General features: G+C 42.1%; 7 protein-coding genes across 13 annotated transcripts in view; 3 read left to right on the forward strand and 4 right to left on the reverse strand.

Annotated features, from left to right (window-relative positions):
- Window positions 1–3,402: 3,402 nt before the first annotated feature.
- On the reverse strand, window positions 3,403–50,258 carry foxk1 (forkhead box K1). The gene is made up of 9 exons (XM_060943062.1): window positions 49,364–50,258; window positions 31,356–31,553; window positions 13,838–13,994; window positions 13,477–13,623; window positions 13,185–13,378; window positions 9,373–9,539; window positions 9,029–9,286; window positions 8,710–8,931; window positions 3,403–5,699 (listed from the first exon to the last, which is right to left on the reverse strand). Exons 1-9 carry the CDS (start codon window positions 49,759–49,761, stop codon window positions 5,500–5,502), a joined length of 1,941 nt encoding a protein of 646 aa, XP_060799045.1. The 5' UTR covers window positions 49,762–50,258; the 3' UTR covers window positions 3,403–5,499.
- A 24,470-nt stretch (window positions 50,259–74,728) lies between these two features.
- On the reverse strand, window positions 74,729–103,262 carry LOC132900778 (cytochrome P450 3A30-like). 2 transcript variants are annotated; one of them, XM_060943064.1, is made up of 14 exons: window positions 103,184–103,262; window positions 99,055–99,206; window positions 95,402–95,495; window positions 91,016–91,068; window positions 90,343–90,442; window positions 90,093–90,212; window positions 88,190–88,272; window positions 81,530–81,678; window positions 80,586–80,710; window positions 80,373–80,457; window positions 80,100–80,260; window positions 79,339–79,565; window positions 75,605–75,761; window positions 74,729–75,503 (listed from the first exon to the last, which is right to left on the reverse strand). In XM_060943064.1, the coding sequence occupies exons 2-14, from the start codon at window positions 99,126–99,128 to the stop codon at window positions 75,420–75,422; spliced, it is 1,512 nt and encodes a 503-aa protein (XP_060799047.1). In that variant the 5' UTR covers window positions 99,129–99,206; window positions 103,184–103,262; the 3' UTR covers window positions 74,729–75,419. The 2 variants fall into 2 exon arrangements, with proteins under 2 accessions (XP_060799047.1, XP_060799046.1); XM_060943063.1 differs by lacking the exon at window positions 103,184–103,262 and adding an exon at window positions 101,429–101,528.
- A 35,334-nt stretch (window positions 103,263–138,596) lies between these two features.
- On the reverse strand, window positions 138,597–677,766 carry sdk1a (sidekick cell adhesion molecule 1a). 4 transcript variants are annotated; one of them, XM_060943066.1, is made up of 46 exons: window positions 676,640–677,766; window positions 479,825–479,984; window positions 467,506–467,612; window positions 453,028–453,175; window positions 356,313–356,446; window positions 317,990–318,016; window positions 304,904–305,015; window positions 304,362–304,552; window positions 298,256–298,339; window positions 286,381–286,575; window positions 282,770–282,886; window positions 279,284–279,451; window positions 271,081–271,183; window positions 269,697–269,870; window positions 260,458–260,594; window positions 254,639–254,786; window positions 247,002–247,142; window positions 242,768–242,949; window positions 240,682–240,797; window positions 237,013–237,208; window positions 236,415–236,513; window positions 234,409–234,600; window positions 233,383–233,504; window positions 227,877–227,986; window positions 224,734–224,884; window positions 220,983–221,220; window positions 220,189–220,304; window positions 217,752–217,941; window positions 207,707–207,805; window positions 203,202–203,396; window positions 202,316–202,517; window positions 201,208–201,311; window positions 190,313–190,383; window positions 189,509–189,641; window positions 185,260–185,316; window positions 184,493–184,594; window positions 170,129–170,244; window positions 169,463–169,649; window positions 168,736–168,873; window positions 168,173–168,334; window positions 167,567–167,692; window positions 167,128–167,292; window positions 144,853–144,990; window positions 144,600–144,711; window positions 141,683–141,812; window positions 138,597–141,371 (listed from the first exon to the last, which is right to left on the reverse strand). In XM_060943066.1, the coding sequence occupies exons 1-46, from the start codon at window positions 676,905–676,907 to the stop codon at window positions 141,099–141,101; spliced, it is 6,636 nt and encodes a 2,211-aa protein (XP_060799049.1). In that variant the 5' UTR covers window positions 676,908–677,766; the 3' UTR covers window positions 138,597–141,098. The 4 variants fall into 4 exon arrangements, with proteins under 4 accessions (XP_060799049.1, XP_060799048.1, XP_060799051.1 ...); XM_060943065.1 differs by having other exon boundaries at window positions 144,600–144,717; XM_060943068.1 differs by lacking the exon at window positions 317,990–318,016.
- A 77,063-nt stretch (window positions 677,767–754,829) lies between these two features.
- On the forward strand, window positions 754,830–830,153 carry card11 (caspase recruitment domain family, member 11). The gene is made up of 24 exons (XM_060943069.1): window positions 754,830–754,929; window positions 785,875–786,082; window positions 791,646–791,783; window positions 791,913–792,238; window positions 792,407–792,586; window positions 792,718–792,864; window positions 797,124–797,249; window positions 797,414–797,614; window positions 798,628–798,804; window positions 798,906–798,954; window positions 799,061–799,131; window positions 800,429–800,535; window positions 800,628–800,668; window positions 800,773–800,896; window positions 801,770–801,968; window positions 802,082–802,208; window positions 804,927–805,167; window positions 811,235–811,319; window positions 811,431–811,523; window positions 811,627–811,747; window positions 817,040–817,225; window positions 822,860–822,984; window positions 824,396–824,511; window positions 828,501–830,153. The coding sequence occupies exons 2-24, from the start codon at window positions 785,881–785,883 to the stop codon at window positions 828,703–828,705; spliced, it is 3,387 nt and encodes a 1,128-aa protein (XP_060799052.1). The 5' UTR covers window positions 754,830–754,929; window positions 785,875–785,880; the 3' UTR covers window positions 828,706–830,153.
- A 10,649-nt stretch (window positions 830,154–840,802) lies between these two features.
- gna12a (guanine nucleotide binding protein (G protein) alpha 12a) lies at window positions 840,803–967,550 on the forward strand. 2 transcript variants are annotated; one of them, XM_060943071.1, is made up of 4 exons: window positions 840,803–841,009; window positions 888,002–888,217; window positions 950,413–950,463; window positions 965,937–967,550. In XM_060943071.1, exons 2-4 carry the CDS (start codon window positions 888,005–888,007, stop codon window positions 966,504–966,506), a joined length of 834 nt encoding a protein of 277 aa, XP_060799054.1. In that variant the 5' UTR covers window positions 840,803–841,009; window positions 888,002–888,004; the 3' UTR covers window positions 966,507–967,550. The 2 variants fall into 2 exon arrangements, with proteins under 2 accessions (XP_060799054.1, XP_060799053.1); XM_060943070.1 differs by lacking the exon at window positions 840,803–841,009 and adding an exon at window positions 861,457–862,123.
- LOC132900783 (uncharacterized) lies at window positions 843,249–861,339 on the reverse strand. Of its 2 annotated transcripts, XM_060943073.1 has the most exons (5): window positions 854,098–854,150; window positions 851,688–851,749; window positions 849,916–851,387; window positions 845,360–845,824; window positions 843,249–843,859 (listed from the first exon to the last, which is right to left on the reverse strand). In XM_060943073.1, exons 3-5 carry the CDS (start codon window positions 849,991–849,993, stop codon window positions 843,674–843,676), a joined length of 729 nt encoding a protein of 242 aa, XP_060799056.1. In that variant the 5' UTR covers window positions 849,994–851,387; window positions 851,688–851,749; window positions 854,098–854,150; the 3' UTR covers window positions 843,249–843,673. The 2 variants fall into 2 exon arrangements, with proteins under 2 accessions (XP_060799056.1, XP_060799055.1); XM_060943072.1 differs by lacking the exons at window positions 851,688–851,749; window positions 854,098–854,150 and adding an exon at window positions 860,931–861,339.
- Window positions 967,551–997,248: 29,698 nt separating the features above from the next.
- eif3ba (eukaryotic translation initiation factor 3, subunit Ba) overlaps window positions 997,249–1,025,000 on the forward strand; it is a 28,061-nt gene continuing 309 nt past the window's right edge. The window contains exons 1-19 of the mRNA XM_060943074.1: window positions 997,249–997,451; window positions 998,375–998,567; window positions 1,001,053–1,001,172; window positions 1,005,753–1,005,810; window positions 1,015,888–1,016,016; window positions 1,016,134–1,016,291; window positions 1,019,444–1,019,575; window positions 1,019,675–1,019,741; window positions 1,019,908–1,019,954; window positions 1,020,104–1,020,314; window positions 1,020,489–1,020,561; window positions 1,021,102–1,021,224; window positions 1,021,343–1,021,421; window positions 1,021,618–1,021,756; window positions 1,021,856–1,021,981; window positions 1,022,081–1,022,158; window positions 1,022,252–1,022,360; window positions 1,024,670–1,024,782; window positions 1,024,869–1,025,000. The exon at window positions 1,024,869–1,025,000 is cut by the window's right edge and continues 309 nt beyond it. Of these exons, the coding sequence (XP_060799057.1) occupies window positions 997,349–997,451; window positions 998,375–998,567; window positions 1,001,053–1,001,172; window positions 1,005,753–1,005,810; window positions 1,015,888–1,016,016; window positions 1,016,134–1,016,291; window positions 1,019,444–1,019,575; window positions 1,019,675–1,019,741; window positions 1,019,908–1,019,954; window positions 1,020,104–1,020,314; window positions 1,020,489–1,020,561; window positions 1,021,102–1,021,224; window positions 1,021,343–1,021,421; window positions 1,021,618–1,021,756; window positions 1,021,856–1,021,981; window positions 1,022,081–1,022,158; window positions 1,022,252–1,022,360; window positions 1,024,670–1,024,770 (2,046 nt within the window). The 5' untranslated portion in view covers window positions 997,249–997,348 and the 3' untranslated portion in view covers window positions 1,024,771–1,024,782; window positions 1,024,869–1,025,000. The remainder of the gene's footprint in view (window positions 997,452–998,374; window positions 998,568–1,001,052; window positions 1,001,173–1,005,752; window positions 1,005,811–1,015,887; window positions 1,016,017–1,016,133; window positions 1,016,292–1,019,443; window positions 1,019,576–1,019,674; window positions 1,019,742–1,019,907; window positions 1,019,955–1,020,103; window positions 1,020,315–1,020,488; window positions 1,020,562–1,021,101; window positions 1,021,225–1,021,342; window positions 1,021,422–1,021,617; window positions 1,021,757–1,021,855; window positions 1,021,982–1,022,080; window positions 1,022,159–1,022,251; window positions 1,022,361–1,024,669; window positions 1,024,783–1,024,868) is intronic.

Consider the following 1,025,000-nt stretch of genomic DNA (forward strand, 5'->3'; position numbering starts at 1 on the left):
TAGGGGTGTAAACCTCAGGCGTCCACACAATACAGTTTGTTAACCTGCTATGATATGGTTTGCTTTGCTCAGAATCTGGTGCAGGCCGACAGTTAATTCATAAATGATGGTGATGTAGAGAATGAAGAGAAGGACGAGTTTAAGTATCAGAATTATGGGTAAAACACAGAGTGAGTCAATATGCACAGTTCAAAAATGTGGGTTTTTTTTAACATACCAGTTATCAGTCCTTTTTTTTTGATAATAAGCAATTTATAATCAGTTATAATCAAAAATAACAGGGAAGTTAATTTAATGTTGTCAATCAGTGTAGAATTAGCCGTTGGATCAACTTTGAATTCTGCCCCATGTTGGCTCGCCCATGGAGACAGGTTATGTACAGCGTCACCACTGTATCAGCTGTTCAAAAATGTTAATGTTGGTTTGTCTTTATTCACAGCTCTATACATTATAAATTATGAAGAAATACTTATGACCTCTCTGAACCGACCAGCGATTTTAAAAAAAAAGTGTTGCTATTTTACAGATATATAACACAATCTTTCATTGATTTGCTTGTCTTTCTAGATGTTGTGCAATTGTGGAGCAGCATTCTGACTGCCCCACTTAACTTCCACAGACTTATTATTGTACCTACAGTAGTTGTTAGAGTCAAAGATGCGAACTGAAACAAGCGCTAATAACAGCCCATAGGGGTACAAATCCTGCTGCTCCATGCTGGTTCCGTGAAAGACAAGCAAATTCTTCACGCACAATTTTACAACAGACTCCAAAAACGTTAACTGTACGACTGTATATTTATTTAAAAAAAAAAAAAGCAAGGGAATAAAATTAAGGGTCACAGGATGCCTTGGATATCTCAAACCTTTTAATAGGCTGTGGTCACATTTCAGCATTTCCTAGAGCTTTCCACAAGGCAGTAAAGAAGACAGAGTTGCACATGTGCATAGAGAAATGCATTATTACGTTAAAACTGCGTTCAGTAATGTAATCAGGATGAATCGGAAAAGAAAACGAAATAAAAGGATACAGAACGAGATACCAGGTATACAACATTTTCATATTTTTGCATGTATGAAACGTTCCGAAAGAAATGACAGGTATGGATATAAAAAATAGTTCCTTTCAGAAAATCAGCCATTATCTATAGGTGTTTTTTTTTTTTTTGCTTTTTTTTTTTCAGTTTGACATTTTTGCAGTCCAAATGAGGATTCTCTGTGAGTTTATAAGAATACAATATACAGAGCAGAGTTTGGTGCTGCTGAGAAAAAAAGGTTTGAACAAAACAGCCCTACAGTGCCTTGAAAAAGTATTCATACCCCTTGAACTTTTTCACATTTTTCCACCTTACAACCATGAACTTAAGTTTTTTATTGAGATTTTATGTGATAGACCGACACAGAGTAGCACATAATTGTGAAGTGAAACGAAAATGATAAATGGTCTTCAAAATTTTAAACAAATAAAAATCCGAAAAATGTGGTGTGCATTAGTATTCAGCCCCCTGTACTTTTCTACCTCTAAATACAACCCAGTGCAATCAATTGCCTTCAGAAGTCATCGAATTAGTTAATTAGAGTCCTACTGTGTGTAATTTACTCTCAGCATAAATACACTTGTTCTGTGAAGGCCTCAGTGGTTTGTTAGAGAACACTGAAGAACAAACAGCATCATGAAGACCAAAGAACTCACCAGACAGGTCAGGGATAAAGTTCTGGAGAAGTTTAAAGCAGGGTTAGGTTATAAAAAAAATATCCCAAGCTCTGAACATCTCAAGAAGCACTGTTCAATCCATCATTCAAAAATGGAAAAAGTATGGCACAACTGCAAACCTACCAAGACATGGCAGTCCACCTGAACTGACAGAGCGAGCAAGGAGAGCACTGGTCAGAGAAGCAGCCAAGAGGCCCATGATCACTCTGGAGGAGCTGCAGAAATCCACAGCTCAGGTGGGAGAATCTGTGCACAGGACAACTAAAAGTCGTACACTCCACAAATCTGGCCTTTTTGGAAGAGTGGCAAGAAGAAAGCCATTGTTGAAAGACAGGCATAAGAAGTCCCGTTTGCAGTTTGCCAGAAGCCATGTAGGGGACACAGCAAACATGTGGAAGAAGGTGCTTTGGTCAGATGAGACCAAAGTTGAACTTTTTGGCCTAAATGCAAAGCGCTATGTGTGGCGGAAAACTAACACTGCTCATCGCCCTACACACACCATCCCCATTGTGAAACATGGTGGTGGCAGCATCATGCTATGGGGATGCTTTTCTTCAGCAGGGACAGGGAAGCTGGTCAGAGTTGATGGGAAGATGGATGGAGCTAAATACAGGGCAATCCTGGAAGAAAACCTGTTGGAGGCTGCAAAAGACTTGAGACTGGGAAGGAGATTCACCTTCCAGCAAGACAATGACCCTAAACATACAGCCAGAGCTACAATGGAATGGTTTAGATCAAATAATATTCATGTGTTAGAATGGCCCAGTCAAAGTCCAGACCTAAATCCCATTGAGCATCTGTGGCAAGACTTGAAAATTGCTGTTCACAGACGCTCTCCATCCAATCTGGCTGAGCTTGAGCTATTTTGCAAAGAAGAATGGGCAAAAATTTCAGCGTCTAGATGTGCAAAGCTGGTAGAGACATACCACAAAAGACTTGCAGCTGTAATTGCAGCAAAAGGTGGCTCTACAAAGTATTGACGCAGGGGGGCTGAATACTAATGCACATCACATTTTTCAGATTTTTATTTGTTTAAAATTTTGAAGGCCATTTATCATTTTCGTTTCACTTCACGATTATGTGCTACTCTGTGTTGGTCTATCACATAAAATCTCAATAAAAAACTTAAGTTCATGGTTGTAAGGTGGAAAAATGTGAAAAAGTTCAAGGGGTATGAATACTTTTTCAAGGCACGGTATATGAACACAGTGACAAACATATACAGTTCATAATGCGCTCCGTTAGTAAACTGGGTCGTAAAGCTAATCATGACTCTGTAGCCCTGTTTCAGCTGCTGTTTTTCTTTGCAGAAATAGCAAAGAAAGCAACATCTACTCTTTTTTTTTTTTTTGTCAGGATTTGTGAAAATATCAGATAAATACGACTGAATGAACGGTGCAGGGTTGTTATAATAATGGCTTGTACAGACAATGCAATGCTTTTGAACAAGGACTAACATGGTTTGTATACAATTAGTAAAAGGTCCTACCAACTAAGAAGTGAAAAGAAAACGTGCATCGGTTTAACAGACTTAAATTTTTAAATTATAAATGTTTAGTGTATAAACACTTGCATAAGCTAATATGCATAAAACACCAGAAGCACACAAATCAACTACATCGAGATCAACGGACGAAAATACTTTATCATTACTGATGGAGACGTTTTGTTAAAAAGGTACGCAAAATATTTCGTAGGCAGTGAAAAGTTTATTCAGTGGGTTTAAGGAGAATAGAAACTCAACTCTACAACCAAGTGCTTACTTTATTTTAGTAATTACTGAGAGGTTTAAAAGCCTGAATGACTTACTGCTCTTAATGCTTGTTTGAACTAAACTGAAAACAGAGTTTCAGTGAGTCAATGGCGTGATTTGTTTTTTATTGGTGTAGATTTACTGATCTGAGAGGAGCATTAAAGACGACACTTAACTAAAAGAGGGGGGGAAATGCATTTATTACTTGCATACAAAAAAGAAAAAAAAAAAATCCTGATTATTTCCCTCCACTCCCCCACCCCATACCTCCTATCTCACGTTGAAGTCAAACTTATTTTGATTTAGCGATAAAACTGATTATTTCAGTATTATATGCTTTATAAGAAATAAGTTTTCGGATCTTTTGATCACAAAGCATTAAACTAAACTAAACTTCTGACCATATTTCGAGTTCATTCTACAGATCAGACAGTGTTATTGAGTCATTCTAACCCTGAAGAGTGAAAAAGCTTCAGTGTTTTAACTTCCAAGCAGCAGGTGGTAGAGTTTGAAGCAGAATCTTTGCTACAGAGCTCAAGGCACTAATCGAGTGGATATATATTTTGGTCTTTTAGAGTGTTTTCTCAGGTTCATTATTGCGAGATGTTTCCAATACTTCTTTATATCGTTTATAAAGTGGGAACTGACACCATCATGTTAGTGATTGTCAAACACCCGTGTTTGTATTTTTATTTGTAAAAATATCACGTTTAGGAAAAAAAAAAAAAGTTTAACATTCATTACGTACCTCCCGGCATCGTTCGAAGATCACGGGAAGGCGGACAGTGGAAAAGTAGCCTCTCTGATAATTAATTAACTAACATGAATCGTTACATTCTTACATTCCTGGGTCTTTAAAACTAGAAATGAACATATTTGGTTATCAGTAGCCCCTCGTAATAATGAAACATACCAGTATTTCTAATTTGTGTATGGTTTAAATATTATTATTCATTCAATAATACATACCTAACCAGGTAATGTAATTCTTAGCCATTATAAAGCACACAGAGGATGGCCAGGTGTACATCTAACCCTAGGGTTATCTATCTCCTATTTATCATTTTAAACGAGAACGTAAAACCTTAAGGACGCCACATTCTAATTTCTTCACGCGCATTTAGTCGAGAGGGAGCCGTGAACAATGAAAAAAAGAAAACACAAGCTACATACATTCATTGAGTTTGTTTTAGGTTTGCAGACTAAATTCCCAGACAGACATGTGCTAGACATTTCTCTTTACAACATCTACATGCGCAAGGTCACAGCCCGCCATAGAAAAATACTTGAGAGCATGTTAAAGAGCTCAAGGCTTGAAGAAGGCCTTGAAATGTAGGATTTTTTTTTTTCGAAATCGTTGTTTTCGAAGAAGTTTTAGTTATTAGTTTACAATCCAATTTTATCAGATGGTGATGGTGTTTCTAACCCATGCTTAATTAAAGCACAGAATCATAAATAAATCCAAGGTTCCCCTGGAGATGACAGAAACCCGTGACAAGAGTCTCCAATGAGCTTAATACATAATGCTTCAATTCTGAGAGGTCAGTGCTCCCATACAGAAGTAGCTGCTTAGTTATCATTTTATTGGTCCCGCCCCAACCTGGAGTAAGTACTGCTTTTGACTGTACCTTGTGAGGAACTACACGGCAGCACGTTGCCTTGTGTGTGCATTTCACCTCTCGAATAGCTTTAAGAGACCAATTCCCATCCTCTTTAAAGAAACCCACAAAATTAAAACCGTCTCAGCACTGACTTTTTTTTTTTTTAAGGCTTAAAGGATAATGCGTTTATCTCCTACCTGTCCTTAATATGCACACTCCGTCAGGGCTTGTTCTCTCACAAAAAACTGAAGTTCTTAGTAAAAGAAAAGAAAATGACGACCCAAAAAAAAAAAAAAAAAACCCCACAAAACAAACAAAAACAAACACCAAACCTCAAATTCCCCTCTATAACAATGGCACGTTGTGCTAACACTATTTTTGGGGGCTTGCTTTAACCATCTTCTCCACTCACTCACTCCCTCCCTCCCTCACTCAGTCACTGGCCTCTGGGGTCATCGCTACGATGACAGGTTTGGGGACAGACACCACGCCGTCATCCTCCATCTTGGGTCGTTTGGTGTCAGGCTCCTGCACACCCGCTTCCTCCCTCTCCACACTGGAAGGCCTGTTCACTAGCACCGGGGGCGAGGTGGAAGCCTGCGCTGCCAGGATCTGAAGAGGGCTGGTGAGAGCTGAACACAAAAACAAGGAGAAACAAGGAAAAGAATAACAGTCAGTAGCGTGACATCATATCCATTAGTGTACCAGGTTACAGCTGTCCTCTTTTTAGCTTTCTAGGATGCAATCGTATTCAGGGTTAAAACAAACACAGCACTCAGGTGCAGGTAGCCTCTGTCTTTAAAGTGCATATCCTGGACCAATTTTGTTTTGTTTTTTATATGAAAGTATGTCCCTTTACACACTCATCCAGAAGGGTAGTTTTGCACAAGGCCATCTGTCTACAGCAGAAAAAAATTAAACAACAAAACGTGTCTGGAAAAATCCCAAGGGAGTCTGGAGCCAGATTCGTGACGTTACCTGCGGAAGCGCCAGCAGGCTGCGCGAGCTTGCATGGTTTCAGTGCACAGCCTGTGTAGACCAAGCGCTCCCATTTCTCTCTCATTGTCCGGTCTTTTGGGAAACGATGAGTACTAATCCCATCAAGATTGGTGTTGCTACACCCTCCTACGATACATCTGTTAACCATTTTAATAATTACACGATAACGTTGAAGAAATTTGCAGAAAGCCACCAGGTCGTTTTCTCATAAACAAACCAGCGCTGACGTAGGATTCAGAGGGAGGCGTCCCGCACGCGACGTCACGGAAATCAATCTTTGCCGGGAAATCCAAATGCCGAGTTTTTTCACAGGCGGACCAATTCGCCTCAAATGGCTTGATTTCAGCTGAATTTTTCTGGTATTGCGCAAGGTACAAAAATTGCAGAGAATGCAGAATGTTACAGATATTTGACCAAAGTTTAATATAAAATAGGAGAATTACATTGATCTTGCTCCTGAATTTACCCGTGATATGCACTTTAAAGCGAACCCAAGTGAAAATGATGTGTCTTTTCAGTTTCTGGTAGCGTTTTCTGTGAAAAATCACCAACAAGGTGCAAACTGAGCCAAAGGACAGAACCGTACAACTGCAGAAACGCAAAGGGGTCCTGATCCAATGTTCAGTGTTCGAGAAAAAGAAAACAACGCTGGCTGCGATACACAAAATGTTTTAAACTAGTTACATATAATTTTCAGTTGATTTATTTAGGCCCGGGCCCATGTTTGGATGATTAATCTCATTTCTACGTGCACTTAAAGGTTTCTTATGGCCCTTTTCCACTACCCTTTTTCAGCTCACTTCAGCTCGCTTCAGCCCGACACAGCTCGCGTTTCGACTACCTCAGAGCAGCACGACTCAGCTCACTTCAGCCCTGCTCAGCACCCAAAACTCACACGGTTTTGGAGTGGGGCTGAAGCGAGCCAAACCGAGCCGAGTGGGGCTAGGGGCGTGAGGAGACACTCCCCTGTGCACGGATTGGTGAGGAGGAGTCTCCTCACATGCCCACACACGCCCCGCGAGCACGCTGGGATCTGTAAACACCGTAAACCCGGAAGAAGAAGAATTACGAATTACGAGAATTTCTGAAGCCTTATGCGCCTCGCCTCATCTATACGCTCTTGCCAGTATCTGTCCGCGTTGTCGGTGACAACAAGCCACAGCACCAAGACCAGCAACACTAACGACTCCATGTCCTCCATGTTTATTGTTTACTATCCGGGTCGTGAGACTACCGCTTAAAAGATCACTGATGTCACTGTTTGCGCCGCCTATCGACATCACGTGACGTCCACCCACTTTCGCTAACTCCACCCAATGTGTCCACCCACTTCCAGCCAGCACGGTTCAGCGCGGTTGTAGTCGAAATGCAACTCCAACAGCCCCACTCAGCTCGACTCAGCCCAACTCGGCACGGCACGGCTCAGCCCGACTCAGCCGCGTTTGTAGTGGAAAAGCAGCATTAACCTTTTTCTATTACTCTATGATCGAAATGGTTTTGTTTTCAGCCTTATAATCACTCCAGCCAAAAGTGGTGGGGTTTTTTGTGCCTTTTTTGGTTTGTTTCATTATTTGCAATAGAGGTTCTAGCACACAGACTAGTACACTATATAGTCAAAGGTTTGTGGACACCTGACCCTCATATCCATGTGTGCTTGTTGAACGTCCCGTTCTAAACCTGGTCCCTAATAACCTACACTCTTCTGGGAACGGATGAGATGATCACTGATATAACTGTAATAGGTAACCAGCTCGCTGTCAATCTTAACCCTATCAAATAAGTCAACTCCAATCAATCCAGACACGGACTGCACTTCGCTGCTTAATTTACTATTGGTCAAACTGACAAAAAAAAAAATAGCGACACTATTTTATTCTAAGATATTTTGACTTTAGTCTTAGTCAGTTTCCCTCTGATGAGAGACGAGTCTTTTTGTCAGATTGTTAAAGCAGAACATAAGAATACACACTGCACATTGTGTGCTAATCTTGGAATGTAGTAAAAAAAAATAAAGTTTAAGGAATGACCATGGGTTTATAAAGGGGGGGGGAGGGAAAAAACAAAAACAAAAAACACAACACACACCGGGCGGCACGGTGGTGTAGTGGTTAGCGCTGTCGCCTCACAGCAAGAAGGTTCGGGTTCGAGCCCTGTGGCCGGCGAGGGCCTTTCTGTGTGGAGTTTGCATGTTCTCCCCGTGTCCGCGTGGGTTTCCTCCGGGTGCTCCGGTTTCCCCCACAGTCCAAAGACATGCAGGTTAGGTTAACTGGTGACTCTAAATTGAGCGTAGGTGTGAATGTGAGTGTGAATGGTTGTCTGTGTCTATGTGTCAGCCCTGTGATGACCTGGCGACTTGTCCAGGGTGTACCCCGCCTTTCGCCCGTAGTCAGCTGGGATAGGCTCCAGCTTGCCTGCGACCCTGTAGAACAGGATAAAGCGGCTAGAGATAATGAGATGAGGCAACACACCCCCACAAAAGCAATGACTTCATGGTGTTCAGTGAATTCTACAAATGTTTTCTGTAATAGAAAGTAAGCAGTTACACGAATTAAAAAAAATGACATTTTATTATTGTCAATCATCAGTTTTAGTTTTAATAAAGTAAAACAGATATAATTCTACTTTTCCAAAAAATATATCTACCATAAGTGTTGGGGGAGATGGTGGTAGTGGGCAGAGCGTGTTTGCCGTTCTGGGTGATGGTCTGGACTGGGAGCTGGTGCTGACCCAAAGGCACGGAAGTGGCCTGCAGAACAGTGTAACTCTGCTGCCCTCTAGAGGCTGAACTCAAGTGGCTCCCTACAGACTGAATCACTCGGCTGCCCGCAGGGATGGATGTGGGGGCTGCCATCTCCTCCAGAACACCTTCACAAAGAGACAAAAAGCAGAAAAAGCTTTCAGCGACTAGAAAGGATGCTAATATTCTTCAGCAGTCAACACAAGGGCAGGGTGGAGGCGGTACCTCGGAGTTCTCCAGAACTCTCCCCGGCTGGCGCGGTGCCAATGTTCGCCAGGACGTATCCGTTGGCGGAGCTGGAGGCGGTGTTGAGAACCCGCACCATGGTGACAGCTGGAGCTTGTTGGAGCACATGCACAGCCTGACCAGAGGCTTGCTGCGAGGTGAGGATGGAAGCGGGCATGTAGGCCACGGGCTTTGCTACCGCTGCCGAGGGCTGAGGAGGCACGGCCACGATCACGGGCTGTGCACTCACCGGAGAGCCTGGTGTTCACGCAGATTTAGAGAAATTATCCATACAGAGAGCCAAGAAACGTCCAGACTGAATACACAGGACGTCTGAGACTCACCTGGGGCGCTCTGAGAGTATCTGAACTCGGGCACCGACGCCAGCTTGGTGCTAAACTCATTCTCATGGGAAATGGGTGAACCCTCTCGAGACAGACACTCAGGGGTCTGCAGGCCGCTCGAGTGAGGAGACAGCAGGCCAGAGTGGGTGGGTGAAGCTGGAGCGCTCCTGAAAGCAGCACAACACATCCATTACACACACACAGGCGTGCAAACAAAGCCACAGACATGACCTACAGTTCTCTATGTACTAAACAGAGGTTTCACTGCGACTGCAAGCAACCAGTCTGACATCACACACACACACACACACACACACACACACACTTCAGCAGGTGACTAATACAGTGTAGATTAGAAGCTGCTGCACAACATGACACCCAAAAAGCTGAAAACGGCTCAACTGGAATAACGAGCTTACACAGACATGACTTACTTCGTTCTGCCGAGCAAATAAGAGCAGCAGGAAGAGAGGGGGAAAAGGAAATGAGAATAAACTGAAGGAGTTACTCTCGGATACTGAGACACACTCTGTGTGTGTGTGTGTGTGTGTGTGTGTGTGTGTGTGTGTGTGTGTGTGTGTGGTGAGAGAGAGAGAAAGATGCCTGTTAAAAGGGCATTCAGGTTTCAAACATCCAGTATGCCTTGAGCACACAAACATTGTATCGTGATAATCATGATGCAAGTTTAAGATGGCTTGAATCAATGAAATAAAAATATGAATCATGATTTTCAGACTGCATAATCATTATATATTATATAAAAATAAAACATGCAATAGCAGGAATACACGTGACTTCACTCTAGGTGGAAGCAACACCGCTATAATGCCACGAGAACAAAAAACAGATCTAGAACGCGACAGAGCTGTTGTGTGACTGTACAAATAGATTTAACAAAAAAAAAAATCGGAGCTCTCTTTTGTACAGACTGCTGAAAGCTAAAGAAAAGAGAAAAAAATTGAGGTAGTACAAATGTTCATAAAAGTTTATTACGAAAATAAACTTAAGAAAATAAACCCTGTTGTTCACATTTTTCGTTTTTAATAAAATGAATGTTTTAGTTAATAGACTATTATATTTTACTCCAGCCTCTACAAATGTGGGTAAATTATTATTGGGTATTTAGAAAATGAAACGGAAGGGTTTTTTTCCCCTAATTTAACAAAAGGAATATTTAAGTTGATAAAGAAAATATCAGGAAAAATAAAATGTTACTTTTTTTCACAATAAAGTTTTCTTGATTTTTTAGATATTTTTGGGGGGCTTTTTCCACCTTTATTGGATAGGACAGTGTAGAGACAGGAAATGAGCCGGAGAGAGAGAGATGGGGAGGGATCGGGAAATGACCTCGGGCCGGAATCGAACCCGGGTCCCGGATTTATGGTATGGCGCCTTATCCACCTTAGCCACGACGCCCCCAGTTTTCTTGATTTCATGGGGGTTTTTTTTCCAAAAAATATTGTAGAAAAATTGAATTGTGAATCGAATCGTGAATTGGGTGAATCATCACATGCTTATTAACTTGCTTATTAAAATATTTTTGAGATTTACTTAAGCACAGGCAATAATTAGGGTGGCTAGTTTTAATCTTAAGATTATATTTTTCATGCGTCCCTTGTTTTATGATCGACATAAAAATGTACCAGCTTTAAAACACTGGGTTTTACTTAAAACAAAACAAAACAACAAGTGAGTACTCGGAGAGCACAATATCCCCCGCTGGTACAAGTTTGGTAATCAAGGGCTGTAACTCTGGTAAAATGTGACTGAACAGATGACTTTAAATTTCATGACAACACCACATCTCAAAAAAGTTGGGACAAGGCCATGTTTACCACTGTGAGACATCCCCTTTTCTCTTTACAACAGTCTGTAAACGTCTGGGGACTGAGGAGACAAGTTGCTCAAGTTTAGGGATAGGAATGTTAACCCATTCTTGTCTAATGTAGGATTCTAGTTGCTCAACTGTCTTAGGTCTTTTTTGTCGTATCTTCCGTTTTATGATGCGCCAAATGTTTTCTGTGGGTGAAAGATCTGGACTGCAGGCTGGCCAGTTCAGTACCCGGACCCTTCTTCTACGCAGCCATGATGCTGTAATTGATGCAGTATGTGGTTTGGCATTGTCATGTTGGAAAATGCAAGGTCTTCCCTGAAAGAGGCGTTGTCTGAATGGGAGCATATGTTGCTCTAGAACCTGGATATACCTTTCAGCATTGATGGTGTCTTTCCAGATGTGTAAGCTGCCCATGCCACACGCACTAATGCAACCCCATACCATCAGAGATGCAGGCTTCTGAACTGAGCGCTGATAACAACTTGGGTCGTCCTTCTCCTCTTTAGTCCGAATGACACGGCGTCCCTGATTTCCATAAAGAACTTCAAATTTTGATTCGTCTGACCACAGAACAGTTTTCCACTTTGTCACAGTCCATTTTAAATGAGCCTTGGCCCAGAGAAGACGTCTGCGCTTCTGGATCATGTTTAGATACGGCTTCTTCTTTGAACTATAGAGTTTTAGCTGGCAATGGCGGATGGCACGGTGAATTATGTTCACAGATAATGTTCTCTGGAAATATTCCTGAGCCCATTTTGTGATTTCCAATACAGAAGCATTCCTGTATGTGATGCAGTGCCGTCTACGGGCCCGAAGATCACGGGCACCCAGTATGGTTTTCCGGCCTTGACCCTTACACACAGAGATTCTTCCAGATTCTCTGAATCTTTTGATGATATTATGCACTGTAGACGATGATATGTTCAAACTCTTTGCAATTTTACACTGTCGAACTCCTTTCTGATATTGCTCCACTAGGGGGATTGGTGATCCTCTTCCCATCTTTACTTCTGAGAGCCGCTGCCACTCCAAGATGCTCTTTTTATACCCAGTCATGTTAATGACCTATTGCCAATTGACCTAATGAGTTGCAATTTGGTCCTCCAGCTGTTCCTTTTTTGTACCTTTAACTTTTCCAGCCTCTTATTGCCCCTGTCCCAACTTTTTTGAGATGTGTTGCTGTCATGAAATTTCAAATGAGCCAATATTTGGCATGAAATTTCAAAATGTCTCACTTTCGACATTTGATATGTTGTCTATGTTCTATTGTGAATACAATATCAGTTTTTGAGATTTGTAAATTGTTGCATTCCGTTTTTATTTACAATTTGTACTTTGTCCCAACTTTTTTGGAATTGGGGTTGTATTACCGACATATAACAAAGAATCCTGTCAAGTTTCATGAAATGCCTCCAAAAATCGAGAGTTGATTTCAGAAGGTGAGTACCCTTCCCGGGACGGACAGACAGACGGACATCGCCACGACATAATCGACCTTCGGGCATTTCAGCCAGCAGGGGATAAAAAATTGAAAAGAACGCAGTATGCCATGACTGACATGAATTTTATTTCCTAAATCAAAAGACAAGGGTTACCTAGTGAAAAAGTTTAAGAACTGTTTTGGGCAACTTATGGTTTGTGTGCGTCTTAGATATTAATTTTGTGAAAATTTGAGCAGTATTGAAAAAGAATTTCATTGTGAACAGCCTGAATAAGTGTGTGTGTGTGTGTGTGTGTGTGTGTGTGTGTGAGAGAGAGAGAGGAATATCTGATAGTGTTTTGATCCTGCATTTGGCAAAGAGATGAGGCTTCCTTGTGGTTACAGAGGTTAAGATTCAGGTTAGATTTAGATTGAGGCACAACAATAATAATTATCTGCATTAATGATTACATCAGTGGAAGTTCCTCACAAGAATACTAAAGCCGTGTGTGTGTGTGCGTGTGTTGGAAGATTAAACAGCGGTATGAGGCTTTTCACCTTGAGGAAAGTGGACCAAATGGTGTCCGGAAGCAGGAGACGCCTCTCTGACGGCGTTTGCGGAAGGACTGCTCCACCAGCTTGGCCTCTGACGAGGGATCGACGCGCCAGAATGAGCCCTTCCCTGGCTCCTCTTGAGAGCGTGGCACTTTGATGAAGTAGCGGTTCAGCGACAGGTTGTGCCTGATGGAGTTCTGCACACAATCGAGCAAGTAAAAGACAGCGCTAGATAGAGAGAATGAACGATGGCTAGAAAGTGAGACAGGCATGTTGATGTTTACGTCAAACTGACCTGCCAGCCCTTATCCGCAGTCCTGTAGTAGGGGTAATGCTTGGTGATGTGGGCGTAGATGCCACTTAGCGTCAGCTGTCGGTCCGGAGCCGAAGATATGGCCTGTACAATCAGCTGTGCATACGAGTACGGGGGCTTGGACTCATCCTATGAGGGAACACATACAGGGCAGGCCTTCAAAATAAATCTAAATGAAACAGCTGTTCAGTGGTTTTATCACAGGGACCAGTAGTGTTTAATTCGGAAATATTCCTAATACGCGCTCTTCGAGAATCAACAACATGAAGTACTGAAGATGCTCACTTTCTTCATTATAATCATGTCAGAGAACAAGTAAGAGTTTGGGGTTTGGGTTTCTGACCTTGGGGCTGTCTCTATCTGACGCCTCTGTGCGATGCTCTGATACAGCTTTGGCTGCGTACTCAGCCGCCAACTGCAGGTCCGAGGTTATGTTGCGTCCGTAGCGGTAGCCAGAGGAGCCTGCACCCCGAGGACTCGCTGGACAAGAGTTAGGTACACTGAGAAACAAACAAACAAAAGTTACATGCCAGTGTGTGACTGGACCAAATTAACCAAGACTCCATGTTTACTTGTACTGGACATATAATACAAGCATTTGTGGTTAAGTCCAAGTTCCAAAACAGCTAGCTTCAGCCAATTTCCACCAAAATAAGAGGAAAATAGTCATACAACAACAACTCCTCAAGCACATGTTGGAGAATGAGACTGTGACCAGAAGAGAAAAGCCAGACTGGTCTGAGCTGACAGGACGGTTACGGTAACTCAAATAACCACTCTTTACAACCACGCTGAGCAGAAAAGCATCTCAGAGCACACAATATGCCAAACCTTAAAGTGCATATCACGGGTAAATTCAGGAGCAAGATCAATGTAATTCTCCTATTTTACATTAAACTTTGGTCAAATATCTGTCACATTCTGCATTCTCTGCAATTTTTTTACCTTGCGCAATACCAGAAAAATTCAGTTGAAATCAAGCCATTTTGGTCCGCCTCTGAAAAACTTGGCATTTGGATTTCCCGGCAAACATTGATTTTCGTGACGTCGCGTGCGGGACGCCTCCCTCTGAATCCTACGTCAGCACTGGTTTGTTTATGAGAAAACAACCTGGTGGTTTTCTGCAAATTTCTTCAATGTTATCGCGTAATTATTAAAATGGTTAACAGATGTATCGTAGGAGGGTGTAGCAGCACCAATCTTGATGGGATTAGTACTCATCGTTTTCCAAAAGACCGGACAATGAGAAAGAAATGGGAGCGCTTGGTCCACACAGGCTGTGCACTGAAACCGTGCAAAGCTCGCGCAGCCTGCTGGCGCTTCCGCAGGTGACGTCACGAATCTGGCTCCAGACTCGCTTGGGATTTTTCCAGACATGTTTTGTTATTTTATTTTTTTCTGCTGTAGACAGATGGCCTTGTGCAAAATTACCCTTCTGGATGAGTGTGTAAAGGGACATACTTTCATATAAGAAAAAACAAACAAACAAAAAAAAAAAAACACAAAATTGGTCCAGGATATGCACTTAAAGGCAGGTAAAAATCAAACAGCAGTCCAGTTTCTTTGAGCCTCTGTCTGAACCCAGTGTGGTCTTCTGCTGTAGGAGTGCACTGTTGCTCTTACATACTTCTAGTGCACATATCCACTGCACATTTACACACAATGCAGGATCATAATTATAAATATGGACAAAAAAGTAAGTATTCATAAACACAAGAATCAAATTGACTGGGGGATGGTGGGGGTTTACACTGGCACTTTGTTGCAAAGATGTTGCTGCTAGTAGCTTTGCAACGTCTCAGGCTGGCCCAACAAAAGAGGATAACCGAGATGATTTTGGGTCCAATTTGCCCCTTCTGGGCAAAATCCTGGGGGCATTCCTGATTTGATCCTGGTCTAACTGATTATCTGCCCAAATAACCCTTTTGTGATTTAGTTAACCCTATATATCCCAACATTTCACTCCGATGACGTCACTCCCAGTGGTTTCCCGCTGACTAGACGCACGTTGCGAAAATGGCGAACTGGTGGAAAATAAAAATGATTTTTGATCAACTTGCGTATATTTTTTGTAGATGTGTCCATATAATACAAGCAGCATTACAGGGTGGTGTGAAGATATGAAGTTTATCGTCTCATGTTGAAAATATCACTTGTTTAAGTCACTCACTTGTGAAATATCTTCACCACTTGAAAATGTACTTCATATCTTCGTACGACCGCATAATATCATATGATATTCATCGGTTGCGCAAAGATATGAAGTATGAAATATATAGACACATAGTTGCAACCAGAAGTTTACATACAGTTTAGAAAAAAAACAAACTTTTTTCTCCATGTCTGACAGTAAAATTGAAGAAACTTTTCCTGTTTTAGGTCAGTTAGGATCCCTAAAGTAATTAAAAATTCTCTAAAAAAATCTCTCTCTCTCTGATTATTGACATTTTACATATTAAAATTGGGATCCTAACTGACCTAAAACAGGAAAAGTTTCCTCAATTTTACTGTCAGACATGGAGAAAAAAAAGTTTGTCTTTTTCTAAACTGTATGTAAACACACACACACACACATATATATATACACACACACACACACACACACACACACGGCGGCACGGTGGTGTAGTGGTTAGCACTGTCGCCTCACAGCAAGAAGGTCCGGGTTCGAGCCCCGTGGCCGGCGAGGGCCTTTCTGTGTGGAGTTTGCATGTTCTCCCCGTGTCCGCGTGGGTTTCCTCCGGGTGCTCCGGTTTCCCCCACAGTCCAAAGACATGCAGGTTAGGTTAACTGGTGACTCTAAATTGACCGTAGGTGTGAATGTGAGTGTGAATGGTTGTCTGTGTCTGTGTCAGCCCTGTGATGACCTGGCGACTTGTCCAGGGTGTACCCCGCCTTTCGCCCGTAGTCAGCTGGGATAGGCTCCAGCTTGCCTGCGACCCTGTAGAACAGGATAAAGCAGCTAGAGATAATGAGATGTGATGAGATATATATACACACACACACACACACACACACACACACGTGTGTGTATATACAGTGGGGCAAAAAAGTATTTAGTCAGTCACCAATTGTGCAAGTTCTCCCACTTAAGATGAGAGAGGCCTGTAATTTTCATCATAGGTATACCTCAACTATGAGAGACAAAATGGGGGGAAAGAATCCAGGAAATCACATTGTAGGATTTTTAAAGAATTTATTTGCAAATTATGGTGGAAAATAAGTATTTGGTCAATAACAAAAGTTCATCTCAATACTTTGTTATATACCCTTTGTTGGCAATGACAGAGGTCAAACGTTTTCTGTAAGTCTTCACAAGGTTTTCACACACTGTTGCTGGTATTTTGGCCCATTCCTCCATGCAGATCTCCTCTAGAGCAGTGATGTTTTGGGGCTGTCGCTGGGCAACACGGACTTTCAACTCCCTCCAAAGATTTTCTATGGGGTTGAGATCTGGAGACTGGCTAGGCCACTCCAGGACCTTGAAATGCTTCTTACGAAGCCACTCCTTCGTTGCCCGGGCAGTGTGTTTGGGATCATTGTCATGCTGAAAGACCCAGCCATGTTTCATCTTCAATGCCCTTGCTGACGGAAGGAGGTTTTCACTCAAAATCTCACGATACATGGCCCCATTCATTCTTTCCTTTACACGGATCAGTCGTCCTGGTCCCTTTGCAGAAAAACAGCTCCAAAGCATGATGTTTCCACCCCCATGCTTCACAGTAGGTATGGTGTTCTTTGGATGCAACTCAGCATTCTTTCTCCTCCAAACACGACAAGTTGAGTTTTTACCAAAAAGTTCTATTTTGGTTTCATCTGACATTCTCCCAATCCTCTTCTGGATCATCCAAATGCTCTCTAGCAAACTTCAGACAGGCCTGGACATGTACTGGCTTAAGCAGGGGGACACGTCTGGCACTGCAGGATTTGAGTCCCTGGCGGCGTAGTGTGTTACTGATGGTAGCCTTTGTTACTTTGGTCCCAGCTCTCTGCAGGTCATTCACTAGGTCCCCCTGTGTGGTTCTGGGATTTTTGCTCACTGTTCTTGTGATCATTTTGACCCCACAGGGTGAGATCTTGCATGGAGCCCCAGACCGAGGGAGATTATCAGTGGTCTTGTATGTCTTCCATTTTCTAATAATTGCTTCCACAGTTGATTTCTTCACACCAAGCTGCTTACCTATTGCAGATTCAGTCTTCCCAGCCTGGTGCAGGTCTACAATTTTGTTTCTGGTGTCCTTTGACAGCTCTTTGGTCTTGGCCATAGTGGAGTTTGGAGTGTGACTGTTTGAGGTTGTGGACAGGTGTCTTTTACACTGATAACGAGTTCAAACAGGTGCCATTAATACAGGTAACGAGTGGAGGACAGAGGAGCCTCTTAAAGAAGAAGTTACAGGTCTGTGAGAGCCAGAAATCTTGCTTGTTTGTAGGTGAACAAATACTTATTTTACCGAGGAATTTACCAATTAATTCATTAAAAATCCTAAAATGTGATTTCCTGGATTCTTTCCCCCCATTCTGTCTCTCATAGTTGAGGTATACCTATGATGAAAATTACAGGCCTCTCTCATCTTTTTAAGTGGGAGAACTTGCACAATTGGTGGCTGACTAAATACTTTTTTGCCCCACTGTGTGTGTGTATTTATATATATATATATATATATATATATATATATATATATATATATATATATATATACACACACACACACACACACATATATACACACATATACATACATACACACATTATATATATATATATATATATATATATATATATATATATACACATACACACACACACACACACACACTGTGTGCACAATTATTTGGCAAGTTGTATTCCTGATTATTAATTTTATCGTTGAACAAATACAGTGCTCTCAGTCAATCCAAATTGTTAATAAACCTAAAACCAGAATGATTAACAAAGGAAAGGGGAGTTTAGGCCTTCTCAGGGGAATATATAAGTGTGCAGAATTATTAGGCAGCATTTAGTGTGCAGAATTATTATGCAACTAAATGAAAAGCTTAAAGTTTCCCATCTCACTTGTTTATTTTAATTTTCAGTGTAACAAATAAACAACTCAGAATTAACAAATAAACACTTCTAGCATTTCAAAAATATTCAGTGACCAATATAGCCACCCTTCTTTTCAATAACTGCCATGAGCCTTCCATCCAGTCTGTTAGTTTTTTGATTTGTTGACGATCAACTTTTTGTGCAGGAGCAACCATGGCCTCCCAAATGCTATTCAGAGTGGTGTATTGTCTTCCCTTGCTGTAAATCTCATGCTTAAGAAGGGGCCACAAGTACTCAATAGGGTTTAAGTCAGGTGAGGAAGGGGGCCATGTCATTACTTTGTCATCTTTAAGGCCTTTGTGGGCTCGCCAAGCAGTGGAGTACTTGGGTGCATGTGATGGTGCATTGTTCTGCATAACAATCATGGCCTTCTTGAATGATGCAGACTTCTTCCCATACCACTGCTTGAAGAATGTATCTTTTAGAAACTGGCAGTAGGTTTGGGAGTTGATGTTAAGTCCATCTTCAACCTGAAATGGTCAAACTAGCTCATCCTTAATAATAGCAGCCCATGCCATTACCCCTCCACCACCTTGCTGGTGTCTGAGTCAAAGTGCCCTGTGTCCATTAGTTATCCAGCTATGGGCCCATCCATCTGGTCTATCCAGAGTCACTCTCATTTCATCCGTCCATAAAACCTTTGGAAAATCTGTCTTCAGATATTTCTTGGCCCAATCTTGACATTTCAACTTGTGAGTCTTGTTTAGTGGTGGTCGTGTTTCAGCCTTCCTTACCTTGGCCATGTCTCTGAGCACCGAACACCTTGTCCTTCTGGACACTCCCGGTCAGTTGCAGTTCTAGAATATTGTGGCACTGGAGGATAATGGGTTCCTGGTAGCTTCATGTTTAATCCTTCTCAAGTCTTTTGCGGTTAATTTGTGTCTTTTCTTCTCCACACATTTTTTGCGACCCTGTTGACTATTTGTAACAAAACGTTTGATTGTTTTGTGCTCACATTTCTATAGCTTAGCTATTTCAAGAGTGCTGCATCCCTCTGATAGGCATTTTACAATTTTTGTCTTTTCAGTGTCTGTTAAATCTCTTTTTTGGCCCATTTTGCCTGAGATAAAGAAGCTGCCTAATAATTATGCACACCTTAATACAGGGTATTAATGACTTTAGGTCACACCCTCCCTCATTACACAAATAAATACCACCTGAGAATGCTTAAATCCAATTAGCATTCAAGTGTATCTAGCTTGCGGTTGGAAAACATGCATAGAAATAATGGTAGGGTCAGAGTACTCACTTGCCTAATAATTGTGCACACAGTGTGTGTGTGTATATATATATATATATATATATATATATATATATATATATATATATATATATATATATATATATATATAAACACACACACACACACACTTCAAGAATATGTTGAAGATGCATTTACTTAAGTTAGCTTTTAAAAAGATTTAATAAAAGACTTATTTTAGCTGACTATGGGCGAGCCAGCTAAAATAAGTCTTTTATTAAATCTTTTTAAAAGCTAACTTAAATAAATGCATCTTCAACATCTCATCTCATTATCTGTAGCCGCTTTATCCTGTTCTACAGGGTCACAGGCAAGCTGGAGCCTATCCCAGCTGACTACGGGCGAAAGGCGGGGTACACCCTGGACAAGTCGCCAGGTCATCACAGGGCTGACACATAGACACAGACAACCATTCACACTCACATTCACACCTACGCTCAATTTAGAGTCACCAGTTAACCTAACCTGCATGTCTTTGGACTGTGGGGGAAACCGGAGCACCTGGAGGAAACCCACACGGACACGGGGAGAACATGCAAACTCCACACAGAAAGGCCCTCGCCGGCCACGGGGCTCGAACCCGGACCTTCTTGCTGTGAGGCGACAGCGCTAACCACTACACCACCGTGCCACCCGCATCTTCAACATATTCTTGAAATATATAATATATACACAAATTTAATATTTTTGTGCATGTGTAGCTGGGATAGGCTCCAGCTTGCCTGCGACCCTGTAGAACAGGATAAAGCGGCTACAGATAATGAGATATTATATTTTTATCATAGTTTTAGCTTATTTTATATTATTGTATATTTTTAATAAGTAGATATTGTTTTATAGTTAATCTTTGTGATGCGCAGGCAATCATGTATTTATGTAGCCTACGCACTATAAATGTAAAGTGTGTATAATATACGTTAATTATACACGCACAAAAGAAAAAAAAACTGTATATTTACTACACACACACACCATTCTAATGATTACAGGTTTCAAACTCTCCTCCACCTGTGTACAAATAACAAAGACTGTAGCAGTAGCGTGCACTAACTCACCTGCAGCTGCAAAATGATTCCTCTCTACGGAGCCCCAGAAGGGACATACTTGTAGAGATGTATATTTTGTGGGACTGGAAAACTACAAAATCACTCCCCCCCCCACCCAAAAAAAAATTCCCTTCCGGGTCTCCAAACTTCTCAGCCATTAGTTCATGCACGTTTTTTTTTTTTTTTTCCCTCTTAGTTTGTTTTTCGGTGCAAAACTGCAGAAAACATAGCTCACACACACCCAGCTAATGACGCAGGTCCGTCGGTTTGTACTGCACGTTTGATTACGTTAGTTTCTGTGAGATCCCAAGTCCCTGGAATCTCCACTCTGAATTCGTCTTGTATAAATCACCAAGTGTGAGGTCCTGCATCTTGACTGAATCATCTGGTGTGCGCATTCTCATGATTAAAATATTAAAAATAGGTTAAATTTGTCATTATGTCTGGTCTTTTTGAAATACAAAGTCAAAAGACATTATGTGCAGAAATCTGAAGTGGCTACACCATGACATTCATTTCCCTGTATGTCAACTGTACACACTGGATTTATATTAAATAAAAAATAAATAAATAAAAAGTGTTCTTTTGTATTATACTTGCACTCATACTTTCCATCAACACACACACCAAACATGCCAGAGCTAATCATTTATCTCATCTTTTCTCTGTTGTCACTCGAATTAAAAAAATAAAAATCAAAAAAGCACCCAAACGGCCAGCAGATGGCTCTGGGACGTTCAAAAATGACATTGTAAACAAACGTGGTTTCCTGGAACAACATTCTCCAAGTGGTTGTGATTTTCATCTAGGCTCTGGAGTACAGAGGAGTTTGCACACACCCTACCAGATTCTACCTCCAGGCTGTTTACTGTCAACATTTTAGCAATTCAGTGATCGTACAGGCGTGCTCTTTGTGTTATAGGATATGTACATATCCCATTTAGGTAGCAGTGCCTCAGAGGAATAATCCACCTCAACCCCTTATACGATATTCCCAGGGACATTGGTTACAGCCTGTCTCTGTGCTAGTTAACAGATCACATCATCTCCTCGATGTTTGACAGATTCTGTTGCATTGCTGTTATATTAGACACGAAGGCATGCACCCCCACCTCCCGACGCCACACACAGGCACACACATGCGTTATTTTTACTGCTGCCGTATGTCCTGAGTGTAGCACGCTGCCAGAAGAAGCAGAGCAGGGTCAGAGTTGTTGTTCTGCTGCCGTGATGTGGGTGGAGAGTAAAGCGCTCGGTAGGGAAGAAAGCCTTTGTCTAACAGAAGAGGGCCCAGCCAGCCTGTGGGGTTGAAGTCCAGGTTTGAAGCAGTCCTTTCATAAACAACTGGACCCAATAACAACCCTCAAAAGCATTCTGGGCAAAAAAAAAAAAAAACCCACCCCTTTACAGCTGATTAACACTCATCCTTGAGCATGCGTACCACTAGCAGATATCCGGTCCAAAAAAAAAAACCTGTATACATACAATAAAACAGCACCACACCAAACCAGAGATCATGCTGACAACTCTGAACAGCACCTCCACCATTCGGTCCGATTCACATACGGGACATTCACAGGAGAGGTTGCAATATGTAGCCACTTCATAATTAAAAGTGATTTAGCCATCTTTAGGCACCTTTTCATCAGCCGGGGCGGCTGGTAGAACTGTCCTAGCGGGGCTAGCCTGAACTTCTGTTGGATCATGCACAACAGCGCCACCAACGGTTGTAAGAAAAATAAACGGAGAAGCAAGGTCGGGGCTGATTTCTTCTTTACTCAGACTGCAGAATCATACAGCCCATCAGTTACACTCATGTCCGAGGCGTACTAGACTAGATTTGATTTTGATGAACGTCGAGGAGATGGACTGGTTACTCTCATCATTATTTTTGTCTGTCTTTGGAGGACAAACTAAAAGTAGACAGACTAGGCACATATTGCCAAATCAAATGTACAGATTACACAAACACCCCACACATGACAGAAGTTTAGTACTTTTTGGTTTGGAGGAAAGGGCTACAACTTTTCTGTTTAGAACATTTGGTATGAAACACCGCATGAACCCAGTCGGGCCTTAAGGCCAATTTATGCTGACAACCCAGTCCTCGCAGATGGCGTCGCAGATGGCGTCTGCGAAGCCCCCCCCCTTCGCAGACGCTCTGCGCGCACCTCCCAAAAATTGTGACCACCGCAGAAGCCTCGCAGACAGCGTCGCAGACAAGAGGGCTCCGATTGGTCCACTCTACATCCGCTGTACATGCACTTCTGCTTCCCTACTTTCCCGGTTTGGTTTGTTTTCACGACCGCCATTTTTAAAAACACGAGCGAAGATGGAGCAGCACGAAGAGCAGTTGATCGAGGAAGTACGTACATCTATACGACTCCAGTTCTAGTCATTATAAGTAACCGGAGGATAAACACTCCACTAACCACACCCACCAACTACTCCTAGCAATTTCGCGACTTCGCGCCCCCTTGCGTTGTGGCGGTGAATAACATCGCGCACGCCTATTACTCCCCGCTCAACGATAAATTACAACTGTCTGCGAAAAGATATCTGCGAAAGCCTTGTCGCAAAAGCATGCAGAGGCCTTTACAGAGCCGAAACACCTGAAATAAAAATGATAAAAACAGTTAGTTCTGGTCCACTAATTTGATTGATCAAGCCACATTCTAAGAGTGCTTATATTTCTGATAACCCCACAGGGACCTTTCACGGTGTCCATCAGTCCAATCATCTGTATTCGCGACATAAAATAAAGGTTTTCACTTTAAAACATGAAAAGATGAAAAGAAAGAAGGGATACTAATTTTACCGGCTTCAGCTTTAACAGGAATGTACAAAAATCAGTGTTATCTAGCAAGCCAGCTAGCTGTGAGTGTAGCTTCTGTGGTATGCATTTCCCCTAGCGGGTCAAAAATGAACAGAGCCTTTGGCCACATTAATTAATTACTTAATTGATTGATTGATTTTCTTGTTTATAGGTCGGAGTGCGGTTCTATTGAACATCGGCACGGCTGTGAATAGCTACAGCATTCGCCCAAGTCGAAATCGGAAGCGTGACTACATCTGTGCGATCTCATCTCATTATCTGTAGCCGCTTTATCCTGTTCTACAGGGTCGCAGGCAAGCTGGAGCCTATCCCAGCTGACTACGGGCGAAAGGCGGGGTACACCCTGGACAAGTCGCCAGATCATCACAGGGCTGACACATAGACACAGACAACCATTCACACTCACATTCACACCTACGGTCAATTTAGAGTCACCAGTTAACCTAACCTGCATGTCTTTGGACTATGGGGGAAACCAGAGCACCCGGAGGAAACCCACGCGGACACGGGGAGAACATGCAAACTAGAGCCCTGCACTCCCGTGGGAGTCCCGCGGGACCCGACGCAAAGCAGTGCGGCGCGGGACAAATTTTGAAAGCTCATTGCGGCCGCGGACGGGAGGGGGAGTGCACAATGCGGGAGCGGGCGGGAGAGGTGATAAGCTGCCGTCCCGCTAACTAAAAACGTTTTAAAATAAAATTTATAAATTATTAAATTTATGTCTATTATATATAATTTGTGCTGGATATTTTATTTGGCATTAATAAAAACATTTTAAGATGCCTAAATTTGCGGATGTGGTCTAATCTTGCGTACGTTTCCGATTCCTTTCCGCTCTTCCGTGTTTGAGATCTCCGATCATGGCAGAACAGCAGAGCTCCTCTAGTGAAGCTCACAATGGGTATCTCTGTAAAGCCTCAGTTGCGCATGCCACCTGGCAACGCGCACCCTCGCTACGTGCGCTACGTGAAGGATCGGTCAGTGGAGAGCTCAGCTAAGCTCAGCATGTTTAATTCCCCAAGACAATGACAAGAACTTTCCTGAGAAATAACGCGAACGTCTGCATCATACGGGATTTGCGGGCGGGAGCGGGACAAAATATGGCAGGCGCGGGCGGAAGCGGGACTGAAAATCATAATTCTTTGCGGGAGCGGGACTGCACAATGCGGGAGCGGGCCTGAAAATTCTGTCCCGCGCGGACCTCTAATGCAAACTCCACACAGAAAGGCCCTCGCCGGCCACGGGGCTCGAACCCAGACCTTCTTGCTGTGAGGCGACAGCGCTAACCACTACACCACCGTGCCGCCCACCATCCGTGCGATATTCCTTAAATATAAGCTTTTAGTCTTTCCATCTAACATCACCTAATATCACTAATCTAATATCACATCACGGTCGGCTCGCTACATAATAACGATTTTCATCCTTAATGAAAACACGCATGAATGTATTCATTAGAGCAGTCAGAAGGAATGTCGCTGTTCAAAGACTATTCATGTTTTCATCATATCTCCATGCTATGCAAGGGAAAAAAAATAATCTATATCAATGTTTAACATCCTGTCCTGTGTTATCTAGGAATAGGGGTCTGAAACAAATCTAGGATGCGTGTTATGATTCAATTTTGGTACTCTAGGTTACATAAGGAATAACAACAGAGACTGTGCAGTTACATGAAAATGATCCACACCAGGGTGGTGTGATGGAGCACAACGCGAAGCAGAAATGAATTATTTCTGTATAGTTGCACAGTCTGGAGCATATTAAGCCTGGTGCACAAGGGTGACTTTTTTTTTTTGTTGCTTGCAAGAGATCGCAGGTATCAAACATGCTGGATATTCTGCGACAATTTTTTTTTAAAATCGCCAGTCACTGACTTGTTGCAGAGATATCGCCATGTGTGCGTGTCTGCGATAAATGACACAACCACCTCCAAAGGCTAAGCCAATCCACGCCCGCGAAGTAGTCACGTGATTTCCATGTGACTTGCATCCCCCTCCCAAAATCACCCACTGGTCGCAGATAACGCGCACACGCAGCTACCCGAGAGGGGAAACTTGCGTCCAAAAATCACAATACGCTTGCGACAAGAAATCAACAGTGTGCACTGGGCTTTATTTCACTTATACCACAGAGGCTTGGCAACAATTATAATATTTAATTTATTAATCAATCAATCAATGAGGGCGGCACGGTGGTGTAGTGGTTAGCGCTGTTGCCTCACAGCAAGAAGGTCCGGGTTCGAGCCCTGTGGCCGGCGAGGGCCTTTCTGTGTGGAGTTTGCATGTTCTCCCCGTGTCTGCGTGGGTTTCCTCCGGGTGCTCCGGTTTCCCCCACAGTCCAAAGACATGCAGGTTAGGTTAACTGGTGACTCTAAATTGACCGTAGGTGTGAATGTGAGTGTGAATGGTTGTCTGTGTCTATGTGTCAGCCCTGTGATGACCTGGCGACTTGTCCAGGGTGTACCCCGCCTTTCGCCCGTAGTCAGCTGGGATAGGCTCCAGCTTGCCTGCGACCCTGTAGAACAGGATAAAGCGGCTACAGATAATGAGATGAGAATCAATCAATGACACGTTGCACATTTTAATGGTTTCCCGTTAAGATTTAATGTTGTGGAACGTCCAAGAGACAAGTTAGTTTCTATTCTCACTTATATTACAGCAACGATAAACAATCGTTCGCTTAATGGCATCTCGTCCTCCATCTCCCTCTCTCGCTCTAAAAACAAACAAACAAAATGCAGCTTGTCATTTGACCAAGAAACTATAATGTACAAACTCAAGTGCAAACACACGACTCCTTTCATAAACGGTAAATAAATGTCTCCTGACAAAACCGTCACCACATTAATGATTACATCATTTTTTTCCACCTCTGCTAAAGTCTTTTTAGCCTATTTATTATTAGCCTAAGATTATATGGCACGTCTGCCGTAAAGAGCCATTACTGTAGAAACAATAACATATTACACGGAGAGCATTAATATTAACCATGGGCCACGTTACAGCTGGAACTACTTTCTAAGCTGTGACGTGAAACAAAAGTAACGCACACCTTCTGACCAATCAGATGTGAGAATTCAGCCTATTCAACTGTATGGATAAGCCTTGTGGAAAAGTGCAAAAGAGAGATATTTAAGAGAAACGTACCTAAGGCCAAGTTTACATTAGACCGTATCTGTCTCGTTTTCTTCGCGGATGCACTGTCCATTCACATTAAAACGCCGGGAAACGCGAATCCGCCAGGGCCGACGTATTCAACCCAGTTCGTATTTGAACCGTTGCTGTGTAAACATTGAGGATACGCGGATACGCTGTGCTGAGCTCTAGCTGACGTCGTCATTGGACAACGTCACTGTGACATCCACCTTCCTGATTCGCTGGCGTTGGGATCTCACACACAGCGGCTCAGTCCCGAATCACTGCTCGTGCGCTTCACTCGCGCGCTCTGTGAGCTGCGCAGGGCCGGAGTGCGCACCCTCCAGAGGGCACTCGCTGTTCAGGGCGGAGTGATTTGGAGCGCAGGAGGAAGCGCTGAGCCGCACTGAGGTTTATTTACACATTTCAACCTCCTTCAGGCGCTTAAACTCAGTGAGAACATGAACATCACAGCCAGGTGTGTTTATCTGCTGGAGAAGGTGTTCGCTTGCCATCCTTCCACTTGCAAGTGGTGAGTGACTTGCGCATGCCCGATATGCACTGGGATCATGTGACGTGCCGTCTAATTAGTCATGTGATTAGCGTATCCGTGTATTGGCGTTGCTGTGTGCACGCGAATCGTTTTAAAAACGTTAATCTGATGATCCGCTGATTCGAAATAATGTAAACAGGGCCTAAGAATCATATATCTCTCCCCCCCCCAACCAGTTTATTGCATCTCCACCTTAACAACTGGAACAGCTGGCTCTCAATAATGGCGTCGAGCTTCTAACAAAATTCCTGATGCTGCACGGAGGTGATTTTAATGGGTAGGAGGAGGTAAGGTTCAACACCTCGGTCAGAATTCTAAAATGTTATCTTGAGTAATGATTTACCTCTTTAATGGCTTAATTATTAACTCATTGAACAGAACAAAATCACTCTTCTAAACAAAACAGCACTCCATTCCAGAAACGATCATCCACAACTTGCACTTAAGCTCATATTTGATGGAAATGTCCAAAAAAAAAAACCACCCACTTAAATAAAGAGCCCAGAATTCAGTGACTCTATTTAAACCAGCTCATGCTGTTCAGGAAAAACTTCCAAAATGCGCAGGATTCAAAACTCCATTTACTGTTTTGTCCAGCAGAGAGTGGGTTTATGATGTATCCCATCTATCCTTGCAAAACTTGAAATCCCTACTGGCTCAACTGTTGCAGAAAAACAGCACACTAACAAAAACCCACATGCTCAGCAGTGGAAAACTTGTCAGACTGGCTGAAAAAAAAACAACAAAAAAAAAAACTTTGCTCTAGCTAGAGGAGGGTGGATGAGAAATCAGGAAGCATAGTGAGCACGCATGCTGTTTGTTTTGGGTGTAGGGGCCGACTAAGAAAGGGGGGATGGGGTAGGCTAGTAGGAGCCCTCGGAAAAAGGAAACTATCCGTCGCTGAAGGAAAAAAAAAAGAAACCACCACAACATTTGGTGTTCCACCAATCACAGCGCTCAGAGCTCTGTACACGCCATATATGGCATGTGCGTGCACACACACACACACATACACACATACACACAGAGTCATGGTCACACGTGGTGCAGAGATGTAGAGGGGCCGCCAGGGGCCGACTTCCCTTCTGCATGAGCAGGCTGAATGAAACACTGGGAATGTGTTTGGAGAAACCAAAATACATTCCCTGCTGAGCAAGTGAAGCCTAACAGCAGACTCTCAGATTGTTTTGGATTCAAGGAACAAATCCAAAACTGATTCTTGAACATTCTAAACGCTAATAAAAAATAAAATAAAAACCGTTTCATCAGCATTAAATCAAATACACTTTGCTGCGTCATCATTTAATAATTTATTACTGTAGTGCTGAACCCTGGCCTTTGTACAGTATATCAGTTTGATACGACGCACACCTTCACTGAACTTTCCGACGGGATTCTTTCTTTCTCTCTTTGACAAATCATTTCCATTTCATGTTTTCCTCATTTGCGGATTAATGGCAAATACAATACTGTGTAAAAGTCTTATGCACATGCAAAGACGCCTTCAGAAATAAGGAAATGTTTCTACAACATTAACAAATATGAATAAATGAAGCCAAGTCAATATTTGACTTTGATCTGAACAATTAACCCGGCAGGCAACCAGATGCCCCGCCTACCTCACGTTTCTAACCAAATCTACTTACAGAAAACATTCCATCCATCCCATTATCCATAACTGCTTATCCTGTACAGGGTCGCGGGTGGGCTGAAGCCTATCCCAGCTGACTATGGGTGAGAGGCGGGGTACGCCCTGGACAAGTTGCTAGGTTATCGCAGGGCTGGCACATAGAGACAAACAACCATTCACACTCACATTCACACCTACGGTCAATTTAGAGCCTCCAATTAGCCTAACCTGCATGTCTTTGGACTGTGGGGGAAACCGGAGCACCCGGAGAGAACATGCAAACTCCACACAGAAAGGCCGCCATCAGCCACTGGGCTCGAACCCAGAACCTTCTTGCTGTGAGGCGACAGTGCTAACCACTACACCACTGTGCTGCCCACAGAAACCATTATTACCTCTAAATATTAAAAAGAGTGATAAGTGCTTTTCTCCTCAGCGTCATTCTAATCTCACTTGTAGCGTTCTGTTGGATATATTTCACATATTTTAATTAAGCAAGCTAATTTAAACTCTGTCCAGTCATGTACAGTAGCAGTCAAAAGTTTGTACACCCCTACTCGATTCCTTCATAGGTTCTTCTGTATTTTATATATTATAAAACAATACTGAAGACATCAAAACTATGGAATAACATACAGAACATATATGGGATTATGTGGCAAACAAAAAAGTGTGAAACAAAAAGTTTCCTATTTTAGATTCTTCAAAGTATCCAGCGTTTACCTTGACGACGCTTTGCACACTATTAGCATTATTTTAACCAGCTTCACGAGGTCATCACCTGGAACGCTTTTCAATTAACAGCTGTGCCTCGTCAAAAGTTAATTAGTGGACGAGTTTCTTGCCTTCTTAATGCGTTTGAGATCAAACAGTAAATAATAACAAGACGACAGAGTCATCTATATCCCCCGCCCTATATACAGTACCAACTATATACCAAGTTTCGAGATATTATTTGTCACATTTTTCAAGTTCTGCTGCAGGAAACCAACCCTACCTCTTTACACTGACCTCAGCAGCCCATGGCATAAACCCACCGGACCTTTGGTCCAGGTGAGCTAAAAATTAAAATCTCTCACATTTCTTAGTACCAAAAGGCACATATACATTACTTAATCAACACATATATACCAACTTTCAAGACCATACCACTCATAGTTTTCAAGTTCTGCTCCGGAAACAAAACCTACCCCTAAGACTAACCTGAGAGACTAAGTCTGAAATTGTTTCCATGGAAACATGAAAAATTTGAATTTCTTAGTATGAAATGGCACATCTACATCACCTTGTTAACATGTATACCAAGTTTCAAATTCGTATCATGAATAGTTTTGGATATATGCTCCGGAAACAAACACTGGTCTTAGAAACCAAGTCAAAATCAATTCATGTAAAAATCTGAAAAATACTTTTTTCTTTTTTCCAAAAATCCAAAATAGCAAAAGGCACCAGTTCACATGTTGTTGGATATGTATACAAAGTTTCATTTATATAGCTTCAGTAGTTTTAAAGATATGGCCTGGAAACCAAAATGTGACCGGACGGACAGAACCCGTTTCTATATCCAAACTTCGTTTGGGCGGGGGATAAAAATAAGCGCTAGATAAAATCCCATCTATCCTATGTAAACAAAGATACGCATTTCTTTGTCTGGTAGTCAAGTGTTTATGATATACAGTACTATGCAAAAGTCTTCCACACCTTTTTTTTCCATACAAACTTTATCAATTTCTATTTTATGACTTCTACATTATCGAGTCAGTACAAAAACATTTTAGCGACCCAAACTTTCACTTGGGCAGGGGATAATAAACAATAAATAGCCCTATTCCACAACTGTAGTAATCCATATTATGTCAATAACCGCTCAACTAAGTAAAGAGAAACAACAGCCATCATTACTTTAAGACATGAAATAACTTTTAATGAATATAAATTTAAAAATCCTGGAATAAGGAGGTGTCCCCAAATGCTTGACTAGAACTGTATTAATGCAGGCTGGCTGTATTCATCACCGTGCTGGTTCAACTGGCTCCTAACACAACACGACAGTGAAGGCAAGATTATAAAGTCACCGAAACAAAAATATTTCCATGCTGCTTTACTAAAATGGACTTTCTGCTAAGACTTGGTGATTTTGGACTGTTTTCCAAATCTGTATTATGTTCATACAGCACTGTTTACATGCAGTCTAAGGTTTCCTCAGCCTTTGCTTTAGGAAAACATTAAGAGATCACAGGTTTATTGCGAACACTAAGTTAACCAGTACACATGGAGCCTCGTGCTGCTTAAATGTTCCAGTTCAGCTGTACCTGATGGTTCCTGTGGGTGAAGGCAGGGGGGGACTCATGCTTTTGAAGTCGTTTTCAGGAATGGTGATTTTCAGTGGCGAGATCTGCGGGTACAGGGGTCTCACCGGGGACACAGGCGACTCTTCCTTCAGTGCCCCTTTGTGGTACAGTGCAGTAAACTGGATCTTTATCACCGTGCTGGGAAAACGAAACGTGCACCTGGTGGGACAGAAAACACACCTTTTGTTTCATTTTCTTAATAACCAACTCTTATTATTTACCCATATTTGTAAAGGTCGGAGTAAAACATTATCGCCTATTAACTAAAACATTCCTTTTATTTATTAAAAGTGGAAAAAAAAGTAAGAACAAAAATAGACCATTTTTAATCATTTTTTGAACATTTATACTTCCTCCATTTGCTTCTCTTTTCAGCAGTCTGTAAAAAGAGAGCTCTGATTTCTGTACAGCTAATCACACAACTTTCCCATTTTAGACCTGTTTATTTGTTTGCTTTGACAGCGGTAGAGCTGTGTTACTTCCACCTCAGGTGAAGTCGTATGTATTCCCGATACTGTACATTATTGTGCCCTTTGCTGTCGAAACAACGCAATTACAGCTAGAAAAACTAAGATCCTAGTACTAGGTGGCACGGTGGTGTAGTGGTTAGCACTGTTGCCTCACAGCAAGAAAGTTCTGGGTTCAAGCCCAGCAGTCGGCGAGGGCCTTTCTGTGTGGAGTTTGCATGTTCTCCCCGTGTCCGCGTGGGTTTCCTCCGGGTGCTCCGGTTTCCCCCACAGTCCAAAGACATGCAGGTTAGGTTAATTGGTGGCTCTAAATTGACCGTAGGTGTGAATGTGATCCTTGTTTGTCTCTATGTATCAGCCCTGCGATGATCTGGAGACTTGTCCAGGGTGTACCCCGCCTCTCACCTATAGTCAGCTGGGATAGGCTCCAGCTTGCCCGCGACCCTGTACAGGATAAGTGGTTATAGATAATGGATGGATTGATCCTGGTAATAATTGTGATTAATTTTTGATTTCATCAATTCAAATCCATTATTATGGATTAGCACTAAAAGACAGGGAATGTTTTCAGCTAAACTAACACTTTCAATTGCTATAACTGTAGAAGTTCCTAATGGCTTGGTGTCCTGTCCATGGGTAAATGATGCTAAGCAGTGGCCAAGTCTGTAATGACCAGAAATATATACATCTCTCATAGAATATCTGAGAAATATATACTTGATGTACACTCCCTGGCCACTTTATTAGGAACACCCATCCACCTGCTGTTTGATGCGGTTCTCTAATCAGCCGATCCCTTGACAGCAGCACAATGCGTAAAATCATGCAGATACAAATCAAGAGCTTCAGTTAATGTTCACTTCAAACATCAGAACGGGACAAATTGTGATCTCAAAGTGTGACTTTCACTGTAGCATGGGTGTTGGTTTGAGCCAGATGGACTGGTTTGAGTATCTCAGAAACTGCTGATCTCCTGGGCTTTTCACACACAACAGTCTCTAGAGTTTACACAGAATGGTGCGAAAAACAAAAAACACTGAATGAGCAACAATTCTGTGGGTGGAAACAAACGCCTTGTTGATAAGAGAGGTCAGAGGAAAACGGCCAGATTGGTTTGAGCTGCCAGGAAGGATATACAGTAGCAACTCATATAATCACTCTTTACCACCGTGGTGAGCAGAAAAGCATCTCAGCATGCAAAAGCAGAAGACCACATTGGGTTCCACTCCTGCAGCCAAGAACAAGTTCCTTTTAAAGTGACCAGTGATTGTAAACCTCTTCTAACATCCAATACGTCTTTCAAACTTTGGGCCACTCCTATAAGACTGATGCTTGTGTGGAACGATATCAAAACTACGTGCTTAAGAAGAAAATAACTCCAGCGTCAAAATGGTTGTTGTTTCAGCTGTGCGATCCATTTTTCTGCATTTTCATAGACAGTTGTGTTAAGTACAATGTGATGTGTTTTAAGGTCTGATTATTCAGACACCTTGGCAGTATGAGAACATAACAGCAATATTGTGATAAATGTCGCAATACAATTTTACACAGATGCCATGATGTCTTTTTATGATGTTTTATGCGCGTTTTTAATTGGGGGGGAAAGTTAGAAAATGATTGGAAGCAGCCGATTAAATAAAGTTTCAAAGTTTTGTGCTGTTTGGGTTCTTGAAAAAGATTTTCTAAAATTTTGAATCATTAACATTTTTACAGAATGTATTTTTCCTCCTTTTCAGTGTTCAATAATTAGTTTAGCAGACATTAACTAAAAAAGTGTCAACTCTTAAAAAAAAAAAAGAAAGAAAAAATATTGCAACACCACTGTTTTGCTGGCAAACCTGCATATTGTGTCGTGATGCGTATCATGCATTGTAGAAATGTCTTTAAGTAGCATAATACAGTATACCGGAGACATTTCAGACACCCTTATTAGGGTGTGTCTCCACATAGCGATTTTTTTCCCTGAGCTCTTGTTCCCAATGAGGAGAGAGCACAGCACTTGGCCATTTTTGTGCAGCTGCTCCGAGTTGAAAATCTCTGAACTTTTCAGAAAGGTGCCAATGTCGTTACTGACTTGTTAAGACCAACAACAATAACAAGACTGCGAAAGATCGCCTTAAGCGACGAGAAGCAGCAGCTGTACAAACGCGAAGTCATCCATTATTATTATTATTATTATTATTATTGTTGTTGTTGCTGCTGCTTCCGTGTTGTTTTTGCTTCAATATTCGTGCCAAGGTTTATGCAAACATAGCGACGTAACTGACGCATACAACGACGTAATGACGTATACAACGACGTAATGACGTGGCTTCCCTTAGCACCGCGAGCTATGGAAAAGCAAACTGGTTCTCAGCTGGCTCACAAGTTGAACGAGTTGTGAACCAGCACCAGCCCCGAACCAGCCCTGGAACTGATTTGGTGGAAAAGGGGTAACTGAGGCGGGACCGGTCACCTTGGTAACCAAGAAAATGGAGAAGAAGCTTGCTCTGGCTGTGTCCATCAAAATAACGTCTAACAAATAGTAGCCCAACAAATATATAATAACAAATGGGCAATGTTCATCTAGCATACAGTGGTAGTTAGAACGGTGATACGTTGTAAAGATATTGCTGTATAGGAACAAAACCCATGTGCCGTATTGATTTTTTTTTTAATGAAGCCAGTGCGTTTCTGCTAGCGAGGAACATTATGTGGACAGACACCCTTATACATGCAAAGTGTACCAAATCAACATGGTAGCTATAACCTTCCCTTACATTTATCTTGAAATAAATAAACAAACTCAAATTAGATCAAACAGTTACCAAACTATTTAAGAGGTCAAATCAAATCAATCAAAGTCCTTCCCACGCCATGTGGTGCATAGGGCGGCGCCAATCTCCGTTTCTGTAGCCCTCGGCCTCTTGTCTATTACATAGCTATGATTACAGTGGGGGGCTAGTCCTCTAGTAACCATGAGAGTTTGACTCCCCACTCGCATCTGTATTGCAGCGTGCCTTGCCAGACGGCAGTAGGTACCATTTTTATGATGGTCTTTGGTAGGACCCGGCCATGAGTAGAACTCGCGATCTCCCAATCGAGAGGTGGACACACTAACCACTAGGCCAACTCGCAGTTCACATTTAAGAGGTAAATTATGTCAATTTTATTTTTGCTGAAATCAGTTTGCAGAAAATGAAGCGAGATTGATGCCATTCGATAGTAGTGGACTGTCAAATAAAGCATCTCTAGTTACACAGCAGAAGCCAGTGTGTTCCAGAGAACATTTCCCTGACCGTCTTTAGTCACACACATGCACGTGATACAAAGAAAGTGTTTGTGTTTGTACTCTGTAGCCCTGTCATTATGCCTTACACACGTAACAATATAATTACAATACTCAGTTTGACGTTATACACAAGTTCTACTGCTCAGAAACCAGAGAGGAACCACTGAACTAGCGCTGCCTCGAGTTTCATTTATGGCCAGTGCAGCAGCTTTGGAACGTAGAAATCAAGACATTTAATTCTACACAGGCTAAAGACAGCCAAACTTGGATATAGTCGTACAGATCACACACTTCTGAGTCAAAATCTGAAGCTTTGTGCAGTTCCATTTTATATCCATGAATGGATTTCAATTAACTAAATAAAACCACATATAAAAGCACGATCATGTGCCAGCATGCTTCTGGTGTCCTGAATCTTTCCTAAATGACTCCAGGTACATGGACGTTACTGAGAGTAATTCAGAAAGTGATTGAAGTCTCTTAAAGTGTGAAATCTGATCATAAAGGTGTAAACAGTCCAGGAAATTGCACTTATTAGCAATCTCTGATTTGTTGGATGAAATACATGCCCAGGGTTTTTTGTTTTGTGGTCCAGCTGCTTTGAAATGATGAGGCATCCCTCCAACATAGTTCAAGTCCAAAAGACGCCTCATTTGTTTTAACGTGGTGAGGCTAACAGGTAGTGTTGTCGTACTCGAGACCAGTCTCAAGACCACTTTTTGAAGAAGATCTCTGTCTCGTCTCGGAATCGACCGCATTTTTACTCAGTCTTGTCTCAGTCTCGGACAAAGACTCAGGATTTTATTTCAAGGCCACATCTGTGAGGATTTCACTAAATTGCTGATGCACCATCTGATTTATTTGTTAACATCGTTTCTGTGATTGGATGTAAAGCTTCCTGCTTCAAATGCAAACAATAACGTGATTCACTGCTAATTCGAAATTTTTCTTCCTGTTAACAGCCGCCACTCCTCCCCACCCTCCCTTACACACCCTGGTCTGGTTCTGGTCTTGACTCGGTCTCGCCCTGCCTTAGTTTTGGGTCTTGGCTTGATCTGAACCCGTCTTGGTCTCGGTCATGACTTGGTCTCAGTTTAGATGGTCTTGACTACAACACTACTAACACGTAATGGAAGCTTATAGTTACCAGTTGTGCACTGTGCAAATCACACTTAATACTGTACTATTTCTACAGAAACTGCTTACTGAAAGAGTGCACTATTAAAGTACACACAAAATCAGACAAAAACTAATAATCCAATTCTGCCTTGAACTTTGAGCACCTCCTACTTTTCCGACCTCCTGTAGGTGTGATGCTTGTACAGAGCGATAAAGTATTTTATCAGAATGTGATTATTCAAGACGGCTGCTATTGAGCTTTTGCTACAATGAATAAAGCAATGCTTCTGAGCCTCATCTCCATTGTAATCTAGTCTCCGATCATTTGATTTTTCTCAGCTGAAAAATGTCGTTTTTGCACACAACAGAACTGTGTGTTGTGTAACTCTCTTACATGGACACTAATCACCCATTTTATTTAAAAAAAAAAGAAAAAAAAAAAGTGTGCATCTGTTCACTCAGGCAATTATTTACGCAGCCAATCATGTGCCAGAGGTGCAATGTACAAAATCATACAGATACAGGTCAAGTGCTTCAGTTATTGTTCACATCAAAATGCGGAAATAATCTCAGCTGATTTTGACCGTAGCATGGTTTTTAGTGCAAGAGAGGCTGGTTTGAGAATTTCAGAAATTGTTCATCACCTGTACTGAAAAGAAAAGAAAAAAAAAGACCTGACTGAATTTAATTTAAATGTGTACACTGATTCTATGTAACAATATAGCATGCTAATATAGAGATTTAGGCACTGCCTAAAAGCGGAGCTCCCATCTGTTTCTGGGTTGTAGAATTTTCTTATCCTAGCCAGTCTCTTTTGTTTTATTTCTTTACTGACTAGCACTGGCCACTAGGCGGTGTGTATGACTGGCAATTACTAACACTGGCCACTAGGCGGTGTGTATGACTGGCAATTACTAACACTGGCCACGAGGCGGTGTGTATGACTGGCAATTACTAACACTGGCCACTAGGCGGTGTGTATGACTGGCAATTACTAACACTGGCCACGAGGCGGTGTGTATGACTGGTAATTACTAACACCGGCCACTAGGCGGTGTGTATGACTGGTAATTACTAACACTGGCCACGAGGCGGTGTGTATGACTGCAATTACTAACACTGGCCACTAGGCGGTGTGTATGACTGGTAATTACTAACACTGGCCACGAGGCGGTGTGTATGACTGCAATTACTAACACTGGCCACTAGGCGGTGTGTATGACTGGTAATTACTAACACCGGCCACGAGGCGGTGTGTATGACTGGTAATTACTAACACTGGCCACGAGGCGGTGTGTATGACTGCAATTACTAACACTGGCCACTAGGCGCTGTGTATGACTGGTAATTACTAACACTGGCCACTAGGCGGTGTGTATGACTGGCAATTACTAACACTGGCCACTAGGCGGTGTGTATGACTGGCAATTACTAACACTGGCCACTAGGTGGTGTGTATGACTGGCAATTACTAACACTGGCCACTAGGCGGTGTGTATGACTAGCAATTACTAACACTGAGCACTAGGCGGTGTGTATGACTGGCAATTACTAACACTGGCCACTAGGCGCTGTGTATGACTGGCAATTACTAACACTGGCCACTAGGCGGTGTGTATGACTGGCAATTATTAACACCGGCCACTAGGCGGTGTGTATGACTGGCAATTACTAACACCGGCCACTAGGCGGTGTGTATGACGCAATTACTAACACCGGCCACTAGGCGGTGTGTATGACGCAATTACTAACACCGGCCACTAGGCGGTGTGTATGACGCAATTACTAACACCGGCCACTAGGCGGTGTGTATGACGCAATTACTAACACCGGCCACTAGGCGGTGTGTATGACTGGTAATTATTAACACCGGCCACTAGGCGGTGTGTATGACTGCAATTACTAACACTGGCCACTAGGCGGTGTGTATGACTGGCAATTACTAACACTGGCAACTAGGCGGTGTGTATGACTGGCAATTACTAACACTGGCCACTAGGCGGTGTGTATGACTGGCAATTACTAACACTGGCCACTAGGCGGTGTGTATGACTGGCAATTACTAACACTGACCACGATGCGGTGTGTATGACTGGCAATTACTAACACTGGCCACTAGGCGGTGTGTATGACTGGTAATTACTAACACTGGCCACTAGGCGGTGTGTATGACTGGTGGTACACGTACAAACCACAAAAAAAAAAAAAAATCGACTGGATGGGTTTACCATTTTTTCTTAGGTATGGTGCTCCGCTGGAGCTCCGCTATGATAGCCTGCGGTACAAATTTATGACAATTCAAAATCAATTAAATTTAAAAAGAAAAAAAAAAAGAATCGTGATCATCAGGCTCAGACAAAGGTCGCAATAACGTATAATACACAAAATGAATGTGGAAGTAACAGCTCTAATGCCATGAAAACAGTAACAGGAAAAAAAACAGGTCTAAAATGGGAAACAGTTGTGCAATTGACTGTACAAATAGATACAATCAAAGCTCTCCTTTTACAGACTGCTGAAAGAAAGAAACGAGAAGCTGATGGAGGTAGTACAAATGTTAGAACAAAGAAAAGGCTTATTTCACATCACACACACATCACATTATCTCTAGCCGCTTTATCCTTCTACAGGGTCGCAGGCAAGCTGAAGCCTATCCCAGCTGACTACGGGTGAAAGGCGGGGTACACCCTGGACAAGTCGCCAGGTCATCACAGGGCTGACACATAGACACAGACAACCATTCACACTCACATTCACACCTACGGTCAATTTAGAGCCACCAGTTAACCTAACCTGCATGTCTTTGGACTGTGGGGGAAACCGGAGCACCCGGAGGAAACCCACGTGGACACGGGGAGAACATGCAAACTCCACACAGAAAGGCCCTCGCCGGCCCCGGGGCTCGAACCCAGGACCTTCTTGCTGTGAGGCGACAGCGCTAACCACTACACCACCGTGCCGCCAAAAGGCTTATTTGTTATTCAGTTTTTCATTTTTAATAAAAGGAATATTTTGGTTGATTGGTTATTATATTTTACTCCAGCCTTTACAAACGTGGGTAAATATTTATTGCTGGTGATTTAACCTTTTCATCACTGCAGACTGCTTCTGGCTTCTGGTGCATTCTCAGCTAATAAATTACTAACCATTTCCCTGTAAAATACTTGCAATACATGTATGAAATTTCCCTCCAGACGTATGTGTGCTTGGCTTTCTCATTTACCCAATGTAGTACGCTGCCTGACTCTCTAACATAACTACATACGCTACGGTGTGGTCACGTGGTCTGGCTCAGCCAATCAGAGCACGAGAATCGATCAACAAATACAGTGCCATTTCCGGTCATGTTAGACCTGAATCGAAGACAATTTTATGGTGAAATAATTAGAGTTGCAGCAAATTATGGGCAGCAGAGATGATGTACGTAAAATCACTTGAACATTGAATGGCAAGGGTCCCCCCCGGGATTGAGTAGCCGGCACCAACCGTCTGTGGAGGCGGAGAAAAACGCCAGTCGCCGGCGCTTCTGAACATCTCAGTTTTGATAAATATTAATAGATAAAATGCAAATTTAACTGTGTTCAGTTAATTGTCATAAGTGTGACATATTCTCAAAGCAGAATTCCTCTAGTTTCCAATGGTACCAAATATGTCACTATGGCACGCACACACAAGTTCACTATATTTTCTTTTAAAATTGTGTTCTGGTTTATGTTTATCACAAATTACTTAGTTATATAGTGTACTTATAGTATATACAGCAGTCTGTATATGAAGTTACGCAGTGGTGAAAGGGTTAATTTAACAAAAGGAATATTTAAGTTAACAAAGAAAAGGAAAATAAAAATGTTGCATTTTTTGGTAATAAAATTTTCATTCCATTTTTTTCCCAAAAAAAGTCACGAGAAAATTGAATCGTGAACCCAATATCATGAAACAAATCAAATCGTGAGTTGGGTGAATCATTACGTGCATAACGTGAATGAATTGAGTTCCATGAGCGCAATTTGTTTTCGTACAGCCAACATGATTTGACCATGTATTTTCAAAGACCTGGAATGAAATCCAACTCTGCGCAGTCACCCAAGCTTCGGCTCAAACCCAAGCCCGTGACCCTGTGAGGTGGCAGCGTTTCCCACAGTGCCAACTTACTACAGGGCACAAGTTACTAAAGGAGTCATTTCTTCCCGTCAATGGCAACAACTGTGTGAGAGTTTTAAAATGTAATTGGATCACGTTAATACTACATGAACTGATCATACTCACAGTTCAAACTAGTAGAGTAGATATTGCTTAAATTGGCAATGCAATTACAATTTGATGAGAAGCTTAATATTTTTACGTAAACTATACATAACATTTTCTCTTAAATCTCAAACTGAAAAAGAGAAAAATGTGGCCAATCAGGAAAATATATTCCCCTCCCCCTTTTTTTTTGAGCATGGCATTTTCACACTGCACAACAATCTTCAGAGTTTACACAGAATGGTGCAAAACAACAAAAAACATCCGGTGAATAGTAGCTTTGCAGAAGAAAACGCCTTGCTGATCTGAGCTGACAGGAATGGCACAGTAACTCAAATAATCACTCTTTACAACCATGGTGAGCAGAAAAGCATCTCAGAATGCAAAAAAATTTAAATTGCGAAATTTTGCTTGCTTTTCACAGCCCATCTGACACCAACGACGACACCATGGCCAAAGTCACGGAGATCTTTTCCCCCATTCTGATGTTTGATGTGAACATTAACTGAAGCTTCTGACCTGTATCTGGCAGGAGTACATAACTGACCTACTGCATGAATGTGCAGATGTAGAGGCATTCGTAATAAACTGGACAGGAAGTGTGTATGACTTAATACAAAATATAAAACAATACCTGCCTGGTCTGGATTTGTAAGTAATAATTGATGGCGCCATTCTCGAGCAGCCTTTGATGGTTACTTTGAAGAAAATGGCAAATACCAGTACTGAACTTCTGAGAAATCACTTCAAAACTCCGCAAGGTTTCTGCATCCAAGACAGCAAGCTATCTGGAATTGGAACTGCTTTTGCAATTTTGATCAGTGTACTCAAAAAGCAATGGTTTGGTGCAGTTCTTTAGGGAGAAATCAGGCTCCAAGAACTCCGTTGGCTGCCGCAGTGTACACACTACAGTTGTTTTGAAGGGCAAGTCTGGCACGCACCCAGCTCTGGTTCTGTTTGTTGGTCTGTGTTTTCATAGGTGTCTGCTGGAATAGCCTTTGTGGGCTCCATGACAACAAGCTCCATGTGTCTGTTGTATGCACTGATAAGGGCCAAAGAAAATGCAGAGAGCTGCCGAAAGCTTCTGTAAAACATCTGATAGAGGCTACATGTTCATTTTCATTCCTTGTGATTACTGAAGGAATACCTGAGAAATATATACTTGTTGGTGTACACTCACTGGCCACTTTATTAGGAACACCCATCCACCTGTTGTGTTATGCGGTTCTCGAATCAGCCGATCCCTTGACAGCAGCACAATGCGTAAAATCTTGCAGATACAAATCAAGAGCTTCAGTTAATGTTTACTTCAAACGCCCGAACCGGGAAAAACTGCGATCTCAGAGTGTGACTTTCACTGTGGCATGGGTGTCGGTTTGAGTATTTCAGAAACTGCTGATCTCCTGGGGTTTTCACACACAACAGTCTCGAGAGTTTACACAGAATGGTGCGGGAAAAAAAAAAAAAACACTGAGTGAGCACTCAATGTGAGTGGAAACAAACGCCTTGTTGATAAGAGAGGTCAGAGGAAAATGGCCAGTTTGGTTCGAGCTATCAGAAAGGTTGTAATAACTCATATAAATCACTCTTTACAACCGTGATGAGCAGAAAAGCATCTCAGCATGCAACAGCAGAAGAGCACACTGGGTTCCACTCCTGCAGCCAAGAACAGGAATCTCAGAATCAAGAACAAGTTCCTATTAAAGTGGCCAGGAGTGTATGTTGTATTTCTATGTTTTTGTTATTTGGTCCCAAGAGTAATTCTGGCACTTTACTGTAGGACTGAAATTAACTGATCATGTTCTGTTACTAGAAAAACATCCCAAGATGGGTGGTTGAGAAGATTTCAAACAATCATGGTGAAAGTGAAGGAACTTCCTCAAGTTCTCAAGGACATTTTTTCCAGTCGAATGTTGTTTAACATGCTACAGAACCATAGCAAAGATCTTGGTCAGTGCAACTGGTTCCATAATATGCAAGTGGAAAGCTCGTGAAACCACAACTCCGGATAGGTGCTCCATGCAAGATTTTACAACGTGCTCTCAGAGTAATGATCAGGAAGGTAAGAGAGAAGCTAGCAGTCACTCCAAAAGAGTTGCAGGATGACCTGAAAGCAGCAGCAAAGATTACACAGAGAACAATAAGCAACGACATGCACTGCAATCATTTGCATTTTTTACCCTCAAACAAATCTTGTCTGCTCAAAAAACAAGCATGTCAGATAAATCAGAACTCTTTTGGAACAATATATTCTGGTCAGATGAAACTATTTGGCAATAAAGCCCCTTGTTATGGTTGGAGAAAGATGATCCCCAGAACATCATACCCGCTGTGAAGTACAGATATGGGAGCATCATGATACAGGACTGCATCTCTGCAAACAGTACTGGGGTATTACATGGCAAAGGAAACATGAATGAAAGGATGTACCATGAGGTACGAGAGAGGAATTTAATTTCACCGGCCAAGAAACTGAACCTGCAGAGAAGATGGTCGTATCAACAAGACAATGACCCCAAACTCAACATGGCCTAGCCAAGCCGAGTCTCCTGACTTGTATCCCATTGAAAACATCTGGAGGATTTTGAAATCGCAAGTCCATCAGAAGCACCTTCATAAGCTTGGGGAATTGAAGACAGTTTGCCAAAAGAATTGGGCTGAAATTAAACCACAGTGCTGCAAAAAGCTAATTACATCTTACTGTCGATTTCTCAAAGCTCAAGTGCCAACAAGAGCTTTGCAGCAAATTTATATATATATATATATATATATATATATATATATATATATATATTTTTTTTTTTTTTTTTTCCAAACATTATTTGTTTATGCTTATAAATACATACTTTTTGAACATATTTCCAATAATAAAATCAAAAGAACATATAAGAGCAAAGTTTTTTTTATTTCCATTTTTGTAAGCATGAATCTTCTGATTTTTAGACCTTTGTGTAGTGAAACAATTACAAACAACCAAGTCAGTATTTTATTGCCAATAAACCAAGTTTTTGTTTTCTCATTTTCATTTAGTGGCACAACGTACATCGCCATAGCTAGCTATCAGAAAGCTTTTTTTCACTCAAGCTGTCAAATTTAATAAGGAGATGGCTCTGTCCTGATAATGTGATGGCTGAAAGTTGCATACTTGCATTCCAAGACCAAGCCACAGTGCAGATTTAACCTCAGAGCAACCGAAGAGGATGCTGTAGGTTCGTCAACAATTTAGTCTGCCTTTATATTTAGGACATATGAAACAATGTTTTTCCATGCAACAAACCAACACTATATGCCTGAAAGTATGTGCACACCTAGCCATCACACCCATATGTGCCCATTCCAAAACCATAGACAGAGTTGGTACCCCATTTCTTCTTATAATAACCTCTACTCTTCTGGGAAAGCTTTCCACTAGATTTTGGGGTGTGGCTGTAGGGATGCGTGTTCATTCAGCTACAAGAGCATTAGTGAGGTCAGGCACGTCTAGTGAGGAGGCCTGGTGTGCATTCAGCGTTCCAGTTCATCCCAAAGGTGTTCAGTAGGGATGATGAGGTCAGAGATCTGTACAAAACACTCGAGTTCTTCCACCCAAACCTTGGCAGACCATGTCTTCACGGAGTGCTTTGTGCACAGGGGCATTGTCATGGCTGGAACAGTTTTGGGTGTCTTAGTTCCAGTGAAGGGGAACTGTAATGCTACAGCAAAGAGACATTCTAGAGAATTGTGTGCTTCTAAATTTGTGGTAACAGTTTGGTGAAAACCCACATATACCCCTTTTCCACCAAATCAGTTCCAGGGCTGGTTCGGGGCCAGTGCTGGTGCTGGTTCACAACTTGTTCAACTTGCGAGCCAGCTGAGAACCAGTTTGCTTTTCCATAGCTCGCGGTGCTAAGGGAAGCCACGTCATTACGTCGCTGTATACGTCAGTTACGTCGCTGTATACGTCATTACGTCGCTGTATACGTCAGTTACGTCGCTACGTTTGCATAAACCTTGGCGCGAATATCGAAGCAAAAACAACGCGGAAGAAGAAGCAGCAGCAACAACAACGATAATAATAATGGATGACTTCACGTTTGTACAGCTGCTGCTTCTTGTCGCTTAAAAATGGCGATCTTTCACGGTCTTGTTATTGTTGTTGGTCTTAACAACTCCGCCCCCCCCGCTGATGTAAGCGGTTCTTTCCTCTGGCCCAGCAGAGAGTTGGTGCTAGCCTGGAACCGGTTTTTCTGGCCCCAGAGCCAGTTCTTTGTCAGTAGAAACAGAAAACCCGGTTCCAAACTAAGCACTGGCCCCGAACCAGCCCTGGAACTGCTTTGGTGGAAAAGGGGCCTCAGGAGCATGATGATGGTCAGGTGTCCACAAACTTTTGGCCATACAGTCCATCCATCCATTATCTGTAACCGCTTATCCTGTGCAGGGTCACAGGCAAGCTGGAGCCTATCCCAGCTGATTACGGGCGAAAGGCGGGGTACACCCTGGACAAGTCGCCAGGTCAACGCAGGGCTCACACACAGAGACAAACAACCATTCACACTCACATTCACACCTACGGTCAGTTTAGAGTCACCAGTTAACCTAACCTGCATGTCTTTGGACTGTGGGGGAAACCAGAGCACCCGGAGGAAACCCACGCGGACACGGGGAGAACATGCAAACTCCACACAGAAAGGCCCTCGCTGGCCACGGGGCTCGAACCCAGGACCTTCTTGCTGTGAGGTGACAGTGTGAACCACTACCCCACTGTGCCGCCCTGGCCATATAGTGTATCTATAATATCAAAACACTTGCAATTTTGCTAGCCGATTCAGCTTGCTCGTTGCAGGCATGTTAGATGCAATCCATGAGATGTATTTATATATTTAACACAAAATTAAATAATCCAATACCAGGATCAGACTACACAATATTTTTGTCTTTCACGATGATCACCATGTCAGATTAGACAATCAAAGTGCCAGAACTTTTTGTCGCATCACAGTCAGGGAGACTGACAACACTACAGATTTGACCCTGACCAATCATCATTCACGTCCTGTCAGGGAGGAGGGTCAAGAAATTGTCAATCATGACTACAGAAAGAATATCAAGGACCATGTTGTAAAGAGATGTCAAACTAGGCAAGAAAATACAAAAAACTCTGACATTTTCTTGACTTTTCGTCAGGGACGTCCCAGACGCATCATCACTCTTCTTCGATTAGGTCACACAATAAGGCCCATCCGATGTTCCCAACGTTCATATTCGGGCCAGATGCTATAAATTTGCAAGTCACAACAAAGTTAATCATGTTAAAATCGAGCTGAATTTGTGTAGTCTTATACAGACTTTTTCATTGATGATGAAAAACTGGTCAACGTCAATCACTTCAAATACCTGGGCAGTTATGTTTCGAAAGACTGCACTCTGAAGCAGGAGCTGATCACATGTATACAGAACACATCAAGTGCTTATGGGCGACTGAAACAACGAGTTTTTGACAAACACAATCTAACCATAAAAACAAAAGTAAATGTTTACATTCAGTGTCTATTACCGATCCTTCTATATGGAAGTGAATCTTGGTCGTTGTACGCCCATGAAATAAAACAGCTACGCACTATCCAACGACGACACCTCTGATCAATCATGAATATCAAGTGGGATGACTTCGTTAGCAACGAAGAAGTTTTGAAAAGAGCCGGAGCAGAGGATATCGAAGTCCTCCTCGCCAAAAATCGTCTACGTTGGCTTGGACATGTTGCTCGGATGGAGGACACTCGAATGGTCAAAATGTTAATGTTCGGTGAATTAGCAGAAGGTGCAAGAACGGTCGGGCGTCCAAGATTACGTTTTAAAGACAATTGTAAAAGTTTATTAAAAAGTTGGTGGTTTGCTCAATACATGGTCTGACTTTGTTGCTGATCGTGTTAAGTGGCGACAGAGCATCAAAACGACATGCAACAAATTGAACGAACATCATATAAACAAATACGAAAAACGAAAAAAGGAGATAATCATTAATTTATTTTATACGTTTAGCATTCTCTAATTGTTTAGCTGTTTCTGTATTTTGCTCGCTTGCGTGACTAGGCTAATATATATTGTGTAGTCTAATCTTCACCGAGGGCACTTTAATACAAGCATGTAAAAACAAAACACAGATTAGAAATTAAGCATATATCAGGCCCTGAATGGACCCGGAAACCACTCGGACACTTCATGGAGATTTGAAGATCAACTTGCGTTATATAAAAGGATCACAACTGCTTGCAAAAACTGCTTTTATGCCGAGAAATCAAGCGCTGTCTGAGCACAACTCCTGACGGTCTGAGCTGAAACACCACACGCATGACGTGTGTAAGCCGTTGTTGGCATGGAGCTCATGTTTCTTTTTTTTTTTGCTAAAATAAATGTGGTGGTTGGGCTGTGTGTGTGTGTGTGTGTGTGTGTGTGTGTATATACAGTATGTATGTGTGGCTTGTCTAACCACCCCATGCTGAGGTGGAGCTCTACTCCCAGCCAATCAAAGCAACACACACACCCCTCACACTGCTGTTGTCAAAGTACAACCACTTACACACATCTCATCTCTGGTTTAACCATGTCGACCTTTATAGGACGCATGTTTACAAATCATACAGCTTCTGTAATATAATGCACCACTGCCCAACACTGCCCTAGTTAAGGATCGGAGTTATTAATCCGATTCATTGCAGGCTTAAGTAGCTTTTAAGCTATCTTTACTTGTAAAGAGGCAGTGGAGCAACTGTTAGGCCTCAACTGTAAATAACATGACACTACATTTAGGTTACAGAAGGATATCTAGATAGGTTTGTACAAGACTGGTAATAATACCTGTGCAATACTTACACGTGCAATTCCACCTTCGTAATATCTGCAAACCTGTTCATTTTTATCTCTAAATTTTGTAGTTATTTCTTTAATCCATCCAATCATTATCTGGAGCCGCTTATCCTGTTCTACAGGGTCGCAGGCAAGCTGGAGCTTATCCCAACTGACTGTGGGTGAGAGCCGGGGTACACCCTGGACAAGTCGCCAGGTCATCGCGGGACTGACACATAGACACACATTCACACCTACGGTCAATTTAAAGCCACCTGCATGTCTTTGGGGAAACCGGAGCACCCTGAGGAAACCCTGGGTGGCACGGTGGTGTAGTGGTTAGCACGGTTGCCTCACAGCAACCCAGCGGCCGGCAAGGGCCTTTCTGTGTGGAGTTTGCGTGTTCTCCCCATGTCTGCGGGTGCTCCGTTTTCCCCCCACAGTCCAAAGACATGCAGTAAGGTTAATATGGGACGGCCTTGAGCGAGGCACCTAACTCTTGACTGCTCCCCGGGCGCCGTTAGCATGGCTGCGTACTGCTCTGGGTATGTGTGCGCGCGCATGTGTGGGTTAAATGCAGAGAGGAAATTTCACAAGTGTGTGATGAATAAAGTTGTGCTTTCTTTCTTTCATGCGGACACGGACAGAACATGCAAACTCCATACAGAAAGGCTCTCGCCGGCTGCTGGGCTCGAACCCAGGACCTTCTTAGTTCTGAGGCGACAGTGGCAACCATGCGGACACGGACAGAACATGCAAACTCCATACAGAAAGGCTCTCGCCGGCTGCTGGGCTCGAACCCAGGACCTTCTTAGTTCTGAGGCGACAGTGGCAACCATGCGGACACGGGAAGAACATGCAAACTCCATACAGAAAGGCCCTCGACGGCTGCTGGGCTCAAACCCAGGACCTTCTTAGTTCTGAGGTCGTGAGGCGACAGTGGCAACCATGCGGACATGGACAGAACATGCAAACTCCATACAGAAAGGCCCTCGCTGGCTGCTGGGCTTGAACCCAGGACCTTCTTAGTTCTGAGGTCGTGAGGCGACAGTGGCAACCATGCGGACACGGACAGAACATGCAAACTCCATACAGAAAGGCCCTCGACGGCTGCTGGGCTCAAACCCAGGACCTTCTTAGTTCTGAGGTCGTGAGGTGACAGTGGCAACCATACGGACAGAACATGCAAACTCCATACAGAAAGGCTCTCGCCAGCTGCTGGGCTCGAACCCAGGACCTTCTTAGTTCTGAGGCGACAGTGGCAACCATGCGGACATGGACAGAACATGCAAACTCCATACAGAAAGGCTCTCGATGGCTGCTGGGCTCAAACCCAGGACCTTCTTAGTTCTGAGGTTGTGAGGTGACAGTGGCAACCATACGGACAGAACATGCAAACTCCATACAGAAAGGCTCTCGCCAGCTGCTGGGCTCGAACCCAGGACCTTCTTAGTTCTGAGGCGACAGTGGCAACCATGCGGACACGGACAGAACATGCAAACTCCATACAGAAAGGCCCTCGACGGCTGCTGGGCTCAAACCCAGGACCTTCTTAGTTCTGAGGAGACAGTGGCAACCATGTGGACACGGACAGAACATGCAAACTCCATACAGAAAGGCCCTCGATGGCTGCTGGGCTCAAACCCAGAACCTTCTTGGTTCTGATGCGACAGTGGTAATCACTGTCCTATATATGCTTTTTATGTATACTTAGAGGACTTTTACACTAATCTTTTTGTCTTTGCTGCTGTAACAATGTAAATTTCCTCTTGTGGGATAATAAAAGGCTGTCTTAGATATATAGATCTGAGGACAGATGAACAGACAGACACAGTATATTGATTTTTAAGGTTTGTTTACTGTACCACAAGCACTAGGTGTGGGTGGGGAGAGTAAAACGCCTTAGGTTTGACAGTGCAGTAAAAACAATGAAACATGGCTTGTGTTGTCAGGATGAACTGTTTGTAGTTCAGCTGCACAAATCCCAGTTACTGCAGGGGCTCATGGAGGAGGATGAGGAGGATGAGGATGAGGTTGAGACTTACTCTGTGGGTAAGCGGATCGGCGGCGCGCCTCTCCTCTGGAACACACCGTCCACGAACACGCCGTTCTTGCCCAGGCAGCGCAGGTAGAAGTCGGGCTCCTCGAAGGTGATCTGCAGGTGGCGCCGCGAGATGAAGCTCGAGTGGCCCATGTTGACATCCACGGATCCGTGTGACGAGTTGCGTCCCACAGTGACGGCGCGCTGCCGCATCACGAACTCAAAGTCGCGGCCGTGGAGGCGCGCGAGCGCGGCCTGCGCCGGAAGAGGCGCGGGCGCAGGGGAAATGGAGAGCGAGAGCGCGTGCGCCGCTGGTGGACTCGCTCCTCTTACCGGACTGCACGGCGCGGACTTCAGGGCCAGCAGAGCGCGCGCTCCGGTGTCGTCCGCATAATCAGCCATCTTTTTTTTGTTTGTTTCCTCCTGTGTGTTTTTAAAAGAAGGGGGAAAGAAGTTGAAGAGGAACTTGTAGAAATGGCTGAGAGTCGGGCAGCGCCTCCGCCTCGCTCTGCTGCGGGGAGTCACAACACCGGAGATGCGCGCGAGACACAACACCCGACCTGGATTACCTTCCGGGAGTCTCGTGCACAGCAAAATCCCACCCGTTTCACATCTCTTTCTTTCTCCGCCTGTTTTCACTGCCACTCAGATCGCATTGCTCGAAAGTTGAGTTTCGCGTCTTATTGACGTGTAAATAGTTTGATCACGGTCTCGAGAGCCAGGCTCGGATCCGGCGCACAAACAGTTAACCCTTGTGCATTTCCTGGAACCGGACGACACGTGCGTTACATGTGGCAGTGAAGAATATGAGAACACGGCGGCGGATTGTCAGACTGTGAGCGCCATTGCGGCTCGAACACCGCCGTGTTTCTCATCTCACGCTTTCCGTGCGGAATTAAGAAGCGCTTCGGTGCTCACGCAGGTTTGGGGTGTGGTGACGTCATTACCGACTGACCATTGGCCCCTTGGTCTGTTTATAAACATAGAAAGAACAAGAAAGAGTGAAAACACGGATGCCAGAGTCTGGTCAGGGATCAGTGAGCTGCTGGAAATGTCGACGCTGCACATGCAGTAGTTCTGGTGAATAATAATAATAATAATAGGAAGTGTGCAGAAGAAATGCATACATGTCAACCTATACGGAATGTCCGTATTTTATACGGATTTGATTCAATAAACGTAGTATACGGGCGTACAAATAAAGTTATACGGATTCTTTAAAAAAACTTCAATATTTATTTAGAGCTATAATCAATTCCCACGATGATAAAAGAGCGCATCACATTTACAAACGTACTAGTAAAGAGTTTTATGAAATCGCGCGTTATCTTGTGGTAGCGAGACTTCGTTCCACTTCTGATCATGCGCACACCGCATTGCGAGAATCCCGCCAACCGGGAAGTAACATTTTGTTTGAAACGCGTATTTCCACCTGAGCGACTTTCACTAGCGACTGAAAAGATTCTGAATGGGCACTCCGGCAAGATCAACACAGACACTTGCTGTGACATGCAGCCTAGTGAGGTATTGGTGCAGACTGCTAAAAAAAGCTGTCATGGAGTACAATTCAGAACGTTAGCATGACACTTTGTGTTTTTGTCGAACATTGGAGCTTTGTATTCATTCTGAAGGTTTATTGTTATTAATATTGAATAAAAAGTAACTTGGATATATCATTGTTAATTATCATTCAAATTTTAGGTAAATTATTTTAATTCGCATCTTATACGGATTTTATAAGGGAAATACGGATTTTGGAGGTTGGTTATACAGGTTTGATTGACCAAAGGTTGACATGTATGATAATGACTATAAACAAAGTCAGTGTTTGGTGTGAATCGACCCTTTGCTTAAAAAAAAAAAAAATTTAGTTTTAAAAGGAAACATTATCAGTTCTAAGTTTTACCAAGTATCATACAGAACCAGCCATGGTTCTTCTGGACACTTGCTTAATTTTGCACCAAAACCCAGTGTTATTCTTCTTCTGTCTGAAAGTGTTTCTTATGTACAGTAATATGCTGCTTTTTTTTTATTTTATTTTATTTTATTTTAACCAGGTTTGTCCCATTGAGATCACAATCTCTTTTACAAGGGAGACCTGGCCAAGAATGGCAGTACATGAAGTTCCATCACATCGTCACAACAAGCACAACAAAACATCGCCACATCAACACAAACAAAAACATAATTACATCGTCACATCAAAACAGACAAAACCTGAAGTTCAAAATCAAAACTAGTAAATTTACAAGGTTTAGTCAGATATTTGCTCTCCAATAAAACATTTGCACTCCTGAAGCCTGGATGTAATGGAATTTATCATGGATTTGAATGCATTCAGAGATACCAGACTTTGAAGTTTGAGCTCTGCCTGCAGACTATTCCATGTACTTGGAGCAGAAAATCTAAAAGCTTTCTTTACTGACATACAGTGCTCAGCGTAAATGAGTACACCCCCTTTGAAAAGAAAGTTTATTCATCACACACTTGTGAAATTTCCTCTGCGTTTAACCTATCTGAAGCAGTGAACACACAGCCATGCTAACAGCGCACAGTTAGGTGCCTCAGCCCAAGGCCGTCCTATATTAACCTAACAGCATGTCTTTGGATTGTGGGGGAAACCACCCCATGATGCAGAGAACATACAAACTCCACACAGCCGCTGGGTTCGAACCCAGAACCTTCTTGCTGTGAGGCGACTGTGCTAACCACTACACCACCGTGCCACCCGTGAAACCTAGCATTTTAAACAATATCTCAATGAACACAAACAATTTCCAAAATGTTGACAAGACAAAGTTTAATAGACCATCTGTTTAACTTATAACATGAAAGTAAGGTTAATAATATAAACTTAGATTACACATTTTTTCAGTTTTACTCAAATTAGCGTGGTGCAAAAATGAGTACACCCCACAACAAAAACTACTACATCTAGTACTTTGTATGGGCTCCATGATTTTTAATGACGGCACCAAGTCTTCTAGGCATGGAATGAACAAGTTGGCGACATTTTGCAACATCAATCTTTTTCCATTCTTCAACAATGACCTCTTTTAGTGACTGGATGCTGGATGGAGAGTGATGCTCAACTTGTCTCTTCAGAATTCCCCAAAGAAAATAATTTCTTTACACCACAAAGGTGAAGGCTACAAAAAGATCAGCAAAGCTTTACTTATCAGTCAGAATACTGTAGCAAAAGTGGTACAAAAATTTAAGAAAGATGGAACTGTAACCATCTCACAGAGACGTCCAGGTCGTCCACGGAAGTTAACACCTCGACAGGAGCGTCTTCTGATGAGAAGGGTTGAAGAAAATCGGCATGCAAGTTCACTGCAGTTATCTAAAGAAGTAGAAAGACAAACTGGGGTGACTATAAATGTTTTTGGATATAATAAATATCAATACATGTACAGACACACACCTGCAGGTAAACATAAAAACATATACAGCACATGCAGCCATGCACACAGAACCATGAGTATAAATACACAACCAAAACCACCATGATGAACCATCCTTGGTGGCTCTAAATTGACCGCAGGTGTGAATGTGAGTGTGAATGGTTGTTTGTGTCTATGTGTTAACCCTGCGATGATCTGGCGACTTGTCTAGGGTGCCTGTCGCCCATAGTCAGCTGGGATAGGCTCCAGCTTGCCTGCAACCCTGTAGAACAGGATAAGCGGCTGCAGATAATGGATGGATGGATGTTTCTGATGTACAGTAATATGCTGCTTTCTTTATTGACATCCAAACATATTTCTCTAACATTTAATTTATTGCTGGAAAACTAATATTTGGAAATCTATTTTTTTCTTTGCACTGACTCAATAATTCTTCTTAAAAAAATTAAATAAAAAAAGGGCAGCATGGTGGTGTAGTGGTTAGCATTGTCGCCTCACAGCAAGAAGGTTCTGGGTTCGAGCCCAGCAGCTGGCGAGGGCCTTTCTGTGTGGAGTTTGCATGTTCTCCCCGTGTCTGTGTGGGTTTCCTCCGGGTGCTCCAGTTTCCCCCACAGTCCAAAGACATGCAAGTTAGGTTAACATGGGGCGGTCTTGGGCTGAAGTGCCCTTGAGCACTGCTTCCTGGGTACTGTAGTGTGGCTGCCCACTGCTCTGGGTGTGTGTGCATGTGTTCACTGCTTCAGATGGGTTAAATGCAGAGGATGAATCTCACTGTGCTTGAAGTGTGCATGTGACAAATAAAGGTTTCTTCTTCGTCAAAGTCCCTCCTGTGCCAGGACCTGGTCTTCCCAGACAGTCTGCCATCCCAGGCCCTTAAGGCACATTGGGCAGTGCCAATCTCCGCTTCTATAGCCCTCAGCCTGTCACCTAGGGTTACAGTGGGGAGCTGGTCCTCTGGTAACTGTGAGAGTTTGACTTGCATCTGTATTGCAGCATGCCTTGCCAGACAGCAATAGGTACCATTTTTATGATGGTCTTTGATATTACCTGACCGCAACTAGAACTCCCAAACTCCCAGTTGAGAGGCGGACATGCTAACCACTAGGTCAGCTCGCAGTGACTCGATAATGTACAGTAGAAGTCATCAAATTAAAATCTATAAAAAAGTTTGCATTAAAAAAATTTAGGGTGCCTAAAACTTTTGCAAAGTCATCCTCATCACTGCCAAACCCAATCTGGGCTTGAGGCAACCATGTTTGGTTGACTTGGCCAAAACTGCAGCAGTAGGGTGGCTGATTCCTTTCTGCACATTCATACACACACCTACGGGCAAGTTAAAGTAGCCAGTTAACCTAACTGCATGTCTTTGGACTGTGAGGGAAACCAGAGAAAACCCACACAGACACAGGGAGAACATGCAAGTTCTACACAGAAAGGCCCTTGTGAGCCACAGGGCTCAAACCCAGAACCTTCTTGCTGTGAGGCAACAATGTTAAAGGGTGTGGCAGCGGGGGTGTGGTCAAGCGTCGGTCTGTGAATGGAGGGCGGAGTCAGGGAAGGTAAGTGGCAGAATCACTGCACCTGATGTGAATTAACCTGTGTTTGTGTGTCTTCCCCAGTGACCCCGCCCTATAAAAGGAGAGAGAGAGCAGAGAAAGGGAGCTCTTTCCCGACCAGAATGCATGTGTGTGCGTGTGTGAGAGAGTGAATGAGCTGAAAAGCCACATACACAACAGAAAATAAAAGTTTCTGAGAACTCAGTTCTGGCCTGCCATGCTTCTGTGCTCCACCCACCTGCTCTGGTTCTACAATGGTGCCGAAACCCGGGACGGAGCACAGAAGGAGACAGCTCCATGGAGTCCTCCCCCTTCAAGGACCTGGTCCATGCCCTCGCCTCGGCCCAACAGAGCCAGCACCAGGCGCTGGTCGCCCTCCGGAAGGAGCAGGAACAACAGTTCGAAGCCCTGGTGCTGGCACAGCAGGAAGATTGCCAGGCGTTCCGGCACCTGCTCGTGTTGGCGGGGTCCACCATCACCACCGCCGCGGACCCTCCCCACCTCACCCTAATGAAGATGAGTCCACACGACGACCCCGAAGCCTTCCTCGCTCTTTTTGAGCAGGCAGCAGAGGCATGGGGTTGGCCGGTGGAACAGCGTGCGGCGCACCTCCCCCCCCCCGCTAATGGGCGAGGCGCAGCTGGCCGCGCTACAGCTCCCCGCCGACAGCCGGCTGGTCTACGCCGACCTCCATAGGGCCGTCCTCCAATGTGTGGAGCGCACCCCGGAACAGCAACAGCAGCGTTTCCACGTGCTGCACCTGGAGGAGGTCAGCCGGCCGTTCGCATTTGGCCAGCAACTCCGAGACGCCTGCCGGCGGTGGCTAAGGGCCAACAACCGCAGCGCCGAGGCAATCATCGACCTGGTGGCGCTGGAACAATTAATCACCCAACTTCCGGAAGGAACAGCGGAGTGGGTCCAGTGCCATCACCCAGCATCGCTGGATCAGGCCATTGAGCTGGCAGAGGACCATATGGCGGCTGTTCCGATGGCAGGACAGCATGTCTCCTCTTCTCCCCTCTCTTCTCTCTCTCTCTCCCCTTCTGTTTCTCGTCCTCACCCCATTCCTCCACTGCGGAGGTGGGGGCCGGCTCCACCCCAGCCGGCCCGCCGCACCCGCGGTGCCCTACCGTTTCCTACTTCCATGTCTGTGTCTTCCCCCCCTCAGGTCAGTGAGCTCCGAAACACCGGTGCAGAGGGAGAGCCTGGGCCGGTATGCTGGTGCTGCGGGGAGCCGGGGCACCTCCAGCATCAGTGCTTGGCAATGGAGGTGGGCGCAATGGTCCGGATCCCCGACGTGCCAGGGACCGCCCTCGATTGGGCTGGAGCGTATCGCATAACGGTGAGTATCCAAGGGGATACATATCAGGCTTTGGTGGACTCCGGCTGTAATCAGACCTCAATCCACCAAAGCCTGGTGCAAGATGAAGCACTGGGGAGAGCACAATTGGTGAAGGTGTTGTGTGTGCACGGGGATGTTCACAACTACCCTTTAGTGTCGGTCCACATTCTATTTCAAGGGGAGAAATTTAGAGTAAAGGTGGCGGTTAATCCTCACCTTACCCACTCAATAATTTTGGGGACTGATTGGCTGGGATTTAGGGAATTAATGTCACATTTAGTGAAGAGTGGGGCCTGCCATAATTTAGCGGGGGGTGGTCCCGGTGCGGCATTGGCGGGAGCAGCTGTCACAGAGCCGTCTACGTCATCACCGCGTCAGAGTGAGGAGCAGCATGCTCCTCCTCCCTTTCTCGGGGAATCCCTCGCGGATTTCCTGTTAGAGCAGTCACGAGACGAGACTCTGCGGCATGCGTTTGACCAAGTAAGAGTAATCGATGGTCAAATGCTCCAGCCAAATGCCACCCCGTCCTTCCCCTATTTTTCCATTATTAAGGATAGATTATACCGAGTGACGCAGGACACTCAGACTAAGGAACCTATAACGCAGCTTTTAATCTCAAAGAGCCACCGGGAATTTATATTCCAGACAGCTCACTTTAATCCCATGGCCGGACACTGAGGGCAGGATAAGACACTAGCCCGAATAATGGCCCGGTTCTATTGGCCAGGGATTCGCGGCGATGTCCGTAGGTGGTGTACGGTGTGCTGCGAATGCCAGTTAGTAAATCCCGCGGCCATTCCAAAAGCGCCTTTGCGCCCTCTGCCATTAATCGAGACCCCGTTCGAAAGAATTGGGATGGATCTCGTCGGGCCATTAGATCGGTCAACACGAGGATATCGCTTTATTTTAGTCCTGGTGGTCTATGCAACGCGATATCCGGAAGCAGTGCCTCTTCGCAATATCTCAGCACGTAGTATTGCAGAAGCGCTCTTCCGCATCATCTCCCAGGTCGGAATCCCCAAAGAGATTCTGACTGATCAAGGCACTACGTTTATGTCACGCACACTGCATGAACTGTATGGGTTACTGGGAATTAAGTCTATCCGCACCAGCGTGTATCACCCACAAATGGATGGCTTAGTTGAACGGTTCAATCGCACCCTCAAGAACATAATTCGGAAATTTGTAAGTGAGGACGCATGCAACTGGGATAAATGGCTCGAGCCCCTGTTATTCGCAGTGCAAGAGGTCCCACAAGCCTCCATGGGTTCTCCCCATTCGAATTATTATACGGGTGTAAGCTGCGTGGCATTCTAGATGTGCTGCATGAAAATTGGGAGGAGGAACCTTCAACAAGTAAAAATGAAATTCAATACGTTATCGACCTGCGCGCCAAACTCCACACACTCACACACCTAACCCAGGAGAATTTGCGGCAGGCCCAAGAACATCAAGTCTGTCTGTACGACAGGGGCACGCACCTTAGGGAATTCACACCGGGAGATAAAGTACTTGTGTTGTTGTCCACATCGAGCTCCAAATTGATCGCCAGGTGGCAAGGACCCTTTGAGGTCACACGGTGAGTTGGGGACATCGACTATGAGGTGCGGCGAACGGACAGGGGTGGGGCGTTACAGATTTGCCACGTCAATCTGTTAAAACTTTGGAACGAGGAGGTCCCCGTGGAGTTGGTGTCGGTGGTTCCAGATAAGGCGGAGCTGGGGCCGGAGGTTCAAAAAGGAAAATTGACATCACCCATCGCTCCGGTCCCCTGTGGAGACCACCTCTCCCCGACCCAACTCACAGAGGTCGCCCAGTTGCAGACAGAATTTTCTGACGTATTCTCGCCCCTGCCCGGCCGAACCCACCTCATAGAACACCACATTGAGACACCCTCGGGGGTGGTAGTGCGCACCCACCCTTACAGATTGCTCGAACACAAAAAAAAGGTGGTTCGGAAAGAACTCGAGGCCATGCTCGAAATGGGCATCGTCGAGGAGTCCCACAGTGACTGGAGCAGCCCGGTGGTCTTGGTTCCCAAGGCCGACGGGTCAGTCCGGTTCTGTGTGGACTATAGAAAAGTCAACGCGGTGTCTAAATTTGATGCGTACCCAATGCCTCGTATTGACGAGTTGCTTGATCGACTAGGCACGGCTCGTTTTTATTTGACACTGGATTTGACAAAGGGATATTGGCAGATCCCCTTGACTCTATCCCAAGAGAAAACGGCCTTTTCCACACCGTTTGGCTTACACCAGTTCGTCACACTTCCTTTTGGGCTGTTTGGGGCGCCCGCTACGTTCCAGCGGCTTATGGACAGGGTCCTCCGCCCCCACGCGGCCGCATACTTGGACGACATCATTATTTATAGTAATGACTGGTTGCAACACCTAAAACACCTAAGGGCCGTCCTTAGGTCGCTGAGGCGAGCAGGTCTCACAGCCAACCCGAAGAAGTGTGCGATTGGGTGGGTGGAAGTACAGTATCTGGGCTTCCACTTGGGCAATGGGCAGGTGCGTCCCCAAATCAATAAGACAGCAGCGATTGCAGCCTGCCCGAGGCCCAAGACCAAAAAGGGGGTGAGACAGTTCCTGGGGCTGGCTGGCTACTATCGTAGGTTTATACCTAATTATTCGGACGTCACCAGCCCGCTGACTGATCTCACTAAAAAGGGGGCACCAGATCCGGTCCAGTGGACGGAGCAATGCCAGCGGGCTTTCTCTGAGGTAAAGACTGCACTGTGTGGGGGGCCACTATTACACTCTCCTGACTTTTCTCTCCCCTTTGTTTTGCAGACAGACGTGTTGGACAGAGGGCTGGGGGCTGTTCTGTCCCAGGAGGTGGAGGGGGAGGACTGTCCAGTGCTGTACATCAGCCGGAAGCTGTCAGTGCGTGAGGGCCGGTACAGCACCATAGAAAAGGAGTGCCTTGCCATCAAGTGGGTGGTCCTCGCCCTCCGTTACTACCTACTGGGACGCTCTTTCACCCTCTGTTCGAACCACACGCCCCTCCAGTGGCTCCACCGCATGAAGGATGCCAACGCGCGGATCACCCGTTGGTATCTGGCACTACAGCCGTTTAAGTTCGAGGTGGTCCACAGGCCAGGGGCGCAGATGGTCGTGGCGGATTTCATCTCCCGTCCGGGGGGGGAGTCAGCTGCAGGCCGGACGGCTCCCCGGCCTGAGTCGGGCAGTGGGGGTATGTGGCAGCAGGGGCATGGTCAAGCGTCAGTCTGTGAATGGAGGGCAGAGTCAGGGAAGGTAAGTGGCAGAATCACTGCACCTAACATGAATTAACCTGTGTTTGTGTGTCTTCCCCAGTGACCGCGCCATATAAAAGGAGACAGCAGAGAAAGGGAGCTCTCTCCCGACCAGAATGCATGTGTGTGCATGTGTGAGAGAGTGAATCAGCTGAAAAGCTACATATACAACAGAAAATAAGTTTCTGAGAACTCATTTCTGGCCTGCCGTGCTTCTGTGCTCCACCCACCTGCTCTGGTTCTACAAAGGGCATATCACGGGTAAATTCAGGAGCAAGATCAATGTAATTCTCCTATTTTATATTAAACTTTGGTCAAATATCTGTAACATTCTGCATTCTCTGCAATTTTTTTTACCTTGCGCAATACCAGAAAAATTCAGTTGAAATCAAGCCATTTGAGGCGAATTGGTCCACCTCTGAAAAAACTTGGCATTTGAATTTCCCGGGAAACATTGATTTTCGTGACGTCATCTGCGGGATGCCTCCCTCTGATCCTACGTCAGCACTGGTTTGTTTATGAGAAAACGACCTGGTGGTTTTCTGCAAATTTCTTCAATGTTATCACGTAATTATTAAAATGTTTAACAGATGTATCGTAGGAGGGTGTAGCAACACCAATCTTGATGGGATTAATACTCAACGTTTCCCAAAAGACCGGACAATGAGAGAGAAATGGGAGCGCTTGGTCTACACAGGCTGTGCACTGAAACCATGCAAGCTCGCGCAGCCTGCTGGCGCTTCCGCAGGTAACGTCACGAATCTGGCTCCAGACTCCCTTGGGATTTTTCCAGACACGTTTTGTTATTTTATTTTTTTCTGCTGTAGACAGATGGCCTTGTGCAAAATTACCTTTCTGGATGAGTGTGTAAAGGGACATGCTTTCATATAAAAAAAACCCAAAATTGGTCCAGAATATGCACTTTAACCACTACATCACCATGCTGCCCCTTTTGCAAATTACTTATTCATTAAACATCCACTTTCACCTGAGCACCTGATCATACATGCAATTATTTAATCAGCTGACCAGATAGCAGCAGTTCAAAGCATTAAAATCCTACAGATACATGTCAAGGGCTTCAGTTAATATTCAAAGAATCATTATAATGGGGGAAATTTTGGTCTCAGTGTCTTTGATAATGACATGGTTGTTGGTGCCAGACAAGGGGTTTGAGTATTTCAGAAAGTGTTAATCTCAAGTAAAACAGTCTCAAGAGTTTGTATAGAATGGTGCGAAAAACAAAAAACAGCAGGCAGGTTTTTTTTCTTTTGCAGCCAGAAATAATCTGTAATGAAAGACGTCAGCAGAGAATGGGCAACTCAACTTAATTCAACCACTCTTTACAGTAAAGCATCTCAGAACCTACAAAACACCAAAGTTTGAGGAGGATGTTCATTCCCTGAATGAGCATGGTAACAGGTGTTCATATTAAAGTGGCTGGTAACTTCCTAACCAGTTATCAGGACAACGGTAGGGACCCCTGATAAGGAGTGCATTGAAACCTCCTTTATAACATTAACAACCAAATCCTCAGAATTCAAAAGTAAATAATTTTCCTCAAATACTGATCTACAACGTATATCCAGCGTGCTTTTGTTCTATATCTGAATTCATGATTACTGATGCGTACCAGGCAGCACGGTGGTGCAGTGGTTAGTGCTGTTGCCACATAACAAGAATACTCTGGGTTTGAGCCTCGTGGCTGACCAGGGCCTTTCTGTGCGGAGTTTGCATGTTCTTCTTGTGTCTGCATGGGTTTCCTCTGGGTGCTCCAGTTTCCTCCCACAGTCCAAAGACATGCAGATTAGGTTAACTGGTTACTCTAACTTGCACATAAGTGTGAATGTGCAATTCACACCCGAATTCAGCTTGAATTAGTTCATGTGATGCTGAAGGATGTGTGATATGGATATTGCCTCCCAATTAGTTTTTTTTTCCCTTTTGAACAACAATAAATCTTTACTATCTGGGGAAAACATGAATTGATTCGTATACAGAATCAGTCGAGGGTATATAAAACACTCAGATAACAGCTATACCCATGTGTTGTAAGAGTACAAACCACACTGACCTGAGCAACTATTACTATTATAGTAATAATTCACTTGAGTCAAAATAAAACTAGCAGTCAAAAAGATTACTCAAGGAAGAGTAAATAAGACATTTTTACAAATTGTGTTTTTAATAATTATGTCTACGGTGGTGTAGAGGTTAGCACTGTTGCCTCACAGCAAGAAGGTTCTGGGTTCGAGCCCAGCGGCCAACAGGGGCCTTTCTGTGTGGAGTTTGTATGTTCTCCCCGTGTCTGTGTGGGTTTCCTCCGGGTGCTCCGGTTTCCCCCACAGTCCAAAGACATGCAGGTTAGGCTAATTGGTGGCTCTAAATTGACTGTAGGTGTGAATGTGAGTGGTTGTTTGTCTCAATATATGTCAGCCCTGTGATGATCTGGCAACTTGTCCAGGGTGTACCTCACCTCTTGCCCATATCCCATAGGGATAGGCTCCCGCGACCCTGCACAGGATAAGCGGCTACAGATAATGGATGGATATATCTACATTTGCCACAACTAAATAGAAAATATTTTATATCCAGGTAATGTATTTTTGAACAATTATGTTAACTAAGTGAGCTATGCTGAAATGAACACCATCTCCATTATCAACAGTATGTAAAGAATGGTAACTTTACTTTGCTAGCTAACTTGTGTTAGTTCACACACGTTTCCAACTAATGTACATTTAACAGTTATTCCACGAAATTGAGTTGTACATGAGCCGATAGCCGATGAAGCACATAGTGCTGAGTTAGCTATAAGCCATGTATAATGTGATTGATTGAAACAACTCTTTTATTCTATCCACATTCACTGGATTTTGCGGAACAGACCATTTTTTATTTTTTGCAAATTAGATAAATAAAAACTTTATACAAAACGTCAGACAAAATCATTTTCGCTTAGAATGTAAACAAACCGGTGAAATGACAGTAGCAATTTGTGAAAAAATGCGATAATAATTGTTGAAAAGTTAAAAAAAACATATGTTCTTACCATCAAATACTTTTATTCCATATTTTGTTGCATTTTTTTGTATTTTTTGGGATTTTGTTTTCAAGTAGTTTTGATTTCGTCCTCGGTTCAGCAACATGCTCTGCCATTTTGTTTTTCTCTTCTCACGGTATATTAGCTGATAGCCTAGTAGTAGTAGCCAATCACAGCGCACAACTGCTCATATCCAGTCAATGTTAATAGAATACTGTTAATTATCTAGCAAATGATGTCCATTTCACATTATCATGTGTGTGCAGTCTATAGACTGTAAGAACACTTTCATACTGTAAAACATCAAAAGATGTGTGTGTTGGTTTGAGAACTGCCCACCAACCTAAAATCTCCTGCCAACAGCAGTGCTATGCTTAGAAACTGGCACCAAGGAGGGAGTACTGGACGATTAACACCAACTGTGTTAAGATGACCTATATTCTCCAACTGTACATTTACATGACAGACCATTATGGCAGTTGTGTCTAATAACATAGACTGTGCCCAAGTTTGCACAGAGTTTAAAAAAAAAAAGTACGACCATGTTACTATCGTGTCAGTGCCACTGTTTTGCTGACAATGACCCACCACCCAATTAATATCTGAGCAGTGGTGGTCCCATGTTGGCCCCTTGTAACAGATAAGCAAGACAGAGGGTGTCTTACAAGTTGTGCATTGCATCAGTTGTGCAAGTGGGATAGTAAAATGGTTCACTTCCATAATTCTAGGGACTCAAACGTGGGCCCAGAGCAATGTAGATTCACTAGAATTGTTACCACCTTTCGATCCATCAACAACAATGACCCTGTGTATAAATAACCACAAAATCATGTGAATTGCTAATGTAGACTTCCAGTGCGGGCGGCACGGTGGTGTAGTGGTTAGCGCTGTCGCCTCACAGCAAGAAGGTCCTGGGTTCGAGCCCTGGGGCTGGCGAGGGCCTTTCTGTGTGGAGTTTGCATGTTCTCCCTGTGTCCGCGTGGGTTTCCTCCGGGTGCTCCGGTTTCCCCCACAGTCCAAAGAATGTGAGTGTGAATGGTTGTCTGTGTCTATGTGTCAGCCCTGTGATGACCTGGCGACTTGTCCAGGGTGTACCCCGCCTTTCGCCCGTAGTCAGCTGGGATAGGCTCCAGCTTGCCTGCGACCCTGTAGAAGGTTAAAGCGGCTAGAGATAATGAGATGAGATGAGATGAGATGAGACTTCCAGTGCAATTTGCCAGAGAGCTTTCCTTTTGTACATTAGAGTATCTGGTTGCAGTTCATCTTGCCGATTGGTCCATGAATGTGCATAAGGAGAGGATATCCTCATGCACTTTTTTTTTTTTTGCTGGGTTTGATTTTACTTTTCCATACTGATATTTAAATTGCTTTGCTACTAATACCCTGTCTCCCCAAGAGCAGTAATAAATCAACAAGTGTGCCCTTGTGAGACAAGATAGTACTAGCAGAAGAATCCAAACATGCAAAAAAACAAGAGATAAAACTCTCAGACTTTCTGGAATTTGTCAATGGTTGGGGGGAAAAAAAACCCCACCCCAATCCAGTCTGCAAGTTCCCATGTAAGGTATTATCCATATGAGGGATTAGCTAAAGAAATCATAAAATTTGGCTACACACATGAGACCTTGCATTTTTTTAGGACATAAAGCAACAGTTTCTGTCTCAGATCCATTTCCAGTCTTTGTTCCTGCTCTGACTCTTCTCCTGCCACTTGCCTACACACCAGTTAATGCTTTAGTGCCATCTAGTGCTCTGGAGGGTGCAGTACAACTTCCTGTGCAAAGTCCTCCATGGTCCAAGTCTTACACTCCCATCTGTCATTGTTTGCACATACAACACAGCCAACAGGGACTCTGTTACAAAACCTTTTTGGGAGGCTTGTTTTCTTCAACTCCTGCTCCACGTCTCCAGGTCCTGCTCCATGTGCTTCACTCACTGTTTGCATCTATGTGTCTTGCTGTTTTTATCCCCGTCAAGCATTTGTCCTTTGTCTTGGCAAAGTCTCACATTGTGATTTGATGGCAACAGCACCAGAAGAGAGAGGGGGAGAGTCTAATCCAGTCAGTACAGAAGCAGATTCAACATCATTGGTAGAGGGAGCCTCAACTTTCAAATACTAAATTCATGCTAATCCCTGTAGTTGGGAGGATAATACAAGGTGTTATAAGGAAAATTGGTACCATGGTAAACTCAGTTTGTGCTATAATCCTGTTTCCTATCACAAATATTTAAAAAAAAAAAAAAAAAAAAATATATATATATATATATATATATATATATATATATATATATATATATGACTGTATATGGCGGCATGGTGGTGTAGTGGTTAGCGCTGTCGCCTCACAGCAAGGTCTGGGTTCGAGCCCCATGGCCGGTGAGGGCCTTTCTGTGTGGAGTTTGCATGTTCTCCCCGTGTCCGTGTGGGTTTCCTCCGGGTGCTCCGGTTTTCCCCACAGTCCAAAGACATGCAGGTTAGGTTAACTGGTGACTCTAAATTGACCGTAGGTGTGAATGTGAGTGTGAATGGTTGTCTGTGTCTATGTGTCAGCCCTGCGATGACCTGGCGACTTGTCCAGTGTGTACCCCGCCTTTCGCCCGTAGTCAGCTGGGATAGGCTCCAGCTTGCCTGCACCCTGTAGAACAGGATAAAGCGGCTAGAGATAATGAGATGAGATGACTGTATATTTCTCTATCATGTATTTTGATCTCTAAAATACTGCATTGATTTCTCAGGCACATTACGGTTTAAATGTAAAATAAAAAGGTAGGCATATTTATTCAAGTAATGTGTTATGCCCATTGTCATCTAAGTGATTTAAAAGCTTCATAGTGACATAGATCGCACTGATGATCTGGACTGAAAAAACACACAGTGGAAATGACCCAGCAGTATGTGATGTCCAGGGGGTGGAGTCAGACCGAGTTAATTCCTCCAACTCTTCATTGGTCTGAAACTCGCAGGAGTGTTTTCTATCACTGATTAGCCTTCTCTGTAATGTAGTCTATTACTGCTCAGAATCACACCATTAAATATCATCACACAGTTGTCAAGCACAAATTTACAGTGTTTATATGATCTGACCACTAGTGAAAGCATTAGTGGAACCCAAAGGTGTCTCTAGCTATTGAAAAGACCAGGGGCTAAGTCAAGTTTTCAAGGGGCTTGTTATTAACCCCACCGACAGTAGTCGGAGGGGTTATTATTTTCACCTGCGTCAGTCTGTGTGTGTGTGTATATCTGTCTGTCTGTCTGTCTGTCTGTCTGTCTGTGTGTCTGCAAGATATCTCAAGAACCAATGGATCGATTTGGACCAAATTTTGTACGTGTTGCCAATCACCCAGGAAGGAAACCATTAAATTTTGGAGGTCAAAGGTCAAGGTCATGGCAGAACTTCGAAATTTTCGCCCAATGTATTTTAATAGGGAAAAGGCGGGGTTTGCACTCGTTAGAGTGTCCCTGTCTAGTATTTTTTTTTAAGGGAGATTGGCATATTGTAGATAGGTTGGGGAGGTTATATCTAACTTTACAAGACATATCACCCACACACATTCAAAGGTTATGATATCTTTATTACTGATTTTTACACTGCTCTTTTATGTACTTCACTTCAGTTTCTGTCTCATTATTATTATTATTATTATCATCATCATCATCATCATCAACACCCATAATGTCTCAGGAAACTGAGGCATGTGTCAATTTTCTATTAAATATCACTAGTAAAATTTATCACCAGTTTAATAAAAATATATTAACCTGTTAAATATTGATCTGTTAAATAAACTTAGTCGGGGCAAATCAACCACCACTGTAGATGTTCATTAAATCACTCAAACTTTTGAGCTCGCCTGGCACACTAATCATACAGACCCTCTGCTGTAAATTCAACATAACCAGGTGACGCGTAGCAGTTTTTGTGCATCAACATAATTCGATAGGTTACATTGTTGATACAGTCTATACACCCAGGGTCCATCACTTACCCTCTGTTTTTATCTTGAAAAATCCAACAATAGTGGATTCCAAGTTTGAAGTCATCTTCCAATCAGTTCTGAATCTTCTTCTGTTGGTGGTTACCAAAAGCTTGAATGCACTGTGCAGTGCTCAATTATGTCCTCCTTCCCCCCCTTCGTCTTCGGACGCTGCAAGTCTGCAAATCTGATCTGTTTCAGTCAGTTGTTTTCGATTAATCTTTTACTTTTATGAGGATGAAAATACCCAGGGCTAGGCTCAAAATATCCGGGGCTATAGCCCTGAGTGATGGGGCCTAATAATGCCACTGATGGAACCCAAGATATTGCTGGCCATTCTGGGGCATTAGCAAGACTGTGCCTAGTTGCTGAATTCTTTGCAACATGGGAAGTCTCAGCAGTACAGGAGGGTAAGTGTATAATATAATCGGTGGTGGACCATTGTGAAGAAGTCCATCTCCACATTACCAAACCTTTCCAAGATTTGTGTTACCACATTTAGGTGCAGACACCGTTCCTCTGGACATACGTACTGTTATGCTGACCAGCAGATGAATTGCTGTCTATAAGGCTAACCATGGAGGGGCCCACCTTAGGCCATCCTGGGCAAGGCAGACAGAGTTCACCAACCTTAGAATGACCACAAAATCTCTCTTCTCTTTCTCTTTTTTAAAAATACCTGCCCTTTTACATGGTGAAACTGTGGTCACTGAGCCTGTCTATGATCGGGATCTAGTTTTGTTTTGGATCTTTGACGGTGGGGTGATTCTCTGCCAATTCATGTTCTCTGTTCAGGGCCCACTAGCACTGCTGGTCTGAGGTTGCTGTCTCAGAGGTTTGTGGGTTATTGATTCTCAAGACCAGCTTCCAAATTGGACTGGATTTAGGGCTGAACTCTTGGGTTTTCAATGTTTCATATGGTAACACATTTTGATTCCTGGATTTTAGCTGTATTCAGAATGTTAAGGGTCTTTTGCATAGGTACACTATGTGGCCAAAAGTATGTGGAAATCTAATCATATGTGTTTGTTAAATATTCAGTTCCAGAGTTTGTCCCCCCTTTTGCTGCCCCTTTTAAGGCGAAATATATACAGTATGCTACATAGCCTTTACCTAATGGTAAAGCTTGAAGCTATATTTTGAAATGTTGCTGTGGGCATTTGTTTCAGTTACTGATATCAGGTGAGGAGGTCTAATGCTCAGTTTGCATTCCAGTTCATCCCAATGGTGTTCAGTGGGACTGAAGTCAGATCTCTGTATGGGCAACTCGAATTCTTCCACACCATGTCTTCATGGACTTCACTTTGTGTGAAAGGGCATTGTCATTCTGGAACTGGTTTAGGCTTCTTAATTCCTGTGGAAGAACATTTTAATGCTACAGCATACAAAGACATTTTTTGACAACTGTGTACTCCCAACTTTATGACAACAGTTGGGTGTGATGATCAGGTGTCCACATACTTTTGGCCCTATAGTATGTAATCAGTGGAAATTGGCCTAGTTCTGAGTGACAGACATTTGTTGGCATTTGCCTTTGAACGTTTAGTATATTTCTAACAATTTTCCATGCACATACTCTGTGTAATGCTTGTCCAATTTAGTATAGTCCTGCATGTGATTTTTTTTTCTTGATTGCATAAAATCTTAGATCCCAGATCATTGAGGTACTGATTTTCAGTCCTTGGTAATCATAGTGTAATTAATGTTCTAGGGCACGGTTTCTTACAGTAAACAGGTATCTGCTTTTCTGGAGATCTGGCTTTCTTTTGGAAGATAGAAATATTGGTCTTGTCTCGATTTTCCATCAAGCCCACAGTATTGCTCCAGCAGATTCAGGTGCAGATCCATCAGACCATGGTTGTCCAGGAACTGCAGATTGTTGAAGTAACGCCACTAGGCATGGTATGCTTGTTGGTGACAAATGGGCTGGTTTGAGTATTTCAGAAATGACTGATCTCCTAGGATTTTTACACACACGTTGTCACGATCCAGCCCGGAACTTCCAAATCCTGACCTGCACCTTTGTGCTCCACTCCACATTTTCCCCCATTCTCTCCGCGCTGTGTCAGCAAACCTGTTACACATTTGCTGTTATCCACCCTATATAAAACACACTGAGGAGAATTATACAACGCAGATAAATACTTGCCGCTAAGTTTTGTCAAGTTCATGTTCAGTTTCCTGACTTGGATTACGTTTTTTGGATTAAGATTTTTGCCTGCTGTTTTTGGGATTTCTGACTGGGACTTTGACTTAGACTCTTTTGTCTGGCTCTGTTTTTGACCTGAGATTACTGTCACCTGTGACTCTGCTCTGCTCTTTCTTCCTTGGATTTTACTAAGAGATTTTTGGACTGTGCTGCTGTGCCTGCTTCCTGCCTGTTCTCCTCACGAGCGTGCACATCAAGTACACCTCAGTTCATTTCTAGTAGTTGCTCATTGGGTCCAATCTGCTCCCGTGGCCTCCGGGTCGTGACAGAATTTATCCACCACAACATGGACCCAGCAGACTATGATGCTCTCAGATCTGCATTGGCTAAGCAGAGCTCTGCTCTTGCATCTCAACAGCAAGAGATCATAGCTGTTTGCCAGAGCATGTCCTCCATCACTGATACCCTACAAAGACTCTCCTCACAGATGGAGGGCCTTCAGGCTTTGATCATGGGCTGACCGGCACCAGCTCCAACTAGTCAACCGGCCTCCGGCCTGACCCCCCACAAGCCTCGACTACTTGCTCCACAGCCATATGATGGTGCACCCGGGACCTACCATTCATTCCTCTCACAGTGCTTCTTAGCCATGGAATCTTCAGGCATCTGTCTTCCCATCCAAGAGCTCCTGTGTAGCTTATGTCATCACGCTCTTAATAAGAAAGGCACGGGAGTGGGGAACAGCTGTTTGGGATGCCAGGGTGCCCTGCTGTTCGAGGTTCAGGGAGTTCACTGAAGAGATGCAAAAAAAAAGTTTTTGACTGTTCCCCCAAGGGCAGGGAGGCAACGAGACAGTTGATGGGGCTGAAGCAAGGTGCCCATTTAGTTCATGATTACACCATTGAGCACTCTTGCTGTAGCAGTTGACTGGAACGCAAGCGCCTTGTGTGATGCCTTCTTTCATGGGCTAAATCATGCCATATTGGATGAGATTGCACCTCATGACCTCCTTGACATTCTGGATGGCTTGGCAGACCTGGGCGGTCGAGTGGATGCACGCCTTCTGCTGTGCAATCAGAGAAGGGATCGGAGGTGGAGCCAAAGGGTCGAACCCAGGACCGTCACCTCTCCATTGGAGGGTACCGCCCCTGGTGAGTCAGAGCCCATGCAATTAGGCAGGACCCAGGTAACCCCAAAGGAAAGAAGATGCCATCAAGAAACTAGTTCCTGTTTTTACTGTGGATGGTCTGAACATTTCATCTCCCGCTGCCCAGTAAAAAGGGTCTGCCCACCAGTAGATGCGGGGATACAGGTGGATGTCTCTACACACACTTGCCTTGCTGCTAGGTCAACGATGACGGTTGAGATTTCATTCCAAAACAAGGTCCAGTCAGTTCAAGCCCTCATGGATTCTGGTACAGACCAGAGCTTTATCAGGACTTCTTGGGCAGAAGAATTGGGCATTGCCTTGCGTCAGCTAGATTGCCCCCTTGTGTCCAGAGCTCTGAATGGGGCCAAATTCAGTCCCATTTTCCTGGTCTCTGAACCAGTTACTTTGAAGGTTTCAGGTAATCATGTCAAATCAATTTCATTCTATGCCATGAACGACTCCCTTGAGTTTACTGTCCTTGGCCTTCCCTGGTTACACCTCCACAACCCCCATATTAACTGGAGCAATGGGACCATTCTCTCTTGGAGTACTCATTGCTTGACCTCCTGTCTATCTTCTGCTCAGAGTCCTCTGGCTCCTCTTGTCACCAGTCCTGATGAGACAATAGATCTGTCCAAATGTGCTCTCTGAATTTCTATACCTTCGTTTGGTGTTTAGTAAGGCTCGTGCCACCTCTCTTCCTCTACACCGGCCCTACGATTGTGCCATAGAGCTGTTACCTGGAACCACACCTCCCCGGGGTCATATCTATTCTCTTTCCCCCCCGGAATGGGAGGCCATGGACAAATACATCTCAGAGTCTCTAGCGGCTGGCATTATTCATCCATCATCCTCTCCAGCTGGAACAGGGTTCTTCTTTGTGGAGAAGAAAGACAAGTCCCGCAGGCCCTGCATTGACTATGCCAGTCAAGTGATAGCATTAAGGCTATCACGGTCAAGAACCGCTATCCCCTACCACTCATGTCCACTGCTTTCGAGTTACTTCAGGGGGCTCAGTTTTTTACCAAGCTGGACTTCAGCAATGCCTATCACCTGGTGCGAATAAGAAAAAGAGACAAGCGGAAGACGGCATTGAACACTTCTACGGGCCACTACGAATATCTAGTTCTTCCATTTGGGCTCACTAAAGCCCCCTGTCTTTCAAGCCCTGATCAATGATGTCTGATGAGATTTCATTAACCAGGTTGTCTTGTTTATCTTGACAATATCCTAAGCTTCTCCCCCACATTGAGAGATTGGCTGATTGGTTAATTACATAAATAATTAGTTGTGCAGGTGTTCATGTTAAAGTGGATGGTGAGTGTATATGGACTTGATGTCATTTAGAACCCCGATTCCAAAAAAGTTGGGACAAAGTACAAATTGTAAATAAAAACGGAATGCAATGATGTGGAAGTTTCAAAATTCCATATTTTATTCAGAATAGAACATAGATGACATATCAAATGTTTAAACTGAGAAAATATATCATTTAAAGAGAAAAAATAAGTGATTTTAAATTTCATGACAACAACGCATCTCAAAAAAGTTGGGACAAGGTCATGTTTACCACTGTGAGACATCCCCTTTTCTCTTTACAACAGTCTGTAAATGTCTGGGGACTGAGGAGACAAGTTGCTCAAGTTTAGGGATAGGAATGTTAACCCATTCTTGTCTAATGTAGGATTCTAGTTGCTCAACTGTCTTAAGTCTTTTTTGTCGTATCTTCCGTTTTATGATGCGCCAAATGTTTTCTGTGGGTAAAAGATCTGGACTGCAGGCTGGCCAGTTCAGTACCCGGACCCTTCTTCTACGCAACCATGATGCTGTAATTGATGCAGTATGTGGTTTGGCATTGTCATGCTGGAAAATGCAAGGTCTTCCCTGAAAGAGACGTTGTCTGGATGGGAGCATATGTTGCTCTAGAACCTGGATATACCTTTCAGCATTGATGGTGTCTTTCCAGATGTGTAAGCTGCCCATGCCACACGCACTAATGCAACCCCATACCATCAGAGATGCAGGCTTCTGAACTGAGCGCTGATAACTTGGGTCGTCCTTCTCCTCTTTAGTCCGAATGGCACGGCGTCCCTGATTTCCATAAAGAACTTCAAATTTTGATTCGTCTGACCACAGAACAGTTTTCCACTTTGCCACAGTCCATTTTAAATGAGCCTTGGCCCAGAGAAGACGTTTGCGCTTCTGGATCATGTTTAGATATGGCTTCTTCTTTGAACTATAGAGTTTTAGCTGGCAACGGCGGATGGCACGGTGAATTGTGTTCACAGATAATGTTCTCTGGAAATATTCCTGAGCCCATTTTGTGACTTTCAATACAGAAGCATGCCTGTATGTGATGCAGTGCCATCTAAGGGCCTGAAGATCACGGGCACCCAGTATGGTTTTTCGGCCTTGACCCTTACGCACAGAGATTCTTCCAGATTCTCTGAATCTTTTGATGATATTATGCACTGTAGATGATGATATGTTCAAACTCTTTGCAATTTTACACTGTCAAACTCCTTTCTGATATTGCTCCACTATTTGTCGGCGCAGAATTAGGGGGATTGGTGATCCTCTTCCCATCTTTACTTCTGAGAGCCGCTGCCACTCCAAGATGCTCTTTTTATACCCAGTCATGTTAATGACCTATTGCCAATTGATCTGATGAGTTGCAATTTGGTCCTCCAGCTGTTCCTTTTTTGTACCTTTAACTTTTCCAGCCTCTTATTGCCCCTGTCCCAACTTTTTTGAGATGTATTGCTGTCATGAAATTTAAAATGAGCCAATATTTGGCATGAAATTTCAAAATGTCTCACTTTCGACATTTGATATGTTGTCTATGTTCTATTGTGAATACAATACCAGCTTTTGAGATTTGTAAATTATTGCATTCTGTTTTTATTTACAATTTGTAATTTATCCCAACTTTTTTTGGAATCGGGGTTGTACTTTGCCACATACACCACATTTTAGAGTATGATAAAACAGTCCAGTGTGCCAAACAGAATCAAAAGCTCTTTTGAAGTGGCTATTCAAACAAGGAGAGACTGTAAACTACAAGGCTCTTCCATAAATTAATGTGTCCTTCCTACTGCTTTTTATTAAAAGATGCAACATTGTTTCAGGCCCCTTGAGGATGTATGGTTTATTCCATATATTGCTTGTTTATGTATCCCAGTGGTGAAATCAGAGTCACAACCACACTACCTTACACAGCCAGGCACAAAAAAACAAGCAATAGTTTCTAATTCTGCTCATGAATCAGCAGGACAGCTGCAACACCCTACTAGTGCTGCAAGTATATACCATCTTTCATATTTCCTAGAAATATTTTAAGGAATAATTTGTAGATGCTAGGTTGGCTGGTATGGCTCATAAAACAAGTGTAAAAAAAAGCTATTTAAAAGAATTAATAGAAGTGTTACTTTTAACAACCTTAGTTTATACAGAATAAAACTGATGTAAACACAAAATGCTAGTTTGCTAGAGATACAAATCACAGGCAGTGGGAAATGCAGTGTCCTGGCTCTTGGCAGCCTTGCTTAAATACTATAAAGTCTTTATTTTTCTGTAAAGCTGCTTTGCGACAACGTCTTCTTGTTAAAAGCACTACATAAATATATATTTTTTTATTTTGGGAAATTATCTGGAGGTTCTTGAGTACGTTTAAACAACTGCTGCAACTTCATTACAGCTCATCAGTGGCGGCTGGTAGTCTTTCAAACAGGGGAGGCTGGTCGGTTACGATATTTCCAGATTTTAAAAGAAAACACATAAATTTTGCCCATACTGTTGCCTCTGATCTGGCTGATTGTTGGCAGGGTCACAAACTGTGAAATAACAGGTTCTTTTGGCCCATTAGCCTACTGTCCAATATACATGATGGTGGTGTTGGTGGGGGGTTATATTTTAACATTTTATATTTTAAAATTGTGGCATGTTGTTTAAAAATTGATCATTATTGAAAGCAGCTCTTTGTCAGGAACCTCAGCAGTAGACCTGGGTGCCACACATTTCATTCAATGACACTTTCCCTATATTTTACTTATTTTGACTGAGAAATGTTTTATTGACAATTTTGATAACCCTTCACTTTTAATCCAGGTCTGTAGTGTGAAATATTCTCGGCTGTGTTTTTGTTTAAAAATGTTTTCCAAATTGTAGCTGTGTTTAATTCATATCCAGAAAAATATATATTCCAATATAATATACTCAGCATAAACATTTTAAATAGATTCTATATTTTTGGTCCACCCATGACATATTACTCAAGTAGCCTATTTACTGTTGTTGATGTGGGTCACTTGCTGTTAGCCAATTCACTTTCTCGTACCAGGAGAGCTGAAAGGAACGAGTATTATTCCCTACCTTTTTCACCAAGTCAATTTGAGGCGTTGGTCTACCCTGCTCTTTAATTTTAATTTTCTCCTCGAAAGGAAGACTGGCAAATGGCTTCGCCAAAATTAAATCAGCAATGCTTGGCATCCGTGCGCAGCTTTCTTGCTAGCTGACTAGCCCCCTCAAGTTCAAGTTCAGTCACTCAAATAAACAAAATTTCTGGAACTAAGATAGCAAACTTGACAACACTATATTTACAATGAAAATATATACAAACTAAAAAAGCTGGTAGAAACCGTATGTAATGAATGAAATCGAAATGTAAGCTGATCTCTTACAATACACCACAGCACTTGTGAATCCGCATGGGACTGAACTGAAATTCACCGCTGCCCGTCTATAGTTGAAACGAGCTGTCAATCAAAGAAAATATCCGGCCGCTTTCACCAATCGCCAGTCTCCTCGCCGAAACTGCCATGTCCCTCCCATGTGAGGCTGGGAGTCCGTAGGCGGGCATTTTCGCAGTATTTGTCCAATAACCGTCTTGCATTTTGAGATTGAAAAGCGCAGAGCTCCCAAATGCCATTGAAGTTCACTGAGGCTGGGAGTCCGTGAGACTCCGTGGGCGGGCGTTTTCGCAGTATTTGTCCAATAATCGTCTTGCATTTTGATATTGAAAAGCGCAGAGCTCCCAAATGCCATTGAAGTGCACTGAGGCTGGGCTGCATCGCGCTGTCACGAGGGGGAAAAACTCACGCACACATTAGGTGAACTGGGGAAAAAGTTATAAGGGAATGATTTCGCACTGTAGTTAGGTTGAGCACATATATTTCTATGATTCTGGATCTGAAATAGCAATGTTATAAGGTCGGCTATAACATAAGCCTAGTGCAATTCATCCTACACGATGTTCGTCATTTTTAGAGGAGGCTGAGCCTCCCTCGTTGTCTTAGAGCAATCGCCCGTGCAGCTCATCATGTTACAAGCATTATTCAAATAAGCAAAATAAGCTTTACTTCGCTTAACCTAGAGGTCTTCAGCCTATTCAATAATATAAGTAGTAGGAGCTTTCTTTTTTAACTGGCATGAATAAAAATCACAAATTTAACACTATGTTGCATGACTCACACTAGCAGAAGCAATTCAAAAATACCATAACATTTCAGTTTATTGTTTAATCGGGGGGACGGGACCAAAACAATACATGTCCATGTTATCTCAAGTCACCTGTACTCCCCCAAAGATGCATTATAACATTTATAAAATTTCTTCTGGAACTTTAATTACTGTAGCCAAGGTAAGAAATATTCAACCATTGCAAATGAATGGGGTCACAACAAATTACAGTACTCCTACTGATTTACAGAATAGGAGACATAGCCTGTGTAAACTATTTGGAAGCCATGGTAAGATTATTACAGGCCAGACATACAGTAGGCACTTTAAAATACCTGGCCATTGCTGGACTGATTTTAAGTCTTATAAAAGTCAAATCAAATAAAGACATGTTAATGCAAGTTTTTCCTCCATGCTTATTAAATTATTTCCTCAGTATAAAAGAGGGGTATAAAACAGACAAAGCATCATAAATGGAGCACTGTCATGTACTGCTCAAAAGTGTTCTCCTTGTGGATTAATATTTATCCCAGTGATTAATTGTATATATGTATTGTACCAAGTGGATTAATACGTGTACCAAACAGTAAATGTACAATTAAGCAAGTGTTGTTAATTTGCTGTACTTGACACTCACAATATAGCCTATAGATCAGAGACGAAATCTTAATGTGGCACTAAATAGAAAAGATGATTATTAGTACAAAAGCATAATGCACACTGAACTATTCCTTGTTGTGAGTTCTTGGAATGAACTTGAGAGTCACAGGAACCTTTGGTTGAAAGAGAGAATTGAGCTGAATGGGAATCTGGAAGGAAAGAGAAGAAGACAATGATTAAGCTTGTACATGGCCTACATGACTTAAGAAGCAGGACCTCATTTAATGATAAGAGAGCATTAATGAGAGACCTGTGTCTCTTTGCATGTCTCCACACTGAAGTTCTGCAGCAGCTTCACTATCCCCACTTTCATGATCATCAGTGCAAACCTCATTCCGACACAGTTACGAGGGCCGAGACCAAATGGCATAAACATGTAGGGGCTGATGTCATTCCCATGACCGAACCTTTCAAGAAATCAGACACATCACATTATTAGGAATAAATTTTTACTTTATTCCTGTGAGATGTTAGCATTTGTCGTCACAGAGAGACATTATATTTATATATTATATATGGCCAAAGTCCTTACCACGCCAAGTGGCGCATAGGGCGACGCCGATCTCCGTTTCCGTAGCTCTCGGCATCTCTATTACATAGCTAGGGTTACAGTGGGGGGCTAGTCCTCTGGTAACCGCGAGAGTTTGACTCCCTACTCACATCTGTATTGCAGCGTGCCTTGCCAGACGGCAGTAGGTACCATTTTTATGATGGTCTTTGGTAGGACCAGGCCATGAGTTGAACTCGCGATCTCCCGATTGAGAGGCAGGTACGCTAACCACTAGGCCACTCGCCGGTTATGTATTTTCCCCCCCCATCTTATATTATATACAAGATGGGGGAAAATTATGTACAAATACAATACATACACACAAAATACACAGAATGTACTGTATTAGGCAAACTTGTATGTAAGACTAAGTAGTAAAATAAAATGGGCAAGCAGAGTTTATACCGTATAACCTCTAATGAACGCCCCCTCCCTAATTAATGCCTCCCCCCATATTTCTAAAAAAAATAATTCAAAATTAAAAAAAACTAACAGTCTGAACAGTTTTACATACCCTAGGTTTTCTATCCAAGTCCAGTATCCAAATCGAATATGAATTCAATGTCCTGGGCTATCACAATCCATCGATGCCTGGTCTGAATCACTGCTATCAACCTCCTGCTCCGACTCTGATAAAACAACCTGTTTTTTTTTTTTTCAATGGCCACATACCGCAGAGGCCGACCTGCACCACTAGCCTTTTTCTGCTCGGCTGCCAAAGTTTCAATTTTGTGTTTTTGTTGGCACCATTCACAGACTCGTTTACGATCGATCTTGTAGAGTTTAGAAGCACAGTGCTTTCCTTTCTCCTCCGCCGTTTTTACGACTTTTAGCTTAAAACTTGCAGTGTAGGATTTGTGTTTTTCAACACGTGTGTCCATCTTTATGATTAGAAACAGAATGATCAGATCAAATTATCTGGGAGGCGCGTGACTTCTGCAAAAAGGGAGCTTTATGCAAAGTGAGTGACGTAACAGTGGTCGGCGAAAAGATCAAAGGTGTCAAGCCAGCTGACACGCTAGCTATATCTGGGCTGTTTCCTCGCTGAAGGAACACCTGCATTACCGTATACCAGGGCTTTGAACCGGTTCAAGGAACGAAAACGAAAACCGGGAACTTTTTCTATTTCACATGGAACAGAAACGAAACCAGAAACTTTATTATTTTTTATGTTCTGGAACAGAAACGCTTATTAAAAATAATGGTAACCGGTTAATACCGGTTTTTATTTCGTTCCTCAAAGTTTCCGTAGCCTACAAATAAAAAAGCCATTCTCCTCCTGTGCAAGTTTCTATGACCCGCTGGGGTTCACTTCCTGTGTGACGTTCGCTGACTGAATGGAGAGAGCGGGAAGGTGGACTGCTATCACGTCTCCATGTGATAATAAGTGAATTACTGAGTGTCTGAGCAAAGAAGAGCCTGAACGATGCAACCTCCCTATTGGCTGTTTGTAAAAATGTATCAGTTGTTGCCCCTCCCACGGGAATCATCGCGGGCTCGAGAGACGAGACCTGACGAGTTAGTTCGTTGGTAGCAGAACAAAATGTCTGGACACAAATCGGGTTTTCAGAAAAGGAAAGAAAATAAACGGAGGGTTGAAAATACAAAAAAGGAGGCAGAAAATGCAAAACGAGTTTTAAGGTAGGACAAATGGTTAGTTTTCTGAGGCAGCCCGCCGTGGCTGCAGGCTTTCAGTTGTCATTGAATGGTTACTTTTCTGAGGCAGCCCGCCATGGCTGCCTGCAGGCTTATTTATTATAGCCCATTTAGTTAAAATAGTTGATATAAAATGTTTATAGTTATAGTTATGTGATGGTTGTCCTGATTTAGACTGGTGTTTTTTTTGGGGGGGGGTTTGCGCGATGTTGCACCCGGGTCCAGATTAGGGCAGAACCGGCCCTGGCTACATTTCAGGTGTAGTGTGTTTTATGTATGTATGTACTTGCATAGATGTGTACTTGGTCTTCCAATATGGCGCCTAACAAAATCTCGCGGCGCGGTGACGTCATGCGGTAGCCCTCTATAGGGCCTGACTCGCCTTTGGTAACACACTAAACGAATTACCTTTCATTTTTGGCACTTTTTCTGTTTGTGTAGATGGGAAGACATACTAAGAATCCAAATCACCAACATTTGAAATAATAATTGTTTTGAATTATTTCTTGTCTTATTTAATGAAGGTTGTAATAGAATTAGCCTACATTTGGCTTAAGCTGGATGAGACAGAGACATAACTTTATAGCCATTTGTTAAACAGCTGACAGGGAACGTAATTAACCGTTCCGGGAACGAAATTTTTTTGTTCTAACCGGTTCGGGAACGTCTATTTAATGGTGGAACCCAAAACCGGAAACGTTAAAATTCCGTTTCTGTTCGGAACGAACCAATAGGAAAAAAATTCTGGTTCAAAGCCCTGCCGTATACACTCCAGTAAGCGCCCCAAATAATAAAAAAATCCATTTTTAAAAACACTTAATTTGACGACTTTTCACCTAGAAAACGTATGAAAGTTAGGGAAAATTAGTAGGGCAGTTATGTTAGGGTTTGAAAAGTTCGATCAACTGTGATTTTTTACCCCTAATAAAACGCCCCCCTTTTGAAAAATGTAATGCCCCCGGGGCGTTCATTCGAGGTTATACGGTATATAGGCAAGATGAAGGCTTAGGCTAAAGTGACTAAAAGCTTAAAGTGCTGCTGCATCAGTCCATTCACGTAGAGAAGAAGCGACAGCTAAATATCACTAGTGCTGCTATCAGGTGGTAGTCGAACCGACTTATGAGTAACATAGAAAATCATTACACCAACAGGTCTATGAAAAGTTTAAACTAAAAAAATGCCAACTTGGGTGGCATGGTGGTGTAGTGAATAGCACTGTCGCCTCACAGCAAGAAGGTCCGGGTTCGAGCCTGGTGGCCCACGGGGGCCTTTGTGTGTGGAGTTTGCATGTTCTCCCCGTGTCTGCGTGGGTTTCCTCCGGGTGCTCCGGTTTCCCCCACAGTCCAAAGACATGCAGTTTAGGTTAACAGGTGGCTCTAAATTGACCGTAGGTGTGAATGTGAGTGTGAATGGTTGTTTGTCTCTATGTGTCAGCCCTGTGATGACCTGGTGACTTGTCCAGGGTGTACCCCGCCTCTCGCCCATAGTCAGCTGGGATAGGCTCCAGCTTGCCCGCGACCCTGCACAGGATAAGTGGCTACAGATAATGGATGGAAAATGCCAACTCCAAGTTTCATTAGAAAAATAAATCTTGGACTCCACTAAAAATTAACAGGCAAGTCACTTAGAATAGATCGTTCCTTTAAAAGAATAAGCAAACCATTGCAGTTATTTTACCACATCTGACAACATGCTAAAGCTACACAAATGCCACTATTTAAACAACAACAACAGCTTCCATCTTGTAGAACTTTAGTATAACAGAGGAATCATGTTACCTCTCAGGTTTGAACTCTTCCGGAGATTCCCAGAGCTGTGGATCCCTGTGCAGAACATATGCAGGAATTACGATCACAGTTTCTTTAGGAATGGTGACTCCATTAAGCTCTGTCGTCTTCTTGCACACCCTTTCCAGACGAGGAGCAGTAGGAAGGAGACGCATCGACTCGTTAATGGCCATTTCCAGGTACTCTAACTTCATCAGTGCATCATATGTCACTGGAGCCTAGAAACCAAATACATTTCCGAGTCATTATTTGAGGTCTTATTATTATTTAGTCATTATTATTAGGGGTTTTCATCATTTGTGCTTCTACTCTGAAGATTTTTTTTTTTTTATTGTTTTTCCTCTCTGATAGAAATCATGACTTGCTATGTCCAAGTGATTTGGTTTCATCATTCATTCATTCTTCAGTTACCTCTTTATTTTGGTCAGGATGTAGACCCTGTCTCAGGAACAATGGGCATGAAGCAGGTGAACACACTGATTCTAACACCAGTCACCATCCACACACATTCACACACTCATTCACACATAGGGGCAATTTAGTCAAGTCAATCCACATACTAACATGTTATTGGATGATGAGAGAAAACCCTAAAATCCAAAGGAAACCCACACGAACAAGCGAAACTCCACACAGATAGTATCCCGAGCTCTTATGTTTGAACCGTGGACCCTGGAGCTATGAGCTGCTGTGACACCATGCTGCCTGTTATAGTTGTCATAAAATAATAAAAACTGTATATTTATGCTTACACCATGAGGAAAGGTTGTGTCAATCTCATCCACCAGTTTGCTCATGCAGTCAGGGTTAATTGTGAGGTTATACAGTAGATTAGTGAGGGTGGTGCTGGTGGTCTCAAAGCCTCCCAGGATGAAAATAAAGGACTGGGAAATAATCTCTTCATCGGTCAAGCCTGAAAAAAGACCATGAAGTCTAAATATTTATTTGAAACGAGAACATTAAAGCTTTTAGCTGAAGCAATACTTTCTTGGATTCCCTGTACATTTCATTGTTGCTCCGCTTACCTTTGCTTAGGTGCTTGTCGGCTTTCTTGGCTTGCTCATCAGATATTTGGTTTTGGACCATGAGCTGCAGGAAGTCCACTCGCCTCTAAAAGGAAAGAAAGGAATACAACTTTTTAAATGCCACTTCTGTTTATGTATCTTTGCAACATACTGTATTACAGGTCAGTGAGAATATTAATAGACATTACAGAGTGGAAATTTGTTCACACATACATTTTCATTTTTCCTATGCTGTTCTTTGATCTTTTTCAGCGCACTGTCGAAAAAGTCCAAAGTTGATTTTGGAAAAAAGCTCAGACCCAGTTTGGATAACAGCAGACCAGCATAGGGAAAGATGACTGCAAAACAAAATGGTCATTCAGGCATTACTGTTAAAATTACAGTAGAAAGATTACATTGATTTGGACCAAATCCAATTTTGTCCTTAAATGTAAGAAGTTGTGATTAATTGGAATCTGTTTGAACACACAACCCCTAAGATTTCAAATTAGTTTTGAGGCACTTAAGGCTATAGATAAGCAGCTCAAATCCATTTTTTTTTTTTTTTTTTTATATTTTTGACTTCCTATTTGAGCAACGCTGAGGGTCCCCCCGCAGTCTAAACAGCAATTAAGCACATCAGGGGAAAAAAAAAAAAATCAAACCTTGCCCAAATTGGAGGCGTCATATCCAATTAGTCAAGTAGGATTTCGTAGCAAGAAAACAACCAGCAAGAACACTCTGCATTCAGCATTTTTTAGGTTTCCTATTCTATTAATGAATGGAAGACAACCGCCTTAACAAATCTTTGTGATGTACTGTACTGGTGCAATTAGTTCTTGCAAATACAGTATGCAGATATGTGCTGGTGTTCACGATGCATATAACGTTACTGACTTAGAAACTGTACATATGTGGGTCATGTGCAGATCTGTTTACACTAGTGACAGATCACTATGGGTCACTTACAAATGTGAACTCCAAGCAGAAAGATTGGATCTGTGTCAAAATTTGTATGATGCTATAACATCTTTACTGTTTCACACTATCAAATGAATTGCATTATTAAGACTACAAATCATAGCGTGACTGCTGGGTTTTACTGTTACTATATTCATTACACACTTTACAGTATCTTCTGCAAATATCATAATCTGATAACATCAGATAGGACATACTAAGTATCAGCAATAAGGGACTGAAGAAGTTGAAGTTCAAAAGTTTCTTGACATTGGCACCAAACTGATCATCAGGGTTGTTAATGGAATCAATTTCAACACTGAAGGAAACACTGGTGACGACGTCCATGGAATAGGGACCAAAGACCCTGGGGGAGGGAAAAAAAAGAGAGAGAATTCACAAAAATTTAGATCATTAATACACTGTCAGAGCTGCCAACTCTGAAGAGGAATAATGTGTAGTTTTGTGGGGTGGAGTAACAGTCCATTTTTGTGGCTACTGCCTCATAGAGGCGAAGCGAGGCAGTAGTTACTATGTTAATGTTGTAAGAATGAGTGTAACAATAGCACACTGCGCATGCACCTATGCATAAGCATTACAAATCACCAGAATGGCGAATCGTGATCTCGCGATACGAACAGCTGATCTCATGTTACCAAAGGTACACAAGAACGAGTGGCAAAGCCACTATGTCATCGTGTTGTAAGAATGTAAGAACGAGTGTAACAATAGCAAAACTTCGTAACCAATCAGCACTTATCTTGATCAAGTTCGATTACCTGTTCTACTTCTTAAACCTCGGAACCAATCAGAACCAGAAACAATATAAGAGAAACCTCAATATAACTTCGTAGTATCGGAAGATAATCGACAGATAAAAAGATCAACGAAATTCACCTCGTGGTTCGCCAAAGCTACTGATTCGATATCAAGTAAGTGGTGTTTATTTTAAGAAAATTTACCTTTTGATTATCACAGCTTTTGTTTGGTCCTTCTGAAAGGTCAAATGAAAGGTTTAAGTTTTTTTGAACTTTTTGGCAGATATTTACGCCAAGAATTCCAGCCATTCAACAAAAACAACATTGGAATCTTTTGAGTGATCTGCTTGGTTTGCAATTACAAAAGTCCCATGTGGGAATAAATCAGCTCCTTCATAAAAACTAAAAAGTTAAAAGTATAATTGGTCAAACTTCTGCTATTCGCTTTAATTTTTAAATTTTATTTTAGTCTTTACACTTGTGAAACAAAATGTGCTCAAACGTGTTAAATAATGCTTCTAAGACAATTAATGAACAAGTGCTTTCTTACCATTTTGAAAACAGATATAGTTCACAGCACTGTATTTTGAACAAAACACAGTCAACAAAGTTGATAACCAAAATACTACAAGCCCTGATGCTGCTCACAGCTTGGTGAAGCTTGCAAGAGATGAGGCGAGTTTAATTGATAACATGTATATATGCTATATTTACTGTATGGACATGGTATCAGAAAATTTTATTTATAAGCAGTAGCCACATTCACCCATAGGGTACCTATTTTTAACTGATATAGTCCTTTCACAAAATCACTTGTGAAAGATAGTTTCTATCTTGCTTGTATATACAGGGTTCTATGGTAACAATGATGTGCTGGGGGGGGGGGGGGGGGGGGGAGTCTCATCCATTTTAGTTAAGATTGCAGACATGAGAGGAACATGAAGGAAAGCAGAACCACAAAAAACAGATTAAGACAGCTTTGAGATAGTCCTTGCTGTAGAATGCAAAAGTTCTGCATGGAGCTGATGAAGCATGGGGGTGGTGGAGCTGGTGAACCATAACTCTTAACTCCCGAAATGGTGTACAAAAGCACACTTAACAGCATCCGGACTGAAACAACCCCCGGATTTTTGGCTTGACTCCACCCAGGTAAGAGAACCTGGATCAAATCCGACTCCACCCTAGGTCTCAAGGAGTACTTGACAGTTGACAGCTACCAACCAGAGAGGGTGAAATCTAACTGTGGCAACGGGGTGTGTGTGAGAGATCAAGTATCACCACTGACAGCCGAGAAGTTGGGTAGAACCAGCAGGTAACATGTGAGGAGTTCCACCTGTGTCCGATTACTGGCAGTTTATGTGTGTGTCTCTTGCATTCTTGCAGGAGAAGCTGGTAACGACAGAGAGAGCGCGGAGCATCCCAGTGCCGCATACGTGTGCGCACATGCACGTGTGTGTATGTGCCTAAAGTGCATAAAGAAAAATTAAGTTGCTGAAAAGTAGAGTTTAAACTGAAAATAAAATGCACCTTCAGTTGTCAAACCTGTCTCCCATTTCCCATCAACGTCCACCAAATAGATATCAGGCCTTGTGGCCTCAGGTTGTAATCAGACTATAATTTATCAAAGCCTGATTCAATGCAGGGCATTGGGAAATGCACAATTGGTGAAGGTGAGGTGTGTACATTGGAAGATGCATAAATATTTGCTTTTGCCCATGACCATCAAATTTAGGGATGAAAAGCATAGTCTGGAGGTGGCGGTTAGTCCTCGTTTCATCCATCCACTAATTCTGGGGACAAATTTGCCAGGGTTTAAAGCATTAGTAAAGCATTGATTGGTGGGTGGGTTCTGCTGCAGTGAAACTCGGGGGCGGGGGTGTCCTGTGCTGCACTATCTATCTGGGGAGAACTGCGTCAGCTCCATGTTGGAGAGATGTGGAAGGTGGGGAGGGCTCCACTCCTCCACACTCTGCAGGGACTTCCCTTTGGGATTTCCCGTTGGAGAAGTCACAAGAAAAAAAAAAAAAAAAACTCTGAGGCATACTTTTGATCAAGCGAGACTAATCGATGGTCAAAACCTACAGCCTAACACTGCAATCTCCTACCCATATTTTTCAATTATTCAAGAAAGTTTATACTGAGTGATGTAGGACACTCAAACAAGAGAGGAAATGACCCAGTTGTTGGTCCCGAAGAGCTGTAGGGAACTTTTATTCCATGTGGTTTAACATAATCCCATGGCAGGGCATTAGGAAATGCACAGGACAAAATACTGAACCAACTCATGGACCATATCTACTGGCCGGCCATTCATGCCGATGTTCGCAGGTGGTGAATGATGAGGAATGAATGTCAGCTGGTGAATCCTCCGGCCACATTAAAAGCGCCATTGCACCCTTTACAATTGATTGAGATTCCATTCAAAAGAATTGGTATGGATCTCACTGGGCCATTAGATCGAATTGCACTACAAGAGGTCTTCCAAGCCTCCACAGGGTTCTGCCCATTTGAATTACTGTATGGTTGCAAGCCTCATGGAGTCTTGGACATCATTAGGGAAAACTGAGAAGAGGGACCTTCTGTGAATAAAAATGAAATTCAGTATGTTCTTGACCTGAAAACAAAACTCCCCATGCTGAGTCACCTAACCCAGGAGAATTTGCTATAGATGCAAGAACAGCAATCCTGACTGTACAATAGGGGAGATAGGCTACAGGAATTTGCACTGGGAGATAAAAAGTGTTTAGTCTACTTCCCATATTGAGCTCCAAATTACTCTCAATGTAGCAAGGACCCTTCGTGATCACACAGTGAGTCAGAGAAGTCAACTATGAGGTCAGGCAAATGGATAGAGGGAATGAACTTCAGATTTAGCACCTCAATCTCCAGAAACCATTGAGAGAGGAAGGTCCTGTGGATCTGGTGATGGTGGTTCCCAAGAGGGAGGAGCTGGGACCAGAGGCAAGTCTAAAAAGTGCAGCCCAATTCACCCTGGTCCCCTGTGGAAACTACGTCTCCCCTTTCCAGAGAGCACAGGTTGTCAGGTTGCAGGAAGAATTCTCTGATGCATTTTTGCTTCTACCTGGTCATATTGATCTCAGAGCATCACGCTGAGATTCCTCCAGGGGTGGTGGTAGGCAGCTGCCCATATCAGCAACTGGAGAAAACACACAAAAAAAATCGTGGTTCGGAATGAACTCATCCTTGACTATGCTTGAAATGGGGATAATCAAAGAGTCAGACAGTGACTGGAGCAACCCAGTGATTTTTGGTTCCCAAAACCGACAGGTTGGTCCGGTTCTGTCTAGACCAGGGGTGTCCAAACTGATCCATAAAGGGCCGTGTGGCTGCAGGTTTTCATTCCAGCCATGCAGCAGCACACCTGACTTGGCTCATTCAATCAACTGAACTGTCTTCACACAGTCAAATACTTGCAGCCACACCCACCCTTGATTAAAGGGTGGGTGTGTCAGTTGATTGAATAAGCCAAATCAGGTGTGCTGCTGCATGGCTGGAATGAAAACCTGCAGCCACACGGCCCTTTATGGATCAGTTTGGACACCCCTGGTCTAGACTTTAGAAAAGTCAAATTTGATGCATATCCGATGCCTTGTACTGATGAACTGCTCAGATAAGGGATATTGACAAATACCCTTGACTCGAATATCCTGGGGGGGGGGGGAACAAACACCTTTTCCACTCCATTTAGGTTACACCAGTTTGTCATACTTCCATTTGGGTTGTTTGGAGCCTCAGATACATTTCAACAACTCATGGACAATTCTCCACCCACACAGTGCATCTGCTGCTGCCTATTTAGATAACATCGTTACTTACAATAATGATAGGCAGCAGCATTTACAACATCTGAGGGCTGTCCTGACATTGCTGAGACATGCAGGACTCTCAGCAAATGCAAGGATGTGTGCAACTGGATGGTTGGAAGTACAGTATCTGAGCTTCCACTTGGGTCATGGGCAGGTGCCTCGCCAAATTGATAAGACTGCAGCAAATGTGGCCTGCTCGAGACCAAAAGGTGGTGAGGCAGTTTCTGGGGCTGGTTGGCTGGCTATTACAGAAGGTTTGTATGTAATTTTTTGGACATCACCAGCCACTGATTGACCTCACTAAAAAGGGGTCACCAGATCCAGTCCAGTGACCAGAGCTATGCGAACTAGTTTTTGCTCAGGTAAAGGCGGTTTTGTGTGGGGGCCCACTGTTGCATTCACCTGACTTTTCTCTCCCTTTTGTCTTGCAGACTGACATGTTGTATAGAGGGCTGGGAGCAGTTTTGTACTGGGGGTGGAGGGGGAGAAGTGCCCCATGCGGCATCAGCCACAAGCGAGCAGTGCAGGAGACCAAGTACAGCATGATTGTGAAGGAGCGCATGGCCTTCAAATGAGCAGTCCTCACTCTCCGGTACTACCTGATGAGACATCCTTTCATTCTGTTCAGGCTACGCCCCACTCCAGCGTAGCCCATCACTGTTATACCCAATCACCATGTCTCATTCACAATGTTGGGTGTTTTTTTTTACATATCATAATGATTGGAAACAACGAATGTGGCTATTGTTTTTACATATCATAATGATTGGAAACAACGAATGTGGCTATTGTTAGTACTCTAAGCTGTTGACTAGTTCACCAGCTTTAGGCATATGTCTGGAGTCTTCCACAAAACTAGGCAGTCACACACAATAAGTGCATGGGCAGAGTGCAGGTAGGCCAACCAATCATTTCATTCAGACTGAATGAAATGATCAGATTTTTTTTTTTTAAATGACATTTGTCCCCCTTTTTTTTTTAAATGAGTATTTGATTTATTCATTGCTGTAGGGATGTAAAGATAACTTCAAGAAATAACAAAAAATTACCCATCCTAGCTTTAAAGGTAGACTGAGTTTCAGATTTAAGTGCAAGTCATAAAAAGAATTTTGCCTGACACCCAATTATTTTTGTTTTGCGGACCGAAAGCTACTAAATTTGAATCACAGACTTCCAATTTTATTATTTTTTATAAATAGAACAATTAATGAATTTAGGGCCATGTGGCCCTAAACTCTCCACTATTTTTTTCTTGCTTCACCGTGAGGTAATACAAGATACTACATCATGCATCACGTGGTGGGCTTTCCCCATTCACACAAGGCATTGTGGGATACACATTTTGAAACAGGAGAGAAAAATGGAGGACGCGAGTGTGCGAATGAAACGTGAAAGACCGACTACAGTAACGGAAAGCGAGAAGAAAAGACGATATATTGAAGGAAAGGAAGCGCAGGACCAAACTAATAAATATTGGCCATCAGCGAGAACCTGTGTGATCAGCTGTTCGTTTAGCAACAGAATGATGTAACTGTCAGAGCAAGCTCAAAGGTAAACCCGCGCTTGCGCACACGGACTTCCTGTGTCTGCTTGACTGCGCAAAGTGAGCGATTTCATGCACATTATTTGCTAGGGAATCTCCTCAAATTAAATAACTTCCCAGCTACAGAATGGCCTGGTTTTTTTTAAAAAGATATTACAAAAATGAACATGCATCACAATGACCAAATTTCAGAGGGAACTAAATTTCACCAATTTTATGAAATCGAAAGGCTGTCTACTTTTAAATTGCAGAGTTTGTACATAGTGTGCACAGTCTGACAAGTCTTCATTGTTATGTGTATGAATCTTTGTCAGTCATAAATAATTTTGTACATGTCAACCTTTAAAGAGTTACCTTTGTGGATTTTATTACAAAGGTTAGTTTAAACTAACGTACTAAAATAAGATTACACTACACTACAGGGTGCTTCAAGGATTCTTAACTTCCTGAATGGATTCTACTTGGAACCCTTGTTTGAAAGAGAAATCCTCTATTACAGGTAAAAAGAAAAGCCTTAAAGTTTCTTCCTCAAAGATTCTTTAGGGGACTCAAACCAAAACACCCTTCAGGGTTGTATTTACTAAATGTACAGTCATTGCACCTTAGATATGACACTATTTTTTCGATTAAATTATAAAATCAAACTTCAGATGATTATTCAGCTTCTTAATTATTTTGTAAGCTACTGAATGGTCATCTTCACAATTCTGAGAAAAAGTGCTTTTTGCATGATCAGTGACAAACACATACTCTTTAACTTTGATTGTTTCTCTTGGGTTTCTCTTCAAATTGTCAATAAAGCGATCCGCATATTTTTCAGCAATAGGAAAAATCTGGAAGAGATCAGATGGAAAAAAAAATGTTATTCATAATTATCCACAATAGCCATATCAGAAAGTGAAAAATCACCTTGAGTTAACCAAATGTTACATGAAGACAATCAGCATATTATATAATTGGATATTTAATTTACTAGCCCCTTTTCCAGAAAAGTTGGGATATTTTCCCAAAAGGCAATTTAAAAAACAAAAAACAAAAAACCCCCACACATGACATTTCATGTGAACTTTTATTTAACTGACAGAAGTACAAAGAAAAGATTTATTAGTTTTACTAACTGTATTTTGTAAATATAAACAAAGTTAGAATTTGATGCCTGCAACACTCAAAAAAAAAAAAAAAAAGTTGGGATGTAAGCAAAATAAGGCTACGTTCACACTGCAGGCTGAAGTGACTCAAATCCGATCTTTTCGCCCATATGTGACCTGTATCCGATCTTTTATTGACAATATGAACGACACAGATCCGATTTTTTCAAATCCGACCCAGGCCGTTTGGATATGTGGTCTTAATTCCGATTCCTATCCGCTCTTTTCATATGCGACTTCAGTCTGAACCGCCAGGTCGCATTCATCCGACTTACACGTCATCAACAAGCCACAAACGTCACTATTCTGCGCTGAAGTAGGCGGCGGGTCTCAAAAAAAGTTACAACAACATGGCGCATAATCACGGGCGCAGATAGAGGGGGGGACTCGTCCCACACAGATTTAAATTCACCTCGCTCGGTCCCCCCCACTTATAGGGAGGAAAAAACGTCTATGCTGTCTTTCTTTGCATAAGGCAAACCTCACGGAAAAATCAAAAGACTAATTACCATTCGGTTTATTGAGGTGCACAGCAGTATATACATAGTTGCAACAACTCACATAAAACAAAACAAAGACTGATATTCGGTTGGTTGAGCTGCGCAGACTGCACAGGTTGCGAGCTCGAGCTTGGTTGCTATGGTAACCCACAACAAGTTTGACAGGCATATCGGGGTTGGGGTTGGTTTGCTGGCAGCTTTGTCCCCCCCCCCCAGTTTTTTGTCCCCCCCAGTTCAAAAAACGTATCTGCGCCCCTGCGCATGACATCAATGCGAGGGACGCTTCGGGCTGTGAAGGTTCTGAATCTTCTCAATGGAAGGACGCAGAGGTTAGGGAGCTGATTTCCATTTGGGGGGATACAGCTATTCAAGCTAGATTGGATGAGTCATACCGCAACCGGGCGGTTTTACTTCCGTAAACACTGGCCATGCTCACTGCGTGTGACGTCGTCGTATCCTGCAATGCGCATGCGGAACACTTTTAGGTCGCTTTTCGTTCATACTGAGGATCACATACAAGTCGCATATATTTGTTAATGTGAACGACCTCACAAAAAAAATCGGATTTCACAAAAAAATCAGAATTGAGCATTAAGCCTTGCAGTGTGAACGTAGCGCAAGAGTGAAAAGTTTGTAGGATATTCAAGTAACACCATTTTGGAAGATTCCACAATAAGCAGGTTAGTTGGTAACATGATTGGGTATAAAAGGAGCAGCACCAAAGGCTCAGTCTTTGCAAGCAAGTATGGGATGTGGCTACTGAAAATTTTTTCTTTGTACTTTTGTCAGTTAAATAAAGGTTCATGTGAATTAACAAATCAGATTTTGGTTTTTTTATTGCATTTTAGAGAATAGCCCAACTTTTCTGGACATGGGGTTAGTAATTAGACATGTGGTCAGGCACGAAGGAGCTTATTATACCTGGTTGCTCCTATAAGCTGCCTGTTTATTTGGCTCTAATTATTACATATGATGCATTCGAAATGAAGTAACTTAATAACGCACCTCCTTAAGTCGTCCACTTGTAAATAATGGAGAGAGCGAAGCACGGATTCGTTTCCACTTTTCATCTTTTGCTAGAGTTATCGCATCAGCGAAGGGACCCTCATAAGTCGTTAGCATGTTCTACATACATAGAAGAGACAAAGGTAAACAATACTCGGTGCCCTTCATAAGAACAAAACCTGATGTAATCATGTAAAACGGAGTTCATGTTCATATTTGATTGTTCCTGTGAACGACAATACAGACTTACCCTTCTATTAGTGAAGGTAGAGAAACAATCCTTTACCATAACAGCCTTGATCATTTCAAGATCTAAGATCATCAGAAGTGGTTGTCTTCCATCATATAGCCTAAAAATAAATACATGTATTCTATGGACACGAGTGTTTTACTGGGAAATACACCACTCTTATTTTTCATACGGGCTCCATCCAGGACATGGAGAACCAAAACTGTGACATAAGTCTCTATGTCACTTGTGAGGAAATCAATGAATTTTGATAAATTCAGGTACTTTGTTTGTGAATGTGTCAATATAATAAAAAGAAAAATCGCGTGACGTCGAAAACCAATCAAAATCACCCCTTTCACTTTCAATAAAGACTTGTGGAAGAAACATGCCTGCGGAGGGGAGTCCTGCAAAGCCTGTGTTTGTGATTGTTAGGATATTCAGCGAACAGAATCGTAAAATCTTTGACAGGTATGTTGAAATTCTATTTACTGGTTTGCCTGTATTGTTTGGTCTATTTCCACTGCTAATTTTACCATCAGAGCATTTTTTACATTTTATTTCGCCCGCTCGCTTCATATTTTTCCTGAAAAAAATCCAAGAACCAACTAATTAAATTGGTGTGGCCTTAGGTATTTTAAATCCAACACAAATTCTTTAACGACTGAAATCAACCTTTGTAATTTGTACTTACCCCCAAACTTTTCCATATTTCTTGAAGCACTCCATATCGAAATTGTGAAAACCCTGAAATGGAATCAAACATTACAAAAGGGAGCAATACACCACTTCGGCATGGTTCAACACCGATATGTATACACAATGTTACCACTGTACTAGTGCATCTCAAAAAATTAGAATATTGTGAAAAAGTTCAATATTTTCCATCAGTTATTTAAGAAAGTGAAAATGTTATATATTATAGACTCATTACACAAACTAAAATGTTTCAAGCATTTTTCTATTTTAATCAGTATGGCATACAGTAGAGGTCTGCGCGGGTCGGATTTTTCAGTCCCGCTCCCGCCCGCATTGTGCAGTCCTGCTCCCGCCTGCGCCCGCAAAAAATTATGATTTTCAGTCCCGCTCCCGCCCGCCATATTTTGTCCCACTCCTGCCCGCAAATCCCGCATGATGCAGACGTTCGCGTTATTTCTCAGGAAAGTTCTTGTCTTGACACAGCGTGATGGTGCCCCGCCCCCTACTTTGAGTGGATTTGAGCATAAATATCTACAGCTCACGTTCACGTTTGTTATTATTTACCTTGTTTCTGAATTCAGCATGTAGTGTGTCTAATAATAATAATAATAATAAAGTGCTGTCAAGCGATTAAAATATTTAATCGCGAATCGCACATTATCACATGAGAAACCATTGTAATTCTCTGATCAGCATAAAAAAGTGAATGGGCTTGCTTTGTACCAATTTTTTTTTTTTTTATTGCAAAGCAGAACTAGTAAGAGAAGTGAATTGATTTACTGCTTGAGTTAGTCTACAACTCTAATCAGAGAGACAGGTTACACAGTGACGGTAGGCTTGACTCAATGCTATCCCAGAAATCCTTCCTGTAATATGCAAATTTGGCCACCTCTGATTGGACAGCCAAATTTGCATATTACAGGAAGGATTTCTGGGATAGCATTGAGTCAAGCCTACCGTCACTGTGTAACCTGTCTCTCTGATTAGAGTTGTAGACTAACGCAAGCAGTAAATCACTTCACTCATGGTTCTCTTGCTAGCTGGGTGTGAACTGCGAGTCATTAGAGTGATCAAAGGATTTCCCGTTAGGGTGATCAATGGCAAATTTAAGATGCCATTCCTCACTCAATCTGGCAATCTGACTCTCTCTGCAAATTTAGGCATCTTAAAATGTTTTTATTAATGCCAAATAAAATATCCAGCACAAATTATATATGATAGACAAATTAATAATTTATAAATTTTATTTCAAACACGTTTTTAGTTAGCGGGACTGCAGCTCATCACCGCTCCCACCCACGCCGCATGTGCGCACTCCCGCCCGCGCGCGCATATGTGCACTTCCGGTACCGCCCGCAATGAGCTTTCAAAATTTGGCCCGCGCCGCACTGCTTTGCGGCGGGTCCCGCGGGAGTGCAGGGCTCTAGCATACAGTACAAAAACAAAAAAAAAAAACCATCTCAAAATATTAGACTTGCATTTCGAGTTTGAGTAACAGTATGAGCACAGTGCATCTCTTGATCTAGTTCAGTACACACAACCACAATCATGGGGAAGACTGCTGACTTGACTGTTGTCCAGAAGATGATCACTGATGCCCTCCACAAGGAGGGTAAGCCACAAAAGGTCATTGCTGAAAAGGGTGGCTGGAAAAGGTGTACAAGCAACAGGGATGGTCGCAGTCTTGAGAGGATTGTCAAGAAAAGTTGATTCAAGAACTTGGGAGAGCTTTACAAGGAGTGGACTGAGACTGGGGTCAGTGTATCAAGACCCATCACGAAGAGACATCTTCAAGAAAGGGGATACAACTGTCGCATTCCTAATATCAAGCTACTCCTGAGCCAGAGACAATGTCAGAAGTGTCTTATCTGGGCTAAGGAGAGAAAGAAATGGACTGTTGCTCAGTGGTCCAAAGTCCTCTTTTCAGATGAAAGTACATTTTGCATTTAATTTGGAAATCACGGTTCTAGAGTCTGGAGGAAGAGTGGAGAGGCACAGAATCCAAGATGTTTGAAGCCCAGTGTGAAGTTTCCACAGTCTGTGATGATTTGGGGTGCCATGTCATCTGCTGGTGTTGGTCCACTGTATTTCATCAAGTCCAAAGTCAACACAGCCATCTACCAGGAGATTTTAGAGCACTTCATGCTTCCATCTGCTGATGAGCTTTTTGAAGATACTGATTTCCTTTTCCAGCAGGACTTGGCACCTACCCACAGTGCCAAAACTACTACCAAATGGTTTGCTGACCATGATATTACTGTGTTTGATTGGCCAGCCAACTTGCCTGACCCGAACCCCATAGAGAATCTATGGGGTATTGTCAAGAGGAAGATGAGAAACACCCGACCCAAAAATACAGATATGCTGAAGGCCACTATCAAAGCAACCTGGGCTTCAATAACACCTCAGCAGTGCCACAGACTGATCACCTCCATGCCACACCGCATTGATACAGTAATTCATGGTAAAGGAGCCCCAACCAAGTATTGAGTGTATAAATTAATATACTTTTCAGAAGTTGGACATTTCTGTATTGTAAATCCTTTTTTTGATTGATCTTAGGGAATATTCTAATACAACCCCAATTCCCAAAAAGCTGGGACAAAGTACAAATTGTAAATAAAAATGGAATGCAATAATTTACAAATCTCAAAAACTGATAGTGTATTCACAATAGAACATAGACAACATATCAAATGTCGAAAGTGAGACATTTTGAAATTTCATGCCAAATATTGGCTCATTTGAAATTTCATGACAGCAACACATCTCAAAAAAGCTGGGAAAGGGGCAATAAGAGGCTGGAAAAGTTAAAGGTATGAAAAAGGAACAGCTGGAGGACCAAATTGCAACTCATTCGGTCAATTGGCAATAGGTCATTAACATGACTGGGTATAAAAAGAGCATCTTGGAGTGGCAGCGGCTCTCAGAAGTAAAGATGGGAAGAGGATCACCAATCCCCCCAATTCTGCGCCAACAAATAGTGGAGCAATATCAGAAAGGAGTTCGACAGTGTAAAATTGCAAAGAGTTTGAACATATCATCATCTACAGTGCATATCATCAAAAGATTCAGAGAATCTGGAAGAATCTCTGTGCGTAAGGGTCAAGGCCGGAAAACCATACTGGGTGCCCGTGATCTTTGGGCCCTTAGACGGCACTGCATCACATACAGGCATGCTTCTGTATTGGAAATCACAAAATGGGCTCAGGAATATTTCCAGAGAACATTATCTGTGAACACAATTCACCGTGCCATCCGCCGTTGCCAGATAAAACTCTATAGTTCAAAGAAGCCGTATCTAAACATGATCCAGAAGCGCAGACATCTTCTCTGGGCCAAGGCTCATTTAAAATGGACTGTGGCAAAGTGGAAAACTGTTTTGTGGTCAGATGAATCAAAATTTGAAATTCTTGAGGGAAATCAGGGACGCCGTGTCATTCGGACTAAAGAGGAGAAGGACGACCCAAGTTGTTATCAGCGCTCAGTTCAGAAGCCTGCATCTCTGATAGTATGGGGTTGCATTAGTGCGTGTGGCATGGGCAGCTTACACATCTGGAAAGACACCATCAATGCTGAAAGGTATATCCAGGTTCTAGAGCAACATATGCTCCCATCCAGACGACGTCTCTTTCAGGGAAGACCTTGCATTTTCCAACATGACAATGCCAAACCACATACTGCATCAATTACAGCATCATGGCTGCGTAGAAGAAGGGTCCGGGTACTGAACTGGCCAGCCTGCAGTCCAGATCTTTCACCCATAGAAAACATTTGGCGCATCATAAAACGGAAGATACGACAAAAAAAGACCTAAGACAGTTGAACAACTAGAATCCTACATTAGACAAGAATGGGTTAACATTCCTATCCCTAAACTTGAGCAACTTGTCTCCTCAGTCCCCAGACGTTTACAGACTGTTGTAAAGAGAAAAGGGGATGTCTCACAGTGGTAAACATGGCCTTGTCCCAACTTTTTTGAGATGTGTTGTCATGAAATTTAAAATCACCTAATTTTTCTCTTTAAATGATACATTTTCTCAGTTTAAAAATTTGATATGTCATCTATGTTCTATTCTGAATAAAATATGGAATTTTGAAACTTCCACATCATTGCACTCCATTTTTATTTACAATTTGTACTTTGTCCCAACTTTTTTGGAATCGGGGTTGTAATTTGAGATACTGGATTTCTGATTTTCATGAGCTATAAGCCATAATCATCAAAATTAAAACAAAAAAGGCTTTAAATATTTCAGTTTACATGTAATGAATATAAAATATATGAAAGTTTACCTTTTTGAATTAAATTATGAAAAAAAGGAACTTTTTCATGGCATTCTAATTTTTTGAGATGCACTAGTAGTGTCAAGTTACTCACCTTTCTGTAGGACAGGAAGGTTCCCAAAAAGGGCCAAGGCCTTGGTCCTGGGATCCCCAGGTTTTTAAAAAATCTTAACGGCCAAACACCGTAACTACAGGCAAATAACATAACACATATTTCATTCAGTGTTTTCACTAGACAGCTCTACCTTATCACACAACAGCTATCAACCAGGGAGGGCAAAGGTTATCACATTCTTTCTCCAAGGCATGTGATACCAGCCAACCGCATCTTTTTTGAACTGCCTGCTCAGGCAGTATCGGGGCAGAGTAACACACTCGGAGGAACCCACCCATGATTGACTAGTATTGCGGTTACTGACAGGAGAGAGAGAGAGAGCATGCCATCCCTCCCTCCCTGAGAGCATGGCCAATTTTACTCTCTTGGACTCCCGGACATGGACAGCTGTGGCATCATCGGGATTTGAATTCGAACTCTCTGGATAGGGTGAACACTTTTCTGTTGCGCCATTCAAGTGCCCCAATAAATATTAAATGTTCACTCTCCCATTTCTACATCGCTAGCATTCATCCCCACCGCCTGTTGAGGTTTGGACTGAATAAGTGGAGCAAGACTGATTTCTACAAGAGTTCATTTTTCCTGTACTTTTGCAACATGGGGAAGTCATTTTAGATTTGACTGCTGTTTCAAACTGTAGTCAGGCCTTTCAATTACATAATTTGGGCTACACCCTGTATTTCTGAATTTGGGCTTTTTCTGTCATGATACAGGGTAATTTGGGCTTTTCTGCACGAGCACAGTGCTGTTTTCCCAGCGCTCTGTGTTTAAACCTGCTGCCACTTTTTTAGCTACAAAGTTACGAATAAATAAAATCTATGAATGTTATTTTTACCTTTATTGCAAAATGTCTACAGCATTAATCCCTCTTGATGTACATGACAAAAATAATTAGAATACAGTTAGTATTTAAAAGATGTGTTGGGGCCTGAGGAGCCTGGAGGAAAGGAGCCTGTGAATGAAAAAGCAAGTTACGCACTGTTGCCATCAAAGAGCAGACCTGTGACACAAAAGGTTTTTCAGTCACATCATAAGAATCGGCAGTGCAATTCACAGTATGTAGTCAGGTAAAAGATCCTAGTTTAAATGAAAGGCCAGTGTCTAAGACTATCATCAACAAGAGGACCAAGCTCCAAGTCACTGATTCCACCCACACTTACGGCCCTTTTCCACTACTCTTTTTCAGCTCACTTCAGCCCGACACGGCTCGCGTTTCGACTACCTCAGAGCAGCACGACTCAGCTCGCTTCAGCCCTACCCAGCACCCAAAACTCGCACGGTTTTGGAGTGAGGCTGAAGCGAGCCAAACCGAGCCGAGTGGGGCTAGGGGTGTGAGGAGACACTCCCCTGTGCACTGATTGGTGAGGAGGAGTGTCCTCACATGCCCACACACGCCCCGCGAGCACGCTGGGATCTGTAAACACCGTAAACCCGGAAGAAGAAGAATTACAAATTACGAGAATTTCTGAAGCCTTATGCGCCTCGCCTCATCTATACGCTCTTGCCGGTATCTGTTGGCGTTGTCGGTGACAACAAGCCACAGCACCAAGACCAGCAACACTAACGACTCCATGTCCTCCATGTTTATTGTTTACTATCCGGGTCGTGAGACTACCGCTTAAAAGCTCACTGATGTCACTGTTTGCGCCGCCTAACGACATCACGTGACGTCCACCCACTTTCGCTAACTCCACCCAATATGTCCACCCACTTCCAGCCAGCACGGTTCAGCGCGGTTGTAGTCGAAATGCAACTCCAACAGCCCCACTCAGCCCGACTCAGCACGGCACGGCTCAGCCCGACTCAGCCGCGTTTGTAGTGGAAAAGCGGCATTACACAACTGTGTGGATTTAAGATGCAAGCTGTATCTTAAATACACACAGTTGTGTCCTGAATAGCTCTTTTATTCAGTCTTTTACCTGATTTAAATCATATGACACTGGGTATCAGAGAGATATTGCAGTTGAGGTCAGATAATGTGGGATATAGGGCTATTTTTAGGTTTTTAAATGATACAGGAATTATTAGGAGAATTTAGCACAATAGGGTAGTAAACAGTCTGGTTCACATTCCAGTCCAGAAGGTGGTGGTAATGCACCTAAAAGCTGTTATGGCGGTTGGCAAAAAGATGATTTACCTAATGTGGAAATCCCGCTCTGGTCATTGGTACACGAGTCTCGCTCCTCCGCGAAATCATAGCGTGCTGATCGCCGTTGATGGAGAATTCGTGCTCTGCACGAGGCTTACAGCTAGTTCCGGGTTCGGGAACGGTGCAGATTTCGCGTCAATTACGAGAAATACATGCTAATTCCTGTGTTTTTAAAGAAGAAAGTCAAGACATTGGGTTTTATGCAGCCAAGTTTATTTAATCAGCATTTCGGGTTTTTTTGCTTTTGGTAGCATATTTTGGGCGCCTGACCTTTAATTTAGGCGTCTACGAAGTTATCCGTCGCAGGTTTCATGTAATTGAAAGGCCTGGTAGTGGTTACTTACTATCTGACAGAGCCCTGAACAAACTTTATTTTGCCTCTTCTGGTGATTAATAAACAAGAAAGTGGAAAAAAAAAAAAACCTAATAGCCACTTAACCAGGTCAAAGTGCAGTTATAATCAATTGTACAAAGTTGAACAGATGAACTAATCATTTGTTCATCATCTTAGAGCAAGATCCAGATAATCAAGTAAAGGAAGATCTCTCTCTCTCTCTCTCTCTCACACACACACACACACACACACACACACACACACACACACACACACACACAGAGTAAGACTACAAAAACCTTAAAGGAACAGTCCACCGTATTTCCATAATGAAATATGCTCTTATCTGAATTGAGACGAGCTGCTCCGTACCTATCCGAGCTTTGCGCGACCTCCCAGTCAGTCAGACGCGCTGTCACTCCTGTTAGCAATGTAGCTAGGCTCAGTATGGCCAACGGTATTTTTTGGGGCTGTAGTTAGATGCGACCAAACTCTTCCGCGTTTTTCCTGTTTACATAGGTTTATATGACCAGTGATATGAAACAAGTTCAGTTACACAAATTGAAACGTAGCGATTTTCTATGCTATGAAAAGTCCGCACTATAATGACAGGCGTACTAACACCTTCTGCGCGCTTCGACAGCGCATTGATACGGAGCTCAGATATCAATGCGCTGCCGAAGCGCGCAGAAGGTGTTAGTACGCCTGTCATTATAGTGCGGACTTTCCATAGCATAGAAAATCGCTACGTTTCAATTTGTGTAACTGAACTTGTTTCATATCACTGGTCATATAAACCTATGTAAACAGGAAAAACGCAGAAGAGTTTGGTCGCATCTAACTACAGCCCCAAAAAATACCGTTGGCCATACTGAGCCTAGCTACATTGCTAACAGGAGTGACAGCGCGTCTGACTGACTGGGAGGTCGCGCAAAGCTCGGATAGGTACGGAGCAGCTCGTCTCAATTCAGATAAGACCATATTTCATTATGGAAATACGGTGGACTGTTCCTTTAACTATGAGAATTATGCTAATTAAGACAAGTGTTTAAAGTCTAACCATGTAGTGAGTCACAAGGAACATTCAGTTACAAGCAGACTTGAACATACATACCACTAATTAGACTAAAATGTTCAGGATATACTTACAGAAACAAAAGAGTGACAGCCAATATGATGAGACTCCATGTCACAGACAGAGATGGAAGGAAGCTCATTTCCATCACAGCACAAAAACTAAGCTCTTAGAAATGGTCCGAATTGTCCAGTTGACAGTCGAGCTTCACTACTGCAGCTCTGAGCTTTAGAGAACACCGAAACAGAAGTGTTTTATAGAGAGCCAAAGAAGGTGCAAGTTCAAATGTGTAGGCAGAGACAGATACAGGTACACAATAAAGGTGTTAGCATTGCCTAATAAGGTAGAAAGTAAGGCTCTGGAGCACAAAGGCGTGTGCTCGAACAAAGTGCCTGGATGACAAGATATCCTGCATGACTTTTTGTTTACTTAATATTCTCAAAACTGTTTTATCAATTAGTCCTCATAATTCTCAAATCTATTCTCAGATCACACCACCATCCGATATACAAGTCTAAATGAGATCAATGTGAACAGTTTCTGATTTTTCTGATTGTGACCTAAATATATCACAATAACGCACAAGTGTATCCTCTAAGCAGCATTAAGATCCTGTCAGTTGTAATATTTTAATTTTTCCTGAATGGATTAGGTCAGCAGCAGTAGTGGTACCGTTGGTGTACTGGTATGTGGTGGGGAAGCAGGATGAAGTTCTCTGTTTACTGGTCAGTTCACATCCCTGCTCTCATGTATGGTCACTTATGGGATTTCTAGGACCTGTTGAAGGAATTACACACTAGTACATCTGTGAATCCTTTACTGAGGAGTTGGAATCTGTGCCTGAAGACCAAAAAAAAAAATCTGGACAGACCCTCTCAGCCTGTTGCTATTGCAACTCTCACCAGGAAAAGTGAAGGAAAATTATTAAACTAGAAGAGTACACGGTAGAGTGCATACCCCCGCCAAGCCACATATTATCAACATCAAAATCAAATCCCTTGAACCTTGGATAATACTAAAGTTGTCCACCAAATTTCATCCAAATCCGTTCACTACTTTGAGTTGCATTGGGAAAAGAAACAAAAACAAAGAGGCAAAAACATAACCTCTGTCAAAAAAAGTTGACAGAGGTAATCATGAATCTCTGTTCCAATTTTTCCATCTTTGGCTGATATTCCTGATATACACTCGCCGGCAGGGCGGCATGGTGGTGTAGTGGTTAGCGCTGTTGCCTCACAGCAAGAAGGTCCTGGGTTTGAGCCCCAGGGCCGGCGAGGGCCTTTCTGTGCGGAGTTTGCATGTTCTCCCCGTGTCCGCGTGGGTTTCCTCCGGGTGCTCCGGTTTCCCCCACAGTCCAAAGACATGCAGGTTAGGTTAACTGGTGACTCTAAATTGACCGTAGGTGTGAATGTGAGTGTGAATGGTTGCCTGTGTCTATGTGTCAGCCCTGTGATGACCTGGCGACTTGTCCAGGGTGTACCCCGCCTTTCAGCCGTAGTCAGCTGGGATAGGCTCCAGCTTGCCTGCGACCCTGTAGAAGGATAAAGCGGCTAGAGATAATGAGATGAGACACTCGCCGGCCACTTTAATAGGAACTTGTTCTTGATTGCAAGATCTCTTTTCTTAGCTGGCAGGAGTGGAACCCAGTGTGGTCACTCGCTGTTGCATGCCAAGATGCTTTTCTGTTCACCATGGTTGTAAAGAGTTGCTATAACCTTCCTGGCAGCTCGAACCAATGTGGCCATTTTCCTCTGACCTGACAAGGGGTTTCCACCCACAGAACTACCACCCTGTGGCCTTGACCCCGATAGCCATGAAGTGCTTTGAGCGGCTCATCATAAATCACAAAGTCATGCCTCCCAACCAGTCTGGACCCATTACAGCTCGCTTACAGACCAAACCAGTCTACAGAGGATGCCATCTCCACCCAGACTCATCTGGAAAATAAGAACACCTATGCCAGGATCCTGCTGATTAACTTCAGCTCGGCTTTTAACACAATATTGCCACAACAGCTCATTGAAAAACTGCTGTTGCTTGGTGTGGATCCTGGTTTGTGCAATTGGATCAGGGACTTTGATGGAGAGACAGCAGTCAGCATGGATAGCGTTACATCTAAAAACAACCACAGGATCACCACAAGGGTGTGTACTGAGCCCGTTACTGTTCACACGACTGATGCATGACTGTACTGCTAGTTTCAACACCAACCACATCATGAAGTTCACCGATGGAGGCCAACAACTGTGGTGCATCACCAATGACAATGAGTCAGCCTATAGAAATGAAGCGGAGCAGCTGACAGCCTGGTGCACGAAACACAATCATGCCCTCAACACCAATAAGATCAAGGAGATTGTAACTGACTCCAGGAGGACTGGTCATCGGTACCATCTCCCACTGACCATCAGAAGTTCAGAGGTGGAGAGGGTTCACAGCACCAAGTACCTGAGGATCCAGCTGACTGACGAGCTGACCTCAAAGGACAACACCACAGCTGTCATCAAGAGGGCCCAACAGCACCTTCACCCCCTCTGCAGGCTGAAGAGGGTCGACCTATCCATCCCAGCCATGATCATGTTTTACAGATGCACCATTGAGAGCACTCCCCTACTGCATCTCTTCCTGGTTTGGCAATCACACAGCAGAGCAGAGACACAAGCTGAACAGAATAGTGAGAACTGCTGAAAAAAATCATGTGCCTCACTGTTCTACACGGAGCGCTGTGTACGAAGGGCAAACCGCATCATAAAGGATCCTACTCATCCCTCTCATGGCATGTTCATATTCATGCAATCCAGGACAAGATACAGAAGCATCAGATTGAGGACTACTCAACTGTTAAACAACTTCTTTCCCACAGCAATCAGACTACTGAACCAGAGAACGTGAACTGCATACAAGAGGCTTTTCCTCTAAAAACATGTTTTATTAAACCACTTTTTAAATTGTATTTTAGAATAATCTAGTTTATTTATTAGTGCTCTTATTTATTAACTTGAAATTTTTTACAGACTTTTCGCACTGGATTACTGACTGGTGGATGTGTGAAACAATTTCGTTTTTATGTGCAGCATAAAAATGACAGGAAATCTGAATCTGTCGCTCACTCAGCATTTTTTGTTTTTCGCACCATTCCATGTACAGTAAACTCTAGAGACTGTTCTGTGTGAAAACCCCAGCAGATCAGCAGTTTCTGAAAGACTCAAAACCAGTCCATCTGGCTCAAACCAACACCCATGCCACAGTAAAAGTCACACTTTGAGATCACAATTTTTCCCCATTCTGATGTTTGACATGAACATGAACTAAAGCTCTTGATTTGTATCTGTATGATTTGATGCATTGTGCTGCTATCAAGGGATCGGCTGATTAGAGAACTGCCATCAAGGGGCAGTTGGTGTAGTGGTTAGCACTGTCGCCTCACGGCAAGAAGGTCCTGGGTTCGAGCCCAGCAGCCGGCAAAGGCCTTTCTGTGTGGAGTTTGTATGTTCTCCCCGTGTCTGTGTGGGTTTCCTCCGAAAGGAAGGAAAGACATGCGGGTTAGGTTAACTGGTGGCTCTAAATTGACCGTAGGTGTGAATGGTTGTTTGTCCCTGCGATAACCCAGCGACCCTGTAGAACAGTACAAGTGGCTACAGATAATGGATGGATGGATGGATGACTGCATCAAACAGCAGGTGGATGGGTGTTCCTAATAAAGTGGCTGGGGAGTGTCTAGTTAAACTCAAAACACGGAAATCAAGAGTGTCAAAACTCCAGCTCTGAGTTTTAGAAGGAAATGAGCTGCAAGTTTCACTGAGCATCTTGCATAAAATCACACACAGGTCTTTGTCACAGTTACTTCATTGCCTGAAAAGTGATTCATGTGAGTCGACTCAGACTTGTTTGTAAATGACTCGTGACTACTTCAACTTCTGCTACTTACATAATAAACAATTAAGGACACTTTCTTACTGTTGTATCATTAGAAACCCCTAAAACCCCCAACTTTAGTAAACCAGCTCCATCCTGAACTACAACACACAACAACCTGTAATGTCATATTTTTTTTTCTTTTCTCAAAGGAAGTGACATAAGCCTAATAAAACAGATCATAAACTACCTTTATTGCATGGCTTAAAACCTACATCCATCATGTCAGAGATTAATTATTATAAACAACATGAGATATACCCCCCAAAAAACCAATAAATTCCTTACCCTCCTTTTTTTTCCTCCCACTTCACTCGTGCTGTGAACTCACTTCCTGAAATGTCAGAGAACGCTCAGTGGATTAACATGTGAAACGCCTCTAATGCTTTCCTTGTTTTTCCAGCTTTGCTCTTTGTGCTTTTTTTGGTTTAAACAGCGCCCAACAGTGGACACTCAGGCCTGACTGAGGCAGTGTGATCAGATTTCTAACTGCACATTAGAGTAGAGTGGGGGAAAAGCCCCCCTTAAGGAAAATTCATTTTTTTATCCAAGTTGAAATGAACCATGTGTTTAGTTTTAATCATAGTTTTTGACAACAGTGACATGAACAATAATGCCACCTAAAGTTTGCCTTTTTTAACAAAAACAAACATTGTGCCAAGGGGGCCTTTTACCCCCCCGCCCCCCCAGGCCCCCTCACTCAAAAAAAGCTGTTTGGATAGCAAAAGTGTTTACTTAAGCCTATAATTTGAAAGAAACAAGAAAATATCCCTGAATTAATGAATAGATGCATTATTTTATTATATTTCGCATTTTAATTTAATTTTTTTAAATTTCAATTATTTTTAATATTAAGTTCAAATTACTTGCTTTACTCAACCAGGTAAGCGAGATGTTATTAAAAACTATGTATCTGCTATTCAGAAATGTATGAAATACAGTAATTATGATAAAAGGAAATGATGCCCCCTGGGGGCCATTTACCCCGCCATTAAGGGGGCGTTTTACCCCACAGACTACACTTTTACCAAAAAGGGTCTTACTTTCAAAATGTGATTCAACTTCATCTCATTATCTCTAGCCGCTTTATCCTTCTACAGGGTCGCAGGCAAGCTGGAGCCTATCCCAGCTGACTACGGGCGAAAGGCGGGGTACACCCTGGACAAGTCGCCAGGTCATCACAGGGCTGACACATAGACACAGACAACCATTCACACTCACATTCACACCTACGCTCAATTTAGAGTCACCAGTTAACCTAACCTGCATGTCTTTGGACTGTGGGGGAAACCGGAGCACCCGGAGGAAACCCACGCGGACACGGGGAGAACATGCAAACTCCGCACAGAAAGGCCCTCGCCGGCCACGGGGCTCGAACCCGGACCTTCTTGCTGTGAGGCGACAGCGCTAACCACTACACCACCGTGCCGCCCATGATTCAACTTTTTATACCTAATGTATTTTTTTTTAACGTACTGACTTGTCTACTCATACCACATACGCAGCTGTGATATCTGACAAAATAGCAGCTATCTAAATACAGTTTTACTGATATCTGAAAATTATATCACTTACCATGAAATTTGATTTCTCTCCGCTGCGTTGCTGATATGCGATCCACAGTGGATATTTGTATATCCCCGTTGTCAAGCCAGTCCATAGCAACAATAGAAATGTAACTTTGCGCCATCTGGTGGTTATTTTGGGTAAAACAGGCCGGGGGCGTATTACCCCACGGGGGCGTATTACCCCACTCTACTCTATACAGACCAGGGGTATTCAATTAAAAGTCACTGAGCTCCAGTTATTAAATTTTGTCCAAGTAGAAGGTCTGAACCGAAGTCCAGCTTGTGTCTTATAGCCTTCCCCTATGTCCACATTTTCATATGGTTTCAACAATATTTATTGTTCATTTCCAATGCAGGAAATGAACTGAGTGCACAACTATCTCTTTTACCATAAATAAAAGTAGTCCCAGGAAAATAAATTCAAGGCCTTTATTTCAGATTAAAGAAAACAGAAACCTCAGAATAAAATAAATAAAAAAGTGCAAACAGAGTGGAATAATTCCTTTTTCTCTTAAATTAAAGAGGTCCCAACCTGAAGAATTGAAGGCCTACACTTCAAGTAAAAAAGTCAACTCAGAAAACATTAACTAAAAAGTGCAAGAGCATTGACTTCACATTTTCTCTTCTTTGTTCTTAAAATAAGGAGGTCCCAGCCTAAAAAAATGAGGGCCTACTTTTCAAGAAAAAAAAATCCACATCTTCAGAAAACAAATGGCTTTTTGGGGGGGAAATGCAAACAGAACATTTTTCTTTGAACTTTTCTCTTTTAATTCTTCTTTTACTCTTCTTAATGAGAAAAATGGGCATGTGACTGACCTGCCAGTAATTTAAATCTTGGTTGGAGTGCCATTCTCATGCAGATATGTAGGTGTTCATTGTTGAGCCTAGAACGGTACTTGGTTTTGACAATGTTCATAGTGGAAAAAGCTGACTCACAGCTGTAAGTTGATCCAAACATAGTGAAGGTGTGCAGTGCTCCTTTGATTAGACCAGGGAACACACTTCAATGTGTTTATGTTGCCCCAAAATCCACGCTACTTTTAAGGAACATTCGTTTGCACGTTGCTGGGCTGTAAATGTATGTGTGATGAGTCGGGTAGACCTGTCATACTGTGCTTGCAGTTGGGTTATTTTGCGTGCCCTCAGCTCGGACTTCAGGGGATAACTTTGCTCAAAAGAGCTGTGCTTGGTTTTGTAGTGGCGCTTCATGTTGCCGCTTTTAATTAATGCCACGTTTTCGGAGCATATGAGGCACACTGGTTTTGAACTGCTCGCCGGAAGAATGAACATATATTTCTCCATCCATTCATCTTTAAAACAATGATTTTCCTTGTCTACTTTCCGCCGCCTTTTGGAGCAAGCCATGTTGTCTCGGTCGGTTGTCTCTTAACTTAACTCTCTTCCTCTCTGCTTGTTGCTCTGCTGTGGTGCGCTGGGTAAACTAACGATTTTATTGGCTCAACTGAGTGAAGCTATTGTCGTATTAACTGGAGTAGCAGCGCCCGCTGTCAATAGCCACGACCGTCCAAAATAATGCTTCATGAAAATTACTTAATCTCGTGAATTTACCATTCGTCACGGGTCCGGATCCGGACCGAGGGCCGCCATTTGGTGATGCCCTCCAGGATTTCGCGATTTGCAAATTCAACCAATCCCCGCGAATTCAGAGCGGTGTTGCAATTATATCCAATCACCGCAACTTTCCCGCAAATTTGACCAATCGTTGGCGTCGTCTTGAGGTGACGTCGCCAAAATAAATAAATAAATAATAAAATTAATTTATTATTAAATTTGTATTAATTAACAATTATAATTATTATTACAACAATTGTTAAGCAATTTATTGTTATATAAAAGTACTTTACACATCTTTCAATGAATACATGTATTTATCAGGGGCGGCACGGTGGTGTAGTGGTTAGCGCTGTCGCCTCACAGCAAGAAGGTCCGGGTTCGAGCCCCGTGGCCGGCAAGGGCCTTTCTGTGCGGAGTTTGCATGTTCTCCCCGTGTCCGCGTGGGTTTCCTCTGGGTGCTCCGGTTTCCCCCACAGTCCAAAGACATGCAGGTTAGGTTAACTGGTGACTCTAAATTGACCGTAGGTGTGAATGTGAGTGTGAATGGTTGTCTGTGTGTCAGCCCTGTGATGACCTGGCGACTTGTCCAGGGTGTACCCCGCCTTTCGCCCGTAGTCAGCTGGGATAGGCTCCAGCTTGCCTGCGACCCTGTAGAACAGGATAAAGCAGCTACAGATAATGAGAGGAGATGTATTTATCAAAAGTGAGGTGATGTTGGGTGCGGGAGGTTTTTGCATGACCCAATAAAAATAACTTCAAAAAAGTGAGTAAAAGTTCACCAAATGCAACATCAGGAAAGTAGAAATTTTGAAAACACTTTCACAGTCATAACCCTAGTGCACATGTAAGAAGGACGCCGGTATACATGAAGACAGACACTCAGGCAGGAATCAGGATCAGCACTTTTAATTTTCTGCAATGCATACAGTATTTGCCAACTTTTCAAAATTCTCATGGGGGAGAAAAGTGCGTGAAAGACATTTTCAATTGGATGAGGGTCTGATGCGTGGTTGAAATGATAAAAACAGTGGATCCCAATTAATTGCAAACCATTTGAAATTTATACGATTAATGAGTTTTTGAATTGTTGATATTGTTCTATCAATTACTATAGGTTATGGGATTCATGCATCATTATGGGATTATGCACAGTTGACCCCAGGTACTTGAATTCACCAACTTTCTTTACATCATAAAACTGAGGTCTTAGTCTTTCGGCCCAGTGCTGCTTGTGATACACATGGAGACTTAGGCCCCCTTGAACCATGTGTCAAAGACACTGCAAAAAACCTTGGTGTAACTTTAGACTGTAATTTTAAATTGGAGAAACAAATAAATACAGTTGTAAAATCTAGTTTTTCCAGTTAAGGCTTTTATCCAAGGTTAAGCCCTTCTTATCCCTCAAAAACTTTGAGATGGCTATTCATGCCTTTGTCTCTTCCTGCCTAGACTACTGCAATGCCCTATATGTGGGCATTAGCTGTTCCTCCTTATCTTGTCTTCAACTAGTTCAGAATGCTGCAGCCCGCCTTCTAACCAGAACACGAAGGTGGGAGCATATTACACCTGTGCTTGCAGCCCTTCACTGGCTCCCTGTTCGTTATAGAATAAATTTTAAAATTCTTTTATTTGTTTTCAAATCTTTACATGGTCTGGCTCCACTTTATATATCGGATCTTCTAAAGGTTCAGCCAACATCTAGGGCATGTAAGTCAGCCGACCAACTCCGTCTTGTTGTTCCTCGCTCTAGGCTAAAAAGCAGAGGTGACCGGGCCTTTGCAGTGATTGCACCTAAGCTCTGGAACGAGCTGCCACTGCACGTACGCCTGGCTCCTTCCTTGGCTGTTTTTAAATCTCATCTAAAAACCCATTTTTATGCCCTGGCGTTCAATACAGCATGATTGTCTTATTTATTTATCTGTATGTATGTGTATATTGTTGTGCTCACTTTTTGTTGTCTTTTCTGTTGTCTATCAAGTCGTACTACTTCGCCTGTCCAGCACTTTGGTCAGCTGTTGTTGTTTTTAAAGTGCTTTATAAATAAAGGTGACTTGACTTGACATCTACTCCTTGCATCTTTTCCTGCACAGTTGATCCCAGGTACTTGAATTCACCAACTTTCTTTACATCTACTCCTTGCATCTTCACTACACTCTCATCCCCATTCTCACTAATGCACATGTATTCTGTTTTGCTACTGCTCACCTTCATTCCTCTTCGTTCCAATGCATCCTTCATCTCCCGTCCTTAACGAAGAGACAGGAGGCAAAGTTGGAGGTGGCGTAGTTGAGGATGTTAAGGTTTGCGATGGGAGGTTGGACAGGATAAGGAACAAGCACATCAGAGGGACAGCACATGTGGAGAGTTTGGGAATGAAGCTAAGAGAGATGAGACTGAGATGGTACGGGCACATCCTGAGAAGAGATGCAGAGCATGTGGGAAGGAGAATGTTGAGGATGGAGCTGCCAGGCAAACGAAAACGAGGAAGGCCAAAGAGGAGATACATGGATGTGGTGAGAGAGGACATGAAAGTGGCAGGTGTGGTAGAGAAGGATGCGGAGGACAGGGAGCAATGGAGACGAAAGATCCGCTGTGGCGACCCCTAATCGAGAGCAGCCAAAAGAAGAAGATGGGATTCATGTATCAGGCATGAGAGAGCTCAGAGTGAAAAATCTGAAATAATACTCGTCTTGAATTTTAATATAATGACACTGAAAGGGAAGTCTTAAATCAGACTTTTAGCTGAAAAATCTCATGCCTGAATATTGTCTACATACAGAGACCCACAGAAAATAACACAAGTGATGCTTTAGAAGACTGTTTATCATTTCTTAAAATAGTCACAGTGAATGAAAGTATTATTGGATTGCATCAAATGTGTTTTCCTTCTGTAAGCTCATGTAAAAATACAGAGAACTATCATATATAAATTAAATTTTAATAAGATTTGACCAAAATAGTAACAACTCAAATAAATACTGCACTGCCTTAGTACTACTAAAATGCATCTCTCTGACTAAACACTTTCCAACAGAATTTTTAAAAAGCACTAGAAATACTATCCAAATCCTATCGGAATGCATCAAAGGAACTTGCTCATTTGCAAACTTTGACTGAAAGTTTTCAAACAAAATTTAAAATTGGCACTATAAATACTACCATACTATCAAAATATACTCCACAAAGGAATTCACTCGAATGCAAAATTTTAGTCCTACCAAAATACACTCACTAGTAACTTAAAACCTCAAAACTCGATCAAAATCAATCACTTTCCAGATAATTCACTTGTAAACTTTCACTTAAAACTTTCAAACATAAATTCAAAATAGCACTAAGACACTCCCACACTATTCAAATACACTCACCAAACACATTCTCTGTCATGCAAAATTTCACTAAACACTTTAGAAGTTGTACAGTTTGTTTCTGAAATGGTATGGAAGACTAGTTTAATTTCACACTCAAGTGTCCATTATATTCTGATTTAAGGTGTCTTTACTTTAAAATGTGTAACTGGCTGGTCAAACATTTGCTTATCCATGGAAATTCATTCTCCCATGCAGCCTGGTATTTGCATTCATATTTTTGCTGTTTGGTATTGGGTTAATGGCCATGATGAATGACTGCTTGTAAAAAAAAAATGTCGGACAGCCTGGGTGAATCCTACATTACAGAAGTGACTGTCGTTCTGTTCGTTGATTGGTTAAAAATCAGTTGACGTCAGCAGTGTTTCTCATACGATTCTGATTGGACGTAATCGGGAGTATTTTTACTTTGGCGGTAGGGATTTCCCCAAACCGGGAGATTATCCAGTTTTAAACAAATACGATCGGGAGGCGGGAGACGGAGGCTAAAATCGGGAGCCTCCCGCTGAAGTCGGGAGGGTTGGCAAGTATGCAATGTAGCAAGAGAGGGCACATAAGTCACACACAGGCACCGGCACGGTCTCTCCCCTGCAGCAAGAGAAACAATGTTAGTGGTTAGCGCTGTCGCCTCACAGCAAGAAGGTCCGGGTTCGAGCCCCGTGGCCGGCGAGGGCCTTTCTGTGTGGAGTTTGCATGTTCTCCCCGTGTCCGTGTGGGTTTCCTCCAGGTGCTCCGGTTTCCCCCACAGTCCAAAAACATGCAGGTTAGGTTAACTGGTGACTCTAAATTGACCGCAGGTGTGAATGTGAGTGTGAATGGTTGTCTGTGTCTATGTGTCAGCCCTGCAATGATCTGGCGACTTGTCCAGGGTGTACCCCGCCTTTCGCCCGTAGTCAGCTGGGATAGGTTCTAGCTTGCCTGCGACCCTGTAGAGCAGGATAAAGCAGCTAATGAGATGTTTTGAATTGCACATAAAACAGCCCTAAACTTTGGCGAACCTGGTCAACTATTTAGTACAAATAATGCCTAAACCCCCAGCAGCAAAGGAGTGTGTTATCTTCTCGAACGCTCGCAAAACAAGCTCACGTAGCATGAAGACAGCGTCTTCGGACGAGAGCATCAAAGCTAGCAACATGGCTAATGTAGCCGAAGTGCTGACTGAGCTGAAGTCACTCCGCTCGGAGTTCAGCACGAAGCTGGACGGAATCAACAACCAGTTGGGGGAGCTGACAAACTCTATTTAGGTGAAATCAAATGAGATGTGAAAGCCAATGAACTACGTGTTGAGGAGGCCGAAGCCCACATAGCCGCTACAGAGGATGCATTGGATAAGACAGAGAGGGCTCTGGCTAAAGCGACAAAGTGGCTCACATACCTGGAGGAAAAGACAGAGGACCTGGAAAACCATGGGAGGAGGAAAAACATCCGACTGTTTGGACTTAAGGAGGGAGCTGAGGGTGAGCGTCCTCTCTTGGACTTAATAAACAACATGCTGCCCAAATGGCTGGGCACTGAACCCGAGAGAACATTCACACTGGAAAGAGCCCATCGCACCCTGGCCCCAACAATTCCAAACCAGAACCTAGCCGTCCTCCTCCACTTTCTCAACTACCAAGATAAAGAATTCATCCTGTGCTCCACAAGACAGCGGGACATTACGCATGACGGATCCAAACTCGCGTTCATCCAGGACTTCTCAGCGGAAACAATCCGACGAAGACGGGAGTTCAACGCTGTAAAAAAGCTGTTTGTTGACATGGGAACCTTCTGGGGATTTCATCTCCAACCATGCAAGCTGAGAGTGCTACACAACAGGAAGATCCAGATGTTTTCCTCCTCACAAGAGGCTGAGGAATTCTACCGCAACATCTCCGCTAAATAACCTATACATGACCAGGTTTGAACCGTTTCTCATACATGGAGAGGGGTGAGTGTATTAACTTATGTGCAGGGAAATAATCTCAACACCGGGCTTAGTGCTGGTTACTTACCGGTAAGCCAATTTGCTCTACAACAGTAAGAAACATGAACAATTAACAGCAGACTAATACTGGCTACTGTAAAACATGTCAAAACTGCAGTTTTATTTTATTCTATTTTCTTTATCTATTTTCTTTGAATACTACCAGTCTTTGTAAGTGACTGTCATTTTATTTTGGATATGTGATAAGTGGGCGGCACGGTGGTGTAGTGGTTAGCGCTGTTGCCTCACAGCAAGAAGGTCCTTGGTTCGAGCCCCGGGGCCGGCGAGGGCCTTTCTGTGTGGAGTTTGCATGTTCTCCCCGTGTCCGCGTGGGTTTCCTCCGGGTGCTCCGGTTTCCCCGGTGATAAGTGCCTTCTTAACATGGCAAAAAGAAAAGAGTATCGGTATTGAGATGGGGTGCAGGCAACAAGTGTGTGGATTCTACAAACCCTGTCATTAATCAAAATTGGTTTCGAATTGTTTTACATAATACTTATGGCTGGACACTTTGGTTTTTATATACTTGGAAATAGTATGTTTATGTTTAACAGAGGACAAATTATTATAATTCCTTTTCTTTCTCTTTTCCCCTCAGTCAATGGTATCTGAATTAAACCAGCCCTTATGATCATGATGATTGAAGAGTCAACCAACAGATATAAATATTTCATTTTCTACCTGCATGCCTGATGTTTTGTATAACGAGTTACCACCCAAGAAAGCTAAGCTTGAATTCTTTTTTTTTAACCTGCTTTCCTGCACAGAGATATTGTTATTTTTAAACAAGATGTGCGTTGTTGACGGATGATTGTTACCTGACGGTCAACTTGAGGGTGTTACTTGTTACTCTTGTCGTTTATGGACTAGGCTAGGGTTTTGGGGAGGCGGGGAGGGGGGTGGTAGAGGGGGGCCCTCATGCTCTACCCATGTTACATTCTCTTTTACTATTCTGTTAGTCTGTTTTTATCATTTCCTTTACCTTTATTTTGCCATGGTCGCACAAAATCGCTATAGCATGCAGAACCCAGCATGTCTAGGACACTTAATGTGATAACTTCTAATGTCAGAGGCCTTGGCCACCCAATTAAGAGGAAGAGAGTTCTTACATTCCTAAAAAAGAAAAAAGTGGACATTGCTTTCCTTCAAGAAACTCATCTGTCTAATGAAGAGCACAAAAAACTCAAGAGGGACTGGGTTGGGCAGGTCTATTTCTCCAGCTTTACTAGTAACAAAAGGGGAACAGCAATACTGATTCATAAAAAATTGCCTTTCATATTCAAGGAGCAATATAACGACTGTGTGGGCAGACACATACTAACTCGGGGGATGCTATATGGACAAGAACTGACATTGCTGAATGTATATGCACCAAACGAGGATAGCCTGAAATTCATGTTGGATATGATCACCCTATTTAATCAATACAATACAGACCTTGGAATACTTGCTGGAGATTTCAATTGTTGTATGGATAGTAACTTAGACAAATCCTCAACCACACTGTCTAACCCCAATGCCTCGAAGACCCTGAGGTTAGCCTCGACTGATGTAGGTCTGGTTGATGTCTGGAGAGAGCTTAATCCTACAAGGAAAGACTATACTGTACCTTCTATTCGACTAGACACAAATCATACTCCCAACTAGACTTATTTTTCTTACCTCAGGATCATCTCTCATCCATAGTTTCATGTGATATTGGGCCTATTCTTATATCCGACCACTCACCAGTCCATTTGAGGTTATCCCTCCCTCAGCAGCATGGGCGTAGCGGACGCGGGGTATGCGGGGGACATCCCGTATTTGTGCCCTCTGTCCCCCGCACTTTTTACAGCCATTACAACCACTCAATTCATTTTTAACATGTGGAAACACGTTTTTCCGAGCCGCCTCTAAACGCATCATGAGCAGGCAGAGCTAAGGCGGCAAACAAACACCGCTGTCGTGTGTGATCAGAGATGCTTTAGAAAATATTGTATGAGTATCTTTGGTGTGATTCAGATCTGGGCAGTGCTTCTGTATGTTCAGCAAACCAGCCAAGAGGCTAAAGACTTTAGACAGTTTTTTTTTCCAAACAAACCGTGTAAGTTGAGTAATGCTGTTGAATGTAGATAATGTTTAGCTAAAAGATGACAAATAGATGTCAATTTAGTTAGTTAAGCTAGCTAGCTAACTTAGAGGCGGTAGTAACTAGTTACATTTACTTGAGTAACTTTTTGGATAAATTGTACTCTTGAGTTGTTTTGTTGCAAAATACGTTTTTCTTTTACTTGAGTAATATTCTAAAGTAACAATACTCTTACTTGAGTAACGTTACTATTTTGGCTACTCTAAGATTACTCACTTCTGGGTAGAAAATCTCATCTCATTCCCATCTCATTATCTCTAGCCGCTTTATCCTGTTCTACAGGGTTGCAGGCAAGCTGGAGCCTATCCCAGCTGACTACGGGCGAAAGGCGGGGTACACCCTGGACAAGTCGCCAGGTCATCACAGGGCTGACACATAGACACAGACAACCATTCACACTCACATTCACACCTACGCTCAATTTAGAGTCACCAGTTAACCTAACCTGCATGTCTTTGGACTGTGGGGGAAACCGGAGCACCCGGAGGAAACCCACGCGGACACGGGGAGAACATGCAAACTCCACACAGAAAGGCCCTCGCCGGCCACGGGGCTCGAACCCGGACCTTCTTGCTGTGAGGCGACAGCGCTAACCACTACACCACCGTGCCGCCCTGGGTAGAAAATAAGAATATAAATGTATTTGTGTTCCTTTGACTGTTATTTTTGTAAAGATTTAATTTATTTATGTGGTAGTTAAAGTTTAAAGTACATGAATTTGCTGATTATTATTACTGTATTCCTAATTCTATTTCAAAATGTTGCTTTCTACATATTTTTTAATCTTTATTGCCACAATAGAAGTAGCAGGGTGAGAGAGGAGACAGTGGGCCAGAGGCCAACAGGGATGATTATGCAGGGTCACAGGTGAGAGGAGAATATAACTAGCTATGTCACTACTACTATTCTTAATTCTATTTATAAATTTTACTTTATAGATTTATAGATTTTGACTTTAGATTTTGATAGTATATCATTTTTAAAGAACTAAAGTCGGTTCCCTGGTGCTGTGCTGTTTGTGGTTATGTGGTTCTTTAGCTGCTAAGGAGAGGTGCAATTGAATGCGAGAGGATGATAAATCACTCAATAGACCTCTGAACAATTTGTCCCCCTCACTTCTAAAATGATGGCTACGCCCCTGCTCAGCAGACAAACCAAACTAAGCAATGGAGGTTCAATGCCTCACTTCTCGCAGACTTTGAAGCGTGTAACAATATTAGAACATGGTTAAAGCAGTACAGACAAGATACTGCGTCCTCCCCTGTTACTCCTGCAGTGATGTGGGATGCAGCTAAAGCAGTAATTAGGGGCCAGCTGATCTCTTATACATCTGCAAAGAAAAAATCTATTATTAAACAAACAGTACAACTTAAGAAAGAGTTAATTAGTTTGGAACAATCCCACAAACAATCTCCCACAGAGGAAAACCTGAGAAAATTAAATACAGACAGAACTAATCTCAATCTCATCCAAACGGAGCATATCAAAAAACTTCTGTTCTTTACCAGACAGCAGTATCACGAATATGGTAATAAGCCCAGTAGGCTTCTAGCCTATCAACTCAAAAAAGAATGTGCAGAAAACACAATAAAGTGTACACGTAATGCGGCAGGCCAGTTGAAATATGATACACAATCAATTCAGTCCTCATTTCTTGATTTTTATACACAGCTTTACACATCAGAAAACCCCACCAAAACGGATATTGATAGATTTTTGGAAAAAGTACCCTTACCATCTATCTGAAAGGATGAAAAGGAGCAATTGAGTGCTCCATTCACCCCAGATGAGGTGCTGCAAGCAATCAAGTCAGTGCCCTCCAGAAAAACTCCAGGTTTAGATGGATACTCTGTAGAATTTTATAAGACTTTCTGGGAGCAAATTGAACCAATTTTTATGTCTATGGTTACAGATTTTTTTGAAAATGGAGTTCTTCCCAACACTATGAAGACAGCAATAATATCATTAATACACAAGAAGGACAAAGATGCTGCTGAGTGCACATCATTTCGCCCAATTTCACTACTCCCAGTTGATTTTAAGATATTATCAAAATTAACTGCACGCAGGCTGGAAGACCTGCTGCCCCAGATTATTAATCCCGACCAATCCGGCTTTGTGAAGGCATGGTATGCATCTGATAATATTCGGAGGCTATTAAATATAATCGACCACTCGACCATACATAACAGAACAGCTCTACTACTTTTGCTTGACGCAGAAAAAGCGTTCGATAGGGTCGAACGGCAAACAAATATGACCATTCTGAAGAAATTTAATTTTGGTGAAAAATGTATTGGGTGGGTCAGAACTATGTATAGCAATCCAAAAGCTCAAATATGTATAAATGGTACCCTCACTGAAACAGTTATGTTCAGAGGCTGCCGGCAGGGGTGTCCACTATCTCCATTTTTATTTAACCTGGCAATTGAACCACTTGCAGAAGCCATACGGGCTAATGAAGAGATTGCTGGTATCAATATTGGGAAAACAAAGAATAAAATTTCACTCTGTGCTGATGACATAATCCTATATTTAACCAGCCCTGAGTGGTCAATCCCATTAGTATTAGACCTCATCAATAAATTTGGAACAATATCAGGTTATAAAGTCAACCTTACAAAATCCAATACATTATTAATCAATTCATCAGTCTCTAATAGACTCAGGGCCATCTCACCATTTACCTGGGCTCAGAACAGCTTTAAATATCTTGGGGTGAATGTGGCTCCAAAACTTAAAGATCTTTACCTCATAAACTACATTCCACTGTTTAAAAAGGTTAAGGAAGAATTAGAGCACTGGAAAATGCTCCCCATCTCATTTCTCGGACGAATTAATGTAATCAAAATGAATGTTTTGCCTCATTTTAGTTACTTATTTCAGTCACTGCCCTGTCACTTGGATAAAACATTCTTTAAATCTATAAACAAAATGTTAACCTCTTTTATCTGGAAAAATTCCTTACCAAGAATAGATAGTTTTCACATGACGTCACAGAGTCGGGGATTCCCTGGTGGCGGCCATCTTGGAGGGCTAGCTTATCGTACGGGTCACTGAGCACACATTGTAGCGTGCGAGTTACATTCATTTATATATTATTTACATTTATAGTTACATTACTACTATTTAAAGCTAGCAATGGTGCACACCTGTTGTATTCACGGCTGTCGTAATAGGTCAGATGATGACGTCAAGCGGAGCTTTTATGGAATTCCCACTGTACGGGAGCACGAAGGCAGCAAACAAACTCAGCTATACAAAGGAGAAATCTATGGCTTGCGAGAATCAACCGCAAGGATTATCAGCCTTCCAAACACAGTAAAGTCTGCTCCGATCATTTTATAAGTGGTAAGTTGTTTAAATAAACAATCAATTGTGTTTAAGTTTGTTTTTGGAAACCAAAACATCATGTAAACAATCTCTGGAGAATGCCTAACTGGAACCGCTGAGTGTACGTTTACATTGTAATGTACACTTAATACCGCTCGTTTGTCACGTTTCTATTTGAAACTTGTCACTTTACTCACGCAAGGGTCATTTTTGAAAAACATTTTAGGTCTATTCTGTATGATTTAATTTGTGTTTGGGATGCAAACAGCGCGCCTTTTGGCGGATGCCGCCTGAATCTCGCAGATCCGGGGGTTTTTTTTAGGGGGGGCGTTGGCGTGTTTAAGTAAATTCTGTATTAAAATTACTAAATAAGCAAATCCGTTACAGTCCATGAAACAGGAAGTATAAGGATAAGAAAAAAACAGTTTAAATCGGGAAGCTGCGCACATTTGTGCAGCCCGAGTGGTGTGCAGGACTGCGCAAATGTGCGCAGCTTCCCGATTTAAACTCTTTTTTTTCTTATCCTTATACTTCCTGTTTCATGGACTGTAACGGATTTGCTTATTTAGTAATTTTAATACAGAATTTACTTTGAAATTATAATCAGACACTCCCAACGCCCCCCCTAAAAAAAAAAAAACGGATCTGCGCGATTCAGGCGGCATCCGCCAAAAGGCGCGCTGTGAATATATAAAGTTGTATATATCAGACAGCCTTTAAAGTTTGATGAAGTCAGTTTCAGGCTTTGGAGCAGGCTTTGGCAGTTTCAGGCTTTGGCAGCCCTGCATAGTCACTTGAAAATGCATCTTTGTCCACTTCGTAGGGGTCAGTTCCCCCAATCAAGGCCAGTTTGGCTGCATACCGTTGTCATGAGATGTCGTCCAATGTATCTATATACTTCTGTTTGCTTGATTTTGCCGACATTGATCTTTATTTTAGAAAACTGACTATACAACTTCATAAATTCGTCCGAGATAACGTAGCCGGTAGTGGCGATGGTCCGTTTTGCTTGCCCTCCAAGAAGGCAGCTGGGGGGCGTTCCCCGGAATGCCATGACGTCAGTGAAAACTATCTATACTGTGGGTGGTAAAAGAGAGCAACTGGACTTGTTTGAAGATTCTTGAAGACGTTTCACCTCTCATCCGAAAGGCTTCTTCAGTTCTGTCTGACTGGTAGGGAGCATCAGGTATTTATCCTCTCATGGATGAAAAGCTCATCTAAGGTGTCTATCCTGTTGGTGTGGGTCAACTGGGGGCTGGTTGTGAATGGCCTCGAGAGTCGTTAGGATGATCAATAGATTGCCCGTTAGGGTGATCAATGGAATGCTGATTCTCTCTGTCCTCCTGTGAGTCACTGAAAACAGCTGGGTTTTGGTGTGTATTCAGTTGTCTGGGAAGTGTGGCTGATAAATGATGTCTTAGGTTACATCCACACGACAATGGCAACGAGATTTTTTTTTAAATATCGCATCCAGCCCTGTGATGACCTGGCGACTTGTCCAGGGTGTACCCCGCCTTTCGTCCGTAGTCAGCTGGGATAGGCTCCAGCTTGCCTGCGACCCTGTAGAAGGATAAAGCGGCTAGAGATAATGAGATGAGATGAGAATATCGCGTCCAGATGGGCAATGGATCAGTAAAATATCAGGTTCATATGGCAACGCAACGCTTGCTGAAAACAATGCAATACACATGCCACACTACTACGTGCGCTGTAAGACGGTCCCATCAGAGACACCAGAATAATAGAAGTAGACGCATGCGCATAACTGCGCATGCGCACAGTGACTATCCCTGTCACTGTCACACGCACACACTTTCTCACTCCCTATCCTATGGATATAGTCCCTTTAAATCACATGCTCGGTTTTTGAATGGAGACGCGGAAAGAGGAATGAACGGGGGTAGATGGAAACTGGTACGCCAACATTCTGATATCCTCCAGAATTCTTTAATGGTCCGGAATAAACATCTGAAGAGGTGAGATCGCTCCTTTTTTTCCCTATTTTTGCTGGCGCGATTGACTCTGCCCTAAGGGCTATTTTCTCTCTCTCTCTCTCTCTCTCTCTCTCTCTCACTTTGCACCATTACACAATAAATATTCACAGTGAAAATATTTTGTAAGCGCGTTTCATGAACCAAGTTATAGGATTTGTTGACAACTCGCATCGAGTTCGTTCCACTTCTACCCGGCGTGAAGCACATGTGGTTGTGACATCATCATAAACAAATCCGTTCTACTCATCCAGACGACTTCGCAACGGTGCCGTTGCCAGATTTTTTCACTCTGGAACCCATTCTCAAAAGATTTCGTTTTGGGGCACCCAAAACGCCGGTGCCGTGTGGACGCCAGGCCGAAATGATAAACAATTTTATCAGATTCACCTGAATCTGTTGTCGTGTGGACAGGGCCTTAGCCTACATCCACACGACAATGGCAACAAGATTTTATTTAAAAAAATATCGCGTCCACATGGGCAACAGATCAGTAAAATATCAGGTACATATGGCAACACAACGCTTGCTGAAAATGATGCAATACACATGCCACACCTCTACGTGCGCTGTAAGACGGTCCCATCGGAGACACCAGAACAATAGAAGAAGTTAGGACGCATGCGCATAAACCCCTTCTTCTACCCGGCGTGAAGCACTCACAGGAACAAACACACAACAACAAGAAGAAGATGGCTGCGACTACGCAAGGAAATCGTGCCTTCTGTGTGTACAAATTAGTTTTATTAGTGTGCATAGTTTTATATAACTTAATTTTCTTATTGTGTGTGAACATTTTGAAAAGCATTTTTATATAATTTATATAACTTTTTATATTGTGTGTGAACATTTTGAAAAGCAGTCTTATCCAATAAAAAAAAGAAATTCAAGAAATGGTTCAGTTACTTGTTTATTTAAAAGAAAAGCTGTATACAAAAGTGAATGCAATGCAGTGGTTCATACAAAACAGCGAGAGTGCTGCTTGTTCTAGTCATGTGGTTGTGATGTCATCGTAAACAAATCCGTTCTACTCATCCAGACGACTTCGTAACGGCGCCGTTGCCAGATTTTTCCACTCTGGAACCCGTTCTCAAAAAATATCGTTTTGGGGCACCCAAAACGCCGGTGCCGTGTGGACGCCAGGCCGAAATGATAAACAATTTTATCAGATTCACCTGAATCCGTTGCCGTGTGGACAGCCTCTTAGACCCCCACCTCTGTTCGGTGATGGCCGTTCCAGGTTGACAAAAATGGCTTCTTTAACTCCTCGCTCATACCAACGATCCTCTCTGGCTAAAATGCGTATGTTGCAATCCTGAAATGAGTGTCCTTTGTTGTTAAGATGAAGGTAGACAGCAGAGTCCTGGCCTGAGGAACTGGCTCTCCTGTGTTGAGCCATGCGCCTGTGAAGTGGTTGCTTTGTCTCCCCAATATACGAGTACGTGCATTCCTCACTGCACTGAATGGCATACACTACGTTGTCCTGTTTGTGTCTGGGTATTCTGTCCTTAAGGCCAATTTATGCTGACAACGCAGTCCTCGCAGATGACATCACAGATGGCGTCTGCGTAGCCCCCCCCCGCAGACACTCTGCGCGCACCTCCCAAAAATTGTGACCACCGCAGAAGCCTCGCAGACAGTGTTGCAGACAAGAAGGCTCTGATTGGTCCACTCTACAGCCGCTGTACACGCACTTCCGCTTCCCTACTTTCCCGGTTTGGTTTGTTTTCACTACCGCCATTTTTAAAAACATGAGCGAAGATGGAGCAGCATGAAGAGTGGTTGATCGAGGAAGTGAGGAAGTACGTACATCTATACGACTCCAGTTCTAGTCATTATAAGTAACCGGAGGATAAACACTCCACTAACCACACCCACCAATTACTTCTAGCGATTTCGCGACTTTGCACCCCCTTGCGTTGTGGCGGTGAATAACATCACGCACGCCTATTACTCCCCGCTCAATGATAAATTACAACTGTCTGCGAAAAGCTATCTGCGAAAGCCTTGTCGCAAGAGCATGCAGAGGCCCTTAGGGTGGACCAGTTTCTGCTTCAGAGTGTTACTGGGTCTGAAATGTACTGGAATGTTGTGTTTGTAGAAGATCCTCCTGAGTTTCTCAGATAGACCAGAAATGTAGGGAATGACAATGTTCTTGCATTTGTTCCTGTTATCCTCCTTGTCCATTCTGTTCCTTTTTCTGCTCTTGAGGAAAGACCAGTTGGGATACCCGCAGTTCTGAAGTGCTTTCTTGATGTGATTCTGCGCCTTCTCTTTTCCCTCTATCATTGTAGGGATATTCTGAGCCCTGTGTTGCAAGGTCCTAATGACCCCCAATTTGTGTTCCAGTGGGTGGTGAGAGTCAAAGAGTAGGTACTGGTCTGTGTGTGTGGGTTTCCGGTAGACCTTGATGCTCAGGCTTCTGTCTTGTCTAATGTGTACATCATAATCCAAGAAGGCTAGATTATTCCCACTGACGTCCTCCCGAGTGAAGTTGATGTTAATATCCACTACACTAATGTGCTTAGAGAAGGCTTCCACCTCATGGGTTTTGATTTTAACCCAGGTGTCATCCACATATCTGAACCAGTGGCTGGGAGCAACTCCTGAAAAAGTGGTCAAAGCTTTATGTTCCACTTCCTCCATGTAAAGATTGGCCACAATAGGGGATACCGGTGAGCCCATGGTGCATCCATGCTTCTGTCTGTAGAAGCTTTCATTAAACTGGAAATAAGTGGTAGTCAGGCAGAGGTCAAGCAGGGTGCAAATCTGGTCCATGGTGAGGTTTGTTCTATCCAATAAGGTGCTGTCTCGAAGGAGTTGTTTTCTAACAGATTCAACTGCTTCTGTGGTGGGAATGCAGGTGAACAGAGAAGTGACATCGTAGGAAACCATGGTTTCATCTGCGTCTAGTTTGAGGTCTGCAGCTTTAGCAGCAAAATCTTGGGAGTTTTTGACGTGATGTGGCATATTCCCAACGAGAGGAGCCAGGATGGTGGCCAGGTGTTTGGCAATGTTGTAAGTAACAGAGTTTATACTGCTGATGATAGGTCTGAGTGGCGCTCCTTCCTTGTGAATCTTGGGAAGTCCATATATGAGAGGAACGGCTTCCCCAGGGTACTCTGTAGTACAGAGTTGATGGCTTGGTCCTTTTCTAGTTGTTGCAGGCAGCTAACAACTTTCTTTTTGTAACAACTTGTGGGGTCCCGCCTCAAGGTTTCATAGGTGGTAGTGTCGCCGAGGAGACTGGTCATCCTGAAGTGGTAGTCCTCTGTGTTTAGCAACACTGTGCATCTCCTTTTGTCTCCTCTGTCTTTTCTCTCCTCTGTCTTCCCTTGTCTCTTTTGTCCTCTGTCTCCTCATTGCTCCAGAAGTGCACGTTTCTGCTCACCATTTTCTCTTCTTCGTTTGTTCCTCCTGACCTCTTCTGCTGCTCGCTACTACTGTTGTCATGCCGACCGAGGCTGTTGTGTTTCCCACTTGTGGTCTGGTCACTCGTCACTTCCGGAAGGGGCAGTGCTGAAGTAAGTAGCTCGACTACGTAGCTCGATAGGGTATACATGCACTAAGTAGCTCGGCAAAAATCGCATAATCTAGGTCGTGTAGCTCGATTACGAGAAATCAAGTTCGGTTCAATTTCAGCCTAGCTAAGGTGTTTCCATGGCATTTAGAACTTCGATTTCAGTCGAGCAACGGCAGAAATTCGATTTTCTCTATGTGCATGTAAACGCACTGAGGCCCTGTCCACACGGCAACGGATTCAGGTGACTCCGATACAATTGCTTATCGTTTAGGCCTGGCGTCCACACGGCACCGGCGTTTTGGGTGCCCAAAACGCAATCTTTTTGAGAACGGGTTCCAGAGTGGAAAGATCTGGCAACGTTGCCGTTGTGAAGTCGTCTGGATGAGTAAAACGGATTTGTTTACGATGACGTCACAACCACATGACTGTGAATGCTTCACGCCGGGTAGAAGTGTAACGAATATCACCAGGAAAAAGCCTTACAGAGCACTAGTGAGAGTGAAACACGAGCTTGGATATTATTATTATTATGTTCAGTGTTAGTTCACAGTAGTAATGCAAGAAGCAGAATAGTGACAGTAATAGTGAAGCAAAAACATGCAATTGTACAAACACTGCAGCTCTACAGCAAAATATTCATTTATAAAATGGTCTGATTCTTAACACCAGTAGTGCCAATGATCTTCTCACTGCGATGCGATGCGAGTTGTCAAGAAATCCTATAACTTGGTTCATGAAACGCGCTTACAAAATATTTTCACTGTGAATATTTATTGTGTAATGCCTGGTGCAAAGTGAGAGAGAATAGCCCTTAGGGCAGAGTCAATCCCGCCAGCAAAAATAAGGGGGAAAAAGGAGCGATCTCACCTCTTCAGATGATGGTTTAAGTCCTACAATACATTCCTCAAAAAAGGGCGTAGAAAAGCAAATTAATCCATCAACGTGTATCATTCAATTTATTCCAGACAATTAAAGACGCCGCCTTCCGCGTACGTCATCCTCGTCGCCATTTTGGAAAGGTCAAAGCGGAGAATAAAGATTAGCTGCGTTTAACTGTACCAACAGGTTTACCGTCCAAAGGAGATCACATGGGATTACCTTTCACAGGTGAGAAGCAGCAAATTAATCCATCAACGTGTAGTATTCAATTTATTCCGGACCATTAAAGACGCCGCCTTCCGCGTAGAATCATACGTCATCCTCGCCGCCATATTGGAAAGGTCAAAGCGGAGAATAAAGATTAGCTGCGTTTAACTGTACCAACAGGTTTACCGTCCAAATGAGATCACATGGGATTACCTTTCACAGGTGAGACTGGAAAAATACTTTTCATTGTATTTGGTCATTATAATGTAATTTTACGAACAGATTTTCCTGACTTTGTGGCTAATATGAAGTCTCGCGCATAATAGTTTATGCGCATGCGTCCTTACTTCTATTCCCATACGAAAAAGAACAGTAAAGAACTTATAAGAGTTTACCACTGTCTTAGTAGTAAATCCTTATAAATATAAGGATAAATCCTTATAAGGATTTATAAATAAATATATATGCCATGTATGATTTACTCCTGAAAGTGGCCCATTTTGCATTTTCCTCATACAAATTTTTTATGAAAATCTAGTATGTATGAAGTGAACATTGTGCATGGTTTTTACAGATAATGTGTATGATGAATTACACCGTCTTTGTATGCTTCATGTAATGTTTGTAGTTTTAAATTATATTTTACAGTTTAAAATGTATATGCCTTTTATATGTAAATCCACATATGTTTGTGTTGGATTTACATATAAAAGGCATGTACATTTTAAACTGTAAAATATAATTTAAAACTACAAACATTACATGAAGCATACAAAGACAGTGTAATTCATCATACACATTATCTGTAAAAACCATGCACAATGTTCACTTCATACATACTAGATTTTCATAAAAAATTTGCATGAGGAAAATGCAAAATGGGCCACTTTCAGGAGTAAATCATACATGGCATATATATTTATTTATAAATCCTTATAAGGATTTATCCTTATATTTATAAGGATTTACTACTAAGACAGTGGTAAACTCTTATAAGTTCTTTACTGTTCTTTTTCGTATGGGAATAGAAGTAAGGACGCATGCGCATAAACTATTATGCGCGAGACTTCATATTAGCCACAAAGTCAGGAAAATCTGTTCGTAAAATTACATTATAATGACCAAATACAATGAAAAGTATTTTTCCAGTCTCACCTGTGAAAGGTAATCCCATGTGATCTCATTTGGACGGTAAACCTGTTGGTACAGTTAAACGCAGCTAATCTTTATTCTCCGCTTTGACCTTTCCAATATGGCGGCGAGGATGACGTATGATTCTACGCGGAAGGCGGCGTCTTTAATGGTCCGGAATAAATTGAATACTACACGTTGATGGATTAATTTGCTGCTTCTCACCTGTGAAAGGTAATCCCATGTGATCTCCTTTGGACGGTAAACCTGTTGGTACAGTTAAACGCAGCTAATCTTTATTCTCCGCTTTGACCTTTCCAAAATGGCGACGAGGATGACGTACGCGGAAGGCGGCGTCTTTAATTGTCTGGAATAAATTGAATGATACACGTTGATGGATTAATTTGCTTTTCTACGCCCTTTTTTGAGGAATGTATTGTAGGACTTAAACCATCATCTGAAGAGGTGAGATCGCTCCTTTTTCCCCCTTATTTTTGCTGGCGGGATTGACTCTGCCCTAAGGGCTATTCTCTCTCACTTTGCACCAGGCATTACACAATAAATATTCACAGTGAAAATATTTTGTAAGCGCGTTTCATGAACCAAGTTATAGGATTTCTTGACAACTCGCATCGCATCGCAGTGAGAAGATCATTGGCACTACTGGTGTTAAGAATCAGACCATTTTATAAATGAATATTTTGCTGTAGAGCTGCAGTGTTTGTACAATTGCATGTTTTTGCTTCACTGTCACTATTCTGCTTCTTGCATTACTACTGTGAACTAACACTGAACATAATAATAATAATAATAATATCCAAGCTCGTGTTTCACTCTCACTAGTGCTCTGTAAGGCTTTTTCCTGGTGATATTCGTTACACTTCTACCCGGCGTGAAGCATTCACAGTCATGTGGTTGTGACGTCATCGTAAACAAATCCGTTTTACTCATCCAGACGACTTCACAACGGCAACGTTGCCAGATCTTTCCACTCTGGAACCCGTTCTCAAAAAGATTGCGTTTTGGGCACCCAAAACGCCGGTGCCGTGTGGACGCCAGGCCTAAACGATAAGCAATTGTATCGGAGTCACCCGAATCCGCTGCCGTGTGGACAGGGCCTTAGATGAACTTTTCATCCATGAGAGGATAAATACCTGATGCTCCCTACCAGTCAGACAGAACTGAAGAAGCCTTTCGGATGAGAGGTGAAACGTCTTCAAGAATCTTCAAGAAAGTCCAGTTGCTCTCTTTTACCACCCACAGTTTACCATGACCTGGATGACTGAGAATCTTCACAGACATCTTACCAAGAATAGCTTTTAAAACTTTAACAAAATCTAGAAAGATGGGGGGACTGGCATTACCAGATTTACAGATGTACTCTTGGGCCGCCCAGACAAAGGGCCTGACTGGCTGGGCGCAAAGACGCAACAATGCACATTGGATAGACATAGAAGAACTTTGTACTCCTATTTCTACAACTTTACTACCATTCATTAACAATATAAATGCTCTACATCAAATAACAAAAACATACGTAGTTTATAACACTCTTCGGGCTTGGGAGGATATAAATAGGTTTTGTGGGAACTTTGGTAAGATCTCCAGGCTTTCCCCTCTATCCTTAAACCCTGATCTGCCACCATCAATCGGTAGCTCCTTGTTTGCAAAGTGGAGAGAGAATGGGATACATCAGTTCCAACATCTGTTTATCAAGGATACACTTAAATCCTTTGCAGAATTAATGTCAGAATATAAAATTCCAAAACAGGACTTTTATAAATATTTACAAATTCGCCATCTAATAGACACGCTGAAAAGGGAAAAACGCTTGGCTATGGGACTGACAGATCTCGAGGAAATTTTGGTGAAATCTACAACATTAAAAGGAAAAATCTCTGTAATCTATAATGCTTTGTTGGACCACTGTAGCTCTTCCTCAACCCCTCTTAGGAACATATGGCAGAAAGATTTGGGATGTGCCTTTGACGATGATCAGTGGGATACTATATGTCAGAATGTTTTTTCCTCACTGTCCTGTAATAAAATAATTGAACAAAATTATAAATTTATGCATAGGACGTATCTTACTCCACTCTGCTGAAGTAAAATGTTCCCTAAATCATCCTCCAGATGTCATCGTTGGAAAACATGTAAAGCGTCAATTATGCATGTTTTTTGGGAGTGCAGGAAACTAAAATATTTCTGGAAGGCAGTACATGACCTAACTGTTAAGGTGGTGGAAACTCCGCTGGGCATTACACCAACACGGTACCTTTTTGGTACGGAATTGGACAAGACACTGGACACCACGCGCAAGAGGAGGATTACCATAATATCCTATTGAGGTATTTCACCTGACGTCACAGGGTCACGTGACGCCCCGGTGTCCGCCATTTTGAAGGTCAAGCTAGCTAATGTCAACAACATAGTAGCTAGTATGTTACTGTAGCAATGTTTACGTTCAGTCATTTGGATGACTGTTAAAACCTTTCAGTCTCAAGTTTTTCCTTTACTGTATTTACTAGTTTACTGTAATTATGATCCGGCAGCTATTTACAACGGATCCAGTGTAAATAGCTGCCGGAGCGCGCTCCGGCTTGCTCCGCCTCAAATTAAGCAGCGCACTCCGGCTTGCTCCCGAAGTGCTCCGGCCGAGGTTCCGGAGCGCACTCCGGCTTGCTCCCCCTCAAATTAAGCAGCGCGCTCCGGCTTGCTCCCGGAGTGCTCCGGCCGAGGTTCCGGAGCGCGCTCCGGCTTGCTCCCCCTCAAATTAAGCAGCGCGCTCCGGCTTGCTCCCGGAGTGCTCCGGCCGAGGTTCCGGAGCGCGCTCCGGCTTGCTCCCCCTCAAATTAAGCAGCGCGCTCCGGGAGCAAGCCGGAGCGCGCTGCTTAATTTGAGGGGGAGCAAGCCGGAGCGCGCTCCGGCAGCTATTTACACTGGATCCGGTGTAAATAGCTGCCGGATCATAATTACAGTAAACTAGTAAATACAGTAAAGGAAAAACTTGAGACTGAAAGGTTTTAACAGTCATCCAAATGACTGAATGTAAACATTGCTACAGTAACATACTAGCTACTATGTTGTTGACATTAGCTAGTGCTAACAGCTAGCTGCTAGTACACTGCTACAACACAGACACCGACCCTAATAATACAGTTCTTGGTCATTGCCTGGTAACAGCAAATTTATAACGGGCCATGTCTCAACAGACTAAGAAGTTATTTCAGTGACATTTAATAACATTTTGTTTATCCTGAGGACCGAAAGTAAATGAAAATGTGAACAAACCTTATCTGTAATAAGATGGCGACCACCGGCTCCAGGGACGACCCACTGATGTAGGCATGTTACCCAGCCTGACACAAAATATTTGTAGGCATCCAAACTCTTATACGCTTTCAGATCAATACCTATGTATGGCGATGGGTTTTTAACGACATAGGTATACAGATCATGTGGGCCGAAGTCAGGTAAAGACGAAGGCTTCGTGTACTTCCGTATGTCAGTCAACAATCCTGGTGGAAGCAGGTAAACGTCGTTCTCTAAGCCTGCTAACCTCAATTTTTGCAAATACCTCTCCCTCTGCTCGCCCTGTACTGTAAATGCCCTACGTCGCTGGATAGTGAAGGTGTTTTCTGCATCTCGCTCCTTTTTCTTTTATGTTTTTCGTTTGTCGCCTTCCTCGCATTCAAACTGATTCGAGCTGTGACGTCCAAAATGGCAGCCTAACGATGCGTCACATGACTTGGTCACGTGGGTGAAAAACCTCAATATAGCAAAGAAATGCATCTTGCTCAACTGGAATCAACAGAGACCGCCATCATTTAATTTGTTTAAACAAATCTTAAATGAAACGTTAAGACTGGAACAACGCACATATGCCCTAAAGAATATGGGGGATGCCTTCCAGAGGATTTGGGAACCGCTTATGGACCTCTGACACTACCATACATGTAATGGGTTTGACATGTTTACATAACATATACAGACGATGAACTGTGAACTGTGACCATGGACTGATTCCATTTAATTTGCTGTATTTTGATGTTTGTTTGTTCTGTACTGTTTTATTTCTCCTTTGCTCATTTTCTATGTATGTTTTAAAATATTAAAATAAATAAAAAGATAATTGAAAAAAAAAAAGAATGGCACTGCCTTCTGAAAGAGGTGATGTTGCAGGTAACTTAGCCCAAACCAGGTGCTCTTGCCTTGAGAGAAGAGTAACTGCTTGTGCGAGCTTGGCAGTCCCAATGAAATCTGGCAACATATCACCTTTCCACCTGTGGACACCAGCCAACATATTAAGAAACTGCATTATCTCAGGTTCACCTGTGGACTCAGGTTCACCTGTGGACTCAGGTTTGGCAAGGGCCTGCCAGAAGCTAGGCTGTTGTCTGAACTGCTTTAGAATGTGCTTAATAACATTTGTGCCAAGGATCACATGATCTTTCTGCCCAGGGACAACCAGAGCAGGCACGTTAAACACACATCCATACACTTCCATCTTCAGGTTGTAAATGCATTTGGGTTTGACTTGAACTCCTCCACATCCAACCAACACAAGGTCATTATTGACAGAGACAGGCTCCGATGCTAATCCAGCACTCTTAAGCATCTGTTCCGCCTCTTCACCTCTAGTACAGGACATGGAGCCAGTGCCTAATAGCGCTCATAGTAAAACTTTATCGTCAACTAGTGCATCGGTGTAAAACAGACTGTCTGCTTTTTCAAAGTGAGTTACATTTTGAAACAGTACAACAGCACCAGATGGGGAAGTTCTCAGGCTTTCTGCATACACAGACTGTGTGTCTTCATCAGAGTTGAGGGTCACACTACTTTCACTCACACTGTCCCCTCCCGAGTGCGAGTACATCAGTTTCCCTGCAAAGGTGAGTGGTCACAACGCTGCATAGCAGTGGCTTTTGGACAGTCTTTTCGCTGATGTCCCTTCTCTAGGCATCCTAGACATCTCCTTTCCTTCATACAATGTGTGCGTGTAGAGTGAGCGTTGTCACCACATACCTTGCAGGGGGTGAAACGAGCTGTGGGGGAAAACTGAGGTTGAGTGGTGGAAAAGGGTTGACTTGTCTGCTCTAAGTCTCTCTCCAACATACTAAGCACACGTTCTAGAGCACTTGGGTCTGAGGTAGGGGTGTCATCTGGCTTAACTGGGTGAGAGGGTGTGTGTTTTGTTGTGTTCACCTGGACATGATCAGCTTCTCGTTCCGGTAGGTCAACAGCTGTAACAGCCGTGGCTACTTGGAGGACATGTTTTCTGGCCATGGTGGAATTTTTCACTTGGTGCTCTCCTTTGGTGTTCATCAATAGCTTCCTGCACCTCTGTGAGTGACCATTTATTGATGGGCTTACATTTAAAAACACAGGCAAGACTGGGATCAAGGCAGTTTTGGATGAACATCATAGCTATTTCAGCATCAATATTGTCCATTTTGCCTCCCTGGAGCTTAAGATACCTGTCTGCTGTTTCTGCAGCTGTGTTTAACCTCACCCAGTAATCTACAGGAGTTTCATTTGCTGCTGGCTGAGTAGCATAAAAGTCTGCAAGTGGTAAGCAGGACCCAGGAAACTTGCTGAAATAACGTCTCAGTATGCCATAGATTATTTCAGGAGTGCTGACAGTACCTGATGCTGAGCTGCTTTTCAATCTTGCCTTGACGATACTCTTTGCTTTGCCCAGAAGTTGGCTCAGGATCTCATCATTCTGCTCATTTGTTGAGAGGTTTCTCTTGTGCAGGTATGGACCCTTTTCACGTGACGTCACGACAAACACGGCCGCCATTTTGGACATGTACTACCAGTAGTTTACCACAGCCAACATTGAGGAACGGCAGCAAAGAAAGTGTTTATTTTCAGCAAGACTTCCATCATGCCACTATATTGTTGTGCACCTGGATGTAGTAACCATCAACAAACAAGGCAAGGGTTATCATTTTATCCGATCCCGGTAGATGCTGACCGATGGAGAAGATGGATAGCGGCATACCAACGCTTGTGTAGTGACCACTTTGTTGGAGGTAAGACGAATAAAATTAGCCAGAAAAGGCATTACATTGCTGTTAACATTCCATTCAAGTTTACTGTAATTATGATCTGGCAGCTATTTACACCGGATCCAGTGTAAATAGCTGCCGGAGCCAACGTCCGAGGTTCCGGAGCGCGCTCGCTCGCGGCCGGCCAGAGCCTGCGCGCTCGCTCGCGGCCGGCCGGAGCCTGCGCGCTCGCTCGCGGCCGGCCGGAGCCAGCGCGCTCCGGAACCTCGGACGTTGGCTCCGGCAGCTATTTACACTGGATCCGGTGTAAATAGCTGCCAGATCATAATTACAGTAAACTAGTAAATACAGTTTTCTGCATCTCGCTCCTTTTTCTTTTATGTTTGTCGCCTTCCTCGCATTCAAACCGATTTGAGCCGAAGTCCACTACATGTCCAAAATGACGGTCGCGTTTACGAAGGTCACGTGACTGAAAAGGGTCTATACCTCCATCATGTCGATCCACTCTTGGATGGAGAATTTGTCATCTCCATCACCATGATACATGGGAGGCTCTTTAACATCAGGCCTGACGATCAGGCTCACTTTGGACAGGTCAATGGTTGTCTCTGGTGCTTCAGCTTTCACTGACTGGACAGGAGGAGACTGCACTGGGGTGAGTGGAGACTGGCTAGCTAGCAGATGGCTGGCTATTGACTTGCCTATTTGACTCCCTAACTCACCTATCAAGTCACATAACTGTTGGGTGGTGCTATCATTTGCAACAGGTGTGGAAAACTGTGGCCCAGGAGGAAGGGTGTCATTAATATCACCTGACTCTGATGGCTCCTCAGTAGTCAATGATCTTGTCCCACTCCTGACTACTTGATCTGTGTTAAACACTCCTCTGCCCCTACCAATAACTGGTGTGAAAATATTAAAAGTACTCTGACCTCTGCCTGCCATATTTCACATTACACAGACTTAAAATAGTGTAACAATGAAACAAACGTGAAAAAATGGTGTCTGCGTGTCACAAAACTCACACGAAAATATCACTTAAAACTGTGGTCTTTTTACAAAACTAAATGGTTACTTTAAAGCCCATTTTTCTTAGTACCAGCGTTCACTTAAGCAGCTATGAGGATCCACAGGTCGACCAACTTGGCATCCCAGAAGTCACGTTGCACACAGCTGAACCTCAGTGATCGGCAGCAGCTGACCAATAGATCCGGGTCATGGCACCAGTTTTATGTAGCAGACTTAAGAAGGACGCTGGTATAGAGTGCTTCGAGGTCAGCGCGAACCCAGCGGCGGCCATATTGGAAGTCAAAGGTCACTGTGTCAGTGCATTGTTGTTGTTCAGCGAAGCAAAAAGGGGTGACAATGCCGAATACGTGTGTCATTGTTGGCTGTAGTAGCCAGGGGGAAAAGGGTGGCAAAAGCTTCCACAGACTCCCTAAAGTCGTGACTAACCAGGGAATTGCAGCACAGGAGAAAAGCGAGCGGAGGAGACGACAGTGGCTGGCTGCCATTAACCGATCAAATTTAGGACAACTTGACTGTATCCGGATTTGTTCTGATCACTTTGTGACAGGTAGGTTAATATTGTCTTGAATTTCATAGTTACTAAAATAAATGTGATACAAACTATTATCTTTTCTATGTACTTTCAGCAATGATTAATGGATATATTTGTCACATTAGGTAACTTGTGTCTACTGCAGTGCATTGTTGCATCAAATGGCATTTAAGATCGAGGCCTAGTAATGTTTATGTACACATGCTTTAGTTCACAAAATGGACTTGGGTGAAACACTAGATAGTTCACAAGATCGATGTATGTCACATGCGGCAACAAGCTGGGGTCAGCTTTCCATTCCTTCTCACTGTGTATGGATCTACATTCCCAATGAAGCGTACCTTCTCAGCATAACGCTCCCGTGCCTGCTTATCCAAACTTTCACAGTAGTGCTCCATCACTTCAGATGTCTAAATTCTTAAAAAATCCAAGCTTCTAAGCCCTCTAACGTGGAAACGAATCGGTGAATGTGTACTCTATGATGTGTACTCTATGAGCGCTCTGGAGCGAGTGACTTCCAAGATGGCCGCGCAGACTGCAGTGTTACTATTTTTAGCATCATCTCGGAGCACTCTATACATGAAGACAGACACTCAGGCAGGAATCAGGATCAGCACTTTTAATTTTCTGCAATGTAGCAAGAGAGGGCACATAAGTCATACACAGGCACCGGCGCGGTCTCTCCCCTGCAGCGAGAGAAACATTATGCAAATGAGCCAAAATCTCCGACGATTTTAACATAGTTTAGCGTCTCTTTTAACAACCAAAAACAACTATAAAAGTCATATACATGCTCACAATAAATTCACGCTAGTTTTTTTTTTTTTTGCGGTTTAAACCAGTTTTAGCAACTTTTACTCTCGCCAGCTTAAAACAATGGGAGAGAGCATCACAACGTGTCTTACCAGCACAGAAGCTGTTCCCTTTTTTTTCCCCGGGAATGCGCAGCTTCCTTATACATGTGCCTCTGTGCATCTCATCAATTAAAGCCCCCCACACACAACAGTTAATGCGGAACTAAATAACTTATTTACAAAATGGCTCTCAGTATAGGTCAAAGATGCACAAAAACAGCCCCCATGACTGTTTTAGACAGAGAATAGAATTAGCAAGTTTTGAGAATGTTCACCAAAATCTCATCTCATCTCTCATCTCATTATCTCGAGCCGCTTTATCCTGTTCTACAGGGTCGCAGGCAAGCTGGAGCCTATCCCAGCTGACTATGGGTGAATGGCGGGGTACACCCTGGACAAGTCGCCAGGTCATCACAGGGCTGACACATAGACACAGACAACCATTCACACTCACATTCACACCTACGGTCAATTTAGAGTCACCAGTTAACCTAACCTGCATGTGTTTGGACTGTGGGGGAAACCGGAGCACCCGGAGGAAACCCACGCGGACACGGGGAGAACATGCAAACTCCACACAGAAAGGCCCTCGCCGGCCGCTGGGCTCGAACCTGGACCTTCTTGCTGTGAGGCGACTGTGCTAACCACTACACCACCGTGCCGCCCTAAATACAAACATTGTTATAGATTTTTATTTGATGACCCTGTAGAACAGGATAAAGCAGCTAGAGATAATGAGATGAAATGAGATGAGATGAGAGACTTTTACATTATCAAGTCACAGTACAAAAACGTCAGATTTCAAACACTAGTTTTCCAGCACAAAATTAAATGTTACAGAAAAAAAGTTTGTATATCAGGAAAGAAAGCAGTAAGAGACACTTTTCAGACTAAAAAAACACATCATGAAGGTTGATGGATTTTGTTGCAAAAATATAAGAACCAAGTGTGACCAAGTGTCCAGAAGAACCGAGTCTGGTTCTGTAAAGATTCTCAGTGAAACTTACAAATGAAAATAAATAATTGTATTTATTTATTAAAAAAAATTTTTTTATTCTTACCTTCATGGAAATAAAGTGAGCATGCCATAGGGGTTTTGACCTCTCTGTTCAACACCAAGTCCCACTGAATGTTTTCCCCCCCATTTTTCCCTTCTACCTGAATAAATCCCTCTAGTTTTTTTTTTCATTCAATAATGAATTACTTTTCGTAAATAAAATAAAAATAAAATCTGATGCCTTTGTTTCATTCAAAACGATTTTCATATTCAAAAACGCAGCAAAACCTTCCTATACTGATCAATGACATCCATCCATCCATCCATCCATCCATCCATCCATCCATTATCCATTCAATAACAACTAACTTGTCTGAATGAAGTACTATAAGCATGCCCCCTGTCATGGCGCCCTAGTTACCATTGCTATGGGGTCACGTGACAGTGCAAAGTATCTGTTGAGTTTTTATAGTTGGTGTAGTGGTTAGCACTGTCGCCTCACAGCAAGAAGGTCCGGGTTCAAGCCCAGAGGCCGACAAGGGCCTTTCTGTGTGGAGTTTGCATGTTCTCCCCGTGTCCGCGTGGGTTTCCTCCGGGTGCTCTGGTTTCCCCCACAGTCCAAAGACATGCAGGTTAGGTTAACTGGTGACTCTAAATTGACTGTAGGTGTGAATGTGAGTATGAATGGTTGTCTGTGTCTATGTGTCAGCCCTGTGATGATCTGGCGACTTGTCCAGGGTGTACCCCACCTCTCGCCCATAGTCAGCTGGGATAGGCTCCAGCTTGCCTGCGACCCTGTAGACCAGGTTAAGTGGCTACAAATAATGGATGGATGGATAGTTGGTCATGTGTTTCCTCACTTTTTATACTTAAAAGCATCCCTGGCTATGAAAAGTTTGAGAATGAAATAATAGCTTGCTGACTAATCACATGCCAGTGGATATTACCATGAGGGGGTATGTTGTATATGCAGATACAGTGGTGCTTGAAAGTTTGTGAACCCTTTAGAATTTTCTATATTTCTGCATAAATATGACCTAAAACATCATCAGATTTTCACACAAGTCCTAAAAGTAGATAAAGAGAACCCAGTTAAACAAATGAGACAAAAATATTATACTTGGTCATTTATTTATTGAGGAAAATGATCCAATATTACATATCTGTGAGTGGCAAAAGTATGTGAACCTTTGCTTTCAGTATCTGGTGTGACCCCCTTGTGCAGCAATAACTGCAACTAAACGTTTCCGGTAACTGTTGCTCAGTCCTGCACACCATCTTGGAGGAATTTTAGCCCATTCCTCCGTACAGAACAGCTTCAACTCTGGGATGTTGGTGGGTTTCCTCACATGAACTACTAGCTTCAGGTCCTTCCACAACATTTCGATTGGATTAAGGTCGGGACTTTGACTTGGCCATTCCAAAACATTAACTTTATTCTTCTTTAACCATTCTTTGTTAAAACAACTTGTGTGCTTGGGGTCGTTGTCTGGCTGCATGACCTGCCTTCTCTTGAGATTCAGTTCATGGACAGATGTCCTGACATTTTCCTTTAGAACTCACTGATATCATTCAGAATTCATTGTTCCATCAATGATGGCAAGCCGTCCTGGCCCAGATGCAGCAAAACAGGCCCAAACCATGATACTACCACCACCATGTTTCACAGATGGGATAAGGTTCTTATGCTGGAATGCAGTGTTTTCCTTTCTCCAAACATATCACTTCTCATTTAAACCCAAAAACTCTATTTTGGTCTCATCCGTCCACAAAACATTTTTCCAATAGCCTTCTGACTTGTCCACATGATCTTTAGCAAACTGTAGATGAGCAGCAATGTTCTTTTTGGAGAGCAGTGGCTTTCTCCTTGGAACCCTGCCATGCACACCATTGTTGTTCAGTGTTCTCCTGATGGTAGACTCATGAACATTAACATTAGCCAATGTGAGAGAGGCCTTCAGTTGCTTAGAAGTTACCCTGGGGTCCTTTGTGACCTCGCAGACATGCTTTGCTTTTGGAGTGATCTTTGTTGGTCGACCACTCCTGGGGAGGGTAACAATGGTCTTGAATTTCCTCCATTTGTACACAATCTGTCTGACTGTGGATTGGTGGAGTCCAAACTCTTTAGAGATGGTTTTGTAACCTTTTCCAGCCTGATGAGCATCAGCAATGCTTTTTCTGAGGTCCTCAGAAATCTCCTTTGTCTGTGCCATGATACACTTCCACAAATATGTGTTGTGAAGATCAGACTTTGATCAATCCCTGTTCTTTAAATAAAACAGGGTGCCCACTCACACCTGATTGTCATCCCATTGATTGAAAATACCTGACTCTAATTTCACCTTCAAATTAACTGCTAATCCTAGAGGTTCACATACTTTTGCCACTCACAGATATGTAATATTGGATCATTTTCCTCAATAAATAAATGACCAAGTATAATATTTTTGTCTCGTTTGTTTAACTGGGTTCTCTTTATCTACTTTTAGGACTTGTGTGAAAATCTGATGATGTTTTAGGTCATATTTATGCAGAAATATAGAAAATTCTAAAGGGTTCACAAACTTTCAAGCACCACTGTACACTATATGGCTAAAACAATTGTGGACACCTGACCATCACACCCATATGTGCTTTCTTATTCCAGATTGATCCCCCCCCCCTTACTGTTATAATAATCTTCACTAGATTTTCATCCACAAGAGTATTAGTGAGATCAGGTGCTGATGTTTGGTGAGGAGGTCTGGGGTGCAGTCGATGTTTCAGTTCATCCCAAAGGTCTTCAGTAGGGTTGAGGTCAGGGACCTGTACAGGACACATGAGTTCTTCCACTCCAACCTTCTAAAACCACGTCTTCACGGAGCTTCCAGTATGTACAGGGGCACTGTCATGCTGGAACAGGTTTGAGCCTCTTGGTTTCAGTGAAAGGAATTTGTAATGTTACAGCATACATATGGTAAACAACCTGAAACTTGAACATACAGGGTAGTGTCTGGTGTTGACGCTCACTAATACACCATGTTGCTATTGATTGATTGATTGATTATTAATATTCCAGTTTACCAATGGAAAGAGGTGGGTAAGTGTAGTGCTAGGGACATATATTCATCGACTCTGGAATGCTTAATGAGCAGTGTCAGCTTGTCTATAGAGGAACCATATACGGTATATCATCTTCATAAGGTCAGAGCTCTGTTTATCTTAAATTTCATCTAAATTACTATTTAACTACATAATTAACACTTTTCTGTCATCAGCTATTTTAAAAATGTTGCTATTTGACAGATATAAGCCGTGAAGATATTTTCCAGTGCTTGGTTTTCCTTTCAAGATGTTGCACAATCTAAAACATGCTCACAAATAAAAGCAAACTGTACGTGCAGACAGTGTGTCTATGGTGTACAGGTCTTTTTTTTCCCCCGGACATTTCTTTTGTAAGATATATCGCAATGATTGGGAGAGGGAAAGAGGGATTATGGAGTGTTTCCCCACACAAATGCTATGAAATAAAAAGAAAGAAAGAAAATGTGTCTCTCTTTTCCAAAGCCTGTTTCTGGGCTAGTTTCAGGTCTTTTGTGTGGTTTCTGAACTGTAGTTAGGCTGGGAAGTTTCCTGAAAACTGGCAACCATGGTTAACCAAATTTCTCATCTGTGTGGTGGGAAACACACTTTGCTGTATGGAACACAGTTGACCAAAGAGACATTGAAAACTTGATCAAAAAGAAGATGCTAGACTGTATGTTGTAGACTTTCAACTGCTTATTAAGGAGTTACTCTAAAGATTTACTAATTAGTAGCCTGTGTGAAAGTCTCTTAGCTTAAAGGAACAGTCCACCGTACTTCCATAATGAAATATGTTCTTCTCTGAATTGAGACGAGCTGATCCGTACCTCTCCGAGCTTTGCGCGACCTCCCAGTCAGTCAGACGCGCTGTCACTCCTGTTAGCAATGTAGCTAGGCTCAGTATGGCCAATGGTATTTTTTGGGGCTGTAGTTAGATGCGACCAAACTCTTCCACATTTTTCCTGTTTACATAGGTTTATATGACCAGTGACATGAAACAAAGTTCAGTTACACAAATTGAAACGTGGCGATTTTCTATGCCATGGAAAGTCCGCACTATAATGACAGGCGTACTAACACCTTCTGCGCGCTTCGACAGCGCATTGATACCTTCACTCCTGAGAAACCTATGTAAACCTATGTAAACAGGAAAAACGTGGAAGAGTTTGGTCGCATCTAACTACAGCCCCAAAAAATACCATTGGCCATACTGAGCCTAGCTACATTGCTAACAGGAGTAACAGCGCGTCTGACTGACTGGGAGGTCGCACAAATCTCGGAGAGGTACGGATCAGCTCGTCTCAATTCAGAGAAGAGCATATTTCATTATGGAAGTACGGTGGACTATTCCTTTAAGTTTGTTTGAGGTTATTAATGTCATCCTGCTTCACCAAACTCTATGGCCATGACATGCTGGTGTTGGTAAGGGTAAAAGTGTAGGGCTGTTTCTGTGCCATATAACGCTATTTAATGTAGAAAGACTTGTGTTCAAAATAATTTGTGGCTGTCTTTAATAGTGTGTAAGTGGTCTCAAAAAGTTAATGATTCATTTTAAGTCAGTAGTAAACGTTTACTTTCACTGAAAAACTGGGAAACTGCCTTTACTTCACGGATGTTGAAGACATACACTCGTGCTGGGGTGAAATGACAGGTATAAACGTGAACATGTTACTTTGCTTTGTCCACCACTTCAAAAGCTGCAAAAAAATAAAATAAAATAACATTTAAAAAATCCTCATACATAGTAAGAAAATTACAAATGGTGCTGCATCACTCTATAACAGCACTATAGTAAGAAAGAAAGAAAGAAAGAAAGAAAGAAAAAGAAAGAAAAAGAATAACCTTTGTACATCTCTAGCACATAAAATTAAAAAGGCAAATATTTAAAACTAGGAAAGAAAAGTGAATCTGAATAGAAAGCAACTGAAAGAATAAAAAAAAAGAAAGCTATGTCCTTATGGCTTATGAGCGCTGGAAATACAAGTTCACACTCCATCCATCACAATCATTACATCCAAAGATGTTCCACACATCCCCTTGTGAGGATATGACATTTACGGACATGACACTTCTTCAAACCAGCGACTGAAATGTTTTCATTTGTGCTCAAATTTCATATAGTTTCAGAAAAATGTGATCCTGGGCTTTTTCTGATCCCCAAACTCACAATGTCTCTCATCCAGAACACTGTAAATAATGTAAATAATGTGCAAAAGCTCATTGTAATGAACCAGTTTTGTACTGCACAGCGTTTAAACACACGTGAGTCATATCAGTGGCTAATCAAACCTGGTATGAGTTAAATCAGGTGTGTTTGAAAAGAGAAAACAGAAAGAAATGCACCTGTGTCTCAAATGGCATACAATCGTACTGTATACTCAAGTAGTGCCTGTAGTACCTGAAGGTTTGTCCTGTAGTAGCATCAACGACAGCTGGTTGTGATAGCCAATAGGAGCTATTAAACCTAATATCTATTAGTAGCTGAATCTGTTAGGGCTGAGTGATGTATTATGTCTCAAGGCTCTATAATTCTGTCATCTGTCCTTTTTGTGTAATTTGTACTTTGGACAATGTGTGCTTGATCTATCTATTTGTAGTTTCTCCTTGAAAAGCTATTAAGAGTAAATAATTCACCTCATTCGCCTTCTAAATATCTGCTGATGAAGTATACGGGTGTGTCAGTGAAGCGGGGTACACTAAATCGAAGAATCTTCCATGTATTATTCTTCCAATCATTGTTGTGCTTGGTTCCACCAAAATCCAAAACAATCCCTAGGAAATAATCTGAGGTACATGGCAGAAATGAAACATTATCCTGCAGGCTTTTTCTTTAATCTTTGAAAGACAGGTGGTCTAAGCTCATTTACGTCAGCCGACCCTGAATAACCTCTCAAATCAGACACTGATATTTTGCACTAAATGTGGTACCGGTACCTCACATCATTGTGTCAGAAAAGCCTCCACAGGAACAGCTTTCTGCTTATAATTAGCGCCCATTATGCTGCATAGAACAGGTTGGCGGCACTTTTTCAGTACATCGTCGCTGTGTTAATAGTACACTAACATCTTCCATTACTTAAAGTACACCATTTGAACCACAGTTTGTGTATTAGGTGTTGCCTCCATGACTGGAATGAAAACAATCCAGTTTCACCCAAAGTTTAACCCAGGCTTTGAGGATTTCTCTGAAGCTGGTTTGGTCTAGCGTTACGCTTAATCTGTGAACATACGAAAAACAACAACAAGAAAAAAAAAACCCACAAGTATTTGAAGTGACTGCAGTTGTTCAGCCCGATAAAAAGGTAACAATACGAATTTTTAATTGTAATGTTGTGTGTGAGGATGACATGCAACACAAAGAATCACTGCACGACTGATTGTGAGGCTGGCTCTTTGATTAATGGGCTCCAGTTGAGTAGACAGTGTAGTAAACTCTGGAGCTATGGTCATGGCTGAGTCCCACTGCACTGTGCTTCCTCATCACACTTGTCACAGTTTCATGATCTTTTCGATCACAAGTAGAACACGTGTATATATATAGAGACACTGAAGGCGAGTGAGATTATTCAGACTTGACAGTATATACAGTTTAAAGTATATAGTAATTACAGAGTGCTTGCCCTAGGTTAAAATCCTCCATAAAGGGAGTAGCGGCAGGAATGCTTGTGTCGAGTGTGAGTGTGTGTCACCATAAACAGTCACTGTAGGAATGTAGTGTCAGTTATCAAGCCTGTAGATAAACAGGAGTTCCCTGCAACATCCTGTTTTATCCCCAGCTGATGAAAAGTCTTTACTCATCTTCTCCACTCAAGTCTGGGCCTTCGAGGAACATATACAGTAATACACTCTGCTTTATTTTTCTCTCAGCCTGTGGTTCCAGTGCTTATCCATGAGTTCTTGTCACTCTTCTGAGAGGACATTCAAATTGTCCCTTTGTAGTGCTCATACTGAATGTACAGCAAAAACGTCTTCCCACGTGTTGTGCCTTTTCCCAAATCCCTCAGTTACCAGAACGAGAGACCTGCAGAGGGTTCCTGCTCCTCGGGGAGCATCACACGAAGGATGAGAAGCCTGTGAGAGGAGTACGTGAGCCTGGTGCAGGCTGGCCAGCAGGTGTGTACACTCCTCCAACACTGTGTTGGGTCACAACAGTCTGATAGTAGCCCTCTCTGTCTCCAGTGTCGCACTCCTCGTACGCGCAGGCAAGCGTCTCCTTCAGGCCTTTTTGCTGCCGCTTCCATGAGTTGAAGTAAGTCGGATCACTCATGTAGTGGTTCACGAATGAATGCTTGATCGGTTCCTCCTCACACTCACTGTCTGTGGCCTGTTGTATCAAATCACATGGGCAGAAGCATAAAGTCACAGTATTAAAAGCTCTTCTTATGACAGCAGTTTGTAGTCTACTAGAGAAATGTGTATCTGAGTTTTTGACATACCGGTACATATATCACAATTCCTTCTATCCTTCATTGTACTATAATCATACATATAAATATATAAATGTAATAAACCGCTACACACACACAAAATCAAACTGTTTATGAATTTTTAGGTAATCGGCGACAATAAGAATGTCTCATACAGAGAATGATTATATATCATATATATCGATCTGAGTCTAATCCGAGACATCACCTCCGATTCAGACAGCTCTGCAGCTCTTTCTGTAAGGGCTGTGCAGTCTGTGGACACGGCACCATTGTAGTTGTTGCAGATATCTTCGTCTGAATAGCGCAAGCCTGCAGGGTTGGGCCGAGGTGGGGATCTGTCACAACAGAGGAGACAGTAGAATATACGTATCCTGTAAAATTAACATATAATCGTGTATATACCATTTAGCCTTAAATGGTAGTGTTCAAATATTTAAAGAAGCCCAGAATTCCCCACAAATACCTATTATAGAAGTGAACAATTTAGAGACTAGAAAAGCACTCGGAGAGCGCAGACCTCCGCCAAGAATCCTTTAAAAAATTCCGGGATCCAGACGGTGATCCGGATCACCGCCAAAATTTAATGGATTGTTACTTGTACCCAGTCACACCTCTGGGAAAAATTTCAGAGCAATCCGTTCATAACTTTTTCCGTAATGTTGCTAACGGACAAACCAACAAACAAACAAAACAAACAAACCAACGCTACCGAAAACATAACCTCCTTGGCGGAGGTAACAATGTATGAGGTCAATCCTGAGCTTGGGTTACTATCTGTGTGATCTGCGTATCACAAATTCTCTGTGTTCATGTGGGTTTCCATGGGGTTGTCTCCAATTTCCTCCTACATCCAAAAACATGCCATTACGTGGATTATGTAAGTTTCCTGGACTGTTTGTGTGAATGTGTGGATGCATAGTGCCCTGTAGTGGACTGGCATCCCATGCTGGGTGTTTTCCTGCCTTGCATCCAGGGTTCCTGGGATAGGATCTACAGCCACTATGAACAGGTAATGTGGAAGATGAATGAATGAATTAAAAATTTATTGGGATACAGTGACTAGTAAATTCAATTAGTTTAGGGCTTTGTGCAAGACACTCATTTTCTTACACACCAACCTTGGCAAGCCATATTGTTATGCAGCTCACTTTGTGCACAGGAGCACTGTCATGCTGGAACAGGTTTGGGCCCCTTAGTTCCAGTGAAGGGAGACTAAGGCCCTGTCCACACAGCAACGGATTCAGGTGAATCTGATAAAATTGTTTATCGTTTCGGCCTGGCGTCCACACGGCACCGGCGTTTTGGGTGCCCCAAAACGAAATCTTTTGAGAACGGGTTCCAGAGTGGAAAAATCTGGCAACTGCCCCGTTGCGAAGTTGCCTGGATGAGTAGAACGGATTTGTTTACGATGACGTCACAACCACATGTGCTTCACGCCGGGTAGAAGTGTAACGAACTCGATGGGAGTTGTCAACAAATCCTATAACTTGGTTCATGAAACGCGCTTACAAAATATTTTCACTGTGAATATTTGTGTAATGGTGCAGTGAGAGAGAGAGAGAGAGAGAGAGAGAGAGAGAGAATAGCCCTTAGGGCAGAGTCTTTAGTCCAAACACTGCGGAAGCAGTACCAAACCGTGCACCACCCGTGCACTTTCCAAAAACAAAAACAATCCTGCCAGCAAAAATAGGAAAAAAAAAAGGAGCGATCTCACCTCTTCAGATGTTGGTTTAAGTCCGACAATACATTCCTCAAAAAGGGCGTAGAACAACAAAGTAATCCATCAACGTGTAGCATTCAATTTATTCCGGACCATTAAAGAATTCTGGAGGATATCAGAATGCTGGTGTACCGGCTTCTATCTACCCCCATTCATTCCTCTTTCCGTGTCTTTCGTTTTACGCTACTGATTAATAATCAAAACTTTATGTGGCTCATGCTACAGAAGAAGGGGTTTATGCGCATGCGTCTACTTCTTCTATTGTTCTGGTGTCCCCGATGGGACCGTCTTACAGCGCACGTAGAGGTGTGGCATGTGTATTGCATCGTTTTCAGCAAGCGTTGCGTTGCCATATGTACCTGAAATTTTACTGATCCGTTGCCCATGTGGACGTGATATTTAAAAAAAAAAATCTCGTTGCCGTTGTCGTGTGGATGTAGCCTAATTCTATAGCATACAAAGACATTCTATACAATTGTGTTGGCAGCTCTGGAGCGAAATTGTCGACATATGGGTGTGATTGTCAGCTGTCCACAAACTTTTGCCCATTTAGTGTACATAACATAATAGCAATTTCAGCATTCAGACATGCACACCTGGAAAAATTAAAGACATTGTGTTCTCCTGAATACCGTATTTTCTGGACTATAGAGCGCACCTGTATATAAGCCGCATCCGCTCTATTTTTAAAAAAAAATAAAAAAAAAGATATACAAGCCGCACCGGGCTATAAGCCGCAGATATCTATGTTGAAAAATTAGATATTTACTGCATGTACAGAACGATTTTGTACTGTAAATGTACATGTATGTACCTGAACAGATTCTTTCCGAACAGTGCCTTTTAACATGGCAGCAACTTTGCTGATTAAAACGGAACAGAACCAAGAGAAAATAACCGGTATTTATTTACCTTCATTTCTCCTGTGTTTGAAACCACAAGTCACTTTAATCATCTTCGCTGGATTTGAAAATAATTACCAGTTAGTAATTTGTCGTGCGTGTTCTATCTGCTAAAGATCTGCTAATTCTTCTTTGCATTGATTTTTCGTCTATCTTATTTTTGATTCTACTTCCGGTTAGAGCGCTCCTAGCGGTGGAACAAAAATCCACAGAATAGCCGCACCTTTGTATAAGCCGCATGGTTCAAAACCTAGGAAAAAAGTAGTGGCTTATAGTCCAGAAAATACGGTAATTTGACACAATTGTACAAGGTGTGTGGTGGTTTTTTTTTCAAGTGAATATGCTGTAGCAGCCTATATGGCTAAACTGGAATCTACACCGAATTAATTGCACAAAAGAGGTTGCAGAATAAACATCATAATACACCAGAGGTGACCATGTATTTAGTGATGTGTTCTGTTGAGACGACTCTAACCAAGAGGTAGGGAGTGTGTTCTCACCGGGTGCCGTTCTTCCTCAGGAAGCTCTTGACATGGATAGGTCTGCTGTTCAGCTCCAGAGCTGTGAAGCCCCCATTGTCCAGTGTGACCCTCTCCTCTACCGTGGACACAGCTTTACCTGTGGTGATTAGCATATCATCATCGTGGCAACACTACTAGGATCAACATCTAATACAGCTCAACATTCAGCAGCTCAGTGTATGGCAATTGAGTATGAGGTGGATGGATCTGTATGACATGGTCTTGGTCACACCTGTTCCACAGCTTTTGTACTTCTTGTTTTGTCCATGCAAGACGAGCCCAAAAACAATCATCAGCAGCAGAATCAGACCACTCAGAGCGAGGATTATCAGAAACCACCACTCCTCATAAAACGGGGTGTCCATCTGGGCTGTGGGAGCGAAGGTGTACAAATAAAGAAAGACAGAAGGCAATTGAGTGAGTTAGTTGAGGTGCAAGTATTGGAGGGAGACTGATTTCTTGTTTAACTAGAAAATGCTTTTCATTCTTCTTTAAAAAAAACAGTAGCCATATAGATTGGCATAATAAACAGTGGTGGCTTGTCTGTTGGTGCAGGTTGGCCAGACCGTCACCATTCACTATTACAGTTCTACTGCAAAAATAATTACCTCTTTTCAGTGACTAACAATTTAAAAAACTTTCCTATTTGACAGGTATGTTAGCTGATCTATTGGTTTGGTTGCCTTTCTAGAGGTTACGCAGTCTTGGGGCAGGATACTCACTGCCCCATTTAGCTCCATAGACTTATTACTGGGGGCAGCACGGTGGTGTAGTGGTTAGCACTGTCGCCTCACAGCAAGAAGGTTCTGGATTCGAGCCCAGCGGCCGACGAGAGCCTTTCTGTGTGGAGTTTGCATGTTCTCCCCGTGTCTGTGTGGGTTTTCTCCGGGTGCTCCAGTTTCCCCCACAGTCCAAAGACATGCAGGTTAGGCTAATTGGTGGCTCTAAATTGACTGTAGGTGTGAGTGTGTCAGCTGGGATAGGCTCCAGCTTGCCTGCGACCCTGTACAGGAGAAAGCGGCTATGCATAATGGATGGATGGACTTATTACTGCACCGTTTTAAAAACGGGAACTGCAACAATTGCGAATAGAGGCTCATTGGGGCAGGAATCACACTATCCCATGCTCAAAGCATGAGCAATGGACAGGACAGTTAAGAACAGGCTATTTTAAAATTGGGCTACTTTAAAATTACTGTGCAACTACCAAGAGCTTGTTTTATAGCAAATAAGTCCAGACAGTGTGTGTCAACGATGTACTGTACAGGACCATTTCTGTTGTAAGATACTGTATATTGCTAAGGGTGAAAGAAGGAAAGGGAGATTATGGAGTGGATAATGTCTCCCACACAAAACAAGAAATATGTGTCTCCCTTTCCCAATGCCTGAATGTTTTGAGCAAGTTTCAAACCTTTTGTGTGATTTATGGAATTTGGCTAGAACCTGACAAACCTGGTTAATAATATACAGCTGGTGTTCCTAAAACCCTTTAAAATGAGCCAGAAGACTGTATGCTGGGTGATGGATGCTGTCAAATCTCAACTGTTTATTACAGGGTTACTCTAAAAATTAATTAGATAGTAGCCTATAGTTTAAGTGTGAGAGCTTCTTTACTTCATTTTGTTTGAGGTTATGTTGTTATTAATGCTGTCCTGCCACACTAACATCTATGATCTTGAGCAACTGCTGATAGGAAAACATCTGTCTGTATTTCTTCTCTGTAAGTAAGCTAATTATCGTTTGTAGACAACTGTAACCATGCTCTTTCATGGATTTTTCACAGAGCTATTATTTTCTCATTTTTCTAGTGCTACAGGCAGGACGTGAACGTAGAACTGGTATCTCTAGTACACATTCAGACAAAAAGTTGTTAGGTAACAACCCTGACATCAGCTTCAATATCTAACCTGAAACTACTCATAACAGGGCGCTCCCAAAGCACATTTCCTAGCACCGTCTGTTCCTCTATTGTTTAAATGGAAGTCACCTTCAGCAGATGGTTTCACATTTCATTTCCTGGTGAAATTAGTCATGGGAATTGGTGGCGGTATGTGGAGAAACAGTACAGAAAATTGGGTGGTGTGTGAATCTCCTCTTGCTCAAGTTTTCGCTTGAGAGAGCTGGAGAGAAAGTGGCCCAGATACGCCAAGGATCCAAAGACACATCGCCTGACAAGACTTGACTGACTAGTTGACAACACCGTTGATACAGACTGACAAGGCCTCAGAGGTAGATGACAATGCCTGAGGTATGAAAGGTTCAGTCTGGAGATTCATGACCCTTTCAGATACCTTTCTGCCTTTGATGTATACACAAAAGGTGAGGTACTCTGCTGGTGCACAAAGAACATGTGACAGTATTCACCCTTCTGACTCAAATTTGAAAGGATTGAATCCAAAAAAGCTGTTTTTATAAAGTTTAGAAGGACTTTAAAATATTTCTTCGTCCTAAGTGCACAATGAAAAGCATTAGCTGAAAATGTGAATTTAATTGCATTTAATCTAAACCTTAAAGGAGCTTTATATTTAGTAGTGCATTTAAATTACCTTTAAGACCAGCCCTTAAATTTAGTAGTAAATTTAAGTACCTTTACAGAACTTTTTAAATCCATTAAATATACACTACCGTTCAAAAGTTTGGGGTCACCCAGACAATTTTGTGTTTTCCATGAAAAGTCACACTTTTATTTACCACCATAAGTTGTAAAATGAATTGAAAATATAGTCAAGACATTTTTCTGGCCATTTTGAGCATTTAATCGACCCCACAAACGTGATGCTCCAGAAACTCAATCTGCTCAAAGGAAGGTCAGTTTTATAGCTTCTCTAAAGAGCTCAACTGTTTTCAGCTGTGCTAACATGATTGTACAAGGGTTTTCTAATCATCCATTAGCCTTCTGAGGCAACGAGCAAACACATTGTACCATTAGAACACTGGAGTGATAGTTGCTGGAAATGGGCCTCTATACACCTATGGAGATATTGCACCAAAAACCAGACATTTGCAGCTAGAATAGTCATTTACCACATTAGCAATGTATAGAGTGGATTTCTGATTAGTTTAAAGTGATCTTCATTGAAAAGAACAGTGCTTTTCTTTCAAAAATAAGGACATTTCAAAGTGACCCCAAACTTTTGAACGGTAGTGTATTAACAACTTTAAGACCCTTTATTGGTATTTTTAAAAGTAGTAGTGACTAAGTACATTTAAATGTTAAATTTAATAACTTTAAGTGACATCTTAAATGTTCTTTTTTTAACATTTTTTAACTTCCTATCTTTAAGACGTCATGGAAAGTCACTTAAAGTTCTTCTTCAGTGTTCTGCTTGATGGCAGGCCCGGTTCTGACGTCCCTCAGAGCTTCGAGGGAAGAATTACAGTAGAGGTTTCCCGTTACCTTCTACTGGATCATTATACAGGTTTTTGCCTCTCAACCATTCACAAACACATTCACACTTCTGGACAATTTAGAGTAGACAGTTAACCTAACTGCACCCGGAGGAAACCCACACATGCCCCTTTTCCACCAAATCAGTTCCAGGGCTGGTTCAGGGCCAGTGCTTAGTTTGGAACCGGGTTTTCTGTTTCCACTGACAAAGAATTGGCTCTGGGGCCAGAAAAACCAGTTCCAGGCTAGCACCAACTCTCTGCTGGGCCAGAGGAAAGAACCGCTTACGTCAGCGGGGGGGCGGAGTTGTTAAGACTGACAACAATAACAAGACTGCGAAAGATCGCCATTTTTAAGTGACAAGAAGCAGCAGCTGTACAAACGCGAAGTCATCCATTATTATTGTTGTTGTTGCTGCTGCTGCTTCTTCCGCGTTGTTTTTGCTTCGATATTCCCGCCAAGGTTTATGCAAACGTAGCAACGTAACTGACGTATACAGCGACGTAATGACGTATACAACGACGTAACTGACGTATACAGCGACATAATGACGTGTCTTCTCTTAGCACCGCGAGCGATGGAAAAGCAAACTGGTTCTCAGCTGGCTCGCAAGTTGAACGAGTTGTGAACCAGCACCAGCACTGGCCCCGAACCAGTCCTGGAACTGATTTGGTGGAAAAGGGGTAACAGACGGGGGAAGAACATGCAAACTCCATACAGAAAGGCCCCCATCGGCCACTGGGCATGAACCCAGAACCTTCTTGCTGTGAGGCAACAATGCTAACCACTACACCACCGTGCCACCCCTCACTTAAAGTTAGACTATAAGAATTCCTAAAGTTATACGTAAATGCACTGAAATTTAGCATTTCGGAAACTTTTAGAATACTTTAAGAATATCTTTAAGCTGTTAATTTGTCCAGTGAAATGCTTTGCTTTTTAAGTTAATTAAAAAAAAGTGTGCTACCCTTCTACTGACAGACATTCATTGGCCCTTTTATCAGGTAAACCTGCCATACAATTACGAACTGCAGCAGTACTGCTATACAGCCCCCATCTACCACATCCATCAGTGAAAAAGAGATCATCACAGGACAACTGATGGCCAAATATTTTTCTGGTGATGGACCATTCTCCCATAGCAATGAAACTGACACAACTGCAGGATGGAAGTGTGAGACACAATACAAACACCACACACACATATATATATATATATATATACACACACACACACACACACACACATTTTATATATATATATATATATATATATATATATATATATATATATATATATATATATATATATGTGTGTGTGTGTGTGTGTATGTATATACACACACACACACACACACACACACACATTTTATATATACAGTGGTACTTGAAAGTTTGTGAACCCTTTAGAATTTTCTATATTTCTGCATAAATATGATCAAAAACATCATCAGATTTTCACACAAGTCCTAAAAGTAGATAAAGAGAACCCAGTTAAACAAATGAGACAAAAATATTATACTTGGTCATTTATTTATTGAGGAAAATGATCCAATATTGCATATCTGTGAGTGGCAAAAATATGTGAACCTTTGCTTTCAGTATCTGGTGTGACCCCTTTGTGCAGCAATAACTGCAACTAAACATTTGCGGTAACTGTTGATCAGTCCTGCACACCGGCTTGGAGGAATTTTAGCCCATTCCTCCGTACAGAACAGCTTCAACTCTGGGATGTTGGTGGGTTTCCTCACATGAACTGCTCGCTTCAGGTCCTTCCACAACATTTCCATTGGATTAAGGTCAGGACTTTGACTTGGCCATTCCAAAACATTAACTTTATTCTTCTTTAACCATTCTTTGGTAGAACAACTTGTGTGCTTAGGGTCGTTGTCTTGCTGCATGACCCACCTTCTCTTGACATTCAGTTCATGGATAGATGTCCTGACATTTTCCTTTAGAATTCGCTGGTATAAATCGGAATTCATTGCTCCATCAATGACGGCAAAACGTCCTGGCCCAGATGCAGCAAAACAGGCCCAAACCATGATACTACCACCACCATGTTTCACAGATGGGATAAGGTTCTTATGCTGGAGTGCAGTGTTTTCCTTTCACCAAACATAACGCTTCTTATTTAAACCAAAAAGTTCTATTTTGGTCTCATCCATCCACAAAAGATTTTTCCAGTAACCTTCTGGCTTGTCCACATGATCTTTTAGCAAACTGTAGATGAGCAGCAATGTTCTTTTTGGAGAGCAGTGGCTTTCTCCTTGGAACCCTGCCATGCACACCATTGTTGTTCAGTGTTCTCCTGATGGTGGACTCATGAACATTAACATTAGTCAATGTGAGAGAGGCCTTCAGTTGCTTAGAAGTTACCCTGGGGTCCTTTGTGACCTCGCAGACTATTACATGCCTTGCTTTTGGAGTGATCTTTGTTGGTCGACCACTCCTGGGGAGGGTAACAATGGTCTTGAATTTCCTCCATTTGTACACAATCTGTCTGACTGTGGATTGGCGGAGTCCAAACTCTTTAGAGATGGTTTTGTAACCTTTTCCAGCCTGATGAGCATCAACAACGCTTTTTCTGAGGTCCTCAGAAATCTCCTTTGTTCGTGCCATGATACACTTCCACAAACATGTGTTGTGAAGATCAGACTTTGGCTAGGTTTACATTAGACCGTATCTGTCTCATTTTCTTCGCGGATGCACTGTCCGTTTACATCAAACCACCTGGAAAAGCCGGGAAACGGGAATCCGCCAGCGTCCACGTATTCAATCTAGATCGTATCTGGTCCGGTGCTGTGTAAACATTGAGATACGCGAATACGCTGTGCTGAGCTCTAGCTGGCGTCCTCATTGGACAACGTCACTGTGACATCCACCTTCCTGATTCGCTGGCGTTGGTCATGTGACGCGACTGCTGAAAAACGGTGCGGACTTCCGCCTTGTATCACCTTTCATTAAAGAGTATAAAAGTATGAAAATACTGCAAATACTGATGCAAATACTGCCCATTGTGTAGTTATGATTATCTTTATGCTTGCCATCCTTCCACTTGCAAGTAGTAAGTGATATGCGCTGGGATCACACACAGCGGCTCAGTCCCGAATCGTGGCTTGTGCACTTCACTCGCGCGCTGTGTGAGCTGCGCAGGGCCGGAGTGCGCACCCTCCAGAGGGCACTTGCTGTTCAGGGCGGAGTGATTTGGAGCGCAGGATGCCTGCGGAGCCGAGCGTATCCGTGTATTGGTGTTGCTGTGTGCACGGCTAACGGTTTTAGTGTAAACGCGAATCGTTTTAAGAACGTTAATCTGATGATCCGCTGATTCGACGTAATGTAAACGTAGCCTTTGATAGATCCCTGTTCTTTAAATAAAACAGGGTGCCCACTCACACCTGATTGTCATCCCATTGATTGAAAACACCTGACTCTAATTTCACCTTCAAATTAACTGCTAATCCTAGAGGTTCACATACTTTTGCCACTCACAGATATGTAATATTGGATCATTCTCCTCAATAAATAAATTACCAAGTACAATATTTTTGTCTCATTTGTTTAACTGGGTTCTCTTTATCTACTTTTAGGACTTGTGTGAAAATCTGATGATGTTTTAGGTCATATTTATGCAGAAATATAGAAAATTCTAAAGGGTTCACAAACTTTCAAGCACCACTGTATGTGTGTGTGTGTGTGTGTGTGTGTGTGTATACACACACACACACACTGGTGACAGTGGTGGCTCAACAGGTTAAAGTGCATATCTCGGACCAATTTAGTGTTTTTGAAAGTACAGTATGTCCCTTTACACACTCATCCAGAAGGGTAATTTTGCACAAGGCCATCTGTCTACAGCAGAAAAAAATTAAATAAAACGCGTCTGGAAAAATCCCAAGGGAGTCTGGAGCCAGCTTTGTGACGTCACGTGCGGATCCGCCAGCAGGCTGAGAGAGCTTGCATGGATTCAGTGCACAGCGTGTGTCGACCAAGTTTAGCAGCGAGCGATTTTGCATTGAAATACGGAATTGTCGCCTGAGCTTCTAAACCCATGGATTCATGTATCAATGCTCATCTATCTATTGTTACATAAATCATATTTTTTCTAATTACTATTATGCATTTATATATTTCTTCATTTAGAAGAGTACTGGCTACTGTAGGAGAAAGATTTCATAAGCTACACACATGGAATCAGCTAAGCAGGGTTGTGTATAATGTGTTTGACAGGTCCCAAGATCTCAAGCCCTGACACGCATATCCCTTGATACATGTGAAGCAAGTGTATTATCGCCCAGCGCTTTCGTGGTGTTTACTTTTGTGTGTGTCAATAAATAACATTATCCGTGTACCACACAAACACAAACAACTAATTTAGAGTATAGTCTCTCTTATTTCTTACCCTGGCAACAGTCAACTTGTGAATTGCCGATTTTCTTGGTCTTTTTCTCGGCTCTGCTTGGTCCTCAGCTTTTTCCGGGTGCCTCGCACGAAGCGCTCCCATTTCTCTCTCATTGTCCGGTCTTTTGGAAAACGATGAGTACTAATCCCATCATGATTGGTGTTGCTACACCCTCCTACAATACATCTGTTAACCATTTTAATACAACCCCGATTCCAAAAAAGTTGGGACAAAGTACAAATTGTAAATAAAAACGGAATGCAATGATGTGGAAGTTTCAAAATTCCATATTTTATTCAGAATAGAACATAGATGACATATCAAATGTTTAAACTGAGAAAATGTATCATTTAAAGAGAAAAATTAGGTGATTTTAAATTTCATGACAACACCACATCTCAAAAAAGTTGGGACAAGGCCATGTTTACCACTGTGAGACATCCCCTTTTCTCTTTACAACAGTCTGTAAACGTCTGGGGACTGAGGAGACAAGTTGCTCAAGTTTAGGGATAGGAATGTTAACCCATTCTTGTCTAATGTAGGATTCTAGTTGCTCAACTGTCTTAGGTCTTTTTTGTCGTATCTTCCGTTTTATGATGCGCCAAATGTTTTCTATGGGTGAAAGATCTGGACTGCAGGCTGGCCAGTTCAGTACCCGGACCCTTCTTCTACGCAGCCATGATGCTGTAATTGATGCAGTATGTGGTTTGGCATTGTCATGTTGGAAAATGCAAGGTCTTCCCTGAAAGAGACGTCGTCTGGATGGGAGCATATGTTGCTCTAGAACCTGTATATACCTTTCAGCATTGATGGTGTCTTTCCAGATGTGTAAGCTGCCCATGCCACACGCACTAATGCAACCCCATACCATCAGAGATGCAGGCTTCTGAACTGAGCGCTGATAACAACTTGGGTCGTCCTTCTCCTCTTTAGTCCGAATGACACGGCGTCCCTGATTTCCATAAAGAACTTCAAATTTTGATTCGTCTGACCACAGAACAGTTTTCCACTTTGCCACAGTCCATTTTAAATGAGCCTTGGCCCAGAGAAGACGTCTGTGCTTCTGGATCATGTTTAGATACGGCTTCTTCTTTGAACTATAGAGTTTTAGCTGGCAACGGCGGATGGCACGGTGAATTGTGTTCACAGATAATGTTCTCTGGAAATATTCCTGAGCCCATTTTGTGATTTCCAATACAGAAGCATGCCTGTATGCGATGCAGTGCCGTCTAAGGGCCCAAAGATCATGGGCACCCAGTATGGTTTTCCGGCCTTGACCCTTACGCACAGAGATTCTTCCAGATTCTCTGAATCTTTTGATGATATTATGCACTGTAGATGATGATATGTTCAAACTCTTTGCAATTTTACATGTTCGAACTCCTTTCTGATATTGCTCCACTATTTGTCAGTGCAGAATTAGGGGGATTGGTGATCCTCTTCCCATCTTTACTTCTGAGAGCCGCTGCCACTCCAAGATGCTCTTTTTATACCCAGTCATGTTAATGACCTATTGCCAATTGACCTAATGAGTTGCAATTTGGTCCTCCAGCTGTTCCTTTTTTGTACCTTTAACTTTTCCAGCCTCTTATTGCCCCTGTCCCAACTTTTTTGAGATGTGTTGCTGTCATGAAATTTCAAATGAGCCAATATTTGGCATGAAATTTCAAAATGTCTCACTTTCGACATTTGATATGTTGTCTATGTTCTATTGTGAATACAATATCAGTTTTTGAGATTTGTAAATTATTGCATTCCGTTTTTTTTTTACAATTTGTACTTTGTCCTAACTTTTTTGGAATCGGGGTTGTAATTATGTGATAATGTTGAAGAAATTTGCAGAAAACCACTAGGTCGTTTTCTCATAAACAAACCAGCGCTGACATGGGATTCAGAAGGAGGTGTCCTGCGTGTGAAGTCACGAAAATCAGTGTTTGCCGGGAAATCCACATGCCAAGTTTTTTCAGAGGCGGACCAATTCGCCTCAAATGGCTTGATTTCAACTGAATTTTTCTGGTATTGTGCAAGGTAAAAAAATTGCACAAAATGCAAAATGTGACAGATATTTGACCAAAGTTTAATATAAAATAGGAGAATTACATTGATCTTGCTCCTGAATATACCCAAGATGTGCACTTTAAGGTTCTGGGTTACTGATTGGAGGGGTGGGGGTTCAAATCCCAGCAGAGCCAAGCTTCTGCTGTTGAGACCCCAAAGGGTTAAGAGCCCTGGCAAAACTTAGCAGGTTTAGATTGAGTAGGTCATGTATGGTATTGAGATAAATATCTTTGAGTTTTTTATCATACAAGCATGATAAACATATTGACAGAAACTTTATACTTTCCTATGTGCCCACTGCCAAATAATATTATAGTTTTTAAATTACCTAAATTAGATGAAACATAAAACTTGTCACCTTACTCAGTCACACCAGAGTCGGAGAACTGGGCGCCCACTTACACATTCATAAAAGACTATTCACATGGTAACGGCATGATAATCACTTTCACTCTTTTGGTTTCAATTGATTTCTCTTTCATGGTGGAAATGCCCATCGTAAACAGGATAAAATCTGTCAGACATAGTTTAGGTTATTTGGAGGTAAAACTTGTTGCGAAATGGCATGTGGATTTTATGCGCTTTGGATGATTCAGGACAGCAATTCAATTCATGATTCATTTTATGATTCAGGACAGCGATTTAATTTAATCTTGAGAACTGATGATGAACGGTGCCTTTTTTTCCCACTTCGACTCGATCCAGCCAAAGATCAACACAAGTAAGTGTAGATATTTCTTCTATTTCTGATGAGCAGATTGGTTGATGTGCGCGCTGTAGTGCATACACAGGAAAAATGACTGAGCAATTTTTCCAGAGTTAAAAGTATTTTCCCTAAAAATAGTTAAAGGTCCCATGGCATCGTTTTTTCATTAATTGTGCGGTGGTCTCTAGTATGAATGAATGCCCTGTGAGCCGGTTTTAGTGAAAAAAATGCTGTGGTTCTCCTGTTTCAGGCTGTTCTAGTTTGGTGGAGGAGCGGGTGGCGGGAGAGCGACAGGATTTCAGCTCTTATCATTAATATTCATGACATGTAAACGTGTTACCTCTGATTGGCTAACAGCACTGTGACGCTACCTCCAGTGGGTCAGAACAAGCGGATGTGGGTGTCTTACTATGGCGAGAGAGAAGGAACAAACCGTGAAGGGAAAAATACCGCGCGCTGACGTCATTAAGGTGCGACGCGAGGAAATAAAATAAATTCAACAAATGTTTGGGTTTTTACTGAACAAACAAACAAATAAAATGAATGAGTGACTTAAAAAAAAGAATGTGGGTGTCTTTGTAAAAACTGTTTTGATTGGCTATTATAACAGAGCATGCTGCATGCTTTTTGGTTTTGTAGCGCAGAGTACCTGGCTAACTGCAGGGAGCGGTTAGCTGCACAGCTAATGTAGCCATTGCAAGGCTAACGCACCGATTTTAAAACACGGCAAAACATAAGCTCATAAGTTACAGTCAATTTCCAGACTAAACTCAGTTTAACAGAGCATGCTGCATGCTTTTTGGTTTTGTAGCGCAGAGTACCTGGCTAACTGCAGGGAGCGGTTAGCTGCACAGCTAATGTAGCCATTGCAAGGCTAACGCACCGATTTTAAAACACGGCAAAACATAAGCTCATAAGTTACAGTCAATTTCCAGACTAAACTCAGTTTAACAGAGCATGCTGCATGCTTTTTGGTTTTGTAGCGCAGAGTACCTGGCTAACTGCAGGGAGCGGTTAGCTGCACAGCTAATGTAGCCATTGCAAGGCTAACGCACCGATTTTAAAACACGGCAAAACGACTTAACAGTTATACACTTACTTGTTTGCTGTTTGTGGCTGATGCGGCAGGGATGCTTGGTACGGACCCAGGCTTCAGTGACAGTTGATGTGCAAAACCTGCCCTGTACTGTCCCAAGTTGTGGAAACATTCATCAGGAAAATGCTTCTGACAAACATACACCGTCTTAGGTAGACTCGACGGCGTATTATTGGAGTAAATAAAATTAAGCCACTGCGTCTTCAGGAGCTCTCCCGTCGGCAGTAAAAACAGACTCCTTTCTGTATTGTCACATCCATGTACAGCGCAACTTCCATGTTTGGTGGCAACTTTTGAGCTGGGCGGGCAATCCATACAGTGGGTGGGAATCCAGAGGGGGGGCTTGGGGATCATCTCCCTTGCTGACGTAGGCAAGGGAAGAGTTTATCAACGCGCCGTTTTGACGCGCCATTCTCAAATGTTGGGCATAGTTTGGTTTACACATTATGAAATTTCTAGCCACTGGGGTGACTTAAGAAGGTCAGAGGAACTCATTTTAACGTTAAAAAACCTCAGAAAGTGAAAATTTCATGCCATGGGACCTTTAATTTTGCTCTATTTTGAGTTTAGAGAGTAAAATTTGGAGTGGGAGCAAAATTACAGAGTAATTGTATAACAGTGTAACAGAGCTGGTTGTGGCTCTGAACAGAGTAAAATAGTACAAGAGTAAATTTCAAGACACACCAAATAGTGTCAAATACCAGATAAATGAAGATGATGTAAAAAGCAGTTTTAGAACTGTGTTGGAATGTGTGAAAAAACAACAACAATATTACCTTACCTATTGTGACTTGACCTGATGGGATTAAGAGATGGCAGTAGGAGAGGCTTTCATTCTTCTCATTGAATGAATGGAAATTTTTTACCCTTCTTATTGAATACCGTTCCCACTGCCAACACTTTATCCCAAAACAATAAGACACAAATTTTTTTGATGGCCAGTTAATTGTCCAAATCAATGGAGCAGATTTAAGGTTTTGTGCTTGATATATTCCTAAGACTGAACAGAATCACCTCAAGTGATCAAAACGGTTCGACACAATGGTTAAGGTCAGTTTTTTTTTCACACATTCCAACACCGTTCTAAAACTGGTTTTTACAACATCTTCATTTATCTGTTATTTAAAAAAAAATACAATCATGACATACATAGTACATGGATCTTATTGTAGTAGAACTTCTGCTGAATACAAAAAAAGTCATATGACTTTGCAAATACTGCTTAAAGTGCCATTCCACTATTGGATGTATTTTTTTGGCATAAAATACAATATATTTTATGACAACATGACTAGACAGAGAAATCTTTTAGCTTCAAAATGATATATCAAACATAATTTTTTGACAACGACAAGTATATTAATTTTGCGACCAAAGTCACCTACCCTTTTAATTTCCACGCGGTAGTGAAACGTGATGTCATCGGCAGGTTCCCCTTCTTGTGTACCACGTCACGTGTGACGTGGCACAGATTATCAGCAATGGCGGATAGAACGCGATTGTCAGCTTCGGAAAAGAAGCGAAGGAAAATAGCAAGTGATGCCCAAAGGAGACGGTCGATGGTGAATATCGGCACAGCAATCGACAAGTGGAAATCGCGTTCTATCCGCCATTGCTGATAATCTGTGCCACGTCACACGTGACGTGGTACACAAGAAGGGGAACCTGCCGATGACATCACGTTTCACTACCACACGGAAATTAAAAGGGGTAGGTGACTTTGGTCGCAAAATTAATATACTTGTCGTTGTCAAAAAATTATGCTTGATATATCATTTTGAAGCTAAAAGATTTCTCTGTCTAGTCATGTTGTCATAAAATATATTGTATTTTATACCAAAGAATACATCCAATGGTGGAATGGCACTTTAAGCCTAGGTCACAACCGGACGTACGATTTTTTTGGCCGTGCGATTTTTGGCGTTTCCCAAATCGCTGCATTTTTTTTGTTCATGGAGAAAGACGCACGTTGGCCGTAAGTTTGTCTTGCAACCTGAAAAAACCGTAAGCGCCCGTAGAGTTTGTTTGACATGACAAAGAAACCTCTGCGGCCGGTCTGCGGCCAGTCTATGGCTCGGAAATCAGCACGTCTCACGCGCGCCCTCCGTGCGTTTCACACGCACCCTCCGTGCGTTTCTTGCGTTTTTTGCACGTAGACCGGCCGTAGGAGCACATACGGCCGGTTGTGACCGAGGCTTTAGATTTGTTGAAATTGACAACAAAATCAGACCATGCCAAAATCATTAGAGTGCCAGAAAATACCCTCAGACCCCAGAGGGTTAATCCTAGTGGCTCAACCTATATACATCAACCCCACATAGAAGTGAGAAAAAGATGTAAAAACAAGAAGATACTGTACATCCTTTGTCCATTTTATAATGTTGCTCCACCTTGCAATTGTACAGTTAGAAACTATAGCTCACATTTTCCATGCCATTTAAGCCATCCTCTACCCTTCGTCAGTGTCAGTGTGGGTGCATTGTTCTCAATCCAGCTGTCACATTAACACTGCTTCACCTGACACACTTATATCAGCACCACCTACTCTACCTTGCCACTACCATTAGAGCCACTAATATTTAGTGCTCCTCTGATGGTCCCTTTCCCTCGATGGATGGGGTAGAAGACAGCCGAATAACCGCATACCAACAGAAGGCCTACAATGAGTAACTATTTATCTACAAAGTGCAGCAATAAGAAAATTGCATCTGATAAACTGACCAATATACATGGAGTGTATAATGGATTCCTGACAAAATAACCATGTTGTTTTATTTGCTTGACAAGCAATAAATATGATAAGTCACGCCTGTTGTTAAATGGTTGTACTGCATTTCCCTAGGTGATTTTGCAACAACAGTCAAAGAAAATAAATGGTTATCTCAAAATAGAGACCTGAAAAGACTCTCTTTATGAAACAAATGTCCACCAATATGCTGACAAGTGTCCTTGAAGATCATCATATTGCATGAGTCACATACTGAATTGTGCATGCAAGTGAAACCTCATCGCTGCTGTTGCATTAAATGACTCTGTGCAAAATTTTTTTGTTTTTTTTGTTTTTTTGCTATTTTCTATGGATGATTAAAATAAGGATCTAGTGCAGTTCAGAACAGGTCCCAGTACTGTAATTCCATTGACCTTTGTGGTCAGAAGTGCACGAAACTACAACTAATCATGCTGTCATTGGGTGGGAAGTGTATAATTCTTGAAACTAACCACGTGAGGTATTCCACAGATATAATGGACAGAATTCATTAGTTAGAATTCTCCATGCATAGCTAACATATGACAGTGTATGACTAGCGGCAAGGAAAACGTTTTGAGGCAGCAGATTACCTTTAGAAACCATCGTTTGCCATCACTAAAGTTAAAATTTTGTAGTTAATTAAGTTTGTTCAGTTAAGTGACACATACAGTTACACAGTTTGCCCAAATGGCAGCCTGGCAAGTCTCTACCACAGAAACAGTCAATAAAGGAAATACACAGGCCATAGTGTTTGGGCAGGTTCTTTAAAGGAGAACTGAAGGCAAATTTATTATCAAAATTCTATTTCTCATTTTATTAAATATAGGAATGCATTTTGATAGCTATTTTGTCACTGCTATAGCAAGTTATGAGTGTTTGAAATATGATATGTAATATATATCAGTCCATATGTCAAAGCAATGGCCATAAACGAGATTCACCAAGACCTCTGTGAGACATCATAGGACGGAAGTAAAACATACAGCGGAAATCAAAGTGACCAACATCTGCCAACGCTGTCAAAAGACGTGCACGCCCTCTTTTGAATGCTGATGTAATCAAGCAGGAAGTTTTGTTTGTTTTGATAGCAATCGGGAAAGTTTGAAAAAAGTAGGCAGTAATCGTCATTTAAACTCGTTTTTGTGCAATATTTCGTTTGGAAAACAGTTTTCAAAATGGCGGCACTGGCACCTGCCTGACACTTCACATTTCGAAGTCTCGCACAAGTCTTGTGAAGATCGCGTGGATAAGCGACGCCTGCTGTGGACCAAATGAACTAAATTCAACGTGGCTAAAAACCGAATAGGCCGATAAGTATCATATTTAATTGCAATTAGTTGCCAATACAAGTCACGATATAAGGTTACTAAAACTGAAAACGTAAATGAATAACACGTTAATTAAGAAATAAAGCAAGCTTAAAAATGACTTCAGTTCTCCTTTAAGTATTGTAGCTTAAAGAAGAAGAACAACATTTAATCATCATTTTGTGTCATCACACTACTGCTTGCCAATAGTGAGCAAATTTGAGTGCCACACCGTTGGCCTGTGCCAGGTCCTTTATAGTGCATGTGTCATGCAGCATGCCATAGCTCAGGAGATGTTCCATAGTCTGGGGGCCCGGTCTGCACTTGCAATCTGCTGCATCTTTGATGTATCCCCACTTCGCCATATTAGATTTACATCTCCCCATGCGTACCCACAGTCTGTTCAGACTGCGCCATGTTATCCGTGGTTGGTCGAAACCAGGAGGGAGTTTCTCTGAGGGATCGATGGGCATACAGTATGACTATCCTCTGGAGATTTGTCGAGTCTCTCTTCCCAGAATTTAACCCTTTTGGATGATGCATTGCAGTTCAGGAGTTGGACAAAAGATAGAAAGCTTCTGCACGATTTCAAATGCTGGGGTGACAAAGGATGGTCATAAAGGGGGTGTCTTTCATCCTCCGATTGCCCAAGTCATTCTTTTTGGCTGGCTGCAGCTCTTCTGATATCAGGAGGTGTGATACCAGACAATAGATAGATGTTGTCAGTCTTGGTAGGTTTCATGCACCTGCTAATGCAGCGACAACGCATGTTCAATACAGAATTGAACTTCTTTGCCTGAGTTGAGAATTCCCATACTGGGCAGGCATATTCAGCAGCACAGAAACAGAGAGCCAGAGCTGCTGATTGGATGGTTGTTGGATTTGCTCCCCATTTTGAGGTACTCAGCTTTTGAAGAGCATTCCTGGAACTGACTTTCCCCTTAAGCTTGGTGATATATGCTTTGAACGTCAAGGAACAATCAAGAGTAATACCAAGGTAGATTGGATTGTCACAGTCTAACATTTAATTAAATGTTTAATTTTATAGTGCCTTTCACCAACTCAAGGATGCTTTACAAAATACACTACAAACACTTTCTCTGCTTTCACGTGAATGGAGTCACATACTTACTCATACTTGGTAAGGTCATCTATAGTCTGCCTGCTCGTGCTCGGTTAGAAGGTTCCTCCATTGGATCCTGTTGGAGGCGACTCCCAGAGTGGAACCGATGTCCCAATGTTCACCCAGTAGATGCTTTATGTCGGAAGCAATAGATCGTAAAATGCTCTGATGAGGTCGTCCAACACTTCGGGCACCGTGTGAGGGAGTCCAGTTAAGAAGGTACTTTGGTAGTTGAGATGGTTCCATTCTTGCGACGTGGCCAAAGTATCGTAGCCTATTTAACTGAGCATGGGTACCAAGATGATACCAAGGGTACCTTACCGTGGCAGACACCTTAACGTGATGGTAAGGTTTGTGTGTCTCAGTGACCCCTAGAGCAATGCCGGCTGGGACTCTTGTCCCTGGTAGGCTCAACCATGCCGGACTGGTCAAAGGGTAGAGGCCAGATGAAGTTCAGTCAACCCCTCCCCCATACTAGGGGGTTGTGCACCGGGCTAGCTCCCCTGTCACAGAAAACCCGCCATAGCTACCGAAACTCGTGGAGTCACATACCCTTCCTTTTGGGTTAGCTTTTTGATCCAGGATGTTTAGTAAGTGTGTGCAAATCAACTTAAGAGTCCCTGTAATGTCATGGCATGTTTATCTGCTGGACAGACAGTTCGAACAGCAGGGAATGAGTCAGACAAATGTTACTGTTCTCACACTAGGATTAAAGTCAATTGCAAAAAGTGTCATTTGACTTCTTTGCAGACTGCTCAGTGGCATAAGAGTTGACTTGTGTACCTTCTTGACAGAAGACAGAGCAGTCTCAATTATGAATGCAGTCATGAAATTGCAAGTGGCTAGACACTCCCTGTATGAACATGTATACTTCTGTGTCTGGCTAGGGGACTATCATTTGCAACTCTAGTAATGAAACTGGGTATATTGTCCTGCACATCATTTCAATGATGGCTGTAAGCTCAGTGCCTGTCAGCCATATCACAAAAGGTATGGTAGTAATGTGATGTACGTAGTAATGTGAACACACTCTGCATAGCTGTCCGAGTACATGCTTTCTTTCTGCAAAAAGTCTAGGGGGAGTAAAACTAAAGTGGAAAACAAGTCTCAATGTTAGCATATTAACATCCTTAAGCTGTGTGGTTAGTGTTGCAATGTTTTCAGGAACCCTTAAGGAGGTCACACCTACTTGCATGGATCAACAACACTGTGGTGGTGGTTTACACCCATTACCATGGAGGCACAAAATCACGTCAGTGACCTTGAGATTGGCCAAACAAAATCTGGATGTGGACAGATGTACATGGTTTGTCTCATCTTCTGTCTAGAGAGCTGCATCCACTATTAGTCTGATAGTGGCTGTCCTGTCACACAGTAATCCCATGTCTAACGATTGGCAAATTTACAAAGCAGTAGTTTAACTACCAAGGAACACCTACAGGAGAGCGGAAGATGATCTATTTGGGTACAGATGGTTAAGTCACTGTCCAATGTGGTTCATGTTGAGGAAGGACATTTTTGAGCATGATTGTCTGTATGATATTCTGCTGCTACCATACTTGTAATGACACTGCAGTGCATCCAACAGACTATGCAACCAATGTGTTAAGAGCCATATTCAGGCTGAACAGACCACGAGTTCACCTGTTACAGGTGTTATGGATGAGCCCTCAATGCCAGCTACCTATTGGACCAGACCTGCAGTTCAAAATGAACATGTCACTGGGACTCAGCAGACCAGACTCCTTGAGATTATGGTTCTCAACCCTGGGAGTGACCCCAGCATATTGGCATGTTTGTAAGGAAACACATGTACTCTTATGAGTGTGCATGCTCCACCTGTGCACTGCCTGTATACAAAAAGTGGAAGGTTATCTCACGATGGTGTGAAACACTTATTCTGCACCATGAACAATGTTCTTTGCAGAATCAGTTGGAAGCATCCTTTTGGGGGTCTACCCTAAGTGTATGTGGCAGAATTGTGTGTGTACTTGTGACTGTTTGATGGTTTGACACTGGGAACCCATAAAGTAGTCAAAACTTTGAGAGTATGGAATATCTCCAATCATTATACAAACCAATGGTTCAGCAGTGGGATGGATCACACTGCAGCAGTTTGTGCAATGGCGCAACCGAACCAACAGAACATGCAGATATAAAGTCTCTTTGATGAAAGATAGTCTTAAGTTGGCCATCATTATGGCCAAGCAAGTTGGTGAATTGCACAAGTTATCAGTCAGCACACAGTGTCTGCACTGGGATCAGGAATTCAATAGTATGTGGACACCTGACCATCACACCCATATGTGCCAATTCCAAAACCATTGAAACTGACAGAGAGTTGGTCAACCCTTTGCTATTATAATAACCTCCACTCTTCTGGGAAAGCTTTCTACTGTGGGAATTTGCCCTTTTAGCCACAAGAGCATTAGTCAGGTCAAGCACTGATGCCGAGCGAGGAGGTCTGGGATGCAGTTGGTGTTCCAGTTCATCCCGAAGATGTTCTGTAGGGTTGAAGTCAGGGCTCTGTGCAGGACACTCAAGTTTTTCCAATTGAACCTTGGCAAACCATGTTTTCATGGAGTGCTTTGTGCACAGGAGCATTGTCATGCTGGAACATGTTTGGGCCTCTTAGTTCCAGTGAAGGGAAACTTCAATGCTATAGCATACAAAGATATTCTTTACAACTGTGTGCTTCAAACTTTGTGGCAACAGTTTAGTGAAGAGCCACATATGGGTATGATGGTCAGGTGTCTACATACCAGACAGTGTATCAACCAGTTAGCCCACTGGGTAAAGGAAGAGATTATGAAAACATACTTGAAAATAGATTAAGAGATGTCTTCTCATCTCATCTCATTATCTCTAGCCGCTTTATCCTTCTACAGGGTCGCAGGCAAGCTGGAGCCTATCCCAGCTGACTACGGGCGAAAGGCGGGGTACACCCTGGACAAGTCGCCAGGTCATCACAGGGCTGACACATAGACACAGACAACCATTCACACTCACATTCACACCTACGGTCAATTTAGAGTCACCAGTTAACCTAACCTGCATGTCTTTGGACTGTGGGGGAAACCGGAGCATCCGGAGGAAACCCACGCGGACACGGGGAGAACATGCAAACTCCGCACAGAAAGGCCCTCGCCGGCCACGGGGCTCGAATCCGGACCTTCTTGCTGTGAGGCGACAGCGCTAACCACTACACCACCGTGCCGCCCTAAGAGATGTCTTCTTCCATTAAATGCCATTTCACATGCACTATAGCTACTTCCTGGACAAGTAAAGGACTACGAGGAGTATCAATAGCAGGCATTTGTGAAGAGGTGACATGAAGCTCATTGTGTCACCTTCACCAGATCTGACAGACTGAATGTTGCCCATGTCCCCTTTGATTACTTTGAGTAATTCTCATTCTCACTAGTGAGAACCTCAGCACTTAAGTGATTTTCATACTCAGCAGGGAGCAGTATCAACACCTTGATTGATTGTAACTATGAATAAAATAGAATTTAAAAAGCGTGCTGTCTGAGGACAAACTCTCATCACGGCTTTGACAAGGCCTCCACTAGTGCCAAATCAAACCGGTGGTCCTCCACTCAGGTGTAGAACCACAGTTACATATGTAATAGTCTGTTTTCTCAAATAGTCATAAGGTCACTTACGTATATGTGAGTAAACCCTGAGGGCATGTCACTGTGGTAGAAGTTTGACATTTTAAATAAAATTTTTTTTGCTTATGTTGCCAAATCTGACAAAGTGTATTTGATATTAGTACTGTATAGTTCTACAATTTATCAGTGGTTAAAAAAAAAAAAAGATAAAGAATAAATATTTCAGAATATCCCTGGACTTGCTTCGTTAATACATACAGTATATCTTAGCCATCTGATAAGGCATGTAATAACTCAGAGGAAAAAAAAACAAAAACCCCACCCCAAAAAACATTAATTATTTATTTTCACATGTGCAAACCTGTGCTTTATTGAGGTATTTCACCTGATGTCACGGGGTCACGTGACGCCCCGGTGTCCGCCATTTTGAAGGTCAAGCTAGCTAATGTCAACAACATAGTAGCTAGTACGTTACTGTAGCAATGTTGATGTTCAGTCATTTGGATGACTGTTAAAACCTTTCAGTCTCAAGTTTTTCCTTTACTGTATTTACTAGTTTACTGTAATTATGATCCGGCAGCTATTTACGGTGTAAATAGCTGCCGGATCATAATTACAGTAAACTAGTAAATACAGTAAAGGAAAAACTTGAGACTGAAAGGTTTTAACAGTCATCCAAATGACTGAACGTAAACATTGCTACAGTAACGTACTAGCTGTGTTGTTGACATTAGCTAGTGCTAACAGCTAGCTGCTAGTACACTGCTACAACACAGACACCGACCCTAATAATACAGTTCTTGGTCATTGCCTGGTAACAGCAAATTTATAACGGGCCATGTCTCAACAGACTAAGAAGTTATTTCAATGACATTTAATAACATTTTGTTTATCCTGAGGACTGAAAGTAAATGAAAATGTGAACAAACCTTAGCTGTAATAAGATGGCGACCACCGGCTCCAGGGACGACCCGCTGATGTAGGCATGTTACCCAGCCTGACACAAAATATTTGTAGGCATCCAAACTCTTATACGCTTTCAGATCAATACCTGTGTATGGCGATGGGTTTTTAACGACATAGGCATACAGATCATGTGGGCCGAAGTCAGGTAAAGACGAGGGCTTCATGTACTTCCGTACGTCAGTCAACAATCCTGGTGGAAGCAGGTAAACGTCGTTCTCTAAGCCTGCTAACCTCAATTTTTGCAAATACCTCTCCCTCTGCTCGCCCTGTACTGTAAATGCCCTACGTCGCTGGATAGTGAAGGTGTTTTCTGCATCTCGCTCCTTTTTCTTTTAAGTTTTTCGTTTGCTGCCTTCCTCGCATTCAAACTGATTCGAGCCGTGACGTCCAAAATGGCAGCCTAACGATGCATCACATGACTTGGTCACGTGGGTGAAAAACCTCAATATAGAGTATAAACACTAGTCACTGTGGCTTTATCACTGCTGATAAGGAGTTAGTCCAAAGTACAGTTCATGTGAATGCACAACAACAGCAGGATGCAGTCAGAATGAAAACAAACATGTAAATTATTAAATAAGTCCCAAGATTAACCCTGAACCTGAACTAGTTGCAGGGTGCCACTGACTTTAGATTTCAAATGACACACTGTTCCAACCCTCTGCACTTCACACATACATGACTTCTTTAACAGTATTAAATTTCAGGCTGAGTTTAAGTTTATAAATGAAGAAACTGTCAACAGTATGATCAGACTTTGGCAAATCCAAAATGTTAACATGCAAATGTGAATAATGAGAAAACTCCAGGTCTACATGACTTTCTAAATAGATAAATCTAATTTGAATAAACCCGCCATCATAAGAATCTAAGCTTTTTTGGCTGCACTTCGTAAATGCGGTTATTGGCAAATTTTAATTTGGTCATTTTTGCTGCAAATTACACATAATTTCGCATGTAAGCCTAAATGAAGTCTGCATCAGATGCAGATGTTTTCTATGTAGGCTACAGTACATTAGCACACATACATAAAAATGAAAAGCCTGTTGCTAGAGCCTCACTCACTGAGCAGCCACCGAGTGAGAAAGGAGTATTTACCCGACATGGCAGCAGAGGGCGCACTTGGCTCGCCGTAGCCGTGCTCGTTGACAGCCAGCACTCTGAACTGGTAGCTGACTCCGTGGCGCAAACGATCCAGACTCACAGTGTGGGAGGTGCTGGAGGAGGGCAGGTGCCTAACAAAGGTATCCCACAATCCCTCATCTGCAGTACAAAGTCACAGTCACAGACAAAGGAAAATCACGCAGTCTCTCAATTTCTGACATGCTCATTCCTGGGTGCTATGCTATAATGCTTAGTGTAATTGTAATACAGGATGAGAACAAATACGAATACATGTTTTGCAATGAAAACCTATATGTTCCTGAGTTCCTATTCATTTACATCACTGTATTCATTTACATCGGATATGTAAAAGAGTTTATAGAGATCAAGCCTATAATCTGCTGTATGCTGTATTTGCCTGATGGTTACACACCTGAAGGGCGTGCCTCGATGACATAGCCTGTCACATGGCCAGCTCCTGTATCTCCTGGTATCCAACGGATGGTCAGGCCAGAGCCAGACTTCGTGACTGATGTTTTGACGGGGGATCCTGGAGAACCTGCATAAAAAAAAGTGTACTCTGAATGGTGCAAAAAAAAAAAAAAGTATCTCTGAATGCCTACGAATTATGTGCTAATGTTTCAGCAGCACCATATAGGTTTAATGAAAATGCTAACACAGAGTATTACTATACACACCTCTGTTGTGACCATGCAACTCTTTTTTTTTTTACTTTAACATATCAGTACAGTGTTAAACGTAAATTGTGGTACCTTTCAAATGTATTTCAGACTGTCACAGAAGATAAGAGTTAAGGACTACATGTCATTGTCGTATGGATAAAGACAACCTGAGCATGAAATGAAGCCTTACCCTGTCTGATCCATGAACACACACTTCTGTGACCTACTGATTCATGCTCTATTAAGCATTTCTTTCAGCTCTGCTGTAGCTATGTTACTGTATGCATTGTGTGCCGTGTTAAGCATCATGAGTGGCCTGACACCAGGTGATTTGTTGTCTGATGTGGCTCACACACCTTGCACGGGTCCTGCTGTGATGTTGGCCTCGGCCTCGGGGCCGTAGCTGACGGTTTTGGCCTGCACACGAAAGCAGTAGGTCTCCCCCTTCGTCAGGTCTCGCACCTTTAACCAGCGTTGCCAGCTGCCCCGAATGTCCACTGTCACCACTTTGCTTATGCCTACACACACACACACATGTTATTATTATCTATTGATTAAAAGTAAATAACTCTGTGCTTGTTGACACTAAAGACAATTAACATAATTTTCAGCTCCAGGATAAAATGAAGGAAAATATCAGATGACAGAACTGGAAGAATGGCTTTGCAAAAAGTTTCAGCAACAAGATGCTGCTTATGAGCCAGTGATAATTTATGTGGGAAAACTTAAAGAACTGCTGAGTCCCCTGAGGCCTTCTTGGCACTTGATCAGTAATTCAGAGGTGTACACAACTGCTGGCATCTGTGCTGTTTATTGGCATAAACTTAGTGTACTGTGAATAATAATACTAAAAGCAGTAAAAACATATTGCAAAAAATGAGTGCATATTGCTTCTTGTAGAACAGCATATAAGGCGTACCGTGAATAGGGGCAGTGGGCTCATATACCACCCTGTAGCCCTCGACAACTCCGTTCGGAGACACAGGAAATCCCCACGACACGTTCAGAGTAGTGCCGGTGATTTCAGAGAAAGTAATAAAGCTAGGAGCACTTGGGGCTAAGAGATGAGGAGAGAGAGAGAGAGAGAAAAGTTTGGAGCATGCTGAATAATAATGAAAATGAGCCCAAACAGAAACACCATGTTAAGAAAAGCAATAAAAGGTGACCACAGGTTTTCTTACTCTCTGTACAATTAATTCACAACATTCATCAGCTCTGTGTTCTCTGTTCAACATGTGCTTCCTGTTGCTTTGGGAAATGTCAACAAGAGTACGAGAGCCTGTGTTTCCATGGCTTGTGCTAATGAGGTCACAGCCAGACCAGTTGAATAAATTCTGAACTGTTTTTTTTTTTTGTAGATGACTCATGGATAGAGTGTAGCTTGCTGCCATTGCAATGAGTGAGACCCTCAGGTCAAACAATGCCCTGCTGGTGCACAGTTCCAAGTGACAACTGTCACAGAGGAATACATAATTTAATGTGCAACATGCTACTCAGGATGAATAAAACGGACTTGATTTTTGTGGTTTGGCTGCTGAACATAGCATACGTTTTATGATTTAACCCATTAAGGGAATGGTGCTTGATCGATGGCAGAGCAGGTACAGTAAGAGTGTAAAGTGAAGTGAAATGAGACAGAGCCTGACCTGACTGAAGAGTGCGCCCCCTCCTGGGCTCACTGAGTGGACCATCTCCTGCCGCGTTAAATGCAGACAGTTTGACCATGTAGTACGTATAGCTGGTCAGGTTTTTCAGTCGCACACTTGTCTCGGGCAGAAAGAGGATCTTCATCTTTTCCGTTTCGTTCTGGTTGTCCATCTCCCAGTAGTGAATCTGGAGGCAATGTAATGGGAGATGGGGAAAAAAAAAAATCACAAAATGCAAGGGATGCAATTGAAAAGCTGTCTTTGCTGCATTCTAAACATTCAATTCAAAGCCCTGGCTTACTGCTGCTTCCTAAAAGATGCCAGATATTGCAGAATGCACATTTTCAATAAAAGCTTCAGGAAACTGGAAAAAATAATTCTGCTGTATTCATGCATGGTTTCCCTGACAGCCTCCGTCTGAGTGTCATGCATTTTTCAGCAAGGATCTGCTTAACCTCTGACTGGTCATAATTATTTCATGGCCCAAATGACTCAATCTTTTAAACACACTGTCGAACATGATTATCTATTACAATCATTATAAAAGACTGAAAGGATTTATTCTAGTTATTTCACATCCCCAGGGAGATGGAGAAGGGAATGAAATGATCAGAAAAAAAGATGAAGTTTAAAAAAAAGAAGAGAACGAGAAGGAGAAGTTATGACCTTATAGCCCTGGATGATGCCATTCTGCGTCTCGACTGGGGGCGGCTCCCATTGCACCTCAAGCTGGGTGGATGACACGGTGTTGACCTGGATATTCTGAGGGGCCACGGAGGGAGCTGCGAGAGCATGAGAGATAGTATAAATAGTATAGTATAGTATAAACGCTCTTTCCACAGTCACCACCCACAGCAACACTGGTTCAATACAAAGTCCCAGCATCACACATCTCATCTCATCTCATTATCTGTAGCCGCTTTATCCTTCTACAGCAGGGGTCTTCAATCCTATCCACAAAGGGCCAGTGTGGCTGCAGGCTTTCATTCCAACCAAGCAGGAGCTACACCTGATTTCACTTGTTTAATCATTTCACCCTCGTCTCCAATCAACAATCAAGTGAGCCTCCAATTTGGCTGTAATGAAAGCCCGCAGCTACACCGGCCCTTTGCGGATAGGATTGAAGACCCCTGTTCTACAGGGTCGCAGGCAAGCTGGAGCCTATCCCAGCTGACTATGGGCGAAAGGCGGGGTACACCCTGGACAAGTCGCCAGGTCATCACAGAGCTGACACATACAACCATTCACACTCACATTCACACCTCACAGTCACCAGTTAACCTAACCTGCATGTCTTTGGACTGTGGGGGAAACCAGAGCACCCAGAGGAAACCCACGCGGACACCGGGAGAACATGCAAACTCCGCACAGAAAGGCCCTCGCCGGCCATAGGGTTCGAACCCAGGACCTTCTTGCTGTGAGGCGACAGCACTAACCACTACACCACCGTGCCGCCCCAGCATCGCACATATTAACACATATTTAGTTAAAAAAATACACTTACACAAGCCGAATGCTAATATGAACTGAGCAGCACCCTAACATGACTCATTTCACATTCTTCTCCAGATGGGCTGAGGGGTGTGAGAACTAAGAAGCACTCCAACAACACAGATCACACTGACAGAACAAGCCATATTTCACACTGATCGCTGAGCACATCACACTAGAGAAATATTGAATCAGTCAAGCCTTTAATACAAGAGAAAACGGAAGCACGCCAACACATTTGGTTCAATTTCTTATACAAGAGCCCTGATTATGTATGAACATGATGGCAACATAATCTGAGCTCTGTATTTGATATACTGTACAGACTGCACTCTAAAGGGTGTTACAGCTATTGTTTCGTGTCAGACGGAATGTACTTTATAGGGAGCACCAATCCATTTCAGATTCAGCTTTATGATTGTGTACGAAGTTGAAAACAAAAATGGATGCCTTCATGTTCATCTTTTTTAACAACAAGCTAGCTAGATAACTGTGATGAGTGATGTATATTTACCTCCTCAAAACAGCAAACTGATATAACAAGGAATATCTGTGTTGATTGATATACTGTAAAACAAATACAAAACTCGTAGAACTGAAAATTAAGAAGCGCTACTTTGTTTACTGCTGATGCTGTGAGCAGCCATGTTCATTTGACATCAGTTGGTGAAATCGGAGGAACTTGGAGATGATGAGAGCATCCTGAGGTCCAGAGTAGATCAATTCTGAGTTGAGGAGACATTTTCATTGGTTTTTCATGGTCAGAGGTCAGACTTACAACCTCTGGACGAATGCAACTATACTCAGCAAAAATAAAAACTTGACACTCATTATTTTTCAAATAGTATTTAGAAACTTTTCTTGAAAGAGTTCTTGTTGTGATTATGGTTAAATGCATTGTCAAGGGCATTACGTCACACATTCATTCTACTGGTCGGGCCTACGTAGCACGTGCGAGAGCACTGCACGCTAAAATCACGTTTCCACGTGACACAAGTGACGTGACCTATTGATACACGTGCAATTGATCTCACGGTAGCAGAGTAGAGTGTCATCTCAGAAAAACAAGGTTTTATGGTTAATTATTTGTTAATTTGCAATGCCACGACTGTCAAACATTCAGTGTGAACATGCCATTGCCATGCTGAATACGGGAACATCCGTCACTGACGTTGCCAGGGTTATGGGATGCAGTCGACAGACCATCCATAATCTCCAGACACGTCTCCATCAAACTGGCACCACAGCCGACCGTAAGGAACCCTCCACAGAACTTGCAGGAGCTTGGTGCCATGTTGGTACAAATATGGCGGCGCATTCCCCAAGCTGTGTTCAGACGCATCATCCAATCCATGAGGAGACGTTGTATCGCAGTTGTGAACCCCCATGGAGGACACACCCGATATTGACATGATTTCATTAAGTTGTGACTCACAGTTTTTGATCATGGACATTGTCGTCGCATTTCCGGTGGAACCGATTCCATGACAAACATGATCTGTATGCTATAGCATCTTTAATGACAAGATAATTGAATACAATCGTTATTTCAAACCTATTTTCCAAAATGTTCAAATTATTGACTTTGAAACGAGTGTAAAGTTTTTATTTTTGTTGAGTATATATTCTCAGATTAGTGCAGTTTAGAAATCTGGTTACATTTATCATTGAAGGTTTGCATCTATGATATGACTTAAAAAATCCTTTCTGTCTAATTTAAGCAGGGGAAATTATGAACAGCTATGTTTGACTCAGAGACATTCATGTAAGCACTTCAAGTGACACCTAGTCAAAACTGGTCTTGTTTCATTATGCACAATACCAGTTAAAAGTCTGGACACACCTTCTAATTCAATGTTTTTTTAATTTATTTTTATTAATTAAAAGTCATTTCATGTCTTAAAGGTCTCATTGCATCGTTTTTTCATTAATTGTGCGGTGGTCTCTAGTATGAATGAATGCCCTGTGAGCCGGTTTTGGTGAAAAAAATGCTGTGGTTCTCCTGTTTCAGGCTGTTCTAGTTTGCTGGAGGAGTGGGTGGTGGGAGAACGACAGGATTTCAGCTCTTACTCATTAATATTCATGACATGTAAAACGTTACCTCTGATTGGCTAACAGCACTGTGACGCTACCTCCAGTGGGTCAGAACAAGCAGATGTGGGTGTCTTTGTAAAAACTGTTTTGATTGGCTATTATGGTCTTGACATCGATGTTTTGACCAATAACAATGTACATAACACAAATTTTACATCACATTCAACGAGATTTAAACGAGACTGTGGCAGCGGGGGCATGGTCAAGCGCCGGTCTGTGACAGGAGGGCGGAGTCAGGGAAGGTAAGTGGCAGAATCACTACACCTGATGTCAATTAACCTGTGTTTGTGTGTCTTCCCAGTGACCACGCCCTACTTAAGGAGGGAGAGCGAGAGCAGAGCAGCTCTTCCCCGAACCAGACACCGATTGCGTGTGTGTCTGCAATTATTTGCTAGTTGTTCACTGAAAAGTGTGGCAATAAAACCATTTTACCAACCTGAACTCTGTCCTGCCGTCTTCTGTGCTCCGCCCTTCTGTGAGAACCGCTACAGTGGTGCCGAAACCCGGGAACTATCTGCAGCGCAGAAGCCAAACAGCCCCATGGAGTCCTCCCCGTTCGCCGACCTGGTCCACGCCCTCGCCACGGCCCAGCAAAGCCAGCACCAGGCGCTAGTCACCCTCCGAAAGGAGCAGGAACAGCGGTTCGAGGCCCTGGTGTTGGCCCAGCAAGAAGATCGTCAGGTGTTCCGGCACCTCCTCGCGTCGGCGGGGTCTACCAACGCTCCCACTGCGGGCCCGTCTCCCCTAACAAAGATGGGCCCGCAGGACGACCCCGAGGCATTCCTCACGCTCTCTGAGCAAGTCGCGGAGACCTCGGGGTGGCCGATGGATCAGCGCGCGGCACACCTCCTCCCCCTGCTAACGGGAGAGACGCAGCTGGCCGTGCTACAGCTCCCCGCCGACCGCCGGCTGGCCTATGCGGACCTTCGCCGGGCCGTTCTCCAGCATGTGGGGCGCACCCCCGAGCAGCAGCGTTAGCGCTTCCGCGCTTTGCGCTTGGAGGAAGTCGGCCAGCCGTTCGCGTTCGGCCAGCAACTCCGGGACGCCTGCTGGCGGTGGTTGAGGGCCAACAACCGCGACGCCAAGGGGATCGTCGACCAGGTGGTACTGGAACAATTCATCACACGCTTGCCAGCAGGAACCGCGGAGTGGGTCCAGTGCCACCGCCCGGCGTCGCTGGATCAGGCCATCGAGCTGGCGGAGGACCATTTGGCAGCTGTCCTGGCAGCAGGACAGCAGGCAGCCTCTTCTCTCCTCTCCTCTCTCTCCTCCTGTGTCCCCTCCTCGCCCCATTCCCCCACCGCGGGGGCCGGTGCCACCCCAGCCGGCCTGCCGCACCCACGGTGCCCTCCCGTTTCTCCCTTCTGTGTCTGTCTCTCCCCCCCTCAGGTGAGTGAGCCCCAGAACACCGGTGTGGAGAGGAAGCCCGGGCCGGTTTGCTGGCGCTGCGGGGAGCCGGGCCACCTCCAACAGCAGTGCACAGTAATGGAGGTGGGCGCGGTGGTTCGGATCCCCGACGCGCCAGGAGCCGCCCTCGATCGGGCCGGAGCGTATCGCATACCGGTGAGTATTCAAGGGGATACATATCAGGCGTTGGTGGATTCCGGTTGTAATCAGACCTCAATTCACCAAAGCCTGGTGCAAGACGAGGCATTGGGGGGAGCACGGGGGTGAAGGTGTTGTGTGTGCACGGGGATGTTCACAGCTACCCTTTGGTGTCGGCCCACATTTTTTTCCAAGGGGAAAGGCGGCGGTTAATCCTTAGTAAAGGCGGCGGTTAATCCTTGCCTCACCCACTCGATAATTTTGGGGACTGATTGGCCGGGATTCGGGGAGTTGATGAGTCATTTAGTAAAGAGTGGGTCCTGCCATAGGTCAGCAGGGGGAGGTCCTGGTGTCGCCTTGGCGGGAGCAGCTGTCACAGAGCCGTCTACGTCATCTCCGCGTCAGAGTGAGGAGCCACAGGCTCCTCCTCCCTCTCTCGGGGAATCCCTGGCAGATTTCCCGTTAGAGTAGTCGCGAGACGAGACTCTGCGGCATGCGTTTGACCAAGTGAGAGTAATCGATGGTCAAACGCTTCCGCCGAACGCCACCCCGTCCTTCCCCTATTTTTCTATTATGAAAGATAGATTATACCGAGTGACGCAGGACACTCAGACGAAAGAGCAAATCACACAGCTTTTGATTCCAAAGAGCTGCCGGGAATTGGTATTCCAGGCGGCTCACTTTAATCCCATGGCTGGACACTTAGGGCAGGATAAGACACTAGCCCGAATAATGGCCCGATTCTATTGGTCGGGGATTCGCGGCGATGTCCGTAGGTGGCGTACGGCGTGCCGCGAACGCCAGTTAGTAAATCCAGCGGCCATTCCAAAAGCGCCTTTGCGCCCTCTACCGTTAATCGAGACCCCGTTCGAAAGAATTGGGATGGATCTTGTCGGGCCATTAGATCGGTCAACACGGGGGTACCACTTTATATTAGTTCTGGTGGACTATGCAACGTGATACCCGGAAGCAGTGCCTCTCCGCAATATCTCAGCACGCAGTATTGCGGAAGCGGTCTTCCGCGTCATCTCCCGAGTTGGAATCCTGAAAGAGATTCTGACTGATCAAGGCACCACGTTTATGTCACGAACACTGAACGAACTGTATGGGTTATTAGGTATTAAGCCGATCCGCACCAGCGTGTATCACCCACAAACGGACGGTTTAGTTGAACGGTTCAATCGCACCCTCAAGAATATAATTAAAAAAATTCATAAGTGAGGACGCACGTAACTGGGATAAATGGCTCGAACCCTTGTTATTTGCAGTGCGAGAGGTCCCCCAAGCCTCCACAGGGTTCTCCCCGTTTGAATTATTATATGGGCGTAAGCCGCGCAGCATTTTAGATGTGTTGCGAGAAAATTGGGAGGAGGGACCTTCACCAAGTAAAAATGAAATTCAATACGTTATTGACCTGCACACAAAACTCCACACACTCACACGCCTAACCCAAGATAATTTGCGGCAGGCCCAAGAACGGCAAACCCGCCTGTACGACAGGGGTACGTGCCTTAGGGAGTTCGCACCGGGAGATAAAGTACTCGTACTGTTGCCCACATCGAGCTCCAAATTGATCGCCAAGTGGCAAGGACCCTTTGAGGTCACACGGCGAGTCGGGGACGTCGACTATGAGGTGAGGCGAACAGACAGGGGTGGGGCGCTACAGATTTACCACCTCAACCTACTCAAACTCTGGAACGAGGAGGTCCCCTTAGCATTGGTGTCAGTGGTTCCGGAGAAGGCGGAGCTGGGGCCGGAGGTTCAAAAGGGGGCATTGGCATCGCATACCTCTCCGGTCCCCTGTGGAGACCACCTCTCCCCGACCCAACTCGCGGAGGTTGCCCAGTTGCAGACCGAGTTTTTGGACGTGTTCTCACCCCTGCCCGGCCGCACCAACCTCATAGAGCACCACATTGAGACGCCCCCGGGGGTGGTAGTGCGTAGCCGCCCTTACAGGCTACCCGAACACAAAAAAAAAGTGGTTCGGGAAGAACTCGAGGCCATGCTCGAAATGGGCATTGTCGAGGAGTCCCACAGTGACTGGAGCAGCCCGGTGGTCTTGGTACCCAAGGCCGACGGGTCGGTCCGGTTCTGTGTGGACTATAGAAAAGTCAACGCGGTGTCTAAATTCAACGCGTACCCAATGCCTCGTATTGATGAGTTGCTCGATCGACTAGGCACGGCTCGTTTTTATTCGACACTGGATTTAACGAAGGGATATTGGCAGATCCCCTTGACTCCACTATCCCGAGAAAAAACGGCCTTTTCCACACCGTTCGGCTTACATCAATTCGTCACACTTCCTTTTGGGCTGTTTGGGGCGCCCGCTACGTTTCAGCGGCTGATGGACAGGGTCCTCCACCCCCACGCCACCTATGCGGCCGCCGACCTCGACGACATTATTGTCTATAGTAATGACTGGCCGAGGCACCTCGAACATCTGAGGGCCGTCCTTAGGTCGCTGAGGCGAGCGGGTCTCACAGCCAACCCAAAGAAGTGTGCGATTGGGCGGGTGGAAGTACGGTATCTGGGCTTCCACTTGGGCAACAGGCAGGTGCGTCCCCAAATTAACAAGACAGCAGCAATTGCGGCCTGCCCGAGGCCCAAGACCAAAAAGGGGGTGAGACAGTTCCTGGGGCTGGCTGGCTATTATCGTAGGTTCATACCTAATTATTCGGACGTCACCAGCCCGCTGACTGATCTGACTAAAAAAGGGGCACCAGATCCGGTCCAGTGGACGGAGCAATGCCAGCAGGCTTTTTCCGAGGTAAAGGCCGCACTGTGTGGGGGGCCACTTTTACACTCCCCTGACTTTTCTCTCCCCTTTATGTTACAGACGGATGCGTCGGACAGAGGGCTGGGGGCTGTTTGGTCCCAGGAGGTGGAGGGGGAGGACCGCCCAGTCTTGTACATCAGTAGGAAGCTGTCAGTGCGTGAGGGGTGCTACAGCACCATTGAAAAAGAGTGCTTAGCAATCAAGTGGGCGGTCCTCGTCCTCCGTTACTACCTGCTGGGACGCCCTTTCACCCTCTGTTCAGACCACGCGCCCCTCCAGTGGATCCACCGCATGAAGGATGCCAATGCGCGGATCACCCGTTGGTATCTGGCACTCCAACCCTTTAATTTCAAGGTGATCCACAGGCCGGGGGCGCAGATGGTCGTGGCGGACTTCCTCTCCCGTCAAGGGGAGTCGGCTGCAGGCCGGACGGCCGCCCGACCTGAGTCGGGCAGTGGGGGTATGTGGCAGCGGGGGCGTGGTCAAGCGCCGGTCTGTGACAGGAGGGCGGAGTCAGGGAAGGTAAGTGGCAGAATCACTACACCTGATGTCAATTAACCTGTGTTTGTGTGTCTTCCCAGTGACCGAGCCCTACTTAAGGAGGGAGAGCGAGAGCAGAGCAGCTCTTCCCCGAACCAGACGCCGATTGCGTGTGTGTCTGCAATTATTTGCTAGTTGTTCACTGAAAAGTGTGGCAATAAAACCGTTTTACCAACCTGAACTCTGTCCTGCCGTCTTCTGTGCTCCACCCTTCTGTGAGAACTGCTACAGAGACTAAAGATGGCGACTTACAAATAATGTGTAAACATCGTTGGAGTTAATAAAGTTTGAACAGCATGAAGGAACATACCCCAACCCCCTGAAATTAATTTAAAAAAAATTCTCAAAGGATTTGGCATAATATAAAAAGGTCATTTTTTACTCAGAAAAAGCGGAAATCCGCCGAAAAGCGGAAAACTCTCATCCCTGCCTAGCTTGTGACCATGTCATGCATGCTAACGTGGAGAATATGAACATGCTATTTTGTAACAAAAACCTTCAAACAAAAAGTTCATATTTTACTTACAGCTTGTGAGCTGGTGGTTGATCGTCTTGACGGTACAGATCCAAGTATTAAAAACAACCTCGAAGCAAAACCACTACTGAAGGCACCGAAGTTTGAAAAGTCATTGTGGTTGAAATGATCAGAACACAGTACTAACGCTGCATTATACTTCACTGGTGGTGTTCCAAAGATAAATTCCAGCCATTTCTTCTTCAGCTCTTCTATCTTGAGTAAGAAATGCAACGTTGATGTGTTACTGCCACAAATAACACAGGCACAAACTTGTTCAGACATGTCTTCAACTTCCTGTTAGGTCCTCTTCGTTAGCTACTGATGAGATGGGCTCTGCTATCTCTCCTCTCGCTTAAATCCGAACTTTCTTCCCGTGGGCGGTCGCAAGCCAAGGTGGGCGAGGCCATGACTACTAATTTTCGAAGTGACGCAAGTTCATAGGGCTTTTTCAGATTCGCTCGTTTTTCTGATTATTTTCTTTCATAAGCTAATACAGGGAATGGGAGTAGAATTACATTTTCACATGCAGCATGCATATGCAACTCGGAGTGAACTATGGTATTTCAAAAAGAGCCAGTATTAAACGTTTTTGGTGGGATGGCATCTTTAAAGTAATGATGGATGTCGTTTCTCTTTACTTAATTGAGCGGTTCTTGACATAATATGGATTACTACAGTTGTGTAATAGGGCTATTTACTGTATGTTTATTCCATAAAAGGGTTTTAAAACATTTTACTGCACAAAATTCTTGGACTACCCAAGCTTTCAACTCCTTCAGGAGCCTTCTTCAGGGACGTGAAGTGATGTCATTCCTTTGAGCATGCAGTGCGCATGCCCAATAAAATATTGTCCCAAACTGCTGGTAGTTGATACCTACCCCCATCCTTGTTTAGGGAGGGTCTGTGGGTCCTAATCTGAATGGCCTCCTTCATGCCCTGTCTAAACCAATCTAAATCTTGATCCAATATCTTGACATTATCCAAATCAAATTTGTGTCCCTTATAATGTTTGTGAATGTGTTGAGAGACTTCAGAAGACGTAGAGCTCGGTCTGCATTGCTTCATACTTCTTGTTTTGAGTGTCCTTTCAGTCTCACCAACATAAGATGCACTACACTACTCCACAGCACTTCCTTCACATTTATGTAATTAAATACACCAGGCCACAGCGTTCACTCGTAGGGGTAGGGTCTTTAGGTCTCACCAACACCTGCTGTAAGGTGTTAGTTGGTTTAAAGTGGACCTGAACCCCATATTCCTTAAACACGTCACAAGTTTTCCGAGAGGTAAAACGTTCACATAGGGCAAAGTTTTCATGGAATTGATCGCTGTATAGATGAAAATCTTCAAGTATTTTTATTATTTACTGTTTGATCTCAAACGCATTAAGAAGGCAAGAAATTGCACTAATTGACTTTTGATGAGACACACCTGTTAATTGAAGAGCATTGCAGGTGACTACCTCATGAAGCTGGTTAAGATAGTATGCAAATCATCATCAAGGTAAATGCTGGCTACTTTGAAGAATCTAAAACGTGAAACATATTTTGTTTTTTAACATTTTTGTTTACCGCATAGCTCCATATGTTATTTCATAGTTTCGATGTCTTCAGTAGTGTTCTACAATGTAGAAAATAGTCACAATCCAGAAAAACCTACAGATGAGTAGAGTAGGAGTGTCCAAACTTTTGACTGGCACTGTAGCTTCAATGACATGCCAACATTTCTGTATGACCCATATGAAAAAGACAACCTGTGGTTAAAACAGTGTGTGTAATGTACTGATCACAAGAAGAATGCAGCTAATTAATGTCATGCTTACAGCTAAAACTAACCCTAATCTTAATCTCAGCTCCAAGAAATACATGCTTTGGCTGTTAATTTTCTCGATAAAATGTACAAGTATAGATACAAATAGGAGGCACACTATATTTTCCCCCCCTCATTTTGTCTGCTGGTTCACCTGTGACTGAGCTCCAGAGCCGAGCTCCAAGCTTGAGCCTCAGAGTTCTTCTGGCTTTGATCTTCCATACTCTATGCATGTTTGCAACAGGTGCATAAGCAACAGGGATGATCACAGCCTCGAGAGGATTGTCAAGAAAAGTAAATTCAAGAACTTGGGAGAGCTTCACAAGGAGTGGACTGAGGCTGGTGTCAGTACATCAAAAGCCACCACGTACAGAAGTCTTCAGGAAAGGGGCTACAACTGTCTCATTCCTAGTATCAAGCCACTCCTGAACCAGAGACAAGGTCAGAAGCATCTTACCTGGGCTAAGGAGAGAAAGAACTGGACTATTGCTCAGTGCGCCAAAGTCCTCTTTTCAGATGAAAATAAATTTTGCATTTCATTTGGAAATCAAGGTCCTACAGTCTGGAGGAAGAGTGGAGAGGCACAGAATCCAAGGCATTTGAAGTCCAGTGTGAAGTTTCGGTAGTCTGTGATGATTTGGGGTGCCATGTCATCTGCTGGTGTTGGTCCACTGTGTTTTATCAAGTCTGAAGTCAACACAGCCATCTACCAGAAGATTTTAGGGCACTTCATGCTTCTATCTGCTGACAAGCTTTATGGAGATACCGATTTCCTTTTCCAGCAGGACTCAGCACCTGCCCACAATGCCAAAACTACCACCAATTGGTTTGCTGACCATGATATTAGTGTGCTTGATTGGCCAGCCAATTCGCCTGACCTGAACCCCAGAGAGAATCTATGGGGTATTGTCAAGAGGAAGATGAGAAACACCCGACCCAAAAATACAAGCGAGCTGAAGGCCGCTATCAAAGCAACCAAGGCTTCAATAACACCTCAGCGGTGCCACTGGCTGATTGCCTCCATGCCATGCCGCATTGATGCAGTAATTCATGGTAAAGGAGCCCCAACCAAGTTCTGAGTGTATGAATGAACATAATTTTCAGAAGTTGGACATTTCTGGATTGTAAATCCTTTTTGAGATACTGGATTTCTGATTTTCATGAGCTATAAGCCATAATTGTCAAAATTAAAACAAAAAAAAGGCTTGAAATATTTCACTTTACATGTAATGAATATAGAATATATGAAAGTAAAAAAAACCTTTTTGATATTATAATTGTTTGAGATGCACTAGTATACACACATATACACATACATATACATACATATACACACACACACACACACACACACAGCGCCACCACCTTTAAATTCCTCACCCTCCCTGTTCCCCCCTCGAGTGGTGGCAAAAGTTAATCAATAGGAAATTTGTCCGTTTGTTTGGCCATCCCCCTTCCTGCTGTTGGGAGTAATCTGCCTGCCTGACCCCCTCTAATGATGCTGTTAATAACCTGATGCAGATAACCCTGTGCAGCTCCGCCAGATGCTTGAGTTTCTTATGACAGATTCATATTTACTGCTTCATTAAGCCTCTCACGAAAGGCGGTCATAAGCAGCCGGAAGGCGTGCAGGAAAAGAACCGCCAAAACTGTTGTCGCTGCTCTCAATAACATCTTACTATGGCCATAATTTTACACACTATGATCAGGCGTAAGGACTCTAATAATAATAATGCCAAGTAACAATGCTGTGAATGTGGCATGCCCAAAAATGACCTCATCTCCACCAAGTGTAAAAAAGCATGTTTTTTATTACTATGATATTCAAGATTACCTTAAAATCCAAGCTGACACTGTATTTGTAGAAATGTAGTAGCGTTCATTATTCTTGAGCGAGCTAATGCATCTTACTATCAGACAGACAGTAATTTTTATTTTCCAACTAAAGGCTTTTATCAGAGACACTGAACTGATCATACAGCAGATGATCTGCCCAACTCAACACCGAATAGTGCCATTTTTGTAAATCCTAACCCATAATGCAGTGCAGCAATTAGAGTCTGGTTTCTCATGGTGGGGTTCTGACGTCGTCATGTCCTGTCCTGCTGTTTGGCAGCTCATTAGATACGGAAAGCTGCTCGGGTTCAGCTGTTTGCCAGGCAAATGGAATATTGCTCCGTGAATAATTGCACTGAACTTTGGCTGTTTTTAGCAACGTGGCGACTTGTGTTGTATTTGAAGAGCACTCAAATCCACCACTTCATTTCTTTTGGTTGAAATGCCAGAGCAATGGAAAAGGATAATGTTTTACGCTTAGATATAGAACTGCTGAGTAGTGAGATCATTCGCATGAAAGTCTCTTTTAAAAGGTAGAGGTGGTCTACGGTATGTCTATGGTCTATGAGTGTCTATGTGTGTACATGTCCAAGTTACTGAAGAAGCCGTCAACCAGACAGTCTTGTTCTGCTTGGCAAAATATCTATTTGAGCAAGGTTAAGCCTGCAGGTATGCAATGTAATGTCAAAGAAAAGTAGATACTGAACAAGCAGCCTCTAGCCAGCAGCTTTTTATTTTTTAACTCGCTGCATGAACCCATCTGCAAGCCATTCCACAAGCTGTGAACTTCAGCATCCCACAACATATTTCTCTGAACCTAAATGATAGCCTCCTAAATCCCCTTAATTTTTTTCACTGAAGGGACTGACCAGCAGGAGAGCTTATAAATGTGCCATTCGTAAACAGTGTACTATTTTTGAAAGGCAAAATTTATGAAAATTGACTTGCAACCATGAAAAACATAAATGAATGATTTTTTTAAACTTTTATCTACACAAAACAACCACATTGTTGATAAGTGGACCTGTTCTCCAGAAAGCTTCTTTGCTCTTAGGTGAAAAACACGTCATGTCCTGTATGTATTAGTTCCTCTTGAATGTGTTATAGTCATCAGTCTTCTTTAGAGGGAGGTATGAAGCGCAGTTGCAAGTACTCACTGACTGACTGGCTCATTGTTCTTAGTTTATTTATAATTCTTACCTTCATTATTCGATAGGTTGACTCATACCCATGATTTCAGGGTGCTTTATCAGTAGAAATGTTGGCCCCCAAAACATTTTGTTGCCAGCCATTTGCTTTTTGACAAGACCACAACAACATATCCATTTATCACAAACTAAGCCTTGTTTTGTCTTATTTGAAGGTTGTTTGGTCTTTTTTCACTGTATCGTCATGCTTTTATGTGTACAGCACTTACTGCTAAAGACAACAAGGTTTGTATTAAAGTGTATCTTCACCTCCGGCTTTGAGCCTAACTCCACCCGCTGCATAATTTTGAAAACACTAAAAAGTGGTGTGTGTGTAAATGTGTGAAGCAGGAGCTGCTCAGTGAGTTTTGATCAGCTTCTTCTTCTTTTTGGCTGCTCCCGATTAGGGGTCGCCACAGCAGATCTTTCGTCTCCATTGCTCCCTGTCTTCAGCATCCTTCTCTACCACACCTGCCACTTTCATGTCCTCTCTCACCACATCCATGTATCTCCTCTTTGGCCTTCCTTGTTTTCGTTTGCCTGGCAGCTCCATCCTCAACATTCTCCTTCCAACATGCTCTGCATCTCTTCTCAGGATGTGCCCGTACCATCTCAGTCTCATCTCTCTTAGCTTAATTCCCAAGCTCTCCACATGCGCTGTCCCTCTGATGTGCTCGTTCCTTATCCTGTCCAACCTCCCATCGCAAACCTTAACATCCTCAACTCCGCCACCTCCAACTTTGCCTCCTGTCTCTTCGTTAAGGATACGGTGAGGGTTAATCTATGCTGATTAAAACTCACTGAGTTTTGATCAGCATAGATTGGAAAATGAAAGCAGTTTTACAGACTCCCACTCAAAGGCAGGGGCTATGGGAAACGGTCCACCCACCTCAGATTAGAGGGTGTTAACATTCTTTTTTAAAATAAATTTAATGACAGAGAAGTACTAAACACCTGACTCTACGTCATCGGCCTTACATGGTTCAGGATTACTTATACCATTAGATGGCATTTTGAGTTATTTTCAACCCATAAAATGGCAATTTTTTTATACAAATTGGGGGAAAAACAGACAAAACTCACCAGCACTGACGCGTTTCATCACACTATAGTCATATCATTTAGTTTACAGCTCAAAAAACACACTTAAGTGTGCAGTACCTCTTTAATTAAATGTTAAGAAGTGGGATTTGTCTTCAAATGTTATACACAGAACAGTCAAAACTGATGATTACCTGCTTCTCCTACAAACACCTCCACTGGAGCGCTAACAGGACTCTCGCCAATGATGTTGTAGGCCGTCATCATGATTTCGTAGCGCTGGTATTTCTCCAGCTCTGTGAAACAAGGCATGGGGATAAAAGACAAAATCAGAATGGAACAAGACAGAATGGTCCTCAGATACGTTTCAAGTTTCACATTTTTTCTCGGGAAAGACTGTGTTCTAGGAAACTTCAATAGTTTTCAAAACTACAGTATGGCAATATGCTACTCTTCTAATTGTTTCACATTATTATTTAAATAGGCTAAAATTATGCAAACAGTTTGATGATGCGCTAAGGTGACTTAAGGCAACCTAGTGTGATTTTTTTTTTTTTCATTCCCAAACAAATTCTATTTTCAGGATCTTCAGCAAACAGCTAAAGAGTTTATTCAGTAACATATGAGAGCTTATGCTCCTAGAAACAATTGACAGTGTAATTAATGACGTATAATAACAGGAGTTCATATTTATTTGCCATAATATCATTTTGGCATCTTAACAAAACTACTCAGAATGCAACAGGAAGAATGTCAGTCTATGGTTAGTTCATGGAAAAGGATGCTGTCTCTCTCATCTATATATGTAAACTAGACAGTTCCTTGCAAGTAAAGATTACAAGGTATGCTTTGTCCTCTGGATGCAGAGAGTATCATCGACTTGTGTGGGTTTTTTTTAAGTCAGAACGAGTAGGAAAACATCATTTGGACCAATTTAGCCAGAATAGTGAATAAAACTTACGGGTGAGTTCGAATTCCGTCAGGGAAGGATTACTCACAGTCTTCACAGTACTTTTGGCTTGACAGGTAGAAAGAACGAAAGAAAAATAAATGAGGAATATATAAATCAAAGAGTATAAATCAAAGAGTTATTTCATCATGGCTGTAATTTTTGCTTTTTATCCTGAGTTTCTCCATTAGATTTCTTCACAGGATCGATGAAATCCCACAATACTTACATCTACAATGACATGAAGCAAAGCCCAAGAGCAAAACCAAAGAGACTGAGTGATTAATGATTCAGCAGTCAATATACTGTAGAGCGGTGTATCAACTTGGTTGAACTACACCACTAATAAGATGTCGAGAATGTAGTGCTTCTATGGCGTGGATTTCAATTTTTAAAGAAGATGGTTAAATGAAAGGCTGTGCTTATGTAAGGGCGGCATGTTGGTGCAGTGGGTAGTGTTGCTGCCTTACAGCTCCAGGGTCTTTGGTCTGATCATGAGTTCAGTTACAATGTGTGTGAAGTTTTGCATGTTCTCCCGGTGTCTGTGTGGATTTCCTCCAGGTTCTCTGGCTTCCTTCAAGAACATCTTCTTCAAATTGCACCTTCTCCAAATTGCCCATTGCTTATTTAGGATGTATTCCCACCTCATGCCCCGTGTTCCTGGTATCGACTCACAGTCTACTGGGATGCTGACCAGGATAAAGCAATTACTGAAGATCAATGAATGAATGAATGAATGAATGAGCATGACGTCTCTTCACAAATTTGTGTTTCATCCCCATATCATGAGTCTGACACAGCTCTTCAAAACCTCTTTATGTAGAATGCTTCTCAAAGTCACAAAGGGTTTTATCTGGGGTTTTTTTTTTTCAGTACGTGCTGACTTTTGAACAGGAGCTGTTAAGATTGATCAAACAGGGCAGAGTTGTGGAAATTTGCTCCTGGATCACTGCAAGAGAGCTTAAACGATGAATAGAGTTAGCAGTGAGACAGAAAAAGAGCAGGAAGATGACAAGATGAGAGAGAAATGAAAAAAGTAAAGAAAGATGAGAGTAGATAGTAGACAAGCTGGTCAAGGAAGAAGAAAAGAAGGGAAAAAGTCTGAAGGAAAAAACCCAGAATACACTTCACTTTTCATCTAACTGGTGAAAAGAAGAGAAGAGTGTTAAATGTGCATTCATGCTTGGCTGCTCCAGACTTGCACATTTAAATGCTGTCAACACTGCAGAGTCCAATTTGGCAATAGAGATTTAAAGGCTGTATTGGACATACAGTGAGGAGTGCGATGGCATGCTCAGTGCCAATAGCTTTGAGCTTGTACTCATGATTCTGTCTCTCACATTGCCCAGGGACCTAATGAGTTCATTTTTGCTGAGAAAATATCTGTCCAGCCTCCAGGAACACAGGTAAGGAAAACGTTCAGTTAATTTGTCTACCTTCTGACCACATGCTTCAATGTATTAACACATTTAATGCAATCCCTGTGCAGCTTACATGATGCTATTTAAAATATAATGCTTTGGTTTTATCATTTAAAAAATACAGCAGAAAATTCCCTCCTTTTATCTTTTATTCACCACCTGAAATTAGAAGGTTCATTCTGTTATGTTTTTTCTAAAATATAAGTTAGTGTCATGAATATTCATTAACTACACTACCATTCAAAAGTTTGGGGTCACTTTGAAATGTCCTTATGTTTGAAAGAAAAGCACTGTTCTTTTCAATGAAGATCACTTTAAACTAATCAGAAATCCACTCTATACATTGCTAATGTGGTAAATGACTATTCTAGCTGCAAATGTCTGGTTTTTGGTGCAATATCTCCATAGGTGTATAGAGGCCCATTTCCAGCAACTCTCACTCCAGTGTTCTAATGGTACAATGTGTTTGCTCATTGCCTCAGAAGGCTAATGGATGATTAGAAAACCCTTGTACAATCATGTTAGCACAGCTGAAAACAGTTGAGCTCTTTAGAGAAGCTATAAAACTGACCTTCCTTGGAGCAGATTGAGTTTCTGGAGCATCACATTTGTGGGGTCGATTAAATGCTCAAAATGGCCAGAAAAATGTCTCGACTATATTTTCTATTCATTTTACAACTTATGGTGGTAAATAAAAGTGTGACTTTTCATGGAAAACACAAAATTGTCTGGGTGACCCCAAACTTTTGAACGGTAGTGTATGTAATTCATTCATTCAACTTAACAAGCAGTAACCAGTTTATCCGGGGTGTGGTGGATCAGGAACTTGTTCTGGGAGCACTGGGTGTGAAGTGGGAACACACCCCAGATCACAGGGCACTGTACTGTACACACACACACACACAACTAGAGGCAATGTAGTGTAGCCAATCCACTGATCAGTATGTTTTTAGGAGGTGGGAAGAAACCAAACAACCCCGAGGAAACCAATGTGGACATTAGGGGAAGAACTTTAATGTCCTGCACCACTCTGCACCATAGCGCCACCATGTTATAAATCAAGCATTATCAAATATGTGAAAGGTTTTACACTTAAAGTTGACATAATGTAACTTGAGGGTTTAATATCTTACATTATTATCCATACAGGACACTTTCTCGATGGAATAAAAACATTTATTTTTTTCGCGGTCCAAATCCTGCGCTCTGATTGGCTGGCAAGCGGGCCCGTATCCTATGGTACAGACCCCAGTTACGGACCTCGGTTACGGACCTCTGGCGACTCGCTCATTCACAACAACAAACACAGTAGCATTTTTTTTGTCAACATTTATCTTTTTTTTTATAAGATTTATTTATAAGATTATCAAAAATCTTATACATTTTTGCCAGCATTTCTCAAGAGAATAGCATTAATTTTACATCATGGATAGTGATAATGGCAGTCTTTACAGTGAAACCGAGTTTTATTACCCTGAGGAAGAAGAAATAAAAGAAAACATTTCAGGAGAAAGCTAAAAACCTGTAATTTGCTAACACCGAGCAAAAACATGGCTGAATCCTGAATGACTCAATTTTGTATAAATAGGGAACTACATAGGCGGCAAAATGTAGTTTTTGTCCTGCCATGGAAGTGCACTTGTATACCGAGGAGGAAGCAATTTGCATTACAGCCGTGAATGAGGATTCAAAATGGCAGCTCGGCTCGGTTTTCCCTTTCGGGCGCTCTCGTTTTCTGTTAGAATTTGGTAAAGAAAAAAATAAATATATTATTTACCAGCTTAAGGTCGGTCCGTATGGTGAAATACCGTGACCTTGGCCTTGAATACTGACCTCGGCCCAGAGGGCCTCGCTCAGTACTTTCAAGACCTCGGTCACGGTATTTCATGATACGGACCTCCCAACTGGTAAATAACATATATGTATTCTATTCCCTTCTAGCAGGTTCCATTCATTTGGTTTGACAGCATGCAATATTGTTAGCATATCGCTTATCCTACGTGTATTGCGTCACTCTACCCAATGGAGAATGAGCGCTGAATATGGTTTATGATATTGCACAGTTGTCAAGATAACATGATGTCACACGTCGGAGACATAAAACTTCCGCGCAAGTGAGCGACTGTGATAATTTGCAAACAAACATGGCCGCCAGGTTTGCTTTGTTAAATATGGAAGATTTTGAGAGAATTTTGAAAGAGGACGCGTTGAACACCCGAAAGGAATGTCTTATCTCATCTCATTATCTCTAGTCGCTTTATCCTGTTCTACAGGGTCGCAGGCAAGCTGGAGCCTATCCCAGCTGACTACGGGCGAAAGGCGGGGTACACCCTGGGCAAGTCGCCAGGTCATCACAGGGCTGACACATAGACACAGACAACCATTCACACTCACATTCACACCTACAGTCAATTTAGAGTCACCAGTTAACCTAACCTGCATGTCTTTGGTCTGTGGGGGAAACTGGAGCACCCGGAGGAAACACACGTGGACACGAGGAGAACATGCAAACTCCACACAGAAAGGCCCTCGCCGGCCACGGGGCTCGAACCTGGACCTTCTTGCTGTGAGGCGACAGCGCTAACCACTACACCACCGTGCGGCCCCCTCTTTGACTCGTCTTTGACTTGTTCAATATTATGCGAGCTGAATGGAATATATCTGATATACCACTCAACGCTAGCCAATATTATTTAAATAATCTTAAAATCACAGAACTTTCAGATAGACTCTTATAATGTCAGTGTTTCATGATACAGTATTAAGAACTTGTTTTTGAAACTTGTTTCAGTCTCTGCGGTCAGCCTGCGTATGTAGCACATTAGGAGTCTGGCCCCTACCTGTCAGGTCTGCCCGTGCTGAAGTGCTGTTGATGGTCTTCTTGGCCTCCTGTGGTGTACTGTCATACTGAAGTTCACGGTAATACAGCCGGTAGCCCACCAGCACTCCGTTCACGGTCTCCTCCTTCAGTGGCTGCAACAGTGCAGAATAAATTAAAGGTCACATTCTCCTTGCTGACCTTGTGCTCCCTATTAAGGACCTGGTCCTTGGGAGGGGGAAAAAGAAGACAGACAAGCAGTAGGCCTGGTTTCTGCTCCATGCTGTCTGTGCTGCAGCCACTCTGTGAAGCAGATGGCAGAAGTTTTATTTCTGGGCTGGTGGCTAATTAACAAAAGCTCTCCGCTGAAAGTAATCAAGCAGGCAACACCCCCGATAAAGCAGCCAGTCAGACTAGCCTGCCCTCATAAGTCAGCAGAGAAAGGTTTCAGCTGCTAATTAATATCCCTTTGGAGTATGCGTGGGTATTAATTATCCCGGTCCTGCCTGAGTCCTCGTGAAAATGTGTTATCAATACTTCATGTGGCTGAGATATGCAAAGCTGCAGGACGAATATCAAGCGAGCCATGACAAGCCCCTTGGCACGTCCTGCCGAAGAGGGCTGTTCGTCAATGGAAACCAGATAATTAAACAGATAATGGCTGTAATGCATGGATTTAACGGACCATTATCTCCACCAAGTCAGCCCATCTCCTCAGACTGGAATGGTCTCCTTGAAATGCTGCAAGTAAACATGCATCTGTGCACACATGATAGTCCCTGAATATCATTAGAAGGGATGAAGAAGGAAAAAAGTGCAATCATACCTGCCACTGCACCAGAACTGAGGTAGTAGTGGAGGGCTTCACTGTCTGAATAACAGGAGCCTCATCTGGAACTGCCAGGAAATAAAAAGAAACAGGATCTATGAATATAAATATAAATATTTGATATGGCAGATGTTTTTTTTTCTCAAATGTTGATCTCAAATAGCCTAACGCAGGGGCCTCTAATTTTACACAAACACTTTATAATCTCTGAAGACCAAGAACAGTTGACTAAACGTAGAAATTCTGTGAAGGGCTGGTGTGACTGCAAGGGTGGCCCTTATTTAGCTGGAATGAAAATGGTCAGCCACACTGGTCCTTTATAGATAAGACTGAAGTTCCCTGGCCTGATATCACAAATGTTAGCAAACATTATCTAGCCTTATAGCTAACTCAAGCTAAATAAGCAAGCCCATCACAGGTAGACACAGGCCGGATTTCACTTTCAGACTACTGATTTGCATCGTCATATTCAGAAAAGTTAATTTCATCAGGACTCAAACCTTCGATAATATCCCATAATAAGCAATATTACATTTATGGCATTTGGCAGATGCCCTTATCCAGAGCAAATTCCATTTATCTCATTTTTACAACTGAGCAGTTGAGGGTTAGTGGTCTCGCTCAAGGGCTCAGCAGTTGCTGCGATTTAAACCCATGACCTTCTGATCAGACAGACAATCTCTTAAACTCTGAGTTATTTTTATCACTAACACTGCATTTACATTTATGGCATTTGGCAGACACCCTTATCCAGAGTGACTTATCTCACTTCGATACTCTGCTACATTTGATAATTTAACTAACTGGTTAGTTACAGTGGTATGCAAAAGTTTGGGCACCCTTGGTCAAAATTGCTGTTACTGTGAACAGTTAAGCAAGTTGAAGATGAAATGATCTCCAAAAGGCATAAAGTTAAAGATGACTCATTCCCTTTATATTTTAAGCAAAAACAATTTTTTTATTTTCATCTTTTACATTTTCAAAATGACAAAAAAGGAAAAGGGCCCGAAGCAAAAGTTTGGGCACCCTGCATGGTTAGTACCTAGTAACACCCCCTTTGGCAAGTATCACAGCTTGTAAACACTTTTTGTAGCCAGCTAATGATCGTTCAGTTCTTACCTGGGGGATTTTCACACATTCGTCCTTGCAAAAGGCTTCCAGTTCTACAAGTTTCTTGGGCTGTCTTGCATGCGCTGCTCTTTTGAGATCTATCCACAGATTTTCAATGATGTTTAGATCAGGGGACTGTGAGGGCCAGGGCAAAACCTTCAGCTTGGGCCTCTTGAGGTATTCCACTGTAGATTCTGAGGTGTGTTTTGGATCATCGTCTTATTGTAGGACCCATCCTCTTTTTAACTTCAACTTTTTTACAGATGGTGTGATGTTTGCTTCCAGAGTTTGCTGGTACTTATTCGAATCCATGCTTCCCTCGACCAATGAAATGTGCCCTATGCCACTGGCTGCAACACAACCCCAAGGCATGATCGATCCACACCCATGCTTCAGAGTTGGAGAGGTGTTCTTTTCCTGGAATTTGGCACCCTTTTTTCTCCAAACATACCTTTGCACATTGTGGCCAAAAAGTTCTATTTTGATTTCATCAGTCCACAGAACTCGTTTCCAAAATGCATCAGGCTTATTTAGATGTTCATTTGCAAACTTCAGATGCTGAATTTTGTGGCTAGGACGCAGGAACGGTTTTCTTCTGATGACTCTCTCATGAAGGTCATATTTGTTCAAGTGTTGCTGCATAGTAGAACAGTGCACCACCACTCCAGGGTCTGCTAAATCTTTCTGAAGGTCTTTTGCAGTCAAACAGGGGTTTTTATTTGCCTTTCTAGCAATCCAACGAGCAGTTCTTTCAGAAAGTTTTCTTCATCTTCCAGACCTCACCTTGATCGCCACTGTTTCTGTTAACTGCCATTTCTTAATAACATTACAATCTGAGGAAACAGCTACCTGAAAACACTTTGCTACGTTCTTGTAGCCTTCTCCTGCTTCGTGAGCATCAATTATTTTATTATTCAGAATGCGAGGGAGTTGCTTAGAGGAGCCCATGGCGGTTGATTTTAAGGACAAGTTTGAGGAGTCAGAGAATTTATACAGCTTTGAAATCTGCATCATCTGACCTTTCCTAACGAAGAATTTGAACAAGCCACAGCTCAATAAGCTAATTAAAGTCTGGGACCTTGGTAAGTTACCTGAGAACTCAAATGTATTGGGGTGCCCAAACTTTCACATGGTGTTCCTTTTCTTTTTCACTCTCCAATTGTACAAAACAAAAATAATACACAAATCTTGCAGAAAACGCTGAAAAGAAATGTGTCGTCTTTACCTTTATGCCCTTTGGTGATCAGTTCATCTTCTGCTCACTTAACTATTCACAGTAACGGACATTTTCAGTAAGGGTGCCCAAACTTTTTCATGCCACTGTAACTACGATTAAGCTAATTTGTTTCACATGGGTGGGATTTCAGTCCAGGGAGCCTTGTCTATAAAACATACTTGAAATTCATTCTAAATTTGTTCTTAAGAAAAGCTCTCAGCATTTGCTTCAGAATGATACATCCATCCATCCATTATCCGTAACCACTTATCCTGTGCAGGGTCGCGGGCAAGCTGGAGCCTATCCCAGCTGACTATGGGAGAGAGGCGGGGTACACCCTGGACAAGTCGCCAGGTCATCGCAGGGCTGACGCATAGAGACACACAACCATTCACACTCACATTCACACCTACGGTCAATTTAGAGCCACCAATTAGCCTAACCTGCATGTCTTTGGACTGTGGGGGAAACTGGAGCACCCGGAGGAAACCCACACAGACACGGGGAGAACATGCAAACTCTGCACAGAAAGGCCCTCGCCGGCCGCTGGGCTCGAACCCAGAACCTTCTTGCTGTGAGGTGACAGTGCTAACCACTACACCACCGTGCCGCCCCCAGAACAATACAGTACCAGTTAAAAGTTTGGACACACATTCTAATTCAATGTTTTTCTTTATTTATATTAATTAAAATGCACTTCATGTCTTAAAGCAGATACACAGAGCCATGGCCTCACTTTTTGTTTATAAATGCCTTGAGACCTCAAGAATGGCATAGGAATAGTTTTAAGCGTTAACAATAAATCTAATATAGTAATTTTTACGATTAAAGTGATTTATATAGGTAGCAGTCTGAGTGAATGACCTTGACATCTGTGACATAACCGCAGGAAGTCTATCGGTCTCATCGCCATTTCCGCTATACTAAAACACAGAGCTGACTGCAACTCTGATCCCCCATTTTGAGCTAATTTATTGCCATGTCACGTAGATGTGATGCTGGTGGGTGCAGCAACATGACAGAAGGTGGATTTATGTTGCATTCATGGCCCAAGAATGTTCAAGCTGCAAAGATTTGGATGCGTTTTCTGAGAAATTCATAGATTGGGCACCTACAAAGTGGTCTCTCCTCTGCTCTGCACATTTTACTGAGGACTCGTACGAGACCTCTGATCTGTTGAGGTGCGTTGGCTATAAGTCCGTATTGAAAGAGGGTGCAGTACCAACAATTAAAGGAAAAGAAAACTACAAGAAAAGGAAAGTGATTTCAGTTGCACTAGTTCTCCTGGAGTGTGAGCTGAGCAGTAATGGCGGAGTACTCAGTATGGAGAAAATGGAGAATGAGTGGACCAGTTGTCAGATTTCTCTGCTGGATATGCTTGCCTCAGCAGCAATATCTTGCCCTTACGTGGAAGAAGCGAATGAATGAAGAACTGAATGAAGAACTGAAAGTCAAATTGTTTCAAAACAATTGGCCACAAGCTCGGCTTTCAAGAAGCGAGAACACTAGGGTGACCAGATGTCCCGGTTTTACCGGGACAGTCCCGATTTGGGGTTGTGTGTCCCGAGTCCCGACAAAAGTCTGTCGGGACACGGATATGTCCCGGTTTTCGCCACTTGCGACATTTGTGACTGAGCAGCGTGGGAATCATTAGCAGAGAAATGTCTGCATTTACTATTTTGATGAATTGACAGGAATCGCAAACTTTCCTGGTTACTGCCCCCTGGCCCTGTGGCATGGGTGTTTATTTAGCCACATTATTCCAGACAACAGAATGTGTTGCCATGCAACAATAAAATAAACATTAACTGGCGCGAATGTTCTTTGTCCAGCAGCTAGCAGCAGTAATGCCGCAGCAATTATGCCGAAAAGAAAATGTACCTTTTCCAAAGGTTTACAGGGCACCTACCCCTTCCTCTGAGAGGTGCAGAACAATGCGCACGAAGCCTACTGCACACACTGTAAGTGCTTTGTTCTTGTACTGAGTTGGGCAGCCTATGTTGCAAATGCTGTGCACTCCTGTGGGGGCTCTCCTCGGGCTGTCGCCCCTCTCCTCCTTTACTGCTGTTTTGTTTGAGTGTATATTTACGGAAGCCGAGAGAGGCCCTTCATATAATCATTTTTTATTCACCTTGTTATCCCGAGATAATGACATAATTAATTCAGGATCTCGAGAAAACAACACAACTAATTCGAGATCTCGAGAAAACAAAACCGTTATTTCATGATCTCAGCTGGATCACTATATCTCCGTCGGTAGAGATGAAGCCGGGCCAGTCTTCTGCTGAGGTGCAGCGGACTAATTTTGAAATTATCCCTTATTAAAAGACTTAATGCAATCTCTCCCTGTGTCAACCCCTGATCAAAATATTGCCTTATTAGGTGATCGATTATTCCAGACATTCTAATGACCAAAGTTGCGTCTATACAGAATGAGAAATAGCCCCAAAGTCAGCATATCACAAGTCTCTTGGCGCACTTGAATGAACCATTTCTCAGCTGTTTACTCGAGATCATGAAATAATTGTTTTGTTTTCTCGAGATCTCGGAATAACGGTTTTGTTTTCTCGAGATCTCGAATTAGTTGTGTTGTTTTCTCGAGATCCTGAATTAATTATGTCGTTATCTCGGGATAACAAGGTGAATAAAAAAAAAGGATTATATGAAGGGCCTCTCTCGGCTTCCGTAGTATATATTCTCAAATCACTTGTCTCTTTTTTGTTTCTGTTTAACATACCATTCTGACAGTTTGGCCATATTGCTGTGTTGAACAGCTTGTTCATTTCCATTAAAGTGTTCACTTTTGTACACATCTTGCTTTATTCATTCAGTTGTGGGGAATGGTTAGTAAGGTTGATTCTGACCTAGGCTATGTTGAGGTCATATATCTACTTTTTAAGTTCATGCTATAGTGCATACAATTTTAGAGATATAGCCTACATGTGCATATGCATGCTTCTTGGTGTTCTCACAAACAGGGGAAATAAATCAATTTAAATTTGGTCTATGGACATAGCCTGGCCTATTCTCAGCCATTACAAAATCTGTTGTCTGACCATAATTTAACTGATCTGTATACCACTATGCTACTAGATAACAAAATGCCTGTTTGTTTTATTTCATGTGAGATGTTGATAAATGTGAGCTTCAACAAAATGATAAGAGCACCTCTCTGAGTGTCACGTTTACGTAAAAAAAAAGGTGTGCGTACGCGAACATGGTCGCGCGCAAAAGTGTCTCGGTTTCAGACTAGGGAAATCTGGTCACCCTAGAGAACACAGATGGGTAAGAAACGACTCTCATTTGGTTGCATAACAAAAACAGCAACACTTGTTTACCTGCATTTAGATTAATACATGTAACTTGTATTGTGTGTTTAAGTTCCTGGTATAAAATTATTTAATTTGCTTCAGAATGTGATTGTCTCAGTTAATCTGATTATTTAATTAGCCTTTTACATTTTATCAGTGAAAATGCATGCATGTACATGTATGCTGCATAAGTTATAAAACCTATCCTGTTTTAATGAGGGTCACATGAGACTGTCAGTTCAGTTCCATCCAATTCTCTAGACAGCTTTGTTCTCTGGCTTTATTTCGTAAGGTGGGGGCCTCCGTGGCCGACGTGTTACTAACGGATTCCAATGGTTCAAACTGATATGGTTCTACATGTATGGAGCACTTGCATGTGACGTCACAGCCGGTCCAGATTGTGACAGATGCCATCTTGTCGGTCAAACGCCATATTCCGCCTTCTACTTCTACTTCTGGGTCTACTTCTGCTTTTACTTCTACCTTTTCTTCTGGAAAACCCTACTATATACAATTCTACTACAACAGCTGCGGCTACAAGCTCTCCCTACCTGTGCACGTTTTTTATGTTTTTTGTGTGTATTTTTGCGTGTTGTTCGTCTGTATTGGACTTCAATATCCACTACAACCGTATGGACTTACTGGACATTGGTTTCCAGCAGAAAATGACGGTTTGTAGCGATTTCCATCGCATGCACAACATTCCGGACGAGAAAAAAAAATAAAATAAAATAACATTCCGGACGAGATAGCGAGATGAGCGGGGTCTCCGTGGATTGTTATTGGAAGCAAAGCGAAGGAGGCGGCGCCGGGAGCGGAAGCAAAAGCAAGGCTGCAGAGCCGGCCTGTTGACTAAGCTCAGAAAACAGCTACTCAAATCTCCACTGCGAAGCCTCTACCTCTCCAACGCCAGATCCATGTAAACAACACGGACGATTTGGAATTACCTTATTCTATTCTATAATCGGCTGGTCAGTGCTATACTCAATACTTAAGTGACTTACCCATCCAATGAGGATTCTTGTTTACAAGATGCCACATCTGAGTCGCTGACAAATCCTGAATTTCTGTAAAGATTACTGTCCAGAGATTTATAAGCACGCAGTGCTTCACCACTGAACAGCGAGGGAAAGTTAATGAGGTAATTATACACGTCCGGGTATTCCGCTGGCAGTTCAAAATCCGGTCGTGAAAACTCCGTCCGGAAAGCCATAAGGGTCACAAATCTGTAGATCGTTTATTTTAGACATGTATCTAGTTATCTGTTCATTAGAAAAATGAGCCGTGTAGTCCGTCGGTTGAAATTGATCCATTCTGTACATGAGTACAGCAGTATTCAGCGGTGTTTTTGACCGACAAGATGGCGGTTGTGTACTTTCCGGTCACGTGACTGCAAGATCTCTATAGCAGCAGCATGTACACACACTCCAATTTCAGGACCATCACAGTCAGATGTATTACTATCTGAGAAATCCGAAGAATCTCCAATAAATTCGAATGAAGAGGCCATTGCAACCACTCTCGCCTGCTGAGTCTGGCTTTGGTCTATAGCACCGGTTCCCACTGTGACGTCATGCACTCAGGGCTGGCTGGCTCAGCGGGGCAGCTTGAATGCCAACTTTGCGGTCAATTTTAACTCTCAAAAACATATTTTTTATTCCCAATTTTGCAGCATACAAGAGTCAGGGAAGGAGATACCATCCACTCAGAAATGTATTTAAAAATAAAGGTTCTGCATATCTCCTTTAAGTAATGATGGATGTCGTTTCTCTTTACTTAGTTGAGCGGTTCTGGACATAATATGGATGACTACAGTTGTGGAATCGGGCTGTTTACTGTATTTTTATTATTTACTATTTGATCTCAAACACATTAAGGTGACAAGAAATTGCACTAATTAACTTTTGACGAGGCACACCTGTTAACTGAAAAGCATTCCAGGTGACTACCTTATGAAGCTGGTTAAGATAATGCCAAATGTGTGTAAAGCATCATCAAGGTAAACGCTGGCTACTTTACATATATGTTCCATACGTTAGTTCATAGTTCTGATGTCTTCAGTATTGTTCTACAGTGTAGAAAATAGTCAAAATACAGAAATAACCTATGAAGAGTAGGTGTGTCCAAAATGTTGACTGGTACTGTATATAAATACAGGGGTACAATTGAATATACTCATGCGCGACAGAGTTATTTATAAATCAAAACATTTTCGTCAAACTGATCACATGTGAACCAGTTTCTCATCTCCAGCCATTAGTTCATTAATTTGCATAAACAGTATTTCCAGCAACAGATGCTCACACAGATAAAAATGCCTCAAAAGTCACAGAAACCACAAGGTCCAGGTACAGCACAATTACAGAAAATCAGCATTGCCAAAAGTATGTGGACACCCGACCATTGCACCTATATGTCCTTGTTGAACATCGCATTCCAGATTTAATCCTGCTTTCCACTCTTCTACGAAGGCTTTCCACTAGATTTTAGAGCATGGCTGTTGGGATTTGTGCTCATTCAACTACAAGATTATGAGTGGCTTGAGGTGCAGTCGGTGTTCCACTTCATTCCAAAGGTGTTCAATGGGGTTGAAGTCAGGGCTCTGTGCAGGACACTCAAGTTCTTGCATTCCAACCTTAACACAACATGTCTTCACGGAGCTTACTTTGTGCACATGTGCATTACCATGCTGGAACAGGTTTAGGCCTCTTAGTTCCAGCGAAGGGAAATTGTCATGCTACAGCACACACAGACATTCTATACAATTGTGTGCTTCAAAATATGTGGCAATACTTTGGCGAAGGCCCTCATATGGGTGTAATGGTCAGATGTCCACATACTTTTGGCTCTATAGTGTACATTTTCTGTATAGTGTATAGTATAGCATATAGTGTCTCTCCTCATTGCTTATTATCAGGTCCTCAAGAAAGGCTAACGCAGGTGTAATTTACCTTTAGTACAGTGTCTGAGTCTTTTACAATCTACCATCTTTAATAAACAACAAATTATGTGCACGGAACCAATTAGTAGAAAGTTGGCCTCGATAATTGGCATGTCTATGCTTTCAAAATAAATAAATAAATAAAATAAATAAAGCAGCCTTTATTTAAATTATTTACATGTTTTGCATAACCTATCATTTGTTGCCATGGCAACGGAAGCATTAAACCTACTACTTAAAAAAAGGTAATTTTTGCAGCCGACTGCTACACGGCCACATGGAAAAGTTTTCCTGTCAGACTGAAACCTGCATTATTTTGTACACATTTTCATGTCAAACTCTCATTTTATAAATCTTACAGGAGGATTTTTACATACACTACCGTTCAAAAGTTTGGGGTCACTTTGAAATGTCCTTATTTTTGAAAGAAAAGCACTGTTCTTTTCAATGAAGATCACTTTAAACTAATCAGAAATCCACTCTATACATTGCTAATGTGGTAAATGACTATTCTAGCTGCAAATGTCTGGTTTTTGGTGCAATATCTCCATAGGTGTATAGAGGCCCATTTCCAGCAACTCTCACTCCAGTGTTCTAATGGTACAATGTGTTTGCTCATTGCCTCAGAAGGCTAATGGATGATTAGAAAACCCTTGTACAATCATGTTAGCACAGCTGAAAACAGTTGAGCTCTTTAGAGAAGCTATAAAACTGACCTTCCTTTGAGCAGATTGAGTTTCTGGAGCATCACATTTGTGGGGTCGATTAAATGCTCAAAATGGCCAGAAAAATGTCTTGACTATATTTTCTATTCATTTTACAACTTATGGTGGGAAATAAAAGTGTGACTTTTCATGGAAAACACAAAATTGTCTGGGTGACCCCAAACTTTTGAACGGTAGTGTATGCTCATTTTTAGATCAAATTTGTCTGAACAAATATTTTATACATGGGGCTCCAGGAGTGTAGCAGGAGTCTACAGTGCCAGTATATTAATGAGCTGTTTGTTTCTCTATTTAACAATGAGCTGAAGATATGCAGAGTCGAGTGAAGAGCGCTGACCGAGTCTTAAAGCTGCTGAATTTTCTGTTCAGTTTAGATACATTTTTGTAAATCCATCAACTGTGCTGGAGGAGGTTATGTTTTCATGTGTTTGTTTGTTTATTTGTGTATCTGTTACCAACGTAACTCAAAAAGTAGTAAACAGATTTTGATGAAATTTTGAGAAAAGGTGGGCCAAGGAACAGTTGATTAGATTTTGATGCAAATCCAGATGTGTATATGGATCCAGGATTTTTTTTTTAATATTTCCAACGTAACGCAAAAAGTAGTGAACGGATTTGGATGAAATTTGGTGTGCACCTTTAGTATTATCCTCGGTTCAAGTGACTTGATTTTGATGTTGATAATATGTGGCTTGGTGGAACTATGCACTCTACTGAGTGCCCTTCTAGTTTTTCCTTTTTCCCAAATCCTACTTTGTTTAGAACAAACTGAATAAGCTGATTTCTCAGTGGCATTGCTATAAGGAGTCTAGATTTGCTCGTAATCAGAAGGACATTAAGAATCACATTAAATAATCACATTATTGAGGTCAGGAATACTGTAAATGTGTGTTCCAAATGACATTGGACTGAAAATGACTGTAGTTTGGGTCAGGTGAAAGGAAGTTAGTCACTGACATAGAAATTCTGCATTGAATTTTGTTTTTTATATAAGTGGGACATCTATTCACTATTTTGAAAGTATTCAGCACAGACAACTGTGACAAAAACAGAAGAGATTTTATACGAAGAAAGAAGACAGGCCACATTTATTGTTCCATGCCCAGGTCCTCACCTACCCTGAACTGGTTTCATGCTGATGATGCTCTTTTGACAAATTTCAGGCATCAAATAAGGGGGAAAAATGCACATAATATATTTTGACTGGTCAGCTCAAACTGAGTCACAAGCCCAGATCTGAGCATACAAATTTGGATTGGGTCGGAGTGAATTTTTTTTTTTTTTGGCAGTTCAGATTACAAATGTGCCATTAATTGGAACCGAGCCGCCTGTCCAGACAAACCCAAGATAGTTGTATTTACGATATAGCACCTTTTTTGTACATTTACAACACAACTCAAAGTGCTTTACAGAAAGCCGTCACAAAGGAACAATAGACTTCAGTCGATCTCCATGCTTCACGGCATGCTTTTAGACTATGAGAAAGATAAAAGAGGCTTGCCCTGCTCTTCTCCAATTCTTTTATTGGAATCAATACTGTATCAGGTAGCGCCAAAGGGCACACGAGCAACATCTCCATCTATACTCACCATCTTGTAAAGTCGTAATTGCATCGGTCTCTCGGCTGTACTTGCTGTCACCGATGTCATTAGTCGCCATCATTCTCAGCTTGTATGAAGTGTAGGGCTTCAGCCTAGGGGTGTGCAACTCTTGAGTTATCTCACATTGGACACAGATCTTTACTATCGTCAGTGCAACGGGATGTTGCTCACACAATACACTGAAATCTAAGGGCGTTGGAGGGAACTACTTTATAACTAACGTGCCTGTTATAAACAAGTGACAATCCTCTGTGACAATTATCTGTGTAATTATATCCAGGCACAATTAAATTCACATCAAAGGAAATTCTGCAATTCAATATCTGTTCATTTGTCTTAGCTACGGTATAACAGTCCACTTTTCTTATCTTTTCTAAATGAGTTCAAATTAAAGCTATAAATCACTGTGTTGTATAAACTCATATTTAATTAAACAAGTACAAAAAAAAAATAATCCACATGCGGAAGTGTTCTCAGGAAGTGCCTATGTATTACATTTCTGCTGAGCTGAACAGGAAATGTAACTCAAAAAGCCTCACAGTATGCACCTCCTCCAGGCCTCCAAACGAGCCGGGCCACAAATCAGGCCTAAATAATCTATTCAACTCTTTAGAAGGCGATAAAGAGATGATGGGTTAGAAAGTCCTAAACAGAGGGAGGGGAGTCATCATAATCAAGATGAGATGGGCCTCTGAATGCATATAAAATGCCACTTGACTGGCCATATAATCACAGCAGCGGCTCAAGCGTAATTCAAATACAGGGCTGGTGTACCAGCCGTCCAACAATGCAGAGTGGTCTCTGCTTTCCAAACGGGGCTGAGCATCATAAATCGCTACAGGAGATAAAAGAAAAGGGCTGCTAAGCTTTTAATAACACTCCAGGCAAATAATTCTTACTGCATGCTGTCAGATTGTGCAAGGCCAAGCAATGAGACAGAAACATGAAGGAAATGTTTATGAAGTTTAGAGAAATACAATTACCTCAGATGGAATTCAAGCTGGCTTGTATGGGTATACACAAAACTGTGTGTGTGTGAGAGAGAGAGAGAGAGAGAGAGAGAGAGAGAGAGAGAGAGCGGGAAAGAAAATCTCACCGGTCCACCACATAGGAGGTGCTGTTGTGGCTAATGGAGGATGAGTGTGTGATCCAGTCATCACTGGGCAGTTGGCGTAGCTGTAATGTGAAATAGCGAACTGGTGAAGATCCATCTCCTCCTGGCACCCACTCCAACTTGAGCTGGCGTGACTGAACCTGGTCCTGGGGTGCACTGAGCTGCAGTGGAGGCTGGGGCCGCTCTGAGAGTGAGAGAGAGAGAGAGAGAGAGAGAGAGAGAGAGAGAGATGAGCAGGAGTGCAGAGGTCAGACCAGTCTCGCTGACTAGTCTTAATCACACTGCATCAGTAAGTGGCCTGCCTCTGGAGCAGTACAATACACCGGCCCCATCAATTTTAATGCTCCGAATCGATGCACACAGGCATAATTGTTTATTTAAAGGTGGGCAATATTGATCACTATTAAAGATGCAGATCATGCAAAAGAAAAAAAAAGCATCATCCAGTTCCTGCATCACTGATCACATCGCCTTCCCCTGATATTTCTTTAAACAGGCCAGATCTATAAAAGCCTGAAAGGACCTTCCACATTTCTTTAAAAAGCTTTTTCCAAAATGAAGAAAGAAACCATTACGCTATGGCAGAACCAAGATTTCCTCCATCTAGATTACATTTAGTCATTAATCTGATTAAAAAAACTTAACTGCAAGGTCTTTCAAAAGATGAACTCAAACAGTGTCCTATTTGGCAAAAGAGAACAAATTAACTTGGCTCAATGGCTAGTATTTCTAAGGGTGATACGGTATGAGCACTGTGACCCTGTCAAGGGCAGAAAATAAAGCAGCCTCTAAAGATTGATGGCTACTGTATAGTGTGTGTGTGAGAGAGAGAGAGAGAGAGAGAGAGGTCATAGAGAAGGAGAATCACCTCTGATCTCTGTAGTGATGACCACAGCTTGTGCGGCTGTACCCCAGCCCTGCTGGGTCTTGGCTGAAATGCGGAAGATGTAAGCAGACTCAGGGAGCAAACCGCTAGCCGTGAACTGTGTGGTGTCTGCGCCCACTTCCACCGTGGTGAACTTATTTGGATCTCCAGAATCCAGCCGGTATGCTACCTGATACCCTAAAAAAGCAGGCAGCATGAGGATATAAACGCTCGGTCTGAAATACTTGGAATAAATGTTGCTGGGTCTACATTGAACAACTGAAAAAAAAAAAAAAAACACACCAAACAATTAAAACAGATGCTCAAAACATCTCAGTCAAAAACTCAGAGAAGATAAAGAACAAAAGCAGAGGAAAAAAAATATATAATAATTTCCTCATCAAACACACAACTGTTTGAAAGTAAAACCTGCTTTCAGAAACACCCACAATGGTACTGTATGACACTTTGGATGATGAATGACTTTCAAAAGGCTCTCGCTGTACTGGAGAATCTGCTCTGCTATCACTAACTTCAAATGAAACACACTTTCCTTTTGTCAGCCTTTCCTAATCGGTATAAAAATAAATAAATAAATAAATAAATAAATAAAAACCACAAAACCCATACACACAGTTCACAGTCAGCACAAATGCTGTACTGTTGTACAAAATGTTTGCTTATTACTTTGTTCATACTGTGCTTTAATGTTTAATGCAATCTAATAATATTTAAATGGGGGCTTTGTGATTGCTAAATGGAGGGTTTGAACAGTCTTTGTTTTCCAGCTGAGAGCTACAGAAGGAAGGCATGGCTAGTCGCATTATTCTTCAATCTCCCATCTGTGCAGCGTCAGGAGGAGCGACAAGTGTAACAAACAAATGCTAACATTACTGGGAAACTCTGCGGATCCGAACGCGTGGGCCGACTCTGACTGAGTCAAAGATGAAACATTATTACATCGATCATGCCGTGTGTTTGTTCTGTGCTTTGCCCCTTTGGCTGCACACTAATAAGGTAGACCATCTCACACTGTACAGCATGCAGTACTCTTGGACTGGTATTTCATCCTACAGTCCACTCCAGGCATGAAGGGCTCTGAAAAATAGCATCCATAGCATCTCCCCGCTATACGCATGCACACTGATGCATACAGTGCTGCTTGAAAGTTTGTGAACCCCTTAGAATTTTCTATATTTCTGCATAAATATGACCTAAAGCATCATCAGAGTTTCACACAAGTCCTAAAAGTAGATAAAGAGAACCCAGTTAAACAAATGAGACAAAAATATTATACTTGGTCATTTATTTATTGAGGAAAATGATCCAATATTGGGGCGGCACGGTGGTGTAGTGGTTAGCGCTGTCGCCTCACAGCAAGAAGGTCCTGGGTTCGAGCCCCGGGGCCGGCGAGGGCCTTTCTGTGTGGAGTTTGCATGTTCTCCCTGTGTCCGCGTGGGTTTCCTCCGGGTGCTCCGGTTTCCCCCACAGTCCAAAGACATGCAGGTTAGGTTAACTGGTGACTCTAAATTGACCGTAGGTGTGAATGTGAGTGTGAATGGTTGTCTGTGTCTATGTGTCAGCCCTGTGATGACCTGGCGACTTGTCCAGGGTGTACCCCGCCTTTCGCCCGTAGTCAGCTGGGATAGGCTCCAGCTTGCCTGCGACCCTGTAGAAGGATAAAGCGGCTAGAGATAATGAGATGAGATGAGATGAGATGATCCAATATTACATATCTGTGAGTGGCAAAAGTATGTGAACCTCTAGGATTAGCAGTTAATTTGAAGGTGAAATTAGAGTCAGGTGTTTTCAATCAACGGGATGACAATCAGGTGTGAGTGGGCACCCTGTTTTATTTAAAGAACAGGGATCTATCAAAGTCTGATCTTCACAACACATGTTTGTGGAAATGTATCATGGCACGAAAAAAGGAGATTTCTGAGGACCTCAGAAAAAGCGTTGTTGATGCTCATCAGGCGGGAAAAGGTTACGAAACCATCTCTAAAGAGTTTGGACTCCACCAATCCACAGTCAGACAGATTGTGTACAAATGGAGGAAATTCAAGACCATTGTTACCCTCCCCAGGAGTGGTCAACCAACAAAGATCACTCCAAGAACAAGGCATGTAATAGTCGGCGAGGTCACAAAGGACCACAGGGTAACTTCTAAGCAACTGAAGGCCTCTCTCACATTGGCTAATGTTAATGTTCATGAGTCCACCATCAGGAGAACACTGAACAACAACGGTGTGCATGGCAGGGTTGCAAGGAGAAAGCCACTGCTCTCCAAAAATAACATTGCTGCTCGTCTGTAGTTTGCTAAAGATCACGTGGACAAGCCAGAAGGCTATTGGAAAAATGTTTTGTGGACGGATGAGACCAAAATAGAACTTTTTGGTTTAAATGAGAAGTGTTATGTTTGGAGAAAGGAAAACACTGCATTCCAGCACAAGAACCTTATCCCATCTGTGAAACATGGTAGTGGTAGTATCATGGTTTGGGCCTGTTTTGCTGCATCTGGGCCAGGACGGCTTGCCATCATTGATGGAACAATGAATTCTAAATTATACCAGCGAATTCTAAAGGAAAATTTCAGGACCTCTGTCCACAAACTGAATCTCAAGAGAAGGTGGGTCATGCAGCAAGACAACGACCCTAAGCACACAAGTCATTCTACCAAAGAATGGTTACAGAAGAATAAAGTTAATGTTTTGGAATGGCCAAGTCAAAGTCCTGACCTTAATCCAATCGAAATGTTGTGGAAGGACCTGAAGCGAGCAGTTCATGTGAGGAAACCCACCAACATCCCAGAGTTGAAGCTGTTCTGTACAGAGGAACGGGCTAAAATTCCTCCAAGCCGGTGTGCAGGACTGATCAACAGTTACCGGAAACGTTTATTTGCAGTTATTGCTGCACAAGGGGGTCACACCAGATACTGAAAGCAAAGGTTCACATACTTTTGCCATTCACTGATATGTAATATTGGATCATTTCCCTCAATAAATAAATGACCAAGTATAATATTTTTTGTCTCATTTGTTTAACTGGGTTCTCTTTATCTACTTTTAGGACTTGTGTGAAAATCTGATGTTTTAGGTCATATTTATGCAGAAATATAGAAAATTATAAAGGGTTCACAGACTTTCAAGCACCACTGTAAATGCCTTCAATATGTTTGTGCCAAGTTCTGTTTTCCACAACATGATGATGCATTGAAACAGACCGAGCTGAGTTTTGCTTTGCCTCAGGATAAAATCAGTACTGCCAAAGGTCTGTGTGGTAGTTTCAGTCGAGCAGAAATCTTTGGACAGTCATTTCTGAGCCTAACATGTTTTGTTCCAATAGCAGTGCCTCTGCAAAGGTCACAGCATCTCTGCGCTAGTCCACTACTCCACTCTGATCCCAAGCACTTCCATAAAAACCATGTCACAACCTCAACACCACCATGGAAGTTCAATTCATGTGTACTGTAACACTGGTGGCAAATTACAGGCTGAGCGTTAAATGAGGTCTCGCCAAAGTTTCCTCGACTGACTGTACATCATCTGAAGTACGATTCTGTGAGAGCACAAAGAATTCAAACAGGTTCCTTGTGCAGCACTGCTTTTTTTAAGAACGGTAGACAGGTAATTAACAAGGGTTCACAGCGAAGGAATTTGTTCCGCTTCTACATCGAGGCTTAATGCGAGCCTGCGTGAAACCTACAGTTAAGGTTTCTCAGGTCAGGGAGTGCTCAGATGAGAGTAGGGTTGTGGAGAGAGCAAGCAAAGGACAGATTTAAGCAGGATTATTCTCACTGCTGCAAATTCAAAAGGCAAACTCCCAGCAATGCCTGTTTGCTCGGGTTTTTTAGCCTGGTGGATTTTTCACAGAGCACGTTTTTTGATGCCTGTCTGAAATTGGATTACATATAAGACTGGCTATGAATAAAACAAACCCATATGACTTAAAGCAATGTCAGCGGTTTGAAGAAAAACAAAACAAGACTCATATACGGGCCAATCACTATTTTTTATTTTTTTTTGCCACCGTGCTTGTGCATACCAATAAAGTTTTGCGATTTTGTTTGATGATTTTGAGCAGCATGAGAGACTTAAGTCAGCCTTGTTTTTGTAGCAGTGGTGCAATCAGCCAGCTGACGATCCTGAGCTTCATTCACTATGACGTGTTAATCAGTATAATCTTATTAAAGCAGTGTTTGCCTTCCTCTCAGTCTCCTACTCCTTAACCATACAGATGTGGTTTTTATCTCAGGTGCACTGAGTTTGCAACATTTCAAGCCAGATGAGACTCAGCTGGAGACCAAAATCCTAGTAGGCTCTCACTCAGGTAAGGTGAGGAACAACAAGCTCAGGCTTCACATTAGAAAACATGGAGCAGATGGCTCATGAAGATTACGGCTTCCCCAGGTGCAGTTGTGATTTTCCTCAACAAAAAAAAAGCGATCCTCAGGTTTAGAAGAAAACACTACGATTTCTACTATTATCTCAGGATCAGTGTTCTCTTACCCATAATGATGCCGTTTGGGTCTACTGGAGGCTGCCAGACCACCCTGAGCTCCGTCAGACGCACCTCGGGGAACACCAGTTTCATGGGTGGGCCTGGAACTAAAAGCAACATACAGAGATGAAGAAATTAAATGTCAGTACAATATAACTGGAACTAGTCTGTCTTATTGACGTGAGAAACTATAATTCATGTGTAAACCCAATGCTTGCTTCAGTCTCTCTGATCCTTCCTTAACAAAGGTATGAAAAATAAATGTGTATAAATATAGATTACAAAGTGTCACAAATGAAAAAGGAAAAAAAAATTTTCAAAGCTGCCCAGACCACTTTTAAGTGACTGTTGTACAATAAATCCACCAGTGACTTCAATGAGAGATGAATGAATCTTCTGCTCTACGTCTCGGAGAGCTTATTATCTCCGCGTGTGTTTATATGCAGATAGAGTTACAGTACGCTCGCCTGAGGATGCCAGGCAAACTGCAGTGGTTCAACGAGATCAGTGACAGGATGGTTTCTCATCACAGGATGGTTTTCTATGAAAGCTCATGAGAAAAGAAAAGAGAAGAGAAGAAAAGAAAACCCAGACAAACAAACAGAGATGGATGCGTCTTCATTTTCAAACTCTGCTTGAGATTCAGTGGGCTTTGCTAGTAGAATCCAGGCCCTAAATAATTTTGTGCAGGTTTAGCGAAGCGGGTTGCCTAGGGGTGGGAAGTGATGAGGCTGAAGGACCTCGGGCTAAGACCTGATGTGCTCTTGTCTGATGTACACAAGCTGCCATTTGAGCAAAACAGGGCCTGTTAGAAAGAGATCCTTGAATGTGTTCTGCTCGATTTCAAAGGTACCCCCTATAAAGCCACAAACTGAACACCACTAACCAGATAATACTCCAGTAACATAGCAGTACAGTGCCAAAAACAGAACACACTGGCCAAATACACACAGCAAGGCCTAATGGGATCTTGTTGCTCTTCTCGAGTACACATCCAACACTACAGTACCAGTCAAAAGTTTGGACATCTTTCTAATTCAATGGTTTTTATTTATTTTTATTAATTAAAAGTCACTTCATGTCTTAAAGTAATGATGGATGTCATTTCTCTTTACTTAGTTGAACGGTTCTTGATATAATATGCATCACGACAGCTATGGAATAGGGCTATTTACTGTACGTTTATTATTTACTATTTACTGTTTGATCTCAAACACATTAAGAAAGCAAGAAACTTGTCCACTAATTAACTTTTGACGAGACACACTTGTTAATTGAAAAGCGTTCCAGGTGACGACCTCATGAAGCTGGTTAAGACGATGCTAATAGTGTGTAAAGCGTCATCAAGGTAAACGCTGGATACTTTGAAGGATTTAAAATACGAAACATATTTTAACACTTTTTTGTTTCCCACATAATCGCATACATGTTCCGTATGTTATTTCATAGTTTTGATGTCTTCAGTATTGTTCTACAATGTAGAAAATAGTTAAAATACAGAAAAACCTGATATAGACATTTAGGCACTGCCAGAACGCAGAGCTCCTGATCTTAGCCTGAGCTCCTGAAGGACCTCAGGCTAAGACCTGATGTGCAAAATATGAGCAAAATATTTACAAGGGCACAAAATCAACCTGACTAGAATAATATTATAGCATACGGACCACTGAATTTTGTAGTGTTGTGTATTTCACGTCAATAAATTGCTGCATTGTCTTGTGACAGTGAGACCAATAACGAGATACACATCACAGTTATGAATACATATCTATTCCTTTCTTTGACACCGCATGCCATGCACCAGAAACACCACCATGACATTTATTATGGTGTGACTCTACTGGGTGCCTGGTGGACAGCAGAAACCAGCACTTTCACTTTACGGTACATCATTACTATAGAGTTACCATCCAGTATCAAACTTGACATGTCAAACACCTTTCTGGTTACATCTTTCATGCGTTGGAGCTCAGAGCGCGCAGCTGCTGATTGCAAAGCATGCACAGTGCCATTAGGACTAATTACCATGCACCTGTTCCTGATTAGAGCTCAATCACAGCACATATGTACATATAAGGACTCTGAGTAACACAGACTTTGCGAAAGCCTTGTATTTTGTATCACTTTTCTGGTTTTGACCCTGTTTGTGTTTTTGGACTGTGAATATTGTATTACCTCTGATATCCTGTCTGTGCCTCACCGGATGTTTTTTGACTCTGCCTTTGTCTACATTTTGAATCTCTTTGCTAGCACGTTTTCAGTAAAACTCTTCCTGCACTTACATCTGTCTATCGCCCTTACATAACAGAAACTGTCAACTGTCCAACAAGCTAGTGGACTAATAAAACAGTTTGAACTAGTTTTATATGAAACTGTCGTGAATATTTTCTGTAAAATGTGTTTGTAAATAATCCCACGTTATTTTTTAAAAACCAAATTAAAAATAAGTTCTGAATAAAAATCCACCTATTTTATATAAATAAAGATACAAATTTCGCTATCTGGTGGTCAAGTGATCATGAGAAATGTTGCTTTGCACTTACGATCGGGTTCCCTGTGGTGGTACACATTCATACGTATGGACGTCGGATGGTCAAGCCATCAAAAATCAGGTCGATGCATAAGTATGGGGCTCCACTCTGTGCGTGTACTTTGTGGAGGAGCTCTGCTATGAATGAGTAGGTGTGTCCAAACTTTTGACTGGTACTATATATCAAAATCTCTCAAAACTGTGCCTTCTTCTGGACCATTTGTTTACTTCTCTATGGATTTGTTGAGCTGTAATGGTTGGTTAGGCAGGCTCTGTATTTCACTTCCTGGCAGTCATCACACTTATAAATCTAACACATCCAACACAAATTTGATTTGTATTGCTTTTTTTGCCATCATGATACGAGAAGCCATATGGACGTGCATTCACACACACTCACACACACAGGCGAGAAGCTGTATTTGTATAGTGAGCTCTCTTGATGCTTCTCTTCTTGCCACTATGTGTTGCTTGCATTCATCATCCTGCTATCAGCTGCTCTGTGCTGCTGGTGGGTGTTCCAGACATTAGACTAAACTGAGTCTGAGTGTTGTTTATGCACAAGTCATAAAAAATACATTACTCTATAATTAGAAAATCGTCCATGTAGCCGTTTCAAAATGAAGTGCTGCTAATAAAAGCCCTTTTGACCCATCTTTACTTCCCATGAACTCACTAATGACTCTGCTCCTAATCTGATTAACAGATTTGAGAATGGATGGATGTCCAGTTTGCCATCACTTTTTGCTGATATGGCCTGATAAAACTTAATTACAGGGTGTTTGACCTAGCAAGTGAACAGGGGCCCAGCAACTGCATTCCAGCAGTGATAAAATATGGACTTTCTGCAATGTCTCTAAATACTGCAAAGGCAGGACTGCATTTGCATGTATGCTATATTTTACATCATAGTTTAATGAGACTTGTTCTGGGGAGGATTAACAGGCAAAGAAAGATAATTGTCAGCAACATTGAGTGAGGACAGACATTGGCTTGTTACTTAGGCCTTGCTCTTTCTTTCATAAAACAGAAGTGTTGGGACGGCATGTCCGGGTCACTTCTTGCCCTGAAGTGTGAAGAGAGACATTTATTTTATATTCATATTTAATTAATTTTTTGTCTCCGGTAAGTGCTGGTCAATCCAGCGGCACGGTGGTGCTCCGGTTTCCCCCACAGTCCAAAGACATGCAGTTAGGTTAACTGGCCACTCTAAATTGCCCATAGATATGAACATGTGTGTGAATGCTTGTTTGGCTGGGAAGGTATGATAGGCCTAGCAAGCAGGGGGTAGATGAAATGTGCTCTAGTTAAGAATGCCAACATACCTACTGCCAAAAAGTTTAAACCAACCAACTATTTATGACTAAAGGCAATTAATGTGATTAAAGATTAAAGTTTATCAGGATTAAATAATGAGGCAGGGTTACACCCTGGATGGGATGTCAGGATTACAACCTATCAAACCTGCATACTGTCAATCCTGCTCTATGGCTCAGAAACCTGGACCACACTATCCTGAGAATTACAGAGGCTCGAGCCACTCCACCTATGGTGCCAGCAACAATACTCCGGACCTGCTGGTTTCATCATGTGCAGAATTTGGAGGTGGTTTCCTGCACTGGTCTGGAACCGATTAAGGATTCCATCCATTGTTGTCGCCTCTCTCTCTTTCTCTCTCTCTCTGGCCACATAGCATGCATAGGTACCACCATTTCAGCTCATGGTGCCGCAGTAGCTGCATGCAAAACCGAAAGATATCCCCTGCCAGGCTGGAAGAAGCCACTTGGACATCCAAGACAGACATGGGTACAACAGCCGGGAGACGGAACACCATCTGGCTTACTTCAACAATGGAACCTTGCCACCACGTATGGCCATACATGACTGGCGCTACACAGACCTCATCCGTGACAATGGATGGGATGGATAGATGGATGGATGGAATGCCAGTCCACCACAGGACACCATTTACACACTCATTCATGTCCAGGGGCAATTTAAAGGAGCTAACCCAACTACTAGAATGTTTTTGGGAAGTATTGTCGAAGGAAACTGGAGAACCTGGAGGAAACACATCCAAACACGAGAAAAAAAAAATTCCATAAAGATAGTAACCCAAGCTCAGGATCAAAGCTTGGAGCTGTGAGGTGGCAAAGCTACATGCTGTACCACTGTGCTGCCACCATTTTCAGATTTATTTCATTTATTTACTTCACATTTAGAGAGCTACTCTATTAACGTGACCCAGCTGCATTTAAAACTGCTCCACTAAATATTATAGCGCTGGCTTGGTAAAATGCTACACCACCCCATTACCTCTTATTCCGAAAAGGAATATTTAAATTCTAATATACAAAGTGGTTTATTTACATGCAGTGCCCTACATTTTAGAGTATAAGTGTTTGATTAAATTAAGTGTAGCTATATACACCAATCAGCCATAACATTATGACTGCTGACAGGTGAAGTGAATAACATTGATTATTCTATCCACATTCACTGGATATGAGCAACTGCGTCCTCTGATTGGCTAATCTACTACTAGGCTATCAGCTCATATACCGTGAGTAGAGAAAAACAAAATGGTGGAGCATACTGAACCAACCAAGGACGAAATAAAAACTCTACTTGAGAACAAAACCCCCCAAAATACAAAAAAAAAAAGCGCAACAAAACATGGAATGAAAGTATTTGGTGGTAAGAATGTATCTTTTTTATTTTTCAAGAATTATTATTATTATAGCATTTTTCACAAATTGCTCCTGTTATTTCACCGGTTTGTTTACATTCTAAGCATAAATTATTTTGTTGGAGGTTTTGTATAAAGTTTTGATTTATCGAATTTGCAAAAAATAAAAACGCTCTGTTTCTTAAAAGCTAGTGAATGTGGATAGAATAAAACAGTTATTCCACTCAATTGTGTCATACATGATTCTCATGTACGACTTGATTTCGTGGAATAACTTAATTATTTCAGTCAAAGGGGTGGGACATATGAGTATTAGGCAGCAAGAGAACAGTCAGTTCTTGAAGTTGATGTGTTGGATGCAGGAAAAATGGGCAAATGTCAGGATCTGAGTGACTTTGACAAGGGCCAGATTGTGATGGCTAAATGACTGGGTCTGAGCATCTCCAAAACGGCACATCTTGTGGGGTGTTCCCGGTATGCAGTGATTAGTACCTAACAAAAGTGGTCCAAGGAAGGACAACTGGTGAACCAGCAACAAGGTCATGGGTGTCGAAGACTCACTGATTTGCATGGGGCATAAAGGGTAGCCCATATGGTCCAATCCCACAGAAGAGCTACTGTAGCACAAACTGCTGAAAAAGTTAATGCTGAGCAGTTTGTGCTACAAAAGTTCTTCTGTGGGATTGGCTGATCAGTGTGTGCATGTATGTGTGTATGTATGTGTGTATATACAACCCCGATTCCAAAAAAGTTGGGACAAAGTACAAATTGTAAATAAAAACGGAATGCAATGATGTGGAAGTTTCAAAATTCCATATTTTATTCAGAATAGAACATAGATGACATATCAAATGTTTAAACTGAGAAAATGTATCATTTAAAGAGAAAAATTAGGTGATTTTAAATTTCGTGACAACAACACATCTCAAAAAAGTTGGGACAAGGCCATGTTTACCACTGTGAGACATCCCCTTTTCTCTTTACAACGGTCTGTAAACGTCTGGGGACTGAGGAGACAAGTTGCTCAAGTTTAGGGAGAGGAATGTTAACCCATTCTTGTCTAATGTAGGATTCTAGTTGCTCAACTGTCTTAGGTCTTTTTTGTCGTATCTTCCGTTTTATGACGCGCCAAATGTTTTCTATGGGTGAAAGATCTGGACTGCAGGCTGGCCAGTTCAGTACCCGGACCCTTCTTCTACGCAGCCATGATGCTGTAATTGATGCAGTATGTGGTTTGGCATTGTCATGTTGGAAAATGCAAGGTCTTCCCTGAAAGAGACGTCGTCTGGATGGGAGCATATGTTGCTCTAGAACCGGGATATACCTTTCAGCATTGATGGTGTCTTTCCAGATGTGTAAGCTGCCCATGCCACACGCACTAATGCAACCCCATACCATCAGAGATGCAGGCTTCTGAACTGAGCGCTGATAACAACTTGGGTCGTCCTTCTCCTCTTTAGTCCGAATGACACGGCGTCCCTGATTTCCATAAAGAACTTCAAATTTTGATTCGTCTGACCACAGAACAGTTTTCCACTTTGCCACAGTCCATTTTAAATGAGCCTTGGCCCAGAGAAGACGTCTGCGCTTCTGGATCATGTTTAGATACGGCTTCTTCTTTGAACTATAGAGTTTTAGCTGGCAACAGCGGATGGCACGGTGAATTGTGCTCACAGATAATGTTCTCTGGAAATATTCCTGAGCCCATTTTGCGATTTCCAATACAGAAGCATGCCTGTATGTGATGCAGTGCCGTCTAAGGGCCTGAAGATCACGGGCACCCAGTATGGTTTTCCGGCCTTGACCCTTACGCACAGAGATTCTTCCAGATTCTCTGAATCTTTTGATGATCTTATGCACTGTAGATGATGATATGTTCAAACTCTTTGCAATTTTACACTGTCGAACTCCTTTCTGATATTGCTCCACTATTTGTCGGTGCAGAATTAGGGGGATTGGTGATCCTCTTCCCATCTTTACTTCTGAGAGCCACTGCCACTCCAAGATGCTCTTTTTATACCCAGTCATGTTAATGACCTATTGCCAATTGACCTAATGAGTTGCAATTTGGTCCTCCAGCTGTTCCTTTTTTGTACCTTTAACTTTTCCAGCCTCTTATTGCCCCTGTCCCAACTTTTTTGAGATGTGTTGCTGTCATGAAATTTCAAATGAGCCAATATTTGGCATGAAATTTCAAAATGTCTCACTTTCGACATTTGATATGTTGTCTATGTTCTATTGTGAATACAATATCAGTTTTTGAGATTTGTAAATTATTGCATTCCGTTTTTATTTACAATTTGTACTTTGTCCCAACTTTTTTGGAATCGGGGTTGTACACTACCGTTCAAAAGTTTGTGGTCACTTTGAAATTTCCTTATTTTTGAAAGAAAAGCACTGTTCTTTTCAATGAAGATCACTTTAAACTAATCAGAAATCCACTCTATACATTGCTAATGTGGTAAATGACTATTCTAGCTGCAAACGTCTGGTTTTTGGTGCAATATCTCCATAGGTGTATAGAGGCCCATTTCCAGCAATTCTCACTCCAGTGTTCTAATGGTACAATGTGTTTGCTCATTGCCTCAGAAGGCTAATGGATGATTAGAAAACCCTTGTACAATCATGTTAGCACAGCTGAAAACAGTTGAGCTCTTTAGAGAAGCTATAAAACTGACCTTCCTTTGAGCAGATTGAGTTTCTGGAGCATCACATTTGTGGGGTCGATTAAATGCTCAAAATGGCCAGAAAAATGTCTTGACTATATTTTCTATTCATTTTACAACTTATGGTGGTAAATAAAAGTGTGACTTTTCATGGAAAACACAAAATTGTCTGGGTGACCACAAACTTTTGAACGGTAGTGTGTGTGTGTATATATATTAGTGCTGTCAAAGTTAACGCGATAACGCGTTAACGTGATCTCAATTTAACGCGATTAAAAAAAATAGTGCCGTTAACGCAAATTCTAATTTGGCCCTGCGAGTCACCCGTAGTTCCTGTTGAGGCTTGTCACGCGCTGCTTCAATAAGAGTACGTGTGAGTGATGGAGAAAGGCATAGACATATAAACATCCTCGCCGCCATATTGGATGGGGCAAAGTGGAGATTCTTCAACCATCTCTGGTATAGCATCTAGACAGTAGCCGAGAATAAAGATGCCTCATTCATGTGCTGCGTTTAACTGTACCAACAGGTTTACCGTCCAAACGAGATCACATGGGATTACCTTTCACAGGTGAGACTGGAAAAATACTTTTCAATACTGTTCCTTCAGTCTTCAGTTTCCCAGCTCATCTCCACCGGGTAGGTGTAGAGTTATAAGCAGTGAGAATTAGATAATACAGTGCCACACTATGATGAACGTTTTTGAACGTATGATGAATGTTTTTATTTTTGTTATGTTTTTTTCTTCTTTTATGGCAAATACTTCTCTTCAAAAGAAACTAATGAAGAGTAAAATAAAACATTTTTTTATTTTCACAGTGATATGCACTTTACTTTTCATCCCTTGGTTTTCTCATCTAATATGGAAGTTATGGATGTCAGTGGCTGTGACAAGACGTGTTATGCTCTGCAATAAAAAAAAAAAAAACATTGGTACAAAGCAAGCCCATTCACTTTTTTATGCTGATAAGAGAATTACAATGGTTTTTCATGTGACAAAAATGTGAGATTAAATTGCGATTAATCGCGAGTTAACTATGACAGTCGTGACATTAATCGCGATTAAATATTTTAATCGCTTGACAGCACTAATATATATACACACACACACACACACACAGATTAAGATAGGCAAACTCACAGATAGCTTCTTCACCACACCACGCCTGAAATAAAATGCCTCTCACAACCACTCTACAGCTCCCCAGTGTGTGTATACGTAAGCCTGGATGTGCTGTGGATTAGTTTCTGCGGTGATGTTGTTTGGGAAATCCTGACTGACTCAATGACCATTATTTGTAATAGATGGCAAACCAGCACACCTCCCATTTGGAAGCTTTCACTGTGCAGATTTACACTACTGGTTCACAGTTAGTTTCATATTTCAGTCCATACCATAAACCTTCCCAAACCACCTTGGCTAAAATCAGCAGTGATTGTTGAAACATTGATGTTTTTATTTAACAGATGTATAACAGCATAACTGAGTCTAGCCCTAAAAGGCAATTTCAGAGCAGTGAGAAACAGTGAACGAATGTATATATAAATCCAGAGAATGCGCCCCATGAAGCAGCACAGTGAAAGAAACAACTTGCTGTCACGGCACATGCTTACGCTACATATGAAAAACACAGATTCTGTCAGTACACTGCAGAACTATTAGTGACAGGGATTTATTTAATATCTCTCCCCCCCCCCCAAGTCTTCCACTTTATTAAAGCTAAAGCTGTTTCAGTCTGACCACTTCTGGTACAACGAGTACGAGATGCCTCATAAAACGCAAGACATCTGACATCTCATAAAACGTGAGAGCGGTTGGTCAAGGAGTGCGCACATAAAAGTCTTAGGCCGATGAGTCATAACGCTCAGCTCCTGCTCTAGTAATCAAGAACATGTCAAAGCCGCTTTTAATCTCCACAGTGACACTGAAACCTTCCTCCTAAAACAGGCTCTAACAGATGAATCTATTCCTCTGAAGTTAACTTTATTCTGTGTGAATACACACTCACATACTCACACAGTGGGCTTTTTTTTTTTTAAGATACATTCATTGCCAAGTTAATCATGTTCACCTAAAATGTAGGTCTTGCTATGTGTAATTGGTAATAATAATTGGTTCCTTTATTAATGCTTATGGGAATAATTCATTTTTGGGAAATATTGCGTACCATCATCTTTAGTCCTTTCCAGGACAGGAGGGATGCTGAGCTGGCCATCTCCAATGCGTGTGAAGGCCAGGACCTGGATTTCGTACTGCACATACTTGCACAGGTTCCGCAGTAACACTGACTGTGTTAGATTCCCCTTCACCAGCTGCACCTGTGGCTCCGTACCCGAGTCTTTTTCTCGGTACAGCACCTGGACAAACACAAACACCAAAATCATTCAGGTCACTTCAGTGACTGGAATCTCAGTTGGATACTGAGATCAGCAGGCCCCATATTTTCCCAGGTGAAGCCTTCATTTTCCATTTGTCTGAATTAATATTGGCTTTAGACAGATGTTCTGAGCATCAGGGTTCATGTAGTAGCTGCTCCATCCACACATATTTGTCCTTCCATACATAACTGGAGGGCATTTATTGCCCAGTTCATGCCCAAGAGACAGCAGAAAAAGCTACACCGCACATTTACTTTGAAAAAGTCGATAATAAATAATGTATAATAATTCATAATTAAAGGTCCCATGGCATGGTGGTTTGTTGATGCTTTAACCGGGCTCGTGGAGGCTTCCGGATGTTATATCCGCAGCCTTTCTCGAAATGAACCCTCGGCACGTAAATATAGCCTCCTGGGAGAAAGCCCCATTTCAGCGCTTTTCCCAGTGCGTCGTTTTGCTAATGAGAAGCAGGAGGCGGGGAAGGGTAGAGGGTGGGGGCGGGCCATGGGGGGAGGGGGAGGGGTTTGACCAAGCTGCGCACACACATACTCGCTGCTATCAGCGCCTGTAGCCACGCTGCTAAGACAAAACCCCGTTCTCCCTCGGACTCCTTTCGTAAACTCAACGTGACACAGAGAACAGAGAGTGAGTGTTCGGAGTGGTAGTTTACGAACGTATAATACCCTAGGCTTGAACACGCACTCCATAACCAAAGAGGATAGAAGCAGCAACTACAGCAACATATCGCTTATCCAACAGAAGACATGCATTGCGGAGCAATAGTCAAACATAAGCTCATAAGTTACAGTCAATTTCCAGACTAAACTCAGTTTAACAGAGCATGCTGCATGCTCTTTAGTTTTGTAGCGCAGATTACCTGGCCAACTGCAGGAAGCGGTTAGCTGCACAGCTAATGTAGCCATTGCTAGGCTAACACACTGATTTTAAAACACGGCAAAACGACCAGTTATACACCTACTTGTTCGGTGTTTGTGGCTGATGCGGCAGGGATGCTTGGTACGGACCCAGGCTTCAGTGACAGCTGATGTGCAAAACCTGCCCTGTACTGTCCCAAGTTGTGGAAACATTCCTCAGGAAAATGCTTCCGACAAACATACACAGTCTTAGGTAGACTCGACGGTGTATTATTCAAGTAAATAAAATTAAGCCACTGCGTCTTCAGGGGCTCTCCCGTCGGCAGTAAAAACAGACTCCTTTCTGTGTTGTCACATCCATGTACAGCGCAATTTCCATGTTTCGCTCGCTTAGGTGATGCCATGTTGTTGTGTCCTCCCTCTATGGTCTCCTCACTACAACTGGGCGGGGCAATCCATACAGTGGGTGGGAATCCAGAGGGGGGGCGTGGGGATCATCTCCCTTGCTGACGTAGTAAAGGAAGAGCTTATCAACGCGCCGTTTTGACGCGCCATTCTCAAATGTTGGGCATAGTTTGGTTTACACATTATGAAATTTCTAGCCACTGGGGTGACTTAAGAAGGTCAGAGGAACTCATTTTAACGTTAAAAAAACTCAGAAAGTGAAAATTTCATGCCATGGGACCTTTAAAGACAAGATAGTTAAAATTGGGTTAAATGTAGTTCTTGACAATGCTACAAAAAAAATTCAGAAGTATTTTTCTTTTTTGCCATCGAGCCCCAACTCCCCAACTCCAACTTTGTGTTTGTAATAAAGTTTTGAAGGCAAATGGAACATTCAAAATACCCAGGGAGGTCAGAAACCTGCACCGTGCACAGACAAATCAAACATACATTCTTATTCTAATGTCCACTGTGGATTACTTGTTGTGTATTTGTTTTTATTCCATTTTAAAATCACTCAGATACGAGGAAATGTTTGAACATGGCAAGCAAAATGAGTTGACCTCTCTCAGCTCAAATTGAAAAAATATATATTACGACGGTCCAGCTGGAGTTACAAAACAGCAGCGACTTGCTGAATTGCTCGAAATACGAAAGCACAAGGACTTCTCAAAGGGAGAAACGATTCGGCTCTTACATGCAATTTCATCATATGGAGTATGATCTAAGGACCAAGGAGGGCGTGATCATGCGTAAAAGTCAAGCTTTTACCAAGTGAAAAACATTTATGCAGTAGACCTGCAGACTTCCAAATATATTCAGGATTTTTTTCCCCTTGACCTTCCAGTATCCCTTCCAGGTAAAGGACTTGATCACGGATTAACGGTTTGACGTTTTCAATCACTACCTTATATCCAAGGATGTTGCCGTTCTGCTGCGGCTCTGGAACAGGTCCCCATGTCACCAGCATGCGTGTAGAGCTCATGGCCTCGGCTGTCACGTTCTCCGGTGCTCCAGATGGCACTGCGCAATCAAACAAAACAAACATCCTCTACGTCTGCTTGCTGTGTGGCAAATAGACCAGATTAGATGCTACACTATCAGCAATAATAGGGGAAAGGGTAGCTGGAAATCTCATTAGTATGTGCATGTGTGTGTTGTGAGCAGACAAAGTTATGTGGGATGCTGTGTGAATGAGAGCAAACACCACCAACAGATTGACAAACACTTAGTGGTAGCCAGAATTCATCAAGCAGCCAGGCACCCATTAGAGATTGGCTACTTCAAACGCATGTGATTTTGCAATTACTGTTAACCAAGCATTATTCTCTGCTGTTTTATTAAAGCGTTTTGCTTTTTTTTTTGCCACCAGAGGCATGCTGTACCCATGCTGCTGGAACAACAACAACCAAGAAAAAAAAAAAAAATCCTGTTATGCCGAGACAAGGCAGAAGACCATGTCAATGATAGCATCAGCAGAATGAAATTGAACCGGCACCTGTTCATATGCAGAAGAGTGATTAACAAGAGAATGAACATTTCCAGATGCTCCTTATGTGAAGCACTGGGAAAGCTGTATTCAGTCAAAAAGACATCTCTGCTGAAGATGTGCCAGATGAAAACAAAAACGTGTGTGTTTTGTTTGGCAGATGATGATGCCATCGTGTGTGTGTGTTCAGGTTTGTGATTGAGTTTCATTACCTGACTCACGTGTACGTCCCTTTACGGGCTCACTCCAGGGTCCAGGGCCGATGGAGTTGAAAGCCTGGATCTGGAACAGGTACTCGGTCCACTCTTCTAAGCCCTCCAATGTGATCTCTCTCTCCAACCTGTCATTCACCATCTTAGTGCTGGCGTCACCTCGCTGATCAGCACGCCACACCCGTATCCTGTAGCCCATGCTCTCTGGGTTCCCGTTATACTCGGTCTCCGGCAGAGGCTGCCAGAGAGAAACGAGAGAGAGTGAGAAAGATACAGCGAGAGGGCCATCAATTGCTTGCTCACACTTGCTGGCGTCGGCACGCAGTGTCTGCAACGGGTTGCCTATTAAACTGGCATACTCTCATAAAAGCATAACTCATGCTAGATTATCCTTCATCATCTTTATGCATCTTAAAAATCGACTTCTTGGCAGCGCTCCAGAAAAATTAAGCCAATAGCAGTGACTGGCAAAAAACATCAGCGCTTGTCCACTTTTAATTTGAGCTGTATTTTGAAAAGCTCAATTTGGGCATATGCTCTCACATATTGCCGTTCTTTATTTCATCTGGAAATCAATAGATGTCAAGCAGAAGAAGGCATTCAGTGGAGCATGCTTAATACTGCGTAATGACCTGCTCTATGAAAAGAGAGGGAAGCATGGCTTGTCCTTTTGTTCGTTCAGTATAATTTTCTTACATAAATCACTTCTCCAAAAGACACAGTAAAGAATGGATAGTTCTGAATAATGCAGTCTAATTCATCTGCACAGCACTCAGGAGCACGATTCTCTTTCAACACACAGGACCTCCGAGTAATACATCACTCTGAAGCCTCCCATGGCAACAGGCAGCACTATAAACGTCAGGTGAGTATGAAGTACACATGGTAACGTTTTTCAATAAGAGTAGGATTTAGTACTAGAATGAGAATCTCTCGAAGGTTTTACCTTTTATTTTTAAAGTACTGAATGATAAAACTGCACCAGCGAGAGACTGCCATTTTATAATGTCGTAGAAGAATACCAAGCCAAGCTCCAACAGCATCATTTGTTGTAGTGCAAAAAAAGAAAAACCCTAAGACATGCTCTACTTCAAGTCTTGTAGATGTAAAAGTACAGCATGGTCAGTGATTCGTAACAGTATCTTCTCCCATTCGGACAGCTTCAATAAAACCAATTCATCTCATCTCATCATCTCTAGCCGCTTTATCCTGTTCTACAAGGTCGCAGGCAAGCTGGAGCCTATCCCAGCTGACTACAGCCGAAAGGCGGGGTACACCCTGGACAAGTCGCCAGGTCATCACAGGGCTGATACATAGACACAGACAACCATTCACACTCACATTCACACCTACGGTCAATTTAGAGTCACCAGTTAACCTAACCTGCATGTCTTTGGACTGTGGGGGAAACCGGAGCACCCGGAGGAAACCCACGCGGACACGGGGAGAACATGCAAACTCCACACAGAAAGGCCCTCGCCGGCCACGGGGCTCGAACCCGGACCTTCTTGCTGTGAGGCGACAGCGCTAACCACTACACCATCGTGCCGCCCCATAAAACCAATTATCAGCTAAAATAAAAACAGGTTCTGTGGAGTCCAAGGCTCTGTGGACCACCAATATCCAACCAATGAGGACAAGTTGGCTGCTCTATTTGCCTGTCAATTCAGAAAGCTCCATGTTTTACAATACTATTCAGGTGTTTTGGCCTCTCGGCTGCACGAGATGTGGATTGTATAGCTTTGAAGCAAACCCACTACAACAGATACACTTCTGTTTACCTCCACCAAGGAGGTTCTGGTTTTTTTGGTGCAGTTTATTTGTCTGTCTTTAACCCTTTGGTGACTGACCCCTTGAAAATGGTTCCTCCAGGAACGATGACATTTCAGTTGTCAAGACAACGGAAAAACTAAAATACAAAAACAGAAAGATACGTCACAATGCTCTTGTGCACAAAACAAAATGCTCTTGTATTTGTATTTTAGTTTTTCCGTTGTCTTGACAACTGAAATGTCATGGTTCCTGGAGGAACCATTTTCAAGGGGTCAGTCACCAAAGGGTTAAGCAGGATTGTGCAAAACCTAACAACCCGATTTCCATGAAACTTGGTGGAAGGGTGTAGCATGGGCCAAGGAAGAACCTGTTACATTTTGGAATGGATCCGAGTCACAGGGCAGATCCACAAGTTTATTTTCCCTTTCGCTAAGATTGTGAGATACCAAACCACATCTTACAAAAAGTTAAATAATGACAAAACATAACCAATGTAGAAATATGATGACTCCATATTACAATCCCCATTCACTGGTATCACTAATCCTCTGGGATACACATGCAGGCACATAATTCTAATAATTTGGGAAATATATTCAGATATACAGTATAAAGGGGTTGCGGTTGCAAATTTGCATATCAGAGAAGAGTTGATTATTGTCCTTGGCGGAGAGCTGTGCTCCACTGCTTAAAGCTATACAGCCTTTCAATTTCATAAACTCGGTGAAATTTAGTTCCCTCTGAAATTTGGTCATTGTGATATACGTTTATTTTTGTAATATCTCACAAAATATCAGGCTATCCTATGGCTGGGAAGTTATTTAATTTGAAAGGATTCCCGAGCAAATAATGTGCATGAAATCGCTCGCTTCGCGAAGTCAAGCAGACAGAGGAAGTCCGTGTGCTCATGCGCAGGTTTACCTTCTTCTTTTCCTCCTCTTTTGGGTTTTACGGCAGCTGGCATCCAGTGTTGCATTACCTTGACCGTGCACTAACAGTTACATCATTCTGTCGCTAAACGAACAGCTGATCACACCGAGGCGCTCGCTGACTGCCGATATTTATTAGCTTGGTCCTGCGTTTCCTTTCCTTCACAATATAACGTCTTTTCTTCTCACTTTACGTTACTGTAGTCAGTCGTTCATGTTTCATTTGCTTCCTCCATTTTTCTCTCCTGTTTCAAATTTGTATCCCACAATGCCTTGTGTGAACAGGGAAAGTCCACCATGTGATGCATGGCGTAGTATCTTCAATTGGGTCATACTGAAGCAGGAAAAAATATCGGAGAATTTAGAGCCACCTGGCCCTAAATTCATTAATTGTTCTATTTAAAAAAAAACCTATTAAAATTGGAAGTCTGTGATTCAAATTCAGTAGCTTTCGGTCCACTAAACAAAAATAATTGGGTGTCAGGGGAAATTCTTTTTATGACCTACACTTGAAAAATCTGAAAGGCAGTCTAGCTTTAAGATTAGAAAAAGGTAATTTTGGCACAAATCATCAAACACAAGTACAATTCTGGTTCAAAGAATGTTTAAAAAAATACCACTGAGCTGATGGGTTTTTTAATGCCACATCCCCAGTGCCAGCACATTTGTTTCTGACCATGAAAGTAGCAAACTGGCAAAAACCCATTTACACCCAACCAAATTTTTGGCAGCCTGCTGGCTTCATACCAGAAAATTATACTTCTGCCAAACTAAAGTGCTAATGCTTTTTTTCAATATATCCTGACATTCCCTTGCCATTTCCCCTTTGTGAGGATCCCCATCACTTCATTTCAAGGCCCCACACACACACACACACACACACACACACACACACACACACACACACACACACACACACACTTCTCCTCACCCTTGTAGCTTCTTGGTGAAACAGACCTTCTGAGTTATGAGAGACAGTAAATGAGGATGTGTTTAAAAAACACAGCATGTGAAATTGGCAGAACACAAAGTGAGGAGCTTGTACGTACCACCCAGCGGAACCACACACTGGTCTCACTGGCCGTACGGACGCTCACGCTGCTGGGAGCGACATCAGGAGGAGCCTGAAGAGTCTGGATCACCCGAGATGGCTCACTCGCCTCGCTTGAGCCCACGATGTTCACCTGACGCATGCGGAACCTGCAGCAACACACAGAAAAAGTCCTGATAAACCAGTGCTTAAAAAAAAAAGAAACAGGGTATGAGACAGGGCCCTCATTCTTTTTCATGAGAAATAAATAACTAAAAGATTCAATGTGCTATTAACAAATGGCTTGAAGTACAGTGGTGCTTGAAAGTTTGTGAACCCTTTAGAATTTTCTATATTTCTGCATAAACATGACCTAAAACAACATCAGATTTTCACACAAGTCCTAAAAGTAGATAAAGAGAACCCAGTTAAACAAATGAGACAAAAATATTATACTTGGTCATTTATTTATTAAGGAAAATGATCTAATATTACATATCTGTGAGTGGCAAAAGTATGTGAACCTCTAGGATTAGCAGTTAATTTGAAGGTGAAATTAGAGTCAGGTGTTTTCAATCAATGGGATGACAATCAGGTGTGAGTGGGCACCCTGTTTTATTTAAAGAACAGGGATCTATCAAAGTCTGATCTTCACAACACATGTTTGTGGAAGTGTATCATGGCACGAACAAAGGAGATTTCTGAGGACCTCAGAAAAAGCGTTGTTGATGCTCATCAGGCTGGAAAAGGTTACAAAACCATCTCTAAAGAGTTTGGACTCCACCAATCCACAGTCAGACAGATTGTGTACAAATGGAGGAAATTCAGGACCATTGTTACCCTCCCCAGGAGTGGTCAACCAACAAAGATCACTTCAGAAGCAAGGCGTGTAATAGTAGACGAGGTCACAAAGGACCCCAGGGTAACTTCTAAGTAACTGAAGGCCTCTCTCACATTGGCTAATGTTAATGTTCATGAGTCCACCATCAGGAGAACACTGAACAACAATGGTGTGCATGGCAGGGTTGCAAGGAGAAAGCCACTGCTCTCCAGAAAGAACATTACTGCTCATCTTCAGTTTGCTAAAGATCATGTGGACAAGCCAGAAGGCTATTGGAAAAATGTTTTGTGGACAGATAAGAGCAAAATAGAACTTTTTGGTTTAAATGAGAAGCATTATGTTTGGAGAAAGGAAAACACTGCATTCCAACATAAGAACCTTATCCCATCTGTGAAATATGGTAGTGGTAGTATCATGGTTTGGGCCTGTTTTGCTGCATCTGGGCCAGGACGGCTTGCCATCATTGATGGAACAATGAATTCTGAATTATACCAGCAAATTCTCTAAAGGAAAATGTCAGGACATCTGTACATTGCATCTCAAGAGAAGGTGGGTCATGCAGCTAGACAACAACCCTCAGCACACAAGTCGTTCTACCAAAGAATGGTTAAAGAAGAATAAAGTTCATGTTTTGGAATGTCCAAGTCAAAGTCCTGACCTTAATCCAATTGAAATGTTGTGGAAGGACCTGAAGCGAACAGTTCATGTGAGGAAACCCACCAACATCCCGGAGTTGAAGCTGTTCTGTACAGAGGAATGGGCTAAAATTCCTCCAAGCCGGTGTGCAGGACTGATCAACAGTTACCGCAAACGTTTAGTTGCAGTTATTGCTGCACAAGGGGGTCACACCAGATACTGAAAGCAAAGGTTCACATACTTTTGCCACTCACAGATATGTAATATTGGATCATTTTCCTCAATAAATAAATGACCAAGTATAATATTTTTTGTCTCATTTGTTTAACTGGGTTCTCTTTATCTACTTTTAGGACTTGTGTGAAAATCTGATGATGTTTTCGGTCATATTTATGCAGAAATATAGAAAATTCTAAAGGGTTCACAAATTTTCAAGCACCACTGTAGATTTTTTTTTAACTTTAGGGGAACCACAAATGCGATCACAAGAAGAAAAAAAAACAGGTGAATAAAGTCTGGAGCTAATTTTTAAAATTTCTAGAAATAGGTTTAATAATATGGCGGCACTGTGGTGTAGTGGTTAGCGCTGTCGCCTCACAGCAAGAAGGTCCGGGTTCGAGCCCTGTGGCCGGTGAGGGACTTTCTGTGTGGAGTTTGCATGTTCTCCCCGTGTCCGCATGGGTTTCCTCCGGGTGCTCCGGTTTCCCCCACAGTCCAAAGACATGCAGGTTAGGTTAACTGGTGACTCTAAATTGACCGTAGGTGTGAATGTGAGTGTGAATGGTTGTCTGTGTCTATGTGTCAGCCCTGTGATGACCTGGCGACTTGTCCAGGGTGTACCCCGCCTTTCGCCCGTAGTCAGCTGGGATAGGCTCCAGCTTGCCTGCGACCCTGTAGAACAGGATAAAGTGGCTAGAGATAATGAGATGAGATGAGGTTTAATAATCATCAGCAGTGTTTGAGAAGGCACATGTGACATCTAAGGGTGGGTATAATAAAAATGAATGAGGTGGATTATTTTCTCAATAATTTATTATTTTCAATGTTTTTCCCCCCCAAAATGAGACTAGACGTAAATAAACACATCCTCCAACAAACAACAGAGCAATAAGTTTTTTCCCTTTTCCTTATCGTGTGTGTGTGTGTGCATATTATTGCTGCATGCCTCCACAATGAGACTCCATGCTATAAGGGTCAATAACAGTACCGGTATTTCATAACAGTACTGGCGAGTTACTGGTGGGTAGTTAAATGACTCTGAACCTTCCCATTCAATATCTGTACCAGCAGTCATGGTTACAGGGTAAAAAGCACTGATTACGGTAGAAATGAAACAGCTGTTTAGGCAGCAGAAGCGCTCAGGCACTAGGAGCCTCATTTTAATTGCTTATTTGTGCACTTAGCATAAACTGTGAATGTATTTATTTATTTATTTATTTATGAGGTCCTTTTTGAAAATCATGTATCATGAAAAAGTTCTCTATTATTTATTATTATTATTTTATCAAGCAGTCAAACAAATGACTCCAACATGCATAAGTTCTGACACAAATTGCAGAGATGAGGAAAGGCATAAAGATGCTATAGTTTATCACACGCTGATGGTGAGGAAAACAAACACCACAACTGTAGTAGCATGGTAAATCAGGAAGGGTTCTTGGATTGTGGTGGGTGTTGTTACTGACCTGTAGTGTGTAAATGGAGTCAGGTTAGGCACCTCCAGGACCTGAGCTTCTGGATCATTCTCCTTCTCATACAGCACCTTCCATTCTTCTTCTTCGCCAGTGCTGCCCACCTGCACACCATATGTTCATATTAAATAAAAAAATGATCAATATAGTCATGGTTGGTTGGTTATCTACATGTTTTTCCCACCTCTATGTGGGGTCGATATGGACAGGGTTGATTGGGTAGGGTTAAGGACCTTGCCCAAGGGTCCAACAGTGACAGCCCAGTGGTGCCAGGGCTTGAATCCCTGAACTTCTGATGTTACCATCCATCCATCCATTATCTGTAACTGCTTATCCTTTGCAGGGTCGCGGGCAAGCTGGAGCCTATCCCAGCTGACTATGGGTGAGAGGCAGGGTACACCCTGGACAAGTCTCCAGGTCATCGCAGGGCTGACACATAGAGACACACAACCATTCACACTCACATTCATACCTACAGTCAATTTAGAGCCACCAATTAACCTAACCTGCATGTCTTTGGACTGTGGAGGAAACCGGAGCACCCGGAGGAAACCCACACAGACACGGGGAGAACATGCAAACTCCACACAGAAAGGCTCCCATCGGCCACTGGGCTTGAACCCAGGACCTTCTTGCTGTGAGGCAACAGTGCTGACCACTACACCACCGTGCTGCCATAATAATAATCAATTATTATTATTATTATTATTATTATTATACCAACTGAATGCTTGCTTGGAGGTAGGGGAGGTACCTAAATGGATGACGAAAGGAAGGACACTGCTCTTTGTCAAAAAGATCCCAGCTTAGGAAGTGACGCCAGCAATTATAAGCCGATAACGTGCCTATCACTAATGTGGAAACTCCTCACCGGGATGATTGCGGAAGATGTGTACTGCTTTATGGATGACATGGATCTCCTTCCAGAGGAGTAAAAAGGCACACGAAAAAGTTTGAGAGGAGAACACGACCTCCTGTTCATTGACAAAATGATCATGAAGAGTGTGAGGGCTGGCAAGAAGAACCTACTCATGGCCTGGACTGACTACCGAAAGGCATATGACATGCTCCCCCACTCCTGGATAAAGGAGTGCTTAGATATGTTTGGGATAGTACCGAACATAAAGAGCCTGCTGTTTAAGAGCATGGAGGATTGGAGAACTGAGCTCCACTCAATGTCCACGCCAATTGGAGAAGTCAAGATCAACAGAGGCATTTTTCAAGGGGATGCCTAACTGCCTTTGCTGTTTGTGGTCTCACTCATCCCACTAAGCCTACTCCTAAGGAAGACTAGTGATGGATATGACCTCAGTGGAGAAAAGGTTAACCATTTACTCTATATGGATGACCTTAAACTCTATGCAAAGTCAGAAAAAAGGCCTGGAATCTCTTGTGAACACTGTCCGGATATTTAGTACAGATGTGGGCATGGACTTTGGAGTCACGAAATGCGCCAAGCTTGTTATAAAGAGAGGGAGGATATCCGATGCAGAAGGAATCCAGCTCCCAGATGGGACAGAGATCAAGAACCTGGAAAGGGGAGCAAGCTACAAACACCTCGGAGTGCTTGAGGCAGATGAATTCCAACGAGATGAAATGAAGAGGATCCTGACGAAAGAATACCTCAGGAGAGTCCGTAAGCTGCTACAGTCCAAAATAGACGGGGCAAATGTCATTAGTGGTGTCAACACCTGGGCAGTTTCCTTGATGAGATATTCAGCCATCTTTATTGACTGGACGGAGGCGAAGTGGCCAAGTGGTTAGAGCGCTTGACCACTAAGCGAACGGTCCCCGGTTCGAGCCTCGGCTCGACGGGGATCTGGGGCTCGCTCCCTGTCCACCCAGCAGTGAATGGGGACCTGGTGGAAACACTGGGGGAAGTAAGGCAGCGAGGAAAGGAACTGGCCACCCTACCTCACTATGCCGATGGCCCAGGACAAGTGCGCTCTCTAACAGGCACTCCCCCAATGTACAAATCGTATATGGGACCCTCTCTTCTTCTTCATTGACTGGACCCGAGAAGAGCTTAGGGTACTAGATCGGAAGACTAGGAAATACCTCACCATGTACAGTGCTTTCCATCCAAGGGATAGTGTTGCGCGGATCTATCTGCCAAGAAAAAGCAGTGGCAGGGGCCTGATTGTCATTGAGGACTGCATAGACCAGGCAGAAATTGGACTTATGACCTATGTAGTGGGGAGCAGTGAGAGACTGCCGACAGCAGCACGGGAAGGTATGCCTGGCTGTTGAAAGAACTGCAAGGAGTATAAGAAGAGAAAGTGCGAGGAACGGCTGAAGGAAGTCAGAGAGAACCAACTTCATGGCCAGTTTATGAGGGAGATGGATGGGATCACAAGCGAGAAAAGTTGGGTGTGGTTAGACAAAGATCATCTGAAAAAACACACCAAAGGACTGATCATGGCCGCACAGAGTCAGTCACTCAGAACTAATGCGATCAAGACCAAAATTGACAAGTCTCAGAAAGAATCCCTATGTAGACTGTGCAGGGGTAAGGATGAAACAGTGAACCACCTTCTAAGTGAATGCTCCAAGCTAGCACAGTCGGAGTACAAACGTAGACATGATAATGTAGCCAAGGCCATCCACTGGGATCTGTGTAAGCAATATGACATGAAATGCGAGGAGAAATGGTACGAACACAATCCCGAGCCAGTTATAGAGAACAGCCATGCGAAGGTATTGTGTGATTTTACAATCCAGACGGATAAGAGGCACCTGCACAACAGACCCGATATTGTGGTGATAGATAAGGACGAGAAAGTGTGTCACATCATTGATGTTGCTTGCCCAGGTGATAGTAGGATCGCGCTGAAGGAGGACGAGAAGATCGAGAAGTATTGTGATCTGGCTATAGAGATCAAGACCCTGTGGAAGATGAAGTTGTTATCAGCCCAATTGTTATAGGAGTGCTGGGTAGCTTCACCGACAGACTAGAAGGATATTTGAGCAAGATCCATGTAGGGTTGAAACCCTTTACTATGCAGAAGACTGTTCTGCTTGGATCAGCGAGGATCCTCCATAGGACCCTGGACTGCTGAGACTACTTGTTGTGGCCAGCACAGGACTCACCAGTACATATGTACAGTACTGTGAAGGAAATAATAATAATAATAATAATAATAATAAAGTCTACTGTTAAATAAACCAGAGTGTAGGTGAAGGTACAGCGCAGATTTAGGATACTGATTACAATTAGTCAGGTATGTGAGGCTAAAAAGACAATCTTGCAGTTTAAAGTGTTCACCATGCAGCACAGTACCAGATGTTTCTGGTACAATTCGGAAGTGCGAGCCAGGCCTGAACCAATCAAAGCTTGCAGCACTCAGAGAGATTTACGATGACCAATGGGGTGTACTGGATATGGTAAGCATTTATGCCAATGTGATCGATGTTTGACGCGTTCCACCTTATGCTAGTCACTGCTGCTGTATTTCATAGAGGGTGTGTACTCAGCAGCTCACACCCCTCCCTCTTTCTCCCTCTCACTCCCCTCTCTCCCTCTCTCCATCACTGACAGATTTCTGCAGCTGTAGATAACCCTGCCTCAATCAACTTAGCAATTCAAGTGGCGCTAGATGAAAGGCTGAGCATCCCTCTGCAAGTCAGGGGCCAGCGCCTGTCTTGAAGGTTAAGTCAATTACAAATTACAAGCCACTACTATAATTCAATCTATCATTACTTTTCCAGAAGTTGCCAGCAGCGTAAGTGGGGCGGACAGCAGCTCAAGTTTTTTCAGCATGCGTACCAAAACACAACTTGCCAAATGATGCACAGGATATTCACAAAGTCCTGTGATAACAGAGTAAGAATTCAAAATTGAGTCAAGTGCACATGCTGAGGAGTAGTATTCAGACCTCATATATAATTATGCACTTAAGCACTGCTGGAAAAAAAGAGGTGTGTCACAGTTACCTGCAATTCTGACCTTGGACACTATAGCCTATCCGTCTTGTAAAATATTGGCTTGAGAACGGAGCAGTGTCTAACAGTTTGATAGCACCACAATATGGTACACTGAAATGCATGTTTTGGGCTGTAAATACTTGCCATTCAAAGGCTATATAAAATGCACAAATACACTCACTGGCCACTTTAATAGGAACTTGTTCTTGATTCTAAGATCCCTGTTCTTGGCTGCAGGAGTGGAACCCAATGTGGTCTTCTGCTGTTGCCTGCTGAGATGCTTTTCTGCTCACCACGGTTGTAAAGAGTGATTATATGAGTTATTATATCCTTCCTGGCAGCTCAAACCAATCTGGCCATTTTCCTCTGACCTCTCTTATCAACAAGCATTTGGTTCCACCTACAGAACTGTTGCTCACTCAATGTTTTTTTTGTTTTTTTGCACCATTCTGTGTAAACTCTAGAGACTGTTGTGTGTGAAAACCCCAGGAGATCAGCAGTTTCTGAAATACTCAAACCAGTCCATCTGGCTCAAACCAACACCCATGCCACAGTGAAAATCACACTTCGAGATCACAATTTTTCCCGTTCTGATGTTTGAAGTGAACATTAACTGAAGCTCTTGATTTGTATCTGCAGGATTTGATGCATTGTGCTGCTGTCAAGGGATCGGCTGATTAGAGAACCGCATCAAACAGCAGGTGGATGGGTGCACGTGTAATAAACCAAAACGTTATGTTAATAATTTGACAAAATAAAAATTGTGAATTAAAAGAGCAATAAAATCGCATCATATCTTGTGACCGCATTTAATCATGCGCACACTTAACTGTAAATAAAATGAACATTTTTGGTGTCTTGTCCTGTCAGTGGCTGCAACACATCCACTGTACCTCGAGGCAATTATGCAAAATATTATGATGTGCTGGATCAAATGCTGTTTTATAAAAGCTGTCGAATGAGGGTGGAGTCCATATTGTTAAACTAAACAAGATCTGCACTGACTAATGTGATAAATGCACCTAAGACTATTCATGCTGCAATATATTGATGGCAATATAATAGACTCCTGCTTGCCTTGCTTGTCTTTTCTTTCATAAGACATCATCTTCACTGCGTCTTGCTTTTAGTATTACATTTGACAGCAAAGAAAAAAAAAAGAGCAAAGAAGTTCCTTCTTCAGTCTGCATTTTCTATGCCAGATTTCAACAGGGAATTTTAACTCTGTTATCCTAGGCAGGAGCTTGTGTTTAAAGAAGGCAATCTACTACTGAAAAACTCCTTCTCAGGCACCACCACCCAAGAAAAATCAGGCAACCTTGGAGGCATGAACCACATGTAGGTAATTTTAATAATCTCAATACCTGCGGACAGCATCTTAAATACCTGTGGAAGCCAAACTTTCCCCACGTAAATACTGATGCATCGTCTGAACTCAAATCGCCAACTCGGAGCATATTTTTCCATTTGTTATTATAACAGTTACAGATGACTAGATGCATCTTTCGACATACTTGACACACCTTGTAGTATTATACCCGAGATTGGAAAATGAAAAATGTCCTGAACCACTTACCTGTCCCTCCACAATCCATTTAGAGATGGATGTTTTCCCATCATCCCCTGCCCGGAATTTCAAAGTGGCAGATCGTGGGCTGATTTTGGAGATTTGGAGGTTTGTAGGGGGTCCAGGAAGTTCTGTAATTACAAAGAGCCATTATAAACCTTTTACTTCAAAGAAAATGACAGGAACCATTTAATAGAAGGAGTCAATCACTTCTGAACTATTTAGTTCATTGCATTATTTAATCGCTTCTGTGAACATCTTCAAATAAAATCAAGGCGATATATCACGAAGCCCTTCAAAACTCTTTTTCCTTCAAGTGCTGTGATAAAAAGGCTCGCGTTTAATTTTAAGAAACTTTGATGGAATTACTTCGGAATTCAATCAAATAACAGACAACAGCCGTGCATCTGTCTGAAATCCCCACTGAGCTTCATAGCTGTCTGTTCCTTTAATGTCTCACAATATGCCATTTATCAGAAGGCATTATGGCTCCAGCTTGGCATTTAGCCACTTAAACACGTGTCTCTTTTCTCTGAGAGAAAATCGGCTTCTGGAGTGGTTTAAGTGAATATTTCTCCTTTGCACCAGGGTTTGATTTATAAATGAGCATGTACAGGAACTTGCCAGCTTCTTAGTGGAAAAGCCAACATAAAAAATAATCATAACCACAAGCTGAGGATGACGAGCTCCAGATGAGTAACGCAAGTCCTGTTGTACAGTCTCATGAGGAAATGGCAGTTTAGTGTGGAGTAATTCTTTGTAATCAATGAGTGATTTTATACCCAAACTAAGGTGCTGTATAATGGGTAGGAAATCAGGTAAATGAGGCTGATTTGATACAGTACACTCATGTAGCACACATAATTAGGCAACTGTACAGTATGTTTATGCAAACACCTAATTTAATTTCAGAAATGCTCTGGTTATTATTACATCGGAATTGCGAATGTGTGTAAATGATCGCAGAGCCTGGAGAAAATCATCTGTGTTGAAACAAAGGTGCTGTTGGAGCTTTCTTTGTTGAAAGCATCTCACCTGGGGGCACACCAGAGGAAATAGTGGAAGACGAGAGTGTGCCCATGCCTGCACCAGTCATGGCTGCAACCTCTAAGGTGTAGGTGGTGAGAGAGGTGAGGCCGGTCACCTTGTACTCCAGTGTGCTATTGGACATGGTGCGCTCGACACGTGATTCCTTCTGCCCCTGTGCCTCCCAGGACAACAGGTAACCTGGAAAAAATAAAAACAAAACATGGTACAGGACAGCACTTTGACCCTGTTTATACTTGGTTTTAAAATGCGTTTTGGGTGGTCGGATCATAAGTAGACAGTGCTAGATCCAAGTGTAAACGACCACCAAGATGCATTCAAGACGCATTCACTAAAACCACTTGCCAAAATGGTCTGGGATGCATTTCACCACACATCATTTGTACCGTAAATGCTAATGCGTCCCTGAAAAGGAACGCATCAGTGCATCAATGCAGGAACTGGTGGTTGTTTTGATGACAGCGCGCCAACGCCCAAAACATGGAGAGGACCGAGCATAAACAAAGTGTAAACAAGGCCTTTGAGTCGTTGAGTCATAATCACTAACCAGCTAACAGCTTCTGGGAATAAGATCACTTCGAAATCCTCATTTCATGAACTCCAAAGTATGACAAATGCTTGCTTGGGTCCAGAGCAGAAAGGGAATTTTTCAGAGGCTCCGGTTAGAACTAAACAATTTTATAGTCTCTGCTGGTTGAGACGGGGGACTGACGGGTTCAGACCTTGGACCCTGTTACCTAACCTGGATCTAACGGAGACTAATAGCTAGCAGAGGTCCTGTGTAATTTGCTGTTTATTGGGAGTATTTTCCACCACAGTCAGCACTGTTTCCAATCACTGAATGTCCTGTTTCATTGAGGCACTCATAAATCAAGCTTTGCACCGAGACACCCGGCTTGAAAACAAGCATAAAGCATTCAAAGGGTACCCATGCTGTGTATACTGATATAGACAAGAGCCGTTCCTTCAAATGCGCTTCTAATCTCATCCGTCTCCGTGCCCTTAATCTACATTCAATGCCTTTCCTTCACAGGGGCTGTTTAATCTATGTCCAGTATCATCGTATTGCTCAAACATTCGTCTTCATCTCTTTTTCTCTCTATTGAGTGTGTGTGGGAGGAACTCTTTCATCTCACTGGATCCACAACATCTTTTGCCGAATAATGCAGAACACTGATTTTTTTTTTTTATGCATTTGAAATTTGTTCATTCCTGGTGGTAACTAGTAATCGTAAGATGAGATGCGCATACACACACACACACACACACACACACACACACACACACACACACACACACACACAGTTCTTTTCAGTGCAGAGTTTTTGGAACTGAATTGTTTCTGGTAACTGTCCTGAAAATTATAATACCATAAATGTAAATGTAATAACCACTTGGGTGGCATGGTGGTGCAGTGGTTAGCACTGTTGCCTCGCAGTAAGAAGGTTCTGGGTTCAAGCCCAGTAGCTGACTCGGACTTTTTTTGCGTGTGGAGTTTTTCTCCGTGGAGTCTGGCAAAGCTGCCACAGGCCTAGCAATCTGGCAGTAAATGAAGTGTGCTCACGATAGATGCAGACAACCTTGTAAGAGGCTAGCAACTGACAGGCCAGTTGGCCTACAGGGTGTTGCAATATAAATAAATAAATATCCTTTGTGTGAAAAACCAGTGAAGTGTTAAGCAGATGTATATGCATCTCACCTGTGCTTTGAAATGAACTGTTCGACTAGAGAGATGGAGAAAACTGATTTCATTTACACACAAAGAAATATCAATTAAAGAAATGAACGTTAAGCAGTGGTTTGGCTTTTCAAACGCAGCTTTAGTAATGTGAAAATATGCCAAGGGATTTTGGCTAGAAGGGGTGATGCTTAACTCATCCTGATGACTAAAATAAGGCTGGGCTTTTTCAAAGCATAAGCTTCCCAGGGGTACTGTACTGCAAGCAAGGAGCTGCTGTTTGACGTGGAAGCACAATATGTAGGACAAAACCTACCTGTAATGATTCCATTTTTCTCCACAGGCTCCTCCCAGCTGACACGCAGAGACGTGTCTAGGATTTCAGTAAAGCTCAGACGTCCTACAGGGCCTGGAACTGAGGTGTACACACACACACACACACACACACACACACACACACACACACGCACAATGAAAAAAACAAAACAAAAAATGTTAGAGTTTATCCTGCCTAATACTGCATTCTGACACATTGCACTGCACTGCCGGCTCTCTATAGCAACAACTACTGATGAGCTAATCAAATTACCCTCACTTGTACAATTACGGATGCATTTATGCGCACTCTGAAATGTCGAAGCATGTTGACATTATATTTCTGGAACAATGCATTTAATTAATGTCACTTTTTAAGCTTTTGACAATTAGTATTCTGCACCTTGCTCTTTGCAGCCACAAAACAGCAGCAGCAGACCCAGTGTAAAGTCACACACATCACAGTGGCATGGCATAATAATTAAACACAAAACAGGGGTATTTTGGTCTTTAGGCAATTAACGAGCACAAGAAGTCTTAAGATCTCTGCCATGGCTTAGATCTGACATGGGAGGAGTGGGAGGATGGTCAATACTCACTGTCCTCATGCGTTTGGACGAGTTTTGGAGAGCTGCGAGGGCCATTTCCTGGCGTGGTGAAGCACAGCACTGAGGTGAGGTACCAAGTAAACTTTTTCAGGCCACTGATGTAGCCCTGATGACGGGTACCATGGTAATCGGGGGTGATGGTCATAACTGTGGTGGCTTCAGGAGAGTGTTCAGGCCAAGCCATTAGCTGACAGTTAGCGAGATAGAATGAGATCGAGATTGAGAGAGTGAGATAGAGAGAAGTGTCATTCAGACAGGACTCTAAACAACCCCCAACCTTCCTGCCTATTTTTGTCTCTTGTCGCACCAATCGAAGCACGAAATTCTGAAGTGTCCAACCTGCAGGTGTATTTCAAGAAGTAACACACAGAATCAGACTGTTTTCTAAATGACAGTATCTGAATAAGCTACACACTCTGTTGGTGGAATACACTTAAAAAAGGACTGAATGGCTAACCTGACCAAGCTACTTCATGTGTTAGATCATACATATAGGTCATACAATTTAAATAATTATGGAATCTAGCAAGTGCTATCTGCCGTGGTTCATGCCATCACTTTGGTCACTTGTACCAGTTTGCTAGTTATAATGTCAGTAAAATGAGCTAGCGTAGACATCAAAATGATCAACATACCAGAACAACCACAAAGAATGAGGTTAGACTATCTTGTCCAAAACTGTCACTCACCGTAGCAAATTTATTGTTTGGCAAAATATGTGTATGATCTCAAGGTGAACTGACTGAAAAATGACTGAACACTATTCCCAAAAATAATTTGTGGACATCTACAATCCCAATTCCAAAAAAGTTGGGACACTGTGTAAAACATAAATAAAAAACAGAATGTGAAGATTTACAAATCATGGAAATCCTATATTTCATTGAAAATAGTACAAAGACAACATATCAAATGTTGAAACTGAGAAATTATTGTTTTTTGAAAAATATATGCTCATTTTTGAATTTGATGTCAGCAACATGTTTCAGAAAAGTTGGGACGGGGCAACAAAAGACTGAAAAAGTTGTGCAGTGTTTTTAAAAAAAAAACTGATTTGGTTAATTGGCAACAGGTTAATAACATGATTGGGTATAAAAAGAGCATCCCAGAGAGGCTGAGCATCTCAGAAGTAAAGATGGGGAGGGGTTCACCGCTCTGTGAAAGACTGCGTGGGCAAACAGTGCAACAATCTAAGAATAATGCTCCTCAATGTAAAATTGTAAAGAATTTGTGGATCACATCATCTATGGTACATAATATCATTAAAAGATTCAGAGAATCTGGAGAAATCTCTGTATGCAAGAGACAAGGCTGAAAACTGACATTGGATGCCTGTGATCTTCAGGCCCTCAGGAGACACGGCATTAAAAGCAGACATGTGCCTGTAGTGGAAATCACTGTATGGGCTCAGGAACACTTCAGAAAACCATCATCTGTGAAAACAGTTCGTTACTGCATCCACAAATGCAAGTTAAAACCAGATATAAATAATATCCAGAAACACCACCACCTTCTCTGGGCCCGAGCTCTTTTATGATGGACTGAGGCGAAGCGGAAAACTGTCCCGAGCTCTGATGAATCAAAAGTAGAAATTTTTTGTAGAAATCATGGACACCACATCCTCCAGGCTAAAGAGGAGAGGGACCATTCGGCTTGTTATCAGTGCACAGTTCAAAACCCGGCATCTGTGATGGTATGAGGGTGCATTAGTGCACATGGCATGAGCAGCTTGTACATCTGAGAAGGCATCATTAATACTAAATGATATATAGTACATGTTTCAGAGCAATATGCTACCATCCAGACAAAATCTTTTTCAGGGAAGGCCTTCCTTCTTTCACCAAGACAATGCAAACTGCTTTCTGCACATATTAAAACTGCGTGGCTCCGTAGTAAGAGAGTCCGGGTGCTAAACTGGCCTGCCTGCAGTCCAGACCTGTCTCCCATTTAAAACATTTGGCACATTATGAAGCGCAAAATACGACAAAGGAGACCCCAAACTGTTGAGCAACTGAAATTGTATATCAGGCAAGAATGGGACAACATTTTTCTTTCAAAACTACAGCAACGGGTCTCCTCAGTTCCCAAACATTTGCAGAGTGTTGTTAAACGTAGAGGTGAAGCAACACAGTGGTAAACATGCCCCTGTCCCAACTTTTTTGAAACGTGTTGCTGACATCAAAATGAGCAAAAAAAAAATTTCTCAGTATCAACATTTGATATGTTGTCTTTGTACTATTTTCAATGAAATATAGGGTTTCTAAGATTGGCAAATTATTGCAACCTGTTTTTATTTACAGTTTATACAACGTCCCGACTTTTTTGGAATTGAGGTTGTAACTTAAAAAAATACATTTGGCTAATTCTTCAGCCACTAACAGGAAAATGGGTAGGGTTAAAAACTGTTCTGCAGCCAGCCATTAGAAAGCCTCAGAGATATTTTGGCTCAATTTCAGTCATCGATGCCTCCATACTTGATACATCTGAAGCATTAGAATGTTACTAGGGGACAAGTCAAAGCCAAAATATACCTCATCAGACCCAGAATAGCTTCTTTGGTCACTTCCTCTGATTTCTACACCAAAGTGAAAAATGCTGAAGAGTTGCAGAGGATATAATACTGGGTGCATCCTTGAAGTTCAAATGCAGGTAGCCAACAATCATTACCACAATTCGCAGTGTTTGATCCTGAGCTTATGTCACTGTCTGTGTGGATTTTCACTTGTTTTCCACATGTCCATGTGAGCTTCCTCTGGGTTCTCCAGTTTCCGCCTACCTCCCAAAAACATGCTGGGGGGTAGACTGGCTATGCTAAATTGCCCCTAGGTATGAACAATTATGTGAATGTGTGAGTATAATGCCCTACAATGGACTGGCATCCCATCCAGGGTGTATTCTTGCATTTTGCCCAGTGTACCTAAGCTAGGCTCCATGTCATAAATGAATTGACGAATGTGGCTAGAATTGAGTGTACATTTCTCTTATCCTACTGATGAGAAAAACTGACAAAGAGAAGAACCATAACATCGCATCTCATCTCATTATCTCTAGCCGCTTTATCCTGTTCTACAGGGTCGCAGGCAAGCTGGAGCCTATCCCAGCTGACTACGGGCGAAAGGCGGGGTACACCCTGGACAAGTCGCCAGGTCATCACAGGGCTGACACATAGACACAGACAACCATTCACACTCACATTCACACCTACGGTCAATTTAGAGTCACCAGTTAACCTAACCTGCATGTCTTTGGACTGTGGGGGAAACCGGAGCACCCAGAGGAAACCCACACGGACACGGGGAGAACATGCAAACTCCGCACAGAAAGGCCCTCACCGGCCACGGGGCTTGAACCTGGACCTTCTTGCTGTGAGGCGACAGTGCTAACCACTACACCACTGTGCCGCCCAGAACCATAACATTGATTTACAAATTATCTCCACTGTTTATGTTATTACTGCACCACACATTTATATATTTAACATGTCTGGTAGGTTCTGTGATAATGTGGCCTGTCTACAACTAGCACACAACTGTCAGGGCCATAATGTGAAGCTCAAAGACTTAACCTTTTACATCTAATTAAAACCGGGCCATTCCTCAAGATGTGGTCTGATTATATCCTCCACACAAAACTGTGTTAAGTAATAAACAAATGGATTACCTTGTAACCTTGATTAATGCCGTTTATGAACTGCTGAGGTGGTGGATTCCAAGTAAATCTGATGGTGGTTGAGTTGACAGCAATAACCTCTACGTCCTGAGGGGGTGCTGTAGGAACTAGTCAAAAACAAACAAAAGGAGCAGTTCTTTATTTCTCTCCTAACTTAGTGAGTTCCAGTGTAGTTTCTGAAGGCAATATGTTTTCCTGGGATTACTTGGGGAAACTCTAACAAATCATTAATGATGGTGAGTGGCTTCATCCAATCACACACAAATATCCAAGCATGAATAAATGCTAAGAACAATAATCATGACCTCTTGTATTTCCCTCATTCCACTATAAGTACTGAGAATTTTCAGATTTCAGAATAATTGTGCATTAATTCACATTTATGCTTCAGAAGTCAAGAGAAGGCAATCACAATGTCCCAAAATGTCAGTCCTTTCTGCTTGCCACTGGACCCAGCTATGGAACAAACTCTTATGAAACACTGATACACAGTACCTTAATAATGATTTCACTGTAGTCTGCAACATTATTTATTCCTCATTCAATCTACCACCTTTGCTTGCTGAGACATTTCTGCTGTGAAATGATAATGGATCAGGATGATTTGTTTTCTTTTCATGTTCCTGAAGGAGGTTAATAATTGGTTTGGAGAAAATATGGTTACAAAAAGCACTTCAAAAAGATCTCTAAGTCTACTTTTACCATCAGGAAAAAGGCCCACAGAGAATGAAAGCTAATGTCCTGGATGCAGTAGCCTTTGTCTAATGACCACTTATTTCTGATGTCACTGGATGCTCTCAATGCCAAGTGTAGACTTCAGGTCTGTTGTTTTTTGATATATGTAAGTGAATGTACATGCCCTGTAAATAGAAATTAAGGAAATACGGTAGTAATAATAATAATAACAACAGTTTTGTATTTGTTTGTTGTATTGCCTTTTTAGCTTTCAGATATCGTAAGCTTTTAAACTTGTAAATTGAAGAGAAAGACACAATCAGGTATAGTTGAGAAAAAAAAAACTTAATATGCTGTGTGTATTTGTATTTGATGTCAGCTGGAAGAAGTGCCTCATAAAAACAAAAGGAATGCTTTTTTTTAAGCCAGACTTCTTGTGTTTTTTTTTTGAAGTGCTGTGAAGTGTAATTCTTAAATCTGAGAATTTGCTGTGTTCCTAGCATACATTATAACGTATAGCACTACCTACAGAATTTCAGACTGTGTTTGTGAAAATTTCTACATTTACTGCATCTAATATGTAATAATAATTATTATTATTAGCAAATTAATAAATACTCTGAGAGGATTGCTATATTTCTGAAAATATCATTTCATACTGCTAGTCAAGCTTGTAATAACTTATGATGAAAAGACCCTCATTCAAATGTTAACCAATTAAAAGCCCACTCTTAAAAGATGCTTACATATTCAAAATGCATGACTTTGCATGCACTTTGACTTCAAAATTGCCTTAAATCTTACAAAATTAACATGAGAACTGAGAAACTGATCCAACTATGCATTTATTTAACCGAATCATTAACAGTGGAAAGCCAAGTCTGTGCTACAGATTTTAACTTTCATCTTGATACTGAAGCAAGCCACCAAGAAATGAAGTCAGCCTGCCTAACATTTAGCTGCACAAAGGAAGCCTTTTCAAGCATGATAAATTCAGCAAATGAAGTATCTCCGTGTGGTTTCGGTACATTTGCTCTCAATCATCAAAATGACCAATCAGATGCGTCTGCAACAGATTTTGCCCAGTCTCGTCGTTGAATTGAAATTTATAGCAATGGATCAAAAAAGTGCCCAAGGAATAATTGATGAAATAGTTTTGAACAGGATTAACATCAGCAGGAGTTTGCAGCTTTTGAAATGAATGCCATGTCTGCTTAAGGCCAGCCTGCTCTAAATCATGGTCTCTAGCCAGCTCTTGTCTTGCTGCCCCACTTTCCATCTCGTCATCTGCAAGTTCACCTTAAAGGAGAAACACTAGCGAAAGAGAGAAGGAGAAAGAAAGAAAGAAAGAAAGAAAGAAAGAAAGAAAGAAAGAAAGAAAGGAAGGAGATTGAAGTCTCACCTCCCTGGAGTGTGTACTCAGCGACAGGCTGGCTGAAGACACCGAGGCCTGCTCCTGTGTACGCCGCCACCTGGATCTCATACTGTGTCCAGATGATGAGTTCAGTGATGAGGCAGTAGTTGATATCAGGGCTGGTGATATTTTGCTGTTGGTACTCACCAGGGAGCCCCGCCAGCCGATACCTGTGGTGGAGGGAAGAATCAATGAATCCGTGAATGAGCAGTTAGTCTCAATGACTTCTTCGCAGGACTCCTCTTCATTAGAAGTCATTGCAAGAGGATGCAATAAGCAGCTGTAGCTCCTTTTTTTTTTTCCTCCTCACTTGAGGAATCCTATTCATCACCATACTGCACTAGACACCATTATTTACAAGCAATCAGACTTATACTGCAGGCTGGTGGAGATAAAGAACAGTTGGTCAAACTGAGGGCAGAAAGTATTAAGGGACTTCTATTTCATTTTGTAGGTCATTACGTTTCTTAACTACAAATTTCAGTTTATCATGCTTTTCTAGTATTATTCTGTGGTGAAACGTGTAGGTGAGGTGAGCGTGTTGGCCGCCTGAGCAGATGGGGTCCATGTCAGATGCTCTGTGTCTTTCCTCAGCTATAGGAGGCCTGTAGGGGATGACTGTTTGGATCTCCTCATGCTGTACAACCTTTCACTGCTGTGTCGGGTATCTCAGCCCCCACAGTGAGGGCAGCTGTGAGTATGAGCCATGGTCCCCCAGACACACTGCAGGCCTGGGCAAACACAACTTAGCTATTAGTATGCTCAGTCTCCTATCAGAAAGCGAGAAACATACACCCTACCTCCAGGAGCCGTAACTTAAACTAAGTGTGCATTAAATCCAAAAACTGCTGCTCCACTTACTGTACACAATTTTTTTTAATAAACCTGTTGTCTTTGTGCTCATGTTACACAATTCAACTGAGACGAGCTTCCGAAATGAGTACATTTTTCACCAGGAGGGATCCACGACAAAAAGTGCAGCCTGAGCTCAGTTCTCATATATAAAAACGCTTGGAAGATTATGTTTTCTAGGCATGTGAATGGATCTGGCAGTTTGAACAGATTGCCATTAATGTTGTTTGTACTTCTTAGAATAGAATAGAATATCTTTATTGTCATTTGTAAATAAATATAACAAAATTACTTCCTGTCAGATTAGCGCTTATTAACGGCTACGTTACTAATTCTTACTTATTAATAAGTAAAATAGAAAGAAAGAAAGAAACTAAACTGCAATGATGGAAAATAAACCTGTTAGAGAAACAGTAAGGTCTTGAGTAGACTTTTTTGTACTCCTGTCATTTTAGCTTATTAGCCTTGGCAGTAAAGTTGATATACAGTTATGAATATGACTTAAAGTCCTTTCAAAAATCCTGTCAGATTAGCGCTTATTAGCTGCTACATTGCAGTGAAGATAAACATTGATAGATATGACTACAGATTTCTGTCAGAAATTGTGTCAAGCTAACTCACGTTAGCTAGCTGGCTAGAGATACGTAGTAGGAAAGATTATGTACATTTATAAATGTCAGTTATCTCAAACTTATCTCAATAATTGTGTCAAGCTAGCGCATATTAGCCATCTAGCTAGCATTAGCAGTGGAGATTGTAAACATTTAATAAGAAGACAAAAAAATCTTTACAGGAATTGCGTCAGGTTAGCTCATACTAGCTATCTAACTAGCATTAGCAGTGAAAATTTTGAATATTTAATAATAAGACAAAAAAATCTTTCCAGAAACTGTCAGGTTAGCTCATAGTAGCCATTTAGCTATCATTAACAGTCACTTTTGAACACTTATGAATAGGACAAAAAAAAAAAAATTCTCTCAGAAATGGTGTCAGGCTAGCTCTTATTTTCAAACTAGCTAGTATTAGCAGTGAATTTATACATATATGAGTAGGATAAAATATTCTCTCGGACATTAATTAGCTCCAATGAGCAATCTAGCTAGCATTAGCAGAGAAGATTGCCCTCTATAAAATTGACGGAAAGGCCAAAGTATGTAGAAAGAAAAGATCTGCTCATGATCCAAAACATACCAACTCATTGGTCAAGCACGGTGGTGGTAGTGTCATGGCCTCTTCTGGAAAGGACTCACTAATCTTTATTGATGATGTAACTCATGATTGTAGCAGTAGAACAAATTCAGAAGTCTAGAAACATTCTCTCTGCCAATTTACAGAGAAATGGATCCAATCTAATTGGGAGGAACTTCATCATCAGCAACACAATGACCCAAAACACACTGCCAACACAGCAAAGGACTTCATCGGGGAAAAAGTGGAAAGTTTTAGGCTACATCCACACGACAATGGCAATGAGATTTTTTTTTTTTAAAATATCACGTCCACATGGGCAACGGATCAGTAAAATATCAGGTACATATGGCAACGCAACGCTTGCTGAAAACGATGCGATACATCATCAATAAAGATGATGTACACCTCTACGTGCGCTGTAAGACGGTCCCATCGGAGACACCAGAACAATAGAAGAAGTAGACGCATGCGCATAAACCCCTTCTTCTGTAGCATTAGCCACATAAAGTTTTGATTATTAATCAGTAGCGTAAAACGAAAGACGCGGAAAGAGGAATGAACGGGGGTAGATGGAAGCCGGTATGCCAACATTCTGATATCCTCCAGAATTCTTTAATGGTCCGGAATAAATTGAATGCTACACGTTGATGGATTACTTTCTTCTTCTACGCCCTTTTTGAGGAATGTATTGTCGGACTTAAACCAACATCTGAAGAGGTGAGATCGCTCCTTTTTTTTCCCTATTTTTGCTGGCGGGATTGTTTTTGTTTTTGGAAAGCAGTGAAAATATTTTGTAAGCGCATTTCATGAACCAAGTTATAGGATTTGTTGACAACTCACATCGAGTTCGTTACACTTCTACCCGGCGTGCAGCACTGACAGTCATGTGGTTGTGACGTCATCGTAAACAAAACCATTCTACTCATCCAGACGACTTCGCAACGGTGCCGTTGCCAGATTTTTCCCACTCTGGAACCCGTTCTCAAAAGATTTCGTTTTGGGGCACCCAAAACGCCGGTGCCGTGTGGACGCCAGGCCGAAACGATAAACAATTTTATCAGATTCACCTGAATCCGTTGCCGTGTGGACAGGGCCTTAGACTGGCCACATCAATCACCAGACCTCAAACTTAACCCAATGGAGCAGCATTTCACCTCCTGAAGAGGAGACTGAATGGAGAAACCACCAAAAAAAACAACCAACAACTGAAAGAAGCTGCAGTAGAAGCCGAGAAAAGCATCACAAAAGAAAAATGCAACAGTTTGTTGCCAGCTTGAAGTTATTGGGGGGAAAAAGGATATACAACCAAATATTAAGTGTTATTTATCCATCCATCCATTATCTGTAGCCACTTATCCTGTTCTACAGGGTTGTGGGTGGGCTGCAGCCTATCCCAGCTGACTATGGGCGAGAGTCGGGGTACACCCTGGACAAGTCGCCAGGTTATCACAGGACTGACACACAGAGACAAACAACCACTCACACTCTCATTCACACCTACGGTCAATTTAGAGCCACCAATTAACCTAACCTGCATGTCTTTGGACTGTGGGGGAAACCGGAGCACCCGGAGGAAACCCACGCGGACACGGGGAGAACATGCAAACTTCACACAGAAAGGCCCTCGCCAGCCGCTGGGCTCGAACCCAAGACCTTCTTGCTGTGAGGTGACAGTGCTAACCGGTACACCACCGTGCCACCCTAAGTGTTATTTAATTTGATTTAATTCATTTTCTTTAAGACTATCTGTTCCAATACATTTGCTACCTAAAAGTTGGATCATCCGCCACCAAATGTGCCATGTTCCAAGTTGTTTAACACAGATGCAAACATCAGGAAATGAAGCTGAATTTCTGTCCATCTATTGTCTCATATTCATCTTTTGATGTCAAACCTAAAATTCTTTGGTGTATAGGAGAACCAAAATAATTGACCTTGTCATTCCAAAACATTCAAAAGGGACTGTAGTTAGACTTAAATTAAACTAGTCGAAACAATTGCAAGAAGATGCAAGTACTAAAACTGTGTAGAGTGCATTCAGCTATAATAAGTCATTCAGAGTTACAGCAGGGTTTTCAATGGTGTTTTATCTTACCGAAGTGCCTATATTCACGGTCAAGTGCAGTGAACCGAAGTGGCACTCATTTATTGCGAGACAGCAATGTGGTGAAGGTCCTACCTGAGGACGTAACCTCTGAGCACACCATTGAGCTGCGGCTCTGGAGGCGGCTGCCACTGCACCATAATGGACTGATTTGTGCGGCCACTGGCTACTATGTTTTTAGGTGGAGCACTGGGCGGCTCTTCCCGCAGCATCAATCTACAGGGGAAGAAGGGGAAAAATAGGACACACTGTAAGTATGAGCACCAACTACTTAGACATTACTTTTTCACATCCACATACAAGTGGTTTTATGTAACCAATTCACTGCTCTTTTTTTTTTTTGAATTTGAGTTTACTTACTCGCTCTAGGGCATAACAAAAAAATAGTGAGCTGATAAAGTATAACCCTCTGGTCAAAAGTCCATTTCCCAATCTGGCTCGCTACGATGCATCCACCCACTTCATCAAAAGCACTCAAAGCCCTTGCCGTTTTCCTGGAAGAGCCTCCCTCTGTTCAGAGCACCCTGGGGTCCTCTGACCTGTAAGGTCACTTCGTTTTCAGCTGTTTTTATTTCTGAGAGCGTGGCCTGGACTCAGTGACTAGTTTAGGGAATAATCAGTGCTGATCTGCTTTCAGATCATCCGTTCTCCTTTGTTTCAGCTCCATCCAGCATTAGTATTTACATATAGAAACGTATAATCTATCTATCCAGCAGGCTATTTATGCTGGAAGACAGGCCACTTTATCGTGTTCAGGGGCCTGTGGTGCTCACGTCTTCTTACAATATGGACTCTGCTGGAGCCCAAGGAAGGTTAAAAACTTAAAAGATGTAGCCTTTTTTGGTGTGCATACATGCTCTATAATGACATTTATCCCATCCTATGCCAAAAGTAAAAAAGAAATTTAAGCATCAAAGATTTTGCAGCTGTGTGCAATGTGTCTGAAAAAAGAGCAAATAGCAATGATGCAAGAAAATACACCAAATACCGTATATAGCAAGATAAGTAAGTTACAAGCATTAGGGATATTCTTCGACATCCACACTGTCCATACCACCCAAATGTATACTCTTTTTTTTTTTTTTTAATTAATGGAACATAAAAAAATCTATCAGAGCTGGACGCTTCATAAAGTCCACGGGTTCATTCCGCCCTATGTATTTCATGCTAATGGACAGTTAAATCTGCATTAAATTTTAATGGGTTCATTGGATTATTCAGATTTATAGTCACTGCCTTCTTAAAACTCCTTTCACTTGTTATTTCTCCCCAGAAGTCCATTTCATAATTAATGCCCCCAATAACCGATACTGTGGTGCCTCTTGCTCTGTAAATCTGCCTAATCATGGCCATAAGGAAGAGTCACTCTGCTGGCTCTCAGCTGCTCTGTCCTGTCCTTCAAGTAGTATTTACACATTTGCTTCACATAGTCACAATGAATCACTGGACATTAAACATCTGCCTTGACGCATAAACAATGCAAAGAAGTCATTAATTTGTGGACGGCATGCTCCACATATAGCCACTAGGGACGGTGGGGGCTAATGGAACAGCCTAAAAGAGTCTGGCAGCAAATGAAACACAGTCAGTTAATCATGCCTGGCGTTTAAAGTCAGCTGGTTATTAATGGACCCCTCCGTCAACAGTAGAGCTTGAGTGATCGCTAGGGTTTTGCATTTGGAGCCCAATATTCATGGTACCCGTAGGTTTTGGCAAGCAACCCTTGTTGAGCACAAAAACCCAGCGGCATATAAACACGTGTGTCTGTGTGTGTGTGTGTGTGTGTGTGTGTGTGTGTGTGTGTGCGCGCAAAAGCTCATTATCTGCTGTTCTGGTATGTTTTTATGGCCTCGTCAGGCGTTTACGCTTGCCTCTGCTTAATAAGGCCAAAAAGGACAGATGTGACAGAATGCAGGAAGACATATGCCTGCAGGGAGAAGAGTGATTGGCTCCTTCAAGGCACCAGTCTCAGCCAACTGCGTCCTCAAGCTGACTGTTTTCAGCAAAGTGCCTGACACGGTCTAGTTTGCTGTATTAGACACCTCTGCTTGCTGTATTAGACACTTCTGTAGAAAAAAAAATATTTTCATGAGAATATATTTGGTGCAGCACTTCATATGTGAGCAAAAGTGCCTCTGGATTAGACACCTCTGCCTGTTGTATTACACACTTCCAGTGGAAAAAAATATTTTCATAAGCAATATCCATTGCTTTTGGCTGAACACCATACAGTATATTTGCTTTTGGGGGGAGTACTGTGTATATTAGGCAATTGTTTTTTTTTCTGCTCTGTTTTTTTCTCCTCTCCTGAATCCCAACCTCTTTCTCAAATAACAAGTAAAACACATTGTTATATTCCCACAGCTAAAAGTACATTAACTGTACTCGATGAACAAATAAGAGCCAAGGGGGAAATTGTCACGTATTAATTACGCACCTGTTTTCTAATGAAACAAGACCTAACAGTGATCAGCTCCAGTGAAAAACCCAGTCATGGCAATAATTGCTAAAGGAAAGCAAAAGAAAAATGAAGTGGATTGGATAGACTTTGCTTGAACCTTCCGGGACTCGTTTCTCTGAAATGAACTGAGGTCATGCACAAATTAAACTGCTCTTTAAAATACTTTCATTTGATCCTGCACAAGCATTAACCTGGATGACATTAACAATTTCAGAAAGATAAACTAGCTAAAATATGTATTCATAGAGTGTGAGCACAAGAAGTCTAATAACTAAAGTTTAGCCATTGCTTTGCATGGAGTGGCTGAGCTTTTATCACCATTTTGGGAACAAGGTGTTCAGATTAGGCAGAAATAATCACCAGGACAGAACAGATGGAAGAGGCTACTGGTTATGTCATATGATAAGTATTGTGCTTGGCTGAGAATTGCGATAATGTCAGCAAACTTAATCCTCTCCTTGTTTGCTTTTACTGGAATTGTTTTCTCACGATCACACACATTAAATAGAATAACTGATCTGCCCCATGACATGTGCTGCACCAGTTACATCTAAGATTCCACATCCTGTTTGGCTTACAGCTAAAATCTGAATGTGTTAAACCCACTATTTATATCCAGGCTTCAGAACAGAAGTGACTAATTTCCAAATGAAAAAGAAAAAAAAAAAGCTATCAAGGGCTTGTGATAGCAGTTTCGTTCTTTCTCCCTGAGCAGAGGTGCCATGTTTTAGCATGTCTGGAGCTGATAAGGGCTTCTGGTGCGAGCGGGACTGAGGTGTCTGCCACCCACAGCTCCAAGCTGTGTGGATGTGAGCTGCTCAAGGCACTGATTACAGCACAATGTGCGAGCACAAGCCTGCCACTTGGTACACGAGTGTGTTCATCGCACGCTGAGAATGCTGCAGGGCTATGACAGGAGAAATCACATTTAAAATCACAGTACAGTGGAGCTGTATAAGTGGGATATATTTATCCTTCCTCTATCAGAACAAGATAGTAAAGATTAGTTCAATACCGCTTCATGCTGGTGCTTCCGAATAAATGGATTGCAACTGTCAGCTAATTCATGCAGTGCTAAATGACACATTTAAAAAAAAAAAAAGTAATACATCATACTGGCATTATGAGAAATCTGCATGTCCAATCTGAACTTCTTTTTTTTTGAAAGTCTTTTTCACTATTCAGAAAAAGACTGACTGCTGCTCTTCTTAAATGTTATTCAAGGGATTGTGTCTTTATCACGATTCAGATCACAGGTGACTGAACTGAAGTGTGAAGTCAATATATAAACTCACCGGCCACTTTAATAGGAACTTGTTCTTGATTCTAAGATCCCTGTTCTTGGCTGCAGGAGTGGAACCCAGTGTGGTTTTCTGCTGTTGCATGCTGAGATGCTTTTCTGCTCACCACGGTTGTAAAGAGTGATTGTATGAGTTGCTGTATCCTTCTTGGCAGCTCAAACCAATCTGGCCATTTTCCTCCGACCTCTCTTATCAACAAGGTGTTTGTTTCCACTCACAGAACTGTCGCTCACTCAATGTTTTTTGTTTTTCGCACCATTCTGTGTAAACTCTAGAGACTGTTGTGTGTGAAAACCCCAGGAGATCAGCAGTTTCTGAAATACTCAAACCAGTCCATCTGGCACCAACACCAGGGCCAGATTAACACGCTGCGGTGCCCTAGGGTGACGACACTTCAAGTGCCCCCCCAACAACAAACACACACACCTCCAGCACGGTGAAATGTAAAAGGTGAAATTCCACTGAAATTTGAACGCAGGCAACACATCGATGCAACGCATACTAAACATCATTTAAATCATAAATTGTCTATATGATGACTACAAAACCATGAAGGTGTCTGAAAATCATTGGCCTGCACACCCAATAACTACTACTGCAGGACCTTCAGAAATGGTCACTTCCCTGACCTGTTCTGTGATGGTTCCCCATAGTTCAGGGTCAGCTGAGATAATAAAAGTCTCCAGCAGCTCTCGTTGATCCTCGTTGTGGCTGTCCAGTACCTGACGTCGGCTGTCATTAGTTGTTGCCTCTGCCTGAGCCGTAACGTTAGATCCACTGTTAGTGCTAGCTGTTGCCTCTGCCGGAGTTTCACTGCTGGTGCTAGCTTCGCTACCTGTAATGTTAGCTTCACAGCTTGATCCTCCTGCTTCGGTCTCTGATAAGTTTTCTTTGTGAACAAAAAAAACCCTTTGATTGCTGGCACATTTTTCACCGTAGCTATGTGCCGCAATTCTTTTTCTTTATTTATTTTCCTTTATGCGAATCTGCTTAACTGATGTCTCTCCATTTTGAAGCTGTTCAAATTATACATTTCACACCCGCAGCACCGCGTCATTGAGGGCTCATGGTCTCTGATTGGGGGGGACACATCACAATTTTTATACATTTTATGTATTTATATTCTATATAACAGTTAATTTTGTACCTTTTTGTGTGTCTTATAGTGAATGATGTCAAAAATATTAAAATATTTTAAACTTTGTTTTCATCATTTGGTGCTCCCCATTGGTTGGTGCCCCAGGGCACTCGCCCGAGCCCATATACAGTTAGGTCCATAAATATTTGGACAGAGACAACATTTTTCTAATTTTGGTTCTGTACATTACCACAGTGAATTCTGAACAAAACAATTCAGATGCAGTTAAAGCTCAGACTTTCAGCTTTAATTCAGTGGGTTGAACAAAATGATTGCATAAAAAGGTGAGGAACTAAAGCATTTTTTAAACACAATCCCTTCATTTCAGGGGCTCAAAAGTAATTGGACAAATTAAATAATTGTAAATAAAATGTTCATTTCATATGCCGCTTTTCCACTACAAACGCGGCTGAGTTGGGCTGAGCCGTGCCGTGCTGAGTTGGGCTGAGCAGGGCTGTTGGAGTTGCATTTCGACTACAACCGCGCTGAACCGTGCTGGCTGGAAGTGGGTGGACACATTGGGTGGAGTTAGCGAAAGTGGGTGGACGTCACGTGATGTCGTTAAGCAGCGCAAACAGTGACATCAGTGATCTTTTAAGCGGTAGTCTCACGACCCGAATAGTAAACAATAAACATGGAGGACATGGAGTCGTTAGTGTTGCTGGTCTTGGTGCTGTGGCTTGTTGTCACCGACAACGTGGACAGATACTGGCAAGAGCGTATAGATGAGGCGAGGCGCATAAGGCTTCAGAAATTCTCGTAATTTGTAATTCTTCTTCTTCCGGGTTTGCGGTGTTTACAGATCCCAGCGCGCTCGCGGGGCGTGTGTGGGCATGTGAGGACACTCCTCCTCACCAATCAGTGCACAGGGGAGTGTCTGCTCACGCCCCCAGCCTCACTCGGCTTGCTTTGGCTCGCTTCAGCCCCACTCCAAAACGGTGCGAGTTTTAGGGGCTAAGCAGGGCTGAAGCGAGCTGAGTCGTGCTGGTTTTTGGTAGTCGAAACGCGAGCCGTGTCGGGCTGAAGTGAGCTGAAGTGAGCTGAAAAAGGGTAGTGGAAAAGGGCCATAATACTCAGTTGAAAACCCTTTGTTAGCAATGACTGCCTGAAGTCTTGAATTCATGGACATCACCAGACGCTGTGTTTCCTCCTTTTTAATGCTCTGCCAGGCCTTTACTGCAGCGGTTTTCAGTTGCTGTTTGTTTGTGGGCCTTTCTGTCTGAAGTTTAGTCTTTAACAAGTGAAATGCATGCTCAATTGGGTTGAGATCAGGTGACTGACTTGGCCATTCAAGAATATTCCACTTCTTTGCTTTAATAAACTCCCGGGTTGCTTTGGCTTTATGTTTTGGGTCATTGTCCATCTGTATTATGAAACGCCGACCAATCAGTTTGGCTGCATTTGGCTGGATTTGAACACACAGTATGTCTCTGAATACCTCAGAATTCATCCGGCTGCTTCTGTCCTGTGTCACATCATCAATAAACACTAGTGACCCAGTGCCATTGGCAGCCATGCATGCCCAAGCCATCACACTGCCTCCGCCGTGTTTTACAGATGATGTGGTATGCTTTGGATCATGAGCTGTACCACGCCTTCGCCATACTTTTTTCTTTCCATCATTCTGGTAGAGGTTGATCTTGGTTTCATCTGTCCAAAGAATGTTCTTGCAGAACTGTGCTGGCTTTTTTTTAGATATTTTTTAGCAAAGTCCAATCTAGCCTTTTTATTCTTAAGGCTTATGAGTGGCTTGCACCGTGCAGTGAACCCTCTGTATTTACTTTCATGCAGTCTTCTCTTTATGGTAGATTTGGATATTGATATGCCTACCTCCTGGAGAGTGTTGTTCACTTGGTGGGCTGTTGTGAAGGGGTTTCTCTTCACCATGGAAATTATTCTGCAATCATCCACCACTGTTGTCTGTGGGCGTCCAGGTCTTTTTGCATTGATGAGTTCACCAGTGCTTTCTTTCTTTCTCAGGATGTACCAAACTGTAGATTTTGCCACTCCTAATATTGTAGCAATTTCTCGGATGGGTTTTTTCTGTTTTCGCAGCTTAAGGATGGCTTGTTTCACCTGCATGGAGAGCTCCTTTGACCGCATGTTTTCTTCACAGCAAAATCTTCCAAATGCAAGCACCACACCTCAAATCAACTCCAGGCCTTTTATCTGCTTAATTGAGAATGACATAACGAAGGAATTGCCCACACCTGCCCATGAAATAGCCTTTGAGTCAGTTGTCCAATTACTTTTGGTCCCTTTAAAAACAGGGTGGCACATGTTAAGGAGCTGAAACTCCTAAACCCTTCATCCAATTTTAATGTGGATACTCTCAAATGAAAGCTGAAAGTCTGGACTTTATGTCCATGTCCATTATATAACTATAACTTGAATATGTTTCAGTAAACAGGTAAAAAAACCAAAATTCGTGTCAGTGTCCAAATATATATGGACCTAACTGTATGGTTAATCCGGCCGTGACCAACACCCATGCCACAGTGAAAATCACACTTCGAGATCACAATTTTTCCCATTCTGATGTTTGAAGTGAACATTAACCGAAGCTTTTGATTTGTATCTGCATGATTTGATGCATTGTGCTGCTGTCAAGGGATCGGCTGATTAGAGAACCGCATCAAACAGCAGGTGGATGTGCGGGTATTCCTAATAAAATGGCCAGTGTGTGTATATCTGAACCCATTTGTTTACTCACTTTGGCATCTTATGAATAAAAACTTGTGGAGGGAAAAAACCCCACCTCCATTCACAACCAAATAGAACAAAATGGGTCTGTTAAAAATGTGACGCTTACCGGTTTGTCTCACTGCTGTACTGTCCTTTCCCTACTTGATTGACAGCACACACTCTGAACTGGTAGGTTCGTGCAGGCGTGAGACCAGTCACCTCGGCTGTCGTCAGCATCGGATCCACGTTTGGCAAGTATACCCTCCACGGAGAATCTGGAATCATGTAAGGGATGTTTGTTCAGAGATATACCGACATACAACGATATTCACTCATGTGGCAGAACAAATTCTTACTGAGTGTAGTTAGAGTAGCTGTCGTGTTTGCTCAGTATAGGGCTCTAACCGAGGCTCCTAATCACATATTGTTTTTAAGTCTGGATTCCCCAGCAGAACACAAGCAATTATTAATACTTAATGATCAGATCAAACATCAGGCTCTTTAGAGAAATTAGACTGAATATTATGCAAAGGATCGTGCTGTGGATTTGTCATCATGTTCAGCATATTATAGCAGGGGTACACTTTATTACAGGATGCAGTCCTGATGCTGAACTGCTAATAGAATTATGGCTATTATAGATAATTTGTGTGTGGCAGTACAGATGTATAGACTGGAGGAATATGCTCGTGGAGATGAGTCAGAAAAGCAGGTATGGTGAAAAGAACAGAAAGAGAGACAAAGTGGGCTCTCGGTTGCTCACACTTAGCTTGGCTTTGTCTGATACTGCAGCAACTATACAGTACAGTTCAAACAGCTATTCGTGATTCATTTATGATTATGCTTCGACGTGTTCAAAAACAAAATCGACTTTTCTGCAGCATGCCAAAAAAAAAAAATTAGGGTGATGGAAATGACTGGTGAAAACATAAGCACTTTTATTCCAACAATAAACGTCTTCATTTTGAAAAGCACAATGTGGGAAAAGCGCACACTCAAACACTGGAATTATGGGGAATGACATATGGGGCGAAATGAACAGATGCTTCGAAGCAGGCTTTTCTCTCTCAGTGGTACAGGTGTTTCTGACATCCTAGGGGCATGCAGCAGTGTCACACCTCCACCTCCACCTCCACCAGAGCCCATTCCTCACTGTCCACTCACACCCCGAGCAGATTAATCTGCTCCATTCTGGCATGATGGTGGTGATTGAGTGTCTCCACGCTCCTATACATCTCTGTTCTTTCACATGACAGCACTATTTAAGTAAGATCAACCTTCTTTATCTTGTATAATTTATCTTTATCTGAGCACACTTAGGAATGAGCATTACTCTGACCATCTCGTGATACCACACACTCATTGTGTGTGTGTGTGTGTGTGTGTGTGTGTGTGTGTGTGTGTGTGTGTGTGTTATAGGAGTTGGATAGAATACCACTGTGGTGATGTTGACTCATCAGGGTGATGGGAGGAAAAAAAAAAACAGGCTACATGTACTTTGTAAACATACTGCTTTAATTGAACGTTATTGTTTTGATAAATTTCATCACTTTTTGTTATAAATATAGAGATGAATGCAGGACTGTTTATTTAACCCTGCTCCTTCAGGAACTCTGAATAATCCTGCACACCCCAGCTATTTTTCGTTATCCTTTAAAGTGCATATCACCGGTAAATTCAGGAGCAAGATCAATGTAATTCTCCTATTTTATATTAAACTTTGGTCAAATATCTGCCACATTTTGCGCAATTTTTTTTACCTTGCGCAATACCAGAAAAATTCAGTTGAAATCAAGCCATTTGAGGCGAATTGGTCCGCCTCTGAAAAAACTTGGCATTTGGATTTCCTGGCAAACATTGATTTTCGTGACATCTGCGGGACGCCTCCCTCTGAATCCTATGTCAGCGCTGGTTTGTTTATGAGAAAACGACCTGGTAGTTTTCTGCAAATTTCTTCAATGTTATCACGTAATTATTAAAATGGTTAACAGATGTATCGTAGGAGGGTGTAGCAACACCAATCTTGATGGGATTAGCACTCATTGTTTTCCAAAAGACCGGACAACGAGAGAGAAATGGGAGCACTTGGTCTACACAGGCTGTGCACTGAAACCGTGCAAGCTCGCGCAGCCTGCTGGCGCTTCCGCAGGTAACGTCACGATTCTGGCTCCAGACTCCCTTGGGATTTTTCCAGACATGTGTTGTTATTTTATTTTTTTCTGCTGTAGACAGATGGCCTTGTGCAAAATTACCCTTCTGGATGAGTGTGTAAAGGGACATACTTTCATATAAAAAAAAACAAAATTGGTCCAGGATATGCACTTTAAAGCTAAATGTAATCCATTCACCATGGCACAGTAAATTCGATGACCAGTGCTGTATGATTAGCACACATGGACATGAGCTTCAGTGCTGTGCGTTCTCAGTTACAGGACCAGCCATTTAAGATGCTGTAAAGTTTTCCACTTGAGTTCCAATTGGTATTGCCTTAAATACTATAATATGACACACTAGGTTGATTGATTTTGCACAGTTATTGTACTAATTTGTTTATTTTGGAGGCATGCAGCAAACCTTCCCATGGTGCCCTTGTTAATTCTTCTCAGAGACCAGCTGCTACAACACTCACCACACCGTATTGTACATCCAGAGGTGGTAAAAGGATAAACCCTCGGCCTCTGGACAAGGAGATATCAAAGCTAAACAAACAAGCAGACAGAGTCATCTATATCCCCCGCCCTATATATCAACTATATACCAAGCTTCAAGATATTATTTGTCACATTTTTCAAGTTCTGCTGCAGGAAACCAACCCTACCTCTTTACACTGACCTCAGCAGCCCATGGCATAAACCCACCGGACCTTTGGTCCAGGTGAGCTAAAAATTAAAATCTCTCACATTTCTTAGTACCAAAAGGCACATATACATTACTTAATCAACACATATACCAACTTTCAAGACCATACCACTCATAGTTTTCAAGTTCTGCTCCGGAAACAAAACCTACCCCTAAGACTAACCTGAGAGACTAAGTCTGAAATTGTTTCCATGGAAACATCTCATCTCATCATCTCTAGCCGCTTTATCCTGTTCTACAGGGTCGCAGGCAAGCTGGAGCCTATCCCAGCTGACTACGGGCGAAAGGCGGGGTACACCCTGGACAAGCTGCCAGGTCATCACAGGGCTGACACATAGACAACCATTCACACTCACATTCACACCTACGGTCAATTAATGCCGCTTTTCCACTACAAACGCGGCTGAGCCGTGCCGTGCCGAGTCGAGCCGAGTCGAGCTGAGTGGGGCTGTTGGAGTTGCATTTCGACTACAACCGCGCTGAACCGTGCTGGCTGGAAGTGGGTGGACACATTGGGTGGAGTTAGCGAAAGTGGGTGGACGTCACGTGATGTCGTTAAGCAGCGCAAACAGTGACATCAGTGACAGTGGCGGAACAAGTCAGAGCCGGGCCGGGGGCGGGGCAAATGACCGGGTCCTTTATTAAAGCTTATCATAACATCATTTTAGGCTACAAAATGTCCGCAACTGCGGTGTTTACCAATTTCAACACTACCGGGTGCAACTATGTTATTTAGTACATCAAGTCCTTCAAACGAACATGTAACTCAGAAACAAAAAACATTAGGATACTGTACATGGCTCATAATAAAACATCAATAGCCTATACTGCGCACATTATTTGAAGGGCATACGAGTGAGCGCTCAGAGGTTGCAACGGTGACAGGAAGAGTCAGAAATAAAAGGAGGGCGGTGCAAACCTCACTGAATGCACTGTGTTTACCAATTTCAACACTACGGGGTGCAACTGTTATTTTGTACATTAAGTCCTTCAAACGAACATGTAACTCAGAAACAAAAAAACATTAGGCGACATACTGTACATGGCTCATAATAAAACATCAATAGCCTACTGCGCGCATTATTTGAAGGGCATACGACGAGCCTTGCGCTCCGCGAACTCGTGCACGATGCTCTGTATGTCACTGATTCAGTGAGCTTTTAAGCGGTAGTCTCACGACCCGGATAGTAAACAATAAACATGGAGGACATGGAGTCGTTAGTGTTGCTGGTCTTGGTGCTGTGGCTTGTTGTCACCGACAACGCGGACAGATACTGGCAAGAGCGTATAGATGAGGCGAGGCGCATAAGGCTTCAGAAATTCTCGTAATTCATAATTCTTCTCCTTCCGGGTTTGCGGTGTTTACAGATCCCAGCGCGCTCGCGGGGCGTGTGTGGGCATGTGAGGACACTCCCCTCACCAATCAGTGCACAGGGGAGTGTCTGCTCACGCCCCCAACCTCACTCGGCACGGTTTGGCTCGCTTCAGCCCCACTCCAAAACGGTGCGAGTTTTAGGGGCTAAGCAGGGCTGAAACGAGCTGAGTCGTGCCGGTTTTTGGTAGTCGAAACGCGAGCCGTGTCGGGCTGAAGTGAGCTGAAGCGAGCTGAAGTGAGCTGAAAAAGGGTAGTGGAAAAGGGCCATTAGAGTCACCAGTTAACCTAATCTGCATGTCTTTGGACTGTGGGGAAAACCGGAGCACCCGGAGGAAACCCACGCGGACACGGGGAGAACATGCAAACTCCACACAGAAAGGCCCTCGCCGGCCACGGGGCTCGAACCCAGGACCTTCTTGCTGTGAGGTGACAGCGCTAACCACTACACCACCGTGCCACCTCCATGGAAACATGAAAAATTTGGCACATCTACATCACCTTGTTAACATGTATACCAAGTTTCAAATCTGTATCATGAATAGTTTTGGATATATGCTCTGGAAACAAGCATTGCTCTTAGAAACTAAGTCAATTGATTTTTTATGTAAAAATTTGATTTTTTTTTTCCAAAAATCCAAAATAGCAACAGGCACCAGTTCGCATGGTTCATAAAGTTTTATGGAGATATCTTCTGTAGTTTTAAAGATATGGCCCGGAAACAAAAACGTGACTTCATTTGGACGGGGGATAATTATGCTGGATATTCACTGGCATATTAAAAGCAACACCACTACCAGTTTTATATAGATTGGCTGGCATAAGCATCGCCTCACCTCCGACAAGAAACTAGAAAGATGTAAACAGCAAAATGACCCCAGGCACCCACTTTACAGTCACCAGGAAATAAGACGATGATTAAAATCTACTAAAAGTTTCATATGGTAGGAGTGGACGGCCTAGAGCGAATACAGTCCACAGCCTATAAATTGGAAAAGTGGAGGAGAGTGACTGCTGCCCACCCAATGAGGCCCTGGCAAGCCCAAGTGAAAAGCTGCCCAGTGGAACAACGTCATTAGAAAACACTGGGTAACCCGAGATAGAACAAGAGCAAAAGCGGGCAAAACTGAAAACAATCTCCATAAGTGGGGATTCATCACCAGTCCTAAGTGTCCCTGTGGTGAGACACTATAGACCCTTGACCACATCCTCCGTACATGGCCACAAAGACTCCCATGCTCCAAACAAGACCTGATGGAAGCAAACTACACCGCTCTCCTATGGATACAGTAGTGGTGTGACAAGATACGATGATGATTTTATTTATTTTCATTTTGGATAGTGTAGCCGAAAATCATTGAAGCTGGGAATGTGATTTGTAGCTGTGGATAGCTGTTAATGATTAATGTGTGGGTTTTTTTTTGCTGGTGTTTAGCAGCATTTTTGCTTTAACTATTACATTACAGGCATTTAACAGACATTCTCATCCAGAGTGATGTACAACAGGACCCTGACATACCCACATTGGCCAGTGGGCAGCCTGGGGATCAGTTGCCTTGCTCAAAGGCACTTCAGTCATTCCTGCTGGGCCAGGGAGTCGAACCCTTTTGTTCCCAAAACTGCTTCTCTAGCCATTAGGCCATGGCTTCTCCATGAAAGCTAGTACAAATTGAGAGTCATGCAACACCTTGTCATGGCACAAAGTAAACACGTACTGTTCTCTGAGAGCTCTACAATGTAGTGCAGCAGGGGGCTGTTGCCATCAAAGGGCCTCATCCAGGAGAGGTGCACGCTGCGGCTGTCTGTAGCGTTCAGGCTGGCCTGCAGGTTCCGCGGTGAGTGAGGCAACTCGCTGAGAAGACAGAAATGAGTCTCGAGTTAGCAGCACACATATACACACACATGCAAAACAGATGTAAAATCATCTTTAGAGATTTAGGAAACATTTCCAACATGAAGCTGCACTTTCTCAACATGTCTGCTTGAGGCTTTCCCATGCATCCCTCTAGACCTTTCACTATCACATCCCCTCTGTCACTGATCTGCTCCACTTTCTCTTCTCTCTGCCAATATGGTTAGTTATGTTAGATTTTATTTATATCTATTCATCATTTTTTAAAATTAATCGGTTTATAATTATAGTCAGCAAGTTTTGGCTTCATGCTGCAGTCACGGTATCAAAGTATCACCAGTAGGTTCCGTCTCAGGAAAGTTTATTTTCTTCTCTAAATTAAACCCAGAGAAAGACTCATCAAACCTCCAGGGTCCATCAGTTCTTTTTGCTCTTTCTCACTAGGCATCTCACAGAAAAGCACCGATACGTGCCTTTCATCTTGTGGATGTCTGGTGATGGGGAGAAAAGAAACAGAGAGACCTTGAAGAAATGATACATTCTTCTCCAACTATACACATTACCCTCCACTTAAAGAATGTTAACGCTCACTGTAGAACTTGATTTTCCATAAAATTCTGTACTGGAAACAAAAGCCCATAAGTAATGACTCCAGACTGTAGTTAAAGCAGTAATGCCTCAATCCTCAATCCCAAGCAATATCTCTGCTGCCATGGTTAAGTAATCTATTGCCAGTGGAAAGTACATCTGACTAAAAAGCCATTTCTCTCTAATGACATGGGCAGCTGTGCTTGAGGGAAGACAGGATGAGTTGAGCCACATGGGAGAGAACCGCTCGAATGCCTTTTTTCCACAGAACCTGTCTTCCAGGACAAATGGCTTCAACTGTTAATAAGGACGGAACAAGGCCACAGAAAAGTAAACAGTCTTAATCATACATCATATTTATTGGTTTTAGCAACGTTATTATTATTTTTTTAAATTGGATATAGCTGTGAATTTTTAACTTCATGTCTTGAACCTGAGACAGGCTTTAAGCAATAACTATTTTTATTATGAGTTAAGAGGTCAAAAGGAAGATATTCATCAGACTCTGGGCTTCACATTTCTGAAAATATCACTCAGAGCCCAAAGGTCAGCAGCCTTTTAAAAGATCAATGCTTAGATTGCGAACAATTCGTAAAAAAAAAGAAAAGAAAAAAAAAGCAAACCTGAAACCTCATATAACACATATACAACATCCGAAGGCTCAAAAAAAGAAAAGAGAAAATCTGAATGCACAGAAATACGATTAGCAGCCTGCCGCTTTCCAAATACAGTACAGTGTAAAAGTTTCCACCAAAAAGGTCAGTCTAGAAGTTCCTGCTGGGAGAACTGGCGCACATCTGCAAATGAACACACAGACCTGGCTTTACACACAGCTTCTTGAACAAAGGGATTGTTGTTAAATGTACTTTGTTTTTTAGTTTCTTCAGCAGAGTAAATATGTGCATGTCGAGCACACAGACTGCCAAGGCCCTGGGGAGAGAGAGAGAGAGAGAGAGCGACAAAGAGAGAGAGAAAGAGACCAAGACCAAGAGAGAGAAAGGGGGAGAGAGAGAGAGAGAGAGAGAGAGAGAGACCAAGAGAGAGAAATAGAGAGAGGGTGAGAGAGAGAGAGAGAGAGAGAGAGAGACCAAGAGAGAGAAATAGAGAGGCCGAGAAAGAGAGCGAGAGAGAGAGAGAAAGAGACCGAGAGAGAGACAGACAGCGACCGAGACCAAGAGAGAGAGAGACCAAGAGAGACAAATAGAGAGAGGCTGAGAGAGACCAAGAGAGAGAGACAAACAGTGACCAAGACCAAGAGAGAGAAATAGAGAGGCCAAGAAAGAAAGCGAGAGAGAAAGAGACCGACAGCGACCAAGACCAAGAAAGAGAGACAGCGACCGAGACCAAGAGACAGAGACCAAGAGAGAGAAATAGAGAGAGGCTGAGAGAGAGAGACCAAGAGAGAGAAATAGAGAGGCCAAGAAAGAGAGTGAGAGAGAGAAAGAGACCAAGAGAGAGAGACAGACAGTGACCGAGACCAAGAGAGAGAAATAGAGAGGCCAAGAAAGAGAGCGTGAGAGAAAGAGACCGAGAGAGAGAGACAGACAGCGACCGAGACCAAGAGAGAGAGACCAAGAGAGAGAAATAGAGAGAGGCTGAGAGAGAGAGAGAGAGAGAGAGACCAAGAGAGAGAAATAGAGAGGCCAAGAAAGAGAGCGAGAGAGAGAGAGAGAGAGAAAGAGACCAAGAGAGAGAGACAGACAGCGACCGAGACCAAGAGAGAGAAATAGAGAGAGGCCGAGAGAGAGAGAGACCCTGCGTTGAGACTTGGCTGGAGCTCCGAGGCCACTGTGTCACAGTCAAGCCTTTCCTGGCAGACAAGCCATGGATGCAGTTTTGTTGCTGAGATAACAGATTACTGGAACTTTGTTGAGATAGCAGATTACTGGATATTTGATTAAGATTAAAGATTACTGGCATTTACCAATGTGTCACAAAGTACCAACACTGTTAATATCACACAAGAAATGTTCCACTGGGTCATTTCACTGGCATCCCCCGTTACACACTTTCCTTGCTTCAGCATACACCCATCTCCCAAAACAGCTTTCTGCACCATGTGTTTTGTGTCATCCAATGAATAAAATGATGATTGAAACATTTGAAAATGCACAAAATAATCGGCTCATTGTTAGGCTACAAAACCATAATGTTCTGATAATTACACTGCGCTTTTCACTAGAAAGGAAAATGCCTGGAAAGTGCAAGAGTGGGTGTCAAAGAAGCAAATGAATAGCAAGAATCTTAATTGTTTGTTTAAAAAAAACCTCAATTTGAGTACTTTTTACATTTTCTTTAAAAAAAAAAACCCACAAAATTCATAAGAGGAAGGCAGTTAGCGGATTTTACTGGATTTAATGCATATGCATCTTTGTAAGTTGCAATCAACAAACCTGCTAAATGAAATGAAAACAACTGAAAAGCAGACGGAAAAGGTTTTGTAACAACAGTACGCTCAAGCAGGAGAATATTTTTGTGCTGAAAATCCTGCATTAATTATACACTATACTAGCCATTATTATTATTATTCTAGTTGCTGTTCAGCTAATTGCACAAACATATGTTGAGTGTTTCTAACTATGAAAAATGCTTCTGTACATGACTATATTGGGCCAAATTGGCTTTCTGTAACTGGAAAAATAAATTATACTGTAATTTTGACAGACCATTTGCAAACACTTCATTCGTACAGTGCCTACATTGGGCCCTCAAAACGCATTCATAAGAATTACATACATATTATATAACGCAATAGTGAAAGTCCAAAATTCATGAGGTTTGAATGTAAGGAGAGAGGAAAGAAAGAGCTCTCTTTACAGCTACTGTTCTGTAGATACTGTTGTATTTATAATCTGTAATCTTTAATCCTTTTCTTCAAAGGTATTAGTTTGTCTATAATAACATCAATGTTATAAAGTTTCTAGACATTTTCTGAAAAATTTCCATCTCATCACTTTACCTTCTTGGAAGTCCATCCATCCATTATCTGTAGCCGCTTATCCTGTTCTACAGGGTCGCAGGCAAGCTGGAGCCTATCCCAGCTGACTATGGGCAAGAGGCAAGGTACACCCTGGACAAGTTGCCAGGTCATCACAGGGCTGACATAGAGAGACAAACAACCATTCACACCTAGGGTCAATTTAGAGCCACCAATTAGCCTAACCTGCATGTCTTTGGACTGTGGGGGAAACTGGAGCACCTGGAGGAAACCCATACAGACATGGGGAGAACATGCAAACTCCACACAGAAAGGACCTTGCCGGCCACTGGGCTTGAACCCAGGACCTTCTTGCTGTGAGGCGACAGTGCTAATCACTACACCACCGTGCCATCCTTTCTCAGAAGTCCATTTACAGAAATTACGATGGCGTTTCAGTGAAACTGGAAATGAATTTCCTCAGCTGAAGATATTTTGGCCCATTTGGATTCATCTTGATTATGAAGCATTTGTCCACTGAGAAGAAGCCTGAATGTCACTCAGTGCCATGTCAGGTTTTCAAACTACAATGGTAATCAACTTTGTATTTTTTCATAGCCAGCACGGGCTGTAAGGGCACCACTGATGACATTTTAACAGTCCATTGTTGGAGTGTCTAAGGCATTTAAACTTGGCGGAGCCTGTCCCTCTCCAAGCTCGATCAATGGATAATTTAGAGCCACCAATTAGCCTAACCTGCATGTCTTTGGACTGTGGGGCAAACCGGAGCACCCGGAGGAAACCCACACAGACACGGGGAGAACATGCAAACTCCACAGAGAAAGGCCCCTCGTCGACCACAAGGTTCGAACCCAGAACCTTCTTGCTGTGAGGTGACAGAGCTAACCACTACACCACTCTGCTGCCCAACTTTACATCTGCAACACTGAATATCATGAGCACTATGTATAGGATATCCCCAACACTTTTTAGGAGGCCCATATGTTGGCTAAATGAAGAATTTTCAGGTCTTGCATTATTTCATTTATAACACTATTATGAAGTATTCTATAACTGTTTTTAGTTAAGAAGGTCATATGGTAGGCTCAATGGTTAATGCGCTGGGTTACTGATCCGAAGGCAGAGGTGGGAACTGACAAAGTATTTCGTTACTGTACTTAAGTAGAGTTTTCAAGTCTCTGTACTTTCTGTATGAATAATAATAAAAAGGTCTGGGAGATTGTGAGTTCTATTCATGGCCGGGTAATACAAAATACAAAATGTATTTTGCATATGACCCATTGAAATACCATCATAGAAACGGTACCTACTGGCAAGGCACGCTGTAATACAGACGTAAGTAGGGAGTCAAACTCTTGCGGTTACTAGAGGACCAGCCACCCACTGTAACCCTAGCTATGTAATAGGTGAGAGGCCAAGGGCTATAGGAATGGAGATAGGCACTGAAGACCTGATGTGCCTTAAGGGCCTGGTTAGTACTGGGACAGGAGACATCTTGGGAGGACCAGGTCCTGGCATGGGAGGGACTTTGACTTTGAATAAAAAGGTGGTGCAGTGATGCAGCAGTTAGCATTGCCATCGAACAGCTCCAGGGTCACTGTACATGTATTTATTCGTGATGCAGTGCCTAGTTTACTTTTACTCCCTACATTTTAACACAAATATCTATACTTTCTACTCCTTACATTTTCTAATCAGACTTGCTTAATTTTTAATGCATTTTGGATCATTGCACATCGAAATGGATGGAACAATAACACATTGAAAAGATAACATTGATTAAACCAACACAATCTGGCAACCTTGACTCTGAATGAAAGCACGAGCTATATTCAAATTCAGCAAACAGTGCTGAAAGGGTTTTCTTTTAACTTTTAAAAGTGAAGGTTTTTGTGTAAATATTCCATACAGTTCGATTAAAATACTTAACGCTTTCACTGTATGTGATGTTTGCTCTTCAAACTCTTCAAATAAAGTTATTAGCAAGCAGGAAAGGAGCAGCTAGTAAGGAAACGATAGCTATAAGTGACTGTTATATACAGATGGGTTGTCAAGGTTAGCATGCTGTACATACTTTAGCTAATAAATATTGACTGCACATGCGCATGGATTATTTATATGTCACAAAGTACTTGGCAATTAAAATATTTGCAGTGGAACACCTTATATATGGTATTATTCAATAATTAAGTTAAGAAAGTGTTTGCCTCCTTCCGCATACACACACTGACCCCTGAATATATTGAATTATATTAATATAACATGAGGTTCAGTTAGCTTTGCACAGAAACAGCTAGGAGAAATATCCTTCTGCTTTTTACTTTTTTCCTTTGAGGACATTTCAGAGCCTGTACTTTTATACTTTTACTTGAGTAAAGTACTTGAATCAGTACTTCTACTTTTACCAGAGTCTTTTTTTACACAAGTATCCGTACTTCTACTTAAGTAAAGAATGTGTGTACTTTTGCGACCTCTGTCAGAAGCTCAGGGGTTCAAATCCCAGCACTGCCACCTTGAACAAGGCCCCTAACCCTCTCTGCCTCACGGACGCTGTATCATGGCTGAATTCTGTGCTCTGATATGCAAACAAAAGTATTTCACTCTGCTGTAATGTGTGTGTGTGTGTGTGACAAATAAAGCCTTCTTCTCCTTCTTCTGTTAGTATAAATAAACAAATCAAAGGACCCATTTTTGTTCTTTTCTCTTTTTCACAATACACAGTATTGTGCAAAAGTCTTAGGCACATGTAAAGCAATGCTGGAGACCAAAAGTGGCTTAAATAATGAAATGAAATGTTTCGACATCTCATCTCCTCTCCTCTAGCCGCTTTATCCTGTTCTACAGGGTCGCAGGCAAGCTGGAGCCTATCCCAGCTGACTACGGGCGAAAGGCGGGGTACACCCTGGACAAGTCGCCAGGTCATCACAGGGCTGACACATAGACACAGACAACCATTCACACTCACATTCACACCTACGCTCAATTTAGAGTCACCAGTTAACCTAACCTGCATGTCTTTGGACTGTGGGGGAAACCGGAGCACCCGGAGGAAACCCATGCGGACACGGGGAGAACATGCAAACTCCGCACAGAAAGGCCCTCGCCGGCCACGGGGCTCGAACCCAGACCTTCTTGCTGTGAGGCGACAGCGCTAACCACTACACCACCGTGCCGCCCCTGTTTCGACATTAAAAAAAATGACTATAAACAGCAGTAAGACATAATAAATGAAACAAAGTCAGTATTTGGTGTGAGACGACCCTTTGCTTTAAAAACAAAAACAAATAGTAGTCTCAGGTACAGTGAGTGCAGTTTGATAAGGAAATGAGCTGTAGGTTTTACTGAGCATCTTACAGAACCAGCCACAGTTCTTCTGGACACTTTGACTGTCACACTCGCTTCTTCATTTTGCACCAAAACCCAGCAGCCTTCATTATGTTTTCTTTTTTCATCTGAAAAGTGCTCTCTTATGGAATATGCTGCTCAGATACAAACATATTTTTTTTTCCTGTAACATTTAATTTTGTGCTGGAAAACGAATGTTTGGACTCTAAAATGTTTTTGTACCGACTCGATAATGTCGAAGTCATAAAATAGAAATCTATAACAAAGTTTGTATGAAAAAATAGGGTGCCTAAGACTTTTGCACAGTACTGTATATATAAAAGACATATACATAATGACATCTTACATAAGCTAATATAAGATTTTCATAAACGCTTTATGAAAAGCTTTGGAAGGTACCCTTTTAATAAAGTTTTTATTTTACTAACATACTCTGTATGACATTAGACGGTAGGGAGCCCTGTTCAGTCACACTTGGAAGATGCTCTGGACACTTATGGCCCTTTTCCACTACCCTTTTTCAGCTCACTTCAGCTCGCTTCAGCTCACTTCAGCCCGACACGGCTCGCGTTTCGACTACCTTAGAGCAGCACGACTCAGCTCGCTTCAGCCCTGCTTAGCACCCAAAACTCGCACGGTTTTGGAGTGGGGCTGAAGCGAGCCAAACCGAGCTGAGTGAGGCTGGGGGCGTGAGCAGACACTCCCCCGTGCACTGATTGGTGAGGAGTGTCCTGACATGCCCACACACGCCCCGCGAGCACGCTGGGATCTGTAAACACCACAAACCCGGAAGAAGAAGAATTACGAATTACGAGAATTTCTGAAGCCTTATGCGCCTCGCCTCATCTATACGCTCTTGCCAGTATCTGTTGGCGTTGTCGGTGACAACAAGCCACAGAACCAAGACCAGCAACACTAATGACTCCATGTCCTCCATGTTTATTGTTTACTATCCGGGTCGTGAGACTACCGCTTAAAAGATCACTGATGTCACTGTTTGCGCCGCTTAACGACATCACGTGACGTCCACCCACTTTCGCTAACTCCACCCAATGTGTCCACCCACTTCCAGCCAGCACGGTTCAGCGCGGTTGTAGTCGAAATGCAACTCCAACAGCCCCACTCAGCTCGACTCAGCCCAACTCAGCACGGCACGGCTCAGCCCGACTCAGCCGCGTTTGTAGTGGAAAAGCGGCATCACAGTAATACATTTATGTCTGAGGACTTCAGTTGATTTGCTGACTTTAGGACTGCAGTTGTTATGGGCAGTTTTGCACTCAGGTTTCCATCAGTGACCGGTTTATGGCTTCAATGGGGTGGACTTCATGTTAAGACTATAGTGATTTTCCTGGTCTCACGGTTGTACTTTGTGACTATATGGGACACAGTTGTAGAGGTGAGTTGTTTATAGTCGCGTTGTCTGTTGTCGCCCAGGTGGGAATGGGTTCCCTTTTGGGTCTGGTTCCTCTCGAGGTTTCTTCCTCATGTCGTCTGAGGGAGTTTTTCCTTGCCACCGTCGCCACAGGCTTGCTCATTGGGGATAAATTAGGGATAAAATTAACTCTTGTTTAAAGTTTTTAATTTTCTGTAAAGCTGCTTTGCGACAATGCCTGTTGTTAAACGCACTATGGAAATAAACTTGACTTGACTTCATCATGAGTTTCACAAAGCCCAGATGTTCCTGTAGTCAAGTAATTTTATTTGTATAGCGCTTTTAATAACAGACATTATTGCAAAGCAGCTTTACAGAAAAATAAAGACTTTAAACATGAGCTAATTTTATCCCTAATAAATGTATTTATCCCTAATGAGCAAGCCTGTGGCGACGGTGGGAAGAAAAAACTCCCTGAGACATCATGAGGAAGAAACCTTGAGAGGAGCCAGACTCAAAAGGGAACCCATCCTCATTTGGGTGATAACAGATAGTGCGATTATAAATAACTAGCTTCTATAATAGTGTCCTATAGAGTCGCAAAGTACAACTGTGTAACCAGGAAATTCATTACAGTTTTAACATGAAGTCTGTTTTGTTGAAGTTATCAACTGGTCATTGATGGAAACTTGAGTGCAAAACTGTTCATGACAACTGCAGTCTGAAGAAAAGAAACCTTCTGAAAGCTAAGGGCTGAGACTAAAAATACGCATTTGTAATACATCATACAGCATATAAGTGGAAAAAGGATGCGCATTAAGCAGGAAGGAATTAATAGGAAGCTATGTTTGGAGCTTACATCACTTCTAGGCGTGCGGTCTTGGAGTCATTGCCAGCGAGCGAAATCACATCACAAGTGTAATCGCCTATATCCCCCGACCATGTCTGAGAGATGTGCAGAGAGCCTTGTTGCACGCTAATCCGTCCTCCTCTGGATTGACTGACCACCTCGCTGCCTTTCATCCACACAAACCTGCACAGGAACAGGAGAGAGATACAGGGTAAGACAGAAAAGAAGAAAGAAGTACAAGTGAGACAGTGAGAGAAAAGGAGAGCAGAGAAGAGGAGAGTAAGAAAGGGAGAGAAGGAAAAAATGGAGAAAAGATAAAAAAAACAAGAAGACAGAGTCATCGATATCCCCCGCCCTATATACCAACTATATACCAAGCTTCAAGATATTATTTGTCACATTTTTCAAGTTCTGCTGCAGGAAACCAACCCTACCTCTTTACACTGACCTCAGCAGCCCATGGCATAAACCCACCGGACCTTTGGTCCAGGTGAGCTAAAAATTAAAATCTCTCACATTTCTTAGTATCGAAAGGCACATATACATTACTTAATCAACACATATACCAACTTTCAAGACCATACCACTCATAGTTTTCAAGTTCTGCTCCGGAAACAGAACCTACCCCTAAGACTAACCTGAGAGACTAAGTCTGAAATTGTTTCCATGGAAACATGAAAAATTAAAATTTCTTAAATTTCTTAGTATAAAAAGACATCTACATCACCTTGTTAACATGTACACCAAGTTTCAAATCCCTATCGTGAATAGTTTTGGATATATGCTCCGGAAACGAACATTGGTCTTTAGAAACTAAGTCAAAATCTATTTTGTATGTAAAAATTTGAAAAATACTTTTTTTTTTCAAAAATCCAAAATAGCAAAAGGCACCAGTTCACATGTTGCTTGATAGGTATACAAAGTTTCATAAAGATATCTTCAGTAGTTTTAAAGATATGGCCCGGAAACGAAAACATGACCAGACGGACAGCTGGATGTACGGATGGACGGAACCTGTTTCTATATCCATAAAAAACCCCTAAGAAACAGACAGGGACAAAGAGATACAACCAGTCAGGGGTTCAAGAAGGTCAAGAGTGTGGAGAAAGACAGTGTCAGGAGAGAGAGGGCAGGGAACAGGAAGATGGAGAGAATGAGACCGAGGGATAAAGAGAGGACAGAAACAGGGAACGCATGAGTGCTTCATTACACTGATTTCCTGCTTATTAGCGCTGAATTAGGTTTACAGCATAACGGATTGCATTTTGAATCTACTTAATGTTGCATGGGCTGGAACGTCTAATTAACATTATACTCAGTATGGATTATAAACCTGGCCTCAGGGAGCGGAGTCTGAGCACACAAGGGTTCAGACCTCTACATCACCACCCACCTTACGTGCACGCGAGCATCATGTATGGCATTACACTCCAAAATAGCCGTCGTTCCCTTGATGACACGCCGGTCCGTAGGAGGCTGGGAGATGTAGGTGCGACCTTTGGGAAGACACAGAACCAGACACTTCACTCAAACACAGCAACCCACACAGTGGTACACACACTGACATGAACCTAAAATATAAATGCAAAACAAAAAGTGTTATGGCTGTGAGCGTCATAGTCACAAAGAGTTGAACTCGACTATTTACTTTTCTCTGGCCATGTTTGGGTTACATTTCCATTTCAATGTGTCTGTGTGTATGTTAGCGCAACAGCAGGTGGCTAATTTTAGCCTCAGTTTAGTCTCGCAGACTGTCACTAGAAAGTTCAGTACTTGAAGTAGTAAAATGTTTCTCAGAACACTGTAAAGAAGCAGCCACACTCTTTTTATACCATGTTTACTCACCACTAACTCCTTTAAATAAAAATCTGTATAACTTTTAAGGTCCTTAGAACTGTTGGAGGAAATTCCTCCTTTTTTGTGTGTCTGCACCGCGGGAACTGAGAACGATTGTAGTTCTTCGAACAACATTTTGAGGGACTTTTTGAGCTCCTGCTTCAGGGTAGGTACTCTCCCAGCACACTGGTCCAGACGTAGTAAGTGTACACTGATTGGTCGAACCTGAACCACTGTAGCACGGGCAACCACCATTTAAAAAATCCATGTAAAACGTTAGCCATGTAAAAAATAGCTCTTAACATTAGTGCTAAAAAATGAAAAACAAACAAATAAACTGTGAAGTCCAGGTTTTTTTGACCGTACATGCGATGGAGGAGATACAGTGTGATTTTGACACATCTAAGAGAAATATATACAGGATATTACATGGTTGTGCGAAGATATGAAGTTTATCTTTGAGTGGTGAACATATATCACGAGTGAGTGAAGCGACCAAGTGAAATATTTTTCAACACGAGAAGATAAACTTCATATCTTTGTGCCACCGTGTAATGTTCTTTATATTATATGGACACACAAAAAAACAAACAAACAAACAAACAAACAAAAACCGCAAGTTAATCAGTAGAATTTTAATTTTGAACCGATTCGGCATTTTGACAATGCGCATCTAGTCAGCAGGAAAACACTGGGAGTGACGTCATTGGAGTAATATATGGGGAAATATGTCACTCAGACCCGTGATTTATTTTATATGAAAAAGACAAGTTTTTCAACATGAGAAGATAAGCTTCATATCTTCAAGCCAACATGTGATTTTTCTCTTTATTATATCGACACATTCACAAACAAAAAGTACCCAAATTTATCAAAACAATTCATCCATGGGCGGCACGGTGGTGTAGTGGTTAGCGCTGTCGCCTCACAGCAAGAAGGTCTGGGTTCGAGCCCCATGGCCGGCGAGGGCCTTTCTGTGTGGAGTTTGCATGTTCTCCCCGTGTCCGCGTGGGTTTCCTCCGGGTGCTCCGGTTTCCCCCACAGTCCAAAGACATGCAGGTTAGGTTAACTGGTGACTCTAAATTGACCGTGAGTGTGAATGTGAGTGTGAATGGTTGTCTGTGTCTATGTGTCAGCCCTGTGATGACCTGGCGACTTGTCCAGGGTGTACCCCGCCTTTCGCCCGTAGTCAGCTGGGATAGGCTCCAGCTTGCCTGCGACCCTGTAGAAGGATAAAGCGGCTACAGATAATGAGATGAGAATTCATCCATTTCCTCACGAGTGACCTATAGAGATTTATGTCACGGTTTTGGTTCTCCATGTCCCAGATGGAGCTCGTATGAAAAATATGAGTGCCGTATTTCTCAGTAAAACATTCGTTTCCATCTCATCTCATCTCATCTCATCATCTCTAGCCGCTTTATCCTTCTACAGGGTCGCAGGCAAGCTGGAGCCTATCCCAGCTGACTACGGGCGAAAGGCGGGGTACACCCTGGACAAGTCGCCAGGTCATCACAGGGCTGACACATAGACACAGACAACCATTCACACTCACATTCACACCTACGGTCAATTTAGAGTCACCAGTTAACCTAACCTGCATGTCTTTGGACTGTGGGGGAAACCGGAGCACCCGGAGGAAACCCACGCGGACACGGGGAGAACATGCAAACTCCACACAGAAAGGCCCTCGCCGGCCCCGGGGCTCGAACCCAGGACCTTCTTGCTGTGAGGCGACAGCGCTAACCACTACACCACCGTGCCGCCCCATTCGTTTCCATATAATAGAAAAATCTTTGCTAGCATTTCCTGTTAACGTCACGCTAGCAAGCTAGTTTGTCACTTCAGAGCTCCTACCTGCAGTGCGGATGCAAACAGAAAAAAACCCTTGAAGGTATGTAGTTCTTGGTGAGCTCCCCAGTGGTTAGTTTCTCTCAATAAGTCTCTAGTTTGATTGTTTGATCCGAAAAGGCTTATTGAGTGTTTAAAAGTGTTTCTCTCTCAGAAACTGGAGTATGAAAATTGATTATACACTTACAGTGGGGTCCAAACATCTGAAACTACTCATGCTTTTGTTTTGCATTTGTAATTTAATAATGGAATTTTCCTTTAAATATTGCATGAACTCAAGCTTGGCATGGACACCACAGGTTTCTATAAAATCTGACAACTCAGATTCGATCAAATATTGAATATGTGCTTCAATAGAAGGGTTAGGCTTCAAGGAAAACTGTCTTTCATACACAAATTATCAGGGTCACAAATTTGTTTCAATTTAAATCAAAGTCCCTCCTGTTCCAAGACTTGGTCTTCCCAGGCAGTCTCCTGTCCCAGTATTAACCAGGCCCTTAAAGGAACAGTCCAACGTATTTCCATAATGAAATACTGTATGCTCTTATCTGAATTGAGACGAGCTGCTCCGTACCTATCCGAGCTTTGCGCGACCTCCCAGTCAGTCAGACGCGCTGTCACTCCTGTTAGCAATGTAGCTAGGCTCAGTATGGCCAACGGTATTTTTGGGGCTGTAGTTAGATGCGACCAAACTCTTCCGCGTTTTTCCTGTTTACATAGGTTTATATGACCAGTGATATGAAACAAGTTCAGTTACACAAATTGAAACGTGGCGATTTTCTATGCTTTGGAAAGTGCGCACTATAATGACAGGCATACTAACACCTTCTGCGCGCTTCGGCAGCGCATTGATATGGAGCTCAGATATCAATGTGCTGCCGAAGCACGCAGAAGGTGTTAGTACGCCTGTCATTATAGTGCGCACTTTCCAAAGCATAGAAAATCGCTATGTTTCAATTTGTGTAACTGAACTTGTTTCATATCACTGGTCATATAAACCTGTGTAAACAGGAAAAATGCAGAAGAGTTTGGTCGCATCTAACTACAGCCCCAAAAAATACCATTGGCCATACTGAGCCTAGCTACATTGCTAACAGGAGTGACAGCGCGTCTGACTGCGTCTGACTGACTGGGAGGTCGCGCAAAGCTCGGATAGGTACGGAGCAGCTCGTCTCAATTCAGATAAGAGCATATTTCATTATGGAAATACGGTGGACTGTTCCTTTAAGGCACATCAGGTGGCACCGATCTTCATTCCTATAGCCCTCGGCCTCTCACCTATTACATAGCTAGGGTTACAGTGGGGGGCTGGTCCTCTGGTAACTGTAAGAGTTTGATTCCCTACTTACATCTGTATTGTGGCATGCCTCATCAGTAGGTACCATTTTTATGATGGTCTTTGGTATGACCTGACCATGAGTAGAACTCACGATCTCCTGTTCGAGAGGCAGACATGCTAACCACTAGGCCAATTCATGGTTTCAATTTAAACAGTGACCTAGAAATAAATAGAGGAGATTACACAGTGGTGCGAAGATATGAAGTTTATCTTTGAGTGGTGAATATATTCATGAGTGAGTGAAGACAGTGAGTAAAAATATTTCCAACACGAGAAGATAAACTTCATATCTTTGCGCCACATTGTAATGTTCTTTATATTATATGGACACATCCACAAAAAATATGCAAGTTAATCAAAAGAATTTTACAACCCCGATTCCAAAAAAGTTGGGACAAAGTACAAATTGTAAATAAAAACGGAATGCAATGATGTGGAAGTTTCAAAATTCCATATTTTATTCAGAACAGAACATCGATGACATATCAAATGTTTAAACTGAGAAAATGCATCATTTAAAGAGAAAAACTAGGTGATTTTAAATTTCATGACAACAACACATCTCAAAAAAGTTGGGACAAGGCCATGTTTACCACTGTGAGACATCCCCTTTTCTCTTTACAACAGTCTGTAAACGTCTGGGGACTGAGGAGACAAGTTGCTCAAGTTTAGGGATAGGAATGTTAACCCATTCTTGTCTAATGTAGGATTCTAGTTGCTCAACTGTCTTAGGTCTTTTTTGTCGTATCTTCCGTTTTATGATGCACCAAATGTTTTCTATGGGTGAAAGATCTGGACTGCAGGCTGGCCAGTTCAGTACCCGGACCCTTCTTCTACGCAGCCATGATGCTGTAATTGATGCAGTATGTGGTTTGGCATTGTCATGTTGGAAAATGCAAGGTCTTCCCTGAAAGAGACGTCGTCTGGATGGGAGCATATGCTGCTCTAGAACCTGGATATACCTTTCAGCATTGATGGTGTCTTTCCAGATGTGTAAGCTGCCCATGCCACACGCACTAATGCAACCCCATACCATCAGAGATGCAGGCTTCTGAACTGAGCGCTGATAACAACTTGAGTCGTCCTTCTCCTCTTTAGTCCGAATGACACGGCGTCCCTGATTTCCATAAAGAACTTCAAATTTTGATTCGTCTGACCACAGAACAGTTTTCCACTTTGCCACAGTCCATTTTAAATGAGCCTTGGCCCAGAGAAGACGTCTGCGCTTTTGGATCGTGTTTAGATACGGCTTCTTCTTTGAACTATAGAGTTTTAGCTGGCAACGGCAGATGGCACGGTGAATTGTGTTCACAGATATTGTTCTCTGGAAATATTCCTGAGCCCATTTTGTGATTTCCAATACAGAAGCATGCCTGTATGTGATGCAGTGCTGTCTAAGGGCCCGAAGATCACGGGCACCCAGTATGGTTTTCCGGCCTTGACCCTTACGCACAGAGATTCTTCCAGATTCTCTGAATCTTTTGATGATATTATGCACTGTAGATGATGATATGTTCAAACTCTTTGCAATTTTACACTGTTGAACTCCTTTCTGATATTGCTACACTATTTGTCGGAGCAGAATTAGGGGGATTGGTGATCCTCTTCCCATCTTTACTTCTGAGAGCCGCTGCCACTCCAAGATGCTCTTTTTATACCCAGTCATGTTAATGACCTATTGCCAATTGACCTAATGAGTTGCAGTTTGGTCCTCCAGCTGTTCCTTTTTGTCCCTTTAACTTTTCCAGCCTCTTATTGCCCCTGTCCCAACTTTTTTGAGATGTGTTGCTGTCATGAAATTTCAAATGAGCCAATATTTGGCATGAAATTTCAAAATGTCTCACTTTCGACATTTGATATGTTGTCTATGTTCTATTGTGAATACAATATCAGTTTTTGAGATTTGTAAATTATTGCATTCCGCTTTTATTTACAATTTGTACTTTGTCCCAACTTTTTTGGAATCGGGGTTGTAATTTTAAATTGGTTCTCCATTTTGACAAAACACTGGGAGGGACATCACTGGAGTGAAATATCAAGAAATATGTCACTCAGATCCGTGATGTATTTCGTATGAAGAATGAAAGTTTTTCAAAACAAGAAGATAAACTTTATATCTTTAAGCCAATGTATGATTTTCTTTGGGCGGCATGGTGGTGTAGTGGTTGGTGGTGTAGTGGTTAGCGCTGTCGCCTCACAGCAAGAAGGTCCTGGGTTCGAGCCCCGTGGCCAGCGAGGGCCTTTCTGTGCGGAGTTTGCATGTTCTCCCCGTGTCCGCGTGGGTTTCCTCCGGGTGCTCCGGTTTCCCCCACAGTCCAAAGACATGCAGGTTAGGTTAACTGGTGACTCTAAATTGACTGTAGGTGTGAGTGTGAATGGTTGTCTGTGTCTATGTGTCAGCCCTGCGATGACCTGGCGACTTGTCCAGGGTGTACCCCGCCTTTCGCCCGTAGTCAGCTGGGATAGGCTCCAGCTTGCCTGCGACCCTGTAGAACAGGATAAAGCGGCTAGAGATAATGAGATGAGATGATTCATCAATTTCCTCACGAGTGACATATAGAGATTTATGTCACGGTTTTGGTTCTCCATGTCCCGGATGGAGCTCGTATGAAAAATACGAGTGGTGTCTTTACCAGTAAAACACACATGTCCATATAATATTTAAATAATACTGGCTGGTGTTGAGTGGTCTATCAGATATATTCCATTCAGATAGCATGAAATTGAACAAGTCGAAGACGAGTGCTAGCTGAATGGAATATATCTGTTAGACCATGAAAAAAGTCAGCCATTATTATTATTATTATTATTATTATTATTATTATCCATCCATCCATTATCTGTAACCGCTTATCTTGTACAGGGTCGCAGAAAAGCTGGAGCCTATCCCAGCTGACTACGGGCGAAAGGTGGGGTACACCCTGGACAAGTCGCCAGGTCATCACAGGGCTGACACATAGAGACAAACAACCATTCACACTCACATTCACACCTACGGTCAGTTTAGAGCCACCAATTAGCTATTATTATTATTATCTCATCTCATCTCATTATCTCTAGCCGCTTTATCCTTCTACAGGGTCGCAGGCAAGCTGGAGCCTATCCCAGCTGACTATGGGCGAAAGGCGGGGTACACCCTGGACAAGTCGCCAGGTCATCACAGGGCTGACACATAGACACAGACAACCATTCACACTCACATTCACACCTACGGTCAATTTAGAGTCACCAGTTAACCTAACCTGCATGTCTTTGGACTGTGGGGGAAACCGGAGCACCCGGAGGAAACCCACGCGGACACGGGGAGAACATGCAAACTCCACACAGAAAGGCCCTCGTATTATTATTATTATTATTATAATTATTATTATTATTATACATGCACACTTCATATCAGCATTCTCAAAGGCCAATGCTAGCTCACCCCTGACTCGGTGCTGTTAGCGCGGCAGTCTAATGACCTTCCAGCTGGTGAAGTGTTAGCGAAGGCCAACGCTAGCGCAGTCAAGCCAATTATTATTATTATTATTATTATTATTATCATCCCTGTGTAATTTACTTAGTTACTTTTAAAGTCAACAACGGAGTGACCTGGCAGTCAAAATTCTCTCAAAATCTTCCGTTTTAAACAAAGCACCCTGGTGGCCATGTTTGTTTACAAATTGTCACTGTCGCTCACTAATGCGGAAGTTTTACGTCTCTGATGTGTGACGTCGTGTTGTCTTGACAACGTGAAATATTGTAACAATATTGCACGCTCATTCTCCATTGGGGAGAGTGGCGTAATACATGGAGGATAAGCGATATGATAACAATATTGCATGACATCAATAAACCCACTAGAAGGGAATAGAATACATACATGTTTTTATTCCATGGAATAAGTGGCCCGTATGTATAATAACACAGAATATTGAATATTTATGTCCTGTCTTTGCTTTAAATTTACTGGAAAGAAACAAATCCCAGATTTTCACTGTGGTCTCAGTCATGTGGACGCTATTCTCGGAGAACTCTAAAGCTTGTGACCAACTAAATGTATGGATACGTATCAGATGTTTCGTGGCCTGCTCGCTTTAACTTGCCTCTGCTTCATGTGAGTGACCCTGTATCATAGTGTGATTTCAGGTGATTTGATTCCTCATAAAAAAAGAATACAAACAGACCAAATGCCTTTAAGACTAATGTAAGACAATCAAACCCTTATTAATGCCTTTAGCTCCACGCATTCATCAAACTCTCATAACTACACATGTTTTTCTTATTAGTTTCACTATAGTTAATGAATAATTCATAATAACTAAAGAATAATATGATTTAAGATAAATAATTGGATAGTATGCTACGACTTTAAGGTGTTCATTTGTGAAATGTAATCTTAGGCAAATTACTCTTAAGACTTAAGATTCATAACCCTCTGGTTATTACTCCTTCTACGCTCAGGATTTTGTTCTTTAGTAAAAGATATGCTGGAGAGAGAAGTAGATTTTTGTGTGAAAATGCATTGCAGCTCTTTGTCCTGAGGATGTGTAGGTGTGTGTGTGTTTGCATGAGGAAACAAAGACCTTACTCCAAACAGTAAGATCAGCGCTGGCATTGATCGCCCCCTCACTGTTCGCGGCGTAGCAGGTGTATGTCCCCGCATCCTGCAGCACCACCGGCTGCACCTGCAGTCCTCCAGACTCCAGTAGTGTAAAGCGTGGAATCTGTACTGAGCCACTGGCTAGTATCTGTGAACCTGTAAACACACACACACACACACACATGCTCAGTGTCTTGTTTCTGTGACAATGCAAAGGATTAGCAAAGTATCATGAGCGGCTATTTAGCTGTGCCTGATGTTTTATTACATGCTTAAAGTTTTCCCAGGGGCAAATTCTTCAGTTCAGCCTGTCTCATTAGGAGAGCTCCATGTACATAATTGGGAAGGCTATGGAAATGACTTCATGAATAAAAGCCAGAAACAGTTCTGGGATTTGTCGTTCACATTTGCTCAAAATGATCTTTGTTATATTACCAATCAGCCACAACAAAGAGGTTTTAATAGTGTTCTTCAACACACAAAAACTCACAGCATTGTGTCTGTCAATTTGTCATCCTCTGCTAAACAGCAAAAACAAGCCCCTGCAAGTGATAAATAACTTTTACAAAATAGGTGACAAGCTGTGCAATATTGAGCTTCATTCAGTCATTACAACCGCATTCACACACTCATTCACAACTAGGGGCAATTTAGCACAGGCCACCATGCTTTTGAAAGGTGGGAGGGAACCAGAAAACCTGGAGGAAACCTGCACGGACATGAGGGAGAACATGTACAATGACCCTGAAGCTGGCAGATGGCAATGCTACCTGCTGCACCACTGTGCCAAATTTTTATTATTCATACATTCCATCCATTATCCATAATTGCTTATCCTGTACAGGGTCGCAGGCAAGCTGGAGCCTATCCCAGCTGACTATGGGCCAGAGGCGGGGTACACCCTGGACAAGTCGCCAGATCATTGCAGGGCTGACACACAGAGACAAACAACCATTCACACTCACATTCACACCTATGGTCAATTTAGAGTCACCAGTTAACCTAACCTGCATGTCTTTGGACCAGGGCTTTGAACCAGAATTTTTTTCCTATTGGTTCGTTCCGAACAGAAACGGAATTTTAACGTTTCCGGTTTTGGGTTCCACCATTAAATAGACGTTCCTGAACCGGTTAGAACAAAAAAATTTCGTTCCCGGAACGGTTAATTACGTTCCCTGTCAGCTGTTTAACAAATGGCTATAAAATTATGTCTCTGTCTCATCCAGCTTAAGCCAAATGTAGGCTAATTCTATTACAACCTTCATTAAATAAGACAAGAAATAATTCAAAACAATTATTATTTCAAATGTTGGCGATTTGGATTCTCAGTATGTCTTCCCATCTACACAAACAGAAAAAGTGCCAAAAATGAAAGAGAATTCGTTTAGTGTGTTACCAAAGGCTAGTCAGGCCCTATAGAGGGCTACCGCATGACGTCACCGCGCCGCGAGATTTTGTTAGGCGCCATATTGGAAGACCAAGTGCACATCTATGCAAGTACATACATACATAAAACAAACTACACCTGAAATGTAGCCAGGGCCGGTTCTGCCCTAATCTGGACCCGGGTGCAACATCGCGCAACCCCCCCCCCCCCCCCCCAAAAAAAAAAAAAAAACACCAGTCTAAATCAGGACAACCATCACATAACTATAACTATAAACATTTTATATCAACTATTTTAACTAAATGGGCTATAATAGAATAAGCCTGCAGGCAGCCACGGCGGGCTGCCTCAGAAAAGTAATCATTCAATGACACAACTGAAAGCCTGCAGCCACGGCGGGCTGCCTTAAAAAGTAACCATTTGTCCTACCTTAAAACTCGTTTTGCATTTTCTGCCTCCTTTTTTGTATTTTCGACCCTCCGTTTATTTTCTTTCCTTTTCTGAAAACCCGATTTGTGTCCAGACATTTTGTTCTGCTACCAGCGAACTAACTCGTCAGGTCTCGTCTCTCGAGCCCGCGATGATTCCCGTGGGAAGGGCAACAATTGATACATTTTTACAAACAGCCAATAGGGAGGTTGCAACGTTCAGGCTCTTCTTTGCTCAGACACTCAGTAATGCACTTACTCACTTATTATCACATGGAGACGTGATAGTAGTCCACCTTCCCGCTCTCTCCATTCAGTCAGCGAACGTCACACAGGAAGTGAACCCCAGCGGGTCATAGAAACTTGCGCAGGAGAAGAATGACTTTTTTATTTGTAGGCTACGGAAACTTTGAGGAACGAAATAAAAACCGGTATTAACCGGTTACCATTATTTTTAATAAGCGTTTCTGTTCCGGAACATAAAAAATAATAAAGTTTCTGGTTTCGTTTCTGTTCCATGTGAAATAGAAAAAGTTCCCGGTTTTCGTTCCTTGAACCGGTTCAAGGCCCTGCTTTGGACTGTGGGGGAAACCGGAGCACCCGGAGGAAAACCACGCGGACACGGGGAGACCATGCAAACTCCGCACAGAAGGCTCTCGTCGGCCACTGGGCTCGAACCCAGAACCTTCTTGCTGTGAGGTGACAGTGCTAATCACTACACCGCCCTATTCATACTTTTTTTTTTGTTAAAAAAAAATGCAGTACATAGCGTGTTTCTCTATCAAAGAGTGTTCCCAGTAGAACCCCTAGAAAGCCAACAACTATTCAAAGAACCCAAAAGGAACTCAGAGTGCACTGGGAAGTCAAATCCTTATGTCCTGTTCGGGATTAAGTCTAAAGTTTGACTAAAAATAAACTAAAAACAGTTTTAATCTCACATTGGATAAAACTTTAAATTCTCTCGTGAAACATGAACAATCATGTCGAAAAATCTTTTATATGACAGAACTGATCATTATGCTGAGCCTTGGTATGAATGATTTCCATCACCACTCTTTTTTGTTAATTTGAAAATCCCAGGGTTAACTGGAACGCCTCTCTCTCTCTCTCTCTCTCTCCATTGTACTGAATAGAATATTAGGGTTAAGTGAGCCTTATTAGCAAGCAAGACTTGCTATTAATCTAATCTCTTTCTGAGGTACAGGACAAACATAGGGCTCACCCAGACACTCCACAAAGCTGGTGCCGATCCCTATGACTTCCTGTCTGAAGTGTATCAAAAGACATGCTGGAGACTCAGCATACATGTAGAAACAGGTTCAGGTCTGATTAAACCAAAACAAAGCTGGTACAAAGCTCTACATTAGGTGGAAACCCCAAACTGCACATCATCCTGATTACAGTGAAGCATGGTGGTGGTAGCATCTTGCCAAACGTTGCCCTCTGACTTTTTTTTTTTTTTTTAAACTCCTTGGTCTTCATGATGCTGTCTGTTTAGGTTTGTTCTCTACCAATTTCTGGTGCATTTGTATTTTGATCACATGACACACAGGTGAACTTCAGAAGTGCTTTGGAGGTCTCACAGCAACAGGGTTAACACTTATACAAGGTACTGTAAGCTGAATAAGCCATGCAGTCACAAGGCATGTAAATGACTACCTTTCATCCAGGTGATGGCTGGTTTTGGAGCACCAGAGACCTGACAGGTGAAGGAGGCCACAGCGCCGTCGGTCACATTGATGTTAACCGGTGAAGTGCTGAATGCTGGAGCCATACCTGCAAAATCCATGAACACAGATGTAGCCAAGCAGGTAGCAACACTTTTCAAGCCATTCTGCTTAATGCAGCTCACATACACAAACCGACATGTGTGAATGTAAAAATCATTACAAGAGGACTAACAACGGGAAATTGAATTAAAGCCCAATTCTATTCCTACTTCCATCCCAGTGCTATTGTTTGTTGTTCTGATTAGTGCTTTTCTCCATTCGTTCAGCAAATCTGTGTTTCAAATCAGAAACCGTAAACAAACAGCATAAATCCAATTAAGCTCTTCTGACTGGGCAGTCTTAATGGAAGCATTTTGGAGTCGGTAGGTTATTTTATTATATGCAGGGATGTTTAAACATCCACCAATAGTTATATCCACTGGGGCTGGTTGTGCCTGTCATTGATTAAAAGGAAAACAAGATTATTTGGATTCTGAATTGAATATTTTTGCCATATCAATTTGCAACCAAGATGCGAAAATAAACCCCATTACAGTTCAATTTGCACAGTGCCTAAAAGGCTAGTTTCCTCTCAACCCCTTATATGTAACTTCATAAAGATTGATAAGGTAAAAGCCCAAGAAAGAACATTTCTAAATGACCCTGAAGTCATGTTTGCATGTTTTAAAACCATACACCGCTCCTGGATATATACTGGGCATGTTTTTGTGCACGTGCACAAAAATTACGTAGCCCAGTACTAGCTTTTTCCACCTCATATGCTCATTGAATTTCTGGTACAATATTACACACCGCTTCAAGCCTTCCAGGCAGCGGTATATAGAGAATGGTCATGTTCTTTTTCTTAATGGCTTTGCCGGCACACAAGAACAGCAGTTTGCAGTCTCTCTTTAGACTGCATGCTGAATATTTACAGTGCATGCTGGTATTCATTCACTCTTCTTGCCCTTGATCACTTTGGCATGAATCAGATCTATACAGGAACAATACACCTAGGAGGAGGCTTTAAATGGCTTTTATTGAACCACCAGTCAATACGAGGGTCAAGATATATATGCTCACTACAGCAAGACAGAAGCAGCATCCAGACGTCAATACCTGATCTTCCGCCCCCTTAAGATAAATTACTCGGGAGTTTTTTTTCTTTCTATATTGTCTCACATTATGGAATGACATTCTAGAAATCTCATTCAAATGAGACAAGAGACTCCTTGGATCACATGTAGAAAGTTCATTCAAAAGGTCTGCTACTTCACTGAAGTCGGAGTTAACCTTCAGCAAAGACACATCAGACATATCATATAATAATAGCATATATATATATATATATATATATATATATATATATATATATATATATATATATATACACAGTGATGCTTGAAAGTTTGTGAACCCTTTAGAATTTTCTATATTTCTGCATAAATATGACCTAAAACATCATCAGATTTTCACACAAGTCCTAAAAGTAGATAAAGAGAACCCAGTTAAGCAAATGAGACAAAAATATTATACTTGGTCATTTATTTATTGAGGAAAATGATCCAATATTACATATCTGTGAGTGGCAAAAGTATGTGAACCTTTGCTTTCAGTCTCTGGTGTGACCCCCTTGTGCAGCAATAACTGCAACTAAACGTTTCCGGTAACTGTTGATCAGTCCTGCACACCGGCTTGGGGGAATTTTAGCCCATTCCTCCGTACAGAACAGCTTCAACTCTGGGATGTTGGTGGGTTTCCTCACATGAACTGCTCGCTTCAAGTCCTTCCACAACATTTCGATTGGATTAAGGTCAGGACTTTGACTTGGCCATTCCAAAACATTAACTTTATTCTTCTTTAACTATTCTTTGGTAGAACGACTTGTGTGCTTAGGGTCGTTGTCTTGCTGCATGACCCACCTTCTCTTGAGATTCAGTTCATGGACAGATGTCCTGACATTTTCCTTTAGAATTCACTGGTATAATTCAGAATTCATTGTTCCATCAATGATGGCAAGCTGTCCTGGCTTAGATGCAGCAAAACAGGCCCAAACCATGATACTACCACCACCATGTTTCACAGATGGGATAAGGTTCTTATGCTGGAATGCAGTGTTTTTCTTTCTCCAAACATAACGCTTCTCATTTAAACCAAAAAGTTCTATTTTGGTCTCATCCGTCCACAAAACATTATTCCAATAGCCTTCTGGCTTGTCCACGTGATCTTTAGAAAACTGCAAATGAGCAGCAGTGTTCTTTTTGGAGAGCAGTGGCTTTCTCCTTGCAACCCTGCCATGCACACCATTGTTGTTCAGTGTTCTCCTGATGGTGGACTCATGAACATTAACATTAGCCAATGTGAGATAGACCTTCAGTTGCTTAGAAATTACCCCGGGGTCCTTTGTGACCTTGCCGACTATTACACACCTTGCTTTTGGAGTGATCTTTGTTGGTTGACCACTCCTGGGGAGGGTAACAATGGTCTTGAATTTCCTCCATTTGTACACAATCTGTCTGACTGTGGATTGGTGGAGTCCAATCTATGACTCTATGACTTTAGAGATGGTTTTGTAACCTTTTCCAGCCTGATGAGTATCAGCAACGCTTTTTCTGAGGTCCTCAGAAATCTCCTTTGTTTGTGCCATGATACACTTCTACAAACATGTGTTGTGAAGATCAGACTTTGATAGATCCCTGTTCTTTAAATAAAACAGGGTGCCCACTCACACCTGATTGTCATCCCATTGATTGAAAACACCTGACTCTAATTTCACCTTCAAATTAACTGCTAATCCTAGAGGTTCACATACTTTTGCCACTCACAGATATGTACTATTGGATCATTTTCCTCAATAAATACATGACCAAGTATAATATTTTTGTCTCATTTGTGTAACTGGGTTCTCTTCATCTACTTTTAGGACTTGTGTGAAAATCTGATGATGTTTTAGGTCATATTTATGCAGAAATATAGAAAATTCTAAAGGGTTCACAAACTTTCAAGCACCACTGTATATATATATATATAAAAAATAAATAAAACAGGTCTTGTGGTCCGTCTGATGCCACTCAGAGGAAACAATCAGTAATTCCGTAATCAGAGAAAATAGGATCGTCTAAAGGTCAAGGTGTAAATTTAAAAATCATTATCACAATACAGCCAGTGCGATCACACAGTGGCAGTGTAATTATCAGCATGATGGGAGTGTTTCTCCTCGACACCTTTATAGCCTCATATGGCACAGGCACGGGCACGAGGAGCCTCAAAACAGCAAACATTATGAAGTAATCAGCACCAGACAGGCTTTTCTACAGGGAAATGCTTCAATTTCCTAACTGATGAATGAGAAGCATTTGGTTTTACATTAGCAGAAACGTATTTGTGACTGCAGGACGTTAAAGCATAGAGAGTGAGTTCTATTCAGTCCGTCACACATAATGCCTTTTATTATGCTTCCTCTGTCTCCGCGAGCCAGTAATTACGGCCAGACAGAACGCGCTTTCCTAACAATCGGCGAAGCCGGAATACAAATTTATCTCTGCATTGCTTCTGACTCACTTGTCACATCTAGATAGGTGTGGACCTGCATCTCTCCAGCCGCATTCCTAGCAAAGCACTGGAAGATGCCGGCATCGTTAGGCTGCAGTCTCCTGATCTGCAGTCCCATGCTGGAGATGACTTTATAGCGTGGATTATTCAGCTTGCTGAGTGGCACTGCATCCTTATACCACTCCAGCTTGGGCATAGGCACACCTGAGGGTTAAAAGCCAACAGGGATAAGGGGTCAACAGTATGGACTGCTTCATATTCTAGTAGCAGGTCTGATATACACATAGACATAAAACATTTATACACATTGTGATATATTCAGCTTTAACTCAGGGGAATTGAACTGAAATTGGTTCCTTTAAAAAATCCTAGCTTACAAAGACCCAGATTAGGAACTAACATGACTGGCTGGTGACAACAGTTACTTATTAATGCTTAATCATTAATAATGAGTTATAGATAAGATATCAATTTTTTTTAAAGATCTTGTTTTGGGTGGCACGGTGGTGTAGTGGAACCTGTCACCTCACAGCAAGGTTCTGGGTTCGAGCCCAGCGGCCAATGAGGTGTGGAGTTTGCATGTTCTCCCCGTGTCTGCGTGGGTTTCCTCTGGGTGCTCTGGTTTCCCCCACAGTCCAAAGACATGCAGGTTAGGTTAATAGGTGGCTCTAAATTGACCGTAGGTGTGAATGTGAGTGTGAATGGTTGTTGGTCTCGGTGTCAGCCCTGTGATGATCTGGCGACTTGTCCAGGGTGTACCCCGCCTCTCACCCATAGTCAGCTGGGAGAGGCTCCAGCTTGCACAGGATAAGCGGCTACAGACGATGGATGGATGATCTTGTTTTGTTTCGCACCAGTGCGTCACAGTACCACTTTTGATAAACACCTTTTTAACTCTGAACAGATGAGACACGTTTGAACTTCAGAAATAAGCATATACTTCTTCATTCGTCTTTAAACACTGCTTGTTTTTTTTTTAATCATCTCAGAGTGGGTAAATGAAATACAAAATCAATACACGCCTCTGAAAATGCTTTCCGTTTTTAATGAGCTGCTTTCAGGTAAATAATTGACATAAAAGCATATCCAGGTGATAGAAGCTGCTTTGGTTCACAAATAAAAACTAGAAAGGCACTCGGTAGAGTGTAGACCTCTGCCAAGCCACATATTCAGATTTATGTTAAACTCTAATCAACTGGGGCGTTGTGGCGCCATACCATAAATCTAGGGACCCGGGTTTGATTCCGACCCGAGGTCATTTCCCGATCCCTCCCCGTCTCTCTCTCTCTCTCTCCTGCTCATTTCCTGTCCTGTCTCTACACTGTCCTATCCAATAAAGGTGAAAAAAGCCCAAAAAAAATCTTTAAAAAAAATCTAATCAACTGTCCCTTGGACCATGGCTCACCTTTCCTCAAAATTTTATCAAAATCCATTCACTACTTTTTGAGTTACATTTGGAAAAGAAAGAAAGAAAGAAAGAAAGAAAGAAAGAAAGAAAGAAAGAGGTGAGGTAAAAAAAAATAGGTGTTGCGAAACTATAGCTATTTTTTTCATACCTTAATCAGTTTAGCTGCAGTATTTTTGAGTACTCGGATTTGATTCTCTGATATATTGATAAATAACAGGCCTGTATTTTGACCACAGTTCATTAGCTAAAGACCTCTGCTGTAGCTAGTGGCTTTGCCATGAATTAACTAATGGTTACATATTTACACACACACACACACACACACACACACACACACACACACACACATTGTCCAACTATCAGAGGATTACACTACTTGTGCGTCGAGTAAAATATTTTATTTGGCATTACAACAAAATTCCACATAAAAAAAGCTTCCAGTTCAGGTCTTGTGGACTGAGGTGCATGCCAGTCATCTCCTAATGAATGAGTGCAGAATGCTGATACCTTTGGCGCATGTATTTTGGAAGCTGGCACAAAAATGTGGACTGGCTGGTTAAGGGTCCTTGAAGATCCTGCAATGTGAACTTCTGCTACGTACAATGTAGAAAAGAATATCAAGTGGAAATGAGATGATCAGACACAAGCATGAGATTGATTCAACTTCAACGCTTCTAAGAATTATTTTGGCAGCTTGAGAAGCACTCTCAAGGGACGCTTTAAGTACCCTGAAAGAGCTGTCAGGAAAATTCAGCACTCATATCAGCTCCAGTGTGCTTTAAAAGAAAGTCACTGGACTGTGTAACTTATTTAGCTTTACAATGCCAATCGTTAACTAACGAAGTGTCTGGTTCCAAGATGTGTTAAATTGTCACTTTTGTGAGTTTATTAGTGGAACTGAATGTTTATGGGTCACTACATACAGTGGGGTCCAGAAGTCTGAGTCCATGAGTGGAAATGCTTCTATTTGACATGTTTTTGAATTGAATACAATAATTTTCTTTACAAATTATATTACGGACAACAACTTGAGTGAAAAGTAGAATCTTTAAAATATTTACATGAATTTAAGAGTTTCTTAGTATTTGGCATCCCCTTTTTGCTTTAATGACAGTGTGCACTCGAGCTGGCATATGATGTGTCCGAATATACATACTTCCATACTATTAGTACGCAAAAACTAGTATGTAGTGTGTCCAAATACTCAGCAGGCATTTAACAGTGGTCAAATAGTCTTATTGTAACAGTGGTCAAATAGTCTTATCAAATCTTAATTTCCCTGAGGGAACCCGCCCAAAGGGATCAATAAAGTTTTATCTAATCTAATCTAATCTAATCTAATCTAATCTAATCTAATCTAATCTAATCTAATCTAATATCTGGATGATCTACTACATCCATAGTATGCAAATACTACACTACACTATCCCATAATTCAGCTGAGAGCCTCTGAATAACCAAAGAAGAATAAGAATTCCCCCTGGAAAAAATGGAAAGAAGCAAAGCTGGTTGTTGCAGTGGTGTACAAATGTATCCATCTGTCTGCTGCCAATCGTTAACGGATGAAGTGTCTGGTTCCAAGATGTGTTAAACTGTCACTTTTGTGAGTTTATTAGTGGAAATGAATGTTTATGGGTCACTACATGGGACATTCCACCGAATGGGTGCCATGTGCTTGTTGTACCACTCCCAAATTAAACTTAATTTGTTATATCTTTTCAACACTGATTATAATAACACACATATTTAACTATTCAAAATGTGTATTGGTCAACCTCAGGTTACGTTACAAGGTTTGGAAGTCAAAGATGGCTGCATTTTTTTCAGTCCTGTTACCAAAACTCTGAAAGTAACAGGACTGAGTTTTTAGCCTAGGATTAGCTAATACATGGAATTAAGCCACATAACATCATCGCTAATAGCATGACCACACTTAGCACATTCTAGTGATTTACCAAAAATCTGTATTTTTAAAATAAACAAATATCATCTAAGAAATAATTTAAGTAACAGGACAGTATGTTGACATTGACCTTATCAGTCAAAGTTAAAAAAAATCATCAAATATACAGAAAAGTAAATGAGAGAACTAACTTTTGGTCTTCCCATGGTCTTCAGAAGACACAGCTGATGTAACTTCCTGTTGAGCATGTGATTTATGGAATGTTCCAAATTTGTCAGATGGGGTAATATGTTTGAGTAACAGGACTGAGTGAAAACCCAGGGACACGACTAAAATGTGTATTTTAACTCCGATATTGTGGATTTCTTATGAAAAAAATATATTTAAACCATGGGTAGGATATGGAGTCACACAACAGTGCAAAAGAAATACCGTTTCTGAAGGATTTTAATCATAATATTTCATAGTTAAGTATAAAGTTAGAGTGCGGGGACAGGTAACACATGCTATTTTTCAGTGTTTTAGGTAATTTTTATTAATCCTTACAATTATATATCTTAAATTTGAAATCAGATCAATGTGCAGGACATTCTGCGTAATAAGGAAATGTATTTTAAAGTACATTTTTATGTGTATTTATACATATAATTTTCTAGGGATGGAAATGGCACTGATTCTGTGGAATGGCTCACATACAGTGGCATAATTGAGGGTTGGCGATCCAAAAAGCCATCAACTAGCTTCCATGAATTCTCTTGGGTTATATTAAGACATTATCTTTTGAAAAAAAAGTTTGAAATATTTCTAAATTCTAAAACCACCTGTTTATTTTCAATGTTAAATCAATCAATCCCAGATTTACACACCAGATGGACCCAATCAGTCAATCCCAGATAGCACACCAGATGGACCTAAACCCTCATCAAGTGGCAGGTACACATACACACCTATGGGTAATTTAGAGTAGCCAATTGAACTAATGTGCATGTCTTTGGACAGTGGGAAGAAACCGGAGCACCCGGAGGAAACCCACGCAGACATGGGGAGAACATGCAAACTCCACACAGAAAGGACCTCACAGGCCGCTGGGCTTGAACCCAGGACCTTCTTGCTGTGAGGCGACAGTGCTAATCACTACACCACCGTGCCATCCTTTCTCAGAAGAACATGCAATCTCCACACAAAGGCCCCAGTTGGCCACTGGGCTCAAACCCAGAACCTTCTTGCTGTGAGGTGACAGTGCTAACCACTGCACCACCGTGCCGCCCATAAATGTATCAAGAATAGTTTACACGTTTCTGCCATTGTATATACCGGTAGACTGACCGGTCGTAAACCGATCTGGTCGTAAGTCGGCCTATGTTAAATGAACGCAAGTTGTGATGTGTAATGATATTGTAATCATCTTAAAGTCTTATTTTATCAACATTTTCTTATTTCATTACTTTGGCTCATTATTTGGTTTAAGTCAAACACTGCATACTACACTGCGTACAGTACAATTCGTTTAATATGTGCAAAACAAAAAATACGAAATACAGGTGTGAAAAATAGAAAACATTTTAGTTTGAAACATACCAAAATACAAATGTAAAACATAGCAAAATACAAAACTTAGTGACCGCTGGCATCACTGGTGCTTGGCTGTGGGTTGTCTATGTCATCATCAGCTGTTGCAGCGCTCGGGCTGGCGGGAGGATTTGCTCGTTTCATAAACCAGGAGCTGGGGCGGAAACTGTATGACGGAGTGCACGAGGGAGCGCGAGAGAGACTGCGCATGTGCCTGGAGCTGGGGCGGAAACTGTAGGACAGAGTGCGCGTGGGAGCACGAGAGAGACTGCGCATGTGCCTGGAGCGTAAACTGTTGTACGCGGCAAGAGGCGCTGCCGGGAGCTGGGGCGGAAACTGTCGTACGCTCAGCTAGCTCAGCTGGGAAACACTTGCCAGTCATAACCAGACGGTGGTAAAGTCGATCGGTCGTAAGTCGCATAGGTCGTAAGTCGACGACTAATATATATATATATATATATATATATATATATATATATATATATATAGGTATACATCATCTGTGACCATCCAGGTCAGAGGACAGGTAAGATGGTGACAGAGTATATCCGAATCGTGTCTTTACTACTCGCTCACATACCGTACTCATAGAATGTACTACAGTTACGGCTGGGTAGTAGGCATGCAGCCATAGACTCCTCAAATTTGTACAAAATCTTATACATTTTAGATCAAATCCACTGGTGCGTCGTCTGAGCACGAACTTCAATAGAAAAGATTAGGGATAAGGAAAACCTGACCTTTTGTACAGAGCATTTAACATGGTCAGCATCACACATTTGCTTCCACTAAAAGCAGGGACCTAGAAATAGTGCAGAATCTTGAATATTATATATTGTATTAAATATTCAGAGATTTAACATTATCTTTTGAAAAAAAGTTGGAAATAAATTCTAAAACCACCTGTTTATTTTCAATGTTAAATCAAATCAATCAATCTCAGATTTTGATTGTGGTCTCAGACTTTTGGAACCCACTGTACATGTACTAATTGCAGAGAATCCAATAAGATTGCAAACCTACATGCTTGCTTACAGGATCATTTCCTGAAATCGTTTTAACATTCTCAAAACTCTAGGTGCATTTGTCAAAAGAGCTTGTATGGGCCATCACAGCACCATAGTTCACCAGCAAAAGTTTATAACTCACCCAAAACCTTCAACCCACGCTTCAAAATGTAGTCATTGTGTCAGTAAATTAACCAGTGCCGCCAAAATAAAACTGAATAACTGAATGCTATTGTGTGTCAAATTGAATACTATTCAGATGCAGATTTATTTTTTGTACAATATGGTTCACAGAAAAATTACATAGCACAATAGAGTGCAAAAATACCGCATCCATCAGAAACCATAGAAACCACAAAAAATGCCCTGTACTATGACACAATAACACTAAAGTGCTACACTCAAGACTACATCCACCTCATTGAACATTCTGTTGTTGCTGTATCTCTGGCCACAGATTTTCATTGACTTCACTCCTGACATTTTCCACTGCAATGCAACGGGGCTGAAATCTTCTTGCATGCTGCATCCATCCCCTGCAATGTTCTGCTATGATGTCATCACACGTTTAGTTTAGTTATTAACTAAACGTGTGATGACATCATAGCAGAACATTGCAGGGGATGGATGCAGCATGCAAGAAGATTTCAGCCCTGTCATCACAAGTAGCATCCACTGCACCAGTCAGACACACTTGGTCTTGAAGTCACCGATCATAGACCTTCCACCTCCATGTCGAAAAGAATCCTTTAGCTGGATTCAGGAATGGAGAATATGGTGGAAAGGACTCCATCAGCATCCTTTAGTAGCATTAACAGTACACCATTCATGATGACATTTGTGGGGTGGAAGCTTATATTATCCTAGACTTTTTTGGCAAAATTTGGCAAGTCTTACCAAACCTCTCTCATTCTCTCAGACAAAATCTTTGTAGAGGGTGTCTAAGAATGTCAGGAGATGCTGGGTGTTGTATGGGCCAATATTGGAAATACACTCATACCCCTTTTCCACCAAATCAGTTCCAGGGCTGGTTCGGGGCCAGTGCTGGTGCTGGTTCACAACTCGTTCAACTTGCGAACCAGCTGAGAACCAGTTTGCTTTTCCATAGCTCGGGGTGCTAAGGGGAGCCACGTCATTACGTCACTGTATACGTCAGTTACGTCGCTGCGTTTGCATAAACCTTGGCACGAACATCGAAGCAACAACAACACGGAGAAGAAGAAGAAGCAGCAGCAACAACAATAATGAATGACTGCTGCTTTACTGCATCCATGATATCTCGTCGCTTATTTAAAAATGGCACCCTCTATTGCTATTGTTGTTGGGCTTAACAACTCCACCCCCCCGCTGACGTAAGCAGTTCTTTCCTCTAGCCCAGCAAAGAGCTGGTGCTACCCTGGAACCGGTTTTTCTGGCCCAGAGCCAGTTCTTTGTCAGTGGAAAGAGAAAACCTGGTTCCAAACTAAGCACTGGCCCCGAACCAGCCCTGGAACTGATTTGGTGAAAAAGGGGTATCACTGGCCACTTTAATAGGAACTTGTTCTTGATTCTATGATTCCTGTTCTTGGCTACAGTAGTGGAACCCAATGTGTTCTTCTGCTGTTGCATGCTGAGATGCTTTTCTGCTCACCATGGTTGTTAAGAGTTGGTATGAGTTACTATATCCTTCCTGACAGCTCAAACCAATCTGGCCATTTTCCTCTGACCTCTCTTATCAACAAGGTGTTTTCACCCACAGAACTGTCGCTCACTCAATGTTTTTTGTTTTTCGCACCATTCTGTGTAAACTCTAGAGACTGTTGTGTGTGAAAACCCCAGGAGATCAGCAGTTTCTGAAATACTCAAACCAGTCCATCTGGCTCAAACCAACACCCATGCCACAGTGAAAGTCACACTTTGAGATCACAATTTGTCCCATTCTGATGTTTGAAGTGAACATTAACTGAAGCTCTTGATTTGTATCTGCATGATTGTATGCATTGTGCTGCTGTCAAGGGATCGGCTGATTAGAGAACTGCATCAAACAGCAGGTGTATGTGCGAGTGTTCCTAATAAAGTCACCGGTGAGTACATATGTCCTCACACCATTCTCAGATATTTTTATATTTACATCACATATTATTATACTGCCCCTGAATTGGCTTTGTACATCTACTGTGGCTTGGTGGTTTCTGACATTTTTGCTATGTCTCCTGCCTTTGACCAGATTGAAACCAGCCTCGTCCATGAACACAAGGGTGTAACAACTGTTCACACTCACACCTATGGGTGCTTTAGAGTAGCCAGTTGAGCTAATTTAGATGTCTGTGGATGGTGGGAAGAAACCTGAACACCCAGTGGAAACCCAGGCAGGCACAAGGAGAACATGCCGAGAAAGTCAGTCCCAGTTCAGACACGAGGTTCAAACCCAGAACCTTCTTGCTGTGATACAACAGTGCTAACCACTGCACCACTGGACCTTTCCCTGAACTGCCAATAAATCTTTTTAATCTAATCTATTATGAACTGATCGAAGTTTGCATACATATGCATGTATATGTAGTGAACTTGTGAGTTGAAATAGATGTGCGCACGTGTGTGATTAGAAGTTTGGAGAATGAGAGCAAAGTAACCGGTCATATGCTAAATCTTGTCACAAAGGATTCTGGGAAATGTGTTTACAGATGGGGTTGAGGTGACAAACATTTTCCAGTACATTATTATTCAGTATATATTTTCATGTTTACATTTATTGTTCAAAAGTTAAATACGTAATCAAATACCAATGGAATTCTGTTATTTCTGATTGATATATTCTTTTGTTTGTATATAAGAATGTAAAAGCATGAAGTCAGGTAAACTGGGACAGTTTAACTTAGCAGCATTTATTTTCCTGCCTGAGAAGCGAAAAAAAAAAAATCTAAATTTTGATTAAAAAAACAGAAGAGTGCTTAATACTGAAGATTTTCTAAATCCTGTTTATTTATTTATTCATTTATTCAGTTACTCCTGTAAGAAATTAATTAATCGATTTAGAGTAGATTTGAGAAGTCCTGTTGCTGATTTGATTTATTGATGCCATAGATAAGGGTTCAACAAATAAATAACATTTCATAAATAATGTGTCACTCAGGATGAAAGTGAAGGCATAAACCAATGAATATGTGTCCTGAATCTGTTCTAAACACCATAAAATATGCTAGGCTTGTTTATTACTATTAGAAGTCCACATATGAGCTTACCTTTGTCATAATAAGGTATATTTATTTATCAAGAATTTCCCATAACATTCCGGCACAAAACCTGCCTCAGAATATCAGTAGGCATCTGTACTTTCGTATGCCTTTAACATTTCTCCAGTGTATTTAGAAGTCCCTAATCTATATAATAAGCAGCAAAGTTTGTTTGTTTGTCTTGAGCTAATGTCACCATTTCTCGACGGATTTTTACCAAATTTGGCAAGCAGGTCCGGGGATGACCCGGAATTTTGCAGATATAAGCAAAATTCATGTACGGGCCCCAGGGAGGTCCCTGGGGGCACAACATCCACCCACCCCCTCTCTCAATGCCTTTCACGTTACATTTATCAACACAAATTCTCGACAGATCTTCAATAAACTTGGCACGTAGGTACAGGAGACAGCCACAATTTGGCAGAACTCAGAAATTCCATATTTGGGTACCAGGGGGTCCCCAGTGGGGCCCTGGGTGGTGGATGTTTGGATTTTTGTTTGTCTTGGGTTAACATCACCATTTCTTGACGGATCTTCACCAAATTTGACATGGAAGTCTGAGGGCAACCCAGAACTTTGCAAAACCCAGGCAACGCCGGGTAACCTGCTAGTACTAAATAGTTCAGGATGTCGTAGTGTTCCAAGTCTGGCAGCTGGTTTGCCATACACCTTTCAAGTACAATAAATACATTTGTGTGTAAATTATATGGCTCTGTGATGACTACATGTTTCAGCTTTTCGATGTAATGTGATCTGCTGGTATAATCTAAATTGTTAATCATTTCTGAGAGATTGTACTGACTGCAGTCATTTCAATTTTCATTATTAACTGTTGTGGCTCTATTTCTTTGTTTGGCCGGCAATATGGTGGACGCTGCGTGATCAACAAAAACCTGTGACATCGGTGAAAGGCCCCTATACTGATTTTCAGAAACGTTGTCTCAATATATTTGAATTCACCCCATATTTGTATGTGTTCACACACTTACCTTTGCCTAAATGCATTGTAAAAATATTAAATGCATGTACAAGCTGCCTAATTTAAAAAATGCAAGATCAAACTTAATTTCTCTCTTGAAAATGAAAAACCTTTTATGTGACAGAACTGATCATGTTACAACTGATCATCTTCTGGCTCTTCCTTTGTGCTGTCTTCCTCTTAGCATACCTCCTCACATCCTCAACCTGCTTTCATACAGAGGCATTTGCCTCTGGTCAACAACAGCTTGTTCCTCCATGTTCAAAAACTGCAGCATCCCTAATTCACAGGTTCAGGAGCTGAATACAGTATATGCTTGGACTTGCTGTGAATCACACCTGAGATTTGTTGATCTGGAAGTTTGAACATGTCCTTTCGTTAATGAAATTCAGAATTCAGCCCATAAAACCTCTGTTTTTGAACTATTTCCCTTATACTTCACAATTGAAGTAGCCTTTCTGACAACTGAATTACCATTTTTGCATGTGATGACTTACATCATGCACACGTCTGAATGTTTTGCAGAGCAGAACTAAACCCATGAGAAGCAGACAATTCATTTTGGCAACATGACTAGTACAACTAATTTTCAAGCAAATTGAAGGTGAATGCACCTAATCCTATAAGAACCAAAACGAAATAATCTGTAAATGAATAAAAACAATAATAAACTATAAGGGTACTCGGTAGAGTGCATATCTCTGCCAAGTCACATGTTGTCAACATCAAAATTGAAATCACTTGAACCTAAGATAATACTAAAGCTGGACACCAAATTTCATCCAAATCCGTTCACTACTTTTTGAGTTATGTTGGGAAAAGACAAAAAAAAAATCCTAGATCCGCATACATATCTGGATTTGCAACAAAATCTAATCAACTGTTCCTTGGCCCATGGCTCACCTTTCCTCCAAAGTTCATTAAAATCAGTTCACTACTTTTTGAGTTATATTGGGAAAAGACAAAAAAAAGAGGCGAAAACAACCTCCTGCAAAAAAGTTGGCAGAGGTAATGCCATTCTGTTGTGAGAAACTGACTTAAGGTTGTGCAGGTTTACACATGTGGTTATGAGAAGTACCATTTCCATTTGAGAATTTGTCCAGTGCAACCAAGAAAAACAAAACTGTAATCTTTCAGAAGGAGGACCCTAGTGAAGCAGTGATCTGATTCTACTTCCCACTTTATAAAGTTAGAAGTGGCCCTGCTGGTTGTTTTTATTTCTCCAAATGCGTCTGATGTTGACGGGATAATTTTTCCCAATCACCTCTGAAACCGCAGAAGTGTGACACCTGGATGCAACACTGACAAATACTGTATGAATGGCCCTGACTATTGGCTGACCTTCCACTTTTTGGCTATTAGAAAACTGGTGGGGAAAGCAATGGAGAATAATTTTGGCAGAAAGCCAATACCATTTCCACTGCCCATTTTTTCCTCAAAATAATGATTTGGAGGCCCTTTCCACTCAACTACTCATCTCTCACAGCTAATCATGACTTCGCTACTCTTCCAAAAGGCCACCATCTCTCTTACAGTCAACTCAAAATGACATTCCCTGAGCCGTTATGCTTTTATAAATCACTTTGAGCAATTTTCCATTTCTCCATCAACACACACTTTTAGACTTTTAGATACTGTGCTCAGATCACTGCAAATCACTGGATGCTTCGCATAAAGTTTCTCTCTGGTGAAAGCTTTGGGTGTTTGCATGAGTGAAGAGAATACATGCTGAAAATATATCCCATCTACAGAAGTGGTGAACAACCATACTAAAGCTTATATAAAAGTACAGTTTCTAGTGCTGACCTCGAGCCTGGCACGGGATATCCATGCTTTTCTCCACTTCTCCCATCATCTTCCTCCTGGGCTCGGCTGTGAAGTAGGGAGTCTCTGCCAAGAGCAAAGAAGCAGTAAGCACAAACAAAACTACACTGGTGTCACCTTATGCTCTATGTAGAACCCTATAACAGAGGTTTTTCCTTTCAGTAAAGGATCCAAGTAGAGCTGTAAACAATGCAAAGACCATCTGACGAGCACTTCCTTTCTGAGGATGTAGGACTTTAAGAATGGATTCAATTTATTGGTATTATATATATTTATGTTCATTAAAATAATGTATCAATCTCCATATTAAATATTAAAAACAAAGAAGGTACAGTATGCATCCTAAAAGTATCTCTGAGGTATTAATGCCTATTTATGTGACTTCAAGGAAAAATCCTCACAGCAGCCAGTTGTAAGGTCTTTCCGAACCAAAGACTAGAATGTCACTTCGAAGAGCTCTTCTAAATGGTCATTAAAGGAAATGATATTAAAGGGATCATCTTTTGGAAACTTTTCTCATAAAATTCTTTATTATGGTAAAACTATAAAAAAAAAAAAAACAACCAACCAAACAAACAAACAAACCAAAAAACCTCTATGGTGGCCCCTTCTAAATAGACCATACCATGTACAGTATGTAGTAAACATTTTCCGATAGATGGATAGATAGATTGATTGATCGACCTATTCCAGCAGCACAGGTAATTAGAAATATACTAAAAGTAATTTAACATTATAAATGAAACAAAATAAGAATACATATATTAAAAAGGGGGCGGCACGGTGGTGTAGTGGTTAGCGCTGTCGCCTCACAGCAAGAAGGTCCTGGGTTCGAGCCCCGGGGCCGGCGAGGGCCTTTCTGTGTGGAGTTTGCATGTTCTCCCCGTGTCCACGTGGGTTTCCTCCGGGTGCTCTGGTTTCCCCCACAGTCCAAAGACATGCAGGTTAGGTTAACTGGTGTGAATGTGAGTGTGAATGGTTGTCTGTGTCTATGTGTCAGCCCTGTGATGACCTGGCGACTTGTCCAGGGTGTACCCCGCCTTTTGCCCGTAGTCAGCTGGGATAGGCTCCAGCTTGCCTGTGACCCTGTAGAAGGATAAAGCGGCTAGAGATAATGAGATGAGATGAGATATTAAAAAGGATACAGTGCAAAAGTGTGATGTGGGATGAGGTATTGCTGTATGGTGTAAACATTCGAGATATAAGCAACAGACTTGAGTGACAGTGCAGTGCAAACATTGTAAACAGTGATAAAATGAAGGCAGATGCTATTTGCACCCAGTCAACAAAGCTATTCGTACCTAAAGTGGATAGACAGTGTGGCTATTTACACCTGGTTGTATATCACACCACCAAAAGACAAGACAAGAATCCAGGTATCGGTAGCCAATAATGTTATTGACACCAGTTGGAAAGAGCCAAATAGCTGCCATATGCCTATTCTCACCTGGGTGCAAACAGACACTCCCTAAAAAGAAATAGGGATATACAGTATTGTACAGAGAAGATATGAGAAAAGGAAAGAAAAATCTCATTCTCATTATCTCTAGCCGCTTTATCCTTCTACAGGGTCGCAGGCAAGCTGGAGCCTATCCCAGCTGACTACGGGCGAAAGGCGGGGTACACCCTGGACAAGTCGCCAGGTCATCACAGGGCTGACACATAGACACAGACAACCATTCACACTCACATTCACACCTACGGTCAATTTAGAGTCACCAGTTAACCTAACCTGCATGTCTTTGGACTGTGGGGGAAACCGGAGCACCCGGAGGAAACCCACGCGGACACGGGGAGAACATGCAAACTCCGCACAGAAAGGCCCTCGCCGGCCCCGGGGCTCGAACCCAGGACCTTCTTGCTGTGAGGCGACAGCGCTAACCACTACACCACCGTGCCGCCCGGAAAGAAAAATGAATAGAAATAAAGTGGCAGTGTATATTGGATATGAATAGTGGATGATTGTAAATTTCCAATATTGTCCAATGAGTTTACACTACCGTTCAAAAGTTTGGGGTCACCCAGACAATTTTGTGTTTTCCATGAAAAGTCACACTTTTATTTACCACCATAAGTTGTAAAATGAATAGAAAATATAGTCAAGACATTTTTCTGGCCATTTTGAGCATTTAATCGACCCCACAAATGTGATGCTCCAGAAACTCAATCTGCTCAAAGGAAGGTCAGTTTTATAGCTTCTCTAAAGAGCTCAACTGTTTTCAGCTGTGCTAACATGATTGTACAAGGGTTTTCTAATCATCCATTAGCCTTCTGAGGCAATGAGCAAACACATTGTACCATTAGAACACTGGAGTGAGAGTTGCTGGAAATGGGCCTCTATACACCTATGGAGATATTGCACCAAAAACCAGACATTTGCAGCTAGAATAGTCATTTACCACATTAGCAATGTATAGAGTGGATTTCTGATTAGTTTAAAGTGATCTTCATTGAAAAGAACAGTGCTTTTCTTTCAAAAATAAGGAAATTTCAAAGTGACCCCAAACTTTTGAACGGTAGTGTATCTTTAGAAGAGCTTATCTTAAGAACTTAAGTGCTTATCCTCTATTTAATAATTATTTGCTGATGGTGAAGCGAATATTGGTGAATAATTACCTCGACTTCATCTCGGTTATTATTCACCGATATTCACTGAGCCTGAGGTAGATAATTGTTTGAGTATAAATACACAGGTGATTATTAAAAAATCATATCAAAAACTTATTTATTTCAAACTTCCAAAGCGGCATGCAAATGTAATTAAGGTGCGGCACAGACTTCTCATTTATCTCTCCCGAGTCACATAAAATACTTTGTTTTGAAACAGATAAAATAAACCCCAATTCCACCTTACCTTTGAATAGTTTTAGACCAAACTTTATAGCGTCTTTAGTGCTTTTAGAAACAGCATTTTCTTTCGTCATTTGCAGTTCTTCCTCACTTACGGTGATGAAGCGTTTGGCCGCCATTTTGCCAAGTCGCTCGAGGTGATTATCGAGAAATAGTCTGAATTTCTCGACCAATCAGCGCACGCAATTTTCTATAATCATCTGCGTAGTTATACTAATATATATTGTAGAGGTAGTTCATTTTGTGGAGTGAAAATCACAGAAATGACTAAACAGCGAGCTTTCTTTTAAATGAATGGACTCCAGCTGCTACTCTAAACCATGTCTCTGGTTTCCCAACATATGGTTAATTAGAGCTACATTTCTGCAGAAATAAAAATCAAATGTCTTTTTCCCTGCCCTTTTTGTTCTTTTATGTTGTTTATGTCTTTCGTAAACCTAATGGATATCTAGCCCTAGAGAACTGTTGCTTTTGTCAAGCTTTAAGCTGAATGGTCAGTCTTTCTGACAGCATTCCTGGTATGAAGCCCTACCATGTCACTTGCTCTGATGGCAAAGTGCTGAAGTGGATTTTTATATCTACAAGTAGAGGAATAAATGCAAATTTAGGGGTCTTGCATCTTGCATGACAACCAAGCAAACAGCCAGTGAGCGCCAGACTTATGAGGGATGTCACACTGACAGGCCACATTCATCATCTTGTGCCACTTCAATCTCCATGACTCACCCTCCTATGGCTCTGCTTCTTTATATGCATACATACAGAACTTCTGACTTTCCAGGGTCGCTCATACAAGGATAATTACATTTGCTAACTCTTTCATATTAAACTGTACGGATAAAGTTCAGTAAGCTGATAAAGTATTTTACCAGCAAGCAGTTCACCAAAGAGAGCAATAGCTGTCATAGATCTACTTGTAAAAGGTTGTAATTTTAAGGTGGCACAGTTAAGTTCCTGTGTAAAAACTCTTACAGTGTCTTGCAAAAGTATTCATCCCCCTTTATGTTTGTCCTGTTTTGTTGCCTTACAAGCTAGAATTAAAATGGATTTTTGGGGGGTTAACACCATTTGATTTACGCAACATGCCTACCACTTTAAAGCTGAAAATTGTTGTTTTACTGTGACACAAACAATAATAAAGATGAAAAAAAAAACAGAAATCTGGAGTGTGCATAAATACTCCCCCAAGTCAATACTTTCTAGAGCCACCTTTTGCTGCAATTACAGCTGCAAGTGTCTTGGGGTATGTCTCTATTAGCTTAGCACATCGAGCCACTGGGATTTTTGCTCATTCCTCAAGGCAAAACTGATCCGACTCCTTCGAGTTAGATGGGTTGTGTTGGTGTACAGCAATCTTCAAGTTATGCCACAGATTCTCAATTGGATTGAGGTCTGGGCTTTGACTCGGCCATTCCAAGACATTTAAATGTTTCCCTTTAAACCGTTCCAGTGTAGCTTTAGCAGTATGTTTAGGGTCATTGTCCTGCTGGAATGTGAACCTTCGTCCCAGTCTCAAACCTCTGGGTGACTCAAACAGGTTCTCCTCCAGAATTGCCCTGTATTTAGTGCCATCCATCTTTCCTGTCCCTGCAGATGAAAAATATCCCCACAGCATGATGCTGCCACCACCATGCTTCACTGTAGGAATGGTGTTCTCAGGGTGTTAGGTTTGCACCACACATGGCGTTTCCCATGGTGGCCAAAAAGATCAATTTTAGTCTCATCTGACCAGAGAATCTTCTTCCATGTGTTTGGGGAGTCTGTCACATGCTGTTGGGCAAACTCCAAACATGTTTTCTTATTTATTTTTTCTTTAAGCAATGGCTTTTTCCTGGCCACTCTTCCGTAAAGCCCCGCTCTGTGGAGTGTATGGCTTAAAGTGGTCCTATGGACAGATACTCCCATCTCTGCAGTGGATCTTTGCAGCTCCTTCAGTGTTATCTTTGGTGTTTTTGTTGCATCTCTGATTAATGCTCTCCTTGCCCCGTGTTTTTGTTGCATCTCTGATTAATGCTCTCCTTGCCCCGTCTGTGAGTTTTGGTGGGCGGCCTTCTCTTGTCAGGTTTGTAGTGGTGCCATATTCTTTCCATTTTGCTACAGTGAATTTAATGGTGCTTGGTGGGATGTTCAAAGTTTGGGATATTTTTAATAACCCAACCCTGACCTATACTTCTCCACAACTTTGTCTCTGACCTGTTTGGAGACTCCTTGGTTTTCATGTCGCATGCTTAGTAGTGTTGCAGAGTCCAGGTCCTTCCAGAACAGGTTGATTTATACAGACATCATGTGATAGATCATGTGACACTTTGATTGCACACAGGTGGATCTTAATCAACTAATTATGTGACTTATGAAGTGAATTGGTTGGACCAGCTCTTATTTAGGGGTTTCATACGAAAGGAGGTGAATACCTATGCACACTCCAGATTTCTGTTTTTTCATCTTAATTATTGTTTGTGTCACAAAAAAAAAACAAATTGCATCTTTAAAGTGGTAGGCATGTTGTGTAAATCAAATGGTGCTAACCCCCCCAAAAAATCAATTTTAATCCCATCTTGTAATGCAACAAAACAGGACAAACACAAAGGGGGATGAATACTTTTGCAAGACACTGTACAGCTTTAAATGTACACACATGCTGACATCGCTCATTGAAATTTCTTCACTAACTCCTTCTTTTTTTCTGAATGTTTGCACAATACTTTATTATAGATAAAATATGCTTAAGTAGTAAAACAGAGCTACAGTCAAAAAATAGTCAAAGAAATTACAAGCAAGGGCTCCGAAGTGGTGCAACAGAAAAGAGCTCTCCGCAAGATTGCGAGTTCAAATCCTAACCGTGCCATAGTCATCTATGGCTGAGAGTCCAAGAGAACAAAACAGGCTGTAGGTGGGAGGGGCAGCATTACTCTCTCTCTCCCCTGTCAATCACAGTGACACTAGCCAATTGTGAGTGTCTGTTAGCTCATGTATATGGAAGAGGGTAGATAGTGCTTTCTTCTGAGTGTATTAAGCTGCCATGCAGTTCAAAAAGATGCACAGGAAGCACGTTTGCCAAATCCTCCTCAGCTGGTAGCTGTTGTGTGATGGGGAACATTAACTAGTGAGTGGGATTTGGCAAAATGGGCAATAAAAAAATGGCACGCAAGTCACTAATGCTCAAAAGAGCTGTGCTCAGGGTTTTAATTTCATATTAAGAAGACCAGGTGGAAAAAAAATAAAACCAATGATGATATACCTATAATAGAGAGGAAAGCTCTGGCCTCGGCTGGCTTGACGCTACTGTCAAGTAGAGAGGCCTCACACATGTACAGACCCATGTCTGCAGTGGTGGGGTTAACGATGGTCAGGCGGCGCCCGAAAGAGCCCACTCCACTGGCCACCTCCACACCATTCCTCCTCCACACCAAACTCAGCTTGTCCACAGGCCTAGAGAGAGAATAAAACAGAGAAGAAAGGAAACTCAGAGATAAGATAAGAGAGTGAGATGGTGAGAAGGAAGCAGAGGTGAAAACCCAACCAGCAATAAATAGCCATTAAGAGGCTATAGATCTCTTGATTCTTATGTGAGATATATGCATTTGACTAAAAAGTAAGCTTATCAGATTGGCGTTTCAAAGTTCATACTTTTAAGAGGTTATAATATAAGAAAATGTTCAAGCCATCTGTATGAGTTTTAATGGGCTAGGAATGGCTCATTCTGAGCATCTGGCGTTCACCTAAAGCAAATGGAGTAGGATGGACATGAAGGCCAGAGCATTGCTCTAATGCTTTACTCACCGTGCATTAGCGACGCACTCCAGTGTGGCCTCGCTCACCCCTGCCACTACCGTTGTATTCCTTGGAGGGATCACTATTACTGGGGCTACCGGGTCTGCAGGGGCCTCCCAATCTGTCAGTGGGCAGAGATGAAGCGAAAGAGAACGTGATGAGGAAGAAACTCAAAAGTTTTCTCCACTTACAGGCCATTAGTTTTTAAAATATACTCTACTGCTAGTGGTTTAATTCTGTACATTTTACTTGTAAATCTACAAATGGTATTTCACACAGCACAGCTGACTTTAATCCATCTGAAATAATGAAAATAATTCCACAATGCAGAAAGAAATGAATCTATTTAATGCCAAGCCACTACAGTACATGTTGACTATACTGCAGTGTCACAGTAACCTGCTCCAGACTCCAAGCTGATGAGCTGTTTCATATCTGCTCTGCTCAGAAGAGAATGTTTTCAATAATTGGTCTCTTGTCACTGGTCCTGAACCATGGTTCAAAGGGCTCAGGTCTTCTCCGTACTCATTTGACCGAACCACTGTTCCATGAAAATGTGCTTTTTACATTTTTAATATGAGCCAAGTCAATCTGGATTCTAATTACGAAAAATTAGACTGACTCTCAAATCAAATTCATTCTGTAGCAGGGAAACTGGAGAACAACTCCAATATTGAAATTGTACACAGGACACGAGGGCTTGTCATATAGAATTGAATCTAGCCTTCGATGCTGACTTTGACTAACTGTGTAATGAAGGTTGAGAAGCATGTGAAAGTTTGTACACCCTTAATTTAAAATGAAATGTTCCTTCATTGCAAGAAACATAAATAGCCAGAAAGTGTTTTGTTACGATGGTTAGGTATTTATAATGAAACAAATTAATAATTGATTATATGCATAAATATTCTCTAGTCGTTGTACGAGCATACCCGCCCTCTGATTTTACAACTGCATTCAACAGTTTTTGAACCATCTCAGTTGAAATGTTCACTCATTTTTCCCCAATGTATCAGATTGCCAGATTGCTTGACCATCTGTCTACCAATCAATCCAACAACTTACTATTATAAGAAGGTTGAAGAATCAGAGGGTCAAGGCAAAACTTGACTCCTTTCCAACCATTTTCTGTTGAATTATTTTTTTTTTGTCCTGAAGACACCCACATTTCATTTTTAACTTTCTCTCTAAAATCTGTTGATATTGGACTTAGTTGATTCTACCTTCTAGTTTCTGCAGCACTCCAGTTCGACACGATGCTGTTACAGAGCCCAAGTGGGCTGTTGATGTATTTCTCAGCATATGCCAAGTGAGCTGACTTGTGTCTAAAACTTAGCAGCTTTTTTTTTTAATTTCTTAAAATTTCAGACTTGTACAATCTGTGCTTGACTTTAAGAATTGCAAAAACTTTTTTTTTTTTTAAATAGGGGTGGCCCAATGACCAAATCTTAACGTGACAGCAAGACAGCAAATCAGTAAACCCAACAGGGGAAAACAAAACAAAACACATTGACGTTAACTCAAAAATGGAAAGGGGAGGTCCTTATTGAATATCATACACATACTGCTGATTGGTTACAGCACAAAGTGTCATCCCTTCTCCTTGTGATAGTCATATAACGTTCAATCAGCACTGAGCACGTGATGATAGCATTTTCCTCCTGTTTTGTCCCCAATTTGGTCTTGCCACTAATGAACTCTCCCCTATTATCACATGACAACTAGCAATCAGACAGGGTAGGACAAGCCCCCTTCTTCGAACTGCTGCTCATGCTGCATCACAGGGAAGTGTAACACAAGTACGGAAGTGCTCTCTACCCTCTTCTGCATACATGAGCTGACAGGTGTCTGTGATTGGCTAATTTCGCTCTGATTGACAGGGAAGAGACAGTACTGCTATACCCTTCCACCCAGAAGCTAATTTTGCTCTCTTAACTCAGAATTATGGTATTTGCTGTTGGTAATGGTATCTATAAACACGTTAATACATTTTTAATACCCTTCTCCAGGTTTATGAGATATCATTATTTTCTGTATAAGGTCTTAAGGCGGGCGGCATGGTGGTGTAGTGGTTAGTGCTGTCGCCTCACAGCAAGAAGGTCCGGGTTCGAGCCCTGTGGCCGGTGAGGGCCTTTCTGTGCGGAGTTTGCATGTTCTCCCCGTGTCCGCGTGGGTTTCCTCCGGGTGCTCCAGTTTCCCCCACAGTCCAAAGACATGCAGGTTAGGTTAACTGGTGACTCTAAATTGACCGTAGGTGTGAATGTGAGTGTGAATGGTTGTCTGTGTCTATGTGTCAGCCCTGTGATGACCTGGTGACTTGTCCAGGGTGTACCCCGCCTTTCGCCCGTAGTCAGCTGGGATAGGCTCCAGCTTGCCTGCGACCCTGTAGGACAGGATAAAGCGGCTAGAGATAATGAGATGAGATGAGGTCTTAAGGCTGTATCCGTGGACGTCTTGTACATTCTTGACTCTTGATTGCTTACAACAAACTTTTCATACCTTAATCAAGACTTAACAAAGTAAATATATTAATGAAGCACATTTACATTCAAGTCATCTAATAAGAGCAGGTCAAAATGAACACAGACATTTGTGCTTACTAATAAACATAACCATTCAAGGAGATGGAATCGCTGTAATATTTAGGCCATGTTGTATTAACAACACTGCTAAATGTACAATATGGTTAGTAAAAAATGAGGTACGTTGTTCAGCACCCAGAATGCATGGATGATGCAGATTCTTGCACTCGGCTGTAAATGAGCTGTAACACCAGGTACTGGCATCATGTACTTTAACGTATCAATCCAGAAAGTATCCAAACATAAAAAAGCAAACAAAAGATAACAAGACAGAAAGAAATAGAAGACAAAGGCCTGCACATTGGGTTAAAGCCATAAGGCATTTAGGTTACACTGAATATGATCAGGTAGGAAATGAGGCTCCGTGCTGGTAACCTTTTCATCTGTAACTATATTTAATACTATATGTTAAAGCCAGTGGTGTAATAATGCAAGGACCAGAATATGACCTGCCATGAACAATGATGATAACAATCTTTATTTTCACTTCCTGACCTTGTCCCTGACCCTTATGATGTCATATGGGTGTCATTCTGATTGCATCCACCTGTTTCCTGATTATTGCCTCCGCCAACTTTGTTGGAGGAGGTTATGTTTTCACTTCCATTTGTTGGTTTGTTTGTTTGTCTGTTCCCAATGTAACTCAAAGAAGGTGAACAGATTTTGATTAAATTTTGAGGAAAGGTGGGCCATTGGGTGAAGAAACAATTGATTAGATTTTGATGCAAATCAGGATATGTATGCGGATCCAGGATTTTTTTTCCCCAACGTAACTCAAAAAGTAGTGAACGGATTTGGATGAAATTTGGTGTACAGCTAGGTCCAAGTGATTTGATTTTGATGTTGATAATATGTGGCTTGGCGGAGGTATGCACTCTACTGAGTGACCTTGTAGGTTCTTAATTAGTTTGTCTATTTATACTCTCATGGTTCTTTGTATTTTTCTGAGCTGGTGGTTCATGTGGTTCCTGTTCCCCAGTCTAGTTTGCCCAAAGGAAATGTGTTGAGTTCACGCACTTATATCTCGCTTCATCTGTTCCTATATACACATTACATGATAACATCACCAAATGATATTCACAGTTTTCCATCACAGGAGCCTTATGACAAACAACTTCTTGAATTGGGAAATTAAGCAGGGATTGAGTCGACTCTATGGCTCTAGCAAGGCTTGTTAGAGTTGTACAATTGGCCTCAGTTATCTATCTTTTAGTAAAAATTGATAAAGTTTTCAAAAATCTTCAACATATTCTTTTGTACTCATGTACATATGTTAATTAATGCCAATAAGCTGTAAATGACCAAGCGCGCTCACAGCATAGGTGATTTGCATTTAGTGACACCTACAAATCTCCATAAAAGGCAAAACTCACAGAGTTGAAAATGACAAAATGACAATTAAGCGGTGATGGAGAGTCTCATAAGAGCATACTGCCCACTGAAACACATCTATTTGTGTTAATTATGGATTTGTTTTCAATTTCTTTCAGTTCATTAAAACGAAATGACTGGGTTTTACACTTCATAAAAATTTCACGACTTGTTCCTGATCAGTCAAGGTTTACATTAGTGCGTCCCCTTATACTGTATGTAAAAGTATGCAAACGCAGGAGATCTAAAAGGATATGTTTTTCATGACTATTGCATTTCTCATCTCATCTCATTATCTCTAGCCGCTTTATCCTTCTACAGGGTCGCAGGCAAGCTGGAGCCTATCCCAGCTGACTACGGGCGAAAGGCGGGGTACACCCTGGACAAGTCGCCAGGTCATCACAGGGCTTATTGCATTTCTTGTGTAAACAATTTACAAATAAATTTGTTAGTATCCAGCTCACACCTATTGAAACATCACTCACTCTGTTCTTGATCTTATACTTCACACTTCAATTATATCAAAGAAAATGTAAAAATAAGAAAAATCTTGTTTTTGTAAAGGGTCAAGAAACCCAGCATCATGTCATATTGACTAGATCAGGGTTTTTTTCCCCAATAACAAGCTAAACCAAGTTGAAATTATTCCAAGGAAATACTCCAGGGATACTAAAAAAGGCAAGCTCATATCAGTTTGGAGTTGGAAATCCTTGGTATTAGCATAGTGTATACGGAGTTAGGCACCACAGAACTGCTTCAAGTTTTATATTATTGATAGATTACTGCCTTCTCAACTGAACTCGCAGGATTAATGGCTGGGATTAAACATTTCACAGTGCAAAAATATTATGAACTGGAAACCGAAGCTGGGGAAAAAAACTGTTTTTGAATTTATTTATTTATGAAGGTTGTGCTTATAAAGCCTAAGCCTCTTGTGCATGAGGGTGGCACAAACAGTCCAGGTCTGAGTTTCTGAGCTGCCTTCTGTCCCCACATGTGGACACAACAACTTTGTACGTGACACATAGGTATTATTAGATGCCTGGTATCTACTCCTATTGTGATGGCACACTGTGCTCTGCCATACTGGTCAGGAGGGCTCTCAAGTAAGTGGCAGCTTGGAATTTTTTCTTGCCTCGCCTCAGTGCCTCTGTTTTTATTGCCTATGCCTTCTGAAAGCAGCAGGAGCCATAAGGGATCTGTTCGACAGTGGTATCTCCCAAGCTCTGTGATCTCAGGCTATGTCAGAAAGCATCAGATACAGCTTCTTTAAGCTTGCTTTGAAAAAAAAAAAAAAAGAAACCGATACAACCTTATCTTCAAAGGCTGTGTCTGTTTCTCTCAAAGCCTTCTGACTCTGTGTGTGTGTGGTTTTTTTTTTCATTTACAATATGTTCCTAAAATATAATAGCTCATGAATGTTAAGTTAGATCTTCTCCCTCTCTGAGTTTCTTTTTTTTTCGTAATTACTGTTGTGAAATAATTGGACTAGGTGCATTTGTGCTCTGCTGAAACTCTATTTGCATGGCTTCCACAGTGGGTCATACTCCTGCATTATTGGTAATGACTTGATCTCTCTTGAACTGGCCTTCTCACATTCTTGAAGGTTCCCCACCAGGCTGGACAAGAATGTGACCATTTATCTGGGGTATGGAAAAGAAATATGCAAGACTATCTGCCTTAATCCTCAAGTCTGTCTGTGGCGAACAATCAATGAGGAGACAATTTCTCTGTGTGACGCGCCCCTGCTGCCAATAGAGCCAGATTAGTCGCACACTAATTATTCGAGCATATAAAAAGCTTTGGAGTTTAAAAAAAAAAAAAAAAAGCAAGCATGTGGTGCTGGGAGCACCAAGAGAAGAAGCAATACCAGGCTAGTGTATTTTAATCAGGTTTCTCTGAAAGTATGTTTAATAATCAGCATGAGCAAGAAGGCAGAAGTGAACAACAAGACCCTACATTCTGTTTATCGCTAGAATATACACTCACCGGCCACTTTAATAGGAACTTGTTCTTGATTCTAAGATTCCTGTTCTTGGCTACAGGAATGGAAATCAATGTGGTCTTCTGCTGTTGCATGCTGAGGTGCTTTTCTGCTCACCACAGTTGTAAAGAGTTGCTATGAGTTACTGTATCCTTCCTGACAGCTCAAACCAATCTGGCCATTTTCCTCTGACCTCTCTTATCAACAAGGCGTTTTCACCCACAGAACTGTTGCTCACTCAGTGTTTTTTGTTTTTCGCACCATTCTGTGTAAACTCGAGAGACTGTTGTGTGTGAAAACCCCAGGAGATCAGCAGTTTCTGAAATACTCAAACCAGTCTGTAGAGGCTTGTTCTTAGTGAGACCTTGAGAAAAGTGCTATAGCTTACACTGACGAAGTCTCTGACCCAAAGTAACTGTTTCCACTCTCAATGTCCATGTGCCTGGCAATAAATCCACTTGAAACGTCTTGAAAGTTGAACTTTAATCCTCGGTTTAACAATTACAAAGGTTCCGAGATGCAGAGAGTCAGTGAGTCAGTGTAAGCTATAGCACTTTTCTCAAGGTCTCACTAAGAACAAGCCTCTACAATAGTAAGAAAAACTGTTCGCTTCCACGGCTTCTCGAGATCTACCTGAGAAGCGCGAGACCGTTCTTATATAGCTGAATGAATTCTAATTCTAATTCTTGAGAAGCGTGAGACAGTTCTAATTCTTCACATATTAATTCTAATTCTAATGCTTCTAATTCTAATTCTTCTAACCTTGCCACATGTTATTCATCATTTTAATCATGAAATAAATTACTTATATGAAATTACACACTCAAATGAAATTATTTATACCTTTTAACATAAATTGTAATTCACGTCTATATGAATTCTACTTTGGCCGCTACACAGTCCATCTGGCTCAAACCAACACCCATGCCACAGTGAAAGTCACACTTTAAGATCACAGTTTTTCCCATTCTGAGGTTTGAAGTGAACATTAACTGAAGTTCTTGATTTGTATCTGCATGATTTTATGCATTGTGCTGCTGTCAAGGGATCGGCTGATTAGAGAACGGCATCAAACAGCAAGTGGATGGGTGTTCCTAATAAAGTGGCCGGTGAGTGTAACGTGCATAACACATGAACACTTTAAAGAATAAACCATGAGAAGGATAAGCGGACTTTCACTCTCAGAAATAAAGCTTCCAAACCGTGTTCTCCTTCACTGCTGTGGTACTATTAAAGTGCATATCACGGGTAAATTCAGGAGCAAGATCAATGTAATTTTCTTATTTTATATTAAACTTTGGTCAAATATCTGTCACATTCTGCATTCTCTGCAATTTTTGTACCTTGCGCAATACCAGAAAAATTCAGTTGAAATCAAGCCATTTGAGGCGAATTGGTCCGCCTCTGAAAAAACTTGGCATTTGAATTTCCCGGCAAACACTGATTTTCGTGATGTCACGTGCGGGACGCCTCCCTCTGAATCCTACGTCAGTGCTGGTTTGTTTATGAGAAAACGACCTGGTGGTTTTCTGCAAATTTCTTCAACGTTATCACGTAATTATTAAAATGGTTAACAGATGTATCGTAGGAGGGCGTAGCAACACCAATCATGATGGGATTAGTACTCATCGTTTCCCAAAAGGCTGGACAATGAGAGAGAAATGGGAGCGCTTGGTCTACACAGGCTGTGCACTGAAACTGTGCAAAGCTCTCGCAGCCTGCTGGCGCTTCCGCAGGTAACGTCACGAATCTGGCTCCAGACTCCCTTGGGATTTTTCCAGATGCGTTTTGTTGTTTTATTTTTTTCTGCTGTAGACAGATGGCCTTGTGCAAAATTACCCTTCTGGATGAGTGTGTAAAGGGGCATACTTTCATATAAAAAAACCGAAATTGGTCCAGAATATGCACTTTAAGGATACATCAGTTCTATTTCCTTCACTCCAGACCATCAGGGCGGTGCTGAAAGCACTAGTGGAAGGATCTTTGCATCCGCATGTTTCGAGAATCACATACAAAAGTTGTCATCTCATGACATATGACGTGCCTGCCTATATAAGGCAATATCCCACGTCATTTGGCCTCTTCTTTTTTCTCGCGTTGGAATCGCATCTCTTCTATTGGAATTCTGTGTGTGTTATCAGTTAACTGTGGGAATACCCGCGACAATTTACAGTGCAGCTCGTGACTGAAGAGGACTTCAGTGGGACTCGACTCCACGCGAGCTGTTTGGTCGCTAAGGTAACTTGGTTAACATTATTTTGAGGTTCTTTTATGCATCGATAGTCACTGAATCTTGGCTGCCAAGTTTTCAGGGACGGCTATTATATCGGTCTTGTCACAAACTGTTCGGTTGCCGGCAGGTTTGTCAGTGTTGAGTGAGTTAGCGAATTGGTTGCCAATAACGTTAACGTGTACTTACAACTTTACATGAGCATCGGTTTTCTGGTTGCTAGTAAATCGTTGTCTGTAGTGGTAAAGTTGCGCTTGCGAACTCGCTAGCCTTGGTTGCCAGGCTAGCAAGCAGCGCTACACCTTGCTTCTTTTCTAAAAAAAAAAAAAAATCGTGGGTGAGTAGACACTGAGATGGATTCAGTTAGGTGTTCCACTTGCCCCAACCTAATGGAGGTGCTGGATGCACATGATCGCTGCGCGGAGTACCTTGGCGTGCAACATCTAAAGGAGGCAATGTCTGATCCATGCCCTTCCTGTGCGTTAATGCCGCTTACTGTTAGACAGGCACAGTTGGCTGGTATGGAACGTGCATCTAGCAGTTTTCTGCTCTCGGATTCTCAGACACAGCGTAAGTGTAGGCTTTCACCACCAGTGCATGCAAAACAGCGCAAAAAATCTAAGTCTTCTGAGTTAGAGTGTAAAGTGGAACTGCTCTCATCTACAGTGGAGCGTCTGCTGCCTCTGCTTGCAAGCCCCCCCCACAGCAGGGGCACAGGTAGGTACTGTAGAGGAACAGTCTGCACCGCCTGCCTCCTTGTCACCCGTTGGCTCATGTTCTCAGCCACCTGACCAAGAGGAAGTGATGTCTGTGGCTGCCTCAGACACCTTTTTCAGTCAGCCTTCTTCCTCAGCGCAGCCACCAAGCGAAGTCCTGCCAGGTGTTGAGCCCCGTGATTCGGGCAGTGATGTTACCTCTGGGCGATCTGGGGAGTCTGCCTCAGTGGTGGGTTCGGTGGAGGCCACACTGAAGGCTTTGCTTGCACGTTTGCAGTTGGACACCCCGGCGCCTCCTAACGGAGCTGAGAACATGTTCCTGCGCCGTGTTCAGCGCGCCTCTCTGGTAATTCCACAGTGTCATGACTTTACTTATGTGGTGGCCTCTGCCCTGGAGGCTGCTACGGAACCTACCCGTCCAGACCAGATGTCTCGCATGCTTGCGGCGATGCAGGACCCCGGTGCTGTTGGCTTGGGTAGCATGCCAGTAGTCGAATCAAGCGTTGCTTCGCTCATTGTGTCTCCCGATGAAGCACTTCGGGAGCAGGTGCGTTGCCCTAACGCTGAGTGCCGCCGCACAGATGAGCTACTTTCCCGTGCTTATAACTCTACTGCCTTTCTTGGCAGGGTGTCTAACTCACTGGCACACATGCTTGTTATGCTGCACTCAACACTCAACACATCATTGGCAGACCCACTGGCGGCTGAGGTACTGGAACTTGCACTGCAGGCTATGGGTGTCATTGCCAACCAGTGTGGCACTACCTTGGGCACCTTGCTGCAAGCCCATCGACAAGTGTGGCTGGCTCAATCGCCTCTGCCAGAAGTATGCAGGAACAACCTGAGGCACCTCCCACTGGCACCTGGACAGGTCTTTGGGCCAGCAGCACAAGAGGCCCTTGACAGACGTGTGTCTGTTACAGAGTTTCGCTCCCATCATGTGGGTATAGCACCCACCTTCAGAGCTCTGCCAAACCCTTCTGCCTCACGCTTTAGGTATGTGGCCCCTAGAGCTGCACAAAGGTCTCCCCATCGACCCCAGCAGCAGGCCCCTAATCCCCCACCTCCCTCATCTCCCTCGGCCAGGCAGGGTGGCGCTCAGCCACACGTGAGTTTTCACCCTTTTTGACAGATGGGTCCTCCCTGCCGTCGTCGTCCCCCCATCCCTTCCGAAAAACGTCGACAGGACCACTGATAGGTCAGGGCCAGTGGCAGGAGTTTTTACAGGCAGCCAGCTAGCGTGTTGGCGCGAAATAACAACCAACCAATGGCTACTCACAACCCTCTCAGAAGGGTACCGCCTGCAATTCTGCTGCCGGCCACCAATGCATTTGGGTGTGAGGCAGACAGTTATAACCAATCCAAGACAGGCAGAAGCCTTGTCGAGAGTGATTTGGCGGAGTGATTTGGAGCGCAGGATGCCTGCGGAGCCGAGCGTATCCGTGTATTGGCGTTGCTGTGTGCACGCGAATTGTGTATTGGCGTTGCTGTGTGCACGCTAATCGTTTTAAAAACGTTAATCTGATGATCCGCTGATACGGTCTAATGTAAACCCCACCTTAGCCTAACCCGCATGCCTTTGGGGGAAACCGGAGCACCTGGAGGAAACCCACGCAGACACGGGGAGAACATGCAAACTCCGCACAGAAAGGCCCTCGCCAGCTGCTGGGCTCGAACCCAGGACCTTCTTGCTGTGAGGCAACAGTGCTAACCGCTGCACCACTGTATACAGTGTACATTTAAAGGTAATTTAAGGCAGTGATTCTCAAACGTTTTGTAACCAGGGACCCCAGAATAAAGTCCACAGATCCCCAGAGTATAGATTTATTTCATGAAAATTATTACATTTTCTAATTAAATTTGGAGCCAAAGAGCTTTCTAGTCATGAAATTTATACTGATAGAATACATTAGGTCTGAGTTTGGTCTTGGTCCTTTAATAATAACTAAATATAATATTACTTGATAATGTGACATTGTGATTTCCACCAGTGTAACAAATTAAAAAAAAAAGTCTCTGGACCCCACTTTGAGAATCACTGATTTAAAGGACGTAATTGGAGCAGTGATATACACTGCTTTGCACCAGCCTTAGGCAAAAGTAAAGCAAAGATGACTTCAGAAATAAGACAGCCAAATGTTCTACAAAGAGCAGTGAACAGTGATAAAAATTCAATACTTGGCATGGCAAACCGTTTGTCTTTAAAAATGCATCAGTACTCTCATGTACATTTTGTGCTGTTTTAAAAGGAAATCGGTGGATTTTTTTTCTAGGCATCTTGGAGCTTTTTTTCTTGAATCTTTACATTTTTTTCTAAGCATCTTCCACACATTTCTGCCTGTTTTTTTTTCCTTCAGGCAATCTCTGATAGCCATATATAACCGGTGAGTGGCCTAGTGGTTAGCGTATCCACCTCTCGATCAGGAGATCGCAAGTTCTACTCACAGTCAGGTCATACCAAAGACCATCATAAAAATTGTGCCTTCTGGCAAGGCATGCTGCAATACAGATGTGAGTGGGGAGTCAAACTGTTGTGGTTACCAGAAGACTAGGCCCCACTGTAACCCTAGCTATGTAATATACAGTAGTTGAGAGGCTGAGGGCTATGAAATGGAAATTGGTGCCACCAAGTGTGCCATGAAATGATGTGGGAAGGAATATATATATGAAATGTGGTCTATTATGTACTATGTTAATACCTTTAACATTTAATTTTGGCTGGGAAAGTAATATTTTAGACAGCTACATTTTTTTACTGATCCACTAATGGAGAAGCCATAAAATCAACACCAATCCATCCATCCATCCATCCATCCATCCATCCATCCATCATCTATATCGCTTATCCATCAGGGTTGTGGGAAACCTGGAACCCTGCTGATTTCAGGTGAGAGGTGGGATACACCCTGCAAATGTCGCCTATCTGTTACAGGGCTAACGCAGAAATGAACAACCATTCACATCTATGGGCAATTTAGAGTAGCCAGTTGAGCTAATCTGCATGTCTTTGGACTGTGGGAGGAAACCAGGGCACCTGGAGGAACCCCATGGGAAAACATGCAAACTCCATACACAAAGGCTCCAGTCAGCTGTGAGGTTCGAACCCAGAATCTTCTTGCTGTAAGGTGACAGTGCGTAAGTGTCGAAAACATTTGCACAGTACTGTACCGTTAAACCTTTAAAGTGGTAATGGGTACGTAAATGCGTTTTTGAGCTGTAAACCAAATAATATGACTGTACTGTGATGAGACCTATCAAAAATGGTGTTAATATGTTATGATGACAAACATGCCATTTTTTTAAATAAAAATTGCCATTTTATGGGTTGAAAATGGCCCAAAATGCCAAAAATCATTCTGAACCTTGCAAGGCTGATGCTGATGTAGAGTCGGCCATTTGGTACTTCTCTACATCATGAAACTTATTAAAAAAAAAGAAAAAAGTGAATACCATCTAACCCGAGGTGGGCAGTTCACCTGCCCTTGGGTGGGAGTCTGTGAAACTGTGCTCATTTTCAAATATATGCTGACGGGCGGCACGGTGGTGTAGTGGTTGGCATGGCTGCCTCACAGCAAGAAGGTTCCGGGTTCGAACCCGGCGGCCGGCGAGGGCCTTTCTGTGTGGAGTTTGCATGTTCTCCCCGTGGGTTTCCTCCGGGTGCTCTGGTTTCCCCCACAGTCCAAAGACATGCAGTTAGGTTGATGTGGGGCGGCCTTGGGCTGAGGTGCCCTTGAGCAAGGTACCTAACCGCTGACTGCTCCCCGGGTGCTCTGGTGTGGCTGCCCACTACTCTGGGTGTGTGTGCGCGTGTGTTCACTGCTTCAGATGGGTTAAATGCAGAGGATGAATTTCACTGTGCTTGAAGTGTGCATGTGACAAAGAAAGGTTTCTTCTTCTGATTGCTAATTGAGATTCACTGAGCAACACACATCCATGCCCCCCTCCTCAGCCCCTCCCCTCAAGCCCTTGGCTTCTTTTTTTTTTTTAAGCATTTTTCAAAATGATGCAATGGGTGGAGTTGTGCTCAGAGCTGGAGGTGAAGTTACACTTTAAAAGTCTAAAAGGTGATGAAAAAGGTACACTACATGCACATTCCCAGGTAAAACAGATATTAAAGATATGCAAGATGTCCCCTTGATAGTACCACCCCAGTAACAAGGAAAGATCCCTGGTTTGATACCATTATTTCTAAAAGTATTTGAAAATCCTTACCATGTGATCCACGATTCCTCTTGCTTACTGTCCGGCAGCAGAGGAAAAAAAGACAAATACCAGCCAATACAGTGAGTATGTTTACTATAAATACTACAAACATTAAATACATAAATTACAATGTAAATACATTGCAAACTACTAAACAGACAAAACACATCAGAGATTAAAAAAGAAACACACGCATGAGGTTTTATGCAACCCAGTGATGTGTCGTTCTCTTCTCTTCCACATAAAACTGCTACCTGGAAAGAAAATATAAAAGTTGGACTGGCTTGTAGTGGCACATTTTGGCTCGACAGTCACCAGACGTTGGCAGGAATTTGCGAGGCAGTAAATTGAAACAGAAGGGTCTTAAATTGCAAAGCTGTCCTTGTTTATTTCCCTCCTAAATCAGCGCTGTGGCCTTAATTTAGACGACACCTAATGAATTCACGTGAAGCGTGAAAAGGTGATCTGATAACACTTTTAAGTGCAAAAACGAAACGAACAGCAGAACAGCTGCCAGACTGCTTTAAAAAAAGACAACAGGCATTAAAGCGATGAAATATGCAATATTTTAGAGAGGGGGAGCTTCAAGGAGCATGGTTCAATCAGAAACAACTCTGACCAGATGAGCCTGAAATCAAGCACCGTACAGAACAGAGAAGAAAATGTGGCTGTGGGAGAGGTGTGTGTGTGTGTGCGTGCGTGTTTGCAGATAATGCCTGGAAGGCGAATATTTTTCAGTTGCTGCCTGGAGGGTTTGGGCCAAATACTAGGATTATGTAGAGCTGTGTTTGGCTGGTGGTACGGCTTAATTCTGTGGCTGCAGCTAGTCAGTAGTCTGTTATTCCACTAGGACCAGTGATTAGTGGGCTGTTAACTGCCAAGCTACTGAGAAAGTAGGATTGGCAGAAGGTCTATTAACTAATAATATATTTCATATATATATATATATATATATATATATATATATATATATATATATATATATACAGGACGTCACTCCATCTCAAACTGAAAAAGACAAGAACAATCCAACCTTTAAGTGAAATAAATTTATTCAGAGAAAAACAAATCCCTCATCGAGAAATAATTATTTTCAACAAAAACACATATTCCACTATTACTGGCACCCCGGAAATGACAGTGAGGATAATGTAACTGAAGTATGTTTCCCATTTAAATTGTACAGTATGTTTGAGTTGATTGGAGTGTGTAGGAACTTTCAAGTTGTAATCCATGACTTCCTGATTAACTGGGGAATAAATATGAAGTGACACAGAGGCTAAATTCTCTTAGTCATCCATCAACATGGGAAAGATAAGCGAACACACAAACCAAATGAGGGAGAAGTGTGTTGACCTTCATAAGTCAGGGAATGGTTATAAAAAATAGCTACTTGCCCCAAAATGTCTATTTCTACTGTTAGGGCAATAATAAAAAAGTGGACACCAACTGGAATTGTTACAAACTTGCCTGGAAGAGGACCCAAATTTATTTTGCCCCCACATACAGTGAAGAGGATGGTAAGAGAGGCAAAAATAAAAAAAAAATCCCCAAATATCACTGTTGGTGAATTACAAGAAAAGTAAAATCTTGGGGTTTCCAAATCTCCAAAACCACCATCAGACTCCACCTCCATACCAACAGATTATTTGGAAAGTCTGTGAGCAAAAAATCCTTTTCTGTCAGTTAACCACAAACGTAAGCACCTGACGTTTGTGAAACACTACTACAACTTTGACTGGAACCGTGTTCTTTGGTCTGATGTAACAAAAATGGAGCTTTTTGTCAATCAACACTCAAGGTGGGTTTTTGAGTATAAAGAAGGATGGCTATAATGAAAAGAACCCGATCCCAACTGTAAAACATGGTAGAGGTTCTGTAATGTTTTGGGGCTGTCTTTCCTCCAAAGACCTGGAAAACTTGTTAGGGTACATGGCATCATGGACTCCATGAAATACCAGGACATTTTTAATCGAAATCTGGCTGCCTCTGCCAGGAAACTAAAACTGAGTCGTCACTGGGTCTTCCAGTAGGACAATGATATGAAGCATATGTCCAAATCAACACAAAAATGGTTCGCTGATCACAGAATCAAGCTTCTGCCCTGGCCATCTCAGTCCCCTGACCTGAACCCCATTGAAAACCTGAGGGGTGAGCTGAAGAGGAGAGAGCACAGGAGAGAGCTGAGGACCCTGGATGATCTGGAGAGATTGTGTAAAGAGGAACGGTCTCAGATGCCCTGCTCTGTATCTCCAACCTTATAAAATGTTATAGGAGAGACTCAGTGCTGTTTACCTGGCAAAGAGAGGTTGTGCAAAGTATTAAATGCAGGGGTGCCAATAATACTGGCACATGTGTTTTTGTTGAAAATGATTATTTTTTGATGAGGGATTTGTTTTTCTCTGGATAAATTTGTTTCAATTAAAGGTCGGATTTTTCTCATTTTTTTCAGTGTGAGATGAAGCGACTTCACCAAAAGGTGGATTTTTCTCACCCTTTTTACAAATCTTTACAAGGGTTGCCAATAATTGTAGAAGATGCTGTACCTTCTTAGATACACAGTACCTGTCAAAAGTTTGGACACACATTCTACAACCCCGATTCCAAAAAAGTTGGGACAAAGTACAAATTGTAAATAAAAACGGAATGCAATGATGTGGAAGTTTCAAAATTCCATATTTTATTCAGAATATAACATAGATGACATATCAAATGTTTAAACTGAGAAAATCTGTCATTTAAAGAGAAAAATTAGGTGATTTTAAATTTCATGACAACAACACATCTCAAAAAAGTTGGGACAAGGCCATGTTTACCACTGTGAGACATCCCCTTTTCTCTTTACAACAGTCTGTAAACATCTGGGGACTGGGGAGACAAGTTGCTCAAGTTTAGGGATAGGAATGTTAACCCATTTTTGTCTAATGTAGGAGTCTAGTTGCTCAACTGTCTTACGTCTTTTTTGTCGTATCTTCCGTTTTATGATGCGCCAAATGTTTTCTATGGGTGAAAGATCTGGACTGCAGCCTGGCCAGTTCAGTACCCGGACCCTTCTTCTACGCAGCCATGATGCTGTAATTGATGCAGTTTGTGGTTTGGCATTGTCATGTTGGAAAATGCAAGGTCTTCCCTGAAAGAGATGTCATCTGGATGGGAGCATATGTTGCTCTAGAACCTGTATATACCTTTCAGCATTGATGGTGTCTTTCCAGATGTGTAAGCTGCCCATGCCACACGCACTAATGCAACCCCATACCATTAGAGATGCAGGCTTCTGAACTGAGCACTGATAACAACTTGGGTCGTCCTTCTCCTCTTTAGTCCGAATGACACGGCATCCCTGATTTCCATAAAGAACTTCAAATTTTGATTCATCTGACCACAGAACAGTTTTCCACTTTGCCACAGTCCATTTTAAATGAGCCTTGGCCCAGAGAAGACGTCTGCGCTTCTGGATCATGTTTAGATACGGCTTCTTCTTTGAACTATAGAGTTTTAGCTGGCAACGGCGGATGGCACGGTGAATTGTGTTCACAGATAATGTTCTCTGGAAATATTCCTGAGCCCATTTTGTGATTTTCAATACAGAAGCATGCCTGTATGTGATGCAGGCCCGAAGATCATGGGCACCCAGTATGGTTTTCCAGCCTTGACCCTTACGCACAGAGATTCTTCCAGATTCTCTGAATCTTTTGATGATATTATGCACTGTAGATGATGATATGTTCAAACTCTTTGCAATTTTACACTGTCGAACTCCTTTCTGATATTGCTCCACTATTTGTGGGCGCAGAATTAGGGGGATTGGTGATCCTCTTCCCATCTTTACTTCTGAGAGCCGTTGCCACTCCAAGATGCTCTTTTTATACCCAGTCATGTTAATGACCTATTGCCAATTGACCTAATGAGTTGCAATTTGGTCCTCCAGCTGTTCCTTTTTTGTACCTTTAACTTTTCCAGCCTCTTATTGCCCCTGTCCCAACTTTTTTGAGATGTGTTGCTGTCATGAAATTTCAAATGAGCCAATATTTGGCATGAAATTTCAAAATGTCTCACTTTCGACATTTGATATGTTGTCTATGTTCTATTGTGAATACAATATCAGTTTTTGAGATTTGTAAATTATTGCATTCTGTTTTTATTTACAATTTGTACTTTGTCCCAACTTTTTTGGAATCGGGGTTGTAATTAAATGTTTTTTCTTTATCTTTCTTAATTAAAAGTCACTTCATGTCTTAAAGTAATGATGGATGTCGTTTCTCTTTACTTAGTTGAATGGTTCTTGACATAATATGGATGACTACAGTTGTGGAATAGGGCTATTTATTGTATTTTTATTATTTACTATTTACTGTTTGATCTCAAATGCATTAAGCAGGCAAGAAACTCATCCGCTAATTAACTTTTGACGAGGCACCTGTTAATTGAAAAGCGTTCCAGGTGACTATGAAGCTGATGAAGTTCATGCTAATATTGTGTGAAGTGTCATCAAGGATACTTTGAATACTGGATATTTTGAAAAGTCAAAAATATTTTTAACACTTTTTTTGTTTACCACATAATTCCATATATGTTCCATATGTTGTTTCATAGTTTTTATGTCTTCAGTATTGTTCTACAATGTAGAAAATGGTCACAATACAGAAAAAGCTTTGAATGAGTAGAGCAGGGGTGTACAAACTTTTGAATGGTACTGTATATATTGATAAAACTGGGATTGATGGAAAAATTAGCCAACCAAAAATCTAACAGAAAAAAAAACCCAAGAAATGTGATTTTATATCAATTCCTGTATCACCAAGTTGTGTCCTTCAGCATACTTTTTTTTTTAAGGCTGTGACATTTTATATTAAATTAAATTTAAGAATTTGCCAATTTAATTGTTTGCTTATCATATCAGTGAGGACTGCTAAAAACTACAAGGTGATAAATGATGAACACTACTATCTTAATCAAATTATCTGGACAATGTCAAAACAAATGGTTAGTCATGACGTTTTTTGATTCACTTGCATTTTTATTGGTTTGCTTTTTTTTTAACAATTAATTCTTGGTGCTTTGACACCTCTGGCTCTCCCTGTTCAGTGGCCGTTTATTATGATTATTTATTTATTTATTTGCTCTATATTTCATACAATATTCTGACTTCTTGGCATGCAACAGCCACAAATGAGGAGGCTGGAAAGAATGCTCTGACAACTCTCCTGTTCTCAAAGACAGCAATTTTGTGACAGTTGGTGAAATTGTTGATTGCAAGCAGAGTTCTGTCTTCTCATCAAGCTGTACTCTCATGCTTGTCATGTGCCGGCTTGGTAAATAGAGATGGCGCTGTGGCCATTCCAGATGCTGTCACTGGTGGTGAGGGGGCCGTGTTCCTGTGGGACAAGCGCTCGTGTCGCTTGTTGTACCAGGTGATCAGATTGGCAGAGGTGCTCCACTGGGCTTTCTCTTGTCAGGCCCTGAGGGTAGAAGTTGGTGCTCAGCTCCTGTTTAGGGACACTCCATGTGAACAGCATGGTTTGTGGAGGTTACAGCGGGACGTTGAGGCTGATCCATATTCATTGTCTATTCCTCACTATCAGTTAGGATGTTTTTTTCTCTTGCTTCCTACATCATCTCCCTCTGGGGAAATGTGGGCCAGCATTAGATGGACTCAATTCAATCAGTGGTGCATGTCAGCATCGCTTGGGCCTCGGAGGATTAAAAAACAATGATCACTTGTGTTCAGCCTACAGTTATCCCGTGAGACTTTCTCTGCTTCAACCCTCACAATCAAGCATCAGGTCCAAGGAGAGGCCCACAAGCACACTGTGATTACACCGGCTTATCGTTGACTTTCTCTATACTCATCAGAGACAGAAAAAGCAATACTAATAATGGCTTTGATTCCGCTAACGTGACTGATTGGCTCCACTTGGGGCTGGTAGGTTGGTGAAAGTAACAAGATGAGAAAGTGAAAGGGACTGACCAGTCCAGACTCTCAGGAAAGGCAGATGACTTGCTGGGATGATAGGTTTGGTACTTCGGCATGAACTTTTAGACTATATGTATGCTTGGCACGTGGTGGGTGCAATGTGCAGGATAATCATACCAACTGTTGCTTCAGTTTGTTTTGAAATTCACATCTCATCTGTTTTTTTTTCTTTTTAAGAGAAATGAGAAGCAGAACACTGCCAGGCTGAAAGCTCTGAAAGCTGGGTTCTTACACAACTAAAATCTCAGCTACTAACATCCTCTCCATCTAAATACAAAAAAGACTATTTCATAATAGCTGTTCTTGATGGTATAAAACCATGCAGTCTTTTGCTTTTAAAGTCAAAAGCGACAATAGATGTTCTGAAGTGAAATATTAAATGTGGTGTATGAAGTGCATTGTCGAGAGAGACAGCCATTCCCTGTGCGTGATAGTGCAAAATATCAAGCATTGCTGCATGCCAATAAGCTGGGTGCGATTTGCTGGGGGGGATGGTGGGGATCATCCCCCCCTCTGGTTTTTATCTCTGCTGAAAAAAAATCCTCGGGGACAACCCCGTCAATAAAACAAACAAACCAAAAAAAAGTTGACATGACAGGCATGTTGTGACAGTTTTCTATGGTCTACATTGCACTCGCTTTCAAAATGACCTGAAGTGGCAGCTTTGATGTTCACGAACGTCCCCAGCAAATAGATACATTGTAGATAATAACAATATCCAGAGTGTGAACGTGGATTTAGCGCCATGAATCACATCCTTACTGATGAGCGCAACAGAATGAATGTATCCACACTGACAGCCTTCTTTTCCTCGCTGTCAGTGGGCCAGACGTGCGTTCCTTCCCTGCTGAGAAATTCGCAGAAATGTGGATTAAAGAAGGGCGAAACGCGGCGGATAGCGCACTGACGGGAAAGCAGAAAAGGCCACATGAACTGCGCCATCAGAGCAAACTGTTCATTTAGTATTCATGTATTTCAGTGATTTTCGAGTCACTGTCCATTTAATCCGGAGGGAGAGAAACATCACAGCAACGCGACAAGCAATGCGAACTTTGTTGTGTTAGTGTTCGTGTATTTAGTCAGAGAGATAGGAAGATGAATTTACTATCTCTGGTTTAGTGTTCGTTTTCATTTAGTGTTATTCATTTGATATCATCGGATGTTATTGAGCTGTTAGCCCATAGAGATCTTGCAGTCACGTGACTGGAAAGTACACAACCGCCACCGCTGAATACTGCTGCACTCGTGTACAGAATGGATCAATTTCAACCGACGGACTACACGGCTCATTTTTCTAATGAACAGATAACTAGATATATGTCTAAAATAAACGATCTACAGATTTGTGACCCTTATGGCTTTCCGGATGGAGTTTTCACGACCGGATTTTGAACTGCCAGCGGAATACCCGGACGTGTATGATTACCTCATTAACTTTCCCTCGCTGTTCAGTGGTGAAGCACTGCGTGCTTATAAATCTCTGGACAGTTTTCTTTACAGAAATTCAGGATTTGTCAGCGACTCAGATGTGGCATCTTGTAAGCAAGAAAATGATCCTCACTGGATGGGTAAGTCACTTAAGTATTGAGTATAGCACTGACCAGCCGATTATAGAATAAGGTAATTCCAAATCGTCCGTGTTGTTTACATGGATCTGGCGTTGGAGAGGTAGAGGCTTGGCAGTGGAGATTTGAGTGGCTGTTTTCTGAGCTTAGTCAACAGGCCGGCTCTGCCTGTAGCCTCGCTTTTGCTTCGGCTCCCGGCGCTGCCTCCTTCGCTTTGCTTCCGATAACAATCCACGGAGACCCCGCTGGTCTCGCAATCTGGTCTCGTCCGGAATGTTTTTTTTTTTTTTCTCGTCCGGAATGTTGTGCATGCAATGGAAATCGCTACAAACCGTCATTTTCTGCTGGAAACCAAAGTCCAGTAAGTCCATACGGTTGTAGTGGATATTGAAGTCCGGTACAGACGAACAACACGCAAAAATACACACAAAAAACATAAAAACCGTGCACAGGTAGGGAGAGCTTGTAGCCGCAGCCGTTGTAGTAGAATTGTATATAGTAGGGTTTTCCAGAAGAAAAGGTAGAAGTAAAAGCAGAAGTAGAACCAGAAGTAGAAGTAGAAGGCGGAATATGGCGTTTGACCGACACGATGGCGTCTGTCACAATCTGGATCGGCTGTGACGTCACATGCAAGATCTCTATTGTTACCTTAATTTTGTGACGTTTCATGATTAAAAAAAAAAAAAAACATCCCCCCTTCTGGTTTTTTGACAAATCGCACCCTGCCAATAAGGATGGGTGGAGGGGTGGGTGGATGGGTGTGGTGGGGGGGTAAAGCTTCCTGTCCTTAGATGGAATGAGACAGGTTCATAAAATCATGCTCTTCTGCATGGGCTACCATAATAACTGTTAATCAACAGGTTCCTTCTTGACATTCAATACAAAAGTACAATACACGTCATAGCAGCTGAGAAAATAGCAAGAATCTTGTGATTAAATTAGTTATAGGGATAAGCCCCGTCTGAATCCGTCTCCCCTCCGTGCCATCTCCTTTTTCCATTCTTTCATAGATGGCATTGTGTATGCATTTAAAATTCCAGTATGATGCCAGGTGCAAAAAGCATCAACGTTCTGACTTGTGTCAAGTGTAGCGAGAGAGTGGGCAAAGAGAATAATGGATGAAGCATGGAAAGCTCGTTAAAAAAAGTGTCCCTAAAGCCAAGTTCCTAAAAGTTCCAGGAGGCAGGGCTTACTCTTTAGCTTTGTCCACATTGGCATTCTCCTTTCAGCAACCTTCCTCATCGATTGACATCTTCCCCTTTTGTTATTCAGGGTCCTATGTGCTCGCTACCTGCTTCTCAACTTTCCCATTCTGTCAATGCAAAAAATCCCTCGACCGTCACTATTGATCTTCTGTCCCATGATAGCCCTAAGTTTATCAACACTTGGCTTTATTTTCCGTGCATATACGAAAGACTGGAAAGACCAGAACAGGTTCTGAAAAAGAATAAATCCCCTCCGAGAGTTCAGGACCTTCAGCAACCTTTTCAAAGCTCAGTGCCAATCAGTCCAGCCGACAGCTATGGGGAAGGCGCCGAAACTTTAAAGAGCGCTGGCATTTCACCTGGAAAATGGGAGCTGCCACTATGACCCCAGTTCACATCAGCTGCAGGAGAAAGAACTCCACTTACCATACACCCAAATAGAGCGCTGGCATAGACGGATCACGCTTTCTGCTTTTTTCACTTCATCAAAGTATGCAGCTGGTGAGAAACACAAGTCATCAAGCGTCTAATGGAATAGTTAAATAATTCCCCCATTACTGATCACATTAGGAAAAAAGGTGAATAGATTCTTCCTGTGGTTCATAATTAAATTATATAAATGTCGTAAGAAAACAAAGCAGTGGTGCTTTGGAGAAAAGCTTCCTGTCAAGACAAGAAAACTCTCAGACGTTAATATAATTTTAAAAAAAAAGTGCTTTGGGGCTTTATTTCAAGTTGCCATCTTCGACTGTTAATTTTCAGTTGTATTTATTTCAAGAGGCGATCTGTAATTCCAAATCAAAAGCAATATTGGAGAAACAATGATGACAGCAAGTGCTTTAGCACAAATTAATGACACACACGTGTAAAAGCGTATGAAAGGTTGGCATGGAACAGCAGCACTAACACTTTGGTACCACCAAAACTTTGCTTTTGTTCACTTCATTTTCAGGGAAAGGCATGTTTACAGTTTATTCATTAGCCTTTATCCATTTGGTCTAATGCACAACTTCAACAAACGGCAGTTGGCTCAGTTCTACTAGAAGGAAAAGCGCTCTTCAAGTTCCAGGCAGCCTCGTGTGAAAATGTAATCATTTTAAAAGGAGTGAAATTGCTTTTTAAGAGTTATACAAGCCTGTCTATTGAACTCGTTCCAAACAAAAAGACGGGCCTATTCACAATTCACTTGACAATAAAAAAAAAGGCACTGAAATCCTTCATCAGTGACCTGTTCTTTTTGCTTTGTCTCCATGAGTGATTTCTCAGACGCTTCGAGCATTATGCGTCACTATGGCACAACACATATGGTGGCCTCGATGGTCTTAAAATAACCTCCACATGAAATAAAGTGCATAATTTCTTTTCTTTGGATCTATTCATTGCATCTATCCTTGTAGCAGTAGCCAGGGGGGTTTGAAGGAAAACGCTAGTTACGAATGTAACTGTGGTTCTATGAATGCCGGATGACCGCCAGAGGCGGCACAGCCTGTGGATGGTATCCTTCGCGTAGCGCAAGTCGAGACTTATACCAACAAAGAAGTCGTGATGACGTACCTCATGCATAAGAGGCACTGCAGCACGTCATTCGTCCTCGGAAAACTTCTCGCGGTTGCGATGTCCGAGTGACTGGGAACTCTGGCGGTCATCCGGCATTCATAGAACCACAGTTACATTCGTAACTAGCGTTCTATTTCATGCCTCCTGACCGCCAGAGGCGGCACAGCCTGTGGATGACTAATACCAGCACTGTCATGAGGACGAGTATGTCAATCCATAATTGAAAGAATGGCAGGCCCAAGGCTTGTAGGTGATGCCACATTTACCCTATAAAACCTGGTGAATGTTGAAGGGCCAGACCATGTTGCTGCTGCACAGATGTCAGATAGCGGGGTTCCCCTCAGGGCTGCCCATGAGGTAGCCAAGCTCCTGGTGTTGTGGCACATTACACTGCCCACTGGTAGGGAATCAGCTGACTTGTGTGCAAGGGAAATCACCTCGCAAACCCAATGTGAGAGGCGCTGTTTAGATACAGGCGAGCCAATTGCACCACCTCCATAAGTGACAAACAGTTGGTCTGACCGTCTCGTGGCTTCGGTCCGAGACACATAGTGCCTCAAGGCTCGCACAGGGCATAGGTCTAGACGGTCCTCATAAGAAGCAAGCTCAATGGATTGGTTAATAAAGGATGGAGATAGAACCTTCGGCAGAAAGGCTGGGTTTGGCCATAGCGTAACGCCAGATAGATTTGGTCCCCATCTCATACAATCTGGGCTGACTGAGAGTGCGTGTAACTCACTCACACGTTTTGCCGAGACCATAGCTAAGAGAAAAACGGTCTTCAAGGAAACCCATCTCATGTCCGCTTCAGCCAATGGTTCGAAAGGGGCCTGGCACAGAGAGTCTAGTACGCGATGCAAATCCCACTGAGGGCTGCGAGGGGCTCTGTAGGGGTGGAGGCGTCTAGCGCCCCTAAGAAAGTTGCGGATGAGACTATGTGCACCAATAGTCGCACCCTCCACTTTATCATGCCTCGCAGAGATAGCTGCTACATAGACTTTCACGGTAGATGGGGATTTACCCTCATCAAGTAGTTTCTGTAGAAACTTGAGCAGTACGGGTATAGGACAACCCGTGGGAGAAACGCTTACGGTCTCACACCACGTCTTGAACAATTTCCAGCGGTTGTCATACAACGACCTAGTTGAGGGGGCCCTCGCGTTCTCTAAGGTATTGATGACCGCTGGGTCAAACTCTAACAGAGGGTTGTCGGGCCCAAGGGCCACACCCACAGCTGGAGACGTTCCGGGCAGGAGTGCCAAACTTTGCCCTCCATCTGAGACAGTAGGTCCCTTCTGAGCGGTAGTTGCCACGGAGTTCCGGTCAGCAGGAAATGAAGCACAGCAAACCACGGTCTCGCTGGCCATCGCGGAGCCACCAGCAGAACACGGTGACAGCACTGGCGTATCCGAAGTAGCACCTCCAAAAGGAGGGGAATCGGTGGAAAGGCATACAGCAGTTCGTCCGGCCACTCGTGTGCCATGGCGTCCAAGCCCAGTGCTTCGTCCTCCTGCGTGCGAGAGAACCACTTTTGGCAGTGTGTGGACTCTTTGCTGGCAAACAGGTCCACCGCTGCTGTACCAAAGCGATCCCAAACCTGCTGTACCACCTGTGGGCTCAGGCGCCACTCCCCCGGGTCGAGGCGTTGTCTCGACAGGGAGTCTGCCACCGCATTCAGTTTCCCTGGCAAGTGGACTGCCCTGAGGGATGCCAGCCTGGGGAAGGCCCACTTCAGTAGAGATTGAGTTAAGCGAAAAGCAGTGGGGGATCGTGTTCCCCCCTGGTGGTTGATGTTGTACACCGTCGTCACATTGTCTGATCTGACCAGTACGTGGCGCCCCTGTAGGTATGGCATAAGGTGTTTTAGAGCCAGGTGTACTGCTCTGATTTCGAGGAGATTGACGTGTTCGCCCATCTCTTCTTTGCTCCACAACCCACTGACTGCTCTGTGTTGCCATACTGCGCCCCACCCTGTAAGAGAGGCGTCTGTAGTCACAATCTCCCTGTGTGTGGGTGCTGCACCAAGCGGAACACCTGATGTTAAAAAGGTCTCCTTCCGCCATGGGCTGAGGGCAGACATGCAATGTTCTGTGATAAGAACGGGTGTCTTCCTGTGACGGGTCACGTCGAGGCCGAGGCCAATCAGCCATATTTGCAGAGGCCGGAGTTCCAGCAGACCCAAGGGGAGGATCTGGGCTGCTGCTGTGAGCATACCCTGGAGCCGCAGTAGTATTCTGAAACGTAGTCTTCGTCCCACCCGTACTCGTGACAGTAGTGAAGTGATGTTCGCTACACGCCGGCTGGTCAAGGACGCGGACATTGTCTGTGAGTCTAGGATCATGCCAATGAATTGAGCCGATTGGCTCGGGATAAGTGTGCTCTTTTCTAAATTGATTGTCAGTCCCAGTTCTGAGACATGGCTCTGCAGTGTTGCTATATCTGCTAGGCTGCGTTCCCTCGTCGGGGAACAGACTAACCAGTCGTCCAGGTATGGTAGAATCCTCATACCTGACTCCATGAGGGGGGACAGTACTGCCTGTATGCATCTCGAGAAGACTCTGGGTGACAGAGCGAGGCCGAACGGGAGTACCCTGAATTGGAACAGACGGCCCTGGAAGGCAAAGCGGAGGAACCGACGATGTGCTGGTGCCACCGGGATATGAAAGTAGGCGTCTTTCAAATCCAGGGTAGTAAACCATTCCGCTGGGGAGATTACCTTCAGAACGTCTGCTGTGTGCAGCATCTTGAATGGCATTTTCTTTAGGTACTTGTTTAAGCCCCGGAGGTCTAGAATTGGGCGGAAACCGCCGTCTTTTTTTGGAACGACAAAATAAACTGAACAGAAGCCGTTGAAAGTAGGAGAACACTCTACTTCCTCTATGGCCCCTTTCTGCAGAAGAACGGTTATCTCCGACTGGAGAACCAGAGATCTTGTTGAACTTTTTACAATTGTGGGCCTGAGACGGGCCTTTGGAGGGGGCCGACGTCTGAACTGCAGTCTGTAACCCTCTGACACTGTTTTTAGAACCCATGGGTCGCGAACGATTCTGGCCCATGCGGCCAGTTGAGTCTCTGTGTACAGTCCAACCGTCGGCCCGGGGCCTTCAGCGGGGAGTGCGATTGGGCTTCGCTCCACTGTTAGTGGGGGTGGAGTGGGGCATGGGATATGCCTGGCGGCGAAAGGGTGCAGAGCCCCTGGGGGCATGTCTGTTCTCCCTTTGCCGTTGAGGTGCCGCGCGCTGGGGGGATGAGAATTCCCGCCGTGGTGCTGGGGGCTGCGGTGCTCGGAAGCGAGTCACCTGTGATAAGCCCACCTGCTGTTTCCGTGTTTCCGAAACTAGGGCGCGGCGTTCCAGAGCGTCCTTAGCGGCTAGCCCGAACAGTTGGCCAGGTATGAGGGGCAGCTCCCGTAGGGTGGCTCTGCACGCGTCCGGGAGTGGCGTTTGCGAAAGCCAGACCTGGCGGCGAGCGCGCACTAATACCGCCATCAGACGCCCTAACTCCTGGGTCATGAAGCCCACGCCCTGTAGGGTGGCTTCAATCGCCTCACGTACAGCCGGATCTGAGTCTGCCTTCAGCAGGGAAGACTGCGCGGCCAGAAGAAGGTGAGAAATCGTATTGTCGATCCTTCCAATGCGCGCCGCATGATTGTAGGCTCGAACAAGATCATCGTCTGTGCGCCTACAGGCCTTGCTTGGACAGCGTACCTGGGGACGTACTGCCTCGTCTGGGGAGACCACCAGAGACGCCACACAGGGATCCACCGCTGGCATTGTATCCAATCCAAACAGGCCTGCATCAGCCATGTTACTCATAGCGCGTGCCACAGAGGTGGGGTGGGAACGTGCAGCTGCAGTTTTAAACGCCGTCTGGAACTCGTCCACAAAGGCGTCACATTTTGGGATGATGGAGGAGGCGTCCACCGAGGGCTGCCTGAAGTAGGCGCTCACACCAGCGTTAGATTGCAGCGGCTGTAGCCCACGTTGTACTAGCGCCGCAGTAATTGTGGCCAGCAAGGATTGGGGGCCGAGAGTCCCGCCATCCCCATTTTTGTCGGAAAAAACGCTGGAGGGGGCATCGTCAGAGGAAATGCCCGAGCGAGGAGAGCCAGGCAGCTCAAGGGAATCGTCTTCCACTGGATTAAAGAGAGAGTCAGTGGCGGCAGTGGAGAGTGTATCGTCCTCCACGTCTGGCTCCTCTCGGGCAGGCAGGGTGGGAGCAGTAGCCAGGGTACCACCTGCTGGTGGTATGGTCTGCATGTTTGCCTGAGGGGGTTGGAGCTGAAGCAGTAACGTCTCTATTCGGCTTACAGCCGAGGAGAGATCGTCTACCCGTTTGTTGAGCACAGAAGTGGAGTGCGATTTCGCCTTCTTCTTGGCTGGCTGCGCAGCCTGAAGGCCTGTGCTGCCGCGTTTCACGGCTTTGTGGGCACCTGCGGCAATATGCTCGGTTGTCGAGAGCAGCGCGTCACTTTTGGCCAATAACTCGGTAAGTCTGGCCTCTCTTACCGTGAGCGGTAGGACGGCACAGCTTGGGCAAGGGTTCGTCAAAGCTGAGCGAAGGTGAGCGGTGCCTAGACAAGACGGGCATTCTAAATGACCGTCCTCAGATGCAAGTGGTGCAAAGCACGTTTTGCATGTGAGGGAAAGGACATCCATCATAGCGCAACTAACGCAAACCCGAACTAACACACGACGCAATAACAATAATGTAGATCAAACACCGAATACACAATGCTAACACGAGTGACAGGGCTAACGAGTTGGCTAGCTAGCTAGTCAGACACGGGGAGAGCCACCGTGCTAACTAGGGAATACACCACACTTGTCAACAAAACGGGGAAAACCACCGCGGGGATGTGAGCGTGTGTGTGCGGGGGTGAACACGGGGTGAACCGCCGTGCACTTCCGATCACGGGAAGAGCCTCCGTGAGCTTACCTTTCTTGTTCCTTTCCTTCTTTTTTTTTTTTTTTTTTTTAGAATATAAATTCCTTCACGGGGGAACCGCCGTACAGGATTCCGGTAATCCGGTAATTAACTTGGGATGCTCGAATCAAGCGCGAGAAGAATAAGAGGACGAATGACGTGCTGCAGTGCCTCTTATGCATGAGGTACGTCATCACGACTTCTTTGTTGGTATAAGTCTCGACTTGCGCTACGCGAAGGATACCATCCACAGGCTGTGCCGCCTCTGGCGGTCAGGAGGCATGAAATAGAACAGCGCTGCTGGAAATCTCGCTGGCTTAAATGTTACACTCCTCTACACCAATCTCCCATGTTAAGAGTTTTTTTTTTTTTTCTCATCCTGTGCACTCCTTGCCAGGGACATCATTACAGAGTTCCATCTCCCTGCTAAATTACAAGCCTGATGCAGGAGTGGACTGGACTGGAAATTAAACCACACAGATAAGAAGGTGGATGGTGGGTTGGGGTGGTGCAGTATGGATCGGCTTTCACCTCGTAGAGCTGTCTGATGGGGAGGCAGCACTGGAGATTATCTCGAACTTTTAATATTTAAGCGCAGGTTGGTTTTATTTTTTGATACAGACATGAAAGATACACACATGACTTGATTTGCTTTTTCCCCCCTTATTGAATAGTGAAAGACAAGTCAAGGTTTGTTATGCTGCCTGTGTATGGTTACCAGGCTTAGGTTTGAAAATCCTCTGATACGTACAGCGCTAAAGCACTTACAGAAATTATCCCAGCATCAGCTTAACACATTCTGCTGTTTTATTTAGATCAGCATGGACGCCAAAATGACTGAAATAATCATAAAGACTCAAGAACGCATAGAAAAAACACCAGCAACAACCAGTTATGACAAGTGTGATGTGTCAGATACAGAAATGGATGTAAAAGACAGCGTATGGCTAGATTTACACACACACACACACACACACACACACACACACACACACACACACACACACGTCTTCTTATCATTGTAAGGAACATCCACTAAGATAATAATTAATGCAACTAATTAATGCTATGCCTATGCTTAAAACTTGATTAAACCTTTTGGCTCTTTTAGTTTTTTTTTTTTAATTAAAAGCGACATGGCTTATAAACAAACAAACAAATAAATAAATAAACAAACAAACAGATATCCTCCCCAGCCCCCTACACACACTCGTATCAGTTTACAATCTTGCTTTTATCCTCTAGCATCTCATTTGCCCAGGAGCAAAGTAATAAAAGTCAGGGATTAGAGGCTGCATGTGTTTTCAGTTTTCAGTCTTACTTTCTGTCTGTGTTTCCTGACCGCATGATGAGGGGATTCCTACAGGCAGGGAAGGGAGAGGGGGCAGGATACAGAGCCACTGACTTTGCAAAAGGTTAACGATCCAGTGGCCAGAGGGCTGCTCTCCAGAGAGCGGATTAGTAATAGAGTACAGTGCTGCTGGGTAACGGAAAAGCCTTGTGAGAGGTTCTGGATGGTGGGCTAGCCTCTTCTCTCTCTCTCTCTCTCTCTCTCACCACACACGTTCACACACACACACACACTACTGAGCCGTGCTGGACTTCCTGTCTAAATGCTAACCACATGGATCCTGCCCCAATGGGTAGTAGCCAGAGGCAAATCACATGCTGCCATGTGTCCAGCTGACGGAGGGGGAAAAAAACAATCCTAGCTCTTTTTATGACCACACAGGAAGATGAGAGTCAGGAGCGAAAAAGACTCAAAACGTTCCATAGCTCCTGGTGGGTAAATTAAAAGGGAAAGTCCACTGCTTGTCATGAATGCTTTCATAGATTCCGAATCATCAACTAAAATGGGTTTAAGAACAAATCCGGCTGCACAGCATCTCGGATCAAAGCAAAGGAAGACGCGTTAAGGGTAACGAGTCCAGGCTTTTCCTCTCCCACATTCTTTCCATCTACCAATGGCAGGATGGCCGTCATCAGCCGAATTGCCGAAATGCTCAGGATGTTCTCACTGCAATAATATCTGCAGATGGTCCCCTAAAAAACACAAATGGCACTGATGACACCACAGAGCGACGGCCTACACAACCCTAAATATGCCATCATTAAAAAATAAGCACAAAATGGCTCACCTCCATTGGCCCTGAGCATAACGGAGCTGTCACACACTGCCAACGCTCTCTACAAATCCATTTCCAAGCCTCATCACAGGCTTAACATATTCTATTGTACAGCTGTCCTTGGGACGGGACTCGATAGCAAATACCAATAATATTATAGCAAGTGCTCTTTTATAGGCATCACATTAACAGCCATTGTTCTGATAACATTACAAAATGGCTTTCAGAAATGCATTGGCAAGGTAATTCAGATCAGCAGATAGCGCGAGGAGGATAGCGGCAGCTGTCGGCCTCAGAATACAGAGAGGGGCCACGAATGACAAGACGAGCAACCTGAATCCCAAGACCGTTCAGAAGCAGCCAGAGCAGACTAAGTATATGAGTTTAATAGTAACGGCATAAAATCTGGAATAACAAAAGAAACAAAATAAAAATCCCTCAAACCTCAATGCTGCTTGATCTGCACAATTATACTGGAATACAAATGTGTTGAAAGAAGGCGAACGTGTGTTGATTTGATTCAGTGTACCAGCTCTGCTCTGTTACTCTGACACTAATGACATAGCTCATTATAATTACAGATAAGAGCTGCTTCCTCGGTGCTGCAGCAAACTGGATTCGACAAGAAGAGGACTTCCAAAACTTACCTACACCATGGAATTGGCACTGAACCCTGCCTTGTATTATCATAATCATAAAACAACCCCCTCTGTGCAAAGCAAGTTGGATACACCAGAGCTCATTTGCAATGTACTATGAAGCCATTATATATGAACATACTACATATATATTCTATCCACATTCACTGGATATAAGCAATTACGCGCTCTGATTGGCTACTCTACTACTAGGATATCAGCTCATATACCGTGAGTAGAGAAAAACAAAATGGCGGAGCGTGTTGCTGAACCAAACGAGGATGAAATAAAAACTTTATTCGAAAGCAAAACCCCCCAAATTATCAAGTATTTAAAAGAAACAGAAATAGCTAAAAGAATATAGGTCCCCCTTCCCCAGTATCTCCTGTTCCACACTCCAGCCCAGTCGGTGGTGGTAATGCACCTTTAAGTTGGTTTGCCAACCGTTAAAAAACCCTAAAGAAGAAGAAAACGCCAAAAATAAAAAAAAAGGCAACAAAATATGGAATAAAAATATTTGATGGGAAGAACTTATTCTTTTTATTTTTCAAGAATTATTATTATAGCATTTTTCACAAACCGCTACTGTCATTTCACCAGTTTGTTTCCATTCTAAGTGGAAATGATTTAGTCGGACGTTTTGTATAAAGTTTTTATTTATCGAATTTGCGAAAAATAAAAATGCTCTGTTTCTCAAAATCCAGTGAATGTGGATATAATAAAACAGTTATTCCACTCAATCTCGTCATACATGGCTTATAGCCAACTCCGTGCTACGTGCCTCATCGGCTATCAGCTCATGTACAACTCGATTTTGTGGAATAACCGTTTTATATATATAAAATAAAAGCACGCATTGATGCTGGACCTCCTGCTACCACATTATCATAAATTGTCATACAATGGCGGACTGCCTATAACACGCAGGCTTCCATACAGCTGTCTTCCCAGCTGGAAGAATCCACACTTTACTGCAAGACAGCTACTCTCTGTTTGTTGACATGAAATGGGACATAGTGATAACAACAAGCTGACACACAGTACAATAGTCTCACCAGGTCCCAGATACATTTAACAAGCATGTCTGGCTACTGAGGCCATGTTTTACGAAGATCCCAAATAAACAGTGCTAAATCCCTCCATTATCCGTAAGCACTTTATCCTGTTCTACAGGGTTGCAGGCAAGCTGGAGCCTATCCCAGCTGACTATGGGCGAGAGGCAGGGTACACGCTGGACAAGTCGCCAGGTCATCACAGGGCTGACACATAGACACAGACAACCATTCACACTCACATTCACACCTATGGTCAATTTAGAGCCACCAATTAGCCTAACCTGCATGTCTTTGGGGGAAACCAGAGCACCCGGAGGAAACCCACGCAGAGACGGGGAGAACATGCAAACTCCACATATGGCCCTTTTCCACTACCCTTTTTCAGCTCACTTCAGCTCACTTCAGCCCGACACGGCTCGCGTTTCGACTACCTCAGAGCAGCACGACTCAGCTCGCTTCAGCCCTGCTCAGCACCCAAAACTCGCACGGTTTTGGAGTGGGGCTGAAGCGAGCCAAACCGAGCCGAGTGGGGCTAGGGGCGTGAGGAGACACTCCCCTGTGCACTGATTGGTGAGGAGGAGTGTCCTCACATGCCCACACACGCCCCGCGAGCACGCTGGGATCTGTAAACACCGTAAACCTGGAAGAAGAATAATTACGAATTACGAGAATTTCTGAAGCCTTATGCGCCTCGCCTCATCTATACGCTCTTGCCAGTATCTGTTGGCGTTGTCGGTGACAACAAGCCACAGCACCAAGACCAGCAACACTAACGACTCCATGTTTGTTTACTATCCGGGTCGTGAGACTACCGCTTAAAAGGTCACTGATGTCACTGTTTGCACCGCCTAACGACATCACGTGACGTCCACCCACTTTCGCTAACTGCACCCAATGTGTCCACCCACTTCCAGCCAGCACGGTTCAGCGCGGTTGTAGTCGAAATGCAACTCCAACAGCCCCACTCAGCTCGACTCAGCATGGCACGGCTCAGCCCGACTCAGCCGCGTTGGTAGTGGAAAAGCAGCAATAGAAAGGCCCTTGTCGGCCACGGGGCTCGAACCCAGGACCTTCTTGCTGTGAGGCAACAGTGCTAACCACTACACCAGCGTGCCGCCTCACAGCGCTAAACTGCATGCGCAATCTGAGAAACCGTGCACACTGATGATCGGTGTACTACAAGTTATTTATATATAATAATGGTGTAAATGATGTAAAGTCCCAAATAGAGTGAAGAAACATTTCTCTTAAAAGCTACAATATGTTCAGAATTTTAGGAAAGTACTGGAAACTAAAACATGGCACATGTATACTGAATTTACGACCTCCAACTAGGAAAACAAAAACATAACAAAGAAAATGCTCCTCAACTTGGAATTCCTGTTTAGGAACTTCAAATGGTCTCCTAAACCCTGTGTTCAGCAAACAACATCAAAATCAACATCACAGCTCACAGCATCAGCATTAAACAAATCAAAATTGCTCAGAAAAGACATACAGCACATGGAGCCAGCCATATTTTCCCCCCACTTTGTAGCTCGAACACACAGAAGTCAAAAATGACTTAAATCTGAGAGGTGAATTCCCACAAGTCCAAGGCAACAGTATAACACTGAGACACATTGAACAACTGCTCAAAATAAAATGTGACGAGTCATGGAATCCACGGACACATGTCGGCCGAAACGAATCCGAGAAAATCGCAAAAGAAGCATTAATTAATTAATGCTTCTTTTGCGATTTTCTTGGATTCGTTTCGGCCGACATGTGTCCGTGGATTCCATGACTCGTCACAAATATAAACACAAAATAACACAGCACACACGTGTGAATAAGAAATAAGGCTCTTATTGAATGCTGTTGGCCCCAGAGGTGCAGATGTGCAGCTTTGAATATCAAAGCAACTTTGCTAGTCCTAATTTCAAGAAATGTCTCATTATTTTCAGATAATAAGACCATATTGCAAGACACTCTAAAAAAAAATATGATGCTTTGTTTTGAAATTGTGGAAACGGGCCTATGCAAATTTAATATCTGTCCTTCGGTCATATTCATTTGCAGATGTAATTTCCAGTCCTGCACTACAGGTGCTAAATGAGTGTATTTCTGAGTGTGTTTTTATATTTTTTTTACTGTGTTGTGCTTTGCACTGTCAGGTAAAAAACATCCCAAACTGCATATTCATTAAGGAAAATTTGCAAAAGGGACATGTTGTTTTGCTCATGCGAATGATCCTGTGTACTCTGTAAATCAGACTGTATGTCGTTGCCCCCCCCCACAAGTTATCATGTTTTGCCCATACAAACGTTTCCTGAATAAAAACAGGGAACCATTGTGTAATTTGTAGAACATAACAGATTAAATATAACGATTGCCTGTGATGATTCACATTACAACAACAATAAGAGATTCATTCTCGTAACGTTTAACAATAGACATTAAATATTGAATTTGAGTCATTTTTGGAACGAAATAAAGGGAAAAAAAAAGGAAAGACAAAAAGCTGAGAAGGAGGCTGGCACAGAAGTGGCTCTGTCAACTCCTCAAGCAAGCATTTGATGCAGTGAAAGTCACAAGAGACCCCTGCCTTTCTTGACTCATGTAAAACAGATGTCTGTTTATTTTTATATCCCTGCCTTGTTCTTCCTTCCCAACAAAATAACTCAAACGCACAAACTCAACCCTGAACGCACACTTTTCCATTCGGCCTTTGTAGCGGGAACATCAAAACCGAAATTCTAGCTTCCTTATTTGCAGTTTGCAGCCGCTACCTCGCCATGACCTACTTCCACCAACAGCTGTGTGACTGACAAACCGAGCAGGACCTGGAGAAACCTGAGCATGGCCTGGCTTGCTTCGTTTTCCTTGACCACAGAGCTGTGGCTTTGTAAATTGAACTGCAAATCAAAACTGTACATTTAATTAAGCTGGCCCTTGTTTATTTCTGGAAAGCCAAGAACTGTCAGTGAAGTGAAAAAACATGATCCGATATGCAAGCTAAAGGCTCTAGGGACTTGAGATCCATGTGCAAATTGAGTGTCTTGGGTCAAAAGCACTATATGTAAAGTGTATCGAACTATCCAGTGCTGTCTGGTAATAAATTCATTTGGCAATCGTCCACATTACAGAGTCATTACAGTGAAACTACAGTAGGCATAAAATGTGAGTTGCAAGTAAGATGCTGCATGCATAATAACTAGTTCATCTGCAATTTACTATGAACCTACATTGCAATATTTTACATCAGCACAAGGTAAAATAGTCATCAAATCTAACATCTACTCTCGACCGGAGAGAAATGAGTTTTAATCAGGCAAATACAGCTTTGCTATAAATTACCATGTGGCCACAAAAACTAAGTTTCTCCAGATTATCGGGTTGTACTGAGGATCCGATGCATGAAATCTCCTCCACTACTGACAATACTAATGACATAATGACAATACTAAAGAAAGTGAGATAAGATCAGCAAAGTGGGAGTGAAGGCTGCTGTGATTAGCAGGCTGTAATTGAGAGCAGTATCATCTTAAAGCATCAAGAGGCTCACTCATCACAGACGTGTACTGTCTTGAGAGCTGATGGACAGCTTATTATTTGTCTGTCAAGTGCACTGTGAAGTCACAGGCCCAGAGAGTTTACCACACACTAATGAGAAGCAAAGTACAGCGCCCGCAGCAGCTTCACTGCCATGGCCCTGCGAATCAGCCACCGTCACGTCCTATCAATCTCCGCTCAAATTACAGGTGACAAGTTATCAAATCTGCGATATTACAAACTAAACAGAAACCTCCCAAAGGACCTATTTGTTTAAGATATAGGCAATTAAACAAGGCACGGCCTGTCAGGGCCAGAGACTTCGCACCACGGCTCCAGAGCTAATTTCATCCTCTTAATGGAAACCAAAAAAAGTGAGAGAAGGAAGAAAAATACTCTGCTGAAACACAGGCAATAAACGTGATAAAAAAGAAAAAAAAAAGGTGGCAGAGGGTTGGGGACCATGCTTCAGAGCTGATGCTTTAATCATCTTGGGTCCCTTGGGTCAGCTTACAGTGCAGGAAAGCAGCTTTTGTTTGAATGTAATCTGCCAGTAGGAAGAGGATAATAAAAATTCACGGAGGTGTTCATTAAATCTTAACGATACAACTCTCCAGATATTCCAGGCGCGGCCCGTGTCACCCCTCCCCCCAAACCCCCAACCTTTTAATGATCCAGATGTTCACATGTTGAGACAGAGTCATGTCAGTGGTTGTAAATACCTGGATCTGGACTGCTTCCTCCATCTGTACCTCTCTATAAAAATCTAAAATGCATCCCCAGACAAAAAGAGAAATATTTCTACATTACAGGCATTTAGCAAACACTTTTATACAGAGTGATGTACAACATAACCAGAGCTGACCAGGGATCACACACCTGGGGGTTAGGTGCCTTGCTCAAGGGCACTTCAGCCATTTCTGCTGGTCCAGGAAATCAAACCAGTGACCTTTTGGTTCCAAAGCTGCTTCTCTAACCTTTAGGCCGTGGCTTCTCCATGTTGAACTGGAGGGAAGATCCAGTGAACAAGAGGCTTCTTCAGCCCCACAAGTGCTCTATTAGTGTGAATCAATACAAGTGCATATGTGCAAGTCTTGCTATACGATTGTGTTTCATTTTGTCATGCTTGAAGAGCATTTGGAATGTGTGTGTGTGTGTGTGGGGGGGGGGGGGGGGGTTGAAGTAGGGTAGGGGAGGTCTTGACAACATTTGGACCAACCAGCTATGAATTTTCCATAGCTGTACAGTGGTGCTTGAAAGTTTGTGAGCCCTTTAGAATTTTCTATATTTCAACATAAATATGACCTAAAACATCATCAGATTTTCACACAAGTCCTAAAAGTAGATAAAGAGAACCCAGTTAAACAAATGAGACAAAAATATTATACTTGGTTATTTATTTATTGAGGAAAATTATCCAATATTGCATATCTGTGAGTGGCAAAAGTATGTGAACCTTTGCTTTCAGTATCTGGTGTGACCCCCTTGTGCAGCAATAACTGCAACTAAACGTTTGCGGTAACTGTTGATCAGTCCTGCACACCGGCTTGGAGGAATTTTAGCCTGTTCCTCCGTACAGAACAGCTTCAACTCTGGGATGTTGGTGGGTTTCCTCACATGAACTGCTCACTTCAGGTCCTTCCACAGCATTTTGATTGGATTAAGGTCAGGACTTTGACTTGGCCATTCCAAAACATTAACTTTATTCTTCTTTAACCATTCTTTGGTAGAATGACTTGTGTGCTTAGGGTCGTGGTCTTGCTGCATGACCCACCTTCTCTTGAGATTCAGTTCATGGACAGATGTCCTGACATTTTCCTTTAGAATTCGCTGGTATAATTCAGAATTCATTGTTCCATCAAAGATGGCAAGCCGTCCTGGCCCAGATGCAGCAAAACAGGCCCAAACCATGATACTACCACCACCATGTTTCACAGATGGGATAAGGTTCTTGTGCTAGAATGCAGTGTTTTCCTTTCTCCAAACATAACATTTCTCATTTAAACCAAAAGTTCTATTTTGGTCTCATCCATCCACAAAACACTTTCCAATAACCTTCTGGCTTGTCCACGTGATCTTTAGCAAACTGAAGATGAGCAGCAATGTTCTTTTTGGAGAGCAGTGGCTTTCTCCTTGCAACCCTGCCATGCACACTATTTGTTGTTCAGTGTTCTCCTGATGGTGGAGTCATGAACATTAACATTAGCCAATGTGAGCGAGGCCCTCAGTTGCTTAGAAGTTACCCTGGGGTCCTTTGTGACCTTGCCGACTATCACACGCCTTGCTCTTGGAGTGATCTTTGTTGGTCGACCACTCCTGGGGAGGGTAACAATGGTCTTGATTTTCCTCCATTTGTACACAATCTGTCTGACTGTGGACTGGTGGAGTCCAAACTCTTTAGAGATGCTTTTGTAACCTTTTCCAGCCTGGTGAGCATCAACAATGCTTTTTCTGAGGTCCTCAGAAATCTCCTTTGTTCGTGCCATGACACACTTCCACAAACGTGTGTTGTGAAGATCAGACTTTGATAGATCACTGTTCTTTAAATAAAACAGGGTGCCCACTCACACCTGATTGTCATCCCATTGATTGACAACACCGGACTCTAATTTCATCTTCAAATTACCTGCTAATCCTAGAGGTTCACATACTTTTGCCACTCACAGATATGTAATATTGGATCATTTTCCTCACTAAATAAATGACCAAATATAATATTTTTGTCTCATTTGTTTAACTGGGTTCTCTTTATCTACTTTTAGGACTTGTGTGAAAATCTGATGATGTTTTAGGTCATATTTATGCAGAAATATAGAAAATTCTAAAGGGTTCACAAACTTTCAAGCACCACTGTATATTCAGCCTTAACAACATTTTTCTTTTGTTGTGTTTAAATCTCACGTGTAATTTCTAATCAGACAGCTGAGAACTCGACTGACCTTTTTAGTTGGTGACTAATTTGCCAATTCAGGAGAGAGATAAAATACAGATTTGATTATGCTTCTGTTGGCGAGACATGATGTACTGGGCCAACAGCAAACAGGGAGCAATTTCTCCTGTTTCCAAACCTACAAAAAGGGCTCAGGGACTCAATGTCTGGTCTGTTCCTATTAGTGCATTCAAATTCTCAATGGTAAAATCACTACAAATGATCATAAATCCATTAGTTATAGATCCAAGCGCTACATCCTGGTAATTACTTAATAAATATTATGCTCAGTTCAATTCTGTAAACGAGTTCCAGCATCTAAATTGCTTTCTGTCTAGCAAATTGTATCATCCATGTATGCTATTGAAAATAGTAAATAGCAAAACACTGAACTACAATGGATTCGTAAATGATAGGAAACTTCCAACACAACGGTTTACGGTTATTTAGCACAAGTCTTTTATCACAAGTCCTAAAGTCTCTTTTGCTATCTATCCCATTGTTATTACAACAACAGTTTTAGATCGCTCGGCTTGGGGACGCCACTAAAGGCCAGTGTCTGAAAATGTCGGTAAATGTCCTGAAAATTGTGTAAAAATAGGTAACAGTAGGAAGAAAGAAAATAATAAAGATGAAAAGAGAACACTGATGGCGAAAATGAAATGAACTTTTCCAAGATTTGCATGTACATGCCAATAAGTTGAGAAAAATGATTTTTGTTTGTGAAGGTGAAATTTATCATGAGAAAAAAGTCGCATTACAAGTAACAGGTAATTAAAACTCTTAACTTTGGCACGTGAAACTGGTCTTTTGACGTCGAAGCAACATGTTTCTTGCACATGCGTTGACCGTGGCTATAGATGCATTTCCACACTACAGTGGATATCATAGTATATGTATCCATTTCTGTTCACCGAGGGCTCAATTAAAAAAAAAAAAAACAATAGGATTAGAGAAGTGAAAATTTTTGCCATCTATCCCACTGTTGGTTCAACGACAGGTTTAAAGAATGATGCAAAAACACAATAGACTTTATTATTATTCAAATACAGTGCGAGCTGTTCTTGATCTGATCGACTTGTGTGAATTGTCTGTAATCTGTGCACTGCGATTTTTTCGCACAATCTACAAGTGAGTGAGTGTGGTTTATTGATTTGATAATTTAGTGTCAAGTAATGTTTTTTAGCAGCTGATGGCACTGAACAAAAAAAGAAATATTGAAATCAAATATAAACATGCTACAACAAAGTGAATTTCCCTGTAAACTAGCCACAGCTTCCAGAAATTCCGGCTTCCAGTCCCTAAGCAATCATAATGAACCCCTTCCTATATCAAGATGAGTATTTTTTTTTCGATTATTGTGACCATAATCCAGAGCTGTGCTAAAGAACATAGAGTTGTTCTAAAAGACTTTCGATTTATGTTAAAAGGCTTTTGATTTGTGCTAAAAGACTTGTGCTAAAAGACTTTCAATTTGTGCTAAAAGACTTGTGCTAAAAGACTTTTGTGCTAAAAGACTTTTGTGCTAAAAGACTTGTGCTAAAAGACTTTCGATTGTGCTAAAAGACTTGTGCTAAAATGTGTTAAATAACTGGATACCAACACACCAGCTAGCTTGGTTTTTAAAATGGTTGATGATGATTTCAGCTGGAAGAATGAAACAGACCCAAGCACACGGTTGCCTCCAAATGAGATCATTAGTAACGGCAAATAATGACTGAGCTGGTTAGTCGAAGCCTATTTCCTTTGAAATAAATCAAGCTGCTGAATGCTAAAAACTCACTGAAAATGCCAGCGAGAGTGAAAGACAGACTAGGCTCAGAAAAACAGCTAGAGACAGAAATATGTACCATTTACTCCACAAAAAGCACAAATAAACTCAACCAGTAATGAAATGCCATCAACTTCGAACATCATACATCAAATTTCATGCTCATGTCTAAACCAGAGACAGACTCCGGGGGAAAAAAGCGTCAACGTCTGATGACAACATCCTAAGTATTGTCAATTAAGCATGTCTGATAAGACGATGTTGTGGCGGTGTTCTTTACCTGAGCTGACCTTTTTCCAGCCCAAAGGCGACTGATAATGGAGGTAGAACTGAATGAGATTTCTCGTTCGACAGCTCCAAATGAGATCCATGTCACCCATGACAAAAGATTCTTTGCAGGCAGACAATAATTCCCTCATGATTGAATGGATGGACAACCACCCTCAAGAAATTGCTTAAATAAAAGATACTAAAAGGACACTTAGGATTGCATTCAGTCTTGTTTTTCCTTGTTTTTTGTCTCTGGCAGTGTGGAAAAGTGCCAAAGTGGTTTTGAAACTGCATACTACTGAGTTTGATTGACAGTTATACTGGGTGTAATGAGCTTTTCTCAATAAACATTCCCAAGAAACCAAACAAACAAACAAACCAAAACACCCTGAAATGCAGGTCAAGATGAAAAGAGAAGTCATTTTGACAGATGATTCATTCAACATATTTCTGGCTCTGAGGTGAATTTTTTTAAACTGGATGAGTCATAAGGGCAAGTTTAACATTTAAATGCAACTTTTCAGAACATATTGTTTCAGGTGCCAGTTTCTGAGCATATGTGCATTTTATTCTGCCAGATGCTTTAGTTAATATTTACAAAAAAACAGATGCATGGAAAGAATCTGTGGTTGGTAGAAGAGAGCAACTGGACTTGCTTGAAAAGTCTTGAAGACGTTTCGCCTCTCGTCCGAAAGGCATCATCAGTTCTGTCTGTCTAATAGGGAGTATCAAGTATTTATCTTCTCATGGATCATAATAGAATCCAAATCAGAATGCTGATGGCTGCATTGAAGGTGGCTGACAGATGTCATAGACACCCACCTCTGTTCAGTGATGGTCGTTCCAGGCTGACAAAATTGAACGATCCTCTCTGGCTAAGATGTCTGCCAGTTTTCTGGAAGTCCTCTCATACTCCCGCACTAGTCGAAGGGAACTCATCCCAAAGTGTGTAGAAACATATCTGTGAAGATACTCAGTCGTCCAGGTACATAGTAATCTGTGGTTGGTAGAAGAGAGCAACTGGACTTGCTTGAAAAGTCTTGAAGACGTTTCGCCTCTCGTCCGAAAGGCATCATCAGTTCTGTCTGTCTAATAGGGAGTATCAAGTATTTATCTTCTCATGGATCATAATAGAATCCAAATCAGAATGCTGATGGCTGCATTGAAGGTGGCTGACAGATGTCATAGACACCCACCTCTGTTCAGTGATGGTCGTTCCAGGCTGACAAAATTGAACGATCCTCTCTGGCTAAGATGTCTGCCAGTTTTCTGGAAGTCCTCTCATACTCCCGCACTAGTCGAAGGGAACTCATCCCAAAGTGTGTAGAAACATATCTGTGAAGATACTCAGTCGTCCAGGTACATAGTAATCTGTGGTTGGTAGAAGAGAGCAACTGGACTTGCTTGAAAAGTCTTGAAGACGTTTCGCCTCTCGTCCGAAAGGCATCATCAGTTCTGTCTGTCTAATAGGGAGTATCAAGTATTTATCCTCTCATGGATCATAATAGAATCCAAATCAGAATGCTGATGGCTGCATTGAAGGTGGCTGATAGATGTCATAGACACCCACCTCTGTTCAGTGATGGTCGTTCCAGGCTGACAAAATTGAACGATCCTCTCTGGCTAAGATGTCTGCCAGTTTTCTGGAAGTCCTCTCATACTCCCGCACTAGTCGAAGGGAACTCATCCCAAAGTTTGTAGAAACATATCTGTGAAGATACTCAGTCGTCCAGGTACATAGTAATCTGTGGTTGGTAGAAGAGAGCAACTGGACTTGCTTGAAAAGTCTTGAAGACGTTTCGCCTCTCGTCCGAAAGGCATCATCAGTTCTGTCTGTCTAATAGGGAGTATCAAGTATTTATCCTCTCATGGATCATAATAGAATCCAAATCAGAATGCTGATGGCTGCATTGACTAGTGCGGGAGTATGAGAGGACTTCCAGAAAACTGGCAGACATCTTAGCCAGAGAGGATCGTTCAATTTTGTCAGCCTGGAACGACCATCACTGAACAGAGGTGGGTGTCTATGACATCTATCAGCCACCTTCAATGCAGCCATCAGCATTCTGATTTGGATTCTATTATGATCCATGAGAGGATAAATACTTGATACTCCCTATTAGACAGACAGAACTGATGATGCCTTTCGGACGAGAGGCGAAACGTCTTCAAGACTTTTCAAGCAAGTCCAGTTGCTCTCTTCTACCAACCACAGATTACTATGTACCTGGACGACTGAGTATCTTCACAGATATGCATGGAAAGAGTTCTGTGGTGATGCCACACACAGTACTAACACCTGCTGAAGTGTCTTCCATATCTGTATTCTGTGCTATTCATCAGTTTACAATTCACCTCAACAGAAGAAAGAATTATGTACCGATTAGACGCTTGTACGCGAGCGTGTACATAAGAGCACATGAAAACAAATGTACGCTGTTCATGAACACAAATGCAGATACACTCCTCCGAACAACGCCACACATTTTTTTTATGTGAAAGTGTGAAATCAAACACTGGTGGTCAAATCTATGGATATTAAAACACAACATTCATCTCATTATCTCTAGCCGCTTTATCCTTTTACAGGGTCGCAGGCAAGCTGGAGCCTATCCCAGCTGACTACGGGCGAAAGGCGGGGTACACCCTGGACAAGTCGCCAGGTCATCACAGGGCTGACACATAGACACAGACAACCATTCACACTCACATTCACACCTACGCTCAATTTAGAGTCACCAGTTAACCTAACCTGCATGTCTTTGGACTGTGGGGGAAACCGGAGCACCCGGAGGAAACCCACGCGGACACGGGGAGAACATGCAAACTCCACACAGAAAGGCCCTCGCCGGCCCCGGGGCTCGAACCCAGAACCTTCTTGCTGTGAGGCGACAGCGCTAACCACTACACCACCGTGCCGCTCACACAACATTCAATTTAATCATATTTTAAAAGCTTGATGCTGATCTGCACTGAGCTAATAAAACTTGAAATAAGTTCATGAAATCATCATGTATCTTCATGGTGTATCTCATCTCATAGGTTCTGCATATCCTACGACTTGTTTGTGTAACTGCACACAGTAAAAATCATAGTGTCAATTTTACTCTTTAAGAGTTGAATTTTACTTTGTCAGATAACATTTGGTCCCACTCAAAATCAGTGTAAAATTTACTCTATAGCCAGTGTAAGATTTTTAGAGTTAATTTTACTCTATTTTGTGTCAAAATTAACAATGAGGTGTGTAAAAATATTTAACACTATAGATAGTGTAAGATTTTCAGAGTTAATCTGACTCTATATTGTATTTTCGCGGGGAATCATCATCCTGCAGAGTAGATTTTGTCGTTGTGTGCAAGTGGGAATTAACTCTCACTTTTGACACTACCATTTAGACGATTTTACTCTGCATAGTGTTATAACTACTCTATCCAGAGGAAAATAGATTTACACTGCAATATTGACACTCCATTTTTTACTGTGCAGAGACAAAAATATATACACAACCTCTTCCCAGGACAGATCATTTGCATAACTGTTCTATTCTACTCAATCAGTGTGCTCACTAGAGAGTGAAAAAAGAAGCTTGGCCTTGTACATTAACCAAAGGTAAGTCTCAATGCTGTAGAGTTAAAGCTAGATTGTCTTTCAGATTTTTCAAGTGTAGGTCATAAAAAGAATTTTCCCTGACACCCAATTATTTTTGTTTAGTGGACCGAAAGCTACTGAATTCAAATCACAGATTTCCAATTTTATTAGTTTTTTTTTTAAATAGAACAATTAATTTAGGGCCACGTGGCCTGAAATTCTCCACTATTTTTTCCTGCTTCACCATGACCCAATTCAAAATACTATGTCATGCATCATGTGGTGGGCTTTCCCCGTTCGCGCAAGGCATTGTAGGATACAAATTTGAAACAGGAGAGAAAAAATGGAAGACGTGAGTGTGCGAATGAAACATGGAAGACTGACTACAGTAACGGAAAGTGAGAAGAAAAGATGTTATGTTGCGAAGGAAAGGAAATGCAGGACCAAACTAATAGATATCGGCGGTCAGCGAGCACCTCGGTGTGATCAGCTGTTCGTTTAGTGACAGAATGATGGAACTGTCAGTGCACGGTCAAGGTAAACCTGCGCATGCACACACGGACTTCCTCTGTCTGCTTGACTGCATGACGCGAGCGATTTCATGCACATTATTTGCTAGGGAATCCTCTTAAATTAAATAACTTCCCAGTCACAGAATGACCTGGGTTTTTTTTGTTTTGTTTTTTTAGATATTACAGGAATAAACATATACAGTATCTGTCAGTAAACCCGCTGAGAATCTGCAAACTACAAACATGGACCCTCTGAACTACAATTCCCAGAACACACAGCGCCCTTTGTCTCCCACCTACTGAATCACAGCTGACTTCCACTTCCTCAATCACCTGTCACTCCATATAAGCCCCCTTCACTACCACACCTTTGTGAAGTATTGTTCTGCTCTCAGTTCATACCAAGCCTTGTATCTTTTATGACTGCCTACTACATTCCTGACCCTTGCTACTTTCTTCTCGTTTCTCGCTCTTTGTCTTTCCCTCATTACATTGTTTGCCGATTGCCCGACCCTCACTAGTTCACTGGCTCTGATTCTCGTCCTTTGATTTGGCTTTGTTTACCTTCAGCAATCTGTCTTCCTCCGCACATACATCTGTAAGTGCCTGCATCCTCACAGGATACTTCGCCATCATGGATGTAGAGGAGGATTCCAAGCAGACTGCTTTGAACACGCAGGGGAGTTTGCTAGGAGAACATCAGCAGATGCTCGCTGATCTCAAAACCAGGATGACACAGCTTGCAACTGTGATGTTGCAGGCCCTCCTAGCGTGCCCCGAGTCTCTTCTTAGTCCGGCGTTGCAACTCCCCACTCTGGAGAAGTTTGCTGGAGATGTCATCGCATGTAAAGGTTTCTTGTTGCAATGTTCTATGTATTTCACCACCATGCCAAACCTATCAGAAGAGCACAAAATCGCTAAATTTCTGTCTTTTCTCACTGGCAAAGCACTCCGTTGGGCTACTGCCACCTGGAACAGAGGTGGGGAGCAAACTAAGTCTTACGAATGGTTCCTCTCTTTCTTCAAGAGAGTATTTGACCATGAACCTGAGGGGACTGAGGTTGGAGAAAGCCTACTCGCCAATTCTCAAGGTAATCGTAGTGTTGCTGAATACGCCCTGGACTTCAGGATGCTAGCAGCCACCAGTGGATGGAACGACCCAGCCCTGAAAGCAGTCTTTCACCAAGGTCTCCATCCTGAGATCAATGAACTGGCCTGTAGAGATGAAAACCTCTCTCTCGACTCCCTCATAGATTTAGCTATCCGTCTCGACCAATTGTTAAAGCACCAACCCTCCAGTCATGATTGTGCCAGGACTGCTCAGCTGTCGGAGGACAGCGCACCCATGGAGGTCTCCCGCACTAGGTTAACCCATGCTAAGCGTGCCAGACGACGCAAGGAGGGGTTGTGTTTTTACTGCGGGAGCTCTGAACATAACATTTGGAACTGTCCGATCCGACCAGCCCATGAGAACCCAGCCGAGAAACCTGTATGAGCTACAAGTCCGGTGCGAAAGCTCTCCTCGAAGTCCTTCCAGTTATCAGTGTTACTAAAAGTTGCATCCTCTATTCATGTCCTATCTGCTTTCATTGATTCAGGGGCAGAGGGAAACTTTATCAATAAAACCATCATGCAGAAGCTCAACCTGCCGATCACCCCACTGCACAGCACCCTCAGCATTCGGACCATCGATGGAGGACCCATAGGTGACGGGCTGGTTACGTCATGTACCCAACCTGTACAGATCCAAGTAGGAGCATTACATAAGGAGCTAATCTCTCTTTATGTTACGACAACCGTTAACCATGATATTGTTCTCGGATATCCCTGGCTACAACTTCACAATCCTCTCATTTCTTGGCAAAACAAGGAAATTCATGTGTTTCCAGAGCTGTCTTTCTCGTCCTCAGGTCCTGGTATCCTCTACCATGGTAGAAAGTCCTCAACCTGACTCCATGGACAATGTTCCTGATTGCTATCGGGACCTCTCTTGCCCTTTTCCACCAAAGCAGTTCCAGGGCTGGTTCGGGGCCAGTGCTTAGTTTGGAACCGGGTTTTCTGTTTCCACTGACAAAGAACTGGCTCTGGGGCCAGAAAAACCGGTTACAGGCTAGCACCAACTCTCTGCTGGGCCAGAGGAAAGAACCGCTTACGTCAGCGAGGGGGCGGAGTTGTTAAGACCAACAACAATAACAAGACCGCGAAAGATCACCATTTTTAAGTGACGAGAAGCAGCAGCTGTACAAACGCGAAGTCATCCATTATTATCATTATTATTGTTGTTGCTGCTGCTTCTTCCGTGTTGTTTTTGCTTTGATATTCACGCCAAGGTTTATGTAAACGTAGCGCCGTAACTGACGTATACAGCGACGTAACTGACGTATACAGCGATGTAATGACGTATACAGCGACGTAATGACGTGGCTCTGCTTAGCACCGCGAGCTATGGAAAAGCAAACTGGTTCTCAGCTGGCTCGCAAGTTGAACCAGTTGTGAACCAGCACCAGCACTGGCCCCGAACCAGCCCTGGAACTGATTTGGTGGAAAAGGGGTAACTGAAGTCTTCAGTAAGGGGAAGGCCTGCAGGCTACCACCACACAGACCTTATGACTGCACCACTGACTTACTGCCAGGTATGCCGCCACCCAGAGGTCACATTTATCCCCTGTCCCAAAAGGAACATGCTGCCATGGAGTAGTACATTCAGGAGGCCCTCAAGCAGGGATATATTCTCCCGTCCAAATCTCCCGCATCAGCTGGTTTCTTCTTTGTGGAGAAACATGGGGGTGGACTGAGGCCCTGTATAGATTACAGAGGTTTAAACCAGGTCACTGTCAAGTATCCTTAACCTCTTCCCCTGGTTCCAGCAGCTCTGGAACAACTTCGGTCCATTAGTATCTTCTCCAAACTAGACCTGTGCAGTGCATACAATCTGATCTGGATCAAAAGAGGTGACGAGTGGATAACCACTTTCAGCACTACTGCTGGACACTTTAAATACCGGGTCACGCCTTATGGCCTTTCTTCAGCACCCAGCGTGTTCCAATGTTTCATCAATGACGTGCTACGGGACATGCTGGGCAAATATGTCATCACGTGCATTGACGACATCCTGATATACTCCTCAGATGTCCATCGTCACCAGGAACACGTCAGAGCAGTCCTCAGGCAACTACTGGAAAACAATCTCTACATGAAGGCTGAGAAGTGTGAGTTCCACCAAAGCAGGATCTCCTTCCTGGGCTACATCATCAGCGCTGAAGGAGTAAGCAGGGACTCCTCCAATATCACAATGACCAAATTTCAGAGGGAACTAAATTTCACTGATTTTATGAAATTGAAAGGCTGTCTCGCTTTAACGCCTAGTGGACATTAGACAATGTTCAAAATTTGAAACTCCTTGTATTGCTCACACTTTATTGTCTGATAGAAAATCGAATGGAGATGAATCTCACTACTTTCTTTCGCCTGGAATAACCCCAGAAAAAAAGAGCAACCGATAAAATCCCACTGCCTTACAAAATAAGTATACAGTGGTATGCAAAAGTTTGGGCACCCCTGGTCAAAATTACTGTTACTGTGAACAGTTAAGCAAGTTGAAGATGAAATGATCTCCAAAAGGCATAACATTAAAGATGACTCATTCCCTTTATATTTTAAGCAAAAATAATTTTTTACTTTCATCTTTTACATTTTCAAAATGACAAAAAAGGAAAAGGGCCCAAAGCAAAAGTTTGGGCACCCTACATGGTTAGTACCTAGTAGCACCCCTTTAGCAAATATACCGTAACAGCTTGTAAATGCTTTTTGTAGCCAGCCAAGAGTCTTTCAATTCTTGTTTGAGGAATTTTCATCTATTCATCCTTGCAAAAGTCTTCCAGTTCTGAGAGATTACTGGGCCATCTTGCATGCACTGCTCTTTTGAGGTCTATCCACAGATTTTCAATGATGTTCAGATCAGGGGACTGTGAGGGCCATGGTAAAACCTTCAGCTTGCACCTCTTGAGGTAGTCTATTATGGATTTTGAGGTGTGTTTAGGATCATATCCATTTGTAGAAGCCATTTTCTTTTCAACTTCAGCTTTTTTACAGATGGGGTTATGTTTGCTTCCAGAATTTGCTGGAATTTCATTGAATCCATTCTTCCCTTTACCCGTAAAATGTTCCCCGTGCCATTGGCTGCAACACAAACCCTAAGCATGATTGATCCACCCCCATGCTTAACAGTTGGAGAGGTGTTCTTTTCATGAAATTCTGTGTCCTTTTTTTCTCCAAACATACCTTTGCTTGTTGCTGCCAAAGAGTTCCATTTTAACCTCATTGGTCCAAAGGACTTGTTTCCAAAATGCATCAGGCTTGTTTAGATGTTCTTTTGCAAACTTCTGATGCTGAATTTTGTGGTGAGGATGCATGAGAGGTTTTCTTCTGATGACTCTTCCAAGAAGGCCATTGTTGTGCAGGTGTCACTGAACAGTAGAACAATGTACCACAACTCCAGAATCTGCTAAATCTTCCTGAAGGTCTTCTGCAGTCAAGCAGGGGTTCTGATTTGCCTTTCTAGCAATCCTACGAGCAGCTCTCTCTGAAAATTTTCCTGGTCTTCCAGACCTTATCTTGACCTCCACTGTTCCTGTTAACTGCCATTTCTTAATTACATTTCAAACTGAGGAAATGGCAACATGAAAACGTTTTGCTATCTTCTTATAGCCTTCTGCTGCTTTGTGAGCCTCAACCATTTTCATTTTCAGAGTGGTAGGAAGCTGCTTAGAAGAACCCATGGCTGCTGATTTTTGGGACTAGGTTAGAGTAGTCTGGGTATTTATAAAGCTTTGAAATTTGCATCACCTGGCCTTTCCTAACAATGAGTGTGAACAAGCCATAACCCTAACAAACTAATTAAGGTCTTAGACCTTGGTCAAAATGATCTGAGTGCTCAAATTTCCTAGGGTTCCCATACTTTTGCAAGTTACTCCTTTCCTTTTTTCACTCAAATTGTATAAAACCAAAATAATACACCGATATTGCTTAAAATGTTGAAAAGTGTGTTTCATCTTTAACTTTATGCCTTTTGGAGATCATTTCATCTTCAACTTGCTTAACTGTTCACAGTAACAGTAATTTTGACCAGGGGTGCCCAAACTTTTGCATACCACTGTATGTGAGGGCAAAATGGAGTCTGAGCAATTATTGTTTCTGCATTCAGTTGAAATCAGTTTTAAAATATACCGGAGATACAGACAGGGAAAATATGATTTAGGATGAGACACAGGCTGAAGAGTTGTCTGATCTCAGAGAGTTTTAGTAATTATACTAAACACAAAGTTGCCTAGGTTTCGATTTTTGGAAAACGTCCTTCCTCTCTACTAGCTCCTCCACAAAAATATTTCTCAGGGGCAAGAAATTCTGGTCTTCTTGTATTTAGTGTATAGTTACAGGTATGTGTATATGTATGTACTGTATATATGTATTGTATGTGTGTCTATATGCATAACATAAGTATCTGTATATATGATTTGATTTGGTCGATATTATACCATGTCGGTATGTTTTGGTATGTTTTCTTTTTTGTTTATTGCTTTTGTTTTCTTTTGTATATATAGTTTATTATGGTGGAAAGTGACATTTGATTAGCGGTGGTATAGAGGGTTAGGATTGGATAAGTTATTACTTCTTCCTAATCCTTTCTGAACATTGTTATGTTATTGCCTTGTGGCTACGCTATTCTGTTTGTTTATGATGATCTCATCTCATCTCATTATCTCTAGCCGCTTTATCCTGTTCTACAGGGTCGCAGGCAAGCTGGAGCCTACCCCAGCTGACTACGGGCGAAAGGCGGGGTACACCCTGGACAAGTCGCCAGGTCATCACAGGGCTGACACATAGACACAGACAACCATTCACACTCACACCTACGGTCAATTTAGAGTCACCAGTTAACCTAACCTGCATGTCTTTGGACTGTGGGGGAAACCGGAGCACCCGGAGGAAACCCACGCGGACACGGGGAGAACATGCAAACTCCACACAGAAAGGCCCTCGCCGGCCACGGGACTCAAACCCGGACCTTCTTGCTGTGAGGCGACAGCGCTAACCACTACACCACCGTGCCGCCCGTTTATGATGATGTTTTGCTTATTGTATTTTTTATTTAAATTTTTATTTTTATATCTTTCTTCTTTATTGTTCAGAATAAAGTAATCAATCAATCAAATTCAGAGCTGAACTCACACCCGAATCAAATCATCAGCTAATTACCAAGGACTTCTTGGGCTGAAACTGTGTTAGAAAAATAGGAAAGTGTAAATCTTTGTTAGGACCTGAGTTTGACACTTGTGCTCTATTCAGACACTCCTTATCACTTGCCAAGGCAAAACAACTAAGGCGGTGCCAGTGAGGAGATCCGAGTATATCCCTTCACCATATGCTTCTATCAAAATCTAGTCATTTCTGGATATCTGCTCTCTTTCTCCATCTGTATTTCTCTGCTGTTTCACTCTTAGACCCCTGAATGATGCTCTCAAACATAGAGCCTAGAAAAGCACCAGGAATAGAAGTGTAAAAACGAGGCTACAGCAACGAGGTGATAATAAGGCACTCGTGGTCGATAGCGGTGTCTGAGATTCCTCTAGAGCTGCAGAAAGAGGAGAAGTGATACAACAGACTCCCTTGCTTCTCTGCTTACCTGCCACATGTAGGTAAATGGATGGGCTCGTCTTGTTTTCGCCGTTCTTCTCATTGACAGCTTGGACGTAGTACCTTCCGGCATCCGCCGCGGCCGTGGCCAACACTACGAGCTGGTTCTCCATGGTTATGGCCCTGCAGACAGAAAAAAAGAATGAAAAAGAGTGCCTCAGTTATACCACTACTGACAATTAGGTCACTGCTCAGAAAAATGTCACATGTGCAATATGTTGATAGCATTTCAATTAGCAGCCCACTGGTGTGTATTGAGCTCCATTAAAGCATAGATGCAAAGCTTTACTGAGAAGCACCCAGCATGGAGGAATTTCATGGATCCTGCACACCCTCAATGTATTTGATCCTTCATTCTGACATAAGCAGAGAATCAATGAGCTGAAAGGGTCATTACTGGCTGAAATGGTGCATTTTGTGAGTATAAACCCACGGGATAGACTCCTGCTCTCTGACTCAGTCACTGAAACATGGACAGAAGCAACCTTGGTGTAAAATATTGAAGCGGACTTAGTGTCGCTATAAAATCAAAGCGTACAGGCTTTGGGATCGGGATTAGATACTCACAAGATGATGAAAGTATTACTCACAGTGATCTAAGGTTATCCTACAGAATATGAGCAGAGGTTCACATTTCCAAAGTGCTTCACATACACAGAATATTTAAGTGGATTTCTAAAGCATTGAAAATAAGGCTTAGCTGCATGACGCCTGAAAACTGATGACTCCAGCTCATCAAGTCTGTATCAGCTCTTGGACTCTTTTTCAAGGTGAGATTATTATCTCCAAGCAAATTTGTGGTACAGAGTGCAAGATTCATTTGATACCACTCTACTCCACAAAGATAGAAAGGAAGAAGTTCACTTTTGTTTCAACAGATGAAAGGTTTCTTATATTTCCTTCAACCCCTCTCTCATGTACTCTCAGTTTTCCTCCCTTCTCCACTTCTCTTTTCCTGATTAATTGATGGCATCCTCAATCATACATCAATGGGGCTTTAGAGATCTCTCTCTGATGAATCACGAGGCACAGTACAACTCGCTTGAACCGTGTGATTAGCTCTGGGGACATGTAGCTCATTCGTGTCTACACGTTGGAATAAAGACTGTGGTCGTTACCCATTTTCAAGATGGATCTCCACAAGAGAAAGTGAAGTCAATGAGACATTTGCAGCTAGAGGCGAAGAATAAAACGAGCTCTGGCAGGGGCCAGTGGGACCATCTACACATCTGAGGGAATGCTGATTGCATAATTAGAGTCTTCTGCAGATTTGCTAAATGCAGATGTTTGATGTTCTATGATTAAATGAAAATTATCATAAAGAGATCCATCAAAAGCGGTTTGCTGAGCTGGTTTAGTGAGGCCAGTTAAGGATGAAGATAGTGGACAAATGCTGATATTCTCATCTTTGCTGTCTGATTCTGGCTGACCATGAACAGGTGTCCATGCTGCACTCCTCATCACTGATTTCTATCATCATCAGCAGTGATAGAAGGCCACAGTGTTATTCCTCAATGATCTCAATCATTATTCTATCCACATTCACTGGATATGAACAATCATGCACTCTGATTGGCTACTCTACTACCAGGCTATCAGCTCATATACAGTACCATGAGTAGAGAAAAACAAAATGGTGGAGTGTGTTGCTGAACCAACCGAGGATGAGTAAAAACTCTACTCGGAAACAAAACCCCCAAAAATACAACAACAAAAAAAGCAACAAAATATGGAATGAAAGTATTTGATGGTAAGAATGTATCTTTTTTATTTTTCAAGAATAATTATTATAGCATTTTCCACAAATTGCTACTATCATTTCGCTGGTTTGTTTACATTCGAAGTGGAAATGACTTGGTCAGACGTTCTGCATAAAGTTTTTATTTATTGAATTTGCAAAAAATAAAAATGCTCCGTTTCTCAAAATCCAGTGACTGTGGATAGAATAAAAGTTATTCCACTCAATCTCGTCGTACATGGCTTATAACTGACTCAGCGCTATGCACCTCGTCGGCTATCAGCTCATGTACGACTCAATTTTGTGGAATAAATGTTAATGATATGACCACAGAACTAAAAATGTCTCAGCAAGAATCATGGCCTCACAAATGCATGGCTATGAACTGCTTACCTTTATGATTATTTAAGGGTGTACTGGGTGTGTGCACCCCAGGGTTTGTTTAAATAAATAAATAAATAAGATGAAAGGGGGTGGCACGGTGGTGTAGTGGTTAGCACTGTCACCTCACAGCAAGAAGGTCCTGGGTTTGAGCCCAGCGGCCGGCGAGGGCCTTTCTGTGTGGAGTTTGCATGTTCTCCCCATGTCTGCGTGGGTTTCCTCTGGGTGCTCCGGTTTCCCCCACAGTCCAAAGACATGCAGGTTAGGTTAATTGGTGGCTCTACGCCCGTCCACACAAGTACGCAGCCTCACCCAATATGCTGTCGTTTTGAAAAAGATCTCCGTAAACACGGCGTCGTTTCCAGAAATATCTGCGTCCACACGGATTCACTGGAAACGACCCAAAACGCTGTAGTACATATGCCAGGCCTATATGTGGCGCTGTGACGCCGCCACACCAATACACTAAAACCGGAAGAGAAGCCATGGAGCATGCGTATAAAGGTCACACGCTGTTTACAAGCAAGCTCATAACATGAGAAGAATATGATCATGGCCAGCGCAACTCTGAGAGGAAGAAGAGAGTCTTTTGTGTGGACCGACAGTGAAGTGGAACTTCTACTTCGTGTCATATTGGACATTTCTGCAGTACGAGCACAAGCCTGTAGTCCGCCATTGTTGTTGTTATGACATGTCTAGCGGCGGTGGGTGAGGTTAAAGGTTAGAGAGGCGGGGCTTATACGTCATCGTTGCTGAAAAAATCCGCATTCGCCGTCCAGACGACTCCGGGCTATCCGGTGTTTTAGGATTTTCCCACTCTGGGACCCGTTTTCAAAAAATACCGGTTTCACACCTCGAAAAAGCCAGATCCGTCTGGACGCGAGGCTGAAACGATAAAGTATTTATGCGGATTCGACAAAAACGTACTCGTGTGGACGGGCCCTTAATTGACCATAGGTGTGAATGTCAGTGTGAATGGTTGTCTGTGTCTCTGTGTCAGCCCTGTGATGACCTGGCAACTTGTCCAGGGTGTACCCTGCCTCTTGCCTATTGAGGTATTTCACCTGACGTCACAGGGTCACGTGACGCCCCGGTGTCCGCCATTTTGAACGTCAAGCTAGCTAATGTCAACAACAGTAGCTGGTATGTTACTGTAGCAATGTTTACATTCAGTCATTTGGATGACTGTTAAAACCTTTCAGTCTCAAGTTTTTCCTTTACTGGATTTACTAGTTTACTGAGCTAGCGTGCCGGCCGCCGGCAGGCTAGTGCGCGCTAGCTCCCAGCTTGCCCGAGCGCGCTAGCTCAGTAAATTAGTAAATCCAGTAAAGGAAAAACTTGAGACTGAAAGGTTTTAACAGTCATCCAAATGACTGAACGTAAACATTGCTACAGTAACATACCAGCTATGATGTTGTTGACATTAGCTAGTGCTAACAGCTAGTTGCTAATACACTGCTACAACTACACCGACCCTAATAATACAGTTCTTGGTCATTGCCTGGTAACAGCAAATTTATAACGGGCCATGTCTCAACAGACTAAGAAGTTATTTCAATGACATTTAATAACATTTTGTTTATCCTGAGGACCGAAAGTAAATGAAAATGTGAACAAACCTTAGCTGTAATAAGATGGCGACCACCGGCTCCAGGGACGACCCACTGATGTAGGCATGTTACCCAGCCTGACACAAAATATTTGTAGGCATCCAAACTCTTATACGCTTTCAGATCAATACCTGTGTATGGCGATGGGTTTTTAACGACATAGGTATACAGATCATGTGGGCCGAAGTCAGGTAAAGACGAGGGCTTCGTGTACTTCAGTACGTCAGTGAACAATCCTGGTGGAAGCAGGTAAACGTCGTTCTCTAAGCCTGCTAACCTCAATTTTTGCAAATACCTCTCCCTCTGCTCGCCCTGTAAATGCCCTACGTCGCTGGATAGTGAAGGTGTTTTCTGCATCTCGCTCCTTTTTCTTTTATGTTTTTCGTTTGTCGCCTTCCTCGCATTCAAACTGATTCGAGCCGTGCCGTCCAAAATGGCAGCATCACGTGACTTGGTCACGTGGGTGAAATACCTCAGTAGTCAGCTGGGATAGGCTCCAGCTTGCCTGCGACCCTGTAGAACAGGATAAGTGGCTACAGATAATGGCTGGCTGGATGGATGGATATGATGAAAGGAGAGCAGGATGGCACGGTGGTGCAGTGGTCATCACTGTTGCCTCACAGAAACAAGATTCTGGGTTCAAACCTTGTGGTCGATTGGGGCCTTTCTGTGTAGAGTTTGCATGTTCTTCCCGTGCCTGTGTGGGTTTCCTCCGGCCGCTTGTTTTTTTTTTTTTCCACAATTCCAAGATTTGTGGATTTGGTCAACTGACTACTCTAAACTGCCCATACAGTAGGTGTGAATGTGAGTGTGAATGGTTGTCCATCTCTGTGTTAGCCCTGAGAAAGATTGGCATCCTGCCCAGGGTGTACAGTATCTCGGCCAAAGTCAGCTGAGATTGGCTCCAGCTTCCCCCATGACCCTGATGGATAAGTGTTATAGATAATGGATGGATGGTTTCTATTGTTTGAAAGGAATTGATATGAGCAGCATATAAAGTGATTTTATGGTTAGTTGAGATAGTTTGGTTTCCATTACCATTCTCCAGACAAATGGCCCCTGCCAGGGGTTCAGTAAACAAAGTGCAGTGGGAGAGATAATGGGTAGCCTTGTTTTCTATCCCAGAGGGCTGCATGTCTGTTTGAAATCAGCCCACAACCTATTACACATGCAGCTTGGGAGCCATGTGAAATGTTAATCCACTTAGAAAAGGTACCCAGGTAATCTAAATATTCAAAGAATAAAGTGACTGCTTTGATTTGTAATAAGAGTGTACTAACTCTGATTGCCCATCTCCAGCATGCCTTTATCTGGCCAGCCACTTCTAACACGGGAGGATGCTCAAACAATTTGACAACTCAAGAAAAAAAAAAGTTGAGATGAATTTACTCTGACAGGTCCTTTATTATAATATTCTACACTGTTTTTTTGGGGGGAAAAACACCACCATCATTTCAAATCATTTTCTATCTCAGTCTCTGGAGGCGTATTATTTATAGAGTTTACCTGCTGTTCCAGGAGACTTTATTTGTATGCAATTCATTATAGTGAGCAAAGCTGGTTGCAGCAATAATGCATTATGAGGCCCCTCTATAATACTCTGAAATGTGAATATTGCTGTGAGGTCCACAATATAATTCTCCTGGGCATTGGACGGCCGCTCCAGAGATATTATATTAATCAACATGGCGGGTACCTGCTTTCAGAAAGCTGCTTCCGAGAATATTTGTTTTCATTTGCTACCATAAATTACACTCTTAAAATAGGCTTACTGGTCTGAGATGTATGATATAGTAATTAAAATGTCAGCAAGTCATATTGTGCTCCCATTTCTACTAAGAACCCAGCTGGGTGGATTTGTCTGTCATTACACTTGATTTATGATGCTTTTAGGCCCAGGGAAAGCCAGCTACATTTTTGAGAGAGGAGAAAGTATACTGGGACCTTGGGGAAGAGAGATAAGAGTCAGCAATGTGCTGAGAGCTGTACCACCCAGAAATGTGTCAGAAGCATGAGATGAGATGTTCACTGAGAGATGAGATACTTTCTTCATCTCGCACTGATGGCAGGGCTGAACAACAGATCAAAGCATGGGGTGGAGAAGGAAATGGGCTCAATGCACAGGGAAATCGTCTGAGTCTACAATACAAAGTTGGTGATATTTTGTGTGTGTGTGGGGGGGGGGGGGGGGGGGGGGGGCAGGCAAGACAGAGTTGTAAGAAAACAGTGTCTCGAAGGAAAGGTACGGTAGATACCAAATGATGCCAGACCTACACTTCCCATTTAGCCTTGGGGTCAAACCATTAAATGGTCAAAGTGAAAGAAAACAGTTCAGGGTGACTTCCTGTGTCAAGGCCCAGATGCATTCAAGTGCAGATGACTCAATCCACACATGCACATACACTCACCGCATGCACCCATACTTACACATACAGGTGCTCAGAGCCACCTGGTTGCCCATCTGAGACCTGCCCTTAATGTTCTCCCACTCAGACAGAACGAGAAAAACTCTCCTCTGTCTCTACTACAGTCATGCTATACTGAATCTTTCTGTACTGAACCTTCTTCTACCTTAAAGCCAAACAAACCCCCCAAAAATTAACACCTTTATACTGACAGATAATATCCATACAAGACATGTTCGAGTGTTTACTTTTGCTCATATTTGTACCTGTATACTGTGTACAGATTTTATTTTAAAAGAAAAAAAACAATGTCCCCGGGCTCTGACATGTTACTCTCTCCATGGTTCAAATATCGCACCCTGTGTCAAAGGACAAATTGTGATGTCACCTTCACACTACATGACTTACCGAGGCTAGTACAGCTTGTTGGCAATTCGCTTCTAAGCCCATGTTTACATTAGACCGTATCAGCGGATCATCAGATTAACGTTTTTAAAACGATTAGCGTGCACACAGCAACACCAATACACGATTTGCGTGCACACAACAATACCAATACACGGATACGCTCGGCTCCGCAGGCATCCTGCGCTCCAAATCACTCTGCCCTGAACAGCGAGTGCCCTCTGGAGGGTGCGCACTCCGGCCCTGCGCAGCTCACAGAGCGCGCGAGTGAAGCACACTAGCAGTGTTTTCGGGACTGAGCCGCTGTGTGTGAGATCCCAGCGCACATCACTCACCACTTGCAAGTGGAAGGATGGCAAGCCTAAAGACAATCATAACTACACAATGGGCAGTATTTGCATCAGTATTTGCAGTATTTTCATACTTTTATACTCTTTAATGAAAGGTGATACAAGGCGGAAGTTCGCGCCGTTTTTCAGCAGTCGCGTCACATGACCAACGCCAGCGAATCAGGAAGGTGGATGTCACAGTGACGTTGTCCAATGAGACGCCAGCTAGAGCTCAGCACAGCGTATCCGCGTATTCTGAATGTTTACACAGCACCGGAGCTGACACGATCTGGATTGAATACGTGGACGCTGGCGGATTCCCGTTTCCCGGCGTTTCCAGGCGGTTTAATGTAAACAGACAGTGCATCCGCGAAGAAAACGAGACAGATACTGTCTAATGTAAACGTAGCCTAAGTTGTGGTAAACAACCCTGAAGATGACTGAGTGTCAAGACAACGGGATTGTTTACTAGTATCTTTGTCAGTACCGCGTATGTATTATCTAGCCGAGTGAGATTCAAACTTCATAAAAGTGAAGTCTGTTGATTAGCATATTTTGTTGCCAGTAATGATTACAGAACATTTCTGATTAGATTTTTAGAATTATCTGAGAGAGAGAGAGAGAGAGAGAGAGAGAGATGGCAGTGGAACCTGGCGATTATTTTTTTTTAAATTTTTTTTTTAAGAATTAAAAGCCTTTATTTGATGGCTCTGTGTAACGAAGGTAAATGACGTTCTAACGTCACAGGCGGATATCTGGTTTCAGTCCAAATGGTTTCGGCCAGGTAAGCCTATTTTTTGTAATACCAATGGATACATTGTTGTTATAAAGTTTTATTTTAAATTTAAACATCCGGATGATACATCAGGGCACTTGCCATGATCGGCAAATGACATTTATTTTTATTTTGGGTTTTGTTTGACTTTAAGGCTACCTCTGTAATCTTGTAAGCATAGTAAAGGTGAAATGTATCCTTGACAGTTTACATTACACAGAGAAAAGCCTGTACTGAAATATAGCTAGGAAAGTGTCCACTCAGAGCCACCTTATTGTGTACAACTCTTCTTCTTTCTCAGCATGCTCTCCAGGATTGCGATATATAACTGCATACCGCGGTTCATTAGGGCACCAGGCTGGAGCTTAGATAATCAATGGCGCCAGTGCAGTCAGTCCAAAGTTTCCCACCAAGTCCAAGTCCAGGCCACAGTGAAACATTTCAGAGGCAACTCATAATATCCATTAGGAGCAGTATATCATCTGATGAATTGAAGCCAGTGTTGTACAAGCACAGATAACCCTGAAAACATGCCCATGTCATGACACGGGTACAAAACATTCTGAATAATCCATATGTATCCTGAGAAAGATATGTGGGCTGGCTTCAAATGCTCAAGGTCAGGTGGTGTGAATTAATCAAAACAGGTAGACTATACCAATGAATGTGAACTTACAGATAAATATTTCAGCTATTTTAGCATTTGTGTTGTCAAAGAAGAGATGAGCTTACTGTTGCCTTATGTTCAATAGATCTGATGATCTATTGCTTCTACAATGCTTTTTAAAAGAAAATCAAAAAAGACAAGACAGCCCACGTTAAAAGGGGTGTTCACACTAGCAGATGGTCATTCCTTTTTAATAATCATGTTTACCGTAGGTGCTAAAAATGGCAGCTGGACTTGCTTGAAATTCTTGAAGACATTTCACCTCTCATCCGAAAGGCTTCTTCAGTTCTGTCTGGCTAGTGGGGAGATCCAGGTATTTATCCTCTAGTGGACCAAAAGCAACCCTAAGGAGAGTCGTAGAGGTCACCTGGGTCGTTGAGTCATCCTGTAGGTGTAGGTCACTGGGGGCTGGGTGTGAACGGTGTTAGCAGCCTAGAGAGTTGTTAGGGTGATCTGTGGGTCGTTGGCTCTCTCTCTGCCATCTTGTGAGTCATTGAAGTCAGCTGAGGCCCTGTCCACACGGCAACGGATTCAGGTGACTCCGATACGATTGCTTATCATTTAGGCCTGGCGTCCACACGACACCGGCGTTTTGGGTGCCCAAAACGCAGTCTTTTTGAGAACGGGTTCCAGAGTGGAAAGATCTGGCAACGTTGCCGTTGTGAAGTCGTCTGGATGAGTAGAACGGATTTGTTTACGATGACGTCACAACCACATGACTGTGAGTGCTTCACGCCGGGTAGAAGTGTAACGAATATCACCAGGATATCACCAGGAAAAAGCCTTACAGAGCACTAGTGAGAGTGAAACACGAGCTTGGATATTATTATTATTATTATTACTATTATGTTCAGTGTTAGTTCACAGTAGTAATGCAAGAAGCAGAATAGTGACAGTAATAGTGAAGCAAAAACATGCAATTGTACAAACACTGCAGCTCTACAGCAAAATATTCATTTATGAAATGGTCTGATTCTTAACACCAGTAGTGCCAATGATCTTCTCATTGCGATGCGAGTTGTCAACAAATCCTATAACTTGGTTCATGAAACGCGCTTACAAAATATTTTCACTGTGAATATTTATTGTGTAATGGTGCAAAGTGAGATAGAGAGAGAGAATAGCCCGTAGGGCAGAGTCAATCCCGCCAGCAAAAATAGCGAAAAAAAGGAGCGATCTCACCTCTTCAGATGTTGGTTTAAGTCCGACAATACATTCCTCAAAAAGGGCGTAGAGGAGCAAATTAATCCATCAACGTAGCATTCAAATTATTCTGGACCATTAAAGACGCCGCCTTCCGCGTAGAATCATACGTCATCCTCACCGCCATATTGGATAGGTCAAAGCGGAGAATAAAGATTAGCTGCGTTTAACTGTACCAACAGGTTTACCGTCCAAACGAGATCACATGGGATTACCTTTCACAGGTGAGAAACAACAAATTATTCCATCAACGTGTAGCATTCAATTTATTCCGGACCATTAAAGACGCCGCCTTCCGCGTAGAATCATACGTCATCCTCGCCGCCATATTGGAAAGGTCAAAGCGGAGAATAAAGATTAGCTGCGTTTAACTGTACCAACAGGTTTGCCGTCCAAACGAGATCACATGGGATTACCTTTCACAGGTGAGACTGGAAAAATACTTTTCATTGTATTTGGTCATTATAATGTAATTTTACGAACAGATTTTCCTGACTTTGTGGCTAATATGAAGTCTCGCGCATAATAGTTTATGCGCATGCGTCCTTACTTCTTCTATTATTCTCGTGTCTCCGAAGAGACCATCTTACAGCGCCCCTAGAGGTGTGGCATGTGTATTGCATCGTTTTCAGCAAGCGTTGCGTTGTCATATGGACCTGATATTTTACTGATTGTTGCCCATTTGGACGTGATATATTTTTAAATAACATCTCGTTGCCGTTGTCGTGTGGATGTAGCCTGAGTCTTGGTGTGGATGTGTATTCAGTTTTCTGGGAAGTGTGCCAAGGACTGCATTTGAAGTGGCTGGTAAGTGGTGTCTCAGACCACCTCCTCTGTTCAGTGATGATCATTCCAGGTTGACGAAGATGGCTTTGAAAGAGGAGTAAAAGAAGCTATCTTCATCAACCTGGAAGGACCATCACTGAACAGAGGAGGTGGTCTGAGACACCACTTACCAGCCACTTCCAATGCAGTCCTTGGCACACTTCCCAGAAAACTGAATACACATCCACACCAAGACTCAGCTGACTTCAATGACTCACAAGATGGCAGAGAGAGAGCCAACGACCCACAGATCACCCTAACAACTCTCTAGGCTGCTAACACCGTTCACACCCGGCCCCCAGTGACCTACACCTACAGGATGACTCAACGACCCAGGTGGCCTCAACAACTCCCCTTAGGGTTGCTTTTGGCCCACTAGAGGATAAATATCTGGAACTTCCCACTAGCCAGACAGAACTGAAGAAGCCTTTCAGATGAGAGGTGAAACGTCTTCAAGAATTTCAAGCAAGTCCAGTTGCCTTTTTTTAGCACCTACGGTTTACTATGACCTGGATGACTGAGAACCTTCACAGAAATAGCCATGTTTCCATTAACTTGCTTAATGCGCAATTTAAAATTTAGAACTAAAACATGAGTAACGGAAACATGTACATTTCGAGAGAAAAAAACCCTCTTAACACAAAAATGTTTTTATGCTTGCATGAGGTGTTTTTTTTTTTAGACGATTTAACAAAGCAATATTTTGCAAAATTTAAGTGGAAACAGATTTTTCGCGTTTAAGTCACACGACATCACAAGAGACATCTGTAAGTGTTATCGTGATAGGAGAAAACCTATCTTTAATCACATAACATCACTTACTGGAAAAACACACCATTCACAGTTGTGTTTTGTCGAATTTTTAAAAATCACTTCTTTTTTGTGTAAAACTGCACTTGACAAGCAAAGGTTTTCTGAACTTTAGGCAAATTAAACAGTAAAATGACACAGTAAAGCTACAAATCCAAACCACTGGGTTGGGAGATTCCTTGGGCCGAAAAATCGTATGATGTGTGTGGTACAATGTTTTTTTTTTAAGCTCCCCTCTCAAAACTTGCAGTTAGTGCCTGGATTTAGGTTTTATATACTGCTTAACTAAAAAAAAATAAAGGAAAACTTCTGACTATGGTTTCCACTTCTGTCATGCCTGTCATCACAACCTCACATTAAATGTGCACAGAGATGTGACGAAGAAAAATAAAGCTTGGAAGAAAGTAGCAGAGATCATTAGTGTCTTTGTAGCTAATGCAGTTAGCTTCCAGCTGTGAATAGGTAATACAAAATCAAAGAAATTTCACACTGATTAGTGTGTTATGTAATGTATGTTTAACTAATATATATATATATATATATATATATATATATATATATATATATATATATATATATATGTAGGTACAATACAGCCTGCCTTTTTAGAAACTACATTTCCCATCAGCCAACTTCCGTGTTGACCTACGTCACGCGTGGGCGGGATCATCTACGTCACATCCTCCAGGAAGGCATAAACCACCCGGAAACTCCTAGCTCCTCCTCTTTTGGCGCTGTGATTTCAACATGGACACAGGGAGGAATCGCTCGCTCCGCAAGCAAACCCAAAAAGACGTCTTTTCTTTTCTTTCTTGCAAGAATCAGAGTTTCGCGCTTTTCTTTGTTTACCTTTGGCCACGGTAGACTCTAAGATCGCGCAATTTTAAACTCAGCTTGAGTTTACAACCGGTTTTTCATTTGTTCCTTATAAGTACGTACTACTGCAGTCTAGGCAGTTATTTTAAAGTTAAGAAGCGACTGGATCCTTTTTAACTCAAAAGCTGTGCACATTGTTTAATCAGAGACTTTCTTTTCATCACGAGCGACCACGCGTCGGATCAAGAAGTTCTCTGCGCCTCACGGAAGCGCCTCACGTGCTCCACAACGGCGAAACTCCAAACTCTCGGAACATCTCTTCATAATCTTGCTAGAGGCAAGATACTGAGTAAGACTTGGCATTTGGGCAAAACCTAGTCTTAGGAATTAGCTTTTATTGAAGTAGTGTGAATTTAAACTCACGTTTAATTGTTACACTATAGACACGCAGCGTGTTGAATTGATTTTTTTTTGTTTTAATCTCTCAATTGTTTAATAGATAGGCTTTGCATGCTTCTCTTAATTCCTTATTAACACCTTTTGTCTTAACTCCACGAGGTAGGATCCTTGGGCCTTAGCTAGCCACATACGGCTAATTCTTTGTCTAATTAGCAACCAAAGCTAGCTCACCAGGCCTCACAAACACCTTAGCTAAACACACGGCTAATTCTTTTGTTCCATTAGCCTCCAGGGCTAATTGTATTGTCTCAAGGGATCACAAGGCCTCCACCACGTGGAGTTAGCTACACAGAGCTAATCTTTTGTCTCTAACACATGGCGGTCCTCCCCCACACACACAAACACACCTTTAGCTAGCAACCAGAGCTAAATCCTTTGTTCTCAAACCCCACGTGGTGACACACCCTCCATAGCTAGCTTTCCTCTGCCTTAGCTAAACACAAGGCTAATCTAGGCCTACACAAACACGTGGCCTCTCACAAACACACCTTAGCTAGCTTTGCCTTAGCTAAACACAAGGCTAATCTAGGCCTACACAAACACGTGGCCTCTCACAAACACACCTAAGCTAGCATTCCTTTGTCTTAGCTTAGCCACACGAGGTTAATCTAGGCCTACACAAACACATGGTCACAGGTCTCACCTGGCCTCACAAACACACCTCAGTTAGCATCCCACGCTAGCTTCTTTCTTTTGCTAGGCCATAGGCCTTACCACGTGGTCAACTCCTCTCCCATAAACACACGTGGAGTTAGCTACCAGAGCTAATTCTCTTGTGTAGACCACACACACACAAGGCCTCTCTCTCTCTCTCTCTCTCTCTCTCTCTCTCACACACACACACACACACATCTCACACACATCTCACTGTTTGTATATATTTCAACTGCTATTATCCATTTTTATCTTTGTTATAATAAATTAATTTATTATTGAAACTGTGTGTTTATTTGTGTTCCAATATCTTTGAAGTCCCCAATCTCCAAAGAATTCTAAAAGGTGCATATGATTTATGTAATATGGTAAGTGATCATAATAATTTGGAATATACCATAATTTAGCTGTTTGGTAATTTATTATTAAGCACCAAAATTAATGGTATTAATTAATGAGACTGATTAATGAGACTGATTCCATGAGTGATTTAATGATAATATGAGACTGATTCAATGAAAATGATTCACTGAAAACGATTCAAATGAGACTGATTCAAATTTAATTATTAACCTTCAGATTTAATGAGATTGATCACTCAATTACCCAAATGCACCTACATATATACACATATATACACACACACACATATATATATATATATATATATATATATATATATATATATATATATATATATATATATACACACAAACCGATCAGCCATAACATTATGAGCACTGACAGATGAAATAAATAACATTGATTATCTCATTACAGTGGTGCCTATCAAGGGGTGGGATATATTAGTATTAGGCAGTAAGAGAACAGTCAGTTCTTCAAGTTGATGTGTTGGAAGCAGGACAAGTGGGCAAGTGTAAGGATCTGAGTAACTTTGACAAGGGCCAAATTGTGATGGCTAGATGACTGGGTCTGAACATCTCCAAAACAGCACATCTTATGGGGTATTCCCAATATGCAGTGGTTAGTACCTACCAAAAGTGGTCCAAGGAAGGACAACCGGTGAACCAACAACTTTCTATTTTAGACAGCATTAACTTTTTCAGCAGTTTGTGCTACAGTAGCTCTTCTGTGGGATTGGACCACATGGGCTAGCCTTCGTGCCCCATGTGAATCAATGAGCCTTCAATATGCATGACCCTGTCGCTGGTTCACCAGTTGGCCTTCCTTGGACCACTTTTGGTAGGCACTAACCACTGCATACTGGGAACACTCCACAAGATGTGCTATTTTGGAGATGCTCAGACCCAGTCATCTAGCCATCACGATCTGGCCCTTTTCAAAGGCACTTATGCCCCTTTTCCACCAAAGCAGTTCCAGGGCTGGTTCAGGGCCAGTGCTTAGTTTGGAACCGGGTTTTCTGTTTCCACTGACAAAGAACTGGCTCTGGGGCCAGAAAAACCGGTTCCAGGCTAGCACCAACTCTCTGCTGGGCCAGAGGAAAGAACCGCTTACGTCAGCGGGGGGAGGGGGGGCGGAGTTGTTAAGACCAACAACAATAAGACCGTGAAAGGTCGCCATTTTTAAGCGACGAGAAGCAGCAGCTGTACAAATGCGAAGTCATCCATTATTATTGTTGTTGTTGTTGCTGCTGCTTCTTCTGTGCTGTTTTTGCTTCGATATTCGCGCCAAGGTTTATGCAAACGTAATGACGTAACTGACATATACAACGACGTAACTGACGTATACAGCGATGTAATGACGTGGCTTCCCTTAGCACCGCGAGCTATGGAAAAGCAAACTGGTTCTCAGCTGGCTCGCAAGTTGAACGAGTTGTGAACCAGCACCAGCCCCGAACCAGCCCTGGAACTGATTTGGTGGAAAAGCGGTATTAGATCCTTACACTTGCCCATTTTTCCTGCTTCCAATACATCAACTTCAAGAACTGACTGTTCTCTTGCTGCCTAATACTCATATATCCCACTCCTTGACAGGTGCCATTGTAATGAGATAAATTATCTCATTTCCGTTTAGAATGTAAACAAACCCGCAAAACAACAGTAGCAATTTGTGAAAAATATTATAATAATAATTCTTGAAAAAAAAAGTTCTTACCATCAAATACTTTTATTCCATATTTTGCTGCTTTTTTGTATTTTTGGGGGTTTTGTTTTCAAGCAGAGCTTTTATTTTGTCCTCTGCTGGTTCAGCAACCTGCTCAGCCATTTTGTTTTTCTCTACTCATGGTATATGAGCTGATAGCCTAGTAGTAGAGTAGCCAATCAGAGCATGCGATTGCTCATATCCAGTGAATGTGGATAGAATAAATAGATACTGTATATAGTGGTGCCTCTGGTGAGTGTAAGTATCTTGTACAGTCAGCTAATGCTGCTAATCTGCTAACAAAGCTAATACGAAGCCTGGCACATAACATAATGCGAATCAAGCAACTAATTTTTTACTTTTTTTCACTTCATTAAAATAGGAGAATCTATTTTAAATACACTTTAAAGACAAACAAATCATATACTGGAGTAAGTTGTATTCTGTAAGCTACCCTTTCTCATCAGAGCTAAAAACAAGGACGGATGCTCCACACCCAAAAAACACCCAAAACTACATGGGACACAGACAGGGTGAATGTAGGGTAACACTTCAAAATAGTGTTTGCGATGAAAATGCTGTTCCATTTCCCATAGTGGAAAATGATCTCCCAAAAGAAACAGCTTAAGTTGGAGTTGGGATAATAAGTAAAAACTCATCCATCTGCATTACTTTGAAAGCGTTCTACTTTGCAAACATCCAGAACTGTCTTTTGGCCATGCTGATACAAACAAACAAACAAACAAACAAAAACCCAGGCCTGTATTAATATTAAATTAGACAATCAAATATATAAGAGAGAGGAACACACTGGGGAAGATAGGTGTACCAGAAGTGAGAATGCTTTTATATATCTGAAGCATTTTCTCGATTCTAGATACTGAGTGCTGCATTAATGTTACAGGGTAAAGCTCGCATTGAAAGCGCAACCTCTTTCACTGAGCTCAATAGTGAAAAAAGCTTTCCTTAAAATACCTTTCTACAGAGTGAATAAGTATACAACTTTTCTATATACAACTTTCATGTCACTTCAAAAGGGTTTAGCTTCTTCCTGCTCTGAACACAGAGGACCATGCGAGGAAGGAATACAAGCGATCTTCAGAAAGATGAAATTTGTAAAAAGTGTGTATTCTCCTCCACTGTGTAAAACTGAATAAACACACCATGAACGAACTGGAACCAGCCACCATTCTTTCCTTCAGTTATGATGTGCAGCTCCATGCTATGGGAGACAACTAACAATCCTACGCCTTCACGGGCTCCAACTTTTCCCTTACTCTCTTTATTTTACAAGCCCTACTCTTCAAAATGGCTCCTGGGTTCTGACTCAGGAAAAGTCTGCATTGATGTGATTGCTGTCTTGGGCCACAACAGGAGCCATACGCAGACAAAAGAAGCTTGATAAAAATGCAGGTCAGTAGGGGCTGGTTCAAAAAAGACTGCAGTGATGGGGACTTTTTTTTTCCCCTATAGAGTTACTTGGTCCTGCTGTAAAGCCAGTTTTACACTATGCGATTATAGACGTCTTTTAAGATTATTACTTGTCACACTGAATGAGATGATCTCGCTAAAATCTTGTCGATCTGAATTTTATAACAGACTGCATGTTCTCAAGGTCAGATGATACAGTGAAGATCCTGTCATATTAGACCTCTGATAAAAGAAAATGAATACATTAGATGTAATACTGTTTACGTCATCAGTCCAGACTTGTGCAGAAAACGGTGTCATAAACAGAAAAAGTTCCTAGGTGGAATAATAGCGGAAGAGAAAATGTTTTAAAAACTCACAACATGTATGGAACGCCTGTTCTTCAAAGTGAGTTTGAGGTAACAGATGTGACACGCTGCATGAGGGGCCAGGCATGGAGACTAGTAATGTTATATGAATTAATGTATGCAAGTGAGTATTTGAAATGTATGAGGGGCTGTTGAGGAACTATTTCAGACTTTGGGGACACAAACTCATGAAACATGTACGCTTTCACACACGCATCCATTATAGTGAAAACTCACTCACATATATGTGGAACGCTCATATAGACATGTAAAAACACATTCACTGACACATACAGTGGTGCTTGAAAGTTTGTGAACCCTTTAGAATTTTCTATATTTCTGCATAAATATGACCTAAAACATCATCAGATTTTCACACAAGTCCTAAAAGTAGATAAAGAGAACCCAGTTAAACAAATGAGACAAAAATATTATACTTGGTAATTTATTTATTGAGGAAAATGATCCAATATTACATATCTGTGAGTGGCAAAAGTATGTGAACCTTTGCTTTCAGTATCTGGTGTGACCCCCTTGTGCAGCAATAACTGCAACTAAACGTTTGCGGTAACTGTTGATCAGTCCTGCACACCGGCTTGGAGGAATTTTAGCCCGTGACTCCTGTACAGAACAGCTTCAACTTTGGGATGTTGGTGGGTTTCCTCACATGAACTGCTCGCTTCAGATCCTTCCACAACATGTCGATTAGATTAAGGTCAGGACTTTGACTTGGCCATTCCAAAACATTAACTTTATTCTTCTTTAGCCATTCTTTGGTAGAACGACTTGTGTGCTTAGGGTCGTTGTCTTGCTGCACGATCCACCTTTTGAGATTCAGTTCATGGACAGATGTCCTGACATTTTCCTTTAGAATTCGCTGGTATAATTCAGAATTCATTGTTCCATCAATGATGACAAGCCGTCCTGGCCCAGATGCAACAAAACAGGCCCAAACCATGATACTACAACCATCATGTTTCACAGATGGGATAAGATTCTCATGCTGGAATGCAGTGTTTTCCTTTCTCCAAACATAACGCTTCCCATTTACAACCCCGATTCCAAAAAAGTTGGGACAAAGTGCAAATTGTAAATAAAAACGGAATGCAATGATGTGGAAGTTTCAAAATTCCATATTTTATTCAGAATAGAACATAGATGACATATCAAATGTTTAAACTGAGAATGTATCATTTAAAGAGAAAAATTAGGTGATTTTAAATTTCATGACAACAACACATCTCAAAAAAGTTGGGACAAGGCCATGTTTACCACTGTGAGACATCCCCTTTTCTCTTTACAACAGTCTGTAAATGTCTGGGGACTGAGGAGACAAGTTGCTCAAGTTTAGGGATAGGAATGTTAACCCATTCTTGTCTAATGTAGGATTCTAGCTGCTCAACTGTCTTAGGTCTTTTTTTGTTGTATCTTCCGTTTTATGATGCGCCAAATGTTTTCTATGGGTGAAAGATCTGGACTGCAGGCTGGCCAGTTCAGTACCCGGACCCTTCTTCTATGCAGCCATGATGCTGTAATTGATGCAGTATGCGGTTTGGCATTGTCATGTTGGAAAATGCAAGGTCTTCCCTGAAAGAGATGTCATCTGGATGGGAGCATATGTTGCTCTAGAACAGGGGTCACCAAACTTTTTTCTCTGGGGGCCACATTGTCGTTCCTGACTGTGATGGGGGCCGGGGTCGGGTCAGCTATATAACACAGAATTGTATGACCCAGACAAATATGACCACCAGCAGGCCTCATTGTGTAGTAGAGATTACTAGCCTGGCCACGGGCGCAGATAGAGGGGGGGACGGGGGGGATTCGTCCCACCCAGATTTAAATTCACCTCGTTCAGTCCCCCCCACTTATAGGGAGGAAAAAATGTCTATGCTGTCTTTCTTTGCATAAGGCAAACCTCACGGAAAAATCAAAAGACTAATTACCATTCAGTTTATTGAGGTGCACAGCAGTACATACATAGTTGCAACTGCGCAGACTGCACAGGTTGTGAGCTCGAGCTTGGTTGCTATGGTTACCCACAACAAGTTTGACAGGCATATCGGGGACAGCTCCTCCTAGTTCAGGACCCCAACACGGCATGATGAAGGGTGCCAAAAGGCAGAAAACGATTGCATCATTTTTAAAAAAAAAAAAATGACTGTAAGTAAACTGTGCCTTACTTTATCATATCACCTTGCAATTTTTTGATAGTCTGTTCAAAGTAATGTCGTAGTGAAAGTAAAATCATACGGAGTAGAGATGCCTTTCTGGTAGCCTCCTTCTTTCGGTGGTAGCCTGTAGATACAGTGCTCAGAAGGCAGTTTTAATGTTTAATCTGGCGTTCCCTGCCATAATTTCAGCGAGCATATTGTTTCATAAGGAAACTTTGCGAAGAGTTGTTGACTGACTGCCGCTCACGCAACACAAAGGCATAGTTAGAAAGTCAGGATGCACTGGTTTACACTTTACACACACACACGTAGCCCAGCCTCTAACTTAGCGGTTTTAAAACTAGTTTTGCAGTTTTGCAATTTCTGTGCGTGATGATAATGTGTAAACTTTGGATTTCCATAGGCTATGTTAAAATGTTATCATTGTCCTGGCCTGCAGGTAGTTCCTGGTGATGGCAGTGAGGGAGGTGAAATAACATGTATACACACTACCGTTCAAAGGTTTGGGGTCACCCAGACAATTTTGTGTTTTCCATGAAAAGTCACACTTTTATTTACCACCATAAGTTGTAAAATGAATAGAAAATATAGTCAAGACATTTTTCTGGCCATTTTGAGCATTTAATCGACCCCACAAATGTGATGCTCCAGAAACTCAATCTGCTCAAAGGAAGGTCAGTTTTATAGCTTCTCTAAAGAGCTAAACTGTTTTCAGCTGTGCTAACATGATTGTACAAGGGTTTTCTAATCATCCATTAGCCTTCTGAGGCAATGAGCAAACACATTGTACCATTAGAACACTGGAGTGAGAGTTGCTGGGCCTCTATACACCTATGGAGATATTGCACCAAAAACCAGACATTTGCAGCTAGAATAGTCATTTAGCACATTAGCAATGTATAGAGTGTATTTCTGATTAGTTTAAAGTGATCTTCATTGAAAAGAACAGTGCTTTTCTTTCAAAAATAAGGACATTTCAAAGTGACCCCAAACTTTTGAACGGTAGTGTGTGTGTGTGTATATATATATATATATATATATATATATATATATATATATATATATATATATATATATACACACACACACACAAAATGGAATCATTTGCTGACAGCTCAGTCCCCCCCAGTTCAAAAATCCTATCTGCGCCCCTGAGCCTGGCACAGCCATCCCCACTACTATATCCACACTACTATATCAACACTTGATTCCTGGCACGTATTTGTTTATCTTTACTAGTGGTTTGCAAAAGTAGTAAGCGAGTCTTCACACTTTGTTTTAATTTGAAATACCACAGATATTCCATTTATTTATTTTCTAATAAAAATAACATCAAAGCTGTCAAGGTAAGAAACATCTGCCTATTTGAGGTGATTGACACTGGCAAAGGTGAGTGGAAAATTATAAATTGTAGGTAGGCCAGTTGATATTATTAATAATATTAATAATTGTGTGCAGCACTTAATAAAGGTCAAATCAATAGGCCTATAAAATCAATAAATTAAAAAAAACAGTGAAATTATAATAATATGAGCAATAGATCAATAGATCACAGCAGTTGTGCTGTGTCCTGCATGTCATTGCTCTCATCCATGGCCAAAGCAAAAAACTCGAATTCTGACGCTTTCTCATTCAGCTGGTCATACACGTTGTCCCCCAAATCTTCGGTTCGCCTGGTCATAGTAGGTGCGGAGAGACTCACCGCATTGAGCGCATCCTTCCTGTCGGGACACACCTCCTCGGCCACAGCAAGCATGCATACTTTAACAAAGTCCCCATCAGTAAACGGCTTTCCATGCTAGCTCGGACAGCAGCCTGGTTGATCTGGGTTTGGCGAAGGAATACATTCTGTTGTGCAGCCAGTCCACATTTCATCCTCCGAATCCTGTCTTCTCTTGTTTGACCTCGCAAACTAGCATACTCTTTGTGGCGGGTTTCGTAGTGACGACACAGATTATATTCTTTGAAAACCAACACACTTTCTTTACATACAAGACAAACTGCACGGTCCTTACACTGAACGAAAAAATAATCAGTGGTCCACTGTTCTTTAAAAACTCTGCACTCCCTGTCAGCTTTTCGCTTACCGCTAGCCATTTTGCTGTCCTGAACACTGACAGTTCTCTGCGCGTGCGCTGCCTGTCACTGCTTGATCGCGAGCATATGATGAAAATTCGGAAAATATGAATAGTTCATTTTATCACTAAATATCAATTTTAATTGATAAAATCAACAAAATACAAGATGCAGACATGTTATTATTTGCCAAAAAGCAATTTAAAAAAATAGGCCATGACCACTTTTGGGGATTGCCTCATAGGGACGGTTCAAGTGGTGGGGGGCAGAGGGACTTGGGGGCCGGTCAAAGGGGGGGGGGGGGGGGGGGGGGGGGGGCGTAGTCGGCCCGCGGGCCGTAGTTTGATGACCCCTGCTCTAGAACCTGGATATACCTTTCAGCATTGATGGTGTCTTTTTATTTATTTATTTATTTGACTTTGCCAAGTACATAATACACAGAAAAATATGCAAAAAAATGTATAAACAAAATAATAAATAACAAAAATATAATAGGCAGGACAGCCACAACAGCAAATGCCAATTACTGTGGCCCCTAACATGAAAAAGACAGTAGACAATTTTAAAAAAAAGTAAACATTACACAAAATTAGAAACAACAAGTTATTGGTCCAGCTAGACCTCGGGCATTATTGCATACTGGGCAAATGGATCGCCATGTCCTTGGGTTTTCGGGATCAAAGAAATCTAAGGCCTGTTCATAATAGAGTTTAAGATTAACTTTAAAATCAGCTAGAGTAATTGTGCTTAGTCTAAGATAGTCTGGGAGAGTGTTCCAAATTCTAGTAATTCTACTTATGTACGATCTTTGAAAGGTTACAGTTTTACATTTACCAGGCCTAAAAATAAGTACATTAGGATTACTTGTAGATCTGGTTACACGAGATCTGGTCAACGCGATATCCGGAAGCAGTGCCTCTCTGCAATATCTCAGCACGCAGTATAGCAGAAGCACTCTTCCGCTTTATCTCCCGGGTCGGGATTCTGAAAGAAATCCTGACAGACCAAGGCACTACATTCATGTCACGCACACTGCGCGAGCTGTATGGGTTACTGGGGATTAAGCCTATCCGCACCAGCATCTATCACCCACAAACGGATGGCTTATACCCCTTTTCCACCAAATATGGATAATAGTGAGTTCCAGGGCTGGTTCGGGGCCAGTGTTGGTGCTGGTTCACAACTCGTTCAACTTGCGAACCAGCTGAGAACCAGTTTGCTTTTCCATAGCTTAGGATGCTAAGGGGAGCCACGTCATTACGTCACTGTATCCGTCAGTTATGTCACTGCGTTTGCATAAACCTTGGCGCGAACATCGAAGCAACAACAACACGAAGAAGAAGCAGCAGCAACAACAACAATAATGGATGACTGCTGCTTTACTGCATCCATGATATCTCGTCGCTTATTTAAAACTGGCGCCCTCTCACGGTCTTGCTATTGTTGTTGGTCTTAACAACTCCGCCCCCCCCCACTGACATAAGCAGTTCTTTCCTCTGGCCCAGCAAAGAGCTGGTGCTACCCTGGAACCGTTTTTTCTGGCCCAGAGCCAGTTCTTTGTCAGTGGAAACAGAAAACCTGGTTCCAAACTAAGCACTGGCCCCGAACCAGCCCTGGAACTGATTTGGTGGAAAAGGGGTATTAGTAGAATGGTTCAATCAAACTCTCAAAAATATAATTCGGAAGTTCGTAAGCATGTAATTGGGATAAGTGGCTTGAGCCCCTGTTATTTGCAGTACGAGAGGTCCCGCAAGCCTCCACAGGATTTTCACCATTTGAATTGTTATATGGGCGTAAGCTGTGTGGCATTTTGGACATGCTATGTGAAAATTGGGAGGAGGGACCTTCACCCAGTAAGAATGAAATTCAATACGTTCTTGTCCTGTGCGCCAAACTCCACACACTCACGCACTTAACCTAGGAGAATTTGCGGCAGGCGCAAGAACGTCAAGCCCGACTGTACGACAGGGGCACACGCCTTAGGGAGTTCACACCGGGAGACAAAGTACTCGTATTACTGCCCACGTCGAGTTCCAAATCGGTCACCAAGTGGCAAGGGCCCTTTGAGGTCACACGGCAAGTCGGGGATGTCGACTATGAGGTGAGGCGAGCGGACAGGGATGGGGCATTACAGATTTACCACCTCAATCTATTAAAACGTTGGAATGAGGAGGTCCCCGTCGCATTGGTGTCAGTAATTCTAGAGAAGGCAGAGTTGGGGCCAGAGGTTCAAAAAAGAAAATTGACATCGCCCACCGCTCCGGTCCCCTGTGGAGACCACCTCTCCCTGACCCAGCTTACGGAGGTAGCCCAATCGCAGAAAGAATTTTCCGACGTGTTTTCGCCTCTGCCCGGCCGCACCCACCTCATAGAACACCACATTGAGACGCCCCCGGGGGTGGTAGTGCACAGCCACCCTTACCATCTGCCTGAACACAAAAAAAAGGTGGTCCGGGATGAACTTGAAGCCATGCTCGAAATGGGCATAATCGAGGAGTCCCACAGCGACTGGAGCAGCTCAGTGGTCCCTAAGACCGATGGGTCGGTCCGGTTCTGTGTGGACTACAGGAAAGTCAACGCGGTGTCTGAATTTGACGCGTATCCAATGCCTCGCATTGACGAGTTGCTCAATCGATTAGGCGCTGCTCGTTTTAATTCGACACTGGATTTAACAAAGGGATACTGGCAGATCCCCTCGACTCCTCTGTCCTGAGAGAAAGTGGCCTTTTCCACACCGTTTGGCTTACACCAATTCGTCACACTTCCTTTTGGGCTGTTTGGGGTGCTCGCTACGTTCCAGCGGCTTATGGACAGGGTCCTCCACCCCCATGCCACCTGCGCAGCCGCGTATCTGGATGACATTATCATCTACAGTAATGACTGGCCGCGGCACCTTGAACACCTTAAGGCCGTCCTAAAGTCGCTGAGGCGGGCGGGTCTCACAGCCAACCCAAAGAAATGTGTGATTGGGCAGGTGAAAGTACGGTATCTGGGTTTCCACTTGGGTCATGGGCAGGCGTGTCCCCAACTTAATAAGATAGCAGCGATTGCGGCCTGCCCGAGGCCCAAGACCAAAAAGGGGGTGAGACAGTTCCTGGGGCTGGCTGGCTACTATCGGAGGTTCATACCTAATTATTTGGACGTCACCAGCCCACTGACGGATCTCACTAAAAAGGGAGCACCAGATCCGGTCCAGTGGAGGGAGCAATGCCAACAGGCTTTCTCTAAGGTAAAGGCTGCACTGTGTGGGGGGCCACTGTTACACTCCCCTAACTTTTCTCTCCCCTTTATTTTGCAGACAGACACATTGGACAGAGGGCTGGGGACCGTTCTGTCCCAGGAGGTGGAGGGGGAGGAGCGTCCCGTGCTGTACATTAGCCAGAAGCTGTCAATGCGGGAAGGCAGGTACAGCATGATCAAAAAAGAGTGCCTAGCCATCAAGTGGGTGGTCCTCACCCTCCGGTACTACCTGCTGGGGCGCCCTTTCACCCTCTGTTCGGACTATGCATCCCTCCAGTGGCTCCACCGCATGAAGGATGCCAATGCGCGGATCACCCATTGGCATCTTGCACTCCATCCATTTAAATTCGAGGTGGTGCACAGGCCGGGGGCACAGATGGTGGTGGCAGACTTCCTCTCCCGTCAAGGGGCTGGGAGTCGGCTTCAGACTGGATGGCTCCCTGGCCTGAGTTGGGCGGTGGGGGTATGTGGCAGCAGGGGCGTGGCCAAGCGTTGGTCTGTGAATTGAGGGCGGAGTCAGGGAAGGTGAGTGGTCGTGTCACTACACCTGTTATCAATTAACGTGTGTTTGTGTGTCTCCTTCAGTGACTTTGGACTGCGTGATCCTTTACTGTAAGTTCGCATAGATACTCATATTACATAACCTCGGGGCATGTGGCTGGAATGTGAATTTCTAAAGTGCAGATAGCTTGACAGTAGTATAAAATTGTAGTTAACATGCCATCTCACAGTCCTGGTTCAAATCCTCCATGACGTGACGTGGCCTTCCAAATATACACAAATGCCTTCTGGATATATTGAAATGCCTTCTGGATGATAGAGAAATACCTTCTGGATAATAGAGAAATACTTTATCAGTATATCTTTACCAGATATACTGAAATACCTTCTGGAAATAGAAAAATGCTTTCTGGATAATAGAGAAATGCCTCCTGGATAATAGTAAAATACCTTCTGGATAATAGAGAAATGCCTTCTGGATAACAGAGAAATGCCTTCTGGATATAATGAAATACTTTCTAGATATACTGAAATACCATCTGGAAATAGAGAAATGCCTTCTGGATATAGTGAAATACCTTCTGGATAATAGTGAAATGCTTTCTGGATATAGTGAAATACCTTCTGGATCATAGTGAGATGCCTTCTGGATAATAGAGAAATACTTTCCAGATATACTGAAATACCTTCTGGAAATAGAGAAATGCCTTCTGGATAATAGTGAAATGCCTTCTGGATAATAGAGAAATGCCTTCTGGATATAATGAAATACTTTCCAGATATACTGAAATACCATCTGGAAATAGAGAAATGCCTTCTGGATATAGTGAAATACCTTCTGGATAATAGTGAAATGCTTTCTGGATATAGTGAAATACCTTCTGGATAATAGTGAGATGCCTTCTGGATAATAGAGAAATACTTTCCAGATATACTGAAATACCTTCTGGAAATAGAGAAATGCCTTCTGGATATAGTAAAATGCCTTCTGGATCATAGATAAATGCCTTCTGGATATAGTGAAATGCCTTCTGGATCATAGAGAAATGACTTCTGGATCATGGTGAAATGCCTTTTAGATAATAGTGAAATGCCTTCTGGATAACAGAGAAATGGCTTCTGGATATAGTGAAATACTTTCCAGATATACTGAAATACCATCTGGAAATAGAGAAATGCCTTCTGGATAATAGAGAAATGCCTTCTGGATATAGTGAAATGCCTTCTGGATCATAGAGAAATGCCTTCTGGATAATAGTGAAATGCCTTCTAGATAACAGAGAAATGTCTTCTGGATATAGTGAAATACTTTCCAGATATACTGAAATACCATCTGGAAATAAATAATGCTTTCTGGATATAGTGAAATACCTTATGGATAATAGTGAAGTGCCTTCTGGATATATTGAAATACTTTCCAGATATACTGAAATACCTTTTGGATATAGAGCAATGCCTTCTGGCTATACTGGGACCAGCCATGGCCTGAAGGTTAGAGAAGCAGCCTTGGGCCCAAACGGTTGCTGGTTTGATTCCGGGGACCGGCAGGAAAAATGTGAGGGGAGTTGAGTGAATGAACAGCACTTTCCCCTCCCTCGGTATCATGGTTAATGCACCCTTGAGCAAGGCACCTAACCCCCAACTACTCCCCAGGTGCTGTAGCATAGCTGCCCACTGCTCTGGGTATGTGTGCGTGCTCATTGCTTACTTGTGTGTGCATGTGTGTGTACAGATGGGTTAAATGCAGAGGAAGAATTTCACTGTGGTTGAGTGTACTTGTGATAAATAAAGGCTTCCTCTGAAATACCTTCTGGATATGGTGAAATGCCCTCTGGATAGAGAGAAATGCCTTCCAGACATACTGAAATATCCTGACACGTGTGTATGAAAAACTTCATTCATCCTAGAATTGTTCATGCATACTTTTCACATGCTGAAGCATGTGAATGTGCAGTGTTACAAAAGAGTCTGTTTCACATGCGTCTGTATGAGTGTTTCATATGTGTGTGTGTGTGTGTGTGAGAGAGAGAGAGAGAGAGAGAGAGAGAGAGAGAGAGAGAGAGCGAATGTGTTTCATACAAGTCTATACGTGTGTTTCATATGTTTGAATATGCCTACTTCATGTGTCTGTATACAATTCATAAGTGTGTGTGTGTGTGTATACTAGAGCATTTCAAACAATTAGAATATTGTGAAAAAGTTCATTTTTTCATAATACACTATAGATGCTCTATACACAATACACCATAGACGCTCTGCAGGGTTCAGGTCAGGTGAGTTGGCTGGCCAATCAAGCACAGTAATATCATGGTCAGCAAACCATTTGGTAGTAATTTTGGCACTGTGGGCAGGTGCTAAATCCTGCTGGAAAAGGAAATCAGCATCTCCATAAAGCTTGTCAGCAGATGGAAGCATGAAGTGCCCTAAAATCTCCTGGTAGATGGCTGCGTTGACTTCAGACTTGATAAAACACAGTGGACCAACACCAGCATATAACATGGCACTCCAAATCATTAAAGACTGCAGAAACTTCACACACCTTGGATTCTGTGTCTGTCCACTCTTCCTCCAGACTCTAGGACCTTGATTTCCAAATGAAATGCAAAATTTACTTTCATCTGAAAAGAGGACTTTGGACCACTGAGCAACAGTCCAGTTCTTTCTCTCCTTAGCACAGATAAGACACTTCTGATGTTGTCTCTGGTTCAGGAGTGGCTTGATATTAGGAATGCGACAGGTGTAGCCCCCTTCCTGAAGACATCTGTGTGTGGTGGCTCTTGATGCACTGACGCCAGCCCTAGTCCACTCCTTGTGAAGCTCTCCTAGGTTCTTGAATGGACTTTTCTTGACAATTCTCTCAAGGCTACAGTCATCCCTGTTGCTTGTGCACCTTTTCCAGCCAGCCTTTTCAGCAATGACCTTCTGTGACTTACCTTCCTTGTGGAGGGTGTCAATGATCGTTTTCTGGACAACTGTCAAGTTAGCAGTCTTCTCCATGATTGTGTTTGTGTGTACTGAACTAGATCAAGAGATACACGGTATTTATACTGTTTTACTCAAACTTGAAATGAAATACTCTAATATTTTTAGATGCTTTTAAAATTCTTTACACTGTAAGCCATAATTATCAAGATTAAAATAGAAAAATGCTTGAAAAATTTTATTTTATGTGTCTAGAATATATTAAATTTTCACTTTCTTAAATAATTGATCGAAAATATTGAACTTTTTCATGACATTCTAAATGTTTGAGAGGCACTAGTATATGAGCATTTCACATGTGTGTGAGTTTTCAGTAGTATTGATGGGTGTGTGAAAGTTTCACATGTGAATGCGTATGTGTTTCATATGTGTCTGTGTAACAAAAGTCTGAAATATTTCCTAAATGGACCCTTATAGAAATGATCACTTTCTCAAAGATAAACCTTTCATTTTGCATTTTGAGTTTCATGTCATGTAATGCCATCCTCCTGTTGGTGACTTTTAAATAAATGTCAAACCACCAGTGAGCATGTCATATTGACTATGTTTGTATTACAAGCTTCATTCTTCAATTCTAATTTTTTTTTTCAAATCAGATTTGCCTATCTTGACGGTTCACTTTCATAGTTACATATAACCTGTATCTGACTGTAATATGAACACATCTGTCCTCGAAAATGGCACATATGCACACATTTTTTCACGAGTCATCTGCATCACCAACAAAAACAAAAGTCATATTTGAGAGATGGCTCATGGTATTAAAAACCGACTAAACAGATGCTCTAGGAGCTAATGTATGCATTGTATTTTGCTCTGGAGGATGGCAAACAGTTTATCAGCTGTACATTATCAGGTCGAGAAGGTGAAAAAAGTCAGATGGCTAGCTCTTGCTGGTTTTGCAGCTACTGTAGCTCTCCTGGAAAAGTGTTGCGAGCAGAACCAGCAGCTCCATGTCATCTTTATCAACCTTGTCAAAGCTGTCGACAGTGTAAACAGAAGACTCATGTGGAACACCCTACTCAAGATTGGCATCCCACCAAAAATTATCATTATCAGAAGCTTCCATGATGGCATGCACGCCAAAGTCTGCATCAGAGAGGAATTAACAGACCCCTTCGAGGTTACCAGTGGTCTGAGGCAGGGATGTATCTTGGCACCAATCCTATTCATCCTGTTCTTCTCCTATGTTCTTCGTCATGCTCACAAGTCAATGCCAGACTTTGGCCTGGCCTGGACATATGCCACAAGATGGATGGCAAGCTGTTCAACCTGCAATGCCTCAAGTCTAAGTCCTCTTCAACATCTAGGCTTAGTGACTTTCTATATGTTGATGATGCAGCACTATGCACTTCCACCCAAGACTCTCTTCAAAACACAGCCAGAGCATTGTACGACTCGTGCAAATCGTGGGGCCTCAACATCAGTAAGCCCAAAACAGAAGTCATGCATGCTCAGTGCTCTGAACCACCCCCGATCCTGCTTGACAACTTCCAGTTGAAGAGAGCGCATAGCTTTACCTACCTTGGAGGAGAACTAGCAGATGACGGTGACCTAATGCCTGAAATCAGGAAACGGATAAATTGTGGTGCATTCACCTTTCGCTCCCTCGACTCTAGATGCTGGAGCAGGGACGGCCTGTCCATTTCAACCAAGCTGAAGGTGTATAACTCCATTGTTCTTCCAACACTACTCTACGAAAGTGAAACCTGGCCGACACTCACTAAGCAGCTCCACATTTTAGAGGTATTCTATCAACGGTCCTTACATTGCTTGCTCAACATCAAGTAGTGGCATCACATCACGAACACTGAGGTCCTCATTCATGCAAAATCAACCACTGTAGAGATGATCATCGGAGGCAACAGGCTCCGTTGATTAGGCCATGTCTGCAGAATGGATGACACCCGGATGCTGAAGCAACTTCTCTTCAATGAGTTAGCGTAGGGTTCAAGGCCAAGGGGTCGACCAAAGAAACGCTGGAAAGACTGCGTAAAAGACAACTTGAAGGCTTTCGGCTTCGACAAAGATTGGCATGATATTGCCCTTGACAGAAAGTCCTGGTGCTCCAACAGGTGCCAGGGAAAAGCGTTCTCAGAACACAACCTCGAAGATCGCCGGCAGGCAAGATGGGCGAGACGGCATGGAGGGACCTCAATCGTCAAACCTGATGTGGATTAGACACACACATGTAGCTCTCCTCCATTGTTTTGTTGGGCTGCCAGTGCTGGGTGATGAAGACAGCGTGCAGAGCATGTGTAGAGACAAAAAGCCACATTAGAGTGACAATTACTGAGAGAAACTGAATACACGCACACACACCCAGAGCAGTGGGCAGCCATACTACAGTGCCCGGGGTGCAGTTAAGGGTTAGGTACTTTGCTCAAGGGCACTTCAGCCCAAGGCCACCCAATGTTACCCTAACTGCATGTCTTTGAACTGTGGGGGAAACCAGAGCACCAGGAGGAAACCCATGCAAACACGGGGAGAACATGCAAACTCCACACAGAAAGGCCCCCCATCAGCCACTGGGCTCGAACCCAGAACCTTCTTGATGTAGTGGTTAGCACTGTCACCTCACAGCAAGAAGGTTCTGGGTTCGAGCCCAGTGGCTTACAGGGAGCCTTTCTGTGCGGAGTTTGCATGTTCTCCCCGTGTCTGCATGGGTTTCCTCCTGGTGTTACGGTTTCCCCCACAGTTCAAAGACATGCAGTTAGGGTAACGTGGGGCGGCCTTGGGCTGAAGTGCCCTTGAGCAAGGTACCTAACCCTTAACTGCTCACTGTAGTATGGCTGCCCACTGCTCTGGGTGTGTGTGTGTGTGTTCACTGCTTCAGATGGGTTAAATGCAAAGGATGAATTTCACTGTGCTTGAGTGTGCATGTGACAAATAAAGGCTTCTTCTTCTTCTAAACTATCTAACCCTTTACGAAAGGAGGGGGACTTACGATAAAAGTTGATGAGTTTACTTGGACAGAGTAGACATGACTTTTTCCCCCTGATGAAAATGACAGCTTATCTGCCAATCCATCCAACAGTAATGCTAGACTGTCAGTCAGGATGCACTTGCAGGTAAATTGGTGCACACACACACACACACACACACACACACACACACACACACACACACACACAGTGTATGAGCTGGTTCCCACTACTGGGGAGTGTTTCTTCATTTTAGCAAAAGTTTAAAAATCTTCATGATTGTGAACCCACTGTGCAGGTGACAACCATGAATCCTGAGTGCTGGAGATGGTTCAGATGGCCAGGGGTGCAGTCAGCGTGACAGCACTACAAAGGCAGACCTGAATCTTTGTTGTGTCAAGGCGGTGGCTGCTCAAAATATACATCCTACATCTCAAGTGTGAAGGCTATGTTGCTGTTATGCTTTACATCACAAGAAAATACACTGTACACTATTCTCTTTGATGAGTTGGGTTATGGTGCACTCGGCCTTTGGCTGCAGACGTCGCTTTTACTATTTCAGCTACTGTTTTGAATCGCAGCTATCTCACTGCATTTCAATCAGTCCTTTTTGTTTCTGAAGCAGAAAATTAAATTATTGAACAAAAACAAAAAATCTTTCGAAATACCAGCTCTAAACATATGTGCCATGGTGGCCAGAGAGTGACATTGGGTGCAATTTTGCTTACATTCATATCATCTTAAAGATACATCCATCCATTATCTGTAGCCGCTTATCCTGTACAGCAGGGGTGTCAAACCTGATCCATAAAGGGCCTTGTGGCTGCAGGTTTTCATTCCAGCCATGCAGCAGCACACCTGACTTGGCTCATTCAATCAACTGAACTGTCTTCACACAGTCAAATACTTGCAGCCACACCCACCCTTGATTAAAGGGTGGGTGTGTCAGTTGATTGAATAAGCCAAATCAGGGTGCTGCTGCATGGCTGGAATGAAAACCTGCAGCCACACGGCCCTTTATGGATCAGGTTTGACACCCCTGCTGTACAGGGTCGCGGGCAAGCTGGAGCCTATCCCAGCTGACTATGGGCGAGAGGAGGGGTACGATACACCCTGGACAAGTCGCCAGGTCATCGAAGGGCTGACACACAGACAAACAACTATTCACACTTACATTCACACCTACGGTCAATTTAGAGCCACCAATTAACCTAACCTGCATGTCTTTGGACTGTGGGGGAAACCGGAGCACCTGGAGGAAACCCACACAGACATGGGGAGAAGATAATACATGAAACAAAGTCAGTATTTGGTGTGAAATAATCCTTTACTTAAAAAAAAATAGTAGTCTCAGGTACAGTGAGTGCAGTTTGATAAGGAAATGAGCTGTAGGTTTTACTGAGCATCTTACAGAACCAGCCACAGTTCTTCTGGACACTTTGGCTGTCACACTCGCTTCTTCATTTTCCACCAAAACCCAGCAGCCTTCATTGTTTTCTTTTTATTCTGAAAATTGGTCTCTTGTGTAATATGCTGCTCAGATACAGCTTTTTTTTTTCTGTAACATTTAATTTTGTGCTGGAAAACGAACGTTTGGATTCTAAAATGTTTTAGTACTGACTCCATAATGTTGAAGTCATAAAATAGAAATCTATAACAAAGTTTGTATGAAAAAAATAGGGTGCCTAAGACTTTTGCCCAGTTCTGTATGTTTTAGCTTTATTTTATTTAGCATGATGTTTCCTCACTGCATAATTCAATATGTGCTAATTAAAAGTGTTTATGTCTTCATTATTGTTGTAAAATAATAAAAAAAAACTACATATAGAGGGAAAGAGATACAGTTGCGGTCAGAAGTTTACATACAGTGACATGAATGTCATCTTGGATATGAATGTCATGCCAATATTTGGGCTTTCAGTAATTTCTTTGAACTGTTCTTTTTCTGTGGCAGAATGTACAGCATACATCTTTAATAAAAAAAAAAAAAAACACTAGAATTTGGTGCACAAGTTTTAATTTTCTTTGGGTTTTCTGAAATCAACACAGGGTCAAAATTATACAGACAGGGTCAAAAATTTACATACAGTCACTTAGATTATTAATTCAGAGGTGCTGAAACTTCCAAAATGTCTCTTATCTTGCCAAGGCCAAGGCCTCTTAACTTCCTGTTAGTGATCATGATTGACTACAGCTGGTAGTGTCTCTGTGCCTTCATAAAAAGGGTTTGTTTACAGCACTCATTGGATTGACCAACACACAGTAAAATGGGAAAGTCCAAGAAGCTCAGTGCAGATCTCAGAAAGAGAATCGAAAATATACACAAGTCTGGAATGTCTCTTGGAGCCATTTCTAAACAACTGCAAATTCCAAGATCAGGTCAAACAATTGTATGCAAGTTATTGTGAGGTGTAGTCACTTTGCCAAGCCACTTTGCTTCAAGAAAACCCAAACTGTCATCCTCAGCTAAAAGGAACTTGGTTCGGATAGTCAGGAACAACCTGGGAACCGCCATGGCACAGCCCTGCCATGAACTGGAAGCTGATGGATCACCATCTACAGTTCACTGAGTTTTACATCACCATGGACTAAGAGGCTGCTATCCAAGAAATAACCCCCTGCTCCAAAACTGACACCTTCAAGCTTAACTACAGTTTGAAGCTGACCACACAGACAAAGAAAAAAGCCTTCTGGAGGAAAGCTGTATGGTTAGATGAGACAAAGATTGAGTTTTTTGGCCACAATGACCACCATGTACAGACGGACACTGTACCAGCTGGTAGTGGTGGTAGGATCATCATGCTCTGGGGCTGTTTTGCTGCTAGTGGAACTGGTTCATTGCACAAAGTGGATGGAATAATGAAGAAGGAGGACTACCTCAGAATTCTTCAGCATAAACCATCAGAAACTTGAACACGACTTGGGACTTGGGAGTAACAACAACACAATGAACCCAAACACGCATCAGAGCTGGCTGTGGAGGCTAACATTAAGCTTAAAACAAGTCCTGACTTCAACCCTATTGAAAATGTATGGACTGTGCTTATAAGTCGAGTCCATGCCAAGAAAAAAAAATTTAACTGAACTCTACCAATTCTACCATGAAGAGTTGTGAAATATCCAACCAGAATTCTGCCAGAAAGCCCTGTGATGACCTGGCGACTTGTCCAGGTTGTACCCCGTCTTTCGCCCGTAGTCAGCTGGGATAGGCTCCAGCTTGCCTGCGACCCTGTAGAACAGGATAAAGCGGCTAGAGATAATGAGATGAGATGAGAATTCTGCCAGAAGCTTGTTCATGGTAAACAAAAATGTTTGCTCAAGGTGAATCTTGCGAAGAGACATTTTACCCAAATATCAGTGTGCTGTATTTGACAATGTATGTATAATTTTGACCCTGTGTTGATTTCAGAAAACCCAAAGAAAATTAAAACTTGTGCACCAAATTCTAGCTTTTTTTAATTAAAGATGTACATATGCTGTACATTCTGCCACAGAAAAAGGGCAGTTCAAAGAAATTACTGAAAGCCCAAATATTGCCACGACATTCATATCCAAGATGACATTCGTGTCACTGTATGCAAACTTCTGACCACAACTGTACGTAGAGACGTTGATATAGATATACATATAGCTATACCAGGACACTTCAACAGCATTGGACATAACATTATATACTGTCGTGGTTGTTTGCATTGCAAGTTAAGGAGAAAACACACACACACCCTCAGACACTCAGACCTTAACAACACTAATAGTGTATAGCTGAAGATATTGATGAACTATCTACTAATGTGAAACGTTTAAATGTTGGGTTCACCTCAAAAGAAAGAAAGAAAGAAAGAAAGAAAGAAAGAAGGAAAAAATGTCATTTATTTTCTACAGTGAGTGCTTTTTGTTTATCCTTTTCAATATTAAACCAATTTAGCAGAAATGGATGGAGGACAAAAAACACAACAACAAAAAGAAGATCACAGGCTCATTAGCAATAACATAAACATACATTTCCATTATCCACACAATTGTGCTGTTTTTTTTATTTCAACATAGAACCTTTCACCCTTCCATAATATATGTTTTGTGTTTTTTTTCTCGTTTTCTTGAAGTCGCCCGATGCACATTGTTCTTGCTGAGGGAATTAACAGGGTTGCCAGGCAACCAGGTTGCTGGCAGGTCCCAGGCTGCTCCTTAAGTAAGGCGGCCGCCTGTGTGAGGCTGTATGGAGCGCGCACGTCTGCTCCGGGGCCTTCAAGTGCTAGCTGACATTTCAAAGACTTTCACTGCAATTCATTATGGAACACATCCAAAGCCTGATTAAAATGATTTGCTCCCTGATAATTTAACCTGCTGATTTTCCATCTGTCTGACTTGACAAGGGTGTAGTGAAGGAAGAGAAGAAGAATAACAACAAACATCATTTAGATATGATGAATAATACTGAATTATCTAACTGCTTCAGTCCTGAGTGAGTGTAGAGAAGGCAACATATTTTAACTAAAGTTAACTCACTGCCCTGCAGTCAAACTGGATCATCTTTGCCAGATTGTGAGTTGTTTACCAGCTTCCTTCTAAACGATCCAAAAGATTTGAGATTTTGTAATTGCCTGAATGTTGAGTTATCTTCTTAAATGGAAGAGGTCACTCTTCCCCAAATCCAGTTTGTTGCTTTCATTCATATACGGGCCATTGGGTTTTGAAAGCATGCGACTGCTACTCTGTTAGCTGTCTTCATTCGTCCTCAACTTGCTGAATACGGAGCCTTGACAAGAAAACTTTCAAAAATAAAACGCACACAATTTTGAACACAAAATGCCTGATATTTTCTGTCCTTCGTGGCCACCCATGAGACAGTAGAAGCCAATTCTGGTCCATTACAACAGAATAACCATACAAAAACTTAAAGAATTAAAAATATACACTGCCCTGAAAAAAAAAAAAAAATATATATATATATATATATATATATATATACAGTTGAACTCAAAATTATTAGCCCCCCTTAAATTTTGGAACATTTTCCCAAATATCCTCCAAATGTTTAAAGCATTGATAAAAATTGATATACACAAACAATCACCAGTACTATTCAGATGTTTGTGGTGCATTTTGGAATATGAAATTAGTTTTAGGCTGTCTTTATATGACATATGGTAAAAATGAGTTGGTCAAAAATATTAGCCCCCATGTGGATTCTTGCTTTTAAAACACAGTTAATTAACCAATCAGCTTTTAAACAACACCTGTGCAATCAATTGGCTTCCTAGCAACACCTGTAGTCAATTGGCTCCATTCAACAGTTTAAAAGGACTCCAAGGAACAGGGCATTTGAATGAATGAGGAGGATTACTATTTGTCACAATGCCGAAGACTAAAGAAATAAGTCTTGAACTCCGACAAAAGATTGTGGAGGCTCATGACAAGGGCCAAGGCTACACTGCCATTTCGAAGAGGTTTACAGTCTCCAGAACTGCAGTTCAGTGCATCATTGCCAAGTACAAGGAGACAAATTCGGTCAAGAACAAACCTGGTCGTGGACGCAAGTGTAAGATCTCAAGAACTCTGGAAAGAAAAATTGTCAGAGATGTCCGTAAAGAGCCCCGTACATCTGCAAAGGAAATTGTTGCTGACCTGGCCTCTTCTGGAGTTTGTGTGTCAAGGCACACTGTTGTGAGGGCTCTTCATCGGAATGGGCTTCGGGGCTATCGTCCCAGAAGAACCCCCTTACTAAAACATCGTCACATCAAAGCCCGACTAAAGTTTGCCCGTGAGTACTTGAAGAAGAAAGATGAGTTTTGGAAGTCTGTGCTTTGGTCAGATGAGACGAAATTGGAGCTGTTTGGGCATATGGACATTGCCTATGTATGGCGAAGAAAGGGAGAGGCCTTCAACCCTGTGAACACAGTTCCCACAGTTAAACATGGTGGTGGCAGCATCATGCTGTGGGGCTGTTTTGCAGCCTCAGGTACAGGCAGTCTGGTTCGGGTGCATGGCACCATGAAAAAGGAAGATTACCTAAAAATACTGAAGGAAAACATGCAGAAGTCTGCTCTCACTTTGCGCTTAGGTCGTCGTTGGGTCTTCCAGCAAGATAACGACCCAAAGCATACATCTAAAATAGTCCAGCAATACTTCAAGGATACCAAGACCAACGTCATACAGTGGCCTGCACAGAGCCCAGATCTCAATCCAATAGAAAACCTGTGGCAAGTGCTGAAAAAGAACGTCCATGCACGAAAACCATCCAATTTGGGCCAGTTGGAACAGTTTGGGCCAAAATGGGCCAAAATTCCTCAGGAGACCTGTGCCAACCTAGTGAAAAACTATTCCAAGAGGTTGTTGTCAGTTGTGGGTCAAAAAGGGTACACAATTGACTACTAATGGTCAGGGGGCTAATAATTTTGAACATCTCACTTTTGCTGTTTTTGGTTGAAACTCAGTGTGATAATAAGATATCGTAATGAAACTTGTTGGACAATGTCTTCATAGTGCATTTATTTCAAGAATAAAAACATTTGTTGTCAATGGTCATTTTCATGGAGAAATCAAGAATTATGTTCAATTCCACAAGGGGGGCTAATAATTTTGAGTTCAACTGTATATATATATATATATATATATATATATATATATCGCACACTCTAATATTTGGTTGACCCGCCTTTAGCTTTGATTACAGTGCGCATTCGCCATGGCAATGTTTCGATAAACTTATGCAATGTCACAACACTTATTTCAGTCCAGAGTTGTATTAATTTTTCATCGAGATCTTGTGTTGAGGATGAGAGAGTCGAATTACTGAATAAAGTCTTCTCCAACACATCCCAAAGATTCTCAATGGGCTTAAGGTCAGGACTCTATGGTGGATAATTCATGTGTGAAAATGATTCCTCATGCTTCCTGAACCACTCTTTCACAATCTGAGCCCTAATTTTATTCCCATGGCATCAGGGAAGAAAAAACCCATTGATGTGATAACCTGGTCATTCAGTACATTCAGGTGGTCAGCTGACTTCATTTTATTGTCCCATAATGTTTCTGAGCCTCGACCTGACCAACTGAAACAACCCCAGATTATAACACTGCCTCCAGAGATTTGTACAGTGGCCACTATGCATGATGGGAGTATCACTTCATGTGGTTTCCTTCTTACCCTGACACACCCATCACTCGGGAATAGGGTCAATCTGGACTTATCAAACCACATAACCTTTTTCCATTGCTACAGAGTCCAATCTTTATGTTCCCTCACAAACTGAAGCCTTTTCTCCTGATTATTCTCTCTACATGGTTTTCTTATGGCCACACAGCTGTTTAGTCCCAATCCTCTTGCTCTTCGTTTCACTCCTGAACATAGCCGTGAGGTCTACTGGCAATTTTTTTTTTTAATCTGACTTCACCAAGCATTCACGACAATCAGTGTTTGCCGGGAAATCCACATGCCAAGTTTTTTCAGAGGCGGACCAATTCACCTCAAATGGCTTGAGTTCAACTGAATTTTTCTGGTATTGCGCAAGGTAAAAAAATTGCACAAAATGCAAAATGTGACAGATATTTGACCAAAGTTTAATATAAAATAGGAGAATTACATTGATCTTGCTCCTGAATTTACCCATGATATACACTTTAACTGTTGTAGGCAGGTAAACTCACTGATAGGGGCACACAAAGAATATGGCGAAAAAAAAGATGGCGGCGCACAGTAGAGCAGCGGCTTCTCGAGCTCCCGGGACTAAGCCCTTTTTTAGCTACTCAGAGGCCGTTTTTAGCGCTAGTTTAGAGCTAATTCAGCGTGTGAAGTACAGCCAACCGAACTTATGCTCATCAGAGATAGTTCGGTTACTACGATCTCACCGAAGCTGAAATCCGCACTTGGAAGACAGGGGCTCCTGAGGACAACGGAGTGGCGCAGCAGAGTACGGGGAGCGGCCGGCAAGAGGAAACGATGTGCCTGAAAACCAAAGCGAGGAAAACGGGCAGGCATGCTTGCCCAGCTGAAAGCTAGCAGGCCACCAATTCCAACTCTCTTCCTGGCCAACGTCCACTCCCTGGACAACAAGGTGGACTTGTTACGTCTGAGGCTGAGTGTTTCCACAGAGATGAGGAACTGTGCTATCCTTTGCCTCACGGAAACCTGGCTAAATCACAACATGCCGGACTGAGCGTTCCAGATTGACGGCCTGCAGCTCTTCCGGGCGGATCGCGACCACCGGTCGGGGAAGTTACGAGGAGGAGGGCTCTGTGTGTACGTGAATGAAGGTTGGTGTACAAATTGTGGACTGATAAAAGCCTACTGCTCTGAGGCGACAGAACTTATGACAGTGAAATGTCGGCCGCACTATCTGCCTCAGGAGTTCACCGTGGTGTTCGTCACCATTGTTTACATCCCACTGGGTGCTAATGCTAATGAAGCGCTACAGGAGCTATATGAAACTATTAGCTCGCTGCAGACTAGGCACCCAGAGGCGTTTTACATGGTTGCGGGGGACTTTAATCACGTGAAACTGACGGACACTCTGCCCAGGTTTTATCAGCATGTCACCGTACCCACACGGGGAAACAACATTCTGGACTGTGTGTACACCAACATCCGCGATGCATATAGAGCTCTTCCTCGCCCTCACCTTGGCCTCTCCGACCACATCTCCATCCTGCTGGCGCCAGCTTATTGCCCCTTGCTGAGACGGATCAGGCCAACAAAGAAGGCTGTCACTGTGTGGCCCAGTGATGCAGCCTCTGTGCTTCAGGACCGCTTCCAGTGCACAGACTGGCAGGTCTTCGGAGAAGCAGCTACATATGAGGGAGAGGTGGACCTGGAGGAATACACCTCCTCCGTCCTCGGCTTTATCTCCAAGTGTGCTGATGATGTCGCCACCACCAGGACAGTAACCTGCTTTCCCAACCAGAAACCCTGGCTGAATGCTGAGGTGAGAGCTCTCCTGAAAGCTAGGGATGCTGCATTCAGGGCAGGTGAGGCATCAGCACTGAGAGTGGCGAGAAAAGAACTGATGGCAGGCATCAACTAGCCTGGCTAACACGACTTCAAAGCTCTCCGAGCTATTGGTCTGGCCAAGATATTACGCCCAACCGTTTCCCAGAGCCCGTGGTTGACCCGCCTCCCTGAAATGCCTCAGTTTGCTACTGGTCGAAGCCAGAAAAGGCTGTGACGAAGCTTAAACCAATCACATCACTCTTTCCTCTGACGTATACGACGCGACGGGGCTAACTGGTAGATTAAACTCTTACCGAAGCCGGTCGGGAGCAAGGCGAAAACGTCCTTCCTTTCAATAAATACCTCCAGGGCTGCTCTTTGCTCCGTTTTCAATGAGAACTTCCCGTTGAATGCTTTCAATACAGCATCTATGCGTAATAGATGCGGAAGCGTGAATGAAGTGCTTCCGGCATAGATTCTGCAAACAATCTATGACTTCCGGTCGCAGTTCTACTACGTCAGTGCCTTGAACACGCCTCTACCCAGGGCCGTTGGAGATGCTCAAAGTTGATTGGTTCCCGATTTTTCGGGAGCTTGGAAGAGCTGTAGATAGCTTGCCTGGCCAGACTAAGCTCGCAACAGGCCCTCGTGTTGCATCACGCTTAGGATGGGCGGGCCCAGGCTAGGCATCAACAGGGCCAAAGCCACATACACTCGTAAAATTCAGGGGCACCTCACCTCCAACGACCTCCGGAGCATGTGGATGGGCATCACGGAATCACATTATAGTGCATCACGGACTATAGCATCAGAGATGCACAATGCCCAAGGGACCCTTCCCTGCTGGACAAACTTAACAGGTTCTACGCTCGCTTCGAGGATCCTGACCCCCCCGCACTAGACTTACACCACTACCCGGTGACACGCCCCTCTGTGTGTCCACAGCGGATGTGAGGAAGACCCTTAAAGGTACCAACCCCCGCAAAGCTGCTGGCCCAGACAACATCCCAGGTCGTGTACTGAGGGACTGCGCACACCAATTGTCTGAGGTGCTGACAGACATCTTCAACACCTCACTGTCACTGGCGTCCGTCCCCACTTGTCTAAAGACTGCCACTATTGTCCCTGTTCCAAAGTGTTCCACAGTGACAGGCCTGAATGACTACCGACCCATAGCTCTGACCCCGGTAGTCATGAAGTGCTTCGAGAGGCTGGTTATGGCACATATCAGAGACTCTATCGACGTCACTGTGGACCCCCACCAGTACGCCTACAGGAAAAAACGCTCTACGGATGACTCCATCTCATCAGTGGTCCACACAGCATTCACCCACCTGGAGAGCAGAAACTCCTACGTCCACCTGCTCTTCCTGGACTTCTCCTCTGCTTTTAACACCATCGTCCCACAGACCCTGGTACAGAAACTCTCCACCCTTGGTCTGAGTCACACACTTGGGAACTGGGTCCTGGACTTCCTGACCAACAGACCTCAGACTGTCAGGATCCACAACTTCACCTCCTCCTCCATCACCCTCAGCACTGGCTCCCCCCAGGGCTGTGTGCTGAGCCCCCTCCTGTTCACTCTGCTGACATACGACTGCTCGGCGAGGCATCCTAGCTGTCACGTAGTGAAGTTTGCAGACGACACAGCAGTGGTGGGATGCATCAACAACAACGATGAGTCAGGATACAGAGAGGAGGTGGAACACCTGGTGCAGTGGTGCAGAGAAAACAAACTCTGCATCAATGTGACGAAGACCAAAGAGATGGTGGTGGACTTCAGAAAGGACAGGCGCCCCATCCCTCCCCTGCACATCGGAGGAGTAGCTGTGGAAGTGGTCTCCAGCTACAGGTACCTTGGTGTGCACCTAACCGAGGACCTTAACTGGAATACCAACACTTCCCGGCTGGTCAGGAAGGCCCACCAGCGTCTCTACTTCCTCAGGAAGCTGCGGCGAGCTGGGCTTGGGAGCTCAGTCCTGAGGAGTTTCTACCACTGCGCGGTGGAGAGCGTCCTCTGCACCTGCATTACTGTGTGGCACGGCAGCTGCACCGCTGCTGAGAGGAAGGTTCTGCAGAGGGTGGTAAAGGCTGCACAGAGGACCATGGGGGGCTGCCTCCCCACCACCTCAGACCTCTATACAGCACGATGCAGGGGGAGGGCCCTCCGCATCATGAAGGATTCCACCCATCCAGCACATGGACTCTTCCAACCCCTCCCCTCAGGCAGGCGGCTGAGGAGCATCCGGAGCAAGACCACCAGGCTCAGGAACAGCTTCTTCCCCGAAGCTGTCAGACTGCTGAACTCCAGCCATGCCCTGTAGTTCCCCCTCCCACCCCCCTATATCCATACACACACACACACACACACACACCCTTGACCTCCCCTCCCTACCCCCCACTCCCGTGCACTACAAACACTTTATCCTATAAGTGCAATTGCAATATTAAGGACTCACAAGTGCAATAGTAAGGACCCAAAAGTGCAATACTAAGGACTACTTTTTGGATTACCTCATACTTGCACACACTTGCACATGCATACTTAGGCTGCTATATGTTAAAACCGGCTTCTTATTTAAGTTTGTTTAGCTTATTTAAATGTCTAGTTTTATATTCTTTTATTTTATTTTTTGTTAGTTTTACTTCGTACTTTATATTTTTATATTTTATAGTCCATTTACTGCTCCCGGGACCTGAGTCCTAATTTCGTACCATAAACATGTGAATGTGAGCTGGTATGACAATAAAGTTCCTTGAAACCTTGAAACTTGATATGCTGTAAATGTCAGAAATCTACCAAACAGGTTTCAAAAGTTAAACGAAATTGAACTGAAGATGAGCAATGACTCCAAAGTTCAAACGACTGCATATTTGTCTTTTCAAAAGTACAAAATAGAACAGATGGACATGGGCTTGACTCTATTTTAGTAACACAAAAGAGCAGAGATGACTTCATATTGCAAGCAACTGCAAACTCGGCTCCTCTCGTTATTAGCGGAATCCATCTTGAAGCCACTTGAAACGTGTCCTTATTCCTCAAAAGTGTCCTTATTTCAAAGAAGAGAATAATCCATTTGGGGAAAGAAGAAATTTGCTTTTCCTCAAGGCAGAGATCCCTCACGAGGTTTACATTCAACCACATCATCACTCTCTTTACTTTGGGTAATTACTATTCCCTTGCTGTAATTATGTCACCTCAGCTGGACCATCCCTCCTAATGTGTACTGTGGCAAAAGAGCAACAGAGAGCATCTCCTCTTCCAATCTCATCCACTTTCTTACCATACGGGCCATTACTTTCCTTAATGCCACTGAAGTAGGTATTGTGCAATGCTGGGAAACTAGTGGTGCTCAGAGGCACTGGGGATTTTTTTTTTGTTCATAAACCCGTTCTGTATACTTCTCTCTGTCTGTTGGAGCACATTTGTTCTGGCAGACTGATCAGGGTTCAGGTTGTGGTGGAAATGTGCTTTCACTACCTTCTGCTGTCTCTCCCAATGAAACTCATTAAAAACACCTGCAGTGTGTGTGTGTGTGTGAGTGAGAGAGAGAGAGAGAGAGACAGACAGACAGACTGACTATGTGTATGACAGTGGTAGTCCTGGTGCAAAACGACAAGCTGTCATACACATCACAAATGTCATTTCTACAAACTGTTATCACATTTCTCTTTAAATGAAAGTGGATATACGGTAGATGGTTCGGTCACAGTAGGCTTGGCTGCTTTGCAAAAAAAAATTATTTTATATTCGATATTAAGAGGTAGCAATATTCAATGTACGTACAAAATTGGAAAAAATTTCTTAAATTAAACTGAGTTTCCTGAAGGCTACTGAAAATGCCTATTTTTTTTTATTGCCAGACTGAATCAGAATTATAATAATAAGTAGCAGACTGGAAAAAATGCTAGTATGAATCAAGTGATGTTTTGCTTTAATGCAATTTGTGTTTAAAAAAAAAAGCTCCAAATAACCAACAAGCAACAACATTTAAAAAAGCAAAACAAAACAGAATTGTAATGTATCCGAAATAATAAAGAGAGGAAAAGAGAACAGACTGTTTAAATTACACGCATATAATGACATTTTGGAATTGCCAAATGTTCACAAGAGCAACAGCAAATGACAAATGGTTCTGAAAAACACATACTAAGCTGTATGTAATACAATTCGCTCTTGTCAACTAATATGCACCAGCACTCTTGTCCAAGGTTGAGAGGATTACATTACTAGAGAGATAAAAGTTCTACTCTTCACCAGGCACACGTAGGATCGTGACGCAAGCCGTTCGAATGGGGTTCAACTGTCTGAAACGCTCTCGTAACAGTACCAGTGAACATCAAAATCATTTGGATGTGTCGATGTAGGAGCAACAGATTACTATATTATATTTTTCTCCGTAACTACAAAAACTGATCTTTGACACCTAATGCTATGGCTCCACTAAGCTCCAGAGTCACTAAATGCGCTGGATGAAGGGGTGTTTCCATGCAACACAGCTCTATCTGCCTCAAGATACAGATCAATACCTGGATATGGGAAGAGTTGGTGACTGCGCAAAAAATAAATAAATAAATTAATTTTTTTTAAAAAGGAAAAAAGGTGCAGGATTTTTTTTATTAACTCTTTTGGATTGAAAGAAAGCAAACAAGAGAGAGGGAGTGTGCATATGGGGGGAAAAAATTAAAAATATAACCCAATCAGTGCCGCCTAATAACCACTGAGTGTTGTGGAACTGTTGATTAATGGCATTAGGCGAGGCGAACGCATGTAGTGTATTAACTGTAAATTGGCCTTCAGAGGTATGGAGGCCTTGGAGGAAAGAACTCATTCATTTACATATTAATTCATTTTACAGCAGTTCATTTTAACCTGGAAACCACAGATTCTTGAAATCTGTACTGGCTGGAAAATTATATTACATTGACATTACAAGGTAAAGTGGATTTACCATTTTATATATATATATATATATAAAATTAAAAACCCTTAGAGAAAATATCCGAAGATATCTCAAAATAAAGTCAGCTTTCCGATCACAAGCTTACATTGAAATTGTTAAATCTATTTCTAGACATTCTTGAAATAGTCTTTTTCAATTACTGGATTTTCAATTTTTTTAATTTTAAGCAATTACTTCTAGAAAGAAATGTGCAAATGCATGTAAAAACAGGTTGAATGACGTTATATTTGATTTATACTCATCTCAAAAATATTAGAATAAATTTGCCCATCTTGCTCAGATATCATATTTGCATTGCATATCTAAAACATCTGAACTTTTATTGCTGCAAATTATAATCACATATATATCAGATATTTAAGCATCTACAGTATACTCTCAGTGGTTGAAAGCCACAAAGCCTCCAGTCCTGATAATAATGAACTCACGTGAGGGCTATTTTGCTCCTGTAGTAAACACCCATAAATGCTTAGTGGTTATGGACACTCAGGCGAGCCTTAAACTGAGATGAATATGCACAGTAGCAGCTCTCAAGTTTGCTGAGGAGAGCGAAGCTTACGCAATTAATGAGGAATGTGACTAGAAGGAGCCCGTGGAGATAGCACGAGAACATTGCCTCCTCTTCCTGCCTCTAAACACCATTAAGGAGTTTGTGCTTTGCCGAGCCAAGGCGTGCGCTGCTGGTGCAGCTGCCAATAAAGGCGTAGTTTACCGCAGCTGAAATGTTCGTGGTATCCGTCTGATGCCTTGGCTGTGAACAGACACACACAGAATGATCACAACCAGAGAGAAGCACAACTTCTTGTTGAGATAAAGATTTCTCTCTACAGTGGACACACAGAAAATACACAGCATTCAGTGTTTAAAAAAAAAGAAGAAGAAATATTGACCTTCAGTTAGAGCAGAGGATTAGTATTGACTCATTAAGACTGTGGATTAGAAAGATCGTAGATGTTGGATAAAGAGCTCTGATGACAGCACTGTTTCGGGCTTTAGGACTTGGAAAAAACACACTGACGTAAGCGAAACATTGACCTTTGTGAGGGACCTGGCTGCGGCAAAGCACTTCGCTCCATATTCAGCACGGCTGGCAGGGCAGGGCTCCAGAACCTGCTGCAGGGACCATTAACAGCCAAAATATGCAGCAGGCATTCAAACATTAACAGCTGACACTGGAGCTGCATGGCATCGGTGTGGTCTCGAAACAGAAGGCCGTTTTTAAAAGCAGCCTCCTGAATTGGATTCAGTTTCAATGCCTCTGCTTCCAAAAATGACAACTGGCTTCCAGGTTCGTAAATAAACAAATGGCCCACATGGAATATCATGGCATTCAAAATCCCTCCTCCAAAAACCGTGCAACTTTATATTCTCGCAATTAAGATTTCTCTAATCACCTCACTGACAGGCAATGGGCTATTCCTTTAATTATTAACCAACTTCCTGACACTAGAGAACATACAAGGGTTACTCCGAGAAATGTAATTACAGCCAAGTCATTATCTCCAGAGCCTGCATAGCCACTGTCCTTCTCATGCCTGTGCCTGAGTCATCGTTTCTATGGATTCACGATGCATATATAATTGTTCGAACCACTGAAAGACCAAATCAAGAGAACTTTTATAGTAACAAAGAGCAATTATAATGAAAAGTAATTACATGTGGTCTTGATTAAATGAATAACGAACGGAATTTAAACCTGGTGGTTTAATGGGCATAATTTACTCAAGTCAGTACTGCCATTCTTTTCAAATACTTTTGAATGATGAGGGAAGTAAAGGTGTTAGTAGGATATCATCCATGTCCAATTGAAATGAAATTTAAACTGGCAGTTAAAATTAGACCAATCGGCCCAGGTGGAAGTTGATGACCTGAGCCTATAGCTGTGGGCTTGAATCACTCCAATGGCCTATATTGACCTGAGATTTCAGGTGTTTTATAATGATTTTTGACAGAAGCATGTTGATGGTTTTGGTGGAAAAAGCCTCCTGTATTTACAAAGCTTTCAGCACCAGGCTGAGACAGAGCTGTCTGGACTGGAATAGAAGGTTGAGAGGAGCGCCTGCTGGGCTACTATAATGTGATTCCTGAAGCGTCTCTCTCCATCTGTAATTAATTCTCAATTAAAGTGAGCTGCATAGAGGCCTGACACCAGAGACCAAAATGGGAGGGAGAAAGAGAGCGAAGGGGCCACACCGGAGTCTCATTAGTAGATTTAAATTGATCTGATACAGCTGCTCAATAACAAAGAACGAAGATGTCCTCAACCCTATTTTCCTTTTTGTTACCAAAAATCGTTCAGATAAACACCCAGAAACCCAAAGTCAAAGAAGACACCAAGCATACAGAATGAGGTGAAGACCTACAAGTGACATTGTTTTTAATGCAGAAGAATTAAAAAGCTTGCTAGATACGAAACCAGGTTGATGAAATATCATTCAGTAGCTGTGCATTTGTATTGAATTACAACAGGATTCTTCTTAGCAGCCTTCATTCACTGGGATGCCAACACTTTTGCATTAACATACCCATCACCTTTCATTTTCTGCTTCATGATTTGCTGTATAAAAAGCACCAGTCAAGCTAGTCACTACAAATCCTGCCTGTCCATTATGCAACACAAATGTGGAAGACTGCAAATTAGATTTGCTGCCTGGCTTGTAGTTTGCTAATGGCTTACAGTAGGTAATGTGACAATGATGGTAATGCAGAGAAAGGAAAAAAAAAAATAAAATCTCTCTCACACACACCCCACTTAAACACAGACGAGACTTCCAAACACTGCAAAATTAACCTGGATTCCAAGAAAGCTTAAGTTCAGAATATGAACTTGCAGCTAGAGAAAATGTTCAACCTCATATTCTGTGACTTGTAACCAACACCACCTCAAAAGCTCAAAAACTTCCTTACATGCTATGAACCAATTGGTTATAAATTACCATTAAAATCCATTAATGCATTAATTCATTTGAACCTGCAACTTCATTAATACATTATTTCAGTGTTCCAGCAAGTAATACATTAGTATAATTAGGCGAGACTTTTCATTTTCCACCAATTTCATCCTCTTTACTTTTTTTTGTTTTACTTTTTTAGTAGGGCAGAATGTCCAGAAATATCAACTGAACCTCTTTATATTTTCATTCACTCAAGTTACTACTTGAACCATATACACTATACAGCCAAAAGTATGTGGACACCTGATAATCACACCCACATGTACTTGTTGAACATCCTGTTCCAGATTTAGTCCCCATTTCCTGTTATAATAACCTCCACTCTTCTGGGAAGGCTTTCCACTAGATTTTGGAGCATGCTGTGGGGATCTACACTCATTCAGCCACAAGAGCTTCAGTGAGATCAGGCACTGATGCTGGGTGAGGAGGTCTGGGGTGCAGTCGGTGTTCCAGTTCATCCTAAAGGTGCTCACTGGGGTTGATGTCAGGGCTCTGTACAGGGCACTCGAGTTCTTCCACTCCGAACTTGGCAAACAATGTCTTCCTGAACCTTGCATTGTGCACTGGAACACTGTCATCGTAGGTTAGGCCAATTAATCCCAGTGAAGCATAGATAGACATTCAAGAACATTGTGTGCTTCCAACTTTGTGGTGAAAGTTTGAGAAAGAACCACATATTGCTGCGATGGTCAAGTGTCTGTATACTTTTGACCATGTAGTGCATGTTGTTAAATTAAAAAAAAAAGTGACCGCTACATAACCTGTGTAATATTCAGTAATAAACAAAAGTTAAAGCAGATTAAATCAAATATCATTTCTGCGTTTATTAAACTAGCCGAGTTTCTGCTCGGGCGGCACGGTGGTGTAGTGGTTAGCGCTGTCGCCTCACAGCAAGAAGGTCCTGGGTTCGAGCCCCGGGGCCGGCGAGGGCCTTTCTGTGTGGAGTTTACATGTTCTCCCCGTGTCCGCGTGGGTTTCCTCCGGGTGCTCCGGTTTCCCCCACAGTCCAAAGACATGCAGGTTAGGTTAACTGGTGACTCTAAATTGACCGTAGGTGTGAATGTGAGTGTGAATGGTTGTCTGTGTCTATGTGTCAGCCCTGTGATGACCTGGCGACTTGTCCAGGGTGTACCCTGCCTTTCGCCCGTAGTCAGCTGGGATAGGCTCCAGCTTGCCTGCGACCCTGTAGAAGGATCAAGCGGCTAGAGATAATGAGATGAGATGAGTTTCTGCTCTTTTAGTTCAACATCACTAATGAAAGCGTCATGAAATTAAATTTGTAAAAAAAAAAAGTAACATTAATACACATGCAGCAAATATGCCGTGCATCTGTAACATTTCTTTCACTCACTGACTTCAGGTCGAGAAGTATAATTTGGATGCTGGATCAACCTCTAAAAGTCAGGGATGGATATTTTTGAGTTGAGCACTGATTTCAGACACACTGACTGCAAATGCAATGCCTCTGCATATTTCTTTATCCTAATTTTAATTTAATCCTCCATACAAGTAATGGCACAGTAAACATGACCTAGTTTGGCATACTTTAAAGTCTCACACTGTGGCTACTTTTTCATATCAGTGGGAAAGTTCCTCTGAGCTTTGCTGAAAGTTTCATTTTAGCTGTCAAGTGCTTTAAATCATGACGGGCCAAATGGCCTATCAGATCAACAGGTGATTACAGCCTCAAAAGGAAAACTTCCAGTATACCATAGTGGCGTATGTATGTTGGCTCGGCAAAAGTGTTTTTCACACGCTGACCTGCTCTTTGTGCGACTTAGGTGCTGTGAGGTATAATTAAAGGTCCCGTGGCATGGTGGTTTGTTGATGCTTTAACCGGGCTCGTGGAGGCTTCCGGATGTTATATCCGCAGCCTTTCTCGAAATGAACCCTCGGCACGTAAATATAGCCTCCTGGGAGAAAGCCCCATTTCAGCGCTTTTCCCAGTGCGTCGTTTTGCTAATGAGAAGCAGGAGGCGGGGAAGGGTAGAGGGTGGGGGCGGGCCATGGGGGGAGGGGGAGGAGCTTGACCAAGCTGCGCACACACATACTCGCTGCTATCAGCGCCTGTAGCCACGCTGCTAAGACAAAACCCCGTTCTCCCTCGGACTCCTTTCGTAAACTCAACGTGACACAGAGAACAGAGAGTGAGTGTTCGGAGTGGTAGTTTACGAACGTATAATACCCTAGGCTTGAACACACACTCCATAACCAAAGAGGATAGAAGCAGCAACTACAGCAACATAGCGCTTATCCAACAGAAGACATGCATTGCGGAGCAATAGTCAAACATAAGCTCATAAGTTACAGTCAATTTCCAGATTAAACTCAGTTTAACAGAGCATGCTGCATGCTCTTTAGTTTTGTAGCGCAGATTACCTGGCCAACTGCAGGAAGTGGTTAGCTGCACAGCTAATGTAGCCATTGCTAGGCTAACGCACCGATTTTAAAACACGGCAAAATGACCAGTTATACACTTACTTGTTCGGCGTTTGTGGCTGATGCGGCAGGGATGCTTGGTACGGACCCAGGCTTCAGTGACAGCTGATGTGCAAAACCTGCCCTGTACTGTCCCAAGTTGTGGAAACATTCCTCAGGAAAATGCTTCCGACAAACATACACCGTCTTAGGTAGACTCGACGGCGTATTATTGAAGTAAATAAAATTAAGCCACTGCGTCTTCAGGGGCTCTCCCGTCGGTAGTAAAAACAGACTCTTTTCTGTGTTGTCACATCCATGTACAGCGCAATTTCCATGTTTCGCTCGCTTAGGTGATGCCATGTTGTTGTGTCCTCTATGGTCTCCTCACTACAACTGGGCGGGGCAATCCATACAGTGGGTGGGAATCCAGAGGGGGGGCGTGGGGATCATCTCCCTTGCTGACGTAGTAAAGGGAAGAGCTTATCAACGCGCCGTTTTGACGCGCCATTCTCAAATGTTGGGCATAGTTTGGTTTACACATGAAATTTCTAGCCACTGGGGTGACTTAAGAAGGTCAGAGGAACTCATTTTAATGTTAAAAAATCTCAGAAAGTGAAAATTTCATGCCATGGGACCTTTAAGGACATAGCAACAAACAATTTTCCTGGCATCCACTTTATAAAACTGTTTTTATGTGAATTATCACAGTTTTTGCATGCTGCACATTGCACATCCTTACCAAACATGTAATTAAAGGTTTCTCTTGTGACAGTAGTCAGTTTTCCCCCTCAAACTCACCCAAAATAAAAACTTATTTGGAGACAAAGCAACTGTGATGACAACGCTTTCAGATCCTTCACTCTGATAGAGTGGTTAAGAAGGATATTAGCTAATTCATTACCAGAAATAGTTCAATCTAAAACCCTATAAAATAAACATTCACAGTGCTTCCCTATGAGAGAAAGTTTGAAGTAGAAACTGTTTAGGAAGCAAAAGTATTTTTCACTGTCCTAGAGTAACCGAGAGTAACCTTTAATTTTTAGAATGTAGCCAGCCTGAGAGGCCTGCCAAAGTGCTTGGCAAAAGTACTTCCCTCATTAGCTAATCTGCATCTTCTGGTCTTATTTCTGTTTTCTTATAAGGAACATGCTCCATCACTATGATCTGTAAGTGAAATGTATCTGGTGCTACCATGACCATACTGAAACTTGAATCTTCTCATTCATCGTTCTGTGGTAGTCGTGCAACAAACTTACAACTTTATGAAATTCACTGATACAAAAAACACCTTCAACAGCAGCAAGTAGCATCGTCGCCTCAGAGCTCCAGGGATCCCGGTTCCATCCTGTCCTCAGGTTACTGCATGTTCTCCCTGTGTGCATGGGTTTCCTCACACCTCTCAAAAACATGCTGGTGGGTGGATTGTGGATTTTTGGAATGTCCATGGTGTATTGAGCTGGACTTGCTATTGGGTGTATTTCCTGCCTCACACCCAGTGTAGGAACACATTGGGATAGGCTCCAGATATAACATGACCCTGCTGAGGATAAATGGCTTGCTCAAGGTGAATGAACAAATACTGTATATACCTTCAGTTCTCTCTCACCAGTTGAGAACCCATGCATTTTAAAGTGATCCTGAAATTAAAATGAGTTTTTCAGAGCTTTTTGGATCAACTCCTTTAGCATGGACAGCATTATGATACTCTATCTATCTATCTATCTATCTATCTATCTATCTATCTATCTATCTATCTATCTATCTATCTATCTATCTATCTATTGAGATAGATAGATAGATAGATAGATAGATAGATAGATAGATAGATAGATAGATAGATAGATAGATAGATAGATAGATAGATAGATATTCTCATTTTAGTTTTGTCGTTTGTCATTTCCAAGAAAATAATCAAAAAAACTTTGATGATTCATATCCAAGTCAAAACTTTGTGACCATCCAATTAAGTGGTCTCTAGAACGATGTGTCTCCCACCCCTGGAGGCAAGACCTGCTCCAAGGTAGTAGCTTGTTAGGTGCAGTAGCAGCTTGTTAGCAGTAAAAATGGTGCATTTTTGGCTGTGCATCATTCCACATCCCACTATTTCCTTTTCCTACCATTACCTGGTTGCAAAAAATTGGTTGGAGTTTATTCATGTAAAAGAGGGAGGAATTTTTATGCGGTCTTGGTTATATGACAGACACTTCTCTTGGTGTTTTACCAACTTGGAGCCCCTCAATGTTGAAATATGTCATTTCCTCTTCCTATGTGAGAATGCAATTCCATCTTTATCCATGTCAGGGCTTCTCCGTGAGAAAGGGAAGGTAAAAAGCTCTCATTAATCAATTCATTGTTCTCCATCTTAAGCTAGTTAAGCTACTGCCAGGTTTGTTTGGATTTGGTCGGGCACTTAATCAAATGTAATAGTATAAGATACATCAACAGCTAGAAAGAAGGAGGATCAGAACTTGCCAAATCCCAGCTCTAGACACACAGAGTTTTATGTTGATATCACCAGTTTTATTGTAAGACAGTGAAGTGGAACTGAAGTAGGTATGAGGGATTAAAGGAAAGTGCAATGGTCTCATATTGGCAAGGCTGCTATTACAGCATGGCAATCAACTCAGTAACCCCCAGCCGACCAAGGACATTCATTTCAATTCAACGGGCAATGTGTATTTGGTCAGAATGGTGGTTCTTCCATATTTAAGAACAACATCACCCATTTTCCCCACACAAATTAACAACTTATCAGAGCTATGATTAGTATGGAGCAGAGTCAACTGAGCAAATAGATACACTGCAACTCTGCTATAACGAACTCTTTTGCTACAAACTTTTGCATATAAAGAACTAAGTTCATGTCCCCTGCCTTTAGTGACAATGAGTTGGAATCTTCAACAAAAACCATCACTGAGCCATGCATTCCTCTTCCCCCAGAGACAAACAATAAGTAATCAAATTCGTAGTCAAGTTAACAATACGTGTTAATGCCATAAAACAAAGGGTTAATGAGCCTCGCTTAGGTGTTGATCACTAACAATTATCGAGAACTGATCATTGACTTCAAAAAATCCCTTAAAAGGATTTTATTTTATGAGCTAAAAGCAGTTTTAGGCCAAGTTTACATTAGACCGTATCTGTCTCGTTTTCTTCGCGGATGCACTGTCCATTTACATTAAAACGCCTGGAAACGCCGGGAAACGGGAATCCGCCAGGGTTCACGTATTCAATCCAGATCGTGTCTGGTCCGGTGCTGTGTAAACATTGAGAATACGCAGATACGCTGTGCTGAGCTCTAGCTGGCGTCGTCATTGGACAACGTCACTGTGACATCCACCTTCCTGATTCGCTGGCGTTGGTCATGTGACGCGACTGCTGAAAAACGGCGCGGACTTCCGCCTTGTATCACTTTTCATTAAAGAGTATAAAAGTATGAAAATACTGCAAATACTGATGCAAATACTGCCCATTGTGTAGTTATGATTGTCTTTAGGCTTGCCATCCTTCCACTTGCAAGTGGTAAGTGATATGCGCTGGGATCACACACACAGCGGCTCAGTCCCGAATCACTGCTTGTGCACTTCACTCGCGCGCTCTATGAGCTGCGCAGGGCCGGAGTGCGCACCCTCCAGAGGGCACTCGCTGTTCAGGGCGGAGTGATTTGGAGCGCAGGATGCCTGCGGAGCCGAGCGTATCCGTGTATTGGTGTTGCTGTGTGCACGCGAATCATGTATTGGTGTTGCTGTGTGCACACTAATCGTTTTAAAAACGTTAATCTGATGATCCGCTGATACGGTCTAATGTAAACCCCACCTTACTCAAGTCTTTATGCCCTAAGCATTATTGTCATGGCTACTCTTTATCACGCTAAGTGCCAACTACAATGGGTGTGCAGCGCCACTGAACTAATTACCATGCACCTGTTCTGGATTAGAGCACAATCACAGCGTGCACTTATAAGGACTCTCTGAACACACATACTCTGCTCAGTATACGTGCTGTACCTAATGTCTCACATTACCAAACCTTTGTTCTGTGCATTGCTTTTGTGCATTGGGTTTGACTCGCTTTTGTATTTTGGACGTTGCCTTTGTGATTACTTCTGATATTCTGTATTCGCTCGACTGTTGCCCATTCCACAACCCTGCCTTTGTCTTACGTTTTTGAACTGTTTGCCTGCCTGTTTTTAAACAAACACTCTTCCTGCAATTATATCCGTCATTCGCCTCCATTACTTGACACTCATAAAAGTAAGATACTCTCCATTGAAGACAAATTTCATATCCTGGAATGTCCAAAGTGTGGAGAGAAAGCAACAACCCTTACAGAAAAAAACACATGAATTTCCCATGTGATCACATGTTATCACATGTGGTAACATGTGGAATACATGGTATCAGATTTTGTACTGTAACATGTGTTACCATGTAGAGCACATGCGGAAAACGTTACCACATGTGTAAAACATTCCCACATGTGATTCACATAAAATTGGCCCAAAACCACGTTTCCCATGTGCAAATAACATGTTTCCCATGTGCAAAACACATTTTCCACATATTTCACATGTGAGAAGTCACATGTGAAGTTCATGTGTTTTTTCTGTAAGGGAAATTTGTCTAAAGAATATGGTATCCCGAAAAATTAAATTTCAACTTTTAAGGCAAAAGAAAAAGAGCTCCGAGACTTCATCCATAACTGCAATCAACATGACGGGCTGAAAAGAAAGAAGATGCGGCAAGAAAATGACAGCAAATGTGGCTTATTTCCTATACTTCAGAAATATTTAAGTGAATTAAGCATAAATATTAACACAGTTGGTCTTGTTTTACATAAGAGTGGCCATTTGGTGTGATAAGTGGGTCCATTTCAGTATTACCAACTTTTTGGTTTAATGAGCTATTTGGATGTCACCTAAGGAGTGCGTTACAGCGGGGCTGCAATGTAAACACATTCAGCATCTATGCTTTAACACAGTGGTTCTCAAAGTGGGGTTTGATGAAGCACAGGCTTCAATGCACTATTATAAAAAATATTGTATGTATTATTGAGTTCTTATACTTATTAGCTCATCCGGCCGACAGGTGATGAGCTTATGCCATCATGTACTGTCCGTCGTCCGTCCGGCGTTGTCCACATTTCATGAAAATCACTTCTTATCTCTCAATTCTTCACTGATTTTTATTCTTTTTGGCAGAAAGGCAGGTCTGCCTGGGGGGCATATGGCTTCTACCCAAATTTGCATAATTGCAATTAATAATGAAGATATGGGGTAATTAGGCCCTAAGAAGCAGTTTCCACACAAATCGCTTCTCCTCCCTCAATTCTTCACCAATTTTGATTCTTTCTGGCATGAACGTAAAGATACCTAGGGTGCATATAACTTCGACCTAGATTTGCTTTATTACAATTATTAATGAGGGCGGCACGGTGGTGTAGTGGTTAGCGCTGTCGCCTCACAGCAAGAAGGTCCTGGGTTTGAGCCCCGGGGCCGGCGAGGGCCTTTCTGTGTGGAGTTTGCATGTTCTCCCCGTGTCCGCGTGGGTTTCCTCCGGGTGCTCCGGTTTCCCCCACAGTCCAAAGACATGCAGGTTAGGTTAACTGGTGACTCTAAATTGACCGTAGGTGTGAGTGTGAATGGTTGTCTGTGTCTATATGTCAGCCCTGTGATGACCTGGCGACTTGTCCAGGGTGTACCCCGCCTTTCGCCCGTAGTCAGCTGGGATAGGCTCCAGCTTGCCTGCGACCCTGTAGAAGGATAAAGCGGCTAGAGATAATGAGATGAGATGAGATGAATTATTAATGAAATTATGGAATAATTAAGCCTTAATGAGGAGTTCAACAAAAATCGCTTCTTCTCAGTCAATTCCTTGCCATTTTGGATTCTTTCTGGCAAACAGGTTGGTATTCCTAGGGTGTATATAGCTTCTGTATATAGCTTCTATATAGTGTATATAACTTGCAACATTTATTGTGCAAAGTGGCCCACTTTAGATCGTTCCTTCTGGACTAAACGGGGCCGGAGTGAGCTACGCCATCATTGATGGTCTTGTTAGACTTGTTACTTGAATTGAATGGACTTAATCCAAACCTCAGTAACCTAAAAACAAGTAAATGTACCTGGATGTATTGTGTTTTCTTATGCTGGCCTTACACCAAACAACTTTTCAAGCGATTTCACTGTTGCAGACAAATTTCCAATGTTGAAATAAAATCATACAGGTTTTGCTAGAATTGTGGTGCACTCTTGTCATCTTGATCGTTCGGTATAAGATGGTCAGGATAACTGTCTTAAGGCAGCGTTTTTCTCATGTTGATGTTCCAATCAAATCAACGGTGTTTAATATTATCATATATCATAAGTCTAGTCATATTATATTATCAGAAGTCTTGGCTCATGCAGATAGCGATGTGGGCATATAGTGATGTCAACAACCAATAGGTGAGCTCACTGCAGCACCAAACAGGAAGCAGCAAAGTAGGTACAGGAACATGTCTCAAAAGGAATAATTGCAGTCTTGTAAACAGTGACCCTGCAAGATCCCCACTCTTTGCAAAATCAAGGTCTGTGACTAAAAAGCTTTGACTAATAACACATTGCCTTTAGATATTAGAGGGTTTCAGACTTTAATCTTTTCAAAGTATTTTATGGTTAACCTTAGCAGACATTTCAGAAAGAAAAAGTGCTATGATTGAATAAAAAGCAAAATAATAATAATAATAATAGGGCGGCACGGTGGTGTAGTGGTTAGCACTGTCGCCTCACAGCAAGAAGGTCCTGGGTTCGAGCCCCGTGGCTGGCGAGGGCCTTTCTGTGCGGAGTTTGCATGTTCTCCCCGTGTCCGCGTGGGTTTCCTCCGGGTGCTCCGGTTTCCCCCACAGTCCAAAGACATGCAGGTTAGGTTAACTGGTGACTCTAAATTGACCGTAGGTGTGAATGTGAGTGTGAATGGTTGTCTGTGTCTATGTGTCAGCCCTGTGATGACCTGGTGACTTGTCCAGGGTGTACCCCGCCTCTCGCCCATAGTCAGCTGGGATAGGCTCCAGCTTGCCTGCGACCCTGCAGAACAGGATAAAGCGGCTAGAGATAATGAGATGAGATAATAATAATTGTGCACTTTTTTATTTAGGAATCCGCTAAATATTGGAATAGCTGTATTATGTCTGGAGCATGTCCATGACATTTCTTTTCTTTTTTATTTTTATATCATTTGTATTTTGGCGGCACGGTGGTGTAGTGGTTAGCACTGTCGCCTCACAGCAAGAAGGTCCTGGGTTCGAGCCCCGTGGTCGGCGAGGGCCTTTCTGTGCAGAGTTTGCATGTTCTCCCCGTGTCCGCGTGGGTTTCCTCCAGGTGCTCCGGTTTCCCCCACAGTCCAAAGACATGCAGGTTAGGTTAACTGGTGACTCTAAATTGACCGTAGGTGTGAATGTGAGTGTGAATGGTTGTCTGTGTCTATGTTTCAGCCTTGTGATGACCTGGCGACTTGTCCAGGGTGTACCCCGCCTTAGTCAGCTGGGATAGGCTCCAGCTTGCCTTCAACCCTGTAGAACAGGATAAAGCAGCTACAGATAATGAGATGAGATCATTTGTATTTCCATGTCAGACATTTCCTTCTTAAGGAACCTGATAGAGCAGTCATTTACTGTAGCATTGCAGGTGGGTAATTCAAACAAAACCCAAGCACAGCATTGTGATTCCCTCCTGCTGGAATGCAGTGACAGAAGCTGATTAAAAGGTTCAGAGCCCAGCAATGCACAATGGCCTGCAGCTCCTGAGCTCATTTCTGGTGCACAAGGCCAAGAGATGCCATTTATCTTCGCAGGCTGAACTCCACAGGGCTCAGCTCACACACCTGTACCTGCAAAGTCACTGTGCAACCAAAAAGGTTGGAACCATTCAGCATGGCTTCCAATTCAACTGTAAAGGTGATTATGAGGAATTTCGCTTTGAGGCGTAATGAATGATATTCTGAGGTTAAGCTGCAGTTTTACTTGACCTCTATATACTCAATGATCCACCACTATATTGTGCAGTGCGTATCGAATGCTTTTATTTCTTTGCAAACATGCTGATTGTGAACACAGCCAAATTTTATTCCAATTGGAGTTGGACATGATGCTGTGCTGCGTTCTGTTGGTTGCTCTCAGGAAGGGTTTGATAACAATAAATGATTTTGAAACTTAAATTAAATAAACTGTGTGATTATGACATTGCAATTATTGGGGTCTTTTTTTTTTTGCCTCCCTCACTTTCTTCCGTACACTGTGTGGAGAGAATATGCAGTAACTTCCTGACAAAGTTTAAACTGTTTTAGGCTCGCAATTTTTTTTTTATTTTTATTATACTCTGACTGTACTTAATTTAATTTTTAACTACTTATGTGATGCTTTATATCCTTAACTTAACTTATGCAGATCACTGTAACCTTGCCTCTTTTTATCTTTTTATTTGAGTGGGAAATTTAAATCAATACGTGTTATGCATATTTTATACAATTCTTTCTGGCCATTGTCTTAAAGACTGCCAATAATTCTGGACTGAATTTATACTTTAATATGCATGCATGTGATCTGGTACAAACCTTACCTGGAGTGTCTACAGGACTCAAAAACAGTGTGCATGGAATTATAAATTGCCAGTTTGTGGTTCAATAAAAGGATGCTTATACACCACCATTACAGAAGTTAGTTTAACCATTACTGACCTTTAATTTTATTTGTCTTTTAAAATGCTTTGCAATTCCATAGAACAGTTATTCATGAGCTTAAATGCATGCATTATTCATTAACCGATTTGCATAACAAGTGGACCTCACAATTAATTGTGATACTTCACAGAGATTGTGTTGAAGCTGAGAAATCAGATTTTAAATACCCTTCTTACAAAGTGTCCTTGTTCAGATTGAGAGCTTTTTTCTTACTAGTTATTTACAGAGAAGAAAGCGAGAAAGAATCCACGACTTGAATGCTCACGTTAGCACTTGACAAAGAAAAGGGAGCAAACTCCATATCCTGAAGTTAAAAAAAGCAAACATGTTAATTAATTTGAAATGAAAACAATAAAAATAAAAGTAAAGGTGTGCAGGAAAGACTCCAGAAAAAGTTTCTCTTGTCCTGGTTGAGAGCAGGCATTTAAATGAAACTCGCAGGACAAAAAGAGACTCCATTCATTAGCATTACATAACGTGCAACACATTCCTTTTCCTTCCTTCCTTCCTTCCTTCCTTCCTCCTTTCCTTCATTCTTTCATAATTCTGTTCAGAATCACAGTATTTTAAAGTACTATTCTACTTTTGTTTTAAAAAACAGAAGCAACTTATTTCAGCAGAAAATATTACCAGCGTGTGAAAACAAAAATTATTGCAGGAGCATGTATGGAATTGGTCGATACTGTCTGTGGTAGTGGGCGACACTGGTTCATAGCATGTGTGGTAGTGGGCAGGATTGGTCCATAGCATGTGTGGAAGTGGATGGGAATGATTCATAGTGTCTGTGGGAGTGGATGGGATTGGTCCACTGGGGGAGTGGGAGGGATTGGTTGATAGTGTCTGTGCTAGTGGGTGGGAATGGTCCATAGTGTCTGTGGTAGTGGGTACGATTGGTCTGTATTGTCTGTGAGAGTAGGTGGGATTGGTCCATCGTGTTTGTGGGAGTGGGTGGGATTGGTTCATATTGTCTGTGGTAATGGGCATGATTGGTCCATAGTGTCTCTGGGAGTGACCGGGATTGGTCAATAGTATCTGCAGGAGAGGGTAGGATTGGTAGATACTATCTGTGGGAGTGGGCAGGATTGGTTAATAGTGTCTGTGGGAGTGGGCAGGATTGGTATATGCTATCTGTGGAAGTGGGCGGGATCAGTATATCCTATCTGTGGGAGTGGGCAGGATTGGTGCAAAGTGTCTGTGGGAGTGGGTGGGACTGGTCAATAGTCTGTGGGAATGGGCAGGATTGGTCAGAATTCCTTTGGCAGTGGGTGTGAGTGGGATAAACACTCCAGTGACACTGTGATGAATTCTCAAGAAGTCTCCTTCTGACATCAGAATCCAAAGCCATATCCGAAAAAGTGCATAGCCAGATGATAGTGTCCTCTTCCCCCCAGCAAATTAAGCATGTGACAGGTCACAAGTTGTTCTGAGGAGCTTTTCAGTCAGAAATAAAAGTCAACACTACAAATGGCTTGACATTTTCCTACTTCACAGCTAAATTAATCTGCCTCACCACCACAGCGGTCCACTGTGTAATATTTGCACCTTACTCCACCACGTCTAGTTTTCACACAAACTCCCTACAGATATAAGTGTTCCATATACATGCACATTCCCAACATGAAATCAACAAGAAATCTTTTCAGGGCAGACTGCTTTCTGTCTAACTAAACACTTCTGTTGGTCACCAAGATGGGTGCATACATTTCCATACAGAGAATGGAGAACAGGCGATGAATGTGCCACATTTATGCCTTGACTGACAGAGGCTTTCACTCACAGAAAGGCAGGATAAGGGACAAACATAGGAATGATAGATATCTTCCTTCTTTCCTCACTACCTTTTTTTCTTCACTATACATGGAGGAGATCTGCACATAGACACTAGCTCCCGGTTCAATCCTGATTTATTCTTTCCCTCCCTCCTAACTGGGAGTGGCCTTTAATACCTGAAACGTGCTGAAAATGAGGGAAGGGACACATGCTGTAACAGTCTTGGCAAGCTAATTCTGTATTGTTCGTAAATTATCCTTGGGCTTAAGTTTATCTAACATCAAATGGTCATTAGTCATTGACATTACATAAGTGTCATATTAATTGATGGATTGTCAAGACAATTTTGAATCATAGCAAATGCATACAGTGTCTTGCAAAAGTATTCATCCCCCTTTGTGTTTGTCCTGTTTTGTTGCATTACAAGCTGGAATTAAAATGGATTTTTGGAGGTTAGCACCATTTGATTTACACAACATGCCTACAGCTTTAAAGGTGAAAGTTTTTTTTTTAAATTGTGACACGAACAATAATTAAGATGAAAAAAAAAAACCAGAAATCTGGAGTGTGCATAGGTATTTACCCCCTTTCATATGAAACCCCTAAATAAGAGCTGCTCCAACCAATTCACTTCATAAGTCACATAATTAGTTGATTAAGATCCACCTGTGTGCAATCAAAGTGTCACATGATCTGTCACATGATGTCTGTATAAATCAACCTTTTCTGGAAGGACCCGGACTCTGCAAGTAACATGAAAATCAAGGAGCCTCCAAACAGGTCAGAGACAAAGTTGTGGAGAAGTATAGATCAGAGTTGGGTTATAAAAAATATCCCAAACTTTGAATATCCCAGGGAGCACCATTAAATCCATTATAGCAAAATGGAAAGAATATGGCACCACTACAAACCTGACAAGAGAAGGCCGCCCTCCAAAACTCACAGACGGGGCAAGGAGGGCATTAATCAGAGATGCAACAAAGACACCAAAGATAACACTGAAGGAGCTGCAAAGATCCACAGTGGAGATGGGAGTATCTGTCCATAGGACCACTTTAAGCCATACACTCCACAGAGTGGGGCTTTATGGAAGAATGGCCAGAAAAAAGTAATTGCTTAAGAAAACATGTTTGGAGTTTGCCCAACAGCATGAGGCAGACTCCCCAAACACATGGAAGAAGATTCTCTGGTCAGATGAGACTAAAATTGATCTTTTTGGCCATCATGGGAAATGCCATGTGTGGTGCAAACCCAACACCCTGAGAACACCATTCCTACAGACAGTGCGTTTACATGCACATAGAGAAAATCGAATTTCTGCCGTAGCTCGTCTGAAATCGAAGCTCTAAATGCCATGTAAACACCTTAGCTAGGCTGAAATTGAACCGAACTTGATTTCTCGCAATCGAGCTACACGACCTAGATTATGCGATTTTTGCCGAGCTACTTAGTGCATGTATACCCTATCGAGCCACGCAGTCCAGCTACTTACTTCAACACTGCCCCTTCCGGAAGTGACGAGTGACGAGACTACAAGCAGGAAACACAACAGCCTCGGTCGGCATGACACTTCACCTTAGCCGCCCACTTTATTAGGAACACTTCTGCTCGTACATACAAACTACAAACACTCTTTTTAGAGTTTATTTTATTTTTAAAAGGGACAGTGTACAAATTAAACATTATCCTTGTGGTAAGGACAGATGTCTGTACCAGGTTATAGCAGTACATGCTAATTTCCGCCTGTAGTCCCTTTGTTTATACTCTTGAATAGCTCTTCTTCATGACGACAACCGGAAGTGTACCAACACGATGGGGCGTGTAGCGCCACCTGTGGCTCGGGTGCACAATGCACCTCATAACAATAGCTCGATTTAAACACTGTGCATGTAGGATTGGATTTCTCTGGCACCCCTGCTGGGACCCTTTGCTCGATTACTGACAGTAGCTCGATTTGGATGCGCATGTAAACGTAGTGAGTGAAGCATGGTGGTGGTAGCATCATTCTGTGGGGATATCCTTTATCTGCAGGGACAGGAAAGCTGGTCAGGATTGAAGGAAAGATGGATGGCACTAAATACAGGGCAATTCTGGAGGAGAACCTGTTTGAGTCAGCCAGAGGTTTGAGACTGGGACGAAGGTTCACGTTCCAGCAGGACAATGACCCTAAACATACTGCTAAAGCTACACTGGAATGGTTTAAAGGGAAACATTTAAATGTCTTGGAATGGCCTAATCAAAGCCCAGACCTCAAATTCAGTTGAGAATCTGTGGCATAACTTGAAGATTGCTGTACACCAATGCAACCCATCTAACTTGAAAGAAATAGAGCAGTTTTGCCTTGAGAAATGGGCAAAAATCTCAGTGGCTCGATGTGCTAAGCTAATAGAGACATACCCCAAGACACTTGCAGCTGTAATTGCAGCAAAAGGTGGCTCTACAAAGTATTTACTTTTGGGGGGGTTGAATACCTATGCACACTCCAGATTTCTGTTTTTTTCATCTTAATTATTGTTTGTGTTATAATAAAACAACATTTTTCACCTTTAAAGTGGTAGGCATGTTGTGTAAATTGAATGGTGCTAACCCCCAAACAACCATTTTAATTTCAGCTTGTAATGTGACAAAACGGGACAAGCACCAAGGGGGATGAATACTTTTGCAAGACACTGTATATGTATTTCTTTCAGTGGTTTTCACTGTGAGATGATCTTGAATTAAACTGAATTAATCCTATTGTATAGCTTCTGTGCAAAAGGTCTTTAGTAATATGTACATGGGCCCATGACGTCTACAATAAAATTGGAAAACAAGTAAACAGCTTTTTGTTTCATTTTTGTTAATTTCATGGAAATTAATTCATTTTATATATTTTTAATTAGTTTATACTGATTGTTTCATTATTTTTATTTGTTTCACCACAAACTATTTCTGGAAAATAAATCTTCACAAATCTATCGTAAATACTGTATGAATGCAGTGTGAAAAGAGTTGCCCTCAAACTATAACCCCAAATCAGAAAAAGCTGGGATGGGTAGGAAAATGCAAATAAAAAACAAAGCAGTGATTTCTAAATTTCCTTTGACTTGTATTTCATTGCAGACAGAATGAACCCAAGATATTTCATGTTTTGTTGGTCAACTTCATTTCCTTTGGTAATATACATCCATTCCTGTGTTTCAGGTCTGCAACACATTCCAAAAAAAAGTTGGTATGGGGCAATTTAGCGTAAGTAATGAGATAAAACTATTAAATAATGATATGATTTGAAACAGGTGATGTCAACAGGTGATTGTAATCATGATTTGGTACAAAATCAGTATCCAGGAAAGGCAGAGTCTTTCAGGAGCAAAGATGGACTGAGGATTTTCAGTTTGTCAACAAATGCATGAGAAAATTATTGAAATGTTTAAAAACAATGTCTGACAGAGATATCTGTTTAGCATGCTTAAACTGGTACAGGCTGTTCTGATTGTTACTTGTTTCGGCCAGTTAAATCCTTGAGCTTTATCTTCACTCACACATCTGGTCTCTGCTTTCATAAGGTTATTCTGACCAGTCATGTGATGCTTCATCACCCATTGATGTTACTCTGTCACACACAGATAACTCAACTTCTTAAATCATCATCATCCAATCTGATAGCTACAACACATGGATATATACTCATGTTTGTCCTCCAATAAACTGAGAAACATCTCTGAACAGCTGTGTCTGGGTGAGTGACTGTTGCTCCCAGATCCATGAGGTAGAATCTCCTGGGTGGCAGAAGTCTCATCTCATCTCATCTCATCTCATCTCATCTCATCTCATCTCATCTCATCTCATCTCATCTCATTATCTCTAGCCGCTTTATCCTGTTCTACAGGGTCACAGGCAAGCTGGAGCCTATCCCAGCTGACTACGGGCGAAAGGTGGGGTACACCCTGGACAAGTCGCCAGGTCATCACAGGGCTGACACTTAGGCTACATCCACACGACAACGGCAACGAGATGTTATTTAAAAAAATATCGCGTCCAAATGGGCAACGATCAGTAAAATATCAGGTCCATATGGCAACGCAACGCTTGCTGAAAACGATGCAATACACATGCCACACCTCTAGGGGCGCTGTAAGACGGTCCCTTCGGAGACACCAGAACAATAGAAGAAGTAAGGACGCATGCGCATAAACTATTATGCGCGAGACTTCATATTAGCCACAAAGTCAGGAAAATCTGTTCGTAAAATTACATTATAATGACCAAATTTTATCTTCACTCACACATCTGGTCTCTGCTTTCATAAGGTTATTCTGACCAGTCATGTGATGCTTCATCACCCATTTTTCCAGTCTCACCTGTGAAAGGTAATCCCATGTGATCTCGTTTGTACGGCAAACCTGTTGGTACAGTTAAATGCAGCTAATCTTTATTCTCCGCTTTGACCTATCCAATATGGCGGCGAGAATGACGTATGATTCTACACGGAAGGCGGCGTCTTTAATGGTCCGGAATAAATTGAATGCTACACATTGATGGATTAATTTGTTGTTTCTCACCTGTGAAAGGTAATCCCATGTGATCTCGTTTGGACGGTAAACCTGTTGGTACAGTTAAACGCAGCACATGAATCTTTATTCTCCGCTTTGACCTCTCCAATATGGCGGCGAGGATGATGTATGATTCTACGCGGAAGGCAGCGTCTTTAATGGTCCGGAATAAATTGAATGCTACACGTTGATGGATTAATTTGTTGTTTCTCACCTGTGAAAGGTAATCCCATGTGATCTCGTTTGGACGGTAAACCTGTTGGTACAGTTAAACACAGCACATGAATCTTTATTCTCCGCTTTGACCTATCCAATATGGCGGTGAGGATGACGTATGATTCTACGCGGAAGGCGGCGTCTTTAATGCTCCGGAATAAATTGAATGCTACACGTTGATGGATTAATTTGCGCTTCTACGCCCTTTTTGAGGAATGTATCGTAGGACTTAAACCAACATCTGAAGAGGTGAGATCGCTCCTTTTTTCCCCTATTTTTGCTGGCGGGATTGACTCTGCCCTAAGGGCAGAGTCTCTCTCTCTCTCACTTTGCACCATTACACAATAAATATTCACAGTGAAAATATTTTGTAAGTGCGTTTCATGAACCAAGTTATAGGATTTGTTGACAACTCGCATCGAGTTCGTTACACTTCTACCCGGCGTGAAGCACTCACAGTCATGTGGTTGTGACATCATCGTAAACAAATCCGTTCTACTCATCCAGACGACTTCACAACGGCAACGTTGCCAGATCTTTCCACTCTGGAACCCGTTCTCAAAAAGATTGCGTTTTGGGCACCCAAAACGCCGGTGCTGTGTGGACGCCAGGCCTAAACGATAAGCAATTGTATCGGAGTCACCTGAATCCGTTGCCGTGTGGACAGGGCCATAGACACAGACAACCATTCACATTCACACCTACGATCAATTTAGAGTCACGCGGACACGGGGAGAACATGCAAACTCTGCACAGAAAGGCCCTCATCGGCCACGGGGCTCGAACCCGGACCTTCTTGCTGTGAGGCGACAGCGCTAACCACTACACCACCATGCCGCCCTACATTCCGAAATCATCTCATCTCATCATCTCTAGCCGCTTTATCCTTCTACAGGGTCGCAGGCAAGCTGGAGCCTATCCCAGCTGACTATGGGCGAAAGGCGGGGTACACCCTGGACAAGTCGCCAGGTCATCACAGGGCTGACACATAGACACAGACAACCATTCACACTCACATTCACACCTACGGTCAATTTAGAGTCACCAGTTAACCTAACCTGCATGTCTTTGGACTGTGGGGGAAACCGGAGCACCCGGAGGAAACCCACGCGGACACGGGGAGAACATGCAAACTCCGCACAGAAAGGCCCTCGCCGGCCCCGGGGCTCGAACCCAGGACCTTCTTGCTGTGAGGCGACAGCGCTAACCACTACACCACCGTGCCGCCCTTCCGAAATCATATTTTGTCAATTCAACCTCCTTCAGTGCAGACATACCAAAACCTATCAGTGTTCCTCAAATAAAGATATGAAGGTATTTGGATATTTCATCCTCTACGGTGCATAATATTATTAAACAATTTAAGAAATCTGGAGGAATTTCGGTGCATAAAGGGCAAGGGCACAAGCCGAAGCTGAACACCCGTGATCTCCGATCCCTCAGACGGCACTGCATCAAGAACCGTCATTCATCTATAGCCACATGAGCTCAGGATTATTTTGGCAAACCTTTGGCAAGCTCTACAATATGGCGTTACATCCACAAATGCCAGTTAAAAGTTGATAGTGAAAAAAGAAAGCCTGATCTTAACTGCGCACAGGAGCGCTGTCGATTTCTCTGGGCTCGGAGGCATCTTGGATGGACTATCACACAGTGGAAACGTGTATTGTGGTCAGACATATTAGTTTTCCAGGACTTTTTTGTAAGGAATGGATATCATGTGCTCTGGACCAAAGACAAAAAGGACCATCCAGGCTGTTACCAGGAACAAGTCCAAAAGTCAGGGTCTGTCATGGTATGGCATTGTGTCAGTGCCCTTGGCAAAGGTAACTTACACTTCTGTGATGGAGCATTAATGCAGAAAAGTACACTGAGATTTTGGAGCAGCATATGCTGCCTTCCAGACGACATCTTTTCCAGGGATATTTCAACAAGACAATGCAAAACCACGTTCTGAACACATTACAAAGGCAGGGCTGTGGAAGAAGAGGGAGCCTATCCCCTCTGTCCCCAATAGAGAATGTGTGGAGAATTTTGAAATGAAAAACATAACAATGACAACCCCGTACTATTGCACACCTAAAGACCTGTTTGCAGGAACAATGGGACAAAATAACACCTGAAACACTTCATCACTTGGTGTCTTATAGGATCAGCATATGTGGAAATAAATTTTGGGTGATTCAATTATTCTTAAATTGCAACACCTGGAATTTCCTGCTAATTTTTTGAGCTGCCATCTTGTCCTCCTTCACCATCTTTAAAAAGCACACAGAAAGCCATAAGAGGCATTGACGGCAAACTTTAATGGTCCATGTTTATTACTTTGTGGACACCTGACAATCATACCTATATGTGCTTGTTGGACATCCAAATTCCAGATTTAGTCCCACTTTGTGTAATAATAACCTCCACACTTCTGGGAAGGCTTTCCACTAGATTTTGGTGTGAGGCTGTGGGGATTTGTGTTCATTCAGCTACAAGAGTATTAGTGAGGAGGCCTGGGGTGCAGTTGGTGTTCCAGTTCATCCCAAAGGCGTTCAGTGGGGTTGAGGTCATGGATCTGTGCAAGACAATCAAGTTCTTCCACTCAAAATCATGTCTTCATGGAGCTCGCTTTGTGCACAGGGGCACTGTTATGCTGGAACAGGTTTGGGCCTCTTCGATGCTACAGCATACAAAGACATTCTATACAATTGTATGGTTTTAACAGTTTGGGTGTAATGGTCAGGTGTGCACAAACTTTTGGGAATATACTAATTAATATAAAATTAGGTACTACCTAATAGCGGAGCTTCCATTCAAATGAAAACAAACATGCAACAAATGATGTACTTTGATGTGTTTCAATTTCAATTTTATCACGAGAAGATAAATTTCTCCAAACTCACATGTATATTATTCTTTTTATTACTATAAACTACAGTGTGCTTTAGGGATTTATAGCAAAATGCTTTGAAAACAAAAGAAACACGATTCATGACAACACTGACTGGATTCAGGTCAACTTGTCAGATCCCGAAGGATTTCGCAGTGATTTCAAAATCAACATCATTATTTAGAAGTAAATTCCTACAACTCATCATTTCTACAACCCCGATTCCAAAAAAGTTGGGACAAAGTACAAATTGTAAATAAAAACGGAATGCAATAATTTACAAATCTCAAAAACTGATATTGTATTCACAATAGAACATAGACAACATATCAAATGTCGAAAGTGAGACATTTTGAAATTTCATGCCAAATATTGGCTCCTTTGAAATTTCATGACAGCAACACATCTCAAAAAAGTTGGGACAGGGGCAATAAGAGGCTGGAAAAGTTAAAGGTACAAAAAAGGAACTGCTGGAGGACCAAATTGCAACTCATTAGGTCAATTGGCAATAGGTCATTAACATGACTGGGTATAAAAAGAGCATCTTGGAGTGGCAGCGGCTCTCAGAAGTAAAGATGGGAAGAGGATCGCCAATCCCCCTAATTCTGCGCCGACAAATAGTGGAGCAATATCAGAAAGGAGTTCGACAGTGTAAAATTGCAAAGAGTTTGAACATATCATCATCTACAGTGCATAATATCATCAAAAGATTCAGAGAATCTGGAAGAATCTGTGCACAAGGGTCAAGTCTGGAAAACCATAATGGGTGCCCATGATCTTCGGGCCCTTAGACGGCACTGCATCACATACAGGCATGCTTCTGTATTGGAAATCACAAAATGGGCTCAGGAATATTTCCAGAGAACATTATCTGTGAACACAATTCACCGTGCTATCCACCATTGCCAGCTAAAACTTTATAGTTCAAAGAAGAAGCCGTATCTAAACATGATCCAGAAGCGCAGACGTCTTCTCTGGGCCAAGGCTCATTTAAAATGGACTGTGGCAAAGTGGAAAACTGTTCTGTGGTCAGACAAATCAAAATTTGAAGTTCTTTATGGAAATCAGGGACGCTGTGTCATTCGGACTAAAGAGGAGAAGGACGACCCAAGTTGTTATCAGCGCTCAGTTCAGAAGCCTGCATCTCTGATGGTATGGGGTTGCATTAGTGCGTGTGGCATGGGCAGCTTACACATCTGGAAAGACGTCATCAGTGCTGAAAGGTATATCCAGGTTCTAGAGCAACATATGCTCCCATCCAGACGACGTCTCTTTCAGGGAAGACCTTGCATTTTCCAACATGACAATGCCAAACCACACACTGCATCAATTACAGCATCATGGCTGCGTAGAAGAAGGGTCCGGGTACTGAACTGGCCAGCCTGCAGTCCAGATCTTTCACCCATAGAAAACATTTGGCGCATCATAAAACGGAAGATACGACAAAAAAGACCTAAGACAGTTGAGCAACTAGAATCCTACATTAGACAAGAATGGGTTAACATTCCTATCCCTAAACTTGAGCAACTTGTCTCCTCAGTCCCCAGACGTTTACAGACTGTTGTAAAGAGAAAAGGGGATGTCTCACAGTGGTAAACATGGCCTTGTCCCAACTTTTTTGAGATGTGTTGTTGTCATGAAATTTAAAATCACCTAATTTTTCTCTTTAAATGATACATTTTCTCAGTTTAAACATTTGATATGTCATCTACGTTCTATTCTGAATAAAATATGGAATTTTGAAACTTCCACATCATTGCATTCCGTTTTTATTTACAATTTGTACTTTGTCCCAACTTTTTTGGAATCGGGGTTGTATTAATTCATTTTTTACACATTTTCTTTCTCTTTCAGCTTGTCGCTTTTCTTGTGAAAGATTTCTTCGCCTTTCTCTAGCTCTTTCACGTCTTCTTTCCTTTTCTTCCTCTGTCAAAACTCTCTTTCTCTTCCCGGTTTTGACTTCATCTTTCTCTCCTTGGTTAACTTGTTCTGACATCTTTTTAAAGTTTGTATTAAAGTTTGTAAAAATGATTATTATATTGTTCAGCTGTTTGAGTTGTTCTCGGTGGAAAAACCTGATAAATATGAAATTATCTGCAGACAAAAACAAGTTATGTAGGCGTGCCCGCGTTTCTAGTTCCCGCCAAAATCAAACAGCCAATCAGAATCGCAAGGGGCACGGACGGACAGACGTACACGGCTGGGCTCCCTGTGTGTCCATGAAAAATCAACTCGATGGGTTACCATATTTTCTTAAGTATGGAGCTCTGCTAGTAATATAATTACTAGACCTAGCAATTGTTAATGAACATCCTGGTCATTTGAGATTTCATTTTAATTAATTTTAGCCTTCAAATGAATCTGAAATGATGAAAAATAAGTAAAGAAGAAATCTGGGAGGTTTTTTTGTGATCGTAATTGTTTGAAAGCCAAAACCCTTTTTTTTAAACATCTAGTTTGCATTTGAAAAAATATTGAACACAGCATACAAGGACCCAGCAAGCACATCCTCTCTTCACCAGCATGGCACATGAAATTGAAACATATCCAACTCTTCTTAATTTGTTTCCTGCCAGGTGTCCATCTTGACTTTTGAACTCAGTCGTAAACATGAGGGAAACAGAGTGAGAGAGATAATAATGGGCTACTCATTAGATTAGATTAGATTAGATTAGATTAGATTAGATTAGATTAAAATTGTCATTGTGCAGAGTCCAGGTACAAAGCCAATGAGATGTAGTTATCATCTAACCAGAAGTGCAAAATACAGTATTATTTACAGATAAGTGCCAGAAGTAAGAAGTGCCAGCATAGTGATGCTATATGTTGCAGTATACAGTGGTGCTTGAAAGTTTGTGAACCCTTTAGAATTTTCTATATTTCTGCATAAATATGACCTAAAACATCATCAGGTTTTCACACAAGTCCTAAAAGTAGATAAAGAGAACTGACTTAAACAAATGAGCCAAAAATATTATACTTGGCCATTTATTTATTGAGGAAAATGATCCAATATTACATATCTGTGAGTGGCAAAAGTATGTGAACCTCTAGGATTAGCAGTTAATTTGAAGGTGAAATTAGAGTCAGGTGTTTTCAATTAATGGGATGACAATCAGGTGTGAGTGGGCATCCTGTTTTATTTAAAGAACAGGGATCTATCAAAGTCTGAGCTTCACAACACATGTTTGTGGAAGTGTATCATGGCACGAACAAAGGAGATTTCTGAGGACCTCAGAAAAAGGGTTGTTGATGCTCATCAGGCTGGAAAAGGTTACAAAACCATCTCTAAAGAGTTTGGACTCCACCAATCCACAGTCAGACAGATTGTGTACAAATGGGGGAAATTCAAGACCATTGTTACCCTCCCCAGGAGTGGTCGACCAACAAAGATCACTCCAAGAGCAAGGCGTGTAATAGTCAGCGAGGTCACAAAGGACCCCAGGGTAACTTCTAAGCAACTGAAGGCCTCTCACATTGGCTAATGTTAATGTTCATGAGTCCTCCATCAGGAAAACACTGAACAACAATGGTGTGCATGGAAGGCTTGCAAGGAGAAAGCTCCTGCTCTACAAAAAGAACATTGCTGCTCGTCTGCAGTTTGCTAAAGATCATGTAGACAAGCCAGAAGGCTTTTGGAAAAATGTTTTGTGGACGGATGAGACCAAAATAGAACTTTTTGGTTTACATTAGAAGCATTATGTTTGGAGAAAGGAAAACACTGCATTCCAGCATAAGATCCTTATCCCATCTGTGAAATATGGTGGTGGTAGTATCATGGTTTGGGCCTGTTTTGCTGCATCTGGGCCAGGACGACTTGCCATCATTGATGGAACAATGAATTCTGAATTATACCAGTGAATTCTAAAGGAAAATGTCAGAACATCTGTCCATGAACTGAATCTCAAGAGAAGGTGGGTCATGCAGCAAGACAACGACCCTAAGCACACAAGTCGTTCTACCAAAGAATGGTTAAAGAAGAATAAAGTTAATGTTTTGGAATGGCCAAGTCAAAGTCCTGACCTTAATCCAATCGAAATGTTGTGGAAGGACCTGAAGTGAGCAGTTCATGTGAGGAAACCCACCAACATCCCAGAGTTGAAGCTGTTCTGTACGGAGGAACGGGCTAAAATTCCTCCAAGCCGGTGTGCAGGACTGATCAACAGTTACCGCAAATGATTAGTTGCAGTTATTGCTGCACAAGGGGGTCACACCAGATACTGAAAGCAAAGGTTCACATACTTTTGCTACTCACAGATATGTAATATTGAATCATTTTCCTCAATAAATAAATGACCAAGTATAATATTTTTGTCTCATTTGTTTAGCTGGGTTCTCTTTATCTACTTTTAGGACTTGTGTGAAAATCTGATGATGTTTTAGTTCATATTTATGCAGAAATATAGAAAATTCTAAAGGGTTCACAAACTTTCAAGCACCACTGTATATAGTGATAGACAGTGGAGCGTTACAAAATACAGATATGTTTGGAAATATTTAAATGCATATTTACAGGGGGGAAGTGGACAGAATTACAGAGTATGTAAGTTTGTATGTACAGTTAGCAGTAATCAACCCATAAGTACAGGTGTTTATATGTACAATAAAGTGGCAGTCTTCTGATGTACTCATCTGGATTCTGTTGACTTTTCACCCTCAGATCACCTGCTTTCAGCTTCTGTTGGTTATTTTGATAAAGGCTTAAGGTTGAAATCTATTTCTAAACCAAATGTAAATAGTGTATTCCTGAACCGAGTCTTAAAAATGACTTCAAATAACAAAAGTTCCCCAAACAAGTAGTTTTCTGTCATGTCAGTGCTGAAGTTGGCACTGGACTACGCATCCAGTCTACACTTCCCAGAACACGTTGTAGCCTGCAGACATGGTTGCCGTAGACAGCAACGTCCATGTGCCATGTCACGTTCATAGCCACCGGACTCCTCATCATGCACACTTGTTCATGGTCACACTGAAAAGACTATTTAAGGACTCCACATGCACATACAGGTGGTAACATATATGTTGAGTGCATACATTCCTAACATTACTATTTCTACTATTACTATTACGATGCATTTGACCCTCATGTTATAACTTGTTACTGCTATTCAAGTTAAAGTCCTTGTTTGTTGTTTTCTTGTTCCATATTCATAGATCTGGCCTCAGTACCTCGTTTACATTTTTTTTTTTGACAGTGACCTTAATTCACATCTTTGGATTTGTTTGCTTGATGTTGGTAAATAAAGCACTGTGAATCTACACTTGCATCCACCTACCATCCATAACATTTTCATGTAGACCTTAGGAGAAGCAGCTCAATATATTTAGGAAGTTTAAACTTTGGTGTGTCCAAATTTTTGACTGGTAGCATATTTCATGTGCTCTGGATGGCTGAATAGCCCACAGAGACTAGAGATGTCACAGACACCCAGTAATAAAGAAGGAAAAATTCAGCAAGTTAGAGGAGGTATTAAGGACAAGAAGCTGCTTGAGAAGACACCAAGACTCTATAAAGTTTGATCATATTGTTACTTTTTTGAAATATAAAATAGTTGATTTGTTGAACACATGTCTTGGTCAGAACATAATTCCATGTGTGTATTTTATAGTTTTAATGTCTACATTGCTATACAAAGCTGTACACTGAATAGTTTTGGACTGCAGCTCTGCTATGATGACGTAAGACTACAATTGGTATGATAACTTTAGGACTGCAATCGCCATGAACAGTCTTGCACTCAAATCTCCATCAATGAACAGTTGATAACTTCATCAAAATAGACTTTATGTTAAAACTATAATGAATTTCCTGGTTACATGATTGCACTTTTTAACTATGTAGCACTAGAAGCGAGTTATTTATAATCACACTATCCAGTGTCACCTGGATGAGGATGAGTTCCCTTTTGAGTCTGGTTCCTCTCAAGGTTTCTTCCTCATTGTTGTCTCAGGTAGTTTTTCCTTCCCACTGTTACCTCTAGCTTGCTCATTAGTGATAAATTTATAAATTCATATATGTAAAATGTATTTCTGGAATTTATATATTTCTGTAAAGCTGCTTTGTGACAAGGGTCATTGTTAAAAGTGCTATACAAATAAAATGGAATGGAATTAAATTCTAAAATAGAAAAAAAAAACTGGTAATGAGCAAGTGTATCCAAATGTATCGCTGGTAGAATATGTACTGCATGAAATGTAAGAAATGTAAAAAATGTAAAAAGGACAAAGAGTAGAGGAACAGGGTGTTTTTCAGTGTGTGTGTGTGAGTGTTTTAGAAGGTTCACAGGGGCATATTATTCCTCCCAGCCCTTTCATGGTTGATTGTCACTCCATGGCAACCTGCCACCCCAGTAACTGAAGTACTCTACTTCTTTCAGCAGACGCTGTGCACCATGAGAGCTTTTAATCAAAAAGCATCCTTAAAACAGCCTCTGTGGATGAGGGTAGCTCTGAGGCTCAAAGGAAGAGATATGTGGGTGCTTTTGTGCTAAATGTAATCCTGACTGGAATCTCTAGGCTTCCTTTGTTCCTGCAGTGACAACAGACTTATTTATTTAAAAGCAAGAAGGAGGAGGAGTGGACGAAGACAGATGTGAGCCAAGGCCTTGGGCTGGAAAAGCAGGCTTGCCCTTTGGATGCCTCAACTGACTAATGAGGGTTTTCAATAATTAACTTCATAAAGCAAGCCCTCCCAGCGAGCAGGTGCATTACTACTGGGCCACACAAATCGCTGCTATTGAATTAAATCAGCCTGCGTTATTTGCCTTTTGAACTTCCTTCGAGCCAAATGGCATTGATTCAGAAACAAAGTGTCAGCTCAGTGGGAAAATCAACAGGCAGAAGCGAAAAAACATGTTACACAGTCCTACTGAGCCAATATCAAGATCATATTTCTGTAATTTTATAAAGCATTTAAAAGCATAATGTTGCTATCATGTGTCTGAAATGATAACTTTCATTCAGCTTCACTGACCACTTTATCCTGGTTGGGGTCACAGTGGATCCAGAGCCTATCCTGGGAATATGGGACATGAGGCTGGAGTACACTCTAGTACTCCTTTTCGGCCAACAGGAAAAGGGTTCTTGAACTGCTTCTGTTCAGGATTCTTTGAACCTTGGTTCCAGCTAGAGAACCAGCCCACATTTTCACCAGTTTTGAGTGGAACCATTGTAATCAAGGATGTGTCATGAACAGAGGGCGTTGCACAATGCACAACGGGAGCAAATGGTAGTTGCAAGATGGTGGCGCACACTGATTACCTCCGAGCTTTTTTTCTGCTATTGCAGATATTTGTTTTCGGTCCATTTTTTCCTGAAGATGTATCTTGTTCATTTACGTTCTCCATTGCTGCGCTCTGCTTCCTCTCCAAACTAAAGACATGTCCACTGATGTTATAATGGTTCACGCTGGAAAAACCAGCTATATTTTGGTTCTGGCTGGGTACCAACTTTTCAGGTTCCAAACCCGTTTATTTTTGGTCAAAATGTTCCAAACAGTTCAAAATTTGGTGCGCGAACCAGAACAGAACCCATTCCCTGTTGATAGAAAAGGGGGGTGGATGGAACGCCAGTTAATACCATTGTTCCATACACACAGACATCAACACATGGGGCAATTTAGAGTAGTCAATCCAAGCATGTTTTGGGGAGGTGGAAGGAAACCAAAGAACCCAGAAGAAACCCATGTGAAAATAAGAAGAACTTGAGAAGCTCCATACAAGCAGCAACACATGTTCAGGACCGAACCGGGAGCCTTGGAGCTGTGAGACAGCTCTTTTTTTTTTTTTATTCCTGCCATGCCAGCAGGAATTCTGAGCAATCGTGTGTGCTCCCACAGTTATTTTTGCTTTCACCTGCCTGTGGTATTTTCTGACAAACATAGCTGGTTCAATTTAGTCACAATTCCATCATTTAACCTCCAGTGACCCTGACCAAGCAGATAAGACAGTTACTGGAGATGAATAAATGAAAGTAAATGTGTACTGCAGCACCGTACAAGCACCCAATACTTTCTCATGCTAATGAATGAAGCCTTTCTTTGTCCTGTGAGCTCCAGATCTGACCACTCCAGCCAACAAGAAATTAAAAAGTACCCACTCATGCAAATTTTTCACTGGGTCTTGTTTGATCTCAGTCCTGATATACAGTGGTGCTTGAAAGTTTGTGAACCCTTTAGAATTTTCTATATTTCTGCATAAATATGACTTAAAACATCTTCAGATTTTCACACAAGTCCTAAAAGTAGATAAAGAGAACCCAGGTAAACAAATGAGACAAAAGTATTATACTTGGTCATTTATTTATTGAGGAAAATGATCCGATATTACATATCTGTGAGTGGCAAAAGTATGTGAACCTCTAGGATTAGCAGTTAATTTGAAGGTGAAATTAGAGTCAGGTGTTTTCAATCAATGGGATGACAATCAGGTGTGAGTGGGCACCCTGTTTTATTTAAAGAACAAGGATCTATCAAAGTCTGATCTTCACAACACATGTTTGTGGAAGTGTATCATGGCACGAACAAAGGAGATTCCTGAGGACCTCAGAAAAAGCGTTGTTGATGCTCATCAGGCTGGAAAAGGTTACAAAACCATCTCTAAAGAGTTTGGACTCCACCAATCCACAGTCAGACAGATTGTGTACAAATGGAGGAAATTCAAGACAATTGTTACCCTCCCCAGGAGTGGTCAACCAACAAAGATCACTCCAAGAGCGAGGTGTGTAATAGTCGGTGAGGTCACAAAGGAACCCAGGGTAACTTCTAAGCAACTGAAGGCCTCTCTCACATTGGCTAATGTTATTGTTCATGAGTCCACCATCAGGAGAACACTGAACAACAATGGTGTGCATGGCAGGGTTGCAAGGAGAAAGCCACTGCTCTCCAAAAAGAACATTGCTGCTCATCTGCAGTTTGCTAAAGATCATGTGGACAAGCCAGAAGGCTATTGGAAAAATGTTTTGTTGACGGATGAGACCAAAATAGAACTTTTTGGTTTAAATGAAAAGCGTTATGTTTGGAGAAAGGAAAACACTGCATTCCAGCAAAAGAACCTATCCCATCTGTGAAACATGGTGGTGGTAGTGTCATGGTTTGGGCCTGTTTTGCTGTATCTGGGCCAGGACGGCTTGCCATCATTGATGGAACAATGAATTCTGAATTATACCAGCGAACTCTAAAGGAAAATGTCAGGACATCTGTCCATGAACTGAATCTCAAGAGAAGGTGGGTCATGCAGCAAGACAATGACCCTAAGCACATAAGTCGTTCTACCAAGGAATGGTTAAAGAAGAATAAAGTTAATGTTTTGGAATGGCCAAGTCAAAGTACTGACCTTGATCCAATCAAAATGTTGTGGAAGGACCTGAAGCGAGCAGTTCATGTGAGGAAACCCACCAACATCCCAAAGTTGAAGCTGTTCTGTACGGAGGAATGGGCTAAAATTCCTCTAAGGACTGATCAACAGTGACCGAAAATGTTTAGTTGCAGTTATTGCTGCACAAGGGGGTCACACCAGATACTGAAAGCAAAGGTTCACATACTTTTGCCACTCACAGATATGTAATATTGGATCATTTTCCTCAATAAAGCAGTGGTTAGCACTGTTGCCTCATATTAAGAAAGTTTTGGGTTTGAACCTGACAGCCAACTGGGGCCTTCCTGTGTGGAGTTTGCGTGTTCTCCCCATGCCTGCGTGGATTTCCTCTGGGCGCTCCAGTTTCCTCCCACAGTCCAAAGACATGTGGATTAGGTCAGTTGGCTTCTCTAAATAGCCCGTAGATATGAAGATGAGTGTGAATGTTTATTCATCTTTGTGTTAGCCCCGAAATAGATAGGTGGCGTGTCCAGGGTGTTCCCACCTCTTGCACAAAGTCAGCTGGGATTGGGTCCAGCTTCCGCTGTGACCCTGACAGATAAGCAGCATAGATAATGGGCGAATGGATATTTACAACGTAAGTGATGTTTGTGTAAAAATGTTTAGAGCTTAGTGCTTTGGTTCCAAAATACAATTTAAAGAACAATATCAGATGAGTATCAGTATAAGCAGCCCTGTGATGACCGGGCAACTTGTCCAGGGTGTACCCCGTCTCTCGCCCATAATCAGTTGGGATAGGCTCCAGCTTGCCTGCGACCCTGTAGAACAGGATAAGCGGCTACAGATAATGAGATGAGATGAGAATATCAGATGAGTATCGGTATAAGCAGCCCTGTGATGACCGGGCAACTTGTCCAGGGTGTACCCTGTCTCTCGCCCATAATCAGTTGGGATAGGCTCCAGCTTGCCTGAGACCCTGTAGAACAGGATAAGCGGCTACAGATAATGGATGGATGGATATCGGTATCATTCGATAGTCAAGGTTTCAGTATTGGTGTCAGTTTTGAAATTAAAACATGGTATTGTGACATTTCTGGTTTTAACATTTTCCAAGCAAGGGAGCATCCTGTTTTATTAAATTTGCTTTATTCCAAGCCCTTTTTGAAGGCTGTCTACTGGCCCATTTATCACCAGACATTCAGTCAATTTTAAAAGCCACAAGAGTAAAATTGACGGTAATGATACAGAATAGTGCAATGTCTAACATTTCATAACAGTAATACTAATAAGACAGCAAGTCTAAATGCAAATCACCAAACAATGCACGTCAATTCAGTTGAATATGCAGCCAATATTCTGTTCAGGTTAATGAGAGAATATTCACTTATGATGAGTCGTGCTTACAAAATGGCTCCCCAGACCTCCCCTAACCACTTTCTGATAGCCTGTGTGTGTGTGTGTGTGTGTGCGCGCGTGTGTTTTATGCCTCCTGGTCTGCAGAACTGGAGGGAATACTGACATCCTGCAGTTCTTCATCTGGATGGCTCTATTCTTACGGCATTTTATTTACTGTCTCTCCGCACGCATGCACACACACATACAAACCCTCTGTGGAGTTGTACATTCCTGGTTCACGGCTTCCTGGCTAGAGGGTCTGATAAGACTCTTAAAAAAAAAGATTAATTCACCTGGGGTGAGTAGCAAGACTCCAAGGCACATGACTGCTATACTAGACCATATTATCATTGTCAATCATGCTCTTTAGAGCACCATGCAACATTAGTGGCTGCTTTTAACAGAAAATTCATTCTTTAGCTTTGAGGGACTTCACTTAACATGTTTGACTGATGTAGCCTCTCACTGCATCCTGAAAGGCACTACTAAAACCCACTGTAGAAGCCATTTCATGAGCTGAATACACTGGCTGACTAAACAGCCTGTAATGGGTTGAGACATCAAAGACTTCCAATAATAAATGGTGAAAAATTCAGAAAGATGGAGGAGAAAGCAAGGACAAAGCAACGAGAGGGAGCTCCAGCATCTCTTACTCCACCAGCTACTTTGATCTGCAATGGGAGCAAAGAGCACTTTGCACCAGTCAGGTAATTATCACTATCATGAAAATTTCATGCACTCTAAAGGGTGCCAAGGTGGAACCACGCGAATGACTTTCACTGGCGAAAGACCTTGCATTTGGCCAGCTCCCTATACACTGGTATTCAGTTTTGGACATTTCCAGGCTTTTAAAAATTCTCCGTGTATGTCCATATGACCAAGAGAAGTAAAAACAGAGCAGAAGGAGGCTGTAAGCTTGGTGTGTTTGGGCTTTGAAAAAGAGCTGTTCTTCGTTTCGACTGCAGCACAATGATTGCTCAGCATGGAAGGCTGATAGGAATCAGCCAGCGCTGTGCAGGCAGCTCCTTGCTGACGATCCGCACCACTACTTATTTCACGCTACATTAACAGACCAAGCGGCCACTTTCATTTCCGACGCCCAGGCAAAACTGACAAGTAAAAGAAGAAACATTTACACTATCGCCAGAAAGCATTTTCCTTTACTGACTTCAAATTGTTTTGGGTACCATCCAAACACACTGTGTGATGTCATTAGTAGCTCTTCAATTACTTGTTGGGTCTAACAGCACAATGCGATTTCAACATTAGATGGGATATTCAGACAATTATGTGGATTTAAGCAGAACATCTACAGTCAGAACACAAAGATCTGCATTGCCAAGTCAGAAGACATGCTCAAATTATCAGACAGAATTATTTTTAAAAGGGAATGCTTTCAATCTAATACATTCTTCAGGAGAAAATGGTCTTCTCCAAAGCCCTGTTCAGTAAGCTACGTTAAGCTTTTTCACGTTAAGCGTTTTAGGATGTCCCCAGCAGTTTTGAAAGTCAAAACAGGCAACCATTAATGCCAATGGAAAAAAAAAAGCTTTCTCAGTCTTTTGCTGTATTTTTAGTTTATTTCTTCGTCTGTTCTCAGGCTTTCGTCTAAACGGGGGAACAGGGGCGCTGCGCCCTCTTACTCTCGGCGTGCGCCCCCTTACCGACTCCGTGAAAACATCCCAGCAACACTACGTGACAATGTGTCTGATCATCAAACACGTTATAATTGCTCCAAAAATATTCCAATCATAGTAGGTACACCGCCAGACGGTGCAAAAACAATCCGAATTGGCGTTTTCCAGACTGAGGCGCCATGTTGTTTAGTTGTTTACTTGTCGCGGCTGCTCTCGCGAGATTTGACATGGGTTACATACAAGGTCAGCTGACTTGTAGCGCGAGATTTCTCGAGACTGAATGACCTTTCACCCACCGGCACGGGAGCTTTTGACAGAAGTAGTTGGCGAGTTGTTTTTGTTGACACTTGGACATTTAAAGATGTCATCCCGCGGCACGAAGCGGAAGAAAGCCAAAGACTGTCCGGGGCAGAAGAAGATTAGGCCAAATAAAAAAAAAAGTGTGTTTCCGGTAACCTGACCGATCGAGAATTTCCGCGTCGAAATTGCCGACCGTAAAGTTTTTATTACAAATTTCCCTCGATATTTTAGTGTAAGCGGCGTTAGTTTGTCATAATTTTTTGTTTCAACGCATTCAAGTTGTGAAAGAAACGATAAAAAGTAAAATGTTTCGCCACTTCTATCAGCCCTCCTCCATAAACTGAGCCGAGCTGCCATTTTGAATCCTCATTCAAGGCTGTAATGCAAATTGCTTCCTTTTCAGTATACAAGTGCACTTCCATGGCAGGGAAAAACACTACATTTTGCCGCCTATGTAGTCCCCTATTTATACGAATAGGAGTCAATCAGGATTCAGCCATGTTTTTGCTCGACCGAAGTTCTACAGTAGGCTAGGCTAGGCCGTCTGCTTTTAATGGAAGTAGCCTAGCCTAGGACGTTATTTTCACGTTATTTCTTGATAAGGTGTTTTCACGTTATTACATGAAAATATCATGAAATATCGCTTCCGTAGATCATAACTCGAACTCTCGCGATATTTTTTTTATTCGTTTAAAGATTTAAAACACTTATTTTATTATGATGTATGGTATAAAGGATTCTGTGCCAAAATACTATTTTGTAAGATGTTTACTTGTGTTAATTTTTTCGAACAAAATAAAAAAAAAAATTAAGAAAAAAAAAACTTTCCTACCTACCGACCTTATTTTAGTATTTCATGTTACCGGAAAGGGCGGCACGGTGGTGTAGTGGTTAGCGCTGTCGCCTCACAGCAAGAAGGTCCTGGGTTCGAGCCCCGGGGCCGGCGAGGGCCTTTCTGTGTGGAGTTTGCATGTTCTCCCCGTGTCCGCGTGGGTTTCCTCCGGGTGCTCCGGTTTCCCCCACAGTCCAAAGACATGCAGGTTAGGTTAACTGGTGACTCTAAATTGACCGTAGGTGTGAATGTGAGTGTGAATGGTTGTCTGTGTCTATGTGTCAGCCCTGCGATGACCTGGCGACTTGTCCAGGGTGTACCCCGCCTTTCGCCCATAGTCAGCTGGGATAGGCTCCAGCTTGCCTGCGACCCTGTAGAAGGATAAAGCGGCTAGAGATAATGAGATGAGATGAGATGTTACCGGAAACACACTATTTTTTTTTTTTGGCCTTACTTCTTTCTTTTTCAATGTTGACAGACAATTTGTTACAATTTCCCTCTCAGATAGCCTCAGAATGTCCCATTGGAGCATTTTTCAAAGGCTTTGCACGGCGGGGGGGGACAACCGGCACCATCTCCCCGCCCCCTGCTTCGCTCCCTCGCCATGGTGAGCGCCCTCATACTAAATTTTTCTAGAAAAAACCCTGGTTCTGCTTCAATGTTAGCAATGTAATTTGTCAAAGTTTCACCTTATAATTTGAAGTTCATTTGAAGTATGAAAAGGATATTGCAATAGTACAAGAATCAGCAAAATGACTGACCTAGTGTCACAAATATATTCCTTTTACAGCATTCACACACACTTAAAACAGCTTATTTTCCACCATTGTGTAGGAATGGGAGCAAAATGGTCAAGTCAAAATATTAATCTATCCCCTGGAGATGTAGTAACATTAACAATAATCTTTTTTTCGTTACTGGCGGTGATATAAATGATGATGAAGTGAGACTGCGACAGAATTACTGACACCTACAGTACTATACAGTGGTGCTTGAAGGTTTGTGAACCCTTTTGAATTTTCTCTATTTCTGCATAAATATGACCTAAAACATCATCAGATTTTCACACAAGTCGTAAAAGTAGATAAAGAGAACCCAGTTAAACAAGTGAGACAAAAAATATTATACTTGGTCATTTATTTATTGAGGAAAATGATCCAATATTACATATCTGTGAGTGGCAAAAGTATGTGAACCTCTAGGATTAGCAGTTAATTTGAAGGTGAAATTAGAGTCAGGTGTTTTCAATCAACGGGATGACAATCAGGTGTGAGTGGGCACCCTGTTTTATTTAAAGAACAGGGATCTATCAAAGTCTGAGCTTCACAACACATGTTTGTGGAAGTGTATCATGGCAAAACAAAGGAGATTTCTGAGGACCTCAGAAAAAGTGTTGTTGATGCTCATCAGGCTGGAAAAGCTTACAAAACCATCTCTAAAGATTTTGGACTCCACCAATCCACAGTCAGACAGATTGTGTACAAATGGAGGAAATTCAAGACCATTGTTACCCTCCCCAGGAGTGGTCGACCAACAAAGATCACTCCAAGAGCAAGGCGTGTAATAGTCGGTGAGGTCACAAAGGACCACAGGGTAACTTCTAAGCAACTGAAGGCCTCTCTCACATTGGCTAATGTTAATGTTCATGAGTCCACCATCAGGAGAACACTGAACAACAATGGTGTGCATGGCAGGGTTGCAAGGAGAAAGCCACTGCTCTCCAAAGAGAACATTGCTGCTCGTCTGCAGTTTGCTAAAGATCATGTGGACAAGCCAGAAGGCTATTGGAAAAATGTTTTGTGGACCGATGAGACCAAAATAGAATTTTTTGGTTTAAATGAGAAACATTATGTTTGGAGAAAGGAAAACACTGCATTCCAGCATAAGAACCTCATCCCATTTATGAAACATGGTGGTGGTAGTATCATGGTTTGGGCCTGTTTTGCTGCATCTGGGCCAGGACGGCTTGCCATCATTGATGGAACAATGAATTCTGAATTATAGCAGTGAATTCTAAAGGAAAATGTCAGGACATCTGTCCATGAACTGAATCTCAAGAGAAGGTGGGTCATGCAGCAAGACAACAACCCTAAGCACACAAGTCGTTCTACCAAAGAATGGTTAAAGAAGAATAAAGTTAATGTTTTGGAATGGCCAAGTCAAAGTCCTGACCTTAATCCAATTGAAATGTTGTGGAAGGACCTGAAGCGAGCAGTTCATGTGAGGAAACCCACCAACATCCCAGAGTTGAAGCTGTTCTGTACAGAGGAATGGGCTAAAATTCCTCCAAGCCGGTGTGCAGGACTGATCAACAGTTACCGCAAACGTTTAGTTGCAGTTATTGCTGCACAAGGGGGTCACACCAGATACTGAAAGCAAAGGTTCACATACTTTTGCCACTCACAGATATGTAATATCAGATCATTTTCCTCAATAAATAAATGACCAAGTATAATATTTTTGTCTCATTTGTTTAACTGGGTTCTCTTTATCTACTTTTAGGACTTGTGTGAAAATCTGATGATGTTTTAGGTCATATTTATGCAGAAATATAGAAAATTCTAAAGGGTTCACAAACTTTCAAGCACCACTGTACAAAAGTCTTAGGCACATGCAAAGAAATGCTGGAGGCCAAAAATGGCTTAAAAATAATGAAATGAAATGTTTTAACGTTAAAAAAATTAACATAAACAGCAGTAAGCCATAATCAGTGAAAGAAAGGCAATATTTGGTGTGAGATGACCCTTTGCTTTAAAAACAAGAAGACAGAGTCATCTATATCCCCCGCCCTATATACCAACTATACACCAAGCTTCAAGATATTATTTGTTAAATTTTTCAAGTTCTGCTGCAGGAAACCAACCCTACCTCTTTACACTGACCTCAGCAGCCCATGGCATAAACCCACCAGACCTTGGTGAGCTAAAAATTAAAATTTCTCACATTTCTTAGTATGAAATGGCACATATACATCACCTTGTTAACATGTATACCAAGTTTCAAATCTGTATGATGAATAGTTTTGGATATATGCTCCGGAAACAAACATTGCTCTTAGAAACTAAGTCAAAATCTATTTTTTATGTAAAAATTTGAATTTTTTTTTTCAAAAATCCAAAATAGCAAAAGGCACCAGTTCACATGTTGCTTGATATGTATACAAAGTTTCATGACGATATCTTCAGTAGTTTTAAAGATATGGCCTGAAAACAAAAACGTGACCGGATGAACGGACAGCTGGACAGATGGAACCCATTTCTATATCCCCCGCCAAACTTCGTTTGGGCGGGAGATAAAAATAGTCGTCTCAGGTACAATGAGTGCAGTTTGATAAGGAAATGAGCTGTAGGTTTTACTGAGCATCTTCCAGAACCAGCCACAGTTCTTCTGGACACTTTGACTGTCACACTCGCTTCTTCATTTTGCACCAAAACCCAGCAGCCTTCATTATGTTTTCTATTTTAATCTGAAAAGTGCTCTCTTATGGAATAAGATTAATGGAATTAATGGAATATTATTTAATTTTGTGCTGGAAAGCACATGTTTGGACTCTAAAATGATTTTGTACTGACTCGATAATGTAGAAGTCATAAAATAGAAATCTATAACAAAGTTTGTATGAAAAAAACAAGGGTGTCTAAGACTTTTGCACAGTACTGTACATAATCTGAATACTCGTACTGCCTCATTGTAAACCGACTAGCGGCAAATTCAGAACAACAAGGACTTGCTGCCTCATGAATTGCACGTCATATCCGGTCGTGCATATTTTACTCGTCTTGTGGAGGTTTGTGTGCCGTAGGGCACCATTAAATATAGTCAGGTGGGAATACAAGACACCTGGTATTTTACTGTTATGGAAGACTAAATGTGAATAAAAATTTGTTATCTATCTTCTGATGTTTCTACCTCATACATGAATGGGTTTTGTATGCCAAAGGGACTCTAGAGGGCTTGCAACAAAGAAAGAGCAAATGCCAGGAATCTGGAGTTGAAAAGAAGCAAAGCAAATACAGCTTCTAAGTACTAGTAATTGTAAGGAACAAGATTTTCAATTTTCAATATTTTTTCAATAAAGTCATTTTCACTGGAGAATAATAATAATTATTCTATCCACGTTCACTGGATATGAGCAGTTGCATGCTCTGATTGGCTACTCTACTACTAGTCTATCAGCTCATATACCGTCTCATCTCATCTCATTATCTGTAGCCGCTTTATCCTGTTCTACAGGGTCGCAGGCAAGCTGGAGCCTATCCCAGCTGACTACGGGCGAAAGGCAAGTCGCCAGGTCATCACAGGCTGACACAGACACAGACAACCATTCATACGGTCAATTTAGAGTCACCAGTTAACCTAACCTGCATGTCTTTGGACTGTGGGGGAAACCGGAGCACCCAGAGGAAACCCATGTGGACACGGGGAGAACATGCAAACTCCACACAGAAAGGCCCTCGCCGGCCACGGGGCTCGAACCCGGACCTTCTTGCTGTGAGGCGACAGCGCTAACCACTACACCACCGTGCCGCCCACTCATATACCGTGAGCAGAGAAAAACAAAATGGCAGAGCGTGTTGCTGAACCAACTGACGATGAAATAAAAACTCTACTTGAAAACAAAACCCCAAAAATTGTTAGCAAGTATTTAAAAGAAACAGAATTTGCCTAAAATAATTTAACCCCCCTGCCAAAAAAAAATTAATAAAATTTTAGAAATAAATAAATAAATAAATAAATAAATATAAAATAGAAATCTCCTGCTCCACACTCCAGCCCAGTCAGTAGCAGTAATGCAACTGTAAGTTGGTTTAGGGTTTTTTAACTTTAGGGTTAAAAAACCCTAAAGAAGAAAAGAAAACAAAACAAAAAAACCAATAAAATATGAAATGAAAGTATTTGATGGTAAGAACTTATCCTTTTTATTTTTCAAGAATTATCATTATCGTATTTTTCACAAATTGCTACTGTCATTTCGCCAGTTTGTTTACATTCTAAGCCGAAATTATTTTGTCGGACTTTTTGTACAAAGTTTTTATTTAGCGAATTTGCAAAAAATAAAAACAAAAATGCTCTGTTTCTCAAAATCCAGTGAATGTGGACATAATAGAACAGTTATTCCATTCAGTTTCATCGTGCATGGCTTATAGTCAACTCGGCATGGCACACCTCGTCGGCTATCAGCTCATGTACGACTCAATTTCGTGGAATAACTGTTAAATATTTGCACCACGGCACTTCTCGAATCTAATATTAATAAATCTAATAAGAAACGGATTGGTCCATAGCATTAAATGTCATGGTTAAAAACCATTAAAGTGTCCTGATCATGAATAAATGAGAATTGTTACCAAATTGCTGTGGAATAAAAGGAAGAACAGATTTCAGGACGAGCTGAAAAAATTCCACTCTGAGCTCTGCCTTGTGTCAGGACGCATCACACCACCCTGTTGTTTTTGATTATCGTTTAATCATTGATCACAACTGGGTTTTTTGTTTGTTTTTTAAGAAAAAAAAATGCAGTGGGAACAGAAAGTCTGAACTATTACAAGGAATCACACCAGCAGAGAAGGTCATCTCTAAATGAGTGCCCTTTCATGTGACCTGCTCTTCTTCAGATGGCATTTGTCTCTTTTGCAGGCATTCAATTTCAAGCCATAAATATCATATGAGACTCATAAAGAAATTTGCACTGCCGTACGTTGCCTTGCGTGGATATTGATTCTGTGCTTCAAATCCTCCCACACAGATAAAGTTTGATCCTGCAAGGCCAGTTAATTTAATCTCTATGTGATTCAATTGTTTATGAAGTACACCCCTATTTCCAAAGGCCTTTCCTGGGGATTCTGCCCAGCCACAAGTAGAGCCAGTTTAAATAGCTAAGCTGATTGCACTGTTTCTGCTCCTGCCACAGAACAATTAGGAATGTGACATCACATCAAGAAGCATGCTAATGGGCTTGGCCTGGGATATGAGATATGACTTATATTACCCCACTGCCTTTGCTCTGGGCATTGTAACCCTGCTGGCTCAAACAGAGGGCCAGCGAGCCATCACAGACTTGGAGTCTGGCCAAGCTCCCACAGGTAAATGGTCATGGACACACAAGCACATTAGCGTTAGACCTACCCTTTTCACAGCTGCATATGTAAGGCGATTCATCTTGCTGGAAGTGCAAAATTCATTTGCTGGAGTTGTTTTTTTTTCCTCTTTTTTTTTCTTTTAATACGGTCACAATATTATGTCAAAGCACTGGCAGGAGAGTTCAATTACAAAGTTGGACAAAAGCCAGAGACCTGGATACCTATGTATAGAGTCACGCTCTGGCTTTTTGAAACACCTTCATGTGCGAAACAGATCCTAATTCTAGCTCCACGACACAGAACCCTTTCCTATTCTACAGTACCAGTCAAAAGTTTGTACACCCTTACTTGACTCATTCATAGGTTTTTCTGTATTGTGACTATTTTCTACATTGTAGAACAATACTGAAGACATCAGAACTATGAAATAACATCTGGAACATATATGGAATTATGTGGTAAATTAAAAAAAGTGTTAAAAAACAAAATATGTTTGATGTTTTAGCTTTTTCAAAGTACCCAGTGGTTACCTTGATGACACTTTGCACACTATTGGCATTACCTTAACCAGCTTCATGAGGTAGTCACCTGGAATGCTTTTCAATTAACAGGTGTGCCTTGTCAAAAGTTAATTAGTGCAATTTCTTACCTTCTTAATGCGTTTCTGATCAAACAGTAAATAGTAAATAATAAAAGTACAGTAAATAGCCCTATTTCATAACTGTAGTAATCCATATTATATCTAGAACCACTCAACTAAGTAAACAGAAATGACATCCGTCATTACTTTAAGACATGAAGTGACTTTTAATTAATAAAAATAAAGAAAAAACATTGAATTAGAAGGGGTGTCCAAACATTTGACTGGTGCTGTAGGGGAAAGCGGGGAGACTTGGGACAGTTTGTATTCCCAGAAATTAATTTAGACCAATCAGGTTTTTGATGACATCAGAAGTTAGATGTTGGCCCTTCGAATAACCTACTTCCTTTGGAGACACGAACCTGGACACTGCAGTAAGATTTGTGCAGTTCAGTACTTTTATCAACCAGAACTTGTATTTTCTACTTTGCCTCCACCTCCATTCTATGGTGTAATGTACACTGATGAATTGGGGATCTGTTAGGAATTAAAGTATGTAGCCTCAAGTTACCATAGTACTAGCAGGTTACCCAGCATTGCCTGGGTTTTGCAAAATTCTGGGTTGCCCCCAGATTTCCATGTCAAATTTGGTGAAGCTCCGTCGAGAAATGGTGATGGTAACCCAAGATAAATAAAAATCCAAACATCCACCACCCAGGGGCCCACCGGGGACCGCCTGGGGCCCGTACATGAATTTTGTTTATATCTGCAAAATTCCAGCTCATCCCCGGACCTACTTGTCAAATTTGGTGAAAATCCGTTGAGAAATGGCAACATTAGCGCAAGACAAACAAACAAACAAACAAACAAACAAACAAACTTTGCTGCTTATTATGTAGATTATTTATTAAAGTTAAATTATGGGGAAAAACATTTAAGGATTTTTTTTAAATCTCCAGATGGGGAGAGTTGGGACAGTTTATCATGTTACAGGTTTTTTCTTGTGGTTTATAAATATAAAATTGTTAAAAATGTTTGTTAAAAATGTGGGCATGTCCCTATATGAGAATTAAACTTATTTCATTCCTTCTTGAGAATGGATCTGTTTTGTCAAGTCAGGTTCCGGGTAAACTGACATTTCTCTATCTCTGTACCAGCACTGTGTGTTCATACCGTTCATACGTTATAAGTTTGATAATAAATAAAATTTATACCAATAGGCCTAGGTATTTTATTTTTGTTTCATGTCTCCCCTCAATGTCCCAAGTCTCCCAACATAATGCCACAAGTCTCCCCTCAATGTCTCATGTCTCCCTGCAAAGAATAATGACAGTAAAAGTGAAGTCTGAAGGCCTGTATATGTGACAAACTGAGAAACTAATGTTGTAGTTGGAGGGTACAGTAAATACTCTTTAATGCAATATGAATGTGATGCTACCTGCAAAGAATTTCACACAATCTACAAAAGCTGAAAACTTGTCCCAAATTTCTCCACTCTCCCCTACATTACCTAAATTGCCAATCAACTCCCTACTGGTAGTTGCGCCAATGAGAATTAGCCATTGCTTTATCTCTGTCTAAAAAGAGTGATGCAGCAGCCCTTAAATCTGTCCAGGTCTCGCACCTCCTCATCTATATCTATACACTCTGCTCAAACAGATCAGGACCCAAAAACCCTTGTGTTTATTTGGGGTGGACGATATATCACTACACTTTATTAGGAACACCCGCACATCCACCTGCTGTTTGATGCAGTTCTCTAATCAGCCGATCCCTTGACAGCAGCACAATGCATAAAATCATCTCATCTCATTATCTCTAGCCGCTTTATCCTGTTCTACAGGGTCGCAGGCAAGCTGGAGCCTATCCCAGCTGACTACGGGCGAGAGGCGGGGTACACCCTGGACAAGTCGCCAGGTCATCACAGGGCTGACACATAGACACAGACAACCATTCACACTCGCATTCACACCTACGGTCAATTTAGAGTCACCAGTTAACCTAACCTGCATGTCTTTGGACTGTGGGGGGAACCGGAGCACCCGGAGGAAACCCACGCGGACACGGGGAGAACATGCAAACTCCACACAGAAAGGCCCTCGCCGGCCACGGGGCTCGAACCCGGACCTTCTTGCTGTGAGGCGACAGCGCTAACCACTACACCACCGTGCCGCCCGCATAAAATCATGCAGATACAAATCAAGAGCTTCAGTTCATGTTCACTTCAAACATCAGAATGGGACAAATTCTGATCTCAAAGTGTGACTTTCACTGTGGCATGGGTGTTGGTTTGAGCCAGATGGACTGGTTTGAGTATTTCAGAAACTGCTGATCTCCTGGGGTTTTCACACACAACAGTCTCTAGGGTTTACGCAGAATGGTGCGAAAAACAAAAAACATTGAGTGGGTGACAGTTCTGTGGATGGAAATGTCTGGTTGATAAGAGACATCAGAGGAAAATGGTCAGATTGGTTTGAGCTGCTAAGAAGGATATAGTAACCTACGGTATATAATCACGCTTTACAACTGTGGTGAGCAGAAAAGCATCTCAGCATGTAACGGCAGAAGAACACATTGGGTTCCACTCCTGCAGCCAAGAACAGGGACCTTAGAATCAAGAACAAGTTCCTATTAAAGTGGCTGGTAAGTGTATACTGAAAGCATATACGCAGAGCCATGGCCTCACTTTCGTTTGTCTTGAGACCTCAAGAATGGCACAGGAATAGTTTTAAGCATTAACAATAAATCTAATATCGTAATTTTTACAATTAAAGTGATTTATATAGGTAGCGGTCTGAGTGAATGACCTTGACATCCGTAACGTCACCGCAGGAAGTTTATCGGTCTCATTGCCATTTCCACTATACCAAAACACAGAGCTGACTGCAACTCCGATCCTCCACTTTGAGCTAATTTATTGCCATGCCACGTAGATGTGTTTTTGGCCGGTGCAGCAACACGACAGAAGGTGGATTTAAGTTGCATTCATGATTTTTAAAGATCACCAATGACCTTCTCATGGCAGCTGATTCTGGTCTACTCTCCATTCTCATCCTCCTTGATCTAAGTGCAGCCTTTGACACCATCTCTCACTCCATCCTCACACCCCCCTCGACTGGTTTCACTCCTATCTCTCTGGCCACACCCAGTTCATTCAACTCAAGTCTTTCAGATCTCAACCCTCCCCCGTCACCTCTGGTGTGCCCCAGGGCTCTGTCCTGGGGCCCCTCCTCTTCATCACCTACCTCCTTCCCCTCGGCAATATATTTCGTAAATTTAATATCAACTTTCATTGCTATGCGGATGACACCCAGCTCTACCTGTCTGGAAAACCCTCTTCCACCCTCCCTTCCCCTTCCCTTACCACCTGCTTAGCTGAAATCAAATCCTGGTTCACCTCTAACTTCCTGAAACTGAACAGCGACAAAACTGAAGTCCTCTTTGTAGGCACCAAATCCACCCTCTCCAAAGTTGACAGTATCTCCTTTTCAATTGACGGTTCCATAGTCTTCCCCTCCCCTCAGGTCAAGAGCCTGGGTGTCATCCGAGACAGCTCTCTATCCTTCCTCTCTCATATCAATAACATTACACGGTCTGCTTATTTTCACTTACGCAACATAAATCGTCTTCGCCCCTCCCTCACCTCCCACACCACCTCCATCCTTGTACACAGTCTTGTCACCTCCCGCATTGACTACTGTAATTCTCTCCTCTTTGGTCTCCCTCAAAAATCCCTTCATGAGCTCCAATTGGTCCAGAATTCAGCTGCCCGTATCATCACCAATTTGCCCTCTTTTCATCACATCACCCCAACACTACAGACTCTCCACTGGCTCCCTATCAAATACAGGATCAATTTCAAAATTCTCCTCCACACATTCAAGGCCATCCATAATCTTGCCCCTCCATATTTGTCCAATCTTCTCCACATTGCTACCCCCTCTCGTTCCCTCCGATCCTTCTCCTCCATCTTCCTCACTGTCCCCTCTGCCCGCCTCAGTACTATGGGGAGTAGAGCTTTCAGTCGCTCTGCTCCCCAACTCTGGAATTCACTCCCCCCCGACATATGTAATATCGACTCTCTACCTCTATTCAAATCCAGACTGAAAACTCATTTGTTTCGGTTAGCATATTCATTGTGACTTTTACTATCTCTAAATTCTCTGTTTACTTTCTCTGTGCTTTTATTGTGTCTTGTTTTACTGTTTTTACTGTTGTTTTTACTCTTGTTTTTACTGTTTGTATAGTGTCCTTGAGTGTTTTGAAAGGCGCTTCTAAATAAAATGCATTATTATTATTATTATGGCCCAAGAATGTTCAAACTGCAAAGATTTGGACGCGTTTTGCGAGAAGTTCACGGGCACATTGGGCGCCTGTGAAGTGGTCTCTCCTCTGCTCTGCACATTTTACTGAAGACTCGTACGAGACCTCTGATCTGTTGAGGAGCGTTGGCTATAAGCCCGTATTGAAAGAGGGTGCAGTACCAACAATTAAAGGAAAAGAAAAGTATAAGAAAAGGAAAGTATTTATTTTATTTATTTTTTTTAAAAGGAAAGTGAGTTCAGTTGCACCAGTCCTCCCGGAGTGAGCCAAGGGTTGTTGCTAAAATGGAACGGGACGGGATATATTGCTCGGGCAGTGACCTCCCTGCAGTTGTTGCTAAAACCTGACATCCCGTTCCGTCCCGGGTTTTAGTAATTGCCTGAGCCGAGCAGTAATGGCGGAGTACTCAGTAATGGAAAAAAGTGAATGAGTGGAGCAGCCGTCTGATTTCTAAACTGGATATTGCTGCCATCTCTCCCTTACGTGGAAGAAGCGAATGAACGGAGAACTGAACGAACAACTGAAAGTCAGATTGTTTCAAAAACAATCGGCCTTCAAGAAGCGAGAACACAGACGGGTAAGCTCTGACTCTCATTTGGATTAAAAAAAAAAAAGTTGTTTACCTGTATTTAGATTAATACATGTAACTTGTATTGTGTGTTTAAGTTACCGGTATAAGATTATTTAATTTGCTTCAGAATGTGATTGTCTCAGTTAATCTGATTATTTAATTAGCCTTTTATGTTTTATCAGTGAAAATGCATGCATGTACATGTATGTTGCATAAGTTATAACACCTATCCTGTTTTAATGAGAGTCAACCCACAATCAGTGAAGTCAAATCAGTCTTAGTTGAGCGAGTCGGTAATGGTATTTCTTACTTTCACCATAAATTTTTATTGATATGACTTTGGTCTATAGCTGTAAAAGGCCTCAGCCTTAAAACCGGTTACCGCTGTGACGTCACGCACTCAGGGCTGGCTGGCTCAGCGGGGCAGCTCGAATGCCAACTTTGCGGTCGATTTTAACTCTCAAAAATATATATATTTTATTCCCATTTATGCAGCATACAAGAGTCAAGGATGGAGATACTATCCGCTCAGAAATTTATTTTAAAATAAAGGCTCTGCGTATCTCCTTTAAACACATTTCTACAATACACTATATGTGTATATGAACATCACTGAATAATTTTAAGTGAGAAAAGAAGTTCTCGCTTTTTTGTTTTTAGGAACCAACAGTAAAATCTTATCCCTTATGTTTGAGATTATTGAACTGTTGACTGTAACTGTTTACAATACCCCATGTGGCATCAACATCACACACACACACACACGAACGAAAATGCAAGAATATTTCAAAATACAGTGGTGCTTGAAAGTTTGTGAACCCTTTAGAATTTTCTATATTTCAGCATAAATATGACCTAAAACATCATCAGATTTTCACACAAGTCCTAAAAGTAGATAAAGAGAACCCAGTTAAACAAATGAGACAAAAATATTATACTTGGTCATTTATTTATTGAGGAAAATGATCCAATATTACATATCTGTGAGTGGCAAAAGTATGTGAACCTCTAGGATTAGCAGTTAATTTAAAGGTGAAATTAGAGTCAGGTGTTTTCAATCAATGGGATGACAATCAGGTGTGAGTGGGCACCCTGTTTTATTTAAAGAACAGGGATCTATCAAAGTCTGATCTTCACAACACATTTGTGGAAGTGTATCATGGCACAAACAAAGGAGATTTCTGAGGACCTCAGAAAAAGTGTTGTTGATGCTCATCAGGCTGGAAAAGGTTACAAAACCATCTCTAAAGAGTTTGGACTCCACCAATCCACAGTCAGACAGATTGTGTAGAAATGGAGGAAATTCAAGACCATTGTTACCCTCCCCAGGAGTGGTCGACCAACAAAGATCACTCCAAGAGCAAGGCGTGTAATAGTCGGTGAGGTCACAAAGGACCCCAGGGTAACTTCTAAGCAACTGAAGGCCTCTCTCACATTGGCTAATGTTAATGTTCATGAGTCCTCCATCAGGAAAACACTGAACAACAATGGTGTGCATGGCAGAGTTGCAAGGAGAAAGCCACTGCTCTCCAAAAAGAATGTTGCTGCTCATCTGCAGTTTGCTAAAGATCACATGGACAAGCCAGAAGGCTATTGGAAAAATGTTTTGTGGACAGATGAGATCAAACTAGAACTTTTTGGTTTAAATATGAAGCGTTATGTTTGGAGAAAGGCGGCACGGTGGTGTAGTGGTTAGCGCTGTCGCCTCACAGCAAGAAGGTCCTGGGTTCGAGCCCCGGGGCCGGCGAGGGCCTTTTTGTGTGGAGTTTGCATGTTCTCCCCGTGTCCGCGTGGGTTTCCTCCGGGTGCTCCGGTTTCCCCCACAGCCCAAAGACATGCAGGTTAGGTTAACTGGTGACTCTAAATTGACCGTAGGTGTGAGTGTGAATGGTTGTCTGTGCCTATGTGTCAGCCCTGTGATGACCTGGCGACTTGTCCAGGGTGTACCCCGCCTTTCGCCCGTAGTCAGCTGGGATAGGCTCCAGCTTGCCTGCGACCCTGTAGAAGGATAAAGCGGCTAGAGATGATGAGATGAGATGAGATGTTTGGAGAAAGGAAAACACTGCATTCCAGCATAAGAACCTTATCCCATCTGTGAAACATGGTGGTGGTAGTATCATGGTTTGGGCCTGTTTTGCTGCATCTGGGCCAGGACGGCTTGCCATTATTGATGGAACAATGAATTCTGAATTATACCAGCAAATTCTAAAGGAAAATGTCAGGACATCTGTCCATGAACTGAATCTCAAGAGAAGGTGGGTCATGCAGCAAGACAACAACCCTAAGCACACAAGTCATTCTACCAAAGAATGGTTAAAGAAGAATAAAGTTAATGTTTTGGAATGGCCAAGTCAAAGTCCTGACCTTAATCCAATCGAAATGTTGTGGAAGGACCTGAAGCGAGCAGTTCATGTGAGGAAACCCACCAACATCCCAGAGTTGAAGCTGTTCTGTATGGAGGAATGGGCTAAAATTCCTCCAAGCCGGTGTGCAGGACTGATCAACAGTTACCGGAAACGTTTAGTTGCAGTTATTGCTGCACAAGGGGGTCACACCAGATACCGAAAGCAAAGGTTCACATACTTTTGCCACTCACAGATATGTAATATTGGTTCATTTTCCTCAATAAATAAGTGACCAAGTATAATATTTTTGTCTCATTTGTTTAACTGGGTTCTCTTTATCTACTTTTAGGACTTGTGTGAAAATCTGATGACATTTTAGGTCATATTTATGCAGAAATATAGAAAATTCTAAAGGGTTCACAAACTTTCAAGCACCACTGTAAATATATTTAAAGTGTTTCAGGGTGAACATTTATCTTTAAGCCAAAAGCTGAGTGTAGGAAATCCAGAGAGGAATGAAACTATTGGACATCATTACCAGCGAGAGTCCATTTTAAAATTTGCCTTTGTGACCTTAATCACCTCTCAGTTATGCCCTGTGATGAAACGGAACAGTGTTTTTAAACAGGGCCATCTTTATCTTTGTAGGTGAGTCATTAGGCATGGCTGGCTAGCTTACAGGACTGTGATTTGGGGCCCTGCCACAACGAGCCAGAATGAGAAAGACATTTGAGCGATAATGGGGAAGAGGATCAAGCGTGCCTGTCTATGTCTGGGTAGGCTGCTAATTAGAAAAAGGCAATGAAGAACTATTGTAGTTAGATTGAAGAACGGCTGGGAACAGGCATTAATTGCACTTCTCCTTCTCTGACAAGTAGTGAACACACACACACACACACACACACACACACACAAAGCCTATGTCTTCCTTATCACTGGCTGACATGTTCTCATTCCAGCCAGAGGTTTGTTTCCCCATCTGTGTTCTGCCAGATGTTTGTGGACTGATATATATGACCAGTCAGAAAGACTCCCAAAATTCCCAGCTACTGCACACGACTTCATAATGCATTGCCCTACTTTCCGAAGAGTCATGTGTGTCTTAAAGCGCACAAAGCAAGCAAATAATCTGCACTTACACTCTGCTGCTGGGAATGATCTTGTAGCCGTCCCTGAACCATGTGACCTGTGGCCGGGGAAAAGAGCTGACATCTGGTGAGTTTAAGATGGCTGCCCGGCCCTGGGTCACCGTCTTGCGCTGGTCAGCTTCAACAAAGTCTCCCATGTCTGCAAAAAGAGACAGCCATTACCACAGGACCTGTTTACACCTGGTGTTTACCTGTGTCTCGAGTTGTGATTTGTGTCAAGTACAAAGTGTCAGTGTGTCTCTAAGAGGCAGGGTGATCCGTTTACTCAAACCACATTCGGAGATGACGAAGGACACACACATCTACATTTATAACGTAAACGCTAATGCGTGTAAATGCATTTCAGACAACTGCCGAGACACCAGTGGTGCCAAGTTTGTAACTTTCATAAGGAAACAAGCCACTTTTGAAAAGCCTAGCTGTACTGTTCATCAGTCAATCAGTCATGGCTTTATTTATCGTCGATATATACAATGAGTCAAAGATTTGTAACAAATACATTCAAACTAACAAAAGATCTTAATTAAAAATATAAAAAACAAGCATTAAACTATGATAATAGGTAAATATCAAATATATCAAAGAAGCCTTATAAACAACATAATCTCACCTCATCTCATTATCTCTAGCCGCTTTATCCTGTTCTACAGGGTCGCAGGCAAGCTGGAGCCTATCCCAGCTGACTACGGGCGAAAGGCGGGGTACACCCTGGACAAGTCGCCAGGTCATCACAGGGCTGACACATAGACACAGACAACCATTCACATTCACACCTACGGTCAATTTAGAGTCACCAGTTAACCTAACCTGCATGTCTTTGGACTGTGGGGGAAACCGGAGCACCCGGAGGAAACCCACGCGGACACGGGGAGAACATGCAGACTCCACACAGAAAGGCCCTCGCCGGCCACGGGGCTCGAACCCGGACCTTCTTGCTGTGAGGCGACAGCGCTAACCACTACACCACCGTGCCGCCCCTGATGGGGATCACGTTTTTTTAAATTTGTTTGATGGCTGAAAGTTTAGCGTATACTTTGTTAAGTGTGTTCTTAATATAAAGACTCATGGACAAGGTACTGTCAGTAGTAATGCCAAGTAGTTCCAAACTGTTTTTCTGTTCAATGGCCTTGTGAAACTAGGCATGGTGTCACCGTTACCAAAGGTGATAGCCTTTGTCTTTGAATGATTAATAGATAGACAATTAAGAGAAAGCCAGTCAGTAATTCAAACGAGATCTTGGTTGATCTTGATTTCCAAAAGATTGTTCTGTCCGATATGCATGATAGTTTAAATTTTTGTGCACATTTCCCAAACATTACATTAAAGGTAGACTCCCTTTCAGATTTTTCGAATTTAGGCCATAAAAAGAATTTTCCCTGACACCCAATTATTATTTTTTAGTGGATCAAAAGCTACTGAATTCGAATCACAGGCTTCAAATTTTATTACTTTTTTTTCCCTAAAAGAACAATTAATGAATTTAGAACCCAGTGGCCCTAAATTCTCTGCCATTTTTTTCTTGCCTCACCGTGACCTAAACCAAGATACTACGTCATGCATGATATGGTGGGGTTTCCCCGTTCACAACGCATTGTGGGATACAAATTTGCAACCTGAGAGAACAATGGAGCACGTGAGTGTGCACATGAAACACATAAGACCGGCGACAGTAACAGAAAGTGAGAAGAAAAGACCCTGTATTGCAAAGGAAAGGAAACACACGACCAAACTAATAAATATTGGTGATCGTATATATATATCCTATCACTCCTTCAATCAAACTTTAGAGATTTTTTTTCTCTCCTCGGGCTCATGTCTGAAACGGGTGGGTTATACAGGAAATTCATGAGGTTATACTGAAGTCGACTTTAGGAAAGTCTGTTAGTGGCGTTACAAAGATAGAGGAGGGTTCGTATTCCCAAAACTATTATTTCTGATCACTATGTTTGGCAAAAACATTAGCAAACACAAAAATCAAAAAGATGAATGAAACAGGCAGGCAGGATCAATGTCACTTTCATTTTTATTTTTTAACTGTCACTTAACACAAAACACGCTTTTCAGCAGTTTCAAAATAAACTGTGTGCCACTGTACCGACGTGATTTCAGCCAGGGGAAGAGGTCCTCAATCCCTGCTCCTTCTCACAGCACACACACACATACACATATAGCACCTTCCTCCGCCTCGCACTCCATTCACAAACTGGCCCTTGGCCACGCCCCCGCTGCCACAGTGAAAAAGAACCATATACTGTCTTGTTCAACAAAATAAACTGCACAGTATGATAGTGAATCGAGAGGTTGTTCACCAGAAGTTGTGCAATATAGATGTATAGTCTAATTACACACATTTTCGCTCAGCGGTCTTCACCATCGCAATGACAAAAAAGGACCTTCTGTGTAAACTATCTAATGCACAGGAATAATATTTACATCCATCCATCCATTATCTGTAGCCGCTTATCCTGTGCAGGGTCGCAGGCAAGCTGGAGCCTATCCCAGCTGACTATGGGTGAGAGGCAGGGTACAGCCTGGACAAGTCGGTAATGTTTACATTGTGAAATCAATACATAATTTTCGCTATGACTAACGAATATTGGCTAAAATACACTCAATGAAAAACAGACTTCAACAAGATGAGTGACCAGGCTCAAGTTCACCTCAAAAAGACACATATTTGGGCTAATTACATAATTGGGCTCTCTCTTCTCCGTGCTCTCACGGAAGGCGGTTGCATTTCTCTGCTCTCCTCTCCTTTTTTTCCCTGCTTGTGCTCTTTGTTTCGTCTCGTCTGCCTATACTTTTTTTTTTGAGAGACTCTCTACGCATTGAATTTCTAAACTAAAAAAGCGTGGATTTGTTAAACTGGTCTCCTAACGAAATTGACACAGTTTCTGGGTTCGGGGGAACCCACCTGTCCTGCCGGAACATCTGTGGAGGACATTGGAGATATCTACCTATTCGGAACCATGATTACCAGACTTTTGCTGATTGGATTAGGCATTGCCCTGGTATATCGAGGAAATCAGACAATGGTGACAGCTGTTCAAAGCCCCACAAAGCTGCCTGATATGATTAAAGCGGTGGGCAAAGCTGTCGGCACTCAGACTGTGGCTATAGAATTTGAACCACAACATGGTCGTCATCTTGGAGACGCTTTCGGCTTTGCAAGGAATAAGTATTTCGGAGACCAAATGGAATTGAATTGAACAGAAATGGACAGATATGGACGAAATGGACAGATATGGATGAGTGGTGTGGACGTGTAAAGACTGCGTCTGTTCGGAAGACCAAACAATCTCTATCTTATCGACATTCGGCTCCCTGAACAGCACCGGCCTCGATCTAGGCTGTTGCTGGGACAACATTTCCCCCATAAGGTCACTGCTGGGAGACACTCTCGCATTCTTCGCATTCCTTCCCCAATTTTCCGCGGTCGCCGTTTTTCACCCCCAGTGTGACAAGCGGGTGCGTGACCAGCGCCGTTTGCATGGCTGCAGGAGCGGACGGCTGCTTGCTTGCGCTGGGTTACCTCTACCTCCTGCCCTCCTACCCCCTTACCCCCCACCCCTGATTGCCCCCTCCTTCCCCCCTTTCCCCCCCTCAAGTCCCATGTTTTAAAGTGTACTTGTGTTATTGTGTGCTCGTGCGGAGGTTTTTAAATGCTCCCACACTGTACTCCTGATAGGAGCATAGTGGGGGGGGGGTTCTTTTTTTCCTCATCTTTCCTCATGTTACTACTGTGTTTCTTTTTCTTTTATCCCTGTCTTCCTGTCCTGTTCCCCCTCTGTAAGGACAGGTTGATGGTCAATTTTACTGGTAACAGTGACAATAAAGGGTTCATTCATTCATTCATTCATTCATTCATAATTGCAGCATGTTATTCACTAATTACAATATTTACGAGAAGAAGAAACATACTAACCAGCATTTGATGTGTAGGATCCATTGGCTCAGTCATATTTTCTGTCATAACTTGAGTACTGAACTTGCAATGCGAATGTTATGATTAGCTCCTCGTCTCGCGGCAAAATGACATAACTGGGTTAGTGCCTGGTCAACGAAAACTTGTGCATGTGCACACCGGACTTCCTCTCTCTGCTTGACTGCGCGAAGCGAGTGATTTCATGTACAGTATTTGCTAGGGAATCTCCTCAAAATAAATAACTTCCTAGCCACAGAATGGCCTGGGTTTTTTGGGGGGTTTTTTAGATATTACAGAAATAAACATATCACAATGACCAAATTTCAGAGGGAACTAAATTTCACCGATTTTATGAAATTGAAAGACCATCTCGCTTTAATTAAATATATACAGGCTATTAAAATGTGCATTATCAGAGAACACAAAGTCTTCTCTCCCATGCACATGCTTCATTAGTGTTCTCACTGAGCTCTGGTCCTCGCTGTATGAATGCATTTGTGCCAGAAAAACCGCTCAGTTGTTCTCATAATTATTCCTTACATATATCTGACAAAATATAGAGGCTGACAAGACAATTTTAGCACCTTGATGAAACTATCTAGAGAAATGGCATGCCTTTGATACGGCTTCAGTAAAACATATTGTATGATGTGACTTTTTAATATTATATACACTGATCAGCCATAACATTATGACCACTGACAGGTGAAGAAGTGAATAACACAGATTATCTCATTACAGTGGCACCAGTCAAGGGGTGGGATATATGAGTATTAGGCAGCAAGAAAACAGTCAGTTCTTGAAGTTGATGTGTTGGAAGCAGGAAAAATGGGCAAGTGTAAGGATCTGAGTGACTTTGACAAGCGCTGAATTGTGATGGCTAGATGACTGGGTCTGAACATCTCCAAAATGACACATCTTGTGTGGTGTTCCCGGTATGCAGTGGTTAGTACCTACCAAAAGTGGTCCAAGGAAGCTCAACCGGTGAACCGGCAACAGGGTCATGGGTGTCAAAGGCTCATTGATTCGCATGGGGCACGAAGGCTCGCCCATATGGTCCAATCCCACAGAAGAGCTACTGTAGCACAAACTGCTGAAAAAGTTAATGCTGACTAAAACAAAAAGGTGTGGGCATTAATTTTTTCAGCAGTTTGCGCTATAGTACCTCTTCTGTGGGACTGTTTTTTGGCAGATAATTCTGCTCATTTTTAGCATTTATTATTCTCGAAAGAAACAGAATTGTCTGCCAATAGAATAAGAATGTTTAATTATGGAAAGTATGAAAAAATGTCTAGAAATAGGTATAATAATCTTATATTTTGTTCATTGTATTTTATAATCGGAAATACTACATACATTTGGACTGTATTCAAGATATTTTAACTTGATTAGATTTTTTTTTTCTTCCTGTGAATAAGTTTCAATAAACCTAAGCACTCCCTGTCATGGTAATGCAAATGATATTAAAGCAACTCATATTAAAACAAATGACATAAAGGCAAATGATAGCTGTGTGAACTGTGGTGTGCTCAAGTTCTTTAGAGCTGATGTGTGAGGAAAATAACTGAACACTGATATTAATCACGCAGTTAGTTTGGTTACAGACTGTAGGTTCCCTCTCTTTAGTTTAGAGTTCCTTTCCATTTGTACCATTGATTAGATATGTAAAGATATATCATACTTGTCCAGGGTGTACCCCGCCTCTCGCCTGTAGTCAGCTGGGATAGGCTCCAGCTTGCCTGCGACCCTGTAGAACAGGATAAAGCAGCTAGAGATAATGAGATGAGATGAGATAATGATAATAATAGTTGTGATTATTTTCAAGGCTGTGTAATCTTTTAGTTTTTCCTTGTGGTAATTGTTGTTTAGACAGCAGATGGTGTAATAGCAAACAAAGCAGGAATACATGTGACTTCACATTAGACAAAAGTAACACAGCTCTAATGGGAAACAGCTGTTGTGTGACTGACTGTAGAAACAGATTTATCAAGAAATCAGAGCTCTCTTTTTACAGACTGCTGAATGCAAAAGAAAAGCGAAGCAAATGGAGTCAGTACAAGTTTATGAAGAAAAGCCCTATTTGTTATTTTTCTTTTTTGATAAAAGGGATATTTTAGTTAAGAGACTATTATACAGTGGTGCTTGAAAGTTTGTGAACCCTTTAGAATTTTCTATATTTCTGCATAAATATGACCTAAAACATCAGATTTTCACACAAGTCCTAAAAGTAGATAAAGAGAACCCAGTTAAACAAATGAGACAAAAATATTATACTTGGTCATTTATTTATTGAGGAAAATTATCCAATATTACATATCTGTGATTGGCAAAAGTATGTGATCCTTTGCTTTCAGTATCTGGTGTGACCCCCTTGTGCAGCAATAACTGCAACTAAATGTTTCCGGTAACTGTTGATCAGTCCTGCACATCGGCTTGGAGGAATTTTAGCCCATTCCTCCGTACAGAACAGCTTCAACTCTGGGATGTTGATGGGTTTCCTCACATGAACTGCTCGCTCAAGTCCTTCCACAACATTTCGATTGGATTAAGGTCAGGACTTTGACTTGGCCATTCCAAAACATTAACATTATTCTTCTTTAACCATTCTTTGGTAGAACGACTTGTGTGCTTAGGGTCGTTGTCTTGCTGCATGACCCACCTTCTCTTGAGATTCACTTCATGGACAGATGTCCTGACATTTTCCTTTAGAATTCGCTGGTATAATTCAGAATTCATTGTTCCATCAATGATGGCAAGCCATCCTGGCCCAGATGCAGCAAAACAGGCCCAAATCATGATACTACCACCACCATGTTTCACAGATGGGATAAGATTCTTATGCTGGAATGCAGTGTTTTCCTTTCTCCAAACATAACGCTTCTCATTTAAACCAAAAAGTTCTATTTTGGTCTCATCCGTCCACAAAACATTTTTCCAATAGCCTTCTGGCTTGTCCACGTGATCGTTAGCAAACTGCAGACAAGCAACAATGTTCTTTTTGGAGAGCAGTGGCTTTCTCCTTGCAACTCTGCCATGCACACCATTGTTGTTCAGTGTTCTCCTGATGGAGGACTCATGAACATTAACATTAGCCAATGTGAGAGAGGCCTTCAATTGCTTAGAAGTTACCCTGGGGTCCTTTGTGACCTCGCCGACTATTACACGCCTTGCTCTTGGAGTGATCTTTGTTGGTCGACCACTCCTGGGGAGGGTAACAATGGTCTTAAATTTCCTTCATTTGTACACAATCTGTCTGACTGTGGATTGGTGGAGTCCAAACTCTTTAGAGATGGTTTTGTAACCTTTTCCAGCCTGATGAGCATCAACAACGCTTTTTCTGAGGTCCTCAGAAATCTCCTTTGTTTGTGCCATGATACACTTCCACAAACATGTGATGTGAAGATCAGACTTTGATAGATCCCTGTTCTTTAAATAAAACAGGGTGCCCACTCACACCTGATTGTCATCCCATTGATTGAAAACACCGGACTCTAATTTCACCTTCAAATTAACTGCTAATCCTAGAGGTTCACATACTTTTGCCACTCACAGATATGTAATATTGGATCATTTTTCTCAATAAATAAATGACCAAGTATAATATTTTTGTCTCATTTGTTTAACTGGGTTCTCTTTATCTACTTTTAGGACTTGTGTGAAAATCTGATGATGTTTTAGGTCATATTATGCAGAAATATAGAAAATTCTAAAGGGTTCACAAACTTTCAAGCACCACTGTAGTTTACTCCAACCTTTACAAGTGTGAGTAAATTATTATTGTTGGGTATTAAGAAACTGAAACAAAAGGTTTTTTTGTTTGTTTTTTATTTAACAAAAGGGATATTTAAGTTCATCAAGAACAGGAAAAAAAATGTTGCATTTTTTGGCAAATTTTTTCAAAAATATCATTTGAAAATCAGATCGTGAACCCAATATTGCAAATTGGATCGAATCGTGAATTGGGTGAATCATTACATGCCTACTATTGATTAATAAAGCATCTGAAATGTGTGCAAAATCTGCACAAAATGACATGTAGTATGCCAGTGATAGTACATTTAGTATATGTAAAATGTATAGTCTGAGGAATTAAGAAGGAAATTGCTTAAAATACCTATTATACGTTTGGGTTTGTTAGGGTTTTGCTGGGATTCGAACCTGGTTCATTGGTGTGATAATCCAGCAAACCCCCACTAGGCCACCAGGGGGATGACTCAAATGCAGAGGCGTGAGGTGGAAGTAGAAAAAGTATCAAAAGGTTTATTTATACTATATACACTATATACAATCCAGGGCAAAACAAAAAAAACAAAAAAAAAAAACAAAGAGTATAATCCAACACTGGGAAGACAAAGGGAAAAATAAAATATCCAAAAGTTCAAAGTCCAAAAAGGAAAAGGCAAAAATGCAAAAGCTCAGAAGATCCAAAAACACAGTCACTACTAAATCCAAAAGAAAAGCAAAGTGCAAAACAAAGAACACAGTACAGAGGAAACTGGAGATAAACATAACAGCACAAAGACTCCGTGACAAGAGGACTGAACTCAGGGGGTATAAATACACAAACTAAATTGAACACAGGTGAAAATATTCAGGACTAAACAGGCAATTAACACAAACACAAAACACAGGAACAGTGGCAGCCTCTAGAGGCCAAAATAAACATGACACGAAAAGGAAATAACAGCGGCCTCTAGAGGCCAAAACAGTCCGAACAGGACCCCCCCCTCTAGGAGCGTCTCCTGACGTTCCCAGGGCGATCCAGATGGGCCGAATGGAAGTCCCGACACAGTTCTTTATCTAGGACATCCCGAGCAGGAACCCAACAGCGCTCCTCAGGACCATAGCCCTCCCAGTCCACCAGATATTGCAACCCGCCGCGGACCCGGCGGGAGTCAAGCAGGTGATGCACAGTGAACACAGTCTGCCCCTGGAAGATGCGGGGGGGTTCCTAGGGGCAGGGGCATACGTAGACGTCAGTACAGGCCGCAACAGGGAAACATGGAAAGTGGGGTTGATCCTCAGAGTCCGGGGCAACTGGAGCCGGTAGGAGACAGGGTTCACCCTGTGCACCACCTTGAAGGGGCCAATGTAGCGAGGAGCAAGCTTGCGGTTCTCCACCCGCAGCGGAAGGTCCTTAGTGGACAGCCAAACCCGCTGCCCAGGGCGGAAAGCGTGTGCAGGTCTTCTATGGCGGTTGGCCTGAGTCTGGTTGGTTCTGGAGGTCTGTATGAGGGTCTTCCTGACCTTGCTCCAGGTCTTGCGACACCGTCTCACATATTGGTTGACCGAGGGCACCCTCGCGTCCTCCTCCTGGTCCGGGAACAGAGGTGGCTGGAACCCGAATTGGCACTGGAATGGCGACAGCTTGGTGGCCGATGACTGCAGGGTGTTGTGGGCGTACTCCGCCCATGGCAGCCAGGTGCTCCACGATGTCAGGTTATCCATAGCCAGGCCTCGCAGGGTGGTTTCCAGGTCCTGGTTGAGCCTCTCCGTCTGACCATTGGACTGTGGGTGAAACCCAGAGGAGAGGCTGGCAGTGGCTCCGATGACCTTGCAGAACCCGTGCCACACTCGGGAGGAGAACTGGGGCCCTCGGTCTGAGACGATGTCCTGTGGAAGACCAAAGACTCGGAAGACATGATTAAACATAAGTTTCGCTGTATCAAGAGCAGAGGGGAGTTTGCACAGTGGTATGAAGCGGCAGGCCTTGGAGAATCTGTCAACTATGACCAAAATGACCGTGTTACCTTGTGACTCAGGGAGACCCGTGATGAAGTCGACTGCCACGTGGGACCAGGGACGCCGGGGAATGGTCAGAGGATGCAGGAGACCCTGGGGACGCTGTCATGGGTTCTTGGTTCTGGTGCAAACCTCACAGGACAGGACAAATGACCTTACTTCCTTCTCCATGTTAGGCCACCAGAAGCATCTTTTCAGGAAGTCCAGGGTCCTCCGAGCTCCCGGGTGGGCGGTGAGAGGGGAAAAGTGACCCCACTGGAGAACCTTGGCCCGGGCTTGATGTGGGACGTACAAGAGGCCCGGTGGCCCCGTCCCAGGACCGGGGTCCTGGCGTTGGGCTCGTCGGCCAGCCTCCTCAATACCCCAGCAGACAGGGGCCACAATCCGGGACACAGGGATAATAGGCCCGACTTCATTCTCCGTGTTAGTGGCAGAGAACAGCCTGGACAGTGCGTCAGGTTTGGTGTTCTTGGAGCCGGGGCGGTACGAGAGGGTGAAGTCAAACCGACTGAAAAACAGGGCCCACCTAGCCTGTCGAGGGTTCAGTCTCTTGGCTTGCTGGAGGTACTCCAGGTTCTTGTGGTCAGTCCAAACCAGGAATGGATGTTGCGCTCCCTCCAGCCAGTGCCTCCACTCCTCAAGGGCCAGTTTGACCGCTAGCAGTTCTCGATCCCCCACATCGTACCGGGACTCCGCAGGACTCAGGCGGTGGGAGAAGTAAGCGCAGGGGTGCAGCTTTCCTTCCGAACGTTGAGAGAGCACCGCGCCGACACCACTGTCCGAGGCGTCCACCTCCACGATGAATGGTTGGGAGGTGTCCGGGAGGACCAGAATGGGTGCCGTGCAGAAGCGGTCCTTGAGGTCTTTGAACGCCTTTTCCGCCTGAGGAGACCAGCCATAAGATCCACCTGTCCCTTTGGTGAGGTCTGACATGGGTGCTGCTACAGAACTGAAGTTCCTGATGAACTTGCGGTAGAAGTTAGCGAATCCTAAGAACCGCTGAACCTCCTTAACGGACTTGGGAGTAGGCCAGTCCCAGACGGCCAGGGTCTTGGCAGGGTCCATTTGGAGTTGGCCTGTCCGTACAATAAATCCCAGAAAGGAGACCTCGGGAACATGAAATTCGCATTTCTGGGCCTTGGCGAACAGATTGTTCTGTAGCAGCCTCTGGAGAACCTGGCGGACATGGTGGCGGTGCTCCTGCACGGTCTTGGAAAAGATAAGGATGTCGTCGAGGTAGACAAAAACGTACAGGTTAATCATGTCCCTTAAGACGTCGTTGATTAGGGCCTGAAAAACAGCTGGTGCATTGGTGAGTCCGAAGGGCATCACCTGGTATTCGTAGTGCCCAGACGGGGTGTTAAAGGCAGTCTTCCACTCGTCTCCCTGTCGGATACGGATGAGGTGGTATGCGTTCCGTAGGTCCAACTTGGTGAAGACGGTGGCGCCTTGGAGCAGGTCGAAAGCAGTGGACATCAGCGGAAGGGGATATCGGTTGCGCACAGTGATCTTGTTCAGACCCCTGTAGTCAATACATGGTCGGAGCCCCCCATCCTTCTTGCCGACAAAGAAGAAGCCGGCACCAGCAGGTGAGGTGGAGGGTCGAATGAACCCAGAGACCAGGGCGTCTTTGAGGTATTCCTCCATGGCCTTGCGTTCTGGCTGAGAGAGGGAAAACAGTCTGCCACGAGGAGGGGTAGTCCCAGGGAGCAAGTCGATGGCACAGTCGTAGGCCCGGTGCGGAGGAAGAACGGCGGCCCTGCTCTTGCTGAATACCTCCTTGAGATCCCAGTACTCTGTGGGAACTTGAGATAACTCGGTGAGATCAGGGGGCTCGGCAGGAGACACAGGAGAGCTAGAGAGCAGACAAGAGGCATGGCATGCAGGGCCCCATTCCACAACCTGGCTTGTTACCCAATCTATGCGAGGGTTGTGGCGAATAAGCCAAGGAAGGCCTAGAATAACTGGGAACTCAGGTGAAGGAATCAGGTGCAGGGATATTTCTTCCTTGTGACCTTGAGACTGGAGGAAGACTGGAGAAGTAACTTGGGTGACTCTTCCATCACCTAACGCTTGGCCATCGAGGGCAGACACAGACAGTGGGACTTCAAGAGGTGCAGTCGGAATATTGATGCTTTGGGCGAAGTGAATGTCCATAAAGTTCCCAGCCGCCCCTGAGTCTAACAAAGCTTGACAAGAGTGGACAGACTCAACCCAGGAGATGGAGACCGGGACGTAGATTCCTTGGCCAGGGAGTCCGGGAGAGAGGGTAGGCCCCGTCACAACCCTCCCTCGGCTGGACAGGGCGGTCCTTTTCCCAAGAGTTCGGGACATGATGCTCGGAAGTGACCAGGCTTGCCACAGTAGATGCAGCACTTATCCCTCCTTCTGCGCTCCCTCTCAGATGCGGAGAGGCGAGTACGACCCACTTGCATGGATTCTGGACAGTCACTGAAGGAGGTAGACGGTTTCCAGGTAGAGGTAGGGAGGCTGGGGGGGCTCAAGGCTTGGTGGCGTTCTCTCATCCTGTTGTCCAGACGAATAGCATGTGAGATGAGGGTTTTGAGGTCACTTGGGCATCCAATAGAGGCCAGACCGTCCTTGATGGGGTCAGACAGACCATGGTGGAAGGCTGACACCAGGGCAGTCTCGTTCCATCCACTTACTGCTGCGAGCGTTCGGAACAAGATAGCGTAATCTGCGACGCTTCCTCCTTGCCGGATGGACATGAGCTTTCGGGCTGCGTCGGTACTGATGTCCGCCTGATCAAAGACCCGAAGCATCTCTTCAGAAAACAGCTGGAAATCAAGGCACTCAGGTCCCTGTCTTTGCCAGATAGCAGTAGCCCAGGCTCGCGCCTTACCAGCTAATAAGGTGATCACAAAGGCAATCTTGCGGCGATCCGTAGTGTAGGTGGTAGGCTGAAGCTCAAAGGTGAGTTGACACTGGGTAAGGAACTCTCGGCACTTACTGTGCTTGCCGTCGTACCTCTGTGGTGCAGGAAGGCTGGGTTCGCGAGGTGAAGAAGGCAGCATGGCAGGAGGCACAGGAGCAGGAGCTGCAGGCAGAGATGTCAGCTGTGCCAGGGTTTTCCCGATTTGCTGAAGCAGTTCCTCGTGGTGAGCAAGGGCCTCACGTTGGCTGGTGAGCGTACGTCCATAAGCGTCCATGATCGCTCCGAAGCATGTCAAAGCTGCCGTAATTCCCTGAAGGTTGGCCGGGTAGACAGTTGAAGCAGCCTCTGCTGAGTCGGTCATGACCAGAGGTGGAAAAACTGGATTGACAAAGTTAAAGTCCTGCTTAGGTTTTCCTTCTGCCTGTGCTCTCAACACAGGTGATTTCACCAATTAGCTCATCAACCTGGCTTAGGGGATGTGGTAATTAGGATCAGCTGGTTCATTGAATTGGCTGGAGCAAAAATGTGGCAGGGTTTTTACTTTCTGCACCCGGGTTTTTCCACCTCTGGTCATGACGGAGTCTTTCTGTTAGGGTTTTGCTGGGATTCGAACCTGGTTCGTTGGTGTGATAATCCAGCAAACCCCCACTAGGTCACCAGGGGGATGACTCAAATGCAGAGGCGTGAGGCGGAAGTAGAAAAAGTATCAAAAGGTTTATTTATACTATATACACTATATACAATCCAGGGCAAAACAAAAAACAAAACAAAAAAAAACAAAGAGTATAATCCAACACTGGGAAGACAAAGGGAAAAATAAAATATCCAAAAGTTCAAAGTCCAAAAAGGAAAAGGCAAAAATGCAAAAGCTCAGAAGATCCAAAAACACAGTCACTACTAAATCCAAAAGAAAAGCAGAGTGCAAAACAAAGAACACAGTACAGAGGAAACTGGAGATAAACATAACAGCACAAAGACTCCAAGAGGACTGAACTCAGGGGGTATAAATACACAAACTAAATTGAACACAGGTGAAGATAATCAGGACTAAACAGGCAATTAACACAAACACAAAACACAGGAACAGTGGCGGCCTCTAGAGGCCAAAATAAACATGACACGAAAAGGAAATAACAGCGGCCTCTAGAGGCCAAAACAGTCCTAGTCCTAACAGGGTTCTGATATCAGTCTCGTCATCTTGGTGCTGTTTTTGAAATAACATATCTCTTTTGGCAGATGACCCCTTAGTCATGAAATCTGATCACAAATGGTCAAAGGAAAATTGAAGATGTATTCATGGTACATGATAAGACCATGTGTGAACAAACTGCTGTCTGTCTCACTTGTAAACAGCCAAATTGTTTCAGCTTTTCTTTCTAAGCACCAAATACAGAGGAATCAAATAAAAGCACATATTCCTGGTAGGCTGCAACACAAAATTCAACTAGAATAAAGAACGAGGGGAAAAAAGCCTCAAAAGCATTGTGCCTTGAATTACAGAAAAAGGCAATGCATTTTGCTTTAAAAGGTTTAAAACTGTTCATTTACTTGATGCAAATGCAAAGAATAGCAGTGGGGGAGACAGAGAGACTTGCTGAGCCATGCTGAGATAATGGTAGAAAGGATAGCACTATCTTTTCTTTTTTTAAGGGTAAAACAGTGGATTTTTTTAATCATTACAGTCTCAGGGAAGTAGTAGAAGCAACAGGATTGGTGTTAGCACTTTACAGTCTGTCAGTGGATTTTAATACCTGTCCTTAGAGCACCAAAAGCGATGCAAATTTTCACTCAATGGTTAACTGTAAGGTCTTTCAAGGGCAGAATGAAGTATGTGAGCTTGAAAAAGAGAAAATATGCAGTGCAATGGCAGAGCGAGCCACTGCACTGATTGGTCATTAAGACTTACATGCCACTTGTATCTCAGCTCTTCTCTGGAGCAGCGCGCCCATTCGGTTTCTCACCACACACTGGTATACACCCATGTCAGAGCGCTGGAGGGATGGTATAATATACCTGCAAAAGAGAGATAGTAAGAAAGATTGTTTCCAAAAAGCAGAGCCTGTAATTACAATGTTTCATAAATATTTCACAAGTTTTTAAGGTTAGACCATATGATTCCAAAAATAACATTTACTATAATAATGGTGTCATGTGTTCCTCTATCAGCACATGTTGATGCTCAACAAAATGGCTCCCCGTACTGTGTTTGGACTTTCCACTTGTCCACTCACTCACTCACTCACTCTGTAGCATTCACTACAAAGCACACTCACTAGGGGATAAGGGCAGGCAGACGTTGATACATTTCGGATACTAGGAGGATGTTACGCTGCTACATAATATACAGTACCAGTCAAAAGTTTGTACACCTCTACTTTATTCAACATTTTCCGTTTCCGTTTGAGAATACACTGTGCGTATTTTGGCTGCCACTTCTCACCGGAGCGTTTCATTTTTTTCTTTTTTCCCCCTTTTTTGTGTTTGTGTAGTTTGATGTTTGTTTTTTATTTGAGTGTTTTCTCCATCGGTTGTGGCGTGGCTCGGGACCCAGTTTTGGCATCGGTTCCCTTCAAGTCAAGTCAAGTCAAGTTTATTTGTATAGCGCTTTTAACAATAAACATTGTCGCAAAGCGGCTTTACAGAATTTTAACGACTTCAAACATGAGCTAATTTTATCCCTAATCTATCCCCAATGAGCAAGCCTGTGGCGACGGTGGCAAGGAAAAACTCCCTCAGACGACATGAGGAAGAAACCTCGAGAGGAACCAGACTCAAAAGGGAACCCATCCTCATTTGGGCAACAACAGACAGCCTGACTATAATATTAACAGTTTTAACATGAGGACAGTTTCGTTGATGTTATAGCTCCTCATTGATGGAAACTTGAGTGCAAAACTGTTCATGATAACTGCAGTCCTAAAGTTAGCAAGACAATTGTAGTCCTCAGCCATAAAAGCTTCAGGCCTTGATCCGCCGTGGGTGATGCCTGTGCTCCTCGCTATGGACTGCAGTAAGCCTGTTGCTCTTCTTAACATCAGGGTTGTCCAGCGCTCTGTGCGGCGGTGCTTCTGTGCTTGATGTGGTGTTCTGAGTGATGCTGTCCGGTGGCGTCGTGGTGGCTGTGCAGGTGGTTTGGGACATACCAGCACTCTGTGTAGCGGTGCTTCCGTGCTCGCTTTGTGGATCCATGGCACGGTGTTCCGAGCGTTGTTGCCCAGCAGCTGTGCAGGCGGTGTGGGATTTATCTTCGTGCACTTGGTGGGACTGTGGTCTCTACGCCATTGGAATTATCCTCTCTTGGTGGACTCACTGTCTTTTTTTTTTCCCCTTAATTGTAAAGTGACCTTGGGTGCAAGGACGCGTTATCCTAATGGGCTTCATGGGCAGCTGCCCAGGGCCTCGGCCACTAGGGGGCCTCAGAGGTAGTAAGATCGGAAAATATAAAACGATATTTTCAGAAGTTTTGATCATATTGAAACATTTTTGATGCATTTCGCCACCCGTAAAGAAGCCCACCTTGTCCCGTCGCATAAATCACCCGTCATTGTCAATATGATCACTGTCCAATCATGTCTTCACACGCTACGCCAGCTTGAGTTCAGTGATTTAATTAATGACTTCGCTTTCCAGAAAAGTAGGAAAGTGCCCTTGTAAGTTGACCCATGGCTGTCAAACTGAATGCGCAAAGCTGTGTGCCACTGCTGTTTGGGACATTGTGTGTGAAAGGATGAAATGTTTCACATAGCCTAACATTTTGAGATTTATTTCTGAGAAGCAAGATATTTTTCTTTCTTTGTTATCGCTCTTTGTTTTCACAAGTTAAAAGTCACCTGGATTCCAAAATGAAAACGAACGGTTATATACCAGATGAATGTTCTTGTTCTGAATACTAAAGAAACTGTTGTAGGCCTAGGTTATGTTCTTGACATGTTGTTCATTGACTCACTCATTCAAAGGCTTCTTGAGGCTAAACTTTAGTTAACCAGACTTGTTAACCGTGATGTCTGATGGATTTTTTCACCATGCAAATGCCTATTTCACCATTGCTTTTTCTCGATTAAATAGGTGTTGATGGATATAAAATTTTATCGTTCAATAGTATTTCTAATTGTGCCACTGTCATTATTTAAGTTTCTGTGTCTAGTTAGACAGGCACGTCTGAGGGAGTGAATTTGCTGAGCGCAGTTGACAACAGGCGGGGGTGGGGCCTCGGGGGGGTGTCTGCCCAGGGCCTCGGCAAGGGTTAACGCGGCCCTGCTTGGGTGTGAGAAAGAACTGATTATTATTATTATTATTATTATCTCATCTCATCTCATTATCTCTAGCCGCTTTATCCTGTTCTACAGGGTCGCAGGCAAGCTGGAGCCTATCCCAGCTGACTACGGGCGAAAGGCGGGGTACACCCTGGACTCGCCAGGTCATCACAGGGCTGACACATAGACACAGACAACCATTCATACTCACATACACACCTACGGTCAATTTAGAGTCACCAGTTAACCTAACCTGCATGTCTTTGGACTGTGGGGGAAACCGGAGCACCCGGAGGAAACCCACGCGGACACGGGGAGAACATGCAAACTCCGCACAGAAAGGCCCTCGCCGGCCACGGGGCTCGAACCCGGACCTTCTTGCTGTGAGGCGACAGCGCTAACCACTACACCACCGTGCCACCTTATTATTATTATTATTACCCACTCAAAGGTTGTTCTATATTTTCTATTTTCTACATTGTAGAACAATACTGAAAACATCAAAACTATGAAATAACATATGGAACATATATGGAATTATGTGGAAAACAAAAAAGTATGTCATATTTTAAATTCTTCAAAGTTTCTAGCATTTACCTTGATGACGCTTTGTACACTTTTGGCATTATCTTAACCAGCTTCATGAGGTCATCACCTGGAATGCTTTTCAATTAACAGGTGCCTTGTCGAAAGTTAATTAGTGGATGAGTTTCTTCCCTTCTTAATGTGTTTGAGAGCAAACAGTAAATAATAAAAATACAGTAAATAGCCCTATTCCACAACTGTAGTCATCCATATTATGTCAAGAACCGCTCAACTAAATAAAGAGAAACGACATCCATCATTACTTTAAGACAGGAAGTGACTTTTAAAAACGTTGAATTAGAAGGTGTGTCCAAACTTTTGGTTGGTACTGTATACACCATATATTCATAATTATTATCTCTGTTGTATAAACAACTGCCAGAACATGGACATTAGTGTTGCTATTTTTGGATAAGTCTCTTCACAATACTGAAATAAGAATAAAATAAAACTCTACAACTGATAGAGGCACATGACAGGCAGCAATGTATGATGATGTAAGTCCAGGGCCGTAGCCAGCATTTTAAAATCATTGAGGTCCGTGATGTGCACGGAAAGCATGCGCTGAAAAATTTTCGACATATTTAAATGAGAGGGGTGAATTACATGTCACACAAGAGATCTATTCCTGAAATTACTTTTAATGGTGTTTGAACTGAATATCATCAGTTTTGAAAAAAAATCATGTATGTGGCAAGAGTAAGAATAATTTAAGCTTGTTTAATGGTTTGATCTGGCCCAAGCAAAAAGGGCAAAAGACACCCTAACCAAGTAGCCTATGTAACTAAGATACATTAACAATCTGGTATCCGTTACACCTACACAAAAAAAAATTGGGGGGGAAAAATCAGTATACACCACCATGTTTTACAACCCCGATTCCAAAAAAGTTGGGACAAAGTACAAATTGTAAATAAAAATGGAATGCAATGATGTGGAAGTTTCAAAATTCCATATTTTATTCAGAATAGAACATAGATGACATATCAAATGTTTAAACTGAGAAATTGTATCATTTAAAGAGAAAAATTAGGTGATTTTAAATTTCTCGACAACAACACATCTCAAAAAAGTTGGGACAAGGCCATGTTTACCACTGTGAGACATCCCCTTTTCTCTTTACAACAGTCTGTAAACATCTGGGGACTGAGGAGACAAGTTGCTCAAGTTTAGGGATAGGAATGTTAACCCATTCTTGTCTAATGTAGGATTCTAGTTGCTCAACTGCCTTAGGGCTTTTTTGTCGTATCTTCCATTTTATGATGCGCCAAATGTTTTCTGTGGGTGAAAGATCTGGACTGTAGGCTGGCCAGTTCAGTACCCGGACCCTTCTTCTACGCAGCCATGATGCTGTAATTGATGCAGTATGTGGTTTGGCATTGTCATGTTGGAAAATGCAAGGTCTTCCCTGAAAGAGACGTCGTCTGGATGGGAGCATATGTTGCTCCAGAACCTGGATATACCTTTCAGCATTGATGGTGTCTTTCCAGATGTGTAAGCTGCCCATGCCACACGCACTAATGCAACCCCATACCATCAGAGATGCAGGCTTCTGAACTGAGTGCTGATAACAACTTGGATCGTCCTTCTCCTCTTTAGTCCGAATGACACGGCATCCCTGATTTCCATAAAGAACTTCAAATTTTGATTCGTCTGACCACAGAACAGTTTTCCACTTTGCCACAGTCCATTTTAAATGAGCCTTGGCCCAGAGAAGACGTCTGCGCTTCTGGATCATGTTTAGATACGGCTTCTTCTTTGAACTATAGAGTTTTAGCTGGGAACGGCGGGTGGCACAGTGAATTGTGTTCACAGATAATGTTCTCTGGAAATATTCCTGAGCCCATTTTGTGATTTCCAATACAGAAGCATGCCTGTATGTGATGCAGTGCCGTCTAAGGGCCTGAAGATCACGGGCACCCAGTATGGTTTTCCGGCCTTGACCCTTACGCACAGAGATTCTTCCAGATTCTCTGAATCTTTTGATGATATTATGCACTGTAGATGATGATATGTTCAAACTCTTTGCAATTTTACACTGTCGAACTCCTTTCTGATATTGCTCCACTATTTGTCGGCGCAGAATTAGGGGGATTGGTGATCCTCTTCCCATCTTTACTTCTGAGAGCTGCTGCCACTCCAAGATGCTCTTTTTATACCCAGTCATGTTAATGACCTATTGCCAATTGACCTAATGAGTTGCAATTTGGTCCTCCAGCTGTTCCTTTTTCGTACCTTTAACTTTTCCAGCCTCTTATTGCCCCTGTCCCAACTTTTTTGAGATGTGTTGCTGTCATGAAATTTCAAACGAGCCAATATTTGGCATGAAATTTCAAAATGTCTCACTTTCGACATTTGATATGTTGTCTATGTTCTATTGTGAATACAATATCAGTTTTTGAGATTTGTAAATTATTGCATTCCATTTTAATTTACAATTTGTACTTTGTCCCAACTTTTTTGGAATCGGGGTTGTAGACAAAGTTATCCAAGGCAAACATAAGTTGAAACTTTCCACTCTATTGCTTTGGCTTATCGAATGATTTATTTTTAAAATCACAAACAAGGTAGGCTACAACTGCGCTGCTTCAAAAATGTAAATTTAACAGCTTCATGAAAGTGCGCTGATGGTTACCATGAAAAAAACTTGTCTACTGCACTGCGTTCCTCCCCCGAGTCGTGCACTCATTCGTTTTTGTGTTCTTTGTCTCAGAGCCGCGTGCACGAAACAGACACAGAAGACAGAATCAACGTTTAACATAATTAACAATGCACTTTTTACGGAGATGTTTTGTTATTCTTTATTTTTTTATCCAGTTGAATATTTAGCGTACAAATGTATTTTCAGCTCTTAAAAATAACCGAGGTCCCGACCTCGGTGGCCTCATAGCTGGCTACGGCCATGTGTAAGTCAACTGATGTAAGGTACAGCTTCTGTATACTATTTTGGTAAGCCACTATATAGTGAATGAAATTTACAGTTGATAATTCAAACAGCTCTACAAAATGGCCGATTCACTATACAGGGGACTATATATTGGGCGAGTGGATGTTCTAAATGCAGCACAGGTTTTGTTCATTATGGCATTCGCTTTTGTCCTTGTTTTCGTCCTGTCTCCATCCCTGTCCTGGGAAACGTCTGTTACTGATTATGTTCACCTGTTCTGTGTCTGGTTCTTGATTAGTTTGCTTTCTCATATCTTCTGCAATGCAGAAAATGGCACCTTCACAAGTGAAAATATCTTGATTTTTATCGTTAAATGTGTCCAGTATTTGATTAACTATAAGGTTAATCATTTCAAGCTTGGAATAGTTTTGTTCTATTGGCAGATAACTTTGCTTCATTTAAGTATTTATTTCTAGAAAGAAGCAACATTATCTGGCAATACCATAAGAAAAGAAAGAAATTTTGAAATTAGTGTTTCGAAAAATGTAATTTTATAATTTTGTATTTTGTTATTTGGTATTTGTGGCAGTGGGGGCGTGGTCAAGCGTCGGTCTGTGAACGGACGGCGGAGTCAGGGAAGGTAAGTGGCAGAATCATGACACCTGACGTTAGTTAACCTGTGTTTGTGTGTCTTCCCCAGTAACCATGCCCTACAAAAGGAGAGAGAGAGCAGAGGAAGGGAGTTCTCTCCCCAACCAGATGACTTGTATGTGTGCGTGTGTGGCTGGGAGAGTGAACATTAGTCACTGAAAAGTGCAAAATCAAGAGAGTTTTGGAACTCAGTTCTGGCCTGCCGTACTTCTGTGCTCCACCCACCCGCTCTCATTCCTACAGTATTCTTATAATAGGAAATAGTAGATACATTATATTACTATATTACACTATATATAATGATATTACATTAGGCAGATTCTACCGTAACTGGATCCATTAACCACTTGCCCACAAAATAAGAAATTTTTCTTGTCCTTTTTTCAGTGAGGTAATATTTTCAAGATTGAAAATATGGTATTTGGTCTTCTAAAACAGCATGTCATTTAAAAATACACTGAATATATCAATAAAAGATTTTTAAAGAATAAAGTTCTATTTCTTTGACATATCTGACAGACATAACTCCCATTTTAAAAATCACTTTCATTATCCCTGTTGCTATCGTCAGTGAATTTCTGTCAGATGACCTGACGATAGACTCAGCCATTGTGGATCTTTGGTAGTTATCGTGTGGAAGCAGGCTTTATCATTTTTGGGTGCCAACAGATAGAGTTGAAATAGATTAACAGCGAAAAAACTATTTCGTTCACGACGAGAAGCCCACAGTTATTTTTAAAAAATGCTATCGTCAGTCTGTCAGTCAAATGCACCTGATGATAGCAAAATTGAAGCCCTCACCACGCACATGTTGACTGACGCAAAGAGGAAATTCTACTGCGCATGATTTTTGTGACAGCAGACATTTACTTCCGGGCAAGACTTGGAGTTCTGACAGCTAGATTTCATCAAATAAATCAAGGTAAGATTTTCAGTCAGCTATCCTGACGATAGAAATTTTTGACGATAGAAACATTGAGAATATATTTGTGCATTCATATTTAAATTTTTCTGGAGGAAAACTATCGTAAGTTGAGATAAATCAGAGCCACTTGCGACCCTTTCAGCCGACAGGCCATTTCAATGTGTTATTTCCCCGCGAAAGTGACACAGTCGTGTCTATCGTCACTCTTCTGACAATTATTGTTGATATTTAAATTTTGAAAATAAATTTTATCTTTTTTATTTCAATATTTTATTATTTGGTTCTAGTGATGAGGTATTTAATATTATTACTAAATTTGTCAGATTAATAATGTAAGAAACAGTTTTGTTGCTATTGTCATCTAGAGTGTCCGTCAGAATATGATGGTAGACATTAGTTTGTCTATCAGATTTTGATGATAGAAACCGATGTGTTTCTATTGTCATTTAGCATGTCTGTCATGTCAGGCTTTTATTAATTAGTTACCAGGACTACTGTCCTAAAATTTACTGTGAATGTCCAAGACCCCAAATGCTACTAGAAAAACTTAATAGAATGATCAAAATAATCAATTCAGCAATTTAAGGAGATGGGACTTAACTGGCCTCTGTTATGGTAGAATCTGCCATTATATATATAAAGACTTTATTATATAAACACAAGTGTTTTACTGGGAAATGTGGAACTCACATCTTCTGGGACACTGAGTAACATTTTTCAATATCCTCACCTGTGAGAAAATGGATGAATTGTTTTGATAAATTTGTGTACTTTTTGTTTGTGAATGTGTCTATATTATTAAAAGAAAAGCACACATTGGCTCAAAGATATGAAGTTTATCTTTTCATGGTGAAAAACTCGTATTTTTCATATGAAATACATCACGGATCTGAGTGACATATGCAAATAATATTAGCTGGCGTTGAGTGGTCTATCAGATATATTCCATTCAGCTAGTCGAGTCGAAGACGAGTTCAATATCATGCTAGCTGAATGGAACATATCTCATATACCATGAAAAGCAGCCAGTTATTATTATTATTATTATTATTATTCATCTCATCTCATTATCTCTAGCCACTTTATCCTGTTCTACAGGGTCACAGGCAAGCTGGAGCCTATCCCAGCTGACTACGGGCGAAAGGCGGGGTACACCCTGGACAAGTCATCAGGTCATCACAGGGCTGACACATAGACACAGACAACCATTCACACTCACATTCACACCTACGGTCAATTTAGAGTCACCAGTTAACCTAACCTGCATGTCTTTGGACTGTGGGGGAAACCGGAGCACCCGGAGGAAACCCACACGGACACGGGGAGAACATGCAAACTCGGCACAGAAAGGCCCTCGCCGGCCATGGGGCTCGAACCCAGACCTTCTTGCTGTGAGGCGACAGCGCTAACCACTACACCACCGTGCCGCCTATCTCATCTCATCTCATTATCTCTAGCCGCTTTATCCTTCTACAGGGTCGCAGGCAAGCTGGAGCCTATCCCAGCTGACTACGGGCGAAAGGCGGGGTACACCCTGGACAAGTCGCCAGGTCATCGCAGGGCTGACACATAGACACAGACAACCATTCACACTCACATTCACACCTACGGTCAATTTAGAGTCACCAGTTAACCTAACCTGCATGTCTTTGGACTGTGGGGGAAACCGGAGCACCCGGAGGAAACCCACGCGGACACGGGGAGAACATGCAAACTCCACACAGAAAGGCCCTCGCCGGCCCCGGGGCTCGAACCCAGGACCTTCTTGCTGTGAGGCGACAGCGCTAACCACTACACCACCGTGCCGCCTATTATTATTATTATTCACTCTCTTTTCCAGTTTTTCGATATCCATTTGTATGTTTTTCTCTTGTAAATATGCATGAAGAATATCTTATGAAGTTTTGGTAGCCTTTCAGGTGTTTAATGCATCTTTCTCTTTCCCGGCGAACAAAGAAATGCTTCTGCGCATGCACAGCAGAAAACTTTCTCGTTGAGTATTTGCATCAGCACCGATGTGTGACATCATGTTGTCTTGACAACCATACAATATCGTAAACCATATTCAACACTCATTCTCCATTGGGTAGAGTGACATAATACATGTAGGATAAGTGATATGCTAACAATATTGCATGCTATTGAACCAAATGAATGAAACCCACTCGAAGGGAATAGAATACATGTTTTTATTCCATGGAAAAAGTGTCCTATATGTATAATAATTCCTGATATTTCACTCAGATGATGTCACTCCCAGTGTTTTCCTGCTGACTAGATGCACGTTGTCAAAATGGCGAACCGGTTCAAAATTAAAATTCTTTTGATTAACTTGCTTTTTTTTGTTGTTGATGTGTCCATATAATATAAAGAACATTACATGATCGGATGAAGAGATGAAGTTTTTCTTCTCGTGTTGAAAAATGTTTCACTCGTTCATTTCAGTCACTCATGAAATATATTCACCACTCGAAGATAAACTTCATATCTTCGTGCCACCATGTAATGTCCTTTATATATTTAAGGTATTTTCACTTGCTAGGATGTCATTTTCAGTTATGAATAAGTTTCAATCAACTTAAGCGCTCCCTGCAATGGTAAAGCAAATGATATTAAAGCAGATGATATTCTTGTGACGTGTGGTCAATGAAAACGTGGTCACTTTCCTACAACTTATAATGTTCCAGAAAAGTTGTAAAAGTTTTTAAACAGCTTAACCACTTGCACATTACTGGATTCAAGAGTTCCTAAAGTCACGCTGTTCTGAAAATGTTCTGCTAAATTAAAATTCTTAGCTGGTATTATATCCATCAGTTCATGGCTATTTTTCTCACCACCATGCCAATTTGATATTTGTCAGCATGTTAACACACTTAAATGAGATTTTGACTTTTGAATGCATTTTTACAAAGAGAGACCAAGGTTAAAAGGTTTACTTTTGGGGCTGGGGCCAGGCCTTTTTGCCAGCCTCTGCAATAGAGTGAGCAAATCATTAAAATGCCATTAGACTCTCCATGAATTCCACCTGGCGCTCGTCTGTGATGACGAATATCAGCTTCTGCCAAATGGCCACTTCCCCTGAAACCAGCGCAAGTGGAAACAATGAATGGAAGCGTGTGCTTATTTCCAAATGCATGTTGCTCCATTCCCAAATTCCTTCATGCCTTCCAAAATACCTCTGTGCATTTGTTCTCTACTAAGGCAGTCTAGTCCTCCAGGGAGAGCGAACAGGAATCACAGCGCTGCTTAGAAAGTACCATTCCAGTGGTGTTTAAGGAAGACAATTGGAAAAGCAATGGCAATTAGACCAAAAGAAATATATCGACAACCAAATTACCTCTTTTCCATATGAATGTTTGGCACTGGCATATAAAAAAACAAATCGAGCAATGCAAATTAACATTAACACGAATCAAGTGCCCACATGGCACTCCCAGGTAAAGCATTTGAATGTTTCATTCAGCTGTAAAGAGCCAGTCATCTCCAGAAGCACGCTTTTACTTTCATAAAGACAAAAGGAGTCAGTCTTTCTTTTCTTGTCTAAGGAAGTGCCAAGTGCTACTTTGGTTCATCCTCTAGCTATAGACAGAAAGTTCGAGATGACATTATTCAAGAGAAATGAAACTCTACTTGAGAAAAAAAGTATTGGATTTGAAAGTTTGAAAGCACGAATGATTAAATATACAGTTGTATAAGCTCAAGTAATCTAATCAACCCTATAAAAAGTTAATTAAATTTTCACTTAAGTTCCCTATGCATTCTCTTTTCCCCCTCAATTAGTCAATGTTAAATAGCTGACTGAAACGTGACGTGTTCTGACACAGGCCACAAAATACAGCTGCGGAAAAGACGCATGAATAAGCTTATAAATCTTTTATATCAGTTAGATAATTGTTAAATTGCAAATCAAACAATGTTTACAATTTATAACATGAGCGATGAAAGAGATACAATATATGGTCCAATGTTTGTGGACACCTGACCATCACTACCTATGTGGATCTTTATCAAACGATTAGATAGGATGTTTGTGTGTGCTGTGGCATAAGAGAGGGTGGCATGGTGGTGTAGTGGTTAGCACTGTCGCCTCACTGCAAGAAAGTTCTGGGTTCGAGCCCAGTGGACCTTTCTGTATGGAGTTTGCATATTTTCCCCGTGTCCGCGTGGGTTTCCTCCGGGTGCTCCGGTTTCCCCCACAGTCCAAAGACATGCAGGTTAGGTTAATTGGTGGCTCTAAATTGATAGGTGTGAATGTGAGTGTGAATGGTTGTTTATCTCTATGTGTCAGCCCTGCAATGACCTGGAAACTTGTCCAGGTGTACCCCGCCTCTTGCCTGTGGTCAGCTGGGATGGGCTCCAGCTTGCCCGCAACCCTGCACAAGAGAAGTGGTTACAGATAATGGATGGATGGATGGATGGATAGAACTAAGAGATCCAAACCTGTTCCAGCAGGATACTACCCCTGTATACAAAGTGAGATCCATGAAGACAAGGTTAGAGTGGAAGAACTTGAGTGTCCTGCACAGAACCCTGACCTCAACCCAACTGAACACCTCTGGAAAAAATAACTTTCATGCTGACTGCACCCCAATATCAGTGCCTGACCTCACTAATGCTCTTGTAGCTGAATGAGCACGAATCCCCACAGCCTCGCTCTAACAGCTAGTGGAAAGCCTTCCCAGAAGAGTGGAGCTTATTATAACAGCAAAGATGGACTAAATCTGGAATGGGATTATCAACAAGTATGTGGGTGTGATGGTGATGTGTCCACACACTTTTGGTCATGTGGTATATAAGAAACCGACCAGCCACTGTAGTGTAACTGTTGATCAAGCCAAACGTGTGCAACACAAGCCGCTGTCTGAAGACGACTGAATCATTCCCTCCGCCCAGTGAAAACTATGAAATAAAGGCAGACTCTCACTTGTACTCTGGGGAGAATGCAGCTATATCTGTGTTGTTAAGGATCCATTTGAACTCCAAAGGCCAGCTGCCCTCCGCCAGACAGGTCATGACCAGCCGGTTTCCCTCCAGATGGATTTCCGGAGGCCCTGGTTCAGTTTTGAAGTATGGGGCCACGTCACCTGAGGAAAGATAAAAGAGTGTGTGATTAGTCTGTCCGACTCATAATGTTAATGGACCCAGATCTGAGCAAAGCTACACTTCAGCAACACTCAGTGAAGAAAGAGACTTTGTAGTTCAGAGTTTTCCGACCCTGGGCCGAGAATACTTTTTGCCTGATTTAACTAATTAGCTAATTAGCAGCCCTTTCTGTCAAAATCAGGTGTGTTGTTGTATGGAAAACACTACAACAGGGGGTAGTGTGGAGAAACAAAGGGTACTACAGGACCAGGGAAGGGAACCCATGTTGTAGTCCAAACATAATCATAAAGCATTTGCCTCAAAGAGGCTTCCTCTCATGATTCAATTAAATCCAGAGGCTCAATCATGAAAAAAGGTCAACAGAAGGATCCAGGGCTAAGGCAGGAACATGATGCCAACACCTCCATGAGCACACAGAAGATTACTTTTAAGGTTTTTCTTTGGTATCCTCACAAGCAAGGCACAAAGCTTTGATTTTAAAAAAGACCTTTTCATGCTGGAACAACAGGATATAATGTAGAGGATTTGAAAAGGGAAAAAGCATCCTTGTAGGGAGCTTTCACATCTTTTGTGCCATCTCCTTTTTTTTTTATTTTTGTATATCATGTTTATTTCTGCTGTGGTGTCAGGAATCAGAAGGCATCATGTATGAACTAAGCTTACAACTAGAAGGGCACTTGATAGAGTGTATATCTCTGTCAAGCCACATAGTATCAACATCAAAATTGAGTCACTTGAACTGAGGATAATACTAAAGCTGTACACCAAATTTCATCCAAATTCGTTCACTACTTTATGAATTACATTGGGAAGAGACAAAAAAAGTCCTGGATCCACATACATATCTGGATTTGCATCAAAATCTAATCAATTGTTCCTTGTTCCATGGTTCACCTTTCCTTCAAATTTCATCAAAATCTGTTCACTACTTTTTGAGTTACTTGGGAACGAACAAACAAACAAACGGAGGCGAAAACATAACCTCCTCCAACACAGTTGGCATAGGTAAAAAGGAAACAGAGACATCAGTTTCATTTTTCCCCCGGTCCATGAATTTTAGGCCTATTCATGTCTCTCAGATATGATGTTCCAATATTAAAATGGTCCAATAGGTACTGGAAATAATTTCTTGCTACATTACCCAGTGGTGTGGTATGCAGAAAATCCACTGGTTATCCAATACTAATCATACTCCATGTTTTCATGGCCTCACAAGTGAAAATGTAAACATTTAAACATGAAACCTACTGAATATTCACAATTAAGTGTCCTATAGTGTTGGGGAATGGCAACTGTCTCATGTAAAAATATAATCCTGATGACATGCATGAAAGCTCAGTAGCCAATGTTTTGATATGAAGAATTCCGTGAAGTTCCGAGAATCAGAATCAGTGGTCAGGATAAATGTGAACATGATCTGAAAGTGTGGTATTTTATTCAGTATAAAACTTGTACTGTAGTTGGATTGGATGAGTTAAAGATGACCCATTTATTCATTTTCTGGAGTCAATCTGGAGAATTAAGGTCTTTACACACACAGCATGATGCGAAGAAATGATGTGAAAGTGTAAAAAGTTTGCTGATGAATTTACCGCAACATTAATACAGGTATTCCTGTTAAATATATTGCGACACGATTGTGCAAACATTCCACAAAACAACTGCAGGACGATGGAGTTGACAAGTGATGTTGAGCTGGTGCTTATTCTTTTATGAAAAAGGGGGAAGAATAAAATCTTGGGTTCATCCTATCCTGAGAAGTAGGCAAGAAGGTGGGGAGTTTCACTTGTTGCTTCAGGAGCTGCTGAGACTGATCCCAAGCTTCACCACATTACAAAGTAGGCTAAAGTAGGCTATTCCGCACTACCTCATCTTAACAGCTGCTAGTTTGTTTATTCTGCTTATTTCATGTTTCATGTTTACCTGCTATACCTCAAGTGCCCTTGACTGTTTGGTTATTTGAACCAATTTGTGTGTGTGTATATATATATATATATGAGTGTTTAGTCTACGTCTAGTTCATTGTCTGAGTGTTTAGTCTGTGTGTAGTTCTTATCTAGTGTTTACACTGTTTATATTGTCTGAGTGTTTAGTCTATGTCTTGTTCTTATCTAGTGTTTATACTGTTTATATTGTTTGAGTGTTTAGTCTATGTCTAGTTCCTATCTAGAGTGTTTATGCTGTTTATATTGGGTTTTTTTTCAATTATTCTATTTTTATTTATTGCATTGCCTGTTTGTACCGTGGGTCAGGGAGGACTGATATTTCATCTGTGCTGTATGTCGAGCATGTATAGCATATTTAACAATAAAGTTGACTTGACTTGACTAAAGCCCATGGACTGTACATACACCATTTTCACTGCCGAGCTCCTCTGCAATTTTCCGTCTTTAAAGTCGTTATGTTTATTATTTTTGTTGCTCTTGTTAAACAGCGCTGGGTTTTGAGACACAAACTGAATGAGACAGTCCTCCAAGCCTGCAGCAGTGTGATGACGTTTCTACGACCTGCGCCCTGATTGGTTGAATGCGTTCCTTTCACAGATGAAATGTTAGAAAAATTTAACCTTCTGTGAAAAAAATAAACATCGCATTTTCGCACACGAACATTCATCTTTGATGTGAGTGTGTTTGTTTACGGGGTAATCGCTTGAAAAAAGATATGAGATGTAAAGATGCTTTGAGTTGTTTCCACCTATTGGCATGATTTTGGAGGTGGGAGGAAACTATAGAACCCCGAAAAACCTCACACGGACACAGACAGAACTCCATACATAGAGAACCTGGGGACCCTGGAACACTGAACAATGATCCAGAACAACAAACAACAACAAAATCTAAGAAAGCTTTCATTATATTTGGAGCCTCAATGTTACGTTTGCGACACTGAGCAGGACTGTACAAACTATAACATTTTCTAAAAGCGTTACACGTTTAGATAGCAGGGTTTTAGTTCTCATGCCTGGTCTTCATCTCGAGACCACTGTATCCTGATTTTGGTCTCCTCTCAGTCTCATTCTGTCTTGATCCAGTTTTGGTCATATACTGTAAGTGCATGTACAGTCGTGTTCAAAATAATAGCAGTGTGTTTAAAAACGTGAGTAACGCTCAAAATCCTTATAATAGTTTTTATTTCCACGCACTGGGAACACTGCACATTATATTCTACATCAAAACATGAAGAAAAATGTATCAATGTTTTAATTACTTTACAGAAAATGAAGAAAAATTAATTTTGGGCTGTTCAAAAAAATAGCAGTGTCTGCATTTTTCATTACAAACTCAAATATTGACTGTATAAACTGAAAAAAAAATCTTTAGGATTTAGTATTCCTGTGAATCACTAAACTAATATTTAGTTGTATAACCATGGTTTCTGAGAACTGCTTCACATCTGTGTTGCATGGAGTCGACCAACTTCTGGCACCTGTGAACAGGTATTCCAGCCCAGGATGATTTGACAACATTCCACAATTCCTCTGCATTTCTTGGTTTTGCCTCAGAAACAGCATTTTTGATGTCACCCCACAAGTTTTCTATCGGCTTAAGGTCCGGGGATTGGGCTGGCCACTCCATGACTTTAATTTTGTTGGTCTGGAACCAAGATGCTGCTCGCTTACTGGTGTGTTTGGGGTCGTTGTCTTTTTGAAACACCCATTTCAAGGGCATTTCCTCTTCAGCATAAGGCAACATGACCTCTTCAAGTATTTAGATATATGCAAACTGATCCATAATCCCTGGTATGCGATAAATAGGCCCGACACCATAGTAAGAGAAACATCCCCATATCATGATGCTTGCACCACCATGCTTCACTGTCTTCAGAGTGTACTGTGGCTTGAATTCAGTGTTTGGGGGTCGTCTGACAAACTGTCTGCAGCCCTTGGACCCAAAAAGAACAATCTTACTTTCATCAGTCCACAAAATGTTTTTCCATTTCTCTTTAGGCCAGTCAATGTGTTCTTTGGCAAATTGTATCCTCTTCAGCACGTCTTTTTTTTTAACAGTCGGACTTTGCGGGGGCTTCTTGCCGATAGATTAGCTTCACACAGGCGTCTTCTAATTGTCACAGTACTCACAGGTAACTTCAGACCGTCTTTCATCACCCTGGAGCTGATCATTGGCTGAGTCTTTGCTATTCTGGCTATTCTTCGATCCATTCGAATGGTAGTCTTCTGTTTTCTTCCACATCTCTCTGGCTTTGCTGTCCATTTTAAAGCATTGGAGATCATTTTAGCCCAGCAGCCTATCATTTTCTGCACTTCTTTATGCGTTTTCCCCTCTCCAATCAACGTTTTAATCAAAACACGCTGTTCTTCTGAACAATGTCTGGAACGACCCATTTTTCTCAGGTTTTCAGAGAGAAATGCATGTACAACATGTGCTGGCTTCATCCTTAAATTAGTGCCACCTGATTGACACCTGTTTTTTCACAGAATGAATGACCTCACTAATTGAACTCCACACTGCTATTATTTTGAACACGTCCCTTTCACTTAATTATTCAATTACACAGACTCAGGAGCATGCATATCATGAATGTTGGGTCTGTTGGTTTTCTACGACTTTACTACACCTACTGGTAAATTATTTGCCATGTAGTAATATAATTTCTACCAAAAGCAGTGATTGATCTGGTTAGTCATGTTGGACTGCTATTATTTTGAACACAACTGTACATGTTAATGGTTTTAAATGATTATTTTCGGGCGGCACGGTGGTGTAGTGGTTAGCGCTGTCGCCTCACAGCAAGAAGGTCTGGGTTCGAGCCCTGTGGCCGGTGAGGGCCTTTCTGTGCGGAGTTTGCATGTTCTCCCCGTGTCCGCGTGGGTTTCCTCTGGGTGCTCCGGTTTCCCCCACAGTCCAAAGACATGCAGGTTAGGTTAACTGGTGACTCTAAATTGACCGTAGGTGTGAATGTGAGTGTGAATGGTTGTCTGTGTCTATGTGTCAGCCCTGTGATGACCTGGCGACTTGTCCAGGGTGTACCCCGCCTTTTGCCCGTAGTCAGCTGGGATAGGCTCCAGCTTGCCTGCGACCCTGTAGAAGGATAAAGCGGCTAGAGATAATGAGATGAGATGAGATGATTATTTTCATCATCATTCATTTTTAAACAGAGAAATTGGCTTTCCTGTACATCTAGCCTGCCTGCAGGTGCTTTTTTGCTGCAGCTGCAATGTCACACAACAGCGTCAGTGTCCTCATCAATAATACAGTTTGAATTCGTAAACAATAAACAATTTCAAGTGGAAAAAAAAGCAAACGTCTGGTTTTGCCTGTTTTACAAATGTGTTCTTGCATGTTCATGTTCTTGTTTTGTTGTTGACTGATGCCCCTTTTCCACCAAAGCAGTTCCAGGGCTGGTTCGGGGCCAGTGCTTAGTTTGGAACCGGGTTTTCTGTTTCCACTGACAAAGAACTGGCTCTGGGGCCAGAAAAACCGGTTCCAGGCTAGCACCAACTCTCTGCTGGGCCAGAGGAAAGAACCGCTTACGTCAGCGGGGGGACGGAGTTGTTAAAACCAACAACAATAACAAGACCGCGAAAGATCGCCATTTTTAAGCGACAAGAAGCAGCAGCTGTACAAACACGAAGTCATCCATTATTATTGTTGTTGCCGCTGCTGCTTCTTCCGTGTTGTTTTTGCTTTGATATTTGCGCCAAGGTTTATGTAAACGTAGCGCCGTAACTTCCGTATACAGCGACGTAACTGACGTATACAGCAACGTAACTGACGTATACAGCGACGTAATGACGTGGCTCCGCTTAGCACCGTGAGCGATGGAAAAGCAAACTGGTTCTCAGCTGGCTCGCAAGTTGAACGAGTTGTGAACCAGCACCAGCACTGGCCCCGAACCAGCCCTGGAACTGATTTGGTGGAAAAGGGGTATGAGACATTGCATTTAAGAGCACATTAGCTATATAATTTATAGTTAAGTTCATTATCAAGGATACGTGATCATATTGTGTTTAAGCCCAATCGTTCATTTGAGTGTGAGAAAATCCAAGAGCACATGATGAAGCTGTTGCATGAAACCACAATAAATTAAATGACACTGGCCACATGAAAAATAGAGAATGAGGAATTAGAAATATTGACAGAACAATCGAGATTATGAGATAATAACATGGGGAATTCATGGCCTAAAGGTTAGAGAAGCAGCTTTGGGACCAAAAGGTCACTGGTTTGATTCCCTGGACCAGCAGGAATGGCTGAAGTGCCCTTGAGCAAGGCACCTAACCCTCAACTGTTCCCCAGGCTGCTCTGGGTATGTTGTACGTTGCTCTGGATAAGAGCGTCTGCTAAATGCCTGTAATGTAATGTAATGCAATTTAATGCTACAGGATTCTTCATACTCAAGTGTTGGCACAGTTTTAAGCAACAAATCCAAAAAAAAAAAAAACCCCGCATCCTAAAATTGTTCCTTTCACAATGGAAAATTCTTGTCTTGACTTCCATTTAAAGGAAGTGCTGTTGCGAAAACCATAATCTCTATAATTGGGACAAACACATGCTGTCGGTCACGCTGAACTCCACAGAAGATGCAGAAACAAAATATGTTTATCATAAATAATCGTTGCAAGATTGATGGCCTGCTGTGCATCCATCCACTGAGTCATTTAGTCATCCTGACTTTTCCCCCTTTCCCTTTCCTCCTACGTACTGCTTTCTTTTTTCATCTCACTTCCTCCTTTTACTATCTCTCCATCTGAACGCAGTCATGCCTGAAGACTTTAGGCAGAAAGCTGCTCCCCCTTCTGGCATGGAAAGCTCCTGAATATAAAAATCAGACGAAGTGTGAGTTAAGCACTGTCCCTATGGCTTATTCATAGTTGCATAGTTTCTTTCTCTAACGTTACTGTATCGTGCTCTCTCTACAGCTCATTGTTCTTCATGCTGATTCAGGCATCTCCTCGCTGTTCTTTAATGACTTACCTGTGCATCCGCATACAAAAGTCAGTAGTTCAAAGACTGAAGAAATGCCTGAATGCTTATTGAAATATAAAGATACTCGCTATTTCACTTCCTCAGCACCTGCAAAAAGCGAAACGTTGGTAACTGAATGTAAAGGAGTTCAAGAGCACACTGATTTAATGAAGCACTCTTATCGTCATTAACCATGGTTTTTTTGTTTTGTTTTTTTTCCCCACTTCTGCCCTGTGATGGACTGGCTTTATTTGCTTTATCCTGATCAGGGTCAAGGTTGTGTTGGATCTGGAGTCTATTCCAGAGCAAGATAGAAGAATTCACCAGTCTGTCACAGGAGGAAAACCCAGAGGAAGCCCAAAGAAACACAGGAAGAACTCCACTGTGAAATTCCACACAGATACTGTCGCAACCAGAGCTCAGGTTCGAACCAGGGACCCTGGAGCTGAGACACACCAACACTACACACTGCACCACTAAGAAAAAGTTATTTTATCTCCATCTCTCGCATCAAATCAGTTATTCTAATAATCTAATAACTCTGTTTCAGCTCTGTTTCTACACTGGCAGTCTCAACAGACTTTGCTGAACTACATCCTATAGCACATTCTATATAAAGCGTTCAGTGTATTTCCCAGTGAAGCCCAAGAGTAGCATTGTTATTGCTGCACATACTTTCTTGCAAATCTCTTGCAATAAATAAATAAATAAATAGAAATAAAACGCATATATTATTTCTGATGAATACTCTATATGCACCCAATTCCATCAGGCCTGTTGAAGAAGAGCTGCGTATTGTTCGGCAATAAGTGCCTCTGCTATATGGAGTGAAATGTAGAGGCAGGAATTGAAGACGCTGCTCTTGAGACGCTTTGCTTCCGATATGCCGTGGGTATGGGTGCTATTGCGAATGCCAAACAACCGCTCCGAAAATTTTCATTCAGACGTTATTAAATCAAGCGCACAAATATGAAGGGGTGAGGGTGTGGGGGGTGTGGGTGGTGGTGGTGATGGTGGTGAAGGAGAACAGAGTGAAAGGCAGAAAAGCTGCTGCGTCATCCTATGAGGAAATGAAATATTGAGCAGCGCATGAGGAAAGCATCCTCCGGAGCCTTCTTTAATATTTAGAACTGAATAGTAAAGATAATCATAGACACATTACTCAGTATGAGGAATATTGTTCTGACTTCAGGCCCTTCGGCTGTGCAGTTAGCTGAGAAAATCTGGAGAGATCCGCGTCCTACCTACAGTACCTGCCTCGGATCTCTGTGTGGTTGATATGCAGGCAGCATGCAGACGGTGTCTGTCCTGGCTACCCCCCCCCCTTCTCTCTCCTCTGCCAGGTGTGCTCAATGGAGCTTGCACTTTCCATTTGTTTGTGCACTGCAGCGCCACTCTCATCTGCGTACTGTTTCTCTGATGGGCCATCCCGCTGCAAGCCCATCACAGGAATGCATAAGCAGAGCTCAGCAATGAGATTCAATTTGTCGGGATTATTATCGGAGATGAAATGTTCTGACATGACTCAGACTGGGTGGACATGGAGCTGAGACCGTTCCTGGCCTACTGGGCTGCGTTGATGGATTAACCCCTCCTCTCTTCCTATCCTTTTCATTAGCTCCTTTATTCCTATTGTGATGCTTTGTTTTCCATTAAACAGAAGGCTGTGGTAAGACACTTCAATGGAAATTGAAGACAGATTGTTTAAACCTTGACCAATTTAACATTCGGCTTGTAAATTCTGCCTAATGGACACTGCCAAAAACTGTCAGCTACAGTCCACTATTTATCATAAGTCACATTTGTCTGGAAGCCTTACAAAATCCTGCCTCCACACACCAAACCCTGAACCCTGTGTTAAAAGCTATCCATCACAGCAGCAGATAAAGTTCTCAATACTACACTGAAGTCCAAAGATGGTTCTGGTTTTGAGATTTTAACTCCATTACTTCGAAATGGGCTCCTGGGAGAACTAACGTGCTTTTCATCTGTGAGTCGTTGTGGTGGAATATAACCCGCATGTTTGACAGCTGCAATGGGAAAATGTAGTGCGTTACCATCTGGTTGAGTTTCTGACTGTAAATCAAAGAGGCAGCCATCACTTTGAACCTGAATGCATGACATTTGACAAGCTGTGATACCTCATCAACACATGAAGAGAATGCATTTAGAGCAGGCAAAAATTCCAGCCAAACATGTCAGGATCCTTATGTTGGACTAGCTGCGACAGATTTTGAACATACATGCAGGAGCAAATGTTTAATTTAGCAATGCAGAACCATGAATGCTAATGTTATGGAAGAAAAAAACAAAAAAATATAGACTTGCACAAGAGAGAAGGCTTAAATAACCATGGGCAACTGTCTGAAACAATTCTTCTACTTTGTGACAGGCGTTAGAATTCAATTTCCAGAAAACTCTAAAAAGTCTGCTCCAATTTAGATCAGTGACTACTTGTGATTCACAAAACAAGCAAAAGTGTCCCATTCATTAAGCATACCAATTAGCCAGCTTGCTTGAAAAAGTGGAAACTTTGGGGCTGTTTAATCTGAAGAATGGCATTAAGTGCATGTGGAATGGGCAGGATGGCGGACAGGGATCACTCACTCTGCCAGCAGACCCCTGACATCCGAGACAGGGGGCAATCAGGCCTGTCTGCACATCGCACAACCACTGAGACCACTTAGAATACCCAGTACAGACAAACAGCCCGAGAGCCTGAGGTACGTATTTTAAGTGAGAACTCCCTTGCTAAAGGGCACTGAGGCTTTCTAAAAGCTGTGCATTAGTGAGGAAGGCAAGAAAAGTTCAGGAGCTCTGACTTGCTGAGGAAAATTGTAAGAAGTGTGCCATACATGAACCACTGAACAACACCTCCCCTACAAATTAATACATCTGAAAATAGGCTCTGGCTATGCAGGAGATGTCACTGCCAAAATAAGTGTTTTGATATTTGGATGTTTATATCTCAAGCTAATTGGATAAGAAAGAAAAGGAGAGCTGAGTGACAAGATGCTCTCATTTGGTGAATACGTATGTCTTGTATTAGGGAAACTATCAAATGTGGAAATGGGAATAACTTAATTAAATCAAGTCTGCATCAAATCTGAGCTTTTTTCTGTTCTTGGAATTCATGAAACTCAAATAAGGGTGGGTTTTGACAATTAAATGTGAATTAAATACAAAATATGATATAATCAGTGGTGAACTGTTACTATTAGAGCTGGGACTTCAGCTCAGCCAAAACTTAGCCAGACACCAAAAAAGCAACAGGGCAAAAGATTTTGCACTGGCTTGACCACTTTATTAGCATTCGCTAAGACTACTGATGAATGCTACACCAGCTGGAAGGTGACTTCACTGCTGCACTGATGGCATTGCACTGACCTCACGTTGACCTTCAAAAAGGCCAAGGGCGATCAATTTTTGGTCCCTCCGACTATAAATAAAAATCTGATTGGTTAATTCATCTGTCACTTCCTACATAAACATACACTGCCATGGCCTTCTGTCCTGGCAATGAAGTCCTAACCAATGAGTGAGCCGGCTCTAAACTCTTCTCAGCCTAGAGGCAACAAACAAAAAAATCTCATTGGATAACTTGATTTTAATATTTTAAGGACAGTAACCCTTTCATTTCTGAAGCAAATTTGATAGAAAATGAGGCCAAATTAAAATGAGAAGATATTAATTATCATGAAATTATGAAATGAAAGAAATTAAAGAATGAAATAAATTAAATATAACATCTCATCTCATTATCTCAAGCCGCTTTATCCTTCTACAGGGTCACAGGCAAGCTGGAGCCTATCCCAGCTGACTACGGGCGAAAGGCGGGGTACACCCTGGACAAGTCGCCAGGTCATCACAGGGCTGACACATAGACACAGACAACCATTCACACTCACATTCACACCTACGGTCAATTTAGAGTCACCAGTTAACCTAACCTGCATGTCTTTGGACTGTGGGGGAAACCGGAGCACCCGGAGGAAACCCACACGGACACGGGGAGAACATGCAAACTCCACACAGAAAGGCCCTCGCCGGCCACGGGGCTCGAACCCGGACCTTCTTGCTGTGAGGCGACAGCACTAACCACTACACCACCGTGCCGCCCTAAATATAACATATGAAATGCTGATATGTTTGGGCCTTCTCTGAAGGCCTAGAAGACCCTGACGGTTCCCCTCTGGATATAATAGCGTATTAGGGCCATTGTAGGAAAAAGAAAAAGAAAGAAAGAGCTGAGGGAAGGGGGGTAATATTCAAAATTTCCAAGAGTAAAGTCATAAATTTACAAGAAAAACTCAGATATTCTCTGAGATTATGAAGTCAAATTTATGAGAAAAAAAAACTCAGATGTTCAAGGATTTAAAAAAGTCACAAATTTATAAGAAAAAATCCTTGGAAAAATAATGGTTTTTTTGTCAAGAAACCATATCACTTCACTTTGCAAGGTTGGACCAAAATCATCACACCACAGACATGAACAGAATATAATAGAATAAAGTGTTTAGAGACAATGCACTGCAACCAGGAAGACAACAATGTGATCGCTGTCTCAGAGAATATCAAAGTTATTTTTTTCTTGAAAATTTGTGACTTTTTAAATCTCTGAATTTCTTAGTTTCTCTCTCTCTCTCTCTCTCTCTCTCTCTCACACACACACACACACACACACACACAAATTTATGACTTTATAATCTCAGGGAATCCCTGAGATTTTTCTTGTAAATTTATTACTTCAATTTCAAAGTTTTTTTTTTCCTCAGAATATTACCCCTTCCCTTAGCAACCCTACAATGGCCCTTTAATGTCAAAAAAAGGAAAATACAGAGAAAATAAACAGCATAGGGTTAGCCCAGACAGTCTTACACACACACACACACACACACACACACACACTAATATGCATTTGATTAGTACTTTGTGCAACCTCCCTTTGCAGCACCAAGCCTTCTCCTGTAATACTTGTTGGATAAATAATACTGAACCAGGAATCTGAGACTCCTCAACACACTGGAAGAGGCACCCATGACCCAGTTGTAGCTTCATGCCAGACACAGCCAAATTTTCACTTCATGGAGTCCATGATGTGTACAGTTAAGGCCAAAAGTTTACATACACCTGTCTTTGGACTGCACAGACACTGCATCTTTCAGGAATGGTAAAATTAACTCCCGGGGATGAAAGGTTCAGTTTCGAAAAACAGATAGCAGTTTGCAGATGGTCACCAGCTTCTTAGAGGAGTGTTCACTGGTCAGATGAAATAAAAACAGAAAATTTTGGCCAGTGATCAGTACTATGTATGGAAGAAAAAGGGTGAGGCTTTTAATCTGAAAAACACCATCCGAATTATGAAGCATGGGGGTGGCAGCATCATGTTGTGAGGGTGTTTTGCAGGAAAAGGGCCGGATTTTTTTTTTTATAATGAGGAAAGAGGAAAATATGGGGTCTTCCAGCAAGACAATGATCCTAACATACATCCAAAGTTCTAACAAAATGGCTTAAAGACAACAAAGTCAAAGAATTGGAGTGACCATCACAAAGCCCTGAGTTGAATCCCAAGAATAACTGTGTACCAAACAAAAAAAAGGAGGCCCACCATCCTGACTGAGTTACACCAGTTCTGTCAGGAGGAATGGGCAAAAATTACAGCAAAGCATTGCGAGAAGCTTGTGGAAATCTACCCTAAGGATTTTATTCAAGTTCAGGTAAATAAAAGGCAATGCAATACCAAATACATTTAAACTTTTGACCAACTGAAAATCTGACACAGTAAATCTCATCTCATTATCTCTAGCCGCTTTATCCTTCTGGGTCGCAGGCAAGCTGGAGCCTATCCCAGCTGACTACGGGCGAAAGGCGGGGTACACCCTGGACAAGTCGCCAGGTCATCACAGGGCTGACACAGAGACACAGACAACCATTCACACTCACATTCACACCTACGGTCAATTTAGAGTCACCAGTTAACCTAACCTGCATGTCTTTGGACTGTGGGGGAAACCGGAGCACCCGGAGGAAACCCACGCGGACACGGGGAGAACATGCAAACTCCACACAGAAAGGCCCTCGCCGGCCCCGGGGCGCAAACCCAGGACCTTCTTGCTGTGAGGCGACAGCGCTAACCACTACACCACCGTGCCGCCCGACACAGTAAATAAAAAGTGAAAGAAATCTGTTTCTTGGCTCTCATCTCATCTCATTATCTGTAGCCGCTTTATCCTGTTCTACAGGGTCGCAGGCAAGCTGGAGCCTATCCCAGCTGACTACGGGCGAAAGGCGGGGTACACCCTGGACAAGTCGCCAGGTCATCACAGGGCTGACACATAGACACAGACAACCATTCACACTCACATTCACACCTACGGTCAATTTAGAGTCACCAGTTAACCTAACCTGCATGTCTTTGGACTGTGGGGGAAACCGGAGCACCCGGAGGAAACCCACGCGGACACGGGGAGAACATGCAAACTCCACACAGAAAGGCCCTCGCCGGCCCCGGGGCGCGAACCCAGGACCTTCTTGCTGTGAGGCGACAGCGCTAACCACTACACCACCGTGCCGCCCGACACAGTAAATAAAAAGTGAAAGAAATCTGTTTCTTGGCTATTATTCTGAAATGACCTCTTATGGAAATCTAACAGATGCCCAAATTAATTTGACAAAAATTCAGTCTGAATGTCTTCAGCTTAGGTATATGTAACTTTTGGCCTTGATTGTATCCTAACATTTTTCCCACGGCCTTTGGAGGAAAAACAGAACATTACAGATGCTCCAGCATACTTAACAATGTTGATTAGGTTCTTTTTCTGTAATGCTATCCAACCACAGATCTCTGTCCTAGTCATAGTTCAGTTGAAGTAGCATCCAGTAAACTCCAGGCATTTACATTTGGTTTTCTTTTGGCCCGCCTTCCAAATAGTTTGCTGCCTAAAGGTGGCATCTTATTGTTGGTTTAGAGGCTTGGTTACCACAAAATCTTGCCATTGTCTGCAAATTTCGTAGCGTACTACTTTTGTTGATTTTTCTGCTTCTCTGCTTGCATCTTCCTTCAGACAGCCTTTAGAAAATAATGTTACAGAATAAAACTAATATTTGCCCTAAGACTGGACATAAGCATTCTCAGGCATGTAGCTGTTTTTTTTTTTTAAGGCTGATTAATGAAAGTCAACACCTTTATAGTATCATTTAATTTGTGTATATTTTCCCATTCTTGATGAATTACTAAAGGTATCACCTTATATTTATTGTATATCCCAGTGAAATTGGAAGTCATGGATGACTGTGTGAGACAGTGTGTCCCTAAACCCTTAGGTGAAATTTAAAAAGTAAAGTATAAATAGGAACATGCTTAATTAACTTTGATTAATGGTTAGATTTCCATCATAGTTTAAGCATGTTAAACTAATTAATCACAACAGACATTTTTTTTTCATAAGCTTTTCGTTGTTGTTTTACTCTTCACCAAGAGTGCCAATAATTCTGGACCTGAGTATATAAGAGGTGTATTGCTGTTAGAACTGTCATTCACTATAAAGGATTTCAGTCCGTCCTCCAGCTACAATCATTCATGCTTAAGAAATCAACACAATCACTGTATAACCTACTTGAGTCATTTTGGAGAGGCTCCATTTGAAGAGTAGAGTTTCTGAATACCATCATTACAGCGCTGTAGCTACAGCCATAATCAAAACAGGCATTTTCTCACTCCTCTGCACACATGCAACTCAGAAATAATCACTACTCAACATTTTCAGTCTTGCCAATGATAATGCAGGTGCCAAAACATATCCTCTTATCACTCATTATCCAGAGCCAACTCACAGCCACAGCAGTGCAGCTCTTCAGTCCGCACTGCTCCTGTAAAGAATAGTCTTATTGGGTGTACATGGGTTACTGTGCACAGGGCATGTTGCTTGAAAATTTTTAATGATCCATTAAGTACTCGGCGGCACGGTGGTGTAGTGGTTAGCGCTGTCGCCTCACAGCAAGAAGGTCCGGGTTCGAGCCCCGTGGCCGGCGAGGGCCTTTCTGTGTGGAGTTTGCATGCTCTCCCCGTGTCCGCATGGGTTTCCTCCGGGTAATCCGGTTTCCCCCACAGTCCAAAGACATGCAGGTTAGGTTAACTGGTGACTCTAAATTGACCGTAGGTGTGAATGTGAGTGTGAATGGTTGTCTGTGTCTATGTGTCAGCCCTGTGATGACCTGGCGACTTGTCCAGGGTGTACCCCGCCTTTTGCCCGTAGTCAGCTGGGATAGGCTCCAGCTTGCCTGCGACCCTGTAGAACAGGATAAAGCGGCTAGAGATAATGAGATGAGATGAGATACTCACATTAGGCCTTATTTATCAAACTGGGATACAAACAGATTTATTCGTAAATCGTTCGTAGGAGCGTTTACACAAGAAATTTGGTTTTCATGAGAAGCTTGGCTTGGGGAAAAAATAATCCTCGAATTCTGGAGTGTGTGTAAATTTATGCATAAGGAGACTCACTAACATACATCTCAACTGATTAGCTGATAAATACAAATCAATAATTTGTGATGAATTATTGAACTTTTATACAACCCCCCCCCCCCAAAAAAAAAGTTGAGATGGTACAATGAAATTGAAATTAAAACTGAAAACAATGATTTGTAACTAATTTTTTAGCTGTATTGCACTCAAAACAATACAATACAATACAAAACAATACAATGTGTGGGTGTGCACATCTCTGAAGACCTGTCCTGGAGCAACAACATCGCATCACTGGCCAAAAAAGCCCAACAGCGTCTGTACTTCCTCCGCAAACTGAGGAGAGCAAGAGCCCCGGCCCCCATCATGCACACTTTCTACAGAGGCACCATCGAGAACATCCTGACCAGCTGCATCACCGTGTGGTACGGCGCCTGCACCGTGTCCTGCTGCAAGTCTCTGCAGCGCATCGTGAGAGCAGCTGAGAGGATCGTTGGTGTCTCTCTCCCTTCTCTTATGGATATCTATAACTCCCGCCTCACCCGAAAAGCCATCAGGATTGCAGGTGACCCCACCCACCCATCTCACAGCCTCTTCAGCCTGCTGCCGTCGGGGAGGAGACTGCGGAGTCTCCGGGCCAAAACCAGCAGGCTCAAGAACAGTTTCTTTCACCAGGTGGTCAGGAGGCTCAACTCCCTCCCTGTTCTGCCCCTCCTCCCTCCTCTGCCCCCTGCCACAGATTCTGCTCGCACACCCCCCTGCCCCCCCCTTCAGCATCTGACATGTCATCCTCACAGTTCCCCCCCCAACACACACACACACACACACACACACACATACATCGTTCATTAACACACTGAACTCAGGGACCGCACATCTCACTTTACCTCGCTCATTTGCACTATTCCGCACTACCTCACCTTAACAGCTGCTAGTTTGTTTATACTGCTTATTTCATGTTTACCTGCTATACCTCAAGTGCCCTTGACTGTTTGTTTATTTGCACCAATTTACGTGTGTGTGTGTGTGTGTATGTATGTATATATGAGTGTTTAGTCTACGTCTAGTTCTTATCTAGAGTGTTTTATACTGTTTACATTGTCTAAGTGTTTAGTCTTTGTCTAGTTCTTATCTAGTGTTTACACTGTTTATTTATACTGTTTATATTGTTTGTCTGAGTGTTTAGTCTATGTCTAGTTCTTATCTAGAGTGTTTATACTGTTTATATTGTTTGTTTTTTCAATTATTCTATTTTTATTTTTATTTATTGCATTGCCTGTTTGCACCGTGGGTCAGAGAGGACTGAAATTTCAACTGTGCTGTATGTCGAACATGTATAGCATATTTGACAATAAAGTTGTCTTGACAACAGCACATTATTTGATGTTTTACTCATGAATTTTATTGTTTTTATTTTCTTCAAAATAAACACATTTCGATTTTGATTTTTGCAACACATTTCAAAATAACTTGGGACAGTAAAGCGTTTACCCCTTTATAATGTTGCCATTCCTTCTCAGAACACTTAAAGATGTTTAGGAACTGAAGACACCAAGTGATGAAGTGTTTCAGGTGTTATTTTGTCCAATTCTTCCTGCAAACAGGTCTTAAGGTGTGCAACGGTACAAAGTCGACGTTGTCATATTTTTTTGTTTCAAAATTCTCCACACATTTTCTTTTGGGCACAGAGGAGACGGCTCCCTCTTCTTCCACAGCCCTGTCTTTGTAATGTGTATAGAGAAGTTGATAGTGCTTCTAGACACAGTTAACATACAGTGGTGCTTGAAAATTTGTGAACCCTTTAGAATTTTCTATATTTCTGCATAAATATGACCTAAAACATCATCAGATTTTCACACAAGTCCTAAAAGTAGATAAAGAGAACCCAGTTAAACAAATGAGACAAAAATATTATACTTGGTCATTTATTTATTGAGGAAAATGAGCCAATATTACATAACTGTGAGTGGCAAAAGTATGTGAACCTTTGCTTTCAGTATCTGGTGTGACCCCCTTGTGCAGCAATAACTGCAACTAAACGTTTCCGGTAACTGTTGATCAGTCCTGCACACCGGCTTGGAGGAATTTTAGCCCGTTCCTCCGTACAGAACAGCTTCAACTCTGGGATGTTAGTGGGTTTCCTCACATGAACTGCTCGCTTCAGGTCCTTCCACAACATTTCAATTGGATTAAGGTCAGGACTTTGACTTAGCCATTCCAAAACATTAACTTTATTCTTCTTTAACCATTCTTTGGTAGAACGACTTGTGTGCATAGGGTCACTGTCTTGCTGCATGACCCACCTTCTCTTGAGATTCAGGCTACGTTTACATTAGACCGTATCTGTCTCGTTTTCTTCGCGTATGCACTGTCCGTTTACATTAAACCGCCTGGAAATGCCGGGAAACGGGAATCCGCCAGGGTCCACGTATTCAATCTAGATCGTGTCAGCTCCGGTGCTGTGTAAAAATTCAGAATACGCGGATACGCTGTGCTGAGCTCTAGCTGGCGTCTCATTGGACAACGTCACTGTGACATCCACCTTCCTGATTCGCTGGCGTTGGTCATGTGACACGACTGCTGAAAAACGGCGCGGACTTCCGCCTTGTATCACCTTTCATTAAAGAGTATAAAAGTATGAAAATACTGCAAATACTGATGCAAATACTGCCCATTGTGTAGTTATGATTGTCTTTAGGCTTGCCATCCTTCCACTTGCAAGTAGTAAGTGATATGCGCTGGGATCTCACACACAGCGGCTCAGTCCTGAATCGTGGCTTGTGCACTTCACTCGCGCACTGTGTGAGCTGCGCAGGGTCGGAGTGCGCACCCTCCAGAGGGCACTCGCTGTTCAGGGCGGAGTGATTTGGAGCGCAGTATGCCTGCGGAGCCGAGCGTATCTGTGTATTGGCGTTGCTGTGTGCACGCAAATCGTGTATTGGTGTTGCTGTGTGCACACTAATCGTTTAAAAAACGTTAATCTGATGATCCGCTGATACGGTCTAATGTAAACATGGGCTCAGTTCATGGACAGATGTCCTGACATTCTCCTTTAGAATTCACTAGTATAATTCAGAATTCATTGTTCCATCAATGATGGCAAGCCGTCCTGGCCCAGATGCAGCAAAACAGGCCCAAACCATGATACTACCACCACCATGTTTCACAGATGGGATAAGGTTCTCATGCTGGAATGCAGTGTTTTCCTTTCTCCAAACATAACACTTCTCATTTAAACCAAAAAGTTCTATTTTGGTCTCATCCGTCCACAAAAGATTTTTCCAATAGCCTTCTGGCTTGTCCACATGATCTTTAGCAAACTGCAGATGAGCAGCAATGTTCTTTTTGGAAAGCAGTGGCTTTCTCCTTGCAACCCTGCCATGCACACCATTGTTGTTCAGTGTTCTCCTGATGGTGGACTCATGAACATTAACATTAGCCAATGTGAGAGAGGCCTTCAGTTGCTTAGAAGTTAACCTGGGGTCCTTTGTGACCTCGCCAAATATTACACGCCTTGCTCTTGGAGTGATCTTTGTTGGTCGACCACTCCTGGGGAGGGTAACAATGGTCTTGAATTTCCTCTATTTTTACACAATCTGTCTGACTGTGGATTGGTGGAGTCCAAACTCTTTAGAGATGGTTTTGTAACCTTTTCTAGCCTGATGAGCATCAACAACGCTTTTTCTGAGGTCCTCAGAAATCTCCTTTGTTCATGTCATGATACACTTCCACAAACGTGTTATGAAAATCAGACTCTGATCGATCCCTGTTCTTTAAATAAAACAGGGTGCCCACTCACACCTGATTGTCATCCCATTGATTGAAAATACCTGACTCTAATTTCACCTTCAAATTAACTGCTAATCCTAGAGGTTCACATACTTTTGCCACTCACAGATATGTAATATTGGATCATTTTCCTCAATAAATAAATGACCAAGTATAATATTTTTGTCTAATTTGTTTAACTGGGTTCTCTTTATCTACTTTTAGGACTTGTGTGAAAATCTGATGATGTTTTAGGTCATATTTATGCAGAAATATAGAAAATTCTAAAGGGTTCACAAACTTTCAAGCATCACTGTAAGGCTTCCTTATATTGCACAGTAAAATTTTAACTGACATTTGTAGATGTAACTCTGTATTGTAGAGCTTGACAAAAATTTGCTAAAGTAATCCTGAGCCCATGTGGTTATATCAGCTATAGATGAATGATGGTGCTTGATGCAGTGCTGTCTGAGGGATCAGAGATCACAGATGTTCATATTAGGCTTGCACCCTTTACACATTGAAATTCCTCCCGATTCCTTGAATCGTTTAATGATATTATGCACCGTAGAGGATGAAATATCCAAATCCCTTCCTATCTTTCTTTGGGGAACATTGTTTTTAAACATTTCAATAATTTTTGTCATGTGTTTCTTGACAAAGTGGAGATAGTTGGGGCATTTTTGCTCCTCAAAACTAGGCCTTTCCTGGATACTGATTTTGTTCCAAATCAGGAATCCAGTCACCTGTTTCATATCACATCATTATTTAATAGTTTTACCTCATTACTAGCCCTAAATTGTCTCATCCCAACTTTTTTTTGGAATGTGTTACAGGCCTGAAATGCAGGAATGGATGTATATTTACCTCTGCCAAGAAGGTTATGTTTTCGGTAGTGTTGGTTTGTTTGTTTGTTGGTTGGTTTGTCTGTTAGCAACATTACGGAAAAAGTTATGAACGGATTGCTCTGAAATTTTTTCCAGAGGTGTGACTGGGCACAAGTAACAATCCATTAAATTTTGGCAGTGATCCGGATCACCTTCTGGATCCCGGATTTTTTTAAAGGATTCTTGGCGGCGGTCTGCACTCTCCGAGTGCTTTTCTAGTAACAAATGAAATGAAGTTGACCAGCAAAAATGAAATGCAATATCTTGGGTTCATTCCATCTGCAATGAAATATGTCAAAATAAATTTAGAAATCACTGCTTTCTTTTTTTATTTGCATACCGTTCAAACTTTTTTCTGACTTGGGGTTCTATCTGGAAAAATATATTCAGCCATTTCAAATTAAAAGCATTAACTAAAGAAATATTAAATATGAAAAAAGAAAGAAAGAAAGAAAGAAAGAAAGAAAGAAAGAATCCATAAATTAATACAACTAAGGCCAGTGATTAAATTCAGAAATAATGCGGCTCTATGAAAGAAAGGATGATGTGTTGCAATGGCTCAGATGGTGTATAAGTTGATTCCATTTGCCATGACATCTTCATTTAATGCGCAATAATTTATTAAAGCCAGTACTAAGTGACTGATGAGTGATCGAGCTGGTATGTCTCAATCTGCAGAGTGCATAGAAGCTTCCTATGGCACTTGCGTACCCTTATGCATTTCCGACACGGCATGGGTGGTGCGTTCTGGATGAGAGTTGGCAAGACATTTTGCTGGGAATAATAATAATGATTTCCCTATGTGATGTGACTGGTAACCATGATCACCCCAGTACAGTGTATATTTTTTCCACCTCACATAATTCACATCCAATTCAACTTTTCCAATTCATAGACACAAGTCAAAATAACTTTCACTTCTACCTCTGAGAAAATCTTTTTTACTGTTTACTAGTCATTTCAACTGTTTGGGCTTCACCTTTTATGGAGTTTTGTGGGCGTTCCCGAATGCAAATCAGCCACGCTATGTACAGTCCTGGTCATCTATGGGTGAATGGTGTTCATCAACATGTATTTCACACGTGAGTATGAAGAAAATCCGTGTTTCTGAAATTTTTGTAAATCTAGATTAAAATGTTATATTTTGTTTGTCTTACACAAAAATATTTACACCCAACTTTAATTTAAAAAAGAGTGATAAATGAAGCCCGTTGGCTCTTATTCATATATTTCATCTTTGGTGTATCTGTATGAAAAAACTCATGTTTTTCAGAGTGTGTGTAACATTTTAACAACCTAAAAGTGTTTGATTTGCAGCTGAATAATTAATATCAATATCAATTTCATCAAAAATGATAAGCAGAGAAGTATCATAAAAGGCAATAATAAAAACAATAATCACAGTAGCACAGATGGGAACCTGGTACTGAAATATAGATAAAAAGGGCTTATCTGCATATAATTTGAAAATGTGAATCAGAGGTATAAATGTGGATCTTTATTAGTGTTTTGGCCTTGATGGCTTGGGTAAGCTTTCAGCAGATGGACTATTCAAAGACTGCTCGACTATTGTTTTTATTCATTTTAATTTCTTTCAGCATTCTGTTTATATGAAATAATGATGATCTCTTTGCATAATAAAATAAATAAAAACCTAGCTGTGACTGTGAATGGTTGTCTGTGTCGATGTGTCAGCCCTGTGATGACCTGGCGACTTGTCCAGGGTGTACCCCGCCTTTCGCCCATAGTCAGCTGGGATAGGCTCCAGCTTGCCTGCGACCCTGTAGAACAGGATAAAGCGGCTAGAGATAATGAGATGAGATGAAAAACCTAGCTTTAAATAGAGCAACTACCTGAGGTTGGAAAACACTTTAGTCTTGTACCTGATTATGAGCTTAAACATCCATCCATTATCCGTAACCACTTATCCTGTGCAGGGTCGCAGGCAAGCTGGAGCCTATCCCAGCTGACTATGGGCGAGAGACGAGGTACACCCTGGACAAGTCATCACAGGGCAGACACATACAGACCAACAACCATTCACACTCACAGTCAATTTAGAGCCACCAATTAGCCTAATCTGCATGTCTTTGGACTGTGGAGGAAACCGGAGCACCCGGAGGAAACCCACGCAGACACGGGGAGAACATGCAAACTCCACACAGACAGGCCCCTGTCGGCCACTGGGCTCGAACCCGGACCTTCTTGCTGTTAGGCGACAGTGCTAACCACTACCCCATTGTGCCGCCCCTAAACTTAAACAGCTTCATTTAATAAAAAAAAAATCCTTTACTTTGTTGATTTCAATTTATAGACTTTCTTTAAGAGCTTTTTATTTGCAGCAACCTTGAACACAAGCATTCAATCAAACTAGCTCACTGAAAGTGTTCCTTTTTTGGCTTACTGTTGCAACACCTCCATAAAGTAAATGTATATGAAGGTAAATTGGGGCATGTCATATTGTATACATAGTGGGTGGGAGCTTGTGTCCATGTAGCTGAAACTGATTCATCATAACCGCTAAAATCTCATCTTGTTTGAAGTTTTACGACTGTTTCATGAATCAGGAGCAGAGTTCATGCTAGAAATCTACACTTGTTTCAGTGCAAATTGAAAAACAATGCCCAGTTCTCCTTCTAATAGGCTGTTCATTTCTTGGAACCAAAACAACTCACAATAAAAATAGCTATGAATATTATGGATTTGCTTGTGCTGAGTTACTTAAAAACAAAATTAAGTGTTCTTGGTAAAGAGGAACAAAATCCTGGTGAAGATAAACTGATAATGGCTTGTGCTGTTTGTTTCCAGAAAAAAAAGTTAATTTGTGAGAAAATGGTAGGCAGCTAAACAAAGCCAGTAGTAATTTATAATTAACAGTGACTGGCATGTACCCCAGAACAAAAACTACCAAAGCTTACAAAAATGTGTCATGTTCAGTGTTTTATACTTCCCGAATCATTAAAACGCTACAAGCTCATTGGTTCCACAGTGGAATGTAAATGGATCTCATTACTTGATGGAGTCAATGTCACTTTTCAGGGTTGTCTTAGCCCATTTCGTCCTTCATACAAGAATCATTAGTGGCCAGTAAAATGGAATTAAGCTCCCATCAATCACTTATTATGAAGCTGCAAATCAAGGAATCACTGAAGCCATTATGTTGCTGACTGTATGCAGTAACCTGAAGGTTATTTAGATTCAGAAGTGTTGGATCTATTTGAAATGCTCTAGAACCTATAAAACCTGGGACCCGAAAAGTGGTTCTCTTGTTTCTATTACAACATTGCATTATAGACATGACGTACTGACCAAGTTTAAAGCTGTTCACCCAGCTCCTGCTCTGTTTATAGCAAGAAGTAACACTTGCACCAATACTGTCTCATGATCTCTAACCTCACAAGCATACGGGTGCAAAATGACTTCCTGGCATCTGAGAGACTGTAAAGTCATTCAAACCTGAAATTTGAATGTTTATATTGCAGATGGTGTTCAGTAGTAAAGCAATAAGCCATGACTGATGCGCCTTGGCGACATGGGTTTATGCTGACTGACTTCAGCAAATATCCAGCTGACTAAATGGGTAATGAGCAGTGTGTGAAACTGCCCTGGTTCGAGCCATCTTCTCAGACAATAGACTGTGGAAGAACATTTTGGAGAGAAATGTAAGCATTAGACTACTATATCCCACTAAGCTGCAGCCATAGATGGCACACAGCACAGAGAAGCTGGGAGATTTTCCATCCATCAACTGAGAGAGAAAAAATTCAGAATTACTGTCAATAAAAACTGTGACTTGGGGTGTAGTAGTAGTCGTCTAGGGAGCTGAGAAAAGCAGGGAGCATTAAGGAATAAAGAATGAAAAAGAAGCTCAGGCATAAACCTTATTTGATTGTGATATAGTTTGTCGAGAGCATAAATGTGATATTATGCGTTCTTGGACTTGGTGGCTTCACTACACAAGGATATGCAGTGGTATGCCAGGAAGCAACCCGTTGAGACTCCGAGAGCTACAGTGCACACCTGTACAGAGGTTACTCTCACCCCTAGCTAATCCATACTTTGGATCCATAATTAGCTGAAGCTCAGTCGCAAGAGCGAGCCAAATGTGAGACAGAAACATCTACCTCCCTGCAGTGAATGGGAATGATTTCGATTCATCCCTATTAGTCTATTAATATACCGTGTGCTCCACAGCTGTGTAAACACATTAGTGAAAGAGAATGGCTGTACGGTACTGAAAGTAAACTACAAAGGAGACAGCAGCAATAGAGTAAACAAAAGCGCACAATGCTATGTTGTTTACAATGTGTTATAAATGAGATCCAGGTGGGTTCGGTGATCCCAGAAACCATCTACCAGGCTGTTTATATGCAATGGGCTGGCGGCTTTTCCAGGCATTACATGGTGACTTGGTGCATCACTTGAATGGCCATCGCTCAACCATGTAACCATTGATTTGTAGGCCACAGTGGAGTTCTGAACACAAATATAATACAGGCTGAAAGGGTCCCTTGCTCAACATGGTAATAAATACACAGTACCAGGGTTTTGTCAATGAAAAACAAGGACAAACACTGTTCATCAACTACTATTTATCCATAATGACAATGAATGACACTGTTGCGAAAAAAGAACTGACCCAGGTACTCAAAACACATGACAAAATATGATGGCATTTTCTTAAATGAATGAAATACAGGGTTAGTCGAAATTATGTTAACACTTAACGGTAGAAACCATTTATTCACAAAACATGCATCATTATGTGCAAGATGATTTCCAGGATGGTCTCAACCTATTCGCCATCGTGTTCAACACACAAAAACCAGCGAGCAACAGTACCATTTAATCTGTCACCCATGGCGTACGTCTATCTGCAGGAGAAAAATAATCCATTAGTGTTAACATAATTTTGACTAACCCTGTAGATAAAAATATTAAATGGATTAGCAAGGCTAAGAGGATAAAATGGTTAATTAGACAGAAGTGAAACTTTTCCCTTCATTTCCCTTCATGCATTGACTATTATACAAGGGAAATGATTGAGATGCTTGCTAAACGCTCAGCTGTGCTCAATAAGAGGGAGCTGCTACGTGCAGACTGAAGACCTGTCTCCTTCTCTAATCTGCTCTGGAAACAGAACCTACCCCGGAAACAGAACCTACCCCTAAGACTAACTTGAGAGACTAAGTCTGAAATTATTTCCATGGAAACATCTCATCTCATCTCATTATCTCTAGCCGCTTTATCCTGTTCTACAGGGTCGCAGGCAAGCTGGAGCCTATCCCAGCTGACTACGGGCGAGAGGCGGGGTACACCCTGGACAAGTCGCCAGGTCATCACAGGGCTGACACATAGACACAGACAACCACTCACATTCACACCTACGGTCAATTTAGAGTCACCAGTTAACCTAACCTGCATGTCTTTGGACTGTGGGGGAAACCGGAGCACCCGGAGGAAACCCACGCGGACACGGGGAGAACATGCAAACTCCGCACAGAAAGGCCCTCGCCAGCCACGGGGCTCGAACCCGGACCTTCTTGCTATGAGGCGACAGCGCTAACCACTACACCACCGTGCCGCCTCCATGGAAACATGAAAAATTAAAATTTCTCAAATTTCTTGAAGGTAATTTCTATTTCAAATTTCTATGAAAAGGCACATCTACATCACCTTGTTAACATGTATACCAAGTTTGAAATCCGTATCATGAATAGTTTTGGATATATGCTCCAGAAATGAACATTGCTCTTAGAAACTAAATCAAAATCTATTTTTTTATGTAAAAATTTGAAAAATACTTTTTTTTTTTTTTCAAAAATCCAAAATAGCAAAAGGCACCAGTTCACATGTTGCTTGATATGTATCCTAAGTTTCATGAAGATATCTTCAGTAGTTTTAAAGATATGGCCCGGAAACGAAAACATGACCAGACGGATGGACGTTTCTATATCCAAACTTCGTTTGGGCGGGGGATAAAAACAGATAATGTGTTCTAAACAGATACAAATACAGCTATGAATACTGAGCCTCCTATTTGTATGTGTTTAGAATACCTTATCTGATACTTTCCTTACCTCCGCCAAGAAGGTTATGTTTTCGGTGCAGTATGTTTGTTTATCTGAGGCAGCCGACCTGGGAGTGCCTTGGACCAGCCACTTTTTTCAGAACGCCACGGTCTGTTGCTCAGCCCCTGAACGAACTAAAGCCTCTTGCCAGGGCTTGTTGGAAAGGTCTCAAGCAGGATTGTGCAAAACCTATTGACCCAATTTCCATGAAACTTGGTGGAAGGGTGTAGCATGGGTCAAGGAAGAATCCATTAGATTTTGGAGCAGATCTGAGTCAAGGGGCGGCTCTACGAACTTAGTTTCTCTTTTGCTAATGTTGCAAGATATGACAATTGGTCTTGGTGGAGGTCTATGATCTCCGAGTGCCCTTATAGTTCATCATCATCATCATTTTTATTATTAATATCATCATCCTATAAGATATAACAAAGAAGCAGTACAAATGAAAGGTTTTTACTTTGACCAGGGAGCAACTGAGCAGTCAAATATGAAGCTCATGGGACAAACAAAGATCTTATTCATTAAACATGAAAAAATTATGCTGTGTGATGCTTTCAGAGCATCCGTAGTAACTGCTTTGTCAGGGTCACTGTGGTTTAAAGTGGGTTACTAGTTTGTTTATATTTTGGGAAACTAAATTTGTTGGAAAATCTCACAGGCTTTATTTTGTACAAACAAAAATAATAACTTCACCAGCGGGGTTGGGAAAAAAAAAAAACAGCTCCATACAATATCTGGGAACTGTCAGAGTCCGAATGCACAGACGATGCTGACAGCATTAACCTTTCTACTCCAACCCTTAAAATAAAAATAAATAAATAAATAAACTAGATGGAACTCGACGCCAACGGCGTCGATGGGGATGCCTCCGCCTGGTAGACTACACGCCTTTTTAAGTTGTGATTTGGGGATGGACATTTGACCTCACAGTAATCTTGACCTGGTGAAATTACTTGTATTAGCCTTGGAGATATTGTGTTCACAAGGTTTTCGGACAGACATTTGACCTCACAGTGACCTTGACCTTAGACCATTTGATCTCAAAATCTAATGAGTTTATCTTTGTCCCCAAATGCACAAATGGTTAAAGTTTGGTGAAAGTCCTTTGATTTGCCTTAGAGATATTGTGTTCACAAGGTTCTCAGACAGCCATTCGACCTCACAGTGACCTTGACCTTAGACCTTTTGATCTGAAAATCTCATCTCATCTCATTATCTCTAGCCGCTTTATCCTGTTCTACAGTACAGGGTCGCAGGCAAGCTGGAGCCTATCCCAGCTGACTACGGGCGAAAGGCGGGGTACACCCTGGACAAGTCGCCAGGTCATCACAGGGCTGACACATAGACACAGACAACCATTCACACTCACATTCACACCTACGGTCAATTTAGAGTCACCAGTTAACCTAACCTGCATGTCTTTGGACTGTGGGGGAAACCGGAGCACCCGGAGGAAACCCACGCAGACACGGGGAGAACATGCAAACTCCGCACAGAAAGGCCCTCGCCAGCCACGGGGCTCGAACCCGGACCTTCTTGCTGTGAGGCAACAGCGCTAACCACTACACCACCGTGCCGCCCATCTGAAAATCTACTCAGTTTATCTTTGTCCCCAAATGCACAAATGGTGAAAGTTTGGTGAAATTCTTTTCATTTGCCTTGGAGATATTGTGTTCACAAGGTTTTTGGACAGACATTTGACCTCACAGTGACCTTGACCTTAGACCTTTTGATCTCAAAATCTAATCAGTTCATTTTTGTCCCAAAGCGCACAAATGGTGAAAGTTTGGTGAAATTCCTTTCATTAGCCTTTGAGATATCGCGTTCACAAGGTTTCGGGATGGACGCACGCACGGACGCACACACAGACAGACGGACAACCCGAAAACATAATACCTCCTGCACCTTACGGTGGCGGAGGCATAAAAAAAAAAAACACATCTACTCTGGGCTTCAATCCAAATTTGGATACCAAAAGGGATATTTGGAGCACTAAACAGACCCGGTTACAGATATCGACACAGATACAGCTATAGAGAATGGCATTGTATTACGCCCCTAATGCTAATGCTAAAGGCAGAAACATGGTTGTACTCCTCAGCTGTTTGTTACCATTAGCTTTAACTTTTGCAACATTAACTTTTGTGACGGGCGGCACGGTGGTGTAGCGGTTAGCGCTGTCGCCTCACAGCAAGAAAGTCCGGGTTCGAGCCCCGTGGCCGGCGAGGGCCTTTCTGTGCGGAGTTTGCATGTTCTCCCCGTGTCCGTGTGGGTTTCCTCCGGGTGCTCCGGTTTCCCCCACAGTCCAAAGACATGCAGGTTAGGTTAACTGGTGACTCTAAATTGAGCGTAGGTGTGAATGTGAGTGTGAATGGTTGTCTGTGTCTATGTCTCAGCCCTGTGATGACCTGGCGACTTGTCCAGGGTGTACCCCGCCTTTCGCCCGTAGTCAGCTGGGATAGGCTCCAGCTTGCCTGCGACCCTGTAGAACAGGATAAAGCGGCTAGAGATGATGAGATGAGATGAGAACTTTTGTGACAAAACACACTCTTCCACATTTTATTAGTCTTTTTTTGTGATAAAAATGTTTCTTATCTTGGAAGAATCATGTAGAATCATGTTTTTAGTCTGTCCTGTTAGGCTAATATGACACTAAAGCTAGTTTGTATCTTCTGGCCACCAGAGTCATTGCCATATTCATCAAAAACTTCACTTACTTCTTATCATGTGTATACAGCATATTAAATGTGTTTATTAAAGTTATGTTATGAAGTTCACCTATGATGAACTTGTCATAACAGAGTGCAGAACTCTAACTTTAACCACTGCAGAACTTTCATTTGCCAAATCATACAATAGCAGGGGGGAAAATGTTTCAGTAGTTACTTGTCACTGTGAGTGATTATGGTGTAATATTATATGGACATGAGTGTTTTACTGGGAAATACACCACTCGTAATTTTCATACAAGCTCCATCCGGGACATAGAGAACCAAAACAATCAGTGCATTTACATGCACATAGAGAAAAGCAAATTTCTGCCGTTGCTCGACTGAAATCGAAGTTCTAAATGCCATGGAAACACCTTAGCTCGGCTGAAATTGAACCGAACTTGATTCCTCGCAATCGAGCTACACGACCTAGATTATGCGATTTTTGCCGAGCTACTTAGTGCATGTATACCCTATCGAGATACGTAGTCGAGCTGCTTACTTCAGCACTGCCCCTTCCGGGAGTGACGAGACCACAAGCGGGAAACACAACAGCCTTGGTCGGAAAAAAAAAAAAAAAAAACAGCCTCGGTTGGCATGACACTTCACCTTAGCCGCCACTTCATTAGGAACACTTGTGTCTGGGCATGTACTGTACGCACCCATTTCCAATTAGTTGGTAAGTTATTAGCATGTTAGCAGGCTAACAGTTAATATGTTCACCATTACAGATCAACTTCAACTTAGTGGCCATTTTATTAGGAACACTTCTGTTCGTACATACAAACTACAAACACTCTTCTTGTGAACACGGAACTGATAACTTTGTTTATACTCTTGAATAGCTCTTCTTCATGATGACAACCGGAAGTGTACCAACACGATGGGGCATGTAGCGCCACCTGTGGCTCGGGTGCACAATGTACCTCACACAATAGCTCGATTTCCTTGTGTGCATGTAGGATTGGATTTCTCTGGCACCCCTGCTGCGACCCTTAGCTCGATTACCGACAGTAGCTCGATTTGGATGTGCATGTAAACGCACTGATAGACATAAATCTCTCTATGTTACTTGTGAGGAAATTGATGAATTGTTTTGATAAATGTGGGTACTTTTTGTTTGTGAATGTGTCGATATAATAAAAAGAAAATCACACATTAGTGTGAAGATATGAAGTTTATCTTCTCATGTTGAAAAACTCGTATTTTTCATATGAAATGCATCGTGGATCTGAGTGACATATTTCCCGATATTTCACTCCAGTGACGTCACTCCCAGTATTTTCCCACTGACTACACCCGCGTTGTCAAAATAGTGAACTGGTTCAAAATTAAAATTCTTTTGATTAACTTGCGTATTTGTTGTTGTTGTTGTTGTTGACGTGTCCATATAATATAAATAACATTACACAGTGGTGCTAAGATATGAAGTTTTCTTCTCGTGTTAAAAATATTTTCACTCACTCGTGCATATATTCACCACTCAATGATAAAATTCATATCTGCACAACCGTGTAATATCCTCTATACACAAGCACTGAGACCTGATACGCACATCACAGAATGCGAATAGTACGAATATATCACAGTTCTGATATCACATTATCATACTGTCCATCCTCTCTTCACAGAACAGAAATACATTGTGACACACTAGAAAATTAAATACAATGCAATAATTCTACCAATATGTGCCAATATACAGGATGAACATTTTAAATAGATTGTAGTGGGTTTGTATGCTAGTGGAGTACCTCTGACAGTACTCAGAAGAGTTTTGCCCTGAAAATAAATAGCATTTATTAGGGCCTTCTCTGGGTCTGGATTACTTAGTTATCGTCAAATGTAGATACCGGTATCTCATCTCATTATCTCTAGCTGCTTTATCCTGCCCTACAGGGTCGCAGGCAAGCTGCAGCCTATCCCAGGTGACTACGGGCGAAAGGCGGGGTACACCCTGGACAAGTCGCCAGGTCATCACAGGGCTGACACATAGACACAGACAACCATTCACACTCACATTCACACCTACGCTCAATTTAGAGTCACCAGTTAACCTAACCTGCATGTCTTTGGACTGTGGGGGAAACCGGAGCACCCGGAGGAAACCCACGCGGACACGGGGAGAACATGCAAACTCCGCACAGAAAGGCCCTCGCCGGCCACGGGCTCGAACCCGGACCTTCTTGCTGTGAGGTGACAGCGCTAACCACTACATCACCGTGCTGCCATAGATACCAGTATACAGAATAAAATGTTTGCCTATTTACATGAGTAAAATAAGAGATTGAACGGTATTCTCCATTCATCTTCATCATCATTAAACACTTTATTCTGGCTGGAGTCCGAGTGGATTTGGAGACAATCCTGAGAACATCGGGAACAAGACACCAGGCGGGACACCAGTTCTTAACCAACCATACACACGTTCACACACTCGTTCATACCTTGGAATAATTCAGGGTCCCTGGTTCAATCCTGAGCTCAGGTTACTGTCTGGGTTTGTGAGTTTCAGATGTTGTTCATGCCTGACTGGGGTTCTCTGGTTTCCCCTCACCCCCTAAAATGTTTCAGTGGATACGCTGGTTGAATCTACATCACCCCTTAGTGTGACTGTGTGTGTGTGTGCGTGTTTGTGTGTGTGTGTGTGCATGCAACATGCCCTGCAATTCAATGGACTTGAATGAATGCATGGCCAATATCTAGTCATATAAACCAAAATATACAGTACTGTGCAAAAGTCTTATGCACCCTAATTTTTTTCATGCAAACTTTGTTATAGATTTCTATTTTATGACTTCTACATGATCGAGTCAATACAAAAACATTTTAGAGTCCAAACGTTCGTTTTCCAGCACAAAATTAAATGTTACAGAAAAAAAAGGCTTGTATCTGAGCAGCATATTCCATAAGAGAGCACTTTTCAGATGAAAAAAGAAAACATAATGAAGGCTGCCGGGTTTTGGTGCAAAATGAAGAAGCGAGTGTGACAGTCAAAGTGTCCAGAAGAACTGTGACTGGTTCTGGAAGATGCTCAGTAAAACCTACATCTCATTTCCTTATCAAACTGCACTCATTGGACCTGAGACTACTATATATATATATATATATATATATATATATATATATATATATATAAATAAATTTTTTAAGCAGAAGGTCGTCTCACACAAAATATTGACTTTGCTTAATTTATTATGGCTTACTGCTGTTTATAATATTTTTTTAACGTTGAAACATTTCATTTCCTTATTTTTTAAGCCATTTTTGGTCTACAGCATTTCTTTACATGTGCCTAAGACTTTTGCACAGTGGTGCTTTAAGGTTTGTGAACCCTTTAGAATTTTCTATATTTCTGCATAAATATGACCTAAAACGTCATCAGATTTTCACACAAGTCCTAAAAGTAAATAAAGAGAACCCAGTTAAACACATGAGACAAAAATATTATACTTGGTCATTTATTTATTGAGGAAAATGATCCAATATTACATATCTGTGAGTGGCAAAAGTATGTGAACCTTTGCTTTCAGTATCTGGTGTGACCCCCTTGTGCAGCAATAACTGCAACTAAACGTTTCCGGTAACTGTTGATCAGTCCTGCACACCGGCTTGGAGGAATTTTAGCCCATTCCTCCGTACAGAACAGCTTCAACTCTGGGATGTTGGTGGGTTTCCTCACATGAACTGCTCGCTTCAGGTCCTTCCACAACATTTCGATTGGATTAAGGTCAGGACTTTGACTTGGCCATTCCAAAACATTAACTTTATTCTTCTTTAACCATTTTTTGTTAGAACGACTTGTGTGCTTAGGGTCGTTGTCTTGCTGCATGACCCACCTTCTCTTGAGATTCAGTTCATGGACAGATGTCCTGACATTTTCCTTTAGAATTCGCTGGTATAACTCAGGATTCATTGTTCCATCAATGATGGCAAGCCGTCCTGGCCCAGATGCAGCAAAACAGGCCCAAACCATGATACTACCACCACCATGTTTCACAGATGGGATAAGGTTCTTATGCTGGAATGCAGTGTTTTCCTTTCTCCAAACATAACGCTTCTAATTTAAACCAAAAAGTTCTATTTTGGTCTCATCTGTCCACAAAACATTTTTCCAAAAGCCTTCTAGCTTGTCTACATGATCTTTAGCAAACTGCAGACGAGCAGCAATGTTCTTTTTGTAGAGCAGTAGCTTTCTCCTTGCAACCCTGCCATGCACACCATTGTTGTTCAGTGTTTTCCTGATGGAGGACTCATGAACATTAACATTAGCCAATGTGAGAGAGGCCTTCAGGCTATGTTTACATTAGACCGTATCTGTCTCGTTTTCTTCACGGATGCACTGTCCGTTTACATTAAACCACCTGGAAAAGCCGGGAAACGGGAATTCGCCAGCGTCCACGTATTCAATCTAGATCGTATCTGGTCCGGTGCTGTGTAAACATTGAGATACGCGAATACGCTGTGCTGAGCTCTAGCTGGCGTCCTCATTGGACAACGTCACTGTGACATCCACCTTCCTGATTCGCTGGCGTTGGTCATGTGACGCGACTGCTGAAAAACGGCACGGACTTCCGCCTTGTATCACCTTTCATTAAAGAGTATAAAAGTATGAAAATACTGCAAATACTGATGCAAATACTGCCCATTGTGTAGTTATGATTGTCTTTAGGCTTGCCATCCTTCCACTTGCAAGTGGTAAGTGATATGCGCTGGGATCACACACACAGCGGCTCAGTCCCGAATCACAGCTTGTGCACTTCACTCGCGCGCTCTGTGAGCTGCGCAGGGCCGGAGTGCGCACCCTCCAGAGGGCACTCGCTGTTCAGGGCGGAGTGATTTAGAGCGCAGGATGCCTGCGGTGCCGAGCGTATCCGTGTGTTGGTGTTGCTGTGTGCACGGCTAACGGTTTTAGTGTAAACGCGAATCGTTTTAAGAACGTTAATCTGATGATCCACTGATTCGACGTAATGTAAACGTAGCCTCAGTTGCTTAGAAGTTACTGGGGTCCTTTGTGACCTCGCCGACTATTACATGCCTTGCTCTTGGAGTGATCTTTGTTGGTCGACCACTCCTGAGGAGGATAACAATGGTCTTGAATTTCCTCCATTTGTACACAGTCTGTCTGACTGTGGATTGGTGGAGTCCAAACTCTTTAGAGATGGTTTTGTAACCTTTTCCAGCCTGATGAGCATCAACAACGCTTTTTCTGAGGTCCTCAGAAATCTCCTTTGTTCCTGCCATGATACACTTCCACAAACTTGTGTTATGAAGATCAGACTTTGATAGATCCCTGCTCTTTAAATAAAACAGGGTGCCCACTCACACCTGATTGTCATCCCATTGATTGAAAACACCTGACTCTAATTTCACCTTCAAATTAACTGCTAATCCTAGAGGTTCACATACTTTTGCCACTCACAGATATGTAATATTGGATCATTTTCCTCAATAAATAAATGACCAAGTATAATATTTTTGTCTCATTTGTTTAACTGGGTTCTCTTTATCTACTTTTAGGACTTGTGTGAAAATTTGATGATATTTTAGCTCACATTTATGCAGAAATATATAAAATTCTAAAGGGTTTGCAAACTTTCAAGCACCACTGTATATGAACTATATGAATAACTGTCACTATAATCCACACATTCTCCAATATTCTCAAAGGTAAAATATTTTCACCGTCATTGATAAGGGTAACAACTATCGATTAGCTTGTTTTTCAGGAGTTTTAAGATTAATTTTTCAGCAAAGCCATTAAAAATAAATTGTGCTTTGAAAATAAATCAGTGCAAAGCCTGTTGCCTAACTCCTAATAAAATGAAGCATTTTAAATGCTCTTTCTTTTTTTTAATTAATTGCAGCAGTTATTATTTCAGTTTGTTTGAAATTCAATTTAAATTTTAATTTTATTTCTGTGGAAATCACAGCTATTTTTTATTTTCCATAAAATGCTGCAGCCCTACAGTATATGAAATGCCTTCAATAGCAGCTGTAGTTAAGCATAGCCTTTCTATGATGGCTGGGATTCATATTATTTTACTTGAAGTTGATGGAAAAATGAGCTGATTTTGACAGAGCGGTATTCTTTATCCGTCTTTTCACTCACTTATTTGACAGAGTTGAAAATCCACCTCGTTTCATTCATTATTTATATGGGGACCCATCAAAATCACATTCACTCAAGTGCACTTTGCCATTCAACCTGGACTGGCATGAAAGAAAAGGTTACCGTATCTGTCTTTGCCTGACTGGGACAAGCCAGATATAGATGTTTACTTGATATTCCAGCACAACATTGTCACTCAGCGACAGTTTCCTGGCTTCCCAACGGCTCAATGGGGAATTGTTCAAAGTTCGAGAAGGCCAATCCAGAAGGACTTTCAGGTTTATAACAGTAAGCCCATGTTTACATTAGACCGTATCAGCGGATCATCAGATTAACGTTTTTAAAACGATTAGCGTGCACACAGCAACGCCAATACATGATTTGCGTGCACACAGCAACACCAATACACGGATACGCTCGGCTCCGCAGGCATCCTGCGCTCCAAATCACTCCGCCCTGAACAGCGAGTGCCCTCTGGAGGGTGCGCACTCCGGCCTTGCGCAGCTCACACAGCGCGCGAGTGAAGTGCACGAGCAGTGATTCGGGACTGAGCCGCTGTGTGTGAGATCCCAGCGCATATCACTTACTACTTGCAAGTGGAAGGATGGCAAGCCTAAAGACAATCATAACTACACAATGGGCAGTATTTGCATCAGTATTTGCAGTATTTTCATACTTTTATACTCTTTAATGAAAGGTGATACAAGGCGGAAGTCCGCGCCGTTTTTCAGCAGTCGCGTCACATGACCAACGCCAGCGAATCAGGAAGGTGGATGTCACAGTGACGTTGTCCAATGAGACGCCAGCTAGAGCTCAGCACAGCGTATCCGCGTATTCTCAATGTTTACACAGCACCGGAGCTGACACGATCTGGATTGAATACATGGACGCTGGCGGATTCCCGTTTCCCGGCGTTTCCAGGCGGTTTAATGTAAACGGACAGTCCATCCGCGAAGAAAACAAGACATATACGGTCTAATGTAAACGTAGCCTAACACAAACAGTTCCAGTTCCTGTCGGGGTAAGTGCTGCACATGTTCGAACTATCAAAAAACTCAAAGCAACTGACAAGACTCGTATGTTGCTTTGAAGCACGAAGAGAAACAGAGAGCCAAAGCCGAGTTGTTTGAAGGATTCCTTTTATAGGGAAACAACGTCTCCAAATACTTATAGCAAGAATAATTTATCACAGAGCAGACACTGGGGAAAATGATCTGTGCATGCATTTATTTTTAAACATTTGTCAAGAGAGATGGTGGACAAAGATGTTTGAAGCGAAAACTCTTTTATAGATTTTACAGTCCTGGAATAATTTCGTATTTTTACCATCCTGAAAAGCCATGTCAGTCTTTTTCTCAGGCCTTCTCTGAAAAACGTACAGGCTGAATTACCCATTCTTCACCAAACTCAGTGCCAGACATACACTACCGTTCAAAAGTTTGGGGTCACCCAGACAATTTTGTGTTTTCCATGAAGTCACACTTTTATTTACCACCATAAGTTGTAAAATGAATAGAAAATATAGTCAAGACATTTTTCTGGCCATTTTGAGCATTTAATCGACCCCACAAATGTGATGCTCCAGAAACTCAATCTGCTCAAAGGAAGGTCAGTTTTATAGCTTCTCTAAAGAGCTAAACTGTTTTCAGCTGTGCTAACACAAGGGTACAAGGGTTTTCTAATCATCCACTAGCCTTCTGAGGCAATGAGCAAACACATTGTACCATTAGAACACTGGAGTGAGAGTTGCTGGAAATGGGCCTCTATACACCTATGGAGATATTGCACCAAAAACCAGACATTTGCAGCTAGAATAGTCATTTACCACATTAGCAATGTATAGAGTGGATTTCTGATTAGTTTAAAGTGATCTTCATTGAAAAGAACAGTGCTTTTCTTTCAATAATAAGGACATTTCAAAGTGACCCCAAACTTTTGAACGGTAGTGTACATATTCAGTATATGTGCATTCACTCTTGTAGTGCGCATGACCCTTTAGTGACCCTTCAGCGACACTTCACCAGAAATAAAACACTTCCTGAGTCACAAAAAAAAAAAAAGCTTCATCATATATTTTGTGATTATTGTTTTGTTTTTCATAATCTTGCAGGAACTTTGGTTCACTCCAAACTGAAATAAGAACCAGCATCTCTTCTGTACTCCGGTGCACCTTCAACAGCTTGGATGCCATATTGTGAATAGTGTGTGATCGTATGGCCAGATGATTCAAGCATTTGGATTTCTAGAAAATGCAACCTGCTAGGAATTTCTCCTGTTCCTCCTGTGGTCATTTGATTGATGTCCAGATGTGAGAGTTATATAATTGAAGAGATGTATAAACTCAAAGGGCACTCAGTAGAGTGCATACTTCCACCAAGCCACATACTATCAACATCAAAATCTAATCACTTGAACCGAGGATAATACTAAAGCTGTGCTCCAAATTTCATCCAAATCCGTTCACTACTTTTTGAGTTACGTTGGGAACAAACAAAAAAATCCTGGATCTGCATTAAAATCTAATCAATTGTTTTTTGGCCCATGGCTCACCTTTCCTCAAAATTTCATTGAAATCCATTCACTACTTTTTGAGTTACATTGGGAACAGACAAACAAACAGAGGCGAAAATACTGTATAACCTTCTCCAATACAGTTGGCAGAGGTAATAATGTATTACTGATGTCCTAGATGATAAAGTAATCCAGTCTGAATAGGGCTTTAGTTTTAGAGACACCAAAGAATTTACCAGAAAATAGTGAAACCTAAAGTCAATCGCCAAAACCACATATGTGGCTCAAATTGCTGAGCTTTTTGGACACAAACTTCAAAATCTTGAAGGCTGCAATCTGATTGGCTGCCTGTCCTTCCAAGTATACACACGTTTGATTACTGTGAAACAATGAACCCTTTGGAGCAATATATTATCATGTTCATGGAATCCTTCATTCATCTTCAGTGAGTGCTGTACCAGGGTCAGGGTCACATTGAGTCCCCGGAACAGTGGATGCAAGGATGGATGACACTAAGCCAAGCTCAGGATTGAACCAGGGACCCTGGAGCTGTGAGGGAGGCAGCAACCCTGTGCTTAAAGCACTTATTGGTTTGTAAACAAGCTAATCCTGCATGTTTACCAATAAGCTATGAGAAAAAGTCTGTGGTTAGTTAAGTGCCATATCATCTCCCAGTCTGTAGTTAATCAGATATAAGAGATATGCCCTGCAAGACTACTCCTGGTGTGGAGATTCTATCTGAGGAAATAACAGTAAAGAGTCACACCGGGCAACTAAATTACTATCCCGGCCATGTAGTCGTCTATAAAATGTGAAGTTTCAGAAGAGGTTGGTGTGAATAGAGTCATCGAGGTGGAGTTCAGCCTTGAGCTATAAACTGTGCGCGACAGCAGTCTTTGTCTGAGCTCCCTGACGCGCCTGTAAATCCAGCGCAAACAGCAGTGTGCAGATTGTCGGCACTCTGCAGCACCTGGAGAACAGTGCTAAGGTCAGGCTTTAAATTATTCAGAAGAGTGAGACGGGATGCTATAGTCTCTATCCTTTCGCTAGCATGGCCGACAGATGCGCAGGGGCTCGTCTGCTCTGGGTTACTTGAACTGTTACCTCACTTTGCACACGTTCAAACTTTCATGCGTGGAGTGCATAATCGAACACATGCTTATGCATAGCAAATCAGTTCGAGTGTCTCTTTTTAGTAAGGTATTCAGACTCTACGTTTGACATGAAAGAGGCTGGAGGCAAAGACGATACAATTCAGTGGGTGATGATGACTGTTTGCGATGTGGTAATTAAACTGTAGTGTTTGTCCTTGTGTACTGATCTTTACACAACTGAAAACAGGACCTGTCTAAATAGGAGAAGGCAAAAGCACGGTGCCTCATGGGAATCTCATTTTCCTGATTGAGGAAAGTGAAGCTGTCTCGCTCTGCACTGATGCAACACAAAAACCTGCCAGCAGCCCAGTGGGTTATAGATGGTACTTCACTTCATTTCTCCGTGTACACTTCTCACCCGGTTGGAAGTGTTTTCAAACCGAAGGGGCACAGAAAACAATGTTGAAATAATAAACTGGAGTCCACTAGAAAGAGCAGCATGATCATTCAGACCTGGTTAATTAATCACTTCGGCTTGGTGCTGTGCAGCGTAAATGAGAAAAACACGGCTCCTAATTGTGCACAGTGGATGCTGGAGTGCTCAATGACCATACCTTGACCAAAAACAGGAACAAAAGAATAACAAAATGAAAAGTCGTGCAGAGCACGATACTTGCGAAAATCACAAAGAAACAGAAGTTATGGCTGATGAGGTGTTTTTACAAGATTTGACCTTGACCTTTGACCTTGACCCACCAAAAACTAATGATGCCTTTGTGTGACCCTAGTGAGTTGTCCTGTGCATTTTGGTGAAGATTGGTCAAGAAACGACGACGCTAGAGCACCAACAAACAGACAAACGGACAGATCAACATATGACACATGCGTCCTCTTTCAGCCTTCTACTGAACACAAGAAAATATGAACCGCTTCTGAGTGAAAATAGTTTGAAATGGATTGTAATTATTGACACAAAACGGAGAAAGACGCAGAACTGACATCAAGTGTTGGCGCAAGAATTAGAGGAGCAACATGAGGGATTTATTTTAATGACCTTTGAATGATAGGATTAAAGCAGCCATAAAGAGATGGCTCTTTGACCACTGCTTCAAAACTCATATAAGCACTTCCACATAAAGCAACTAATAAAGCTCCTCAGAAGCAGACGTGTCACTCGTGAAAGCCTTTTTTGCGGTTGGTCCCTGAGAGAACAGACAGGATCCAGGGAAAATTCAGCGCATATGGATAATAAGGCACTACGAGGAGAATGGAATGAATATAAATAAATAAAACGTAACAGAAGCCTGTATGAGCAGTGAAATGAAACGCGGGAACTAAGTGGTCATTAATGAGTCAGCTTATTTCATGGCATCCTTTGTTGGAGCGGTTCATTCTAGTTGGAGTGCTCTCAGAAGTGATCTTGCCTGCATTCTTTAAACACTAAAACGCTGTATCTCTCTGAATGAAGAAAATAAATAAATAAATAAAAGCTGAAATACTTTCACAGTTACTGACTCAGTTCAATCAATGGCTGCCTGCCTTACCTTCAGAGAAGAGTTACTGCTTCACTTCATGGACCAGGGGACACCTGGGCTTGTCACAATTCCCAGAAACACACTCCATATCATATAATCCAACTCAGGGATGTGCCAAATCTGTCTTATTTCTGTTTTGTGTGGTAACCTGCTCTGTCACTATCTGCCTTTCAGGCATGTGTCACATCAAGATATGGCACTTCCATACCACAGAGCAATGCACACGAAGTGTTTCAGCAAAACAGGAAATCAGTAGGCCCAACTGCCAGAATATCTCATCATCATCATCTCTAGCCGCTTTATCCTGTTCTACAGGGTCGCAGGCAAGCTGGAGCCTATCCCAGCTGACTACGGGTGAAAGGCGGGGTACACCCTGGACAAGTCGCCAGGTCATCACAGGGCTGACACATAGACACAGACAACCATTCACACTCGCATTCACACCTACGGTCAATTTAGAGTCACCAGTTAACCTAACCTGCATGTCTTTGGACTGTGGGGGAAACCGGAGCACCCGGAGGAAACCCACGCGGACACGGGGAGAACATGCAAACTCCACACAGAAAGGCCCTCGCCGGCCACAGGGCTCGAACCCGGACCTTCTTTCTGTGAGGCGACAGCGCTAACCACTACACCACCGTGCCGCCCCTGCCAGAATATAATTGAGAGAAAAGTTGTCTTCCACATAGTAACCAGGACATGCCTTAGTGTTCACGCCTTCACACTGAAAAAAAAGGGATGTATTTTAGTCACTTAACAGATGTCGATCTCTTTTCATGGTTAAAAAAAATGATCAGATGCCTGAAAATGCAAAAAATAGTCCTAAAGATGCTTTTTCAGCTGATTTAATGCTGTAAAAACAAAGTTTGAGAAAATGACTGAATTTAAAGCACAGAAAATGTTCTGTGATTTATATCAGCTCATTCAAGAGTTCAAACTTAACTGCTTGCCTTAATTCCTGACGTCAAAGCAGAAATCAGAATTGCTGCTGAAAATGCGAAACACCACCACATGGGTAAATATTAAACTCCTAGGAAACTTTAGACCTCATCTTAAGCCGAAGATCATGATTATGACCTGATGTTTAATGAGTCAGTCAGCTTTAAATGTATCCCAAACAAAACAAACATCCATCCATCCATTATCCGTAACCGTTTATCCTGTGCAGGGTCACAGGCAAGCTGGAGCCTATCCCAGCTGACTATGGGTGAGAGGCGGGGTACACCCTGGACAAGTCACCAGATCATCACAGGGCTGACACATATACCCTGTCCACACTAGGGATTTTGTACCGATACGAAATTACTTTTGTACCGCAACACCTTTCCACACTAGCAACTATACCGGTACTGTAGCAGTATAACTGTATCGGTACGAAACCCACAAATGTATGGGTTTCGTACCGGTACAGTATCGGTACTGTAGCGCTTCGCTGTAGTGTGGACAGATGAAGCGGTTCTGTATCGATACAAATATAATGCGCAAGCGCAATGAACCATTCCTACGTCTTCCGGGTTATTCATACAATACAATACGCCCGTGCTTTCCAGCTGTAAATAAAACGTCAAAATGGCTCAAAACGACCGTGGAGCTACATGGAGCAAAGAAAGGGGGGAGAAAGGGAGAGGGGGAGGGAGGGAGGGGGAAAGAGGGAGGAAGAAAGGAGGAAGAGGGGAAAAGGGAGAGAAAGGGAGGGGAAGAGAAGGGAAGAAGGAGAAAGTGAGGGGGGAGAAAGGGAGATTCGTTTTCTTTGTTTCTTTCTCAACTGCCTCGCGCGTTTTATATGATTCGACTGAATAAATGACCACCAGAAATACAGACTGTACATTGACAACAAAAAGCGCACACACGTTGTTTCATCCGCCATATATTCTCGGAAGGAAGTTACTCGGTAACCACGGAAACATTTTGCGCACGCGCATTTCAACTACCGTGAAAGAAAACCGCAAACATTTCTCGCTAGTGTGGACAGATGCACTAAACTGTACCGGTACACTTTGTATCGATACAGTTATACCACTTTCGTACCGGTATAAGTGTGAACACAGCAATAGAGACACACAACCGTTCACACTCACATTCACACCTACGGTCAATTTAGAGCCACCAATTAGCCTAACCTGCATGTCTTTGGAAGGTGGGGGAAACCGGAGCACCCGGACATGGGGAGAACATGCGAACTCCACACAGAAAGGCCCTCGTCGGCCACTGGGCTTGAACCTAGAACCTTGAGGTGACAGTGCTAACCACTATACCACCGTGCCACCACAAAACAAACAAACAAACCCACCCACCCACATAGTACTGCGTATGTGTGTAATTGAGAATTTTCTGCTGTACATTTGTGCAATGACCATTAGTCTGATTCAGCATTAAAAGACAATAATTCTTCAAGTCAAATCAAGTTTATTTGTATAGCATTTTTAACAATAAACATTGTCGCAAAGCACCTTTACAGAATTTGAATGACTTAAAACATGAGCTAATTTTATCCCTAATCTATCCCCAATGAGCAAGCCTGTGGCGATGGTGGCAAGGAAAAACTCCCTCAGACGACATGAGGAAGAAACCTCGAGAGGAACCAGACTCAAAAGGGAACCCATCCTCATTTGGGCAACAACAGATAGCATGACTATAATATTAACAATTTTAATAAGAAGTTAGTTTTGTTGATGTTATAAACTCTTCATTGATGGAAACTTGAGTGCAAAACTGTTCATGACAACTGCAGTCCTAAAGTTAACAAGTCAACTGTAGTCCTCAGCCATAGAAGCATTACCGTAAGTGTCCAGAGCGTCCTCCAGGTGTTCTTCTTGACTTAATTCTTGACCTTTTCTTTTCATTTCCACACATAATTATCAAACTAATACATTTTTCCAAAGGCTGGTCTTTTCAACCACTTCCTGCTGGTTTTCAGCTCATTCACTCCCCAGCCATTTTAATAGGAACTTGTTCTTGATTCTAAGGCCAAGTTTACATTAGACCGTATCTGTCTCGTTTTCTTCGCGGATGCACTGTCCATTTACATTAAAACGCCTGGAAACGGGAATCCGCCAGGGTCCACGTATTCAATCCAGATCGTGTCTGGTCCGGTGCTGTGTAAACATTGAGAATACGCGGGTACGCTGTGCTGAGCTCTAGCTGGCGTCGTCATTGGACAACGTCACTGTGACATCCACCTTCCTGATTCGCTGGCGTTGGTCATGTGACGCGACTGCTGAAAAACGGCGCGGACTTCCGCCTTGTATCACCTTTCATTAAAGAGTATAAAAGTATGAAAATACTGCAAATACTGATGCAAATACTGCCCATTGTGTAGTTATGATTGTCTTTAGGCTTGCCATCCTTCCACTTGCAAGTGGTAAGTGACGCGCATGCCCGATATGCACTGGGATCTCACACACAGCGGCTCAGTCCCGAATCACTGCTCGTGCACTTCACTCGCGCGCTCTGTGAGCTGTGCAGGGCCGGAGTGCGCACCCTCCAGAGGGCACTCGCTGTTCAGGGCGGAGTGATTTGGAGCGCAGGATGCCTGCGGAGCCGAGCGTATCCGTGTATTGGCGTTGCTGTGTGCACGCGAATCGTGTATTGGCGTTGCTGTGTGCACGCTAATCGTTTTAAAAACGTTAATCTGATGATCCGCTGATACGGTCTAATGTAAACCCCACCTAAGATTCCTGTTCTTGGCTGCAGGAGTGGAACCCAGTGTGTTCTTCTGCTGTTGCATGCTGAGATGCTTTTCTGCTCACCACGGTTGTAAAGAATGATTATGGGTTACTATATCCCTCCTGGCAGCTGAAACCAATCTGGCCATTTTCCTCTGACCTCTCTTATCAACAAGGCATTTCCACCCACAGAACTGTCGCTCACTCGGTGTTCTTTTTTTGTTTTGTTTTTCGCACCATTCTACGTAAACTCTATCGTTGTGTGTGAAAACCCCAGGAGATCAGCAGTTTCTGAAATACTCAAACCAGTCCATCTGGCTCAAACCAACACCCATGCCACAGTGAAAGTCACACTTTGAGATCACGATTTTTCCCATTCTGATGTTTGAAGTGAACATGAACTGAAGCTCTTGATTTGTATCTGCATGATTTGATGCGGGTGGCACGGTGGTGTAGTGGTTAGCGCTGTCGCCTCACAGCAAGAAGGTCCGGGTTCGAGCCCCGTGGCCGGCGAGGGCCTTTCTGTGTGGAGTTTGCATGTTCTCCCCGTGTCCACGTGGGTTTCCTCCGGGTGCTCCGGTTTCCCCCACAGTCCAAAGACATGCAGGTTAGGTTAACTGGTGACTCTAAATTGACTGTAGGTGTGAATGTGAGTGTGAATGGTTGTCTGTGTCTATGTGTCAGCCCTGTGATGACCTGGCGACTTGTCCAGGGTGTACCCCGCCTTTCGCCCGTAGTCAGCTGGGATAGGCTCCAGCTTGCCTGCGACCCTGTAGAAGGATAAAGCGGCTACAGATAATGAGATGAGATTATTTGATGCATTGTGCTGCTGTCAGGGGATCGGCTGATCAGAGAACTGCATCAAATAGCAGGTGTTTCTAATAAAGTGGACGGTGAGCGTATGTTCAAATCATGGACGGTATCAGTCAAAAGTTTAGACACATATTCTAATTCAATGTTTTATTCTTTATTAATTAAAAACACTTCATGTCTTTAAAGTAAAGATGGATGTTGTTTCTTTTTACCTAGTTTAGCGGTTCTTGACATATGGATTACTACAGTTGTGGAATAGGGCTATTTACTGTATTTTTATTATTTACTATTTACTGTTAATTGAAAAGCATTCCACTTGATCACCTCATGAAGCTGGTTAAGATAATGCCAATAGTGTGCAAACCATCATCAAGGTAAATGGTAGTATTGCTCTACAATGTAGAAAATAGTCCAAATACAGAAAAACCTATGAATGAGTAGAGTAGGGGTATACAAACTTCTGACTGGTACTGTATATTCAGTCATGTATGGTCAAGATTTTTCCACTGACCGAATTATCATGAACCAAAAGCCTGAATGCATTTCGAACTAGTAGCCAATTTGGTATTGCTAGCTTCTGAAGCCCCAGGACTTTCCTAGCCTCTTACCTCTTATTGAAATGAACCTGTGGTGCTCAGAGATGGCTGGGCATAAGACATATCCACAAATTCTTAATCAACCCTTGCTTCAGTGTATATATATATATATATATATATATATATATATATATATATATATATATATATATATATATATATATATAATGTATGCAGTCCTTGAATGATTCCAATATTCATTCTGATGGCATGTACGTCCAGCAGGTTATTGAATCAACACAAAAGCACATCTGGCCAAGACTAAGGTAACAGTGCTCCAGGGGTCTGAAGTGCAGTGTTGAATAAGATGTTTGGCCAGGTCAGACTTGATTTGATTTTGTGCAGCGGGTGGCACATCTGTCTGCTCTCCATGCTGCCTCAGAGAAAAAGCAGGGCACCTGTGCCAATGACCTCTACATACCTACAGAGCTACAAAGACCAGCAGGCAAGAAGTCATAACCAGCTGAGATAAGGGACTATAATAAGAGCATGAGTTTTATAGTAAGTCTTTCATCCTGTGTAGGAAGAAAAGCACAGGTGTATGAGCTATGCTTCAGGACCTCAGTGGAAAAGCCTTGCTTTCTGACTGTGAAAGAATTGCACTAGGTTAACTAGCTTGGTGAGAAGTGCTGTGACGAGCTAATTTTACTCTTATGACCCCTGTACTTTGTGCCAAAATGCTTAATAAATCTCCTGCTCTCCCCTCCAGACACAGAGCCCTGGCCTGCGACCAATCCCAAGAAAACCTCCAGGATACAGTTCACTCAATACTGCAGTTAAGTCCTAAGACGTCTCCATTCTGCTGCCTTGTTTTATGCAATATAAAATAATTGACTTCAGGGGACAATCATCTAACCCATAACTGAATGGCAATGTTTCATCCGCTAGCTTGCTGTCAAGCGGAACAATGCTTCGGGAGAAGTGAAGGGACAGCCTCGTGCCAGATGTGGCTAAATCGAAACTTTAGCAACAACCTGAGAGCCAGCAGGAAATATCCAAACGGTATTGTTTCAAGCATAAATGACTTTATTCCTCTGGGACCCACTGGCTCTGATGTTTTGAATGCGGTAAAGCAAAAATGGGCTTCATACTCTGCTTAGAGATAGCTGTCACCTTTCATGACAATTACAGCCTGGCAGTGATTGAGTTGCATGTGAAATGAGGCCAAGGCTCAAGATAATGCTCTCACCTTGGGAAGGATTTTATCTCTATTCAATTATTTGGAGAAACTGTCAAGAGGGAGTGTTTCAGTACCAATTTTTTTTTAAACCAAATCTCCTGCAAAGTGCTAAGATTTAAGCTATCAAAACAAATAGTTGCACTGTTTTATTTAATACCCTGCTGCATAGGAAAACTCTGTTGAGTAGATGAAGCAAACCCACATAAATCCCCGGCAGTGCTAGTGTAATGCAGAACGGTCTTTCATCTGAGGTCATCTCCATTTCCCAGTGAGTGATAGCACAAACGTCTCTCTCTTGCACAACCAATATTTTGCACTGATGCTTTATTTTATTGATCAGACACTTTTAGGAGTGATAAATCAATGCAGCTCTACAGAGATCTGCTTTAAGAGTTTCTTCCATTAGATCAAAACAGGAAGTCTTTGTTTTTGTATTATGAGGCAAGCTGTAAATAATATAAAAGCATTGTGGCCACATAAATAGAAGAATGCCTGGTGTTCAGCTAACGTGTCTAACACCGTGTGACAGGAAATGTTTTTCCCTGCCTGCATTTAATATTAACAGCTACAATATATGAGTGTTCACGTTAAAAAAAAAATTATTTATTTATTTTAAGTGGCATTCACTTCAACCTGATGCTGGTGAAGAGAATACTAACCTAATCAAATACTAGCCAAAGCTCGCTTATCTATCTTATCTTATCAAGATCATCGAGGACTAAATGTCCCCAGTCCTGGTTTGAGGTTTTTCAGTTTGCATTTTTAACTGTTTCTTGCTGCTGTTGATTTGTCTGCTCCGATTTAATCCAAATCGATTTAATACACTCACTGTTTATCCTGTCCAATAAACAATGAGTGTAGCATAATGGTACTGTAATACATCTGTACCTGTGTCTGCATCATGCTCCAAATATCCATATTTTAACCTGAATTGGGTGCGGCCTAAACTGGAAAGGTTTTTCCACTATGCCCCTGGAAAACAGCATTGATGTAGAAACACCAGCATGGTGTGTGAAATCTGGCTCTCACAGGTTCTTAAGCCAAGCTACATCAATCGAGTTCATAATTAGCCTCAACTATAAATACATGAGACTATTTTTAATCCCATTCATGCAGATATTATTTTCGTTTGGACCTACCCACAATTGACTTGGTTCCGTTTTGGAAAATATAAACATACCACAGCCCTGACCAGGCAGTTACTAAGGATGAATGAGCTTCATATTCAACGGCTGATTCACACCTGGAGGAAAGTAAAAACCTCCCACTCGTGAAGTTTTTGTCTTTTGTCAATCCCTATACTGCGCACCTCGAGATTCCCTGTAAACCTCTTGGCCAAGGTTTCTGGAAAAAAATAATAATATCCATCCATTATCCATAACCGCTTATCCTGTGCAGGGTCACAGGCAAGCTGGAGCCTATCCCAGCTGACTATGGGCGAAAGGCGGGGTACACCCTGGACAAGTCGCCAGGTCATCACAGGGCTGACACATAGACACAGACAACCATTCACACTCACATTCACACCTACGCTCAATTTAGAGTCACCAGTTAACCTAACCTGCATGTCTTTGGACTGTGGGGGAAACCGGAGCACCCGGAGGAAACCCACGCGGACACGGGGAGAACATGCAAACTCCACACAGAAAGGCCCTCGCCGGCCACTGGGCTCAAACCCAGAACCTTCTTGCTGTGAGGCAACAGTGCTAACCACTACACCACAACGCTGCCTTATAATAATAATCTCATCTCATCTCATTATCTCTAGCCGCTTTATCCTTCTACAGGGTCGCAGGCAAGCTGGAGCCTATCCCAGCTGACTACGGGCGAGAGGCGGGGTACACCCTGGACAAGTCGCCAGGTCATCACATACGTGTTCACACTTATACCGGTACGAAAGTGGTATAACTGTATCGATACAAAGTATACCGGTACAGTTTAGTGCATCTGTCCACACTAGCGAGAAATGTTTGCGGTTTTCTTTCACGGTAGTTGAAATGCGCGTGCGCGAAATGTTTCCGTGGTTACCGAGTAACTTCCTTCCGAGAATATATGGCATCCGTTATTTCGAGATCTCGAGAAAACAAAACAATTATTTCATGATCTCAGCTGGATCACTGTATCTCCGTCGGTAGAGACGAAGCCGGGCCAGTCTTCTGTGGAGGTGCCGCGGACTAATTTTGAAATTATCCCTTATTAAAAGACTTAATGCAATCTCTCCCTGTGTCAACACCTGATCAAAATATTGCGTTATTAGGTGATCGATTATTCCAGACATTCTAATGACCAAAGTTGCGTCTATACAGAATGAGAAATAGCCCCAAAGTCAGCATATCACAAGTCTCTTGGCGCACCTGAATGAACCATTTCTCAGCTGTTTACTCGAGATCATGAAATAATTGTTTTGTTTTCTCGAGATCTCGAAATAACGGTTTTGTTTTCTCGAGATCTCGAATTAGTTGTGTTGTTTTCTCGAGATCCTGAATTAATTATGTCGTTATCTCGGGATAACAAGGTGAATAAAAAAAGGATTATATGAAGGGCCTCTCTCGGCTTCCGTACAGATGAAACAACGTGTGTGTGCTTTTTGTTGTCAATGTACAGTCTGTGTTTCTGGTGGCCATTTATTCAGTCGAATCGTATAAAACGCGCGAGGCAGTTGAGAAAGAAACAAACGAATCTCCGTTCTTCACTATTTTATTCAGCGAAGACATCGATTGAGGTGTGTGACTTTGCGCATGCGCATTATATTTGTATCGATACAGAGCCGCTTCATCTGTCCACACTACAGCGAAGCGCTACAGTACCGATACTGTACCGGTACGAAACCCATACATTTGTGGGTTTCGTGCCGATACAGTTATACCGCTACAGTACCGGTATAGTTGCTAGTGTGGAAAGGTGTTGCGGTACGAAAGTAGTTTCGTATCGGTACAAAATCCCTAGTGTGGACAGGGTAATAGACACAGACAACCATTCACACTCACATTCACACCTACGGTCAATTTAGAGTCACCAGTTAACCTAACTTGCATGTCTTTGGACTGTGGGGGAAACCGGAGCACCCGGAGGAAACCCACGCGGACACGGGGAGAACATGCAAGCTCCACTCATACCCCTTTTCCACCAAATCAGTTCCAGGGCTGGTTCGGGGCCAGTGCTGGTGCTGGTTCACAACTCGTTCAACTTGCGAGCCAGCTGAGAACCAGTTTGCTTTTCCATAGCTCGCGGTGCTAAGGGAAGCCACGTCATTACGTCACTGTATACGTCAGTTATGTCGCTGTATACGCAAGTTACGGCACTACATTTACATAAACCTTGGCGTGAATATCGAAGCAAAAACAACACGGAAGAAGCAGCAGCAGCAACAATAATAATGGATGACTTCGCGTTTGTACAGCTGCGGCTTCTCATCGCTTAAAAATGGCGATCTTTCGCGGTCTTGTTATTGTTGTTGGTCTTAACAACTCCGCCCCCCCGCTGACGTAAGTGGTTCTTTCCTCTGGCCCAGCAGAGAGTTGGTGCTAGCCTGGAACTGGTTTTTCTGGCCCCAGAGCCAGTTCTTTGTCAGTGGAAACAGAAAACCCGGTTCCAAACTAAGCACTGGCCCCGAACCAGCCCTGGAACTGCTTTGGTGGAAAAGGGGCAACAGAAAGGCCCTCACCGGCCACGGGGCTCGAACCCGGACCTTCTTGCTGTGAGGTGACAGTGCTAACCACTACACCACCGTGCCGCCCATAATAATAATAATAATTATTATTATTATTATTTAAATCTCTAAATAGAAAAACTCTCCAAGTATAAAGACCTAGAAATAGAAATAGAGAGAGCATGGAGCATGAGAACCACAACAAAACCAGTGGTCATAGGTGCTTTTGGGCTCGTCAAGAAGACGATGGAAAAGTACACCAGCAAAATCCCCAGGAAACATCAGAATGGAAGAGCTTCAGAGGATCGTCCTCCTTAGACGATCTTCTCACATTATCAGGAGGATCCTATCCATCAAGTCATCCATCACACCTTGATTGCCCCAAGTTCAAGGGATGAACTCGGCTCTATAAGAGAAAAGAGCTGGACTTCAAGGATAAATAAATAATAGGCGGCATGGTGGTGTAGTGGTTAGCACTGTCACCTCACAGCAAGAAGGTCTGGGTTCGAGCCCCGTGGCCAGCGAGGGCCTTTCTGTGCGGAGTTTGCATGTTCTCCCCGTGTCCGCGTGGGTTTCCTCCGGGTGCTCCGGTTTCCCCCACAGTCCAAAGACATGCAGGTTAGGTTAACTGGTGACTCTAAATTGACCGTAGGTGTGAATGTGAGTGTGAATGGTTGTCTGTGTCTCTCTGTGTCAGCCCTGTGATGACCTGGCGACTTGTCCAGGGTGTACCCCGCCTTTCGCCCGTAGTCAGCTGGGATAGGCTCCAGCTTGCCTGCGACCCTGTAGAACAGGATAAGCAGCTACAGATAATGGATGGATGGATGGATAATAATAATAATAATAATCTTCCATTAAAATACATCATCTGTTTATTACCATATATGTAGCTCTTCATATAAATAGATAATACAGGAAATAATGATGAAATGATCTCGGCAATGTACAATGTAGTACCATATCCATGCAGTATTAATGTTGACCTTTCAACAGAGTCATTCCAGCATGGTCATTTCTTTCTCTCAGTCTTGCATGCACTTATCTTTCAAATGCCTTACAGATAGAACATAAAAAGCCTTATAGAAAATCTATGGCATCATAAAGCCCTTTTCTATATGCAGCCTAAAAGCGTGACGACAGAGTAAATCAACTGTTTCTACACTGAAGTGGCTCTTCATTCCTGTTTTTGCCTGGTACAAACAAACTCTCTGTGCTCTCTAAGCTCCGCGTATGACATTTATGAATCTCTAAGCAAACATTCATGCTGCCAAGTCTTTTCCCTGAGCCCCATCAAAAGCCTTTTCACCTTTCATTTCCACATTAACCATCCATATCCCCTGTAGAATCCTGAATTTCAGTGCCCTCTTCTAATCTTATCTGGAGGTCAAAAATATCCCCTTCCTCTCATTCTAGCGATGGAGTTTAGTTTTTTGCCCTCCTTTTCATCATTACAGTCTGATGGATGAAGATAACCAGATAAGAACAATTTCATCAATAATGTAAAACTGCACTAGATTGGTGCTTCTTTTTATCTGTTCATATGAGAGATGCTTCTTTGATCAGCAAGAGCTGTATTCAGAACCGAATGCATGTGGTGAGGAGTTAGAACTGAAATTGTGCACAGACTTCAGAGTTTTCTATGGATAGATGCAAACTCTGCTTGTGACTATTGATGCACATTTGGACTGGAGTTTGCAAAAAAAAAAACAGAAATAAGTCCCAGTTATCAGTTATTCAGACCTTGAACTTGTGTATTTGTCTCTTCAATCTTGTTTGGAGCTGTATTATACTGTATGTGTAGAACACCACTGCCAGAGAATATGCTAAATATTTCACTCGGGGCAATACAAAATATACACAAAGGACTGCAGAATGCAATTCAAGCCATTCTAAGTAACATATTGGCGTAAATATGATATTCTGAAATGAATATTTGTATAAATAAACGCTGATATGAAAATATATGAAGTGCTTCAATATTTCATGAAACACTTAATATTTCATGAGGCTCGAAATCATTCTTATGACATTATGACATTTCATTATTATCACAATAAATTGCTTTTTAAAATTCATTTTTATTTTATAACGGGATCATTTTGAATCGAAGGTCAGCACGGTGCTGCAGAAAGACGTCACATTATGCAAGTGAAGAAGTGTGGTGGTAAAGCTCTTCACGTATAAACATAACTTCATGACAATAGAGCTCAACATATTAGGAAGGATAGGATAGATTCATCCATCTATCCTTCCGTCCTTCCATCCATTTTTGATGCTGCTTATCTGTCCGGGTTGTGGGGAAGCTGGAGCCAATCACAGCTGATTTCAGATGAGAGGCGTGGTCCATCCTGGGCAGGTCACTAATCTATCCCAGGGCGAGCAACCATTCACACTCACATTCACACTTATGGGCAGTTTACAGTTGCTAGTTGCTTTAAATCCACGTCTTCTATGTACTGTAAATCTTCAAGGAAAGCCACGTAGGCACGAGGTCGAACCCAGAACCTTCTTGCTGTGAGGTGACAATGCTAACCACTACACCACAATGTATTAGATTATTAGTAGACATTTATTTGAATGTAGTCTTCACAGTTATTTATTCATATGGAAATAACTTTCTAACATTTTCAGTCATTTGTTATATCTCTCTTTCTCAGGTGTCCTTGCTAACTCATGGAATGTGATCTATCAGACTGTACTTTCTAACAGTCTGGATCTCTTTGAGCTTTTGGCAAATGCTTGAGTTAAAGATATTGACCGAGACAGTGAAAAGAATTATGCATCCTATGTTTTATGAAAATCAAGCTAATCACTCACATAATACAAGTCTGAATACATCTCTCAACAGCGTCTTCAAAGCATTGCTTCTTTCACAGCCACATTTAATCTCTTCCTTTAATGAAAATGCAACTTGTGGCATTGCTACTGAATGGTTCAAAATACCAAACAATGCCTTTGTAAATCGATTAATTCAGCACCCACAACTTTTCCTAAACCGAAATGTCACTTTAGATAGAGTGGTGCTTGAAAGTTTATGAACCCTTTAGATTTTCTATATTTCTGATTAAATATGACCTAAAACATCAGATTTTCACACAAGCCCTAAAAGTAGTAGAAGCATAACACTTCTCAATTAAACCAAAAAGTTCTATTTTGGTCTCATCCATCCACAAAACATTTTTCCAATAGCCTTCTGGCTTGTCCACGTGATCTTTAGCAAACTGCAGACGAGCAGCAATGTTCTTTTTGGAGAGCCGTGGCTTTCTCCTTGCAACCCTGCCATGCACACCATTGTTGTTCAGTGTTCTCCTGATGGTGGACTCATGAACATTAACATTAGCCAATGTGAGAGAGGCCTTCAGTGGCTTAGGCAAAGTTTACATTAGACCGTATCTGTCTCGTTTTCTTCGCGGATGCACTGTCCGTTTATATTAAAACGCCGGGAAACGCCGGGAAACGGGAATCCGCCAGGGCCCACGTATTCAACCCAGTTCGTGTCTGGTCCGGTGCTGTGTAAACATTGAGGATATGCGGATACGCTGTGCTGAGCTCTAGCTGACGTCGTCATTGGACAACGTCACTGTGACATCCACCTTCCTGATTCGCTGCCGTTGGTCATGTGACGCGACTGCTGAAAAACGGCGCGGACTTCCGCCTTGTATCACCTTTCATTAAAGAGTATAAAAGTATGAAAATACTGCAAATACTGATGCAAATACTGCCCATTGTGTAGTTATGATTGTCTTTAGGCTTGCCATCCTTCCACTTGCAAGTGGTAAGTGACGCGCATGCCCGATATGCACTGGGATCACACACACAGCGGCTCAGTCCCGAATCACTGCTCGTGCGCTTCACTTGCGCGCTCTGTGAGCTGCGCAGGGCCGGGGAGTGCGCACCCTCCAGAGGGCACTCGCTGTTCAGGGTGGAGTGATTTGGAGCGCAGGATGCCTGCGGAGCCGAGCCGGTGAGGAGAAATTTACACATTACACATTTCAACTTACGTGCCATCTAATTAGTCATGTGATTAGCGTATCCGTGTATTGGTGTTGCTGTGTGCACGCTAATCGTTTTTAAAAACGTTAATCTGATGATCCGCTGATATGGTCTAATGTAAACCCCACCTTAAAAGTTACCCTGGGGTCCTTTGTGACCTCGCCGACTATTACACGCCTTGCTCTTGGAGTGATCTTTGTTGGTCGACCACTCCTGGGGAGGGTAACAATGGTCTTGAATTTCCTCCATTTGTACACAATCTGTCTGACTGTGGATTGGTGGAGTCCAAACCCTAGAGATGGTTTTGTAACCTTTTCCAGCCTGATGAACATCAACAACGCTTTTTTTGAGGTCCTCAGAAATCTCCTTTGTTTCTGAGATCCTCAGAAATCTCCCACTCACACCTGATTGTCATCCCATTGATTGAAAACACCTGACGCTAATTTCACCTTCAAATTAACTGCTAATCCTAGAGGTTCACATACTTTTGCCACTCACAGATATGCAATATTGGATAATTTTCCTCAAAAAATAAATGACCAAGTATAATATTTTTGTCTCATTTGTTTAACTGGGTTCTCTTTATCTACTTTTAGGACTTGTGTGAAAATCTGATGATGTTTTAGGTCATATTTATGCAGCAATATAGAAAATTCTAAAGGGTTCACAAACTTTCAAGCACCACTGTATGTGTTAGCCTTGTGATGATCTGATGACTTGTCCAGGGTGTACCCTGCCTCTCGCCCATAATCAGCTGGGATAGGCTCCAGCTTGCCCGCGACCCTGCACAGGATAAGCGGTTACACATAATGTATAGATGAATGGATTTTATTTCGAACCGTTTTTAGGCATCACATCACCTTCATTTAGTGTTACACTTGAGTTTCAGTTTTTAACTCTTCAGGGAGTCACTTTGAGATAGCATGAAGTAAAAATACCACATGAAAAAATTTTGTTTCTTCTAAAGATCATATGTAGAAGCACAACACGATCAATGGATCCAACGGCACATACAGATTAGTTTGTATTATGTGGGACTGCAGTAAATTTAGGGCGTATATACAACTCCTAGACATGACTACATGACGACATTTTTGTTCATGCCTTCTGATAACAGCAGTTACAATGCACCTTCAAATGTATAACAGGTCCTTAAGGTCCAATGACGTACCCATAACCTACATACATATACTTTCCCAAGTAACTAAAGAACTACAAGCATCATGCCAGAATAAAAAGAAACATATTATTACTTTTAAGCAATGAATACACATTTAAAGATTTTAATGTACACCAAAGTTATGGTACACTATATAGCCAAAAATATGTGAACATCTGACTTTTGCAACCATATGTGCTTGCTGAACAACCCATTCAAAATTTGAGCTCCCTTTACTGTTTTATATATATATATATATATATATATATATATATATATATATATATATATATATATTAGTGCTGTCAAAAATGTCGTGTTATTAACGCGTTAACGACTCAATTTTAACGGCGATAATTTTTTTTATCGCGAGATTAATGCTCTGTGACATGATGTAGGTTTTTCATAAGCTTTTGAAACTGCTAGGAACTTGGAACAGAGACTTTGCTTAGAAAACCGATAGCAGCTAGCCACGCCCCGCACAGCCAGAGTCCTCTGCCCTCCTCCCTCAAAGAACCAGCGCGGGCAGGGCGCACTAGTAGAGATGGGATTTATGGCTCTTTGATGGGATCCGCATCTTTGTGATCCGTTCTTTGAAAAGAGACGTTCAAAAGACTGGCTCATTTGGCTCTTTTTAAATATTTATTCAGTTTTAAGAAGACAGCGTCTAAAGAAGCCAGATCCCTCTAAACTGTAAACTCAATGCTATCCCAGAAATCCTTCCTGTAATATGCAAATTTGGCCGCCTCTGATTGGACAGCGCGACGCATCAACAGGCAGAAAGTGTAAAAGTACAAAATGTGTTAAGTGAGCTGAAACAGTAAAGATCAGATTCAATGCAATATTTATCAACGAACAACTTAAAGTTAATATAATAGTGTACTTTATATTATAATCAAGCATGTCAAGCCTACCGTCACTGTGTAACCTGTCTCTCTGATAGACTAACTCAAGCAGTAGATTACTTCACTCATGGTTCTCTTGTTAGTCTCGGGACGAAGAGCCCCGGTGCTCAGCTTAGGTTTCAGTTTGCAGTGGCTGTGTCAAGACGTGTTATGCTTTGCAATAAGAAAAACATTGGTACAAAACAAGCCCATTCACTTTTTTATGCTGGTAAGAGAATTACAATGGTTTTTCGTGTGACAAAAATGTGCGATTAAATTGCGATTAATCGCGAGTTAACTATGACAGTCGCGACATTAATCGCGATTAAATATTTTAATCGCTTGACAGCACTAATATCTCATCTCATTATCTCTAGCCGCTTTATCCTTCTACAGGGTCGCAGGCAAGCTGGAGCCTATCCCAGCTGACTACGGGCGAAAGGCGGGGTACACCCTGGACAAGTCGCCAGGTCATCACAGGGCTGACACATAGACACAGACAACCATTCACACTCACATTCACACCTACGCTCAATTTAGAGTCACCAGTTAACCTAACCTGCATGTCTTTGGACTGTGGGGGAAACCGGAGCACCCGGAGGAAACCCACGCGGATACGGGGAGAACATGCAAACTCCACACAGAAAGGCCCTCGCCGGCCACGGGGCTCGAACCCGGACCTTCTTGCTGTGAGGCGACAGCGCTAACCACTACACCACCGTGCCACCCAGCACTAATATATATATAGAGATATATATATAAATAAAAAACACACATTTTTTTCAATAGATTTTAGAGCTTTGCTATGGGGATTTGTGTTCATTCAGCTACAAAAGCATTAGTGAGATCAGGCGATGATGTTGAGTGAGGAGGTCTGGGGTGCAGTCGGCATTCCAGCTTATCCCAAAAGTGGTCAGTGGGGTTGAGGTCAGGGCTCTCTGCAGGACACTCGAATTCTTCCATGCCAACCTTTCCAAATCATTTCTTCATGGAGCTTGCTTTGTGCACAGGATCACTGTCATGCTGAAACAGGTTTGAGCAACAGGTTTGGACCTTGTATGCTGTACAAAGACATTCTCAACAATTCTGTGCTTGTAACAGTTTGGAGAAGAATCACGTGTGAGCGTAATGGTCAGGTGTCCACATCCAGTACTTTTCCCCATATAGTGTACATTTAAGGTACCCCTTAAAGTACCCTGCTACTCATTAGCATAATAAGATAAAGATGAGCATGGCAAGTCATAGCACTTGTGCTGTAGGTTAAACCCTATTTCTAGAGGCTCTTGTACCATTCATGAAAAATCCTAAGGCTCCAGAAAAGAAAGATCTTCGATAATACCAAAAGTGTTATAAATCATTATGGGATTATGGGACAAAAACAAAACAGCTTCATTTCAATCTTTCCTCCCAGTGAAGAATAAAACCCAGCAGTGAAGGGAAAATAATTATGGGGCTTTGTCTAACAGTAAATGCACACTAATATCTACCATGAGTCTATTTGGTATAAACATGGTGCTGCTGTGCAATTATGTGATGTGCAACTAAAAGATGAACTGTAAATTGATTATGATTGGTGATATTATTTCAGGGATTATATTACATTTTACATATGTCTGATGGGTAGTCACCAAAACTGAACAGGTGAAGACTGAAAAAAAAGAAAGAAATCAAGCAAAGTTTTTAATTTTCACCAGTCCCATCTTGGTGAATCTGTGCCTAAGGTAGCTTCAGATTCCTGTTCTTGGATGATAGGAGCAAAACCTGATGTGGATGACTGATGTTGGATCCATATGGTTCGACATTTTCAGCATTCTGAGATGCTTTTCTGCTCACCAAGGTTGTAATGAGTGGTTATTTGAGTTACCGTGGCCTTCCTGTCAGCTCAGACCAGTCTGGCCATTCTACTCTGACCTCTTTCATTAACAAGGCATTCCCGGCTGCAGAACTGCCACTCACTGGATGTTTTTTTTCCCCTTGTTTTTAGCTTATCATACTATTCTGTGTAAATTCTAGAGACTTTGCATGAAAAAAAAATCCCAGGAGATCAGCAGTTTCTGAAATACTCGAACCAGCCCATCTGGCATGAACAACCATGGCACTGAGATCACATTTTTCCTCCATTCTGATGTTTGATGTGAATGTGACGTAAGTGAAGCTTTTGCCTTGCATTTGCATGATTTTATGCATTAAATTGCTACCGTATAACTGGCTGATTGAATAATTGCCCGAATGAACAGATGAACAGATTTTTCTATTAAATATGTATATACCTAATGATATATACAATGGGCGGCACGGTGGTGTAGTGGTTAGCGCTGTCGCCTCACAGCAAGAAGGTCCGGGTTCGAGCCCTGTGGCCGGCGAGGGCCTTTCTGTGCGGAGTTTGCATGTTCTCCCCGTGTCCGCGTGGGTTTCCTCCGGGTGCTCCGGTTTCCCCCACAGTCCAAAGACATGCAGGTTAGGTTAACTGGTGACTCTAAATTGAGCGTAGGTGTGAATGTGAGTGTGAATGGTTGTCTGTGTCTATGTGTCAGCCCTGTGATGACCTGGTGACTTGTCCAGGGTGTACCCCGCCTTTCGCCCGTAGTCAGCTGGGATAGGCTCCAGCTTGCCTGCGACCCTGTAGAACAGGATAAAGCAGCTAGAGATAATGAGATGAGATGAATGAGATATATACAATTAAATTTGGTACATTTTATCCGCACTCCAATTTGCTTCAAATGGTCAACAAAACCCCTGATTTTTTTTAATCAGGAATCGAAACGTTGTGCCCCTCACAATAAACAATTTTACTCGCCAACAACACTGAACCCATTCACAAGATTAGATTATGATTGGTTGGTCCCCAAGCTGGGCCTGTTGACAGAAATGTGGTCTCTTGCAATAACTCATGGCCACGGGGGGAGGAAACAATCTGTCTAAGAAAGGGCGTGAGTTACACCTGCAATGTGCTCTCAACCCGGCCATGACAAATATAAAACAAGACTGGCCGCTTCTGCAGCGGCAGCAAAGCATCAGAGTAAGTATGAGACAAACACGCTATACCCACTGGTGTTATCTGATGAGACGATAGGAGAGTACTAGCACGGAAGCCACGCATGTCGCAGCTACCATCTGTGGAACAAGCTATTACATGTTGCAGTGGTGGCAAAGACATCAACAAATCCACTTCTGCCATTTCACTGACTCCAAGAACTTGTGTGATGTAAACACATTTGTATTCTTTTTGCATTTATAAAACATTTATGAGCAGGTGTCTTTTAAATATACAGTACCAGTCAGAAATTTGGACACCCCTGCTCATTCACAGGTTTTTCTGTATTTTGACTTTTTCTACATTGTAGAACAATACTGAAGACATCAACACTATGAAATAACACATGGAACATAGATGAAATTATGTGGAAAACAAAAAGTGTTTCCCTTGATGACGCTTTGTACACTATTGGCGTTATCTTAACCAGCTTCATGAGGTCGTCACCTGGAACGCTTTTCAATTAACAGGTGCCTCGTCAAAATTTAATTAGTGGATGAGTTTCTTGCCTTCTTAATGTGTCTGAGATCAAACAGTAAATAGTAAATAATAATACAGTAAATAGCCCTATTCCACAATTGTAGTCATCCATATTATGTCAAGAACCGCTCCGCTAAGTAAAGAGAAACGACATCCATCATTACTTTAAGACATGAGGTGACTTTTAATGAATAAAAATAAAGAAAAAACATTGAATTAAAAGGTGTGTCTAAACTTTTGACTGGTACTGTGTATATATAGGATATTACATGGTTGTGTAAAGATATGAAGTTTATCTTTGAATGGTGAATGTATATATCACGAGTGAGTGAAGCAAACGGGTGAAAATATTTTCAACATGAGAAGATAAACTTAATATCTTCGCCCCACCATGTAATGTTCTTTATGTTATATGAACACATCCACAAAAAAAAAACACAATTTAATCAAAAGAATTTTAATTTTGAACCGGTTCACCATTTTGACAATGCACATTTAGTCAGCGGTAAAACATTGGGAGTGATGCCATCGGAGTGAAATAATAGGAATTATTTTTTCGCGGTCCAAATCCTGCGCTCTGATTGGCTGGCGAGTGGGTCCGTATCCTACGGTACGGACCCCAGTTACAGACCTCTGGAGACTCACTCGTTCACAACAACAACAAACATAGTAGCATTTTTTGTCAACATTTATCTTTTTTTTTTTACAAGATTTATTTATAAGATTATCAAAAATCTTATAAATTTTCGCCAGCATTTCTCAGGAGAATAGCATTAATTTTACAGCATGGATAGCGATAACGACAGTCTTCACAGCGAAAGCAAGTTTTACTATCCTGAGGAAGAAGAAATAAAAGAAAACATTTCAGGAGAAAGCTAAAAACCTGTAACTGTTGCTAACGCCGAGCAAAAACATGGCTGAATCCTGAATGACTCAATTTTGTATAAATAGGGGACTACATAGGCGGCAAAATGTAGTTTTTTTCCTGTCATGGAAGTGCACTTGTATACCGAGGAGGAAGCCATTTGCATTACAGCCGTGAATGAGGATTCAAAAAAGCATGAATTTTACAGCATGGATAGCGATAACGACAGTGTTCACAGCGAAAGCGAGTTTTACTACCCTGAGGAAGACAAAATAAAACAAAACATTTCAGGAGAAAGCTAAAAACCTCTAACTTGCTAACAGTTTGATCTCATTAGTTAATGAGGCCCATTTTAGACCATATTATCCTAATATATAATATTATGTTCGGTAAAAACTTTAAACCAGTACAATCTCTTCTTCAAAGTTTCATTAAATGGCTTTATTTATGCAATATAAAGGTCATAATACTGTATAACTTTGGTCGAGCAAAAACACTGAGCAAAAACATGGCTGAATCCTGAATGACTCAATTTTGTATAAACAGGGGACTACATAGGTGGCAAAATGTAGTTTTTTTTCCTGCCATGGAAGTGCACTTGTATACTGAGGAGGAAGCAATTTGCATTATAGCCGTGAATGAGGATTCAAAATGGCGGCTCGGCTTGGGACGCTCTCGTTTTCTGTTAGAATTTGGTAAAGAAAAAAATAAATATATTATTTACCAGCTTAAGGTCGGTCCGTATGGTGAAATACCGTGACCTCGGCCTTGAATACTGACCTCGGCCCAGAGGGCCTTGCTCAGTACTTTCAAGACCTCGGACATGGTATTTCACAATACGGACCTCCCAGCTGGTAAATAACATATATTATTATACATACAGGACACTTTTTCAATGGAATTAAAACATGTATTCTATTCCCTTTCAGCAGGTTTCATTCATTTGGTTTAATAGCATGTAATATTGTTATCATGTTGCTTATTCTACATGTATTACATTACCCAATGGAAAATGAGTGTTGAATATGGCTTACAATATGGTATGGTTGTCAAGACATGATGTCACACGTCGGAGACGTAAAACTTCCACGCTAGTGAGTGACTGTGACAATTTGTAAACAAACATGGCCACCAGGTTTGCTTTGTTAAATACAGAAGATTTTTTGAGAGCATTTTGAAAGAGAAAGATGCGTTGAACACCCGAAAGGAATGTCTCATCTCATCTCATCTCATCTCATCTCATCTCATCATCTGTAGCCACTTTATCCTGTTCTACAGGGTCGCAGGCAAGCTGGAGCCTATCCCAGCTGACTACGGGCGAAAGGCGGGGTACACCCTGGACAAGTCGCCAGGTCATCACAGGGCTGACACATAGACACAGACAACCATTCACACTCACATTCACACCTACGCTCAATTTAGAGTCACCAGTTAACCTAACCTGCATGTCTTTGGACTGTGGGGGAAACCGGAGCACCCGGAGGAAACCCACGCGGACACGTGGAGAACATGCAAACTCCGCACAGAAAGGCCCTCGCCGGCCACGGGGCTCAAACCCGGACCTTCTTGCTGTGAGGTGACAGTGCTAACCACTACACCACCGTGCCGCCCCGAAAGGAATGTGTATGGATAATAATGATAATATTGGCTGGATTTTTTCATGGCATATCAGATATATTCCATTCAGCTAGCATGATATTAAGCTCGTCTTCGACTCGTTCAGTATTCTGCTAGCTGAATGGAATATATCTGATAGACCACTCAAAGCCAGCCAATATTATTTAAATATATCACTCAGATCCGCGATGTATTTCATATGAAAAATGCGAGTTTTTCAACACGAGAAGATAAACTTCATATCCTCAAGCCAACATACGATTTTCTTTTTATTATATTGACACATTCACACACAAAAAGTACCCAAGTTTATCAAAACAATTCACTGATTTCCTCACGAGTGACATATAGAGATTTATGTCATGGTTTTGGTTTTCCATGTCCAAGATGGAGCTTGTATGAAAAACTATTATATGAGTGTTTTACTAGGAAATATGCCACTTGTATGTCTCTCTCTCTCTCTCTCTCTCTCTCTCTCTCATATATAATATATATATATATATATATATATATATATATATATATAGAGAGAGAGAGAGAGAGAGAGAGAGAGAGAGAGAGAGAGAGAGAGACCACTGCTGTCAATCATTGCCAATGCCTATTGTTAAGCAATAAACATCAACAAACCTATTTCTCTACTGGCATGTAATGACTAAGCATGCTCATTTATATAACTGTCTTCTGGGTTTAGCATGAAAATACTGCAACTTGGGAACACAGAGCTGGAAAAATTATAAAGAGTGAGACTCATTTATGTTCAATTAAGACGACAAAACAACAGTCTGTTCCCCCACCTCATGTTACATGATGAACAAATTCCACTCCTCCAGTGTGTAGGCAGGATTCAATCTGAGATCATAACCCTCACATGTTCAATACATAACCTAACAAGCGCACCAATATCTATTGAATAAACAGATCCTATGATAAACAAGCCCATATGAATTCCAATAGAGAATGAGAAGAAGGAGATGAATATTACGCACGATCTTTTCTTATTTAGATTGAAAAAAGGTAATAATCTTCCCAGGGATAATTCCACTCATTGTTCTATTCAGATAAAAGGCCGAGCAGGATATGCGCATTGTCAGGTATTAAACATGACCTCCAGTTTCAGGAGACTGAGACATGGGGCCGCACAGAATAATGGAGTGAACGGACAAGATTTTTATTACCAACAGGTCAAAATAAGCCGTTATATTTAAAAAAGCAATTTCCTATTATTATAGGTATTGCCATTCATAATCATGTTCAGCCAAGGAGAGAAAGTGATGGGAAGGATTAGTCATACTTGTGCTAGTTAAAGGCTGATTACTTGATTGATCTGGCCTATAAACCCCAATCATGTCTTTCATTCTGCGGTCTAAAAAAAAAGAAAGAAAAGACATTACCCAGCAATTATCATTATCATATGCTCTTGCTATAATAGACAACTATATGGACTATATAGTCGCTGGAGATATTCCACTGCCTTTTTGTGGCATGGCTCAGAACCGACTGAAGTGCATGATTACTCTCATCCCCGTTTCGTACCATCTCATCTCATCTCATTATCTCTAGCCGCTTTATCCTGTTCTACAGGGTCGCAGGCAAGCTGGAGCCTATCCCAGCTGACTACGGGCGAAAGGCGGGGTACACCCTGGACAAGTCACCAGGTCATCACAGGGCTGACACATAGACACAGACAACCATTCACACTCACATTCACACCTACGGTCAATTTAGAGTCACCAGTTAACCTAACCTGCATGTCTTTGGACTGTGGGGGAAACCGGAGCACCCGGAGGAAACCCACGCGGACACGGGGAGAACATGCAAACTCCGCACAGAAAGGCCCTCGCCGGCCATGGGGCTCGAACCCGGACCTTCTTGCTGTGAGGCGACAGCACTAACCACTACACCACCGTGCGCCCCCATTTCGTACCATGACTAAGGAAAATGCCATTTCTATAGAGGCTTTGCACAGTCACGTGACCCCCATAGCAACGGTATCTACGCTGCCATGACAGGGGGCACGCTTGTAGTGCTTTATTCAGATGAGTTAGCTGTTATCGACCGGTATGGGAAGGTTTTGCTGTGTTTTTGGATATGCAGATCGTTTTGAACGAAACACAGACATCAGATTGTTTAGTTTACCAAAAGTAATTCATTATCAGGGGAAAAAAATAGAGAGATTTCTAAACATAGAAGGGAAAATGAGAAAAAACACATTTGGCGGGCCTCTGTGTTGAATGGAGAGGTCAAAAACCCTATTGTCTGCTCACTTCACTTCCACGAAGGTAAGAATTAAAAAAAAAAATAATAATTAATTTCACAGCTGCAGCGTGGTGCTCATTCTTATACAGTGACGTGAACATGAGCATCAACACAGCGGCTCAGCGCAGCCTCACCAAGACTTAAAGTGCATTTACATTCGGGATCCTTCGGAGTGCGTTGTACACTCGCTTGGGACCCAGTCATTATGGGAAACACCTAATGCTAATTTGAGCACAATCAGCACGCTGTTTTCACAGAGACTTTGTGAAGTCTTCTGTCAGGTATGTGGTGGTAGACGGGTCTAAGTGCAGGAAGAGTGCTTATTAGCAGGCGTGATATTTACAAAAACAAAACACAAACAAAATTGAAGGCAGAGTCATAAACATGGCAAGAAACAGATGTGACAGTGATAATGATAATATTTCACAAAGCCTCCGTGTCCTTAAGCGCGTGCTGATGGCACTCAAATCATCATCAGGTGTTTCACAAGCGCATGCACAACGCGCTCCGAAGGATTCCCGAATGGAAATGCACCTCCGTAAAAGCGGCTCTGCAGAGCCGCTGTGTTGATGCTCGTATTCACTTCACTGTATAAGAATGAGCACCGTGCTCCAGTTGTGAAATTATTACTCATCTCATTATCTCTAGCCACTTTATCCTTCTACAGGGTCGCAGGCAAGCTGGAGCCTATCCCAGCTGACTACGGGCGAAAGGCGGGGTACACCCTGGACAAGTCGCCAGGTCGTCACAGGGCTGACACATAGACACAGACAACCATTCACACTCACATTCACACCTACGGTCAATTTAGAGTCACCAGTTAACCTAACCTGCATGTCTTTGGACTGTGGGGGAAACCGGAGCACCCGGAGGAAACCCACACGGACACGGGGAGAACATGCAAACTTCGCACAGAAAGGCCCTCGCCGGCCACGGGGCTCGAACCCGGACCTTCTTGCTGTGAGGCGACAGCGCTAACCACTACACCACCGTGCCGCCCATTATTATTACTATTATTATTATTATTATTTTCATTCTTACCTTCATAGAAATGAAGTGAGCACACCATAGGGTTTTTGACCTCTCCTTTTGACACTGAATGTTTTTTCCCCATTTTCCCTTCTTTGTTTAGAAATCTCTCTAGTTTTTCCCCCGATGATTAACTACTTTAGTTAAATTAAAAAATCTGATGTCTTTGTTTCTTTCTAAGCGATTTGTACGTCCAAAAACGCAGCAAAACCTTCCCATGCTAATCAATAACAATTCACTCATCTGAATGAAGCACTACAAGCGTGACCCCCGTCATGGCGCTGTATTTACCATTGCTATGGGGTTAAATCTTGTCTTTGTCCTTGAGTGCAGTGAATTCTCACAAGTGTAGTCTAATTATCACAAAAAACAAATCATCCCTGTTCTTGTGATATTAATGAATGTCTATTTTACAGACACCAATTTGGACTTTTCAGGTAAACAGAGAACCCAGACATTTTTAAAAATGTGCTTTTTTTAATTGCTTTTCATGATACTTATTTTTACGTCTTCAAATCTGCCAATCAGTTCAGCATCAGTGCACCGGCCTGTGTGACTTCCCTCTCCGTAGGAATTGCTATTAATTATTTATGAGAGGATAAACTCTACAGAAATGACAACAGTGTCATCTGGGCATGTCTACTTTTTTTCCTTTCTAGCTTAACAGCCAATAAACTATATGCTGTAACTCCTAGGCATCTATCAACACTGGATTGATCCATGTAAATGAAGCTACAACACAGCTGGCAAGGTCACATCACCGTCAGTCTGCCTTGGGGGGATATATCTTGTGGGCTTGTGGGCTGTGTGCTTTTTATTTATTGTCTTTTTTTTTCTTTAAAAAAAAAGTGCTTCAATCATCCAGACTATGACGAGATAACACTAGCACTGGCACCTTTCGACACCTTTTGAAGGGTCAGACCTTTCGATTCTCCTTCAGCTGAAAGGAAAAATCCTGTTTGACTATGATCAGGGATGTGTTTGAATCTCCTGCTCGCAGATTAGATGAGACCACCTGAGCATCAGGCCAAATAGTGATCAGGCCACCTGCATGATGGATGATCCAAGCTGTCCCCTCTGTATGACTGACATTAAGGGCCAGCAGGCTGCCAGCCACAAAGCTGCCAAGTCTCAGCACAAACTCATCAAGTTGGAGCAATGTCCTTAGAGGTGGAAATAAAGGAAAGCTTGTGCTCACCGATAAATCTGGTGGCAACAAGAGGACAAGCGGATACCAGACTGAACCCTGACTGTGCGGCAAGTAAACTGTGGAATGCATCAACCTTGTCGAGGTGAGATAAATTCATCAAGAGCCATGTGTTTGTAATTTACACAAAAATTCTAAGAAGACTGATAAGGCTCATTATTCTCTAAAAGCTTGCCAGGTGTGTATTATGTGTATATATTTAATTTTCTCTGGGTATTACAGCGTGAACGTGAACAGCCTCCAGTCAATTTCATATTCCCAAAGCCATTCCTTCAACAGCAGCTCGTCCATGCTGCTCCAGCTCTGGGGCATGTAGTCATCTGCTTAGTGCTCTGTCAACCCCCATTGGCTTTGTGTCAGAGCACATTGACGCTCATAATTGAATAGCGTATTACTACTATTCTCCCTACAGGGTGCCCCACATGACACCAAAGTTACCAAGCACGAGTCTCATCTCCAGACTCATTAATTACTACATCAGTTCCCTGCCTTTCACTCCCGTCCTCTTGGCAGCTCATGAAAAAAAAAAAACAGCACAGAAAGAAATATCATAGAAAACGTGGTTATTACCCAGGATGGATTTTTCACACTTGTCCAAAGACAGGCAAAGCAATGATAAAAAAAGTACAGTGAATAGACTTGATAGCTGATTCCTGACAGCTTTTTCCTCTTTGCTTTTTTCCTCTCTGTCATCACACATCCGACTCCGAGCCACAGAAGGTCAGTGCGAGGGAAATTTGGTGTGCATGGCTGGAAATTTAAGCGACCCCTTTGCCCTATGTCTCAAACATTCTTGTTTTGGGAAAGAGGACTTCCAGTGTCAAAGCTGCCTCGCAAGTGGGTTTGAAGATGACAAAATTATAAAAGTTCATGAATCACTGGAACAATAAAGTCGCATGACTGTTATCTTTATGGATTTAAAGACTGATTATGACACACATTTGCAACCGCAAAAATACGAAAAAATCATGCAATGCAAATTTTTAAAATATTTTGCATCCTATTTCATGCTCGTTTCATGCTGGTTTTGTGCCTCGATTGTCAGTAAAGTCCTGAGTGAATGATGGAATCATCTAGTAGTGATGAAGACAATAGTTATAGACATGCTCTCAAGAAACAGGAAGTTTCGGGTATAAATGACAACAGGGAGAGTTTCATAAACTCGTGCAAGAGTGGAAGCCAAGAGGAGGGATGCTGGGCAACAAGAAAGAAAGCGATTGCTCATGACGTTGTGAGTTCACGGGTGAAATAAAGCTGCTCGGCTCCGGGATGTGAATGACGTCTGTTCCACACAACGTGATTGGTTGATGCATTTATTTGCGGTGTGAAAGCTAAGAAAAATGGACCTTGTTGTGAAAAAAGTCACTTTTTTCACGAATGTAATATTCACATTGTGTGAAAGTATTCATGACAAAAACAACAGTTTGAAAAAAACATACTGAAGTAGGGATGATGATTTTCCATTTCAGAAAATGGCCAATTCCGTTTTGCAGAGGTGGACAGTAACGAAGTACATTTACTTGAGTACTGTACTTAAGTACACTTTTTGAGTATCTGTACTTTACTTTACTTGAGTATTTTTTTTTTTGGGCAACTTATGATTTTAACTTCACTACATATGAAGGACAAATATCTTACTTTTTACTCCACTACATTTCTATCAAGGTCCTCGTTACTATGAAGCAGTTTTGAAAGTGGATGTTTTTTCTTTTCTTTTCAAAAACGCGGTTGTTTTTTTCACAGGTGACACTGAGACACCCTAGCAGTAATCACTAGGGTCACATCACGTCCATAGACTGTATAAAATCAAGTTCAGTGATTTCTCCACAGCGTTATTTAACACAATCAGTTGATGGCAGAATGGAAGGAGGGAGTTCTTCTGGGGAATGCATGCACCCATGGCCATACCTAGAACCCATGTTTCAGTTTTCTGAAAGGATTAAAGATTTGTTTTGTTTTAAATTTTTGCTTTGTTTGCCTAAAATGAACCACATCACAGCCTACGAATACTTGTTGTCCGACCTGCGGAAGCATATGGAGGTATATAAACGCTTTATTCCAAGAGAAAGCTTGCAATGAAGTCGTATGTGCTTTAGAGCTAGCGATAATGTTGCGATAGCTATGCAGTCTGGTTAGTCAAATGACTTTCTATAGATTTGCCCACCAAGTTGCCATCGTCTTGTCCATGGCTAACGTTTACACATAGCTAGTTAACTTGGACACTGTTAGTTAGCGTGTAAAAACAGAGTTACTCTAACATGAATAATGTTAAGTTATCTGAAGTCGTTTCAGAAATATGTTTTAGCATAATCTTTCCAAATAAACAAAATGTAGAAATCTTTCTTTTCTAATAGCGTTAGCTACCCAATATAATTTCAAGTTTGAAAAGATTTTGCGAGCATGTCAGGTGGAGTTTCACTGACAAGCTAGCTTAACATTAAACCACCATGATTCCACAGGCAGATTCATATGTTCATGAATACAGAAGAAACCATTATTCGTCACATGCACACTTCAAACACAGTGAAATTCATCCTCTGCATTTAACCCATCTGAAGCAGTGAACACATGCACACACCCAGAGCAGTGGGCAGCCACACCAGAGCACCCGGGGAGCAGTCAGGGGTTAGGTACCTTGCTCGAGGGCACCTCAGCCCAAGGCCGCCCCATGTCAACCTAACTGCATGTCTTTGGATTGTGGGGGAAACCGGAGCACCCGGAGGAAATCCACACAGACACGGGGAGAACATGCAAACTCCACACAGAAAGGCCCTTGTCAGCTGCTGGGTTTGAACCCGGAACCTTCTTGCTGTGAGGCGACTGTGCTAACCACTACACCACCGTGCCGCCATACATACAATTACACGTGCGCTCGCACACGTACACACACAAGACCTGTGAGATGGACAGTATTATACTAGTCAGTCACAACAAATTGCTGGAATTTTTTGTTTTGATGTCAGATGATGGTCTTGCATTTTTTTTGTCTTGCTTAAAGCAGTGTTGCTGTTGGGCAGTTATTAAGCTTGAGGTGTGGACCTGGGTTTTAATCAGGTTGGATTGTCCTTTTTATTTTCTGAGCAAGCTGCATTTACAGCAATTCCACTGTCTTTCTGATTAACATACACATGCATGTGTGCACACACTGCCAGAGCTGGGTCAGAACACAACTATGCTGCTTTGTGGGGTGGAAAGGAGTGTTACAATTTAAAAAAAAATTAAAATGACAATGGTTCTTTTTCCGTTCAGTTGTGTTTCATTTTGTAGCATTCTACCAGGTGTTTATTCTACAGGTTCTATGAGCTAGTCAATAAATCCAGTCAATTGCTTCAGAGGTATTAGGTTTTGTAAGCGTTGTGGCAATAATACAACAATGCGTTGACAGAAAATGTACTTTTAATACTTAAGTATTTTTAAAAGCAAGTACTTCAGTACTTTAACTTAAGTAAAAATTTGACTGGACAACTTTCACTTGTATCAGAGTAACATTTGGCCAGTGGGATCTGTACTTTGACTTAAGTAATGAAGTTGGGTACTTTGTCCACCTCTGCCGTTTTGTGATTTAGCCAATTCCAGGGTTTTTTTTTTTTCCCATTTTCTGTAATAAGAGATAGGAAAAAGTTTCCGTGTACCAATGATACAGTTTTGGAATTACGAAATCAAAACAATTAAAAAAAAAAAAAGAAAGAAAAATTTCATAAAAACAAAACTTGAGCAATACATTTTTTATTCAATTCCTACATAATTATAGACTTTCAGGTTCAAATTGGGAGAGTGAAAGAAGTTGAAGAAATGTATGTTATCACCTCTACTGAAAGACATCAAAATGAAATAAAAGACATCATGTGCATGATGAAATGGCACCATAAATTCACAAAGTATTCAAGTCACAGAAATAGCAATGAACATGAACTGACAACTAATGAAGAAACAGACGGGAGGCCGCTTCAACAGGATTCACTCAAACCGAACCTCAATATCACCTCTGTACATCAGCATTGTGAACTGCTTTGTATTTTCCAAGGTGAAGCGTTCCCGCTTATAATCCCCACGTCTTTTTATCCAATCAGCATACACACTGATCAGAAGCCCTTACGTCATTTACCACATGGCAGAATGTTAATAGTTTAGATTAGATTAGATAGAACTTTATTGATCCCTTTGGGCAGGTTCCCTCAGGGAAATTAAAATTCCAGTAGCATCATTACAGAATAAACAGAATAGAAATAGAGAAAAAACTTCTAGATAAATTAAATTAGGTATTTGCATATACAAATATAAAAAAGAATAAGAAAAAGATATGGGGAAGAGGGGAAAAAAGGGCCAACGGAAGAGGTATTGCACATTATATTGCACGTTGTCCAATATTGTTTATTGTCAGGCTAGGCTACTGCTCCTTCCCATTCTCTGTCCTCCTTTTACCCTATGGAATCAATTTTGTGCCAAAATGTTCATACAATACTTTTGAAATATCAAACAAAAACGACAAATCAAAATACAAAAAAAAAGAAAAAAAGTCAATTTTTTTAGACTGGCAAACAAATTATTCGTGTAATCGTGCAAAATATCAGTCTATTACTCTTCAGAAACCTTTTATTTTTGTTCCGCGTCTTTCTCAGTTTTGTTTGACGTAATTTATTTTGGTTGCGATTCCAGCTTTCTCGTTTGCGCTCCCTGACTTTTTGCTTGCAATTTTGGCACAAACTTCCCATGTGGGTGAGCTGTCCAGGAATGCATTCCCATTGGCTAACTTGTGTTTGACTGACAGCTACGCTCAGCCATTCCCCGGAGGCTGTTGCGGCCATTTCCTACTCGGATTTTGGCGGACTGTTTGACGAGTGACCGATCCATTGACGGTAAACAAGGATCGAGTGGACTTCAGTGGCGACTATGATATTGAATTTACACTTTGTTGAATTAATTCAATATCATAGTCGCCACTGAAGTCCACTCGATCCTTGTTTACCGTCAATGGATCGGTCACTCGTCAAACAGTCCGCCAGAATCCAAGTAGGGAATGGCTGAGTGTAGCTGTCAGTCAAACACAAGTTAGCCAATGGGAATGCATTCCTGGACAGCCCACCCACACGTGAAGTTTGTGCCAAAACTGCAAGCAAAAAGTCAGGGAGCGCAAACGAGAAAGCTGGAATCGCAACCAAAATAAATTACGTCAGACAAAACTGAGAAAGACGCGGAACAAAAACAAAAGGTTTCTGAAGAGTAATAGACTGATATTTTGCACGATTACATGAATAATTTGTTTGCCAGTCTAAAAAAATTGACTTTTTTTTCCTTTTTTGTATTTTAATTTGTCGTTTTTGTTTGATATTTCAAAAGTATTGTATGAACATTTTGGCACAAAATTGATTCCATATTACCCCTCCTCCCCCCAGAGAGGAGTTGTACAGTCTGATGGCGTGAGGGACAAAGGAGTTTTTAAGTCTGTTCGTCCTGCACTTGGGAAGGAGCATTCTGTCACTGAACAGGCTCCTCTGGTTGCTGATGACGGTGTGCAGAGGGTGACTGGCATCGTCCATGATGTTCAATAGTTTATCCATAGTCTTCCACCGTCACCAGAGAGTCCAGCTTCATGCTGACCACAGAGCCGGCCCGCTTGATCAGTTTGTCCAGCCTGGATGTGTCCTTCTTGGATGTGCTGCCCCCCAGCACACCACGGTGTAAAACAGGACACTGGCGACCACGGACTGATAGAACATCCACAGGAGTTTCCTGCAGATGTTAAAGGACCGCAGCCTCCTCAGGAAGTATAGCCTGCTCTGTCCCTTCCTGTACAGGTGTTTGGTGTTGTAAGTCCAGTCCAGCTTGCTGTCCAGCCACAGCCCGAGGTACTTGGAGGAATCCACAGCCTCCACCTCAACTCCCTCGATCAGAACTGGTCGTGACCTTGGTCTGGACCTCCCAAAGTCAATGACCAGCTCCTTGGTCTTGGTCTCCAGTTTGTTGACAACCTGGTTTACACCGAGAGTCAATGTGTTTTTGCAATAAATAAATAAATAAACTTGCTGTACGGCTGCGTGAACTGAATTTCTTGGGTTTTGAAACTGGATGCCGACAAAAACCTGTTTTCCATTTCAGAATGGCAGTTCCATTTCAGACAAGTGATTCTGCGATTTCCGTGTGTTTTCCGCGATCGGGGAGAATCATAATCCCTATTCACGTGGATATTAATTGTATGGTACCTGAAATGCTATCTCTGAAGAGAAATAAAAATTACATATAAGGACAAGTAGGATAATGAGTTCATCAAGGCTAAATTATCTGCACTGGAGAGAGGTTCTATGGGTCATTCTAGAATTCCGGGGTACACTTTGCGTCTCCGAGATAAACCTTTTATTTTCCACAAAGGAAATCTTTATTGAATCAGTTTTGAACAATAATGCAAATTATAACAATTTCACCAATAGCAATGCTTGATATACATTTTAGACCCAATTTATCTATAGAACATTAACTAAATGACTCCCACCCCTCCCCCCACATTACTGGCCATCTTCAACTCCTGATTCATACATTCAACTTGAATAAACATGAAGTGATTCCGTCAAACAATCTGTTTTTTGGGGGCTTATTCTATTAACTGTGATAAAAATCAATTGCACAGAAAGTCTATTTTCTGTATGATGTGAAATTTCAGTCATTAAAAAAATTTATTTTTTATCCATCCCAATGTCCTTGTCAACTCTGTTAACTCTGTTACAAAACCGCATAAAATCCACAAAGACTTTTAATAATACACACAACACCTGCACCTAGAGACGTCACTTCCTCTGGCGGGAAACTTCAGAAAGGCAGTGAGGTATGTTATGTTTCTTCTTTCATTAATTTGAACAAAATGTTAAGGATACACCAACAGTGGATTAATTATTCATCAAATCTGTTATTGTGATATTGGAGTGAATCTCTCACTCATTAAAAAAACAATAATATGATTAAAATCCATAAAATTCTGTTTTTATACACGCCATGTGGCAGCTAGTTTGAGGTTAGCATGTGGAGTTAAGACACAAAATGATGGAAAATGTCAACTATGTTATCGCCAAGTCTGTTAATGGATTGCCCAGTTTAACAATAACAGAGTTGATGTTGACTTACAGAGTCAACACCTGAAATATACCTGCAATTATAGAATGGGCCATGTATAGTTAGGGCAGATATTATTAGTTAAATGAGCTTTTCTTTGGAGGCACATGTTCACCTATTTGAGTGCAGGATTTTCGAAGAATGGAGTGCACATTTGAATATGAGCTCCGCGAAGCAGCAACAGATTAGGAGACATAATGAGCATGGTGCTGCTACAATAAAATAAATAAATAAATAAATAAATCTTTGATACCTCTGTGGAGAAACATTTCCTTCATCAAAGAGCTTTAAGAAACAGCATGAGGTTGCATCATGGCTTTTGTTGTGGCTTATTTAAGATGCGAAGGCTTACACCAAAGTGCGATTGTCCAAAGCATCATGTGAAGTGCTCCCCAGGCTGGTTAAATATGCAAGAACCTACAAGAGCGGAGTTCTTCACGTCTCGTCCAAGTCTCGTTTTCCGAGCACCTTTCCTCCATGCTGAGAAATCCTTTACTCTAATCGACGGCGGCTGCCGCCACCTGATGTGAGGTCTCAGCAAACTTCTCGTCAAGACTTCAGCAGTCTCCAATCTGACAAGCCCAGGTGAAGGCTGACAAAAGTTGTGCGACTGTTTCCCAAACATCAAAAGTGTGGAAATATGCCAGTGGAAGTGCTGGAAGGCTGTGAAAGACAGCCAGTGAAACAAACACCGGGAACTGCTCTTATCCCAAAAATAGAGCTGCCACTCGTTGACACACAGATACCTCTAATGAGAGTTAACCCATGAATATTTAATACTTTCTTCCCTTTTTGTCAATTTGAGCTCAAAAAGACTCTCACAAATAAGAATGAAAGAAGGGGAGGTTTTAAAAAGGGCCCTTGAGTCAGAAGATATGTCCTTTCAGCAGTATGTAACACAGAGAACAGCTAGCACCCATAGAATTATCCACTTACAGATGCCAGGTTTCTTCCAGCCTCAATTCTCAGTGTTTGACGTGTCACTGAAATATTACACAGCGGTAACTGTACACCAACATCTCTCATACTTGGTACAGCTTGTTTCATGTAGAATATTCTCCTCCATATTTAAACATACGGGTATGAGCTTAACTTTAATCAGTTCGTTTTGATTTGAGATTGATTTAATAGTCAACGCTTGCATACATACACATCAGCAGTCGGCGTACAAACTATAATACCTCATGAATTTCAATCACAATCACCACAGACAGAAGAAGACAGAAAAAGACAGGCAGCTGTGTAAAAACGACCAATTCTGAGATATTTGCAAATTGGTTTTGACATCAAAATTGCAACTTGCTGGAGCAGCATTTTGCTGCCTATGCATGAAAATGGTGAAAACAGCAAAGACAACTAAATCTTATTTCGATCATCATTTGATGTGAAGGCCAAGCACATGAACATCATTCAAGCAAAGCAAGGCATTACATGATCTGTTGAAGAATCCGTGTCGAGACATTAATGGCGTCATTAAGCATGATGTACAGCAAAGCTTCACAACACATTAGGCAAGCCTCATGTAGCCTTGATGGCTTAGACAGAGGAGATGAAATATCATTTCAAAGCCCAGATTTTGTCAGATCTTTATACCTGGTGCCACCTAACGTGCCACTTATCTGTCTTACATTCTGGTAGAGGAGATAGCACGACCCTGACCTGAGGCCTCAGTGCATGTTAGCTGCCCTATTCCCAAAAATGGGCAAAATGAATCATGGGATAGATGATTCGTTTTGGGAAAAAAATTTTTTCATGGTGCTGAGAGGATGAAAAAAAAAGAGTTTCTAACAAGAAGTTTGCGTGTGAGACATCATCGATTCCATGACTCAGTGTGCAGATTACTCCAGTACAGCTCGGTAAGCTTTACAAATGATAGGGACTTCTGTGATACATATAACCCCCAGCAAAGTTAGAGGGAAGAGGAGAATGAGCCTGGCCACTGAGAAAGGAATGAATCATTTTGTCATCCGGTTTGCCCATAGGCTAGAAGCTGTTTGTTGTGATGAAGAAGTTCACAACTGCTACATAGATTGTCTTTTCCAGCCATGCTCTTCTTCGCTGCACTTTAAGCTTGAAGAGAGCAAAATTGCTGAACATACACTTTCCTGGACTTGCACTAAGTTTCTGGAAGCACATATACAGAAAGTTTGCAGGGCTACTTAATGCTAGACTCTCAGCAAGGTGATGAGAGGCATTTCGAGATGGCAGAGACTCAATCATTTCAGGTGCTCAACGGTGCCTCAATTTTGTCACATAGGATGCTAATTTAGGTGAGTAGCGGTTGGTACTTACTTCCTCCGAGAGTCGTCACGGCAGATAAGCATGCGCTAATTATAACGCATGTGGTTCATGTTAATCATTGAACAGTTAAGCCGATGCTTGGCATGGCGTGAGAGCAGGTGTTCCAGCGGGGAAGGATTACCTGCTCCCTGTGCTCAGGAGAAATGAGCAGTGAAGCAGCAACGAGAATGAGTGAGAGAGGCCGAGAGAGAGTTTTGCACTGTCTCTGACTGACGGTGTGTGACAGTGCAGGGCAGTCATGGATTAAAGCAACACAAACTGAATTCAGCAGAGATATACACGGGCAGGAACAGAGCCATGTCCCTATAGGCTAGTGTAATGAGACACTCATGAATATGCAGGAAAGAAATCCCTGCATGCGATGTAAAGTGGACCTCTCTGCACACTCTGAAGGCTTAGCGAGAGCGAGACAGAAGAAATGAAAAATAGATTTTTAAAGACCTCAGGTCTTTTGTTCAGCCTCAAGCAAAAACTTGCCTGTATAATTAAAAAAAATCACATCACAAATTAACAACGAGTGACGACTCCTCAATTAATCATTAATCACACATATTCTGTAAAAGCGTATTGGCTAGAACGTGATGTGCTCAAAGGTACATACATCACATGAAGGATTGCATCCTGTTTCTCATAAACCTACATAATTTGTCTCTCCCTCCTACCCTCCCTGCATAAATACATACGTTTTGCTTTTCTGCGGCAATACGATTTTGAGTAGTTCAATAATGTTGCGGCGAAGGCGCAGAAAACTCGAGCAGATCCTCTCATATCTGCCGGAGCACTCTGTCACACCTTGTTAGGCTCTCTCGACACAAGAAAGCTGCTGGGATTCTAGGGAAGTATAACAAATCTTTTGGTGGTGGCCGCCGAGGTGCTACGCAGTCTTTCACCAAGCCCCTGCTCGGCTGCCCGCCCCCTCCATTTCATCTCCAGAGAAAGGCCCCAGAAAGGAACACAGGCAAGGTAAATCTATTTGATGGAATTGGTAATTGTGTGGCGTGGCTCGGCGTGTCGCTAAGAGGCAGAATGGATGGGCACCGTCAGCTTCTCTCTGTCATGCTGTCAGTTGGTGAGTCCCCAGGGGAATTTGCCTTATTTCCATAGCGTGGCCCTGCTAGCCCATCACGCAGGTATGGTCAAAAAAAAAGGAGGCCGACTGGCAGGAGGGTGTCAGCTATACACATGCACCATAGCCTAGTTGATGCTCCTAGGTAGAATTAGGTAAGCAGAGCAGACCTGCACAAGCTTTGTGGGGGGGAAGAAAAAAAAACAGCTCTAGGGCTTGCTATGGATTTCTGAATTATCCCTGCCTGTGCCCATCAACCAAACAGAGAAAAAAGGAAATGTCATAAGCTCTCCTACCCTGCTTAAAAAAAAGAAAGAAATAATAAAAACCGCTGCATGGAAAACTTGATTTGTATTGAAATTGTATGAGCAAAACAATAGCAAAGGCAGTGCTGACAATTGCATGATGCAGAAAAGCCCAACACAGCAAAGAGGTCTGAGTCAGAAACTTTGGAAACTTTGGCGAATTTAGCCAGTGAGAAAACAACAAAGAAAAAAAAAAGAGTCATTCTTAAAATGAACAGCATTAAAATGAACACCTAGCAGTTACAGGGTTCATGTAATTTCAGCTGCACACAAAACGTGTTCATCCAATACCTCAAGTGTTCGTTCAACACCTACAATACTGAGTGAACCCAAATGAGGCAGACCCTGTCTTGTTCCCAAAAATAACTCAACTCAGGATAAAAGCAAGGTGAAGTTCTGTGATTAACAGTCTGGGGCTCCAGATGGTCCCACCCCTTCAGGCTACGGTGTCCGGATTCAGCTAGTCATTTTTCTCCAATACGGCACCTAAATCAGGAGCTGTTACCGGCTCCTTTGTGTGACTGGCAGATACATTTCCAGAAGTTATAGTCTACAAACCTCTGGGAACAATTTCAAAAGCCATTGGAAGTGATTCTCTGGGCATTTCTTGCAAACACTGGGCCATTCATTCATGGTATTTAATCTCAATAAAAATTGGATGCTACCAGGAAAAACTCAGTACTTGAAGCCCCTGTGGAAAATGGTTCTTTTTTTTTAATTGCACTGTCAACTTGAGGTAACAATCTTTACCATTTCATTGCTCACATGTATCGTTTTCTAGAAATGCACTAAATAACAGGATTGATGAACCTTTGTACACATGAAAGAAAAATCAGTGAGACTAAAATAGCCATGGTAGTCCAAAATGCCTGTTTTCAATGCACTACTTGCAATGTGAAAGAAGCCTGATTGCCAGATTCTGAGACAGGTATATGTTATCAGAAATGGATGGATCTCGCCAAAAGCCCAGTGATCATTAATCCTCCAGCATGCCATCCTAATAGCCTAAATGGGGCCAGGGTACGGGTCCTGATCCGAACAAGCAGTAGAGTCAGTCATTGCAGAACGAAGGTAGCTTAAAGAAGTTAGAATTGGACCCAAGATGATTAATCACTGAATTACAATTGGATTAAGAACCATGAAGGAAGCTATTTGTACCCCGAAGGCACAATTTCTTATTTCTCCAAGAGCAAATCTTGGGACATGGAGAACCCAAGATACCAGTAAAAGTTCAAATAAAGTCTCCCCTGAATAAGGATTAACCGATCATCCTGAGCAGAACAGATGTAACAAGTAGAACATGAAAAATGAAAGTGCGTTCAGTGGATTTTGTCATCTTTATATATTACATCTGACTATTACGTTGTATATGTGAAGCCCAAATGAAACTAGGAAGGCTATTTGGAGTGTACAACTGATACAGGTTCTTTCATGGAAAAGAGAGCAATGAGAGAGAAGAAGCTTGGATAAATATTCCACAGAACATTACTCTTACCTTGAGTAGTACAAGTAATTCAAGACCAGCAGGAAGCAGGATCACAAGGCCAGGGGGGTGAGGGATGGGGGAACAGAAGAGAAAGAGACATTAATACACTCAGTATACATATGACATACAGGAAGACAATCACTAACTTCAGCTCACTTGTTGTTCGGCTCAATTTGTTTTTGTAAACACTACATTTTTAGGGGTCACATCGTTAGACACACCTACTTTATTAGTGCACCCTGGAGTTGTACAATTGTCAGCAAGCCCTCGTTCATGGCATGGTGGTGCAGTGGTTAACACTGTCACCTCACAGCAAGAAGGTTCTGGGTCTAAACCTCACCACTGATTGGGGCCTTTCTGTGTGGGGTTTCCTTACACAGTCCAAAGACATATGGATTCAACTGGCTACTCTAAATTGCCCGTGAGTATGAATGGATTTTCGTCTCTGTGTTAGCCCTGCAACAGAGTAGCGACCTGCCCAGGATCTACCCCACCTCTTACCAGAAGTCAGCTGGGATTGACTCCAGCTCACCCATGACCCTGATGGATAAGCGGTATGGATAATGGATGGACATAGGCTCACTAATATGCTCTACCATGTTCACAAGGTCAATGCTGTGTTGATAATAATGTGTTCCAAATAATGTGGTTCTGGTCCTCTGATGGTCACTTTTCTTGATGGAGGTAGTCTAAGCTGCATAAACACTATATGACCAAAAGTATGTGAACACCTGGCCATCTCAGCTATCCCAGATTTATTCCCCTTTTTGCTGTTATAATATCCTTCAATCTTCTGGGAAGACTTTCTTTTAGATTTTGGGGCATGGCTGTAGGGATGTGTGCTCATTCAGCTACAAATGCATGAGTGAGATCAGGAATTGATGTTGAGTGAGGCGGTCTGGGGTGCAATCAGCGTTCCAGTTGATCCCAAAGGTGCTCAGTGGGATTGCGGTCAGGGATCTGTGCAAGACACTCAAGTTTTTCCACTTGTCTTTATCAACCTCGTTTTGTGCACAGGGGCACTGTCATGCTGGAACAGGTTGGGCCTCTTAGTTCCAGTGAAGTGAAATTGCAATACTACTGCATATAAAGACAGACATTCTATACAACTGCGTGCTTCCAACTTTGTGGCATTTTTTGATGAAGAACCACATATGGATATAATGGTGAGGTGTCCACAAACTTTTATCTATATTGTGTACATGTAAGGTGCACTATCCCCCCCCAGTGATAGTTGAGTGATCTTGAGTTAATGTTGCTAATCATTAGCATAATAAGATAAAGATGAACGTGGCAAGTCTTCAGAATCGATCACAACACTTGTACTGTGGTGCTTGAAAGTTTGTGAACCCTTTAGAATTTTCTATATTTCTGCATAAATATGACCTAAAACATCATCAGATTTTCACACAAGTCCTAAAAGTAGATAAAGAGAACCCAGTTAAACAAATGAGGCAAAAATATTATACTTGGTCATTTATTTATTGAGGAAAATGATCCAATATTACATATCTGTGAGTGGCAAAAGTATGTGAACCTCTAGGATTAGCAGTTAATTTGAAGGTGAAATTAGAGTCAGGTGTTTTCAATCAACGGGATGACAATCAGGTGTGAGTGGGCACCCTGTTTTATTTAAAGAACAGGGATCTATCAAAGTCTGATCTTCACAACACATGTTTGTGGAAGTGTATCATGGCACAAAGAAAAGAGATTTCTGAGGACCTCAGAAAAAGCATTGTTGATGTTCATCAGGCTGGAAAAGGTTACAAAACCATCTCTAAAGAGTTTGGACTCCACCAATCCATAGTCAGACAGATTGTGTACAAATGGAGGAAATTCAAGACCATTGTTACCCTCCCCAGGAGTGGTCGACCAAAGATCACTCCAAGAGCAAGGCGTGTAATAGTCGGCGAGGTCACAAAAGACCCCAGGGTAACTTCTAAGCAACTGAAGGCCTCTCTCACATTGGCTAATGTTAATGAGTCCTCCATCAGGAGAACACAGAACAACAATGGTGTGCACAGCAGGGTTGCAAGGTGAAAGCCACTGCTCTCCAAAAAGAACATTGCTGCTCGTCTACAGTTTGCTGAAGATCACGTGGACAAGCCAGAAGCCTATTGGAAAAATGTTTTGTGGATGGATGAAACCAAAATAGAACTTTTTGGTTTAAATGAAAAGTGTTATGTTTGGAGAGAGGAAAACACTGTATTCCAGCACCTTATCCCATCTGTGAAACATGGTAGTGGTAGTATCAAGGTTTGGGCCTGTTTTGCTGCATCTGGGCCAGGACGGCTTGCCATCATTCATGGAACAATGAATTCTGAATTATACCAGCGAATTCTAAAGGAAAATGTCAGAACATCTGTCCATGAACTGAATCTCAAGAGAAGGTGGGTCATGCAGTAAGACAACGACCCTAAGCACACAAGTCGTTCTACCAAAGAATGGTTAAAGAAGAATAAAGTTAATGTTTTGGAATGGCCAAGTCAAAGTCCTGACCTTAATCTAATCGAAATGCTGTGGAAGGACCTGAAGCGAGCAGTTCATGTGAGGAAACCCACCAACATCCCAGAGTTGAAGCTGTTCTGTACGGAGGAATGGGCTAAAATTCCTCCAAGCCGGTGTGCAGGACTGATCAACAGGTACTGGAAACGTTTAGTTGCAGTTATTGCTGCACAAGGGGGTCACACCAGATACTGAAAGCAAAGGTTCACATACTTTTGCCACTCACAGATATGCAATATTGGATCATTTTCCTCAATAAATAAATGACCAAGTATAATATTTTTGTCTCGTTTGTCTAACTGGGTTCTCTTTATCTACTTTTAGGACTTGTGTGAAAATCTGATGACGTTTTAGGTCATATTTAAGCAGAAATATAGAACATTCTAAAGGGTTCACAAACTTTCAAGCACCATGTATGGGTGTGATTGTCAGGTGTCCACAAACATTTGGCCATATAGTGTAAAAATTGAGTATAAAGGTTTGCATAAGCCTCAGAACAAAATAAAAGAAGAAAACTTAATTTGGCAGCACGGTGGTGTAGTGGGTAGCATTGTCGCCTCACAGCAAGAAGGTTCTGGGTTTGAACCCAGTGACTGACGGGGGCCTTTCTGTGTGGAGTTTGCATGTTCTCCCCGTGTCTGTGCGGTTTCCACCGGGTGCTCCAGTTTCCCCCACAGTCCAAAGACATGCAGGTTAGGTTAACTGGTGGCTCTAAATTGACCGTGAGTGTGAATGGTTGTTTGTCTCTATGCGTCAGCCCTGTGATGACCTGGCGACTTGTCCAGGGTGTACCCCGCCTCTCGCCCATAGTCAGCTGGGATAGGCTCCAGCTTGCCTGTGACCCTGCACAGGATAAGCAGCTACAGATAGTGGATGGATGGAAAACTTAATTTAGAGCAACATGAGTGTGTAACAGTTCAAAATTGCTCAAACGGTGAGTGTTAAGATACGGCATTAATAGTCCTTCATTCATCTTCAGTAAGCACTTTATCCTAGTCAGGGTTGTAGTAGATCCGGAGCCTATCCCAGGAACACTAGGGTTAAGCAGGAATACACCCTGGGTACCATGAATACTGTGACAATTCTGAATTACCAGTCAAGCTACTGGCATGTTTCTGGTTGGTGGGAGGAAACCCGAGAGCCTGAAGGAAATCCACACCAGGAGAACATGTGAAACTCTGCACAGATAGCAACCCAAGCTCAGGCCTGAACTGGAGACCCTGGAGCTGTGAGGCAACAATGCTACCCTTATGTCATCAGTCAGAACATTTCCATGCACACTAATATTCCACGATTATTCCAAATATGACAATATTCGGAATTTGATACAGGTAATCTAAACAGCATATTCCATTTGGTTATTCTGAATTTGGCCTCATCCTGAATTTAACATTTTTCCAATCAAGAAATGTGGGATATGCTAATATTATTCTGGTTTTAGGAGCATTCGTTGGACATGAATACAGCGTGTTTGGAATATGTGTCTCAATGCATTGTACACATACCAACTAGACAACAGTTTGCAAAGATAGGGTAGAGATGCATGCCAACAAGAAGACCATATTTCTGGACATATGGGAAACACATCTATTTTTAAATATTATGAAAGACTTGGATATCAACAGGTTTTTGGATATCTGCAAATATCCCATCATTGACCTTCTCAGTAAGGTGGTTGAAGGAATGAAAGAGGAAAGATTTATTTGCACAATTGCACAAGTCCACCAATGGAGGGAAATTTTTTTTTTAATCCTATTTGACGCAAAGTAACAAAATGGTGTAATCGGCTCCAGCCGTTCTATATTTTAACGTGATAAACAAAAGGAAATTCCAAATGTTTTCCATATTTTGACATGATAAACAAAAGGAAATTCCAACATAGGGCAATAAAGTTTGAAAAGGTGTGGGTGGGGCGTCGTGGCTCAGGTGCCATACCATAAATCCAGGGACCCGGGTTTGATTCCGACCCGAGGTCATTTCCCGATCTCTCCCTGTCTCTCTCTCCCGCTCATTTCCTGTCCTGTCTCTACACTGTCCTATCCAATAAAGGTGAAAAAAGCCCAAAAAAATATCTTTAAAAGAAAAGGTGTCGGACGTACATCATGAGGGTGAATATTAGTGGAATGTTCATTTTCATTAGCCACGCAAACAATTTAGGAGGAATACTGTATTTTTTCAGCAAAAGGACAAAAATCAGAATATTTTGATTGTCAACTGTTTGCAATAACCAATAAATTATGTTATGTTTCATATATAAAAAATTAAGTACATTAGTGTCCATCGATATAACCGACTGACACAAGTTTCATCAATCTCTTTCAGAAAATGAGCAGGAAAGAACCGGGTTGTTTCTAATCGGACAAGGATTCCATAAAATCATTCACCATCAAGCTTCATCCTGAGATGCAAGCTTTTTTTAAAAAAAAAAAGCACCGGATGGACAGTTAGGCTTCATGTTTGTTTATAGCTGATTGCTAATCATTTGTTAAAGCCTGCACTAAAAGATCAGCTGTGTGCACATCTGCATGTCTTAAGCTGATAAAGCACACAATGGTGTTTTGCTTAACAGCTGGGAGGATAAGTGATAAAACAATGCACTCTACAATCATAAGAAGTCAGTATGAACTCCCTCTAGCTTGCCTGTCAATGTGCACCCACGCTCCACACACACACACACACGAGCACACACGTTGTGGTCCAAAGCCACGCACATGCTGTGCCACTCCCTGCTGAACTAAAGACACGAGAGCTCCTCTATATATACACACACAGCTGTCAATGTGTGTGTGTTCCACTTACTCCCTTGCTCTGTCATCCATTGGAGTGGGGGGAAAAAAAGTCTTTTTATTCCACTGAAACAAAAAGAAGTGAAAACATTTTATCTATGGTTCAGCTGTCCAGTGACAACACTAAGCAGATGTTCCTGCAGCGAGGTTGGATATATCACAGACACATCCATGACAAAAGTGTAAGCAGTGTAAGCACTTCACAGGGCTGATTTCATCAAATCATGTCCTTTAATATATCCTGCTTTGTTATTTGGCCCAACGTGCAGGTCATAAACACCACAGGTGGACTGATCTTTTCCGTTAGTGCAATACACAGGCTTTGGCTGCTTAAGCAAGGGAAATATTCTGAGGGAAATATCACTGAGTTTAATCTCCGCTTCTTATTGTTGAACATCAACAATCTGTAAGGAAGTTTAAATATACAATAGGCTGATGTTTGTACTCACACTGCTATTATACACTATAGAGATAATATCTGAGAAACAAGCATGTAATGATATATCGTACAACAATATATTATATAGACACCAGTGTTTTACTGGGAAATACGCCACTCATATTTTTCATACGAGCTCCAGCCGGGACATGGAGAACCAAAACCGTGACATAAATCTCTATATGTCACTTGTGAGGAAATTGATGAATTGTTTTGATAAATTTGGGTACTTTTTGTTTGTGAATGTGTCGATATAATAAAAAGAAAAATCACACGTTGGCTTGAAGATATGAAGTTTGTCTTCTCATGTTGAAAAACTCGTATTTTTCATACAAAACACATCACAGATCTGAGTGACATAATTAAATAATATTGGCTGGCTTTTTTCATGGTGTAGCAGATATATTCCATTCAGCTAGCATGATACTGAATGAGTCGAAGACAAGTTCAATATCATGCGAGCTGAATGGAATATATCTGATATACCATGAAAAAAAAGCCAACCAATATTCTCATCTCATCTCATTATCTCTAGCCGCTTTATCCTTCTACAGGGTCGCAGGCAAGCTGGAGCCTATCCCAGCTGACTACGGGCGAAAGGCGGGGTACACCCTGGACAAGTCGCCAGGTCATCACAGGGCTGACACATAGACACAGACAACCATTCACACTCACATTCACACCTACGCTCAATTTAGAGTCACCAGTTAACCTAACCTGCATGTCTTTGGACTGTGGGGGAAACCGGAGCACCCGGAGGAAACCCACGCGGACACGGGGAGAACATGCAAACTCCACACAGAAAGGCCCTCGCCGGCCACGGGGCTCGAACCCGGACCTTCTTGCTGTGAGGCAACAGCGCTAACCACTACACCACCGTGCCGCCCCAGCCAATATTATTATTATTATTATTATTATTATTATACATACACACTCCTTTTGGGTATTCAGTGCCTCTTTCTCTTTCAAAATTCTCTCAAAATCTTCGGTATTTAACGAAGCAAACCTGGCGGCCATGTTTGTTTACAAATTGTCACAGTCACTCGCTAGTGTGGAAGTTTTACATCTCCGATGTGTGACGTCATGTTGTATTGACAACCATGCAATTTCGTAAACCATATTCAACGCTCATTCTCCATTGGGGAGAGTGGCGTAATACAAGTAGGATACGTGACATGATAAATATATTGCATGCTATCAAACCAAATGAATGAAACCCGCTACAAGGGAATAGAACACGCTTTTATTCCATCAAAAATGTGTCCTGTATGTATAATAATTCCTGATATTTCACTATGATGACATCACTCCCAGTGTTTTCCTGCTGACTAGACGTGCGTTGTCAAAACGGCGAACTGGTTCAAAATTAAAATTCTTTTGATTAACTTGTATTTTTTTTTGTGGATATGTCCATATAATGTAAAGAACATTACACAGTGGCAAGAAGATGTGAAGTTTATCTTCTCATGTTGAAAATACTTTGTCATTCGCTTCACTCACTCGTGATATATACATTCACCACTCAAAGATAAATTTCATATCTTCACACAACCATGTAATATCCCCTATAAATCATGCTACAAATTTATGATGATTAAAATCGATGAAATAAAAAATGTGAATTATTATCAAGCTGTGTAATCTCTGAATTGTTCCTAGCTGTAATTGCGTTTTTTTAGATGGCAGAGGGTGCAATAATGTACAATAGCGGGAATGCATGACTTCACTGAAAGTGGAAGTAACACAGCTCTAATGCCGTGAAAACACACAAACAGATCTAAAATGGGAAAGCACTGTTGTGTGATCGACTGTTCAAATCAAATCTTGAACTGGGTGAATCATTACATGCCTACTGGGAAAATATTGACAACAAAGGGAATGTAGATGTGAATAAGGAATTAAGAAATCTGAGTTTAGACAAACTCTTAAGAGTATTACTGCACCATGCTTGTGTTTGGTAAAGAAGACAGTAAAGAGCTGAGCAAAACAGTAAAACAGTGCTTGTACTTGGTTATACCTTAAAGGGGCCATCTCACTAGTTCCAGAATACTCTGTGCCAAGTAGCGAGTCACCATTTTTGATGCTAGCAATATTCTGTGACATCCTAGACCATAGATTTAAATTTACATTGTAAAATGAAATTGAAGATATTTTGTCAAAGTATTTATGTTTTAAATTCGTTCCATTGATCCATTCCATTTTGGCATGCTTATTCCGTTGTAATGAACAAGAACCGGCCCCAGCCGTCTCACCAGCAGCCGCGAAGGGAAGAAAAGATAAGCCATATTGTATTCAAAGCTTCCACGTATGACATGTAAATGAAGAAAAAGTTCAAGATGGGCTTTGAAGGGATCAATAAGAGTGAATTTGTGGAGGTTTAGCTGCACTGAGAGTTAACACAGTACCAGTCACATGCTTAAACACAGTGATGCGTATGTAAACAAAAAAAAAACAAACTGGATTCTGGGAAAGGTGAGCCACTCCTTTAAACTATATAAAGCAACTATATAAATTATAACACAGCCGCAGTCTTTTAGATGTTTTAATAAACTTTGCCTGACCACTTTGATGTGAGGTTATCGTAGATTTTTGGTGTGTAGTAGAAGGGCCCCCATTAATCTGAGGCAACGCACTCAGACAGTGTCCCTAAAGTGAGTTGGGAGTGTGAGGCAGATGGCGACGATTGTCCCTTCTTATCAGGTGGCCTCGGGGAAAAGGTCGCAGCCTGTAGAGCAGGATCGATTAAGACACGCTGTCGTAACTGCACACCCAGACATATACTGCAGACTGACTGGAGGACCTTCAGGGATTCCAGCACCCGAGTTCCATCTGACATGGAGCTTCTCCATCTGCCTCTTGTGCACCAAGGATTGTGATTCTCTCATGCACTCGGATGTATCTTGTATCTTTTCAGCCAAGTCCTCATTCTCAACACCCACGTTCATTCCACTGACAATGCACCAAACATGAGGAAGGCTGGGTGGATTATGCATTGTTAATGCAAATGTAAAAAATAAAATTAATAATAATAATTGTTTCATAAAGACGGCTTGTGAGTGATGTAATCTAGCCATACTGATTGGCTTTTCAGACTGGCATATCTGTACTATTATAAGCCTGCTTAATCCAATCACAATGCACTAACACAGACAGTCGCTTTTTCTACTCCCCCACTTTGTTCATCTAATGTCCAAAGCACTACAAAGAGCACTGGGACTTGCTTGAAGTGAATAAAACCCATTGAATTGAGCTGATATCAGCATTAATCAAGCAATACACTGAGCAGCTCCTATTGCTAGGACCCACTGCAAAGCAGCAGATGAGGCTGTAATGACAAAGTGATGCAACTGATATATCATGCTTTTACTTTGTGAAGTGTATGCATGTCTGGTTTTAAATATTAAATGAAAATAGATGTGAGAGAAATTGTGCAAGATCTGTGGAAGCTGCATCTGTGAAATAGACTCGAAATAGCTTTGGACATGTTAGTAGGTTTTTTGCTCGCTCTGTTCTTCTGCTTATTCGTTTTCATTGCCTTGCCTTGTCATTTTGTCTCAGGAAAAAAAAGACAATCTGGGGTTTAGTTTTGACTTTGATCTACTAGTTTTCTATAAGACAGAACTGTCCTATTGTTTTGTCTGGCATTCCCGACGACACAGATCATGCTAATTGCGTGAGAGAACTAACTTTCAGAACAGCATCAGAACTCCTTCAGGTTCCTCAGGTTCGTGCGGCATGTTGCACGATTGCCGAAGCATGAAGCTTTTGCATTTGCAACAAGAACTGAGCAAATACACAGTATCTTCACACCTGCAGTCGTTTTACTTTCCATTCTGCTGCCAGCTTAATTGAATAAGCACATGGGAAATAGATGACTTTTTAATTATAGTTAATTCTCTTCTTACCTCACAGCTGTACGTTTAATTGGAACAGGGCCTCAACAAATGCTAATCTAAAGGTTGACTCCAGCAATTAAATCATTTGTTCATCTGGTGTGTCTGTCGGGTTGCTAATAAAGTGGATATAAAAAGTCTACACACCCCTGGCAACTTCATGCTTAGCACTTTTTTGTCTTTTTGGATAAGAGTCTAGCAGTTTGATTTTCCAATTTCATTTCACTTTTCCTTGCAAAAATGCTTCAGATCTATCAAAAGGTGAGGGGACTTCTTGTGCACAGCCTTCTTCAAGTCATTCCACAGGTTTTCAATAGGATTTAGATAGGAAGGGGAAATTTTCTTTATCTTCAGTTGTCTAACAGGGCTGTGCAAGTTCTGGGCCAAAATAGATTTTGGGGCTATCCATGATTCCATACCGTGATACCCCGAGTTGGCCTAGTGGTTAGCAAGTCCGCCTCTCACTCGGGAGATCGCAAGTTCTACTCGCGATCGGGTCCTACCAAAGACCATCATAAAAATGGTACCTACTGCCATCTGGCAAGGCACGCTGCAATACAGATGTCAGTGGGGAGTCAAACTCTCGTGATTACCAGAGGACCAGCCCCCCCACTGTAACCCTAGCTATGTAATAGGCAAGAGGCCGAGGGCTACAGAAACGGAGATCGGTGCCGCCTAATGCACCATATGGTGCGGGAAGGATTTTAGACTTAGATGATTCCATTCATCTTGATTAGAGCCAACTGAAGTGGCACAGTGGTGTAGTGGTTAGCACTATCGCCTCACAGCAAGAAGGTTCTGGGTTCGAGCCCAGTGGCCGACAGAGGCCTTTTTGTGTGGAGTTTGTATGTTCTCCTTGTGTGGGTGTGCTCCGGCTTCCCCCCAGTCCAAAGACTTTTGGTTAGGCTAATTAGTGGCTCTAAATTGACCGTAGGTGTGAATGGTTGTTTGTCTCTATGTGTCAGCCCTGTGATGATCTGGCAACTTGTCCAGGGTGTACCCCGCCTCTTGCCCATAATCAGCTGAGATAGGCTCTACCTTGCCTGCGACCCTGCACAGGATAAGCATTTACGGATAATGGATGGATAGAGCCAACTAAATAGAATCTGCCCCTTAGCATGATGCTGCCACCACCATGCTTCACCGTGGGTCTGGTGTTCTCTGAGTGATTCATCATGTTTTTGACTAAACATATGTTTTAGAATTCTGCCCAAAGAATTGAACCTAGGTTTTATCAGACTATGACACATTTTACTAGCAAAATTTCGATAGGCTTGGAATGTGAAAGTGCTTCTATCTAGCCACCCTACCTCACAGCCCAGACAGAAGAATATGTCACATGCAGGATGTGACGAGTACTTGCCAGATATTCCTGCAACTCCTTTAATGTTACTGCAAGTCTCTTGGCAGTCTCGGTGACAAATTCCCTTCTTGTCCTTTCTTCAATTTTGGAAGAACATTGTGTTCTTGATAATGTATTATTGCAGTGCCCTATTTTCTCCACTTGTTGATGATAGCCTTTACAGTGTTCTTGGTACATCTAATCTTGAGGAAATTCTTTTCTACCCCTATCCTGATTGACACTTTTCGGCAGTGAGATCTCACTGCTCTTACCGTACAAGCACTTATAAGCTTTGAAAGTGCTTTACAGACCACGGCTTCAGCAGACAGATGAAAGCAAGGATATCATACAGAAACAGTTTATCTTTATTTGAGGTTTATCAGAATCACTTCATATGAATAATACGTAAGTCTGAACGTGATTGGTTCATTCTGAGCACAGTCACTTGCTCCATTATATAATGGGGTATACACTTACATATGCGCCCAGATTATTCTAAGTTTATTATTATTCTTTTTTCTTTCCCTAACATATTTCTATTTGTTTTTCACATGGATTTTATTGGTTGCTATATCTCAGGTGGAAAAGGTAGAAAAGGATCTGACATTATTTATTTTGGTTTCTTTTTTATATCACAAAAACCTGCAAGTTTAACAGGGTGTGTAGACTGTTTATATCCACTGTATAATGCTCTTAAACCAGATTTGAATTATTTCGACATTGCTTGATATGTGCGAACACAGTTCCTCACAACTAGAACTTCTTTATACCGTAAAATCCTGCTCAGCTCTTGATTGCTCCTCAAAATAAAATGTTATGCTCCAAGCTATAATGAGAAAGGTCAAGTTAAAGCAAAATAGCTTTATCCAGAAGTCTAAATATGGCTCTGATTTAAAAAAAAAAAAGGAAAAAAGAAAAAAAAACCACTCTAAAAAGGCAACACACTGATCTGATTACATGTCAGGCTGCACAACAATCCCAGACAGTTTAATTTTTTTTTTTTAAGGTTTTCGGTAGAAAAGTCAAAACCAGAAATGTTATATTCCTCACAACTTTGCAATACCAGCCGGAAAATGCAATGCGGCATGACTTAAATCCCCGTTTCCTATTGATGGAGGCATAACTTCACAGTGAGTGACAGCACAGCCAAAGTGTTCAATTACAGAACAAACCACTGTCAGCGCTTTCTGAATGAGCAAAATATTTACAGCACCCACAAAAAAATATATAAAATAAAATAAAAATCTGTCTGATCCAGATCAGTCAACCGAATCAATTCCTCTTCATCTCAGGGGAAATACCAGGTTGTGCTTAAAAAGTTTCTGAAACTTAACTTGATAGGCAGCTAGGTAAGTCATGTCATTAAGTTCTTTTCCTCATGTGATAATGAGATTGCACTGGGAAAAAAAATGAAAACGGTTTCCAAATTGTTTCTGACAGCTTGGAAAACCTTTCACTGGCATAAACAAATAACTTTTGCAGCACAATGTACAGTTCAGAGGCTTTCGTGAACACACCGTGGAGATATATAAGACATCCACCAGCAGGCTAAACTGACGCTAACTGAATTTACTTCTAATCCTCATTGAATCACAGATAATTATATCTGTTTAAAGCCAGCCACCATGCTCAATTAAGACTCCAGTGAAGGAAGCAATCTTAATTGCTATAGAAAACAGTGCATTATTAGAAGGGGGTAATTAACCTTCCTCCAGCGCGGGCACTTAAGTACTGTGTAAAAGTTGTCTGCTCAGTACCGGTAATGCCCATCACTTGTCAGTCATCCCATGAACACAGACGGCCTCATCAGCCACAAATTAGCACAGGCTTGTCTGCTTAATAACCTCCGACTGCACAGCAAAACAGACATTCACTTACAGATACATGAAACACATTCGCAGGCCAATTTCAGCACTGGGTATTAAATATACACAGGTATATCATGGCAATGAGATGCCTGTGAGGAAAAGGAAGCTGTAAAAACATGGAGGATTCATTCCACGGGTTCATGTCATCATCAGCCAGCTAGAAATGCTTTACTTCACCCACAGAAGTCATAGTGACTATCTACAAGCACCAAAGACCAAAATCAAATGCTGGGAAGCTCGTCAGATATGCACACGTTGAACAGGTGCATGCTACTGTTCCAGTCATCTGAGTGATAATGAGTGAGAAGATCAATCACGTCAACGAAGGTGACGTCTCAGAGAAGCTCTGCACATGCAAAAGGCTACAAAGTTTTCTGCATCATGAGACTCTGCTGTCTGGAGATGAAACGAGGTGTGCTAACGAGAGGAAAATCAGACAGCCGAAGTTTTTGAACTGCACATCCAACAGCTGTTTAAACACAGCCCAACTGGTTTTCTCTGAGAAGTGCCTCCCAGGGGTGAAACTGGTTTATAGAGAGAAGATAAAGGCTCTTTATTTAAAATTTACAGAGCAGTACAGACTGGCAAGTAGCCATAACATGGTGTTTCCAAATAGTCATGCATTAGGGTTGCAGACGACCTGGAGCTAATCCCAGCTGGCTTTGGCTGAGGTGGGGTTCACCTGGGCAGATCTCCAATCTATCGTAGGGTTATCACAGAGACAAATAACCATCACACTCACATTCACACCTATGAGAAATCTAGAGTAGCCACTTTACCAAATCCACATGTCTTTGGACTGTGGGAGGAAACCAGAGCACCCGGAGGAAATCCATGCAGGCATGAGGTGATGATGTTCGTCATTTGGGGTCAAAGATGACCATGACTTCAATTTGGTGGGTGGCGGTTGTGGGTCTGGAGGTGACTGATGAGGCCAATCTGAGCTTTGAAGGTATGCCCACATGTCAGGCATGTAGTGCCCAATGTGACAATAGTTCGAGCCTTCCGAGCAGCTTGTTTCTTCTGGGCCTCAGCGATGCATTTCATCTATTGTGGGAGCATAAGTACTAATCAATGTTGCACTCTTCTTGCTTCCAAGTGGGAGCTGAAGTGTCATCAAGCGATCACTGATTCCTTCCGGGAGTTTGGTAAATTTCTGGGCGAGGTGGGACTTCACAGCAAATCCAACACCTGCCTCTCAGCATTCAGTGCTGCTACGACCACTCCAGAAGATGGTATAACCACCACCATGTTGCATGAGCTGGCCCTTGTCCGCTAGATGTGTTTCGCTGAGGGCAGCTATGTCCACATTGTAGCGAGCTAGTTCCCTGGCAACTAGTGCAGCTCTTCTCTCTGGCCTGTCTGCTTTGATGTTATCCAGCAGAGTGAGCACATTCCACGTGCCAAGGTTGAGTACCTTCACTATCTTATTTATTTTCTTTTTTGCTGTATTTCGACCGCTGAGTGGGATCCCTGCCAGCCACAGTGTGCTGGCGAGGGTGAGGTGAAGCAGGCTATGTTTGGGGCAGTTTTTCTAGCCCCTTCCTCCATGGAGGTGAGCAGAGCAAATCCTAAACAGGGCTGCTCAAACACCCAGGGGACTGCTGAACTCCGCTGCTGTTTCGTTCCAGCAGAGAGCGACCCTATGCCCTGGGCCACCTGTGTGCAGGTGCGTGACTACAGCTCCCAGGATTTCCGCACCTGCTGATTTGCCATTTGCCCATCGCCACAGAATTTGAAGTCATGACTTGCGTGTGACTTGGATTAGAGTGAGGGACATTTGCGCAGCCATCAGCCTCACTCTCTCATCTTGACCTAACTAAATCCAGGGGCAAGACAGAATCAAGATGGCTAGAGCTATGTTGGGATGCAGTGGATGGCCAACAGTGTTCCATGTGTTGCACTGTGCCCTGATCATGCTCCACAAATGCTTTGCTGGGTCCACCTTCCTGCCTGTTGAACCACCAAGTGGTGGTCTCCTCCGTGCAATCTGCCGAGTCCAGTCTTCGGTCGCAGGCATGAGTAGACATGCAAACTCCACACAGAAAGACCCAAGTCAGCCATGAGGTTAGAACCCAGAACCTTCATTCTGTGAGGCAATAGTGCTAACTACTGCACCACTGTGACACCCAATGATGTAATTATGTACCAAAGATGCATTTTTATCTTCTTCTTCTTCTGTTACATTATTGCTCTGCTTTGGACACAATAGGCACTTCTGGACCAAACAGTTCTAGGGACTTCAGAGGAACTACCCACTGGGGAGCTCCCCTGAGAACTACATACCTTCAAGGCTTTTTTTCTGTTTGCATTCACACTGTCAGTAGGGATGCTGTAGTTTTGCTAGTGCTGTGGGGAGCCGGGCCACCTCCAACAGCAGTGCTCGGTAATGGAAGTGGGCGCGGTGGTTCGGATCCCCGACGCGCCAGGAGCCGCCCTCGGTCGGGCCACAGCGTATCGCATACCGGTGAGTATCCAAGGGGATACATATCAGGCATTGGTGGACTCTGGCTGTAATCAGACCTCAATTCACCAAAGCCTGGTGCAAGACGAGGCATTGGGGGGAGCACAGGGGGTGAAGGTGTTGTGTGTGTACAGGGATATTCACAGCTACCCTTTAGTTTCGGCACCACTGTGGCAGTTCGTAAGAGTGGGAGGAGCACAGAAAGACGGCAGGCCAGAATTCAAGTTCCAAAACTCATTTATTTAGCACTTTTCAGTTCTAAATCAACTCTCCCAGCCACGCGTACACACACACACACACACACACACACACACACACAAAGTTGTCTGGTTGGGGAGACTGCTCCCCTCTGCTCTCGCTCTCTCCTTAAATAGGGTGTGGTCACTGGGGAAGACACACAAACACATGTTAATCGACCTCAGGTGTAGTGATTCTGCCACTCACATTCCCTGACTCCGCCCTCCAGTCACAGACCGATGCTTGACCACACCCCCGCTGCCACACTGATCTTATCTGAACTTCATTCTGTGATATCAGAAGATGGCTAATATTGTAATGAATACCAAACAATAGATTGTACAGCCATATATACTGTAGATGTCCAATAGAATACTACAAAAATACTAATACACTCACCGGCCACTTTATTAGACACACCCATACACCTACTGTGTTATGCAGTTCTCTAATTAGCCGATCCCTTGACAGCAGCACAATGCATAAAATCATGCAGATACAAATCAAGAACTTCAGTTAATGTTCACTTCAAACATCAGAATTGGAAAAATTGTGATCTCAAAGTGTGACTTTCACTGTGGCATGGGTGTTGGTTTGAGCCAGATAGACTGGTTTGAGTATTTCAGAAACTGCTGATCTCCTGGGGTTTTCACACACAACAGTCTCTAGAGTTTACACAGAATGGTGCGATAAACAAAAAACACTGATTGAGTGACAGTAATGTGGGTGGAAACATGTTATTGATAAGAGAGGTCAGAGGAAAATGGTCAGATTGGTTCAAGCTGCCAGGAAGGATATAGTAACTCATATAATCACTCTTTACAACTGTGGTGAACAGAAAAGCATCTCAGCATACAACAGCAGAAGAACACATTGGGTTCCACTCCTGCAGCCAAGAATCATGAACAAGTTCCTATTAAAGTAGCCGGTGAGTGTACTGTATATCCTCAAGCAAAATATCTATCTTAGATATGCAGATTTAATTTGTGTATTAAACATGAATTTACGTATGTTTACAGATGTATGTCACTTCATAATAGAAGGCAATTAAATTCACTTTGCTTATGTCAACATCTGTGTAACAAGAGATGAGAGTCCTCCATACGGCGCAGTAGTAGTGAAGCATTTAATCAGTAATGGGAACTGCTCAGCTTTGCTTAAAGTCTAAATGGGTCTCGTACTGACACAGACATAATGCCATATAGAGGGTGCCAGCTCCATCCCAATCAATGCACTAAATTACACACACACACACACACACACACACACACACACACACACACACACACACTGTTCCCACTACTGTTCTATTTTGTTGATTCAAAACTGATATATTACAGCAATTATCACCACCAAGTATGTGTGAGACGGGGCGTTTGGGCACATCCTGACATGCTGTTTAGTCACTGCTTTGTCACCTAAAAAGTTTCAACGTTTCAGGACCTCCACAATATTAAAACCCAGCTGCACAAGCCAACAGATGACATCCTGCCTAAACCTCTATATCAAGCTGTGCCTATGTGTTCAAATGCCAACATAATCTACAAACCACATCAGATAAACGAAGGGAAAAGGGCATATTTTTATTGAAGACAAGGCTCTCCGGATTTCCTGCCACTCTGATAACGCAGCACATTCAATCGTAGGATTAATGCTGAGTGCTGAAATGAAAACAGTGAAAAAAAGCCTCAAAGAATCCCAAACACCGGGCATGAAACAAATTCTATGTAAAATGTTTCCTGAGGAAAAAAAAAACTCACTTCTTTCCTCCTGTCTGTCTGTCAGTCTGTCTGTCTGTCTGTGCATCAATTTGTTCTGCTTGACCAGACCAACTAAGGAATGTGAATTCTCAGAGAGCCCTGCAAGGAGTCACAGGTGTTCTCAGCAGCCCGGCTCTTCCCGAGCAGCACTTTTAACCAGAAAAATGCTTGAGCTTTGAAGTGACTGATGAAAAGCAGATGAGAGATTTACTCGCATGCGCCTCTGTTTTTAATCCCTAACAAGTCATATTTATTCACCTGGCATTCATGCTAGGTACGAAAGTCTTGTTTTCCGAAACAAAAAATAGGCATCACGTCTCAAGCTACAAGCTGTATCAATGAAGCTCATTCGAGGCAAAACAGCTCTAGAGAGGCAGAGATGTATATTGTATAATAATAATAGCTATGGGAAAGAGAAGCATTCATAGGTGATTGCTAGAAAGTTGAGACGACTGTCTCTAGAGATCTAACCCCCTTAAACCTAATGTAACTTTACCCAGAGTGGCACGGTAGTGCAGTGGTCAACACTGTCACCTCACAGCAAAAAGGTTCCAGGTTCAAACTTCACGGCCAATGAGGGCCTTTCTATGTGGAGTTTGCACATTCTCCTCGTGTCTGCATGGGTTTCCTTCGGGTACTCCAGTTTCCCCCACTGTCCAAAGACATGCAGTTAGGTGAGGGTTAGGGTTAGCCCTAACTGGCTACTCTAAATTGCCCACAGGTGTGAATGGTTGAGAAGAGAAAACCTCGATAATAATCCAGTAGGGCAATGGGAAACCACTACTGTAATTCCTACTTAGAAACTTTGATGGCTGGAGCCATCAGTGGCCACGTCACTGCAGTGATATGCCGAATAGATAGAGGTACTGTACTGTGGAACAATATACTTGCTATTTAATATGATCTACCACCCCGATTCCAAAAAAGTTGGGACAAAGTACAAATTGTAAATAAAAACGGAATGCAATAATTTACAAATCTCAAAAACTGATATTGTATTCACAATAGAACATAGACAACATATCAAATGTCAAAAGTGAGACATTTTGAAATTTCATGCCAAATACTGGCTCATTTGAAATTTCATGACAGCAACACATCTCAAAAAAGTTGGGACAGGGGCAATAAGAGGCTGGAAAAGTTAAAGATACAAAAAAGGAACAGCTGCAGGACCAAATTGCAACTCATTAGGTCAATTGGCAATAGGTCATTAACATGACTGGGTATAAAAAGAGCATCTTGGAGTGGCAGCGGCTCTCAGAAGTAAAGATGGGAAGAGGATCACCAATCCCCCTAATTCTGCGCTGACAAATAGTGGAGCAATATCAGAAAGGAGTTCGACAGTGTAAAATTGCAAAGGGTTTGAACATATCATCATCTATAGTGCATAATATCATCAAAAAATTCAGAGAATCTGGAAGAATCTCTGTGCGTAAGGGTCAAGGCCAGAAAACCATACTGGGTGCCTGTGATCTTCGGGCCCTTAGACGGCACTGCATCACATACAGGCATGCTTCTGTATTGGAAATCACAAAATGGGCTCAGGAATATTTCCAGAGAACATTCATCTGTGAACACAATTCACCGTGCCATCCGCCGTTGCCAGCTAAAACTCTTTAGTTCAAAGAAGAAGCCGTATCTAAACATGATCCAAAAGCGCAGATGTCTTCTCTGGGCCAAGGCTCATTTAAAATGGACTGTGGCAAAGTGGAAAACTGTCCTGTGGTCAGACGAATCAAAATTTGAAGTTCTTTATGGAAATTAGGGATGCCGTGTCATTCGGACTAAAGAGGAGAAGGACGACCCAAGTTGTTATCAGCGCTCAGTTCAGAAGCCTGCATCTCTGATGGTATTGGGTTGCATTAGTGCGTGTGACATGGGCAGCTTACACATCTGGAAAGACACCATCAATGCTGAAAGGTATATCCAGGTTCTAGAGCAACATATGCTCCCATCCAGATGACGTCTCTTTCAGGGAAGACCTTGCATTTTCCAACATGACAATGCCAAACCACATACTCCATCAATTACAGCATCATGGCTGCGTAGAAGAAGGGTCCGGGTACTGAACTGGCCAGCCTGCAGTCCAGATCTTTCACCCATAGAAAACATTTGGCGCATCATAAAACGGAAGATACGACAAAAAAGACCTAAGACAGTTGAGCAACTAGAATCCTACATTAGACAAGAATGGGTTAACATTCCTATCCCTAAACTTGAGCAACTTGTCTCCTCAGTCCCCAGACGTTTACAGACTGTTGTAAAGAGAAAAGGGGATGTCTCACAGTGGTAAACATGGCCTTGTTCCAACTTTTTTGAGATGTGTTGTCATGAAATTTAAAATCACCTAATTTTTCTCTTTAAATGATTCATTTTCTCAGTTTAAACATTTGATATGTCATCTATGTTCTATTCTGAATAAAATATGGAATTTTGAAACTTCCACATCATTGCATTCCGTTTTTATTTACAATTTGTACTTTGTCCCAACTTTTTTGGAATCGGGGTTGTATTACTAGTTCAACCTGCTGTCTCCTAAATCATTCGATAAAACTCCCTCACTCCCTCACATTGAGTAATTGCCTATGCTGGTCAGGGTCACTGTGGATCCGAAGCCTATCCCAGGAACACTGGGAGTGAGATGGGAAATACACCCAGGATGGGATGCCAGTCCATCACAGGGCACAAGGTACATACATCCACATATGTATTACCACCTAGAGGCAATATATCTTAGCCAAAACACCTCCCAGCATGTTTCTGGGAGGTGGGAGGAAACTGGAGAACCCAGAGGAAACCCAGACAGACATGGGAAGAGCATGCACAGAAACTCCACACAGAGAGCATTAGGGGACCCTGCATGGTAGTGTCAACATGGTAACATTAACATAGCGTACCATAAGGATAATACAGTACACACAAACCAGAAAATGTCATCACTCATGGCCCAAAAGTAAAACCTGCAGCTAAATATGTCACTGAATATCCACAAGGTCAGCAAATTGTAGCAAATTCAGACCTATGGCGAGCTTGGTTCACAGATGCAGATGACTGTTGCCCCTTTTCCACCAAAGCAGTTCCAGGGCTGGTTCGGGGCCAGTGCTTAGTTTGGAACTGGGTTTTCTGTTTCCACTGACAAAGAACTGGCTCTGGGGCCAGAAAAACCGGTTCCAGGCTAGCACCAACTCTCTGCTGGGCCAGAGGAAAGAACCCCTTACGTCAGCGGGGGGGTGGAGTTGTTAAGACCAACAACAATAACAAGACCGCGAAAGATCGCCATTTTTAAGCGACCAGAAGCAGCAGCTGTACAAACGCGAAGTCAGCCATTATTATTATTATTGTTGCTGCTGCTGCTTCTTCCATGTTGTTTTTGCTTCGATATTCGCGCCAAGGTTTATGCAAACGTAGCGACGTAACTGACGTATACAGCGACGTAATGACGTATACAACGACATAACTGATGTATACAGCGATGTAATGACGTGTCTTCGCTTAGCACCGCAAGCTATGGAAAAGCAAACTGGTTCTCAGCTGGCTCGCAAGTTGAACGAGTTGTGAACCAGCACCAGCACTGGCCCCGAACCAGCCCTGGAACTGATTTGGTGGAAAAGGGGTATGTGACTCCTCTGGCACTACAAAGAGCCACGGATCTAAAACAGCTTTTACAGCAGCAAAGTTCCTTAATAGTTCAATAACTGTTCAGTTGGTTAAACTCTCATTAGAGGTTCAAATAAGCAAAGGATGGGAGATCTAAGAGTGTGAAAAATGTCTCTCAACTAGAACTGAAGGGAAAACATTAATTGCATGTTTGAAACCAACCAAAAGCCTCATGCACTTATTCAAGTCACGTCAGTGCTTCACAAAATTGCTGCTTTTTGACATGAAATCAATTTTTGCTGCCATTTAAACTACCCAAAACCCATTTTTAGTAGGACTAATAGAGTGCCTTTGATATAAAAATATTGGACAGCTAATATGTATTTGAAAAAAAGACATTATTTATTCGTCAACAACTCAAGCTTTTGTTTATTGAAAATCAGGAAATGTATATAGATATACAGTACATTTATCGAGTAGCCCATTCACCAAACAGCTTCTGAATACACCAGAGATACTGAGTCTCAGGAATGTACTTTTTCAAATGCTGTCAGTGATCAAATTCCTGTTTGCCTGTTGATGAATTGTAGGCAAAGTTGAGATAATTTTAAGGGATTTCTGAATTGTCAGATGCAGTCTCAGGTGTTGGCAGGAAATATCATTGGGAACAGGGGTCCAGGAAACAATTCTTGGGGACGCTGGCTCAGTAATTTCAGAGAGATCAACATGGGATGGAATAGCTTTCTCAGTGACAAGAGACACGCACACTTGGGTTGAAGGGGTAGTCATAGGGTTAGTCTGACAGAAGTGTAGAACAGATAGAAAGGATAAGTATTGCCAGAAATTTCCCCATTTCCAAAAAATTGGAAATTTCCCAAAATGCAATAAAAACAAAAATCTGTGATTTGTTAGATCACCTTTCCTTTTAATAACACTTTAATTGTATGGGATCTGAGAATACTAATTGTTGCAGTTTTGCTATTTAAATTTTTGTCCATTCTTGCTTGATACAAGACTTCAGCTGTTCAACAGTCCATGGTCACCACTGTCTGATTCTACTCTTCATAGTGTGCCATACATTCTCAACAGGAGACAGAGCTGAACTGGCAGCAGGCCAGTCAAGCACACGCACTCTGTGTCTACGAAGCGAAAGGTGATATAACACAATGGTAATAATGCCTCTGTCCCACCTTTTTTTTGAGTGTGTTGCAAGTATCAAATTCTAACTTAATTAATATTTACAAAATGCAATTAAGTTGGTCAGTAAAAGTATTGAAAATATTTTCTTTGTACTTTTGTCAGTTAAATAAATGTTCATGTGAATTAACAAATCACAGATTTTTTGTTTTTATTTGCATTTTTTTGGCGTCTTGAACAATCAGCCTTTAAAAACCAAGCATGACGGGGCTCCCTAATGGTGGTACAGCAGAAAAGTGTTTACCCTTACAGTTGAGGCAAGAGCACAAACTTGGGGGGAGGAATGGCATACGCTCTTTTTCCTACAGCGCCACTCAAATGTTTGGACACGCTCATTACTATGAATCAGTAAGTGTGTCCAAACATTTGACTGGCACTGTACATCAGTCACAGCGACACTAGCCAATTGTTTTTTTCTGTGAGCTTATGAATGTTGAAGAGGGCAGATAGCACTCCTCCAAATGGGTTGCTCATTGGGGATAGATTAGGGATAAAATTAGCTCATGTTTTAAGTCATTCAAATTCTGTAAAGCTGCTTTGTGACAATGTTTATTGTTAAAAGCACTATACAAATAAACTTGACTTGACTTATGCTGCCCTCTGATCCAGCATGTGATGGGGAGAACTAGGACTTGGGAAATCAAAAGGGGAACTGGCAGGTAACTAAATTGAGGAGAAAATAGGGAAAGAAAAAAATAACTCAGCATGTGAGGGTTATTGGAAATTTCGGTTAGACTGTACAAAATTGTTCATTCAAGACAAAGCATAAGTACTGTGGTCTCTTCCCACTCGTTGCTTAAAATATCAAGAGGACTGTCCAGTCTGGATAGAAGTCCTGACCTCAACTGGGCTGCTGGTTGGACAGACCCGATCTTAGAGCCCAGACCAGGATACCATTCTGTCTCATACTGGATGACTGAACATGAGCCTCAATTAGGTAGAAATACACTGAGAATATTACAAATGGGGTTATGTTGAGCCCATCGGACTTTTGCTCACCTTTTCAGGAAGTACAGAGTTGATGTATGCTACCAGCCAATGCTCGGTCAGAAAACATAAAAGTGGAAGGTAATGGAGGCCTCAAAAATATGTGAAGAATCAAGAGCTTTGCTTTTTTGCTATGGGATAGCCTGAATCATAATGCAGCAGCATGGACGGGGTGCGGTCAATCTCAGTACAGAATAACCCAAGGGAAGTTCTGTGGCGTGATGAGCAATGGAAAAATCTGTTTTTGTTTTTGTTATTCATGTATCCAGCATCCCCTAGCATGGCAATACTGCTCCACTGTTTTATATATAAGTGCATTATGACAGAAAAAAAATAATAAAATAGAGCCGTTTCATCAATTATCTTAAACAATTGTTGTATTCAAAGCTCTAACCTCAAACACCCAAGTCAATTTTTAGCATAATGACAACAAAGGATTTTGTAACGGAAAATATTATATGCTTTAATTATGCTCAAAAGTAACAAGAGTACTCTTACCAAGACATAAACTAGCTTATGATGACAGCTATAGAGATTCATACTGTAGAATTTTAAACAACATTTTTTGTTTAGTTTAAGCTTTAATAAAACTTACATTGATTCGGAATAATCTCTGAATTCATGCTTTATAAGTCATTTCAAAACAGCTCAAGTATTTTCTTATCTGTTCACATGGTTTTCGTAAGCATGGAAATGTGGAACAATTATAATTATCTGCCATATTTATCCTAACATGTTAAGCTCTGAGGGAGTGGGAGCACTTCATTATTTCTTGGACTGAAGTGTACCAACTGTATTTGCAGTATAAATAGCAAGCAGAAGGGAAGCTTAAAGGATTCGCTTTACATAGATGTTTAAATATATACAGTATTTTTGCACAAGTAGCATTAATTGTGCTCATAGATGATTGTAATTAACTGTATGTTATATTATTTTTTTATTTTAACATTTGCTATTTTCGTTGGTAGCCTCATTACACTTTCCATAAATGTAGCAGGGCCTCCATTTCTTGAGACATCAAAAAAAAAAAGCAAACATTGTGTCAGCAATGTTTCACCAATCACACAGAGCCTTGAGCCAAATCCTTTTTCCTTCATCTCCACAAGTACGAATGAAATTAGTTGTACAGGTGAACACGAGAGTGGAAAAACATTAAAAAGGGAAGCTGTCTCCTTTCTCAACCAGCTCCTATATTAAACCTTTGGTCTGGGGTGTGGGGAGGGGTAGTGGGCAGGGGGTAGAGGGTGTGGTGAGAGGTTGTGAGTTTGGGGCGGGCAGGGGGTGTAATTTTCCCACCTGTATTTCAGCTCCACTGGTTCAAAAATTGAAATCCAGCAGTGCAGATGGATCTTAAATTGGAAGTAACTTTACAGATGGAAAAGATGAAAACCTAGTTTAGAGAGTTCTGAAAGATCTTGACAAGTGAAGGAATCAAATTAACCTCGGTGCCAGGTTCGGAGCACGAATCAGCTTTAGCTTCTCATCAAGTCATCTCCTTGTGACTTGCTGAAGTCCTGTGAAATTGTGTAATGAAAAATTAACTTGGCTCTAATGGCCTTGAATCTCCCACCCTGAATGAGCTGCCTCAAGAATGCACAGTTACAAAATGAACTAGGTCTTGGTTATACTATCCTGATGGCTTAAAAATACTTTTCAAAAACTGTCATTTAAGCACCATTCCAATTTGTATATCATGTGAATTGAAGTGTATCTCCGATTTTAATGCATTCAGACATTGGAAGCCATCAAAAGTTCAATTTCACTTCTGAATGTTTAGGTCAATGAGGAGTAACCATATTTTAAGTAAAATATATCTTCTTCAGACAGCACTCAGTATTGGATCCTGGACATTATAAATCACAGAGCAGGTGCAGCAAGGAATACATGAATACATTTGACTGAATTCCAAGTGCTTATTTTTGCCCCCAAAGCAAATTTACTTAGTTTTGTTTGGTGGAGCTACTTTTCAGTCAGGTATAGTTGTGGTCAGAAGTTTACATACAGTGACATGAATGTCATCTTGGATATGAATGTCATGGCAATATTTGGGCTTTCAGTAATTTCTTTGAACTGTTCTTTTTATTCATGTGGCGCTGTGGGAGACAGCTGCCTCTCCAGTAGCTCTGTAGTTTTTAGCTCTTTAAACTTCTTTTTTTTTCCACGTTTTTACTTTTCTGCTCATCTCATCTCATTATCTGTAGCCGCTTGATCCTGTTCTACAGGGTCGCAGGCAAGCTGGAGCCTATCCCAGCTGACTACAGTCGAAAGGTGGGGTACACCCTGGACAAGTCGCCAGGTCATCACAGGGCTGACACATAGACACAGACAACCATTCACACTCACATTCACACCTACGGTCAATTTAGAGTCACCAGTTAACCTAACCTGCATGTCTTTGGACTGTGGGGGAAACCGGAGCACCCGGAGGAAACCCACGCGGTACTTTTCTGCTCTTCTTACGAAAACATAGTGTGTTTTTCTTCATATCACATGGATATTTTTAACTTTAACATGCAACCAAGAACCAGTTTTCTCACTTATTCAAAAGAGGAACTGCTGGCCCTGAAAACAATGGGATGAGCCAGGATACGACACCCCATCCCGGCGGAGCTGAGGAGGAGACCCAGGGGTTGCAAAGCCGGGGCTAAGCTAAAGGCTAGGCTAGTGGACAACCAGCGGCGCTGCAAACCATCCATTCCCTCAGTTATCATGGGGAATGTGAATTTGCTGCCGAACAAGGTCGACGAGCTGTCCACACTGAACAACTAGCGGATTTACCGTGAGAGCAGCTTGTTTATCTTTATGGAGACATGGCTAACACACCTCATACCAGATGCTAGCATGGAACTGTGGGGATTCACTGCTGTGAGAGCCGACAGAGACACTAAAGCATGCGGGAAAGGCAACGGTTTGGGACTCATCATCTACGTGAACAACCGCTGGTGTAACCCGGGACATATCTCTGTAAAGACAGTCTTATGTTGCCCGGACTTGGAGCTGCTAGCTGTTAGCCTGCGGCCATATTATCTGCCGAGGGAGTTAAGTCACATGATCACCATGTGTTTACATCCATCCGAGGGCAGACGCAGCCACTGCATGTGAGAGGATTCACTCTGTCACAGCAAGGCTGCAGACACAGCACCCTGAGGCATTTATGATCATTTCTGGAGACTTTAATCACGCTACTTTGGACTCTACTTTGGCTGCTTTTTACCAGGTTGTGGACTGTCCAACAAGGAACAACAGGACAATTGACTTGCTGCATGCTAATGGAAGGGATGCATACAGAGTCACACCCCTCCCCCCACTAGGGAAGTCTGACCACAACCTGATTCGTCTACAGCCGAAGAACACCCCCCTGGTCCAAAGGCAGCCTGCAACAACTAGCTCCATCAGGAGGTGGTCCCCTGAAATGGAAGATGCCCTCAGAGACTGTTATGACACCACGGACTGGGATGTGCTGCTTAGCCCACACTGTGAGGACATAGAGGGGCTGACACACTGTCTGACAGATTACCTCAACTTCTGTGCAGATGTGGTCTCCCCAGCTAAGACTGTACGGTGTTACCCTAATAACAAGCCAGGGGTAGCACAGGAAGTCAAAGCTGTCCCCAACAGGAAAAAGGCCGCCTTCAGGAGCAGGGACAGGGAGGCGATGAAAGCAGCACAGCAGGAGGTGAAACGCTGCGTGAGGGAAGCAAAGGACAGCTACAGAAGAAAGGTGGAGCAGAAGCTGAAGGAGAACAGCATGAGGGAGGTCTGGGAAGGTGTGAAAACCATCACAGGCCGCAACACAAAGACCAGAGTCGTTGAGGGGACAGTGGAGACGGTGAACGAGTTGAATGACTTCTTCAATCGGTTCAACCAGTCCACGTCCCCCCCCCACCCTCCCGCTCACTGCAGCCATCTCTCCTTCTTCCCTCAACACACCTCTCCCCAGTCATCACAGCAGCCTCCTCCTCCTCCACCTCCACACAGACTCCTCCATGCATTACTGCAGACCAGGTCAAAGGTCAACTGAGGAAGCTTCACCCCAGGAAAGCAGCAAGCCCGGACAAGGTGTGTCCCCGACTACTGAAGACCTGCGCTGCTGAACTCAGTGAACCACTCCAACGCATCTTCAACCTCAGCCTGCAGCTGGGGAGAGTGCCCACCCTCTGGAAGACATAATGCATCGTTCCAGTTCCTGAGAAGAACTGGCCCAGCGAGCTGAACGACTTCCAACCGGTGGCACTCACTTCACATCTGATGAAGACATTGGAGAGGCTCTTCCTCAGCCTCCTCAGACCCCAGGTGCAACATGCCCAGGACTGTGTTGGTGTGGAAGACACCATCCTCTACCTGCTACACCGAGCCCACTCGCATCTGGATAAGGGAAATGGCACAGTGAGAATCCTCTTCTTGGACTTCTCAAGTGCCTTCAACACCATCCAGCCCCTTATGCTTCAGGACAAACTGAACAGGATGCGAGTGGACCCCTGCCTGGTCACCTGGATCTCCACCTACCTCACCGACAGGCCGCAGTACATCAGGCTGAAGGATATCACATCTGACACTGTGATTAGCTGCACCGGAGCATCCCAGGGCATGGTGCTGGCCCCTCTTCTCTTCACCCTGTACACCGCGGACTTCTGCTACAACTCAGAGCTGTGTCACATTCAGAAGTTCGTCAATGACACAGCCATCGTGGGGTGTATCAGGGACGACAGAAAGGAGGAGTAGAGGAGCCTGGTGAGGGACTTTGCCATTTGGTGCAACAGGAACCATCTGCAGCTCAACACCTCGAAGACCAAGGAGCTGGTCATTGACTTTGGGAGGTCCAGACCAAGGTCACAACCAGTTCTGATCGAGGGAGTCGAGGTGGAGGCTATGGATTCCTACAAGTACCTCGGGCTGTGGCTGGACAGCAAGCTGGACTGGACTTGCAACACCAAACACTTGTACAGGAAGGGACAGAGCAGGCTGTACTTCCTGAGGAGGCTGCGCTCCTTTAACATCTGCAGGAAACTCCTGTGGATGTTCTATCAGTCTGTGGTCGCCAACGTCCTGTTTTACACCATGGTGTGCTGGGGGGCAGCACATCCAAGAAGGACACATCCAGGCTGGACAAACTGATCAGGCAGGCCGGCTCTGTGGTCGGCATGAAGCTGGACTCTCTGGTGATGGTGGCAGAGAAGAGGACTATGGGCAAAATACTGAGCATCATGGACGATGCCAGTCACCCTCAGCAGACTGTCATCAGCAACCAGAGGAGCCTGTTCAGTGACAGAATGCTCCTTCTCAAGTGCAGGACTAACAGGAGGACAGAGGACGGGAAGGAGCAGTAGCCTAGCCTGACAAAAAGCAATACTGGACAATGTGCAATATAAAGTGCAATACCTCTCCTGCTGGACTTTTTTTTCATATCTTATTTTTTTTATATTTGTATATGTAAATACTTAATTGGATTTATCTAGAAGTTTTCTCTATTTTCTATTCTCTGTTTATCCTGCAATGATGCTGCTGGAATTTTAATTTCCCTGAGGGAACCCTCCCAAAGGGATCAATAAACTTCTATCTATTTTTCTGTAGCAGAATGTACAGCATACATCTTTAATTAAAAAAAAACCCACAAGAATTTGGTGCACAAGTTTTAATTTTCTTTGGATTTTCTAAAATCAACACAGGGTCAAAATTATACATACAGGGTCAAAAATATACATACAACCCCGATTCCAAAAAAGTTGGGACAAAGTACAAATTGTAAATAAAAACGGAATGCAATGATGTGAAAGTTTCAAAATTCCATATTTTATTCAGAATAGAACATAGATGACATATCAAATGTTTAAACTGAGAAAATGCATCATTAAAGAGAAAAATTAGGTGATTTTAAATTTCATGACAACAACACATCTCAAAAAAGTTGGGACAAGGCCATGTTTACCACTGTGAGACATCCCCTTTTCTCTTTACAACAGTCTGTAAATGTCTGGGGACTGAGGAGACAAGTTGCTCAAGTTTAGGGATAGGAATGTTAACCCATTCTTGTCTAATGTAGGATTCTCGTTGCTCAACTGTCTTAGGTCTTTTTTGTCGTATCTTCCATTTTATGATGCGCCAAATGTTTTCTATGGGTGAAAGATCTGGACTGCAGGCTGGCCAGTTCAGTACCTGGATCCTTCTTCTACGCAGCCATGATGCTGTAATTGATGCAGTACCGTATGTGGTTTGGCATTGTCATGTTGGAAAATGCAAGGTCTTCCCTGAAAGAGACGTCATCTGGATGGGAGCATATGTTGCTCTAGAACCTGGATATACCTTTCAGCATTGATGGTGTCTTTCCAGATGTGTAAGCTGCCCATGCCACACGCACTAATGCAACCCCATACCATCAGAGATGCAGGCTTCTGAACTGAGCGCCGATAACAACTTGGGTCGTCCTTCTCCTCTTTAGTCCGAATGACATGGCGTCCCTGATTTCCATAAAGAACTTCAGATTTTGATTCGTCTGACCACAGAACAGTTTTCCACTTTGCCACAGTTCATTTTAAATGAGCCTTGGCCCAGAGAAGATGTCTGCGCTTCTGGATCATGTTTACTGTAGATATGGCTTCTTCTGTGAACTATAGAGTTTTAGCTGGCAACGGCGGATGGCACAGTCAATTGTGTTCACAGATAATGTTCTCTGGAAATATTCCTGAGCCCATTTTGTGATTTCCAATACAGAAGCATGCCTGTGCGTGATGCAGTGCCGTCTAAGGGCCCGAAGATCACGGGCACCCAGTATGGTTTTCCGGCCTTGACCCTTACGCACAGAGATTCTTCCAGATTCTCTGAATCTTTTGATGATATTATGCACTGTAGATGATGATATGTTCAAACCCTTTGCAATTTTACACTGTCGAACTCCTTTCTGATATTGCTCCACTATTTGTCGGCGCAGAATTAGGGGGATTGGTGATCCTCTTCCCATCTTTACTTCTGAGAGCCGCTGCCACTCCAAGATGCTCTTTTTATACCCAGTCATGTTAATGACCTATTGCCAATTGACCTAATGAGTTGCAATTTGGTCCTCCAGCTGTTCCTTTTTTGTACCTTTAACTTTTCCAGCCTCTTATTGCCCCTGTCCCAACTTTTTTGAGATGTGTTGCTTTCATGAAATTTCAAATGAGCCAATATTTGGCGTGAAATTTCAAAATCTCTCACTTTCGACATTTGATACGTTGTCTATGTTCTATTGTGAATACAATATCAGTTTTTGAGATTTGTAAATTATTGCATTCCATTTTTATTTACAATTTGTACTTTGTCCCAACTTTTTTGGAATCGGGGTTGTACATCACACCTAATATTTGGGTAAAACTTCTCTTTGCAAGATTCACCTTGACCAAACATTTTTGTTTACCATGAACAAGCTTCTGGTAGAATTCTGGTTGGATATTTCACGACTCTTCATGGTAGAATTGATAGAGTTCAATTAAATTTGTTTTTTTTTCTTAGCATGGACTCGACTTATAAGCACGGTCCATGCCAAGAAAAAAAAAACAAATTTAATTGAACTCTACCAATTTAATTGAACTTTACCATATTTTCAATCGGGTTTAAGTCAGGACTTGTTTTAAGCTTAATGTTAGCCTGCTTTATCCTCCACGACCAGCTCTGATTCGTGTTTGGGTTCACTGCCCTGTTGTAACTCCCAAGTTGTGTTCAAGTTTCTTATGGTTTATGCTGAAGAATTCTGAGGTAGCCCTCCTTCATTATTCCATCCACTTTGTGCAATGAACCAGTTCCACTGGCAGCAAAACAGCCACAAAGCATGATGATCCTTACCATCACCACCAGCTGGTACAGTGTTCCTCTGTACATGGTGGTCATTGTGGCCAAACAACTCAACCTTTGTCTCATCTGACCATACAGCTTTCCTCCACAAGGCTTTTTTTTTTCTTTATCCATGTGGTCAGCTTCAAACTTTAGTTAAGCTTGAAGGTGTCGATTTTGGAGCAGGGGGTTATTTCTTGGATAGCAGCCTCTTAGTACATGGTGATGTAAAACTCACTGAACTGTAGATAGTGATCCATCAGCTTCCAGTTCATGGCAGGGGTGTGCCATGATGGTTCCCAGGTTGTTCCCGACCATCCAAAGCAATTTCCTTTCAGCTGAGGGTGACAGTTTGGATTTTTTTGAATCAAAGTGGCTTGGCAAAGTGACTACACCTCACGATAACATACATACAATTGTTTGAAGTGATCTTGGAATTTGCAGTTGTTTAAAAATGGCTCCAAGAGACATTCCTGAGTTGTGTACATCTGCAATCCTCTTTCTCAGATCCGCACTGAGCTCCTTGGACTTTCTCATTGTATTGTGTGTTGGTCAATCCAATGAGTGCTGTAAACAAACCCTTTTTATGAAGTCACAGAGAAGCTACCAGCTGTAATCAATCATGATCGCTAACAGGAAGTTAAGAGACCTTGGCCTTGGCAAGATAAAAGACATTTTGAAGTTTCAGCACCTCTGAATTAATAATCTAAGTGTAAATTTTTTATGTAAATTTTTGACCCTGTCTGTATAATTTTGACCCTGTGTTGATTTCAGAAAACCCAAAGAAAATTAAAACTTGTGCACCAAATTCTAGTGTTTTTTTATTAAAGATGTATGCTGTACATTCTGCCACAGAAAAAAAAAACAGTTCAAAGAAATTACTGAAAGCCCAAATATTGCCATGACATTCATATCCAAGATGACATTTATGTCACCGTATGTAAACATCTGACCACAACTGTAGAATTTGGCTACCACTGGCAAGTTCTGCCTTCCTCACCCTTCAAAAGCTTGCAGCTCAAGTGCTGCAAGTGCCTTTTTTTTCTTCCCCTGTTCCTTCTATGCCTGACATATTTTCCTAATCTGTGAACCCCATCTGTTTGTCAGGACTTGGCATGAGTCAAGCAAGTATGGGTGATAACAGGAAAATGCTTGAGCGATACATTTCGCATGTAATAAGCTTCAAATATGGTGTCACGGATGTAAAAGTCTTGAAATGGTACAGAGCAATACAAATGTAGCACACACTTATAGCACACACAGAGCCGGGAACAAGTGGAAATGACCCCTTTAGCCACCGCAACAGGTTTCTTTATGACATTATTACATATTCCTTGTGACTAGTGTAGCTCTAATAGTCTTATCATACTGCTGTAAGTAGTAAGGAAGTAGCATTTTCAGGGGGTTGCAACTAGAGACAAAAACAACTGACCCAACTGATTTTAATAGGTTCACCGTACAAAAAAATTACGTTTTATAAATGATTCTTCATTAAGAAACATGATGACAATTGAGAAAAATTCAATATTTTCTTTCAAGCAAATAAAACATCACAAGGCCAACTAGCATAATTTCTTTTCCAGTTTTTCGAGACCCTGAAAAAATTTAGTTTTCACCAAGAACATTATTTCTTGTTGCACCACATGAATAAGCTCTTCAACCCTTACACGATGGAAGTTTATTCAAGTGTGCTTCTAGTATACTTCTTTTAAACTAAAAACAAGAGAGTATGCTTTCAGTTTACATTTGATTTACTTATCAGAGATATACTTAATAAAGTTATACATAAGTATACTTGGCTTATACTGAAAAGTATATAGAAAAGTCTAAGTATAGTAAGCTTATACTTAAACTTTTGATCAAGATATACTTAACAAAAGTGTAATAAAGTATTAAAGTATTTGTGCCTTATAGGCAGCATTGTTGACTCTTATGTATGCCTGTGGTCCCATATAAGGTTTTTTTTTCTCCTGAGTGGGATAATTAACTTTTTTTTTATTTCTTTCTTTTTCTTTAGAGCTTGGATGTCAATTTCAGTTGTCATTGCCATGTTTTTATACTTTGGCATTTAATACAATGTTGCCTCAATTTTTGATTTTTAAAGAAAATGAATATGTTCTTAATCCTGAGTATCTGTTGTTATTTTGCGAATTCTTACCTTTATAACTTCATTGTAACTTAAGGTACAAAACACTGAAGTTGTCTGTAAAAAATTATTTGTTGTGACCTGGCGACTTGTCCAGGGTGTACCCCGCCTTTCGCCCGTAGTCAGCTGGGATAGGCTCCAGCTTGCCTCCGACCCTGTAGAAGGATAAAGCGGCTAGAGATAATGAGATGAGATGAGATGAGATGAGAAGAGATGAGATTATTTGTTGTTTTAACTTAAAAAAGTTAGTGCAAGGGCTGCCTTAAAGGACCCATGGCATTGTGGTTTGTTGATGCTTTAAACGGGCTCATGGAGGTTTCCGGATGTTATATCCGCAGCCTTTCTCGAAATGAACCCTCCGAACGTAGATATAGCCTCCTGGAAGAAAGCCCCATTTCAGCCCTTTTCCCAGTGCGTCGTTTTGCTAATGAGAAGCATGGAGGAAGGGAAGGGTAGAGGGTGGGGGCGTGCCATGGGGGGGAGGGGCTGCCGTCTGCCTCCCAAGCCGGCCGAGAGCGCTCCTCGTCGGGCACGGCCAGGCGGGCGAATGCCCTGGTCCGTCCGCCCTGTCTAAAAAAATGGTACAACTCGAGCCCATGGTAAAACTGGGACTTTGTCGGGGTTTTTTTCAGCCTGAGGCCCATGGTAAAACTGAGCAGTTTTACCATGGAGGAGTGGGGACTTGGCCGTTTCCTCCCCCCAACTCACCCCTGGGAGAACCGCTGCCTCCACGGGCGGCCGGTGCCGCTGGAGGGCCGCCCGTACGACCTCGGCTCCCGACAAAAGATTGGATCTAGGGCTGACTTTCAATGGATCGCAGCGATGGAGCTGCTCTGCCACTCATGACACCCCGGCCCAGAATCAGGGAAAAATACCGCGCGCTGACGTCATTAAGGTGCGACGCGAGGAAATAAATTCAACAAATGTTTGGGTTTTTACTGAACAAACAAACAAATAAAATGAACGAGTGACTTAAAAAAAAGAATGTGGGTGTCTTTGTAAAAACTGTTTTGATTGGCTATTATAACAGAGGTAGCGCAGAGTACCTGGCTAACTGCAGGAAGCGGTTAGCTGCACAGCTAATGTAGCCATTGCAAACGCACCGATTTTAAAACACGGCAAAACGACTTAACAGTTATACACTTACTTGTTCGGTGTTTGTTGCTGATGCGGCAGGGATGCTTGGTACGGACCCAGGCTTCAGTGACAGTTGATGTGCAAAACCTGCCCTGTACTGTCCCAAGTTGTGGAAACATTCCTCAGGAAAATGCTTCCGACAAACATACACCATCTTAGGTAGACTCGACGGCGTATTATTGAAGTAAATAAAATTAAGGCACTGCGTCTTCAGGGGCTCTCCCGTCGGCAGTAAAAACAGACTCTTTTCTGTGTTGTCACATCCATGTACAGCGCAATTTCCATGTTTCGCTCGCTTAGGTGGTGCCATGTTGTTGTGTCCTCCCTCTATGGTCTCCTCACTACAACTGGGCGGGCAATCCATACAGTGGGTGGGTATCCAGAGGGGGGGCGTGGGGATCATCTCCCTTGCTGACGTAGTAAAGGGAAGAGCTTATCAACGCGCCGTTTTGACGCGCCATTCTCAAATGTTGGGCATAGTTTGGTTTACACATTATGAAATTTCTAGCCACTGGGGTGACTTAAGAAGGTCAGAGGAACTCATTTTAACGTTAAAAAACCTCAGAAAGTGAAAATTTCATGCCATGGGACCTTATAAATTTTGAGTTCACTGAAATTAATATAGTAAGTTCACAACAATTTAACTTACTTTGTGAATTTCAATGAACTCAAGATTTTAAGGCAGCCCTTGCACTAACTTTTTTAAGTTAAAACAACAAATCATTTTTTACAGTGTAGTGTGCATGAAGTAAGGGTTAGGGCTAGAAAATTAATAGTATAGAGATCTTGCAGTCACGTGACCGGAAAGTACACAACCGCCATCGTGTCGGTCAAAAACACCGCTGAATACTGCTGCACTCGTGTACAGAATGGATCAATTTCAACCGACGGACTACACGGCTCATTTTTCTAATGAACAGATAACTAGATATATGTCTAAAATAAACGATCTACAGATTTGTGACCCTTATGGCTTTCCGGATGGAGTTTTCACGACCGGATTTTGAACTGCCAGCGGAATACCCGGACGTGTATGATTACCTCATCAACTTTCCCTCACTGTTCAGTGGTGAAGCACTGCGTGCCTATAAATCTCTGGACAGTTTTCTTTACAGAAATTCAGGATTTGTTAGCGACTCAGATGTGGCATCTTGTAACAAGAAAATGATCCTCACTGGATGGGTAAGTCACTTAAGTATTGAGTATAGCACTGACCAGCCGATTATAGAATAAGGTAATTCCAAATCGTCCATGTTGTTTACATGGATCTGGCGTTGGAGAGGTAGAGGCTTGGCAGTGGAGGTTTGAGTAGCTGTTTTCTGAGCTTAGTCAACAGGCCGGCTCTGCCTGTAGCCTCGCTTTTGCTTCGGCTCCCGGCGCTGCCTCCTTCGCTTTGCTTCCAATAACAATCCACGGAGACCCCGCTGGTCTCGCAATCTGGTCTCGTCCGGAATTTTTTTTTTTTTTTTCGCGTCCGGAATGTTGTGCATGCGATGGAAATCGTGACAGGAAACCAATGTCCAGTAAGTCCATACGGTTGTAGTGGATATTGAAGTCCGGTACAGATGAACAACACGCAAAAATACACAAAAAAAACATAAAAACCGTGCACAGGTAGGGAGAGCTTGTAGCCACAGCCGTTGTAGTAGAATTGTATATAGTAGGGTTTTCCAGAAGAAAACGTAGAAGTAAAAGCAGAAGTAGAACCAGAAGTAGAAGTAGAAGGCGGAATATGGCGTTTGACCGACACGATGGCGTCTGTCACAATCTGGATCGGCTGTGACGTCACATGCAAGATCTCTATACCTAGAAGGGTAATTGCAGTATACTTCAAAACTACACGCTGGAGGGACTATGTCTCTCGGCTGGCCTGGGAACGCCTCGGTGTTCTTCCCGAGGAGCTGACCGAGGTGTCTGGGGAGAGGGAAGTTTGGGCTTCCATGCTTAGACTGCTGCCTCCGCGACCCGGTCCCGGATAAAGCGGAAGAAGACGAGACGAGACGAGACTTCAAAACTAAAAAGTGGACTAGATTGTGGCAGCAGGGGTGTGGCCTAGCATCAGTTGGTGAATGGAGGGCGGGGCCAGGGAGGGTGAGTGGCAAAGACAATGCGCCTGTGGTTAATTAATGTTGTGTCTGTGTTGTTGCAATGAGCAGCAAGTGAGTAAAGCTGAAAAGCAAGAAATTAAGCAAAATAAAGTGCGTGTGTGTGAACATCAGCTCCCACCTGCCGTGCTTCTGTACTCCACCCACATCAGGGACTTATTACATAGCTGTATATAACCAATAACTTATAGTATATTCCCAATATGCTATAAAGTATACTTCTATAAACTAAGAAGTGGACGAGAAGTGTGTAACGAGTAAACCAATAGTATATTTCCAGTATACTATGAAGTATGCTTTTGTAAACTAAAGAGTGGACTACAAGTATAGAACTAGTAAACTATCAGTATATAAGTTTACTTGTGGTATACTTGCAGTACAAAATAAATTAAAAAAACACTAGTTGTATACTCAAAGTTTACTTCTCTTAGACTTAAAGTATACTTTTTATAAACTAAAAGTGGGCCAATTTAGTCCCAAGAAGTATTAGATTAGCTTATTTACAAGTATACTGTACGTACATTGATATCAGTATACTTGGTACACGAACATATACTTAAGGAAATATACTTTAACCTTACTTAAGTATACTTAATAAAATGAACTTGAAGTATACTTCTTTTTGATAAGGGAAGGCCCCAACTACACTAAGCAACAATAATACAATTAGATCGGCTCAGCACTGTCACAACATATTCTGCTTCTGCATGATATGAATGCTTGGAGAGAGAGAGACTGAGAGTGTGTTGCTGGGAGTTCTCCACTCCAGCAGCTGGAGACTTCAATCATGGGATGAAAGCCAAGCTGCTCTTGATCAATCACATTGTGTTATACCTGGATAGTGGATGATCATGGGGTTTAACTTGGCAATAACAGCAATTAGTCTGAATACGTCTGACAAGTCTGGGTCCTCTTGTGTGCCAAAACTGCTGTTGTTGTTCCAGCCCAGTTAAAACCATTATCTTTAAAAACAAACCATATAACAATCAAAATCTTCCATTCGTGGCCATACTGAATATGTTTCTAGACTTTATGTAACAAAGAGAACAGATTGTATTGACTCACAATATTAGCATGGATAATTACTGTAATGTGCAAGACACATATGAGCACATGTGGAACCTATTTGCAGCAACTAACAATCCAACAGGTGACACTGATTAAATAGTCAAATCAGGAATTTGGTTCACTTTTTAAGCTCCTATGAACATGTTCTGTGAGAAGCAGAAATGAACACACTGCTCACACACTGTCAGAAACCTGTTGGTTCTCTTAGGTAGCAGCTTTATGTACTGTTCTCAGCATGTTAAAAGAGACAGAAAGGCAATAAACTTCCACACCAACCTAATCCTGATTTCTGCATTTATTTGATTCTTTATCTGATTTAAATACACCAGAGTTGTATGTGAAGAAGGGCAGAAACACTCTATCGATCAGCTTGGGCCGCACGCTGGTGTAGTGGTTAGCACTGTTGCCTCACAGCAAGAAGGTTCTAGGTTTGAGCCCAGTGGCTGACGGGGGCCTTTCTGTGTGGAGTTTGCATGTTCTCCCCGTGTCTGCGTGGGTTTCCTCCGGGTGATCCGGTTTCCCCCACAGTTCAAAGATATGCAGGTTAGGTTAACATGGGGCGGCCTCAGGCTGATGTGCTCTTGAGCAAGGCACCTAACCACCAACTGCTCCCTGGGTACTGTATTACAGCTGTCCACTGCTCTGGATATGTGTATGCGCTCATTGCTCAGATGTGTGTGCTCACTGCTTCAGATGAGTTAAATGCAGAGGACGAATTTCACTGTGCTTGAGTGTGCATGTGACAAATAAAGGCTTCTTCTTCTTCTTCTTCTTCTTCACCAATGTGTCTTTCCTGGAAATTATGAAGTTGTCCCACTAGACAATTAATTTGGTTCAAAAGATATGACCCTAGAAGCTTATGTTTTTGATCATTGGTTTTCTGTAGGCTATGCAGTAGTGTTGTACTTGGGATTGGTCTTTGTCTCCAGATCGGTCTCAAGGCCACTTTTTAAAGGTCTTGGTCTCGTCTCAGAATTGACCACATTTTTACTTGGTTTTGTCTCATGCTCTTCCTAACTGGGATTTTATTTCCAGACCTGTCAAGACCACAACTGCGGTGATGTCACTACACTGCCGGTGCATTGTCTGATTTATTTGTTCACATCGTTACTGTGAATGGATGTAAAACTTCCTGCTTCAAATCCAACCAATAACATGACTCCCTGCGAATTTGGAATTTTTGTTACTGTTAACGGCTGTCATTCCTCCCCTTCCCTCCTCACTTCACCCGCACTCATCTGATCCTGGTCTTGACCCGGTCTCTCCCTCCCCTAGTCTTGGTCTTGACCTGGTCTCAACCCCTCAAATTCTTGGTTTTGTCTTGGTCTCACTACACTTTGGTCTTAGTGATAACTTAGTCTTGGGTTGTGTGGTCTTGACTACTACTGTACCTAGCCATATACTTCATCTGGAGTCTGAATACAGCCATCTTTCCCTGGAAAAATTTTATCAAGTTTTTGCCAGGTCAGTGCCGGTTTCAACTGACAAGAAAGTCTGGCAGTTTCCGGGATTGACTAAGCCACAATTACCTATGTAAGTAGTTCTGTTTCACTGCTGGTTGGTAACAATTTCCTAAATAACATGTATGCCACAAAGTCATGAAGAAAGGACACATCTTCAAACTGGAAAGGTGTTCAGAGATTGGGCGATGTTAAGCTTGTAGTGTCAGGAATGGCGAGCTAAGGTGAAGTGAGGACCCAAGAGCAGACTCAGAAAACAGGCAGTGTAAAGAGAAAACTTCTTTAATGAAGTAGATGTCAGAAAGGCAAAGGTACAGTAGGGCTCAGGCAAAAATTGGTAGTCAAAAAACAGGCCAGGAGGTCAAAAACACAGAGGAGCAGGTAGACATGATCAGGGACAAAAAACAGGACAGAAAAATCTTCACAAAAACTGATGAAAACCGGGACAAGGAAAATCCAGGCAGAGGTAGCAAAGGACACAATTCAAAAGAACAGGAAGGCAAAAACAGGGACAAAAAACTGGACAGAAAAACTCGACAAAAAACAAGGAAAAATTCAGGCAGGGGGAATCAAGAAAACGCAATACCAACAAGCTGTAGCAAGGCAAGGAAAGTCTACAAGAGACAATCTGGCAAATTGAGTAGCTCCAAACAGTTTTTAAAAAGCTCTGGCTGATGGGAGAGGAGTGGGAGCAGGTGTGGGAGTGCCGCTTCAGGAAACAGCCTTCAGCAAGGCAGGACTGAATTCCTGTCCTGGAGCCGGCCTGGAGCCGGCATGGAAGTCCCACAATCTAAGGCATGGATGGACTGGACTGGACTGTGACATGTAGAACCTGGAAAGTGCCACATGCCTCTAAGTAATGCTTAAAAGTAGGAGACAGTACTCATAGAGTAGCACAGTGGTTCCCAAAGTGGGGGGCGCGCCCCCCGGGGGGGCGCAGAGCCATTGCAGGGGGTGCGTGGGGCGCGGATGGAATGAATGAATCAATCAATCAATCAATCAATCAATCAATCAATAAATTACACTGCTAGCATAACATGGAGAAGTTTTTGGCGGGGGGCATGGGGCTCCCATGTAAACGCAAATCAGAGGATGAAGCATTGCCAAATGTGCTTCCAAAGCAAGTTCATTCCAAGGCAAAGACAAGAAAATATGACGACACATATCTTGTCTTTTAGCCTGGGAAATCCCATGCTGCTTTGCACAATCGTTCCGATCTGAAAAGACAGCATGGAAACTATGGTCTAAAGGCTCGCCTGAGTTAGGGAGCCAATCAGAGAGTGGGGAGGGGTGGAAAGACGGTGACGCATACTACTCGACAAACGGAAGCTTGTAGTTTATTTGGGACTGTTTACGGATCACATTTAACATGGCGGCGAGCGATACGAACCAAACTTTCGATCAAGCTTTAGACACTGTTCTGAATAGTTTAGAGCGAAAGTTTGTTTTAAAACGGCAGTAATCGTTCGGTGCCATTGTTTTCCTATTTTTGTTTTGCCTTCTCTTTCTCTTTCCTTCTCTTCTTCGCTTCTTCGTCGCTCTAACTACGTCACTGGGTACAACTGCCATGATTGGCCATGGGCTACATATACGCCAAATGATAGACATTCGCAACGTCCAATAAACAGCCGTTGACAATCATAAACCACACCTCCCCTACGAGAAATTCAATAGGCGGATTCCAGACCATATTTCACTTGTGATATGGTCTGGTGTTAACCAGACTACTTGTCTTTGGCTTCACCTGTACAATGGTGGGTAATGAGGAGAGACCGCAGTGTGTTGTCTGTCTTAAAGTGCTAGCTTGTGACAGCTTGAAGCCGAACAAGCTAAGACGCCACTTGGAGACAAAACATCCAGAGCACAAAGACAAGCCAGTTGAGTTTTTCAGACAAAAACTCATAAACTGCCGTGCTCAACAGTCCCTATTTACTAAAGCTGCATCCGTGCCGGCAAATGCTCAACTCGCCTCATATAAAGTTGCCTACCGAGTGGCACGGTGTAAAAAGCCGCACACAATAGCGGAGGAATTAGTACTTCCCTGTGCTATGGACATGGTATCAACTATGCATGATGACACTGCAGCCAGCAAACTAAGGGCTATTCCTCTGTCCAACAACACCATCGGCAGGCGCATTTATGACATGTCAAAGGACATAGAGGAGCAGCTTAATGACAAAGTGCGTGACAGCCGCTTTTCTCTTCAGATGGATGAAGCCACTGACAGTAACAAAGACTGTTTATTAATTACTTACGTCAGATTCATAGATGGAGATGACATGAGGGAGGAATTGCTTTTCTGCAAAAAGGTTACTGGCAGAGCCACAGCAGAAGAACTGTTTAAAATCACTGACTCTTACTTGAAAGAGGCCAACCTGAAATGGGAGGACTGTGTGGGGATCTGCACTGACGGGGCGCAGGCTATGGCTGGGAAACGGGCAGGGCTGCAAGTGCTCATCAAGCACGTCTCCCCCAATATGCAGTGGACGCACTGCATGATACACCGCGAAGCACTGGCATCTAAACAGCTGAGTCCCGAGCTGAATGATGTAATGACCGACGTTATTGCCACAGTCAACTACATCAAAACACGACCTGTCAAAGCCCGGATTTTTTCGGCATTGTGCAAGGAAATGGGCTCCGACCACACAGCTGTTCTGTTTCACAGCGAGTCCTGATGGCTGTCACGTGGGAAGGTGCTGTCCAGGGTCTTTGAACTGCGAGATGAAATCCGCATCTTTTTGAAGGAAGAGGGCAATGATCTTGCCCACAAATTTTACTGTAACAAGTTCCTCATGAAACTTGCATACCTCAGTGACATGTTTCTGAAACTCAATGAAGTGAATTTGCAGTTGCAGAGCACAAATACACACCTCCCACATCTGGCAGATAAAATCACATAATTCACCAGAAAACTTGAGATGTGGCTGCAGCGAGTGAAGGTTGGAAATGTGGACTCATTTGAGAGCCTGAAATCATTCATTGAAGACAACAAACTGCAGAACACAGTGATCCCATGCATGAAAGCACACATCTCTGCCCTTCAGAACCATTTCCAGAAATATTTCCTGATGCGGGGCGGCACGGTGGTGTAGTGGTTAGCGCTGTCGCCTCACAGCAAGAAGGTCCTGGGTTCGAGCCCCGGGGCCGGCGAGGGCCTTTCTGTGTGGAGTTTGCATGTTCTCCCCGTGTCCGCGTGGGTTTCCTCCGGGTGCTCCGGTTTCCCCCACAGTCCAAAGACATGCAGGTTAGGTTAACTGGTGACTCTAAATTGACCGTAGGTGTGAATGTGAGTGTGAATGGTTGTCTGTGTCTATGTGTCAGCCCTGTGATGACCTGGCGACTTGTCCAGGGTGTACCCCGCCTTTCGCCCGTAGTCAGCTGGGATAGGCTCCAGCTTGCCTGCGACCCTGTAGAAGGATAAAGCGGCTAGAGATAATGAGATGAGATGAGATTTCCTGATGCAGGATCCCAAAGAATATGACTGGATCCGTGACCCCTTCAGTGCAACACCACCTGCCGACTCCAGCACATCAGAGGAGGAACAGTTCATTGATGTCACCTCTGATTCAACAATGAGGCTGCAGTTTCAAAGACACTGGCTGCATTTTGGATTGGGGTGGAGAAAGATTACCCACTGCTAGGTAAGAGAGCCCTGGCCATACTTCTTCCTTTTGCCACATCCTACCTATGTGAGAGAGGTTTTTCTGCTGTGGCCTCAATCAAGACAAAATACAGATCAAAGCTGGACATTGAAAATGAACTCAGAGTGGCAACCTCAAAACTGCAACCCAGATTTGAGAAGATCTGCAGCATGAAGCAGGCCCACACCAGTCACTGAAAAGATGCGAGGATTAAAGGTGTCATTTTTACACAACAAATCTTTAGGTTTTTGTTTTTTTCTTCTCAGGGAGTTGGTCATGTTTTAAAACCCATTTCTGCAGAGAGGCAATGTTTGAAAACTGCATTGATAATGTTGAATATTAAAAAAAGAAACCTGTTACACAGTTAAGGTGCTTGAAAACAGTTATACTTATAATTATATTGCAACCTGTAGTTTATGGCAGTTTACTTTTATTTGTTCAAAAAAGGTTGAGGTTTGTATTAATAAACTGCAGTGGAGTCTGAAAACAAAATGTGTGTATGTGTGTCCTGTTTATCTTTTTTTTTCTCTTTTTGTCTGGGGGGAGGGCGCAAAAATTTTCTTATCTACCAAAGGGGGGCCCAGCAGAGAAAGTTTGGGAACCACTGGAGTAGCATGTCAGGGTTGGGGCTGGGCATCCAGCCTGCTTATAGGTCATGGTGATAACACCTGCTACCCAGTGGTCCAGTCTCTGTTTAAGCAAGAAAGTCACTTATGATTTTCCTCCATAACAGACAAACAGTTGGTCTGAGGATTATTTGGCAGTTATTCAGTATAAATAGACCATGGGGTGCACACTGTACACAACAGAGAATGCGCCATATCTGGGTGTCTGCTTTGCTTAATTCAGTCCCTTTGTTGGCATTTTTGGCATTCAGTCGAAACTGTTTAAGGTATGTGTCAATAGCGTGCCTTGTCTTTACTCCTGTTTGTGGATTTCATTGACAAGATATCAAGGCATAACTCAAAAAAGTGTGCAGTGTCAGGGACTACAGGTAACATCCCGGTTATCTGCAAATTGTTCTCATGTCAGCATCCAAAGTGAACCTACAACATGCATTCAAAAGTTTCATTGCTCAATGTGAACTGTCTCCAAGTCCAAAGTCATGGCTCTGTCCTGGAAGAGTGAGATGCTCACTTCAGATATGGGGAGAAACCTTGCCCCTGGTGGACAAGCAGTTTCATATCTTATTCGTGAGTTTTGCGGAAAAAAAGGAGGATGAGACTGACATGTATTAGGCAAGTGAAAGTTGTGTTACAGTCATTGTATCGATCTGTGGTAATGAAGCAGCTCTCTGTTTTCTGATTTATCTCTGTCTCTTTCTTACTAACAGTTATGAGCTATTGGGAATGATTGATAGAATAAGGGTGATGAGCAAGAATGAATGAATGAATGAATCTAATATATGCTTGTAAAGTGGAGTCTTAAGCTACTGCAGCATATGGGGAAGATGGGACTCTTGGGTAATCATGGCAAATGGTGGTGCCATCACTTATTTGCTGTCATGATGCCTGTTTTTAGGTTCCTGAGCAAACACTGGCTGCACAATCTCAAGTCTTGCAGCATTGGCTCATTTAATCCCACAGCTAACTGAAAACAGTATGCATTATGGCAGAGGGAAAAAGCCACTCAGACACACTAACATGTATGATGTCACAAGCTCCATAGTTGGCCAGACAGCAGTGGAAAAACCCAGAGGAAGAAATGACCTGTAGGGAGAACGAGGGCTAAAATCAAGGGTAATTCCAAACCCCAGGCTATGTGTTTGTGGATCAGGATACTACAGCAGGTTTAGCAGCAGAGAGAAAGAGAGAAAAAAAAAACCTCTGAAATGATTAACATCAATGGAGAACTCAACCCAGTGGAGACATATGAGGAAAACACACTCTCAGGAATAGGGGTATATTAGGAGTTCATTTCTGTCCCCCATGGTACAATCTACACTCATGTACCCCCAAGGGTTCATTATTGGTCCTCAAAGTAACTATGTGTACCTTTTAAGGGCCAAAATGGTATATGTTCCCAAGCAGTATGTAAAGGGTACAAATAAGTACCTTAAAGGGCACTACCCCAGTGACAAGCCATTGTAACCCTAAAGGTACAATAATGTACTTTTTTTTCTGAGAGTGTGGAGGCAACCCAACTCCAGCCCCAGTATACACCTTAGCAGAGTCCAGCTAACATCGGAGGCTCAGAGAGAGTGTATGGTATGATGAGGGAGATTCGATCATCCATGCTAGTAGCATGTATACATAGGTCTAGTGGTCAGCTAAATAGTTTGGGATGCGAGTGCTCAGAGGTGAATGTTCAGAGGAGAGACACCAAATTCACCAGAGAACGAGGTGAGTGCCCCTACTGAGCTACACCACAGAGCAATAATGAGGGGAAATCAATTCAATGCCAGTAGGTGCCACATAGGTCCTCAGCTTTCTCTAGAAAGGGTCCAAATATCTATATATAAGAAAAAATACACCAGTTTTGGAGCACTTGATACCTGTAGCTCCATATGGTCTACATGTGGTCTGATGTCTCCAAAGCAAGAAGATGAAAGGGAAAAAGTTAGCTGTTTGACAGCAGTATTTATTGCAAATACTGTAACATAGCATGCACATGCACAAGATGGTATCCAGGTGATTCTCACTGCTCCTGACAGACAGAATAATGAAACACACCACATGGGAATGCTTCCCATTTCAACTGGTTTGCTAGGAAATACCACTTCCATTCAGATTAGCCATTTATCTTCAGTCTTTCTCTTGTTGGTAGAGTCTGATTACCAGTACTGTGATTCTGGGTCTAATTAAAAATAGTGAGACAAATGTATAAAACATGTGCTTGCAAATTAAATTGTGTTGTAGCAAAATTAAATAAAAGTCTTGCTAGCAACTACTGTCTCTCAAATCGGCAGTTGTAGTAGATTCCATCTCTGATGCTCACCAACAACAGACAATAAATTAATCTTAAGCCAAAATCCAATATCTAAGTCATTTTTGAAAGGACGCAGCTAAGGATGTTTCACATGGTGGACAATGATAGATTCATCAACTTGGTCAAACGTCTGGATCCCATCTGACCAAGCTGCAGTTTCTTCACAAAAATGGAAAAATAAACAACATGGAAATACATGAAAGGGAGAAAAAAGCAGAAGCAGACATCAATTTTTCATGGCCAGACCAGACGTCTAGCGCCATATTAGTGAGAACTGGATGCTAATGAGCAAAGGCTTGCAAACCTCACACTTCCTCATCGGAAAATTCACCACAGGTCTTTTTTCTTCTTCTAAAGATGCTATGCAGTTTCCTGAAATCACAAGAAACTTGCTGCTCAGTGAGTCCCTTGCCTTAATGTGTAAATACAATGTAAATACCTGTACAATGTAAAGACAGTACAGTGTAACTACAGCGCAATTTTTTGGTATAATTTTAAGAGCAATTTAAAACTAAACAGTCCAATCCCAAAACAAGGTTTTGTAAAAGATCAATTTAGTATACCGTCAGAGTGGGTGATATGACAAAAAAGAAAAAAAATATCTCACGATTCTCAGATACACAATATACTGTATATCGTGAGCGATGTTTGCTCACAAACTGCCAGCAATACAGTAGTGTGGCAAATAAATAGCAATCAATTTCTTTATTATTAACAAACATGTTTATAATAGGACGGCACGGTGGTGTAGTGGTTAGCGCTGTCGCCTCACAGCAAGAAGGTCCGGGTTCGAGCCCCGTGGCCGGCGAGGGCCTTTCTGTGCGGAGTTTGCATGTTCTCCCCGTGTCCGCGTGGGTTTCCTCCGGGTGCTCCGGTTTCCCCCACAGTCCAAAGACATGCAGGTTAGGTTAACTGGTGACTCTAAATTGACCGTGGGTGTGAATGTGAGTGTGAATGGTTGTCTGTGTCTATGTGTCAGCCCTGTGAAGACCTGGCGACTTGTCCAGGGTGTACCCTGCCTTTCGCCTGTAGTCAGCTGGGATAGGCTCCAGCTTGCCTGCGACCCTGTAGAACAGGATAAAAGCGGCTAGAGATAATGAGATGAGATGTTTATAATAGATTTATTTTCATTTTTCTAAATTAAAAACTACCATTTTTGTTTATTAAAAATAATTAACCCTCAAAAAATCCTGTAATTGTTTTTTTTTTTTTTTTAATTTTACAATTTAAAAATCAGTTACTTCCAGACAGTTTATAATGATAAAAATTTAATAAAAAGATATTGGAATGTCCACAATATATACTATACTAATATATATATATATATATATATATATATATATATATATATATATATACACACACACACACACACACATACGCACGCAGTGGATATAAAAAGTGTGCACACCCCGTTAAAATGATAGTTTTTTCTGATGTAAAAAAATGAGACCACGATAAATAATTTCAAAACTTTTCCCACCTTTAATGTGACCTATAACCTGTACAATTCAATTGAAAAACAAACAAATCTGTTCGGGGGAAAACATAAAAAATAAAAAACGTACAGTTAGCTGGTTGCATAAGTATGCACACCCTTAAACTAATACTTTGTTGAAGCACCTTTTGATTTGATTTAATTACAACAATCAGTCTTTTTGGGTTCACACCTGCCATCAATTAAAATGACTCTGATTAACCCCAAATAAAGTTCAGACATTTACTCCGTTGCATCCTCCAGCAAAATCCAGGGTTCACAGAGAGCTTACAAAGCATCACAGGGATCTCATTGTTGAAAGGTATCAGTCAGGAGAAGGGGACAAAAACATTTCCACGGCATTAGATATACCATGGAGCACAGTGAAGACAGTCATCAAGAAGTGGAGAAAATATGGGACAACAGTGACATTACCGAGAACTGGACGTCCCTCCAAAATTGATGAAAAGACAAGACAAAAACTGGTCAGGGAGGCTGCCGAGAGGCCTACAGCAACACTGAAGGAGCTGCAGGAATTTCTGGCAAGTACTGGTTGTGTACTACATGTGACAACAATCTACCGTATTCTCCATATGTCTGGATGAGGTAGGGTCAAAGAAAAACATCCAGGCCTGGCTAAATTTTGCAAAAAAATATGTCACCTCTCCCAAAAGCATGTGGGAAAATGTGTTATGGTCTGATGAAACCAAGGTTGAACTTTTTGTCCACAATTCCAAAAGGTATGTTTGACGCAGAAACAACACTGCGCATCACCAAAAGAACACCAAACCCACGGTGAAGCATGGTGGTGGCAGCATCATGTTTTAGGCTTGTTTTTCTTCAGCCGGAACAGGGGCTTTAGTCAAGGTGGAGGGAATTATGAACAGTTCTAAATACCAGTCAATTTTGGCCCAAAACCTTCAGGTGTCTCCTAGAAAGCTGAAGATGAAGAGGAATTTCATCTTTCAGCATGACAATGACCCCAAAAAAGTTTTGGAACAGCCCAGCCAGAGCCCAGACCTAAATCCAATTGAAAATCTGTGGGGTGACCTGAAGAGGGCTGTGCACAAGAGATGCCCTCGCAATCTGACAGATTTGGAGCGCTTTTGCAAGGAAGAGTGGGGAAATATTGCCAAGTCTAGATGTGGCAGGCTGACAGACTCCGACCCAAAAAGACTGAATGCTGTAATTAAATCAAAAGGTGCTTCAACAAAGTATTAGTTTAAGGGTGTGCACACTTACTCAACCAGCTTATTGTACGTTTTTTATTTTTTATGTTTTTCCCCCGAACAGATTTGTCTGTTTTTCAATTGAATTGTACAGGTTATAAGTCACATTAAAGGTGGGAAAAGTTTTGAAATTATTTATCATGGTCTCGTTTTTTTTTACATCAGAAAAACCTAAAATTTTAACAGGGTGTGCACACTTTGTATATCCACTGTATACAAAGTGTGCACACTGCCTAAAAGCAGAGCTCCTGATGAGTGCATGAGTAAAATATTTACAAGGGCAGAAAATCAACCTGACTACAATTATAATGTTATAGCATACGAACCATCGGATTGTGTAGTGTTGTGTATTTCACATCAATAAATTGCTGCATTGTCTTGTGACAGTGAGACCAGTAATGAGATACGCATCACAGTTATGAATACATATTTATTCCTTTCTTTGACACCGCATGCCATGCACCAGAAACACCACCATGACATTTATCATGGTGTGACTCTGCTGGGTGCCTGGTGGACAGCAGTGAACCAGCACTTTCGCTTTACAGCATTACTATATAGTCACCATCCAGTATCAAACTTGATATGCCAAACAGTTGTCTGGTTACATCTGTCATGTCCATGCGCATTGGAGCTTGGAGCATGCAGCCACAGAGTGCAAAGCATGTGCATGCCATTAGGACTAATTACCATGCACCTGTTCCTGATTAGAGCTCAATCACAGCGGATACATATAAGGACTGTGAGTAACACACAGACTTTGTGAAAGCCTTGTATGTTGTATCACTTTTCTGGTTTTGGCCCTGTTTGTGTTTTTGGACTGTGAGTATTGTATTACCTCTGATATCCTGTCTGTATGTCACTCGACCACTGCCTGTTTTTCAACTCTGCATTGGTCTACATTTTGGATCTGTTTGTGAGCGTGCTTTCAATAAAACTCTTCTTGCGCTTACATTCTATCGCCCTTACATAACAGAAACTGTCAACTGTCTAACAAGCTCGTGGACTAATAAAACTGTTTTAACTAGTTTTATATGAAACTGTCATGAACATTTTATGTAAAATGTGTTAGTAAATAATCCCATGTAATTTTTAAAAAGCAAATGAAAAATAAGCGCTGGACAGAAACCCATCTATCTTATGTAAATAAAGACACAAATTTCGTTGTCTGGTGGGCCTTGCACTTACAGTCAGATTCCCTGTGGTGATACACATTCATCATTCGTACGTACATTCCTACGTCATACGTTTGCAAAAGTCATCAAAAATCAGGTCGATGCATTTATCTTAAGTATGAGTGTCTGCTCCACACGCGCTCCGCTATTAATATTCCTGTATTATCGCTAAGATGTGTTGTCAAGTCAAGTCAACTTTATTGTCAAATATGCTATACATGCTCGACATACAGCACAGATGAAATTTCAGTCCTCTCTGACCCACGGTGCAAACAGGCAATGCAATAAATAAAAATAGAACAATTGAAATAAACAATATAAACAGTATAAACACTCTAGATAAGAACTAGACATAGACTAAACACTTTATATATGACAAACCGGAAAAAAAAAAAAACAGTATGAGTGCCAGTCATCACAGCAATCAGCTGCCGATTCATTCAGGGCGAAGATCAATCATCCCCAGTATGGTACATGCATCTCCATTAGGTCTGATCAATCTGCTTGTCAATAGCAACCGTCCCTTTTTCTCTCATTTCCTTTCTGTCAGTTCAACCCACTCTCACTTTCAGCCCTCCCAAAAGTCTGCCACAATTTGCTCTACAGTATAACAAGCACTGAACTGAACACGACTAAAATCCCCTGCAGCCTAATACTGACCGAGTCCTGAGCTTAACTGCTAACAGTATAGTCATTTCCTCTTCTTCTGAACAGTACTGATGATGACCAGCCATCAAAATAACCACAAAGGAGCTCATTGTTACAGAATGGCACCAGATTTATTTTTAAAAAGAACAAATCTTCTCTGAATCAACAATTACCTCTGAAGTAGGTTTTCCAGTGCCGCCACTACAAGTTCCAAATGACACGCGCCACGGAGTCAGAGAGACTCTTTGTTATACTGAGGAATAAACTGACCATGGAATCTCTGTACCACCCAAAACCCCAAAGTGTAACATCAAGATTCAAACACAAGAAAGCTCACCAAGAAGTTTCACTCAGATGTCAAGAATCCAAAAATAAAATCAAGACAGAAAGCAGGATAAGTCCTACAACACACAGCAGCCTCTCTCTCATCATATATAAGCAATTTACAAAAAGTCACTGAATGGCTTTTTTTTCCCCCCCAAAGATGTAATTTGGGCGACACGGTGGTGTAGTCGTTTGCAGTATCGCCTCACAGCAAGAAGATTCTAGGTTCGAACCTCCTGGCTGGCGGGGCCTTTCTGTGTGGAGTTTGCATGTTCTCCTCATGTCTACATGGGTTTCCTCCCACAGTCCAAAGACATGCAGTCAGGTTAACTGGCTTCTCTAAATTGTCCATAGGTTATTTCCCAAGCCTGGAAATGGGAAGGTTGTGGCAGCAAGGGCATCTGGTATAAAACTATGCACCAATTAATATGACATGTGGATCAATAGGTTTCACATGGCAGTGACCCCACACGCATAAGTGGGACAAGCTGGAAGAAGTGAGTGAAAGATGTAATTAATTCATGAACAGTGCATTTATAAAACAAAGGTGCTAAGTACGGTAATTCTGTGTAGATTTAATTATTAGTCATTAAAGGTAGACTGCCTTTCAGATTTTTCAAGTGTAGGTCATAAAAAGAATTTTCCCTGGCACCCAGTTATTTTTGTTTAGTGGACCGAAAGCTACTGAATTTGAATCACAGACTTCCAATTTTATTAGTTTTCTTTTTTACATAGAACAATTAATGAATTTAGGGCCACGTGGCCTGAAATCCTCCGCTATTTTTCCTGCTTCACCATGACCCAATTCAAGATACTATGTCATGCATCACGTGGTGAGACTTCCCTGTTTGCGCAAGGCATTGTGGGATACAAATTTGAAACAGGACAGAAAAATGGAGGACGTGAGTGTGCGAATGAAACGTGAAAGACCGACTACAGTAATGGAAAGCGAGAAGAAAAGATGTTATGTTGCGAAGGAAAGGAAATGCAGGACCAAACTAATAAATATCGGTGGTCAGCGAGCACCTCGGTGTGATCAGCTGTTCGTTTAGCGACAGAATGATGTAACTGTCAGTGCACGGTCAAAGGTAAACCTGTAGATGGCAGTAACGCAACACTGTGGATGCCAGCTGCCGTAAAACCCAGGAGAAGAAGTAGAAGCAACTAAACCTGCGTATGCGCACACGGACTTGTTCTGTCTGCTTAACTGCATGAAGTGAGCGATTTCATGCACATTATTTGTGAGGGAATCCCCTGAAATTAAATAACCTCCTAGCCACAGAATGGCCTGATATATTTTGTGAGATCTCATCTCATTATCTCTAGCCACTTTATCCTGTTCTACAGGGTCGCAGGCAAGCTGGAGCCTATCCCAGCTGACTACGGGTGAAAGGCGGGGTACACCCTGGACAAGTCGCCAGGTCATCACAGGGCTGACACATAGACACAGACAACCATTCACACTCACATTCACACCTACGGTCAATTTAGAGTCACCAGTTAACCTAACCTGCATGTCTTTGGACTGTGGGGGAAACCGGAGCACCCGGAGGAAACCCACGCGGACACGAGGAGAACATGCAAACTCCGCACAGAAAGGCCCTCGCCGGCCACGGAGCTCGAACCCGGACCTTCTTGCTGTGAGGCGACAGCGCTAACCACTACACCACCGTGCCGCCCATTTTGTGAGATATTACAGAAATAAACATATATCACAATGACCAAATTTCAGAGGGAACTAAATGTCACCGATTTTATGAAATCGAAAGGCAGTCTCGCTTTAAGGCCAAGCATTAGGGTATTCAAATAGCTCGTAAGCCTGAAATAATTTACTTCTGAATTCAAAAAACATACCATTTTGATGAGAATTTGCTGAATCAACATTCTCTGAGAATGAAGTTCAATTAAACAGTGTTTAAAATAATGCATGTGACAGGAGAATACAATCTCATCTGATAAAGTAGAAGGAAAAGCTTGAAATGGCTCAGAGAGCACAAATATACTGGATTTCTAATACCAAAACATTTTGCAGAGCACTTCACACACACACACACACACACACACACACACACACACACACACACACACACACACACACACACTTTCCTTCTCTCTCTCTCTCTCTCTCTCTCTCTCTCACACACACACACACACACACACGTACACACCCATCAAGACTTCAAAGAATGAATTGATTAGTTCAGCCGTCTCGACTCAGATTGCCTTGCTGCATACACAGATAGAGTGACACGAAAAGCCACATCAAATCTAACGACTGTATAGCCTGTTTGTCAGTCCCATGATCTGAAACTGTGAGCCTGCGCTACACACTGAAGAAGATAAGTGGTGTGAAATCCAAGCACAAAACATACCCAGAAACCCTCCCTTCCTTTCCCCGAGGTAGCGGGACAGACCTGACTACAGTTCCGTGCCTCCTCTCAGGGGTATTTGTGTAAAGATGTAGATGAGAAAGATTACAAGGAATGAACGCTTCCCTTGATTTCCGAACGAACGTCTTCTGCATGGAAATTACCTCGCTTGTTTAATGTTATTTCCATTCAAATGACAAGCTTTTTTTTCTTTTAATCAGACAATTTTTATATCAGTGTTAAGATAAGATGATTCATTGCCAATAAAAAGGAATCATTGTATCGGTGCCAAGCGTCGCTAATGGATGCAGCCAAGAAGATATAATGATTGCAAGTTAATCGGTTTGATAATTATATGAAAACTGCATGAGGAAATTCTGAATCAGAAATCCAACAAACAACAGTTTCATGGGGATGTATGTGTCTGGAGTCCATGTGTTAGTCCATGTGTTAGGACTTAGGAATGTGGAGGGAAAAAGGTCTAGAATGCATAATGTACCTGCCTGTGGTCACGTCCGATGTGCTAGGAAGCGTGATTCAATCAAGTGTAATTGGTCTCATTAGAGCGAGAACAATACTGTTAATAGAAGCTGTTCATGAGATTAGCATCTAGTTGTTCCTTCCTGACCACCCAAGCACTGTATTTTAAAGCTTAATACAAAGTCTAATTGATTGCATTGTTTCTCCTTATAGAGAAATCTGTTCATATATGGGAGAAAAAACAAAAAAACATATTATTAAGAGGGCGGCATGGTGGTGTAGTGGTTAGCGCTGTCGCCTCACAGCAAGAAGGTCCGGGTTCGAGCCCCGTGGCCGGCGAGGGCCTTTCTGTGCGGAGTTTGCATGTTCTCCCCGTGTCCGCGTGGGTTTCCTCCGGGTGCTCCGGTTTCCCCCACAGTCCAAAGACATGCAGGTTAGGTTAACTGGTGACTCTAAATTGACCGTAGGTGTGAATGTGAGTGTGAATGGTTGTCTGTGTCTATGTGTCAGCCCTGTGATGACCTGGCGACTTGTCCAGGGTGTACCCCGCCTTTCGCCTATAGACCCCTTTCACTGACGTCACCCGAAACCGGAAGTAAACAGACCCTGCGCCATTTTGGAAGACCAACAAACTCGTGATTAGGGGGAAATAACGGCAGTGGTATGTGAACCCACGAGAATAAAGTGGAGTGGCAAACGACTTAAACAAATCTGAGCTGTTTTATTTATGATTTATTGGCCCAACAGTAGACTTGAAAGAAACCTGTGGTGAGACTTGGCAAAAAACTGTGGATATAATGGATAAGTCTGTGCATGATCTGTGGACACTTTGAGGTAAGCAAACGCAAGAAATTCAGATTTAAAACATGCTAAATTGGCCCCAAGTTGATAACTGTATGAGGAGCAAGCCTCCCAGACTTCTACAATTTAATAATAATAATAATAATAATAATAATAAAGGATGGTTTGGGGCTTGCTCTCCCTCCTATTATATAAATAAAGCATAGTTGTTGTGTAGGCATATATCATAAATACATATGTATAATTTGGATAAATTAACCTAAATTATGGATACCTTAATAGTAACAAAAAGTATTAATTTTTCAACTGAAAAGATATATTATTAAAATATAAATATCAACAAGATTACCTTGGCCATAACTATGTGCAGGTTATTCTTAATAACAGCTGTAATATCACGAACCAAGCCACTAACAACATAATTGTAAGCCTGTAGCCCTTTGTAGGCCTTCAAGTCATCAGCAGTGTAGGCAGTGTTCGAACTACGGGGGTATTCGGGGGATCCGAGATCCCCTGAAACAGACATGAGATCCCTTGAAAACATGATTTGGGAAATGTTGGAGGGTCTCTAAAATATTGGCAAAATGATGTTTATTGACATAGCAATCGTGTGTAACGGGAAGCATTTGCATATCCAAAGTGTTGTGTTTACATCAAAGATAAAATAAACCGATATGACAACAACTGCTGCTGCCAGGTTGGTTGTTGAGTAGCCTGACTGGTTTTTTTTTCTTGCGTGTGGTATCATTGTTGACGCGAGGTTGTTTTTTGAACATGCCAATGCGGACACGATTTCGCCTGATGAGTTATGACTTCAGACGTGATGCGTGTGTGGAGGTGTGGAGTCCGCGTGATATGTGCGTAAGATAGGCTTCTCATGTGTTTGGAGATCCGCGCTCCGAGACAAGCGCAAGCACCCCCCACCCCCACCCCCAGGGAAAAAAAGGGACCCCCCGAAAATATCGGCATAGTTCGAACACTGAGTGTAGGCACTGGGTGTAAACAACAAATAGTTTACAATGTCTGGGTAGCAAACAGATGGCAGAATTGGTGTCAGGTCCTCCTTATGTTTCCATTCTCCCTTGCCGCGAGTCTTATCATATGGGTCAAACCCATCAATCACAGCCAGTTTCTCCACATACCGTGCTCTTTCTGCAGCTGGTAATGTACTCACATAACCAGAATTATCATCCAACGTGTCACTTTACTCTCACTCGTACTTTGTTTTATATTGTGAGTGCATGTACTTGGTCTTCCAATATGGCGCCTAATAAAATCTCGCGGTGCGGTGACGTCATGCGGTAGCCTTCTATAGTCAGCTGGGATAGGCTCCAGCTTGCCTGCGACCCTGTACAGGATCAATGGCTACAGATAATGGATGGATGGATGGATGGATGGATGGATGGATGGATGGATGGATGGATGTCTGGCTATGTGTATCCCTACTACTGGTCTGGTATTTTGGGGATGAGGTGGGTTGAGTTGTGTTTGTTTTGTATCGACTTGTTTGGGTAGTTCTTTGGTAACAGACATTCACAGCAAAATGTGGTAACTTTTCTAGGTACAGTACTCAAGGTAATGGTATTAAATAAAAATTTCACACCATATGGGATATCTTTTGACCCTAAAAAAAGCATAGAAAAATTGGCTATGCTTACCTCTGAACGCAAAATCTTTTATGAGGAAAGAAAAGTCAGTAATGGAATTGCGTCAGAAAAAAACTGAACTTTCCTTTCTTAAAATTCAAACCAAGATTTCTCTGAAGCGACACTGCAATAATTAGGGTGATGAGTTTTATATCTGGTTTTCAATACATTTTGCCTTGGATTCCATACTTTAGTAATATCACTGAGCTGACAAGTTAATACAATCTTAATCATTTCATAATTTGGGCCTCTCTGCTGAAGAACTGCCCATATTGTTTGTACCATCTACACTGCAAAAAATGATATCTTAGCAAGTGAAAATATCTTGAAAATAGTTGAAATGATCTAGCATTTCCTATTAGAAGAATACAAGACACCAATTCTGAGACTACTAAACCTAGTTGTAGATTGCAACCAACTTATTCTAAGATGTCTTATCAAGTAAAAATATGTGTCCATGCAGCAAGATAATTTCACTAGTATTAAGTAATTTTCTCCTCAAATTCAGTTTTCAATTCTTTGCAGTGTATAATTGGAAAATAATAAAAAGACTTTGATAAAAAAAAAAGTTAGCAGCTTAAAAAAAGGAAAATTAATTTCATGTTCAGACATCAACTACACACACAAAAAAAGAAAGAAAAAAACCCTGCTATTTTTGCCTTTTTTTTTTTTTTGCTTGTGTAGTAATAATCTTGAGGTTTATTTCAAGGTCTGTGAAGGTACGCACCATCTGGCGAGCGACACCTATTTCCAGCATTAACACGTATTCTTTCCAACAGAGATGCCAAAGCCCTATTAAGCATTTCCTTCTGTAAGAACTGGAGATTTAACAGAAGAATAAACATCTTGCCATTTCTGCAGATGTCTTTAAACAATGTTCACACATTCAATGTAGCCTTTGGTCTTTTGCTTTGCTCCAGTGATAACATACAGTAGAAGAAGGAGATACCACCTGTTGTAGGATGACACACAGGAAACCACGAATCACTGTCCTGACAAATTGCATCCAGAATTTATTACAAAATCCAGCGAGGCGGTGGATTGTGGCTTAGTGATATATATATATATATATATACACACACACACAGACTCAATCTTGACCACTGCAGCCTCAGAAAGACATGAACCGAGCATCACAGCTCAGTGCGAAGGTCACTTGGCTTGTAACAATGAGGCTGTAAGCAGATCGCTCTGTTTTACAGCACCATGATTACAAATGAACAAGTACTACACGTTTGCGATGTATGATATATGAAATCATATGAATGAATGAATTACGAGCCTTCTGTTCAGTGAGAATATCAGCAGTGACTCAGAAGAAAACCATAGAAGGTGGTGCTATAAAGCAACAGCATGCAGACTGAGGTTGAAGATATGGAGAAGGTAACTCTCACGTCTGAAGTTGTAATGACGCGAAGGCATTTGTATTCACGGAACAGCGAAGGCATGAGCCAAGCATTATGAGACTTTCTTGGCCCAGAATATTGGTGCAGATGTGATACCACAGATTTGAAAGCCAAAAGCTGCTTCTGAACAGACGATTCTGATGGTAGTCTGACCAGCATGTTAAATGTTTCAGTGCAAACTTCCGACATCACAGTGATCCACGGAGCCTGAAGCCATGCCTCACAGCATACAGCAATTAGAGGAGCCATGCCTCTTAGGGAAAAAGGGCAAAAAAAAAAAATTAAGCATCCTCTGCCAGCATGACCTATTCTCCTCCAATAAACCGTACACTCTATCCTATTTCAAATAAATCTCAAAACGGATCCAAGGGAATATTAATGCAGTATTATTAATAGATCGTTTTCACTTATAATATATAGAGGACGTTACACAGTTACACGAAGATATAAAGTTTATCTTCGAGTGGTGAATGTATACAGCACTGTGTAAAAGCCTTAGGCGCATGTAAAGAAATGCTGTAGACCAAAACTGGCTTAAAAAATAAGGAAATTAAATGTTTCAACATTAAAAAAATACTATAAACAGCAGTAAGCCATAATAAATGAAACAAAGTCAATATTTGGTGTGAGGCGACCTTTTACTTAAATATATATTAAAAAAATAATAGTAGTCTCAGGTACAGTGAGTGCAGTTTGATAATGAAATGAGCTGTAGGTTTTACTGAGCATCTTCCAGAACCAGTCACAGTTCTTCTGGACACTTTGACTGTCACACTCACTTCTTAATTTTGCACCAAAACCCAGCAGCCTTCATTATGTTTTCTTTTTTCATCTGAAAAGTGCTCTCTTATGAAATATGCTGCTCAGATACAAACATTTTTCTTTTCTGTAACATTTCATTTTGTGCTGGAAAACGAATGTTTGGACTCTAAAATGTTTTTGTACTGACTCGATAATGTATTAGTCCAGCCATCCATTATCTGTAGCCGCTTATCCTATGCAGGGTCGCAGGAGCCTAAATACGAGTTTTTCAACACAAGAATATAAACTTCATATCTTCAAGCCAGGGGCGGCACGGTGGTGTAGTGGTTAGCGCTGTCGCCTCACAGCAAGAAGGTCCTGGGTTTGAGCCCCGGGGCCGGCGAGGGCCTTTCTGTGTGGAGTTTGCATGTTCTCCCCGTGTCCGCGTGGGTTTCCTCCGGGTGCTCCGGTTTCCCCCACAGTCCAAAGACATGCAGGTTAGGTTAACTGGTGACTCTAAATTGACCGTAGGTGTGAATGTGAGTGTGAATGGTTGTCTGTGTCTATGTGTCAGTCCTGTGATGACCTGGCAGCTTGTCCAGGGTGTACCCCACCTTTCGCCCGTAGTCAGCTGGGATAGGCTCCAGCTTGCCTGCGACCCTGTAGAACAGGATAAAGCGGCTAGAGATAATGAGATGAGACATTCACAAACAAAAAGTAAACAAAGTTTATTCATCGATTTCCTCACGAGTGACATATTGAGAAATATGTCACACTTGCCGTTTTTGATGTCCTGGATGTAGCTCGTATGAAAAATACAAATGGCGTATTTCCGAGTAAAACACTCGTGTCTATATAATATAAACAAATACGGATTAAATAACAATAATTTATACTGACATCCAAATTAAATGCTGATGTAAAATCCCTTTTTCAAAACAGTGAGTCTGGTCTTCTATTCTTCAGGTTAAATTGAAATTCAGATATATTTTTATGTATGTGTGGGGGTTTTTTTAAGGGCATGGTGCATAAAGTTACTGTAGGTGTCCCCGGGGAAATCAAGGCTATTGAAACAGTTTCAAATAGTTCAAGTCAGCCATGTCCAAGGCAGGAGGACAAAGAATGGAGCTTATCCATGGTTCAGACTACCTCATGCCAATCAGGATAAAGGCATTCACCATAGTCCAAGACTATTCCTCTCTTTTTTCTTTCTTTGTAATACCCATGATAGCATGCTACATATTTTTGCTTCAAATGGTTTCTGATATTAAAGGAAGTAGATAAAAAAAAGTGTTGTTAACAACCTGACAAGCCAAACTAAGCCATGATGTAACTATGACAACACTGCTCCCAAAAAACTCTGATTTGCATGCTGTTAAAACTGCACTACAGGTGCCAGCAATGCAAATGTTTTGTGGCAGTTAAAAAAAAAAAAGGTGGTACTGTATTAGCATGAGTGTCTTTGAACTTCATCTGTTCGAGCTAGCGGCGAGAAAGCTGGAGCTGGAGTGAACGACTAAAGCACTGCTGCATCGCCATGGCTCTCTTTAGGCGGAGATGAAGCAAAGGGAATTAATCCCTCTGGTGCCACTATCAACAGGTAGTTGAACAGCATTGTGGATAACGTTGCAGTCCAGTGAAGATCACATGTTAATTATAAAGATTAGTAACCAAAGCGTTCAGAGTGGATTTGTCCTTTCAAGCCATGTCATACTTTATATATTTGCTTTAATGGTGACATACTCTACCCTTTTTCCACAAGTTGACGCAGCTCCCTGAGGTCTTAATGAAATGTCTGTAACATCCTTTGATCAAAATACCACAAGGATGAAACATCACAGCTCTCTTCTCACGCTGTCGAAACAGCCCTGTTCAAAATGGCTGCTTTGAGTGACTGTGCATTTAAATGATAATGAACCACTGCTCATCCCACCCCCCTCTTCTGCCAGCCAATCAGGGAGGACTTTTATCATGAATATTAATTTGCAAAGGCAGTTCTCAAGCCGTGAGTGGAGATACTCAGATGAGGGGGCGGGGTTATTCTAATGAACTCCACTTGTGACATAGAAAGTGGAGACAAATCTGAACGGCTTGACGAAGCTCATGTTTTCAGTAATAAGCACAACAAAAGAAACTGACCGGGTGTCTTATTTCAGAGTTTGTGGGTTGGTAGGCTCCAGACACCCAACTGTATGTGCACAAGCATTGAAAAAGTGAGTTTTTCATAATACAACCCTAATTACAAAAAAAGTTGGGACACTGTATAAAACATAAATAAAAACAGAATGTGATGATTTTCAAATCATAGAAACCCTATATTTCATTGAAAATAGTATAAAGACAACACATCAGATGTTGAAACAGAAATTTTGTTTTTTGAAAAAATTATGCTCATTGTGAAGTTAATGCCAGCAACACGTTTCAAAAAAGTTGGGACAGGGGCATGTTGCATCACCTCTGCTTCTAACAACACTCTGTAAATGTTTGGGAACTGAGGAGACCAAGTGCTGTCGTTCTGAAAGTGAAATTTTGGTATACAATTTCAGTTGCTCAACAGTACAGGGTCTCCTTTGTCATATTTTGCACTTCGTAATGCACCAAATGTTTTAAATGGGAGACGGGTTTGGACTGCAGGCAGGCCAGTTTAGCACCTGGACTCTTTTACTACGAGCCATGCAGTTCTAATATGTGTAGAAAGCAGTTTGGCATTGTCTTGTTAAAATAAAAAATATCATTCAGCATTAATGATGCCTTCCCAGATGTACAAGCTACCCATGTCATGTGCACTAATGCACCCTCATACCATCACAGATGCTGGCTTTTGAACTGTGCACTGATAACAAGCCAGATGGTCCCTCTCCTCTTGAGCCTGGAGGACGTAATGTCCATGATTTCTAAAAATAATTTCTCCTTTTGATTGGTCAGAACTCTGGACAATTTTCCACTTCGCTTCAGTCCATCATAAAAGAGCTTGGGCCCAGAGAAGGCGGCGGTGTTTCTGGATATTGTTTATATCTGGTTTTAACTTGCATTTGTGGATGCAGTAATGAACTGTTTTCACACCCGATGGTTTTCTGAAGTGTTCCTGAGCCCATACAGTGATTTCCACTACAGGCACGTGTCTGCTTTTAATGCAGTGCTGCCTGACAGCCTGAAGATCACAAGCATCCAATGTCAGTTTTCAGCCTTGTCTCTTGCATACAGAGATTTCTCCAGATTCTCTGAATCTTTTAATGATATTATGTATCATAGATGATGTGATCTCCAAATTCTTTGCAATTTTACATTGAGGAACGTTATTCTTTTTTTAAAAGATTTTTTTGGGGCTTTTTTCACCTTTATTGGATAGGACAGTGTAGAGACAGGACAGGAAATGAGTGGGAGAGAGAGACGGGGAGGGATCGGGAAATGACCTCGGGTCGGAATCGAACCCGGGTCCCCAGATTTATGGTATGGCGCCTTAGCCACCTGAGCCATGACACCCCAAGGAACGTTATTCTTAAATTGTTGCACTGTTTGCCCACGCAGTCTTTCACAGAATGGTGAACCCCTCCTCATCTTTACATCTGAGAGACTCCACCTCTCTGGGATGCTCTTTTTATACCCAATCATGTTACTGACCTGTTGCCAGTTAACCTAATGAGTATTTTTTTTTTTAGGATTACAGAACATTTTCAGTCTTTGTTCCCCCGTCCCAATTTTTTGAAACATGTTGCTGGCACTAACTTCAAAATGAGCATATATTTTTCAAAAAAACAATAAAAGTTTCTCAGTCTCTACATTTGATATGTTGTCTTTGTACTATTTTCAATGAAATATAGGGTGCGGCAATGGGGGTCTGGTCAAGCGCCAGTTTGTGAACTGAAAGCAAGGTTGGGGAAAGTGAGTGGCAAAATGATCACACCTGTGTCTAATTGTGTGTGTGTGTGTGTGTTGGTGTGTGCCTTCCAGTGATGGCTGAGGGCTGTTAAGGGGAGGGAGAGCCAAGGGGAGGCAGTTCTCCCAACTGAGAGCGTGTGCATGTGTACGACGCCAATAAAGCTGAAAAGCTGCTGTGTTTAAAGCGAAAAAAGTTTAAGAGCAAAGGAAATTTCAGTTAACCCAACCCTGCCTGTCCTGTGCTTCAGTGCTCCACACCCCAGGGAACACTACATACGGTTTCCAAGATTTGTAAATAATTCCATTCTGTTTTTATTTACAATGTACCCAACATCCCAACGTTTTTGGAAAAGTTTAAAGCCGATACACATACAGTTCATTTGGTCAAGTATTCTCTCAGAGAACATTTCAACGTACCGTACATTACAGTACAGCTCGCTGCCAATAAATGGATTCAGCTACACTCTTTATATCATACTTTTAGTGATGATATGACCTTGCCAACTCCTACAGCTGTGTGTATGCCAAACTGTGCACTACGCTGATCCAAAAACATTCTACATCGAAAAAATCTCTTCAACATTTGTACCATGTGGATCAGTGAAGTGAATCTGAATATTGTTTCAATACCGATACTAATGATGAACAGGGACTGGTATGTCATTCATGTTAAAACCAGACCCTGAGTGTGGGAGTGTATAGGTGAAAGGGAAAAAAAAAGAACAAGAAACATGAAAAGGGTGCACAGAGTCATGTCATAACACACTAATGCTTTAAGATCCTGCTGTGGCATTACACCTAAGCCTAGGGATGAGTACATGCAAAACTGCAGCAGTAATAAACCTCAGAGGATCAGCAGCACTGCAGCACTCCTCAATACCAGTGAGTGTGAGAAACCTGCTTAAATACTGATTGTATTTTCCGTGGAAAAAAAAAATAAAAGACATCTGTGAAATATGCTTCCAATTTACTTTTGTTCACTGACATACAATACACACTACACTCCAGCCTTGTTATTCTTACCAGCGGGTTTCCCCCCCACTTTTTCCTCAGTCTGTCAGTTTATAATGGCGGCATTAATGGCACCAGTACCTTCCCTCAACGATATGCAAAATGTCATGGCGAAATTAATAATGACATTAATGTCTCTGTGTGAATACTGCTATTACGCAGCTAGAAAGCACAAAAAAATCGAAAAAAGGTTTCTGCAAAGAACAGTTTATCTCCATTATCATTTCGAGCGTTCAAGTATTCTCCGAGCGCAGTAAAAGGATTCCTGCGCTTTGACATGCCTGTAGACTTTTGAGCTGTGTCAGAAAGACCCCTCAAAGCGTCAATGCTGGCAGACAATTTAAAAATTCATTCCCTTCCGAGTGCGAGGTCCAACGGCAAATATCAAGGTCACGAATTTCAATCACTGCCTAAGAGGGTCTTACTTTAGGGGTCTAAATCTGAGACAGCTATTAAAAAAAAGTGATCGCAGAAGACAAGCTCTGAAAAAGTCCTGACTGTGGAAAAGTCCAATATCTTATCATACTACCGGTATATACTATACACTTACACATACAGTGGTGCTTGAAAGTTTGTGAACCCTTTAGAATTTTCTATATTTCTGCATAAATATGACTGAAAACATCATCAGATTTTCACACAAGTCCTAAAAGTAGATAAAGAGAACCCAGTTAAACAAATGAGACAAAAATATTATACTTGGTCATTTATTTATTGAGGAAAATGATCCAATATTACATATCTGTGAGTGGCAAAAGTATGTGATCCTTTGCTTTCAGTATCTGGTGTGACCCCCTTGTGCAGCAATAACTGCAGCTAAACGTTTCCGGTAACTGTTGATCAGTCCTGCACACCGGCTTGGAGGAATTTTAGCCCGTTCCTCCATACAGAACAGCTTCAACTCTGGGATGTTGGTGGGTTTCCTCACATAAACTGCTCACTTCAGGTCCTTCCACAACATTTCGATTGGATTAAGGTCAGGACTTTGACTTGGCCATTCCAAAACATTAACTTTATTCTTCTTTAACCATTCTTTGGTAGAACGACTTGTGTGCTTAGGGTCGTCGTCTTGCTGCATGAACCACCTTCTCTTGAGATTCAGTTCATGGACAGATGTCCTGACATTTTCCTTTAGAATTCGCTGGTATAATTCAGAATTCATTGTTCCATCAATGATGGCAAGCCATCCTGGCCCAGATGCAGCAAAACAGGTCCAAACCATGATACTACCACCACCATGTTTCACAGATGTGATAAGGTTCTCATGCTGGAATGCAGTGTTTTCCTTTGTCCAAACATAACGCTTTTCATTTAAACCAAAAAGTTCTATTTTGGTTTCATCCGTCCACAAAACATTTTTCCAATAGCTTTCTGGCTTGTCCACGTGATCTTTAGCAAACTGCAGACAAGCAGCAATGTTCTTTTTGGAGAGCAGTGGCTTTCTCCTTGCAACCCTGCCATGCACACCATTGTTGTTCAGTGTTCTCCTGATGGTGGACTCATGAACATTAACATTAGCCAATGTGAGAGAGGCCTTCAGTTGCTTAGAAGTTACCCTGGGGTCCTTTGTGACCTCGCCGACTATTACATGGCTTGCTCTTGGAGTGATCTTTGTTGGTTGACCACTCCTGGGAGGGTAACAATGGTCTTGAATTTCCTCCATTTGTACACAATCTGTCTGACTGTGGATTGGTGGAGTCCAAACTCTTTAGAGATGGTTTTGTAACCTTTTCCAGCCTGATGAGCATCAACAACGCTTTTTTTGAGGTCCTCAGAAATCTCCTTTGTTTGTGTCATGATACACTTCCACAAACACGTGTTGTGAAGATCAGACTTTGATAGATCCCTGTTCTTTAAATAAAACAGGGTGCCCACTCACACCTGATTGTCATCCCATTGATTGAAAACATCTGACTCTAATTTCACCTTCAAATTAACTGCTAATCCGTCCACAAAACATTTTTCCAATAGCTTTCTGGCTTGTCCACGTGATCTTTAGCAAACTCACATACTTTTGCCACTCACAGATGTAGAATATTGGATGATTTTCCTCAATAAATAAATGATCAAGTATAATATTTTTGTCTCATTTGTTTAACTGGGTTGTCTTTATCTACTTTTAGGACTTGTGTGAAAATCTGATGATGTTTTAGGTCATATTTATGCAGAAATATAGAAAATTCTAAAGGGTTCACAAACTTTCAAGCACCATTGTATATGAACCTTGAGGCATAACATGACCTCCTAAACCCCAACCAGTTCTGTTGCTTTTTCAAAAAAAAATAAAAAAAATACAGCATCAATTTAGGTGACCTTACAGTGTGGAGGCATTAAAACTGAAATCTACTACTGCATTCCTCATACCTCATCTAGCCCTAGTTCAATTCAATTTCTTCAAATGACTCAAACAATAGACATCTTTATGGAGGTCGTTCATATACTATCACGACAAACCAGGTGCTCAAAGAGCTCTGCTATAATCATGATTCACAGTAGACTAAGAATAACTGCATAATACACTACCCGGCCTCATTACAGACATGCTTGTGTTATCAGCTGGAGCTGTGAACCTGTGGCGCTGTTAATTTAGACCGTTCTTTTTGTCAGTGTCCGCTAAGGCTTCCTAGCAACGTGTGTAATGCAACACCGTGTCGGTTGGAGCCAGGTGCACGCCCCACCTTTAGATGCGAGTGGCTGAATAGTTGACCCGCTCTCTGACTGAATACCAATGTTAGCCCACATAAAAGGGCTATTCAGAAAGCACTGACACACCCCCCTATCATTAGGAAGCTTTCATGTGCTCTACGTAAGAGAGCACGGCTACACTTCAGTGTCCATGACACGTCACCAAACCACACAACAGGCCAAGGTCCTAGAAAAGCAAAAGTAGACGCTCGTTAAAAATTGAAAAGCATTGGTTTGAAAAGTGACACTGCTCCTGCACAGGTGTGTGTGTGTAAGAGAGAGACAGAGAGAGAGAGAGAGAGAGAGAGAGACCATTGCTGAGATAAAGAGTTAAGTTCATACGAAAGGCTCTCTGGGGTTTATAGTTCAGGTCTAGGTTAAATGTTGAGAAGCTGAAGCGACGACAGGCCGAGGAAAGACCTGCATCCAGGCAGTTTTTGAATTATTATTATTATTATTATTATTAAAAAGAATCACAAGGTTAGCACTGTCAAATCTTCCCACATTATAATAATAATTAAAAAAAAAGCCAAGCACTCAAATAACTGTGTGAAATGCTAAACAGCCTTTTTTTTGTGTGTGAAAGATGATTTATTATTTTGATGTGACGCCAGTGATAAAATTGTCACACACCTACAACAATCAAGTCAAATACTTTGGAAGAGAACAGCTGCATGTTCTACAGAACAGAAATGGCATTTCATTTCATTTCCAGTGACAGGTTTAAAAAGCTCTGGGGAATGTCATCTACCATTATTATAAAATCTTTCTTCGAACAATGTTCAAGTCAAACTTCATAAGACAAGTTTTATGAAATGTTGCCTTTGAAATGATCTGAACGTCTTGGCCTATTCCTGATCTTTAATAACACGGAGTAGGGTGTCTTTGTTAAGTGACATGAATGTGATGCAAATGATTTGGCCTTACAGTAATACACAAGCTACTTGGCTCATTTAAAACAAGATCAGACTTCACTCAACTCTCTCCAGGTTTGTTTCGCATAAGCACCAAATGGTACGGTACACTTGATTTTTACTCTATGGGGATTTTGTTTCTGTGCAATACAACACACTGAGCAGTTTGGACACTTTGTGCTCAGATCTATTTCAAGCCGATCCTCAAAGGAGGTCGCAACAACTGTGGCATTTAACTAAGTGAACTAAAAGTCTGGTCTTGTCAGACAAAACCAATCTCGACAGATCAGCTCTCCATTACACCTCGGATCTGGCGCTGGGTGCTGCGAGCTCCATTCTTGGTAAAGGCCATGTTTACAATGTTTCGACTGAGCTCTGGTTCCTGCTTTATTCACAACTAGTTCATTCAGGCAAGGTGAAAATGCCCGTGTGGACATGCACATCTGTATGAGCCTTCTGAATATGTAGATTTGTAACTAGATGCATGATTAAATCAGGTAGGCGATCTAGTGGTTCATTTTCATAACAACACTGCCAAATTCCAAATAATATCTGAAACAAGGCTGACTCTAAAATTGTAATGTTGCCTGAACAGCCCTGCATCCATCATTATACACTATAGTAGTATAACCATGTGTGATATTACATATACAGTGTCTTCCAAAAGTATTCATCCCCTTTGGTGCTTGTCCTGTTTTGTCGCATTACAAGCTGGAATTAAAATGGATTTTGGGGGGGGGGGTTAGCACCATTTGATTTACACAACGTGCCTACAACTTTAAAGGAGAACTGAAGTCATTTTTAAACTTGCTTTATTTCTTAATTAGCGTGTTATTCAATTACGTTTTCGGTTTTAGTAACCTTATATCGTGACTCGTATTGGCAACTAATTGCAATTAAATATGATACTTATCGGCTTATTCGGTTTTTAGTCATGTTGAATTTAGTTCGTTTGGTCCACGGCAGGCGTCGCTTATCCGCGCCATCTTCACGAGATTTGTGCGAGACTTCGAAGCATGAAGTGTCAGCCAGGTGTCAGTGCCACCATTTTGAAAACTGTTTTCCAAACGAAATCTTGCACAAAAACGAGTTTAAATGACGATTACTGCCTACTTTTTTCAAACTTTCCTGATTGCTATCAAAACAAACAAAACTTCCGGTTTGATTACATCAGCATTCGAAAGAGGGCATGCACGTCTTTTGACAACATTGGCAGATGTTGGTCACTTTGATTTCTGCTGTACATTTTACTTCCGTCCTACGATGTCTTGCACAGGTCTCAACGAATCTCGTTTACGGCCATTGCTTTGATATATGGACTGATATTACATAGCATATTTCAAACACTGATAACTTGCTATAGCAGTGACAAAATAGCTATCAAAAATGCATTCCTATATTTAATAAAATGAAATAAATAGAATTTTGATAATAAAAAATTTGCCTTCAGTTCTCCTTTAAAGGTGAAAATTGTTGTTGTTTTTTTTATTGTGACACAAACAATAATTAAGATGAAAAAAAACCAGAAATCTGGAACATGCATAGGTGTTCACCCCCAAAGTCAATACTTTGTAGAGCCACCTTTTGCTGCAATTACTGTACAGCTACAACTCTCTTGGGGTATGTCTCTGTTAGCTTAGCACTTCTAACCACTGAGATTTTTGCCCATTCCTCAAGGCAAAACTGCTCCAACTCCTTCGAGTTAGATGGGTTGTGTTGGTGTACAGCAGTCGTCAAGTTATGCCACAGATTCTCAATTGGATTGAGGTCTGGGCTTTGACTAGGCCATTCCAAGACAGTTAAATGTTTCCCTTTAAACCACTCCAGTGTAGCTTTAGCAGTATTTTTTGGGTCATTGTCCTTCTGGAACATGAACCTTCGTCCCAGTCTCAAACCTCTGGCTGACTCAAACAGGTTCTCCTCCAGAATTGCCCTGTATTTAGTGCCATCCATCTTTCCTGTCCCTGCAGATGAAAAATATCCCCACAGCATGATGCTGCCACCACCATGCTTCACTGTAGGAATGGTGTTCTCAGGGTGTTGGGTTTGCACCACACATGGCGTTTCCCATGGTGGCCAAAAAGACCAATTTTAGTCTCATCTGACCAGAGAATCTTCTTCCATATGCTTGGGGAGTCTGCCACATGCTGTTGGACAAACTCCATCCGTGTTTTCTTTAAGCAGTGGCTTTTTTCTGGCCACTCTTCCATAAAGCCCCGCTCTGTGGAGTGTACGGTTTAAAGTGGTCCTATGGACAGATACTCCCATCTCCGCTGCGGATCTTTGCAGCTCCTTCAGTGTTATCTTTGGTGTTTTTGTTGCATCTCTGATTAATGCCCTCCTTGCCCTGTCTGTGAGTTTTGGTGGGTGGCCCTCTCTTGTCAGGTTTGTAGTGGTGCCATATTCTTTCCATTTTGCTATAATGGATTTAATGGTGCTCCCTGGAATATTCAAAGTTTGGGATATTTTTTATAACCCAAGTCTGATCTATACTTCTCCACAACTTTGTCTCTGACCTGTTTGGAGGCTCCTTGGTTTTCATGTTGCTTGCTTAGTCGTGTTGCAGAGTCCGGGTCCTTCCAGAACAGTCTGATTTATACAGACATCATGTGACAGAACATGTGACACTTTGATTGCACACAGATGGATCTTAATTAACTAATTATGTGACTTATGAAGTGAATTGGTTGGACCAGCTCTTATTTAGGGGTTTCATACGAAAGGGGGTGAATACCTATGCACACTCCAGATTTCTGTTTTTTTCATCTTAATTATTGTTTGTGTCACAATAAAAAGGCAATTTTCAGCTTTAAACTTGTAGGCATGTTGTGTAAATCAAATGGTGCTAACCCCCTAAACATCCATTTTAATTCCAGCTTGTGACGTGACAAAACAGGACAAACACCAAGGGGGATGAATACTTTTGCAAGACACTGTAATGTTTAAAACACACACACACACACACACACACACACACACACACACACACACACACACACGTATATAATCTCACCAAGGAGGTTATGTTTTGATGCAGTTTGTTTGTCTAAAAGTAGGATTGCGCAAAACCTACCAACCCAGCTTCCATGAAACTTGATAGTGTTTTGATGACTGTCGTAGAAAGAGTTGTCCAACACATCAGTCTTGCATAAGATTTCAAATAGTTTGAGATCATATGACTGTGAAGGTCGTAACATATGATTTACATCATTTTCACACTCATCAAACCATTTAGTCAGCCTTCTTGTTCTTGGAAGAGACAATGCTCATTGGGATAGAAATGATTCATCGTAGCATAAAGGTGACCAGTCAGATTTAAAAAAAAAAACATTTTAATGGGCATGGCATCTCCCTAAAACGACACACTGGTCAGAATATTAGCTTGTAATATATCGTATTATAAAGTTTTTCCCTTAGTTTGTTCTCAGTCTGTCCCTGACATATGGCTACCAGGTGCCATTGATGTACCTTTAAAGCATGTTTGTACAACCCCAAATCAAATAAAGTTGGGAAGGTATGGAAAATGCAAATAAAAAAAGTGAAAGTAGTGATTTCTAAATTTAGTTTAACTTGTATTTCAATGCAGACAGAATGAACCCAAGATATTTCATGTTTTGTTGGTCAACTTCATTTTATTTGTTAATATACATCCATTCCTGCGTTTCAGACCTGCAACACATTCCAAAAAAAGTTGGGACGGGGGCAATTTAGGGCTAGTAATGAGGTAAAACTATTAAATAATGATGTGATTTGAAACAGGTGATGTCAACAGGTGACTGTAATCATGATTTGGTACAAAATCAGTATCCAGGAAAGGCCTAGTTTTTGAGGAGCAAACATGGGCTGAGGATCTCCAGTTTGTCAACAAATGCATCATAAAATTATTGAAATGTTTAAAAACAATGTTCCTTAAAGAAAGATATGAAGGGATTTGGATATTTCACCCTCTACGATACATAATACCATCATATGAGTCAAGGAATCTGGAGGAATTTCGGTGCATAAAGGGCAAGGGCTCAAGCCTAAGTTGAACACCCATGATATCCGATCCCTCAGACGGCACTGCATCAAGAACCTTCAATCATCTATAGCTGATATAACCACATGGGCTTGGGATTACTTTGGCAAACCTTTGGCAAGCTCTACAATACAGAGTTACATCCACAAATATCAGTTAAAACTTTACTGTGTAAAAATTAAGCCTTATGTTAACTGTATACAGAAGTGCTGTCGACTTCTCTGGGCTCAGAGGCATCTGGGATGGACCATCACAGATGTCTCTGAAACCAAAAGACAAAAAGGACCATCCAGACTGTTACCAGCAACAAGTCCAAAAGCCAGGGTGTGCCATAGTATGGGGTTGTGTCAGAGCCCTTGGCAAAGATAACTTACACTTCTATGATGGCAGCATTAATACAGAAAAGTACATCGAGACTTTGGAGCAACATATTCTGATTTCAAGATGGTGTCTTTTCCAGGGATATTTCAACAAGACAGTGCAAAACCACATTCTACTCATGTTACAAAGGAAGGGCTGTGGAAGAAGAGGGTGCCTGTCCCCTCTGTCCCTAATAGAGAATGTGTGGAGAATTTTGAAATGAAAAATATGACAACAATGACCCTGTACTGTTGCGCACCTTAAGACCTGTTTGCAGGAAGAATTGGACAAAATAACACTTGAAACACTTCATCACTTGGTGTCTTCAGTTCCTAAACATCTTTAAGTGGTATGAGAAGGAATGGCAACATTATAAAGGGGTAAATGCTCTACTGTCCCAACTTTTTTTGAAATGTGTTGCAAGAATCAAAACTGATGTGTTTATTTTGAAAATAAAATTAAATTCATGAATAAAACATCAAATAATGTGCTGTTGTATTGTTTTGAGGGCAATTCAAGACAAATATTATTTACAAATCCTTGTCTTCAGTTTTAACGTCAATTTCAACATATCGGCCCAACTTTTTCTGATTTGGAGTGCTAATAAAACCGATGGGGGAAAAAGTGAAAAAGAGCGATGTTTAGAATTCATTCAATCAAACTCACTGAAAGAATATGGTTGAGCTCTAAATGAATTTCCCTATACCATTGCTTCCATTACACATCCACTGAACATGCATAATGCATGGCCATAACCTAAATAACATTCCCAGGACGTTATGTGTCCAAAACTGGACGTTCATTTCCAAGTATATGAGAGTTTCAGCATACATATCCTCAGGACACGATGAAACACTCCACGGGTGACTATTAGGATAAGTTAATGAAAACAAAAATATTCTATACAAGTGAGGACAATGAGGGGACTTGTCTTAATCCTGATGCTCCCTGGAGCAGGTCAGGGAGAGCACTGCGCAGAGAAGAATTAAAAACAGGTGTCCCACTGCTCACTGAAACACCAATCTCTCTGCCGTACCAGGCACACAGAGTACATTCAAAGACACACTAGAGGCTGATAACAGAGTGCTCTGCATCAGAAACTAATTTAGAAACAAAAACACCACGGCTTAATGTTCCAGTACTAATGATTCTTCTCGGAGGAGAGATGCATACCCATCCTATTTGCTTGCCTTATAAATTCTGGCCATATCTCTGTCAAGTCTGACCTGGCCCCTGTCTAAATCCTCTCAGAAAGACCAGGGGAGGTTATTACCCATAGCTGTTCTATCAACGAGATGCTCTTTTCAAGAAGATGCACTCTTAAAAAAAATGTGTGTACATACAGAGTGTTATATGATTTGCAACTCTCGTTAAGCGCTTGAACACTGCCGTGCTACTGTACATGCCACGTTGATTTGGAAGTTGTGGGCAAAAAAAAAAAAAAAGAGTGCTTCATCAGTGCTTCAGACAACTAGGTGACATTTTTCATGAAAAGGATTTTTTTTTTTAGTTGGCTTATTTGCTTTTACGTCTCAGGGTGGTCACTTTTTAAAAGCCACAGGCCAGTAATTCTCAACTTTTGATCATCAGCCATTGTGTTTTTCATGTGTGTGTGCATGTGTGTAGACATTTCCAGTGGGACAAAGCAACATAAGCAGTAATCCATTCAGAAGCTTCCACGCACACCAAATACCTAAACCAAAAGGGCACAGGCATTAAGCTGGATTCTGAAAAGAGGGGTGGAGTCGCATTGTGTGTGTGTGTGTGTGGGGGGGGGGGGGGGGGGCTCTGGATAGATGGCTGGCGTTCCCGGGTTCCGCTGACAAGCAGAAAGTCGACAAACAGATGAAATGAAATGATGTTTTTAATGCCATCTGGCTTTGCACTGATTGGCAGAAATGCTGCCAGACAGCAGTGCGCTGATGAAGCTCTCAGGCTGTGAGCCATACTTTAACTAACAAAATGGAAATATTTACATAAAAGGGGAACGCGCTGAAAGAGTTGAGGCATGGAGTTCGTTGTGAAGGTCCGCCGCAATACACAACACTGTATATTTACCCACTGAAATCATGACTCAAGCCGTATTATGCTTTAAAATTCAAAATCATGCAGCGTATATCATTTCAGATGGATCTAGCCGGCTGGACAAGGTTCTGAGCTGCCAGGCTACTGATGCAATAAATCTGCTCAACCTGTCATCATCATGCTGGTGAATAGTATATGAACATTCAACTAGCAATCATTATAGTAATAAAGTTCTCTGGCACACGGACATTACTAATAGTGACATTATGAAGCACAAGATTTGCAATACAGAAATTTGATAAAGAAGCTAAAATTACGATGCAAACCATGTCTTATTATAGGCTGTCATTCACAGTCTTAGTCAGAATAGTTTAGTGTTTGCTCTGATATGAAAGGGACCATTTCCATGCCAGTGAAAGTGTTTTCATTTTCATAAAAGCTGTGCTTCACTGCTTCCATCACCATGACTTCTATGCACACACTTTGGCCACCCACAGAGAAAGCAAACATTCAAGCAGCACCATTTAAGTGCCTGTATCGTTTGGGGTCAGATTTTTGCACACAGATTAATTCTAAGCTTTCCCTAAATTACACTACAAATACCATCCAACATTTAAAAAGAGTTTTATAATACAACTAATATGCCTACTTTTTAATACCTGGTTGCATGTCTGCAGTTATGTGCGTATTGTTTTCTTTGGGTTTGGGGAGTGCTCAGGAATGTTTATATCCATCCATTATCTGCAGCCGCTTATCCTGTCCTACAGGGTCGCAGGCAAGCTGGAGCCTATCCCAGCTGACTATGGGCGAGAGGCGGGGTACACCCTGGACAAGTCACCAGGTCATCACAGGGCTGACACATAGAGACACACAACCATTCACACTCACATTCACACCTACGGTCAATTTAGAGTCACCAATTAGCCTAACCTACATGTCTTTGGACTGTGGCGGAAACCAGAGCACGGGGAAGAAACCCATGCAGACACGGGGAGAACATGCAAACTCCACACAGAAAGGTCCTCGTTGGCCACTGGGCTCGAACCCAGGACCTTCTTGCTGTGAGGCGATTTTTACTCAGTCTTGTCTCGGTCCCAGACATGAAGGACTCGGGACTTTATTCCAAGACCACAACTGTGGGGATTTCACTAAATTGCCTGTGCTTTGTCTGATTTATTTGTTAACATCATTACCGTGATTGGATGTAAATTCTCCTGCTTCAGATATGATCAATAACGTAACTGATTACTAATTTGAAAATTTTCTTCCTGTTAACAGCCGTCACCCCTCCCCCACCCCTTCACACACACTAGTCTGGTTCTGGTCTTGACTCTGTCTCACCCTGCCTTGATCTTGGTCTTGACTTGATCTCAACCCCTCAAAGTCTTGGTCTTATCTCGGTCTTGATACACTTTGGTCTTGGTCATGAATTGGTCTTGGTTTAAGTGGTCTTGACTACAACACTAATATATACACTCACCGGCCACTTTATTAGGAACACCCATCCACCTGCTGTTTGACGCAGTTCTCTAATCAGCCGATCCCTTGACAGCAGCACAATGCATCAAATCATGCAGATACAACTCAAGGGCTTCAGTTAACGTTCACTTCAAACATCAGAATGGGAAAAATTGTGATCTCAGAGTGTGGCATGGGTGTTGGTGCCAGATGGACTGGTTTGAGTATTTCAGAAACTGCTGATCTCCTGGGGTTTTCACACACAACAGTCTCTAGAGTTTACACAGAATGGTGCGAAAAACAAAAAACATCGAGTGAGCGACAGTTCTGTGGGTGGAAAGACCTTGTTGATAAGAGAGGTCAGAGGAAAATGGACAGATTGGTTTGAGCTGCCAGGAAGGATATAGTAACTCATATAATCACTCTTTACAACCGTGGTGAGCAGAAAAGCATCTCAGCATGCAACAGCAGAAGACCACATTGGGTTCCAGTCCTGTAGCCAAGAACAGGAATCTTAGAATCAAGAACAAGTTCCTATTAAAGTGGCCAGTGAGTGTCAATCGTACTTATGCTCATGTTAACTCCGGCTCTCAACAGATCTATAGCCGGGGTGGACAAGTCAGAAATTTATTCACAAGTGAAGCTACTGGGTTCTTGCCCAGTCCCATGGTTTGCTTGCCCAGAAAGCCTTTCATGGCCAGCATTCCATCTCAGAGTCCAATTCAGAGTGAAATGTGCTACTTTTGGTTTGTTTGCTGGATACTTCAGTTTGTACTTAATTAAATAAACCAAAACACAAAAATATGTTGTCTGAGGAGTGTGTAAGACTAAAAATGCATGCAAAAAACATTAATTGCGAAGAATTACAGTGACAGAAAAGGGTAAACAAACCTTTCAGATGGTCCTAGCAGAGACAACATGAAGCCAGGACTCAGTAAATTACTACAGTATACATTTAAAGGAGATATGCAGAACCTTTATTTTTAAATGCATTTCTGAACGGATAGTATCTCTATCCTTGACTCTTGTATGCTACATAAATGGGAATAAAAAATATATATTTTTAAGAGTTAAAATCGACCGCAAAGTTGGTATTCGAGCTGCCCCGCTGAGCCAGCCAGCCCTGAGTGCGTGATGTCACAGCAGTGACCAGTTTTAAGGCCGAGGCCTGTGACAGCCATAGACCAAAGCCAGACTCGGCAGGCGAGAGTGGTTCCAATGGCCTCTTTGTTCGGATTTACTGGAGATTCTTCAGATTCCTCAGATAGTAATACATCTGACTGTGATGGTCCTGAAATTGGAGTGTGTGTACATGCTGCTGCTATACATGTAGAACCATATCAGTTTGAACCATCGGAAAGTAAATCCGATAGTAACATGTCGGCCACGGAGGCCCCCACCTTACGAAATAAAGCCAGAGAACAAAGCCATCTAGAGAATTGGATGGAACTGAACTGACAGTCTCATGTGACCCTCATTAAAACAGGATGGGTGTTATAACTTATGCAATGTACATGTACATGCATGTAAAAGGCTAATTAAATAATCAGATGAACTGAGACAATGACATTCTGAAGCAAATTAAATAATCTTATACTGGTGACTTAAACACAATACAAGTTACATGTATTAATCTAAATGCAGGTAAACGAGTGTTGTTGTTGTTGTGATGTATACAAATGAGAGTCGCATCTTACCCATCTGTGTTCTCGCTTCTTGAAGGCCGATCTTGTGGCCAATTGTTTTGAAACAATCTGACTTCCAGTTTTTTGTTCAGTTCTTCGTTCTTCTTCCACGTAAGGGCGAGATATTGCTGCTGAGGCAAGCATATCCAGCAGAGAAATCTGACGACTGGTTCACTCGTTCTCCATACTGAGTACTCCGCCATTACTGCTCAGTTCACACTCCGGGAGAACTGGTGCAGCTCAACTTACTTTCCTTTTCTTGTAGTTTTCCTTTAATTGTTGGTACTGCACCCTCTTTCAGTATAGGCTTATAGCCAACGCTCCTCAACAGATCAGAGGTTTCGTATGAGTCCTCAGTAAAATGTGCCCATGAATTTCTCGCAAAATGCATCCAAATCTTTGCAGTTTGAACATTCTTGGGCCATGAATGCAACATAAATCCACCTTCTGTCGTATTGCTGCACCCACCAGCAACACATATACGTGACATGGCGATAAATTAGCTCAAAATGGAGGATCGAAGTTGCAGTTGTTCTGTGTTTTAGTATAGCAAAAATGGCGATGAGACCGATAGCCTTCCTGCTGTGACGTCACAGATGTCAAGGTCATTCACTCAGACCGCTACCTATATGAATCATTTTAATCATAAAAATTATTATATTAGATTTATTGTTAATGCTTAAAACTATTCCTACGCCATTCTTGAGGTCTCAAGGCATTTATAAACAAAAAGTGAGGCCATGGTTCTGCATATCTCCTTTAAATACACTCAACAGCCACTTTAATAGGAACTTGTACTTGATTCTAAGATTCCTGTTCTTGGCTGCAGGAGTGGAACCCAATGTGTTTTTCTGCTGTTGCATGCTGAGATGCTTTTCTGCTCACCACGGTTGTAAAGAGTGATTATATGGGTTACTATATCCTTCCTAGCAGTTCGAACCAATCTGGCCATTTTCCTCTGATCTCTCTTATCAACAAGGCGTTTGTTTCCACCCACAGAACTGTCACTCACTCGATGTTTTTTGTTTTTCTCACCATTCTGTGTAAACTCTAAAGACTGTTGTGTGTGAAAACCCCAGGAGATCAGCAGTTTCTGAAATACTCAAACCGGTCCATCTGGCACCAACACCCATGCCACAGTGAAAGGCACACTTTGAGATCACAATTTTTCCCGTTCTGATGTTTGAAGTAAACATAAACTAAAGCTCTTGATTTGTATATGCATGATTCAGCCCTACAGGGAGGGGATGACTATGTGGCTGTAGTCCTTATCCTGTCCTTGAGATTTGAATGTAGCGCATCGTGTTTGTGAACGCAAAAAAATGTCATCTAGTAGCTGATGAACTTTAAGTTCAGCTTTATGGGAATAAAAGTATTCAAATCTAGCCAGGATTTTTATTTTCTTCCACTATATTTAATCACAAGGTGACTGTGGGTAATGCTCGCAGACGTAACAGGCTCAAAAGACTCAGTGTCGGTGCATGCGATGTGCGTAGTGCAGCAGGTGGTGGGATTTTGAAAACATGCAATAGTTATAACATGACGTTGCATTGTGTTTTAAAATACACAGGGGAAAAAATGTACAAAAGTCTTACTCTGGTTGAATCACAACCTGATAGTCTGTTAAGAAGTCTACTTTGCTTGATGCAAGTTTCCTTTTCAGACTTTGGAAATCTTTATATTTAAGCTTGATTATTGTGAAGCTATAATTGAAATTAGTTAGAATTTATTAGTGGCCGCAATGAAGGACGAGGTCCATTTACGGTTTCATTTTGAATTTATTGAATTGCTTTCTTACTGCCTTCTATATGTCTTTTATATCCTACTGAAGTGAATGAGCCAGAGCAGAATACAGAAATCTCCTATTTGCCTATGAATGGAACTCCTGATTTCTGTGGAGGAACAGAACTTTTTATTTTGCTCAGGATATTATATGTCTGTTGAAGAATATGCATTTGAATTTATGTCTGTAATAATATCCTCAAGGTTAAAAGCCTCATAAATGTTAGCACATTTCTGGGTAACAGTGATTGGGAATGCTTAAGTACAGATTCCCATCATATCTAGTATCTTTAAATCATTTGACTTTTATGACCTTTTTGGGCATCAGACGGTCCAGAGATGAGATGAGAGCTTCTCTGCTTCACGGCTAGTCAGATTAACATATTATATTAATGGAGCATAGTGCTAAATGTCTGAATAGCCATGTCTACATGGACACAAGATGTCAATACAAAAGATGTACTTTGGTGAGCATGTGCAAACAGCCCATTAAATCTTGGGCTAACAGGTCATTCTACACGTAGAGATGTGAAAGGCGCATCATCTTGGTAAGTGCAACTGCAGTGTCGATAATACAAATTTGACCGTCAATAACGCATGCTGTTGTGAGATTGTCATTTATCAATGGAAAATCACATGAAAGCGGTGAATGCGGCCACTTTCATCTTTGGCACGTCAGCGCTACACTCATAGCCCTGTGTGAATTATACACTTTCAGATCGTTTATCCTTTATTTTTTCAATAATGCAACAAGCTATTCCAAGGCATATTTTACGTTACTGAGGTGAAAGAAAGCAAATATTTCAAGCCTTTGCAGATACATAGTGAAAGGAGAAAAAGGATGAAAGGCACGAAGAAAGTATTCATGTGTGCGCAGTATCGTACACAGTCAAAATGCAATCAGTGAACATTATGAAGTCAGTGCTTTTCTTTTACTCTTGATGCTTTGGCTACGTCAGAGAATGATTGGTGAGGCACAGCGCTGAGCGAAAACTGTAGGAAACACCATCTTGCCACAGCTTCAAGGTTAATGGATTCACCAGGAGACAATATGACTGACTTGGATTTGAAATCATCCTCATTATCGTGCAGAAAAAAATTATTCCATAGCCATGGCTTTACTTAACAAGGAAAAGCAAGGCTACGATTATAGAGATGAAAGTACCATTTGGCGCTTTAATGACTAGACTATACTCTAATCAGCACTGTTTCTGTTTATTTTGTATAGACACAGAACTGATATTTGGTTTGTGGGTGGGCCAGTCCCGGCTGGTAAGGTGACTAACCACCTGTCATATAGAAGCCATAATTTCACTGAAATGAAGGCTAATGTGAAAAGCTCTAACTTCAGCAGCTTTAATCATGGCGCCAGCAGTAGCAGCAAGCATACATACTCACCAGCCACTTTAATAGGAACTTGTTCTTGATTCTAAGGGTGTATTCAGACCAGGATAGTTCGATAGTTCACTTGCTTTGGTCCGAATCAATTTTTTTTTTTTTTTTTTTTCATTTTGGTGCGGTTCGCTTTCACACTGTACATTTTAGTAAGCGGACCAAAATCTGTCAACAAAGCCACGCGCCCTGAGGTCGTTCAGCTATTGGTCAGAGACGACACGCGCACAAAGCGTTAAGTTCAAAAGTAGTCATGGAGGCTTTCCGTGCTGTTATTCTTTTTAATGTCATCAAAGCTATATGTTTTTTCCAGTTTTTACTGTTTTCACAATTGTGCGATTACTATGCTGTTGTACAAGTAATTTATCAACAACGACGACAAAGGGCAAGGCGGCTACGGAGGATAGCGCTGATGAGCGCACATCATGTTGTGACAGTTCTGGCTCTTAACGCAATAGATGAATTTCTTTTTTGCGTCGCTAGTACCGCCACTTTTTGAAAGAATGTCCCTGATTTTAATGTAGGTCTGACGGAGTTTCTTCACTTTTAGCCGACATTGTTCTGGGGAGCGCGTGAACCCCTTCTCTTTCATTTTCTCACTGAATACAGCAAACACATTGGCATTTTTGTGTGTTCTCTCCAAAAGCTCAGATATGTGGACATCTGCCCATATATCCACAAGGGTACGCGTTTCTTCCTCGGCCCACGTTTGCCCCCTACTCATTTTTTGTACTCTGTAGTCTAGCCTACCACTGGTCTGAATTACTGAACGACTGTTGTAAGGTTCCCTTGACAACCGAAACAGTGTTTGCACTTTGCGGTGGAGTGTCAAGACTCTGTTTCCCATAATGCTCGACAAACGACAGAAGCTCCCGAAGTACAAAAAAGCAAAACTGTCGGATTAGGTCCGGTCTGCTTTCACACCTCCAAAAGATCCGCACCAGGGTTCCTTTGGTCCGGACCGAGTCCAACCTTGCAGCTCGGTCTCGGTCCGCTTGTTTGGTCCGGACCAGAGTTCGGTGGTTTGTATTCAGACCAACCCAAAAGGTCCGGACCAAGGGAAATTTGGTTCGTTTGGTCGTTTGGTCCGGACCAAACAACGTAGGTGTGAATACGCCATAAGATCCCTGTTCTTGGCTGCAGGAGTGGAACCCAATGTGGTCTTCTGCTGTTGCATGCCAAGATGCTTTTCTGCTCACCACGGTTGTAAAGAGTGATTATATGAGTTGTTATATCCTTCCTGGCAGCTCAAACCAATCTGGCCATTTTCCTCTGACCTCTCTTATCAACAAGGCATTTGTTTCCACCCACAGAACTGTCGCTCACTCAGTGTTCTTTGTTTTCCGCACCATTCTGTGTAAACTCTAGAGACTGTTGTGTGTGAAAACCCCAGGAGATCAGCAGTTTCTGAAATACTCAAACCAGTCCATCTGGCTCAAACCAACACCCATGCCACAGTGAAAGTCACACTTTGAGATCACAATTTTTCCCGTTCTGTTGTTTGAAGTCAGCATTACCTGAAGCTCTTGATGTGTATCTGCATGATTTGATGCATTGTGCTGCTGTCAAGAGATCGGCTGATTAGAGAACTGCATCAAACAGCAGGTGGATGTATGGGTTTTCCTAATAAAGTGGCTAGTGAGTGTATACAACAGCTGAATGTGTTTGGAAGGGAGCAAAGACTCACGGTAAATGGCAAGGAATGATATAATCAACAGACCAGCTACCTAAAGGGACAAATACGCTCTCTTAGACTCTGAATTTGTCAAACTATTCGAACTCATAATCTTCCAGCAACATGGTAAATCCATTTGCAGTAAAATCAGCAGCCTGTGATGCTGTTTCAGCATGAAACATTACTTCAGTGGCCAGCAACCCTGTGAGGCCATTACGCACCTGTTGTAACTTTTATTTGCAGGTTTTAAACAAATTTATTTTTCTAATTCCATAATCATTTGGCTGGGATCCAGAGGCCCCTTTGTTTTCAAGTTAGTCCAACACAGAGTGGCACCATTAGATATAATACACACAAGTAATGTAAGTAATGAGCTGTAAAATTGCTCATTGTGGCTAAATATGGATAACACTGGGGGATCTAAGTCATTTGAGGCATGAGGTCACACACAATTAATAACAGTATTAACAACTAGTTTGTGACTAATAATGCAACTGAAGAATTCACACAAAAAAACAGAAAAAGCAATGGGTTCATAATGTCCTCGGCAACAAATAATTAGGTCGGGATTATTACTGTCTTTTGCCTCAGCACAAGCAGGTTCTTTGGTTTTCTAAAACACAACTGTTTTAACATTTTCCCACCTCTAAATACATTATTAACACGGATACCATTTTAGCAGTTAAATACAGTGTCTTAACATGTAATAATCTCCAGAAATATTGGCGCCCTTTATGAAAATGAGGTATCTAAAATAAGTAATGAGTAAAAGAAATGATATTTTGAGTTTAAACATACACTCATCAGCCGATCCCTTGACAGCAGCACAGCGCATGAAATCATGCAGATACAAATCAAGAGCGTCAGTTAATGTTCACTTCAAACATCAGAATGGGAAAAAAGTGATCTCAAAGTGTGACTTTCTGTCACTGTGGCATAGGTGTTGGTTTGAGCCAGATGGACTGGTTTGAGTATTTCAGAAACTGCTGATCTCCTGGGGTTTTCACACACAACAGTCTCTAGAATTTACACAGAATGGTGCGAAAAACAAAAAACATTGAGTGAGTGACAGTTCTGTGGGTGGAAACAAACACCTTGTTGATAAGAGAGGTCACATGAAAATGGACAGATTGGTTCGAGCTGCCAGGAAGGATATAGTAACTCATATAATCACTCTTTACAACCGTGGTGAGCAGAAAAGCATCTCAGCATGCAACAGCAGAAAACCACACTGGGTTCCACTCTTGCAGCCAAGAACAGGAATCTTAGAATCAAGAACAAGTTCCTATTAAAGTGGCCGCTGAGTGTCTGAATGTACAGTATTATATGGTTTTGATTTTAACACAAATACATTTTTAGAACAAATTATTGGTATACCTCGTTCCTACACAACATCTTAACCTTTATATTCTTAGTCTGTGCTCTTCACTCAGCCCACTGTGTTTTGTTGGGTTTCACTCTGAAACAATGATTTTGTGCTTCTGCAAACTCTGTCTAGACGTATGTTTGTGTCTTTACCTTGTTTTCAAAGCCTTTATGATGTCATCAGTCTTCACAGGATGTCCAGGAACATTATGCGACTCACCGCAAAAAGCATCAGTGAACCAACACCATATATCACAGTGCATATGGACACGTTTCCGTGTGACTTTTTTTTCCCCCTGCAACTATTTATTCTAGTTACTTCTTTCATTGCAAACTCTTCCAAACAGCTCACTGCTAAGTTTATTCAGATAAGTGCATTTCTGAATCTGTATCTGTACCTACCAGAAGTGGGTCTGATCTAAACCAGATCACTATGTCCTCCAAGCATCCCCAAGATCACTTAGAACAATGGCACCAAACAGCACAAATTTAGAGTTAAAGTAGCAGACTTCCATGGTACTGATGAAAGCAACAGACACATCGCATGTGTTAGATCATGGCCAAAAAACAAAATAAAACACTGTACCTCCTATTGTATCTATCACATTATATGTTCACTCTGAATAGCGTATTGCATTTGGTTACATCCCTAATTCTTTAGTGATATCATTCTTCCTATGCTTTTGAGAGAATATACCATCATTTCATAAAGATAAAGAAATTACATTAACTGTAAGGAGCTGTGGAGGGCATCGTGGTATCGTGTAATGTTTATTTTGTACAATAATTTTTGCCCATTCTCTTCCAGGGTGCCAATAATTCTGGAGTTGACTGTATTATGGCTTGGAAATGGAGAATACATACGATGCAGTTTAATGTAACCTGAGTCCTGAGCAAGCCTTTTGCGCTTTCAATGAGAAAGATAGGACATAAAATATTGAAAATGGCTCCCGGTATAAAAATGAACCATAGCCAGGCAGACATTAGAAATTCCATTTAAGCTGTACATGCTTGGGTGGAATCAGCTAACAAACATTCACAAAGGGATTCATTTTATTTTAATACTCTTCCCGCAGCTGCTCAGCATCTGCGGCAAGCCCGCCGGACATCTTTTTTTCATGAAGCAGACACATTGCACAAACATAATTAGTTGCTGTACTCTCAAATAATATTAAGTGTCTGACAATCAGTCATTCTAATTGAAGGCATCAATTACAAAAAGATATTGATGGGATTGCATGTTTCGAGAGGCCTCACTTCTGAAAACAAGCATCTCTGAGGTCACGATAAGCACCGCCTGCATTCTGCATTTCATTTTTCTCATGGTGGGGAATCTGAAAACCGCTGTGCCACAACATACGCATGGCGTAATAGGTCGTGCCCTCAGAATATGCATATTCTAATGAGAAAATGAGCAGACAAGTTCCCCGCCACTGTGCTGGCAGGGACAGCAAAGGCAAACATCTGCAGCATGCTCATCAAGGCCCTGGATGCTCTGGAGGACAATGGCCTCACAGCAGATGAGCACGGATGGATGGAGAAACGCCCTGTGGTGCTTAATGACCGCCGAACAAAGCGGATTATGCAAGAACACCCAAGGATGTTAACACAAACAACATCTATCCACAAGTGCCAAGCCAGTTCTCATGCACACCAAGCCATGTGTTTATACAGTAGTATGGGTGGAATCCCAGAATGAATAATGATTTTCTGCTAGTCTGTGTCCAATATTATTCAGTCAGGTGTTTGAAATGAGCAGAAGTACATAAGGCTTATTTCGCACCAATGTGTCTTCCCTGTTCATTTGCCAAAGTAGTCACAATATTACTATTTGCTAAAACACTAAAGTAAGGGTGCCAGACTCAAATTTTGCCAGGACAACATCAGCAGTTTGTGAGTCTGTGAATGGCCATAAAGTAAGGCTTGTAAAAAATTAGTAAAATATTATTATCCATTCTCCTGATGAACACCAATAACAGGCTCTAAAAGAAGGTGATGATTCAAGGAAAAATAATAGCTAATTTATGCAATGATGATAACATTTATTTACAATGGCGTATAAGGGCCATTGTAGGTTAAAAATAATAATAGTAATAATAATCAATGCAGAGCTGAGGGAGGGGATAATATAGCATTCCTAGGGAAAAAAAACCCAGAATTTTCGAGATTAAAGTCATAAATTTATGAGAAAAACTCAGAGATTCTCCATCCATTATCTGTAGCTGCTTATCCTGTGCAGGGTCGCAGGCAAGCTGGAGCCTATCCCAGCTGACTATGGGCGAGAGGCGGGGTACACCCTGGACAAGTCACTAGGTCATCGCAGGACTGGCACATACAGACAAACAACCATTCACATTCACAGTCAATTTAGAGCCATCAATTAGCCTAACCTGCATGTCTTTGGACTGTGGGGGAAAACCAGAGCACCTGGAGGAAACCCATACAGACACAGGGAGAACATGCAAACTCCACACACAAAGGCCCTCATCGGCCGCTGGGCTCGAACCCAGAACCTTCTTGCTGTGAGGCGACAGGCTAGCCACTATACCACCGTGCCACCCTCGGAGATTCTCTGAGATTATAAAGTCACAACTTTATGAGGACAAAAACTCATATATTCTCTGAGACAACAATCACATGTTTCCTGGCTGCAGTGCATTCTGAGAAATGTAGTTGAAAATCTCTTAGCACTTTATCCTTTTATATTGTGCAATCAAGGAGGAAAGATTGCATTTACTATAACTCTAAGATCAGCAGCGACATCTGTGGTGTGACGAAATTGATCCAAATTTGCAAAGTGAAGCAATCTAGTTCCTTGACTGATAGATAGATAGATAGATAGATAGATAGATAGATAGATAGATAGATAGATAGATAGATAGATGGTGGCACAGTAATGTGGTGGTTAGCACTGTCGCCTCACAGCAAGAAGGTTCTGGGTTCGAGCCCCGTGGCCGGCGAGGGCCTTTCTGTGCGGAGTTTGCATGTTCTCCCCGTGTCCGCGTGGGTTTCCTCCGGGTGCTCCGGTTTCCCCCACAGTACAAAGCCATGCAGGTTAGGTTAACTGGTGGCTCTAAATTGACCATAGGTGTGAATGTGAGTGTGAATGGTTGTCTGTTTGTCTGTATGTGTCAGTCCTGCGATGACCTGGTGACTTGTCCAGGATGTACCCCGCCTCTTGCCCATAGTCAGCCGGGATAGGCTCCAGCTTGCCTGCGACCCTGCACAGGATAAGCAGTTATGGATAATTAATTAATTAATTAATTAATTAAAAGCACTACTACTTTCAGGATTTTGTTTCTTGTACATTTGTGACATTTTAATCTCAGTATTTCTGAGTTTTTTCTCACAAATTTATGGCTTTATAATTGCAGAGAATATCTGAGCTTTTTCTTGTAAATTTACAAATTTAATCTTGGAAATTAATTTCTGCCCAGAATATAATCCCCTCCTTCAGTTCCATATTTTGTTTTTACCAACAACAGCACTAATACACCATCGTATTTATGATACTGAGTTCTTTTTTTTTTATTTATACATGATATTGGGATTGCATAGACACGATAATTACACTAACACATTCTCTAGTCACTGTATTATTCTTTTGCATGATTCGCTGAAGCGATATACTCTTTATATCACTTTGTATGGCATACACAGCATTCATCACTTCTAGTTTTAACTTTGGAAAAAAATGACATGTGCACTGAACAGTGGTAACTCATTGATAGGAGCAGGTTGGATAGCCGTTCAGCAAATATTAATCTTCATAAAGTCCTCATTCACAACTCCATACATTTTAAATTCAGTTTTACGACTAATGCTAACACTATAATCCTACCATACAGCTATTACTATTGTATCTAGTGCTCAAAATGGGAATTGCAATAAATGCTAATGAAGCACATTGAGGTAAGAACCCAAGGTTAACTTTTTTTTAAATCAAATTAGACTACTTTAATAACACTCTGTGTCCACCAAGATATTGTTATATAGTAAACCATTTGAATCAAATCTCATATATTTCTGTGAACAAAGGCAAACTATCAGTGCATACAATATATCTATGATGCACATAACCTTTTCTACTGTAAGATATATTGCAAAGATCGGGAGAGGGAAAGGGAGCATTTCCTCACAAAGTTGATAGACTGCACGCTGGATGACTGTGAATAGTATGTTGTCGATGCTAAAATGTCTTTTACTGTATGTAGCTACAGTGGTGCTTGAAAGTTTGTGAACCCTTTAGAATTTTCTATATTTCAGCATAAATATGACCTAAAACATCATCAGATTTTCACACAAACCCTAGGAGATAAAGAGAACCCAGTTAAACAAATGAGACAAAAATATTATACTTGGTCATTTATTTCTTGAGGAAAATCATCCAATATTCTATATCTGTGAGTGGCAAAAGTATGTGAACCTCTAGGATTAGCAGTTAATTTGAAGGTGAAATTAGAGTCAGGTGTTTTCAATCAATGGGATGACAATCAGGTGTGAGTGGGCACCCTGTTTTATTTAAAGAACAGGGATCTATCAAAGTCTGATCTTCACAACACATGTTTGTGGAAGTGTGTCATGGCATGAACAAAGGAGATTTCTGAGGACCTCAAAAAAATTGTTGTTGATGCTCATCAGGCTGGAAAAGGTTACAAAACCATCTCTAAAGAGTTTGGACTCCACCAATCCACAGTCAGACAGATTGTGTACAAATGGAGGAAATTCAAGACCATTGTTACCCTCCCCAGGAGTGGTCGACCAACAAAGATCACTCCAAGAGCAAGGCATGTAATAGTTGGCGAGGTCACAAAGGACCCCAGGGTAACTTCTAAGCACCTGAAGGCCTCTCTCACATTGGCTAATGTTAATGTTCATGAGTCCACCATCAGGAGAACACTGAACAACGATGGTGTGCATGGCAGGGTTGCAAGGAGAAAGCCACTGCTCTCCAAAAAGAACATTGCTGCTTGTCTGCAGTTTGCTAAAGATCACGTGGACAAGCCAGAAAGCTATTGGAAAAATGTTTTGTGGACGGATGAGACCAAAATAGAACTTTTTGGTTTAAATGAAAAGCGTTATGTTTGGACAAAGGAAAACACTGCATTCCAGCACAAGAACCTTATCCCATCTGTGAAACATGGTGGTGGTAGTATCATGGTTTGGACCTGTTTTGCTGCATCTGGGCCAGGACAGCTTGCCATCATTGATGGAACAATGAATTCTGAATTATACCAGCGAATTCTAAAGGAAAATGTCAGGTCATCTGTCCATGAACTGAATCTCAAGAGAAGGTGGGTCATGCAGCAAGACAACAACCCTAAGCACACAAGTCGTTCTACCAAAGAATGGTGAAAGAAGAATAAAGTTAATGTTTTGGAATGGCCAAGTCAAAGTCCTGACCTTAATCCAATCGAAATGTTGTGGAAGGACCTGAAGCGAGCAGTTCATGTGAGGAAACCCACCAACATCCCAGAGTTGAAGCTGTTCTGTATGGAGGAATGGGCTAAAATTCCTCCAAGCCGGTGTGCAGGACTGATCAACAGTTACTGGAAACGTTTAGTTGCAGTTATTGCTGCACAAGGGGGTCACACCAGATACTGAAAGCAAAAGTTCACATACTTTTGCCACTCACAGATATGTAATATTGGATCATTTCCCTCAATAAATAAATGACCAAGTATAATATTTTTGTCTCATTTGTTTAACTGGGTTCTCTTTATCTACTTTCAGGACTTGTGTGAAAATCTGATGATGTTTTCGGTCATATTTATACAGAAATATAGAAAATTCTAAAGGGTTCACAAACTTTCAAGCACCACTGTAAGCTAAAAGAAACCACTAGATAGTAGCCTCTAGCATACGGCAAGCCACACAACATAATTTTGCCATCATTAATGCTGTCTTGCCACATCAAAGTCACAAACGGCTCCTGGCTTTAAAGCAACTGTAACTTTAAGGCCGTGGCCTATAGACATTCTTTAAAATATATTCATTCTTTCATCTTCGTTAACAGCTTCATCCTGGTCAGGGTTGCAGTGAAGCTTGTCCTGGGCCTATCCCGGGAACACTGGGTATGAAAATCAGACACTAAAATATATAATAACATAGTAATTATGCATTATTAATAATTCAGACACTATTAACCATTTATATATCTGCAGAGCATGAGCAATATAAAGAATGAATCTATGGATATATTTTATGAATTATTGACGAGATTAATTCAGTAGTAAAATGATGAAAGTATTAAAGCCTGTGTGAGTCTAGAGTCCAGTGTTCAAGAAGCTCTTTTCTCTTTATGCGACTGCTTCCATTATAAAGATGAGGATGAGAGGGGACTGTAATAAACAGGTTTCTGTAGCAGCAGATTAATTACACCATTCAGAAGGCACTTGGGCTTTGACATAGTGCACTTGAGCTGGCCGAAGGCAAGGTTGTAGACATCCTTTCAATTACAGTCTACTTTTAGACTCGGTGCCCATGGGACAAACAACCAATGTCACTGCAGTTGAATCTAAAGTATTGGAATGTTACTGCAGGCTCCGTGAGCCCAAAAAGTACATGAGCTCAAGTATTTGATAAATTAATCTCCAGGAACATTTGAGGCTGACAGCTATTGTAAACACAACGGCTTCAGAGGCAGGGAACTAAACTAGAAAGCATACTGATCTTTGATATCTCAGCACTGCTGGGTCTATGCATTTAACCTGGGGCTGCTGTGTTAATTATGACGAGTGATAATGATGATCAAGGAAATAAATTAACCTCACGGAAACATGTCACATCGTATCTCTGAAAACATTTCAAGCTGCTTGGTGTTTGTTGGCTAAAAAGACAAATCAATGTAGCTGATGAGTGCAAATGATGCAATGGCCATCTACGTGCAGAATTCACAGTTGGGTGTTTATCCAGGCTGGTGTGTCACTGGAACAGCTCCACTGTAGCAGGGATTGTAGACAATACCCAAAGCAAAGACAACAATTAGAATAAACACACACATATGGTGTAATGTGGATAGTGGAGTACATGCTTAATGAAGCACTCAGAAATATTGCTGTGAGAAATAAGTCTGAACAAGACAATATTTTGAAAGCTTCATTCAATCCTTCATGGACAGACACTATACAGCCAAAAGTTTGTGGACACTTTACCGTTACACCCATATGTATCTGTTGAACATCCCATTCCAGGTTTATTCCCCCTTTTGCTGTTATAATAACCTCCACTCATCTGGGAAGGCTTTCCACTAGATTTTGGGGCGTGGCTGTGTGGATTTGTGCTCGTTCAGCTACAAGAGCATTAGTGAGTTCAGGCACTGATGCTGGCGTGCAGTCGGTGTTCCAGCTCATCCCAAAGGTGTTCAGTTTGGGCTTTGTGCAGGACACTCGAGTTCTTCCACTCCAACCTTCTTAAACCATGTCTTCATGGAGCTCACTTTGTGCACAGGGGCATTGTCAAGTCTTTTAGTTCCACTGAAGGGAAACTGTAATACTACAGCATACAAAGACACTGTTGACAGTTGTGTGCATCCAACTTTGTGGCAATAATTTGGGGAAGAACCACATATGATCAAGTGTCCACAAACTTTTGCCCATATCGTGTACATCTGTTGCAAAGTTCCTGGACGATGTCCGTAGTCTTTCGTATGGGATAAGCAACCAGATGAGAGTGATGTCGTGATGTGCACGTGATTATCACAGGAAATCCATTATAATTCTCATTATAATACAGTTTATTTAAGATGTGCTGATGATTACTAGGTCACATGACCATAACACGAAGCCTATGTAGGCTATACCTGTGCTAGGAACTCTATAATTTACCCCAAATACCCAGAAGCTTTGCTTCCCTGACAAGTCCTTTTGAATATCATTGATATTTTATTGTTCTGTATTTTAAATTCATACTTTGAAATAATTTTAAACTAATACTTGGTTTCATTTTGCTTTTGGCAGGAAATGGTAGAAAAGAGCACTTAACTGTAAAGAGGAGTGTCTTTATACTGAAGAAAAAGCACACAATCTCTTTTGCCACAGGATTTAATGGACATTTTACCAGATGGCATATCTATTACCTGGAGGATTTTTTCTACTGGTCATTTTACAGAAGGTAAAATATGGCATAATATTTCCAGACATGTGCACACACACACACACACACACACACACACACACACACACACACACACACACATTGAGTCCGTCAGAAAATTACTGACATGAGCATTTTGGAACAGGAATAAAATCGCAGAATAATAATTACATTACCCCAGCTCCCCATGTAAAATTAGTCCAATTTGTATAGCTCAATAGTCTTCCTGTTGCTAGACTTTTTCTAGTCCCAATTCACAGAGAGAGAGAGCACTGATAAAATATTACAGCACTCAAAATTGAGAATTTTTTCCTACTTGTTCACTATATTTGCATTTCTCCTTAACCCAACAGTGCAGTGTTTGGCCTACCAAGAACGAGAAGCACACACAGTTATTTGTTGTAGATCTGTATGATGCAACCTTATTTCACTAATGAGAACACTACCATAATAAAGCATGGAACCTAATTACGGAAACCAGCGAGAGTTGAACCTTGATGGATCGAGCTGAGTACCTAAATGTTGGGCTCGAGAGCCTGTGTCTGCTCGCATAAGCTAAAAAATAAAAATAGCCAGAGGGTTAGTAAGCCATAAAACAGCAATTTGTTTATCCATAAAAGAGCTATTTCAGTGGAGTATAAACTATTAGTCCTGGAGTCCATCAGATTCACCACGCGGTTTCTCTTTGGCTCGCATTCCATTGGCTGAAAGTACTTACGGATGTCTTTGCTGCTTTTTTTTTTTTTTTGAAAGCTCTTTCTAAATCCAAACATCCACCCACACACAGTTGAACACACACCCACGCACAACCCCCCCCCCACACACACACACGCCCACACACACTAATTGCAACAGTTTCTTTCCGTAATGTGTTGATGTTGCCATTTCATTCAGACGTGTAATTTCTTTTTTGCACCAAGCAGTGCACACATATCACGTCCACAGGGCAAAACCCTATAATAAGCCACACGCTCAAACTACACAAACCTTTGGCCCTGGATATGATTACTTTTAGTAAAGTACTGCCAATCCAAATCTCTGCCTCAGTCGAATAGTTGGCTACTGCTGATGCGATAGCCAGGTTCTCAAAATTACATCAGGTTTTCCAGAGCTAAATTTATCGCCGTACCCAGTAAAAGAAATGACACCATATGTCTGCTTGAGTTTTTTTAGATCCTCTGTGCAAAAGCTGGAGGAGATCAGTCAGTGGTTGGTTCCCCATGAGAGACAAACCTAGTGGGCAATTGGAGAAGGAGTGCAAACTGAGACAAATGTGGCCCTGAAGTTCCTCGCTATTCTGGGACCTCTGACTCTCTCTCTCTCTCTCTCTCTCTCTCACCTCCCAATCTTAGCCACATTATTTCTAGGTTATCAACATGTCACCTCTCACATTCTATACATTCTTTCCTTTTTATCACTCAGCTCTCCTTGGACCATAACACACCGCCTGCTCCACTTCTATCAGATAAACTCTGGCACCCATCAAAACATTACCTCTCTTCCAAACTCAGGCGTCCCTCACACCTCATCCTGTCTTACTGTCATGATGAGACAAAGATTAACTCCATGAGCTAGAGCCATTATTCACAAATGGTCTGAATAACAGATTGGGATTAATAATAAATTTAATTTTTATGCAAAGTTTCCAAAGACTGAGCAGATTTCCCAGAAAGCAATACAGGCCATTCGGAAAGGATCACACCACAATCACACTAAAAGGGTGTAATTATTAGCCGAGGGAGGGTCTCTGTGTCGAGTGAAGACGTACAATTTCATACAGAAAAGCATTTGTGAAGAGATGCAGGTAGAGAAGTATTACATTTTCAGGGTCATGTCACCGAACAACCTGAGAAACCTGATTACTGTAACCACTTCTATTAGATCCGTGATGAAACGGCTCAATTTTCGTGTAGCACAGTTAGCTTACTTCTGGACTATTTGTATTTGTCTGAGTTTGAGAGTGGGTCTGTCTGCTTATCACTCATACCTCCGGCTCCCCTCTCCGAGCTGACGACACAGTAGCTCTGGAGCCATGACGCTCTTCAATTAAACTTTGATGTAAGGGCTGCCTGTCAATGATAAACTCCTTCATCTTCTATCCAATCCAGAAGCCTCCTCCACTCTTGTATACAGAAAAAAGGCCAATTCATTTGCGACAGAGGCTATAACCGTTTGATCGTTGCTGAACAGTATGCTGCCATTCCTTTCTAATGATACTTTTCATAATTTCCTATTGCACTTTAGTATGGACTGAGCTCAAGATCATCTCCCAGAGCAGCAAAAAGTGTCTGGCTTGCAGTCTTTTACACCAACTTCTTCAGCTGAACCATGGGTCGACTTGACTCAACCCACATGCACAGAAAAAAAATAGTATCACATAAGACACACATGCTCATGTAAGACAACAGTATTAGACAAAAGGCAGAAGGCAGAAGTGAGCCACAGATCACCTGAAAAAGTGTGCAAACACAACCTCATCACAGTAAGATGCATTGCTCCTGACAACTACGACACCATTAAGGCTGCATAATAAGACGAAATAGCTGTTTCTTTGCCCTTGTTCATGGCCATGATGCTTTTTTTTTTTTTAAGAGCCCCAGTTACAGTTCACCCCAGCACCTGCTCCTCTCTCTGCTCAGTCCATGCTGCTCTGCCTCCCATTTGTCATTAATTATATTACTTAGCCATAATCAGTTTATCCATGGAGTTTAATTGACCTTGTAATTTCAGGTGAACGCCAACCTTTTACCTTAATACAAATGGGATGCAGCCATATTAGCTATGATATATTTCTTCTTCTGCAACGTTTATTCAGTTAGTATATAAAATTACTGCACTGTCTTAATGCAGACTTTAGAGATTTTCATTTGACCCCTTGCTTTAAAGCAAAAAAACAAATGCTCACATTTCCATCTCCCATTCATTATTTACCCTGATAGAAATAGGGCTGGGCAATATGATGATATAAAATCAATATCATGATAAATTATGTCTGAATACGCTTTTCTGAGATACTGTGGTATATTGTGGAATAGAATGCCTTTATTGTCACTGCACAAATGTACAATGAAATTTTAGTTCATCATAGGAGAGCAAAGCTGCTGCTTACGTGCGCACTGCCACTCTAGGGTACTTCAGCCCAATGCTGTCCCATGGTAACCTAACTGCATGTCTTTGGACTGTGGAGGAAACCCACGCAGACATGGGGAGAGCATACAAACTCCACACAGAAAGGCCCCTGTCGGCCACTGGGCTCGAACCCAGAACCTTCTTGCTGTGAGGCGACAGTGCTAACCACTATACCACCGTGCCACCCACAGTATATTTTTATTAATTTAAAAAATAATAGTAATTTCAAAGCAACTGGAAATAGTTCATGTGAGTATTACCAGTTAATTTACATTGTTTAAATTTTAAATGTAAAAATGATTAAAAATTTCTATTTTTCTTTCGTTGAAATTTTTACATTAAAAAAAAATGTAATAAATAAAATATACTTAAAATATTTTATAATAAAATATATATTCATAATATATTTTAAAAACGTTTATGAACAAAAAATATTGATTTTATACATACATATATATATATATATATATATATATATATATATAAAATCAATATTTTTTGTTCTTTAAAAACATATCATTAATATATATATACATATATATATATATATATATATATATATATATATATATATATATATTATTATTTTTTTTTTTTTAATGATTATATGTTTTTAATTAACAATTTTTTAAAAATCATCACATCAACAACCATAGAAGTGTTTTCAAGTATCGTAATATGATTTTTTTTTTCCATATCACCCACCCTTAGATAGAACCTAAGAACACTGAGGCCCTGTCCACATGGCAACGGATTCAGGTGAATCTGATAAAATTGTTTATCGTTTCAGCCTGGCGTCCACACGGCACCGGCGTTTTGGGTACCCCACAACGATATTTTTTGAGAACGGGTTCCAGAGTGGAAAAATCTGGCAACAGCGCCGTTGCGAAGTCGTCTGGATGAGTAGAACAGATTTATTTACGATGACATCACAACCACATGACTAGAACAAGCAGCACTCTCGCTGTTTTGTATGAACCACTGCATTGCATTCACTTTTGTATACAGCTTTTCTTTTAAATAAACAAGTAACTGAACCATTTCTTGAATTTCTTTTTTTATTGGATAAGACTGCTTTTCAAAATGTTCACACACAATATAAAAAGTTATATAAATTATATAAAAATGCTTTTCAAAATGTTCACACACAATAAGAAAATTAAGTTATATAAAACTATGCACACTAATACAACTAATTTGTACACACAGAAGGCACGATTTCCTCGCATAGTCGCAGCCATCTTCTTCTTGTTGTTGTGTGCTTGTTCCTGTGAGTGCTTCACGCCGGGTAGAAGAAGGGGTTTATGCGCATGCGTCCTACTTCTTCTATTGTTCTGGTGTCTCCGATGGGACCGTCTTACAGTGCACGTAGAGGTGTGGCATGTGCATTGCATCATTTTCAGCAAGTGTTGCGTTGCCATATGTACCTGATATTTTACTGATCCGTTGCCCATGTGGACGCAATATGTTTTTTTATAAAATCTCGTTGCCGTTGTCGTGTGGATGTAGCCTAAGCTTGCTAATATTAAGTTTGTTGTTCATGATGATGATGATGATATTTAGGCTTTTATTTGTCCAGGTTCATTCACTGTTGCTTTCACTGTACCAACAATTCTATACCCAACATGGCTCACACAGGGAAAGTGCTACTTCCTTTCTTGCTGATAAAAAACAAAGCTGGTTAAATTTGCTGAGAGGAAGGGAAAGTGAGTGCCAGTGCTCATTTAAATCATTTGATAATGTATCACAATAAAGGCTCTAGCATGCACACATGTTGTACCTATACACTGTGTTTGAATGACTCAGAAATACAGTTATCAGCTCCATCATGTTCCTCAGGAAGCTTATCTTCCAAAAGGCTCATGCAGTACAACACAATGACCAACCATGCCTCTGCTAAACAAACATAGACGTTTGCCCCTAATGTCTGTCTAGCACACAAGAATGGTACAAAGTCCACACTTTGATGTCTTCTGCTACAGTATGTACTGATGATCGAATGCACACTCTTATGGGTCACAATAACTAATAGAAAAATCAATTAATCGGACGTTTTTAGTGACGTATACCTGACAACCAGGGCCCAAAAGGCTTGATTTAGCCAGGCAGTGAGGCATAACGAGAAGAAAGCCCCTGCTATCGGTCACACATTAAGAGAATGCATTTACATTCTCCAATAAATGTGACTAAGATGATAATCATGACTCTGCCAATAAGTGCTAATGTATAAATGAGCCTTGGAATTACAAACAGCTCACTGAGCAATACTTTTCACCATTCTCTACCATTTAAGTCAAAGTTCCTCATTGAAAAAAAACAAATCTTTCTCAGAAATATATATATTGCCCTCAAGCAATAATCGATTGGTATTTGTTTTATGAAAAGAAAGACAGGTTTGGGAGATTTTTTCAAATATTATACAGAAGAACAGATTACAGCACTATCTGAAATGTATTTGGCATGCCATTTGCAAATGTCTAAAATAGGGTTTAAACAGGGGCTTGTCAGCATTGCTTGAATAAAAGAGGTATGAGTGTGCCAATTTTCACACTCCTGTGTGTGAGCTAACGGAGTGTTGTGGTGGCAGCTCAGTCTGGAAGCTTGTTTCAATGTGAATGACTGACAAAAATAAAAAATAAAAAAAATCACACTGTTGAATCAGACTCCTTAGCGCATGCTTTCCCCAGGAGTCCATCACGAAGCACAGACAGAGGGTCTGTAATTTTATGATGGCTTCTAAAGCTTGCAATTTGAATCTAACTACAATATGAATACAACTCCAGTTTTGAATTAGATAGATAGATAGATAGATAGATAGATAGATAGATAGATACTTGTACACTGTAAAAAAAGAATAGTTGAGAATACTTGAAATTTCAAGGCAACCGTCTGCATTAAGAATTTTATGTTTTGCCAACGATGTGCCCATGATAATCCAAACTATGATAAAACTGTTATCTTTATTAAGAATTCTTAATTAAGTCAATTTTCAATTCTGCCAACATAGATTTCTCTTTTTGCTGAACAGTGGCATTCACAGTAGTACAAAAAGGCAATTGAGGTTGTCACAATTTTTTTTTTTAGATTTTTTTGGGGCTTTTTTCCACCTCTATTTGGATAGGACAGGTGGCTCAGGTGGATAAGGCGCCATACCATAAATCCGGGGACCCGGGTTCGATTCCGACCCGAGGTCATTTCCCAATCCCTCCCCGTCCCTCTCTCCCGCTCATTTCCTGTCTCTACATTGTCCTATCCAAATAAAGGTGAAAAAAGCCCTAAAAAAAAATGAGATTGCCTTTTTGTCTACTGTGAATGCCACTGTTCATCAAAAAGAGAAATCTATGTTGGCAGAATGAGGAATTGAAAATTGACTTAATTAAGAATTCTTAATAAAGATAACAGTTTTATCATAGTTTGGATTATCATGGGCACATCGTTGGCAAAACATAAAATTCTTAATGCAGACGGTTGCCTTGAAATTTCAAATATTCTCAACTATTTTTTTACAGTGTATTTAAGAGCTTTGGATGTTTGGTTGTGTATCTTATTTCCGATGAACTTCAAACTGCATAATGGGTAGTTTACAGAGGGGAACCATCAGGGCCTTCTAGGCCTTCAGAGAAGGCCCAAACATATCAGCATTTCAAATGTCATATTTCATTTCTTTCATTCTTTAATTGCTTTCATTCTTTCATAATTTTGTTATTATTATTGTCTTCTAATTCTCATTTGGTGTCATCTTCTATCAAATTTGCTTCAGAAATGAAAAGGGTTACTGTCCTGAAAACATTAAAATCAAATTATCCAGTGAGATATTTTTGTTTGTTGTCTCTAGGCTGAGACGAGTTTAGAGCTGGCTCACTCATTGGTTAGGACTTCATTGCCGGGCAGTGTATGTTTATGTAGGAAGTGACTGATGAATTAACCAATCAGATTTTGATTTATAGTGGGAGTAGGGTGACCAGATTTCCCTAGTCTGAAACTGGGACACTTTTGCACGCGACCATGCTGGTGCACGCACACCTTTTTTTTACGTAAACGTGACACTCAGAGAGGTGCTCTTATCATTTTGTTGAAGCTCACATTTATCAACATCTCACATGAAATAAAACAAACAGGCATTTTGTTATCTAGTAGCAGAGTGGTATACAGATCAGTTAAATTATGGTCAGACAACAGATTTTGTAATGGCTGAGAATAGGCCAGGCTATGTCCATAGGCCAAATTTAAACTGATTTATTTCATCTGTTTGTGAGAACACCAAGAAGAATGCATATGCACATGTAGGCTATATCTCTAAAATTGTATGCACTATAGCATGAACTTAAAAAGTAGATATGTGACCTCAACATAGCCTAGGCCAGAATCAACCTTACTAACCATTCCCCACAACTGAATGAATAAAGCAAGATGATGTGTACAAAAGTGAACACTTTAATGGAAGGTGCAACAAGCTGTTCAACACAGCAATATGGCCAAACTGTCAGAATGGTATGTTAAACAGAAACAAAAAAGAGACAAGTGATTTGAGAATATATGTGGCAGATCACAGAATCCAGGGACACTTGTCTGCCCGGGGGCATTTTGAGTTATTGACAGATTCAGAAAGTACAGTTTCTAAGCTTTCCAATGATGCCTTCCATGTGGAGATCTGACAATATTTGAAGAATGTGTGGCCTTTTGAACGTGTATACCTCTTAAAACAGAAAAGGGAGAAAATCGCCCTCAAAGTTTTCCATCTCAGCTACTCTGGGTGCAGGGCAGGCACATAATGGTGCTCATCTGCATGACATGAAGGAAAGCCCTACCCCCTACGAGCTAGCACGATACTACTTTCATGTAAACAAAGATCACCACGTCAATTTTCCTTCCATGCAAAGTATGCCCAACACAATTATGAAGTACAAAAATAAGTCCTAAAGTATACTTTAACGTTTTGTGGTTGAAAAATTACTCACACCGTAAGAAAGAAAGATAGCACGATGATGACACAACTAACACAACACTAGTTTCATGTAAAGCCTCGGTCACAACCGGCCGTACCGTGCTCCTACGGCCGGTCTACACGCAAAAAACGCAAGAAACGCACGGAGAGCGCGCATGAAACGCACAAGAGCGCGCGTGTGAAAAGCACGAGAGCGCACGTGTGATGTGCTGATTTTCGAGCCGCAGACCGGCCGCAGAGGTTCTTTGTCATGTCAAACAAACTCTACGGGCGCTTACGTTTTTTTCAGGTTGCAAGACAAACTTACGGCCAACGCGCGTCTTTCTCCGTGAACAAAAAAAAAAAACGCAGTGATTTGGGAAACGCCAAAAATCACACGGCCAAAAAAATCGTACGTCCGGTTGTGACCTAGGCTTAACCAAACCACAACACTCTCCGTTACATGCAAAAATAACCACACAGCCTTAGATTAATAAACTTACCCCATCAGAAAGAGAAACGGCACCTTGCATACACCAATGCCTCCGATGGAATGTAATCCTAGAACGGTCCTTGTATCATCCGATCATTCAAGTATTCCATTCAATCTGGAAAACGAGGTTGTGGGGGTTTTTTGCTAGAAATGGTTATCGCCGATGTAAATACCATGTGTCTGTTTGCTTCGCGGTGTGTCAGCTCCTCTGCGCTCTGTTTAGTAACTCATTCCATAGTGAAATCACACGCCTGTATGCAGTTAAGTAGCCATGCGCTCAACTCGCATCATACAGCTGATTCGCGGGAAAAAAAAAACAAAAGACTTAAATCATCATGTGAATGGCCCATATGGTAATTTACCCACACCCCCCAGCAGGCTACAGTCCTGACAAAAACGAGACAATTTGCAACAAAAAATGTATGCTTTTCCAACAAAACAATCTATTATCTGAAATACTGATTGCATTCTTCAAGATCTCAACTTGCACATGATGGAAAAAAACAAAAATCACAAATTTCGAAAAAAAATGCTTCTTTTGCGATTATCTCGGATTTGTTTCGGCCGACATGTGTCCCTGGATTCGGTGAGGGGTCACATATACTACGGAAGCCGAGAGAGGCCCTTCATATAATCCTTTTTTTTAATTCACCTTGTTATCCCAAGGTAACGACATAATTAATTCAGGATCTCGAGAAAACAACACAACTAATTCGAGATCTCGAGAAAACAAAACCGTTATTCCGAGATCTCGAGAAAACAAAACAATTATTTCATGATCTCGAGTAAACAGCTGAGAAATGGTTCATTCAGGTGCACCAAGAGACTTGTGATATGCTGACTTTGGGGCTATTTCTCATTCTATATAGACGCAACTTTGGTCAATAGAATGTCTGGAATAATCAATCACCTAATAAGGCAATATTTTGATCAGGGGTTGACACAGGGAGAGATTGCATTAAGTCTTTTAATAAGGGATAATTTCAAAATTAGTCCGCGGCACCTCAGCAGAAGACTGGCCCGGCTTCGTCTCTACCGACGGAGATACAGTGATCCAGCTGAGATCATGAAATAATAGTTTTGTTTTCTCGAGATCTCGAAATAATGGTTTTGTTTTCTCGAGATCTTGAAATAACGGTTTTGTTTTCTCGAGATCTCGAATTAGTTGTGTTGTTTTCTCGAGGTCCTGAATTAATTATGTCGTTATCTCGGGCTAACAAGGTGAATAAAAAAAGATTATATGAAGGGCCTCTTGCGGCTTCCGTAAAATATACACTCAAACAAAACAGCAGTAAAGGAGGAGAGGGGCGACAGCCCGAGGAAAGCCCCCACAGGAGCGCACAGCATTTGCAGCATAGGCTACCCAACTCAGTACAAGAACAAAGCACTTACAGTGTGTGCAGTAGGCTTCGTGTGCATTGTTCTGCACCTCTCAGAGGAAGGGGTAGGTGCCCTGTAAATCTTTGGAAAAGGTACATTTTCTTTTCGGCATAATTGCTGCGGCATTACTGCTGCTAGCTGCTAGACAAAGAACATTCGTGCCAGTTAATGTTTATTTTATTGTTGCATGGCAACATGTTCTGTTGTCTGGAATAATGTGGCTAAATAAACACCCGTGTCACAGGGCCAGGGGGCAGTAACTAGGAAAGATGTCAATGCATCAAAATAGTAAATGCAGACATTTCTCCGCTAATGATTCCCACGCTGCTCAGTCACAAACATCGCGAGTGGCGAAAACCGGAACATATCCGTGTCCCGACAGACTTTTTTCGGGACTCGGGACACACAACCCCAAATCGGGACTGTCCCAGTAAAACCGGGACATCTGGTCACCCTAAGTGGGAGGGACCAAAAATTGATCGCCACGCGAGCTTAACCGTGGGTCTGTGCCGTCAGCGAAGCAGTGAAGTCACCTTCCAGCTGGTGTAGCGTTCATCAGTAGTGTTAGAGAATGCTAATAAAGCAGTCAAGCCAGTGCTATCGAGAGCAAGTAGCAGAGGCTAACAACTGAGAAACTAAGATTTCTGTCTCCAGACTCTTCTTCTTCGCATGCTCACCACAGTATTTTTCACCCAGACTTAAGTATTCATTTCCCTGTGTAACTTACTTAGTTGCTTTTAAAATCCACATTGACAGCTACACACAACAGAGTGACCTGGCAGCCTGTCGCTAATCCCTTGCAAAATCCTTTGCCCTGTTGCTTTTTTGGTGTTTCTGGCTAAGTTTTGGCTGAGTTGAAGTCCCAGCTCTAACAGTAACAGTTCGCCACTGGTGGTTTATATTCCCTAGACTACACAAGTTTGCAGTAGATTGTAGGATTTTATGACTGCATTTCATTAGGCTTTCAGATGTTATTTATCAACTGAAAAAACTCTATAAAAATAGACCGGCTCTCTACATAGTAGTTTTGCAGATTTGGAGGTACATCCTGAACAAAACGCTCCAATGGCTCCAATAAATACAGTAGTTCTTTGTGTAATGTACCTAATTCAAATAAATGGATTATATCTGTGAAATGAGTCTGTGCTGCAAGCATATGAAGGTTTATGGATATTTTTTAGCAGACTCTGAATACCCCCTGATATCATGGGGTTCAGTCTGGCTTATTAGACCCGGCACGGTGGTCACAAATCAACCACCTGCTGCAGTTCAGCCTAGCACCTACAACAGCTGCTGGGGATCTGAACAACCCCCACACCACATACACACCAACTCAACACCATACCACATCATCAGGCTCATTTTCATACAGCAATGCAATGCCCTGCTGCAGGCAAACTTTTACAGGCAAGAGACCATTACTGAAGTCATTGCCTGTGTGCACAAGTGAAATAAATGATGCTGTGGAATTTCACGGAATGCATGCCTGACGAAAATATTTGTTTCTACTGCACAGGCCGGGTGAAAGTCAGAAATTTACAGTTTCAAAGCAAGGGATGATTTACTTGGAGTTCTTTGGCGCTGGTTGCATGACTGTTGATATTTTCAGTGTATAGTTTCTCGGTTTAATCCCAAGCTTGCATGTTTCAGCCTTGTCTGACTCAAGCTGGCTCACTTTTTTATGGACGTTTTTTCTGTCTCATGCCTACAGAATATACACAATATGACCAAAAGATTGTGGACACCTAACCATCATACCCACGTGTGGTTTGTCCCCACAAATTTGGAAACACACAATTATCTAGAATGTCTTTGTATGCTTTAATATTAATATTTCTCTTCTGGAACTAAAAGGTCTAAACCTGTCCCAGCATGACAATGACCTGTACACAAAAAAGTCTATGGTTTACTAAGGTTGAATTGGAAAAACTTGAGTGTCCTGCATAGAGCACTGACCTCAATCCTACTGAACACCTTTGGGATGAACTGGAACACCAACTGCACCCCAGACCTCTTTTTTTTCCTTTTTTTTTGGTCAGGCACATCATCAGTTTTTCCTTGGCTAATCAGACACAAGGTTGGGGGATAGGTGCCTTACTCAAGGGCACTTATGCCAGTCCTGCTGCTGGTCCAGGGACTCAAACCAGTAACCACTTGGTCCCAAAGCTGATTCTCTAAGCATTAGGCTATGGCTTCCCCAGACCTCGTCACCCAACATCAGTGCCCAATCTCTTGTGCTCTTGTGGTTGAATGAACACACATTCCCACAGTAAGACTCCAAAATCTAGTGGAAAGCCTTCCCAGAAGAGCAAAGGGGGACTAACTCTACATTAATGGCCATGGTTTTGGAATGGAATGCTCTAAGGTCAGGTATCCACATATCTTTGTCCAAACAACAACAACATGACCTTCAATGGCAGAAAGTCAAACAGTCTAAAGTGGAAACGTCCCACTGCAGCCTGGATTCATCAATTTAATGGTTCCACTAAAGCAGTTCTCTTCATTGTACATTTAATCACAGTACAGTAAATCTATCTGGCTGGTTTTTATCTCCTAGACTCGTTCATGCCTCAGTCTCTGTACCTCTACAACACAATGTACACAAGCATATGCTCTTGACTTCAAGCAAACTGCCAAATATAAAATATGGAAAAGAAACGGGGGAAAAAAGAAAACCTCAAAGTTTTGCTTGTGGGCTGTAAAGAGTTGAGCAATATTGTTATCACAGAAACATCCATTCCATGGAGAAATCACTTACTGCAAAGGATAAAGAGCAAGCACTCGTTCAGATTACTAATTTCTCAAGAGAGCCAAAGAGAAACATGCATTAAGCAAAAGCAATGCCAGCCACTAATTTTTAGATGACCTTGTTCCCTTTCCTACAATCATAGAATACTGTGTCCTGTCATTCAAATGGATGTCTCACTGGGGGCTTGCGTGGGTTCCACATTAAAAATGCTTTTTAGAAGCCAGGTTCATGCTGACATAGATCATTTGTACAAATCTATGCATGCTGGGATTCAAAGCACAATGTGTGTTTGCAAAGAGAGAACGCGGAGATTTAAATGACATCGTCACTTCATTGGGTACGCATGAAGGATTGCTGCCATTATCCCCGGGTCAGACTTTACAACAGTAGTAAAGATTACAGAGTTTCTGATGCAGGAGTGCAGGAATATGCTGAATGCGTAAAATATTTTTTGCACCCCATACCAAAGCACAGAGTATTTATGGCCTTCCTTTCTTTCATGTGCTATAGGAATGTGAAAACCTTAGCTCATAAACCCTTCCTGTAATTCCATCACTCAAGCAAGTCAATAAACTTTCAATGTGATCCCACTGCAAAAATAAAATAATAATAATAATAATAATAATAATAATAATAATAAAAGCAATGTTCTGTTTTATCTCCTTTCTGTGGAGCTTCAACAGGTGTTTCCTGTCTCTGGTAGATTCCACACTAACCTCCTGGCCTGACAGTCAACACAGAAACTCGAACAGATAACAAGCATGTTTGTGTTAAACCAAATCCTGCTTCTCACGCTGAGCTTCTCATGGATCCACATTTCATTTGAGTATTTTTTGTGCTCTGATATTAGTGAGACTACACTATTAGTGATATTAGATATTAGTGAGACTGGGATTTGGGGAAAGAAGAAAGAAGAAAAAAACCTCTCTCTTACCCCCAGAGAGTGATAAACCATTTGTTTATGATAATATTCAGCATTTATATATATGATCATGGAATACGAGATAGCCTAATCACAGAAACAAGGCTTGAAGATGAAAATATGAGAGATTTACCATTTGAAATCAATAAATGTAGGCGAACATGCTTCATGGGGAAACCTGGCATAAAACTACTGCTGTGATTTATGTTCCCATGTTCTGCTTTGAGAATAAAAATCTCTACATGGTGGGCATAAATTACACAAACATGCCAAACCCCTGTCAAATAAAACCAAATGAATCGAGGCTTTATTGATGTAAATTTATGTACCAATTTCTTTATCATTACCCAGCTCTATACCCGAGGACTTGAACTTGATTTGTGTTTTGAGTTTGTTATTCCTCTAACACAAATGATTCTTTTCCTTAGGGTGTAACGAATTATTTTAGACTTGATTTAAAAAAAATGAAATAGAACTTGGCATTAAAATGGTTGTCTATTTTTGATGAAGTGTGTCTGATGGTGCAATACCATGGATGGACGTAGCCTAAAATGAGCAAGACAGTCTGACTTCATTGGAAGCCGAAATATCATAGCTTCGTGACAAAATTGCAAATGAAACCGAAGCGCCAGGCAAAACGAGTCTCTAGTCTGGCTATTTTTATCTTGAAGTTCAGTGGTGACAAAACTCTCCACTCGCCTCAAGCATGAATCCCACATCACCATATTACAGACTGAGAGGATCATTTACATATGGTACTAAATCACAATTTCAGTTGATGTATGGCATAATACAGGGCTTGAGAATACGATGAGATATGTATATCTGCACGTATGGTTTAGCTATGAAGAGTTATGAGGCATTAAAGGAATATACTGTATGTAGCTAGCTAATGCCACACTCACGTAAGTGTTTTGGACACGCACGGGTCACAGGGTTTGGTAGCTCGCAGCCGTGCCACAGGGTCACAGTGAACCCAGGGGAAAGTTTGGGGGAGGAGCATGGGCAAAGTACTTGTCAAGTACAGGTTGCACGCCTGACTTCCTTGAGGCTTGGGAAAAATTGCGCCGTTAGCCCGTGGAAAGTGTATGTCTGATGCACGTGATCAGTGCGTGTTCAGAGAGTGTGGAGTGCGTGTGACTTGCATTTTATCGGTTTCCTACACTAGGAGTACGGGCTGCACTTGTGAAGCATGTGTAATGCACGTGACAATCACTCATGACTTGCCTGTGACGCAAGCCAGGAGTGAGTATAAAACCAGCATGTCTGCAGCATTCTGCATTTGTCTTTTGGCTGAAGAACAATATCGCTTCGTGCTGCTCCTCAGCTTCTATCATCTGCCTATAAGGGTCCAACTCCCTCAGTCGTTGCAGCGGTATAGCGACAGCCATCTTCTTCCCTTCTACAATGCTACACGTTACATGATCAGTTCCTTAGTTCCTCCCCTATATACCCAGAGTCTTGCCCCTCATGTCGCCTGCGCTGCATGCACGCCACACATAGGGGTAGAAAGTGAGATGTACTTCTGTCTTGGGGGCCGCACAAATAGCAAGTGTGGAGTACTTGTGTAGTACTTCTGAGGCATGTCACTCGTGCAATGACCGTACGACACTCATGCATCTTACTGTCATCGCAAAGCCCCTACTAGCCATGCTGCTGACTTGGTTCAGGCGTACAAAAGGAGTACAGGTCCCATATGTAATATATGCATTCTTGATTTTTCACAAGACCCATAGAATTTGCATGTGCAGGACCAAAAGTCTCCACGGCCAGTGGGGTATGTAGAGCATAATTGGTTATAACATGGGCCATGTGCAGCAATATTGGTTATAACATGGGGAATGTAGAGCAATATTGGTTATAACATGGGGTATTTAGAGTAATAGTGGTTATAACATGGGGTACGTAGAGCGGTATTGGTAATAACATGAGGTATGTAGAGCAATATTGGTTATAATATGGGGTATGTAGAGTAATATTGGTTATAACATGGGGTATGTAGAGTACTATTGGTTATAACACGAGGTATGTAGAGCAATATTGGTTATAACATGGGGTATGTAGAGCAATATTGGTTATAACGTGGGTATGTAGAGTAATATTGGTTATAACATGGGGTCGGTAGAGTACTATTGGTTATAACATGGGGCATGTAGAGTACTATTAGTTATAACATGGTGTATGTAGAGCAGTACTGGTTATAACATGGGGTATGTAGAATACTATTGGTTATAACATGAGGTATGTAGAGCAATACTAGTTATAACATGGGGTATGTAGAGCAATACTGGTTATAACATGGGGTATGTAGAGCAGTATTGGTTATAACATGGGGTATGAAGAGCAATATTGGTTATAACATGGGGTATGTAGACAAGTATTGGTTATAACATGGGATATGTAGAGCAGTATTGGTTATAATATGGGGTATGTGCAGCAATATTTGATATAACATGGGGTATGTGCAGCAATATTGGTTATAACATGGGGTATATAGAGTACTATTGGTTATAACATGTGGCATGTAGAGAAGTATTGGTTATAACATGGGGTATGTAGAGTAGTATTGGCTATAACATGTGGGATGTAGAGTACTATTGGTTATAACATGGGGTATGTGCAGCAATATTGGTTATAACATGGTATGTGGAGTACTATTGGTTATAACATGGGGTATGTAGAGCAGTATTGGTTATAACATGGGGTATGTAGAGGAGTATTGGTTATAACATGGGGTATGCAGAGTACTATTGGTTATAACATGGGGTATGTGCAGCAATATTGGTTATAACAGGGTATGTGGGGTACTATTGGTTATAACATGGGGTATGTGCAGCAATATTGGTTATAACATGGTATGTGGAGTACTATTGGTTATAACATGGGGTATGTGCAGCAATATTAGTTATAACATGGGGTATGTAGAGTACTATTGGTTATAACGTGGTATGTAGAGCAGTATTGGTTATAACATGGGGTATGTAGAGGAGTATTGGTTATAACATGGGGTATGTAGAGGAGTATTGGTTATAACATGGGGTACAGCATGGAGTATGCCGAGTATCATTTGTTCTACCATGGAGTATAGTATTGACTATGTAACTTAATAGTGGAGAGAACATGGGGTGTAGCACGACATACACAGAGTAAAATTGGTTATAACATTATAATAATTTAGTATAACATGTGGTACTCCTAGTACCATACAGGTACTTCATACTTTTAGTCTACATTTCATTCCCACTGGTCAGTGATATACTGATGTATTTACAGGCATCAGAACACAATATTTTAAAAATAAGCCACAGAAAAAAAATGATATATTAACTGATGATGTATCATTTAAAGGAGCCATCTCACCCTTCCCAGAATCCTGTGAGGCAAGCCAAGTTCAATGCTAGCGATATTCCAAAAACAATCTGCAACAAGTCTGTGACATCCTAGGCCCTAAATCTTAAATTGTAATGTGAAATTGTATATATTTTTTCAAAACGTCTATATTTTAATTCTTTCAACTGAGCCATTCTGTTTTCACACGGTTATTTAATGTCATGTAATGGACCAGAACTGGCCTCGGCTGTCTCAGGGGTGTCCATGAAGGAAAGAAAAGATAAGGACTATTTTGTTCAAAACTTCCACATATGACATTGAAGAACAAGTTTGAGTTGGGTTTCAAAGGCATCATTAAAAGTGAATTTGTGGAGGTTTTGATGCACAGAGAGCTAACAGGTTGCAATCATGTGATTTCAAAACAAAAGCAACGAATGAGTTTCTGGGAAAGGTGAGCAGGCCCCTTTAAAGGGGCTGTGTAACTGAAAGGGCATCCTACTGCACCGTCTAAGCTTGATTAAATTATTCACCTTTTCATGTTTTTCAAAAGACACTGACAACTTCATTCACAGTCATTCATGCTGTCATAAAGATGTGACGTTTTACATATCCTGTTTATAACAACGTGGCTTGCCCTTTATTTGGTAACAATAGGTGCTCATTTTTCATTACAATGTGAAATTTCTACCATTTTAATGTCAGAATGAATTTCTTGCTCCCACTTCCCATGACAGATGAGATGACAGTTAAGGGCTGAGCCTATTATCTACCAATCTGTAAAGAGGAAATGAAGCTTTCAAGAGGTAATAGGTTTGTATTATCTTACAAGTGACCTAAGGTTATTATCAAACTTTGCTCTAACAGAAAAGCTTTTTTTTTCCCCCATCTTGATCTAATTACTTGAGATGCCCATTTCGACGAGGCTAACGTTTTTTTTCCGTGTTTATCTAGACATATGATTTAGACAACACTCTGAGGCAACGCAAAGTGTAATCCCTGGTCAGAGCAATTACACTGGCCCACAATTAACTGAAAATGCAATCAAAGTTTTGTGACACAAAATTAAAATTTAAAATAACCACTCATTTTCTGTCCTTACCCAAGGGACATCAATTTATAATCTCATTAACCTTCTATCTCTGAAATTCAGGCTGATGTTAAGACATGGACAAGAACAGGGAAGCTGATATTAAGCAGCTCAGGTGTTATTTCATATTCTGAAGACTCGTACTCATTTTCATTTCATGAATAGGAAGCCATAATTCAGCATTGGCATGAATAACTGACTTCGACCAGAGTGCGACATAGCTCCTGTAAAATCAATGGCTGCGTGTGCATTCTATGTCCATGCGAATCAATCAGTTGTGGTTATAAAGCGTCCTGCTTAAACACTTGCCTGCAAATCAATGCCCAAAAGAATGGCAATCAAAAAAATTACACGTGGTTGTACAACCCCGATTCCCAAAAAATTGGGAAAAAGTACAAATTGTAAATAAAAACGGAATGCAATGATGTGGAAGTTTCAAAATTCCATATTTTATTCAGAATAGAACATAGATGACATATCAAATGTTTAAACTGAGAAAATGCATCATTTAAAGAGGAAAATTAGGTGATTTTAAATTTCATGACAACATCACATCTCAAAAAAAACTTGGGACAAGGCCATGTTTACCACTGTGAGACATCCCCTTTTCTCTTTACAACAGTCTGTAAACGTCTGGGGACTGAGGAGACAAGTTGCTCAAGTTTAGGGATAGGAATATTAACCCATTCTTGTCTAATGTAGGATTCTAGTCGCTCAACTGTCTTAGGTCTTTTTTGTAGTATCTTCCGTTTTATGATGCGCCAAATGTTTTCTATGGGTGAAAGATCTGGACTGCAGGCTGGCCAGTTCAGTACTCGGACCCTTCTTCTACGCAGCCATGATGCTGTAATTGATGCAGTATGTGGTTTGGCATTGTCATGTTGGAAAATGCAAGGTCTTCCCTGAAAGAGACATCGTCTGGATGGGAGCATATGTTGCTCTAGAACCTGGATATACCTTTCAGCACTGATGGTGTGTTTCCAGATGTGTAAGCTGCCCATGCCACACGCACTAATGCAACCCCATACCATCAGAGATGCAGGCTTCTGAACTGAGCGCTGATAACAACTTGGGTCGTCCTTCTCCTCTTTAGTCCGAATGACACGGCGTCCCTGATTTCCATAAAGAACTTCAAATTTTGATTCGTCTGACCACAGAACAGTTTTCCACTTTGCCACAGTCCATTTTAAATGAGCCTTGGCCCAGAGAAGACGTCTGCGCTTCCGGATCATGTTTAGATATGGCTTCTTCTTTGAACTATAGAGTTTTAGCTGGCAACGGCGGATGGCACGGTGAATTGTGTTCACAGATAATGTTCTCTGGAAATATTCCTGAGCCCATTTTGTGATTTCCAATACAGAAGCATGCCTGTATGTGATGCAGTGCCGTCTAAGGGCCCGAAGATCACGGGCACCCAGTATGGTTTTCCAGCCTTGACCCTTACGCACAGAGATTCTTCCAGATTCTCTGAATCTTTTGATGATATTATGGACTGTAGATGATGATGATGATATGTTCAAACTATTTGCAGTTTTACACTGTCGAACTCCTTTCTGATATTGCTCCACTATTTGTCGGCGCAGAATTAGGGGGATTGGTGATCCTCTTCCCATCTTTACTTCTGAGAGCCGCTGCCACTCCAAGATGCTCTTTTTATACCCAGTCATGTTAATGACCTATTGCCAATTGACCTAATGAGTTGCAATTTGGTCCTCCAGCTGTTCCTTTTTTGTACCTTTAACTTTTCCAGCCTCTTATTGCCCCTATCCCAACTTTTTTGAGATGTGTTGCTGTCATGAAATTTCAAATGAGCCAATATTTGGCATGAAATTTCAAAATGTCTCACTTTCGGCATTTGATGTGTTGTCTATGTTCTATTGTGAATACAATATCAGTTTTTGAGATTTGTAAATTATTGCATTCCATTTTTATTTACAATTTGTACTTTGTCCCAACTTTTTTGGAATCAGGGTTGTACTTCTGAAATTGCCTGGTAAATTGAACACAACTAAAAAGACTCAAATGTTCAAATCCTCCAATGTAGGCAAATGTTTCGACATGGAAAAATAACAGAAAATATAAAAGTGGAGGGAAAAAAGGAATGAGAAGTGTCTGCAGTCAACTGATTGCACAGATGGCATGGCAATGAAATGCAAAGGTTTACACCAAGGAATGAGTAGTGTGGCTTTGTCTTCTGGCACAGGCAGCTCATGATGAACAAGTAATAGTATAATGAAGCAGCACAACATGAAAAAAAAAAAAGCTGCACTGTGCAACAGGCACAAACATTATGAGTCATTATTATTACAGGAACAGATATTGTTAGTCAAGAAACACAGCTACAATTTGTACAGATTAAGCAACTCTGACCCACTCTGGTTCGAACAGTGATAAAAAAATCAACGGCTGGGAAGTCTCCGATTCTCAAACCTAAACATTTTCTCTGAATGATCTGATTTATTATGGTATTAATCCATGTCCAGGCCTATTTGGCACACCATCACAGCTTTAACTCATGAAGTCATGAATTGGATGATATTACATGTCATCCATATTTATTCCTGCATTAAATGGAAAGGAAAGGTTAAACTGTCAACCGAATCCGAAGTATGTGTGCTGATAACGCTCTTGGCTTCTCAAATCAGATCAATAGCAGCTAACCCATTCCTAGTGCAGCGCTGGGAGCTCTCCAGATATCAAAGGACCTTGACACGGGAGTTGGGAATTGGCTGATACTGCTTACATGCCATCCTCACTTAACCTTCCGAAAGTACATAAATAAACTATTAAGTGATATTGTATTAAGTGAATCCAGCATAGCATCAATACCACTCTGAAAGAGTTGGCTTTCAAAAAAAAAAGTACAAAACTGTGAACTTGTTCTGTCTGACTAAATTTTGCCAACTGAAATGATTCCTATGTATCAGCTTCAGAAGGATCTCGAGCACTGTTCCCGGTGTTCAAAGTTAATCAGTAATCACCGCTGACATGGCTGTAGACTTTGAAATGCTGAAAGTGTTTGTAGTGTTCAAACAAGGAAGAATTAAAACAAGTAAGAAATCAAATTCCTCTTATACACTCACGCACTATGACAACAATTACAATTTACAGCAAATACAACAAGTATTATTTATTAAAGAACACCACATCATACTTTTAACCAGGTGGAAGGTCCGAGAAACATGTTATTGCTTGCATGATTGCCGTTATAAACCGAAATGCCCTCAAGTTAATCAGAAAACGAAGCTTGCCATGTCACCGAGAAACTGGAAAGTGCAGTCTTCTCATCTCTGTACAAAAACAAAACACACGCAAGTTTTGTGTAATCCATTTAGTACGAGTCATAGATTATGTGGATTATGACAATTAGGCGTTACTTAAGAAACTTTAAACACAATAACATATTCAAATGATAATATAAACTTGTGATTTGAATTTTAGCCAGCTAAACTGTCAGAACTGCTGTTATATAAAATTAAATCAACACCTTCTTACCAAACTTCTTGGAGAATTTAACAGTGATGTTGTGCAAAAGACTTTACTTAAATGTGCTTTATTTAAAGGGTGCATTAGGTAAGATTAGACTTTTTTTTTTTTTTTTTACCTCTGCCAGCTTCAATGGAGGTTATGTTTTCACCTCTGTTTGTTTGTCTGTTCCCAACATAACTCAAAAAGTAGTGAATGGATTTTGATGACATTTTGAGGAAAGGTGACGCATGGGCCAAGGAACTATTGATTAGATTTTGATGCAAATCCAGATATGTACAGTGGTGCTTGAAAGTTTGTGAACCCTTTAGAATTTTTTATATTTCTGCATAAATATGACCTAAAACATCATCAGATTTTCACACAAGTCCTAAAAGTAGATAAAGAGAACCCAGTTAAACAAATGAGACAAAAATATTATACTTGGTCATTTATTTATTGAGGAAAATGATTCAATATTGCATATCTGTGAGTGGCAAAAGTATGTGAACCTTTGCTTTCAGTATCTGGTGTGACCCCCTTGTGCAGCAATAACTGCAAATAAATGTTTCCGGTAACTGTTGATCAGTCCTGCACACCGGCTTGGAGGAATTTTAGCCCATTCCTCCGTACAGAACAGCTTCAACTCTGGGATGTTGGTGGGTTTCCTCACATGAACTACTCGCTTCAGGTCCTTCCACAACATTTCGATTGGATTAAGGTCAAGACTTTGACTTGGCCATTCCAAAACATTAACTTTATTCTTCTTTAACCATTCTTTGGTAGAACGACTTGTGTGCTTCGGGTCATTGTCTTGCTGCATGACCCACCTTCTCTTGAGATTCAGTTCATGGACAGATGTCCTGACATTTTCCTTTAGAATTCGCTGGTATAGTTCAGAATTCGTTTTTCCATCAATGATGGCAAGCAGTCCTGGCCCAGATGCAGCAAACAGGCCCAAACCATGATACTACCACCACCATGTTTCACAGATGGGATAAGGTTCTTATGCTGGAATGCAGTGTTTTCCTTTCTCCAAACATAACGCTTCTCATTTAAACCAAAAAGTTCTAGTTTGGTCTCATCCGTCCACAAAACATTTTTCCAATAGCCTTCTGGCTTGTCCACGTGATCTTTAGCAAACTGCAGACGAGCAGCAATGTTCTTTTTGGAGAGCAGTGGCTTTCTCCTTGCAACCCTGCCATGCACACCATTATTGTTCAGTGTTCTCCTGATGGTGGACTCATGAACATTAACATTAGCTAATGTGAGAGAGGCCTTCAAGTGCCTAGAAGTTACCCTGAGGTCCTTTGTGACCTCGCCAACTATTACATGCCTTGCTCTTGGAGTGATCTTTGTTGGTCGACCACTCCTGGGGAGGGTAACAATGGTCTTGAATTTCCTCCATTTGTACAAAATCTGTCTGACTGTGGATTGGTGGAGTCCAAACTCTTTAGAGATGGTTTTGTAACCTTTTCCAGCCTGATGAGCATCAACAACGCTTTTTCTGAGGTCCTCAGAAATCTCCTTTATTCGTGCCATGATACACTTCCACAAACGTGTTGTGAAGATCAGACTTTGATAGATCCCTGTTCTTTAAATAAAACAGGGTGCCCACTCACACCTGATTGTCATCCCATTGACTGAAAACACCTGACTCTAATTTCACCTTCAAATTAACTGCTAATCCTAGAGGTTCACATACTTTTGCCACTCACAGATATGTAATATTGGATCATTTTCCTCAATAAATAAATGACCAAGTATAATATTTTTGTCTCATTCATTTAAGTTCTCTTTATCTACTTTTAGGACTTGTGTGAAAATCTGATGTTTAAGGTCATATTTATGCAGAAATATAGAAAATTCTAAAGGGTTCACAAACTTTCAAGCACCGCTGTATATGGATCCATGATATTCTAACATGTGGCTTGGTGAAGGCATGCACTCTCTCAAGTGCCTGTCTAGTTTAAGATTAGATATCACACCCGAGTTGACCATGTTCCAGCACAACAAGTTGGAAAACCAAGGTTCGCCATAGTAGCCATTTTATTTCTCGCCAGGTTCGATATTTCTCTGCATTGTTAGCAATACCAGTTAAAAAGTTAACAACTCATTGCGCGGTATTTTGCACGTACAATCATTGGCGCATCATGTCCACAGATACAAGTTGGAGAGTACAGTGTGTACCACTGATTTAATGAGACTCAAATCAGACCGAAATGCTAACAAACAGTATAATACTACAGCTTTTTATACAGCTGTTGATGCATGGAGCAGCCATCTTGGATTTTGAGATCAGAGTTGGTGAGGTTCTTCCAACTTTCCTTGTCGGAAATACAATTTCAGGGGTCGTTCCAGTTGAAATTTCCGACTGGGAACTTGGTAATTCTGACTTCCTGGTTCAAATGGAACACACCATTTAGTTTGAGATTTGAATGATTCCTGCCCATGTTCAGGAGGCTCCAGTGTCAGGATCTGCGGTGGCCTGTAAAGTGTCTATAAAATGACTGACAGGAAGCGTATCAAAACACGAACATGCATTCCGGACCGAAAGTCGGTTTTTCAAATGGGTTTTCTCAGTGACTTAACACACATTTGCTAGGGTCACGGCTTAATTTATTTTTCTTTCTTTCATGTTCTACATATCTTCCAGGTAATTTGTACAAGTGCAAGTGAGGAAAAAAAAAACACTAAAACACCTTTAAATGTGCTTTTAACCACGATGAACAAATTCTGCAGGATGGAGCTAGAGTAAACAGATCTATCTATCTATCTATCTATCTATCTATCTATCTATCTATCTATCTATCTATCATCATTCGAAAGTGCGATAAACTCTTTAATAACCATCTATCTATCATCATTCGAAAGTGCGATAAACTCTTTAATAACCAGAATGCTTGAAAGACAGATGACAGTGATACCCAGGGCTTTACCTGAATCTGGACATCCAGAACGATAATATGTCCCTTTTTTGAAAGCCTAAGCGTTTGATAATATTGGATCACTTAAAAAGATGGAGGTTTGAGAGTAGGAGATTTCCTTTCACAGCCACTTGTTCCACATTATAATCGTTTAGGAAATGCTTCATAATGGCTTCTCAGAATGATCTTGTTGTTAACAGGGAGTGGTTGTAGGTGAACGTGTGTGTACTACTGTCTTGTACAAACAAAATGGCGGCATGCTTTTAATGGGTACAAAGACGCTGACAGTTTCAGCATCATCTTATCTGAGTAAAAAGATATCCAGTACCAGTCAAAAGTTTGGACGCACCTTCGAATTCTTTTTTTTAAATTAATTAATTAAAAGCCACTTCATGACTTAAAGTAATGATGGATGTCGTTTCTCTTTACTTAGTTGAGCGGTTCTTGACATAATATGGATTACAACAGTTATGGAATAGGGCTATTTACTGTATTATTATTTACTATTTACTGTTCGATCTCAGACACATTAAGAAGGCAAGAAACTCGTCCACTAATTAACTTTTGATGAGACACACCTATTAATTGAAAAGCATTTCAGGTGAAGACCTCATGAAGTTGGTTAAGATAATGCTAATAGTGTGCAAAGCGTCATCAGGGTAAACGGGGGCTACTTTGAAGGATTTAAAATATGAAACATATTTAGGTTTTTTTTAACACTTTTTTGTTTACTACATAATTACATATACACCGACCAGCCATAACCTTAAAACCACTTACAGGTGAAGAAGTGAATAACATTAATTATCTCATTACAATGGCACCTGTCAAGGGGTGGGATATATTAGTATTAGGCAGCAAGAGAACAGTCAGTTCTTGAAGTTGATGTGTTGGAAGCAGGAAAAATGGGCAAGTGTAAGGAATAGAATGGAATGCCTTTATTGTCACTGTACAAATGTACAACAAAATTTAGTTCATCATAGGACAGCAAAGCCGCTGCATACGTGTGCGCCACCACTCTTGGTAACTTCAGCCCAAGGCCATCCCATGTTAACCTAACTGCATGTCTTTGGACTGTGGGTGAAACCGGAGCACCCGGAGGAAACCCACGCAGACACGGGGAGAACATGCAAACTCCACACAGAAAGGCCCCCATCAGCCACTGGGCTTGAACCCAGAACATTTTTGCTGTGAGGCGACAGCGCTAACCACTACACCACCGTGCCGATCTGAGTGACTTTGACAAGGGCCAGATTGTGTTGACTAGATGGTCTGAGCATCTCCAAAACAGCACATCTTATACGGTGTTCCTGGTATGCAGTGGCTAGTACCTACCAAAAGTGGTCCAAGGAAGAACAATTGGTGAACCAGTGACAGGGTCATGGGTGTCGAAGGCTCACTGATTCGCATGGGGCACAAAGGCTAGCTCATATGCTCCAATCCCACAGAAGAGCTACTGTAACACAAACTGCTGAAAAAGTTAATGCTGGCTAAAACAGAAAGGTGTCAGCATTAACTTTTTCAGCAGTTTGTGCTACAGTAGCTCTTCTGTGGGACTGGACCATATGGGCTAGCCTTCGTGCCTCATGTGAATCAATGAGCCTTTGACACCCATGACCCTGTCGCCGGTTCACCGGTTGTCCTTCCTTGGACCACTTTAAAGAGGCCAACTTATGATTTTACAACTGCCGATAACATGACGGCCTCGTCGCTGCGCAGGTGGACGACTCATTCTGATGTTTCTCTTTCTGAGGATAATGTCTCCAAACCGCTCGCACCTCCTGCTCCGAAAAGCTTCAGAAGCTTCAGTAAGGTGACTAACCTGCGTGTGTGTGTCTTTAAGTGTTGACAGTTATGTAATCCACCCACACTGTGACCAATTACAGCCACCTTGAAAATTTCAAGGACAAAACCTGTAGTGGATGCAGTGCATGTACATGTAAACAGTAAGAACAGCAGAGATCACCAAACCAATCATGAAAGTCATCATAGCAAAGGCCACTGTGCATCAACTCAGGGAATGCTGGTCAAGCTCTAACTAGGACTAAAAACCAACAAGAAAAAAAAAACCAATAAACAATAATAAGTCCTTTTTCATTATCTCATTAACAACCTTCTTTTTTTTTCCTTGTTTTGAATGAATGCCTGCAGAATAAACGATCAGAACAAGTTTATCAAGCAACAACTTTTTCAACTGACAAGGAATTTTCACAATCATTGTCATGAGACAATGGGAATGTTGGGATCAGGTGCTCTCTGCCAGCGATGCCTCAAGGTGAAAGATTGGGTAATGCATGAGCCTTGTCTCAGCTGGACTGTGTAGTGTGAACACTGAGACACTGACAAGACAATAAGTTGCAAGCTATAAATGTCATGTAGTGCGAGCAGTGCAGTGAGTCCGGGACACTGAAAGTCATGCAGCGCCTGACAGGCATGAAGAAAACTAACGACAAAGCTGTGCACATGCAAACCTACAACTGACCCACTATTAATTTCATAAAGAAGCAACAGTCTACCAGGCTCCTTTGATTTCTTTGATTGACATTCAAACCGGGTGCGTGACGGCTGCTTGTTTACGCCGAGTCTCGTCTTTAAAAGGATAACTCCTCAGACTAATTTGTGCCGATCTTCAGAAATGCAAATGACATCTCAAGAGACCAAAATACATATTTGGTGGGTGGAGCTGGCAGGAAGCTGGATGTGATTTTCTTTTCATGAAATGGAGCGCTTTTTTTTTTATAATGTATCCCTTATCCCTTTTAACTCTAATCTGTATGATATTAGGTGAATTGTTTACAAAAAAATAACGACGATCTGTTTCATTAGCCGTGATGTGATGTTTTGATTCTTTTCCATGAAATCACTTGACAGTGGAATAAAAGAGCCTGCCATCAATAATCATGCACGGCTGATCACAACCAGCAAAATCTCCAGTCTTTAATGAACTCGGGGTGTGTTAATGCAATTATGTTGGTGTTCAATCGGTACTGTGGATACAAATGATCTAGTCATGCTTTTCTCTGCGACATAAATACAGAAAGGACGCACAGCTGTGATGGAATCTGAAAACATGTGACTGTAGAGTGATGAGTAGACTTTAGGTATTCAGTGAATACACTTCTTGGATCGAAGAGAAGTAGTTTTGGAAAGTCTAGAGGGATTAAACTTGCCTTTGTGTTCAATCTAAGCCAGAGGCGGGGTGGAGGGGTGGAAACCCAGCATGCCATCTGTGACCAGGCCAGGCTAGTCTGACCTTCATGACTTTTTATTGTTGTCGAGATGTTTCAGTGCTGCACCTCACTGATACATGGATGGATAGATATCACTATTCATATTGAAATCAAGCAGATCTTCACATTCAGCACATGGTCCAGACTGGAGGTGCTGCTTAGTCATCCATGAAACACCTTCTAAATGCCATCCATTTATGCAGGTTTTGTGTGCTGGATATTTTCCTTACCTTGAGCTTTCAACACGTGGATCTGGAGACAGAGGAGCGCCCAGTAACTCCATACACACAGTGCGAACTTTCTCCTTCTCCTGTAACTTCTTACAGTGTCTGAGATGCGATCCGACGTCCTCCTGCCGCCTGAAGTCCCCTTGTAGATGTTGCTCTTTGCAGGACCTCGATGAGAGCGCTGCGCTCCCGGGGCTCTGCTGCGCACTGATCCGGGATGCAGCTCGGTGTCCCCGCTCCGTCCGCGCTCTGATCCATGAACGATTTCCATGATCAAGCGTGGAGATGTGTGTAATCCTGTAATCCTGTAATCCTACGATCGGGGCTCAGACTCGCGCTCGCGCTGACAAAACTAAGCCGAACTTCAGTCACACTGAATCGCTGCGTCGTGGCGCAGACATGGAGCGGAAAAGATCCAAGAATCTCCTGGTAAAGCTCAGCCTCAACCTGTTCTGCCTCCGATTCCTACACGACGGATCTTCTAAACCTGACACGACTCGGCCGAGAATTATTATTATTTATTATTATTATTATTCCTGATCCCTATAAATAAGCTTTGGTCCACGGAAAAGTTGTGCAGTCTGCTTGTCTGTCACACACACACCGCGCTCCTCCACCCGCCCATCAGGACTCCAGGATCCTCGGGTGCGTTTTCTTCTGTCTCACTCGCATCTCCAGGGCCGATCAGTCTTTTTTTTTTTTTTTTTATTGTTAATATTAAACTCGTGCTTATTTCAGCACGCAGAGACTCAGAGCTTCACTCAACCATAAGCTGGTGCCTCCTGCGTCTCTCAGGTGACATTCGGTTAGCGACTTTTATGCGTCGCTTGTAAACACTCCGACTCTGTTAATGTGTCACTAAATCACTCTCGCGCCGAGGCAGCGAGCTTTTCCCTCCCGGCGAGGAGGCGCAGATCAGGTTCCCACACTGGATCATAACAGACCGCCTCTGTGCGGCTCGCAGAAGGATAACTAGAGTCTCATACAGCACTAACAAACTCCGCGACTGAAACAGTTTGGGGATCAGTGAGAGCGGACTGCAGCCTGGAAGCGCGAACACAAGCAACAAGCGAATGGAGACCTGCGCAGGAGAGAGAGATCCGGGAAAGTGCAGCAGCAGCGTGGAGGCGCGCTTTCACTCCAACTGCGCACTTTAACTCACTTCCTCACTGCTCCGCGTCACACCCCGCCCCTTCTAAACTGCCCCCTCCCTGCCCCCTGCTATAACCCCGACCCCCTCTAAACTGCCCCCTCCCTGCCTCTCCTATAACCCCGCCCCTTCTAAACTGCCCCCTCCCTGCCCCCTGCTATAACCCCGACCCCCTCTAAACTGCCCCCTCCCTGCCTCTCCTATAACCCCGCCCCTTCTAAACTGCCCCCTCCCCACCCCCTGCTATAGCCCCGACCCCCTCTAAACTGCCCCCTCCCCACCCCCTGCTATAACCCCGACCTCCATCTAAACTGCCCCCTCCCCGCCCCCTGCTATAACCCAACCTCCTTCTAAACAACCCCCTCCCCGCCCCCTGCTATAACCTCGACCCCCTCTAAACTGCCCCCTCCCTGCCCCCTGCTATAACTCCGACCCCCTCTAAACTGCCCCCTCCCCGCCTCTCCTATAACCCCGCCCCTTCTAAACTGCCCCCTCCCCACCCCCTGCTATAGCCCCGACCCCCTCTAAACTGCCCCCTCCCCACCCCCTGCTATGACCCCGACCCCCACTAAACTGCCCCCTCCCCACCCCCTGCTATAACCCCGACCCCTTCTAAACTGCCCCCTCCCCACCCCCTGCTATAACCCCGACCCCCTCAAAACTGCCCCCTCCCCACCCCCTGCTATAACCCTGACCCCCACTAAACTGCCCCCTCCCCACCCCTGGTATAACCCCACCCCTTCTAAACTGCCCCCTCCCCACCCCCTGCTATAACCCCGACCCTCTCAAAACTGCCCCCTTCCCACCCCCTGCTATAACCCTGACCCCCTCTAAACTGCCCCCTCCCCACCCCTGCTATAACTCGACCTCCTTCTAAACTACCCCCTCCCCACCCCCTGCTATAACCCTGACCCCCTCTAAACTTCCCCCTCCCCACCCCCTGCTATAACCCTGACACCCTCTAAACTACCACCCACCCGCCCCTGCTTTAACTCCCCTACCCTCGCTAAACTACCCCCTGCCCCCTGCTTTAACTCTACCCTCTCTAAACTACCTCCCACCCACCCCTGCTTTAACTCCCCTACCCTCTCTAAACTATCCCCCTGCCCCCCTGCTTTAACTCCCCTACCCTCTCTAAACTGCCTCCTGGTTTAACTCCTCTACCCTCTCTAAACTACCCCTTGCTTTAACTCCTCCACTCTCTCTAAACTACCCCCCACCCACCCCTGCTTTAACTCCCCTGCCCTCTCTAAACTACCCCCTTACCCCTCCTGCATTAACTCCCCTACCCTCTCTAAACTATCCCCCTACCCGCCTGCTTTAACTCCCCTACCCTCTCTAAACTGCCCACTGGTTTAACTCTTCTACCCTCTCTAAACTACCCCCTGGTTTAACTCCCCTACCCTCTCTAAACTACCCCCTGGTTTAACTCCCCTACTCTCTCTAAACTACCCCCGGTTTAACTCCCCTACCCTCTCTAAACTACCCCCTGCTTTAACTCCCTACTCTGTCTAAACTGCCCCCTGGTTTAACTCCCCTACCCTCTCTAAACTACCCCCTGCTTTAACTCCTCCACTCTCTCTAAACTACCCCCACCCACCCCTGCTTTAACTCCCCTACTCTCTCTAAACTAACCCCTGCCCCCCGCTTTAACTCTACCCTCTCTAAACTACCTCCCACCCACCCATGCTTTAACTCCCCTACCCTCTCTAAACTATCCCCCTGCCCCCCTGCTTTAACTCCCCTACCCTCTCTAAACTGACCCCTGGTTTAACTCCTCTACCCTCTCTAAACTACCCCTCGCTTTAACTCCTCCACTCTCTCTAAACTACCCCCCACCCACCCCAGCTTTAACTCCCCTACTCTCTCTAAACTACCCCCTGCCCCCCGCTTTAACTCTACCCTCTCTAAACTACCTCCCACCCACCCATGCTTTAACTCCCCTACCCTCTATAAACTATCCCCCTACCCACCTGCTTTAACTCCCCTACTCTCTCTAAACTGCCCCCTGGTTTAACTCCCCTACCCTCTCTAAACTACCCCCGGTTTAACTCCCCTACCCTCTCTAAACTACCCCCGGTGTAACTCCCCTACCCTCTCTAAACTACCCCTGGTGTAACTCCCCTACCCTCTCTAAACTACCCCCGGTTTAACTCCCCTACCCTCTCTAAACTACCCCCGGTTTAACTCCCCTACCCTCTCTAAACTACCCCCTGGTTTAACTCCCCTACCCTCTCTAAACTACCCCCGGTGTAACTCCCCTACCCTCTCTAAACTACCCCCGGTTTAACTCCCCTACCCTCTCTAAACTACCCCCGGTTTAACTCCCCTACCCTCTCTAAACTACCCCCGGTTTAACTCCCCTACCCTTTCTAAACTACACCCGGTGTAACTCCCCTACCCTCTCTAAACTACCCCCGGTTTAACTCCCCTACCCTCTCTAAACTACCCCTACCCACCCCTGCTTTAACTCCCCTACCCTCTCTAAACTACCCCCGGTGTAACTCCCCTACCCTCTCTAAACTACCCCCTGGTTTAACTCCCCTACCCTCTCTAAACTACCCCCGGTGTAACTCCCCTACCCTCTCTAAACTACCCCCGGTTTAACTCCCCTACCCTCTCTAAACTACCCCCGGTTTAACTCCCCTACCCTCTCTAAACTACCCCCGGTGTAACTCCCCTACCCTCTCTAAACTACCCCCTGGTTTAACTCCCCTACCCTCTCTAAACTACCCCCGATGTAACTCCCCTACCCTCTCTAAACTACCCCCTGGTTTAACTCCCCTACCCTCTCTAAACTACCCCCGGTGTAACTCCCCTACCCTCTCTAAACTACCCCCGGTGTAACTCCCCTACCCTCTCTAAACTACCCCCGGTTTAACTCCCCTACCCTCTCTAAACTACCCCCGGTTTAACTCCCCTACCCTCTCTAAACTACCCCCGGTGTAACTCCCCATACCCTCTCTAAACTACCCCCTGGTTTAACTCCCCTACCCTCTCTAAACTACCCCCGATGTAACTCCCCTACCCTCTCTAAACTACCCCCGATGTAACTCCCCTACCCTCTCTAAACTACCCCCGGTTTAACTCCCCTACCCTCTCTAAACTACCCCCGGTTTAACTCCCCTACCCTCTCTAAACTACCCCTACCCACCCCTGCTTTAACTCCCCTACTCTCTCTAAACTACCCCTACCCGCCCCTGCTTTAACTCCCCTACCCTCTCTAAACTACCCCCTGGTTTAACTCCCCTACCCTCTCTAAACTACCCCCGGTGTAACTCCCCTACCCTCTCTAAACTACCCCCGGTGTAACTCCCCTACCCTCTCTAAACTACCCCCGGTTTAACTCCCCTACCCTCTCTAAACTACCCCCGGTTTAACTCCCCTACCCTCTCTAAACTACCCCCGGTGTAACTCCCCATACCCTCTCTAAACTACCCCCTGGTTTAACTCCCCTACCCTCTCTAAACTACCCCCGATGTAACTCCCCTACCCTCTCTAAACTACCCCCGATGTAACTCCCCTACCCTCTCTAAACTACCCCCGGTTTAACTCCCCTACCCTCTCTAAACTACCCCCGGTTTAACTCCCCTACCCTCTTTAAACTACCCCTACCCACCCCTGCTTTAACTCCCCTACTCTCTCTAAACTACCCCTACCCGCCCCTGCTTTAACTCCCCTACCCTCTCTAAACTACCCCCTGCCCCCTGCTTTAACTCCCCTGCCCTTTCTAAACTGCCCTCTGATTTAAGCCCCCTGTCCTCACTCTAAACTGCCCTTGCTCAATTGTGAGCCCTCTCCAAATTGTCCACCCTTGCTATGTCTCTCGACATGCTATGAACTGCCCCATCTTAACTCCCCTGCTCTCTTTAAACTGCCCTCTGCTCTAACCTGTCCTGCACTTTACCTTCCAGGACTCTCTAAATTACTCCACACTCTAAAATGCCCCAGGTTCTGCAACCCCTGCCTGGGCTAACCTCCCTTGCCCTCTCTAAACTCTTCTCTACTTTAACCTCTTTGCACTCTCTACATTTCCCAGCACTCTCTACTGCCTTCTGCTTAACATACCCTGCCAGGACCAAATGCACCCCCCACCCCCACCTCCCAGCCCACTCTAAACTGCCCATCACTAACCGCACCCCAACCCATGGTAACTGCCCTGCCTGCCCTCATGCACACATACACAGTGCTCACCCATGCAGTTAAATTGCCCCTGGCACGTTTTAAAGCCTCTATACTATACAGTAGACATTATCCCAGATATAATTTCACTTAAAACTGGATTTCTGTGAAATTACTGAACAGTACTTCAGATACATTTTATTCTGACAAAACCAAAACAAAACATGAAAATCAGCACACCGACAAGTGAATATACACACATGAAAATCAAGAAGTCCAATCATCCTTCACAATCAGAGTGAGAAAACTGGAACTTCTTGTTTTGTCACCATTCATCATTCATTGTTTTGCCATATTTCAAAACCAGGGAACAAAAATGACAAACTGTATGATGAACCTAGTGCTATCGATTCAGAGCTAATGCATGCTCAAAAAGTCACTAGAAGCTGCCACATGATGTCACAGATGTCATAATTTGAATAGTCACTGAACCATGATGATCATTTGCATATCAAAGCAGGCTACATGAAGTTATGAAATTCAAAACAGAATTGAATAGGGAACATATTTCTTAGAAAAAAATGAAGCCTTTTTAACAAAATATACCGTAGTTTCTATAAAGATCACAGACAAAACAAGTAGTGGTAGTGAGTATTCAGGAAATAAACATCGAGAAAAATTCACTTTATTCCTTATCCTTCTCGTCAAAAATCCTACTCGGACAGAACCACCTGTACAGGAAGGGACAGCAGGCTGTACTTCCTTAGGAGGCTGCGCTCCTTTAACATCTGCAGGAAACTCCTGTGGATGTTCTATCAGTCTGTGGTCGCCAGTGTCCTGTTTTACACCGTGGTGTGCTGGGGGGCAGCACATCCAAGAAGGACACATCCAGGCTAGACAAACTGATCAGGCGGGCCGGCTCTGTGGTCGGCATGAAGCTGGACTCTCTGGTGACGGTGGCAGAGAAGAAGACTATGGACAAACTACTGAACATCATGGATGATGCCAGTCACTCTCTGCATACCATCATCAGCAACCAGATGAGCCTGTTCAGTGACAGAATGCTCCTTCCCAAGTGCAGGACGAACAGACTTAAAAACTCCTTTGTCCCTCACGCCATCAGACTGTACAACTCCTCTCTGGGGGAGGGGGGGGGGGGGGTAACAGGAGGACAGAGGACGGGAAGGAGCAGTAGTCTAGCCTGACAATAAACAATACCGGACAATGTGCAATATAATGTTCAATACCTCTTCCGTTGACCCTTCTCCCCCCTTCCCATATCTTATTCTTATTCTTTTTTATATTTGTATATGCAAATACCTAATTTAGGGCGGCACGGTGGTGTAGTGGTTAGCGCTGTCGCCTCACAGCAAGAAGGTCCGGGTTCGAGCCCTGTGGCCGGCGAGGGCCTTTCTGTACGGAGTTTGCATGTTCTCCCCGTGTCCGCGTGGGTTTCCTCCGGGTGCTCCGGTTTCCCCCACAGTCCAAAGACATGCAGGTTAGGTTAACTGGTGACTCTAAATTGACTGTAGGTGTGAATGTGAGTGTGAATGGTTGTCTGTGTCTATGTGTCAGCCCTGCGATGACCTGGCGACTTGTCCAGGGTGTACCCCGCCTTTCGCCCGTAGTCAGCTGGGATAGGCTCCAGCTTGCCTGCGACCCTGTAGAACAGGATAAAGCAGCTAGAGATAATGAGAGATGAGAATGAGTTACTATATCCTTCCTGGCAGTTTGAAGCAATCTGGCCATTTTCCTCTGACCTCTTTTATCAACAAGGTGTTTGTTTCCACCCACATAACGATTGCTCACTCAGTGTTTTTTGTTTTCCGCACCATTCTGTGTAAACTCTAGAGACTGTTGTGTGTGAAAACCCCAGGAGATCAGCAGCTTCTGAAATACTCAAACCGATCCATCTGGCTCAAACCAACACCCATGCCACAGTGAAAGTCACACTTTAAGATCACAATTTTTTCCGTTCTGATGTTTGAAGTGAACATTAACTGAAGCTCTTGATTTGTATCTGCATGATTTGATGCATTGTGCTGCTGTCAAGGGATCGGCTGATTAGAGAACTGCGGATGTGTGGGTGTTCCTAATAAAGTGGCCGTTGAGTGTACATCAGATTCTGGGGTAATTTCCTATTTTACTGAACCTCCACTAAGAATTTATTTCCATCCGGTTCAATCATGTTGTTTTTTTTCCCCTCCATCTTTCTCTAACAATGTTATAAGCCGAATAATTATTGTTTTCCTCCAAACTCAGCACTCGTCTTATCATTTTAGTCCCAGATACACATACCCATGGTCTTCTATACAGATGTTGTCTTGTGTTGGGGGAAAAAGATGTTTGACTATTTCTGCTTGCTGTATTTAGTCTCATAGCACGTATTAATGACCCTCCCTAGACATCAAACACTTTCTGAGTCATGAAACGACAAATTGCTGCTTCTTGTGTACTTTGCGATTATTGTTTTATTGTGTTTTCAGACTGTTGCTGGAAATTTGGTTTGCTCCAAACTAGTTTCTTGTCGGGGATTAGAAACTTTTAGAGGGAACGAAAACAGAACACAAACTAGATTTTTCAGTGAATAATCAAAAATGCGTTCATGCTAAATTGTTCCAGGGTGAAAACATTATTTTAAAAACATGCTTAACTGAGTTAAGTGCATTTCAGTCTGATTTCAAGAAAGTATAGCTTAAACCAAAACATTTTCCTAATAGGCCTAAATCCCTGTCCAGAATTTGTCACTTCCTGAATGCATTGCTTTTTGAAGATATGATGGAAAATTCAGAATTAGGCAGGTGACAACACGAACAGCGATATAAAAAAAAATATATTTTTCCTCTGATACTTATACATTTAACAGTTATTCCATGAAATTGAGTCATACATGAGCTGATAGCCGATGAGGCACATAGCACCAAGTTGGCTATAAGCCATGTACGACAAGATTGAGTTAAACATATAAGCTATTCTCCTGGAGTGTTTAAATTAGATTCAAATATGTGTAAAATGTGTGTTTACTATTTTACATATTACACTATGTGGCTAAACGTATGTAGACCCTTCATCATGACAATCAGATCTGCTTGTTGAAAGTCCCTTTCCAAAACCATCCATCCATCCATCCATCCATCCATCCATCCATCCATCCATCCATTATCTGTGGCCTGTTCTACAGGGTCACAGGCAAGCTGGAGCCTATCCCAGCTGACTATGGGCGAGAGGCGGGGTACACCCTGGTTATCGCAGGGCTGACACAGAGACAAACAACCATTCACACTCACATTCACACCTATGGTCAATTTAGAGTCACCAGTTAGCCTAACCTGCATGTCTTTGGACTGTGGGAGAAACCGAAGCACCCGGAGGAAACCCACGCGGACACGGGGAGAACATGCAAACTCCGCACAGAAAGGCCCTCACTGGCCACGGGGCTCGAACCCAGGACCTTCTTGCTGTGAGGAGACAGTGCTAATCACTACACCACCGTGCTGCCCCTTTCCAAAACCATGGCCATTAATATGGAGTTGGTCTCCTCTTTGCTGCTATAATAACCTCCACTCTTCTGGGCAGGCTTTTAAATAGATTTTAGAGCTTGGCTGTGGGGATTTGTGTTTGTTCAGCTACAAGAGTATTAGTGAGTTTGGACACTGAAGTTGGACGAGAAGGCTTGGGGCGCAGTCAGCATTCCAGTTCATCCCAAAGGTGTTCAGTATGGTTGGGGTTCGTCCACTCCATCCTTGGCAAAGCATGTCTTCATGGAGTTCACTTTGTGCTTATCATGCTGGAACAGGATTGTTCTAGTATTGTTGGTTCCCGTGAAAGGAAATTGTAATGCTGCAGTATACAAAGATATTCTATATAAATGTGTGCTTCCAAATTTGTGGCAACAGTTTGGGGAAGAACCGCATTTGAGTTTGACGATCAGGTCAAGGTCAAAGTCAAGGCTTTTTTATTGTCATTTCAACTATATACAGTTGATACAGTACACAGTTAAAACGAAACAACATTTCTCCAGGACCATGGTGCTACATTAAACATCACAGGACTACACATCTGCATATAACATAAAGTACAAGAGTGTAGCAAGTGCAAACACTGCAGACAAACTACACACACCATAAATTGCAGACAACAAGGACAGTGCAAAAATGACAACTAGCACAAACAGACAGTCCGGTGCCAACCAATACCTGTTACTGTTAATGTGTGGAAAGTTGAGTATGCGTATGAGGTAGTATATGTAAAAAAGAAATAAACAGATGTCAAGTTTAATTTTATAGCGCTTTTAACAGTAGACATTGTCGCAAAGCAGCTTTACAGAAAATTAAAAACTTTAAACATGAGCTATTTTATCCTTAATTTATCCCCAATGAGCAAGCTTGTGGTGACAGTGGCAAGGAAAAACTCCCTCAGACGACAGGAGGAAGAAACCTTGAGAGGAACCAGACTCAAAAGGGAACCCATCCTCATTTGGATGATAACAGATAACGTGATTATAAATAATTTGCTTCTATAATAGTATCCTATATAGCACGGGCGATTGCTCTAAGACAATGAGGGAGGCTCAGCCTCCTCTAAAAATGACGAACATCGTGTAGGATGAATTGTGCTAGGCTTATGTTATAGCCAACCTTATAACATTGCTATTTCAGATCCAGAATCATAGAAATATATGTGCTCAACCCAACTACAGTGCAAAATCATTCCCTTATAACTTTCCCCAGTTCACCTAATGTGTGTGTGAGTTTTTCCCCCTCGTGACAGCGCGATGCAGCGCAGCCTCAGTGGATTGGGAGCTATGTGCTTGTCAATCTTGAACTGCAAGACGATTATTGGACAAATACTGCGAAAACGCCCGCCCACGTAGTCTCACGGACTCCCAGCCTCAGTGGACTTCAACGGCATTTGGGAGCTCTGCGCTTTTCAATCTCAAAATGCAAGACGGTTATTGGACAAATACTGCGAAAACCCCCGGCCACGGACTCCGAGCCTCACATGGGAGGGACATGGCAGTTTCCGCGAGGAGACTGGTGATTGGTGAAAGCGGCCGGATATTTTCTTTGATTGACAGCTCGTTTCAACTATAGACAGGCAGCGGTACAGTATTGCCAGATTGGGGGGTTTCCCGCTCAATTGGGCGGTTTTAAGTGCATTTTGGCGGGTTTTGAACATATTTTGGGCTGGATAACGTCAGCAGTATCTGGCAACATCAGTTCAGTCCCATGCGGATTCGCAAGTGTTGTGGTGTATTGTAAGAGATCAGCTTACATTTCGATTTCATTCATTACATACGGTTTCTACCAGCTTTTTTAGTTTGTATATATTTTCATTGTAAATAAAGTGTAAATATAGTGTTGTCAAGTTTGCTATCTTAGTTCCAGAAATTTCGTTTATTTGAGTGACTGAACTTGAACTTGAGGGGGCTAGTCAGCTAGCAAGAAAGCTGCGCACGGATGCCAAGCATTGCTGATTTAATTTTGGCGAAGCCATTTGCCAGCCTTCCTTTCGAGGAAAAAATTAAAATTAAAGAGCAGGGTAGACCAACGCCTCAAATTGACTTGGTGAAAAAGGTAGGGAATAATACTCGTTCCTTTCAGCTCTCCTGGTACGAGAAAGTGAATTGGCTAACAGCAAGTGACCCACATCAACAACAGTAAATAGGCTCCTTTAGGGGACATCCTAAAACGCTTAACGTGAAAAAGCTTAACGTAGCTTAATGTTCCAAAACAACGATCAATCATCACCAAACTTCTCATGAACATCTCTTGTCATACACACTACGACCACACTAAATATCAAAACAGAAATCCAAATATTATGGACATAGTCTGCGTTAAGCTTTTTCTTTTACAGATGTCCCTACTTTGGTAATATGTCATGGATGGACCAAAAATATAGAATCTATTTAAAATGTTTATGCTGAGTATATTATATTGGAATATATATTTTTCTGGATCTGAATTAAACACAGCTACAATTTGGAAAACATTTTTAAACAAAAACACAGCCGAGAACATTTCACACTACAGACCTGGATTAAAAGTGAAAGGTTATCAAAATTGTCAATAAAACATTTCTCAGTCAAAATAAGTAAAATATAGGGAAAGTGTCATTGAATGAAATGTGTGGCACCCAGCTCTACTGCTGAGGTTCCTGACAAAGAGCTGCTTTCAATAATGATCAATTTTTAAACAACATGCCACAATTTTAAAATATAAAATGTTAAAATATACCCCCCTCCCCCCCAACACCACCATCATGTATATTGGACAGTAGGCTAATGGGCGAAAAGAACCTGTTATTTCACAGTTTGTGACGCTGCCAACAATCAGCCAGATCAGAGGCAAGAGTATGGGCAAAATTGATGTGTTTTTTCTTTTAAAATCTGGAAATATCGTAACCGACCAGCCTCCCCTGTTTGAAAGACTACCAGCCGCCACTGCTATATAGTCACAAAGTACAACGTATAACTGTATAACCAGGAAATTCATTACAGTTTTAACATGAAGTCTGCTTTGTTGAAATTATAAACTGTTCATTGATGGAAACTTGAGTGCAAAACTGTTCATGACAACTGCAGTCCTAAAGTTAGCAAGTCAACTGAAGTCCTCAGGCATAGATGTATTACTGTAAGGCCAAGTTTACATTAGACCGTATCTGTCTCGTTTTCTTTGCGGATGCACTGTCCGTTTACATTAAAACGCCGGGAAACAGGAATCCGCCAGGGTCCACGTATTCAATCCAGATCGTGTCTGGTCCGGTGCTGTGTAAACATTGAGAATACGCGGATACGCTGTGCTGAGCTCTAGCTGGCGTTGTCATTGGACAACGTCACTGTGACATCCACCTTCCTGATTCGCTGGCGTTGGTCATGTGACGCGACTGCTGAAAAACGGCGCGGACTTCCGCCTTGTATCACCTTTCATTAAAGAGTATAAAAGTATGAAAATACTGCAAATACTGATGCAAATACTGCCCATTGTGTAGTTATGATTGTCTTTAGGCTTGCCATCCTTCCACTTGCAAGTGATAAGTGACGCGCATACCCGATATGCACTAGGATCACACACACAGCGGCTCAGTCCCAAATCACTGCTCGTGCGCTTCACTCGTGCGCTCTGTGAGCTGCGCAGGGCCGGAGTGCGCACCCTCCAGAGGGCACTCGCTGTTCAGGGCGGAGTGATTTGGAGCGCAGGATGCCTGCGGAGCCGAGCATATCTGTGTATTGGCGTTGCTGTGTGCACGCGAATCGTGTATTGGCGTTGCTGTGTGCACGCTAATCGTTTTAAAAACGTTAATCTGATGATCCGCTGATACGGTCTAATGTAAACCCCACCTAAGTGTCCAGAGCGTCTTCCAAGTGCGACTTTTGACTGTCCATATGGGGCCGTCCTCCACAGGAGCGATGAGATGAGACTCCAGCCAGACATAGGGCATCAGGATGGATCAGGCAAGTCCGAGGAGCAGAAGAGGTCAGCATCACTGGCGTATCAGGATCGACATGTAACTCAGAGGGACAGACAGAGTGAAGGGGGAGAGAGAGAGAGAGAAAACACAGGTTGTTAGGTATGCCCAATGTTACCAAATGAGTAAGAATAGTATATGTTTTACACTGAGTGCAAGCAGGGACTCTGGCAAAACTAACTAACTATGACAGCATAACTAAAAGGGGAGAGCCAGAAGGTAACACGGACATGAGGGAGCCCCGGGACATAAAGCATCAGCCACTACACCGTCAACAAACCCGAGTGAGTGAGTGGGGGACTGACAGCATCCATATATTCCAGTTTACCAAAACACTCTATGCCTGAGGATCCTCCACATCTACACCTTTACCGAATAAAACTATTAACAAAAAGCATGACTAAACAGACATGTTTTCACCCTAGACTTAAACACTGAGACTGTGTCTGAGTCCCTACGGAACAGGCTATTCCATAGCTGTGAGTCTTTGTAAGAAAAGCCTGAGATGTAAACTGAGATGTAAACATTGTGTGTGCGATAGGCATTGTAAAAAGTGATAGTGCATTATTGTTCACTGTGCAAAGACTGCAGTGGGAGTGGTGTGGTCAACAGTCTGTGTGTTATCAGTTCAGTCCACATACTTGTGGCTATATGGTGTATGTGTACAATGTGCGTATTTATTACATACTACCATACATAATTGTAAAACATCCATCCATTATTGGTAGCCGCTTATCCTGTGCAGGGTTGCAGGCAAGCTGGAGCCTATCCCAGCTGACTATGGGCGAGAGTCGGGGTACACCCTGGACAAGTCACCAGGTCATCGCAGGACTGACACACAGAGACAAACAACCATTCACACCTACGGTCAATTTAGAGCCACCAATTGTATGTCTTTGTGGGAAACCAGAGCACCCAGAGGAAACCCATGCAGACACAGGGACACATGCAAAGTCCACACAGAAAGGCCCTCGTTGGCTGCTGGGCTCGAACCCAGAACCTTCTTGCTGTGAGGCGACAGTGCTAATCACTACACCACCGTGCCACCTATTTGTAAAACAAGTTTTAAAAATGGATGTATGTTGAGCCTGTGGTCAGTTACACAACCATGTACAGGCCCACAGTGTAATTTTAATAATCTGTTTGGCGCAGTACAGCCTGCTGGTAATTACTGTTCTCAGGGTTCAGGGGCAATATGTTTTTGCACACTGACAAATTGCAGTATATGTCACGCTATCAAAGCTTGCAGATGAAAAAAGGTTTGATGAAAACACACAAGGATATGGTTTTGGTATTCTGTGCTATTCTTGTTAAAAGTCCTCACTAGTTAAGGTTCTCACCTGAGCTGAGTTTTTGATTGCTGATTCACATACTGTAATACAGGCTTACTGTACCAAAACACTGTGATGCAAGGTTTACATGAAAACAAGCCATCGTTGTAATCTCTGTCATGCAAGAAGTTTCTTCTTTGTTGTTGCTTAAACATTCTTGTTCCAACAGTTTATGCTGATGAACCCCATTAGAGTAAACAAAGCTCCAGCTGCTGTCCTGAGTCTGCAATATCTGCTGAGAAATGACACGAAGATCTATTTGATCCGACTAGTTGCGCAGTGTTTGGGTAATTCATCAGGCAACATTTCAGGGCTGCCTGATTCGTCAGACTCAGATATCCTGCGTAATCAACATCGCTCATGATGGATTACGGACAGCAGATGTCTTTACGGTATGTTAACCGTGGCACCTAAGCTGAAGACGCGTTGCCTTATGCTCTCCTGGGTTTTCTTTCTAGGTACTGAATGATAATGCATGCGTGCGTGCTCCCCGCCATCCTGTTTTCATCATCTTCTGCTTTCAAATGATGTCTGTGTGGTAGGTGAAGTTGACGGACTTATAATAACCTGTTTATTCCACATGCAGGCTCTTCTATGGAAGCGCAACTTAATTTTGCCAGGAATAAAGATGCAAAGGAAACCATTTCTAAAAACCCAGTGTTTACTGGTAACGTTGCATTCACATGCAGAAGCTTACTGTGACCATTTCCAATTTCCACAACCCTTAAGCCTGTCACTGGATGTCTGTCTGTCTGGACCACAGTCACAGCTAAGAGCTGTGTGTGTGTGTAGAAGAGAAGTGAGCTTTGTCTATGACAGGGGCCAATAAATCATCCCTCCCCCTCTTATCTGAATATGAGTGCCGATGACACAGCGACGGGAGCACAATCAGATGAAAAGGTGACATCGATCATGTAGAGCTTTGTTGTCACTGTGTTGGAAGAATATCAGGGAAATGTGATAAAGCCCGTCAGAGTCAGGATTCATGCCCCTCATCGAACCCGGTTTCAGATAAAGGCCCCATGGAAGTACTCATGTTCTTCTGGCAGAATGACAGATGATTTATTGTGGTTTGTTAATAGGCTGGAAGAAAGACAATTCAAATTAAAGAAAGTACTGCTGTACTTAAGAGTGCCAAATGTTGAATGTTAATCAGCTTGATCAGGATGGAAAGGAAACACAGAGGCATTGAGCGGTGTTTATCTTCATTTTCTCCAAACAAAAAGCATTTGTCTGGAGTGCTTCAAGGGAGGAATGATGGAAAATTGATTTCCAGACCACGTTTTTTTTTTTTTTCCTGTTTCAGAGCAAACACCATGCATACCCTATGGTCTTGTAGTAGAAATTCTGTTTCTTTTTTTATTTACCCATCTGATGTCATTATTCCCTACTGGGAAGCGTCATATGTCAGATGTTTTCCTGAGAACAGATGTGTGATGGCAAGATATGTGTTTCATTTTTAAAACATTCCTGTTTTAAAACCTATCTGGAGCCCACACCAGTCATTAAAGGATGTGACTGCTTGTCTCCTTGCCAACACACTGTGTGGTTCAGAAAAAGGAAAAAAGCCCAGCAGAGGCAAAGGCTCTGTCGTCCAAGCAGGAAGCTGGAAGCCACTGCTGAGAGCTACACACTGATCTGAATTCATTGCAACCAAACCAGCAGTGCCAGCATGCATGCCTCGTGCCCTTTTCCTTAGTGGCTTACAGTCTTGTATGAGTGTGGGTGAATCTGAGACCCATGCCTCTGTGAAAGTTTTCCGTATTTTATCCAGACTTACAAAACCGACATGTGACATGCACCCAAGCTTGGGTGCTGTTTCTGTCTGATTATTGATGATTGATTATTGATCATGCAGCATTCCTCATATTACAACCCCGATTCCAAAAAAGTTGGGACAAAGTACAAATTGTAAATAAAAACGGAATGCAATGATGTGGAAGTTTCAAAATTCCATATTCAGAATAGAACATAGATGACATATCAAATGTTTAAACTGAGAAAATGTATCATTTAAAAAGAAAAATTAGGTGATTTTAAATTTCATGACAACAACACATCTCAAAAAAGTTGGGACAAGGCCATGTTTACCACTGTGAGACATCCCCTTTTCTCTTTACAACAGTCTGTAAATGTCTGGGGACTGAGGAGACAAGTTGCTCAAGTTTAGGGATAGGAATGTTAACCCATTCTTGTCTAATGTAGGATTCTAGTTGCTCAACTGTCTTAGGTCTTTTTTGTCGTATCTTCCGTTTTATGATGCGCCAAATGTTTTCTATGGGTGAAAGATCTGGACTGCAGGCTGGCCAGTTCAGTACCCGGACCCTTCTTCTACGCAGCCATGATGCTGTAATTGATGCAGTATGTGGTTTGGCATTGTCATGTTGGAAAATGCAAGGTCTTCCCTGAAAGAGACGTCGTCTGGATGGGAGCATATGTTGCTCTAGAACCTGGATATACCTTTCAGCATTGATGGTGTCTTTCCAGATGTGTAAGCTGCCCATGCCACATGCACTAATGCAACCCCATACCATTAGAGATGCAGGCTTCTGAACTGAGCGCTGATAACAACTTGGGTCGTCCTTCTCCTCTTTAGTCCGGATGACACGGTGTCCCTGATTTCCATAAAGAACTTCAAATATTGATTCGTCTGACCACAGAACAGTTTTCCACTTTGCCACAGTCCATTTTAAATGAGCCTTGGCCCAGAGAAGACATCTGCGCTTCTGGATCATGTTTAGATACGGCTTCTTCTTTGATCTATAGAGTTTTAGCTGGCAACGGCGGATGGCACGGTGAATTGTGTTCACAGATAATGTTCTCTGGAAATATTCCTGAGCCCATTTTGTGATTTCCAATACAGAAGCATGCCTGTATGTGATGCAGTGGCGTCTAAGGGCCCGAAGATCACGGGCACCCAGTATGGTTTTCCGGCCTTGACCCTTACACACAGAGATTCTTCCAGATTCTCTGAATCTTTTGATGATATTATGCACTGTAGATGATGATATGTTCAAACTCTTTGCAATTTTACACTGTCGAACTCCTTTCTGATATTGCTCCACTATTTGTCGGCGCAGAATTAGGGGGATTGGTGATCCTCTTCCCATCTTTACTTCTGAGAGCCGCTGCCACTCCAAGATGCTCTTTTTATACCCAGTCATGTTAATGACCTATTGCCAATTGACCTAATGAGTTGCAATTTGGTCCTCCAGCTGTTCCTTTTTTGTACCTTTAACTTTACCAGCCTCTTATTGCCCTGTCCCAACTTTTTTGAGATGTGTTGCTGTCATGAAATTTCAAATTAGCCAATATTTGGCATGAAATTTCAAAATGTCTCGCTTTTGACATTTGATATGTTGTCTATGTTCTATTGTGAATACAATATCAGTTTTTGAGATTTGTAAATTATTGCATTCTGTTTTTATTTACAATTTGTACTTTGGGGTGGCACGGTGGTGTAGTGGTTAGCGCTGTCGCCTCACAGCAAGAAGGTTCTGGGTTCGAGCCCCATGGCCGGCAAGGGCCTTTCTGTGCGGAGTTTGCATGTTCTCCCCGTGTCCGCGTGGGTTTCCTCCGGGTGCTCCAGTTTCCCCCACGGTCCAAAGACATGCAGGTTAGGTTAACTGGTGACTCTAAATTGAGCGTAGGTGTGAATGTGAGTGTAAATGGTTGTCTGTGTCTATGTGTCAGCCCTGTGATGACCTGGCGACTTGTCCAGGGTGTACCCCGCCTTTCGCCCGTAGTCAGCTGGGATAGGCTCCAGCTTGCCTGCGACCCTGTAGAAGGATAAAGCGGCTAGAGATAATGAGATGAGATGAGATTTGTACTTTGTCCCAACTTTTTTGGAATCGGGGTTGTAGTCAAGTACTTCACCAATTACTGTTGCTCATCAAAAACTTCATATTTCATCATCTTTGACCTATTTCAAGACAAACCATAAGCATATAGGAACAAGAACAACTCTACATATGATGAAGTGGAAGAAGAAAAAATATAAACAGACAGTGAATGTAATTTGGCTAAAATAACTCAAATGTATTTTCACTCCAAGTGAAATAGTTTGGTACACTGTCTCTGGGTGTACAGTGTGTTGTTTGAAGTGTATGAAGCATAGCCCTCCAGCGCCCTCTTTGGCGCATTATAGAAACTACATCCACCTTTCCTTCGTTCCCCTGTGTACACTCTATGGACTGATGAAATGCTGCCACAATGAAGCTTCTGTTCTGCAAAAACATGATATCTTGACGCTCGATCCTGAAACCAGCTTGGGAACACATGATCTGGCTTTCCTGTGGTGGACTGTGAAGTGTAGACATTGTTTTGGATTGATAGCCAAACAGAAGCACTCACCAGGTTGGGTTTTATGTGTTTGAACAAACTAAATTGTATGAAATGTTACAGTTATGGTTACATCATTTAGTACACCAGTACATTCAGTGAATATTTGATGATAAAAATTAATCGTAGTTATCAAAGTATACTGATCACAATGTTCGCAAGAGTATATTTAAGTATATTATGGAAAACAGTTAAGCAATATCACATTATACTGAAGGCGGCATGGTGGTGTAGTGGTTAGCACTGTCGCCTCACAGCAAGAAGGTTCGGGTTCGAGCCCCGTAGCCGACGAGGGCCTTTCTGTGCGGAGTTTGCATGTTCTCCCCATGTCCGCGTGGGTTTCCTCCGGGTGCTCCGGTTTCCCCCACAGTCCAAAGACATGCAGGTTAGGTTAACTGGTGACTCTAAATTGACCGTAGGTGTGAATGTGAGTGTGAATGGTTGTCTGTGTCGGCCCTGTGATGACCTGGCGACTTGTCCAGGGTGTACCCCGCCTTTCGCCCGTAGTCAGCTGGGATAGGCTCCAGCTTGCCTGCGACCCTGTAGAACAGGATAAAGCAGCTAGACATAATGAGATGAGATTTACCTTCAACCTTAGACTGATATTCAGTATAACAGCACAATTGTGAGTATGAGATTGCTTTTACACAACAGTTTTATGAATAAGAAATTAATATTGATTAAGTGACATTGTGTACACAATATTGGCAAATAATTTGGTTATTTTTGCTCCGTGAATGGAAATAGATCATAAATTAGCCGCATTCATTGATAGCCCATACATTTGTGTTGAAGGTGTGCGTGGCACAGTGGTTTGCACTGTTGCCTCACACCAAGAAGGTTCTGGGTTTGAACCTCGTGGCTGACTGGGGCCTTTCTGTGTGAAGTTTGCATGTTCTCTTCATGTACGCGTGAGTTTCCTCTCACAGTCCAAAGACATGTGGATTTAGTCAACTGGCTACTCTAAATTACCTATAGGCGTGAGTGCGAATGGTTGTTCATCTCTGTGTTAGCTTGGTGACTTGCCCAGGGTGAACCCCGCCTCTTACTTGAAGTCAGCTGGGATTGGCTCCAGCTCACCCCACGACCCTGATGGATAAGCGGTATTGATAATGATTGGATGGATGGATGTTAAAGGTAGATCTGGTGAATTTGGCTTCCCTTCTTCCTTTATAATCATATTCAGCTTACGGTATATTCCTGACAAATGTTCTGTTTGCCATGTCCTCTGATAATGTCGCTAAGTCTACTGTAGTAACGGTTTCAGTGGGTGCACTAACAAGCAGCGTGATACAAACACTGAAACATCCCAGCACAACTGCTCTGGGATGTTTCATACTAAATATAAGCCTTCTTGGAACACCATTTATCCAATCAAATTAGTAGACCAGAACTAGTTGTTGTATAAAAATTGATTTTCGCATATTCTAACAAGTAAACCAATTTAATAATAACAACAACCACTTCATCCACATCCACCATCTACACAAACCTGACTACCCCATTAGCCATTTCTACTCCTATTTCTGTAAATATGGGATTGATGTTATTTGTATGCTTTTTTTTTTTACTCTAAGCACATTCTTTTGCCAACTATTTGATGAATGCTGTGCTTTCAAACACACTTTTCTGTGAGTACTGTTTTGCATATTATTTAAAGCAGGTGTAGAGCTGGAGTGCTGGCTGGTCCCAAGCCTGCAGAGGTTTCTAACTTTCCCTTTTCTAAAACATCAAAATCAGCCACAATGGCCTTGGTAATTAGTTAAATCGGGTTTGTTAAATGAGGTCTACAAAGCTATGGCCCTCCAGGACTGTCCTGAACCCTTGTTGGAAATAGTATGCAAAATGGTACTCTAGGAAAGTGTGTCTGGAACCATAATATTCGTCAAATAGTTAGCAAACATACCTTGCCGATTCGTGCACACAGTCAACAAAGCAAAGCATAAATTATGACCAAGACATACCAACAGGGCCAGATCAAAATCTACTTTGTACCATGGGTATGAAATATTGTGCCATTGTATTAGGTCACAAAAGAGACCGTGAATTTGTGTCTTAAGTCTGCAAATCCAAAAATGTGCATCCGTAATGAAACTTTTTTTTTTTTCTGGATGTTTCACAAAACAAGAAAATTACAGCATAAGTACCACTTTGGTGCCACTGTCTGTCTATGTCTACTATGTTTAAAACTACATGTTACTATACTTAATAGGATGTCCAAAAGTTACACTACCACAAAGATGAAAACTACCAGATGAGAGTATGCCAGATGATGGTGTGATAATAATATACTATTTAGCAGATTTGCATGGCGTTTTGGTTGTAGACAATAAGATTGTGTGGTTATAACAAAACCTTAGTTTTACTCTGGTCATGCATGTTTTTGCTCTGTATTTTTAGAGCAAAATGTTAAATCTAGCACTGGAAGCGGTTCTTTAGTTTGCCCTCTGAAGGAACATTTCACTGCTGAAGGATCCAGCTTAACCTGAGCAGTGAGCAGCTGCCAAAAAACAACCTGCATTGGTCAAACTGCCTGATTGCTTTTACCAGATGGAAAATAAAAAAGAAACAAGTTCAGAAATATCCCTACTAATGCTACATCATAGATTTTATTATAACTTAACAGCTGGCAAAAAACAAAACAAGCAAATAAACAAACAAACAAACAAAAAAACAGTACCACAGGGGTTTCTAAGCTTCTTCAGCAAATAACCCCAATTATTCTATCCACACTCACTGGATATGAGCAATCGCACGCTCTGATTGGCTACTCTACTACTAGGATACTAGCTCATATACCTTGAGGAGAGAAAAACAAAATGGCGGAGCGTGTTGCTGAACCAACCGAGGATGAAATAAAAACTCTACTTGAAAACAAAACCCCAAAAAATACAAAAAAAGCAACAAAATATGGAATAAAAGTATTTGATGGCAAGAATGTATCTTTTTTTATTTTTCAAGAATTATTATGGCGGCACGGTGGTGTAGTGGTTAGCGCTGTCGCCTCACAGCAAGAAGGTCCTGGGTTCGAGCCCCGGGGCCGGCGAGGGCCTTTCTGTGTGGAGTTTGCATGTTCTCCCCGTGTCCGCGTGGGTTTCCTCCGGGTGCTCCGGTTTCCCCCACAGTCCAAAGACATGCAGGTTAGGTTAACTGGTGACTCTAAATTGACCGTAGGTGTGAATGTGAGTGTGAATGGTTGTCTGTGTCTGTGTCAGCCCTGTGATGACCTGGCGACTTGTCCAGGGTGTACCCCGCCTTTCGCCCGTAGTCAGCTGGGATAGGCTCCAGCTCGCCTGCGACCCTGTAGAAGGATAAAGCGGCTACAGATAATGAGATGAGATGAGAATTATTATGAAAGCATTTTTCACAAATTGCTCCTGTCATTTCGCCAGTTTGTTTACATTCTAAGCTGAAATTATTTTGTCGGACATTTTGTATAGTTTTATTTATCGAATTTGCAAAAAATAAAAATGCTCTGTTTCTCAAAATCCAGTGACTGTGGATAGAATAAAACAGTATTCCACTCAGTCTCATTGTACGTGGCTTATAGCCAACTCGAGGCTACGTGCCTCGTCAGCTATCAGCTCATGTACGACTCGATTTCGTGGAATAACTGTGAAATGGACATTGAACAAATTAACTTTGCAACCACAAGCTTTGACCACTCTTTTAAAATTCCAGAGTTATTATTAAGGGCTACAGTGACATATGGACATTTTATTATCTTAGTAACATACAGTATACAGTTGTGCTTGAAAGTTTGTGAACCCGTTAGAATTTTCTATATTTCTGCATAAATATGACCTAAAACATCATCAGATTTTCACACAAGTCCTAAAAGTAGATAAAGAGAGCCCAGTTAAAAAAAAATGAGACAAAAATATTACACTTGGTCATTTATTTATTGAGGAAAATGATCCAATATTACATATCTGTGAGTGGCAAAAGTATGTGAACCTCTAGGATTAGCAGTTAATTTGAAGGTGAAATTAGAGTCAGGTGTTTTCAATCAATGGGATGACAATCAGGTGTGAGTGGGCACCCTGTTTTATTTAAAGAACAGGGATCTATCAAAGTCTGATCTTCACAACACATGTTTGTGGAAGTGTGTCATGGCATGAACAAAGGAGATTTCTGAGGACCTCAGAAAAAGCGTTGTTGATGCTCATCAGGCTGGAAAAGGTTACAAAACCATCTCTAAAGAGTTTGGACTCCACCAATCCACAGTCAGACAGATTGTGTACAAATGGAGGAAATTCAAGACCATTGTTATCCTCCCCAGGAGTGGTCGACCAACAAAGATCACTCCAAAAGCAAGGCGTGTAATAGTCGGCGAGGTCACAAAGGACCCCAGGGTAACTTCTAAGCAACTGAAGGCCTCTCTCACATTGGTTAATGTTAATGTTCATGAGTCTACCATCAGGAGAACACTGAACAACAATGGTGTGCATGGCAGAGTTGCAAGGAGAAAGCCACTGCTCTCCAAAAAGAACATTGCTGCTGGTCTGCAGTTTGCTAAAGATCATGTGGACAAGCCAGAAGGCTATTGGAAAAATGTTTTGTGGATGGATGAGAACAAAATAGAACTTTTTGGTTTAAATGAGAAGTGTTACATTTGGAGAAAGGAAAACACTGCATTCCAGCATAAGAACCTTATCCTATCTGTGAAACATGGTGGTGGTAGTATCATGGTTTGGGCCTGTTTTGCTGCATCTGGGCCAGGACAGCTTGCCATCATTGATGGAACAATGAATTCTGAATTATACCAGTGAATTGTAAAGGAAAATGTCAGAACATCCATCCATGAACTGAATCTCAAGAGAAGGTGGGTCATGCAGCAAGACAACGACCCTAAGCACACAAGTCATTCTACCAAATAACAGTTAAAGAAGAATAAAGTTAATATTTTGGAATGGCCAAGTCAAAGTCCTGACCTTAATCCAATCGAAATGTTGTGGAAGGACCTGAAGCGAGCAGTTCATGTGAGGAAACCCACCAACATCCCAGAGTTGAAGCTGTTCTGTACGGAGGAATGGGCTAAAATTCCTCCAAGCCGGTGTGCAGGACTGATCAACAGTTACCGGAAACATTTATTTGCAGTTATTGCTGCACAAGGGGGTCACACCAGATACTGAAAGCAAAGGTTCACATACTCTTGCCACTCACAGATATGTAATATTGGCTCATTTTCCTCAATAAATAAATGACCAAGTATAATATTTTTGTCTCATTTGTTTAACTGGGTTCTCTTTATCTACTTTTAGGACTTGTGTGAAAATCTGATGATGTTTTAGGTCATATTTATGCAGAAATATAGAAAATTCTAAAGGGTTCACAAACTTTCAAGCACCACTGTATATGTATAGTGGATATAAAAAGTTTGCACACCCCTGCTAAAAAGGCAGGGTTTTTTTTTGTGATTAAAAAAAAATTAACCAAGATAAATCCTGTCAGAACTTATTCCACCTTTATGGCAAAATTGTAATCTATATGAAGAAAGTGAAAACAAATCAGAAACAGTTTAGGGTAAAAAAACAAACAAACAAAAAAAACAATAAAATAAAAACCATACAAAAACCTGGCTGCATAATTGTGCGCACCCTTTAATAATCAAGGATGTGGCTGTGTTCAGAATCAACCAGTCACATTCAGTCTCATCTTAAATAGTAGTTAATATACACCTGATATCAATTAAAGTGGCTCTGATTATTTTCAGGTCAAGTTTGGCTGTTACTGTATAATTATTCTGATATCCTCTTGGTTGCATCATACTCCAAAAGCCATGGTCCGCAAAGAGCTTTCAAAAACATGAACAGGATCTTATCACTGAAAGGCATCAATCACAGCAGGGTGACAAAAAAAGTATCCAAAGCATTAAACATTCCATGGAGCACAGCGAAGACAGTCATCAACAAGTGGAGAAAATATGGTTCAACAGTGACTCTACCAAGATCGGGAAAAGATCTCTCCAAAATTGATGAAAAGACAAGGAGAAAACTGGTCAGGGAGGCCACCAAGAGGCCTACAGCAACATTAAAGGAGCTGCAGGATTTCCTGGAAAGTGCTGGTTGTTCCCTCCATGCAACAACAATCAGTCATATTCTTCATATGTCTGGGTTGTGGGGTAGGGTAGCAAAACTAAAGCCTTTACTCACAAAGAAAAACATCCAAACCTGGCTGAACTTTGCAAAAAGGTGTATCCAGTCTCCTACAACCATGTGGAAAAAGGTATTATAGTCTGATGAGACCAAGGTTGAACTATTTGGCCCTAATTCCAAAAAGTATGTTTGGTGGAAAACTAAAACTGCATCATCAGAAGAACACCATACCCACAGTGAAGCATGGTGGAGGTAGCATTATGCTTTGGAGATGCTTTTCTTCAGCTGGAACTGGAGTTTTAATCAAGGTGGATGGAATCATGAATTGCTCCACATATCAGTCTTTTTTGGCACAAAACCTTCAAGCATCTACTAGCAAGCTGAAAATGAAGAGGAATTTCACATTTCGGCATAACAATAACCAAAAGCCTACATCTGAATCAACAAAGCAGTGGCTTTGATGTTCTAGAATGGCCCAGCCAGAGCCCAGAGCTTTATCCAATTGAAAATCCGTGGGGTGACCTGAACAGAGCTGTGCACAGGAGATGTCCTCGCAATTTGACAGATCTGGTAAATTTCTACAAGGAGGAGTGGGCAAAAATTGCCAAGTTCAGATGTACTAAACTGATAAACTGTTACCCAAACAGACTGAGTGCTGTAATAAAATCAAAAGGTGGTTCAACTAATTATTAGTTTAGGGCTGTGCACACTAATGGAACCAGGTTTATGTATAATTTTCTTTTTTCCCCTTTTTTCACTAAACAGTTTCTGATTTGTTTTCACCTTCTTTGTATGCAGTGGATATAAAAATTGTACAGATCCCGTTAAAATGATAGGTTTTTCTGATGTAAAAAAAAAATGAGACCACGATAAATAATTTCAAAACTTTCCCCACCTTTAATGTGACCTATAACCTGTATAATTCAACTGAAAAACAAGCAAATCTGTTAGGGGGAAAACATAAAAAAAAAAATTTAAAAACGTACAATAAGCTGGTTGCATAAGTGTGCACACCCTTAAACTAATACCTTGTTGAAGCACCTTTTGTTTTAATTACAGCATTCAGCCTTTTTGGGTCGAAGTCTGTCAGCCTGCCACATCTAGACTTGGCAATATTTGCCCACTCTGCCTTGCAAACGCGCTCAAAATCTGTCAGATTGTGAGGGCATCTCTTGTGCACAGCCCTCTTCAGGTCACCCCACAGATTTTCAATTGGATTTAGGTCTGGGCTCTGGCTGGGCCGTTCCAAAACTTTTTAGGGGTCATTGTCATGCTGAAAGATGAAATTCCTCTTCATCTTCAGCTTTCTAGGAGACACCTGAAGGTTTTAGGCCAAAACTGACTGGTATTTAGAACTGTTCATAATTCCCTCCACCTTGACTAAAGCCCCTGTTCCAGGTGAAGAAAAACAACCCCAAAACATGATGCCGCCACCACCATGCTTCACCATGGGTTTGGTGTTCTTTTGGTGATGTGCAGTGTTGTTTTTGCACCAAACATACCTTTTGGAATTGTGGCCAAAAATTCAAACTTGGTTTCATCAGACCATAACACATTTTCCCACATGCTTTTGGGAAAGTTGATGTATTTTTTTGCAAAATTTAGCCGGGCCTGGATGTTTTTCTTTGAACCTACCTCATAGTCCAGACATATGGAGAATACGGGAGATTGTTGTCACATGTAGTACACAACCAGTACTTGCCAGAAATTCCTGCAGCTCCTTCAGTGTTGCTGTAGGCCTCTCGGCAGCCTCCCTGACCAGTTTTTGTCTTGTCTTTTTCATCAATTTTGGAGGGACGTCCAGTTCTCGGTAATGTCACTGTTGTCCCATATTTTCTCCACTTCTTGATGACGGTCTTCACTGTGCTCCATGGTATATCTAATGCCGTGGAAATGTTTTTGTCCCCTTCTCCTGACTGATACCTTCCAACAATTAGATCCCTGTGATGCTTTGTAAGCTCTCTGTGAACCCTGGATTTTGCTGGAGGATGCGACGGAGTAAATGTCCGAATTTTATTTGGGGTTAATCAGAGTCATTTTAATTGATGGTAGGTGTGAACCCAAAAAGACTGAATGCTGTAATTAAATCAAAAGGTGCTTCAACAAAGTATTAGTTTAAGGGTGTGCATACTTATGCAACCAGCTAATTGTACATTTTTTATTTTTTATGTTTCCCTCCCTAACAGATTTGTCTGTTTTTCAGTTGAATTGTACAGGTTATAGGTCACATAACAGGTGGGGAATGTTTTGAAATTATTTATTGTGGTCTCATTTTTTTACATCAGAAAAACCTATCATTTTAATGGAGTGTGTACACTTTTCATATCCACTGTAGATTGCAATTTTGCAATAAAGATGGAATAAGTTTTGACAAGATCTGACTTTGGTTTCATTTTTTTTAAATAAAAAAAAACCTGCCATTTTAGCAGGGGCGTGTAGTCTTTTTATATTCACTGTATGTGTAACGTAAGTAATGAAAAAACATAAGAATATTCATTGCACTGACTTAGCAGTCTAGTGAAAAGTGTTGAGTTGTTATACCGGTAGGTTGGTGTGATACAGTCTGATGCTAAGCAGAGCAGTCTGCTTTCTCGAGTCTTAACACATGACTTGATGTGTGACACATGGCATGCCAGAGACACAGTATCTCTGTCCATCTGGTTTCCAAGTCAAACTGAAAAATGTTTAACAATGTCATGCACAGTGATATTAAACACACTGACAAGCTCTGTTTCTCTTATTTTCTCTTTCTGCCTTCATCGTGATTGTCATGAGCTGTGTCTCAAATCAAAAACTCTGATCTTACATCTCATCTCATTATCTCTAGCCGCTTTATCCTGTTCTACAGGGTCGCAGGCAAGCTGGAGCCTATCCCAGCTGACTACGGGCGAAAGGCGGGGTACACCCTGGACAAGTCGCCAGGTCATCACAGGGCTGACACATAGACACAGACAACCATTCACACTCACATTCACACCTACGGTCAATTTAGAGTCACCAGTTAACCTAACCTGCATGTTTTTGGACTGTGGGGGAAACCAGAGCACCCGGAGGAAACCAACGCGGACACGGGGAGAACATGCAAACTCCGCACAGAAAGGCCCTCGCCAGCCATGGGGCTCGAACCCAGGACCTTCTTGCTGTGAGGCGACAGCGCTAACCACTACACCACCGTGCCGCCCATTGGTGTTATGATGGAGTTATTCTTATAACTAACTACTAATAACTAATAAACAACTAACTAAAAAACAGAATCAATCACTCTTATCAAATGCCTATCTGGAGACAGACCGGGCAAGGAGGGCAGAGATGCAACAAAGACACCAACGATAATGCTGAGGGAGCTGCAAAGATCCACAGTGGAGATGTTAGGGTTTTGCTGGGAATCAAACCCGGGTTGCTGGTGTAATGATCCAGCAAACCCCCACTAGGCCACCAGGGGAATGACTCAAGTGCAGAGGCGTGAGGCGAAAGTAGAAAGTAGCAAAAACAGTTTATTTATACTATATACACTATATACAATCCAGGGCAAAAGAAACAAAAAGTATAATCCAAAGCTGAAAAGACAAAGGGAAAAATAAAATATCCAAAAGTACAAAACAAAAGCCAAAAAAACAGAAAAGAAAAGGCAAAAATACCAACGCTCAGAAGATCCAAAAACACAGTAAATACTAGGTCCAAAAAGAAAAGCAAAGTGCAAAACCAAAAAGACAAGGAACACGGTACAGAGGAAACTGGAGCTAAACATAACAGCACAAAGACTCCGTGACAAGAGGACAGGACTCAGGGGTATAAATACACAAACTAATTAAGGACAGGGCGGGGCAGGAAACAGGCAATAAGACAAAAACAAAAACACAGAACACAGTGGTGACCTCTAGAGGCCAAAACAAACATGACCAGAAAAGGAAAAAACAGCGGCCTCTAAAGGCCCGGTCCCACTGGCCGATGGACACAAAACGTATGCAAAAAGGACACAGCGGACGAGCAAAATTTCGGGGGTGGCTCTATCCGTTTTCATCCGCTCCAGAAATGGACAAAATTTGCGAAAACAGAACGGAAAAGAACGGACGTGGGTAGTATATAGCGGAGATGTTAAACGCATGTTCATAGGAAGCCTAGCGGATGAAAGCGGATGGAAGTGGATGACAGCTCCGAAGGGGTTACCGGTGATAACTGAGAAGCGGACGCATAGCAGAAAGAGCGGATGCATAGCGGGTGAAGGGGCTGCATCACGTACGCCTAACGGAAACAAAGGGGATGTTGCGCGGATGTATATCGGATGCAGACCGTTCACTGCGCTAGGTGTCCTTCTACATACTCTAGACATACTCCAGACATCCTAAATATACGAGATACATCCCAGATATAAACGCTTTGTCCGTTTTGAATACTTTATATACGAGATGCATACGCTTACATCCTTTCTATTTCCGTGCTACTAACGATGAATAGACGTTTCATGTACCTTATCTTTCCTCCCTCTTTCCGTTTTCAGCTGCAGCGGATGTGAGTTGCGAGGATGCCCAGAGGATGCAGAGAGGATACAGCAGACGTTTAACGGATGATAACGGACATAGAACGTTTGTTGCTCGTATATGTCGCGGATTTACATCGTACACAGCGGAAAGTTCATCCGTTCTAAAAGTTTTGTGCAGCTCAAAACTTTTTGCGCAGATGAAATCACAGTGGACGAATGCTCGATGGATAGAGCGTATGAAGCACGTATGCAATGAGTACACAACGGATGCATAGCGTTTTCCAACGGATGGCAAAGATTTTTTTACGTTTTACATCCTCTTTGCATCCATAAGTGCAGTGGGACCGGGCCTTAAAAGCCAAAACAGTCCCAGTCCTAACAGGAGATGGGAGTATCTGTCCATAGGACCACTTTAAGCCATACACTCCACAGAGTGGGGCTTTTTGGAAGAATGGCCAGAAAAAAGTCATTGCTTAAAAAAAAAACATTTGGAGTTTGCCCAACAGCATGTGGCAGACTCCCCAAACACATGGAAGAAGATTCTCTGGTCAAATGGGACAAAAATTGAACTTTTTGGCCATCATGGGAAACGCCATGTGTGGCGCAAACCCAACACCCTGAGAACACTATCCTTACAGTGAAGTATGATGATGGCAGCATCATGCTGTGGTGATATTCTTCATCTGCAGGGACGGGAAAGCTGGTCAGAACTGAAGGAAAGATGGATGGCACTAAATACAGGGCAATTCTGGAGGAAAACCTGTTTGAGTCAGCCAGAGGTTTGAGACTAGGACAAAGGTTCATGGTCTAGCAGGACAATGACCCTAAACATGCTGCTAAAGCTACACTGGAGTGGTTTAAAGGGAAACATTTAAATGTCTTGGAATGGCCTAATCAAAGCCCAGACCTCAATCCAACTGAGAATCTGTGGCATAACTTGAAGATTGCTGTACACCAACGCAACCCATCTAACTTGAAGGAGTTGGAGCAGTTTTGCCTTGAGGAATGGGCAAAAATCCCAGTGGCTAGATGTGCTAAGCTAATAGAGACATACCCCAAGAGAGTTGCAGCTGTAATTATAGCAAAAGGTGGCTCTATCGCTCCTGTGGAGGACGGCCCCATGAGGACAGTTGAAAGTCACACTTGGAGGACGCTCTGGACTCTTACAGTAATGCTTTTATGGCTGAGGACTACAGTTGACTTGCTAACTTTAGGACTGCAGTTGTCATGAACAGTTTTGCACTCAAGTTTCCATCAATGAAGAATTTATAACATCAACGAAACAGACTTCATGTTAAAACTGTTAATATTATAGTCATGCTGTCTGTTGTTGCCCAAATGAGGATGGGTTCCCTTTTGAGTCTGGTTCCTCTCGAGGTTTCTTCCTCATGTCGTCTGAGGGAGTTTTTCCTTGCCACTGTCGCCACAGGCTTGCTCATTGGGATAGATTAGGGATAAAATGAGCTCATGTTTTAAGTCGTTCAAATTCTGTAAAGCTGCTTTGTGGCAATGTTTATTGTTAAAAGCGCTATACAAATAAACTCGACTTGACTATAAAGTATTGACTTTTTTTGGGGGGGGGGATACGGGATACTTATGCACACTCCAGATTTCTGTTTGTTCATCTTATTGTTTGTGTCACAATTAAAAACAACAATGTGCACCTTTAAAGTGGTAGGCATGTTGTGTAAATCAAGTGGTGCTAATTGCCCAAAAATCCATTTTAATTCCAGCTTGTAATGTAACAAAACAGGACAAACACCAAGGGGGATGAATACTTTTGCAAGGCACTGTATAAATGGAAGTCTAGAACAGAAGGTTTCCGTTTCACAAAAATTTCCATATCGAAGCCTTTTTGAACACAAGAATCATTTGCCATTCAAAGGAAGAATCCATAAAAGGACAATTTTTAAGACCAGCAGAAAGTCACCCTGACCGTTTTGTTTATGTCTGAGAAAAAGTTATCAGGAGAACAATTCAGTCCGTCATCCCAGGAATTAGAGACTTATCAGACAAAGAGCTGGAAAGTATAATTAAGTCTGAAGGAGAATGACTCAAAATTAAATTCACCCCGGAATCATAACTGAGGTTGGCTCCTTGTGGGTATGTGTTTACGACATAAGTCACTACATAAATCAAAGAGGGCTGAAGACTGTATTTCGAATTATTAATTGGGTTTGGATTATATAAAATATCTGCAACATGTGTGTGCTTTTGTTCAGGCCACATGAAAAGGGGTTATTGTGGTCACTAATGGCATAATAAGGAATCTAAAATAAGACAAGGCACATCTGGCAGGTGGATGCTCAGTTGACATCTGGAACTCAGCTGCAGTAATGCAGAGTGAGTTTCTGGAACACTTTCTAAATTTAATACTGAGTGTGAAGATGTAGAAAAAAAAAGTCAGCTGTGACTCTTCATTTTCTGAAAGATTTCAGCACACAGGAACGTGTTAAACTTTCTCCAGCTGCTCAAATTAATGAACTGTATTAAAGCCTACAGTGTTTACGTGAGTCCAGTAAGCTGAAGACGTCAAGCAATAATTCGATACAGTAGTCATTAATTCAACACTGGCGGTTTGCCTGTGTACGATGAAAACATAATTTCCTATTGAGCAAAATTTCTCAGGCTGTTTACTCGGTATTAATTAACACACACTGAGCTAATATGAATGTCATTAAACATCACCCAGAGGTGAAACACTTTCGAGTACTTAAGGATAAATATCTTTATGACAAACATGAGCCTGAGCATGATCTCTGTTTATAGGCTAAAATCAGCAAAGCCCAAAAAATGTCAGTCCCTTTGCAGGAAAATAAAGTTATAAGCAAACAAGCTTTGGAGTCACTTAGCCCCAAATGTGCAAATAAAGATACAGCATATGGTACGTAATGATATTAGAGGAAGTTTAGGCAGTTCAAAACAGTTTCTCATGCTGGGTCGTGTGTTGTTTTCTCTGAGGACTTCTTTCCTCTGTGTGAAATTCGAGAGAACTACACTTGTTTGGTTCATTTTCACGCAGTTAGAGAACAAGCCAGAGCTCACCTTGTGGTGTCGGAGCATTGCTGATGCAGGTCAGGATGCCTCCTGAAATGGGAAGAAATGAACCACAGGAACCCCTGCAGAGTTCAGTGTGTGCCGCTGATAGCATTGTTACGGTAGAGATAGCACTTCCCAAGGTGAAATTAAAGGTCTAGTCATGCCTTTGAGATCAGTGTTTTTGCTGCAACCATTGAATTTTTGTATAAGGACCGAAACATACTTTGCTTTGTCTATGAACAGTTCATTCACCAGAAAGCCATGCTCACCCATGCTCACCAAGTGGCCATGTTTCTATGAGTTTCTCACCATTGTTTGCATATGAACACCAAATTTTAAAGACATGTGCGCTATCTAGCTTCTTCTTCTTCTTCTTCTTCTTCTTTTTTTAAATCAAGCCTGCAGTTTGGCAGTGAACATTTAGTAAAATACAAAACCTTGAATAATCTCTACACTTGGCCCAGGATTCATTATGTGCAACTTCAAAGCAGGATGCTTCAAAAAGGCAAACTCCCATAAAGATAATTTATGATTGCAAAATAGAAGTGTTTAGTGTGTTCTAGTGCATTGACAGGACCACAACAAAAGTAAGCTTGGCCATGTGAAGAAGAGCTTTATCAGCACCTGAAGGCATCCAAAGAGAAAAACTAAAGCAGAGCAAAACATTGTACAACAAGAACTACAAGGACTTAGTGCTTAACAGCATTAAATAGACACAGACGGATCTCAACCGGCAGTATACAGTGCCCTCCACAATGATTGCCCAACCCTTGTAAAGAAATCCACCTGTTGGTGAAGTCGCTCCACTGAAAAAATGAGAAAAACCCAACCTTTAGATGAAATAAATTTGTTCAGAGAAAAATAAATCCCTCATCAAGAAATAATTATCTCATCTCTCATTATCTGTAGCCGCTTTATCCTGTTCTACAGGGTCGCAGGCAAGCTGGAGCCTACAAAAACACATGTGCCACTCTTATTGGCACCCCTGTATTTAATACTTTGTACAACCTCCCTTTGCCAGAAAAACAGCACCGAGTCTCTTCTATAACATTTTATAAGGTTGGAGATACAGAGCAGGGCATCTGAGACCGTTCCTCTTTACACAATCTCTCCAGATCATCCAGGGTCCTCAGCTCTCTCCTGTGCTCTCTCCTCTTCAGCTCACCCCTCAGGTTTTCAATGGGGTTCAGGTCAGGGTACTGAGATGGCCAGGGCAGAAGCTCGATTCTGTGATCAGTGAACCATTTTTGTGTTGATTTGAACATATGCTTCAGATCATTGTCCTGCTGGAAGATCCAATCACGACCCAGTTTTAGTTTCCTGTCAGAGGCAGCCAGATTTCGATTTAAAATGTCTTGGTATTACATGGAGTCCATGATGTCATGTACCCTAACAAGGTTTCCAGGTCTCATCTCATCTCATTATCTCTAGCCGCTTTATCCTTCTACAGGGTCGCAGGCAAGCTGGAGCCTATCCCCAGTGGCGGCTGGTAGTCTTTCAAACAGGGGAGGCTGGTCGGTTACGATATTTCCAGATTTTAAAAGAAAAAACATCAATTTTGCCCATACTGTTGCCTCTGATCTGGCTGATTGTTGGCAGGGTCACAAACTGTGAAATAACAGGTTCTTTTGGCCCATTAGCCTACTGTCCAATATACATGATGGTGGTGTTGGGGGGGGGGGGGGGTGGGTTATATTTTAACATTTTATATTTTAAAATTGTGGCATGTTGTTTAAAAATTGATCATGATTGAAAGCAGCTCTTTGTCAGGAACCTCAGCAGTAGAGCTGGGTGCCACACATTTCATTCAATGACACTTTCCCTATATTTTACTTATTTTGACTGAGAAATGTTTTATTGACAATTTTGATAACCCTTCACTTTTAATCCAGGTCTGTAGTGTGAAATGTTCTCGGCTGTGTTTTTGTTTAAAAATGTTTTCCAAATTGTAGCTGTGTTTAATTCATATCCAGAAAAATATATATTCCAATATAATATACTCAGCATAAACATTTTAAATAGATTCTATATTTTTGGTCCATCCATGACATATTACTAAAGTAGCCTATTTACTGTTGTTGATGTGGGTCACTTGCTGTTAGCCAATTCACTTTCTCGTACCAGGAGAGCTGAAAGGAACGAGTATTATTCCCTACCTTTTTCACCAAGTCAATTTGAGGCGTTGGTCTACCCTGCTCTTTAATTTTAATTTTTTCCTCAAAAGGAAGACTGGCAAATGGCTTCGCCAAAATTAAATCAGCAATGCTTGGCATCCGTGCGCAGCTTTCTTGCTAGCTGACTAGCCCCCTCAAGTTCAAGTTCAGTCACTCAAATAAACAATTTCTGGAACTAAGATAGCAAACTTGACAACACTATATTTACACTTTATTTACAATGAAAATATATACAAACTAAAAAAGCTGGTAGAAACCGTATGCAATGAATGAAATCGAAATGTAAGCTGATCTCTTACAATACACCACAACACTTGCGAATCCGCATGGGACTGAACTGAGATTCACCGCTGCCTGTCTATATTTGAAACGAGCTGTCAATCAAAGAAAATATCCGGCCGCTTTCAACAATCACCAGTCTCCTCGCCGAAACTGCCATGTCCCTCCCATGTGAGGCTCGGAGTCCGTGGGCGGGCGTTTTCGCAGTATTTGTCCAATAACCGTCTTGCATTTTGATATTGAAAAGCGCAGAGCTCCCAAATGCCATTGAAGTCCACTGAGGCTGCGCTGCATCGCGCTGTCATGAGGGGGAGAAACTCACGCGCACATTAAAGTTATAAGGGCATTTTTAGAGGAGGCTGAGCCTCCCTCGTTGTCTTATCGCCCGTGCCTATCCCAGCTGACTACGGGCGAAAGGCGGGGTACACCCTGGACAAGTCGCCAGGTCATCACAGGGCTGACACATAGACACAGACAACCATTCACACTCACATTCACACCTACGCTCAATTTAGAGTCACCAGTTAACCTAACCTGCATGTCTTTGGACTGTGGGGGAAACCGGAGCACCCGGAGGAAACCCACGCGGACACGGGGAGAACATGCAAACTCCACACAGAAAGGCCCTCGCCGGCCCCGGGGCTCGAACCCGGACCTTCTTGCTGTGAGGCGACAGCGCTAACCACTACACCACCATGCCACCCAGTTTCCAGGTCTTTGGAGGAAAAACAGCCCCAAAACATTACAGAGCTTCCAGCATATTTTACAGTTGGGATCGGGTTCTTTTCATTATAGCCATCCTTCTTTTTATGCAAAAACTCACCTTGAGTGTTTATTGCCAAAAAGCTCCATTTTTGTTCCACCAGACCAGAGAACACGGTTCCAGTCAAAGTTGTAGTAGTGTTTCACAAACTTCGGGCGCTTACGTTTGTGGGCATCTGACAGAAAAAGCTTTTTTCTAGCAGACCTGTTGGCATGGAGGTGGAGTCTGATGGTGGTTTTGGAGATTTGGAAACCCCAAGATTTTACTTTTCTTGTAATTCACCAACAGTGAGCCTTGGGGATACTCCCCCCCCCCCCCCCCCCCCCCCCCCCCTTACCCTCCTCACTGTACGTGGGGGCAAAATAAACTTGGGTCCTCTTTCAGGCAGGTTTGTAACAGTTCCAGTTGAAGTCCACTTTGTTATTATTGCCCTAACAGTAGAAATGGGGATTTTCAGGCAAGTAGCTATTTTTTATAAGCATTCCCTGACTTATGAAGGTCAACCCACTTCTTCTCCCTCATTTGGTTTGTGTGCTCTCTTATCTTTCTCATTTTGATGGATGACTAAGGGAATTTGGCCTCTGTGTCACCTCATATTTGTTGCCCAGTTAATCAGGATGTCAGCATGAAAGTTCCTACACACGCCAATCAATTCAAAAATGTACAAATTAAATGGAAAACATGCTTCAGTTACATTGTGTCCACTATAATTTCCAGGGGCGCCAAAAATTGTTGAACATGTGTTTTTGTTGAAAATAATTGTGTCTTGATGAGGGATTTGTTTTTCTCTGAATAAATGTATTTCACTTAAAGGTTGGATTTTTCAATTTTTTTCAGTGTGAGATGAAGCAACTTCACCAAAAGTAGGATTTTTTTTCTAACCCTCTTTATTTATCTTTCCAAGTGGTGCCAGTAATTGTAGAGGGCACTGTACAAGAAAGCAGAGAGGAGCAGCATCAAACACTTGTAGAATTCAGGGCAACTCTACAAAAGAGCCTCTTGACCTTAAATCAAGCCAAATAGCAACAGAGACTGTAGAAAATCATCCTAAAAGTGAGCAGTTTTCAGAATCTGAATCAGAATCGCTTTATACACCAAATGTACAATGTATCCAGGAATCTGACTTGGTGGTACAGCGCAGACACAGAAGGGCACGCTGTAGGATTAAGTAAAAGTGAGAGTAAAAGGAGAAACATAAAAATAACCATAAATGAGAATCTATATATTAGTTGAGTATACGTTTATTGATACAGGTTAAATAATATCGTATGCTACATTATGCTACATATTGCACATAGAGGGCGGCACGGTGGTGTAGTGGTTAGCACTGTCGCCTCACAGCAAGAAGGTTCTGGGTTTGAGCCCAGTGGCCAGTGGGGGCCTTTCTGTGTGGATTTTGCATGTCCTCCCCGTGTCTGCGTGGGTTTCCTCTGGATGCTCCGGTTTCCCCCAAAGACATGCAGGTTAGGCTAAGTGGTGGCTCTAAACTGACCGTGAATGTGAGTGTGAATGGTTGTTTGTCTATGTGTCAACCCTGTGATGATCTTGACTTGTCCAGGGTGTAACCTGCCTCTCGCCCATAGTCAGCTGGGATAGGCTCCAGCTTGCCTGCGACCCTGCACAGGGTAAGCGGTTACGGATGATGGATGGATATTGCACACAGAGCAGCTTTCGTAGCCAACAGCTCCAGGTTCTCTGTTTAAGGAAACTCTGGGGATTTTTTGAACCTGGGCCCTATTTTCCCATGTCTTTGAGTCCAAATAATTATTAGGATCAAAACCAATTTAAATTGGCTCAGTATTTAGAACACTATAACCGGCAACCACAAAATGGCTAAAAATATAATTCTATGAGGCAATCATCCATGTCAATTTAAACTGCTTGTTTTGGCCACTGACAGACTCATAATCAGGGTGGCTCGTATCAGTGGGCTAGCGGGGCTAAGTCATTGTTTTAAACGATTGTTTTAAAGGGGATTATTTGTGATTTATTTCAAACCAAGTGTAACAGCACCACTAGCAGTCATGCATAAATAAATAAATAAATAAACGAACAAACAAACACACACACACAGAATGATGTGAAGCCAGGCTGTGGGCTAACCGAAATGAGGTGTAGACAGAGATGCTCTCTGCTGTAAGTTCATGCAACCAATCAGCAACAGCTGTGTCACATGACTATACAGCATGGATACAGTGTCTTGCAAAAGTATTCATCCCCCTTGGTGTTTGTCCTGTTTTGCTGCATTACAAGCCAGAGTTAAAATCGATTGTTTGGGGGGGGGGTTAGCACCATTTGATTTACACAACATGCCTACCACTTTAAAGGTGCACATTGCCTTTTTACTGTGACACAAATAATAATGAAGGTGAAAAAACAGAAATCTGGAGTGTGCATAGGTATTCACCCCCTTTCGAATGAAACCCCTAAATAAGAGCTGGTCCAACCAATTCACTTCATAAGTCACATAATTAGTTGATTAAGATCCACCTGTGTGCAATCAAAGTGTCACATGATCTGTCACATGATGTCTGTATAAATCAACCTGTTCTGGAAGGACCCTGACTCTGCTACACGATTAAGCAAGCAACATGAAAACCAAGGAGCCTCCAAACAGGTCAGAGACAAAGTTGTGGAGAAGTATAGATCAGGGTTGGGTTATAAAAAATATTCCAAACTTTGAATATCCCAGGGAGCGCCATTAAATTCATTATAGCAAAATGGAAAGAATATGGCACCACTACAAACCTGACAAGAGAGGGCCACCCACCAAAACTCACAGACCGGGCAAGGAGGGCATTAATCAGAGATGCAACAAAAACACCAAAGATAACACTGAAGGAGCTGCAAAGATCCACAGCAGAGATGGAAGTATCTGTCCATAGGACCACTTTAAGCCGTACACTCCACAGAGCGGGGCTTTACGGAAGAGTGGCCAGAAAAAAGTCATTGCTTAAAGAAAAAATAAGAAAACACGTTTGGAGTTTGCCCAACAGCATGTGGCAGACTCCCCAAACACATGGAAGAAGATTCTCTGGTCAGATGAGACTAAAATTGAACTTTTTGGCCATCATGGAAAATGCCATGTGTGGCGCAAACCCAACACCCTGAGAACACCATCCCTACAGTGAAGTGTGGTGGTGGCAGCGTCATTCTGTGGGGATATTCTTTATCTGCAAGGGCAAGAAAGCTGGTCAGGATTGAAGGAAAGATGGATGGCACTAAATACAGGGCAATTCTGGAGGAGAACCTGTTTGAGTCAGCCAGAGACTGGGACGAAGGTTCATGTTCCAGAAGGACAATGACCCTAAACATACTGCTAAAGCTACACTGGAGTGGTTTAAAGGGAAACATTTAAATGTCTTGGAATGGCCTAGTCAAAGCCCAGACCTCAATCCAATTGAGAATCTGTGGCATAACTTGAAGATTGCTGTACACCAACGCAACCCATCTAACTCGAAGGAGTCGGAGCAGTTTTACCTTGAGGAATGGGCAAAAATCCCAATGGCTAGATGTGCTAAGCGAAAAGAGACATACCCCAAGAGACTTGCAGCTGTAATTGCAGCAAAAGGTGGCTCTATAAAGTATTGACTTTTTTGGGGGGGGGTTAAATACCTATGCACACTCCAGATTCCTGTTTTTTTTTCATCTTGATTATTATTTGTGTCACAAAAAAAAAAACTATTTCTACCTTTAAAGTGGTTAAGTTAAAAGTTAAAGTCCTTCCCACGCCTTACAGTACCTGGTATTCCTAGGCAGTCTCCCACTCAAGTACTAACCAGGCCCAACTCTGTATGTGGCGCATCGGGCGGCGCCGATCTCCGTTTCCATAGCCCTCGGCCTCTCGCCTATTACATAGCTAGGGTTACAGTGGGGGGCTAGTCCTCTGGTAACCACGAGAGTTTAACTCCCCATGCACATCTGTATTGCAGCATGCCTTGCCAGATGGCAGTAGGTACCATTTTTTGATGGTCTTTGGTATGACCCGACCATGAATAGAACTCACGATCTCCCGATCGAGAGGCGGACACGCTACCACTAGGCCACTAGTCGGTCCCTTTAAAGTGGTAGGCAAGTGTAATGCAAAAAAAACCAGGACAAACACCAAGAGGGATGAATACTTTTGCAAGACACTGTACACACCGCCTACTTTTGAGCCCCAATGAGCTAATATATTCTAACCCATTTTGGTGACGTTTCCATAATACATCACCAGTAGGCGTATTGCAGACTCAGTTGCAGGTGTAATGAACATGAATGAAGTGGATTATTTACTCTAAGAATTTTTTCCTAAAATATGTGTGGAGGAGAAACTGAAAGTTGATTGACTGAGTACACATTGTTGAAACAAAGTACAAATTATTCAAAAGGACAGATGACAAAACCCTACGTTTCATGTTTTTTTTTGTTCAACTTTTCTGTGTACCCTGTTTGTTATTCACATGAAACACAGTTCAGATTCAAATGCCAAGAGTTTTATACAAACTTTAAGTTATATATTAGTGATATATATTATTCACGGATCCCTATTCCATTTAGTGCCTGTAGTCAATTATGACACAGGGGCTGTTTTCTGAGGCTTACAAAAGGAGAAGTCATGCAGAATTTGTGGCGAAATCTATTTCCAAAGTCGTCGTCACTGCTGAACCCGATCTGGGCTTGAGGTGAATCATGTTTGGTTGACTTGGCCAGAATTGCAGCAGTAGGGTGGCCAGTTCCTTTCTGCACATTCACATACACATTCACACCTATGGGCAATTTAGAGTAGCCAGTTAGCCTAACTGCATGTCTTTGGACTGTGGGGGAAACCGGAGTACCCAGAAGAAACCCACACAGACAAGGGGAGAACATGCAAACTCCACACAGAAAGGACCCCGTCGGCCATGAGGTTCGAACCCAGAACGTTCTTGTTGTGAGACGACAGTGATAATCACTGCACCACCATACTGCCCCTTTCCAAAGTAATGCCTGAATATGTAGCTGATTATGACAATATGAATGAGGGTCTGACAACATGGAAAGGATCCCATTTGTAAAGATCAGAAAACAACCCCAGTGCGATAATCAACTACAGGCAATGAATGGTGCACTGTGCCAGAGACAAGAAGAAAAGAAAGGTAAAACAATGAGTGTAGAAACAGTCGTTTTCTACAGTTTTGTTGCAGTTATTGAGGTAAACAGACACAGGTGTATCTCTGCAGGGAGCCTTTCCATGTTGTCAGAGACTTATAACAGCATTATGAGTCTGTCAGTGAGGCGGCATGGTGGTGTAGTGGTTAGCGCTGTCGCCTCACAGCAAGAAGGTCAGGGTTCGAGCCCCGTGGCCGGCGAGGGCCTTTCTGTGCGGAGTTTGCATGTTCTCCCCGTGTCCGCGTGGGTTTCCTCCGGGTGCTCCGGTTTCCCCCACAGTCCAAAGACATGCAGGTTAGGTTAACTGGTGACTCTAAATTGAGCGTAGGTGTGAATGGTTGTCTGTGTCTATGTGTCAGCCCTGTGATGACCTGGCGACTTGTCCAGGGTGTACCCTGCCTTTCGCCCATAGTCAGCTGGGATAGGCTCCAGCTTGCCTGCGACCCTGTAGAACAGGATAAAGCGGCTAGAGATAATGAGATGAGATGAATGAGTCTGTCCATGACCAAAACGAGCAGTTTATGTTGACGTGGATGATTGCCCCAGAGGATTACACTGTATAGCCGTTTTGCGGTTGCCGGTTATAGCGTTCTAACTCAATACTGGATCGATTTCAATTGTTTTTTTCCCTCGTAAATATTTGAATCCAAAGATATGAAAAAATAGGGCCCATGTTTAAAAAAAGCCCAGAATTTTCTTTTAAGGAATTCGGTAACCACATCAGTCCATGATCAGGAGCCAGGAGGATGCGACATGCTCATTCAGCCACCTCTGGTTTCAAAATATGCGGTATACTGTAAGCTCCAGGCTTGAGAAGTTTACAGGAATATTATTTCCTTTGTAATATGTATACAGCTTGGGTTTACAATGACACGTCTCTTTTCTTTCGGAGACTGTGTTACTGCTATTGAATACTGATACTGCCCAAAACTTTATTCATTTCCAATTTCATTGTTAGCACAGTGCAGAGATGTGATTGCCTGAACAATCCATGTGACCTGCATTCTTACTCAAGCATTGTAACACGATCTACTGCCATTCATCAGATTTAAATTATTAAAAGATAAATCTTTAGGGCTAATGTTCCAAGGGTCATGGCTATTATTTAACAGCTCTATGCCTGACTTTCATTGGTGGCCTGTTGTGTTGTTTTTTTTGTGTGTGTTCCTTGTTAAATGTGAGATAAAAGCCCTTGTTCTAGTTTCCGCTACATCGAGGTCCTGGCTTGTTTGCCACTGATGCAACCAGGTGTTAGAGCTTTTATGGTGTGAGCATAAAAGCACGAGACAAAGCTGTGTACTCTGCATTTCAGCTGGGTTAATCTTTTCAAACCTGTTATATTATTATCAGCTTTTTAAAAATAAATAAATAAATAAACAGTAGCTCGTGCTTAAGCCTTAAATACAGTGGTGCTTGAAATTTTGTGAACCCTTGAGAATTTTCTATATTTCTGCATAAATATGACCTAAAACATCATCAGATTTTCACACAAGTCCTAAAAGTAGATAAAGAGAACCCAGTTAAACAAATGAGACAAACATATTGTACTTGGTCATTTATTTATTGAGGAAAATGATCCAATATTACATATCTGTGAGTGGCAAAAGTATGTGAACCTTTGCTTTCAGTATCTGGTGTGACCCCCTTGTGCAGCAATAACTGCAACTAAACGTTTCCGGTAACTGTTGATCAGTCCTGCACACCGGCTTGGAGGAATTTTAGCCCGTTCCTCCATACAGAACAGCTTCAACTCTGGGATGTTGGTAGGTTTCCTCACATGAACTGCTCGCTTCAGGTCCTTCCACAACATTTCAATTGGTTTTAGGTCAGGACTTTGACTTGGCCATTCCAAAACATTAACTTTATTCTTCTTTAACCATTCTTTGGTAGAACGACTTGTGTGCTTAGGGTCGTTGTCTTGCTGCATGACCCACCTTCTCTTGAGATTCAGTTCATGGACAGATGCCCTGACATTTTCCTTTAGAATTCGCTGGTATCATTCAGAATTAATTGTTCCATCAATGATGGCAAGCCGTCCTGGCCCAGATGCAGCAAAACAGGCCCAAACCATGATACTACCACCACCATGTTTCACAGATGGGATAAGGTTCTTATACTGGAATGCAGTGTTTTCCTTTCTCCAAACACAACGCTTCTCATTTAAACCAAAAAGTTCTAGTTTGGTCTCATCCATCCACAAAACATTTTTCCAATAGCTTTCTGGCTTGTCCACGTGATCTTTAGCAAACTGCAGACAAGCAGCAATGTTCTTTTTGGAGAGCAGTGGCTTTCTCCTTGCAACCCTGCCATGCACACCATTGTTGTTCAGTGTTCTCCTGAACATTAACATTAACCAATGTGAGAGAGGCCTTCAGTTGCTTAGAAGTTACCCTGGGGTCCTTTGTGACCTCGCCGACTATTACATGCCTTGCTTTTGGAGTGATCTTTGTTGGTCGACCACTCCTGGGGAGGATAACAATGGTCTTGAATTTCCTCCATTTGTACACAATCTGTCTGACTGTGGATTGGTGGAGTCCAAACTCTTTAGAGATGGTTTTGTAACCTTTTCCAGCCTGATGAGCATCAACAATGCTTTTTCTGAGGTCCTCAGAAATCTCCTTTGTTCGTGCTATGATACACTTCCACAAACGTGTTTTGTGAAGATCAGATTTTGATAGATCCCTGTTCTTTAAATAAAACAGGGTGCCCACTCACACCTGATTTGTCATCTCATTGATTGAAAACCCCTGACTTTAATTTCACCTTTAAATTAGCTGCTAATCCTAGAGGTTCACATACTTTTGCCACTCACAGATATGTAATATTGGATCATTTTCCTCAATAAATAAATGACCAAGTATAATATTTTTGTCTCATTTGTTTAACTGGGTTCTCTTTATCTACTTTTAGGACTTGTGTGAAAATCTGATGATGTTTTAGGTCATATTTATGAAGAAATATAGAACACTCTAAAGCGTTCACAAACTTTCAAGCACCACTGTAAATGTCATACTTTTTAAAATCCTGCAAGATTATTTTAAAAGCAGACACTTTGCAACTTTTTGACTTTTTTCTTTTGTGAAAAATGAAGCTACCCACTTCCCTGTGTCCTTATTTTCCTCATATTCCAATGAATCCTACTTTACAATGGTTTGCAAAAAGTATTCACCTCCTTGAAGTTTTCTACATTTTGTCATGTCACAACCTGGAATTCAGATGGACTCAGATGGCCATGACTCAACACAGAACATTCCATAATATTGAAGTGAAGGATTAAAAGAGTTTGCAAAAGAAGTAAAAGATTATTATTGTTTTTGCCTAAGTATTCACCCCCTATTGATGTGAAACCTCTAAACCAGTTGCCATGAGAAGTCACATAATTAGTTGAATGGAGTCGACCTGTGTGTCATTAAAGTGTCACATAATCCCGAGAACATACCGAAACACACAGCATCACGAAGATCAAGGAGATATCAAAACATGTCTGGACATAATTCTAACAAAGAGTTTGCTTCTATAACTTTGAACATCCCATGGAGCACTGTTAAAGCTATTCTTTAAAATAAATTCAAAGAACATGACCTAACCCTGACTCTGCCTATAGGAGGCCATCCACCATTATACAAACTATATTGATTTTCTGTTCACTTAAATATTATGGGCTGCTGTGTAAATTTATGGCATACTATTATCCCAGGAAAGACAATTTCAGCTCCAGGGTGTAGCTCTGCAATATGTAGTGTCCTATGGGGCAAATACTTATGCAAGCCACCACATTCATGGTATGATTACAAATCACAGAATTTTGTGATTCATTAAGCTGTGACTTCAGTGTTACATTCACAAATGACAACCCTGTTTCCAAAAATGTTGGGATGCTGTGCAAAATGCAAATAAAAACAGAATGCAATGATTTGCAAATCATGGAAACCCTATATTTCATTAAAAATAGTACAAAGACAACATATCACAAGGATAACACTTGGTGACAGCTGCATTCTCAGCAGTGTGAAAACCAGTTTGTTGTCGAAACATATGTGATTAGCAGGGTGCGATTTGTCAAAAAACCAGAAGGGGGGATGTTTTTTTTTTTTTTAATCATGAAACGTCACAAAATTAAGGTAACAATAGGCTAACAGCTCAATAACATCCGATGATATCAAATGAATAACACTAAATGAAAACGAACACTAAACCAGAGATAGTAAATTCATCTTCCTATCTCTCTGACTAAATACACGAACACTAACACAACAAAGTTCGCATTGCTTGTTGCGTTGCTGTGATGTTTCTCTCCCTCCGGATTAAATGGACAGTGACTCGAAAATCACTAAAATACATGAATACTAAATGAACAGTTTGCTCTGATGGCGCAGTTCACATTGTGCGCAGCTTTCCGATTTAAACTGTTTTTTTCTCATCCTTATACTTCCTGTTTCATGGACTGTAATGGATTTGCTTATTTAGTAATTTTAATACAGATTTTACTTTGAAATTATAATCAGACACTCCAACGCCCCCCCTAAAAAAAAAATCGGCTGTGAAAAAGGCGGCATCCGCCAAAAGGTGCGCTGTTTGCATCCCTGCATAGAACGCAAAGATATTGTTATTATCTACAATGTATCTATTTGCTGGGGACGTTCGTGAACATCAAAGCTGCCACTTCGGGTCATTTTGAAAGTGAGTGCAATGTAGACCATAGAAAACTGTGTCACAACATGCCTGTCATGTCAACTTTTTTTTTGGTTTGTTTGTTTTATTGATGGGGTTGTCCCCGAGGATTTTTTTTCAGCAGAGATAAAAACCAGAGGGGGGGGGGATGATCCCCACCATCCCCCCCAGCAAATCGCACCCAGGTGATTAGTGCCTTTTGACATACACTCACCGGCCACTTTAATAGGAACTTGTTCTTGATTCTAAGATTCCTGTTCTTGGCTGCAGGAGTGGAACCCAATGTGGTCTTCTGCTGTTGCATGCTGAGATGCTTTTCTGCTCACCACGGATGTAAAGAGTGATTATATGAATTGCTATATCCTTCCTGGCAGCTCGAACCAATCTGGCTGTTTTCCTCTGACCTCAACAAGGCGTTTGTTTCCACCCACAGAACTGTCACTCACTCAGTGTTTTTTGTTTTTCGCACCATTCTGTGTAAACTCTAGAGACTGCTGTGTGTGAAAACCCCAGGAGATCAGCAGTTTCTGAAATACTCAAACCAGTCCATCTGGCTCAAACCAACACCCATGCCACAGTGAAAGTCACAGAGATCACAATTTTTTTTCCCATTCTGATGTTTGAAGTGAACATTAACTGAAGCAGGTGCATGGGTGTTCCTAATAAAATGGCTGGTGAGTAGCTTGAAAAAATATTTTGCAGATGGTTGTGTACCAGTGCATGTTTTGCTGGAAATATCGGAAAATTCGTTAAATGTTTATAAAGATTTTTAAGAAATGTATCAGGGCATGTGAGAGCAAGGACACGGTTTTCTGAAAGCACTTAAGGATTAAGTTTTCAATCAAGAAAATGTGCTAATCAGTGATTAAACTCCCGCAGTGTATATCCACTGTAACGGCCTCTGAGTTTCAGGCGCGATATTCTTTCAGACATAATAGTATGCTATTAATATTTTTTTTCCTCTTTTCCCACACTTGATGGCTTGAACAATTGCTTCATTCATTCAGGGTCAGGAGCTTTTCCATGAAATGATTATTTCAGGCACCAACCTGCAGGTACATTTTTAATTATGAATGCCTGGTGGCATTAATTGCCAAAGTCAGTTTTTGTTCTTTCTGTCAGTTTAAGTTTTCCACAGACTTTTAATTTTGCACATGCTTAAGCACTGATTTCTGCCCTATTGAGCTCATACACAAACATGAATTTTTAAAGAACACTCCTTCTAAAGTTTTCCTTGACCAAAAACACAAGTTAGAAGGATTTCACTGATGGAAATATAGTGACATTCAAAAGGATTCACTTTAAAATGTGGCATTTGATTCTACAAAGATTTTTTTTTTAATCCAAGAAGAAAGCTGATGTTAAAATGCATGGTATCCCCTTCTGGCATTTTTAGCTAAATCAATTGCACTTAACTAATAATATTCATAATAGCGTATCGATCCGTGGTCTGTTTCTCTATGCTGCTATGAGTACATTATCATAATGATGGATAGACTGGAAGAAGTGCCTCATATTACATTAGAAGAGTGAAGGACATTCCTTCCTGTCTTCTCTTTCTGTGATGATGTAAACTAAATGTCAACAGACATTTGAGAAACAGTATATCTCAAACGCTCTTGGATCCCTCGTAGTCTCAGGCATCACTATTAATCAATGCACGGCTATATTATTGGATTCTATAAACATGATACACTGAAGAGGATACACTAATATACTGACATGTTGGCACAGCACATAAGGTTACTGCCTTTATTCTCCCAGTGTCCACTTGGGTTTTCTTAGGGTTCTCTATTTTCCTGCCAGTGTTGAAAAACATACAGGTAAATAGATTGGCTACTCTAAATTGCCATCTCGGTGTGGATAAGTGTGTGCACGGTTCCTGTGTGATGGACTGGCATCTCATCCAGCCTTTTGCCCAGGGTTCCAGAGATAGGCACCAGATCCTGGTTTGTGTCACCGACAAGGAAAAGGCAATTATAGAAGATGGAGGATGATACACTAAAGAATGGATCGTATATTAGAACTGAATAGCATTTTGGCTTTCGAAGTATTTGCGCTACAGTCAATAAAGAAGCCATTTGTTGCGGTTTTTCCGTTCATTGTTATTCTCAGCGGTTGCTCATGGAAACAGAGGCAGAGTCCAGATTGCTCTTATTTGCAGAAGCTGATAAACATTCCTGGTGTGTACATACTTACAGATGAAATGAAATTCAATGGAAGGAAAATTGAAACATTACGGACTGAGATATAAGGGTGAAAATTGATTTTAGAGGCTTAATCGAGTCTTTCCAGTGGGTAAGTGACTTTTTTGGGCTTTGTGGTTGATTGGGCATGATGCCTCTCTTAGTATGCAATAAAAATCAGAAATATATATTATATGGTTTATTATATATTGTATACCGGGGACATTTTATTACATAAATGCATTATCCCTTTTGGATACCAGTAGTTTTGGAATAAAAGAATGAAACTCCTGGAACCAGGTTCAAAGGTTTGCCAGAGGTACAGCTTTGAACATGAGTGCAATCATGCATCTTTCAACACATCAGATGTGGTTCAAGGATTTGCACTTCTCTAAGGCATTTGTGCAGATGGCACATATTGATGTTGGAGCCATATTTCCACACCCTCATCTTCAAGAGACACACTGAAATAAATTTTTTTATCCTGCTTTAGGGAGCTTCCTGTGAGGATTGTTTTAGGCTGCCCATGAGGCAATTTAACCTCCACTTGCATTGCTGAAGACTGTTGTTTATAGGGCCCTTAATCCTAGGCTAGATGAGTGTTCTCAAACTTTTATGTATCTCTAGGTATCTCTTTCTTGGTGCCGTGGATGATGTGGGGAAGTGAAAAATTTCCCCTGGTTGTGAACGGATCTCCAGCATTAGCCATGGACAAGTGTCTGGACCTCTAGTCATCTCATCCATTACTTATCAATCCAATATCCATCCATTTCTAACAGGGGTACTGCCCCTAGGAACTAGTATGGTGTACCAATACTTCTGGCTTGAACTAAGCATGTCCCATTTACAAAAATTATAATAATAACTAGACCGGACAATTCCCCGGGGGAAATTGTGAGAGGATGCAGTGCGCGAAGAAATTCGGTCACGCATGTTTGCTGGCCGTGAATGTGTGACCCGCAATGATGTTTCAATGCAATGATTGTGTGTGCTCGAGACAGCAGCCGTCATGAATAAGAGCTGTTCAAGAGTATAACCAAAGTGACTACAGGCGGAAATTAGCATGTACTGCTATAACCTGGGACAGACATCTGTCCTTACCACAAGGATAATGTTTAATTTGTGCACTGTCCCTTTTAAAAATAAAATAAACTCTAAACTCTAAGAAGAGTGTTTGTAGTTTGTATGTACGAACAGAAGTGTTCCTAATAAAGTGGGCGGCTAAGGTGAGGCCTGTCGGCTGCCCTCCTCTCAGTTTGAGGCTTGTCATTCAAAAACTGTAAATCCTATCGTTTAGGTAGACACATTGTGTGAATCAGGACAAGTTTTCCTACTACTTTTGAGAAAATCATGTCTGTAGAGTGAAATTTGTGGCTGAAAACACAGTTTAAGCGAGAAAGTTTGAGCTTTTTTTTCAAACTGTCTACACTCTGAGCTTAACGAGCTTCACTGGTGTGTAACGCAATAGACACCCATTCAAAAGCCGGATTTTCTCCCACAACCCACATGGCGTTTGAGCCGGGCCTGATCCGAAAGTGTAGAACCTAGCAGAAAAGTTGAATGCCAGATCCACAGAGGAGAAGTTTTCCTACGTTTTAGAGTTTGAATCACGTATCTAGGTGAAAGCATGCCAGAGCAGCGGACGTTTGAAAAACGTTGAAAAAGTGCTTTTTTTTTCAATTAATTCCATAGAAATGAATGGGTTTTTTTGGGGCGATTTTTAGTTTGTATGTACGAACAGAAGTGTTCCTAATAAAGTGGGCGGCTAAGGTGAAGTGTCATGCCGACCGAGGCTGTTTTTTTTTTGGAGTTTTGTGCTGTTTTATATGAATGACCAGGCCTCAAACAATGACAAATAACTCGACAACGGAAGCAGCTATTCACAAAATTCTTTCACAGTGAGTGCTAGAAGGGTCTCCTGAATAAAATGATGTATTTTTTTGGTCTGTAGTCTTAAAAATAACGACATTAGAGCGATTTAAAAACGAGTGACTTTTCTCTCACGTTTATAATGGTTGTCAATGACCTAAGGCTGCTGGGCCATAGAAGGTTCACGCTGCACGCTGCATGTTGCACGCTGCACGCTACACGTTCACGTGAAGAACCGGACCCTGGGCCATTAAACTTCATGCTTGGATGTTCACGTGTTGCGTCTGTTCTACTTTGACCGAGTAACCAACAATATGGACTCTTTGGATGACGACGATTGCCTCATTCTGCTTTTACTGAGACAGAGGAAGAGAAAAAGGAACAGAATTTGGAGCCGAGAACACTTCCTTCTGAGAGAAACCCGTGGTGAATTTCACCGAACATTCTATAATCTGCTTGACAATCCCGATGAAGAACTATTTTTCAATTATACCATTCAATTATATTTTTTCTGAAGTTTTCCCCTGAAAGCATAGAGTTATCTCCCTAGACCCGTTCTGATTGGCTGGCGCGGCGGTGACCGCATGCATTGACTGGAATTTCCGTCTTCACGCCTAGAAAAAAGTGTGCATGTTCATTTCATGCTTCACGCGTGAAGTGTGCAGCGTGCAACGTGAACGCCGTTCTATGGCCCAGAGCAAGTCATGCTACGTTTGTCCACTTTTCTTTACACGCGTGTAGCGTGCAGCGTGCAGCATACAGCGTGAACCTTCTATGGCCCAGCAGCCTAAGACACACAAGGGCTGGAGTTTTCTACTGTTTTTTTTATGAAGGAGCAGGCCTCGAACAATGACAAATAACTCGACAACGGAAGCAGCTATTCACAAAATTTTTTCACAGTGAGCGCTAGAAGGGTCTCCTGAATAAAATGATGTATTTTTTTGTTTGTAGTCTTAAAAATAACGACACTAGAGTGATTTAAAAACGAGTGACTTTTCTATCCCGTTTATAATGCGTGTCAATGAGCTAAGACACACAAGGTCTTGAATTTTGTGCTGTGTTTTACTACGGACCAGACCTCGAACAATGACAAATAACTCAACAACGGAAGCAGCTATTCACAAAATTCTTTCACAGTGAGCGCTAGAAGGGTCTCCTGAATAAAATGATGTATTTTTTTGTTTGTAGTCTTAAAAATAACGACACTAGAGCGATTTAAAAACGAGTGACTTTTCTATCCCGTTTATAATGCGTGTCAATGAGCTAAGACACACAAGGTCTTGAATTTTGTGCTGTGTTTTACTACGGACCAGACCTCGAACAATGACAAATAACTCGACAACGGAAGCAGCTATTCACAAAATTCTTTCACAGTGAGCGCTAGAAGGGTCTCCTGAATAAAATGATGTATTTTTTTTGTTTGTACTCTTAAAAATAACGACACTAGAGCGATTTAAAAACGAGTGACTTTTCTATCCCGTTTATAATGCGTGTCAATGAGCTAAGACACACAAGGTCTTGAATTTTGTGCTGTGTTTTACTACGGACCAGACCTCAAACAATGACAAATAACTCGACAACGGAAGCAGCTATTCACAAAATTCTTTCACAGTGAGCGCTAGAAGGGTCTCCTGAATAAAATTATGTATTTTTTTGTTTGTACTCTTAAAAATAACGACACTAGAGCGATTTAAAAACGAGTGACTTTTCTCTCACGTTTACAATGGGTTTCAATGAAGCCTGTCAGCTGCCCTGTCCTCAGTTTGACGCTTGTCATTCAAAAACCGTAAATCCTATCGTTTAGGTAGACACATTGTGTGAATCAGGACAAGTTTTCCTACTACTTTTGAGAAAATCATGTCTGTAGAGTGAAATTTGTGGCTGAAAACACAGTTTAAGCGAGAAAGTTTGAGCTTTTTTTTCAAACTGTCTGCACTCTAAGCTTAACGACCCTCACTGGTGTGTAACGCAATAGACACCCATTCAAAAGCCGGATTTTCTCCCGGAACCCACATGGCCTTTGAGCCGGGACTGATCCGAAAGTGTAGAACCCAGCAGAAAAGTTGAATGCCAGATCCACAGAGGAGAAGTTTTCCTACGTTTTAGAGTTTGAATCACGTCTCTAGGTGAAAGCATGCCAGAGCAGCGGATGTTTGAAAAACGTTGAAAAAGTGCTTTTTTTTCAATTAATTCCATAGAAATGAATGGGGTTTTTTTGGACGATTTTTTCGCGACTACGTCGCGAAAAAATCGTATTCTGTAGAGAAAAGTAATAGCATAGCGAGTCCGATCGAGCCGCACGTTTTGATATATTGGTTGTCTGTGTGCGACGTACGGTTATTGAGTTAATCGAAATCAAAATTTGCGTAGGAATAAGATTAAGAAGAAGAAGAAGAAGAAGAAGAAGAAGAAATACGTAGAAGAACAATAGTTGCAGTGCTCCCTAGGGGAGCCCATAGGTTGCTGTGCTGCAGCACTGCATCCTAATTATAAACAATTTCTTGGTTGCAAAAATACAACCCCAAATGAGTAAAAGCTTGGACAGTAAGGAAAAAGCAAATAAAAAAAGAAAGCAGTGATTTCTACAGTTACTTTGACTTGTATTTCATTGCAGACAGCATGAATTCAAGATAGTTCATGTTTTGTCTGGTCAACTTCATTTCACTTGTTAATATACATCCATTCCTGCATTTACCCTCAGATGGCACTACATCAAGAACTGTCATTCATCTATAGCTGATATAACTACATGGGCTCAGGATTACCTTTGGGAACCTTTGTCAAGGCCTGGAACATGTTCTAAAAAAAGTTGGATGAGGCAATTTAGGGCTAGTAATGAGGTAAAACAATTAAATTATGATGTGATTTGAAACAGGTGATGTCAACAGGTGATTGTAATCATGATTTGGTGCAAAATCAGTATCCAGGAAAGGCCTAGTTTTGAGGAGCAAAGATGGGCCGAGGATCTCCAGTTTGTCAAGAAATGTGTGAGAAAATTATTGAAATGTTTAAAAACAATGTTCCTCAAAGAAAGATATGAAGGGATTTGGATATTTCACCCTCTATGGTGCATAATATCATTAAAGGACTCAAGGAATCTGGAGGAATTTTGGTGCATAAAGGGCAAGGGCCCAAGCCTAAGCTGAACACCTGTGATCTCTGATCACTGAGATGGCACTACATCAAGAACTGTCATTCATCTGTACCTGATATAACCACATGGGCTCAGGATTACTTTGGCAGAACTTTGTCAAGCACTACAATACAGATTTACATCCATAAATGCCAGTTAAAACTTTACTGTGCAAAAAGGAAGCCTGATGTTAACTGTGTCCTGAAGCACTTTTGACTCCTCTGGGCTCAGGGGCATCTGGAATGGACCATCACACAGTGGAAACATGTATTGTGGTCAGATGAATCAGTATTCCAGGGCGTTTTTGGAAGAAATGAACACCATGTGCTCTGGACCAAAGATGAAAAGGACCATCCAGACTGTTCAGAACAATTTTATTTATCACACGTACACTTAAGCACAGTGAAATTTCTCTCTGCATTTAACCCATCTGAAGCAGTGAACACACACATGCACACACACATGAACAATGAGCGCACACACATACCCAGAGCAGTGGGCAGCTATGCTACAGCACCCAGGGAGCAGTTGGGGGTTAGGTGCCTTGCTCAAGGGCACTTCAGCCCAAGGCAGCCCCCATGTTAACCTCACCACATGTCTTTGAACTGTGGGGGAAACCAGAGCACCCAGAAGAAACCCACGCAGACACAGGGAGAACATGCAAACTCCACACAGAAAGGCCCCTGTCAGCCGCTGGGCTCAAACCCAGATACCAGCAACAAGTTCAAAAGCCAGGGTGTGTCATGGTATGGGGTTGGCAAAAGTAACTTGCACTACTGTGATGGCAACATTAATGAAGAAAAGTGCATTGAGATTTTGAAGCAACATATGCTGCCTCCATGATGACTTTTCCAGGGATATTTCAACAAGACAATGCACAACCACATTCTGCACACATTACAAAGGCAGGACTGTGGAAGAAGAGGGAGCTTGTCCCCTCTGTCCTCAATAGAGAATGTGTGGAGAATTTTGAAATGGAAAAACATGACAATGACAATTCCGTACTCTTGCGCACCTTAAGACCTGTTTGCAGGAAGAATGGGACAAAATAACACCTGAAATGTCAAGTCAAGTCAAGTTTATTTGTATCGTGCTTTTAACAATAAACATTGTCGCAAAGCAGCTTTACAGAATTTGAACGACTTAAAACATGAGCTAATTTTATCCCTAATCTATCCCCAGTGAGCAAGCCTGTGGCGACGGTGGCAAGGAAAAACTCCCTCAGACGACATGAGGAAGAAACCTCGAGAGGAACCAGACTCAAAAGGGAACCCATCCTCATTTGGGCAACAACAGACAGCATGACTATAATATTAACAGTTTTAACATGAAGACAGTTTCGTTGATGTTATAAACTCTTCATTGATGGAAACTTGAGTGCAAAACTGTTCATGACAACTGCAGTCCTAAAGTTAGCAAGTCAACTGTAGTCCTCAGCCATAAAAGCATTACTGTAAGAGTCCAGAGTGTCCTTCAGGTGTGACTTTCAACTGTCCTCATGGGGCCATCCTCCACAGGAGCAATGCGATGAGACTCCAACCAGACACAGGGCACCAGGATGGATCAAGCAGGTCCAAGGAGCAGAAGAGGTCAGCATCTCGATCCCAGGACCGACAGAGGGACAGATTTTTTTTGGGGGGGGGGAGAGAGGGAGAGAAAACATAGGTTGTTAGGTATACCCAATGTCACCTGAATAAGTGTAGGCAACAGGTGTCGATGTCTAAAAATAACACAAGTATTAAGTCTGTGTGGTAGGCTCGCAGAGATGAGAGTCCTGACATCAGGCATAATACACAACAATGGCATGTTAATCTCATCTCATTCATCTCATTATCTCTAGCCGCTTTATCCTGTTCTACAGGGTTGCAGGCAAGCTGGAGCCTATCCCAGCTGACTACGGGCGAAAGGCGGGGTACACCCTGGACAAGTTGCCAGGTCATCACAGAGCCGACACATAGACACAGACAACCATTCACACTCACATTCACACCTACGGTCAATTTAGAGTCACCAGTTAACCTAACCTGCATGTCTTTGGACTGTGGGGGAAACCGGAGCACCCGGAGGAAACCCATGCGGACACGGAGAGAACATGCAAACTCTGCACAGAAAGGCCCTCGCCGGCCACGGGGCTCGAACCCAGACCTTCTTGCTGTGAGGCGACAGCGCTATCCACTACACCACCGTGCCGCCCCTGGCATGTTAATATGGTTAAAAAATATCATGACCTGCTCTGGCTGGATGCTTGATCAGGTGATGGGAGCACACTCCTCAGCAATGAGACAGTTGGAATTAATGATCAGATGCAGATGGGACCCTTAGGGCTGGCCAAGACAATTCAGTTACATTTCACCAGGTCTGGGACATGCGACAGAATGTCAGACAGCCGATTCCCTGCAGGCTACAAGAGCCAGTCGAGGTCTGCACCCTCTCCACCAAAAGATTTCCTGTTGACTCCATGTACTGTAACTCAGAGGGACAGATTTGGGGGGGGGAGAGAGAGGGAGAGAAAACACAGGTTGTTAGGTATGCCCAATGTCACCTGAATAAGTAGGAACACTATACATATTGCACTGAGTACAAGCAGGGACTCCGGCAACTAACTATGACAGCATACGGTAACTAAAAGGGGAGAGCCAGAAGGTAACACAGGCATGAGGGAGCCCTGGGACATAAAGCAGCCAGCCACTACACCATCAACAAACTCGAGTGAGCAAGCAAGTGGGGACTGACAGCATCCATACATCCCAGTTTACCAAAACACTCTATGTCTGAGGACCCTCCAGATCTACACCTTTACCTCATAAACACCATTAACACAAGGCTTGAATAAACAGGTATGTTTTCAGCCTAGACTTAAACGCTGAGACTGTGTCTGATTCCTGAACACTACTTGGAAGGCTGTTCCATAACTGTGGGGCTTTGTAAGAAAAGGCTGTGCCCCCTGATGTAGCCTTCACTATACAAGGTACCAGCAGATAGCCTGCACCTTTTGATCTAAGTAGGCGTGGTGGGTCATAGAGGAGCAGAAGTTCACTCAGGTACTGTGGTGCGAGACCATTCAGTGCTTTAAAGGTCAATAGTAGTATTTTACAATCAATACAAAATTTGATTGGGAGCCAATGCAGTGTGGATAAGACAGGCGTGATGTGGTCATATTTTCTAGTTCTAGTAAGGACTCTTGCTGCGGCATTTTGAACTAACTGGAGCTTGTTTATGCACTTGTTGGAACATCCAGACAGTAAGGCATTACAATAATCCAACCTGGAGGTAATGAAAGCATGGACTAGTTTTTCCGCATCATGTAGTGACATTAAATTTCTTATCAGCAATATTTCTGAGATGAAAGAAAGCTATCCGGGTGATGTTATCAATGTGAGTTTCGAATGAAAGACTGGGGTCAATAATCACTCCGAGGTCTTTTACTGCTGCACGTGAAGAAACAGAAAGGCCATCCAGAGACACTTCATCACTTGCTATCTTCAGTCCCTAAACATGTTTTAAGTGTTGTGAGAAGGAATGACAACATTATATAGTGGTAAATGCTTTACTGTCCCAACTTATTTTGAAATGTGTTGCAAGAATCAAAATTGACATAAGTGTTTATTTTGAAAAAAACAGAACAATAGAATTGACGAGGTAAAACATCAAATGTGCTGTTGTATTGTTTTGAGTGCAATACAGGTCAAAGAAAGAAACTTTATTCATCACCACACACTTGTGAAATTTCCTCTCTGCATTTAACCCATCTGAAGCAGTGAACACACACATGCACACACAGGTGAGCAATGAGCACACACACACATACCCAGAGCAGTGGGCAGCCATGCTAACAGCGCCCAGAGAGCAGTTGGGAGTTAGGTGCCTCGCTCAAGGGCACCTCAGCCCAAGGCCTTCCCATATTAACCTAACCTGCATGTCTTTGGACTGTGGGTGAAACCGGAGCACCCGGAGGAAACCCACGCAGACACGGGGAGAACATGCAAACTCCACACAGAAAGGCCCTCGTTGGCCACTGGGTTTGAACCCAGAAGCTTCTTGCTGTGAGGCAACTGTGCTAACCACTACACCACTGTGCCGCCCATAAGGCACGATTATTTATAAGTCATTGTTTTCAGTTTTAATTTCAACATACCGTCCCGACTTTTTTTTTCTGATTTGGGGTTGTATCACTAACAACTTCCATAAGAACACTAAGCTTTATGTATTGTGTTGGTGTGTTGTTTTCTGAGGTCTATATTTATCCTTTGCTTTTATCGCTACCCTTTGCCAACATGTGTGCTTGTTTCCACATCTCTCTCTCTCTCTCTCTCTCTCTCTCTCTCTCTTAGTGCATGGCAGGCTGGCAGACTTTCTCTCCTGCTCCTCAAACCTCTGATTACTCCAGGACTTTCCACAGCTGGTGTTCTGGTGGATGCAGCACCTTCAGCACATCATTCACAATAAATCCATGCGGATAAACAACAAATCGTTGGCATTTCCCCCATGTACTGCAAGTATTGTGTCCTCCTTATGCTTGTCTCTGTCTGTCACTCTATCTCTAGCAATCTCTACATTTAATTTCCATCCGCATCAAATGTCCTCTTGAGAGGGCTTTTTTTTACAGTTTGTCTTTTATTGTTGTCTCAAATAGTTCAAAAGTCAAACCTCATCATTATAGCCGCTGCTTCCTGATAATGAAACAAAAACAAATCCAAATACAATCTAATTTTGGCCAAGCACTTGTTATAGGCATGACATTAGGCAGTAAGCAGTATACAAAATGTAAACATAGTTGTAAAGCACTTTATATCAAAATATGCCTATGTTGTTCCAATGTATTTTACATATGTTGTTGCTGTTGTTGTTAAATATACTATTTAGTGTCGTATATATCTAATAATGCATGTGCTGCTGTAGTATAAGCAAGAATATAAGACAAACACTACAGGGCATGCTGTTATCGGAAAATAATCAACACCAGGGCTGTATGATGTGCTAGTTGATTATTTTCCAATAACATCACATCCCATATTGTTTTATTCCCCTTATACTACAATTTGCCCGTGCATTTTCAAACTTCACATTTATTCTTAAACTTTCCTTCATGCTTTTTAAAATCTTTGATAATTACATTTACAGTAACGCAATCCACTGACATGACATCAGATATAAACAGTCGTTCCATTCACCTTTCACCAGCTCATCCTTTTTTCTTTCTTCAAAAAGAATTGCATCTTGCCATGTTACAGAGAAACTACAAAGTGCAAAGCCTTTTTGCAAATTTTCCTGTGGTGGAAAACCTACACAGGTTACAAAGTGCTTGCAGTGGAGACTCTTTCCATTAACGTCTTTACAGAAAAAATGCAGTTACTATAGAAACAATGATGTATTAGAAGGATTAATATAAATGTATCATTTATATTGCAAGTGGGATTACAGTCAGAGCTGTGTTATTACAGAGGATCAATCTGCAAATCCTGACCAATCAGATTCAAAAGAATGTATAGGATTCTTGCTTCCTCTAAATGTTACAAACGTGTAATTAGCAACCCAGAAATTTAATCAATTAAAAAAAACAACAACAAAACTCTAGTGGTGATGAAGCAAAGAGAATTATTTGTCATTCCAATCTTGTATTTACTTATAACTGAACAGAGATAAATAAATGCAAGAATGATTTGTGCTTGAACTTAGCACAGCAGCAATGGATGAACATACTTGGATGAAATCAGGTGCATGGTTAAAAACAATAACTTATTTTCCCACCATACATAATGTGTTATTTACCCTCGAGTGTTCAGGAGAATCAGATTCCAGCTGCAGGATGAGATTTGGCTGAGATTCGTTACATCCAACAGGTACAAGTAACACTTCATGAAAACCAATCTCATCATTCAGCAATACCCTGAGGCTCCTGGCAGACTTTGTAGATGATATTGATTAAGAACTAGTATTGATTGTGATGTTGCAATGGGTTGCAGAAATAGCTGGGATAACAAAAGGCTTCCGAAATAGCCATGACTAGAGTTTTGTTCTGGTGGATGACTTTCAACCCAGCACTATAAAGAGGTTTAAAAACCATATGATGCTGCTGTACTGGGAACCTACCACACAAATACAGTAATAGCTGCTCTGTGGTGGATGGAACAATGAAACATTAAAACAGTGGGGCTACAGTCAGTTTCGACACACTGTGTCCCTGTAGTGAACTGTATGGGAGGTGGACTGGATAAAATAGACGATCACTTCAGCGACAAGATACACTCACCAGCCACTTTAACAGAAAAATGTTCTTGATTCTAAGATCCCTGTTCTTGGCTGCAGGAGTGGAACCCAATGTGTTCTTCTGCTGTTGCATGCTGAGATGCTTTTCTGCTCACCACGGTTGTAAAGAGTGATTGTATACAGTAAGTTACTATATCCTTGGCAGCTCGAACCAATCTGGCCAGTTTCCTCTGACCTCTCTTATCGACAAGGCGTTTGTTTCCACCCACAGAACTGTCGCTCAGTCAACGTTTTTTTGTTTTCCGCACCATTCTGTGTAAACCCTAGAGACTGTTGTGTGTGAAAACCCCAGGAGATCAGCAGTTTGTGAAATACTCAAACCAGTCCGTCTGGCTCAAACCAACACCCATGCCGAAAGTCACACTTTGAAAGGTGTCAATGTCTAAAAATAACAGAAGTATTAAGTCTGTGTGGTAGGCTCGCAGAGATGAGAGTCCTGACATCAGGCATAATACACAACGATGGCATGTTAATCTCATCTCATTCATCTCATTATCTGTAGCCGCTTTATCCTGTTCTACAGGGTCGCAGGCAAGCTGGAGCCTATCCCAGCTGGCTACGGGCGAAAGGCGGGGTACACCCTGGACAAGTCGCCAGGTCATCACAGGGCTGACACATATTAACGTTCACTAGTGGAAATGATTTTATTAGACACTGTTAGCACTTTAACTTAACGTTAGTGGAAAATAAAATCTTAGAAATATTTGCAGGAATTTCAGAATTTCTTAGGACTTTTGCTGTCGCGTCATTGTGCACTCGAGCTGACACAGACTTCACGTGTTGCCGTAAAACCTGATGATTCGTGTTAGATCAGATTCATCGGATTGTCTTCGAAACAGCTGCTTCAATGGAAAGCGTAAGAGTCAAGGAAAAATCATCTGACTTCTTTTGTACAAAGGAATTAACATGGTCAGTATTACACACTGATCTCAATTGAAATTGTGACCTTGAAAAAAATACCAAATAATTAAGATATAGAACATTTCCTTGCTTTGTTTGAAATTTTTCAAAATTTTTATTTCCTGAGTTAAATTAAAAAAAATCTTATTTTTAGACCCCACTGCATGTTTCCCATCTGTTTTTGTACATATGAACAAGATACAATATCTATCTATCTAGAAAAATATCAAATATGGCATTTATTCATTTATTTATTCTTGTGATACACATAGATTAAACTCCAAATCACATATGAGCTACAGTAGTAATATAACAGTGTCAGTTTTTCTATTTGTAAAATTTCTTCAGTTTATCCTTGATGAGATTCTCTTCATGCCCTTTATTATATTTGGCCACTGGATGGCAGACTTTTTAATATCACTTCCTGTTGGAAGATACAGCTACATCCTAAACCACATACCATGCCGTAGCCCATGCCGCTGGGTAGCATTATTTAGTTATGCTCTGGTCTGCAAACTCTAGTTTATAAACAATATAGCATTGTATAATAATGTGTGCTGGTCATGTGATTGTTAGAGACATGTAGACTAGTAGTGAGTAGATTGAGTAGACTTGACCATTAGACGGTTGATAAGTTGAGAAATTTTAGGCTTTATTTCCTTTTATTTGTATCTTCTGATAAGCTCAGTGGCATAATAGCTTGGCTAATCAAAGTATGGACAAAGGAGCCTCTTGGCATCCCAGATAATCTGGCCATCCATCCCAACAAGGCAATTAATATCAGTTTTTCATTAATATCATAGACAGCTAAAACATATTGTTTGAGCACCAGATAACCTTCATGGACCACATTATTGCAATCTCCAGGTTGTGGGCCTATTGGAGTATGCAGCTCAACTCCTAAGCCCAAAGGAACAACATTTCCCAGCTGAGAGTTACGTCCTACTGGGTGGTCTTTACATTTAATGCATTTGACAGACACCCTTATCAAGCATGACTTCCACTTTATCTTATTTACACAACTGAGTAGTTGCAAGTTTGGCAGCTTGGAAGTGCTGGGAGTTGAACTTACAACCTTCACAACCAGTCGTCCTACAGCTTAACCACTGAGCTCCCACTACCTTGTCACTGACACATCCTCCACATAGACTGAGTCACTTAGTGGATGCTACACTACATCCTGTCCACAGAGGTACGTGAATGAGTGTCTCATGTGTGGTTCCGCAACAGAGGACTGAGCTACCTTCCTCTTATTATCTTGCAGAATCTCTTGCAACCTTCAAGACGAATTTCCAGACAGACTTATCTGACCATCTCTCTCTCTCTCTCTCTCTCTCTCTCTCTCTCTCTCTCTCTCTCTCTCTCTCGCTTCATGCCTTACTAAACGGCAATGTTACTTGGATTTTCTTACTGTATGACTTTTTATTCAATATCTGTGTTTATGGTATCTTGTAGCTCTTGGCACTGCATAAGAGCTCCTCTTTTTGCTCCTCTTCCACTATGCTTGAAATTGAAGCCTCGTTACTATGTAGGCATTTATATGGACGCCAGCACTTAATAACGGTGTGCTTGAACTGTGTACTCCATTCGAAGCAGTTTTTATTAAAACTGTCTGCCAAATGAGTAAATGTAAATATATATTTAAATATTCGTAGAGAGGCGGCACGGTGGTGTAGTGGTTAGCGCTGTCGTCTCACAGCAAGAAGGCCCTGGGTTCGAGCCCCGTGGCCGGCGAGGGCCTTTCTGTGTGGAGTTTGCATGTTCTCCCCATGTCCGCGTGGGTTTCCTCTGGGTGCTCCGGTTTCCCCCACAGTCCAAAGACATGCAGGTTAGGTTAACTGGTGGCTCTAAATTGAGCGTAGGTGTGAATGTGAGTGTGAATGGTTGTCTGTGTCTATGTGTCAGCCCTGTGATGACCTGGCGACTTGTCCAGGGTGTACCCCGCCTTTCGCCCGTAGTCAGCTGGGATAGGGTCCAGCTTGCCTGCGACCCTGTAGAACAGGATAAAGCGGCTAGAGATAATGAGATGAGATGAGATATTCGTAGAGAAACACACTGAGTGCTCATATGTTCCAGGACCTGAAAGCTGGAATCACAGATCTGCTGTACAAAAGCTGATAATTTACTGACACCTTGAATCAGATGTGTTTGAACTCAGAAATTACTGGACTCTGGCCTTTTAAAGCTGGATTGATGACTCCTGCAGGATATATATTCCTGTTGTAAATTCATTTATTACATAGGCTCACACTATTTTTTTTCTCTATTTATTGGCATCCTTTGCAAACCAGTACACCATCTATGTGAATATGAATCAAACAAATGGAATCAAAATCAGAATCAATATTATTGATCCAGTAAGATTCATTTATTTATTTAGCAGATATTTGCAACTTAACACGTTAATACTGATAATGTACTGATATTGGGCATTAATACTGATACTGGGTATTTGGCTACTCTGTAATATTGCTGTTCAGTAAGACAGAACGTGATCTGATAATCAAGTGTTCATTGAAAAGTAGACTCGAGATGCCTTATGACGGTTGCAAGATAAACATCCATCCATCTATTTTCTATTGTGCTTATCTGTCAGGGTCATGGGGGAACCTGACAGCTGACTTCAGGCGAGAGGTGGGGCTGACACAGAGACAAACAACCATTCACAGTCACATTCACACCGAAGGGCAATTTAGAGTAGCCACTTGACTTAATCCACACGGCTTTGGACTGTTGGAGGAAACCAGAGCACCAGGAAGAAACCCACACAAGCACGAGGAGAACATGCAAACTCTACACAGAAAGGCCCGGGTTGTCCATGAGGTTTGAACGCAGAACCTTTTTGCAAGATAAACAGAGATGCAGTATGTAGTTACTTTGCTTAGCCTCTCAGTTCTTTTCACTAATCCTGCCTGCTCCAACCATTATTCTGATTTCCACACTCTTTTCATTTAAACCACAGTGACCCCTACCAGGACAAAGCAGATACTGAAAACGAGTAAGTGAAAACACCAAAAACGAGTTGTGCTTAGTGTGCTTTCGGTTCTTTGTCCCGCAAGTGTAATATCTGACCACTTGCTCCCACACAGGAGAGTAAACAAAATGACATCTTTTTTATTGGCGTCCCAGTCTTCATGCTCACCTCAGTCCACCATCGAGAATCCACATATGAGTCAAGTGTTTGGAGTGAAACTTCAAGCCATATAATGAAAACATCTCTAGAGGACTTTCACTCACAGACTGCAACAGATAAGATGGGGCACACAGAGCAGAAAACTACCACAGTGTCTGTATATAAAGATGGATTTCATGACATAAAAACAAGACTGTACATCTCTTGTCAATCCTTCAAGATTTATTGTATCTACATGTCACTGGTGTATGATACGAGCATAATCATTCATTATTTTCGCAGTGCAGATTTCCTTACAAATCAATTCAAATTGGTCTCCTTTAAAATTAGTCAGAAATAGTTTTTTTTAACCCTGAAAGATTTTTCTTGATTTTGACTTGAAGTTTATGATCATGCTTTTGCAGCTTCTGTGGTGAACTCTGGAAGTCCATTAGTTAATCTGTGTCCTCAATCGATCATTTTATTGCATCATTTGGGAAATGTTGAATGCATTGCGAGTGTGTGAATTTTGTATATAAATGCAGCAATGCGTTTTGTAACTTGTATATACATATACAGTGGCATGCAAAAGTTTGGGCACCCTTACTGAAAATGTCTGTTACTGTGAATAGTTAAGTGAGCAGAAGATGAACTGATCACCAAAAGGCATAAAGGTAAAGACGACCCATTTCTTTTCAGCGTTTTCTGTAAGATTTGTGTATTATTTTTGTTTTGTACAATTGGAGAGTGAAAAAAGAAAAGGAACACCATGTGAAAGTTTGGGCACCCCAATACATTTGAGTTCTCGGGTAACTTTTACCAAGGTCCCAGACCTTAATTAGCTTATTGAGCTGTGGCTTGTTCAAATTATTCGTTAGGAAAGGTCAGATGATGCAGATTTCAAAGCTGTATAAATTCTCTGACTCCTCAAACTTGTCCTTAAAATCAACAGCCATGGGCTCCTCTAAGCAACTCCCTCGCATTCTGAATAATAAAATAATTGATCCTCACGAAGCAGGAGAAGGCTACAAGAATGTAGCAAAGTGTTTTCAGGTAGCTGTTTCCTCAGATTGTAATGTTATTAAGAAATAGCAGTTAACAGAAACATTGGAGATCAAGGTGAGGTCTGGAAGATGAAGAAAACTTTCTGAAAGAACTGCTCGTTGGATTGCTAGAAAGGCAAATAAAAACCCTGTTTGACTGCAAAAGACCTTCAGAAAGATTTAGCAGACCCTGGAGTGGTGGTGCACTGTTCTACTATGCAGCGACACCTGAACAAATATGACCTTCATGGGAGAGTCATCAGAAGAAAACCTTTCCTGCATCCTAGCCACAAAATTCAGCGTCTGAAGTTTGCAAATGAACATCTAAATAAGCCTGATGCATTTTGGAAACAAGTCCTGTGGACTGATGAAATCAAAATCGAACTTTTTGGCCACAATGTGCAAAGGTATGTTTGGAGAAAAAAGGATGCCAAATTCCAGGAAAAGAACACCTCTCCAACTCTGAAGCATGGGTGTAGATCGATCATGCTTTGGGGTTGTGTTGCAGCCAGTGGTACAGGGCACATTTCATTGGTTGAGGGAAGCATGGATTCGAATAAATACCAGCAAATTCTGGAAGCAAACATCACACCATCTGTAAAAAAGTTGAAGTTAAAAAGAGGATGGGTCCTACAATAAGACGATGATCCAAAACACACCTCAAAATCTACAATGGAATACCTCAAGAGGCACAAGCTGAAGGTTTTGCCCTGGCCCTCACAGTCCCCTGACTTAAACATCAATGAAAATCTGTGGCTAGATCTCAAAAGAGCAGTGCATGCAAGACAGCCCAAGAAACTTGTAGAACTGGAAGCCTTTTGCAAGGACGAATGTGTGAAAATCCCCCAGGTAAGAACTGAAAGATTATTATCTGGCTACAAAAAGTGTTTACAAGCTGTGATACTTACCAAAGGGGGTGTTACTAGGTACTAACCATGCAGGGTGCCCAAACTTTTGCTTCAGGCCATTTTCCTTTTTTGTCATTTAGAAAATATAAAAGATGAAAATAAAAAATAGTTTTTGCTTAATATATAAAGGGAATGAGTCATCTTTAACTTTATGCCTTTTGATCATTTCATCTTCAACTTACTTAACTGTTCACAGTAACAGCAATTTTGACTAGGGGTGCCCAAACTTTTGCATACCACTGTACACCGATCAGCCATAATATTAAAACCCTTGACATGTGAAGTGAACACCATTGATTATCTATCTCATTACATTAATGGCATTTAGCAGACGCTCTTATCCAGAGCGACATATAACATACCCAGAGCAGCCTGAGGAGCAGTTGGGGGCTAGGTGCCTTGCTCAAGGGCACTTCAACCATTCCTTCTGGTCCAGGGAATCAAAGCAGCAACCTTTTGGTCCTAAAGTTGTTTCTCTAATCATTACGCCATGGTTTAATTACAGCGGTACCTGTCAGAGGGTGGGATATATTAAGCAGCAAGAGAACAGTCAGTCCTCAAAGTTGATGTGTTGAAAGCAGGAAAAATGGGCAAGCGTAAGGATCTGAGTGGCAGGTCTTGTAGGGTGTTCCCAGTATGCAGTGGTTAGTACCTACCAAAAGAGGTCCAAGGAAGGACAATCGATGAACCGGCGACAGGGTCATGGGCACCCAAGACTCATTGATGCACGCGTGGCGCGAAGGCTAGCTCGACTGGTCCGATCCCACAGAAGAGCTAGTGTAGCACAAAAAGTTAATGCTGGCTATGATAGAAAGGTCTCAGAACACTCAGTGCATTGCAGGTTGCTGTGTATGGGGCTGCGTAGTGTCCATTCTGAACCCTACTATCACCAAAATCACCTACAATGGGCAAGTGAGCATCAGAACTGGACCATAGAGCAATGGAAGAAGGTGTCCTGGTCTGATGAATCATGTTTTCTCTTACATCACATGGATGCCCGGGTGCATGTGTGTCACTTACCTGGGGAAGAGATGGTACCAGGATACACCATAAGAAGAAGGCAAGACAGCGGTGGCAGTGTGATGCTCTGGGCAATGCTCTGCTGGGAAACCTTGGGTCCTGGCATTCATGTAGATGTTACTTTGACATGTACCACCTACCTAAACATTGTTGCATACCAAGTACACCCCTTCATGGTAACGGTGTTCCCTCTTTCAACAGGATAATGTGCCCCCTACCACACTGCAAAAATTGTTCAGGAATGGTTTGAGGAAATGACAAAGAGTTCAAGGTATTAATTTGGCCTCCAAATTCCTCATATCTCAATCTGATCAAGCATCTGTGGGATGAACTGGACAAGCAAGTCCAATCTATGGAGGCCCCGCCTCACAACTTACAGGACTTCAAGCATCTGCTGCTAACATCTTGATATCTGATACCACAGCACACCTTCAGAGGCCTTGTAGAATCCATGCTTTGACCAGTCAGAGCTGTTTTGGTGGCACAAGGGGGACCTGTACAGTATTAGGCGGGTGGTTTTAATGTTATGGCTGATTGGTGTATAGTGTATGCTACAGTAGTTGCACAGTCTAGAGGTCATAGGTAGAAATTATTGTTGTGTTTTTTATATAGAACTTTTTAAATTACTTGTTCCCTGACTGATGTTACTATTTAAGGTCAACAAAGCAAAAAGGTCCCAATCAGACTTTTTGATGATATTAAGAACAAAACAAGACAATCGGTTTATAAATGTGATTGAGAAAAAAATTGTGCAAGGCTCCTGACTGTGAACCCCTAAAAATTCAGTTCCTTATTTTCACAATTCTGTTGTAATTAGAACTGGGTTGTGAATGTCTGAAAAGGTCTGCCTCAGCAAATGTGGAATAAGTGAAACACAAAGTTATGCTAATAAGACCTTTCTCACAGTGGTAAGAGCTTAGCAGAATGCATATTGCAAATCAATGAAAGGAATTCGCTCTTTCAAACCTTAATACGATACTACAGTTCAACATGGAGCAAACCTTTGATATGTGAACAAACTCGTGAATACTGCTTGCATGCCAATTAGTGATGTTAAAGTCAATTAGATACCTCCTTCTTCTTTCGGCTGTTCCCGTTAGGGCTCGCCACAGCGGATAATGTCCCTCCGTCTCCTCCTGTCCTCCATATCTTTTTCTGTCGCACCAACCATCCTCATGTCCTCCTTCACCACACATCTATAAAATCTCATCTTTGGTCTTCCTCGTTTCCTTCTACCTGGCAGATCCTCCATTTCCAGCATTCTTTTCCCAATATGCCCTGGATTTCTCCTCTGTACGTGTCCAAACCATCTCAATCTCACCTCTCTCACTTTGTCTCCAAGCTGTCCTACATGTCCTGTCCCTCTAATGTTCTCATTTTTAATCCTGTCCAACTTTGTCACTCCCACTGAAAATCTCAACATCTTCAATGCTGCTACCTCCAGTTCAGCCTCTTGTCTGAAATCAATTAGATACCACAAAGCTATAAATACATAAGCCTATTTGGAAAAAATACAATATACCAACTAACCTTTTTTTTTTTAAAAGAGAGAGCCCATTAATGACGGCATAGCTCACTCCGGCCCTGTCTAGTCCAGAAGGAACGATCTAAAGTAAGCCACCTTGTGCAGTTCTACTCTCAACTAGTCCAGCTCGAATATTTGCCAGAAAGAATCCAAAATGGCGAGGAACTGATTGAGAAGAAGCAATTTTTGTTGAATTGCTCATTAAGGCTTAATCAGTCCATAATTTCATTAATAATTGTAATTAAGCAAATGTGGGTAGAAGTTACTGTATATGCACCCTAGGTGTCTCTACCTTCATGCCAGAAAGATTCAAAATCGGTGAAGAATTGAGGGAGAAGAAGGGATTTGTGTGGAAACTGCTCATTAGGGCTTAATTACTACATATCTTCATTATTAATTGCAATTATGGAAATTTGGGTAGAAGCTATATGCACCCCAGGCAGACCTACCTTTCTGCCAAAAAGAAGAAAAATCGGTGAAGAGTTGAGAGAGAAGAAGCGATTTTCGTGAAATGTGGACAACGCTGGATGGATGACGGACAACGGACGATGGACAATGGACGGACGACGGACAACACATGATGGCATAAGCTCATCGTCTGTTGGCCGGATGAGCTAATAATATTAACTGAAATACAAATTGAGTGTTCATGGACTCTCATCTACATTTGGTTACACTGGGTAATGGTCAAACATTAGAAAAGATCAGAAATAGCAGGCTACATCAGGAAGAAGAAAAACCTTGTCTTTGAGTCATTGACTTCCTTATAGAATGCATCTTCCTGTGAATCTTATTACTTGAAAAATCTTTCGTTATTTTGCAATCTGTTTTTCAGAAGTGTAACGGGATTTATGTAGAATTGAATTATGTAATTTGAACAATTACTGGATAGAGTGAATGAACGTGTTTTAAACAGAAGTAAAGTAGTCCGTAACCAGTGTGTGTGTGTGTGTGTGTCATTTTAAACACAACATGTATATTTAAAAAAAAAATCCCATCAAACAATTTGTTCGTGTGCGTGTGGATGATGCCCTGTAGTGAACTAGCATCCCATTTTGTGTGTATTCCCACTTCACACCCAGTGTTTTGGGGATAAGGTTCGGATCCACTGTGACCCCGACCAGGATGAAACACTTACTGAAGCTGACTGAATGAGAAAATCCATTATAATGTGAAAGACCAAGACTTTGAAGTGAAGGCTAATCTCCTTACTTTCTTCCTCATAAAGGTTGTTTTATTAATTATCTACCATTATATTGATCTTATTTTAAATGGTGTTTCAAACTGTAAAAAAGAAATTTGTTTACGTATCTGTGTAATTGAATTGTATATTGAGTCTTGAGGAAATGATGCACTAACACTATTCTACACTGATACAGTATATCCCACTGGTTCTCACAGTGGGCTCTTGGTTCCACCGGTAATCTATGAATTTCTTTCTTCTTTTTTTTAATTTAGTGGCATCACAACCCACCATTATTAAAGTTATTATATTTATTATTGAGTTCTTTTATTTATGAAACTGTTTGGCTCCTCCCTTGTATTGAATCTAATTCTGCTAGGAGCAAAACTCTGTACAGTTTTAATAAACAGACAAAAATACAGTATAAGTACGCACATTGATATAATGGTTGTGAAGTATTATCGACACCTCATGTGACTTCTCAAACGTGCTTTTAGATACAAAATGGTGACTGTCAAACGAAAGAGTAAGAAACAAAATAGGTTTCGACAAGGAGATCATGAAATATAGGTGAATTTGATAAGTAAAAACATGTCCATGATCTTTCCATCATGCTTACCTGTGATGATAATGTCTGGGTTTTCCTCAAATTGCTGATCGTGCTAAAAAAATTCCATCTCAGGTAACGAGCTGTGTCATCAGATGACAAGCTCAAAGGGTGAGGGGGGTCTTCCGGTTGATTAATTAACCAATAATAACTGTTGTAACTGAAACTCACCTTTGTAAAATTGTTTTTTATTGGTAAATCTGAAAAGGTGTCGATAATTATGGACTGTCGATAATTGTAGCCGCCGTGCTATGTTTTATTGTTTTGCCCTGGGGATATTTTGTATTAGCTTACATATTTTGTTATATGTTAATATATGGTGCTTTGCAAAAGTCTTAGGCACTCTACATTTTTTTTGTAAACTTATTGTTTTTTTTATGACGTCTACATTATCCAGTCAGTACAAAAACATTTTAACATTTGCAAACATTTAGTTTTCTCATCTCATCTCATTATCTTTAGCCGCTTTATCCTTCTACAGGGTCGCAGGCAAGCTGGAGCCTATCCCAGCTGACTACGGGCGAAAGGCGGGGTACACCCTGGACAAGTCGCCAGGTCATCACAGGGCTGACACATAGACACAGACAACCATTCACACTCACATTCACACCTACGGTCAATTTAGAGTCACCAGTTAACCTAACCTGCATGTCTTTGGACTGTGGGGGAAACCGGAGCACCCGGAGGAAACCCACGCGGACACGGGGAGAACATGCAAACTCCACACAGAAAGGCCCTCGCCGGCCACGGGGCTCGAACCCGGACCTTCTTGCTGTGAGGCGACAGCGCTATCCACTACACCACCGTGCCGCCCAACATTTAGTTTTCCAGTACAAAATTAAATGTTACAAAAAAAAAAAAACCTTTGTGTTTCGGTAAAGAAAATAGTGTATTATGTAAGACAGGGGTGGGCAATTATTTTTTCCATGGGGCCACATGAGAAACAGAAAATTTTGTGGAGGGCCGGACCAAAAGGCTGAACTAAATTCTGCATAATATTAATTGTATTTCTTTATATAAAGCAGTAAATAACATTGTTTTTACAAGCTGCTAAGACTGGTAAGAGTATGGAAAAAACGAGGTTGCCTTACAAAAAATGTCATTTATTCAATCAAATTTCCCAAAACCATGGTTAACAAAATGTGAATGTTTGTACCTTTTTTTTTCAGTCACATTCACCCCAAAACACAATAAAGACATCACAATATTGTCTTTCTACTCCAAATATCAAGCAAGATACATCATATTATAATAATGATGCCCACATTTGTAGTCTAATCACCTCATTTGGTGTTTTTCAGTTTTTTATTTGTTCAGTGAGAGAAATCTAGTCTCTGTTGGTCTTTAACGAGTGCATCAGAGTCAGGTTGAATGTCTGAGGTGGAGATGCGAAGCACAGCTGACAGATGATCATCAGTCGATTCGGTGTAGGAATCAGATCTTTTTTTTTTATTAAATTCAAACATAAACAGAATTATTTTATATTACAACATAAAATCACACCTCCTCTGAAAATATAATCTAAAAAGAAAACTTATCAAATACATATATATACAATATATGTAAAATGGAAAAAAAGGGGTTTATGAAAGGTTAACTCCTGCTATGAATGTGTACAGTATATTTGCATGGGGATTGTTTATATATTTCAGACATTTTTGTAACAAGGACAGTTCATTCTTAAGAGCAGGCCATGAAGGGGGGGATTTGGCATATCGACACTTGTGTATGCAATGTTTTGTAAAAATAATGAGATTATTCACCAAAAAGTAGGAATCGGATCTACAGATCGGCTCGGGCTCTGGCGCCTGCTGGTGACGTCACACTGTGTGATTGGCTGGACCGTTTGAAGGATGACGTGCAAGTTTGTGGTTGGTCTGGACAAATTATGGAAGTAGTTATTGCGGGATTAGGTTTCGTGGGATTTCATGTCATGTTCATGTCGCGCGCATTGCGTTTTTGTTGAACACAACTTCAAAATAAAAGCAATGCACGTTCAGTCCATGCATGAGGTAAAATTAGAAAATACATTTATTTTGTAATTTCTAATTAACCTTACGCGGGCCGGTCAGAATGAACCGAAGGGCCGGATGCGGCCCGCGGGCCGTAAAATGCCCAGGTCTGATGTACTGTAAGAGATGCTTTTCAGACAAAAAAAAAAAAAAACTAATGAAAGCTGCTGGGTTTTCCTGCAAAAATAAGAAGTAAGTGTGACAGTCAAAGTCTCCAGATGAACTGTATCTGGTTATGTAAGATACTCAGTAAAGCTTACAGCTCATTTCCTTGGAAGAGGTGTTTCGAGAAACTAAGTTGTCTGCATGTGATAGGGCAGCTTCAACGGGTGATGGAGATTACATTATGGATCAGGGGTGGGTTTCCCCAAAAGCCTCTTAACACTAAGAGCATCTTAACTAAGAGAGAGAGCGTTCATTGTGATGCTCGCTCTACCATTTAACGATGATCTTTGTGCTACGATGCTTTTGGGAAACCCACCCCAAGATAGTCTTATGAAAAACAAAGAGCAGATGTATGAGCGAAGACAAGTTTCAAGGATTTAACCAGAGGTGGACAAAGTACCCAACTTCATTATTTAAGTCAAAGTACAGATCCCGCTGGTCAAATGTTACGTGGATACAAGTGAAAGTTGTCCAGTCAAATTATTTTACTTAAGTTAAAGTACTGAAGTACTTGCTTTTAAAAATACTTAAGTATTAAAAGTACATTTTCTGTCAACGCATTGTTGTATTATTGCCACAACGCTTACAAAACCTAATGCCGTTACCAAAGACAGAAATGTGAATTCACAAAATGAACGCATGCTGTGCCATCATGATGGTTTAACGTTAAGCTAGCTAGTCAGTGACGCTCCACCTGACATGCTAGCAAACTCTTTTCAAACTCAAAATCATATTGGGTAGCTAATGTTACTAGAAAAGAAAGATTACTACATTGTTTATTTGGCAAGATTATGCTAAAACATATTTCTGAAAGGACTTCGGAGAAGTTAACGTTATTCATTTTAGCATAACTCCGTTTTTACACGCTAACTAACAGTGTCCAAGTTAACTAGCTATGTGTAAACGTTAGCCATGGACAAGGCGATGGCAACTTGGCAGGCAAATCCATAGAAAGTCATTTGACTGACCAGACTGCATAGCTACGTTTGCAACGTTATTAATAGCTCTAAAAGCACAGACAACTTCATTGCAAGCGTTCTCTTGGAATAAAATGTTTATATTCCTCAATATGCTTCCGCAGTTTTGCTTGGATGGTGAGTTTTTGTAGGCCGTGATGTGGTTCATTTTTGGCAAACAAAGCAAACATTTAAAACGAAATGAATCTTTAATCCTTTCAGAAAACTGAAACATGGGTTCTAGGTATGGCAATGAGTGCGTGCGTTCCCCAGAAGAACCGTCTCCTTCCGTTCTGCCATCAACTGATTGTGTTAAATAATGCTGCTGAGAAATCACTGAACTTGATTTTATGCAGTCTATGGATGTGATGTGACCCAAGTGATTACTGATGGACTGTCTCAGTGTCACCTGCGGAAAAAACAATCACATTTTAGAAAAGAAAAGACAAGACAAGACAAGAAAAGAAAAAAACATCCACTTTCAAAGCTGCTTCATAGTAACGAGTAACGAGGACCTTGACAGAAATGTAGTGGAGTGAAAAGTACGGTATTTGCCTTTCAAATGTAGTGAAGTTAAAGTCATAAGTTTCCAAAAAAAAAATACTCAAGTAAAGTACAGATACTCAAAAAGTGTACTTAAGTAAAGTACTCAAATAAATGTACTTCGTTCCTGTCCACCTCTGGATTTAACTGGAACTAGCCAAAACAAGTAGCAAGCAAACTGGTCAAAACCAGTTCCAAACATGCCAAACAAATCTCTCTATCAAATATGTTAGTATTATCAGCAAAATGTACTTAAAGGATCAAGAGTAAACATACTTCTTGCACAGTAAAATGGGCCCTTTGGTTCCTGTCAGTTTTATATACATATGTGCTGTAGATGTTTAAGTCTGAGCTCATTTTAATAACTTTATATCCTGTTTTAGTATAAATATACAGGTGATTATAGAAAATCACATGCTGATTGTTCGAGAAATTCGGACTATTTCTCGAGAATCACCTCAAGCGACTCGGCAAAATGGCGGCCAATCGCTTTGTCAGCATAAGTGAGGAAGAATTACAAATGATGAAAGAAAATGCTGCCCCTAAAAGCACTAAAGAAGCTACAAAGTTTGGTCTAAAAATATTCAAAGGTAAGGTGGAATTGTGATTTATTTTATCTATTTCAAAACAAAGTATTTTGTGTGGCTCAGCATAGATTAAGTTGACACAAGTCTGCACTGCGCCGTTATTACATTTGCATGCTGCTTTTAAAGTCTGAAATAAATTATTTTTAAATATGATTTTATTTTAATAATCACGTGTGTATTTATACGAAAACAATTATCTGCCTCAGGCTCAGTGAATACCGGTGAATAATAGCTGAATAAACAATTCGCGGCAGCACGGTGGTGTAGTGGTTAGCACTGTCGCCTCACAGCAAGAAGGTCCGGGTTCGAGCCCCGTGGCCGGCGAGGGCCTTTCTGTGCAGAGTTTGCATGTTCTCCCCGTGTCCGCGTGGGTTTCCTCCGGGTGCTCCGGTTTCCCCCACAGTCCAAAGACATGCAGGTTAGGTTAACTGGTGAGTCTAAATTGACTGTAGGTGTGAATGTGAGTGTGAATGGTTGTCTGTGTGTCACGCCCGTAGTCAGCTGGGATAGGCTCCAGCTTGCCTGCGACCCTGTAGAACAGGATAAAGTGGCTAAAGATAATGAGATGAGATGAGACAATTTGCTGAGCCTTCGGCAAATAACTGTTAAGCGTAGTTTGAATCTCTTGCAAAGCATAATATTCTATAAGATCTATAAAATCATCTTACGTTTATAGCATCACTGTTCTACACAAACCATCCATTATCTGTAGCCACTTTATCCTGTTCTACAGGGTCGCAGGCAAGCTGGAGCCTATCCCAGCTGACTATGAGTGAAAGGCGGGGTACACCCTGGACAAGTCGCCAGGTCATCACAGGGCCGACACATAGACACAGACAACCATTCATACTCACATTCACACCTACGCTCAATTTAGAGTCACCAGTTAACCTAACCTGCATGTCTTTGGACTGTGGGGGAAACCGGAGCACCCGGAGGAAACCCACACAGACACGGGGAGAACATGCAAACTCCACACAGAAAGGCCCTCGCCGGCCACGGGGCTCGAACCCAGGACCTTCTTGCAGCGAGGTGACAGTGTTCACCAATACACCACCATGCCGTCCCCCCCACACACAAACCACATATCTCTAAAACCATCGGCTTTTCATGTGCTCACGAAAAAAAAAGCCCTGTTTTCAGCTTTGTAATGCATTTTATAGCTAATCCAAGAGGGTTATTAAATAGTTTATTTCACTTTATGGGTTAATTTTCTCAACCCGTAAAGGAACACTTGATCCTTTGGTGTATTTGGAGATATACAGACAATGTTTGTTTGTTTTATCTGTAACCGCTTATCCTGTGCAGGATCGCGGGGGACAAGCTGGAGCCTATCCCAGCTGACCACGGGCGAGACGCAGGGTACACCCTGGACAAGTCACCAGCTCATTGCAGGGCTGACACACACATAGAGACACAAACAACCATCCATCCATCCATCCATCCATCCATCCATTATCTGTAGCCGCTTATCCTGTCCAGGAGCGTAGCTGGGGGGGTCCTGGGGTACCCGTGCCCCCCCCCTTGTTGGAGCATACATTTTTTTCAATAGCCGCATAAGAATATTAGAAAAGCGCCCACTGTAATTTTTCTAACATTTTTTTAAAACCAGATTGTCACCTCAGCCTCATTAGGGTTTCTATAACCTTGTATGGACTTCCTGTGGTTTGGACACGAAAACCCAGTTCTGCACAAGCGCAACATGATCGCACTAGAAAGCCTGGTCAAGCTGCTAGTGTAGCTGCAGTCTTTTTAATTGCGAATTATGAGTATTTCCTCTTGTATTAATAATTGGCCATGTCAAAACAAGCGAAACTTTCCTCCTTCTTTCGACGTGAAGAGGTAAGCAATTTATTATATATTTTTTTCCATCAAAGTTGCATTTTGTGGCTTTGAAGCTAAGTTTTAGTGCCGTTTCAAGAACACAGCATCAAGAAAACGTGGAAGAAACAGCAATAATGGAAGAGCCGGTTTCTAAGCTACCTAAAACTAGCAATGGTAATTATTTTTTTGTTACATATTTTTCATAGTTCTATTCTAGTACAAAATCAATTTTTTTATCTGCATTGGTTGAGATCTGCATCGGTTGACTAGGGTAAGATGTCGAGCCGCCATCCATACACTGCCGGATAAAGCTGATTTGGCCTAATCATTGTCCAACATCTCAACAGCTCACAACATGAGATGAAAGAATGATGCAAAGACCGCGTTATTCTCTCAAATGTATTCAATGTATTTTTTTCATTTACAAACCTGCAGGTATGTACTCAGGCTGCCAGTCAGTGTGTAACCCCCCCACCCCTCGAAAAATCCTAGCTACGCCCCTGCTGTCCCACAGGCAAGCTAGAGTCTATCCCAGCTGACCACAGGCAAGATGCAGGGTACACCTGAGATGAGGGTACAACATGAGATGAAAGAATAATGCAAAGATCCCGTTATTTTCTCAAATGTCTCATCTCATTATCTCTAGCCGCTTTATCCTGTTCTACAGGGTCGCAGGCAAGCTGGAGCCTATCCCAGCTGACTACGGGCGAAAGGCGGGGTACACCCTGGACAAGTCGCCAGGTCATCACAGGGCTGACACATAGACACAGACAACCATTCACACTCACATTCACACCTACGGTCAATTTAGAGTCACCAGTTAACCTAACCTGCATGTCTTTGGACTGTGGGGGAAACCGAAGCACCCGGAGGAAACCCACGCGGACACGGGGAGAACATGCAAACTCCACACAGAAAGGCCCTCGCCGGCCACAGGGCTCGAACCCAGACTTTCTTGCTGTGACGCGACAGCGCTAACCACTACACCACCGTGCCGCCTTTCTCAAATGTATTCAATGTATTTTTTCATTTACAAACCTGCAGGTATGTACTCAGGCCAACAGTCAGTGTGTGGACCCCCCCTTTGAAAAATCCTAGCGATGCCCCTGCTGTCCCACAGGCAAGCTGGAGTCTATCCCAGCTGACCACAGGCAAGATGCAGGGTACACCCTGGACAAGTCACCAGCTCATCGCACACAACCAATTTAGAGCCACCAATTAACCTAACCTGCATATCTTTGGACTGTGGGAGGAAACCCACGCAGACAACATGCAAACTCGACACAGAAAAGCTCTCGTCGGCTGCTGGGTTCGAACCCAGAACTTTCTTGCTGTGATGCCACCCATCAGACAAATGTAGTAGGGTAAATATAGTGGAGTAGAAATGGCTTTAAAGTTGCCTAAAGTGGAAATACTCAAGTAAAGTACAATAAGCACCTTGAATTTGTACAACCCCGATTCCAAAAAAGTTGGGACAAAGTACAAATTGTAAATAAAAATGGAATGCAATAATTTACAAATCTCAAAAACTGATACTGTATTCACAATAGAACATAGACAACATATCAAATGTCAAAAAGACATTTTGAAATTTCATGCCAAATATTGGCTCATTTGAAATTTCATGACAGCAACACATCTCAAAAAAGTTGGGACAGGGGCAATAAGAGGCTGGAAAAGTTAAAGGTACAAAAAAAGGAACAGCTGGAGGACCAAATTGCAACTCATTAGGTCAATTGGCAATAGGTCATTAACATGACTGGGTATAAAAAGAGCATCTTGGAGTGGCAGCGGCTCTCAGAAGTAAAGATGGGAAGAGGATCACCAATCCCCCTAATTCTGCGCCGACAAATAGTGGAGCAATATCAGAAAGGAGTTCGACAGTGTAAAATTGCAAAGAGTTTGAACATATCATCATCTATAGTGCATAATATCATCAAAAGATTCAGAGAATCTGGAAGAATCTCTGTGCGTAAGGGTCAAGGCCGGAAAACCATACTGGGTGCCTGTGATCTTCGGGCCCTTAGACGGCACTGCATCACATACAGGCATGCTTCTGTATTGGAAATCACAAAATGGGCTCAGGAATATTTCCAGAGAACATTATCTGTGAACACAATTCACCGTGCCATCTGCTGTTGCCAGCTAAAACTCTATAGTTCAAAGAAGAAGCCGTATCTAAACATGATCCAAAAGCGCAGATGTCTTCTCTGGGCCAAGGCTCATTTAAAATGGACTGTGGCAAAGTGGAAAACTGTTCTGTGGTCAGACGAATCAAAATTTGAAGTTCTTTATGGAAATCAGGGACGCCGTGTCATTCGGACTAAAGAGGAGAAGGACGACCCAAGTTGTTATCAGCGCTCAGTTCAGAAGCCTGCATCTCTGATGGTATGGGGTTGCATTAGTGCATGTGGCATGGGCAGCTTACACATCTGGAAAGACACCATCAATGCTGAAAGGTATATCCAGGTTCTAGAGCAACATATGCTCCCATCCAGACGATGTCTCTTTCAGGGAAGACCTTGCATTTTCCAACATGACAATGCCAAACCACATACTGCATCAATTACAGCATCATGGCTGCGTAGAAGAAGGGTCTGGGTACTGAACTGGCCAGCCTGCAGTCCAGATCTTTCACCCATACAAAACGTTTGGCGCATCATAAAACGGAAGATACGACAAAAAAGACCTAAGACAGTTGAGCAACTAGAATCCTACATTAGACAAGAATGGGTTAACATTCCTATCCCTAAACTTGAGCAACTTGTCTCCTCAGTCCCCAGACGTTTACAGACTGTTGTAAAGAGAAAAGGGGATGTCTCACAGTGGTAAACATGGCCTTGTCCCAACTTTTTTGAGATGTGTTGTTGTCATGAAATTTAAAATCACCTAATTAATTTTTCTCTTTAAATGATGCATTTTCTCAGTTTAAACATTTGATATGCCCTCTGTGTTCTATTCTGAATAAAATATGGAATTTTGAAACTTCCACATCATTGCATTCCGTTTTTATTTACAATTTGTACTTTGTCCCAACTTTTTTGGACTCGGGGTTGTACTTCAGCTCGAGTTACATTGCACTGCTGATGATAAACAAGTACAAAATGGTGTGTTGGAGTCAAGGGAATTTGTTTTAGAGTGAAAGAGGTTTGGCCAAAAAGAAAAGAAAAGAAAAGTTTGTGCACCCTTGGAATAAGGCCTAGCAGGTAATATTTGGATGCAGTGTGCGCCCTGAAACTTGTGTAACTCCGCCTATGAGCGGGCTGCAGTGCGCCGCTGCTCTGTTCCTCTCTCAGTCAGGTGGAGCCTCTGAAAAGTGCCCTCCGCGTCTCCCTGCTGAGATTTTAAAACCGGATTTGACCTGTCGGAATGTGTGTGTTCTGCTGAAGTCGCCATTTTCTGCAAGTAAATATATCATTTTGTTGTTGTTGTTGTTGTGATGCTAATCGGAAGTTCGAGTCGCTACATTTTAACGCAGAGACGAGCTCGCGCGTTACTTTGTTGCGCACGAGATAAAGCGGCGATGCGTAACTATAGCGATACGGAGCTGTAAACGCGACCCGGGGCTTTTGGTGTTAAAGGGGGGAAAAACCTTTCCTTGAGTTCTTTAGACTAATATTTGGACTTCCCCGGCTCAACTTGTAATTATTCTTGCTTTTTATTTTTTTTTCTCGCCAAAAGACAATATGAGCTGAGGAAGAAATGGTGCTTTTCCCCACCTGTGCTGTGTTTCCCTCTGGGGAAGATACTTCACTTCACTTCACTTCATTTCACTTCACACCTAAATTCATTTCAGTTTCTCTCAACTAAAGTGATTGCTTTGCTTTGCTTTGCTTTGGAAAAGCTGTGTGACAGGATTATGGGACAGTTGTTTTAATTTTATTTTACCAAAACAGCAGACTATATATAGACTACAGGTACACTAACTAGTGTAAAGTTTCATTATACTAAACAAAAACTGACCAAATTCAAAACAGAACTTCAGTACGCTTCTGAGTGTTGTTCAGTACGACAACATGATATCACTAGGACTAGCGTGCATACGTCTGCCAAGCCACATATTATCAACATCAAAACCAAGTCACTTGAACCTAGGATAATACTAAAGGTGGACACCAAATTTCATCCAAATCCGTTTGTTATTTTTTGAGTGACGTTGAGAACAGGCAAAAATATCCTGGATCCACATATGTATCTAGATTTGTATCGAAATCTAATCGATTGTTTCTTGGCCCATGGTTCGCCTTTCCTCCAACTTTCATCCAAATCTGTTTGTTGCTTTTTGAATTACGTTGGGAACAGACAAATATATCTTGGATCCACATACTGTACATATCTAGATTTATATCAAAATCTATTCGATTGTTCTTTGGCCCATGGTTCGCCTTTCCTCCAACTTTCATCCAAATCTGTTTGTTGCTTTTTGAATTACGTTGGGAACAGACAAATATATCTTGGATCCACATACTGTACATATCTAGATTTATATAAAAATCTATTCGATTGTTCCTTGGCCCATGGTTCGCCTTTCCTCCAACTTTCATCCAAATCTGTTTGTTGCTTTTTGAATTACGTTGGGAACAGACAAATATATCCTGGATCCACATACTGTACATATCTAGATTTATATCAAAATCTATTCGATTGTTCCTTGGCCCATGGTTCACCTTTCCTCCAAATTTCAATCAAAAAATATGTTCGTTACTTTTTGAATTACTTTGGGAACAGACAAAAATATCTTGGATCCACATACATATCTAGATTTGTATCAAAATCTATTCGATTGTTTCTTGGCCCATGGTTCACCTTTCCTCCAAATTTCATCCAAATCTGTTTGTTACTTTTTGAATTACATTGGGAACAGACAAAAATATCTTGGATCCACATACATATCTAGATTTGTATCAAAATCTATTCGATTGTTCCTTGGCCCATGGTTCACCTTTCCTCCAAATTTTATCCAAATCTGTTCGTTACTTTTTGAATTACGTTGGGAACAGATAAATATATCCTGGATCCACATACATCTGGATTTGCATCAAAATCTAATAGATTGTTCCTTGGCCTATGGGTCACCTTTCCTCCAAATTTCATCCAAATCTGTTCATTACTTTTTGAGTTACATTGGGAATGGACAAAAAAATAAACAAACAAACGTAGGCAAAAACATAAGCTCTTCCAACAAAGTTGGCGGAGGTAAATATTGAGGTAAATAATGTCACGATACATTGTTCTGTATATTATACTGTACTAACAGTATCAGTATTGGTATTGTAAGTATGTATTTCTACAACACTGATCATCTATATTGTTACAGTAACATGTAATGGTTATTTCTTGTACTAGTTATTTCATTTTTTTCTCCTTATTTCCATATTGCTGCTTTACTAGCACTTAAAAAAAAATCAACATTAAATTGGGCATGTCACCACAAAATGAGTCCAGTTGGTCATAAAATTAAAATTTGTATTATTTGATATTCTAAATCTACAGTTAGTTATCTGTAAGGGTGATTTGTTAAATTTGGTGCAGCCAATCCAGAGAAATTAGCAAAAATGTTTAAACTAGCAAAATCAAATTTGGAGAAAATCAGGGGAAATTAATGCATAGTGCACTTTTATTTGGCCTACAAAGTCATATTTATAGGTTGTTTTACAGTATAATATGTATTTTGGTGACAGGTACATAATAGGAATGTATTTATGGCAAAATTAGAAAAATTATGTCATTTTTGACACACCCTCATTTCAAATCGCTCTATTTCAGCAGGAACTTGTGCTACACTGAACTCATTTTGTGGTGACATGCCCCAGATAGTATTATTATTATTATTATTATTATTACGAGACTTTGTTGAATACTCGAGTCTGATTGGACATTCTACAGTCTCTTATTTCTGTATAATTGACTGTTGCTATGAACCATGTCTTTAGTGGGAGGAATAAAATAATTTTAAATCAATATTTTGTATCAAATTATAGACTTTTTAGTAAGTTGTCATGTTATATACAGGATAATGTACAGCAAGCTGGTCATTATCGCAAAATAAACCCTTTCAGGGCGATTCAAGACCTGCATCCTGTCACGGTTTATTTTGCAATAATGACCAGTTTGCTGTACATAATCCCAGATGGAATGTCTTTTCTAGAGACACAATATATATCACAATTTAAATATTGTCATATGATATATATTTTCTCCCATAATAGTGCTCACCCCTATTGTGAAGCTTTATTCCTCCACTTTTTGTCGCTGTGTACGCAATACATAATGTAGACTGTAAACGATATGATAAATTCACAACACAGACTTGTTTTTTAAAAAAAAAAGAAAAGAGAAAGAAAAGCTTAAATCTACAGCATTAAAGGGTTTATTGGGTATTCCTGTTGGAAAACTTTCTTAAGGTTCCATGGAGAACAGAGGAACCCGTCTGGAAACCTGGAATGAGTGACAATCCAATGAACCCTTGAGGAGTTTATTTATTTTTTGTTTTTTGTTTTTTTGTAAGAATGTTTGCCTAAGAGGATGGTACTGTGCCATGTCTCTGCAGTGGTCATGCAAGTGTTCTATCTTTGGGAGATTGCAAGTTTGAATCCCAACAATGGGACCCATGGGAGAAAAATTGGCCATGCTGTCTGGGTAGGAGGGATGGCACATGAAATATACTCTTTCCCCCGCCAGTCACAGCGACACTAGCTAATCTCTGGTGTTTGTGAGCCTGTGTATGCGGAAGAGGGTAGATAGCACTCTCTTCCTAGTATGTACGCCGCTGTGTGATCCTGCTTGAGCAGCGGTTTGAAAAAAAATGCCCTTGGTTTCATGTGTCTCGGAGGAAGCCTTCATTCACAGTGGTTGTTAGCTGTGGCATGATCATGGAGAACTGGTGGGTGACCTAATTGTGGAGAACCTGCAACTGTTGAGAAAATGCGTATGAATTCAAGCAAATGACACCAATGTGACTGGAAGATGAAAGTGTAAGAAATAGTAGGAGCAGTACCCCGACCCCTAACTTTAACGTTAACCTTCTGTTCTTTTTGTATATGTCTTAAATTCCGCCTCTTGTTACAACTTGCAATACATTTGGCGTCATGCTAGAAATGTCTTTAAAACTGACTCTTTCAAGGGATGTTTCTATTTTTTTTAAATTCATACATGTAGAGATATGATGCGACATTTTCTTTTCCGTTACTGATCCTGAAGCTGTGTATTGGCTAACACTGATGTCTTTTTTTTTAACTTCAAAGCTTTAAAAGGATTTCATTTATTTTGAAATGAAACTCAAGATAACTGAAAATGAAGCTGTTCAAACGCTTAATTGGAAGAAATATGTCCTGTTGTTTTGCATTTCTTCTGATTTAGTGCGAAGTATTTCCACACAGCTAAACTATCAACTCTAACATTCTTTGCGAAATAGCTATGTTATTCCCTCACAGTTGTTATCTGGGTGGATAGTGCTGTTATGATAGTGTAACCTCCCTTACGTTATATTTGGTGAAATTTCAGGCTAGGTTCGTTTCAAATTCAGGTCAAATTCTTTTCTTTTTCTGCTGATATCGACCTGTTACTAAGAATAGCTAACTGGTTGTCAGATAGTGCTATCTCTAAGAACAAGTTTATACGAATATATCATTTGAAGCCTGGATGAACGGTTTTAAAAATGACACTGGTATCAGACTCGAGACTGCCTGGTACTAGAAGTTACAAAGTATAAAACAAGCCCTTTAGTGTTGAATTGCACGGTGTCATGCGGTATTTCACCCTGCGTCGCTGCACTTGCAGATTATTCTCCATTCTTGAATAGGAAATAGTCTACGTTCAAAAAAGGAGGTTCTTCAGTTCTTGTTTTTACTTCTTGAAAGGTTTCAGGAGTCTTCAGCATCAAGACAGAATTATTTCTGCATAACTCCTTTACATAAGGGTTCTACCAATGAAGAACATTCATCTCTGAATGTTTAATGCTTCATCATCAGCAGCTTTGATTACTCATACCTTTCCTGGTATGAAATATATATAAAAAATATTGTGTTTGTGAGTGTGTGTGTATGTTTAAAGGAGCGGACTTAAAACGAGGCAGGAAAACACACAACAGTCAAAGAGCCTTATTTGATCAAATATGGCAGCAGAATTCTCTTGGCAGTTTGTATTGAGGCGAGCTGTTCAATTAGAAGTCGAACCAGCTGTGCATAAGATCATAGGACGCTATTGTTGTTTTTTTTTTTTGAGTAATAATCACATTTGCATTAAATCCCTGCTTGTGATTTTTAAGAATAAGACCGTTTATTGTTTTGGAAGTGAATGCAATTTCGGTACCATTTGCTTAGGGTTATTTAATGTGCTGCGATGATGTGAGTCGTTTCTCCATTTATTATAAGATGTTTATGGATGGATGGATCTATTTGCATCGTTTGCAAGCTCTGTGAGCATTCATGCTTAATATATTACCTAGTACAGTATGTTTCCGGGTTCGTCCTGTCTATTGCTGAACAGCGATAGTAATTACAGTACCTATTACCTACATGCACCTGAACTTTTACCCACGCACTTGGTCCAGGCTCTCAGCGTATGGGAACACAACGGGTTAATGGAAACGTTGTTTGAATAGCCAGTAGTGTGACAGACAAGGATCCTCTGTGAATGCCAAAACAGTTGCCTGATTGGGTATGCTTTAAAACCTCAACTTTGCTTAACAAATCGAGCAGCATGTCACACGCCCCTTGCAAAATCAAGGACAAGGTTCAGACGAGCAAAAATTCAATTTGAAACCTGTCCTTTATAAATTGACCTCATCCCGTTGACCCCATTATATTCACCACATCCTGCATTGTTCTAGCAGGGGACTTGTTCCGCGCCCAGTTCTGATGTACTTCAAAATCAGCTCAATGGGCTGCCCAGACAATTATGCCTGTTTTTTTTTTTTTCTTACAAAGGTTCATCTTCAGTTTTCCATAGAGCCTTTCTTCCAAACCCCAATGGATCTTGTGATTGTTAAAATAATTGACAGCTTTTAACAAGACTCATTAAGGTCTTGTCAAAATGTATGAGAATTACACTGGGACGTTGAATAAACATACAGACTTTAAAGAGTTGTGAATTCCAGGAATCGTGCACGTACTTGCTGTGGAATCTCCGAGTTCTTAGAGTGACACACTCAAATGGCATTTTTTTCAGCTCTACCATGTTGCAGGGTCATTTTTGTCACTGAGGAGACTAGTATAAAGCTGCAACTGTTTATGTTGAAGACATTTGGTGTTGGGCGGCACGGTGGTGTAGTGGTTAGCGCTGTCGCCTCACAGCAAGAAGGTCCGGGTTCGAGCCCCGTGGCCGGCGAGGGCCTTTCTGTGTGGAGTTTGCATGTTCTCCCCGTGTCCACGTGGGTTTCCTCCGGGTGCTCCGGTTTCCCCCACAGTCCAAAGACATGCAGGTTAGGTTAACTGGTGACTCTAAATTGACCGTAGGTGTGAATGTGAGTGTGAATGGTTGTCTGTGTCTATGTGTCAGCCCTGTGATGACCTGGCGACTTGTCCAGGGTGTACCCCGCATTTCGCCCGTAGTCAGCTGGGATAGGCTCCAGCTTGCCTGCGACCCTGTAGAAGGATAAAGCGGCTAGAGATAATGAGATGAGATGAGGTTCATCTTCAGTTTTCCATAGAGCCTTTCTTCCAAACCCCAATGGATCTTGTGATTGTTAAAATAATTGACAGCTTTTAACAAGACTCATTAAGGTCTTGTCAAAATGTATGAGAATTACACTGGGACGTTGAATAAACATACAGACTTTAAAGAGTTGTGAATTCCAGGAATCGTGCACGTACTTGCTGTGGAATCTCCGAGTTCTTAGAGTGACACACTCAAATGGCATTTTTTTCAGCTCTACCATGTTGCAGGGTCATTTTTGTCACTGAGGAGACTAGTATAAAGCTGCAACTGTTTATGTTGAAGACATTTGGTGTTGGGCGGCACGGTGGTGTAGTGGTTAGCGCTGTCGCCTCACAGCAAGAAGGTCCGGGTTCGAGCCCCGTGGCCGGCGAGGGCCTTTCTGTGTGGAGTTTGCATGTTCTCCCCGTGTCCACGTGGGTTTCCTCCGGGTGCTCCGGTTTCCCCCACAGTCCAAAGACATGCAGGTTAGGTTAACTGGTGACTCTAAATTGACCGTAGGTGTGAATGTGAGTGTGAATGGTTGTCTGTGTCTATGTGTCAGCCCTGTGATGACCTGGCGACTTGTCCAGGGTGTACCCCGCATTTCGCCCGTAGTCAGCTGGGATAGGCTCCAGCTTGCCTGCGACCCTGTAGAAGGATAAAGCGGCTAGAGATAATGAGATGAGATGAGGTTCATCTTCAGTTTTCCATAGAGCCTTTCTTCCAAACCCCAATGGATCTTGTGATTGTTAAAATAATTGACAGCTTTTAACAAGACTCATTAAGGTCTTGTCAAAATGTATGAGAATTACACTGGGACGTTGAATAAACATACAGACTTTAAGGAGTTGTGAATTCCAGGAATCGTGCACGTACTTGCTGTGGAATCTCCGAGTTCTTAGAGTGACACACTCAAATGGCATTTTTTTCAGCTCTACCATGTTGCAGGGTCATTTTTGTCACTGAGGAGACTAGTATAAAGCTGCAACTGTTTATGTTGAAGACATTTGGTGTTGGGCGGCACGGTGGTGTAGTGGTTAGCGCTGTCGCCTCACAGCAAGAAGGTCCGGGTTCGAGCCCCGTGTCCGGCGAGGGCCTTTCTGTGCGGAGTTTGCATGTTCTCCCCGTGTCCGCGTGGGTTTCCTCCGGGTGCTCCGGTTTCCCCCACAGTCCAAAGACATGCAGGTTAGGTTAACTGGTGACTCTAAATTGACCGTAGGTGTGAATGTGAGTGTGAATGGTTGTCTGTGTCTGTGTGTCAGCCCTGTGATGACCTGGCGACTTGTCCAGGGTGTACCCCGCCTTTCGCCCGTACTCAGCTGGGATAGGCTCCAGCTTGCCTGCGACCCTGTAGAACAGGATAAAGCGGCTAGAGATAATGAGATGATGGGACATTTGATGTTGCATTGCATCACACTTTACTGCAAAACAATGCAGTTTTTTTGTGAATCACTTTCCAAAGAATTATGCGTGTTTCTTGTGGGTCTGACTCACCAGCTTAATATAATATTATCATGATTTTAATCAAGCCATTGTCATTATGGTCGATAATGCAGCTGAAATACGAACTATTCACATCCACGAGGACACGAGTATTACCACGTTCTCCCTCCTATAGACAGTAGTATTATGTTTTTACTTGCCTTAGAGGCTTTCTGTAACTCCTACAGATATCAGTGTTTTTTTGATGTCGCATATAGGACGTTATTTGGAAGGTTAAAATGATTTTCATGGTGTAAGCAAAATAATCAGCGACGCAGTATGACGTGAAGCAGTTGCCAACCCAAGTCGGTGTATCGCTGAGGCGTTTTTCCTTCATTTGTAGTTAATATTATTGTTTACGTCGTTAAGTTTTATCCTCTCTGTCGAAGTTAATAAAGCAAAAACGTCCTGCTTGTCACATCAACAGTTAGACACGTTATCTCGGTTTATGTGAAGCATCTGTTTTAAAAGTTCAGCACAAGTGCATTAATAGGCTACAGTATCAACTAATTAACAGCTGTTCCACGAAATCGAGTCGTACGTGAGCCGATAGCCGACGAGACGCGTCGTGCCGAGTTGGCTATAAGCCACGTGCGACGAGATTGAGTGGAATAACTGTTTTATTCTATCCACGTTGACTGGATTTTGAGAAGCAGTATTTTTATTTTTTGCAAATTCGATAAATAAAAACTTTGCACAAAACGTCCGACAAAATAATTTCTACTCCGAATGTAAACAAACCGGCGAAATGACAGTAGCAATTTGTGAAAAATGCGATAATAATAATTCTTGAAAAATAAAAAAAGGTATGTTCTTACCATCAAATACTTTCATTCCATATTTCATTCCTTTTTTTGGGGGGGGGGGGGGGGGTTGTTTTCGAGTAGAGTTTTTATTTCGTCCTCGGTTGGTTCAGCAACACGTGCCGCCATTTTGTTTTTCTCTACTCACGGTATATGAGCTGCAGTGGCGGCTGCTGGTTTTTAAAACAGGGGAAGCCCATTTTACGTATTCATTGTAAAACCTGTAGGCCGGATATCAAAGCATAGAAAGGTGTGCCCAATTAGCATAGTGAACTAGACAACCCTACCTAGTGGCAGAAAGTATTTTTGCTTGTACATTTCATGTTATAGTCTGGCTTGCCAGGCTAGTGCCTCATATCCTTAATCAAAAATATCAAACATCCAAAAATCACTGGCTATTCAACGAAGAGCCTTGAACAATCATACCCTGATATGCAACACAGAGTCTTTAACACAACACCCAGCTGTGCAACACATCCTTGAACATCTTCTGCAACACAGTCTGGAAATTCATAACCAGGTAGGCTATGCAACACACAGAACCTTGAATATTATACCCAGGTATAACCTATAACACAGAGCCCACCATTCTCTTAACATTACTGAACAATATACACACTTCAGATTCATGAACATTATATGATGAACACTATTTATGCACAAATTCTGCCCTCCGCTCCTTTTCCAGAAAATGGTCTGTGACCCTGTCATACTAGCTGGTTGTGCTTTCCAGAGACTTCACCAATTTCTGTTAGCAGCTAGCACTGCAGATCCCAATAAGGCTCAAGCTAGCCTACAACCAGATTGAACTACAAATGAAGTAAACGAGTGAATTCACGAATGATCAAACTGATAGAATGGATGAAAGTTAACGGAGCACAACGAGTAATATTTACATTTATTTACAGAGTAATGTACAGAGACATCAATGAGAAGAAACGTTTATATGAAAAGAAATTCGGACAGCACTTTGGCACACGACTACACTTTCTCAACATCCGCTAGGGACTGACTGATCATGCTTCCGTGTTCCTCGCCGAAGTACCGCCCTCCTCATGTCTTTCAAACACTACCTCCAATAATCCTTCATCAGCCCGGCTTCTTGCCCCTCCCACTGTCTCGTTTAGTCCCAGAGAAGCCCGGCTTCCCTGGAAGTGACGATTTTGTCAATTTTAACCAATAACAACTAGCCGAAATTGGCTGTTCAGAGCCCTCTCATAGACTGCAACGGAAACCCGGCTGCCAGCGCATAGAGCCCATTGAAATAAGAAAGGTTACAGCCAGTGTTGGGCGGCACGGTGGTGTAGTGGTTAGCGCTGTCGCCTCACAGCAAGAAGGTCCTGGGTTCGAGCCCCGGGGCCGGCGAGGGCCTTTCTGTGTGGAGTTTGCATGTTCTCCCCGTGTCTGCGTGGGTTTCCTCCGGGTGCTCCGGTTTCCCCCACAGTCCAAAGACATGCAGGTTAGGTTAACTGGTGACTCTAAATTGACCGTAGGTGTGAATGTGAGTGTGAATGGTTGTCTGTGTCTATGTGTCAGCCCTGTGATGACCTGGCGACTTGTCCAGGGTGTACCCCGCCTTTCGCCCGTAGTCAGCTGGGATAGGCTCCAGCTTGCCTGCGACCCTGTAGAAGGATAAAGCGGCTAGAGATAATGAGATGAGATGAGACAGCCAGTGTTGCCAGATTGGGCGGTTTTAAGTGGATTTTGGCGGGTTTTGAACATATTTTGGCTGGAAAACGTCAGCAGTATCTGGCAACGCTGGTTACAGCCTGGCAGCAAAGGTGATTCTCGTAGCGAACTGCAAGTTCGTCAGACATCACTCAAATAAGTTACAGGATAGTTATGAACGTAAATACAATCTTGGGCATATATTATGTTATGCAAGTTATTGTTTTAATGAGAATTCAACGTCATAGATGCCGCAGTTTGGGGAGAGAATTTTAGGGGAAGCTCGGCTTCCCTTGTTGTCTCTGAGAAATCGCCCCTGATGAGCTGATATCCTAGCCAATCAGAGCGCGCGATTGCTCACATCCGGTGAATGTGGATAGAATAATATGAATGGCGTTCTGTTAAAGAAAATGATTTAACACTTTCCAGCCAATCAGATTTGAGAATTTGACATCGCTGAGGTAAAACGGCATTTAAAATTCTAGACGTGATTTAACCTTCAATTGCCTTGCTCTGTTGTTCTGCTTCTAGCACTTTAATTCATCGACTGAATGAGCTTCTTGAACTCATTTGGAATATGACACTTGGATTGTCAGGAACCTTTCGTGCTCATCCAATCCATGGTTTTAAAAGTGTGTGATTATGAACAGGCATAAATATGAACCTCGGGAATGTCACGCCTTTGAACAGATAAATATATATATACGCAAGGAAGCAAAACAGGATCATTAAAAAATGTTCGGGTGTAATAAAGGGATCAGCAATCGCCTTGTATAGTCTTAACAAATCCGAAATGTGCTAAATGTGTTATTGGTCCAAAATGGAGGTAATTTACGACATGAATGATGCTCTGTGCAGCTATGCTTTAAACACACGCTGGAAAGGAATCCGATTAGAGATCGAGTTCGGTTCGTGGATGTGGAACAGCTGTTCGGAAATTGTTTTCGCTTTAAGCGAGCATAAATCTCAGTACCACGAACGCATTGCATTCTCTTCAGCAGTGTTTTGGCGAATTATTGACGTTACTGCATGCAACTTTCATTGCATTCGTGCAGCAGGTCTTCTTTGTACAGAAGGCTGTTTCTTGGTTTGTAAAAAAAAAAGTTTGAAGAGACTTGAAACAGTGATCCGTGAACTTGACGCCGCTGCAAATTCTGGCACGGAGTCGAAGCCACACAGCCTGCCTTGTTTTCTTGTTGGAGCTTGCAGCCTTTCTGGTGCCATGTGTAGCCCTTTTATCTCTAATCTACACTTTCCTGAAGCAGCTGAAAAAGCTTCTTAGCATCTCCAGCTCAGAAGATGTGAAATTTTAGCAGTAGTAAGGGCTTGGTCGGGGGAGGCCGCTGAACTGCTTCACATTGTGTTTCAGTTTCACACAAAACAGCTCACCGCAGTTCCTATGTACTTGGTAGGCTGGAGGAGCAAGGCTGCAGCCCATTGGCTGGAGACGCTCTGTTAGTTCGTGTTTGTGCTAAAATCAGACAGGGTGGCTAGAACACGTGGTGAGCGCTTCCGCTCAACACTGCTCTCCACCACGAGTGCGAAACAGTTTCGGTCCCAGTCCTGGGGGAAGGAGGCTGAGAGGAAACTATAGTGAAACAGGATCAAAACTGCATGTGTGATTAAAGATAGAATTAACCTCACATACCCTCGTTCACTTTGAGTGCACAACAAAGCAGTCTTTGATTGTGAGCAACCTTTTGGCATGGCATGACTAGGAAAGTTTTCTCTATACCAGATAGCTTTAAACTTTCCAGTTTTAACAAGATGCAATAATATCTGATCCAAGTTTAGCATCAGATGTCTATTATTTCTGAGAACTGCTGATTGCGAATATCAGGGGGGGGTTCTCTTTTTTTTTTCTTCTTTTCAGCGCCGTACCCCATTGTGCAGTCCTCTAAGTAAACACAAAGCTTGTGAGACCTTGCATGGCTCCGCTTTTGATAGCTCGATCTCATATGAAGAGGCGAGACTGAACATCTGTTCTCGAAATGAGGAAGTGAATATGTTAGTCACCTCCTCCAAAATAAGCTCAGAGGAAACTTGGTTAGGGTTGCATTGTAAGCTGGGGGTGTGGGCAAAAGCCAAGCGTTTGTGTGCCCGTCCACATACGAGCATGTGCACGTAGCTCGCGAACGAAAGAGTCGGCTGAGTCACAAAGACATTGTGCAGAAATTTGACAGAATGGCGTGTCACTTATTATTTTGAGAGCCTGGTGTGTGAAGGGAAGGGGAAAACCCTGTTGATTTTTTTTTTCCAGTTAGTTATCACCTGAGCTAGAAAACAAAGAGTAAAAGCCTCGCTCTGAAGTAGGTGTTTATAACATCTCCCCTCATTTGCAGCACTCATTGACTAATTCACCTTCCTATTGGTCATGCGGCTGCATCTGAAACAGGACCTGAGAGTCTTAGCGTATTAATCTGTAAGAGGGACTGCTTGTGGTCTAACACCTGATTTAACTTTTCTAGCAGCAGAGGCGGGACATGAGAAACTGACCTACAGCATGGTGCTCTGCTCTTATCAACTACAGATGCGCAGACACGTCTCTGGCACTGTTCGTATCCTACTGGTCCAGCATCTGTGCATCCACGGTCCCAATTACACTGTCTCAGGAATTAAATATAAACGAGAATATATATATATTTTTTTCACGCTGGATCACGATCTATTATACAATCACGATGACCGTTCACATAGTTTTGCAAGTTCCTTAATGATTTCCCCAAACGATAAAAATATAGATCTGTACGGAAGTGTAACCTCAAAGAAAAGGAATAACAGAGATCTTGTCGACCAAAGCATTTTTACAAACTATTTTTAATAAGTGCATGTGAACAATTCTTTCTAAAATGAAAACGGTCATGCTGTGGATAGCGTAATTTAAAAAAATATTAAATATAAAGTACATGAAAGTGCAATAAATGGAAAGGTGATTGAAAGGCAAGTTTGTATTTAACCCTTTCATGCATCGTGTCGGGCGGCACGGTGGTGTAGTGGTTAGCGCTGTCGCCTCACAGCAAGAAGGTCCGGGTTCAAGCGCCGTGGCCGGCGAGGGCCTTTCTGTGCGGAGTTTGCATGTTGTCCGCGTGGGTTTCCTCCGGGTGCTCCGGTTTCCCCCACAGTCCAAAGACATGCAGCTTAGGCTAATTGGTGGCTCTAAATTGACCGTGAGTGTGAATGACCCGTCCACACGAGTACGTTTTTGTCGAATCTGCATAAATACTTGATCGTTTCGGCCTCGCGTCCAGACGGATCTGGCTTTTTCGAGGTGTGAAACCGGTATTTTTTGAAAACGGGTCCCAGAGTGGGAAAATCCTAAAACGCCGGATAGCCCGGAGTCGTCTGGACGGCGAATGCGGATTTTTTCAGAAACGATGACATATAAGCCCCACCTCTCTAACCTTTAACCTCAGCCGCCACTGCTAGATGCGTCATAACAACAATGGTGAACTACAGGCTTGTGCTTGTACTGCAATGTGACACGAAGTAGAAGTTCCACTTCATTGTCGGTCCACACAAAAGACTCTCTTCTTCCTCTCAGAGTTGCGCTGGCCATGATCATCCTCTTCTCGTGTTATGAGCTTGTTTGTAAACAGCGCGTGACCTTTATACGCATGCTCCATGGCTTCTCTTCCGGTTTTAGTGTATTGGTGTGGTGGAGTCACAGCGCCACATACAAGCCTGGCATATGTACTACAGCATTTTGGGTCGTTTCCAGTGAATCAGTGTGGACGCAGATATTTCTGGAAACGACGCCGTGTTTACGGAGATTTTTTTCAAAACGACAGTGTATTGGGTGAGGCCGCGTACTCGTGTGGACGGGCCCTAAGTCTCAGCCCTGTGATGACCTGGCGACTTGTCCAGGGTGTACCCCGCCTTTCGCCCGTAGTCAGCTGGGATAGGCTCCAGCTTGCCTGCAACCCTGTAGAACAGGATAAAGCAGCTAGAGATAATGAGATGAGATGAGGTCTTTATTGTCATTGTCACAAGTACAACGAAATTTAAAGTGCTCTCCAGTCCGTGCCTCATTCATTGAGTCTCTAAAATATAATTTAAGTGAAAAAGAATACATAGAAAACATGTAACAGTATTAGTAGCATACATGAACACACAAACACACCCAGTCATTGCAAAAAAAGACAGTACAGACATACAGTTGTCATATGAACATACATCTACAGACATGTATACTTCCTGTCATCACGAACACACCCAGTCATCAAAAAAAAAAGACAGTACGGACAGACAGGAATATATATCTCATCTCATCTCATATCATCTCATTATCTCTAGCCGCTTTATCCTGTTCCATAAACACAACTAAAAAAAAAATCCGGGTGCTTTTTTAAACATTTGCTGTATAAATATCTTGAAATATGGAGGACATTTTCATTGAACATTGAAAAATGTCCAAGTGATTCATGTTTCAGTGTTTTTGGTTTTTATTGCACTTCTCTTGGCATCCTTATTCTTGGCTCATACACTTGAGCTCTCTGTAAAAACACATCTTCGAGACATTTTCAGTGGACCTGATGTCGCTGCTGAGGATCTCTGTACTGTACGGTAGTGTTATGGATTAGAGAAGCCCATGCTTTATAAATGCACAGGTATCACCTTCAGTTTTGGGTCATGGATCATAAGGGTGACTTGCAGCACCAGTCAAAAGGTTAGACACATTCTAATTCAATGTTTTTTCTGTATTTTTATTAATTAAGTTGGTTCATGATTTAAAGTAATGATGGATGTTGTTTCTCTTTACTTAGCCAAGTGCTTCTTGACATAATATGGATGACGACAGTTGTGGAATTGGGCTACAGTGGGGCAAAAAAGTATTTAGTCAGCCACCAATTGTGCAAGTTCTCCCACTTAAAAAGATGAGAGAGGCCTGTAATTTTCATCATAGGTACACTTCAACTATGAGAGACAGAATGGGGGAAAGAATCCAGGAAATCACATTGTAGGATTTTTAATGAATTAATTGGTAAATTCCTCGGTAAAATAAGTATTTGGTCACCTACAAACAAGCAAGATTTCTGGCTCTCACAGACCTGTAACAACTTCTTTAAGAGGCTCCTCTGTCCTCCACTCGTTACCTGTATTAATGGCGCCTGTTTGAACTTGTTATCAGTATAAAAGACACCTGTCCACAACCTCAAACAGTCACACTCCAAACTCCACTATGGCCAAGACCAAAGAGCTGTCAAAGGACACCAGAAACAAAACTGTAGACCTGCACCAGGCTGGGAAGACTGAATCTGCAATAGGTAAGCAGCTTGGTGTGGAGAAATCTACTGTGGGAGCAATTATTAGAAAATGGAAGACATATAAGACCACTGATAATCTCCCTCGATCTGGGGCTCCGTGCAAGATCTCACCCCGTGGGGTCAAAATGATCACAAGAACGGTGAGCAAAAATCCCAGAACCACACGGGGGGACCTAGTGAATGACCTGCAGAGAGCTGGGACCAAAGTAGCAAAGGCTACCATCAGTAACACACTACGCCGCCAGGGACTCAAATCCTACAGTGCCAGACGTGTCCCCCTGCTTAAGCCAGTACATGTCCAGGCCCGTCTGAAGTTTGCTAGAGAGCGTTTGGATGATCCAGAAGAGGATTGGGAGAATGTCATATGGTCAGATGAAACCAAAATAGAACTTTTTGGTAAAAACTCAACTTGTCGTGTTTGGAGGAGAAAGAATGCTGAGTTGCATCCAAAGAACACCATACCTACTGTGAAGCATGGGGGTGGAAACATCATGCTTTGGGGCTGTTTTTCTGCAAAGGGACCAGGACGACTGATCCGTGTAAAGGAAAGAATGAATGGGGCCATGTATCATGAGATTTTGAGTGAAAACCTCCTTCCATCAGCAAGGGCATTGAAGATGAAACGTGGCTGGGTCTTTCAGCATGACAATGATCCCAAACACACCACCCGGGCAACGAAGGAGTGGCTTCGTAAGAAGCATTTCAAGGTCCTGGAGTGGCCTAGCCAGTCTCCAGATCTCAGCCCCATAGAAAATCTTTGGAGGGAGTTGAAAGTCCGTGTTGCCCAGCGACAGCCCCAAAACATCACTGCTCTAGAGGAGATCTGCATGGAGGAATGGGCCAAAATACCAGCAACAGTGTGTGAAAACCTTGTGAAGACTTACAGAAAACATTTGACCTCTGTCATTGCCAACAAAGGGTATATAACAAAGTATTGAGATGAACTTTTGTTATTGGCCAAATACTTATTTTCCACCATAATTTGCAAATAAATTCTTTAAAAATCAGACGATGTGATTTCCTGGATTCTTTCCCCCCATTCTGTCTCTCAGAGTTGAAGTGTACCTATGATGAAAATTACAGGCCTCTCTCATCTTTTTAAGTGGGAGAACTTGCACAATTGGTGACTGACTAAATACTTTTTTGCCCCACTGTATTTACTGGATGTTTATTATTTACTATTTACTGTTTGATCTCAAACACACTAAGAAGGCAAGAAACTTGTCCCCTAATTAACTTTTGACGAGGCACCTGTTAATCGAAAAGCGTTCCAGGTGACGACCTCATGAAGCTGGTTAAGATAACGCCGATAGCGTGCAAAGCGTCATGAAGGTAAACACTGGCTACTTTGAAGAATCTAAAATATTTTTAACACTTTTTTTTGTTTACCACATATTTCCATACATGTTCCATATGTTTATTTTATTTTTTATTTCTATAACTTCTGTCGTCTTCAGTCTTGTTCGACAGTGTCGAAAATAGTCACAGTACAGAGAAACCTAGGAATGAATCTGAATAAAATGCATTTTTTGCTGTAACCTTTTAGCGGCTGAGATATTGCACTTCAGTGTGTACTAGTGCATCTCAAAAAATTAGAATACCATGAAAAAGTTCCTTTTTTTCATAATTTAATTCAAAAAGGTAAACTTTCATATATTCTATATTCATTACATGTAAAGTGAAATATTTAAAGCCTTTTTTGTTTTAATTTTGATGATTATGGCTTATAGCTCATGAAACTCAGAAATCCAGTATCTCAAATTATTAGAATATTCCCTAAGATCAATCAAAAAAAGGATTTACAATACAGAAATGTCCAACTTCTGAAAAGTATATTCATTTATACACTCAATACTTGGTTGGGGCTCCTTTACCATGAATTACTGTATCAATGCGGTGTGGCATGGAGGTGATCAGTCTGTGGCACTGCTGAGGTGTTATTGAAGCCCAGGTTGCTTTGATAGTGGCCTTCAGCATATCTGTATTTTTGGGTCGGGTGTTTCTCATCTTCCTCTTGACAATACCCCATAGATTCTCTATGGGGTTCAGGTCAGGCAAGTTGGCTGGTCAATCAAACACAGTAATATCATGGTCAGCAAACCATTTGGTAGTAGTTTTGGCACTGTGGGTAAGTGCCAAGTCCTGCTGGAAAAGGAAATCAGCATCTCCAAAAAGCTTGTCAGCAGATGGAAGCATGAAGTGCTCTAAAATCTCCTGGTAGATGGCTGTGTTGACTTTGGACTTGATAAAATACAGTGGTCCAACACCAGCAGATGGCATGGCACCCCAAATCATCACAGACTGTGGAAACTTCACACTGGGCTTCAAACACCTTGGATTCTGTGCCTCTCCACTCTTCCTCCAGACTCTAGAACCATGATTTCCAAATTAAATGCAAAATGTACTTTCATCTGAAAAGAGGACTTTGGACCACTGAGCAACAGTCCATTTCTTTCTCTCCTTAGCCCAGATAAGACACTTCTGACATTGTCTCTGGCTCAGGAGTAGCTTGATATTAGGAATGAGAAAGTTGTATCCCCTTTCTTGAAGATGTCTGTTCATGATGGGTCTTGATACACTGACACCAGCCTCAGTCCACTCCTTGTGAAGCTCTCCCAAGTTCTTGAATCAACTTTTCTTGACAATCCTCTCAAGACTGCGGCCATCCCTGTTGCTTGTGCACCTTTTCCAGCCACGCTTTTCAGCAATGACCTTTTGTGGCTCACCCTCCTTGTGGAGGGCATCAGTGATCATCTTCTGGACAACAGCCAAGTCAGCAGTCTTCCCCATGATTGTGGTTGTGTGTGCTGAACTAGACCGAGAGATACACTGTGTTCATACTGTTTTACTCAAGCTCGAAATGAAATATTCTAATATTTTGAGATGGGTTTTTTTTAATGTTTTTGTACTGTATGCCATACTGATTAAAATTAAAATAGAAAAATGCTTGAAACATTTTAGTTTATGTGTAATGAGTCTATAATGTATAACATTTTCACTTTCTTAAATAACTAATGGAAAATATTGAACTTTTTCACAAAATTCAAATTTTTTGAGATGCACTAGTATATACGCTTTATATATTCAGGGCTCAACATGAACTTTTTAATCCAAGCAGCAAGACTTTTCACTTGTCCTGATCATAACCTTTTTATTACTATGTATTTACTAGTTCAGTGAAAGGAAAGTGGTGAACAAAATTTACCAAAAAGCAGGTATCGTTATGATCATCATTACACTTTAATGATTTATAATTTTTCAATAAAACTCAAACTGTAACAATAAACAGAAACTATCCAAAGTCCTATTATAGTGCGTGTGTGGATGGATGGATGGATGGATGGATGGATGGATATGCTTCATCATGAATATTAGCTTAAAATGCCTCACGTTCATGTCACATTACAAAACATCAAGAAATTAGCCGTGTTTCTATTAACCTACTTAACGTGCAATTTGAAATTGGGAATTAAAAAGGCAAGTAATGGAAAGACATGAGTTGTGAAAAAACTGAAATATCGCAAAAGTTTTTACGCTCACATGAAGCGTTTTTTCAGACGATTCGACAAAGCAATATTTTGCAAAATTGAAACGGAAATGCATTCTTCACATGTAAGTCAAACGGATAACGGAAATCACCGCGCCAACACTTGGTCTTGGAGAACCATTACAAGAGGAGAAAACCCGGCTTTAATCACATAATATCGCTCGATGGTAAAACAGACCATTCACAATTGTATTGTTGACTTTTTTTTTAATCTCTTCTAATTTGTGTAAAACCACATAGAAACCTGCTTAATGCCTTTCTTGATTTAAAAAAAGAAAAAGAAATCTGGTGTCCTGATGTGTTGTAGCCATAGCAGCACAAGATCTGAGAAAGTGAAGGTATAAAAAAAAATAAAAAATAATAACTGAAATGATATATGATATGATGGCTCTTGGATTGGATAGTCACAGTGGTAAAGCTCAGTCATGTCAGGTGAGAGAGAGCGAGAGAGCAAGAAGGATGTGTTTTTCTGATTTTTCTGCTACTTTTTATTTTTGAAAGTAATGCGAATAATCAATTTTCAATCTCGTTTCAATTTTCAGTATGAATGTCAACATGTCATGGCTTTTTTTTTTTTTGTTTAGAACTCGTCATGTAATGAGTAGGGAAATGAGTGTGATTAGGGCGTTATTATAGTTTCATTTAACTGCAGTCTGGCGTAGAAGGGAAAAAGTGAAAGATCAGATCTCTTCTGTATATGCATCCGATCTTTGGGCTTTATCAGATTTATGGCAGGGAGAGATGCAAAAAGGTCTGTGTGGGCATATGGATGCTATCAGAAACACCTTTCATTTGCAAAGGTGGGCAGAAGTGAAGGAGAGACAATGCAGGAATTATGTAGCTAAAGGTGCCAGGTGCTGACATGGACTGCTTCAGGTTTGGAAAACGGATCGCTGTGTAAATATAAATGCACTCGGTACTTGTGCATCAAGCCTGGATTGTCCCTGAGAAGCATTATTCCCAATCTTCTCAGGTCATGACCAAGATCCTCTCTGATCATCAGCTCTGCACTCACTGCACCATTTAAATGTCACTTTGTTCTTTTTGTTTATACAATGAGTAATACGTAACTCCTACAACTATAACGCACTCATATCTGTCCAGGGGTGTTTATGCTATACAGTTGTGCTCATCAGTTTGCATACCCTGGCAGAATCTATGATTCTTTGACCATTTTTCAGAGAATATGAATGATAACACAAAAACATCTTTTCCACTCATGCTTCGTGGTTGGGTGAAACCATTTATTGTCAAACGACTGTGTTTTCTCTTTTTAAATCATAATGACAACAGAAACTACCCAAATGACCCTGATCAAAAGTTCACATACCCTGGTGATTTTGGCCTGATAACATGCGCAGAAGTTGACACAAATGGGTTTGAATGGCTACTAAAGGTAACATCCTCACCTGTGATCTGTTTGCTTGTAATCAGTGTGTGCGCATAAAAGCTGAGTGAGTTTCTGGGATCCAGACAGACTCTTGCATCTTTCATCCAGCCACTGACGTTTCTGGATTCTGAGTCATGGGGAAAGCAAAAGAATTGTCTACGGAGCTACGGGAAAAGGTAGTTGAACTGTATAAAACAGGAAAGGGATACAAAAAGATATCCACGGAATTGATAATGCCAGTCAGCAGTGTTCAAACTGTGATTAACAAATGGAAAATCAGGGGCTCTGTTAAAACCAAACCACGGTCAGGTAGGCCAACAAAAATTTCCGCCAAACAGCACAGAGACAAGCCTCAAAACTTCTGGAACAAGGTAATTTGGAGTGATGAGACCAAAATTGAACTTTTTGGCCACAACCATAAACGTTACATTTGGAGAGGTGTCAACAAGGCCTATGATGAAAGGAACACCATTCCTACTGTAAAGCACGGAGGTGGATCGCTGATGCTTTGGGGATGTGTGAGCTACAAAGGCGCAGGAAACTTGGTCACAGTTGAAGGAAAGATGAATGCAGCACGTTATCAGCAAATACTGGAGGTAAATTTGCACTCATCAGCCCGGAAGCTGCGCATGGGACGTACTTGGACGTTCCAACATGACAACGATCCAAAACACAAGGCCAGGTCGACCTGTCATTGGCTACAGCAGAACAAAGTGAAGGTTCTGGAGTGGCCATCTCAGTCTCCTGACCTCAATATCATTGAGCCACTCTGGGGAGATCTCAAGTGTGCAGTTCATGCAAGACAGCCCAGGAATTTACAGGAACTGGAGGCTTTTTGCCAAGAAGAATGGGCAGCTTTACCATCTGAGAAAATAAAGAGCCTCATCCACAACGACCACAAAAGACTTCAGGCTGTCATTGATGTTAGAGGCGGCAATACACGGTATTAAGAACTGGGGTATGTAAACTTTTGATCAGGGTCATTTGGATGTTTTTTGTTGTCATTATGATTAAAAAATAGAAAACACAGTTGTTTATCAGGAAATGGCTTCACCCAACCACTAACCATGAGTGGGGAAAAAAGTTTTTGTGTTATCATTCATATTCTCTGAAAAAAGGCCAAGAAAGCAAAAATTCTGCCAGGGTATGCAAACTTATGAGCACAACTGTATATAGCCCTCGTATATGTCTTTATAGACACACTCCTAAAACAATACTGAAACCAGTTTACTTTCTCCACAAAGCATCACTGGTTGTGTTTTTGTTTATAAATAATGGAATTTTCCATATTGAAAGCTGCATATTTTTAATATAACTATTCTGCAGCACTGTCCCAGAGCAAACAGTGTTTTATATGTAGCTGCGTTTTAGTCTCTGACGTTTACCTTAACATTCGTTAGGGTATATGTTCGACAAGGACATGAAGTACAGTAGCAGCTCATAAAAATCTAACTCTTCGTGCTACTTTTGAGCCTATAGTTATTTATAATGCCATCTTCCTTTCCTCATCCAGATCTGCTCGAACAACAGCTTGTGTCCTGTCACTCAGTGTCGTTTGGTGCGTTTAGAAGGGTCTGGTGCGGGCACAGGCCCACACTTTCCCTTGACACCTTGTTTGCATTTTTATGGCCCTTAACTGAGAGGAACTGTCTCGACCGCCTGATGCAACAGTTACACATTTCGTTTGAGCTTGAACTCCGAATGCAGCTTGAATATACGGTCTATAAAATAGATATTTTTGTCACCATTTCATTCGGCTAAATTCGTATCGTGGTTTTGTTTTTGTTTCTAACAGAACTAGACAGACATTGTTTTCTGACTTTAACAAAACTGATTTTTAAAAATAACCAAGTTTTTGTGTTTTTTTTAGCAGTGTGTGTGTGTGTGTGTGTGTGTGTGTGTGTGTGTGTGTGTGTGTGAAATTGACCATGCCTAAACAGCATGGACACTCTCCAAAAATGCTCTTCTTTTAATTATAATTCAAATTACCCACAAACTCACTGTAGGAAATGCCTTGCTGTTGTAATTCACGGATGAACCTGGAGGGCAAGGATTCATCTCCCTCCTGTGGGCTGATGGGCTGTGTGAGGTCTCACGGAGTATTTTTCAATGTTTAGGCTTCAGGGCAAATTTTGCCAATTTTTCAGGATTTCAGCATAATTCAGTCATTGAGCTCTAAAGTCATGCAGAGTGTTTGGAAGAAAAATGCTTCGTTTTAGAGACATGAACAGAGTCTGTACTATGTTAGGATGTGTGAAAGGAACCATATGTTGTTCTGTGTGTGTGTGTGTGTGTGTGTGTGTGTGTGTGTGTACCCCGTTTCCAAAAAAGTTGGGACAAAGTACAAATTGTAAATAAAAACGGAATGCAATGATGTGGAAGTTTCAAAATTCTATATTTTATTCAGAATAGAACATAGATGACATATCAAATGTTTAAACTGAGAAAATGTATCATTTAAAGAGAAAAATGAGGTGATTTTAAATTTCATGACAACAACACATCTCAAAAAAGTTGGGACAAGGCCATGTTTACCACTGTGAGACATCCCCTTTTCTCTTTACAACAGTCTGTAAACGTCTGGGGACTGAGGAGACAAGTTGCTCAAGTTTAGGGATAGGAATGTTAACCTATTCTTGTCTAATGTAGGATTCTAGTTGCTCAACTGTCTTAGGTCTTTTTGTCGTATCTTCCGTTTTATGATGCGCCAAATGTTTTCTATGGGTGAAAGATCTGGACTGCAGGCTGGCCAGTTCAGTACCCGGACCCTTCTTCTACGCAGCCATGATGCTGTAATTGATGCAGTATGTGGTTTGGCATTGTCATGTTGGAAAATGCAAGGTCTTCCCTGAAAGAGACGTCGTCTGGATGGGAGCATATGTTGCTCTAGAACCTGGATATACCTTTCAGCATTGATGGTGTCTTTCCAGATGTGTAAGCTGCCCATGCCACACACACTAATGCAACCCCATACCATCAGAGATGCAGGCTTCTGAACTGAGCGCTGATAACAACTTGGGTCGTCCTTCTCCTCTTTAGTCCGAATGACACGGCGTCCCTGATTTCCATAAAGAACTTCAAATTTTGATTTGTCTGACCACAGAACAGTTTTCCACTTTGCCACAGTCCATTTTAAATGAGCCTTGGCCCAGAGAAGACATCTGCGCTTCTGGATCATGTTTAGATACGGCTTCTTCTTTGAACTATAGAGTTTTAGCTGGCAACGGCGGATGGCACGGTGAATTGTGTTCACAGATAATGTTCTCTGGAAATATTCCTGAGCCCATTTTGTGATTTCCAATACAGAAGCATGCCTGTATGTGATGCAGTGCCGTCTAAGGGCCCGAAGATCACAGGCGCCCAGTATGGTTTTCTGGCCTTGACCCTTACGCACAGAGATTCTTCCAGATTCTCTGAATCTTTTGATGATATTATGCACTGTAGATGATGATATGTTCAAACTCTTTGCAATTTTACACTGTCAGACTCCTTTCTGATATTGCTCCACTATTTGTCGGCGCAGAATTAGGGGGATTGGTGATCCTCTTCCCATCTTTACTTCTGAGAGCCGCTGCCACTCCAAGATGCTCTTTTTATACCCAGTCATGTTAATGACCTATTGCCAATTGACCTAATGAGTTGCAATTTGGTCCTCCAGCTGTTCCTTTTTTGTACCTTTAACTTTTCCAGCCTCTTATTGCCCCTGTCCCAACTTTTTTGAGATGTGTTGCTGTCATGAAATTTCAAATGAGCCAATATTTGGCATGAAATTTCAAAATATCTCACTTTCGACATTTGATATGTTGTCTATGTTCTATTGTGAATACAATATCAGTTTTTGAGATTTGTAAATTATTGCATTCCATTTTTATTTACAATTTGTACTTTGTCCCAACTTTTTTGGAATCGGGGTTGTACATACACACACACACACACACACACACACATTTGGGCTTTTTTGACAGTGAAACTGGCCAATAAATGGACAGGAAATGCTAAATCTTTGATAATAAATAAATGAACTTTCATGCATAAACAAAACACCCAGTTACAATAAATGCATACATTTTTTTACAATACACATGATGTTAATTGGGGCGGCATGGTGGTGTAGTGGTTAGCGCTGTCGCCTCACAGCAAGAAGGTCCTGGGTTCGAGCCCCGGGGCCGGCGAGGGCCTTTCTGTGTGGAATTTGCATGTTCTCCCCGTGTCTGCGTGGGTTTCCTCCGGGTGCTCCGGTTTCCCCCCCAGTCCAAAGACATGCAGGTTAGGTTAACTGGTGACTCTAAATTGACCGTAGGTGTGAATGTGAGTGTGAATGGTTGTCTGTGTCTATGTGTCAGCCCTGTGATGACCTGGCGACTTGTCCAGGGTGTACCCCGCCTTTCGCCCGTAGTCAGCTGGGATAGGCTCCAGCTTGCCTGCGACCCTGTAGAAGGATAAAGCGGCTAGAGATAATGAGATGAGATGAGATGATGTTAATTGGGTGAAACCACTCCAATCCATGCACGAGCTGGTGCGCGTGCCTGAGACTGGCACTACAAAGCCACCCTGGCCTCCGTAGTTTGACCCAGGGCCCTGGAAGTCCTGCAGTAAACAGCCACAGTGAAGCAACAGGAAAATGCAGCTCTCGCCTACACAATCACAGATATGTAAAATAAAGGACCTGAACTTAACTAATGTGTGTGTGTGTGTGCTGTTATATGATTATTGTAACAGTGTATGGTCAGAAAAGACAATAGATAAGTGTAACCGTTGCACAATAACACTATAAGCAACCTGCGCGTGCACCGCAAAGTTATTTAGCTGCTGGCTAGCTGCAGCTTGTAGCTCCCAACGTTACTATGTGTCAGAATAGTGTAATGTGGTGCAGTGTAGTGATAGACCTCAATCTGCACAGCTCTGTGTCACAATCTGTATGCAGCCGGCCGAATGGTTTTCTATTGCAATCGTGTGGCCACTTCAGGTAGCCCCGTATGCATTCGTTTAATGGTCTTCTGCATGTTAAATAGTTAGAAAATTATAATAAAGTGAATACTTTATGATCTATTTGGTGTATACTGATGAAGTTACGTGGTGGTGTTTTTTTTTTTTGGCCAAGGGAAGGGTGGCGAGCCAGACTTGTAACGTGGCGGTGCGCTACTTTAAAAGCGCCCGTGGAGAACACTGATACATTACACCGATCAGCCATTACATTATGACCATTGATAGGTGAAGTGAATAACATTGATTATCTCATTACAGTAACATCCGTCAAGGGGTGGGATATATTAGTATTAGGCAGCAAAAGAACAGTCAGTTCTTGAAGTTGTTGTGTTGGAAGCAGGAAAAATGGGCAAGCGTAAGGATCTGAGTGACTTTGACAAGCACCAAATTGTGATGGCTAGATGACTGGGTCTGAGCATCTCCAAAACGGCACATCTTACAGGGTGTTCCCAGTATGCAGTGGTTAGTACCTACCAAAAGTGGTCCAAGGAAGGGCAACCGGCGACAGGGTCATGGGTGTCAAAGGCTCATTGATTCGCATGAGGAATGAAGGTTAGCCCATATGGTCCAATCCCACAGAAGAGCTACAGTACTGGAGCACAAACTGCTGAAAAAGTTAATGCTGACACCTTTCTGTTCTTCTAAACTAAAGACTGCACCTCTGCAGTTAGGCATGCACTTCTGCACTGTATGTGTTTCCTTTATTGGTGTTTGGGTGGGACGTCAAAAAATAGGCTACATATGTCAGGTTTTGAGGTCCTGGCTGTCTCATTCAATTTAACTCAATTCAGTTCAGGGAGGGTTTCCCAAAAGCCTCGTAGCACAAAGATCATCGTTAAATGGTAGAATCAATGAGCCTTTGACACCCATGACCCTGTCGCCGGTTGTCCTTCCTTGGACCACTTTTGGTAGGTACTAACCACTGCAGAGCTGTGCAGATTGAGGTCTATCACTACACTGCACCACATTACACTATTCTGACACATAGTAACGTTGGGAGCTACAAGCTGCAGCTAGCCAGCAGCTAAATAACTTTGCGGTGCACGCGCAGGTTGCTTATAGTGTTATTGTGCAACGGTTACACTTATCTATTGTCTTTTCTGACCATACACTGTTACAGTAATCATATAACAGCACACACACACATTAGTTAAGTTCAGGTCTTTTATTTTACATATCTGTGATTGTGTAGGCGAGAGCTGCATTTTCCTGTTGCTTCACTGTGGCTGTTTACTGCAGGACTTCCAGGGCCCTGGGTCAAACTACGGAGGCCAGGGTGGCTTTGTAGTGCCAGTCTCAGGCACGCGCACCAGCTCGTGCATGGATTAGAGTGGTTTCACCCAATTAACATCATGTGTATTGTAAAAAAAATGTATGCATTTATTGTCAATGGGTGTTTTGTTTATGCATGGAAGTTCATTTATTTATTATCAAAGATTTAGCATTTCCTGTCCATTTATTGTCCAGTTTCACTGTCAAAAAAGCCCAAATGTGTGTGTGTGTATGTACAACCCCGATTCCAAAAAAGTTGGGACAAAGTACAAATTGTAGATAAAAACGGAATGCAATAATTTACAAATCTCAAAAACTGATAGTGTATTCACAATAGAACATAGACAACATATCAAATGTCGAAAGTGAGACATTTTGAAATTTCATGCCAAATATTGGCTCATTTGAAATTTCATGACAGCAACACATCTCAAAAAAGTTGGGACAGGGGCAATAAGAGGCTGGAAAAGTTAAAGGTACAAAAAAGGAACAACTGGAGGACCAAATTGCAACTCATTAGGTCAATTGGCAATAGGTCATTAACATGACTGGGTATAAAAAGAGCATCTTGGAGTGGCAGCGGCTCTCAGAAGTAAAGATGGGAAGAGGATCACCAATCCCCCTAATTCTGCGCCGACAAATAGTGGAGCAATATCAGAAAGGAGTTCGACAGTGTAAAATTGCAAAGAGTTTGAACATATCATCATCTACAGTGCATAATATCATCAAAAGATTCAGAGAATCTGGAAGAATCTCTGTGCGTAAGGGTCAAGGCTAGAAAACCATACTGGGTGCCCGTGATCTTCGGGCCTTTAGATGCCACTGCATCACATACAGGCATGCTTCTGTATTGGAAATCACAAAATGGGCTCAGGAATATTTCCAGAGAACATTATCTGTGAACACAATTCACCATGCCATCCACCGTTGCCAGCTAAAACTCTATAGTTCAAAGAAGAAGCCGTATCTAAACATGATCCAGAAGCGCAGATGTCTTCTCTGGGCCAAGGCTCATTTAAAATGGACTGTGGCAAAGTGGAAAACTGTTCTATGGTCAGACAAATCAAAATTTGAAGTTCTTTATGGAAATCAGGGATGCCGTGTCATTCGGACTAAAGAGGAGAAGGACGACCCAAGTTGTTATCAGCGCTCAGTTCAGAAGCCTGCATCTCTGATGGTATGGGGTTGCATTAGTGCGTGTGGCATGGGCAGCTTACACATCTGGAAAGACACCATCAATGCTGAAAGGTATATCCAGGTTCTAGAGCAACATATGCTCCCATCCAGACGACGTCTCTTTCAGGGAAGACCTTGCATTTTCCAACATGACAATGCCAAACCACATACTGCATCAATTACAGCATCATGGCTGCGTAGAAGAAGGGTCTGGGTACTGAACTGGCCAGCCTGCAGTCCAGATCTTTCACCCACAGAAAACATTTGGCGCATCATAAAACGGAAGATACGACAAAAAAGACGTAAGACAGTTGAGCAGCTAGAATCCTACATTAGACAAGAATGGGTTAACATTCCTATCCCTAAACTTGAGCAACTTGTCTCCTCAGTCCCCAGACGTTTACAGACTGTTGTAAAGAGAAAAGGGGATGTCTCACAGTGGTAAACATGGCCTTGTCCCAACTTTTTTGAGATGTGTTGTTGTCATGAAATTTAAAATCACCTAATTTTTCTCTTTAAATGATACATTTTCTCAGTTTAAACATTTGATATGTCATCTATGTTCTATTCTGAATAAAATATGGAATTTTGAAACTTCCACATCATTGCATTCCATTTTTATTTACAATTTGTACTTTGTCCCAACTTTTTTGGAATCGGGGTTGTATAATCTCTAAGGGACATATTCTGAGTTATGTATGAGGATTGAGTATTTACTGTCTAATAGATATATTGATATCGATTCAGTATCAGTAATCATTGATATTAATATTTAATGTCAGCGTAATTACAGACTTGTGTGCTCTTCAGAAAGTCGTGCAAAGCTCGAGTTTGCCTAAAACCAAGGTGTATCTCGTTTACACGCAGTTCTGTTCTGACCTTGGACTCGAGCCAGTTCTTCTTGCACAATATTGGGGTGAGAGCAGCATCTGACAGCTTGAGCAAACCACAACATGTCGCATTGAAATGTGATATTTTGGGCTGAAACCTAACTCAAAAAAACTGTGGAGTGTAATTCAAAGTTAATATGACATTCATAAGCACAATTAATTAAAACAATTTATTTTTATTTACATGGAGGACATTTTGCATGGAATGAATAGTATCTTAATCCTTATAAATCATCTGTATATTTTCTTTACAGGAAAGTGCATTGACGTTACTATAATATTGGCATTATTTTACTAATTTAGCAACCCTAAATAGGTGTAATAATATAGCCCAGATTTGTTGATATAATTTGTGCAGGATATTAAACATAACATGTGAAATAATAGCATGTGCTGTATCAAGTGTGGGTGGCGTGGTGGTGTAGTGGTTAGCACTGTCGCCCCACAGCAAGAGGGTTCCGGGTTCGAGCCCAGTGGCTGATGAGGGCCTTTCTGTGTGGAGTTCGCGTGTTCTCCCCGTGTCTGCGTGGGTTTCCTCCGGGTGCTCCGGTTTCCCCCACGGTCCAAAGACATGCAGGTTAGGCTAATTGGTGGCTCTAAATTGACCGTAGGTGTGAATATGAGCGTGAATAGTTGTTTGTCCTGCAATGACCTGGTGACTTGTCCAGGGTGTACCCTGCCTCTCATCCATCGTCAGCTGGGATAGACTCCAGCTTGCCCGCGACCCTGCACAGGATAAGCGGTTATAGATAATAGATGGATGCATCAAGTGTTATTCTGTGCGCTGCAGAATAGCGAGGGCAGAAGCCATTTTGCAGATATGAATGTAATTGTTTCTATTTAGACTATTCATGCTGCGATATATTGTCAAGAAATACTAGACTTGTCAAAAGTCAAAGTCCCTCCCATTTCCAGGACCTGGTCTTTCCAGGCAGTCTCCCGTCCCAGTCCTAACCAGGCCCTTGAGCCGAATTGGGCGGCGCCAGTCTCCTTTTCCATAGCCCTTGGCCTCTCGCCTATTACATAGCTAGGGTTACATCTGGTAAACTCAAGAGTTTGACTCCCTACTCACATCTGTATTGCGACGTGGCTCACCAGATGGCAGTCGGTGCCATTTTTATGATGGTTCTTTTGATATTTGGTATGGAACTCGTGATCTCTCAGTTGCTCGGCGGACACGCCAACCACTAGGCCAGCTCGCAGTCTACTAGACTTGTACTAGATATTTACTCCAACACTTGACTACTTCTTCTCATTGTGTTTGTCTTCTACGTTTTTTTTTTTCATTTTGAAAATTTGAAAGAAATAAAATGAAATAACACGATCTCCATATTCCGTCCACATCTCTTCCTGAGTTTTTCAGACTTAAAGGCAAGAGTTTGTGTTTAAAGGCAGTAGTATAGATGTTAAAAAAAAAGAAGAAGAAAAAACAGTCTCTGATGCTTCTACTCAGAAAAAAAAAATCTGTCAGCCCTGAAGACATGAGCTGCACACTGGTTATTTGGATAATCTGAACCGGCTGCTCAGGAAATTGATTTAAATAGCCGCGTAATCTGTCTCTCAGTACTGTTAACTATCGCCGTGTGAATATCGATGTAACATTTGCGCTCTAATCGCCTACTCTGAATGCAGCCTTACGGCAAGCAGGTTGTGTACTTCTTGTTGAAGTCATGAGTACAGGATAGAGACACCTGGTTTCTACTTTTGTCTAGAGCGGGACGTTCATGAAACCAATTGGAAAGACTTTCTTACGTGTTAGTAGAAAATTACTGAGATGTTTTATAGGTCAGGAAGATATTTTATGTCTCATCTCATTATCTCTAGCCGCTTTATCCTTCTACAGGGTCGCAGGCAAGCTGGAGCCTATCCCAGCTGATTACGGGCGAAAGGCGGGGTACACCCTGGACAAGTCGCCAGGTCATCACAGGGCTGACACATAGACACAGACAACCATTCACACTCACATTCACACCTACGCTCAATTTAGAGTCACCAGTTAACCTAACCTGCATGTCTTTGGACTGTGGGGGAAACCGGAGCACCCGGAGGAAACCCACGCGGACACGGGGAGAACATGCAAACTCCGCACAGAAAGGCCCTCGCCGGCCACGGGGCTCAAACCCGGACCTTCTTGCTGTGAGGCGACAGCGCTAACCACTACACCACCGTGCCGCCATATTTTATGTCTGTCTGTTTAATTAATTAATTTATTTATTTACCTCATAAATTTCATTAGGGAGAGATGGAGAACGGAGGGTCTGAAAACATGCTGGGTGACGAGGAGGCACTGTGGGAGAATGTCGAGAAGAACCGGTACATCCTGTGCCGTTACATTAACCCCAACAAGCTGACCTCGTATCTAAGGCAGTGCAAGGTCATTGACGAACAGGACGAGGATGAGGTGCTAAACTCCTTACTGCTGCAGACAAAACCCAACCGTGCAGGTACTGTGTGTGTGTGTATGCATTTGCTTGTGACACCAGTGTTGTATTTCAGTCTAGATACACTTGTGTATCTACAGTTTCACATCCCGCTGTTTGTGCTGCATTTCTATTTGTATATGGGAGCAATTTTTGTTCCCAGACCCTCTCACACACTCTCATTCAGTCAGCGCACCCATTCTGGTCTGCTATGACAGCAAGACTAAACACTATGGAATATGAGAATGCAAATGCTGCGCCGAAAACATTTACATGCAAATCGCACCATCAATCAGTTACTCAGTCACCACATCTCTCACTGTGCTGTTCCAGTTGTGTAATATGATGATGAATGGGGGCTTTTAATCCCATGAGCTGCTACTGCAGCTGCTATTTTTTTCAGTGCACTCCTTCCTGAACCACAGTATATTTCTTCCAACCTTTGAATGGCCACAGGCAAATTAGAAGATTTCACCCCAGGCACTAATATATATATATATATAAAATATTTTCTAAGCCTGTGCTGTCTCATTCATGGGAAAGAATCACATCAAAAGTTGCTTAGATCTTACTCCATTAGACAACTCTCTAGTGACTAATGCTGTGTTCCATCAGAGATTGATGCATGTACATCATTTTTGTCATGCTATGAGTCAAAGTTGTATGTGTTCTAATACTACTATTTACAGAAAATATAAATACAATTTGACGAAAATGCACTTCATAAAGGCCAGGGGGAAAATACATTTGCATTTATTCATTTGGCAGATGCTTTTATCCAAAGTGGCTGACAAGCGACGCAGAATACAATCCAACTATCATACATTCGAGAAGCTGACAGTGCTATAAGACTAATCTGCTACCCATCATCCAAATGCAGGATAGATGAAACAGGAACTGGAAGAGGCAAAATTAAACACGAGGTTTGGAGTTAAGTGCAACTCGGTGTCGCAGGAAAAAAAAAGTGCATGCAACTTATCTCCAGCACTTTCGATAATACGTTATAATAAGTATGAACGTTCTGGCACAAGCATCAAACCGTCACTCAGATGCTCTGTATGTCACGTTCTGGAGCAACTTGGTATTTTAACCAAGCTGACCTCTTCCATTATGCTGTTTGAATGAGAGTGATATGTAATCTTTGATTTTCAAGCATGAGATAAAGTCGTCGGCTTTTTGAATTAACGAGGCTTTTGCTTTTTTAGTTGAAGCAAAAACCGATTGAAGACGTCACTGTTGGCGCACTTAAATTCTGATAAAGAATAGCAAAGAACACATCAAACCGCACTTTAATTAGGTTCAGTGCCTTTTAGGCTACACTGCTAGCAACGTACAAAAATCAACAAATTAGTGCAATAATTGTGCAAAAGAATATATCTTTGTATTATGTTATCTGGACAACTAGTGTTTTACTGGGAAATACGCCACTCGTATTTTTCGCACGAGCTCCAGCCGACACATGGAGAACTAAAACTGTGACGTAAATCTCTATACGTCACTCGTGAAGAAGTCGATGAATTGTTTTGATAAATTTGGGTATTTTTTGTTTGTGGTAGTGACTCTGTAATAAAAAAGAAACTCACACGTTGGTTTGAAGATATGAAGTTTATCTTCTTGCGTTGAAAAACTCCTTTCTCATATAAAATGGATCATAGATCTGAGTGACACATTTAAATAATATTGGCTGACGTTGAGTGGGATATCAGATATATTCCATTCAGCTAGCATGATACTGAATGGAATATATCTGACAGACAATTAAAAAAAGGCAGCCAATATTATTATTATTATTATTATTATTATTATTATTATTATTATACATTCCTTTCGGGTGTTCAGCATGTCTTTCTCTTTCAAACTTCTTTCAAAATCTTCCATGTTTAACGAAGCAAACCTGGCAGCCATGCTTGTTTACAAATTGTTACAGTCGCTCGCTAGCGCGGAAGTTTTACATCTCTGACATGTGACGTCATGTTGTCTTGACCACCATGCAATATCGTAAACCATATTCAACGCTCATCCTCCATTGGGTAGAGTGACGTAATACACGTCAGATAAGTGATAACAGTATTGCATGCTATCAAGCCAAATGAATGAAACCTACTAGAAGGGAATAGAACACATGTTTTATTCCATCGAAAAAGTGTCATGTATGTATAATAATTCACGATATTTCACTCCAATGACGCCACTCCCACCCTGTGTCCGAAATCGCTCCCTACTCACTGTATAGGGCACTGTATAGTGGGGACGCTATTTTGTAGTGCTGTCCAAAACCTTAGTGAGGATTATTTGCACCCTATATAGTGCACTCAAAGTATCCCACAATGCATCATGAAAAGTAATGTACAACCGATGGTCACTAACTAAAAGCAATATATCCCATCATGCATTGCGGTCGCGCTGAGAGAAATCTAATTAAAAGTCTCAAATTCGATTTAATAAAAGGCAGCGGCAAAGAAGAAAGTATTCAGCCTTGATTTAAAAAACCTGAAAGATGCAGGTACTTTGTGGGAAATGCACTCAGTATAATATGGATTTATCACAAAAATACATGCATGTATTAATTATTTTGAAAACCCACCAGCCGACTGATCTGGCACGTTTTAATCGTGCGACAGCAATGACGTAAATACCAGCGCGACGGACTAGTGTCCGAAAGCGTTTTTTCATTTTACCAATGAGCTCACTGTATAGTCCTCTATATAGTAATTCCCTATATGGAGTAGGGAGTAGTGAACGAGTGAGCGATTTTGGACACAGGGCCAGTGTTTTCCTGCTGACTAGATGCGTGTTGTCAAAATGGCGAACCGGTTCAAAATAAAAATTCTTTTAATTAACTTGCCTTTTTTCTTCTTCTTCTTCTTCTTTTGTGGATGTGCCCATATAATATAAAGAACATTACACAGTGGTAAAGATATGAAATTTATCTTCTCGAATTTCAAATATTTTCATTCATTCGCTTTGCTCACTTGTGATTATATTCACCACTCGAAGATAAACTTCATATCTTTGCACCATTGTGTAATATCCTCTATATATTTACACTGTTAAAGGATATACAGTGGCATGCAAAAGTTTGGGCACCCTTACTGAAAATGTCTGTTACTGTGAATAGTTAAGTGAAAAGAAGATGAACTGATCACCAAAAGGCATAAAGGTCAAGACGACACATTTCTTTTCAGCGTTTTCTGTAAGATTTGTGTATTATTTTTGTTTTCTACAATTGGAGAGTGAAAAAAGAAAAGGAACATCATGTGAAAGTTTGGGCACCCCAATACATTTGAGTTCTCGGGTAACTTTTACCAAGGTCCCAGACCTTGATTAGCTTATTGAGCTGTGGCTTGTTCAAATTCTTCGTTAGGAAAGGTCAGATGATGCAGATTTCAAAGCTGTATAAATTCTCTGACTCCTCAAACTTGTCCCTAAAATCAACAGGCATGGGCTCCTCTAAGCAACTCCCTCGCATTCTGAATAATAAAATAATTGATGCTCACGAAGCAGGAGAAGGCTACAAGAACGTAGCAAAGTGTTTTCAGGTAGCCGTTTGCTCAGATTGTAATGTTATTAAGAAATAGCAGTTAACAGAAACAGTGGCGATCAAGGTGAGGTCTGGAAGATGAAGAAAACTTTCTGAAAGAACTGCTCGTTGGATTGCTAGAAAGGCAAATAAAAACCCCTGTTTGACTGCAAAAGACCTTCAGAAAGATTTAGCAGACCCTGGAGTGGTGGTACACTGTTCTACTATGCAGCGACACCTGAACAAATATGACCTTCATGGGAGAGTCATCAGAAGAAAACCTTTCCTGCATCCTAGCCACAAAATTCAGTGTCTGAAGTTTGCAAATGAACATCTAAATAAGCCTGATGCATTTTGGAAACAAGTCCTGTGGACTGATGAAATCAAAATCGAACTTTTTGGCCACAATGTGCAAAGGTATGTTTGGAGAAAAAAGGGTGCCAAATTCCAGGAAAAGAACACCTCTCCAACTCTGAAGCATGGGTGTGGATCGATCATGCTTTGGGGTTGTGTTGCAGCCAGTGGCACAGGGCACATTTCATTGGTCGAGGGAAGCATGGATTCGAATAAATACCAGCAAATTCTGGAAGCAAACATCACACCATCTGTAAAAAAGTTGAAGTTAAAAAGAGGATGGGTCCTACAATAAGACGATCCAAAACACACCTCAAAATCTACAATGGAATACCTCAAGAGGCCCAAGCTGAAGGTTTTGCCCTGGCCCTCACAGTCCCCTGACTTAAACATCAATGAAAATCTGTGGCTAGATCTCAAAAGAGCAGTGCATGCAAGACAGCCCAAGAAACTTGTAGAACTGGAAGCCTTTTGCAAGGACGAATGTGTGAAAATCCCCCAGGTAAGAACTGAAAGATTATTATCTGGCTACAAAAAGTGTTTACAAGCTGTGATACTTACCAAAGGGGGTATTACTAGGTACTAACCATGCAGGGTGCCCAAACTTTTGCTTCGGGCCCTTTTCCTTTTTTGTCATTTTGAAAATGTAAAAGCTGAAAATAAAAAATTGTTTTTGCTTAAAATATAAAGGGAATGAGTCATCTTTAACTTTATGCCTTTTGGAGATCATTTCATCTTCAACTTGCTTAACTGTTCACAGTAACAGTAATTTTGACTAGGGGTGCCCAAACTTTTGCATACCACTGTACCAGTTCTTAAAACGCACTTGTGTGGATGAATTAATGACAGACGTAGCTTCGTTGAAATCACTGATTATAGCACTAAGAGCGTGCAGCATGGAAGCTCGTGTTCATCAACAGAGCCTTTGTTGAGTCTATAGACCAGTGATGATAGAACTGCACACACCCTGATAATAGATACTGTATACGTATATTCAAGTGATCCCTTATGTATTGAATTATTGTATTGTACTGAATTGTACAGCTCTCTTTGATCATCAGCATGTCCAAAATATCATCTCTCCCACTGGCTAACACGTGACTACGTCTGAATATGTTCTGAACGTTTCTGCCAGATGTTGGTATGTGCAGTCCGGCAAAGCAACATCCATCCATCCATCCATCCATCCATCCATCCATCCATCCATCCATCCATCTATTATCTGTAGCCGCTTATCCTGTCCTACAGGGTCACAGGCAAGCTGGAGCCTATCCCAGCTGACTATGGGCGAGAGGCGGGGTACACCCTGGACAAGTCGCCAGGTCATCGCAAGGCTGACGCATAGAATCAAACAACCATTCACACTCACATTGGCAAAGCAACATTCTTATTGAAATGAATGGTAGTGCTTGTTTCTTGACAAATGCCAAAAAGTCCCTGAAAACCTACCTGTACTTAAGATAAATAATGCTATGCCTCTAACCTGAACCCAAAGTAAATCTTTTTTAAATTGTATTCTCTATTTTAATAGTTTAGTTTATCACATAGAAAGCTGCAGTTTTTGTGACGACCAGCTAAACATCCTCCAAATCCCAATTAGTCTGGGATTAGCATTAGTTTGAAGGTGTATTTTACCTTCACCAGCGGTTAAAAACTTCCACCAGCACACTCGGAATTAAAGCTCAGAAAATCATGAAGGGATGCTTGTTTCAGGTCGACTGCTGGATATTCTTCACACTAAAGGCGAGCGAGGCTATCTGGTATTCCTGGAAAGTCTGGAGTTATACTATCCCGACCTATACAAGATGGTCACAGGCAAAGAACCCACACGGAGATGCTCTTCTATTGTTGGTAAGTCTCCAGTCCAGAAAACACTGTTAAATGATGTCCTTCAGGAATTCATTGTGGGACGTCTGTGTTTTGTGGAGCTCTTAAGAAGTATATGACCGTCCATGGCGGGGTGGTTTTTTTTGTCTGTAGTGGAGGAGGGCCATGAAGGTCTGACCCAGTTCCTCATGAATGAAGTGATGAAGCTGCAACAACAAGCTAAGGCCAAAGACGTGCAGCGCGTGGACATCATGGCCAAGTGCCGCACGCTGGAGGATGAACAGAAGAAGCTGCGGCTAGCCAACCAGGAGCTGCGCACCTTCCAGGAGCGCTATAACAAGATGAAGGAGGAGCGGAACAACTGCAACGATGAGCTCATTAAAGTGAAGGATGAGAATTACCAGTTGGCCATGCGCTACGCTCAACTCAGCGAAGAGAAGAACATGGCCATCATGAGGAGCCGAGACCTGCAGCTGGAGGTCGGACGGCAGAGTTATTAATACAATTTCCATGACGCTACTGTAACCCCTGACACACAGTCAGCATGGTTTTGGATGAATATTATGTGTCGTATATTGGCGAGGACGCTGACTCTTTCAGCCCCAGTGTGGTTGCTTATTTTGTGCTTTCTTGCTCTTGCTTTTCAGATTGACCAGCTGAAGCACAAGCTGAACAAGGTGGAGGAGGAATGCAAGATGGAGAGGAAACAGTCTCTAAAGCTGAAGAATGATATCGAAAACCGTCCGCGCAAAGAACAGATCTATGAGCTAGAGCGAGAAAACGAAGTTCTGAAGATGAAACTCCAGGAAGTGCAGTCTCTCATCCAGGTCACTTGTTTTTACAAGATGTGAAAAGTGCAATAGAGAAACAATAGTGAGCTAGAAATGGGAATGAACGATCTCCGGTGATATAAATCTCTGTCACTGAAAGTTTCTTTTGGTTTTTTTGATGAGTACAGCCTGGGCCACTGACGGACTCAGACAAGGCTCTCCGGGACATTCTGGAACACGACCGCCAGGAAGCTCTGGAGGATCGACAGGAGCTGGTGAACAGACTTTATAACCTGCACGAAGAACTGCGGCAAGCCGAGGAGCTCAGAGACAAGGTGATTCCAGCTGCTCCATCTGCCTGATTTCAGTTCACTTCCTGTTCATTCACGTCCAGCTCTCAGGTTAGGGCGGGCGGTATCAGGATGACTCAAGTCAAATGCATTGCCGTCTAAGCCGGGTCGAATTCTCAATTCTGATTGGTCCGAAGGTTGTGATTAATTTTATTTAATCTCTTACAACAGGTCTGACCATAGTGCCATAGGTTTATATAAATGCACTTATTCTATCCATAATCACTGGATATGAGCAGTCGTGTGCTCTGATAGCCTAGTACAACCCCTGGCAAAAAGTATGGAATCACCAGTCTTGAATGAGCACTCATTCACACATTTTATTCTGTAGAACAAACTCAGATCACAAACATGATACAATAATAAAGTCATTCCAAAGTGCAACTTCTTGGCCTTCAGAAACACTAAAAGAAATGAAGAAAAAGCATTGTGGAAGTCAGTAAATGTTACTTTTATAGACCAAGCACAGGGAAAAAAATATGGAATCACTCAATTCTGAGGAAAAAATATGGAATCATGAAAAACAGACAAACAAAAGAACGTTCAAAACACATCACTAGTACTTAATTGCACCACCTCTGGCTTTTATAACGGCTTGCAGTCTCTTAGGCATGGACTTGATGAGTGACAAACAGTATTCTTCATCAATCTGGTGCCAACTCTCTTTGATTGCAGTTGCCAGATCAGCTTTGCAGGCCGGAGCCTTGTTGTGGACCATTTTTTTTTTTCAATTTCCACCACAAGTTTTCTATTGGGTTGAGATCTGGACTATTTGCAGGCCATGACATTGACTGGATGTGTCTTTCACCAAGGAATGCTTTCACAGTTTTTCCTCTATGGCACGATGCATTGTCATCTTGGAAAATTATTTCATCATCCCCAAACATCTTTTCAATTGAAGGGATAAGAAAACTGTCCAAAATGTCAATGTAAACCTGTGCATTTATTGAAGAAGTAACCACAGCCATCTCCCCAGTGCGTTTGCCTGACATACAGCCCCATATCATCAAGGATTGTGGAAATTTGGATGTTTTCTTCAGGCAGTCCTCTTCATAAATCTCACTGGAACGGCACCAAACAAAAGTTCCAGCATCATCACCTTGTCCAATGCAGATTCGTGATTCATCACTGAAGATAACTTTCATCCAGTCATCCACAGTCCATGATTGCTTCTCCTTAGCCCATTGTAGTCTTGTTCTTTTCTGTTTAGGTGTCAATAATGGTTTTCTTTTAGCTTTCCTATATGAAAATCCCATTTCCTTTAGGCGATTTCTCACGGTTCGGTCACATACTTGTACATTGACTCCAGCTTCCTCCCATTTATGCTTCATTTGTTTTGTTGTACTTTTTCGGTTTTCAAGACATATGGCCTTAAGTTTTTTGTCTTGACGCTTTGATGTCTTCCTTGGTCTACCAGTATGCTTGCCTTTAAAAACCTTCCCATGCTGTTTGTACTTGGTCCATATCTTAGATACAGCTGACTGTGAACAGCCCACATCTTTGGCAACCATGCGTGAAGAGTTACCTTCTTTAAGAAGTTTGACAATCCTCTCTTTTGTTTCAAGAGACATGTCTCTTATTGGAGCCATGATTCTTGCCAATCCACTTGGTCCAGCAGCCCGCCAAGGTGTGATAACTGCGCTGTTTCTAACTGCAGACTAACGAGCAGATCTAATCTGAGGCAGGTGTCAATTTAGGGAAAGGAAATTGACTGGGCGAGTCCTTATTTTCTACCTGAAAATTGAGTGATTCCATATTTTTTTCCTCAGAATTGAGTGATTCCATATTTTTTTCCCTGTGCTTGGTCTATAAAAGTAACATTTGCTGACTATCACAATGTATTTTCTTCGTTTATTTTAGTTTTTCTGAAGGCCAAGAAGTTGCACTTTGGAATGACTTTATTATTGTATCATGTTTGTCATCTCAGTTTGTTCTACAGAATAAAACGTCTGAATGAGTGCTCATCCAAGACTGGCGATTCCATACTTTTTGCCAGGGGTTGTAGTAGAGTAGCCAGTCAGCTCATATACCGTGAGTCGAGAAAAACAAAATGGTGGAGCACGTTGCTGAACCAACCAAGGACGAAATAAAAACAAAACCCCGAAAATACAAAAAAACAACAAGTCAAAGTCCCTTCCACGCCAGTATCTGGTCTTCCCAGGTAGTCTCCTGTTCCTGTACTAACCAGCTCTTTTGAGGCGCATGGATGTGGCCCCAATCTCCGTTTCCGTAGCCCTCGGCCTCTCACCTATACAGCTAGGGTTACAGTGGTGGGCTAGCTCTCTGATAACCGCGAGGGTTTGATTTCCCTACCCGCATCTGTATTGCAGTGTGCCTTGCCAGATGGCAGTAGGTACCATTTTTATGATGGTCTTTGGTATGACCCGACCGTGAGTAGAACCTGCGATCTCCCAGTCGAGAGGCGGACACGCTAACCACTAGGTCAACTCACGGTCCCCCCCAAAAATAAATAAATAAATAAATGGAATAAAAGTATTTGATGGTAAGAACGTATATATATATTTTTATTTTTCAAGAATTATTATTATTATTATAGCATTTTTCTAGCCTGGGCCCGCCCATCCTAAGCGTGACGCAACACGAGGGCCTGTTGCGAGCTTAGTCTGGCCAGGCAAGCTATCTACAGCTCTTCCAAGCTCCCGAAAAATCGGGAACCAATCAACTTTGAGCATCTCCAACGGCCCTGGGTAGAGGCGTGTTCAAGGCACTGACGTAGTAGAACTGCGACCGGAAGCCATAGATTGTTTACAGAATCTATGCCGGAAGCGCTTCATTCACGCTTCCGCATCTATTACGCGTAGATGCTGTATTGAAAGCATTCAACGGGAAGTTCTCATTGAAAACGGAGCAAAGAGCAGCCCTGGAGGTATTTATTGAAAGGAAGGACGTTTTCGCCTTGCTCCCGACCGGCTTCGGTAAGAGTTTAATCTACCAGTTAGCCCCGTCGCGTCGCATACATCAGAGGAAAGAGTGATGTGATTGGTTTAAGCTTCGTCACAGCCTTTTCTGGCTTCGACCAGTAGCAAACTGAGGCATTTAAGGGAGGCGGGTCAACCACGGGCTCTGGGAAATGGTTGGGCTTAATATCTTGGCCAGACCAATAGCTCGGAGAGCTTTGTCGCGTTAGCCAGACTAGCATTTTTCACAAATTGCTACTGTCATTTCACTGGTTTGTTTACATTCCAAGCGGAAATGATTTCGTCAGACGTTTTGGATAAAGTTTTCATTTATGGAAATTGCAAAAAAATAAAAATGCTCTGTTTCTCAAAATCCAGTGACTGTGGATAGAATAAAACAGTTATTCCACTCAGTCTCGTCGTACATGCCTTCTAGCCAACTCAGCACTGCGCACTTCATTGGCTATCAGCTCATGTATGACTCAATTTCGTGGAATAACTGTTATTCATATACTTAGTATATTAGCAATTCATACACTGTGCCAAATGCTGTGGCAGATGTTCCACGTAAACAGGTGAACAAAACATGTTGATATGATGATTTCAGAAATGGCTCGTGAAGGAATGACTGTTTAAACTGGTAACAGGAACTCGCATCATTTCGGACATTAGTATAAACAGATAAAAAGTAACGACCTGGCATTCCTTAATTAATAAAAACGTGACTTGGATGATTATTGTTATATAAGAGAAATTAAACATTGCATTTGCTTTACGGTGGCAAGACTTCACATCAGGACGCATCACCACCCTGCCACTAAAACAGTCGTGTTTTATTTCTTATATATCTCATGGATTTTTCACAACCCTTTTCGAGCGTGTCCTGAGTAAGATTTAATCCCATCACAGCTTTCGATAACCGACTAAGCATTTTCAATCAGCCAAAGTCAGTTCCTCTTGTCACAATACAACAAGATGTGATAAAGCTGAGTGCCCTGAGAAGCCCCTCCTTTAAAGCGCTGCATCTTTAATCAGCCGTGGTTTGACCTGGTGTGCAAAACGTTAACAGTCAGGCTAGGACAGGAACTTGTCTTTGACGGAAATAGCACAGAGCTCTTCTCACATTCGGTGTTAATTTTTTCGAAGCCTGAAAAAATTAAGATGAAAGCCTAAGTCTAAAGTGTGATGCCACTTGAGACCAAAAAGATCAGAGTCTGGAGGTGGTTAAGAGCCCTGCTATGCTCTGTATTATATTAATCTCATTTGTGCATGTCTTCCCTTGTGCCCTGGGTCACTGAGATTAGAAATATTTGCTTTCATCCATAGTACCTCGAGGAGAAGGAGGACCTTGAGCTGAAGTGTTCCACTCTGGTGAAGGACTGTGAGATGTATAAGAACCGCATGAACACCATCATGTTCCAGCTGGAGGAAGTAGAACGTGAACGGGACCAGGTTGAACATGATAATACTCTTTGGATAATGCCGTTTATGAGTGCAATTAATGGTGCATTAATCGTGTGTGTGTATATATATATATATATATATATATATATATATATATATATATATATATATATAAAAACCATAACTACGATATCCACTGATGTATCTCACAGGCATTTCGAGCTAGAGACGAAGCCCAGACCCAGGTGTCTCAGTATCTGATTGACAAAGACAAGTACCGTAAGCAGATCCGGGAGCTGGAGGAGAGGAGCGATGAGCTACACATCGAGATCATGCGTAAAGAAGCTAAGATAGTCACATTAGACTCCAGACTAAGGCGCCTCTCCAAAGATCAAGGCCTGGATCTTACCCAGGTGCGGAAAGTATACGGATTTCTATCACAACAGAATACATATACGTTATTTACCAGCTTGGAGATCCGTATCGTGAAATACCGTGACCGAGGTCCTCTGGGCTGAGGTCAGTATTCAAGGCCAAGGTCACGGTATTTCACCATACGGACCGACCTTAAGCTGGTAAATAATATATTTATTTTTTTCTTTACCAAATTCTAACAGAAAACGAGAGCGCCCGAAAGGGAAAACCGAGCCGAGCCGCCATTTTGAATCCTCATTCACGGCTGTAATGCAAATGGCTTCCTCCTCGGTATACAAGTGCACTTCCATGGCAGGAAAACAGCTACATTTTGCCGCCTGTGTAGTCCCCTATTTATACAAATAGGAGTCATTCAGGATTCAGCCATGTTTTTGCTCGGCGTTAGCAACAGTTAGAGGTTTTTAGCTTTCTCCTGAAATGTTTTCTTTTATTTCTTCTTCCTCAGGGCAGTAAAACTCGCTTTCGCTGTGAACACTGCCGTTATCGCTATCCATGCTGTAAAATTAATGCTATTCTCCTGAGAAATGCTGGCAAAAATTTATAAGATTTTTGATAATCTTATAAATAAATCTTATAAAAAAAGATAAATGTTGACAAAAAATTCTACTAAGTTTGTTGTTGTTGTTGTGAACGAGCGAGTCGCCAGAGGTCCGTGGCCGGGGTCCGTAACCGGGGTCCGTATCGTAGGATACGGACCTGCTCGCCAGCCAGTCAGAGAGCAGGATTTGATGGAAACCGCACCGCGAAAAAAATAATATTTATGTAACCAGCCACTAGTTTATTTAACTGATTGAATATTTGTGTCAATTTGAGCTAGCTCAAACCCAAAATGGGAATTTTTCACCCATTATACATTCATATATTATCCTTAATAGGAATTAAATAAGCTTTACCCTATTAGGGGGCAGTAGTTTCCGATCCTTCACCCAACAGCACTGTATAAGAGAAAGAAAGAGTGGCCTTACTTTGTGTTCTCATCTGTTCTTCATAGAGTTTACCCCGAGATATTATACCGGTGAGCAAATTTCAGAATGCTGAGCATGCAGACCCCAAGATGGAGGGGCCGTCTGAAGACTCCGGGGAAGACACTTCAGAGGACATGTACTTTTTCACACCCACTGTTGACATCCCACCACCAAAGATTAAACGCAGACCAAATCTCAAGGGGGTGAGCCTTGCTGAAATGTCACTTTTATTGATTTTGCCTTTCATTACATATTTTTGGACCAGAATTTTGTGCTTTTGACACAGTTCCCCTACCCTCCTCAGATTCGAGCGAAATCGCCAATCTCTCCACCCAAATTGTTGGATTTCCAAGGTAGGCTTACTTTTAGTCTTTGTCGGCTTTGTATGTCAGACTGAGAGGCACAGACCACACTGACTTCCTTTTCCTTTTTTTTTCTTCTTCTTCTTTTTTTGTACAGCTACACTTCAGAGCAATGGGGAGCTCACAGATGCCATAAGCCCAGATGCTCACTCCCCTTTTGTCTCACAAGTAAGTGATTTACCTACAAGGAATGTATGTTCATGTTGAACTGCTTTGTTTTACTTTGTGTTTTTATTTAAAGTGAATGTAATGCCTTATTGTAAAGCTTTAAAATGATATATATAAAATTAGTGATGACCAAAATGAATTGATAAAGCAGGGGGGAAAATAATATAAATTATTTGTTAGTTTTGTGCTTGATAATAAAATATCAATGAATCATGGCTTCTGGATCCCAGACAAAGGCAGCCTTGCCCCAGGACTCATCTCGCATGAGGTCACATGTGGAACCTCGGTTATTTGGGTCATTTCGGTTCATCTGACTCTGTGCTTGTTTACTCGCTGAAATTGGATATTGTTGTTGGAGTCTTACAAAAATAACAATGTGAAAGTGCTGCATCGTGCTTGGATGTTCAAATCCATATACAGCAGGACATTCAGTTCACAAATTTCCGAGAAATGACACTAATCTAACCCGACAGTGGGTGAGGTTTGTGCAAACGAAGTGGGCAGATTTCATGTCACCTACTACTAATAAATCTGATTCAGATAGTGTTCATCACCGCCAGAACATAAAAGCAACTCATTTATTGCTTGGAGCAGATAAGGAGCAAATTTATTTTTTGGAGCAAAAAAGAAACCCATTTATTTAATAAATGACATTTGATCTGATATTTGGTACAGTTTGTCGATTTCCCCTATTATCTCCCGCTTCATATTTTCTTTCAATAATTACACTGAATAATAATTTTCTTTCAATAATTACACTATATTTTGTAGTGGCCAGCTTAGAATAAAAATCCACAAACCAATCTGTGTTTCCAATTCTCTCTGGCTGGTGGTGCGCTATCGGCAGTGAGCGGGACCGTCGTGAACTGATTGAACCGGCAGTTTCTCGTCTTGGGGACTCGAAGAGATAACCGTTTACTCCGGAATATCCTTGATAATCATCTGCTGTTTCATCCGACATATAAGAATCCCAATCGCTATCAGAATTCTCTCCAAAACGTGATTTCATATCGAGACTGGTCTAACCACTGGACATGAACGAAATTGATACCTGAATTGTTACACGTGTGATGTCACGCACCCCTTTGAAATCTTCCGGTTCAGTCTCGGCAGATTCCGTGAAAATCGGCTGATCTTATTGATTTTCCATCAGTTTATGACCTTTTGGATCAGCTCTGGTTCGAAAACACATGGTCACTCAGCATAATGATTGTTGCTTTGTACAAGGAAAAAAGTGTGGTGTAGGGACATAAAATTCACTTTAACGTTTCACCATCCCCCCCCCGTTTGCTTGCAGGCCCGTAACAGAAACCACAGCATCATGTCCACAACAGCTGAACCTCCAGAGAAGGCCTCCATCCTCAGGAGGACTAAAGAAGGAGACCAAGAATTCCTGCCCCGATGGTATTCAAGCATGTAACTAATACTGTACTTTTCTGAGCAGAGTCGAAGCATGATGCAAAAGTGCAATTAAACCGCTTTGCGTTTCTTTTCAGCCTCGATGCAGTGGACTCTGATGGAGACTGTGTAGACATGGGTAAACACATGATTCGTTGTATATTACTAAGAATCACTTGAATCGTTGACGTTTCACTTCAGAGACGTGCATTCCCTTCCTCACTCTGACTCCCCGTGCCACAGATGAAGCAGACATATACGGCCCGCCTTCTATCAACTCTTCCTCATCCTCGCATCAGTCCGAGGGTATGGACTCGTATGATCTGGAGCAGGTCAACAACATCTTCAGGAAATTTTCACTAGAGAGGTACTTGTATCGAATTGATGCTAATTATTTTGTCCTGACAGTAATTTTGTCAGAAGGGGTGTTCACACGGCAACTTTTACTCCGGTGTAGCACCGGGGCTGCCCCGGTAGAGCGTTCACACGGTACAAAGTTATACCGGTGTAGCCCCTGAAAGCTGCTTAAACCGGTGCAAATCTAACCCTGCTCGGGAGGTGGTTTAAGAAATTTACTCCGGAGTAAATGCTAGTTTGCGGGGCAGCACCGATATAAAATGGGCCGTCTGAACGCTACAGGGGTAGACTCGCTACGCGTCAGGAGAGTTGATTACATACGGGCATTGCATAACTTGCATCCTGGTGTTTTGCGCTTCCAAAATGGCGAATATCAACAATAACAGAACTGCGTGTCTTCCAGTATTGCCAGATTGGGCGGTTTTAAGTGCAATTTGGCGGATTTGAACATATTTTGGGCTGGAAAACGTCAGCAGTATCTGGCAACACTGGTGTCTTCATCCACGTTGTTTTCCCGGCGCTTGGTGATGCCATGACAACCGGGAAAAGGAAGTACATTTTCACGCATGCGCATATTTCATTTCCGCATTATTACTATCGTATAGCACGGTCGCAAAAACTGCCGTGTGAACGCAAGTGGGGCTGAACCGGTGCTAACACGCTTCTCTCTAGTAAGCAGGTTTGTGACGTGTGAACGCTCCACAAAATTTACACCGGTGTAAGATATATCGCAACAAAATACATCGGTGCAGCATCGATGCAAATATGTGCCGTGTGAACACCCCTAGAGAGTGTGATTATGTATTCATTTGTGATTTCTTATGTTTGTGTGTGTGTGTGTGTGTGTGTGTGTGTGTGTGCACTCTCTCCTCACTCACTCCAGACCATTCCGTCCGTCTCTTACGTCCTGCGCTCGTCCTACCACTCTGCCCCCAGTGCAGGAGATTTCTCTCCTTGGAGACTGTCTCTTGGAAGACATTACTCTGGTTGGGGGCAATGACAGTGGCATATTTGTTTCCTCTGTCTTTCCTGGCTCCAATGCTGAAAAGGCCGGCTTAAGAATGGGACACCACCTCTTATGGGTGACTCAGCTCTTCGTCTTCGCCATAACCCAAATGACCAAAGCAGATTTCTCGTTTTCCTTCTGTTTTATCTTTATAATAACTTCGAGTGCTCTTGTTTGATTTGGTCCTAGCTGAATGGCTGTATCCGAGGAGAAAGCCAGAGTGTATCTTTGGATACATGCACTCAGGAAGAGGCTCACTGGACACTTCAGAGATGCACTGGTCCTGTCCAGCTCCATTACAGAAGTAACTTTGAAGGTGAGCATGGACACTTGTTGTTCTCTTACTGTCGTTGAAAATGGGGAGTGTTTTTTTTTTTTGTGTAATGATTATTGTGCGAGCAATAAAACCTACTGTTGTAGGAAAATAATCAAGGTTGTCGACACGGTCTTGGAACACCTCCCAGAGTTATTCATAAAGCACAGAGTATTTCATGTGGCGGCACGGTGGTGTACTGGTTAGCACTGTCGCCTCACAGCAAGAAGGCTCTGGGTTCGAGCTCAGCAGTCGACGAAGGCCTTTCTGTGTGGAGTTTGCATGTTCTCCCCATGTCTGCGTGGGTTTCCCCCAAAGACATGCAGGTTAGGCTAATTGGTGACTCTAAATTGACCGTAGGTGTGAATGTGAGTGTGAATGGTTGTTTGTGTCTATGTGTCAGCCCTGTGATGACCTGGCGATTTGTCCAGGGTGTACCCCGCCTTTCGCCCGTAGTCAGCTGGGATAGGCTCCAGCTTGCCTGCGACCCTGTACAGGATAAGTGCTTATGGATAATGGATGGAGTATTTTATTCGTCTTGTACCCCAGCACTATGATAAATAAAAAAATTATTAACTACTTATTAACTGAGCGCGAGATCTTTATGGGAAAATATCAGACCGAGGTCTTGACAGTACGGATCGAGCCGTAGACGAGGTCCGTACAAAAAGACAGAGGTCTGATATTTTCCCATAAAGACCGAGCAAGCGAGGTTAATAAGGAGTTTATTATAATATGGCTTTTTTATTTCTAAGATTAAAAAAGGCGGTCATTATAATGAGGCGTGACGCTGCTTTCAGTCCTGATATATTTGTAACGTAGTTGAGTCACACATGCAGGTTAGCAGTTTCAAAACTGAATTTCGGTTAGCGGTTTCTGAATACTCTTCATTGCTCCTTTCTTGAATAACTCTGTGACTTGTTTGTCTTTTGTGTTTCGGCCATTTCTGATTCTGTTTTGATTTCCAGTTAATCTTTTTTTTTTCTGTAATTTTGTTTTCTTGTTTGTTTTTTTTGCAACACTGAAAGCCGGCGCCTTGGAAAGAAACTCCATAATCACCCACGGGCATTACGGGAAAATTCTGCCCGCCAAGGAACCAATCCGAGCGCACAATTATACCGGAAGTAGCTCGTGCTATATAATAAACCGTTTCATTGATTGAAGAATGACACTCTGTACATTTTATTCATTTTGTATCCATTATATCTAACAAACATATAAAGTTAGGTCCTGTTATTACTTACTAACAGTTATAAGCAGTTGTTCCCTCATCAGCTTCTCTTTTTTTCCCCCCATCTCTTGAAGTTAATAAGACAGGAAATGCAGCTTGTCATGCTCCTACTGAACCATAAAACTTAGTCTTGACTTTTTACCGTGTCTAAAAATGTAATGTCTGACGATTGCACAGCACTGACACTGGAGACTCCTTCCAAAAATGCTAAATTAAACTTCACCATGTGGATATGGCGCATCCTTGATCTGTTTATATGGCGCATGATACCAGTGCCTATGTAAGTTGTTAGTATAATAGAAATTACTATGAATTAGAAATTAGAACAAGCGTGTCAGTCTTAACCTGTGATTTGTTGAGCTGCCATCCCAACTGTCTGAGACGTGCGGGTATAAAAAATGAATCGATACCTTCTGACCAATCAGAATCACGAATTCATCAGCGCGCTAGTCTTAAAGGAACAGTCCACCATACTTCCATAATGAAATATGCTCTTATCTGAATTGAGACGAGCTGCTCCGTACCTGTCCGAGCTTTGCGCGACCTCCCAGTCAGTCAGACGCAGTCAGACGCGCTGTCACTCGTGTTAGCAATGTAGCTAGGCTCAGTATGGCCAATGGTATTTTTTGGGGCTGTAGTTAGATGCGACCAAACTCTTCCGCATTTTTCCTGTTTACATAGGTTTATATGACCAGTGACATGAAACAAGTTCAGTTACACAAATTGAAACGTAGCGATTTTCTATGCTATGGAAAGTGCGCACTATAATGACAGGCGTACTAACACCTTCTGCGCGCTTCGGCAGCGCATTGATACGGAGCTCAGATATCAATGCGCTGCCGAAGCGCGCAGAAGGTGTTAGTACGCCTGTCATTATAGTGCGGACTTTCCATAGCATAAAAAATCGCTACGTTTCAATTTGTGTAACTGAACTTGTTTCATGTCACTGGTCATATAAACCTATGTAAACAGGAAAAACGCGGAAGAGTTTGGTCGCATCTAACTACAGCCCCCAAAAATACCATTGGCCATACTGAGCCTAGCTACATTGCTAACAGGAGTGACAGCGCGTCTGACTGCGTCTGACTGACTGGGAGGTCACGCAAAGCTCGGAGAGGTACGGAGCAGCTCGTCTCAATTCAGATAAGAGCATATTTCATTATGGAAGTACGGTGGACTGTTCCTTTAAACTACAAATCCTTCCGTCACTGTACAGGTGTAATATAAAGACAAGGTTATGCTTATCAGTCTAGCTAGCAGTCTGTCTGTCTGTCTGTCTGTCTGTCTGTCTGTCTGTCAGCATAAGAGTAAGTGCTCACTGTCAAAATCCTCACAGTGATGCATTTCCTCCTGCAGGAATTGGAGGGTGACTGACACTTTTGCTCTGTGCTCTTAGATGTACTCTCTGAGTGCAGCCTTGATGGCACATGGTGCATCAGAGCACCAACTAGTGTTTGTTTTTGCTACATGTCATCTGCTCTGGTCTCCAGGCTACAGGCGTCTACAGAAGGACATAGAGGAGGGCCGAGCAGTGTCGGGCGACTCGTTCTACATCCGGGCCAACCTGAACGTCTCCGGCCAGTTAGACAGCTGCTCGCTGAGTGTACGGTGTGACGAGGTGCTCCATGTTTTGGACACACGGTACCAGGGCAAATGCGAGTGGCTGTGCGCACGTGTCGACTCGTACACTGACAAGGACCTGGAGAAGGGCACCATCCCCAGCTACAGCAGGTCAGAGCCCACGTCATACAGCTGTGTGTGTTTCTGTGGAAAAAAACTAAACAATGAACGAAGACTTTAATATGCTCTCTCAGGGTCACAGTGACCATCTTAGTGACAGCAGAGCAATGCTAAAATCTAATTTAAACGAACAGGAAACCATTATGAAGATGTATTTATTTTTCATTTTCAAGCATTATGTTTTTGACCTGAAGGTCGGAAAATAGAAACCATTGTCCAAAATGTCTGGCCTTTTTTTATTTTTTATTTTACAGATCAGGATAAAGATTTGTTTTGACATTCCAGTTCACAAAACCTAAAAGTGCAAACTTTCATACTTATAACTCAGCAAGGTCTACACTAAAGGGTGACACGGGACCGGATTTTCACTCCTGTCCCATCCCATCCCATCCCCACAAAAATACTTCTCTTCCGTCCCAATCTCATGACGAAATTAAAAAAAAAAAAAGCCCAGAAATAAATCCCAATTTGTGAAGAATGACTCCTGTACCATCCCATTCCCATGTTGTTTTAAAAAACAGTGTTTGTTCGTATCAGCATTCGAACTGAATAGAATATTCATACATAAAAACTGACTTACTGTTATTATGATTCCCATCTCGCCCGCTCCCGCTTTTCTGAGATGTTTTTCCCATCCTGTTGCTATCCGACAGGAATCCCATGACCCACAGGATTCCTGAAAAAAAAAAAAAAGTCAGGCTCTAGACTACACTGTTATATTAAATTTACATCCAAATTCAGAGCAAACGCATTAGAACCTTCTTATCCTGTGATGTTATTCTGTAAGTTTAGCAGATTCTTATTAACAATCCCTTAATTTCATTAATAACAAATAACTGTTAGATATTTTGAGCCGATTAAGAACACGTTATTAACATTTCCGCTGTTGAGTACAGTGCTGTGCAAAAGTCTTAGGCGCATGTAAAGAAATGCTGTCGACCAAAAATGGCTTAAAAAATAATGAAATGAAATGTTTCAACATTATAAACAGTAATCAGTAAGCCATAATAAATGAAACAAAATCAATATTTGGTGTGAGACGAAAACTTGCTTTAAAAATAATAGTAGTCTCAGGTACAGTGAGTGCAGTTTGATAAGGAAATGAGCTGTAGGTTTTACTGAGCATCTTACAGAACCAGTCACAGTTCTTCTGGACACTTTGACTGTCACACTCGCTTCTTCATTTTGCACCAAAACCCAGCAGCCTTCATTATGTTTTCTTTTTTAATCTGAAAAGTGCTCTCTTATGGAATATGCTGCTCAGATACAAAGATTTTTTTTTTCTGTAACGTTTAATTTTGTGCTGGAAAATGAACGTTTGGACTCTAAAATATTTTTGTACTGACTCGATAATGTAGAAGTCATAAAATATGCAAACTTTGTTATAGATTTCTGGAAAAAAAAATAGGAGGGGCTGAAGACTTTTGCACAGTACAGTACATTTTCTAATTGTATTCTCATCTCATCATTTCTAGCCGCTTTATCCTGTTCTACAGGGTCGCAGGCAAGCTGGAGCCTATCCCAGCTGACTACGGGCGAAAGGCGGGGTACACCCTGGACAAGTCGCCAGGTCATCACAGGGCTGACACATAGACACAGACAACCATTCACACTCACACTCACACCTACGGTCAATTTAGAGTCACCAGTTAACCTAACCTGCATGTCTTTGGACTGTGGGGGAAACCGGAGCACCCGGAGGAAACCCACGCGGACACGGGGAGAACATGCAAACTCCGCACAGAAAGGCCCTCGCCGGCCACGGGGCTCGAACCCGGACCTTCTTGCTGTGAGGCAACAGCGCTAACCACTACACCACTGTGCCGCCCGTATTTCAAGTAGCTAGCTAATCTGATATTAGCTATAATATTAGCATTTTGCTGTGCTAAAGACTTACTGTAAAACCAAAAAGTACTTCAGATCTGTACTGCACCTGTTTTGTAAACTTTTTTTTTTATTGCTCTCATGGGACATACAGTGGATATAAAAAGTGTACACACCCTGTTAAAATGCTAAGTTTTACAATGAAAAAAAAATGAGACCACAAGAAATAATTTCAAGACTTTTCCCACCTTTAATGTGACCTATAACCTGTACAATTCAACTGAAAAACAAATAAATCTGTTTCATTTATTATGGCTTACTGATTACTGTTTATAGTATTTTTTTTATGTTGAAACATTTCATTTAAAAAAAAAAGTACAATAAGCTGGTTGCGTAAGTGTGCACACCCTTAAACTAATACCTTGTTGAAGCACCTTTTAATTTAATTACAGCATTCAGTCTTTTTGGGTTGAAGTCTGTCAGCCTGCCACATCTAGGCTTGGCAATATTTCCCCACTCTTCCTTGCAAAAGTGCTCCAAATCTGTCAGATTGCGAGGGCATCTCTTGTGCACAGCCCTCTTCAGGTCACCCCACAGATTTTCAGTTGGATTTAGGTCTGGGCTCTGGCTGGGCCGTTCCAAAACTTTGTTTGGGATCATTGTCATGCTGAAAGATGAAATTCCTCTTCAGCTTTTTAGGAGACACCTGCATACATGCCAACCTTTTCACAAGAAAAAGAGGTAGATTTTACCCGCACACGGTACCGTTGCACAAATTGGCAATTTCAAATTTTGGCGGACAATTGTTTTTAAAGATGTTGCTACTAATTCACTTTAAACAAAGCATAAAACACAACTAAACATAAATAGGAATCAAATAAGTACATTTTATTACACAGATTTGATCATCTGATCTAATGTAATGCTTTATATGTTGCAGATTTAGCATTTGTCACAAGTTTTTCATCTGGACTCCAGCTGAAACAAGTGGTGTCTTTGAAAATGTTAATTTTGGACGCCAGAATACCACACAATGTAATTCCTAATCCCATGGGTGTCTTCATATACACTGGCTTTTGCATGTCCATCTTTCCCCAGCTGACTTCTTTAAGTTGGAAATTCCCAACTTAAATTTCTTTAAGTTATTTCTTTAAGTTGGTCCTTCCGTTTTGCGCTGAAAATATAAAAGGAAATAATTGTACACTATTGCATTCCCTCAGGTGTTTATTTTATAAATCATATCAGAGTTCAAAATAGCAATAAATATTAAATAAAAAATACTAAAGTGAAAACAACATATTTTATCAAGGAACATGTCAGTTCAAAATAGCAATAAATATTAAATAATAATACTAGCAAAAAAAAATGTCAAAGGAAACTTTAATAAATGTTTGAATTGCAGTAATGCTCACCTTTTCTGGAAATGATAGTAGAGATCTATGAGGAAATCTTCTGCATCAAACCCGTTCAGAGCCTTTTATCCTAACTAGAACCTAAGCAATTTTATCACAAACACACCACATGCACACTGCCAACGAAACCGGAAATAGAGAAGTGAGCAAACGGCACCGAACGAATAAATGGTTGGTCTTGCGCATTTCTGGTATTCGTGATGCCAAAATAACGCACGAACCACCGGCAAAGCATGTTCAGAACTTAGTGTGGGATTGTTTTTCTGAGAAATCTAAAAAACATTGACATTATGTACAAAAGCGGTAGGCGTTGACAGAAGTTAAAAACTGGTAGTTTACCGCACAAATTGGTAGTGTTGGTGTGTCAGCACCTGAAGGTTTTGGGCCAAAATTGACTGGTATTTAGAACTGTTCATAATTCCCTCTACTTTGACTAAAGCCCCTGTTCCAGCTGAAGAAAAACAACCCCAAAACATGATGCCGCCACCACCATGCTTCACCGTGGGTTTGGTGTTCTTTTGGTGATGTGCAGTGTTGTTTTTGCGCCAAACATACCTTTTGGAATTGTGGCCAAAAAGTTCAACCTTGGTTTCATCAGACCATAACACATTTTCCCACATGCTTTTGGGAGAGTTGAGTAATTTTTTGCAAAATTTAGCCAGGTCTGGATGTTTCTCTTTGAACCTACCTCATAGTCCAGACATATGGAGAATACGGGAGATTGTTGTCACATGTAGTACACAACCAGTACTTGCCAGAAATTCCTGCAGCTCCTTCAGTGTTGCTGTAGGCCTCTCGGCAGCCTCCCTGACCAGTTTTCATCTTGTCTTTTCATCAATTTTGGAGGGACGTCCAGTTCTCGGTAATGTCACTGTTGTCCCATATTTTCTCCACTTCTTGATGACTGTCTTCACTGTGCTCCATGGTACATCTAATGCCGTGGAAATGTTTTTGTCCCCTTCTCCCGACTGATACACTGCCGTTCAAAAGTTTGGGGTCACCCAGACAATTTTGTGTTTTCCATGAAACGTCACACTTATGGTGGGAAATAAAAGTTGTAAAATGAATAGAAAATATAGTCGAGACATTTTTCTGGCCATTTTGAGCATTTAATCGACCCCACAAATGTGATGCTCCAGAAACTCAATCTGCTCAAAGGAAGGTCAGTTTTATAGCTTCTCTAAAGAGCTCAACTGTTTTCAGCTGTGCTAACATGATTGTACAAGGGTTTTCTAATCATCCATTAGCCTTCTGAGGCAATGAGCAAACACATTGTACCATTAGAACACTGGAGTGAGAGTTGCTGGGCCTCTATACACCTATGGAGATATTGCACCAAAAACCAGACATTTGCAGCTAGAATAGTCATTTACCACATTAGCAATGTATAGAGTGGATTTCTGATTAGTTTAAAGTGATCTTCATTGAAAAGAACAGTGCTTTTCTTTCAAACATATGGAAATTTCAAAGTGACCCCAAACTTTTGAACAGTAGTGTACCTTTCAACAATGAGATCCCTGTGATGCTTTGTAAGCTCTCTGTGAACCCTGGATTTTGCTGGAGGATGCGACGGAGTAAATGTCTGAACTTTATTTGGGGTTAATCAGAGTCATTTTAATTGATGGCAGGTGTGAACCCAAAAAGACTGAATGCTGTAATTAAATCAAAAGGTGCTTCAACAAAGTATTAGTTTAAGGGTGTGCATACTTATGCAACCAGCTAATTGTACACTTTTTATTTTTTATGTTTTCCCCCTAACAGATTTGTTTGTTTTTCAGTTGGATTGTACAGGTTATAGGTCACATTAAAGGTGGGAAAAGTTTTGAAATTATTTATCGTGGTCTCATTTTTTTACATCAGAAAAACCTATCATTTTAACGGGGTGTGCACACTTTTTATATCCACTGAATGTAGAACATCTACAGCTAAAAAAAAACTTCCCAAGAGTTGTAAAGAGAATAGAGATATTGATTGATCAGGGTTGCACTGCGTGTTGGATTCATCCTGGACGATGGTTGCCTGTTAGATAGATCCTTATAAAAGTTTCCACCTGAGTTTGGAGATAGAACTTTGACCCTCAGTGATGATGATGATGATGATGATGATTCTGCACACAGTAAAAATCATAGTGTCAATTTTACTCTTTAAGAGTTGAATTTAACTCTGTCAGATAACATTTGGTCCCACTCAAAATCAGTGTAAAATTTACTCTATCGCCAGTGTAAGATTTTTAGAGTTAATTTTACTCTATTTTGTGTCAAAATTAACACTGAGGTGTGTAAAAATATTTAACACTATAGATAGTGTAAGATTTTCAGAGTTAATCTGACTCTATATTGTATTTTCGCGGGGAATCATCATCCTGCAGAGTAGATTTTGTCGTTGTGTGCAAGTGGGAATTAACTCTCACTTTTGACACTACCATTTAGACGATTTTACTCTGCATAGTGTTATAACTACTCTATCCAGAGGAAAATAGGTTTACACTGCAATATTGACACTCCATTTTTTACTGTGCAGTTAACGCGTTTACAACCAAAATACCAGGAAGAACTTTATAACCCTAAGGTCACGTTTTGCATTCCGAAGTGATGCAATGTAGATACAGCATACAGGGGAATTTAAAATGCATTTTATAATTGTATTATATTTTATCAGGTCAGAAGTGATGATCCGGTTCAGCCGGATGTTTATTGCGAAGTAGTGAACAGACCCGAGAGTGTTTGTACTGTATGTAGTGACTGCGATTGTGTGCTACCGTGTGAACTGACTGTCCTTCCTTCCTTCCTTCCTTCCTTCCTTCCTTCCTTCCTGCCCCTCAGGGCCCAGCAGCTCCTCCTGGTGAAGATCCAGAAGCTGATGTGTCGTGGCAGCCGAGAAGAGATAGATAGTCTGAAGGGACTTAGGGTTAGACAATGGCTTCATTTTATGTGCAGTTTTTTCAGCAAAAACATAATGGAACAAAGTGCAGTCAAGCATGAATCCCAATACAATCTTTTTTTTCTTTTTCGGCCTCAGAATACTTTGCAGCCCGAGGAAGCCCCTCCGTCAGACCCAAAGAGCAGTCCACGCCTGTCCAGAGCCAGCATCTTCATCTGCCAGATCCTGCAGGTAAAACTGTGCCTCTGGCCTGACTTAGACAGGATGAGAAAGTAGGTCTGGGTAAAGATGATGGCTGTGTGCTGCAGAGATTGATCGAGATCCTTGGTGTCAGTTTGTCAGCAGGGCAGATAACAAGTACAAGAGGATGGACAGCAACGATCGTGTGCGCATCCTCAACGCTGGCAATCTGTCATCTCTTCCCAAACCGGGTTTTGAAACCATGAAGCCTGAGGGTAAGCATGACAGATCCAGTCTGCTTTGTTTCCTTCTCAGCCATGGGTCTGAAGGCTCATATAATAGTTTTATGATCTATAGATTCCGCTACTCATGGACTTCTTTTTTTTTTTCTGCTAAGAGTACATCAATTCAAAGTTCATCTCTGCTGAACTTCAACTGACCTACGCCACCGCAACACGTTAACACACAATGAATGAAAAGCATGTTAGATTATGCAAATGCCACAGTGCTAACTGATCCTCATTAGCTTTTATGTATGGCTTGGGGGTTTTTTAGTCCCACTTTATGCTGTGTCTCTAAAACCTGTGTAATTATAGATAAACTATACGTACAAGTATACTGATATGATATAATTAAATAATATTGGCTGGGGTTTTGGGCGGCACGGTGGTGTAGTGGTTAGCGCTGTCGCCTCACAGCAAGAAGGTCCGGGTTCGAGCCCCGGGGCCGGCGAGGGCCTTTCTGTGTGGAGTTTGCATGTTCTCCCCGTGTCCGCGTGGGTTTCCTCCGGGTGCTCCGGTTTCCCCCACAGTCCAAAGACATGCAGGTTAGGTTAACTGGTGACTCTAAATTGACCGTAGGTGTGAATGTGAGTGTGAATGGTTGTCTGTGTCTAAGTGTCAGCCCTGTGATGACCTGGTGACTTGTCCAGGGTGTACCCCGCCTTTCGCCCGTAGTCAGCTGGGATAGGCTCCAGCTTGCCTGCGACCCTGTAGAAGGATAAAGCGGCTAGAGATAATGAGATGAGATGGCTGGGTTTTTTTCGTGGTCTATCAGATATATTCCATTCAGCTAGCATGATACTCGTTTTCTGATAGACCACGAAAAAAACCCAGCCAATATTTTATTATTATTATTATTATTATTATTATACATACACACACTCTTCATATCAGCATTCTCGAAGGCTGACACTAGCTTACCCGTGACTCCGTGCTATTAGTGCGGCAGTTCAGTTAGCTTCCAGCCGGTGTAGCAGTAGCGCTAACGAAGGCCGACATTAGCTTACCTGCGAGTCGGTGCTGTTAGCATGGCAGTCCAGTTACCTTCTAGCTGGTGTAGTGCTAGCACAGGCCAATGCTAGCACAGTCAAGCCGAATGTTATTATTATTATTATTATTATTAATTTCCCTGTGTAATTTATTTAGCTACTTTTAAAATCAACATAGACAACTACACACAACAGAGTGACCCGGCAGCCAAAATTCTCTCAAAATCTTCCGCTTTTAACGACGCAGCCATGTTTGTTTACAGACTGTCACAGTCACTCGCTAGCACGGACGTTTTACATCTCTGATGTGTCTCTTTTCCAGTGTTTCGATGTCTGTTGGTATGTTTTTCTCTTGTAAATACACGTGAAGAATATATAATGAGGTTTTGGTAGCCTTTCGGGTGTTCAGCGCGTCTTTCATTTCAGTTTATTTATTTAGCGCTTAAACTTAACACTGGATTAGCCTCATCTTCTCTCTTTCCCGGCTGACAAAGAAATGGTTCTGCGGACGCACAGCAGAAAAGTTTTGTCGTTGGATCTTCGTATGAGCTCCGATGTGTGACGTCGTGTTGTCTTGACAACGTGGAATATTATAACAATATTGCACGCTCATTCTCCATTGGGAAGAGTGGCGTAATACACGGAGGATAAGCGATATGATAACAATATTGCATGCCATCAATAAACCCACTAGAAGGGAATAGAATGCATGTTTTTATCCCATGGAAAAAGTGGCCCGTATGTGTAGCATATCACTTATCCTACGTGTATTACATCACTCTACCCAATGGAGAATGAGTGTTGAATATGGTTTACAGTATTGCACGGTTGTCAAGACAACCTGACGTCACACGTCGGAGCTGATGTGAATATTCAATGAGAGAGTTTTCTGCTGCGCATGTGCAGAAGCATTTCTTTGTTCACCAGTGGCGCCCGCAGTAAACTGTCACAGTGAACTGAAAATGCCATAAGATGCGTATTACACGTAAAACTTCTGCACTAGCAAGCAGCTGTGACAATTTGTAAACCTTGTTCTTAACTTTTTGTAAAATTTATAATTGTTCCATCGAATGTGTATGTATTATAATAAAAATAATATTGGCTGGCTTTTTTTCGTGATATATCAGATATATTCCATTCAACTAGCATGATATTGAACTCGTCTTTGACTTGTTTAATGTCATGCTAGCTGAATGGAGTATATCTGATATACCACTCAACACCAGCCAGTATTCTAAAGTCTAAAGTCCTTCCCGCACCGTATGGCGCATTAGGTGGCGCTGATCTCCGTTTCTGTAGCCCTCGGCCTCTCGCCTATTACATAGCTAGGGTTACAGTGGCGGGGCTAGTCCTCTGGTAACCACCATGGTTTGACTCCCCACTCGCATCTGTATTGCAGCGTGCCTTGCCAGACGGCAGTAGGTGCCATTTTTATGATGGTCTTTGGTAGGACCTGACCGTGAGTAGAACTCTTGATCTCCCGATTGAGAGGCGGACACGCTAACCACTAGGCCAACTTGCAGTTAACATGTAGTGTATACTGTGGCTGAGAAAATGTCTTGTGATCCAGTCTGGAACCTCCTCTCAGTCTTTTTATAGACATTCCCTAACACGTATTAATTTCACCTCAAGCTCAGTCTTAAAAAAATGCCTGAATTCGGTAAGTGGACAGCGCAGCCAGATAATTCTTTTAAAAAGAAAACTTGCAAGATGACAAGAAATGTTGTACAACACTGAAATGTAGTATAAACACTGTTAGCATTTTTACAAGCTACAGAAACCTATTAATTGTGACTGGGAATGGAATTAGTGCTGTTGCTCCTGGACATGTATACTATATGGCCAAAAGTTTGTGGACACCTGACCATCATACCCATTCAAAAGCACATATGGGTGTCATGGTCAGGTGTCCACAAACATTTGGCCATATAGTGGTGCATGAAGAAGCTATCTGTAGAAATCATCAGATTATTTGAACGACAGACTTTATATTATGAATTGAATGTATTTATGTATTTATTTACAATGTGTGGTCAACCTTTACATAACTGTAGCTCTCGTGCGCCTAATAATACCAACTCCGTAAAATCAGTATTGTGGATCAACTGAAAAGTTAGAGAAGAACATCCTGTTACTTCTGCACCTCTGTCGTATACGTATTTGATATGCAGGCATATTTTCATAAGATGTGCTACTTCACTGTAATGCATCTTTTACATTGCATGTCTTTACTAGTTACATTACAGTGGCATATGTAGTATATACAGTACTGTGCAAAAGTCTGAGGCACCCTGTTTTTTTTCGATACAAACTTTGTTATAGATTTCTATTTTATGACTTCTATATTATCGAGTCGGTACAAAAACATTTTAGAGTCCAAACGTTCATTTTCCAGCACAAAATTAAATGTTACAGAAAAAAAAGGTTTGTATCTGAGCAGCATATTCCATAAGAGAGCACTTTTCTCATTAAAAAAGAAAACATAATGAAGGCTGCTGGGTTTTGGTGCAAAATGAAGAAGCGAGTGTGACAGTCAAAGTGTCCAGAAGAACTGTGGCTGGTTCTGTAAGATGCTCAGTAAAACCTACAGATCATTTCCTTATAAAACTGCACTCATTGGACCTGAGACTACGTTGTTTTTTTTTTTAAGCAAAGGGTCATCTCAGATCAAATATTGACTTTGTTTCATTTATTATGGCTTACTGCTGCTTATAGTATTTTTTTAATGTTGAAACATTTCATTATTTTTAATCCATTTTTGGTCTCCAGCATTTCTTTACTTGTGCCAAGACTTTTGCACCAATACTCTATGTAGTTACACAGTAGGGTGCATCAGTTGCCCCCTAAAAATGAAAAGTTCCTCCGATCATGATGCATTTTTGTTTTTATGTTCCTTTTGGTAAGAAAACACACTGGGTGAAATATTTTGACAAAATTCAAAAGTTTAATGGTGGCACCAGGAGCTCAAAGTTATGGAAAAAGCTGCTATTTTATGACTTTTATGACAAAATTTCGATCACTTTTCATGAAACATTATGGCACCTTATAGAGTATACCAAATATTTTAGATACACATTTTTAGCACATATTCTAATATTATCAAGCACAGTTTGAGTTTTAGCTGTTCATTGAATCATTTGTTCAACTACTTTTAAACAATACAAATGTATTATGAATCACATTAATGCTTCTCAATCCCTTGCAAAGGTTCTTAAAGGAACAGTCCACCGTATTTCCATAATGAAATATGCTCTTATCTGAATTGAGACGAGCTGCTCCGTACCTATCCGAGCTTTGCGCGACCTCCCAGTCAGTCAGACGCGCTGTCACTCCTGTTAGCAATGTAGCTAGGCTCAGTATGGCCAATGGTATTTTTTGGGGCTGTAGTTAGATGCAACCAAACTCTTCCGTGTTTTTCCTGTTTACATAGGTTTATATGACCAGTGATATGAAACAAGTTCAGTTACACAAATTGAAACGTAGCGATTTTCTATGCTATGGAAAGTCAGCACTATAATGACAGGCGTACTAACACCTTCTGCGCGCTTCGGCAGCGCATTGATATCTGAGCTCCGTATCAATGCACTGCCGAAGCGCGCAGAAGGTGTTAGTACGCCTGTCATTATAGTGCGGACTTTCCATAGCATAGAAAATCGCTACGTTTCAATTTGTGTAACTGAACTTGTTTCATATCACTGGTCATATAAACCTATGTAAACAGGAAAAACGCGGAAGAGTTTGGTCGCATCTAACTACAGCCCCAAAAAATACCATTGGCCATACTGAGCCTAGCTACATTGCTAACAGGAGTGACAGCGCGTCTGACTGCGTCTGACTAACTGGGAGGTCGCGCAAAGCTCGGATAGGTACGGAGCAGCTCGTCTCAATTCAGGTAAGAGTATATTTCATTATGGAAATACGGTGGACTGTTCCTTTAACATGATCTCTGGGTCACAAGAAATCAATAAATGGAGTCCAACATTGTGATTCAAACCTTACGTGAAAACATAAAATAAGCGTTTTTTGGCAAAAAATGAACCTCATGGTGCCACCATTAGACTTTTGAATATGGTCAAAAAATTTTACAGGATGTCTTTATTGGTGAAAAGGAACACCCAAACAAAAATGCATCAGATTTTATGAAAGTGAGGGCAACTGATGCACCCTATTACACAGGTATTAAAGACACCCAAGATAATATGATATAATGTAAATAGGTTTGGGGTATTTATTTATTTATTTAGTACTCCAACATTCCTGTAAGGCTGGTGTATAAACCATGCATTTCATATTTTAGATTCATCCGACTCAGAAAGTGATTTGAACAAGAGCGATCTAAGCCTGATCCCGTACAGTCCAGTGACGCCACATCACTGCCCACGCAAACGCCCTGTTCTCTTCTCTCCTAACATCCTGGCCAAAACCATCGTTCAGAAGTTCCTCAACGCTGGGGGAGTCATGGAGTTCACCGTCTGCAAGCCAGGTAAGAGATAGTGGATAAGGTGTGCATGAGATACAAGATAGCAGATAAATTACATCATTTATCATTAATATAAGTGAACAGACGGCTTGTTATTTCCTGAGTGTAGAAGTGACAAGAAGGTATAACACGTAGAGGTCCATGCTACGCAAGTCAAAATAAGGTTGTTGGTTTGAAAGGTAATAATATGGGGTTTTTTTTATCCCCCGCTGGCCGAAAGGTCCGAGGGGAGATTATGTCGTGGCGATGTCTTTCTGTCTGTCTGTCTGTCTGTCTGTCTGTCTGTCTGTCCTTCCCAGGAAGGGTGAAATCAACTCCTCTCACAATTTTTGGAGGAATTTCACGAAACATGACAAGAGGCATTGTTATATGTCGGTAATACACATATTGTTATTTCGTTAAATTGGGTCGCATTTTACCAGAGTTAAAGCCCTTGATTAACAAAATTATTCTTTGACAATTTCATGAGAGTGTGTTTTCCTTCTGAAATCAACTCCTCTCAGAATTGTTGGAGGAATTTCACGAAGCTTGGCAAAAGACATTGTTATATGTCGGTAGTACACATATTGTAATTTCATTAAATTCAGTCACATTTTACCAGAGTTGTGGCCCTTCATTAACAGCCTTGTGCTTTCACAATTTCATGAAGGTGTGCTCGCCTTCTGACATCAACTCCTCTTACAATTTTTGGACAAATTTCTCGAAGCTTGGCAAAAGGCCTTGTTCTATGATGGTAATATGCATATTGTGATTTAATTTCGTTTGTGAAAATTTCCCCAGAGTTTTGACCCTTGATTAAATAACTTGTACTTTGACGATTTCATGAGGGTGTAGGTTCTTCTGAAATCAGCTCCTCTCACAATTTGTGGAGGAATTTCACCAAACTTGGCAAAAGGCTTTGTTATATGACAGTTATACTCAGATTGAAATTTCATTTAATTTGGGCAAATTTTACCAGAGTTATGGTCTTGATTATTAACAAACTTGTACTTTGGCAATTTCATCAAGGTGTGCTTGCTTTCTGAAATCAACTTCCCTCACAATTTTTATTATCCCCTGCTGGCCGAAAGGCCCGAAGGGGGATTATGTCATGGTGATGTCTGTCTATCCGTCCGTCTGTCCCAGGAAGGGTACTCGCCTTCTGGAATCAACTCACAATTTTTGGAGGAATTTCATGAAACTTGACAGGATTCTTTGTTATACACTACCGTTCAAAAGTTTGGGGTCACCCAGACAATTTTGTGTTTTCCATGAAAAGTCACACTTTTATTTACCACCATAAGTTGCAAAACGAATAGGAAATATAGTCAAGACATTTTTCTGGCCATTTTGAGCATTTAATCAACCCCACAAATGTGATGCTCCAGAAACTCAATCTGCTCAAAGGAAGGTCAGTTTTATAGCTTCTCTAAAGAGCTCAACTGTTTTCAGCTGTGCTAACATGATTGTACAAGGGTTTTCTAATCATCCATTAGCCTTCTGAGGCAATGAGCAAACACATTGTACCATTAGAACACTGGAGTGAGAGTTGCTGGAAATGGGCCTCTATACACCTATGGAGATATTGCACCAAAAACCAGACATTTGCAGCTAGAATAGTCATTTACCACATTAGCAATGTATAGAGTGTATTTCTGATTAGTTTAAAGTGATCTTCATTGAAAAGAACAGTGCTTTTCTTTCAAAAATAAGGAAATTTCAAAGTGACCCCAAACTTTTGAACGGTAGTGTATGTCGTTAATACGCATATTGCAGTTTTTTCAACTCGGTCGCATTTTACCAGAGTTGTGGCAGAGTTGCCAGCGGGGGATATTGTGTTCTCAGAGCACTCTTGTTTATATTGATACTCCATATATAAACAACATACTGTATCTACGTATATATTAATATTTAAAGAAAATATAGTGCATCACAGTGATTTTAGAAAGTAACACAGTGGTGAACGTCTTGACATCATATATACCAAATCTGACATGAATCTGATGAACCATCTAGGAACAGTATGTCAAAATGGAACACGTTTCAAAACGCATGTAATCCAAAGTAACCCACTTCCTGTTGGCCATGGATAACACAACATAATTGCAAATTTGTTAGTCTTGGACAGACCTACATGCCTACCAAATTTGGTGTGTGTAGGTGAAACTATGGGCACTTTTCAAACCAAACAGTTCTAGGGACTTATTTGAGAGGAACCACACACTGGGAAGCTCCCTCAAGAACTCCATACCTTCAAGAGCTTGTTTCTGTTTGCATTTGCACCGCCAGTAAGAACTCTGAAGTGACATAAGCTGGCTTACTAGCATGACGTTAGCAGGAAATGCTTGAGAAGATTTTAATATTTCGCTTAGACACGTCACAGTTGCGCTGTATTTTCTGCACACTTTACTGTCAATCCATTTGTTCATTTTTTTCTTTTTAATTTTAACACTGATGTTAAGAGCTGTTGTTTACATGGCTAATGTTTTACACAGATCTTTACCATTTAAAGAAATTAGCATGATTTTAGAAAATAATGCAAACGATGAATGTTTTGACATCATATATAACAAATCTGACATGAATCTAATGAACCGTCTTCGAACAGTGTGTCAAAATGGAACACATTTCAAAAAGCACATAATCCAAAGTTACCCACTTCCTGTTGGACATGGTTAGTACAATGTAATTGCAAATTTGTTCATCTTGGAGAGACCCACATGCCTACCAAATTTGGTGTATGTAGGTGAAACTATAGACGCGTTCAGACAGCTTTTTAAGTGTGCCAAAGTTGCGCTGTATTTTCTTCCTTGCACTTCACTGTTGGCCTGTTTTCTCCATTTTTATCCCCCGCTGGCCAAAAGGCCCGAAGGAGGATTATGTCGTGGTGATGTCCGTCCATCTGTCTGTCTGTCCATCCCAGGAAGGGTGCTCACCTTCTGAAATCAACTCCGCTCACAGTTTTTGGAGGAATTTCACGAAACTTGACAGGATTCTTTGTTATATGTCGGTAATACGCATATTGCAATTTCGTTCAATTCAGTGGCATTTGACTAGAGTTATGGATCTTGATTGCCAAACTTGTACTTTGACAATTTCATGAGGGTGTATTAAGCACTTATAGCATAGATATAGTTGCCAGCGGGGGATATTGTGCTCTCAGAGAGCACTCTTGTTATTATCTTTTAGCACTAACGCTAATATCTGTTGTTTACATGACTAATGTTTTACACAGACCTTTAAAAATGGTGGTTGCTGGTACTGCATTGGTTTGTGTTGGACTGATCAATGTACACTTGCGTCACTCATCGTTCCTTTTATGCTGGGAGAGTACCTACCCTGAAGTAGGAGCTAAAAAAAAAGTCCCTCAAAACGGCATTCTAAGAACTACAATTGTTCTCAGGTCCTGCAGCGCAGACACACAAGAAAGGGCAAACTTCCTCTAACAGTTCTAAGAACTATGGAGATGTTTCTCCAGTCGGAAAGCACCTTACAGTATATGCCAGGCACAACACTCAGTGTCATATGGGGGCGCTATGAAGTCCCTGGGCCACACCCGGGTCCCTGAGTAACTCACTGATATGTGTAGCAAATTTCATGAGTTTTCACACTTCAAAGATGGTCAAATCTTGAAGACAATGAATAATAATATTGGATTAGTCTATGTATCAGACTTGACATTATTAAAGTGCCAATTGAAACGTTATTTTCAACAAAAGAAATAAGTTTTTGATTGTATAGTTTTTTTGGACCTTACTAAATGTAGGACTCTATTTGTATAACACTATACAACATTAATTACTCCAGAAATGTTATGCTTTGAAATGAAACGCAATCCTGAATTTGAATGTAATTGCAAAGTTTAAAACTAGTTTCAGGAAAACGGTGCTTCTTTTTCTTCAAAGTGAACACATTTTCCATTCTGTATACTGTAAACCTACCACATAACGTACACAAAGCAAAATCATGCCACAAACGACAGACAATTAACGTTCAAAATGACGCAAACATAGGCCAAAATGTTCCCTAAAGCCGAGACTTCATAAATCCATGCGTCATTCTCGCTTTGTTCATGCTACCGATTGTCCTCTACGCTTCAGACTTTTATGCTTAAATCAGTATTTTTCACCACAGCCAGAGGTCACTGGGTATCGTGTTTTTGAAAATTCAGCACCGATGTACGCAAAAAGCTGCTGGTTCAGTCTTTTAAGAGCTAGTCCTCCAGCAACATCCGTGCCAGCAAGATGTTTGTGAATAGACACTCGTGTAGAGTGAGTAAACAAACTAAGGGTGTTTTCACACTTGGTCCCTTTCAGCCATCTAACCGAACTCAGATCGATGACTCAGCATTTTTTGCGCATATGTGAACACTCCAACCGTACCCAGACCCCTTTAAAGCGAACCGAACTGAGACCACCTCAGGAGGTGGTCTCAGTACGGTTCGCTAAAAATCAACAGTACGGTTCGCCTAATCTGCGCATTGTGAACAAAAAGCGCACCGGGTTCACTTCGCCTTTTTCACTGTAGTTTAACCTTCTTCGTTTGCCGTAGTTGGTCACGTGACTGTAGCAGGGAAACTCGACTTCCTTTTGGAACTTACCACAGCCGCTGGAATAAATTTATTTTCCTTAATCCGCACTATTTTGATCAAAGAATACAGCAGGGCAAGCATGGCAGCAGACATTTTGATTCAAGAGAAAATTACCCAGAATTCCGTGCACTGGGGGTCTGAGGGCTCTAGAGGACCTGGTGTGAACAGAAAGAGGACTGAGGCCCCATCAAAGCTTAACTGGACCAGAAAGAGAACCCAGTCCTCTTTGTAATAAATTCACAGTGTGAACACAAAAAGAACTGAGTTCTTTTTCTGTTGGTCCACTTTTTGGTCCACTTAAAGAGGACTGAGTCTGGTTCCTTTAAAGGGGACCAGGTGTGAAAACACCCTAAAAGACTAGTTTAAATATGAAGCGCTGTGCAACAGTCTTAGGCACATGTAAAGAAATGCTGTCGACCAAAAATGGCTTCAAAATAATGAGATGAAATGTTTCAACATTAAAAAAATGACTATAAACAGCAGTAAGCCGCAATGAGTGAAAGAAAGTCAATATTTGGTGCGAGACAACCCTTTCTCAGGTCCAATGAGTGCAGTTTGATAAGGAAATGAGCTGTAGGTTTTACTAAGTATCTTGCAGAACCAGCCACAGTTCTTCTGGACACTTTGTCACACTCGCGTCCTCATTTTGCACCAAAACCCAGCAGCCTTCATTATGTTTTCTTTTTTAATCTGAAAAGTGCTCTCTTATGGAATATGCTCCTCATATACTAATATATATTTTTTCCTGTAACATTTAATTTTGTGCTGGAAAACGAACGTTTGGACTCTAAAATGTTTCTGTACTGACTCGATAATGTAGAAGTCGTAAAATAGAAATCTATAACAAAGTTTGTATGAAAAAGAAAAATAGGGAGCCTAAGACTTACACAGTACTGTATATAGTAGAATTGTAGGGATCACTGCATACACTACAGTTGTTTTATAGCGGAATGGATGAGGTGAAACTAATGAGCGCTACGATCTCACAGGGTGTAGTCTGTTAAAAGGATCAGTAAAGAAAATGATCGACAGTGGGGGTTTTGTGTGTGTGTGTGACATCCTTTCAGACATCCTGACAAAAGAGGAGTTCCTCATGAAGCAGAAGATAGAGCCGATCATCTTCTCAAAGGAAAGGCAGGCGAGCACATACGAGTGCATCACCCCTGAGAACATCGAAGCTGTTGCCTTTAAGGTATATAAAGAACACTTTGTGGATTAGTTTGATGAGTACAGTGATGGTTTAGTTTGGGTGTTTTTGTTTTTTTTCATTGAAATGATATATCCCATTTTGGAAGAGGCGTCCCTTTGTATGAGCTGTATCGTTTTTCTTATGGATCGCTCACTGATCTGAAGCTCTTGGGTAACAATTACCTTGCCACTCTGACATCTAATTCAGGGCTTAATTTGAGCCGGAACATGACGGGACAAGATCTGGAACCTCCGTCGTCGGATCCGGCAGCTATTTTCATTTTATTCGGTGTTTCGGCAGCTATTTAAATGGATCAGATCACCTCCGTGACCATCACAAAGGGAAAAAAATTCAAATTATAAATTAAATAAATAAGTAAATAAAATTTTGTTTAGTGTTCGGTTTTGATTTTGATATCTGTTGTTGATTTCTCTCCTATGACATCCACAAAATCTGTGTGAAAGGGGAAGGGGGGGGGAACATGGGGTGTATACTTCCGCTCAATAGAACGCCGGGTTTCTGTAGCCGTTAGCTTGCGCTGTGGAAAAAATGGCAAAAAAACAAGAAAGCTTACTAAAATTTTTCAAAGTCCCAGGACAGCCGGATCCTAAACGACCTAAAATGGACGACGTTGGACACAGTGACACTGCACCAGCACCTGCTGCAAGTGTACCAGTCCGCGGGAACGATCAAAAAGAAGACGAGAAGAATGATGATGGCGGTGAAGCTAGAAGTGTTAGCGCACCAACTGCAACCGTCAGAGGGAATGAGGATGAGGATCGGGAAGATGAGACTGGTGATGGCGGTGAGGCAAGTGGGGCTATCTGGACTGATGCCCAGTTTAAAGACCCCCCCCCGCCTTTTTTTTTTTTTTGAGTCACCGGACCCACCCACCTCCTGCGTTCCGGCCCGGGACCTCCCACTTCACAAATTAAGCACTGATCTAATTCATAGAGATCTGCCCTGATCCTCCGCTCGTGTTTACTCAGAGGGCTACAGAGAAAGGTAGTCTGTGAAAGAAGCTCTGCCTTCCCTCAAGAACAGAGAGTGAGAGAGAGAGAGAGAGAGAGAGAGAGAAAGAGCGAGCAGTCCTTGGGGTTTTGTCAGGTGGTCAGAAGCTTTGTTTTCATGCCTCAGTTATTAATGTGTCAGGAGACACATGAACTTTTTTCCATTGTGAATGGTGTCCCTCTGAGAGCTGTGTGGAAAAACCAGAATAGCACAACACAAGTTGGAAAACAAAACCTTCAACGATGGCTTCGGTTGAATACCCAAATTACGGAAATGAGCACATGTAGATGTTTCTGCGGTGCCTGAAATCTGCTCGTTCCTTGCATTATTGGTTCATTTATAGCTGCCGCAGCACATTGTGTACATTCTCAGACTGTGTTCTATGTTCTGCGTTCTGTTGCAGGGTAAACACTGTCTCTTGGAAGCAGAACTGAGCTGTGCAAAAGAATTGCTCAGGAGAGAAATCTACCCCATCATTATCTACATCAAAATCTGCGAGAGGAACATCAAGAAATTAAAGTAAGCAGCTTTGATCAGACTTTCAGTGATCAAGTAGGTCTCAAATTACATTGTCTTAGAATCTCAGTCCACTACAAAAAAAACAAAAAAAACAAGTGTTGCCAGGCAAAACAAACCTCGCCTGGTAGCACTTATGATGAATATGAAGGAAGATATCGCGAAAAAAATTATTTTGACCTTTTTGGTGACCTTGACTTTGACCTTGATTTTGACCTTGTGTGTGAACATACTTGGCCAATAAACATGGTTCTGATTCTGATTCTCTGCTGCTCTCAGCCAATCAGAACACACTTTACTGCTTACTGCTCTCAGCCAATCAGAACACACTGTACTGTGTGATTGTTACATTCTTACAGCACGATGACATATTGGCTACCGTCTCTATATGAAGCAGTAGCCACAAAAACCTTGACCGGATGACCCCCAAAATGTTGGAGGTTCTATTTGAGACCAATGCCCATCTATCCTGAAAGTTTCATGAAGATTGGTCCAGCCGTTTATCATTAACAAAAAAAAACAAAGAAACCCCACCGAAAACAATACCTCGCCCTGCTTACTCTGTAGCAGACGAGGTAAAAAAAAAAACTTTTTTTTCTCCTTTTACGTTTTCCCCTTATGTGTGGTGGTTGGGAAAATCTGCCAAAAAAGACGGCTTATAACATACTATAACTATCCGGTACCAATGAAAAGTTTGGACGCACCTTCTAATTCAGTGTGTTTTATTTTTATGAATTAAAAGACACTTGACATAATATGGATGACTATAGTTGTGGTGTTGAATTGAGCTATTTACTGTATTTTTATTATTTACTATTTACTGTTTGATCTCAAACGCATTAAGAAGGCAAAAAACTTGTCCACTAATTAAGTTTTGACGAGGCACCTGTTAATCGAAAAGCATTCCAGGTGACGACCTCATGAAGCTGGTTAAGATAATGCCGATAGTGTACAAAGCGTCATGAAGGGAAAAGCTGGCTACTTTGAAGAATCTAAAATATCAAACATATTTTGTTTATCACTTATTTTGTTTACCACAGAAGTTCGTACATGTTCCATATGTTATTTCATAGTTTTAATGTCTTCAGTCTTGTTCTACAATGTAGAAAATACAGAAAAACCTATGAATGAGTCGAGTAGGGGTGTACAAACTTTTGACTGGTACTGGAAGTAACTATATAACTATAATTCTTATTATAAATTTTCACCATGGAAATGTATTCATTTATTTTTCAATCTTGCCGTGACTGACTTCCTCCAGAGATTCCTCCAGGTTCAGTGAAGAATCTGCTGAACTAATGTGATGGTAGAAACAAGCTATGTTCCTGAAGATGCCTATAACTCATCTCATCTCATTATCTCTAGCCGCTTTATCCTGTTCTACAGGGTCGCAGGCAAGCTGGAGCCTATCCCAGCTGACTACGGGCGAAAGGCGGGGTACACCCTGGACAAGTCGCCAGATCATCACAGGGCTGACACATAGACACAGACAACCATTCACACTCACATTCACACCTACGGTCAATTTAGAGTCACCAGTTAACCTAACCTGCATGTCTTTGGACTGTGGGGGAAACCGGAGCACCCGGAGGAAACCCACACGGACACGGGGAGAACATGCAAACTCCGCACAGAAAGGCCCTCGCCGGCCACGGGGCTCGAACCCAGGACCTTCTTGCTGTGAGGCGACAGCGCTAACCACTACACCACCGTGCCGCCCTGCCTGTAACTCGATTGGCTAATTATAATTAGCTATAATTAGCTAGTTATTCAAACAAGATTGTAGCTATAAACGATAGCTATGAGAATGTGACTCCAGTGATGCATATCATCATCATACATCGAGAATCACACATTGCTAACTTCATCTAATATATTGATCTCATTTATAAATTAACGTACCAAAAGTTTATGGACACCTGACCATCCTACCATGTGGTTCTTCCCCAAACTGTTACCACAAATTTAGAAGCGCACAGCTATCTTTGTTTGCTTGAATTCATTTTTTTTTAATTTAATTTATTTAGCTTTGCCATAGTTATATATGTATGTGTGTACATACTAGGGTGCATCAGTTGCCCTCACTTTCATAAAATCTGATGCATTTTTGTTTGGGTGTTCCTTTTCACCAATAAAGACATCCTGTAAAATTTTTTGACCATATTCAAAAGTCTAATGGTGGCACCATGAGGTTCATTTTTTACCAAAAAACGCTTATTTTATGTTTTCGCGTAAGGTTTGAATCACAATGTTGGACTCCATTTATTGATTCCTTGTGAGCCAGAGATCATGTTAAGAACCTTTGCAAGGGATTGAGAAGCATTAATGTGATTCATAATACATTTGTATTGTTTAAAAGTAGTTGAACAATGATTCAGTGAACAGCTAAAACTCAAACTGTGCTTGATAATATATTTAGAATATGTACTAAAAATGTGTATCTAAGATATTTGGTATATTCTATAAGGTGCCATAATGTTTCATGAAAAGTGATCGAAATTTTGTCATAAAAGTCATAAAATAGCAGCTTTTTCCATAACTTTGAGCTCCTGGTGCCACCATTAAACTTTTGAATTTTGTCAAAATATTTCACCCAGTGTGTTTTCTTACCAAAAGGAACATAAAAACAAAAATGCATCGTGATCGGAGGAACTTTTCATTTTTAGGGGGCAACTGATGCACCCTAATGTGTGTACATACTGGTACATTATGGCTGGGAAACCACTACAGCTTGCGCCAAATACAGCAGCCACCGTTGTACCTAATCTGCATATCTTTGAACTGAAGTGTTACAGTTTCCCATTAACTGGAACTAAGAGGCCCAAACCTGTTCCAGCATGACCCAACGCGAGTTCTATGAAGACACGGTGTGCCAAGTTTGGAGTGGAAGAACTCGAGTGTCTTGTACAGAGCCTTGAACTGAACCCTGATGCCAAGCCTCTCATTTAAATTCAGCTCCTGATCTCACTAATGCTTTCGTGGCTGAATGAATGTACACTAATCCCCACAGCTACGCTCCAAAATCTAGTGGAAAGCCTTATTAGAACAGCAAAGAGGGGACCAACACCACATTAATCCTCATGGTTTTAAAACGCAGGTGTCCACATAATTTTGGCCACGGAAATTAAAATTTCCAAACCAAAAGCAATTTAAAAGTAGACAAATTCGGCTATATTTTCGCAGACCTGGCAACCTGGTCTCAGTGAACGACATAATGACTAACACTTGATACTGACTGAGTTACTGTAATTCTCCGTGAGTGTTATGTATACCTGATGCTTTGATTTTTTTTTTTAAACATACAGTACTGTGCAAAAGTCGTAGGCACCTTGTTGTTTTTTTCCATATAAAATTTGTGATATATTTCTATTTTATGACTTCTACATTATACAAAAACATTTTAGAGTCCAAACGTTCGTTTTCCAGCACAAAATTAAATGCTACAGAAAAAGGAAAGTTTGTATCTGAGCAGCATATTCCATAAGAGAGTACTTTTCAGATTAAAAAAGAAAACATAATGAAGGCTGCTGGGTTTTGGTGCAAAATGAAGACGCGAGTGTGAGAGTCAAAGTGTCCAGAAGAACTGTGGCTGGTTCTGTAAGATGCTCAGTAAAACCTACAGATCATTTCCTTATCAAACTGCACTCGCTGTACCTGAGACGACTACTATTTATTTATTTTTTTATTTAGTTTTAAGTAAAGGGTCGTGTCACACCAAATATTGACTTTGTTTCATTTATTATGGCTTACTGCTGTTTATAGTGTATATATATATATATATATATATATATATATATATATATATATATATATATATATTTTATTTTTTTTTTTTTAAAGTTGAAACATTTCATTTCGTTATTTTTAAGCCGTTTTTAGTCGACAACATTTCTTTACATGTGCCAAAGACTTTTGCACAGGCCTGCACATTAAAGAAGCATTAAATTTCTCTTATTTGAGAAACATGACTAATGGACCTGAACGTTTTGCAGGAGGCTTCCTCTGAAGGTGGATTCGGAGGAGGAATTCCTGAAGATGTGCCGCGCTAAGGAGAAAGAGCTGGAAGCCCTGCCGTGTCTCTATGCCACCGTGGAGCCCGACTCCTGGAGTGGAGTGGAGGATCTCCTCAGGCTCATTAAGGACAAGATCCTGGAGGAGCAGAAGAAAACAGTGTGGGTGGAGCAAGACCTGCTGTAGATCACCTGACCTTGAGAACAGCCAGCCAGACAGCGAGACAGACAGACAGCCACAAACACTGACAATGTAGGTTACACTGATCTCTGAAACTCTGTCAGCGCTTGTGGCGTAGCTGGAATGTATACACAAGCCACTGCAATGCAAAGAGGAAGTGTTGCAGAGGTCTGTGGTTCCTGTGCAGTGAAAAGAAAATGCGCCTAAGGAAAGACGGCCTTTTCTGACACCGGTCCCGGCTAGAGGAAGACGCGTTCTCATTCAAAGCCTTTTTATATATCGTTCTCCAAATGTGCTGCTGTAGTCAGTAAAACGTTCTTTTGCTCACGTCCTATTTGTAATCCCCAGTAAGGCACAGCCCACTGCATTTTGTTGGATTCCATCCACTGGTTTGTTTGTTTGTTTGTTTGTTTCCTCTTGCAGATGCTCACTGCAGTTCTCATTTATCATCCCGAGTGACCACAAACAAGATGAATGTTGATAATTCAAAACTGAATTTGATGCCCTTATCATTGCATTGTTTAAACGATGGACCAGAGCTCTGATTTATTTCACTCCATCTTCGTATTGTCAGGATATTTATTTTATAGCCAACCTGCAGCACATTATTTAAAAGAAAGGCTGTGTCGTGTTGTTTCTTCTGCTGTAGTGTGTACACATGATGTGGATGTGCGGGTGGATGACTTCTCACGGTGTGTTCTAGGTTTGACGCATAGATATGCATGCTGTATAGTGAATAGTGCGTTCGAAACAAAAAAAAAACCCATGCAGCATTAAGTTTGACTGAACAGTTGTGTGAGTGATTTGAATATATTGTGAAGATGTTCCTTCTTAAGTTGAAACTTTTCCACAAGTCACTTGCGAAAAAAGGAACTGTCACCAGGAAGTTCGACACACATTTGCCTCTGAAGGCCAAATGTTCTCTCTGCTGTGAAGATAAAGGGTATTGCACTGTTGCACCAACCCTCAAGGTCGACATATAATCCTGTGATAACTTGTAGATCATTGTGCATAATTGCAAATGTGTTGCTATCTATTTTGTCGAAGGCAAGACACTACAGGTAGTCACGTCAGTTATGGACAAATCAGTAACATGTCTTCTATTAAACTGTAGCAATAAGAGTGTCATAACTCCTCAGAAATGTTCAAACGTATTAGAAGCCTTAAGCTCCGCCCACTTGGTACAGTCACATCATATCGTACATCCTGGATAGGCTTGTTTTGCGAGATACAGTACCCGTCAAAAATTTGGACACACCTTCTAATTCACTGATTATTATTATTTGTTTTTTTTTAATTAAAAGACACTTTTTTTTTTTAAATAAATACTGTCACGTAAGTGTGAGGTCAAACTCAACACACATGCTGTCTTACTTTCAGGGGTTAGTGAGAATCAAAATAGTGTTATGATTATTCCTCACTGAAATACAGTGGCTTGCATAAGTATCCCCCCCCCCCCCCCCCCCCCCCCCCCCCCCCCCCTTGAACTTTTCCACATTTTGCAGCATTATAGTCTGGAACTAAAATGGACTTTATATCCTGAACCTACACAGAATAGTCCGTAATATTGAAATGGGAAAAAGAAATCTCCTCTTCATTTTTTATAAAATTAGTTCAAAATAAGACATGTAAACCTCAAAATTAGTTCCGGTGCAACTAGTTACCATCATAAGTCACTGGTTACAGTTAAAGTGTTGAATAATCTCAATATACTGTATGTAATATCCAGTACCAGTCAAAAGTTTGGACATGCCTTCTAATTCACTTTTTTTTTTTAATATTAATTAAAAGCCACTTCATGTCTTAAAGTAATGATGGATGCCGTTTCTCTTTACTTAGCTGAGCGGTTCTTGACATAATATGGATGACGACAGTTGTGCAATAGGGCTATTTATTGTATTTTTATTATTTACTATTTACTGGTTGATCTTAACCACATTAAGAAGGCAAGAAACTCGTCCACTAATTAACTTTTGATGAGGCACCTGTTAATTGAAAAGCGTTCCAGGTGACGACCTCATGAAGCTGGTTAAGATAACGCCAACAGTGTTTAAAGCGTCATCAAGGTAAACGGTGAGTACTTTGAAGAATCTAAAATATCACACACACTGTTTTTTTGTTTTCCACATAATTCCATATATGTTCTATATGTTATTCCGTAATTTTGATGTCTTCCGTATTATTCTACAATGTAGAAAATAGTCCAAATACAGAAAAACCTATGAATGAGTAGAGTAGGGGGTACAAACTTTTGACTGGTACTGTATGTCAGTTTATGTGTCCTTGTGATACACAGCTGAACTTCCTTGATAACGACGTCTGTCTGTACGAACAATGTATGTGTACCACCACAGAGAACCCAATTGTAAGTGCAAAGCAGCGAAATTTGTATGTGTATATCCATAAGATAGATGGGTTTATTTATCCAGTGCATATTTTCAATTTGCTTTTTAAAAAATAACCTAGGATTATTTACTAACATTGTAGCAGCCGTTGGCATTAAGAACAACAGCAGAGAGTCTCTGATGGGTGCGTATGTGTTTTATTCCTCTTGAACACGAGTATAGGATCGAACACCGGCTGTCAAACAAACGTGACAGGGTTATAAACGAATACACAAATTTTGCAGAATAATGTTGACAGACTATGCTCTGAACGTTACACACTTTGCTCCACTCAACCAAGCGTGCAAATCTCTACAAGTTCGCCAAGCGTGCACCATTAGCCTCTGTGCTCAAAGTCTTGTGCTAAACCACAGTTCAACTAGTGCACCGAACGCAAACTAAACAGCGCACACAAACTTTACGTTGTGCATGAGTGACCTGCCAGGAAGACAGATGGCAAAGCTTTACAACATACCGCACTAAACCTCTGATAGCGGCACATGGTGAAGATAAATGCAGCAACGAGTGTCTGTAGCGTAATAAATACAGCTTCCTGGGCTGACCGCTCCGCCCTGAACATGAATAATGAGTGACAGCTCTGGCTGCCACTTATAGACACATTTTACACTCATCAAGATCTCTACTTTTAAGCACTGCCTATATATATATATATATATATATATATATATATATATATACAAATACATATATATATATATATATATATTAGTGCTGTCAAGCGATTAAAATATTTAATCGCGATTAATGTCGCGACTGTCATAGTTAACTCGCGATTAATCGCAATTTAATCGCACATTTTTGTCACATGAAAAACCATTGTAATTCTCTTATCAGCATAAAAAAGTGAATGGGCTTGCTCACCGTTCGAACTACGGGGGTACTCGGGGGATCCGAGATCCCCTGAAACAGACATGAGATCCCTTGAAAACATGATTTGGGAAATGTTGGGGGGTCTCTAAAATACTGGCAAAATGATGTTTATTGACATAGTAATTGTGTGTAACGGGAAGCATTTGCATATCCGAAGTGAGCGCGCGATGGAGAGCCGCGCTCTGAGACAAGCGCAAGCACCCCCCCAAGGGAAAATAAGGGACCCCCCGAAAATATCGGCATAGTTCGAACACTGGTTGTACCAACGTCTTGTCACAGCCACTGCAAAGTGGGGCTGGAGCCGCCGATGGGAAAACGAAACCTAAGCCGAGCACCGTGGCTCTTTGGGGGAGGGCAGAGGACTCTGGCTGTGCAGGGCGTGGCATCATGTCACAGAGCGTTAATCTCGCGATAAAAAAATTATCGCCGTTAAAATTGAGTCAAGTTAACGCGTTAATAACGCGACATTTTTGACAGCACTAATATATATATATATATATATATATATATATATATATATATATATATATAAAACCTTATTCACTCCTTTAACGCATTTTTAAAACCATTTTTTTCTCAGGATCCGGTTTTGTAATAGTTTATCACTGTTTTTCAATGACCTGCATTCATGTCTTCATTCCTTTCCCTAATTCGAAGTATATTAGAAAGGAAATTCCCCAAAATGTCAACTATTGCTGGATTTATGTTAGATTTTATACTGAAAATACCATTTTATTTTCTCGATTAAATCATAAAGAATTGATTTTACAAGTCTTCCTCTTGAGAGTGTCTTCCCAGTGAAATACATATTTAAATTAGAACAACATCAAAAGCCTAGATATTCTTTTTTTTTATCAGTATGCAAATGCATGCATATTTAATTATGCAAAACACAATTTGCATAAATAATGTTTCCCCTATACAAAAAAAAAATTTTTTGGAAGCTTCCACTATGCAACGGTAGATTGTGATATCTATTGTTTTGTTTTGTTTTTTTCTTAAATTGACCTGTAGTGTCTTGCCTTAAATGAATGTATATGTCTGTTTCGAACTATATTTATTACAGTTACAGTCAGAAAGTTCAGAATTTATTAATATGGTAGAGAATGATTGTATAAACCTTTATTTTAATCACTTTTCCAGTTTTCTTGAGCAGCTGAAACGCAGATGTCTGTACAATAAGATATACACAAATGTACTTTATATCAGATCGAAGTGTATGTTCTGTTTTACATTAAACATGTTCTGAAGAGCACTCTGATTCTGCTGTAAAGCTGTCGGAACAGGTCAAATGCTTGTGTCGGCATGTTTTCGGCCAACTCTTTTGAAGCTTTGCCAACTCGCACTTTCACTGAGCTGTAAATGTAGTGAAATAGTGCAAAAAAACCAGACAAGAAATCCTAAACAGAGCACGTCACGAGTCAAGCAGTGGAAATTTCAGTTGGTTGGTGGCTGCGATTGACAGGTTAGAGCCATCTGTGGTGGCGGTGGTTCCTCTCAGAGCAGCGTCACTGAACACGACAGCTCTTACGGTAAAGCCAAGTTTCCACTGCGGCTGGAAATATCAGTCTGCAAAGCTCCTGGATCTCCTTATTTACCAAAACACATAGAGACTTGAGACTTGTCATTTTTTCTCCTGGTTTTTACACTGAAAATGATTCATGAGTGTGTTGGAGTATTATGGCTCGCTGGTGCCTTGTAATGTGAACCTGAGGGAGAAAGTAAACAAATCATCCTGTGTTGCTTCATGATTGTGTGTGTGTGTGTGTGTGTGTGTTTTGCATAGTGGAAAGTCCTGTTTACTCTCCGGTAAATCGACAGCATGATTATGTGCTGTTGCTCTGATCAAACCATACAGGGGAAGGAGGACAGCAGAGGTGTGAAGATTGAGCTTGCACAACTGCACACATGAAGACTTGAAGATGATGTTTCTGAGCATAGCTGCATGATCTACAGGCTATTCACCTGTGTTTAGTTTTTGTACATTCTGGGCAAGGTGTAAAAGACTGGATTCATTTTACTTTGAAATGCCACAAAATGCATCTTATTAGCATCCAATTTGAGACGTCTGTAATCCCTTCTTAACAGAATTTACCTTAGAGTTATGTATAATAATAATAGACAGCATGGTGGTGTAGTGGTTAGCACGGTCACCTCACAGCAAGAGCGTTCTGGGTTCGAGCCCCGTGGCCGGCGAGGGCCTTTCTGTATGGAGTTTGCATGTTCTGCGTGGGTGTGCTCCGGTTTCCCCCACAGTCCAAAGATGTGCAGTAGGGTGCATCAGTTGCCCTCACTTTCATAAAATCTGATGCATTTTTGTTTGGGTGTTCCTTTTCACCAATAAAGACATCCTGTAAAATTTTTTGACCTTATTCAAAAGTCTAATGGTGGCACCATGAGGTTCATTTTTTTGCCAAAAAACGCTTATTTTATGTTTTCGCATAAGGTTTGAATCACAATGTTGGACTCCATTTATTGATTTCTTGTGAGCCAGAGATCATGTTAAGAACCTTTGCAAGGGATTGAGAAGCATTAATGTGATTCATAATACATTTGTATTGTTTAAAAGTAGTTGAACAATGATTCAGTGAACAGCTAAAACTCAAACTGTGCTTGATAATATATTTAGAATATGTACCAAAAATGTGTATCTAAGATATTTGGTATACTCTATAAGGTGCCATAATGTTTCATGAAAAGTGATCGAAATTTTGTCATAAAAGTCATAAAATAGCAGCTTTTTCCATAACTTTGAGCTCCTGGTGCCACCATTAAACTTTTGAATTTTGTCAAAATATTTCACCCAGTGTGTTTTCTTACCAAAAGGAACATAAAAACAAAAATGCATCGTGATCGGAGGAACTTTTCATTTTTAGGGGGCAACTGATGCACCCTAACATGCAGGTTAGGTTAACTGGTGACTCTAAATTGACCGTAGGTGTGAATGTGAGTGTGAATGGTTGTCTGTGTCTATGTGTCAGCCCTGTGATGACCTGGCGACTTGTCCAGGGTGTACCCCGCCTTTCGCCCGTAGTCAGCTGGGATTGGCTCCAGCTTGCCTGCGACCCTGCACAGGATAAGCGGCTACAGATAATGGATAGATAGTGACAATGATAGTAATAATAATTAATAATGTGCCCTTAGTATATAGCGCTTTTCTCAAACCTGAAGTCACTGGGCTATTCTGAAAAAGCAAACACAAAGACACGGAATAGTGAACAAACCAACGGAATCTTTTGCTTTTTGTTTATTTCATATGGATTACAGACATGGAAAGGATAAACTGCCACGTAAGTGTGAGGTCAAAGTCAAATTGCACGCGTGCGCACACTTTCAGGGGTTAGTGAGAATGAGAATAGTGTTATGATTATTACTCACTGGCTTGCATAAGTATTGGCCGATGCCATTACGAAAATTGCGATTTTTTCCCATGTGAAATTTGCGATTTGCATTGTTTGTTTACGAAAATCGATACCTCCAGTATGGCTGCGCATCTGGGACTCATGCAGATGTTTGTCACGATCTGAGCGATTGTGGCAACCCAAAACTCTGCAGTAATTCACCATTATTTGGTTATTTTATCGAAAAATTCACAAAGATTACTTTGCTGTGTCCAATGATGCCAATATGGCCGACTTCCGGTTTGATGATGTCACATGAAAGCACTCTATAAGTGTGCAAAGCATCATCAAGGTAAATGCTAGGTACGCTGAAGAAGTAACGTATTGTTCTACAAGGTAGAAAATAGTCAAGAGACTGAAAAGCCTATGAATGTGTCGGGGCGGACAAATGTTTGATTTTTGCCTGTACTGTATGTACACCTGGTCCTGGAAGGCTTAAAGGACATGGGACATGAAACATAAATGCACGCTATATCAGTTTCTTTCCGGGCGGCACGGTGGTGTAGTGGTTAGCGCTGTCGCCTCACAGCAAGAAGGTCCTGGGTTCGAGCCCCGGGGCCGGCGAGGGCCTTTCTGTGTGGAGTTTGCATGTTCTCCCCGTGTCCGCGTGGGTTTCCTCCGGGTGCTCCGGTTTCCCCCACAGTCCAAAGACATGCAGGTTAGGTTAACTGGTGACTCTAAATTGACCGTAGGTGTGAATGTGAGTGTGAATGGTTGTCTGTGTCTATGTGTCAGCCCTGTGATGACCTGGCGACTTGTCCAGGGTGTACCCCGCCTTTCGCCCGTAGTCAGCTGGGATAGGCTCCAGCTTGCCTGCGACCCTGTAGAAGGATAAAGCGGCTAGAGATAATGAGATGAGATGAGAACAGTTTCTTTCCATTAAAAATATGAATTAATTGCATCAACAAATACAAAATCATCTATTAAATTCAGCAAAATCGTTATATTCGTGATGATCATATGGCATTTCTGCTCGAGCTCCAATATGCATATTTTACAACCGGAAGAGCCGCTGTCACGTGATCATACGTCACAAAAACTTTCGGGCACAGCACAAGCGGGTAGATGAATGGAGAAGTGAATGACAAGAAATTTGTTTTTATAGTCTTTAACGTACATTGAACATCATGGTGTATTGTGCTGCTTATGGTTGCAATAATTCCAATGGGAAATGCCCTGGAGTAAGTTTTTTTGCATTCCCCAAGGACCCGAAGCTGAGGAAAGTGTGGGCTCACTACTGCCGTAGAAAAAACTTTGCACCTACTGTTTCCCACAAACTGTGTTCGGACCATTTCACTGAGGATTCTTTCAACATTAATACTCAGGTACTGAGCGATATTAATTGCCAAGCCAAATTTAAGAGACCGTATAGCCGGGTTCATGGAGGCAGTGATAGCGCCATAATATACAGGGCCTAACATTCCTACAACTGTAGAGACAGTCAAGAAATCCTGTCACATTAATGGACATTTAAATAAATGTTATGTTGGTAAGTTTGTTTAACTTTTCTTAATTTTCATCTCTTTCGCCAAATGGCGTAGTGTTGTTGGCTGTGTGATGGCGTTTCACCATTTTGAACGTTTTCATCTCGGACTCTGGAAGCATTGTATCTCAATCAATCTCGAAAAATATCAGCAAAAAAAAAACTAGCTTGCAACGGACTTTAGCTAGATCTATGATGAACTTTCAATGTATGATACAAAAATAATACTTCTTTCAACAGATCATTAGCCTTTGAGCAGAATTGTTTTTAACTTGCCAGGAAGTGTTATCGAGCCGACCGCTTTCAGTTTCATGGGGATTGAATGAACTCTCACTCTCAGAATCATCTGACCCGTCAGAGTAAAGACAAGATCCATGTTCATGTGAATTTCCAGCTATCGGTTCGAATTGATAGGGTCTAACTTCACATCTCTGTGAAACATCGGGAATGTCACTGTCGATGGTGTCCATTTCGGTAACCTGTTTACATTAGATTCCCAAGCGCTGGCTCCTTGGAAAGTTTTTGTGACGTCACGGGTCACGTGACCACCTAGCTCATTAACGAATCATTGTTTTACGCTGATGTATAAAAAAGTTGAATAATGTGATGATTTTCACATTTTTGACGCCCTGCAGTGATTTAGATGGCATTTCTTATGTCCTTTATACATAATTATCTCATTCTCATCTCATTATCTCTAGCCGCTTTATCCTTCTACAGGGTCGCAGGCAAGCTGGAGCCTATCCCAGCTGACTACGGGCGAAAGGCGGGGTACACCCTGGACAAGTCGCCAGGTCATCACAGGGCTGACACATAGACACAGACAACCATTCACACTCACATTCACACCTACGGTCAATTTAGAGTCACCAGTTAACCTAACCTGCATGTCTTTGGACTGTGGGGGAAACCGGAGCACCCGGAGGAAACCCACGCGGACACGGGGAGAACATGCAAACTCCACACAGAAAGGCCCTCGCCGGCCCCGGGGCTCGAACCCAGGACCTTCTTGCTGTGAGGCGACAGCGCTAACCACTACACCACCGTGCCGCCCTATATACATAATTATACCCAGAAAAAAATCCATGTCCCATGTCCTTTAAGAGTTTGTCAGAGAACATACCTAAAGAAACATCATCATGAAGACCAAGGAGCTATGTATCTAAGTCTGGGACAAAAGTATCAATCAAGCTTTGGTGATTCCAATAATCTGCCAAACTTTCAACATCCAATGAAACGTCATTGAATACATTATTAATGTGACTCGCTGAAAAGTCACTGATCAGGCAGTCAGAAAAGGAACCTCTTTAAAACATTCAGACTAATGTAGTATACAAAAATGGTCCCTCTGCCTTTTTTTTTTTTTACAGTCAGCTGCCACAGGAAGTACAGCACACACCACTGGGGCGTTCCTTCGGCAGATGGCTCAGCAGACTGTTAAGTGTGGCCGTCAGTCAAATCTGAGAGGAATGCAGGAGCTGAAATGTCGTCATAAACACTCCATCAGAGTGCGAATGTGTTTATGTGTGAGTGTATGTGACAGACATCAGGATTTCTACATCAGGCTCATCCTCGCCATCTGTGCCTCGAGCCTCATGTTTCTGAGCCACCCTCCTGTTACACCCACAGCTCCGAGCCACATCTGGAGTGTCCTGCTTTCACTGAATCAGGCGTTCATGTGAGCGTGTGTATTTTGCTCACATATGGACCGCAGTGTACCTTGTTACTCTTGATGATGAAACATGTTTTCGAGATCATTAGAAAAGTCAAACTTTTTTTGTATAGCAGCTCTATATTTGGAATGTAACATGTTCAGTGAAATGGCGGCACGGTGGTGTAGTGGTTAGCGCTGTCGCCTCACAGCAAGAAGGTCCGGGTTCGAGCCCCGTGGCCGGCGAGGGCCTTTCTGTGCGGAGTTTGCATGTTCTCCCCGTGTCCACGTGGGTTTCCTCCGGGTGCTCCGGTTTCCCCCACAGTCCAAAGACATGCAGGTTAGGTTAACTGGTGACTCTAAATTGACCGTAGGTGTGAATGTGAGTGCGAATGGTTGTCTGTGTCTATGTGTCAGCCCTGTGATGACCTGGTGACTTGTCCAGGGTGTACCCCGCCTTTCGCCCGTAGTCAGCTGGGATAGGCTCCAGCTTGCCTGCGACCCTGTAGAAGGATAAAGCGGCTAGAGATAATGAGAATGAGATGTTCAGTGAAGTGGAGGCACCGAGCGCATGAGTATGCATCAGATGTGTCTCCCAATCTGCTGCCGTTAAACACGTGAGAGTCTTGAGTTCTCCTGAAGTTTGTCAGACATTGAAAAGACAAATAACAGAGTCTGTGTTTGGTTTGTTTCTTCAGAGTGTCACTTCCCACTTGTTTCAGCCTGCTTTGTGTTTGTTAGCTGCACTCTTTCTCAAGAGAGCATAAAAGAGCACAAGTTGTGATATCGTCTTCATCACAGCTAAACACAAGAAGTCTCGTTTGATGAATTTTATTAACAGATAAAAGTGAAAGCATGTCGTCTCCAACCATCTCGAACACGAATCTGATGTTCAGAGGGCATGTTTTTATTTCAGATACCAGTATTCCAGGATGCAAATGTGACAAGGATTTAATTATTTACTTGCTTTCATGTTAGTACAAAGTAATTAGATGTTTTAACAAGAATTTCTGATTTGTTCCAGGGAGACCAAATGCCTGCTGAGTTTTGTGCTTTTCTCTTAATTAGGTCCGACAACACAATGAACGCTATACTGATTGTTGTTGTTTTTTTTTTTATAATTATTATTTAACGTTCAGTTTTTCTCAACCCTTGCCAAAGAAATGTCTGAAAGCCTTATGTTACTTGGACCACAAATAATTAGGCTATATGGCTAATAATAATCAGCAAACTTTACGCCGACAAAACGTCACTTATCTCCCGTAATACACTTTTATATCATGTATCAATTATGTATATTTTATGAAAATATATATTTTAATTATATGCTTCATATTTAATTCCAGCAAAGTTGCACTTTTCAGGCAGAACAGTTAATAAGCAACGTTTAAGTCATTTTAATATTATGCAAACAAAATAAAGCCATTGTTTACTCTGTATTTAAAAAAAAAAAAGCATAAAATGATTCGAATGAAATAGTTCTCTTGAGCATAAAATGTCATGAGCCTAATGCATACCAGCGTGGTGTTGTGGTGAAAAGAGTTCCAGTCATTTTCATTAACATCATCTAGCTTTAGAGACAAAATTAAAACAAGACAAAACTAGAAGAGCACTCAGTAGAGTGTATACCTCTGTCAAGCCACATATCCGGATTTGCATCAAAATTGAATCAATTGCTCCTTGGCCCATGGCTCAGCTTTCCTCAAAATTTCACCAAAATCTGTTCACTACTTTGTGAGTTACATTGGAAACAGGCAAGAAAATCCTGGACCCACACACACTCCCGGCCACTTTAATAGGAACTTGTTCTTGATTCTAAGATCCCTATTCTTGGCGGCAGGATTGGAACCCAATGTGTTCTTCTGCTGTTGCATGCTGAGATGCTTTTCTGCTCACCACGGTTGTAAAGAGTGATTATATGAGTTATTATATCCTTCCTGGCAGCTCAAATCAATCTGGCCATTTTCCTCTGACCTCTCTTATCAACAAGGCGTTTGTTTCCACCCACAGAACTGTCACTCACTCAGTGTTTTTTTGTTTTTCACACCATTCTGTGTAAACTCTAGAGACTGTTGTGTGTGAAAACCCCAGGAGATCAGCAGTTTCTGAAATACTCAAACCAGTCCATCTGGCTCAAACCAACACCCATGCCACAGTGAAAGTCACACTCTGAGATCACAATTTTTCCCGTTCTGATGTTTGAAGTGAACATGAACTGAAGCTCTTGATTTGTATCTGCATGATTTGATGCATTGTGCTGCTGTCAAGGGATCGGCTGTTTAGAGAACTGCATCAAACAGCAGGTGGACGTGTGGGTGTTCCTAATAAAGTGGCCAGTGAGTATACATATCCAGATTTGCATCAAAATCTAATAACTTGTTCCTTGGCTCATGGATCATTGGAATTTCATCAAAATCCGTTCACTACTTTTTGAGTGACATTGAGAACAGAGAAACAACCGGAGGCGAAAACATAACCTCGTCCAACAAAGTTGGCAAAGGTAAGAAGAAAACATTCTGACAAACGAAGTCCACTTTCACACTCAGGACCTTTTCATACTTTTTGTTTTTCCTTGCACTTGTATCTGAAACTTGGACAGCTCTGTGCTTAGATCATTTTCTCCCTCATTTGTTGCTTAGGATAAATGCCAAATTCATGTACATGCAAACTGTATGCATGCAAATGTACTGTCTAGCATTCCACATTATGGAAGGTAGCAAGGACAGAGGTGAGAAACAACTGCTCAGAAGCCTGCGAGGCTGTGAGGCTCCAGGATTCCTGAATGAGTTGTTTGGAAACAAAACATTACCCTTTCCTCAGTTCTCCAATCTCTTATCAGAAGAGATTGCACACATTGTTCCAATTTCTGTTCATCCAGGTTTCATTCAGCCTTCTCTGCATAAGAGTAATTTTCCTTTTGACCAACAAAAGAAATGGATGTGTTTTGATGGGGTGTTCAAAATGTCTAATCATGGCCGCGTTGCTCTCTGGAAGCCTCTTCATGCTCTTTCTTGGCAGCGTGTGCTGATTTCTTCCTTCTCCCAAAAAAAACCCAAAGCCAATTAACCTCCTCCTTGAAAATCAACTTGAAAGCTTTTCCATTAAATGTTTCCCTTACACATGTCAACTAAATAACAGCTACACTTGAAGCCTTGAGTAATCAGAAAGTGTTTGTTTTCCAGAGTAAAACGCCACCTCATGATTTATTTCCAAGCCAAATGTCAAGGAAGGTGATTGGGATTGTGTTATATTGTCTATATGTTAATGTGGATCTGAAAGATCTCCATCACAGATATGGGGTTAGCGGAACTGATCGTCATACTTCCCTTATTTTTACATTTCTGCAGTTTTATTGGCCGATTTGATTTGTCTACCGTGTGCTGAGGGAAGCACAGCTTTGTTCAGTTGATAATAATCTGAATAATAATGAACTAAAAGTAAAAGGTGATCATTTAATGTGGGTCATAATAAAAAATATGGACCTACACAATATGGGTCAGATTTATTTATTTATTTATTTATTTATTTGTTGGTTGGTTGGTTGTTTTTCCTCAGTTAGTTTATTAAGTTATTACTTGTTGGTACATGACTGATAGTTTTCATCATCATTTCACATTTGCAGTTCATTTGAACAGGCTTGAGTTTAATCAATAATCTCTTTAAAAATGATGGATATCACAAGCTGGATTTTGAACGGATGAATTCTGAACAAAGCACAGACAAACACTGCCCCCTACTGAAACAACTGTGTAAAACATATAAATAGCTTAGACTAACATGAATTTCACCCACTTGCCACGTTTAATACTTATTGTTAATTATCATTATTGTTTTTAAGTGTGTGTTGAGAATTTGTCTATAAATTAGTGTTGTAATGTACAGGATGTGTGAGTCCTGAACAAGCACATGACTGACTCTGGGGAAAGTTACAAACCACACAGCATAAATCCAAATATTTATGGGGAAGCCATGGCCTAATGGTTAGAGAAACAGCTTTGGGACCAAAAGGTTGCCGGTTTGATTCCCTGGACCAGCAGGCCTGGCTTAAGTGCCCTTGAGCAAGGCACCTAATCCCCAACCGCTCCGGCAAGAGCGGTGGTATCCAGTCACCTTGTGTCTGATTAGCCAATGAAAAACTGATGATGTGATTATCAGTTTGGGCATTGAACCCGACCAACTGAACAGGATTTAGTACAGCTTTGTGTGCAATATATCAGATTTTTGAGGCCTTGCTGACAATTATGTTAGTGTTGGATTCAAAATGCAACCTATATTTTGAAAAAATAAAAACAACAACATAGGTTTAATTAACACATTTTCTATACCACTTATGCATTGTGGGTCAAGGGGAAGCTGGAGCCAATCCCAGCTGACTTTGGGCGAGAGGCGGGGTTCACCCTGGACAGAGAAACGGACAACTATTCACACTCATTTAGAGAAGCCAGTTGACCTAATCCGCACGTCTTCGGACTGTTGGATTAAACCCAGACAGTCAAGAGGAGAACATGCAAACTCCAAACAGAAAGACCCTAGCTCACCAGCAGGTTCGAACGCAGAACCTGCATGCTTTGAGGTGACACTGATAACCACTGCACCACCGCAGGTCTTCTGTTAGATAGCTGCCTCTCTCCAATGATAATTAAACATTTAGAAAATCAACTAACACATTTCCCATTTAATCAAGTAAACCTGCAATTTTTACCAATACACATGCGGTTTGTAGTTGTACAACTACTGAGTGCCTTCATGAACAAGTCACGTTTATTTTTATAGCGTTTTTCACAACAGACATTGTTGCAAAGCAGCTTTACAGAAAATTAAAAACTTTAAACATGAGCTAATTTTATCACTAATTTATCCCCAATGAGCAAGCCTGTGATGACGGTGGCAAGGAAAAACTCCCTCAAACGACATGAGGAAGAAACCTTGAGAGGAACCAGACTCAAAAGGGAACCCATCCTCATTTGGGTGATAGCAGATAACGTGATTATAAATATTTTGCTTCTATAATAGTATCCTATATAGTCACAAAGTATAACTGTGTAACCAGGAAATTCATTATAGTTTTAACATGAAGTCTGTTTTGTTGAAGTTATAAACTGTTCATTGATGGAAACTTGAGTGCAAAACAGTTCATGACAACTGCAGTCCTAAAGTTCACAAGTCAATTGAAGTCCTCAGGCATAGATGTATTACTGTAAGTGTCCAGAGCGTCTTCCAAGTGCGACTTTCGACTGTCCATATGGGGCCGTCCTCCACAGGAGCGATGAGATGAGACTCCAGCCAGACACAGGGCATCAGGATGGCTCAGGCAAGTCCGAGGAGCAGAAGAGGTCAGCATCACTGATGTCTCAGGATCGACATGTAATGAGAGAGATAGAGAGAGAGAGAGAGAGAGAGAGAGAGAGACGGGGGTGCAAGGGGTCTCACCTAATGGTTAAGAACAGTATACATTTTGCACTGAGTGCAAGCAGGGACACCTGCAAGACTAACTATGACAGCATAATTAAAAGGGAGAGCCAGAAGATAACACAGTCATGAGGGAGCCCCGGGACATAAAGCAGCAGCCACTACACCGTCGACAAACCCAAATGAACGTGTGGGAGCAGCATCCATACATCCCTCTCGCCCATAGTCAGCTGGGATTGGAGCCAGCTTGCCTGTGACCCTGTAGAACAGGATCACAGGCAAGCTGGCTCCAATCCCAGCTGACTATGGGCGAGAGGCGGGGTACACCCTGGACAAGTCGCCAGGCCATCGCAGAACTGACACATAGAGACAAACAACCATTCACACTCACATTCACTCCTACGATCAATTTAGAGCCACCAATTAGCTTAACCTGCATGTCTTTGGACTGTGGAGGAAACCGGAGCACCCGGAGGAAACCCACGCAGACACGGAGAGAACATGCAAACTCCACACAGAAAGGCCCTCCTTTACCTAATAAAACTATTAACAAAAAGCTTGACTAAAAAGGTATGTTTTCAGCCTAGACTTAAACACTGAGACTGTGTCTGGGTCCCGAACACTACTTGGAAGGCTGGGTCTCGAACACAAGGGATGTGTGGCCAGAATATGCTTTAAAATTCCTGCAATGCTGTGGCCCCTGATACACTCATAACAGCACTACACGCATTAAGCTAGCGCTACCATATTAGTCTCAATGCTGGACTGAGAATAACCCACCAGCCAAATAACATCTGGTGTGTGTAGATCCTGTGGAGGTCACTGTCTATTAATGAATGGGGTAGAAACGTTATGGGGAGAGCGGGGTCAGTTGTCACGTTTTATGAGTAAAATATTCTTCAGCGGGCGGCAGGGTGGTGTAGTGGTTAGCGCTGTCACCTCACAGCAAGAAGGTCCGGGTTCGAGCCCCATGGCCGGCGAGGGCCTTTCTGTGTGGAGTTTGCATGTTCTCCCCGTGTCCGTGTGGGTTTCCTCCGGGTGCTCCGGTTTCCCCCACAGTCCAAAGACATGCAGGTTAGGTTAACTGGTGACTCTAAATTGACCGTAGGTGTGAATGTGAGTGTGAATGGTTGTCTGTGTCTATGTGTCAGCCCTGTAATGACCTGGCAACTTGTCCAGGGTGTACCCTGCTGTGACAGTTCGTGTAGGGGGGGTGGAGCACAGAAGGACGGCAGGCCAGAACTGAGTTCACAAAACTCTCTTTTATTCAGCTTTTCAGCTTCTATATACACTCTCACACACACTCAGACACACGCACACACATCAGTCGTCTGGTTGGGGAGAGAGCTCCCTCTGCTCTCGCTCTCTCTCCTTAAATAGGGCGCGGTCACTGGGGAAGACACACAAACACATTAATTAACGACGTGATTCTGCCACTTACCTTCCCCGATTCTGCCCTCCGGTCACAGACCGATGCTTGACCACACCCCCGCTGCCACATACCCCTACCGCCCGACTCAGGCCGGGCGGCTGTCCGGCCTGCAACTGACTCCCCCCCCCAACGGGAGATGAAGTCCGCCATGACCATCTGCGCCCCCGGCCTGTGGATCACCTTGAAGTTAAAGGGTTGGAGTGCCAGATACCAACGGGTGATCTGCGCGTTGGCATCCTTCATGCAGTGGAGCCACTGGAGGGGCGCGTGGTCCGAACAGAGGGTGAAAGGGCATCCCAGCAGGTAGTAACGGAGGGCGAGTACCGCCCACTTGATTGCCAGGCACTCTTTCTCAATGGTGCTGTAGCGCCCCTCATGCACCGACAGCTTGCGACTGACATACAGTACTGGGCAATCCTCCCCCTCCACCTCCTGGGACAAAACGGCCCCCAGCCTTCTGTCCGACGCATCCGTCTGTAACATAAAGGGGAGAGAAAAGTCAGGGGAGTGTAAAAGTGGCCCCCCACACAGTGCAGCCTTTACCTTAGAAAAAGCCCTCTGGCATTGCTCCGTCCACTGGACCAGATCTGGTGCCCCCTTTTTAGTCAGATCAGTCAGCAGGCTGGTGACGTCCGAATAATTAGGTATAAACCTACGATAATAGCCAGCCAGCCCCAGGAACTGTCTCACCCCCTTTTTGGGTTTGGGCCTCGAGCAGGCCGCAATTGCTGCTGTCTTGTTAATTTGGGGATGCACCTGCCCATTGCCCAAGTGGAAGCCCAGATACTGTACTTCCACCCGCCCAATCGCACACTTCTTCAGGTTGGCTGTGAGACCCGCTCGCCTCAGCGACCTAAGGACGGCCCTCAGATGTTCGAGGTGCCTCGGCCAGTCATTACTATAGATAATAATGTCGTCGAGGTAGGCGGCCGCATAGGTGGCGTGGGGGCGGAGGACCCTATCCATCAGCCGCTGAAAAGTAGTGGGCGCCCCAAACAGCCCAAAAGGAAGTGTGACAAATTGGTGTAAGCCGAACAGTGTGGAAAAGGCCGTTTTTTTCTCGGGATAATGGAGTCAAGGGGATCTGCCAATAACCCTTTGTTAAATCCAGTGTCGAGTAAAAACGAGCCGTGCCTACCCGATTGAGCAACTCACCAATACAAGGCATTGGGTACGCGTCGAATTTAGACACTGCGTTGACTTTTCTATAGTCTACACAGAACCGGACCGACCCGTCGGCCTTGGGTACCAAGACCACCGGGCTGCTCCAGTCACTGTGGGACTCCTCGACGATGCCCATTTCGAGCATGGCCTCGAGTTCTTCCCAAACCACTTTTTTCTTGTGCTCGGGTAACCTGTAAGGGCGGCTACGCACTACCACCCCCGGGGGCGTCTCAATGTGGTGCTCTATGAGGTTGGTGCGGCCGGGCAGGGGCGAGAACATGTCCAAAAACTCGGTCTGCAACTGGGCAAACTCCGCGAGTTGGGTCGGGGAGAGGTGGTCTCCACAGGGGACCAGAGAGGTACGTGATGCCAATGTTCCCTTTTGAACCTCCGGCCCCAGCTCCGCCTTCTCCAGAACCACCGACACCAATGCCACGGGGACCTCCTCGTTCCAGAGTTTGAGCAGGTTGAGGTGGTAAATCTGTAGCGCCCCACCCCTATCCGTTCGCCTCACCTCATAGTCAACATCCCCGACTCGCCATGTGACCTCAAAGGGTCCTTGCCACTTGGTGATCAATTTGGAGCTCGATGTGGGCAACAGTACGAGTACTTTATCTCCCGGTGCGAACTCCCTAAGGCATGTACCCTTGTCGTACAGGCGGGTCTGTCGTTCTTGGGCCTGCCGCAAATTCTCCTGAGTTAGGTGCGTGAGTGTGTGGAGTTTTGCATGCAGGTCAATAACGTATTGGATTTCATTTTTACTTGGTGAAGGTCCCTCCTCCCAATTTTCCCGCAGCACATCTAGAATGCCACGCGGCTTATGCCCGTATAACAATTCAAATGGGGAGAACCCCGTGGAGGCTTGGGGGACCTCTCGCACTGCAAATAGCAAGGGTTCGAGCCATTTATCCCAATTACGTGCGTCCTCACTTACGAATTTTTTATTTAATTATGTTCTTGAGGGTGCGATTGAACCGTTCAGCTAAACCGTCTGTTTGTGGGTGATACACGCTGGTGTGGATTGGCTTAATACCCAACAACCCATACAGTTCGTTCAGTGTACGTGACATAAACGAGGTGCTTTGGTCAGTCAGAATCTCTTTCGGGATTCCAACTCGGGAGATAACGCGGAAGAGTGCCTCCGCAATACTGCGTGCTGAGATATTGCGCAGGGGCACTGCTTCCCGGTATCACGTTGCATAGTCCACCAGAACTAATATGAAGCGGTACCCTCGTGTTGACCGATCTAATGGCCCGACGAGATCCATCCCAATTCTTTCGAATGGGGTCTCGATTAACGGTAGAGGGCGCAAAGGCGCTTTTGGAATGGCCGCTGGATTTACTAACTGGCATTCGTGGCACACCATTCACCACCTATGGACATCGCCGCGAATCCCTGGCCAATAGAATCGGGCCATTATTCGGGCTAGTGTTTTATCCTGCCCTAAGTGTCCAACCATGGGATTAACCTTCATCCTACCAAGTGGGGTCCATCTGGACCCCGCACCTATATGTTTGTTTGCCATTTTAAAAATATGTGACATACTGCCTCACCGTTTTATGAATTTGTCGGAATTTATGTATTAATTAAAACACTAAAGCACCGGAAGATCAGCTTTTTGCATTGTGAAGGTATAATTAATTTGTTACTGGGGTCCAACCGGACCCCAGAGTAAAGTTTATCTGTCTTTCATTTTATAATTGAATAGCACACTGAAAGTTAACTTCTTTTATTTCTTTTATGTTCCATAATGAAACTACCAAGGCATTCCTTCTTGGGGTCCGTGTGGACCCCACTGCTGCAATAAGCACAGGCTGCAAAACAAAAGCCCTAAATTATTTTACAATTACTTTTTTGTTTTAAATTCTGTAAGAAAAGACCTGAGTTGGGGCGGCATGGTGGTGTAGTGGTTAGCGCTGTCGCCTCACAGCAAGAAGGTCCGGGTTCAAGTCCCATGGCCGGCGAGGGCCTTTCTGTGTGGAGTTTGCATGTTCTCCCCGTGTCCGCGTGGGTTTCCTCCGGGTGCTCCGGTTTCCCCCACAGTCCAAAGACATGCAGGTTAGGTTAACTGGTGACTCTAAATTGACCGTAGGTGTGAATGTGAGTGTGAATGGTTGTCTGTGTCTATGTGTCAGCCCTGTGATGACCTGGCGACTTGTCCAGGGTGTACCCCGCCTTTCGCCCGTAGTCAGCTGGGATAGGCTCCAGCTTGCCTGCGACCCTGTAGAACAGGATAAAGCGGCTAGAGATAATGAGATGAGATGAGAAGACCTAAGTTGTAATCCAGAATGTTTTACAGCTGCATGAGCTGCAAAAATCATGTATATAATGCCAATTTTGTTTGTGGCGCTATAATTTGCTACATGTATGCTAGTTATTGCAATATTATTGCAATGTTATTGCATTTATAATACATCATTGATATTCAGCCATAGTGGATTTTGTTCTTCAATAAAGTTATGTCTGTTTGCTGCATTGAATTGGTTCTTACTGCACTGATTTCAAGGTATTCCCTCCTGGGGTCCATACGGACCCCGCCTGGTAGTTTGTGTATGTAAAATTGGCTGGTAGGATGAAGGTTAATTGTGTTCTTTATGCCTTGGGCCCTTTAGTGTATTGCTGTTATTAATACAAGATGTTCTGAACAAAACTTATCTGGTGATTTTGTCTTTATAAGCTTTAATTTTAAAGAAAAGTATTGGGGTCCAAACGGATTACCAGATTAAGGTGTAAAATAGCATGGTAGGATGAGGGTTAAAGTGAGCCGCCTGGAAAACCGATTCCCGGCGGCTCTTCGTAATCAAAAGCTGCATGACTCGCTCTTTAGTTTGAGTGTCCTGCGTCACTCGGTATAATCTATCCTTCATAATTGCGAAGTAGGGGAAGGACAGGGTGGCGTTTGGCTGGAGCATTTGACCATCGATTACTCTCACTTGGTCAAACGCATGCCGCAGAGTCTCGTCTCGCGACTGCTCTAATGGAAAATCCGCGAGGGATTCTCCAACAGAGAGAGGAGGAGCCGGCGGCTCCTCACTCTGACGCGGAGCTGACGTAGACGGCTCTGTGACAGCTGCTCCCGCCAATGCGACACCGGGACCTCCCCCTGTTAAACTATGGCAGGACCCACTCTTCACTAAGTGTGTCATTAAATCCCGGCCAATCAGTCCCCAAAATTATCGAGTGGGTAAGGCTTAACCACCGCCTTCACTATAAATTTTTCCCCTCGAAAAAAAATGTGGACCGACACTAAAGGGTAGTTGTGAACATCCCCGTGCACACACAACACCTTCACCAATTGTGCTCCCCCCAATGCCTCGTCTTGCACCAGGTTTTGGTGGATTGAGGTCTGATTACAGCCAGAATCCACCAACACCTGATATGTATCCCCTTGGATACTCACCGGTATGCGATACGCTCCGGCCCGATCGAGGGCAGCTCCTGGCACGTCGGGGATCCGAACCACCGCGCCCACCTCCATTACCAAGCACTGCTGTTGGAGGTGGCCCAGCTCCCCGCAGCACCAGCAAACCGGCCCGGGCTTCCTCTCTGCACTAGTGCTCTGGGGCTCACTCACCTGGGGGGGGGGGGGGGGGGGGAGAGACAGACACAGAAGGGAGAAACGGGAGGGCACCGCGGGTGCGGCGGGCCAGCTGGGGTGGTGCCGGCCCCCGCCTCCGCGGTGGGGGAATGGGGCGAGGAGGAGACACAGGAGGAGGGGGGAGAGAGAGAGAGAGAGGAGAGAAGAGAAGAGGTCGTCTGCTGTCCTGCCGTCGGGACGGCCGCCAAATGGTCCTCCGCCAGCTCGATTGCCTGATCCAGCAACGCCGGGCAGTGGCACTGGACCCACTCTGCAGTTCCCACTGGTAAACGGGCGACGAACTGCTCCAGTACCACCTGGTCGATGAGTCCCTCGGCGTCGCGGTTGTCAGCCCTCAATCACTGCCAGCAGGCGTCCCGGAGTTGCTGGCCAAACGTGAACGGCCGGCCGACTTCCTCCAAGCACAAAGCGTGGAAGCGCTGACGTTGTTGCTCGGGGGTGCGCCCCACCCGCTGGAGGATGGCCCAGCGAAGGTCCGCGTAGGCCAGCTGGCGGTCGGCAGGGAGCTGTAGCGCGGCCAGCTGCACCTCTCCCTTTAGCAGGGGGAGGAGGCACACTGCGCGCTGTTCCACCGGCCACCCCGAGGTCTCTGCTACCTGCTCAAAGAGCATGAGGAAGGCCTCGGGGTCGTCCTGCAGGCCCATCTTCGTGAGGGTGAGGGGGGAAGGGCCCGCGGCGGTGGAGATGGTGGACCCCGCCGATGCGAGGAGGTGCCGGAATGCCCGGCGATCTTCCTGTTGCGCCAGCACCAGGGCCTCGAACCGTTGTTCTTGCTCCTTTCGGAGGGCGAGCAGCACCTGGTGCTGGCTCTGTTGGGCCGTGGTGAGGGCGTGGATCAGGTCGGCGAAGGGGGAGGACTCCATGGGGCTGTTCTCTTCTGTGCTCGTCCCAGGTTTCGGCACCACTGTGACAGTTCGTGTAGGGGGGGGGTGGAGCACAGAAGGACGGCAGGCCAGAACTGAGTTCACAAAACTCTCTTTTATTCAGCTTTTCAGCTTCTATATACACTCTCACACACACTCAGGCACATGCACACACATCAGTCGTCTGGTTAGGGAGAGAGCTCCCTCTGCTCTCGCTCTCTCTCCTTAAATAGGGCGCGGTCACTGGGGAAGACACACAAACACATTAATTAACGACAGGTGCAGTGATTCTGCCACTTACCTTCCCCGACTCCACCCTCCGGTCACAGACTGATGCTTGACCACGCCCCCGCTGCCACACCCGCCTTTCGCCCTTAGTTAGCTGGGATAGGCTTCAGCTTGCCTGCAACCCTGTAGAACAGGATAAAGCGGCTAGAGATGATGAGATGAGATATTCTTCAGCATTGTTTTAACACATGATAAGTTCTGTTGTCTATTAACTGTTCATCAATATCAGAGGATATGAGCAGTCAGTTGGACCACACTGAATCATTCAAGTCTTTGTGAGATATAAGTTTATTTTTGCAAATTGTATTTTTTTAAAGCCGTAAAGAACACTTATGTGGTTGTACAATGTTTCCACTAGATGAAGCACTTTTTTTTCTTTTTTAGCTAATGTATAACAGAGGGACCTTATGACACGACACTCACATGAAGATGAAGATAACTGCTGAAAAGCTTCTTTGTGTTTCCTCTTTGTGCCACAAGGTTTTCTAGTTTGTAGAAAGGAAACCATTTTCAAGGAAGAGGAATCATTTATGTGTTTTGTGCTAAATACAATATCTTAAATCCTTGTATTGGTGACCCTGTTACAACTGACATGACACTGTCAACCATTTTCAAATCTGATATGCTAGCGAACCAGATTAGCACTGTCAATTCATTCATGCTAATTCCAAGTCAACTAGAAAGTGATCAAAACTAGCCCATTTTGTTTTTTTTTACTGTACATACAAAAGGAACATATTTCAAAATGTTCTCCAGATGACAACAATTACTTTCAAACCTCAGACTTTTGATGACAAATTCTTCATACTTGCCAACCCCTAGAGAATTACATTACAGGCATTTAGCCGATGCTCTTATCCAGAGCAATGCACAACATATCCAGAGCAATTTGGGGAGCAATTGGAGGCTAGGTGCCTTGCTCAAGGGCACTTCAGCCAGTTCTGCTGGTCCAGGGAATCAAACCGGCAACCTTTTGGTCCCAAAGCTGCTTCTCTAACCTTTAGGCCACAGCTTCCCCTACAATTGAAATTAATATTAAATTAATTAAAAGTGGTAGATCGAGTTGTGCAATACAGTTGTGCCCTTCTAGAGGGGTTGGGGGGCATGCTTCCCCAGAAAATAAAAAAAAAGGTGTAAAATGATGCATTCTCTTGCATTCTGGGTGTTACAGTGGGGCAAAAAAGTATTTAGTCAGCCACCAATTGTGCAAGTTCTCCCACTTAAAAAGATGAGAGAGGCATGTAATTTTCATCATAGGTATACCTCAACTATGAGAGACAGAATGGGGGGAAAGAATCCAGGAAATCACATTGTAGGATTTTTAATGAATTAATTGGTAAATTCCTCGGTAAAATAAGTATTTGGTCACCTACAAACAAGCAAGATTTCTGGCTCTCACAGACCTGTAACAACTTCTTTAAGAGGCTCCTCTGTCCTCCACTCGTTACCTGTATTAATGGCACCTGTTTGAACTCATTATCAGTATAAAAGACACCTGTCCACAACCTCAAACAGTCACACTCCAAACTCCACTATGGCCAAGACCAAAGAGCTGTCAAAGGACACCAGAAACAAAATTGTAGACCTGCATCAGGCTGGGAAGACTGAATCTGCAATAGGTAAGCAGCTTGGTGTGAAGAAATCAACTGTGGGAGCAATTATTAGAAAATGGAAGACATACAAGACCACTGATAATCTCCCTCGATCTGGGGCTCCATGCAAGATCTCACCCCGTGGGGTCAAAATGATCACAAGAACAGTGAGCAAAAATCCCAGAACCACACAGGGGGACCTAGTGAATGACCTGCAGAGAGCTGGGACCAAAGTAACAAAGGGTACCATCAGTAACACACTACGCCTCCAGGGACTCAAATCCTGCAGTGCCAGACGTGTCCCCCTGCTTAAGCCAGTACATGTCCAGGCCCATCTGAAGTTTGCTAGAGAGCATTTGGATGATCCAGAAGAGGATTGGGAGAATGTCATATGGTCAGATGAAACCAAAATAGAACTTTTTGGTAAAAACTCAACTTGTCGTGTTTGGAAGAGAAAGAATGCTGAGTTGCATCCAAAGAACACCATACCTACTGTGAAGCATGGGGGTGGAAACATCATGCTTTGGGGCTGTTTTTCTGCAAAGGGACCAGCACGACTGATCCATGTAAAGGAAAGAATGAATGGGGCCATGTATCGTGAGATTTTGAGTGAAAACCTTCCATCAGCAAGGGCATTGTAGATGAAATGTGGCTGGGTCTTTCAGCATGACAATGATCCCAAACACACCGCCCGGGCAACGAAGGAGTGGCTTCGTAAGAAGCATTTCAAGGACCTGGAGTGGCCTAGCCAGTCTCCAGATCTTAACCCCATAGAAAATCTTTGGAGGGAGTTGAAAGTCCGTGTTGCCCAGTGACAGCCCCAAAACATCACTGCTCTAGAGGAGATCTGCATGGAGGAATGGGCCAAAATACCAGCAACAGTGTGTGAAAACCTTGTGAAGACTTACAGAAAACGTTTGACCTCTGTCATTGCCAACAAAGGGTATATAACAAAGTATTGAGATGAACTTTTGTTATTGACCAAATACTTATTTTCCACCATAATTTGCAAATAAATCCTTTAAAAATCAGACAATGTGATTTTCTGGATTTTTTTTCTCATTCTGTCTCTCATAGTTGAGGTATACCTATGATGAAAATTACAGGCCTCTCTCATCTTTTTAAGTGGGAGAACTTGCACAATTGGTGACTGACTAAATACTTTTTTGCCCCACTGTATATGTGAAGAAAATTGATTGAGAAATCGGATCAACATACTTCACAAAATGCATGCTTCTCACCTTGCCTTGATGCAAGGATGCTGGATGATCCAACGACCAAGTCAACTTGAACTTCTCATCTCATCTCATTATCTCTAGCCGCTTTATCCTTCTACAGGGTCGCAGGCAAGCTGGAGCCTATCCTAGCTGACTACGGGCGAAAGGCAGGGTACACCCTGGACAAGTCGCCAGGTCATCACAGGGCTACTTGAACTTATTATCATGGCAAATCTTTTTTTCTTCTTCTGAATTTTCATTGTTCATGATCACCAGAGCATGTTTGCTTTTGACAAATACTGGTGCGATTTGTTGTAACGTGTGAGCTCATTACTGATTGGCTACAATCATAATGAGAACCAATGGAATGGCGCGATTGAGCAATACAATTTAGATTCAACATTATCATGCCGTTCCACTGGCTCTCGGCTTCGCTTAATATGACTGTTTGATGCTGTATACTTGTATCCCTTGTGCCAAAAATAGCTGAAGCGTGGTGAGAAGAGCAAATCCAACAGTGTTCACTGATTATTTTGTTGTGCGGTAGTTTTTAGAACTAAAAGCAGTAGGCAGTATTCACCTGTCAAAAGCGGTAGACCACTGCGTGAATCGGTAGAGTTGGCAAGTAGGATTCTTCAGCACATTCTTCAGATAAATTCTTCCAATTCTAGCAGTTTCTCATTACTTGTCACACCCTATGAAATGACCCCAATAAAATTTGATGACAAATTGTGCAATAACATTTATTCTCCTTGTCAGATTATATGATAAACTTCCTCTAATAGAGGACCTGCTGTGAAAGAAAATGACTGACTTCTGCTTACATCATAAATCAGTTTAATACTTGCTCGTTTGTAAAACAGGGTTGGTAAAACAGAAAGAGAAAAAATGAAGAAGAGCCGTTTGGAGCCGTTGGTGGCTAAGTAAAAAAGGGAAAGATGGAATACCCATTCTTCAAAGTGATCTTGAGGTAATGAGGTTTTTTTTTTCCTGGCTTTATCCCAACACTTCATCAAAAAAAAATTGCATGTGGGGTTTGTTTCTATGACAACAATATCTTGATAACATACCACCACTCTAACTACTGTTGTATAATAGACTAGCCTCACCCTTTTGCTTTTTATAAATCGATCTATCTTTTTTTTAATTATTGTGGTATTATTGGTGGTGGCACGGTGGTGTAGTGGTTAGCACTGTCGCCATCACAGCCCTGTGATGACCTGGCGACTTTTCCAGGGTGTACCCTGCCTCTTGCCCATAGTCAGCTGGGATAGGCTCCAGCTTGCCCGCGACCCTGTACAGGATAAGTGGTTACAGATTAATGTGTAGATTAAAGTGGTTAATGGATGGATGGTATTATTGGTTCCCAGGGTGACGACTCCCACCTATATGACTGGTTGCCTGAAAAGAAGCAACAGTGATGACACCGATGACACCAGCACTTTTCAGAGATTCCTAACAAAGTAAGTTGCTGTTCTTTTGCTGGCAGGTAAAGGAGGATAGTGAACATGTGAAGAACGAGTGTCACCACTGTAGCTTGTTAATAACCAGAGTAACTGGTAGGATTACAACTGACTCCTATTACAACAGACACCACTGTCCCTGACAGAGCAACATATGGGCTACATGCTGTAAGTACATACCTATAAACTGCACCTTTATTATAAGTTTGGCTAATAAAATCAAGATTATATCCACAACGAATGTATTACACTACAGTACCAGTCAAAAGTTTGTACACCCTTACTCTACTCATTCATAGGTTTTTCAGTACTTTGACTATTTTCTACATTGTAGAACAATACTGAAGACATCAAAACTAATGGAACACATATGGAATTATGTACAGTAGTAAACAAAAAAGTGTAAAACAAAAACATGTTTCATATTTTAGGTTCTTTAAAGTAGCCCCTGTTTACCCTGATGACGCTTTGCATACTATCGGCATTATCTTAACCTGCTTCATGAGGTCGTCACCTGGAATGCTTTTCAATTAACAGGTGTGTCTCGTCAAAAGTTAATTAGTGGACGAGTTTCTTGCCTTCTTAATGTGTTTGAGATCAAACAGTAAATAATAAAAGTAGTGGAGATATGTTTTCAGCTTTTGCAGATTGTGTGAAATTCTTTGCAGGCACCGTCACATTCATATTGCATTAGAGAGTATTTATTGTACCCTCTTACCACAATATTAGTTTCTCAGTTTGTCACATATACAGGCCTTCAGACTTCACTTTTTCTGTCATTATTCTTTGCAGGGAGACATGAGACATTGAGGGGAGACTTGTGGCATTATGTTGGGAGACTTGGGACATTGAGGGGAGACGTGGAACAAAAATAAAATACCTAGATTTTACATGTAAACATTTTTCATTTATTATCAAAACTTGTAACATATGAACGGTATGAACACACAGTGCTGGTACAGAGATAGAAAAATGTCAGTTTACCCAAAACCTGACTCGACAAAACAGATCCATTCTCAAGAAGGAATGAAATAAATTTAATCCTCATGCAGGGACATGCCCACATTTTTAACAAACATTTTTATTATATTTGTAAACCACAAGAAAAAAAAACCTGTAACAGGATGAACTGTCCCAACTCTCCCTATTTGACCATTCTGGGGAAAAAAAATCCTTAAAGGAGATACGCAGAACCTTTATTTTAAAATAAATTTCTGAGTGGATAGTATCTCCATTCTTGACTCTTGTATGCTGCATAAATGGGAATTTAAAAATATATATATTTTTGAGAGTTAAAATCAACCACAAAGTTGGCATTCGAGCATTCGAGCTGCCAGCCAGCCCTGAGTGCGTGACGTCACAGCGGTAACCGGTTTTAAGGCCGAGGCCTTTGACAGCTATAGACCAAAGTCATATAAATAAAAATTTATGGTGAAAGCAAGAAATACCGTTACCGACTTGCTCAACTAAGACTGATTTGACTTCACTGATTGTGGGTTGACTCTCATTAAAACAGGATAGGTGTTATAACTTATGCAACGTACATGTACATGCGTGCATTTTCACTGATAAAACGTAAAAGGCTAATTAAATAATCAGATGAACTGAGACAATCACAGTCTGAAGCAAATTAAATAATCTTATACCGGGAACTTAAATACACAATACAAGTTACATGTATTAATCTAAATGCAGGTAAACAACAAGTGTTGTTTTTGTTGTTCTTTTGTCGAAATGAGAGTTGGCGCTTACCCGTCTGTGTTCTCCCTTCTTGAAGGCCGATCTTGTGGCTGATCGTTTTGAAACAATCTGACTTTCAGTTGTTCGTTCAGTTCTCCGTTCATTCGCTTCTTCCACGTAAGGGCGAGATGGCAGCGATATCCAGTGGAGAAAATCAGATGGCTGCTCCACTCATTCTCCCTATACTGAGTACTCCGCCATTACTGCTCGGCTCAGGCAATTACTAAAACCCGGGACAGAACGGGATATCACCGGTTTTAGCAACAACCACGGGGAGGTCACTGCCTGAGCGATATGTCCCGTTACGTTCCATCCCAGGTTTCACCAACAACCCTCTGCTCACGCTCCGGGAGAACTGGTGCAACTGAACTCACTTTAAAAAAATAAAATAAATACTTTCCTTTTCTTGTACTTTTCCTTTAATTGCTGGTACTGCACCCTCTTTCAATATGGGCTTATAGCCAACGCTCCTCAACAGATCAGAGGTCTCGTACGAGTCCTCAGTGAAAGGTGCACAGCAGAAGAGAGACCACTTCGTAGGCACCCAATGTGCCCGTGAACTTCTTGCAAAACGCATCCAAATCTTTGCAGTTTGAACATTCTTGGGCCATGAATGCAATGTAAATCCACCTTCTGTTGTGTTGCTGCACCAGCCAAAAACACATCTACGTGGCATGGCGATAAATTAGCTCAAAGTGGAGAATCGGAGTTGCAGTCAGCTCTGTGTTTTAGTATAGCGGAAATGGCGATGAGACCGATAGACTTCCTGTGGTGACATTATGGACATCAAGGTAATTAACTCAGACCGCTACCTACAACCCCGATTCCAAAAAAGTTGGGACAAAGTACAAATTGTAAATAAAAACGGAATGCAATGATGTGGAAGTTTCAAAATTCCATATTTTATTCAGAATAGAACATAGATGACATATCAAATGTTTAAACTGAGAAAATGTATCATTTAAAGAGAAAAATGAGGTGATTTTAAATTTCATGACAACAACACATCTCAAAAAAGTTGGGACAAGGCCATGTTTACCACTGTGAGACATCCCCTTTTCTCTTTACAACAGTCTGTAAACGTCTGGGGACTGAGGAGACAAGTTGCTCAAGTTTAGGGATAGGAATGTTAACCCATTCTTGTCTAATGTAGGATTCTAGTTGCTCAACTGTCTTAGGTCTTTTTTGTCGTATCTTCCGTTTTATGATGCGCCAAATGTTTTCTATGGGTGAAAGATCTGGACTGCAGGCTGGCCAGTTCAGTACCCGGACCCTTCTTCTACGCAGCCATGATGCTGTAATTGATGCAGTATGTGGTTTGGCATTGTCATGTTGGAAAATGAAAGGTCTTCCCTGAAATAGACGTCATCTGGATGGGAGCATATGTTGCTCTAGAACCTGGATATACCTTTCAGCATTGATGGTGTCTTTCCAGATGTGTAAGCTGCCCATGCCACACGCACTAATGCAACCCTATACCATCAGAGATGCAGGCTTCTGAACTGAGCACTGATGATAACTTGGGTCGTCCTTCTCCTCTTTAGTCTGAATGACACGGCGTCCCTGATTTCCATAAAGAACTTCAAATTTTGATTCGTCTGACCACAGAACAGTTTTCTACTTTGCCACAGTCCATTTTAAATGAGCCTTGGCCCAGAGAAGACGTCTGCGCTTCTGGATCATGTTTAGATACAGCTTCTTCTTTGAACTATAGAGTTTTAGCTGGCAACGGCGGATGGCACGGTGAATTGTGTTCACAGATAATGTTCTCTGGAAATATTCCTGAGCCCATTTTGTGATTTCCAATACAGAAGCATGCCTGTATGTGTTGCAGTGCCGTCTAAGGGCCCAAAGATCACGGGCACCCAGTATGGTTTTCCGGCCTTGACCCTTACGCACAGAGATTCTTCCAGGTTCTCTGAATCTTTTGATGATATTATGCACTGTAGATGATGATATGTTCAAACTCTTTGCAATTTTACACTGTCGAACTCCTTTCTGATATTGCTCCACTATTTGTCGGTGCAGAATTAGGGGGATTGGTGATCCTCTTCCCATCTTTACTTCTGAGAGCCACTGCCACTCCAAGATGCTCTTTTTATACCCAGTCATGTTAATGACCTATTGCCAGTTGACCTAATGAGTTGCAATTTGGTCCTCCAGCTGTTCCTTTTTTGTACCTTTAACTTTTCCAGCCTCTTATTGCCCTGTCCCAACTTTTTTGAGATGTGTTGCTGTCATGAAATTTCAAATGAGCCAATATTTGGCATGAAATTTCAAAATGTCTCACTTTCGACATTTGATATGTTGTCTATGTTCTATTGTGAATACAATGTCAGTTTTTGAGATTTGTAAATTATTGCATTCCATTTTTATTTACAATTTGTATTTTGTCCCAACTTTTTTGGAATCGGGGTTGTATACAAATCATTTTAATCGTAAAAACTACCATATTAGATTTATTGTTAACACTTAAAACTATTCCTGTGCTGTTCCTGAGGCCTCAAGGCATTTATAAACAAAAGTGAGGCCATGGTTCTGCGTATATGCTTTAAATGTTGCTCCCCAGAATTTAAATTTAATAAATAATATATTATATAGTAACTTGACGCTACATACTTTAATTCCTAACAAATTCCAATTTACCAGTGTACATTACACCATGGCGGCACGGTGGTGTAGTGATTAGCACTGTCGCCTCACAGCAAGAAGGTCCGGATTCCCGTGGCTGGTGAGGGCCTTTCTGTGCGGAGTTTGCATCAGCCCTGTGATGACCTGGTGACTTGTCCAAGGTGTACCCTGCCTTTCACCCGTAGTCAGCTGGGATAGGCTCCAGCTTGCCCGCGACCCTGTAGAACAGGATAAAGCGGCTACAGATAATGAAAATGAAAAAATGAAATTACACCATAGTGGCATGGTGGTGTAGTGGTTAGCCCTGTCGCCTCACAGCAAGAAGGTCCGGGTTCGAGCCCCGTGGCCGGCGAGGGCCTTTCTGTGCGGAGTTTGCATGTTCTCCCCGTGTCCGCGTGGGTTTCCTCCGGGTGCTCCGGTTTCCCCCACAGTCCAAAGACATGCAGGTTAGGTTAACTGGTGACTCTAAATTGACCGTAGGTGTGAATGTGAGTGTGAATGGTTGTGTGTCTATGTGTCAGCCCTGTGATGACCTGGCGACTTGTCCAGGGTGTACGCCGCCTTTCGCCCGTAGTCAGCTGGGATAGGCTCCAGCTTGCCTGTGACCCTGTAGAACAGGATAAAGCGGCTAGAGATAATGAGATTACACCATAAAATGGAGGTGGATTGTGGAATAGAAAATACAAGTTTTGGTTGATTAAAATATTGAACTGCACAAATCTTACTCCAAAGGAAGTAGGTTACGCTAAGGGCCAACATCTAACTTCTGATGTAATTGAAAACCTGATTGGTCAAAATTAATTTATGGGAATACAAACTGTCCCAAATCTCCCCTACAGTAAATAGCCCTGTTCCACAACTGTAGTAATCCATATTATGTCAAGAACCTCTCAAATAAGTAAAGAGAAACGACATCCATCATTACTTTAAGACATGAAGTGACTTTTATTTAATAAAAAATAAAGAAAATATGCTGTGTGATAGTGGTCATTGTTAAATAAAATAATAATAATAATAAGTTACCTCCTGCTGGTGTTGCTCAAGAGCGCCCCCTATAGCGCATGCGTAGAAATGCACAGGTCCTGCGCGCGACAGGGACAGAGAGAGAGAGAGAGAAGTTTGTAACTCTGGAAATGCGGCAAAATAAGGAAAAGGCTGTAAAGGCGCGGAGTGTGGACCGGAAACCGGGCTGCTGATAAACTGCTGAACTTTTTAACCAAATCATTTGTTGAAGAGGGGCGGCACGGTGGTGTAGTGGTTAGCGCTGTCGCCTCACAGCAAGAAGGTCCTGGGTTCGAGCCCCGGGGCCGGCGAGGGCCTTTCTGTGCGGAGTTTGCATGTTCTCCCCGTGTCCGCGTGGGTTTCCTCCGGGTGCTCCGGTTTCCCCCACAGTCCAAAGACATGCAGGTTAGGTTAACTGGTGACTCTAAATTAACCGTAGGTGTGAATGTGAGTGTGAATGGTTGTCTGTGTCTATGTGTCAGCCCTGTGATGACCTGGCGACTTGTCCAGGGTGTACCCCGCCTTTCGCCCGTAGTCAGCTGGGATAGGCTCCAGCTTGCCTGCGACCCTGTAGAAGGATAAAGCGGCTAGAGATAATGAGATGAGATGAGATTTGTTGAAGAGGATTTTTCAGTTTATTTAAAAAATAAAAACAAAAAAGTATGTGTGTGTGTTTGTGTTTTGCGGCAGTGTGTGAAGTTTCACTCGCGGGATGAGCGTGCTGCGGCTGCGCTGGGGTGGTGCTGTGCGCGCGCAGGAGAGACTGAGCTCACACACGGACTTTGCGCCGCGTTACCGATGAGAGTCCCGGTGCGTGTAACGCACGAGCGCTGAACACAACCGGCCCGTTGTTTTGCTTTCTTGAGTTTGCTTGCGCTGTTGGCTGGGTGGCCGGGATGGCTGGCGTGGTGCGCACCCTGAGCCGGTGTCTGCTCCCCGCTGAGGCCGGACACGACACGAATAACGGCAAAGATGGAGCGCGCGAGCGGGACGCAACCCAGGCGCGCGAGGCCAAGCGGCGGAGTCGCGAGATCGATGCCATGCTGGCGCGCGAGAGGCGCTCGGTGCGGCGCTTGGTGAAGATCCTGCTGCTGGGCGCGGGGGAGAGCGGCAAGTCCACCTTCCTCAAACAGATGCGGATCATTCACGGACAGCAGTTCGACCAGAAAGCGCTGCTGGATTTTAGAGACACCATCTTTGAGAATATTATTAAGGTACATTTCAAAAAATACTAAACAAACAAACCTAGGATACTAACTCAGTCTCTCACACGGATTTAAATTCCTGCCATCACCACCACCATCACCACCATCAATAACAACAATAAAAAGCTTCCTAATGGGTTCTTTGGATGGTTCTAGCTCTTATAGAAGGCTTAATTAGAACCTTTTAACAAAAACAACAACAACAAACAAACCTAGGATACTAACTCAGTCTCTCACACAGATTTAAATTCCTGCCATCATCAACAACAACAATAAAAAGCTTCCTGATGGGTTCTTTGGATGGTTCTAGCTTTTATAAAAGGCTTAATTAAAACATTTTAACAACAACAAACAAACAAAAAACCTAGGATACTAACTCAGTCTCTCACATGGATTTAAATTCCCATCATCATCAACAACAACAATAATAAAAAGTTTCCTAATGGGTTCTTTGGATGGTTCTAGCTCTTATAGAAGGCCTAATTAAAACATTTTAACAACAACAAACCTAGGATACTAACTCAGTCTCTCACATGGATTTAAATTCCCATCACCACCACCACCATCATCATCATCAATAACAATAATAATTCCTAATGGGTTCTTTGGATGGTTCTAGCTCTTATAGAAGGCTTAATTAGAACCTTTTAACAAAAACAACAACAAACAAACAAACCTAGGATACTAACTCAGTCTCTCACATGGATTTAAATTCCCATCATCAACAACAACAATAATAAAAAGCTTCCTAATGGGTTCTTTGGATGGTTCTAGCTCTTATAGAAGGCCTAATTAAAACATTTTAACAACAACAAACCTAGGATACTAACTCAGTCTCTCACATGGATTTAAATTCCCATCACCACCACCACCATCATCATCATCATCATCATCATCATCAATAACAACAATAATTCCTAATGGGTTCTTTGGATGGTTCTAGCTCTTATAGAAGGCTTAATTAGAACCTTTTAACAAAAACAACAACAAACAAACAAACCTAGGATACTAACTCAGTCTCTCACATGGATTTAAATTCCCATCATCATCAACAACAACAACAATAATAAAAAGCTTCCTAATGGGTTCTTTGGATGGTTCTAGCTCTTATAGAAGGTTTAATTAGAACCCTTTAACAAAAACAACAACAAACAAACAAAAAACCTAGGATACTAACTCAGTCTCTCACACGGATTTAAATTCCTGCCATCATCAACAACAACAATAATAAAAAGCTTCCTGATGGGTTCTTTGGATGGTTCTAGCTTTTATAGAAGGCTTAATTAAAACATTTTAACAACAACAAACAAACAAAACACCTAGGATACTAACTCAGTCTCTCACATGGATTTAAATTCCCATCATCATCAACAACAACAACAATAATAAAAAGTTTCCTAATGGGTTCTTTGGATGGTTCTAGCTCTTATAGAAGGCTTAATTAGAACCTTTTAACAAAAACAACAACAAACAAACCTAGGATACTAACTCAGTCTCTCACATGGATTTAAATTCCCATCATCATCAACGACAGCAATAATAAAAAGCTTCCTAATGGGTTCTTTGGATGGTTCTAGCTCTTATAGAAGGTTTAATTAGAACCTTTTAACAAAAAAAGCAAACAACAAACAAAAAAACCTAGGATACTAACTCAGTCTCTCACATGGATTTAAATTCCCATCATCATGACCACCATCAATAACAACAATAAGAGGCTTCCTAATGGGTTCTTTGGATGGTTCTAGCTCTTATAGAAGGTTTAATTAGAACCTTTTAACAAAAACAACAAACAAAAAAACCTAGGATACTAACTCAGTCTCTCACATGGATTTAAATTCCCATCATCATCATCATCATCATCATCATTAATAACAACAATAAAAAGCTTCCTAATGGGTTCTTTGGATGGTTCTAGCTTTATAGAAGGCTTAATTAAAACATTTTAACAAAAACAACAAACAAACAAAAAAACCTAGGATACTAACTCAGTCTCTCACATGGATTTAAATTCCCATCATCATCATCATCATCATCATCATCATCAATAACAACAATAAAAAGCTTCCTAATGGGTTCTTTGGATGGTTCTAGATTTTATAGAAGGTTTAATTAGATGCCTTTAACAAAAACAACAACAACAAACAAGCAAAAAAAAAAACTAGGGCTGTAGCAATACACTTCACTCATGATATGACTTGATTCGATTCGATTTGCAATACTTGATTCAGGATTCAATTTAATTCGCTTCTCAAAATATTTGAATGAAGCAAAACGGCGACTGAAAAGACTCTTCCTGAATCATAAACAGTTTAAAACAGTGAGCACTTTTGTCTGTATACAACTAAACAAATACAGTTCTTTATCAAATGTACTACAGGTTCACCATATCTCCCTAAAATTTTGCGCATCTCGAATAACCCGGTACGGAACAGAACAGGACGGAACAGTACCGTCACGTCTCATCTCATCTCATTATCTCTAGCCGCTTTATCCTGTTCTACAGGGTCTATTTTCTTATATTTGCCTTGCGGGTTTTTATATGCTGTTCCGTCTCATGTATAACAAGTGTTCCATTCTGCAATACCATTTTTGTGATATTTATTTACATAATGTATAATCTTACCTTTTTTCTTCCAGTTTCGCAGAGACATCCGTTACGTCCACCATTTTATTAATCGGTACTTACGTTAGTCATCCCGCTTTTATAGATGAACCCGTCCCGTCATGTATGATAAATAAAGTTAGACAAAAAACAAAATATATTATTTAGTTGTTTTATTGTCAAAACATATAACTTAACTATTTATTCATCTATTTTACAATTTCTTGCCTCTTCCCCTACCTCTACTTCTTCGTTTCTTTAGCTGACATTGTATACATTTCAAGTTCTTATCTTTTTTGATCTGTGCTTCTGTTTTATAACCCATGCTTTCACAATCAGTGTGAAACCACATTTTACATTCATTGCACATAAAATAAAAATCTGAATAACTGTTAACTTACAACTACAGTAAAGCCTTTCTACATGCATGGTTCTTTGTGACGTCACGCTGAGGTATATTCTGTAATTGGAGTTCCGGGCTTTTAGACTTCCGGGCTTTTAGATCAATTTCGATTGAAAATATCGTGAATATAACGTTAATAAAATGTGACGGATTATGATAATACTGGCTAATCAAAGAATATATGACAGTGATACGTGGGAGTACAAGATGCTAAGTATGAAACCGCTGAATATTTAGAAAACGTAACGTTCCCGATACCAAAAAAGTTGGGATGCTGTGTAAACTGTAAATAAAAACAGATTGTGATCATCTGCGAATCTCAGAAACCCTATATTTCATTGACAATAGTACAAAGACAACATATCAAATGTTGAAACTGAGATACTTTATTGTTCTTTGAAAATATATGCTTATTTTGAATTTGATGTCAGTAACACATTTCAAAAAAGTTGGGACAGGGGCATGCTTACCACTGTGTTGCATCAGCTCTACTATTAACAACACTCTGTAAACATCCGTGAACTGAGGAGACCAATTGCTATAGTTTGGAAGGAGAAATGTCCCATTCTTGCCTGATATGCAATTTCAGTTGCTCAACAGTTCGGGGTCTCCTTTGCTGTATTTTGCGCTTCATAATGCACCAAATGTTTTAAATGGGAGACAGGTCTGGACTGCAAGCAGGCCAGTTTAGCACCTGGACTCTTTTATTACAGAGCCATGCAGTTTTATATATGCAGAAAGCGGTTTGGCATTGTCTTGCTGAAAGAAGGAAGGCCTTCCCTGAAAAATATTTTGTCTGGATGTCAGCATATTGCTCTGAAACGTGTATACATCATTCAGCATTAATGATGCCTTCCCAGATGTACAAGTTACCCATGTCATGTGCACTAATGCACCTTCATACCATCACAGATGCTGGCTCTTGAACTGTGCACTGATAAGTCGGATGGTCCCTCTCCTCTTAAGCCTGGAGGACGTGATGTCCATGATTTCTAAAAAGAATTTCTACTTTTGATTCGTCAGACCTCGGGACAATTTTCCACTTCGCCTCAGTCCATCATAAAAGAGCTCGAGCCCAGAGAAGGCAGCGGTGTTTCTGGATGTTGTTTATATCTGGTTTTAACTTGCATTTGTGGGTGCAGTAATGAACTGTTTTCACAGATGATGGTTTTCTGAAGTGTTCCTGAGCCCATACAGTGATTTCCCCTACAGACACATGTCTGCTTTTAATGCAGTGTCGCCTGAGGGCCTGAAGATCACAGGCATCCAATGTCAGTTTTCAGCCTTGTCTCTTGCATACAGAGATTTCTTCAGATTCTCTGAATCTTTTAATGATATTATGTACTATAGATGATGTGATCCCCAAATTCTGTGCAATTTTATATTGAGGAACGTTATTCTTAAATTGTTGCACTGTTTGCCCGCGCAGTCTTTCACAGAATAGTGAACCCCTCCTCATCTTTACTTCTGCGAGACTCCGCCTCTCTGGGATGCTCTTTTTATACCTAATCTTGTTACTGACCTGTTGCCAATTAACCAAATTAGTTTTTTTTTGTTTGTTTGTTTAGCATTACACTTTCCAGTCTTTTGTTACCCCTGTCCATCTGAAACGTGTTGCTGACATCAAATTCAAAATGAGCATACATTTTTCAAAAAACAATAAAATTTCTCAGTTTTAACATTTGATATGTTGTCTTTGTACTATTTTCAATGAAATATAGGGTTTCCATGATTTGCAAATTATCACATTCTGTTTTTATTTACAGTTTACATACATAGCATCCCAACTTTTTTGGAATTGGGGTTGTAATGTACCGTCTCGTTCCGGTTCATACTTTCTGTACCGGGTTATGGGAAACACCAAAATTTTGATTGAATAAACAAACCATCTGACTTGCAGACTTAGAAAACGATCAGCTGAAATTTAATGTGCAAGGAAGCAGAATTAGAGCTCCAAAGGCGGCTAAAATGGCTGGTTTCCACAAACCTTGGTGTTTGGAAGCTACAGAAGAGCTCTTTTTTAACTGTTATGACTTACTCGTGCAGCTGTATAACATATAATGTGTGTTTGTTGTATCAATCTAGAGGCTACCAGACTTCACAAATAAAAACACACAGTGTGCTGCCTGTATATTTTAACTCTATGGGTTGCACAGACTGGGACATCTGGTGTCCAAACATTGCAAATTAATTACAGGCAAGATCAGTAAAATGCTAAAATGCATGATGCGAATCTTTTCCATGAAGCACATCATTACATTTTTGCATTGCGTTGCACCATGTCACGATGCATCATTACACCCTTTCTTCACAGGGCTCTATGTAGAACTTTTTAGGGTTCCTCCACTATGACAAACTGAAGAATCCTTAATGGGGCATGATAAAACTTTTTCTAAGTGTGTACCTCATTACTTGGCCAGTCTCTTTCCCAGTTCAGATCAATCCAGCTTAATTGGCATGACTTTGTCAAGTTCTAGATCAGGATTACAAAAACAGAAAAACCTTTCCTTTCTGCATACAACCCGTTTAGAAGGCTAGAACTCCTAACTGTCCAGAAACCCCGAGGAACTCCTTTTTGAAGAATGCGTAACACGAGATAACAACAGTCTATATCTATCTTTCTGTCTATATCTATACTGTATCCCTCAGAAGCTTACAAGACACCACTCCAGTCTTGACAACATCCAGGGTTCGCAACTTGTTTATTATATCTGTGGGACAACCAGATTTAACTAATCAGAAAATCCTGCTGCTAGAAGAGTCTTAGGCTGTGAAGAAATGTGCTTTCTGCCTGAGATTTCAATTTTCACTAGGCCCTGGGAGAAAATACATGCAATAAGCTGTGAAAGCTGGAAGTGTGTGAAATGTTCTGTCATCATCATGTTAATTACTTGAAGTAATACCAGGATCAGATTATGAGATCTTTTTGTCTTTCATGATGGTCATCAGGTCAGATTAGGTGATTATGGTGCCAGAAATTCTTGCCGCCGCTTGGTCAGGGAGATTGGCAACACTACAAATTTGACCCTGATGAATCATCGTGTCATCAGGGAGGAGGGTCAAGAAATTGTCGATCACGGCTTTCAAGGAGCACTTCGTAGGAGTTGTCAATCTAGGTGAGAAGATCCAATAAATTTGGACATGCGAGACTTTGCGTCCCAGATGCCACGTCGCTGTTCTTCGATTGTGTCCCACTACAAGGCCCGTTTGTTGTATTGTATTAAAATCATGTCAAACTTGGGCTGAATTTCTGTAGTCTGATCCTGGTATAATTTTTACCTTCTAAAACCTAAGCATTTGAGTGGACTTTAATAGTGGTTTGTATGTGCAGCTGTTTGCAGTAATCAATAACTAATCCTCAGGGTACAGGAGTCAAGTATGTCTGGGTTTTTTTTTTTGGGGGGGGTTTGCTTCAGAAGAGAGCTGATTGTGGTGTGATGGGTCAGGTAGGTGTATCCAGTTGTGCGATGGATTCAGGCTCACCTCCATGCACCACGTTAATCAAAATAATGTTTGTTTTAGATGTCTGCTGCTTCCACAAGCTGACTGACAGCAAAAGCGGTGGGATTGTTGCCAGGTCATTTCCCTGCGAGCAGGTCTTACACTGGTTGCTTTTGTGTTTAACAATGGCTGTAATTCCGGGAAGAAAATGTGTGTGTATGTGTGTGTGTGTGTGTGTGTGTGTTTGAAGGGGAGGAGAATGAGATAGAGAAGAATGAAAGGAATCTTTTGCCCTGTGTCATACACTTTTCTACGTTAATGGGTTATATTGCAAGGAGAAAAAGAAAGCTTGTTACACGAGCAGTATTGCAGCTTCATGCCTTAATCTCCTTGGATCCATTTGGCATTCACTCCTCTCTGTCTATCAGTCGCACAGCTGCTGTTCCCTCGTCATTTAGATCAACGTCTTTTGGTGCATATATGAGGCTCCTGGTCTCTCGCTGGGAGTTGCAACAGATGTTCCTTCCCTGTCAAATGTAGTGGAAAGAACTGATCTGACATCCTTTTTATGTTTATCGACTCTCTACAGACTTTCCAATCTTCCCTATTTTTCACTACTTTGATTCCCTTTGTATCTCCGGAAAGCATGCCCACATGACGCAGCACTTCATAGGACCCTAAATAATAATAATAATAATAATAATAATAACAACGTCTGATGCAACTTAATGTCATATTTTATCTTCTCATCCAATGATCAAGCGGTGTATGTTCTGGCTCCTGACTCTTTCAGTGGGAAACTTTCCTTGGCTGTAATTTCAACTACATTTTGGTCAGAAAAGAGTGCTGCCAGTTTGGAGGTTTGGCTGTGCACACGGGTTTTACTTTATATGGAAGAGAAAGGAAAAGCTTCTTTTCGCAGGGAGTGCATGTGGTGCTTATGTTCTCCAACTCCTGATTTCTTTAAGTCTATTTTGTGACATTAAAGCCTCTGTGAACATAGTTTCAAATGTTTTCTGTCATACTAAAGATCAGTCTAGTGCAGAGGATGTTTTTTTTTTTTGGCGTTGTTAAAACTGAACATTAAACTATGCTTTTGAATCAGGAGAGAGAATACTTTATAATCTGATTTTCCTGAGCTGCTGTGAAGTGCTCTGACAGTGCTGTGAGAGGAACTCACATTTCAGGTGCGTTAGATTGGATTTGACAGGCCACGCACCATACGCCAGCACAGATATGTCATCAGGCCCCTTCATGCACTAAAAAAGTCTCACTAAACAGTGATTGGCAGAAGCCGCAGCCAATTAGGAGAGAGAGAGAGAGAGTAATCAAAGCAAAAGGGCATGAGGGAGTGTTTATGATGTTCTTCTATCAGACTAACAAGGATTCAGGGACTGGTGGGTTTTTACCTTTTGTTCTTGCTGAACAGGTAAGTCGTTTATCTGTTCTCAATTTGGTGAGAAGCTACTGAACGATAACTGATAGTCAGCATAACGCTTGTTTTATCCTTGTTGCGAAGTATCGTGATGGGAAGTGTTACATTTCTCGCTCACTCATATCCAGCAAGAGGAAGTTACTTGACCCCTTCTACTCACCTCATATGTGTGTGTTCTTTTTTTTATTATTTGTGCCAAATTTTTTTGACCGGTTGCAGAGCAAAACGCAAATGAACAGGTATTGTAGTTTTATTTTCTGCACTATATTTTAGTTAGGGGCTGCACGGTGGTGTAGTGGTTAGCGCTGTCGCCTCACAGCAAGAAGGTCCTGGGTTTGACCCCAGCGGCCGGCGAGGGCCTTTCTGTGCGGAGTTTGCATGTTCTCCCCGTGTCTGCGTGGGTTTCCTCCGGGTGCTCCGGTTTCCTCCACAGTCCAAAGACATGCAGGTTAGGCTAATTGGTGGCTCTAAATTGACCGTAGGTGTGAATGTGAGTGTGAATGGTGGTTTGTCTCTATGTGTCAGTCCTGCAATAACCTGGCGACTTGTCCAGGGTGTACCCCGCCTCTCGCCCATAGTCAGCTGGGATAGGCTCCAGCTTGCCTGCGACCCTGTAGGACAGGATAAGCAGCTACAGATAATGGATGGATGGATATTTTAGTTAGCTAGCTTGAAGTAGCTACTTACCAACCTGCAGCTAACAACCCTGCAAATGCGCAAAGACTCAGGAAAGCCCTTACATTCAACGTGTGGTCTGATGCATGCAGTGCGCTGTGAGATTTTACAGTGGATCAACACATAAACAGTGGCTGAAGGGAAATATTTTAGTTAGTTAGTTAGTTAACGTGAGGGGGCGGCACGGTGGTGTAGTGGTTAGCGCTGTCGCCTCACAGCAAGAAGGTCCTGGGTTCGAGCCCCGTGGCCGGCGAGGGCCTTTCTGTGCGGAGTTTGCATGTTCTCCCCGTGTCCGCGTGGGTTTCCTCCGGGTACTCCGGTTTCCCCCACAGTCCAAAGACATGCAGGTTAGGTTAACTGGTGACTCTAAATTGACCGTAGGTGTGAATGTGAGTGTGAATGGTTGTCTGTGTCTCTGTGTCGGCCCTGTGATGACCTGGCGACTTGTCCAGGGTGTACCCCGCCTTTCGCCCGTAGTCAGCTGGGATAGGCTCCAGCTTGCCTGCGACCCTGTAGAAGGTTAAAGCGGCTTGAGATAATGAGATGAGATGAGATGAGTTAACGTGAGGTGGCTAGTTCATTCTGTAGGTTATTCTGTATGTTGTTTCTGATTCATTAGAATGAGCACGGTTACGCTGTCCAGGTTGACAAAACACAGGCATCTCAACAGAAAATCCACCTACTACTCTGAAAATAGTTAGGGATTAGCAAACTGGGAAAACTTTAAACAGAACTAAACTAAAAATGAAACCGTTCCATGACGTCTCAGATTGATTAATACAAAGAAGGTTCCTAATTTCAGTATCAGTATCCTACACTAAAATCATATTCTGCTACTCAATCTGAAACACATGATATCTGTGCATTCCTACTTTATAGTTAATCATCTTAACGTTTTTGAGCAAAACAAACCTGTGCCTTAAATTTGACTTAGTGGCTGTCAAACTGTCAATCTGACATCACAGCACTGGTCAGGTCAGAGTGTCTGAAACAGATCCCTCATGCAATAGATGATTACCCCAGATTGAGCAGAGCTAAAAGCATCGTTCTGTTGGACCAGGCCTGATTGTGATCAGATCCTCCTGCCAGCCCCCTGTAGAGGATCCGGGGAGCAGAGAGCTGAAACTGAGCCCTCTTTGTGGACGGGACCCTGTGAGACAGTTCTGTTGCTTCTCAGACACAGGAAGTGCTTAGGTCAACCCAGTTTATTTCCAGCGAGGCCTTTTAATCATGGGGCGATAGGTGAGCGATGATAGCACAGTACATTATTCTGAAACTGGGAGGCATGTATAAAGAAAGGTGCTTTTGTTTGGTGTCCAGTCCTGCACTGCACTGCACTGCACTGCATGTTCTTTGTATTGTCCTTCCCCTTACCATCTTTAGTGTTAGATATCTCAGTCAGCTGAAGAAGGGGGATTTTTTTTTCCTCTAAATATCATGTCAATGTATTTCTATAACTAGATGCCATCTTCCTTTCACTGCTTCTCTATCTCACATCTACTTTTTTGCAGAGAGAACGTTCTAGACATGAATATTAAAATGCAATGTCCAATATAATACATACATTCAGACTCAAGTACACTGCAACCAGGGCCGTTGACAGCTTTGGCTGGGCCCGGGACAAAATAATCTGAGTGGGCCCCCCCCAAATAATCTGAGTGCCCCCCCCCACACACATACGCGCGCACGCACATCGCCACACAGCAACCACCCACACCCAACCCCTCTTTTCACAGTCTCCATTCACTCCAACCCTTAAATAACAGGTATTCCAAGCCCATTATAACAGTCAACCATTTTATTTCAACATTTCAACATATTTACAGTTTGAACATTTCCTCATTCAGGTGCGAAATGCAATGCACCGGACTTTTGCTGTGGCAAAGTCGTCAATAAGGTCATTGAAGTCCAGCTTCTTTGCAAGTTCGCGCTCTATAGAGAGCATAGCCAGCCCATTGAGCCTCTCCTGTGACATGTTTGAGCGCAGGTAGTTGATAAACCAAAATGATTGTTTACGGGATGGAACTGGGCCTCAATGAGAACGGAGTTATGGCTTTCCCAAAATCTGAACATAGAACCATCACCACTAGTGATGTGTACAGTGAGTTTTTCAGTGTATTTTTTTGTCTTGTTTTTCATAAACGTCCTTTCCGTACTCGATTTAGAATGTTACAAAAAAATTGACACCCTCCCAACCACGTAACATTAGCCTATCTGACCTGGGGGCTGACACGTTTATTACGGATAAACCAAAAGGATTACAACGTTCCCTGGATATAGAACTGGACCGAGAAGATTTCAAAATCTTAACGTGTAAGCAACAACAATAAAACAGAGGTTGTTTTATTCATTTAGGGCTTATTAGGCTACTTTCATTAATTGCGCTTTTCATACAGGCCTATCATTTTTCACTTGAGCAAGGGAATTGTTTGAAGAGTATCCAGTCTAAGCGAAAGTTTAATGTTTTGCAACAGACTAACCTCAAAACACCCCATTTATAGCCCATTCGTTACATTAAACTCTATCTAGCTGGCAATTTCACATGCCGTCGTATCTACACGGGATGATTTCCAACAAAATAAGGTTTAATTAACAAGAGGCAGCGTTCCACGGGCTTTCAGCTAACCGGAGTCCAGCTCAGCGCAGCTCAGCAAGCGTGCCTAAAACATTTGGATATGATTGCGGGCCAATGTGCTATTCTTTGCTTCATTGAGATATATGCAACACAGTGTTATTAAACCGATACGTTTATGAAATAATTCAATGCCCTGTGCATTTCAGTGTTCACTCAGTGTACCCTGCTATCCCCTACTTTGTAATTATGAATGGTGCGTCGCGCGTGCTGGGGTTACATTACGGGGCTGGAAAAAAGTTATCTGTGTCTTACCTGGCTCAGCTGCCCCACTGCATCATCTGAATCTTTTCTAAAATATCTATGCAGTGAGCCCCTGAGGCTCTTGGCTTCTTCATCTCTTTTTCTCTTTTCTTTTCTTTTCTTTGCTCCTGACTTGTGCATGTTGGCAAACGGGCTCGCACACTTATTGTCGAAGCGTTATGATGGAATAGTGCCGTGTTATTTGGCGCCTTAATCAAAGACCAAACCATTTCTGCATTAGGGGTGGTAGGTGGGTTCTTGAATCTATTTTCGAAGACAATAAAGGCAAAAGAACCAGAAATCATTCATTGAATGCAAATATAGCACATTTTTCTCCCCCAAATCAACACATTTTGAAATGAAACAGAATGATTAATGGCATCTTCATGAGGGACCAGTTCTGGGCCCCCCCTCATGCCTGGGCCCGGGACAAAATACCCGATTGTCCCCCCCTGTCGACGGCCCTGACTGCAACCCCACTGTAACGAACTCCTTGAGAGACGTCCAAATAGTTCATTATACCAAAAAGTTCGTAATACTAAAATGGTCCCACTTGTCACACCAAACACTCACTCTTACATAAAACAAGACTAACTGTGTTTAATTTATATTTATGCTTAATTCACTTACATATTTATGAAGTAAAGGAAATAAGTCACAATCGCTGTCGTTTGCTTGCTGCATCTTCTTTCTTTTCAGCCCGTCATGTTGATTGTAGTTATGGACGAAGTCTCGGAGCTCTTTTTCTTTTGCTTTATAAGTTGAAATTGAATTTTGCAAGACACCATTTTCTTTACAGAAATCCGTTGCTTTCTCATCAGGCTTTAGACGCTCCAGGATATGAAGTTTGTCTTCGATGGAGAGTATCTTGCGTTTATGAGTGTCATGTAATGGAAGCGGATGATGGATGTGATTGCAGGAAGAGTGTTTATTTAAAAACAGGCAGACAAACGGTTCAAAAACGTAAGACAAAGGCAGGGTCGTGGAACAGGCCATGGTCGGGCGAATACAGAATATCAGAGGTAACCACAAAGGCAAAGTCCAAAATACAAAAGAAAGTCAAAACCAGGACTGTAATACACAGAACAAAGGCTTGGCAATGTGAGACACTAGGTACAGCGCGTATACTGAGCAAAGTGTGTGTGTTTATGGAGTCTTTATAAGTGCGCGCTATGATTGCACTTTAATCCAGAACAGGTGCATGGTAATTAGTCCTAATGGTGCTGTGCGCTAGCCCTGTGATAACCTGGCGACTTGTCCAGGGTGTACCCCGCCTCTCGCCCATAGTCAGCTGGGATGGGCTCCAGCTTGCCTGCGACCCTGTAGAATAGGATAAGCGGCTGCAGATAATGGATGGATGAGTGCTGTGCGCTCAGTGCCAACGTGCGTGGGTGGACGTGACAATGAGTAGCCATGACAACAATGCTTATGGAGTAAAGACTCGAGTAAAACTGCTTTTTGCTCATAAAATAAAGTCCTTTTAAGGAATTTTTTGAAGTCAGTAATCACTGTTCTCGATAACTGTTAATGACTGACACCTAAGCGAGGCTTGTTAAGCCTTTGTTTTAACACGTATTGTTAACTTGACTGCGGACTTGATTACCTATCATTTGTCTCTGGGGGGAAAAGGAACCCATGGCTCAATGATGGGTGTTTTTTGAAGATTTCGATGCATTGTCATTAAAAACGGGGGACAAGAACTTAGTTCATTATATCCGAAAGTTTGTAGTAAAAGCATTTGTTATTGCGGAGTTGCAATGTATGTCTAACTCATTAGATGTAGGCACGTTAATAGGTAATGCAAGCCTATGCCAATAATAATTTTTTTTAACCCTGATACTGTTCCAAACCTGAGCTGATATATGCTGATTCATTATTTAATGTCATGAAATCTACATCAAATACTTGCAGCCATACTAGTCCATGTGTGTTCTCAGTGTTTTCCAGCTGGAAACAAGGAGTATAAGAAAAAGGGGTTACAGAGTACAAATGAAATACTTTGCTTTCCGTTTTTCAGCAGGGTTGGCACATTACGCAAGACTTTTTTTTTTTTTTTTGCTAGCTAGTGTTAACTTAGTGTGGTCCAAAATAGATCAAAACAGAGCTCTAGTTCGTACCTCCTGTAGTGAAGTATTATTTCGAACAATGCTGTACAGCCTATTGATTGCAGCCATGGGGCAATCAGTGAATACGCAAATTCATCTCTTGTGTGATCTGTGTATAAAAACAGGGGGAGTATTTGGATGGTTAGGTATTGTTTAGTTTTTTTCTGATACCGGTGCTAGAACGGTAACAGTGGTGCTGGTGCCTGAACTGATACTTAAAATAACAAAAAGCATGAAGTGAAGGTCAATGACATGAAAGAATGGCTTCTTTTTTTTTTTCTAAGGCAAATTTGAACTTTTAGATTGTTTAGCTTTAGGCATTTTGACTGTGTGTAAGGTAGCTACTAGCTAACGTTAGGCATCTATACCGGTACGCAGCACAATGGTGCAGTGGTTAGCACTGTTGCCTCACAGCAAGAAAGTTCTGGGTTTGAACCTTATGGCTGACGGGGGCCTTTCTATGTGGAGTTTGCATATTCTCCCCATGTCTGTGTGGGTTTACTCCCACTTCAGAGACATGCAGATTAGGTTGAACTTATTGTACGTCGCTCTGGATAAAAGCATCTGCTAAATGCCTGTAATGTAATCTACTGCTGTGAGGTCCAGTGATGCTTATGTTGCCTTAATCATCTGTATCGGAGCATCCATCCATTATCTGTAGCCGCTTATCCTGTTCTACAGGGTCGCAGGCAAGCTGGAGCCTATCCCAGCTGACTATGGGCGAGAGGCGGGGTACACCTTGGAAAAATCGCCAGATCATCGCAGGGCTGACACATAGAGACAAACAACCATTCACACTCACATTCACACCTACGGTCAATTTAGAGTCACCAGTTAACCTAACCTGCATGTCTTTGGACTGTGGGGGAAACCGGAGCACCCGGAGGAAACCCACACGGACACAGGGAGAACATGCAAACTCCGCACAGAAAGGCCCTCGCCGGCCGCTGGGGTCAAACCGAGGACCTTCTTGCTGTGAGGCAACAGTGCTAACCACTGCACCACCGTGTCGCCCCTGTATCGGCAAGTATTTCAACTGACACAAACTCAGGCATTTAAGTGGCACTGAAATCTGTGTTGTGATTCAGTACCGTAGATGCCACTCATATAGGAACCAGTGCTATACTGACACCAGGTTTTGGTGCCCAACCCTAAGTTTTTTCACCATTTGACAGAACAGTAGAAGAGTAGTTTGATTTCAAAACATGAACCAGTACAGCTTCTGTAGCAGATCCTTTGCTGAGGTTTATCTAATCACATGCATTTATGTAAAGTATTTAGCTGAAGGCAGCTCAACGGATCTGAGACTAGCTTCAGGCAGACTTTAATTCAGAAAGAAGAAGAAACCTTTATTTGTCACATGCACACGTCAAGCACAGTGAGATTCATCCTCTGCATTTAACCCATCTGAAGCAGTGAACACACACACACACAGAGCAGTGGGCAGCCATACTACAGCGCCCAGGGAGTAGTCAGGGGTTCAGTACCTTGTTCAAGGGCACTTCGGCCCAAGGCCGCCCCACATTAACCTAACTGCATGTCTTTGAACTGTGGGGGAAACCAGAGCACCAGGAGGAAACCCACGCTGACAACATGCAAACTCCACACAGAAAGGCCCCCACCGGTCACCGGCCTCGAACCCAGAACCTTCTTGCTGTGAGGCGATAGTGCTAACCGCTACACCACCGTGCTGGGTGCAGCAGTTTCACAGATTCGTTGTTGTATTTACCTTCTCTGGTCTGATTATTGACTTGTTTAAAGAAACATCAATAATGAAAACGGAAGGTTTAAAGACGACTAGACAGAGAAGCATGTGCATGATCTCCGCTTCAAGAAAAGCAGAGATGTCCGAGAAGAAAAGCAGAAAAAGATGTCTTGTCGGTTCAGAAATCAAAAGTAGCAACACAAAGTCTCATCTCATCTCATCTCATTATCTGTAGCCGCTTTATCCTTCTGCAGGGTCGCAGGCAAGCTGGAGCCTATCCCAGCTGACTACGGGCGAAAGGCGGGGTACACCCTGGACAAGTCGCCAGGTCATCACAGGGCTGACACATAGACACAGACAACCATTCACACTCACGTTCACACCTACGGTCAATTTAGAGTCACCAGTTAACTTAACCTGCATGTCTTTGGACTGTGGGGGAAACCGGAGCACCCGGAGGAAACCCACGCAGACACGGGGAGAACATGCAATCTCCACACAGAAAGGCCCTCGCCGGCCATGGGGCTCGAACCCGGACCTTCTTATTGTGAGGTGACAGCGCTAACCACTACACCACCGTGCCGCCCGCAACACAAAGTATGAAACAAAACATAACCTCTTAAATGGTCTTATTGATAGCGATAAAATAATCATTAATGATTCAACGTTAAAAGGTAGCTGTTGTTGATATTCAGTTATGCATTCAGCGATTTTATATAACGTAACCTACAGCCTCTGAGCTAGCATTAGAACCTATATGCTGGCACTAACTACAGCCCATGACTCGCTCATTTCCCTAAATGGCTAAATGACTCCAAATAAAACTTGTGCAAATAATCTGCCAGTAGTTCGGTCTATTTCAGCGCAGAAGTGATCCTTACCATGCCAACACCTCACTGTATAAACAGCTAATAGCTGTCAGCAAAAAGCTTCTGACAGGGGGAAAAAAAATCCTTCTGAGGGATGTGTTTGTGAGAGAGGAAGAGACAGTCGATCTGGCACCGTCAGCTAGATTGAGTCAAACAAGCCCTTTGTCAGTAAGGTAAACGTCTCTACAGGATTAATGTTGTGAAGCCGAGAAGTGCCTTTTTAGGTGTGAGGAGTCGCATTAGTCCACATGAGTGTTTTTGGCCTGGTGAAAGGAGGTGTTCCTCTGGCCTTGTTTGCCAGTGCCCTTTTCAAGGTCGCAGTTGGATGGCTCCACACTAGTGAAGATAAGTGTCAGAGAGCTATGAGTGCCAGAGCTTTCAGCTCCACAGCTAGAGGAAATGTCTGTCCTCACACGCAGACAGGAAGCTGAACATTGTCATTATCCCATTATCTGCACGTTATCAACCTACACCTAGTCCTGCCGTGGGCTGTTTATTATGACTGTGTAGTATTGTTAAAATTTCAAAAAATGAAAACGACCAACATGCACAGTAATAACAGTGTGTGTAAAACCCACATTCTGTCTGTACCATGTTGGCTGTTTAGTAGATAGCATTATCTTCAGTTCAGTAGCATTACAGAGGCAGAGGTCCAGCCTTTCTCGCGCTTTCTCGCGCTTTCTCTCTTTCTGTCTGCCAAAGCCACCTGGGATGCCTGATTTTATCCTTCTGTTTCCTTTGACACTGTACAGCTAGCTTTTTTACACCAGCAAAAATGTTCTCCATTATTCTAAACAACATTCCAGCACATTGTCCAGGCTTGCTGGTTCAGTGTGCATCATCGATGTTTTAGTGCATAAAGGCTTAAAATATCTATTGTGTCATGCTGGGAAATGCGTCCTTATCAGAAGTCACCTATCTGCAGCCTGGACAAGGCCTTTCTCTGTCTCTAGAAGAAGTTCTTTTATAGGACCCTTCTAAAGAGCAACTTCTGTCTGCTCATCGATTAGATCTAACCTCAGTTTAGCTTCTCACACTTTTCTGCCTGCCAGATAGTCCGCAAGAAATACCACACAAGTCTTGATCTCTGTGCAAAGGGTGGAAGAAAAGTAGAGCTATGTTTCCTCTGTTTACTACAAGCCTGAGAAAACATTTATGGCATTCTGCTGGGCCAAGGAATGTCTTGTTTTGGAATGAGAGGACAATGGATAACCTCTATTTTCAGGCAGCAGTACTTTTGGAGAAACGGGGTCGCAATTGTGGAATGTGGATTTCTGTTTAGAAAAACGTTCTTTTCAGAAATGACAGAAGGTATGGAAATAACTGTCGTATTGCTTTACCCCTTATGTCATAACTTTGCTTGCCCTACAACGAACTTGTGCTGAATGTAACTGGAACTTGTCAAGTGGGTGACCATGCAGTTTTTCGACCACAACTATGTTGTCCCCAGTTTAGAGAGAACTGCATTCTTCTTCAGCTCACAAGAGGCTGATGGGGGAGGATGCAGGAAGTGGCCCAATGGGTGACCACTGGGAGCTACGTATTTCAGACCCATCTTCCTGTGTGATAAATTTGAGATTTCCTTCGCTTTGGGGCCAGAGATGCGGGGCCTTCCATGTAGGCGGTTTGTTCATGGGTAGGGAGTCGTTGATTTGAGCTATGGTTATTCAGGGTCAGGGAAACTAAGAGCAGCTGCTCCATTTTGCTGCTAATCTGCTTACACTGCAGCCACTAATTGCACTGCAAATTATAACCACGACTTTTTGAAAGAAGTCGGGTCAGTGGTCATTAGGCACAGTGGACATCTTTTGCTTTCTGCTGCAGAGAGGGAAATTCCCCTTTCACTAAAAGAAGGGGGAAAAAACCCAACAAAAAAAACGACAAAGACTCTTTCACAGAGCATATCACACAGTGTCTGGTGTGGGCTTTTTACAATGGCAACAAAATGGAGGGACGTAGCTGTAGTAGTGTTTCAGTGAAGCATTTCCAAAACAACGGTCTAAAAGTCAGCCTCGACGGATGCCATTTCAAACAATCAGAGGAGACTTGTTTTGCTGAGGGTTTTCAGAAACACTAGGAGCTCCACTTGTGGCGAGGTGAGGTTTTGGTGGTTCTTCGAGCTATTTTTGGGACAGTGCCATGACTCGGAGAGTGATTGGAAGCCCTGGAACTGACCTCTACACTGTGATAAAGCAGCCCTCTCTCTCTCTCGCTCTCAGTTTCTTCTCTGTTTTTCCATCTCTCCTTCTTTCCTTTCACTATGGTTGTGTCAGCAGAGGCAGTCAGAGAGGACACGGGATGCGTCCTTTCCCAGATAGCGCCTGGTGGAAGTGGGCGAAAGGTCATGAATGAGTGGGTTTGGCATTTGGAGGGTGTGTGTGGATCTAGCGAGTGGTGTGTGTCGCCCGGAAGAAGATGCTGCAACTGGCAGTGCCGCGTACTAGTTTCTCATTAAGAGCGTTTAAACCGTGTCATCAATCAGACCTTAAACCTGAACTGCTTACTTTACCAAGAAGACACCAGGGGGGTTCTGTACCGCATTCATTTCCTGTAGCTGGCTCCTGGTTTATGTGCTTTACAGTGTGTCTGCTTCGGGTTATTCCACAGACCCCTGATACATGTGGATGGCAAGAAAAAAAAAGCTTCATAAATAATATCGCTCCCTGCCCCCATGAACCCGTGGCGACACCAGGAACGGCGTGGGGGCACATCCTGTCTCATGTTCAATGAAGCAGATATCCCAGTAGTATTTATAAGCATGTCTTCTCTTCCCAGACACAAGCTGGCATCGCGCTCTAATCACTGTCCCATGCGGCTACACCAGGCATATCTGAGCCACGCTGTTGTTGATATAGATTTAAAAGGAAAGAAATAGAGTCCTCCTTTTGGGACTTGAATTTTCAAGATGTTATTCTTGGTATGGCGCAGAAGAAAGGTGTCAGTTTTGCTGAAAGGAAGAATTTGCCTTTGTGGATGGTGCTGCAATAGTAATTAAGAGAAGTCGATAGAGGTCTTTTGGCAGTTTTTTGTTTGTTTTGTGTTGTTTTTAGGATTCCAGATTCCAGTGCAGGGATTTGAGTCGAGGAACTCTGTGCTCTGTGTTGTATTTGGGATTGAACACTCGTCTTTTTGGCCCAACACATGCCTTTTACTGTACAGACAGGAAGCTGGGCGGGATACATTAGTGGTGAATTTAACTGTACAACTGAATCTTTAAACAAAGTTCAACAAAGTTTAAAGAAAGACAGTGACTTGGATTATGTATAGAAATGTTTAGTTCGGGTCTATCATATTTCCTAAATAAAAAACGGCCCCTCAATACAGCTGTTGTAAACATGCCTACAAATCATTTATGCATTAGCTTAGCTACTGGCAGTAACTTTGTGACACTTTATGTATGTAGGAGTACATTGTGACGGATCTTTGAGAGCCGGATGTTTGAATTTTTTCGCTAGATGTAGGATTCATTTATAGAAAACTAGAAATTACTGTTGCGTCAGAGAAAGAAGGTTCGGAGTTCGAACTTCCTGGTTGACTGGGATCTTTCTGTCTGGAGTTTCCGTGTTCTCCTTGTGCCTGCGTGGGTTTCCTCCGGGTGCTCCGGTTTCCTCCCACAGTCCAAAGACATGATGATTTGGTCAACGAGCTACAATAAATTGTCCATAGGTGTGAATGTGAGTGTGAATGGATGTCTGTCTCTTTGGCTTCATCCACATGAATACATTTTATTTTTAAAACGAAAACGATCTCCACCCAGACGAGTGTTTTAGCTCCGTATCAGAAATAATCTCCATCTCTCCTAACACACCTGAAAACGCATATCACATGACCATTCATGTACACTGGGCCTGCGCGTGCTGGTATAAACAGCTGATGCCATTTGTTTTATTCCGGAACAGGATCACATGATAGGAGCATTACGAATCAAGGAATGATGCAAATGTGGGAGTCTGTGTCATCGTTTCTAAACATTTCCTGTTTTTTGCCCGTCAACACTAAAAGTACTACTCTGGAGTTTTCAGATTAAAACAGGGTCAAGCAGTATTTCCAAAAGTCTTCGTTTTTGGGGCTTGAAAACTCCAGAGTAGTGTGGATGCCAGGCGTAAACGTAGCAAAAGTGATGCCTTTTAAAACTAAAATATATTAATGTGGACGTAGCGGCTGTGTTAGCCCTGCGATAGATTGGCGACCTGTTCAAGGTGTATCCCACCTCTCGGATTGGCTCCGGCTCCGGCTCACCTTAGACACCGACAGATCAGCAGTCTAGTAAATGAATGAATGAATGAACGAACATAAATTACATTTCTGGTTGAGAGTATGCTGTGCGCGTTTTGACTGTTGCTTCTAACCTAAGCGTTTTCATTTATTTTTATTTTTCCCCTTTTGTTTCAGTGGCGGCTGGTAGTCTTTCAAACAGGGGAGGTTGGTCGGTTACGATATTTCCAGATTTTAAAAGAAAAAACATCAATTTTGCCCATACTCTTGCCTCTGATCTGGCTGATTGTTGGCAGCGTCACAAACTGTGAAATAACAGGTTCTTTTGGCCCATTAGCCTACTGTCCAATATACATGATGGTGGTGTTGGGGGGGGGGTATATTTTAACATTTTATATTTTAAAATTGTGGCATGTTGTTTAAAAATTGATCATTATTGAAAGCAGCTCTTTGTCAGGAACCTCAGCAGTAGAGCTGGGTGCCACACATTTCATTCAATGACACTTTCCCTATATTTTACTTATTTTGACTGAGAAATGTTTTATTGACAATTTTGATAACCCTTCACTTTTAATCCAGGTCTGTAGTGTGAAATGTTCTCGGCTGTGTTTTTGTTTAAAAATGTTTTCCAAATTGTAGCTGTGTTTAATTCATATCCAGAAAAATATATATTCCAATATAATATACTCAGCATAAACATTTTAAATAGATTCTATATTTTTGGTCCATCCATGACATATTACTAAAGTAGCCTATTTACTGTTGTTGATGTGGGTCACTTGCTGTTAGCCAATTCACTTTCTCGTACCAGGAGAGCTGAAAGGAACGAGTATTATTCCCTACCTTTTTCACCAAGTCAATTTGAGGCGTTGGTCTACCCTGCTCTTTAATTTTAATTTTTTCCTCGAAAGGAAGGCTGGCAAATGGCTTCGCCAAAATTAAATCAGCAATGCTTGGCATCCGTGCGCAGCTTTCTTGCTAGCTGACTAGCCCCCTCAAGTTCAAGTTCAGTCACTCAAATAAATGAAATTTCTGGAACTAAGATAGCAAACTTGACAACACTATATTTACACTTTATTTACAATGAAAATATATACAAACTAAAAAAGCTGGTAGAAACCGTATGTAATGAATGAAATCGAAATGTAAGCTGATCTCTTACAATACACCACAGCACTTGCGAATCCGCATGGGACTGAACTGAAATTCACTGCTGCCTGTCTATATTTGAAACGAGCTGTCAATCAAAGAAAATATCCGGCCGCTTTCACCAATCACCAGTCTCCTCGCTGAAACTGCCATGTCCCTCCCATGTGAGGCTGGGAGTCTGTAGGCGGGCATTTTCGCAGTATTTGTCCAATAACCGTCTTGCATTTTGAGATTGAAAAGCGCATCGCTCCCAAATGCCATTGAAGTCCACCGAGGCTGGGAGTCCGTGCGATTCCGTGGGCGGGCGTTTTCGCAGTATTTGTCCAATAATCGTCTTGCATTTTGATATTGAAAAGCGCATAGCTCCCAAATGCCATTGAAGTCCACTGAGGCTGGGCTGCATCGCGCTGTCACGAGGGGGAAAAACTCACGCACACATTAAAGTTATAAGGGAATGATTTCGCACTGTAGTGGGTTGAGCACATATATTTCTATGATTCTGGATCTGAAATAGCAATGTTATAAGGTCGGCTATAACATAAGCCTAGTGCAGTTCATCCTACACGATGTTCGTCATTTTTAGAGGAGGCTGAGCCTCCCTCGTTGTCTTAGAGCAATCGCCCGTGTTCTGTTTATCTTTCTGTGTTTGTATGGTTTGATGTTTGTTCTTTGTTTGAATGCTTTGTCCGCCGGTTGTGGCGTAGCTCCAGACCAAGTTTTGGGTGTCAGTTTCCTTAGGCCTTGGTCTGCGTGTTTTGTTTGCTGTGGACTGCAGTGAGCTCATTGTTCTCTTTAACATCGGAGTTGCCCAGTGCTCTGTGTGGCAGTGCTTTTGTGCTCACTTTCTAGATCCATGGTGCGCTGTTCCGAGCGCTGTTGCCTGGTGGCGTCATGGTGGCTGTGCAGGCGGTGTGGGACTGACCTTCGTGCACCTTTTGGTGGGACTGTGGCCAGCTACACCACTAGAGTTACATCCTGATCTCTTTTGGTGGACTTTTTTTTTGGGGGGGTAATTGTAAAGCAACAATTTATTATTATTATTATTATTATTATTATTATTATTATTACAGGCACAGGAAGTTAATGCTAGAAAGCTAAATATCTGATGAAAATACAGGCTATAATTATACTAAGCATCTTTTTCTTATTTACCGCAAACTGATATCCAGCTGGGGGCGGCACGGTGGTGTAGTGGTTAGCGCTGTCGCCTCACAGCAAGAAGGTCCGGGTTCGAGCCCCGTGGCCGGCGAGGGCCTTTCTGTGCGGAGTTTGCATGTTCTCCCCGTGTCCGCGTGGGTTTCCTCCGGGTGCTCCGGTTTCCCCCACAGTCCAAAGACATGCAGGTTAGGTTAACTGGTGACTCTAAATTGACCGTGGGTGTGAATGGTTGTCTGTGTCTATGTGTCAGCCCTGTGATGACCTGGCGACTTGTCCAGGGTGTACCCCGCCTTTTGCCCGTAGTCAGCTGGGATAGGCTCCAGCTTGCCTGCGACCCTGTAGAAGGATAAAGCGGCTAGAGATAATGAGAATGAGATGATGATATCCAGCTGTGCATGTTTCACCAGACCGAACAATCAAATTAAACCAATCCAAATAGTTAAAGTACATGTGTACCTGGATACATTAAAAAACAATACTGTTACAAACCAAAATCCCATCTTAGAATATGATGGGACCAACTTGAGGATGTATGGACGCTACATTGAGAGTTTGGAATTACACATCTATATTTTTGAGTTCATGGTATAAATATGCTGTTTAAATGGCATCTTGTGGGTATATATATTATTGAAATGTATAAAACTGTATCTGCTGTTGCCTTATCGGAGCTGTCAGATATAATCTTATAATTCCAAGCTCTCGAAAGTCAGATCACTTCCTTTAGAATCTCATGTTGATCTCATGTGACCTTTAGGTCTGGAGGTCTGCTGCACGCTGGCAAATAGTCATAACAACTTTCTGTAAAGTTGCACATTTTTTTAGGGAAGTGAAGATTTGAACTTTTTCTCATTAACCACGGCTTTGACAGAAACGCCGTCTTTGCAAATCTCTGGTTGCTTGCGGTTGAATCCTCGTTGATTGCATGCTGAGTATCACAGTGACAACACTTTGATGGATGTAGACAAAATGGCAAAGTCTGCCAAAGCCCTGAGGCTGAGTGATGCCATACTGTGTTACAAAACACTACAGTCGTGGCCAAAAGTTTTGAGACTGACACAAATTTTGGTTTTCACAAAGTTTGCTGCTTCAGTTTTTATGGTGGCAATTTGCATTGACTCTAGATTGTTACAAAGAGTGATCAGATGATTTGCAATTAAATGCAAAGTCCTTCCTTGCCATGAAAAATTAACTTAATCACAAAACCCCCATTTCCACTGCATTTTAGCCCTGCCACAAAATGACCTGCTAACATCATTTCAGTGATCCTATTGTTAGCTCAGGAGAAAGTGTTAAGGAGGACAAGGCAGCTGATATCACTTTGTCATGCTGATAGAGCAGACTGGTTGCTTTAAAATGGAGACGGTGCTTGAAATCATTGTCTTCTTCTGTTAACCATGGTTACCTCCAAGGAAACATGTGCAGTCATCATTGCTTTGCATCAAAAGGGCTTCACAGGCAAGGATATTGCTGCTAGTAAGATTGCACCTAAATCAACCGTTTATTGGATCATCAAGAACTTCAAGGAGAGAGGTTCAATTGCTGTGAAGAAGGCTTCAGGGCGCCCAAGAAAGTCCAGCAAGTGCCAGGACTGTCTCCTAAAGAGGATTCAGCTACTGGATCGGGTCACCACCAGTGCAGAGCTTGCTCAGGAATGGCAGCAGGCAGGTGTGAGTGCATCTGCACGCACAGCGAGGCAAAGACTTTTGGAGGCTGGCCTGGTGTCAAGAAGGGCAGCAAAGAAGCCACTTCTCTCCAAGAAAAACATCAAGGACAGACTGACATTCTGCAGGAAGTACAGGGATTGGACTGCAGAGGACTGGGGTAAAGTTATTTTCTTTGATGAAGCCCCCTTCAAACTGTTTGGGACATCTGGAAAAATGATTGTCCAGAGAAGAAAAGGTGAACACTACCATGAGTCCTGTGTCATGCCAACAGTAAAGTATCCTGAGATTATTCATGTGTGGGGTTGCTTCTCATCCAAGGGAGTGAGCTTACTCTGTTTTGCCTCAGAACACTGCCATGAATAAAGAATGGTATCAAAACATCCTCCAAGAGCAACTTCTCCCAACGATCCAGGAGCAATTTGGTGATGAACGATGCTTTTTCCAGCATGATGGAGCACCATGTCACAAGGCAAAAGTGATAACTAAGTAGCTCGGGGAACAGAACATTAAAATTTTGAGTCCATGGCCAGGAAACTCCCCAGATCTTAATCCCATCGGGTGGACAAACATCCATCCATCCATTCATCCGTTACCTGTAGCCGCTTATCCTGTCCTACAGGGTCACAGGCAAGCTGGAGCCTATCCCAGCTGACTATGGGCGAGAGGCAGGGTACACCCTGGACAAGTCTCCAGGTCATCGCAGGGCTGGCACATAGAGACAGACAACCATTCACACTCACATTCACACCTACGGTCAATTTAGAGTCAGCGGTTAACCTAACCTGCATGTCTTTGGACTGTGGGGGAAACCGGCGCACCCGGAGGAAACTCACATGGACACGGGGACAGCATGCAAACTCCACACAGAAAGGCTTGAACCCAGGACCTTCTTGCTGTGAGGCAACAGTGCTAACCACTACACCACCGTGTCGCCCCGGTGGACAAACAAAACCCCCAAAATTGTGATAAACTCCAAGCACTGATTATGCAAGAATGGGTTGCCATTAGTCAAGATTTGGCCCAGAAGCTGATATCCAGCATGTCAGGGTGACTTGCAGGAGTCTTGAAAAAGAAGGGTCAACACTGTAAATATTGACTCTTTGCATAAACTTGAAGTATTTGTCAATAAAAGCCTTTGAAACTTATGAAGTGCTTATAATTGTATCATATAATTGTACTTCAGTGTACCATAGAAACATCTGACAAAAAGATCTAAAAACACTGAAGCAGCAAACTTTGTGAAATCCAAAATTTGTGTCAGTCTCAAAACTTTTGGCCACGACTGTACATATTACTGACAAATAAAATAGTAAACTTGAGTTTTAAGCTGGAATTTTTCTTTGAGGGTTCAGTATTACATTACAGTGGGCATCTTGCCTCCAAAGTAATGATTTCACTTGAGTTTCTGGGAATGAAGCTGTACTGTAGTCCAGAGTTCACTCACATACCCGTTCACCCCCAGAGCAAAGCAGATTTTATTGCAGAGGCTAAGGCCACTGTGTCCAGAATGAGCAGGACATGACTCATCAATGACTTATGATTAGAAACTTTTCCTGTCTCACGTTCTTTGCCTTTTGGTCTCTTTCAGGGCATGAGGGTGTTGGTGGACGCCCGGGACAAGCTCGAGGTGCCCTGGCAGAACTTCGAGAATGAGAAGCACGGCATGTTTGTTATGTCGTTCGAAAACAAGGCAGGAATGCCAGTGGAGCCCTGTACCTTCCAGCTGTATGTGCCTGCCCTCCAGGCACTCTGGGGTGACTCAGGCATCCAGGAGGCTTATGGGCGCAGGAGTGAATTCCAGCTGGTGAGTAACTTTCATCTGAGAGCATCTGAGGATGCTACTGGGCCTGGCCTCTGAGTAACACACACACACACACACACACACACACACACACACACACACACACACACACAGGAGTGTCTCTCATCTTGATGCCTGGTCTAATCATGAAAGCTATTTAAAAGTGGCTTATAAAATATGAACTCGTGCCTGAAGTGTAAATTATTTGTGTTTGTCTAAGTTCTTTATGGAACTGAAAAAGCTGATGCTTAAAACTATACTGTGTGATTTAAAAAGAACTGTGTGTTATTTTGTTAGCGCACAGAAGAAATGGAAAGGGAATGCATGAGTACATGCGCGCACTCATACTTTTGAGTGGTTATTGGTACCATTCTACTATCATGAGTGTAAACATTCATTCAATATTTTGGACCGAAACAGCAAACAATAGTGACTAGCGTTAACAACATGCTAAGCACCATACAGCAGGGTTCCCGCTGGCGCTCGTCACGCTCGTCACTGACAAACATAATCCATCAGTGAAGAAGAGAAAATTACTAACAGTCATCACAGTCACGAGTGTATTTGTCATCGCCATCATAAGTCATCTTTTAACCCTCTGGGGTCTGAAGGTATTTTCTGGCACGCTCATGATTTTGGTACGCTCTGATTTTGTTGTCAGTTTCCACAAATCTAAGCAGTATTTTCAAAGTCGTATGACTTTTTTTGTATTCAGCACAAGTTCAGCTACAATAATATCTGTGTAGTATGTATGTCATGATTGTACTTTTAAAAAAATAACAGATAAATGAAGATGCTGTAAGAAGCAGTTTTAGAACGGTGTTGGAATGTGTGAAAAAAACATGACCTTACCCATTGTGTCGAACTGTTTTGGTCACTTGAAGTGATTCTGTTCAGTCTTAGGAATATATCAAGCACAAAACCTTAAATCTGCTCCATTGATTTGGACAATTAACTGGCCATCAAAAAAATGTACAGCGCCCTTCACAATTATTGGCACCCCTGGTTAAGATGTGTTAAAAGCCTTAAAATAAATTCTATTTTTATTGCAGAAGCATAATCTCACACTGAAAATTGTAGAAAAATATAACCTTTAACTCAAGTGAATTAAAAAAAAATCCCTGACTAAGAAATAATTATTTTTCATAAAATCACCTGTTCCACAATTATTGGCACCCATAACGATTCCTAGAAAATAAATGTACTTGAAGCACTTCTGTCATTTCTGCTGTAGTTTATAAAGTTGATCAGAGTATCTAGGAACCTTTAATTAGTAATTCATCACATCCTGTTTCCCTGGGGTATAAATATGATGTGACACAGAGGCCTATTTCTCTTATCCACTCTTCAACATGGGAAAGACAAGAGAACACAGTAAGGCAGATGTGTGTCGACCTTCATAAGTCAGGCAATGGCTACAAGAAAATAACCACTCGCCTACACCTGCCCAGATCTACAGTCAGAGGAATCATCAAGAAGTTTAAAACAACTGGAACAGTGGCAAACAAGCCTGGATGAGGATGCAAGTTTATCTTGCCACCACGCACAGTGAGGAGGATTGTAAGAGAAGTAAAAAGTTCTCCAAAGCTCACTGTTAGAGAATTGCATCAAAGAGTAGCATCTTGGGGTCACAAAGTCTCCATAACAACCATCAGGCGCTATCTACATGCCAACAAGCTGTTTGGGAGGCATGCACGGAAAAAGCCTTTTCTCACTTACGAGCATAAATGTAAACGTCTGGAGTTTGCTAAGCGGTACTGGGACTTCAACTGAGACTGTGTGCTTTGATCAGATGAGACCAAGATAGAGCTTTTTGGCAACAAACACTCTAAGTGGGTCTGGCGTAACACAAAAGATGAGTACGTGGAAAAGCACCTCATGCCCACTGTGAAGTATGGGGGAGGATCGGTGATGCTGTGGGCCTGTTTCTCTTCCAAAGGCCCCGGGAACCTTGTTAGGGTGCATGGCATCATGAACTCTTTGAAATACCAGGACATTTTAAATCAAAATCTGGTGGCCTCTGCCCGAAAGCTGAAGATGGGTCGTCACTGGGCCTTTCAGCAAGATAATGACCCTAAACATGTGGCCAAATCTACACAAAAATGGTTCATCAGACACAAAATCAAGCTCCTTCCATGGCCATCTCAGTCCCCAGACCTCAACCCAATTGAAAACCTGTGGGGTGAGCTGAAGAGGAGAGTGCATAGGAGACGACCCAGGACTCTGGACAATTTAGAGAGATTGTGCAAAGAGGAATGGTCGAAGATCCCTCTCTCTGTATTCTCCCATCTTGTGAAATGTTATAGGAGAAGATTAAGTGCTGTCTTGTTGGCAAAAGGGGGTTGTACAAAATATTAACATCAGGGGTGCCAATAATTGCACACATGATTTCATTTAAAAGAATCATTTCTTAATGTGGGAATTTTTTTTCCCACTGAATAAATGCACTTGAATTAAAGGTTGGATTTTTCTCTTTTTTGCATTGTTGTCCTATATTATTTAAAAAAAAATGAATTTATTAGAAGCCTAAGAACATATCTTAACGAGGGGTGCCAATAATTGTGGCGGGCGCTATTGTTTAGGGATAAAGGGTTGGCAGTGGGAGGGGTATTCAATGAGAAGGGTAAAAAATTCCATTCCATTTAATGAGAAGAGTGAAAACCCCTCCCACTGCCAACTCTTAATCCCATCAGGTCAAGTCACAATGGGTAAGGTAATGTTTTTCACACATTCCAACACAGTTCTAAAACTGCTTTTTACAACAGCTTCATTTATCTGGTATTTGACTTTATTTTGGTATTGCTGGGTTTCAGTCACATTGACTTTTCTTAGCCGTTTTACTGGAAGTGAAATCGCTGGTGGTCTAAATGGCTGCCGTAGTGCAAACAACTAACGATAACTTATCAGAGTATGCTCGTAATCTAGAAGCCACTGCTCGCTTTAGATATATTCAGCAGATTGCTATGTGCAATGGAATCGACCCCTACAGTCTGGGGAAAAAAGGATTTGTCATACGATCTCGAAAACTACCCTTCAGTCAAGTTCCTCAACATCTCGAACTATCTGGTGTTGCAGACGTCCTTCTACACCGTAAGACAGATGAAAGTGTGAAAGAGTATGGAGGCTTATAACTTTTTTGTATGTGGCTGGGTAAAGGACCTCGGTATCAAGTCACTGCTGAATTAATCCTGTATTGTTTTTGCCCGTGTAAGTATGTTTTTAAGGTTTTTGTTCGCGTCTTTACAACAAAGCGCTGCAAGCTGAAGTGTAAACAAACAACAGTTCGCTTGATTCTCACTTGTGTTAATTCTTATCGCTCAGGTAAATCATTCACAAATATCATCAGAAACCCCTTTAAAGACCTGGATCTTAGTTAAACAAGATGGAGAAGTGATCACAGCGCATTGTAACTGTATGGCTGGGTAAGAATTTTGTCGTGACCTTCATGCTTATGGACTTTGTGAGGAGTAAACAAAGAAACAGCTGGGGACTTTAGCGTTTCGTGACTAAAAAAAGTACCGTAAAATAACGACACATAGCAAGACAAGTACTTGGAAAACACTAAGGACAGCTGAGAGGGAGATACAAACCTTTCACCAAGTGATCACTGCAAACTCCAGCATGCTTCGACTCGGCTCCCTTCGAGTTCAGTGAGAGGTTCAAAAGCCACCTTTCTTGACATCTTTTTGTGAAATCCTGTGTTCGTTCACCCTTTTTTATTAGTTCACAGGGAACCCTGAATAAACTTTTATCAGTTTCATGGTTTGATCGATTCGAACAACCTAAAACAATGCAAGCGTAAGGCATTTTTCATGGCGCAATGCACCTTCTCCGTACAAACGCTTTGTCAACTGAGCTTTGGAAGACCACCAGCTAAAGTTTTGAATAACTAATGAGGTGGATGTGACGTCATGTGAAACCCAGCAATTTGACTCTATTCAGTGTGTCTTAAAATTTACTCTTGTACTATTTGACTCAGTTCAGAGCCACAACCAACTCTGTTACACAATTACTCTGTAATTTTGCTCCCACTCCAATTCCAAATTATGTGAATAGTCTTTTATGAATGTGTAAGTGGGCGCTCAGCGCTCCGACTCCGGTGTGACTGAGTAAGGTGACAAGTTTTATGTTTCATCTAATTTAGGTAATTTAAAAAATATAATATTATTTGGCAGTGGGCACATAGGAAAGTGTAAAGTATAAAGTTTCTGTCAATATGTTTATCATGCTTGTATGATGAAAAACTCGCAAAGATGTTTATCTGAATACAACCCCGATTCCAAAAAAGTTGGGACAAAGTACAAATTGTAAATAAAAACGGAATGCAATGATGTGGAAGTTTCAAAATTCCATATTTTAATCAGAATAGAACATAGATGACATATCAAATGTTTAAACTGAGAAAATGTATCATTTAAAGAGAAAAATTAGGTGATTTTAAATTTCATGACAACAACACATCTCAAAAAAGTTGGGACAAGGCCATGTTTACCACTGTGAGACATCCCCTTTTCTCTTTACAACAGTCTGTAAACGTCTGGGGACTGAGGAGACAAGTTGCTCAAGTTTAGGGATAGGAATGTTAACCCATTCTTGTCTAATGTAGGATTCTAGTTGCTCAACTGTCTTACGTCTTTTTTGTCTTCCGTTTTATGATGCGCCAAATGTTTTGTATGGGTGAAAGATCTGGACTGCAGGCTGGCCAGTTCAGTACCCGGACCCTTCTTCTACGCAGCCATGATGCTGTAATTGATGCAGTATGTGGTTTGGCATTGTCATGTTGGAAAATGCAAGGTCTTCCCTGAAAGAGACGTCGTCTGGATGGGAGCATATGTTGCTCTAGGACCTGGATATACCTTTCAGCATTGATGGTGTCTTTCCAGATGTGTAAGCTGCCCATGCCACACGCACTAATGCAACCACATACCATCAGAGATGGAGGCTTCTGAACTGAGCGCTGATGATAACTTGGGTCGTCCTTCTCCTCTTTAGTCCGAATGACACGGCGTCCCTGATTTCCATAAAGAACTTCAAATTTTGATTCGTCTGACCACAGAACAGTTTTCCACTTTGCCACAGTCCATTTTAAATGAGCCTTGGCCCAGAGAAGACGTCTGCGCTTCTGGATCATGTTTAGATACGGCTTCTTCTTTGAACTATAGAGTTTTAGCTGGCAACGGCGGATGGCACGGTGAATTGTGTTCACAGATAATGTTCTCTGGAAATATTCCTGAGCCCATTTTGTGATTTCCAATACAGAAGCATGCCTGTATGTGATGCAGAGCCGTCTAAGGGCCCGAAGATCATGGGCACCCAGTATGGTTTTCCGGCCTTGACCCTTACGCACAGAGATTCTTCCAGATTCTCTGAATCTTTTGATGATATTATGCACTGTAGATGATGATATGTTCAAACTCTTTGCAATTTTACACTGTCGAACTCCTTTCTGATATTGCTCCACTATTTGTCGGTGCAGAATTAGGGGGATTGGTGATTCTCTTCCTATCTTTACTTCTGAGAGCCGCTGCCACTCCAAGATGCTCTTTTTATACCCAGTCATGTTAATGACCTATTGCCAATTGACCTAATGAGTTGCAATTTGATCCTCCATTTGATCTGTTCCTTTTTTGTACCTTTAACTTTTCCAGCCTCTTATTGCCCCTGTCCCAACTTTTTTGAGATGTGTTGCTGTCATGAAATTTCAAATGAGCCAATATTTGGCATGAAATTTCAAAATGTCTCACTTTCGACATTTGATATGTTGTCTATGTTCTATTGTGAATACAATATCAGTTTTTGAGATTTGTAAATTATTGCATTCTGTTTTTATTTACAATTTGTATTTTGTCCCAACTTTTTTGGAATCGGGGTTGTACATGACCTACTCATTCTAAACCTGTCGAGCTTCGCCAGAGAAACTCTCGACGCCAAAGGGTTAAAGAAATCCCTCCACAAATGCCCACGTTTACCAAAATCCAACTGCAGTGAAGAGACGATGGGAAGTCAGAGTGTAAACAATGAGCACGTGATTGCGACCAATAAAAACTGACTACACATAATGACCAAATGAGCACCAAGCTTTTGACCAATCAGTGTGTCTTAATCAACCTGTTGTGGTGGTGTAATTATCTCTGTGTGAACCAAACAATGGCACAGTCTCAGCTGACAAAGTTTTTTGGTCAGGCTCCTTCAAGCACTGAAGATGATTTAAGGGCCAAAACAAGCACGGGGAGGCACGCTCAGAGCCCCAACCGTCCCCGAGCACATCGGACAGTGTCAGTAATACAGGGGTCGGTAAAAAATGCCAAAGTGAAAGTGCTGTCAGCCGGCAAGCGACTGAAGGGAGCTATGTTTCGGGCGGCATGGCGTCTCAAGTTCCCGTGGCTAACGTATGATGAAAAACCCAGTGCCATTCTGTGTTTGATTTGTAAATCGATGGGAAATTCGGATTCCTTCGCTATTAGTTGTTCCAAGATTCTTCTAGACTCTGTTTAAATGTAAATCAAGTTTTCTGTTGAAGTAAAGGGAGTCTTAATGCGTCTTTTGAATAATTACATGCTAAAATAACCTGAAGTAAGCTCAAAATAAGAGGTTTATTTTACCTCGATGGTGCACCCAAAATCAAGTCTTTCTTATTAGAGGCTGGAGTGGAGCCCAAATTTTATATATAATGGAGAGCCCTAGCTGTATCTGTACAAATATTTGAATTGTGCCAGTTTGCTTGGTATAAACCTGTATTAAGTCCACTTTGATAAGTCGGTTACTAAGAAAAAATACAGACTAAGAAAAAGCGAAGAATGCTTATTGGACTTTATTTTTTCAAGGAAGAATGTGGAGAATATTTTTCAGAATCCAGGGGGAACCCTGGTACAGTACAATACCGTTAGCAACATGCTAGCCTGCTAATGTTAGTGTCAACTCTGAGCTTCTCAAGACAGTGATTAGTATGGTCAGTGTTCTAGATTTCCCCAAGTACTATGTCTGTATATGAATTGATCTAAAGCCAATACTGTCATAAACTACCCCAAGTTGATGAGTTGACATTTGAAGTTGGGGGGGTGTTTTCGGTGGTTTTTACTGGTTGGAGGCTGCAGACAAGTTGCAACGTCGCCTCGAAGGCAGCACTAGAAACAGAGCTTCACACGTAAGCACTGAACAGTAACCTTGGCAGTAACCTGAGGAAAAAGATCTCAATGCTTTCTTTGCCTTTATATACACATTGTAAACATCTAAAACCTTCACGCACCTGATCACGAGGGGAAAGAAATTATTCTTTGTTATGAGGTGTCGATAATCAATTGTCTTCAGCAGTAATAGATGATGCTTTAAAGCTGACAGTAAGAAAATGCAAAAGAAGAGACACTGTAGTTTATTTATTTGTATAATATAAGGCTTTCGCTAGTAGACATGAGAAAGCTCAGAAAATAGGCATTTATGGGAAAATGGCTATGTTAGTGCACACACAGCTATACAACTTTTTCCACAGCAGTGTCTTGTTCTCTGATTGGTCGGAAGGTGTTGATGAATTGGCTTTAACAGCATTGCCAGCCGAAAGGAAAACCACAGTTTATACTGTATTAATACACTCGCTCTAATACTTTATTGTTTCTACAGTAGGTACTAACAGCGGGACTTCTGTGGTGGACAGATTTAAAGTGTTTTCTGTAAGGAGAAGTTTATTTAGCATTTTTGAAAAGAATCTCCGGCGTCAGAGATTAATCAGACGTAAAGCTGATCTTTTACATTTTCCACTTTGGGAAAGTCATCAGAAAATAGGGCTTGTTGGTTTCTCGCTAACGTGACAAAGTGCATTTATCTTTAACTTCAAGACAGACAAGACGAGAGTCTGGTGCAGGAACGACATAACAGGAAGTAACTTGCTTTCCAGATGTTCCACAGTATTAACTTAAGTATTCAATGTAGACAGCAATGATGTACACTCACCAGCCACTTTATTAGGAGCACCCTAATAAACACCTGCTGTTTTATGCAGTGATCTAATCAGCCGATCCCTTGACAGCAGCACAATGCATGAAATCATGCAGATACAAATCAAGAACTTCAGTTAATGTTCACTTCAAACATCAGAACGGGAAAGATTGTGATCTCAAAGTGTGACTTTCACTGTGGCATGGGTGTTGGTTTGAGCCAGATGGACTGGTTTGAGTATTTCAGAAACTGCTGATCTCCTGGGGTTTTCACACACAACAGTCTCTAGAGTTTACACAGAATGGTGCGAAAAACACAAAACATTGAGTGAGCGACAGTTCTGTGGGTGGAAACGCCTTGTTGATAAGAGAGGTCAGAGGAAACTGGCCAGAGAAAATTGGTTTGAGCTGCCAGGAGGGATATAGCAACTCATAGCAACTCTTTACAACCGTGGTGAGCAGAAAAGCATCTCAGCATGCAACAGCAGAAGAACACATTGGGTTCCACTCCTGCAGCTAAGAACAGGAATCATAGAATTGAGAACAAGTTTGTATTAAAGTGGCTGGGGAATGTGTTTTCTATCTATCCATCCATCCATTATCCATAACTGCTTATCCTGTGCAGGGTCGCGGGCAAGCTGGAGCCTATCCCAGCTGACTATGGGCGAGAGGTGGGGTACACCCTGGATAAGTTGCCAGGTCATCACAGGGCTGGAGTGTGTTTTAGTAAATCAAAAAAAGTAATCACTGGGAAATTGCTGTGGTATAAGGGAAATAAAACACTTCGGAACATGATGTTATCAGAAAATAATCAACTTTAGGATGGTATCATTAACTTTGCATCACACCACCACATTGTTGATTATTTTTCTATGACAACACACTGCTTGTTGATGTTGAAATAGACAACTAGAAGTGACATACTTGCCTCTGCCAGGATATCTCTTGATAATTCTGAATTATTCACTATTGCAGGCGGCACGGTAGTGTAGTAGTTAGCACTGTCGCCTCACAGCAAAAAGGTTCTGGGTTCGAGCCCAGTGGCTGACGGGGGCCTTTCTGTGTGGAGTTTGCATGTTCTCCCTGTGTCTCCATGGGTTTCCTCCGGGTGCTCCGGTTTCCCCCACAGTCCAAAGACATGCAGGTTAGGCTAATTGGTGGCTCTGAATTGACCGTAGGTATGAGTGTGAGTGGTTGCTTGTCTCTATGTGCCAGCCCTGCAATCATCTGCCGAGTTGTCCAGGGTGTACCCCGCCTTTCACCCATAGTCAGCTGGGATAGGCTGCAGCTCGTCCGCGACCCTGCAAAGGATAAGTGGTTATGGATAATGGATGGAATGATATTTGCTATTGCGAAACTAGGTCGGTAGAGGCCAATGAGAGAAATCTCTTGACTAACTTTAACCCCTGTAGTCATGTAAAGCGGTGTTACTATTACCCCTTTTCCACCAAATCAGTTCCAGGGCTGGTTCAGGGCCAGTGCTGGTACTGGTTCACAACTCGTTCAACTTGCGAGCCAGCTGAGAACCAGTTTGCTTTTCCATAGCTCGGGGTGCTAAGGGGAGCCATGTCATTACATCGCTGTATACGTCAGTTACGTCGCTGTATACGTCAGTTACGTCACTGCATTTGCATAAACCTTGGCGCGAACATCGAAGCAATTACAACACGGAGAAGAAGAAGCAGCAGCAACAACAACAACAATAATGGATGACTTCGCGTATGTACAGCTGCTGCTTCTTGTCGCTTAAAAATGGCGACCTTTCGCGGTCTTGTTATTGTTGTCGGTCTTAACAACACCACCACCACCCCACCACCCCACCCCCCCTGCTGACGTAAGCGGTTCTTTCCTCTGGCCCAGCAGAGAGTTGGTGCTAGCCTGGAACTGGTTTTTCTGGCCCCAGAGCCAGTTCTTTGTCAGTGGAAACAGAAAACCCGGTTCCAAACTAAGCACTGGCCCCGAACCAGCCCTGGAACTGCTTTGGTGGAAAAGGGGCATGAGTCTGCCTGTACTGCCGTGCCTCATTATAACTGGCTACTGCTGTTAGCATACAGTCAAATAAAAACAAAAATGATTACTGAGTGAACAGCTTCAAACAAAACCTTCTTCTTGTTCTTGTTGAGGGAAGGAAGAAACCTTAATTGGTTGTTCCCGAGTGTTCTGAGAGCATAATGACAAGGCATGGATGATCAGAGAACGGCCTTTGCTTGGTGATGTGCATATCAAAGCCTTATCATGGAGGGAAAGAATCGACACAGCTTGCACTCTCTAATCAGTTCACTAATATGCTTGTTATTCTCATACTTGTCATCATCACTGATCTGTCACATCCAATGCACACAAATGAAATAAGACCTGTTCATCAGATCTGACAATTTGCTTTAATCTGCTTTGGATAGAATTGATTCAGGGGCAGATTAGCCATTTTCTTTGTCACCGATTAGCCCTTCTCTTTGTCATAGCCTGCTCAGGACTTTTGCAGCGCTACGACAAAGGATTTTCCTGATTTCTTCTATTTTGTAAATATTTGTCACACTTATTTGTTTCAGATGAATTTAAAACAAAGACAACCTGAATAACCGTGAAGTCATCCAACACCACCTGGCCCTGTGTGAAAAAGTACTGTAATTCCCTCCTTAGTTACTCAATCAAACCATATTTAATTGTTAGTTGAGTTCATTTCGGAGTTTGCATGTTCTCCCCGTGTCTGCGTGGGTTTCCTCCGGGTGCTCCGGTTTCCCCCACAGTCCAAAGACATGCAGGTTAGGTTAACTGGTGACTCTAAATTGACCGTGGGTGTGAATGTGAGTGTGAATGGTTGTCTGTGTCTATGTGTCAGCCCTGTGATGACCTGGCGACTTGTCCAGGGTGTACCCCGCCTTTCGCCCGTAGTCAGCTGGGATAGGCTCCAGCTTGCCTGTGACCCTGTAGAAGGATAAAGCGGCTAGAGATAATGAGATGAGAATGAGTTCATTTCGACTAGACACACCCAGGCTTGGCGGCACGGTGGTGTAGTGGTTAGCGCTGTCGCCTCACAGCAAGAAGGTCCGGGTTCGAGCCCCATGGCCGGCGAGGGCCTTTCTGTGCGGAGTTTGCATGTTCTCCCCGTGTCCGCGTGGGTTTCCTCCGGGTGCTCCGGTTTCCCCCACAGTCCAAAGACATGCAGGTTAGGTTAACTGGTGACTCTAAATTGACCGTGGGTGTGAATGTGAGTGTGAATGGTTGTCTGTGTCTATGTGTCAGCCCTGTGATGACCTGGCGACTTGTCCAGGGTGTACCCCGCCTTTCGCCCGTAGTCAGCTGGGATAGGCTCCAGCTTGCCTGCGACCCTGTAGAAGGATAAAGCGGCTACAGATAACGAGGGAGAGACACCCAGGCTTGATTATTGTCAGCCATGTTGAATCTAAACATCAATGGAACAGACAGAACATCTCCAGCAATGCGCACTACACTGTGATCAAAAGAGATGAGAAAGAACATTATTGAAATCTATCAGTCTGGAAAGAGTTACAAAGCCATTTCTAAGGCTCTGGGACTCCAGCGAATCAGAGTGAGAGCCATTATCTCCAAATGGAGAAAACTTGGAATAGTTATGAATCTTCCCAGAAGTGGCCAGCTTACCAAAATTCCTCCAAGAGCACATCAACGACTCATCTTGGAAGTCACTTAATAATCCAGACAACTATCTGAGGACCTGCAGGCCTCACTCGCCTCAGATAAGGTCAGTATTCATGATTCCACCATTTGAAAGAGAATCTGCAAAAATGATATCCATGGAACAGTTGCAAGGTGAAAACCATTGGTGGGAAAAAAAGTGAAACATAAACCTCATCTCGGGCGGCACAGTGGTGTAGTGGTTAGCACAGCAAGAAGGTCCTGAGTTCGAGCCCAGCGGCTGGCGAGGGCCTTTCTGTGTGGAGTTTGCATGTTCTCCCCATGTCTGCGTGGGTTTCCCCCACAGTCCAAAGACGTGCAGGTTAGGTTAATTGAAAAAGAAAAAAAGAAAGACAGCACAACTTTATTCATCACACACTTGTGAAATTTCCTCTCTGCATTTAACCCATCTGAAGCAGTGAACACACCCATATACCCAGAGCAGTGGGCAGCCATGCTAACAGCGCCCGGGGAGCAGTTGGGAGTTCGGTGCCTCGCTCAAGGGCACCTCAGCCCAAGGCTATCCCATATTAACCTAACCGCATGTCTTTGGACGGTGGGGGAAACCGGAGCACCCGGAGGAAACCCACACAGACACGGGAAGAACATGCAATCTCCACACAGAAAGGCCCTCGCCGGCCGCTGGGTTCAAACCCAGAACCTTCTTGCTGTGAGGCGACCGTGCTAACCACTTACACCACCATGCGACTGATGAGGGCCTTTCTGTGTGGAGTTTGCATGTTCTCCCCATGTCTGCGTGGGTTTCCCCTGGGTGCTCCGGTTTCCCCCACAGTCCAACGACATGCAGGTTAGGCTAATTAGTAGCTCTAAATTGACCGTTTATGGTTGTTTGTCTCTGTGTCAGCCCTTGCAACTTGTCCAGGGTGTGCTCCGCCTCTTGTCCATAGTCAGCTGGGATAGGGTCCAGCTTGCCTGTGACCCTGTAGGACAGGATAAGCGGCTACAGATAATGGATGGATGGATAAAGTTCATCTCTCATTTGTCAAAAAACACCTTAATAACCCACAAGACTTTGGGGATAATGTTCTGTTGAATGAGGGTCGAAAGTGGAACATTCTGGAAGGCATGGGTCCTGTTATAGCTGGTGTAAAGCTAACAGTGCAATCCACAATAAAAATATTGTACCAGTAGTTAAACATGGTGGTGGTTGTGCAATGCTGTGGGGAAGCTTTGCTGTTTCAGAACCTAGATGATTTGCCATAATTAACAGAACTCTGCTATCTACCAGAAAGTCCTCAAGTATTCAAGTGCAATTGGGTTATGCAGCAAGACAACGATATGCAATTCTGCAAAGTCAAGTGGGTCATAATTCTTCCACACTGATCTCCAGTTATCGCAGGCATTCGGGTGCAGTTGTTGCTGTTCAAGGTTATGTTTAGGGGGGCAATAACTTTTTCATGTGGGACATAAAGGTTTTTTTCCCTTTCATACATGAAATGATCGTTTTAAAACGGTTTTGTGCTTGCTCATGTTCAGTTTGTCTTATACTGCATCTTATATGAAGATCTGAAACCATTTAGTGTGAGGAATATGCAAAAACAGGATATGGGGGGGGGGCTTTTTCATGGCACGGTATACTTGCAGGCAGTATATAAGTGTCGTAAAAATTTGTTTTTAAATTTTCCTTCAGGTTTCATTGAACTTAAAGGGATAGTTCGGGATTTTTGACATGAATCTGTATGGCATCCCCATCAATAGTGTCGTGCAAACACACTGACTTACCCCTGACAGCATCCTGTGAGTCCAGTTCTTGTCCAGTTTTGGTCCAGACGAAAGTAGTCCGGCAAGTTTGTTGGGGTCACGAAAGTAAAACGTTTTTCGTCTCAAAACAGTACGTGTTCAAAAGAGTGATATATTTGCATCACAAAACCGTTGTCAAATAAAAAGTCAGACCTCGAAATCGCTTGGCACTATTTTCTCTCCCTTCTTATCGCTGCGCGCTGCCGCCAGGTGACAGCGAAACGCAGACCCACTAAGCTGGTGGGAGACCAAGGCTGCACTCTATCCACGGCATACACACGTGATGGCACGGAGGATGTGTATAGTGGCAGCATCTGTCCCCCCAGAGAGGATCTTTTCAAAAGCAGGACAGATTATAACTGAGAGGAGAAATAGAATCAGAATTAACTAGTTAATTGCAGAAATTAAAGGAATAGGTAGGAAAAGGAAGGCGCAAAGACACCGCGCAGCGCAGGCGCTGCGCACCCGTTTTCAGGCACTGCACGGTGTCTTTGTGCCTGCAGCGGTGCTTTGCCTGTGCTGTGGCTGAAAATAGTTCCAGATATAAATTGGTCTAGTAAATCCCTTCGTGTTAATTTGCATTGATATGTGTACTCGGTGTGACTGTACAAGTCATGAGAAATAATTATAAAAAATCTTGAGTTATTTAATTCACTTTTGTAACGACAATGCTAGCTGGACACGCCGGATTACAGCGACTACGCTAAGCTAAGCTAACCGGGGCGTTTATAGATCAGGACAATGGCTGGGTCGGCTACAAAACGCTTTGGCTCACTCATCCAACTCTAGGGACTGCAGGGACTGACTCAATTTCATCTGGGGGTGGCGTACTCCTTTAAATCAAAAATAAAATCTCAGGAGCTGAAAGAGCCGGCTCCTTATAGTAAGAAGAGCCAAAAGAGCCGGCTCCCGAAAAAGAGCCGAAATTCCCATCACTAGTAAACAATGAATGAAACAGCCGTGGCTGTCACCTGGCGGCAGCGCGCAGCGATAAGAAGGGAGAGAAAATAGTGCCAAGCGATTTCGAGGTCTGACTTTTTATTTGGCAACGGTTTTGTGATGCAAATATATCACTCTTTTGAACACGTACTGTTTTGAGACGAAAAACGTTTTACTTTCGTGACCCCAACAAACTTGCCGGACTACTTTCGTCTGGACCAAAACTGGACAAGAACTGGACTCACAGGATGCTGTCAGGGGTAAGTCAGTGTGTTTGCACGACACTATTGATGGGGATGCCATACAGATTCATGTCAAAAATCCCGAACTATCCTTTTAAACCATGCTTGAACAGAGATGAACTGTTTTGTTGTTCTGGTATTGCTAGCATGTTTAATGCTCTGGTGTGGTTGTTGTTTTTTTGTTTTTTTGTTTTTTTTTACATTTTATATTACACCCTCAAGGATTAAACTTTTGCCTTCCTGTTCTTTGTGGCTGTATACAAGGGTCAGTGTCTTCCTTCAACAGTTATTATGTGCATTAATAATAACTTAATGACGTCTTCAGCATTGGAATGAACCCCATGTTTTGTGTGAAGGAACCGAGTCTGTAGAAGGCATGGCGTTGTGTGGTGAAGCTGGGTCAGAGTACTGACAGCTTTTTGTTTTGTTCTCCCATTCTGCTGTGTGAGGGCTTTCTTGTTATGGGAAAAGTCTGGGGCACATTGAGTGGGAGGATGCTATAGTGTTCAGTCACGCTGTTGGACTGCACAAATCACAGGCCTTTTATTCAGCCAGAGCCTTTATTTCTGCTCCTAATGTTTCACTTTTAATAGACAAAGCTGTGCTTGTGTGCATGCTGATTTTTTTTTTAAATCTTTCATGCTATTAGATCAGATTTCTTTATCTTTTTGGCATGTCCTTGGCCAGTTATTTGTTACTATTAAATTATAATATGCCTTTCTAAACTCATGTATCATATTTTTTATTTTATGCATCACAACACTGACCTACTGCACATTTCATAAACAGCACTTATGGCTGCAGCAGTTGATCAGCATACGTTGGCTTCTTTAAATAAAGGCTTAAATTTATCGAAAGCTATGTTTCATTTTCAAACTATTCTACATATTGCGCTTTTGAAAAACTTTTGGTACTTTGTACAACACTAGTGCTGCTGCACTTTCAATGCACGCGGTTAGGTTAAAGTGTATATCACGGGTAAATTCAGGAGCAAGGTCAATGTAATTCTCCTATTTTAAATTAAACTTTGGTCAAATATCTGTAACATTCTGCATTCTCTGCAATTTTTTTACCTTGCACAATACCAGAAAAATTCAGTTGAAATCAAGCCATTTGAGGCGAATTGGTCCGCCTCTGAAAAAACTTGCCATTTGGATTTCCGGGCAAACATTGATTTTCGTGACGTCACGTGCGGGACGCCTCCTTCTGAATCCTACATCAGCGCTGGTTTGTTTATGAGAAAACGACCTGGTGGTTTTCTGCAAATTTCTTCAAGGTTATCGCGTAATTATTAAAATGGTTAACAGATGTATCGTAGGAGGGTGTAGCAACACCAATCTTGATGGGATTAGTACTCATCGTTTCCCAAAAGACCAGACAATGAGAGAGAAATGGGAGCGCTTGGTCTACACAGGCTGTGCACTTAAACCTCGCGCAGCCTGCTGGCGCTTCCGCAGGTAACGTCATGAATCTGGCTCCAGACTCCCTTGGGATTTTTCCAGATGCGTTTTGTTATTTTATTTTTTTCTGCTGTAGACAGATGGCCTTGTGCAAAATTACCCTTCTGGATGAGTGTGTAAAGGGACATTCTTTCATATAAAAAAACACGAAATTGGTCCAGAATATGCACTTTAACATGGGGCGGCCTTGGGCTGAAGTGCCCTTGAGCAAGGTACTTAACCCCTGACTATTCCCTGGGCGCTGTAGTATGGCTGCTCACTGCTCTGGGTGTGTGTGTGCGTGTGTGTTCACTGCTTCAGATTGGTTAAATGCAGAGGATGAATCTCACTGTGCTTGAGTGTGCATGTGACAAATAAAGGTTTCTTCTCTTCTTCTTCTTCTTCATATTAAAGTTACCTAGCAGCAACTAGCTACACAAAGCTACCATAAATACTGCTACTGTGGAAAAGTCTTTGGCACCTTTTTTTTTTTTTTGTCATACAAACTTTCTTATAGATTTCTATTTTATGTCTTCTAAATTATCGAGTCAGTACAAAAACATTTTAGAGTCCAAACGTTCATTTTCCAGCACAAAATTAAATGTTACAGAAAAAAAGGTTTGTATCTGAGCAGCATATTCCATAAGAGAGCACTTTTCAGATTAAAAAAGAAAACATAATGAAGGCTGCTGGGTTTTGGTGCAAAATGAAGAAGTGAGTATGACAGTCAAAGTGTCCAGAAGAACTGTGGCTGGTTCTGCAAGATGCTCAGTAAAACCTACAGCTCATTTCATTATCAAACTGCACTCACTGTACCTGAGACTACTATTGATTTTTTTTTTTCAAAGTAAAGGGTTGTCTCACACCAAATATTGACTTTGTTTCATTTATTATGGCTTACTGCTGCTTATAATATTTTTTTAATGTTGAAACATTTCATTATATTTTAAGCCATTTTTGGTTTACAGCATTCCTTGACATGTGCCTAATACTTTTGCACAGTACTGTATTTACAGAATAGGACAATATACAGGACAGATTGCTTGTATGTATGTAACGACAGCCTTATAAACCATGAATTTTCCCCCATATCATCATCATCATCATATATTCATTATCATTATACAGTATTTTGCTAAATGCTGCTTGTTTGTTTATTTCCGCACAATTTTCTTCCTAAAGAAGCCAAGCTAATTTATTCATGGCTAATTCCCACCCATCAGATAGATCTCCCCTATCGTACAACAGCTACCAACCAGAGAAGGTTAAGGTTGTAACGCGCTTCCTCTGAAACACATGAATGTGCACCAACCAACTGAATCTTTTTGAACTGCTGCTCATGTTGCATCACAGGGCGACGTAACACACTCTGAGGAAATTGCTGTCTGCTTGTTCCCCATTCCTGAGCTCACAGATGCCCATGATTGGCTCATGCTGCTGTCATTGATAGAGAAGAGAGTATGCCCCTCCCACCCAGAGAGGATGTCCAAGTTTGCTCTCTTGTACTCCCAGTCACGGATGACTGGGGCATCATTGGGATTCGAACTTGTGATCTCTGGACAAACGCTTTTCTGTTGTGCCACTCAGGAGCTTGACTAAATTATTTAATACGGGTTTTCATATCATCACCCATGAGATCTGTTTTTATCAGGAAATACAGTGGACTTAGCCTTGCCTTTGCCCTAGACTCCTGCGTCCTCCAGCGATGTTCAAGCATCTGTGGTTGTAGTATATCAGTACTGACACAAGCCGTGAGAAAATGGAAATGGCCTTTTTGCCTATAACGCCATCGAAGGTAAAATATCTAATTTGCAGCAGTATTGCATGAAGTAGTTCATGAATTCAGGGAATAATTGTTCAGAAATGAGAGTTTTCTCTTTCCCTTTCTTTCACTTCTAATTAGGATTTTATAGCTTCTCTTGCCATAGTTCATAAACATTAAATAAAATTTCACCGTTGATGATGAAAGAAATTCATCAGCTACGCTTGACTGAACAACGTTAAAACAATGGAGAACTGTCATTAAAAGATATAAAATACCCTTACGAACAGACCTTATTCATTTCCCTAGACAGCTAAAATCCTTAGGCACACATTTCCAGAAAGGCATTCTACTTATATTATGATTGGATGTGAATGCTGCTTTGCTTGAAGGCTTTGGGGAGTTCATGGACAGGAAGTCTGTAATTCTGCTTCATTGAAAGTTGACATTGCCACCTCCAGAAAACCACACTGGCCTGCAGCCATTGTGCAGACTAGTGAACAACTCTGTGTCTGCTTCTCTAGCCACACAAGAGTCAGACTTGAATCAGAGACATGTTTCATTTCACCAACATATAGTAATATCCTCTTCAGCCAAATATAAGGTCACTGCTTCCAGCTGAAACCTGCGCTGTGTTTGAAAGCACTTACTCACTCAGTCATTCACTATTTACTACATTAGAGCTTTATACCGGAGCTCCTTTCATAGCAAAGCGCACGTGGAGCACAGCCCCAGACTTATAGAAATGCATCGACCTGATTTTTGATGGCTTGATGGTACGACGAATGTGTACCACCACAGGGAACCCGATCGTAAGTGAAAGGCAACGTATCTCAAACACTTCACCACCAGACAATGAAATTTGTATCTTTATTTATATAAGATAGATGGGTTTTTATAGCCTGGGCCGGCCATCCCAAGCGTGACGCAACACGAGGGCCTGTTGCGAGCTTAGTCTGGCCAGGCAAGCTATCTACAGCATTTCCAAGCTCCCGAAAAATCGGGAACCAATCAACTTTGAGCATCTTTAACGGCCGTGGGTAGAGGCGTGTTCAAGGCACTGAGGTAGTAGAACTGTGACCGGAAGCCATAGATTGTTTACAGAATCTATGCCGGAAGCGCTTCATTCACGCTTCCGCGTCTATTACGCATAGATGCTGTATTGAAAACATTCAACGGGAAGTTCTCATTGAAAACGGAGCAAAGAGCAGCCCTGGAGGTATTTATTGAAAGGAAGGACGTTTTCGCCTTGCTCCCGACCGGCTTCGGTAAGAGTTTAATCTACCAGTTAGCCCCGTTGCGTCACATACGTCAGAGGAAAGAGTGATGTGATTGGTTTAAGCTTCGTCACAGCCTTTTCTGGCTTCGACCAGTAGCAAACTGAGGCATTTGAGGGAGGCGGGTCAACCACGGGCTCTGGGAAACGGTTGGGCTTAATATCTTGGCCAGACCAATAGCTCGGAGAGCTTTGAAGTCGCGTTAGCCAGGCTAGGGTTTTTATCCAGTGCTTATTTTAATTTGCTTTTTAAAAAATAATGTGGGATTATTTACTAAAACATTTTCTGGAAAATATTCATGACAGTTTGATATAAAACTAGTCAAAACAGTTTTATTAGTCCACTAGCTTGTTGGTCAGTTGACAGTGTCTGTTATATAAGGGTGATAAATGGATGTAAGCGTAGCAAAAGTTTTATTGAAAACACGCTAGCAAACAGATCCAAAACGTAGACAAAGGCAGAGTTGAAAAACAGGCAGTGGTCGAGTGAGGCACAGACAGGATATCAGAGGTAATACAATACTTACAGTCCAAAAACACAAACAGGGTCAAAACCAGAAAAGTGATACAAAATACAAGGCTTTCACGAAGTCTGTGTGTTACTGAGAGTCCTTATATGTATCCGCTGTGATTGAGCTCTAATCTGGAACAGGTGCATGGTAATTAATCCTAATGGTGTGTGTATACTTTGCAGTCTGGCTGCGTTCTCGAGCTCCGAAGCGCTTGGCTGTGAAAGATGTAACGAGACAACTGTTTGACATGTCAAGTTTGATATTTGATCATAACTCTATAGTAATGATGTAAAGTGAAAGCGCTGGTTCACTGCTGTCCACCAGGCACCCAGCAGAGTCACACCATAATAAATGTCATGGTGGTGTTTCTGGCGCATGGCATGCGGTGTCAAAGAAAGGAATAAATATGTATTCAGAACTGTGATGGTATTTCATAATTGGTCTCACTGTCACAAGACAATGCAGCAATTTATTGATGTGAAATACACGACACTACACAATTTGATGTTTCATATGCTATAATATTATTATTCTATTCAGGTTGATTTTGTGCCCTTGTATATATTTGGCTCATACTCTCATCAGGAGCTCTGCTTTTAGGCAGTGACTAAATATCGATATTATAGGGCGTAAATAAGTGAGAGGGCGGCACGGTGGTGTAGTGGTTAGCGCTGTCGCCTCACAGCAAGAAGGTCCGGGTTCGAGCCCCGTGGCCGGCGAGGGCCTTTCTGTGCGGAGTTTGCATGTTCTCCCCGTGTCCGCGTGGGTTTCCTCCGGGTGCTCCGGTTTCCCCCACAGTCCAAAGACATGCAGGTTAGGTTAACTGGTGACTCTAAATTGAGCGTAGGTGTGAATGTGAGTGTGAATGGTTGTCTGTGTCTATGTGTCAGCCCTGTGATGACCTGGCGACTTGTCCAGGGTGTACCCCGCCTTTCGCCCGTAGTCAGCTGGGATAGGTTCCAGCTTGCCTGCGACCCTGTAGAACAGGATAAAGCGGCTAGAGATGATGAGATGAGATGAGATGAGATGAGATGAGAAGAAATTGGTATGTTATAAAATTACATAGCGGCTTGAAATTACAAAAAGAATGCCTACAACTTTGTTGTACATGGACACATAGTGCTTTGCTATTACAACATCGGGGATGTCATGGCACTGAAAGCTAGTTAATTTTAACTAGATAAACCTCGCCATAAGAGGCAGCTCCTCAGCAGGAACATGACCTAGCTATCTAACATTAGCTAGCTAGTTTCCTGATATAGATTTAGGCGAGCTATGTAGGTTTGATAAATCAATATTAATTAGGCATATTAGCTAACTAGCAAGTTAAACCTCTATGATTTTAGTTCATACTCCAAGTTCACTGGTGTCATTGCTAACTAGCGAGCTGAGATGAAAAGAGCACAGGCGATTTTTAATGAGCTCGTCAGACCATAATCCTTACTGTGACCATAATTGTCCTCTACTGGCTCGAGAAGGTGTCCGATTTGAAAGTATATGGTAAAAACAAATCTGTTTCTGAACACTTGTCCAATTCTGACACCCACCAGCATTGTTAAAGGAAGATATTTTTTGCACAATGTGCAAATTAGGTAATAAGATGCTGTGGATGTTCTCATGCATACAAAGTGAAGTGAAGTTCATATTGTTGATGATTGAGCTTTCAGAGCTTGACTTTAATGACATTTTAAAAAAAAATCTAGCGCCTAGCTTTCATCATGATTATTAATCCACGATAATGATTGCTGGCATAGAGGAAGAAATAAAAGAAGTACTATTTAAGCAAATAACATGCTCATTCCTCTTGCTGTAAAGATGAGAAGATGTTTCCTTTCCCAGATGACTCCTCTATTTTAAGCTAGCTCTATTTGCACATAAAGCTGTCCTTCGAGAACATTTCTGTGATCAGGAGTCATAAAGTGAGTTGAGGGTTTCAGCCTGGTTCATAATCGCACACAAGGCGTACATCAGTTGTCTCCGTTCCTTACCAATCAGTGAAGATGTGCTGTTTGTGGACTGTTAGTAGAAATTTATATTGCCCAGTGCAGGAACACGTGCCAGCAGAAGCAGCCATGAAGACAGAGTGATACAGAGCCAGAGAAAGACAGACAGAGGACTGTGAGGAGAGAGTACATGGGATTAGCTCAAACAGAGAGGCTTTCTAACATGACAGTCCAACAAGGCTTATCCTGTGTTCGCATTATGGCTGAAAGCATTAGTTTTATTATCAGAGAAAACCCCACTGCCCATCTAAATAGAGCCTGCAGCTTACAATAGCATTCCATTACTAGCACAGTTAACACAGGTACAGAATGGAGGCACTCGAGTTTTATTCAACCTCATGAACACCCAAAGAAAACCAAAATCCTGATTTTTTTTTTTTCAAATATGTAATCCATGATGGATACGCCCACTACTCCTTAAGTGTCTGCCAAGATTCCGGTAAAAAGATCAAGTCCATGGGGATGTGGCTGAAAATATTCCCACTCAGAAAAAAAGCAAAACGATTTTTGCTTATTCATTGGATAAATGCCTGGTTAAATTGTACAATATTATGCTCTGACAATAAACATGTTTGGGCCAGATGACCATGGGAGTCATGGAGTAGTCCTAGCATTCGCATCAAAACATATTTTGTAAGCCACATCTCATCTCATCTCATTATCTCTAGCCTCTTTATCCTTCTACAGGGTCGCAGGCAAGCTGGAGTCTATCCCAGCTGACTACGGGCGAAAGGCGGGGTACACCCTGGACAAGTCGCCAGGTCATCACAGGGCTGACACATAGACACAGACAACCATTCACACTCACATTCACACCTACGGTCAATTTAGAGTCACCAGTTAACCTAACCTGCATGTCTTTGGACTGTGGGGGAAACCGGAGCACCCGGAGGAAACCCACGCGGACACGGGGAGAACATGCAAACTCCGCACAGAAAGGCCTTCGCCGGCCCCGGGGCTCGAACCCGGACCTTCTTGCTGTGAGGCGACAGCGCTAACCACTACACCACCGTGCCACCCTGTAAGCCACATATTAGGCAAATTTGAGTCCATTATTACATACAGTCCCTGGCCACTTTATTAGGAATACACCTGCTGTTTTGTCAGGCAATCCCTTGAGAGCAGCACAATGCATGAAATCATGAGCTTCAGTTAATGTTCACTTCGAACGTCAGAATGGGAAAAATTGTGATCTCAAAGTGCGACTTTCACTGTGGCATGGGTGTTGGTTTGAGCCAGATGGACTGGTTTGAGTGTTTCAGAAACTGCTGATCTCCTGGGGTTTTCACACACAACAGTCTCTAGAGTTTACACAGAATGGTGTGAAAAACAAAAAACATTGAGTGAGCGACAGTTCTGTGGGTGGAAATGTCTTACTGATAAGAGAGGTCAGAGGAAAATGGCCAGGGGTGGGTTTCCCAAAAGCCTCTTAACGCTAACAGCATCTTAACTAGGAGAGAGAGAGTGTTCATTGTGCTGCTTGCTCTGCCATTTAACGATGATCTTTGTGCTATGATGCTTTTGGGAAACTCAGGCCAGATTGCTTCGAGCTGCCAGGAAGGATATAGTAATTCATAGTAACTCTTTACAACCGTGGTGAGCAGAAAAGTAGCTCAGCTGCAACAGCGGAAGACCACACTGGGTTCCACTCCTGCAGCCAAGAACAGGAACCTTTGACTCAAGAACAAGTTCCGATTAAAGTGGCCGGTGAGTGTAGAATTCAGTAACATTGTCACAGTTTTTATGTAATAAATACAGTAAATATTTAGCTCGACCCGAACACTACCTTACTGAGCTCTAAAACAAAACCATATTTCTATGAAAACTGGCCTGAAATGCACAAAAGAAATGCACTTTTATTTACAGAGCCACTGCTATATAAAGCCCATACAGACCACGCGCTGTACACAAGGCAGCATATCTCTTCTCCAAAATATAATTATTTAAAGGCTTAAAAAAAGATTACCTTGCATGTTCATTACATATGTTTTTCATCATTTTGAATGACATTCTCCATCTTTCAAAAGAAAATCATGTGACTCATGGCAGCACTGCTTCCCAGCTTCCTACTCGCTTCTGACTGTGTGTCCTACAAACCTCTCTGATCGTTCATGAAACACGAAACTGAAGTATATCTGATAAAATACACTGTATTGTCAAAAATGTGTGGACACCAGACTGTTACACCATTACATTACACACACAGACAGGATGTGGGCTTCCCTGAACTGTTGCCACAAATTTAGAAGCATGGAATTGTTTGGATTTCTTTGTATGCTGTAGTGTTACAATTTTCTTCTTTCATATCTTAGTGCCCAGACTAAGACTTGACCTCATGTCTCTTCTCAGAGAAATAGAGGGTTTGGTTGAAATGTTTGATGTTGTTAAGCAGACAGTCCAAAGTAAATAAATGGAACACATTCAATAGAAGGGTGTATTTGTGTATGCTGCGGTAGAAAACTGAAGCTCTTCCAAATAGTTGGCTGATAACCAGCAGGGTTTGCATTCCAGAGTTGGTGCACCATGAGAACCATCTCTCCGCCTCTCAGAGCTCTGCGTCCAGCCAAGACACTACTACCACTAGGGATAGGCGATATAGACTTAAAACTAGATCATGATATTTCATGGTATTTTTGGACAATAATTATATAAATGTTGATATGAAAATGGAACCACTGAACAATATCTTTTTGGTCACGAGTCACATTAGCATACAGTCCTGATCATCAAGAGCTGTGCAAACACAAACACTGATCCACAAAACTAAAACTTTATCCTGACCATCATCAAATATGCTCCGGTTTCCCCCACAGTCCAAAGACATGCAGGTTAGGTTAACTGGTGACTCTAAATTGACCGTAGGTGTGAGTGTGAGTGTGAATGGTTGTCTGTGTCTATTGCCGCTTTTCCACTACCAACGCGGCTGAGTCGGGCTGAGCCGTGCCGTGCTGAGTTGGGCTGAGTCGAGCTGAGTGGGGCTGTTGGAGTTGCATTTCGACTACAACCGCGCTGAACCGTGCTGGCTGGAAGTGGGTGGACACATTGGGTGGCGTTAGCGAAAGTGGGTGGACGTCACGTGATGTCGTTAGGCGGCGCAAACAGTGACATCAGTGACTTTTTAAGCGGTCGTCTCACGACCCGGATAGTAAACAATAAACATGGAGGACATGGACTTGTTAGTGTTGCTGGTCTTGGTGCTGTGGCTTGTTGTCACCGACAACGCCAACAGATACTGGCAAGAGCGTATAGATGAGGTGAGGCGCATAAGGCTTCAGAAATTCTCGTAATTCGTAATTCTTCTTCTTCCGGGTTTACGGTGTTTACAGATCCCAGCGTGCTCGCGGGACGTGTGTGGGCATGTGAGGACACTCCTCCTCACCAATCAGTGCACAGGGGAGTGTCTGCTCATGCCCCTAGCCCCACTTGGCTCGGTTTGGCTCGCTTCAGCCCCACTCCAAAACCGTGCGAGTTTTGGGTGCTGAGCAGGGCTGAAGTGAGCTGAGTCGTGCTGTTCTGAGGTAGTCAAAACGCGAGCCGTGTCGGGCTGAAGTGAGCTGAAGCGAGCTGAAAAAGGGTAGTGGAAAAGGGCCATATGTGTCAGCCCTGTGATGACCTGGCGACTTGTCCAGGGTGTAACCCGCCTTTCGCCCGTAGTCAGCTGGGATAGGTTCCAGCTTGCCTGCGACCCTGTATGGATAAAGCGGCTAGAGGTAATGAGATGAGATGAGATCATCAAATATTAAACTATACTAATTAAGTAGGCCAAAAAAATCAGTGGTGTAGTGGTTAGCACTGTCGCCTCACAGCAAGAAGGCTCTGGGTTTGAGCCCAGCAGCTGACAAGGGCCTTTCTGTGTGGAGTTTGCATGTTCTCCCTGTGTCCGCGTGGGTTTCCTCCGGGTGCTCCGGTTTCCCCCACAGTCCAAAGACATGCAGGTTAGGTTAACTGGTGACTCTAAATTGACCGTAGGTGTGAATGTGAGTGTGAATGGTTGTCTGTGTCTATGTGTCAGCCCTGTGATGACCTGGCGACTTGTCCAGGGTGTACCCCGCCTTTCACCCGTAGTCAGCTGGGATAGGCTCCAGCTTGCCTGCGACCCTGTACAGCTACAGATAATGGACGGATGGATGGATGGATGGATGGATAGGCCAGAAAATAGAATGTGAATGTTATTCACAAATTCACAAATTAAAATTCTAGTGAAAATGTCAAAACTCAACACCAATAGTGGCAGGATTCATAATCTAACCCCAGGAAAAAGAAATGCAAATGTTGTGAATATATATGAGCAGTGATGGGAATAACGGCGTTAGAAATAAACGGCGTTACTAACGGCGTAACTTTTTTTAGTAACGAGTAATCTAACTAATTACTTTTTACATCGTTATAACGCCGTTCCCGTTACTTACAATAAAATACTATGTGTTACTTTATTAAAGCTGTTCTCATCTGGCATGCTGCTCGTTCAGCCTTTCTTTACTCTGCTTTCGTGTGGGGCGGGGAGACACGAGACAACGGCACAGTAAGCCAATCAGAGTAGATTTGGACAACATACGTAGGTAGGCCACGCCTACTGCACTACTGCGCGCTCTTTCAATCGGAAGAGCCAGCGATGGCGAGCGGTCAGCCCAGCACTGCGCTTTCACATTGGAAATACAGCCATTACTTTTCATTACTTGAAATAAAAGGCAAGAGTGTTTACGTGCAATGCACATTATGTCGAGGAACAAAGCGTTTGTCCTCGTCAGTGGCCAGTAATTATTAACATAATTTTAATAACTACAAAAATATATTACATTTGATAGATGTCTTATCTCACATTGTCCCACAAAAATATTAATATAGTGTAGATAACGTTACTAATTGGTTCTGTTAAGTGTCCATTTCAGTCATTAAACACATTTAACATTCACTTTTATTATGATTACACTAATTGAATTTGATTTTTTTTGAGGGGGAACAAAATGTAACGGAATAATTACTTTCCCTGGTAATTAGTTACTTTTATGACAAAGTAACTCCGTTACTAACTCAGTTACTTTTTGGGAAAAGTAACTAGTAACTATAACTAATTACTTTTTGAAAGTAACGTGCCCAACACTGTATATGAGCCATTCCACCGAATCGGTGCCATTTCCGTCCCTAGAAAATTATATGTATAAATGCACATAAAAATGTACTTTAAAATACATTTCCTTATTACGCAGAATGTCCTGCACATTGATCTGATTTCAAATTTAAGATATATAATTGTAAGGATTAATAAAAAACTACCTAAAACACTGAAAAATAGCATGTGTTATCTGTCCCCGCACTCTGACTTTATACTTAAAGGTGGGGTATGAGATTTTGGAATAACAGTTCCCGCAAGCCATATTTTGAAAAGAAACACGCCCGCCCTCGCCATGCTCCCACCCCCCGCGTCTCCACCCCTCCTCCCCCTTATAAAGCCTGAGAAAATCAGCCTTTATAATGGGTGTCTATTGCATTACACACCAGTGGAGAGTGTAGAGAGCTTGGAAAAATAGCTCAAACTTTCTCATTTAAACTGTGTTTTCAGCCCCAATTTTCACTCCATACACATAATTTTCTCAAAAGTAGTAGCCACACTTGTCCTGATTCACACAATGTGTCTACCTACACAATAGGACTTGCAGTTTTTGAATGAGAAGAGAGGACAGGCGCTCAGCCACATAGACTGCCATTATAAACTTGGCAGAAAAGTCACTCGTTTTTAACTCGCTCTGGTGACCTCATTTTTTACACTACAGACAAAAAAATTACATCAGTGTGTTCAGAAGATCCTTGTGGCACTCACTGTGAAAGAATTTTGTGAATATCTCCTTCCGTTTTCGTGTAAATCCCCGTTGTTTGGAGGGAGCGCACTGAGAAAATCCTGTGCTCTGTGTGACACTCTGCTCGCTCTCACACACACACACACACACACACACACACACACACACACACACACACACACACAGAAGGGCCAGGCTGCTTGCGGGCTTCAGTCTGATTGACGTGTCAGTATCCAATCATTTTGAGGTGGTACCTCGATATGATTGGATGGCGTTTTTCCTTTATTTTACACTGTAGACTGGATTAAAATATTTCGTTTTTGGGTCAAACCTTCTATTGTACTGCTTGCAACATGGGTGTGAGGAGCTTTTCAAGCAATATGGTAAAAAATACTCCTGAAAAAATCTCATACCCCACCTTTAACTATGAAATATTATGATTAAAATCCTTCAGAAACAGTATTTCTTTTGCACTGTTGTGTGACTCCATATCCTACCCATGGTTTAAATATATTTTTTCATAAGAAATCCACAATATCTTAGTTAACATACACGTTTTAGTCGTGTCCCTGGGTTTTCACTCAGTCCTGTTACCCAAACATATTACCCCATCTGACAAATTTGGAACATTCCATAAATCACATGCTCAACAGGAAGTTACATCAGTTGTGTCTTCTGAAGGCCGTGGGAAGAACAAAAGTTAGTTCTCTCATTTACTTTTCTGTATATTTGATGATTTTTTTACCTTTGACTGATAAGGTCAATGTCAACATACTGTCCTGTTACTTAAATTATTTCTTAGATGATATTTGTTTATTTTAAAAATACAGATTTTTGGTAAATCACTAGAATGTGCTAAGTGTGGTCATGCTATTAGCGATGACGCCATGTGGCTTAATTCCATGTATTAGCTAATCCTAGGCTAAAAACTCAGTCCTGTTACTTTCAGAGTTTTGGTAACAGGACTGAAAAAAATGCAGCCAGCATTTGACCTCCAAACCTTGTACCGTAGCCTGAGGTTGACCAATACACATTTTGAATAGTTAAATGTGTGTGTTATTATAATCAGTGTTGAAAAGATATAACAAATTAAGTTTAATTTGGGAGTGGTACAGCAAGCAAATGGCACCCAATCGGTGGAACGTCCCATATATATATATATATATATATATATATATATATATATATATATATATACACACACACAGGGAGAGAGAGACAGGACATTACACGGTTGCACGAAGATATGAAGTTTATCTTCGAGTGATGAATGTATATATCACGAGTGAGCGAAGCAAATGACTGAAAATATTTTCAACATGAGAAGGTAAACTTCATATCTTTGCACCACAGTTCTATATATTATATAAACACATCCACAAAAAAACCCACACATAATCAAAAGAATTTTAATTTTGAACCGGTTCTGCATTTTGACAACGCGCATCTAGTCAGCGGGAAAACACTGGGAGTGACATCATCAGAGTGAAATATTGGGAATTATTATACACACAGGACACTTTTTCCACGGAATAATTCTATTCCGGGGCGGCACGGTGGTGTAGTGGTTAGCGCTGACGCCTCACAGCAAGAAGGTCCTGGGTTCGAGCCCCGGGGCCGGCGAGGGCCTTTCTGTGTGGAGTTTGCATGTTCTCCCCGTGTCCGCGTGGGTTTCCTCCGGGTGCTCCGGTTTCCCCCACAGTCCAAAGACATGCAGGTTAGGTTAACTGGTGACTCTAAATTGACCGTAGGTGTGAGTGTGAATGGTTGTCTGTGTGTATGTGTCAGCCCTGTGATGACCTGGCGACTTGTCCAGGGTGTACCCCGCCTTTCGCCCGTAGTCAGCTGGGATAGGCTCCAGCTTGCCTGCGACCCTGTAGAAGGATAAAGCGGCTAGAGATAATGAGATGAGATAATTCTATTCCCTTTTAGTGGGTTTATTGATGGCATGCAATATTGTTATCATATCGCTTATCCTCTATGTATTACGTCACTCTCCTCAATGGAGAATGAGCATACAATATTGTTACAACATTGCCTGTTGTCAAAACAGCACAATGTCACATTTCAGAGCTCATGCGAAGATCCAATGACAAAACTTTTCTGCTGCGCATGCGCACAATCGTTTCTTTGTCCGCTGGGAGAGGGAGAAGACGAGGCTAATCCAGTGCTACTGCTAGGATTAGCTATGCTATAATTAAGCACCAAATAAATAAACTAAAAACTGAAATTGAAGACACACTGAATACCTGAAATGCTACCAAAACTTCATTATATATATTTCACGCATATTTACAAGAGAAAAACATACCAACAGACATCGAAAAACCGGAAAAGAGACACGTCGGAGATGTAAAAACTTCCACGCTAGCGAGTGACCGTGACAGTTTGTACACAAACATGGCAGCGAGGTTTGCTTCATTCAAAGCGGAAGATTTAAATAGAAAGTCATGTTGAACATCTGAAAAGCTACCAAAACTTCCCTGGATATTCTTCACACATATTTACAAGAGAAAAACAGACCAACGGACATAAAAAAACTGGAAAAGAGAGCAATAGCAGAAATATTGTCAAAGTTCTACTTGGAGGTGAGGAAAAGTGATGGAGACTTTTACAAGAGGACTTCACTTGTGGACTTCACTCAGCAAAGCCCTTTTGTTTTGAACAACTGCAGTGTAACAATTAACTAGACTGCATTTCTGCAGAGAAAATGCAAAGTGTGCTTGCTGAGCTGTAGCAGAACAGCTATCATGCTAGCATGCGAAAAGCTAGCATGCCAACATGCTAATGCCAACATGCTAACAACTAGCATGCTAACAGTTAGCATACTAACATGCTAACAGCATACTAACATGCTAAAAGCTAGCATGTTAACATGTTAATGCTAACATGCTAATAGATAACATGCTAATGATTAACATGCTATTTGTTAAAATTCTAACACTTTAAGGCTAATATTCTGACAGCTATCATGCTAACAGCTAACAGGCTAACATGCTAATGGCTAGTATGTTAACTTTTAGCATGCTAACATGCTGAGGGTGACATGCTAACAGCTAACCTGCTAACAATTAGCATACTAACATGCTCAGGCGAACTCGCTAACAGCAAACATGCGAACTCTGCATGCTAATCCTAACATGTTAACAGCTCTCATGATAACATGCTAATGGTGAACATGCTAACAACTCGCGAGCTAACAGCAGGCATGATATCGTAATGGGTAACATGCTAACAGCTAGCATGGTAACACGTGAATGCTTATATGCTAATTGCTATCGTGTGTGCGTGTAAGTATTCCTAATAAAGTGGCCATTGAGTTGAAGTTGATTTGCTGTCAAAGTCTCAAATGAGCAGATCCTTGCCAAATGCATCACCACCTATGGGGGAAGGGAGGAATGACTCAGTCAAGCTTCCATTGATTAGCGGCAAAATGGAGAAAAAATGGACGGTTGAAAGGCAAGATAAAGACGAGTGCGGGTCAGAACCGATATCATGTGTGTGACGGGTGATTTGGCCTGAGGTGCCGTATGAAGTTTGGTGGATGTGTGGTGAAGTGTTACTGAGCAAAACTCCATTCATTTGAATGGGGCCAAAAATCAATGGAAGCCTATGGAGGTAAAAAAGAGATGTGTGAAAACCAAGGAAAAGACGAGTGCAGGTCTCAGATGAGGGGATGGATCTGTGCGGGGACTTGGCCTGAGGCATCAAGTGAAGTTTCTTGAAGTTTGGTCACTTGGTTAAAAAAAATTTGATGGAGAGTGAAAGTTTTTCTCCTGAAACACCATTCATTTTCAATGGGGCCAAAAATCAATGCAAGCCTATGGAGGAAAAAGGGATGAGCAGAAAGTAAGGAAAAATGTGAGTGCGGGTCAGAACCGATTGCATGTATGTGTCGGGGGAGTTGGCCTGAAGTATCACATGAGGTTTGGTGCATCTGCGATGGAGCGTGTCCGAGTAGGACGATTCAATTCATGAGCCCTATTCATTCTCTATGGGGAAAAAAACAAAAGAAAAACAACAAGAACAAGAGAACAGGCACGTTGATCCAAAAGCTGTATACAAGCACACTACACCACTTCGGGCCAGACGTCTCAGAGTTGGAACGGTGTCTCTATCTCGAACGCCCTAGGAGGAGTAGTGGATCCAAAAAACGTGTTGGAATAAGGCAGAATAAGTAAACTTAAAGGAACAGTCCACCGTACTTCCATAATGAAATATGCTCTTATCTGAATTGAGACGAGCTGCTCCGTACCTATCCGAGCTTTGCGCGACCTCCCAGTCAGTCAGACGCAGTCAGACGCGCTGTCACTCCTGTTAGCAATGTAGCTAGGCTCAGTATGGCCAATGGTATTTTTTGGGGCTGTAGTTAGATGCGACCAAACTCTTCCGCATTTTTCCTGTTTATATAGGTTTATATGACCAGTGATATGAAACAAGTTCAGTTACACAAATTGAAACGTAGCGATTTTCTATGCTATGGAAAGTGCGCACTATAATGACAGGCGTACTAACACCTTCTGCGCGCTTCGGCAGCGCATTGATATCTGAGCTCCGTATCAATGCGCTGTCGAAGCGCGCAGAAAGTGTTAGTACGCCTGTCATTATAGTGCGCACTTTCCAAAGCATAGAAAATCGCTACGCTTCAATTTGTGTAACTGAACTTGTTTCATATCACTGGTCATATAAACCTATGTAAACAGGAAAAATGCGGAAGAGTTTGGTCGCATCTAACTACAGCCCCAAAAAATACCATTGGCCATACTGAGCCTAGCTACATTGCTAACAGGAGTGACAGCGCGTCTGACTGCGTCTGACTGACTGGGAGGTCGCGCAAAGCTCGGATAGGTATGGAGCAGCTCGTCTCAATTCAGATAAGAGCATATTTCATTATGGAAGTACCGTGGACTGTTCCTTTAAGAAGAACAGTAGTGTGCTTGCCTTTGGCCTTTGGCTGCTGTGTGCTTGAGCAAGCACACTAACTACGACCAAAACTAACTATGAACTTGAACAGTCAACCTGGATATAGCTTGTATATAAGTTGGGTTGTTGTTCAGGCTTTTTGGACTTGTACCATTTTTATTGTTAGAACTTTGACTTTGTACAGTGCATTGGATTGATAGAACATTGAATTACATTCGATCAGAATCAGCATTCAATATTAAGTTACCCCCCTGTTCTTAACTTTTTGTAAAATCTATAATTGTTCCATCGAATGTGTACGTATAATATTGGCTGGCTTTTTTCATGGTATATCAGATATATTCCATTCGGCTAGCATGATATTGAACTCGTCTTCAACTCATTTGACTCATTCAGTATCATGCTATCTGAATGGAATACATCTGATATACCACTCAAAGCCAGCCAGTATTATTTAAATATGTCACTCAGATCCATGATATGAAAAATGTGAGTTTTTCAACACGAGAAGATAAACTTCATATCTTCAAGCCAATATGTGATTTTCTTTTTATATCGACACATTCACAAAGTACCCAAATTTATCAAAACAATTCACTGAGTTCCTCATGCGTGACATACTGTATAGAGATTTATGTCATGGTTTTGGTTCTCCATGTCCCGGATGTAGTTCGTATGAAAAATACAAATGGCATATTTTACAGCAAAACACTCATTTCCATGTATATATAAAATCTTTTTGGTTGGGTTTCCACCCCTTGTTGATATGAGTTTTTGACACACTTTACAAATCGTAGACGTCTGACTTTTTGTGTCCGAACCACTTCCATATTACAGAGGAAGCTCCTTTCTGGGGTATTAATTCTTCCTCCTTGTCTAGGGCTGAAACTCCGCCTTCTGTCATGCTTGTTCTTGCTCAACGTGTGAGATGTGCTCTCTTCATGTGCTGGCTCTTCATCTACTGCACTTGTGTCAATATGCTGAGTGTACCGAACTTTGTTTAGGTTACGCTCCTGAGGATGTGGTGGAATCTGCTTGAACTGAGTGTGCTGAGTCAATCACAGCTTGGTTTTAACGCACCCTGTAATTAAAGGAAATCCGTCCTTGAGCGTGTGTGTGTATTGATGTGTGTGTGTTTATGTGTGGGGTTTTGTGTTTGTGTGTGTAATAAGCAGTTTTCAGGGAGGCGTAAGCTCTGAGACGACGTCCCTCTCTGGGTCTGTGCCTTTTTCTCATGACTGAGGTCGTATAATGGGGCATTGTTGCCTTGTTAGCTTCCAGTGAACACAAGGCCAGGCCGAGAGGAACACACTCCACCCCGGAAGACAGCCAGACATATTCACCCAGCCGCGCTATCCTATCCACTGAGGGCCAATCAGAGGGCACTGTTCCCCCAGTCAAGCTGGTCTCTTGGACCAGAGTCTGTCATAAACCACAGTTCTCCCAGCTGAAGCAGCAATGCAACAAGGAAACAAAATAGCTGAGAAAGGAAGTCAGATTCAAGCGTCACGCAAAGGGTTGAGCTTAAATATAAGGTTTATTTATTCAGAAGCTTTCAAAAAAAACACAACTTTAATTTATTTGGTGAATATGATATTTTACTGTTAAGATAATGAATGCGTTAAGTAATGAATATTATGTTCACTCACCGGCCACTTTATTAGGAACACCCATCCACCTGCTGTTTGATGCGGTTCTCTAATCAGCCGATCCTGTGACAGCAGCACAATGCATCAAATCATGCAGATACAAATCAAGAGCTTCAGTTCATGTTCACTTCAAACATCAGAACGGGAAAAATTGTGATCTCAAAGTGTGACTTTCACTGTGGCATGGGTGTTGGTTTGAGCCAGATGGACTGGTTTGAGTATTTCAGAAACTGCTGATCTCCTGGGGTTTTCACACACAACAGTCTCTAGGGTTCACACAGAATGGTGCGAAAAACAAAATACATTGACTGAGCAACAGTTCTGTGGGTGGAAACAAACTCCTTGTTGATAAGAGAAGTCAGAGGAAATTGGTTTGAGCTGCCAGGAAGGATATAGCAACTCTTTACAACCATGGTGAGCAGAAAAGCATCTCAGCATGCAACAGCAGAACACCACATTGGGTTCCACTCCTGCAGCCAAGAACAGGAACTTTTGAATCAAGAACAAGTTCCTATTAAAGTGGCTGGTGAGTGTATGTGTAAACATCTTTATTAGGGCTGCAACTTTTGTTTGTTTGCTTGTTTATCTTGTGAAAAGCTTTATCTTTATGTACAAATACAGTATATCTAAGTTCTAGTTTTGTTCACCTTCTACGAATGTATTTTCCTCTTTGACATGGCCTTTCATATGTCATGGCTTTGTTTTTTTTTTTTTTTTGAAGAAGCCTTTGAAATTCATCCTGTGCATTTAACGCATCTGAAGCAGTGAACACACACATGCTCACATACAAGTCAGACACACACACACACACACACACACACAGAGCAGTGGGCAGCTATGCTACAGCACCCAGGGAACAGTTGTGGGTTAGGTGCCTTGCTCAAGGGCACTTCAGCCCAAGGCCGCCCCCATGTTAGCCTAACCTGCATGTCTTTGGACTGTGGGGGAAACCGGAGCACCCGGAGGAAACCTGCACAGACACGGGGAGAACATGCAAACTCCACACAGAAAGACCCCTGTCGGCTGCTGGGCTCGAACCCAGAACCTTCTTGCTGTGAGGCAACAGTGCTAACCACTACTTCACTGTGCCGCCCATGTTTATATTTACACTGTTAAAAATGTACTGTAAAATTTACAGTAAATTACTGGCAGCAGAGTAGCCAGTATTTTACTGTAAAATTTACAGTAACATAAAACCCTACTGTAAATTGTGGAACAGTATGTTACTGTAATTTTTACACTACTGCAAGATGTTACTGTAAATTTTTAACAGTGTAGACACAGACAACCATTCACACTCACGGTCAATTTAGAGTCACCAGTTAACCTAACCTGCATGTCTTTGGACTGTGGGGGAAACCGGAGCACCCGGAGGAAACCCACGCAAACATGAGGAGAACATGCAAACTCCGCACAGAAAGGCCCTCGCCGGCCACGGGGCTCGAACCCGGACCTTCTTGCTGTGAGGCAACAGTGCTAACCACTACTTCACTGTGCCGCCCATGTTTATATTTACACTGTTAAAAATTTACTGTAAAATGTACAGTAAATTACTGGCAGCAGAGTAGCCAGTATTGTACTGTAAATTTTACAGTAACATAAAACCCTACTGTAAATTGTGGAACAGTATGTTACTGTAATTTTTACACTACTGCAAGATGTTACTGTAAATTTTTAACAGTGTAGACACAGACAACCATTCACACCTACGGTCAATTTAGAGTCACCAGTTAACCTAACCTGCATGTCTTTGGACTGTGGGGGAAACCGGAGCACCCGGAGGAAACCCACGCAAACACGAGGAGAACATGCAAACTCCGCACAGAAAGGCCCTCGCCGGCCACGGGGCTCGAACCCGGACCTTCTTGCTGTGAGGCGACAGCGCTAACCACTACACCACCGTGCCGCCCTGAGGCTAATGTTTAGGCCTAAAAACCAACGTTAGATTGTGTCTGTATACTTGTAGAATTGATACAGATGTTGCCGACTTATGCACACGTTGAAAAATACCAGTCATAAAAACAAATCAGTATGAGTTCAACATCCAGTAAAGCTTATTATATTTCGAGGCAACTTGCAAAAGGGCTTGCTTCCTGCTCCCTTACCAGATTCACGGCAGTGGGTGAGTGGGTTGCATCAGCATCCGTCCGCTCGCTTCGTGCTTAGCGCCCAAAAATTCCCAGAAACCTTTGCATGTTACGGTAGCAGTACACTGTACTGTATAAACGTAGCCACCTACAGTTATTTACTGTATAAGTGTCACACAGTATCTTACTGTAAAATAATACGGTGCTATACTGTAAGTTTTACAGCAATTGTTTACAGTGATATTTGTTGATATTGTTCTACCGTCTTGAGATTTTTTTCACAATATTGTGACTGAAGTAATACTTTGGCTAAAACTGGCGACTGCACCAATTTGATCCTAAGTATTGATAGGGAATGCTGCACTGGTATCAGATCAAATTTGACTCCAATTGACTGATGAGCCTGAGTGATGTTGGCTGATACAACTCCTGGGGAATACAGGACACTAATTATTTTAAAGCATGTTTGTGTCACATGACTTAGTGATGGAAGCTCGATTACGAACTTCAGTATTAGATATCAGCAGATATTTAGGGCTTTCGTACATTATCAAAAACAGGAAAAGCTCAATTCATGCATCTGTAACCACTGAGAGAACTTGTTATGTCAGCTTCAAAGATGAATATATTGTTTTTATGTGAAATCCCAAGTATAGAATTCCAGGATGAAAGTCTCGGCTGTAATGAGAATCATATCAAAAAGCTTTCAAAGGATTAGGTATATGATTAATAATGGGATTAGTTAATTAGTTATATCACAAAGTTTCCACAAGTCTTGCTAAGTGTTTTGATTGGCTTAAGAAATAACGGCTTAGATATGTGTATATTTACCTGGTGTAGCCTTTTAATTACCATTGTAACTCATATCATTGATTCATTGTTGCGGAAAGATTGCAGAACTTAACATCTTCTTCGCGGTTTGCTAAGTCAGTAAATTTTTGGTGGTTTTTTTTTTTCCAAACTTTATTTCCAGATGTCTGATTAATGAATTTGAAGAAGTCATGGGATCAACAGTCCTTCCTGAATTGAGTAGATTTGTACATTTTCTTCTATTTGGACCTCAGTTATGTAACACACTGAATTTTCCAAATAAAATGTTCCTATAAGAGAGCAGGGTTTGAGTGCAGTCTCGGTGTGAAATGTTGTTTACCTCAAGCCTACTGTACAGGCCCGAGTTTCTTAAAAACTCCTTAAATGGTAGAGCAAACACCATAATGAACACTCTCTCCTAGTTAAGCGTTAAGTTAAGCCTTAAATAGTTAAGTCTAAGAGTTAATTCCTAGTTAAGCCTCTTAGCGTTAAGAGACTTTTGGGAAGCCCACTGCAGTTCTGTCCTCTTTGGGCTCTTCATAAATGGATTACGTGTATTTTTCTGGCCACAAAGTGCAGCCTAGTGGTTTTTTTTTGTTTTATTTCTTTCAGGCAACCCATATGGTCTGTATTGTTTCATTGCCTTAGGGCAAGGGACATGGATAAAGTTTGTGCTGCTTTTAATGTGTCTGGGTACTTGAACTTTTCATTTTAATGTAATGTAAGTTATTTATGCATTACAACAGTGGTATTGCAACAGTGCCAGTGAGATAATTGCTTCAAATTTTTATTAGCAACACTGGGTTGATATCAGGATTTGACTGATATTTAGGGAGGCTTGACTTAGCCTGCGCTCTGGATGAATGAGCACTATAATTAATATGCCAAAATATCACTCTTATAGAAAAACTTGAGGCAGTTTACAAAGCACTTGTTTATGTTAATGTTCAGAATGGTAAACCTGTTTAATTTGACTTTTTTGTCAACAATTATTATGCGTACAATGGTGCTTGAAAGTTTGTGAACCCTTTAGAATTTTTCAATATTTCTGCATAAATATGACCTAAAACATCATCAGATTTTCACACAAGTCCTAATAGTAGATAAAGAGAACCCAGTTAAACAAATGAGAAAAATATTATACTTGGTCATTTATTTATTGAGGAAAATGATCCAATATTACATATCTGTGAGTGGCAAAAGGATGTGAACCTTTGCTTTCAGTATCTGGTGTGACCCCCTTGTGCAGCAATAACTGCAACTAAACGTTTCCGGTAACTGTTGATCAGTCCTGCACACCAGCTTGGAGGAATTTTAGCCCATTCCTCCGTACAGAACAGCTTTAACCCTGGGATGGTGGGTTTCCTCACATGAACTGCTCGCTTCAGGTCCTTCCACAACATTTCGATTGGATTAAGGTCAGGACTTTGACTTGGCCATTCCAAAACATTAACTTTATTCTTCTTTAACCATTCTTTAGTAGAACGACTTGTGTGCTTAGGGTCGTTGTCTTGCTGCATGACCCACCTTCTCTTGAGATTCAGTTCATAGACAGATGTCCTGACATTTTCCTTTAGAATTTGCTGGTATAATTCAGAATTCATTGTTCCATCAATGATGGCAAGCCGTCCTGGCCCAGATGCAGCAAAACAGGCTCAAACCATGATACTACCACCACCATGTTTCACAGATGGGATAAGGTTCTCATGCTGGAATGCAGTGTTTTCCTTTCTCCAAACATAGCACTTCTCATTTAAACCAAAAAGTTCTATTTTGGTCTCATCCGTCCACAAAACATTTTTCCAATAGCCTTCTGGCTTGTCCCCGTGATCTTTAGCAAACTGCAGACAAGCAGCAATGTTCTTTTTGGAGAGCAGTGGCTTTCTCCTTGCAACCCTGCCATGCACACCATTATTGTTCAGTGTTCTCCTGATGGTGGACCCATGAACATTAACATTAGCCAATGTGAGAGAGGCCTTCAGTTGCTTAGAAGTTACCCTGGGGTCCTTTGTGACCTCGCCGACTATTACACGCCTTGCTCTTGGAGTGATCTATGTTGGTTGACCACTCCTGGGGAGGGTAACAATGGTCTTGAATTTCCTCCATTTGCACACAATCTGTCTGACTGTGGATTGGTGGAGTCCAAACTCTTTAGAGATGGTTTTGTAACCTTTTCCAGCCTGATGAGCATCAACAACACTTTTTCTGAGGTCCTCAGAAATCTCCTTTGTTCGTGCCATGATACACTTCCGCAAACATGTGTTGTGAAGATCAGACTTTGATAGATCCCTGTTCTTTAAATAAAACAGGGTGCCCACTCGCACCTGATTGTCATCCCATTGATTGAAAACACCTGACTCTAATTTCACCTTCAAATTAACTGCTAATCTTAGAGGTTCACATACTTTTGCCACTCACAGATACGTAATATTGGATCATTTTCCTCAATAAATAAATGACCAAGTATAATATTTTTGTCTCATTTGTTTAACTGGGTTCTCTTTATCTACTTTTAGGACTTGTGTGAAAATCTGATGATGTTTTAGGTCATATTTATGCAGAAATATAGAAAATTCTAAAGGGTTCACAAACATTCAAGCACCACTGTAAATGTGACAAATCTCTATGAGCTGCAAGAATTTTCATATGTTCCTGCTTCACAAATCCAGAGTCTCCAGATCGATCCTGAGTTCAGGTTACTGTCTGTATGGAGTTTAGTGTGTTCTCCCTGTGTCTATGCTGGTTTCCTCTGGCTTCTCCAGTTTCCTCCCACTATCCCAAAAACATGCATGGAGATGGATTGGCTATGCTAAATTGCCAGTAAACGTGAATAAGTACGTGAATAGGCACCTTCGGGCCAAGCAATTCTAGGGCATACTAGGCAAAGTGTTAAACACTTTGAATTAAATGGGACCCTTACATTGAACTTGCCTAATAAAATTACATGGAAAAACTTCATGTAATTGAAATACTTAAAGTCAACGTTTTTGGTACAATTATTTTTCTGAGTGTTCGCACCACCACTAAGAACACTGAAGTGAGGTAAACCGGCTTGCTAGTGTGACGTTAGCAGAAAATGTTTGTGAAGAATTTTAGATTTCACTTAGATGCATCATAATCATGCTGTATCTCCTCCCTCACATATACACTCAATAAAGCCTGGACTTCACTGTAAGTTTATTTGTCTGTGTCCCCCCCCCCCCATTTTTTTAAAGCTAATGTTAAGAGTTGTTGTTTACACGTCTGACATTTACACAGATTTTTTTTTTAAATGGTGATTGCTGGTGCTACCTTGGCACCAATCATCCATCCATCTATCCATCCATCCATTATCTGTAGCCGCTTATCCTGTTCTACAGGGTTGCAGGCAAGCTGGAGCCTATCCCAGCTGACTATGGGCGAGAGGCGGGGTACACCCTGGACAAGTTGCCAGATCATCGCAGGGCTGACACATAGACACAGACAACCATTCACACCTACGGTCAATTTAGAGTCACCAATTAGCCTAACCTGCATGCCTTTGGACTGTGGGGGAAACCGGAGCACCCGGAGGAAACCCACGCGGACACGGGGAGAACATGCAAACTCTACACAGAAAGGCGCTCGTTGGCCGCTGGGCTCGAACCCAGGACCTTCTTGCTGTGAGGCGACAGTGCTAACCACTACACCACCAATCAATGTACACTTATGTCTGAACCAATCACCATACACTTACATCACTCATCGTTCCACTTGTGTTGTCCTCATGTACCTACCCTGAAGTCGGAGTGAGAAAAGTCCCTCAAAACATTGTTCTAAAAACTACAATCATTCTCAGTTCCTGCAAAAGGAGAAACTTCCTCCAAAAGTTCTAAGAACTATGAAAAAGTTCCTCTGGTCTGAAAGAGCCTCAAGTGTGTGTGCATGGTGCCCTGTGATGGATTCAGGGTGAATACGCCTACTTTGTAAACTGGGATTGGCTCCAGATCCATTGCCACCCTGACAATGATCAAGCAGTCCATGAAGATGAAGGAAAGAACATTATTCATATTGATGCACTGTGACTTTACATTGCCATTTTGTCCATGTCTATGTGGGCTTCACGTGCTGCTCCAGCACTTTTCTTCCTCCTCCAGACGAACAGTGGAAGTGACAGGACAGAGTGCCGTGCGACTGTGAAAGGTGTCACTCGAGCTTTAAGGCCAGCTCTCTTGCATGTCATTTACTATCTCCAGACAGCTTCTGCCATGAGGCATAAATGTACACTCATTTCAGAGTGCTCAGCCGTTCTTGTATCTTCCTATCTAGGTCTTTATACTTTGACTGATTCCAACTATTCCTGAGCTATCACTGGAACTTGATATGGTCCTGGCAATGGCGTATATATCCCTAGTATTCTCTAACTGGAGATTATTGGCCAAGACCAGTCTATTTAGGTTTTTTTTTTCCATTGCTAGCATTTGCAGCTGCCCAACCTTTGAGAGATATGATGAACCTTTACCTAGAATCTGTACTACCACAGAGAAATTACCTACAGTAGATGTTTTCCTGTAATAGAAGATTAGATTCATGGCTGCGGCACGGTGGTGTAGTGGTTAGCGCTGTCGCCTCACAGCAAGAAGGTCCTGGGTTCGAGCCCCGGGGCCGGCGAGGGCCTTTCTGTGTGGAGTTTGCATGTTCTCCCCGTGTCCGCGTGGGTTTCCTCCGGGTGCTCCGGTTTCCCCCACAGTCCAAAGACATGCAGGTTAGGTTAACTGGTGACTCTAAATTGACCGTAGGTGTGAATGTGAGTGTGAATGGTTGTCTGTGTCTATGTGTCAGCCCTGTGATGACCTGGCGACTTGTCCAGGGTGTACCCCGCCTTTCGCCCGTAGTCAGCTGGGATAGGCTCCAGCTTGCCTGCGACCCTGTAGAAGGATAAAGCGGCTAGAGATAATGAGATGAGAATGAGATGAGATTCATGGCTCACATTATAGTACATTTCACACAGCTACTAGTTTAGACTAGTTATGAAACAGACTGTAGACTCATCCCTGACTTGCCGTCTTTCTTAGGATAACTTGAATTCACTAAATTGAAGTTGCAGTGATTTAGATGTGATTTCTCAGGAGTGAAGGACTTTGCATAGCTTTATAAATAATTCCACTCGTAAATTCCATCTATGCCTTCCTTTGAACACAGACTCCACTTAACCACTACTTTCATGTTGAGAAGGTGTCCAGGGATAACCCAAGTGGATTTGCATTTGATATTAAGTTATAAGCTCTTGTGAAGTACATGTCAAGTACGTTTTATTTTCTCAGTGAACGCCCTCACCCTAGGGAAGGGCTAAGTAGAAGAGGTAAAATGTGTGTTTCATGGATCCCAAGATGTTTTATTGTTGTCAGGAACATCATTTGTTGGTTTTGGTGTCTGTTTTTTGTCTTGTTCAGACTTCTTGTCTCATCAGTTTTAAATCCAGCCATCAGTGCTCGTTTCCAGGCCTGTCTACAGTTAGACAAGCTCTCCGGAGGATAAGATAGAGCTGGGGAGTCTGGGAGAAGCAGACTAAAAGAGAAAAGGAAAACTGAAATGGGACAGGATAGCTCCAGTGCTCTGAGACAGGAGGTGCCCAAGGAAGATTGGTTTGGAATTTGTTTTTGACTGATTAAAGGTATATGCTGCTGTATGTCACTGATGCATATTCCTGGCCTATCAAGCTGGTGTTAATGTCTTTAGGGCGAGACAATAGAATTATCTTAAAAGCACCTTCCTTGGTAATAAAACCAAATGCATATGAGAGGGACAATGGGTGGGAGGTGGTAGGACACCACATTTTCAAGTCCAGTGTTTTGAGAGACAAAAAGCTGACTAGCCTGTTAGAATATTTTAAGATCTAATATGGTAAATCCACAGAGTTCAAATATAGGGAGAGCGCATTTATCATGTAAGGGCATTCTTTTGTGGAGAGCAAGTAGCTTTCAAGTTCAGTAGCTTTCAAATGACATCAGCCATGCGCCTCTACAATCTTCGTAGTCCAAGAAAGAAGCTGCAGAATATGGCCTTTTTAGCCGCCTTTGGATCTCTATTTCTGACTAAAAATGATACCTTAGGTGTTGCCACACAGCTCATTGTGTTTCAATTGATTGTTTTCAAAGTCCCCAGGTCAGAGACTTTATTTAATCAATCAATCATGTGAACCCGGCTGCCGTGGCTGACCTTGGTGTGCTCACCTCACTCTCATTGTCAACAAATGCTGGTGGACCTGTACTCAGCATTAGCTACCATTACTAGTGCTAGTATGAAGCTGTTATAATGTATATAATATGTTCTACGGTGGTGTAGTGGTTAGCACTGTCGCCTCACAGCAAGAAGGTTCTGGGTTCGAGCCCAGCAGCTGACGAGGGCCTTTCTGTGTGGAGTTTGTATGTTCTCCCTGTGTCTGTGTGGGTTTCCTCCGGGTGCTCCGGTTTCCCCCACAGTCCAAAGGCATGCAGGTTAGGTTGATCAGTGGCTCTAAATTGACCGTAGGTGTGAATGTTTGTTTGTCTTTATGTGTCAGCCCTGCGATGATCTGGCAACTTGTATTTAGACAGCTGTCCGTCTGGTCTCATTTCCAGGCCATATCTTTAAAACTACTGAAGATATCTTCATGAAAAACTTTGTATACATATCAAGCAACATGTGAACTGGTGCCTTTTGCTATTTTGGATTTTTGAAAAAAAGTATTTTTAAATTTTTTACATAAAAAATAGATTTTGACTTAGTTTCTAAGAGCAATGTTCATTTCCGTAGCATATATCCAAAACCATTTATGGTACGGATTTGAAACTTGGTATACATGTTGTTAAGGTGATGCAGATGTGCCTTTTCATACTAAGACATTTGAGAAATTTTAATTTCTCATGTTTCCATGGAAACAACTTCAGACTTAGTCTCTCAGGTTAGTCTTAGGGGTAGGTTTTGTTTCCGCAGCAGAACTTGAAAACTATGAGTGGTATGGTCTTGAAAGTTGGTATATGTGTTGATTAAGTAATGTATATGTGCCTTTCGATACTAAGAAATGTGAGAGATTTTAATTTTTAGCTCACCTGGACCAAAGGTCCGGTGGGTTTATGCCATGGGCTGCTGAGGTCAGTGTAAAGAGGTAGGGTTGGTTTCCTGCAGCAGAACTTGAAAAATGTGACAAATAATATCTTGAAACTTGGTATATAGTTGGTATATAGGGCGGGGGATATAGATGACTCTGTCTTCTTGTTGTTTCCTGTTTTGGACACAATATTGGTAACAACATGACGCCATAATTTACCACTGGCATGCATAACAGACAAAGTATCTCATCTCATCTCATTATCTCTAGCCGCTTTATCCTGTTCTACAGGGTCGCAGGCAAGCTGGAGCCTATCCCAGCTGACTACGGGCGAAAGGCAGGGTACACCCTGGACAAGTCGCCAGGTCATCACAGGGCTGACACATAGACACAGACAACCATTCACACTCTCATTCACACCTACGGTCAATTTTAGAGTCACCAGTTAACCTAACCTGCATGTCTTTGGACTGTGGGGGAAACCGGAGCACCCGGAGGAAACCCACGCGGACACGGGGAGAACATGCAAACTCCATACAGAAAGGCCCTCGCCGGCCACGGGGCTCGAACCCAGGACCTTCTTGCTGTGAGGCGACAGCGCTAACCACTACACCACCGTGCCGCCCCAGACAAAGTATATACTTTTTAAATTTTAAGTCTTTGAGTTTAAACTTAAAGGAACAGTCCACCGTACTTCCATAATGAAATATGTTCTTCTCTGAATTGAGACGAGCTGCTCCGTACCTCTCCGAGCTTTGTTCGACCTCCCAGTCAGTCAGACGCGCTGTTACTCCTGTTAGCAATGTAGCTAGGCTCAGCATGGCCAATGGTATTTTTTGGGGCTGTAGTTAGATGCGACCAAACTAACACCTTCTGCGCGCTTCGACAGCGCATTGATACCTTCACTCCTGAGTGAAGGTATCAGTGCGCTGTCGAAGTGCACAGAAGGTGTTAGTACGCCTGTCATTATAGTGCGGACTTTCCATAGCATAGAAAATCGCCACGTTTCAATTTGTGTAACTGAACTTGTTTCATGTCACTGGTCATATAAACCTATGTAAACAGGAAAAACACGGAAGAGTTTGGTCGCATCTAACTACAGCCCCAAAAAATACCATTGGCCATGCTGAGCCTAGCTACATTGCTAACAGGAGTGACAGCGCGTCTGACTGACTGGGAGGTCGCACAAAGCTCGGAGAGGTACGGATCAGCTCGTCTCAATTCAGAGAAGAACATATTTCATTATGGAAGTACGGTGGACTGTTCCTTTAATGTTTTTAGGTTAGCAAAGAAGCTCTTTCATTAAACTCTGTATAAACATGCGCTTTTTTTGTTGACCTGTTGATAAGAGATGGATTATATGTCGACATTCACTATCAACACATAAAACAGTTCTTAAAGTTTGATATACTGTACATCATCTCAAAGTTTATTGTATCTTTCTCTTCGCTGGTTTACACATGCATACTAATTAGTGGGATGTACATGATGTTCACGGTATGATGGAAGTGTCAGATTTGAAATTTGTTTTTGAGGCTAAATGAACAACATCCCCACATTAGTTTTCTAAATGGGCTACATCAAAACTATCGGACTTTTGTAAATTATTTGTTTATTGATTTACTTTTTCACCAAAAGTTAGGTCAGCACATGCTGGTCAGTGGTCATGACACCAGTAAATGTCCTCTATCATCATTTGAATAATGAATGGTGAGATGATTTTGCTTGTGTGATGAATTATAACGTGAGTATTAATGGTACAGGCTTTAAGCTGAAAGGTGAGATGGCGTGACAGCATGACCATACATGTCAACCTATACGGAATGTCCGTATTTTATACGGATTTGATTCAATAAACGTAGTATACGGGCGTACAAATAAAGTTATACGGATTCTTTAAAAAAACTTCAATATTTATTTAGAGCTATAATCAATCCCCACGATGATAAAAGAGCGCATAGCATTTACAAACGTACTGTACACCACAGAAAGCACAGACAGCCAGTAAAGAGTCTTATGAAATCGCGCGTTATCTTGTGGTAGCGAGACTTCGTTCCACTTTTGATCATGCGCACACCACATTGCGAGAATCCCGCCAACCGGGAAGTATTTTGTTTGAAACGCATATTTCCACCTGAGCGACTTTCACTAGCGACTGAAAAGATTCTGAATGGGCACTCCGGCAAGATCAACACAGACACTTGCTGTGACATGCAGCCTAGTGAGGTATTGGTGCAGACTGCTAAAAAAAGCTGTCATAGAGTACAATTCAGAACATTAGAGTGACACTTTGTGTTTTTGTCGAACATTGGAGCTTTGTATTCATTCTGAAGGTTTATTGTTATTAATATTGAATAAAAAGTAACTTGGATATATCATCTCATCTCATTATCTGTAGCTGCTTTATCCTGTTCTACAGGGTCGCAGGCAAGCTGGAGCCTATCCCAGCTGACTACAGGCGAAAGGCGGGGTACACCCTGGACAAGTCGCCAGGTCATCACAGGGCTGACACATAGACACAGACAACCATTTACACTCACATTCACACCTACGGTCAATTTAGAGTCACCAGTTAACCTAACCTGCATGTCTTTGGACTGTGGGGGAAACCGGAGCACCCGGAGGAAACCCACGCGGACACGGGGAGAACATGCAAACTCTGCACAGAAAGGCCCTCGCCGGCCACGGGGCTCGAACCCGGACCTTCTTGCTGTGAGGCGACAGCGCTAACCACTACACCACCGTGCCGCCCTAACTTGGATATATCATTGTTAATTATCATTCAAATTTTAGGTAAATTATTTTAATTTGCATCTTATACGGATTTTATAAGGGAAATACGGATTTTGGAGGTTGGTTATACAGGTTTGATTGACCAAAGGTTGACATGTATGCATGACTATGTTTCACTTGGGTACAATCAGGTGGTGTGTTTCTGCTCTTAGAAGAGAGGTCAGGAAGCTGGAATACAGATGCTCTCTCAGCATGTTTGACCATTTGACAACCTGTGTTTCAGAGCAGAAGTAGTGTGTATGTGCGTGCTTTATGGCTTGATGGTGAACAGGGCCAGATAGAGCTTTCATAATGAAGCTGTCATGGAAGAGTGCAGGCAGTCGAAAAAGTGGACAGATGGACTGACACATGAGTCAGCGCAAAGCACAGCTGGACTGTAAACCTGTGTGAGAGACATAGGCTTTTGGAGAAGCTAAGGTATACTTCTTGAACTTATAAACTTGAACTTACAACTTAATAACTTTGCTGATAGAAAACAGATGAGGATCTGCCAGAGAAGTTTGGTGTCTGCATGGTCGCAGGGTTAACGACTGATTCGCTAGTTAATGACTTGCATCTGTGACCAGAACATTGTGTTTTCTAGTCCTTAGACTGCCAGAAGTTCATAGAAAACAGCTTGCAGCTAGAGGGGTATCAGTACTACAACCCTTAACCCCTAACTGTTATGGAGTGACTTTGTATTTCTTTTCATGTATAAGGAGTCATGGCTGGATATGCAAGTTCCGATCCAGCCTATCTAAAGTGACATTGGCACATGCTGGTCAGTGGACATGGATCACTGTATGCCCTCCATCACAAGCTGGTTAATCTTTGGTGAATTTTAGCATTTTGCTAAGGATTCTTCCTTCTGAGCTGCCTTCATCCAGCCAATTTTTTGAAGACAGCATACTGTACATATACTATACACTCTATGGCTAAATGTTTGAGGCCACCAGACCACTACACTCATACTGTATGTAGTTCTTTCCCAAACTGTTGCCATAAAGTTGGAAGCACGCAAATGTTTAGAATGCCTTTGTATGTTGTAATATTACAGTTTCGCTTCAGTGGAACTAATATCCCTTTTCCACCAAATCAGTTCCAGGGCTGGTTCGGGGCCAGTGCTGGTGCTGGTTCACAACTCGTTCAACTTGCGAGCCAGCTGAGAACCAGTTTGCTTTTCCATAGCTCGCGGTGCTAAGCGGAGCCACGTCATTACGTCGCTGTATACGTCAGTTACGGCGCTACGTTTACATAAACCTTGGCGCGAATATCAAAGCAAAAACAACACGGAAGAAGCAGCAGCAACAACAACAACAATAATAATAATGGCTGACTTCGCGTTTGTACAGCTGCTGCTTCTCGGCGCTTAAAAATGGCGATCTTTCGCGGTCTTATTATTGTTGTTGGTCTTAACAACTCCGCCCCCCCGCTGACATAAGCGGTTCTTTCCTCTGGCCCAGCAGAGAGTTGGTGCTAGCCCGGAACCGGTTTTTCTGGCCCCAGAGCCAGTTCTTTGTCAGTGGAAACAGAAAACCCGGTTCCAAACTAAGCACTGGCCCCGAACCAGCCCTGGAACTGCTTTGGTGGAAAAGGGGCATAAGAGGCCCAAACCTGTTCCAGCATAACAATGCCCCTGTGCACAAAGCAAGCATGGAGACATGAAGAGATGATTTGGAGTAGAAGAACTCAAGTGTCCTGCACAGAACCCCACCTCAAGTCCACTGAACTACTTTGGGATGAACTGGAACACCGACTGCACACCAGACCTCCTCTTCACCCAACAATCAGCGCCTGATCTCACTAAGGCTCTTGTAGCTGAATTATCACAAATCCCCACCCCAAAATCTAGTGGAAAGCCTTCCCAAAAGAGTGGAGATTATTACAACAGCAAATCTTGAATGGGATGTTCAACAAGCACATATGGGTGTGGTGGTCAGATCTCCACCAACTTTTAGCCATATAGTGTATCCTTGGCTATCCTACATATCGCCAGCAATCAGTCTATAAAAATGGAGTGAGAAGCCAATTGACCGATTTTTGTGCAAAGTTATCTGTATTGTTTTGATGAAAAATAACTGGCATGTTCACACAACATTCATTCTGTTTTCTCGAACAATACTTTACTCCATCTGTCCTAACAGAGTTTTGGAGGTTTTCCACCTGTTGGGACTTTGGGAATACCACCACGCCTATCTCAGTAACTTGGCAACGTGGTAATGTACTATACACTGTTTTCAAAACATGTCTCAAACCCATTCTTTACAGACACCTTCATAGCTTTCAAAGCACTGCCTTCTAAGACAGCAGGAGACAACATAGGCATCAAGATCTACACTCACTGGCCACTTTATTAGGAACACCCATCCACCTGCTGATTGATGCGGTTCTCTAATCAGCCGATCCCTTGACAGCAGCACAATGCATCAAATCATGCAGATACAAATCAAGAGCTTCAGTTCATGTTCACTTCAAACATCAGAACGGGAAAAATTGCAATCTCAAAGTGTGACTTTCACTGTGGCATGGGTGTTGGTTTGAGCCAGATGGACTGGTTTGAGTATTTCAGAAACTGCTGATCTCCTGGGGTTTTCACACACAACAGTCTCTAGGGTTTACACAGAATGGTGCGAAAAAGAAAAAAAAACACTGAGTGAGTGACAGTTCTGTGGGTGGAAATGCCTTGTTGATAAGAGAGGTCAGAGGAAAATGGCCAGACTGGTTCGAGCTGGGATGGGAAGCCATGGCCTAATGGTTAGAGAAGCAGCTTTGGGGCCAAAAGGTTGCTGGTTCAATTTCCTGGACCAGCAGGACTGGCTGAAGTGCCCTTGAGCAAGGCACCAAACCACCAACTGCTCCAGCAAGAGTGGTGGCATACCTTGTGTCTGATTAGCCAAAGGAAAAACTGATGATGTGATTATCAGTTTGGTGCCTGACCAAAACTTAAAACTCAATATGGGTTTAAATCCCAAACCTGATCCCAAGGTCTCTACCTTACTTCTCGGATGAGATAAAAGCTTCTGCAAGATGAATAACTGCAAATCCACTGATCCAATATTGTCAGCAGGAGGATCCTTAAGTTTAAATGTATTAATGCTGAGTGTGGGGTGCCACGGTGGTGTAGTGGTTAGCACTGTTGCCTCACAGCAAGAAGGTTCTGGGTTCAAACCCAGTGGCTGACGGGAGCCTTTCTGTGTGGAGTTTGCATATTCTCTCCGTGTCTGCGTGGGTTTCCTCCGGGTGCTCCGGTTTCCCCCACAGTCCAAAGACATGCAGGTTAGGTTAACTGGTGACTCTAAATTGACCCTGGGTGTGAATGTGAGTGTGAATGGTTGTCTGTGTGTAAGCCCTGTGATGACCTGGCGAGTTGTCCAGGGTGTACCCCGCCTCTTGCCCATAGTCAGCTGGGATAGGCTCCAGCTCGCCCGCGATGCCGCACAGGATAAGCGGTTACGGATAATGGATGGATGGAGCAACTGTTTACAACCGTGGTGAGCAGAAAAGCATCTCAGCATGCAACATTGGGTTCCACTCCTGCCAGTCAAGAACAGGAATTTTACAAATCAAGAACAAGTTCCTATTAAAGTGGCCGGTGAGTGCTGCTTTCTGCTTCTAAACTAAAGCTGTGCTTGAAACAGTCTCCTACTCACTAATGCCTACGTTGGAAAATCTGGAGCACTTCATACAACAGAGAATTAGGGATTGAAGTAAATAAGTTTGTATACTACAGTTAGTTTCAGAATGATTTCCAGAGACACCAATTAGCTTAATCTGATGGTTATTATGCTCAGGTCTGTTTAAACTTTACCATGTTATCAAAAATAAAATTACAAACCACAAAGTAACAAATTAGCCAGCAGCCATGATCAAGTCCTAGCTAATTCATAACACGCAAAACCGCACTGAGTGTACGCAGGTTGACGCTATGACATTTTCAAAACGTGTTTTTTCCTATGAGTGAGAGTGCTTTTGAAAATTGTTTTCAGTGACCCTAAATGGCATTTTCATGTGGACAGGAAACCAAGAAAAAGCTACGTTTTGGGAAAGATTTTCATAATTCAAAAATATGTACAGTATGTGTGAATGGGACGTCTTCAATTCTTCATTTTGCACTGGGCTTTAATTTGCTTTCATTTCTGCATTGAACTCCTTGAAAACATGGATCCTCACAACCCAAGTGTGTCTTGTCACACTCAGCATCTCATCTCATCTCATCTCATCTCATCTCATCTCATCTCATTATCTCTAGCCGCTTTATCCTTCTACAGGGTCGCAGGCAAGCTGGAGCCTATCCCAGCTGACTACGGGCGAAAGGTGGGGTACACCCTGGACAAGTCGCCAGGTCATCACAGGGCTGACACATAGACACAGACAACCATTCACACTCACATTCACACCTACGGTCAATTTAGAGCCACCAGTTAACCTGACCTGCATGTCTTTGGACTGTGGGGGAAACCGGAGCACCCGGAGGAAACCCACGCGGACACGGGGAGAACATGCAAACTCCGCACAGAAAGGCCCTCGCCGGCCACGGGGCTCGAACCCAGGACCTTCTTGCTGTGAGGCGACAGCGCTAACCACTACACCACCGTGCCGCCCCACACTCAGCATTAATACATTTAAACTTAAGGATCCTCCTGCTGACAATATTGGATCAGTGGATTTGCAGTTATTCATCTTGCAGAAGCTTTTATCTCATCCGAGAAGTAAGGTAGAGACCTCGGGATCAGGTTTGGGATTTAAACCCATATTGATATTGCATTCTTACAGCTCTGGAGTTTAGTCGGTGAACCATTTTGACACACACTATAACAGTAAAATGATTTTTAAAAATCCTGAAAGAAGTCTCCAGATATCCTCAATTTTTGTGACATCTCTCAAAAGGTCTAATCACACTGTATTTAATACTCAGGTGCAGAGCTCACACGACTTCCTGTTGCACAAGTATCACAGCTCGTGCGATTGTTTACATATTTCAGACATTGCATAAGGCTCAGATATGTTTATAAAACACATCCATTTTCCTTATACAAGTCTTGTCAAAACAATATAAAGATGAAAGGCTGAGGTTTACAGTTACAACAAAATCAACAGAGCTGGTAGGTCTGGCGAGCTGGGAAGTTCTGGAGAAGGTGCCATAGCTCCATGTGGGGGATTAATAGGATTTCTCCTCTTATGTCCAAGCCAAACAATTAATCTCACTCCAGGGAGCTGGAAATCAAGATCGGGTTGTTTTGCACGAGGATTACATTGACTCAGATGAGAAGCGGAGACATTGCCCTCTGGATTAGGCCACAGAAGAAGGGTTTCGACAGAGCTTTCATTCGCCATTTTTTATGGACTTGATATTTTGAATGTTAGATCAAACTTTTTTTGAAGTTGCAGCCAGCAAATATTTTATTCATCCCAAAAGATGTTGTATGTATAAAATTCTCCATGGAGATGTTTAGGGAGAATTTGAGTTTAGAGAATGATATTAGTTAGGCATCTAACAACTCATCCAGTTCAAGATCCTGTTTGATTAACGATATCGGGTTGACGATTCGATTTACAACCCCAAATCAGAAAAAGTTGGGACGGTATGTTGAAATTTTATTAAAACTGAAAGCAATGATTTGTAAATAATCTTTGACCTGTATTCCAAAAAAAGTTGGTACAGGGCAATTTAGGGCTAGTAATGAGGTAAAACAATTAAATAATGATGTGATTTGAAACAGGTGATGTCATCAGGTGATTGGAATAATGATTTGGTACAAAACTCCGTATTCAGCAAAGGCCAAGTCTTTAGCCCTGTTCACACGGCACATATTTGCATCGATGCTGCACCGATGTATTTTGTTGCGATATATCTTACACCGGTGTAAATTTTGTGGAGCGTTCACACGTCACAACCCTGCTTACTAGAGAGAAGCGTGTTAGCACCGGTGCAGCCTCACTTGCGTTCACACGGCAGTTTCTGCGATAGTTTCTGCGATAGTTCCTTTGATAGTAATAAAGTTTTGATATCATTTCCTTTTATTATTATCATTTCCTATCATTATTACTATCATTTCCGATAGTAATAATGCGGAAATGAAATATGCGCATGCGTGAAAATGTACTTCCTTTTCCCGGTTGTCATGGCATCACCAAGCGCCGGGAAAACAATGTGGATGAAGACACCAGTGTTGCCAGATATTGCTGACTTTTTCCATCCCAAAATATGTTCAAATCCGCCAAAATGCACTTAAAACTGCCAATCTGGCAACACTGGAAGACACGCAGTTCTGTTGTTGTTGATATTCGCCATTTTGGAAGCGCAAAATACCAGGATGCAAAATTATGCAATGCCCGTATGTAATCAACTCTCCTCACGCGTAGCGAGTCTACCCCGTAGCGTTCAGACGGCCCATTTTATATCGGTGCTGCCCCGCAAACTAGCATTTACTCCGGAGTAAATTTCTGAAACCACCTCCCGAGCAGGGTTAGATTTGCACCGGTTTAAGCAGCTTTCAGGGGCTACACCGGTATAACTTTGTACCGTGTGAACGCTCTACCGGGGCAGCCCCGGTGCTACACCGGAGTAAAAGTTGCCGTGTGAACACCTCTTTTGAGGAGCAAAGTTGGGCCGAGGATCTCCAGTTTGTCAACAAACGCATTAGAAAATTATTGAAATGTTTAAAAACAGTGTTCCTCAAAGAAAGATAGGAAGGGATTTGGATAGTTCACCCTCTATGGTACATAATATCATTAAATGATTCAAGGAAGCTGGAGGAATTTCAGTGTGTAAAGGGCGCAAGCCTAAGTTGAACACTTGTGATCTCTGATCCCTCAGACGGCACTGCATCAAGAACCGTCATTCATCTATAGCTGATATAACCACATGGGCTCAGGATTACTTTGGCAAACCCTACAATCCAGATTTACATCCACAAATGCCAGTTAAAACTTTACTGTGGAGAAAGGAAGCCTTATGTTAACTGTGTCCAGAAGCGACGTCAGTTTCTCTGGGATCAGAGACATCTGGGGTCCATCCCATATAATTCTACAAATGAAATGAAGTTAACCAACAAAACATGAAATATCTTGGGTTCATTCTGTCTGCAGTGAAGTACAAGTCAAAGTCAATTTAGAAATCACTGCTTTCTTTTTTTTATTTGCATTTTCCATATGTTCTGAACTTTTTCTGATTTGGGGTGGTTGCTTTTTAGTATTCTGCCTGATGGCAGGTCCGTGGCATCCATTCTCTCCATCCTTTTTTATCTTCTGCCTTCCTTTTCCTTTCACTGTAGCTGCTTTCCTTGATCACATCCAGCATTCAAAGTCCTTTACGTCCTCTGAGTCTTTTGCCTGTCATTCTACATTCATTCACTTCTTTTAGTAGTCCATTTCCTCTTCGGATATGTCCCCACCCAGTTTTTCGAAGAATGAAGAATGCCTTTATTGTCACTGCACAAAAATTACAACGGTACTACACAAGTAGTTTCTTTCCACTTATCACATTCATCATAGTTCTATTTTCATCTACCATATGTAGCACCTCCTCATTGATCTTCCTTTCTGTCCAGCTGATTTTCCCCATTCTTCTCCAAACCCACATTTCAAAAACCTCCAGCCTTTTTATGTCTTATGTTTTATTTGGGGTTGTATAAAAATTAAATGAAGAAAATTTTATTAACATAAAAATGCAACATTTATTTTCCTGTTCATTATCAGCTTAAGTATTCCATTTGTTAAATTTAAACAAAAAACCCCTTTTGTTTCATTTTCATAATAACCAACGAGAGTTATTTACCCATATTTGTAAAGGATGGAGTAAAATTTAATAGCCTTTTAACTAGAATATTCCTTTTATTAAAATGAAAAAGTAATCAAAATTAGGCCTTTTCTTAATAAACCTTAATGAACATTTATACTACCTTTAGTTGCTTCTCTTTTCTTTAGTTTTCAGCAGTCTGTAAAAAAAGAAAGCTCTGAGTTCTTGCTAAATCTATTTGTACGGTCAATTTGTCCAGCTCTTTCACATTTTAGATCTGTTTTTGTGTGTTTTCACATTATTAGAGCTGTGTTACTTCCGCCTAGAGTGAAGTCATGCATATTCCTGCTATTGTGTGCCCATCTGCTGTCTAAACAATGTAGTTACAGCTTGGAAAAACTAAGAGATTATGCAGCCTGATTATAATCATGATTTTTTATTTCATTGATTCGAATTGTCATAAATTTGTATTGCAGTTTATCATCACGCAATATACATGCCTAGTATTGGTAATGGTATTTTGAAGTAGAGGAAAGGTGTAGTGGAGAATGAGAACAAAGGCGCTTATTACTTCGCCCGGGACGGAGTGCACCAGGGGGTGAGGTATTGCTTTCGGTTGGGTTTCTTTGTTTTTTTGTAAACAATATTACGAAAAACAGCTGGATCAATCTTCATGAAACTTTCAGGATAGCTGGGCATTGGTCTCAAATAAAACCTCCAACATTTTGAGGGTCATCCGGTCAAGGTCACCAAAAAGGTCAAAATCGTTTTTGTTGTGTCTACTGCCTCATATAGAGGCGCTAGCCACTACGTCATCGTGCTGTAAGAATGTAAGTGTAACGATCGCGCACTGTGCATGCGCATGCATGTGTTCCGATTAAAATGGCCAATGAGTGTATACAATTCGGTTCACCATTTGAAATAAATGGACTAGACTAAAGAAATCACTTTCAGACATGCTTATGCTTATTACAGAGGGAAAGTGCGTTCCACTGAGCTCTAGCACCGGGCCATTTCCGGGAAATAACAGTTTCAGTCATGGCGACAGCGTGAGTATGTCAGCCTCGGTTCGGAGGTTTCAGTTTCGAAAACTGTAAGAGTAGAATAATATAAAGTACAGACACTTGGTATATTTTACTTCTGTGATTTTTAAATTGTTCATTTTTGGATTATGCTTCATTTTCGTGGCTACTGCCTCATAGAGTAAAAATATGCGCTATATTTACGGTATGGACATGGTATCAGAAAACTATTTTATTTATAAGCAGTAGCCACATGTACCCATAGGGTACCTATCTTTTTCGCAATATCTTCCTTCATATTCATCATAAGTGCTACTGGGCGAGGTTTGTTTTACCTGGCAACACTTGTTCATCATTGTTCCGTACCGTTAAGTCTGATCATAAAACAAGCTCATGCAAATTCTGCAAATTTACTTATTCAGCAATTTCTTCTTTGGTGTATCTGTATGAAAAAAACTTGCATTTAGTTGGTTGGCTGTAAGTTTGAGTGAAACATTTTAACCAAAAAAAAAAGCTTAATTTGCAGTTAATCAATATTAAATCTCATTTATAGCATTTAGTCTGAATAGTTAGGACTGTCATCGAGATATTATGTGCATGCATCAGTCAACTTAATGACTGTTAATACATCACTGTTTCTCATTTTAAGATATTTTTTTGTTCACGTTTATCTTTGGAGCTCTGAGCTCTAAGTTTTACCTCAAGACCGTTTTCCTTTGGCTGTCCTTCCATTTCTTTGTTATTACAGTGTGCAAGTTGATCATGTAGGAGAACTTTTAATTGGCTCATGTTTCAGAAGACCTTCCGTGATATGGATCACCTCTTGGGAAGGAGGGGTTGTGGCTTCCTCCAACTCTTCTCTTAGCAGCTCTCCGCTTGGCTCTGCTTAATCATGCTTTCCCTTTTCTCACTCAAGGAATACCCAAGGGCATGATTTGAGCACGCTATGCTAAAGCTGACGACTGTGGCCCATTAGTCCACGGTCCTGCGCTTTCCCACACTTGTAGAGAAGTTGTCGGTCCTGAGCTATGGTTTGGGGGGATGGGGAGGCAACGAACTGTTTCATATACTGCACTCCCTCTCTCTGTCTTGCGCTCTTGCGTGGAGTGGAGGAGGGGCAGGCGAGAATATCATCAAAGCGTAAGGACTCCCTCAACAGTGCTCTACACCAGTGTTAACATTTAGGGTTGTGTCATTCTTGCTGAGAAGAGGAGCAGATTTATACATATAGGCATGGCGTACCGGACGTATCCGCTCAGCGTGCCGCAGGGCCTCGACCTCAGCTAGAGCTCGGAGCTGCAGCATTAACGTCCAAAGACAGCCCCGGATTTTTATTATTGCAAGAGACCAAAGAATGTTTTTATTCTGCGCACATGTTTCAAGAAAGGGATTGATAAACGCTACAGGCACTGCTATCAGATATCTGCTCGATTTCCTGTCTGTGCTGTACTAGGCCCTGATGTTGTGCGTGAATGTGTGAGAGAGGGGGGTTGGGGTGCGGGGTGTTTGGCGTGGGCCTACAGCTTATGACTAAGGGGTGGCGCTGTCTCATTAAACCTCTGTTTTCACACACAGCTGTTTCCTGTTGGGAATATGGACCAGGTCAGGGTGTGTGACACACACACACACACACACACACACACACACACAACATGGCTGGCTCTCATAGACAATGCTCAGTGAAATTCCAAGGCCACAATGCCTAACACGGTGACAAAAGTCAGGAAATAAAACTCAACACTAATTTTATTTAGCTTGTGCATATGCAGTCTGGGTACTCTCAAAAGTTTTTTGGGAAACAAGTGGAAATTTCCAAGTTGTGCAACAAAAATGAATCATCAATAGATAAGTACTAATAGGACAGCATTGTTTATTCTTGGAAGGGGTGCTGGTGTGCTGATACATTACTGACACATTCTGGCCGTTATCTTCCTTCTTTTGTATTGTATAAACTACAAGTGAATAAGAATGATAAATTTCTATCATGAAACCTATGAAAGCACGTCATGCCATCGAGGTCTTTAAACCATCTGTTTACAGATAGAGTTTTGTCTCTTATGAAGAATGTTATAAAATATCTTGAGCTTTTAAAGCGGATGTATGAAAAATTCGCTTTTTCAGTGCTTGTGCACATACATTTGGGTATCTGAAGCCAACCAACCAACAATCTCTGAAATAAGACACCCGGTCAGGTTCTTTTGAGCTGCCTATTTCAGAAAACGTGTTTCAACAAGCCGTTCAGATTTGAACCCACTTTCTAAAGCCCTTTTTACATAGATATTCTGTAATACTGGTGTAAAGAAGGGATTTATAGGGCGGCACGGTGGTGTAGTGGTTAGCGCTGTCGCCTCACAGCAAGAAGGTCCTGGGTTTGAGCCCAGCAGCCGGCGAGGGCCTTTCTGTGCGGAGTTTGCATGTTCTCCCCATGTCCGCGTGGGTTTCCTCCGGGTGCTCCGGTTTCCCCCACAGTCCAAAGACATGCAGGTTAGGTTAACTGGTGACTCTAAATTGACCGTAGGTGTGAATGTGAGTGTGAGTGGCTGTTTGTCTCTGTGTCAGCCCTGCGATAACCTGGCGACTTGTCCAGGGTGTACCCCGCCTCTCGCCCATAGTCAGCTGGGATAGGCTCCAGCTTGCCTGCGACCCTGTAGAATAGGATACGCGGCTACAGATAATGGATGGATGGAAGGGATTTACAGTGAATCATGTAAATAATCCCGCATGAAGCTACACCAGTGTGTGATTTTACATTGTGAGCCGGTGTTCGAGGCGTGATATGTCGCAATGGAGCATCAGGGTGATGTATTTGTGCATCAGAAAAATAAACGAATACCCCGAGAATACCAGCATCGCTTACTAAATGATGGCGGGTGAGCCGAGTGTTGAGGTGCTTTTGTTAGTTGTGCACGTTTATACCACTCTTCAAACACAAGCCAAGTTGCTGAGCATCATATGCAACGTGTCAGTCACTTCTGTTAAATAATTCATGCTTAAGGGATGCAGTAGCCTCAATACATATTTAGCATGTTTGTGTCCTTTAGCCGAGCCAGTTGTTCGGGAAAATAGTCTATCATAGAAAACTGCACTCGCAAACACAGAGAGAGAGAGAGAGAGAGACAGAGCGACAGAGAGGTAACGAGGAAGAGAGGAGTGGAGAGATTCGTGCAAGCAACATGTTTATGGATCAGAAATATGTTGAGGAGAAAATGAAGTAGGAAGCATTTTGAGGCAGAAAGCCATGTGGGCTTTAGACACTATAGACGGAGACATTTTAATTCATGCTGGTCTCAGAAAGAAGAATGTCAATATGAAAAAACTTTACACCCCTATCCCACCATCCCAATTGTCTCTTTTACACAGACAATGATTCCAGCTCGGTTACTACCAGTCATTCTGGCTCAGAGGCAGAATGACACAAACACCCCGTTCCTCATTCAGACATTTTGTACAGAATGTGAGGCGGAATAAAGGCATAAGAATCCCACCTTGAACAGGCTATGGAAAAGGAGCTAATGTCGCAAGAGGATCACATTAGAATTATGCCATCCCCTCATCTGAGTATCTCCACTCATGGCTTGAGAACTGCCTTTGTGAATGAATATTCATAAGGAAAGTGCTACCTGATTGGCTAGAGGAAGAAGGGGTGGGGTGAGCAGTGGCAGATTATCGTTTAAAGGAGCAAGCCGTTCCTCAAATCAGCAGTTTTGAACAGGGCTGTTTAGACAGGGTGAGAAGGGAGCTGTGGTGCTTTATCGCTGTGGTATTTTGAGCAAAGCACTTCACAGGCATTTCATTAAAGCTAGACTGCCTTTCAGATTCTTATTAGTTTTTTTAAATAGAACAGTTAATGAATTTAGGGCCACGTGGCCCTGAATTCTCCACTATTTTTTCCTGCTTCACCATGACCCAATTCAAGATACTACGTCATAAATCATGTAGTGGGCTTTCCCTGTTCACGCAACGTGTTGTCGGATACAAATTTGAAACAGGAGAGAAAAATAGCAGATGTGAGTGTGCAAATAAAACGTGAAAGACCGACTACAGTAACAGAAAGCGAGAAGAAAAGACACTATTGCCGCTTTTCTACTACAAACGCGGCTGAGTCGGGCTGAGCCGTGCCGTGCTGAGTCGAGCTGAGTGGGGCTGTTGGAGTTGCATTTCGACTACAACCGCGCTGAACCGTGCTGACTGGAAGTGGGTGGACACTTTGGGTGGAGTTAGCGAAAGTGGGTGGACGTCACGTGATGTCGTTAAGCAGCGCAAACAGTGACATCAGTGAGCTTTTAAGCGGTAGTCTCACGACCCGAATAGTAAACAATAAACATGGAGGACATGGAGTCGTTAGTGTTGCTGGTCTTGGTGCTGTGGCTTGTTGTCACCGACAACGCCAACAGATACTGGCAAGAGCGTATAGATGAGGCGAGGCGCATAAGGCTTCAGAAATTCTCGTAATTCGTAATTCTTCTTCTTCCGGGTTTACGATGTTTACAGATCCCAGCGCGCTCGCGGGGCGTGTGTGGGCATGTGAGGACACTCCTCCTCACCAATCAGTGCACAGGGGAGTGTCTGCTCACGCCCCCAGCCTTACTCGGCTCGGTTTGGCTCGCTTCAGCCCCACTCCAAAACGGTGCGAGTTTTAGGGGCTAAGCAGGGCTGAAGCGAGCTGAGTCGTGCTCTTTTTTGGTAGTCGAAACGCGAGCCGTGTCGGGCTGAAGTGAGCTGAAGCGAGCTGAAGTGAGCTGAAAAAGGGTAGTGGAAAAGGGCCATTTGTTGCAATGGAAAGGAAACGCAGAACCAAACTAATAAATATCGGCGGTCAGCGAGCACCTTGGTGTGATCAGCTGTTCGTTTAGTGACAGAATCAGTGCGTTTACATGCACATAGAGAGAATTGAATTTCTGCCGTTGCTCGACTGAAATCGAAGTTCTAAATGCCATGTATACACCTTAATTCGGCTGAAATTGAACCGAACTTGATTTCTCGGAATCGAGCTTCACGACCTAGATTATGCGATTTCTGCCGAGCTACTTAGTGCATGTAAATCCTATTGAGCTACGTATTCGAGCTACTTACTTCAGCACTGCCCCTTCCGGAAGTGACGAGTGACGAGACCACAAGCGGGAAACACAACAGCCTCGGTCGGCATGACAACGGCATGAATCTTTTCTTTTTGTGGCATTGTTTGCACTGTTAAAATTTAGCTCACTTACTGTATCACCAAATACATCTGTACAGCTGTTGCATAGCTGTGAATTGTGTACATAAACAAGTCACTGTATTTGTGTGTGTGTGTATATATATGTCCAACATCTGAAGAATGTCAATAAAAACAAAACAATTGAACTTTTTGTGTGTTTATTAAGACATAAGTTAAATTGTAAGCAAAAAAAAAAATTTTTGTAAGCAAAAAATGGACTTTAGAAAAATACACAATTGTGCAAAATAAGTTGTCTTACAAAACAGTGGTCTGCGCAGGACAGTTTGTAGCCATACAGTCTGTTAGAGCAAGCCTCACAGCTTGAGCACGGAACTTGTGAACACGGAACTGCCAGTGTTGCCAGATTGGGCGGTTTTAAGTGCATTTTGGCAGATTTGAACATGTTTGGGGCTGGAAAACGTCAGCAGTATCTGGCAACACTGCTGATAACTTTGTTTATACTCTTGAATAGCTCTTCGTCATGACGACAACCGGAAGTGTACAAACACGATGGGGCGTGTAGCGCCACCTGTGGCTCGGGTGCACAATGTACCTCACACAATAGCTCGATTTCATTGTGTGCATGTAGGATTGGATTTCTCTGGCACCCCTGCTGGGACCTTCAGCTCGATTACTGACAGTAGCTCGATTTGGATGTGCATGTAAACGTACTGAAACGTACTGCATGTAAACGTGCATGTAACTGTCCGTGCAGTCAAAGGTAAACCTGTAGATGGCGGTAACGCAACACTGTGGATGCCAGCTGCCGTAAAACCCAAAAGAAGAACGCAAACCTGCGCATGTGCACACGGACTTCCTCTGTCTGCTTGACTTCATGAAGCGAATGATTTCATGCACATTATTTGCTCGGGAATCCCCTCAAATTAAATAACTTCCCAGCCACAGAATGGCCTGGGGTTTTTTTTTTGTTTGTTTGTTTTTTTAAGATATTACAGAAGTAAGCATATTTCACAATGACCAAATTTCAGAGTGAACAAAATTTCACAGATTTTATGAAATCGAAAGGCCGTCTAGCTTTAATACCTCAGCGAACTGTGTCAACTTGTGGAAAAGGGGTAGAATATGCCACCTTTTAAATGTGTTACAAAAACAAATGAAAGTGTAAAGTAGGATCTCAGTGATGAGGCTTATATTCCGATGGAGTTTGTTTGCTTCATTTAGGTTCCGTTCTTCTCATTTCAGTTTCTGCTGTTAGGCAGTATATTGCAGAAGTGTTTAGCAAAATTCAGACAAAGATAGGAACATCCTGTCAGTTCAAGACTTTCCACTCCAAAATTAGAACGAGCTTATTATTCCTCTTTTTTTTCAGAAATTAGGGGACTTTTGCAAATAAAGGACAGTGAAATCATGGTTATTTATTTTAGTCCATCGCTATACGTGTAGATTGTGTAAGGTTTTGAGTCATAAAGTCATTTTGGAAATGGTTCAATCGCTTTAAGTAAAGAAATGCATGATCAAATTGTTTTATACTTCTCAAATGATGAAATAGTACTAAACTGATCTCAGTTGAGATTGAAACTGCTGTGAACTATTTAAAGTGTTTTAAAACTGTCTAATGTGACCTCTTCTTCTGCTACATCTTTTTAAAATGTTTTCGTGGTCATCTTTGTTTTTTTACAGAGTGAATCAGTGAAGTATTTCCTGGACAACTTGGATCGGATTGGACAACTGGTGAGTCATGACATCTTCAGTGCTTTCATAAATAGTCCTCTGATCTTTTCCAGTGCACTTGCAGCAGTATATTTTTTTCTGGTTCTTATCAGACTGAGTTACAGGAGGAGACATTTTGTCCAAATAGCCACTATTGGCTAGGTATGAAATGAGATATTGTGTGACGATAAATTGCGATACAAATTATGGCGATTCGAATCGATGAAAAAAAAAATCTTGATTATAATCAAGCTGCATAATCTCTTAGTTTTTCCTCACTGTCATTGTGTTGTTTAGACAGCAGAGGGCACACTAATGCCCAGGAGCGTGAAAACACGTTACGTCACTGTAGGCGGACGTAACACAGCTCTAATGCTGTAAAAACACAAAAAAAGAACAAAATGGGAAAGAATTGTTGTGCGATTGATTGTACAAATAGATTTAACAAGAAATTGGAGCTTTCTTTTTACAGACTGCTGAAAGCTAAAGAAAAGAGAAGAAAATGGAGGGAGTACAAGAAGAAAAGGCTTATTTGTTATTAACTTTTTACATTTTTTTGATTAAAGGATTATTTTAGTTCATAAGCTTTTTTATTTTTTTCGTGGTCCAAATCCTGTGCTCCGATTGGCTGGCGAGCGGATTCGTATCCTACGGTACGGACCCCGGTAACGGACCTCATGGTGACTTGCTCGTTCACAACAACAACAAACATAGTAGCATTTTTTGTCAGCATTTATCTTTTTTTTTAATAAGACTTATTTGTAAGATTATCAAAAATCTTATAAATTTTTGCCAGCATTTCTCAGGAGAACAGCATTAATTTTACAGCATGGATAGTGATAGTGATAGTGATGTTCACGGTGAAAGCGAGTTTTACTACCCTGAGGAAGACAAAATAAAATTAAATATTTCAGGAGAAAGCTAAAAACCTGTAATTTGCTAACGCCGAGCAAAAACATGGCTGAATCCTGAATGACTCCTATTTGTATAAATAGGGGACTACATAGGCGACAAAATGTAATTTTTTTCCTGCCATGGAAGTGCACTTGTATACCGAGGAGGAAGCCATTTGCATTACAGCCGTGAATGAGGATTCAAAATGGCGGCTCGGCTCGGTTTTCCCTTTCGGGCGCTCTCGCTTTCTGTTAGAATCTGGTAAAGAAAAAAATAAATATATATTATTTACCAGCTTAAGGTCGGTCCGGATGACCTGGCGACTTGTCCAGGGTGTACCCTGCCTTTCGCCCGTAGTCAGCTGGGATAGGCTCCAGCTTGCCTGCGACCCTGTAGAAGGATAAAGCGGCTACAGATAATGAGATGAGATGAGATGAGGTCGGTCCGTATGGTGAAATACCGTGACCTTGGCCTTGAATACTGACCTCAGCCCAGAGGGCCTCGCTCAGTACTTTCAAGACCTCGGTTACAGTATTTCACAATACGGACCTCCCAGCTGGTAAATAATATATATGCATTTTACTCCAATCTTTACAAATGTGGGTAAATAATTATTGTTGGTTATTTAAAAAAATGAAACAAAAGGTTGTTTATTATTTCACAAAAGGAATATTTGTTATTAAAAATATGAAAATAAATATTTCAATTTTTTTTGGTAATAAATTTTTCTTCATTTAATATTTTTCAGAAATATCATGGGGAAATCATATTGTGAACCCATTATCGTAAATCAAATTGTGAATTGCGTGAATCGTCACACGCTTACCACTAGTAGTGTAATCCTATCGACTGGTTTGGACCTGGAAAACTGATTTGAGCAGGACCATGAGCTCATGATGAAGCATCACCACTTACTTACTTTGAGATGATGGATTGATGATATTAGGAGGAGGCCATAATGAGGTACCAGAGTTTCTTAGTAGTGCAGTAAGCTGGTGCGAAAGAAGAGAAAATATTGTCAAAAGGTATTGATGTGTAAATACAGGCAATCATACTTACCAACTCTACCGATTCACATGGTAGTCTACTGCTTTTGACAGGTGAATACCACCTTCTGATTTCTGTTCTAAAAAAAATACCGCATTACAAAATAACCAGTGAACACTGTTGGATTTGCTCTTCTGACCTCACTTCAGCTGTTTTCAACACAGGGGATACAAGTATACAGCATCAAACAGTCATACTAAGTGAAGCCGAGAGCCAATGGAACTGCGCAGTAATGATGTTGAATCTAAAGTATATTCTGTTGGTTCTCGTTATGGTTCTAGTCAATCAGAAATGAGGTCACATACTACAACAAATCACTGCCGGTGTTTGTTTAAAAAAAAAAAAAAAACACCCTCTGGTGATCATGAATTATGAATTCTCCAAAGAAAAAAAAGATTCGCTATGACAACAAGTTCAAGGCGACTTGGTCATCGGATCATCCAGCATCAAAGCATCGAGGCGAGATGAGAAGCAGAAGCATGCACTTTGTGAAGTACAGCACTGTGCAAATGTCTTAGGCGCATGTAAAGAAATGCCGGAGACCAAAAATGGCTTCAAAAATAATTAAATGTTTCAACATTAAAAAAATACTATAAACAGCAGTAAGCCATAATAAATGAAACAGAGTCAATATTTGGTGTGAGACGACCCTTTGCTTTAAAAAAAAAAAAAATAGTAGTCTCAGGTCCAATGAGTGCAGTTTGATAAGGAAATGAGCTGTAGGTTTTACTGAGCATCTTCCAGAACCAGCCACAGTTCTTCTGGACACTTTGACCGTCACACTCGCTTCTTCATTTTGCACCAAAACCCAGCAGCCTTCATTATGTTTTCTTTTTTAATCTGAAAAGTGCTCTCTTATGGAATATGCTGCTCAGATACAAACTTTTTTCCTGTAACATTTAATTTTGTGCTGGAAAACGAATGTTTGGACTCTAAAATGTTTTTGTACTGACTCGATAATGTAGTAGTCATAAAACAGAAATCTATAACAAAGTTTGTATGGAAAAAATAGGTAGGGGGCCTAATATGTTTACTTTTATGTTTTCTATTTTCATCTGAAAAGTGCTCTCTTACTGTATGTAAGGCCCCCGTCACACTTATTCGGAATTAGCAGGAATCAAGCAGAACCAGCCGGAATGAACAATTTTTCAAAATTCGTGCCACATTCGGGCGGAAATTTCAAACTGACCAACATTCTTACAGCTTTGTAAGAATGCCGTTCGAATACTTAGAATGCGCTTTGAACCCGCCTCGAAGATTCTTGCACATTCCGGGTGTATTAGCTTTCGAATGCAGTTCAAATGTAGTTGGAACACAGTAGGAATACCTAGAATGCTGTTAGAATGCTGTAAGAATATTAAGAATGCACTTTGAAAGCCGTATGAGCGCGGTTCGATTGCTGCCCGAATACCACCTGAAGTCTGGTCGGAAGGTGCCTCGAGTGCTGTACGAATTCACCTCAAATGCAGTCAAAACGCTCCCGGAATAGCCGCCGAATACGTTTCGAACGTCTAAGAATTAAAAGAGAATGCAGCTCGAATACTTAGAATGTACTTTGAATATCCCGGAATATACGAAGAATTTTCATTCCGACAGCATTCCGGCTCATTCGAGGCACATTCGGGACATTCTGGCAGGATTTGAAGTGGCTTGCCATTTCGATTTTTCCCTCGAATGCAATCAGAATGTTTCGAATGCTGTTGGAATGCCGTAAGAATATTTAGAATGCAGTTAGAATACACTTCGAATGCCGTTCGATATTTCTCTTCAAATACACCTCGAATGTTTTGAGCATGAGCAACACATTCGGGCCGGCCACAAGAATGGGCCCGAATGTTTGGAATGCACTCAGAATGCAGTCAGAATTTTTAGAATGCACTTCGAATATCCCGGAATATACGAAGAATCTTCATTCTGACGGCATTCCGGCTCATTCCGCCTCTAGTGTGACTATATCCTAAGTATTCGAACGGCATTCTTACAAAGCTGTAAGAATGTTGGTCAGTTTGAAATTCCCGCCCGAATGCGGCACGCATTTTGAAAAAATTGTTCATTCCGGCTGGTTCTGCTTGATTCTTGCTAATTCCGAATAAGTGTGACAGGGGGCCTTAGCTTTTGAATGCAGTTCAAATGTAGTTGGAACACAGTAGGAATACCTAGAATGCTGTTAGAATGCAGTAATAATATTAAGAATGCACTTCGAATGCCGTACGAGTGCACAGGGGCATCAGAAGCATTTTTAATGGGGGGGGGACACACTGGCGGGGGGTCTGGGGGTCCTCCCCCAGAAAATGTTTAATTAATTAGATGCCATTTCCTGCATTCTGGTGTATTTTTAACAGGTTGTTAAACACCTAATTTTACCAACAAGTCACTTAATTCAATGACTATTTTAGAGACTCAACAATAAGTCCTCATTCAACTAGTCCATATATTCATCAGCCCGTTTTTAAACCCACCGCTCTGCCGAAGATAATGAGACGAATGTGACACAATTTACCACCAACAATGACTTTATGGGTGCGTTTTACTTTTTATTGTGTGTTTCCTTTTTTATTTAGTTTTAGATGCAACACACCATGCCACTGTGCCAAGCAATAGTGACCCTCAACTGTATGTTTAAAAATAAGAATATTCATAATTTCGCACAATGAACAGGCATGACATGGCATCATGCAAACTTCATAACACAAAATCACACTGCGTCAAGCAACGGTGACACATAAAAAATACCTTCACACAATGAACAGGTGCAATTTTGTTCACCACCAACAGTGACTTTAGTGGGTGCGTTTTACTTTTTTCCGATTTAGTGATACTCATAACAAAAATGGCATGGCATCATGCAGTCTTCATAACACAAAATTACACCGTGTCAAGCAATGACACATAAAAGAGAACTTCACACAATGAACAAGTTCAGTTTTGTCAACCTACATGCAATGGTGGTACAGTAGCATTTACAGATCAGTATAACAAATAGATTTATAGATATAACTCCTTCTTACATTGGTGCCACCACAATTTTTACCACTTCATAACTTTTATCCCCCTTTCCTTCACAATCCACCTGGAATAACATCCGTCTCTCTCCATCACTTTCCTTTCTACTATTCCTTCCCCATACACTGATTTCCCATGTTACTTTCCAGAAAACTGGCAAAGACCAGACAAAACAAGGAATCAATAAATATCATCAGAGCAGACTTGACCTCATTCTTGGAATTACAGTAAGGCAGGCCGACTGGGTTTGAATTAAATGATAGCTAACGTTAAGCTAGCTGATACATCTAACATTGACTAGCCAGCTAACTGCACTAACATTTCCATTGGGACAAAAAACTCTGTCCTGTGGGGAAATTTTGACTGACTTTCCGCTTCTTTGTAAAGAATGTCCTTATGTCCATTGTGTCTGGGGAGGAGCAAATACTGCAAACAATTCATCATCAACCAAGAATACCCCATTAGGCTAAGCTTATTTCATTGTTTAGTTAAACATTAATTTAACGTGGCCTAGGGTTAATTTTGAGGGCAGATAACAAAAGAATAAGGTTTTAGCAAAAGCTAGACATTGTGAGGTGGCAATGGGGCTGACGTCACCTCCTCCACTTTCCAGCAGCTGCACCAACATTTCTGTGCTCGCGCTGAGATTCACGTCACCTGTGTGCGGTGAGTTGTTGTAGGGAACGCCCGGAAAACCCGGAGTGGATTTTCAGTGGGATGTGTATTCTCTTATCGATCAAGTGGAATGGATTCTTTCATGAAGCAATAGAAACGGCGCTGGGTGAACTCATATTTTATGTTAAATGGGGGGGGGGTCCAAACGAAGAATTATGAAATGTGAACGGGACACGTCCCCTTCACATTCAATGGTGGCGACGCCCATGCGAGTGGGGTTCGATTGCTGCCCGAATACCACCTGAAGTCTGGTCGGAAGGTGCCTCGAATGCTGTACGAATTCACCTCAAATGCAGTCAGAACGCTCCCGGAATAAGAATTCAAAGAGAATGCACTTTGAATACTTAGAATGTACTTTGAATATCCCAGAATATACAAAGAATTTTCATTCCAACGGCATTCTGGCTCATTTGAGGCGCATTCAGGACATTCTGGCAGGATTTGAAGTGGCTTGCCATTTCGATTTTTCCCTCGAACGCGATCAGAATGTTTCGAATGCTGTTGGAATGCCATAAGAATATTTAGAATGCAGTTAGGCAGCTGGGCCATAGAAGGTTCACGCTGCACGCTACACGTTCACGTGAAGAACCGGACCCTGGGCCATTAAACTTCATGCTTGGATGTTCACGTGTTGCGTCTGTTCTACTTTGACCGAGTAACCAACAATACGGACTCTTCGGATGACGACGATTGCCTCATTCTGCTTTTACTGAGACAGAGGAAGAGAAAAAGGAACAGAATTTGGAGCCGAGAACACTTCCTTCTGAGAGAAACCCGTGGTGAATTTCACCGAACATTCTATAATCTGCTTGACAATCCCGATGAAGAACTATTTTTCAATTATACCATTCAATTATATTTTTTCTGAAGTTTTCCCCTGAAAGCATAGAGTCATCTCCCTAGACCCGTTCTGATTGGCTGGCGCGGCGGTGACCGCATGCATTGACTGGAATTTCCATCTTCACGCCTAGAAAAAAGTGTGCATGTTCATTTCACGCTTCACGCGTGAAGTGTGCAGCGTGCAACGTGAACGCCGTTCTATGGCCCAGAGCAAGTCATGCTACGTTTGTCCACTTTTCTTTACACGCGTGTAGTGTGCAGCATGCAGCGTGAACCTTCTATGGCCCAGCTGCCTTAGAATACACTTCGAATGCCGTTCGATATTTCTCCTCTTCAGATACACCTCGAATGTTTTGAGCATGAGCAAAGAATTCGGGCCGGCCACAAGAATGGGCCCAAATGTTCGGAATGCACTAATGCAGTCAGAATTTTTAGAATGCACTTCGAATATCCCGGAATATACGAAGAATTTTATTCTGACGGCATTCCGGCTCATTCCGCCTCTAGTGTGACTACCCTATAATATGCTGCTCAGATACAAACAGATTTTTTTCTGTAACGTTTAGTTTTTTGCGCTGGAAAACAAGCATTTGAGACTCTACAGTGTTTTTGTACTGACTCAATAATGTAAAAGTCATAAAATCAGTGATGGGAATAACGGCGTTAGAAATAAACAGCGTTACTTTTTTTTAGTAACGAGTAATCTAACTAATTACTTTTTACATCGTTATAACGCCGTTCCCGTTACTTACAATAAAATACTATGCGTTACTTTATTAAAGCTGTTCTCATCTGGCACGCTGCTCGTTCAGCCTTTCTTTCCTCTGCTTTCGTGTGGGGCGGGGAGACACGAGACAACGGCACAGTAAGCCAATCAGAGTAGATTTGGACAGCATACGTAGGTAGGCCACGCCTACTGCACTACTGCGCACTCTTTCAATGAGAAGAGCCAGCGATGGCGAGCGGTCAGCCCAGCACTGCGCTTTCACACTGGAAATACAGCCATTACTTTTCATTACTTGAAATAAAAGGCAAGAGTGTTTACGTGCAATGCACATTATGTCGAGGAACAAAGCGTTTGTCCTCGTCAGTGGCCAGTAATTAGTAACATAATTTTAATAACTACAAAAATATATTACATTTGATAGATGTCTTATCTCACATTGTCCCACAAAAATATTAAGATAGTGTAGATAACATTACTAATTGGTTCTGTTAAGTGTCCATTTCAGTCATTAAACACATTTAACATTCACTTTTATTATGATTACACTAATTGAATTTGATTTTTTTTTTGAGGGGGAACAAAATGTAACGGAATAATTACTTTCCCTGGTAATTAGTTACTTTCATGACAAAGTAACTCCGTTACTAACTCAGTTACTTTTTGGGAAAAGTAACTAGTAACTATAACTAATTACTTTTTGAAAGTAACGTGCCCAACGCTGCATAAAATAGAAATCTATAACAAAGTTTGTACGAAAAAAAACAGGGTGCTTAAGACTTCGCACAGTGCTGTATGTCAGTCTCATCTCATCTCATTATCTCTAGCCGCTTTATCCTTCTACAGGGTCGCAGGCAAGCTGGAGCCTATCCCAGCTGACTACGGGCGAAAGGCGGGGTACACCCTGGACAAGTCGCCAGGTCATCACAGGGCTGACACATAGACACAGACAACCATTCACACTCACATTCACACCTACGGTCAATTTAGAGTCACCAGTTAACCTAACCTGCATGTCTTTGGACTGTGGGGGAAACCGGAGCACCCGGAGGAAACCCACGCGGACACGGGGAGAACATGCAAACTCCACACAGAAAGGCCCTCGCCGGCCCCGGGGCTCGAACCCGGACCTTCTTGCTGTGAGGCGACAGCGCTAACCACTACACCACTGTGCCGCCTGTATGTCAGTCTGATTTTGCAATTAATTTTCTTTAAATATAGCACTCAGAATGCAGGAGACTGCACCATTTTACACCTTTTTTTTCGGGAGGGGGACGCAATTGATCTACCACATTTCATTCTCTGGGTGTTGGCAAGTATGAGGCACTATGTCTTTACTCATCTATTGTTACCTATAAAGGCTACTGTCGGTAAGATTGTTAGTTTTCCATTCAGAAACAGGAATGATGCACAGCACTGGAGACCACACATTGGTCTTCCTGTGAAATGGACGACATTTGGATTTACTGCCAGAAAAAAAGTATAGCTTAATCATAGCTTCATGGTAGGAGTGTGGGCTGTCAGCACTTTGTAACAGAGCTACAGCTGTTCCTTTTAGTTCTCCTGCCACAGGAAAGTCCTCAGGACATACATTACAACATAGTAAGTGATAACAGGAACAGACTTTTCACATTAAATGTAACTAAAAACAGATAAATGTATGGTGTCATGTCATACTTTTAATGTATTTGTTAATAAATTCCCAAACTGCATTTGACGGTAAATTGCTGTTTTAGTAGAGGATGTGCTGTCATTGGAAAACCATCCCATCGTTGATTATTTTTCTATAACAGCAGGTCCTGATGCTGATGTTTTTTCTTATTTAATAATAATAATAATACATGATCTTTATTTTTTTATAAGTGTTGTGAGACTGTTAATAGATGATTGCTGCTTCAGTCTGTTGTGTTCAATTATCATGGTTTTGTGTAAGATTTTATGGATTTAAGCCTCTGACTGGCCATCCAGGAAAGTAAGCTGAGAATGAGCCCAAAAATAAAATTTGTTTCATGATCAGGGGTGGGTTTCCCAAAAGCCTCTTAATGCTAAGAGCATCTTAACTTAACTAGGAGAGAGAGCATTCATTGTGCTGCTTGCTCTACCATTTAACGATTATCTTTGTGCTGCGATGCTTTTGGGAAATTCAGGCCAGAATAGTTAAAGGATCTCTGCAGGCATGTTTACTGGGGTAGGAATGGACACAGTGCTTCTGACAGGGATTTTTTTTTTTTGCAATCATTATTACAACATTTTTACCTGTTTTTTTTTTCAGAAAATGTGAGCTTTTTCCACATGGCTTACTTAATAGCCGCTTAAAGGAGATACGCAGAACCATGGCTTCACTTTTTGTTTATAAATGCCTTGAGACCTCAAGAATGGCACAGAAATAGTTTTAAGCGTTAACAATAAATCTAATATAGTAATTTTTACAATTAAAATGATTCATATAGGTAGCGGTCTGAGTGAATGACCTTGACATCTATGACGTCACCACAGGAAGGCTATCGGTCTCATCGCCATTTCCGCTATACTAAAACGCAGAGCTGACTGCAACTCCAGTCCTCCATTTTGAGCTAATTTATCGCCATGCCACGTAGATGTGTTGCTGACGGGTGCAGCAACATGACATAAGGTGGATTTACATTGCATTCATGGCCCAAGAATGTTCAAACTGCAAAGATTTGGATGCGTTTTGTAAGAAGTTCACGGGCACATTGGGTGCCTATGAAGTGATCTTTCCTCTGCTCTGCACATTTTACTGAGGACTCGTACGAGACCTCTGATCTGTTGAGGAGCGTTGGCTATAAGCCCGTATTGAAAGAGGGTGCAATACCAACAATTAAAGGAAAAGAAAAGTATAAGAAAAGGAAAGTAAGTTCAGTTGCACCAGTTCTCCCGGAATGTGAGCCGAGGGTTGTTGCTAAAATCCGGGACAGGACATGACATATTATCGCTTGGGCAGTGACCTCCCCGCGGTTGTTGCTAAAACCGGTGACGTCCCGTCCCGAGTTTTAGTAATTGCCTGAGCCAAGCAGTAATGGCGGAGTACTCAGTATGGAGAAAATGGAGAACGAGTGGAGCAGCCACCTGATTTCTCCACTGGATATGCTTGCCTCAGCAGCAATATCTCGTCTTTACATGGAAGAAGCAAATGAACGGAGAACTGAACAAACAACTGAAAGTCAGATTGTTTCAAAACAATCGGCCACAAAGTCGGCCTTCAAGAAGCAAGAACACAGACGGGTAAGCTCCGACTCTCATTTGGATACAAAACAACAAAACTCGTTGTTTACCTGCATTTAGATTAATACATGTAACTTGTATTGTGTGTTTAAATTACCGGTATAAGATTATTTAATCTGCTTCAGAATGTGATTGTCTCAGTTCATCTGATTATTTAATTAGCCTTTTACGTTTTATCAGTGAAAATGCATGCATGTACATGTAGGTTGCATAAGTTATAACACCTATCCTGTTTTAATGAGAGTCAACCCACAATCAATGAAGTCAAATCAGTCTTAGTTGAGCAAGTCAGTAACAGTATTTCTTACTTTCACCATCAATTTTTATTTATATGACTTTGGTCTATAACTGTAAAAGGCCTTGGCCTTAAAATCGGTTCCTGCAGTGACGTCATGCACTCAGGGCTGGCTGGCTCAGCGGGGCGGCTCCAATGCCAACTTTGCGGTCAATTTTAACTCTCAAAAATATATATATTTTATTCCCATTTATGCAGTATACAAGAGTCAAGGATGGAGATACTATCCACTCAGAAATGTATTTAAAAATAAAGGTTCTGCATATCTGCTTTAAGTAATAGTGCACATATTAGGCTTATGCAGCGTTCATGGTGCCTTGTATGTTGCCGAGTGAGGAAAAAATAGTACACCTCCATGCAGGCCTGCCGACAGGGGGGGACAAACGGGTATGTTGTCCCGGGCCCAGGAATGGGGGGGGCCCAGAACTGGGCTCTCATGAAGTTGCGATTATTTTATTTCATTTCAAAATGTGTTGATTTGGGGGAGAAATGTGCTATATTTGCATTCAATAAATGATTTCTAGATCTTTTGCCTTTATTGTCTTTGAAAAAGGCGTCAAGAACCCCCTACCACCCCTAATGCAAAAATGGTTTGGTCTGACTCTTTGATTAAGGGGAAAAAAACAACATCGTTCGATCATAGCGCTTCGACAATCAGCGTGCGTGCCAATTGCCAACATGCACAAGTCAGAAGCACAGAAAAGAAAAGAGAAAAAGAGAGGAAGAAACCAAGAGACTCAGGGGCTCACTGCATAAATATTTAAAAAAAGATTCGGATGTTGCAGCAGGTACTAGCAAAGGCAGTGGGGCAGCTGAGCCAGGTAAGACACAGCCACCTTTTTCCAGCCCCGTAAAGTAACCCCAACCAAGGCACGCGCGGCACACAATTCATGTTACAAACGAGGGGAGAGCAAGTCACACTGAACACCATATCAAACGCACAGGGCATTGAATCATTTCATAACCACAACGGCTTAATAACATTGTGTTTCATATATCTGATTGAAGCTAAGAATATTCACATTAGCCCGTAATCATATCCCGCCGTTTCTCGAGCGGTGTGTTCTTCTCTGCTTTTCACACTGGACAGTACGCACGCACGCACAACAAAAGTCCGGCGCGTTGCATTTCGCACCTGAATAGTTGCAGACTAAGGAAATGTTAAAATGTTAAAACTGTAAAAATGTTGAAATGCTAAAATGAAATGGTTGTTGACCGGTTGAATGGTTTTTGAATACCTGTCATTTAAGGGTTGGAGTGAGTAGAGACTGGGATAAGCAGTGATGGGAATAACGGCGTTAGAAATAAACGGCGTTACTTTTTTTAGTAACGAGTAATCTAACTAATTACTTTTTACATCGTTATAACGCCGTTCCCGTTACTTACAATAAAATACTATGCGTTCCTTTATTAAAGCTGTTCTCATCTGGCACGCTGCTCGTTCAGCCTTTCTTTCCTCTGCTTTCGTGTGGGGCGGGGAGACACGAGACAACGGCACAGTAAGCCAATCAGAGTAGATTTGGACAGCATACGTAGGTAGGCCACGCCTACTGCACTGCGCACTCTTTCAATGAGAAGAGCCAGCGATGGCGAGCGGTCAGCCCAGCACTGCGCTTTCACACTGGAAATACAGCCAGTACTTTTCATTACTTGAAATAAAAGGCAAGAGTGTTTACGTGCAATGCACATTATGTCGAGGAACAAAGAGTTTGTCCTCGTCAGTGGCCAGTAATTAGTAACATAATTTTAATAACTACAAAAATATATTAAATTTGATAGAGGTCTTATCTCACATTGTCCCACAAAAAATATTAATATAGTGTAGATAACATTACTAATTGGTTCTGTTAAGTGTCCATTTCAGTCATTAAACACATTTAACATTCACTTTTATTATGATTACACTAATTGAATTTGATTTTTGATTTTTTTTTTTTGAGGGGGAACAAAATATAATGGAATAATTACTTTCCCTGGTAATTAGTTACTTTTATCACAAAGTAACTCCGTTACTAACTCAGTTACTTTTTGGGAAAAGTAACTAGTAACTATAACTAATTACTTTTTGAAAGTAACGTGCCCAACACTGGGGATAAGAGAGCTGGGTGTGTGTGTGGGTTGGCTGGGGGGGGATTGTTAGGGGGGCCCATTCAGAGCATTTTGTCCCGGGCCCAGCCAAAGCTGTCAGCGGCCCTGCCTCCATGAAAACATGCCTTTTGTTTGCTCTGTCAGAGCACATAAAGCTCATTAAATGTTCCTTTAACTGCACTTTTTCAGTTACAGGCCTGAGTTCCTGGTGGTCCTGTTCTACTCTAATGAACTTTAAACATTAACATGCAGCATTTTCTACTGAAATTGCAGCAGAGCAAGAACAATTGTGAGTAGCTTAGCAACAAGTTAGCCAGCAGACAATAGCGAGTAGCAACAGGCTAGCTGGCTAACATTAGTGATAACTCTAATGTTGATGATTACTTTCTCAAAGCAGCAATTAGTACAGCCAGTAGTATATATTTAACCAAATATTGTGTACGTATTAACTGATTTAAAGCCAATATTGTTATGAACTCATTGAAAAGTAGAGAAGGGGAATTTTTCCTTTGTTCACAACGCGAGCAAATGTTGATTTTCGTCACTCTAAACGGGGAAGGAACTGGAAGTTGAGATTTCCACCATATTGATGAGATGAAATTTCAAGTTGAAAGATGTTTTCTGTGGGCTTTACTGGCTGTAGGTGGGGAACTACAAGTTGCAGCTTCACCACAAACACAGCATTATTATTTCTTCAGTTAAAATTTGTTGAGGATTTGTAGACGTGGCCTCATGGGGGCTTTCTAATGGAACGGCCTTTAAAAAATCCTGTTATGTCAAAGTTGTATTTATTCAAAACTTTCTCATTTTTATATTTTTAATATGTTACTTATTTATTCAAAAATATATTTTTTTATTTTTCTCGCGGTCCGGGTTCCATCAAATCCTGCGCTCTGATTGGCTGGCGAGCAGGTCCGTATCCTGCGATACGGACCCCAGTTACGGACCCCGGTTACGGACCTCTGGCGACTCGCTCGTTCACAACAACAACAAACATAATTTTTGTCAACATTTATTTTCGCATTTCTCAGGAGAATAGCATTAATTTTACATCATAGATAGTGATAACGACAGTGTTCACAGCGAAAGCGAGTTTTACTACCCTGAGGAAGAAGAAATAAAAGAAAACATTTCAGGAGAAAGCTAAAAACCTCTAACTGTTGCTAACGCCGAGCAAAAACATGGCTGAATCCTGAATGACTCCTATTTGTATAAATAGGGGACTACATAGGCGGCAAAATGTAGTTTTTTTTTTTTCCTGCCATGGAAGTGCACTTGTATACCGAGGAGGAAGCCATTTGCATTACAGCCATGAATGAGGATTCAAAATGGCGGCTCGCCTCGGCTTGGTTTTCCTTTTTGGGCGCTCTCGTTTTCTGTTAGAATTTGGTAAAAAAAAATATATATATATTATTTAAAAAACCTGGAACTGTTGCTAATGCCAAGCAAAAACATGGTTGAATCCTGAATGACTCAATTTTGTATAAATAGGGGACTACATAGGTGGCAAAATGTAGTTTTTGTCCTGCCATGGAAGTGCACTTGTATACCGAGGGGGAAGTCATTTGCATTACAGCCGTGAATGAGGATTCAAAATGGCGGCTTGGCTCAGTTTTCCCTTTTGGGCGCTCTCGTTTTCTGTTAGAATTTGGTAAAGAAAAAAATAAATATATTATTTACCAGCTTAAGGTCGGTCCATATGGTGAAATACCATGACCTCGGCCTTGAATACTGACCTCGGCCCAGAGGGCCTCGCTCAGTACTTTCAAGACCTCGGTCACGGTATTTCACGATATGGACCTCCCAGCTGGTAAATAACATATATATATATATATATATATTTTTTCTATGGACACGAGTGTTTTTACTGGGAAATACGCCACTCGTATTTTTCATACGAGCTCCATCCGGGACATGGAGAACCAAAACCATGACATAAACCTCTATATGTCACTCGTGAGGAAATCGATGAATTGCTTTGATAAATTTGGGTACTTTTTGTTTGTGAATGTGTCGATATAATAAAAAGAAAATCACACGTTGGATATGAAGTTTATCTTCTCGTTTCAAAAAAACTCACATTTTTCATACGAAATACATTGCGCATTTGAGTGACCTGTTTCCCGATATTTCACTCCGATGATGTCACTCCCGGTGTTTTCCCGCTGTCTAGACACACGTTGTTGAAATGGTGGCAAACTGGTTCAAAATTAAAATTCTTTTGATTGACTTGCGTATTTTTTTGTAGATGTGTCCGAATAATACAAAGAACATTACACGGTGGTGTGAAGATACGAAGTTTATCTTCTCGTGTTGAAAAATGTTTTCACTCGTTCTCTTCACTCACTTGTGAAATGTACATTCACCACTGGAAGATAAACTTCATATCGTCACACAACCGTATAATGTCTTCGATATATTTATCATTTCGATGACCTGACAACAGCCATGTTCAAGAATTACAACTTGGTACTGAACCCTTGTGCTAATTTTTCTACAATCCAGAATACATAAATATAAAAAATGATAAAAATACATAAATATATAAACATTAATATTTTTTATTTATTTGCTTAATTACCAGTTCATGGCTTGCTGAAAAGTAGTAAACACTGCTTCTGAACTATGTGAACTGTGCATTATTACTTTTAATCCTCCTTTTTGTGTGTGTGTGTCTTTAAAAAGAATTATGTCCCAAGTCTTCAGGACATCCTCTTGGCCCGGAAGGCCACCAAGGGCATAGTGGAGCATGACTTCATCATCAAAAAGATCCCCTTCAAGATGGTGGATGTAGGCGGTCAGCGCTCACAGAGGCAGAAGTGGTTCCAGTGCTTCGACGGCATCACCTCTATCCTCTTCATGGTCTCGTCCAGCGAATACGACCAAGTGCTGATGGAGGACCGGCACACAAACCGCCTGGTCGAGTCCATGAACATTTTTGAGACCATTGTCAACAACAAGCTCTTTTCCAATGTCTCCATAATCCTATTCCTCAACAAGATGGACCTGCTGGTGGAAAAGGTGGCCAAGGTGAGCATTAGTAAGCACTTCCCCGACTTCCGCGGAGACCCGCAGCGACTGGAGGACGTGCAAAACTACCTGGTGCAGTGCTTCAAGCGCAAGCGCCGCAACCGCAGCAAACCGCTGTTCCACCACTTCACTACGGCCATCGACACGGAGAACATCCGCTTCGTCTTCCATGCTGTTAAAGACACCATTCTGCAGGAGAATCTGAAAGACATCATGCTGCAGTGACTGAGAAACCAGGCTGCATGTCACAGAACCTGACCACTGTAATGCTTACCACTGTGAGAGGAGACTGCCTTCTGCACGTCATTTCTACACTTTCAGATGAACACATAAATGCAATACACAGTTGTGTATTACTGATTTCCTGTCAGCTGATTGGAAAGTAGACTCTTATATGTGCTTTTGGCCCAATATGTACCACTATGTTTAAGATGAGGCATCTGGGAAATGTGATTTAAAACTGTAGTACATGTATAGTATGAGTATTTGATGAAAAATAACACTGTGTGTGTGTGTGTGTGTGTGTGTGTGTGTGTGCGTGTGTGTGCGCATGAGGAGAAAGAGAGAGAGAAGCAGGAAAGAAGGTCTCACACCATTGACTTGCCAAGTCCTCCCAGTGTTGACTCATTGTATACAAAGACAAAGCGTTCGAGTTAGTCATCATAAAGTAAAATGAATTATCGACTTCCTGTCTGCTCCTAACCACGGCTGATGTAAGTGTTTTCTTCATAAATAGATAAGGCCTCGTTAATAAAAGACGGCCAGGGCCTTTGTGAAGCCGTCTGACAGCGCTCTTTGTCCCCGATTTAAAACTTTTGTTGCCGTTGTTGTTAACAAAGTTCGAACATCTCTTTTGCTATTTCTTCAAGGATGAAACTCCAAGCACTTCTGTTTCAAACTGGTTCTCTTCCAAGCGTATACTTTCTTCAACAACCAAAAACTGATCTTCTGCACTAATGTTTGAGTTTGAGCCCTTGATTTTCCACATCACTGCAGTTGTGTAGCCAAACCTATGTGCATCCTTAAGAAATATTATATTTGAATTAAGCTGGAGATTTGTATAAATACGTAAATTGATATTTTGTACATAGATTTACGTTCCTTTTTAATTTTTTTTTATTTTTAGACACTTTTGTAATTCCTACCACTTATAACTCTTTCTGGGTCACAAGTACTATTGATAGTTGGTGTCAGATCACTGGTTTATATTTTATTTCCAAACATCACTAACTTCAGATAATAAAGGCACTGGGGAGACATGTCTTGAAATTTCTGCACTACGTGTGTACTTTATTTTTTGGATGTTACGTCGAAGTTTTCTGTCTTTTTAATGGTTCGTGCTGTGTATTACGTTTTATCTGACTAATCGGGGAGAATCTGTCCAAGCAACATTCGAGAGAAAAAAAGCGTCTGATCTCAGAGGAGGTGAAGAGTTTCTCCCACAGCTCTGACAAAAAACAACACTGATCTCATTCGACCAGCAGAGTTTTACCGAGTTCCAGAGCTCCCCCACCACTGAAACACTGAACTCCCAGGGGGATTTGCAAACGTTGAGAAATCAGTAATGCAGCAGGATTGACTTTTTTCCATGGCTTCCATGCTTTCCCCCCCATCTTCATACAACCTGTGCTGACTCATGCGCACACAGAAACAGATCGAATCCTCCAAAGAAGTCTTTCACACACAGGAGTGGCATTGCTGCACGTTACTTCTGCACTGGTTTTTGCATCGAAGGCATGTTGGCATGTCAATCCCTTCCACTGTTGTAATGGGTGTGAGTTATTTTGGTCTTTCTGTCCTAACTGAGAAAGAGAACGCTTTCTCATCTGCTTGTCCAAGACAAGTTCAGGCTTACCAAACATTACATCCTCCCTCCTGTTCAGAAATCAGCAGTAGTCCATCTGCCTCTGATAAAATGTTCTCTGACCAGCCAGGAGGGGTCCTGATGCATGCTGGTGAATGTGTGCTGTTGTTTCCGACTGTTCAAATGCCTTCCATATCTTCCCAAAGTAAACAGCTCACACATCAAAGCCTTATTCATTTTAGTTCATATGTATTTATTTATTTTTTTACTCAACATCTACATTGTGCCTTCAAGAGAGAAAACTGTACTGATGAGAATTTGACCTAATGTCTAATTTAATAACCTTTTAAAGTAACACGAATGTCAAACTAACAGCCGACAAACACAGTCCTGTTGTTCCACAGAGAGAATGACACATAATTTAAAAAAAAAAAGTGTTTAAACTCATGTTCATAATAAAAAATAAAGCATTAAAAATCAGCGTGCCGTGTCAAGAAGCAAATTGAAAGCTACAGATTTTAAAGCTAAAAGGAATTTCAGTCTGCTGATTATTTCTAAAGGCTGTTTCTTGCCTTGACAGTCTGCCCTGATAGATATTCAATAATGATGATCACTGATGACCAACTTCCTCAGACTCTTTAGCATTTTCTAATTCTCTACTGTTTCTTTATATATTGTGTGACTTATAAATGTTTCCATTTTTTATTCCTCTAGTGACTGTAAAAATTGTGAACGTTTCAGATTGTCTGTAATACTGTATATAAGAACTGTATAAATTCAGTAAAAAAAAATGTTGCGTGCCATTTTTAAAAGTCTACCCAGTACATATGGGATCAGTCAAAAGTTTGTACACCCCTACTCTAGTCATTCATAGGGTTCCCCCCCCCCCCCCCCCCCCCCGTATTTTGATTATTTTCTACATTGTAGAACAATACTGAAGATATCAAAACTTTGAAATAACGCATGGAACATATATGGAATTATGTAGTAAACAAAAAAAAAAGAGTTAAAAAATATGTTTCATAGTTTAGATTCTGGCGGCACGGTGGTGTAGTGGTTAGCGCTGTCGCCTCACAGCAAGAAGGTCCTGGGTTCGAGCCCCGTGGCCGGCGAGGGCCTTTCTGTGCGGAGTTTGCATGTTCTCCCCGTGTCCGCGTGGGTTTCCTCCGGGTGCTCCGGTTTCCCCCACAGTCCAAAGACATGCAGGTTAGGTTAACTGGTGACTCTAAATTGACCGTAGGTGTGAATGTGAGTGTGAATGGTTGTCTGTGTCTATGTGTCAGCCCTGTGATGACCTGGCGACTTGTCCAGGGTGTACCCCGCCTTTCGCCCGTAGTCAGCTGGGATAGGCTCCAGCTTGCCTGCGACCCTGTAGAAGGATAAAGCGGCTAGAGATAATGAGATGAGATGAATGAGTTTAGATTCTTCAAAGTATCCACCGTTTACCTTGATGACGATTTACACACTATTGGCGTTATCTTAACCAGCTTCATGAGGTCGTCACCTGGAACACTTTTCAATTAACGGGTGCCTTGTCAAAAGTTAATCAGTGGACGAGTTTCTTGCCTTCTTAATGTGTTTGAGATCAAACAGTAAATAGTAAATAATAAACATACAGTAAATAGCCCTATTCAACAACTGCCGTACTCCATATTAGGTCAAAAACTGCTAAGTTAAGTAAAGAGAAATGAGATCCATCATTACTTTAAGACATGAAGTGTCTTTTAATTAATAAAAATAAAGAAAAAACATTGAATCAGAAGGTGTGTAGAAAGTTGACTGGTACTGTACACTTGACACATTAAGATGTAAGTATATTTTAAGATTGGGGATTTTTTTTTTTAATAACCAAACTCTCCAGAACCGTATGTATGCTTTCTGTCAAGCGCTGGCCTTCCAGGAACAGATGTACAGTATTTGGTTGATCCTGTTCAACTATGTAACCTCTAACGGTAACAACTGTAAGGGTTTTGCACCAAAGAGGGTGAATACTTATGCAATCAGAACTTGTAAATAATTTTGAAAATTACTGTATATTGACTTTTCCTCCCACTTCAACATTATGTGCTAGTTTCAGACTTAATGTTCATGTCACAACATAAAGTCCAATTCATCTAGGTTGTTACACAGCAGATTGTGAAAAAAGTTAAAGGGGTGAATACTTATGCAAGCCACAATATTCATTCATCTTCAATAACTTTTTAATCCTGGTTGTGGTTACAGTGGATCTGACAGTGGGTGCAAGCTAATAGGAAGGCCATAGTAACTCAAATAACTACTCTTTACAATTGTGGTGAGCAGTAAAGCAAATCAGGAAGCACAAGATGTTCCACCTTAATGCAGTTGGACAAAATTTTTCATTTCCATCTTATTCTATTGCTTCTTTTTAGAAGTAAAAGGTTAAAATTTGAAAAATTATCTGCCAAGAAGGGCGGCACGGTGGTGTAGTGGTTAGCGCTGTCGCCTCACAGCAAGAAGGCCCGGGTTCGAGCCCCGTGGCCGGCGAGGGCCTTTCTGTGTGGAGTTTGCATGTTCTCCCCGTGTCCGCGTGGGTTTCCTCCGGGTGCTCCGGTTTCCCCCACAGTCCAAAGACATGCAGGTTAGGTTAACTGGTGACTCTAAATTGACCGTAGGTGTGAATGTGAGTGTGAATGGTTGTCTGTGTCTATGTGTCAGCCCTGTGATGACCTGGCGACTTGTCCAGGGTGTACCCCACCTCTCGCCCGTAGTCAGCTGGGATAGGCTCCAGCTTGCCTGCGACCCTGTAGAACAGGATAAAGCGGCTACAGATAATGAGATGAGATGAGATGAGATCTGCCAATAAAACAACAACTTGAAAAGCGTAAAAATATATAGAAATATATTTAATAACATTTTATTTTGTTTTATTGTAATCTTATAATTGGGATTAGTATAAATATGCAGGTGATTATAGAAAATCGCACGCGCTGATTGGTCGAGAAATTCCGAATATTTAAATAATACTGGCTGGCGTTGAATAGTATATCAGATATACCGGTATTCCATTCAGCTAGCATAACACTGAATGAATCGAAGATGAGTTCAGTATCATGCTAGCTGAATGGAATATATCTGATAGACCAGGAAAAAAGCCAGCCAATATTATTATGTGTACTATTATACGTACACATTCGATGGAACATTATAGATTTTACAAAAAGTTAAGAACAGCGGGGTAACTTAGCAATACTGAATGCTGATTCTGATCGAATGTAATTCGATGCTCTGTCAATCGAATGTACTGTATAAGGTCAAAGTTCTAACAATAAAAATGGTAAAAGTCCAAAAAGCCTGAACAACAAACCAACTTATATACAAGCTATATCCAGGTTGACAGTTCAAGTTCACAGTTACTTTTGGTTGGAGTTAATTGTTACATTGCAGTTGTTCAAAACAAAATGGCTTTGCTGAGTGAAGTGAAGTCCATGAGTGAAGTCCTCTTGTAAAAGTCTCAGTCACTTTTCCTCACCTACAAGTAGAACTTTGACATTATTTCCGCTATTGCTCTCTTTTCCAGTTTTTCGATGTCCGTTGGTCTGTTTTTCTCGTGTAAATATGCGTGAAGAATATCCAGGGAAGTTTTGGTAGTTTTTCTGGTGTTCAGCATGTCTTTCTCTTTAAATCTTCTCTCTAAATCTTTGGCTTTGAATGAAGCAAACCTCGTGGCCATGTTTGTGTACAAACTGTCACAGTCACTCGCTAGCACGGAAGTTTTATATCTCCGACGTCTCTTTTCCAGTTTTTCGATGTCCATTGGTATATTTTTCTCTTGTAAATATGCCTGAAGAATATATAATGAAGTTTTGGTAGCCTTTCGGGTATTCAGCGCGTCTTTAGTTTCAGTTTTCAGTTTATTTATTTAGTGCTTAAACCAAGCACTGGATCTTCTCTTTTTCCTGTCTGACAAAGAAATGATTGTGTGCATGCATAACAGAAAAGTTTTGTCTTTGGATCCTCACATGAGCTCTGACGTGCAGCGTCGTGTTGTCTTGACAATGTGCAATGTTATAACAATATTGCACGCTCATTCTCCATTGAGGAGAGTGGCGTAATACATGGAGGATAAGAGGCATGATAACGTTATTGCATGCCATTGATAAACCCACTAGAAGGGAATAGAATACATGTTTTTATTCAATGGAAAAAGTGGCCTGTATGTATAATAATTCTTGATAATCACCTCGAGCGACTCAGCAAAATAGCGGCTGATCGCTTTGTCACCGTAAGTGAGGAAGAATTACAAATAATGAAAGAAAATGCTGTTCCTAAAAGCACTAAAGATGCTACAAAGTTTGGTCTAAAACTGTTCAAAGGTAAGGTGGAATTGTGATTTATTTTATCGATTTCAAAACAAAGTATTTTATGTGAGTCGGCGTAGATAAGTGACACAAGTCTGCACCATGCCTTTATTACATTTCCATGCCCTTTCTGAAGTTTAAAATAAATTATTTTTTAATATGATTTTTTAATTACAACCCCGATTCCAAAAAAGTTGGGACAAAGTACAACTTGTAAATAAAAACGGAATGCAATGATGTGGAAGTTTCAAAATTCCATATTTTATTCAGAATAGAACCCTAGATGACATATCAAATGTTTAAACTGAGAAAATGTATCATTTAAAGAGAAAAATTAGGTGATTTTAAATTTCATGACAACAACACATCTCAAAAAAGTTGAGACAAGGCCATGTTTACCACTGTGAGACATCCCCTTTTCTCTTTACAACAGTCTGTAAACGTCTGGGGACTGAGGAGACAAGTTGCTCAAGTTTAGGGATAGGAATGTTAACCCATTCTTGTCTAATGTAGGATTCTAGTTGCTCAACTGTCTTAGGTCTTTTTTGTCGTATCTTCCGTTTTATGATGCGCCAAATGTTTTCTATGGGTGAAAGATCTGGACTGCAGGCTGGCCAGTTCAGTACCCGGACCCTTCTTCTACGCAGCCATGATGCTGTAATTGATGCAGTATGTGGTTTGGCATTGTCATGTTGGAAAATGAAAGGTCTTCCCTGAAAGAGACGTCATCTGGATGGGAGCATATGTTGCTCTAGAACCTGGATCTACCTTTCAGCATTGATGGTGTCTTTCCAGATGTGTAAGCTGCCCATGCCACACGCACTAATGCAACCCCATACCATCAGAGATGCAGGCTTCTGAACTGAGCGCTGATAACAACTTGGGTCGTCCTTCTCCTCTTTAGTCCGAATGACACGGCGTCCCTGATTTCCATAAAGAACTTCAAATTTTGATTCGTCTGACCACAGAACAGTTTTCCACTTTGCCACAGTCCATTTTAAATGAGCCTTGGCCCAGAGAAGACGTCTGTGCTTCTGGATCGTGTTTAGATACGGCTTCTTCTTTGAACTATAGAGTTTTAGCTGGCAACGGCGGATGGCACAGTGAATCGTGTTCACAGATAATGTTCTCTGGAAATATTCCTGAGCCCATTTTGTGATTTCCAATACAGAAGCATGCCTGTATGTGATGCAGTGCCGTCTAAGGGCCCGAAGATCACAGGCACCCAGTATGGTTTTCCAGCCTTGACCCTTACGCACAGAGATTCTTCCAGATTCTCTGAATCTTTTGATGATATTATGCACTGTAGATGATGATATGTTCAAACTCTTTGCAATTTTACACTGTTGAACTCCTTTCTGATATTGCTCCACTATTTGTCGGCGCAGAATTAGGGGGATTGGTGATCCTCTTCCCATCTTTACTTCTGAGAGCCGCTGCCACTCCAAGATGCTCTTTTTATACCCAGTCATGTTAATGACCTATTGCCAATTGACCTAATGAGTTGCAATTTGGTCCTCCAGCTGTTCCTTTTTTGTACCTTTAACTTTTCCAGCCTCTTATTGCCCCTGTCCCAACTTTTTTGAGATGTGTTGCTGTCATGAAATTTCAAATGAGCCAATATTTGGCATGAAATTTCAAAACGTCTCACTTTCGACATTTGATATGTTGTCTATGTTCTATTGTGAATACAATATCAGTTTTTGAGATTTGTAAATTATTGCATTCCATTTTTATTTACAATTTGTACTTTGTCCCAACTTTTTTGGAATCGGGGTTGTACTTTTTTTTTTAAATAATCACCTGTGTATTTATACTTAAACAATTATCCACCTCAGGCTTAATGAATATCGACCTCAATTTCGTCTCGGTTATTATTCACTTCGCCTTCAGCGAATAATTGTTAAATATGAGATAAATTTGTATATATTCAATGTACTTTCTCTTGCTAAGATGTCTAGAAGTAGTAATATATTAGATGAAGTGCATTAATATAAAAATATCATTTGAATCACATTCGGACCCACAGTCAGAGCTGTGATGCCACAGAAAATGAATCAACGGCTTCTGACCAATCAAATTTAAGAACTTGAAAGTGCTGTGGAATAAATAACTTATCATAAGATTGCTTTTATAATTTACCCCCTCACAAGCCATTTGTCAGGCTCCAAATACTGCTTTGTTTGTTTTGCACGTAAGCATATAACTTATTTTTGGCATATAAATCTAACAAGGGATACAGATTTTAAAATGGGAGTTAGTACAGTTATTTAGCATTAGTGACAGAAACCATATAGGCAGAGCGATTTGAGATGAATAACCTGGTGCGGTTTAAGGCAGGCATGTGATAAATTCAGGAGGCAGTTTTCTAGTATGGGAATTGGCCAATATAAATTTATATTACACTGTAGCACAATTTGGACACCAAATACTTTTTTCCTGGAAGGTAAAGGAAAAAATTTCCTCGTCTGGTAGTTCATGGAAAGATAATTTTTTCCCCCTAAGAGAGATGAGCCCCTGCATTTCCTGTGGATCACTTTGAATAGAAAGTTCGAAGACCTCCTGCCCCCAGTCTTCACCCCAGGAGGACCTTATGTTCAGTGAAGTGGGATTTAAAGTACAGTGCTAAGATATGTTCCACTCAAAACAACACCAGTGCCAAGCGTGCAGTCATGTCCATATCCCTGTTCCCCACTTCCTGGGAGGACTGTTCCACTTTTAATGTGTATCCAATGAGGGTTGGGGTCCTTCCCTCATTCTCTCTCGGGGGAACCCCAACCCTCATTGGATACACATTAAAAGTGGAACAGTCCTCCCAGGAAGTGGCTATATGTTCATCTGAAATCTTTACATTTCTTGCAGCTTATTTTGTTTTTGCTCAAAGATCTGGCAACCCTGTCCTCTTTTCAAGCCATGATCAGTATCATTGGCATTGACACTTCACATCATTAATACGTTTAATTTCACCATGGAGACAGAGGCCTGCGTCCAGTGACACACACCGACACCTAAGCATGGCATAAAGAACTGAGATGATGTTGGAGCATCCACAATTGCCTCTTTCTTCTTGTTGAATCTGGCTTGTTTCCACGAATTAATACTCATGACTCTTATTATCCTTGCATTTCCTCCAGGTTGCCTTTCACTGAACTCTGATATTTAGTTAATCAGCCATCAGGGTGAGCAGCAGCTGCTGTTGAGGATCTGCCAGAGGATTCAGCTGACTATAATAATAAGAATGTGCATTTTCAGTTTGCCATGAGGAAGGTGAAGGAGAAAGGAACCATTTTTACATGATGAACTTCTAGCCTGGAATACATGTCATGTTTTTAGAAGTATTAGGAAATCAGCCCCTGAGTGTGAGAAGAGAGACAAATGTGCCATCTGGTGGAGAAGACACCTCACATCCACTCAAAAAAAAAAAAATTTATTCTCTGACTATCTCATCTCATCTCATTATCTCTAGCCGCTTTATCCTGTTCTACAGGGTCGCAGGCAAGCTGGAGCCTATCCCAGCTGACTACGGGCGAAAGGCGGGGTACACCCTGGACAAGTCGCCAGGTCATCACAGGGCTGACACATAGACACAGACAACCATTCACACTCACACTCACACCTACGGTCAATTTAGAGTCACCAGTTAACCTAACCTGCATGTCTTTGGACTGTGGGGGAAACCCATGCGGACACGGGGAGAACATGCAAACTCCGCACAGAAAGGCCCTCGCCGGCCACGGGGCTCGAACCCGGACCTTCTTGCTGTGAGGCGACAGCGCTAACCACTACACCACCGTGCCGCCCATCCTCTGACTAATATAGGGAAATCGTTGAAAAAATATCCTTTATTGGCATTCACTATATTAGTTGTAGCTAATTTACATTGCCAACCTGGAATTTTGGTTGACGCACAAACCTCTACTCATCTCTATCTAAGAAATCTTAATTTCCCTGAGGGAACCCGCCCAAAGGGATCAATAAAGTTTTATCTAATCTAATCTTTTACCTAATCTAAATTGGAGTGTAATGATACACTCTGGTCGCGAATTAATTTGATTCCTGTTACTATCTTTGCAATTTGATTCAGTTTGATTTGCAGAATATTTTGAACAATATTTGAATATTATTCTGAATCATAATGTAAAACAAAGTGCATTTTGTTTGTATAAAGTTAAATAAATCAAATAAATATAAACCAATGAAAGAAATTGCTGTGAACAGAGTTATGTAAAATTGCTATCAACAAACATTTTGTAAACAAAATGTGCTACAGGTTCATAATATCTTTAAAATAAACAAATACATTAATAAACTCTCTTAAAAATGTGATTGGATAAACAAAGTCTCTGAACTGAGGAAAATGATCGATGGAAACGTAACCAGCTCTGTAGCAGTGCCTGAGGCATCAGTTTACTGGGAAATAGAGCTCCAAAGTGGACTAAAGTGACCTTCGCCTATGTCTACTGCTGAAATCTACTGAAGAGTTCTTTTAAACAGTTACAACATGGATGTGTAACCTGTAAATGTGTTTTGGTTGTTGTGATCATTTCACAAGTGCAGATGATTCCCAGTAATAGCACAGGATCTCCATGAAAAAATGTGGTCATGTGACCAGCGTGAGTTGAGCAAATTGGGATTTTTCGTGTTCAAACAGTACAAGCGCATTAAATGCATAATTAACAGAATGCTGATTTCCACGATGTGAATCATACATTTCCAGGATGCACATTGTCATATTTTTGCATCATGATGCATCGTGACACAACGAATCGTTACAACTCTAGTAAGTAATCTTCTAGAATTTTATAATCCGCTGCAGCCGTCCCTTATCAATAAAAGCAAAGCAAAAACCACAGTAGCCTGTAGATTTTTTCTTCATTAATTTGAAACTTTGGAACAGTCTTCCTACCAGTCTTCAGTATTCCAACCCATTCTCTGAGTCTAGACTGAGAACATACCGGGTTAGGCAGGTATACGAGTGGCTTCCCATTTTGAACAGGGTAGAACTGAGATGTCTGCATTCTATTCACATGCATTCACAGAGGAACTGCACAATTACTACATGTGTTTTTTAATCACACTTAAATGTGAGCTGTAAACTAAATAATATGACTGTACTGTGATGAAACACATCAGTGCTGGTGTTAACAATGACAGAATTACCATATGCATAAAAATCAGCATTTCATAGGTTGAAAATGGCTCAAATCGCCATCTACTGGTTAAAATCATCCTGAACCTTGCAAGGCCAATACGGTTGTAGAGTCAACCGTTTGGTTCTACATCATGTCGATTATACACATACTGTACTCCACATTCAAACGCTTAGCAAACAATGTATATGGCCTGAAAATGCAAAAACGGTATTTCAACAAAACTAAAACTTTCTTCTTCTTTGATATTCTTTTTGTGATGTTAATGTTGATGTCGGGCGGCACGGTGGTGTAGTGGTTAGCGCTGTCGCCTCACAGCAAGAAGGTCTGGGTTCGAGTCCCGTGGCCGGTGAGGGCCTTTCTGTGAGGAGTTTGCATGTTCTCCGCGTCGGTTTCCTCCGGGTGCTCCGGTTTCCCCCACAGTCCAAAGACATGCAGGTTAGGTTAACTGGTGACTCTAAATTGACCGTAGGTGTGAATGTGAGTGTGAATGGTTGTCTGTGTCTATTGCCGCTTTTCCACTACCAACGCAGCTGAGTTGGGCTGAGCCGTGCCGTGCTGAGTTGGGCTGAGTCGAGCTGAGTGGGGCTGTTGGAGTTGCATTTCGACTACAACCGTGCTGAACCGTGCTGGCTAGAAGTGGGTGGACACATTGGGTGGAGTTAGCGAAAGTGGGTGGACATCACGTGATGTCGTTAGGCGGCGCAAACAGTGACATCAGTGACCTTTTAAGCGGTCGTCTCACGACCCGGATAGTAAACAATAAACATGGAGGACATGGACTTGTTAGTGTTGCTGGTCTTGGTGCTGTGGCTTGTTGTCACCAACAACGCCAACAGATACTGGCAAGAGCATATAGATGAGGCGAGGCGCATAAGGCTTCAGAAATTCTCTTAATTCGTAATTCTTCTTCTTCCGGGTTTACGGTGTTTACAGATCCCAGCGTGCTCGCGTGACGTGTGTGGGCATGTGAGGACACTCCTCCTCACCAATCAGTGCACAGGGGAGTGTCTCCTCACGCCCCTAGCCCCACTTGGCTCGGTTTGGCTCGCTTCAGCCCCACTCCAAAACCGTGCGAGTTTTGGGTGCTGAGTGAGGCTGAAGCGAGCTGAGTCGTGCTGTTCTGAGGTAGTTGAAACGCGAGCCATGTCGGGCTGAAGTGAGCTGAAAAAGGGTAGTGGAAAAGGGCCATATGTGTCAGCCCTGTGATGACCTGGCGACTTGTCCAGGGTGTACCCCACCTTTCGCCCGTAGTCAGCTGGGATAGGCTCCAGCTTGCCTGCGACCCTGTAGAACAGGATAAAGCGGCTAGAGATAATGAGATGAGATGAATGTTGATGTCACAGTACATAGAACTATGCAGTCATATTTGGGTAAAATCCTGTAATATTACTTTACCTTGTCACTCGACATGGTTCTTTGGTTTCTGCCAGTTCTATATCTTTCAGCTCGTCAACAAATGCACGTCAGTGGCGTAAAAATTAATTACTCTCCGCAACTGTAGGGGGAGCCCAAGGGTAATAAATACCAATTCTCATGTCATGTTGCTTTAAAGGTAGATTGCCTTTCAGATTTTTCAAGTGTAGGTCATAAAAAGAATTTTCCCTGCCGCCCAATTATTTTTGTTTAGTGGACCGAAAGCTACTGAATTCGAATCACAGATTTCCAATTTTATTAGTTTTTTAAAATAGAACAATTAATGAATTTAGCGTCACATGGCCCTAAATTCTCCGCTACTTTTTTCTTGCTTCACCATGACCAAATTCAAGATACTACGTCATGCATCACGTGGTTGGCTTTCCCCGTTCGCACAAGGCATTGTTGGATACAAATTTGAAACAGGAGAGAAAAATGGAGGACGCGAATGAAACGTGAAAGCCCAACTACAGTAATGGAAAGCGAGAAGAAAAGACGTTATGTCGTGAAGGAAAGGAAGCGCAGGACCAAACTAATAGATATCGGCGGTCAGCGAGCACCTCGGTGTGATCAGCTGTTCGTTTAGTGACAGAATGATGGAACTGTCAGTGCACGGTCAAAGGTAAACCTGTAGATGGCGGTAATGCAACACTGTGGATGCCAGCTGCCGTAAAACCCAAAAGAAAAAGAAGAAGGTACGTAAACCTGCGCATGCGCACACGGACTTCCTCTGTTTGTTTGACTGCGCAGCGAGTGACTTCATGCACATTATTTGCTAGGGAATCCTAGCGATTTTTTTAAAGATATTGCAGAAATAAACATATATCACAATGACCAAATTTCAGAGGGAACTAAATTTCACTGATTTTATTAAATTGAAAGGCCGTCTAGCTTTCAGTACAGACTAAAGACTTGGTTCTGTACTGTATTATGACCATGCAGCCCACTAGCTCTCCATTTAGACATCCCTTCTGCTTTGGCCTAGTAATAAAGATGCACTCAGCTTTTTTTCTTGCGAAGATATCTTGCAAAACCAATCACCTATCCTCAGGCACACAGACTGATCTTATCTTCTGAGCTCCGCAATCCCCTGCTGTTTTACAGATTCTACTCTTGAACTCTACAATCCCTTGCTCCTGTCTATGCCATATATTCTTACTGTCCATTTTATTAGGAACATTATGTAGCTATCCAATCAGCCAATCATGTGGCAGCAGCACAATGCACACAAACATGCAGATCCAGGTCAAGAACTTCACTTCAAACATCAGAATGAAGGCTCTCTGTGATTTTAACCATGGTATGGGTGTTGATTTGAGCCAGATGGACTCATCTCATCTCATTATCTCTAGCCGCTTTATCCTGTTCTACAGGGTCGCAGGCAAGCTGGAGCCTATCCCAGCTGACTACAGGCGAAAGGCGGGGTACACCCTGGACAAGTCACCAGGTCATCACAGGGCTGACACATAGACACAGACAACCATTCACACTCACATTCACACCTACGGTCAATTTAGAGTCATCAGTTAACCTAACCTGCATGTCTTTGGACTGTGGGGGAAACCGGAGCACCCGGAGGAAACCCACGCGGACACGGGGAGAACATGCAAACTCCGCACAGAAAGGCCCTCACTGGCCACGAGGCTCAAACCCGGACCTTCTTGCTGTGAGGCAACAGCGCTAACCACTACACCACCGTGCCGCCCCGCCAGATGGACTGGTTTGAGTATTTCAGAAACTGCTGATCTCCTGGGGTTTTCACACACAACAGTCTTGAGAGTTTACTGGTGTGAAAAAAAATCCTGTGGCTGGAGCGTTTGCAGATTGAAACATCTTGTTGATGAGAGAGATCAGAGGAGAATGACCAGACTGGTCTAAGCAGACAGGAAGGAAACAGTAACTCAAATAATCACTATACAACCGTGGTGAGCAGAAAAGCATCTCAGCATATACACCACATCAAACCTTGAGGTGGATAGGCTACAACAGCAGAAGACCACATCAGTTTCTACTTCTGTCAGTCAAGAACAAGAATCTGAGGCGATCATGGGAATAGAGTCACCCAAACTGGACAGTTGAAGACTGGAAAAAGACCAGATTTTTTTTCTAACCTTCACCTGTCCACCTTGGGTGAGTTGAGGCAAAGTCAGCCTTCGTCCATTCTCTGATGTTACACCCATTTCTTCGTTTGTCTATACACTACCGTTCAAAAGTTTGGGGTCACCCAGACAATTTTGTGTTTTCCATGAAAAGTCACACTTTTATTTACTAACATAAGTTGCAAAACGAATAGAAAATATAGTCAAGACATTTTTCTGGCCATTTTGAGCATTTAATCGACCCCACAAATGTGATGCTCCAGAAACTCAATCTGCTCAAAGGAAGGTCAGTTTTATAGCTTCTCTAAAGAGCTCAACTGTTTTCAGCTGTGCTAACATGATTGTACAAGGGTTTTCTAATCATCCATTAGCCTTCTGAGGCAATGAGCAAACACATTGTACCATTAGAACACTGGAGTGAGAGTTGCTGGAAATGGGCCTCTATACACCTATGGAGATATTGCACCAAAAACCACACATTTGCAGCTAGAATAGTCATTTACCACATTAGCAATGTATAGAGTGGATTTCTGATTAGTTTAAAGTGATCTTCATTGAAAAGAACAGTGCTTTTCTTTCAAAAATAAGGAAATTTCAAAGTGACCCCAAACTTTTGAACGGTAGTGTATCTTCTTCTTGTTTTTTTCCACCGTGCCCTGGAGAATGGTCTTTGCCAACCCTGATGATCTTGTGATGTGGCTGTACTATTGTGATCTCCTTCTTTTGACTGTTTCCAGGAGTTCTTCACACGACCCTGTGTGTTGTATTATAATCTTTTGCACTGCTTCATTTGTCACATGATCTTTGTAGCTGATGCCCTGGCTCTTTTGGAAGCATCACATTTCCATGACCTGAATTTTCTTTTCTGGCTCGGCTGTGAGCGTCCATGTTTCACATGCGTAGAGGAAGATTGAGATGACCATTGCATGCAAGAACATGAGCTTTGATCTAAGAATGATGTTCTTGTCTCTCCATATTGATTTCAATCTGGCAAGTGCTGCTGTAGTTTAAGCTATCCTGGCCTTCATTTCTGAAAAGTGATACAACAGTGATACAGTCAGTAATGAACAAGGTGAGGTGCACCCAAACCTCTTGATAGGAAAGAGGGCTCTCTGATCCCTCATGCTTTGACATTTGGACAGAACTATGTTTTGTTGCCTTAAAAACACTGTGTGTCTCCTCTGTACCTGGCCGACAGCAGAAAGATTCACAGAAGAGATATCCTGAAAGACAACACCACTCTAAAGTCGAAAGACATTATTAATCCTCAACATGTTGACAGAGTGGGGCTGTGCTACACTTCAAAATGAAACAACAACAACAAAGGTAAATATGAGAGTATGAATGTTACAGCATGCTATAGTCAAGTTTACTGGTAATATATGAAGTAGCATGTGATGTGGAATACTTTCAGCTGGACTTCAATACTGGTATATACAGTCATGTGAAAAAGAAAGTACACCTTCTTTCGAGTCTAGGTTTTAAGTGTCAGGACATAATAAAAAATCATCTGGTCCTTACCAGGTCTTAAAATTAGGCAAATACAACCTCAGATGACCAATAACACGTGACATATTCACACTGTCATTATTTATTTAACAGAAAGTAAGCCAAAAATGCAGTAGCAGTGTGTGAAAAATTAAGTACACCCTTACTGCTTCCATAGAAATTATGAAGGCAATTAGCAGCCAAGTGTTGCTGATCAAATGAATTTGATCATCAGCCAGTGTGACCACCTGTTAAAAAGCAGAAGTTTTGGCAGTTTGCTGGTCTGGAGCGCTCAGGTGTATGTTAACACAATGTCAAGGAGGAGAGACATCAGAAATTATCTTAGAGAAACAATTGTTGCTGCACATCAGTCTGGGAAGGGTTATAAGGCCATTTCCAAACAATTTGAAATCCATCATTCTAGTCTGAGAAAGATTATTCAGAATTGGAAAACATTCAAGACAGTTGGCAATTTTTCCAGGAGTGGGCATTCTAGCAAATTTACTCCAAGGTCAGACCGTGCAATGCTCAAAGAAATTGCAAAAAAAACAACAACAACAACAACAACAACAACCAAGAACTATATCTAGGACTCTCCAGGCCACAGTTAGCATGTTGAAGTTCATGACAGTACAATTAGAAAAAAAGATTGTGCAAGTATGGCTTGTTTGGAAGGGTTGCCAGAAGAAAGCCTCTTCTATCTAAAAAGAACATGGCAGCACAGCTTAGGTTTGCAAAGATGCATCTGAACAAGCCACAAGCCTTCTGGAACAATGTCCTTTGGACAGATGAGACCAAAGTGGAAATGTTTGGCCATAATGTACAGCGCCATGTTTGACGAAAACCAAACACAGCATATCAGCACAAACACCTCATACCAACCATCAAGCACGGTGGTGGAGGGGTGATGATTTGGGCTTGTTTTGCAGCCACAGGGCCTGGGCACCTTGCAGTCACTGTGTCAACCATGAACTCCTCTGTATACCAAAGTATTGTAGAGGCAAATGTGAGTCCATCTGTCCAACAGCTAAAGCTTGGCTGCAATTGGGTCATGCAACAGGACAATGATCCCAAGCACACCAGCAAATCTACAGCAGAATGGCTGAAAAAGAAAAGAATCAAGGTGTTGGAATGGCCAAGACAAAGTCCAGACCTCAACCCAATTGAAATGCTGTGGCGAGACCTTAAGAGAGCTGTGCATAAGCAAATGCCCTCAAATATGAATGAAGTGAAGCAATGTTATAAAGAAGAGTGGGTCAAAATTCCTCCACAATGATGTGAGAGACTGATAAAATCATACAGAAAGTGATTGCTTCAAGTTATTGCTGCAAAAGGTGGTTCTACAAGCTACTGAATCATGGGGTATACTTACTTTTTCACACATGGATTCAGCATTTTCACTTATGTTCAATAAGTAATGACATGGTGGAATCTGTTGTGTGTTGCTTTACACCGGAGGTTAGATTTGCATAATTTTAGGACCGGGTAAGGATCAGACGATTTTTTTTTGTGTGTGTTATGTCTTGATTGGTAAAACCATGTAACTGGAAGAGGGTGTACTTTCTTTTTCACATGACTGTAGTCACTGTTCACGTCTATCCCACTTGCCACAGCCCCAAACACCATTTCCTCTTGCAATACCACGCACATGTCCTTGTCTGAGACCCCCCTCTAACATGCTGCACTAAAAATCCTAGCACTGTAGTGTTTATACAAACCCAAATCAGAGAAAGTTGGGACAGTATGCTGAAATTTAAATTAAAACTGAAAATAATGATTTGTAAATAAATTTTGACTTATATTGTACTGTATTGTTATTTTGTCCCATTCTTCCTGCAAGCAGGTCTTAAGGTATGCAACAGTACGGAGTCATCGTTGTCATATTTTTCATTTCAAAATTCTCCACACATTCTCTATTGGGGACAGAGGGGACAGACACCCTCTTCTTCCACAGCCCTGCCTTTGTAATGTGTGCAGAATGTGGTTTTGTGTTGTCTTGTTGAAATATCCCTGGAAAAGTTGTCGTCTTGAAGGCAGCATATGTTGCTCCAAAATCTCAGTGTACCTTTCTGCATTAATGCTCCATCACAGAAGTGTAAGTTACCTTTGCCAAGGGCTCTGACACAACCCCATACCATGACACACCCTGGCTTTTGGACTTGTTCCTGGTAACAGTCTGGATGGTCCTTTTTCTCTCTGGTCCAGAGCACACAACGACCATTTCATACAAAAAAAGACTTGGAATACTGATTTGTCTGACCACAATACACATTTCTGCTGTGTGATGGTCCATCCCAGATGCCTCTGAACCCAGGGAAGTCAACAGCGCTTCTGGACACAGTTAAAACAAGGCTTCCTTTTTTGCACAGTAAAGCTTTAACAGACATTTGTGGATGTAACTCTGTATTGTAGAGCTTGCCAAAGGTTTGCCAAAGTAATCCCAAGCTCATGTGGTTATATCAGCTATAGATGAATGATGGTTCTTGATGCAGTGCTGTCTGAGGGATTGGAGATCACGGGTGTTCAGCTTTGGCTTGCGCCCTTTCCACGCCAAAATTCCTCCAGATTCCTTGAATTATTTAATGATATTATGCACCATAAAGGGTTAAATATCCAAATCCCTTCATATCTTTCTTTGAGGAACACTGTTTTTAAATATTTCAGTAATTTTCTCACACATTTGTTGACAAACTGGAGATCCTCGGCCCATCTTTGTTCCTAGGCCTTTACTGGATACTGATTCTGGCCAAATCATGATTACAATCACCTGTTGACATCACCTGTTTCAAATCATATCATTATTTAATAGTTTTACCTCATTACCAGCCCTAAATTGCCCCTGTCCCAACTTTTTTTGGAATGTGTTGCAGGTCTGAAACGCAGGAATGGATGTATATTAACAAAGGAAATGAAGTTAACCAACAAAACATGAAATATCTTGGGTTCATTCTGTCTGCATTGAAATACAAGCCAAAGTCAATTTAGAAATCACTGCTTTCTTTTTTTATTTGCATTTTCCATATTGTCCCAACTTTATCTGATTTGGGGTTTGATGTGCTTTTGGTGTTGCTCTCATGATTTATCATCTGTGAAAGGAGATTGATGTCAGATATTCACTTCCAATTTTCAAAAATCCCGCTGGTGAAGTTCCTCACTGAAATCACACATCTCACCTTTTGGTTCCTGTAAACACAGTACTCAATTCTTTTTAAAGGACATGGGACATGAAACATAAATGCACGCTATATCAGTTTCTTTCCATTAAAAATATTAATTAATTGCATCAACAAATACAAAATCATCTATTAAATTCAGCAAAATCGTTATATTCGTGATGATTATATGGCATTTCTGCTCGAGCTCCGATATGCATATTTTACAACCGGAAGAGCCGCTGTCACATGATCATACGTCATAAAAACTTTCGGGCACAGCACAAGCGGGTAGATGAATGGAGACGTGAATGACAAGAAATTTGTTTTTATAGTCTTTAACGTACATTGAACATCATGGTGTATTGTGCTGCTTATGGTTGCAATAATTCCAATGGGAAATGCCCTGGAGTAAGTTTTTTTGCATTCCCCAAGGACCCGAAGCTGAGGAAAGTGTGGGCTCACTACTGCCGTAGAAAAAACTTTGCACCTACTGTTTCCCACAAACTGTGTTCGGACCATTTCACTGAGGATTCTTTCAACATTAATACTCAGGTACTGAGCGATATTAATTGCCAAGCCAAATTTAAGAGGCCGTATAGCCGGGTTCATGGAGGCAGTGATAGCGCCATAATATACAGGGCCTAACATTCCTACAACTGTAGAGATAGTCAAGAAATCCTGTAACATTAATGGACATTTAAATAGGAACAGTCCACCGTACTTCCATAATGAAATATGCTCTTATCTAAATTGAGACGAGCTGCTCCGTACCTGTCCGAGCTTTGCGCGACCTCCCAGTCAGTCAGACGCAGTCAGACGTGCTGTCACTCCTGTTAGCAATGTAGCTAGGCTCAGCATGGCCAATGGTATTTTTTGGGGCTGTAGTTAGATGCGACCAAACTCTTCCGCGTTTTTCCTGTTTACATAGGTTTATATGACCAGTGACATGAAACAAGTTCAGTTACACAAATTGAAACATAGCGATTTTCTATGCTATGGAAAGTCCGCACTATAATGACAGGCGCACTAACACCTTCTGCGTGCTTCGACAGTGCATTGATACCTTCACTCGGAGTTGTACCATTATTTTTAAGACAGGGCGGACGGACCAGGGCATTCGCCCGCCTGGCCGTGCCCGACGAGGAGCGCTCTCAGCCGGCTTGGGAGGCAGACGGCAGCCCCTCCTGGAAGTGTGGTTTTACCATGGGCCTCATGCGGAAAAATGCCGAGGTGCATTCGCTAAGCAACTGAAAGCTGAGGTAAGGATTAGTATTATAATTTTGGGTGTATCAATTATTGATTATCATAATTCTGACTCGTTTCGCCATTTTGAATGTTTTCATCTCGGACTCTGGAAGCATTGTATCTCAATCAATCTCGAAAAATATCAGCAAAAAAAACTAGCTTGCAACAGACTTTACCTAGATCTATGATGAACTTTCAATGTATGATACAAAAATAATACTTCTTTCAACAGATCATTAGCCTTTGAGCAGAATTGTTTTTAACTTGCCAGGAAGTGTTATCGAGCCGACCGCTTTCAGTTTCATGGGGATTGAATGAACTCTCACTCTCAGAATCATCTGACCCGTCAGAGTAAAGACAAGATCCATGTTCATGTGAATTTCCAGCTATCGGTTCGAATTGATAGGGTCTAACTTCACATCTCTGTGAAACATCGGGAATGTCACTGTCGATGGTGTCCATTTCGGTAACCTGTTTACATTAGATTCCCAAGCACTGGCTCCTTGGAAAGTTTTTGTGACGTCACGGGTCACGTGACCACCTAGCTCATTAACGAATCATTGTTTTACGCTGATGTATAAAAAAGTTGAATAATGTGATGATTTTCACATTTTTGACGCCCTGCAGTGATTTAGATGGCATTTCTTATGTCCTTTATACATAATTATACCCAGAAAAAAATCCATGTCCCATGTCCTTTAACCAGTATGTAATAACTAGGTCAGAATTTAATCTTTGTGTGGAAGGAATCAGGAATCTGAGGCTACAGTGGACATGATTTCACCATAACTGGAAAATTTGAAGATTGGAAAAAGACCAGGTGAATTTTTTTTCAAACTGTGTAGTTTCTAGACAGTCTGAAGGGGAAACTTTTGCTTGCACAGCTGATAAAATGTCCTGTTTCTCTGCACTATGCTTTCTTTTTACTACATTCACTATTATTACTGTATTATTACAATGCATTTACTTCATGGATTCTATATACTGTATGAGCTACAGTTCTACTTGCTAAGACACTGATCATATTAAAAACATCACTGAGATACGCGATATGGCCAAAAGTTTATGAACATCTGACCATAACACCCATGTGTGCATCTCACACAATTGTATATGATGAACTTGCATGCTGTAACATGAGGCTCTGGTCACACTACAGCTCATGATGGGTTTGCGAATACTTGGCGATGAAAAGTTGGTAGCATTGCCACTAATCGTGTGATGCACAGCAAATGTCTGAGTTTCGTGAGTTGTTTTTTTGTGTGTCTCCGCCTTGTGAGTGGCCAAAAACATGACGAAAAATTTCAATGCATGCACTGATAAGTGGTGGTGATGTTTTAGTTGGCAAACTCAGTGGCGAATACTCACAGATGGGTTTGGGAATACTTCCTGAAGCTTGGGGAAGCATCACCACCAAACGCCTCATTTTCATCGATAACCCATCGCAAAGCATCACAAGCTGTAGTGTGACCATAGCCTTAAAGTACATATCACAGGTAAATTTAGGAGCAAGATCAATGTAATTCTCCTATTTTATATTAAACTTTGGTCAAATATCTGTCACATTTTGCGCAATTTTTTTACCTTGCGCAATACCAGAAAAATTCAGTTGAAATCAAGCCATTTGAGGCAAATTGGTCCGCCTCTGAAAAAACTTGGCATGTGGATTTCCTGACAAACATTGATTTTCATGACATCACGTGCGGGACGCCTCCTTCTGAATCCTACATCAGCGCTGGTTTGTTTATGAGAAAACAACCTGGTGGTTTTCTGCAAATTTCTTCAACGTTATCACGTAATTATTAAAATGGTTAACAGATGTATTGTAGGAGGGGGTAGCAAAACCAATCTTGATGGGATTAGTACTCATCGTTTCCCAAAAGACCGGACAATGAGAGAGAAATGGGAACACTTTGTGCGAGGCACCCGGAAGCCGAGGACCAAGCAGAGCCGAGAAAAAGACCAAGAAAATCGGCAATTCACAAGTTGACTGTTGCCAGGGTAAGAAATAAGAGAGACGATACTCTAAACGAGGTGTTTCTGTGTTTGTGTAGTACATGGATAATGTTATTTATTGACACACACAAAAGTAAACAACACGAAAGCGCTGGGCGATAATACACTTACTTCACATGTATCAAGGGATATGCGTGTCAGGGCTTGAGATCTTGGGACCTGTTCAACACATTGAATGTATTTACAACCCTGCTTAGCTGATTCCATGTGTGTAGCTTATGAAATCTTTCTCCTACAGTAGCCAGTACTCTTCTAAATGAAGAAATATATAAATACATAATCGTAATTAGAAAAAATATGATTTATGTAACAATAGATAGATGAGCATTGATACATGAATCCATGGGTTTAGAAGCTCAGGCGACAATTCCATATTTCAATGCAAAATCGCTCGCTGCTAAACTTGGTCTACACACGCTGTGCACTGAAACCGTGCAAGCTCTCTCAGCCTGCTGGCGGATCCGCACGTGACATCACAAATCTGGCTCCAGACTCCCTTGGGATTCTTCCAGACGAGTTTTGTTATTTTATTTTTTTCTGCTGTAGACAGATGGCCTTGTGCAAAATTACCCTTCTGGATGAATGCGTAAAGGGACATACTTTCATATAAAAAAAACAACAACATGAAATTGGTATGCACTTTAACAATTTCCCTTCACTGGAACTAAGGGGCCCAAATTTTCTTTGAGCATGACAATGTCCCTGTGCACAAATTGAGCTCCATGAACACATGGTGTGTTAAGGTTGGAGTGAAACGCTTCAAACGCTCCACAATAATCCTGGTTCCTAAGAAAACCAATATCACAGGACTGAATGGCTACAGGCCTGTTGCCCTCACATCTGTAGTCATGAAGTCCTTCGAGAGACTGGTGTTGTCATACCTGAAGGACATCACAGACCCCCTGCTGGACCCCCTGCAGTTTGCCTACCGGGCAAACAGGTCAGTGGATGATGCAATAAATATGGGTCTACACTACATCCTGCAACACCTTGACACTGCAGGGACGTATGCCAGGATCCTGTTCGTGGACTTCAGTTCGGCATTCAACACCATTGTTCCAGACATCCTCCACACCAAGCTCACCCAGCTCACTGTGCCCTCCTCCACCTGTCAGTGGATTACAAACTTTCTGACTGACAGGAAGCAGCAGGTGAGGATGGGGAGCATCATATCCAGCACTCGGACTATCAGCACTGGCGCCCCCCAAGGGTGTGTGCTCTCCCCACTGCTCTTCTCCCTTTATATCAGGGCTGAATGATATGGACAAAATTTCATATCTCGATATTCATGCCAGATATCTCGATATCGATACGATATGATATGACTATGGGTTCGGTGAAAACCAAGCATTTTTCAGAAAAATAAAATCATCATAATACAAAAAAATGTGGAAAGTGCAGTTTTATTTTTAAGAACTCACTGCTAGTCATCAACATTAACATAAATTACGAATAAATAAATTACAAATCAAACATTACAAATCAAACATTCCAAAGCACTGAAGGCGCGTCCAGCCATTCACCTCCAAAGCCTTTATCATGTTTGATGCGTTATCAGTCGCCACGCAAACCTGTTGGTCCTCCTTCAAGTCCCAGTCTGCTAATGCACCTCTCATCTCCTGCGTTATATTATCCCCGGTATGCTCCCCGGGGAAGAAGGACGTCTGCAGACAGCGGGTCTTGAGTTCGAAGTTTGTTGTAATAAAATGGACCGTTAAACTGATGTAAGGTTCGGTTGTCCGGCTCGACCACAGGTCCGTGGTTGTGGCGAAATGATCGATTTCACAGAGCTCGGATTCAACATTCATTTTACACTCATTATAGAGTTTCGCAATGGCCACTTGATTAAAACGTGTTCAGGATGGTATTTTATAACGCTTGTCCAGCGTCCGAGCCATTTTTTAAAGCCCTCTTTCGAGACTGTGTACACAGGTACCATGTCTTTTGCAATGTGGTATGTTATAGCGTCTGTAATTTCTTTATGTCTGGTGGACGTCGACTCGTACGGTGTAACCAGGGGCGTAGCCATCATTTTAGAAATGAGGGGGACAAATTGTTCAGAGGTCTATTGAGTGATTTATCATCCTCTCGCATTCAATTGCACCTCTCCTTAGCAGCTAAAGAACCACATAACCACAAACAGCACAGCACCAGGGAACCGACTTTAGTTCTTTAAAATGATATACTATCAAAATCTAAAGTCAAAATCTATAAAGTAAAATTTATAAATAGAATTAAGAATAGTACTAGTGACATAGCTAGTTATATTCTCCTCTCACCTGTGACCCTGCATAATCATCCCTGTTGGCCTCTGGTCCACCGTCTCCTCTCTCACCCTGCTCCTTCTACTGTGGCAATAAAGATTAAAAAATATGTAGAAAGCAACATTTTGAAATAGAATTAGGAATACAGTAATAATAATAATCAGCAAATTCATGTACTTTAAACTTTAACTACCACAAAAATAAATTAAATCTTTACAAAAATAACAGTCAAAGGAACACAAATACATTTATATTCTTATTTTCTACCCAGAAGTGAGTAATCTTAGAGTAGCCAAAATAGTAACGTTACTCAAGTAAGAGTATTGTTACTTTAGAATATTACTCAAGTAAAAGAAAAACGTATTTTGCAACAAAACAACTCAAGAGTACAATTTATCCAAAAAGTTACTCAAGTAAATGTAACTAGTTACTAGCGCCTCTAAGTTAGCTAGCTAGCTTAACTAACTAAATTGACATCTATTTGTCATCTTTTAGCTAAACATTATCTACATTCAACAGCATTACTCAACTTACACGGTTTGTTTGGAAAAAAAAAAACTGTCTAAAGTCTTTAGCCTCTTGGCTGGGTTGCTGAACATACAGAAGCACTGCCCAGATCTGAATCACACCAACGATACTCATACAACCCCGATTCCAAAAAAGTTGGGACAAAGTACAAATTGTAAATAAAAATGGAATGCAATAATTTACAAATCTCAAAAACTGATATTGTATTCACAATAGAACATAGACAACACATCAAATGTCGAAAGTGAGACATTTTGAAATTTCATACCAAGTAGTGGCTCATTTGAAATTTCATGACAGCAACACATCTCAAAAAAGTTGGGACAGGGGCAATAAGAGGCTGGAAAAGTTAAAGGTACAAAAAAGGAACAGCTGGAGGACCAAATTGCAACTCATTAGGTCAATTGGCAATAGGTCATTAACATGACTGGGTATAAAAAGAGCATCTTGGAGTGGCAGCGGCTCTCAGAAGTAAAGATGGGAAGAGGATCACCAATCCCCCTAATTCTGTGCCGACAAATAGTGGAGCAATATCAGAAAGGAGTTCAACAGTGTAAAATTGCAAAGAGTTTGAACATATCATCATCTACAGTGCATAATATCATCAAAAGATTCAGAGAATCTGGAAGAATCTCTGTGCATAAGGGTCAAGGCCGGAAAACCATACTGGGTGCCCGTGATCTTCGGGCCCTTAGACGGCACTGCGTCACATACAGGCATGCTTCTGTATTGGAAATCACAAAATGGGCTCAGGAATATTTCCAGAGAACATTATCTGTGAACACAATTCACCGTGCCATCCGCCGTTGCCAGCTAAAACTCTATAGATCAAAGAAGAAGCCGTATCTAAACATGATCCAGAAGTGCAGACGTCTTCTCTGGGCCAAGGATCATTTAAAATGGACTGTGGCAAAGTGGAAAACTGTTCTGTGGTCAGACAAATCAAAATTTGAAGTTCTTTATGGAAATCAGGGACGCCGTGTCATTCGGACTAAAGAGGAGAAGGACGACCCAAGTTGTTATCAGCGCTCAGTTCAGAAGCCTGCATCTCTGATGGTATGGGGTTGCATTAGTGCTTCGACAGCACATTGATACCGAGTGAAGGTATCAATGCGCTGTTGAAGCGCGCAGAAGGTGTTAGTACGCCTGTCATTATAGTGCGGACTTTCCATGGCATAGAAAATCGCCACGTTTCAATTTGTGTAACTGAACTTGTTTCATATCACTGGTCATATAAACCTATGTAAACAGGAAAAACGTGGAAGAGTTTGGTCGCATCTAACTACAGCCCCAAAAAATACCATTGGCCATGCTGAGCCTAGCTACATTGCTAACAGGAGTAACAGCGCGTCTGACTGACTGGGAGGTCGCGCAAAGCTCGGAGAGGTACGGATCAGCTCGTCTCAATTCAGAGAAGAACATATTTCATTATGGAAGTACGGTGGACTGTTCCTTTAACATCGTCCTTTTCGAATCCAAAATACCTCCAACTAATGGAGGATGATTTATGTTTTGGCACCAAGTCAGATTCTGCACCGCCACCGGCCGCATTATCTTCCGCACTCATTTTCTTTCTTTTTAATTTCCCCGCTGTGTCTGTAGTGTGTGCACGCGTCGGTCTCCGTCTCCCTCACTCCCGCCCTCATATGTTTGTCATTGGTTGGCTTCAGCTGTCGATCCACAGCAAGCATGAAATAAGGTTTGTGGTTGGCTGGCCTTAGCGGTGCATTCAAGGGCAATCGTAAAAATGATGTTTGTTGTGACTGCCAGAGCTGTACATGCAGGGCGAGAGTGGGGAGGGGAAATCTATATCGTCTATATTGTTGCTTTTTTGATATTAATATCTTGAATGTTCATATCAAGATATAGATACGATAACGATATATCGTTCAGCCCTACTTTATACCAACAACTGCACCTCAAGAGACCCGTCTGTTAAACTCCTGAAATTTGCGGACGATACAACGGTCTTCGGCCTCATCCGAGATGGTGACGGGTCTGCATACAGACGGGAAGTTGAACAGCTGGTCTGGTGGTGCGGTCAGAACAATCTGGAGCTGAACACGCTCAAAACTGTGGAGATGACAGTGGACTTTAGGAGGAGCCCCCCCACTCTGCTGCCCATCACCATCACCAACAACACTGTGACTGCTGCTGAAAGCTTCAGGTTTCTGGGTTCCACAATCTCTCTGGACTTGAAGTGGGAGACCAACACAGTCACCATCATCAAAAAGGCTCAGCAGAGGTTGTACTTTCTGCGCCAGCTCAGAAAGCTCAACCTGCCTCAGGAGCTGCTGACAATTCTACTCTGCCATCATTCAGTCTGTTCTTTGTTCTTCCATCACTGTTTGGTTTGGATCAGTCACCAAACAGGAGAAGAACAGACCGCAATGGACAATAAGGTCTGCAGAGAAAATTACTGGTGTCAACCTGCCCTCCATCCAAGACCTATACCTGTCCAGAGTCAGGAAACGGGCAGGTAACATCTCTGCGGACCCATCACACCCTGGTCACAATCTGTTTAATCTTCTCCCCTCAGGGAGGCGATATAGATCACTGTATGCAAAAACAACCAGACACAAGAATAGGTTTTTTTCCCCTCAGGCTGTCTCTGTGATGAACAGCTAAAATCCAGATTCATATATCAGTAATATCACCTGTGAAATATCTGCACACTTGTACTGTCATTCTGTGCTCACTGTTACTTATATTTATATTTATACTTATTTATATTTACTATTTCATCTTTGCACCATAAGGGAAAATCCTTTCTGTGATGAACAGCTAAAATCCAGATTCATATATCAGTAATATCACTTGTAAAATATCTGCACACTCATACCGTCATTCTGTATACTTTATATTTATCTATTTCATACTTGACTTAGGCGGCACGGTGGTGTAGTGGTTAGCGCTGTCGCCTCACAGCAAGAAGGTCCGGGTTCGAGCCCTGTGGCCGGCGAGGGCCTTTCTGTGCGGAGTTTGCATGTTCTCCCCGTGTCCGCGTGGGTTTCCTCCGGGTGCTCCGGTTTCCCCCACAGTCCAAAGACATGCAGGTTAGGCTAACTGGTGACTCTAAATTGACCGTAGGTGTGAATGTGAGTGTGAATGGTTGTCTGTGTTTGTGTCAGCCCTGTGATGACCTGGCGACTTGTCCAGGGTGTACCCAGCCTTTCGCCCGTAGTCAGCTGGGATAGGCTCCAGCTTGTCTGCGACCCTGTAGAACAGGATAAAGCGGCTAGAGATAATGAGATGAGATGAGATGAGATACTTGACTTACTTGGATTACTTTGCACTATGCACCTATTGCACCATTTGTTTTTTTGTTTGTTTGTTTTGTGTATACGCTTTTTATCTGTTTTGTACTATGAGAACTAAGTGAAACCAGAGTCAGATTCCTCGTGTGTGTCCACATACCTGGCAATAAAAGTGATTCTGATTCTGATTCTGAAAGAACTCCTGCACAGATCCCTGAACTCAAGCCCACTGAACACCTTTGGGATGAATTGGAACACTGTCAGTTCTTGATCTCACTAATACTCTTGTAGCTGAATGAACACAAATCCCCACAGCCTCGCTCTAAAATCTAGTGGAAAGCCTTCCCAGAAGAGTGGAGTTTACTATCATAGCAAAAGGGAATAAATCTGGAATGGGATGATCAAAAAGCACATACAGGTGTGATGGTCAGGCGTCCACAAACATGTGGCTATATGTAGTGCATGTTAGACTCCTTAATTATGAATAGTAAAAAGTACTCCTTAACAACAATAACAATAATAGGTGGTATGATGGTGTAGTGGTTAGCACTGTTGCCTCACAGAAAGAAGGTTCTGGGTTCGAGCCCCGTGGCCGGCGAGGGCCTTTCTGTGTGGAGTTTGCATGTTCTCCCCGTGTCTGCGTGGGTTTCCTCCGGGTGCTCCAGTTTCCCCCACAGTCCAAAGACATGCAGGTTAGGTTAACTGGTGACTCTAAATTGACCGTAGGTGTGAATGTGAGTGTGAATGGTTGTCTGTGTCTATGTGTCAGCCCTGTGATGACCTGGCGACTTGTCCAGGGTGTACCCCGCCTTTCGCCCGTAGTCAGCTGGGATAGGCTCCAGCTTGCCTGCGACCCTGTAGAACAGGATAAAGCGGCTAGAGATAATGAGATGAGATGAGATACTTGACTTACTTGGATTACTTTGCACTATGCACCTATTGCACCATTTGTTTTTTTGTTTGTTTGTTTTGTGTATACGCTTTTTATCTGTTTTGTACTATGAGAACTAAGTGAAACCAGAGTCAGATTCCTCGTGTGTGTCCACATACCTGGCAATAAAAGTGATTCTGATTCTGATTCTGAAAGAACTCCTGCACAGATCCCTGAACTCAAGCCCACTGAACACCTTTGGGATGAATTGGAACACCGTCAGTTCTTGATCTCACTAATACTCTTGTAGCTGAATGAACACAAATCCCCACAGCCTCGCTCTAAAATCTAGTGGAAAGCCTTCCCAGAAGAGTGGAGTTTACTATCATAGCAAAAGGGAATAAATCTGGAATGGGATGATCAAAAAGCACATAGGTGTGATGGTCAGGCGTCCACAAACATGTGGCTATATGTAGTGCATGTTAGACTCCTTAATTATGAATAGTAAAAAGTACTCCTTAACAACAATAACATAATAATAGGTGGTATGATGGTGTAGTGGTTAGCACTGTTGCCTCACAGAAAGAAGGTTCTGGGTTTGAGCCCCGTGGCCGGCGAGGGCCTTTCTGTTTGGAGTTTGCATGTTCTCCTCCGGGTGCTCCGGTTTCCCCCACAGTCCAAAGACATGCAGGTTAGGTTAACTGGTGACTCTAAATTGGCCGTAGGTGTGAATGGGAGTGTGAATGGTTGTCTAAGTGTCAGCCCTGCGATGACCTGGTGGCGGCTATGGATGGATGAATAATAATAATTATTATTAAATGATAATAATTATTATTTTGTATGTAATTCATGAAAAAATAAGTATAAATTACTGTAAACTTCTATTTAATCAGTGGTGAAAGAATAAAGACCGTCTCAGAAATGGTCATCCTCAGAACTTTTATTATATAAAACATTCATCTATCTTATTATCCGTCTGCTCGCTCTGCTCTAACGACTTCCGTTCAGATACACTGATCTTCAATTACCTCTTACACATGCTCCTTAGTCATACATCGCCTGTGTATATTGAATATATATCGCAGAATCAGGACGCTGCGTCGCGCGCTATTCAGACGTACAGGAAGTGAGCCTTTAGTGGGAAAAACCAAGTTCACTTAAGACAGAGGGGGTACTCTTAGGTATGATTTAGACAAGCATATTTTTTTTTACTACAATAGAGATATGACTTATCATTAAAGCATTTTATTGTATCTTGAGTTGTATAAATGTATTCAAAAGACACGGAATTGTTGTTGTTCAAGGTCGGTGAAGTCCATTTGGCCCACATGGTTCAGTCCTGTTCTTTTCGCTAGGTGGTTAGCGCCGGCTGCATCGCACGCGCACATGGTCCTGTGAGAAAAGCTCTGCAAGCAGAAGGACGTTAAAACTATCGGCCCGCATTAATTCACCTCGATGAGAGGCACGGAGGAAATGGAGGCTGAAGTCGAGTTTGATGAAGGCGAGGAGCCCTCGTTCAGCGACCCCGAGGATTTTGAGGATGACATCAGTGATCAGGGTAGGTGACGGTCTTTTCAGTCAAGAAACCAGCAGGCTTTATCCGGTCCGGTCCGGTCCAGGCCTGCCTTCATCACGAACGTGCTGGACCTGATCCCAGAACCCAAAAATGTATTGCTTGTTCGTGCAGTGAACCTCAATTAGCTTTCCTAAACTGTTTCTGGCTTTCCTCAGGCTGTCCAACGATGAGCTAGCTAACTAGCTAACGCGGCCATTTTCCTGTAGTTTAGGCCCTGGGCCGCGTCCCAAATGACGCTGTAGCAGCTATATAGCGCGCGAGCTTTGTGGTGGATTCCATTATGTTCATCGGTATTGTAGTGCACTCGTATAGGGAGCACGGAGCGGTTTGGGATGCAGCCCAACACCCTGTGACTTACACTAGCTAACAGTCACGCTAATTAATTAATATGGTTTCCTGAGCTAAAATATGTTTTTTTTTAAAAGAAGGATATGAAACTAGCAATTTGTACTTCTGTTTAATTAGGGATGCTATGTTAGCAAGGCTAGCTGGGGACTTTGCTGTGTTTCGTGTGAGAATTATCAGTTGCCTTATCTACAACGAACAGGCTCCACCTAGCCTTGTTTTATTCCCTCCTTAATACTTCTGCGAATAATTTTCAAATTTTGGAGCGTTTTATTATTATTATTATTATTTTTTTACCCTGCCGTATATCAGTAGCTTTATCGTGTTTATTCACTGCTTTGCTAATTCTCTTCAGGAAAAAAAAAAAAAAAACACCCTCAAATTGTCGTTTTGGTGATGGTGACGCCACATGCTGAATTTGCATAATATTAATTTATTCATCGTGATCATTTGCATATTTGGGTGCATAAGGGTGGAAGGTTTTCACTTTTGAATAGACTACTATAAAATAGAATTACGTAGAGTTTTGATAGTGTTTTGTATTCCTACCCCCAACGCAGAGCTGCTGGAAGATGTCCTGAGAGAGCAACCTCAAGAGGCTGATGGTATTGACTCGGTCATCGTTGTCGACAACGTTCCCCAAGTAGGACCTGATCGTCTGGAGAAACTAAAGAACGTCATCCATAAGATCTTCTCGAAGTTTGGCAAAATCACCAACGAGTTCTACCCAGAAGCAGATGGAAAGACTAAAGGGTAAATAAGACTGATATGTTAAGACTGTATATCAGAATATGAGCGAACGTTACAGAAATCAGGCTGTCGATGTTGTACATCACTAATGAGAAATTAAGAGGTGACAGAAATGAAGAAAAAAACTCAGAAATCCTGAGAGGAACAACGCTCAAACAGGAATCACAATCAGACTCGATAAAGTCAAACAGTACCGAGTGTGTTCAAAATGATCTTGAGTGTGAACATCATGATCGTCTTTATGATTACAGCAGAAGTTCTTAGGTACAGCTCTACAGCATCCAGGTGAGATCTTCGACTGAATCATAATCAAGTTTATTCCGAAGTATGTTCTCACATACAAGGAGATGAGAATAAATAGGGCCTCCGATTTTCTGTGATCGCGGAAAACGGACGGAAATTGGGGTCAGAAACGGAATTAGTGCTCAGAAACGGAATCTATGGAGCCCCTCTGGTGACATGGGCGAAAAAAAAATTCCGTGGCCACGAGTTAATAATGCGTGGGAACGAGATCCTATTCCGTGGCCATGACTTGTTTAATGCATGGGAACGAGATCCTATTCCGTGGCCACGACTTGCTTAATGCGTGGGAACGAGATAATTGTTGGGTGGCCACGAGATGATTCAAGTTCCAGCCTGATGGGATGATGTCCAGTTTTTGAGCGGCCGTCAACTGTGCAATGAATACAAGATTTATCCTGCATGATGAAATCTATAACTTCCCCGAGGTCAGCATATTGTCTACGTTTGAGCCCGTGCTTTTTGAGCAGCCGAATTAAGTGCCTCTTGCTCAGAATTACTCCATGTCTAACTGCAAGTGATTTAAGGATATCATTATAATTCATTCCTAGATTAAAATAAAACGAAATCAGATCAAACTTGTCCATATTTGCGGCTGAAGCTACTGATGCCAGAAAGTCAACAGTCTCAGTAATGAAATGACTAACACTTCTTGTGGCCACGTGTTATTAATTCGTGGCCACCTAATAATCATCATCTCGTTCCCACGCATTAAACAAGTTGTGGCCACGGAATAGGATCTCGTTCCCACGCGTTATTAACACGTGGCCACAGAATATTTTCAAGCACAAAGGAACTCCTAATGCTGTATTATAATGGTGATCTTGAAGGCAGATTTTGAACAGTCAGATTTCCATTAGTAGTTTGCACCAAGGCTTTTCAGTTTAACATTATATAATAGCAACTGATTATTTTCATGATTTAATGGTTTATGTTCTTAAATAAGAAGTTATGTTCCCGAAGAATGATTTTCTATATAAAGAGTTTGAAGACTTCTGCATTATTAAATGAATAATTTACAGGCAAAATGTAAATTAAACTAATAATAGAGTTAACTGTTAAATAACTTGAATCATTTAAAGTATATATTAAATGGACACTGTCACACACTTGGTTAGACCTGTCGTTGCACTGAAAACATTGTAAACATAACAACGAATAAAAGTTTGAAAAACATGAATAAAATGATAACTGAGATTTTATTTAAATGTACATGTATAAAGAGTAAGGATAACCATAAGTATTAATATACAATATAAAGTTTTAAAGAAAATAGCAGGAGCCAGTCAACAATCAAGTTAACAGCACTAATTAACTACAGTCTTAAATAAATGAAACACGTTTTCAGTGAAGTGAAATTTAGTGTTGATTCGAAGGTGCATTAAGATATTAGACTGTGCACAGAAAGTTTAAAGCTTTATATGAAGTTGTACTACAGCAGGCCAGTAAAGCAGGATTACAGGGATAGATGCACAAGGACAACATGCAGATGCCTCCCAACATAAAATTTCATGCATTTATTACATGTACTTAAGAATTCTGATTCTGAATTCTTTATTTTATATGTTGAAAATCTAAAAATGCTAATTTGGTTGTCATTTGAGCATATAACTGAAACAAATTGTCTGAAACGGAATTGAAACGGAATTAGCCATTCTCTGAAACGGAATTTAATGTTTTTTGAAACGGAAAATAGGAGGCTCTGAATAAACTGTTTGTTTTTGGGAAGTGCAACTCTTGAATATTAAATCGAACGCATCCACAGTTCAGTGGAAATGTTAGCATGAGGACAAGTGTGTTTTATTTTAGTCAGTTCGGTGTTGGAGTTCACACATTTTCTCTTTTCACTATCACAGATAACAAAAAAGGCGTGCGTGTGTGTGTGTGGAAAATATTGTGCAATGAAACGGCCCAGAATATCGGTTCAGAAGGTGAAATCTACAATTCAGCAAACAAAAATTCTCATATGTGGATTTCTGTAAAGCTGCATTGTGATGGTGTCCATTATTAAAATGGCTGTGAGAATAGGATTGGATTGATTGGACTCATTAAAACTGACTTATTTTTATATTGCCTAATTTCTGCCGTAATATTTCCCTGGACTTTGATTTTGCCTTCGTCTTTTTCACACCCTGGCAAACTTATTTACTCTGCTTCTGTGTGTTTCACGGATCTTTGTCGTTTTCAGGTACATTTTTCTGGAGTACTCTGTCCCGGGTCACGCACATGAAGCAGTGAAGAACGCTGATGGCTACAAGTTGGATAAGCAGCATACCTTCCGCGTCAACCTGTTCACTGACTTCGACAAGTATGCTCAGCTCCACTTCATTACTGCCACATTCAGTTTTCTTGCACCACACATGGGATGGACATGATAAAGCTTTTTTTTTTTTTTCTGTTACATGCCTGATGATTGATAAGTGGACTAGTAAACTGTGACGTGATGTTATTAATTATAATATCAGAGACGTTCTAAGGGAGGGGACAAACCACTTAAAGAGCTGAATAGAAATCTATGGGAAAAATGTATGGGTGACGTCAAAGATGCTGGTTGACTGTAGATAGGCCTGGGTGATAAAATGAGTGTGTACCGACGGTACATATCACTTGATCGATAGCAATAAGAAAATTGTTCGATAGAATGTCTGATAGTTTCACTTAAATGCAAACTGCCAGAAAAGCACATAACTACGCAGAGTTTAGTTGCATGAACAAACCCTAAGTATGCTCCATCCCTGACTTATAAATGGCCCTCGTATCCCTTGATAAAGGAGCAAGGTGGAATCACTCCTGTTATCTATCAGTGACAACCAAAGGCTTTTGATTTGCAAAGAGGAAATTACATTTTGCTTTAAAATGTATCTTAAATTTCTGATGATAAAAACAAAAATGGCCTCTTAATTTCTGTAACTGGTATGAAAATGGAATGTAATTTTAATAATCAGTTAAATAGCCAGCGGCACGGTGGTGTAGTAGTTAGCGCTGTCGCCTCACAGCAAGAAGGTCCGGGTTCGAGCCCCGGGGCCGGCGAGGGCCTTTCTGTGTGGAGTTTGCATGTTCTCCCCGTGTCCGCGTGGGTTTCCTCCGGGTGCTCCGGTTTCCCCCACAGTCCAAAGACATGCAGGTTAGGTTAACTGGTGACTCTAAGGCCCTGTTCACACGGCAACGGATTCAGGTGAATCTGATAAAATTGTTTATCGTTTCGGCCTGGCGTCCACACGGCACCGGCGTTTTGGGTGCCCCAAAACGAAATCTTTTGAGAACAGGTTCCAGACAGAGTGGAAAGATCTGGCAACGGCGCCGTTGCGAAGTCGTCTGGATGAGTAGAACGGATTTGTTTACGATGACGTCACAACCACATGACTGTCAGTGCTTCACGCCGGGTAGAAGTGTAACGAACTCGATGCGAGTTGTCAACAAATCCTATAACTTGGTTCATGAAACGCGCTTACAAAATATTTTCACTGTGAATATTTATTGTGTAATGGTGCAAAGTGAGAGAGAGAGAGAGAGAGAGAGAGAATAGCCCTTAGGGCAGAGTCTTTAGTCCAAACACTGCAGAAGCAGTACCAAACCGCGCACCGCCCGTGCGCTTTCCAAAAACAAAAACAATCCCGCCAGCAAAAATAGGAAAAAAAAAAAGGAGCGATCTCACCTCTTCAGATGTTTGTTTAAGTCCGACAATACATTCCTCAAAAAGGGCGTAGAACAACAAAGTAATCCATCAACGTGTACCATTCAATTTATTCCGGACCATTAAAGAATTCTGGAGGATATCGGAATGTTGGCGTACCGGCTTCCATCTACCCCCGTTCATTCCTCCCTCTCTCCATCTACCCCCGTTCATTCCTCTTTCCACGTCTTTCGTTTTACGCTACTGATTAATAATCAAAACTTTATGTGGCTAATGCTACAGAAGACGGGGTTTATGCGCATGCGTCTACTTCTTCTATTGTTCTGGTGTCCCCGATGGGACCGTCTTACAGCGCACGTAGAGGTGTGGCATGTGTATTGCATCGTTTTCAGCAAGTGTTGCGTTGCCATATGTACCTGAAATTTTACTGATCCGTTGCCCGTGTGGACGTGATATTTAAAAAAAAAAATCTCGTTGCCGTTGTCGTGTGGATGTAGCCTAAATTGACCGTAGGTGTGAATGTGAGTGTGAATGGTTGTCTGTGTCTATGTGTCAGCCCTGTGATGACCTGGCGACTTGTCCAGGGTGTACCCCGCCTTTCGCCTGTAGTCAGCTGGGATAGGCTTCAGCTTGCCTGCGACCCTGTAGAACAGGATAAAGCGGCTACAGATAATGAGATGAGTTAAATAGCCTAGAAAAAAGTGCTATTATGAATCTGAATGCACTGACTGGACTAAAGTGCTCCATTACATTACATTACAGGCATTTAGCAGACGCTCTTATCCAGAGTGATGTACAACATACCCAGAGCAGTCTGGGGAGCAGTTAGGGGTTAGGTGCCTTGTTCAAGGGCACTTCAGCAAGAAGGTGAATGAGTTCTGTGAGCGACAGATAAATAATGAACATAATGTACTGTATCCCTAAAAGGAACCGTGTTGTGCTGGAGCAATTGGCCAAATATCTGACCACATGAACAGAGCTTTCACACTGTAACCAATCTTAATCAGTTTGCACATTCGGTGGTGTTATTGTCAACGGTGCCATGACAACATGGAGCAAAGACAAAAATTGACAAAGATTAGCCATGGCCTAAAGGCTAGAGAAGCAGTGTAGGGACCAAAAGACTGCCAGTTCGATTCCCTGGACCAGCAGGAATAGCAACCTTTTGGTCCCTACACTGCTTCTCTAGCCTTTAGGCCATGGCTAATCTTTGTCAATTTTTGTCTTTGTTCTATGTTGTCATGGCACCGTTGACAATAACACCACCGAATGTGCAAACTGATTAAGATTGGTTACAGTGTGAAAGCTCTGTTCATGTGGTCGGATATTTGGCCAATTGCTCCAGCACAACACGGTTCCTTTTAGGGATACAGTACATTTATGTTCATTATTAATCTGTTGCTCACAGAACTCTCTCGTTCTTTATACTTATTTGGTAAAATGGCCGATAATGTTCCTGAGCGGCCTGCCCAAGTAAAGTCTGCAGAGGGAAATGCGGCAGACGATGAGGACATTATTGATGAAAGTAAGGTTGTTCACCATTCATTCTGAATGTATTATTCAGCCTTTTTCTCCTGGTAATTATTAAAAACAAGTCATTAAAAATTACCAATAATTCTTTATCAACGGAAATGAAACATTTTTATTGTGATAAAATTTTCAGCTATATCGTTACAGCCCTATAATGTACGTATCCCACCCCCTCCATAAAAGAAAAACCCAATCGTCTGCCAAACTGGGAAACACAATCCAGTCATTTTGTTGCATTGACTCAAGCACACAGTTGTGCATGTGTAGTAGAAGTATAGACCCTTTTCAGTCACGTGACCTTCGTAAACGCGACCGCCATTTTGGACATGTAGTGGACTTCGGCTCGAATCAGTTTGAATGCGAGGAAGGCGACAAACGAAAAATATAAAAGAAAAAGGAGCGAGATGCAGAAAACACCTTCACTATCCAGCGACGTAGGGCATTTACAGGGCGAGCAGAGGGAGAGGTATTTGCAAAAATTGAGATTAGCAGGCTTAGAGAACGACGTTTACCTGCTTCCACCAGGATTGTTCACTGACGTCCGGAAGTACATGAAGCCCTCGTCTTTACCTGACTTCGGCCCACATGATCTGTATACCTATGTCGTTAAAAAACCATCGCCATACGCATACACGCCAACGTCCGAGGTTCCGGAGCGCGCTCCGGCTTGCTCCCGGAGTGCTCCGGCCGAGGTTCCAGAACGCGCTCCGGAACCTCGGCCGGAGCACTCCTGGAGCAAGCCGGAGCGCGCTGCTTAATTTGAGGGGGAGCAAGCCGGAGCGCGCTCCGGAACCTCGGATGTTGGCTCCGGCAGCTATTTACACTGGATCCGGTGTAAATGGCTCCCGGATCATAATTACGGTAAACTAGTAAATACAGTAAAGGAAAAACTTGAGACTGAAAGGTTTTAACAGTCATCCAAATGACTGAACGTAAACATTGCTACAGTAACATACCAGCTACTATGTTGTTGACATTAGCTAGTCAACAATAGCTACTACAGAAGAACAAAGAGGTTATTTTAACCTATTTGGTTACACACTCGCCACCACAGAATGTTAACAGCAATGTAATGCCTTTTCTGGCTAATTTTATTCGTCTTACCTCCAACAAAGTGGTCACTACACAAGCGGTGGTATGCCGAGGGCTGCCAATCTTTCCTGTTAATGGCTGCTATCCATAAAATGAATAAAATGATAACCCTTGCCTTGTTTGTTGATGGTTACTACATCCAGGTGCACAACAATATAGTGGCATGATGGAAGTCTTACTGAAAGTAAAAACTTTCTTTGCTGCCGTTCCTCAATGTTGGCTGTGGTAAACTACTGGTAGTACATGTCCAAAATGGCGGCCGCGTTTGTCGTGACGTCATGTGAAAAGGGTCCATAGTGACCTTGTAAGAAATTTGCACGTCAGTTAAATAGGGGCTTGATCTGATGAGCTGGAAATAACTGCCCGGGTGCGTTACCAGGATGGCCACCCAGTGGTGAGAACTGAACTGCCTGTATGGACTTTGTTCATGCTACACCCTCATCCCAGATCATGTGTGCATGATGGAATCAACAAATTACACCCCCCCCCCGTCCCTAAAGTGAGCATGCCATTACATTGTAACAGGATTTTTTTTAAGTGACCCTGAATCACATACAGGGATATGAACTAACAAGATACAAAGAAGAGTTTGGTTTGTCTTTAGAGACTTTTTTTTTATGTCTGTTATCAAGGTACATGACGATCAGTGATGAATGGGATCCACCTGAGAAGCAGCCCTTCAAAGATTTTGTGAGTATCGTTTATACAAAAGCCCAACATTTCTGTTTTTTGAGAAATAGATTAGTATTCTTTAATTTTGTGAAAATGCTTATTTCCATAGACTTAGGAATTAAGTGGGGTTTTTTTGTGTTTTGGTTTTTTTTTTTTGGTTGTTTTTGTATCCAAGGAAATCTCGGCACAGTCAGGTTAAAAAAAACAAAACCCAGCCATGAGACACCAGTTATCTCTAGAATGGAAGCAAATGTCTGTTCATGCCGGTCTTCTAGGTCTGGAGCTAGTCGTATTTTGTTTGCTAAGTAGCCAAGAGGTAACCTCTGGTATGAAGATTTCAGACGAATATTAAAGTTTGGTGTATACTTTGTCAGGACGGCTTCTGAAAGGAGATTAAAACAAACTTCACAAAGCCCAGAGCTTTAAAGTGCATATTCTGGATCAATTTCGTCTTTTTAAAAAAATTTTTTTATATGAAAGTAAGTCCCTTTACACACTCTTCCAGAAGGGTAATTTTGCACAAGGCCATCTGTCTACAGCAGAAAAAAATAAAATAACAAAACGTGTCTGGAAAAATCCCAAGGGAGTCTGGAGCCAGATTTGTGATGTAATCAGAATCACTTTTATTGCCAGGTATGTGGACACACACGAGGAATTTGACTCCGGTTTCACTTAGCTCTCATAGTACAAAACAGATAAAAAGCGTATACACAAAACAAACAAAAAAACAAATGGTGCAATAGGTGCATAGTGCAAAGTAATCCAAGTAAGTCAAGTATGAAATAGATAAATATAAAGTATACAGAATGACGGTGAGCGGCACGGTGGTGCAGTGGTTAGCGCTGTCGCCTCACAGCAAGAAGGTCCTGGGTTCGAGCCCCGTGGCCGGCGAGGACCTTTCTGTGCGGAGTTTGCATGTTCTCCCCGTGTCCGCGTGGGTTTCCTCCGGGTGCTCCGGTTTCCCCCACAGTCCAAAGACATGCAGGTTAGGTTAACTGGTGACTCTAAATTGACCGTAGGTGTGAATGTGAGTGTGAATGGTTGTCTGTGTCTATGTGTCAGCCCTGTGATGACCTGGCGACTCGTCCAGGGTGTACCCCACCTTTCGCCCATAGTCAGCTGGGATAGGCTCCAGCTTGCCTGCGACCCTGTAGAAGGATAAAGCGGCTAGAGATGATGAGATGAGAATGACGGTATGAGTGTGCAGATATTTTACAAGTGATATTACTGATATATGAATCTGGATTTTAGCTGTTCATCACAGAAAGGATTTTCCCTTATGGTGCAAAGATGAAATGGTAAATATAAATAAGTATAAATATAAGTAACAGTGAGCACAGAATGACAGTACGAGTGTGCAGATATTTCACAGGTGATATTACTGATATATGAATCTGGATTTTAGCTGTTCATCACAGAGACAGCTTGAGGGGGAAAAAACTGTTCTTGTGTCTGGTTGTTTTTGCATACAGTGATCTATATCGCCTCCCTGAGGGGAGAAGATTAAACAGATTGTGACCAGGGTGTGATGGGTCCGCAGAGGTGTTACCTGTCCGTTTCCTGACTCTGGACAGGTATAGGTCTTGGATGGAGGGCAGGTTGACACCAATAATTTTCTCTGCAGACCTTATTGTCCATTGCGGTCTGTTCTTCTTCTGTTTGGTGACCGATCCAAACCAAACAGTGATGGAAGAGCAAAGAACAGACTGAATGATGGCAGAGTAGAATTGTCAGCAGCTCCTTAGGCAGGTTGAGCTTTCTGAGCTGGCGCAGAAAGTACAACTTCTGCTGAGCCTTTTTGATGATCGTGACTGTGTTGGTCTCCCACTTCAAGTCCAGAGAGATTGTGGAACCCAGAAACCTGAAGCTTTCAACAGCAGTCACAGTGTTGTTGGTGATGGGCAGCAGAGTGGGGGGGGGCTCCTCCTAAAGTCCACTGTCATCTCCACAGTTTTGAGCGTGTTCAGCTCCAGATTGTTCTGACCGCACCACCAGACCAGCCGTTCAACCTCCCGTCTGTATGCAGACTCGTCGCCATCTTGGATGAGGCCGATGACTGTTGTATCGTCCGCAAATTTCAGGAGTTTAACAGACGGGTCTCTTGAGGTGCAGTCGTTGGTATAAAGGGAGAAGAGCAGTGGGGAGAGCACACACCCTTGGGGGGGCACCAGTGCTGATAGTCCAAGTGCTGGATAGGATGCTCTCCATTCTCACCTGCTGCTTCCTGTCAGTCAGAAAGTTTGTAATCCACTGACAGGTGGAGGAGGGCACAGTGAGCTGGGTGAGCTTGGTGTGGAGGATGTCTGGAACAATGGTGTTGAATGCCAAACTGAAGTCCACGAACAGGATCCTGGCATACGTCCCTGCAGTGTCAAGGTGTTGCAGGATGTAGTGTAGACCCATGTTTATTGCATCATCCACTGACCTGTTTGCCCGGTGGGCAAACTGCAGGGGGTCTGTGATGTCCTTCAGGTATGACAACACCAGTCTCTTGAAGGACTTCATGACTACACATGTGAGGGCAACAGGCCTGTAGTCATTCAGTCCTGTGATATTGGTTTTCTTAGGAACCGGGATTATTGTGGAGCGTTTGTAGCATGAGGGGACTTCACACAGCTCCAGGGATCTATTAAAGATCTGGGTGAAGATGGGAGCCAGCTGGTCAGCACAGACCTTCAGACAAGAGGGTGACACCATCTGGGCCAGGTGCCTTCCTGATCTTCTGTCTGTGGAAAAGCTGACAGACATCCTCTTCACAGATCTTGAGTGCTGGTGGGGGATCAGAGGCGGGGGGTGGCAGAATGGCAAGGGGCTTAAATGGGTCTTTAATGACTAAAGGGGGGAGAGGTGTGAATGTGTCGAATCTGCAGTAAAACACATTCCACATTCAGCTCGTCAGCCAGTTGATGGTTCACTGCAGTGTTGGTGGATGGTCTCCTATAGATAGTTTTCACTGACGTCACGGCATTCCAGGGAACGCCCCCCAGCCGCCATCTTGGAGGGCAAACAAAACGGACCATCGCCACTACTGGCTATGTTATCTCGGATGAATTTATGAAGTTATATAGTCAGTTTTCTAAAATAAAGATCAATGTCGGCAAAATCAAGCAAACAGAAGTATATAGAGACACATCTCACGGTATGCAGCCAAATTGGCCTTGATTGGGGGAATTGACCCCTACGAAGTGGACAAAGATGCATTTTCAAGTGACTATGCAGGGCTGCCAAAGCCTGAAACTGCCAAAGCCTGAAACTGACTTCATCAAACTTTAAAGGCTGTCTGATTATATACAACTTTATATATTCACAGCGCGCCTTTTGGCGGATGCCGCCTGAATCGCGCAGATCCGTTTTTTTTTTTTTTAGGGGGGGCGTTGGAGTGTCTGATTATAATTTCAAAGTAAATTCTGTATTAAAATTACTAAATAAGCAAATCCGTTACAGTCCATGAAACAGGAAGTATAAGGATGAGAAAAAAAAAAGTTTAAATCGGGAAGCTGCGCACATTTGCGCAGTCCTGCACACCGCTCGGGCTGTACAAATGTGCGCAGCTTCCCGATTTAAACTGTTTTTTTCTCATCCTTATACTTCCTGTTTCATGGACTGTAACGGATTTGCTTATTTAGTAATTTTAATACAGAATTTACTTTGAAATTATAATCAGACACTCCAATGCCCCCCCCCCTAAAAAAAAAAACGGATCTGCGCGATTCAGGCGTCATCTGCCAAAAGGCGCGCTGTTTGCATCCCAAACACAAATTAAATCATACAGAATAGACCTAAAATGTTTTTCAAAAATGACCCTTGCGTGAGTGAAGTGACAAGTTTCAAATAGAAACGCGACAAACGAGCGATATTAAGTGTACATTACAATGTAAACGTACACTCAGCGGTTCCAGTTAGGCATTCTCCAGAGATTGTTTACATGATGTTTTGGTTTCCAAAAACAAACTTAAACACAATTGATTGTTTATTTAAACAACTTACCACTTATAAAATGATCGGAGCAGACTTTGCTGTGTTTGGAAGGCTGATAATCCTTGCGGTTGATTCTCGCAAGCCATAGATTTCTCCTTTGTATGCTGAGTTTGTTTGCTCGCCTTCGTGCTCCCGTACAGTGGGAATTCCATAAAAGCCCAGCTTGACGTCATCATCTGACCTATTACGACAGCCGTGAATACAACAGTTGTGCACCATTGCTAGCTTTAAATAGTAGTAATGTAACTATAAATGTAAATAATATATAAATGAATGTAACTCGCGCGCTACAATGTGTGCTCAGTGACCCGTATGGTAAGCTAGCCCTCCAAGATGGCCGCCACCAGGGAATCCCCGACTCTGTGACGTCATGTGAAAACTATCTATAGTTAGTGATGTTCTGCAGGCCTCTCCACACTGACGTCGGATCGTTTGCTGAAAGGCTCTTTTTAATCTTCTCAACATGGCTCCTCTTAGCTGCTTTCACCTCCATTGTCAGTGTGTTTCTGGTCTGATTATACAGAACTCTGTCTCCACTTTTGTAGGCCTCTTCTTTGTTCTGACGAAGTTGCCTGAGTTTTGCAGTGAACCAGGGTTTGTTGTATATGCGGAAGGTTTTGGTAGGCGCGCACACATCCTCACAAAAACTGATGTAAGATGTCACAGTATCAGTCAGTTCATGCAGGTCTGAGGCTGCAGCCTCAAAAACACTCCAATCAGTGCAGTCAAAGCAGGCTTGTAGTTCCACTTTGGCCTCATCGGACCATCTCCTCACCGTCTTAATTACAGGCTTAGCAGATTTCAGCTTCTGCCTGTAGGACGGGATAAGATGAACCATACAGTGATCAGGTAGTCCCAAGGCTGCACGGGGGACAGTGTCAGTGCGTTTACATGCACATCCAGATCGAGCTACTGTCGGTAATCGAGCTAAGGGTCCCAGCAGGGGTGCCGGGGAAATCCAATCCTACATGCACACAAGGAAATCGAGCTATTGTGTGAGGTACATTGTGCACCCGAGCCACAGGTGGCGCTACACGCCCCATCGTGTTGGTAAACTTCCGGTCGTCGTCATGAAGAAGAGCTATTCAAGAGTATAAGCAAAGTTATCAGTTCCGTGTTCACAAGAAGAACGACGACGAGGACAGCAACCAGGGCTTAATTTGAGCCGGAACATGACAGAACAAGATCCGTAACCTCCGTTGTCGGATCCGGCAGCTATTTTCATTTCATTTGGTGTTCCGGCAACTATTTAAATGGATCAGATCACCTCCGTGACAATCACAAAGGGAAAAAATCAAACGATAAATTAAATAAGTAAATAAAAATTTGTTTAGTGTTCGGTTTTGATTTTGATATCTGTTGTTGATTTCTCTCCTATGACATCCACAAAATCTATGCGAAAGGGGAAGAGGGAGGGACATGGGGTGTATACTTCCGCTCAATAGAACACTGGGTTTTTTGTAGCCGTTAGCTTGCGCTGTGGAAAAAATGGCAAAAAAACAAGAAAGCTTACTAAAATTTTTAAAATGAATTCTCCAACTTGTTTTGTAAACCCTTTATTTCTTAACTATTACTTGAATTGATTGCACTTATGTTTGCTGGCACTGCTTTTAAATTCTCTTTTTTGGGCTTTTTCCACCTTTATTGGATAGGACAGTGTAGAGACAGGAAATGAGCAGGAGAAAAACAGGGAGGGCTTGGAAAATGACCGCAGGTTGGAATCGAACCCGGATTTATGGTATGGTGCCTTATCCACCTGAGCCACGAAGTCCCGCTGGCACTGCTTTTAAATACCGTACTTAAATCCTTAAAATGAGTCATTTAACTCATGTCTTGTGTGATCTGATCTCCAATGGTGAAATAAATTTAATATATAATTTAATATATAGCCTAATAAAAAATATTTTATAACATATCACGACATTACTGTCTGTAACTGTTCGTCACTAAAGCGTTTTCTAAGATCATAATGTCTGATATTATTTTTTACACACACAATAGGCGTGTGTGCGTAAAGTTATAGTAAACCACCCCCCGCCTTTTTTTGAGTCACCGGACCCACCCACCTCCTGCGTTCCGGGACCTCCCACTTCACAAATTAAGCACTGACAGCAACATCGCTATATATATATATATATATATATATATATATATATATATATATATATATATATATATATATATATATATTCAACTCCTTAAGCTGAATGAGCATGAACTCTCTCCTCATTGCTCCAGAAGTGCACGTTTCTACTACTGTTGTCATGCCGACCGAGGCTGTTGTGTTTCCCGCTTGTGGTCTCGTCACTTCTGGAAGGGGCAGTGCTGAAGTAAGTAGCTCGACTACGTAGCTCGATAGGGTTTACATGCACTAAGTAGCTCGGCTACAATAGCATAATCTAGGTCGCGTAGCTCGATTATGAGAAATCCAGTTTGGTTCGATTTCAGCTGAGCTAAGGTGTTTCCATGGCATTTAGAACTTCGATTTCAGTTGAGCTACGGCAGAAATTCGATTTTCTCTATGTGCATGTAAACGCACTGACTGACTGATATGAGTCCTTTTAAAACTGTAACAATGGTCTAGAGCCGGGGTTTTCAAAGTGTGGGAGAGTCAGCCCCCCCTCGGAGAGCAAATAAACAACAGCGCCCCCCCTTACAATTTTTGTTGTTGCTATACTTAATGTTCCATTCGTATTTAAAAAAAAAAAATGGTTGTTTTACACATTTTTTTCTTTTTCACATTTTAAACATCTGTGCTTTTTAAAACATCTTGTTTTACACATTTTAAACATCTCATAGCATCGTTAGCTAGCACCTCTTGGCAGACAACACACTGTGGCAGTGGAGCATCTTCAGATCCAGTCCATGCAAATCCAAACTTTAAATAATCGTGGTCATACTTCCTTCTTTTTCCAGTCCCCCAGGATTCCGCGGGCCTTTTTTGTGATTGTTGCGGGCTAAAATGTCTGCTGTTGCGGGGGGTTTTCCAAAAAATTGCGATGAAAGTTGCGGTGTTTAAGTTTTTGTTGCGATTACATTGCGGGAGGAAGTGAAAGTTGCGAGGAATTGTTGCGATTTTCTCTTTTTGTGATTAAAATTGAGTGATATGTTAAATATTAAGTTATTACTGAAAAACAATTGATTAAAAAAACAAAGACACTGAGAAATGGTCCTATAAACAACTTTACCAATATAAAAGATTACCAGGACTACAAAAATGCAGAAAAATAGGCTTTACTTATCCAAATGCACCTGTTGGTTCAAAAGTTAAAGTGCAGAGAACCTCACAGCACAACATGAAATTACCTTAAAATATAATATAAATGCCTCAGCTTTCATGTAAGAAAAAAAAACTATTAATACTAGTACTGTGTGCAGGCAGTCTCTCCTGAAGACTAAATTAAACAATAATTGTAAACTAATAAAATAAATGGCTCAGGCTTCATAGAAGGAAAAAAAAACAATTTGAACAGAATCTCACAGTATGATGCTGAAGCTGCCTAAACAATGGAAAATAAAATACCATTTTGGCAAAAATGTTGGCATCCATTAATTTCTTGTATTAAGTAAAAAAAAAAAAAGTGCACACAGTCCTTCACTGTAAACACAACACACTTTCAGTAACAGAATTTAAGCCTACAGAAACACTGACTCGCACATCATGCAATGTTGCCAGATACTGCTGACGTTTTCCAGTCCAAAATATGTTCAAAACCCGCCAAAATGCACTTGAAACCTCCAATCTGGCAACACTGCGCGCATGCTGCTTCTCTTGAACATAGACATCCGTAAGTAAGGCGGAAGGTAGTTTGTCGACGTCACCTCAAGACGACGCCAACGATTGGTCAAATTTGCGGGAAAGTTGCGGTGATTGGATATAATTGCAGCACCGCCCTGAATTCACGGGGATTGGTTGAATTTGCGCTGAAGTTGCAAATCGCAACATCCTGGAGGCTCTGTTTTTTTGCTTGGCCCAGACTCTGTCTCCTCACTCCCTGTAGCTTTAGGTACTAAAAATCGATCCATTTTGTCTCTCACGTTGCGCCCCCCCCGAAGAACTCTGGCGCCCCCCAGGGGGGGCGCGCCCCCCACTTTGAAAAGCCCTGGTCTAGAGTGTTCGAGTCCCTGGTGGGACACTTAATGTGCTGTTTATATTTTGGCAGTTCATGGCTGAGGTTTGCTCTGTTAAAGTCCCCCAAAACAATGAGCAAAGAGTCCGGGCGTTTTTTCTCCACATTGTTTATCTGGTCAGCCAGATGTTGTAACGCCTCATTAATACACGCCTGAGGGGGGATGTAGACTCCAACCAGAATAAACGAGGAGAATTACCTGCAGTAGCGCCAGCAGTCTGTGTGAGCTTGCATGGTTTCAGTGCACAGCCTGTGTAGACCAAGTGCTCCCATTTCTCTCTTTGTCCGGTCTTTTGGAAAATGATGAGTACTAATCCCATCATGATTGGTGTTGCTACACCCTCCTACGATACATCTGTTAACTATTTTAATAATTACGTGATAACGTTGAAATTTGCAGAAAACCACCAGGTCATTTTCTCATAAACAAACCAGTGCTGACGTAGGATTCAGAGGGAGGCGTCCCGCACGCGACGTCACGAAAATCAATGTTTGCTGGGAAATTCAAATGCCAAGTTTTTTCAGAGGCGGACCAATTCACCTCAAATGGCTTGATTTTCAACTGAATTTTTCTGGTATTGCGCAAGGTAAAAAAAAAACTGCAGAGAATGCAGAATGTTACAGATATTTGACCAAAGTTTAATATAAAATAGAATTACATTGATCTTGCTCCTGAATTTACCCGTGATGTGCCCTTTCGTGTTTCAGAACAGTAAAAGGATATTAGCTGTCTGTCAAACAGTGAGGCATGATGTGTGAAAGCGCACGGTTTTGTTGTTGGTTCAAATAAAATGGCAGCATTTTGAATATGCCTCCTTCAGGGAGGATTTTTGAAAGTTTTCTGCTTAATTAAAGATGAACATTGGTATAATAAATCTCAAATGTGTCCCATATTATGATTTTAAAATTCACTTTTTCAACGCTTGTGCACATACGGTTGGGTGTCTGGAGCCTACCAACCCACAAACTCTGAAATAACACACCCAGTCAGGTTCTTTTGTCCTGCCCGTTTCAGAAAACATGAGCTTCAGCAAGCCGTTCAGATTTGTCTCCGTTTACCATGTCACAAGTGGAGCTCATTAGAATAATCCCACCCCCTCATCAATAATCCCACCCCCTCGGCTCAAGGACTGCCTTTATGAATGAATATTCATTAGGAACGTGCTACCTGATTGGCTGGAGGAAGGTGGGTGAGTGGGGTGAACAGTTTATCATTTAAAGGAACAGGCACTCAAATCGGCCGTTTTGAACAGGGCTGTTTTAGACAGGGTGGGAAGGGAGCTGTGGTGTTTTTTTTTTTTTTTTTTCCCCCCCCTTGTGCTGTTTTGACCAAAGCATATCACGGATACTTCATTAAGACCTCCGGGAACTGTGTCAACTTGTGGAAAAGGGATAAAGTATGTCACCTTTAATGTTGGAGGTTAATCCAAGTCCTTATTCTGCTGTAACAGTTCCACTGTGCTGATTGAAAGAAATGAAAAAATGTCTCCGACCAACTGTCATAATTTTGCTTTTATATGATCAGGGATTGGTTCAGAACCTTGTAGGAAAATGTAATGTAGTTTCAGGAGCCTTGATACAAATGGAACACTACTTCCACCCCAGGATAAACTAATAGACTCTCTCTCAAAAAAAAAACAAAACACACTGCTGTTTTAAACACATCTAATCAGGAGATGCCACCAATCACCGGAATTTCAGACATTTTGTTTCCTCAAAACATTTTTTTTTTTTTTCTCCCAGTGCTGCCTTGCACCCCAGGTAAAATGTCTGTTTTTAATGAGGGCATAAACCAGGCTTTACACACTCTTCTATACAGCCAGTCTGTAGCATCATAGCTTATGTTTGTCATGATTTTATTGAACACACTTCTCTCAAACGTGCAGTCTTTTGTTTTTGTGTAGAGACAAATACACGTCTGATTTCTCATCAGTGAAAGACAGAAATGTTTAATTTCGGGTTGTTGCTAACATTTCTTGCCTCACAGGGAAATCTGCGCCACTGGTTGGAGGACCCCGACTGCCGTGATCAGTACAGCGTGATCTACGATTCTGGTGAGAAAACGGGCATCTTTTCTAACGATGTCAAGGAACCCATTGAGGTTGAGGAAAGAGCGGTAAGAAATGCTTTCTTTGTTCCTCTTCCTCTTATAATACACACTGGTGTATTGTGTGTGTGTGTGTTTTTTTTTTTTTTTTAAATAAATATATCCACACTTGTGTGTCTTTTTCAGCGCTGGACAGAAACCTATGTGCGCTGGTCTCCTAAAGGCACTTACCTGGCCACCTTCCATCAGAGAGGCATTGCTCTGTGGGGTGGTGAGAAGTTCAAACAGATCCAGAGGTTCAGCCATCAGGGAGTGCAGCTTATTGACTTCTCCCCTTGTGAGAGGTTTGTGTCGAGTACATGGCCTTCTGAGAAAAGTCATACAAGTTAAAATGGTCACGATAATATGGTGGTAAATGTAAGCTGTTTAAGCAGTGATCCTTTAAATATACAGTGGCGCTTGAAAGTTTGTGAACCCTTTAGAATTTTCTATATTTCTGCATAAATATGACCTAAAACATCAGATTTTCACACAAGTCCTAAAAGTAGATAAAGAGAACCCAGTTAAGCAAATGCGACAAAAATATTATACTTGGTCATTTATTTATTGAGGAAAATGATCCAATATTACATATCTGTGAGTGGCAAAAGTATGTGAACCTTTGCTTTCAGTATCTGGTGTGACCCCCTTGTGCAGCAATAACTGCAACTAAATGTTTGCGGTAACTGTTGATCAGTCCTGCACACCGGCTTGGAGGAATTTTAGCCCATTCCTCCGTACAGAACAGCTTCAACTCTGGGATGTTGGTGGGTTTCCTCACATGAACTGCTCGCTTCAGGTCCTTCCACAACATTTCGATTGGATTAAGGTCAGGACTTTGACTTGGCCATTCCAAAACATTAACTTTATTCTTCTTTAACCATTCTTTGGCAGAACGTCTTGTGTGCTTAGGGTCGTTGTCTTGCTGCATGACCCACCTTCTCTTGAGATTCAGTTCATGGACAGATGTCCTGACATTTTCCTTTAGAATTCGTTGGTGTAATTCAGAATTCATTGTTCCATCAATGATGGCAAGCCGTCCTGGCCCAGATGCAGCAAAACAGGCCCAAACCATGATACTACCACCACCATGTTTCACAGATGGGATAAGGTTCTTATGCTGGAATGCAGTGTTTTCCTTTCTCCAAACATAACACTTCTCATTTAAACCAAAAGTTCTATTTTGGTCTCATCTGTCCACAAAACATTTTTTCCAATAGACTTCTGGCTTCTCCACGTGATCTTTAGCAAACTGCAGACGAGCAGCAATGTTCTTTTTGGAGAGCAGTGGCTTTCTCCTTGCAACCCTGCCATGCACACCATTTGTTGTTCAGTGTTCTCCTGATGGTGGACTCATGAACATTAACATTAGCCAATGTGAGAGAGGCCTTCAGTTGCTTAGAAGTTACCCTGAGGTCCTTTGTGACCTCGCCGACTATTACATGCCTTGCTCTTGGAGTGATCTTTGTTGGTCGACCACTCCTGGGGAGGGTAACAATGGTCTTGAATTTCCTCCATTTGTACACAATCTGTCTGACTGTGGATTGGTGGAGTCCAAACTCTTTAGAGATGGTTTTGTAACCTTTTCCAGCCTGATGAACATCAACAACGCTTTTTCTGAGGTCCTCAGAAATCTCCTTTGTTCGTGCCATGATACACTTCCACAAATGTGTTGTGAGGATCAGACTTTGATAGATCCCTGTTCTTTAAATAAAACAGGGTGCCCACTCACACCTGATTATCATCCCATTGATTGAAAACACCTGACTCGAATTTCACCTTCAAATTAACTGCTAATCCTAGAGGTTCACATACTTTTGCCACTCACAGATATGTAATATTGGATCATTTTCCTCAATAAATAAATGACCAAGTATAATATTTTCTCATTTGTTTAACTGGGTTCTCTTTATCTACTTTTAGGACTTGTGTGAAAATCTGATGATGTTTGATCATATTTATGCAGAAATATAGAAAATTCTAAAGGGTTCACAAACTTTCAAGCACCACTGTATGGTTTAACAGTGGTACCTTCTAGAACTGCACACACTTGCAGCCAGTTGCTCCACTTCCATTACAAGTCAGGACTTCCTGTATCTGTTATACCCCCAGAAAGTCTGCACTACCAGCATGTCTGAGAATTCTGGCTCGGGCAGTTTGTCAGCTTCATATCACTCGAGAGATGTGCACAGGAATGTTTTTAATCAAGTTCATGCATGCCCCTGATACATGTGCCAATTAACACAGCTGGTGAAATTAGTAGCTTAAATTACACCACTGCAGCTTGGACTTGGCAGTTATTCATGACCAGGACATGTTAATGAACATGGTCTTTATTTTAACTTCATGTAAGATAACTCGCTCACATGAAAGTAAAAGTATTATCTTCTGGCAATTTTGAATGGAGTCCAGTAAGACCATGGTGGCTACAATACTCAGGCATTAAAGGAACAGTCCACCGTACTTCCATAATGAAATATGCTCTTATCTGAATTGAGACGAGCTGCTCCGTACCTCTCCGAGCTTTGCGCGACCTCCCAGTCAGTCAGACGCGCTGTCACTCCTGTTAGCAATGTAGCTAGGCTCAGCATGGCCAATGGTATTTTTTGGGGCTGTAGTTAGATGCGACCAAACTCTTCCGCGTTTTTCCTGTTTACATAGGTTTATATGACCAGTGACATGAAACAAAGTTCAGTTACACAAATTGAAACGTAGCGATTTTCTATGCTATGGAAAGTCCACACTGTAATGACAGGCGTACTAACACCTTCTGCGCGCTTCGGCAGCGCATTGATACCTTCACTCTGCCGAAGCGCGCAGAAGGTGTTAGTACGCCTGTCATTATAGTGCGGACTTTCCATAGCATAGAAAATCGCTACGTTTCAATTTGTGTAACTGAACTTGTTTCATATCACTGGTCGTATAAACCTATGTAAACAGGAAAAACGCGGAAGAGTTTGGTCGCATCTAACTACAGCCCCAAAAAATACTATTGGCCATACTGAGCCTAGTTACATTGCTAACAGGAGTGACAGCACGTCTGACTGACTGGGAGGTCGCGCAAAGCTCGGAGAGGTACGGAGCATCTCGTCTCAATTCAGATAAGAGCATATTTCATTATGGAAGTACGGTGGACTGTTCCTCTAAGGCCTTAAAAGAATAAGCTGCCTGCTTGTGCTGTCTACTGAATAGGCTAATATTATTCAGTGTCCTAACCTGAAGTCAGGTATAAATCCTCAATGTATTCAATGTAGCTTCAACCTAGAGGAAAACTAATATTACTGTACGATTATACGGCACAAACAAAAAGTCTGTCCCTACTCTTTTATATTTTTGACTTATTTCAGTTTGCTTTAAAACCTGCCAGGCTGTAATTTAAATTAAAAAAAAAAAACACTAAGTATGACTTGATACGTCTTAGTAAAAGATGCTTTACAATTCCCTCCCCCCCCCAAAGGTATGTGGTTACATTTAGTCCCCTGATGGACACGAAAGATGACCCACAGGCTATCATAATCTGGGATGTTCTGACTGGCCAGAAGAAGAGAGGTTTCCACTGTGAGAGCTCTGCCCACTGGCCAATCTTCAAGTCAGTAGAAGTACATTTTCAGCACGCATGTGTACATGGAGGTTTATATTTACATTTAGTTGTAATGACACAATGGATTATTTGACATTGAATCTCCAGGTGGAGTCCAGATGGGAAGTTCTTTGCAAGAATGACTCAGGACACACTCAGCATCTACGAAACACCAGTAAGTTTCTCATTAGGTCTTGTTTTTTTTTTTTTCCTCTTCTCTTTCTCACGTACAAGCTGATCTACAAATTAATAAATCTACAAGGACAAATTTATTTTCCCCTTAAATGTAATTGTGCCTATTATATTTGATGTGCATTTCTGAACTTCTGCTTTTCTCGTAGTCAATGGGTCTTTTGGATAAGAAGAGTTTGAAGATAAACGGAATTAAGTAAGTAATTAAATGAAATGGTCCGTGTTAAAGTAGTGTTGCAGTATCGTACTTTTTTTTTTTTTTTTTTTGTGTGTGTGTAACTGAATTTTACGATTAATCAGGAACTCGTTTTATAAATGCACATTCGTTGTGTTCAACCTCTACAGAGATTTCTCCTGGTCCCCCGGTGATAACATCATTGCGTTCTGGGTTCCTGAGGACAAAGATATCCCAGCGAGGGTGACCCTCATGCAGCTTCCATCCAGGAACGAGATCCGAGTGCGCAATCTGTTTAACGTGGTGGACTGCAAACTTCACTGGCAGAAGAACGGCGACTATCTGTGCGTCAAGGTGGACAGGACTCCTAAGGGAACGCAGGTATGAAGATGGCTGAGGTTTAAATAAAGGCGACCCACGGCTGGGTTTAAGTACGATGCTGGCGATGGAAAAGGTGTTGAGATGTTTACAATATCATGAAGAATTATTGTCTCATTCAACCATCCAAGTAAAAGAAGGAGTGATTTGTTCTGAACTGTGCCACTTTCACTTTAGGGAATTGTCACAAATTTTGAGATCTTCAGGATGAGGGAGAAGCAGGTTCCTGTGGATGTTGTGGAGATGAAAGGTAACCGGTTGGGAGGGATAGCTCAGCTTTTCAGGTTTATGTGCCCGTCCCCATATTTTATTGCTTAAAGAAATTCTCCAGTGTATTGATTTGATTTTCTCTCCTCCGTTTTACTGCATCTGTAGCAGATGGGCAGCTGGCATGAGAAAATGTTTTTATGTACTGAGAAAGGAATGGAAAACCTAAATTTCAAACTAGATAGATTACAGGCTTTAGGGTAAGCCAGACATGCTGAGCGCATGTAATTTAATTCAGTTTTGAAACAGTGGGGGAAAATCAGCTTGGTTCTCGGTGTTTTTTTTAAATATATATAAAAGTTTGATGGTACACTGAGACACTTCCATGTTCTCCTGTCTCCATCTTTTTTCCTCCTTTTAAAAGTAGTCCCATCTCTGAAGAAGGAACTTTGATGAAACATGTTTTCCTACTACAGGGAAACTTGTTAATTCTTGTCTGTACTGTAGATGGAGTAGATGCATTTTGAGATTGGGGGGGGGGGGGACTCGAAAGCATGAATGTAATGCTTCTTGTTTGTCACAGAGGGCATCATCGCCTTCGCCTGGGAGCCCAATGGGAGCAGGTTTGCAGTGCTGCACGGCGAATCCCCCAGAATCAATGCATCCTTTTACCACGTAAAGAGCAATGGCAAAATCGACCTGATCAGTGAGTATATCCAAAAGCTTGTGCAATTTAATTAATGTCTTTGACAGCACAAGATTTTGGTGAAGTTCATTTAAAAAAAAAAAAGCTGAACATTTATTTTCCCTTTTCTTTTCTCCAGAAATGTTTGACAAGCAGCAGGCCAACAGCATCTTCTGGAGCCCTCAGGGCCAGTTCTTGGTCTTGGCTGGATTGAGAAGGTTGGTACTTGAGTGTAATTACATCAGCAAACTCTTTGCAGATGTGCAAGTGATAAATCAGTTTGAAAACAAAACGTGTCGCTGAGCAGTTGAAGGTTCTTGGAAAGGTTCAACACAGTGTGTTAACCCTCCTCGCTACTGAAAACGGACTTCTCTTCCCATTGCTAACTTTAATCATCCTGTTTCTTGCTGACAGTATGAACGGTGCTCTGGCGTTTGTAGACACCTCAGACTGCACCATGATGAACATTGCTGAGCATTACATGGCCTCCGATGTGGAATGGGACCCAACTGGCAGATTTGTGGTCACCTCTGTTTCTTGGTGGAGCCACAAGGTAAATTTTCTGAAGGGGTTCAGTGTGATCAATTGATGGGAGGAAACCTTTTCCTTTTCTTGTTTTCTTCAACTAAATACACGTTTATTACAAATGTAGGTAGACAACGCGTACTGGCTGTGGACGTTTCAAGGGCGACTGCTGCAGAAAAACAACAAAGACCGTTTCTGCCAGCTACTGTGGCGGCCTCGTCCTCCCTCTCTCCTCTCCCAGGAGCAGATAAAGGTGATGCAGGAATCTACTTTTTAAAAAAAAAGAAAAAAAGAAATCCATTTCTCCTAGCAAGCCAAGCACTCAATTTTGTTGTTTCTCTAACTTTGCCAGGCCATCAAGAAGGACCTGAAGAAATACTCCAAGATTTTCGAGCAGAAGGATCGACTCAGCCAGTCAAAGGCTTCAAAGGTCAGCCTGTTATTATATAACTCTGTCATGTTTATCACATTGTTCTGTCTATTTGGATCCAGCTGACTGACTCCTGTTCCTTGTGCTGTGCAGGAACTGGTCGATAAGAGACGCACAATGATGGAAGAGTATCGCAAGTACCGCGAGGCCGCCATGAAGATGTATCAGGAGCAGAGATCTCTTCGCCTTGAGCTCAGAGGAGGTGCGTTCATTAGAGATTATGGCTGCATCCTGAAATTCCCGCTTGTCAGCATCTCTATTTTTATATAGTGAACAAGTGAGAGATACTGATGTGTCACATTTTTAGCACATTCTCGCCATTTTCATGAGCTAAAATTAACAGAATTCTGACTGAAAGCACACGTACTAATTCAACTTGCGTAACATCATACAGAGATGCCTACTAGTACGGATTGGCCATATTTTGTACGGAAAAGTTACGTAAATACGATGTTACGGCAAACAGTGTTATTCTGTACGGAATTATTATAAAGTCTTAAATTCCAGTGAGTTGTTTTTAAATGTCCAAGCGACTTTTTCAGTCCATGCGCGATTCACGGCTAGGCTATTTATTTTTACGACAACCGCACATGCTGTGTGTGACATGCGCAGATTCCGCACATGCTGTGTGTGACATGCGCAGATTCCACGCATTTGTTCGCGCTATTTTCGATACGGTAGAATGGCCGTGCATTACACCCAGTCAAAAGGGCAATGGATACGCGCACTGCAGACTGTGTAGAACTGACATTAACATCACTCATGGTGGTCGCGATGACTGCACGCGGCATGTCAACTCCAAAAAAAACATATGGAGTATGCTGAAATGGCGAGTCAGGCGGAAAGTAAATCTGGGGGTATCCAGCAGTTTTTTTTTTTTACGAAATCTGTGGATGAAAAGACACGGAACGTGACACATGCTGAAGCGGTGATGGTTGACCTATGCTTGGAGTTGAACTTGCCAATTAGTGCCATGAAATGTGAGTTAAACTTATTCAGTTTCTTTTTACATGTCTGATTTTTATTCACTGAAATATCAAACACTGGCTGTACTACTTTAATTCAAAGTCTTTTCAGTGTTGCAAGTGCAAATGTACATGATGTATGATCAAAAATAGAATTTTATGATTAGCGCTGTTGGGATTGTGGCAAAAAATTGATCATTCCACTGTTTTAAATACAGTTATAAATGTCATTTTATTCAATGTCTCTTCTGAAGCATTATGCTGAAGTATTTATATATTGGGACATTAAGATAAGTGTTGGACTCTCTTTGGCATGAAATAAGAATTTTTTTTTTTAATTTTATTATAATTCGTTAGCAGGTAGAACATTTTGCCAGGCAATATAATATAATACTTTTGAGGAATTACATTCAATACCAATGATTGGTCGTCAACCGTAATGTCTGCAAACAGGGAACACTATCGTATTTATAAAAATGTGATATATTGTATGCTCTAGAAACTTGAGTGGAAATTCAGTTGAGATGGCTGCTCGCGTTTTGTTTATTCAATTCACACAAAACAGTTCTTTTTAATAATTTAAATGTTTAACATATTGGTGTATATATACCTCTTTATAATGGAAATGCGCATAAATTGTTACTGAAAGTCATTCCAAAATACTGAAAAATGTTTTCAAGAATACTGAAATTCAAAATTTGGGGTAGGCATCTCTGATCATATCTTTTTTTGTCACTGTTTAAGATAAGTGCCTGAGATCTCTGTATTAAACTGAATGGCTCGCGGATGCATATACAGATGCAGTTAGGTTGAAGGATATGACGAATTTAAATTGTAGCTACATCTGCTCCTTTGTGACGTGTAATTTTTCTGCATTGGTGATATTTGAGGAAATGTGAAATGGAGAAGTAAAATAAAGACCTTTTGGGAATGTAGGGTATCGCAGCATCTCCCCAACTTGAATTGCAATAGTATGATTAAGTTATTCCACGAAATTGAGTCGTGCGTGAGCTGATGGCCGACGAGGTGCCTGGTGAGATTGAGTGTTTTTATGATATCCACATTCACTGGATTTTGAGGAACAGAGCATTTTTATTTCTTGCAAATTCGATAAATCAAAACTTTATACAAAACGTCCAAGAAAATAATTTCTGCTTAGTGGACACGTAAACAAACCGGCGAAATGACGGTAGCAATTTGAAAATGCTATAATAATTCTTGAAAAAATATAAAGATATGTTCTTTCCATAGTGTTATTTCGGTTGTTTTGTTTTTGAATAGTTATTTCGTCCTCAGTTGGTTCAGCAACACACACTGCCATTTTGTTTTTGTTTTTTTCTCTACTCACAGTATATGAGCTGATATCCTAGTAGGAGAGTAGCTAATCAGAGCGCGCAATTGTTCATATCCAGCAAACGTGGATGGAATAATGCATGTTATTTAGATACTGTAATCAGTCAAGTACTTGGATGTTAAAAAAAAAAAAATAGCCTTTCAGAGTAGTTTGATCTGTATTCATTTGACCTGGCATTTGTCCTTCTGATAGGTGTGGACACTGATGAACTGGACAGTAATGTTGATGACTGGGAAGAGGAGACCATTGAGTTTTTCATCAATGAAGAAATCATTCCAATCGGAGATCTGTAGTCCGTATAGCAGGTAATAAACATTCTGTAGTCTGCAGTTAGTACCTTGTTGTCAGTGACAGTAACCCAGGCCTCATTCTGCTTTTCCTCCTCCCTCAGAACCGTTTTAATTCTTGAGGACCGAACATCTCTCTCTCTCCAGCAAATTCCTTGTTCTCATCCAGCCAAGTGCCTTTTAATACTGGTTGCTGTGGAAGGAGAATTTCGTACCACTGTTGGCTGCTGCATTTT

This window comes from Neoarius graeffei, chromosome 16 (genome assembly GCF_027579695.1).
Source record: "Neoarius graeffei isolate fNeoGra1 chromosome 16, fNeoGra1.pri, whole genome shotgun sequence".
In the NCBI taxonomy this organism is placed as follows: domain Eukaryota; kingdom Metazoa; phylum Chordata; class Actinopteri; order Siluriformes; family Ariidae; genus Neoarius; species Neoarius graeffei.

Bases quoted from the DNA above. Each gene is read 5' to 3' on its own strand.
- foxk1 (XM_060943062.1), bottom strand. From the start codon at position 49,761: ATGGCTGATTATGCGGACGACACCGGAGCGCGCGCTCTGCTGGCCCTG. The intron at 13,995-31,355 runs GTACAGCTGAAC...TTTGTTTCTCAG, and splicing joins TCACCCACAGGAACCATCAG to TGTACCTAACTCTTGTCCAG. The intron at 13,379-13,476 runs GTCAGTTTGACG...GATTGTGTGCAG, and splicing joins CTGCGGATAAGGGCTGGCAG to AACTCCATCAGGCACAACCT.
- LOC132900778 (XM_060943064.1), bottom strand. From the start codon at position 99,128: ATGGAAATGAGCTTCCTTCCATCTCTGTCTGTGACATGGAGTCTCATC. The intron at 90,443-91,015 runs GTAAGTACAAAT...ATTTATTTTTAG, and splicing joins AAATATGGAAAAGTTTGGGG to GCTATATGATGGAAGACAAC. The intron at 79,566-80,099 runs GTAAGCATAAAT...TTTGGTTTCTAG, and splicing joins ACACAACCTTTCCTCATGGT to GCTCCAGTGACATATGATGC.
- sdk1a (XM_060943065.1), bottom strand. From the start codon at position 676,907: ATGGAAATCGTTCATGGATCAGAGCGCGGACGGAGCGGGGACACCGAG. The intron at 304,553-304,903 runs GTGAGTAAAGCA...TTCTCTCTCTAG, and splicing joins GAGTGCGTCGCTAATGCACG to GCCTGTGGACAAGCTGAGTT. The intron at 170,245-184,492 runs GTAATCATCAGT...ATGCTCTCGCAG, and splicing joins GGTGTTTGTAGGAGAAGCAG to CTCCCTCCGTGGCCCCTCAG.
- card11 (XM_060943069.1), top strand. From the start codon at position 785,881: ATGGAGAACGGAGGGTCTGAAAACATGCTGGGTGACGAGGAGGCACTG. The intron at 798,955-799,060 runs GTAGGCTTACTT...TTTTTTGTACAG, and splicing joins CAAATTGTTGGATTTCCAAG to CTACACTTCAGAGCAATGGG. The intron at 817,226-822,859 runs GTAAGAGATAGT...ACATCCTTTCAG, and splicing joins GTTCACCGTCTGCAAGCCAG to ACATCCTGACAAAAGAGGAG.
- LOC132900783 (XM_060943072.1), bottom strand. From the start codon at position 849,993: ATGGAGGTGGGCGCGGTGGTTCGGATCCCCGACGTGCCAGGAGCTGCC. The intron at 845,825-849,915 runs GTGAGTATCCAA...TTTATGTTACAG, and splicing joins CCGGAGCGTATCGCATACCG to ACGGATGCGTCGGACAGAAG. The intron at 843,860-845,359 runs GTAAGTGGCAGA...GTCGATCCTGAG, and splicing joins GGAGGGCAGAATCGGGGAAG to ACATCAGTGATGCTGACCTC.
- gna12a (XM_060943070.1), top strand. From the start codon at position 861,806: ATGGCTGGCGTGGTGCGCACCCTGAGCCGGTGTCTGCTCCCCGCTGAG. The intron at 862,124-888,001 runs GTACATTTCAAA...GGTCTCTTTCAG, and splicing joins TCTTTGAGAATATTATTAAG to GGCATGAGGGTGTTGGTGGA. The intron at 888,218-950,412 runs GTGAGTAACTTT...GTTTTTTTACAG, and splicing joins GCAGGAGTGAATTCCAGCTG to AGTGAATCAGTGAAGTATTT.